General features: G+C 43.0%; 2 protein-coding genes and 1 pseudogene across 3 annotated transcripts; 2 read left to right on the top strand and 1 right to left on the bottom strand.

Annotated features, from left to right (window-relative positions):
• Positions 1 to 16,844: 16,844 nt before the first annotated feature.
• FBXO38 (F-box protein 38) lies at positions 16,845 to 119,656 on the top strand. The gene is made up of 22 exons (XM_040406601.1): positions 16,845 to 16,944; positions 18,063 to 18,220; positions 20,233 to 20,366; positions 28,967 to 29,130; positions 29,643 to 29,808; positions 30,261 to 30,398; positions 32,240 to 32,377; positions 33,136 to 33,229; positions 34,613 to 34,743; positions 35,390 to 35,560; positions 45,132 to 45,274; positions 47,443 to 47,686; positions 48,403 to 48,519; positions 59,122 to 59,304; positions 60,875 to 61,525; positions 61,622 to 61,719; positions 80,100 to 80,202; positions 81,235 to 81,401; positions 105,221 to 105,366; positions 111,260 to 111,363; positions 111,741 to 111,854; positions 117,326 to 119,656. The coding sequence occupies exons 2-22, from the start codon at positions 18,093 to 18,095 to the stop codon at positions 117,502 to 117,504; spliced, it is 3,513 nt and encodes a 1,170-aa protein (XP_040262535.1). The 5' UTR covers positions 16,845 to 16,944; positions 18,063 to 18,092; the 3' UTR covers positions 117,505 to 119,656.
• A 157,476-nt stretch (positions 119,657 to 277,132) lies between these two features.
• On the top strand, positions 277,133 to 277,230 carry LOC120987355 (annotated as a pseudogene).
• Positions 277,231 to 374,136: 96,906 nt separating this feature from the next.
• Positions 374,137 to 1,081,917, bottom strand: HTR4 (5-hydroxytryptamine receptor 4). 2 transcript variants are annotated; one of them, XM_040406590.1, is made up of 8 exons: positions 1,081,699 to 1,081,917; positions 797,477 to 797,558; positions 720,851 to 720,976; positions 712,578 to 712,778; positions 641,804 to 641,957; positions 634,664 to 635,232; positions 471,897 to 471,973; positions 374,208 to 374,293 (listed from the first exon to the last, which is right to left on the bottom strand). In XM_040406590.1, the coding sequence occupies exons 2-7, from the start codon at positions 797,500 to 797,502 to the stop codon at positions 471,913 to 471,915; spliced, it is 1,137 nt and encodes a 378-aa protein (XP_040262524.1). In that variant the 5' UTR covers positions 797,503 to 797,558; positions 1,081,699 to 1,081,917; the 3' UTR covers positions 374,208 to 374,293; positions 471,897 to 471,912. The 2 variants fall into 2 exon arrangements, with proteins under 2 accessions (XP_040262513.1, XP_040262524.1); XM_040406579.1 differs by lacking the exon at positions 471,897 to 471,973 and having other exon boundaries at positions 374,137 to 374,293.
• Between the last annotated feature and the right edge of the window lie 71,516 nt (positions 1,081,918 to 1,153,433).

The raw sequence follows: 1,153,433 nt of genomic DNA, 5'->3' as shown, positions 1-1,153,433 counted from the left end.
ATGACAGGGGGGTAATCAATGACAGGGGGGTGATCAGGGAGTCTATATGGGGTGATCACCACAGTCATTGATCATGCCCCTGTAAGGCTCCATTCAGACGTCCGTGTGCGTTTTGCGGATCCGATCCATCTATCAGTGGATCCGTAAAAATCATGCGGACGTCTGAATGGAGCTTTACAGGGGTGTGATCAATGACAGGGGGGTAATCAATGACAGGGGGGTGATCAGGGAGTCTATATGGGGTGATCACCACAGTCATTGATCATGCCCCTGTAAGGCTCCATTCAGACGTCCGTGTGCGTTTTGCGGATCCGATCCATCTATCAGTGGATCCGTAAAAATCATGCGGACGTCTGAATGGAGCTTTACAGGGGTGTGATCAATGACAGGGGGGTAATCAATGACAGGGGGGTGATCAGGGAGTCTATATGGGGTGATCACCACAGTCATTGATCATGCCCCTGTAAGGCTCCATTCAGACGTCCGTGTGCGTTTTGCGGATCCGATCCATCTATCAGTGGATCCGTAAAAATCATGCGGACGTCTGAATGGAGCTTTACAGGGGGTTGATCAATGACAGGGGGGTAATCAATGACAGGGGGGTGATCAGGGAGTCTATATGGGGTGATCACCACAGTCATTGATCATGCCCCTGTAAGGCTCCATTCAGACGTCCGTGTGCGTTTTGCGGATCCGATCCATCTATCAGTGGATCCGTAAAAATCATGCGGACGTCTGAATGGAGCTTTACAGGGGGTTGATCAATGACAGGGGGGTAATCAATGACAGGGGGGTAATCAGGGAGTCTATATGGGGTGATCAGGGGTGATCAAGGGTGAATAAGGGGTTAATAAGTGACGGGGGGGTGTAGTGTAGTGCTTGGTGCAACATATTACTGAGCTACCTGTGTCCTCTGGTGGTCGATCCAAACAAAGGGGACCACCAGAGGACCAGGTAGCAGGTATATTAGACGCTGTTATCAAAACAGCGTCTAATATACCTGTTAGGGGTTAAAAAAATCACATCTCCAGCCTGCCAGCGAACGATCGCCGCTGGCAGGCTGGAGATCCACTCTCTTACCTTCCGTTCCTGTGAGCGCGCGCGCCTGTGTGCGCGCGTTCACAGGAAATCTCACGTCTGGCGAGAGGACGCGCCGACGCGTCCACTCGGAATCAATCAACCACCTCCAGGACGCGTCTGTGCGTACAGCGGTCCGGAGGTGGTTAAGCAACCTTAATTAGTTTTTTCACTGGCATAGCTGTATAAGGCCTCATGCACACGACCGTTGTGTGTTTTGCGGTCCGCAAATCGCGGATCTGCAAAGCCGGAATTAGACTTATCGGTAATTCAGTTTCCACGAAATCACCACGACGGCCCACAAGGAGATTGACCCCTGACCTCTGTAGGGGCAGGAACAGAGAGAGGGTTTAAATCCCCCCCTCCCACCACCAACACCAGTGTGTCCAAAATTACAGAGACATAAAAAAGGTGGTGGATAGAAAAAGAACTCAAGAGGATATTTATTCATAACCTCAGAAATTGAATTACCGGTAAGTCTAATTCCGGCTTTCCACCTCATCACCACGACGGCCCACAAGGAGATATACAAAATATTAGAACTAGGGGGGGGCGACTGCCTGAAGGACTTTACGTCCAAAAGACAGGTCCGAGCTACTAGAGAGGTCGAGTATATAGTGTCTCATAAAGGTATGTATGCTGGACCACGTAACAGCTTTGCAAATGTCCCCCAAAGAAGCCCCGGCCCTCTCATCCTGAGAGGAAGACATGGCTCTAGTCGAGTGGGCTTTTAAATTGGAGGGACAGGGAAGGCCCTGGATCACGTAACAAAGGGAGATGGTGTCCCTAATCCATCGAGCTAGAGAGGACTTGGAGGATTTCAAACCTTTACTCTTACCTGAGAAAAGGACCAAAAGGTTATCTGATCTGTGGAAATATTTCGTAACCTCAAGATACCTTAAAACTGAACGCCTAACATCTAGGGAATGAAAGGTGGATACTCTACTCTTAGAGGGATTGTTACAGAAGAAAGGTAATATTATTTCCTGGTTACGATGGAAATCGGATACGATTTTAGGGAGAAACCCTGGATCTAATCTAAGTATGATTCTATCATCAGTGATACGGAGATATGGCTTTCGTATGGATAAGGCTTGTAACTCGCCCAGCCTCCTTGCGGACGTAATGGCTATAAGGAAAGTGGTCTTTAGAGACAGATGCTTAATAGAACAATCGAGTAAAGGTTCAAAGGGGGCGAGTGTCAGGCCTGTGAGTACAACGTTCAGGTCCCAAGTAGGGATACGAGATTTCAGAGGACGGAGTCGAGAGGCTGCTCGCATGAATCTTCTGATCCATCGGTGGTTAGCTAGGTCTTGGTCAAAGAAGCAAGCCAGGGCTGAGATTTGTACTTTAAGGGTGGAAGGTCTGAGGCCAAGTTCAAGGCCTTGCTGGAGAAACTCCAAGATTTTTTGGATGTTAGGAGGTTCAGAATTGGGGACTGGACTGCCTATCCAGGAACAAAACCTTTTCCAGATTTTCAAGTAGATAGAGTAGGTGACCTTCTTCCTACTCGCCTTCAGGGTGGATATTACTCGGTCGGAGAGACCCTGTGTCACGACTGTGACTGATCCAGACAGGTCTGGGAGGAGAAGGTCGCAGCGACTTGCTACTCGCGATAGCTTGTGACTTTGCTCCATGGTTCAGGGTATGTCATCCGGGTTTTGCCTTGTGAACCTTTTTGTCCTGACTGGGAGTTTGTAGGCATCCTTCTCAGGTGAGTCCTGTCTGCCACTCCCAGCTACTATATTAGTTTCAGTTTCACTTGCGGTCATTGCCAGATATAGTCCTTACTTCCAGTTCTGTTCTGACCTTTGAAGGAGATCGTTTGATGGTGTTGCTGTGGAGCTCTTGTCCGGCGTGGACTGTCGTGATTGGGATCTGGATAAGTCTATCTCTGCTATAGTTTGTTTGTTGCTGTCTTCCCCTGCTGTTCTCCTAGACATGAGTGATGGTGACTAGTGCTCCCATCGGCCTTTCCCCACTCTAGGCTTGTTAGGGTGACTGAGGGTTTAGGCATCCTGCTCGCCGCACAGGTTCACACCCCGTCTAGGGTATCAGGGCAGACAGGTGCCAGCTTAGGGTTAGTCAGGGGTGGCCATACTATTCCCATCCATAGATAAGGGTCCCCCTTCCCCTCCGTCTGGTGCGACACGACTGCTGCTGGGATAGCGGTCGTGACACCCTGAGATTTTAGCATCCGGACCTCAGGATCTATGCTGTCAACTTTAGGAAGTTCGGGTTGTGGTGTAAGATTGGTCCCTGATGAAGGAGATCCCTCCTGGGTGACAGAGGCCACAGGCTTTCTACCGAGAGGTTCTTCAGAGAAGGAAACCAACTTCTCTTCGGCCAGTAAGGAGCTATCAGTATCAGAGTTGTATGTTCCTGGCCGAGTTTCTGGATCTGGGAATCAGAGGCAACGGAGGAAATGCGTAGCAAAGGTTCTAGGTCCATTGTATGGTGAATGCATCCAGCGCCCAAGGTCTGTCCCGAAGAGCAGAATGTTGGTACCTTCGCATTTTCTCTTGAGGCGAACAGATCTATTTGAGGGACGCCCCATCTGTCTATCAGCATTTGAAAGACTGTCCGATTTAAAGACCATTCCGTGTGGTCTATTAGGTTTCGACTGAGGTAGTCTGCCTCTATGTTCAGAGCCCCCTTTAGGTGAATCGCAGATATGGATTTCACATGGAGCTCTGCCCAGTTGAAAATCTTCTCTGATATGTACATCAGTTTCCCTGATCTTGTCCCACCTTGACGAGAAAGGTACGCAACTGTAGTCGTGTTGTCAGATAGGGCTTTAATGTGAAGGCCTTGGAGGAGGTCTTCTGCCGCCCTCAATGACTCTCAAACCGCCTTCAGCTCTCTGAAGTTGGAGGATTGAGAACGAGTTCTTGGCGGCCAGGTACCCTGAAAGTAATGTTCCCCCACCTTCGCTCCCCATCCTTTTTCGCTTGCATCCGTTAGGATCTGAACGTAAAGAGCCTTCTCCCAGGCGACTCCCAAAGAGAGGTTGTTCGTGTTCGGCCACCAGTCTAGGGAAGTCTTCACTAGTAGAGGGATGGACACTCTGTAATTTAGGGAGTTCTGCTGCCTATTCCATGTTCTGAGAATCCAGGCTTGGAGGATCCGGAAGTGCGACTGACTCCAAGGTACCGAGGGTATGCAAGATAAAAGAAGACCTAAAAGGCTCATGGCTTCCCTTATGGTGCAGGACCTTCTGCTCTGAAAATGTTGAATCTTTAAACAAAGGTTCCTGATTTTGTCCAATGGTAGAAACGTGCGTTGAACCTGGGAATCTAGAATGACCCCCAGAAACTGAATCGTACGGGATGGTTGGAGATTCGATTTCTGCCGGTTTATTAACCAACCTAGATTCTGTATGAATGATAGGAAGGTGTCTAGATCCACTCTGAGCTGACTTTTGCTGTTCCCAATTATGAGAAAATCGTCCAGGTATGGTACGATCACCAAGCCTCTGTGCCTCAGGGAGGCCACCATCTCGACCACCAGCTTTGTGAAGTCTCTGGGAGCAGATGATATTCCAAAGGGGAGAGCCGTAAATTGGAAGTGGAGGATTTAGCCTTTGCGATCCCGAATTGCGAATCTCAGAAATTTTGGGGAATCTGGGTGTATCGGGTCGTGATAGTAGGCGTCCCTTAGGTCTACAGAGCACATCAGAGCGTTTCTTCCTATCAATGGTATCAGAAACTTTAGAGACTCCATCCAGAATCTTCGATAAACTATAAATTTGTTTAGGGTCTTTAAATTTATAATAGTGCGAAATGAGCCTCCCTTCTTTTGGACCAGGAAAAGGTTTGAATAGAACCCCTGCCCTACCTGTGAAAATGGGACCTGGGTTACTACGCCCATCTCTAGAAGGCTTTGGACTCCCTGACGGATTTTCTTGTTTACTGAGGATGAGGCTGGACTGGTGACAATGAAACGGTTTGGGCGAGATGAAGAAAACTCTATTTGGAGACCGGATCTTATGATCTCCCGGGCCCAAGGATTCTTGGTAATGGAAACCCAAGGGGCTAGAAAATTCTTCAATCTCCCCCCAACTCTGGCGTCATTGTCTGTCGCTAGATTTACTCTGAGAGGAGGGGAGGGGAGTGACTCTGCCCTTGCCACCCTTGGGGTAGCTCCAGCGACCCGACTTCCCTTTATCTCTGTAGGGCCTACCCTGACTAGCGGAGGCACGAAAAGGAAATTTCCTTTTATAGGGTCGATCCTCGGGGAAACCTTTCTTTTTGTCTGCCGCCTTTTCTAAAATACGGTCTAACACAGGGCCAAAGACGTACTCCCCCGAGAAGGGGATGGAGCACAACTTCATCTTTGAGGTTTTATCCCCGGACCAGCACTTCATCCACAAGGCCCGGCGGGCCGCATTGGATAGGCCGGCATCCTTGGCGGCGAATCTTACCGATTCCGCCGAGGTGTCCGCCATAAAAGCAGTGGCCGACTTCAGCAGGGGAAGGGAGTTCAAGATTTTCTCCCTAGGGGTCTTGTCGCGGATATAAGACTCTAGTTTATTTTAAGCACAACCCCATGGCCCTCGCCACCGAGGTAGCAGCAATATTAGACTTTAAGTTGTATATTGCGGCCTCCTAGATTGCGGATTTCTTCAATAAGCTGTCCGCCTTCCTGTCCATGTGGTCGCGTAACTGTGAGGCGTCCTCAAATGGTAGAGCTGTCTTCTTATTTACTTTTGCAACCAGAACATCAATTTTAGGTGTCTCATTAAATATTTTGCACTCATTAGGATCAAATAGAAGTAGATTCCGAAAAGACTTAGGTACCCCCAGACGTTTCTCAGGATTGGACCACTCGTCGAGAGCCATCTCACGAATATTTTTGTTTATGGGGAAAACACGTTTTTTTTTTAACACGAAGCCTCCCAAACATTTCGGCTTGTACTGAATGGGACTTCTGGGCTTCCTCCACCCCCATGGTGGCTCTGACAGCCTTTAATAAGTCTGGCATGCATTCGGAGGAAAAACAAAATCTTCTGTCGGATTCAGAGAATTCGATGTCAGAGGAGGCTTCCCCGTCATCCCAGGGTCTAGAGGACGAAGCGTCTTCGGCTATTCCGTCTGAGTCTGAGGAAGAGGGGGATGCTATTTTCTGTCTTTTAGCTGGGGGTGGATCCCTAGTTAAAGAGGTAAGCTGAGATAAGGAGGATCTGACTTCATCGTGAATCATGGACCTAAATTCCTCAATTAGGGAAGGTTGTTCTTCACGTATAACACTTGAAATACAATCCTTACATAGTCTTTTATGGTAATCATCAGGAAGCCGCCTAAAGCACGATATACACTTGGCGGGCTTTCTGACCTTCTTCTGCGCCTCCTTAGGGACCTAGGAGGGGAGAGCGACCTCAATCATGCTTGAATAACAAAAACAAATTTGAATGTTATATTTGCCCCTAAAGCCTGAGAAGAGGAGGAGGAGGAGAGAGGAACCCGAGTTCCCTGACCACAGGTGCAATCAAGCATTGGTGACATAGGCAATCCCTCCCCACAGGGGAACTTACGGGAGCCGGCGCAGAGGGGTCTCCTGGAGAGCGGGGTTCTGCAGATATGATGGCACAAGCAACGGCGGTTGCCTCGACACTTCCATGTGCTGTGCCGATGTTACCAGGAGACGCGCGCCTTATACGTCACTTCCTCCATCTCCCGGAAGTGACGTAGCTGTGAAGCGCAAAGCGCCCTACGCGCAACCCGGCTGTAACCATCGGAAGGCCCGGCGGGAGATCGCATCCAGGGAGCAGGCTCACGTATTAAACAGAGCGAGGCCTCCCAATTCTCCCCTGCCCAGCGTTAGTATTGGGACCACGGGAGGGTAGGGGGACACCCAAGGTAAATCAAAAGGTGCCAGGAAAACATCAGTCTTCATCTCCCTGGATAGGGAGACCTCTCTCTGCCCCTGTCCTCTGTAGGGACAGAAAACACTGGTGTTGGTGGTGGGAGGGGGGGGGGGGGGATTTAAACCCTCTCTCTGTTCCTGCCCCTACAGAGGTCAGGGGTCAATCTCCTTGTGGGCCGTCGTGGTGATGAGGTGGAAAACACAGGTAGTGTCCGCGTGCGTTCCGCAAATTGCCATTTATATAACTGCCTCTTCTTGTCTGCAAAACGGACAGGTTATATTTTTTTTGCGGAGTACGGAACGGAGCAACGGATTGCTTTTGCAGCCCTATTGAAGTAAATGGGTCCGCATCCAAGCCCGCTCGGATACGGACCAAAACAACGGCCGTGTGCATGAGGCCTAAGGCCTAGTTTTATGCAAGAGAAATTGCTTTTTTGGTGCTATTTGAGGGAACATGAAAATTACTTTACTACTTTACTTGTGTTTCAATTCATATAAAGCAAATTTTGACATTGCTTTACTTTATTGTTTACACCGTATATATTTCACACTGAATAACCTGTTAATTGGTTAGGGCAACACTAGTATGCCCTAACAGCAGGATTACTAACTATTACTTACTACTACCAGGTTTTCTGGGATTTTAATACCAATGACCTATCCTCACGATCCGTCCATCACTTCAATGAGAGCGTAATAACAGAGACTTTTCTTGAGCTGTACCTGCTCTCTACAATACACTTCCCTGGACAATCAGGTTAATTCCCAACTTCCTTAGCTTCAAACGTGCCATAGGCTACATGCACACGACCGTATGCGTTTTGCAGTCCGCAAATTGCAGATACGCAAAAAAAAACTGATGACAATCCGTATTTTTTTGCGGATCCATTGTAATAATGCCTATCCTTGTCCGCAAACTCGAAAAAAATAGGACATGCACTATTTTTTTTCGCGGGGCAACGGAACGGACATACTTTTTGCAGACCCATTGAAATTAATGGGTCCACATCCTATCTGCAAATCCTATCTGCAAAAAAACGGAATGGACATGGAAACAAACAACGTTCGTGTGCATGTAGCCTTAAAAACACATCTTTTCAGGCAGGCTTATCATGTTCGGTAAACTGACTTCCCCTAGTGACACCCCAAACCCCCAACCCTTATTCTGTACTGAGGTTAGGGTAGAAAATCGTGCAGCATTTTTTAGAATGATAGTCAATGGTGTCGCACTGCAACATGCGACAACTGCTACACGACAGCCACAAAAAATCAATCCAAGTTGGATTTTTGTGCATCTATCGCGTCGATTCGATTTCGATACCATAAAAAGTATTGCGATACTCGATACCACACGAAAAAAATAAAACACCAAAAAAGCCGCATGCATTCCGCATTTTATGGAACGTCTGGACCATAATAGAACAGTCCGATCCTAATTTTTGCCGGGACAAGGTGACTAAAAAATGGCAAATTGCGCGTTTTTTTTTTCTGTTACGGTGTTCACCGCATAGGAGATATTTTTAAATATTTTAATAGTTCGCACTTTTTTGGGTGTGGCGATAAGTAATATGTTTATTTTTTTATTGTTTATATATTTTATATGTAAAATTGGGAAAGGGGGCATTTAAACTTTTAGTATTTTGGTGTTTTTTTTTTTCTTTACTTTTTATTTAATAACTATTTCCCCCCTTAGGGGCTAGAACCTGGGATCTTTTCATCCCTTGTCCTATTCACCCTAATAGAGCTCTATTAAGGTGAATAGGAGTTTACACTTTACCTGCTGCCCTATGCATAGTACACACAGCAGCAGGGAGGTTACCATGGCAGCCAGGGCTTCAGTAGCGGCACCTGAGGGGTTAATTGCGGCGGATCGCAGCGCGCAGTCATAGAGGCCGGGTATGGGATATGGCCGGCACCAGCAGCCTGCGTTTGTATTCAGGCATAATTTATAGTCATTGGTGGTGCAGTGGCCACAGCCCTCCCCCTCCTCATCCCTGTTATCAGTCCATTGGTGGCAGCAGGGGCACAGGGGGGAGGGACTGCCTCCTTCTTCCTTGTGCTGTTGAGGAGAACATGGCACGCGCTGAGAGCAGCGTGTCCCATGTCAGTTCAACTCGTGTGTGAAAGTCTTGTCGCCATTTTGCAATTCTAAGTCGCGTTGGCGACCATTTTGGTCGCCATCTGGAGCCCTGTTACCCTATAATTTTGTTATGTGCTTTGATTTGTACATGCACCCTCTGAATTGTAAAGCGCTGTGGAATATGGTGGTGCTATATACTGTAAATATAGATTATTATTATGCTGTGATCACATACTGCAGTAACCAAAGGGTTAAGAGTTGGGATGCCTAAGGATTATGATTGTCCAGTAATGATGGAAACGCTACCAGCTATATTGTTTACCACTTTACAATTAGCAGGTTAACCCTTTCACTACCAGCGAAGTACATGCAGTTTCAAACAGCAGAGGCCCACGACTAATGTCAGCGAACAGCAATAATGCTAATCGCAGACATTACAACCTTTTAGATGCCGTGATTACGAGCTTCTGGGTTAAGACTTGCATCCCCATGTGGTGATCGGGGATGGCGGTCATTAATTCTAATAGGCTGGGTCTCTGTGAAGTAGGGTTTCGATGCCAAAATTTGGATTCAGTTTCGATACCATAAAAAAGTATTGCGATACTCGATTCCATGCGAAAAAAATAAAACGCCAAAAAAAGCTGCGTGCATTCTGCATTTTATGGAACATTCGGCCCATAATCGAACTGTCCTATCCTATTTTTTGGTGGAACAAGGTGACAAAAAAAAAAAAAAAGGGGAATCGCGCAGTTTTTCTTTTCTTTTTTTTCTTTTACGCGTTCACCCCATAGGAGATTTTTTAAAATATTTTAATAGTTTGGACTTTTCAGACGTGGCGATATGTAATATTTTATTTATTTATTGTTTATATATTTTATATGTAAAATTGGGAAAGGGGGTGATTTATACTTAATATTTTGGTGGGTTTTTTTAATTTTATTTTTACAGTTTATTTAACCTCCTCAGGACCGCCGTACGCAGGATTGCGTCTTTGCGGCGGTCCTGTTGTTCTGGGTGGACGCGCCGGTGCGTCCTCTCGCGAGACGCGAGATTTCCTGTGAACGCGCGCACACAGGCGCGCGCGTTCACAGGATCGGAAGGTAAGCGAGTGGATCTCCAGCCTGCCAGCGGCGATCGTTCGCTGGCAGGCTGGAGATGTGATTTTTTTAACCCCTAACAGGTATATTAGACGCTGTTTTGATAACAGCGTCTAATATACCTGCTACCTGGTCCTCTGGTGGTCCCCTTTGTTTGGATCGACCACCAGAGGACACAGGCAGCTCAGTAATATGTTGCACCAAGCACCACTACACTACACCCCCCCCCCCCCGTCACTTATTAACCCTTGATCACCCCATATAGACTCCCTGATCACCCCCCTGTCATTGATTACCCCCCTGTCATTGATCACCCCCCTGTAAAGCTCCATTCAGATGTCCGCATGATTTTTACGGATCCACTGATAGACTGATCGGATCCGTAAAAATCATACGGACGTCTGAATGCAGCCTTACAGGGGAGTGATCAATGACTGTGGTGATCACCCCATATAGACTCCCTGATCACCCCCCTGTCATTGATTACCCCTCTGTCATTGATCACCCCCCTGTAAAGCTCCATTCAGATGTCCGCATGATTTTTACGGATCCACTGATAGACTGATCGGATCCGTAAAAATCATACGGACGTCTGAATGGAGCCTTACAGGGGAGTGATCAATGACTGTGGTGATCACCCCATATAGACTCCCTGATCACCCCCCTGTCATTGATTACCCCCCTGTCATTGATCACCCCCCTGTAAAGCTCCATTCAGATGTCCGCATGATTTTTACGGATCCACTGATAGACTGATCGGATCCGTAAAAATCATACGGACGTCTGAATGCAGCCTTACAGGGGAGTGATCAATGACTGTGGTGATCACCCCATATAGACTCCCTGATCACCCCCCTGTCATTGATTACCCCTCTGTCATTGATCACCCCCCTGTAAAGCTCCATTCAGATGTCCGCATGATTTTTACGGATCCACTGATAGACTGATCGGATCCGTAAAAATCATACGGACGTCTGAATGCAGCCTTACAGGGGAGTGATCAATGACGGAGGTGATCACCCCATATAGACTCCCTGATCACCCCCCTGTCATTGATTACCCCTCTGTCATTGATCACCCCCCTGTAAAGCTCCATTCAGATGTCCGCATGATTTTTACGGATCCACTGATAGACTGATCGGATCCGTAAAAATCATACGGACGTCTGAATGCAGCCTTACAGGGGAGTGATCAATGACTGTGGTGATCACCCCATATAGACTCCCTGATCACCCCCCTGTCATTGATTACCCCTCTGTCATTGATCAACCCCCTGTAAAGCTCCATTCAGATGTCCGCATGATTTTTACGGATCCACTGATAGACTGATCGGATCCGTAAAAATCATACGGACGTCTGAATGGAGCCTTACAGGGGAGTGATCAATGACTGTGGTGATCACCCCATATAGACTCCCTGATCACCCCCCTGTCATTGATTACCCCCCTGTCATTGATCACCCCCCTGTAAAGCTCCATTCAGATGTCCGCATGATTTTTACGGATCCACTGATAGACTGATCGGATCCGTAAAAATCATACGGACGTCTGAATGCAGCCTTACAGGGGAGTGATCAATGACGGAGGTGATCACCCCATATAGACTCCCTGATCACCCCCCTGTCATTGATTACCCCTCTGTCATTGATCACCCCCCTGTAAAGCTCCATTCAGATGTCCGCATGATTTTTACGGATCCACTGATAGACTGATCGGATCCGTAAAAATCATACGGACGTCTGAATGCAGCCTTACAGGGGAGTGATCAATGACTGTGGTGATCACCCCATATAGACTCCCTGATCACCCCCCCTGTCATTGATTACCCCTCTGTCATTGATCACCCCCCTGTAAAGCTCCATTCAGATGTCCGCATGATTTTTACGGATCCACTGATAGACTGATCGGATCCGTAAAAATCATACGGACGTCTGAATGCAGCCTTACAGGGGGGTGATCAATGACAGTTGGGTGATCACCCCATATAGACTCCCTGATCACCCCCCTGTCATTGATCACCCCCCCTGTCATTGATCACCCCCCCTGTCATTGATCACCCTCTGTAAGGCTGCATTCAGTCTTTTTTTGGCCCAAGTTAGCGGAATTTTTTTTTTTTTCTTACAAAGTCACATATTCCACTAACTTGTGACAAAAAATTAAATCTCACATGAACTCACCATACCCCTCACGGAATCCAAATGCGTAAAATTTTTTAGACATTTATATTCCAGACTTCTTCTCACGCTTTAGGGCCCCTAGAATGCCAGGGCAGTATAAATACCCCACATGTGACCCCATTTCGGAAAGAAGACACCCCCAGGTATTCCGTGAGGGGCATATTGAGTCCATGAAAGATTGAAATTTTTGTCCCAAGTTAGCGGAACGGGAGACTTTGTGAGAAAAAAATAAAAAATATCAATTTCCGCTAACTTGTGCCAAAAAAAAAAAATTTCTATGAACTCGCCATGCCCCTCATTGAATACCTTGGGGTGTCTTCTTTCCAAAATGGGGTCACATGTGGGGTATTTATACTGCCCTGGCATTCTAGGGGCCCCAAAGCGTGAGAAGAAGTCTGGTATCCAAATGTCTAAAAATGCCCTCCTAAAAGGAATTTGGGCCCCTTTGCGCATCTAGGCTGCAAAAAAGTGTCACACATCTGGTATCGCCGTACTCAGGAGAAGTTGGGCAATGTGTTTTGGGGTGTCATTTTACATATACCCATGCTGGGTGAGATAAATATCTTGGTCAAATGCCAACTTTGTATAAAAAAATGGAAAAAGTTCTCTTTTGACAAGATATTTCTCTCACCCAGCATGGGTATATGTAAAAAGACACCCCAAAACACATTCCCCAACGTCTCCTGAATACGGCGATACCAGATGTGTGACACTTTTTTGCAGCCTAGGTGGGCAAAGGGGCCCACATTCCAAAGAGCACCTTTCGGATTTCACTGGTCATTTACCTACTTACCACACATTAGGGCCCCTGGAAAATGCCAGGGCAGTATAACTACCCCACAAGTGACCCCATTTTGGAAAGAAGACACCCCAAGGTATTCCGTGAGGGGCATGGCAAGTTCCTAGAATTTTTTATTTTTTGTCACAAGTTAGTGGAAAATGATGATTTTTTTTTTTTTTTTTTTTTTTTCATACAAAGTCTCATATTCCACTAACTTGTGACAAAAAATAAAAACTTCCATGAACTCACTATGCCCATCGGGAATACCCTGGGGTCTCTTCTTTCCAAAATGGGGTCACTTGTGGGGTAGTTATACTGCCCTGGCATTCTAGGGGCCCAAATGTGTGGTAAGGAGTTTGAAATCAAATTCTGTAAAAAATGACGAGTGAAATCCGAAAGGTGCTCTTTGGAATATGGGCCCCTTTGCCCACCTAGGCTGCAAAAAAGTGTCACACATCTGGTATCTCCGTACTCAGGAGAAGGTGGGGAATGTGTTTTGGGGTGTCATTTTACATATACCCATGCTGGGTGAGAGAAATATCTTGGCAAAAGACAACTTTTCCCATTTTTTTATACAAAGTTGGCATTTGACCAAGATATTTATCTCACCCAGCATGGGTATATGTAAAAAGACACCCCAAAACACATTCCCCAACTTCTACTGAATACGGAGATACCAGATGTGTGACACTTTTTTGCAGCCTAGGTGGGCAAAGGGGCCCACATTCCAAAGAGCACCTTTCGGATTTCACTCGTCTTTTTTTACAGAATTTGATTTCAAACTCCTTACCACACATTTGGGCCCCTAGAATGCCAGGGCAGTATAACTACCCCACAAGTGACCCCATTTTGGAAAGAAGAGACCCCAGGGTATTCGCTGATGGGCATAGTGAGTTCATGGAAGTTTTTATTTTTTGTCACAAGTTAGTGGAATATGAGACTTTGTAAGAAAAAAAAAAAAAAAGAAAAAAATCATCATTTTCCGCTAACTTGTGACAAAAAATAAAAAGTTCTATGAACTCACTATGCCCATCAGTGAATACCTTAGGGTGTGTACTTTCCGAAATGGGGTCATTTGTGGGGTGTTTGTACTGTCTGGGCATTGTAGGACCTCAGGAAACATGACAGGTGCTCAGAAAGTCAGAGCTGCTTCAAAAAGCGGAAATTCACATTTTTGTACCATAGTTTGTAAACGCTATAACTTTTACCCAAACCATTTTTTTTTTACCCAAACATTTTTTTTTAATCAAAGACATGTAGAACAATAAATTTAGAGCAAAATTTATATATGGATGTCGTTTTTTTTGCAAAATTTTACAACTGAAAGTGAAAAATGTCATTTTTTTGCAAAAAAATCGTTAAATTTCGATTAATAACAAAAAAAGTAAAAATGTCAGCAGCAATGAAATACCACCAAATGAAAGCTCTATTAGTGAGAAGAAAAGGAGGTAAAATTCATTTGGGTGGTAAGTTGCATGACCGAGCAATAAACGGTGAAAGTAGTGTAGGTCAGAAGTGTAAAAAGTGGCCTGGTCTTTCAGGGTGTTTAAGCACTGGGGGCTGAGGTGGTTAATAACTATTTTTTCCCTTAGGGGTAGAACCTTGGATCTTTTAATCCCTTGTCCTATTCACCCTGATAGAGCTCTATTAGGGTGAATAGGAACTCACACTGTTCCTGCTGCCCTGTGCTCAGATTACCATAGAGGGCTTCAGTAGTGTCCTGGCTGCCATGGATCGGAGCCCCAGGGTTACACTGCTGGGGCTCCGATCAGAAGCTGCCACTGTACCACCAATGAGAGGAGGTGAGGGGACTCTGTGGCCACTGCCACCAATGATTTAAATACTGGGGACGGGGGTAGGTAGGGCGCGCTGCGCCACCAATGTTTTTAATACTAGGGAGAGGGGGGGGGGGGGCAGGGCACACTGCGCCACCAATGATAACTAACGTTTAATACATTACAAATGTAAGCGGCAGCAGAAACACATTGCTGGCACCCTGCCTCTGACAGGGCACTGCGATCCGCGGCAGTTAACCCCTCAGGTGTGGCACCTGAGGAGTTAATTGACGCGGATCGCAGCACCCTGTCAGAGGCAGGGTGCCGGCAATGTGTTTCTGCTGCCGCTTGCATTTGTAATGTATTAAACGTTAGTAATCATTGGTGGCGCAGTGGCCCCGGCCCCCCCCCCCCCCTCTGCTCGCTCAGTGGAGGCAGCGGCAGCAGCACAGGGGGGAGGGAGAGACTGCTTCCTTCTTTCCTGTGCTGCTGAGGGAACATGGCGCACAGCCTAGTATCGATAAAAGACAAATCCCGGGCTAAAAGTATCGATTGGGTATTGAAAGTTCGATACCCGAAACAACCCTACTCTGAAGAGACCCAGAATATTAGAGCTGCAGTTCCTATGCTGGTCAGCAGGTGGCAGGCCAACATAGGAGATCAGCAATCCAGTCATAGTAATATTCTATAAAAAAAAACTAAGTAGTGGACACTGTAGCCTCCTAGGGGGCTACAAGAAAAAAAAAATAAAAGTAAAAAAAAAAAACATTAAAAAATTAAATATATAATACATAAATAATAAAAAAAATATATCAACATCATGGGCATCACTGCATCTGAAAACACCCATACTATTAAAATATCAAAATATTTTCCAATAGCATAAGAGAAAAAATTTGCCATTTTTTCATCACTTCTCTTACCCCAATTTTTTTTAATGAAATGTGATTAAAAAGTCACACACACTCCAAAATGGTATCAATAAAACCCACAGATCATCCAGCAAAAAATAATCCCCCATACAGCTCAGTAGACATAACTATAAAAAAAAGTTATGGGGGTCAGAGTATGGGATGTAAAAAAAAACACATTTCTTTAATGTTTTAATTTATTTTTTCAGTATGTAAAGATATGAAACCTATACAGTACATATCTGGTAGTGTTGTAATGGTACTGACCCAGAGAATGAAGGGCACAGGCAAATTTTGCCTAACGTCGTAGGGACAAAACCCGTAAAAGTGTGGAGGAATTGCGCTTTCTTCCAATTCCATCCCATTTGGAATTTTTTTGCCCGCTTCCCGTGACATTGTACAATTTGTCCCGCAAAAAACAAGCCCTCATATAGATACGTGAATGCAAAAATAAAAAAGTTATGGCTCCAGGAAGACAGGAAAGAAAGATGAAAACATAAAAATGAAAAAACAAAACTGTGGCATCCTAAGTGGATCTGCCTTCGAGGGAGAGTCCCATACACTTCCTTCCCAAGTCCTGCAAACACAAACTCGCATTTAATTCCTATTGGTCTATCTATTTACATAGCAGCTAAAACCTCTCCACAGTCCCACCACTGATAAGTCCATGAGCAGTAGGGACCTTGTGATTTCAGAGTCACGTGACATTGAAAGCCTCAATGCGACTCACATTTTATATTCTAGTAATAATCTTTACGAACACAGCACATGAGATGTAGACTTCGCCTTTCTGCTACACACCTGGGCGGCTGCTTCGAACCCACGTGACTTTAGCATCTCATGTGACTCTGTGACATCACAAGGACCCTGCGGCTCATGGAGTTTCGACCATACCCTATTTTTTTTTTATACTAGCAACGTGACGTAACGCGCTTTGCCGTCACACGTCTACAGTCTACCACTCCAAGCTCTCTTTGGTCTGCGTGCTGAGCCTGGGTACTGTAACGGCTTGTCTCTTATTGGCTATGCGGATGGCGGTCGCTGACTGGCTGGACAGGAAGCAAGAGGCGGGGTTTAGTCAGGAAGTGTTTGCCAGGGCTGCCTGCACTCTGTTTCCGGTAGCCAGAGAGGCTCAGCAGCTGGACGGCAGGGGCCGGCTCTTACCGTTTACCTGGCGGGGAGGTAATGCGAGCGGCTGTTTTCCTGTTACCCCACCCGTCCGTCCTCGCCCTGCTGCAGTTTCCATCACGTCTCCCCGCCTGTTTACACTGCCCTCCATGTATGCACATCCTACACACGGCTTGTTTGTGTCTCTCTAGCTAGGTGTGCCACCACAACTCCCAGCAGCATTGCCCTGCATGATAATTCACTATTGAAGCTGCAGTGTTCTAGAAGTATGCCATCCCCTGCCATTTATTTTATTACATTTATAGGTCCCTTAAAGGGCATCTGTCAGCAGTTCTGAACCTATGAAACTGGCCGACCTGTTACATGTGCACTTGGCAGCTGAAGGCATCTGTATTGGTCCCATGTTCATATGTGGCCGCATTGCTGAGCAAATGTATGCAAAAGAGCCTTTAGGAGCAACAGGGGCGTTGATATTACACCTAGCGACTCCCTGCACTTTGATAGGCAGTGAAAATGTCAGCTGTTCTTGTCCAGCTCAATCCTGGCATTTGTACCAGGGAGTGGCTGGATCCCATTATACTCAAAGGGGTCCGGTGGGCAGGGGGCACTGGAGAAGTCTGGCAGGCTGTGCCGCAGATGTGAAACTAGCCTTACTCTACTTTCACACTCGCGTTTGGTGCGGATCTGTCATGGATCTGTACAGAAGGATCCGTTCAGATACTACAACCGTCTGCATCCGTTCAGAACGGATCCGTTTGTATTATCTGTAACATAGCCAAGACGGATCTGTCTTGAACACCATTGAAAGTCAATGGAGGACGAATCCGTTTTCTATTGTGTCAGAGAAAACTGGTCCGTCCCCATTGACTTACATTGTGTGTCAGGACGGATCCATTTGGCTCAGTTTCGTTAGACGGACCCCAAAAAGCTGCAAGCAGTGTTTTGCTGTCCACCTCCAAAGCGGAATGGAGGCAAACTGATGCAAACTGAGCGGATCCTTTCCCATTCAGAATGCATTAGGGCAAAACTGTTCTGTTTTGGACCGCTTGTGAGAGCCCTGAACGGATCTCAGAAACGGAAAGCCAAAACGCGAGTGTGAAAGTAGCCTAAATATGTTCTACATCTTTGTACAAGGTTTTGACATTTAGTTTTTTTGGCTTTTTCTTTTCTAGGAAAGTTGCTTAGAGATTTAAGTTTTGAAGATGGGGCCCCGACGGAAATCGGTAAAACCATGTCGAATGAATGGCAGTAGTGTGGAAAACGGCAAATCCATTGATCCTAAGGATTACATGAATCAGCTGTCACATGAGGTGCTGTGTCATATATTTAAGTGAGTGCCTCTAAAGTCAACTCCTACTGGATTTCATGTTTTCTGTTCAATGTGATTAATTAGCTTGTTTTTGTGTGTGACCCAGTGTGTGTAAATGGGAACTGTTGGGATGTGTCCATCATACCTGTCGTGGCAGTTTTAAAAGGAATGTGTAATCAGAAAATGACCTATTTTTTTTAATCACGTTTTTATGTTTAACGTATTCTTAAATAATTTTTAGTGGTTATTTTTAATATTCCATGTAAATTTCTATATTTAAACAAAAAACATAATCCTGCAGTTTTTCGCACTGGCCACTAAGCCTGATAATAGGCGCTGATTCATGGTCTATACAGATCACGTTACTGCAGTTACCTGCTTATCTGTCATTCTAATCCTGCCTATAATGATATCACCTCTGTGTACAGTTAAGACAGGATCCACCATTCACAAAAGGTGATTGTCAGAGCTCATCTGTTCTTTCCTTGTACAAGAACCTCTGCACAAGTCACACGGCATGCCTAGAAAACTCTCCCATAGAAGTCAATGAGGTCCCCTTCTGACCATTGTGTCTGGTTACTTTCACACTCGCGTTTTGGGCGGATCCGTCATAGATCTGCAAAAACTGATCAGTTACAATAATACAACCGCATGCATCCGTTCAGAACAGATCCATTTGTATTATCTGTAACATAGCCAAGACGGATCCGTTCAGATAATACAACCGTCTGCATCCATTCAGAACGGATCAGTTTGTATTATCTGTAACATAGCCAAGACGGATCCGTCATGAACACCATCGAAAGTCAATGGAGGACGGATCCGTTTTCTATTGTGCCGGATTGTGTCAGAGAAAACGGATCCGTCCCCATTGACTTACATTCTGTGTCAGAGCGGATCAGTTTTGGCTCAGTTTCATCAGACGGAAAGAAAAACGCTGCAAGCAGCGTTTTGGTGTCCGTCTCCAGAGCGGAATGGTGACTGATCGGAGGCAAACTGATGCATTCTGAGCGGATCCTTTTCCATGCAGAATGCATTAGGGCAAAACTGATCCGTTTTGGACCGCTTGTGAGAGCCCTGAACGGATCTCACAAACGGAAACCAAAACGGCAGTGCGAAAGTAGCCTTAGGCCCATGGGGCTGCTGTAAAGCATTTTTTTTATGCTGTGGAAATGTTATAAACAAGTCAGGCAAGATCTAGCGCAGGGCAAGGGAGAGATGCTCCAAAGCTAACATCAGTTGGGCTGCCTGGGTGAAATTATAGTATGTCCGGGTTCAGCTCTGAACCTGGACAACCCCTTTAACTAAAGAACTGGCAAGATTTCTGACCATCATATGGTTGGTAAAGTTGGTATGACTTGGCTTTTTAAAAACATATATTTTTTTTTTTAGGTAAGAAAGAATCAATTTTCATCTTTCCCATTGGTTAAGATAGTCCTAGAACAAAACTGTTCTACTCTTTGGAATGGAGACTTCCTTGGGTCCGTGGCCCACGTTTTGGATGATCCGTTGTGCTTTTTGCACCCATTCACCAATCAGATTCCACCTTTCATTTTCCAAAGGAACAGTCAAAAATGAAAGGTGGAATCTGATTGGTTGCTATGGGCAACTAAGCCAGTTCTACTGTACACCTGTTTGATAAATGACCCCATGAGTCTTTAAAGGTCATACAGATGTGCTTTGTTTCTCTACACACATGCTTAGTCAGACTTGAAATCTTCCTATAGCCATGGTCCATGAGATTTCAATGACCTGTTCTGAAGAATATCTTTTTTTTTTTTTTTTACTTGGTGTTCTAGTGCTCTTAAATATCTCCAGCCATTTCCTAACCTCTTTAAAAATGTTGTTCCAAAAATATTTATACATGAAGATAGGGATTACGCCTTCAAATTGCCTTCAGCTTTGTGATTGATGGAAAGAGATAACATACTGAACTGGTGTTAAATGTGTTGCCCCAAAACTCTAAGCATGACATAATATATAATATACTGTTACGTAAAGTATTTAATGCAATTTCTGGGTTTTTGTGGTAGATATCTTCCACTGCAAGACATTATGTGCATGGAATGCTTGTCAAAGAAGCTGAAGGAAGCAGTGACTCTGTACCTGCGTGTTGTCAAAATGGTTGACCTCTGTGCTGGACGCTGGTGGGAGTATATGCCAACAGGTGAGCTGCAAATACATTCATATTTATTGTTCTTATGGCCAAAAACAATAATACATATAAAACAATCAGAAGCCATTAGGTAGTAAATTTATAGATCGTGTATAATAAAGTTTCAGGTCTCTTACGTTTTTTTAATTATTGCATTGTACTCATTTTGAGCTAAAAAACGTTTTTCAATTGGTCTTTATTAAAAATGTTTAACACATTTCTCTGTACAGCCTTGAGATTCTCTAGTAAGCTGCTGTCTGTTTCCATTCTCCTCGTCTCTGATCCCTGACCTTTATAAACACTCAATATAGCTCAATTCTTATTTTTCCTATAAGAATGTGGCTTAAATAAGTGACTTTTTAGTAAATTACTGATTAAGGGTTATTAGATGGCACAGCTAGACAAACTGTTAACCCTATTTGACAGAATGGCAAAATATTTTTAATGAAGACATATTGAAAAAATAATTTTTAACCCAAAATGTGTTAAATGCAATCAGAAAAAAAAATTCCCCCGAAGGTGCACATAGCCTTTAGCTAGGTGCTCTTGCTCAGTATTTTCAGAAGGTGATGTTAATAAAAAGTTTTTTAGGCAGGACATTGCCTCTAGTGATAAGGGTTTAACTCCTATGTTTGGGCAGGACATTGCCTCTGGTGGTAAGGGTTCAGCTTCAGTGTTTGGGCAGGACATTGCCTCTGGTGGTAAGGGTTCAGCTTCAGTGTTTGGGCAGGGCATTACCTCTGGTGGTAAGGGTTCAGCTCCTGTGTTTGGGCAGGACATTCTCTAGTAGTAAGGGTTCAGCTCCAGTGTTTGGGTAGATCATTACCTCTGGTGGTAAGGGATCAGCTTCAGTGTTTGGGCATGGCATTACCTCCAGTGGTAACGGTTCAGATTCAGTGTTTGGACAGGACATTGCCTCTAGTAGTAAGGTTTCAGCTCCAGTCTTTGGTTAGATCATTACCTCGGGTGGTAAGGGATCAGATTCTGTGTTTGGGCATGGCTTTACCTCTAGTTGTAAGGCTTAAAGTGACCTGTCACCAGGATTTTGTGCATAGAGCTGGGGACATGGGCTGCTAGATGGCCGCTAGCACATCTGCAATACCCAGTCCCCATAGCTCTCTGTGCTTTTATTGTGTTAAAAAACCGTTTTGATCCATATGCAAATGAACCTGATATGTGTCCTGTATCCGGAGATGGGTCCAATTTTCTGAGCGCAGCACCGCCCCGCTTCCTCCGAATCTCCTCCTTGCTAGCTGACGTCACAGAGCTGGAGCGCCGAAATCTCGCGATGCGCGAGCTAGCGCATGCGTAGTTCGTTCCCTGTGCTGATGCCAGCACAGGGAATGAACATGATGCCGACACTGCGCATGCGCTAGCTGCGCTCAGAAAATTGGACTCATCTCCGGACACAAGACTCATATTAAGTTCATTTGCATTTGGATCAAAACGGTTTTTTAACACAATAAAAGCACACAGAGCTATGGGGACTGGGTATTGCAGATGTGCTAGCGGCCATCTAGCAGCCCATGTCCCCAGCTCTATGCACAAAATCCTGGTGACAGGTTCCCTTTAAGCTCCTGTGTTTGGGCAGGACATTACCTCTAGTGGTAAGGGTTCAGCTTCAGTGTTTGGGCAGGGCATTACCTCTAGTGGTAAGGGTTCAGCTTCAGTGTTTGGGCAGGGCATTACCTCTAGTGGTAAGGATTCAGCTTCAGTGTTTGGGCAGGGCATTACCTCTAGTTGTAAGGGTTCAGCTTTAGTGTTTGGGTAGATCATTACCTCTGGTGGTAAGGGATCAGCTTCAGTGTTTGGGCATGGCATTACCTCTAGTCGTAACGGTTCAGCTTCAGTGTTTGGGCAGGGCATTACCTCTAGTATTAAGGGTTCCGCTCCAGTGTTTGGGTAGATCATTACCTCTGGTGGTAAGGGATCAGCTTCAGTGTTTGGGCAGGACATTACATCTAGTGGTAAGGGTCCAGCTCCAGTGTTTGGGCTGAACATTACCTCTAGTGGTAAGGGTTCAGCTCCAGTGTTTTGGGCAAGGCATTACCCCTAGTTGTGAGGATTCATCTAGCCAATGTACTACCGCTGCCGTTCCGACAGTGCATGGTTCATCACTATGCTCCTTTTCTCAAAAGGGCAGGAGAAGGCTGGGAATGATGCTCAGCCGGTCACTGGCTGCAGTGATGAACCACCTTTACCAGGGATTGATTCTCATGCCATGGGGAAGTGCTTTTAATATGCTGGAATAACTCTTTAAAAACAAAAATAACAGCTGTCAACATTCATTTTTCCAAATCCATCACACATCAGAGAATGGTCCATAGACTGTGTGCACAGTTATTAGGCAAGTTGTGTTTTTGAAGGTTAATTTTATTATTGAACAACCACAGTGCTGTCAGTGAATACAAAATGTAAATAAACCTCAAACCTGAATATAAAAGAAAGTAAAAATAAGGTTTTGGCTTATTTAGAAGAATATCTGTGTGCAGAATTTTTGGGCAACTATTAGTGTGCAGAATTATTTTATAACTAAATGAAAAAAGGAAATTTTCCATCCCATTTTAATAAGCCACTCAAAATGTACAAACAAACATTTGTGACATTTCCCCAAAAAATCAGTGACCATTATAGCCCCCTTCTTTTCAGTAACAGTGATAAGCCTTCCATCCATGGAGTCTGTCAGTTTCATACTGATCAACATTTTGTGCAGCCGCAACCACAGCCTCCCCACACACTGTTTAGTGTACTGTTTTCCTTCACAGTAAATCTCCCTCCCACAAGTTGTCAGTAGGGTTTAGATCAGGTAAGGGAGGGGGCCATGTCATTATTCTTTCATCTTTAGGGCCGTTACTGGCTAGTCATGCAGTGGAGTACGTTGATGCATGGGATGGAGCATTGTAAGGCCTCTTTCCCACGTACGATACGGATTGTGACAGGATGCGTTCAGCGAAACTCTGTTTACTTTGCAATTGCATTCAGCTTTATCTGCATGACTACAATCAGTTTTGATGTGTTTTTCACACACATAAAAAAAAACCTGAAGTTTTATAAACAAAATCTCCTAGCAACCTTCAGTGAAGAACTCATTGCATCCGGATGCAATGCGTTCTTCACTGAAGCCCAATTCACTTATATGGGGCCTGGGCTGTGTGAAAAATGCAACGCAGAAATCATGCGTGAAAAACGAAGGGGTCAGGATTCAGTGCGGGCACTATGCGTTTACTTCACGGAAGTTGATTTTGAGTCCATCTTGCACACAAAAAGGTCCAACTAGCTCATTTTTAATAATACCAAGCCATAGCAGTACCCCACCTCCACCTTGCTGGTGTCTGAGTCAAAGTGGAGCTCTGTGCCCGTTACTGATCCAGCCATGGGCCCATCCACCTGGTCCGTTAAGTCACTCTCATCTGATCAGTCTATAAAACCTTTGAATAATCTGTCTTCAGATATTTCTTGGCCCAGTCTTGACCTTTCAATTTATATGTCTTGTTCAGGGGTGGTTGAGTTTCAGCCTTCCTCACTTTGGCCATGTGTCTGACCACTGAACACCTTGTACTTCTGGGCCCGGCCCTCCAGGAGGTTGCAGTTCTGGAATATGACAGGACAGGAGGATAATGGGTTCCTAGTTGCTTCATGTTTGATTCTTCTCAAGTCTTTGGCAGTTAATTTGCATCTTTTTTTAATTTTTTTCCTCTCAACACGTTTCTTCCGACCCTGTTGACTATTTGCAACAAAACGTTTGATTCTGTGATCACACCTTAATATGTTATCAATTTCATGAGTGCTGCATCCCTCAAAAAGACTCAGTTAAATCTCTTTTTTGGCCCATTTTGCCAGAAGAAAACAAGCTGCCTAATAATTATGCTCCCCTTGATATAGAGTCTTGATCTCCTTCAGCTACACCCTCTCTCATTGCTTCAAACCAATAAACATTCAAGTTTATACAGATTGGAGTTGGCAAAGTTTATAATTTGTAAAGATTTTCTAGGTACTGGTACAGTGCCAAGTGATTGGCACAAGGCAAACATGGTGCCCAAAAAAGGATCTAGGTCTTTCACAGGTAATTATAGACCAGTTAGTTTAACTTCTGTTGTGGGAAAAATGTTTGAAGGACTCTTAAGGGACTATATACAGAAGTATGTGACTGTAAATAATATTATAAGTGATAACCAACATGGGTTTACCAAGGACAGAAGTTGTCAGACTAACCTGATTTGTTTTATGAGGCGGTGAGTAGTAGCCTGGACAGAGGTTCGGCTGTGAATTTAGTGTTTCTGGATTTTGCAAAGGCTTTTGATACTGTGCCTTATAGACGTTTAATAGGTAAAGTAAGGTCTATAGGCTTGGAAAGGATAGTTTGTAATTGGATTGAAAACTGGTTGAAGGACTGTGTCCAGAGAGTTGTGGTCACTGATTCCTATTCAGAATGGTCCTGGGTTATAAGTGGTGTACCCCCCCCCCCCCCTCTATTATTTAAAGGGGTTATCCGAGTTATGGGAAAAAAAATAAAACCTAACAAAATTAATCAGGATATACATTAGTCAAAAACCGATCTTTACACCTTTTCTAGGTTCTGTTATTGCTGTGTTTACATACAGCAGTAACAACAATGACTCATCTCTCCCTCATGAATATTTGTGGGAGGGGTTGATCATCATGATGGCACTGTTTAGGGGGGAGATCTGTGTGGATGGCACTGTTTAGGGGAGGGGGATCTGTGGTCTGTGGATGGCACTGTAGGGGGATCTGTGGATGGCACTGCCTGCCATCCACAGACCACAGATCCCCCTACAGTGCCATCCACAGATCCCCCTCCCCGACGCTCACAGCAGCAGTATATTAATAAACTAATCAGTCACTTCATTTCTCAATGCAGAGCTATTTTCTTATTATTTTGAAATCTCTGAGTCTCTGACTCTTACTTTGGCTTAGCTCCGGTAACAACAGCAGGCAGTGCAGGCGGCGTTCACTCACTGACGTCACGCGCCTGCTCCGCCTAGTGGGAGGAGCAGGCGCGTGACGTCAGTGACAGTGAGTGAGCGCCGCCCCCCGAACTACCTGCTCTGCTATTACCGGAGTACAGAGCTAAGACAAAGTAAGAGAGATCCTGTAATAATCCAAGTAAAGAGCTCACTACAGCGCCCTGTATATTCTAACCCCCAGGCAAGCGTCCCTGTCACCATGGGAACGCTTGGGGGTTAGAATATACCATCGGATTTGAGTTTTTTACGATCTCACTGAGCTCGAAAAACTCAGATCCGATGGTATATTCTAACCAGGCAAGCGTCCCCGTCACCATGGGAACGCCTGGGGGTTAGAATATTTTATACCATTGGATCAGCTATTAGCCGCAGGGAGGAACTTGGAGGTAGCCGCGGCACAAGTGAGGATCGCGCATGCGCGATCAACTCACAGCCGCACGGACTGTAATCCAGAGAGGTGGGGGCGTGGCCAAGGCTGATGACGTTCCGTTTACATGGCTTAGTCACTCCGACAAGCAGAGAGCTCCATGTAAACGGAACGTCACAGCTGATGACGTGGGCGGTCACATGACTGTTTAGTATAGCAGAGAAACGGCACAAGATAGGTACTGCAAGGGATTTAGGAAAACTAATGTATAGGAGAAATAAAGCCATAGAGAGAAATTAAGTTAACTCGGATAACCCCTTTAATGTATTTATTAATGATATCGCGGATGGGATTAATAGCACCATTTCTATTTTTGCAGATGATACTCAGCTATGTAGTACTATACAGTCTATGGAAGATGTCCGTAAACTACAAGCTGACTTTGAACACTCTGAGTGATTGGGCATCAACTTGGCAAATGAGGTTCAATGTGGATAAATGTAAAGTTATGCATCTTGGTAGTAATAATCTCCGTGCATCATATGTCCTAGGTGATGTAGCACTGGGAGAGTCACTTATAGAAAAGGATTTGGGTGTCCTTGTAAATGGTAGATTAAATAGCAGCATACAATGTCAATCAGCTGCTTCTAAGGCCACCAGGATATTGTCATGCATTAAACGAGGCATGGACTCGTGGGGCAGGGATGTAATATTACCACTTTACAAAGCGTTGGTGCGGCCTCATCTGGAATATGCCGTTCAGTTCTGGGCACCAGTCCATAGTCAGGACGCACTGCAGCTGGAAAAAGCACAGAGGGCATGGAGGGTCTTAGTTGTGAAGAAAGATTAAAAGAATTAAATTTATTTAGTCTTGAGCAGAGACATCTAAGGGGGACATGATTAATCTATGCAAATATATAAATAGACCATAGAAAAAATACTGTGAAAAACTACTCCATGTATGCAGTACGCCAGTCCTTCAGGGTGAGCGAATGTGAGGTCACGGGGGTCAGTTTACAGACCGAGGGTTGCTCTTTGTACTCACAGTTTGTAGTATACCCTGGGCAGGAGTACAGCAGTGATGAAGAGGCTGGCACGTAGATCCTCTGGTGCACTCTCTGGATATAGGGACCAGGACAGGTGAGGTGCCCTGGGTGTTGAAAGTTTAGTGTGCCTATGGCAAGATCCCTTACAGTTCGTGACGCCAGTGCCAGTAACGGTGGCACACCGATTTGTTAGGAAGAATAATGGAGGTACACATGATTGTAGTGAACTAGAATTTCTCTTTACTGAACAGTTCAACTATATACAAGCTTCAAACAGTTCCATAGGAAGTAGATTTGGTAACAGGCAGGCTTTACATAAATGGCAGGTAGAATCCTAGCAAGAATACTCAGAGGGAATAAACTCACAGATCAGGCTGTACTTTCTGCAGAATCCTGTCTGACTTTCTCCAAGGCCCGAATGCCTAATAGCTGGCTTTATCCCTAAGGTGCCGCAGATCGCAGCTGCCGCTCATAGAGGTCGGGAGCCGGCTATGTGATTCTGCAGTCAGCTCCCGCCTCCTGTATATGAATTAATGAAAGACTTATCTTCCTTGGTGGCGCAGTGCGCCCCCCAGTATTAATCATTGGTGGCGCAGTGCGCCCCCCCACCCAAGCACCCCCCCCCAGTATTAATCATTGGTGACAGTGGCCACAGGATCCCCTCTCCCCTGCTCCTCCGATCGGAGCCCCAGCTGTGTAATCTTGGGGCTCCGATCGGTTACCATGGCAGCCAGGACGCTATTGAAGCCCTGGCTGCCATGTTCAGCTCCCTGCTGCTGTGAGCTCCTATTCACCCTGATAGATCTCTATCAGGGTGAATAGGACAAGGGTTCTAGTCCCTAAGGGGGCTAAAAGTTAGTAAAAAAAATATATATATTAAAGTATAAATGAAAAAGAAAGATTTAGTAAAAAAATATATATACACGTTAACAATAAACATATTATTTTTCAGCAGATTTGTGTAGGAAATTTTTTTTTTTCCAAAAATGAAAATTCCCAGAATATCAGTATAAATTATCGGCTATCGGCCTGAAAGTTCACAAATTATCGATATCGGCCCTAAAAAATCTATATCGGTCGATCCCTAGTGGAGAACAACATGACCCAATTGACCCTTGAGTAGTGCCCACCTTTACGTAGTGGGACACTACATGTAAAATGCCCTCAAAAGATAAGGGGGCACTGCCTCCGACTGGAGAAGAAATAGTTCAGTCTCCAGAAGCGTCAAAGCTTCTTTACTGTAAGAACTGCGAATCTGTGGAATAGACTTCAGGAGGTGGTCACAGCAGGAACAGTGGACAGTTTTAAAAAGGGTTTAGATGATTTCTTAAAAGTAAATGACATTTATGTTTATGAAAACGTGTAGAAATCTGAGTCTCACTTCCTTCTGGGATTCGTGTCCCCACCTATCCCTTGGTTGAACTTGATGGACTTATGTCTTTTTTCAACCGTATTAAAGGGGTTCTGCAGTTTTTTTTTAACTGATGATCTATCCTCGGGATAGATCATCAGCATCTGATCGGTGGGGATCCGACACCAGGGACCCCCGCCGATCAGCTGTTTGAGAAGGCAGCGGCGCTCCAGCATCGCCACGGCCTTCTCACTGTTTACCGCTGGCCCAGTGACGTCACGACTAGTAGGGTCCCGGGTGTTGGGCCCCCGCCGATCAGATGCTGATGATCTATCCAGAGGATAGATCATCAATTAAAACAAACTGCAGAACCCCTTTAACTATGTAACTGTGAATATGCATAAAAATGATATGGTCAAAATACTACATGCCTAAAAATTATGCACAGAATGTAGAGTGCAGGTTATATATTGGGAGATGTTTCCTTTTCTGTTTTTACTTTCTTGGTATTGTAACCTCAGGCAAGGAGTAAATGGAGGGGAGGGTCAAGTATAAATCCTGATTTATTGCCTTTCAACTGTTGAATACCTAACAGGACATGTTACATAACATGTAAGGCATAAATGGGGTCATTTATCAAACTGGTGTAAAGTAGAACTGGCTTAGTTGCCCGTAGCAACTAAGCCAGTTCAACTTTACATCACTTGACCTACACCTATTAATTCCTGCAACCTAAATGGAATCAAATGTGGACCCTACACAGTTCTGCTGAATAGCTGATCTTTTCTTTTTAACATATTTAATTATGTTTTCCATACCAATAGTGTAACTGATATAATGTTTTTTACTTTCCATTTCTGAAGGCTTTACTGATTCTAGTTTTCTGAAACTGCTTAAGAAAATGCCAGATATTGAACAGCTTTATGGCCTTCACCCAAGATATTTGGAGAGACGCAGAGTTCGGGGCCATGAGGCCTTCAGCATCCCCGGCGTGCTAGAAGCTTTACAGTCGTGCCCAAATCTTCTGGTGAGCTCCTCTTAAGCATATCCAAAAACACAGTGACAGACTCTGTGTCACCTGTTCCTGCTGTGCTGTCATCTGTCATTCCTGTTTAGATGTCTATTTAATGGGTTTTGGAAGCTGCTAATATATAGACAACTTATCTTTAGGATAAGTTTTCAATATCTGATCATTAGTGGTCTGACACCGAGACCCCCATGATCAGTTGTTCCCTGCAGGTGCCAGAACTAGTACTTTGAAAGTGTGCTGGCTGTTAGAGATGAGCGAATTTCATATTTTGAAATCTGTTCACACTTCGTTTACTGGTAAAAGGTGAATTGCGTTATGGATTCCATTACCACGGACCATAACGCAATTCTATGACGGAATGCCTTTAGAGGATAATGGTTATGGTGTAGCAGCCTGTCTTTGTTGTGTGTGTTGATCACTGTAATTAGTCCTTGGATGGTACTTGTGTCGTTGTGTACTGTGACCTGACTTATTAATGCCACCAGTTTCTTTTTATTATGATACTCCAGGGTGTAGAGACATCACACCTTGAACTTGTAGAAGCTATATGGACGTATATGCCACAAGTTCACATTTTAGGCAAGTTTCGGAATCGCAATGGAGCTTTTCCTATACCCCCAGAAAATAAGCTCAAGATACCCATTGCTGCAAAAATCCAGACCTTACATTTAGTGGGTAAGTATCTCATGGTCACAAACATGCTTATTCATTGCTTTTTAAAGAGAACCTTACACCCCATTTGACATGTCTGTATTAGAAACTGCTTGCATTCTACATGCAATAATGATTCAGGATTGTCTTTTCATGTAACTCTCTCATTCCGTTCCTCTGTTATTGCTGCTGAAAAAGTTTATTTGCGAATCTGCAAATGGGTGTTACCACTTGGCGGGGGGTCGCTGCACAGTCTGACAATGACCAGTCAGTGCGGACTGTGCAGGGACACCCCCTCAACTGGTAATGAACTTCTAGCTGCAATAGCTGAGGTATGGAACAACATAGGGTTATATGAAACTTTACCCCAGAATCTTTTTTGCATGGGAAATAAAATAATTTGGTAAAACAAACATATCAGGAGTGGTGACTGGTTCCCTTTAATCATTTATCATCTTCTTTTAATCTATATACAGGAGTGAATGTTCCTGAAATTCCCTGCATTCCCATGCTGCGTCATCTTTATTTAAAGTGGGTGCGTCTAACCAAACCTCAGCCTTTTAAAGACTTCTTGTGCATTAGCCTACGGACCTTTGTGATGCGAAATTGTGCTGGTAAGAACACTGGAACAGGATGGAGTTCACTTTTCACTATATATATTATTTTAGCCATTTTATATTCGCTGTTAGTGACAAATTTGAGATTTTATGATAGGATTAGTTTATACCACACAAAAAGGAAGATAAAGGTCCCACCAGCACAATAAGGGAAGCTCAGATACATAATTACATAACCCACAGAGTTAATATCCCATAATAGGCTATACTTTGTTACTTATTGAAACAAAACATGTAACCAGTTTATATAAAACATAGATATCAATGTACAGCCATACTGTCAAAATTTAGACCCCAGTACTCTATCCCATGGTAGTATATTATTACAATTTGCCATTTTTATGGTCCTCTTGTCCCCCCCCCCCATAAAAAAGGAATACAAAGTGATCAAAAAATCGTATGTACCCCCAGATGGTACCAAAATAATCTACAGTTCATCCCTCAAAAGACAAGCCCTCATACAGCTCTGTAGATGGAAATATATAAAAGTTATGGACGTCAATAAATGGTGATGCAAAGAATTGTAATTATTTTCAAAGGTTTTTATTATATGTTTATAAGACAGACAATGATTTACCCATTTGACATGATGTAGTCCCATGCATTTATCTTCATTGAGATACTCAAGGATAGCATTTCTTAGAAAACCTTCCAACTATTTTCCGAAAGTGGGGGGTAAACTTACCGGCTTAGTTATTTTTGGGCTCATTGCCCCCTTTTATAATCTTATCAGCATATTTGTTATGCAGCAGTCATTTTGTTATGGAACAGACCTTGTCATTATAGCATTCTTAAATATGAACATCATCATTAATTAAGAGGTGGCGTGCTCTAACATGGAAATTCCTAACCAGCTTGTGGTGCTAGGGTTGATTGGGAAATTCTGACTGCCCTGAGCCGTATAAAGGACCCTGGGGATGTCAGGTATTGGTGACTTTTTGAGCATTCCTTTAGCCTGTGCATATTTCATGGAGAGGCAGTAATGTATTGTCCTGGAAATATTAAAAAGTTTAGCATGGTAATAAAATAGAGGGAATGATGGGTTTGCAAAAATAAGGGTCTATTCACACGTCCACAAGTGTTTTGTGGTCTGCAAATTGCGGATCCGCAAAACACGGACACCGACCATGTGCGGTCCACATTTTGCGGACCGCACATGGCCGGCGCTTTAAATAGAAATGCCTTTACTTGTCCGTGTCTGCAGACAAGAATAGGACATTTTTTTTCCGTAACGGAAGTGCGGCCCCATTGAAAATGAATGGGTCCGGATCCATTCCGCAACGTTGCAGAACGCATCCGGACCCATTTTGCGGACGTGTGAATGGACCCTAAAGTTGTATATTTTAAATATACACTCATCGTTGATCCATAGAAGGAAATGATGCTTCTCATTTTAATGCTAAATGCCTTCTTAAAAGAAAACTGCTTTATAGCCTTAAAAAAAAAAAAAAAATACAATGTTCTTGGCTCTTAAGAGGTTGAATCCCCAATGACCCAACATTGATGGTCTATCCATAGACCTTCAAGTCCTTGAGAGAAATCTTTTAACATTTAATGTTTCCCATGTAGTTTAAAAGGTAAAGCTAAACTTTAATACCAATGCTATGTCTTCATGAGAGGTCTAGGGCATATGAAATGGGTTGTCCCAGTGGTAACATTAACATTGAGTGGTAACAGGTGATCTTTTGGGCCAGCTTCAATTGACAAAGGGTTCTGTTTAGTTTTTTTGGATGCACAACAACATACATTTCCAGTCCCTTTTTATTTCATTTTTCTCTACATATAAACCTTTTGAAACCTTTTAAGCTTGATATTTTCATTTCACTTTATTGTTGAAGGGCCCACAAACTCCTTAAAGTATGTGCCACTGGTCACTGGTTTGGCATCTGCTCGCAACTTGGAACATTTAGAGCTGGTCAGAGTTCCTTTCCTAGGGGGCCTTATACAACATGTGGTGGAAGACAGCTGGAGATCTGGTAAGTGATAGCCAGTAAATTGCATGAATTATATATACCCAGAGTTTACACTGTGTACACTAGGCATTATGGCATTATTGTGACAGGTGTGTGTGTGTATATGAACAGAAAAATAAAAAAAGTTATGGCTCCAGGAAAAAACGAAAATGCACAAACGGGAAATCCCAGGGTATTGAAAGGTTTAGGCAGTTATTCCTATCTTAGGAAGTGCTGGCATATCAGCGGGGATCCAACTTCTAGCACCCCCACCAAGCCTGAGAATGAAGGGACTGCAGATTTTGTGGGTTTTCCCTGTACAGTGCTGCCCTGACAGATGGCCACGAGCAATGCATGGAAAACTTATAAGGGGATGCAGAGCTTCAACACAGCCTCTTCCTTCTCAGTATTAGTGGGGGTCCCACCAGTCTGGTGGCATGGCCTAGCTTTCATAGTTATTTCAATGTGTTGAAGGCATGATATCCTTCCTCAGATTACTGACCGCAAACAGATACGTTAGTCTTGTATGTCCGCACATCAAGAGAATTGAGTGCTACACTTTTTTAATGATTGTGAACATTCTTTCCAGACCCGATATTCAACATTGTGGACTAGATGATGATGTGCATCCTCCCACTTTTATAAAATCTCACTCATCCCATTTCATACCGCTCTTTAGTGATTCTTCCACCTAGAATTCATGAGTTGAAGAAAAAAATTATTTATTTTTTTCTTTTTATTTGAACATAAAGTAATTTTTACACGCTTGTATTTGTTTTCAGGAGGCTTCCGGAATTTGCACACAATCGTTTTAGGAGCATGTAAGAATGCTTTGGAAGTTGATCTTGGCTACCTCATAATTACAGCTGCTAGACGGTATGTTACTGGAGTTAAAGGGATTGACTAGGGTTTAAACATACAGGTGAATAGCAGTAAATTGGAATATGGACACCAGGAGTGGTGGGGACATATGACCAATGGTGCAGCACCAGAGTGGAATCGGTAAGGTAAATGTATTGCAGAGTTAGCTATTTTTTCGTTTTGAGCCCTAGGATATATGTTCTGTTTTTGTGTCCAATGCTCTCAAATAAAACGGGAAGAACTTTACTAATAATATTGATTTCAAAATATTCTGTTTCTGTTTAACAGCTATACAGATCTATGTGTCTCCATGGTTGCAGACTCAAAATTAACCCTGTGTAGTCTCATCTTTCAGTCACTTCCTTCACTGTCCCTGACTTTTTTCCAACCTTCTAAATTCATGTTTGCAAAAAAAGTAGAAGACTGATGAAAGCAAGTGACTGCATGATTGGCAGGAAATTTTGAATAAAGACTTAGGGCGTCATTTAAAAATTATACACCACTTTTTGGCGCTCATTTTGTCACAAAAGGGTTTTTTCAGGAATATCTGCGACTTGTCTCCATTTGCGCCACTTTTACAAGGTGGCGGGAAAAGGGGCATGGAGATGGTGGGGAAAGGGGTCGGCCCCTCTAATTTACTATTTTCTACGCCAATTTATGGTGTGTAAAATGGTCTTGAACTATACAAGCAAGGGAGCTGGCGTAGTTTAAACCATGTCGCAAGGCCAAATTCCACCGCCAGCGAATGGGGATTTATACGCCGGTCTTAATAAATGACCACCCCCTTGGTTGTTTAATTTTTTATTTTAAATGCATTCCAGCAATTTACAAAAAAGATGGTTGGCTCCTTACAAGCATACATGACTTTGTACTGTCCTCCAGCTGTCATAGAGAAGGCCCTCCGTTGCCCAGTTATTGGCTGAATAAGCATACTAACCGGGTATCCTCCACATGCATAGGCTCCAAGAGAGCTGCAGTAAAGTGACTTGTTCCCAATCCATAAAGATGTATTGTGATCTATCCACTGAATATTCTATAATTGATAGATAAGGTTCCCACTTGTGGGCTACAAATGAGTGGAACAGCGTTCTCGTGACCTCTGCGATACAAGTTGGAATAGGGGCTGGCCAGCCTTGCTTGGCTATTTCCGCAACGCCAATAGATTTTGATGGTGTAAGTCTGTTTTAAAGAAAAGCTAAAGCATTCAGTCTCCATGTGGTTTAAGAAGTGGAGCACTGAAATGTGCAGTCTACCTGGATTGTGTGTGCTGCTAGATTTTTATTTCTTGTAGCGGTACGCTTCGGTTGGCTTTTTGTAATGACAGGGTTTTTTTCCAGCTTTTTTTTTCTTTCTCTGAGCTAACAAGGATGTTGTTACCTTATCTGTTTTTCTATCAAGGTTACATGAAGTACGCATCCAACCTTCATTGACCAAAGATGGAGTTTTCTCTGCGCTGAAGATGGCTGTGCTCGAGTTTCCACAGTTTGAAACTTTACATTTGGGCTATGTAGATGAATTTTTGTTACAATGTAAGTGAAAACTTGACCAGACATCTGGTTTACATATTACTGTAGAAAAATATCCAAACTGTCCATGGTGTATGCAGTATGACCATGATTATGCCAAGTTGGGCTGTGGCAGTTCCACGGTCCTGGCTTAGATACCCTATTTTAAGTCTTTCACGACTAATGATGTAATAATATGGAGCTGACGGGGTCCTCAGATGTCTAGCTCCATACTATCAAGGCGCTATGATTGCATCAGCACAGGATCAGCAGGATCACAGCTGCAATTGTCAATAGTGACTGTGCCATCTTAATCGTAGTCCATATCCCCAAGTGGGACTTAAAAAGTTCAAAAATATGTAAAGGAAAACAATGCAAAACACATTTTCTTCCCATAAAACTCTCTACCATGTGAAAAATACCCATAAATGGTATGCATAACAACCCGAACTATAAAAGCATCAGGATATTCACAGTTACATTGATGGAAACATATAAAGTTCTGTCTGATACAGTAAAAAAAGTGAAACAAATAAATGTTTGGGCCTAAACAGGCTTGGTCTTTAAGGGATTAAACCGTGAATTTTTATTTTGCCATAGTTTTGTAACTTATTTTTTCTTTTTTTCTTTTTTCCTGTGTGCAACCTTTTATTATGTTGGGTTTGTATAGGTAAGATGACCAATGCAGATCTAATGAAGTACGGCTTGGCTGATGTGGCTGAGAATCCTGGTATTATCACTGATATTGGGATGAAAGCTGTAAATGAAGTCTTCTCCTGCATCAAATACTTAGTAATTTACAACTGTCCCCACCTTCATAATCCAAAAAATTGGATCACAGGTACAGAATAATAAAAGTGAACTTTACATGTTTTTAACATTTCCTATTTTAACCTATGATGGCATTGTACAGAGTTGAAATATCATACAGTTAATAGAAACATAATTCACAGGTACACTCACAAATCACAAAAAATGGATTATATTCCCAGAAAATTACCGTATAATTCCTAATGTCAGCTGTGTTTCAAACACACCGCTGAGCCTCTGTGGTCACGTGCCACTTGGTGACATGTCCCCACTAAGACTAAAACTAGTTTCACACTAGAGCTTGTCAGTTGCCGGCAACAGCCTGACGGATCTCGCTGTACCGGTCATTGCGGGAAGCTACAGTGATGCCGTCTGGCCCATTATTGCTGGATACAGAGAGATCCCGCAGCCTGCCAGATCTGACAAGCACTAGTGTGAAACTACCCTGAATGACCTATGTTTATTACCACAGACTAGACGCCATGCTTCCAGTCCACAGGCCATCGGAAGGAGTGGCAAAGAGAGCCTTGTGTTTTTTTTTGTTTAACACTTTCCCAACCATAAGTAAATTTGCTTTTGGGATCGGACAACCTTTTTAATAAGAGCATTCCTTAGAGCAATGTTAGGAAGAGTATCAGCCATCCAGCCAAGAGCAGTTGCCTTCCTGGCCAGGAACATTCTTTCTGAAGAAATATTATTTGATGATTAGACCTTCGAATTTCATCCACCACCTTACATAAGTAAATTAGCAGATCAAGTGGAAGTGTGGTTTCCATAATGGTATTGAGGCACTGGAGGACATCCTTCCAGAATTGGCATATTAAGGACATGAGTCCAAATCATATGCCAGAAATTTGCTTTCTCCTGGCAGCATCTGGCACAGTCTGCACTAGACCCTGAGTCCATCTTGTGCAGCCAGCTGGCATTAAGTATGCCTGATGGGTGATATACAGCTGACTGAGATGGTACTTGGCAGCAAATGAAACCACAGGATCAGACAACAGCATGTCTCCCAGTCACCCAATCATCATCATTAGTCATATGCTGTATCTGGACTTTCCACTTAGACTGGACCACCGAGGAATGGGCTATATATATACCTTGTTTATAAGCTCCGTGTAATTGTTAGGTGCTGAGGCTCCTGGGTAGGTGTGTAATTAATGACAGGACTTGTGGCAGTTGTAAGGGTTAGGGTAATCCTTGAAGGTGTGTTTGAGCTGCATAAAGTGTTAAGACACGGTAGGAAATTCCTTAGGTGTGCTGAATTTGTTCAAAGGTGAGCCACATGGTTTGCTCAGCTGAGCTTTGCCCACAAAGGGGTTTAGGGTTATTCTATATCAGCCACTGAGTTAGGACACCCTCAGCACAAGAGATTTTCTTGGCGTGCAACCAAACCTGTTTTGCCAATAAATGTAATGCCTGTATTAGACTGGCCAATTTTCGGCCAGTTCATTGTTAACGAGCGTTCTAATACTGCCGTGGATTTTCTTGTTGATTGGGCAATCCAGAGCTTTAAGCTTGTTTAAAATTGTTTGCCAGTAGCCGATTGTGCTGTGTAATCACGATCTGCTGCTAGCAAACAACTAGACAGCATGGGGACGAGTGATGGCATAATGATCCCTCCTCCCTATACTGAGGAGGAGATTGCTGCATATAATAGCAGCAGTCTCCTCCACTAGCGAGCAGGCGATTGCTGGGAAGGAATGCTTCCCTTCTGACAATTGCCTGCCTTATCTGGCTGTATAATACTGCCTTAAAGGTCTTGGTGCTCCTACCAGTTACTGCTGATGTCCTTCTGTGTTTATTAGCAGGCTTGGAGAGCCTTGTTCCCCCATAGAACAAGTCAAAGTAAAAACATAGGTCCCAGCACCGTAATAGTATGGCGCAGCGGGACGTGACTTGCCGCCCAGCGCCGTACTATTACTGCAAGGGACAGACTGTTCCCGTTAGCCGGACCCCTGCTGTATGCGCCGGCATCGGTGAAATTACAGATGCCGTCACATTAACCCCTTCTATGCTGCAGTCAGCACTGACCGCGACATAGAAGGGGTTTGCTGCGGGTGGGAGAGCCTATCGGGTCCCCGCGCTGCTGTGGCGGGGACCCAATGGGTGAGAAGGCAGCCCGATGCCGTGCAGAGGCTTCCCAATGCCGTGCATGGCATGTGGACCTGCCTTCTACTGGTGCCCAGGAGATCCAGCCTCAGACTGGGTCTCCTAGGCAACCTGTTAGTGTATTACTCAGTGTAATATGCTAACAGGCTATGCATTACAATACAGATGTATTGTAATCCATTGCTGGAGGGGATAAGACTCCCAGAGTGGGACAGAAATAAAGTTAAAAAAAAAAGTTAAAAAAGGTTTTCGATATAAAATAAAAGTTTCAAGGGAAAAAAAGCCCCTTTCCCTTGATTTTAAAATAAAAAATAGAAGAAAAAAAAAGAAAAAACACACATATTAGGTATCGCAGCGTCTGTAACAACTGGTTCTATAAAAATATCACATGACCTAACCCCTCAGGTGAACACCGTGAAAAATAAATCTGTATTAAAAAAAGCCATTTTTGTCACCTTACATCACAAAAATTGCAACACCAAGCGATCAAAAAGGCGTATGCCCCCCAAAATAGTACCAATCAAACTGTCACCTTATCCCGCAAAAAATGACAGCCTAACGAAGACAATGGGTCAAAAAATAAAAAAAAGCTGACTCTCAGACTATGGAGACACTAAAACGTAATTTTTTTTGTTTCAAAAATGCTTTTATTGTGTAAAACTTAAATAAATAAGAAAAAGTATACATATTAGGTATTGCCACATCTGTAACGATCTGCTCTATGAAAATGTCACATGACCTAACCCCCCAGATGAACGTTGTAAAAAGAAATAAATAAAATCTGTGCTAAAACAACTAATTTTTTGGTCACCTTGCCCCATAAAGTGAAATAATGAATGATCAAAAAAAATCATATGTTCCCAAAAATGGTACCAATAAAAACGTCAACTCTTCCTGCAAAAAACGAGCCCCTGCACCAGACTATCGGCATGAAAAATAAAAAAAGTAATTCAAAATGGAGACACAAAATATATATATATTTTTAAATGCTTTATTATGTAAAACTGAAACAAAGAAAGAAAGTAGACATATTTGATATCATTGATTCCGTAACTACTTGGTCTATAAAAATAGCACATGATCTACCCTGTCAGATGAATGTTGTAAAAAAAATAAAAACAGTGCCACTGCTGTGTGCCCTTACATCAGTTTACGACCACATGTGGGGTGTTTCTGTAAACCGCAGAATCTGGGTAGTAAATATTGAGTTTTGTTTGGCTGTTAACCCTCGATGTGTTAAAGAAAAATGGCTTAAAATGGAAAACCTGCCAAAAAAGTGAAATTTAGAAATGTAATCTCCATTTTCCTTTAATTCTTGTGGAACACAAACGGTTAACAAAGTTTGTAAAATCAGTTTTGAGTAACTTGAGGGGTGTAGTCTCTACAATGGGGTCATTTATGGGGGGTTTCCACTATGTAAGCCCCACAAAGTGACTTCAGACCTGAACTGGTCCTTAAAAAGTGGGCTTTGGAAGTTTTCTTAAAAAGTTTAAGAATTGCTTCTAAAATTCTAAGCCTTCTAACGTCTTAAAAAAATAAAATGACATTTACAAAATGATGCCAACATAAAGTAGACATGTGGGGAATGTTAAGTAATAAATCTTTTATGAAGTATCACTTTCTGTTTTGAAAAGCAGAGAAATCGAAATTTAGAAAATTTACAAATTTTTCTACATTTTTGGTAAATTTTGGATTATTTTATAAATAAAGATGAAATATATTGACTCAAATTTACCAGTGTCATGAAGTACAATGTGTCACGAGAAAGCAATCTCAGAATGGCTTGGATAAAATAAGATTAATTCACAGATAATGGGTCGCACTACTGTATGGAAAAACCCGGATGGGTGCTCACAGCCCGCAGATTCACCCAATCTAACAAGCAAAAAATTATACAAAAGAAAAGGGCTGGGCACTCACTATATCTAGTAGCCGTGGTGCTTTATTAATTAAAATCAATTATTATAATATAATTAAAAACACATATTCTCACACACATTCATACACATCAATAATAGTATCTAAAATATAAATATAATCACTGTAACACAATGGTAAAAGGACCTATTTGATATATATAAGAGTCAGATATGATCAGTAATTCGCATATGACCAATAGTCCGCATATATGGAGGACGAAAACAGTCCAAAACTATCCGAATGTTCAGTCCAATATCAGAAGTGTGCCATATACAAAAAGGACGGATGAAATAGTTGATCCGATATCCTGAGATCTTTTTCAGAGACGAATAGTCCTGAATTCAAATATTCGCACAGTTCAAAGTAACAGCGTTAATTTCCAAATGGATAATGTGTCAGTTGTATTATAGTCTACTAGGGGTGCACCGAAATTTCGGCAGCCGAAAATATCGGCCGAAAATGCACCTAATCCACTTCGGCCGATATTGTTACATATCGGCCGAAAATATGGGGTGTGGGATTTGTCACCCACCATCTGCGGGCGGGCGGTTTACTTTGTCACTGCATCTTTATTTTACCTTACAATCGTGAGGCTCCAGTAACTAACAACTCTGCAGGCAGAGCGGAGGCCGGCGTAACGTCACTTACTCACGTGACGCGCCTGCTCCGCCTCCTTCATTCATAAAGTGGGCGGAGCAGGTGCGTCACGTGAGTAAGTGACGTTACGCCGCCCTCCGCTCTGCCTGCAGAGTTGTTAGTTACTGGAGCCTCACGATTGTAAGGTAAAATAAAGATGCTGTGAGCAGCAGGGCCGGGGCTGTTATGGGTAGGGGGGATCGGTCTATGGAACTGCTATGGGGAGGGGGGATCTGTGCACTGCTATGGGGAGGGGGGGATCTGTGCACTGCTATGGGGAGGGGGGATCTGTGCACTGCTATGGGGAGGGGGGATCTGTGCACTGTTATGGGGAAAGGGATCTGTGCACTGTTATGGGGAAAGGGATCTGTGCACTGTTATGCCCATAACAGTGCACAGATCCCCCTCTCCATAACAGCGCCACCCACAGATCCCCCTCTCCATAACAGCGCCACCCACAGATCCCCCTCTCCATAACAGCGCCACCCACAGATCCCCCCTCCCCATAACAGCGCCACCCACAGATCCCCCTCTCCATAACAGCGCCACCCACAGATCCCCCTCTCCATAACAGAGCCACCCACAGATCCCCCTCTCCATAACAGCGCCACCCACAGATCCCCCTCTCCATAACAGCGCCACCCACAGATCCCCCTCTCCATAACAGCGCCACCCACAGATCCCCCTCTCCATAACAGCGCCACCCACAGATCCCCCTCTCCATAACGGCGCCACCCACAGATCCCCCTCTCCATAACGGCGCCACCCACAGATCCCCCTCTCCATAACGGCGCCACCCACAGATCCCCCTCTCCATAACGGCGCCACCCACAGATCCCCCTCTCCATAACGGCGCCACCCACAGATCCCCCTCTCCATAACGGCGCCACCCACAGATCCCCCTCTCCATAACAGCGCCACCCACAGATCCCCCTCTCCATAACAGAGCCACCCACAGATCCCCCTCTCCATAACAGCGCCACCCACAGATCCCCCTCTCCATAACAGCGCCACCCACAGATGAATTTCATTCATGAAAAAGAATTATTAATAAAATCATTAAAAAAAAAGTATTTTAAAAGTATTTGGGCAAAAAGGCAGTTTCGGTTTCGGTTTCGGTTTTCGGTCAAGGGCATCCTGAATTTTCGGTTTCGGTTTCGGACCAGAATTTTCATTTCGGTGCACCCCTATAGTCTACTCACATAATAAATGTACTTAGGCGGCTCAGATCAACAATCCGCGGCGTCCCGCGTAATAGTCAGGGTATGATCTCCGCTTGTACGTGTGAGCCACAACTTCACAATGGAATAGTCTTTGATAACTCCTAGTAGGTTTCACAGAGAGTTTTCAACAAGCTGTTTTTCAATTGAACAATCAAAGTTCCTCACTTACTGGCGCCAGTAGTATCTTTGTATTCCACAGCTCTGCAGATATGCGTTCCACCTTCAATTTATTTTCTCCAAGAAGGGGCGAAGCTGCAAAGGTTGGTGGTCCTTAGGTCCAGTCGGGGGGTCCAGTACCAGACGCGTTTCGGGGCTCTTAGTGGCCCCTTCCTCAGTGGTTGACCTCCCCTCCCTAATGTCTCTCCTTTTATAGAGGACTTCAGTAATTAATCCAACTGGGAAATGAGCCAAGTATTCCTCAAATTCTGAAATGGATCGGGTTCTCCTCAAAATCTGTGGTGGATCTCAATATTGGGATCTCTTCGAATGAATCAATATTAGATACACCAAAATATCCTCCATACTCCTTTCCATAATTTTCATTAGATATGTATAGATCTGGATTGTATATATCAAAGATACACCAAATATAAAGTAACCGCTTATGCGGTATTGATGCGTCTTTGTTGCAACACAGTTCTACACAGTTATGAAATCTGGATCGTTTTGAATATAAATGCAACAAAAAAATGCAACAAAGACGCATCAATACCGCATAAGCGGTTACTTTATATTTGGTGTATCTTTGATATATACAATCCAGATCTATACATATCTAATGAAAATTATGGAAAGGAGTATGGAGGATATTTTGGTGTATCTAATATTGATTCATTCGAAGAGATCCCAATATTGAGATCCACCACAGATTTTGAGGAGAACCCGATCCATTTCAGAATTTGAGGAATACTTGGCTCATTTCCCAGTTGGATTAATTACTGAAGTCCTCTATAAAAGGAGAGACATTAGGGAGGGGAGGTCAACCACTGAGGAAGGGGCCACTAAGAGCCCCGAAACGCGTCTGGTACTGGACCCCCCGACTGGACCTAAGGACCACCAACCTTTGCAGCTTCGCCCCTTCTTGGAGAAAATAAATTGAAGGTGGAACGCATATCTGCAGAGCTGTGGACTACAAAGATACTACTGGCGCCAGTAAGTGAGGAACTTTGATTGTTCAATTGAAAAACAGCTTGTTGAAAACTCTCTGTGAAACCTACTAGGAGTTATCAAAGACTATTCCATTGTGAAGTTGTGGCTCACACGTACAAGCGGAGATCATACCCTGACTATTACGCGGGACGCCGCGGATTGTTGATCTGAGCCGCCTAAGTACATTTATTATGTGAGTAGACTATAATACAACTGACACATTATCCATTTGGAAATTAACGCTGTTACTTTGAACTGTGCGAATATTTGAATTCAGGACTATTCGTCTCTGAAAAAGATCTCAGGATATCGGATCAACTATTTCATCCGTCCTTTTTGTATATGGCACACTTCTGATATTGGACTGAACATTCGGATAGTTTTGGACTGTTTTCGTCCTCCATATATGCGGACTATTGGTCATATGCGAATTACTGATCATATCTGACTCTTATATATATCAAATAGGTCCTTTTACCATTGTGTTACAGTGATTATATTTATATTTTAGATACTATTATTGATGTGTATGAATGTGTGTTAGAATATGTGTTTTTAATTATATTATAATAATTGATTTTAATTAATAAAGCACCACGGCTACTAGATATAGTGAGTGCCCAGCCCTTTTCTTTTGGATAAAATAAGAGTTCCAAAGTTATTACCACATAAAGTGACACATGTCTGATTTGCAAAAAATGACCTGGGCAGGAAGGTGAAAACTGGCCCGGGATTGAAAGGGTTAAACTGTGACATCTAGGTAGTAATTAGAGATGATCGAATTTAAAAAAAATTCGATTCGCGGGTTCATTGAATTTTTGGGAAAAAATTTGGTTTGATCCGAATTTATTAGTGCCGAATTTCGTGAAAAAAATGGCTATTTCCTGGCTGCAGAGAGCCTTTATAGTGGTGTAGAACATTATGCCTTGCAGTAACACGCATAGGGAGTCTGCTTTGGTAGTAAAATAATACTGTGAGTCTGTATGACATGTAGATGACAGGCGTCGCTCTTAGAATCACTGCACACTTCACTTATTTGGGCAGTTACAGGGCCAAAACTAACCAAATAACTCAAGTATGAACTCAGCCTTACAGGTCGATGTTAGCGTCAAGAAGAAGCGCACTCCTTTTACACCGTCGTCAGCTGATTCCATGTAGATGTCTACAGAACCTGTTACGCTTATACAAGTAGAGCCCCCCGACAGAGTTGAGAGGGTGTCAGCAGTAAGTTTGTGTTGACGTCACTGATTATTTTGCCCTTCCTCTGATCCGTCAGAACAATAACCCCCCCAAAAAAACTGCTGAAAGGCAAATATATTTAACTTTTGCCACTAATACACGGCACAAAAAAGGGCTTTAGAACAGATAATTGCACCGCTGAGCGGCAAATATATTTTACTTTAGCCTCTAATACACGACAAAAAGGGCTGTAATTTTAGGACTTCACCACACAACGGCTAATAAGCCCTTTCCCCCCCCACTAATACAAGCCAAAAAATGCTTTAGAATATATAACTGCACCGCTGAACGGCAAATAAGACGTAGAAATATTTCCTTGTAATAACCCCTGTTAAGGCCTGTATCAAACAGCACTTGCACCCCAATAACAAGAACGGTTTGCTGGAATTACAGAGCTGTATAATGGCAATTTGGATGCCCAGTCAGTGCAGCAAGGTGTAATAGGATTGTTCCTGTTACCCAGGCTGTAACCTCCCCTACTGAACCCTGTTCTACATGAATGCTGTGGAATGATTCCTCCTCCTCCTCCTTTCCCTACACCTTTAATAATCTTTCCCTGAACTTTTAAATCGTTTTTTTTTTAGCACTGTCCCTAGCGCTTGCTGACGTCTCTCCTTGCACTAAGCACACTGGTAAATATAGTGCTGTGACATCACAGGTCTAGCTGGCTGCTGATTGGCTGCATGCATGGCATTATGGGTGATCCCGCCTTCCCAGAGTTCCTTTCTCCATGTCCTCACACGTGCAGTAGCCATTTTAGAAAAAAAATGAGATTCGTTATCACGAATCACGAGGAAATTCGGCATCGGTGCAAATCAAATTTTTTCTGAAATTTGGATCTAATTCCACTTCATCAGCTTCGGTTCGTTCATCTCTAGTAGTAATAATAAAAGGTTGGGTAATAACTGACCACCCAAATATTTAAGGGGTCTCAATGTTTGCAGGCCAAGCTCGACCCTTTTGCCAACCACAGGAAGGATTTAACTACTTTTTCCACTTTATGATCTGATGCTTGATGGCTTATCCCAACAATTACAACTGAAAATCCCCCCCCAAAAAAACAACTCATGCCTTTATAATGCAATAAAAATATAAGCATTTAAATATTTGTTTTGTTGGGTGTTAGTTTACATTAAATCTTTGAAGGAGAGTTAGAGAAGCCTCACACATCCACGGAGTTAGTTCATTACAAACCGAATTTCAGCAGCTTACAGATGCTGCCTTCTATAATCTTATACAACACCACAACATAAAAGCTTTACTATAATCTTCTAGTTCCATTGTCTGCTAAGTATAAACAGTGCTTTCTTGATTCCCTTACAGATCATTCCCGGTGGAACCGCTTGGTTGATCTTAGCTTGGTGCGATGCCATGCCATTAAGCTGGAATCCTTCAGTCAGTTTGTTGAGCTACTCCCCAGTTTAGAATTTATCTCTCTGGACCAGATGTTTCGGGAACCCCCTAAGGTTAGTTCTTGGGAGGGATGAACTGCAGGTATTTTGTGTTACTATCCAAGTACAGCAAGTAAATTATGATAAAATCCCTGTGGCTTGTCTTTTACTTTAGTGGCTACTGTGTGAATGATCAACATATCTTAGTTGATTCAGGCTGGTATAAAGAGAAACTGCATCTGCTGCTGCAATTCTTTTAAATGGTCACTAACTTTTCACACAACTGTGCATAAGTTGTACAGGTGAATATAAGAAACCTTGTAATATATACTATCAGTGAAAAATTGCTTTTTTTCCACTTAGATACATACACACAAATATATATATATATATATATATATATATATATATATATATATATATACACATACAGTACAGACCAAAAGTTTGGACACACCTTCTCATTCAAAGAGTTTTCTTTATTTTCATGACTATGAAGGCATCAAAACTATGAATTAACACATGTGGAATTATATACATAACAAACAAGTGTGAAACAACTGAAAATATGTCATATTCTAGGTTCTTCAAAGTAGCCACCTTTTGCTTTGATTACTGCTTTGCACACTCTTGGCATTCTCTTGATGAGCTTCAAGAGGTAGTCCCCTGAAATGGTCTTCCAACAGTCTTGAAGGAGTTCCCAGAGATGCTTAGCACTTGTTGGCCCTTTTGCCTTCACTCTGCGGTCCAGCTCACCCCAAATCATCTCGATTGGGTTCAGGTCCGGTGACTGTGGAGGCCAGGTCATCTGGCGCAGCACCCCATCACTCTCCTTCATGGTCAAATAGCCCTTACTTTTCAAAGTTTTCCCAATTTTTCGGCTGACTGACTGACCTTCATTTCTTAAAGTAATGATGGCCACTCGTCTATTCAGTAGGACTATCAGCTGTGTATCCACCTGACTTCTCCTCAACGCAACTGATTGTCCTAACCCCATTTATAAGGCAAGAAATCCCACTTATTAAACCTGACAGGGTACACCTGTGAAGTGAAAACCATTTCAGGGGACTACCTCTTGAAGCTCATCAAGAGAATGCCAAGAGTGTGCAAAGCAGTAATCAAAGCATAAGGTGGCTACTTTGAAGAACCTAGAATATGACATATTTTTAGTTGTTTCACACTTGTTTGTTATGTATATAATTCCACATGTGTTAATTCATAGTTTTGATGCATTCAGTGTGAATCTACAATTTTCATAGTCATGAAAATAAAGAAAACTCTTTGAATGAGAAGGTGTGTCCAAACTTTTGGTCTGTACTATATGTATGTGTATATATATATATATATATGTGTGTGTGTGTTCCCAAATTGGAAATGACTTTATTTTATTTGCTTGCTAAAATTGGGGCCTCTACCCCTGATAAATAACTCAGGCTTATGAGGGAGATCAAAGTGAAATAGGGGGTTCTTTTTATAATATTATGTACCCCCTCTCTACTTAGTGATATATCACCCCCAAAAAGATTATATTTAATAACTAAAATTTTGTGAGATGGGCTGTCAACTCACTAAAGGATCAGATTACATGGGGGGCATAGAATTCCCAGCTTGGCTAGGCTAAAGCCTAGCACGGCAGATCCGTGCATGGTATCCTGCACCCATGTTCTGTGACTGAACCTTCATCGGAGGGCATAGGCTTGAGGAGAAATGGGAGCTCCAACCAGCACAGTACTCGCTGTAGAGCATATTGTAGAAATCAGGTCTTGTACACAGAAGAATCTGTATGTGCTGCAGGAAGGCCCCAACTTTGGGGGCCACCTCTGCCTTTAAAACAATAAAATCAGTAAGTAGTGTATATTGCAAAAATTATTAGTTTTTAAACTGTTAGATCTCCCCCATTGTGTATTTCTATCAAAACTGGTGTAAAGGAAAACTGGTTTAGTTGCCTAAGACAGGCAATCAGATTCCACCTTTGGAAAATGAAAGGTAAATTCTGATTGGTTGCGATGAACAACTAAGCCAGTTTTGATAAGTCTCCCCTATCTCTTGAAAGTTTAGGTACACAAATCAGCAAATTGCACTTACCATGTAGAGAAAATTAATACAAGTCGCTTACTAATGTATAGGGATTGTCCATATTGCCTTTTTTGCTGGCTTGATTCATTTCCCATTTCTAAATTTAAGATCTTTTGTGCTGTTATTGAAGAATACATATCCTGAGGCCTTTTTCTGTCCCCTTCCAGGGTTGTGCTCGTGTAGGCCTTAGCGCAGGAACAGGCATTGGAGTGTCCTCCGCCCTTGTGAGCAATCAGAACTCCAACAATGAAAATGAAAACAACAACAATCACCAGAACAACAACAACCTGCAACACAATAACAATAATCAACAGCCACAAAATATACCTCCACCTCAACATGAGGAGGGAAATGAGGATCCTGAAGTCAGAGCGGAGAACCATGTAGAGGAACCACATATAGCAGCTGAAGGTGCAACACTTTGTGCTAAAATACAAAACAATTTATCAATGATCGACTTAAAAGGGTTTTCCAAGACTTTAATACTGATGACCTATCCTCTGGATAGTTCATCAGTATCTGATTGTGGGGGTCTAACACCTGGGATCCCTACCAATCAACTGTTTGAGAAGGCACCTGTGCTCCTGTGAGTCCCGTGGGCTTCTCCGTGCTTACCATAGTGCCGTACATTGTATAGTGGCTGTGCTTGGTATCTGGATAAGCCCCTTTCACTTCAAAGGGGCTGAGCTGGGCCTAGACCATGTGACCGATGAACGCGTTGTCACTGGTCTAGGAAAAGCTGAAGAAGGCCGCTGTGCTACTGCAAGTACCGCTGCAGTCTCAAACAGCTCATTGGCGTGGGCCCCAGTTGTTGGACCCCCCCCAATCAGATACTGATGACTTATCCGAAGGATAGGTCATCAGTATTAAAATCTCGGAAAACCCCTTTAGTAGAATTGGAATGCCTCACTTACCATGTAGATGTTATCTCTCTACCTCATACGGTGGAAAGATGGCATGGACAGATTGTCCCTTTCTGCTTGAGCCCTACAATTTTAGTCTTGGGTTAGATATAATGATATATGAACAACAAGCTTGCTTTATCCTGCAATACATAAAATATTTTCATTTATATGTAGCAGTGATTGTCCCCATCTATTCACTTTGTGCTTGCTTCAAATGGGCAGCTCTAAATGACATGGAAGACGTTCCACAAGAGGATGTTAGACCATCTGCGCAAGACAATGAAGCTGCAGGTCCGAATTTGGCCATTATACCAATGGATGTGGATGAAGAACGAGCAGGTTGGGCTTATAAAGTATCCTGTATTTTCCATTTGGAGCTGCATTTGCCTACTGTCTACATACATTTTATGTTGCATACAAATGAAGTGGTTTCATCAAAACTTATCAAAGTATTGGAGCAGGGGTTTGCACGTGTGGGTAGTGAGTATACGAAGTCCATATATGTGCCTCATAATCTAGTTGTATTCTGTCACCAGCTTTTTGCTGTCACACCTAAAGCATAAACTAGTGACAGATCCCCTTTGTAAAACCCTGTGATGTCGTCTTTTAACTGCTAGAGCTGTTTTGCTAAAATCCTATATTGAACAGGTCCAGCGCTGGAGCTGTACAATACTCAGTGTGAGCCGATGAGTCCGGATATTCACAAGGACCCAGCTCTCCCTGCCATTGAACCCTATAGAAAAAAAAAAAAAAGACAATCGGTGACTAGGGGTTGGAAAGTGGAAGGTCCTCATAAATTAACAGGACTCATAGTCTCACGCTGTACGCTGGATCTGTTCAGTATACAAGAGTTTAGTAAAAAGTGACCCAGTGTTTTGCTAACTGGATCTGTCAGTAGTCTGCCCTTAGTTAGGGCAGCAAAAACGGACTCCCTTTACATCTTATATTAGAGAATTGTAAATTTAAAGAAAAAAAATCCTTTTCTAACACATTGGGGGAGATTTATCAAAACTGGTGTAAAGGAAAGCTGTCTTAGTTACCTCTAGTAGCCAATCAGATTCCACCTTTCATTTTCCAAAAGATCTCTGAAAAGTAAAATCGGTGGAATCTGTTTGGAGTCTGATGCTTCTTGCCAACAGACTACCACTTTAAGCATTCAGGCCACGGCGACACTGGTCGCGACCAGGATCGCTGGGTAGCCGTGACGCCATACAAATGCATGGGATCACTGTGACAGTTGCACGAAATCCAACAAGGCTATATTTCTTGCAACTGCCAAGGCGATCCCATTCATTTCTATGTACAGTTGCAGTCTTTTGGTATGTAGCATAGGGCAGAATTTTTGTTGGGTGTGGCAGATGTTAACCAAACAAACTTTATCCTTTAAATGGCAATGGCAATAAAATGTTACTACCGGAAATGTGGTCCAAAATAAATGCATGGAAGAACAGTGTCCTCTAGAGGGCAGGAGTGCTCTTCGTAGTACTGTAAGTCTACTTACAGAGTGATGGAGGCTCTGAGTGTAAACTCTCTTTCTATTAAAAAAAAGTTTATTTATATATATATATATATATATATATATATATATATAAAAAAAAAGTTATTTTTTTTCTATAGCAGACACACCCTTTAATAGTAAAGAACCTTAGAGAAAAATTTGGAATTGCCTACAGCCCTGCATGTGTATTTGACTGCTTTAGTTTTAATTTAATCACATTTAAATAGTGATAGTGAATTTATATTTTCCAATGGTTGAGTTCCACTTTACTAATATTAACCCTTTCGCTACAAAAATTTGTATTTTATTTTATTTTTTTCGTTTTTGCGTTTTCATTTTTCTTCCCTATCTTCCTTGAGCCATAACTTTTTTATATTTCCATTCACATATCCATATGAGGGCATATTTTTTGTGGGGCAAGTTGTACTTTCTAATGTCACCATTAATTATGGCATAAAATGTAGTGGGAAGCGGTAAAAAAAATTCCAAATGGGGTGGAATTGGGGGAAAAAACGCAATTCCTCGTTTTACGGGTTTTGTTCCCAAGGTGCTTTGTTTGCGGCAAAACTGACCCATGCCAGTACACCCAGTACGATTTCAACGATACCCCATATGCAGTGCTCCAGACTAAAAAAAATACCTAGTAGCCATTGGCTCCTGAATTGAAAAATTTAGGAGCCCAATGAAAAAAGTATTGCGATACTCAATACCACGCAAAAAAAGCTGCGTGCATATTGCATTTTATGAAACGTTCGGCCCATAATAGAACAGTCCTATCCTATTTTTTGGGGTGACAAGGTGACTAAAAAATGGCGAATCGCATGGTTTTTATTTATTTATTTATGTTACGGCGCTCACCGCATAAGAGATATTTTTAAATAATTTAATAGTTTGGACTTTTCGGATGCAGCGCTACGTAATATGTTTATTTATTTATTGTTTATATATTTTTTATGTAAAATTGGGAAAGGGGGGATTTAAACTTAATATTTTATTGTACTTTCACACTAGCATTTTTAATTTCCGGCATAGAGTTCCGTCATAGGGGCTCTATACCGGAAAATAACTGATCAGGCATATCCCTATGCATTCTGAATGGAGAGTAATCCGTTCAGGATGCATCAGGATGTCTTCAGTTCAGTCGTTTTGACTGATCAGGCAAAAGAGAAAACAGCAGCATGCTACGGTTTTATCTCCCCGAATAAAAACTAAAGACTTGCCGGAATGCTGGATCTGGCATTTTTCTCCATAGGAATGTATTAGTGCCAGATTAGTGCATTCAAAATACCGGAATGCCGGATCTGTCCTTTCGGTCTGCGCATGCGCAGACTGGTAAAAAGATACAAGACGGATCCGTCTGTCCGCATGACAAGCTGAGAGATGGATTCTTTCTTGCAATGCATTTGTGAGATGGATCCGCATCCGGATGCGTCTCACAAATGCTTTGTCACATCCAGATCGGTGGATCAGGCAGGCAGTTCCTACGACGGAACTGCCCGCCGGATCACACTGCCGCAAGTGTGAAAGTAGCCTTAGTGTTTGTGTTTTTTTGTTTTTTTTACTTACTATTAGCCCCCTTAGGGGCTGGAACCCTTGTCCTATTCACCCTTAGGCCCCTTTCACTTGGGCAAGATTTATGCGTGGGTGCAATGCGTGATGTGAACGCATTGCACCCGCACTGAATCCGGACCCATTCATTTCTATGGGGCTGTGCACATGAGCGGTGATTTTCATGCAACGCAGGCCCCATAGAAGTTAATGGGGCTGCGTGAAAATCGCAAGCATCCGCAAGCAAGTGTGGATGCGGTGCGATTTTCACACATTGTTGCTAGGATGAAAGTCTATTTACTGTATTATTTTGCCTTATAACATGGTTATAAGGGAAAATAATAGCATTCTTTAATACAGAATGCTTAGTAGAAGGTCAATTGAGGGTTAAAAATAATAATAATAATAATGAACTCTCCTCCTCCAATTGATCCCGTAGCTGCCGGTCTCCTGTTCTTTCTTCAGGACCTGTCAAAAGACCTGTGGTGACATCACTGTGCTCATCACATGATCCATCACCATGGTAATGGACCATGTGTTGAGCTCAGTGACGTCACCACAGGTCCTTTGACAGGTCCTGAAGAAAGAACAGTAGACCGGCAGCTACGGGATCAATTGGAGGAGGTGAGTTAATAAAATAAAAAAATTTCTCGTGCATGGCATTGGGGGACACAGCACCATGGGTATATGCCCAGCTGCCACTAGGAGGCTGACACTAGAAACACAAAAGTGTTGGCTCCGCCCAGGTGGGCTATACCCCTCTGCAAGAGCCGAGACACACCAGTCTAGTTCTAGTGTCCGTAGGAGGCAGACATGACCTGTTTTGCAGGTCATCCTGCTAATTTTATTTTTTATTTTGTTCTATTTTTTCTCTTTTTTTTCTACAGGTTCTTCCTGATGCAGGGGTGGCTCCATCGTGTTCCACTTTAGTTGCCCCCCTGCGGCAGCCACCTAGTCCCCACTTATCTGCTTCCGCAGAGGAATTCCGGCGGACCCACGGCTCCCGTGTTGAGTCCGCCGAGGGGGTGGTCATTGCTGCGCCTGAAAACGTCAGAAGGTGAGTATGGCAGTGTCTCCTTTTTAGTTTAGCACTTGGGTCTGGAGGTGTTCCTCCAACTTAGGGGGCACTGCACGCTTGCCTGGGGTTCTTTTCTGCGTGGGGCAAAACTTTTTGGGGCACCCTCGTTTCTAGGGTCTGGCCCTTTAAGACGGCCGGTTCTGCTCCTTCGGCTCCTTCCCGTACTAACGGGTTTCCCCCTGCTCCTACCTGGCCTTCCGGGCCCCCGCACCCCGCCGGGAAATCGGCGCTGCGTCTCCGCTTCTGCTGCTGCCTCCGGGCGTTACCGCGATCGCGGGCGTCCGTTTCCGGCAGCTTTTTTCTACTCTAGGCCCCGGCTTTTCTTCAGCCTAGGCCGCGGGTCACGTGGGGCGGAGCTCCGCCTCCTGCCTTCCCGGGCTTTTCGCCTCTCCCTCCCCTCTGTGGGTGGCGCCCTGGGAGGCGCGTTTTTTCTTACTAATCCAGCACCAGCGCGGGCTGCTGGGGGGGTGTGTCTTCCTCTACTACCGGCTCCTGTCCTGCCTGCAGCTGTCGCATCTTACAGCTTCTCCTGCGACTCGGCTCTCTGGACGTGCTTCTGTGGGACACAGCACCTTGGGTCTGGTAGGCAGCCTCTGGCTGACTCTTTTTTGCTTTGCATGCTCCTCCATACCGCCCTCATGTCTTCTTCTGGTCGGGCCCCCACTCCCCCTGCCGCCATTTCCACTCATTACGCCTGTTCCGTGTGTAATAGGAAGTTCCCATGTGGTCAGTCTTCCTCTCTCTGCGTGCAGTGCCTTCCCCCCGGGCCCACCCAGTCCGCCCCTGCGGCCTCCTCCTTGTCGGTCCTTCCGGAATGGGCTGCTACCCTATCCCAGGCTATAGGTAACCTTGCCAGCCTCTCCCAATCCCTAGCGCAGTCCTTGGACCGCTTGCCCGCTCAGATTGCGGCCGCCTCGGGCAGGGACCTCCCCGCCGGGGAAGTCCGTTCCCGCTCTGGTACGAGGTCCAGCAAGCGACCTCGCACAGCCTCGGCCGGGTCCCATTCTTCCTCAGCTACCCCGGATCACTCCCCGGTTAGGTCTGAGTCGGGCGAAATTTCTTCTTCAGCCGCTTCCGCCGTTCCTGGGGATTCCTCCGCTTCTGATTCTGAATCAGAGCGGTGCTCGGCGATGTCTGCGGCCATTCAGGACTTCATCAAAGCCGTCCGTGACGCGCTCCATGTGCAGGACGTTCCCTCCTCCTCCTCCCTGGAGTCGGTGTCCTTCCGCCGGGCTAGACGTTCCACTGTGGTCTTCCCGAATCACGAGGATCTGGACGCGCTTCTGGCTAAGGAGTGGCGTCATCCTGATCGGCGCCTTCATCTTACCAAGGCCTCTGACGTCCCCTATCCTTTTTCTGAGGAGGTTCCTCCTCAGGTGGACCCTCAGGTTGCTCGCCTGGCGAAGGCTACTGCTCTTCCCCTGGCTGACGCGGCTTCCTTGTCGGATCCCGCTGATAAACGGGTCGACTCTTTGGCCAAGTCTGTTTTCATCGCAGCGGGTGCCGCCATCCGCCCTGCGTTTGCCGCCTCCTGGGTGGCTAAGGCCTGCGCTATCTGGGCAAAACAGCTTGTTCGCGCCTTACCCCCAGACTCTGATCAAGGGGAACTGGCAGTGCTTGCCTCTCAAATTTACCAGGCGTCCAAATTTCTTTGCGATGCCTCTATGGAATCGGCCCGCCGATCCGGCCGTGCGGCCGCTAACTCTGTGGCCATTCGCCGCACCATCTGGCTTCGTTCTTGGGCGGCAGATTCCGCCTCCAAGAAGGCTCTGATTTCCCTTCCCTTTCTCGGTGGGAAGCTCTTTGGGAAGCATTTGGAGGAGCTCATTTCGGAGGCCACTGGCGGTAAGAGCTCTCTTCTTTCCCAGAATCAGCCTCGCCGCCGTCGCTTTCCTGGGTCGTCCTCTCGGGCGCAGTCCTTTTCGGGCCCCCCCTGCCCGATCTGACAAGAAGTCCTCCAGGCCTTCCTTTAAGGCCAAGCCCTCCTGGCATGCCAAGCCCAAACCTGCTCGCCCCCAGTCCACTAAACCTCCTTCCGCATGACTCTGTCAAGGTGGGAGGGCGTCTGCTCGCCTTTCAGGACGTCTGGCAAGCAAGCGTAGAAGACGCTTGGGTTCTGGAGGTAGTCTCCTCCGGATACAGGATCGAATTTTCCGATCTTCCGCCGGGACGGTTCTTCCTGACGTCGCCCCCCAGGTCCCCCTCCAGGGCAGAAGGTTTTTTTCAGGCCATTCGTTCCCTTCGCTCTCTAGGGGTCATCGTTCCGGTTCCAGAATCAGAACGTTTTCAGGGGTTCTATTCGAATCTGTTCACGGTTCCCAAAAAGGACGGTTCGCTCCGTCCTATCCTGGACCTGAAGGCGCTGAATCACTTTGTCCGGGTCCGTCACTTTCGTATGGAATCCCTCCAGTCGGTGATCGCCTCCTTGGAGTCGGACGAGTTCCTGTCGTCCATCGACATTCAGGACGCCTATCTCCACGTCCCCATTGCCCCCTCCCACCAAAGGTTCCTTCGCTTCGCGGTAGGTTCTCTTCATTTCCAATTCGTAGCCCTGCCCTTCGGCCTGGCCTCTGCTCCGAGGGTCTTCACCAAGGTGTTGGCGCCTCTCATGGCCCTTCTACGTGCCAGGGGGGTCGCTTTGGTACCTTACCTGGACGACCTTCTGATTCGGGCCCCGTCGTTGGAGGACAACCTGTCCAGCCTGCACATCACCCTCTCAGCTCTTGCTCAGTTCGGGTGGCTCGTCAACCACTCCAAGTCCTCCCTCGTCCCATGCCAGAGGATGCCCTTCCTGGGCATGATTTTCGACACTCGCCTCGGGCGGGTGTTTCTCCCCCCAGAGAAGATTGCCTCCCTTCAGGCGGGGGTGACGCTTCTCCGCGGCCCGTCCACCTTGACTATCAGGACGTGTATGCGCGTCCTGGGGAGGATGGTGGCTTCCTTCGAAGCCATTCCCTATTCCCAATTCCACTCCCGGGACCTTCAGTTGTTTCTCCTATCCAGGTGGGACAAGTCCCAGGCAGGTCTCGATCGCCTGGTTCGTCTCCCTCTCCAGCTTCGCCAGGACCTCTCCTGGTGGCTGCTTCCTCGGACGGTGTCCCTGGGCCGTTCCTTTCTTCCCCCCAGTTGGCGGGTGATCACGACGGACGCCAGCCTCTCGGGTTGGGGAGCGGTCCTCGACTCTCTCACAGTCCAGGGTCTTTGGTCTGCTCAGGAGTCCTCCCTGCAGATAAATGTGCTCGAGCTCAGGGCAATTTTCCTGGCACTGTCTCACTGGACCCCACGTCTCCGCAGTCTCCCGGTCCGGGTTCAAACAGACAATTCCACCGCCGTGGCTTATCTGAACCACCAAGGGGGCACCAGGAGCGTGATGGCCTTGCAGGAAGCCTCCCATATCCTGCGCTGGACCCACGTTCCCGTCCTCTCCGCGGTACACATTCCCGGGGTCGACAATTGGGCGGCAGACTTCCTCAGTCGTCAGCTAGTCGACCCGGGCGAATGGTCTCTACACCCAGAGGTGTTCCTCCAACTTTGTCACCGATGGGGAACTCCGGACGTGGATCTTTTCGCGTCACGTCTCAACCACAGGATCCCGCTCTATGTCGCGCGGTCCAGAGACCCTCAGGCTTTTGCGGTAGACGCCCTAGTTCTGCCTTGGCCTCAGTTCAACCTTCTGTACCTGTTCCCCCCCCCCCCATTCCCCTCCTGCCCCGAGTGCTCAAGCGTCTCAAGGCAGCCCGGGTTTCGGCAATCCTGGTGGCTCCGGATTGGCCCCGCTGGGCGTGGTACGCAGATCTAGTGTTTCTGCTCGCCGACGTCCCGTGGCGACTTCCTCTGCGCCACGATCTCCTTTCTCAGGGTCCTCTGTACCACCCGAATTTACCTCAGCTTCGTTTGACGGCGTGGCCGTTGAGACCGCGGTCTTGAAATCCCGTGGCCTCTCGGATTCTGTCATTCAGACGATGCTTCACGCTCGCAAACCCCAGTCAGCCCGTATTTACTACCGGACCTGGAGAGCGTATTTTGCCTGGTGCGAGTCTGGGCGTTTCCGCCCTCTCCATTTCTCCGTCCCTAACGTTCTGGCCTTCCTTCAGGCCGGTTTTGAGAAGGGTCTTCGCCTGGCTTCTCTCAGAGGACAGATTTCGGCCCTCTCAGTCCTTTTCCAACGTCCCGTGGCCTCGCGGCTCAGGTTAGGACTTTTCTACAGGGTGTCGCTCGCCGAGCCCCTCCCTTTCGTTTTCTAGTGGAGCCGTGGGACCTGAATCTCGTCCTTGACGCCCTTCAGTCTTCTCCCTTCGAGCCTTTGGCAGAGATATCTCTGTCGTTTGTCTCGTTCAAGGTGGCCTTCTTAGTGGCAGTCACCTCCATCCGCCGGGTTTCCGAACTAGCGGCGCTTTCTTGCCGTTCGCCTTTCCTGGTTTTCCATCAGGACAAGGTGGTGTTGCGTCCCGTTCCCTCTTTTCTTCCAAAGGTGGTTTCCTCGTTTCATATCAATGAAGAGATCGTCCTAATCATATCAACGTTCCCTCTTTTCTTCCAAAGGTGGTTTCCTCGTTTCATATCAATGAAAAGATCTTCCCTCTTTCTGCCCTAATCCTTCTCACCCTAGGGAGAAATCCCTCCATTGCCTTGATGTTGTTCGGGCCCTTCGCCTGTACCTTCGCCTCACGGAACCCTTCCGTCGTTCGGATTCCCTTTTCGTGGTCCCGGCGGGTCCTCGTAGGGGTTTGCCTGCCTCCAAGGCCACCATCTCTCGCTGGGTTCGGTCGGCTGTCAAGGAGGCCTATATCGCAAAGGGCCGTGCTCCCCCTTCCAGGTTGACCGCTCATTCGACTAGGGCAGTTGGGGCTTCCTGGGCAGTGCGTCATCAGGCATCTGCTTCCCAGGTTTGCCGGGCCGCCACCTGGGCGTCAGTTCACACTTTCTCTAAGTTTTACCACATTCATTCTCTGGCTTCCGCTGACGCTAGCCTGGGGCGCAAGGTTCTGCAAGCAGCTGTGCTTTAGATTGGCGACATGGCGTTCTTCTTCCCTCCCTCAGGGACTGCTTTGGGACGTCCCATGGTGCTGTGTCCCCCAATGCCATGCACGAGAAAAGTGGATTTTTTGTACTCACCGTAAAATCCTTTTCTCGTAGTAGGCATTGGGGGACACAGATCCCGCCCTTTTTTCTTATTGAGTTTCTTCTTGTTGTGGTCCCGGCGATTTGTGGTCGTTGGGTTCCCCAGTTGAAGACTTGTTGGCGTTCAGTTTCTGTTTGTTCAGGTGTGTGGCGTTCCTACTGCTTTTGTTCCGACTGGTGTGTCTCGGCTCTTGCAGAGGGGTATAGCCCACCTGGGCGGAGCCAACACTTTTGTGTTTCTAGTGTCAGCTGGGCATATACCCATGGTGCTGTGTCCCCCAATGCCTACTACAAGAAAAGGATTTTACGGTGAGTACAAAAAATCCACTTTTAACGCTCATTGGCACTGCGCCACCAATGTTTATTATACTGGGGTGTTGGGGGGGCGCACTGTGCCACCAATGAAGATAAACTGGCCTGTTAATACAAATACAGGAGGCGGGTGCCGGAATCAAATAGCCGGCACTTAACCTCTATGACAGGGAGTTGCGATCCGCTGCAGCTAACCCCTCAGGTACTGCACCCGAAGGGTTAACTGCCGCTGATCGCAGCTCCCTGTCAGAGGTCGGGTGCCGGCTATTTGATTACAGCACCCGCCTCCTGTATTTGTATTAACAGGTCCGTTATCTTCATTGGTGGCCCAGTGGCCACAGCCCCTCCCCTCCTCCTCCAGTCTCTCTTCTCAGTGGCGGCGGCAGCAAAGGGGAGAGGAAGAGACTCCTCCACTGCGCTGCTGAGAAGAACATCGGCGGCGAGGCAGAGAACTATCAGCTCCTGTGCCCCGTCGCTGTATTCAACTGCAGAGCTGCGGCGGCAGGTCTTGTCGCAAATGGCGACAAGACTAAATAGTCTTGTTGCCATTTGTAAATTCTAAGTCGCTTTGGCGACCATTTTGGTCGCCATCTGGAGCCCTGATATGAATAGGTTTTTTATGTCTAAATAGTGTAAAAATAAATGTAAACTATGATAAAAAATTTTTTTATTTTGCATCACCGTATTCTGACTCAAATAACTTTTTAAAAATTATGTCTACTGAGCTATAGAAGCAATAAAAAAAATGGCAAATCGGCCATTTTGACCCTTTTTTCCATTATGCTATTCGCCGTATTGAAATTTTTTTTTATGTTTTAATGGTACGGGCGTTTTTGGTCGCAGTGATACCCATGATGTTTATATTTATTTTTAATTAGGTATTTATTTTTATACCGGCATTTTTTGTGGTGATTTTGAAGCTCATATATGAGGCTAAAAATTCGGTTCTTTAATTTTTCATTTTGTGCTATCAGGGATTTTTAAAATGATTTTTAAACTGCAGATTGTTCATTTCTTATTCTGGCCTGCCATCTGGTGACCAAAATAAGAATTGCAGCATGAACACTATAAGCCTCGTCAGCGAGGCTTACAGTGTTCAGCGCAACTACCAATGCCCCCATTGGCCGCAGGGGGCATCGGTAAGAATCCCGGAAGCGCAAGCCTTTAATTACCGCGATCAGCATTATTGCTAGTCACGGTAATTAGCCACAGGTCTCTGCTGTATGAAACAGCAGAGACCCACCAGCCGTGGCGCACGCTGCACGTGCGAGCGGCCGCCATGATTACACATCGCTCCAGCGCCGTACATGTATGGAGCTGGTAGCAAAAGGGTTGAGGTATTAAAATGAATGGCTGTCCTGACACATCTGTACATGTACTGCAGGTCCCAGTGGTTTGCAGCCTGCTGTAAAAACTGCACCAATCACTGTCCATGATTCTGACAGTGAGGATGAAGATGACCTTGGCAGTGGCTCCAATGCTGGTAACGCATCTGTCAACAACTATCCTCAAGAGGAAGATAAAGGTTTTCAGTTGTCTGAACCTCAGGACACCACGAATGATTGTGGTGAGTATATTGTGTTCTAGTGCAGTCAACTGTTTCTGAATCCAGCCTTGTTCGGCCAGTAGTTGTGTGTCAGCAGGCAGCTCCTACAACATGCAGTTAATAATAATAATACTAATGTATTTTATTCTGTTTATGACCTAAAAACATTCCTAGAAACTCCATACTTAATATAGTCCATAAAGCTTAGATAACAGTGCTTTCCGGTGGGAGTCATAAGGTCTTTATATGTCTTTATACCTGCAGAATTGGATGTGAAGATCACGTTTTCCCTTGACTGGCTACAATTTTAACCCTTAGGATACCAGAGGTTTTTTCTTTTTTGCGGTTTCATTTTTCTTCCCTATCTTCCTTGAGGCATAACTTTATTTTCCCGTTCACATATCCATATGAGGGCTTATTTTTTCGGGACAAGTTGTACTTTCTAATGCCACCATTTAATATGGCATACAATGTAGTGGGAAGCTGAAAATTTTTTCCAAATTGGGTGGAATTGTAAAAAAAATGCAATTCCTTCACTATTTTACAGGTTTTGTTTCTGCAGCGTTCCCTTTGCAGTAAAACTGACCTGTGCCCTTCATTCTCTGGGTCAGTACAATTACAACGATACCACATATGTATATATTTTTTTTTATGTCTAAATAGTGTAAAAATAAATTAAAACTTTTTTTTTTTTTTTTTTACATTGCCATATTCTGACCCTCATAACTGAGCTGTGTGGGGGCTCAATTTTTGCTGTAGGATCTGTAGTTTTTATTGATTTTGGAGTGTGTGTGACTTTTTATTACATATTTTTGGGTAAGAGAAGCGATAAAAAATTTTTTTATTTTTTTCGTTACGCCATTCGCCATATTGAAAAAATATTTTTGTATTTTAATAGTACGAGCGTTTTCGGACGCGGTGATGCCCATGATGTTTAAGTTAATGTTTGAGGCTACAAAGCGCATTTTTTTTATTTATTTATTTATTTTTTATATTGTGAACCATCTTGGTTTTTATAGATCCATAATGAGAGGAGAATTGCTAATTTCTTATGTTGGCGCCTGCCACCTGCTGGCCAAAATAAGAATTGCAGCTTCAATACCCTGGGTCTTTTCAGAGAGACCAAGTGTATTGAATTCAATTACCGGCATCCTCATTGGCTGCAGAGGATGCCGGTAAGAAGGTTTTTGCGCTTTTGAATGCCGTTATCACACTTGATCACGGCATCTAAAGGCTTTAATGACCACGATCGGCATTATTGCCGGTCGCGATTATTAGCCGCGTGTCTCTGCTCTTTGAAACAACGGAGACCCGCTGGCCATATTTGCCCATCGCTTCAGCGCCGTATATATGTACGTCGCGGGAAGCGAATGGTTTAAGCAAAAGCTAATATTTCATTTTCCCCTATGTCTAATATATAATGAGTGGTTTTCTGATCTTGGCATTATAAGTTCCTGTATGATCACGAGTGTCTACTGTACTGTTCTAAGAGCCGTCTTCAAAAAGCCTGAGTTCCCCTGTTAACAGTTGCCACAAACCACATATTTGTCCATTTTTACCCTTTTTTTTTTTTTTTTTGCCTTCCTTCCAGCTGTAAGTGGTAAAGGTAAAACACCTTTGAGGAAAAAGTGCAATGTTGCCTTGAAGAGTCCAGCTCAGCAAACTGCACCAAGTGAAGAAAGTAGCTGTGAAAAGGGGTGCCAAGTGACAAGTGAACAGATAAAAGCTGATATGAAGGCAGCCAGTGACCCCTCTGACAGAAGCAAAGGAAAAGATTGTTCGAATGAAGTGAATGCAGCAGGTGACGTTATAGATGCAAATGACCAAAATATGGAGACAGATCAGTCTTTGAATGAGAGCTCTGATTCTGCCGTGGAAGTAGATTTATGTACTTGTAATAGATCAGAAGATTTGGAGCTGAATGCTGCTCAGGGACAAGAGACAGGTACATTATGTCCTCATTGCTCCAAAAATGTGAAGCAGGAACAAAATTCACAAAGGAGAAATAGCGGAAGTTGTGACCTACCACAGCCTTCAACCAGTCACCCCTCTCCAGGGGATGGCTCTGAATGCACTCTCAGGACTCCATGCAATGGAGCAAACAGGACTAATTCAGGTATAGGGGTGGATTCAAATGCATCTTCTACAAACAACAGGGTACAGCAAGGGGGTGCTAATCCAAACAGGCCTCTCACAAGAGCAAGAACAAGGCTGTCTCAGGTGTCTCTTATTTCTGATGGAGGTGAGTTCCATTTGTATTTTATTTTCTGCTTCTGTCAGTTTCCATCTTGTCATAAGTAGTCAGTTTCATCGTTCTAATGTAATATTTTGTTTTAAGAATCCACGCCAAAAAGCAGAAAAGCTGTAAAGAGGAAACGCACGGCTGATAAATCTACAAGCACCAGTGATCCAGTTATTGAAGATGACCATGTCCAGGTAGATTCACAATAAATAAATAAATAAAAAAATAAAATATATATATATATATATATATATATGTAGGTCAACATTTACACAGTGTATCACATATTGTATACCAATTGTCGGAGATCTCACAGTGCCATCAATATTATACACATTAGTCTACATTATATTTCACACATGGCCTTTTTCAATGAATTGTTTCATAGTTTCTTCAAGATAAAAAAAAAACAAAACTGTCTCATAAAACTTCCAATAGTCAGTGGTTGTCCGTCTCCTGTGTGTAGCAACACTTGAGCTACATAATAAGTAGCAGGGGTTACATACAACAGAAATGTATGTGGTGTATAGGAAGCCATTATTAAGGAATTCACAATTAAATGCACACTAATCCTAAATATTGATACAACCTAGGCACCATGGAAATGCAGTAATCTGCAGGCAGCATGTTATAGAGCAGAAGATGCTGAGCAAATTGATACATTTGTAGTCCTGTTCAATGTTTGGTAGCCGCCCCTGCATGACAACATACAGAGGCAGCTGTCACTGATAGTTTTCTGAGATTTTTATGCTGATGACCTATCCTCAGGATAGGTCATCATTATCTGATGGGTAGGGATCCGACTCCCAGGACCACCGACAATCAGCTGCTTGAGAAGGCAGCGGTGCTACTGTGAGCGCCACTGCCTTCTCTCTGCTTTTCTTAGGCTGAGTGACGAAACGTTCATATGTCACATGGCTTAGGCACAGCTCTGCCCCATTCAAGTGAATGGAACTGAGCGTAATACCAAGCAAAGCTGCTATACAATGTACGGCGCTGTGCTTGGTAAGCTCACAGGAGCACCACTGCCTTCTCAAACAGCTGATCAGCTGGGGTCCAGGGTGTTGGACCCCCAACAATTAGATACTAATAACTTATCCAGAATGGTTCCTTCTGATATCTACCATATTCATCTTGTACAGAGGCAGCACTCCTAGTAGCACTATTTAGAGGATCTGTTGGAAGGGTTGTTATTTTAAAAAGGACCTGTCACCACAAAATGCAGTGCAATCTGGAAGCAGCAAATTGTAGAGCAGGAGGAACTGATCACATTGATATATATTTTTATGGGGAAAGATTCTGTAAAATCTGTAATTTATACATTTATATCAGTTTTTTCAATTTCTTAAGAAAAGCTATCTGTACAGGGAGGAGGTGTTATCAGTGACTGACAGCTATCACCGTAGGCACACTTATACACACAGTGCTATCAGTCACTGATAACACATCCCTCCTGTACTGATAGTTCTTCACAGAAAGTGGAAAAATCAGAGATATAGATATATAAATTACAGGTTTTACTGAATATGTTCCCATAAATATATATATCGATCTGCTCTGCTCCTCCTGCTCTATAACATGGTGGAGTCCACCACATATTTCACTGCACTTCGCTCCCGCAATAGAAGGGGATCTTCAAGAACCAAATGGGTCTGGGTCAAAAAAAAAAGTAAAAATAAAAAAACACATTTATCACTGATTTAAAAATGAAAAAAAATAAAATTCCCTACACATGTTTGATATCACTGCGTCCGTAACGACCTGATCTATAAAATGGTCATGTTACTTTACCCGCACGGTGAACGCCATAAAAAAATTAAAATATGATGAAATTTAAATTTTGCCCACCTTACTTCCCAAAAAAGGTTATAAAAGTGGTCAAAAAAGTCATACGTACGCCAAAATAGTACCAATCAAACCTTCAACTCATCCCGCAAAAAATGAGCCCCTACCTAAGACAATCGCTTAGGCTACTTTCACACTAGCGTTCGGAGCGGGTCCGTCTGATGTTTCATCAGACGGATCCGCTCCTATAATGCAGACGTTTGCATCTGTTCAGAACGGATCCGTCTGCATTTTAACTTAGAAAAATTTCTAAGTGTGAAACTAGCCTGAGCGGATCCGTCCAGACTTTACATTGAAAGTCAATGGGGGACGGATCCGCTTGAAGATTGAGCCATATTGTGTCATCTTCAAACGGATCCGTCCCCATTGACTTACATTGTAAGTCTGGACGGATCCGCTTGCCTCCGCACGGCCAGGCGGACACCCGAACGCTGCAAGCAGCGTTCAGGTGTCCGCTCGCTGAGCGGAGGCTGAACGCTGGCAGACTGATGCATTATCACCGGATCCGCCTCCACTCAGAATGCATTAGGGCAGTACGGATGCGTTCGGGGCCGCTTGTGAGCCCCTTCAAACGGAGCTCACGAGCGGACACCCGAACGCTAGTGTGAAAGTAGCCTAACTAAACAAAACTATGACTCTCAGACTATGGAGACACTAAAACATGATTTATTTTTTTTGTTTCAAAAATGATATTATTGTGTAAAACTAAAAAAAATAAAAGAAAGTATACATATTAGGTATCGCCACATCCGTAACGACCGGCTCTATAAAAATATTATGACATAACCCCTCAGGTTAACACTGTGTCAAAAAAATAAAAATAAAAACTGTGCTTAAAAACCATTTGTTTTGTCACCTTACGTCACTAAAAGTGCAACACCAAGCGATCAAAAAGGCGTATGCCCCCCAAAATGGTGCCAATCTAACCGTCATCTCATCCCGCAAAAAATGATACCCTACGTAAGACAATCGCCCAAAAAATTAAAAAACTATGGCTCTCAGACTATGGAGACACTAAAACATGTTTTTTTTTTTTTTTTTAAATGGATTTTCTTGTGTAAAACCTAAATAAATAAATAAAAAGTTATACATATTAGGTATTGCCACATCCATAAGAACCTGCTCTATAAAAATACCACATGACCTAACCACTCAGGTGAACACTATAAAAACGGTGTCAAAAAAGCTATTTTTTTGTTACCTTACATCACAAAAAGTGTAATAGAAATGCCCCATATTATTGCCGGTTGCGGTAATTAGCCGCAGGTCTCTGCTGTTTGAAACAGCAGACACTTGCTGGCCATGACGCCTGCTGCACTCGCTGGTAGCGAAAGGGTCAAAAACTACTCAGTAAATTTACCTGCATTCATATAGAAAACTGGATAACAATTAGTCATTTAGCAGTTTTAACCGTTCTTTACACAAGAATGAAAAAGTAGCACATTAGTATCATCACCGGATCAGGCTAGCACCTTACAGAAAGTAATGGTGTTATTTACAGAACACACAAATTTGAGTCATTTAGACTTGAATTTGTCCCCAGTAGTCCTGCAGCGGGAGCTTCTCATTGCTATTTCTGCATGACGATAATTACTAAATTAAGTTTCTTTTGTCTATCTGTATTTGTGCCAGCAAATAAAGTCTTGTCTTCACCACATAATCACACAAGACAAGGCACGGCTATCCACACTGATAATTTCATTGACTATAGGTGGTTTTAAATTTGTTTTTAATTAACAGTTTAGCCTCCATTTAGACTGTAGAATCTATAACTGAGCATCATATATTTCGTTAATTCAGCAATATATATGGATCTTTTTATTTTATTCATACATATTGGTGAATGACAAATGAGCTTTACAACTTTAAGGGCCAGTTCACAGTTTTTTCCAGTGGAAATTACACCTGCGCTGAAGTTTGGGCGCATCGTTTCTGCATCCGTTTCTGTTTCAGTGGGAGGCAGCTCTGAAGATCACGCAGTTTCGCTATGTTCAGCGCTGCTTTCCTTTGAAAAGAATGGGAGGCAGAAATGATGCGGCTGCCGGTGCAATTTCAGGGTTGGTGTTGTCTTCCGAAATTCCACGGGGGAAAAATAAAACAATGTGAACAGGCCCTAAAGTGTAACTGTCATTTCATTTTCGAATATTGTGTAGGGACAGGGATACTAAATGGGTCGGCAATGATGTTGGATAGTTTAATATGAATAAATCATGTATACACACAGGAAAAACAGTTATGGTTTGTGATGGCTCACCTGGTAGTTGGATAGTTGTATATGGAGTTGTGTAGTTGTATATGGAGTCGGTGCCCCAACCAATATAGACTTACCCAGTCTATAAGACAGAAAATAGATATAAAATATATGATGGTTGTGTACACCTCATTTGGAAGAATTATATCCAACACTTACGAGCGTAGGTGCTGCACTCGGAAAGTGGCTGCTGATGGAGGGTTTCGTCAGTCAGCGGCCTCCATTCGAGTACACTGGAGACAGAATGCACATGCAGTAGTTTCCTTATCTGTGCCAAGTGTAAGTGAATGGAGGCTGCTGATGGACAGCATCATCCATCAGTGGCCATGTTCTGCCTATTGCTAGCTGCATGCATGAGCTGTTATCAGCACATGTACAAATAGTAATATAAACAGGCCAAACCCTTTAAACATTTTTATAAGGGAAATAAGTTTCTTTGTACTAGAAAACAGGGCTTAAAGAGTCTTAGCAAAGCTGTAAGTGAATGTTGCCAAGAAGAGTCTGTCTTCATTTCTTCTGGATGCTCAAGATGCATGTGTGTAACGTACAGAGACATGCAGCCTGCTAGTTGTAACTAACCAAGCCCCTTGGTATGTACGTGTGACCTAACTATCGCTATACATCACGCTGCCTATCTGACTTGTTACACCCAGGCGTCTTTAGCACGTAGTAGAATGCTGAAGACAGACTCTTCTTAGTAACACTAACTTAGAGCTGTGCTAAGAAGACTCTTTACTCCCTATTTTATGGTATAAAGAAACATCTTTCGCTAGTAAAGCATACTACAAAAATACATATGTTGGTTTGTGGTGGCTCACCCCACTATTGTATATGGAATGGGTGCCCCAACTGATATAGACACACCCCGTCTATACAAAATGATCAATGTATAGAGTAGTTGTGCACACCTCATCTGGAATAATGCAACTTACACATAGAGAAATATATTAATTAAAATTTAATCCAATAATTGTATGGCAGTATATACGGAGTCTTAGAGACACTCAGGGGCGAACCAGGATCAGGTAGGCCAATGGGTGTCTTAGATGGTCCCCATATGGTTATATACCTCTAACTGTTCAGAGAGCGTAATATAATGGATATTATTGTAGATATAAGGAGTCAAGGAGACACTCAAGGGCAGACCAAGATCAGGCGGGCCAATGGGTGCCTCAGATAGTCCCCATATGATTATAAACCTCTGATCATTCAGAGAAAGTAATATTGTATATATAAAAATTGATATGTAAAATATGACAATTCTCTTCAAGCAGGTAAGATCATTAATCAAAATTCATCAATATAGTGGTCGGAATTCATCCACAATTCAAACAAGTAAAAACACTATCCAAGATAGAACCACAATAAATATTAAATATGCAAATAAATGCAAACGTGAGAAATATATAATATTGTGATCAATTCATATAGTGAGTCCACTTTTAAAGAATTATAACGTGAGTCCACCTTTAAAAATTAACTAAAGTGAGTCCACCTGTAAAAAACCTATAACGATCATTTGAATATAGGATGTTTCCACCTATGTATGAGGAGTTCCACCTATAAGGTAAAAGGAAATGGAAATTCTTTTTGTCAACAAAACATTACATAATGATGTTAAAAAGACTGAAAACTGATAATAAAGAGTTATCTGATTTTAAGGAAAAAGGAGAGGGAGGGTTCCCACCTCTATATTATAGAAAATTGTGTTTACAGATCCTTTATCCACACCGGAGTTGCACTGGTAAAAATATATAATAAAAAGTTCATCCACTGTAAAAAGCAGCAATAGCTATTGCAATAAATGGCTTCAAATGGTTCCAATTGTATAACAAAGTGTCGCCACAGTATTGAAATAAGGTATCATAACCTGGGATATATTAGTAGTTATTGCGACTTTCAGCGGTTCCTGTAATTGTAAGTAATCGGGCTAGGAGGCAATGTCCTTACTTACAGTTTGGTGATTCGACTGGAACACAGCCTGGCAGTATCGTAGTGCAGCCGAGAGTCAGCCGCTATACTACGTATCTGCCGCGGGTGATATTTGTGATCCCGGTGTTTGGAGCAGTAGGTTAATGTTGCTTATGCCTGTGGCCGCGGCGTCCCACGTGCCTACAGCGCTGACGATGTCCTGAGTTTCCGGCGTCTCCTTCTGGTCAGGAATAATTACCAGAATTGCAGGGTCTTAATACTCATGGTATTAGATACCGCTTGGATAATAAAAGTTAGAGCGCTCTAACGAGAAACTTCAAAATGATGAATAGCGTCCAAGACACCCATTGGCCTACCTGATCCTGGTTCGCCCCTGAGTGTCTCTAAGACTCTGTATATACTGCCATACAATTATTGGATTCAATTTTAATTAATATATTTCTCTATGTGTAAGTTGCATTATTCCAGATGAGGTGTGCACAACTACTCTATACTTTACATACTACAAAAATGTTTAACATCACTGTCCCTACACTATATTAAAAATAATTTAAAACAACAGTTACACTTTAAAGGCTATGGGCATCTCTGCAGTGACTTTAATATTGTTTCCTAAATAAAAACGTGTCCAAAATAAAAAATTAAAGCAACTTTCTATGTAGTCTTATGTCTATATAGTCAGTATATGTAACTACATCACATACTGTAGGTGGATGTCCATTTGGAATAGTTTTGATAGTACACTGTTCCCGACTTTGTGGGCTCTTTCTGTTCTCCACTTCCCTACTTTCCAGATTAGAGTCTTATTACACTGCTCTATATCCAGACAGGACGTCTGTGGGTAGAAAGTAAACACGTTAAATAACGCTCGTTTGCATCAGCCTATTACACAGTCAAATGCAAAGTGAATTTTTAGTTCTATTCAATATCGGCAGCAATAGGTGGCAATAGTTTTGCATCTTTCATCCTGAGGGCTGGGTCTCCTAGGCAACTGTCAGCCTCTTACTGTGTAAGACGCTGACAGTTCAATTCAGTACAATACAGAATGTATGGTACTTAATTGAAACAGGGATCAAACCTTGAAAAGGTGAAGTCCCACAGTGGGACGAATATAAAAAGTGTTTTTTTATAATTAAAAAAAATTAAAGTTTCAAGTAAAAAAAAAAAAAAAAGCCCCCTCACCATAAAACAGACATATTGGGTATCGCCGCGTCCGTAACGACATGCTCTATAAAAATGTCACATATTCTACCACCTCAGGTGAACGCCCTAAATTTTTTTTTAAAACTGAGCAGAAAATGCCACAAAAAGTGTTATTTCAAGCGATCAAAAAGACCTATGTACCCCAAAAATGCGAAACGCACAATGCAGGTGTCCGTGTTTTGCGGATCCGCCAAACACATACAGACGTGTGAATGAACCCTTACAGGGAAAAAATAGATTAAAATGGAAGATCTGCAACAAAAAAAAGTGAAATTTAGAAATTTCACCTCTATATTCCTTTCATTCTTGTGGAACACCTAAAGGGTTAACAAAGTTTTTATATATCAGTTTTGAATCTCGCTCCTTCTCCCTGGCTGTGAGTGGTCCGCTCTGGTTGGATAGTGGTCACAGGCAGGGAGAAGGAGACGCCCACAGCAGAAGACTGCGTCTCCTCCCGTTGCGCGTTTACTGCTCATTGTAATACAGCGCGCCAAATCATCGGGGGGGCCACAGTGGACGAATGGGGGGGCTTTTTAAAAAAAAACAACACCCATGGCATCAGTGGGGGCCGCCCTACAAGGTAATACCATAATTAGCCTATGTCAAAACTGATGAAAGGTCCTCTTTAAAGTGTTTCTGTGATCAGAAATGATGTTATGTAGCGGACTGACATAAGCAATAGTCAGCTACATAACGTTATTTCTCATGACAGAAACCCTTTAACCACTTGCCTACAGCTGCACAACTTAATACATTGGGATGGTAGGCTGTCAACTGTAACCCACCGTGTATAGATGATGGGTTACATAACGATCTTCTGGCACTCTGTGGCGCTGCAGATCACTGCACTGTCATTAGACAGCTGCAGTCACAGTGAAGATCCCCAAGACCAGCCAAAGTGGTCTCCGGGCATGTGATCATTGTGACAAGTGTCACACTGGTCCTGTGTGAAGAAAAAGTATATAAAGCTGGCAAGGGCACTTTTAGTTATGTGAGCGTGAACCCTGCTGGCTGTAAAGTGAACTGTGAATTAACCCCTTCATGTCTTGACTGTGATAGGAAGGGGTTAATTCATTTTTTTTTTTTCCTCTTTTCTAAAAAAAAAAAAAATAATAGATAAAAAGTAAAAAGGCTAAAAATGATAGGTATTCGTTTTAGGAATAGTATAGCACACTTTGTAAACACAGAAATATAAGTTATTTTTTGTAATAGTAAAGCGGACTTTGTGTAAAATATACAAATGTATTCCCATTTTTTTCCCTTTTCTTTCATAAAAAATGGTCATGTTTAGCAATATACCGTATATATATTTTTTTACCACAAAACATTTAATTTTTATTGAAAATACTTTAAGAAGCAGTCATCAGAAAGCAATACACAAATAATCAACATACATAGATAGCATTACAATACAACAACATCAATTAGCTGTAACATTAAAGTGGTTTTCTGGGATTACTAGGAGCAGGAAAGGTAAAAGAATTACAGCTACCTTGATGATCTGCATTTGTAACACCCCAGAATGGCGTTACCACTTCTGCACCTTGCTACTGTCTTTATTGGTCTAACCTCATGTCATCTTATGCATTTATTCCAGGTCCTCTACGTTGTGCATTTCTTTATTTATTTTATTTTTTATTGAAAATCAAACAATTATTCTCCATACATCTTCAAGATCATTATTACTTTTCTTCCTTTTTACCCCTACCCATAATACCCTCCCAACCCACCATCCCCTTTGTGATGCGTATCTCTGAAGAGGAGTCAAAACCAGGAGGACTAACATTTCCAAACACCCCATATCCTAGTCCATTTATCCTCTATTTCTCTGTTTATAAAGAACCTTCTCATATCTCTTGATCTTATTCACCAAGTTTAACCATGTAGTCAGATTTGATATATTCCGTGAAAACCAGACCCATGTGATCAGAAGTCTTGCCAATGACATTACTTTTAACAAGTGAATCTTTTTAGGGATCACTACTTTAAGTTTTTCAGTAATAACCGTGTCAATTGCTTCCCAATACTCTTTTTTTTTTAATTCTATACAAAACCAAAACATGTGAAAAAATCAGCCCCAGGTGATTCACACCGTGGGCAATTAGATGTATTTCTCAAACTACAACTGTTAAGCTATAATGGCGTGACGTACATTCTATGTAGAATGTTAGATTGCACCAAGACGTGGTTAAAATTGTGAGACACTAATCTTAAATTAGACAATATACTTTCCGAGTCATCTACTTGTATCTTTGGACATTCAGTTCCCCAAGCTTTTTGACTGGAAGAAATTATATTGTAAAATCGTGCTTTAACTAATAATCTATAAAACTGAGCAATCCTTAGGCTCCTTTCACACGGGCGAGTTTTCCGCGCGGGTGCAATGCGTGATTTGAACGCATTGCACCCGCACTGAATCCGGACCCATTAATTTCTATGGGGCTGTGCACATGAGCGGTGATTTTCAAGCATCACTTGTGCGTTGCGTGAAAATCGCAGCAACCTCTATTTTGTGCGTTTTTCACGCAACGCAGGCCCCATAGAAGTGAATGGGGCTGCGTGAAAATCGCAAGCATCTGCAAGCAAGTGCGGATGCGGTGCGATTTTCACACACGGTTGCTAGGAGATGTTCGGGATAGGGACCCGATCATTATTATTTTCCCTTATAACATGGTTATAAGGGAAAATAATAGCATTCTGAATACAGAATGCATAGTACAATAGGGCTGGAGGGGTTAAAAAAAATAAAAAATAATTTAACTCTCCTTAATCCACTTGTTCGCGCAGCTGTCATCTCTTCTGTCTTGTTCTGTGAGGAATAGGACCTTTGATGACGTCACTACTGGCACGAGTTTGCCGCAACGCATCCGGACCTTATCCGGACACGCTCGTGTGAAAGAGGCCTAACCCTGTGACCTAGATACCCCATTAATTCATTTAAATGTGTAGAAGTGTCTATATCTAACAAAGATTTATCTTCAAGACTAGAAAGTGCCAAACGAAGCTGAAAATACCTAAACCATGATAAATTAGTTATATTCTCTCTTTGTGCTAACTCTGAGAGCAAAAGTATATCTCCTTTCTTCACCATCTGTGCAACATAGAAATTTTTTTTTTTTTTGCCAGTATTGATCTTCTACTAATTCATCTAAAACCTGTAAGTGATAATTGTGCTAAAGTGGTGTACAATATAGGGATTGCTTTATTCCCAGGAATTCCCCAATATGGATTGATCAAAAGGAAAACTGGTAAACGTATTTTGACCGCTTTTTCCGGAGCTTGCTTGGAAGGATTCAGACCCAAGTCATCGGACAGATAAGGGGTTAACTTTTATTTGCAGGGTCGTCAATGCGTTTCGAGGGCTGGATTGCCCTCTTCTTCCAGACTGTATACACTTATGATACCTTGATGTCTCCTGTCCTTTTTCACTGCTCCTTTACAGACGGTCTGTAAAGGAGCAGTGAAAAAGGACAGGAGACATCAAGGTATCATAAGTGTATACAGTCCTGAAGAAGAGGGCAATCCATCCCTCGAAACGCATTGACGACCCTGCAAATAAAAGTTAACCCCTTATCTGTCCGATGACTTGGGTCTGAATCCTTCCAAGCAAGCTCCGGAAAAAGCGGTCAAAATACACTCACCTAAAGAATTATTAGGAACACCTGTTCTATTTCTCATTAATGCAATTATCTAGTCAACCAATCACATGGCAGTTGCTTCAATGCATTTAGGGGGGTGGTCCTGGTCAAGACAATCTCCTGAACTCCAAACTGAATGTCATAATGGGAAAGAAAGGTGATTTAAGCAATTTTGAGCGTGGCATGGTTGTTGGTGCCAGACGGGCCGGTCTGAGTATTTCACAATCTGCTCAGTTACTGGGATTTTCACGCACAACCCATTTCTAGGGTTTACAAAGAATGGTGTGAAAAGGGAAAAACATCCAGTATGCGGCAGTCCTGTGGGCAAAAATGCCTTGTGGATGCTAGAGGTCAGAGGAGAATGGGCCGACTGATTCAAGCTGATAGAAGGGCAACATTGACTGAAATAATCACTCGTTACAACCGAGCTATGCAGCAAAGCATTTGTGAAGCCACAACACGCACAACCTTGAGGCGGATGGGCTACAACAGCAAAAGACCCCACCGGGTACCACCCATCTCCACTACAAATAGAAAAAAGAGGCTGCAATTTGCACGAGCTCACCAAAATTGGACTGTTGAAGACTGGAAAAATGTTGCCTGGTCTGATGAGTCTCGATTTCTGTTGAGACATTCAAATGGTAGAGTCCAAATTTGGCGTAAACAGAATGAGAACATGTATCCATCATGCCTTGTTACCACTGTGCAGGCTGGTGGTGGTGGTGTAATGGTGTGAGGGATGTTTTCTGGGCACACTTTAAGCCCCTTAGTGCCAATTGGGCATCGTTTAAATGCCACGGGCTACCTGAGCATTGTTTCTGACCATGTCCATCTCTTCATGACCACCATGTACCCATCCTCTGATGGCTACTTCCAGCAGGATAATACACCATGTCACAAAGCTCAAATCATTTCAAATTGGTTTCTTGAACATGACAATGAGTTTACTGTACTAAAATGGCCCCCACAGTCACCAGATCTCAACCCAATAGAGCATCTTTGGGATGTGGTGGAACGGGAGCTTCGTGCCCTGGATGTGCATCCCTCAAATCTCCATCAACTGCAAGATGCTATCCTATTAATATGGGCCAACATTTCTAAAGAATGCTATTAGCACCTTGTGGAATCAATGCCACGTAGAATTAAGGCAGTTCTGAAGGCAAAAGGGGGTCCAACACCGTATTAGTATGGTGTTCCTAATAATTTTTTAGGTGAGTGTACGTTTACCAGTTTTCCTTTTGATCAATCCATATTGGGGAATTCCTGGGAATATAAAGGAATTGGGGTAGAATCACCATTTTAACTAGGGATATTCTATCGGCTCTAGATAGAGGAAGTCTAAGCCATATTGTAAATTCAGACCTCAGTTTGCTTATCAAAAGGTTCAAATTAAGGTGTAGAAAGTCTTCAATCTTGGGGGAAATCATCATACCCAACTAGTCGAAGGAGTCAGATCTTCAGCATACTCAAGGGCCCTTTACTGGGGAATTCAAAACTATCTACAGGCATAAGAGTAGTTTTTGACCAGTTAATGTGAAGACCTGAAACTTCACTAAAGGTCCTCTATTCCTAATGTCCCAAATCCTTCATTCCCAGAATCTTGCCTCACCTTAGCTGCGAGAGGCTCAATGTAAAAATCAAACAATAATTGGGAGAGAGTGCACACTTGATGGGTACCTCTACTCAATGGAAAACTATTTGTCAAACTCCCATTGATGTTCAGAATGGCCTTTGGGGAATTATACAAAAGCTTAATTATATTTATAAACCTGGCACCTAATCCCATTTTTTCTAAAACCCCCCAGGGGAATCTCCACTCCACCCTGTCAAAGGCCTTAGAGGCATCAAGAGACAGGATGGAACGAGATACCCACCGAAAGATTGCAGATTGGCAAACAGGCGATAAAGATTATAGTGTGTGCCCGTATCGGAAATAAAGCCATTCTGATCAGCATGTATAATTGATGTGATAACCTTAGCAAGCCTCGTAGCCAGGACCCTGGCAAAAAGCTTCACATCCGTATTTAATAATGAGATCAGCCTATATGACTCCATATCCAAAGGGTCCTTACCTTTTTTTAGTATTAATATTATCACAGCTTCTAACATTGATTCTGGAAGAATATCATCCTCAAGTGATTCAGTAAGCACCCTCAATAAACAAGGGAGACTAACCTCCCTATATTTACGATACAATTCATATGGGAATCCATCTGAACAAGGGGAGGAATTTCCCGAACAGGCTTTTAATGCTGCCTCTAACTAACACAGGGAAAAATCTGAATCGAGAGATTCTCTTTGGATGTCCGTAAGGACCGGCAAGGAGATGGAGTCCAAATAGACATCGATCATTTCATCTGGAACAATCTTATCTGATTTATATATCTCTGCAAAATGCCTAACAAATGTTCCTTTTATATACTCTTGATCTTCAATTATACCTTCCGATGAACGAATACTTAGTATTTTTTTTTTTTTTTTTTTTTTTTTTACTGGTTCGAGATCACCCTAGCCAGTATTTTCCAAGGGTGGCCTGATTCAACAAAATACCCTTGTCCCTTAAAAAATAGTCTCTGCTGGGCCCTATCCAGAAGAAAGTTGGAATATTCCTGACTGGCATTCTCCATAATTTCCCGATTTTTCTTCTGTTTTATTTTTGGAGAATTACATCATGGCGCCTGCCGCTGCATCTTTTGAAATCCTTTCTTTTATACCATACTCTTTTTCTTAAATTAGAGATCTTACTAACAAATACCATGCATCCCATACCAATTGAGTTTTTGCTGATTTATAATTAATATCCCAGAATCTGACAAATTCCTGTTCCATCCTTTTATGATTGTCTATTAAAGAAATCCAGTAGGGGTTTAGTCTAAAGGGGGATCTTACCCTATATTTATTATCCGCCATTAATACCTCAAGAGAAAATAGTACATGGTCGGATAGAGCCCTGGCCTCATATTTCATCTGCTTTATACATCTACAGTAGTTTTTATTTATCAGAGCCAGATCTATCCTAGACATAGAATTTCCCAATTTACTTACACAAGAGTACACTCTTTTCCCCCTCCCTACAAGACCCCATACATCAAGAAAGTCAGATTCCTGACAGAATCTAGCCAAGGGGGGCCCTTGTACAGGAGTCTCAATGTCAATCCCCATTGAAATCCTATCAGTCCCTGGGTTTATAACACAATTAAAATCTCCATTGACTAGTGAGGGACACTCAGGCCAACGATCTATAAAGGCTAACAAAGAATTTAGTATTTCAAGAGAGAAGAGTGGGGGAATATAAATAAATTGCCCTGCTGATCAATAGAGGATGCCCGGCAGACAAAATCAATCCGATTGTGAACTAAAACTGACACTCCTCTAGAGTAACTAGATGCACGGCCCATCCTCTATCGAGTCGAGCAATTCTCTCCCCAGTGAGATGGGTCTCCAATAGGCACACAATCGCTGATAGAGGTCTCTGAACTAGATCAAGAACCACTTGTCTTTTAAGCCTATCCCCCAGTCCCCGAACATTCCAGGTTAGTATTTTAATCGACATCCACTAAGCCAAAAAGCTCCCCTCCTCCTAAGAGACGCATCGCAAACCCTCCCAATCCTCTTGATCCCCCACATTACTGCACCAGATCTCAACTATGACCACTCCTCCAACCCCTCCAATATCAAAGAAGAAAAATACAAATATAGAACGCCAATGCTTAAATATTAATTCCGATCCAACCAGTCCAACACAAGATCAGGGGTGTTAAAAAAGTTCCCCCCTTGAAGATTATCCGGAATTTAGCTGGATAAACAAATGAGTATTTAATGTCCCTTTCTTGCAAGCATTTTTTGGCCGCAGTAAAACTGCGTCTCTTTTCTTGAATCTCCTTAGAAAAAATCAGGAAAAAAGGACACTTTACTCCCATTGTATACGATGGGGGGGCATTCCCGGGCCCTTCTCAAAATCATATCCCTGTTGCGTGAAACAAGTATCTTCGCCATTATTATCCGTGGAGGCCTTCCAGGAATTGGTTTACCTCCTTGGACCCGTTGTGCTCTTTCTACCAAAAATAATGGTGAAAAATGTAACTTTCCAAGTTTCTCAAAAATTAAGGACTGTATCATTTCAATCATATTCTGTCCTTCTGTGCCCTCTGGTATACCCAGGATTCTTACATTACATCGCCTTGCTTGATCTATCCTTCAATTCCACCGCCTTTTTTTTAAAGATGTTAACATCTATCCTTAGGGAGGAAATTTGGGTTTTAAATATTTTTGCTTCACTCTCCAATTTCCCCACAGATTTTTCTATAATTGTGACTCTGTCCCGGATGTTGGAGACATTGTTCTTTATCAGGGTCACATCAGACAGGATTGCACCTAGCTGCGTTGAAATGTCTTGTATTGGATTTCTTTCAGTGGGGAAAATTCAGCAATAGACAAATCAGTAATGTCCTCCCTCCCTCTTTCCCCCCCTCGTCCGCATGGGTACAATCTTTCACCTGCTCTTGTAATTACATTAGATTTCCAAAGCTGCTCTATTTTTGCAGTTTCAGTAGGCTTCTGCCCTGTTTTAGAATGATCCAATGATCGCCTATTTTGCTTTGGACCTATTTTTTTTTCTCTGTTTTTTTTTTTCCTTCCTCCTCTCTTTTTCTTCCCCCTTTCCTTCTTTCACTATTCTTTTACAACAAAAAATGAAAAAACAAAACCTAACAGAAAATATATCCAGTATGAGCTGATCTACCGTTCTTCATATGATACAGTCCTGATCAAAAGTTTACGACCACTTGAAAAATGCCAAAAAATCATATTTAGCATGGCTGGATCTTAACAAGGTTCCAAGTAGAGCTTCAACATGCAACAAGTAGAAATGGGAGTGAGACAAAACATTTTTTGAGCATTCAATTTAATGAAAACAACAAATAAACTGAAACAGGCTGTTTTTCATCTGATCAAAAGTTTAGGACCACACCTCCAACAAACCCCTAAACCCCCCCAAAACAGAAATCCAACTTCTAAACATGAACTCAGTAATGAGTAGCTCCGCCGTTATTGTTTATCACTTCAAAAATTTGTTTCGGCATGCTTGATGCAAGCGTTTCCATGAGGTGAGTGGGAACATTTCTCCAAGTGGTGAAGACGGCCGCACGAAGGCCATCTACTGTCTGGAACTGTTGTCCATTTTTGTAAACTTCCCTTGCCATCTTTCCCCAAAGGTTCTCAATTGGATTTAGATCAGGGGAGCACGCAGGATGGGCCAAAAGAGTGATGTTATTCTCCTGGAAGAAGTCCCTTGTCCTGCGGGCATTGTGTATTGTAGCGTTGTCCTGTTGAAAAACCCAGTCGTTACCACACAGACGAGGGCCCTCAGTCATGAGGAATGCTCTCTGCAACATCTGGACATAGCCAGCGGCCGTTTGACGCCTGTGCACTTCCTGAAGCTCCATTGTTCCACCGAAGGAAAAAGCACCCCAGACCATTATGGCTCCCCTCCACTGTGGCGCGTAGAAAACATCTCAGGTGGTATCTGCTTGTCATGCCAGTAACGTTGAAAACCATCAGGACCATCAAGGTAAAAAAAAAATCTCATCAGAGAATAAAACTTTCTTCCACCTTTGAATGTCCCATGTTTGGTGCTCTCTTGCAAAGTCCAAACGAGCAGTTCTGGGGCGTTCAAGGAGACGAGGTCTTTGAAGACGTTTTTTTGTTTTTGAAGCCCTTCAGTCTCAGATGCCGTCTGATGGTTATGGGGCTGCAGTCAGCACCGGTAAGGGCCTTAATTTGTGTCGAGGATCGTTCAGTGTTTTGACGGACAGCCAATTGGATCCTCCGGCTCAGTGCTGATGAAATTTTTTTGGGTCTTCCACTTGACTTTTTTGTTCCATAACCCTCAGGATCATTTAAGAAATTCCAAATGACTGTCTCACTGCGTCCCACCTCAGCAGCGATGGCGCGCTGTGAGAGACCCTGCTTATGCCGTTCAACAACCCGACCACGTTCAAAAAGGGAGAGTTTTTCTGCCTTTGCCATCACAACGTGTGACTACCTGACAGAAAATGACAATGAATCCACATCTTTGCACAGATTTGGCCTTTTAAAGGCATGTGGTCCTAAAGTTTGGATCAGCTGAAAAACAGCCTGTTTCAGTTTAATCGTTATTTTCAATTAATTGAATGCTTGTTGTTGCATGTTGAATCTCTACTTGGAACCTTCTTAAGATCCAACAATGTAAAATATGTTTTTTTGCCATTTTTCAAGTGGTCTTAAACTTTTGATCAGGACTGTAGCAGGATTGGAGCCACAGTTCATTCAGCCAGCACTGCCATGACGAGGAGGATGTATAAGGAACCAGGAGCCACCAGTAGCTTGATGTCCACGCAGTGCTTGAAAAGGCAAATGCCAAACACAGAGGAGGAAAGAGGCATGAGTAGGGCAGCAGATCATCCGAGGCAGAACAACAGAACAAGAAGCCCACGACAAAGCAGGCTGCAGCATCAGATGAACAACCAGAAAATAAACTATCAGCAAGCAAACGGAGGGGGAGGCAGACACAGGACGCAGAGGAGGATCAGACAAAACCTGAAGACAGAGAAAGCCCAAGTTCGGGTTACTTCAAAACTCCTTCCTCAGAAGCCAGCACAAACATAAGGTGGAGAGAGACAGGGAAAACCAGAGGGCATCGGGCACACCAGCATCCTGAAACACCAAAGAAATATCTGTGTCTGTAATACAGGGCCCTTCACCCCCGCAAACTTCCTTTAGATCAGGCCGGCGTACAGCACCTCCGGCGCATAGAAGCCACTCCGGCCGGTTAGATCGATCGAGCACAGCATGGCGAGGTGGAGGGGAGGGAGAGCGCCACTCAGCACGCACCTACATCATCACGTCACACCACGAAGTTTAGCAATATTTAGTATAGCTTTTTATGCTTAAAATATACAAGCACATGCATGTTTTTGTTCATTTCTAAGGAAAAAAAAAAGTTTAAAATGTCCAATTTTCATTCAGATGAATACCTTTTTTTTTTTGTCACTTTGAAGGCGTTTCTAATGTTTTGGCACTGTATAACATCTGTACTGGCAGTACGGTGCCATAAAACCAGAAATAGAATAGAAAAATAGGCTTCCAAAATGCGCTCCAGTCCTTTGAGGTCTTGTGGTGGGCCCAGCCAGTAGATAAATTAAAGTAGATCCATTTTCAGAGTACAAACAGACAGTAATTGTTTTGCTTTAAAATCTTTTGTAACAGTTAAAAAAATAAAAAATAAGAAAGGAAACATTTTCCATAATTTTTTTTTCTTTTTTTTAAAAATATTGTATCTGCCCTCTAATTGAAAAAAGAAAGGTCTAATGTGTCATATGGAAAATTTCAAATACATGTAGGTTGGCTCAGAATTTAGTTATTTGCAGTTAGATATAGGCACATTGCTAAAACTGAAAACTTGGCCTGGTAAAGAAAGGGGGTAAAAGTGAAGCGGTTAAGATTGTATTACTGAGAGGCACATGACAATAGTCTGAAGCTAGGAGCAGGATGTAATATGCATATCAGAGGTTCTAAAAAATAAATGAATGAAGATTGCAGTCTGAAACTTAGTTTGTATAACACTAACATGTAAGAAGCATGTCCGTAGATAAGAACGTGATGTTACTGGAAATAGACTGCGTAGTGTGTATTACATTCTATACATGGAGTAAATATGTTTTTCTAGGTTTTGAATCTTAAATCGAAGAACCTTGTGGGTATTACCTTAACTAACTGTGGCATCACAGATTTGGTCCTAAAGGATTGCCCCAAAATGATGTTCATCCATGGTAAGTTTGCTGGTCGGTATGAAAAAAAAAAAAAAAAACTTGCTCTGCAAATACTTTGATAATCAAAGTATTAATGTAAATGTGCATAATGCTTGGTCATTTTAAATCTACCTAATTCTCTCCACTTTTGCAAGGTTCGTATTTTGCTTTTGTGTTACTTCCTGGGATATGTCCATATGAATTAAAGGGTTTGCCATAGGGCCTGGCTATGCCATCAGTGTCCTGACTGCAGAGTCAAGTGGCAGCTGCGCTAGGAGAACATTGTAAACTTAGAGGTTATCCCATGATTAATGTAAAAACTGAAAATCAGACCTCATATAATACATGACAAAGCTGGAACCAGCCCGGTACCTCACATGGATCCAGAGATTTCCCCATTCATTTCTTCAATTGCTCTGCTAGCTTTATATCAAGCTGGCAGCTCATGGGGCATGTCCTTTGTGCTGCAGCTCATGGGGCATGTCCTTTGTGCTGCAGTTCATGGGGCATGTCCTTTCTGCTGCAGCTCTCTCCCTGTCACCGCTCAGGAGGTAGTTGAAGGATAGAACTAAGCATGTGCATCCATGTCTGCAAGGATAAGTAAAAGAAGAAACAGCAGGTGGTGCTTTACAGATGCATTTTATTGAATAACTCAGTGGCTATGCTAAATTTATAATGCAATTACAAAAGTATTCAGATCAAAGCGCTGATTTGAAAATTGCTGAATATTTTAAGTTGGACAAACCCTTTAAATTGCAGTCTCTACAACTTTGTCCTATCAAGGGAGGTCATATCAGTCCCCCCCCCCTTCATCAGACACGGGTGACATGTTCTAGTGATATGCCACCAATATCTTTAGTAAGACAAGCCCAATTAAAGAGAAACATGCAGCTATTAGTTTTGGTCTTTTATTGAATGTACTAATGTGTAGATAGAATCATAATGGGAATCGGTTTCAGACATACAAGTTGCTTATTGACTTGGTCTATGGCTTTTAGTTTGTGTATAATTTAACGTTTTAACGATTGATCTGTATTATTTTTCATTTTCCAGCAACACGATGCCGTGTACTGAAGCACTTAAAGGTGGAAAATGCTCCAATAGTCAATCGCTTTGATTATGCTCAATGTAAGAAGCTTAACATGGAACAAGTTCTTGACCAGATCCTTAGAATGCCCCCTGAACGAAATCGAATCATCTACCTACGTCCCATGCAGCAAGTAAGCTTTTATTATCGAAACACTTTTTAAAAACTAGGATTTCTTATTAAATATCTATGATTAGCGAACAGGTTTGATACTAGAATTCTTGGAAAATGTTCAGTTTTAACTTCCATTCCTGGAATAGTCTGTTAAGCGTGTCATGCAATTGGATGTCTAATATATATATTTTTTTAATCTTCTCTAGCGTATTTATTTATAACTGAGCTTTATTTTCAGTCCATTAAATAAAACTGAAAAAATAACACTTAGCTTTAGTTTAATGGTACGGCAGACAGATGCACAAAGAAAATGCTGTTGTTTGATCTTGAGACTTTGGAGATGCTTCAATGACACTAAGGAAATTTCCATCCCTGACATGGGATGTTAGGGCAGCCTTGCAACAGCTTTGGGGTCAGGCTGCCTATCTTGCATAATAAAGTTAACATTTAAATGGATGGTTGGGTGGTTAATTAGATTGCTTTCAATTCCTTATATTAATAAAAAAAATATATATAATTTTCTTCCCACTTAGCATTTGCTTTAGATATTTACATGGTGCTGACCAGGTACGCCAAACAATGCACATATTGTATTGTATGGCAGTTGTTTGCAGCTGTCATGAAACTACAACTCTCATCATGTCCAAAGAGCTTGTCTCGCAACATCTGGAGAGCCACATCGTGAAGAACATGGTTGTATAGCATAGACTTGTTTCAGTTTCAACCTTGGCTCAAAATTATTACAGTTTGTCTTAATTTTAATGAGAGAGATAGGAGATGGAGTTTAAACCAGAAGTTTACATACACTATATAAAAAGACACATATGCATTTTTTTCTCAATATCTGACATGAAATTAGAATAAGCCTTTCCTGTTTTTGGTCAATTAGAATTACCATAATTATTTTTATTTGCCAAATGCCAGAATAATGAGAGAGAGAATGTTTTAAGACATTTTTATTACTTTCTGCAATGTCATAAGTTTACATACACTAAGATTACTATGCCTTCAAACAATTCTGGACTGCCCATATGATGACGTCATGTGTTTGGAAGCTTCTGTTAGGTTTGTTGGCAACATCTGAGTTAAAGAGGACCTTTCACTAGAATAAAAAAAATGTAAACTAAGCATACAGACATGGAGAGCGGCGCCCAGGGATCTCCCTGCACTTACTATTATCCCTGGGCGCCTCTCCGTTCTCCCGGTATAGGCTCCGGTAGCTTCATATGTTCAGTTCAACTGGGTGGAGCCTGCCGGCGTCTCCTTCTCCCAGGCTGTAGCGCTGGCCAATCAAAGCGCTCAGCTCATAGCCTGAGAGGTTTTTTTTTTTCTCTCAGGCTATGAGCTGAGCGCTGCGTTTGGCCAGCGCTACAGCCTGGGAGAAGGAGACGCCGGCAGGCTCCACCCAGTTGAACTGAACATATGAAGCTACCGGAGCCTATACCGGGAGAACGGAGCGGCGCCCAGGGATTATAGTAAGTGCAGGGAGATCCCTGGGCGCCGGTCTCTCCATGTCTGTATGCTTAGTTTACATTTTTTATTCTAGTGAAAGGTCCTCTTTAATTAGAGACAGACCTGTGGATGTATTTAAATGCACACCTGAAACACTGCTTCTTTGTAGCATCATGGGAAAGTCTAAAGAAATCAGCCAAGATATCAGGAAGAGAATTGTGGACTTGCACAAGTTTGGCTCAACCTTGGGTGCAATTTCAAGATACCTGAAGGCGACTCGTTCATCTGTACAAACAATTATACGCAAGTACAAACAAGATGGGAATGTTCAGCCATCATACTGCTGAGGAAGGAGACTGGTTCTGTGTCCCAGAGATGAACGTGCTTTGGTCTGACATGTACATATCAACCGAAGAACAAAAGCAAAAGACCTTGTGAAGATGATGGCGGAAGCTGGTAAGATAGTGTCAATATCCACAGTGAAACGAGTACTGTATCAACATGGGCTAAAAGGCCACTCTGCCAGGAAGAAGCCATTACTCCAAAAGAAACATAAAAAAGCCAGATTAATGTTTGCAAATGCACACAGGAGACCTACATTTTTGGAGACATGTCATGTGGTCTGATGAAACTAAAATTGAACTTTTTGGCCATAATGACCATCATTACGTTTGGAGGAAAAAGGGAGAAGCTTGGAAGCCTAAGAACACCATCCCAACTGTGAAACACGGGGATGGCAGCATCAAGTTGTGGGGTTGTTTTGCTGCAGGAGGGACTGGAGCACTTCACAAAATAGATGACATTATGTGGAAATAATGAAGTAACATCTCAAGACATCAGCCAGGAAGTTAAAGCTTGGGCGGAAATGGGTCTTCCAAATGGACAATGACCCGAACCATATGCCAAACTGGTTACAAAGTGGCTTAAGGATAACAAAGTCAATGTTTTGGAGTGGCCATCACAAAGCCCTGATCTCAATCCTATTGAAAATTTATGGGCAAAGCTGAAAAGGCAGGTGCGAGCAAGGTGGTTACAAACATGGCTCAGTTACACCAGTTTTGTCAGGAGGAATAGGCCCAAATTCCGACCAACTATTGTGAGAAGCTTGTGGGAGGATATCCAAAACGTTTGACCCAAGTCATACAGTTTAAGGGCAATGGTACCAAATATTAATGAAATGTATGTAAAATTTAAATTTGTAGAAAGTAAAAAAAAATGCCTTAAAACATTCTCTCTCATTATTTTGGCGTTTAGCAAATAATAATTATGGTAATCCTAATTGACCAAAAACAGAAAAGGTTTATTCTGATTTCATGTATATATTCTCTATGTATACAGTGACTATAAAAAGTCTAGACACCCCTGTTAAAATGTCAGGTTTCTGTGATGTAAAAAAAATGTGACAAAGATAAATCATTTCAGAACTTTTTCCACCTTTAGTGTGACCTATAAATTATACCACTCAATTGAAAAACAAACTGAAATCTTTTAGGTAGAGGGAAGAAAAAATATAAAAATTAAATAATATGGTTGCATAAGTGTGCACACCCTTAAACTAATACTTTGTTGAAGCACCTTTTGATTTTATTACAGCACTCAGTCTTTTTGGGTAGGAGTCTGTCAGCATGGCACATTTGACTTGGCAAGATTTGCCCACTCTTCTTTTCAAAAACACTCCAAATCTGTCAGATTGCTAGGGCATGTCCTGTGCACAGCCCTCTTCAGATCACCCCACAGATTTTTAATCTGAATCAGGTCTGGGTTCTGGCTGGGCCATTCCTAAACTTGAATCTTCTTCTTGTGAAGCCATTCCTTTGTTGATTTGGATGTATGCTTTGGGTTGTTGTCATGCTGAAAGATGAAGTTCCTCTTTATGTTCAGCTTTCTAGCAGAAGCCTGAAGGTTTTGTGCCAATATTGACTGGTATTTGGAACAGTTCATAATTCCCTCTAGCTTAACAAAAGCCCCAGTTCCAGCTGAAGAAAAACAGCCCCAAAGCATGATGCTGCCACCACCATGCTTCACTGTGGGTATGGTGTTCTTTTGGTGATGTACAGTATTGTTTTTGGGCCAAACATATCTTTTGGAATTATGGCCAAAAAGTTCAACCTTGGTTTCATCAGACCAGAACACCTTTTCCCACATGCTTTTGGGAGACTTCAGATGTGTTTTTGCAAAATGTAGCCTGGCTTGGATGTTTTTCTTCGTAAGAAAAGGCTTTTGTCTTACCACTCTACCCCATAGCCCAGACATATGAAGAATACGGGAGATTGTTGTCACATGTACCACACAGCCAGTACTTGCCAGATATTCCTGCAGCTCCTTTAATGTAGCTGTAGGCCTCTTGGTAGCCTCCCAGACTTGTTTTCTTCTCGTCTTTTCATCAATTTTGGAGGGACGCCCAGTTCTTGGTAATGTCACTGTTGTGCCATACTTTCTCCACTTGATGATGACTGTCTTCACTGTGTTCCATGGTATATCTAATGCCTTGGAAATCCTTTTGTACCCTTCTCCTGACTGATACCTTTTAACAATGAGATCCCTCTGATGCTTTGGAAGCTCTCTGTGGACCATGGCTTTTGCTGTGGGATGTGACTAAGAACATTTCAGGAAACACCAACTAGAGCAGCGGAACTTTATTTGGGGTTAATCAGAGGCACTTTAAATGATGGCAGGTGTATGCTGACTCCTATTTAACATGATTTTGAATGTGATTGCTTAATTCTGAACACAGCTACATCCCCAGTTATAAGAGGGTGTGCACACTTATGCAACCACATTATTTTAGTTTAATTTGTTTTCTTCCCTCCACCTAAAAGATTTCAGTTTGTTTTTCAATTGAGTTGAACAGTTTATAGGTCACATTAAAGGTGGAAAAAGTTCTGAAATGATTCATCTTTGTCTCATTTTTTTACATCACAGAAACTTGACATTTTAACAGGGGTGTGTAGACTTTTTATAGGCACTGTGTGTGTATATATATGTGTGTGTATATATATGTATGTGTGTATATATATATATATATATATATATATATATATATATATATATATATATATATACATATACACACACACACACACACACACACACACACACATTTACATACACAGTGTATCTCTCACAGTGAGGGGTTGTGTCTGGCAAGGCAGGTATTTGATTTGGTGAGGTCAAATACCGGACAGGATTTTAAGTGCCGGTCCGGGTTTAAGTGCCGGTCCACCTGGCTGTTCTTAACTAGGCAGCTGTGCTCAGAAGCGTGGTCTCTGTTTTTGGGATCTGAGGCTTTGTTCCGTGCTGGAGGGCTGAGAGCCGCATGCTAGGGGAACAGGCCCCCTAAAGCCTGCTGTGGACTACTGGAGGCAGAACTGCCAGCAAGGTGACTTGTGTTATATGAACTTTCCAGTGTGTGTGAATTAACACCAATACTGCAAAGTTACGTGCTGTTTTGTGCAATTGCCTCGTGTGATTAAACACTGACGTTTTAAATTAAGAACTTGTATTTTGCCTCTAATATGTACAGCTGAGTATATGTGTGTTTATGTATGTCCGCTAAAGGAATCCGTCTCATTTACAATCACAAAATTTGGCACACAGGTACATCAGGTGTTCGGCAAGGTTTTGGACCGGGTCTCAGCTCTCTAACATATACAGTTTCTGAGATATTCCCAAAAAATGCATTAGCCAATAGAAGCCTGGTCACATGACCCTTATCAGCCAATAGAAGCTCACAGGCCCTTAGTCTCCACATACACAGTTTTACACTAGGTTTCCATAACAACCCAGCCATTTTACTTCAATGCTGTAAGTCAACTTTAAAGGAAATCTGTCACCAGGTTAATCACTATTGCAGTAAAGCCATGGCCTAATTGCACTTAGTACCTTTTTTCCAGATGTGCTTTTGTTCCAGCAATAGATGTTTTTATCCTCTAAAAATCCAGTTTATTTGGTATGCAGTAAGGTGGCCAGAGTGGCTTCATTAAGAGGACGGTCGGCTATGGAGGTCAGTGTTAAGGAGCGGGTGCTGTAGAGGTCTCTGTTAAGGGGGCGGGGTGTTGAGGTCACATTTTAAGGTAACAGAGAACAGAGCTCTGTGGAGGTCCCTGTTAAGCGGACGGTTTATTGTGTAAATAACTGTTAAGGAGACTGGGTACTGTGGATATTACTGTTAAAGGGGCGGGCACTGTGGAGGTCAATGTTAAGGGAGGAGGGGACTGTGGAGACCAATAATAAAGCGAGCAAGGCGAGGTACTGTGAGGTCACTCTTAAGGCACCGGGGTACTGTAAAGTGACTTAAGGGAGCGCAGTACTGTGGCAGTAACTGTTAAAGGGGCAGTCGCTGTGGAGGTCTCTGTTAAGGGGGCCGGGAATGGTGGAGGTCACAGTCAAGGGGACTGTAACCTATAGTCAGTGTTAAGGGTTTTTTATTTATATATATATATATAATTAGCAGAAGGACCCGGCTTCGCACTAGTATTTTTAATCTATTTCATTTAATGTTTGTGTGTGTCGTTAAGATATCAACAGTATCCACTATAACAGTGACCCCCCCCCCCCACAGCAGCCGCCCCTTTATTAGTGACCTCCACAGTACCCCGTCTCGTTAACAATGATTTCCACAATAACTTGCCCCCTTAACAGTGACCTCTACAGAGCTCTGTTCCCTTAAAATTTGACCTCCACAACACCCCGCCCCCTTAATAGTGAACTCTACAGCACCCTTCCCCTTAACACTGACCTCCATAGCGGACCGTCCCCTTAACTGTGACCTCCACAGTTCCCTTAAAAGAAATCTCCACTACGCCCGCCCCTTTAACAGTGATCTTCACAACATCCCGCCCCCTTATCAGTGACCTCCACAGCAGCCCGCCCCTTTATTAGTGACCTCCACAGTACCCCATCTCCTTAACAGTGATTTCCACAACACCCTCTCCCCTTAACAGTGGCCTCTACAGCAATCTGCCCCTTAACACTGACCTCCATAGCGGATCGTCCCCTTAACTGTGACCTCCAGAGCAGCCTGCCCCTAGGGTGGCCAGAGGTCCGGTTTTAGACAGGACAGTCCGGCTTTTAGACTCCCTGTCTGGCGCAGGGCCTGGACGGACACAGGAATGTTATTTTAAACAGCTCACTCTCAGACAGCAGCACTGTCCGTCTTTTGAGGGTGGCCTGAATGGCCACCCTACCTGCCCCCTAAACTGTGACCTCCACAGCACTCTGCTTCCTTAACAGTGTCATCCACAGCGCCCTGCCCCTTTAAAGCTGACCTACAGCAATGAAGAAAAATGGCTGGGTTGTTATGGAAACCTGGTGTAAAACTGTGTGTATGTGGAGATAAGGGACATGTGACCGTGTGTATGGCAGTTGGGATATGAAGAGAAAGACTTGCAGGCTTCTATTGGCTAATGTAGGTCATGTGATGTGCCATATTTGCATTTTTGGGGAATATCTCAGGAACGGTACGTGCTAGAGAGTGGAGACCCGGTCTAAAACCTTCCCGGACACCTGATGTACAGTCGTGGCCAAAAGTTTTGAGAATTACATAAATATTGGAAATTGGAAAAATTGCTGCTTAAGTTTTTATAATAGAAATTTGCATATACTCCAGAATGTTATGAAGAGTGATCAGATGAATTGCATAGTCCTTCTTTGCCATGAAAATGTACTTAATCCCCAAAAAAAAACTTTCCACTGCATTTCATTGCTGTCATTAAAGGACCTGCTGAGATCATTTCAGTAATCGTCTTGTTAACTCAGGTGAGAATGTTGACGAGCACAAGGCTGGAGATCATTGTGTCAGGCTGATTGGGTTAAAATGGCAGACTTGACATGTTAAAAGGAGGGTGATGCTTGAAATCATTGTTCTTCCATTGTTAACCATGATGACCTGCAAAGAAACGCGTGCAGCCATCATTGCGTTGCATAAAAATTAGGGATCGACCGATTATCGGTTTTACCGATATTATCGGCCGATATTGAGGATTTTGACCGTTATCGGCATCTATTTTGCCGATATACCGATAACGTATTGGGAACACAGAACGCGCTGCTCTCAGCGCTCTCTGTGTTCCCTCCGCAGCACAGGGGAGAAGGAAGCAGTGTCTCCCTCCCCCTCTGCTGCTGCTGCCGCTGCCGCCAATGGGAGGAGAGAAGATAAGAGGAGGGGAGGGGCTGTGGCCACCGCTCCACCAATGAAGATGAGCCTTTCATTAATTCATTTACAGGAGGCGGGAGCTGGCTGCAGAATCACATAGCCGGCTCCCGACCTCTATGACAAGTAGCTGTGATCTGCGGTAGTTAACCCCTTAGGTGCCGCGGATCGCAGCTACCGCTCAGAGGTCGGGAGTCGGCTATGTGATTCTGCAGCCAGCTCTCGCCTCCTGTATATGAATTAATGAAAGACTTATCTTCATTGGTGGCGCAGTGCGCCAGCCCCCCAGTATTAATCATTGGTGGCGCAGTGCGCCCCCCACCCCCATTCCAATAGTAAAAACATTGGTGGCGCAGTGTGCCCCCCCCCAGTATTAATCATTGGTGGCAGTAGCCACAGGATCCCCTCTCCCCTGCTCCTCCGATCGGAGCCCCAGCTGTGTAATCCTGGGGCTCCGATCGGTTACCATGGCAGCCAGGACGCTACTGAAGCCCTGGCTGCCATGTTCAGCTCCATGCTGCTGTGTGCACAAAGCACCGAGCAGCAGGGACAGTGTGAGCTCCTATTCACCCTGATAGAGATCTATCAGGGTGAATAGGACAAGGGGGCTAAAAGTTAGTAAAAAAAAAACAAAAAACAAAAAAACCACAAAAATATTAAGTATAAATGAAAAAGATTTACAAAAAAAATAAAAAATACACGTTAACAATAAACATATTCATTTTCAGCAGATTTGTGTAGGAAATTATTTTTTTTTTCTCAAAAATAAAAATACCCAGAATATCGGTATAAATTATCGGCTATCGGCCTGAAAGTTCATAAATTATCGGTATCGGCCCTAAAAAATCAATATCGGTCGATCCCTAATAAAAATGGCTTCACAGGCAAGGATATTGTCGCTACTAAGATTGCACCTCAATCAACAATTTATAGGATCATCAAGAACTTCAAGGAAAGAGGTTCAATTCTTGTTAAGAAGGCTTCAGGGCGTCCAAGAAAGTCCAACAAGCGCCAGGATCATCTCCTAAAGAGGATTCAGCTGCAGGATCGGAGTGCCACCAGGGAAGAGATTGCTCAGGAAAGGCAGCAGGCAGGTGTGAGCGCATCTGCACGCACAGTGAGGCGAAGACTTTTGGAAGATGGCCTGGTGTCAAGAAGGGCAGCAAAGAAGCCACTTCTCTCCAAAAAAAACATCAGGGACAGATTGATCTGCTGCAGAAAGTATGGTGAATGGACTGCTGAGGACTGGGGCAAAGTCATATTCTCCGATGAAGCCTCTTTCCGATTGTTTGGGGCATCTGGAAAAAGGCTTGTCCAGAGAAGAAAAGGTGAGCGCTACCATCAGTCCTGTGTCATGCCAACAGTAAAGCATCCTGAGACCATTCATGTGTGGGGTTGCTTCTCATCCAAGGGAGTGGGCTCACTCACAATTTTGCCCAAAAACACAGCCATGAATAAAGAATGGTACCAAAACACCCTCCAACAGCAACTTCTTCCAACAATCCAACAACAGTTTGGTGAAGAACAATGCATTTTTTAGCACGATGGAGCACCGTGCCATAAGGCAAAAGTGATAACTAAGTGGCTCGGGGACCAAAACATTGACATTTTGGGTCCATGGCCTGGAAACTCCCCAGATCTTAATCCCATTGAGAACTTGTGGTCAATCCTCAAGAGGCGGGTGGACAAACAAAAACCCACTAATTCTGACAAACTCCAAGAAGTGATTATGAAAGAATGGGTTGCTATCAGTCAGGAATTGGCCCAGAAGTTGATTGAGAGCATGCCCAGTCGAATTGCAGAGGTCCTGAAAAAGAAGGGCCAACACTGCAAATACTGGCTCTTTGCATAAATGTCATGTAATTGTCGATAAAAGCCTTTGAAACGTATGAAAAGCGTGTAATTATATTTCACTACATCACAGAAACAACTGAAACAAAGATCTAAAAGCAGTTTAGCTGCAAACTTTGTGAAAACTAATATCTGTGTCATTCTCAAAACTTTTGGCCACGACTGTACATGTGTGCTAAATTTCGTGATTGTAAAAGCGACAGTGTGGATTCCTTTAGCGGACATGCATACACTCGGCTTTATATATTTGCTATCTCTCTCTCTCTCTATAAATATAAATATATATATAAAATCTGTGAAATGAGGGCAGCACTCCGGTCTTGTGGTGAAAAAGATGGATTTTATTACACCCAACAGCAATGCAGCATTTCAGCTCTCTCAATGGAGCCTTTGTCAAGCTTGACAAAGGCTCCATTGAGAGAGTTGAAACGCTGCATTGCTGTTGGGTGTAATAAAATCCACCTTTTTCACCACAAGACCGGAGTGCTGCCCTCATTTCACAGATTTTGTTCTACTGTTCCTGGTCCAGGACTTAAAGTGGGATTTGCACCTGGCAACCTAAAGAATGCTGCTGCTTGACTTTTGTTTATATATACAGTACAGACCAAAAGTTTGGACACACCTTCTCATTCAAAGAGTTTTCTTTATTTTCATGACTATGAAGGCATTGAAACTATGAATTAACACATGTGGAATTATATACATAACAAACAAGTGTGAAACAACTGAAAATATGTCATATTCTAGGTTCTTCAAAGTAGCCACCTTTTGCTTTAATTACTGCTTTGCACACTCTTGGCATTCTCTTGATGAGCTTCAAGAGGTAGTCCCCTGAAATGGTCTTCCAACAGTCTCGAAGGAGTTCCCAGAGATGCTTAGCACTTGTTGGCCCTTTTGCCTTCACTCTGCGGTCCAGCTCACCCCAAACCATCTCGATTGGGTTCAGGTTCGGTGACTGTGGAGGCCAGGTCAGCGCAGCACCCCATCACTCTCTTTCATGGTCAAATAGCCCTTACTTTCAAAGTTTGCCCAATTTTTCGGCTGACTGACTGAACTTAATTTCTTAAAGTAATGATGGCCACTCGTTTTTCTTTACTTAGCTGCTTTTTTGTTGCCATAATACAAATTCTAACAGTTTATTCAGTAGGACTATCAGCTGTGTATCCACCTGACTTCTCCTCAACGCAACTGATGGTCCCAACCCCATTTATAAGGCAAGAAATCCCACTTATTAAACCTGACAGGGCACACCTGTAAAGTGAAAACCATTTCAGGGGACTACCTCTTGAAGCTCATCAAGAGAATGCCAAGAGTGTGCAAAGCAGTAATCAAAGCAAAAGGTGGCTACTTTGAAGAACCTAGAATATGACATACTTTCAGTTGTTTCACACTTGTTTGTTATGTATATAATTCCACATGTGTTAATTCATAGTTTTGATGCCTTCAGTGTGAATCTATAATTTTCATAGTCATGAAAATAAAGAAAACTCTTTGAATGAGAAGGTGTGTCCAAACTTTTGGTCTGTACTGTATATATATATATATATATATATATATATATATATATATACATTCAGTGCCTTGCAAAGGTATTCACCCCCCTTGACTTTTTTTGTATGTTGGTGCCTCACAACCTGGAATTAACATAGATTGTTTGAGGATTTGCATCATTTAATTTACAGAACATGCCCACAACTTTAAAGATGTTTGTTTTTAATGTTTGTTTGTTAGATGTTTGTTTGTTAGTGATGCCTCTTGCTTAGGTGTTGCAGCCTCTGTGGCCTTTAAAAAAAGATGTGTATACAGTACAGACCAAAAGTTTGGACACACCTTCTCATTCAAAGAGTTTTCTTTATTTTCATGACTATGAAAATTGTAGATTCACTCTGAAGGCATCAAAACTATGAATTAACATATGTGGAATTATATACATAACAAACAAGTGTGAAACAACTGAAAATATGTCATATTCTAGGTTCTTCAAAGCAGCCACCTTTTGCTTTGATTACTGCTTTGCACACTCTTGGCATTCTCTTCATGAGTTTAAAGAGGTAGTCCCTTGAAATGGTTTTCACTTCACAGGTGTGCCCTGTCAGGTTTAATAAGTGGGATTTCTTGCCTTATAAATGGGGTTGGGACCATCAGTTGCGTTGAGGAGAAGTCAGGTGGATACACAGCTGATAGTCCTACTGAATAGACTGTTAGAATTTGTATTATGGCAAGAAAAAAGCAGCTAAGTAAAGAAAAACGAGTGGCCATCATTACTTTAAGAAATGAAGGTCAGTCAGCCGAAAAATTGGGAAAACTTTGAAAGTAAGGGCTATTTGACCGTGAAGGAGAGTGATGGGGTGCTGCGCCAGATGACCTGGCCTCCACAGTCACCGGACCTGAACCCAATCGAGATGGTTTGGTCACCCCAAACCATCTCGATTGGGTTCAGGTCCGGTGACTGTGGAGGCCAGGTCATCTGGCGCAGCACCCCATCACTCTCCTTCACGGTCAAATAGCCCTTACTTTCAAAGTTTTCCCAATTTTTCAGCTGACTGACCTTCATTTCTTAAAGTAATGATGGCCACTCGTTTTTCTTTACTTAGCTGCTTTTTTCTTGCCACTCTGCTGGACTGCAGAGTGAAGGCAAAAGGGCCAACAAGTGCTAAGCATCTCTGGGAACTCCTTCAAGACTGTTGGAAGACCATTTCAGGGGACTACCTCTTGAAGCTCATCAAGAGAATGCCAAGAGTGTGCAAAGCAGTAATCAAAGCAAAAGGTGGCTACTTTGAAGAACCTAGAATATGACATATTTTCAGTTGTTTCACACTTGTTTGTTATGTATATAATTCCACATGTGTTAATTCATAGTTTTGATGCCTTCATAGTCATGAAAATAAAGAAAACTCTTTGAATGAGAAGGTGTCCAAACTTTTGGTCTGTACTGTATGTAATGACAGATCATGTGACACTTAGATTGCACACAGGTGGACATCATTTCACTAATTATGGGACTTCTGAAGGTAATTGGTTGCACCAGAGCTTTTTATAGGCTTCCTGACAAAGGGGGTGAATACATACGCACATACCAATTTTCTGTTTTCCATTTCTAAACAATAGTTTTATTTATATATTTTTCTCAAGGCTACTTTTACACTGGCGTTTCTGGGTCCGCTTGTGAGAGCCGTTTCAGGGATCTCACAAGTGGCCCAAAATGGATCAGTTAAGCCCCAATGCAGTCTGAGTGGATAAGGATGCGTTCAGAATGCATCAATTTGGCTGCGTTTGGTCTCCGTTGTGGTTTATAGACGGTCACTAAATCGCAGCTTGCAGCGTTTTGGTGACCGTTTGACTATGCGGAGCCAAACTGATCCGTCCTGACTTACAATGTAAGTCAATGGGGACGGATCAGTTCACTGACACAATATGGTGCAATTGAAAACGGATCCATCCCCCATTGACTTTCAATGTAAGTCAAGACGGATCTGTTTTGACTTAGACTTTTTTTTTTTATGAATAATGCAAACCGTTCCGTTATGAACGAATAAAAACTTTTGCGTTATTGGTGCGGATCCGTCTGTGCAGATACAATAAGGATCCGCACCAAACGAGAGTGTGATAGTAGCCTTAGACTATTGTGTTCTGATCCATCACATAAAATTCAGATTAACAAAACATTGAACTTAAGGCTGTAATGTAACAAAACACGCAAAAGTAATCACCCCTCTTGACCTTTTTCAAGGCACTGTATATATTTATCTATATATATATATATATATATATATATATATATATATAAAAACGAGGCAGCACTCCAAAATGTGGATATCTATAAGCTCACTCTCCTACGAAATTGCACCCACCTGAACTTTCTGACTAGTGTTGCTGTATTTTAAACAATAAAGGAATCTATTTAACAAATACACGTCTACAGTCTATAAATTCTACTATATATATATTTATATCAATGGTTATAAATATACATATAGACATACACTGCTATACAGTAACAACACTACAATACACCTAAACTACGCTAACACAACACACTCCCAACTACAATCCCACCCAATAAACAATCTAGATAGCACACTTAAATACACACACGTAAATAGCAGCAGCTCCCACCCACCTGGCTATACGTTGTCCCTATGTGGAAAACAAGGGGTTAAACACAATCAGGGGTAATGGTGGCACTGCAAAGGGTTAATGCAGGCCAGGAATCTGGGTAAATTGGTGGCAGTGGGAATGGCACTGCAGGGGAGCAGTGAAGGGCTTAATACAATAGGCAGGGTAGATTGCAGGGGTTACAGGGGTATAATGATATTATGGCAAGGGTTAATGATATATTGGTGGTGCAGGGGTTAATATTGTGTGGCAGGGTATAAGGGGTTAATAGGGTTTTTGGGGATAATGCAGGGCAGGGTATGTGAAGTGGTTAATGCAGGGAATAAAGGTTGTTGGTGGTATAGGGTTCTATGATATGAAATGATTAATAAACAAAGGGTTCATTGTCCTGTTGTAGATTCTCGCTGATGCTGTTCTTGCAGGGGATGATTCTCTCTTGGGGGGCTGCTTGGCTCAACTGCAGAGTCGCTGGACTATTCAAATCCGGCGGCGCTTTCTCCTGAATGGCCTGCAGGCAAGTCCACGTGGGCAGGCGCGGTGATATGACGTCACCGCAACAGCCCGCTCGTCCTGGCGCGCGCTTCCAGGCGGGGGAATGCTTTGATCCTCCCGCCTGTGAAGTGATTGCGACTCTCCGGAGCTGTAATTACAGCGCCAGAGGTCCGTGGCATACAAAGGCAGGGTAGCCCTTTGTTCCCCTATCTTTGTAATGCTAAACATTTCCGGACCTGCCTGAGATGTTTTCAAGAGGCAGAGGATCTCGTGCTTGGGGGACATAGTTTTGGCTATATACAGGGTGGGCCATTTATATGGATACACCTTAATAAAATGGTAATGGTTGGTGATATTAACTTCCTGTTTGTGGCACATTAGTATATGTGAGGGGGGAAACTTTTCAAGATGGGTGGTGACCATTGCGGCCATTTTGAATCCAACTTTTGTTTTTTCAATAGGAAGAGGGTCATGTGACACATCAAACTTATTGGGAATTTCACAAGAAAAACAATGGTGTGCTTGGTTTTAACGTAACTTTATTCTTCCATGAGTTATTTACAAGTTTCTGACCACTTATAAAATGTGTTCAATGTGCTGCCCATTGTGTTGGATTGTCAATGCAACCCTCTTCTCCCACTCTTCACACACTGATAGCAACACCGCAGGAGAAATGATAGCACAGGCTTCCAGTAGCCGTAGTTTCAGGTGCTGCACATCTCGTATCTTCACAGCATAGACAATTGCCTTCAGATGACCCCAAAGATAAGTCTAAGGGGGTCAGATCGGGAGACCTTGGGGGCCATTCAACTGGCCCACGACGACCAATCCACTTTCCAGGAAACTGTTCATCTAGGAATGCTCGGAACTTGACACCCATAATGTGGTGGTGCACCATCTTGCTGGAAAAACTCAGGGAACGTGCCAGCTTCAGTGCATAAAGAGGGAAACACATCATCATGTAGCAATTTCGCATATCCAGTGGCCTTGAGGTTTCCATTGATGAAGAATGGCCCCACTATCTTTGTACCCCATATACCACACCATACCATCAATTTTTTTTGTTCCAACAGTCTTGGAGGGATCTATCCAATGTGGGTTAGTGTCAGACCAATAGCGGTGGTTTTGTTTGTTAACTTCACCATTCACATAAAAGTTTGCCTCATCACTGAACAAAATCTTCTGCGTAAACTGAGGGTCCTGTTCCAATTTTTGTTTTGCCCATTCTGCAAATTCAGTGCGCCGATCTGGGTCATCCTCGTTGAGATGCTGCAGTAGCTGGAGTTTGTAAGGGTGCCATTTGTGAGTAGCTAATATCCGCCAAAGGGATGTTCGACTAATGCCATTCTCCAGTGACATGCGGCGAGTGCTACGCTGTGGGCTCTTGCTGAATGAAGCTAGGACAGCCACTGATGTTTCTTCATTAGAGACAGATTTCATGCGTCCACATTTTGGCGAATCCAACACTGAACCAGTTTCACGAAACTTAGCAAGCAGTATGCTAACTGTAGCATGGGAGATGGGTGGTCTCGTAGGGTGTCTTGCATTGAAATCTGCTGCAATGACCCGGTTACTGCATTCACCAGACATCAACACAATTTCTATCCGCTCCTCACATGTTAATCTCGGCGACATGTCAATGGCTGTAAACAAAGAGAAACTTGTAAATAACTCATGAAAGAATAAAGTTACGTTAAAACCAAGCACACCATTGTTTTTCGTGTGAAATTCCCAATAAGTTTGATGTGTCACATGACCCTCTTCCTATTGAAAAAACAAAAGTTGGATTCAAAATGGCCGACTTCAAAATGGCCGCCATGGTCACCACCCATTCTGAAAAGTTTCCCCCCTCACATATACTAATGTGCCACAAACAGGAAGTTAATATCACCAACCATTCCCATTTTATTAAGGTGTATCCATATAAATGGCCCACCCTGTGTGTGTGTGTGTGTGTGTGTGTGTGTGTGTGTGTGTATATATACAGTACAGACCAAAAGTTTGGACACACCTTCTCATTCAAAGAGTTTTCTGTATTTTCATGACTATGAAGGCATCAAAACTATGAATTAACACGTGGAATTATATACATAACAAACAAGTGTGAAACAACTGAAAATATGTCATATTCTAGGTTCTTCAAAGTAGCCACCTTTTGCTTTGATTACTGCTTTGCACGCTCTTGGCATTCTCTTGATGAGCTTCAAGAGGTAGTCCCCTGAAATGGTCTTCCAACAGTCTTGAAGGAGTTCCCAGAGATGCTTAGCACTTGTTGGCCCTTTTGCCTTCACTCTGCGGTCCAGCTCACCCCAAACCATCTCGATTGGGTTCAGGTCCGGTGACTGTGGAGGCCAGGTCATCTGGCGCAGCACCCCATCACTCTCCTTCATGGTCAAATAGCCCTTACTTTCAAAGTTTTCCCAATTTTTCGGCTGACTGACCTTCATTTCTTAAAGTAATGATGGCCACTCGTTTTTCTTTACTTAGCTGCTTTTTTCTTGCCATAATACAAATTCAGTAGGACTATCAGCTGTGTAGCCACCTGACTTCTCCTCAACGCCACTGATGGTCCCAACCCCATTTATAAGGCAAGAAATCCCGCTTATTAAACCTAACAGGGCACACCTGTGAAGTGAAAACCATTTCAGGGGACTACCTCTTTAAACTCATGAAGAGAATGCCAAGAGTGTGCAAAGCAGTAATCAAAGCAAAAGGTGGCTACTTTGAAGAACCTAGAATATGACATATTTTCAGTTGTTTCACACTTGTTTGTTATGTATATAATTCCACATGTGTTAATTCATAGTTTTGATGCATTCATAGTCATGAAAATAAAGAAAACTCTTTGAATGAGAAGGTGTGTCCAAACTTTTGGTCTGTACTGTGTATATATGTGTGTGTGTATATATATATATATATATATATATATATATATATATATATATAAATATATATAATCATTTATATATTTATATTTCTAAATTGACTATGAAATGCATCAGAAGTCTGCTTTTTCCTGTTCTTTGGAGTACATGTTGGCTGCTTTTAAATCTAATATATAAAGCTGTGTGTGTATGTCCGCTAAAGGAATCCGCACCGTCGCATTTACAATCGCGAAATTTGGCACACAGGTACATCAGGTGTCCGGGAAGGTTTTAGAGTAGGTCTCAGCACTCTAGCACGTACAGTTCCTGAGATATTTCCAACAAATGCATTAGCCAATAGAAGCTCGGTCACATGACCCTTATCAGCCAATAGAAGCTCACAGGTCCTCAAGCCTCCACATACAGTTTTACTCCAGGTTTCCATAACAACCCAGCCATTTATTTTCACTGCTGTAGATGAGTTTTAACCCCTTAAGGACCGGGCTCATTTTCACCTTAAGGACCAGGCTCATTTTCACCTTAAGGACCAGGCCATTTTTTGCAAATCTGACCAGTGTCACTTTAAGTGCTCATAACTTTAAAACGCTTTGACTTACCCAGGCCGTTCTGAGATTGTTTTTTCGTCACATATTGTACTTCATGACACTGCTAAAATTGGGTCAAAAAAGTTAATTTGTTTGCATAAAAAAATACAATTTTTACCGTAAATTTTGAAAAATTAGCAAATTTCAAATTTTCAGTTTCTCTACCTCTGTAATACATAGTAATACCCCCAAAAATTGTGATGACTTTACATTCCCCATATGTCTACTTCATGCTTGAATTGTTTTGGGAATGATATTTTATTTTTTGGGGATGTTATAAGGCTTAGAAGTTTAGAAGCAAATCTTGAAATTTTTCAGAAATTTACAAAAACTCAATTTTTAGCGACCAGTTCAGGTCTGAAGTCACTTTGCGAGGCTTACATAATAGAAACCACCCAAAAATGACCCCATCTAAGAAACTACACCCCTCAAGGTATTCAAAACTGATTTTGCATACATTGTTAACCCTTTAGGTGTTGCACAAGAGTTATTGGCAAATGGGGAGGAAATTTGAGAATTTCATATTTTTGTCAAATTTTTCATTTTAACCCATTTTTTCCACTAACAAACCAAGGGTTAACAGCCAAACAAGACTGTATCTTTATTGCCCTGACTCTGCCGTTTACAGAAACACCCAATATGTGGCCGTAAACTACTGTACGGCCACACAGCGGGGCGTAGAGTGAAAGGTGCACCATATGGTTTTTGGAAGGCTGATTTTTATGGACTGGTTTTTTGACACCATGTCCCATTTGAAGCCCCCTGAGGCACCCCAAGAGGAGAAACTCCCTAAAAGTGACCCCATCTAAGAAACTACACCCCTCAAGGTATTCAAAACTGATTTTACATACGTCGTTAACCCTTTAGGTGTTGCACAAGAGTTATTGGCAAATGGGGATGAAATTTGAGAATTTCATTTTTTTGCCTAATTTTCAATTTTAACCCATTTTTTCCACTAACAAAGCAAGGGTTAACAGCCAAACAAGATTGTATCTTTATTGCCCTGACTCTGCCGTTTACAGAAACACCCCATATGGGGCCCGTAAACTACTGTACGGCCACACAGCGGGGCGTAGAGTGAAAGGTGCACCATATGGTTTTTGGAAGGCTGATTTTTATGGACTGGTTTTTTGACACCATGTCCCATTTGAAGCCCCCTGATGCACCCCAAGAGGAGAAACTCTCTAAAAGTGACCCCATCTAAGAAACTACACCCCTCAAGGTATTCAAAACTGATTTTACATACGTCGTTAACCCTTTAGGTGTTGCACAAGAGTTATTGGCAAATGGGGATGAAATTTGAGAATTTCATTTTTTTGCCTAATTTTCAATTTTAACCCATTTTTTCCACTAACAAAGCAAGGGTTAACAGCCAAACAAGATTGTATCTTTATTGCCCTGACTCTGCCGTTTACAGAAACACCCCATATGTGGCCGTAAACTACTGTACGGGCACACAGTAGGGCGTAGAGTGAAAGGTGCGCGGTTTGGTTTTTGGAAGCCAGATTTTGCTGGACTGGTTTTTTGACACCATGTCCCATTTGAAGCCCCCCTGATGCACCCCTAGAGTAGAAACTCCATAAAAGTGACCCCATCTAAGAAACTACACCCCTCAAGCTATTCAAAACTGATTTTACAAACTTTGTTAACCCTTTAGGTGTTGCACAAGATTTAATGGAAAATAGAGACACAATTTCAAAATTTCACATTTTTGGCAGATTTTCCATTTTAATATTTTTTTTCCAGTTACAAAGCAAGGGTTAACAGCCAAACAAAACTCAATATTTATGGCCCTAATTCTGTAGTTTACAGAAACACCCCATATGTGGTCGTAAACCGCTGTATGGGCACACGGCAGGGCGCAGAAGGAAAGGAATTCCATACGGTTTTTGGAAGGCAGGTTTTGCTGGACTGTTTTTTTTGACACCATGTCCCATTTGAAGCCCCCCTGATGCACCCCTAGAGTAGAAACTCCAAAAAAGTGACCCCATTTTAGAAACTACGGGATAGGGTGGCAGTTTTGTTGGTACTAGTTTAGGGTACATATGATTTTTGGTTGCTCTATATTACACTTTTTGTGCAGCAAGGTAACAAGAAATAGCTTTTTTGGCACGTTTTTTTTTTTTGTTATTTACAACATTCATCTGACAGGTTAGATTATGTGGTATTTTTATAGAGCAGGTTGTCGCGGACGCGGCGATACCTAATATGTATACATTTTTTTTTATTTATGTAAGTTTTATACAATAACTTCATTTTTAAAACCAAAAAAATGTTTTAGTGTCTCCATATTCTAAGAGCCATAGTTTTTTCAGTTTTTGGGCGATTATCTTGAGTAGGGTCTCATTTTTTGCGGGATGAGATGACGGTTTGATTGGCACTATTTTGGGGTGCATATGATTTTTTGATCGCTTGCTATTACACTTTTTGTGACGTAAGATGGCAAAAAATGGCTTTTTTTACACTGTTTTTATTTTTATTTTTTTACGGTGGTCATCTGAGGGGTTAGGTCATGTGATATTTTTATAGAGCCGGTCGATACGGACGCGGCGATACCTAATATGTATACTTTTTTTTTATTTATGTAAGTTTTACAGAATGAGTTCATTTTTGAAAAAAAAAAAATCATGTTTTAGTGTCTCCATAGTCTAAGAGCCATAGTTTTTTCAGCTTTTGGGCGATTATCTTGAGTAGGGTCTCATTTTTTGCGGGATGAGATGACGGTTTGATTGGTACTATTTTGGCGTACATGCGACTTTTTTGATCACTTTTATTACTTTTTTTGGGAAGTAAGGTGGGCAAAATTTCAATTTTCTCATAGTTTTTATTTTTTTATTTTTATGGCGTTCACCGTGCGGGGAAAGTAACATGACCATTTTATAGATCAGGTCGTTACGGACGCGGCGATACCTAATATGTGTAGTTTATTTTATTTTTTTAATTTTTATTCAGTGATAAATGTTTTTTTTTTTATCTTAACTTTTTTCACTTTTTTTTACATTTTTGTGACCCAGACCCACTTGGTTCTTGAAGATCCAGTGGGTCTGGTGTCTGTATAATACAGTACAGAACAATATATATTGTTCTGTACTGTATTTTACTTACACTGAACAGATCTGTGCTTTTAGCACAGATCTGTTCAGCACCATGGACAGCAGGACGCCTGAGCAGGCGTCCTGTTGCCATGGGAACCCTCCCCGTCTGCTCAGAACTTCGCAGACGGGGAAGGGTAAGCACGGGGCTGAGGGGGGCTCTCTGGGGGCTCTCTCCCTCTCCATCGGGGGGCTGCAAAACCACAGCAGCCCCCCGATGGAGAGGGAGGGAGCTCCCTGACCGATGACAGTTAACTTTTTCCATACAGCGGTCCGTACGGACTGCGGTATGGAAAGGGTTAAACGGCTGACATCTGCACAGATGTCAGCCGTTTATACCAGGGTGCCAGCAATGTGCTGGCACCCTGGTATACCCACTAGAAGCCAACGATCGTTCATGGGGAGGCGGGCGGGGGATCGCGATCCCGCCTGCCGCACCGCCCGCCTCCCGCAACGCCCCCACCGCCTGCGACACCCCCCCCGCACCACCCTCCGGCATAAAATCGTGCAGGGGTGCAGGGGGGGGTGAAAAATAATGATTTTAGCCACTCTAAAGTTTCTGATCCCCGCGGTCAGGGACCGCGGCGATCAGAAACTGCAAAAAGCGCAGCAAACCGCAGGTCTGAATTGACCTGCGGTTTGCTGCGATCGCCGATACGGGGGGGTCAAATGACCCCCCCCTGCATTGTTACGGGATGCCGGCTGAATGATTTCAGCCGAAATCCCGTTCCAATTAACCCCTGGGGCGCCGGAATACAGATTTTAAGTCAGGACGTACCGGTACGTCCTCGGTCCTTAAGGACTCGGGAAATAGGGCGTACCGGTACGTCCTAGGTCCTTAAGGACTCGGGAAATAGGGCGTACCGGTACGTCCTAGGTCCTTAAGGGGTTAAAGGAAATCTGTCACCAGGTTAATCACTATTGCAGTAAAGCCATGGCCTAATAGCACTTAGTACCTTATTTCCAGATGTGCCTTTGTTCCAACAATAGATGTTTTTATCCACTGAAAATCCAGTTTATTTGGTATGCAAATGAGTCAGTACGGAGGCCAGAAGGGCGTCACTCTTGCAGGAAGGAGCCCAAGCACACCCCCTGCCACAATGTGTCCACCTAAACCCCGCCCCCATGTCCAATTAAGCCACACCCTTAATCTGGTTAGGCCATCCCCCTCCCACTCCTGAGCTAGCGGGGATTGAAAAAATGAAGGTAAAAATCAACTTCTATCAGCTGCAGGGGTGGGAAGGAGGGTGACTTTATCCCTGCAGCTCACACTCACTTAGGATCCACTACACTTAGGCTCCATTCAGACGTCCGTAGTGCATTGCGGATCCGCAATACACCCTGCCGACACCCCCATAGAAATGCCTATTTTTTTCCGGAGCTGCAGACCGGAAGATCGGGGCCACGCTCCGGAAATGCGGATGCGGACAGCACACGGTGTGCTGTCCGCATCTCTTCCGGCCCCATAGAGAATGAATAGGTCCGCACCTGTTCCGCATAATTGCAGAATGGATGCGCACCCATTCTACGGACGTTTGAATGGACCCTTACAGTGAGATGTTCAAAAGGACATGCCCCCGATCTGATTAGGCCACGCCCACTCCTCAACCGACTTAGATTTTTTTTAAAAGAAGTTAAAAATCTTCTTCTAGGTCTTTCTAAACCACGCCCATATTTGGTTAGGCCACGCCCCCACTCCTTAGCCGACAGGGGTTTAAAAAATGAAGGTAAAAATCAACTTCTGTCAGCTGCAGGGGTGGGAGGGGCAGTGACTTTATCCCTGCACATCACACTCAGACAGTACTGTGCTACTGTCTTTGGCCTCTTTCACACGGGCGTCATGTTTTTTGCCCGGATAAGATGCCGATGCGTTGCGGGAAAATGCGCGATTTTTCCGTGCGAGTGCAAAACATTGTAATGTGTTTTGCACGCGCGTGAGAAAAATCGGCATGTTTGGTACCCAAACCCGAACTTCTTCGCAGAAGTTCGGGTTTGGGTTAGGTGTTCTGTAGATTGTATTATTTTCCCTTATAACATGGTTATAAGGGAAAATAATATCATTCTTAATACAGAATGCATAGTACAATAAGGCTGGAGGGGTTAAAAAAATAAATAAATTTAACTCTCCTAATCCACTTGATCGCGTAGCCCGGCTTCTCTTCTGTCTTCTTCTTTGCTGTGCACAGCAAAGAAGACCTTTGATCACGTCGCTGTGCTCATCACATGGTCCAATCACATGGTTCATCACCATGGTGAGGGACCATGTGATTGGATCATGTGATGTGACGTCACCACAGGTCCTTAGCCGGCAGCTCAACATTACAGAAGAAGACAGAGATCCGCAACTACGCGATCAAGTGGACTCTGTGAGTTAATTTTTTTATTTTTTTTTAACCCCTCCATCACTATTTTACTTTGCATTCTGTATTATAATAACATATAATAACCATGTTATAAGGGAAAATAATACAGATCGGGTCCCCAGCCCGATCGTCACCTAGCAACCATGCGTGAAAATCGCACCGCATCCGCACTTGCTTGCGGATGCTTGCAATTTTCACGTGGCCCCATTCACTTCTATGAGGCCTGCGTTGCGTGAAAAACGCAGAATATAGAGCATGCTGCGATTTTCACGCAACGCACAGGTGATGCGTGAAAATCAAAGCTCGTGTGCACAGCCCCATAGAAATGAATGTGTCAGGATTCAGTGCGGGTGCAATGCGTTCACCTCACGCATCGCATCCGTGCGGAATACTCGCCCGTGTGAAAGGGGCCTAAGAGTGAGCTGTTCAAAAGGACACTCCCAGATCCAGTAAAGGCCACTGTTAAGGGGGTGGGCCCCTGTGGAGGTCACTGTCAAGGGAGTGGTATGCTGTGAAAGTCACTGTTAAAGGGGAAGGCTGCTGTAAAGGTCAAAGTTAAGGGGGTGGGCTGCTGTGGAGGTCCAATTTTAAGGGACGGGGCACTGTGGGGGGGTCAGTGTTAAGGGTGTGGAGGTCTCTGTTATAGTGGATAGTGTTGATATCTTTTAACAACACACACAGATATTAAATGAAATAGATTAAATATACCCGAGCGAAGCCGGGTCCTTCGGCTACTGGAATAATAAAAGCCAAGTTTTAGATATTTTACTACTGTGCTGGATCAATCTCTTGTTTGTTCTTTAAATGATTGTATTTCTTTGTTTTCATTTTCTTCATTTTCTGTCTATACAGGTAGACACATTGACATTAGAAAGAAAAATATTCAGTGGTCCATACCCTTATCACATCTGTATGATACATGAATTTAGCAATCCTCCTAATGTTAGAAATAAAGTGCGCGTCCGCAGCTGGATGGACACTATAGCAAACGTCAATCAGTGAGTATACGTTGTGTTTGACCTCCTAGTGTTCTGGGGTATCATTTATTTTGCTATGTTTTAAACTTACAAGAGCCCCCTAACTAATTAAGCCCACAGGCTTTTGGAAATGCTGTTTGCTACTTATACTCGCGATTCAGTAATTTGTGCTGGTTCTATTGTAAAAATGATAAAAGGAGCACTAAATCGAAACTATATAAACTGTATCATTCATACACATGTAAATATTTCTGGACCATCTCAGAGCTATAGATATGCAGGCCAAAGAAGTGATCATGGTGACAGATTTAGGAATTAGGTTTGTTGGTTGTGTGAACGATCGTTTTGTAGACTAAACCATACACATTTTAAACCAAATTGACCAATACAGTGTTTCAGGCTGGACATACAATGAAAAATGAAAAACAGCTGTTGGGCAAAAAAAAAAATTCAAACATGGATGACTTTTTTTTAAACAAAGAGGAACAATAATTTAAAGGGGTTGTGCAGTGTCCTGATATTGATGACCTATCCTCTTGATAGGCACCCCCAGCAGTCAGCTGTTCAAAGGGGTCACGGCACTCAGGCGAGGGTTGCGCCCTCTTGAGCGTTTACCTGCATGCCTGTGGCAGTGCCATGTAATTACAACTGCTCGTCACATTCGCTGCATAAACCCTTCAAAAACGAAGCAGAACAATGCTAGTACACATTCACCCGGTGTATGTAGGGTACCCAGGCGACCCTGGGCATCAACGACTACACCTAGAAGCCAGAAGAGCTTGAATCCCGATTCGTCAGAACTTACTGCTGGGGAAGGTGCTTGGACGCTTCCTGAATCTTTATTTTATTTTTATTTATTTAGTCAACACAAATTGCATGCATTACCCCAGACTTCTAGAGCAATCTTTCCTTTTCTTGTGTATCTGTCTTTTTACTAGACAATGACTGTTTTGTTATTGTTGGCCAAAAGAGTCATTTTATATAAAATTTCACCTACAAATGATTGTTTTGGCTGAATTTGTCTGTTTTGATCAACTTTTAGTATTTATCAACTTTTAATGTGTATGGCAGTATATGGCGACCTTTTAAAGGGGACATGTCTCCATGAAATGCAAAACGGTCTGCAGGCAGTTTCTTATAGAGCAGGAGGAGTTTGATATATAGTTTTACGGGAAAATATTCGGTAATACCTGTAATTATTCATTTATATCTCTGCTTTCCCCAAGTTCAGTTGCCAAGTGGGGCGTCTTATCAATGACTGGCAGCTATCTGTGTATATATAGTTATGCCAGGATGCTGTCAGTCACTGATAAGATGGCCCACTGGACTCCTAAGCTCAAAAAGAGATTTTAATGTATAAATTACATGTTTTAGCCTTTCATTGTGGGTCATGATGGATCCGTTTTGCTCCGCATCCCAGGACGGAAAGCAAACCGCAGCATGCTAGTGGTATGAGAACGGAATGCACTTTGGAGCACTCCGTTCTGTTCAGTTACGTTTTGTCCCCATTGACAATGAATGGTCTTGAGACCCTATGTCTGATCTCAATACCGGAAAATATTAATGCTAGTGTGAAAGTAGCCTAACTGAATCTTTTCTCATAAATCTATATATCAGTCTGCTCAGCTCCTCCTGCTCTATAACATGCCTGCAGATCGTACTGCATTTCATGGTGACAGGTTCCCTTTAAGTCTGAAATGCTGTTAGCAAGGAACAGCAGAATTGTAAAGTACTCTGAACTCCCTGCGGTGTAAATTTAGGCATCCCTAAATAAACAAGGAATTTGGACGTTAAACAACAGCTCCCGCCTGTTAATGGCAATCTCGCCAGTCGTATGGTGTCCTAACTTAGGGCAGCATAAACTACTGAGAGATCCCTTTATCAATATGGTGGATCACTTTTAGGCTACATTCACACGACCGTATTTTTGACTCCGCATCCATTCCGCATTTTTGCGGAACGGTTGCGGACCCATTCATTTCAATGGGGCCGCAAAAGATGCGGACAGCACACAATGTGCTGTCCGCATCTGTAGATCCATTCCGCAGCCCCGCAAAAAAGATAGAAAAGCCTATTCTTGTCCGCTCTATCATAGGGCCGGCTACATTCACACGACCGGTATCCGTGTTTTGCGGCTCCGCAATTTTTTTGCGGACCGCAAAACACATACGGTCGTGTGAATGTAGCCTTATTAATTGACCTAGCTGTTTTGCTAAAACCCTGTATTGAACAGCCCCAGCCCATGACTATGAATCCTGATATTCATGAGCTCCTGCTCTCCCCAGCCACCTATGGCTGATTTCAGTAGAGAAAGAAATATTAGTCAGGGGTATGGGGAGAGCCAGGAGCTCATGAATAGCTGGATTCGTCAGCATGCCCTGGGGCTTTTAGGATGGCAAAATAAAACTGGTAACAGATTCCCTTTTAAATGACAGTTTGCCAGGCACCACTATCAGCCATCAAGTGCCAAACTGGACTGAAGAAACAAGGCTGAATCTAGGTATACCCAACTGTTACATATATTGTTCAACTATCTAACCCACAAACTTTGGCATTTGTCTATAAAAGGGTCACTGAGTTTTCAGAAAACATTTGCTATGTTATAGAGGCCTATCAATAGTTTTGATTGGTGGAGGTCTAAGTGCTGAGACCCCCACCGATTACTGTAATGGGGAGAGAGAAAAGCTCACATTTCGTGCTCGCTCTCTCTTTGCTGCAGGAGAGGAAGCGAGACAGACTCCATATAAAGTCCATCTCGTTTCCATCTTCTGCAGTGGGGTGAGAGCGCGATATGCGGGCACTCCCCCCCCCGTTCTCGCAATCTGTGAGGGTCTCAGCACTCAAACTCCACCAATCAAAACTTTTGATATGTTTCTATGATTCTGAAAACTCAGCGACCTTTTAAATTACTGGATTCAGCCTCTATATAAGAAGAAATATCCACTACCAGTTTTAAAGAAAACGTGAGTCACAATTACCAAAAATAAATATTCATTAGACGTTATAATGCCCATTTTATTGCAAATACAATTATTTGGAGTATCCATGGGAAGCTTGGTAATTATTTTCACTGAAAGTAATAATTATTCTTCCAGACATTCAGGTACCATCGAGTGTTTCTGTGCGACTGCTGTGTTTTCCATACTGAACACTGCTCTTCTGATGTGAACTCACAGCATCATAATGATTTTATGATGCTGTGTGTTCCTGCCTTAGGCTACTTTCACATCTGCGCTTTGTATTCCGGTTTTGAGATCCTGCAGAGGATCTCAAAACCGGAGCAAAACACTTCCATTCAATTTAATACATCAGAATGCATCCGTTCCGTTTGGATGCGGTTGTATTAAATTGAAACTGAACAAACTGGATCAGTCACTAAAAACGATGTAAGTCCATGGGTGCCGGGTCTTGCTTTTTTAGGATCCCAAAAAAACTGATCCAACACCATTGACTTACATTGTTTTTAGTGCCGGATACGGTTTGCTTCGTTTCGCAGACCGGACACAAAACTGCAGATTTTTGGATAATTTAAGAAGATCTGGAATCGATAAGAACAAATACATATGTGAATGTACTATATCAATGATGCTTAGATGAGATGGGGGGGCCCTTTTTTCTCTTTTTTAACTCTCTTTGGGGGATTGTAGCTTTACCTATGGATATAGAATCATATAGGGGAAGATCTATTGGTATAGGTCACTGTCATATAGATGCAATAAATGGTGGTTTTTGGGTCAACTATGACCTCTATATGGGATGGGTCATGAGTGCCACAGTTGTCTGCATTGGTTGGGTTTTGTCCTAGCCCCTTCTTGGGACCGGCCATCACCTCAACTGTTATGCAGTATCACCTCTGGCACTCGTGTTCCTCCCTTGTCACTAATGCACCTTATATTACTATGTACTGAGCCTAATTTTGGCACTGATATTCTATTATGGACACTATATGCACTTTATACCATTATGCACTGCAATTACTTGTTAGGGCTTGTGAGACCCAACATATTATGAATTATATTATGAAATGTGTGATGCCCTTTAATAGGGATTACGCTATTAATGTATAATTATCCCAATTTTTTTATTATTGAAATAAAATAAAAAAATTATATTTATTTTTATTTAATGTTATAATTCTTTTTCTTTTCACTCATAGGGTGTGTATGTGACACCAATATTTTATGTATATCATAATCATGTAATATAAATGTATAATCCCAATCATGTGTAGTATTTGAATTGTTAATTAATTGATTTTTGAAATATCAATGATGCCGTGATTGGATATAGCAATTATATTGATATATGTACTGTTATTTTTAGATAGTGTTTTTATGGACAGACTATACAATATATGTGGTCACTGTTCATTTTCTTACATATCGACAAACCTGATGATTCTGATATGTTCTGGCGAGTTGGCTATTAATAATGTAAAATATGGGCCTAATATGGATTACTGTTATGGAGTGGAATTTACAGCATTATCTATTATTGAGATCCAGCCACAGCCGTTACATGAATAGGAGCCGATCGTCCAATGGCCAAGTGCTTGCGGGTCAGCATGCGCTGTCCGGCTCCATCTCGACGTGCTCCGTTACGTCATTACGCGCTGCGCATGCGGAGTGAGTTGGCGTGGACGCCCTGAGAGATGGCGCCGTACATCATGGTGCTGTCGCGCCCGATTGGTTGGAGCACAGGTGTCCGCAATCCAGGTACCTTACTCACTTATGTTACTAGTATTTATACCCTGCTCTTTCATTTCTTTATACCTCCTGGCGAAGCCGCTGAGGTGAAACGCGCGTCAAGGTTTTGCGCTTAGGGCTATTGCATCCATCTGGGCTTGGTCATGTCTTCAGGTACGTCCCAGGACTCAAGTGTCTATTGAGACACCATTATAGACACTGTCATATACAGCATCCATATTAGGCCTATGTTATTGATCAGGTCATAATATATATATATATATATATATATATATATATATATATTGTGTGCTGTGTTTAGATTAGGCTGATATTTTGGTACCAGGCACCATATATATATGTTGCTTGTGGTTGCCATGGACGTAGGCTGTGGATCGCACTAACATCGATGAATTTTTCTTGAGATAATTGTATTATATTATGCAATTCTCCATTGGGGTGTGTATATTCTATACTATCCACCTCTTTGGCGCACATTGGATGTTTATGAGTCACAGCACGGACCTGGTACCCGATAAGTGCTTATTAGCCTTGTGGGGATACATGACAGTCTAGTGGAATATATGCCCTTTGCTTTTCTGTATACTTTTTCCATCTTGCCCTTTCTCTCTATATTTTATACATGATAAAGTGATATGAATTTGGATATATTATCTCCACTGGCTTTTTTTTTTTGCAGCGGTTTTGTGTCAGATCACAAACCGGAATGGAATGCATCCTGATGGATCCTGATCTGTTTTGTCTCTATTGCCAATGCATAGGGAAAGAATTGAAGCGTTTTGCTCCGCGTAGGTGTACAAAGCGTAGGTGTGAAAGTAACCTTAACGTGGGTCTACTGAGCTGTGAGTGCAGTTCAGCAGACCCGTTGTCTGTCAGGAACACACAGCATCATAAATCATTATCAGAGGGGCAGTGTTCAGTCCGGGAAATAGTCATCACACAAAGCGTGTTTCTCATGTGAAATTGCTCTTGGGGCAATGCTTCCTAGGAACAGATATGCAAAGTAGTACTTTTAAAGAAGGACAAAAACTGACTGCCTCTCTGTCTCTCGCCCCCCCCTTCTCTAGGTAGCACTAGACAGGTTATTTTCTGGTTAAGATTTATTCCTAGAATAATCATCTCTCTATTTTCCCTTTTCTTTTACCCTTGAAACTATTAAGCTACAAAGCTTTGAATTGACTTATCTCTTTTTGATATTTTCTCTTTAGAGAGCTCATTAAATACGAATTCTTTCCCGAGGCCACTCGCACGGAGGAAGATGTAAAAAAATATACAAAATATCCCTGGGGTCGAGACATTTACACCCTGGAAGGTAATTAACATTTTTTCCTTTTTAAAGATTTAGAAAGATGTTATTACCCGATGAAACTAGCTAATAACTGATTTGTGGTCAGGACTATTTTTTAACTTTACTTTGGTCAAAAGGGATGTTTATTGGTGAAAAGTGGACACCCATTATGTGAGAAACAGATATGTCCTTGACCGGTAAGGGTCTTTCCACATTGCAATTGTAGTGTATTTTGTAGGTATGTATTGTTTTTATGCAGTGGCAAAAGTCGATCATAAGCCCCATGTTTAAAAAAATAAAAAATAAAAAAAGGGGGTCAGAAGCCCTCTATATGATTTCTATATGTCCCTTGTGGCATACTGAGTTTTGATTTGAACTGTTTCTATCAATTTATTATCCAGGTGTTGTGGATGGTGCTCCGTACTCAATGATCACAGACTTTCCTTGGTTACGCTCACTGAGAACTGCTGAACCAAACAGCTATGCAAGATATGACTTTGAGGATGATGAAAAAAGTGAGTTGAAGTAAAAAGGTCCTCTTTCGAACAACATACCATTTACATATGATATTTTTCTACTTAATGTCCCAATGTAGAGATTGCTTGTAAATGTACAGATCCCAAGTTACACCCTGTTTTATAATCCAGAGTTGCATCACACTTCAAATCTCTCCGCATTCCTTGTTCAGTGTCTGTCCAAACCTTGCTCAGGTGATTTGTCTTCTGAGTAGTGCAGCATTTACACTAGGGACAGTACAGCAATCCGGTGTACAAAAGAAATGAAGCTCTGCGGCGTCCAAGGGACCTGTCTGTTTCCAGTGATAAACAGCAGACCTGTGAATATAACACTGGGCTATATTACAGGCTGTCTCTGTGGACCAGTGAAAGATGCAGTATGTAATAAAATGTATTTTCAAAGATACACAGCCTTTTATGTTGATATATGTGAAGTGTACAATAGTGTTCAAAAGTGCTACCCAAATAGGATAATGATAGACTCACTGGGAATTGTGTATCCCCTCAAATGCATCATATTTGAATAGTATACAAAAATGACATAGGGGGCGGCACAGTCACACAAGCAATGAGTAGCGTAAAGCAGTCAGTGTGGATCACAAGGCTGGCGAGGATTCATACACTCGGCGGTGCGCAGCTGAGAACAGTAAGTAGAGTGTAACTAATACTGATAAGAAGCAAATGAACAGCGGCACTCACCCATATGCAATCAAAAGCGGCAGCTTGATTCAAAGTGAAGTAAGGCAGGGGGCGGACAATTCAAGAGAACGCATCAAACAGCGACGGCCGTTTCGCGCTACATGCGCTTGATCAGGCTGTGCGTCAATGCGTGCTTGCACCAGCACTCCTTTTAACCTCTGGTGCGGGCTGTCGTCATGGAAATAGACAAATCAGACCGCACCCGTGCCAAAGGAGGCGTGTTCAACATATAAAAACAATGAACAAGCAACCCATTAGGGACAAGTACAGATACAAAACACACATAAATAAACATGATTCTAGAAATCTATCACAGAAACGGGCTGAGGTCATTTCTGTCGTTTAATCCCAGCTCTCCCAGGGCTTGTGTACGTGCAATCCACCTGGCTATCCTCTGCAGGAGGAGGCGATGTCTATCCCCCCTGCAGAGGAGCAGGCACGATTTCTAAACCGGAGAATGAAACACATTTGATGTCGCCACCGTGAACCTCTCTGACATGCTGAATAAATCTCGGACATCCCTTCCCTGTTCTGACCGAGTTCAAGTGTTCCCTAAATCTTTCAAAAAGACACCTTATGGTCTTACCGATATAGAATCGTCCGCAGGGGCACAGTAGTAAATATACCACACATGTGCTCCTGCAGTTGATAAAGGTGTTGACCCTATGCTGGATCCCTGCAAATTCAATGCATTTTTTAAGGGAGTTATGATGGCAAAATGAGCAACTACCACATCTAAAATTTCCTTTGGGTAAATTACTGTTGAGCCAGTTTTTACTCTTGCTGGGCTGAAACCTACTTCTGACAAGTCTGTCTTTTACGGTGTGGGCCCTCCTAAAGGAAATCAGTGGTTTCTGCTCAGTAAGCTCATTTAGGGTCGCATCTCTCCTCAACACGTCCCAATTCTTGAAAATAACGGAGCGAATGCGCTCTGCCATGGGACTGTATTTGAATGAGAATGCAAACCTGGTGGGTTTAACATCTACGTGACCCTGTTTATTCCTGCCGCTGCCACTCCTAAGTAAATTCTCCTGGGAGAAATCCTCTTCTACTCTCCTCATGTCTTCATTCAATGGTCCCTCAGGGTAACCCCTCTCCATTAGGCGTTTTTTTTAGATCTTGGGCCTGGCTCCGATAGCTGCTATTTTTACTATTAATACGCCTCAATCTGATGAATTGTCCGAGGGGTACGGCTCTTTTGACGCTATGTGGGTGGAAGCTGTCGTGGTGGAGCAAGGAGTTGGTCGCCGTGGGCTTACGGAAGCCCTCCGTGACCAACCCGTCGCCTTCCACCACGACAGCCACATCCAGAAACTCCAATCTAGAGCCTCCAAAATTGAGGGTGAACGTCATACCCATGTCATTTTTATTGAGGAATTTCACAAACTCGCTACATTCACTCTCAGTACCCTCCCAGACTATGAACACATCGTCCACAAAACGTAGATATGTTTTCAACTTGGACACATAAGGGTTCATAGTGGAATAAATATATTTATCCTCAAATCTGGCGAGGTACATATTGGCGAATGTACAGGAGACGGGGGTCCCCATGGCCGTACCCAGCCTTTGCTTGTACCAAACATCCCCAAACTGAAACACATTGTTGGTTAAGATGAACTCCAGTGCTTCACCAATGAAGTTGCAAAACATCTGACTTTTTCCCATATTGGCCACGATGTCAAGGACCGCCTCCACACCCGCATCGTGTGGGATGCGGGTGTAGAGGCTTTCCACATCGAGGGATACCAATTGGTAGCCATCCTGCCAATGTAACTCTTTAAGGGCTAACAGAAAATCATTGGTGTCCTTAAGATAGGCTGGAGCACTGGTAAGGGTAGGTATTTACTAGGGTTGTCCCGATACCGATACTAGTATCGGTATCGGGACCGATTCCGAGTTTTCTCGGCGGTACTCAGCCGCCGATACCCTGCCCCGATACATAAATAGAATACTATGGGCGTAACTATGGGCGGGGCCCGGTGCAGTCACTGTACTCTTACACCGGGCCCCGCCGCTCACCGAAGTATTTATAAACGTGAATCCTTATCCTGTTAAGTTGAACTAACGCTGCCCTCTCCCATGTTCCCCTGTATCCCCACAGCACTTATTTAAGCTTCCATAGCAGGCAGAGCAGACGGCAGCAGTAACGTCACTCACTGACGTAGAGCGCCTGCTCCGCCCCCTTTATGAGTGAAGCAGGCGGAGCAGGCGCGCGACGTCAGTGAGTGACGTTACTGGTGCCGTCCGCTCTGCCTGCTATGGAAGCTTAAGTAAGTGCTGTGGGGATACAGGGGAACATGGGAGAGGGCAGCGTTAGTTCAACTTAACAACAGGATAAGGATTCACGTTTATAAATACTTCGGTGAGCGGCGGGGCCCGGTGTATTGGGGGACACTGTTATGAGGGGGATCTGTGGATGACATATAGCAGTGTCATCCACAGATCCTCCCCATAACAGTTCCATCCACAGATCCCCCACCAAATAACAATGCCATCCTCAGATCCCCCCACCCCATAACAATGCCATCCACAGATATCCCACCCCATAGCAGTACCATCCACAGATCCCCATAACAGTGCCATCCACAGATCCCCCATAACAGTGCCATCCACAGATCCCCCATAACAGTGCCATCCACAGATCCCCATAACAGTGCCATCCACAGATCCCCCATAACAGCACCATCCACAGATCCCCATAACAGTGCCATCCACAGATCCCCCATAACAGTGCCATCCACAGATCCCCCATAACAGTGCCATCCACAGATCCCCATAACAGTGCCATCCACAGATCCCCATAACAGTGCCATCCACAGATCCCCATAACAGTGCCATCCACAGATCCCCCATAACAGCACCATCCACAGATCCCCATAACAGCGCCATCCACAGATCCCCCATAACAGTGCCATCCACAGATCCCCCATAACAGTGCCATCCACAGATCCCCCATAACAGTGCCATCCACAGATCCCCCATAACAGTGCCATCCACAGATCCCCCATAACAGTGCCATCCACAGATCCCCCATAACAGTGCCATCCACAGATCCCCATAACAGTGCCATCCACAGATCCCCCATAACAGTGCCATCCACAGGTCCCCCATAACAGTGCCATCCACAGATCCCCCACATGACAGTGCGTCATCCACAGATCCCCCAAAACGGTCACATGACATTTAAAAAAAGTATCGGTATTCGGTATCGGTGACTACTTGAAAAAAAGTATCGGTACTTGTACTCGGTCCTAAAAAAGTGGTATCGGGACAACCCTAGTATTTACTACTGTGCCCCTGCGGACGATTCTATATCGGTAAGACCATAAGGTGTCTTTTTGAAAGATTTAGGGAACACTTGAACTCGGTCAGAACAGGGAAGGGATGTTTTTATTCAGCATGTCAGAGAGGTTCACGGTGGCGACATCAAATGTGTTTCATTCTCCGGTTTAGAAATCGTGCCTGCTCCTCTGCAGGGGGGATAGACATCGCCTCCTCCTGCAGAGGGAAGCCAGGTGGATTGCACGTACACAAGCCCTGGGAGAGCTGGGATTAAACGACAGAAATGACCTCAGCCCGTTCCTGTGATAGATTTCTAGAATCATGTTTATTTATGTGTGTTTTGTATCTGTACTTGTCCCTAATGGGTTGCTTGTTCATTGTTTTTATATGTTGAACACGCCTCCTTTGGCACGGGTGCGGTCTGATTTGTCTATTTCCATGACGACAGCCCGCACCAGAGGTTAAAAGGATTGCTGGTGCAAGCACGCATTGACGCACAGCCTGATGAAGCGCATGTAGCGCGAAACGTCCGCCGCTGTTTGATGCGTGCTCTTGAATTGTCCGCCCCCTGCCTTACTTCACTTTGAATCAAGCTGCCGCTTTTGATTGCATATGGGTGAGTGCCGCTGTTCATTTGCTTCTTATCAGTATATATTTGAATAGTATGTTGCATATGTTTCTTAAAGCAAACTTGTCACCATTAAATGCAATGCAATCTCCAGGCAGCATGTTCTAGAGCAGGAGGAGATGAGCAGATTGATATAGTTTTCTGGAAAAAGATTTAGTAAAACTTTTTTGGCTAAAAATCTTTTTTTCAATTGGCCTTTATTTCAAATATTGAGCCATACTGTCACAAAAAGTTTACTGGTTTTCTAACTGTGTGACTGGTATTTTCACTTTCACTTTGTGCCGGTCATCTAATAAACCTTCTCTCTAAACTACTAAAAAGTCATAAACACTTATTTAAGCCACATTCTTATCAGTAAAATAAGAGCTGAGCTATAATGAGTGTTTATAATGTCAGAGATAAGGAGCCTGCCTGCTCCTGGTCTGACGGAAAAGACAGAAAATCCAAAGGGTGTTACTAGAGCATGTCAGCTCTGCACAGAAAAAGGACGCCATATTTTAATAAAGACCAATTAAAAAATAATAATTTGAACTCAAAATGAGTAAAATGCAATATTAAAAAAATTGCCCCCAAAGGTGTACATAGCCTTTAAGTATGCATTGTCATACAGTTAGCTGTGAGTAGGATGCCCACATGACTGCATTTAGCATTAAAAAAAAGTATATATTTAAATTAACAAATTACCAGTTTTATGTAATCTTTTCACGTAAAACTATATATCAGCTCAGCTCCTCCTGCTCTGTAATAATATGGTGCCTGCAGACTAAACTGTGTTTTCATGGTGACAGGTTCCCGTTAACATGTGGCCTTGACTTTAATTTACACATTGTTTATTTTGTTGGTTCTTTTGTATTGCCAGCTACAATATATGCACCAAGGAGGAAAGGGCAGCTTTCTGCAGACATTTGTATGGAAACCATCGGTGAAGAGATTTCAGAGCTGCGGCAGATGAAGAAAGGGGTTTTCCAACGAGTTGTTGCCATATTTATCCATTATTGTGATGTTAATGGAGAACCTGTAGAAGATGACTATATTTAGACAGAACCTATTGCCATCATTGCATCAGTTTTATTTTATCTAGCTGCATAGGCTAGAGATGTGGCAAGTAAAAGGTTGATCTAATGGCAATTGTCAACATTTCCCATTGGATCCTTTTGCAGCAAGCTACAGTGTGGGGCAAGTACTTTCTCTGAAGACCAGCAAAGAAAACCGTACAGCAGCTCGGCATTATTAATCCCCAACTTTCTCCATTGGCATTAAGTCTTCCTAAGAGCTTGGATTCAAAGGTAGTGCTTTTGCATAGGACTGTAGTGTACTTATCTCAAAGTTTGATTATGAAAGATAGCTTCCATTAAGTTCATCTATTCAGTGTCATAGGTCCACTTAAGAATCTGGCTTCTTCATTTTCCTAATTCTGCAAAATTTAAATTATATTGTATGATGTCTTTATGGTGGTAGCCCTCCACCCTCAACTAAGACGGCTAAACGTTTAGTAAAACTGTTTAGTGCTAGTTAGAATACTAGATATTCCCAGGGGATGGATACCCTTCTTCAGGTATTGACACACTTTCAAGCCTACAGGTTAGCGTTCGAGCCAGCTTTGGAGACGTATGTATGTGATGGTGGCCTAGCTGAATGGGGAGAGCTTTATTTGATGCATAAAGGCCTTAAGTTATTGTCCAATATGGAAACAGTCTGAAGAAAGATATATATACAAATGAACAGGTCATTTCCCAGTATCTTGCTGTGATCTTAACAGAAAAGGATGCTACTAGTCTGTATGTTATCCTTACCAGACCGATATGCAGCACTGACAGTCCTGTGAGCTGCGAAGGGTTAATTGCAAAGTACTTAGAGCTTGTGCTAAGTCTTTAGATAGGATAGGAGATAATTAGCTGATCGCTGGGGGTCCGACCGCTGGGACCTTCACATATGATAACGGGGGTCCTGTTCCCCCATTCTGATGGACCTGCAGATCTTGCACGAGCCCCACCGCTCCATTAATTCTCTAAGGGAGTTTCTGACATAGCTGAGCACTGTACTCTGCTATATACAGCACTCCCATAGAGATTGAACGGAAGGTTAGTGCGCATGCCCAACCTGCGGAAATGGGGAACAGGACCCCTCTTCTCATGATCGGTGCAGGTCAGCTTAGTTATCCCTTATCCTGTGGACTTAGAAACCTAGCACAACCTCCTTAAGCAGTTTTTTTTTTTTTTTTTTTTTTTTTATGATTCTAATTTGTTCTGATTAGTTGCACTGAGTTGAAGCTGCCATATTCTAGAAGGTAAATCACGTTTCAAATGAGCAGTTTCTAGTTAATGTACAAATTTGTATTTTTTGTATTATTTTTTTTTCTAATTGCACAGAGCAGATTGTAAAATGTATGACAATGGTTTGTCTGGATTTTTAAATCTATCTTCACCCTTCCAGATATGGTAAAACAGTGTCAAGTAAAAAGTAAATGAACTGTCACACGTTTCATTGCACGTTCTGATCTGTGAATTCTGCAGCAAAATAGAGTAGATTATTTGATGGCTCGCTAAAAGTGTTGTGCACGTCAGTCCCGCTCATTTGGCAGAATGATGGGTGTACAAACGCAAGCCATGTGTTTACTGTGTCAGGCTGCTTTTGCTCTAGACCAAATTGTTAAAAGTAAATTGGTTTCCACAGCATGTAATGGACACAAATAACAGGGGTGGACATGGACAACTGATGGTCCCTGTACAATAACAGTATGTGGGCTCTCTATGACCTGCATGTCTGCAACTAACTTCCCGCATTTAAATGAATAGTGGCTGTAAAAACAAACTATTGCTATTATCTCAAACAGTTGGATAATTGTAATTTTCCCTGAAGTGTTGCGGCCCATTCAAGGTAGGTAAATCCCTCTGTAGGTTCTCTCCACTCTGGCTGATGGGTGTTGGGTTAAAGGGAGTATTTCTGGTGATTTGGGTCAATGCTGGGTTAACGATAGCCCCTGCTCTACCCTAGCCCACCAGGGATGTTAACACCCCCAATATCTTTACTGCAGTAGGTCAATTCACAGTCGAAGAAGCAGAGAAGCAGGATATCTGTTTTAAAACTTATGTCAGTCAGTAGTTTATGTCCCTCAGAAACTGGAGCGGTGAGCTGACTGAATTTGTTAGATTCATCAGCACCAACAGCTGGTTGAAGAACTTGCACAAACTCTACGAAAGGAAAATGGTATGATTTTTTATATTTTTTACTGAATTTAGAAACTTTGCATTGTCGAATCAAATAATAACTCAATTTCAGCGCAAATGGATTAAAATAAATGAACAGATCTATCTGTTTAACGTAAAAAGACCCAGGAGCATTGTTTTGCTGTTGGATATGAGAATCTATATCTTTTCTGTGATACCACCACTACTTTGGACAGCGGACATAACCGTGGATCTTGTTGGATTCCCATCTTCAGAATTTCAGTGTGGACAACTGTGTTTGATGTCCAGAACAGATTACATCAATATGTACTACATAATCTAAACCCTATGTGGTGCCATCATTAGGCATCGCTTTGTGTCCAAAACATTTACTAAATCCTAAATCATTTTGGAATCCAAAAACAGAACACAATCCTACAGATACTCATACGATGATGATCGGGGGGGGAAGAGTTAATGTTCACTTGGCCTCCAGTAGAACATTCTGTGCAAAGCAATCTTTCGATATACTGACATCAGATCACTAGGAAGCATAAAAAGGTGAACATGAAGACGTTATGGGTTAACATGACCTCACAAGCTGTAGCATTAAATTATGGGTTAAAGGGAACCTGTCACCAGGATTTTGTGTATAGAGCTGAGGACATGGGTTGCTAGATGGCTGGTAGTACATCCGCAATACCCAGTCCCCATAGCTCTGTGTGCTTTTATTGTTTAAAAAAACCGATTTGATACATATGCAAATTAACCTGAGATGAGTCAGAGCTTTTTTTTTATGAATGTTTGATATTTAGTATTTTGTTTTCCATGTCCATAAGTATATAAAAAAAGAAACTCCGAAATCTTGCAGTTGTCACTGTGACCACTGTTCTGTAGAGATCAATTTTCAGTTGTCATCACATTATCATCACAGACAGGATTACAATGGTATAAATATAGATCATGCAGGGTCCTCCATTAACAATAGGTGATGGTCACAGCTTGTCTCCTCCACCTCTGCATAGGTTACAGAGCATGCTTTGAACACTCTCTTGTAGAAGTCAATGAGCCTCTCTTGTTAACAGGTTCCTACGGTTGATGTAGCTGCTGTAAAACATATTCCTCTCTGGATATTGTTTTAACATGGCTGCCTCATAATCTTGCACAGAAGATAAAATAAAGTTATCTACAATTTAAAAAAACAGACTAAATGGGGTCATTTATCAAACTGGTGTAAAGTAGCACTGGCTTAGTTGCCCATAGCAACCAACCAGAATACACCTTTCATTTTCCAAAGGAGCTGTCAAAAATGAAAGGTGGAATCTGGTTGGTTGCTATGGGCAACTAAGCCAGTTCAACTTTACACCAAAATTTGTTGGCCCCTTTTAGACTTTGGCATATTGCTAGGCCATGAGGGTGGTGCCCTTAACTATTTGACAGCCCCCATAATGCAATGAGGGACTCAATAAAGTGCATGGGCCGCTAAGGCAATGCTCACATCTGTTCAGAGCCTCCATGGATGATTGTCATTTTTGAAGGAAAAAATATTGCTGCATGCAGAGCTGCTTTTACTGTCAAAATTATTGACACCTTAGTAGAACCTGACAGACTCCATTATATTAGTCAGTGGAGCCCATTATCTGGAGATGACTCTGGCGTAACATTATGGCTTCCATTATAAACATCAATGCAGATGTGAACAATTGATTTATGATTAAACAAAAAAAAAATATATTAACCCTCCCATATCCTGAATAGCAGCAAAAATATACAATAAATATATAAAGGGGCTCACACCCGGACGTAATGGATATTGAGGATTCTCCACCTTACTGGTTCACCCAGTCCCAGCAAAGAATAATAGATGAAGCTGAAAAATAAGGTGTGCGCACCTTCTTCTAGTTTTGCATATAGGATTAAGTATTTGTTAATAGAAAACTAAAAAACATGTATATACACTCCCAAAATAAAAGAATTAAAGATAAATAAAAAATTATATATATATCTATATATATATATATATATATATATATATATATACACACACACACACACACACACAGCCCATTCCCAATTGCAGTGCATGATTCTGATCTTAATACATGATTGTATGAATAGACCAATCATAGAAAAAAGTGAAAAAAATATAGATGCCTATATTGATAAGTAATTCATAGAAAGATGTGGATCATCATATGCATACATAATTCACTCAATAGCAATACACGATCAAATGAACAAGATGGTAAATAAGTGCCAATTTCAGTACATGATTGTACGGATGAATTGATTGTAAAGAGAAATATCTATATAGATATATAAATGAGTACCTATGTGGTAAGCACTCAAAATCACACAAGGATATAGAGCATTAGCATAGAATTTACTTGGTAGTTCACAATATAGCATATATCCACAACAATGGTTATATATAATATAAATGACCAGGATGATTATGGTGAGTCTTTATACAAAAAAATGCCCCAAAAAAAGACTGTGTCTGATGCCTAATGCATATATTCAAAATAAGTCACTCCACATTTATTCAACTGAAGCGCTGATCAATTGATGTGAGCAAGCCAGGTACACGTGTTTTGTCTGGCTTACAGAGCTCCGCAACACTCAATAGGAGGCAGGAAGCAAGTTCAGCAATATTGACATGCCCGATATCAATGTCCTGCTTCAGTCATTCAACATCAAAGGTTCATATCGCCAGCACTATGCATAGTGTCATTTTCTCACCTGGAGCGCTGACCGTCAATCTCGCTGAATATGTGGGCTTTGGGCACTTACCCCTCCTTTTGTGTTTCTCTATGGCTGTAGGTTTGTGTAATGGATTGTAGCGCGTTACCTCTTTCAACCACAGCCAGTTCGCTCCACAGTGAGCAATACCGTATATATCTTAGGTCTGGACCGTATAAAAAAATATATATTGGTATATTCTAAGTAATTGCCAGTTGGTAAATGGCAACTAGAACAGTTATATCCTCTAGAACAGTTATATCCTCTATTCTAGTTGTCATTTACCGAGATGGTTAATGAACATTCATATAAGCCAATTTCGTTGGTTAAAACGGAACTGCACTATAGAAATGCATTTTGAAAAGGAGGCTGAACAAATGTTGAAAGAATTCACTATTAAGAAATACCCGCAGAATTTATTAACAATCCTTTTTAGATAGAGTTAGAATAATGGATAAAGGAGAGTTTTTTTTAACAGAAAGGATAGATGGATAAACAAACAGAAGAGACGGTAAGGATGAGTCTTCCTTTTAATTCACAATATAAAAAGATGGATAGAATAATAAAAACACATTGGCATCACCTACTTGAGGATAAAATTGTAAGTCCTCTCCTACCCAGGTATCCTAAAATTACATATACTAGAGCAGTGTTTCCCAACTAGTGTGCCTCCAGCTGTTGCAAAACTACAACTCCCAGCATGCCCGCACAGCCCAAAAAAATACCGGAATGCCGGATCCGTCCTTCCGGTCTGCGCATGCGCAGACTGAAAAAAAGGTGAAAAAAATAAATGCCGGATCCGTTTTGCCGGATGACACCGTAAAGACGGATCCGGCATTTCAATGCATTTTTTCGACTGATCAGGCATTTTTAAGACTGATAAGGATCCTGATCAGTCTTACTAATGCCATCAGTTGGCATACGTTTTACCTGATCCGGCAGGCAGTTCCGGCGACGGAACTGCTTGCCGGATCTCTCTGCCGCAAGTGTGAAAGTACCCTAAGATAATTCAAGCAATTCAAACCATCTGCCATAGAAATACAGCCCTCATTTAGATCTGTTATAGACTTATCGATATTTATTTTTCATATATACTTTTTCTTTACAGTATTGATCCTTGGCTATAGACTATGTTATATATTTCCTCCTTGGATTGAAAAGAGATTAAGTCCCCCTAGGGAGAATATATATATATATATATATATATATTTGTGTTAGGCGCTTACGGTAGTACAGTGAAGAGCCCTGGGAAGCAGGGAAAGAAATGCAGTCGGTTGTGGTGTGCCGAAACCGAGGATGAGGTAGGCCTGCGAAAGAAGAGGGCCTACCCAAGGAAAAGACATAGAAGAAATGAGTTGTAAATGAGTGGAGTGGTGGGAGGGACAAAGCTCAGACCTCAGACGGTGCAGGAGCCAGGTAAGGGGGGTGCCCTAAATAGGCTGGAGGCGGACCTCAGCCCCTCCCACAAATCCAGGCAAATGCCTTAATACTTGTGTTAGGCGCTTACGGTAGTACAGTGAAGAGCCCTGGAAAGCAGGGAAAGAAATGCAGTCGGTTGTGGTGTGCCGATACCGAGGATGAGGTAGGCCTGCGAAAGAAGAGGGCAAAAATGGAAATAAACCAGTTTATTGTAGCCAATTAATACATGAATAGCTCAACCCGACATGTTTTGGAAAGCCACTCTCAACTCTTGTGCTGGATTGGGAATGTATTGTGCGTAAGCGGATGACTTCCAGTGCCCCAATTTCTTGATGATATGAGTAGGGATGTTGGCACTGGAGGCCGTGGATGCGGCTCCGATGCGAAAGGAGTGCCCTGAGTAGTTGGCTGCGTTGAGGCCCAGTTGTGTGAGGAATGACCTGACATGGGTCATGAAGGTGGTGGTGGTGAGTACCGACCCATGAAGTTGAAGTAGCGGTTGAGAGGGTAGAAACTTGTGATGCTGACTGTAGGTGTCCAGAACCCTTACTGGACACCATTTGTTGTGCGTGGGGTAATATGAAATGTTGACGGGTGAATGCTGACTATTCTTGGAGTGAGGTATGGTCAGGATGTAATGATCCAGGTGTTCCGTCAAGTGGGAGACAAGAAGACAAGGTGAGGTTTGGGTCGTGGAGGTTGTAGTGAATTCCCCGGGTCCCAGGAACCCGTAGAAGGCTAAGTAAATTGCTGTTTTGATGACGGAGTTGGTATCTGTTTCAAAAGGCGTGGCGTCCAGCAAGTCGGATAATGCTTTGAAGATATGACTGTTTATGGGTAGCCTCTGAGCTGGACGTGCGGGTTCCGTCTTCTGAATGCCTCTGAGTATGGTTTTGATCTGGTGCGAGGCCATGAAGCTGATGTTGTTGGGATGCATGATTAGCATATGATGTTGAATGCCAGTGAGATATAGTTTGATGGTGTTGTATGGCATTTTGAGTTTGAGGTGGCAGAAAGAAGCAAACCCCAAAAGAGACGTCATGACGAAAGGGTGCATGATGTTGTGTTCCATCAGGAACCTGTTGAATAGTGTGAATGCTCTGTTGTAGGTTCTATGTGTATTGTCTGACAGTGCTAAGCGGGACAAAGTCTGGCTATGCCGCATGATGACCTCTAATCCAGAATGAGCTGTTGAAATGATGGAGTGCTGGAGGCCGTGGGTGATGCTGATGGGAGAGCCTGATGAAATGCCTGAAATTTGAAGCGAGACAGATTGTCAGCTGCCGAATTGCACACCCCCGGGACATGGAAACAATGCAAGAAGAAATTATTGCAAGCGGCCAGCAAAGTAAGCCTTCGCAGAAACCTCATGATTGTGAGGGATTTAGAACGACCTTTGTTGATGATCTGGCAGGTTGCTTGGTTGTCTGAGTAGCACCGGACCGACATGTTCGCCCATAAATGACCCCCCACCACGGCAGCCGCTACGATGGGATAGATCTCAAAAAGCGCTGAGGTAGTGGAGAATCCTTCCAGACCCCGGACCGCAGGAGGCCAGCTGCCCCACAGCCAATCGTTCCCAAATATGGCCGCAAAGCCTGTGATAGATGCCGCATCTGACCAGATAGAGGGGGAAGAGTCCGACAGCTGAGGGAGAAACAAGCTCCTGCCATTCCAGGTGGACAGAAATCTCCTCCACATGCCCAGATCTGCCGCAGTGTGGGCATCCAGGGACAACCTGTGCGAGTCGTGTAGGAACAAGGGGAAGAGGTGCAGAAGCCGTGATATGAATGAGCGACCCTGGGGTATGATGCGCATGGCAAAGTTCAGGGAGCCCAGCAGGGACTGTAGTTCTTTGCGGTTGCAGGTGCCGAGTTGAAGGTAGTCGTCTATGTGGGTGAGAATATCCTGGATCTTCCCGGATGGCAAACTGGCTTGCATTGAGGCTGAATCCAACTGGATACCCAGGAAGGTGATGATCGTGTCTGCCCCCTCTGTCTTCTTGGCGGAGAGGGGTACCCCAAGTTCCTTGAACAGCCTGATGGTGGCTTTGAGGCTGGAGGGGGGGGGGGGAGTGTTTTCCTCCACCAGTAGAAAATCATCATGGTAATGTAATACCATCGGGCACCTTGCTACATTCAAAAGCAACCAGCATAATGCTTCTGCAAATATGTCGAAGATGGCCGGGCTACTCTTGGAACCGAAAGTCAACCGGGAGAAAAAATAATAGTCTCCGGACCACTTGATGCCGTGAAGGTGCCACAGTGTAGGGTGAATCGGTAGCAATTTGAAGGCGTTGGCGATGTCTGTTTTGCTGAGCCATGCCCCCACCCCTGCTTGTATGATGGCGTGATCTATGGTGGTGTATTGCAGAGAGAATTCCTCCGAGGGAATGAGGGAGTTGAGACTGGGGTTGGCTGAACCGTGTGGCGCCGATAGGTCGATGATGAGCCTCTGTTTCTGGGAAGATTTTCCAGTGACGATGCCAATGGGGTTGGTGCGCCATGTGGCGAATGGGGTTTTGAAAGGTCCTAACACAAAGCCCTCCTGGGCTATGAGGGCGTCAATGGCGGTGGGGTTGTGTAGAGCGGATAGAAGATTGGGACATTCCAGGGTGCCAGTTGGCATGTACAGGATGCCCGTGTGGAAGCCTTCTGTCAACCCTGAAACGAGGAAATCTGAGAGATGCCTGGATGGGTGTTGTGACATGAACACGGTAAAAACTGGCATGTTGATGGTTGTTAGATACGGTTTTGCAAACATTTTATTTGGGCACATGGACTTGGCATGTGCCCGGAAACATTTGGTACATATATGCAACAACTTACACCCGCTGTAATTGCAGGACCCCTCATTGAAATTATTGCAAATCTGGGACTTGCCCAGAAACTTGATCGGCCGACCCAGCTTGTCCCGGGCTGACCTTTCCGGGACCCCGGAGGGACCGGCTGCTTGTGAGAGGGCCTGTCTGTCCGACGTGTTCGGGCAGAAATTGGTGGTGTGGGCCGTGGAGGAGCAGTATGCACAGGCTGGGGTCCTTAGGCCTGCGAAGTGGCGACAGAATATGACCGTGTCGATCCTTGCCCAGTTGGAGCAGACTCCGTACTGGGAGAAAGCCCCCGCCACTTTCGCCGAAAAAGACCTGTGATAGTCATAGAAAGCTGACCCTCCGTATTTGTTGCCTAGGTCCACCAGTTTGTGCATGTAGAGGTCGAATTCCTCCCTTCTGTTGGGGTAGACCGCACAGATGACCTCTCTATAGATTCCAAAAGCCAAAACAAATTCGGGAATAGTCAACTTCCTATTGAGACGGGCATCCCTGGACTTGACCACAACTGAAACCTCGTCATAGGCATAGGTTGTGTTCTCGACCACATCCTGGGAGGCAATCAGAAGGGAGGCCAGGTTTACATCCTTACCTTCCAGGATATCCCTTTTCAAGTGCTCCGGTATCATGTGCGCCGGGCTGACTTCCTGGTCCTCCAGGCTAACGGACGGCGTGACCACCGGTGGCGGACCTGCCAAGGAAAGGGTCGTGGTGACCGATTCTAGCCTCTCCAACCTGGCGTTGACTGTAGACATGGATGTCATCAGAGAGGCCAGCATGGCATGGATGTCCCCGGTGCCGGACTGGCTAGGTCCTTCCCCTGCCTCCCTATTATCGGTTGACGCGCGCAGCAGCCGGAACAGCTCCGCTTTCCTTGCCGTGGCGGGGAAGGGAACATGCCGTTTCCTCAACTCCGCCGTAATGCGCGGAATTGTCCAGGATCTGATGGATGCTGGACTGGCTAGATCGTCTCCCAGGGTAGCAGTGACGGATCTAGCAGGGGTGCCAGGCAGGGAGAAATTATACTTGCATGGTGACAGATGAGGCCCTGCTAATTGCCAAGCGGCTTGAGAGGCTCTACCTATGAGTTGGCGCGAGGGGTTAATGAGGCCACTTATTGCAGTGGCAGGAGCGTTGGCCTCTCGGTGACTGTAAGACAGGACTAGGGGAAGGGAGTGACAGGTGAGGCCCTCTCTATGCAACACGCGAGGCGGCTTACAACGCGATGGGCGGCTGCCTCTGAACGTTTGAGGCGGGGTGTTGGCCTCGCGGGACCACTAACTGATGGCGAAGCCAAGGGGGGGTAACCTAGTGGGATGATAGTGCCCCTAAAGCCAGCACGCTGACCCTAACGGGACCATCCGAAAGGGACGGAGAACCATTGTTTATGAGCAGGTGAACGTACCTGGTAGCAAGAAACAATTCTCCGGATACACGTGCAGTGCAAAATATATTATAGCTTGACCGCCTAAAAGAGGGGGGGAGACAGAAAATAGTATGATGAATGTGAACTGTATTTTGCACATATAGCATGACCCAGGAGGATCATAACGGTTGCCTGCGAAATGCCAGCTTGCGCATGGTGTGAGAAAAGAGGCCTGCGTCGTGCCCGTATGCCGATGCTGAACGTGTGAACGTGTGAACGTGTGGCTTGAAGTTAAAGTTTTTTTTTTTTTTTTTTTTTTTTAATACATGCGGCGAATACCAATTAACCTCTTTTTTATATATTTTTTTTTTATTTGTGGGTTCCAGTTTATGTAGGGGGGCTGCTGGGGTGATTTTAATATGGAGGGTTAATTGTCTGGGGCGTGCTGGATGCCCCCCTGACTGCGCAGGAGGGGGCATGCTGTGGAAACCGCCCGACCCGGAGTTCCGCCGGCCAGGCTGAACCGGACCACCTGACAGCGGCTCCCCGCATCAGACGCACTGTGGACGGCCGCCGGGACACCGCGCATGCGCCGACGTATCGCCGCGCATGCGCCGTACCCCGGCCGCGCGGCAGGAGGAGCAGCGGAACAGACCGGAGGCGGTGGGGAGGGGATGCCTGGAGCAGCGGTGTGCCCAGCGAAGTCGGTCATGGAGGGAGGGTGTGTGCCGTGCGCACCGCTACTGTGCTACTGGCAGCCGTGCAACATGAAGCAAAAGAGGAGGGGGGGGGCATGAATGTGAATGATTGTGCGGTGACATGAAATGAACAGAAATGGGGGATGAGCCCAGAAAACCGCTGCCTGCATGCCGCAGGGGTGTTGACCGGAGTGGTGGTACGGTGTAGGTAAATTTATGCATGAACAAGACATGACAGAAATGAAATGCTGGTGACTTATGCGAGAAAGCCGTGACATTAGTGCAGCGTTTGGTAAAATGAAATGAACAGAAATGGGGGATTAGCCCAGGAAACGACTGCATGCTTGCCGCAGGGGTGTTGACCGGAATAGTGGTACGGTGTAGACAAATTTGTGCATGAACAAGGCGTGACAGAAATGAAATACTGGTGACTTGCACGAGAAAACCGTGACATTGGTGCAGCGTTTGGTGAAATTAAATGAACCGGTACAGGGGGCAACCGTGAGGCCCCGGCTGTACCGTATGGATGACTCACAGTTTAACGGGCAAACGCGACCCACAGTGAACCGAGTAAAGCCGGAAAAATAGAACAGAAATGCTCCAAATCCAGAAACTGATGGCAACGAAAAACTCTCAGAAATTCAGCGGCTCACAGGTAACTCTCCAGAAACTCCACAAGCGACTTCCTCTCACAAAGCTCAGACCTCAGACGGTGCAGGAGCCAGGTAAGGGGGGTGCCCTAAATAGGCTGGAGGCGGAACTCAGCCCCTCCCACAAATCCAGGCAAATGCCTTAATACATATATATTATATATATATTTTTTTTTTTTTGTATTATTATTTTTTTTTATTCTTGTTTTTTGAGTTTTTGTTTTTTAATTGACAGGATGTGGATTAATATTTCAAGTAATAAAGCAAGGTTTTTCATAGAAAACACATTTAATTGCAAATAAACACAGAAACCGCATTGGCTTAGAATAATTGTTATATGAAGCTTTATGTATAATAATTTGCTGATATTAACATAAATGGTGAAGCTATGTCTACAATAGGAATATATGGAAATATTGCAACAATAACAACTGCAGTGATAATTAAGTAGAAAACTATTCCATTTACGGGTTTTACTAATAACCTGAATTGTGAACTAATCCAGTTCAGCTTTGCAATTACTCCAGATCACTATAAAAAAAGATGGTATCGCCACACTTAAAAATGCAAGCTACTGAAGGAGCTAGTGCCCCGAAATGCATCTGGAATTACTTGGAATATACCTATATATATTTTTTTTTTATACGGTCCAGACCTAAGATATATACGGTATTGCTCACTGTCGAGCGAACTGGCTGTGGTTGAAAGAGGTAACGCGCTACAATCCATTACACAAACCTACAGCCATAGAGAATCTCTATAATGATTAACCAGCGCTGACATAAAAGAAGGAGGGGTAAGTGCACAAAGAGATTGACGGTCAGCGCTCCAGGTGAGAAAATGACACTATGCATAGTGCTGGCGATATGAACCTTTGATGTTGAATGACTGAAGCAGGACATTGATATCGGGCATGTCAATATTGCTGAACTTGCTTCCTGCCTCCTATTGAGTGTTGCGGAGCTCTGTAAGCCAGACAAAACACGTGTACCTGGCTTGCTCACATCAATTGATCAGCGCTTCAACTGGCGCTTCTGTTGAATAAATATGGAGTGACTAGTATAAAGACTCACCATAATCATCCTGGTCATTTATATTATATATAACCATTGTTGTGGATATATGCTATATTGTGAACTACCAAGTAAATTCTATGCCAATGCTCTATATCCTTGTGTGATTTTGAGTGCTTACCACATAGGTACTCATTTATATATCTATATAGATATTTCTCTTTACAATCAATTCATCCGTACAATCATGTACTGAAATTGGCACTTATTTACCATCTTGTTCATTTGATCGTGTATTGCTATTGAGTGAATTATGTATGCATAATTGCATATGATGATCCACATCTTTGTATGAATTAAGTACTTATCAATATACAGTTGCAAGAAAAAGTATGTGAACCCTTTGGAATGATATGGATTTCTGCACAAATTGGTCATAAAATGTGATCTGATCTTCATCTAAGTGGCAACAATAGACAATCACAGTCTGCTTAAACTAATAACATACAAAGAATTAAATGTTACCATGTTTTTATTGAACACACCATGTAAACATTCACAGTGCAGGTGGAAAAAGTATGTGAACCCCTAGACTAATGACATCTCCAAGAGCTAATTGGAGTGAGGTGTCAGCCAATTGGAGTCTAACCAATGAGATGAGATTGGAGGTGTTGGTTACAGCTGCCATGCCCTATATAAAACACACACCAGTTCTGGGTTTGCATTTCACAAGAAGCATTGCCTGATTCTTCACCATTCCTCTTTACAAAACTGTTTCAGTTCAGCAATATTCTTGGGATGTCTGGTGTGAATTGCCTTCTTGAGGTCATGCCACAGCATCTCAATCGGGTTGAGGTCAGGACTCTGACTGGGCCACTCCAGAAGTTGTATTTTCTTCTGTTTTAAGACATTCTGTTGTTGATTTACTTCTATGCTTTGGGTCGTTGTCCTGTTGCCACACCCATCTTCTGTGGAGCTTTAGCTGATGGACAGATGGCCTTAAGTTCTCCTGCAAAATGTCTTGATAAATTTTTCCTTCGATGATAGCAATCCGTCCAGGCCCTGACGCAGCAAAGCAGCCCCAAACCATGATGCCCCCACCACCATACTTCACAGTTAGGATGAGGTTTTGATGTTTGTGTGCTGTGCCTCTCTTTCTCCACTTATAGTGTTGTGTGTCTCTTCCAAACAACTCAACTTTGGTTTCATCTGTCCACAGAATATTTTGCCAGTACTGCTGTGGAACATCCAGGTGCTCTTGTGCAAACTGTAAACATGCAGCAATGTATTTTTTGGACAGCAGTGGCTTCCTCTGTGGTATCCTCCCATGAAATCCATTCTTGTTTAGTGTTTTACGTATCGTAGATTCGCTAACAGGGATGTTAGCATATGCCAGAGACTTTTGTAAGTCTTTAGCTGACACTCTAGGATTCTTCTTCACCTCATTGAGCAGTCTGCACTGTGCTCTTGCATTCATCTTTACCGGATGGCCACTCCTAGGGAGAGTAGCAGCAGTGCTGAACTTTCTCCATTTATAGACAATTTGTCTTACCGTGGACTGATGAACAGCAAGGCTTTTGGAGATACTTTTATAACCCATTCCAGCTTTATGCAAGTCAACAATTCTTAATTGTTCGTCTTCTGAGAGCTCCTTTGTGCGAGGCATCATTCACATCAGGCAATGCTTCTTGTGAAAAGCAAACCCAGAACTGGTGTATGTTTTTTATAGGGCAGGGCAGCTGTAACCAACACCTCCAATCTCATCTCATTGATTGGACTCCAGTTGGCTGACACCTCACTCCAATTAGCTCTTGGAGATGTCATTAGTCTAGGGGTTCACATACTTTTTTCACCTGCACTGTGAATGTTTACATGGTGTGTTCAATAAAAACATGGTAACATTTAATTCTTTGTGTGTTATTAGTTTAAGCAGACTGTGATTGTCTATTGTTGTGACTTAGATGAAGATCAGATCACATTTTATGACCAATTTGTGCAGAAATCCATATCATTCCAAAGGGGTCACATACTTTTTCTTGCAACTCTAGGCATCTATATATTTTTTCTATGATTTGTCTATTCATACAATCATGTATTAAGTTTTTTGTTAATAAATACTTAATCCTATATGCAAAACTAGAAGGTGTGCACGCCTTATTTTTTCAGCTTTAAAAAATATACAATAACTGTTGCATGAAACCATCTTAACACTAGATGGAGCTGCTGTCCAGTACACTATTTGCTTAGTTTCAATTTATATTTTCCTGACATGAAGTCATGACCTTTTATAATACAGTGTAAAATAATTTAGGTAATTGCAATTGATGTATCCCCTCAACATTAAAAAACACAGATGTAGCCAAGTTTTTTTTAGAAAAGCACACGATTGGATAGAATGTTCTACTATCTGGTTTAGTTAAGTAGCTAAGACGGGCTTGTTAGGAGGTATATCTAAATTAAAATTCACAATAGTGGGTTGCTAAATTAATACTTAACATTTATTAGTATCAAAAATTAAAATGATGGGCCCTTAGTATATAGAAAAAATCTAGACTGAGTGCATAAGATACTACATACAACTCTCCGCTGGCAGATGCCAATCCAGAGAGAGGGGTATGGACCAAAAAATGAGAAGGGATAGATATAAAGATAGTTTGAGAAGAAAGGATGCGTAGTAAGAGGGACACACTGCTGGGTCAATAACCCTAGAGGTCCCTTACCCTGACTCCTCAATACTCTATATAATCTACCACAGACCCTAGATGGCCCTACCTAAACATGGACTGCCCAGCTTTGTCCGAAAGATAGAGTGTGGTCCCTATAACTAGGGGAAAACAGTCAAAATGAGAGAAAGGAGGGCAGTGTAGACTGACAAACAAAACATATAGCGACCTATAATTGAACAATTTTACTGTAACTATAGGTATGATGCTCAGGAATAGATGATAAGTCCCAAGTCAATTAGAAAAAATGTCCCGACGCGTTTCCTTGAAGGTTAGCAAATCTTCAGGGGACTGAAACCTTTAATTGTATCTGTCACTGAGTTGGCTGAAATATAGATGTCACATTCAGTCAACTATATCAAGTTCTGCAAAAAGGTAGCTCTCAAGTATCAAAGATATAGCCACACAGGTAGTATACAGAAATCTTGTCTTTTTACCAAAGAAGACTCAAGAGACCCCCTGTGTATCCACCTATTGCAGGGTCACAGACTCAAAAAACATTCAAGTGAAGGGGTCTCGAGTCACTCCGGTTCAAATGACTAAAGCATGCCAGTGACCACCTGTTCCAGGGTCACTAGTTCAGTTCATCAATCATAAACAATATATCAAGTGACTAACTGTTCAAAAGTCACTTGAAATGTACAGTGTATCAATTAGACCACCAATAAAACTAAAGTCCAAATGTAGGACAATATATGTAGCCTGGTTTACACTCAAAAAGATGCTAAAACTAGCTGGCTCTCCAGTGTTGAAACGGCTTTACTGGTGTAGTATAATACCCCAGCAGATAATCATAGGCCGTTCAACACAGTGTGCCAAGAAGCGCTGTGCAGCAAATGATATTCAATCGCACAATCAGCAAAGTACTTTGCCTAAAGGCACTGTGCAACATTGATGTTTAATCACACAGTCAGCAGAGTACTTATCTGTACAGTCATAATGCTCCGACTGTCCACAGAGAGGTGCGGGTGTCACTCCTTGGCATTCCGCGTATGGCAGCTGCACCGAGGGTGAGTTCGCGGCTCATTTAAAAAGGCCGCCTTGTACCGCCCATTCTCCGCCCAGTGACGTCATCACGTCAGCTGATCGGGTCACGTGACGACAGCACGTGAATGTTTACCGATCAGATGACCCGGCCGTGGTGAGAGGCGCTATGCAAAACATGCTGTCATGGCAACCGCAAACGCGACAACTACCTCCACACACTGGAGGCCTCGATCGCTCAGCTGTCAATCCAGCGGTCGCCATGGCCATAGCGCCGCCCCACTCACGCAGGGTTATTGGCGTCACAAAGGGCGGATTTGTTTCAATGTGTCAGTGAAGCAAGCAGGCTAAGCAGCTCCACCTGGCACTTTAAACAGTAGAAACTTATCTAAGGGATCAATGATGTCATTGATCACCAGATAGTAACATAGAGCTTATATGGCTGGATGTTGATAATAATAACTGCGTCAATATTAACTATGGAATGCTTCCACAAATCAAAACAGCAATGACAACAAGCCAAAGGCGAGAGGGAGAGATGACACAGGTAGGCGTTGTTTAAAATACAGATGAGTAGTACATGGTGGTATCTATAAGACTGAGGCCTAGGGATCAATGTAGCTATTGAATGACAATTGTTCATTCAATCCCAAAGGAGCCACAGTCTGCAATTGGAAGATCCACCAAGTCTCCCTCTGTAGAATCCTCCTGTCCCAGTCTCCCCCTCGTCTTGGCCTCTGAACCATCTCTATTCCCATAAACTTGAGGCCAGATGTGTCGCCCCCATGTATAGTATTAATATGTGTGGCTATGGGTGTATCCCTGTCATTCCTGACGTCACCCAGATGTTCCCCAACCCGTCGACTGAGTTCACGGGTGGTTTTGCCCACATATTCAAGGCCACAAATACAATTGGCTTTATATACCACGCCCCTTGTGCGGCAGTTCACAAAGTGTCTAACCTGGTACTCCGTACCGGTGACATTACTACAAAAAGAGCGTCCCTGTATAATATGAGGGCATGCCACGCAGCCACTGCAGCGGAAACTACCAATGGGAGGCCGAAGCCAAGTTTCTCTCACCTCCTGGTTCTCGCTGAAGTGGCTGCGGACCAGCCGGTCCTTTAGGCTCAATCCCCTGCTAATATGTGACCTGTGCTGTCTCGGAGACCGCATGTTTTATATCAGGGTCAAGTAGGAGGACCTCCCAGTGGTTCCTAAGAATCTGTTTCACTTCATTTGAAGCGCCATCAAACGTGCCTATCAGGCGTATCAGACCACTGGTTGTTGTTTTCGGTTTAGGGTATAATAATTCATCCCTATTACTATTACAGGCCCTCCTATAGGCTGATCTCAGGACAACATCAGGATACCCCCTCTCACGAAACCTGCACCGCAAATCCCCGGCCTGTTTTTTGAAGTCATGCCAGGTGGAGCAGTTCCTCCTAATGCGTAGGTACTGTCCCACCGGTATCCCTCTCTTTAGGGGTTGTGGATGATGACTTGTCCAATGTAGCAGTGCATTCGTGGAGGTGGGTTTCCTGAATGTTTTAGTTTGTAACATGTTGTCCTTATCCCTTGATATCTCTATATCAAGAAAGGGCAAGGTGTTACTTTTATATTCAAAGGTGAATTTCATATTGATGGAGTTAACATTAAGTTCTTTAATAAACGCAATGAATTCACTCTCCTTGCCCTTCCAGACAATATATCTAAATTACACACACAAAGCAGTTAGAGTGGTAGGGATTCACACTCACTGTTACAAATAGGGAATTAGCACGGCAAAGGATTCTGGGACTTATACTGATTTAGAGGTGTCAGGAAGCCACTTCTAAATAGGAAATGCTACATCTGTGCCGATGATTATGGCGGCCTCAGATTACATATAAAACACAGAAAATAGAAAACAGCAGGAACATAAAAAAAATGCAGATTTTTATTTACCTTTTTTTATTTATTATTCAGTGGATAAGCCCTTTGAAGTAGCTCCTAATTCAGATCATTAGTACAAGTAAATATAATAAACTTTGTTATATATCTTATTACAGAAAAATAATTCCTTTTGCACTTATCACGCTCCTCTCCTGCTCACCCTCCTCCTGCACTTGTCACTCATTTTCAGTTTCAGCTCACTGACAGATCAGTTCACATGCTGCCCATAGGAGGATGGACAGAAGCATATCATGTTCTAGCAACATCTCTCCCCAGTGCTGGATTCATAGCTACACTACTCAGAACTTCTGTACTATTCTGTATTATGTTCTTCATGTTGCATCTGCGCTAAAGAGAGATAGGGTAGCAGGATCTCCTCTGTTTGTGCTATATATGGGTGATGTCATAGCAACTTATCAACAGCCACTACTCAGGGAAAACTGAGTGATGGAGCCTGTAGAGGGGAATAATAGTGATAAATACAGAGTGCAAGTCATATAATGGGCACATATGCTCCTCTTGTACACCCAAGGTACCCTTTATCCCCTTCCTAACTACCTCACGTAAATTTACGTCTATGTTCGATTATTTAAAAATAATGCCTTTTGCGGACGCCATAGCTGCCAGGTGCCTGCCGTTTTAAACAGCAGGCACCTGGGATTAATGTATAAAATTCCAAATCACCCCCCCCCCCTTCCTTTCCCCAAAATTAAAATAAAAAAATGTAAATTTAAAAAAATAAATAAACATCAAGGGCACCACTGCATGCAAAAACACCTGTATTATAAAAATATTCCATACGGCCTATTTGCCCATTTTTTGTTGCTTTACCTCCTGCAATTTTTTTTAATAAAAGGTGATCAAAAAGTCATACACATGTAAAATATAAGCGTGAAACTGGATCGCACATCCTCAATACTATGCTTTTATCTAATAACTGCTTCTCAGAATAATTAACATCACTTCTCAGCGTGGTGAGTGGGCCTATGCTTTTTGATCAAATTGTATACTGATGCCTCATGTACAGCATGCAACATAGGGGTAGGTATACAATAAATTGCGCTGAGAAGCGATGTTGGTTGTGCTGAGAAGCAGTTATTAGCTAAAAGCATACCGGTAGTATTGAAGATGTGCAATCCAGTTTCACTCTTATATTTTACACGTTTTGTAGAATCTATGCTTTTTCCCCCTTTTGTATCAGCACTCCTCCCCATTCGGCCCAGGTGCTTTTAATTAGTCTGCATAAGGTCTCATGCACACGACAGTGAAAAAAAAACGTCCGTTAAAAACGGACACACTGTCAGTTTTTCATGGCCATTTTGCATCAGTGTGTGCATCCATTTTCCATTACGCCCCATGACAGCACCTGTGAGAGATCCTCCCCCTTCCGTACAGGAAACAGGCACTTCCCAGATCTTTAAATTGGTCCCTTGCTTTCCACCGCTCAGTTCTTTCCTGTTTCCTGTCCAGGGACAGGAGGATTTCTTTCCAGGTCTATTTTTCGGCTGCAGGACCTCTAGGGTTAAAGGGAAACCTAGTGGAGGTACCTGTCGGCGTAAGTCTCCACTAGGAGCCGCTGAGAAGCCCGGCATCTGCTGTTTTTCCCTTCTTCAGTGCCATGGGGGGGATCCTGTAGCTGCCTTGTGACCCTGCCTGCCGGCAAAGTTGCGGCGTGAGGGGGGAGGTACGTCTTCTCCTCTCATTGAGGCTGGCTGAGATGGGCGTGCGCGTCGCACCGGAAGTGACGCATGCGTTCCACCGGCCGGAAGGGGAGGAGCTTAAACATGGCGGGCGCTGCGCGGCCCATTTGAAAAAAGGGAACGCCGGCCAGCCAGCGTGGAGGGATCAGCAGCAGGAAGATACTGACCGGACGCCAGGCGGCACCTACAGCCCTCCATTGGCCCCCTTGAAGCAGCATTATCATGCAAGAAGAAGGGGAAGTACAACAGCGCACCGACAGACAGGAGCAGCTTTCGGAATCAAGCATGGTACTCCTGGGGGTAAGAGGGGTTAACCCCCACCATCTCCCTTTGGGGAGTTATTATTATGGTCAGGTTAAACTGATTGGGCTGTTTTATTAAATGCAGGCTAAAGAAGCCCCAAGGAAAGCTTCCCACAAAAGAGCTAAAGAGTGTGGAATTTGCAAGCGGAAGTTGGATCCGTCTTACCCCAAAACATGTTGTCAACCATGCTTGGATAAGTTAGTGGCAGAGGAGTCGCCATCTTTATTGCAAAGTATCCAAGATTTAGTTAAAAATGAAGTACGTTCTTCTGTGGAAGAGCTTAAAAAATCCCTGCCTAGCTCATCCAGGCATAAGAGGGCCCAGGCGATAGTGGAGGATTCTATGGACTCTGGGTCTGAGGAGGGCGCTATTGCAGACTCAGATTCCTCCTCTGAGGATTTGACAGGGAAGCCGTTATTTAGAGCGGAAAATACGGATCTACTATTGAAGGCAGTTAGATCCACGATGGAGCTTGAGGAAGAAAATGAGTCCAGGTCTAGACCAGAGCTACTGTTTGAGAGCCTAAAGCCTAAAAAGTCTAGGGTGTTCCCCATTCAGGACTGTATCAAGGACCTGATTAAACGTGAATGGGAGAAGCCCGATAAAAAATTCTTTATCCCTAGAGCGGTCAGGAGAAAGTACCCCTTTGACGATCAAGAAGTATAAGCTTGGCAGGAGGTACCGAAGGTAGACGCTCCCGTAGCTAAGATAAATAAGAAGTCAGCTCTCCCGTTTGAGGATTTAGGGTCCCTTAAAGATCTCATGGACAAAAGGGCTGATGCATACTTAAGGAAGAATTGGGAAGCTTCCACTTCTGCCTTTAAACCAAATATAGCGACTACCTCGGTGGCAAGGTCATTAAAGCTCTGGTTGGAGGAGTTAGAGTCTCATATAGAGAACAAGACTCCTAGGGATCAGCTGCTGGAGGCTATACCAACTATGTCCAGTGCAGTGGACTTCATCTCTGATGCCTCTGCTGATGCATTGAGGCTTTCCGCTAGGGCGGCTGCATTGTCCAATTCAGCCAGAAGGTCGTTATGGTTGAAGGGGTGGAAGGGCGATGTAGCTTCAAAATCTAAGCTTTGTGCCCTCCCTTGCCAAGGAGATTTTTTGTTTGTGTTAGCCTTAGATGATATTTTAGATAAGGCATCTGATAAGAAAAAAGCATTTCCAGCACCGTCCTTTCCTAAACAGGGGAAGCCATTTCGGATCAATGAAGGAAGGAAAGGTTTTGGGGATCAAAAGATAAGGAGGGAGTGGAGTTCTGATAAATCAAAAAGTGTGCTGTTTAAATCCAGACCTCAAACATCAAGTTCCACTCAACAATGACGCCAGAACCCAAGTAGGCGGTCGTCTTTCCTTATTTTTTCCGGCCTGGCGAAATATTACCGCAAGCGCCTGGGTAAAGGATGTTATAAGGGAAGGCTATCGCCTAGACTTCAAGAGACTACCACCCAGGACATTCAAAATTACTTCATTAAACCAAAATTCTCCAAAACAGGTGGCACCTTTGGAGGAAATAAACAACCTCCTGGAAAAGGCAGTCCTTGTTCCAGTCCCAAAGGACGAACAAGGAGAGGGTTTTTATTCAACCCTATTTCTGGTATCCAAGCCCAACAGGCTGATGCTTTCCGTCCCATCACCTTATTGCCCAGAGTGATCCAGAAGATCAGGAGGGAACAGGCTACAGTGATACTAATAGCACCATTCTGGCCAAAAAGAGTCTGGTTTGCTTGGTTGAGGAGACTATCAATAGCCGATCCCTGGGTGCTTCCAGAAAGACAGGACCTATTATATCAGGGCCCTCTACATCATCCGGAAGTCAAGAACCTCCACCTGACAGCTTGGATTTTGAGAGGACATTCTTCAGATCTAGAGCCCTATCAGAACAAGTCATTGGGACTCTCCTAGCTAGTAGGAAAAAAGTCACCTCCGAAATCTATCTGAGAGTATGGAAAACCTTCCTTCAGTTTGCAGGTCCAGGCTTAGACTTGAGCTCACCCAACATCCCGTTAATTTTAAACTTTTTACAGGAAGGCCTTAACAAAAAGCTTAAACCCAGCACTCTCAGGGTACAGGTCTCGGCACTGAATGTCCTGTTTGATTTTCGATTGGCTACTCATCCTTGGGTCAAAAGGTTCATTAAGGGATCCTCTAGACTATGTCCTATAGTTAAATCTAAGTCAGCCCCATGGGACCTTAACCTGGTTCTTTCTGCTCTAACCAAGGCTCCGTTTGAACCTCTGGGGGACATCCCCTTAAAGATGCTGTCCTATAAGACCGTATTTTTAGTGGCCATTACATCTGCCAGACGAGTAGGAGAACTATCCGCTTTGTCCTCTTCCCCACCATATACTCAGATTCTGGAGGATAGAATTGTTTTCAAACCGGATCCTGCATTCCTGCCCAAAGTAGTGTCGGTATTCCATAAGTCTCAGGAAATAGTTCTCCCTTCCTTTTGTCAGGACCCAAAGAATGAAGGAGAAAGATCCTTTCATACTTTAGATGTTAGAAGGTGTGTCTGTGCATATTTAGAGTCTACGAAGGGCTTTAGAAAAACCCCGCAACTCTTTGTTCAGTTTCAGGGTCAGAACAGGGGCTCGAAAGTTACAAGCCGTACCTTAGCCAGATGGATCAAGAGAGCGATAGATCTGGCATATTCACTATCAGATTGTCAGATTCCTTCAGATTTTTCAGCCCATTCCACCAGGGCAGTAGCCTCTTCCTGGGCAGAAAAAGTGTGCGCTACCATCGAACAAATCTGTAGGGCTGCAACGTGGAGTTCCCCCTCTACGTTTTACAAGCACTATAGGTTGGACCTTTTATCTGTGCAGGATATGTCTTTTGGGAGAAAGGTGCTGCAGGCTGTAGTCCCTCCCTAATAGTTATCTAGTCTAGTCTCTCACAGGTGCTGTCATGGGGCGTAATGGAAATACTTCAATTACTCTTACCGGTAATTTGTTTTCCATGAGCCCATGACAGCACCTACATAATTCCCTCCCTAAAATAATAATTATATATATATAAAATTATGAAAAGAAAGAGATCTATTCTTTAGTATTGTGCCAAAGAGGAGGTATGCCTGGCATACATTTGGCGCAGAGTTTTTTTCTGGTATGCTTTCTCGCTTGTGTTTTTAGTTTTCACTATATATAGGTGCATTGCTGGTCCCAGGAATCTTGTCAAATACTGAGCGGTGGAAGGCAAGGGGCCAATTTAAAGATCTGGGAAGTTCCTGTTTCCTGTCCGGAAGGGGGGAGGATCTCTCACAGGTGCTGTCATGGGCTCATGGAAAACAAATTACCGGTAAGAGTAATTGAAGTATTTCTGGCCATGTGTCCGTTTTTCATGTCCGTTAAAAACTGACATGAAAAATTGATTAATTTGACCCACCCTTCTGAGAACACCCACAGGACGGTAGGCCCCCAGCTAAAATAATGTCCCCCATACTGTCCCCCACAGTGTATATAATTATTTTTATAATGTCCCCAGCTTTTATAATGCACCCAGCTAAATAAATGTCCCCCACAGTGTATATAACTTTTTTAACCGCCCCTAGCTTTAATAATGCCCCCAATGTAGTGCCCCATATTAAAGTCCCCCATAGTGTGCTTTTTTTTTTAACGGCCCCCAGCTTTATAATGTCCCCCATGGTTTATATAATGCCCTCATAGTGTCCCGCAGCCCCCAAAGAAAAAACAACAAACCCTCACCTTATTACTTTTTCGCACTGCAGCAGTCTCTTCTCTTTTCACAGAACGGGACCTGCCGAAGGTGCGCGATGACGTCACTGCGCGCTCCCACGTGGTTACGTCACCACGCAGATCGCAGGTCCTGCTCAATGAAGAGAGAAGAGACTGCCGCACCATGAGCAAGTGGATGAGGTGGGTTTTTTTTAACCCCTAAATGGCCTGTGTACCTGTTTTTAACGGCTGTTAGACGGGTGCACTCCTGTCAATCGGCCGTTAAAAATGGTCTCATTGATTTCAATGGGGTCCGTCCGGCCATGAAAACAGCCAAAAATAGGACACGGTCATGTGAATAGCCCCATAGACTTTCACTGGTGCTAAAGATTGCCGTGTGACGGCCATTACTTAGACGGCCGTCACGGCCATTTTTCACTGTCGTGTGCATGCAGCCTAAGGGTGTATAAATTCCTACCTCCTCTCAGTTGGAGTTCCTGAGAGTATGTGATAAGGTGAGTTTCACACCTGTTCACATGATGCAGTGCTACGTGGCGGCCCTTGTTGCTTTGGTGCTGTGTTGGTGGGGCCTAGTGCCAGGGGTGCTTTGCCAGACAGCGGGGGTGCTGTTTGACTGCTGGGTCATGCTGCTTGTTGGTGAGGCGCTGCGGCGCCGGTGGTCGCTGCGCCAAATTTAGAGTGGGGTCCCATTCAGGGAGGCAGCCTTGTCGTGGTGAGTGGGCCTATGCTTTTTGATCAAATTGTATACTGATGCCTCATGTACAGCATGCAACATATTTTACACAAAAAGTCTTACACACCTAAAAATGAAAAGTACAGATCGCCCCGCCAAAAAATTAGCCCTCACATACCTCCATACACATAAAAATGAAAAATTTATGGGGAGGCAGAATGCAGATTCATTTCCAGAGTTTTAATATTTTTTCAGTATTAAAATGCAAGAAAAACTATACATATGTGGTATCATTGGAATGGTACTGACCCGGAGAATGAAAGTAACAGGTAAATTTTACAGCATAGGAAACGCTGTAAAAACTAAACTGCATCCGTAAATGGTGCTATTAGAAAGTACAACTTGGCCCGCAAAAAATAAGCCCTTGTATGGCTGTTAGCGGAAAAATAAAAAAGTTATGACTTTAGGAAGGCTGAGAGTAAAAAAACGGAAAAACACCTGGTCTTGAAGGGGTTAAAAGTAAATTAACAGGTAGCTATACAAACACTGTAAATACATACATGTTTTTAATGACCTTGTAGGGGGATTACACAACAGAATATATATTTTTGCTGATGATACTAAACTGTGTAAAGTACTTAAAGATCCTCTGTCAGCATAATCAAAGCTATTAAACCAAGTATACTGCCTGGTAGGGTTGATAATGCTAATTAAAACGATGCCTTTCTTTTGTTAAACAGCAGCAGAAATATCTGCATTTTATTAATATGCAAATGAGCATGTTGGAGCACCAGGGTGCAGAACTGAATCCTTGGAGCACTGCTTTTGTAATGCCCCTGTGCTCTGCACACTACCCCCTCCCCTTGATTGACAGGTCTGGACATCAGCATGCTGAGGGCAGAGCGGTGTCCTGGCATGTGCATAACATATACACTACTTATTATAGCCTTATCATGTTGAGAATAAAGGTTTTCTGTTCTTAGAAAGCTAATGCATATTATTGATTTATTCACAGGTACAATATATGATTATAAAGAAACCAGTAATATGTATTAGCTTTCTAAGTATAGAAAAAACACAATTTTCAATATGGTAAGGGTAACCTGGTGGTCAGTTGTCAGCCATGCATGTAGAGACCCTAGGTTCAAGTCCCAGGAGAGATTTCTATTTTTTTATTCCCCCCCCCCCCTCTCTCTTTTAACCTATAATAAAAGGACATAGTCATATATTGAGGATAGTGTATTTTATGCTTAGAAAGCTAAAATATATTACTGGTTTATTCACAGGCACAATATATGATAATGAAGAAACCAGTAATATCGATGAGCTTTCTAAGCATAAAAAGCCACTAGTCTCAATCTGATAAGGTTATGGCCTTTTATTATGGGTTACCATATTTTTCGCCCTATAAGATGCACTTTTTTCCCCCCAAAAGTGGGGGGGAAATAGCAGTGCGTCTTATGGGGCGAATGCTGCATTTTGCCGAATTTTCAATGATACGCCAGGCTGCGATGCCGCGCGGCGGGTGTATCAGCTGAGAGGGAGGAGGGGCTGGGGGCCGGCATCTGCTTTTATAATGACAGCGGTGCCCGTGCAGTGACTGTATTCTACTACACTGGCCCCGCTCACTGTATATAATCGTATCTGTAATTGTTATGTACGGTATATAATTGGGTAATCAGCGCCTGTATACTTACAAGCGCTCGGTAGCAGAGAGGAGGGAGGAGGCAGGCCGAGAGGACGGGCGCTGGCAGCGTGAGTCACAACGTCACGCGCCTGCGCCGCCCATTTTATGAATGAAGCGTGGGCGCATGACGCAGTGACTCACGCTGCCAGTGCCTGTCCTCCCGGCCTGCCTCCTCCCTGCTACCGAGCGCTTGTAAGTATACAAGCGCTGATTACCCGATTATATACCGTACATAACAATTAACAATTACAGATACCATTATATACAGTGAGCGGGGCCCGTGTAGTAGAATACAGTCACTGCACGGCCTCTGCTGTCATTATAAAAGCAGATTCGACCCCCACCCCCTGTATTGGGGGTCATTCACACTACAGGGACACTGTTATGGAGGGGATCTGTGGATGACACATAGCATAAGATGCTATATATGTGTCATCCACAGATCCCCATAACAGTGCCATCCAGAGACCCCAATAAGAGCCATCCAGAGATCCCCCATAACAGTGTCACCCACAGATCCCCCATAACAGTGTCACCCACAGATCCCCCATAACAGTGTCACCCACAGATCCCCCATAACAGTGTCACCCACAGATCCCCCATAACAGTGTCACCCACAGATCCCCCATAACAGTGTCACCCACAGATCCCCCATAACAGTGCGCCATCCACAGACCCCCATAACAGTGCGTCATCCACAGATCCCCCATAATATTGTCATCCACAGACCACCATTAGTTCAAAAGCACACCTTTTGGTTCAAATTTTAATTTTATTTTTTTCCTCAAAAACCTAGGTGCGTCTTATGGGCCGGTGCGTCTTATAGGGCGAAAAATACGGTAAGTGATGGAGAGAAAAAAAATATCTCTCCCTAGATTAAGTAAATGTCGCTGTTAAAAAATACTTGTCCCGCAAACATAGCAGCTTGTAATGATGATCCTTCTGGGTTTTATAGTATAGCATAGTATAATTATTGCATTATCCAATTAGTGCTACCAGGGTCAGACTATGCAGGGACACACCCCCAACTGGTGAGACCTGTCTAGACCTTCATTGCAAACTGGTAGTATTGCATTAACTTCCAGCAGGAATAATTAAGGAATGGCACAACATAGTCATAAGAATAGATGTTCCAGAATTGCTGTTACCTTGGTAATGGAAGCAGTTAGTTATTAAAACAGACATGTCAGGAGAGGCAACAAGTCCTCTTTAAAGTAAATCCATGTGCAATGTGGCAGGAACATCTATTAGTATGTTTGCACATTGGGTATTTGTTGCAGACCTTTCTAAAACTAAAAAAATAAAGTGGGATTATTTCTGCAGTAATTTTATGGATTTTTAAGAACTCTGTTCAGCTGAGTGGAATAGTCACAGATCTGTGTAACAAATATTCCATGTGTGACCATATCCAAGTTGTATATATGAGCGAGATCGCAGCGCAATGAAAGTGTGCTCTAACCAGCTTTGGTTTGGGGTGGGGTTCCTTGATCTCCTTGAAGCGCTACACCAGCTTTTTAATACTTTATTACTGGGAATGCTGAATATTCATATTCATCTACTGTCTTGTTGATTGTAAGCCCTCACAGGCAGGGTCCTCCCCCCCCCCCCCCCCCCTCTGTCCTGGTCTGTCACGCATTTAGTTGATGTTTATTGTACTTGTATTTTACCTTATGTTATGTATTGAAGCCCTTTTCATATGTATCGCGCCCTGGGATTAATGCCACTTTACTAATACTAATAACACATTTATCTGATATTAGATCATCTTTAGGGATCCTCTTCCAAAGCCTAAAGAAAACTGTGTTGTGTGAACCTGGCCTACGAGACGTATGTCTGCAGGTGATTCTATCCCTTCTTTTTACATATGTGTTTTTATCTATGTGAAAAGTGGACTAATGAAACATCTACAGAGGACAGTCATGACGTTTAGAAGGCAATTTTTGTCACTTGTCTTCTTTAGCTATTAACAGGAAAAAAAATTATTGGTTATGTGTTGGACCACTTCTTTGCACCACTGTCTTTTTCTAGAGGTCTTCAGCCTACTTTTAAAGTACAGCAAGACTCATTAGTGGAAGTTTTTTAAAAGTGAATAAATCCATTGCCTTATATTGTGCTCAGTTTTCTACTTAAAAAAATAAATAAAATTAAAGCCTTGTATTACTTTATTTTCTGATCATATAGATAGAGTTTCTAATCCAAAACACATTCTAAACCTGCATCTCAGGAACGGTCACTTGGATCTTGTAATCTCAATTTCTATTAATTGTGTAGAAAATAGAGAAAATTTCTTAGTCTACTTTCACACTCTCGTTTTGGCATTTCGTTTGTGAGATCTGTTCAGGGCTCTCACAAGCGGTCCAAAACAGATCAGTTTGCATTCTAATGAATTCGGAATGGAAAAGGATCCGCTCAGAATGCATCAGTTTGCATCAGTTCAGTCTCTATTTCGCTTTGGAGACAGACACCAAAACACTCCTTGATGAAACTGAGCCAAACGGATCCGCCGTGGCACATAATGTAAGTCAGTGGGAACACAATCTGGCAAAATAGAAAACGGATCCGTCCTCCATTGACCTTCAATGGGGTTCAAGGCTATGTTAAAGATAATACAAACGGATCCGTTCAGAACAGATAATACAACCGCATGCATCCGAACGCACAAAACGCAAGTGTGAAAGTAGCCTTAGGCTACTTTCACACTAGCGTCAAGCGGATCCGCTTTAAACGAATCCGTCAGAAGGATTTGACAGACGGTTACAAACGTTGATCTTTTGTGCGGATCCGATTGAACGGATCCGCTTGTAAAATGGCTCCGTCTATTGCGTCTGCATCCGTTTAGGCATGCGCTCAGCGGATCCGTTTTTCTAGTAAAGGTGTTAAGGTGTGCCTCCTAAAGGCCTCCCACTTAAAAAAAAAAAAAAAGCAGGTACACCTCTATTCATGGTCATTGTAGGTGTGGCTCAGTACTCCCACTGTATTAGAACCAGGTATACCTCTATTCAGACTCATTGTGTATTGGGAGCATGTTGCCTGCACACTTGCGTCTCCGACTGCGGTTTCAAATTCTGAAAGCTAGATGGATGAGACGAGACCAGGAAAGAAGAAGACGTCGGTATTGGATACACCCGATAAGTTCCAGAAGGATGACCAGAGGTGTTTTTTCTGTTCTTTATTTGGAGTTGCGGTCAAATCCTGAAAAATTTTACAATTATATGCGCATGACGGTTGAGAGTTTTGACCAGCTTCTGCTGCGCATTTCTTCAACCATTGAAAGGCAGGATACCCAAATGAGTAGGCCCATTTCACCATCAGAGAGGCTAATGGTGACAATAAGGTAAAAAAAAAAAAAAATCATTTTATGTATTGTTGTTTATTTTTATATATATATTTTTTAATATATGATTTTTTTTGTTGGGTTTAGGTTTCTTGCTACTGGAGAAACCCTTACGTCATTACATTACCAATATCGTATTGGAATATCCACACTCTGTGGAATAGTAAAGGATACTTGCTGTGCATTGTGGGCGATATTGCATGAAGACTATATCCCGCATCCAACAACTGAACGATGGCTTCAAATAGCGGACAAGTTTATGCAAACCTGCCAATTCCCAAATTGTGTAGGAGCCGTGGATGGAAAACATATACGTATTGTTAAGCCATCAAAAAGTGGATCAGAATATTTTAATTATAAAAAAAAATTCCATTATTTTAATGGCAATTGCAGATGCAGAATATCGATTTGTTGCTGTGGATATTGGAGCATACGGACGGACCAATGACTCCATGGCTTTCAAAACCTCCTCTATGGGGCGCCTCCTGTATTCCAAACCATTTGGATTACCGCCTGCAAGTCCGTTGCCAGGGACAGATGGACCTCCCATGCCATTTGTTGTAGTAGGGGACGAAGCCTTCCAAATGTGTGAAAACCTCATAAAGCCATACTCCAGCCGTGATTTAAATTCCACCAAACTGATTTTTAATTATAGACTCAAAAGAGCTAGACGACTGGTGGAGTGCGCCTTTGGGATACTTGTTGCAAAATGGCGTATTCTAAACAAGGCCATTAACCTAAAAGTAGAAACTATTGATGATGTTGTTAAGGCTTGTGTGGTGTTACATAATTATCTATTATCGGAGGAACCACTGCGTCTGGACCCGCAAGATGTAGATTGTACACTGACTAGGATGCAAAATGTGTCATATTGATCTACTGTCGCCATTGCTAGAATGAGGGACGGTTTTGCCAATTACTTTGTCTCAGAAGCAGGTAGAGTGCCCTGGCAAAATAATGTATTGTAAATGTTTTTACTTTTTAATTTTTCAAAAAAATAAATAAAAATTAATCACAACTGTTGTAATGTATTTTTTTCTTTACCGAAAGAGGTCTAGTCATTATGGATAAAGACATATTGTGTTTATCCAAACGTCCATTTATTTTTTTGTGGTGCCATTTCATCTCTATTGTGCCTGCTATCGCACGGCTATAGCATTTCAAATAGCTATGGCATGGCTACAGCTAGGCCTCCACATTGTAGGTGGGGACTACATTTGTTGCGTGACATATAGTTACAGGAATTTGAATAAAAATTTTTTTATGATAGTCTGTTGTTGCACTGCTACATGCTTCAAAAGGGAACACAACATTGTTTAAAAAAATCCATTTGTGATGGATTTTTAAACAACTGTTTTGCATGTCGCATTGGGACATCATAGACCATCAGTATAGTAATTATAGTGGAAGAAGAAAATCCAATAATCAAATAATACTCTTATTTTTTTCTATATACCTTGTCCTTTAATGATGGAATATATAAATATTTAAAAACACACAGTTTCTCAGAATTTTCAGCCATGCAGTGTGTTTTGTTCATCCCTTTCTATGTATGAACAATTACATGTCAAGGTGAGAGCATTCCAAAGTGTTAATGTCTTCGACTGGGCGCAGTTCACTAATTGGCTCTGAACCCAGGTCAAAGACTACAACATTATGTTAATTTCCTGTCCCCTGTGGTAATGACGATAATACCGCATCATCTTTGCTAAATATAAAAATGAAATAATTTTGGCTCTCTAGTAAATTCTACAGTTGGTGATGATCCAATAGTATCGTTAGTTCCACAAGGGCTCATGTGGATTAGAACAAGATTGGCTCATGAAAAAACTATGTTCATTTGCCAATCAGCTATAACAGTATTTCACAACCAGCGTGCCTACAGCTGTTGCTAAACTACCACTCCCAGCATGACCGCACAGCCAAAGGTTGTGCAGGCATGCTGGGATTTGCAGTTTTGCAATACCTGGAGGCACACTGTTAGGCAAACAATGAACTAGAATATATTAAATTATCAGCTTTTTGAAAGCCAGTTATTTATTATACTCTAGCAATCATCAGTACTACAGGTGTAGGCAAAATAATTTTTCTAATACCCAAAATATAATTATATAGATTTTTTTAATTTTAAGAATTTTACTTTACCCACAGCTGTAGTGAACATTGTGTATGAGATACAATAACAACAGACAAAGTTTCTTCAGAAAAAGCTTGATTTTATTTAATTTAATTTTTTAAATAATAAATAAATTTAGCCCCCCTGTCTTCAGTTGTGGACTAAAAATGACGGGCCGTGGGAAAGGATGCAGGATTTCTTGGGGTGTGGAGAGTGGAAGGGTCGGGAGTTGATTGTTCCCGAGCATGGGACGAAGAATGAGTGGGGAAAGAAGTAGGAGCGTGATAGTGAGGAGGAGAGGGAGTTGAAGAAAAAGATGGTAGATTGTACCCATGCTCGGGGGGTTGGGAAAGGGAAGGATGATGAAAATGGGAAGGTTGAGTTGGACCATGTTGATACACATGGGTTGGGGGGTAGGTAGTGGGCGGGGGGCGGTGCAGGATTTCCCACGACCCATTCTCCATCATAATTCTAAACTCATGCACCTGCTCAGGATTCATTTGGTCCATTCGGGAGACCAAGGTTTGCAGGAAATGCTCGTGTTCGGAGAGTTGACGTGCCGACTCCGCCCCCTCCACTCGGCGTGCCAAGTCTTCCAAAACTCGACGCATGTCTTCTGCAAAACCTTCCAGAGCATCGGAAACGATCTCTACAAGGTCCCCATAGTCTTCCCGTCGGCTCCTACCTGATCTCCTGCGATTCAGCGTAGCTCTCACATTTTCACGCCATGTGGAGAGCGTACGTTGAAAAGAGGGACCAGGTAGGGGACCAGGATTGACCTGAACAGGTGAATGAGTCACAGGAGGGCTGGTGGTGGCGGCCGATCCGGGGTCCGCTTCAAGAGAGGGTTCAGGCTCCCGAGTGCTGCTGGCAGTTCTGAAGAGATAAAAAAAAAAAGGCCTTTTAGTCAAAAATACAGTATCTAATAACATTTTCTACTTCATAATGTAGATGGCTGCATGAGAGAAACATACATATACTTAGGAGATAGTTACAAGAAGAGCTACTAAAAACTAGTGCATTAAATTACAAAAAAAATCATAAAACAATTCAACACGAATAGTTTGGAAGTTTGGAAGTGAAGACAAGACAGAGGGGGTATGATGGAAGTTATGGAATAATGAATGAAAAATTGAGAATTTTTTTAATAAAAACTGCTATAAGAGGACATAGTTTAAAATGAGCAACAAATATTTAAATTAAATATCTAGAATTTTAGAGAGTAGTGGATGCATGGAATAGCCTTCCTGCAGAAGTGGTAGCTGCAAATACAGTGGAGGAGTTTAAGCATGCATGGGATAGGCAGAAGGCCATCCTTCATATTGTAGCAAGGTGATATTCATAGTATACTGAATATTGGGCAGACTAGATGGGTCCAAAAAATTGTATGGGGCAAATACATTCTATGCTACTATAGGTCAGAATCGTTTTATGAAGAAGGATTTTTTGGAATGGCAAACATGTCTCTTCCTTAATGCAAAACTCTATTTCAAGCCATGCCCATACATTCCTTGAAACTACAATATTACAGCAGCACAATGTGGAAATTTTTCAATTTTTCACCAGCTTGAGATCCATTTGCCAGACCTGATCTATTGTCCCTTGTGACCTTTGCTTGACAAATTTTAGATAACTGAATCAGAGAATGATTTGTCTCACACAACCTTCAAAAGTTGATTCTGGATCTATTGTAACTGTTGACCATAATAGGACAAGTGAGATAAAAGTTGTCATAGAATCCTTTGTCTCACAAATCCTATTACAGACAGAAGTCAAGGTCTAATGATCCTTTATGACCTTTTGTTGAATGAGATAAAGAAATAAGAATTTCCTTTGTCTCGCACAACGTTCAAGACAGAAGTCTTGATTTCTTGAAACTTTTGACCATAATAGGACAAGTGAGATACAGTTGTCATAGAATCCTTTGTATCACAAATCCTATTACAGACAGAAGTCAAGGTCTATTGTCCCTTTAGACTGAACGATGTTGAATGCAAAGGTAGGAGAATCCTTTGTCTCTATTGTCCTTGTTTCCTGAAAGGTTTGTTAAAGACAAATCATTAAAAAAAAAATTGAAATAATAAAAATTTACCTTCGAAGGCCCAGCGTCGGACGCAGAAACCCCAACGCTGCATTATGAGCGTAGGGCTTCTGTCGCCTGGCTCCAGAGGCACTCGGGGCGTGAACCTCCCTATTATACTCTCTCTTGAAGCGGTCCCGGATTGACCCCCACCGAGTGATAATCTTGTCCACTGTTGAAAAAAAAAAAAAACTTAGCGTAATGTATTTTATTGTTGAGTAGGTTTTACCTTATACATGACTTAAAGTTGTACTTACCACATTCTTTTTGGTCCGCCGCAGAGAGATCCTCCCAGCCAGAGATGAATTCTTGAGCAATATCCCTCCAGAGCTGCTGGGTGAGATGATGGTCTGCATGTTGGCGGTCGGAGGGGTCCCATAGTGAGGGACGCGCCTCCACCAGTTGTATAAGGAGTTCGTTCTCACTGCTGGGAATGACAAACTCCCTATCTTCCCTGGTGGAGACTGCGGAAACCTTGAAAAAAAAAAAAAAAAAATTAAATAATCTCCCAAAGGAATTGAAATTTTAAATACCCAAGTATATGATACTTACACATCCCCGACCGCCACGGCCTCTGGAGGGGACTGGGGGGGATCCTGTCTGGCGGATCGTGTAGAAGTTTCCTTTAACAAAAAAATCTAGAAAATAATAAAAATATATTGAAATTTTCTTACTTCAGTCCGGTCCAGGTCCATATCACCTACACCTCCCCGTGGTGAACGCTGGCTTTCAGCAGATGAATTGGTCCTGGCTGGTGAGGGCCTAGGACTTCAGAATTCATATAAAGAATGACTGTTTTATGAAAATACAAGTTGATGAGTATACTGTGGAGGTTGTCCAATATCGATGATAACCATATTGTAAATTTTATCACGATAGGAATATATATTGTTAAAAAAAAAAATTTGGAAGTTATAAAATAATAGGGTCAAAAAGATTATACTATTGTATGGTCATTGCCTACAAGGTGACATTAAACGGTATTGGGCCCACATGGTGACATTATACGGTATGGGGCCCACATGGTGACATTGTACGGTATGGGGCCCACATGGTGACATTGTACTGTATCGGGGGCACCCAGTATACAGTGAGACAGTGGAGGATGATGCAAAGTTGACATTAGACTATAACATTCAAAAGAAAAATACTGCACGATGTCGCACTAGCATGTACTTACAACTTCTTCGATACGACGACGCCTTGTTGGAGGACGAGGGCGAGGTCTTGCCCCTTTTTGATATATTCAGACATCTGTTGAGAAATATTTCAAATATTTGTATTAATGTGAAATAACATAATTGACCTATATAATCCCAATTTTTTAACTTACTTTTTGGCCAAAATTTTTAATTTCCAAATCCTTTTAAATTTTCAATATTGGAGTTGCTAATAAAAAAAAAATAAAAAAAATTTAAATTATATACATACTAAACTTTCGATAGTTAAAATCAGTGATGTCTGTCCAACGCCATTGCCTGCATTTCCATCTACATCCACCTATTCAATCTGAAACCATTCTGTGCGAGATTTGACACACCACACACGTGCAATAATCTGCAACCTATGCCCTCGGCCAGTGATAGACAAACTGCGGCTCTACAGCTGTTGCAGATCTACAACTCCCAGCATGCAAAGACTGCCTACATCTTTCAGCCTACAGCAGAGCATGATGGGAGTTGTAGTTTTGCAACAGCTGGAGAGCCGCAGTTTGCCTATCAGTGCCCTAGGCAAAGTACTTTGGTCACACACACATTTTCCATCAAACATAAATCCCAGATATCTCTAGCCGACCCCACACTCCATAAACTTGCAGTAATCATAAACCATTACAATATTGAAAATCAATCACACTCATGCACTCGTCTACAGCTGTAGTTTGTAGGCCCACTATCACTGCTATATATGCTCCACAAGACACGTTCATTTATAGTGCCCCTATAGAATGACCAAACAAATGTGCGTCAACTTTTCTCACACAACTTGCCTATTCAATGCCTCAAAACAGCATCCACCTCGCCATGTGACATTCTGACACCTATACTGACATCTTTCAGACCCATGCTCAATGAACAAAACCATCCGACATGCCATTGCAGCCACAAAACTTCGCTGACATCTGCTAAAAAATGCCCATGAAAGTGCCTTTATATGCCCCCATGATAGAGAAAAAGATTATAAGAAAATTGAAAGGAAAAAAAGAAAGAAAAATAGGGAAACAGAGAGACAGAAGTTTCATGTACATACCTGCTCCTAAACTTGGGGGTCCAAAATGGCCGCTGGGTGTGCAGGGGGAGGAGAAAGGCAGAAGGAGAAGAAATGCAGGGGGAGGTTAAAAATCATTCTGAGCATGCTCAACTAGTAAAATTTAAAGTGAACGGATCCGCTTCAGACGGAGCCATGACAGACCATCACAGACGGATCCGTCTCTATTGACTTCTATTGTTGTTCAGACGGATCCGTTTGCCTCCGCACGACCAGGCAGACATCCGAACGCTGCAAGCTGCGTTCAGGTGTCCGCCTGCTGAGCGGAGCAGAGGCTGAACGCTGCCAGACTGATGCATTCTGAGCGGATCCGCATCCATTCAGAATGCATTAGGGATGAACGGATCCGTTCGGGGCCGCTTGTAAGAGCCTTCAAACAGATCTTTCAAGCGGAGCCCCGAACGCTAGTGTGAAAGTAGCAAGTTTTTCCTTCAAGTCAGAAGGCAGCGCTGAGTGGGATATTTTATCCCCTAGACTCCACTTTATGACAAGCTCACTAGAATGATAAATTAAGAATTAGCATAATTAATTGCTGGTGCTTAATGAACCCTCTCTAATAGCTCACACGTGTAATACAGACAAAAAGCTGCAAAAATTATTGGGAGGGTATATATGTGCTGCCTTCGGACTCCAGAAAAGCAAAATTACAGCTAAGACAAATTTTCTTTTCTCTTCATCATCAAGCTGTCCAGAGCCAGATGTAAATAGCAAAAAAAAAAAAAAAGGAAAGGTTGATGTTGCAGAACAGCACTAAGAACATCTGAGCCAAAGACTGAACACATGAGTAGACTGTATGGACCAGGCAGCTGTACTGTAGATACTTAAACATAGACTTGGGCCTTTTCTGCTCAAGAGGTTAAAGCTGAATTGGCAAATTAGGCTCTTGCTGGCAAAAGAGGATAAGTCCCCTCCTTTCTGATAATAGAACCCTGTCGGCCTCCTGTCATCTCAAGAAAGATTATTTCATGTTTCCTGTTAATGTCTTCTATAGAAGAGAGACCTTTGGTACTACCAAGAAGAACCCAAGAAGAAAGAGAAGGTCAAACGTCTTGCCTAAAGTTTCTGAACATAAAAAATAAATAAAAAATCTTGAGATGATGGGCTGATTTTTTTTAACATCCAGTAACATTATTGAAGACCTGAGGTTTAAGGTGATGAATTTTAATTCCCTTATGGAAGCTTACTTATGAGAATAGAAGAATCACCTGATTATTAACAGCAGGGTGAGCAGATTCTTCAAGACGAGAAGAATATGGTCTCATGGTTTGAATACATCTGTAATGGGCAGTGAAGGTGGATGCACTGTTCCAAATAAGCGGTTTGACTTTGGGTTAGTCCTAAGGGTGTTATCCTGGCAAGCCCCTGGTTTTCATCCTTTAAACGTTATAGGACCCACCATGCCGATACCTCTTGGAATAGTCCCAGTGTAGTTATCAGCTGGTGACCCATGGTGGGCAAAGACACCAGTTCAAAGCACAAAGGAGTCAGGCAATACTTGTAGTCCATGCAAATATGTAAAACTAATCCAAGGGTATGAAAGGCAGCAAAGGGTCAATATAGTAGACAGGCTAAGGTCAGGACAAGTAGTGGAGAATCAGAGTTGCTAAACAGGCAGTGGTATGGTACACGGGCAGACAGGCTAAATCAGAATTGCACAGCTATCCAGTCATTGGCTGACAGAGATTGGAATAACTGTGTATTGCTCCTTTAAGAGCTGAGAAGCGCCCTACGGGAGAAAGGAAGAGGCCTGTGCCAGGGGCTGGGATTTCTAATCCAAAGCACATTCTAAACCTGCGTCTCAGGAACTTTCACTTGGATCTTGTAATCTCAATTTCTATAAATTGTGTAAATAGAGAAAATGTCTTACTTGTAATTTTGCTTTCCTTGAGTCCGAAGGCAGCACAGCGTGGGATATTTTGTCCTCTAGACTTCACCCTTTAAAGTAGAACTGTCATTATTATTATTTTTTGGAGTATTGGATTGTGGTTATTAATATCACCTTGGTGGCCCTATTTCAACTTTTCACTGTGTATTCAATTACCCCTTAATTCCACATTTTTTGTTCCCTGTACTGCCTACTTTTACCTGTGCTTCAAATAGGGTAAGTCAGTCTAATAGTAACTGATTCTGGAATATCATGTTATTAGTAACTACATATATGAAAATTGAAATTAGGGTCTAAATGTGACAGTTATCCTTTAAGAGCTGAGAAGCATGCATGTGCGCCCTATAGGAGATGGGAAGAGTCCTGCGGCCTGTGCCAGTTGTATTAGGCCCCTTTCAGATGAGCCATTTTTGCACGAGGGTGCAATGTGTGATGCACTGAATTCATTTCAATGGGTCTGTGTACATGAGCGTTGTTTTTCACGCATCACTTGTGCGTTGCTGAAAATCGCAGCATCTTCTATATTCTGCATGTTTCATGCAATGCTGGCCCCATAGAAGTGAATGGGGCTACGTGAAAAACGCATTGCATCCGCAAGTAAGTGCGGATGCGATGCGTTTTTCACTGATGGTTGCTAAGAGATGTTGTTTATAAACATTCCGTTTTCTATCATGCGTGTGAAAAACGCATCAAGGAGCATTTCACCCGTGCCATAAAAACTGAACAACTAACTGAACTTGCTTGCGAAATGGTGTTTTCCTGAACGCATCCGGACCTAATCCGTATCGTTCGTGTGCAAAAGGCCTTACTTTATTTTCTGTTCATATTGGAAGGGGTTTCTAATCTGCGGTGGGCACAGAGCCACTACAAGTTGCTATTCATAGCAGTTTTCTTATGCAAAGTGTGAACTACAGACTCCAAGGGACTTTATTCGTCAGCACTTATCAACTGGGTCCTGTTTAGATGAGGATGACCTTTCTGTAGAAGTAGGTCTTGGTGTGGAGGACAAATCCTAAATTCTCCCTTAAAAGGAACAAATCAGCAGTGGAAACCAGGCCCTGCTAAGAATGAAAAATGAATGTTTGCTTCTCCTCTGAGAGGCTAAGAAAGTATGTACAGGAAATAGTTCAGCTGAAAAAAAGTGCATGACCACCACCAGTAGGTCTTGCAGAGACACATCTCCAATTTACTTCTGAGCCTAGTGGCCATACAAGTCCATTACTGGAGCTCCCTATTTTACTTATTGGGGCTTGAATATGCTATGCCAAGGTCCGTGGACACAACCACCCTCAACCTTGACAGCCAACATCTGTAGTAATAACTACAACTTCCATTTGAAAAGTTCTTCTCCTTCCTCCACCAAAAGGGCCTGCTGAGGCATCATCACTCAGTGTTGCTGAACCTGATGATAGAAGTGATTCTGATACCAGGATCTGAGGATATGTTGTTGGAGATCTCTGAAGTGGCTTTTTTTTTTTTTGCCAGGACCAGGCATCCATGGCTGAAGCAAAGTGGCCAAAGCTCATTCATGGCAGAAGGAATATATACCCTATTTGTTGGTATATCGTAGCAATATTTACTTGGAGGTAGTGATAGTGTTATAGTTTAATAATTAACCTGAGAAAAAAATTCCAGTAGGAGGAGAGTCTCTGCTGATGGGGCAGTCCACAGTCAATCGTCTAATGAATCCACTGGAGACAGACAATCAGCATTTCCTTAAAGGAGCCAAGCCAAACAAAGTTCTGCACTGTAGATCTACGCTGTTCTAAGAGATATGACTCTAAAGTACTCTCTGAAGAACTGATGCAGGGAATAAGCAGGTCTGTTTTGATAAGACAGGAATCATAAGTCCTCATTTGAATAATGCAGGTAACATTATATCACCACTGGCATTCCTCTACAGGGTGGGCCATTTATATGGATACACCTTAATAAAATGGGAATGGTTGGTGATATTAACTTCCTGTTTGTGGCACATTAGTATATGTGAGGGGGGAAACTTTTCAAGATGGGTGGTGACCATGGCGGCCATTTTGAAGTTGGCCATTTTGAATCGAACTTTTGTTTTTTCAATAGGAAGAGGGTCATGTGACACATAAAACTTATTGGGAATTTCACAAGAAAAGCAATGGTGTGCTTGGTTTTAACGTAACTTTATTCTTTCATGAGTTATTTACAAGTTTCTGACCACTTATAAAATGTGTTCAATGTGCTGCCCATTGTGTTGGATTGTCAATGCAACCCTCTTCTCCCACTCTTCACACACTGATAGCAACACCGCAGGAGAAATGCTAGCACAGGCTTCCAGTATCCGTAGTTTCAGGTGCTGCACATCTCGTATCTTCACAGCATAGACGATTGCCTTCAGATGATACGAGATGTGCAGCACCTGAAACTACGGATACTGGAAGCCTGTGCTAGCATTTCTCCTGTGGTGTTGCTATCAGTGTGTGAAGAGTGGGAGAAAAGGGTTGCATTGACAATCCAACACAATGGGCAGCACATTGAACACATTTTATAAGTGGTCAGAAACTTGTAAATAACTCATGAAAGAATAAAGTTACGTTAAAACCAAGCACACCATTGTTTTTCTTGTGAAATTCCCAATAAGTTTGATGTGTCACATGACCCTCTTCCTATTGAAAAAACAAAAGTTGGATTCAAAATGGCTGACTTCAAAAAGGCCGCCATGGTCACCACCCATCTTGAAAAGTTTCCCCCCTCACATATACTAATGTGCAACAAACAGGAAGTTAATATCACCAACCATTCCCATTTTATTAAGGTGTATCCATATAAATGGCCCACCCTGTAGAATTGCTCTTCTGCAAACACATGTTCACTTAATGCTTGTTAATACACAGTGCACATCCCCTCAGTAATCAGTAAAATAAAGGAGCAATTCCTTTCTTTCAGATTCTGTGGAAATTGATCCAATGCATCCTTATAAGGAATTCCTCTCGTATGATGCAAACATTTTATTTGTGGTTTAACATAAACTGTCCAGTAAAATGTGAAAAAACCTGGAGGTTGTTGCCTTCCGTGAGGACTTGCAAGACCCATCTACCTTACATAACTTTTATCTAGTGTTGAGCAAATCGAGCTTCGGATCATAAATCCTAAGTCAATTTGTTCTAACACTGCATTTTAATGCTGTACGGAGACCTGTCTCCGTACAGCATTAAAATGTATTGCCAACATGGAGGCAAAATTCATTTCACCAAAATGAATTTGGTATTCAGTCCTACATTTTTAAAAACATTTCAATTTCAGAATCCAAAGTCGGGTTTGGTACTGGCTGGTACCCCGATAGCAAACCTGATTGGATTGCTAATTTGAAATGCTTTTAACAGTTTTTTAACAATCTTATGCTTGTCCCTAATATGGAGACTAATAGGACATGTTCTGTTTTTTTGCGAAAGCCATGTGGACATACAAACACGGAATGCACACAGAGTCATTTCTGTTTTTTGCGACCCCATTAAAGTGAGTGTTTTCGCATACAGGCAAAAAGAAAACACTGAACAAAATATGTTTGTGTGCATGGGCTCTTAGAGAGATCTTCTGTCTCTCAGAAGTACTGGAATCAGAACGTGAGGACTTTTTGCTCTCCTTATTGCATTTTGAGAAATACTTTTTCTGTTGACAAATCAGCCATCTGTAACTTATGCCTCATTCACATGTCAGTGATTTCCATCAGGGATTTTGAGCCAAAACCAGGTGCAGCTCTAAACACAGAACAGGTGCAGATCTTTCCCTTATACCTTATGTCTGTGGAGGCTCCACTCCTGGTTTTGGCTCACAATCACTGATGGAAATCACTGACTTGTGAATAAGGTTTAGGCCTCTTGCACACGACCGTATGTATTTTGTGGTCCGCAAAAAACGGATCCACAAAAAATACAGATGACATCCGTGTGCATTCCGTATTTTGCGGAATGGAACAGCTGTCTCCTAATAGAACAGTACTATCCTTGTCCGTTTTGCGGACAAGTTCTATTTTTTTTGTGGAACGGAAATGGAATGCACATGGAGTACCTTCAGGTTTTTTTTGCGGACCCATTGAAATGAATAGTTCTGTATACGGTCCACACAAAAAAACGGAATGAAAATACGTTTGTGTGCAAGAGGCCTTAGGCTGTGAAAAGAATTCACTGCACGCTGCCTCCTGGGTGGAATTCCACAGAAGCCCTGCTGGCAAGTCTCACCATGTACTAAAAAATCTATGAAATATTAGCACAAAAACTGAATCTGCAGGCCACAGAATGCACAAGAGCAGACACTGGCACAAATAGATGGATGGGCTGCATTATACGTATATGCAATGCACTGAATTTATGGTTAAGTGATCCTGAGTCAGGACTCTATATTATGAAAAAAAACTAACTTCCACATACACAGTAGAGGCTGCAGTCATAGTATACATTACTAAAACTAACCCCCACATGCATAGCAGAGGCCACAACTATGTTATAGGAGAACATTAGCTCTTGCTCATACACAGTAGACGCTACAGCAGTGCAACAGGAGAACATCAAATGGAAATAAAGCACATGTTTTAGGGTATGTACACATGTGGAAAACTAAATGAGGTTCTTTCCGAAGCATGTACATACTTTTCTTCAGGACTCATTCAGATTATTGGGATGGTCAGAGATATTTCATGTGAGTGAACCCTGAGGCTAGAATCATGAATGGAGTTTTTGTAGCAGTATTTTATTTTAGCTATTGCCATAAATGGATTCAAAAGGAATGGGAAATATAATGAAAACTCATATACTAATCCTTCCAGGGGCGTAACTACCACAATAGTAGTCATAGCGGCTGCTAAGGGGCTCACACCAGCAAAGGACTAGGCCTCCAGGTCTGCTTATGGCTGATAACAGAGAGAACAAGAGAGCTCCACACACACATAACAGTAACTACCAACCAGGAGCTGCTCTGTACCTGCTACACTGCAAAAGTTGAAAGACCTGTGATGATGTCATATGATAAGCACAGAAGGGGGCGGAGATCAGCATTGAAGAGGAGAAGTGGTGGTGAATGACCTGTGATGATGTCTCCACCGTGTGACCTTGCAGGAGGGAGCCGAGCTCAGAAGTGTGGAGAAGTGGTGGCTTGTGTGATCTGTGATGATGTCATATGATGTGAGGGGAGCTTTATGTGGAGAAGCAATGGATTCAATGTGAGCCAGTGAAATACTGAGAGTTGTAGTTCTCCCCTCTTACACCTTCTCCCTGTAATGTCCTCTGATATCATATAACGGCCTAGACATGCTGGGAGCTATAGTCCTCTCCTCTTATACCTCATTCCTGTAATGTCTTCTGATATCACAACATAATGGCCTGGACATGCTGGGAGTTGTATTTCTCTCATCTTACACCTTCTCCCTGTAATGTCCTCTGATATCACATAATAACAGCCTAAACATACTGGAAGTTTTAGCTCTCTCCTGTTTTACCTCCTGCCTCTAATGTCTTCTGATATTACATGATAATGACCTGGACATGCTGAGAGCTATAGTTCTCTCCTCCTATACCTCCACTGTAATGTCTAATGGCAAACTCTTGGAGGCAGTGAGGAGTTAAATATTGCAAGTATGTGCCATGTGTGGTAAGAAAAATAATTTATGTAGTAGATTTCTAGTTTAATTTGGCTGCTTCTGTTATATAGATTATGATTTCTGTTCTGTCTGTTATAGTATCATGCTGCACAGTCCTGTTTTTTTTGGGGGTTATGAAAGTGGTCACCCTAGGACTAAATTCTAGGACCACTTTGAGGTCCCGCCATATGCGACAGCAGGGGGTCTGTGCCGGAACATATACCCTACACTGGCACTGGAGTGTATGGGCTCATGAATAGTGTCTACTGGCCTGAAAGTGCTGCTGACAACACCCTAAAACTCAGTCAGTACTGCTGACAACGTTTGGGGGTATTTACATTGCTGTGTGGGACCTATTAAGGGATTCTATTAATAAAGGGGTTGTCCACCATTTTTTCAGACGCCCTCTATCGCGCACAAACCTGTGGTAGTGATCATACTTACCTGATCTCCACTGCTGGCTCTCTTGTTCCCTGGCCTCCCACATCAACATCCTTTTTAAGGAAGGGCATGTGACCACTGCAGCCAATGACTGGTCACAGCGGTGATGGGTCACGTGCTATACGGGAAGAGGGGGTTACTAGGGTGGGGTTTTGGCCTGTTCAAAACTTTGCTATGGGGTCCAGTCATTTCTGTTGAACGAACTTCTAAATTTGGCAAAAAAAAACTGCCTTTGTGTTTTCAGACTTAGGCTGGTGTCACACATTGGTTTCTTGCAGTTTGTGGTGCATTTTTGCAGTTTTTTTTTTTAGACAAAAATGTTGCTTGTAAGTCTACAGGAAATACGTGTATCACATGCAGGACAAACAAGTATTTTTGTAGTGGAGTTTTTCAACCTTGAGGTGAGTTTCTTGAGTCAATGGCATTTTCTGAAATGACAGCATGCTCTGGATCTGGTGTTTTTCTCCTATAGACCTCCATTGTTTCTTTTGCAACTCTAAAAAAACACACAAGCAATGTGTGTTGACATTTTTTTTTTTACCAATTCCTTTTATCCCCATACAGCTACAACTACAGAGGAAGCAAGTCTCCCTAAGATCAGCTATTGTTTTGTTTGAGTAGTCTCCAAGGCATTGCTCCCGATTAGCCAGAATCCTACTCCACACTGATGAGAGGCAACACCCTTTAACAGCTGTCTGTGGATGGATAACTGGCTTAGGTCTCCCCTGTCACATCCTTAAGGCCTCTTTCACGAGTATTCCGTGCGGGTGTAATGCGTGCAATGGGCTGTGTACATGAGCGTTGTTTTTCACACAGCACTTGTGCGTTGCGTGAAAATTGCAGCAGTTTCTATATTCTGCGTTTTTCACGCAACGCAGGCCCCATAGAAATGAATGGGGCTGTGTGAAAATTGCATAGCATCCGCTAGCAAGTGTGGATGCGGTGCGATTTTCACACATGGTTGCTAGGAGATGATGTCAGTAAATATGGATGAGCACCCCCGAACCCAATTGAAGTCAATTCAATGTATTATTTTCCCTCCTCACATGGTTATAAGGGAAAATAATAGCATTCTTAATACATAATGCTAACTAAAATGTCCATTGAGGGGTTAAAAAAAATAAACTCACCTCCTCCACTTGACAGTGCAGCCGATATCGTCTTCTTTCTTCTTCTTGCAAAAGGACCTGCGCTGACGTCATTGCGCTCACCGCGTGGTGACGTCAGCGCAGGTCCTGCTTAATGAAGATAGAAGGTCTTCAAATGTGACATGGCAACTTAAAGTTATCCCAGTGAAATCTGCCTTCCGAAAACCATATGGCGTTCCTTTCCTTCTGCGCCCTGCCTTGTACCCATACAGCAGTTTACAACCACATATGGGGTGTTTCTGTAAACGACAGAATCAGGGTAATAAATATTGCATTTTGTTTGGCTGTTAAACCTTGCTTTGTTAGTGTAAAAAAATGGATTAAAATGGAAAATCTGCCCAAAAAGTGAAATTCTGAAATTTCATCTACATTTTCCTTTAATTCTTGAGGAATACACCTAAGGCTACTTTCACACCTGCGTTCGGGGCTCCGCTTGTGAGCTCCGTTTGAAGGGTCTCACAAGCGGCCCCGAACGCATCCGTACTGCCCTAATGCATTCTGAGTGGATGCGGATCCGCTCAGAGTGCATCAGTCTGGCAGCGTTCAGCCTCCGCTCCGCTCTGAACGGATCCAAACGTCTGCATTATAGGAGCAGATCCGTCTGTGCAGACATCAGACGGACCCGCTCTGAACGCAAGTGTGAAAGTAGCCTAAAGGGTTAAAAAAAAGTTTGTAAAATCAGTTTTGAATACCTTGAGGGGTGTAGTTTCTAAAATGGAGCAATATATGGGTGGTTTCTATTATGTAAGCCCCACAAAGTGACATAAGACCTAAACTGGTCCTTATAAATTGGGTTTTGGAAATTTTCTTAAAAATTTTAAGATTTGCTTCTAAACTTCTAAGCCTTCTAACGTCCCAAAAAAAGAAAATGTCATTTACAAAATGATCCAAACATGAAATAGACATATGGGAAATGTAAAGTAATAACTATTTTAGGAGGTATCATTTATCTGTTTTAAAAGCAGAGAAATTGAAATTTAGGAGAATTGTGAATTTTTCCAAATGTTTTGTAAATTTTTTTAAAAATAAAAATGAAATATTTTGACTCAAATTTGCCACTGTCGTGAAGTACAATATGTGAAGAAAACAATCTCAGAATGGCTTGGATAAGTAAAAGCATTTTTAAGTTATCACCACTGTAAGAAGGTACAAGGAATCATCGTGGCCTCGGTGGAGTAAGAGCCGGTTTTTATGTGCCAGCAGCAGTTGCTGTTTGACACCTTAATTCTTAGTATGGCTGTATAGCTGATCCGGGACGGCTCTTACTGGGAGTAGTCAAAGTGCTAGGTGGGTGACTACTCCCCATGTTCCAGGCCGGTTTTTGCCAGGCCTAAAAACCAGCCAGCACTGCCAGGTGAGGAAGATTACCTCAGTCTGACAGTGGAGCTCAGGAGGTGTGTGTGCTGGGATCTGAGGCTTGTGCCATGCTGGAGGGCTGAGACCTGTCTGTAAAGGAAACGTGCCCCCTAAAAGCATGCTATCGACTGCTGGAGGCAGAACTGCCAACAAGGTGATTTTTGCTATGTGGACTTTCCATTGTGTGTGAACTAACACCAAGACTGCAAAGTGACGTTTTGTTTTTGCTTTATGTGTGAATAAACACGTAAGTTTGATTTAAAAACTGGTAATTTGCCTCTGTACTGCATACGCACACCCTGTCTACCAGAGCGAATCCCCACACCACATAAAGTGACACATGTCAGATTAGCAAAAAATAGCCTGGTCCTTAAGGTGAAAAATGTCAGGGTCCTTAAGGAGTTAATAAGTATATCCTTTGTACACGCTCATGTTAATTTTGTGTAGGATCTTGCAGTTTGTTATAAACCACCTAATAAAATCTGCGTGAGGAGGACATGCTGCAACAAATAGGAAAAGCAGCAAGCAATAATGGAGTCCTTTTTTATGGGGGAATTGTAAGTATCCTTACATTAATGCCTTTAGGCATGTGGCCGCACCATTCTCTGTGGTCCGCAAATCGCAGATCCACAAAACACAGATACCAACCATGTGCGTTCCGCATGTTGCAGAACGGAAATTCCAGCCCTTAATAGACCAGTCCTATCCTTGTCCGTGATACGCATCTTTTGCAGCCCCATTCTAGTGAATAGGTCCTCATTCGAGCCGCAAAAAACGTGGCTCGGATGCGGACCCAAACAACGTTCGTGTGCATGAGGCCTAATTGGGACATTTAGTCTGTTGGTTGTGCTGAAAGCTGTAAGTTTTAATCCACAGTTCAAGACAATTACTTGAACTACTTGAATTACTTGATTGATGAACTGACTAGAGGATATAATTTGCTGGATCTGGTCTTGTCAAACAGACCAGATGCCGTATCTGATGTGCAGGCCTAGGAGCACCTGGGCAACAGAGACTGTAATATGGTGAGTTTCAATATAAAAGTCAATAAAGTTCTACAAAAGGGAGCTACAAAAATCTGGAACTTTAGAAAAGCTAAAATTAATCAACTAAGGGAAGAGCTCAGTCTTATAGACTGGGATCAGGTTCTGGAAAATAGTGACACTGAAAATTCCAGGGGGCGCTAGCAGGGCCGCACCGCCAATTAGGCAAAGTGAGGCGATGGCCCCAGGCAACGCAACCCTGGTGACAAGTGGGGGGCACAGGGAGATTAGTGCTTCCATTGTGGAAGCGCTCATCTCCACAGTCATCTGTATCGCCGTCCTCAGGACAGCGATACAGATAGATGTGCTGCGGCAGGGGAGGGAGAGGAGTCTACCCTCCGCGTTCCTCTGATAGGCTGCAGGCACTAGGCCTGCAGCCTATCAGAGGCCGCTGCAGGCGGCGCGATGACGTCATCGCACCGCCTGAGCCGTACAGCGTGGGACACAGGCCAGAAGAGGCCTACATCGCAGGGGGCACCTGTTACTGGCACATGACTGGGGGCATCTATGGGGGAACTTGTTATTGGCACATGATTGGGGGGCATCTATGGGGGCACTTGTTATTGGCACATGATTGGGGGGCATCTATAGGGGCACATCTTACTGGCACATTATTGGGGGGGCACTTATTACCGGCACATTATTTGGGGCACTTCTTTCTGGCACATTATTGGGGGCACTATAGGGGCATCTACTGAGGCCAAAAAGAAGGGGTATTTTGCATGGGGGAAGGGGGGAGAGGAACACTATGGGGGCTTCTACTGAGGCCTCAAAGAAGGGGTATTTTTTATAGGGGGCTCTGTAAAGGGGCATTTTATACTGGGGCACATTATGGTGGGTACTATGGGGAAGGGGAGAGAGGAGTACTATGGGCTCATTTATGGTGGACACTAAGAAGGGGTATTTTATATTTGCAAATTATGGGGGACACTGAGGGCATCTACTTGGGCAATATATATGGGGCATTTTATACTGGTACATTATGAGGGGCACTATATAAGGGTATTTTATACTGGCACATTATGGGGGCACTATGGGGACATTAGCTCAACTGGGGGCATAATTTTTTTTTGCACTGGCACATTATAAGGAGAATTATTACTACTGGCGGGCATTATGATGGGCTTTATTACTACTGGGGGTCTATGGGGAACATGATTACTAGTATGGGCACTATGGGAGCATAATTACTTCTGGGGCACAGTGGGGACATGTTGGGGGCACTGTAGGAGCACTATTACTAACATGTGTGTTCTAGCAGAAAATTATTCCTAGAAGCAAAGGGCCATGCGACATCAAAACATCCACCTGTCTACCTATGCATAAATGAAACACAGGGTGGTATAGCCAGTAAAGGGGGGGGGGGGGGGGGGAAGCGGGGCACTAGCTCCAGGACAGCCGGCACTGCATAACACAAAATAATCACCACAATAGGGCTATATGCAGTTAGTGCAGAAAATCATACCTGGTTGTCCATGAGCTATCCCACACATCCCAAAATACATAGGCAACAAAACTGACCAGTATAAGCAATAAATCCTCAAATAAAGTCAGTATCTAGATCTCATAAAGTGGCAAGAATGAACCTGGAATGTCAGGAACCCACTATGGATGTATGTAGAAGTGCCATATAGGGATGCCAGGCTATACTAAACACAGGACGTACCTGAAGACATGGTGGATATGATGGATGCCAGACCCTAAGCGCGAGGTGAAGCCGCTGAGGTGAAACGCGCGTCGAGGTCTCGCGCTTAGGGTCTGGCATCCATCATATCCACCATGTCTTCAGGTACGTCCTGTGTTTAGTATAGCCTGGCATCCCTATATGGCACTTCTACATACATCCATAGTGGGTTCCTGACATTCCAGGTTCATTCTTGCCACTTTATGAGATCTAGATACTGACTTTATTTGAGGATTTATTGTTTATACTGGTCAGTTTTGTTGCCTATGTATTTTGGGATGTGTGGGATAGCTCATGGACAACCAGGTATGATTTTCTGCACTAACTGCATATAGCCCCATTGTGGAGATTATTTTGTGTTATGCAGTGCCGGATGTCCTGGAGCTAGTGCCCCGCTTCCTCCCCCCCCCCCCCCCCCCCCCCCCCCCCCCTTTACTGGCTATACCACCCTGTGTTTCATTTATGCATAGGTAGACAGGTGGATGTTTTGATGTCGCATGGCCCTTTGCTTCTCTGTACACTGTACAGGGAGTGCAGAATTATTAGGCAAGTTGTATTTTTGAGGATTAATTTTATTATTGAACAACAACCATGTTCTCAATGAACCCAAAAAAACTCATTAATATCAAAGCTGAATATTTTTGGAAGTAGTTTTTAGTTTGTTTTTAGTTTTAGCTATTTTAGGGGGATATCTGTGTGTGCAGGTGACTATTACTGTACATAATTATTAGGCAACTTAACAAAAAACAAATATATACCCATTTCAATTATTTATTTTTACCAGTGAAACCAATATAACATCTCAACATTCACAAATATACATTTCTGACATTCAAAAACAAAACAAAAACAAATCAGTGACCAATATAGCCACCTTTCTTTGCAAGGACACTCAAAAGCCTGCCATCCATGGATTCTGTCAGTGTTTTGATCTGTTCACCATCAACATTGCGTGCAGCAGCAACCACAGCCTCCCAGACACTGTTCAGAGAGGTGTACTGTTTTCCCTCCTTGTAAATCTCACATTTGATGATGGACCACAGGTTCTCAATGGGGTTCAGATCAGGTGAACAAGGAGGCCATGTCATTAGATTTTCTTCTTTTATACCCTTTCTTGCCAGCCATGCTGTGGAGTACTTGGACGCGTGTGATGGAGCATTGTCCTGCATGAAAATCATGTTTTTCTTGAAGGATGCAGACTTCTTCCTGTACCACTGCTTGAAGAATGTGTCTTCCAGAAACTGGCAGTAGGACTGGGAGTTGAGCTTGACTCCATCCTCAACCCGAAAAGGCCCCACAAGCTCATCTTTGATGATACCAGCCCAAACCAGTACTCCACCTCCACCTTGCTGGCGTCTGAGTCGGACTGGAGCTCTCTGCCCTTTACCAATCCAGCCACGGGCCCATCCATCTGGCCCATCAAGACTCACTCTCATTTCATCAGTCCATAAAACCTTAGAAAAATCAGTCTTGAGATATTTCTTGGCCCAGTCTTGACGTTTCAGCTTGTGTGTCTTGTTCAGTGGTGGTCGTCTTTCAGCCTTTCTTACCTTGGCCATGTCTCTGAGTATTGCACACCTTGTGCTTTTGGGCACTCCAGTGATGTTGCAGCTCTGAAATATGGCCAAACTGGTGGCAAGTGGCATCTTGGCAGCTGCACGCTTGACTTTTCTCAGTTCATGGGCAGTTATTTTGCGCCTTGGTTTTTCCACACGCTTCTTGCGACCCTGTTGACTATTTTGAATGAAACGCTTGATTGTTCGATGATCACGCTTCAGAAGCTTTGCAATTTTAAGAGTGCTGCATCCCTCTGCAAGATATCTCACTATTTTTGACTTTTCTGAGCCTGTCAAGTCCTTCTTTTGACCCATTTTGCCAAAGGAAAGGAAGTTGCCTAATAATTATGCACCCCTGATATAGGGTGTTGATGTCATTAGACCACACCCCTTCTCATTACAGAGATGCACATCACCTAATATGCTTAATTGGTAGTAGGCTTTCGAGCCTATACAGCTTGGAGTAAGACAACATGCATAAAGAGGATGATGTGGTCAAAATACTCATTTGCCTAATAATTCTGCACGCAGTGTATACCATCCTGTCTTTTCTCCATACTTTATATTTTATAATAAATTGATATTTTGATACATCCTTCCATTATTCCTATTGGTGGGACTTTTGGGAACACTATTACTGTTGGGGCACCTTGGCACAGTATCAGCTTACCACAATTATTTTTGGGGGATGTTATGTTTACACTATTAATGTCAGGGGCACTATTTGCTGGGTGCAGGTATTTTAGGGCACTATCTGCATGGTACTACTATTATCAGGGGGTTTATCTGTTTCTGCAGTATAGTATTGGTGAGCACAGTGGCACAGTATTGGGGGTGGTAGGATGATTTGTCCAGAAGATGGGAGGATGATGGAAAAGTAGTAAACTAAGATTTTATTTGTCAAACTGCAGAGACGAGAAATGGCTGAAAAATGGTGGTCTGGTCTGAAGGTCTGAAAGGAGAAGATGAGGAAAGAGAACATCTACATCAAAGAGACGTCACTGGATGTAAGAGGTATGTGGCGCTGTATTACCCTGTATGTAGGGGTGTATGGAGGGGTTAGTAGTACAGTACTATCTGCACATTGTAAAAAAAAAAAAAAAGTAATCTGCAAAATACTATTTATTTGTCAGAAGTTGTGCTTTTTTTAATTTTTAGAATAATGATACCGCCATTTTATTTGATACTTTTGTGCTGATTCTTTTTTTTGTCTCTATATTAAGGGACACTATAGTCACCAGAACCACAACAGCTAAACGCAGTAGTTCTGGTGTCTATAGCAGTCTCTGCAAGCTTTTTAATGTAAACACTGCCTTTTCAGAAAAAAGGCAGTATTTACATTACTGCCAAGGAACACCTCTAGTGGCCACTCATCATTATTAAAGTTTACTACTCTACGAGGTGTGTGGATTTTTTTCTATTTGTGTGTGTGTGTTGTGGTTGAGGGCGTGATTGCATGCTAGGGTGTGGGAAGGCGGGATCCATGGGACCCAAGTAAATTCTTGCCCAGGGTCCAATCAATATTAAAGACGGCCCTGTCTACATGTAACAAAATGTCCAAGCATAAAAGGAAATCAATGTAGATAAAAAGGGTATTGTATTCTATTGAGCATAATAGCACAAAAAGAAAAGACATTTAAAACATTGGAGGCCAAGGATTCAGAAAAAACATTCCAGGCTGACAAAAAGCTCAGCAGGAAATGTGAAAAACAAATAAAGTTGGCTAAATTAGGCACAGAAAAACAAATTAAAATAATCCCAAAAACATTTATAAATATAGAAAGAAAAAAACATAATAATATTGGTGCTCTAATTGATAACTATGGGAATATAATTGTACAGGACAAAGGGAAGGCAGATATATTAATACTAGTAATATTTGGTGGACACACTTACATCCAGTGTTTGCACAAAAAATATCTTGATTTAATAATTAATCTATTAAAAATCATAAATTCAAATGTACATCAATTCATACACTTTCTAATCACCTCTAATTCTCTATCAACAACTCATTTGATAACTTCCCGCTAAAGTATGTTCTTTGGATCTGTCAGTGATCTATGGGAACTAACCATATGTGTGTTCCCCTAGATCAGCGACGAATCTCAAACAGACACTCTTCAATCGGGTAATAAAATATTCAAATATACATGATTAAATAAAATACCATAATAAATAAACCCCCCCAAAAAAAAAATATATAAAAAGGTTAAAAAAAATCCAAATTTCCTTGAAATGTAAAAATCGCAAGAACATGATCCAGATTATTTGTCCGTAATATTAATTCTTATTATTAGGATTAGTAAAGTGAGTTTAAGATTCATTGTATTCTGAATATATATATATATATATATATATATATATATATATATATATATATATAAGGACGTGTATATATATATATATATATGTGTGTGTGTATGTATGTTCCGCGATCACTCAAAAACGCTACCATCGATTTCCACTAAACTTGGTATACACATCCCTTGCTACCTGGAAAGAAATCTTGTGGGGGTCACAGCTCTCTAGGACGTACCATTCCTGAGATATTCCCAAAAAATTACCTGCATTAGCCAATACAAGCCTGCAAGTCTTTCTCTTCATTTCCCAACTGCCATACACATGGTCACATGTCCCTTATCATACACACAGTTTTACTCCAGGTATTCATAACAACCCAGCCATTTTTCTTCACTGCTGTAGGTCAGCTTTAGGCTAGGGCTACACGACGACGACATGTGTCGCGCGACAATAAGTCGCACGACACATAGGGCACAACTACACTGCTACATGTGTTGCACAACATTGATGTCGCACCACTGACGCTCGACAATTTTTATTATGATAGTCTATGGTGTTGCACTGCGACATGTGACATTCTGTGACTGCGATGCGACAGTCGCAGAAAAATCCATCTTGGATGGATTTTTTGCAACTGTCGTGTCGCAGTCGCAGCATGTCACATGTCGCAGTGCAACACCATAGACTATCATTATAAAAAATTTTGGGACAAAATGTCGCGCGACACATGTCGTCGTGTAGCCCTAGCATTAAAGGGGCAGGGCACTGTGAAAGGGGCGGACACTGAAGGTCACTGTTAAAGAGGCATTCACTGTGGATGTTACTGTTAAGGGGGCAGACACTGTGGAGGTCACTGTTAAGGGGCAGGGGCCACTATTGAAGGGGCAAGGAGGTCACTGTTAGGGCAGCGGGGTACTATGGAGGTCACTGTTAAGGGGGCGGGCACCTGAGGAGGTCACTGTCAAGGTAATGGGGTGCTGTGAAACTCACTGTTAAATGGGTGGGCTGCTGTGAAGGTCAAAGTTAAGGGAATGGGCTGCTCTGGAGGTCCCATTTTAAAGTGGCAGGGCACTATGGGGGGGGGGGGTCAGTGTTAAGGGGTGGGGGACTATGGAGTTCACTGTTAAAGGGGTGCAGTGCTGTAGAGGTCACTATTATGGGGGATACTGTCGATATATTTAATGACACACACAAACATTAAATGAAATATACTCGTGTCAAGCCGGGTCCTTCTGCTATTGGTATATAAAATTTTGTTGTTCATATATGATATTAGTAGTCAAAAGCCATAATGTTCTTAATTTATATATATATATATATATATATATATATATATGCAGTATATTACTGTCAATACTTTAGACATTCAGGATATTGACATAATTGTACTTATCTGCCCTCCTTGCAGGTCATTCAGGGGCGTATCACTGTGATTTGTGGGCCTAGTATTGCAGGCAGGTATTTTTTCATTAACATCCAACAAGCAAATTTAGCAAATCGATCGCTTTCAAAAGACAAAACAATAATCTTTTTTTTTGTCCACTGTTACCTGTTTATTGCAATCATTGCTTGTTCATCCCAACAACATTTATTCTGCTAATGACTGGCAGATTTATGATAGGATGAGAGAATGTGGCGGCGACTGACAATAACCTTTTAGTCAGGCAGACTTGTCTGATCCACAGAAAACAAATTATGGCTTGTCATTCTATTGCTACACACTATTACATGTGACAATGAGAACTTAAAGGGCTTCTGTCACCCCACTAAACCGTTTTTTTTTTTTTTTTTTGTTTAATAATCCCTACACTGCGATCTCTGCATACATAAGTAAAATAATAATTTTCGTTCAGTAGAATTTGATAAAACGCTATTTTTATAATATGTAAATTACCTTGCTACCAGCAAGTAGGGCGGCTACTTGCTGGTAGCAGCCACATCCTCCGATCCTAATGACGCCCCCTCCGCATTGTGATTGACAGGGCCAGGGAACGGAATCGTTCTCTGCTGGCCCTGCCTGTTTTCATTCAATATCTGGCGCCTGCACCGCGGCCGTACCTATCTTCAATCTGCGCAGGCGCACTGAGAGGCGGCCACTCACTCGGCCGCTCCATCCTCAATGCGCCTGCGCCGATGACGTCACATCTACACCCGGCGCAGGCGCATTGAGGATGAAGCGGCCGAGTGAGTAGCCGCCTCTCAGTGCGCCTGCGCCGATTGAAGATAGGTTCAGCCGCGGCGCAGGCGCCAGATATTGAATGAAAACAGGCAGGGCCAGCAGAGAACGATTCCGTTCCCTGGCCCTGTCAATCACAATGCGGAGGGGGCGTCATTAGGATCGGAGGATGCGGCTGCTACCAGCAAGTAGCCGCCCTACTTGCTGGTAGCAAGGTAATTTACATATTATAAAAATAGCGTTTTATCAAATTCTACTGAACGAAAATTATTATTTTACTTATGTATGCAGAGATCGCAGTGTAGGGATTATTATTAAACAAAAAAAAAAAAACGGTTTAGTGGGGTGACAGAAGCCCTTTAAAATCTAGTGATTACTAGTGTTGAGCGAGCATGCTCGGCAGCACAGCAGTTCGGCTCGAGCATCGCTATGCTCGGCACATCACAGTGTTCGGCCAAATACTGTGTATGCTCGAGCACAAACGCAATGAAAATCAATGGGAGACCCGAGCATTAAACCAGGCACCCCCTGCTCTGAAGAAGAGAGGATGTCTGGTTCATAAAAAAAAGGTTAGAAATTGATGGAAACACCACCAAAATGGTTTGGAAACAGCATGGGAAGGATGTCTAGATGCATTTTGGACTCCCATTACCTATGACTAACAATAGACAACCACACAAAGGCTATATGCCAAAAGCTGGGTACGTGCAAGCCAACAATCTATCCATGAGACAGATACAGTCAGCATACCTTACAATGGCAGCCTTGTGCACTATGAGACATTCAAAGCCAGTTTTTTTTTCCCAGATAGGAATATTTGCGATCTATCATTCATAAACGTTCCATCCCATCATCATCATCATCATCAGACTTTATTGCATATTTTCTTATCAAGTTCTATCACTCCTAAACGTTCCATCCCGTCTGAGGCATTCCAAACCAGCTTTTTTTTTTTCTCAGATAGGGATATATACGTTCCATCCCATCATTGGACTTTATTGCATACTTTCTTATCAAATTCTATAACTCCTACACGTTCCATCCCATCTGAGACATTCCAAACCAGCTCTCATTTTTCTGAGAGCCAGTAAGCCTCAAAGTTGCTTCATCACTGTTGGATGGCTTGGGTGGACCTGCGCACCTAGATCATTATCATTAGGGTGACAAATAGTTTTCTGATTGTCCTAACATAATATTCAATAACCTTTCTATACAGTTTTCTCATGTAAACTCATTTGCATAATCGTGGTCCTATGCAAATGAGCTAAATCTGTTTGTTTTTTAGCTGAAACACCATTTGCATGGAAAATTTGCAGTAAAAATTCACGATTAGAATATTCGCGATCAACACTACTCATGAACAGCGCCATTTATTGGATTCATAGTCTTCTGAAAAGGCTATGAATCCAATAGATGGCGCTGTTCATGACTCATGAACAGCGTCAACTATTGTTGTCATAGTCATTTTTTTTTTTTTAATACATTTTATTAGGTTTTGATATAATTTGCACATTTACATTCAAAGGTACATATTGGATCAAATTACAGGTCATATTCCTTTTTTACAGATATGTGTAGTGAAAACAAAGATAAAACACATATAAAGGGTGCAATAATCCTTTCCCTAAACATTTCCCTTCCCCTCTACTATATAGGTGATGTGGTTTAAAGTTTTATTCTTATTATAGGTATCTTGGAGGTGTACAGTGTCTCATTTCGGAGTTCATGTGGATTTATTGTCGTGTAGTCTCATGGTAATGCGTCTTTATGTAAGGATTTATGCTTTATATGTTATTGGTTTCATTGTCTTATGACAAGACTATGAATCCAATAGATGACACTGTTAATAAGTAGTGTAGATTGCGAATATCGTAATCACAATTTTTTTTTGCAAATTTTCCATGCAAATGGTTTTTCAGCTGAAAAACAAGGCAGATTCTGCTTATTTGCATGTCTTTCCCATATGCCCATGTTTATGCAAATTAGTTTACATGACAAAACTGTATAGAAAGGTTATTGAATATTATGTTAGGACAGTCAGAAAACTTGTTGTCACCCTAATAATAATGATCTAGGTGCGCAGGTCCACCCAAGCCATCCAACAGATATGAAGAAACTTTGAGGCTTACTGGCTCTCAGTCAGATGAGAGCTGGTTTTGAATGCCTCAGACGGGATGGAACATTTAGGAGTTATAGAACTTGATAAGAAAGTATGCAATAAAGTCCGATGATGATGGGATGGAACGTTTACGAGTGATAGATCGTAATATTCCTAGTTGAGAAAAAAATAAAGCTGGTTTTGAATGTCTCATAGTGCACAAGGCTGCCATTGTAAGGTGTGCTGACTGTATCTGTCTCATGGATAGATTGTTGGCTTGCACATACCCAGCTTTTGGCATATAGCCTTTGTGTGGTTGTCTAATGTATGTCATAGGTAATAGGAGTCCAAGATGCATCCAGATGTCCTCCACATGCGGTTTCCAAACCATTTTGGTGGTGTTTCCATCAATTTCTAACCTTTTTATGTAAACTAGACACCATCTCCTCTTCAGAGCAGGGGGTGCCTGGTTTAATGCTCGGGTTCTCCCATTGACTTCGATTATACTCGGGTGCTCGGTAGAGCAGCCGAGCATTTTGGTGCTCGATCAACACTAGTGATTACATAAAAATGTAATCAATAATCGCTCCATCTAAGGAGGCCTCTTACATTTCATCTGTGTTCATCAGTGAGCTGCCATTGCCAATTATCATTCAGGAGGCAGCAATCCTAGTTCTGTGTTAAATATCACTTTCTTAACTCAAAAAGAAATACAGCTGCATCTGAGCAATTAAAATATTCATAAAGCCCTTGGCCCAGATGGCATTCACCCATGGGTCCTGAGGGAATTGGGCTCAGTAATTGATAGACCCTGTCACCCTTGTATCTCAACTTCTTGGACTCTGTTGTAACAGGGTCAGTGCCACAGGACTGGAGGACAGCAGATGTTTGTTGTACCAATATTTAAGAAAGGTGAACAGGTGGAACCCTGTAATTACCGACTGATAAGCTTGTGGTATACAAAAAATATTTGAAGGTATTATAATAGATAAGCTGCAAAAGTTTATAGCAGTGAAGAAATTAATGACTAGCAGCCAGCATGGAAAACAGGTCTTGCCTTACCAACATGCTATGTTTCTATGTAAGTGCAAATGTGTATGTTCATGTTGCAGATGTGAGATCTGGATTTTGCAAAAACATTTGATACAATACCACACAATTTTCCATAGACTTCTATGCAGCATCTAGAGTTGTTGTTTTTTTCACTAAAAACAATGCAAAAAATACAACCCAAAAAGATGCAAAACCCCTGAAAAATGTTATGGTATATATAGTTTTTTTTGTTGGCAGAGGAAAAAAATACTTAAAAAAGCTTAAGCCAAGGACCTAAGAATGCACAGTGCTTCAAATCATGTTACTATTATAAAGACAAAACCGACAAGTATAAAACATTCTTCGTGGTCTGTAATGCCAAGATACAGGTATGGTATCACTTTGTATGCACTACGGGAGTCATTTATTATCCAGAAATACACCTATATTAGGCATATTTCTGTTGCAGATTGCTATGCAAAGTTTATTCACATTGCAATCTGCAACTTTTCCCCGCTAATGCCAGGTCTAAAAAGTGAGCGTGGGAAGGGCTGGCAGGCCTGTCTCATTCATCATTTTCTATGTCTGTTTTAGGCGTAGAGAATGGTCTACATGTAAGTCAGCAAGGAAGCTGGCTTACATTTAGAATCGGCACCTCTTCATAACTTCTGCAGATCTACCGCCAGATACTGTATAGGGGTTATTAAGACCGGAGTCTAAAATGCCTCTATGTGGACAGCACAAAAGACTTTGTAAACAAGGGATCATAGTATATCTTATGAAATATAGAACTTGGTGTGGATTTTCAACAAAGACTGTATTATATATTATAAACATCTCACAAATGCATTGGTCAACAATAACCAGAAAGTGGGCAACCCCTTTAAGTCTCTCTTTAAGGAGATTCAGCACCTATGCCTAAGCTGCATTCAAGGCATCACAACCGGCAAGCCAGAATTCTACTCCATACAGATGAGGGGCAAGCACTCCCAAACTGCTGTCTACGGATGGATATGTGGCTTGGCTATATTGACCTTATCAAATCACAAAGCTTGTTGCAAAGTCAGATTTTGACTCCTAGGGAGCCAGCGAGGTGGCACTAGCGAGATGCTTCTGTTCTTTGGGAGATACCTCTTAAATAGTGGTAGTGTCAGCTACTGTTTCCACTGGAGTCTTATCTAAATGTTTAAAATAATGCAGATTAGCGACAGTTTAAATGCATTGGTTTTTAGATGTCTGGATAATAGGGCTGTGAGATTGTTGTACCTTAACTGATATATTGCTTAAATGGTAACCTGAGCTCATAGGTATAGCTATAGAAGTAGAATATGTTGTCTGTAATCGCTATTCCTTGTGGGCGGCAGATTCTGAATACTAAGTTTCTGTATTTTCACTATGAAAAATATTGCTTTGCTTTAGCTACTCTATTAGATTGCTGTAAAGTACTGTACCATATTTGAATATGTAACATAGTACATACATAAGGCCGAAAAAAGACATTTGTCCATCCAGTTCGGCCTGTCATCCTACAAGTTGATCCAGAGGAAGGCAAAAAAACCCTGTGAGGTAGAAGCCAATTTTCCTCACTTTAGGGGAATAAAAAATTCCTTCCCGACTCCAATCAGGCAATCAGAATAACTCCCTGGATCAACGACCCCTCTCTAGTAGCTATAGCCTGTAATATTATTACACTCCAGAAATACATCCAGGCCCCTCTTGAATTCCTTTATTGTACTCACCATCACCACCTCCTCAGGCAGAGAGTTCCATAGTCTCACTGCTCTTACCGTAAAGAACCCTTTTCTATGTTTGTGTACAAACCTTCTTTCCTCCAAACGCAGAGGATGTCCCCTCGTCACAGTCACAGTCCTGGGGATAAATAGATGATGGGATAGATCTCTGTACTGCCCCCTGATATATTTATACATAGTAATTAGATCTCCCCTCAGTCGTCTTTTTTCTAACGTGAATAACCCTAATTTTGATAATCTTTCAGGATACTGTAGTTGCCCCATTCCAGTTATTACTTTAGTTGCCCTCCTCTGGACCCTCTCCAGCTCTGCTATGTCTGCCTTGTTTACAGGAGCCCAGAACTGTACACAGTACTCCATGTGTGGTCTGACCAGTGATTTGTAAAGTAGTAGGAATATGTTCTCATCACGGGCATCTATGCCCCTTTTGATGCAACCCATTATCTTATTGGCCTTGGCAGCCGCTGCCTGACACTGTTTTTTGCAGCTTAGTTTGCTGTTTATTAAAATTCCTAGATCCTTTTCCATGTCAGTGTTACCGAGTGTTTTACCATTTAGTATGTACGGGTGACTTGCATTATTCCTTCCCATGTGCATAACTTTACATTTCTCAGTGTTAAACCTCATCTGCCACTTATCTGCCCAAGCATGTACTTTATTAAACTTTTTTATTTGTTCTTATGAGTTGCTTGGAACTTATCACAAAAATGCATTTTTCTCGGTTAAAGAATCATATCCTTACAGTAGAATAATAAGCATCTATTTATACACAAATGCATGGCTGTCCTCAAAATTACTGCATAAATCAAGTTCATGACATCACATTTTAGTAGATACATTTTAATTTCCTTCACTACCTCTACACAGTCTAGAGCAGTAATCAGTTTGTGTCTACGGGTTCTGAAGATACAGAGGCACATTTATCAATAATGCTGCAGGAACCAGTTTTGGCTCTATGCTAAACTCATTCATTTGAGGGATATCTTTTTGCAGGGCTCATGATCTGTGAGACTAAGAAAAGAAAAGCTCAGAGATTTTTTTTTTATAAGAGAAAGTTCTATATTTGGACAAATGTTGCATAACTGTGACAATGTCTTCAGTGGCTACAGAGAATATTAATGACAGATCCAATCATTTTAATAGCAGGTTTTACTAAATAGGCAGAATCTGCCAATACGTGTCTAATCACACCTAATGCCTCACTTGCCTTATAAATACTCAGAAAATGACCTGTTGACTTCTATGGCAGAGTGTTGTGAGCATACTGTGAAGTTTGCAGAGAGTACTGTGCAGGGAGGGGAAGGAGGTGAGCTGGGACCTATTGTGAGTGGTTGAGCCTGTGTTATCTGCCTCCAGCTTTATAATAAACCTCCAATATTTAGGAGCTAAAGAGCACTGAAGAGACTTGATGTCTAATGTAAGAAGGTTGAAAAAACATCTAAAGTCCACCCAGGTAAACCTATTTTCCTGCAATGTAGATCCAGAGGAAGAAGCTAACTTTCCTAAAAGGAAAAATCCCTTCCTGACTCCAAATATGTATTATATTAAAATTATATTAGAACAATTTACTAGGTCAATAAACTATTCCTTACATTTAACTTTTAATATTATTACTGTCACAAGGCATTTTTTTAACTCAATCCACAAATCAACCAGCTAGAGATGAGCGACTGTCTTCAAATTCATTTTGTATCCGATTTGTTGAATTTTTCAATTTTTCTTTTATTTGTGTGCGAATCGATTCTATAAGAATGAAATATTCTCCTAGGCAACTGTCAGTTTGGAAACTGAAAGGTTCAGTTCAGTACAATATAGCATGTGGCAGTTCAGTACAATACAGCATGTATTGTACTGCAATAAACCAGCAATCAGACCTAAAGTGGAAGTCCCCTATTGAGACAAAAAAGTATTCAAGTTTCAAGTAAAAAAGTGCCCTTTTCCCCTCATGAAGTCATTTGCTATTGAAAAAAATATATGCATACTATATTAAGTATTGCCACACCCATAATGGCTGGCTTTATAAAAATAACACATTATCTAGTCCGTCAGGTGAACGATGTAAAAACATTAATAAAAATGGTGCCAGAACCGCCATTTTCTGGTCACTTTGCTTCCAGAAAGCATAATATCGAGAGATCAAAAAGTCGAATTTACCCCAAAATGGTACCAATGAAAACATCAGCTCAATCCCACAAAAACAAGCCCTCAAACAAAACCATTGCCAGAAAAATAAAAAACATGGCTTTTGAAAATGGTGATACAAAAACATGATTATTTTTTTTAATGATTTTATTGACTAAAACTGAAAAAAAGAAACACAACATAGAAACATAGTTTGTAGTGCTAAAAATGCTATAATGCAAGCAAAATCTTCTCGACTCGAATCAGACAATCATAATAACTCTGGATCAGCGACCCTTCCTGAAATCTAATAACTATAACCTGTAATATTACACTCCAGAAATACATCCTGGATTAACAATCACCACCTCCTCAGGCAGAGAGTTCCATAGTCTCACAGCTCTTACCGTAAAGAATCCTCTTCTATGTTTGTGTACAAACCTTCTTTCCTCCAGACGCAGAGGATGTCCCCTCATCACAGTCACAGTCCTGGGGATAAATAGATGATGGGATAGATCTCTGTACTGACCCCTGATATATTTATACATAGTTATTAGATTTCACCTCAGTAGTCTTTTTTCTAAAGTGAATAACCCTAATTTTGATAATCTTTCTGGATACTGTAGTCCACCCATAACAGTTACTTTGGTTACCCTCCTCTGAAACCTCTCTAGCTCTGCTATGTCTTCCTTGTGCACAGGAGTCCAAAATTGTACAAAATACAAAAAGCATTGGAGGAATTCTTGCCTTTTCTTCATCCTGCTTCCCAAAAAGGGAAATAAAATGCAATCAAAAACGTGTATGTACCGCAAAATAGTGCCAATGATAATGGCAGCACTTCCCACAAAAAACGAATTCACACAGCTCCATTGAAAGAAAAATAAAAAAAAAGTATGGTTCTCAAAAATTGGCTCTACTGGTACTCCAGTGGCTATCCAAAAGCAACATGGAACCTGTAAACCTATCCATTAAAATCTGGTGATATGTCTTAGATGGCACAAGTTGGGCACAGCATATTGGGGACTGAAATGCCATATCTGTGGAAAACTTGCAATTGTTATTTAGCACCGTCCCCTGCTCTTTCATTTCTTCTATGATATTTTGCATTGCTCCAGCTATACTTAGCTGAGTTTCTTCTCCCTGCTCATTAGACGTCTGCTGGCATGGTGCGATGCAACATATCATGGCCCACTGACCTGAGAGGTAACAACTGTAGCAGAAACCGCATGTATTTGTGGGTTCTGCTTTCCTTGAATTTAGTTGCCCATGAACGGCACAATGATACGTATTAAATAGTTAGGCTCCCATCCAAACTGAGGTCACCTTGTCATGGTGGAAGGGCACAAATATTTTTGATCAAAATATATTGCTAAGCACCTCAGTTTTATATGTATTCTAAATGTGGTATTAGTTTATATGTAGATCATATATTTTACATGTATGGATTGCAGGTATATGCCATGTTCTCCCACATGTAGGGTGTTTCTAAAACCAGGAATCAAAACATAATCAAAAGAGGGCTTCCTTTTCACACTGGCACTTGAAAAGCAGAAGATATTGGGCCCTTAAATGACATATCTGTGTAACAATTGCAGTTTTCACTTTGCACCTTCTGCTGTGAGTTAATTTTTTTCAAAACACCTGTGGGGTCAAACAGTTCACTACATCCTTTGGTAGGGGTGTGGTTTCTAAGACGGGGCCACTTCTATAGGATTTTTTTTTATTTAACCCATCCTCTGGGGCCCTGTTTTTGTCAGCCAGTGCTGTATAAATCGCTAAACTAAACCTCAAATGCATTTGCTGTGTGTTCTCTTCTGAACCCTGAAGTTTAATACCACATAGGGATATTGTCACGCTCAGGAAAAATTATGCTTTAACAAGGGCAGATCCCTTGTTATGGCATAATTTATTTATAAATAGTGATGGACGAACATCGGCCGGGACGGTTGGCGAACGCGATTGCAATCAAATGTTCGCGAACCGAAAGTTCGTGGTGGGCTCCATTCACTTTAATGGCAGGCGAACCTGAAAAATCTTCAGCTCATATTTGCAGCCACCAAATACTTAGTAGACGTGCACAAATAGTCCCACAACATGGACAGTGACATACCAGAGGGGGATCAATGACAAAAATTCCAACAAAAAATATGTTTTTTTAATCAGGAGACATTTTTATGCATCTTAAAGGGAAATTCGTTTAACCCCTTATGGACCGGGCTAATTTTTACCTTAAGGACCAGGCCATTTTTTGCAAATCTGAGCAGTGTCACTTTATGTGTGAATAACTTTAAAACGCTTTCACTTATCCAGGCCATTCTGAGTTTGTTTTTTCGTCACATACTGTACTTCATGACACTGGTAAAATGGAGTCCAAAAAATTCATTTTTATTTATAAAAAAATACCAAATTTACCAAAAATTTGGAAACATTTGCAAATTTCCAAGTTTCAATTTCTCTACTTCTATAATACATAGTTATACCTCCAAAAATAGTTATTACTTTACATTCCCCATATGTCTACTTCATGTTTGAATCATTTTGGGAATGCAATTTTATTTTTTGGAGATGTTACAAGGCTTAGAAGTTTAGAAGCAAATCTTGAAATTTTTCTGAAATTTTCAAAAACCCACTTTTTAAGGACCAGTTCAGGTCTGAAGTCACGTTGTGAGGCTTACATAATAGAAACCACCCAAAAATGACCCCATTTTAGAAACTACACCCCTCAAGGTATTCAAAACTGATTTTTACAAACGTCATTAACACTTTAGGTATTCCACAAGAGTTAATGGCAAATAGAGATAAAATTTCAGAATTTCTATTTTTTGGCAAATTTTCCATTTTTTCCAGTAACAAAGCAAGGGTCAACAGCCAAACAAAGCTCAATATTTATTACACTGATTCTGTCGTTTATAAAAACACCCCATATGTGGTCGTAAACTACTGTATGGGCACACGGCAGGGCGCAGAAGGAAAGGAACACCATATGGTTTCTGGAAGGCAGATTTTGCTGGATGGGTTTTTAGACACCATGTCCCATTTGAAGCCCCCTGATGCACCACTAGAGTAGAAACTCCAAAAAAGTTACACCATTTTGGAAACTACGGGATAAGGTGGCAGTTTTGTTGGTACTATTTTAGGGTACATATGATTTTTGGTTGCTCTATATTACACTTTTTGTGAGGCAAAGTAACAAAAAATATAAATTCTGAAATTTCATCTCCATTTGCCATTACCGTATTTTTCGCCCCATAAAGACGCACTTTTTCTCCCCCCAAAATGGGGGGAAAATGACCCTGCGTCTTATGGGGCGAATGCTGGCAGTTTTACATTGCAAGCTGCGATGTACGAGCGAGCGGGGGAGGGACTGGGAGGAGGAGCTGGGGGCCGGCAATAGCGGCGGGGCGGTGAAGTGAGTGTACTATAGCCCCGCCGCTCCGGTATACCAATATAAAATGTTTTATTCAATTAATAGTTATTAAACATGCCCCCCCACTCCTAATAGTACCGTACATCCTAACTGCTTCAGTAGAATGCAGACAGGCCGGGTGGGCGGCAGCGTAACTCCCTGATGTCACGTGCCTGCGCCGCCTACTTTATGAATGAAGCAGGCGGCGCAGGCAAGTGACGTCAGTGAGTGACGCGCCGGCCACCCGGCCTGCCTGCCTGCGTTGTACTGAAGCGGTTATGATTTACGGTACTATTAGGAGTTGGGGGGCATGTTTAATAACTATTAATTGAATAAGACATTTTATATTAGTATACTGGAGCGGCGGGGAATCTGTGGATGACATTTTTATGGGGGACATCTGTGGATGGCACAGTTATGGGCAGGGGGGGTCTGTGGATGGCACTGTTATGGGCAGGGGGGTCTGTGGATGGCACTGTTATGGGCTGGGGGGGTCTGTGGATGCCACTATTATGGGGTGGGGGGTCTGTGGATGGCACATATATAACAGTGCCACCCACAGATCCCCCCTCTAACAGTGCCATCCACAGATCCCCCCTCTAACAGTGCCAGTCACAGATCCCCCCCTGTAACAGTGCAAGGCACAGATCCCCCCCATAACAGTGTCCATCACAGATCCCCCCATAACAGTGTCCGTCATCCACAGATCCCCCCCATAACAGTGTCCGTCATCCACAGATCCCCCCCATAACAGTGTCCGTCATCCACAGATCCCCCCCATAACAGTGTCCGTCATCCACAGATCCCCCCATAACAGTGTCCGTCATCCACAGATCCCCCCATAACAGTGTCCGTCATCCACAGATCCCCCATAACAGTGTCCGTCATCCACAGATCCCCCATAACAGTGTCCGTCATCCACAGATCCCCCCATAACAGTGTCCGTCATCCACAGATCCCCCCATAACAGTGTCCGTCATCCACAGATCCCCCCATAACAGTGTCCGTCATCCACAGATCCCCAGTAATAGTGCTATCCACAGACCACCATTAGTTCCAAACCCACCAAAAGCACACCTTTTGGTTAAAAAAATTTTTTTTCTTATTTTCCTACCCAAAAACCTAGGTGCGTCTTATGGGCCGGTGCGTCTTATAGGGCGAAAAATGCGGTAACTCTTGTGGAACACTTAAAGGGCTAACAAAGTTTGTAAAATCAGTTTCAAATACCTTGAGGGGTGTAGTTTCTTAAATGGGGTCACTTTTTGGAGTTTCTACTCTAGAGGGGTGCATCGGGGGGGGGGGGGCTTCAAATGGGACATGGTGTCAAAAAAACAGTCCAGCAAAAACTGCCTTCCAAAAACCATATGGCGTTCCTTTCCTTCTGCGCCCTGCCGTGTGGCCATACAGCAGTTTACAACCACAAATGGGGCATTTCTGTAAACTACAGAATCAGGGCAATAAATATTGAGTTTTGTTTGGCTGTTAACCCTTGCTTTGTAACTGGAAAAAATGAATTAAAATGGAAAATTTGCCCAAAAATTGCTGTTTTGGCACCATTTTTATTTTTTATTATTTACAACGTTCATCTGACAGGTTAGATCATGTGCTATTTTTATAGAGCAGGTTCTTACGGATGCGGCGATACTTAAAGGATAACTGTCACATTTAGACCCTAATTTCAATTTTCATATATGTAGTTACTGACTTACCCCATATTTAATAAGATTCAGCCCTTAGCAACCAGTCTGCATAAAACTGCAATCTCACTATTCAGTTAAGATGGCTGCCACTGCCCTCACCCTGAGGCTAATCCCGCCTGCCCTCACTAGCCAGTAACAATAGCCCCCAAAAGTGTCAGTAACCAGAGCCCTCCCCCTAAAGGGTTAATCTCCTGCAGCACAAAGGGGTCCTCTTACCACATGTTGCTTTCATTTATACACTGAGCAGATGGCAGATCTCCCTTCCCTGTTGTGCGCTGGTTCAACCCTGCATTGTCCAAGTCTGCTGAGTGAGGGAGCGTCTGCCAAGCGCAGGGACAGGGAGAAGTGCACACAGCCCAGGCACTGTTATCAGCTGCTGGGGAGGACCTGGCTTTAATCATTTACACACAGTCCCTGGCTGTCAGTAATGTGACCTTGCACGCAGCCTGCTTCTGCGTCCTCCGTCCTTCAACAGATAGACTGAACATGCCTAGCAACCCTATTTTAAGGACAGGTAAAAGTAGGAAGTACAGGGAACAAAAATGTGGAATTAAGGGGTAATTGAATACACAGTGAAAAGTTGAAATAGGGCCACCAAGGAGATATTAATCACCATAATCCAATACTCCAAAAAAATAAAAATACAACAGTTATACTTTAATATGTATACTTCTTTAATTTATTTAGGTTTTACACAATAATATCATTTTTGAAACAAAAAAAATCATGTTTTAGTGTCTCCATAGTCTGAGAGCCATAGTTTTTTCAGTTTTTAGGCGATTGTCTCAGGTTGGGTATTATTTTTACGGCATGAGATGACGGTTAGAGTGGCACTATTTTGGGGTGCATATGACTTTTTGATCGCTTGCTATTACACTTTTTGTGATTAAGTTAACAAAAAAATAGCTTTTTTGACACTGTTTATTTTTTTTTTTTTTTTACAGTGTTCACCTGAGGGGTTAGGTCATGTGGTATTTTTATAGAGCAGTTTCTTATGGACGTGGCAATACCTAATATATATACCTTTTTTTTTTATTTATTTAGGTTTTACACAATAATATCATTTTTTAAACAAAAAATAAATAAACGGATCCGCATTTTTGCGGACAGCATACGGCCGTCTGCATGAAGCCTAAAAGATATCCCTCAAAATGAAAATAAATTAAATTATTACAGTTAAGCAAAAAGCATAGATGTGGTAGTCAATAACAAGTGCTCGGCGGCACCAAATCAGAAACCATATGTCCTACATCAATCCGGGGGGTTCCAGTGCACATCGATGAATCCCAGAGGGAAAGCAAAAAACATCTATCCCTGGGCTTGATGATCATGTGGTATTGAAGGACAGGGTGGGCAAAGAACTGTCCCTGATATTGCCCTACAGGAGGGTGCTATTCTGGCCCTGATAGCCTAACCACACAGCACCCGCCCTGATAAGAGCGACCCCGTCCAGAACCTTACCCTATATAAAATGGCCCTAGTAAGCCCCTAGCCCCTAAGCCCCTGACTTACAGGGGATCACTATATAGATCTATCTATGTGTTTTTGACTCATTATAAAAGTATATTATTAGTATATCGCACCCCTCTGTGCTCCACACAGCAACTTCTCCCTACACTGGCAAAAGACTGAATGCAAAATGGCAGCCAGATCAGGTCTATTTATAAGGTAGGGGTTCCATGTACTGAAATTGGCTGTCCTGTACCATCTGATGGATGTGTCATGGGTCAAAGTTCTTCACAATGTAAAAGTATCTGGCGAGCCTGAATATCGCCATATGTTTGCATGTTCTGCGAATCGCGAACACGCAAAGTTTGCTGCGAAACGACCGCCGGGCGAACCGCAAGGCCATCTCTAATGATAAACTCTTTTCCAACAGTGAGATGTCCGTATCAGAGAATACATTATCTGATAAATGAATTACCTTAGGCTCTTTATCCAGATGTTTCATGTTTGTGACTCAATCTTGTTGTCGTTTTTTCCCCGGTCCCTGTCCATGGTCCATCTTCCTCTTATAAGGGTAAACCGGGTGTGATAGGCCGCATGTGACTGGGGATCCCCCAAAGATGACAGAGAGGACACTGAAGAGGATCTACTGAGAGATCTATTCCAATTAACTTCTTTACTTCTCCATCTATAAACCCGCTTTTGTTGGGCATCATTGCTGTCTCTAGTGAATTTCTTGGTCTTTACTTCCTGAATTTCCTTTTCCCATATTGGATACTTTGTGTCCAGTTGTTCCTGAAAGCTTTTCAGCGACTCTGCACTACAGTCATTAGATAGACGTGCCTGTAATTGTTCAATTTCTACGTCCATCTGTTCTAGACTCTTTTTATTTCAACCAATCAGTAGATCCATAAATTTAAAGGAGCTTTTATTACATATATCCTCCCATTTGGATATGAAATTCTCATCATCAATAGGAAAAGAGGGAAAATCTTGTATCCTGAGGCCATGGGGAATAAGACCTCTCTGGAGGTATTTTTTCCGGAAAGCCTTGTTCCACCACACTCTGGGTCCAACTCTGGGTCTCTCTAATCACTCCACAACCACCAAGACCACCCACTGCCCCCTTCTCCCTCAAGACGGCATCAAGCTGAGAGAGCCAAAAATATATACATTTTTATTATGACATGATTAAAAAAAATATATGCCATTAAAAAGGGGAAGGAAAGTGACAGAACGCCATCCTGGCGCTGCAGCATACCAAAAAGAGTAATAGATGTATCTCGATAAAGTATAATTACAGCATGTATAAACTGTAATAAATATGTTATTCATATGAGGAATGAGCCTCTGCGATAACCACAATGCCTCAATGTTGAGAATGCCGGCAGATGAATATACAAATGCTGGGGTAAGTATTAAATAAATAAGAACCAGGGAAAAAAGTGACCCGGAACCAGCAAAGCCAGAAGAGAGACTCACCTAAGGCAGGTAGTGTGCAAAGACAACCAGAATGGCGCTACCTCGATGCGCATTTTAGCATGCCTTCGTCCGGGGATAATGCCATCACTGTGAACCAAATATTTAAATACTGATACCACCAATCAGATGCAAATTTACACATGATAATAATTTTCATCACCTTCGTGTATATGGTGGCGCAGAGTTCCGGTCAAACCGCGTCCCGCTCTCCTCCTGGCCAGCGTCCCGCCGCCATGCTCACAGACACATGACAAAGTCATGTGATGTGGCGGTCTCGGCGTGTGGACGCGCAGGCAAGAGGTGCCACTGGCGATCCGCATCGCGTGATGTGCGGCGCCGCGCCCGGCACCTCTTGCCTGCTCGTTCACACACCGACACCTCCACATCACATGACTTTGTCATGTGTCTGTGGGCGTGGCGGCGGGACGCCGGCCAGGAGGAGAGCTGGGCGCGGTTTAGCCGGAACGCTGCGCGGCCATATACATGCAGGTGATGAAAATTATTATCATGTGTAAACTTGCATCTGATTGGTGGTATCAGTATTTAAATATTTGGTTCACAGTAATGGCATTACCCCCGGACGAAGGCACGCCGAAATGCGCGTCGGGGTAGCGCCATCCTGGTTGCCTTTGCACACTACGTGCCTTAGGTGAGTCTCTCTTCTGGCTTTGCTGGTTCCGGGTCACTTTTTTTTTTTACCCGGTTCTTATTTATTTAATATATACCCCAGCATTTGTATATACTTTGAGATACGTCTATTACGCTTTTTGGTATGTGTGCAGCGCCAGGATGGCGTTCTGTCACTTTCCTTCCCCTTTTTAATGGCATATATATATTTTTAATCATGTTATAATAAAAATGTATATATTTTTATAATGGTACTGTGTGAGCTCCATTTTTCTTTAGTTGCTACTTCGGTCATCGGAAGCTTACACCATGCATTTCTTTTTTCAGACATAGTATTTAAGAACGGGTCTACACTATTTTTCACATAGTGGTTGATATCCAATGAAACCATGATACACAGGTATTTAAAACAGTGAGCAACTTGCAGCTGGGTGGACAGCAGGGAGAGACAAGAGGGAATCGGATGCAGCAGAAACAGAATAGATTTATCCCAGTTTATACGAAGGTCAGACCGGTCTCCAAAATCCTGTATAAGGTACATTATGATACCCAATGATCCCTCCACATCTCCTAGGTACACTGGATATAAAAAAATCTACACACCCCTGTTAAAATGTCAGGTTTCTGTGATGTAAAAAAAAATGAGACAAAGATAAATCATTTCAGAACTTTTTCCACCTTTAATGTGACCTATAAACTGTACCACTCAATTGAAAAACAAACTGAAATCTTTTAGGTGGAGGGAAGAAAACATAAAAACTAAAATAATGTGGTTGCATAAGTGTGCACACCCTCTTATAACTGGGGATGTAGCTGTGTTCAGAATTAAGCAATCACATTCACAATCATGTTAAATAGGAGTCTGCATACACCTGCCATCATTTAAAGTGCCTCTGATTAACCCTAAATAAAGTTCAGCTGCTCTAGTTGGTCTTTCCTGAAATTTTCTTAGTCGCATCCCACAGCAAAAGCCATGGGCCACAGAGAGCTTCCAAAGCATCAGAGGGATCTCATTGTTAAAAGGTATCAGTCAGGAGAAGGGTACGAAAGAATTTCCAAGGCATTAGATATACCATGGAACACCGTGAAGACAGTCATCATCAAGTGGAGAAAATATGGCACAACAGTGACATTACCAAGTACTGGACGTCCCTCCAAAATTAATGAAAAGACGAGAAGAAAACTGTTCTGGGAGGCTACCAAGAGGCCTACATCAACATTAAAGGAGCTGCAGGAATATCTGGCAAGTACTGGCTGTGTGGTACATGTGACAACAATCTCCCGTATTCTTCATATGTCTGGGCTATGGGGTAGAGTGGCAAGACAAAAGCCTTTTCTTACGAAGAAAAACAACCAAGCCAGGCTACATTTTGCAAAAACACATCTGAAGTCTCCCAAAAGCATGTTGGAAAAGGTGTTCTGGTCTGATGAAACCAAGGTTGAACTTTTTGGCCATAATTCCAAAAGATATAAATATAACAAGTGAGAGTGAATCTGGACTGCACATCCTCACTGCGCCAGCAGGCGATGGGACCCAGTAGCCACACAGCACCCTCACTGTGCGGCAAAGCCACCTTGGCCCTGGGTCCCATCACTCCACCAGCACAAGAGAAGCAATGGCCACCGCTCAGCACCGCATAATGTGAACAGGTGCATAAGGCTGACCTGTTCACAGACTCTCAGGAACTCCAACTAAGAGATGGTAGGAATTTATAGACCCTTAGCGGACTCCTGCCGATTAAAAACACCTGGGCCGAATGGGGAGGAGTGCTGATCCAGAATTGGGGAAACAGAAAATAAGACAATAAATATAACAAGTGAGAGTGAATCTGGACCGCACATATGTTATACTATGCTTTTGATATAACAACAGTTTTTCACCATAATAAAACATAGCTTCTCAGCACAATATTAATAAATATAACATTATGCTATGCACTAAAAGGAGGCATTAGTATACAGTTTTATCAAAGAGCATAGGCCCACTTACCGCGACAAGGTTGCCTCTTCAAGTGGGGACCTACTCTAACTTTAGCGCGGCACTGCGCAGCAACCACCAGCACCTCCGCACTGCGCCAGCAGGCGATGGGACCCAGTAGCCACACAGCACCCTCACTGTGCGGCAAAGCCACCTTGGCCCTGGGTCCCATCGCTCCACCAGCACAGCACAAGAGAAGCAATAGCCACCGCTCAGCACCTGTAAACAGGTGCAAAGGGCTGACCTGTTCACAGACTCTCAGGAACTCCAACTGAGAGATGGTGGCCATTGCTGCTTTTGTGCTGTGCTGGTGGAGCGATGGGACCCAGGGCCAATGTGGCTTTGCCGCACAGTGAGGGTGCTGTGTGGCTACTAGGTCCCGTCGCCTACTGGCGCAGTGCGGAGGTGCTGGTGGTTGCTGAGCAGTGCCGCGCTAAAGTTAGAGTAGGTCCCCACTTGAAGAGGCAACCTTGTCGCGGTAAGTGGGCCTATGCTCTTTGATCAAACTGTATACCAATGCCTCCTTTTAGTGCATAGCATAAGGTTATATTTATTAATATTGTGCTGAAAAGCCATTTTTTATTATGCTGAAAAACAGTTGTTATATCAAAAGCATAGTATTTAGGATGTGCGGTCCAGATTCACTCTCACTTGTTATATTCCAAAAGATATGTTTGGCGCAAAAACAACACTGCACATCACCAAAAGAACACCATATCCACAGTGAAGCATGGTGGTGGCAGCATCATGCTTTGGGGCTGTTTTTCTTCAGCTAGAACTGGGGCCTTAGTTAAGCTAAAGGGAATTATGAACAGTTCCAAATACCAGTCAATATTGGCACAAAGCCTTCAGGCTTCTGCTAGAAAGCTGAACATGAAGAGGAACTTCATCTTTCAGCATGACAACAACCCAAAGCATACATCCCAATCAACAAAGGAATGGCTTCACCAGAAGAAGATTAAAGTTTTGGAATGGCCCAGCCAGAGCCCAGACCTGAATCCGATTGAAAATCTGTGGGGTGATCTGAAGATGGCTGTGCACAGGAGATGCCCTCGCAATCCGACAAATTTGGAGTGTTTTTGCAAAGAAGAGTGGGCAAATCTTGCCAAGTCAAAATGTGCCATGCTGATAGACTCATACCCAAAAAGACTGAGTGCTGTAATAAAATCAAAAGGTGCTTCAACAAAGTATTAGTTTAAGGGTGTGCACACTTATGTAACCATATTATTTTATTTTTATATTTTTTCTTCCCTCCACCTAAAAGATTTCAGTTTGTTTTTCAATTGAGTTGTGCAGTTTATAGGTCACATTAAAGGTGGAAAAAGTTCTGAAATGATTTATCTTTGTCTCATTTTTTTACATCACAGAAACCTGACATTTTAACAGGGGTGTGTAGACTTTTTATATCCACTGTATATGAACATGTCATCCACGTAAAGAGAGACATGTTCCTCCCAAACTCCTGCCGGGAACCCCATAATTTGTCTGGATGATCTAAGCAAGCACGCTAGTGGTTCAATCGCTATGGCAAAAAGGAGAGGGGAAAGTGGGCAGCCCTGTCGGGTACCTTTTTTCAGTTCGAAAGCTTCTGAGGTGCCACCATTAGCTCTAATCCTAGCCATAGGACAGTAATACTGCAGTTGAACACAGGAGATAAAGATATCCCCAAATACCATAGCTCTCAACACCTCCCACAAATACTGCCATTCAACACTATCAAAGGCTTTATCCGCATCAAGGGATAGTATAGCTCGACTTTCGACCACCTCTGACTGCCTCTGAATATTAAGAAATAGCCGTCTAAGGTTAACAGAGCTAGACTTATCAGGCATAAAACCTGCTTGGTCACTATGAATAATATTCGTGATTACTTTTTGCAGCCTATTTGCCAGGACCTTAGCTAGGATCTTTACATCAAAGGTCAGTAGGGAGATAGGTCTGTATGAGTCTGGAAGAGAAGGGTCCTTCCCGGGCTTCGGTAGGACGACAAATATTGCCTCCCTCATTGAAGCAGGCAGTATTCCCTTCTGAAAAGCATCATTGAACACCGACAACAGCTGTGGTAGTAGCAGGGTACTATACTTTTTAAAGAGCTCTGCTGGTAGACCATCTATTCCAGGGGCTTTGTCATTTGGAATTGACTGAAGCGCCATTTCTAGTTCAGCCAGCTGTAGAGGATGGTCAAGATAGGCCGAATGCTCTATCGAGAGCTTGGGGGTGGATATCCTCGCAAGTTAGTCTGCAATATTACTTGGGCCCACTGATAACTCAGACTTATATAAGCTTTTGTAATTTGTGTGAAATGCCGCCAAAATTGCAGCGTCCTCAGTAACCACTGAGCCTGCATCATTCTGAATGGACAATATTCTAGACAGGCCACCTTGTGCCCTAATTATTCTAGCCAACAGCTTGCCTGAGCTCTCCCCAGCCTCAAAATATTTCTGCCTAAGGAAGAATCATTTGTAGTGTTGATCGAGCACTATAGTGCTCGGGTGCTCGGGCCAAACACCTCAGGATGCTCGGGTGCTCTACCGAGCACCCAAGCACAATGGAAGTCAATGGGAGAACCCGAGCATTAAACCAGGCACCCCCTGCTCTGAAGAGGGGAAGGTGTCTGGTTCATATGAAAAGTTTCTAAATTGATGGAAACACCACTGAAATGATTCGGGAACAGCATGGGGTGGATGTCTGGATGCATCTTGGACTCCCAGGTCGCTGCTGGGAACGATGTTGTCCGAGTAGTACGCCACTTTTACAGACTGACAATAATACACACCAAACCGAAGATAAAATCGATTTTAGACGGAGTAAAAATTGTTAGGAAACATTCTTTCCTGTATATTCTTTCCTGTATATAAAGTGCAAGTGCTGCCAAAAATTACAAGGAAGAGTCACTCCGATAAAACCTGTATATCACATAAAAGAGGGCCTCATTCAACTTGTGGTACAATTGTTCAGGTAGTGGGACTCTTACACTCATAAAGCCTATGCACTAAGTGAAACGGATGCCAAAAAGTACAAGGAATCGGCGCTCCAATACACCCTTTATTACACATAAAGGAGGACATCATGCACCCTTGAAAGATTATGATTGATGGCCTGCTGGTGAGCTGACCCTCTAAAAAATTATATGTGAGGGCCTGTAGATGAGCTGACCCTGTAAAAGATTTTAGGTGCAAGCCTACAGGTGAGCTGACCCTCTAAAAAATTATATGCGAGGGCCTGCAGGTGAGCTGACCCTGTAAAAGATTTTAGGTGCGGGCCTGCTAGTGAGCTGACCCTGTAAAACATTATATGCGAGGGCCTGTAGGTGAGCTGACCCTGTAAAACATATGCGAGGACCTGCTGGTGAGCTCACCCTGTAAAAGATTTTAGGTGCGGGCCTGCTAGTGAGCTGACCCTGTAAAAGATTGTAGGTGAGGGCCTGCTGGTGAGCTGACCCTCTAAAAAAATGATAAGCGAGGGCCTGCAGCTGAGCTGACCCTGTAAAAGATTGTAGGTGAAGGCCTTCTGGTGAGCTGACCCTCTAAAAAATTATATGCGAGGGCCTGCAGATGAGCTGACCCTGTAAAAGATTTTAGGTGCGAGCCTGCTGGTGAGCTGACCCTGTAAAACATTATATGCGAGGGCCTGCAGGTGAGCTGACCCTGTAAAAGATTTTAGGTGCGGGTCTGCTGGTGAGCTGACCCTGTAAAAGATTTTAGGTGCGGGCCTGCTGGTGAGCTGACCCTGTAAAACATTATATGCGAGGGCCTGCAGTTGAGCTGACCCTGTAAAAGATTGTAGGTGAGGGCCTGCTGGTGTGCTGACTTTCTAAAAAATTATATGCAAGGGCCTGCAGGTGAGCTGACCCTCTAAAAAATTATATGCGAGGGCATATATGCGACGAATAAGCATGTTGATATGATGGAAGAGGAGGAGGAGGATGAAAAAAAGAAAGATTCAACCATATACCCTTGTTTGTGGTGGAAGGGGTGCATGGGAATACAGTGTATTCAGTACATTATTAACAACACATTTAAAGTGCCTTTATGTTCAGGTGCTTTCCTTTGGTGGAGTCGAGAAGTTATGGTCAATCCAGGCCTTGTTCATTTTTATAAGAGTGAACCTGTCAGCATTTTCAGTTGACAGGCGGATACGCTTGTCTGTTATAATGCCACCAGCAGCACTAAATACCCGCTCAGACAAAACAGCAGGGCAGGCCAGCACCTCCAAGGCGTAGCGCGCCAGTTCGTGCCACATGTCCAGCTTACACCCAGTAGTTGTAAGGCACTGAGGGATCAATGAGGACGCTGACACGGTCTGCTATGTACTCCTTCACCATCTTCCAAAAAGGACCTTCTGGCATTGCACTGTTTTGCTCGTCCTCTCCACTGGAGGAATGAGAGATGAGAAGTTCTCTTTGTAGCGGGGGTCGAGAAGGGTGAACAACCACTAATCCGTGTTGTCTAAAATGCGTATAACGCGCGGGTCGCTGGAAAGGCAGCCTAACATGAAGTCAGCCATGTGTGCCAGAGTACCAACAGGCAAGACTTCTCTGTCGTCATCAGGAGGATGACTCTCAATCTCCTTATCCTCTTCCTCCTCTTCTGTCCACCCATGCAGAACAGATGGAATTAAACTTCCATGGGTACTACCCTCTGTAGCGGAGGCAACCGTCTCCTGCTCCTCCTTCTCCTCCTCTTCATCATCCAATTCGCGCTAAGAAGATGAACTGAGGGTGGTCTGGCCATCACCCTGTATAATGTCTTCCCCCATTTCCACCTCTTCCACATGCAAAGTGTCGTCCTTAATTGTGAGCAGCGAGCGTTTGAGTAGACACAGAAGTGGGATGGTTACGCTGAGAATAGCGTTATCGCCGCTCACCTGTGTTGATTCCTCAAAGTTTCTTAATAACTCACAGAGGTCAGACATCTATGCCCACTCCTCGCTTGTGAATAGCAGAAGCTGACTGGAAAGGCGACGACCATGTTGCAGCTGGTATTCCACTACTGCCCTCTGCTGCTTACAAAGCCTGGCCAGCATGTGGAATGTGGAGTTCCAGCGCGTGCTCACGTCGCACAACAGCCGGTGAGCTAGCAATTTCCAGCGCAGCTGCAGCATAGGACAGACCCGCTGAAGCTTTCGATGACTTGCGGAAATGTGCACACACGCGGCGCACCTTCACCAGTAGCTCAGGCAAATTGGGGTAGGTTTTAAGAAACCACTGAACCACTAAGCTTGCTGAGCTCCAAAGCCACCACCAAGTTGCGGCCATTATAAGACACAACCATGCCTGGTTTTAGGTTGAGTGGTGAGAGCCACAGCTCAGTCTGGTCTCTAATCCCCTGCCACAGCTCTGAGGCGGTGTGCTGTTTGTCACCTAAGCAGATCAGCTTCAGCACGGCCTATTTACGCTTCCCCCACTGCAGTGGTACACTGCTTTCAGCTACCGACTGATGGCTGACTGGTGCTGCAAGAGGATAATTCTGAGGTGGAAGTGGAGGAGGATGCTGAGGAGGAGAAGTGGGGGTTGGAGCCACTAACGTAGGTGGTGGCGGAAACCTTGAGGGAATTAGGGCCCGCAATCCTTGGCGTCGGTAGCACTTGTGCAATCCCAGGGTATGACTCGCTCCCGGCCTCCACAATGTTCACCCAGTGTGCGGTCAGGGAAATGTAGCGCTCCTAGCCGAATGCACTTGTCCATGTGTTTGTGGTTAAGTGGACCTTCCCAGTAACTGCATTGGTCAGGGCACGTGGGATGTTACAGGACACATGTTGGTGTAAGGCGGCACGGCACACCTTGAAAAATAGTGGCGGCTGGGGATTGCGTAACGCAGTACAACAGCCGACATCAGGCTGCGGAAGGCCTCAGTGTCCACAAGCCTAAATGGCAACATTTTCAAGTCCAGTAATTTGGAAAGTTGCGCATTTAGTGCTATGGCCTGTGGGTGGGTGGCTGGGTATTTGCGCTTGCGTTCAAATGCCTGGGGTAAGGACATTTGTACGCTGCGCTGGGACACGGAAGTGATCGCTGATGGTGCTTGCGAAGGTCCAGGTGAAGGGCGGGAGGCATCCGGGCCTGCACCTTCGACAGGGATTGGCCAGCACGTAACATAGGGGACGAGAAGGCAGTGAGTGACCCGCAGACACAGACTGTGAACCCAGGCATTCGGCCCCACTTATTACGGTGCTTGGATGCCATGTGGCGGATCATGCTGGTGGTGGTGAGGTTGCTAGTGTTCACGCCCCGGCTCATTTTGGTACGGCACAGGTTGCAAACTACAATTCTTTTGTCGTCCGCACTTTCCTAAAAAAAAGCGCCAGACTGCGAAACACCTACCCCTTGGCAAGGGAGATTTCCGCAAGGGGGTGCTCCATGGAACAGTTGCGGGCCTGTTTGGTGTGGGACACCTTCTCCCTTTTGCCACCCCACTGCCTCTTCTAGCCTGTTGCGGTGCAGCAGATCCCCCCTCTGTACTGCTGTCCTCGCTCGGCTTTCAACCTTCCCAGCTTGGGTCAGTGACCTCATCGTCCACCATCTCCTCTTCCACTTCCTCACTCTGCTCATCCTCCTGACTTGTTGACCTAACCACAACCTCAGTGATTGACAACTGTGTCTCATGCTCTTCATCAACCTCTTGAGACAGTAATTGCCGTCGACTTATTGGCAACTGTGTCTCATCATCATCCACCTCATTAAACAGAAATTGCCATTCCCCACCGTCATCTTCTTGTGACTGGGGATGCTCAAGAGTTTGGGAATCAAGGCACAAGATCTGTCCCTCTTCAAGCGTGCTTGGCGAGAGGGCCAAATCAATGAATGGTGCAGAAAAAAGCTCCTCGGAATATCCAAGTGTGGGATCACTTGTTTGCCCAGACTCTCCATGGTGGGAGGAGGGAGGATCAGGGTGAGGATTGTGTTGATCAGACTCTTGCTACCGAGACTGACTTGGTGGAAGACAGGGCGGTGCTTAAGCGACTGGAAGCATTATCTGCTGCAATCCAACTGACCACCTGGTTGCACTGGTCTGACTTCAAGAGTGGTGTCCTGTGCCACCCTGCAAACTGGGACATGAAGCTAGGTATTATGGATGATTGTTTTTTTTGTGCTCTGGAAGCAGGCACAGTTTCAACACGCCCAGGGCCTCAGCCTCTGCGTGCACCATCAGTATCACGGCCACTTCCCTGTCCCTTACTGCTCGCCTTCTTCATATTAAATGTTATATATGCTTGAAAGTATGTCACACGTACAGTAGCGTAGGATTTGGAAGTGTATGCGCAAACAAATTTAAAAAGGTGTTTGGTATGTGGAAACGTCACACAGGAGATATCCCGCAGATAATGTCAATGCTGTCACCAGCGGCTAATAAAAAATTACAGGGAATGTCACAGGTATGTGGGATGAGGAAACGTTATACTGGAGAGGTACCACTGGTAATGTCACTGTCCAAAGCGTCTACGTAAAAAATACACTGTATGTTACAGATAAATTTTTGAAGCGCACACGTTACACTGGAGATGTGGCACTGGCAATGTCACTGTCAGATGCAGACACCGTCTATTGAAAAAGTACACTGGATGTCACAGATAAATTTTTGGATGATCACACTTTACACTGGAGATCTGGCGCAGCTAATTTCACTGTCCGCAGCAGACACCGTCTACGGAAAAAGTACACTGGATGTCACAGATTTTTTTTGGGATGCGCACACTTTACACTGGAGATGTGGCGCAGCTAATGTCGCTGTCTGCAGCGGCCTAACTATTGTACGCTATTTAGCGCAGGATGCTGGCACACACAATAGTCCTTAGAAGGACTTTTGGGTCTCTGAAAACTTTTGGTGGTAAAAATATTCTTCAATCACTCCCTTCACTGTCTGTCCCATCCTCAGCAGAGCTCTCCCTGACTAAGAATGAGCCGAACATGGGTCATCGGGTTCCGTCCAGCCAATCACTGTAATGCCAGCAGCCAACATGGCTACATCATTGCAGTGAGGGCAGCACTTACCTGCACGTTTATTGGCTGCGTAGCAGCCAAAAAACGTGCAGGGCGGAGACTCGAGCATTTCGCTCAAGCACATGTAGTATTCGGCCATGTGCCGAGCATCGAGATGCTTGAGCCGAACTGGTGTTCAGCCAAGCATGCTCAATCATCACTAATCGTTTGTCATCTGCGGTACAGAGTAAATGTTCTTTTAAAGCTGCCTGCGCTGCTATCCATGAGACCTCATTCTCATTTCCGGCTCTGTAACTGAGTTTTGGAAGATTTTCAGAGTGTCCCTGGACTTTGTTTTATGTCGGCTTATCCGCTGGATGTATAAGCCCTGTATAAATGCCTTGCAAGCATCCCACACTACTCCTATAGGTGTCGAGCCCTCATTATTAGCAAAGAACTCCTGCAACTCTCCCGCGAAACCCCCCCCCCCCACTGTCCACCAGCTGCAACCAGAAATGGTTAAGCTTCCATGCACCAATTCCAAAGGGGTTTCTGCCACCCGTTTAAGAACTACTTGAATAGGGGAGTGATCTGTCAGACCCCTAGGCAAATACGCAGCGTGCTCTACCAACAAGAGTATGTCTGGGGATTCTATTGCCAAGTCAATCCTGGAGAGAGAGTGGTGAAAGCTAGAGAAACAAGAGAATTGACGTACGTCTGGATTTCTCACCCTCCATACATTGTGTAGATCTAGTTCCCTTAGCACTTTCGCAAACATAGCATCCCCATCTGCTCTGGCAGCTTCCGTCGCTCCCAGCTGTCCAACCGTAATGAGGGGCAAGTATTGAAATCTCGAATTAGTAAGATTGGGCATGCGGGGAGTTCCCCCATAAAAGCCATTGCCTCCTTTAAGACTTCACCACTATACGAGGGGGGGGGATATAGACTGCGACAAGGATGAATGAGAAGTGGTAACATGAGCATTGTAAGCATACATATCTACCCATTGGGTCTAATCGGGAGGAGTGACAGACAATTGGAAAAATTATTTGTGTGTTAGAACGCTCACCCCTCGAGAGTGTGTGGATAATGTACAGTCGTGGCCAAAAGTTTTGAGAATGACACAAATCTTAGTTTTCACAAAGTTTGCTGCTAAACTGCTTTTAGATCTTTGTTTCAGTTGTTTCTGTGATGTAGTGAAATATAATTACACGCACTTCATACGTTTCAAAGGCTTTTATCGACAATTACATGACATTTATGCAAAGAGTCAGTATTTGCAGTGTTGGCCCTTATTTTTCAGGACCTCTGCAATTCGACTGGGCAAGCTCTCAATCAACTTCTGGGCCAATTCCTGACTGATAGCAACCCATTCTTTCATAATCACTTCTTGGAGTTTGTCAGAATTAGTGGGTTTTTGTTTGTCCACCCGCCTCTTGAGGATTGACCACAAGTTCTCAATGGGATTAAGATCTGGGGAGTTTCCAGGCCATGGACCCAAAATGTCAACGTTTTGGTCCCCGAGCCACTTAGTTATCACTTTTGCCTTATGGCACGGTGCTCCATCGTGCTGGAAAATGCATTGTTCTTCACCAAACTGTTGTTGGATTGTTGGAAGAAGTTGCTGTTGGAGGGAGTTTTGGTACCATTCTTTATTCATGGTTGTGTTTTTGGGCAAAATTGTGAGTGAGCCCACTCCCTTGGATGAGAAGCAACCCCACACATGATTGTCTCAGGATGCTTTACTGTTGGCATGACACAGGACTGATGGTAGCGCTCACCTTTTCTTCTCCGGACAAGCCTTTTTCCAGATGCCCCAAACAATCGGAAAGAGGCTTCATCGGAGAATATGACTTTGCCCAGTCCTCAGCAGTCCATTCACCATATTTTCTGCAGAAGATCAATCTGTCCCTGATGTTTTTTTTGGAGAGAAGTGGCTTCTTTGCTGCCCTTCTTGACACCAGGCCATCTTCCAAAAGTCTTCGCCTCACTGTGCGTGCAGATGCGCTCACACCTGCCTGCTGCCATTCCTGAGCAAGCTCTGCACTGGTGGCACTCCGATCCCGCAGCTGAATCCTCTTTAGGAGACGATCCTGGCGCTTGCTGGACTTTCTTGGACGCCCTGAAGCCTTCTTAACAAGAATTGAACCTCTTTCCTTGAAGTTCTTGATGATCCTATAAATTGTTGATTGAGGTGCAATCTTAGTAGCCACAATATCCTTGCCTGTGAAGCCATTTTATGCAACGCAATGATGGCTGCACGCGTTTCTTTGCAGGTCACCATGGTTAACAATGGAAGAACAATGATTTCAAGCATCACCCTCCTTTTAACAGGTCAAGTCTGCCATTTTAACCCAATCAGCCTGACATAATGATCTCCAGCCTTGTACTCGTCAACATTCTCCCCTGAGTTAACAAGACGATTACTGAAATGATCTCAGCAGGTCCTTTAACCACTTCAGCCCCCAGTGCTTAAACACCCTGAAAGACCAGGCCACTTTTTACACTTCTGACCTACACTACTTTCACCGTTTATTGCTCGGTCATGCAACTTACCACCCAAATGAATTTTACCTCCTTTTCTTCTCACTAATAGAGCTTTCATTTGGTGGTATTTCATTGCTGCTGACATTTTTACTTTTTTTGTTATTAATCGAAATTTAACGATTTTTTTTTGCAAAAAAATGACATTTTTCACTTTCAGTTGTAAAATTTTGCAAAAAAAACGAGGATCCATATAGAAATTTTGCTCTAAATTTATAGTTCTACATGTCTTTGATAAAAAAAAATGTTTGGGTAAAAAAAAAATGGTTTGGGTAAAAGTTATAGCGTTTACAAACTATGGTACAAAAATGTGAATTTCCGCTTTTTGAAGCAGCTCTGACTTTCTGAGCACCTGTCATGTTTCCTGAGGTTCTACAATGGCCAGACAGTACAAACACCCCACAAATGACCCCATTTCGGAAAGTACACACCCTAAGGTATTCGCTGATGGGCATAGTGAGTTCATAGAACTTTTTATTTTTGTCACAAGTTAGCGGAAAATGACGATTTTCTTTTTTTTTTTTTTTTTCTTACAAAGTCTCATATTCCACTAACTTGTGACAAAAAATAAAAACTTCTATGAACTCACTATGCCCATCACGAAATACCTTGGGGTCTCTTCTTCCAAAATGGGGTCACTTGTGGGGTAGTTATACTGCCCTGGCATTCTAGGGCCCAAATGTGTGGTAAGGAGTTTGAAATCAAATTCTGAAAAAAATGACCTGTCAAATCCGAAAGGTGCTCTTTGGAATATGGGCCCTTTTGCCCCACCTAGGCTGCAAAAAAGTGTCACACATCTGGTATCTCCGTACTCAGGAGAAGGTGGGGAATGTGTTTTTGGGGTGTAATTTTATATACAGTGGGGGAAATAATTATTTGACCCCTCACTGATTTTGTAAGTTTGTCCAATGACAAAGAAATGAAAAGTCTCAGAACAGTATCATTTCAATGGTAGGTTTATTGTAACAGTGGCAGATAGCACATCAAAAGGAAAATCGAAAAAATAACTTTAAATAAAAGATAGCAACTGATTTGCATTTCATTGAGTGAAATAAGTATTTGAACCCTCTAACAAAAAAAGACTTAATACTTGGTGGAAAAACCCTTGTATGCAAGCACAGAGGTCAAACGTTTCTTGTAATTGATGACCAGTTTGCGTACATTTAGGAGGAATGTTGGTCCACTCCTCTTTGCAGATCATCTCTAAATCCCTAAGGTTTCGAGGCTGTCTCTGTGCAACTCTGAGCTTGAGCTCCCTCCATAGGTTTTCGATTGGATTAAGGTCCGGAGACTGACTAGGCCACTCCATGACCTTAATGTGCTTCTTCTTGAGCCACTCCTTTGTTGCCTTTGCTGTATGTTTTGGGTCATTGTCGTGCTGGAACACCCATCCACGACCCATTTTCAGTTTCCTGGCAGAGGGAAGGAGGTTGTCGCTCAGGATTTCACGATACATGGCTCCGTCCATTTTCCCGTTTATGCGAATAAGTTGTCCTGTGCCCTTAGCAGAAAAACACCCCCAAAGCAAAAATGTTTTCCACCCCCATGCTTGACGGTGGGGACGGTGTTTTGGGGGTCATAGGCAGCAGTTTTCTTCCTCCAAACACAGCGAGTTGAGTTAATGCCAAAGAGCTCTATTTTGGTCTCATCAGACCACAGCACCTTCTCCCTGTCACTCTCTGATCATTCAGGTGTTCATTGCCAACTTCAGACGGGCCTGCACATGTGCCTTCCTGAGCAGGGGGACCTTGCGAGCCCTGCAGGATTTTAATCCATTGCGGTGTAATGTTGTTTCCAATGGTTTTCTTGGTGACTGTGGTCCCTGCTAATTTGAGGTCATTAACTAACTCCTCCCGTGTAGTTCTAGGATGCTATTTCACCTTTCTCAGAACCATTGACACCCCACGAGGTGAGATCTTGCGTGGAGCCCCAGAGCGAGGTCGATTGATGGTCATTTTGTGCTCCTTCCATTTTCGAACAATCGCACCAACAGTTGTCACCTTCTCTCCCAGCTTCTTGCTAATGGTTTTGTAGCCCATTCCAGCCTTGTGCAGGTCTACAATTTTGTCTCTGACATCCTTGGACGCTCTTTGGTCTTTCCCCATGTTGGAGAGTTTGGAGTCTGCTTGATTGATTGATTCTGTGGACAGGTGTCTTTTATACAGGTGACTAGTTAAGACAGGTGTCCTTATGAGGGTGACTAATTGAGTAAGAAGTGTCTAACCACTCTGTGGGAGCCAGAACTCTTAATGGTTGGTAGGGGTTCAAATACTTATTTCACTCAATGAAATGCAAATCAGTTGCTATCTTTTATTTAAAGTTATTTTTTCGATTTTCCTTTTGATGTGCTATCTGCCACTGTTACAATAAACTACCATTGAAATGATACTGTTCTGAGACTTTTCATTTCTTTGTCATTGGACAAACTTACAAAATCAGTGAGGGGTCAAATAATTATTTCCCCCACTGTATACCCATGCTGGTGAGAGAAATATCTTGGCAAAAGACAACTGTTCCCATTTTTTTTATACAAAGTTTGGCATTTTGACCAAGATATTTATCTCACCCAGCATGGGTATAAATAAAATGACACCCCAAAACACATTCCCCACCTTCTCCTGAGTACTGAGATACCAGATGTGTGACACTTTTTTTGCAGCCTAGGTGGGCAAAGGGGCCCATATCCAAAGAGCACCTTTCGGATTTGACAGTCATTTTTTTCAGAATTTGATTTTCAAACTCCTTACCACACATTTGGGCCCCTAGAATGCCAGGGCAGTATAACTACCCCACAAGTGACCCCATTTTGGAAAGAAGACACCGAAGGTATTCCGTGAGGGCATGGCGAGTTCCTAGAATTTTTTATTTTTTGTCACAAGTTAGTGGAAAAATGATGTTTTTTTTTTTTTTTTTTTTTTTTTTTATCATACAAAGTCTCATATTCCACTAACTTGTGACAAAAAATAAAAACTTCCATGAACTCACTATGCCCATCAGGCGAATACCTTGGGGTCTCTTCTTTCCAAAAATGGGGTCACTTGTGGGGTAGTTATACTGCCCTGGCATTCTAGGGGCCCAAATGTGTGGTAAGGAGTTTGAAATCAAATTCAGTAAAAAATGACCTTTCAAATCCAAAAGGTGCTCTTTGGAATGTGGGCCCCTTTGCCCACCTAGGCTGCAAAAAAGTGTCACACATCTGGTATCCCCGTACTCAGGAGAAGTTGAGGAATGTGTTTTGGGGTGTCATTTTACATATACCCATGCTGGGTGAGATAATATCTTGGTCAAATGACAACTTTCGTAATAAAAAATGGGAAAAGTTGTCTTTTGCCAAGATATTTCTCTCACCCAGCATGGGTATATATAAAACGACACCCCAAAACACATTCCCCACCTTCTCCTGAGTACGGAGATACCAGATGTGTGACACTTTTTTGCAGCCTAAGTGGGCAAAGGGGCCCATATTCCAAAGAGCACCTTTCGGATTTTGACAGGTCATTTTTTTCAGAATTTGATTTCAAACTCCTTACCACACATTTGGGCCCCTAGAATGCCAGGGCAGTATAACTACCCCACAAGTGACCCCATTTTGGAAAGAAGAGACCCCAAGGTATTCGCTGATGGGCATAGTGAGTTCATGGAAATTTTTATTTTTTGTCACAAGTTAGTGGAATATGAGACTTTGTATGAAAAAAAAAAAAAAAAAATCATCATTTTCCACTAACTTGTGACAAAAAAATAAAAAATTCTAGGGAACTTGCCATGCCCCTCACGAATACCTTGGGGTGTCTTCTTTCCAAAATGGGGTCACTTGTGGGGTAGTTATACTGCCCTGGCATTTTCCAGGGGCCCTAATGTCTGGTAAGTAGGTAAATGACCTGTGAAATCCGAAAGGTGCTCTTTGGAATGTGGGCCCCTTTGCCCACCTAGGCTGCAAAAAAGTGTCACACATCTGGTATCTCCGTACTCAGGAGAAGGTGGGGAATGTGTTTTGGGGTGTCGTTTTACATATACCCATGCTGGGTGAGAGAAATATCTTGGCAAAAGACAACTTTTCCCATTTTTTTTATACAAAGTTGGCATTTGACCAAGATATTTATCTCACCCAGCATGGGTATATGTAAAATGACACCCCAAAACATATCCCCAACTTCTGCTGAATACGGAGATACCACATGTGTGACACTTTTTTGCAGCCTAGGTGGGCAAAGGTGCCCAAATTCCTTTTAGGAGGGCATTTTTAGACATTTGGATACCAGACTTCTTCTCACGCTTTGGGGCCCCTAAAATGCCAGGGCAGTAAAAATACCCCACATGTGACCCCATTTTGGAAAGAAGACACCCCAAGGTATTCAATGAGGGGCATGGCGAGTTCATTGAAAAAAAAATTTTGGCACAAGTTAGCGGAAATAGATTTTTTTTAATTTTGTTCTCACAAAGTCTCCCTTTCCGCTAACTTGGGACAAAAATTTCAATCTTTCATGGACTCAATATGCCCCTCAGCGAATACCTTGGGGTGTCTTCTTTCCAAAATGGTGTTATTTGTGGGGTGTTTTGTACTGCCCTGGCATTTGAGGGTCTCCGCAATCATTACATGTATGCCCAGCATTAGGAGTTTCTGCTATTCTCCTTATATTGAGCATACGGGGTAATGAGATTTTTTTTTTCCGTTCAGCCTCTGGGCTGAAAGAAAAAAATGAACGGCACAGATTTCTTCATTCGCATCGATCAATGTGGATGAAAAAATCTCTGCCAAAAAAAGAAAAAGGAGGGGAAAGGCGTCTGCCAGGACATAGGAGCTCCGCCCAACATCCATACCCACTTCAGCTCGTATGCCCTGGCAAACCAGATTTCTCCATTCACATCAATCGATGTGGATGAATAAATCATTGCCGGGATTTTTTTTTTTATATATACAAAGTGTTTGCCAAAGTATATGAACACCGCCACCTCCTCAGCTCATATGCCTCGGCAAACGTATCTTTTACTGCAGAGGAGAAATCTCGTCTTGCAGCGCCGCATACACCGACTTGCGTGTAATCTGACAGCAGCGCAATGCTTCTGTCCGAATGCACATCAGTGCTGCAGCTAGTCGATCGGTTGGTCCACCTGAAAGGTAAAAAAAACAAAACAAAAAAGAAAAAACCAGGCCGCAAAGCAATAACTTTATTAACTGTTGAACAGAACATAGAAACTTTTTTTAAACTTTTTTAACTGAACATTTAACTTTTTTACTTACCGGTATTTTTTTTTTTGTTTAGTTTTTTTTACCTTTTATAGAACAAACCTCTCCTTCCCCATGGGACAATGTGCAAAGCGCAAATCGCCCAAAGATGTGGCGAAGTACGTTATGCACTTTATCCCAGGTGAAAGGAGAGGTTTGCAGCAGCTGTGAGTGAATGGGCCCTAATAGCCCTGTGTGCCTGTCCTGGTGAGATGTGATCCCTATGCTAGGTGTACCTGTGTGTGGTACTTCCGGAAACACTCTCCATAGCATAGGGCAGGGTGGTCAGCACAGTCAGGACAGAAATAGCAGGGTGTCACGCCTTATTCCACTCCTGCTACAGACACGACATCTTTTTCGGGGTGACGGTTGGGTTGAGGTACCAGGAACGACACTGGGGGAAATGTCGCTCGTGTAGACGGCTAACTACACGGGTGGATGGGGCCACGGAACCTCCTGGGTAAAGGAGGTTCTCGATGATCTCTTCCTGGAATTTGAGGAAGGATCCTGTTCTCCAGCCTTACTGTAGAGAACAAAACTATTGTAGAGCGCCAATTGAATTAAATATACAGACACCTTCTTATACCAGCGTCTGGTTCTGCGGGAAACTAAATACGGAGACAACATCTGGTCATTGAAGTCCACCCCTCCCATGAGCGCATTATAGTCGTGGACACAGAGGGGCTTTTCAATGACACGGGTTGCTCGCTCAATTTGGATTGTCGTGTCTGCGTGAATGGAGGAGAGCATGTAAACGTCACGCTTGTCTCTCCATTTCACCGCGAGCAGTTTCTTCGTTACACAAGGCAGCCCTCTGCCCCCTTGCAAGACGGGTGGTTACAAGCCGTTGGGGGAAGCCCACGCGACTAGTTCGCGCGGTGCCACAGGCGCAAATCCGTTCTAGAAACAAATGCCTAAAGTGGGCCACACTTGTGTAGAAATTGTCCACATAAAGATGGTACCCCTTTGCCGAATAAGGGTGACACCAAGTCCCAGACTGTCTTCCCACTGCTCCCCAGGTAGTCAGGGCAACCGACCGGCTCCAGGGTCTGATCTTTTCCCTCATAGATCCGAAATTTGTGGGTATAGCCTGTGGCCCTTTCACAGAGCTTATACAATTTGACCCCATACCGGGCACGCTTGCTTGGGATGTATTGTTTGAAGCCAAGGCGCCCGGTAAAATGTATTAGGGACTCGTCTACGCAGATGTTTTGCTCAGGGGTATACAAATCTGCAAATTTCAGGTTGAAATGGTCTATGAGGGGCCGAATTTTGTGGAGCCGGTCAAAAGCAGGGTGGCCTCTGGGACGGGAGGTGGTATTGTCGCTAAAATGCAGAAAACGTAGGATGGTCTCAAATCGTGTCCTGGACATAGCAGCAGAGAACATGGGCATGTGATGAATTGGGTGCGTTGACCAATATGACCGCAATTCATGCTTTTTGTCAGGCCCATGTTGAGGAGAAGGCCCAAAAAAATTTTAAGTTCGGAAACTTGGACTGGTTTCCACCGGAAAGGCTGGGCATAATAGCTTCCCGGGTTAGCGGTTATAAATTGTGTGGCATACTGGTTGGTCTCTGCCACGACTAAGTCCAAGAGCTCCGCAGTCAAGAACAGCTCAAAAAATCCCAGGGCCGAACCGATTTGAGCCGTCTCAACCCGAACTCCAGACTGGGCGGTTGAAAGGGGGAACTACTGGTGCAGCTGAAGTTGGTGACTGCCAATCAGGATTTGCCAGCACCTCAGGGACTCTAGGGGCTCTACGGGCCCGTCTTTGCGGTGGCTGCGACGGGGTAACTATTGCACGTGCCACCGTACCAGCTTCAACTGCCCTTCTGGTGCTCGCTACTTCACCATGTTGTACGGCAGTGCTGGTACTAGGTCCAGGAAGGGCTGCGCTGCTGGTGTATGCCTCACCACGTGATCCGGCAGCGACAGCCCCACTCTGCTGCTCTTGAAGCGGATCCTGCGTAACCTGTGGTCTAGCGACATGGGGCCGGGTACGCCTGGTGCTGCCAGGGACCTCCACCTCCTCGTCCGAACTTTGGGTCAGAGAGCCACTGCTTTCCACAGGTTCATATTCTGACCCGCTAGATTCGTCAGATGAGGGTTCCCACTCCTCATCCGACTGGGTCAGAATCCTGTAGGCCTCTTCAGAAGAATACCCCCTGTTTGACATTTGGACTACCTAAATTTAGGGGTATTCCCTGAGACTACCCAAGAAAAAAAGCAAACCTGTCTTACAAAGGGGAGGCTAGCGAAGTACCGGAGGCCGCTGCGGTTGATAAAAAATATCAAAACTGATTTTTTTATCGCCGCAGTGCGTGTAAAATGAATGTGCAGTGATCAAAAAATATATATTTTTTGTCACTGCGGTGGGTGCGGGCGTGGGTGAACGCACGTGTGGGCGACCGATCAGGCCTGATCGGCAAACACTGCGTTTTGGGTGGAGGGCGAGCTAAGGTGACACTAATACTATTATAGATCTGACCGTGATCAGTTTTGATCACTTACAGATACTATAAAAGTACAAATGCTGATTAGCGATACGCTAAACAGCGAATAAAAGTGACTGCGGTGCGGTGGGGTGGGCGCTAACTGACGCTAACTACCTAACCAAGGGGCCTAAACTATCCCTAAAACCTAACAGCCCAATACCAGTGAAAAAAAAAAAGTGACAGTTTACACTGATCACTTTTTTTCCTTTCACTAGTGATTGACAGGGGCGATCAAAGGGGTGATCAAAGGGTTAATTGGGGTGCAGGTGGGTGATCTGGGGCTAAGGTGTAGTGTTGGTGTACTCACAGTTCAGTCTGCTCCTGTGCTGGATCCAACCGACGAAAAGGACCAGCACAGGAGCAGACAAGCCATATAACAGATCATATTTACTAATATGATCTGTTATATGACTTTGGATTGGATTTTTTGAAAATCGCCAGCCTGCCAGCCAATGATCGTTGCTGGCAGGCTGGTGACGAAATACTTCTTTTAATTTTGCCGGCCCGCGATGCGCATGCGCGGGCCGGCTTTGAGCGAAATCTCGCGTCTCGCGAGATGACGCGTATATGCGTGACTCTGCGCAGCGCTGCCACCTCCGGAACGCAATCCTGCGTTAGGCGGTCCGGAGGTGGTTAATGACAGCAATGAAATGCAGTAGAAAGGTTTTTTTGGGATTAAGTTAATTTTCATGGCAAACAAGGACTATGCAATCATCTGATCACTCTTCATAACATTCTGGAGTATATGCAAATTGCTATTATAAAAACTTAAGCAGCAACTTTTCCAATTTCCAATATTTATGTAATTCTCAAAACTTTTGGCCACAACTGTAGAGTGGTACGAGTGTCCCACCCATGATTTGTGCAGCCAGTGTGTATTGTTGGGTACCAAATGCGTCTTGGACAAACATACTATCGCAGGTTTGACAGTGCTGAAGTGCTAAAAATACTGCAGCCCGCTTGTAGCCTCTCCCAGCCCTCTGACGTTCCAGCCCACATTTCTAGTTTGTCAGCTTTGATCCACATATATGAAGAATGCAACAGGATTAAGCAGACCGTGAAATATAGTACAGCAGCCTTATTAACCCTCACTACTGGACCTTCAGTGCAAACCGTCTCTTCGCCAGACCCTCCCACCCCCATAACCAAAAAAATAATAATACAAATGTGAAAACATTATTCCAATAAATGATCCACAGGAAAAGTAAAAAGGACACATTTGGGGCAAATACCTTTCCTGAAGCGAACAGTGGCTAATTAAAAAAACAATCAATAACAAATTTGTGATTAAGCATACTACAAAGTGACTCTGCTACCTCACCTCCTATAGATTGCAGTCTGCAGTGGATAGCATTTTTAATAGAAATTATACTAAACTTAGGGCGCCTCCCCTTCTGGATATTCTAAGGTACAGTGGATATAAAAAGTCTAAGGTACAAAAGATATAAAAGGTGCTTCAACAAAGTATTAGTTTAAGGGTGTGCACACTTATGCAACCATATTATTTTATTTTTATATTTTTTCTTCCCTCTACCTAAAAGATTTCAGTTTGTTTTTCAATTGAGTTGTACAGTTTATAGGTCAAATTAAAGGTTAAAAAAAATAATCTGAAATTATTTATCTTAGTCTCATTTTTTTTACATCACAGAAACCTGACATTTTAACAGGAGTGTGTAGACTTTTTATATCCACTGTATATCTATTCCATCTAGCAAATGTATTGTACCTCACAAAAGTACCTCCAACATTAAACAAATTGCAGCCAATAATGTGTGATAATGCAACAACAAACACCAATTTGAAAGCACACATTTAAAATATCATATTTTATTATATACCATAATTACATTATAAAAACAATAAAACCCATAAGGGACAGATTATGCAGGAGAGAATATGGAAACAATGTGTGTCCCCTGATTACACTGAACTGGTAAGGACACAAAGGCAAAAACATCAAATTATAACCATCATGGTTAAGGGCTCTTTCACACTTGCGTTATTGTCTTCCGGCATAGAGTTCCGTCGTCGGGACTCTATGCCGGAAGAATACTGATCAGGATTATCCTAATGCATTCTGAATGGAGAGTAATCCGTTCAGGATGCATCAGGATGTCTTCAGTTCCGGAACGGAACGTTTTTTGGCCGGAGAAAATACCGCAGCATGCTGCGCTTTTTGCTCCGGCCAAAAATCCTGAAGACTTGCCGCAAGGCCGGATCCGGGATCAATGCCCATTGGAAGGCATTGATCCGGATCCGGCCTTAAGCTAAACGTCGTTTCGGCGCATTGCCGGACCCGACGTTTAGCTTTTTCTGAATAGTTACCATGGCTGCCGGGACGCTAAAGTCCTGACAGCCATGGTAAGTGTAGGGGGGAGCGGGGGAGCAGCATACTTACCGTCCGTGCGGCTCCCCGGGCGCTCCAGAGTGACGTCAGGGCGCCCCAAGCGCATGGATCACGTGATCACATGGATCACGTCATCCATGCGCATGGGGCGCTCTGACGTCATTCTGGAGCGCCCCGGGAGCCGCACGGACTGTAAGTATACCGCTCCCCCGCTCCCCGCTCCTACTATGGCAACCAGGACTTTAATAGCGTCCTGGGTGCCATAGTAACACTGAAAGCATTTGGAAGACGGTTCCGTCTTCAAATGCTTTCAGTACACTTGCGTTGTTGGGATCCGGCATGCACTTCCGTTGCCGGAGGTGCCTGCCGGATCCGTAACAACGCAAGTGTGAAAGAGGCCTAAGTAACAAACACTGCCTGAATCCTACACCCACCCAGCATCCATAAATAACACTCGAACTCAGAGGGCACAATGCCTAGCTGTGTAATAGAGACAAGTGCCTGCACCCCCAGCCGGGCATTCTAACAACAAGTCCCCAACACACTATTACTCTTAAGCAGCCTAATAGATACACAACATGGACATAACTGTGGGGATACCAACCAGCAATCAGGAGACACACCACCCCGACGTACGTTTTGCCATCGCTTCCTCTTGGGGGCGTGTCTCAAGATCTACCACCTCCTATAGTACCCATGATAGGTCATAAACCATGATTGACAATTCGAACTGCCTATCAGCCTCACTTGCTGTTGTAGTCCCCTCCTACTCATAATTTGGCAACACACCCATGATGCCTCCTGTTCCCTGTATTACCTGAGATATTCTGATGTGAAAGCAGTGCCTCTGAGCACTCCCTCCCCTAATGTGACATGTGATGCGATCATATGATCGCCTATCACATGACCGCAGGTCCTGCATCCACCACACTGTATACAACAGAGATGATAAATAGATATATCTATATATGGTTATATCGTATATAAATTTATGAATAAAAAGATAGACGTGGACACAACAACACCATGATTACACTGAAAGGATCGATACATTAAACTGTGTCAATACTAAAATCTGCATACAGCCAGGAATCCTATCCAAATAAACATCAGTGAAAATACATGAAATACACAAAGTACCCAATAAATATACAGTACATAGATATATAATAAATATTCATAAAAAACAATAAAATACCAATTCATGTACATTCATGTCAGAGTTTGCTGATCTAAAGTGCTGAGTGTGTGTGCAAAAGTGATGAGTGCCAAACCTAATGTGCAAAAAAGTGAGGAATAAGTGACATAAATGGTGAAGAAAAAGAAAGTGAGAAAAAAAGTGAAAAAACATTGTTTCCATATTCTCTCCTGCATAATCTGTCCCTTATGGGTTTTATTGTTTTTATAATGTAATTATGGTGTATAATAAAATATGATATTTTGAATATGTGTTCTCTCGAATTGGTGTTTCCCAAGTACATAGAAAATATTATGACAGCCCCACCAAAAATATACTTAAAGTGAAGAGACTGCTAAAGTGAAATATAACACATTATTAGGTAGAAAAATTATATAGCACTTATCAGACACAGCTTTTGAGTAGAACAGCAGTCGCAAGAGTCCCATGGCAATTCAGGGAGGCGTTGTCTTCATCCTGCGCCTGACGATGGATTGAGAGAACGTTCGTTGGTCTCCAACCATTGTGCAGCATCCAGCGGTGTTTCAAAGAAGCATACTTCACCATGGGCAACCACTCTTAATTTGGCAGGGTAAAGCATAGAGTAAGGCAGCTGTAGGTCCCGCAGGCATCTTTCCACATCCTGGAACATCGCTCTTCAGCGTTGGACATCGGCGGAAAAATCAGGGACGATAGATATTTTATTCCAATTAATGAGTAGATCAGGGTGATCCCTGGCTTAAGGATAGTATCTATGTCCCTAAAGTGTTGAAACCTCATCAGGATTGGGCGAGGAGGAACTCCAGGTTGTGGAGCTCGGAACGGCACCCTGTGTGCCCTTTCAATGACAAATACACAAGATAGAGAGCCTGTACCGAATTTATGGTTCAGCCAATCTTCAAAAAACACAACCGGGTCAGACCCTTCTGCCTTTTCAGGAACCCCAACCATTCTGAGATTATTTCTGCGTCCCCTGTTTTCCAGGTCCTCTGTTTTAGACATCAGTAAAGACACGTTATGTATAATTCTGCCGAGATCCATTTTTACAAGGGATAGTTGATCCTCCACATTACTCAATCTATCCTCCACCTCCTTAACCCCTTCCCGACACATGACGTACTACTACATCATGGAAGCCACTGCGTTCCCGCAAATTGACATAATAGTACGTCATGGTGATCGGGCGGGCACCGGAGCGGTGTGCGCGCGATTACTGCAGGGGCCCGGCATCCCAGACCGCGACATAGAAGGGGTTTGTGTCTGGTGAGGGAGCGCATCGAGTCCCCGCGCTACTGTGATGGGGACTCGATGTGTCAGAAGGCTGCCCAATGCCTTGCACGGCATCGGGACCTGCCTTCTATGGATGCCGAGGATACTCACTGTAGTACACGAACAGGCAATGCATTACAATACAGATGTATTTTTAATGCATCGCAGAGAGGATCAGCCCCCAAAAGTGAACATCAGAAATAAAGTTAAAAAAAACTGTTAAAAAAGTGTTTTTAATAAAATTAATAAAGTAATAAAATTAATAAAGTAAAAAAAAGAAAAAGAACGCCCCTTTCCCCTAATTTTATAATAAAAAACTGAAAAAACCCCCACACATATTAGGTATCGCCGCGTCCGTAATGAACGGCTCTATAAATATATCACATAATGCGCCCTGTCTGATAAACACCATAAAAAAAAATATAAAAACTGTGTAAAAAAAAGCCATTTTTGTCACCTTACATCACAAAAAGTGCAACACCAAGCGATCAAAAAGGCGTATGTCCCACAAAATGGTATCAATAAAAAAGTCACCTCATCCTGCAAAAAATAAGCCCCTACCTAAGATAATCGCCCAAAAAATTAAAAAAACTATAGCTCTCAGAACATGAAGACACTAAAACATCATTTTTTTTGTTTCAAAACTGCTATTATTGTGCTAAAGTGAAATACATAAAAAATAAATATACATATTAGATCTCGCCAGATTTGTAACAACCAGCTCTATAAAAATATCATATGACCTAACCTCTCAGATGAACACCCTAAAAAAAGGAATTTTTGTCACATTACATCACAAAAATTGCAACAGCGAGTGATCAAAAAGGCGTATGCCCCCCAAAATAGTATCAATCAAACCGTCACCTGATCCCGCAAAAAATTAGACCCTACCTAAGAGAATCGGTCAAAAAAATAAAAAAGCTATCACTGTCAGACAATGGAGACACTAAATTATGATTATTTTTTGCTTCAAAACTGCTATTATTGTGCTAAAGTGAAATAAAAAAATGTATACATATTAGGTATTGCCACGTCCATAACAACCAGCTCTATAAAAATATCACATGACCTAACAAATCACTGACAAGCTGCTATTGGTATACGTTCCACCATCAAAAATATAAATCACTGTAGTACGGAACGCTATAGGGATTAGATAAAACTAATACTTTATTAAATTTGCAAAAAATATGTGAGGAAAGGAAACCTACTAACTATATAAAATTCTAAGTGACCAGATCTATCCACGGATCCTGAGGCGGAGCGAGGTAACACATGGAAAACCACGATCAGCGGTACCGCTCAGGTGTGGATAAGGTCACTAAGAAATCCACTTCTGGTGCACTACTAATGGTTGCAACACCACGCCTGCCGGCCGTAGTGATCTAACACAACCAAAAGTGTGTACCGTGGCACGGACGAGGTGCTCTGCTCAATCACCCAGTTAAGGTGGCCCTGGACTAAATTAACAAACTAATCCATTGATAAACATCTACTCATTGGATCCGACCTGATCAAAAACCACCTGTTCAGGGATATGAACCAGATGTCTGAATGTCGGCCCTATGAGCACGAATACAGGGACACTAACTACAGTACCTGGGTGTGAGCAAAAAAGCTTGAGTGCACCTGTTCACATACTACAGAGGGCTGGATTGACGCAGACCACTTCTGTTATGTGAACGCAAATCAAGCGTAGTTCAAAAATCATGGGTTTGCCCCACTAATCGCTCGACGCGTTTCGCCATGTTTGGCTCGTCAGGAGCATAAAATGTGGGTAGAAGGACAAACAAACAAGTGAGCTGCTGACCTCCGTTACAGAGGCTGCAGCTGTCAGCACTGAATGGCCGTACGTGGCCGCAAGGACACGCGCTATATAAGGAGAGAACTCCTCCCCTCTTCTGGATCAAGCCCCTGGGGCGGCCAATAAGGAAGCAGGAGGCGCGGCAACGCCGCAACAACCAACCCGCCCCACTTACCCGCCCCCTCTATGAGACGATCACAGGCAAATGTCAAAACATTTGCATACTAAATGTTAGAGTGACCAAACGGCGGCTTCAAATCAATAAGGCAGCATGGCAATGCAGGAACAGGGATCATTGTCTTATTATGGTAGGTGGTCAAGTGTAGTAATTATGATAATTAACTACTATAGTTGTTGTTACTGAGTCAAGATAAACCCAAGACCTGAAAAGTCCTGGATTATCGTGAAAATGTAGAGGTGATGCATCCTGCGACTTGCCATAATGTTGCAAAGTGACGCACAGCGTATCCAATTCTCAGATGAAAATATAGGATTGGGCAGGATATATCGTATCCTCATTTAAATACTACCCAAAAGCACTCCCCATAGTCATGTGGAACAAACTATATGCATCGGGACTCAAAGAAAGCAAACAAAAGAGTTATACTCATTGAGTCCCTGCGGTTGGAGTGTGTGCAAGCGGTAAATCCACTGTGTCTCTTTTTGCAGCAAACGCTTGTCAAAGTCGCCTCCTCTTGGAGATCTTCTCACCACCTCTATGGCCTGAAATTTAATCACATCCGCATTGCCACCATGTAAGGTGGATGTATGTCTCGCAATTGGGGTGTCATCACCCTTGCGAATGTCATTAAGATGTTCTGCGATTCTTCTGCGGAATTCCCTAAAGGTTTTCCCCACATACTGTTTTCCACAAGTACAAGTGGCCAAATATACCAACCCTCTAGTCCTACAATTGACAAAGGATCTAATGGTGAACGTTTGCTCTGTTACGCTGCAGGTGAATGTAGCACTTAACTGGACAGCAGAGCACGCCACACATCCTCCACAACGGAAGGTCCCCTTGAGGTTGGTACTCAGCCAAGTGGTTGTAGTGGGGGCCTGAAAGAAACTGTGGACCAGACGATCTCTTAGATTGCGTCCATGTCGGTACGTTATAAGAGGTGTATCTCCTACCAGATGCCCAATATCGGGGTCAGATTTTAAAATCCCCCAGTAACTGGTGAGTAACTCTCTTACCGTATCGTGTGCCTCATCATAAGTGGCCACAATGCGCAATTGTTCTGGCCCAGATGGTCTTGATTTGGGTGTCAGCAAGGTATCCCGATTCAAGGCCAAGGAGTGTTGGTAGGCCTTGGCTAACACATGTTGTGGGTACCCCCTGCTTCTGAATCTTGACTGCAGATCATTAGAAGCAGCCCTGAAATCAGACATCCTAGAACAATTGCGCCTCACCCTAAGGTATTGTCCTTTGGGAATTCCTTTCTTCAGGGGTAAGGGGTGGCAACTGTCCCACCTAAGGAGACTATTCGTGGCGGTGTTCTTCTGAAATAGACGTGTGCCAACGTTGTCATCACAGTCCCTGAAGATGGTGAGATCAAGAAACGTGATTTGGGATTCCTGAATCTCAGACGTGAAAAACAGTCCCATTGTGTTGTTATTCAGGTCTGTAACAAAGCTGTTAAACTCAACTACACTTCCTGACCACAAAATCAGCATATCGTCGATGTAACATAGCCATAAATTAATATGGTCAGCCCATTTCTGGTTATTCTCAGCAAACACAACTTCCCGTTCCCACCAGCCCAGGTAGAGGTTGGCGAAAGTGGGCGCACATGGGCTCCCCATCGCCACCCCCCTGAGCTGGTGGTACATGCGGTGGTCGAAAATAAATACATTGTGTTCAAGAACAAATTTGTTATGCTGCCAAAGATGGATGCCACGTTAGTTTAAAAATGAGGCTACAACTCCACACCCCTTGTCATGAGGTAAGGAGCTGTAGAGTGCCTCCACATCCAGACTGGCCAGCATAACGTTTTCGCCAATATGGATCACATGACCTAACCCCTCAGGTGAAAACTCTAAAAAAATAAAAATAAAAACTGTGTAAAAGAAACAGCCATTTTTGTCCCCCTACATCACAAAAATTGCAACACCAAGCGATCAAAAAGGCAGATACCCCCCAAAATAGTACCAATCAAACCGTCACCTCATCTCACAAAAAATGAGTCCTTACCTAAGACAATTGGTCAAAAAATAAAAAAGCTATGGCTCTCAGACTATGGATACACTAAAATATCATTATTTCGGTTTCAAAAATGCTATTATTGTGTAAAACTTTAATAAATAAGAAAAAGTAGACATAATAGGTATTTCCACATCCGTAACGATCTGCTCTATAAAAAAAGTCACATGACCTAATGCCTCAGGTAAACGCTATAAAAATAAATAAATAAAAACGGCGCCAAACCAACACATTGCCGCATAAAGTGTAATAATGAATGATCAAAAAATCATATGTACCCAAAAATGGTGAACCAATAAAAATGTCAACTCTTTCTGCAAAAAACAAGCCCCTGCACAAGACGATCGGCATAAAAATATAAAAATAGGGTGTTCAGAAAATGGAGATACAAAAACCAAATTTTTGTTTTAAAAAATGCTTTATTATGTAAGACTGAAACAAACATCATAGACATATTTGATATCATTGTGTCCGTAACAACCTGCTCTATAAAAATAGTGCATGATCTAACCTGTCAGACGAATGTTGTTAAAAATAAAAAATAAAAACGGTGCCAAAACATCAATTTTTTGGTTACCTTGCCAAAAAATGTAATATAGAGCATCTAAAAATCATATCTAACCCAAAATAGTACCAATAAAACTGGCACCTTATCGCGTAGTTTCCAAAATGTGGTAATTTTTTGGAGTTTGTACTGTAAGGGTGCATCACAGGGGCTTCAAATGGGACATAGCATCTAAAAACCAGTTCAGCTAAATCTGCCTTCCAAAAACCATATGGCGTTTCTTTCCTACTGCGCCCTGCCGTGTTCCCGTACAGCAGTTTACGATCACATGTGGGGTGTTTCTGTAAACCGCAGAATCAGGGTAATAAATATTGAGTTTTGTTGGCTGTTAACTCTTGCTTTGCTACTGGAAAAAATGGATTAAAATCTAAAATCTGCCAAATAAGTACAATTCTGAAATGTCATCTCCATTTTCCATTAATTCTTGTGGAACACCTAAAGGGTTAATCATTTTTAGGTGGTTTCTATTATGTAAGTCTCACAAAGTGACTTCAGACCTGAACTGGTCCTTAAAAAGTGGGTTTTGGAAATTTTCCAAAAAATTTCAAGATTTGCTTCCAAACTTCTAAGCCTTCTTACGTCCCCAAAAAATAAAATGTCATTTTCAAAATGATCCAAACATGAAGTAGACATATGGGAAATGTAAAGTAATGACTATTATATGAGGTATCACTATCTATTATAAAAGTAGAGAAATTTGGAATTTTTTCACTAATAAAGGTGAAATATATTGACTCAAATTTATGACTAACATGAAGTCCAATGTTTTATAATGGCTTGGATAAGTAAAAGTGTTCCAAAGCTATTACCAAATAAAGTGACATATGTCAGATTTGCAAAAAATGGCCTGGGCAGGAAGGTGAAAACTGGCCCGGGGCAGAAGGGGTTAATTATTTCATTAACTTGTCTAAGGTCTTGTCTGATGACGGAGACATTCTCTTGTAAGATGCCCATATGGGTATTAAGAGTGATCAATGCACAAATAGCAAAAATATATTTAATAGTAGGTTCAGTCCCAGCAATAGAGGGGTGCCCAGGCCTCAGGGAGATATCCTTTGTTGCATTGGAAAAGGCTGGCTCATCTGAGGTCTTCTCTTTCTCAGCCTGGAAGGACGCCATTTTAGATCCCTCACGTTGATATTCTGGGCCTTCAGAGGAGCTCATGGGTGTTTCCCCTGTGGTCTGGGAGGGGCAGCTATCGCCATAATATATGCAGATAAGATCCCTCATCTCTTGTGCTTCTTACAGGCAGGATATGATAAGGAAAGAAGACCCTAGTTTAGACTTAATCATTAAAAAAAAAAAGGACATTGCACTGCATGTGGATGCTGCCTGGCCGCCGCAAAGGAGACCAGGATGGAGGATAGTCTTGTTCCACTAGCTGCCAGACAATTTTATTTTCCCACTGAATTTTGTGATGCCGCTTCATGGGCTATGCTTGTGCTAACCCCTTCAGGACCCTGCCATTTTTCACCTGAAGGACAAGGCCATTTTTAGCAAATCTGACATGTGTCACTTTATGTGGGGATAACTTTAAAACGCATTTACTTATCCAGGCCATTCTGAGATTATTTTCTCGTCACATATTGTACTTCATGACAGTGGTAAATTCGAGTCAAAATATTTAATTTTATGTAGAAAAAAATACCAAATCTACAAAAAATTTGGAAAAATTTGCAAATTTCAATTTCTCTACTTTTAGATAAGATTGTAAAACCTCCAAAAATAGTCATTACTTTACATTCCCCATATGTCTACTTCATGTTTGGATCATTTTGAAAATTACATTTTATTTTTTTGGGACGTTAGAAGGCTTAGAAGTTTAGAAGCAAATTTTAAAATGTTTAAGAAAATTTCCAAAAGCCAATTTGTTAAGGACCAGTTCAGTTAGGAAGTCACTTTGTGGGGCTTACATATTAGAAACCACCCATAAATCACCCCATTTTAGAAACTACAGCCCTCAAGCTATTTAAAACTGATTTTACAAACTTTTTTAACCCTTTAGGTGTCCCACGAGAATTAAAGAAAAATGGGAATGAATTTTCAAAATTTCACTTTTTTTTTGCAGATTTAAAATTTTTATCAAATTTTTCTGAAACACATCAAGGGTTAACAGCCAAACAAAACTCAAAATCTATTACCTTGAATCTGGAGTTTACAGAAACACCCCATATGTGCTCAAAAACTGATGTATGGGCGCACAGCAGGCTTCAGAATGCAAGAAGCACCATATGGCTTTTGGAGAGCGGATTTAGCTGGAATGGTAATTGTGAGCTATGTCGCATATGAAGACACCCTGAGGTGGCCCTACAGTGGAAACCCCCAACAAGTGACCCTATTTTGGAAACTACACCCCTCAAGGAATCTTTCAATGTATGTAGTGAGCACTTTGACCTTAAAGGTGTTTCCTAGAATTAGGAAACACTTGGCAATGAAAATGGAAAATTGCTTTTTTTTCCACAAAAGAATTGCTTAACACCCACATTTTTCACTTTCCCAAAGGGTAACAGGACAAAATGCACCCCACATTTTGTTCACCATTTCCCCCTGAATACGGCAACACCCCATATGTGCTCAAAAATGATGTATGGGCGCACAGCAGGGCTCTAGAATCAAACAGCAAAATATGGATTTTGCTGCCCTGAATTGGCAGACGTTGATTTTAGGTGCCTTGTCGCACTTAAAAAATTCCTGAGGTCCTCAGAAATTAAAAACCCAAAGAAGTGACCCTATTTTGGAAAGAGCACCCCCGTACGAACATTTGAAGTGGTGGAAATGTACTTTTCAGCAAACAGGTGTCTCACAGAAGGCAGAAACACTTGTTAAAGGATTTCAAAGCACACATTTGTGAAAATGAAAAATTACTAGCAGACCCCAAATTTTTCACTTTCACAAGGGGTTAAAAAAAAAAAAATGCACCCCAGTATTTGTTTCCCATTTTCTCCCCATTCAGGAAACACCCCATATGTGCTTGTAGCCTGCTGTATGGGCGCACTGCAGGCCTCTATAGGCAAAGTGCAAAATATGTTTTTTGCAGGCTTAAATAAACAGACATGGATTTTAGGTGCCATGTCGCAGGTTAAAAATTCCTGAGTTCCCCAGAAATTAAAAAAAACAAGAAATGACCCTATTTTGGAAAGAGCACCCCCATACGAACATTTTAAGGGGTGGAAAGGGCACTTTTGACCTAACAGGTGTTTCACAGAAATGAATATGTAGTGGTTGGTGAAAAGTGGATCTGTAAGCTATGCGGACTAAATCAGAGATATAAGGTGGTAAAACTACAGAGTAGATCATGGATGAAATTTAATTAATACTCCAAGGATTAGTGGTAGATTTTAAAACACTCCTGCAAGCACAGGCCAGGTTTTTTGGGGCAGGTTTTGCAGTGGTAAATGGTGTCTTTCCTTATCCCCCCTTTTTTGGGTCCTTCCCTTCCTTGCTGTCTGGGGGACTTGACCTGGAAAATGTTGCCCTGGTACAACACTGGCACCATGACTTCCTGAAGTACTGGGACCCTCCCTAGCCTGGCTTTGAAAAATTACGGCCTTGATAACCGCCTCTTGGGAACTGAAGTAAAGTTCCCTTGTGGCCTGCAAATTGAAATAGCACGTATGCATTGCACATAGCCATCTGTACAGCCATGTGTACGTCCAGCTTTTTGTACCACACTTTAATTTTTTGTGTGGCACTGTAGGGCCTGTTGTAGTCCAGGATACAAACTGGTTTGGGGGTAGTGGTTGTGGTACCTCGTAAAAGAACAGGGGATCTGGTGTTAGTGTGAAAGGTGGTTAGTACAAGGACGTCCCTATTGTCCTTGTACTTAACCACCAGCATGTTCTCATGGAGGAGAGCCCTACTTTCACCAATTCTCAGTGGTTGCCCTACCAGGGATCTAGGGAAGCCTCTCTGATTTTTGCACACTGTGCCGCAAGCCATAGTACCTCTGGCAGTTAGGGACATGAATAGGGGTATGCTGGTATAATAGTTATCCACATAGAGGTGGTAACCCTTATCCAGTAGAGATGGCCTTGCGGTTCACCCGGCGGTCGATTAGCCGCAACTTTGCACGTTCACGATTCGCCGAACATGCGAACATATGGCGATGTCCGCTGGTGCCATATTCTTTTGCATTGCACTGAACTTTGAATCCATCAGGTGGGACAGCAGGACGAGTGCTAGAGGATGAGCATTCTCGTCCTGTGATCCTTCTCTTCCCCCACGTGCGGTCCCGCGATCAGCGGCAGAGATCCGGCTGTTACTGACAGCCGGATCCCTGCTGCATCCACCAGCATCAGTGATGATGCTGATGTTAATGGATTAACCCCTCATATGCCGCGGTCAGCGCTGACCGCGGGATATGGGAGGTTTGCGCTCCCTCACCTCATCCATCGGTCCCCACGCTGCTGTGGCGGGGACTCGATGGTTGCCATGGCAGCCCCAAGCCATTCCAAGGCTTGGGACCTGGCATGTACGGAGGCCTAAGAGGCCCAGCCCCCTAACAGTTCAATACAGCACAATACAGATGTATCGTGCTGCATTGAAACAGGGATCAGACCCTGTAATGTTGAAGTCCCAGAGTGGGACAAATAATAAAGTGGAAAAAAAAAGTTTATAAAATGTAAGTTTTACAAAAAAATTAGAAAGTAAAAAAAAAAAAAAGCGCCCTTTACGAAAAATAAAGTAAAAAAAACAGTAAAAAATAGGGAAAAGACATATAGACATATTAGGCATCGTCGCTTCTGTATCGACCAGATCTATAAACATATCACATGACCTAACCCCTCAGATGAACACCGTAAAAAAATCAAAAATAAAAACTGCTAAATAAAATAAAAATTGTCACCTTACATCACAAAAAGTAATACAGCAAGTGCTCAAAAAGGCATACGCCCACCAAAATAGTATCAATCTAACCGTCACCTCATCCTGCAAAAAATGAGCCCGTACCTGAGACAATCGCCCAAACAATTAAAAAACTATGGCTCAGAATATGGAGACACTAAAACATCAAAGCTGTTATTGTGTAAAACTTACATAAATAAAAAAAAAAGTATACATATTAGGTATCGCCGCGTCCGTATCGACCGGTTAAAATATCACATGACCTAACCCCTTAGGTGAACACCGTAAAAAATAAAAAATAAAAACTGTGCTAAATAAACCATTTTTTGTCACCTTACACCACAAAAAGTGTAATAGCAAGCGATTAAAAAGTCATATGCACCCAAAAATAGTGCCAATAAAACCGTCATCTCATCCCGCAAAAAATTAGACCATATCTAAGATAATCGCCCAAAAGTTTTAAAAACTATGGCTCTCAGACTATGGAGACACTAAAACATGATATATTTTTTTTTTTATGAAATCATTGTGTAAAACTTACATAAATAAAAAAATTGTATACATATTAGGTATCGCCGCGTCCGTCACAACCTGCTCTATAAAAATAGCACATGATCTAACCTGTCAGATGAATGTTGTAAATAACAAAAAAAAAACTGTGCCAAAACAGCTATTTCTTGTTACCTTGCCTCACAAAAAGTGTAATATAGAGCAACCAAAAATCATATGTACCCTAAACTAGTACCAACACAACTTCGACCCTATCCCGTAGTTTCTAAAATGGGGTCACTAGTTTCTACTCTAGGGGTGCATCAGGGGGGTTTCAAATGGGACATGGTGTCAAAAAACCAGTCCAGCAAAATCCCTTTTGGCATTTGGCCCATTTGGCATTCCTTTCCTTCTGCGCCGTGTGCCCGTACAGCAGTTTACGACCACATATGGGGTGTTTCTGTAAACTACAGAATCAGGGCCATAAATATTGAGTTTTGTTTGGCTGTTAACCCTTGCTTTGTAACTGGAAAAAAAATATTAAAATGGAAAATCTGCCAAAAAAGTGAAATTTTGAAATTGTATCTCTATTTTCCATTAATTCTTGTGGAACACCTAAAGGGTTAACGACGGTTGTAAAATCAGTTTTGAATACCTTGAGGGGTGTAGTTTCTAGAATGGGGTCATTTTTGGGTGGTTTCTACCATGTAAGCTTCACAAAGTGACTTCAGACCTGAACTGGTCCTTAAAAAGTTGGTTTTTGAAACTTCTAAGCCTTGTAACGTTCCCCAAAAATAAAATGTCATTTCCAAAATGATCCTAACATGAAGTAGACATATGGGAAATGTAAAGTAATAACTATTTTTGTAGGTATTAATATGTATTAAAGAAGTAGAGAAATTGAAACTTGGAAATTTGCTAATTTTTCAAAAATTTTGGCAAATTTGGTATTTTTTTTATAAATAAAAAAGATTTTTTTTTTTACTCCATTTTACCAGTGTCATGAAGTACAATATGTGACGAAAAAACAATCTCAGAATGGCCTGGATAAGTCAAAGCGTTTTGAAGTTATCACCACATAAAGTGACACTGGTCAGATTTGCAAAAAATGGCCTGGTCCTGAAGGTGAAAATAAGCCCGGTCCTTAAGGGGTTAAAATAACATGAAATACATAAAAATAAAAAATAATAATCTTGATCTAGGAGGTGGAGGTCCATATGGAGTAGGAGGTTGAGGAGGCGGTGGATTTGACAGTGTAGGTGGAAGCGGCAGTGGAGGAGGAGGAGGTAGCCAACACTGGTTTTTTATTTTTATTTATTTTTATTTTTTTAAAATTTGGGTAGACCCCAAAACATTGGGAAATATAACCTGTGATAACCCCCTCCAGCCGTGCTCATCCTGAAACATAAGTGGTTGGGCATCAGTGCTCAATCTCTTCCACTTCCGGTGCAGGGCTATGTGGATGCCCCACGGAAACCTGCCAGCAAAGTCATCAAAAAGCATATCAGACTGCTGCATGACTTGGGGCTCAGACTGCTTGCCTGATTTGCAAGGGGGTGAATTGAAAGACAGATGGCCATGGGCTGTAGGTGCCAACTCTGATCTTTCCGCAGGGGACTGGGTGGGAGACAATGCAAAGGAACTGTAGGCACTGTCAGCCCCCAAATCTACTGTAGTCTGTACTTGTTCTGGTCTCTCCATTCGTACTATCCTAAATGCAGTGTGTGCCGCAAATGTACTTTCTAGCGCAAAAGATGAGCATTTGTTACCCAACAATGTAACAGTGTGGGAATTTCACACGACAATGTAACAGACAAATTAGTGAAATGTATTTCACTGTCCACTAGGTAGAGCAGGGGTATATCACAGCCAAAAATTGGTGAATTTTACCCGACAATGTAACAGACAAATTAGTGAAATATATTTCCCTGTCTACTAGGTAGAGCAGGGGTATATCACAGCCAAACATTGGTGAATTTCACCCGACAATGTTACAGACAAATTAGTGAAATGTATTTTCCTATCTACTAGGTAGAGCAGGGGTATATCACAGCCAAAAATTTGGTAATTTCACCCGACAAAGTAACAGGCAAATTAGTGAAATTTATTTCCCTGTCTACTAGGTAGAGCAGGGGTAAATCACAGCCAAAAATTTGTGAATTTCACCCGACAATGTAACAGACAAATTAGTGAAATATATTTCCCTGTCTACTAGGTAGAGCAGGGGTATATCACAGCCAAACATTGGTGAATTTCACCCGACAATGTAACAGACAAATTAGTGAAATTCATTTCGCTGTCTATTATGTAGAGCAGGGGTATATCATAGCCAAAAATTGGGGTTATGTAACCAAACAATGTATCAGACAAATTAGTGAAATGACTTAAAATAAAATACGTAAAAATAAAAAATAATAATCTTGATCTATGAGTTGGAGGTCCATATGGAGTAGGAGGTTGAGGAGGCGGTGGACGTAGCAGTGTAGGTGGAAGCGGCGGTGGAGGAGGAGGAGGTAGCCAACACTGTTTTTTGGTTTTAATTTTTTAAATTTTAAAATTTGGGTACATATGAGTGGGAAATATCAAAAATACAACAATGAGCAATTACGCTGGAGTATAAAAATGGCTGGGTAAGGCCGATATACATGTCTATTCTGCACAAGGTACGGACAAGTCCTGAGGGATCCATGCCTGGTTAATTTTAATGAACGTGAGCTTGTCCACATTGGCTGTGGACAGGCGGCTGTGCTTGTCTGTGATGACGCCCCCTGCCGTGCTAAACACACGTTCAGATAATACACTAGCTGCAGGGCAGGCCAGAACCTCCAAGGCGTAAAGGGCAAGCTCAGGCCATGTGCCCAATTTGGAGACCCAGAAGTTGAAGGGGGCAGACCCGTCATTCAGTACGTGTAGGCGTGTGCACACATACTGCTCCACCAGTTCCAAGATCTGGAACTCCCTCCCAGAACATATCAGAACAACATCAGATTACCTGGAATTTAGGAAGCTGGTTAAGACCTGGCTATTTGTGTAGGATGACGTAGGGGCTCACAAATATAGCCGTCCATAAGCGCTTCGATCGGATTGAGTTCCTCTAGAGCGCTATACAAGGACTTAGTAACATAACATAACATAACCATGTTGGTAAAATGCTGCCTCCTGCTAAGACGGAACTGGTGGTGGTGCTGGTTGTTGTGGCGTGCTGACAAAGCTTTTCCACATTTCGTCCATGCTAACCCTGCCTTCTGAGGTGCTGGCGATGCCCCATCTGCATTGGCGACCTCTTCCTCCTCCTCTGTCTTCGCCTTGTGCTTCCACAAAAAGGAAAGCCACCAGCAACGCCTCTACCAGCATGTGCTTGTACTCGCGCATCTTACGATTACGCTCCACTGACAGAATTAAGGACGGTACGTTGTCCTTGTAACGGGGATCCACAGCAGCGTGGCCACCCGGTAATCAGCACATGTTAGAATGTGGCCAACTCGGCGGTCATTGCGGAGACACTGCATCATGTAATCGCTCATGTGTGCCAGGCTGCCCAGATGCAACGACAAGCTGTCCTCTGTGGGAGGTGTATCGTCTGTGTCCTCTGTACCCCCCCCCAGCCACGCACCAGTGATGGCCAGGAGCTGGTTTGGGTGCCACCCTGCTGTGAACACGGTTCCTCCTCCTCCATCTTCTCCTCCTCATCCTCCACCTCCTCATCCTCCAGAACTGTGCCCTTGCTGGACAATTGTGTACCTGCCGTTTGTGGGTGCAGGAACCCACCCTCGGAGCCACTTGTGAATGACTGGCCTGAAACCCTTGGAAATGATTCCTCCTCCTCCGCCTCCTGTGCCACATCCTCTTCCATCATCGCCCGAAGCGTTTTTTCAAGGAGGCATAGAAGTGGTATAGTAACGCTGAGAACGGCGTCATCGGCACTGGCCATGTTGGTGGAGTACTCGAAACAGCGCAACAAGGAACACAGGTCTCGCATGGAGGCTCACTCATTGGAGGTTAAGTGGTGCTGTTCCGCAGAGCGACTCACCCGTGCGTGCTGCAGCTGAAACTCCACTATCAATATCTGCTGCTGCTCGCACAGTCTGGCCAGCATGTGCAAGGTGGAGTTCTACCTTGTGGGCACGTCGCATATAAGGGAAGGCCAAAGTTACGCTGCAGCGCTGACAGGCGAGCAGCAGCAGGGTGAGAATGCTGAAAGCACACACAGACGGCCCACACTTTCTGCAGCAGCTCTGACATATCGGGGTAATGTTTAAGGAACCTCTGCACCACCAAATTCAGCACATGCGCCAGGCAAGGGATGTGCGTCAAACCGGCTAGGCCCAGAGCTGCTACGAGATTTTGCCCATTATCGCATACCACCAGGCCGGGCTTGAGGCTCACTGGCACCAACCACTCATCGGTCTGTTGTTCCATGCCCGTCCACAGCTCCTGCGCGGTGTGGGATCTGTCCCCCAAACAGATAAGTTTTAAAACTGCCTGCTGTCGTTTACCCCTGGCTGTGCTGAAGTTGGTGGTGAAGGTGTTACGCTGACTAGATGAAGAGGCGGTAGAGGATAAGGAAGCGGAGTAGGAGGAGACAGCAACAGAAGGTAAAGAGAAGCGCCCTGCAATCCTCGATGGTGGAAGGACATGCGCCAAACTGCTATCCGCCTCAGGCCCAGCCGCCACTGCATTTACCCAGTGTGCTGTTACGGAGATATGACGTCCCTGACCGTGTTTACTGGTCCACGTATCCGTTGTTAGGTGGACCTTGCCACAGATGGCATTGCGCAGTGCACACCTGATTTTGTCCCCCACTTGGTTGTGCAGGGAAGGGATGGCTTGCCTGGAAAAGTAGTGGCGGCTTGGCACGACATACTGTGGGACAGCCACCGCCATAAGGCTTTTAAAACTCTCAGTCTCCACCAGACGGAATGACAGCATTTCAAAGGCCAGTCATTTTGAAATGCTGTCATTCAGGGCCAGGGATAGCAGGTGGGTAGAGGGCTACTTACTCTTTCGCTCCAGTGTTTGGGAGATAGACAGCTGAACGCTTCTGTGGGACATTGTAGAAATGCTTGGTGACCCAGGTGGTGGCGTTGCTGGCAGATCCTCTGTTTGCGGGGTGGCAGGTGCCACTGTCACTCCAGAGGTGGATTAAGAGGCCGAGACTTCAGCAGAAGAGGAAGCAGGAGGAGCCAGAGACCTTTCTTGGTTTTTGAGGTGTCTACTCCACTGCAGCTCGTGCTTTGCACTTAGATGCCTGGTCATGCAGGTTATGCTCAGGTTGAGAACGTTTATGCCTTGCTTCAGGCTCTGATTGCACAGCGTGCAAACCACTCATGTCTTGTCGTCAGCACATTGTCTGAAGAACTGCCATCCCAGGGAACTTCTCGGAGCTGGCTTTGGTGTGCTCGGTCCCTTGTTGCAATGGGCAGTAGCAGGCGTACTGTCTAGGGGAATGCCGCTCCGCTTTTGCACCCTGCTCCCTCTTCTGCTGTGCTGGTGGCTCTGTGTGACCACCGCCTCTTCCTCCGACTTACACAGGTCACTCACATGCCCTTGATTCCATGTCGGGTCGAGGACCCCATCGTCCTCCACATCATCTTCCACCCAGTCTTCACCACTGCCCTCCTTGTCGGTCTGCACACTGCAGAAAGCCACAGCAGTTGGCACCTGAGCTTCGTCATCATCCGAGACGTGCTGCGGTGGTCCTCCCATGTACTCATCCTGAAACATAAGTGTTTGGGCATCGGTGCACTCAATCTCTTCCACTTCTGGGGCAGGGCTATGTGGATGGACCTGGGAAACCCTGCTAGCAGATTCATCAAAAAGCAGAAGAGACTGCTCCATGACTTGGGGCTCAGACTGCTTGACTGATTTGCAAGGGGGTGAGGTGAAAGACTGATGGCCATGGGCTGCAGATGCCAATTCTGATCTTTCAGCAGGAGACTGGGTGGGAGACAATGTGAAGGAACTGGAGGCACTGTCAGCCACCCAATCTGCTATCGCCTATACTTGTTCTGGCCTCACCATTTGTAGAGCCGCATTCGGCCCTACCAAATAACGCTGAAGGTTTTGTCGCCTACTCGCACCTGAGGAAGATATTTCACTTGTGCGTGTAGCTGGCACAGATCGACCACGTCCTCTCCCTGCAACCGAAGCTCCACCAGCAGCACCACGACCGGTGCCACGTCCCTTATTTGACGCTCTCCTCATTCTTTGCGTTCATTCACCAAACTAACAGATGGTTTATGTCAGGCAACAATGTAACCGCCAATAGTCAACAATTAAGTTCACTGAGAGTAAGGCAGTGCTGGTGTCATAAAGAGGAAAAATTTCTTAAGGTCACACTACAGTGTGACAGGTGAATTTTATACAATTACTTCACAATCACAAAAATTTTTAATTTGTCAACCAACAATGTAACTGCAGTATTAACTGGTTGTATTTGACTGTGACAAATGCAGCAAAGGCCCCAAATGTAGTGTCTTGCACAAAATGGGTGTTTTTTTAAAACCAGAATATAACAACGGTATCTAACGTTTGTATTTGACTGTGACAAATGCAGCAAAGGCCCCAGATGTAGGGTCTTGCAAAAAATGGGTGTTTTTTTAAACCCAGAATATAACTGCAGTATTTAAAGTTCGTATTTGACTGTCACAAATGCAACAAAGGCAACAAATGTATTATCTTGCCCAAAATGGGTGTTTTTTTAATACCATAATATAACAGCAGTATCTAACGCTTGTATTTGACTGTCACAAATGCAACAAAGGCTGCAAATGTATTATCTTGCCCAAAATGGGTGTATTTTTTAATACCAGAATATAGCAGCAGTATCTAACGCTTGTATTGGACTGTCAGAAATGCAACAAAGGCCGCAAATGTATTATCTTGCCCAAAATGAGTGTTTTTTTAATTCCAGAATATAACAGCAGTATCTAACGCTTGTTTTGGACTGTCAAAAATGCAGCAAAGTTCGCAAATGTATTATCTTGCCCAAAATGGGTGTTTTTTTTTAATACCAGAATATAACAGCAGTATCTAACGCTTGTATTTGACTGTGACAAATGCAGAAAAGGCCCCAGATGTAGGGTCTTGCACAAAATGGGCGTTTTTTAAAACCCAGAATATAACTGCAGTATTTAAAGTTTGTATTTGACTGTCACAAATGCAACAAAGCCCGCAAATGTATTATCTTGCCCTAAATGGGTGTTTTTTTAAACCCAGAATATAATTGTAGTATTTAACGCTTGTATTTCACTGTGAAAAAATGCAGCAAAGGCCCCAGATTTAGGGTCTTGCAAAAAATGGGTGTTTTTTTAAATACAGAATATAATTGCAGTATTTAAAGCTTGTATTTCACTGTGACAAATGTATCAAAGGCCCCAGTTGTAGGGTCTTGCAAAAAATGGATGTTTTTTTAAACCCAGAATATAACTGCAGTTTTTAAAGTTTGTATTTGACTGTCACAAATGCAACAAAGGCTGCAAATGGATTATCTTGCCCAAACTGGGTGTTTTTTTAATACCAGAATATAACAGCAGTATCTAACGCTTGTATTGGACTGTCAGAAATGCAACAAAGGACCCAAAATGTATTATCTTGCCCAAAATGGGTGTTTTTTTAATACCAGAATATAACAGCAGTATCTAACGCTTGTATTGGACTGTCAGAAATGCAACAAAGGCCTCAAATGTATTACCTTGCCCAAAATGGGTGTTTTTTTTAATACCAGAATATAACAGCAGTATCTAACGCTTGTCTTGGACTGTCAAAAATGCAGCAAAGGCCGCAAATGTATTATCTTGCCCAAAATGGGTGTTTTTTTAATACCAGAATATAACAGCAGTATCTAACGCTTGTATTTGACTGTGACAAATGCAGAAAAGGCCCCAGATGTAGGGTCTTGCACAAAATGGGTGTTTTTTAAAACCCAGAATATAACTGCTGTATTTAAAGTTTGCATTTGACTGTCAGAAATGCAACAAAGGCCGCAAATGTATTATCTTGCCCTAAATTGGTGTTTTTTTAAACCCAGAATATAATTGCAGTATTTAAAGCTTGTATTTCACTGTGACAAATGAGGCAAAGGCCCCAGATGTAGGGTCTTGCAAAAATGGGGGGGTTTTTAAACACAGAATATAATTGCAGTATTTAAAGCTTGTATTTCACTGTGACAAATGCAGCAAAGGCCCAGATGTAGGGTCTTGCAAAAAATGGGTGTTTTTTTAAACCCACAATATAATTGCAGTATTTAAAGCTTGTATGTCACTGACAAATGCAGCAAATGCCCCAGATGTAGGGTCTTCCCAAAAAAATTGTGTTTTTTTGTAATACCAGAATATAACAGCAGTATCTAACTCTTGTATTTTAATGTGAGAAATGCAGCAAAGGCCCCAGAAGTAGTGTCTTGCAAAAAATGGGTGTTTTTTAAACCCGGAATATAATTGCAGTATTTAAAGATTGTATTTCAGTGTGACAAATGCAGCAAAGGCCCCAGATGTAGGGTCTTGCAAAAAATAGGTTTTTTTTAAACCCAGAATATAATTGCAGTATTTAAAGCTTGTATTTCACTGTGACAAATGCAGCAAAGGCCCCAGATGTAGGGTCTTGCTAAAAATGGGTGTTTTTTTAAACCCTGAATATAATTGCAGTATTTAAACCTTGTATTTGACTGTCACAAATGCACATATGCTGTGCTAGTGCACTGACCTTGCGCAAAATGGCCGCCGACGCCCACCTAACTAACAGACGGATAAAAGTTCTTTTTCTGTGTCACTGGGCTCAGGGAAGGGTAAAAAAATGGTGCAGTGCACCCACAAAACTAAATTGCTGTAGATCGCAGAGTTAGCAAGCACTTCTGATAACAGATTCTTTCCTATTCTCTCCATCACAGCAGCAGCATCCTATCCCTACACTAGTAAGAGCAGAGTGACGTGCAGCGCTACGTGACTCCAGCTTATATAGAGGCTGGGTCACATGCTGCACTGGCCAATCACAGCCATGCCATTAGTAGGCATGGCTATGATGGCTTTTAAGGGCACACAAGTTAAACGCTTGTTGATTGGCTGCTCTGCAGCCTTTCAAAAAGCGCCATTAACTTACCGAACACCGAACTCGAACTTTACAGTTCGGGTTTGCTCAACCCTAATCACAAGTTCTTTTCTGTCAGGAGAATGCCAAATTTTTGGGGCCTGTACTGGCCTACAGTAAAAATTTTCTCCAGTGACCGCCTAATGTACCTCCAGCCACATAATGACAAGTTCTTTTCTGTCAGGTTAATGCCTCATTTTTGGGGTCTATACTGGCCTACAGTAAAAATTTTATCCAGTGACCGCCTAATGTACCTCAAGCCACATAATCACAATAAATAAATTTTTTCTAGGCTCCAGCAGTGCACATTTATGAGAGTTTCCCTTTAAGACGCATAAAAATGGCCCCTGATTAAAATACATATTGTTTATGGGAAATTTTGCCAATGATGCCCCTCTGGTATGTCACTGTCCATGTTATGGGACTATTTGTGCACTTCTAGTAAGTATTTGGTGGCTGCAAATATGACCTGAAGGTTTTTCAGGTTCGCCTGCCATTAAAGTCAATAGGGCCCACCGCAAACGTGCGGTTCGCGAACATTTGATCACGAACCGCGCATTTGCGAGTCGTCCCGGCCAATTTTCGTCCATCACTATTATCCAGCAGTGGGTGCACTAAGTCCCACACGATCTTCCCACTAACTCCTAGATGGGGGGGCATTCTGGGGGTTCTTTCTGGGAATCTTTCCCTTCGTAAATGTGAAACTTGTGGGTGTACCCGGAGCTACTCTCATAAAGTTTGTATATCTTTATGCCATACCTTGCCAGTTTTCTAGGCAGGTACTGGCGGAATCTAATCCTCCCTTTAAAAAGTAATAGGGACTCATATACACAGACATTTTTATCTGGTTTGTACACCTCAGCAAACCTGGTGTTAAAGTGGTCAATGACAGGCCTAACCTTGAACCGACTGTCAAATGTCGGGTCGTTTTGGGGTGGGCACTGTACATTGTCATTGTAGTGTAGGAATTTCCGAATTGACTCAAATCATTTCTGGGTCATGGCCTTACTATAAATTGGAGTCTGGTAGAGGATGTCCGAACTCCAATATTGTCTAACGTTTGGCTTCTTTCCAACGTCCATATGCAGCACGTGTCCCCAAAACGTCATCATCTCTGCTGCACTTACTGGGTCCAACCTAGGGGTCTAGCATATGCCGATGTTGGGTTCTGATCAATGAATTGTTGGGAGTATAAATTGGTTTGGGCCACCATTAAATTTACAAAATCTTCAGAGAAGAAGATTCTGAAAAAATCTAGTTCAGTGAGGCCTGCACAGTCTATCTTTATTCTGGAGCTGCCCTCAAAATCCAGAATTTAGGGCTGATAATCGTCAGGGGGTGGGGTCCATATGGGCTCACTCGGAGGACTGCCTCAGCTGTTATTCTGGGGCGCCTTCTAGAGGGTCCCTCATCCGCGGGTGATGATGATGATGATTAGGGGGTAGAGGAGTAGAAGAAAGTGCCATCCTCTTATTCCTCACTGGCAGACTCAGTATCGTAGGCAGGCATGGCGTATGCTTCTTCAACTGAGTATAGTCGTTGTGAAGGACAGGCCATATTTATTTTATTGGGGTGTGACGTGGGAAATGTGTAAACCTTTAGGCCTCTTTCACACGGGCGTCCCGGATTTGCTCCGGATGCGTCCTGTGTGCATTGCGGGAAACGCACGCGAGTGCGCACGCAATTTCAGACAGTTTTGACTGCGATTGCGTTGTTGTTCAGTTTTTATCACGCAGGTGCAATGCGTTTTGCACGCGTGTGATAAAAAATTGAATGTGGTACCCAGACCCGAATCCGGACTTCTTCACTGAAGTTCCGGTTTGGGTTAGGAGTTCTGTAGATTTTATTATTTTCCCTTATAACATGGTTATAAGGGAAAATAATAGCATTCTTAATACAGAATGCTTACTAAAATGTAGCTTGAGGGGTTAAAAAAAATAAATAAAATTAACTCACCCCATCCTCTTGTTCGCGCAGCCGGCATCGTCTTCTTTCTTTTTTCAGGACCTGCAAAACGACCTTTGATGACGTAATCGCGCTCGCCAAGTGACGTCAGCGCAGGTCCTGCTGATTGAAGATAGAAGATCGCGTAATATAGAACATGCTGCGATTTTCACGCAAAGCACAAATGATGCCTGAAAATCACCGCTCATCTGCACAGCCCCATTGAAGTGAATCTCGCACCATTTTGCAAGCAAGTTCAGTCAGTTTTGTCTGCGATTGCGTTCAGTTGTTCAGTTTTTTCAGCGTGGGTGCAATGCGTTTTGATGCGTTTTTCACGTGCGTGATAAAAAACTGAAGGTTTACAAACAATATCTCTAAGGCTGGGTTCACACTTGAGCGTTTTACAGCGCGTTCAAACGCGCTGTAAAACGCTCAACACATGAAAACCAATGCTTCCCTATGGCCCTGGTTCTCACTTGAGCGTTTTACAGCGCGTTTGAACGCGCTGAAAAACGCCCTACGCTCAAACAAGTTCTTGAGCTTCTTTGGGGCGTTTTGACGCGCGTTTGTGGCCATAGGACACTGCAGTCAATCGCGTTTACTATTGCAAAAAACGCGCATTCACCATGGTGAATTACCATGGTAAAAGATCATGTGACGTACCATGTGATGACCGGAGTGACGTCATCACAGGTCCTTGAACTATAATTAATGCTCACCACAGGTCCTTCAACAAAGGAGACACAAGGAGATGCCGGGCTACGCGAGCAAGTGGATTAAGGTGAGTTAAATTATTATTATTTTTTTTTTAACCCCTCCAGTGCTATTTTACTTTGCATTCTGTATTCAGAATGCTATTATTTTCCCTTATAACCATGTTATAAGGGAAAATAATAATGATCGGGTCTCCATCCCGATCGTCTCCTAGCAACCGTGCGTGAAAATCGCACCGCATCCGCACTTGCTTGCGGATGCTTGCGATTTTCACGCAACCCCATTCACTTCTATGGGGCCTGCGTTGCAACGTGAAAAACGCAGAATATAGAACATGCTGCGATTTTCACGCAATGCATAAGTGATGCGTGAAAATCACCGCTCATGTGAACAGCCCCATAGAAATGAATGGGTCGGTATTCAGTGCGGGTGCAATGCGTTCACCTCCCGCATCGCATCCGCACGGAATACTCGCTCGTGTGAAAGGGGCCTTGTTCACGCAACACAGGCCCCATAGAAGTGAATGGGGTTGCGTGAAAATCGCAAGCATCCGCAAGCAAGTGCGGATGCGGTGCGATTTTCACGCACGGTTGCTAGGAGACCTTAATTTAACTCACCTTAGTCCACTTGATCGCGATGCCTGGCATCTCCTTCTGTCTCCTTTACTGAACAGGACCTGTGGTGAGCATTCATTACAGGTCAAGGACCTGTGGTGACGTCACTCCGGTCATCACATGATCCATCACATGATCTTTTACCATGGTGATGGATCATGTGATGACCGGAGTGACGTCACCACAGGTCCTTGACCTGTAATGAATGCTCACCACAGGTCCTGTTCAGTAAAGGAGACAGAAGGAGATGCCGGGCATCGCGATCAAGTGGACTAAGGTGAGTTCAATTATTTTTTTGTTTTTTTAACCCCTCCAGCGCTATTTTACTATGCACTCTGTATTCAGAATGCTATTATTTTCCCTTATAACTATGTTATAAGGGGAAATAATACAATCTACAGAACACCTAACCCAAACCCGAACTTCTGTGAAGAAGTTCGGGTTTGGGTACCAAACATGCGCGATTTTTCTCACGCGAGTGCAAAACGCATTACAATGTTTTGCACTCGCGCGGAAAAATCGCGGGTGTTCCCGTAAGGCCTCTTTCACACGGTCGTTGCGGGAAAATGTGCGGGTGCGTTGCATTGTAATGCGTTTTGCACTCGCGTGAGAAGAATCGCGCATGTTTGGTACCCAAACCCGAACTTCTTCCCAGAAGTTCGGGCTTGGGATCGGGGTTCTGTAGATTGTATTATTTTCCCTTATAACATGGTTATAAGGGAAAATAATAGCATTCTGAATACAGAATGCATAGTAAAACAGCGCTGGAGGGGTTAAAAAAAATAAATATATATTTAACTCACCTTCGTCCACTTGATCGCGGCCCGGCATCTCCTTCTGTCTCCTTTGTTGAATAGGACCTGTGGTGAGCATTAATTATAGGAACAGAACCTTTGATGACGTCACTCTGGTCATCACATGGTACGTCACATGATCTTTTACCATTGTGATTCATCATGGTAAAAGATCATGTGACGTACCATGTGATGACCGGAGTGACGTCATCAAAGGTCCTGTTGCTGGAATTAATGCTCATCACAGGTCCTATTCAACAAAGGAGACAGAAGGAGATGCCGGGCTACGCGATCAAGTGGACTAAGGCGAGTTAAATTATTATTATTTTTTTAACCCCTCCAGCGCTAGTTTACTATGCATTCTGTATTCAGAATGCTATTATTTTCCCTTATAACCATGTTATAAGGGAAAATAATAATGATCGGGTCTCCATCCCGATCATCTCCTAGCAAATGTGCGTGAAAATCGCACCGCATCCGCACTTGCTTGCGGATGCTTGCGATTTTCACGCAACCCCATTCACTTCTATGGGGCCTGCGTTGCGTGAAAAACGCAGAATATAGAGCATGCTGCGATTTTCACGCAACGCACAAGTGATGCGTGAAAATCACCGCTCATGTGAACAGCCCCATAGAAATGAATGGGTCGGTATTCAGTGCGGGTGCAATGCGTTCACCTCACGCATCGCATCCGCGCGGAATACTCGCCTATGTGAAAGGGGCCTAACGCACCCGCACATTTTCCCGCAACGCCCGTGTGAAAGATGCCTTAGGCCCCTTTCACACGAGCGAGTTTTCCGCGCGGGTGCAATGCATGACGTGAACGCATAGCATCCGCACTGAATCCTGACCCATTCATTTCAATGGGTCTGTGTCCATGAGCGTTGTTTTTCACGCATCAGTTCTGCGTTGCGTGAAAATCGCAGTATGTTCTATATTCTGTGTTTTTCACGCAGCCCTGGCCCCATAGAAGTGAATGGGGCTGCGTGAAAAACGCATTGCATCCGCAAGCAAGTGTGGGTGCGATGCGTTTTTCACTGATGGTTGCTAAGAGATGTTGTTTGTAAACCTTCAGTTTTTTATCACGCGCGTGAAAAACGCATCAAAATGCATTTGAACCCGCGCAGAAAAAACTGAACTACTGAACGCAATCGCAGACAAAACTGACTGAACTTGCTTGCAAAATAGTGCGAGTTTCACTGAACGCACCCTGAACGTATCTGGACCTAATCCGTCACGCTCGTGTGAAAGGGGCCTTAGCAACCATAAGTAAAAAACGCATTGCATCCGCACTTGTTTGCGGATGCAATGCGTTTTTCACTGAAGCCCCATTCACTTCTATGGGGCCAGGGCTGCAGAATATAGAACATGCTGCGTTTTTCAAGCAATGCAGAACTGATGTGTCAAAAAAAATGCTCATGTACACAGACCCATTGAAATGAATGGGTCAGGATTCAGTGCGGGTGCTATGCGTTCACGTCATGCATTGCACCCGCGTGGAAAACTCGCTCGTGTGAAAGGGGCCTATGGGGCCAGGGCTGCGTGAAAAACGCAGAATATAGAACATGCTGCATTTTTCACGCAACACAGATCTGATGCGTGAAAAAAAAAACGCTCATGTACACAGACCCATTGAAATGAATGGGTCAGGATTCAGTGTGGGTGCTATGCGTTCACGTCACGCATTGCACCCGCGTGGAAAACTCGCTCGTGTGAAAGAGGCCTAACGGATTGGCTCCAGCTGTGTTCAGGTGCGTTCAGTGAAACTCGCACCATTTTGTAAGCAAGGTCAGACAGTTTTGTCTGCGATTGCGTTCAGTTGTTCCATTTTTTCCGCGCGGGAGCAATGCATTTTGATGCGTTTTTCACGCGTATGATATAAAACTGAAGGTTTACAAATAACATTTCTTAGCAACCATCAGTGAAAAACGCATTCCATCCGCACTTGCTTGTGGATGCAATGTGTTTTTCACTGAAGCCCATTCACTTCTATGGGGCCGGGGCCAGGGCTGCGTGAAATACGCAGAATATAGAACATACATACGTTTTTCACGCAACGCAGAACTGATGCGTGAAAAAAACCGCTCATGTAACAGACCCATTGAAATGAATGGGTCAGGATTCAGTGCGGGTGCTATGCGTTCACGTCACGCATTGTACCCGTGCGGAAAACTCACTCGTGTGAAAGGGGCCCTATTTTGTGTAAGGGGTGTGTATGTTGTGTTCTCACACTGGCTTGTAATAAAGATAGATATAACTAACTACACGAAAAAAGAAAAAAGAATCTGCACAGTAAACTGAGCAGACTGATCAGAAAAATGGAAGTTTCTGGTCAGCGCTCAGCAGGTGTACCTAAAATTGATTTCTATTTAACACTAAATGTATTTTTTACACCAAAAAAAAATAAAAAATTTAAAAAAATGGTACTTATTGGTGCTCAGGACTGCAGAACGCACGCAAGCTGACGTTGGTGTGTCCGTGCAGACACTGCAGTATACAAATTTACTGCAGATACAAAAAAAAGAACACTATCTAAAAATCAGCATATACTGTATATATATATATATATATATGAGATTCTAACTATTACTTCAAAATAAAAAAGCACAGATGAAAAAAATATATATCTGCACCAAAAAAATGAGCCCAGGTGCTGAACAAAAAAGACCAAAAAAAGCGCACGGACCAAATGGCTTCCAAGAAAAAAGGAGGGGGGTTGATAAGGGACAGGGATGGAGGGTGGTTAAGGGATCTGGAACAGTTGCAAATGAAAAAAAAAAATCAGTGCAGCAATTCCAGATGTTCTTCTTTTATTCTTTCAGCAGGAAAAGCTCAAATCGCAGTGGTGGTGCACCACAAGTCCCAGCAAGCCAATAAGCAGCACAAAGAAGCACAGAACCTCTCTGCATGCAATCACCAGCTAGAATGGCTGCCTGAAGAGAGGTTCAGCCCTTTCCTGTGCTGCTATAGTGCTGCCATTGGCTGGAGCGTTGTTCCAGCCAATCGCAGCGCTGGCAGGGGAGGCCAAACACTGGAGTCCCTTGTTTGACCTTGGAGGAGACCGGTCACCTCCCCATGACCCCCTTCTCGCTCCGCCCCACACCTTCCTTCTGACCCGAACATACCTCCCTCCTGACTTGAGCATCGGAGCAGTTCATGCTCCGATGCTCTCCTTTGCCCTGCGCTAAATCGCGCAGGGCAAAAGCATTTTCAAAAGTTCCGGTGACGTATCGGGCTCTCCATGGGGCTGCCAGGAAGCCCAGTGACGTCACCGGCACTGATGGGTGGGCTTTAGCACTGCTCTATCCAGTAAAACGGCTAGGGCAGAGCTAAAGCACGACCATCTGAGCCGGTGACGTCACCGAACACACTGTAAACAAAAGAGCCCGTGCCCTGCGCGATCTAGCGCAGGGCAAGGGAGCGCTTCGAAGCATGAGATGCTCCAATTCCAACATCAGTGGTGCTGCCTGGGTGAAAATAAGGGTATGTCTAGGTTCAGCTCTGAACCCGGACAACCCCTTTAAGTCCCATCCAGCTGCACCGTACATGTACGGCGCGGGTCCTTAATGGTTTTAACACTGAATATCTACACACGGCAATGCTTTTTTCTTCTGTCCCTGTGGAGAAAAACTGCAAGATGGAGATACTCAAATAGTCAGCCACTGAGGCAATCAGGTCAAGTCCCATTTTCTCCGAGTGTCATGTGATCCTTCATCTTCTTCCTCCCTCCTGTTTTCCCCGTCAATTCTGAAACTAAAATGGCACTGGGCGGGGCTATCAAATTGGCGCATATTATGCCTATTTATTATACTCTTATCAACACAAATGGCTGAAATTGTTGCGGACAATTAAGCCAGCCTACTTCGTGGTATTTTGTGTCAGAAGTCGTATTTATGGCATAAAGATGTGACTTTTTGTCAAAAAGTCACATTTATGAACAGAAAAACCAACTTGTCGTAGGAACAAGTGATAGGTAAGTATTAAAACATGACACATTTATTTATCTAATATAAATGAGCTAAACATGGCATTCAACAAAACAATAACAAAAACGTCCCTAGTCTGATACAAAAGTTGCAATTTATCAGTGGAAATGTCGCAAATATGCTTCAAAAGTCTCAAATATATTTCAAAAGTTGCAAGTGTGGTCTGGCAGGGTTGTCTGAAATGGCACATTTCGGTTTAAAAAAGTCGCATTTTAGTGCTATTGCAGTTAAAATGTCGCAAATCGAGAGAAATAGGCAGATAATCAAGTGGCATGCACCTTTTGATATATGAGGTAAAACAAACCACCAATTTTGATTTGTAATGTAGGTATTTTTTTGGCGCAAATTACACCATTATTAATAAATAACCCCCATTGTCTAAATGTAGTGGATACCCCCTTGTTTTTACAGAGCTAGGTATGATCAGATCATTGCACAGTGCTATTTATTCTTAATTATTGATATTTTTATACACAGGTGGTCATGTAATATGTAATAAGCTGTCCTAAACTAATTTACCATACAATAATCAATTTACACTCATAGAACAGAAATGGTTAGAATGATTTTATACAGCAATCTAATTAGGTCATTCTGTGCACAATCTGAGCCAAGACTTGTTCCGCTTTGAAGAATTATTCTGTCCTGCAGTATGTTAATATTTATATTGAACAGGAACAGATTATACTATGAAGCCAGTTCTCCTTCAATACTTATTGGATCTTTTATAAACGCATTACAAGCTTTCCGAATACACATATATCAAGCTAGTCAATAAACACCTACATTGGCTTACTTTAGAGCCTAGTAAGATTAGGGTTGACATCATTCATGTCTACAAAAAAAGGATAATATTATGTACAGACAAATAAAATAAATGGAATCTGTTTATGACCAGTATCTTGGCAGAGGACTTTCAGGCCTACACAGATGGATTTGAATTGTACCTTCAGTGATCCAAATAGAAACCCCTTCAGAACTCAGAACTCTACTGTAAATTCTCATTATCAAAAGACGGGTTGTTCTAAATGACGAGGACAAAAAAAAACTTGATGTTGTAGACATTACCAGGTGAATATAAGGGGTATTTATTTATTTATTTATTTATTTAAGGGTGTATGTATTAAGGATTGTGAGGGAAGAAGGAATATGGCTCCTCTTCAGTGGCAAAGGGTAAGGAACGCTCTGGCACTTGCATATACTTTATAAAGGTGAGTTTTCCTGTCAGGCTCCTCAGACATGATGGCATATTGTAGGCAGGATCACATCATTACTTAAATCAAAGAAGGGCAGTAGTGTTAATGTTAATAAAACTTAACTTTTACTATAAATCCATTAAAGGTGGGAGAACCCATAATACATTCCCCTCTTGATACAGGCCCCAAAAATAAGTAGACGCCTATGATTCTCAAACCCTGCAACAAACACGTGTAGTACTAAATGAAAATAGCGTGGCACTAGCAAATACACATAATCCTTACCAGAAGGGGTATACGTGACGCCTAGTATAATGAAGCAGTCAAGCAGGGCCTTACTACGATCCTGCTCCCGGTAGGTTTTCTCCCATCCCCCGGTATGAAGAGATAGGGTTCTGGAGTAGCTCACTGGTCGCAATGATGTAGGTTGCCGATATCTTGGAGTCAGCGTGTATTATGTTGCAGAGGTACAGAACAAGAAAACCAAGGTGTCACGGTAGGTAAGATAAGGGAAGGAAATAGAACACGGCAAAGTAAACAAAACAACTGGGCCTTACTACGATCTCACCCCCCCCCCCCCCCCGGTATGAAGAGTGATGCAGGTTGCCGATATTTTGGAGTCAGTGTGTGTTATGTTGCAGAGGTACAAAACAAGAAAACCAAGGTCACAAAAGCCCAACCACTAAATATAGTAAAGGGTGCTTAGAAACCTATAAAGATGTGCTCAAATGAACAGATATATGTGTCTCAACTCGTTTCATCTATTTATATTTAGCCCCAGATTCATCAGGAGACACGGGGCTAGTGGTTCCTAGAATACAAAATGAAAAAAATATGAAAAAAAAACCACACTAAAAAATTTTTTTTTTTTAGTTACTTGGAATATCCCTTATCACCATTTCGGGCAACCAGTACCTCACTTACTATTTATCAGGGAAATGGTTAATCTTGAATACACTGAGGTGGAGGGTATGATCACACCATCAAGTAGGTTGGCACCCTAAGATGAGGGTATTCATCTACAGGTAGGAACACCTGTAAACATGCCGGAGGGGAGGATTGTTTCGATGCGCTCAAAAAGGACGTGCGTTGCGGCCGCTAATAGACGCCATATGGAGGAACACCGGATATTTACAGGTGTTCCTACCTGTAGATGAATACCCTAATCTTAGGGTGCCATTCTACTTGGAGGTGCGACCATACACTCCACCTCAGTGTATTCGGGATTAATCATTTACCTGATAAAAGTAAGTGAGGTACTGGTTGCCCGAAATAGTGTTAAGGGATATTCCAAGTACCTCAAATTTTTTCATTTTTTTGTGTGTTTTTTTTCATTTTGTATTCTAGGAAACACTAGCTCCGTGTCCCCTGATGAATCTGGGGCTAAATATAAATAGTTGAAACGCATTGGGACACATATATCTGTTCATTTGAGCACATCTTTATAGGTTTCTAAGCACCCTTTACTATATTTAGTGGTTGGGCTTTTGTGCCCTTGGTTTTCTTGTTCTGTACCTCTGCAACATAACACACACCGACTCCAAGATATCAGCAACCTGCATCACTGCGACCGGTGAGCTACTCCAGAACCCTATCTCTTCATACCGGGGGGTGAGAGAAAACCTACCGGGAGCAAGATCGGAGTAAGGCTCGATTGACTGCTTCATTATACTAGGAGTCACATATACCCCTTCTGGTAAGGATTATGTGTATTTGCTGGTGCCACGCTATTTTCATTGAGCACTACACCTGTTTGTTTCAGGGTTTGAGAATCATAGGCGTCTATTTACTCTGGGGCCTGTATCAAGAGGGGAATGTATTATGGGTTCTCCCACTTTTAATGGATTTATATTAAAAGTTACGTTTTATTAACACTACTGCCCTTCTTTGATTTAGGTTATAGACATAGCGGTAGTTTGTGTAGACCACACCTGGTCTCACAGATGAGACAATTTTTTTTTAACTTTAAGTGAGTTGTGGACATGGCTGGTTTACTCTCTACTGATATAAACAAGAGCACATGGTTATGGGAGGCGAAGGCTGTGTTTTCAGAGGTTGACCTTTTTTCAGAAAAAATATACTCCAACATTGAATGGTGCTTTCTCTGAATTAACCAGATTATATAAAGAGCATACTGTTTCCTGGCGGGAGGTGCAAGGATTGGAGAATTATATCAAGCACTTGTCACAATCAATGTGGGGGGGAAACTCTACACTGAACACAAGAGGGAAGGGGAACAGTAACTGGGCCTGGAAACTAGGGAAGAAACAGGTCACCTCCTAGACAACTCTAATCCGGGCCCTAACTATCTATCAATATGAATAGACCTTGAAGGTAGGAATATTCATATGCAGGATACCTAGGCCTTTATATCCCTATAAGGCCCTGGAAAAGGTTAGGACCAGAGACAACCCATTCCTCCCTAGATGGACGAATGAAAGTCTCTGTCTCAGGCCCAGATACAAACAACAGGGTATATAACAAATACAAACAAACGTGACACTTAACTTCTGTAGAGACAGACGAGCAGGAACGCCAGAATCAAACTCACACCAGCTCAGTCAAACCCAAATAAAGCTATCTACCGCATAGTCAGAAGGGTGGGGTCAGACTATAAAGGGTAGAAGTGATGACCACTGAGCAACAGCTGAGAAAAGGGAAGTGGTCATTAACCCTATCAACACTGAATCAAGAGAAATCAAGGAGGCTGTTAGATTCCTCCACACTTAGCCAATCTCCTTGATTTCCTGACCTCAGTCACCTGAGGGACCGTGACAGTACCCCCTTTCTACGGGTGACCTCCGGGCACCCAGGACCGACCTTATCAGGATGGGCTCTGTGAAAGGCCTTCACCAGACGATTCGTATTAACATCGGCCGCTGGAACCCACATACTCCCCTCTGGTCCGTAACCCTTCCAGTGGACGAGATACTGGAGGGATCTACGGAGAACTCAGGAGTCCACAATCCTGCTGATTTGAAATTCTAAATTACTGTCCACCATGACAGGAGCGGGAGGCAAGGAGGACAGCTCAACAGGTTCAACACATTTCTTCAACAACGACTTATGAAATACGTTATGAATTTTCAAAGCCTGAGGAAGTTCAAGACGGAAGACTACAGGGTTAACAATGGCAGTGATCTTATATGGACCAATAAATCTTGGGCCCAACTTCAAAGAAGGTACCTTAAGCTTAATGTTTCTTGTGGACAGCCCATAGAATCACCCACTCTCAGGTCCGGACTATTCATACGTCTCCTGTCAGCCTCATGCTTATATCTGTTGCCTCATGAATACCAGAAGTTTGAGTACCAGAAAATGTGCCAAACTGCGGATGGAATCCATAAGCCCCCAAAAACAGCGACTTATCAGTGGACTCCTGTCTATGGTTATTAATGGCAAACTCAGCTAACGACAAGAATGAAGACCACTCCTCCTGGTTCTCCGAAACAAAACATCTCAAGTAAGTCTCTAGATTCTGATTAGTGCGCTCCGTCTGTCCGTTCGACTGAGGATAAAAAGCCGAAGAAAAGGACAATTGTACCCCCAGTCGAGTACAGAATGCTTTCCAGAATCTGGAAACAAACTGAGTCCCCCGATCAGACACCACATCAGAGGGAATGCCATGTAGTTTCACGATAATATCAACAAACACCTGTGCAAGAGTCTTGGCATTAGGTATAGCCGTAAATGCTATAAAATGCACCATTTTTCTAAACCGATGCCACCAGGATCACGTTTTTTTCCGAAGAATTCGGTAAATCCGTGATAAAGTCCATGGACAAATGCGTCCAAGGTCTGGACGAGATGGGTAATGGAAGAAGAGATCCAGAAGGCCGAGTATGTGTCATCTTAGCACGAGCACAGGTACAACAGGCTGATACATAGTCCTCAACACACTTACGCAGCCCCGGCCACCAAAATCTGCACGATATGAGATCGACAGTGGATCTACTCCTAGGGTGTCCAGCCAAGACAGTACAGTGATGTTCCTCAAATACCTTATGATGTATGTCTGAAGGAACAAACAATTTCCCTGGAGGACAAGAGTCTGGTGCATCCTCTTGGGCCTCCAACACCTTAGCCTCAAGATCAGGATATAGGGCAGATATGACTACCCCTTCAGACAAAATAGGACTAGGATCTTTAGAATCACCACCCCAGGAAAGCTGCGCGACAAAGTATCAGTCTTTATGTTCCTCAACTCCAGGGCAGTAGGTGACAATGAAGTTAAATCTGGTCAAAAACAGTGACCATCTGGCCTTCCTTGGATTCAGTCATTTAGCCGACTCAAGGTAAGCCAGATTTTTGTGATCAGCAATTACCGTAATAGGATGAATTGCTCCTTCCAACCAATGGGTTTTACTAGGTAAAGGACCTTGCAACAAAACTGCTCCCACCCCTACCTCCAATGCGTCAACCTCTACAATGAATGGCTGAGACACTTCCGGTTGCACCAGAATAGGGGCTGAAGCAAAACATTCCTTCACAGCAGAAAAGGCTTGTAATGCCGCCTCCGACCAAACTGAGAAATCGACCCCCTTCCTAGTCATGTCTGTTAAAGGTTTAACCACAGTTGAATAGTTCAAAATGAATTTACAGTAGTAGTTGGTGAATCCCCAAAACCTCATAAGTAGGGTTGAGTGAAATGGGTTTGTACCCCGGACCCGAACCCGAACTTTTTAGTAAAAGTTCGAGTTCAGTGTTTGGCGTTTTACTCTTGTGCCCTTAGAAGCCATCACAGCCATGCCTACTAATGGCATGGCTGTGATTGGCCAGTGCAGCATGTGACCCAGCCTCTATATAAGCTGGAGTCATGTAGCGCTGCACGTCACTCTGCTCTGATTAGTGTAGGGATAGGATGCTGCTGCTGTGAGGGAGAGAATAGGAAAGAATCTTTAATCTGAAGTGCTTGTTAACTCAGCGATCTACATAGATTTAGTTTTGTGGATGCAGTGCACAATCTTTTTACCCTGCCCTGAGCCCAGTGACACAGAAAAATAACTTGTATCCGTCTGTTAATTAGGTGGGTGGCAGCTGCCATTTTATGCAAGCTCAGTGCACCAGCACAGCATATGTGCATTTGTGACATTCAAATCCAAGCTTGAAATACTGCAATAATAATCTGGGTTTAAAAAAACTAAATTTTTTGGCAATATCCTACATCTGGTGCCTTTGCAGCATTTGTCAGTGTGAAATACAAGCTTGCAATACTTCAATAATTTTCTGGGTTTAAAAAAAAACACACATTTTTGGCAATACCCTATATCTGGGGCCTATGCTGCATTTGTTAGTGTGACATACAAGCTAGAAATACTACAATAATATTCTGGGTTTAAAAAAACACCTATTTTGGGCATAAAACTAAATTTGCAGCCTTTGCTGCATCTGTCAGTGTGAGATACACGCATTAGGTACTGCTGGTCTATTCTGTTATTAAAAAAAACACCCATTTTGGGCCAAATACTAAATTTGCGGCCTTGGTTGCATCTGTCAGTGTGAGATACACGCGTTAGATACTGCTGTTCTATTCTGTTATTAAAAAAACACCCATTTTGGGCAAGATCCTAAATTTGGGAAATATGAGGAGAGCGTCAAATAAGGGACGTGGCCCCAGTCGTGGTGCTGCTGGTGGAGCTTCTGTTGCAGGGAGAGGACGTGGTCGATCTGTGCCAGCTACACGCACAAGCGAGTAGGCGACAGAACCTTCAGCGTTATTTGGTAGGGACGAATGGTCAGGCCAAAACAAGTACAGGCGATAGCAGATTGGGTGGCTGACAGTGCCTCCAGTTCCTTCACATTGTCTCCCACCCAGTCTCCTGCTGAAAGATCAGAATTGGCACCTGCAGCCCATGGCCATCAGTCTTTCACCTCACCCCCTTGAAAATCAGCCAAGCAGTCTGAGCCCCAAGTCTTGCAGCAGGCTCTAATGCTTTTTGATGACATCCACATAGCCCTGCCTCAGATGTGGAAGAGATTGAGTGCACCGATGCCCAACCACTTATGTTTCAAGATGAGTACATGGGAGGACCACCGCAGCACGTCTCAGCACGTCTCAGATGATGACGAAGCTCAGGTGCCAACTGCTGTGGCTTTCTGCAGTGTGCAGACTGACAAGGAGGGCAGAGGTGAAGACTGGGTGGAAGATGATGTGGAGGACGATGAGGTCCTCGACCCCACATGGAATCAAGGTCATGCGAGTGACCTGTGTAGTTCAGAGGAAGAGGTGATGGTCGTACAGAGCCACCAGCACAGCAGAAGAGGGAGCAGGGTGCAAAAGCGGAGCTGCCGTCCCCTAGACAGTACGCCTGCTACTGCCCAACGCAGCAAGGGACCGAGCACACCAAAGCCAGCTCCAAGGAGTTCCCTGGCGTGGCAGTTCTTCAGACAATGTGATGATGAGAAGACACGGGTGGTTTTCACGCTGTGCAATCAGAGCCTGAAGTGAGGCATAAACGTTCTCAACCTGAGCACAACCTGCATGACCAGGCATCTAAGTGTAAAGCACGAGCTGCAGTGGAGTAGACACCTCAAAAACCAAGAAAGGTCTCTGGCTTCTCCTGCTTCCTCTTCTGCTGCAGTCTCGGCCTTTTCATCCACCTCTGGAGTGACAGGGGCACCTGCCACCCCGAAAACCGAGGATCTGCCAGCAACACCACCACCTGTGTCACCAAGCATCTTCACAATGTCCCACGGAAGCGTTCAGCTCTCCATCTCCCAAACACTGGAGCGGAAGAGGAAGTACCCCCCTACCCACCCGCGATCCCTGGCCCTGAATGCCAGCATTTCAAAATTACTGGCCTTTGAAATGCTGTCATTCCGTCTGGTGGAGACGGAGAATTTTAAAAGCCTTATGGCAGTGGCTGTCCCTCAGTACGTCGTGCCCAGCCGCCACTACTTTTCCAGGCGAGCCATCCCCTCCCTGCACAACCAAATGGGGGACAAAATCAGGTGTGCACTACGCAACGCCATCTGTGGCAAGGTCCACCTAACTACGGATACGTGTACAAGTAAGCACGGTCAGGGACGTTATATCTCCCTAACAGCACACTGGGTAAATGCATTGGCAGCTGGGCCTGAGTCAGATAGCAGTTTGGCGCATGTCCTTCCACCACCAAGGATTGCAGGGTGCTTCTCTTTGCCTCCTGTTGCTTCCTCCTCCTACTCCGCTTCAGCACAGCCAGGGGTAAACGACAGCAGGCAGTTTTAAAACGTATCTGTTTGGGGGACAAACCCCACACCGCGCAGGAGCTGTGGACAGGCATGGAACAACAGACCGATGAGTGGTTGGTGCCAGTGAGCCTCAAGCCCGGCCTGGTGGTGTGCGATAATGTCACTACCAGAGCTTTGGGACGTTCTCACAGCTCTGTTTCTCCACCCCTGTGATGATGTCACTACTAGAGCTGGTAAGGAGTTCTCACTACTCTGTTTACTTTTGGTTTCCTTCCTCCCAGCTGTTCCTCATGCGTTTGATTTCCCTCTCTTTATATCACCCCTCCTCCTATTGTAGGGCGTGGATTATAGTTCTCATTTCAGTTATAGCTCTTGCTTTAGTATCTTCACTTGTAGCTATCAGTTCACTGGACCTGTGTTCTGCTGCAGCAAGCACTCCGGATATTGCCAGCTGTCCTTGGATCCGTCTTCTCTGCGGCTGCAACACCTTCAGATAAGTGTACAGGCATTGTTGTGTACCTGATTATTTTCTGACTGGATCTGAGGTGGCCACAGTTCCCTCCATATACTGAGTAGGGCACCGGTGGCCGCGCCCCTTCCACTATTGTAGGGGTAACAGTGGTCATCAGTCTTAGGCACGTGGGCATGCCTCGTTCCGCCATTTGGATCCGGGCATGTGCTTTAGCAGAATAGGGAAAGCTTTGAGGGTCTGACAGGGGTCACCCTTTATCCTCCCTAGTTTGGGTCCGGTCAGTAGCTCTTTTACTGTGTATACTATTGTTGCTCACATACAGCCGTGACATTATAATCCACCAAAACCGTCCTTTTTTGACATGGATCCGCTTTCTGGCCTGGTTGACCGCATGCAGGGTCTTTCTTTGGAAGTAGCGGATCTCCGTCAATCTATGACTCAGCTTCAAGCATTGGGCTCTGCTCCGGCTCATGGAGTCTGTTGCGAGCCAAAGGTCTCACTTCCGGAAACGTTCTCCGGGGGCAGTGAGAATTTTGTTCGCTTCAGAGAGGCATGCAAACTCCATTTTTGCTTGTGTCCCCACTCCTCTGGTAAGGAAGAGCAGAGGGTGAGGATTGTCATCTCCCTGCTCAGGGGTAATGCTCAGACTTGGGCTTTTTCGCTGCCATCAGGGGATCCCTCCCTTCGATCCGTGGAAAGATTTTTTGTGGCCCTGGGGCAGATTTATGATGACCCGGATCGTGTTGCTCTGGCCGAATCTAACTTACGTGTTTTATGCCAGAACAAACTGTCTGCGGAGCTTTATTGTTCTGAATTTCGGAGATGGGCAGCTGATTCGGGTTGGAATGATGCTGCACTCCGGAGTCAGTTCTGTCATGGTCTCTCAGAGAGATTGAAAGATGCGTTTGCTTTCCATGAGAGACCAACGTCCTTAGAGTCTGCCATGTCATTGGCGGTATGCCTTGACAGGCGTCTAAGAGAAAGAAACGAGACCTCTCTGTCCAGCCATTGTCAGTCTAGGGGCAGTGGTGCGGACTCATTCAGTGTGCAGGGGCCTCATCCTGTCTCGCTCCCCTCTGAGGAGGAGCCCATGCAGCTAGGTCGACTTGCCCCTGATAAAAGAGGATTTAGTCCTCAGAGTATGGTGTGTTTTTGTTGTGGGGGCATAGGTCATTTGGAAAATGTTTGTCCCTCTAGGAGATTCTTGAACTGTACTAAGAGCGATAATAAGAGAAAAACCTCAAAAGGTAAATCGTCAAATTCTGCTTCATCTGCTACTTTGGGCAAAGTTGATGTAGGAATTGATGCTTTTCCTCTGACCTGCAGTTCCCGTTTTCTCCTGTCTGCCAGGGTGGCGCTAGAGAGCAAAGTCATTTCTTGTGAGATTTTTGTCGATAGTGGAGTGGCCGTCAATCTTATTGACACTCAATTTGTAGCCATGCATGGTTTTCAGGTTTGCACATTAGAAAAGGATATACCTGTTTTTGCTATTGACTCTGCTCCACTCTCACAGGGATCTCTGAAGGGCATTGTTCACAATATCCGGCTAGCTGTAGGTGACACTCATGTGGAGGATATATCTTGTTTTGTCCTTAACGGATTGCCTTCTCCTCTTGTTTTGGGTTTACCCTGGTTCACTAGACATAACCCCACTATTGATTGGCAAGGAAGGCAAATAAATGAGTGGAGTGACTTTTGTAGAGAGAATTGTCTCACAGCGACTTTTGCAGAGGTGTCTACTAAAACTGTGCCATCATTTCTCTCTGATTTCTCGGAGGTGTTTTCCGAGAGCGGTGTTCAGGAGCTACCTCCTCACCGGGAGTTTGACTGTCCCATTAACCTCATTCCCGGCGCCAAGCTGCCAAAAGCACGCCTCTACAATCTCTCACAACCTGAAAGAATCGCAATGCAAACTTATATCTCCGAGAGTCTCGAGAAGGGGCATATTCGTCCCTCAAAGTCACCTGTGGCTGCAGGTTTTTTTTTTGTTAAAAAAAAAGATGGCTCTCTGAGACCTTGCCTAGATTTTAGGGAGCTGAACCGTATCACGATTCACGATCCCTATCCCCTTCCTCTGATCCCGGACCTCTTCAACCAAATTGTTGGGGCCAAGGTGTTTTCCAAATTGGATTTGAGAGGCGCGTACAACCTGGTCAGGGTCAGAGAGGGGGATGAATGGAAAACGGCCTTTAATACCCCTAACGGGCATTTCGAGAATCTCGTTATGCCTTTCGGCCTGATGAATGCTCCGGCCGTCTTTCAGCATTTTGTTAATAGTATTTTCTACCATTTAATGGGGAAATTTGTATTGGTGTATCTTGATGATATTTTGATTTTTTCCCCTGATGTTCAGACCCATCAGGATCATCTTTTTCAGGTTCTGCAGATTCTGCGGGAAAATAAATTGTACGCCAAGCTGGAGAAATGTCTTTTTATGGTATTGGAGATTCAATTTCTGGGTTTTCTCCTCTCTGCTTCTGGTTTTCGCATGGATCCGGAGAAGGTCCGTGCTGTACTTGAGTGGGAGCTTCCTGAGAATCAGAAGACATTGATGCGCTTTCTGGGTTTTGCGAACTATTACAGAAAGTTCATTTTGAATTATTCCTCTGTTGTCAAACCCCTTACTGACATGACAAAAAAGGGGGCGGATTTTTCCTCTTGGTCGGAGGAGGCGCTTGCAGCCTTTTCTAAGATTAAAGAGAGTTTTGCGTCTGCTCCCGTCTTGGTGCATCCCGATGTTTCCTTACCTTTTATTGTTGAGGTGGATGCTTCCGAGGTGGGTGTGGGTGCGGTTTTGTCCCAGGGCCCTTCTCCTGCCAAATGGCGACCCTGTGCCTTTTTCTCTAAAAAACTCTCCCCGGCAGAGAGAAACTATGATGTGGGAGATAGGGAGTTGTTGGCCATCAAGTTGGCTTTCGAGGAATGGCGCCATTGGTTGGAGGGGGCCAGGCACCCTATCACCATTTTTACCGACCATAAGAATCTGGCATACTTGGAGTCGGCCAGGCGTATGAATCCGAGACAGGCCAGATGGTCTCTGTTCTTCTCCAGATTCAATTTTGTTGTTACATTCCGACCTGGGATAAAAAATGTGAAGGCTGATGCTCTCTCTCGCTGTTTTCCGGGAGGAGGAAACTCCGAGGACCCGGGTCCCATTTTGGCGGAGGGGGTAGTTGTTTCTGCTCTATATTCCGATTTGGAGGCCGAGGTCCAGGCTGCCCAGACTGAGGCACCTGCCCGTTGTCCTTCTGGGAAGTTATTCGTGCCTCCTGAGCTACGTCACAAACTCTTTAAGGAGCATCATGATTCGGTTCTTGCTGGTCACCCCGGGAGTAGAGCCACGGTAGATCTCATTGCTCGGAGATTTTGGTGGCCTGCTCTTCGTAAGTCGGTGGAGGGTTTTGTGGCTGCTTGTGAGACGTGCGCTCGCGCTAAGGTCCCTCGTTCACGGCCTTCAGGTTCCCTTCTCCCGTTACCCATACCTTCCCGTCCTTGGACACACCTGTCCATGGACTTTATCACGGATCTTCCTCGTTCCTCGGGGAAGTCGGTGATCCTGGTGGTGGTGGACCGTTTTAGCAAGATGGCTCATTTCGTACCTTTCCCTGGTTTACCCAATGCTAAAACGTTGGCGCAAGCTTTTGTCGACCATATTGTTAAATTGCACGGCATTCCCTCTGATATTGTTTCCGATAGAGGCACGCAGTTTGTGTCCAGGTTCTGGAAGGCTTTCTGTTCTCGCCTGGGGGTTCGGCTGTCCTTCTCTTCTGCTTTTCACCCGCAGTCGAATGGTCAGACTGAGCGCCTCAATCAGAATCTGGAGACATATTTGCGCTGTTTTGTGGCAGAGAACCAGGAGGATTGGTGTTCATTTCTCCCTCTTGCTGAGTTTGCTCTGAACAACCGTTGTCAGGAATCTTCTGATAAGTCACCATTCTTTGGTGCATATGGGTTCCATCCGCAGTTTGGGACATTCTCGGGAGGGGCTCTTTCTGGTTTACCTGAGGAGGAGAGATTTTCCTCGTCTTTGTCTACCATTTGGCAAAAGATTCAGAGTAATCTTAAAAAGATGAGTGAGAGGTATAGGCGTGTGGCTGATAAGAGACGTGTGCCTGGTCCGGACCTGAATGTGGGTGATCTGGTGTGGTTGTCTACAAGAAATATTAAACTGAAGGTTCCCTCCTGGAAATTGGGTCCCAAGTTTATTGGGCCTTATAAAATCTTGTCAGTCATCAATCCTGTTGCCTTCCGTCTTGATCTTCCACGGGTTTGGAAGATACATAATGTATTTCACAGATCTCTCTTAAAACCATATGTCCAGCCCACGGTACCCTCCTCTTTGCCTCCTCCTCCGATTTTGGTTGATGGCAATCTGGAGTTTGAGGTTTCCAGAATTGTGGACTCTCGCATTGTCCGCGGTTCTCTTCAGTACCTCGTTCATTGGAAGGGTTATGGTCCTGAGGAGAGGATGTGGGTTCCGGTGTCGGACATTAAAGCCACTCGCCTCATCAGGGCATTTCATAGGGCTCATCCTGAGAAGGTGGGTCCTGGGTGTCCGGAGTCCACCCGTAGAGGGGGGGGTACTGTCACTACCAGAGCTTTGGGACGTTCTCACAGCTCTGTTTCTCCACCCCTGTGATGATGTCACTACTAGAGCTGGTAAGGAGTTCTCACTGCTCTGTTTAATTTTGGTTTCCTTCCTCCCAGCTGTTCCTCATGCGTTTGATTTCCCTCTCTTTATATCACCCCTCCTCCTATTGTAGGGCGTGGATTATAGTTCTCATTTCAGTTGTAGCTCTTGCTTTAGTATCTTCACTTGTAGCTATCAGTTCACTGGACCTGTGTTCTGCTGCAGCAACCACTCCGGATATTGCCAGCTGTCCTTGGATCCGTCTTCTCTGCGGCTGCAACACCTTCAGCTAAGTGTACAGACATTGTTGTGTACCTGATTATTTTCTGACTGGATCTGAGGTGGCCACGGTTCCCTCCATATACTGAGTAGGGCACCGGTGGCCGTGCCCCTTCCACTATTGTAGGGGTTACAGTGGTCATCAGTCTTAGGCACGTGGGCATGCCTCGTTCCGCCATTTGGATCCGGGCATGTGCTTTAGCAGAATAGGGAGAGCTTTGAGGGTCTGACAGGGGTCAGCCTTTATCCTCCCTAGTTTGGGTCCGGTCAGTAGCTCTTTTACTGTGTATACTATTGTTGCTCACATACAGCCGTGACAGATAATGGGCGAAATCTCGTAGCAGCTCTGGGACTAGCCGGTTTGACGTACAACCCTTGCCTGGCACATGTGCTGAATTGTCACGCCCATGTGCATGGTTGTGACTCCTTGGGAGCCGCATGCAGTTGCCCGCGGTCTCAGTGTTTTGTAAAACGCAGCTGGGGGCTGTTAGTAGTTTGCCTCAAGTGCGGTTGCCGCGGACAACAGGTGTTTGTTGGCAGTGTAGCAGCCTGAGCTGGTTGCTAGGCGTCTCACTGTTTATGCGTACGGTTGCCTCTGGCTATGTGTGTGTGTATCTATGCACTTTCTCTGTGTGGTGTGCACAAGGTTTATGTATGTGTGCACTTTGACACTTCCCTCCACTTGTGGCTGCTCGTGGCAACGTGTGGTGTTGTGTACATGTGGTGGCAGTGTCTTGGCCTTCTGGCTATATCCCAGGACATGGTTGCCACGCATGTCGTTGCCTGCGGTAACAGCTGCAGTGTGATAGTTGATTGTACACTTCCCCTTTAAGTGGCTTTCTTCCCTTGCCTGGTGTAGGAAGGGTTAACTCCCTTCTTAGTGTGTGAACACTGGGTGTGTCGGTGTGTGGGTGTGGCTACTTGGGCTATTTAGCTTCCGCTGGATGCCTGTATCTGAGGGGTACTTCAGCCTTGGTTAGCTGGAGTCATCCTCCTGGTTATATACCATCTGCCAGTGAGGGCCACCCTTGTGGTCATAAGTTATGTTAGACATTATTGTTCTTGTATTGTTTTATGTCTAGTGGTGTCTTTATCTTTATTGCAGCTTATGGTCCTGGCTTCCTGTGTGATGTGTGGTGTGGGCTGTGTCCGTTTGTGTTCTTGTGGACAGCAGCTCTCGTGCATGGGTTCCAGGCTGTGTGTCTGTGGCAGGTACGTGTAATACTAGTTTACTTACCTGCCATTGCCATATGCTGTACATGTGCCCCTTTCCTTGCAGCCTGGCCACTGAGACTCCTGTTCGTCCGTGATGTGGAGGAACAGGTTGTCTTACTCTGCTCCTAGTCCAGGGCCATCCTGAGGGCTAGTAGGGATCTTAGGTTCCTGAGTATGAGTCCTCCTACCATCAGCGTCGGCTCATACGGCTAGGAGACAGAGTCAGAATTAGGGATGTGATAGGAGGTGACCTGCTCCCTGATTCCTGTCCTGGCCTAGCAGCTATCTTTCATATTGACATCCCACGGATTAGAGTTACAACCACTCTGATCCGTGACATGAATTTGGTAGTGCAGAGGTTCCTTAAAAATTACCCCGATATGCCAGAGCTGCTGCAGAAAGTGCGGGCCATCTGTGCGCGCTTTCGGCGTTCTCACCCTGCTGTTGCTCGTCTGTCAGCGCTGCAGCGTAACTTCGGCCTTCCCGCTCATATGCGACATGCCCACAAGGTGGAACTCCACCTTGCACATGCTGGCCAGACTGTGCGAGCAGCAGCAGGCAATAGTGGAGTTTCAGCTGCAGCACACACGGGTGAGTCGCTCTGCGGAACAGCACCACTTCACCACCAATGACTGGGCTTCCATGCGAAACCTGTGTTCCTTGTTGCGCTGTTTCGAGTACTCCACCAACATGGCCAATGCCGATAACGCCGTTCTCAGCGTTACTATCCCACTTCTAAGCCTCCTTGAAAAAACACTTCGGGCGATAATGGAAGAAGATGTGGCACAGAAGGAGGAAGAGGGATCATTTCATATGGTTTCCGGCCATTCACAAGTGGCTCCGAGGGTGGGTTCCTGCGCCCACAAACGCCAGGTACACAATTGTCCAGCCACGGCACAGTTCTGGAGGATGATGAGGTGGTGGATGAGGAGGAGATGGAGGATGAGGAACCATGTTCACAGCAGGGTGGCATCCAAACCAGCTCATGGCCATCACTGGTGCATGGCTGGGGGGATACAGACGATACACCTCCCACAGAGGACAGCTTTTCGTTGTCTCTGTGCAGCTTGGCACACATGAGCGATTACATTCTGCAGTGTCTCCGCAACGACCGCCGAGTTGGCCACATTCTAACTTGTGCTGATTACCGGGTGGCCACGCTGCTGGATCCCCGTTACAAGGACAACGTACCGTCCTTAGTTCCGTCACTGGAGCGTGATCGTAAAATGCGCGAGTACAAGCGAACGCTGGTAGATGCTCTGCTGGTGGCATTCCCACCTGACAGCGGGGGCACAGTGGAAGCACAAGGCGAAGGCCGAGGAGGAGGAAGAGGTCGCCAACGCAGCTGGGGCACCACCAGCACCTCAGAAGGCAGGGTTAGCATGGCCAAAATCTGGAAAAGCTTTGCCAGCACGCCACAACATCCAGCACCACCAGCTGATATGGAACGTCTTAACAGGAGGCAGCATTTCACTAACATGGTGGAGCAGTATGTGTGCACACGCCTACACATACTGAATGACGGGTCTGCCCTCTTCAACTTCTGGGTCTCCAAATTGGGCACATGGAGTGAGCTCTCCCTTTGCGCCTTGGAAGTGCTGGCCTGCCCTGCAGCCAGTGTATTATCTGAACAAGCTCACATTATCTGGACAAGCTCACGTTCATTAAAATGAACCAGGCATGGATCCCACAGGACTTGTCCATACCTTGTGCAGAATAGACATGTATACCGGCCTTACCCAGCCATTGTTTTACTACAGCGCAATTGCTCATTGTTGTATTTTTGATATTTCCCACTCTTTTGGGGTGTACCCTAATTTAAAAATTTTTTAAATAAATTAAAACCAAAAACCAGTGTTGGCTACCTCGTCCTCCTCCACCGCCGCTTCCACCTACACCGCTACGTCCACTGCCTCCTCAACCTCCTACTCCATATGGACCTCCACCTCATACATCAAGATTATTTTTTTTCATTTGTACGTATTTTATTTAATTTTATTTTATGTCATTTCACTAATTTGTCTGTTACATTTTCGGGTGAAATTCACAGATTTTTGGCTGTAATATACCCCTGCTCTACCTAGTAGACAGGTAAAAAAATTTCACTAATTTGTCTGTTACATTTTCGGGTGAAATTCACAAATTTTTGGCTGTAATATACCCCTGCTCTACCTAGTTGACAGGTAAACAAATTTCACTAATTTGTCTGTTACATTTTTGGGTGACATTCTCCAATTTTTGGCTGTGATATACCCCTGCTCTACCTAGTAGACAGGTAAACAAATTTCACTAATTTGTCTGTTACATTTTCGGGTGACATTCACCAATTTTTGGCTGTGATATACCCCTGCTCTACCTGGTAGACAGGTAAACAAATTTCACTAATTTGTCTGTTACATTTTCGGGTGACATTCACCAATTATTGGCTGTGATATACCCCTGCTCTACCTAGTTGACAGGTTACTAAATTTCAATAATTTTTCTGTTACATTGTCGGGTGAAATTCACAAATTTTTGGCTGTGATATACCCCTGCTCTACCTAGTAAACAGGTTAATAAATTTCACTTATTTTTCTGTTACATTCTTGGATGACATTTAAAATTTTTTGCCGTGAATAAACCCCTGTTCTGCATAGGTGACAGGGACCGAAATTTTTAAAAATCATCTGTTCCATTGGTTGGTGACATTAACCCATTTGTGGCAATGAAAAACCCCTGCTCTGCATAGGTGACAGGTACTTAAATTTCTAAAATTCGTCTTTAATTGGCCCTTTTATTCAATCCTTCTGCTTTAATAATTTTTCCCACATTTCAGCTTGATCACATTGCAGCCATTGACCTCCCTTGGATGTAGTCTCCCTTTCTCATGCTCCCTCTCCGGCATGGAACCCTGATTCGCCGGTAACCGTGATCAACATGGTGGGCGCAGAAAAGAACATCGAATAGGCAAGTAAGGTGTTACTTTGCTGTTGGGGGAGGAGCCTTTGTGGGAGGGTGTGTATATATACCCACACAGTATTAGCTTGCTAATTATAGCTTGCTGCTTTTCCAAGACTGCTTACCAAGAGCTGATTTACAAGAGCATTGAGATACTCAGGAGGTAATCTGGAGGTGGATACAATCTAAACAAGTAAGATTTGTTTGTTTAAAATCTTCCCCCTCTTTACAATGGCAGACCTGGTTCTGTGCAGGAATTGTTGTGCTTTTATTTCAGGTTCCACTCTTCAGAGGTTTGGATACTGTCTGATCTGTAGACAGCTCTCCATAATGCAGCAGGAAATTAACTTTTTGAAATATGAGATTTTTAAATTAACCACTAAACAAACTCAGGCTGAGAACATTGCAATGCCACTGCCACAGAGGCCCCCTAGAATTGGAAGATGGGTTACTGTAGGTTCTGGTAGACTGAGAGTTGTGGATAGAAGGCATGTCCCACAGTCTGTGGCTCTCCATAATTCATTTGCAGCACTTTCAGAGTGCAAGAGCAACATGGAGGATGGCTCAAGCACAGTGGGTGAGAAACAATCATCTCCCATGCCTAAAGTATGTAAGACTGCAGCCAAAGACAAAAAGGAGAAGGTGAGGATTGATAGTAAGCAGCTGTTGGTGGGCGATTCCATCATAAGAGGTGTGAAGTTTGAGGAGAATGGTGTTGTGAGATGTCTCCCTGGTGCTACCGCTAGCAGGGATAGACGACGGATCCTTAATATTGTTAGGCAAGCAAAGCAGGAAAGGGAAGTGGATGTTATTCTCCATCTTGGGACAAACGATCTGGCTTGCAATGAGGTTTCAAAGGTGAAAGAAGCTTTTCACATACTTGGAAAGGATATACGGGAGGTTGCATCAACTGTTTCATTCTCTGCAGTTTTGCCTGTGCATAACCTTCAGCATGACAGGAAGATGCGCATTAAGGAATTCAATGTATGGCTTGGTGAATGGTGTCTGAACCAAGGGTTTGGCTTTGTGTCTCATGTTAGCTCTTGTTGGAATGGAAAAGAACTGTACAAGAAAGATGGTTTGCATCTTTCTCTCAAAGGAACGAATGTCCTCGGTGAACAGTTCCAGGTATTTGCTAAGAAGCATTTAAACTAGGAAAGGGGGGCAAAAGAGTGATAATCCAGCAGTCCAACAGCCCCCCGGAACAATGCCAGAAGAGGCCAGTAGCACAAAGGTTAAGGAATGACAAGCTCAGAGTCTTGTCTACAAATGCTCGCAGTCTAGGGAATAAGATCAATGAACTTGAGGCTATAATGGCATCTGAGAATATAGATGTAGTGGCTGTTACTGAGACGTGGTTCAAGGGGAGTAATGACTGGGATATATCAATACCACGGTTCTCTCTATACAGGAAAGACAGAGAAGGCAAGAGGAGGGGAGGGGTGGCCCTGTATGTGAAAGATAACATCAAATCTAATTTGATACAAGTTAGCGAGAACAATTTAGAGTCAGTTTGGGTTACCGTGCAGCTTGATAATCATAAGGTAACTCGTGTAGGTGTGATATATAGACCACCTAGCCAAGTGAAAGAATTAGATGATCTACTAGTTGAGGAAATAGCTAAAATGACATTGAAGGGGGAAGTTATCATTATGGGAGACTTCAATCTTCCAGATGTAAACTGGAAAACCAAAATACCTAGTTCTGCCAGGAGTACAGATATTCTAAATTCCCTACTGGGATTATCTCTACAGCAAGTAGTGGAGGAGCCAACCCGGAAGGAGGCCATTTTAGATTTAGTATTCACAAATGGGAATTTGGTATCTGATATTACTGTAGGGGAAAGCTTGGGATCTAGTGATCACCAGTCAGTGTGGTTTACTATAAGTACAGTGACTGAGTCACACCACACAAAAACAAAAGTTTTAGATTTTAGAAAAACAGATTAGTGGTATACAAGTCCCTATCAGACTGGAACAGTTTCATTGGAGTCCAGGAGAAATGGGACTACTTAAAAGTGGCACTATTGAAGGCAACAGAAAATTGCATTAGGCTTGTCAGTAAAAGCAAAAAAAGGAAGAGACCACTGTGGTACTCAGCAGAAGTGGTCAAAATCATTAAAAACAAAAAGATAGCATTTAGGAATTATAAAAAAAAACAAAATGAGGATGACAGACAAATTTATAAGATTAGGCAGAGAGAGGCCAAACAAGTTATAAGAGCTTCCAAAGCACAGGCAGAAGAGAAATTAGCTCAGTCAGGGAAAAAAGGCGAGAAGGCATTCTTCAGATACATAAATGAAAAAAGGAAACTAAAACAAGGAATTACCAAATTAAAAACAAAAGAAGGAAGGTATATAGGAGAAGATAAAGAACTAGCTGACTGCCTCAATGAATATTTCTGTTCAGTTTTTACAAAGGAAAATGAAGGAGAAGGACCTCAGTTAGGAAAGAAGACTAATGAATCTTTTGATGCATGTGTCTTTACAGAGGAAGAGGTTCTAAGTCAGCTGTCTAAAATTAATACAAATAAGTCACAGGGGCCTGATGGGATACACCCAAAGCTATTAAAAGAGCTCAGCGTTGAACTAGCAAAACCATTAACAGATTTATTTAACCAATCGCTGGCAACCGGAGTCGTCCCAGAAGATTGGAAATTAGCGAATGTTGTGCCCATTCACAAGAAAGGTAGTAGGGAGGAATCGGGCAACTATAGGCCAGTAAGCCTGACATCAATAGTGGGGAAATTAATGGAAACCATACTTAAGGAGAGGATTGTGGAACATCTAAAATCCCATGCATTGAAAGATGAAAAACAGCATGGGTTTACTTCAGGGAGATCATGTCAAACTAATCTTATTGATTTTTTCGATTGGGTGACTAAAATAATAGATGGAGGAGGTGCAGTAGACATCGCTTATCTAGACTTTAGTAAGGCTTTTGATACTGTCCCACATAGAAAGCTTATCAATAAAGTGCAGTCTTTGGGCTTGGACTCCCATATTGTTGAATGGATTAGGCAGTGGCTGAGGGACAGGCAACAGAGGGTTGTAGTCAATGGAGTATATTCAGACCAAGGTCTTGTTACCAGTGGGGTACCTCAGGGATCTGTTCTGGGACCCATATTGTTTAATATCTTTATCAGCGAAATTGCAGAAGGCCTCGATGGTAAGATGTGTCTTTTTGCTGATGACACAAAGATTTGTAACAGGGTTGATGTTCCTGGAGGGATACACCAAATGGAAAAGGACTTAGGAAAACTAGAGAAATGGTCAAAAATATGGCAACTAAAATTTAATGTTGATAAGTGCAAGATAATGCACCTGGGACGTAAAAACCAAAGAGCAGAATATAAAATCAATGATACAGTCCTAACCTCAGTATCTGAGGAAAGGGATTTAGGGGTCATTATTTCAGAAGACTTAAAGGTAGGCAGACAATGTCATAGAGCAGCAGGAAATGCTAGCAGAATGCTTGGGTGTATAGGGAGAGGAATTACCAGTAGAAAGAGGGAGGTGCTCATGCCGCTCTACAGAGCACTAGTGAGACCTCATTTGGAGTATTGTGCTCAGTACTGGAGACCATATCTCCAGAAGGATATTGATACTTTGGAGAGAGTTCAGAGAAGAGCTACTAAACTGGTACATGGATTGCAGGATAAAACTTACCAGGAAAGATTAAAGGACCTTAACATGTATAGCTTGGAAGAAAGACGAGACAGAGGGGATATGATAGACACTTTTAAATACATAAAGGGAATCAACAAGGTAAAAGAGGAGAGAATATTTAAAAGAAGAAAAACTGCTACAAGAGGACATAGTTTTAAATTAGAGGGGCAAAGGTTTAAAAGTAATATCAGGAAGTATTACTTTACTGAGAGAGTAGTGGATGCATGGAATAGCCTTCCTGCAGAAGTGGTAGCTGCAAATACAGTGGAGGAGTTTAAGCATGCATGGGATAGGCATAAGGCCATCCTTCATATAAGATAGGGCCAAGGGCTATCCATAGTATTTAGTATATTGGGCAGACTGGATGGGCCAAATGGTTCTTATCTGCCGACACATTCTATGTTTCTATGTTTCTATGAATGTTGATAGAGAAGATATCCAATTGGATCGTGGACATCACGGGGAAATGCGACATGGTAAAGCAGTATGTGTGCACACGCCTACACGTACTGACTGATGGGTCTGCCCCCTTCAACTTCTGGGTCTACAATTTGGGTCATATGGCCTGAGCTTGCCCTTAAGCCTTGGAGGTGCTGGCCTGCCCTGCAGGGGGGGTTATAACAGGTTATATTTCCTAATGTTTTGGGGTGTACCCTAACTTAAACAAAAAAATAATACATTTAAACCAAAAACCAGTGTTGGCTACCTCCTCTTCCTCCACCGCTACTTCCACCTACGCCAACACATCCATTGCCTCCTCAACCTCCTACTCCATATGGACCTCGTCCTCCAAGATCAAGATTATTATCTTTAATTTTTACGTATTTTATGTTATTTGAAGTCATTTCCCTATCCACATTTGTTTGTTAACTACATTTTGCTGCCACTTGCAGCCCTCTAGCCCTTTCCATTACTTTTTTACAGCCATTTTAGTGCTCAAAAGTTCAGGTCCCCATTGACTTCAATGGGGTTCGGGTTCGGGTTCGGGGTCAAGTTCGGGTCCCGAACTCGAACTTTTTTGTGAAGTTAGGCCGAACCCGTCGAACCCGAACATCCAGGTGTCCGCTCAACTCTACTCATAAGCGCTTTCAGATTCTGGGTCGATCCCTGTCCAACACCACACAGACTTTTTCAGGATCCATACAAAAACCTAAGGCTGAGAGCAGGTAACCCAGGAATTGCTCTTCCTGAACAGCAAAAACACATTGTTCCATCTGCGCATACAATTTATTCTCTCTTAGGATCTGTAACACCTATCTCACATGATCCTTATGAGTCTCCATGTCTGGAGAATAAATTTGTATATCATCCAGATATACAACAACAAATCTCCCTACCAGATGATGAAAGATATCGTTGGTAAAGTGTTGAAAAACCGCTGGAGCATTGTTTAACCCAAAGGGCATGACCAGGTTTTCAAAATGACCCTCATGGGTATTATATGCAGTCTTCCACTCATGCGGTCTTCCACTGGATGCTCTGATATGACCCTTCGCCAAACTCTCAGTGATATACGGGCGCCAAAAGATTATACAACCGAGATTTGGGCAGTTTCACTCCAGGAATAAAATTGACGGGACAATCATACGTAACTCCTGGTTACCACTCTCAGAAAACCCATCAGAAAATTCGGAAATGAACGAGGGTACAGTTTTAGTGGTGACCACAGAGAAAGACGCATTAAGACAGTTGTCCATGCAAAAATCACTCCAATCGAGAATCTGTCTCCCTTGCCAGTTGATGGTAGGGTTATGTTTGCTTAACCATGGTAAGCCCAAAACCATTGGATCAGGCAGACCCTCCAACACATAACACGAGACAAATTCCTGATGGAAATCATCCACTCTTAAATAGATGTCATTTACCACCTGCGACAGGCATTTTTGGGTAAGAGGTGCAGAATCAATTGCAAAGATAGAAATGCTTTTCTCTAGTGCACTAGTAGTCAACCCATGAATACGAACAAACTGTCCATCAATCCCTGTCGATAAATACCTCGATTTCCACAGTTTTGGACTCTAGCGCCACCTCGGCAGACAGGAGAAATGTGTACTACCAGTAAATGACAAAAGTTTTCTTGCTCCCCACCTACACCACCAATAGTAATTTGGGGATTAAGCGTTTTTTTTGTTTACACCTTGATGCTGAATGTACGGACAAATATTCACAAAATGTCCCTTCTTTCCACAACAAAAACAGACTCCCTTCATATGACCAGAGCTCTTACCACCAATCCCAAGAGTAGCTCCCCCAACTGCATAGGTTCCTCACATGGCGTAACCACAGGTGTTTCTTTAGCATAAGTGTCAAAGGAAGACGCCACCTAATTTGACAGTACGTCCTGAGGGTGAGGACCCTTAGATCTCCCCCTCAAGCGTCTATCCAGATGTACAGCAAGGGACATAGCTGCTTCCAATGACTCAGGTTTTTCATGAAAGGCCAAGGCGTCCTGCAGCCTCTCAGATAGACCCTGACAGAACTGGCTACGGAGAGCAGGATCATTCCACTCTTTATCCGTAGCCCATTTCCTAAATTCAGAGCAATAGATTTCCACGGAATGTTCTCCCTGCCGAAAACCACGTAACTTGGTCTCAGCCTGTGAGATCCGATCCGGGTCATCATAAATAAAACCCAAGGCTCTAAAACATTCATCTAGGGACTGGAGGGACGGTGATTCGGTCGGCAGATAAAAATCCTAAGACTGTTCATCATCCTTAAGCAAAGAAATTATCATACCCACATGTTGACACTCATCCCCAGATGAGTATGGACGCAGCTTAAAGTACAACTTACACGATTCCCTGAACCGAATGAAATTGTCACTACCCCCATAAAATCTGTCCGGGAGGGGAACCTTAGGTTCAGGGCAGTCCTGGTACCCACCATTGGAACCAGCCGCCTGTGGTCTCTGAATCCATAAGACTGTCGCGCGGAGGTCAGCTATCTCCAAAGACAGTCCCTGCAGCTGTTCGACCAGTACATACATAGGATCCATAGCTGCACTGACCTGAACTAAATGGCAGTTTATAGCGATCCAGGGTTGCAAACACACTACTAGATAGTAAGGCTTAGAAAAACAATCACAGGCACCTGTGGCTAGCTGTCACGATCAGTGTGGGGGGAAACTCCACACTGAACACAGGAAGAAAGGGGAACAGTAACTGGGCCTGGAAACTAGGGAAGAAACAGATCACCTCCTAGACAACCCTAATCCGGGCCCTAACTATCTATCAATATGAATAGACCTTGAAGGTAGGAATATTCATATGCAGGATACCTAGGCCTTTATATCCATATAAGGCCCTGGAAAAGGTTAGGACCAGAGACAACCCATTCCTCCCCAGATGGACGAATGGAAGTCTCTGTCTCAGGCCCAGATACAAACAACAGGGTATATAACAAACACAAAAAAACAAGACACTTAACTTCTGTAGAGGAACACCAGAGACAATCTCACACCAGCTCAGCCAAACCCAAATGAAGCCATCTACCGCATAGTCAGAAGGGTGGGGTGAGACTATAAAGGGTAGAAGTGATGACCACTGAGCAACCGCTGAGAAAAGGGAAGTGGTCATTAACCCTATCAACACTGAATCAAGAGAAATCAAGGAGGCTGTTAGATTCCTCCACACGCCATTTTCCTTGATTTCCTGACATCAGTCACCTGAGGAACTGTGACAGCACTGTATCGTCCCCCGGGGTTTACGCATAACTCTAACCCCAGCGAATCGTTGCAGAAATCCTGATCTTATGAAGAAGTGGGAAAAGGAGGCAACGAGTAGCTTGCTTCAATTTATGCAACTCCTATTGCAGGAGGAGAGGGTGACACTTGAACAAGTAGAGAAACGGTTATTAGGTCACAAAGAATTTTATTCAGGAACCAGAGTTTAGTAGTAAAAGAAAAGCACTTGGAGAATACCATTGAACGGTTCCAATATCACTTAAAAGAACGGAAACATAGATTATTTGCGAAAGACCTCCAGGACTTTAAGGAAAATAGAGCTTACTTATTCATCAGTAATCCCGACCAAATACAAGATAAAAAATCGGACCCTTCCTGAACTGAAACAGAAGTCTCAGATTGCTATAGGGATAAACAATCCAATTCAAGGGGGAGGGGAAGAGGTTCTTCTAGACCTAGAAGAAGGGGTGGTCGTTATACACAGAACCAGCCTACCCTTCCCCATTTTTTGGATCAAGGGATAAATTATCCTTTACACAATCAGAACTCACAGCCACCACCGACATAATAGCTACTACTGAAGAAAAATTGGTGATTCATTTATCTACATGCAATTTGACAGCAATAGAGGACAAGGTACTGAGACAGGGTTTATTATTTGTCCTGACGTGTAGTTTTGATATTTTTGAGTGGACCAAGGATCTCCACCTGTTTGCCCGTAAATTACGCTGGCATAAGTATTTCAAAGCTACTTAAAAGAAAGAGAGCCGCGAATTGGGGATACGGGTGGAGATCCTAAAGAACGTAAAACTACTATATAGTTTAGACAAAACATCTACCAACATTGAGGGAGACGGACCATTTACGGACCTAAAGAACAAAAATCAAAAAATGCCAAGCCAAGGTTGTTTTTTAATGTGTGGTTGTTTTTGTTAAACAGGTGACATCAGATTTGGCATAATTGAATCGCACCCCTAGGAGGTTTAATTACAGCATAGAAGAACGCAGAGCAATGAAAACAATCGAGACAGACAAATCCATCACAATTAAGCCCTCCGATAAGGGGGGCAACATTGTTGTGATGGATTCGTCTAAGTATAAAGAGATGTGTCTGGATATATAACAAGACAAAGGGGGGTATGAGATACTGCCTACTGATCCCACTCGACAATATCAGAAGGAACTCAAATATATATTTTTTTAAAGCGAAAAAGAACCTCTTAATCAGTGAGGACGAGTTTGACTTTTTGTATCCTTTCTGCCTGGTTACTACAACGTTTTACTGCCTCCCCATGGTCCACACTTCACTGAGGGGTCGCCCGATTGTATCGGGGTAGGCAGTTTGTCGCAGAACTGCGGTATCTGCGTCAATAAAATCCTCAGTTCGTTTGTGCAAAGCCTTCCTTCTTATATCAGGGATACGGGGGATTTCCTCACAAAACTTGAAGGCATCTTCATTTTTGTGCCCCATAATGCTTTTGTATTTGAACTTTTAAGATTTATCCTCACCAGAAACTTCTTTCTCTTTGATCGTAAATACTTCCACCAGCTCAGGGGTACTGCGATGGGCAGCTCATGTGCACCGTCGTATGCAAATTTACTCCTGGGCTGGTGGGAGTAGACTGTTGTTTTTGGTGAGGTCCCCCTTGAAGGACTTAATAATGTGATCCTTTGGTCCCGCTTCATAGATTACATTTTTGTCATCTGGAGCGGGACAGAGAGGGAGTTTGAGGACTTTGTGATGGAACTTAATGTGAACAGGATTAAATTACGATTCACCTCTGTGATTATGAGGGATAACTTACCTTTTCTTGATATCCTTATCTCGAAAAAGGATCTGGGGGGACTGGATACCACCATTTACCATAAACCGACTGCGACAAATTCATTATTAAGGTGGGAAAGTAGCCATCCAACACCCTTGAAACGCGGTATACCCACTGGACAATATCTGAGATTGAGATGTTATTGGATCAGGGAGTATCTGACACGATTAGAATAATAGGGACCTTTGATGCAGTAGCCACTGATGTTAGGAGGATTATCAGTCATCATTGGGATACCCTATTAATGGATCCCGATCTAAAAGAGGTACTAGGCCCCCAACCTGGCATTACATATAGGAGGGGAAAAAATTTGAGGGATCATATTGTACTCAGCCACTTTGTTTCACCTGAGAAACCATGCACCTGGCTTGAAAACCCTATAAAAGGTTGTTTCAGGTGTGGTGCCTGTAGCTTCTGTGATTCCCTACAACCTGGAAAAACCTTTACCAGCACCAACACCCTAGATTCTTATTATATACGAGACTTCATTAACTGCCGGACTATTGGGGTCGTGTATCTCATTACCTGCGAATGTGACTTACAATATGTGGGCAAGACCCGCAGGAAATTACGTCGTCGGATTGGGAAACATCTCAGCGATATCCGTGATAACAGAGAGACCCCAGACATGTGAATACCATCCACAAGGGACATGCGACTGTACTTAAATTTAAGGGGATCGAACGGGTTCAGAAACCATTACGTGGAGGGATAGACTCATCTTGCAAAGGGAATGCTGGTGGATTTTTAAATTAGATACATTTAATCCCCGAGGCAACTAAATTTTGGCTGTTTTATTTAAGTCCCCCCAATGCAGATATATACCTTGTTACCTAGGATTGGTGTTTATCTATTGTGACCACTGTGAGTTTAACCAGTCTTTAATGTTCACGTTTCGTCCAAAATAGTACTAGTCAATTTATTTCGACATTTTAAGTCCCCCAAGTGTAGTCATTTACCTGGTCATCTAGGGGTTGTGGCTACTTGTTGCAACTGTTGTGAGTTTAACCATCCTTTAATGTTCACCTTGTGTCCAAAAATAGCACCGGTGGGGGGCGTGGCTTGGCGCACACCGGAGCAGACGTATGTCCCTGTAGCTCCGTCTAAAGAGGTCTCTCAAGCGGCTCACAGGACCTGAAAAAGCTGCCCTGAAACTCCCAAACCACTCTACGCAACAGCGAGAGAAGAGGGGACATGAATAAAATGCCTAGGGGCAAGAAAAGAGCCAACACGCCGGCAAAACTTACTAATTTCTTTAACGCTGCACAAACCCAAGATGGCGCCGGCTCACAGTCAGGCAGGCATGGCTGCAGCGTTCTCCCATCATCTGCCACCCTGGATCTTCACACTAGGATGTCTCCTGCCAGCGCCTCGGACAACTCACCAGGCAAGTCTCCTAACCTCCCTAAGGGTCACTCTCCCTCATCCTCTCCCTCATAAGAGAGCCCTATAGGAGTAGAAATAGGCCCACAAGACACCCCCATAACTATGGAGACCATGAAAGAACTCCTATCTGACCTCAAGAAGTCCTTTAATAATGACTTCAAATCTGCCCTCTCTTCACTGAGGTCTGATATAGTTGCCATAGGCGACCGCACAGAACATTTAGAGGAAAAAATTGAGGAATTTACCTCAGCACACAGCAGCTTGGTTGACGCCCATAACTCTTCTGAAGATGACTTTATTGCCATCAAGCTGAAGCTAGCAGACCTGGAAGACAGGTCAAGGAGAAACAATATTTGTTTCAGAAATATCCCAGAATCAGTGCAAGACTCCCAACTTCAGGAGTTTTTGGTGGACCTGTTTTCCACACTTCTACCTCAGGCCACAGATGCTGATTTTCTGATTGACAGAGTCCACAGGATTCCAAAACCCAAAAACATCTCTGCGTCCTTTCCCAGGGACACTATAGCGAGACTCCATTATTACCATATTAAAGACTCCCCCCTTAAAGCTGCAGCAAAAACATCTGATATATCAGATAGATTCAAGCAAATATCTTTATTCACAGATCTCTCCCCCGCTACTTTAGCGAGAAGAAGAGAATTTACCAAAACAACACAAATCTTAAGAGAGCAAAAATTTCCATCCGGTTTTCCAGTTAAACTCATCGTTTATCGTAATGGTACAACTTATGTTTTGCTGACCCCCAAAGAAGCAACCAACTTCCTCTCCAAGCATTCCCTGATTCACCCAGCAGAAACACTGGACTGCCCTCCTAAGAAGAAATCGCCTACTTTGTCCCCTGAGTGGACAGTAGTGGGATCTCCTAAATCCCCCACCTCACCTAAATGACTCTCTCATTTTGCGGCTTAAGCAGGCCTAGATATATTTTTCCTCTACCTTTCCTCTCTTTTCCTCTCTTCTAAGCTTAAGTTTTAGGTCACTCCAAACAACATGCAGCTGGCAGGAGGAAACCATGACAGAGACCGGACCCACCAGCTCCTCCTTCAATCAACATATGACCAACTCGTTTGCCAGCCCCCTCTGGAAAGCGACCTGGGGCCGCATTGGTTCACATAGAACCGGACTTTGCAAGTTAATTTTCTCTTCTTTTTTTTTGGTTCAACTAATTTTGTATTACCCTATGGTGTATTCTTCTAAAATGTATAAGTGGTACAGTTCTCCTTGGTTACATGTCACTAACATGCCATTGTCTGCTGACTTCAGAGGCACTTCCATTTATGGTTATATATTAGGTGACTCACAACCTCTACTATGTACTCTTTATCTTACGTCACCCTACAGTCAACCTTTGATGATACGTACCCATTATGTACCAATGTGCCTTTGTAACACTGCACTGTTCCACTGTATTACTGTGTTATTGTACTACTCTTGTATCTTACTTATAGATGCTTTATTGCTCTACTACCATTACTTTTATTTAATCTGCGTTTTTACGCAAAATCACCTCCACCCTCCCATATTTACTCTATCTTTTCTCCCCCCTCCTCCGATGTACATTGTATATTGTATACTTTATTACATATTGTATATTTTAATGATTAATGTAATTGTTACTACTACCTTATTTTGAAATACCAAATAAAATTCATGTTTTAAAAAATAGCACCGGTCAAGTCATTTTGACAGTATGCTGCTGAAACAGTATCTAGTCCCTTTGAATAGGGCGAGTATTAACTGAGCAGTATGGACCTTCCAGGACCTGCTAGCTGTCTCTCCGCCCGTTTTCATTTGCTCCCGTGATGTTCCCAGCATAAGCGCTGACGTCACGACACCACGTTGGTGCGCGATGATGTCAGTAAATGCCGGGGGGAGGAGGATTGTTTTGATGCGTTCAAAAAGCACACGCGTTGCGGTGCACAGCCGCTAATAGACGCCATATGAAGGAACACCGGATATTTACAGGTGTTCCTACCTGTAGATGAATACCCTCATCTTAGGGTGCCATTCTACTTGGAGGTGCGACCATATACTTCACCTCAGTGTATTCGGGGTTAACTATATCCCTGATAAAAGTAAGTGAGGTACTGGTTGCCCGAAATGGTGATAAGGGATATTCCAAGTACATAAATTTTTTTACTTTTTTTGTGTGTTTTTTTAATTCATTTTGTATTCTAGGAAACACTAGCCCCGTGTCCCCTGATGACTCTGGGGCTAAATATAAATAAATGAAACGCGTTGGCACACATATATCTGTTCATTTGAGCACATCTTTATAGGTTTCTAAGCACCCTTTACTATATTTAGTGGTTGGGCTTTTGTGCCCTTCTGTCACGCCCTGCCCTGTGGGTGTTCTGAGCAGATCTGTCAAAGTTGCTGCACATGACTCGATCTGACAGTTTGTTTTGTTGTGGGTTTGTGCAGAATCCCACCTCCTCCCAGGTGTTGCTCTTTAGGTAATTGGTGAGACTATTTATTCCTCCCTCTCCCTATAGCCTTTGCGGGTTAGAGTTCTGCCTTGTGTGAGCTCTGGAAGTTTGGTGGATCGTCTGCTCCAACACATCTCTAGATAAGTCCTTTTCCCTTGTTACTTCTGTGTCTGTTTTGACTAGGCCTCTAGGGTGACGCTAGCTCCTTCGGTTGTTAAAGGAGCTGGGTGCCTCTTTTCCTCTTCCCTACAGCTGAGGGTTTGGTTCAGTGTGTTTCAGTCTTAGGTATGTGGGCATGTGCATATCTACCATCGAGATATGCACATGCGCATAGCAGCTTAGGGAAAGTGTTTTAGGGATTGCCAGGAGGTGACCCCTTTGTTCCCTAGCATTTGGGGCCTAGTCAGTTTTTTTTTTTACTTTGCCGTGTTCTGTTTCCTTCCCTTATCTTACCTACCGTAACATTATAACCCGCCATACCGTAATTTTTTTTTCCCTTGCTGTTCACAAAATGGAAACTATTGATGCTTTGGTTGATCGCATGCAGGGATTGTCTTTGGAGGTAGCACGGTGTCAGAGTACTTTTGCGTCTGGCGCCGCCGGGGAAAACCAGGTCTGCCTGGAACCTAAGGTCGCTCTCCCTGATAGGTTTTCTGGGGGAAGTGATAACTTTGTTCGGTTCAGGGAGTCCTGTAAATTGTATTTTCGTCTGCGTCCGATTTTATCTGGAGACGAAAACCAAAGAGTAGGGATTATTATTTCTCTGCTAAAAGGTGATGCTCAGTCTTGGGCTTTTTCTCTGCCGACCGGTTCACAGTCCCTCTGGTCGGTGGATGAATTTTTCAGAGCTCTGGGCCTGATTTATGATGACCCAGACTGTTTCTCTATGGCTGAATCTAAGTTGCGCAGCTTGTGCCAGGGAGAACGTACTGCTGAGTCGTATTGTGCTGGATTTAGAAGATTGGCGACTGACTCGGAGTGGAATGATCCTGCACTCCGTAGTCAGTTCTGTCAGGGCCTATCTGAGAGATTAAAAGATGCCCTTGCCCCGGTCAATTTTATCCCTGGAGCAAAATTGCTAAAATCTTGGTTATATAATCTTTCTCAACCCGAAAGAGTAGCTATGCGGGAGTATCATGCCGAGAGTTTGGCAAAGGGACATATTAGACCATCTAAGTCTCCTATGGCCGCTGGCTTCTTTTTCGTAAAGAAGAAGGATGGATCCCTTAGACCATGCCTAGATTTCCGGGAACTGAATCTCATTACTGTCCGTGATCCTTATCCCTTTTCCTTGATTCCGGATCTATTTGATCAGATTGTTGGTGCCAAGGTGTTTTCTAAGTTGAATTTAAGAGGAGCTTATAATCTTATCAGCATAAGGGTAGGAGATGAATGGAAAACGGCCTTCAATACCCCCGAGGGTCACTTCGAGAACCTAGTCATGCCCTTTGGTTTAACTAATGCTCCAGCAGTCTTTCAGCGCTTTATCAATGACATTTTTCATCATTTGGTGGGGAGGTTCGTTGTTATTTACCTCGATGACATACTAATTTACTCACCCGATATGAAGACTCATCAGGATCATTTGAGACAAGTGTCATTGATCCTTCGGGAGAATAAATTGTATGCTAAGTTGGAAAAATGTGTGTTTGCTGTTCAGGAGCTGCAGTTTTTGGGGTACTTGCTTTCTGCCTCCGGTTTTTGTATGGATCCCGAAAAAGTCAGCGCGGTACTGGAATGGGACCGGCTGGAGAATCAGAAAGCCCTGATGCGGTTTTTAGGATTTACTAATTACTACAGAAAATTCATCCTGAATTATTCTACCATTGTCAAACCTTTGACAGATATGACTAGGAAGGGCGCTGTCTTCTCTGCCTGGTCTGATGAGGCATTACAGGCTTTTTCTGCTATTAAGAAATGTTTTGCTTCTGCTCCCATTCTGATGCAACCTGATGTGTCTCAACCATTCATTGTGGAGGTTGATGCGTCAGAAGTGGGAGTCGGAGCAGTCTTGTCGCAGGGTTCCTCTACTATAAAATGGCGCCCATGTGCTTTTTTCTCCAAGAAACTCTCGGCCGCCGAAAGAAATTATGATGTTGGGAATAGAGAGTTGTTGGCCATCAAATTGGCCTTTTGAAGAGTGGCGTCATTGGCTAGAAGGGGCTACCCATCCGATTACGGTATTTACTGACCATAAGAATCTGGCTCACCTGCTATCTGTAAAGCGTTTAAATCCTAGGCAGGCTAGATGGTCATGGTCATCTATCGCCCTGGGATTAAAAACATCAAAGCGGATGCGTTGTCGCGTAGCTTTCCTGGGGGGGGGGGTAGATTCGGAGGATCCCGCTCCGATTTTGGCTAATGGGGTGGTGGTTTCCACTCTTTACCCCGAGCTGGAGACGGAAGTGTTGGGGGCTCAAGAGGAGGCACCTGATTTTTGTCCTCCAGGCAAGTTGTTTGTTCCTTCTGAACTGCGATACAAGGTGTTCAAGGAACATCATGATACTGTCCTTGCGGGACATCCTGGAAGTGGATCCATGGTAGATCTTATTTCACGGAGATTCTGGTGGCCAGGGTTGCGTAAAGGTGTTGAGGGTTATGTAGCAGCTTGTGAGACCTGTGCACGCGCGAAGGTGGCTCACACTCGGCCATCAGGATCTCTTCTTCCTTTGTCCATCCTATCTCGTCCTTGGACGCATTTGTCCATGGACTTCATTACTGATTTGCCGAGTTCCTCTGGGAAAACTGTGATTTTGGTGGTAGTGGACCACTTCAGCTAGATGGCTCACTTTGTACCATTATCAGGTTTGCCCAATGCGAAAACTCTCGCTCCGGTTTTTATTGATAACATTGTGAAATGACATGGCATTCCCTCTGATGTGGTGTCTGATAGGGGGAAGCAATTTGTTTCCAGGTTTTGGGGGGCGTTTTGTTCTCGTCTGGGTATTCAGTTGCCTTTCTCTTCGGCTTTTCATCCTCAGTCGAATGGTCAAACTGAGCGCATTAACCAAAACCTGGAGACCTATTTGAGGTGTTTTGTCGCTGAGAATCAGAATGAGTGGTCCTCGATCTTGTCTTTAGCTGAGTTTGCCTTGAATAACTGTAGGCAGGTGTCAACTGATAAGTCACCATTTTTTGGCGTATATGGTTTTCACCCTCAATTTGGTACTTTTTCTGGGACCGAATCTTTTGGGATACCGGAAGAGGAGAGATTCTCTTCCTCTTTGTCATCTATCTGGTGGAAGATTTAAGTTAATTTGAAAAAAATGGGTGAAAGATATAAACGGATGGCTGACAAGAGACGTATGACTGGTCCGGACCTGTGTGTGGTTGATTTGGTGTGGTTGTCCACTAAAAACATTAAGCTGAAGGTACCCTCTTGGAAATTTGGTCCAGAATTTATTGGCCCTTACAAAATCTCGGCCATTGTCAATCCGGTGGTGTTTCGTTTGGAACTTCCGCAGTCCTGGAAGGGTGTTTCACAGGTCCTTGTTGAAGAAATATGTGGAACCTGCGGAACCATCTCCTTTGCCTCCTCCTCCTATTTTGGTTGATGGTAATCTGGAGTTTCAGATCTCTAGAATTCTCAACTCACGTGTTCTTCGGGGTTCCCTTCAGTACCTGGTGCATTGGAGGGGATGTGGTCCCGAGGAAAGAATGTGGGTTCCGGCTACCGATGTTAATGCTAGCCGCCTTGTGAATGCCTTTCACAGGGCACACCCGGATAAAGTTGGGCCTGTGTGTCCGGAGGTCACCCGTAGAGGGGGGAGTACTGTCACGCCCTGCCCTGTGGGTGTTCTGAGGAGATCTGTCATCGTTGCTGCACATGACTCGATCTGACAGTTTGTTTTGTTGTGGATTTGTGCAGAATCCCACCTCCTCCCAGGTGTTGCTCTTTTGGTAATTGGTGAGACTATTTATTCCTCCCTCTCCCTATAGCCTTTGCGGGTTATAGTTCTGCCTTATGTGAGCTCTGGAAGTTGGTGGATCGTCTGCTCCAACACATCTCTAGATAAGTCCTTTTCCCTTGTTCCTTTTGTCTGTTTTGACAAGGCCTCTAGGGTGATGCTAGCTCCTTCGGTTGTTGAAGGAGCTGGGTGCCTCTTTCCCTCTTCCCTACAGCTGAGGGTTTGGTTCAGTGTGTTTCAGTCTTAGGTACGTGGGCATGTGCATACCATCGAGATATGCACATGGGCATAGCAGCTTAGGGAAAGTGTTTTAGGGATTGCTAGGAGGTGACCCCTTTGTTCCCTAGCATTTGGGGCCTAGTCAGATGTTTTGTTTACTTTGCCGTGTTCTGTTTCCTTCCCTTATCTTACCTACCGTGACACCTTGGTTTTCTTGTTCTGTACCTCTGCAACATAATATAAACTGACTCCAATATATCGGCAACCTACATCACTGTGACCAGTGAGCTACTCCAGAACCCTATCTCTTCATACCGAGGGATGAGAGAAAACCTACCGGGAGCAGGATCGTAGTAAGGCCCTGCTTGACTGCTTCATTATACTAGGAGTCACTTATACCCCTTCTGGTAAGGATTATGTGTATTTTCTGATGCCACGCTATTTTGATTTAGCACTACACGTGTTTGTTGCAGGGTTTGAGAATCATAGGCGTCTATTTACTCTGGGGCCTGTATCAAGAGGGGAATGTATTATGGGTTCTCCCACTTTTAATGGATTTATAGTAAAAGTTACGTTTTATTAACACTACTGCCCTTCTTTGATTTAAGTTATAGACATAGCGGTAGCTTGTGTAGACCACACCTGGTCTCACAGATGAGACAAATTTTTTTTTAGGATCACATCATTAACATCTACTGTAGAGCAGTGTAGTAAGGCCATGTCCCCTCACCGCTCTAGGCAGCTCTGCAAGTGGTGGCAACCATTCTGCCTCACATTCTAGGACAGGTTGCTGCTGGCCATTTTAAATCAGAGAACCCCTTTGAATCGGCGGTTTGTAGGGTGACAAAACAAAAGATCCCCTTGGATGTAGGTTTATTTCTTCTCCATCACTGAGTGATCTCTCCAGAGGTTTATAGAATTTTGAGGTTTATGAGATTTGAGCTCTTTATTTAAAGGTACTGTGATGGTGGGATATGGTGTGTTGTTTATCATTTTGTCACTGTTCATTTTAGGAGTGTTGTCTTGTTGCTCTACAATTCTGTGTATTCCCAAAATTGTCCAGTCTTAATTACATTACAGGAAGGTCTGATAAATGAATGAGCTCAGTGACCATCGGCAGCCTGGCTGTCCTCATGCCTCTTGATGAACCCCTGCTGACATTTCCTGACTGTCCATTCATGACCCTCTGCTCTCCAAATGCTGGAGATCACCCCCTGTGGTTCCTTGATCACTAAGGCACCATTTCCAGGTCTGGGGGGCCTGAAAACCATCCACCCTGTCTGCCTACCCTGGGGATATAAGGACAGCACCTGAGGAGGACAAGAGGCTAGCAAGATAAATCCTTTGTGGGACTCTGATGCTAAGGACAGCACCCCCAAGAGACTTGGATCACTTCTCAGCCTGTTGGCTAAGATCAAGTGTAGTATCTGTTCCTATCAGTCTGCCTTGACTTGCAGGCCAAGGTCCCCATGCACTTCGACCTCCTCTTGGCCTGTGGCTTAATAGTCTTGGTGTACGACGTTAGACAATGCTTACTTGGATCTCGACAGCCGAAGACTACTATTGGAAGATTTTCTCTGACTGTGATCAAGGAGAAGACGTTGCGAAGACTTGGCGAGGAACCCCGATGACGAGGACTGAAGACTTCGGCCTCAGGGGACCCCGATGAAGAAAAGAAGCTCGGCGAAGACCTTCCCCGGAAGAAGCTACGCCCAGCAAGAAGGAATCTGCATAGCCCCGCCCCCTGTGGCAAAGGGATGCTTTGTGAAGCACCTTCAGGGAGGTGAAGACGAGAAGGAAAAAGCCATGGCCTCGACCTCCAAGCCTACCAAGACCAAGAAGAATGCTTCAGAACAGAAGAAGGCCACAGAAGAGACCCACCAGGATGCTTCAGCCTCCACGTCGCAGGCTTCTGACCCGGTGGCAAACACCCCTCCGAAGCAACAGAGCGTCAGGAACAACAGCCCCGGCTCCCCACTCCTGGAGCCGTGGATGAGGTAGACAGTCGTGCTGAAGCTAAAACAGGTGGACGGGAAAGTGCCGTACATGAGCCATGACATGTTTGGCAAGAAGATGGTCCTGGAACACAGGTTCTCCAAGCCCAAGGTGGTGAGCATCCATTCATTCATCACCGGGATGTTCTACATCACCTTTGCCTCTGTGGCCATATGTAAACAGTATTGGGAGATGGTCAAAGCGGTGAGCCCAGACTCACCTTTCAAGCGCTTCGTGGGCAGCTGCCCAGTCCAAAAGGAAGAGAGGAAAGTGACTGTATCAATGCGGAACCCACACATCCCAGGCAAGGATATTGTCACCTTCCTAAAGCGATTCTGCACCATGGTGAGGGACCCCACCCACATCTTGGACGGAAACGGCTTCTGGACAGGCAAGTGGTCAGTCATCGTCCGCCTGAACAGGGACGCAACAGACCCGGATGGCGTGCAACACCTGCCCCCGACTTTTTCTCTGGGCAACTCAAGCGCTCATCTACTACTCCGACATGCCACAGACCTGCAGGAAATGTGGCAAGAAGGGTCACAGGCTGAGCGACTGCAAGGAGGTTGCCTGCTGTAACTGTTGTGTGGCAGGGCACGAAACCCGGGACTGCCCTAAGAAGACGGCATGCAACCTGTGTGGACTGGCTTCACATATCTACAAGGACTGCCCAAATAGAGAACGCACCTGGGCAGCAGTCACAGCCAGAGCGCCGGCCAAAGGGAACCCCACCCCAGCCGCAACTCAGGCAGCAACAAGACCTAAAGTTAAGCAGTCCAAGAAGAAAGAGGGTAAAGCAGACACCTGCCCCAGGCCAAGCTCCCGTGCCATCCCCTCCCCACCCATCCTCCTCCCACCCCATCATCACCACCACTGAGGATATCTATATCCATCTGCCCATTACCTCAGTGGCACCTTCCACCACCCCCAGCCCAACCCACCCCATTGCCACCACTGCAGCAGCATTAACTCCTCCTCTAGCTGCTGCAGCCCTATTTATGGAGGAATTTCCCCCTCTTGCATCCCCAGGTGTCAGCCAAAGAAAAGGAAGAGAAAGGAGAGGGACAGCCGCGTCACTGACCACTCCAAAAAGAAGATGGTAGAGGTAGCGGTACAGTCACTACCCAACAAAGAAGAAGAAATGGAGCAGCAGGTGGAAGAACCAGTGACCGCCAACGAGGCACCCGGCCAGCAAAACCTCCAGACTACTGAAAGCTTCAACGAGATCGACGTGGAGGAAATAGTGGCCAGCGGGGCAACCACTGATACACAAAAACTCCAGATGACCATAGCAGAGATCAAAGCCCAGTTCCAGCTGTTGTAGAGGCCACCCACAGACAGCGGGCAAGAAGAAGAGAAGCCACCGGACGACCAGAGTGGTAACTAAGTTGTATCGTTTCCGCTAACCTATTTCTCTCTCTTACATGATGGCAAATTTTAACCTTTTTTCCATTAATGTTAGGAGCATTAGGGATGGGACCAGGTGTCAGACGATACTAACCTTTCTTGCTTCTCAGGTTGCCGACATGTACATGTTGCAGGAGTGTGCCTTGCCCCCCTCTAGGTCCTACAACCATCTGGCCAGGCGGTGGTCCCATGGCCCCTCCTACTGGTCCGGTGGTGGCGACTTTAAGTCAGCTGGGGTTGCCATCCTCCTCAGGGGAAGCGCTTTTACACTTGACGCCGTCCAGGAGCTCGACTGTGGCAGGCTACTTGTTGTAGACGGTTCCTGAGCAGGAGAGCTGTTAGGCTTCCCCTGACAAGGGTGATTGACTGTAGCTTTTCCAGGCCCTATGACTGCAGCTCGCTACCACTAGGGCCGTAGTGATGGCCGGGGACTTCAACTGCCCGATCGAGGAGGACGGACGCAGCTCCGGCACTTCGAGCAAGTTAGATGTCACTTCAAACCTGCTTATTGAGATGGTGACTGAAGCATCCTTGCAGGACGTTGTGGGATCCATAAGGAAAGGCTCCATTAATTATACGTGGAGCCGACCCGATGGATCACTCCATTCTCGGATAGACTTTGTGTTTACATCTCGGGCAGTCAGGCGGTGTAGGCACTCTATGATCCCTTGCTTCTTCTCCAATCACAGAGCCATTCAGGTCCAGTGCATTGATCCAACGGGCACTGGATCCTGGAAACTGAACTGTGCTCTGTTGAATCGGGAGGACGTGCTTGCGGAGCTTAGAGAGGTTTACATAGCCTGGCGGAATGACAAATGCCTGTTTGAACGGACTAGTGACTGGTGGAAGTATGTTAAATTCCAGTTTCCAATTCTTTCAGGCCAAACAACAACAGCAGGCATGTGAGAAGAAGAGGGCCTTCAGAGAGCTGCAGCATGAGCTGCGGTCCCTGCAAGACCTTCACCGGTGCGGCTGGAGCGTTAAAGAGTTGCTGGAGGAGACCAAAAGGAGCCTGAAAAGTCACTTTGAAGAGGAATCCAAGCAAATCATCTTTTGCTCCAAAGTGGAGAACCTGGAGAAGGGTAACAAGTGTAACTCGTTCTTTTTCAAGTAACTCCACGCCGGCTACATGCCCCTGAACGAACTTCGAGACAAGGATGGCAACACACGATCAAAGAAAGAGGAAGTGATGGGAGTCGTCACAGACTACTACAGCGACCTCTACTCCCTGAAGAACACCGACCCGAATGCCGCCGATAAATTCCTGTCAGGTATCACTAACCATCTTGACCCTGCAGGTGCGGAGGCCATGGATGACCCTCTGACAGTGGGGGAGGTGCTCTCTGCCGCTAGATCCTTTAGGTCCGGCAGGACCCCGGGCAGTGACGGCCTCCCAGCGGAGCTCTATGTAGCTCTGGGGGATCTGATCTGTCCGGACCTGCTGGAACTCTATGAGGAGATGGTGGTGGAGGGTAGAATGCCCCCATCGTTGAGGGAAGGAATGATCACGATCTTGTATAAGTGGAAGGGGGAGAGATGTGACTTGAAAAACAGGCGTCCCATCTCTCTCCTGAACGTGGACTATAAGATCCTCGCCAAGGTGCTAGCCAACCGGCTGAAGGTTGTCATCGGCAGAATCGTCCACCCGGATCAGACCTGCGTAGTTCCTGGCCTCAGGATCGCAGACAGCCTCGCTCTCATGAGAGACACTGTACAATACATCAAAGACCGCCGTGTACACGCAGCGCTGGTCAGCCTTGATCAGGAGAAGGCCTTTAACCGAGTGTCTCATGAATTAATGGGCAAGGCTTTTCACAAGCTGGGTCTAGGCAGGAGGTTCTGTTCGTTTGTTAACCTGATGTACCTTGACATTTGCAGCATGGTGCTGGTGAACGGCTGGAAGACTGACCCCTTTCCTGTCCTCTGTGGGGCCAGACAAGGCTGCCCTCTTTCACCTCTCCTTTTTGTTTGTGTAATAGAACTCTTTGCAGAGTCTATCCGGCAGAATGGAGAGATCAGAGGGATCACCGCAACAGGACCAGGACACTACAAGGTCAAGTGCTCGCTGCACATGGACAACGTGACCGTCTTCTGCGCTGACGGGCGTTCGGTGACTGCACTCGTCCAGACCTGCGAGGAGTTCGGACAAGCTTCAGGGGCCAAAGTCAACTGCGGGAATTCGGAAGCCATGCTCTTCGGGGACTGGCAACTGGCTTCTTCTGCCCCCTTACCATTTACCATCAAATTGGACTTCATCAAGGTTCTGGGAGTCTGGTTCTGAAAGGAAAGCGCAGCACTCAAGTCTTGGGATAAACGCTTGGCCAAAGTCAACCAAAAATTGGACTGTGAAGCCTCCGACAACTCACGATTGAGGGCAAACCACTCGTACTGTGTAACGAAGTTCTGCCTGTGCTACAGTACACCGCACAGGCATGGCCCCCTCTTGCCACCGCTTCCAGGGCCATCACCAGGTCAGTGTTTCGCTTTGTTTGGGGATCCAAGATAGACAGAGTGAAATGAGCCATCGTTTACAAAGAGCCCCGCAAGGGCAGAAAGGGCATTCCGGACCTGGCCACTTTACTGCGGATCCTCATTGTTTTTGACAGCGTTCGTCGGACTCTGAGAACAGCTAGCGGTTCTGCGGGCAAAGATATGTCTCACTTCTTCCTCCTGCCCCTCTGGAGGGGTTAAGGCTGGGACAAGTGGGATAGCTCCATCCCTTACAACTGGCACGCTCCCTGTTATTACAGAGATGTGATCAAGTTTGTAAGAGAACATCAGCTGGAGGGCCTCTAGCCCGACTTGTGGAAACCAAAGACTATCCACAAGCTCATCAGGGCAAAGGATGCGGTGGAGTCAATTCCAGGGATCCATGACGACACCGCAGAGGCAGTCTGGACTAATGCGTCGTCAGACAGGTTAACCAACGGGCACAAAGACTTGTCATGGATGGCCATTCAGGGTGGCTTGCCCATCCGGTCATTCATGCACGCCCGCAACCTGAGCAAAACCCGGTACTGCCCCAGGTGCCCATTCAAGGAAGAAACATCGTATCACCTGTTTTAAGACTCTGTGCCTAGAAACAAACTGCAATACACTTCAGTGATGTACGGACTATTTCCTGGGATTCATACTGTTGGAGCCATCCAGGAGGCCTGGCACGTTATGAACTGTTTTAAGGATGCTATATGGTTTGCCAGGAACTGGCTCGTACTCAGGAGGGAGAACAAGTCCGTCCTGGACTGCCGCAGACTTATCCACAGTCTGCTGCGGGATTACAACATATTGGACTTCGACGACAATAAAGAGGACTAAACCCCTCTCCTTCCCACTCTTCCCCTGCTTCTCAATAAAGCTGAGGGCATGTGATTTCCCCTCCCTACCCCTTCCTTCCTCCCCCCTTCCCCTTATCACGATCTAAATGCTTTGATGGAAGATTTTGTGATTGAATAGGTATGCTAGTGTAGCAGGCATTGTGATGAATAGTGTAGGTTGGCCTGTGCGTTACATAACAATGCCATGCTCGCAAAGATGACTGTAAGTAATTTATTAAGTGGCCTGTGCTGCTTCACAGTACTAAAGTATGTATGTATAACGATTGATTGTAATAAAGGTGTTTTCAATAAAATAAAATAAAAAGGAGAGACTTGGAGGACCCTTGATTCCCCTGTAATATACTGCCTCTACAGAGAGAAAGCATCTGGAGCCACACTGCCATTTCGATCTCCAACCTGGAGGAGTTTGACCCTCATCTCCTGGGGTATTTATCCTGCTATTGGACTGTAGCCATGTTCCTGGACTATTTTACCCTTTGTGTGGTAGAGTGTTTTTATGGACTTTTCAGTTTGCATATAGTAAAGATCCTTGGGCTGTTCACTCATTCCTCGCTCTGTTGATTTTAGGATACCAGAATAGGACCCCATAACAGGTACCTATACAAATTTTAATGATACATGGTTTTATTGGAGGGGATTTAAAAAACCTACAGCTTATCCGTATAATGTGTGCTCAGGTGGATCTGCCCTTCAGGTGGACAAATCTTTTTGTTCTGTTTTTCTTTCTTTTCTTTTTTTTTTTCCTATGGAAATTTAAAAGATTTAAGGAGTTGATGGTGGCTGTACTACTGAGTGGTGTGAGTAATGTGATATGGCGGTTACAGCATGCATTTTTTTTCTGTGATCGTTTACGGACTGTTGTTTTAACATGTTTTACCACTTGTGTCAGAATGCTAAAGAACCATGAACATTAACAAAAGTTCAAACAACTGCTCTCACCGTAAAGAATCTTCTTCTATGTTTGTGTACAAACCCTCTTTCCTCCAGACTAGAGATGGCCTTGCGGTTCGGCCGGCGGTCGTTTCGCAGCGAACTTTGCTAGTTCACCGAACAGGCGTACATATGGCGATGTCTGCCGGCACCATATTCTTTGCATTGTGCACAACTTTGACCCATGACACCTCTATCAGGTGGGACAGGACAACCAATTGAGTCGTTTCAGCACATGGGCATACCCCCTACCCTATAAATAAACCCGATCTGGCTGCCATTTTACATTAAGTCTTTTGCCAGTGTAGGGAGAGGTGGCTATGTGGAGAAGGGACAGACTACTAGAGACACCAAACACTAGCTAATAGAGTGACAAAAGTCTTTTTAAGGACTGGTATACGTGTGCTATCGATAGGTGTGACATACTGAGGGGTGTAATATACTTATAATATACTTTCTAACATAGAAAGTATATTATAGTGCATTTGTATTGTGCAGCAATTGTGTGCGGTTCTGCTGCGATACTGCAGCTATACAGAGGAACAAAAGCTATTGGAACAACTTATTGCAACGGGTGTGCTATACCAGTTGCCCACAAAAAAATCAGATTGAGGAAGGGGTGTGATATACCTATAATACAATTTCTATATAGTGCATTTGTATTGTGCAGCATTTGTGTGCGGTTCTGCTGAGATACCGTAGCTATACCGAGGGACAAACGACATTGGAACAACTAATTGCAACTGGTGTGATATACCAGTTGCCCCCAAAAAAATCTGAATGAGGCAGGGGTGCGATATACCTATAATATAATTTCTATATAGTGCATTTGTATAGTGCAGCATTTGTGTGTGGTTCTGCTGAGATACCGTAGCTATACAGAGGGTAAACGGTCAAAGGACGCACCAGAGTTTATTGAGTGGCTCACTCAGCCTTCCACTTCTCCACCCTCTTCATCCTCTGTATCTGCACCCTCCTCACTCTCTGCTGTGTGCACCCCAAAAGACACCACCACAACCACCATAGCCCCTCCACTCGAGTCAGAGGAATTATTTTGCCACCCATTCCCAGACCTTACCGATGCGCAGCCATTCTTAGCATCAGATGAGGAAGAGGAGGTAGCAACGGCCGCCACCCAGTGGTCTGACAACAGTACCCAGATCAGCCCAAGGAGGGTGGTCCCCACTGTGCTTGCCTACTCCGAGATCTCTAATGTGAGTGTTGGTGAAGGTGACGATGATGACGTGTCGATGGACGTCACATTGGTGCCCACAAGAGAGGAAGAGGAGGGGAGTTCAGAGGGAGAGACAGAGCAGCAGATAGGGAGGAGAATTAGGAGAAGCAGGCAGAACTCGCAGTGCACAGGAGGCAAAAAGCAGACTGCAAACTTATCTGAAGCGAGCCATCCACCATGCACGGCCACATCTTGCGCTCCCAGGATGCCGGCACATGGCTCCGCAGTGTGGGCTTTTTTTGACTTGTCAGCTGCTGATAATAGTGTTGCCATCTGCAGCCTGTGCTGTCAATGCATAAGTCGTGGTATGCCCAACACTCACCTAGGGACGACCGCCTTAAGAAGGCACCTGGCCTCCCATCACCGAGCCCAGTGGGAGCAACGCCATCAGAACCCACCAAGCCACACTCCCGGTGCTCCACATCCTGCCTCTTCTCCTTTTCCTTCTCCTCTCTCCTCCCATTGTCCTCCTCTCCACCTTCCACCATGCCATCGTCGCGTTCATCTGGCACAAGGCAGGCTTCCGTGGCCCAAATGTTTGAGCGTAAAAAAATGTTGACGCCAGATAATCCTTTTGCCCAATGGCTAACCACTGGCCTGCCAACTACTGCCATAAAAAATTGGTGGCATTTAGAAAATTTGTGGCCATTGGCAAACCGCAATGGAAGGTCCCCGGAAGGAAATATTTCTCCCAGAAGGGCATCCCACAGCTATATGGCCACATTCAGCGGCAAGTGAATGTTTCTCTAGCACACAGTGTCAGTTCCAAAATACATCTGACCACAAACACGTGGTCTAGCAAACACAGGCAGGGAAGATACATAACTTTTACTGCCCACTGGGTGAACCTTCTGACGGCATGTAACCCGTGGCACCCGTGTGGATTTGGTTTTACCGCCATGGATTGCATGCAGGCCTGCCTCTTCTTCTTCTCCTCCTACTCCATCCTCCGTCTCCTCCTCGGCTGACTCCTCCTTTTCCACTGCCACCGCCTCTTCCGCTGCACCCCCCCCCCCCACCTCCCCAGAACCTATTTGACGTACCAGGTGAGACATTGCCATGCTGTGCTGCAGCTGTTGTGCCTGGAAGCCAAGAGCCACTCCGGTCCTGCACTGCTTTTGGCTCTGCGGTCACAGGCCGATCAGTGGCTAACCCCGCTCAATTTGACAGTTGGTAAAGTGGTGTGCGACAACGGTGCCATTCTGCTGAGCGTGCTTAAACAGGGCAAAATGACACACGTGCCGTGCATGGCACATGTCCTGAACTTAGTCGTGCAGCGATTCGTTGCCAAATACCCCGGGGTCCAGGACGTCTTGCGGCAGGAAAATCTCTGGCCATTTTAGAAGATCTTACACGGCCATGGCTCGCCTTGCTGACATTCAGCGCCACACCACCTGCCCGTCAGACGTCTGATTTGTGACTGCCCGGCGCGCTGGAACTCCACCTTGTATATGCTTGATAGACTTTTCCAGCAGAAACGTGTCGTTAACGACTACCTGTACGAACTCTGCGGCAGGACAGGTTCTGGGGAGCTTGGTTTTTTTTCACCGCGCCAGTGGCTGCTTATGCGCAACGCATGCAGACTTCTGCAGCCATTTTTTGAGATCACCAAACTGCTCAGTCGCAGACAGGGCTCCATCAGTGACATCGTACCTTACACCTTCTTTCTGGAGCGTGCATTGCGTCGTGTCATTGATCAAGCCGTCGAGGAGCAGGAAGATGGGGAAATCGCAATGCTGGATGAATTCCCAGGGGGGCTACTCCATCTGAGACAAGTCAGCAGGAGTCTGAAGAGGAGTCAGAGGAAGATGGTGCCTGGGGGGGAAAGGAGGAGGAGGGGCAAGAAGAGCAGTCTTTAAACTTTTCTGGGATCCCTGGTGTTATCCGTGGATGGGGGTAGGAGGAGGAGCCAGGCCACTCCATCACTTCAAATTTAGTGCAAATGGGGGCATTCATGCTCCAGTGTTTGAAGAGGGACCCCCGTATAAAAAGCATAAAGGGAAAGGACCACAACTGGGTGGCAACGTACCTAAACCCCCGGTACAAACACAAAATGGACATGTTACCAGCATCACAGAGGGCTGTCAGAATGCAGCATTTCCAGGCCTTGCTGCGAGAGATGCTGCATTCTGCTGTTGCGGGCGCTGGCAGAGGAATTTCCACCCACAGCAAAACAGTTGCGGGTACCAATCCTACCGCACCTGCAAGAAGAGGGCGGTTTGAAGATGTGTTGGTCACTCATTCTTGCAACCAACCCATCGACAGCCGCCCTCCGGATCCAGCCTCAGGGAACGCCTAGACCGACAGGTGTCCGACTACATTGGGTTAACGGCCGATGTGGACGCTCTGAGAAGTGAGGAACCCCTGGAATACTGGGTGTGCAGGCTTGACCTGTGGCCAGAGCTGGCTCAATTTGCCATGGAACTCTTGGCTTGCCCCTCGTCGAGTGCCCTGTCCGAAAGGACATTCAGCGCAGCAGGGGGGATCACCTAGCTTACAACAGTGTGGACTACTTCACATTTCAAAAAATTAATGAGGCATGGATCTCGGAGGAATTCAACACCTGTGACGACCACGTTTAATTGAATTTCCTCATGACAGCCCACAAATATCCGCCACCACCCAGAACAAATAATGGTCCCTGTCTTAGGTAAATACAGCGGCATAAAAGCCCTTTTCTGTTTGGTGAATGCCTAATGTTTGGTGCTATTTTAACCAAAGCTTTTAAACCTAAGATTTTAAAAACACCTATTTTTAACCATTCGCCACAAACCATAGATAGCACAGACCCAAAATACCCAGAACAAAATAAACGGCCCGCGAAAAGAAAATCCCTCCACACTGACCTAAGATGTGCCTTAATAAACGCCAGATCGGCAGTTAAGAATAAATATGAAATTCGCGACCTATGCATAGATAGAAACTATGAATGTCTGTTCATTACGGAATCATGGTTTACAGAAAAGTCCAGGGTAGACATCGGGGAAATTCTCCCCCCAGACTACAACTTCATCATAAAGAATAGGCCGAACAAACAGGGGGGAGGGATAGCGATTGTACATAAAAACACAAAATAACAGAAATTAACCTTCCTACGGAAAACCCATCTTGGGAAACACTCATAGCACGTCTGACGTTAGAAAATAAATGTACAATAATAACAGCGTTATGTTACAGACCCCCAGGACCCCGCACTCATTTCACAGACAACTTCATAGAATGGGCCACGGATCTCACAATAAAACACCATAGATTTCTCATTCTAGGGGACCTTAACCTTTGGTTCAACGATAATCAAGATACTTCAGCCCAAAAAGTCACCACACAGCTCGACTTAGCCCAACTCACCTTGAGGGTTGACAAACCCACACATAAAGCGGGTCACCTGCTCGATCCGATTTTAAAAAAAAATCTAAACTTAACGGTAGAAGATCCAGAAGAATTGCCCTGGACTGACCATAGACTCATAGCCTTCGAACTCCACATCCCAATTAACACGAAGCAGCTAACCACAGGAGAAAAAAAAAATTGGCGAAGAAATAACAACAACCTGACATTTGACAAAATTCTACCTACCTTAGAAGAATACATCAGAAAAATCGATCTCAATCTGCCCTGTGAGAAACTGACATTACAATTTGACGACATCGTCAAAAAAACGGCGGACCAACATGCCCCCTTGAGACTGGTAAAGAAATCAGGGAAAAAAGCACCGTGGTATACGAGAGAACTAAAAATAGTGAAAATAGAATGCAACAGACTAGAGAGGGCATGGAGGAAAAACCCGATAGAAGAATCACAGCTAAAATATAAGACCCAACTGACGATTTACCACAAAGCAATCTTTAAGGCCAAACAAGACCATTTTGCTAGCGAGATCGAAAACGCTGCTCAAAAGCCTAAAAAGATCTTTCAGATCATTTTCGATCTAGCTAACCCTGATGGCCTCAAAACCACCATCCCCGAATCCCAAGACCTCTGCAACGACATCTCTAAATTTTTTAAACAAAAAGTTGATGACATCCAAAACGACATCGTGCTAGCTCAACAGGCAACTGTTCCCCCGTAGAGAACAACGTGATAAACCCCACCCACACCTTTACTTTATGCCCATTAAAACTTGAAGACCTAACTAAAAGCATGAAAAATATGTCCAAAGCAACTTATCCCCTCTCCAATATCCAAACTAAATCTCTTATTGAATGCACGACCACCATTGCCCCGTTAATTCTAACAATTATAAATGACTCCTTTCTCAGTGGTAATGTCCCTGAGACTCTCAAGTTAGGAATCATAACTCCCCTCCTCATGAAACCAGGAGCAGACATAAATATGATGGCCAACTTCAGACCGATTACCAACATCCACCTAATAGCTAAAATCATGGAGATAGCAGTGGCAAGCCAACTCCAGCTGCACGTAGAAAAGCATTGACTTCTAGATGAACATCAGTCGGGCTTCAGGCCAACACACAGCACGGAATCAGCCCTGGTCAGCCTTTGGGATGAAGCCCTAGGGGTCGCTGACGAGGGAGGGGGGACTTGGCTGGTTCTCCTAGACATGTCGGCAGCTTTCGACACTATCAGCCATTCCATCCTCCTAAATAGATTAAAAGCTGACATTGGAGTAGATAACCACGGACTTGCCTGGTTTGACTCTTTCCTGAAAAACAGAGCTCAGAGAGTCAAACTGGGCTCATTCTTTTCCCCAGTCGAGAAGGTGGAGTGGGGAGTCCCTCAGGGATCTCCCCTCTCGCCATTACTCTTCAACATTTATGTCCGACCTCTGCTCGCCATTCTGAAGGAGTATAACATCAGCTATGAGTCTTATGCAGACGATACACAGATCCTTTTGAGAGCATCGAAATCCGCCGATGACTATAAACTCACGCAAGAAGGACTAAATAAGGCCAGGAACTGGCTAGCACATAACCACCTCAAACTCAACCCGACTAAGACTGAGCTTATTGCACTACATAAAACACCTGAGGCTGCCGCCCCGTCTATCTTTGGGGATAATGTTGCCATCGCCACACAAGGAAAGAGTCTGGGGATAATTTTGGATCAAGAAATGAGCCTCCGTCCCCAGATTAAAGAAGTAATACGGAAAGCAAACTTCGCCCTATTCCTTCTAAAAAAAGCTCTACCGTTTCTCCCCAACACATGCAGACAGGTCGTGGTGGGAGCGCTAGTCAACTCCCACCTGGACTACGGCAATGCAATGTATGCGGGGCTACCAGAGAAAGATCTGAGAGCTCTGCAACTTTGTCAAAAAAGAGCCATCCGGCTCATCAAGAAACTAGACTGGACAGACTCTGTTACAAAAGCACGCAGGGAACTCCACTGGCTCCCAGTGAAAGAGAGAGTGCAGTTTATGCTGTGTTGCTTAACACACAAAGCTCTCCACAAAACAGGCCCCATCTATCTGCAAAAAAAGATAACACGCTACCATCCTCCTAGAGAACTGAGATCCACCTCAGCCTCCCTTTTGTCGGTGCCAAGAACCCGCCTCAAGACAAGGTGGGACAGACATTTCTCAGTATTAGCCCCCAAGATCTGGAACTCCCTTCCAGAACATATCAGAACAACATCAGATTACCTGGAATTTAGGAAGCTGGTTAAGACCTGGCTATTTGTGTAGGATGACGTAGGGGCTCACAAATATAGCTGTCCATAAGCGCTTCGATTGGATTGAGTTCCTCTAGAGCGCTATACAAGGACTTAGTAACATAACATAACATAACATAACAACACCTGTGACGACCACGTGTTATAGAATTTCAACTATTATCATTTGTTTTTTTTTCAAGAGGGGAGATTTCGTTAGCCATGCTTTTAATCTAGTTTTAGATTTTTTGTTCTTTTAAACATACAGTAAGGTCCATAAATATTGGGACATTGACACAATTCTAACATTTTTGGCTCTATACACCACCACAATGGATTTGAAATGAAACGAACAAGATGAGCTTTAACCGCAGACTGTCAGCTTTAATTTGAGGGTATTTACATCCAAATGTAAAGGAATTACAATAGTTTGGATATGTGCCTCCCACTTGTTAAGGAACCAAAAGTAATGGGACATAATAATCATAAATCAAACTTTCACTTTTTAATACTTGACTGCAAATCCTTTGCAGTCAATTACAGCCTGAAGTCTGGAACGCATAGACATCACCAGAAGCTGGGTTTCATCCCTGGTGATGCTCTGCCAGGCCTCTACTGCAACTGTCTTCAGGTCCTGCTTGTTCTTGGGGCATTTTCCCTTCAGTTTTGTCTTCAGCAAGTGAAATGCATGCTCAATCGGATTCAGCTCAGGTGATTGACTTGGCCATTGTATAATATTCCACTTCTTTCCCTTAAAAAACTCTTTGGTTGCTTTTGCAGTATGCTTTGGGTCATTGTCCATCTGCACTGTGAAGCGCCGTCCAATGAGTTATGAAGCATTTGGCTGAATATGAGCAGATAATATTGCCCAAAACACTTCAGAATTCATCCTGCTGCTTTTGTCAGCAGGATGACAAGAGAACCAGTTCCATTGGCAGCCATACATGCCCACGCCATGACACTACCACCACCATGCTTCACTGATGACGTGGTATGCTTAGGATCATGAGCAGTTCCTTTCATTCTCCATACACTTCTCTTCCCATCACTCTGGTACAAGTTGATCTTGGTCTCATCTGTCCATAGGATGTTGTTCCAGAACTGTGAAGGCTTTTTTAGTTGTCATTTGGCAAACTCTAATCTGGCCTTCCTGTTTTTGAGGCTCAGCAATGGTTTACATCTTGTGGTGAACCCTCTGTATTCACTCTGGTGAAGTCTTCTCTTGATCGTTGACTTTGACACACATACACCTACCTCCTGGAGAGTGTTCTTGATCTGGCCAACTGTTGTGAAGGGTGTTTTCTTCACCAGGGAAAGAATTCTTCGGTCATCCACCACAGTTGTTTTCCGTGGTCTTTCGGGTCTTTTGGTGTTGCTGAGCTCATTGGTGCGTTCTTTCATTTTAAGAATGTTCCAAAAAGTTGTTTTGGCCACGCCTAATGTTTATTCTATCTCTCTAATGGGTTTGTTTATTTTTTTCAGCCTAATGATGGCTTGCTTCACTGATAGTGACAGCTCTTTGGATCTCATCTTGAGAGTTGACAGCAACAGATTCCAAATGCAAATAGCACATTTAAAATGAACTCTGGACCTTTTATCCGCTCATTGTAATTGGGACAATACCAATAACACACACCTGGCCATGGAACAGCTGAGAAGCTAATTGTCCCATTACTTTTGGTCCCTTAACAAGTGGGAGGCACATATGCAAACTGTTGTAATTCCTACACCGTTCACCTGATTTGGATGTAAATACCCTCAAATTAAAGCTGACAGTCTGCAGTTAAAGCACATCTTGTTCATTTTATTTCAAATCCATTGTGGTGGTGTATAGAGCCAAAAATGTTAGAATTGTGTCGATGTCCCAATATTTATGGACCTGACTGTATGTATTTGACATCTCCTTGTACTGGTATGCAGTAAAATTGATATCTAATGACCGTCTAATATACCTCCAGCCACAAATTTACTTGTTCTTTTCTGTCCGGTGAATGCCTAATGTTTTGGGCCTGTACTACACTTGCCTGCAGTAAAATTGATATTGAATGGCCATCTAATATACCTCCAGCCACAAAATCACTTGATCATTTATGTACGTTGAATGCATAATTTTTGGGGCCTGTAATCTAACTGGCCAACAGTAAAATTGTTATACGGTGACCGCCTAATGTACCTCCAGCCACATTATCAATTGTTCTTTTCTGTATGGTCTTTTCTGTATGGTGAATGAATAATTTTGGGGGCATGTAGTCCACTGGCCTGCTGTAAAATTTATATCCATTGACCGTCGAATATACCTCTGGCCACATAATCACTTGATCTTTTGTGTACGGTGAATGCATAATTTTTGGGGCCTGTAATTTAACTGGCCAACAGTAAAATTGTTATACGGTGACCGCCTAATGTGCCTCCAGCCACATTATCAATTGTTCTTTTCTGTCCGGTGAATGCCTAATGTTTGGGGCCTGTACTACACTGGCCTGCAGTAAAATTGATATTGAATGACCTTCTAATATACCTCCAGCTACATAATTACTTGTTATTTTCTGTCTGGTGAATGCCTAATGTTTGGGACCTCGGAGGAATTCAATACCTGTTGACGATGACAACGGGTTATTGAATTTCAACTATTATCATTTGGGGTTTTTTCAAGAGGGGGGATTTCGTTAGCCATGTTTTTAATCCAATTTAATCCCTTTTAGACGCATAAAAACGGCCCTGGTTAAAATGCATATTTTTTGTGGGAATTTTTGCCATTGATCCGCCTCTGATATGTCACTGTCCATGTTGTGGGATGATTTGTGCACTTCTTGTACGTATTTCGTGGCTGCAATAATGACCTGAAGGTTTTTCAGGTTCGCCTGCCATTAAAGTGAATGGGGCCCGCCGCGAATTTGCGGTTCGCGAACATTTCATCGCGTTCACGCAATCGCGTTTGCAAATTGTCCCAGCCGATGTTCGTCCATCACTACTCCAGATGCAGAGGATGTCCCCTTGTCACAGTCCTGGGGATATAGTTATTAGATCTCCCCTCAGTTGTCTTTTATCTAAAGTGAATAACCCTAATTTTGATAATCTTTCAGGGTACTGCAGTCCCCCCCATTCCAGTTATTACTTTAGTTGCCCTCCTCTGAACCCTTTCCAGCTCTGCTATGTCTGCCTTGTTCACAGGAGCCCAGAACTGTACACAGTACTCCATGTGTGGTCTGACTAGTGAATTGTAAAGTGGCAGGACTATGTTCTCATCACGGGCATCTATGCCCCTTTTGATGCAATCCATTATATTATTGAAATAGGCTTGGGCGTCACTCAATATCAGGCAATCAAATAGACAGAATAGGATAAAATGATGTCTGAAAATTATTTATATCACACTATAAAATATTACAACATGTTGCATAAAACAATACAGTAAAAGTGAAAACAATACATACTAAAATATCATGTTACTAAAACTACTTGAATGGCACTGAGTCTCTGAGGCCCTGGTGAGCCTAACTATTATTAATTGTCCTCAGCAATTTGAGTTCAGAGGCATATGTAGTGATCATCAGAAATGTGCATAGTGACACATACATCACACAAGGGTAAAGAGTCGATATTAATTATAATGTTCGCAAGGTACTTTACCGCTCCTTTGGACCGCTTGTACTCCGAAGAATTTGCAGTGTAGCGCTCTATTGTGAGCTGCAAGGACCTGTGAATCAGGTCTATCTGTAGAGATCCCCCGTGTTCCTGGATATTCGTTTGTAGCAAACTTGCCGCGTTGGCCTTCCAGCACCTACTTGTGGCGTCCCACGTGGTTTGCTGGATGGTCAGGTGATCTACCAATTCCAGGCGAGGTTTTCAAATTTGTTTTGCGTCCAGTTGTAGATATTAGTCTCTTCCTTTTGCCGTCCCTCACTGTCTGTTTACCATACACGTTTCGGGTATAAGCGCCCCTTCCTCAGTGGTAGACCTTGACGTGGTGAGTGGCTTATTACGCTTTGGCCAAAATGTACACCAATGCCTCATTCAACATCCAGCATAGAGGCAGGGCAGAGTGCTGGTTGCAGAGTGCTATTGCATTTGTGTTTTTGCATTTGTATATGTATTTCGCCATAGCGATGTGCACCTGCATACAGGGTTGTGCTGACTGAACCCCGCACATTTTTTCTTTGTAGTATATATTGGAGGCGTGGCGATCTCCATGCAGTCATGCACACCTGACCAGTTAGTCTGCCCTGGAGGCTGGTTTCAAAGTCAGTATAAAACTGAGTCTGCTTTTACAGCGCCTACCAGTAGCCATTTGGCTCCAGGAGAAGTATATAGTGGGCTCAGCCTGCATGTTGGTACTTGCATCCCTGGATCCGATGAAAGCTGTCACGGCACTGGACGAGGTTAAAAGCAGAGTGTGCCTGGCGTGCATGCTGTACCTGCGCCAGGGGCGTAGCTAAAGGCTCATGGGTCCTGGTGCAAGAGTTCAGCTTGGGCCCCCCTTCCCTCAGTGCTTCATGGCAAGGGGTAGGGGAGCACATATCCTTCCTGCTGCCTGAGGCAAACATTGAAAGGGCACCCCCTCATGCTAAATTCTTGACCTAACCCCTTCCCTCCAGCCAGAGGTGTAAATTGACCAGCATGCACTTTCTATAATGCCAGTGTCTTATGTGGCACAAGGGTCTTTGGGCCCCCTCAGGCTCCTGGGCGCGCTAGCAACTGCTACCTCTGCACCCCCTATAGCTACGCCCCTGACCTGCACTCCCTGGACTTTGTGTGGCTATCATGTCCCATAACAGGTAGGTACTAGTGTTAGGGACCACTCATAGAGGCGACCTTGACGTGGTGAGTGGCTTATTACGCTTTGGCCAAAATGTACACCAATGCCTCATTCAACATCCAGCATAGAGGCAGGGTAGAGTGCTGGTTGCAGAGTGCTATTGCATTTGTGTTTTTGCGTTTGTATATGTATTTCACTATAGCGATGTGCACCTGCATACAGGGTTGTGCTGACTGAACCCCCACATTTTTTCTTTGTAGTATATATTGGAGGCATGGCGATCTCCATGCAGTCATGCACACCTGACCAGTTAGTCTGCCCTGGAGGCTGGTTTTAAAGTCAGTATAAAACTGAGTCTGCTTTTACAGCGCCTACCAGTAGCCATTTGGCTCCAGGAGAAGTATATAGTGGGCTCAGCATGCATGTTGGTACTTGCATCCCTGGATCCGATGAAAGCTGTCACGGCACCGAACGGGGTTAAAAGCAGAGTGTGCCTGGCGCGCATGCTGTACCTGCACTCCCTGGACTTTGTGTGGCTATCATGGCCCATAACAGGTAGGTACTAGTGTTAGGGACCACTCATAGAGGCGACCTTGACGTGGTGAGTGGCTTATTACGCTTTGGCCAAAATGTACACCAATGCCTCATTCAACATCCAGCATAGAGGCAGGGCAGAGTGCTGGTTGCAGAGTGCTATTGCATTTGTGTTTTTGCGTTTGTATATGTATTTCGCCATAGCGATGTACACCTGCATACAGGGTTGTGCTGACTGAACCCCGCACATTTTTTCTTTGTATTATATATTGGAGGCGTGGCGATCTCTATGCAGTCATGCACACCTGACCAGTTAGTCTGCCCTGGAGGCTGGTTTTAAAGTCAGTATAAAACTGAGTCTGCTTTTACAGCGCCTACCAGTAGCCATTTGGCTCCAGGAGAAGTATATAGTGGGCTCAGCATGCATGTTGGTACTTGCATCCCTGGATCCGATGAAAGCTGTCACGGCACTGGACGGGGTTAAAAGCAGAGTGTGCCTGGCGTGCATGCTGTACCTGCGCTCCCTGGACTTTGTGTGGATATCATGGCCCATAACAGGTAGGTACTAGTGTTAGGGATCACTCATAGAGGCGACCTTGACGTGGTGAGTGGCTTATTACGCTTTGGCCAAAATGTACACCAATGCCTCATTCAACATCCAGCATAGAGGCAGGGCAGAGTGCTGGTTGCAGAGTGCTATTGCATTTGTGCGTTTGTATATGTATTTCGCCATAGCGATGTGCACCTGCATACAGGGTTGTGCTGACTGAACCCCCCACATGGTTTTTGCAGCTTAGTTTGCTGTTTATTAAATTTCCTAGATCCCTTTCCATGTCAGTGTTACCGATTGTTTTACCATTTAGTATGAACTGGTGACTTTCATTATTCCTTCCAATGTGCATAACTTTACATTTGTCAGTGTTAAACCTCATCTGCCACTTATCTGCCCAAGCCTCCAATCTATCCAGATCCCTCTGTAGTAGTATACTGTCCTCTTCAGTGTTAATCACTTTACACAGTTTAGTGTCATATGCGAAAATTGATACGGTACTTTACTATGCAAGCCTTCTACAAGATTATTAATAAATATATTGAAGAGAATAGGGCTCATTACTGACCCCTGAGGTACCCCACTAGTGACAGTGACCAAATCTGAGTGTGTACCGTTAATAACCACCCTCTGTTTTCTATCATTGAGCCAGTTACTTACCCACATACAGACATTTTCTCCCAGTCCGAGCATTCTCATTTTATATACTAACCTTTTATGTGGTACAGTGTCAAATGCTTTGGAGAAGTCCAGATATACGACATCCATATGGATGGTATAAATCATTTTAGTAACCAAATGTCACCATTAAAACCTTAACTACCCTATGTTGGCATTGTGACTGTCACTGTCATGGTGACATGACCCCCTTCACTACTATAGATGACCAGGGTTGTGAACATTAACTCCTTAACTACCCAAGACCACCAGGGATAGTATATCATACAGTCATCCTCCCAAGCTACCATATTTTTGCAGTGCCAGGGGCTCTAGAAGACTTAGATCAGTAATTCTGCACTGCAACATCACTATATGTCTACTTTTCACAATCCACATTTTTTCTCTACTTTCTTGAGTTACATTGGAGCACTGGGATTTTTAAGCCTACTACAGGATACCTAATCAAGGTCTGTGCCAAGGCAATATATTTTTTTAGGACAACTTTCGGAGCTTCACATGGAACTGACAACAATCCCAAAAGACATTCCATTCATTGATCCTAAGACCTCTTTCACACAGTCAGTGTTTAATCAGTAATTTCCATCAGTGATTGTAAGCCAAAACCAGGTGTGGGTCAAAATCACAGAACAGGTGCAAATCTTTCCATTATACCATATCTCTATGTAGGATTCTCTCTTGGTTTTGGCTCAGAATCACTGGTGGAAATAACTGATCAAACACTGACTGTGTGAAAGCAGCGCAAGAGTTCTTATCTGCAATTAATCAAAATATATTCATATTGTATAAAATTGTACAAGAGCAAGAAGAAAGCAGTCTCCTCAACTGTTACTTACGTTGAAGAGGAATGAAAGATCTGGTTCCAATATGGACCATGATTGCTGGATCTTCTCCATCCCCTCCCAGTAATCTGTCAACCCGATCAGTGATGTGTCGAACTCGAGCGTTCGACACACCGTTCGACACTCCCGCTCTTTGTGACAGATTGCCCTATCTGTACCCCTAATAATTGAGTCTCCCACTACCAGCACCTGTCTGGCCTGCCCTGCTCTCCTGGTCCACTGCTTACTGGAGCTGACATTCCCCAGAGGAAGGGTCCGACTGCAGCAGTGCACTCCCTGAACTGACATCCCCCTCATCTGCCAACCTTGCAAACTTGTTGGGGTGTGTCATATCAGGGCTAGCCTCCCTGGCACTCTTCCCTCTACCCCTCTTTCTAACTGTTATTCAGACAGCTACCTCCCTTTCCTGAGCCTCCTCACTACCACTCTCTGCCATATCTACCCCATAGAGTTCTTGCTCAGTGAGCAGCAAACTCTTTTCCAAATTGTCAGTGTTGAAATTCGCCCAGTTAGATACACGATGTGCGATTCCAAATGGGCAATTTGCTCACATTTTGAACAAAGATATGCACCGTCAATCAGCTGTTCCAGGACTGCATACATTAGACAAGATGTGCACTTGACTGCGCTGTCAATAATGGAACACATACTGAATGGGGATTACACAAGAAAAGAGAAAATATACAATATGGTGCAGTGATAAGAATCTAATTTACTGTAGTCCCCTCCTAAAGTCCCTGAATCTCAAGTCACGTAATCTAAAGTCACACACTTAATACAAACACACACTTGAACTCAAACACGCGAACCCTTACAACTTCACCTTGTTTGTCTGCTTGTATAAGTGCAGCTCTCAAACCAGACTGCTTTTTTTCCTCTGGATTCAAAAGACTGAGCTGCCCTCAAGACTGGCTATTTAACTTCTCCTAATTAGATAGCCACACTCTAATTACTCACCTGTGAAACACCATGGAGAAGGAAGAGAAAAAATAAATAAATAAATAAAAGAATTTAACCACCTCAGCTCCCCTAGATTAAACACCCTTAATGACCAGGCCACTTTTTACACTTCTGCACTACATTCACTGTTTATTGCTCAGTCATGCAACTTACCTCCCAAATGAATTTTACCTCCTTTTCTTCTCACTAATAGAGATTTCATTTGGTGGTATTTCATTGCTGCTGACATTTTTACTTTTTTTAGGGCAATGTGTTTTGGGGTCTCTTTTTATATATACCCATGCTGGGTGAGATAAATATCTCGGCAAAAGACAACTTTTCCCATTTTTTTATACAAAGTTGGCATTTGACCAAGATATTTATCTCACCCAGCATGGGTATATGTAAAATGACACGCCAAAACACATTCCCCAACTTCTCCTGAGTACGGCGATACCACATGTGTGGCACTTTTTTGCAGCCTAGGTGGGCAAAGGGGCCCACATTCCAAAGAGCACCTTTAGGATTTCACAGGGCATTTTTTACACATTTTGATTTCAAACTGCTTCTCACGCATTAGGGCCCCTAAAATGCCAGGGCAGTATAACTACCCCACATGTGACCTCATTTTGGAAAGAAGACACCCCAAGGTATTTCGTGATGGGCATAGTGAGTTCATGGAAGTTTTTATTTTTTGTCACAAGTTAGTGGAATATGAGACTTTGTAAGAAAAAAAAAAAAAATCATCATTTTCCGCTAACTTGTGACAAAAAATAAAAAATTCTAGGAACTCGCCATGCCCCTCATGGAATACCTTGGGGTGTCTTCTTTCCAAAATGGGGTCACTTGTGGGGTAGTTATACTGCCCTGGCATTTTAGGGGCCCTAATGCGTGAGAAGTAGTTTGAAATCCAAATGTGTAAAAAATGCCCTGTGAAATCCGAAAGGTGCTCTTTGGAATGTGGGCCCATTTGCCCACCTAGGCTGCAAAAAAGTGTCACATATCTGGTATCGCCGTACTCAGAAGAAGTAGGGCAATGTGTTTTGGGGTGTCCTTTTACATATACCCATGCTGGGTGAGAGAAATATCTCGGCAAAAGACAACTTTTCCTATTTTTTTATACAAAGTTGGCATTTGACCAAGATATTTATCTCACCCAGCATGGGTATATGTAAAATGACAACCCAAAACACATTCCTCAACTTATCCTGAGAACGGCGATACCACATGTGTGACACTTTTTTGCAGCCTAGATGTGCAAAGGGGCCCAAATTCCTTTTAGGAGGGCATTTTTAGACATTTGGATCCCAGACTTCTTCTCACACTTTAGGGCCCCTAAAATGCCAGGGCAGTATAAATACCCCACATTTGACCCCATTTTGGAAAGAAGACACCCCAAGGTATTCAATGAGGGGCATGGCGAGTTCATAGAAATTATTATTTTTTGTCACAAGTTAGCAGACATTTTTTTGTTTTGTCTCCCTTTCCGCTAACTTGGGACAAAAAGTTCAATCTTTCATGGACTCAATATGCCCCTCAGCAAATACCTTGGGGTGTCTTCTTTCCGAAATGGGGTCACATGTGGGGTATTTATACTGCCCTGACATTTTAGGGGCCCTAAAGCGTGAGAAGAAGTCTGGAATATAAATGTCTAAAAAAAATTACGCATTTGGATTCCGTGAGGGGTATGGTGAGTTCATGTGAGATTTTATTTTTTGTCACAAGTTAGTGGAATATGAGACTTTGTAAGAAAAAACAAAAAAACAAAAAAATCTATTTCCGCTAACTTGTGCCAAAAAAATATCTGAATGGAGCCTTACAGGGGGGTGATAAATGACAGGGGGGTGATCAGAGAGTCTATAAGGGGTGATCACCCCCCTGTCATTGATCACCCCCCTGTAAGGATCCATTCAGACGTCCGTATGTGTTTTGTGGATCCGCGGTGTCCGTGTTTTGCGGGTCCACGGATCCGCTGATCCGCAAAACACATACGGACGTCTGAATGGAGCCTTACAGGGGGGGTGATCAATGACGGGGGGGTGATCACCCCATATAGACTCTCTGATCACCCCCCTGTCATTGATCACCCCCCTGTCATTGATCACCCCCCTGTAAGGCTCCATTCAGAAGTCTGTATGTGTTTTGCGGATCCGATCCGTGGATCCGGAAAACACATACGGACGTCTGAATGGAGCCTTACAGGGGGGTGATCAATGACAGGGGGGTGATCAGGGAGTCTATATGGGGTGATAACCCCCCTGTCATTGATCACCCCCCTGTAAGGCTCCATTCAGACGTCCGTATGTGTTTTGCGGATCCGATCCGTGGATCCGTAAAACACATACGGACGTCTGAATGGAGCCTTACAGGGGGGTGATCAATGACAGGGGGGTGATCAATGACAGGGGGGTGATCAGGGAGTCTATATGGGGTGATCACCCCCCTGTCATTGATCACCCCCCTGTAAGGCTCTATTCAGACGTCCGTATGTGTTTTGCGGATCCATGGATCCATGAATCGGATCCGCAAAACACATACGGACGTCTGAATGGAGCCTTACAGGGGGGTGATCAATCACAGGGGGCTGATCAGGGAGTCTATATGGGGTGATCACCCCCCCTGTAAGGCTCCATTCAGACGTCCGTATGTTTTGCGGATCCGATCCATGGATCCGTGGATCCGTAAAACACATACGGACGTCTGAATGGAGCCTTACAGGGGGGTGATCAATGACAGGGGGGTGATCAGGGAGTCTATATGGGGTGATCACCCCCCTGTCATTGATCACCCCCCTGTAAGGCTCCATTCAGACATCCGTATGTGTTTTACGGATCCACGGATCCATGGATCGGATCCGCAAAACACATACGGACGTCTGAATGGAGGCTTACAGGGGGGTGATCAATGACAAGGGGTGATCAATGACAGGGGGATGATCAGGGAGTCTATATGTGGTGATCAGGGGTTAATTAGAGGTTAATAAGTGACAGGGGGGGTGTAGGGTAGTGTGGTGCTTGGTGCTACTTATTACAGAGCTGCCTGTGTCCTCTGGTGGTCGATCCAAGCAAAAGGGACCACCAGAGGACCAGGTAGCAGGTATATTAGACGCAGTTATCAAAACAGCGTCTAATATACCTGTTAGGGGTTAAAAAAATCTTCTACAGCCTGCCAGCGAACGATCGCCGCTGACAGGCTGGAGATCCACTCGCTTACCTGCAGTTCCTGTGAACGCGCGCGCCTGTGTTCACAGGAAATCTCGCGTCTCGCGAGATGACGCATATATGCTTGACTCTGCCTGGGTGAGCCGCCTCCGGAACGCGATCCTGCGTTAGGCAGTCCGGAGGCGGTTAATCACAGTATACTCTCAACTGCTATGAAATAAACCTGGCAACAAAAGCAAGTCACAGTGTATAAACTAGACTACACTGCTCTGACTTGGTATAGAGTACAATAAAGTCAGGCACAGCCACTCAGCAATGCACACAAATAATTTAGCTTTCACAGATACTCCATCACATAATCTAAAGTCACATACTTAATACAAACACACACTTGAAATCAAACACGCGAACGCTCACAAAGCGTTGTTTGTCTGCTTGTATAAGTGCAGCTCTCAAACCAGACTGCTTTTTTTTCCTCTGGATTCAAAGGGTTTATATAGGGCAATCAAAAATCATATGTACTCCAAAATGGTGCCAACAGAAATGTCACCATATCCCATAGTTTCCAAAATGGGGTAACTTTTTAGGAGATTCTACTCTAGGAGTGCTTCAAATGTGACATGGCAACTTAAAAGTATCCAGTAAATTCTGAGCTCCAAAAACCATATGCGTTCCTCTCCTTCTAAGCCCTGCCGTGTGCCTATATAGCAGTTTACGATCACAAATGGGGTGTTTATGAAAACTGCAGAATCAGGGTAATAAATATTGAGTTTTATTTGGCTGTTAACCCTTGCTTTGTTTCAGGAAAAAATTTATTAAAATGGAAAATCTGCACAAAAAGTGAAATTCAGAAATTTCATCTACATTTTCCTTTAATTCTTGTGGAACACCTAAAGGGTTAACAAAGTTTGTAAATTCAGTTTTGAATAACTTGAGGGGTGTAGTTTCTAAAATGGGGTCATTTATGGGTGGTTTCTATTATGTAAGCCCAACAGTGACTTCTTAACTGAACTGGTCCTTAAAAAACTGGGTTTTAAAAATTTTCTTAAAAATTTTAAGATTTGCTTCTAAATTTCTAAGCCTTCTAACGTCCCAAAAAATAAAATGGCATTTACAAATGATCCAAACATAAAGTAGACATATGGAAAATATTAAGTAATAACTATTTTATGAGGTATCACTATCTGTTTTAAAAGTAGAGAAATTGAAAACTTGAAAAGTTGCAAATTTTTTTATATATTTTTTTATTTGGTATTTTTTTAATAAATAAAAATGTAATATTTTGAGTGAAAATTTCCACTATCATGAAGTACAACTTGTTATGAGAAAACAATCTCAGAATGGTTTGGATAAGTAAAAGCGTTCCACAGATATTACCACATAAAGTGACACATTTCAAATAAAAAAAAAAAATGGCCTGGTCCTTAAGGTAAAATATGGTAGGATCCTGAAAGGGTTAAATGCATAATTTGCATATTTCTTTAATAGGAACCTAGGAAAGCCTATAACTGTTACTTAGATAAATACAGTACACACTATGTTCTATCAGGTCCCCTTTTTTAGCAAAAAGCACACTACTAAACACTCTATGGAAATTTTATGTTACAAATTATTTCTGATGTAGAAAGCATGACTTAACCACTAAAGAATGCTGTATAATTTGCTGATGCATTAAAGTGGTTGCCCCATCTGAATGTTTAAGGCCTATTATTGGATATGCCATAAATGTCCTATAGATGTGGATCCCAACTCTGAGACTCACTCCAGTATCAAGAACGGGGCAATGCCATGAATGCAGAGGATGCCATGTATGTAGAGCTTTCTCCATTCACTGAAATGGGACTTAAGAAAATAACCAAGCGCTGTCTATATTGCCAAAATCATGATGCCTCTCCTTATCAGGTGTTTCAGCCTCACCCATTGCAGACAGGTATGTAAAATCAAGCACACAGTCCCACAATCTCTAAAGAAAAACACTGAAAAAGTATGGATTGTACTGCAGAACTCAATGACTAAACTTGACACTGCTATAGGATGTCACTTTTGAAGGCAATTTATGACATTTCTAGTGTGCTAGATCTACTCTGCTATCATTGTGAAATGGAGCATCTAAGAGTAACAACAGCTCAGTCATGAAGCGGTAGACAGAATCAAAGAATGGAACTACAGAGTGTTAAAGTGCATGGTTCATAAAAATCACCAATCCTTTGTTACATTACTCACTGCTGCTGCAAACTGCCCCTGGAATTGACATTATCAGTCACTTCAATGTGTTTATAAAGGCATGTTGTGATCAATTTGGATGTGGAGCAACTAAAGTGACCTACACAAAGCTATTACCTCCACCCCATCTAACCCTTCATGTGTATTGTAGGGATTTGCTCTGGTAGGCAGGGTAAGCGGACGCAATACAGAGGCAAGACCACGGTTGAAAAACAAAAGTCCAGTGTTTATTCGCACAAAAAGGCAGAAAAGAAAAACAAATGCATCACAGAGTCCTGGTGTTAATTTCACACAGCAAGAGTCCCCAGAATCACACAAATCACCTGGCAGTCCACATGGCTTTAGGGTGCCTGACTCCCAGTAGGCGGCTCTCATGCGGCCCTCAAACACAGAGTTTCCACAGGTCCACTTTCAAATGCAGGGTAATCCACACCCAGCTAAACTGCTGGATGGGTTTTTAAACGCCAGCCCAAAACCTGGCATCGACGTGGGGAACAGCCACCCACCCTGCTCTTTGGCTGCTCCCAATAAGAACCGGCCCGGATTGGCTTTACAGCCACACTAAGTAGAACAGTGTCAGCGAGCACTAGAAAATTACCGGTTCTTATCTCACCAAGGCCAGGAACCTCGGTGACACGTACCTTCCGTCAATGACGGACCCTTGCGCCTTCCTACATACCTCCTTCCTTTGTTCAACTCTGAGGGGGTGAACACACGCCAGACAGTGTACTCTGGAGAAAGCCTCTTCCGCCTGGTCATTCCAGCGGACTATCACGGACATCCGTCCATTTAAGAGCCCCGTCAATGGAGCCGCTAAAGTGGCAAAATGGGGGGACAAACCTCATATAATACCCCACCATTCCCAGGAACGACTTTACTTGTCTACACTGCTTGCAGAATTATTAGGCAAATGAGTATTTTGACCACATCATCCTCTTTATGCATATTGTCTTACTCCAAGCTGTATAGGCTCGAAAGCCTACTACCAATTAAGCATATTAGGTGATGTGCATCTCTGTAATGAGAAGGGGTGTGGTCTAATGACATCAACACCCTATATTAGGTGTGCATAATTATTAGGCAACTTCCTTTCCTTTGGCAAAATGGGTCAAAAGAAGGACTTGACAGGCTCAGAAAAGTCAAAAATAGTGAGATATCTTGCAGAGGGATGCAGCACTCTTAAAATTGCAAAGCTTCTGAAGCGTGATCATCGAACAATCAAGCGTTTCATTCAAAATAGTCAACAGGGTCGCAAGAAGCGTGTGGAAAAACCAAGGCGCAAAATGACTGCCCATGAACTGAGAAAAGTCAAGCGTGCAGCTGCCAAGATGCCACTTGCCACCAGTTTGGCCATATTTCAGAGCTGCAACATCACTGGAGTGCCCAAAAGCACAAGGTGTGCAATACTCAGAGACATGGCCAAGGTAAGAAAGGCTGAAAGACGACCACCACTGAACAAGACACACAAGCTGAAACGTCAAGACTGGGCCAAGAAATATCTCAAGACTGATTTTTCTAAGGTTTCATGGACTGATGAAATGAGAGTGAGTCTTGATGGGCCAGATGGATGGGCCCGTGGCTGGATTGGCAGAGAGCTCCAGTCCGACTCAGACGCCAGCAAGGTGGAGGTGGAGTACTGGTTTGGGCTGGTATCATCAAAGATGAGCTTGTGGGGCCTTTTTGGGTTGAGGATGGAGTCAAGCTCAACTCCCAGTCCTACTGCCAGTTTCTGGAAGACACCTTCTTTAAGCAGTGGTACAGGAAGAAGTCTGCATCCTTCAAGAAAAACATGATTTTCATGCAGGACAATGCTCCATCACATGCGTCCAAGTACTCCACAGCGTGGCTGGCAAGAAAGGGTATAAAAGAAGAAAATCTAATGACATAGCCTCCTTGTTCACCTGATCTGAACCCCATTGAGAACCTGTGGTCCATCATCAAATGTGAGATTTACAAGGAGGGAAAACAGTACACCTCTCTGAACAGTGTCTGGGAGGCTGTGGTTGCTGCTGCACGCAATGTTGATGGTGAACAGATCAAAACACTGACAGAATCCATGGATGGCAGGCTTTTGAGTGTCCTTGCAAAGAAAGGTGGCTATATTGGTCACTGATTTGTTTTTGTTTTGTTTTTGAATGTCAGAAATGTATATTTGTGAATGTTGAGATGTTATATTGGTTTCACTGGTAAAAATAAATAATTGAAATGGGTATATATTTGTTTTTTGTTAAGTTGCCTAATAATTATGCACAGTAATAGTCACCTGCAGACACAGATATCCCCCTAAAATAGCTAAAACTAAAAACAAACTAAAAACTACTTCCAAAAATATTCAGCTTTGATATTTATGAGTTTTTTGGGTTCATTGAGAACATGGTTGTTGTTCAATAATAAAATTAATCCTCAAAAATACAACTTGCCTAATAATTCTGCACTCCCTGTAGAGGTGGCAGGTCGGGGCCAATTCCGTATCTCCTCTATTTTGTTTACTTGGAGTTTGATGACTCCGCGCCCAATGACATACCCAAGGTATTTAGTCTCCTCTAACCCTATCGCACATTTCTTTGGGTTAGCTGTTAGTCCCGCCTTTCGAAAGGGGGTCTACTACTGCCTGTACTTTGGGCAGGTGACTTTCCCAGTTGGTACTGTGAATGATAATATCGTCCAGGTAAGCCGAGGCGTACCGCCAATGTGGACAAAGTACAATATCCATTAGCCGCTGAAAAGTGGCGGGGCCACCATGCAGGCCAAAGGGTAATACCTTATATTGGTACAGCCCCTCTGGTGTGATGAAGGCAGTTTTCTCTTTGGCAGCCTCCGTCAAGGATACCTGCCAGTACCCTTTGATGAGGTCCAAAACAGAAAAATACTTGGCTTGGCCTAACTTCTCAATTAGTTAATCTACCCAAGGCATGGGATATGCATCGAATTTAGATATTTCATTCAACTTTCTAAAATCGTTACAAAATCGTAACGTCCCATCTGGCTTAGGAATTAAGACTATAGGACTGGCCCACTCACTTTTAGATTCCTCAATGACGTCTAGCTGCAGCATGAGCTGCACTTCCTCCGAGATGGCTTTTCGCCAAGCCTCGGGCACCCGGTATGGCTTTAACCGGACTTTGGCCTGAGGCGCAGTGACAATGTCATGTTGGATAACGGAAGTGTGCATCAAGGGAGGTCCAAGAACACATCCGTGTTCCGACTAACGAACTCCCTGGTCTCCTGAGCCTGTTTAGAGGAGAGGCTGTCAGCAATTTTTATTGTGGCAACCGCTGCCCTCGCATCAGACAGAGGAGCTGGAACCTCTTCCCCTAGAAAACCCGGTCCCGAGCTGTCTTCCGTACAGGTTTCCCTATCCTTCCAAGGTTTTAGTAAATTAACATGGTAAACCTGCTCTGGCTTTCGCCTCCTCGGCTGGTGTGCCTTATAATTTACGTCTCCAATTTTTTCACGTACCTCGTAGGGCCCCTGCCACCTGGCTAGGAACTTACTGTCCACGGTCAGGACCAGAACCAAAACCCCATCACCCGGGTTAAAGATCCGGACCCGGGCCTGCCGATTATAGATCCGACTCTGGGCTCCCTGAGCAGCCTCCATATGCTCCCTGACAAGAGGCAAAACGGTCTCTATCCTCTGTTGCATCTTGGTAACATATTCAAGGACGCTTTTATGCGGAGTGGGTTGTTGTTCTCATGCCTCTTTGGCTACGTCCAACAAACCACGAGGATGCCTGCCATATAGCAATTCAAAGGGCGAGAACCCAGTAGAGGCCTGGGGCACCTCTCACACTGCGAACATGAGATAGGGCAGAAGAAGGTCCCAATCCTTCTTCATCTTTGGACACCACCCCTTTTAACATGGTTTTTAGTGTTTTGTTAAACCTTTCAACCAGTCCGTCCGTTTGTGGATGGTACATGGACGGCTGTAACTGTTTAATACACAGTAACTTACAGAGTTCCCTCATGACCTTGGACATAAAAGGGGTCCCCTGGTCAGTCAGGACCTCTTTAGGTAACCCCACTCGGGAGAACATTTCCATTAGCTCTTTAGCTATAAGTCTCGCCGATGTATGTCGCAGTGGCACTGCCTCTGGGTACCGAGTGGCATAATCAAGGACAACCAAGATGTGTAGAGGTCCCATAGCGGACTTCGGTACTGGGCCTACTAGGTCCATAGCGATTCACTCAAACGGTACCTCGATGATCGGGAGAGGTTGGTGGCGACAGCCACCTCGTTGGGCCACCTGCCGGAAACCGTGGACAGAGACACCATAGCAGTAGGGTAGTCTTTTAAGTCCCCATGTATACACATGACCCCTACTTTACGGCCAGTATATTCAGCGGAGCGTACCAGGGAAGGCCTTACCAGGGTTGAAGAGAAATGTGACTCCATCTTGTCTTCTCTAAATATGTAAAGAATTGTTATAACATCTCACCCACGCACTGTTTCACCTTCCCCTGCTGTGAGTTAGGTTTTCTTATCTGTCCCAGGACAGATTCTGAGAATACCCCCGGAACTAGAACAAATGTTCTTGTCTTATTCAGGGTCATTCGGCACAACTGCGTACATTCTTATATGTGACTGATTAAAACCTATTATTTTTACTTACTGCACGTCCACATACCATAAAAGGATGTTCCGGTAGTATCTGTATGAGCACCAATGTTTATCTTTTATGATTGGTTTAACGCTGTTGTTATGCAAACTTTTCTACTGCCTATATAAGGCCAAGCGATATCATAATAAAGTTAGAGTGTTTCTCAGTGATACCTGTGTGTGTCTGTTATTGCCAACTGAGAAACATCTCTCCTGACGTCAGTGTCTCAAACCAAGGTTGTCGTAGAGGTCCAGAAAGGTCCAAATCCTTTCAGTTTGGGGCTCCGTCCGGGATAGAGAAGGCCATCCTCGTGTCCAGTAAGAGAGACATCCCTTTTGTCCACTGCCCGGTCCGAGGGCACTGGCCACATCTCTACCCGTGAGTTTTCTTTATGTATCCGGGATACATTGTTAAGCCTTAAAAATAGACTCAGGGAGTTTATAATAAGTACTTGGAGTATTTTCATGAATAAGGCCGGCACTTGGAGTGCCACGCACGGCATAGAATCTCAGGGAGATCTATCTGTAAGTTGTTTTGTGTCAGGGACACACCATAGGATCTCAGAGAGATCTATTTACTTTATCTAACTGTCGACAGAATTTTTTTTAGTACCAGGGGTATATGTAAAAGAGACCTGACTTGCCTTGGTTTGACGCATACCTATATTTAGAGTATAAGATACATAGAGTGTTAAGATTCATCTGTTTGTGTGAGAGCTATTGTTCTGGTGGTAAGTGTAAGAACATATCTCACTGTAATATTATCACTCTGTCATTTGGTGAATTTTCTTACTGTGGGTGGAGGAAAATCTAAGTGTGAGTTCCCCCCCCCCCAACCATGGACTGCAGACTGCAAATAGTGACAGCCTAGTTCTCCTTCCCAATCTCATGCTGACTGTAAAACATAGTGTTTTCTCATGGACCTCAGACAAAATACAAGACTTTGAGAAACATTTATATGAGAAGGAGGCAGCGGGATGTTTTGAGATCAGGAAGATACAGACCCCCACACATAGTTACAAACGTTCAGGAGCCACCACCGTGAGTAAACAGAGACAGCCGAGATATTTCTCAATTGCTTTCATCCATCCCTGCAGATGCTGTCTGTTTCAGCGTGATAGACCTGAAGAATGCTTTCTTCTCTATCCCGGTTGACAAGTAGACCAGACTCTATTTGCTTTTTCCTTTGAGGGTCGTAAACTCACCTGGTGCTGGATGCCCCAGGGATATGCTGATTCACCTGTAGTGTACAGCATTGTCCTCCAAGCCAGTTTAAAACCATGGCACCCCCCCACCCCCAGGGTTCTGTACTCTTGCAATACATGCATGATTTGTTATTGTGCAGTGTGTCAGAGGAGACCAATGCAACAGATGGTTTATCTTTGTTGAAATGGTTGTCTGAATGTGGACACAAGGTGTCACACAAGAAAATGCAATGATGTAAAAAGCAAGTTGAATACTTGGGCTTTGTTGTCACAAAGGGAGAAAGGAGAATCAACATAGAAAGAGTCCAGTCTGTTGCAGGCCTGGTCACCCCGCACACCAAGAAAGAAATGTTATCTTTCCTTGGTATAATAAACTACTGCAGACAATGGATTCCTGATTGCTCCTACTATGACAATGTAATGAGACAAGCCACTCTGGCAGACATGCCAGAACTCATCAGGTGGTCTGAGGAAATGTTTAATGCATTTGATTATTTGAAATGTTCTTTAATGACAAGTCCAAGTTTGGGCCTCCCTGACTACAAACACATTCCACGTACAATACAGACCAAAAGTTTGGACACACCTTCTCATTCAAAGAGTTTTCTTTATTTTCATGACTATGAAGGCATCAAAACTATGAATTAACACATGTGGAATTATATACATAACAAACAAGTGTGAAACAACTGAAAATATGTCATATTCTAGGTTCTTCAAAGTAGCCACCTTTTGCTTTGATTACTGCTTTGCACACTCTTGGCATTCTCTTGATGAGCTTGAAGAGGTAGTCCCCTGAAATGATCTTCCAACAGTCTTGAAGGAGTTCCCAGAGATGCTTAGCACTTGTTGGCCCTTTTGCCTTCACTCTGCGGTCCAGCTCACCCCAAACCATCTCGATTGGGTTCAGGTCCGGTGACTGTAGAGGCCAGGTTATCTGGCGCAGCACCCCATCACTCTCCTTCATGGTCAAATAGCCCTTACTTTCAAAGTTTTCCCAATTTTTCGGCTGACTGACTGACCTTTTACTTAGCTGCTTTTTTCTTGCCATAATACAAATTCTAACAGTCTATTCAGTAGGACTATCAGCTGTGTATCCACCTGACTTCTCAACGCAACTGATGGTCCCAACCCCATTTATAAGGCAAGAAATCCCACTTATTAAACCTGACAGGGCACACCTGTGAAGTGAAAACCATTTCAGGGGACTACCTCTTGAAGCTTTGAAGCTCATCAAGAGAATGCCAAGAGTGTGCAATGCAGTAATCAAAGCAAAAGGTTGCTACTTTGAAGAACCTAGAATATGACATATTTTCAGTTGTTTCACACTTGTTTGTTATGTATATAATTCCACATGTGTTAATTCATAGTTTTGATGCCTTCATAGTCATGAAAATAAAGAAAACTCTTTGAATGAGAAGGTGTGTCAAAACTTTTGGTCTGTACTGTATTTGCTCGACAAAATTGTAAAACCATGGTGGGTGTGCTGACACAATATCACGGAGGCAAGTTACGTCCTTGTGCCTTTTTCTCAAAGGTGGTTCCGGCATCCGTCCAAGGAATGCCGGCCTGTCTGAGATCTCTTGCAGCCTATGCAATGATGGTTGAACTCGCAACCCCACTGATAATGGGACATGCTACAATCCTGTACACCACACATGATGTAGTAGGCCTTCTCGAAGGCATACACACACAGCACAGGTCCGCACAAAGACTGTCTGGATGTGAGATTCTACTCCTCAGCAATCCCTCCCTCCAAATCAAATACGCAACACACACCTCAGGTCCAGCACCTATCTTGAATGCCCTATTAGGACTTAAAGGACCTGAGGATCACTTGACAGAGGCACATGATTGTATACACGCCATACAACATGATACATCACCCCGCTCTGATTTACAATCTGTACCAGTAGAAGGGTCTCCTGATGTTTTTGTTGATGGATCCTGCAGCAGACCAAATGACAACACTTATCATGCAAGATATGCTATTGGTATGCTACCCGATGTTGTCCTGGAAGCCAGATCCATCACATACCAATCTGCATAAGCAGCAGAATTAATTGCACTCACGATAGCATGCATACTACATGAAGGCAAGCCAGTCACCATTTACACTGACAGCAGGTACGCACATGAAGTGGTCTGGGACCACAGGGTCATTTGGCAAAGGTGAGGATTCATTGCAGCTGATGGTAAGCACATCTCACATTCACAACTTGTCATACAACTTTTAGAAGCCATAATATTGCCCTCACAGATTGCAATTGTCCACTGTAGGGCGCATACTGGTGGTAAAGATCATGTGTCCCAAGGCAATACCCTGGCAGACACGGAGGGCAAGAAGGCTGCACTGATGGCCCCGGCCACATTGCAAATGGTGAATTTAGTACCTCCTTCACTTGAGTTAACTCAGATGCTTGTGGATCTCCAGTCCTCAGATACTGACGATGAAATGGCCGATTGGTGTTATCTAATCTTGCAGAAGAATCCTAGGACAGGATTAATCTGCAAAGAGGGGAAAACATGCATACCACAGCACAGCTCCCCTCTGTTCATTGCACATTTTCATGGAGTAGGACACAACAGCATTCAAACAACACACATGCTGCTAGCACAGAATTTCTATATTACAGGCATTAAACATTTAGTGTCAGATTATGTGGGAAGGTGTATCACATGTTTGAGGAACAACCCAAACACCAATGTCAAAGTCTCACATCAACACCTTGATTACCCCACCACTCCTTTTACACATCTGCAGGTAGACTTCACACACATACCTAGACAGAAAGGTAAACGAGAATATGCCTTGGTCATAGTTGACATATTCTCAAGATGGCCAGAGGTCTACCCTACAAGATCAGAAGATGCCAAAACAGTAGCAAGGATACTGACACATGACATCATTCCAAGGTGTGGCTGTCCATTGGTAATTAAATCTGTCCAAGGGCCAGCTTTCACCTCAAAGGTAAACAAGGAGCTGACAAGACTCCTTAAGGTTGAATGGAAATTTCATATCCCATACCACCCACAAAGCTCCGGCATTGTGGAACGCATGAACACAACCATAAAAGATAAATTGAGAAAGGCAACAGGGGGCACATTTGAGAAATGGAAAGATATACTGCCAATAGTCTTAGCTGAGATCAGGATGACCCCTAATAAAAAGCTAGGGATATCACCATTTGAGATACTTATGGGGAGACCTTTTCCCACACCATGGGCAAAGAACCCTCTGGTAGTACAGGAAGGGGACCTCGACTTCATTAGAGAAGAATATGTAACAAGATTTATTAAAGCCCTAAGTGAAATTGAGGAAAAAGTTGCTTTTAAGTCTCCTTGTCTTCCGCAGGAACCAACTCACCCATTCCAAGTGGGAGATATCGTGCTGATAAAGAAATTAAAGAAAGGAAAATTCGCAGGAGACTTCACCTACGGACCACCGACTACAGTGGTAGCAGCGACCCGCACAGCGGTACTCACGGAAGACAGACAGTCCTGACCTCGAAAAAGGACAAAGTGAGGTACTAACGGGAGCAGACAGCTCTGACCTCCACCAGGATGCACTCCCTCAATTCTGGAAGATGGCACAGACGGTCCACTTGGACTGTGGGATTACTGACGATCCTAATGACTCTGCCGGAGGATAACAAAGCTGAAGTTGCTATAACTCAGAAAGGTGGAATCACTACCTTCTGGTACAATTCCTCCAGTACTCACGTTGCAACTTACTCCTTCTGTTTATGCAGCATAATGAAGTGCAGTCCTTCCACGAGATGCAGCAACCACTATAAGAATAGACATACCCTAAGAAACAAACATACCCTCTAAAAACCCATATACAGTCCCTAGGAAACATACTGGCTATTTCTGACCCTACCTATGAGGATACCCTGGCAGCAGAAACTGGGTTCTCTGATGCCAACCTATGGTTAGAATGGATGAAGTATAGCGCTGCTTCAGTAAATAAAAGTAATTGTTATATATGTGGGACCGCTAAGCCTCACCTAGGTACTGTGCCCTTAATATTGCCCTCTAGTGTTGAGGAATGTTTTTTGCAATTATTCTCAAATTCATCTAGTAACCAGTCTGCATGTGAAGAATAGAAGCAAAAATACCCACTCCTCATAAAAACTCCCCACCCTGGTGCATGTATACATATCTATTCTGGTAACTATACCTGCCACAAAGGGGGAGATCAAGGAAGATCCCTGGGTAATTTCACTGAAGGATACTGTGCAACTTACAGTGAAACAGATACCTCCCTCACACAGAATCAAGTATACTCGATTGGAGATGTATATTGGATCTGTGGGGATGGAAAGATAAGATCTAGACTAGAGGGTTCCTGGAAAGGAGAATGCGCCCTTGCTAAAGCCATCATGAACATACACATCTTCACTGAAAATGAAAAAGACACCAACACACATATCCGCAACCGTCGTGCCCTCCCAAAAGGTAGCTTCGACCCACACTTGTATATTGATGCAATCGGGGTCCCAACAAGGGTCCCTGATAAATTCAAGGCCAGAGGTCCATAATTCCCCATAATTTCCCACATAACAATCAACAAAAATGTAGACTGGATCAACTATATTTACTATAATCAACAAAGGTTTGTAAACTACACCAGGGATGCGTTACAGGGTGTAGCAGAACAGTTACAGGCAGATTCCATTATGACATTTCAAAACCGCATGGTACTCGATATGATACTTGTAGAAAGAGGTGGTGTCTGTAAGGTATTGACAGACCCCTCATCATGCTGCACGTTCATACCCAACAACAATGGTAAGGTCACACTGGCAATAAAGAAACTCGAGGATTTATCAATCGAGCTCAAAAGAAACTTAGGTATCGATAACCCTTGGGATCAGTATTTTGGCTGGTTCACTAACTGGAAACAGGCACTTGTACAGTTGGGAATCATTATCCTGATAATTATTATAGTAATAGCAATAGTTGCAACATGTATCATACCATGTGTACGGAAACTGATAATGAAAGGAGTATCAAATATGTCATTTTATGAGACTCTGCTGCCTAATCCTGAAGACAACTCACATGAAGAATATAGAAAATATCTGGTGATATACAGGGAAAAGGGCAAGGGTAAGAACCATATTATCTAAGAAATTTGGTTCTAAGAGGGGATTGAAGAGAAATGTGACTCCATCTTGTCTTCTCTAAATATGTAAAGAATTGTTATAACATCTCACCCACGCACTGTTTCACCTTCCCCCGCTGTGAGTTAGGTTTGCTTATCTGTCCCAGGACAGATTCTGAGAATTCCCCCAGAACTAGAACACACGTTCTTGTCTTATTCAGGGTCATTCGGCACAACTGCGTACATTCTTATATGTGACTGATTAAAGCCTATTATTTTTACTTACTGCAAGTCCACATACCATAAAAGGATGTTCCGGAGTGTTTCTCAGTGATACCTGTGTGTGTCTGTTATTGCCAACGGAGAAACATCTCTCCTGACGTCAGTGTCTCAAACCGAGGTTGTCGTAGAGGTCCAGAAAGGTCCAAATCCTTTCAAGGGTCACCAGACTCAATGAGTCCAACAGAGCCTCCACTGGAGTGTCTCCTACCTCCACCTGGCACAGGTGGTTCAGAGATTCCGGAGCACCCATGGCACACAGTTTCCTGGCATACAATGATTGACGGAAGCCATAGCTCGTGTCCATGGGTTCCCCTTGATGTGGACAGTGTGCTCGAACATGGCCAGGCTCCCGACACTGCCAGCAGACCATTGGAGCGGGGTCCACAGGGGCCTCATCCCAGGCAGGTTTGGTGGGCACTAGTCGCCGGGTCCGGGGCAGAGGGACATGGGATTTGAGTGCCCCCCTCCCAAAATAACCTCCCTGTAAGTACCGGGTAGCTCCACCAGGTCGACCATCTCCAGCGCATTACCTGGAGAGACCTGACCAATCCATTGCTGGAGAGGTGGTGGCAGAGCCCTCCAGAACCTGTCTGCTAGCAACCGGTCCAGCATAGTAGTGGGGCTCAGCACGTCAGGTTGTAGCCACTTTTGCAACAGGTTGAGCAGGTTATAATACTGGGGTTCCTTGGGCTCAGCCGGGTTGAACTCCCACTGATGCACCCGCTGGGACCGGACCAGCACATTCACCCCCAGTCTTGCCAAAATCTCCCCCTTTACCTTTGGGTAGTCGGCCACTTGATCGTCCGGCAAATCAAAGTACACGCGCTGAGACTCTAATGCCAGAAAAGGAGCAACAACCTCAGCCCACTGGTCCGGGGGCAGCCTTTCCCTGGTGGCCATTTTCTCATACATCGCCAGGTATGTTTCGATGTCATCTGTGGGTATCATCTTAGGGATCGCTGCACGAACTGCTTTCCGGGCATCGTGGATGCTTGGGGTTGCTCCTGCTGTTTGCAAAGCAATGACATGTTGTAGCAGCACCTGGTTGGTCTCTTGCTGCTGCTTATTAGCCTCGCGTTGCTGCAGATTAGCCTCCATGAGGGCCTTCAAAACAGCCTCCATTTTGTCACGTGACACAGGTTTAAATCTAGCAGGTTTGATAAACGACATACACCCGTGTGCAAACCAAAAAATTTTCGGCGATCACGCCAGCCTCACTGCGCTTGCCCGCTCCAAGCCACCAATTGTAGGGATTTGCTCTGGTAGGTAGGGTAGGCGGACCCAATACAGAGGCAAGACCACGGTTGAAAAACAAAAGTCCAGTGTTTATTCACACAAAAAGGCAGAAAAGAAAAACAAATGCATCACAGGGTCCTGGAGTTAATTTCACACAGCAAGAGTCCCCAGAATCACACAAATCCCCTGGCAGTCCACAGGGCTTTAGGGCACCTGACTCCCAGCAGGGGGCTCTCATGTGGCTCTCAAACACAGATATTCCACAGCTCCACTTTCAAATGCAGGGTAATCCACACCCAGCTGAGCTGCTGGCTGGGTTACAGCCACACTAAGTAGAACAGTGTCAGCGAGCACTAGTTGCCGCTGACACAGAAAATTACTGGTTCTTATCTCACCGAGGCCAGGAACCTCGGTGACACGTACCTTCCGTCAATGACGGACCCTTGTGCCTTTCTACAGTATATATATATATATATACTCACCTAAAGAATTATTAGGAACACCATACTAATACGGTGTTGGACCCCCTTTTGCCTTCAGAACTGCCTTAATTCTACGTGGCATTGATTCAACAAGGTGCTGATAGCATTCTTTAGAAATGTTGGCCCATATTGATAGGATAGCATCTTGCAGTTGATGGAGATATGAGGGATGCACATCCAGGGCATGAAGCTCCCGTTCCACCACATCCCAAAGATGTTCTATTGGTGACTGTGGGGGCCATTTTAGTACAGTGAACTCATTGTCATGTTCAAGAAACCAATTTGAAATGATTCGAGCTTTGTGACATGATGCATTATCCTGCTGGAAGTAGCCATCAGAGGATGGATACATGTTCTCATTCTGTTTACACCAAATTCGAACTCTACCATTTGAATGTCTCAACAGAAATCGAGACTCATCAGACCAGGCAACATTTTTCCAGTCTTCAACAGTCCAATTTTGCAAATTGTAGCCTCTTTTTCCTATTTGTAGTGGAGATGAGTGGTACCCGGTGGGGTCTTCTGCTGTTGTAGCCCATCCGCCTCAATGTTGTGCATGTTGTGGCTTCACAAATGCTTTGCTGCATACCTCGGTTGTAACGAGTGGTTACTTCAGTCAACGTTGCTCTTCTATCAGCTTGAATCAGTCGGCCCATTCTCCTCTGACCTCTAGCATTCACAAGGCATTTTTGCCCACAGGACTGCCGCATACTGGACGTTTTTCCCTTTTCACACCATTCTTTGTAAACCCTAGAAATGGTTTTGCGTGAAAATCCCAGTAACTGAGCAGATTGTGAAATACTCAGACCGGCCCGTCTGGCACCAACAACCATGCCACGCTCAAAATTGCTTAAATCACCTTTCTTTCCCATTCTGACATTCAGTTTGGAGTTCAGGAGATTGTCTTGACCAGGACCACACCCCTAAATGCATTGAAGCAACTGCCATGTGATTGGTTGACTAGATAATTGCATTAATGAGAAATAGAACAGGTTTTCCTAATAATTCTTTAGGTGAGTGTATATATATATATATATATATATATATATATATATATATATATATATATACACAGTTTTTCCCCCCCAGGGAAACCCATATTAAAAGTTATGTGGTTATGTGCATATGGGGTTTACAGTTCCTATGCAGACCTGTGTGGACCAGGTTGATGCAAGAACCAGATCATGCTTCAAATAAAAAATTTACTGAGCTTTGAACCTGCATGTGCACAACCAGGAATACAAGATATATTCTGAAAAGGGGATACTGTAGTGTGTATGAAAGGTAAATGCGGCCAAAATTAAATCACTTAATTTTCAATATAATTTTTCATTCAAGCATGGGTAATATGTGACAAAATAAAATTAAAGTGTTTTGTAATTTAATTTTCATTTTTGTCATTTAATTTACATTACCCACACTGGCATTTTATTGTCAAATTAAATAAAAAAGCTGAAATGCAAAATGAATAAATGAAAAGCAGAGTGATAATTTAGTCGTCATCCCTGAAGACAATTTCAGTGCCAAAATTAAAATGAACAGTGCCACCTACTGCTGATTTACTTCAAATTTCTCATTTTCATTTTACACTTTTCATTTTGAACTATATGGAGGAGAGGGGCACACCTCATATGATGATCAAATGGAACTGCAGCCAATGCGTTTAAACTATTTATTTGTTACAATAAAATAATATACGGTACCTAAATAGCATAAAATACGTTCACTAAAATACAATTAATACATAAATAACTAGCTGTGTAAATTGAGAAAGCCAGTATAAATGTCACTGATATCCAATAAGATTGGTATATTTGATGGTGTTCAAGTTCAATTGCGCAATGGAAAATGCGCTATATCTCTCCTATTGTCGGGAAATAACTAGCAGCTATGGCTAGTATATTGCAATGTGATACAAAGTCTCGTATGTTACTTGCTGTTTGTTACAGCATATCAATTGATGCGATATAATGGCTTGGTGTGTATGAACACACTACTCACTGTTTGAAGCGGTATAATGTCCGGTCACTCGTGCTTGGCGTGGCGTCCCACGTGTTGCAGCACAAGAAGCCTCAGTTCCGGTCCGCTCTCAATATATGTGAGTAAGGTACTGTAGCAGGCAAAGAAACTGTCCGTTTTAGACGCCGGGGTATAAATGTTTTAACCCACTTGATTATCGGCGTTACTTTGGTGTCTGTTGGTTTAGACACAGATGGACTTGCATTTCTTCCTGATTGATATGTAGAAAGCGCTCCAGAAAAAACTTCAAATGTTGCGCAGATAATACGCTGCGGTTTCTTACTTGCTTTAGTTGAGACTTGTGCACCAAGTCTCAACTAAAGCAAGTAAGAAACCGCAGCGTATTATCTGCGCAACATTTGAAGTTTTTTCTGGAGCGCTTTCTACATATCAATCAGGAAGAAATGCAAGTCCATCTGTGTCTAAACCAACAGACACCAAAGTAACGCCGATAATCAAGTGGGTTAAAACATTTATACCCCGGCGTCTAAAACGGACAGTTTCTTTGCCTGCTACAGTACCTTACTCACATATATTGAGAGCGGACCGGAACTGAGGCTTCTTGTGCTGCAACACGTGGGACGCCACGCCAAGCACGAGTGACCGGACATTATACCGCTTCAAACAGTGAGTAGTGTGTTCATACACACCAAGCCATTATATCGCATCAATTGATATGCTGTAACAAACAGCAAGTAACATACGAGACTTTGTATCACATTGCAATATACTAGCCATAGCTGCTAGTTATTTCCCGACAATAGGAGAGATATAGCGCATTTTCCATTGCGCAATTGAACTTGAACACCATCAAATATACCAATCTTATTGGATATCAGTGACATTTATACTGGCTTTCTCAATTTACACAGCTAGTTATTTATGTATTAATTGTATTTTAGTGAACGTATTTTATGCTATTTAGGTACCGTATATTATTTTATTGTAACAAATAAATAGTTTAAACGCATTGGCTGCAGTTCCATTTGATCATCATATGAGGTGTGCCCCTCTCCTCCATATAGTTCATCTACCTACCTAGAAGATTGGGGATATCTTTCTTTTAGGGGGAGCACCCATTCCGTATAAATTGGAGGGTGAGCCAATCCAATCCTATTTCTATTGATCTACTTTTCATTTTCAAACTGTCCAATAGTCAAATAAATGTTAATTAGTACCGGTGGGCATGACTCAACATGTAAATTGATGTTAATCACCCCCCAGACTCAACATCTGCATTACCCCAGAATAGGGTACTTGCAAAGTTGTTTCATTATGTAATGTTATTTCATGGTATTTGATGTATTGCATACCCAGTATAACATTGTATGGATCAGTCTAGGTTAACAATCATGACTCTGCCCCTGTAAGAAGCTAGATGATGGACTTAAGTCCACCCCTTGTGCTGTTTAAACATGAACCAAACTCCTGCTCCATATACCTCTCTACGAGGCATTGAGGATTGTGAAGAAAGGCTCAAAAAAATGGACTTTATTTTTAATGATGATGATATAGATTCACAACATACGTTGGATCTGAAAATCCAAATGAGCTCTCTTGAATTGCTGCTGGTTCGCGAAATGCGCACATGGTGGGACTCGACCTCTTTGAAAAAATATGTGGATAAAAAAATGATTCCACGCGGCTTGAGGTTGAAAAAATATCCAACAACTATTTATTCAGATGATTTTCTTTCTGAGTGGCAATCAATTCTATCAGAATGTTCTTTCAAACTTATGCAACTAATCATCACTCAGGAAGAATGTTTACTCTCCAATTTACGGGAAGAAATAAAAGCTACACAGGAGCTTATAACACCGATGGTCGACAATGACCTGTTCCAGGATCTGGACAATAAGTTACAAAAAAACCTGTTCAAATTGGAAGAGACTTTGATTTCAGTAAAACAGGAGAAGTTCAACCGCGACCTGCAGGATTACAAAACCAATGTGGTGTATAAAACAGAAAATAAATCAAACACACCGCGTTCAATCATGAGGAAATCACAGCGCAATAGAAAATTCAAAGCGCCGAAAGTGGGCTTCAGTTCAACGGAACCAGATTCGTCTGATTCCGCACCTGAGGGTGCCACAAGTGATAATTCAGCCACAGCTCGGTTCACATCGATCGCCCAGAATGATTCGACAGCAAGACCTACAAAAAACGGCGAGCTGGCCACAAACACCCGAAAAAGTATGCGGTATCCGTCGCGACACAAAAAGATGTAGAAACTTTGCAAGTTGTGAATATCTCTGCTAAAATTTTGTCTCAGCAGCAACTGGATTTACTTTCCAGGGGTCTGTCATTTTCTCCCACAGTTCATTTTGACATTTATAAAACCATTCTTGACGTAAATAAATTTGCCAGAGATTTGACAGTCAAAAAACATTTTTTGAATTTGGAATGTGATGACACTGTAACTGTGAATAATCAGCTCTCATCCAGGGGGGGTTTATTACCCGAAGGTCCCTCACGGGGAAACAATAGTTTACTCCACACCATGTTCAGTTTTCAGGAACTCAGTGTCACATCCCAACTTCAAGAGTGTCGCTCAAGGTGCAATGATACTGATACTCTTGTTAATTGTTCTGATGATTTTTTGACACATAATCCTGACTTTTATCCGATTCAGTCGCGCTCACCTGCATTGGATCATTTCCAAGAGTTGGTGGAGCGCGATTTGTTCCGGTTAAAGGATAATGTCAGCAACAATACAGGCAGGCACAGAAATAATTTAACTGTTGAGGAAAGACTAGCTCTATCTAAATTGGAGTCTATGCCAGATATTTCTATTAGATAGGCAGATAAAGGGGGTGCGGTGGTGGTCTTGGATCGCTCCGTGTATAGGTCCCAGAATCTCCTTATGTTGGGGGTTCCGGACACATACACGGAGCTATCCAGTGACCCCACCCCCCGCTTTCAGGAGGAACTTCTGGAGTTGTTAAGTGTTGGAGTGAGTGGAGGGTTCATTAATCAGAGACAAGCAGACTATATTTATGTTCCCTTTCCTATCACTCCGATATTTCACTCACTCCCGAAAATACATAAGCCAGTGTTTCCTCCTTCGATGCGACCAATTGTTGCAGGCATAGGCTCATACTCTGAAAAAATGTCAGAATGGGTAGATAGTCTGTTACAACCATTAGTGCAAACCTTGCCTGGTTTCTTGCTGGACACTAGGTCAGTGTTACAATCCTTTTATGACTTCAAATGGAACCCGGATTTTGTTTGGGTAACAGCCGATGTCACATCACTTTATACAGTCATCCCGCATGATCAGGCTATTGCTGCAACCAAATGGTTTTTAAATGCATACTCAGATTATAGCCTGGATTTCATTGCTTATATTTGTGATGTGATTCGGTTCTTGCTCAAACACAATGTGTTTATGTTCGACCAGAAGCTATACTTACAATGTACTGGAGTTTCGATGGGCGCAAAATTTTCGCCCTCACTGGCGAACATATACATGTCTTGGTGGGAGTCTCGTTTTTTGTTTTCCTGTGATAACCCGTGGTTTTCCTCCCTGCAGTGGTATGGCCGTTACATAGATGACCTGTTGTTCATCTGGTCGTCGGATGTGACGGCCATACCACTGTTTGAGAGATATCTCAATGATAATCAAATGAATCTGAGCTTTACGGTTGATTTTCATGTGCACACTATTTCATTTTTGGATCTTACTCTCCATGGTGATGTGGAAAAATCTGAGATAACCACTTGTACTTATAGAAAAGAGACAGCTGGCAATACCACTTTATTAGCCCTGTCCTGTCATCCGAAACACGTGGTTAAAAACATCCCTAGGGGTGAATTTATCAGATTAAGGAGGAACTGCTCAGATGATTCCACCTTCCTCAGAGAGGCAGAAAAGTTGACTGCTCGACTGCAAATCAGAGGTTACGGCCAGTCTTTAATAGACACAGCTAAAAAAACAGCTCTTGCATTACCCAGGCGAGACCTGGTTTTTCCTAAATATAAAAAAAAACAAAGGTTTAAAACAAGGAGGCCAGACTGCAATGCCATTCTTTATAACTAACTATAGTCTTGAATATCTGGATGTCTGCAAGATTGTCAGAAAGAATCTGACAGTTTTGCGCACAGATGCCGCCTGGAAACCGATTGTGGACAAGGGAATAAAATGTGTTGCCCGCAAGGCGCCAACACTTTCTCAAAAACTCAGTCCGAGTCGGTTTTCAGATGGTACGGTACCACAACAATGTTGGCTTAGGTCTAAAGGGATGTTCAAATGCGGGCACCGCATTTGTACGTGTTGCAGTGTCGTACAAACAGGACGGAATGTGGCCTCTGTTGCAGCCCAGCAGTCATTTGAGATACAACAATACATTAACTGCAATACCACACATGTGGTGTATTGTGTGTCTTGTTCTACATGTCAATTGCAATATGTGGGATGCACGTCCAATGCCCTCAAAGTTCGGATATGCAGACATATCTCAGATATATCTCATGCTTTTGTAAAAAATGTGTCAGCAGTCAGCCAGCATTTTGCCTCCTGCCACCAGGGCAATATTGCTGGCATGAAAGTTCAGGGCATTGAACGAGTTAATTTTCCTAAACGGGGCGGAGACCATAGGAAAGCTCTTCTCAATAGAGAAGCCTATTGGATTTTTAGATTTCAGTCCTGTATGCCTTTGGGCCTCAATCAAAGACAAGATTTAATATTGCATTATTAGATGTATCTTCTTCTCTTGTCCTTTAGGGGCGGTTCTTGCGTGGGAGGAAGAGAGGGGTGAAAATAATTTTTTTTTTTTTTTTTTTTTCCCTCTCTTCTTCTCATGCAGTTCTGTTCCTGTGTCTCAGTGGTATATGCTGTGGGTGGGGTGAAAGCAGTCCAATTGCCAATCAATAATCCACAGCTGAATCACTGCTTTTACTCTGTATATAAGATTTGTCAGTCTTATTCTCTGTATCATGAGGAAGGATCTGTAATATATGTTGATCCGAAACATGTTGATGATATGAGCCTGATGTTTGGTTTTTAAGCACGTTTCCTAATAAAACACGCACTGCGAGGTGAAGCTGGACAATATTTTTTTGCTACTTCTCATCCTTGGTTCCGGTTCTGTGTCCGTGCTCCTCGGTGGTGTATGGTGAGGTGAGCTCCAACTTGGTGTTTTTACGTTTAAGTCCACCCCTAGTTCAGACAGTGTGAGTTAGCAAAGAATGTGTAAAGAGCTACATATGCTCACTCTTTGGAGCTTTGCATCAACATAGCAATCTCTACTTCACAGTACTCCAGAGAGAGATGGAAAGAACTAGAAAGTCCAGAATCTGCATGGCCAAGCACCTAGAGTCAGTCAGAGGGAGAAACTGAGGGAAAGAGTGCTACAGTCCCTACCCTTGCTTATATCCAGACATCGCTATCTGGGAAAATTTGCACTGTGAATTGTTTGGAGCTGTGTTTTGATACCGTTGGATGTACTACTATTCCCATTCTGCACTTCAGTGAAGAGAGACTTTTTCGTTTATTTTCTACAGCTGGCCTGGTTACTGATTCCAGCACCATTCGTCAGCCACAACACCTGTACAACTTTCAAACCACCAAGGGCACCCCAATTACCATCAGGCAGGAGCCCCAAACTCAGGGTGTGCCCCAAGAGAAGAAAAGTGTACCCTCCTTGTCACTACCCAGCCCTAGGGAGTATTGGTATGAGTATCACCATAGTGAATAACTCTTGCAGAGTCAATACCACTGCCATTTTCTCCTCTTCTCCGCTCTGTACCGCTCCTCTGGGGCTGGTGGCACATCTGCCGTACAATACTTGTTGGGCCGTGCTTACTCATGCTTACATGATATGTTGTGCTTCAATCGATTTGATTGGATAATTATTTTTAATTTTGGCAAGAAGTTTTCACACGAGTGGCAATTTTTTTTTTAAATGTAATTGTATTTTCATTTTATTTTTTCCATTTTCATTTTATTCATGACCTGATTTGCCTCACATAGTGTGGTGTTTGGCTATGCTGTTATAAAGAAGGTGGATTCTTCAATACGATGGATCTCTTTATTTCTTTTATTGAGAACCCATATGATGTTTCAGGACCGCACTTGTCCCTTCTTCAGATAAGGTTTATGTGCATACATATGTAAAATAGTTATGTTTCAGTTAAATGTTCATTCTTTAGGGCTATAGAAATATCCAAGAACTCCTGTGTTGCTAGCATGAAGATGGTGTCTTCTAAAGCAAGTCATTAGGAGATTATGCACAAACTACTAGTTTTATTTGTATGACCTTTTATAAATCCCTCAATATATGAAAAGCTTTTGAAAATAGCAGGTAATAGAGTGAGAAATTCTGAGAAGGTAGAAATGGAAGCATTAGCAAATTAGCTCCAAATAGCTTCATGGTTGAAGGTGGACAAATGACTTGGAGTGAAGCTATTAATGTGTATATTCACTATCTCTATATTATCATCTAAATGCCAGAGCTTAAAGCATACCAACTTTGAACCGACTAGGAACGAGATGAAAAGAAAACTTGGAGAAGAAGTATCACTGTAATTTATATGTCACTCTGTAGTCCTATTACAATCGTACATTGGAAATGTTATTACAATATAACTCTGATGTCCCATAAACACTTAACCCCTCAGATGTTCCCTCTGACTCATGGTTGCCCCTCCCCCTGCAGCAAACTCAAGGGTGTAGATCAGTGGCCTTGGGAAGGCTCCCACATCTGCCATTATAATCTTCCTATTAAGCACTGCCCAATTTATTACATTTACCTATAAAAATAAACGTATTTGTTATTGCTTTGTCCAAAAATGATTGAACTATTAAAATATATAATTTATGGGTTTTTTTTCTTCTTGTTTTAAAGTAACCATAACTCATATCTAATTTATGTTACAATGCATTAACTATGGTAACAAATTCTCAGGATAAATACTTGGGATAAATTAGTTGCAAGTAGGAAACAGAATGTTCATCAAAAGGTCACGTATATGAAGAATAAACAGAGATGAATTTGTCACCACAGATACAAGCCTTGTGATGGACAGCAAAACACAACCATTGTCTCTATGGGGCACATTTATTAAGACTGGCATTTTTGGTGCCGGTCTTAATAAAGCCTTATACGGGCGGTGGATACACTGCAGTTATGAAGAGGCGCCGGCCTCTTCTATACCCTAAAACAAGCATAGAAAACTGTAAAATGGTACATTTTTTGTATACGTTATACTGATAGGAAAGACGTGATGTGAACCCAGCCTAATGATTTCTCATCCAATCGTACTGCAACTCCAAAGCATAATTTCTGACAAAGACATCAACTACCCAGCCTAAAATAATGTATACTGAACTGTATATACTCCACAAATCTATATTTACCTGACTATAGACTTGTGAATGAGGATAGTAACCATGCATAATGCTTGTGATGCGGTGACAGTGGTGACATCTAGTAAAGGTAGTGTTCATGGGGGGTTGGTGAAGGGCTTGGAGGGGTAAGAACAGAGCTAGAATATGTGTGTAACCACTGAAACTCCTACTAAACTCTAGTTACCTTACTCGATTTGTCCGGTCAGAAGGTTCTGTCTTGTAATTTCCAAAGGTAAAATAATATGTAACCAAAAATAAGCATATTCTACATTTAATGTTGATGATACAATGAAATTAGAACCAACCATACATCTTGCTGTCAATTATATTTTCTTCCCATGAAACGTTCTTTCTCTTAGCACATTTCATTTTCTGATAAATGAACCAGCACTTCTCAAATATACTCAGAATAGACAATTTTTCTGACAGTGTGTTATGCTGAAGGAAGAATGTGCTATATCAGTGTTTAGAAGTACAAGTACAATATTGTAACATTTTTTTTCTGGCTAAACTTGCTGTCATTTAGCACTGACTCATGTCTTGGTTCATATTTTACACCAGTTAGTTTCCACCGGCTAAATTCATCTCATAGCTTAAAGGGGACTGTCACATTGAACATAGTTACTGATCTCCAAGCAGCATATTATAGAGCAGGAGGAGCTGAACAGATTGATACATCGTTTTTTTGGGTAAAGATTTAGAAAAACGTGTAATTTATTCATTTAAACCTGTCCAGGAGTCCGGTCCTACTCAGTGATTGATAGCCTCGTCTATGTGCAAACTAATACACGAAAGACCATTGATTAATGAACCACCAACTGGACTCCTAAGAATAGAAAGAAGAGACATTTCAAGGAATGAAATACAAGTTTCATTGAATCTTTTCCAACAAAACTATATGTCAATCTGCTCAGCTCGTCCTGATCTATACCTTGCAGAGTACATTTAGTACAGCATGTACAACATCACAGGTTCGCTTCAGGTTCTACTCGTGTCAAGGATCTGACATACTTTAAGTAGCTTTAGAGCACAAATGAAATTGCTGAAAATGCAGTAGGAAAGGGAAACTTGCCTTTTCTATGATCATGTACTGTCACCACACAACCTTCAAAGCAAACTGGTGATGACATTCTGCCTGGAAGGGCTCATCATGCTGATTAAAACTATACCTTTCTTTTGTTTGTATGCTAAACAGCTGCAGAGAAATCAGTGTATTATTCATATGCAAATTAGATATTTGAGCACCATGAGGCGGGGAATCATTTGAGCACTGCTTTGTAAAACCTAATATACATACTACTGATTTATTCACAAGCACAATATATGATTAGAAAAACACCAGTAATATGTGTTAGCTAATAAGCATAGAAAAAAAAACATGCATCTATATGTGGTCATGCTATTTCTTGGTGCTAAGTGCATGGTTTTGCATGTAGAGATCCCAGGTTTGAAATATGGAAAAGACTTACATAAACTTTTTTCTTAATTTTTTTTTCCTCTCTCACTTAACCCCTTAAGGACCTGCGCCGTATATGTACGGCGCTGGTGGACGTGACTTAAGGACCAGCACCGTACATGTACGGCGGGCTGATCGGGCGGGTGCAGGAGCTGCGCCAGTCCGATCAGCGGCACGGACCCCACAGTCACTGACAGCTGGGCCCCTGCTGCATACGCCGGAATCCATGAAAACACTGATACAGGCATATTAACCCCTGTATGCCGCGGTCAAAGCGGACCGCATCATTAAGAGGCTTTGCGAAGGGTACGGTTGCCCTCAACATCTCCCTTAGGTTCCCGCGCTGTAGTGATGGGGACCCGATGGCAGAGAAGGCAGCCCGATGCCTTTCATAGGCATCGAGGCTTGCCTTCTATGGAAGCCTGTGACATCCAGCCCCTTAGGCTGGGTCTCACATGCAGGCTGTCAGTGTAAAGGCTGACACTCAATACATTACAATACAGGATGTATTGTAATGCATTGCAGAGGAGATCAGACACCAGAAGTTGAAGTCCCAGAGTGGGAAAAAAAAAAAAAGTTTTAAAAAAAAATTTAAAAAAGTTTTTCATAATAAAAAAAAAAAGTTTTAAGTAAAAAAAAGCTCCTTTCCCAAAATAAAACGAATAAAATTGTACAGAAAGAAAACCAGACATATTGGGTAATGCCGCATCTGTAACGACCAACTCTATAAAAATATCAAAATATCTACCCCCTCACCTGAACGCCGTAGAAAAAATAAAATAAAAACTGTGCTAAAACAATAATTTTTTGGTCACTTTACATCACAAAAAGTGCAACACCAAGCGATCAAAAAGACGTATGCACCCCAAAATAGTATCAATCAAACCGTCACCTCATCCCGCAAAAAATGAGCCCCTACATAAATAATCGGGAAAAAAATAAATAAAACTATGGCTCTCAGAATATGGAGACACTAAAACATGATTCTTTTTGTTTCAAAAATGCTTTTATTGTGTTGAAAGTGAAAAAAACAACCAGGTCTATTAAAATATCACATGACCTAACCCCTCAGATGAACACCGTCAAAAAAAGTAAAAAAAATAATCTTTGTCAAAAAAGCCATGTTTTGTCACCTTACATCACAAGAAGTGTAATACCAAGCGATGAAAAAGTTATACGCACCTCAAAATAGTAACAATCAAACTGTCATCTCATCCCGCAAAAATTAGATCCTACCTAAGACAATCGCCAAAAAAACAAAAACTATGTCTCTCAGGATATGGAGACACTAAAACATGATTTTTTTTGTTTCAAAAATGCTGTTATTGTGTAAAACTTAAATAAATTTTAAAAAGTTGACATATTAGGTATCGCCATGTCCTTAACGACCTGCTGTATAACAATATCACATGATTTAACCTCTCAGGTGAACACCATAAAAAAAAAAAAAAGGTGTCAAAAAAGCCATTTCATGTCACCTTACATCACAAAAACTGTAATACCAAGCGATCAAAAAGTCATACGCACCCGAAAATAGTACCAATCAAACTGTGATCTCATCTAGCAAAAAATGAGATCCTACCTAAGACAATTGCCCCTAAAATAAAAAAAATATGGCTCTCAGAATATGGAGAAACTAAAACATTATTTTTTTTATTTCAAAAATGCTTTTATTGTATAAAACTTAAATAAATAAAAAAGTATACATATTAGGTATTGCTGCATCCGTAAAAACCTCCTGTACAAAAAAATTACATGAACTAACCCCTCAGATGGACACTATAAAAAATGTAATAAAAAATGTGTCACAAAAGCCATTTTTCGTCACCTTACATCACAAAAAGTGTAATACCAAGCTATCAAAAAGTCATATGCACCTAAAAATAGTACCAATCAAACCGTCATCTCATCCCACAAAAAATGAGCCCCTACATAAGACAGTCGCCCAAAAAAATAAAAACTATGGCTTTCAGAATATTTCTAAAATGCTTTATTATGTAAAACTGAAACAAACAACCAAAAGTCATAATTTGTATTGTTGCGTCTGTAACAAACTGCTCTATGAAAATAGCACATGATCTAACCTGTCAGATGAACATTGTAAATAAAACCATGCCAAAACAACTATTTTTTGTTACCTTGCCTCTTAAAAAGTGTAATCTAGAGCAGCCAAAAATCATATGTACCCTAAAATAGTACCAACAAAACTGCCATCTTATCTCATAGTTTCCAAAATGGGGTCACTTTTATGGAGTTTCTACTCTATGGGTGCATCAGGGGTCTTCAAATGTGATATTAAAATTATCCCAGTGAAATCTGCCCTCCAAAAACCACATGGCTCTCCTTTCCTTCTGCGCCTTGCCGTGTGCCGGTACAGCAGTTTACGATCAGAATCAGGGTAATAAATATTAAGTTTTGTTTGGCTGTTAATCCTTGCTTTGTTAACAGAAAAAAATGGATTAAGATGGAAAATCTGCCAAAAAAAGTGAAATTCTAAAATTTCCTCTACATTTTCCTTTAATTCTTGTGAAACACCTAAAGGGTTAAAAAAAAGTTTGTAAAAATCAGTTTTGAATACCTTGAGGGGCGTAGTTTCTAAAATAGGGCCATTTATGGGTGGTTTCTATTATGTAAGCCCCACAAAGTGACTTCAGGCCTGCACTGGTCCTTAAAAAGTGGGTTTTGGAAATTTCTGAAAAATTTCAAGATTTACTTCTAAGCCTTCTAACGTCCCCCAAAAAATAAAATGGCATTCACAAAATGATCCAAACATAAAGTAGACATATGGGAAATGTAAAGTAATAACTATTATATGAGGTATCACTATCTGTTTTAAAAACGGAGAAATAAAAATTTAGAAAGTTGCAAATTTTTCAATGTTTTTTTGTAGATTTTGTATTTTTTTTAAAATAAAAATGAAAAATATTGACTGCAATTTACCACTATCATGAAGTACAATGTGTCATGAGAAAACATTCTCAAAATAGCTTGGATAAGTAAAAGTGTTCCAAAGTTATTACCACATAAAGTGACAAATGTCAAATTTCCAAAACACGGCCTGGTCCTTAAGGTGAAAAAGGCAGGGTCCTGAAGGGGTTAACCCATAATAAAGGGCTATACTGCAATAAACTGCAATATACTACAATAAATAATATATAATCATATAATAACAATAAAAGGTCTTATTATATTGAGAATAGTGGTTATTTTTTTTGTTTTGTTTTGTTTGGAAACCTGAAAACTTATAGAAGAATAATAGTGGCTCTCCCGGATCTCACCCTGGGGTGGTGCTCTGTCTGAAGTGGTTCACCCAACCACTAGTAGGTAAAGGAATAGTGAAAGTAAGAAATAGGCAGGCACTCTATATCTGTTTTTTTGCTTGGAAACCTGAAAACTATTACTGGTTTATTCACAGGCACAACATATGATTACAAAGAAGCCAGCAATATTTATTAGCTTTTTAAGTCTAAAAGCATATGGGTTATTTATAAGGACCAGTGTTTTAGATGTCTTAATAAGCGCCTGCGCTGGATCTGCAGAACTTACGTAGAGATGACAGCCTCTACATAACTTACGCCTAAAACAGGCGTAGAAAATGATTGAGACGGACCTGCAGTCCCATCCCCTTTCCATGCTACATCATGCCTGCTTTTTTAGACCTAGTGTGAGAGGGGAAAAGTCTCAGATAGCCTTTGCGCAGCCACAAATACACCTCATAGACATTAGGGATGAACTAATCAACTTTGGATGCTTCATCCAAAGTCGATTTGCATAAAACTTTGTTGTAATACTGTATGGAGCGGGTGCTCCGTACAGTATTAGAATGCATTGGCTCCGATTAGAATGTATTGGCTCCGATGAGCCGAAGTTATTACTTTGCGAAGTCTCATGAGACTTCGTGTAATAACTTTGTGAATTAATTATTACTGTAAAAAATCTGTATACTGGACTCGGGTACGGTTCCAAGGTACCACTCTGTACAGTATTACAACGAAGTTTTATGCGAATCGACTTTGGATGAAGCATCCGAAGTCGATTTGCTCATCCTTAATAGACATATTTCTGTTGGTAAATAACCCCCATAATTCTCAATATGATAAGGATATAATTTGGAAAACAAGGATTTGGCGTCACTCAATATCTGGCACAAATATAGGCAAGCAAAGGGCAATATTCAGGAATAATTTATTAGGTTACTCACAACATGTTGTATAAAATAGCGGATAAAATGTCAGTAAAACTTTAAAAATTATAGAAAATCACACATATAGCTTATTAGGACTCCTCTATTACTTCCTATATTCAGTCTCTTTGTATTATTGCATAGTTCAAAGTTCCTACAGTATATGGTGAATTACCAAGTGAGGTCAGTGGCAGTTCAATTGATTAAAACACTTTGGTAATATAAATGTACTTTACCACTCCTGTTTGGCCGTGTAGATGCCTGGCTATGGGCTGCAAGAATCACTCTTATTGAACGTGCGGCCGCTTGACTGTAGGCTGCTCGGTTTGTAAGTTGCAGGAAACACTCCTGTTGGCCGTGCGTTCACTTGGCTGTGAGCTGCAAAAGACCTTTGGAGGCGGATTCGCCTGTCGACACTTCCCCGTATTGCTGAATGTTACAACTAGCTCTGACCTTCCAGGACCTGATCGTGGCGTCCCACGTGGTTCGGCCGGATAGGTCAGGTGACTTCCTCTTTCAGGCGGGGTTTTCAAATGAGTACAGCTTTCGCTTGTAATAATCGGTGTCTTCCTTATATCGTCCCACACTGTCTGCCGACCATACGCGTTTCGGGATGAAATCCCTTCCTCAGTGGTACAGACAGTGGGATTAAGATGTCCTTTTTATATCATCTTTAATTGATGAAATGCATGCTGGGACAGTGGGGGACTTGGAAGACCAGGATGTGGATTTCTGATAATAGTTCATTCATGATCACTCGGATACATATATTCCATACCAACGACTACAATGTTGTGTGAATATATATATATATAAAATCTTAATACATCCCTTCAAAGAGTATTGCTATATGGGTGATGTTGTGATTGCACGGTACATCTAAAATGCATAAATTTATTAAGTATAACACACATCAAAAATATAACATATATCAACAACATATGCGCACTTGCGATTTCGGTGCGTTTTTAATATATTTCAATAAAAACCTATATTTGAAAAATGGTAAATAAATATTATCCCTGGAAAAGATTTCATATATTTGTTGGTTTTCATAAACAAAGGGGATTCAATACCTGCACACAGTGTTTATATAAAGAGAAATTCAACACTGGTATATTCATCCAGTTAAAACAATAAATATGATAAATATAAAAAGTTCAAAAACATGACTGTTTAGGGTAAAAACTCCCGATATTCAAAAAATTTCAAAAAACGCACCTGCGGTTCCGGTGCGTTTTTAGTGCGTTTTTGCTGAAAAAGGTAAATATGAGCCGAGGATGATACTGAGGATATAGGGAGGCATCTCCTATATTGCACAACATATATCTAATAATATTCATATTTAAAATTGACTTTGATGTGCTGTATGTTGTTTAGGGGTACGCGGACCTGCCCAGAAGGAGAGATCTGGATGTCCCATTCAAGGCAGACCAGCGACCCATTATAGGAATGCGAAGAGTTCTAGTTCTGCGTTCAGACCCCTTGGGATAAGGGAGTCGAACTCAAAGATCCTCTTCGATTCATTTCTAGACATACGGAGGATATGGTTCCCACCTCTCCATGGTTGTTCAACTTTCTCTATAGCCATATATGTCAAACTGGATGGGTCGCTTCTATGATAATCCTTATAGCGACCCATCCAGTTTGACATGCGGCGTTTTTTGAAATTTTTTGAATATCGGGAGTTTTTACCCTAAACAGTCATGTTTTTGAACTTTTTATATTTATCATATTTATTGTTTTAACTGGATGAATATACCAGTGTTGAATTTCTCTTTATATAAACACTGTGTGCAGGTATTGAATCCCCTTTGTTTATGAAAACCAACAAATATATGAAATCTTTTCCAGGGATAATATTTATTTACCATTTTTCAAATATAGGTTTTTATTGAAATATATTAAAAACGCACCGAAATCGCAAGTGCGCATATGTTGTTGATATATGTTATATTTTTGATGTGTGTTATACTTAATAAATTTATGCATTTTAGATGTACCGTGCAATCACAACATCACCCATATAGCAATACTCTTTGAAGGGATGTATTAAGATTTTATATATATATATATTCACACAACATTGTAGTCGTTGGTATGGAATATATGTATCCGAGTGATCATGAATGAACTATTATCAGAAATCCACATCCTGGTCTTCCAAGTCCCCCACTGTCCCAGCATGCATTTCATCAATTAAAGATGATATAAAAAGGACATCTTAATCCCACTGTCTGTACCACTGAGGAAGGGATTTCATCCCGAAACGCTTATGGTCGGCAGACAGTGTGGGACGATATAAGGAAGACACCGATTATTACAAGCGAAAGCTGTACTCATTTGAAAACCCCGCCTGAAAGAGGAAGTCACCTGACCTATCCGGCCGAACCACGTGGGACGCCACGATCAGGTCCTGGAAGGTCAGAGCTAGTTGTAACATTCAGCAATACGGGGAAGTGTCGACAGGCGAATCCGCCTCCAAAGGTCTTTTGCAGCTCACAGCCAAGTGAACGCACGGCCAACAGGAGTGTTTCCTGCAACTTACAAACCGAGCAGCCTACAGTCAAGCGGCCGCACGTTCAATAAGAGTGATTCTTGCAGCCCATAGCCAGGCATCTACACGGCCAAACAGGAGTGGTAAAGTACATTTATATTACCAAAGTGTTTTAATCAATTGAACTGCCACTGACCTCACTTGGTAATTCACCATATACTGTAGGAACTTTGAACTATGCAATAATACAAAGAGACTGAATATAGGAAGTAATAGAGGAGTCCTAATAAGCTATATGTGTGATTTTCTATAATTTTTAAAGTTTTACTGCCATTTTATCCGCTATTTTATACAACATGTTGTGAGTAACCTAATAAATTATTCCTGAATATTGCCCTTTGCTTGCCTATATTTGTGCCAGATATTGAGTGACGCCAAATCCTTGTTTTCCAAATTGTACTTTCAAACAGCAACAGGGAGTGCTGTGTGGCAGTGCACCCATTCCATTGTGCATCAGTGAGTGAGCCACCTAACCTTGAATCATGATAAGGATATAGACTTTTTTATGGGTTGAATGTGGAAGAAAAAAATATTTGAAGAAAAAAGTCTGGAAGTCTCTCCCAGGATTCAAACCTAGGATCTCTACATGCAAAACCATACACTTAGCACCAAGCTATAGCATTACCACATAGACAAGTATGTTTTTTTTCTATGCTTAGAAGTTAACACATATTACTGGTGTCTTTCTAATCATATATTATGCCTGTGAATAAGCCAGTAATATGTTTTCTAGCTTTATGAGCAGATCTCAGTGTGGTGAAGCTATAATACATAGAGTATATGATAGGTAGATGCTAGCATGTCTAGCTCTGTCAATCAAGGGGAGGGGGAGTGTGCAGAGCACAAGAGGGTGTTACAAAGCAGTGCTCAAAGCATTCAGCCCCGCCTCCTGGTGCTTGAACTTTCTTTTTGCATATGAATAAAGCACATATTTCTCAGAAGCTATTTAGCATAAAGACAAAAGAAAGGTATTGTTTTAATCACCATGATGTATTGTATAGCCAGTATGACTGGTTTAATAGGGTTGAGCCGCTTTAATAGTTGCCTTTGTTATCTATGAAGGTAGCATTAAGAAATAATCAGCGTGAGCCAGACTATTAATATAGGGAAGTGGAATTTACAGTGCTTTTCCTCTTCTCATAATTTTCAACAGTAAATAAATCAATGTGCTACTAATTACAATCAAGTTCTATCACATCTACAAATCAAAACTCCCACACTTGCAAAAGCGCCAAGCCCTACATTGAAAACAAGATTAGATCACATCAGGATAGTGCAGGAAAATGGTCCTGTTTTCCCATGCTGGGATCTGATTCTTTTATGGCACTAAATATATACCTATGTTAATAAATCCCAAGCAGGGTCAAATTGACCAAAGCAGCCTCCAGTGGATATAGGATCTGAAACATTAGTGGGTTAATTAAAGGGTTGGGTTAATTAACCCTTTCGATACCAGCGCTGGATCGATGTGTAAACATGGCACCTGCTCGCACTTGCAGCGTGCGTCATGGCCAGCAGATCTCTGTTGTTTCAAACAGCAGAGATCTGCGGCTAATTACCATGACCTGCAATAATGCCGATTGCGGTAATTAAATGCTTGAGATGCTGTGACCAAGTGAGATCACGGCATCTAATTGCGCAAAAATCCGGAAGCTCGCGCTTCGGGGCTTCCTACCCATGCCCCGTGTGGCTAATTGGGGAATCGGTACTTGTGTTGAACACTTTCAGATGAGGCTGAAAGTGTTCATGCTGCAATTCTTATTTTGGCGACAAGATGGCAGGCCAGGATAAGAAATGATACCCAAATCAAAGAGCGGAACCCGCCCGATATGGTGCTGTCCGTTAAAGTATCAAATTTATACCCAAAAACAACTGAACATCAGGACAGCAATAGTATAGCACAAAGTAATACATTTTATTAAACATATAGTTTTTAAAACATTTGTTGAAATCGCATATATATTAGCAGCATTAAATCACACAGGAATAATATCCACAGATCTGCCACTAGTAATACATATGAATTGCAATAACTCCCCCAAGCTGTGGGTGTCAATAAGCCCTAGCCCTAGATAAATGAATAAAGTGCATAGTGCCTCAGGATAAAGAAGTACATATGAGAATGCAGAAAAGTATACAGACCAAGACAGTCATGGATCCCGACACGTGTTTCGCGGTCGCTTTCTCAAGGGATAAGAGTGGTGTGTATTCACTAGCCATATATAGTCTGTCGATTAGGTCAATTAGCAACACATGGAATCATACAGCCACCCACATTGGAGATAGGAGGAGGAAGAGGAAGTATGGTGCGTTCCAGCGTGGACCGCACAGCATCACTTCCGGTTTCTGCTGTGTCCGGACACCACACGGGGAAATCAATCGCATCAACCATGCATCCAATCAAAATAATATCAGATAGACACAGCGGGAAAATAACAGTCAAAAAGAAACATACTGAGGGGGAGCGGATCAGAGGCACTCCACGGAGATCGCACTGACCGGACCGGATATCCGGTATGCGGTCCACCGTGGAGCGCATCGCATCCGGTCCACTCCCCACATCCTCCGCATCTCAGATAAATATGCCGGCAATCCCGCGAGACTGTCAGCACATGATCCCCTCATGCGTTCCACTGTGGAGCGCAAAGACTCAGCAATCGCCTGCATCGGTTCATTACTATTCACATCCATCCACAGTTGGCACAGGAGGACAAATTATTGAAGTATCGCAGAGGTACTGTACACCATCTATGAGGCATACATAGATGTCAATAAGAATCAATAAATATATATATATAGCAGCCTGTTCTTAAATGGATTATATTAAATGAGTTATTATTCCATAAATAAAATATGTTAAAAACACAATACATAAAATGCCATTATCCATAGTGACCAATAAAGAACACGATCCAGTAGGGATGCATCCTTGAGCACATCTCATTAGTATTGAAGAAGTGATAAAGTGGAAAAAATAGGGTGAGAAAAAGTGAAAAAAGTGAAAAAAGGGGGGGAGTGAAAAGGAAAAAAAAATAAAATAAAAAAAATAAGGAAAGTGAAAAAAATCATAACGTGAAAAATACATGAATCAGTGACAGTGATAAGTGCAGATAAAAAAGTGTACTTCTATGAATATAATTAGGGTTGAGCGAACCCGAACTGTAAAGTTCGGGTTCGTACCGAACTTTAGGTTTTTTAGACCCCGGACCCGAACCCGAACATTTCCGTAAAAGTTCGGGTTCGGTGTTCGGCGCTTTCTTGCCGCTTTTTGAAAGGCTGCACAGCAGCCAATCAACAAGCGTCATACTACTTGCCCCAAGAGGCCATCACAGCCATGCCTGCTAATGGCATGGCTGTGATTGGCCAGAGCAGCATGTGACCCAGGCCCTATATAAGCTTGAGTCACGTAGCGCTGCACGTCACTCTGCTTTTACAAGTGTAGGGAGAGGATGCTGCTGTCCTTGTGATTTCAGGGAGAGAATAGGAGAGAATCTAACTCAGCGATCTACCTAGAAACAGTTGTGGGGGTGCAGGGCACAATCGTTTTACCCTGCCCTGAGGCCATTGACCAAAAAAATAATAACTGGTTCAGAACGTGTGAGATACCCTCTCTACATACAGGGGTTTGAATCAGGCATTTGAAATACAGCCATTTGAAATACAGCCATTTTGTGCAAAGATATATTTACTTCAGGCCTACACTGGTTCAGGCCCTGTGAGATACCCCCTCTACATACAGGGGTTTGATTCAGGGATTTGAAATATAGCCATTTGAAATACAGCCATTTTGTGCAAAGATATATTTACTTCAGGCCTACACTGGTTCAGGCCCTGTGAGATACACCCTCTACAAACAGGGGTTTAAATCAGGGATTTGAAATATAGCCATTTGAAATACAGCCATTTTGTGCAAAGATATATTTACTTCAGGCCTACACTGGTTCAGGCCCTGTGAGATACACCCTCTACAAACAGGGGTTTAAATCAGGGATTTGAAATACAGCCATTTGAAATACAGCCATTTAGTGCAAAGAAATATTTACTTCAGGCCTACACTGGTTCAGACCGTATGAGATACCCCCTCTACATACAGTGGTTTGAATCAGGGATTTGAAATACAGCCGTTTGAAATACAGCCATTTTGTGCAAAGATATATTTACTTCAGGCCTACACTGGTTCATGCCGTGTGAGATACCCCCTCTACATACAGGGGTTTGAATCTGGGATTTGGAATACAGCCATTTGAAATACAGCCATTTTGTGCAAAGAAATATTTAATTTAGGCCTACACTGGTTCAGACCGTGGGAGGTACACCCTTTACATAATGTCATTCAATTCTACTATTAATTAAACACCCATTTAGGGCAAGATCCTAATTTCGAAAAATATGAGGAGAGCGTCAAATATGGGACGTGGCCCAGGTCGTGGTGCTGCTGGTGGAGCTCCTGTTGCAGGGAGAGGACGTGGTCGATCTGTGCCAGCTACACGCACAAGTGAAACCCCTTCCTCAGGTGCGAGTAGGCGACAAAACCTGCAGCGGTATTTGGTCAGGCCTAATGCTGCTCTACGAATGGTGAGGCCTGAACAAGTACAGGCGATAGTAGATTGGGTTGCTGACAGTGGATCCAGTTCCTTTACATTGTTTCCCACCCAGTCTCCTGCTGAAAGACCACAGTTGGCACCTGCAGCCGATGTCCATCAGTCTTTCACCTCACCCCCTTGCAAATCAGCCAAGCAGTCTGAGCCCCAAGTCATGCAGCAGTCTCTTCTGCTTTTTGATGACTCTGTTAGCAGGGGTTCCCAGGGCCATCCACCTAGCCCTGCCCCAGAAGTGGAAGAGATTGAGTGCACCGATGCCCAACCACTTATCTTTCAAGATGAGTACATGGGAGAACTATCGCAGCACGTCTCGGATGATGACGAAACACAGGTGCCAACTGCTGGGGCTTTGAAAGTGTGCAGACCGACAAGGAAGTCAGGGGTGAAGACTGGGTGGAAGATGATGTGGAGGACGATGAGGTCCTCGACCCCACATGGAATCAAGGTCATGCGAGTGACCGATGTAGTTCAGAGGTAGAGGCGGTGGTCGGACAAAGCCACCAGCACAGCAGAAGAGGGAGCAGGGTGCAAAAGCGGAGCGGCCGTCGTCTAGACAGTACGCCTCCTACTGCCCACCAGAGCAAGGGACCGAGCACACCAAAGGCAGCTCCAAGGAGTTCCCTGGCGTGGCAGCTCTTCAGACAATGTGCTGACGACAAGACACGAGTGGTTTGCACGCTGTGCAATCAGAGCCTGAAGCGAGGCATAAATGTTCTCAACCTGAGCACAACCTGCATGACCAGGCATTTAAGTGCAAAGCACGAGCTGCAGTGGAGTAGACACCTAAAAAATCGAGCAAGGTCTCTGGCTCCTCCTGCTTCCTCTTCTGCTGCAGTCTCGGCCTCTTCATCCACCTCTGGAGTGACAGTGCCACCTGCCACCCCGCAAACAGAGGATCTGCCAGCAACACCAACACCTGGGTCACCAAGAATCTCCACAATGTCCCACGGAAGCGTTCAGCTCTCCATATCCCAAACGCTGGAGAGGAAGAAGAAGTACCCCCCTACCCACCCGCGATCCCTAGCCCTGAATGCCAGCATTTCTAAATTACAGGCCTTTGAAATGCTGTCATTCCGTCTGGTGGAGACGGATAGTTATAAAGGCCTTATGGCGGTGGCTGTCCCACAGTACGTCGTGCCCAACCGCCACTACTTTTCAAGGCGAGCCATCCCTTCCCTGCACAACCAAGTAGAGGACAAAATCAGGTGTGCACTGCGCAACGCCATCTGTGGCAAGGTGCACCTGGCTACGGATACGTGGACCAGTAAGCACGGTCAGGGGCGTTATATCTCCATAACAGCACACTGGGTAAATACAGTGGCGGCTGGGCCTGAGGCGGATAGCAGTTTGGCGCATGTCCTTCCACCACCAAGGATTGCAGGGCGCTTCAGTTTGCCTCCTGTTGCTTCCTCCTCCTACTCTGCTTCCTCATCCTCTACCAGCTCCTCATCCGGTCAGCGTAACACCTTCACCACCAACTTCAGCACAGCCAGGGGTAAACGACAGCAGGCAGTTTTAAAACTTATCTGTTTGGGGGACAAACCCCACACCGCGCAGGAGCTGTGGACGGGCCTTGAACAACAGACCGATGAGTGGTTTGTGCCAGTCAGCCTCAAGCCCGGCCTGGTGGTGTGCGATAATGGGCAAAATCTCGTAGAAGCTCTGGGACTAGCCGGTTTGACGCACATCTCTTGCCTGGCGCATGTGCTGAATTTGGTGGTGCAGAGATTCCTTAAAACTTACCCCGATATGTCAGAGCTGCTGCATAAAGTGCGGGTCGTCTGTGTGCGCTTTCGGCGTTCTCACCCTGCTGCTGCTCGCCTGCCAGCGCTGCAGCGTAACTTCGGCCTTCCTGCTCACCGCCTCATATGCGACCACCTTGCACACGCTGGCCAGACTATGCAAGCAGCAGCAGGCGATAGTGGAGTTTCAGCTGCAGCACGCACGAGTGAGTCTCTTGGCGGAACAGCACCACTTCACCACCAATGACTGGGCCTCCATGCGAGACCTGTGTTCCTTGTTGCTCTGTTTCGAGTACTCCACCAACATGGCCAGTGCCGATAACGCCGTTCTCAGCATTACTATCCCACTTCTATGCCTGCTTGAAAAAACTCTCCTTGCGATGATGGAAGAGGATGTGGCACAGGAGGAGGAAGAGGGATCATTTCGTAAGGTTTCTGGCCAGTCATTCCCAAGTGGCTCCGAGGGTGAGTTCCTGCACCCACAAACCCAAGGTACACAATTGTCCAGCCAGGGCACAGTTCAGGAGGATGAGGAGGTAGGAAATGAGGAGGAGTAGGAACCATGTTCACAGCAGGGTGGCACCCAGACCAGGTCATGGCCATCACTGGTGCGTGGATGGGGGGATACAGAGGACACAGACGTTACACCTCCCACAGAGGACAGCTTTTCATTGCCTCTGAGCAGCCTGGCACACATGAGCGATTTCATGCTGCAGTGTCTCCGCAACGACCGCCGAGTTGCCCACATTCTAACTTGTGCTGATTACTGGCTGGCCACGCTGCTGGATCCCCGTTACAAGGACAACGTACCGTCCTTAATTCCGTCACTGCAGCGTGATCGTAAGATACGCGAGAACAAGCGCACGATGGTAAACGCGCTGCTGGTGGCATTCCCACCTGACAGCGGGGGCACAGTGGAAGCACAAGGCGAAGGTAGAGGACGAGGAAGAGGTCACCAACGCAGCTGGGGCACCGCCAGCACCTCAGAAGGCAGGGTTAGCATGGCCGAAATGTGGAAAAGCTTTGTCAGCATGCCACAGCAACCAGCACCACCAGCTGATATGGAACGTCTTAGCAGGAGGCAGAATTTCACCAACATGGTGGAGCAGTATGTGTGCACACGCCTACACGTACTGAATGACGGGTCTGCCCCTTCAACTTCTGGGTCTCCAAATTGGGCACATGGCCTGAGCTTGTCCTTTACGCCTTGGAGGTGCTGGCCTGCCTTGCAGCTAGTGTATTATCTGAACGTGTGCTTAGCACGGCAGGGGGCGTCCTCACAGACAAGCGCAGCCGCCTGTCCACAACCAATGTGGACAAGCTCACATTCATTAACTGCTTCCCGACCGCCTAACGCAGGGATGCGTCCTGGCGGCGGTTCATTCATTCCTCCTAGACGCATATACGCGTCATCTCGCGAGACGCGAGATTTCCTGTGAACGCCCGCACACAGGCGCGCGCGTTCACAGGAACTGCAGGTAAGCGAGTGGATCTACAGCCTGCCAGCGGCGATCGTTCGCTGGCAGACTGTAGATGCGATTTTTTTAACCCCTAACAGGTATATTAGACGCTGTATTGATAACAGCGTCTAATATACCTGCTACCTGGTCCTATGGTGGTCCCTTTTGCTTGGATCGACCACCAGAGGACACAGGCAGCTCTGTAATAAGTAGCACCAAGCACCACACTACACTACACCCGCCCCTGTCACTTATTAACCCCTGATCACCCCATATAGACTCCCTGATCACCCCCCTGTCATTGATCACCCCCCTGTCATTGATCACACCCCTGTAAGGCTCCATTCAGACATACGTATGTGTTTTACGGATCCACGGATCCATGGATCGGATCCGCAAAACACATACGGACGTCTGAATGGAGCCTTACAGGGGGGTGATCAATGACAGGGGGGCGATCACCCCATATAGACTCCCTGATCACCCCCCTGTCATTGATCACCTTCCTGTAAGGCTCCATTCAGACTTCCGTATGTGTTTTACGGATCCACGGATCCATGGATCGGATCGGCAAAACACTTACGGACGTCTGAATGGAGCTTTACATGGGGGTGATCAATGACAGGGGGGTGATCACCCCATATATACTCCCTGATCACCCCCCTGTGATTGATCACCCCCCTGTCATTGATCGCCCCCCTGTAAGGCTCCATTCAGACGTCCGTATGTGTTTTACAGATCCACAGATCCATGGATCGGATCCGCAAAAAACATACGGACGTCTGAATGGAGCCTTACAGGGGGGTGATCAATGACAGGGGGTGATCACCCCATATAGACTCTCTAATCACCCCCCTGTCATTGATCACCCCCCTGTCATTGATCACCCCCCTGTAAGGCTCCATTCAGACGTCCGTATGTGTTTTACGGATCCACAGATCCATGGATCGGATCCGCAAAACACATATGGACGTCTGAATGGAGCCTTACAGGGGGGTGATCAATGACAGGGGGGTGATCACCCCACATAGACTCCCTTATCACCCCCCTGTAAGGCTCCATTCAGACGTCCGTATGTGTTTTGCGGATCCGATCCATGGATCCGTGGATCCGCAAAACACATACAGACCTCTGAATGGAGCCTTACAGGGGGGTGATCAATGACAGGGGGGTCATCAGGGAGTCTATATGGGGTGATCACCCCCCCGTCATTGATCACCCCCCTGTAAGGCTCCATTCAGACGTCCATATGTGTTTTGAGGATCCGCGGATCCGTAGATCCGCAAAACACGGACACCGCGGATCCGCAAAACACATACGGACGTCTGAATGGAGCCTTACAGGGGGGTGATCAATGACGGGGGGGTGATCACCCCATATAGATTTCCTGATCACCCCCCTGTCATTGATCACCCTCCTTTAAGGCTCCATTCAGACATTTTTTTGGCACAAGTTAGCGGAAATAGATTTTTAATTTTTTTTTGTTTTTTCTTACAAAGTCTCATATTCCACTAACTTGTGACAAAAAATAAAATCTCACATGAACTCACCATACCACTCACGGAATCCAAATGCGTAAAATTTTTAAGACATTTATATTCCAGACTTCTTCTCACGCTTTAGGGCCCCTAAAATGCCAGGGCAGTATAAAAATCCCACATGTGACCCCATTTCGGAAAGAAGACACCCCAAGGTATTCGCTGAGGGGCATATTGAGTCCATGAAAGATTGAACTTTTTGTCCCAAATTAGCGGAAAGGGAGACTTTGTGAAAAAAAAATTATATCAATTTCCGCTAACTTGTGCCAAAAATAAAAAATCTTTTATGACCTCACCATGCCCCTCATTGAATACCTTGGGGTGTCTTCATTCCAAAATGGGGTCACATGTGGGGTATTTATACTGCCCTGGCAATTTAGGGGCCCTAAAGCGTGAGAAGAAGTCTGGGATCCAAATGTCTAAAAATGCCCTCCTAAAAGGAATTTGGGCCCCTTTGCGCATCTAGGCTGCAAAAAAGTGTCACACATGTGGTATCGCCGTACTCAGGAGAAGTTGGGCAATGTTTTTTGGGGTGTCATTTTACATATACCCATGCTGGGTGAGATAAATATCTTGGTCAAATGCCAACTTTGTATAAAAAAATGGCAAAAGTTGTCTTTTAGAGAGATATTTCTCTCACCCAGCATGAGTATATGTAAAAAGACCCCCCAAAACACATTGCCCAACTTCTCCTGAGTACGGCGATACCACATGTGTGACACTTTTTTGCAGTCTAGGTGGGCAAAGGGGCCCACATTCCAAAGAGCACCTTTAGGATTTCACAGGGCATTTTTTTTACACATTTTGATTTCAAACTACTTCTCACGCATTAGTTCCCCTAAAATTCCAGGGCAGTATAAATACCCCACAAGTGACCCCATTTTGGAAAGAAGACACCCCAAGGTATTCCGTGAGGGGCATGGCGAGTTACTAGAATTTTTTATTTTTTGTCACAAGTTAGCGGAAAATGCTGTTTTTTTTTTTCCTTACAAAGTGGAATATGAGACTTTGTAAGGAAAAACAATATATAAAAATCATCATTTTCCGCTAACTTGTGACAAAAAATAAAAAGTTCTATGAACTCACTATGCCCATCAACAAATACCTTAGGGTGTCTACTTTCCGAAATGGGTTCATTTGTGGGTTTTTTCTACTGTCTGGGCATTGTAGAACCTCAGGAAACATGACAGGTGCTCAAAAAGTCAGAGCTGCTTCAAAAAGCGGAAATTCACATTTTTGTACCATAGTTTGTAAACGCTATAACTTTTACCCAAACCATTTTTTTTTTTTACCCAAACATTTTTTTTTAATCAAAGACATGTAGAACAATAAATTTAGAGAAAAATTTAAATAGAAATGTCGTTTTATTTGAAAAATGTTACAACTGAAAGTGAAAAATTTCATTTTTTTGCAAAAAAATCAGTAAATTTCGATTAATAACAAAAAAGTAAAAATGTCAGCAGCAATGAAATACCACCAAATGAAAGCTCTATTAGTGAGAAGAAAATGAGGTAAAATTCATTTGGGTGGCAAGTTGCATGACCGAGCAATAAACCGTGAAAGTAGTGTAGTGCAGAATTGTAAAAAGTGGTCTGGTCATTAAGGGTGTTTAAGCTAGGGGAGCTGAGGTGGTTAAAATGAACCAGGCATGGATCCCTCAGGACTTGTCCGTACCTTGTGCAGAATAGATATGTATACCGGCACTGAGCAGCCATTGTTATACTGCAGCGCAATTGCTCATGTTTGTATTTTGGATATTTCACTCTCTTTTGGAGTGTACCTTAATTTTACAAAATTAAATTAAAACCAAAAACCTGTTTTGGCTATCTTGTCCTCCTCCACCGCCGCTTCCACCTACTCCGCTACGTCCACCGCCTCCTCAAACTCCTACTCCATATGGAACTCCACCTCATAAATCCATTTTTTTTTGTGCGTGTTTTATTTTATATCATTTCACTACTTTGTCATTTATATTTTCGAGTGAAATTCACCAATTTTTGGGTGTATAGTACCACTGCTATTCCTAGTAGACAGGTTAAAAAAAAAAATTGTCATTTACTTTTTCGGGTGAAATTTACCAATTTTGGTGTGTATAGTACCACTGCTATACCTAGTAGACCGGTAAAAAAAAATAAAAAAATTCATTTACTTTTTCGGGTAAAAATTACCAATTTTTGGGTGTATAGTACCACTGCTATACCTAGTAGGCAGGTTAAAAAATAAGTAAATTGTCATTTACATTTTAGGGTGAAATTCACCAATTTTGGTGTGTATAGTACCACTGCAATACCTAGTGGACCGGTAATAGAAAATAAAAAAATTGTCAGTTACATTTTATGGTGAAATTCACTAATTTTGGTGTGTATAGTACCACTGCTATACCTAGTGGACTGGTAAAAAAAAAAAAAAAAATAATTGTCATTTACATTTTAGGGGGAAATTCACCAATTTTGGTGTGTATAGTACCACTGCTATACCTAGTAGACAGGTTAAATTAAAAAAATTGTAATTTACTTTTTCGGGTTAAAATAACCAATTTTTGGGTGTATAGTACCACTGCTATACCTAGTAGGCCGGTTAAAAAATAAATAAATTGTCATTTACATTTTAGGGTGAAATTCACTAATTTTGGTGTGTATAGTACCACTGCTATACCTAGTGGACTGGTAAAAAAAATAAAAAAATTGTCATTTACATTTTAGGGTGAAATTCACCAATTTTGGTGTGTATAGTACCACTGCTATACCTAGTAGACCGGTAAAAATAAAAATTGTCAGTTACATTTTATGGTGAAATTAACACATTTTTGGGTGTAATATACCCCTCCTCTACCTAGTTGACAGCTTAAAGGATAACGTATATTTATTTTTTTGAGTAATGGATTGTGGTGATTAATATCACCTTGGTGGCTCTATTTCAACTTTTCACTGCGTATTCAATTACCCTTTAATTACACATTTTTGTTCCCTGTACTGCCTACTTTTACCTGTGCTTAAAATAGGGTTGCTAGGCATGTTCCGTCTATCTGTTGAAGGACGGAGGACGCAGAAGCAGGCTGCGTGCAAGGTCAGATTACTGACAGCCAGGGACTGTAAGTAAATGATTAAAGCCAGGTCCTCCCCAGCAGCTGATAACAGTGCCTGGGCTGTGTGCACTTCTCCCTGTCCCTGCGCTTGGCACACGCTCCCTCACTCAGCAGACTTGGAGAATGCAGAGTTGAAGCAGCGCACAACAGGGAAGGGAGATCTGCCATCTGCTCAGTGTATAAATGAAAGCAACATGTGGTAAGAGGACCCCTTTGTGCTGCAGGAGATTAACCCTTTAGGGGGAGGGCTCTGGTTACTGACACTTTTGGGGGGCTATTTTTACTGGCTAGTGAGGGCAGGCGGGATTAGCCTCAGGGTGAGGGCAGTGGTGGCCATCTTAACTGAATAGTGAAATTGCAGTTTTATGCAGACTGGTTGCTAAGGGCTGAATCTTATTAAATAGGGGATAAGTCAGTCTAATGGTAACTGATTCTGGAATATCATGTTATTAGTAACTACATATTGAAAATTTAAATTAGGTTATAAATGTGACAGTTATCCTTTAAGAAATTTCAATAATTTTTCTGTTACATTCTTGGGTTGACATTATACAATTTTAGACGTGAATAAACACCTGCTATGCATAGGTGACAGGGAATAAAATTTAATAAATTCTTCAGTAATTAATGTGCACCACATCCTTTCATTTAATGCTTAAACTTTGAAAAGTTTTCACACTTTTACGCTTTAATAATTTCTCCCATATTTCAACTCTAATTTTAAATTTGAAAAAATTAATCCTCCCTTGGATGTCGTCTCTCTTTCTCACTCTCCCTCTCTGGCCTTGGAACCCTGATTCCCCGCCACCGGTGATCACCATGGTAGGCGCATAAAAGAACATCGAAAGTTGATAGAGCAGATATCAAATTGGATCGTGAGCATCACGGGGACGTGCGACATGGTGGGGCAGTAAGTGCCAACACAAACTGACAGACAGGGATCAGCCCCTGCAACTTCTAGGTCTCCAAATTGGGCACATGGCCTGAGCTTGCCCTTTACCCCTTGGAGGTGCTGGATTGCCCTGCAGTCAGTGTATTGTCTGAACGTGTGTTTAGCATGACTGTAGGGGGTTATCACAGGTTATATTTCCCAAAGTTTTGGGATGTACCCTAATTTTACAAATAAAATTTAAAACCAAAAACCAGTGTAGGCTACCTCCTCCTCCACCGCCGCTTCCACCTACACCGCCACATCCATCGCTTCCTCAACCTCCTACTCCATATGGACCTGGTCCTCCTAGATCAAGATTATTATTTTTTATTTTTACCTATTTTATGTTATTTAAAGTCATTTTCCTATCCACATTTGTTTGCAGAGCACTTGCCATGCTCTTAACCACATTTTGACGCCATTTGCAGCCCTCTAGCCCTTTCCATTACATTTTTACAGCCATTTTAGTGCTCAAAAGTTCGGGTCCCCATTGACTTCAATGGGGTTCGGGTTCGGGGCCAAGTTCGGGTCCCGAACGCGAACTTTTTTCCGAAGTTCGGCCGAACCCGTCGAACCCAAACATCCAGGTGTCCGCTCAACTCTAAATATAATATCATAATTAATAGCATATATTTAATATTTACAGTACAGACAGGTGCAATAACACCTCCATATTAATATCCCTAGGGATGATACAATGTGTATCTCTGCTGGATCTTCTCACAACCCGGGGGGCTTCTTTTTATATATGTTCACCATTTAACTCCATCCTTGCTTCTATTCTCTTTCTCTTTTTAACTTCCTCTCTCTGTTTTTTTGTTTTTGTTATCCTCTTTCATCGGCCCAAATTTTTGGACGGTAATATGAATGGATGTTCATGTGATTTGGAAACAATAACCTAACGAGACAGAAAATAATATTAAAATTAATAAACAATAAAAACACATATAAAAAGGTCAAAAAAGGTAACCACCACTTAGACCTACAGAGGAAATTACCTACACGAGAAATGGAAAAAGGCTATCCCAGGTATGGCAAAAAATTCAGGGCCTCATTCAGACCGGATGGCATAACAGTATTCAATTCAAAAATCCACTTTACTTCTTTCTGTGCTAAAACCTTCTTCCAATCAAGCCCCCCTACCACCTATCAGGACTCTGTCTATCCACCTTACCTTGAGGAATGAGGCATTACAATTATGATGCATCTTAAAGTGACGGGGGATGGTTTTAATGGTTGAGAGATCTTCTTCATCATTAGCCCCAGTGATTCCAAGTACATGTTCCTTTGTACGTTGTCTCAGCTGTCTTGAGGTCATACCTACATAGGAAAGATTACAGGGACAGCTTGCTACATATATCACCCCCATCGTTGTGCAGGATATTGTATGTGTGATCTCATACGTTTTCTGCCCGGTACAATCTGTGAAGGTATTCGTTCGCAAGATATTGGGACATGCCACGCATTTGCCACAGGGGCAATAACCCCATTTCGGGCCTTTGAAACCAAATTGTCCGGAGTCTTGCCTTCATAGTGGCTGTGAACCAGCATGTCCTTCAAATTTCTTTCCCGTCTAAAAGTCAAGGAAGGATGTTCAGGTAGGTAACTCTGTAGAGTATGGTCCATCCGTAGTATATTCCAATGTTTCTCAAGTATTGAAACAACCTCCTCATGACCAGAATTGTATGATATGATATATCTCACTATTTTTCCCCCATCCATATATCTGATCCGATCTTCCAGCAATTTTTCTCTCTTAGATTATTTAGCACGTAAATATGCTTTCCTTACTGAGCGATCACTGTAGCCGCGATCCTTAAATCTCCTAGTCAGATCGTCGGCCCGCCTTTCAAAGTCATCATCTCTGGAGCATATTCTTCTCAATCTCAGATATTGTCCAATGGGGATTCCATCTAGCAGTTTTTTGGGGTGATAAGAGTCAGCACGGAGGAGACTGTTCATGGCGGTGGGTTTTCGAAAAAGGTCTGTGTGCACAAAACCATCATTATCCACATGTAGGGACACGTCCAAGAAATCCATCTTAGCCCTCCCTGTCTTATATGTAAGATGGATGTTCATATTATTACTCATTGAGGGATGACATAAACACATTCAGGTCTTCTACACTAGCCTGCCATATCATGAGGACGTCATCAATGTAATGACACCAAAGAGGAACTTTCTCTATCTGATTGATTGGGTCAGTCAAAAAGATACTCCTTTCCCACAGCCCTAGGAAAATATTAGCATATGAGGGCGCACAAGACGCCCCCATCGCAGTTCCCTGGAGCTGTAGGTAATACGACCCTTTGAAAATGAAAAAAATTATGCCGTAATGTAAATTTGAGCAGTTCAAGAATAAACAGGCCATACTCACTTTGTATGTTGGAAGTCATCAGAAAGTGTGTTGCGGCCAGGATACCATCCTCATGACAGATAGATGTGTAGAGTGCTTCTACGTCATACGTGACTAAGAGCATATTCTCATCCAGTTTAAGTCCTTCTAATTTCCGTAAGAGGTCGCCTGTATCTTTAAGATATGAGGGGAGGCTTTCAACCAGTGGTCTCAGAACATGATCGATCAGCTTGCTGATAGGTTCACACATCTTGTTGTTACCTGAGACTATCGGACAACCTTGTGGGATTTTTGCATTTTCATGTATCTTAGGCAACATGTAAAATGTAGCTATGGTTGGATTAGTAATAGATAGACATTTCTGTTCCTTTGTATTGATTATTCCTGTGTCCGCAGCTTTTTGTAAAACCAGTCCCAAGGCATTCTGAAAAGTAATCAATGGGTTAAAGGTCAATTTCTGATAGCAGTTTGATTCCCTCAACTATCTGAAAGCCTCCCGCTCATACATATGGGTAGGCCAGAGGACAACATTGCCCCCTTTGTCCGAAGGTTTAATCACTATGTTATCCATTTTGTTGAGTTGTTTCAGTGCCAGTCGTCTATTGAGGTTGTCCCCTGGTGTAAATTTCCGGACTGACCTCAGTTCATCTGTTACAACCTTAACAAAAATGTCAATGTTCGAGAACAATGACGTCGGGGGGAATTTCTTAGATTTCGTTACCAATGCTTCTGATATTCTACTCACCGGTATAGCATCTACTTGTTCATCCCTGAGTTCATTCAGAGAACGTATTGATTGGAAGAAGGTTTTAGCACAGAAAGAAGTAAAGTGGATTTTTGAATTGAATACTGTTATGCCATCCGGTCTGAATGAGGCCCTGAGTTTTTCGCCATACCTGGGATAGCCTTTTCCCATTTCTCGTGTAGATAATTTCCTCTGTAGGTCTAAGTGGTGGTTACCTTTTTTGACCTTTTTATATGTGTTTTTATTGTTTATTAATTTTAATATTATTTTCTGTCTCGTTAGGTTATTGTTTCCAAATCACATGAACATCCATTCATATTACCGTCCAAAAATTTGGGCCGATGAAAGAGGATAACAAAAACAAAAAGCAGAGAGAGGAAGTTAAAAAGAGAAAGAGAATAGAAACAAGGATGGAGTTAAATGGTGAACATATATAAAAAGAAGCCCCCCGGATTGTGAGAAGATCCGGCAGAAATACACATTGTATCATCCCTAGGGATATTGATATGGAGGTGTTATTGCACCAGTTTGTACTGTAAATATTAAATACATGCTATTAATTATATTATATTCATAGAAGTACACTTTTTTATCTGCACTTACCACTGTCACTGATTCACGTATTTTTCACGTTATGATTTTTCACTTTCCTTTTTTTTTTCCACTCCCCCCCCCTTTTTTTTCCACTTTTTCTCACCCTATTTTTTCCACTTTATCACTTCTCCATTTAAGAACAGGCTGCTATATATATATATTTATTGATTCTTATTGACATCTATGTATGCCTCATAGATGGTGTACAGTACCTCTGGGATACTTCAATAATTTATCCTCCTGTGCCAACTGTGGATGGATGTGAATAGTAATGAACCAATGCAGGCGATTGCTGAGTCTTTGCGCTCCACAGTGGAACGCATGAGCGGATCACATGCTGACAGTCTCGCGGGATTGCCGGCATATGTATCTGAGATGCGGAGGATGTGGGGGTGGACCGGATGTGATGCGCTCCAAGGTGGACCGCATACTGGATATCCGATCCTGTCAGTGCGGTCTCCTGTGGAGTGCCTCTGATACGCTCCCCCTCAGTATGTTTCTTTTTGACTGTTATTTTACCTCTGTGTCTATCTGATATTGTTTTGATTGGATACATGGTTGATGCGATTTATTTCCCCGTGTGGTGTCCGGACACAGCAGAAACCGGAAGTGATGCTGTGCGGTCCACGCTGGAACGCACCATACTTACTCCTCCTCCTCCTATCTCTAATGTGGGTGGCTGTATGATTCCATGTGTTGCTAATTGACCTAATCGACAGACTATATATGGCTAGTGAATACACACCACTCATCCCTTGAGAAAGCGACCGCGAAACACATGTCGGGATCCAGGACTGTCTTGGTCTGTATACTTTACTGCATTCTCTCCTATATGTACTTCTTTATCCTGAGGCACTATGCACTTTATTCATTTATCTAGGGCTGAAGCTTATTGACACCCACAGCTTGGGGGAGTTATTGCAATTCATATGTATTACTAGTGGCAGATCTGTGGATATTATTTCTGTGTGATTTAATGCTGCTAATATATATGCGATTTCAACAAATGTGTTATTACTTTGTGCTATACTATTGCTGTCCTGATGTTTAGTTGTTTTTGGGTATAAACAGGATAAGAAATTAGCAAAATCCAGTATAAATTGAATTTTAAAAATCCCTTATAGACCAAAATTAAAAAACATAATTTATAGGCTCACATATGATCCGCAAAATCATCACAAAAAAATGTTAAAAAATATATAAAAAAATATAAAAGTTTAAATCGCCCCCCCTTTCTGTATAATTAAAAAATAAATACCTAAATAACAATAAATATAAACATCATGGGTATCACCGCGACCGAAAACGCCCATACTATTAAATTGAAAAAAAAATTCCAATACGGCGAATGGTGTAATGGAAAGAAGGATCAAAATTGCCGATTTGCCATTTTTTCATTGCTTCTCTTACCCAAAAAAAAGTTATAAAATATGATCGAAAATTCATGCACACTCCAAAATGGTATCAATAAAAACAACAGATTGTTCTGCAAAAAATATATATATATCAAAGTTAAGATTAATTTTTACACTATTTAGACATAAAGAACCTACACATATGAGGTATCTTTGTAATCGTACTGACCCAGAGAATGAAGGGTATAGGTCAGTTTTTCCGTACACCATGGGAACAAAATCCATAAAACGGTGGAGGAATTGTGTTATTTTTTCCAATTCCACCCCATTTGGAATTTTTTTACCGCTTCCCACTACATTTTATGCCATAATTAATGATGGCATCAGAAAATACAACCTGTACCGCAAAAAATAAGCCCTCATACAGCTATGTGACCAAAAATTTAAAAAAGTTATGGCTCAAGGAAAATAGGGAAGAAAAATGAAAACGCAAAAATGAAAAAACCTCCGGTATCCAATGGGGTTAATTAATTAATCAATTAATTAATTAATGGGTTGATTAATGTGAAAGGTCCGTCAGAAGACAAGCCTTATTGATGTCCTGAGGTGTCTGGTTGTGCAATCATAACATCAAAGTTTATGGTAAAATTTATAGTGGACATGCATATATTCTATATGGATGAAGGATGGGTCTTCAAAATAATTTCCATTGGTGATCCTAAGGTCTCATACACAACATCATATTACATGTCCTTACAATCTAATCTTAAAATGGTTATCCCAAGAATGATGTAAACAATGAAATTCAGGTATCATATAGTACATGACTGTCTCTTTCTAAGAAAGCTAGAACCAGCCTTGTACCTCAAATGTATCCAAAGCTTCCCCATTCATTACTCCAATTAAGCTTGTTAATTTAGAAATATGAGTCACACACATTGAATGATATGAACAAATGTTCTCAACAAAATATGCAACACTTTATTTATATACATATAGAGAGATATCTCAATGTAGAAGATATGGACAAAATTGCACAAATTGAAATTGAGCCATTTTATAGTTTTATCATATACTATACATTTGTGTCTACAGACACGAGCAAACATTAATCAGACTGATCACTTTATGAAAAGATCACAAACAATAGATCCCTTCATTTGCAGAGTCCATTATAAAACTAATCATGATGTTTTATAATGAGGAAACAAACGCTCAAAATAATAAATAATTCATATTCATTTTCCATTTTGTTCCTTTAGGTAACAGCCCAATAAAAAATAAAAAAACTTTCGAATGTACTTGCTGCCTTCTTTTGTTGTCACTTGCATTGTTGTTACAATTTATCTTCAAGCTTGTAACTTGCTTTGATAAATACAAAACAATAAAAATTGTCAATTTAAAAAAAATAAAAAAATAAAAAAAATAAAACAACGAGATCTGCAAAAGTGGAATAACAACAAGAAAGGCACAGGTGGAATTTATATACGAAATACCTAGGAATGTTATGGCAGCACATGTACAGTGACTACAGAAATAAGTACATTGTAGCTCTGTGGGTCTAATTGAAGTACAGATTCCAGCTTACTATACCATATTCTTACTATAGGTTTCAGTACACATTCCATTGAAGCTGGAAAGTTTCAGTTCCTCGGATTAGCTTTTTAATATCATGTTACCATAATAGCAGCAATTTACATGCTGTTTAGCATATACATGTACACATGTACGATTGCAAGAAAAGTATGTGAAACCTTTGGAATTATCTGGATTTCTGCATTGGTTACTAATAAAAGCTGGTGTGATTGTTATCCAAGGGACACTTATAGTAATATACAATCCAACTAAACTAATAGTACACAAGCAGTTGTATTATCCATATCTATTATTCAGTGTAAGGGAAAAAAATATGTGAACCCTTTATATTAATAAGCTGTATATCCTGCTTTAGGAGCAGTCATCCCCATCAAACATTGCCTTTAGCTGCAAATAAGGAACTTTTTTTGTTTCATATACTCTATTAATTTACAACACCGAGGAGAAATTTTGGACCATTCCTCCTTGGAATTGTATTTAAATTTATAAATATTTCGTGATGCCTTATGTGCCCACAGCATCGCGATAGGTTTAAGGTCATGGTTCTGACTTGCTTATTCTCCTTTTTAACCATTCTTTAGTTGTTTTACTTGTGGGCCTCAGGTCAATGTCTCATTGCATCAACTAGTGTCTCCTCAGCCTGTGGTCATGTCCTGAGGTTGTTACATTCTCCTGTAAAATTTTCATACACCTTAAATTTATTGGTGTATCAATAATCACAAGTAGATCTGGAGGCAGCAAAACTGCCCTAAACCATGGTGCCCCCTCCACCATGCTTCATAGTTAGAGTTTTAACCTTTTGTGTGCAATGTCCACATATTTTTCTCTCTGTGCTCTGTGAATGTTTACTCAATGTTCTCAATAAAAGAACTGAATGGTACAACTATTTGTATGTGTTAGTTTAGTTGCATTATGATTGTCTATAATTGTAACTTACATAATAATCAAAACACATATTATTAGTTACAAATACAGAAGTCCAGTTAATTTGAAGTGGTTTGCTATCTTTTTCTTGCAACTTTACATATATAGTGAGATGAAGTGTCACCTGCTATTTATCAGCTGCATTTTATCAAAGAGAAGCTGTCACAATGAAAGTGCAGTATAACCTTCCAGCAGGAGGAGCTGAGCAGATTGATATATACTGTAGTTTTATGGGAAAAGATTTTTTATACATTGTATTTCATTCATTTGAATTCCTGCTCATTCTGAGCTTTGAAGTCCAGGAGACGGTCCTAACCTGCCCTCTATGACTGTGTATACAGAGATAGCTGTCAATCACTGAATACTGAATAACCTTTTTTTTTTACTTCAAAGCACAGAATAACAGGAATTTAAATGAATGAAACAGATTATGCTGAATCTTTTCCCACAAAACTATATATCATTCTGCTCATCTTCTGCTGACTGCAGCCAAGACGCCATGTTTAACTTGACAGGTTTCCTTTAATGTCATGAGGTGGACCACAATGTGGTGGGCAGTAGACAATATACCAGTAAAGGTCACTGTCACAGCTACTTCCAGAAAGCATGCATGTTTCTGCTTTTATTGCTTTTAATAAACATTAGAAAGATGAAAGTTGTAATCTGAATGGTAGTTTTTAAATGGAAGCTTCAATGAGAACATCGCCAATCCAGCTTTGAGCTGCACAAATGGGTTACGTGAGACAGACTGGTAACTGCACTTTTAAAAAAAAAAAAAATCAAATCTTGTTAGTGAATCTGTCAGACTTAGGCCTCATGCACACGACCGTTGTGTGCATCCGCGGCCGTTGTTCCGTTTTTTTTCGCTGACCCATTGACTTTCAATGGGTCCGTGGAAAAAAACGGAAAATGCACCGTTTGGCTTCCGCGTCCGTGATCCGTTTTTCCAGTCCGTGAAAAAAATATGACCTGTCCTATTTTTTTCACGGACCCATTCAAGTCAATGGGTCCGTGAAAAATCACGGATGCACACAAGGTAGTCATCCGCGTCCGTGATCCGTGTCCGTTTTTCCTATCATTTTCAATGCAAACTTGACTTAGTTTTTTTTTTCACTTTTCATGTCCATGGATCCTCCAAAAATCAAGGAAGACCCACGGAAGAAAAAACGGTCACGGATCACGGAACAACGGAAATCAGTTTTGCGGACCGCAAAAAAAACCGGTCGTGTGCATGTGGCCTTAAGGTGGGAAATCCACAGCTAAATCCTGACACAGTTCTCAGTGTGTAAATATGGCCTTAGAAATTAGTATACATAGAGCCTGGTTCAGTAACGCAAAATGGCCAATAGGTCAAATACAATGGACTTTCTACACTTTAATTTACAAGTAGTACTTTTAATTATGCTACAAAAATTGAAGAATAGAGATTGCAAGATAAATCCTGTTACACATGATAATAAAGAGTTGAATTAGATTAGAAATCAAGTCATTTTCTTTCTCCACTGCTACCTTTGTCCATTATCTGTGTCTGGTATTGAATAGAACTAAGCTGCAATACTAAACTCAGCCTGGGTAATAAAGGTGCTATTTCTGAAGGAGAAAACAAGCATATACCATATAACTCCAACCCCTTAGGAAAAAAAAATAAAAAATTATATATATATATATATATATATATACTTTAAAATAAAAAAAAAATAAAAAATTTGAGTGGCATCACTGATATACTTTATTGCTAAAAGGTGCCCAATTTCCCACTGTCAGCTCCGGTTCCAGGTCCTGACAGTTCCATTTGCCGATTGTGCTCAACTATCTCATTTCAATAGCTAAGCCAGCCCCTCTTGTCATCATGTCCAATATAGAGACCAAGACGGCAACTGGCTTAGCTATTGAAACAAGCCTTATAGCAATAAACAATATTGGTAAGCCAACTCATTTTACAGATGACACACAATGGAAATATTTTTTTCTTGCTGAGAATTCTTTAGAAATTTCCTTTGAAATCACAGCTGGCTAACAGTTAGTAAATCCACCTGCTGGTGCCTTGTGAATGTAATAGATAAAGCTGATCTGAATGGGAATTTATGCGGCACGATATACAAACCGGATTCCAAAAAAGTTGGGACACTATACAAATCGTGAATAAAAACTGAATGCAATGATGTGGAGGTGCCAACTTCTAATATTTTATTCAGAATAGAACATAAATCACAGAACAAAAGTTTAAACTGAGAAAATGTACCATTTTAAGGGAAAAATATGTTGAGTCAGAATTTCATGGTGTCAACAAATCCCCAAAAAGTTGGGACAAGGCCATTTTCACCACTGTGTGGCATCTCCCCTTCTTCTTACAACACTCAACAGACGTCTGGGGACTGAGGAGACCAGTTTCTCAAGTTTAGAAATAGGAATGCCCTCCCATTCTTGTCTAATACAGGCCTCTAACTGTTCAATCGTCTTGGGCCTTCTTTGTTGCACCTTCCTCTTTATGATGCGCCAAATGTTCTCTATAGGTGAAAGATCTGGACTGCAGACTGGCCATTTCAGTACCCGGATCCTTCTCCTATGCAGCCATGATGTTGTGATTGATGCAGAATGTGGTCTGGCATTATCTTGTTGAAAAATGCAGGGTCTTCCCTGAAAGAGATGACGTCTGGATGGGAGCATATGTTGTTCTAGAACTTGAATATATTTTTCTGCATTGATGGTGCCTTTCCAGACATGCAAGCTGCCCATGCCACACGCACTCATGCAACCCCATACCATTAGAGATGCAGGCTTCTGAACTGAGCGTTGATAACAACTTGGGATGTCCTTGTCCTCTTTGGTCCGGATGACATGGCGTCCCAGATTTCCAAAAAGAACTTTGAATCGTGACTCGTCTGACCACAGAACAGTCTTCCATTTTGCCACACTCCATTTTAAATGATCCCTGGACCAGTGAAAACGCCTGAGCTTGTGGATCTTGCTTAGAAATGGCTTCTTCTTTGCACTGTAGAGTTTCAGCTGGCAACGGCGGATGGCACGGTGGATTGTGTTCACTGACAATGGTTTCTGGAAGTATTCCTGAGCCCATTCTGTGATTTCCTTTACAGTAGCATTCCTGTTTGTGGTGCAGTGTCGTTTAAGGCCCCGGAGATCACGGGCATCCAGTATGGTTTTACGGCCTTGACCCTTACGCACAGAGATTGTTCCAGATTCTCTGAATCTTCGGATGATGTTATGCACAGTTGATGAGGATAGATGCAAAGTCTTTGCAATTTTTCGCTGGGTAACACCTTTCTGATATTGCTCCACTATCTTTCTGCGCAACATTGTGGGAATTGGTGATCGTCTTCCCATCTTGGCTTCTGAGAGACACTGCCACTCTGAGAAGCTCTTTTTATACCTAATCATGTTGCCAATTGACCTAATTAGTGTTAATTGGTCTTCCAGCTCTTCGTTATGCTCAAATTTACTTTTTACAGCCTCTTATTGCTACTTGTCCCAACTTTTTGGGGATTTTTTGACACCGTGAAATCTTGAATCAACGTATTTTTCCTTTAAAATGATACATTTACTCGGATTAAACGTTTGATCTGTCATCTACGTTCTATTACAAATAAAATATTGACATTTGCCATCTCCACATCATTGCATTCAGTTTTTATTCACAATTTGTTTAGTGTCCCAACTTTTTTGGAATCCGGTTTGTACAGTAATTCTGTAAAAAGAATACTTAATATTCAGGAAAAACAAATGTGTCTGCCTGGGTAAGTAATAAGTCATTTTACACAGGGGGTGAGGCATCCTAAAAAGCCACTGTGACATGGTCAGGTTATTTAGATACAGGGATAAAGACAGTAAACTGAATTTCTGCCCAAAGTGAAGGAAAGCCTAGCTATACTTCTTGCAAATTATTAAGATAAACCATAAACGTCTTCTGTCTGTTATCAATGGTGGTAACTGCAGTATTTTGCACTGTAGTGTGATTTATGTCACTCTAAGGCTACTTTCACACTCGCGTTTTTGCTTTCCGTTTGTGAGATCCAACATGGGCTCTCACAAGCGGTCCAAAATGGATCAGTTTTGCCCTAATGCATTCTGAATGGAAAAGGATCCACTCAGAATGCATCAGTTTACCTCCGATCAGTCTCCATTCCGCTCTGGAGGCGGACACGAAAACGCTGCCTGCAGCGTTTTGGTGTGCGCTTGACGAAACTGAGCCAAATGGAGCCGTCCTGGCACACAATGTAAGTTAATGCGGACAGATCCTTTTTCTCTGACACTATCTGACACAATAGAAAACGGATCCGTCTCCCATTGACTTTCAATGAAGCTCATGACGGATCCGTCTTGGCTGTTACAGATAATACAAACGGATCCGTTCATGATGGATGAATGTGGTTGTATTATTGTAACGGATTAGTTTCTGCGAGTGTGAAAGTAGCCTAATTAAAATCTAAGAAAATAAGTATATTAATGATTTGATCGGCAGTCTGCTTTATTTTCATTTTTAAAATTCCTCACAATGATAAACATCCCTGTTTAATAGTTATCTTTAGTCATTCATATTCACAAAACTGAATTAATTATGTGGTGTTATGACATACAAAATGATAATGATTTGTACAAATCATAACATTTCATGTTTGTATTTTGTTTTGTGTAGCTATAAATAATGATTAGAAAGAATACAGAACTTACATTTATAAATAGATATATCCATAGGAAACAAAAAAAGATGGGAATTAAATGTCTCCCTTCAGCAAATGTAATTTATCATGTAGAGAAAGTTACTACAAGACACTTTCTAATGTATTGTGACTATCCATATTGCCTCCTTTGCTGGCTTCATTAATTTTTCCATCGCATTATACACTGCTCTTTTTCATGGTTATGACCATTGTGCAATCCAGCAGTGGTGGAAGTGCCTGCATACTATAGGAAAAAGTGCCGCCTCTCTGGTGGCCGGGTCCTTGGGAGCCCTCACAGGCATGAATGCATAGCAGATCTGTCACGGTCCCTCCTGTGACAGAGGTTAGAAGATCTGAGAGACTGGCTGCACGTTAGGTCATCTGACAGCCTATCTGTTTTCACTTGTTGCAGTGTTGTTGGTAATGACCACACCTCTTGTCTCAGGTGTAGCTTGTGGTCATTACTGCTCCTCTATTTAGTCTGGGCTCACACTTCATACCATGCGGTTGATATTCTCTGCCTGGAGTTGGAAGAGCTGGTGTGTGGTCATCATCTGAGTTCCTGCTCTTCCATTTACTATTGAAGATAAGTGTACTTCTCTTGGTATTTTTCTGCTCCCATTTGCTTGTTGTTTACTAGGCTTCAGGGAGACGCTGGTTTGTACATCTGGGAAGGAACCTGTAGTCTCAGACCCTGTCACTAATCCTAGGGCTTTTCAGAGTTACTAGGGCCTAGGTTTCTGGTGTATGAATATTCCCACCTTCAGGGTCTATTCATACTAAAAGGAGTCAGGGCTACGTTTACGGTTTCCTTAGGTGATCACCATTTCCCTCTCCCTAGCCTTGAGGCCTAGTTCCTGGTCATTTTCTGACCTCCGCATGACCGTCTCACAGATGCAGAGACCACAGGCAGCTGGTTCCAGCAGCGGGAACCAGGCCTGCCTTGAACCTAAGGTCACTCTCCCGGACAGATTTTCCGGGAGTAGTAACAACTTTATTTGGTTCAGGGAGTTGTGCAAATTATATTTTACACTACGTCCTAAATATTCTAGGGACGAGAGTCAAAGAGTGGGTATAATCATTTCGTTATTTAAAGGTGACACTCAATCTTGGGCTTTTTCGTTGCCGACCGGATCACAGTCCCTCCGGTCGGTAGATACATTTTTCAGAGTTCTAGGTCTTATCTACAATGACCCAGATTGGATCTCCCTGGCCAAGACAAAGTTGTGTGGCTTACGGCAGGGAGAGCATTCTGCAGAGACCTATTACTCTGAATTTAGGAGATGGGCTACGGATATGGAGTGGAATGATCCAGCTCTCTGTAGTCAATTCTGTCAAGGGCTCTCCGAGAGCCTGGAGGACGTGCTGGCGTTTCACAAATATCCTGAGTCATTGGGAATTGAAGTGTTTATTGACAGTGGGGCAGGACTTAACCTAGTTGATGGTCAGTTTTTCCGTATGCATGAGTTGACAACAAATGCATTAGACAAAAACATTTCGGTGTTTGCAATTGATTCTGCTCCACTCACACAGAAATGTTTGTCACAAATAGTGCAGGACATCCGTTTAAAAGTGGGTGATTTTCATCAAGAATCCATTTCGTGTTTTGTTCTGGAGGGTCTGCCTGCTCCCTTGGTGCTAGGGTTACCATGGTTAAGCAAACATAATCCTACCATTGATTGGAGTGATTATTGCATAGACAACTGTCTTAGCACATCGCTTTCTGTTGTAACCACTAAAGGTGTACCTTCGTTTATTTCAGATTTTTCTGATGTATTCTCTGAAAGTGGAAACCAGGAGTTACCTCCACATCGGGAGTATGATTGCCCCGTCAACCTTGTTCCCAGAGCTAGGTTGCCCAAGTCTCGGTTGTATAATCTTTCTGAACCTGAAAGAGCAGCCAGGCAAGAATATATCACCAAGAGCTTGGCTAAAGGTCATATTAGACCATCCAGTGGACACAGGGTTCTTCTTTGTTACGAAAAAGGACGGAACTCTTAGGCCATGTTTGGACTTCCGTGAGCTTAATCGCATTACTGTCCGTGATCCTTATCCCCTTCTTTTCATCCCGGATTTGTTGAATCAGATTGTCAGTGCCAAGGTGATCTCTAAGTTGAATTTGGGGGGGGGGGGGGGGGGGCATATAATCTGCTAAGGATCAAGGAGGGGGGCGAATGGAAGAAGGCCTTTAATACCCCTGAAGGTCATTTTGAGAATATGGTCATGCCTTTTGAGTTAACCAATGCCCCTGCGGTTTTTCAACATTTCATCAATGACATCTTTCATCATCTGGAGGGCAGGTTTGTGGTGGTGTATCTGGATGATATTCGAATTTATTCTCCTGACATGGAGACGCAACAGGATCATGTGAGACAAGTGTTACAGATCCTAAGAGAGAATAAATTGTATGCTACGTTGGAAAAGTGTGTATTAGCAGTTTAGGAAGTGCAATTCCTGGGTTACTTTCTCTCATCTACAGGTTTTTGTATGGATCCAGAGAAGGTCCATGCTGTGTTGGACTGGGATCGACCCATAAATCTGAAAGTGCTTATGCGGTTTTTGGGGTTCACCAACTCCTACCATAAAATAATTTTTAACTACTCGACTGTGGTTAAACCTTTAACGGACATGACTAGGAAAGGTACGGATGTCTCAGTCTGGTCTAATGAGGCATTATAAGCCTTTTCAGCGGTGAAGGAATGTTTTGCTTCTGCTCCTATTCTGGTGTAACCGGTTGTGTCACAGCTATTCATTTTGGAATTTGACGCATCCAAGCTAGGGGTAGGAGAAGTCTTGTCGCAGGGCCCCTCACCTAGTAAATGGCGCCCATGTACTTTCTTCTCTAAGAAGCTCTCAACTGCTGAAAAAAAAAGAGTTGCTGGCCATTAAGTTGGCTTTTGAGGAATGACATCATTGATTGGTTGGAAGGGGTGATTCATCCTATTACGGTAATTATCGATCACAAAAATCTGGCTTACCTGGAGTCGTCTAAACGTCTGGACCCAAGGCAGGCCAGATGGTCATTGTTTTTTAACAGATTTAATTTTGTTGTCACCTATCACACTTGGGTTAAGAATGTCAAGACAGAAGCTTTGTCGCATAGCTTTCCTGGGGGGTAGTGATTCGGAAGATCATGGTCCGATATTGGCTAAAAGAGTGGTAATATCCGCCCTTTATCCTGACCTTGAGGCAGAGGTGTGGGAGGCCAAGGAAGATGCACCGGTGTCCTGTCCTCCGGGGAAGTTGTTTGTTCCTTCCGAATTATGACACAAGGTGTTCGAGGAACATCACTGTACAGTTCTTACAGGACACCCTGGGAGCAGATCCATGGTCGATCTCATTTTTCTCATAGATTCTGGTGGCCAAGGTTGCGTAAATGTGTTGAGGGCTATGTGTCAGCTTGTGGTACTTGTGCACGTGCTAAGGTGACACATACTCGGTCTTCAGGATCTCTACTTCCGTTGTCCATCCCGTCCCGACCTTGGACTCATTTGTCCATGGACTTTATCACAGATTTGCCGAATTCCTCAGGACAAACTGTGATTCTGGGGGTTCTTGATCGCTTTAGCAAGATGTCACACTTTATAGCATTTTTAGGTCTACCTAATGCTAAAACTCTTGCACAAGTGTTTGTCGATAATATCGTGAAGCTACATGGTATTTCCTCTGATGTGGCGTTCTGTACTCGCCTGGGGGTACAATTGTCCTTCTCTTCAGCCTTTCATCCTCAGTCGAATGGACAGACTGAACGCATTAACCAGAATCTGGAGACTTATTTGAGATGTTTTGCCTCAGAGAATATGGAGGAGTGGTCTTCATTTTTGTCTTTGGCCGAGTTTGCCATAAATAACCGTAGGCAGGAGTCCACTGATAAGTCGCCATTTTTTGGGGCATATGGGTTCCATCCACAGTTTGGCACATTTTCTGGTACTGAGACTTCTGGTATACGTGAAGAGGAAAGATTTTCCGCTGTAATCTACTTGGCGGAAAATTCAAAATAATTGAAAAAAAGTGGGGGAACAAGAATAAACGGATGGCTGACAAGAGACGTATGAGTGTTTCGGACCTGAGAGTGGGTGATTCTGTGTGGCTGTACACAAGAAACATTAAGTTGAAGGTACCTTCTTGGAAGTTGGGTCCTAGGTTTATTGGTCCATATAAGATCTCTGCCATTATTAACCTGGTAGCCTTTCGTCTTGAACTTCCGCAGGCTTTAAAAATTCATAATGTTTTCCACAAATCATTGCTGAAGAGATATGTCGAACCTGCTGAACCGTCCTCCTTGCCTCCCGCTCCTGTCATGGTGGACAGTAATCTTGAATTTCAAATCGCCAGGATAGTAGACTCACGAATTCTCCGTAGATCCCTTCAGTACCTCGATCACTGGAAGGGTTACGGTCCAGAGGAGAGAATGTGGGTTCCAGCGGCCGACATTAATGCTAGTCGCCTTGTGAAAGGCTTTCACAGGGCTCATCCGTATAAGGTCGGTCCTGGGTGTCCGGAGGTCACCCGTAGAAGGGGGGTACTGTCACGGTCCCTCCTGTGACAGAGGTTAGAAGATCTGAGAGACTGGCTGCACGTTAGGTCATCTGACAGCCTATCTGTTTTCACTTGTTGCAGTGTTGTTGTTGGTAATGACCACACCTCTTGTCTCAGGTGTAGCTTGTGGTCATTACTGCTCCTCTATTTAGTCTCACACTTCATACCATGCGGTTGATATTCTCTGCTTGGTATTTTGTTGCTCCCATTTGCTTGTTGTTTACTAGGCTTCAGAGAGATGCTGGTTTGTTTATCTGGGAAGGAACCAGTAGTCTCAGACCCTGTCACTAATCCTAGATCTTTTCAGGGTTACTAGGGCCTAGGTTTCCGGTGAATGAATATTCCCATCTTCAGGGTCTATTCATACTGACAGGACTCAGGGCTAGGTTTAGGGTTTGCTTAGTTGGTCACCATTTCCCTTTCCCTAGCATTGAGGCCTAGTTCCTGGTCATTTTCCTTCTGTTGTCATTCTGATGTTCCTCCCCTCCCCCTACACTGTGACAAGATCCTGTTCACCTCGTATCTGTGCTGCTGCGGTGGATGTAACCTCTGGACACAAGCAGTGTATTCTGCGATGGAAAAATGAATCCAGCCAGTAAAGGAAGCAATATGGACAATCACAATACATTGCTGAGTGCCTTGTATTAACTTTGTCTACATGATAAATGCTATTTGCTGAACTGAGACAACCCCTTTAAGGATCCACATTCTAATGTTCATTCATAAGGCTATGCCATATCAATGGATAATCTGCCAGATGCATTTCCTGTAGGTATTAAATGGGAACATCTGTATCCTAGCTTCAGCTCATGCAAAACACTCCCAGAAGTGCATAGAGAGAAATATATCCATGATATACACAAAGCTAACTTACAATATTGACCTGTGAGTAAAGTAAAATTGATAGGATTTGTACTAAAACTTTCTGTATAGCAAATCTTACTCAAGTATCCATTCTGAATTCCATTAACGATGAAAATGAGGGCCTACTGGCATTGCTGTTATCTATTTTAGACTTTACATTATTATGAAACTAAAGGTCCCTTTACAAAGGCCAACACAGCAATCAATGATCGGGAATGAACCGTTTAGTCCAAGATAATTACTCATCTCCACGCAGAACCATTGCTTCTGGGCAGCAACTCGTTGTTCAGTTGTACACAGGACTGTCTTATCAGTGATTGATAGTATTCCCTGTGCAAATGTTTATACAGAAATACACTATATGTATAAAAGTATTGGGAGGCACCTCTTAATCATTGAACTCAGGTGTCTCACTCAGTCCCATTGCCATAGGTGAATATAATCCAGCACCTAGCCATGCAGTCTGCCTTTACAAACATTTGTGGAAAAAATGGCTAATTCTAAATAGTCCAGCGAGATACTGTAATAGGTTGTAACAGTGTTGTTAGTCAATTTGTGAAATTTCTTCTCTCCTTGATATTCCACAATCATATGTGTTATTATTGCAAAGTGGAAGCATTTAGGAACCACAGCCACTCAACCTCAAAGTGACAGAACATGTAAAATTACTAAGCGGGTTCCCCCGAGTGCTGAGGTGCATAGTGCATAAAAGTCCCCAATGCTCTGCTGACTCAATAACTGCAAAGCTTCAAACCTCCTCTGGTATTAATATCAGTACAAAACTGTGCACCAGAAGCTTCATGGCATGGGTTTCCATGTCAAAGCAAGTACATGCAAGCCTTACATCACCAAGCAAAATGCCAGGTGTCTGATGGAGTGGTGTGCAGCATGCCATCACTGAACTCTAGGGCAGCGGAAATATGTTCTGTAGAGTTACAAATCATGCTTCTCTATCTGTCAGTCTTATGGACCAGTCTGGGTTTGGAAAATTTCCAGGAGAACATTACCTGCCGGACTGCATTGTACCAACTGTAAAGTTGGTGGAGGATGAATAATGCTATGTATGTGGATGTTTTTCAGGAGTTGGCCTAGGCCCCTAGGCCCCAGTGAAGGGAAACCTTAATGCATTTTGATCAACTGTATGCTTCCAAATTTGTTGGAAAAGTTTGTGGAAGGCCCTTTTCTGTTCCAGCATGACTGTGCCCCAGTGCACAAAGCAAGGTCCATAGAGACATGGTTGGGTGAGTTTGGAGTGGTAGAACTTGACTGGACCACACAGAGCCCTAACCTCAATCCCATCAGAGTCCTTTGGGATGAACTAGAATGGAGAATGTGAAGCAGGCATCTTCATCCAACATCAGTGTCTGATCTCACAAACACTCTTTTGGATGAATGAGCAAAGTTCACACAGACACCCTCCAAAATATCTCCCAGAAGAGAGGAAGATATTTTTAGCTGCGAACGGAAGGGGGTGGGGGTAGGGCATTCCAAATTAATGGCAATGGACTTAGAATGTAGGGATGACATGTAGGTGTCCCAATACATTTGTCCATATAGTGTAGCTATATGTCACTGATAAGATGGCCCTGTGTACAACTGAACTCAAAAGCATAGATTTAAATGTATACATTACAATTGAATCTTTTTGCTGTGCATTGAAAGCTAAGATAATGTTGCACTTTTATCCATGTACAATTAAAGGGAATGTGTCATCAGAAAATTACCTATTGTTTAAATCCCATTTTTATGATAAACATATTTTTTAGAATTTTTGATTTTTGTTTCTTGTCACTATCTATATATAAAAATATGTACAAATACAATGACAAGTAACACCTATATATAGATAGGACAGGATCCACCATTCACAATAGGAGATATCACAGCTTTTTAGCTCTTTCCTGACCTCTATACAGGTCACAGAGCATGCCTAGAAAATTCTCCCACAGAAGTCAATGGGGTCAACTCCTGTCCTTTTTGTCTATGACCCATGTCGCTGATCTAAAAAAACAGGAAGTCTTAAAATATTTTAGGCCTAGTGGCTGGTGTGAAAATTGCAGGATGATACAATTTGTAATATACAGGTGAAACTTGAAAAATTAGAATATCATGCAAAAGTTCATTTATTTCAGTAATGCAACTTAAAAAGTGAAACTAATATATGAGTTAGACTCATTACTTGCAAAGTGAGATATTTCAAGCCTTCATTTGTTATAATTTGGATGATTATGGATTACAGCCTATGAAAACCCCAAATTCACAATCTCAGAAAATTAGAACATTACATGAAATCAATTAAAAAAAAGGATTTTAAATAGAAAAATGTAGGTCCTCTGAAAAGTATAATCATGCATATGTACTCAGTACTTGGTTTGGGCCCCTTTTGCATCAATTACTGCCTCAATGCAGCATGGCATGGATGCTATCAGCCTATGGCACTGCTGAGGTGTTATGAAAGACCAGGATGCTTCAATAGCAGCCTTCAGCTCTTCGTTCAGTCTCATGTCTCTCATCTTTCTCTTGGCAATGCCCCATAGATTCTATATGGGGTTCCGGTCAGGCAAGTTTGCTGGCTAATCAAGCACAGTAATCCCATGGTCATTGAAACAGATTTTGGTACTTTTGGCAGTGTGGGCAGGTGCCAAGTCCTGCTGGAAAATGAAGTCATCATCTCCATAAAGCTCGGATTCGTTGACTCTGGACTCAATGAAGCACAGTGGATCAACACCAGCAGATGACATGGCTCCCCAAATCAACACAGACTGTGGAAACTTCACACTGGACTTCAAGCATCTTGCATTGTGTGCCTCTCCATTTTTCCTCCAGACTCTGGGTCCTTGGTTTCCAAATGAGATGCAAAAGTTGCTCTCATTAGAAAAGAGGACTTTGGACCACTGAGCAACAGACCAGTTCTTTTTTTCTTTAACCCAGGTAAGACGCTGCTGACGTTGTTTGTTGTTCAGGAGAGGCTTGACAAGAGGAATACGACATTTGAAGCCCATGTCCAGGATCCGTCTGTGTGTGGTGGCTCTTGATGCACTAACTCCAGCCTCAGTCAACTCCTTGTGAAAGTCCCCAACACTTTTGAATGGCCTTTTCCTGACAATCCTCTCCAGGCTGCAGTCATCCCTGCTGCTTGTGCACCTTTTTCTTCCACACTTGTCCCTTCCACATAACTTTCTATTAATGTTCTTTGATACAGCACTTTGGGAACATCCAACTTCTTTTGCAATTACCTTTTGAGGCTTTCCCTCCTTATGGAGGGTGTCAATGATGGTTTTCGCACAACTGTCAGGTCAGCATTCTTTCCAATGATTGTGATTCCTACTGAACCAGACTGAGAGACAATTTAAAGGCTTAGGAACCCTTTGCAGGTGTTATGGATTAATTAACTGACTAGAGTGTGACACTTTGAGCCTAGAATATTGAACCTTTTCACAATATTCTAATTTTCTGAGATTGTTCCTTTGGGGTTTTCATAGGCTGTAAGCCATAATCATCCAAATTATAACAAATAAAGGCTTGAAATATCTTGCTTTGAATGTAATGAGTCTATCTCATGTATTAGTTTCAACTTTTAAGCATTACTGAAATAAATGACCTTTTGCACGATATTTTATTTTTCGAGTTTCACCTGTAGATAGTGACATTGAAATACTAAAAGAACTCACCAAATATTCTAAACAATGTGGGTCATTTATCATTCCAAAATACACCTAAATTAGGCATATTTCAAGCGCAGATTGCGGAGCAACAGCTAGTTGCGCTGCAATCTGCGGCTTTGCCCTAACCAGGTCTAAATAAGTGGGGGTGGCATGGGTGGGGAAGGGGACGGGCCAGCAGTTTTCTAGGCCTGTTTCAGGCATCGAAAAAGGTCTTAATGTAAGACAGCAAGGAAGCTCTCTTACATTTAGAACTGGTGTTGGATGCGACAAAGTTATGGAGAGGCCTGCGCCTCTTCATAAGTTCGGCGGGACCACCACCAGCTTAGGGCTTTGTTAAGACGGTCTCAATAATTGTGCCCCAATGTGTTTATATAAGATATGTTTTTAAAAATATGATTTAAACAATAGGTAATTTTCCTTTAACACATTCCCTTTAATATGCCATTAATTGTGTTAGTGAAATCTACTCAAGCTCATAGCTGGCATGGATTTCAGTCATCATTTACACCAATTTCTGGTGGTTGTCTGAGAAATGTTCTGCCACTTGGGCATGAAAATCATCATGATCTGCTGCTAGTTGGTCCCTTTGCAATTGCCAACCAATGAAGGCCCAGATCCAGGGACGCTGCAGGCAATGGTAGCACATTTAGCCCATGCAGGCTGCTCACATAAGTATGAGCAACAGGCAGCCAGGCCTTTTTCTGTTGAAAAACGGCTCCACAATAAAATCAATGTAATGCCGAGCTGTTAGTGTACCTGAAGACTAGAGGGGTCTGGCTGCTATTCATTTTGCCACCCCACAGCATAATCCTGGAAGTAGGACCGATGTGACGTTCCTATCTCTGCTGATCATTGCATCTTTGACAAAAGAGTGACTGAAGAGGATAGATCCCCATTCCAGCGACTGCTGCCTTGCTGTGCACCGTGATAGCCTTTGAGAGCGGTGATGTGAGGTCAATGGAACACCTGTAGCCGAATGGCTGGGTTGTAGCCCAATATCGTGCAAACACATTCTGATGGTTTGTGTACACACAGTTTGCTGCCCTAGGCTTGAGATGTGATGTCCAATTTCACTTGCAGTACAAAATTTATTACTATGCGCCATTCTGCTTTATCAAATGATCTATTTATGCAAAGGTTTGCCTCTGTGCACCTCTTGCTGTTATTCCAGTTCATCATTGTTCTCCCAACGACCGGGACACACAATATTGAACAGTGCTGACATCTTGTCCTAGGCGCATGTAATGATCTGAGGAAGTGATGAACTAAGGTCCCTCAGTTCAAGCATTCTGTCCCTCTCAGATTGTGACAAGTGGCAAAATATGGCACATTGATGAACTGGAGGCAGAACACAATCAGCCTATGACTTATTGTGATGATTTGATGATTTCTGAGGTTTCATGTAGCTAAAAAAATGTCGCATTCATTGTAAATTTTATGCTCCTCCTACATGCCACAGATTGGAGCTAGGTGCTTGAAAATGTGATCATCTGATCATTCCTAGATTTTCATAACCTTACGGCTTATCCTTCTTGCTTTCACAATTTCAATGTTGAGGACTTAAGTGTATAATGATGAAACATACTATTTTGTTTTATTATTTTATTCATTCTTGAGTTTTTTAGCCAGTGACCCTACGGTTAAAGTCAAATTAGGAAGTGTTCAGCCTCCATTTTATCTGGTGAAGGTTGTAATGACATAGTATGGTGATACGTTATTATCTACTGCAGGTGTGGGGAACCTTTTTGCTGCCGAGGGCCATTTGGATATTTGTAACATCGTTCGGGGCCATACAAAATTCTCAACTTAAAAATGCTATATATGGTCAAAAATATAAGTGACTTAGGGGTAAGTTACAGAAATTACGCTTCAATAAAAAAAATCTAGAGCGCTGAATTTTTGCAGCACAAAATGGCGCCTGCACTATACAAATAGTACAGGCACCATTTTGACCACATATAGCAGTCTAATTTTTAAGTTGAGAATGTTATATATTTAGTTATTTATTTGGCATTATTGGCAGCCAAGCGAAAACCGGGGGGGTCCAGAGAGGGGTTCACCCAGCTTTCACTCTCCTTGCCCTGCCTTTGTCCCTTTCTCAGCCTCAGATCTGCCCCCCCACCTCCATCAGCATCAAATCAGCCTCCTATCAGACCCCCCAGCCTACATCAGCTTTAGATCAGACCCTCATCAGACCCTCCCCAGCCTTAGATCAGACCCCCATCAGACTCCCAGCCTCAGATCACACCCCCATCAGACCCCCCAGCCTTAGATCAGACCCCCCAGCCTCAGATCAGATCCCCAATAAGCCACCCAGCCTCAGATCAGACCCCTATCAGACCTCCAGTCTCAGATCAGATCCCCCCAGCCTCAGATCAGCCTCCATCAGACCCCCCAGCCTCAGATCAACCCCCATCAGACCCCTCAGCCTCAGATCGGACCCCCATCAGACCCTCCTCACTCTCAGATCAGCCCCAATCAGACCTCAGATCAGACATTTAATATAAATAAAAAAATAAACGTACCTCTCCAGCTTCTTCCTGACGCGCTGTAGTGTGACCTGACAGAGCACAGCGTCGTGTCATAGTGCACGTCTACGTGCACTATGTCCTGTTACTGTACATGTCAGGACACAGCGTAGGGCCGGAAGAACAACAGGGAAGGTGAGTACAGCTAGCAATGTGCTGTTCTCACCTTCCTGTGCCTCCCACATGCTAATAACAGCTTCCATAATGGAAGTGGTCATTAGCATTTTTTACAATATGTTCGGGCAGGGGCTCAGGGGCCACCTGAAATGGTCCCGCTGGCCGCATATGGCCCGCAGGCCGGAGGTTCCCCATCCCTGATCTACTGGAACCATTGTCTTAAAAAAATCTTATGGCTGATTGCATTTCTGTCTGTCCAGGAATCCCCTGGAAGTAGAAAAAACGGAATGTTTTCATTTAAATGCAGCACAGCTTTCTTATAGCATTCTGTAACTTTAGCAACATGACAATTAAAAGGATTGTACTGATGTGTCAAAGACTGAGATTCACTAGCTCATTCATAGCTGCAGTGCTTGGATAAACAGTAAGAAAATGCATCAGCCTTGGCCCTGATAGCTTCTCACTTTAGGTGCACATCACAATGCCCATGTCTGCATTACTTCCATATTGTCAAATGGTGAATTATCCTTCTATCTGACAGAGATTAATGCATCACTGAGCACATAAAGCTTCCTTTCTGATTAGGAAGGAAAAGCGAATAGGGAGAAAAGTATTCAGTACACCAGGCCATGACCATAAGATGTACAACAACTGCTGGACATTAGGGCCTATCCGAAGCATTGAAGCATAGACAGTAAGGAGTAGGATTCTAAATCACAATCTAGAGACTAGAGTCAACAAACCACTATACAGCAGGGATTATCTGGGATGCTAAACCAGAGGACATTTACCAAAGATGGGGAAAAAACAGACAAGAAACCTCCAGACAACATAGAAATGGTGAGGATAGGGGGGTGGGTTATGCTCAAACCTTTCTCACCTTTGTTTTTTTAATGAAAAATATATTAACAGAAACACACACGGTAATATTTGTGGAAAACTGCCTTTGTGTTACTTCAAATGAAGGTTGTATGCATGGCTTTACGTGGCTGACTCCTAATAATTTCAGCACCAGATTATGAATGCAGTAATTCAGGAACTAGCTAGATCTTTTATCACTTTTATTTCCAAAAGTTTAAAAAGGAATGTTAAAATGTTTTTTCAACCTGTTCAAACCCCATAGTATAAGCTGCATATCAGTAATAATAATAAAGTGTCATGTATCTACACGCCAAAGGTATCATGGTCCTCCACTGGACTTGGTTTATCTGCCCGCAGCAATGAGTTTTTGTACTCAACACGTGATTATACTGAGGCAGCCAATTACTGGCTAGGTTTGATGTCACTATGGATGGCACATTACTGTTTTGGCCAAAGTTTGCTGATGCAATCATATCAGGTATGACAATGTGCTCCAATCAACACAGATTGGCGTGGACAATGGAACTGTCTGATGGAGGATTTGAAAGATAAGTAAGGTTAAACTTTGTTTTACCAGTATGCAGCTTTTTAAAGTAAGTAGAACTACTGTAAGTATGATACAAAGCAAATGGAAATGGTCACAGAAGATACTATGCTGAAATAAGCAAGAGAAGTTGATCTGCATTGTCTGTTGCTTCATAAATACAATATTAGCTTCGTTTTTCATTGGGTTTTCTTAAAAAAGGTGTTGACTCCATATTGATTATGTTATATAATTTAATGATAAGGCTAAAATAGTGCTGAAAATGTTTTAACATTGACCACACAGGTACTCTTTTTTTGTCATGTCCCTGTATTGGACAGAATTACTATAACATGGGCAAAACATTTATACCTGACCAGATACCGGTACAGAGTCCAAGTCTCCCACACATTTTACAATTAGCAGCAACATTATATTGTGCATGTTAAGCTGACCTTCATAAGACATCTATTAGTTGATGGCAAAACAACAACAAAACACCAAAGCTCCTGGAAGATCCTTTGGTTTTTACAAGGCTGCTGGGCAGCGAAGCAATACAAGATTACATGAGAGGGATGTGCCTCAACTACATGAACATAGATCATGTTCCTTTGAACATAACCATACATGCAGATACGTCATATGATGTACTGTTACCAATGTTCTTAGTCTAGTTTCATCAATGATCTCTACGCAAATACTGCATGTTCAAATCATCAGTTAGGCACAGGGGGCAGTATATATGTATGCATGTGTACTAGGACATGTTTACATACACTCATACTGTATACACACAAAGCTTGCCATGCTAATCCAGTCTTTGGTTGCTTTTTCTTTAGGATTTCAGGTACACCTGATTTGCAATGCTTTAGGGTCATTAAAGTCTAAACTTATGAACTGGTGACCACTGAAATAGAAATCCATATAGTGACTATGTGAATGGTCTCCTTCCAATGTACCAGAAGGTCTCCGTCCAATGTGCCAGGAGGACTCCAGTAGTGTGCAGTGATTTCTCTGCTGCCTATTGCAAGCAGCTCTTTTGTGCCATGTGTGGCTTTTGATTTTGTATCCACGCATTGGATCTTAGGAGTTGGCTATAAACAGGATTCTTGTGACTCTGGGTCATTGTGGATTGGAAGTTGCTCATTCTCCTGATGATGTCCATTATATAAAACTGTATACCTGAAAATAAAAGAAAACAATTAATATCGGAGTAACATCCATTTATAAAAGTGGTGCAAGTAACATGCTAAACTGTTCTGTCATGCACACATTCTATTGCTCCAACATCCTACCGTAGTTGTACAGAGTGACAACATGGGGCCATCTTGTACCTCAATGTGCCTCTAATGTGTCTTTATCTGCCATATTACAGAGCTATTCACCCCATATAATGGCATACAAGTGTGCCAGGACTTTATGTGCCTCAGTATAAGCTCTAAGCACACAGCGTTTATCAAATGTACGATACCACAAACACTTTTAGAGAAACACTTTTAGAGAAGAAAGTTATGGTTAACATGGTGCAAATGATGCACTAAATGTACTAACAGCTGTGGATTTGGTGTGCCATATTGGTATAATTGAAAATCACCTAGAAGCTGTCGTTCATTAGCAAAATCCCAGTTAGGGTGCCTGTACGCATTAGGGATTTGTTCAGGCTTTTTTTATGCAGTGTTAAGGGTGTAAAGGACAGATACTCCTTTTTTTTTTTTTTATCTGTTTGGTTGTAGCTTCAAAAACAGCTTTGTAAACATTTTAAAATAGAAATCCAAAGTCAGTTTTGGTACCGAGGTACCTCAGTACCAGAGCTGAGTTCGGATTCCTATTTTAAAATGTTTTAAAATAAGCAGATAAGAATACTGAAGTCATTTACCGAAGTCCAGGGGCGGACTGAGAACCCTCAGGGCCCCCGGGCAAAATAAATCAAGGGCCCCCTTACAGGCCCCACCCATGTTCTGCTGCAAGCCCCACCCTTGTCCCGCCTTCATGTCCCGCCTCCAGCCACACCCTACACAATCTTTAATAAGATTTCAAAGTTAAAGCGACACAAAAGGCACCCAGACCACTTCAGCTCATTGATGTGGTCTGTGTACAGTGTCCCTTTTGCAAATCGAGCTGCAATGTTCTAGAGAAACTGCATTGTTTACGTTCCAGCAATAAGTCGGCCTCTAGTGGCTGGCAGCCACCTGAGGGCTTCCTGGAGTAAAACAGACCGAAGGTCTGGTATCTGACGTTGGACGTCCTCACACTCTGCATGATGACCTCCAGGGTCAGATTTTTCCCCATAGGAAAGCATTGATTCAATGCTCTCATATGGGGTGATCTAATCTCAGCGTCCATTAGTGAGCCTCTGTTAGAAGCAGTGTGGGCATAACTACTGTGAAGGGGGCACATATCTGGGCATAACTACTGTGAAAGGGGGGGAGGCCCTTTACAGTAGTTATTAACCCCTTTCAGCAGTCCCTCCTTCAGTGAATGGGGGACTGCTGAAAGGGGTTAATAACTACTGTGAAGGGCCTAGCCGTCTGAGCAACCCCACAGATCATCCCTCCACCCACCTTGTACTTGTTCCACTGATCCGCTACTTGCGGGCTACATGGGCATGAGTTTAGTCACTTCGGTGCGCAATCCCATCCTGCGGCGCGTGATCCCACGAGACCCGTGACCTACAGCGGCGGGTCTTGAGGGATCATGCGCTGCAGGACGGGATTGCGCACCAAAGTGACTGAACTCATTCCCGCACAGCCCACAAGTAGCGGAACAATTACAAGAGGGGTGGGGAATAGCCAAATTAAAAAATATTTTGAACCAAAAGGTGTTATGGGGGCTCTGTGGATGGCACTGTTATGGGGGCTCTGTGGATGGCACTGTTATGGGGGCTCTGTGGATGGCACTGTTGTGGGGGCTCTGTGGATGGCACTGTTGTGGGGGCTCTGCGGATGGCACTGTTGTGGGGGCTCTGCGGATGGCACTGTTGTGGGGGCGCTGTGGATGGCACTGTTGTGGGGGGGGATCTGTGGGTGACACATACAGTCAGGTCCATAAATATTGGGACATCAACACAATTCTAAAATTTTTGATTACAATGAGCAGATAAAAGGTCCAGAGTTCATTTCAAGTGTGCTATTTGCATTTGGAATCTGTTGCTGTCAACTCTCAAGCTGAAATCCAAAGAGCTGTCACTATCAGTGAAGCAAGCCATCATTAGGCTGAAAAAAAAAAAAAAACATAAGAGAGATAGGAAAAAACATTAGGCAAGGCCAACAAAACTGTTGGGAACATTCTTAAAATGAAGGAACGCACCGGTGAGCTCAGCAACACCAAAAGACCCGGAAGACCACAGAAAACAACTGTGGTGGATGACCGAAGAATTCTTTCCCTGGTGAAGAAAACACCCTTCACAACAGTTGGCCAGATCAAGAACACTCTCCAGGAGGTAGGTGTATGTGTTTCAAAGTCAACAATCAAGAGAAGACTTCACCAGAGTGAATACAGAGGGTTCACCACAATATGTAAACCATTGGTGAGCCTCAAAAACAGGAAGGCCAGATTAGAGTTTGCCAAACGACATCTAAAAAAGCCTTCACAGTTCTGGAACAACATCCTATGGACAGATGAGACCAAGATCAACTTGTACCAGAGTGATGGGAAGAGAAGAGTATGGAGAAGAAAAGGAACTGCTCATGATCCTAAGCATACCACCTCATGAGTGAAGCATGGTGGTGGTAGTGTCATGGCGTGGGCATGTTTGGCTGCCGATGGAACTGGTTCTCTTGTATTTATTGATGATGTGACTGCTGACAAAAGCAGCAGCATGAATTCTGAAGTGTTTCGGGCAATATTATCTGCTCATATTCAGCCAAATGCTTCAGAACTCATTGGACGGCGCTTCATAGTGCAGATGGACAATGACCCAAAGCATACTGCAAAAGCAACCAAAGAGTTTTTTAAGGGAAAGAAGTGGAATGTTATGCAATGGCCAAGTTAATGACCTGACCTGAATCCGATTGAGCATGCATTTCACTTGCTGAAGACAAAACTGAAGGAAAATGCCCCAAGAACAAGCAGGAACTGAAGACAGTTACAGTAGAGGCCTGGCAGAGCATCACCAGGGATGAAACCCAGCGTCTGGTGATGTCTATGCGTTCCAGACTTTAGGCTGTAATTGACTGCAAAGGATTTGCAACCAAGTATTAAAAAGTGAAAGTTTGATTTATGATTATTATTCTGTCCCATTACTTTTGGTTCCTTAACAAGTGGAAGGCACATATGCAAACTGTTGTAATTCCTACACCGTTCACCTGATTTGGATGTAAATACCCTCAAATTAAAGCTGACAGCCTGCAGTTAAAGCACATCTTGTTCGTTTCATTTCAAATCCATTGTGGTGGTGTATAGAGCCAAAAATGTTAGAATTGTGTCGATGTCCCAATATTTATGGACCTGACTGTATATAGCACCTTATGCTATATATGTGTCATCCACAGATCCCCCCATAACAGTGTCGCTGTGAGTGAATGACCCCCAATACAGGGTCTGGGGGCCGGCATCTGGTGTTGTAATGGCAGCAGGGCCCGGTGCAGTCACTGTATTCTATTACACCGGGCCCCGCTCACTGTAATACTAATATTCATATGTGAACAACTTGAAATCCTCTGCGATCCTCGTGACGTCAGTGAGTTGCGCTGCCGCCCGGCCTGCTACTGAGTTTGTGAGTACAGAGAGCTCAGAGGGAGAGGATCGCAGAGGATTTCAAGTTGTTCACATATGAATATTAGTATTACAGTGAGCGGGGCCCGGTGTAATAGAATACAGTGACTGCACCGGGCCCCGCTGCCATTACCAGGCCAGCATAACATTCGGAATCGGGGTGCTGGGCACAGTGCTCCAGACTAAAAAAAATACCTAGTAGCCATTGGCTCCTGAACTGAAAAATTTAGGAGCCAAATTAAATTTTTAGTCGCCAAATCAAAACTGAATCAAAATTTGGTATCGTGACAACGCTACGCCGATCAGATTGGCGTAGGGTTGTTTTGATACCAAAGTTTTGATTCGCTTTCGTCACCATAAAAAAGTATTGCGATACTCAATACCGTGCAAAAAAACACCAAAAAAAGCTGCGTGCATTTTATGAAACATTCGGCCCATAATAGAACAGTCCTATCCTATTTTTTGGGGTGACAAGGTGACTAAAAATGGCGAATGCTCACCGCATAGGAGATATTTTTTAATAATTTAATAGTTTGGACTTTTCGGACACAGCGCTATGTAATATGTTTATTTATTGTTTATATATTTTATATGTAAAATTGGGAAAGGGGGGATTTAAACTTAAAGATGACCTTTCACCTGTATAAACTATGTGAACTGAGTATGCTGCCATATAGAGCGGCGCCCGGGGATCTCACTGCACCTACTATTATCCCCGGGCGCCGCTCCGTTCTCCCGTTATAGGCTCCGGTACCTTTGCTTTTTAAGTTATAGTAGGCGGGTCTTCCCTTGTCCTGTGGGCGTCTCCTTCTCCTAGGCTGCAGCGCTGGCCAATCGCAGCGCACAGCTCACAGCCTGGGAGAAAAAAACCTCTCAGGCTGTGAGCTGTGCGCTGCGATTGGCCAGCGCTGCAGCCTAAGAGAAGGAGACGCCCACAGGACAAGGGAAGACCCGCCTACTATAACTTAAAAAGCAAAGGTACCGGAGCCTATAACGGGAGAACGGAGCGGCGCCCCGGGGATAATAGTAGGTGCAGTGAGATCCCCGGGCGCCGCTCTATATGGCAGCATACTCAGTTCACATAGTTTATACAGGTGAAAGGTCCTCTTTAATATTTTATTGTACTTTCACACTAGCGTTTTTCATTTCCGGCATAGAGTTCCGTCACAGGGGCTCTATACCGGAAAAGATGTCTTCAGGTCAGTCTTTTTGACTGATCAGGCAAAAGATAAAACCGCAGCATTCTACGGTTTTATCTCTGGCGAAAAAAACTAAAGATTTGCCTGAATGCCGGATTCAGCATTTTTCCCCATAGGAATGTATTAGTGCTGTATCCGGCATTCAAAATACCGGAATGCCGGATCCATCCTTCCGGTTGAACCGTGCGATTTTCACACATGGTTGCTAGGATGAAAGTCTATTCACTGTATTACTTTCCCTTATAACAACATGGTTATAAGGGAAAATAATAGCATTCTTTAATGCAGAATGCGTAGTAGAAGGTCAATATAATAAACATTGGTGGCGCAGTGCGCCCCCCCAACACCCCAGTATAGTAAACATTGGTGGCGCAGTGCGCCCCCCCAACACCCCAGTATAGTAAATATTGGTGGCGCAGTGCGTCCCCCCCCAACATAATAAACATTGGTGGCGCAGTGCACCCCCCCCTAGTATAATAAACATATAAACATTGGTGGCGCAGTGCGCCCCCCCCCCAGCACCCCAGTATAATAAACATTGGTGGCACAGTGCGCCCCCCCCAACGTAATAAACATTGGTGGCGCAGTGCGCCCCCCCTCCCTAGTATAATAAACATATAAACATTGGTGGCGCAGTGCGCCCCCCCAACACCCCAGTATAATAAGCATTGGTGGCGCAGTGTGTCCCCCCCAACATAATAAACATTGGTGGCGCAGTGCGCCCCCCCTCCCTAGTATAATAAACATATAAACATTAGTGGCGCAGTGCGTCCCCCCCCAACATAATAAACATTGGTGGCGCAGTGCGCCCCCCCTCCCTAGTATAATAAACATATAAACATTGGTGGCACAGTGCGTCCCCCCCAACATAATAAACATTGGTGGCGCAGTGCGCCCCCCCTCCCTAGCATAATAAACATATAAACATTGGTGGCGCAGTGCGCCCCCCCTCCCTAGTATAATAAACATATAAACGTTGGTGGCGCAGTGCGCCCCCCTCCCTAGTATAATAAACATATAAACATTGGTGGCACAGTGCGCCCCCCTCCCTAGTATAATAAATATATAAACATTGGTGGGCAGTGCCAATGAGGGTTAAAAAAATAAATAAAAATATTGAGTGCGCGCCCCCCCCCCAGTATAATAAACATTGAGTGCGGCGCCCCCCCCAGTATAATAAACATTGAGTGCGCCCCCCCCTATAATAAACATTGGTGGCGCAGTGGGCAGTGCCAATGAGGGTTAAAATAAATAAATAAAAATTAACTCACCTCCTCCAATTGATCGCGTAGCAGCCTGTCAAAGGACCTGCGGTGACATCACTGTGCTCATCACATGATACATCACATGATCCATCACCATGGTAATGGACCATGTGATGGAGCTCAGTGACGTCACCACAGGTCCTGAAGAAAGAACAGGAGACCGGCAGCTGCGCGATCAATTGGAGGAGGTGAGTTAATTTTTATTTATTTATTTTAACCCTCATTGGCACTGCCCACTGCGCCACCAATGTTTATTATACGGGGGGGGGGGCGCACTCAATGTTTATTATACTGGGGGGGGGCGCCGCACTCAATGTTTATTATACTGGGGTGGGGGGCGCCGCACTCAATGTTTATTATACTGGGGGGGGGGGGGCGCACTGCGCCACCAATGAAGATAACTGAGCTGTTAATACAAATACAGGAGGCGGGTGCCGGAATAAAATAGCCAGCACCCGACTTCTATGACAGGGAGGTGCGATCAGCGGCAGTTAACCCCTCAGGTGCCGCTCCCTGTCATAGAGGTCGGGTGCCGCTTTTTGATTCCGGCACCCGCCTCCTGTATTTGTACGGTATTAACAGCTCAGTTATCTTCATTGGTGGCGCAGTGGCCACAGCCCCTCCCCCTGTCCCTCTTCTTATTGGCCGCGGCAGCAGCACAGGGGGAGGGAGAGACTCTTCCACTGCGCTGCTGATAAGAAGTGATAGTTCAGCTTCTGTCTGTGCCCGCCGCTGTATTCAGAGCTGCGGCGCGGCTCTAGTCGCAAATGGAGCCCTGGGGGATAACATTAACACATAATGTTATTCTGCGGCGGGCCCCCATCCCGCCCGGGCCCTCGGACCATGCGCGAAGTGCCCGACCGGTCAGTCCGCCCCTGCCGAAGTCTGTATGGAGCACATATATTTTAATGCTGTAACAGAAACAGCATTATAAACAAAGTTTTTTTTTTACAAATTGACTTCAGATCTATGATTTGAAGCTTAATTTCCTCAACTCTATATGTGATATATTACAATATGCCATAAAGTCCTTCATACACCAGATATGACTTTAGGAACTTTTACTAACAAGAGTAGTGCTCCAAAAATCTTGGACTATGAATTTTGCCCTTTAGTAAAAGCTATTCCTAAATCGAAAGATCATTCATAAAATGTGCACATGTTACAACCCGTCTATGGAATATAAACTATAACTATAAAAATAAAATAAAATTATATATATATATTGTAACGGACCGTTTCAGCAGACAAGGGGTTAAAATCCGTTTAGGCGATAAGCCCCTTTCTGAGAGACAGGCACAGCTACTGCAGGATACACCAAACTCCCGAACTGGATACAAAGTAGCACTCCAAACTGGAACCTCACGAATAGCTGCTAGCAGACGAACAGGAAAAGCATACAATCCTGGCAATCGGTCTTCTAACAGCATACAGTGAATCCCCCCAATAACGAGACAAGGCTCCGTTTTGAGGGTCAAGCAGTGGTCTGACTGTACTTGAAGTACAGCCTCTTTTATTCACAAAAAACAAACATAGTACTGCCCACAGGGGTTTGAAATACAACCAATCAGTATATTACAAGACATACAATGTAACTACAGCAACCAATCGTTCACGCCCCCAGAGGACCAGAATGAAGACTGTAACATAGGACAACATATCCCCACAATGCATCATGGTTTCCTCCTCTCTGTCCAGACAACCTGAAGAGCAATCCAATTATCTCTGAGGACAAAAGGAGATCGCCAATACACATGTGAGGACAACAGAACAGACATCACCATTTTAAACACACAATGGGACAATAGAAACACACCCAGCATATTCCCTCCCCTTATCCTGAGAGGAGACTCAATTATACATACAGTTAAACATACTTTCTACCCAACTTTCATAACTCTAAAACCATACATCGCATTCACATAAAAATTACATATTCGCAATCAATCCATTCAGGGGAACAACATATTAAAAAATGGCATGAATCAGACCAGGGGTTCAAAAGTTAGTAAAATATCTTTTGGGCCCTGGCTGGCACATGGCTATCTGGCTCAAACCAGTTTTACAGAGCCCTCTTTCCTGGAGACAATGGGAAATAATCAAATTATATCCAGGGATAGAGGCAGACTCCATTGAGCACATGGTTGCAAAAAGACATAAAATACAATAAAATACACAAGGTTACATTTACTACATAAAATAAAGACATGCAACATATCCCCAGATAGCTTAGGTCTGAGCGCATATTATTGAATGGCGCTCAGACCACACACATACAGTTCAATTGCCATGGAGCTTAAGTTTTGCATGGGCTGATGATAGGGCCCATAATCCTGGGGCAAGAGGCCAGCAGCCAGTCCTCTCCAAAGCCCAGTGGCGAGGTTGGTTTCGCCACATATATATATATAAAAATACAAATAGTGCAGCAGCACAGTCAGATGAGATGTACCGGGTGCAAACTCCCCACAGAGGTCGGCTCTTCCTCCACGAAATATATAAAAAACGAATGATGAGGCAGCACTTCCAGTATGAGGTGAACGGGTGAGGAACCCCAACTTTATTCAAGCGACGTTTCGGCCTACTCAATGAGGCCTTTCTCAAGCTTTTTAACAGAAACAGCATTATAAACAAAGTTTTTTTTTTACAAATTGACTTCAGATCTATGATCTGAAGCTTAATTTCCTCGACTCTATATGTGATATATTACAATATGCCATAAAGTCCTTCATACACCAGATATGACTTTATGAACTTTTACTAACAAGAGTAGTGCTCCAAAAATCTTGGACTATGAATTTTGCCCTTTAGATAAAGCTATTCCTAAATCGAAAGATCATTCATAAAATGTGCACATGTTACAACCCGTCTATGGAATATAAACTATAACTATAAAAATAAAATAAAATTATATATATATATATATATATATATATATATATAGTGACACAGTGAGAGGTTTGGTCTGGGAAAACAGGTATTTTCCTCCCATGTGCTGCTGGGCTGATTTACAGCCAGGTGAGGTCAAATATCGGACTGGATTTTAAGTGCCGATCTGGGTTTTGGCAGCACCTGGCTGTCCTTAAATAGGCAGCTGGGCTCAGAAGCGAGGTCTCTGTTTTGGGATCTGGGAGCCTTGTGTCTGGATGAAGGCTTGCTACCTGTTTGGTGTGAAAACAGGTTGGTGCTGCTATGCTCGAAGACTCTGAGGCAGAATTGCTGCATGGTGTGAATTACCACCAACACCGCAAGGTGACTTTTTGTTTGAATATGACTGCTTGTTTTGTCACTTGCCTAAAGTGTGAATAAAACACTGAACTGTTTGATCCAAAGAACTGCATCCGCTAATCCTGTCTACCAGAGCGAAACCCCACTATATATATATATATATATATATATATACATATATATATATAATGCTCTATTGTTTCAATTTTACATTCATTTGTATACTCTGAAATGGTAAATCACTATGGGTCACTATCATTATCACATCTATTCAATTCACAGATAATGCAGCATGAGAATGATCCCCATGTCATGTCCATGATTTAGCCAGTTCCCAGAAAGGTGTGTGAAGAAACAATGGAATGCCCCAAGAGTTTTGCAGTTGATGTTTCTGATCATCTGCAAATTAAACTACATTTTTAGTATTTCACATCAAAGTTTAACATCTATCACTTTGAATCTTGAACTGTGACCAATTCAGTGTACAAAATGCATAATGTACTATAATTCATACGAATATTAGCAATATTTTATATAAAGATCATTAAGCTCGATATCATAATTCCAGTTCACCTAAGTTACGCATGCTTCTCCTACCTGCAGACAATGTTCTGGGTAATTGTACAATGTGATTTTGTGGGAAGATGTGTAATCTTTGAAAGAACATTGTGAAACAGGATACAGTGTGTGAGTGCAGAATGCACCAAGTACTGCTGAAAGCAGTTAATTGGCTCTCCGGATGATTAGCTTTTCGTAATAATTACATTATTTGGCTGTGTTCACTGATTGAACTCCCTGCACATAACTTCAGAATTCTCTAAACGTCTGGGAATTAGAGAAGTTGAACATATTGCAAACCTTTCAGTAAAAAAGAGCAAGAGGCAACTTATTTCAAAAGACAGCAGATGAGACTGGAAGCATTAAAACTTGTAAGAGAAAACACAAAGTGAAAACACTTGAAGATTACTAGCCTTCAATATTGTCCCTGAATTGAGCATTTATGAGCACAGATGACAAGTATTTAATCTTGGCAATGTACACCTATAACCACAGTACCAGTATAACCAAAATATTGTGGACACCTACTTAATTATTGAGTTTAGATGTTTCAGCCACACCTATTGCAAACAAGTACATAAATCATCATTATCCGAATTTAGATTGCTTACTTTGATGTCTAGCCGTACTGGAATAATGAGGGGAAGGGGAATTACAACTGGACAATCTTCTCTATGTAGACACAATAAGTTTCCTCACATCTTTTTTGCAAATGCCACTCAAAAAAAGAAGGGGGTATTGATTGTGGTATGCGATTTGGTGTCTTTTCAGCTGCACTCAATGGTATCCGACCCAGAGGGGAGATATTTGCTGGTGAGATGTATGATAGGAGATATAGCTTATTCCCTCCTTAATGTATATTTTCCTCAAGAAACAACTTGCACTTTTAAAAAAGGTGTTGAGAATCTACTAAGCTGATAAATACGGAAATTTTATATTAGGACGAGATTTTAACACTATTATGGATAATGGACTGGATACCACCAGCACAGCTGAGAGACCGACACCCTTGACAGATTATTTACATCGACAGGGTTTGTTTGATACATGGAGATGTAGCCATGGTATGGAACGAGATTGGACAATCTTCTCTCATTCTTGTCTTTCATATTCAAGGATTTATATGTTTTTGTTGATAAGAGACTCCTGCCGACTGTGGTAGGTGCCCAGATCTGTTCGATCCAATCTCTCTTGTCATAAAAAATAAAAATATATTGCCAAAAGGTTACCAGTGGTGTTTGAATGAGGACCTATTACATCATCCTAAATATAGTGAGTACCTGAAAAAAGAACTGCAAGATTTTTTTTCTGCTGAATGTTTCATCAGTTAGTGACTTTGGCATTATATGGAATGCACAAAAGGCGTGTATGAGGGGAATGTTTTTGAAATATGGGGCAATAGAACAAAGACGTAGGAAGACTAAAATAGATGAATTATTAAAGCAGATTAGGACATTGGAAATTCAAAATAAAATATATCCGTCAATATTAATTACACAACAGATTAGGGGAATTAGAGAGGTTACAAAATATATTAACTTATAAACATGACCTTACACTACGGAGAGCAAATCTTAACTATTACTTGAATGATAATAAGGTAGGAGCAACCGTAGCACGTAAGTTAAAAGGATATTGAAGTAAATCACAAATTAAATTTCTCAGAGACGAGAATAATAAAAGAATTGTAAACCAACAATATATTGCGGAAAAATTCTGCAATTATTATGCCAGCTTATATAACTTAGATAAATCATCAGACATACAACAAACAAATGCAGAAGTAATAGCACTTTTTTTTAGATACAATTTAATTACCGAAAATGTCCTCGAAGGAATTAGCTAATTTATCAGTATCCTTTACAAATGCTGAGATAATACAAGCAGTTAAGACCTTAAATCGTCAAAAACCGCCAGGCACAGACGGGTTCTCTAGTGCCTATTATAAAACGTATGTACAAATATTAGCCCCGTATATGGCAAATGTATTTCGTTTAGCTGCAATAAAGGGCAGCTTTCCAGAAGCAATGCTACAAGCAACAATAAATACACTGCCCAAGGAAGGGAAAGATCTAACAATGCCAGAAAGTTATCGTCCTATTTCTTTATTAAATAACGATATTAAAATATATGCTAAAATGTTGGTATCCCGTTATATAAAAATATTGCCATCAATTATTAATTCAGATCAGGTGGGGCTTGTTCCTGGCCGGCAGACATCAGATGGCACACGTAGGTTTTTGGATCTAATACAACTAGTGGACGACACTCGAATGCCTTCTCTGCTTCTCACTTTGGATGCAGAGAAGGCGTTCAACAGGATCTACTGGAAGTATTTGGAGAAAGTACTGGAGAAATTTTGAATATATGGGTTATTAAAAACAGCTATTTTTGCTTTATACTCATTCCCCTCGGCTGCAGTGTTGATATTAGGTTATCTGTCCACTCATTTTTATATTAAAAATGGAACAAGCCAGGGATGCCCATTGACCCCTATCATTTTTGCTTTAGCAATGGAGCAATTGGCAGAGAGGATCAGGCAGGAGAGATCGGTTCATGGTATCCAGGTTGGAAGGCAGGACCCAGGGGCGGCATCCGCAAATGGCAAACCCAGGGCCCACTGCTCCTAGGTGGGCCACTCAGGTCTATGCTGAAGATCACTGTATGGGGAATCCCCCAGTGTTACTGAACAGTCAGGACTCTAGTTCCCGGCTTAGGGGTCCCTGCTCTGATTCTATACATGGCTATGTCCATATATGGAGTCAGTGCTATGAACATGAAGAGGGTATCCCCAAGCATTATCATAGTAGTTTCTCATGTATTAGGTATTCCTATAGAGCAGAAGTATAATTTTATATATTTTTTTTGCAATTGTAAAAAAATGTATGGCACAAAATAAATGTATATATATAATCATACTTCTGATATGCATGGTGGGCCATTTATATGGATACACCTTAATAAAATGGGAATGGTTGGTGATATTAACTTCCTGTTTGTGGCACATTAGTAAATGTGAGGGGGGAAACTTTTCAAGATGGGTGCTGAACATGGCGGCCATTTTGAAGTCGGCCATTTTGTATCCAACTTTTGTTTTTTCAATATGAAGAGGGTCATGTGACACATCAAACTTATTGGGAATTTCACAAGAAAAACAATGGTGTGCTTGGTTTTAAGGTAACTTTATTCTTTCATGAGTTATTTACAAGTTTCTGACCACTTATAAAATGTGTTCAATGTGCTGCCCATTGGGTTGGATTGTCAATGCAACCCTCTTCTCCCACTCTTCACACACTGATAGCAACACCGCAGGAGAAATGCTAGCACAGGCTTCCAGTATCCGTAGTTTCAGGTGCTGCACTTGTCGTATCTTCACAGCATAGACGATTGCCTTCAGATGATACGAGATGTGCAGCACCTGAAACTACGGATACTGGAAGCCTATGCTAGCATTTCTCCTGCGGTGTTGCTATCAGTGTGTGAAGAGTGGGAGAAAAGGGTTGCATTGACAATCCAACACAATGGGCAGCACATTGAACACATTTTATAAGTGGTCAGAAACTTGTAAATAACTCATGAAAGAATAAAGTTACCTTAAAACCAAGCACACCATTGTTTTTCTTGTGAAATTCCCAATAAGTTTGATGTGTCACATGACCCTCTTCCTATGAAAAAACAAAAGTTGGATTCAAAATGGCCGACTTCAAAATGGCCACCATGGTCACCACCCATCTTGAAAAGTTTCCCCCCTCACATATACTAATGTGCCACAAACAGGAAGTTAATATCACCAACCATTCCCATTTTATTAAGGTGTATCCATATAAATGGCCCACCCTGTATATGAATGCATAATATGTGGGAAACTACTACTGAGGTTTTCAGCCATAATATACACTCACCTAAAGAATTATTAGGAACACCTGTTCTATTTCTCATTAATGCAATTATCTAGTCAACCAATCACATGGCAGTTGCTTCAATGCATTTAGGGGTGTGGTCCTGGTCAAAACAATCTCCTGAACTCCAAACTGAATGTCAGAAAGGGAAAGAAAGGTGATTTAAGCAATTTTGAGCGTGGCATGGTTGTTGGTGCCAGACGGGCCGGTCTGAGTATTTCACAATCTGCTCAGTTACTGGGATTTTCACGCACAACCATTTCTAGGGTTTACAAAGAATGGTGTGAAAAGGGAAAAACACCCAGTATGCGGCAGTCCTGTGGGCAAAAATGCCTTGTGGATGCTAGAGGTCAGAGGAGAATGGGCCGACTGATTCAAGCTGATAGAAGAGCAACGTTGACTGAAATAACCACTCGTTACAACCGAGGTATGCAGCAAAGCATTTGTGAAGCCACAACACGCACAACCTTGAGGCGGATGGGCTACAACAGCAGAAGACCCCACCAGGTACCACTCATCTCCACTACAAATAGGAAAAAGAGGCTACAATTTGCACGAGCTCACCAAAATTGGACTGTTGAAGACTAGAAAAATGTTGCCTGGTCTGATGAGTCTCGATTTCTGTTGAGACATTCAAATGATAGAGCCCGAATTTGGCGTAAACAGAATGAGAACATGTATCCATCCTCTGATGGCTACTTCCAGCAGGATAATGCACCATGTCACAAAGCTCGAATCATTTCAAATTGGTTTCTTGAACATGACAATGAGTTCACTGTACTAAAATGGCCCCCACAGTCACCAGATCTCAACCCAATAGAGCATCTTTGGGATGTGGTGGAACGGGAGCTTCGTGCCCTGGATGTGCATCCCTCAAATCTCCATCAACTGCAAGATGCTATCCTATCAATATGGGCCAACATTTCTAAAGAATGCTATCAGCACCTTGTTGAATCAATGCCACGTAGAATTAAGGCAGTTCTGAAGGCAAAAGGGGGTCCAACACCGTATTAGTATGGTGTTCCTAATAATTCTTTAGGTGAGTGTATGTACAACAGGTAAACATGAAGCTCTATAGCCTAGTGGTTAAGATTCTTGACTTTAATATAGATGGCTGTGATTTTGAATCCCAGCATAATCATTTCAAAAATAGAGGCTAAATAGACACACCAACCTTTTTAATTTGTGTAACATTTTTGTTGGGAAAGGTGGCAATCCTAACAGACCCCTGCTCCCCGGTGACACCCATAACTTTTTTTATAGTTATGTCTACAGAGATGTGTGGGGACTCATTTGAGGGAAATCTGTCTTTTTTGACAATACCCATTTGGGGTGTGTATGACTTGATCACTTTTATTAAATTTTCTTGGGAGATAAAGTGATGAAAAAATGGCAAATCAGCCTTTTTTTTCTGTTACATGATTCACCATAATCTCTAACTTAAAAAATATATTTTAATAGTATGGGTGCTTTCGCATGCGATGATGCCCATAATGTTATTCTTTTTTTGTTCATTTTGGGGGAAAGTGGGCTGATTTCACGTTTAAAGTTTTTTAAATATTTTAAAAACTTTTTTTTACTTTTTTTTATTACTTTTCATCAGATTGCAACTTATACAGAATAATGGAAATTGCTCCATTATTCTCTATAGAAATCATCATATCACAGTTTAGTGCTGCCACCTAGTGGCCTGAACTGGGATATACTAACAATGAGCCTGGAACCCTAGTACAGGCTGAGGCTTATTTTTCGAACAGGGTGCTTTCCCTGATCTCCGCTGGGGGAAGGCACGTCTGAGCAGGAAGCCCGCGCTTCAGTTTTTTAACACTCTTAGATGCCGTGGTGACATTTGACAAATGCCACAAGGGGGCCCACTGAGATTTATCGCCCAAGGGCTCACATGAACCTGGAGCCGGCCCTGGTAGGACCATAAGATTGGATTGTATGCAGATGATACTATATTAGCAATAACACAGCCGGAGGTATCTCTTTTCGAGGTTCAGGATATACTCGAGGAGTTTTCAGAGGTCTCCTATTACAAGGTTAATATTAGTAAATCACAAGTGTTGAATTTAAGTGTACCATCAAATACACACATATATTTACAACATCTCCCATATCAATGGGTGAAAAGCAATGTGAAATATTTTGACATAGTGTGGAGGTGGAAGCAGCATCAGGAGGCCACAGAGTGGCAAGGTGACATAGTGTGGAGGTGGGTGGCAATACCAGTACCTGCTGAAGATGGTGGGTGAAGAAAGCTACTCATCAGCGACTGTAGACTCAGGCTGCTGCTGATGGAGCTGGTACTGCTCCTGCCACCCCAATCCTCCCCAGCAGCCATGGCAGTGGAACGTGAGTGCAGAGGGCCCCCCAGTCAGACCTGCGAGAGGATGGACGATGGCACAGATAGCCAGCAGCCAACTGACTACATAGGATGTCTCTATAGCAGTTCAGTTTGTCCTCCCTCTCAGAGGGTGTAAAAAAGGCCCCTATTTTGGACCGGTAGCGAGGGTCCAACAAGGTGGAGAGCCAGAAGTCATCCCTCTGCCAAATGGTGACAATTCGGCTGTCAATACGCAAGCAAGTGAGCATACATCGGGCCATTTGCCCAGTGACTCGGAGGGACTCCCTGAAACCATCGCTCATCCCGTAGTCCTGGCAACTGACAAATAACATGGCCTCCTCAAAGGGCCTGAGCAAATGGCAGTTGTCAAGCATGAGCTGCCACTGACTGAAATAGAAGTTACACAGGGGAGTACTCCTGTCTGCTTGGATCATCAGGAAATCATTTATGGCTTTTTTCTGTTCTTAGAGTCGGTCCAACATATGGAGGGTGGAATTTCAACGGGTCATGGGAAACGTCACATATCAGCCTATGTTGGGGGATGCCGTTCTGCCGCTGCAGGTCAAGGAGTGTGTGCTTTGTGGTGTACAAGTGGCTTAAGTGCATGCAAAGTTTCCTGGCCATTTTTAGGATGTCTTGAAGATGGGTGGACTTCAGGAACCACTTAACAACCAGATTGAACATGTGTGCCATGCAGGGCGTATGGTTCAGCCCTCCTTGATGCAGCGCCGACACAATGTTCTTCCCGTTGTTGGTCACCATGGTTCCGATTTTCAGTTGCCACGAAGAAAGCCAGGATTAAATTTCTTGCTGAAGGACATGGAGCAGTTCCTCCCCTGTTTGACTCCGTTCGCCCAGGCAAATGAGGTGCAGAACAGCGTCATACTGCTGTGCCCTGCACATGTGGTATCCTGGAGGGGCACTGTGAATTGTCCCTGCAGTGGAGGCTGAGGACACGATGTAGGATGAGGAGGCAGAGGCGGACATTGTCGCAGGACCAATGGTGTGAGAATGTGGAGGCGAAAGCAGCGTCACCTGGCCAAGTTGCTGGTTTGGCTGTGCAGGAACCACATTTACCTAGTTGGCCGTAAAGAACATGTATTGTCCCTGACCGTAGTTACAGCTCCACATGTCAGACACCGACAAGGACTGGCCCACCTTCTGTTCTACATGTGTGTGCAGTGCTGATACAGGGTTTGGGACTCTCCACCTCGGCTCGGCACAAGCCATCAGTTCTCTGAAAGGTGCAGAGTCCACCACTTGGAAAGGGAGGAACTGCAGCACTAGCAACTTGGAAAGGAGCACATTCAGCTTCTGCGACATTGGATGAGTGCACGCATACTGTTGTCTCTTGGCAATCGCTTTGGTGATCAACTGCTGATGAAATGAGTGACGAGGAGGAGGAGGAGCATGAGCATCAAGACCAGCAGATGATGGGAAGGACAGACAGCTCCCATCAGCTGAGGTGGTGGAGCCTTGACTGCCTGAAACCAGGTGCGTGCCACTGGGTGAAGCAGCGGTTGCTGCGGCAGGCTGGACCACCACACTGGAGCCACGGTTCTCCCAGGCCACTTTATGGTGACGCTGCATATGTTTTAGCAGGGCCGTAGTGCCAACATTGGCACCCTGGCCATGCTTCACCTTCTGCCCACAGATTCTACATATGGCCACATTCACCTTCTCCGACGGCTTAACCAAAAACTGCCACACCGCTGAGTAGGTGATTTTACTCTCAAGACTACACACTGACTGACTGCTACCGCCGCTGCCTCCGTGAATCCCTGCACCGCTACTTCCCGGGCAGGTAGGCTCCCGTGAAGTGGGTGGTCTACACCGGCCATGTTTGGCTACCGACCTCCCACTGCTGCCATCCTGCTGACTCCCGGCCACACTTACAACTTGCTGGCTCCACTGCTGCCTCACGGGCAAGCTGCCACCCTCTTCTCCCGATGATGATGAAGCCCCTTTGTCATCCAGCTCCCAAGTGCTATCAGCTAGATCATCATCATCGAGTACTGTACATATGGCCACATTCACCTTCTCCGACGGCTTAACAAAAAACTGCCACACCGCTGAGTAGGTGATTTTACTCTCAAGACTACACACTGACTGACTGCTACCACCGCTGCCTCCGTGAATCCCTGCACCGCTACTTCTTAGGCAGGTAGGCTCCTGTGAAGTGGGTGGTCTACACCGGCCATGTTTGGCTACCGACCTCCCACTGCTGCCATCCTGCTGACTCCCGGCCACACTAACAACTTGCTGGCTCCACTGCTGCCTCACGGGCAAGCTGCCATCCTCTTCTCCCGATGATGATGAAGCCCCTTTGTCATCCAGCTCCCAAGTGCTATCAGCTAGATCATCATCATCGAGTACTGTCTGCACGTCACTGATGTCCTCCTCAACTGTCTCTGGGTCAGGAGCCCGACCGCTCGCAACACCACGCCACTCCCACGCCACTCTCCTCATCACTACTTGCCGGCCTAGTGGAGGAAGCGGCGGATGTCTCCTCCACATTTTGGCTTGCCAGCAGCTGATGACTGTCTTCTGGTAGCTTGTCCTCACAGTATAATGGAGCTAAGCCCACACATACCATACTTCTCTGGCTTAGGTAACAGAAAAGGACAGAGGAAGGTTCAGGAAAGGTGGGGGCACAGGGCTTGCTCCCGGGCCATGCCAACTAAGCGTTGTGTCAGAGGAACCTACCGATTCTTGGATGGGGGTGTCTGATGTCACTTGGGATGAAGTGGATGACCGAGTCAACCATTCAACAACCGCTGGGTTGCTGGTCAAGACACAACCGCTAGATGACACTGGGAGCTTAGGCCTCTCGCTGCGACCCCTGCTGCCACGCCCCCTTACTCTGCTGCGACCTCTGCCTGCGCCAGAAACATTTAGGCCTCTACCACTCCCCTGTGCAAGGCCTGGCACTTCTATGTCTGACATACTGTTAGATCCAATAAATAAAAAGGAAATGAAACACCCCAAAAAAACTCTGTAATTTTCTCACTTCAGCACACAACGGGGAATAAGCCTCATTTTTACCACTAATAGACTCCAAAAAGGGCTGTAATTTTCTCACTTCACCACACAACGGAAAATACCGTTTTGTGCTAGTATTACACGCCAAAAAGGGCTTTAGAACATATAACTGCACCATTGAACGGCAAATAGACCCTTATTTTTTTCCACACTCTACAGAAGGCTTTACAACAGATAACTGCACCACTGAGCGGCAAATATATTTTTTCTTTTTCCGCTAATACAAGTCACAAAATGCTGTAGAACAGATAACTGCACCGCTGAGCGGCAAATATATTTTTTCTTTTTCTACTAATACATGCCACAAAAGGCTTTACAACAGATAACTGCCCTGCTGAGCAGCAAATATATTTTAGATTTTTTTACTAATACATGACACAAAAGGCCTTAGAACAGATAACTGCACCGCTGAGCGGCAAATATAATTTTTTTTCCCCGCTAACACACACCACAAAAGGCTTTACAACAGATAACTGCACCGCTGAGCGCAAATATATTTTTTATTTTTCCGCTAATACACATCACAAAAGGCTTTAGGACAGATAACTGCACCGCTGAGCGGCAAATATATTTTTCCTTTTTCCGCTAATACACGTCACTAAAGGCTTTAGAACAGATAACTGCACCGCTGAACGGCAAATATATTTTACTTTAGCCACTAATACACGACAAAAAGGGCTGTTATTTTAGGACTTCACCACACAACGGCTAATAAGCCCTTTTTTCCCACTAATACAAGCCAAAAAATTCTTTAGAACATATAAGTGCACCGCACAAGGGCAAATAAGATGTAGAAATATTGCCTTGTAATAAACCCTGTTAATGCCTACATTAATCAGCACTTGCACCCTAATAAAAACGGTTTTCTGGAATTACAGAGCTGTATAATGGCAATTTGGATCCCCAGTCAGTGCTGCAAGGTGTAATAAGATTGTTCCTATTACCCACGCTGTCATCTCCCCTACTGAACCCTTTTCAACATAAAAGCTGTGCAATGATTCCTCCCCACCCTTTCTCTATACCTTGAAGAAATCTTTCCCTGCACTTGTAAATCGTTTGTTTAGCACAAAGAAGTTTTTTCTAACACTGTGCCTAGTGCCTGCAGACATCTCTCCCTTACACTGGTAAATGGCAGAATCTAGCCGCTATTTATAGGGCTGTGACATCAGAGGGGCTGACTGGCTGCTTATTTGATGCATGCATGGCATTATGGGTGACCCCGCCTTCCCAGAGTTCCTTTTTTCATGTCCTCACACGTGCAGCAGCCAATTTAGGAAAAAATGTGATTCGTTACCAAGAAGCATGAGGATACTCGGCTTCGGTGCAAATCAAATTTTTCCTGAAATTCGGATCGAATTCCACTTCATCAGCTTTAATTCGCTCATCTCTACTTGCATCCCTGACCAGCTTGTTTGCCCCATAGGCATATTTTCATTAGTGTAAGTATAAAGCTGCAGCCTGCTCTCCCTGCACTCACTGAAAGCCTTTTGGCACCAGGAGAGGTATAGAGTGGACTTTCACTGCATTCATTGGAAGCTGTCTGGCACCAAGAAAGGTATATAGTGGGCTCAGCATGCATCTTGGTACCTGCATTCCCTGAATTTAATGGAGGCCATTTTGGCACCAAAAATGATAAAAAGCATAGTGGACCCAGCATGCATGTGGAACCTGCACTCCCTGAATTTTATGGTGGCCGTTATGGCACATAACAGGTAGCATTTAGTGTTAGGTTCCCGTCTTACAGAGATCGCCTTGACGTGTGACAGATGGGCCCAATAATTTTGTGCAAAATGTATTTGCCAAGAATCTCAAATTTACTAAATAAGCGTAGCATTAGCACCAGAATATTTTCTATTACTATGGCATTATTGTACTTTATTTGGTATGCAGAGTGCTGTTGCATTGGGTTTTTACCTTTTGTAAGTCAGTTTGTGAAATAAGCCAGTCAACTGTAAATGTTTTAATTGTGTAGTAGAAGCAGTTAGGGGTTATAACAACTCAAGTGGTAGATGATACAAACTCAGGGGGCAGAGCCACCAACTGCTGACGTTAACAGCATGTAAAAATCAACTATTCAATGTTGCATTACTCATTACAGTAGAGGTAACGGTACCTCTAACTATAACATCAGAGCAGGTTTTGGGAGCTTCATGAAGTGGATGTCCATGGTTGAATAACTGTAGACAAGCCTAAGATCAAGTACACAGTGCCACGCATTAGCTTGGGCGGTGTAAGGCACGCTAATACTAGACTCTAATAGATCAATATGGGTTTAAAGGATGCCCAGAGAATTCTGTGTACTTGCCGTGAGGGCAGTTTTCAGGTTCATAGCTAGGTATCATATTGTGAAGCATACCATTAATGCAGGGCTTGACAAATTTCCTTGGAATCTAGGAGCCAGCTAAAAAAGTTAGGAGCCAGGCGGAGCCGCGTCATAAAGCCCCTAGTAGGTGCCCCCATAGTGCTCCCCCCCCCACTTCTCCATAGAGCCCCCCCAATAATGCTGTATACCATGTTACATATACCGCCGCTCCGTCCCCGGACCCTATTGACTATAATGGGGACTGGGGTGGAGCTCCGGCGCAGCATGGCAGTTCGCGGTGAGAGGCCGCCGGACTAAAAAGTTGGACATGCAGGACTTTTACCATGCACTGCCGTGCTGCGCCAGAGCTCTGCCCCCATTATAGTCAATGGGGACGGAGCGGTGGTCCGGCGAAACAGCGGAAGGACGGATCCGACAGGGTGAACAGCCTGCCAGATCCATCCTGCCGCAAGTGTGAAAGTACCCTTAGTTCTATAGCTACTGAATGAGACAGAAGAAGGGATGCCTTTAACATATAGATCTCCTTGAGAAGCCAATTTGATCCTAAAGGGTTAATTCAAACTGTAATCTAAACTGTGTCCTGTCACTTCTCTTATCTCTGCTCCGGTCCCTTAACCTTATCACTGCTGCAAAGCATCAGCCGACAGCCTCAGTGTAACCTGTTCTAGAGTCTGACTGACTGTTCTTTTTTTTTTAAAACTTTCAATTTTTATTGATTTTTCAACATAGGAAAATCAAACAGTAAATATGTCATTTGCATAAGCCAGAACAATGTTAAGATTTGCAAGTACAACTTTGACATTTATATTGTGATGTTACATATTTAAGCCAACAAAAGAATACCAGCTAATAAATGTCACTTGTATAATCCAGCAACTATCACTTAATATATGTTAAGCATATTGATGACATATACAACAAATTGTAACATAGTCAATTCAAGAACAAGACTAATAGATTGAATCCAGAACTTGTGATCCATTTCTAAGATATATTTTATTCTATACTTTAGTGTACCGCTATATATGCTTACCCTATACCGTAATCCATCCACCGTCCTCCATCCACCGCTCTCTCCCGCTATGTATGTATACCACAGTATCAGTCCCTACAGAGCTACAGAGTGAATCTTAACTGCAAACGGGCATGAGCTCCACAATTCCCATCTTTTGTGAGCCCTTAAGCGTTCAGAGTAAGAATCTGCATATATATATTCATGTTGCATATACTGGTTAACTAGTGAGATCACATCAGGCACCTGAGGAGTAATGGGCAGCTTCCATGAGGTTGCAATAAGCTTCCTTGCAGCTGAGAGAATGCCCATCATAACCGGTCTATGGGAGTGAGGTAAATCTCCTATTCCGATGGATAACACAGCTAATGGAGGGTCGAGGGGGATCTGGAAGCCCGCCACTGTCGAGATAAGGTCAAAAATCTTCCTCCAAAAAGGGAGAATAATAGGGCATGACCACCACATATGTGATAAGCTTCCCTTTTCCCCACAATTCCTCCAGCAGTTTGAACTATATTCAGGATCCATGTGTGCTATGCGGGCCGGCGTCAAGTACCATCTAAGTTGTATTTTCCTATTTTGTTCAATGTGATTAATACATTTGGCAGTAGCTATCGTCCAGTGGAAAGCATCCCTCCACTCCCCGACCGACCAAGAGCTTTCAAATTCTTCTTCCCATTTCACCATAAAGTTAAGCTTTGTTTCTAAAGTAGGGTCAAGTGCATGATATGCAGTAGCAAGGCCTTTCCCCTGACCTGTCGTACCAGTAAAGTATTTACCAAAAGGGGTCGTTTCATTCATTGAAATAGTGGGAAGTCTCGTTCTGTGCAGCATATGCCTAACTTGTAGGTACTGATAAAAACAAGTGTTAGGTATACCATAATTCTGATGTAAGGTCTCAAATGTTTTCATAGTATCACCTTCATACAACTGATCCAGACGTGTGATACCTGCCTTCTCCCATTTATCTAAGGAGAGATCAGGGACCCCATATGTAAGCGCAACCAGTGGGATCTCAGATCTCTTAGGTGTGAAAAGCAACCCTTTCTCTATATAATTGGACCAGGTCCAAACTGCCGCTTGCATAGTCAAGAGAGGGGGTGTAGATTTAGGCGCTTCTAGGGAAAGGGCGGCAAGAAAGCCTGGGAGAGAACCCAGTTTTGTGTAGGTGGATTCTAATTCATGCCATCTCTGTAGCGAGGAAGGCGCCCACCACTCTTTAGTCTGCTCAATGAGGTTCGCCTTATAATAACGAATGAGGTCTGGGACTCCAAGGCCCCCTTCTCTCAGTTTTGGGTATAGGGCTCGACGGTCCACCCTAGGTGCTTTGTTACCCCATATAAATTTTATAAGGTCCGACTGCAATATTTTTAATATTTTTTGTGGAATGATAAGAGGAATACATCTAAGTTTATAGAGGATCTTAGGAAGAATCATCATTTTGACCGCATTAATTCTGGCCAGCCATGACATAAACAGTTTAGAATACTCGGCATAGTCTGTTAGTAATTCTTTTCTCAGGGAGTCGAGATTGCTTCTCACCAAATTTTGTATACGAGGTGTTAATAGTATGCCCAGGTAAACTATGCCATCCTCTGCCCACTGAAATGGAGCCCTCGCCAGAATTTCCCTTTTGAGAGGTTCTTGGATCGCAAATGGGAGAATATGCGATTTTGTAACATTAAGTTTATAGAAGGAAGCTTGAGCATATTCATTTAAGACTTCCATAACGTTTGGGAGAGATATCTCTGGGTTCATAAGTGATAACAGGACATCATCTGCGTATAATCCTATTTTGTGTGATATATTACCCACATGTATACCTAAAATACCTGGGTCCAAGCGGATTCTTTCTGCCAGGGGCTCCATCACTAGCGCAAAAACCAACGGTGACAACGGGCAGCCTTGTCTGGTACCGTTCGTTATATCAAAGCTTTTGGAATAAAAGCCAGATGCTAAAACTCGAGCTGATGGCAGAGAATATAGATTCAAGATAGCCGATAGAATAGGTCCCCGGAACCCAAAATGATTTAACACCTCCGTCAGAAACCCCCAGTGCACCCTATCGAAAGCTTTTTCAGCGTCAAGCGATATAAATATTGTGGGTGCACTGGAGGAATCCGCTATTTGGAGCAGATCAATTACTCTACGAGTTCCATCCCTACATTGGCGGCCAGGGATGAAACCAACTTGGTCAGTGGACACTAATTTAGGAAGAAGGGGCTGTAACCTTAGGGCCAGTAGTTTAGAGAATAATTTTAAGTCATTATTTAATAAAGATATGGGTCGGAAATTTGCTGGAGTATCATGAGGTTTCCCTGGTTTAGGGATTGTTGTGATAATAGCACACAACATCTCTTTGGGTATAGCACCCGGAAGCAGAAATGTATTAAAAAGCCGCGTAATGTATGGTAACAGGTTTACTTTAAAGGATTTATAATAGTCCCCCGAAAAGCCATCTGGGCCTGGAGCTTTGTGCAGTTTTAATGATTTAATAGCTATATCTACTTCTCGTTCTGAAAAGGGGGCATTGAGTAATTCCAAATCTTGGGAGGCAATACTTGGGAGAGATACTGATTTTAAGAAATTCTGTATGGTATGTGAGGTAGGTTGTGGGGTGCCATCGTCATTTTTCAAATTATAAAGGGAACTATAGTAATCCGCAAACGCATCCGCAATATCAATCGGGTGTGTAGTCATCTTTCCATTATTTTGCTTCATTGAGTCTATACGGGAGGCTACTTCCCTTTTTTTCAGCCTGCGGGCTAGCATAGCTCCGGCTCTATCTCCTAAGTGATACCATTTTGCCTTTGACCTGGTTAGGGCCTTTTCAAATTTGCAAAGCAAGAGAGAGCGTAATTGAAAGCGCAAGTCTGTGATTTGGGCTGATAGTGTATCTGTAGGTGTCTCCTTAAATCGCATTTCTGCCTCCACTATTTGAGCTAAAATATCTTGCATCCGTTTATCTCTTTGCTTTTTAAGTTTGGACGCAGTCTGAATGAAAAGGCCTCTCATGTAACTTTTATGGGCGCACCATAATGTGGAGACACTAATATCTGGCGTGTCATTAAGAACAAAATATTCGTCCAAAGCTTTAGAGAATATTTGGTGCCGATTCTCATCCCTCAGCAAAAATGAGTTAAGGCGCCAAAGCGGTGGGTTAGGATTAGGATAATTATCTGAGATGTGTAGGTGGATTGGAGCGTGATCAGACCATGTGATATTACCTATTGCTGTGTGAGTGGTTTTATGAAGAAGGTCTTTGGAAATAAGGAAATAGTCGATTCTAGATTGGGAGATATGAACCTGGGACATAAAGGTATAATCCCTTTCTGTCGCATGTTGGTACCTCCATATATCATGTAGGGGAGTAGTTTTGAGAAGCTTACCCAACGCAGGCCGATGACCCCCCGTTTTCTTGGAACAATCCATCAAAGGATCAATGGGCAGGTTAAAATCCCCTCCTAGAATGATGGAACCCCTGGCAAAATTCAGCAACTTCTTAAAGAACCTCGTAAGGAAAGAAATTTGGTGAGAATTAGGTACATAGACATTAGCTATGGTGTATTCAGCATGATTGATAGAGCAAAGGAGAATAATATATCGTCCCGCCTGATCAATAATAGTTTGATGTGCTTTAAATTGGACCGAACGCCTAACTCCTATAAGAACCCCAGCTTTTTTAGCTTCTGCTGATGCAAAATAAAGATGCGGGTAGTGCCTATTTGAACACTTACCAACATCTTTGGTCAGCAAATGAGTTTCTTGAGCTAGCACTATATCACACTTAGTCTTATTCGCATCATTCCACAGTGCAGAGCGCTTGTAGGGGGAATTTAGCCCCTTTACATTTATAGACATTAGGTGTAGTACCATTGTGGGTTTGTGGGGACAAGTGAGTACTTAGCGTTAAACTGGAGAGAACGGCGGATTTCAGACGGCGAGACGGACACAGCAGATTCGGGATCACATTGATTCTGGAAGAAACAACAGAAGTTAACGAGATCACAAAGTGAAACTAGGCAAACATGCCTATATTGGTACAAAAACCAAAGGAAAGCGCCCATGAGTTTTCAGGAGCGCAAAGGTTTTCAAATTAAACAGAAAGATCCTGACAGGATCACCTTAGTTTATAAGAACCATGAGTGATTTTGAGGTTAGAGTATTCAGAAAAGATAATAGATTTGGCATAGCAACTACAACAGTAGAAGTGTTATCCATTCCAGCTCACTTTATAGACAGAAAAGAAGGAATATTAGGCAGTTTATGTAAGGGTTAATGAAAGATCGAATATAGAATAGAAGGACGTAGATGTCCCAGTTTAGGATACATGAGAGTTCCCACATCATAAGAAAATTTTTATATTAGAAAATATTCATGTTATCTCCTCATCGGGTTGTTTAGGGGACAACCGATCATTCTTTCTTTTATTACTTTTCCCATGCCTGCCAGCTTGTGCAGTGGACCACGGGATCGGGGCTGGTATTACTGGAAAAGCCTGTAGATTTTGGACACTGCACCAATCTTCAATGGAGATCATGGGGTCTCCCAGTGCTGATAAAAGTTCCGTAAGGTCCTCATATCGACGGATAGAGAATCTTTTCCCCGCCACCGTGGTAGAGAGTCCAAACGGGAACATCCAGCGGTATAATATTTTCCTATTTCGCAGCAAATCTGTGAGAGGTTTCAGTTGTTTCCTTTTGTGCAGAGTTATAGGGGCAAGGTCTTGGAATAGCACAAGTTGGTGATCTTCAAAAGACCAAGAGGGGGATACCCTAGCCTTCCCCAGCATATCTTCCTTGACTCTGAAGTCCAGAAATCTACAAATAATGTCCCTGGGGGGATCATTAGGGTTAGGTCTTGGTCTTAGTGCTCTGTGTGCTCTCTCAATTTCAATGGAGAGGGGGTAGTGGTCTCCTAATAAAGATATGGCAATCTGTTTCACCGTTGAAAGTAGAGATTCTGCAGTATACGTTTCAGGAAGGCCACGGATTCTTAAATTATTGCGCCTATTACGATTATCTTGGTCCTCCATTTGGATGTATATCTGGTTCAGATGATCTTGACATGTTTGAAAATGAGTGGCAACTTCTCTGGAATGATTGCAGAGTTCTGCTGTGGTGTCCTCTAAACTATCCACCCGGTGACCAATATGGCGTAGGTCTTGTTTAATTTCTTGTAAATTCTGTGCTAGAGGCGACAGAGCATTGGTAAGGGTTTGCTGAAAAAAGTCCCTTGATAAAGGGAGATCCGTCTGTGCTGCAGCTTGTGGTTCATCCTGCATTGTGTCACTTAAGGATAAAGGTTGATTCACATGAGCAAATGTTTCAGCATTTGCAGACGCTTTTGTAATAAATTTCTCTATATTGCCTTTGCCATGCGGAGTTTTCTGAGGCATGTTAGCATCCCTAGAAACAGGTTGGCCGTATTTAACCATTGCAAGATAGGTGGTTTAAGTCCTTTAGAAGCTGGAGAAATCACTTAAAGATGCTATGCCTTTGCGTGCAGCATTTCCTCACATATGCTATAAAGGTGTCCAGACAGGATAGATCATAATTAATGATCTGAAAACATTGAGCCTATGGCTCTAATACGTAGGATAGATAGACCCCCTCTCAACAGGTAAAAGGAGGGACATTTGAAAACATTAGGACTCAGTCCTCACAGTAAATCGATCCAGAGATAACTGGGGAGACCAGATGCTTTATGTGCTAGTGGCACTTCACCTTTAATGGCGCTGGGTCCTCTAGTATGAATTGAAAAGACACAGTACCTTCAATATGCAAAGCCTGAGGGGCAATGAACAGCAGGCTTCCTTTCACCTCAGAGGGCCTCAGCTCCGATCAATGCAGAGTAGGTCTCTAATCCTCCACCGGAGATGCTCCCTGTTAAGATGGCGCCGTACTTCAGACGGCTCTGCCACGCGCTGCTAACGTTCGGCACAACGGGACTCTCACTCCACACTGCGCAGGCTTCTTATTTGCAGCGGGATCCCATCCAGGGAAGCTCCGGTCTTTACCTCTCCCTGTAGTTATTCGCTGGGAGGTATGTAAAATCTATGTCCCGGCCTGTGTGTTAGATCCGGGCGCCGCCTGTTAACTAGGCCCCGATCACATCTCTGGTTCACCGGCACCTAGAGAGCTCCAGGTAGGGTCAAATCGCAGCTGGCAGGTTAAAGCCTTCCAAAATGAGGGATTTGTGGCAGTATAGGGCAGTTTCCTGACAGGATGGTGGTGGATGCAGGGTCAAGTGGACAGAGCTCCCTCACCACACGTCTCTTCCTGTCCGCGGCAAGCCACCTTCCGACTGACTGTTCTTTTAACTCAAAGAATCGAATGAGTCACTAACTAATCGGATCTTCAGATACTTTTAACCTTTGAACTCATTCGATTCTTTCTTACTTAGACTCCCTGTACTTGTGTCAGTGACTCAGACCCAGAGCTGCTAGTGCTTGCCTTGCCTCAGCTCTGATTGGTTGGTGGGCGGGGAGGGGAGGGGCTGGCAGAAGCAGCTTCCACTCTAGGATCAGATTACACTCCTCCCGAGCCCCTCCCCTCCCTGCTGCCAGCGTCTCTGCTATTGTGTGCAGTGACGGAGCTGTTTCAAACTGTGCTGCCTCCGGACAGAACGGCAGCTCCGCACCCATCGCCCGGGCACCTTTGAAAACGGGCTGACAAATACCCAAGCGCCAGGACTAAATTCCTGGTCGCCATGGCGACCTGGCGCCTGGGATTTGTCGAGCCCTGCATTAATGCACCATCAAACAAAGACATCTTTATTGCAAGTTTGGAGAAGGCCCTTTCCTGCTGCATTATGACTGTGTTTTGGTATGGTATTGTGAGGAATTACCTGTTTAGCACTTTCACCTCCTCAGTCAGGCTTTGCACGTGCCTCTGGCTTAGCAGAATCCTTAAAACTCCTAGGTCTTCTCTTTAACCTATAATTCTTATACAGGGATCTGGTCTTAGCTGGTTGTAATTGCAGAGTAACTAGTGACTGGTGAAGCAGACAGGTTAAAGAGGAATCTGAAATGCCAAGGTATGATGCCGAATAATCAGAAGAAGAGACGAACATCAGAAAAAGAGACAGTCCAAAGACAGAGTAAGAGACACTACAAGAGTCAGAATTGCAGGTAAATTCAGAAAGTACAAGTAAAATCCAGGTTTGAACAGCAGGGGTTAATCCAGAAGTGAGACAATGTCATACCCTGCTCAGGCTATGTGCAGAGGTCTGCCAGATTATCAGCACGTGTGTAGCCTTTTGCTTTTGTTTTGGAGTTGAGCTATATCCACCTCCCTTCAGGTGCACTGGGTGGGGTCGTTGGTTTGAGTTTAAATTACACCCACTCCCAGTGTCCTGTGCGGGTTATAGCTTCTGTCTGGCTCAGAGGAAGGAAGGATTTGCTGTTCCTGCTCAGTAAAAGATAAGTTGGTTTTGCTATCTTGTGGTTGTCTGTCTTGGCTGTTAGAGAGACGCCTGCCCCCTCCAGGTTCTGAGGGAGCAGGCTGCCGCTTTCCCCCTTTCACCATCTCAGGGATTTTAGGGTATCTTCAACCTAGGCACGGGGACACATTTATTCCCACCTTCAGGGTCTGAACGTGGGCATAGAAGTCTAGGGAGAGCTGGTAGGGATTTGTCAGGAGGTGACCTTCATCCCCAGCTTCTTGCCTAGACACTTGTTTGTTTATATTCTGTATAACTTGTATCTTGTCCGCCGTGACAGACAAGCTAGGTCAGATTATCAGAAGTCAAATCAAAAACAGAATGAAGAGTCAAAACATGGCACTAAATAACAGAAATCAAATAGAGAGCCAAGCTCTCAGATTGACTGTGGTAACCTTTCCCATGATGTGTCTCCTGACTGATTAACCAGACCTGTGGACCAGATGGAAGGCAATGTACTGTGACTGACTTCTGAGGAACCCCTGAACAGTCATTACCCAGCCATACTGCAAGTGTTACCACAACATCCAAAGAGGTGAAGGTGGGCAGATACAGACATCACGGGAGAGTGGACAGGTTGAAATGGCCATAAATTAGGAATAACCATTGCAATTAATGATTGTAACAAATTTTTAACAATATTTTGGTAAATGGTATGAGGCAGCTCAATTGTTAACACTTGCCTTACAACACTGGGATCCTGGGCAGAATATGCAATGAGTATGTATGTTCTGTCTGTGTTTGAGTGGGTTGCCTTCGAGTACTTTTTACTCTCACATTCCAAAACCACACTGACATGTTAATATTGGAATTTAGATTGTGAGCCCCAATGGGACAGGAACCAATATGAGTGAGGACAATCTCTCTACAGAGCAGTGGTGTCGCGGCGGATAGGCTATAAGATACACAGATAACCAAAGAAACAAGTTTCTAGGCGAGAAGCTGGGGATATGGTCACCTCCTAGCCAATCCCTAACAGCTCTCCCTATTCTGCTAAGCCCACATTCAGACCCTGAAGGTGGGAATAATGTGTCCTCGTGCCTGGGCTGAAAATACCCTAGAATCCCTGAGATGGTGAAAGGGGAAAAGGGGCAGCCTGCTCCCTCAGAACCAGGAGGGGACAGACATCACTCAAACAGCCTAGACAGCAAACCAAAGAAATAAGAAACCAACTTATCTTATCTGAGCAGGAACAGACACCTTCCTTCCTTGCTTCCACAGCCTGACAGAATCTATAACCCACACTGCACACTGGGAGAGAGAGTAATTTAAACCAACGACCCCACCCAGTGCACCTGAAGGGAGGCGGATCTAGCACGACTCCAAAACAAAACAAATGACTAAACAAGTGCTGCCAATCTGGCAGACCTCCGCACAGAGTCTGAGCAGGGCAATACAGTACCCCCTCTTCTACGGGTGACCTCCGGACACCACGGACCAACCTTATCCGGGTGGGATCTGTGAAAAGCCCTAACCAGTCAGCTGGCACTGACATCCAGCGCCGGAACACACATCCTTTCCTCAGGGCCGTATCCCCTCCAGTGTACCAGGTACTGAAGGGAACCCCGAAGAACTCTAGAGTCAAGAACCCTGGAGATCTCGAACTCTAAATTTCCATCGACCAGAACAGGAGGAGGGGGCAATGGCGATGGTTCCACCGGTCTCACATATTTTTTCAATAAAGACCTGTGGAACACATCATGGATCCTCCAAGTCTGCGGAAGATCCAGCCGAAACGCTACTGGATTGATCACCACAGATATTTTGTATGGACCAATAAATCTTGGACCCAGTTTCCAAGAGGGCACTCTCAGTTTAATATTTTTAGTAGATAACCACACCAGATCACCCACACACAGGTCCGGACCAGTCACACGTCTCTTGTCAGCCATTCGCTTATACCTCTCACCCATCTTCTCCAAATTCACTTGGATCCTCCGACAGATAGAAGACAAGGCATAAGAAAATCTCTCCTCCTCTAGCATCCCAGAGGAACTAGTCCCAGAAAAGGTACCAAAAAATGGCGACTTACCCGTGGACTCCTGCCTACGGTTATTCAAAGAAAACTCTGCTAGGGACAAGAATGAGGACCAGTCCTCCTGATTCTCAGCCACAAAGCACCTCAAGTAGGTCTCCAGGTTTTGATTAGTACGCTCTGTCTGTCCATTCGACTGCGGATGAAAAGCCGAAGAGAATGAAAGTTGAATGTCAAGCCAAAAGCAGAACGCCCTCCAAAACCTGGAGACAAACTGCGTGCCCCTATCAGAAACCACATCTGAAGGAATACCATGCTATTTCACGATATTATCAACAAAAATCTGTGCAAGAGTCTTGGCATTAGGCAGACTAGTTAACGATATAAAGTGAGCCATTTTACTAAAATGGTCAACTACCACCAAAATTACTGTTTTCCCGGAGGAACTCGGCAGATCCGTAATAAAGTCCATAGACAAGTGCGTCCAAGGACGAGACGGAATAGACAAAGGAAGAAGTGAACCAGCCGGTCGAGTATGAGCAACCTTTGACCGTGCACAGGTTTCACAAGCTGCCACGTAATCCTCAATGCTCTTACGTAACCCGGGCCACCAGAACCTCCGGGACACAAGGTCACAGGTGGACTTACCACCAGGATGTCCAGCAAGGACAGTATCGTGATGCTCCTTGAACACCTTGTATCGCAGTTCTTCAGTAACAAACAACCTCCCAGGGGGCAAGAATTAGGAGCCCCCTCCTGGGCTCCCAACACCTCTATCTCCAATTCGGGGTACAGAGCGGAGACCACCACCCCATCAGCCAAAATCGGAACAGGATCCTCTGAATCACATCCCCCAGGAAAACTGCGAGACAATGCATCTGCCTTGACGTTTTTAACCCCTGGGCGAAAAGTAACCACAAAATTGAACCTGGTAAAAAACAATGACCATCTGGCCTGTCTAGGGTTCAGACGCTTGGCAGATTGCAGGTAAGCCAAGTTCTTATGATCCGTAGATACAGTAATGGGGTGAGACGCCCCCTCCAACCAGTGACGCCATTCCTCAAAGGCCAACTTGATGGCCAGCAACTCTCTATCTCCCACATCATAATTCTTCTCGGCGACCGAGAGCTTCTTGGGAAAAAAAAGCACATGGGACCCACTCTCCAGGAGATGAACCCTGCGACAGCACCGCTCCAACCCCCACTTCTGATGCATCAACCTCCACCACGAATGGCTGAAACACATCGGGCTGCACCAGAATGGGAGCAGACGCAAAACACTCCTTAATAGTCGAAAAGGCCTGTAATGCCTCATCCTACCAGACAGAGACGTCGGCGCCCTTCTTAGTCATATCAGTCAGAGGTCTTACAATGGTAGAATAGTTCAAAATAAATTTTCTATAATAATTAGTAAACCCCAAAAACCGCATCAAAGCTTTCTGATTCTCTGGTCGGTCCCATTCCAGAACCGCCCGGACCTTTTCGGGGTCCATACGAAAACCAGAGTCAGAAAGCAGATATCCCAAAAACGGAAGCTCCTGCACAGAAAACACACATTTCTCCAATTTGGCATATAATTTATTCTCCCGAAGGATCGTCAAAACATGTCTCACATGATCCCGATGGGTCTTCAGATCAGGAGACTAAATTAAAATGTCATCCAAGTAAACTACCACGAATCTCCCCACCAAATGATGGAAAATGTCATTGACAAATCGCTGAAATACCGCTGGCGCATTCTTCAAACCAAAAGGCATAACCAGATTCTCAAAATGACCCTCGTGCGTATTGAATGCCGTTTTCCACTCATCCCCTTCCTTGATTCTGATCAGATTGTAGGCCCCTCTCAAATCCAACTTGGAGAACACCTTGGCTGCAAACAATCTGATCAAAAAGGTCGGAGATCAAAGGAAGGGGATACGGATCCCGGACCATAATACGGTTCAATTCCTGGAAATCCAAACACGGTCTCAGCGAACCATCCTTTTTCTTTACAAAGAATAAACCTACTGCCACCGGAGACTTAGATGGCCTGATATGACCTTTTGCCAAACTCTTGGCGATATACTTCCGCATGACCTCTCTTTCGGGTTGAGAAAGATTGTAAAGCCGAGACTTTGGCAACTTAGCCCCTGGGATGAGATTAACTGGACAATCATAGTGTCACGACTGAGGATGGGGGAAACCCTCAGCCGTGCGATGCCAGAAAATGTTTGGTCGCTACTCGGCCAGGACCACAGGATCAGGTAGCAGGTCACCTCCTATCGCGTCCCTAATACTGACCCTGACTCCTAGCCGTATGAGCCAACCCTGATGGTGGGAGGGCTCATACACCGGAAACCTTGGGGTCCCTACTAGCCCTCATGGTGGCCCTGAACTAGGAGCAGGGTAAGACGACCTGTTCCTCCTAGGTGCGGATGAACAGGAGTCTCACAGGCCAAGCTACAATGAAAGGGGAACATAAACAGCTTATGGCAATGGCAGGTAAATGAAACAAGAACAACAACACCTACCTGCCACAGACACAAAGCCTGGAATCCATGTACAAGTGCTGCTGTCCACAACAACACAAACGGACACAGCACACACCACACATCACACAGGAAACCAGGACCATAAGCTGCAATAAACAGATAGACCATAAAGACATCATCTAACATCAGACATAAAGTTTTATGGTCCTGGTTTCCTGTGTGATGTGTGGTGTGGCTGTGTCCGTTTGTGTTGTTGTGGACAGCAGCACTTGTACATGGGTTCCAGGCTTTGTGTCTGTGGCAGGTAGGTGTTGTTCTTATTTCATTTACCTGCCATTGCCATAAGCTGTTTATGTTCCCCTTTCATTGCAGCCTGGCCTGTGAGACTCCTGTTCATCCGCACCTAGGAGGAACAGGTCGTCTTACCCTGCTCCTAGTTCAGGGCCACCCTGAGGGCTAGTAGGGACCCCAAGGTTTCCGGTGTATGAGCCCTCCCACCATCAGGGTTGGCTCATACGGCTAGGAGTCAGGGTCAGTATTAGGGACGCGATAGGAGGTGACCTGCTACCTGATCCTGTGGTCCTGGCCGAGTAGCGACCAAACATCTTCTGGCATCGCACGGCTGAGGGTTTCCCCCATCCTCAGCCGTGACACATAGTCACGATGAGGGGGCAATTCCTGAGCCCCACCCTCTGAAAAGACATCCGCAAAATCTGAGAGATACTGAGGTAGAGCCGTAGCGGACACACCAGAGATAGATATGCCAAGACAATTATCCGAACAAAATTCACTCCAACCAATTATTTGTCTTGCTTGCCAATCTATAATTGGGTTATGTTTTGTCAACCGCGGTAACCCTAAAACTATTGGAGCGGGCAAATCCTTCATGACAAAACAAGACATAATCTCCACATGTGAATCACCCACCCTTAACTGAATATCATGAGCAATATGAGTGAGACTCCTTTGGGAAAAAGGGGAAGAATCAATTGCAAAAATCGGAATCTCTCTTTCTAAAGTGCAAGTACTTAGGCCCAGATTTTGAAGAAAAAGCAAGTCAATAAGGTTTACCCCAGCACCACAGTCAATGAATACTTCAACAAATAATTTTCTTGAGTCTAGCGCCACCATAGCTGGAAGGAGAAAACCTTGCATACCTGCTTGCTCCACCACTTTATTCACGCTACCAAGAATCAGGACGGTTTTTATTTTCTCTTTCTTATCAACATGCGGTTTAACAAAAGGACAAGTAAAAATAAAATGACCACTTTTCCCACAGTAGTAACATAGTTTATGCAATTTCCTAAAGTCTCTACAACCAGAACGGAAAGATACCTGACCCAGCTGCATGGGTTCCTCCCCTACCCCAGAGTTACCTGTCACATCACCCTGGGAAGCAGTAGAGACGAAACCACTCACAGAAGGGATCCCTTGCACGGAGGGAGCCTTACACCTCTCCCTAATACGTCTATCTAACCATACTGCCAAAGACATAGCATTCTCCAAAGAATCTGGGTACTCATGAAAAGCAAGGGCATCTTTCAATCTCTCAGATAACCCCTGACAAAACTGACTACGTAACGCGGGGTCATTCCACTCTGACTTGGTGGCCCATCTCCTAAACTCAATGCAGTAAACCTCTGCAGTGTGTTCACCCTGTAAGAAATTACACAATTTAGATTCCGCCATCGAGACCCGATCTGGGTCATCGTAAATTAATCCCAGGACTTTGAAAAATTCTTCCACCGACCGGAGAGCCAGAGAACCCGGCGGCAGAGAAAAGGCCCAGGATTTTGCGTCCCCTTTAAGCAGAGAAATGATTATACCAACCCTCTGACTTTCATCACCTGACGAAGATGGACGCAGCCGAAAATACAACTTGCATGACTCTTTAAAGCGGATAAAGTCATCCGCACCCCCTGCAAATCTCTCAGGAAGAGCGACTTTAGGCTCCCCACAAATTTGACCTGCACCTGATGCCAGAGCATTCTGACACTGTGTGACCGAACTACGCAGATCTGCAACCTCTAGAGATAATCCCTGCATGCGGTCAACTAGTGCATCAATTGACGCCATTACAAAACCGCTGAGCAATGGCAGTCACAGTCTTGGCGGGTTATAATGTTGCGGCGGACAGGATATACAGGGAGTGCAGAATTATTAGGCAAGTTGTATTTTTGAGGATTAATTTTATTATTGAACAACAACCATGTTCTCAATGAACCCAAAAAACTCATTAATATCAAAGCTGAATATTTTTGGAAGTAGTTTTTAGTTTGTTTTTAGTTTTAGCTATTTTAGGGGGATATCTGTGTGTGCAGGTGACTATTACTGTGCATAATTATTAGGCAACTTAACAAAAAACAAATATATACCCATTTCAATTATTTATTTTTACCAGTGAAACCAATATAACATCTCAACATTCACAAATATACATTTCTGACATTCAAAAACAAAAACAAATCAATCAGTGACCAATATAGCCACCTTTCTTTGCAAGGACACTCAAAAGCCTGCCATCCATGGATTCTGTCAGTGTTTTGATCTGTTCACCATCAACATTGCGTGCAGCAGCAACCACAGCCTCCCAGACACTGTTCAGAGAGGTGTACTGTTTTCCCTCCTTGTAAATCTCACATTTGATGATGGACCACAGGTTCTCAATGGGGTTCAGATCAGGTGAACAAGGAGGCCGTGTCATTAGATTTTCTTCTTTTATACCCTTTCTTGCCAGCCACGCTGTGGAGTACTTGGACGCGTGTGATGGAGCATTGTCCTGCATGAAAATCATGTTTTTCTTGAAGGATGCAGACTTCTTCCTGTACCACTGCTTGAAGAAGGTGTCTTCCAGAAACTGGCAGTAGGACTGGGAGTTGAGCTTGACTCCATCCTCAACCCGAAAAGGCCCCGCAAGCTCATCTTTGATGATACCAGCCCAAACCAGTACTCCACCTCCACCTTGCTGGCGTCTGAGTCGGACTGGAGCTCTCTGCCCTTTACCAATCCAGCCACGGGCCCATCCATCTGGCCCATCAAGACTCACTCTCATTTCATCAGTCCATAAAACCTTAGAAAAATCAGTCTTGAGATATTTCTTGGCCCAGTCTTGACGTTTCAGCTTGTGGTTCTTGTTCAGTGGTGGTCGTCTTTCAGCCTTTCTTACCTTGGCCATGTCTCTGAGTATTGCACACCTTGTGCTTTTGGGCACTCCAGTGATGTTGCAGCTCTGAAATATGGCCAAACTGGTGGCAAGTGGCATCTTGGCAGCTGCACGCTTGACTTTTCTCAGTTCATGGGCAGTTATTTTGCGCCTTGGTTTTTCCACACGCTTCTTGCGACCCTGTTGACTATTTTGAATGAAACGCTTGATTGTTCGATGATCACGCTTCAGAAGCTTTGCAATTTTAAGAGTGCTGCATCCCTCTGCAAGATATCTCACTATTTTTGACTTTTCTGAGCCTGTCAAGTCCTTCTTTTGACCCATTTTGCCAAAGGAAAGGAAGTTGCCTAATAATTATGCACACCTAATATAGAGTGTTGATGTCATTAGACCACACCCCTTCTCATTACAGAGATGCACATCACCTAATATGCTTAATTGGTAGTAGGCTTTCGAGCCTATACAGCTTGGAGTAAGACAACATGCATAAAGAGGATGATGTGGTCAAAATACTCATTTGCCTAATAATTCTGCACTCCCTGTAAGATACACAGATAACCAAAGAAACAAGTTTCTAGGCGAGAAGCTGGGGATATGGTAACCTCCTAGCCAATCCCTAACAGCTCTCCCTATTCTGCTAAGCCCACATTCAGACCCTGAAGGTGGGAATAATGTGTCCTCGTGCCTGGGCTGAAAATACCCTAGAATCCCTGAGATGGTGAATCCCTGGTTCTGAGGGAGCAGGCACTGTGTCTGTGTGCCTGCTCCCTCAGAACCAGGAGGGGACAGACGTCACTCAAACAGCCTAGACAGCAAACCAAAGAAATAAGAAACCAACTTATCTTATCTGAGCAGGAACAGACACCTTCCTTCCTTGCTTCCACAGCCTGACAAAATCTATAACCCGCACTGCACACTGGGAGTGAGAGTAATTTAAACCAACGACCCCACCCAGTGCACCTGAAGGGAGGCGGATCTAGCACGACTCCAAAACAAAACAAATGACTAAACACGTGCTGCCAATCTGGCAGACCTCCGCACAGAGTCTGAGCAGGGCATGACAAGTGGAATATGTTAGTGCTAAATAAATGAATACAAAGTAATATCCACTTGAATCTAGGAAATGGAAGCCAAGGTTTCCCATCAGAACATTGCCCAATGCATTTTTCTGCCTCCGTCGGCTTGGCTTCTTTCCTTAGGGCATGCTTGTGCCATTTCTTCTCCAGGTAGGCAACATACATGAAACAGTGTTCACAAGATGTAAAAGAAAATGTGACTGATTTATCAGATCAGGTCACCTTTTTCTATTGCTCCATGGTCTACTTCTGGCAATCGTAAGTGCTTTTGACATTTTACAGGGGTCAGCATGGGCACTCTGACTGGTCTACAGCTACGCAGCCTTATATACAGCAAACTACAATGTGCTGTGTGTTCTTTCTTAGCTAGAATTCACTTTTTCAGCAATTTATGCTACACTGCTCAAAAAAATAAAGGGAACACAAAAATAACACATCCTAGATCTGAATTAATTAAATATTCTTCTGAAATACTTTGTTCTTTACATAGTTGAATGTGCTGACAACAAAATCACACAAAAAAAAAAAAAATGGAAATCAAATTTTTCAACCCATGGAGGTCTGGATGTGGAAAAACACACTACAGGCTGATACAACTTTGATGTAATGTCCTTAAAACAAGTCAAAATGAGGCTCAGTAGTGTGTGTGGCCTCCACGTGCCTGTATGACCTCCCTACAACGCCTGTGCGGCCCTCCAAAGAAATGCCACCCCACACCATTACCGACCCAATGTCAAACTGGTCATGCTGGAGGATGTTGCAGGCAGCAGAACGTTCTCCACGCCGTCTCAAGACTCTGTCACGTCTGTCACATGTGCTCAGTGTGAACCTGCTTTCATCTGTGAAGAGCACAGGGCACCAGTGGCGAATTTGCCAATCTTGGTGTTCTCTGGCAAATGCCAAACGTCCTGCACGGTGTCGAGCTGTAAGCACAACCCCCATCTGTGGACGTCGGGCCCTCATATCACCCTCATGGAGTCTGTTTCTGACCGTTTGAGAAGACACATGCACATTTGTGGCCTGCTGGAGGTCATTTTGCAGGGCTCTGGCAGTGCTCCTCCTGTTCCTCCTTGCACAAAGGCGGAGGTAGCGGTCCTGCTGCTGGGTTGTTGCCCTCCTACGGCCTCCTCCACGTCTCCTGATGTACTGGCCTGTCTCCTGGTAGCGCCTCCATGCTCTGTACACTACGCTGACAGACACAGCAAACCTTCTTGCCACAGCTCGCATTGATGTGCCATCCTGGATAAGCTGCACTACCTGAGCCACTTGTGTGGGTTGTAGACTCCGTCTCATGCTACCACTAGAGTGAAAGCACCGCCAGCATTCAAAAGTGACCAAAACATCAGCCAGGAAGCATAGGAACTGAGAAGTGGTCTGTGGTCACAACCTGCAGAACCACTCCTTTATTGGGGGTGTCTTTCTAGTTGCCTATAATTTCCACCTGTTGTCTATCCCATTTGCACAACAGCATGTGAAATTGATTGTCACTCAGTGATTGTCAGAAGTGTGATTGACTTGGAGTTACATTGTGTTGTTTAAGTGTTCCCTTTATTTTTTTGAGCAGTGTATAATAGCTCTTCTTTTTGATCAGACCAAAAAGGTAGTCTTTGATCCCTATGCATGTCAACAAGCCTTGGGCGACTATGACCCAATCATGGGTTCACCAGTTGTGCTTTCAGTGAACCCGTTTGTAGGAACACCCGATAAGACCTGTCATTTTGTTAGAATTGCTTAGAACCCTACACTTGCCTATTTTCCCTGCTTACGACATTCACTTGCTGCCCAATCTAATCAACTCTTCATTGTAATGAGAAAATCAATGTTATTAACTTCAGAAGTCAGTATGTTTTATGCTATGGCTGATAAGTGTAAGTTTATGTTCTCACTGGTGTCATGGATTGTTTTATTACAGGCTCTATGATGGATTCATTGTCACCTGTCATGATCTATCTGACAAATCTGACATTATCAGTTATCCATTGTTTTTCTTTTTTAACTAGAGCTATATTGTAACCTAGAAATGTTGGAAACTTATGACGATATATCACAATATTGTGGTGCTCTTTATCCACAGTAATGTTCACTAATTGATTGTTCGGTAGAATCCTCACAGCCAGCATTATTGCACAGGAATACAGCGGTATTTAGTAAAGAGTCAGGTTCTAGACAATTTCTTATGTCAAATAGATTAAATATCCTGGGAAATAAACACTTAACATTTTAGTGAGATTCTTTAGCAGTAGTAAGAGGGTATATGTTTCGTCAAAGTGACAGGTACCACGCCCCTTTTACACGCCCCCTTTTTATATTGCTTGATATTAAGTTTATATTGCATGATATAAAGTTTATATCGCAGGCTATTAGGATTTATATCGCTTGATATTAGGTTTATATTGTTTGCTATTAAAATTTATAGTGTTTGATATTAAAATGTATAGTGCCTGATATTAATTTAATATAATAGTATTAAAATAAAAACGATGACAAATATAATTCGGTTAAAAATCTTTATTCACTTCGTTATTTGCAACATTCCCGTAGGGACAGACACGTTTGCTTGTAATTACAGCTTCGTATACACAAGCGTTTCATGCGTTTTGTTACAAATGATCGCACAATACGGTCATTTTTTCTAAAATCGTTAGTGAACATTTTTAAAACATTTTCAAAAGATATTCCTTTAGCGAGACATTGTAAGATATAGATACAGTAATGGCCGCAGACGGAACTAACGGCGTCTTGTATTTGTCTGTTTTGATATCTTATAGTCTTAGAATTTTTATATAAAAACTGCATAAAGTCGCCAGGAAATATTTCATTTGCGGGGGATAAACCATAACTATCAAAAAAAATAGATATATCATTCGGGTATAATATAATTAAAATCCAATGCTTCCCCCGCTGATGCGAATTATCCGTATTTACAATGTATGCCGCCGGCCTGTCGATGATTTTACCCCCCGGTAATAAATCACACGGGAATACACCTTTAAATATGTGCCTGGCGTTAATATCAGCTTTAATAACACAGGCAATTTCATAATTATTCATGTCTATTGAAAATCATATAATACCTCCCTACGATTATTTATTTCAATAATATTTTCATGAACTGAATATACAATCATATTAATTGTGTTCGCAATCGGTTCGGCAAATCTAATTTCAGCTCGCAGATTGCCAGTTTTTACTAGAGAGAAATGACCGCCGGGCTCTTGATCCGGCGATAAATCAAAAGCGAACAAAGTGTAACCGTTCAAAAACTCGTGTCGATCGACGGATAAAGCGTTGTCGGCCTTGTGTTTCCCCGAAATATGTACTAGGGACATATATTCACGAACAGCTGATTCGTCTTGGAAGTTAGGTTGAAAAGGTTTTGCCGGTATCTGTTGACCATCCAAATATAAGGCTGCATAATTCACATTATAGTGGTTGAAGCACAAAGGATTTCTTTGGTAACTCCCGGAAAATGATTCGTTATCCACAAACGCTAGTATTACTGTTTTTGGTAGGTTTCCGAGGAAAAGATTCTCGTGGTTACATATGCGGGTACCGGCGGGCACGCTATACACTTTAAGTGACGCCCGATCGATCGAGTACTTTGCGTTAGCTGTTAACAGAGCGCGACTGTGACCGATTCTTACAGCGGGCGATACTTGTACTCTTTTGACAAACAGGGAAGCGTGCTGTATTTGTACTTTAAAATGGGCCGCCTCGGCCGACATAAGGCAGAAACTGTCTTTGTTTCTTGTCAATTTTATCTTTAGATCTAAACCGTTCAGTATTAACTTCGGTTGATTAAATATATCGGCGTAAATGGGGCCCATTAATTCAACACTCCTAGATCGGGCTGAATACTTTGCTCTCTTGCTGAAGCCTTCATTACGCCCGTCGAGAACCCGGTCATCATGATGTCCCGCTGTGTCTTTATAGAATAAACCGGCTGTAAATTGGGACGCTAAAGTTTGTGAATTATAATTTATTAGGGATTCTATATACGCTCTATACGTATAAAGGTTGTCGCTTCTTGAAATCAGCGTGTCGCCGAGCGTTATATCCAGTTGATTAAAAAGACTCGCTATAGGGTAGTTAATAAGTGCAACGCGGGATCCTTCTGGTATGGGTGTGTTATCAGGACTAACGATTTTGCAAACGACGTGTAACAATGTGTTATTAAGGTCGTAATAATATTCACCGCTGCCCGTGATGTAGAATTCCAAAGGGGCATTGTCAGTGATTGCTGCGATTGGCTGCACCTCTACATAAAGCGATTTTTCAATGCTTGTTTGGGTAGGCGGTATTTGAAAGATATCCAACTCTGATTTGGCATACTCGGCGGATGCGTCATGCACGAAAGCCATAGCGTCTGTCTAGAAGATGTCACTCGGTGAGCGACTTCTTGTTTTCTGGCGGCGACGTCTCTTAGGTTGTGATACTTTATTCATAAAAGTTGGTAAGACAACGGCAGCGCGTTCACGTTTCCTTTTACGCATTTTTTTACGTATTTGTACGACACCGGAGCCAGCCTGGCTCTGCGACGACCTATTTATACGATCCATAAAGGCGGTCGAAGCCGTAGTGACAACGTCTTTAGCGATGTTACGGGCGGCTGTTTTCACGTGCGGTTTTGCAAGCTCCACACCTTTCTTAAATAGGGGAACTACACGGCGGAACAGCCCCCGAAATAACCCGGCGAGTCCAGAACCATGCATGAATTCAGTACCGTGAAAGCCGTCCAAGCCATGACCGGCTTGCGTTATGTAATAATGCGTATATGCGTCAGGGTCACCGTACACTCTCTGGGACAACATTTTAGTGCGTCGTCACCGCGCGCGGTCTAAAGTGTAATCGCACAATAGTCTTACCGTATTTGAATTTAACAGGTTTAGCCTGATCCGTCAGTATCGATATTGTAACCGTGTCAAAATGATGCTTACAAACAGGTATATAGTCCGGACGGTGATACTTTTGCGTGACTATATCACCATTTTTACCGCCTAGCTCGACAGTTCTTAAAAGTTGTACGTAACTATCGCCAACAAGTTGATGTTGGACGATATCGGTACATACAAACAATGTATAAAAACCGGCTTTAATATCGGCATTAATTTTTTTCTCTTTTGATGAAACTAGAGCAAGCCCCTTTATACCGCCAACATGATGTTCTAAAACAGGTAAGCCGGGTCCTTTGTAGCGGATAGTGATGTGCTCGGTGTCGACATTCTTGAGCGACGGAGCTTTCGAATACCCCGTCAGCCCCAAAATATTCCCCAACTTCACACAAGGCATGAACTTGTATGTTGGTGAATTCAGTACATAAACGGTTCTGTCAATATCGTCGTATCTTAGACGCAATTGATCGGGAGGTATTTTTATAGATTCAAGTTTGCTATTAATGGCTTTGATGAGATCTTGCATATTGGAGTAATAACCCGATTTAACAAAAAGCTCGCTGAACGGTTCGTCGCGCTGTGCTACGTAGAATACACCATCTCCGGGGCCAAAGGTTTCCCACGTATGTGGATACTGAATCTCCACTAAAGCCACTTCGTAAGGGCCGCGAAGATGCACCGCTTTTGCTAACTTAGTGGTGTAATCAGCGATGCTGTTTTCGGGATAAAGTTTGGCGGAGGCGTTGCAGGGTAACGTGATAAAAAACGATCCGTCCTCCATAGTTTACAGACGCATCAACTGCTTTTCAGGCACCCAAGAGTTAAACTTGTCAGGGTAACCTATCCACTTTACAAAACACAACGTTTTACCCCGAACTTTCTTCTTTTTCAGTATTTTTTCTATCCTGTAAACTCGTAGCTTGTCGAGAGTTACTTTTTGGACTTCTTCCGGGTAGAACGAGCCTTCAATGAACTCATCGGACAGGTCTTTCAGCTTATAAAGGGGTCTGAGGCCCCTAGTGCTTACAGAGTGAATTTTAAATATCTCGTCCGTATAGGTTTGTTCATAACCCTTTGTAAAAACACCCTTATAACGAACAATTCTGACGTGATCACCTATTTTTAATAACCGTTTAACTTTTTTAATAGTCTCGTAACACCCGTAGATATTTTTCCAAACGGTTAAAGAGTTCTCTTTTGTCACATCGACGGGGCGCCGCCTTATAGTTCTGTGGTATGTGTGGTTATAACTATACACCAAGTCTTGTAACTTGTCGATGTACCTGTACGTGTTTTGTTCTCTAAGATAGCGCCACATCTTAGTTTTTAGCGTTCTATTAAAACGCTCGACCAACGCTGCCTTAACAGCGTTTGTAGTTAAAAAATGATGTATTTTATAGGTTTCACAAAGACGCCTCATAGGTTTGTTTATAAACTCACGGCCCCGATCAGTCTGGAGCTTTCGGGGGGTTCGGCCGCTTAACTTAAATATCTGCTCAAAAGCGGTAGCCACGGTAGCGCCGGACTTATTTGAAAGGCACGACACCCAGGCATATTTAGATAGAATATCAACGACCGTCAGCAGGTATTTTACACCATTATTTTCTTTAGAAAAATCCATCATCGACACAAGATCTGCCTGCCATTGAGCATCGATATCAGACACCATAACCTTGTTTCTTGTAAAGGATTTTTTAACAGGTTTGTACAATGTGTAAGTATCCTCGTTGCTCAACCAGTTTTTTACAGAGTCTTTTCTTATTCCAAATTTACGTACTTCTCTGAATAAGGATTCAATGCCCCCGTAAGAGCCGACGGCTTTTGGCGTGTAGTACTGTTTTCGCAATATTTTGCTTTTTGCAGTCATTTTAGCAGTGTTTTAAACAGTGTCTATTCAACAACACGTCCTAACTGTTTATACATTTTAAATAATCAAGCTATTATATTTATTGTAAAAAGAAAAAACAGAATACATTTTTATTTAAAACTGTTTATGTATAGTAAATAAAACATTATAAGACATTATACACAAAGCAATTTATATACATGCAAAGTAAAAATGTATGTAAAACAAATAAAAACAAAGTTTATATACAATCGCCAAAGTAAGAAAATTTACAACGTTAACCAAGCAGCTTGCAACAAGGGCGGGAGCCTCTTTTTAGGTAATAATGAGCCACGCGGCGACACAGTAGGCGATCTTAATAACACCGGGGGTGTAAAAGGGCTTCGAGCCTCGTCATAGGGCTCACTCAGCGACCGCTTTTTCAAATTATCGAAAAGTTCTCTTGTTCTTGTATTACCGATAACCGTTGACGGGGCGTTCAGCTGTGCGATAGTCTCCATAAAATAGTCCCAACCGCGAGGTTTAATATTAGGCAAGCCGTGACTCTGGGTAGCTGTTCGAATCAGGTCAATAATGTTGGATCCGGGTACAGTTTGTTCTTTGTAAATGAACTCACCCATAGCGTTCCAGGACGGCTTATTACCAGCGCGGTACAGTTTACTTAACAATAGTTCGGCATTTTTTCTATAACGTGTATTAATTCTGTCAAGTATCTCGTTAGTAGCTGGGCTGATTGTGGTTGCATTTGACAATTGTTGTTGATCGGTTTGTGGCTGTGTAATCAGGGTTATACCATGCATTTCTTTACCGGTGTGTTTGTTGAGCATTAAGTACCTCTGTAACACGACTGTGTAGCTCTTAATTTTTTCATCATCTGAAAGGTCATTTCTGTGTAGTATTTCGCTAATCTCATCATCTAAGCGCCGTAGGGCTGTTTGGCGTATATCTGTTGCATCTACGGAGGTAGTTTTAAGCCTATCCATTTCATTTTTGGAAACCAGAAACATTTTCTCGGCATACTGCATTATGAACCACCGGCTGTATTAGCTATCAGGCTAGTGATTAAAGGTATAGCAAAACCGAGCAAAGCTCCTATAAAACCGCCGCTCTGGTTCACAATGCGCTTCTTGCCTTTAATGGAGTACTTTTTATCACTTAATTTCTTTATAGCCCTACGCCATTTTTTCAATATATTTTTTTGGCGCTCTTTAAGAGGGATCTTTCCTTTAATGATATTGAGCGCTATCTCGCCAATAGCCGATATCAAATCATTACTGGCGTTACGTAATATTGATTTTCGGGCCTTCAGATTTGTTTTGACTAATGCTTTTAAAAGATCCCAATTACGCCGGATCCTGTTCGACATCCTTACAGCACCAGCGCCGCTATCAAAAATAACCATAAAGATGTGAGATACCTCATTTTAGAGCTTCTTTTTGCACACATAAGCAACCGGCAGATCTGGCGGGAACAGACCGGTTCTTAGTCGTAGGTCCTCAGGCGTGTCAGATCTTAAATCTACAAGTAAATAGCCGTAAGGCTTGTGTGTAGCATCTTCAAAAGCTTCTAAAAAGAAACGTGTTTTACCGGGGTACATCTGCCGAGCCAACGTAATAACCTGTAATTTATCACGAGGGTTCTTAAAAAAGACCATGTATTTAGTGTTTAAATTTATGGTTCGGCTTTTCTTACCCTGACAAAAAACGTTTTGAACGAGATACATAATGCTCAAATTTCTGTGGTGTACGTATTTGGTGAATGCGTTTTGTATTTCAAGATTTTCACAAGCCGCCTCCATAAGATCATCAACAACCGCCAAATTTACCTTATCCGTTGGAAATAGATCAGCGTCTGTAAAATTTTGCGGGACCCCCTCGATAAACCTGATATTTGTAAACAAACGGGTTAGTTCATCATACAATTTCTGCCAACATGCGTAAAACCAAATGACATTATCAGGTTTGTGCGACATTAAAGCATCCTTGTGCATTAATACATTTTTAACAAAAAAACTCTTTCCAGAATTTGAGGGCCCTGCTAGGATACACGAAAAAGGGTGTTGAAAATGCGCAGTCATGTTTAATAGCCAAAAGGCACCGTTGTAAAGTCAGCCGTCAGCTGTCTCTTTGTATAGACGCACTTTTGCGTTTTACGTAATGGTCTTGTCTCTATGGTCAGGCGCTTCCTATTTCTGTAAATGCCGTCTTGCTCGATACCTATTGTTTTCTGCGTCTCGGGGTCGTTGTTGTGGGAGTAGTCCAGCACAAGGTCTTTTAAACTGTCAAAATTAACAAGTCGTGTGTTAGCGACATTGAGTGTTATGCCCTTAACCTTCAATACGGTTTTCCCGTTGTTAAGTTTGTAGCCGTAAGTCTTTGGACCAGCGGATACAAACTCGGTAATGTGGGCGTCGTCGGGTATTTCACTAGTTAGTTCACCGAGAAAATCACCCAAGGGTGGCGTCCATTCAGACCCCTTACTCACGAATATGACGGAGTCTGTGTCGTGATAAAGGCAACGTTCCTGTAGCCTGTCTAGGAGCTTGTATAATTCGAGTCTGGCATAGGCGGTTGTAAAACAGGCTATAAAAATGTTTGTGTTTTTGTTGTGGGTGTAGCGCTCTTTTACATAGCGCCAATTGACTATTGCCGTATCGTCATCGATGAAATTAACCTCGGAGAGGTCGTAATACGGCACAAAAGCTAATTTGAAAAGCTCGTCAGGGTCCGTGACTATGCTGGTACGTGACAAGTTAGAACGCTGGCCAAACTTACCCCACAGAGAGTTTAGGAACAGTTTTGAAATTTGTCTTTTTGCTGGGTTTACAGATATCTTATCAGATCGCAAGCAGACATCTTCTTTTTTTAAAAATGCCGCTATGTAAGCCGTTTTTTCAGCATCCGTTTTACACCAATTGGGATAACCGGAAGCCTCCTGTTTATCTCTGAGGTGTAATTTGATGTACGGGGCGAACAAATCGTCTGTTGTATTCGGAAAATGCCAGATCTCGTAGATCTCGGCAATCCTGTAACCTTTTTCAACAGCTAAAACTATCTCTATGGTGCACCATGTACCGGTTAGGGACCGCTCGTCGTCTGTGTGGCTGCAAATGTCTTTATGACAGCTCAAGGCGCATGTGTAACATAGCGGAAACATTAGTTTTTTATTTAGCTTTACAGGCAGGACCGGAAAAAATAAATCTCTGGGCGGGTACACTTTAACTCGGGCAATGCCAAAGTATTTTTTGATGTAGCCAAAATGATCATAAATGATTTTTGGGTGTCCTACAGGGTAAGTCTTAGTTTTATTAACAAAAGGGTACAGACTGGTGAAATCGTAATAATGCACTGTTTCATCGGCCTGCACCTTGTGATAAAGTTTAATGGCGTTAGTGCGCCCACCGTAAAGCGCGTCACGAGGATCCAAAGGAGTCGGGAATTTCATTTTAATCAGAAAGTCTTTGACCCCCGAATCGTTTGCAATCATTTCCCGCCACTCGTGTTCCCACAGGACGCGGACCGTAAAGCCTTGTCTCTGTAGTCGGCTTTTCCTGACTAGGAAAGATTGGTATAGCTGACCGTAGGACGATTTAGTAAGCTCGTTGCTGTCCTGCTCGTTATAGCACACAGGACACCCGTGATAAAAACAGCCCTGAAATTCAAAAGCGACGTGTTTACCGTTAACAAAAGAATACCCGTCCAAAAAATATTTACCGATCTTTTTTTCACCGCCCTTTAACGCATGTTGTATAGAAATGCCTTCAGCATGTTCAAGGTACATGAGCCACTGTATAGCGGGTGTTGAAAAGCGTTTCTGGGTCTTGTGGTAATTATCTGCAGGGATAATAGCTATGGTATTTTTGGGTAGAAATTTAAACCGATACATGGCCATGCACACGGACGCCAATGTGATAAGTTGGAGTGGATCAATACATTTAGTGACCGTTCTGTATTTCTTTTCACGTTTAATGTATTGCAGCACTTTTTGTTCCGTCATGGCCATAATCGTGTCCCTGTAACATTCACAAGCCCTTCTCAAAACTTCAACATCCTGCTTACAGTAAGCTTTTAACTCTTTCTGAAAATTAAAGGTGTCATTTTTATGTTTCTCGTACCAATCTGTGAATTCTTTTTTCTCACCGGGCATCATGTAATCGACTCCGTAATACCTAGCGGCCGGTAGGGCGCCTATGTAGTTTTGATTTTCTGCCTTGTTGAAAAAATGCGGGAAGTGACCCTTGGCGCCTAAAAAACCCATAGCCTCTGGTAAGTTAGCAAAAGCGGTGCATCTTCGCGGCCCTTACGAAGTGGCTTTAGTGGAGATTCAGTATCCACATACGTGGGAAACCTTTGGCCCCGGAGATGGTGTATTCTACGTAGCACAGCGCGACGAACCGTTCAGCGAGCTTTTTGTTAAATCGGGTTATTACTCCAATATGCAAGATCTCATCAAAGCCATTAATAGCAAACTTGAATCTATAAAAATACCTCCCGATCAATTGCGTCTAAGATACGACGATATTGACAGAACCGTTTATGTACTGAATTCACCAACATACAAGTTCATGCCTTGTGTGAAGTTGGGGAATATTTTGGGGCTGACGGGGTATTCGAAAGCTCCGTCGCTCAAGAATGTCGACACCGAGCACATCACTATCCGCTACAAAGGACCCGGCTTACCTGTTTTAGAACATCATGTTGGCGGTATAAAGGGGCTTGCTCTAGTTTCATCAAAAGAGAAAAAAATTAATGCCGATATTAAAGCCGGTTTTTATACATTGTTTGTATGTACCGATATCGTCCAACATCAACTTGTTGGCGATAGTTACGTACAACTTTTAAGAACTGTCGAGCTAGGCGGTAAAAATGGTGATATAGTCACGCAAAAGTATCACCGTCCGGACTATATACCTGTTTGTAAGCATCATTTTGACACGGTTACAATATCGATACTGACGGATCAGGCTAAACCTGTTAAATTCAAATACGGTAAGACTATTGTGCGATTACACTTTAGACCGCGCGCGGTGACGACGCACTAAAATGTTGTCCCAGAGAGTGTACGGTGACCCTGACGCATATACGCATTATTACATAACGCAAGCCGGTCATGGCTTGGACGGCTTTCACGGTACTGAATTCATGCATGGTTCTGGACTCGCCGGGTTATTTCGGGGGCTGTTCCGCCGTGTAGTTCCCCTATTTAAGAAAGGTGTGGAGCTTGCAAAACCGCACGTGAAAACAGCCGCCCGTAACATCGCTAAAGACGTTGTCACTACGGCTTCGACCGCCTTTATGGATCGTATAAATAGGTCGTCGCAGAGCCAGGCTGGCTCCGGTGTCGTACAAATACGTAAAAAAATGCGTAAAAGGAAACGTGAACGCGCTGCCGTTGTCTTACCAACTTTTATGAATAAAGTATCACAACCTAAGAGACGTCGCCGCCAGAAAACAAGAAGTCGCTCACCGAGTGACATCTTCTAGACAGACGCTATGACTTTCGTGCATGACGCATCCGCCGAGTATGCCAAATCAGAGTTGGATATCTTTCAAATACCGCCTACCCAAACAAGCATTGAAAAATCGCTTTATGTAGAGGTGCAGCCAATCGCAGCAATCACTGACAATGCCCCTTTGGAATTCTACATCACGGGCAGCGGTGAATATTATTACGACCTTAATAACACATTGTTACACGTCGTTTGCAAAATCGTTAGTCCTGATAACACACCCATACCAGAAGGATCCCGCGTTGCACTTATTAACTACCCTATAGCGAGTCTTTTTAATCAACTGGATATAACGCTCGGCGACACGCTGATTTCAAGAAGCGACAACCTTTATACGTATAGAGCGTATATAGAATCCCTAATAAATTATAATTCACAAACTTTAGCGTCCCAATTTACAGCCGGTTTATTCTATAAAGACACAGCGGGACATCATGATGACCGGGTTCTCGACGGGCGTAATGAAGGCTTCAGCAAGAGAGCAAAGTATTCAGCCCAATCTAGGAGTGTTGAATTAATGGGCCCCATTTACGCCGATATATTTAATCAACCGAAGTTAATACTGAACGGTTTAGATCTAAAGATAAAATTGACAAGAAACAAAGACAGTTTCTGCCTTATGTCGGCCGAGGCGGCCCATTTTAAAGTACAAATACAGCACGCTTCCCTGTTTGTCAAAAGAGTACAAGTATCGCCCGCTGTAAGAATCGGTCACAGTCGCGCTCTGTTAACAGCTAACGCAAAGTACTCGATCGATCGGGCGTCACTTAAAGTGTATAGCGTGCCCGCCGGTACCCGCATATGTAACCACGAGAATCTTTTCCTCGGAAACCTACCAAAAACAGTAATACTAGCGTTTGTGGATAACGAATCATTTTCCGGGAGTTACCAAAGAAATCCTTTGTGCTTCAACCACTATAATGTGAATTATGCAGCCTTATATTTGGATGGTCAACAGATACCGGCAAAACCTTTTCAACCTAACTTCCAAGACGAATCAGCTGTTCGTGAATATATGTCCCTAGTACATATTTCGGGGAAACACAAGGCCGACAACGCTTTATCCGTCGATCGACACGAGTTTTTGAACGGTTACACTTTGTTCGCTTTTGATTTATCGCCGGATCAAGAGCCCGGCGGTCATTTCTCTCTAGTAAAAACTGGCAATCTGCGAGCTGAAATTAGATTTGCCGAACCGATTGCGAACACAATTAATATGATTGTATATTCAGTTCATGAAAATATTATTGAAATAAATAATCGTAGGGAGGTATTATATGATTTTCAATAGACATGAATAATTATGAAATTGCCTGTGTTATTAAAGCTGATATTAACGCCAGGCACATATTTAAAGGTGTATTCCCGTGTGATTTATTACCGGGGGGTAAAATCATCGACAGGCCGGCGGCATACATTGTAAATACGGATAATTCGCATCAGCGGGGGAAGCATTGGATTTTAATTATATTATACCCGAATGATATATCTATTTTTTTTGATAGTTATGGTTTATCCCCCGCAAATGAAATATTTCCTGGCGACTTTATGCAGTTTTTATATAAAAATTCTAAGACTATAAGATATCAAAACAGACAAATACAAGACGCCGTTAGTTCCGTCTGCGGCCATTACTGTATCTATATCTTACAATGTCTCGCTAAAGGAATATCTTTTGAAAATGTTTTAAAAATGTTCACTAACGATTTTAGAAAAAATGACCGTATTGTGCGATCATTTGTAACAAAACGCATGAAATGCTTGTGTATACGAAGCTGTAATTACAAGCAAACGTGTCTGTCCCTACGGGAATGTTGCAAATAACGAAGTGAATAAAGATTTTTAACCGAATTATATTTGTCATCGTTTTTATTTTAATACTATTATATTAAATTAATATCAGGCACTATACATTTTAATATCAAACACTATAAATTTTAATAGCAAACAATATAAACCTAATATCAAGCGATATAAATCCTAATAGCCTGCGATATAAACTTTATATCATGCGATATAAACTTAATATCAAGCAATATAAAAAGGGGGCGTGTAAAAGGGGCGTGGTACCTGTCACTTTGACGAAACATATACCCTCTTACTACTTTTAGCGTATGTTTCACAAAGGTTTACACTAAGTAAGAACACGCTAAAATACAGTTTGTATACAAAGCTGGAGGCAATTGCTCCCACTTCTCTTCCTGTAAACATCATTTCATTGTCTCTTCCCAAAGAAGGTTCTGGATTATAGTGAATCCTTCAATTAAAACCATATTTCTACTGCTAAATACATTTCTTTATGAAGAAACCATAAAGAGAATATCAAGAAATGGCCAAACCTCTAGTTAAATACAATGGCAACCAACCTACAATCAACATATGACCTATATAGCAATTCTACACTCTAGAGCTGCAAGTTTGCAAAACTTATTTGTTACAATTTTAGTCTGAAAAGATAAATCAATGCATCATTTTTCTTGTCAGTTTTTTGCTGACAGGAAACAATGCCTTGCTATACTGAGCATACCAAAGCATTAGGGTATGTTCATACATAGCAGATACATTCGTGGATTAGCCGCCGCAGATTTGTTTGCACCAGATCCACAGCATTTTACAGTACCAGCACAGTGGATGAGCTTTTATGAAATCTCATCTACAGACTTTAAAAAAAAACTGCAGTGTAAATTGAGCTGTAGTGTGGATTTTAAATCCACAGTTTGTCAATTTATGTTGTGGGTTTCCACTGCAGATATTACCTTTCACTATTCACCCATTAATTTCCTCTAGTTTTATGTCAGATACCTCTTTTGCGTTTTAGCGCATTAAAAAAACAGAAATTTCAGATTAAACTAATTCAAAACCGGATTTTTCAACTATTTTCTAATATGTATGCAACACCTGGTAATATCTGAAAAAAAAGAGTTATTTTTCAACCAAAACTTCTCTCGCAAAACATGAAAGGGAATGTGTTAACTATAATTTTTCTGCCAGTTAAAACCTGATAGTGACACATATCCATTTTTCTAATCTGTTTGTACTTTCTCATTGCAGAAAAAATTTATGATTATGAACACTAAAGATGGAAATCTATGGCTAGTCTGAAGGAGTTTCCATGTCTTCTGAGTTTTTCATGTTTTTTTAAGTTCCATTAATCATCAGTTTCCTTGCTTGATTTGAATGACACACATAAATACATATTTTTGTGAGTAGGGGAGCTGGCAGTTTTCCCAGAGTTAAAAGGTAACTGATGAATTGCGATCAAGTCCACTTTGGTGAATATAATGAAATTGGTCTCACTTTATCTTTAGTGAATAGAAAGAAAAAGAGCAAAATGCGGATTATGAAACCAAGTTTTTATGTTAATATGTACACTACTGTGTTATTCTCCAATTAATTATTACAAAATGTTGCCATTTAAAATACTCTTACAAGAATGTCTGATTCCAGACATATATCAAAAGGGGTAATGTTAACTTGAAAAATAAGAAATTTAGAACTGTACAATCACTGCAAGTAGAATGTCACATGTCAATATTTATTTATTTATTTATTTTATGCACTTATATAGCCCTACTATATTCTGCAGTGCTTTACAGACATTATCATCCAACTGTCCCCAGTGGGGCTCACAATCTAAGGTCCCTATCAGTATGTCTTTGGAGTGTGGGAGGAAACCAGAGTATCCGGATAGAACCACATATGCTTCTACATATTAGAAAAGACCAGTGATTGATTTATTGTTCTTAAAGGGCTTATCATCATAGAATAAGTAAGAAGAATGGCAGTGTAAAGAGCACCTAAGCTTCTCTAAATCCCCTTCCAGTATGACTCACTGCTGTTCACTCATGAATTTATCTAAACATACTAGTTGTAATTAAAGTTAGAATGGACTGCTAAAAATACACAGCAATTGTAAGGCAATGACATCATTTGGTATGCTGCCATGTGTAATAAAAAAAAAGCAAACAAACAGATCCCTAAAGCTTTTGACTGAAGCTTAAACAATTTAATATTACTGCATTAATTGAAAATAAAACAAAATGCCACCTGAATCTTTAATAAAAGGTAAAAGAAGTATATATACAAAAAAATCTTAGCTTTATGGGGTTTTACAGGGACAAAAATTAAATAGCACAAGATGCTTAAATACTAAAATTCTTAAAATACTTAAAGAGGTTGTCTCACTCTAGCAAGTGGCATTTATCATGTAGAGAAAGTTAATACAAGGCACTTACTAATGTACTGTGATTGTCCATAATGCTTCCTTTGCTGGCTGGATTAATTTTTCTATCCATGGACAATCACAATACATTAGTAAGTGCCGTGTATAAACTTTCTCTACATGATAAATGCCGCTTGCTGAAGTGACACAACCCCTTTAATGGTGAATTCCGGTTGCTACAAGATATTCCCTATCCACATAATAGGGGATAACTATTAGATTTGTCGGGGGTCCTACTAAAAGGTCCCCACCAACCACGAGAAAGGAGACCCCATACCTCTCAGTTTTTTTTGGTATGCTGAGAAATGATTTATTATATTATTGCACTGAGAGAACCTTTTTAGTATCCACTAACAATATTTGTTGTGTTTGATATTTATCTATCATAGAATTTGCATTCCTAAAAGCTCTGCATTGGGAAAGTGCAACTGGCAACTGTAGGAAATGAATAAAGACACAGATCATCAAAACCTGACTTCATATGCAGAATCTGATTGCTGTGTAAGGTATTTCTTGGCAGCAAACAACTAAAAAGGATCCAGGATTTCATGCTGCAATTACCTATATAGAGTAATTAGCTGTCTTTCCACCAGGCTACGAACAATAATCACAAAACACACCATTAACAAACTACAGTAGCAACACGTTACTGCTGCCCACACATTCTGTATTGCTGGCAGATGTATTCCAGAGAAAAGGCATTAATTACAAAAATATAAGGTGATTCAATTAAGAAAATGAATGGGAAGGGTAGAAAAGCACTGTGGCAGGTTGGATTTTGGATCTTGGAGTTCTATATAATTATGAAAAACATAAACTTACACCTACATAACATTGTTACTGTGAAAATAGCCGTACTGCAGTCAAGGTATTACGTTAGGTTGTAATAATTGCTTACTGATTTGTACTTATTAGTAAAGAATTTGCTTATTTATTCTTGACCTAATGTTATATATTGCAGTGTGTCAGTATTTCATTGGCCACTGGAGATATCATCAGTAATTGCATATAGTGGGTGTCAATTTTAGTTTCTTCAAGCCTAAAGTACTATAGTTGCCCCTTCTTTTTTTTTATATGAGCATAAAAACAACCATCTATGTTTAGGATACAAAATGAGCGAACTTTTAGATTTTTTTTTTTAGGTCCGATTCACACAAATTGGTCATCAGATTCAATTTGGGTCCAAACAAAAGTGCCCGATATTATGGATCAGTGAGTGTGGATCCACTGTGCCAATTAACAGGTTTGGCTTTGGGTTAAACTCTAGTGGCATTATTCCAGCACTCTCCTGGTATTCACCCTTTAACCTCTTTTACAGGGATCTGGACTTTACTACAGAGGAGCAACCAGACCTCTACCTCTTGGAATAGTCCCAGTATAGTTGGCAGCTAACCCACTAGGGCACCGGGAGCTCAAGGCACAGATAAGTACATATATGGCTATGGGTAAATAGTAATGGTAGATGGTGGTATGTCTGTTATCATAGACACACCATAGAAATGTTAAAATCTTAAAAACCGCTTATGTGTTTCAAGAACACGCAAGTGGTTTAGTGTATTTTAGCTAGTCTATGCTGTGTCCACGATAATAATAAAGTATTACATTTTATCTTAGTGCTAGATGCAACTTCATTTTCTCGATATTTGCCTGATGGCCAACCCATATGATCCATGCACAATGAGAAAGTAGATTACAAGGTTGGGTGAGCTTATTCATAGATTGTAAGTTCTTGCAAGCCTGGCTCTCACTCCTCTTGTTTTAATTGTTGATTAGTTTGTTACAGTTAACGTATGATTTTGTACACGTACCGTATGATTCTAAAGTGCTGTGAAAAATGTTGCTACTATATAAATGCAAATTATTATCCTCCTATTGTTATTTAAACCTCATTTTCTTTGGTTAGCTCTTTTTGGTTCTAATTAGAGATTAGCGAAGTTTTGAAAAATTTGATTCAGCAGATTTGCAGAAGTTCACCAAGAAATTCGACTTGCTCCAAATTTCTCACAAATCGCTATAAATTAGGTATACCCAGGCCACTCTGCCTAATTATATTCTTCCCACTTGGTGGCCCATTCACAGTGTGAATGTTTGGAAGTTTACCCTTTCCCAATCACTGACAGTAAATTTATGTCGGCGGTCAGGCACTTGAAAAGGGCACCTGTTAGTGGGTGCAGCAGCACTAGTGTCCACCAGATGCAGGCTTTTAACCCTTCAGAAGCCGTGGTCATGCGAGTGTGTTCTGGCTCCCCCGGGGGGGGGGGGGAATCAGGGGAGCCAGAGTGTGTATGCAGCAGCACCTGTCCTCCTGTGTGATGGTACCAGAGATGATACACAGAATAGAGGCGGGAATACCATCCTCAAAGCAATAAAATTTAGGGATTCACAACAGGGATGACCATAATCCCATTTGGATCTCTTGATAAGGCCTGGGATCCCTCCCTACTATGAACCTAATGGTATTTTGTGTTTAAAATGATTAGGGTTAAAACCAGATGCCGAACATGGTGGATGGATCATGCATGGCCGCTGGATTATTGCAGCAATGCTGTCCCTAGTGCATGTGCACTTGCCAGGTCTCTCTCTATGCTTAGCTTACAGGACAATGGTGGAGACGGGCTGAGGCTTTTATAGGGCTGTGACATCACAGGGGATGGCTATCTGCGGATTGGCTGTCCATATGGGATTATGGGCGATCTTGCATTCCCGAGCTTCTTAGGGTTACTTTCTAAAATGTGCAGCCGCCATTTTAGGAAAACCTGATTTGGTACCACAAAGCACGAGGAAATTCAGCTTCATTGCAAATCGAAGATTTTCCTAAACTTCGGACCGAATTCCGCTTGGAATGCTTCGCTTTGCTCAACAAAATTTGTGATGTGTGCTGTCAACATGACAGATCTCTAAGGCTTTGAGAAAGCAGGTCATTAATGACTACGGGTCTGAAGGGAGATCAAGAAGAACTAGACACCAATTATTCCACTGCCTAAATCAACTTCTATAAGTGGGGGTGATTTTACGTACTAGACAGACCATCTCAGAAAATTTACCCCCAAAGTACAAAAATCATAACAGATGTCTCCAAAAACCCTAGAATTCCATCACAGGACAGACAAGTAGCTGACACCACTACTGAATTGCATTCAGTCTACCATTAGGAAAAGGCTGTACAAATTAGAACTACTGAATATGGAGGTTCTGTCAGGAAGAAACATTTGCTGCATAGAAAGAACTGAACATCAGGGCAAGACTAAAGTTTGACCATGAACACCTAGGCAGCTCTGTGCCATAGAATACAGTTCTATGTTGTCCTTTAGGCTTAGCACAGCTTTTCCATGGGCTAGTAGGAATAATTTCTCCCAGTCACTGTCCTGACTGGTACAAAGTTATAAGAAACAGTTACTGGAGGGAATTTTTCTTCCTCCAAAGGGAAATACTTTGTAATATAAATGGCAAGTGGAAGGCGGGCCCTGTTACTAATTTTGCACTGGGGCCTTTCAGCTATACCCTGAATGGCATAACTGTAAATCAGTTAATGTCTTTCCTATTATATCACTGTTTATGGTGGAAAATATACGTTGAGTATAACAAGAGAAAGGCTCTATGGATGAGCCGAAATGTCACTGCTGCTATTTTGTCCTACATGGGTGAATACATTTTTGATTATTTTATAGCTTTGGAGTGCTGTCCAATTTCCTATTTATATAATATATATATATATATATATATATATATATATATATATATATATATATATATTTATCCTATATAGTCCTTAAAAAAATCAAGAGGTTTCAAAGCCAAGTTGTATGATGTTAAATTGTTATACTCAAGGTCATGCAAATGTATTCTGAACCAAGGAAACTGAATGCTGCTGCTCTCTTACAGACAAATCTATCAGTGATGTTAGTGAAATGTGCTTTGTAGAGTTCACAGCTTTTCCGTGAGCCAGGATATATCATTTTTCTTTCAAATAAAGCTTTAAGAGCTTTAAGATTCTTCAGTTCAGTTGGAATCTGATCAAGAAATCCAGAGCTTCAAAAGCTTTCTCACCAGAGAGCAGGGTCTCCTAAGCCTCTTCTTTTATTGTCACATTTAGCTAACCTACCTGGTGAATGTTGATAGGCCATGTACAACAATAAAAAAGGAAAATATGATCTGAATAAAAGATGAAAAATGTGATTTCAACATGATGCAGTAAGTGGCAATATGTAGTGAAAGCAGTCATTATCATTACCAGTCTCCGATGAAGGCGACATCTCCTGGAGTGAAAGACGCTACTATACACCACACGCTGATTTGTCAGCACATATGGTAGTACCATTCAAAGAGCTATGACATTGATAGTGTTATAGCTCAGAAAATGGCGCTGCCATCTGCACCACTTTGAGAGGAGGCAAGATACCCTAGATGATGGTTACAAGTGAATGTAATTAATTATTGCACAACTCTTTACCATGCATACAGAAAAATCACAATAAGTGCACCAATGGAAAATTATTACAAGAGCAATAAAAGTGAATACATAGATTTCAGCATATCTCATATGTCACATTTAATATTTGGCATACCCTGAGCTTGCGATAAAATAAACAGAAAAAGTTGGTCACAAAAATGCTTATTAACTACAACTTTATTAATTATCTAAAATACTGAATGGTCCTACAATAACAGATATTTTTAAATATTCTAATAAGGGGGAAGGGGGAACATTATATATACTACCAGTACAGAGAGGGAATTATATATGCTATTAATACAGTTGGGCATTATACATATAGGCACTACAGGGGGTATTATAATACAGGGGGTCATTATAACTACAGGGGACACTGCAGGGGGGCTTTATAAATACTATGGCTACTACAGGGACTTCATAGCTACTGGAGACACTATAGGGAGCTTTATTAATACTGTGGGCTCTATAGGGGGGCCTTACAGAGTAGCATTGTTACTGCTAGGGGTACTACCTGTGGGGGCATTATAAATATTAGGGGTGCTGTAGGTGCATTGTTATTGAGCACAATATGGAGGGCATTACTAATGGGGTTTGCTAATAGGGATACTGTAGAGGCACTATTACTATTGAGGACAGTCTGGGAGTATTTGCGGCATTGGGGAGCACAGCAGGCATAGTATTGGAGGGTGGGGTGGCAGCAGGATGACAGTGTTGGGGCACCAGGATGGGAAGGGTGATAGAAAAGTGAGGAATCTAAGATGTTTGTGTTGTAAACTCTGCAGAAACAAGACGCGGCTGAGAGAGTATATGAAGGCAGTATGATCTCGGAATGGAGAAACTGAGGGACAAGAACATCTAAATCAGAGGAGACGTCACTGGATGTAAGAGGAATGTGCACTGTATTACCCTGTATGTTTCGTAGCAATGTATGTAATGTCCACCCAAATATCTCTAACATTAGGGCTGGGGGGAGGTGTTGGATTGAGAATTTGGCAGGGGGTAAGGATTTTTAATTTCTTGCCTTTTCTCTGCTCACCAAGCATAGCGCAGTCCATTTGGTAGTGGCTGTGTTTGCTATCGAAGCTGAGCCCCATTCACTTCATTGGGGAGGGGGGGGCAGAGAAAGTACCCACCCTGGGAGCCAAATACCACGATTGTCAACAACACAATTTCAAATGCGGTCTTACTTATAAAAACAGGACAGTAGTAGTCCAACAAGACCTTGCTGTCTGAGATGATGTCCATTTGAATCTAAGCAACCCACTGAAAGAGATTTATCATAATGTATCAGTTTTGCTGCTTTGTCATAATTTGTGCTAAATGTATCCAAACTTGTACATGATTTGATCATTTTTGCACACCTTTAAATATTTCTAGAGATATTACACTAGTTTTTACTCCTTAAAAATATGAAATTTTTGTGACTTATTGAAACAGTGGCATGAATCCAGGAATGCACTGCCTAATAGGCGAGGTGAAGTGATTGTCTCAGGTGGTGACACCTAGGGACAAGTGCTCATCTCTCCATATTCAACTGCATTGCTGTCCTCAGGACGGTGATACAGTTAAATGCTGTGGTGGTGTCACAGTGTGGTTCACTGTGACACGTGTTGCCTTCTTGCTCATGTTTGTGCTCTGGCATATTGGCTATGGTGTATTCTGTGTAGTCTGGTTGCCAGGGACGATGTGTAGTAATGGCTACCTGTGTGTTTTCTGTCTCTTCCATTCTTTCCCCTCCCTGTCTCCTGGTTCTTGTGGGGTTAATGGTCTGGGTGTGGTCACTAAGTGCTTTATATTCCTGTTTGCTGTGGGCCTGGGGGACAGTCTGTCTCCAGCCTTGCTGGGTGCAGGAGCTATGCACCTTACCTGGGTTATTCCATCTGCCATGTCTGTGTGGCCACCTAATTAGACATCAAGGTTACGTTGTCTGTTCTGTGTCTTGCCTGTGACCACCATGTGTCAACCCACATGGGGTCCAGACTTCTTCCTGTCAGTGCCTTGTGAGCAGCTCTGTCTGTTCGCCCATGGACTAACTCCGCATGAGGAACAGGCATCTGCTCGTCCTGTCTATGCCTTTGGTGAGAGGGTTCCTGGGTTCTCCAGAGGAAGGACATCTAGTCTGTGTGCAGCTCTGCCTGTGAGTGTTGTTCTGCATGGGGTCCAGGCATCTGCTTGTCTGCCTGTTTAGGCAGTTCTGTATGAGACTTCCATGTGTTGTTCTGCATGGGGTCCAGGCATCTGCTTGTCTCTTTGGGCACCTCTGCCGGAGACTGTTATGCATCTGTTCTGCATGGGGTCCAGGAAACTGCTTGTGTGCTGGTTCCCATTTGTCTTGTCTGTACTGTGTCCTGTGCGGTTTGTTCAGATTCCAGTATGTGTGCCTGAGTTCCAGTCCTTGTTTGTGTGGACTGCAGGTAAGTGGCCAAGTGCACGGGGACCATCCTGGAGATGCGACCAGTGTGCCTCGGCTAAGTTCATCCCCACCATATGGGCCCCACCATACTTAGTCTCTGCCCTCTGGGTTTGGCCCCAAGTAAACCGGTGCACTTGATACAGTGGTATTTCCTTACCAGCTGATCCAGTTTTCTGCCATGTCTGTATCTTGTTATTAATGTATTTGGTCCTTGCCTTGTCTGTCTGATTGCTTGCCTCATGTTTGTTTGCTTGAGATGTTCTAGTGGTTGGTAGGACCTAGTGGTCGGTTAGAACATGACAGGTGGGGAACAGGAGCAATGTCTCCCTCCCCAGCAGTTCCCTCTGCTAGGCTTTAGGCCTAGTGAAGTCCTCTACATCTACATCAGAGAAGGCATCACTGGATGTAAGAGATATGTGGTGCTGTACTACCCTGTATATTTTGTAGTGCCGTATGTAAAGTTTTCCCTGTATGTCTTTAATAATAGGGCTGGAGGGAAGGGGTCAGGTTGAGAATTTGGCATGGGGGCTGGAGGGAAGGGGTTAGGTTGAGAATTTGGCATTTTCAATGTTCACCTCAAACAGCAGAAAAGGCTAGATGCACCCCTGCATAAACCTAAAAATGGCCAGAATTTTCAACTTTAAATGATAAATGCCCCCATTTAGTAAAGGTAAAGCAGCAGTCCACAGCAAATACATGAGTTCCTGTCCACAATCAAATGTGGGCGTAGTAGAGGATGTCACCATTTCGCTTTTATTCAATTGATAGATTCGATGGCACTCCAATTCAGGGGTATGGATAAAAGAAGATGGTTCCTGTATTCCATTGGATTGCTTAAAGGGTTTCTGTCACTAGAATTTTCAGTATTAAACTGGCTGACATTAGCGATGTGCTAATGTCAGCTGCACCTAACTCTGCTATTCTAATGATTATCCGTGCCCCCGTTACTGTAGAATTCTTACTTTTATATGTAAATGAGCCTCTAGGAGCAGGGGGAGGCGTTGCTCCTGCACCTAGAGGCTCCCGTCTCCCACCTCAAGTCACGCCTTCCAAGTGTTGATTGACAGGGCCAGGCATCGTTCGCATCCTTCTGCCTGCCCTGTGTCCTGGGGAAATCTCGCGCTGTTTGGTATTCTGCGCAGGCGCGGTTAGGGAAGGACGCTTGCAGGCTGCCAGCTTTCTCACCGTGCCTGCGCAGAATACTGAACTGAACAAGATTTCCCCAGGGCACAGGGCAGGCAGAAGGTTGCGAACGATGCCTGGCCCTGTCAATCAACACTTGGAAGGCGTGACTTGAGCTGGGAGACGGGAGCCTCTAGGTGCAGGAGCAATGCCCCCCTGCTCCTAGAGGCTCATTTACATATAAAAGTAAGAATTCTACAGTAACGGGGGCACGGATAATCAGAATAGCAGAGTTAGGTGCAGCTGACATTAGCACATCGCAAATGTCAGCCAGTTTAATACTGAAAATTCGAGTGATGGAAACCCTTTAAGTGTTGTATTCATTTATTAGGTGGGTATCCAGTCAATAACTGAAACATTTTCAGCCATAGGCCTTCATCAGAGTACTGGATAAGCCGCACCAGAGGCGATGGAGACAGAAAGTAAAAGGGGGGCAAAGTTGCCCTGGATGTTTAGCGCTGGAGGGTCCTGTAAGCATAGCGCCATCTGTGTATTCCCTTAAGGCCATTACACTGGTTACCTGTTTCTTTAACAACAGAATTAAACTCTGCTACTAGTCTACAAAGCTCTCCATGGTGCTGTACCATAAAATATATTAGCTCTCACTATCACTGTCCAACACGGACCAAAGAACTGCATGCTTCCATTGTTTTTCCACTGATCCATGGTTAATGGAAAAACAAGGGTGTGTGAATGAACACATTAAAATCAATGGATCCCTGTACTGTCCACGGAGAAAACAGAGCACAAAGACATGAATAACTGATGCCTTTATCTATCCTTAGCTTAAAATGATTTGACTTTAGAGAACACATTTGCACTGCTCCAGTTGTCCAGTTGTGTTTTACGCCACTCCAAGCAACACTTGGGATTCTGTACAGTGATCTTAGGCTCGTGTGCAGCTACTCGAACATGGAAACCCATTTCATGATGTTCACCAACACACAGTTGTGTGATGATGTTTCTTCCAGAGGCAGTATGGAACTCTGTTGTGAGTTATATAACAAATAATAGGGAATTTGTACGTGCCAGTACTCAGTGGTCCTGTTCAGGATATTTGTGTGGTCTACTGCATCATGGTTGAGCGATAGTAAATCCTAGATGCTTCCACACCACAATATTGTTCTTACATTTGACTGGGGGAAGGGGGTTAGAAGATCAAACATTTAATGAACTGGCAAAACTGGCATAATTTGACAGTGCCACGGATAAAGTCACTACAACCATGTTACTCTATGGACATTGCATGTTCGTGTGCTTGATTTTATGCTCATCTTTGCAATGGGTATGGCTCAATATTATATCATATTGTATAGAAAACTAGATTGGAAATGTCTGACCTGATTCATGCCATGATCTGAGGAGAACACAGTAATGTAGAGAAGCATTTTATATATGTATGTGATTGTATGTGATTGCAGGTGAGCGTATGCTGTAGATGGGAGTTTGATAATTTTATACAGTGACAGTTTTATTTAATTATGTCAACTCTAGCATAGTCTGGTCTAAGGCATCACTGATAGCTTCAAAACTGTCAGTTTGAATATCGAGAAAGAAATGTGAAAACTGCATAAACCACTCCAAACACTGAAAGTGGTACAGACTGTCAATCTTACCACATTATCTGAAATATAAAGACTCTCCAGGGATAATCTTTCGTACATTACACCTGCTGATGGCCTACATTTTTTTGCCATCTTTTTGAAGTGATCAACACAAGGAAAATGAAGAAAGCAGGATGTTAGAAACGCAAGAAATAATGCCACAAAAATACAAGAAATAATGCCACTAGAAACTTTGATGTATTTTATGAATTAAAAAACTGCCATGAACATTTCAACAATCTCGTTGGGGAGGCTGCGACATTATGTATACATTTATGAGTTGGTAAATATGATGCATGCCACATGATAAATTAGGCACAACTCTATTCTTAAAGAGGTTGTACAGGATTGGAAAAATATGGCTGCTTTCTTCCAAAAACTGCACCACACTTGTCCATGGACTGTGTCTGGAAGCTCAGCTTCATTGGAGTCAATGGGGCAGAACTGTAATACCGCACACAACCTGTTTTTTGAAGAAAGCAGACACGTTTTCTAATCTTGGACAACCTCTCCTGCTTATTTTATTTATAAAGGAGTTAGAGTTTCTGGAAGAACACAACATTTTCCCATAGGATAAGACTAGGGCTACAGAGTGACTATGCCACAACACAAAAAAGATCACAGTGTAGCCCTGCCTGCAACTAATAAACGTGAAAGGGGTTGTGTTGTGATCTGCCGGTTGTGGCACCTGCAGCATTATATTCGAAAAAAATGCAAAGCCCTGGCCCCATTTACTTTCATTAGTTGTGGTACAGGCAGCATTACACTGCTTGTGGCAGCCAAAGTTACTGTGTAGCCCTAGCCAAAATGTTTATTCTCGTCTTCATAATGGACTGTGTGTCCATCTCATGACCAGGGCAGATTTTTATCCATAGGAAAGAGAGCAAGCAGAGATCTTGAAAACTATGAGGAATTGATACAGAAAGAATTTTAGAAATTGTATACATTTTCATTACACAGATAATAACATTTATTAGCTGAAACCAGAATACACATTAAAGGGGATGGCCACATTCTGGTTACTGTTAATCAATGTACAGATGAAACTCGAAAGATTAGAATATCATGCAAAGTTCATTTATTTCAGTAATGCAACTTAAAAGGTGAAACTAAAGTATGAGATACTCATTACATGCAAAGCGAGATATTTCAAGCCTTTATTTGTTATAAATTTGGATGATTATGGCTTATAGCTTATGAAACCCTAAAGTCACAATTTAGAGGTACCCTTTGCTGAGGGGGTATGGACTAATTAGCTGACTAGAGTGTACACACTTTGAGCCTAGAATATTGAACCTTTTCACAATATTCTAATTTTAAGGTGCATTAATGCAATTCCTTTTAAGTTGCATTACTAAAATAAATGGACTTTTGCACAATATTTTAATTGTTCGAGTTTCACCTGTATTTATGACATGACTATATGGCACTTACTAATATAGTCTTGTTAAAATTCTGCACTATTTTATATGGTATGCCCAGGGCCGGATTAAGAGCATCATGGGCCTGGTGCTGAGGATTTTGCTGGGCCTTTTTATGGAACTGCACTCAGTGTCTTAATCATTTGGCGTCTATCTTGGCAACATGGAGGGGGACCACGGGAGGGGGACCCTGAGGGTGGGGGCACCCTCAGGGCACTATAGTGTCAGGAAAACCGCTTTGTTTTCCTGACACTATAGTGATCATTTAACATGACTATGAAGATTACTGTTTTCTAGCTGCTGTGGACTGTGGACAACAGCAGCTAGAAACAGTAATTTTCATAGAGCTGTGTTATGATTTATGGACACAGCTCTCAGCATGCTTAGCCAGTCAGATAGAAGGCTGGCTAAGCATGCTGAGAGCTGTGTCTAAATAACATAACACATTAAAGGCATTCTGTCACCAGGTTTCACCCCTGTCAGCTAATGTTCAAGGCGTCTTCACGATTCCTAATGTGGGCTTATAAATGTCATCTGTGGGCTTATTTAGCTAAAAAACAGCTTTTACTAACCTGTCAGTCAAACAAATAAGGTGCCCAAGGGGATGTTAATGAATGCAAGGTGTCGGCCGCACCCGCCGCCGTTCGTGCCCAGCGCCGCCTTTCCGGACTTCTGCGCCGCCTCCTAATCCTCTGTGCCGCCTCTCGCTCTCCCTCCCTCCCCCTGCTGTAAGATCTCGCGCATACAGGGGTTGAGCGAAGTGCCGGCGTATGCGCACTTCGCTGTAAGAAGCCAAATGGAGAAGTCTGCACGGGTGCATCAGGCAGAGCCCTGTGCGCAAGCGCGAGATCTTACAGCAGAAGGAGGGGGGAGGGAGGGAGAGCGAGAGGCGGCACAGGGGATTAGGAGGCGGTGCAGAAGTCCGGAAAGGCGGCGCTGGGCACGAACGGCGGTGGGCATCTTGCACCCATTAACATCCCCTTAGGCACCTTATTTGTTTGACTGACAGGTTAGTAATAGCTGTTTTTTAGCTAAATAAGCCCACAGATGACATTTATAAGCCCACATTAGGAATCGTGAAGACGCCCTGAACATCAGCATATTTTTAGCTGACAGGGGTGAAACCTGGTGACAGAATCCCTTTAAAGAAATTACTGTTTCTAGCTGCTGTGGACTAGCAGCTAGAAACAGTAATTTCTTTAATGTGTTATGTTATAGAGACTGAGCTCTCAGCATGCTTAGCCAGTCAGTAATTTTCATAGTGCTGTTATGATTTATGGACACAGCTCTCAGCATGCTTAGCCAGCCTTCTATCTGGCTGTTTCTGAGCCTGTGGACTGTGACTCTCAAGAAGCACAGCCAGATAGAAGGCTGGCTAAGCATGCTGAGAGCTGTGTCCATAAATCATAACAGCACTATGATTGCCCTCCCTTCCAACTGGATGAGTTTATCTGATACCTGCCCTGCTCCAGAAGCTCCTGCTATCTCACGGGCTGGTGTGGCTGAGCGCTGTGGGCCGTGTGCTGGTCGAAACTGCTGAGTAGGTTGTACACAGCGCAGCGTGCAGGAGGGATAACCGCGGGCGCACTGAGGTCATATCCGGCGGGCCGGCATTACAGGAACCGCACCAGCTGCTCTGACGTCCTGCCGCCGGATATCCTGTGACGTATATCCGGCGACAGGACGTCAGAGCAGCTGGTGCTGTTCCTGTAATGCCGCGGCCCGCCGGATATGACCTCAGTGCGCCCGCGGTTATCCCTCCTGCACGCTGCGCTGTGTACAATAGTGATGGGAAGTTCGGATCTTTCAGATTAATCGGTTCATGAATCGGATCTTCGGTTCACTTGCTGAGTCACTGACTGCTGAGCTGACTCGCAAGTGAACCGAAAACTCTAGGTGCCGGTGCGCATGCGCAGATGCTATCCATTCGATTCACTTGCTGCTGCTGACTCAGTCGGCTCTTCAGCTCTCTATGAGTGAGTCAGGATCAGGAAGAGTGATTGATTATAGTGATAGTGAAGGGAAGCTGAGGCTGACGCCGGACAGGAGGACTCAGGAGCTGTCACTGTGGTGTGCATTGTTGTCTGTTGTGCATTGTTACCCACAGTGACAACAGTCTGACACTGACAGTAGTACAACCAACCAAGTGAAGTGAAATGTGAATGCACGCACAGGGAAAACTATGTGCTGAATTGATAACAGTATTACAGTAACACAGTCACTGGCTGATAATAAAATAGTCCCCACAGTCCCCACTTAACGAAATGCATAAAGGAGATGTGAACCCACCCTTAGTTATATAGCTACTGAATGAGATGCCTTTAACATATATATCTCCTGAGAAGCCAATTTGATCCTAAAGGGTTAATTCAACCTGTAATCTAAACTCTGTGTCATCTGTCACTTCTCTTTATCTCTCTGCTCCTGTCAAAGGCGTACATAGAAATCACTGGGCCCCATAGCAAGAATCTAAATTGGGCCCCCATTCCCCTTTTATAGCCCCTCCCACTACCCATTCCAGGCCTCTCTCTTTGTTGCATGAACTATGTTCGCTGCTGTTTTATAATTTATGCCATCAGGGCCGGATTGGCACACAAAAGAGGTATAATAGATACAGTGTGTACAGATGTATAGTGTATACAGCAGTGTACTGATATGTGAGGAATGTGGTATAATATATGCAGTGTGTTCAGGTATATAGTATATACAGCAGTGTACTGATATATGAGGTATAAATTACAGCTCGTACCTCACATATCAATCCAATACTGTATATACAATATACCTGTACACACCATCTATTATACCTCGTACCTCACATATCAGTACACTGCTGTATATACTATATATCTGTACACAGTGCATCTATTATACCTCGTACCTCACATATCAGTACACTGCTGTATATACAATATATCTATACACACTGCATATATTATACCTTGTACCTCACATATCAGTACACTGCAATATATATTATATATCTGTACATATTGCATCTATAATACTGTTTAATATATGCAGTGTGTGTGTGTGTGTGTATATATATATATATATATATATATATATAGATGTGAGGCATACAAGGTATAATACTGTAGATGCAGTGTTTATAGAAATATGTGGTCAGTTATACATTATAGTCACTGTGTGTGTGAAGTACATGAGGTAGTGGTCACTGTACCTGTCTGAAGTATTATACATGAGTGAGCAATGAGTAAAAACAGGGCATGGAGGGGGGGGGGTAAATGATGAAAAGTGGAGGACCTCCTCTTACCACTCCATTCCAGTCTGTATGGATCAATGCAGAGCTGCTTGTGAACTTCTAATACTTGCTGTTAGGGGTTGAAGGACCTGTGATGATGTCATCACAGGTCCTGGCAGATGTACCTTTCAAACCTAGGAACTACACCATTTTTGGTGCAGTTCCTTTGCTAGATTCTGAAGGACCTGTGATGCTGAAGATGATGTCATCACAGGTCCTGGCAGATGCATTGTTCTAACCTGGGAACTACACTTTACACTGTGCAGTTCCCTTACAGGACCTGTGAAGACTCCCTGTACTACTCAGACGACTCAGAGCTGCTAGTGCTTGCCTTGCCTCAGCTCTGATTGGTTGGTGGGCGGGGAGGGGAGGGGCTGGCAGAAGCATCTTCCACTCTAGGATCATATTACGCTCCTCCCGAGTCCCTCCCTCAAGCTCCTGCTGCCAGCGTGAGGTGAGCGTCTCTGCATTGTCTGTGTGCTGTGTGACGCTGTGTACAACAGAGGACTTTTAACCCTCCCGACGGCCTTTTGGCTGGCGGATGGGCCTATTTTATGGTAGGGGCCTGGAGCTGCAGCTCCATCAGCCCCTACGTTAATCCGGCCCTGGGTATGCCTCCTTGTACACAAAATCTTTTGTGCTATCCACATAGAGGTCCTGTCCATAAGATGGTCACTGATGGAGGGTCATGTGACCAGGCAAATCACCTCCATGTAATTCCTCCTCCATTTAAACACACTGCACCTACACTAAACGCCCAACAGAACAAGTGCAGATGGCAAGTATATCTTATAAAATATAGAAAATGGTTCAGAGTTTCAACAAAGACTATATTAGTAAGTGCCATATAATCATCTCACAAACACATTGGTCAACAATAACCAGAAAGTGGCCAACCCCCAGTAAATGCAGTTTATGGATGCTTACGGTACTATATTGTCACTGCTATCCTTGTAAAGCTCTGTTGATTGTTGTAAAAAGACTCAGGGCGCCATCAGTTTCATGTCAAGAATAGTGCAGCATGCATTGCTATTCTTGCCATTAAAATGGCAGAAACTTTGACAGAGCCCTGACGGACCCCATTATAACCCAGCTTCATGGATCCATCATAAGGCAAACTCAACATCGTGTTATGGCTTCCATTCTAAACAGAAGCTATAACACTAGTGTGGACAGAGCCTAATATGTGAAAGTTTTATACGAGTACCGTATCATGGATTTCTGTGCAGCTGTGCTGTTATAGACTGTAGAACGGTATTCTTGAGCAGCATTAGTCTTAATTATCAAGGTTTTACTCACACTGTTATATTGCACAACATTCATCTTTTAACATAACAATTACATTGCACTATATGATGAACAAAAATAATAGTGCAGTGTGTGCCTCTCAGGAAGCATGAAAGGTTACAGTCTAGAAAAGTGGGGTATTGTCAATGCTGCAACCTAATCAATGTAACAAATGAGATTCTATAGAGGATTTTTGGTTACAATGCCGGATTAATTGTAAGACACACTGAAATCCACACAGTGTGGATATCAGCTGCACAGAAATCCACACTGACTCAATCAATTTTCTTGCTGTACGACACCATACATACAAAAATCTGATCACCTGGGTATTATTTCTATTTAGTACCATACTGCTGTATACAATGGTAGTCACACTAGGCACAGCTTGGGCTCCTCCTCGAATAATGCTTATGATAGGGATTCAGTGAAAGGCCACAGAGGTAAATTATTTTTATGAACGGTGGTCCCACCGAGACTAGAAAGAGGAAAGAAGAATGTTTGACAGGGAAATCTGCCATAATGAGATATGATCCCACGCAGTGAGTGGGAGTTTAGAAAAGCAGCTACAGCGTTAACATTGTTTATGCAGAGAAAAGCTCAGTAATTATGTATTAAGTCCACCTTATAGCGCTACATTAAACCACAATAATTACTGTATGTTGCGCTATTAGAATGCATGGACAGTTACACACATGAGATTATATTACCTGTTTTTTATTTATTTTTTGTAGATGTAGCTATAGGCATGGGCATATTTCTAGAGTTACAAATCATACATTAATGATATTTAGATCTGAAAATGCTCCAGGCATCCGTACATATTAAAAAATTTACAATATTGGGGGGCCGAGCCTGCACCGGAGCTAGATGGCAGCTTGAAGTGCAGCTCTGCTGTGTAAAAAGCCCTTACAGCCTTATTTAATCAGCGTATTGGACCCAGAATGGTCAAGATAGGTGGCCCCAGATCTGTGGACTCGCAGGGAAACAACAAAGAAGCAATCCCTAACGAATCTATGGATAAATTTATAAGGAAAGCCGCTCAAGCTCATGTGGCTAAAGATGGCGCCCGGCACGCCGAGAGCGGCGGGGAACAGTGTGAAGTCTGCAGCTGCCTCTGAAAAGGTAAGGGAGGTCTCCCCTGGGACTGACACCCTGCCAATCTCCAGATCGTTCCTAAAAGTCGCTCTGAATGAAGCGCTGGAACCCCTGAGATCCGACCTTGCTTCTATTAAAGAGAACATGCGCCACATAGGAAGGAGTGTGGAAGTGTTAGAGGACACACAATCGGCGATTATATCGCATCAGAATAATACCTCCTCCACTCTGTCCCAGCACCAGAAGCACCTGAACTCCCTGTATACACTCCTGGAGGATCAGGAGAACAGGGGAAGACGCAATAACCTGCGATTTAGGGGCATACCCGAAACAGTGGGCATAGATGATATACATGAAGCTGTAACAAACATATGCATGCAGCTACTAGGCCCAGATTCATCCCATGAAATAATCATTGAGGGGGCACACAGAGCACTGCGCCCCAAGCCCCAACCTACAGAACCACCAAGAGATGTGATCTGCAAATTTCTACATTATCCTGTTAAGGACGCTATGCTGAATAAAGCAAGGAATGCTCCATAAATAAGCGTGGATGATTGTCCTATTTCAATATTTCAGGACTTGGCACAAACCACCTTAAAGAAAAGGAGAGCTCTGAAACCACTAACTGAATGGCTACGTAATAATAAAGTGATATATAAGTGGCTATTTCCCTTTGGTTTGTCCTTTCTCTTCAACGGTCAGAGATTCTCCATCTCATCTTTTCAGGATCTGACCAAAACATTTGATATCCTGCAAATTAACCATTTCCACATTGAAAACTGGGCTTTACATATGTGTCGCATATTCAAGATGTAGAGGGTAGATACATCCTATTGAAAGGAACTATTGCCAATCAATTGTACACCTTTGCTAATGTATATGCCACTAATGTTAATCAGGTATCGTGGTTAGTAGAGATGCTCTCCCTTTTAGAGACATACAAGGAAGGTGTAGTACTGCTGGGAGGGGACCTAAATACAACGTTGGATCCCTTATTAGATTCAACTTCCAAGAAGTCTGCAATTTCTTTTAGGGCCCTAAAACATCTTAAGAAGAAATTTCAACATAGCGCAATGATTGACGCTTGGCGTCTTTTCAATCCATCCAGACGGGACTACACCTTCTTTTCATCACCCCATCATTCCTACCACAGACTGGATTATATATTAGTGTCTAAAGAACATCTTGGCCTATGTACCCAGACTTACATTGGTAACATGATTCTTTCAGATCATGCGCTGGTATTTTTGACCATACTTGCTCCCTCAATGGAACCCCGGGCATTTAGATGGAGATTAAACGAACAGCTTATATCCACTGAGGAAAATATAAAGATTACAAAGTCCTCTTTAGAAGAATTTTTTTCCCTTAATGCCCTCCCTGATACTTCCCCACATATTTTGTGGGATGCCCATAAGGCTTATATGAGGGGCCAGTTCATTTGCAGAGGTGCTAAAGTTAAAAAAGAGAGGAAAAAACTGGTAGAAGAACTCCTGACCCATATTCAGCGACTAGAATCCTTGCATAAAAAATCCCTACTGCAGTCACACCTTGATGAACTTTCTGAGGTGAGAGCAAAGCTGAAAAACATGCTTAACACGACTTCAGCAAAGTTTTACCTCCATACACAGTACAAATACTATGCGCATGGGGATAAAGCATCTAACTTTATGATGCAACGCATAAAACAAAAGGAGATCCCACAATTATATTCATAAGATTAAAACCCCAGATAAAAGGAGACGTTTTTACAACCCCGGAAATAGCCAAACAGTTCCAAAAATTTTACTACTCCCTATATAACATAAAGGAAGCTGAGGAAAACACTAATAATCCCCCTCTACCTCCCCCAGAAAAATCGGTTGAGGCCTACCTCGCTTCATTATCCTTACCGACATTATCTGACAATCAATCCCAGACTCTCCAAGCACCATTTACACTAGATGAGATCATGACAGCTATTAAACAGCTACCAAAAGGGAAAAGTCCAGGCCCAGATGGTTACCCCGCTTTATACTATCGGACATTTAGAAACATACTAGGCCCGTACTTACTATCTGTTTATAATAGCTCCCTGTCTGGTGTCCCCCTATCTTCGGACATGACGAGGGCAAATATCACGATTATTCCAAAGGAAGGGAAAGATGGTTCTCTATGTGCTAATTATCGCCCTATATCCTTATTAAATTTAGACTTAAAAGTACTAGCAAAAATTTTGGCGACACGCCTTTCCAGATTTCTCCCATCCTTAATTAAGAGTGACCAAGTTGGCTTCGTCCATGGTAGGGAGGGCAGAGATAACACTGCCAAGGTCCTGAATGCAATATACTATGCTAAAAAAATGGGCCGTCCTCTGGTTCTCCTTAGCACGGACGCAGAAAAAGCCTTCGATAGGGTTAGTTGGGACTACATGATTGAAGTCCTTCGGGCCTTTAGTATTCCTGAACCATATATTAAAGCCATCTTATCATTATATGCCAATGCATCAGCTTCTATTATCATAAATGATACTTTGTCCCCTCCCTTCATTATCCGCAATGGCACCAGACAGGGATGCCACCTCTAACCATAAATTTTTGTGTTGGTCATGGAAACACTACTACAGTCGCTCAGGAAAGAGGAAGGGATTGAAGGCATCAAAATGGACCAACAGGAACATAAAGTAGCTGCGTTTGCAGATGACCTCCTCATATTGAATACCAACCTATCCAAAGCCCTACCCTTTAATATATAATATCCTAGAACAGTTTAGTCTTCACTCTAACTTTAAAATCAATATGAGTAAGTCTCATATCCTAGGTATAGATCTCCCCCCTCTACTTAAGAAAGTACTGAAAGATAGTTCCCCTTTTAACTGGGAAACCCCCTACATTACCTATCTGGGAATTAAGATTGGTCCAGACCCCACTTCATTATTCCATTTGAACTATTCCTTCCTCATGAAATCGATAATCGACAAACTGTTGGTATTAAAGAACCCCCCGCTTTCATGTTTTGGAAGAAAAAACATAGTCACTTCCCTAGTCTTACCTAGACTGACCTACCTACAACAGGTCTTGCCTATTCCAGTTCCCAAGACATACTATGTTAGACTTAAAAGTGAAATTAGCAAATTTGTTTGGGATGGGAAGAGGGCTCGACTGGCTCGCTCTGTTCTCTGTAGACCTAAGGCTAAAGGAGGGATTGGACTTCCGGACCCCGAGCTTTATGGGAAAGCTGTCTTACTATCGAGGGTAGTGGACTGGCTAACAGGCCCTATAGAAAAACCTTGGGTCTTCATGGAGCAGTGTGACTTTAGCTCGAGCCTCTCTGGTCTCTTGGTGGGATTAGGACAATTCCCGGCCCAAAATAAATATCTCAATCTAATTGTAAAGTCGACATTGTCGACATGGAAATGGCTTCAAAACTCACAGTATGCGATACCCCTTCCGTCACCTCTACTCCAGATAAGGGACGTCATGGCACATGGTTCCTCTGATTTAAAAGACTGTCTACCACTCTCAGTTAGGAACTCCACTATCAAAGTTATTTCCTTATATGGGGAAGAGGGCAAAGTATTAAGCAACAAAGAAATTTTACATATCTTTCCAGATTGCAAACCTTTCCCACACCTGCTCTCCTTTCTTTGTTCCTTCATTACTAAAAATGTACCTATGGAATCTCTTCTACGACCTCTAATGTGGTTTTAAAGCTTACTTGTAGACCATTCTAGACATATCAAACTGATATCCCAATTATATAAAAAGCTTAACACACCTACAAATATAGCTAAACCGGCTTTTATAGGGCTATTGGAGAAAGATTTAGGTGTTGTCTTTTCTCAGCATGAGATCTCTCAACTGTTATTACTACCACACAGGTCATCCAGATGTGTCCGTACCCAGGAAAACAGCTATAAAGTCTTAACTCGCTGGTATAGGACTCCCGATATCACTTGTAGATATAGTTTGACTGGGTCGGACGCATGTTGGAGATGTAAAGAACATAGAGGTTCATTCTACCATATCTGGTGGTCTTGCCCACTTATACAGAAGTGGTGGACCGAAATCTTTAGCTTGGCCGACAAAATTAGCAATCTAGCAATTCCAATATCTCCCCAATAGGCGCTTTTGGGATCCAGTCCTTCTTCCCATAGAGGGAATCCCACTAGACTCTTTTATTGTTTGCTAAGTGCAGCGCGTATCCTTATTCCGAAATTCTGGTTGGCATCTGAGGTCCCTTCCATATCTCAATGGAAAGAGAAAGTGGATCAGATATACAGATGTGAGGAGATCTCAGCCTGGGAAGATCGAAGGTTTACCTCCTTTAAATTTAGCTGGAGTGCGTGGACCAAATTTAGGAACTTTGCCTAGAAACCCTTTAATGATAACCTTACCCATGACAATCTTTATGTACAAAGATGTAGAGCAATACCATTTCCTCGCTGGGATGTCTGTTTTTTAGGTTTGCAAATAATTGACTTAAAAAGGAAGTAATTAACGCAGGGTTTATTGTCTCTCAATGACCATCCACTACAATACAATATTATTGTCTATAACCTGTCACTCAACTTGTTATCATTATAACATTTACTTCATATGTATGTACTATATTTCTCAATAAATATATTTTTTTTTTTTACAATATTACTTACTTGTTTGACTAAATCTAATAGTGCAATTCGTTTAGCATATCTGTGGTGTTTATTCTACAATTTTAATTGAATAAACTAAATAGCATTCAAGACATGAAGGCTGCAGTTGAGGTATGATATAGAGAAAATGATGTCATCACGTCTTACCAGCTGTACCATGGGTTTGCGCAACAGATCAATGTTTAATCAATGTATCTCCGCAGTAGACTAATGTACAACTAAGGGCTCATGCCCACGAACGTAAGGGCTCCGTGCCCGTGCTGCGGACCGCATACGGCGGTTCCGCAATACACGGGTCACCAGCCGTGTGCATTCCGCATCACGGATGCGGACCCATTCACTTAAATGGGTCCGCAAATCCGGAGATGCGGTGCGGAAGCACGGATCGGAACCCCACGGAAGCACTATGGAGTGCTTCCGTGGTGTTTCTGGCCGTGCCTCTGCACAGCAAAAAAAATAGAGGATGCACTACTTTTTTGCGGTGCAGACCATCGGATGCGGATCGCGGACCCCATTCATGTAAATGGGTCCGCAATCCGCATGCGGCTGCCCCACGGTTGGTGCAATTTGCAGTCCGCAGCACGGGCACGGAGCCCTTATGTTCGTGGGCATGAGCCCTAAGAATGAGTGGCATAATGAAAAACTCACATATAAGATACGGTTTTATATTTACATATTTAGGATGGAAACATATTTCCTTGAAATGTTATTTTTGCACTTTACAATACAAAATTTCACATGGTGTCTAACCAATAAACCATATTTTATTTTAAAAACTGTGGAGCACATTTATCATATGGGATGGTTTTCATGTTACTTTTTAAATCTACTTTTGCAATTTATTAAATGGGACACAGTTTTCATGTATTTGGTGATTGCAACTGCATTGTGTTGTATAAATTAGTCTTAAAAAATACACCAAAGGGCTGTCTGGCGTAGGGTGCAACTTTTCTGCGACATTTCAAGTATCGCAGGTAGTAAATATGTTATAATCCAGGTCTAATCTAGTCTCAGTTTTCTGCCTTAAATACAGACCCCTTTGAAAAGTGGCGTGTCCCCTAAATTTTGCATAAATGTTGCACAAAAAATTGCATTTTTACACATATCTGGTTTGCTAAATCTTCCCCTGTGTGTTTTGCTTGCGCATAAAAATATACAGACACCAGTCAACCCCTTCTACCCCAGGCCAGTTTTCATCCTCCTGCCTAGGACATGTTTTGCAAATCTGCCGTGTTACTTTATGTGATAATAACTTTGGAACACTTTTACTTATCCAAGCCATTCTGAGACTGTTTTCTTGTGACACATTGTACTTCATGACAGTCATGAATTTGAGTCAATATACACTGCTCAAAAAAAAATAAAGGGAACACTTAAACAACACAATGTAACGCCAAGTCAATCACACTTCTGTGAAATCAAACTGTCCACTTAGGAAGCAACACTGAGTGACAATCAATTTCACATGCTGTTGTGCAAATGGGATAGACAACAGGTGGAAATTATAGGCAATTAGCAAGACCCCCCCCCAATAAAGTAGTGGTTCTGCAGGTGGTGACCTGACCACTTCTCAGTTCCTATGCTTCCTGGCTGATGTTTTGGTCACTTTTGAATGCTGGCGGTGCTTTCACTCTAGTGGTAGCATGAGATGGAGTCTACAACCCACACAAGTGGCTCACATAGTGCAGCTTATCCAGGATGGCACATCAATGCGAGCTATGGCAAGAAGGTTTGCTGTGTCTGTCAGCGTAGTGTCCAGAGCATGGAGGCGCTACCAGGAGACAGGCCAGTACATCAGGAGACGTGGAGGAGGCCGTAGGAGGGCAACAACCCAGCAGCAGGACCGCTACCTCCGCCTTTGTGCAAGGAGGAACAGGAGGAGCACTGCCAGAGCCCTGCAAAATGACCTCCAGCAGGCCACAAATGTGCATGTGTCTGCTCAAACGGTCAGAAACAGACTCCATGAGGGTGATATGAGGGCCCGACGTCCACAGGTGGGGGTTGTGCTTACAGCCCAACACTGTGCAGAACGTTTGGCATTTGCCAGAAAACACCAAGATTGGCAAATTCGCCACTGGCGCCCTGTGCTCTTCACAGATGATGCAGGTTCACACTGAGCACATGTTACAGACGTGACAGAGTCTGGAGACGCCGTGGAGAACGTTCTGCTGCCTGCAACAACCTCCTGCATGACCGGTTTGGCATTGGGTCAGTAATGGTGTGGGGTGGCATTTATTTGGAGGGCCGCACAGCCCTCTATGTGCTCGCCAGAGGTAGCCTGACTGCCATTAGGTACCGAGATGAAATCCTCAGACCCTTGTGAGACCATATGCTGGTGCGGATGGCCCTGGGTTCCTCCTAATGCAAGACAATGCTAGACCTCATGTGGCTGGAGTGTGTCAGCAGTTCCTGCAAGACGAAGGCATTGATGCTATGGACTGGCCCGCCCGTTCCCCAGACCTGAATCCAATTGAGCACATCTGGGACATCACGTCTCGCTCTATCCACCAACGTCACGTTGCACCACAGACTGTCCAGGAGTTGGAAGATGTTTTAGTCCAGGTCTGGGAGGAGATCCCTCAGGAGACCATCCGCCACCTCATCAGGAGCATGCACAGGCGTTGTAGGGAGGTCATACAGGCACGTGGAGGCCACACACACTACTGAGCCTCATTTTGACTTGTTTTAAGGACATTACATCAAAGTTGGATCAGCCTGTAGTGTGTTTTTCCACTTTAATTTTGAGGGTGACTTCAAATCCAGACCTCCATGGGTTAAAAAATTTGATTTCCATTTTTTTTTTTTGTGTGAATTTGTTGTCAGCACATTCAACTATGTAAAGAACAAAGTATTTCAGAAGAATATTTAATTAATTCAGATCTAGGATGTGTTATTTTTGTGTTCCCTTTATTTTTTTGAGCAGTGTATTTCACCTTTATTTATGAGAAATCCCAAATTTACCAAAAATTTTGAAAAATTCACAATTTCAATGACTTTTAAATCAGAAAGTGATACCTCATAAAATATTTATTACTTAAAATTCCCCATATGTCTACTTTATGTTGGTATCATTTAGTAAATGTCATTTTATTTTTTAGGACATTAGAAGGCTTAGAGTTTTAGAAGCAATTCTTAAAAAGTGGATTTTGGAAATTTTCTTAAAAATGTTAAGGAACAGTTCAGTTCTGAAGTCACTTTGTGGGACTTACATAGTAGGAACCCCCCATAAATGACCCCATTGTAGAAACTACACCCCTCAAGTTACTCAAAACTGATTGTACAAATTTTGTTAACCCTTTAGGTATTCCACAAGAATTAAAGGAAAATGGAGATTACATTTTTAAATTTAACTTTTTTGGCAGATTTTCCAAATAAAACTCTATATTTATTACCATGATTCTGCGGTTTACAGAAACACCCCATATGTGGTCGTAAAACTTATATAAGGGCATATGGAAGGGTGCAGAAGAAAAGGAGTGCCGTATGGTTTTTGGAAGGCAGATTTTGCTGGACTGGTTTTTAGACACCATGTCCCATTTGAAGACCCCCTGATGCACCCTACAGTACAAACTCTCAAAAAGTGACCCATTTTGGAAACTACAGGATGAGGTGACAGTTCTATTGGTACTATTTTGGGGTACATATGATTTTTAATCACTCCATATCATGTTTTTTGTGAGGCAATGTAACCAAAAAAATTGCTTTTATTTGGCACAGTTTTTTTTTTTGTTTTTTTTTACAATGTTCATCTGATAGGCAGATGTCTATGTGCTATTTTTATAGAGCAGGTTGTTACAGACGCGATGATATCAAATATGTCTACTTTCTTTGTTTCAGTTTTACATAATAAAGCTTTTTTTAAAAATTATATATTTTTGTGTCTCCATTTACTAAATGCCATATTTTTTTTTATATTTCTGCCAATCGTCCTGTGCAAGGGCTCGTTTTTTGCAGGAAGAGTTGAAGTTTCTATTGGTACCATTTTTGGGTACATATGATTTTTTGATCATTCATTATTACACTTTGGGCTGTTTTACACGAGCGAGTCCATTGCGGGAATCACGCTCCGTGTGTGAGTATGATCCTCCGCTCTGGACTTGCAGGAGTGCACGGCATTATCATGATTTATAATGCTATGTGTCTCTGCATGGCCTTTTTTCCACAGAATCATAGTGACATAAAGCTGTCAGTATCATTCTGTATAAATAAGGCTCCCCGTCCAACAATGGGTGATGTTCAAGATTGGATGCTTCATGCAGAGGGTATTCCATGGTGTGGGGACCTTGTACCTGCGGCATAAATTCACCAGGTACGCCCCGTTGAGGACATTGAGGTCTAGCAACTCTGCAAATTTTAACATCCCGCAAGTCAATAAGATCAGACGTGGAGGTAGATCCTTTTCGGCTCAAGGGGCCAGATTTTGGAACCACCTACCTCTGGCCCTGAAAATGATTCCCAGTCTTCTCTCATTGAGACGTTCACTGAAAACCTTACTTTTCCAACAGGCGTTTGATCTTCCTATATAACACTTATTTTTGGTTCATATAATTTATTTATTTTTTCTAAATCTTAGTCTATAAATTCACAGTTGGTAATGTCTATCCTTTTTTTAAAGATACTTTTCCTCACGTTTATTAATTTTGCTCTCTTCACATTCTCTATATCTCGCCCGAACCCTCTGAACCTTGAGATCCCTCTACCCTCCCTCCCTTTTTCTTGATTTTCTATTTTGTTAAGTGCTAGGAAATTGGTCTCTGGAATAGGTGCCTTATCCTCTAGGCCTTTGCGGCCCATGGTAAAGTGTCATGCCTTCTTCTTTTTCCTCCCTTGTTGAATCAGCCAGCTAAGCGCATCGAGGTCCTAAGGGTAAGACTGCGTGTACACAAGACTATACATCATCATCATCAGCAGCAGCAGAGGCACATAGCATTATAAATCATGATAATGCCGTGCGCTTCTGCAAGTCCAGAGCAGAGGATCACACTCACACACGGAGCGTGATTCCCACAATGGACTCGCTCGTGTGAAACAGCCCTTTATGGGGCAAGGTGACCAAAAATTTGGTTGTTTTGGCACAGTTTTTATTTATTTATTTTTACAGCGTTCACCTGAGTGGTTAGGTCATGTGATATTTTTATAGAGATGGTTGTTATGGAAGTGTTGATACCTAATATGTCAACTCTTTTATTTATTTCACTTTAACACAATAATAGCATTTTCGAAACAAAAAATATGGTGTTTTAGTGTCTCCATATTCTGAGAGCTATAGTTTTTATTTTTTGGGCGATTGTCTTATGTAGGGTATAATTTTTTGCGGGATGAGGTGACAGTTTTATACCATTGGGGGGCATTTTGGTACCATTTTGGGGGGCATACGCCTTTTTGATTTTTTACACAGTTTTTTTTTACGGTGTTTCTCACAAGGGGTGGATCATGTGATATATTTATAGAGCCGGTCATTACAGATGCAGCGATACCTAATATGTGTGTTTTTTCTTTTTTTTTTAAACTTTATTTCTGTCCCACTCTGGGACTTCAAATTTTAGGGGTCTGATCCCCTCTGCAATGCATTACAATACGTATTGCAATGCATTCCCTGTTAGTGTATTACACTGAGTAATACACTAACAAGTTGCCTGGGAGACACAGCCTAGGGATGGATCTCCTTGACTTCGGTAGAAGGCAGGTCCCGATGCCTTGCAAGGCATTGGGAAGCCTCTGTAAGGCATTGGGCTGCCTTCTCACCCATGGGGTCCCTGCCCTAGCAGCGCAGGGACCTGATGGGCTCCCTCACCCATCGCAAATACTTTCTATGCCATGGTCAGCGCTGACCACGGCATAGAAGGGGTTAATCCATCGGAAACGGCTTTTACAGCGATGCTGGCAGATACAGCAGGGGCCCGGCTATCAAGGACTGCTGGGCCCCTACAGTGATCGGGCAGGCACCACTCCTGTGCCCGCCCGATCACCATGATGTAATAGTACATCAAAATTAGGCAAGTCACCTGCTGCTATGATGTGTCGGAAAGGGGTTAAAGATGCACTCAAACAAAATCTTTTATTCTCTGGCCCATAATGTAAATTGTATTTCTTATTCCTTGATATCAGTCTCTTAGGAATGAATAGATAAACTGACTTCCTGTCCACACATAAGATGCAGTGTCTGTTGAAGAGTCAGAATGTTGGTCACATAACACAATGGATCAGAATTAGGTGGATAACGCCCAAATACAGCTACAGGTATGAGCTAGAGGCCAGTAAAGTTAACCTCTTTTTTGGGCAAAATAATTAAATTAAGTAACACAGCATCAGCAAGGGTTTATGAGGGATCGGCTCTGACAAACTATTCTGATCAGCTTCTATGAGGAGTTTCATTCCTGACTGGATGATGGTAATGTCTGTGGATACAATTTTGGGACGTGTACGACTTTTTGATCTCTTTTTATTTAATTTTTTGTGGGGAGAGAAGCGACCAAAAATTATGAATTGGCCTTTTTGACCTTTTATGTTTTGCCATTTTCCGTACGGGATAAAAATTTTAATATTTTAATAGTGCTGGCATTTTTGCATGCCAGGATATCTATGATGTGTACTTTTTAATGGGAGAGTGATTTGAATTTTTACCTTTTTTTATAATTTTTTATTTATTTATAAAATACTTTTTTTTTTTACACTTCTTTTTATAGTTCTATAACAAGCAATCATTGGGTTGCTTTTCTCATAGACTCCAATGAATTAGCATTGGAGTCTATGAGGATTTTACTATATTTCTGTGGAGCCCTGTCACAGACAGGAGCTCTATAGAAATTACTAAGCAGCAGCCTCCTGTCACACAGGAGGACAGGGGCTGCTGCCAACTCACCCAGAAGCCCGCTCTTCCAGGTTTTTAGCATACAGATGCTGTGGTCAGGATTGACCACGGCATCTGAGGAGTTAAATGTCCGCAATCCGCATCACCACCGGTCACAGACATTAGCTGCAGGTGCCTGCTATATGGAATAGCAGACACCCCGTGGCTATGGTGCTCACTTTGCCCAGGAGCGGGAGCCATCATTAAAGTCCTGACTGCCATAAGGCTATATACGTCGGCGGTTGGGACTTTAAAGATGGCGACTGCTCCTGAGGGGTTAACTTTAGACTGCTGCGTGAATGTCCCTTAACTGTATTTTTATACCTGGGCCTGTAACCATAACAACAGGGAATCTTCAATGTCTACAGAAAATACGATTAGAAGGTTTCATAGTCAACACAGACAAGGATTCATTTCTATATGAGCAATGAGATTATGGAACTGTCTGCTATGGGAGGTTGTGAAGGACGATTCTCTGGGTTCCAGAGAAGGGACGTTGGTCCAAGGCTTTGCCATATTTGGGGTTGGGAAATAATTTTTCTACCTTAATATGGAGCAATTGGTATCTGTCTCATAGGGGTTTTACCTTTCGATGGATCAACACTGTAGGATTACAGGTTGTATCTGATAGATGTGTGTCTCTTTCCAACCTTACCTTACCATACTGCCGGTAAATTTATCCATGCATTCATGTGGATTTATTTCTGCATTTGTGTGGATGAGATTTTTCCCACCCAAATTTTTTTCCTCCTAGAAAATCCAGGCAGAACATTTGTAGAATATCCACTGTGTGTTGAATCACTTTAATAGCTTAGGGGGCTTGGCCTGTATTTGTTGAGGGGAAATCTGTATTTATTCTTGGGTCTCAATTTATATTGAGGTCTGGTCTGAGTGTATCTTTGCTGCTATACAGGATGGAAAGTATTGCAGTAGTGTGAGGCCAAATATGCCTTGCCAAAACTTTGTAGTGATTAGGGCATACTGTGCTAGATGGAGAAGAACTAGAAGGACAAAATGTCTCCTATGAGTCGCTGGGTTTTTAGAGATGCTGTCACCTCTCATGGCCTTATTAAAGGGGTTTTCCAGGATTTACATATTGATGACCTATTCTTAGTGTATGTCATCAATATCTGATCAGTGGGGCCCTAAATTCTGGCACCCCAGCTAACAGGCTGTTTGAAGGGGCTACTTCTCAATATACCAAACACAGCACTGTACTTTGTGTAGTGACTGTGCTTGGTATTACAGCCTTGTTAAATGGATTAAGCTGCACAAAGGACAAGTGATCGATGAACAGTGCTGGGAGTCGGACCCCCGCTGATTAGATATTGATGACTAGAGATGAGCAAATCAAATCAGACAAAGTGGAATTTGATCCGAATTTCAGGAAAAATTCGATTCGCAATGAACGTGGTAACGAATCGCAATTTTTCCTAAATTTGCGGCTACATGTGTGAGTACTGAGGACATGAGGCAATGAATCCTGGGAAGGCAGCCAATCAGCAGTTAGCCAGCCCTGTGATGTCACAGCCCTATAAATACGGCAGCCATTTTAGATTCTGCCATTTTCCAGCGTTCTGAGTGCAGGGACAGACGTGAGAAGACGCTAGGGACACCTCACTGTGAACAAAGAAACTGAAAAAAATTATTTATAAGTGCAGGGAAAGGATAGGGAGGAATAATTTCACGGCATCTTAGTGCAGGGAGAGATGTCAAAAGTGCTAGGGACAGTGCTAGAAAAGCGATTTACAAATGCAGGGAAAGATTATTTGGAGATACAAATAGCCATTATACAGCTCTGTGATTCTAGCAATTTGTTCTTGGGGTGCAAGTGCTACATTGAAAAAACTTTTGTGGCGTATTTCAGTACAAAAATTAAAATATATACGCAATTCACTGTTGCAGTTATTTGCAGTGAAAGAGTTTACTGACGTACTTCAGTACTAAAAGAAAAATATATAACCAGTTCACTGTTGAAGTTATTTGCGCTGAAAGCGTTTAGTGATGTATTTCAGTACTAAAAAAAATATATATACACACTTCACCAGTGCAGTTATTAGCAGTGAAAGTGTTTACTAAAGTATTTCAGTGCAAAAAGAAAAATATATACGCAGATCACTGGTGCAGTTATTTTGGGTAAAAGCGTTTAGTGGCCTATTTCAGTACAAAAAGAAAAATATATTCTCAGTTCACTTCTGCAGTTATATGTGTTAAAAGCGTTTAGTGGCCTATTTCAGTACAGAAAGAAAAATATATACGCACTTCACTGGTGTAGTTATTTGTGGTAAAAGCGTTTATTGGGCTATTTCAGTACAGAAAGAAAAAAATATACGCACTTCAATGGTGCATTTATTTGTGGTAAAAGCGTTTAGCGGCCTATTTCAGTATAGAAATAAAAATATATACGCAATTCACTGGTGCAGTTATTTGTGGTAAAAGCATTTAGTGGCTTATTTCAGTACAAAAATAAAAATATATTCTCAGTTCACTTCTGCAGTTATATGTGTTGAAGGTGTTTAGTGGCCTTTTTCAGTACAGAAAGAAAAATATATACGCACTTCACTGGTGCAGTTATTGTGGTAAAAGCATTTAGTAACACTGCTATATGGGCCCTAGTAGAGACCCTCGGGAGGTAAAACCTCACTGTACAACCAGTCAAAAGACCGAAAATCCCTGTAGGGGCACTACTTATTGCAACTTAAAAAGCATAAACTTTATTGGATCAATGTTAAAATGATGGTCTCTAATAAACCATAACCCCACAATGCTAAAACTCTCAGGTACTGCGCTAGTTTCTAAATTGCCTATTCTTCTGATCCCCTCAACAATGTTGCGACAGAAGCGTGAGTGGCTACTCCTTATATGTGCAGTTTGCAATGCCCTGAGTAAGGTATGTCACTACGGGAGAGTATGAGTTGGTATACAAAAATAAGTCATCTTGGGATTGTATATTTCTGTCTCCAGGGTATTGCATTCATGCATGCATTGCTTATCACTGCATATTTATTGCCCGCTGGGCTATAACGTTAACACACTTCCTCACACAACCACATTCATTGTGAGTTGGGTAATGAATACGTTTCTATATGCTCAGAAACCAAAGTGCCAGCAACCTGCCTAAAATAGATGCGCCTAACACTACTTCCCACCCGACATGTTTCGTGGCTTCGTCAGTGGTTCGGGGTATTAGCATTTAGTGCCCTATTTCAGTACAGAAAGAAAAATATATACGCACTTCACTGGTGCAGTTATTTGTGGTAAAAGCGTTTATTGGCCTATTTCAGTACAAAAAATATACTGTATATATTCTCAGTTCACTTCTGCAGTTATATGTGTTGAAAACGTTTAGTGGTCTATTTCAGTACAGAAACAAAAATATATACGCACTTCACTGGTGCAGTTATTTGTGGTAAAAGTGTTTAGTGGCCTATTTCAGTACAAAAAGAAAAAGATATTCTCAGTTCACTTCTGCAATTATATGTGTTGAAAGCGTTTAGTGGCCTTTTTCAGCACAAGAAGAAAAATATATACGCACTTCACTGGTGCAGTTTTTTCTGGTAAAAGCATTTAGTGGCCTATTTCAGTACAAAAAGCAAAATGTATTCTAAGTTCACTTCTGCATTTATATGTGTTGAAAGAGTTTAGTGGCCTTTTTCAGTACAGAAAGAAAAATATATACGCACTTCACTGGTGCAGTTATTTGTGGTAAAAGCATTTAGTGGCCTTTTTCAGTACAGAAAGAAAAATATATATGCACTTCACTGGTGCAGTTATTTGTGGCAAAAACGTTTAGTGGCCTAAATCAGTACAAAAAGAAAAATATATTCTCAGTTCACTTCTGCAGTTATATGTGTTAAAAGCATTTAGTGGCCTATTTAAGTACAAAGAAAAAGATTTTCGTCGCTTTTAGGGGTGTTTTAATTTGCTTTTAATTTATTTAGTTCAGCTAAAACTATGTCAGACAGAGAAGTGCCAGGCCATGCTCAGAGGAGTGGCAGGGGCATACAGTGAGGAACAGAAGTATTTGAACACCCTGGAGGGGTGTTCAAATACTTAGAAATCATGGAGGGGTCTGAAATTCATACTGTAGGTGCATTCCCACTCTGAGAGACCGAATAAAAAAATAATAATTAGGAAATCACATTGTATGATTTTTAAAGAATTTATTTGTCTTGCACTGCTGAACATAAGTATTTGAACACCCGAGAAACAGCAAGAATTCTGTCTCTCAAAGACCTGTTACTGTTCCTCTAAAAAGTCCACCTCTACTCCACTCATTAATCTAACTTACTAGCACCTGTCTGAGCTCTTTAAAGACCGCTGTCCACCCCACAGTCAGTCAGACGCCAACAACTACCATGGGCAAAACCAAACAGCTGTCAAAAGACACCACAAGGCTGGAAAGGGCTACGGGGCAATTGCCAAGCAGCTTGGTGAAAATAGATCAACTGTTGGAGCAATTGTTAGAAAATGGAAGAGGCTAAAGACGACTGTCAGTCTACCTCGGACTGGGGCTCCATGCAAGATCTCACCTCGTGGGGTATCACTGATGATAAAAATGGTGAGGAATCAGCCCAGAAGTACAAGGGAGGAGCTGGTCAATGACATGGAGAGCTGGGACCACAGTTTCAAAGGTCATTGTCGGTAGAACACTACGCCGTCATGGTTTCAAATCATGCATTGCACGGAAGGTTCCCCTGCTCAAGTCATCACATGTCCAGGCCCATCTGAAGTTTGCCAATGACCATTTGGATGATCCAGAGGAGGCATGGGAGAAAGTCATGTGGTCAGATGAGACCAAATTAGAACTTTTTGGTCTAAACTTCATTCGTTGTGTTTGGAGGAAAAAGAAGGATGAGTTGCATCCCAAGAACACCATTCCTACTGTGAAGCATTAGGGTGGTAACATCATGCTTTGGGGGTGCTTTTCTGCAAAGGGGACAGGGCGACTGCACTGTATTAAAGAGAGGATGAATGGGGCCACTTATTGTGAGATTTTGAGCAACAACCTCCTTCCCTCAATCAGAGCATTGAAGATGGGTCGTGGCTGGGTCTTCCAACATAACAATGACCTGAAGCACACAGCCAGAATAACCAAGGAGTGGCTCCGTAGGATGCATATCAAGGTTCTGGAGTGGCCTAGCCAGTCTCCAGACCTAAATCCAATAGAACATCTTTGGAGGGAGATGAAACTCTGTGTTGCTCAGTGACAGCCCCGAAACCTGACAGATCTAGAGGAGATCTGTGTGGAGGAGTGGGCCAAAATCCCTGTTGCAGTGTGTGCAAACCTGTTCAAGAACTACAGGAAACGTTTAACCTCTGTAATTGCAAACAAAGGCTTCTGTACCAAATATTAACACAGATTTTTCTGAGGTGTTCAAATACTTATATTCAGCAGTGAAAGACAAATAAATTCTTTAAAAATCATACAATGTGATTTCCAGATTTTTTTATTTTTATTCTGTCTCTCAGACTGGGAATGCATCTACAATGTGAATTTCAGACCCCTCCATGATTTCTAAGTGGAGGAACTTGCAAAATCGCAGGGTGTTCAATTACTTCTGTTCCTCACTGTAAATGTTTCTGGTGCAGGCAGAGGTCGTAGCAGAGTAAGGGTAAGAGTAAGGAATCGCAGCGAGAGGCCTGAGCTCCCATTGTCATCTAGCGGTCGTGTCTTGACCAGCAACCCAGCGGTTCTTGATTGGAACTCAATTCATCCATTGCTTTATCCACTTCATCCCAAGTGACATCAGACACCTCCAGCCAACAATCAGTGGGTTCGTCAGATGCAACCCTTAGTTGGCATGGCCCGGGAGCAGGCCCTGTGCGCTCACCTGTCCTCAACCTGCCTCTGTCCTTTTCTGTTCCCTCAGCCAGAGAAGTATTATATGTTGTGGGCTCAGCTCCACTTTTCAGTGAGGACGAGCTACTAGAGGAGAGTAAACAGCTACTGCCCAGCCAAGATCTGGAGGAGACATCTGCCGCTTCCTCCGCTAGGCAGGCAAGTAGTTATGAGGAGAGTGGTGTGGGAGCTGGTGTTGTGAGCGGTCAGGCTCCTGACCCAGAGACCGTTTAGGAGGACATCAGTGACGTGCAGACACTACTCGATAATGATGAAGCCGATTGCACTTGGGAGCCTGGTGCAGAAGGGGCTTCATCACTATCAGGAGAAGAGGGTGGCAGCTTGTCCGTGAGCCAGCAAGTCGATACGATGGCCGGGAGTCAGCAGGGTGGCAGCAGCGGGAGTTCGGGAGCCAAATGTGCCCGGGTTAGACCACCTGCTTCGCAGCAGCTTACCTGCCCAGGGAGTATTAGTGAAGGGGTTCACGGAGGCAGCGGCGGTAGCAGTCAGTCAGTGCAGACTGTTAGGGGGAAAATCACCTACTCGGCGGTGTGGCAGTTTTTTGTTAAGCCGCCAGAGGAGGTGAATGTGGCCATATGCAGAATCTGTCCGCAGAAGGTGAAGTGTGGCTAGGGTGCCAATATTGGCACTATGGTCCTGCATCAACATATGCAGCATCGCCATACAGTGGCCTGGGAGAACCGTGGCTCCAATGTGGTGGTCCAGCCTGCCACAGCAACCACTGCATCACCAAGTGGCAAGCACCCGGTTTCAGCCAGTCAAGGCTCCACCACCTCAGCCGAAGGGAGCTGTCTGTCATTCCCATCTTCTGCTGGTCTAGATGCTCCTGCTCCTCCTCCTCCTCGTCACTCATTTCATCAGCAATCGATCACCGAAGCGATTGCCAAGAGACAGCAGTATGCGTGCATGCATATAACGGTGCAGAGGCTGAACATGCTCCTGTCCAAGTTGCTGGTGCTGCAGTTCCTCCCTTTCCAAGTGGTGGACTCTCCACCTTTCAGAGAACTGATGGCTTGTGCAGAGCCGAGGTGAAGAGTCCCAAGCCGTCATTTCTTTGCCAAAAGGGCAGTACCAGCCCTGCACAAATATGTAGAACAGAAGGTGGGCCAGTCCTTGAGCCTGTCGGTGTCTGCCAAAATGCACGGCAGAGCCGACGTGTGGAGCTGTAACGACAGTCAGGGACAGTACATGTCCTTTACGGCCCACTGGGTGAATGTGGTTCCTGCACAGCTACACCAGCAACTTGGCCAGGTGACGCCGCTTCCGCCTCCACGTTCTCACGCCATTGGTCCTGTGACAATGTCCGCCTCTGCCTCCTCATCCTCCACCGTGTCCTCAGCCTCCACTGCATGGACAATTCACAGTGCCCCTCCACCATACCAAATGTGCAGGGAACGGCGGTGTCACACTGTTCTGCACCTCGCTTCCCTGGGCGAACAGAGTCACACAGGGGAGGAACTGCTCCATGTCCTTTGACAAGAAATCGAATCCTGGCTTTCTCCTGGACAATTCAAAATCGAACTGGAGACATGGTGCCTAGATCTCACGGCCACATGAGCCCTGTGGGGGATGAACTGGAAGAGGAGGGGGGGAACATTGGAGCACAGGCAATGTGTAGCAAAATGGGTGGTTTTTCTACTCAGGTGACAGGAGAGGAGGAACAGGAGCAGCCAGAGGAGCAACAGGTCGATGAGGAAGACGAGACAGAGGAACCAGACACACCGAGGCAGTATGCAGTGGAGATGGAGGCAGGGAGTCCCTCCGAGTCACTTGCACAAATGGCCTGATGCATGCTCACTTGCTTGCGTAGTGAAAGCCAAATTGTCACCATTCGGCAGAGGGCTTGTTGGACCCTCACTACCGGTCCAGAATGGGGACCTTTTTTACACCCACTGAGAGGGAGGACAAACTGAACTACTACAGAGACACCCTATGTAGTCAGTTGGCCGCTGCCTATCTGCACCATCATCCATCCTCTCGCAGATCTGACCAGGGGTGCCCTCTGCGCTCACGTTCCACTGCCATGGCTGCTTGGGAGGAGTGGGGTGGCAGGAGCAGTACCAGCTCCATTAGCAGCAGCCTGACTCTACAGTCGCTGATGAGTAGCTTTCTTCACCAGCATAGTGAAGAAACTACTCACCAGCAGCAGCAGGTAGACCTGGAGCAGGACCTGAACCAGCAGGTGGTGGCATACTTGGACAGCATCCTGCCAACTCACATTGAAGATCCGCTGGACTACTGGGCAGTCAAACTGGATTTGTGGCTGCAACTAGCAGAGTTTGCCCTGGAAAAGCTGTCCTGCCCGGCCAGTAGTGTGGCATCAGAGCGGGTGTTAAATGTGGCGGGGGCCATAGTTGCCCCAAGGAGAACTTGCCTTTCCACCCAAAATGTGGAGAGACTGACCTTTGTCAAGATGAATCAGGCGTGGATTAACCAGGATTTCCACCCACCAATGCCTGATGCATCAGACTAGATCATCCATGGTGCCACACTAACACTTTGACAAAAGAGACCTGTTTCTTCTGGCTACCTGCCTCAGCTACTACTCTGATGCTGCCACCTGGCTGATGCCACACATCTGATGTCAAGTGCTCCTTCTTTCACCCACCTTCCTCAGCGGGTACTGGTATTTCCAACCACCGCCCCACTCTGTTTCTGGGTCACTTTGTGGTCTCCTAATGCAGCTGCTGCTGCCATCTCCACACTATGTCACCTTCCTACTCTGTGGTATCCTGATGCTGCTGCCTTATTCACACTATGTCACTGTCACGGATGAGAGTGGGGGATACCCTCAACCGTGCGATGTTAAAGGAAAATGGAAGCTGCTAGGCCAGGACCACAGGATCAGGGAGCAGGTCACCTCCTATTGCGTTCCTAATGCTGACCCTAACTGTATGAGCCAACCCAGATGGTAAGAGGGCTCATACTCTGGAACCTAAGGTCCCTACTATCCCTCAGAAAAACCCTGTGCTAGGAGCAGGGTAAGATAACCTGTTCCTCCAAGACACGGACGAACAGGTGTCTCACTGGCCAAGCTGCAAGGAAGGGGAAACATATACAGACATATGAATATGGCAGGTGAACTACACCAGTTCCAACCTACCTGCCACAGCCTCGCTGACTGGAACCCATGCACCAGTACTGCTGTCCACACAAACACTAAGGACACAGCACACCACAAAACACACAGGTAACCAGGACATCCATAGCTGTAATAAACATAGAAAGGATAACAACATCAACTTAACATTGTGCATAACTTTTATGACCACAAGTGTGGCCCTCACTGGACAGATGGTAAATGAACCAGGAGGATGACTCCAGCATAACGCATGGCAGGAGTACCCCTCAGACTTCTGGCTTTCAGCAGGAGCTAAATAGCCCAAGCAGCCACACCCACACACCAGGAAATGAGTTAACCCTTTCATCACCAGACAAGGTAAGTGTCACTTAAAGGAGAAGTGTACACAGAACAAACTCCCTAACACCAAACATAGAAAGTGAACACTTAAAATCACACGTTGCCAACTCCAGACTCGGTCATTGTGCCACTCGGTGGCCTCCTCATACTTCTGCCAACTCCAGACTCTGTTGTTTTGCCACTCGGTGGCCTCCTTATACTGCTGCAACCTCCAGACTCTGTTAGTGGAAAGGAAACAGATAGGTTGGGTACAGCAGGCTCGTGGTGACAACCTACTGAATACAATCTGCTCCAAACAACCAAGTACAGCGCCAATTCACTATTTTAAGTTGGTTCAGATCATAGGACCAATAATTTAGAACCCGAATTATGGGATCACCTCATGAGTAGGGTGGAGACATTGACGTGCCCAAAGAATCCGTAGAGAAAGATCAAGAAGTAATAAATAACATGTAGGGATTGTGGATTAAACAGATAAAATATCATGGAATAAAATAAATATATAAAATATATATATATAAAATAAATATATATTGTCAGCTTTAACACTTCATGGGGGCGGGAGAGGGTGTTATCTGGATAAACTCAAGACACCAGTAAACCTTGAACCCCCCAGCCTAGATCGCCTGTAGGATGTTTAAGAAGATGAAGTCAGCCAACACCATTAGGGGCTTCTGTTCAAAATTCTTCAATTTGGAGTTAAAATCCGACTCAACACATTTCGGGACTAGGAGGTCCCTTCCTCAGGAGCAGCTTACATGGTTAACCCATAAGCAGCCTCTTCACTAGATCTAATACATTCTACCTGCCTTTTACTTCCCTCCAAATATGTTCTTCTAATCCACTGGTGCCTCTAATTTTTTCTGGTCTTCTGGATCACCTTTCCACAAGATCTGATTAACCCACCACTCTCTTTTCATTACATATACCTCCAGACTCTGTCATTGTGCCACTCTGTGCCCTCCTCCTGATGCTGCTGCCGCCACTTCCACACTCTGTCATTGGGTCACTCTGTGGTCTCCTCATGCTGCCGCCACCTCCAGACTCGGTCATTGTGCCACTCGTTGGCCTCTTCATACTGCTGCCAACTCCAGGCTTGGTCATTGTGCACTCGGTGGCCTCCTCATACTGCTGCCAACTACAGCCTATGTCATTGTGCCACTCAGTGGCCTCCTCATACTGCTGCCAACTTCAGACTCTGTCATTGTGCCACTCGGTGGCCTTCTCCTGATGCTGCTGCTGCCGCCACCTCCAGACTCCGTCATTGTGCCACTCAGTGGCCTTCTCCTGATGCTGCTTCTGCTGCTGCCGCCACCTTCAGATTCTGTCACTGTGCCACTCGGTGACATCCTATTACTGCTGACACCTCCAGACCCTGTAATTGGGCCACTCTGTGGTCTCCTCATGCTGCTTCCACCTCACCACTATGTCATAGGTCCACTCTGTGGACTTCTCATGCTGTTCCCACCCTCCCCATTTCATGACTCGGCCACTATTTTGCCTTTCCGCCTGGGTGACATCATGAATTATTTGACCTTTCTTCTGATCTGTCAGAAGGAAGGAAAAATGAGACTCACAACGGATCCTGTCTGTGTAGCAGCTGTAAAGCCTGTATGGTCCCATCAGAATTGGCTTATGATTTGGTAGCCAAAAGCAGGAGTGGGTACAAAACACAGAAGATATGCAAATATTCCATTCACGTTCACTTCTTATCTCTGTTTTAGATCCACTACAGTTTTTTTGGGCATTAGCAATACTGATGGATTATTGAGCAAATGCTGACCGAGTGAAGGTGTATGCTCCACAGACAGGATCCATTTTTTGTGGGTTATTGTTCTGATGGATCAGAGGAAGGGCAAAATAATTAGTGATGTCAACACAAACTTACTGCTGACATCCTCTTCACTCTGTCCAGGGGGCTCTACTTGTACACATGTTTAATAGAACAGATTCTGTAGACATCTATGTGGAATCAACTGGCGACGGTGTAAATAGACTGCGCTTCTTCTTAGCACTAACTTCGACTTGTAAGGCTGAGTTCATACTTGAGTTATTTGGTCAGTTTTGGCCCCGTGACTGCCCAAATAAGTGAAGTGTGCAGTGATTCTAAGAGCGACGCCTGTCATCTGCATGTCATACGGACTCAGTATTATTTCACTACCAAAGCAGACTCCCTATGAGTGTTACTGCAAGGCACAGTGTTCTACACCACTATAAAGGCTCTCAGCAGCCAGGAAATTCTCGAACATATTCGGATCGAACCGAATTTTTCCCAAAAATTCGGAGAACCGGCGATCTGAATTTTTGAAAAATTAGCTCATCTCTATTGATGACATATGATGGAAATAAAAGGTCATATATGCCATCTTGTGATGCACTGCTTGAGAAAGGTTCCAGTGTGTGGACTGAAACGTTGCAACTGGTGAATAAATTACACTTCTTTACCTAAGCAAGTGCCGTGGACATTTTGGTATTTATATTTTTGGAGAAAGGATCGCTCCATTAGCCGCTGGCACCCGATTTCAGCATTTTCTGCTGGGCTGTTCACACATTTTGGACTTTGTTATTTCTATAAACAGGTATTCAAACAGCCTTTTGTCACAAAAAACCTGTGCAAATATTATTTTCATAACCCAACAAATGAAAAGGTTTGTGCTGTAAAACCACCACATGCTCAAAATTGCTAACAAGCAACTGGTCATGATCCCACATGTGGCCACTTTACTTGGCAATGCCTAGCACAGTGGTCTCAAATGAATTAATTAGGACCACATTGTTTATTTGGCATTCATTGCTAATGTCTGTGTGGTACTGTACCTGCAAAAATATGCAACAATTAACAATAAAGACTGAATAAACAATGCAGTCCTAATGCACCCACTGCGGCTCACATGGAAGCACAGTATTTAACCGGAAGTCAGCTGCTCCATATGGCCTTTAGATCAAAACACTCTGTTCATTAAGAAGTGAATCAATCAAATCTCAGCATTGAAAATATTAAAACACACTTTCATAGCTTATATTTTTAACATGTTTTAATTGTTATTTAATCATGTTAATTAACAAAGCCAGTCCCATTCTCTGTCTATGCATCAGCCATGGCACAGAAGGGTGGTGGCTTAGCTAATAAACTGAGCTAGACAGCCATCTCTTTCACTCATTTTGCCTACAGAGAGGAGGGTGAAGCTCTCTGCCTGTGTCAGAACATCACAGGTCAGCAGCAGCACAGAATCTCTGGGGAGGGAGGCAGGCGATAAAATAGGATTTGTGCAGTTGGAATATAAAGTACTGTATGTTAATAGGTTCAATTATTCTACAATTGAAATTGCAACTGCAGCGCAACTAGCACAGCTCTGCCACGTGGCCATCTTAAGATCCACAAAGTAGCTGCAGTTTTACCCTCCTCCCCCCCCCCCCCCAAAAAACACAGCCCTTTCTGCCACAGAACAACTCCTTAAATCAATGAAAAGTGCTGATACCCCATATATACACTACTCACAAAAAGTTTGGGATATTTGGCTTTCGTGTGAAAATTATGGAAAAAGTATAAAGTTCATGCTTCAGTGATAAATAAGCATGCAATGCTGATTTCTACTTCTCAAACAATTTATTTAAACAAAAGCCAACAACGGTGGTGAGTATACCCCCACAAAAATGTCAATGTCTTAATAACTTGTCAGCTTGACAACGACATCTCATTATGTTCACAAGTCGAGTTATTGTCTGACAGAGGCATGACATCCCACTCTTCTTGAACGGTGGCTATTGAGGTTCTGGGGTACTGAGTTACAAGCCTATACATGGTGACTCAGCTGATCACATAGATTTTCAATGGGATTCAGGTCTGGAGAATGTGTAGGTCACTCCATTTGAGGTACCCCAGTCTCTAGCAGCCATTCCCTAATGATGCGACCTCGATGAGCTGGCGCATTGTCGTCCATGAAGATAAAATTAGGCCTGTGTTGTTCCCGCAGAGATACAATGACTGGATTAATGATATTATTTAAGTAGTATGGGCTTGTCACTGTACCATTCACAAAGTGAAGGGCAGTTCTGTATTGACTAGACACACCTGCCCACACAATAACACCACCACCATCAAAGGCTTGTCTCGTGTCAACAGTGGCTCATGAATAGCTCTCTCCTTGATGTCTCCGTCGTTCGCGAACATCATTTCTGCTCAGCGTGAATTGACTTTCATCAGTGAACAGCACTGAGGTCCATTGGTCCTCGTCCAGAATAGATGCTCCCTGGCCCATGCAAGACGATGGCACCTGTGGTCAGGTCCCCTTGCAGGTCGTCTAGCACACAGACAATGCTGATGTAAATGGTTTAGAATGGTTTGACGTGACACTTAGGTGCCTCTCATCTCCCTTAAATTTGCCTGGAGTTGTGTAGCATTCATCATCCGGTTCCACGAGGCATTATTCACAATGAAGCAGTTATCAGTGTGGCATATGGCAAAGAACTCCACTTCTATGCTTTTCTGTGACTTTTCCAGTCTCTCTCTATCTTTGTTGCAACCTGCTGATGAAATTCTGTGACACTCTAAGCTCAGTGGTCACTTCCGTCTGAGAACATCCTGCATGAAGCCTTGCAATGGTGAGGTACTGTTGATCAATTGATCGTCTTGTTCTCATGATGTCAAAATGTGAACAGCATAATGAGGAGGGCTATTTAAATACCAATTCTAATTGAACCAGGAAATTTATTGGGCGATTTGTGAATTTTGATGTTAAGCTCCTTGTTAGAGAATAGCAAGTTGTACAAAAAGTACCGAAACACTGAACAGTTGGACATGTGCATTAAAAAGTTTAGAGAAGATCACTTTAAGTTCACCTTAAGGGAGTGCATTTTAGGTTCATCCTGAAATTTCACCCACAAGCCAAATATCCCTAACTTTTGCCTTCAGATATCATGAGCTTGTGTGCAATTGTTTTGGCTTAATTTTGTTTGCAAGAAATGTTGCTACAAAAATCAAACCACAAGCTAAGGGAAGTAACTTTGACACACGAATGGCCATAGTAAAGGGGTAAAAAAAGACAACACATACATTAACAGCCAAAAATAAAGGACATAAGTACAAAAGCAGGGTGCAAAAGAGACTTACAGCGCATGTTTAGAACTCACACAGGAACTGGTCTATTGCAGAAGAGCAGGAGAAACTTGGAGACAGAGGAACAGCCACTTTATATGTAGAGGGGAAGAGAGAAGGGCGAAGAGGAGAGTAGACAGGTAAAAACAAAAGGGTTGGGAAGAAAAAGAAAGACAGACATTAATATAAAAGGAACCAATAAAGGGGATATTAATAACACAATTCTACTTTTACAAGATGATGTGTAGATGTGTGTTATAGCTATATCTATGCATTACACCAGTTGAGCCCGATCTCCACACATACTAATCGATGCCCTAGCAACAACACAGGGATGGCAGATTTTTTTTTTTTAAATAGTATCAAATAGCAACCATAATTATTAACAAAATCTTATTAGTATGTGAGTAAAGGTACTCTTTACTCAGCACATTCATTGCACAAATTTCTGGAACTGAAAAACATTGCAGCCAATGGTTGGAAAACATGGGGTACTTAAGGCAACTTCTTCTATGGGAGACTGCCTGAGCAACAGTTTGTCTAGCTTTCTAGTTCCTGTGAAGGTGCGCTATATATATTTGTTTGCCTGTGTACTGACTTCTGCCTGATTCCCAGATTCTGATCCTCTGCCGTCTGATCTGACCCATGCCTGATCACTGTACTGAACTTCTGTTGCCTGCCCTGACCTCTGGACTGTTTCCTGGATTGCCATAAACTTTGCGTGTCTTGAACTAAACCTGTTACTGACTACAAGTTTGTAGCTATCAACCACACTGGGACTTTTCCAGGAGGTAGCAGTCTGGTAGTTCCCGTGCAGTAAAGTCCATATCCCTGTATAGGGGCTAAACGGTGAATACCAGTGGACTGCCAGGATAACACCCTTAGGATTAGCCCAAAGTCAAACTCGTTGGTTGACACTGTGGTTTCATATACATTGATTATTACACACACAGACCAATGATTAGTAAGATTCATTCTTTTTGGGGTGTAAATGGCCTGTGTAGCCTTAAGTGGGTAACAAAGTCTCTGAATATACTTGCATTAAGTTTAAATACATGGTCTAGAGGCCCAGCATATTATATGTTTCATACTTTGTTTTAAAAAAAAAAAAAGGATGCCTTTTAACATACATTTGGTCAATAGGAACCCAAAGCAAATGTACCCTGCACATTCGTGACATCTGTCCAACCATAAGAGCTTAGTGTGATGTGTTAGTCTGATTAATATTATACTATTAATTGACACATTTGTTGACCAGATGCCCTTTTCTGCATGGCATACATATTGTATGCCTGCAATTGCATACTGTATGAATTTCAAGACACCAAACAGGAAACAGTCACTGGTATAGCAGTTGTTAAAAGATCCATATTTTGTATTTCTAGAAGTAAAAACCAGTAACGGTGATAATAACTGACGCTGCTAAGAGGAAAGGTTAATTACTAAAAAGTGTTAATAAGTTGTTCTACTTATCCTTTAAAAAGAGTGATTTTCCACAATACAACTCACTTAATATTCACAATAGGTGTAATAAAAAAAGTACAATAAATTGAGACTATGAAGCGCTTCAAGGCTGCTAACTTAAAATGGAGCAGCTGTGTCAAAATAATTACAAGCAATTGTATCACAATTTGAACATTTCCTCCAGGCAACAATACAAAGTGCCTTTTTTCAGACATTCTAATGAAAAGAAACTTTCAGGTTGTAATCAATATTTACCATTGTGCAGAAACAAGTTGGCTACACGGTTTATTCTGATACAGCCAATGGCTAAATGGACCATTGAGCGGGTACAGGTTATTGTCATCTAGGAAAGGGTTTTTGCGATTGTTTAAAGACGGTATGATACATATATGGGGGCAGGAGACAAGAATAGATTTTTATGAACAATGGACTCGATACAACAGATAAACGGAAAGGTTTAGGTGACGTACATGAAATCCATGAGAACAAAAAAATGAAATCTCTGCTATCAGCAGTTCCCAGTTGATAATCTATTTGTATCCTTCCTGCAAACTTGTTTCAGTGACACAAAAAAAGAGAGATACAATTAACCTCTTCGCGTCTAAATAAAAGCAAGGCAAATTCATTCTTCGTTTGCCTCACTGTAAGAGCTTTTGCTGCTTCAGTTCCAATTGAACCTGCCAGCTCTGGCATGAAATGTGGGATATTTCACTGCCCAAATCCTGTTGCTCAAACAGAAAACAAACAGTAGAGAAATCTGCTGAGAAGAAAAGATTAGTCAGAGATCCAAATGCAAAGCACCCTCCTCCCTTGTGTTTTATGGACTTTATAAGCAAACATTTCATGTGAGCCAAGCCATTACATGGCTCTATCCCATACACAGGACTCATTTGTTATTGTTTTAACTTGGACTCTGCTTCATGCAATTACCACTGCCTCGCATATCAAACAATATCACCCCGAATCAAAGTAATAACCTCTCATTGTGAGCGGTACATACCGTATGGGAATAAAAGGTTAAGGAACAAAAAGAAACCAATGTGGATAAATAGAACTGTAAAGAAAGCAATAAATGACAAAAAGAAAGCATATAAATCACTAAAACAGGAGGGTAGCACGGAAGCACTGAAAAACTATAAGGAAAAAAATAGAACATGTAAAAAACAAATAAAAGCGGCCAAACTAGAGACCGAAAGATTAAAGCGGCCCTTTAAAGAGTAATGAGGGGGGAGTCGCAGAGAGCGACGAGGAGAAAGCAAAGCTGTTAAATATTTTTTTCTCCAATGTAGCAACAAAAGAAGCCGCGGCACTCAGAAGGATAAATTCCAATTTCTTTAATTCACCTCTTGTGGCAACGTTTCGACCAAAAAAGGTCTTTATCAAGCACAAATCTTATCTTTTGTGCTTGATAAAGACCTTTTTTGGTCGAAACGTTGCCACAAGAGGTGAATTAAAGAAATTGGAATTTATCCTTCTGAGTGCCGCGGCTTCTTTTGTTGCAATTTATCACGGGAACCCACAGACCGGGATCCAACGCTGCAGGCACCACCACGAATTGGAAGACTGGGACTCCAGTGAGTAGTGCTGACCTAACAATAATTTTTGGTGCTTTTTCTCCAATGTATTCACTGAGGAAAATAAACTGTCAGATGACATGCAGAATGTAAAAATAAATTCCCCATTAACAGTGTCCTGTCTGACCCAGGAAGAAGTACATCAGCGACTTAAAAAGAATAAAATAGACAAATAGACAGCGACTTAAAAAGATTAAAATAGACAAATCGCCAGGACCGGATGGCATACACCCCCGTATCCTAAGGGAATTAAGTAATGTCATAGCCAGACCCTTATTTATGATATTTGCGGACTCTATACTGACAGGAAAAGTCCCACAGGATTGTCGCATGGCAAATGTGATGCCAATATTCAAAAAGGGTCCAAAAACAGAGCCTGGAAACTATAGGCCGGTAAGTTTAACATCTGTTGTGGGTAAACGGTTTGAAGGTTTTCTGAGAGATGCTATCTTAGAGCATCTCAACGGAAATAAGCAAATAACGCCATATCAGCATGGCTTCGTGAGGGATCGGTCATGCCAAACTAATTAAATCCGTTTCTATGAGGAGGTAAGTTCTAGACTTGACAGCGGCGAATCAATGGATGTCGTATATCTGGACTTCTCCAAAGCATTTGACACTGTACCACATAAAAGGTTAGTATATAAAATGAGAATGCTTGGACTGGGAGAAAACGTCTGTATGTGTGTAAGTAACTGGTTCAATGATAGAAAACAGAGGGTGGTTATTAACGGTACATACTCAGATTGGGTCACTGTCACTAGTGGATTACCTCAGGGGTCAGTATTGGGCCCTATTCTCTTCAATATATTTATTAATGATCTTGTAGAAGGCTTGCATAGAAAAAGTATCAATTTTCGCAGATGACACTAAACTGTGTAAAGTAATTTACACTGAAGAGGACAGTATACTACTACAGAGGGATCTGGATAGATTTGAGGCTTGGGCAGATAAGGTTTAACACTGACAAATGTAAAGTTATGCACATGGGAAGGAATAATGCAAGTCACCCGTACATACTAAATGATAAAACACTCGGTAACACTGACATGGAAAAGGATCTAGGAATTTTAATAAACAGCAAACTAAGCTGCAAAAACCAGCATCAGGCAGCTGCTGCCAAGGCCAATAAGATAATGGGTTGCATCAGAAGGGGCATAGATGACCATAATAAGAACATAGTCCTACCACTTTACAAATCACTAGTCAGACCACACATGGAGTACTGTGTACAGTTCTGGGCTCCTGTAAACGAGGCAGACATAGCAGAGCTGGAGAATGTCCAGAGGAGGGCAACTAAAGTAATAACTGGAATGGGGCAATTACAGTACCCTGAAAGATTATCCAAATTAGGGTTATTCACTTTAGAAAAAAGACGACTGAGGGGAGATCTAATTAATATGTATAAATATATCAGGGGTCAGTTCAGAGATCTATCCCATCATCTATTTATCCCCAGGACTGTGACTGTGACGAGGGGACATCCTCTGCGTCTGGAGGAAAGAAGGTTTGTACACAAACATAGAAAAGGATTCTTTACGGTAAGAGCAGTGAGACTATGGAACTCTCTGCCTGAGGAGGTGGTGATGGTGAGTACAATAAAGGAATTCAAGAGGGGCCTGGATGTATTTCTGGAGCGTAATAATATTACAGGCTATAGCTACTAGAGAGGGGTCGTTGATCCAGGGAGTTATTCTGATTGCTTGATTGGAGTCGGGAAGGAATTTTTTATTCCCCTAAAGTGGGGAAAATTAGCATCTACCTCTCAGGTTTTTTTTTTTGCCTTCCTCTGGATCAACTTGTAGGATAACAGGCCGAACTGGATGGACAAATGTCTTTTTTCGGCCTTATGTACTATGTTACTATGATATGGGAAACAAGTATAAACGTGTGGCTGACAGGAAACGTATGAATGGTCTGGACCTAAGTGTGGGTGATTTTGTGTGGCTGTCCATAACAAAGATTAAGTTGGGTCTAAGGTTTATTGGTCCATATTAGATCACTGCCATTATTAATCCTGTAGCTTTTTGTCTTAAACTTCCTCAGGCTCTGAAAATTCATAATGTGTTTCACATGTGTTTCTTTGTTGAAGAGATATGTTGAACCTTTGGAGTCATGTCCCTTGCCACCCACTCCTGTCATGGCGGACAGCATTCTGAAATTCCAGATCGCCAAGATTATTGACTCTCGAGTTCTCTGTAGACATCTTCAGTATCTTGTTCACTGGGTTATGGACCAGAGGAGAGGATGTGGGTACCAGCATCTGACGTGAATGCCAGTCGTTTGGTGAAAGCCTTTCACAGGTCTCATCTGGATAAGGTTGGTCCTGGGTGCCCAGAGGTCACCCGTAGAAGGGGGGGTACCAAACTTGAAAAAATATTCACACTAAGGCATCTTTCACACAGTCAAGTTTTCCGCGCCGTTGCATATAATATGGTTATAAGGGAAAATAATAGCATTCTTAATACAGAATGCTTAGTAAAATAGGGATGGAGGGATTAAATAATAAAAAAAAATTTTAACTCACCTCATCCACTTGTTCGCGCAGCCCGGCTTCTCTTCTGTCTTCTTCTTTGATGACCTGGCAGGAAATGGACCTTTGGTGATGTCACTGCGCTCATCACATGGTCCATCACACAAGTGGATGAGGTGAGTTAAATTTTTTTATTATTTTTTTAACCCCTCCATCCCTATTTTACTAAGCATTCTGTATTAAGAATGCTATTATTTTCCCTTATAACTATGTTATAAGGGAAAATAATAAAATCTACCCAACACCAAACCCGAACTTCTGTGAAAAAATCCAGGTACAGGTCTGGGTACCAAACATGTTGATTTTACTCACGCGGATATAAAACGCATTAAAACACTTTGCACTCGCATGGAAAAATCACGCATTTTCCCGCGACGCACCCGCATCCGTCCCCGGCCCTTACACGTGATGCCCGTGTGAAAGAGGCCTAAGGATATAAGAAAAAAAAAGCTACAGGTAAAAATATGTGGGCAAAGGCCTTCTAGCCAACAGCAAACAGAATGTAATTAATTCAATACTCATATCATATCTCTCTTTTTTTAGATGTTAAATGCAGCATAATATAGTCCAACATGAATGGGTCTTACCAATCAGTGGTAACGGTGTTTCTCATACTCAGTAAGATGTGGGTGCCAATAGCTGGTTGGATTCTTCACACTAGGTCCTGGACGAGGATAGAATTCTGGTGATGCTGTAAAGCGAATGACAAGTGGTATTACTCACCATATTATACCCTATAATGCAATGGAAGGGGCCCTATACCACCCTGCCTATCAAATATGGAGCACCCACCCTAATAGGGGAAACCCTGTCAGGAACCTGACCCTCAAACAACCATATCCCTATATCCCATATCCCAACTTGGCATGCTTCAACCCGCTGGTTGGGAATCTTCAGGGGATAAGTCTATAGAGCATAGGGTAGGCAGTTACACTGAAAGTGCTCTATGGCCAAAAAACAAACCACAGCCCCTCACTGGGTAAAAAGGGGTGCCTGTGTGATGCCAGTGGGCCAAAGCTAAGTGGTATACAGATGGTGTACAGCATACCTCACCTCACCATGTTTGGAAAGGTATAAGGCCAGTTTTAGGGATATGGATATTTGAGGGTCACGTTCCTGATGAGGTCACCCCTATCGGAGCAGGTGCTCTGTATTTGATAGGCAGGGTGGTATAGGGCCCCTTCCCTTGCATTGTGGGGTATAATACATAGTAACATAGTATATAATAGGGTGAGTAATACCACTTGCCATTCGCCTTACAGTATCAGCCGAAATTCTATCCTTGTCAAGGACCTACTGTGAAGACTCAAACTAGATATTGGCATGCACATGTTACTAAGTATGAGAAACACCATTATGACTGGATTGGTGTGACCCATTCATGTTGGACTATTTTATTTTGTATTTAGCATCCAAAAATCTTTTTACCTGTACTAATAAAAGTTTAGTTTTAGGCATTTTTTTCCACGCCTTGGTGTATGTATAAGCAGAATTTATATTATTTGCATAAGGACGCAGCTAAAGCGTGCATTTTAGTTGCAATTTTGAATTCATGTGTGATTTAGGTGCAGATATTTGTTTTGGTCCATTTTTTTTTTAAATAAGTTTGTCAAAAAGTTATAGACATGGTTGCCAACAGTCCACCAAGGCAACTGCAATAATCAGGTTGCCTGTTTTCAGGATATATATAGGTTTTGGGGGGGCATCTATTTTTCAAATGGTGTAGACCCTTTATTTCATAGGTTGTTAAAAACAGATTTTTTGTCTTTCCAAATTCTGGTGATTTTATGAGGATAAGTGCATGTAAATTTAGCGGTATGAATTAATTCTGCACGTTGAACAATTTTGAAGGGAAGTAAACATGATGTCTTCCTCTGCTGCACTAGGTTTCCTTGGCAGACCATTGGGTCTATGGTCCTCAACACTTCCAATTTCTTTGTGCTGTTCAAAAAAACTTTAACAGCCCTATCATGCAATACCATTCAGGGTGGCATCTGATCTGCAGCAGGACAACCACCCCAAACATAATGCCAATGTTATTAAGAACTATCTTCAGTGTAAAGAAGAACAAGGAGTCCTGGAAGTGATGATATGTCCCCCCTCGCAAGCGCACTGATCTCAACGTCATCAAGTCTGTCTGGGATTACATGAACAGACAGAAGAATTTAAACAAGCTTACATCCAGAGAAGATATGTGGTTATTTCTCCAAGATGTTTGGAATAACCTCCCTGACGAGTTCCTTTACAAATTGTTTTCAAGTGTGCCAAGAAGAACTGACGCTCTTTTGAAGGCAAAAGCTAGTCACACCAAAATTGATTTTATTTTGTTCATAGAAAATAATTGTGTGCCTTTGTGCGTGTGTGTGTATATATATATATATATATATATATATATATATATATATAGCTATATACTGTATATACAGTACAGACCAAAAGTTTGGACACACCTTCTCATTCAAAGAGTTTTCTTTATTTTCATGACTATGAAGGCATCAAAACTATGAATTAACACATGTGGAATTATATACATAACAAACAAGTGTGAAACAACTGAAAATATGTCATATTCTAGGTTCTTCAAAGTAGCCACCTTTTGCTTTGATTACTGCTTTGCACACTCTTGGCATTCTCTTGATGAGCTTCAAGAGGTAGTCCCCTGAAATGGTTTTCCAACAGTTTTGAAGGAGTTTCCAGAGATGCTTAGCACTTGTTGGCCCTTTTGCCTTCACTCTGCGGTCCAGCTCACCCCAAACCATCTCGATTGGGTTCAGGTCTGGTGACTGTGGAGGCCAGGTCATCTGGCGCAGCACCCAATCTTCTCCTTCATGGTCAAATAGCCCTTACTTTCAAAGTTTTCCCAATTTTTCGGCTGACTGACTGACCTTCATTTCTTAAAGTAATGATGGCCACTCGTTTTTCTTTACTTAGCTGCTTTTTTCTTGCCATAATACAAATTCTAACAGTCTATTCAGTAGGACTATCAGCTGTGTATCCACCTGTCATGGTCTTACCTTCTTGCTGTTCTCCTTCGTTTGACATGTGCTGGCGGCCATCTTGGTTTCTGGGTTTCTTGTAGCCTTCCACCCTGCGGCTCCTCCTTCCCACTGGGAGGAGCTGGATGCCTAGCTCATATTATAGGAGGTCTGTGGCTTCAGTTCCTTGCTTGGTCCTCCTGTGTTCACATGCTTCTAAGACTGCTGCTGCTTCTGGTTCCTGATCCTGGCTTCGTCTGACTACCCTGCTGGTTCCTGATCCTGGCTTCGTCTGACTAGCCTGCTGGTTCCTGATCCTGGCTTCGTCTGACTACCCTTCTGGTTCCTGATCTCTGGCCTCTCAAAGACTCTGCTTCGGTTTCACCATTCGTTTGGACTTTTGCTTTACAGCTTTATTTTCAATAAAGCCTTCTTATTTTCACTTATCTCTTGTTGTACGTCTGGTTCATGGTTCCGTGACATTAGGACCAAGCCATGAGTTCTGACGGTACAGGGCCATCCTCGCTACCCATGCTGGTTGCCAGACTTGATCAGCAGGATCACCTGTTGGGTCGGTTCGCTGTGGCGTTGCAAACCCTGCTTGAACGCACGGCTCATTTCGCTCCCGTTGCCGATGGGTCGGTTGTCGCTCCTACTGCCGCTCCGGTTGTTGCGCCAGAGTCTACCCCGACACCTGTTGTTGCGCCTGCGGTGTTTCGGGGTATGACCGGTTGTGCCCCTCTTCCACAGCGCTTTGGGGGAGAGCCAACTCAGTGCCGAGGTTTCCTTAACCAGGTGGGCATTTATTTCGAGTTGCTGCCACATGCCTTTCCTACTGAGAGATCAAAGGTGGGCTTCTTGATCTCGCTGCTCTCGGACAAGGCCTTGGCCTGGGCCAGCCCTTTATGGGAGAACAACAATCCGGTGGTTGCCGAGTTTTCCGGTTTTGTTGCTTCTCTTCGGAAGGTATTCGATGTGCCGGCTCGTGCTGCCTCTGCCGCGAAGCTCCTTATGTCCATCAGACAGGGTTCACGATCCGTAGCTGAATACGCCATTGAGTTTCATACCCTGGCAGCAGAGGTGGGCTGGAATAATGAGGCTCTGGTCGCTGCTTTCTCTCATGGTCTCTCGGATGCCTTGAAGGATGAGGTTGCAGCTAAGGACCTACCAGTGGAGCTCGAGTCTCTTATTTCTTTCCTGATTTTGATTGACACCAGACTCAGGGAGAGACCTTCCTTTAAGGAGAGCCTGCGGAGGTCTTCTAACAGATTGGCGCCTACGTTTGCTGTCCCACCCGTGCCTCCCTCTCCTCCCACGCCTCCTGGGGATGACTTGTCTGGGGGTGAACCCATGCAGCTGGGGTTTGCTCGCCTGTCCGAGGGGGAGAGGGTACTCCGGAGACGCGAGGGTCGATGCATGTACTGTGGTCTCGGTGGGCATTTTCGGTTGGCATGTCCGAACCGTCCGGGAAACGCTCGTACCTGAGATCCTGTCGGGGGCAGATCTTGGGTGGAGTCTCCTCGTCCCCGGTTTCCCGTGTTGACAAACCACTGATCACTGTTGTCCTCTCCTGGGTCGGGGGCTCGGTGACGACCCAGGCGTTGGTGGACTCTGGTGCTGGTGGTTTGTTCATTGATAGTGTGTTCGCTGCCGCCAATTCCATTCCTCTGCAGGCTCGAGGTTCCCCACTGGCTCTTGAGGCGATAGACGGCAGACCCCTTCTGTCGTCACACGTGACTCATGAGACCCTTCCAGTGGGGATAGCCATTGGTGCCGTTCACAGAGAGTCGGTCTGCCTCCAGGTTATTTCGTCTCCACACTACTCGGTGGTCTTGGGCTACCCCTGGCTCCAGAAGCATAATCCGACTTTCGATTGGAGATCGGCCGAGATCCTCTCGTGGTCACCGCAGTGTGGGGCTAGTTGCATCCATGGGTCTGTCAAGTTGCTGTGTACTTCCTCGGACTCTCTGTTGCCTCCTGAATACGAGGAGTACCGGGATGTATTCGATAAGGTGCGCGCGGTTGCCCTACCTCCGCACCGCCCATACGATTGTGCCATAGAGTTACAACCTGGTGCCGTTCCTCCTCGTGGCAAAGTCTATCCACTGTCGGTAGCGGAGAATGAGGCCATGGAGGAGTACGTGAGGGAGGCGCTTTCACGCGGACACATTCGCAAATCCTCGTCCCCGGCAGGGGCTGGATTTTTCTTTGTGAAAAAGAAGGGCGGTGAGTTGAGGCCTTGCATCGATTACAGGGGTCTCAATCGCATCACGATCAAGAACGCTTACCCGATACCCTTGATTTCCGAGCTGTTCGATCGCCTTAAAGGGGCCACGGTCTTTACCAAACTCGACCTGAGGGCGGCATATAACCTGGTAAGGATCAAGGCGGGCGATGAGTGGAAGACCGCGTTTAACACCAGGACCGGTCATTATGAATCCTTGGTTATGCCCTTTGGGTTGTGCAGTCTTTCAGGAATTCATCAACGATGTTTTCCGTGACCTGTTGCAGCAGTGTGTGGTGGTCTATTTGGATGACATCTTGGTATATTCTGAATCCATGGAGGCCCACATTCTGGATGTCAGACGAGTGTTGCAACGGTTACGAGAGAACAAGCTGTTCGGTAAGCTTGAGAAATGCGAATTTCACCGATCCCAGGTAACCTTCTTAGGTTACATCATTTCCGCTGAGGGGTTCTCCATGGATCTGAGAAGGTTTCGGCTGTCTTACAGTGGCCCCAGCCCAGTGGTCTTCGTTCCCTGCAGCGCTTTTTGGGCTTCGCCAATTATTATCGGAAGTTCATCAGGGACTTTTCCATGCTGGCCAAGCCTCTCACGGATCTGACCAGGAAGGGCAGTAATTCCCAGGTCTGGCCGCTCGAGGCCATCCGAGCTTTTGAGGCCCTAAAGTCCGCTTTTGTGTCGGCTCCGATTCTGTCGCATCCCAACCCTGGGTTGCCCTTTGTCCTCGAGGTGGACGCGTCTGAGACGGGAGTAGGCGCCCTTCTGTCTCAGCGTAGAACACCAGAGGGTCCTCTGCTTCCTTGTGGGTTTTACTCCCGGAAACTGTCTTCCGCGGAGTGCAACTATCAGATTGGTGACAGGGAGTTATTGGCCATCGTGCAGGCCCTTAAAGAATGGAGGCACTTGCTCGAGGGTTCGGTGGTTCCGGTTCTCATCCTGACGGACCATAAGAATCTGACCTACCTTTCTGAGGCCAAGAGATTGACACCACGTCAGGCCAGATGGGCTCTGTTCTTGTCACGTTTTAATTACGTGGTCTCCTACCTACCCGGTTCCAAGAACATCAGGCCGGATGCCCTATCACGGCAGTACTCCGAACTGTCCAGGGAGGAGTCGATTCCGACTTCGGTCATACCTCCGAATCAGATCCTGGCCGCCATTCGCACCAGCCTGACCTCTCCCCTGGGTGAGCAGATTTTGGCAGCTCAATCTGGTGCTCCCTCTGGGAGACCCAACGGCAGATGTTTTGTGCCTGAGGAGTTGCGCACTCGGTTGTTGCGAACCTACCATAACTCCAAGACCGCGGGGCATCCTGGAAAGAATCAGCTGTCCTGGGCTGTTTCACGTCTGTTCTGGTGGCCTTCCCTACGTTCCGACATCGCCGCATATGTAGCGGCATGCTCCGTTTGTGCCCAGAGTAAGTCCCCTCGGCACCTTCCGTTGGGCCTTCTGCAACCCATAGCCACCGGGGAGCGCCCATGGTCACACCTGGGGATGGATTTCATTGTGGACCTCCCTGCATCCCGAGGCCATACGGTCATTCTCATGATTGTGGATCGGTTTTCCAAAATGTGCCACTGTGTTCCTCTCAAGAAGTTACCCTCTGCACAAGAGTTGGCCACGATTTTTGCCAGGGAGGTCTTCCGGTTGCACGGTTTGCCCAAGGAGATTGTGTCGGATCGGGGGAGTCAGTTTGTGTCCAGGTTCTGGCGCGCCTTTTGCTCCCAGTTGGGGATTCATCTCTCCTTTTCCTCGGCCTACCACCCTCAGTCCAATGGGGCCGCAGAACGATCCAATCAGGCCTTGGAGCAATTCCTTCGTTGCTATGTCTCCGATCACCAAGACAATTGGGTTGACCTCCTGCCTTGGGCTGAGTTTGCCAGGAACACGGCGGTGAACTCTTCCTCTGGGACGTCTCCCTTCATGGCCAATTATGGGTTCCAACCTGCCGTGTTACCGGAGGTATTCTCTCCCCAGGATATTCCGGCTGTGGAGGATCACCTTTCCGTCCTACGTGCTTCTTGGGTACAGATCCAGAAGTCCCTTGAGGCCTCTGCGCAGCGCCAGAGACTCCAGGCTGATCGCAGACGAGCGCCTGCTCCTTCCTACCAGGTCGGAGACCGTGTATGGTTGTCCACCCGCAACCTCAACCTTCGAGTGCCCACTCCCAAGCTGGCGCCTCGCTTTGTTGGTACCTTCCGAGTGCTTCGCAGGGTAAACCCGGTAGCCTATGCCCTTGCGCTTCCTCCTGGCATGCGGATCTCTAACGTGTTTCATGTCTCCCTGTTGAAACCACTGGTGTGTAATCGTTTCACTTCCTCGGTTCCTCGGCCTCGTCCGGTCCGAGTGGGCAATCATGAGGAGTATGAGGTGAGCAATATCCTGGACTCACGCCTGGTCCGCGGTCGGGTGCAGTTTTTGGTCCATTGGCGTGGTTATGGTCCAGAGGAGCGTTCCTGGGTTTCCTCCGCAGATGTCCATGCTCATGCCTTGCTCCGAGCCTTCCACGCACGCTTCCCTCAGAAACCGTTTTTTGCTCCGCGGAGGAGGGGCCTTTGAGGGGGAGGTACTGTCATGGTCTTACCTTCTTGCTGTTCTTCTTTTGACATGTGCTGGCGGCCATCTTGGTTTCTGGGTTTCTTGTAGCCTTCCACCCTGCGGCTCCTCCTTCCCACTGGGAGGAGCTGGATGCCTAGCTCATATTATAGGAGGTCTGTGGCTTCAGTTCCTTGCTTGGTCCTCCTGTGTTCACATGCTTCTAAGACTGCTGCTGCTTCTGGTTCCTGATCCTGGCTTCGTCTGACTACCCTGCTGGTTCCTGATCCTGGCTTCGTCTGACTACCCTGCTGGTTCCTGATCCTGGCTTCGTCTGACTACCCTTCTGGTTCCTGATCTCTGGCCTCTCAAAGACTCTGCTTCGGTTTCACCATTCGTTTGGACTTTTGCTTTACAGCTTTATTTTCAATAAAGCCTTCTTATTTTCACTTATCTCTTGTTGTACGTCTGGTTCATGGTTCCGTGACACCACCTGACTTCTCCTCAACGCCACTGATGGTCCCAACCCCATTTATAAGGCAAGAAATCCCACTTATTAAACCTGACAGGGCACACCTGTGAAGTGAAAACCATTTCAGGGGACTACCTCTTGAAGCTCATCAAGAGAATGCCAAGAGTGTGCAAAGCAGTAATCAAAGCAAAAGGTGGCTACTTTGAAGAACCTAGAATATTACATATTTTCAGTTGTTTCACACTTGTTTGTTATGTATATAATTCCACATGTGTTAATTCATAGTTTTGATGCCTTCAGTGTGAATCTACAATTTTCATAGTCATGAAAATAAAGAAAACTCTTTGAATGAGAAGGTGTGTCCAAACTTTTGGTCTGTACTGTATATATATATATATATATATACATATATATATATATATATATATATATATATATATATATATATATATATAAAAACAGTATATATACAGTGTGTGTATATATATATATATATATATATATATATATATATATAGTAGGAATGAACAATCATTGATGGTCGGTACGTGTCACCGAGGTTCCTGGCCTCGGTGAGGTAAGAGCCGTTTTTTTTCCCTGAAGTGTCATTATTGCTTTGCAGTCTGACACTTCAGCTGTTTAGTATGGCTGTAAAGCCCATCCGGGACGGTTCTAAGTGGGAGTAGCCAAAGTGCTGGGTGGGTGGCTACTCCCCACGTTCCAGGCCGGATCTTGGGAGGCTTATAAAAAGCAGTCACCATTAATCAGGTGGGATGGATTATCCTCCATCTCACAGTGAAGCTGTAGAGTCTCTGTGGTTTGGGATCTGAAGATGTGTGCCGTGCAAAAGGGCTGAGAGCCGCTGATGAAAAACTGCTAACAAGGTGAATGTTTGTGTTCTATGGACTTTCCATGGTGTGAACAAACACCAAGACTGCGAACTGTTATTTTGTTTTGACTTCTGTGTGAATAAACACTGAACTATTTAAGTTAAAGACTTTGTGATTGCCTCTATACTGCGTCTGCTAACCTGCCTACCAGAGTAAATCCCCATAATATACAGTGGATATAAAAAGTCTACACACCCCTGTTAAAATGTCAGGTTTCTGTGCTGTAAAAAAATGAGACAAAGATAAATCATTTCAGAACTTTTGCCACCTTTAATGTGACCTATAAACTGTACCACTCAATTGAAAAACAAACTGAAATCTTTTAGGTGGAGGGAAGAAAACAAAAAAATATGGCACAACAGTGACATTACCAAGAACTGGACGTCCCTCCAAAATTGATGAAAAGACGAGAAGAAAACTAGTCTGGGAGGCTACCAAGAGGCCTACAGCAACATTAAAGGAGCTGCAGGAATATCTGGCAAGTACTGGCTGTGTGGTACATGTGACAACAATCTCCCGTATTCTTCATATGTCTGGGCTATGGGGTAGAGTGGCAAGACAAAAGCCTTTTCTTACGAAGAAAAACATCCAAGCCAGGCTACATTTTGCAAAAACACATCTGAAGTCTCCCAACAGCATGTGGGAAAAGGTGTTATGGTCTGATGAAACCAAGGTTGAACTTTTAGGCCATAATTCCAAAAGATATGTTTGGCGCAAAAACAACACTGCACATCACCAAAAGAACACCATACCCACAGTGAAGCATGGTGGTGGCAACATCATGCTTTGGGGCTGTTTTTCTTCAGCTGGAACTAGGGCTTTTGTTAAGCTAGATGGAATTATGAACAGTTCCAAATATCAGTCAATATTGGCACAAAACCTTCAGGCTTCTGCTAGAAAGCTGAACATGAAGAGGAACTTCATCTTTCAGAATGACAACGACCCAAAGCATACATCCAAATCAACAAAGGAATGGCTTCACCAGAAGAAGATTCAAGTTTTGGAATGCCCAGCCAGAGCCCAGACCTGAATCCTATTGAAAATATGTGGGGTGATCTGAAGAGGGCTGTGCACAGAAGATGCCCTCGCAATCTGACAGATTTGGAGTGTTTTTGCAAAGAAGAGTGGGCAAATCTTGCCAAGTCAAAATGTGCCATGATGATAGACTCATACCCAAAAAGACTGAGTGCTGTAATACAATCAAAAGGTGCTTCAACAAAGTATTAGTTTAAGGGTGTGCACACTTATGCAACCATAATATTTTATTTTTATATTTTTTCTTCCCTCTACCTAAAAGATTTCAGTTTGTTTTTTAATTGAGTTGTACAGTTTATGGGTCACATTAAGGACTCTTTTACACGGGCGTCGCGTGTGAGGGCCGGATAAAATGCGGGTGCATCGCGGGAAAATGCACGATTTTCCCGCGCGAGTGCAAAGCGTTTTAATGCGTTTTGCACGCGACGTGAGAAAAATCGGCATGTTTGGTACCCAAACCCGAACCCGGACTTCCTCACAGAAGTTCGGGTTTGGGTTAGGTGTTGTGTAGATTTTATTATTTTCCCTTATAACATGGTTATAAGGGAAAATAATAGCATTCTTAGTAATAGGGATGGAGGGGTTAAAAAAATAAAAAATATTTAACTCACCTCCTTCACTTGTTCGCGCAGCCTGGCTTTGATGGATCATGTGATGGACCATATGTTGAGTGCAGTGACATCACCACAGGTCCTTTTCCTCCTGGGCAACAAAGAAGAAGACAGAAGAGAAGCCGGGCTGCCCAAACAAGTGGATGAGGTGAGTTCAATTATATATTTTTTTTTTAACCCCTCCATCCCTATTTTACTAAGCATTCTGTATTAAGAATGCTATTATTTTCCCTTATAACCATGTTATAAAGGGAAAATAATAATGATCGGGTCCCCATCCCGATCGTCTCCTAGCAACCATGCGTGAAAATTGCACCGCATCCGCACTTGTTTGCGGATGCTTGCGATTTTCACGCAGCCCCATTCACTTCTATGGGGCCTGCGTTGTGTGAAAAACAATATAGAGCATGATGCGATTTTTACGCAACGCACAAGTGATGCGTGAAAATCACCGCTCATTTGCACAGCCCCATAGAAATGAATGGGTCCGAATTCATTGCGGGTGCAATGCGTTCACCTCACGCATTGCACCCGCGCGGAAATCTCGCCCGTGTGAAAGAGGCCTAAAGGTGGCAAAAGTTCTGAAATGATTTATCTTTGTCTAATTTTTTTACAGCACAGAAACCTGAAATTTTAGGCTACTTTTACACTTGCGGCAGAGTGATCCGGCAAGCAGTTCCATCGCCGGAAAAATGTATGTCAACTGATGGCATTAGTAAGACTGATCAGGATCCTGATCAGTCTTAAAAATGCCTGATCAGTAAAAAAAATGCATTGAAATGCCGGATCCGTCTTTCCGGTGTCATCCGGCAAAATGGATCCGGCATTTATTTTTTTCATCTTTTTTTTCAGTCTGCACATTCTGGATCCAGCATTCAGACAAGTCTTCAGTTTTTTTCCGCTGGAGATAAAACTGTAGCATGCTAGGGTTTTCTCTTTTGCCTGATCAGTCAAAATGAACGGAAGACATCCTTATGCATCCTGAACAGATTACTCTCCATTCAGAATGCATGGGGATATACCTGATCAGTTCTTTTCGGTTATAGAACCCCTGTGACGGAACTCTATGCCGAAAAAGAAAAACGCTAGTGTGAAAGTACCCTTAACAGGGGTGTGTAGATTTTTTATATCCACTGTATACACACACTACTCACAAAAAGTTAGGGATATTTGGCTTTTGGGTGAAAGTTTGGAAAACAAAAAAAGTTCACGCTACAGTGATATTATATCATAAAAGTATGGCATTTAAGTAGAAGCATACAATGTTGATTTTCTCATGGCCTTGAGCATCAATTACAGCTTGAGGATGTACCTCAGGTCATAGAGGTTCTGGGGTACATAGTTACGAGCCTCTAGTTGGCAACTCAGCTGATCCCATAGGTTTTCAATAGGATTTAGGTCTGGAGAAAGCACAGGCCACTCTATTTGAGGTACCCCAGTCTCCAGCAGCCGTTACCTAATGATGCTCCCTGGTCCATGCAATACGATGACGTCTGTGGTCAGGTACCCTTAAAGGTCGCTAGCAATCAGACTATACTGATGTAAATGGTTTTGAATGGTCTGGCATGACACTTGGGTGCCTCTCAACTTCCTTTAATTTGCCTTGAGTTGTGAGGCATTCATCATCCCGTTCCACATTGTTCACAATGAAGTGGTCATTAGTGTGAGATGTGGCGAAAGGACTCCACTTCTATGCCTTTCTGTGACTCTTCCAGTCTCTCTGTATCTCTGTTGCAACCTGCTGATGACACTCTGAGCTCAGTGGCCACTTCAGTCTGAGAAAATCCTGCTTGAAGCCTCGCAATGGTGCGTTACTGTTGATCAATTGTTAGGCGTCATCTTGGTCTCATGATGTGAAAATGTAAACAGCATGATGAGGAAGACTGTTTAAATACCAATTCTAATTGAAACAGGAAATTTATTGGGCAATTCATAGATCAAACACCTGTTGTGAAACACTGAACAGTTGGACATTTGCATTCAAAAGTTTAGAAAAGGTCACATTAAGTTCACCTGTAAAGGTTACAGTGCATTTTAGGTTCATCCTGAAATTTCACCCATTATCCCTAACTTTTTGTGAGTAGTATATATTGTAAGGGATGGCTGTATTTGGGGGGGTCATTCTCACAAGAATTGTCATCCACCGCAGCTTTCGGGGCCAAACATTCCATTTATTGGGACATTTTTCATACGGAACAGTCCAGTTAATAATCACTGGGTGTGGTGAGGTTCCCACATACATCAAAAACAAAACAAATACCTGCCCGGCTGGGCTCTCACTACACCTTTTAACGTGGCCCTGACTCAGCTACAGAACCCTGTTCATACACGGAACCCATATGTGGCTTTTCCTCAGCCCGTAGTTCCCCAGCCTCTCCGTCTGTAATCACTCCCGTACCTGTATGGGGAAGTGTGGACCAACAGTGCTCCCGACTCCGGCTTTGTGACCCTTGAATTCCGGCATCACTGCGTTCCCCAAACTTCGGGCTGTCACAATGCCCCGGGTCTCTCAGCCTGGCGAGCTGAGACCACGCACAGAGCCTCTGCTCTGGGTCTCTGTATCTCACAGCATATCTCTCTCCCGACTGACCTACTCTGAGGCGCTTTATGCCAGCCTGATTACAGCAGGCCTCACCTGCGATCACCTCAGGTAGAAAGGAAAACCCGTACTGGAAGGGTGTGGACTGGCAACTCCCTCTACCAAGCCTAGCCACCAGTCCAAGTAAAATCCAGGCCAGAAAATGTATATAAAGCAAACTATGCTTTTCTGAGACTACTGCCACTCTCTGGATTTCATCTGTCTCACCCATCTGAGGTACCTGAAGTGGGACAACACACCTTCCAGCACTGTTCACATTACCACTAATTATATATATATATATATATATATATATATATATATATATGTGTGTGTATATATATAACAAAGATGAGTTGAGCGTAGATGATTTGAGTGGCAAAAATGAGTTGAGTGGCGGATGATTTTTGAAATTGCTTTCTTGTCCAATTCTTCTAATTTTTCTAAAAATTCGATTAGTGTCCAAATTGATTCTCCACAAATCAAATATGCTCCAATTGGCCTGAATACTGGTAAATGACACTCTGAAGGCTCCCAGGACTGAGATATTTAAAAAAAAAAATTGAATGCAAATTTTTGCTCTCTTTCCCATCCCCCTCCCCTCCCATTTTTAAGCTCCTGAATGCATTGACAGCAATAGCAAATAATGTCAGAATGACACTGACATACACTCACCTAAAGAATTATTAGGAACACCATACTAATACGGTGTTGGACCCCCTTTTGCCTTCAGAACTGCCTTAATTCTACGTGGCATTGAATCAACAAGGTGCTGATAGCATTCTTTAGAAATGTTGGCCCATATTGATAGGATAGCATCTTGCAGTTGATGGAGATTTGAGGGATGCACATCCAGGGCACGAAGGTCCCGTTCCACCACATCCCAAAGATGCTCTATTGGGTTGAGATCTGGTGACTGTGGGGGCCATTTTAGTACAGTGAACTCATTGTCATGTTCAAGAAACCAATTTGAAATGATTCGAGCTTTGTGACATGGTGCATTATCCTGCTGGAAGTAGCCATCAGAGGATGGATACATGTTCTCATTCTGTTTACGCCAAATTCGGACTCTACCATTTGAATGCCTCAACAGAAATCGAGACTAATCAGACTAGGCAACATTTTTCCAGTCTTCAACAGTCCAATTTTGGTGAGCTCGTGCAAATTGTAGCCTCTTTTTCCTATTTGTAGTGGAGATGAGTGGTACCCGGTGGGGTCTTCTGCTGTTGTAGCCCATCCGCCTCAAGGTTGTGCGTGTTGTGGCTTCACAAATGCTTTCTGCATACCTTGGTTGTAACGAGTGGTTATTTCAGTCAACGTTGCTCTTCTATCAGCTTGAATCAGTCGGCCCATTCTCCTCTGACCTCTAGCATTCACAAGGCATTTTTGCCCACAGGACTGCCGCATACTGGATGTTTTTCCCTTTTCACACCATTCTTTGTAAACCCTAGAAATGGTTGTGCGTGAAAATCCCAGTAACTGAGCAGATTGTGAAATACTCAGACCGGCCCGTCTGGCACCAACAACCATGCCACGCTCAAAATTGCTTAAATCACCTTTCTTTCCCATTCTGACATTCAGTTTGGAGTTCAGGAGAATGTCTTGACCAGGACCACCCTCCCTAAATGCATTGAAGCAACTGCCATGTGATTGATTGACTAGACAATTGCATTAATGAGAAATAGAACAGGTGTTCCTAATAATTCTTTAGGTGAGTGTATATATATCGGTAAACGGATGAGGTATGCTTTTTCACATCAGAAAGCTTCCAAAAATTGTTTCTTATTGGGGGCAAATGGTGTTTAAACACACAGTGTTATGGGGAAAAAAATGGTTTGTTGTGATCAAGCAGCAAAAAATTATGCTTCACTGGGGACAGATCCCTGTCCCTTTTTATATACACGCACATGTTAATATACTGAGAAATAGTGGCTTGTTCGGTACAAGTGGGCAAAAATTATACATTAATGGGGGCAGAATGTCTACCATATTTATATGCCCACAATTGTTAATTGTCAGAAAAAAAAAGACTGAAAACATTCTCCCATTTAATTAGGAGCAGCAAAAGTACAGTGTGGATGTGAAAAAGGTAGAGTAATAAAAGCATGTGGCCTCAATAGTACCAGCAGCAGTAGCAGCACAACATGGAACAGACAAAACAAGATGTGCATGCGGCTGTTTAGGAGTAGTAGTAGTGATGGATGTGTGTCGGTAATGGTAGTGGCAGTAGGGGTAATGAAAGTAGCAGTAGGGGGATTAGCAGCAAGGAGTACCATTTGCAGTGGTGGCGGAAGCAGTCATACAGTATGGAACATGATGGTAGGCAGGCAGATAGCGGCAGTGCCATGATGGTAGCACATAGAAACATTTCTCCATCATGTTGATGATATCGAACTGATTGCTGCAAATTCTGTTGCTTGTGATAGAGGAGATGGCAGGTGGTGGGCGACTCTGCACAGGAGAAGAGAGTAGCCTCTCGGTTAAACACACTGGCAGCAGGCACCTGCTCATAGAAAGCTGCAGCAGGCTGCATCCACAGTATATTCTGATAAACTAATTTGGCCTTCTTTTTCAGCAACAGGAAAACATTCACAGATTCTGCTTTCATAGAAAGGGTCTAAAACCATGGCAATCCAGTAACCACCAGATTTCTTGATGGTAAGGATACACCTGTCATTACGTAAGCAAGCAAAAATACAGCTTGACATTCTTGCCAGCATGCCCATGGACTGAGTTCTTTCCGACTTGGCCACCCACCCACTGAGATGAATGGTCATCATGGCCAATGTTGTTGTCATCATCATCATCAGCCTCGTCCTCCTGCACAAATGACTCCTCCTCCTCCTGGTTGTCCTACAGTGGTAGGTCCTCATCCTGCATGTGCTACTCAAAGGCACTTTCTCCATGTGGGTCCCGAACAGGCCAGCAAGATGCGTCAGCTGTTCTTCTTCCACTGTCCCTTGTTGCATTCATGTGAGTGCTTGCCGTTAGATAAATATCAGGGGGGTGAAATCATTGATGCCGCAGTTGTCCCTACAGACAAATCTGTTGGTCTCTCCAAAGGGCCTGAGTAGGTGACAGGTGTCTCTTATGAGCTGCCACTGCCTGACTGTGAAACAACACATTCTCCTTGCTGAGGTGGTCTGGTGCATGAAGAAATCATTCATCGCTTTACGCTGCTCATATAGATGCTCTAGCATATGCAAGGTTGAATTCCAGAGAGTTGGAACGTCACGGATCGAGAGGTACAATGGCAGACCATTCTGTCTCTGCAAGTTCAGGAGGGTGTTCCTTACCACATAATAAGGGCTAGACAGTCTTCTAGACATGGTCAGCACCATCTGCAAGCCACTGTACTTTTTCAAAAAGCATTGACATGACTAAATTCATCACGTGCGCCAAGGGAACATGTGTTACTTTCCCCAAATGCAGTGTGGCCACAATGTTCCTGCCATTGTTGCTGACCACCTTGCCTAATTGGAGCTGGCGTGGAGACAGTCAGCAGAATGTTTGCTGCTTGATGCACTTTAGCAAGATATCTATGTACGTACAGTCCTGATCAAAAGTTTAAGACCACTTGAAAAACGGCAAAAAATAATATTCAGCATGGCTGGATCTTAACAAGGTTCCAAGTAGAGCTTCAACATGCAACAAGAAGAAATGGGAGTGAGACAAAACATTTTTTGAGCATTCAATTTAATGAAAACAACGAATAAACTGAAACAGGCTGTTTTTCAGCTGATAAACATTTTAGGACCACATGCCTTTAAAAGGCCAAATCTGTGCAAAGATGTGGATTCATTGTCATTTTCTGTCAGGTAGTCACACGTTGTGATGGCAAAGGCAAAAAAACTCTCCCTTTTTTAATGTGGTTGGGTTGTTGAACTGCATAAGCAGCGTCTCTCACAGCGCGCCATCGCTGCTGAGGAGGGACGCAGGGTTATGGAACAAAAAAGTCAAGTGGAAGACCCAAAAAAATGTCCTCAGCACTGAACCGGAGGATCCAATTGGCTGTCCGTCAAGACACTGGACGATCCTCGACCCAAATTATGGCCCTTACTGGTGCTGACTGCAGCCCCATAACCATTAGATGGCATCTGAGACTGAAGGGCTCGTTTGGACTTTGCAAGAGAGCACCAAACATGGGACATTCAAAGGTGGAAGAAAGTTTTAATCTCTGATGAGAAAAAATTTAACCTTGATGGTCCTGATGGTTTCCAACGTTACTGGCATGACAAGCAGATCCCACCTGAGATATTTTCTACGCGCCACAGTGGAGGGGGCGCCATAATGGTCTGGCGTGCTTTTTCCCTCAGTGGAACAATGGAGCTTCAGGAAGTGCAGGGGCGTCAAATGGCCTCTGGCTTTGTCCAGATGTTGCAGAGAGCATTCCTCATGACTGAGGGCCCTCGTCTATGTGGTAACAACTGTGTTTTTCAACAGGACAACGCTACAGTACACAATGCCCGCAGGACAAGGGACTTCTTCGAGGAGAATAACATCACTCTTTTGGCCCATCCTGCGTGAACGTTCCCCTGATCTAAATCCAATTGAGAACCTTTGGGGATGGATGGCAAGGGAAGTTTACAAAAATGGACAACAGTTCCAGACAGTAGATGGCCTTCATGCGGCCGTCTTCACCACTTGGAGAAATGTTCCCACTCACCTCATGGAAACGCTTGCATCAAGCATGCCGAAACGAATTTTTGAAGTGATAAACAATAACGGCAGATCTACTCATTACTGAGTTCATGTTTCGAAGTTGGATTTCTGTTTTGTTTTGTTTTTTTGGAGGTGTGGTCCTAAACTTTTGATCAGCTGAAAAACAGCCTGTTTCAGTTTATTCGTTGTTTTCATTAAATTGAATGCTCAAAAAATGTTTTGTCTCACTCCCATTTCTTCTTGTTGCATGTTTAAGCTCTACTTGGAACCTTGTTAAGATCCAGCCATGCTAAATATGATTTTTTTGCCATTTTTCAAGTGGTCGTAAACTTTTGAACAGGACTGTACCAGCAAAGCTGAGCACATGCCATCAGCTCCCTAAAGGCAGCAAAATCCACTGCGTGGTAGGGCAGCCACAGAAATGCCAGGTGGGCCAGGTGGGAGTTAAGTTTGCTCACCAACAGATTGCTAGGCATGTAGAGTTGTTTCCTAACCAATCATTCTGATATTGAAGACTGATGACGCAGCAGAGTAGGAAGAGGAGGAAGGGTCTGAGCAGGAGAAGCAATAACTGATAACGATAAAAAGTACACTGACTGGGAGAAGGTGGACACTATTGTTGTGGAGGTCATTTCTGTTTTCCAACTGGATCACGTGATGCCACTTTATGTGCTACAATAGAACCATGATGCCCATGTTTGTGTTTGAATGCCCAAAACTTGTCTTCTGGCATTTGTGGAGAAAAATTGCCAGACAGAAGATATTTACACACTCCACACAGAGGTAGTGGCAGCCAAGCTTGGCCTAGGTCTGGCACATTTTGAGCCTGGACCCACAGTATCAGCAGCATGACCAGTTCTCGAGCTTACCATAATCAAAGCAGATCTCGCCCTGACAGTTTTTTGGGAGGTTATGGCCGTACAATATCTCTGCTCTTTATTGCTGCTGCTACTGCACCCCAATCCAGATTCTAGGTCCTGTCCAACACATAAACATTGTCATCCTCACCCTCCAAGCCACTTTGATCAAACTGTGATATGTCATAGTGGGCTCCTTTGCCCTCCTCCTAATTTTCTGCTCTGTATTTGCCCCTGGTGCCACTGTTGCTAATACTGCCTTTACAGCCACCACCATGGCTACAAGTGCCACCACTATCACCAACACAGATATTCAGACTCAGAAGTGACATCCACATCACCCTTCTCTGACTGAAACCATGGATAACTGTGGCCTACTACTACTTGCCAGATGGCTGGTGGTGCTACGGCTGCTACTACCAACATTCTGATTCTCGGATAATAAGGCCTAAATCTTTCATTTTACATGCTTCCATTTTCTAAACATTTTATTATAAGGCCTATAAATGAAACATCACGGGTTTCCTATAACTGAAACATCACAGATTTGGTACATAGATAATTAAACAGTACTAGTTGGTTTTCTGTAATTTAAAGACACAGACAACATTAAATGTCCCTCCCTTTCTAAAAACACACTGCACACTGGTATTGACAGTTTACTTTGGTAATAATGCAATTTTTGTATTATAATGTCTTTGAACTACATGGTCTGAAGAAGTAGTATGTTCACTAACACGGATCTAACAATGCAGAGTTTGAGGTAAAATGTATTTGAACTATGTATTCAATAACACGGGTATAAAAACACAAACTTTGGAGTAAAATGTCTTTGAATTACACGGTCAGAAAAATATAAAATGAGTTTCTTTTTCTTGCAGGACGGTTTGTAATGCAGAAGTAGCTGCCAACAACAGCTGTATTAAATACAGTTTAACCAGCCCTTCACTCTCTCAAAGCTTTCCCTGATCAAATGCCCTAAAATCTACCAAATTATATCTTCTTTTTCTCTCCTTATACTCTGCTTATAGTGTCCCTATCACACTAAATTAGTGGCTTGAATCTGTAATAGCTTTTTGTGTCAGACACTGCCACATAACACCCTTCCAGGTCACAAACTGAAGACAGAATGGTGATTCTTCTGTCTCAGAATAAGGAACTAACTGCCCACCACCCCCTGATTGGCTGCCTGTCAGCCTCTAAACACTAACAATCCAAACATTGGCACACTGCTTCCAAAATTCATTAAAAAGATACATCATTATTATTTACCATATAATAGAAAAAACTGATATATGGTATTGACCATAAAAACACATGAAAATGCAAAGCCCTGAAGAAGCCAACACGAAACAGGTGTTGGGGTGTCCTGTGGAGGTGCTGTTTGTCTGGGCCTGTACATTGTTATTAGAGATGAGCGAATTTCATATTTTAAAAATTCGTTCACGCTTTTTTTACTGGTAAAAGGTGAATTACGTTATGGATTCTGTTACCGCGGACCATAACGCAATTCTATGACGGGATGTATAACCGAATGCCTTTAGAGGCATTCCGTTATAATAGAAGTCTATGGGCTGCAAAACAAATCCGTCCAGTTTCCGTTATGCAGGATAGGACTCCCCTCTAAAATGGAAACAGGACGGATCTGTTTTGCAGCCCATAGACTTCTATAATGACGGAATGAATAACGGAATGCTTCTAAAGGAATTCCGTTATGCATTCTGTCATAGAATTGTGTTATGGTCCGTGGAAACGGAATCCATAATGCAATTCACCTTTTACCAGTAAACGAAGCGTGAACAAATTTCATAACCTGAAATTCGTTAATCTCTAATTTTTATATATCTTTGATTAACGTTGGTGTACCACATTGTGGCTTTTTTTTTATTTGCACTTTTTACATCCTGCTTTATTTATTATTTATTTATTGTTACATGACCATGGCTTTGCATTTCCATAATTTTGGTTGTCAATACCTTGTATCTATTGTTTTTATTATATGATAAATAATAAAGATGTTTCTTTTCAATGAATTTTGGAAGCAGTGTGCCAATTGTTGGATTGTCAGTGTTTGCTGGCTTTGGATTGCACCTATTGTATTATGTGTTTAGATATTAGGCTATATTTAGGCTATATTTTGATAGGTGTTTCTTGTCAGCCTCTAAGCCAATCAAGGCAAGCCCCCCCCCCCCCCACTTCCTCTCAGTGTCATGTGATCCTTCATCTTCTTTCTCCCTTGTTTTCCTCACCAATATTTACAGTAAAATGTCCTTGGAAGCCGTTTTTATGCGATTCATCTGAAATCAATATATAATGATATAATGATATAAAAATTATATATATATATATATATATATATATATATATATATATATAATTTTTATATCATTATTAAGCAGGCTGTTTCCACAGAAAAAAAAGATTGTTCTGATGCTAAATAATTATGACAGGCTCCATACTATTACATCTTGATAGAAATGTAATGCCACAGTGGTATCTAATATCCAGTACTTCCAGACTCCAGTTGCTATTTTCGTCCACTTTTATCAGTTTCTAATGTAAGATCAAAAGTGTTTTAAATGAGACCTTTGCAATATTATATTGGAGCTGTAAAAAAAATTGATGTACTTATGATGAATATGTGATGTGCTGCGTTATCATGAAGACTTGTTATAATTATTTTGTCCAAAACATATTAAATGACATTATATTACTAAATACTTTATGAGAAAATCATACACAAATACCACCACACTGTGGATTGCAAGCTCTATGCAAATGACACATCTACACAAAGCAAAAAGGTTCAATTAAGGTCACAACTAGCTTTATTAAAACAATATAAAAGCATAAAACATGCTTTCTTCTGTATAAAATACAGACACTAAATAAGACACTAAACTTAGGTTCTGTTCATGTCTTCATATTTTGCATTATTTTTATTGTAAGAATAGCATAGTCTGCAACTTTATCTTGCCATCAAAAATATTGGAATCCAATAGAAAACCTGACTAAACCCAATATGAATCAATCAGATCCTACAGGATTTGTTGTGATTAGAGATGAGCGTATTGAAGTTGACGAAGTGGAATTCAATTCGAATTTCAGGAAAAATTTGACTTGAACTGAAGTTGAATTTCCTCACGCTTCGTGGTAACGAATCACATTTTTTCCTAAAATGGCTGCTGCATATGTTAGGACATGGAGCAAAGAACTCTGGGAATGAGGGATCAACCACAATGCCACGCATGCAACCAAACAGCAGCCAGCCAGCCCTCTGATGTCACAGCCCTATAAATAGCCTCAGTCATCTTGGATTCAGCCATTTGTAGAGATGGCCTTGCGATTCGCTGAACATGCAAACCTATGGCGATGTTCGCATGCGCCATATTCTTTTGCATTGCGCCAAACTTTGACCCATGACACATCTATCAGGTGGGACAGGACAGCCAATTAAGACGTTTCAGCACATGGACACACCCCCACCTTATAACAGAACTCAATCTGGCAGCCATTTTACATTCTGTGTTTTGCCAGTGTAGGGAGAGGTTGCTTTGTGGAGCAGGGACAGACTGTTAGGGACACCAAATGCTAGCTAATAGGGCCACAAAAGTCCTTTTAAGGACTGGTATAGGTGTGCTATCAAAAGGTGTGATATACTGAGTGGTGTGATATACTTATAATATACTTTCTAACATAGAAAGTATATTATAGTGCATTTGTATTGTGCAGCACTTGTGCGCGGTTCTGCCTCGATACCACAGCTATAAACAGGGACAAAGGCTATTGGAATAACTAATTGCAACTGGTGTAATATACCTGTTGTCCCAAAAAATACTGATGGAGGGGTGTGATATACCTATAATATACTTTCTAACATAGACAGTATATAGTGCATTTGTATTGTGCACTGCAGCAGTGGTGTGCGGTTCTGCTGCGATACCACAGGTATATAGAGGGACAAGCGCTATTGGAACAACTATTTGCAACCGGTGTGATATACCCGTTTAGCCCAAAAAAACGGAGAGATTGCAATATACCTGCTTCCACAAAATACTGATTAAGGGGTTTGATATACATGCTTCCACAAAATATGAATTGGGGGGTGCAATATACCTGCTTCCACCAAATACTGATTAAGGGGTTCTATATACCTGCTTCCACAAAATACAGATCGAGGCATGTAATATACCTGCTTCCACAAAATACTAATTAGGGGTTTTTATATACCTGCTTCCACAAAATACTGATTGAGGGGTGCGATATACCTGCTTCCACTAAATATTTATTAAGGGGTTCTATATACCTGCTTCCACAAAATACTGATTGAGGGGTTTGATATACCTGCTTCCACAAAATACTGATCGATGAGTGCGATATACCTGCTTCCACCAAATATTGATTAAGGGATTCTATATACCTGCTTCCACAAAATACTGATTATGGGGTGCGATATACCTGCTTCCACCAAATACTGATTAAGGGGATTGATATACCTGTTTCCACCAAATATTGATTGAGGCCTGCGATATACCTGCTTCCGTAAAATACTGATTAAGGGATTTGATATGCCTGCTTCCACAAAATACAGATTGAGGGGTGAAATATACCTGTTTCCACCAAATATTGATTAAGGGATTCTATATACCTGCTTCCACAAAATACTGATTGAAGGGTGAAATATACCTGCTTCCACAAAATAATGATTAGGGGATTTGATATACCTGCTTAAAAAAAATACTGATTGAGGGGTGCGATATACCTGCTTCCACCAAATATTGATTGAAAGGTTCTATATACCTGCTTCCACAAAATACTGATTAAGGGGTTTGATTTACCTGCTTCCACCAAATACTGATTAAGGCCTGCGATACTCCTGCTTCCACAAAATACTGATTAAAGGGATTGATATAACTGCTTCCACACACTTAGTCAACTCTATAGTAATGGCTCTTTAAAATCCTTTAGCGAGCTACAGGAGGAATTTAACCACCTCCGGACCGCCTAACGCAGGATCGCGTTCCGGAGGTGGCAGCGCTGCGCACAGTCACGCATATACGCGTCATCTCGCGAGACGCGAGACTTCCTGTGAACGCGCGCACACAGGCGCGCGCGCTCACAGGAACGGAAGGTAAGAGAGTTGATCTCCAGCCTGCCAGCGGCGATCGTTCGCTGGCAGGCTGGAGATGTGTTTTTTTTAACCCCTAACAGGTATATTAGACGCTGTTTTGATAACAGCGTCTAATATACCTGCTACCTGGTCCTCTGGTGGTCCCCTTTGTTTGGATCGACCACCAGAGGACACAGGTAGCTCAGTAAAGTAGCACCAAGCACCACTACACTACACTACACCCCCCCCCCCCCGTCACTTATTAACCCCTTATTAGCCCCTGATCACCCCTAATCACCCCTGATCACCCCTGATCACCCCATATAGACTCCCTGATCACCCCCCTGTCATTGATTACCCCCCTGTCATTGATCAACCCCCTGTAAAGCTCCATTCAGACGTCCGCATGATTTTTACGGATCCACTGATGGATGGATCGGATCCGCAAAACGCATCCGGACGTCTGAATGAAGCCTTACAGGGGCGTGATCAATGACTGTGGTGATCACCCCATATAGACTCCCTGATCACCCCCCTGTCATTGATTACCCCCCTGTCATTGATTACCCCCCTGTAAAGCTCCATTCAGACGTCCGCATGATTTTTACGGATCCACTGATAGATGGATCGGATCCGCAAAACGCATCCGGACGTCTGAATGAAGCCTTACAGGGGCATGATCAATGACTGTGGTGATCACCCCATATAGACTCCCTGATCACCCCCCTGTAAAGCTCCATTCAGATGTCCGCATGATTTTTACGGATGCACTGATACATGGATCGGATCCGCAAAACGCATCCGGTCGTCTGAATGAAGCCTTACAGGGGCATGATCAATGACTGTGGTGATCACCCCCCTGTCATTGATTACCCCCCTGTAAAGCTCCATTCAGATGTCCGCATGATTTTCACGGATGCACTGATAGATGGATCGGATCCGCAAAACGCATCCGGACGTCTGAATGAAGCCTTACAGGGGCATGATCAATGACTGTGGTGATCACCCCATATAGACTCCCTGATCACCCCCCTGTCATTGATTACCCCCCTGTCATTGATTACCCCCCTGTAAAGCTCCATTCAGATGTCCGCATGATTTTTACGGATGCACTGATAGATGGATCGGATCCGCAAAACGCATCCGGACGTCTGAATGAAGCCTTACAGGGGCATGATCAATGACTGTGGTGATCACCCCATATAGACTCCCTGATTACCCCCCTGTCATTGATTACCCCCCTGTAAAGCTCCATTCAGATGTCCGCATGATTTTTACGGATGCACTGATAGATGGATCGGATCCGCAAAACGCATCCGGACGTCTGAATGAAGCCTTACAGGGGCATGATCAATGACTGTGGTGATCACCCCATATAGACTCCCTGATCACCCCCCTGTCATTGATTACCCCCCTGTCATTGATTACCCCCCTGTAAAGCTCCATTCAGATGTCCGCATGATTTTTACGGATGCACTGATAGATGGATCGGATCCGCAAAACGCATCCGGACGTCTGAATGAAGCCTTACAGGGGCATGATCAATGACTGTGGTGATCACCCCATATAGACTCCCTGATTACCCCCCTGTCATTGATTACCCCCCTGTAAAGCTCCATTCAGATGTCCGCATGATTTTTACGGATGCACTGATAGATGGATCGGATCCGCAAAACGCATCCGGACGTCTGAATGAAGCCTTACACGGGCGTGATCAATGACTGTGGTTATCACCCCATATAGACTCCCTGATCACCCCCCTGTCATTGATCACCCCCCTGTCATTGATCACCCCCCCTGTCATTGATCACCCCTCTGTAAGGCTCCATTCAGACATTTTTTTGGCCCAAGTTAGCGGAATTTTTTTTTTTTTTCTTACAAAGTCTCATATTCCACTAACTTGTGTCAAAAAATAAAATCTCACATGAACTCACCATACCCCTCACGGAATCCAAATGCGTAAAATTTTTTAGACATTTATATTCCAGACTTCTTCTCACGCTTTAGGGCCCCTAGAATGCCAGGGCAGTATAAATACCCCACATGTGACCCCATTTCGGAAAGAAGACACCCCCAGGTATTCCGTGAGGGGCATATTGAGTCCATGAAAGATTGAAATTTTTGTCCCAAGTTAGCGGAACGGGAGACTTTGTGAGAAAAAAATTAAAAATATCAATTTCCGCTAACTTGTGCCAAAAAAAAAAAATTTCTATGAACTCGCCATGCCCCTCATTGAATACCTTGGGGTGTCTTCTTTCCAAAATGGGGTCACATTTGGGGTATTTATACTGCCCTGGCATTCTAGGGGCCCCAAAGCGTGAGAAGAAGTCTGGTATCCAAATGTCTAAAAATGCCCTCCTAAAAGGAATTTGGGCACCTTTGCGCATCTAGGCTGCAAAAAAGTATCACACATGTGGTATCGCCGTACTCAGGAGAAGTTGGGGAATGTGTTTTGGGGTGTCATTTTACATATACCCATGCTGGGTGAGAGAAATATCTTGGTCAAATGCCAACTTTGTATAAAAAAATGGGAAAAGTTGTCTTTTGCCAAGATATTTCTCTCACCCAGCATGGGTATATGTAAAATGACACCCCAAAACACATTCCCCAACTTCTCCTGAATACGGCGATACCACATGTGTGACACTTTTTTGCAGCCTAGGTGGGCAAAGGGGCCCATATTCCAAAGAGCACCTTTAGGATTTCACAGGTCATTTACCTACTTACCACAAATTAGGGCCCCTGGAAAATGCCAGGGCAGTATAACTACCCCACAAGTGACCCCATTTTGGAAAGAAGACACCCCAAGGTATTCCGTGAGGGGCATGGCGAGTTCCTAGAATTTTTTATTTTTTGTCACAAGTTAGTGGAAAATGCTTATTTTATTTTTTTTTTTTTTTTCATACAAAGTCTCATATTCCACTAACTTGTGACAAAAAATAAAAACTTCCATGAACTCACTATGCCCATCAGCGAATACCTTGGGGTCTCTTCTTTCCAAAATGGGGTCACTTGTGGGGTAGTTATACTGCCCTGGCATTCTAGGGGCCCAAATGTGTGGTAAGGAGTTTGAAATCAAATTCTGTAAAAAATGACCTGTGAAATCCGAAAGGTGCTCTTTTGAATATGGGCCCCTTTGCCCACCTCGGCTGCAAAAAAGTGTCACACATCTGGTATCTCCATAATCGGGAGAAGTTGGGGAATGTGTTTTGGGGTGTCATTTTACATATACCCATGCTGGGTGAGAGAAATATCTTGGCAAAAGACAACTTTTCCCATTTTTTTATACAAAGTTGGCATTTGACCAAGATATTTATCTCACCCAGCATGGGTATATGTAAAAAGACACCCCAAAACACATTCCTCAACTTCTCCTGAATACAGAGATACCAGATGTGTGACACTTTTTTGCAGCCTAGGTGGGCAAAGGGGCCCACATTCCAAAGAGCACCTTTCGGATTTCACAGGTCATTTACCTACTTACCACACATTTGGGCCCCTAGAATGCCAGGGCAGTATAACTACCCCACAAGTGACCCCATTTTGGAAAGAAGAGACCCCAAGGTATTCGCTGATGGGCATAGTGAGTTCATGGAAGTTTTTATTTTTTGTCACAAGTTTGTGGAATATGAGACTTTGTATGAAAAAAAAAAAAAAAAATCATCATTTTCCACTAACTTGTGACAAAAAATAAAAAATTCTAGGAACTCGCCATGCCCCTCACGGAATACCTTGGGGTGTCTTCTTTCAAAAATGGGGTCACTTGTGGGGTAGTTATACTGCCCTGGTATTCTAGGGGCCCAAATGTGTGGTAAGGAGTTTGAAATCAAATTCAGTAAAAAATGACCTGTGAAATCCGAAAGGTGCTCTTTGGAATATGGGCCCCTTTGCCCACCTAGGCTGCAAAAAAGTGTCACACATCTGGTATCCCCGTACTCAGGAGAAGTTGAGGAATGTGTTTTGGGGTGTCTTTTTACATATACCCATGCTGGGTGAGATAAATATCTTGGTCAAATGACAACTTTGTATAAAAAAATGGGAAAAGTTGTCTTTTGCCAAGATATTTCTCTCACCCAGCATGGGTATATATAAAATGACACCCCAAAACACATTCCCCACCTTCTCCTGAGTACGGAGATACCAGATGTGTGACACTTTTTTGCAGCCTAGGTGGGCAAAGGGGCCCATATTCCAAAGAGCACCTTTCGGATTTCACAGGTCATTTTTTACAGAATTTGATTTCAAACTCCTTACCACACATTTGGGCCCCTAGAATGCCAGGGCAGTATAACTACCCCACAAGTGACCCCATTTTGGAAAGAAGAGACCCCAAGGTATTCGCTGATGGGCATAGTGAGTTCATAGAACTTTTTATTTTTTGTCACAAGTTAGTGGAATATGAGACTTTGTAAGAAAAAAAAAAAAAAATCATCATTTTCCGCTAACTTGTGACAAAAAATAAAAAGTTCTATGAACTCACTATGCCCATCAGCGAATATCTTAGGGTGTCTACTTTCAGAAATAGGGTCATTTGTGGGGTGTTTGTACTGTCTGGGCATTGTAGAACCTCAGGAAACATGACAGGTGCTCAGAAAGTCAGAGCTGCTTCAAAAAGCGGAAATTCACATTTTTGTACCATAGTTTGTAAACGCTATAGCTTTTACCCAAACCATTTTTTTTTTACCCAAACATTTTTTTTTATCAAAGACATGTAGAACTATAAATTTAGAGCAAAATTTCTATATGGATGTCGTTTTTTTTGCAAAATTTTACAACTGAAAGTGAAAAATGTCATTTTTTTGCAAAAAAATCGTTAAATTTCGATTAATAACAAAAAAAGTAAAAATGTCAGCAGCAATGAAATACCACCAAATGAAAGCTCTATTAGTGAGAAGAAAAGGAGGTAAAATTCATTTGGGTGGTAAGTTGCATGACCGAGCAATAAACGGTGAAAGTAGTGTAGGTCAGAAGTGTAAAAAGTGGCCTGGTCTTTCAGGGTGTTTAAGCACTGGGGGCTGAGGTGGTTAAGATACCCAGGGGAGACTTCTTTAAATTTTTGCAGGTTAGGCACCTCCTACAATCGAAACCACCTTACCAAGTGATTGCACATAAGGGGATTTTTGAGATATGGGCCCGGCCAACTAGTACTGACCGCAAAGAGGGGATTGAAATCCACCTTTTCCAAATCTGTGCCACTTCAAGCATGGGATAGGGAACTAAAAGTAACTATACCTGAGTTAGATTGGATAGAAACATTCAAATTCATCTCCAAGACATTTCGTAGCACATCCTTGTATGAAGCGGCCGTTAAGTCATGTTTGAGATGGTACTATACCCCTGACAGACTGAGCAAAATGTACCCTGGCACGTCTCATCTCTGTTGGCGTGGTTGTGGTTACTCTGGTACATTGCTGCACATCCTTTGGGAGTGCCCTTTGATATTAAAAATCTGGACAGACATATTCGGGATAGCTTCTAAGTTCTGTGGTATCACGGTCAATAAAAGCGTGTTCACGGCTTTGTTTTTCAGGGGTATACGAGAAGTCCCATCTAAGTGCAGAATCCCAGTAGCGCATTTATTGCTGGTCACTAAATTAGCGCTAACTAAATATTGGAAATCAGCATCTATCCCGTCTGAGGCTGAAATCTTAGCTAGAGTCCATAACAATTGTGCATATGAAAAAGCTATGGCTTATAAGGAACATAGAGTGGATAGGTTCTTGTACCAATGGGGGTCGTGGATGCGGTTCCTACCCGGGGCCCTAGGCCAACCCTATGACATATCGCTATGATGTTGTCTGAACTCTGTATGACTATAATGTTATTTCGTATAAAGGCAATGATTATTTTCTGTTGTTTTCTGTTATTTTCTGCTATTCTTTAATACTTAATACTTGTTTACTTGTATTAAATTACCTATTGCTGAATGTAATGCATCGCCATCTATGTATACTTGTATGTATGACCAACTACCTTCTGTGTATCTGATGGTGTTTAATCATCGCTTTTGTTGAAAATATTCAATAAAAACGATTGAAAGATATAACTGCTTCCACAAAATACTGATTAAAGGAATTGATATATCTGCTTCCACCAAATATTGATTGAGGCCTGCGATACACCTGCTTCCACAAAATACTGATTAAGGGGTTTGATATACCTGCTTCCACAAAATATTGATTGAGGCCTGCGAGATACCTGCTTCCACCAAATATTGATTAAGGGATTCTATATACCTGCTTCCACAAAATACTGATTATGTGTTGCGATATACCTGCTTCCACCAAATACTTATTAAGGGGATTCATACACCCGCTTCCACAAAATACTGATTAAGGGCTCTTTCACACCTGCGTTATTGTCTTCCGGCATAGAGTTCCGTCGTCGGGACTCTATGCCGGAAGAATACTGATCAGGATTATCCTAATGCATTCTGAATGGAGTGAAATCCGTTCAGGATGCATCAGGATGTCTTCAGTTCCGGTACGGAACGTTTTTTGGCCGGAGAAAATACCGCAGCATGCTGCGCTTTTTGCTCCGGCCAAAAATCCTGAAGACTTGCCGCAAGGCCGGATCCGGGATCAATGCCTATTGAAAGGCATTGATCCGGATCCGGCTTTAAGCTAAACGTCGTTTCGGCGCATTGCCGGAGCCGACATTTAGCTTTTTCAGAGTGGTTACCATGGCTGCCGGGACGCTAAAGTCCTGACAGCCATGGTAAGTGTAGCGGGGAGCAGGGGAGCAGCATACTTACCGTCCGTGCGGCTCCCGGGGCGCTCCAGAGTGACGTCAGGGCGCCCCAAGCGCATGGATCACGTGATCACATGGATCACGTCATCCATGCGCATGGGGCGCTCTGACGTCACTCTGGAGCGCCCCGGGAGCCGCACGGACGGTAAGTATACCGCTCCCCCGCTCCCCAATCCTACTATGGCAACCAGGACTTTAATAGCGTCCTGGGTGCCATAGTAACACTGAACGCATTTGGAAGACGGTTCCGTCTTCAAATGCTTTCAGTACACTTGCGTTGTTACGGATCCGGCAGGCACCTCCGGCAACGGAAGTGCATGCCGGATCCCAACAACGCAAGTGTGAAAGAGGCCTAAGGGGTTTGATATACCTGCTTCCACAAAATATTGATTGAGGCTGGCGATACACTTGCTTCCACAAAATACAAATTAAGGGGTTTGATATACCTGCTTCCACAACATACTGATTGAGGGGTGTGATATACCGGCTTCCACAAAATACTGAATACCGGGTTTGATATACCTACTTCCACAAAACACAGATTGAGGGTTGCGATATACCTGCTTCCACCAAATATTGATTAAGGGTTCTATATACCTGCTTCCACAAAATACTGATTAAGAGGATTGATATATCTGCTTCCACCAAATATTGATTGAGTCATGTGATACACCTGCTTCCACAAAATACTGAATAAGGGGATTGATATACCTGCTTCTGCCAAATATTGATTGAGGCCTGCTATGCACCTGCTTCCACAAAATATTGATTAAGGCCTCTTGCACACAAACATTTTTTTTTTGTTTACGTTCCGCTTTTTGCCTTACGTATACAGACCATATACGGAACCATTTCATTTAAAAAAAAACCAGAAGGTACTCTGTATGCCTTCCGTTTCCGTATTTCCGTTCCATTCACAGATAGAACATGTCCTATTATTGTCCGCATAACGGGCAAGGATAGTACTGTTCAATCAGGGGCCAGCTGTTCCATTCCGAAAAGAACAGAATGCACCCGGATGTCATCTGTATTTTTTGAGGATCCGTTTTTACAGATTGACATACAGATTGAGGCCTGCGATACACCTGCTTCCACAAAATACTGATTGAGGGATGCGATACACCTGCTTCCACAAAATACAGATTAAGGAGATTAATTAAGGGGACTGATATACCTGCTTCCACCAAATATTGATTGAGGCCCGCGATACACCTGCTTCCAAAAAATACTGATTAAGGGGATTGATATGCCTGCTTCCACCAAATATTGATTGAGGCCTGCGATATACCTGCTTCCACAAAATACTGATTAAGGGGTTTGATATAACAGCTTCCACCAAATACTGATTGAGGCCTGTGATACACCTGCTTTCACAAAATACTGATTAAGCGGTGCAATATACCTGCTTCCACCAAATATTGATTGAGTCCTGCGATACACCTTTTTCCACAAAATACTGATTAAGGGGATTGATATACCAGCTGTGGCGAAACCGACCTCGCCACTGGGTTTTGGAGAGGACTGGCTGCTGGCCTCTTGCCCCAGGATTATGGTCCATATACTAACTTTTAAACCCCTGAACCGATTCAAGTGAATTTTGGATAGGTTTGTCCCCACGTTATACTGTTTGAATTAATGTAAGTTATATGTATGGCCAATGTAAACTCACAAAGTTGTAACAATCTATAATAATTGTAACTTGTCAGCTTGGGAGGAAAATGCTGGGTGTGTTTCTATTGTGCCATTGTCCCATTGTGTGTTTAAATGGTGATGTCTGTCCTGTTGAATCTACATGTGTATTGGCGATCTCCCTTTGTTCTGAGAGATAATTGGATTGCTCCTCAGGTTGTCTCCAGACAGAGGGGAGGAGACCATGATGCATTGTGGGGATATGTTGTCCTATGTCCCAGTCTTCATTCTGGTCCTCTGGGGGCGTGAACGATTGGTTGCTGTAGTTACATTGTATGTGTTGTTAATTACTGATTGGTTGTATTTCAAACCCCTGTGGGCAGTACTATGTTTGTGGTTTATGAATAAAAGAGGCTGTACGTGAAGTACAGGCAGACCACTGCTTGACCCTCAACACGGAGCCTTGTCTCGTTATTGGGGGGATTCACTGTATGCTGTTAGAAGACCGATTGCCAGGATTGTATGCTTTTCCTGTTCGTCTGCTAGCAGCTATTCGTGAGGTTCCAGTTTGGAGTGCTACTTTGTATCCAGTTCGGGAATTTGGTGTTCTGCAGTAGCTGTGCCTGTCTCTCGGAGAGGGGCTTATCGCCTAAACGGATTTTAACCCCTTGTCTGCGGAAACGTGCCGTTACATTGGTGGCAGCAGCGGGATCGTTCCTACAGCCAGAAGGACAGCTACAGGAGACACCATTTCTGTGGATTCTACAATTTAAGGACAACGCATGTCCCAGTACAGCGACCCTGACAGCAGCAGGATGGAACCAGCAGTGTTATACGATGAGGAAGACCTGGATGGCCGGGATGCATTAAGGAAAGGCATCTGGTACCAGGCCCTGGATAATCTACAATACCAGCGGGGTGAGAGTCTCCCCAGTGAAGAGCAGCGGTTGCAGAAGCAAGTGGCCCTGCGGATGCCCTTCCTGGGAGAGCAGCCCCTGGAGGAATGGGTGAAGGAACTAGAGCACCGGGTATGGCAGGAGCTATGGCTGGAGGATGCCTACCAGGCGCTTTGGTGGTATATGGCACAGTATATACCCTGGACAGCCGAACATGACAAGCCAGAGGGAGAGGAGTTTTATGGTCCTGGCTTGTTATGGGAGTCCTTTGCAGAGCCTGACTTCGGGAGCCCTGCACAGTCCAGACTTCAGGACATTTTCTATGAGAGGGAGGCTAGGCATGAGTGGGATGACCCCCATGAGGTAAAGCAAGACCTGGCTCACCTAGCAACCCTGGAGTGGGAACTGGAGCAGGACTACCGAGATCTCTTCCACTCCATTGAGAAGGCTCAGCAGGACGGTAAGGTGACAGACCCAGATCCAGACCCATTCAGCTGGGCAGATATTGTAGAATGTTACTGGGAAGGACCCCAGGTGGCCGGTAGAGATGGGACCGAGGTCTCTCCGCCGGTCCTGCAGGGAATTGGGAGCCCAGTCTCCATTCCCCAGCGGCAGTGTGAAGTGCAGGGAGAGGAGAGCAGCGTCCTCCCTCCCCAGCGGCAGGCGGAGTTACAGGGGGCAGAGGTAGTTGTTCCTGCCCCCCAGCAGCAGCATGATTTTTTGGGAATTGGGAGCCCAGTCTCCTTTCCCCAGCAGCAGGCAGAGTTACAGGGGGCAGAGACAGTCGGTCCTGTCCCCCAGCGGCAGAGTGTCCAGCAGGGAATAGAGAGCCCAGTCTCCTTTCCCCAGCAACAGGACACTGTATTGGGAGCGGAGACGGTCGGTCGCCCTCCCCAGCGGCCAGAAGTATGTATGGGAGAGGAGCTTGTTACCCCCTCTCCCCAGCGGCAGCTTAACGCACCAGGGGGAGACAGTAAGCCCCACAACAGTGCAGATGGGACCGTGGTCTCTGCCCTTACAGCACAGGGGGTAGAGACAGTCGGTCTCCCCCTCCAACAACCAGGCTCCAACCAGGCTTCTTCCGTGGTAGCGCTGGCACCAGGGCAGAGTACCGCTGATACCTGCCCACAAAGCAACCTCCACTCCAAGCCAGGGAGCAACACAGAGACCGAGAGTACCAGCTTCCAACACAACCTTGGTGGACTCACTGGACAGAGACAGGCTACTAAAGTCAACAGGTCCAGTATTTGGTTGTGGGTGGGCTGCCAGACTAACTCAGGTACCGACCGGCGTGAGGTCAGGTATCTGGTTAGTCTTCCCTGGGGGGGGGAGATGTGTGGCGAAACCGACCTCGCCACTGGGTTTTGGAGAGGACTGGCTGCTGGCCTCTTGCCCCAGGATTATGGGCCATATACTAACTTTTAAACCCCTGAACCGATTCAAGTGAATTTTGGATAGGTTTGTCCCCACGTTATACTGTTTGAATTAATGTAAGTTATATGTATGGCCAATGTAAACTCACAAAGTTGTAACAATCTATAATAATTGTAACTTGTCAGCTTGGGAGGAAAATGCTGGGTGTGTTTCTATTGTGCCATTGTCCCATTGTGTGTTTAAATGGTGATGTCTGTCCTGTTGAATCTACATGTGTATTGGCGATCTCCCTTTGTTCTGAGAGATAATTGGATTGCTCCTCAGGTTGTCTCCAGACAGAGGGGAGGAGACCATGATGCATTGTGGGGATATGTTGTCCTATGTCCCAGTCTTCATTCTGGTCCTCTGGGGGCGTGAACGATTGGTTGCTGTAGTTACATTGTATGTGTTGTTAATTACTGATTGGTTGTATTTCAAACCCCTGTGGGCAGTACTATGTTTGTGGTTTATGAATAAAAGAGGCTGTACGTGAAGTACAGGCAGACCACTGCTTGACCCTCAACACGGAGCCTTGTCTCGTTATTGGGGGGATTCACTGTATGCTGTTAGAAGACCGATTGCCAGGATTGTATGCTTTTCCTGTTCGTCTGCTAGCAGCTATTCGTGAGGTTCCAGTTTGGAGTGCTACTTTGTATCCAGTTCGGGAGTTGGTGTTCTGCAGTAGCTGTGCCTGTCTCTCAGAAAGGGGCTTATCGCCTGAACGGATTTTAACCCCTTGTCTGCTGAAACGGTCCGTTACACCAGCTTCCACCAAATACTGATTGAGGCCTGCGAGATAACTGCTTCCACAAATACTGCTCTTCTCTAGGGACTTTGGCACAGGGCCATTTTGAATATGACAGGAAGATGAGGAGGCAGGCTGTTCTGCAGGGGTCGTAGGGGTCGGGCAGATGCACCAGGCCGGAGCCTAAGTGGGAAGTTGGAGAAGGTGCGTGCGATTACGTCAAAGGACACACCAGAGTTGGTTAAGTGGCTCACTCAGCATTCCGCTTCTGCACCCTCCTCATCCTCTGTATCTGCACCCTCCTCACTCTGGCTGTGTGCACCCCCAAAGACACCACCACAGCCCCTCCACTCGAGTCAGAGGAATTATTTTCCCATCCATTCCCAGACATTTCCGATGTGCAGCCATTCTTGGCATCGGTTGAGGAAGAGGAGGTAGCAATGGCCGCCACGCAGCGGTCTGATGACAGTACCCAGATCAGCCCAAGGAGGGTGGTCTCCGCTGTTGCTGCTTACTCCGAGTTCTCTAATGTCAGTGGCAGTGAAGGTGACGATGATGACGTGTCGATGGACGTCACGTGGGTGCCCACAAGGAGAAGCAGGCAGAACTCGCAGTGCACAGGAGGCAAAAAGCAGACTGCAAATGTATCTGGAGCGAGCCATTCACCATGTGCGGTCACATCTTGCGCTCCCTGGACACCATCACATGGCTCCGCAGTGTGGGCTTTTTTTAACGTGTCAGCTGCTGACAATAGTGTTGCCATGTGCAGCCTGTGCGGTCAATGCATAAGTCGTGGTAAGCCCAACACTCACCTACTGACGACCGCCTTAAGAAGGCACCTGGCCTCCCATCACCGAGCCCAGTGGGAGCAATGCCATCAGAACCTACAAAGCCACACTCCCGGCGCTCCACGTCCTTCCTCTTCTCATCTCTTATCCCATTTGTTCTCCACTCCACCTTCCACTGTGCCATTGTCGCGTCCATCTGGCAGAAGGCAGGCTTCTGTGGCCCAAATGTTCGAGCGTAAAAAGATGATAACGCCGGATAACCATCTTGCCCAACGGCTGACCGCTGGCTTGTTGGAACTGCTAGCCTGCCAACTACTGCCATATAAACTGGTTGACTCAAAGGCCTTTAGAAAATTTGTGGCCATTGGCACATCGCAATGGAAAGTCCCCGGAAGGAAATATTTCTCCCAGAAGGGCATCCCAGAGCTATATGGCCACGTTCAGCGGCAAGTGAATATATCTCTGGCACACAGTGTTGGTGCAGCGATACATCTGACCACAGACACGTGGTCTAGCAAACACGGGCAGGGAAGGTACATAACTTTTACTGCCTGATGGGTGAACCTTCTGACGGCTGTCAAGCATGTAACCCGGGGCACCCGTGTGGATTTGGTGTTACAGCCACGGATAGCATGCAGGCCTGCCTCTTCTTCTCTTTCTCCTACTACATCCTCCGTTTCCTCCTCAGCTGACTCCTTTTCCACTGCTAACGCCTCTTTCGCTGCACCCCTCAAGCTCCCCAGAACCTATTCGACGTCCCAGGTGAGACATTGCCATGCTGTGCTGTGGCTGTTGTGCCTGGAAGCCAAGAGCCACACTGGTCCTGCACTGCTTTCAGCTCTGCGGTCACAGGCCGATCAGTGGTTAACCCTGCTCAATTTGACAGTTAGTAAAGTGGTGTGCGACAATGGTGCCAATCTGCTAAGCAAGCTGAAACAGGGCAAAATGACACAAGTGCTGCGCATGGCACACGTCCTGAACTTAGTCATGCAGCGATTCGCTACCAAATACCCCTGGGTCCAGGACGTCTTGCGGACGGCCAGGAAAATCTCTGGCCATTTTAAAAGATCTTACACGGCCATGGCTCGCCTTGCTGACGTTCAGCGGTGACACCACCTGCACGTCTGGCATCTGATTTGTGACAGCCCGATGCGCTGGAACTCCACCTTGCATATGCTTGATAGGCTGCTCCAGCAGCAACGTGCCGTTAACGACTACCTGTACGAACTCTGCAGCAGGACAGGTTCTGGAGCTTGGTTTCTTTTCACCGCGCCAGTGGCTGCTCATGCTCGACGCATGCAGACTACTGCGGCCATTTGATGAGATCACCAAATCGGTCAGTCACAGCCAGTGCACCATCAGTGACATCGTACCTTACACCTTCTTTCTGGAGCGTGCAATGCGTTGGGTCATTGATCAAGCTGTCGAGGAGCAGGAGCTGGAAGATGAGGAAGTCGCAATGCTGAACGAATTCCCAGGAGGGCTACTCCATCTGTGACAAGTCAGCAGGAGTTTGAAGAGGAGTCAGAGGAGGATGGTGGCTGGAGGGAGGAGGAGGATGAGGAGCATGAAGAGCAGGCTTTTAGAGGGACTTTAAACTTTTCGGGGATCCCTGGTGTTGTCCGTGGATGGAGGGAGGAGACCGAGGATGACATTCTCCTAGGAGATGAGCAGGAGCAAGGGCACTCCACTGCTTCCAATTTAGTGCAAATGAGGGCCTTCATGCTCCAGTGTTTGAAGTGGGACCCCCTATAAAAAGCAAGGACCAATACTGGGTGGCAAAGTACTTAGACCCCCGGTACAAACACAAAATGGCGGACATGTTACCAGCATCACAGAGGGCTGTCAGAATGCAGCATTTGCCATGGAACTCTTGGCTTGCCCCTTATCGAGTATCCTGTCCGAAAGGACGTTCAGCGCAGCAGGGGGGATCGTGACCGACAAGCGCACTCGCCTAGCTCACGACAGTGTGGGCTACCTCACATTTCTAAAAGTAAATGAGGCATGGATCTCGGAGGAATTCAGCACCTGTGACAACCATGTGTAATTGAATTTCCTCATGCCAGCCCACACATATCCGCCATCACCCAGAACAAAGAATGGTCCTTGTCTTATGTATATACAGCGGCAAAAAATGCCTTTTCTGTCAGGTGAATGCCTAATTTTTGGGGCCTCTACTCCAGTGGCCAACAGTAAAATTGTTATCCAGTGACCGCCTAATGTACCTCCAGCCAAATTATCACTTGTTCTTTTTTGTCAGGTAAATGCCTAATTTCTGGGGCCTGGACTGGCCTACAGTAAAATAGTTATCCAGTGACCGTCTAATATACCTCTAGCCACATAATCACTTGTTCTTTTCTGTCAGGTGAATGCTTAATTTTTGGGGCCTGTACTGGACTACAGTAAAATTGTTATCCAGTGACCGCCTAATGTACCTCCAGCCACATAATCACTTTTTCTGTCAGGTGAATGCCAAATTTGTGGGGCCTGTACTCCACTGGCCTACAGTTAAATTGTTTTCCAGTGACTGTCTAATAAAGAAAATAGATATTCAAGTTCTATTAGACAAACGATCCTTTATTTCTTGCGGTCTAAAAACCCCAACATACACATAGTAACAATCTACGCGTTTCGGACCATCACATATCGGTCCTTACTCATGATACATGTCCTATAAGCCACTGTTAAACCAATCCCGAAGGATTCAGGTATCACATGACACACAGGACATGGAGGGTTAAAAGGCTGAACATAGCATTCTCTTTCTAATTAAAAAACACAAATTACTAAGAATAATGTCAAAACAGATTATGGCAGGAGGTTTGTCAAACAGTTAATTAATGGTATTGCAAAATCAAATCATGCTTTCTATTCAAACCAGCGGGGCTGCAAGTTTCCAATTGAAACATCCAGTAAGCCTCCCAATTCAGTAGCTTTCTTTTGTGATCACCACCCCTCGTTGATGGTGTAACTCTTTCAATTCCCTGCACCGCTAGCGCTGTTGTGTCTCCTCCATGCACAACAGCGAAATGGAAGCTGACTGCAGAAACATTACGAGACTTATAATGTGGGATGTCTGAAATATGCTTGCGCACTCGTGTTTTATTTGATTCGTCGTACATCCCACATATTGAAGGGAACAACTCCTGCATGTAATGAGATAAATAGCAAATTTGGTATCACAATTTAAATTGCCTTTAATGGCTCTTACTAATAGCTCTTACTATTGGACATAGATTTGAAGGTCTTACCTAGGCTACAACTTAGGCTACATGCACACGACCATATGTGTTTTGCGGTCCGCAAATTGCATCCGTATGCCATGAATTTTTTTTTTGCGGAACCATTTAAACAATGCATAAAACGGACAAGAATAGGACATGTTTAGGGTTGAGCGAACCTGAACTGTAAAGTTCGGGTTCGTACCGAACTTTGGCATTTTTGGACCCCGGACCCGAACATTTCAGTAAGGGCTGTTTCACAAGAGCGGATGCCGTGCGTGACATCAGCTCCGTGAATGACAGCCAAGACCCGATGCAGACAGCAGAAGCAATGGAGCATTAACATGACTGATCTCTTTACTACGAAATCACAGTGACAACTTTATCTCACTGTGATTTCGTAGTAAAGAGATCACAGAGAGGCACGGAGCATTATCAGTCATGTTAATGCTCCGTGCTTCTGCAGTCTGCATCGGGTCTTGGCTGTCATTCACGGAGCGGATGTCACGCATGGCATCCGCTCGTGTGAAACAGCCCTAAAAGTTCGGGTTCGGTGTTCGTCGCTTTCTTGGTGCTTTTTGAAAGGCTGCAGAGCAGCCAATCAACAAGCGGTTAACTGTCTGACCTTAGAAGCCATCACAGCCATGCCTACTAATGGCATGGCTGTGATTGGCCAGAGCAGCATGTGACCCAGGCTCTATATAAGCTTGAGTCACGTAGCGCTGCACGTCACTCTGCTGTTACAAGTGTAGGGAGAGGATGCTGCAGGACTTGTGATTTCAGGGAGAGAATAGGAGAGAATCTAACTCAGCAATCTACAGAGAAATAGTTGTGTGGGTGCAGGGCACATTCGTTTTACCCTGCCCTGAGCCCATTGACAAAAAATAAATAAAACTTTTATCATTCTGTTAGTTAGGTGGGTGGTGGTGGCGGCCATTTTATGCAAGCTCAGTGCACCAATACTGCATCTGAGCTTTTGGGACATTGCAAATCAGCATTTTTTGGGCAAACTACAACATCTGGATTAGTCAGTGTGCAATTTAAGCTAGAAATACAACCATCATTTTCTGGGGTTTTAAAAACACCTTTTTTTTGTCAAAAAAACGGTATTTTCCTGATCTGCAAGTGTTAAATTCAAGTTTAATATATACAGCTTTCATATTCTGTTACCAAAAAAACACTTTTTTTGGCAATCTACAACATCTGGATTAGTCAGTGTGCAATTTAAGCTAGAAATACACCCATCATTTTCTGGGGTTTTAAAAACACACTTTTTTGACAAAACCACTATTTTCAGGCCTTGCAGCATCAGCACGTGTGAAATTACAGGCTTATATACTGCTGTCAAATTCAGTTGTTAAACAAACACTCGTTTGGGCCAAAAAAATTTAGTTGGCAACCTTTGATGCAGATGTCATTGTGAAATACACCCTTAATACATTTGGGTTAGATTCAGAGATTTGAAATACTGCCATTTGGTGCACCAATATTGAATTCAGGCCTACACTGGTTCAGACCGTGTGAGATACACCCTCTACATACAGGGGTTTGATTCAGGCATTTGAAATACAGTCATTTGGAATACAGCCATTTTGGGCAAAGAAATATTTAATTCAGGCCTACACTGGTTCAGGCCGTGTGAGACGCACCCTCTACATACAGGGGTTTGATTCAGGCATTTGAAATACAGCCATTTGAAATACTGCAATTTTGGGCAAAGAAATATTTAATTCAGACCTACACTGGTTCAGACCGTGTGAGATACACCCTCTACATACATACAGGGGTTTGATTCAGGCATTTGAAATACAGCCATTTGAAATACAGCCTTGTTGGGCAAAGAAATATTTAATTCAGGCGTACACTGGTTCAGACCGTGTGAGATACACCCTTTGAATGCAGGCCTACACTGGTTCAGGCCGTGTGAGATTCACCCTCTACATACAGGGGTTTGATTCAGGCATTTGAAATACAGCCTTTTGAAATACTGCAATTTTGAACAAAGAAATATTTAATTCAGGCCTACACTGGTTCAGACCGTGAGAGATACACCCTCTACATACAGGGGTTTGATTCAGGCATTTGAAATACTGCCATTTTGGGCAAAGAAATATTTAATTCAGGCCTACACTGGTTCAGACCGTGTGAGATACACCCTCTACATACTCAGGTTTGATTCAGGCATTTGAAATACAGCTATTTTGGGCAAAAAAATCTTCAATTGAGGCCTAGTTTGGTTCAGGCTGTGTGAGATACACCCTTTACATACTGTCGTTCTATTCTACTATTAATTAAACACCCATTTAGGGCAAGATCCTAAATTTGAAAAATATGAGGAGAGCGTCAAATAAGGGATGTGGCCCAGGTCGTGATGCTGCTGGTGGAGCTCCTGTTGCAGGGAGAGGACGTGGTCGATCTGTGCCAGCTACACGCACAAGTGAAACCCCTTCCTCACGTGCGAGTAGGCGACAAAACCTGCAGCAGTATTTGGTCGGGCCTAATGCTGCTCTACGAATGGTGAGGCCTGAAAAAGTACAGGCGATAGTAGATTGGGTTGCTCACAGTGGATCCAGTTCCTTCACATTGTCTCCCACTCAGTCTCCTGCTGAAAGACCACAGTTGGCACCTGCAGCCGATGTCCATCAGTCTTTCACCTCACCCCCTTGCAAATCAGCCAAGCAGTCTGAGCCCCAAGTCATGCAGCAGTCTCTTCTGCTTTTTGATGACTCTGTTAGCAGGGTTTCCCAGGGCCATTCACCTAGCCCTGCCCCAGAAGTGGAAGAGATTGAGTGCACCGATGCCTAACCACTTATCTTTCAAGATGAATACATGGGAGGACCATCGCAGCACATCTCGGATGATGACAAAACACAGGTGCCAACTGCTGGGGCTTTCGAAAGTGTGTAGACCGACAAGGAAGGCAGCCGTGAAAACTGGGTGGAAGATGATGTGGAGGATGATGAGGTCCTCGACCCCACATGGAATCAAGGTCATGCGAGTGACCTATGTAGTTTGGAGGAAGAGACGGTGGTCGCACAAAGCCACCAGCACAGCAGAAGAGGGAGCAGGGTGCAAAAGCGGAGCGGCCGTCCTTTAGACAGTACGCCTACTACTACCCACCGCAGAAAGGGACCGAGCACACCAAAGCTAGCTCGAAGGAGTTCCCTGGCATGGCAGTTCTTCAGACAATATGCTGACGACAAGACATGAGTGGTTTGCACGCTGTGCAATCAGAGCCTGAAGCGAGGCATAAACGTTCTCAACCTGAGCACAACCTGCATGACCAGGCATTTAAGTGCAAAGCACCAGCTGTAGTGGACTAGACATCTCAAAAACCAAGAAAGATCTCTGGCTCCTCCTGCTTCCTTTTCTGCTGCAGTCTCGGCCTCTTCATCCACCTCTGGAGTGACAGTGCCACCTGCCACCCCGCAAACAGAGGATCTGCCAGCAACACCAACACCTGGGTCACCAAGCATCTCCACAATGTCCCACGGAAGCGTTCAGCTCTCCATCTGCCAAACGCTGGAGAGGAAGAGGAAGTACCCCCCTACTCACCCGCGATCCCTAGCCCTAAATGCCAGCATTTCTAAATTACTGGCCTTTGAAATGCTATCATTCCGTCTGGTGGAGAAGGATAGTTTTAAAGGTCTTATGGTGGTGGCTGTCATACAGTACGTCGTGCCCAGCCGCCACTACTTTTCAAGGCAAGCCACCCCTTCCCTGCACAACCAAGTAGGGGACAAAATCAGGTGTGCACTGCACAATGACATCTGTGGCAAGGTGCACCTGAATACGGATACGTGGACCAGTAAGCACGGTCAGGGCCGTTATATCTCCATAACAACACACTGGGTAAATGCAGTGGCGGCTGGGCCTGAGGCGGATAGCAGTTTGGCGCATGTCCTTCCACCACCGAGGATTGCAGGGCACTTCAGTTTGCCTCCTGTTGCTTCCTCCTCCTACTCTGCTTCCTCATCCTCTACCAGCTCCTCATCCGGTCAGCGTAACACCTTCACCACCAACTTCAGCACAGCCAGGGGTAAACGACAGCAGGCAGTTTTAAAACTTATCTGTTTGGGGGACAAACCCCACACCGCGCAGGAGCTGTGGACGGGCCTTGAACAACAGACCGATGAGTGGTTTGTGCCAGTCAGCCTCAAGCCCGGCCTGGTTGTGTGCGATAATGGGAAAAATCTTGTAGCAGCTCTGGGACTAGCCGGTTTGACGCAAATCCCTTGCCTGGCGCATGTGCTAAATTTGGTGGTGCAGAGATTCCTTAAAAATTACCCCGATATGTCAGAGCTGCTGCATATAGTGCGCCTGTCAGCGCTGCAGCGTAACTTCGGCCTTCCCGCTCACCGCCTCATATGCGACGTGCCCACAAGGTCGAACTCTACCTTGCACATGCTCGGCAGACTGTGCGAGCAGCAGCAGGCGATAGTGGAGTTTCAGCTGCAGCATGCACAGGTGAGTCGCTCGGCGGAACAGCACCACTTCACCACCAATGACTGGGCCTCCATGCGAGACCTGTGTTCCTTGTTGCGCTGTTTCGAGTACTCCACCAACATAGCCAGTGCCGATAACGCCGTTCTCAGCTTTACTATCCCACTTCTATGCCTCCTTGAAAAAACTCTCCTGGCGATGATGGAAGAGGATGTGGCACAGGAGGAGGAGGAGGAAGAGGGATCATTTCATAGGGTTTCCGGCCAGTCATTCCCAAGTGGCTCCGATGGTGGGTTCCTGCACCCACAAACCCAAGGTACACAATTGTCCAGCCAGGGCACAGTTCTGGAGGATGAGGAGGTGGAGGATGAGGAGATGGAGGAGGAGGAACCATGATCACAGCAGGGTGGCACGACCGCCGAGTTGCCCACATTCTAACTTGTTATGATTACTGGGTGGCCACGCTGCTGGATCTCCGTTACAAGGGCAACGTACCGTCCTTAATTCCGTCACTGGAGCTTGATCGTAAGATGCGCGAGTACAAGCACCTGACAGCGGGGGCACAGTGGAAGCACAAGGCGAAGGCAGAGGACGAAGAAGAGGTCGCCAATGCAGCTGGGTCACCGCCAGCACCTCAGAAGACAGGGTTAGCATGGCCGAAATGTGGAAAAGCTTTGTCAGCACGCCACAACAACCAGCACCACCAGTTGATATGGAACCTCTTAGCAGGAGGCAGCATTTCACCAACATGATGGAGCAGTATGTGTGCACACGCCTACACGTACTGAATGACGGGTATGCCCCCTTCAACTTCTGGGTCTCCAAATTGGGCACATGGCCTGAGCTTGCCCTTTATGCCTTGGAGGTGCTGGCCTGCCCTGCAGCCAGTGTATTATCTGAACGTGTGTTTAGCACGGCAGGGGGCGTCATCACAGACAATCGCAGCCGCCTGTCCACAGCCAATGTGGACAATCTCACGTTCATTAAAATTAACCAGGCATGGATCCCTCAGGACTTGTCTGTACCTTGTCCAGAATAGACATGTATACCGGCACTAACCAGCCATTGTTATACTGCAGTGCAATTGCTCATGTTTGTATTTTGGATATTTCACACTCTTTTGGAGTGTACCTTAATTTAAAAAAATTAAATTAAAACCAAAAACCTGTGTTGGCTATCTCGTCCTCCACCACCGCCGCTTCCACCTACTCCGCTACGTCCACCGCCTCCTCAAACTCCTACTCCATATGGAACTTCACCTCATAGATCAATTTTTTTTTTTTTTTATCCGTGTTTTATTTTATACAATTTCACTACTTTGTCATTTACATTTTCGGGTGAAATTCACAATTTTTTGGGTGTATAGTACCACTGCTATACCTAGTAGGATGGTAAAATAAATTAAAAAAATTATCTGTTACATTTTCTGGTGAAATTCACCAATTTCTGGGTGTATAGTACCACTGCTTTACCTAGTAGGCCGGTTAAAAAAATAAAATAAATTGTCATTAACATTTTCGGGTGAAATTCACCAATTTTTGGGTGTATAGTACCACTGCTATATGTAGTAGGCCAGTTAAAAAAAAAAAATAATTGTCATTAACATTTTTGGGTGAAATTGACCAATATTTGGGTGTATAGTACCACTGCTGTACCTAGTAGACCGGTAAAATAAATTAACAAAACTATCTGTTACATTTTCTGGTGAAATTAACCAATTTTTGGGTGCATAGTACAACTGCTATACCTAGTAGGCCGGTTAAAAAAAAAAAAAAAATTGTCATTAGCATTTTTCGGGTGAAATTCACCAATTTTTGGGTGTATAATACCACTGCTATACCTAGTATGCAGGTTAAAAAATAAAAAAAATTGTCATTAACATTTTCGGGTGAAATTCACCAATTTTTGGGTGTATAGTAAAACTGCTATACCTAGTAGGCCGGGTAAAAAAAAATAATTGTCATTTACATTTTCGGGTGAAAGTAACCAATTTTTGGGTGTATAGTAACACTGCTATACCTGGTAGGCTGGTTAAAATAAATAAATAAAATTGTCATTTACATTTTCGGGTAAAATTTACCAATTTCTGGGTGTATTGAACCACTGCTATACCTAGTAGGCCGGTTAACAAAGAAAAAAAAAATTTCATTTACATTTTCGGGTGAAATTAACCAAATTTTGGGTGTATAGTACCACTGCTATACCTAGTAGACCGGTAAAATAAATAAAAAAAATTGTCATTTACATTTTTGGGAAAAATTAACCAATTTTTGGGTGTATAGTAACACTGCTATATCTAGTTAAAAAAAAAATTGTCATTTACATTTTCAGGAAAAATTAACCAATTTTTGGGTGTATAGTAATAGGCCGGTTAAAAAAAAAAAATTATTTATATTTTCGGGTGAAATTAACCAATTTTTGGGTGTAGAGTACCACTGCTATACCTAGTAGACCGGTGAAATAAATTTTAAAAATTATGTTACAATTTCTGGTGAAATTAACCAATTTTTAAGTGTATAGTACCACTGCTATACTTAGTAGACCGGTAAAATAAAAAAATAAAAATTTCTGGTGAAATTCACCAATTTTTGGGTGTATAGTAACACTGCTATACCTAGTAGACCAGTTAAAATAAAAAAATTATTGGAATTAACATTTTCGGGTGAAATTCACCAATATTTGGGTGTATAGTACCACTGCTATACCTAGTAGACCGGTAAAATTAATTTAAAAAATTATCTGTTACATTTTCTGGTGAAATTAACCAATTTTTGGGTGTATAGAACCACTGCTATACCTAGTAGACCGGTAAAAAAAAATTAACAAAACTATCTGTTACATTTTCTGGTGAAATTAACCAATTTTTGGGTGTATAATACCACTGCTATACCTAGTATGCCGGTTAAAAAATAAAAAAAATTGTCATTAACATTTTCGGGTGAAATTCACCAATTTTTGGGTGTATAGTACCACTGCTATACTTAGTAGGCCGGTTAAAAAAAAATTAAAAATTGTCATTTACATTTTCTGATGAAATTAACCAATTTTTGGGTGTATAGTACTACTGCTATACCTAGTAGGCCGGTTAAAAAATAAATAAATTGTCATTAACATTTTCAGGTGAAATTCACCAATTTTTGGGTGTATAGTACCACTGATATACCTAGTAGGCCGGTTAAAAAATAAATAAATTGTCAGTTACATTTTCGGGTGAAATTCACCAATTTTTGGGTGTGAAGTACCACTGCTATACCTAGTAGACAAGTTAAACAATAAAAAAAAATTGTCTGTTACATTTTATGGTGAAATTCACCAATTTTTGGGTGTATAGTACCACTGCTATACCTAGTAGGCCGGTTAACAAAAATAAATAAATTGTCAGTTACATTTTAGGGTCAAATTCACCAATTTTTGGGTGTAATATACCCCTCCTCTACCTAGTTGACAGCTTAATAAATATCAATAATTTTTATTTTACATTTCCGGGTGACAATAAACAATTGTTTTTGGCCATAGACCCCTGCTCTACCAAGTAGACAGGTTAATTAATTTCTGTAATTTTTCTGTTATATTCTTGTGTTTACATTATACAATTTTAGATGTGAATAAACCCCTGCTCTGCATAGGTGACAGGGAATAAAATTTTTAAAATGCTTCTTTAATTGATGCGCGCCACCTCCTTTGATTCAATGCTTAAACTTAAACAAGTTGTACCACATTTGCACTTTAATAATTTGTCCCATATTTCCGCTATACTCTTTTGACCAACATTTGCGCCTCAATAGCTTTTCCCACAATTCCGCTTGAGTCTTTTGGCCCACATTTGGGCTTCTGTAATTTGTCCCACATTTGCGCCTTAATAGCTTTTCCCACATTTCTGCTCGATCCCAATTTTTTAAAATAAATTTATCTCCCTAAAATCTGGTCTCTTTTTCTCACGCTCCCTCTCCAGCCTGGAACCCTGATTCCCCGCCACCCGTGATCACCATGGTAGGCGCATAAAAGAACATCGAAAGTTGATAGAGCAGATATCAAATTGGTTCATGAACATCACGGGGACGTGCGACATGGTGGGGCAGTAAGTATGCACACGCCTACACGAACTAACTGACAGGGGTCAGCCCCTGCAACTTCTGGGTCTCCAAATTGGGCACATGGCCTGAGCTTGCCCTTTACGCCTTGGAGGTTCTGGCCTGCCCTGCAGCCAGTGTATTGTCTGAACGTGTGTTTAGCATGACATATTCCCAATGTTTTGGGGTGTACCCTAAGTCTGTCGGCCGGCGCATGCGCATTAATTACCGTGATGCCGTACAAGGAATGAGCATCGCAGTGCGCATGCGCCGGCCGACGGACTGAGTGCGCAGGCGCGGGATCTCGGCGAAACAACAAGTTAGTAGATAGGCGGTCAGAGGGAAAGGATGGGCGGGCGGAGGGAAGGAAGGGGCGGGGGGAAGCGAAGAAAAGGCTGAGCTAGCAGGGCACCTACGAGGGTAACGCCGCCCCTGGGCATTTGCAAGCCCTCATTTGCATATGCTACAAAGATGTTTTTTGCCGGTTTTATACGTCGAGGATTGATGCTAAAGGTAAAGTTTTTATTAACTGTAAGGATGCTAGAAAACTATGGGAAGGGTTACAAAGGTGAAATGTTGATGACAGATTCCCTTTAATTGTCTTGCTGCGGTGAAATTACATTGTACTACAGCCATTTAGAGGGTGTATTAATAGGAAATATATGTATGTCCTATTAGCCGTTCTGTGGTGAATTTACATTGTTAAACTTTTTTTAGGGGTTGTATTGATAGGAAAAAAAATACGTCTTATTTGCCGTTCTTCGGTAAAGTTACATTGTACTACAGCCATTTTTACGGGGTATAGTAATAGGAAATATACGTACGTCCTATTAGCTGTTCTGCAGTGGATTTTCATTGTTAGACTTTTTTTTGGGGGTGGATTAATAGGAAAAAGAAAACGTCTTATTTGCCGTTCTGCAATGAAGTTACATTGTACTACAGCCATTTACGGAGTGTATTAATAGGAAATATACGTACATTGTATTAGCCATTCTGCGGTGAATTTACATTGTTATACATTTTTTTTGGGGGGTGTATTAATAGGAAAAAAATACGTCTTATTTGCCATTCTGCGGTGAAGTTACAGTACATTGTACTACAGCTATTTACGGGGTGCATTAATAGGAAATATACGTAGTCCTATTAGCCGTTCTGCGGTGAATTTACATTGTTAGACTTTTTTTAGGGGATAAATTAATAGGAAAAAGAATTCGTCTTAATTGCCGTTCTGCGGTGAAGTTCCATTGTACTACAGCCATTTAGGGGGTGTATTAATTAATAGGAAATATACACTGCTCAAAAAAATAAAGGGAACACTTAAACAACACAATGTAACTCCAAGTCAATCACACTTCTGTGAAATCAAACTGTCCACTTAGGAAGCAACACTGAGTGACAATCAATTTGACATGCTGTTGTGCAAATGGGATAGACAACAGGTTGAAATTATAGGCAATTAGCAAGACACCCCCAATAAAGAAGTGGTTCTGCAGGTGGTGATCACAGACCACTTCTCAGTTCCTATGCTTCCTGGCTGATGTTTTGGTCACTTTTGAATGCTGGCGGTGCTTTCACTCTAGTGGTAGCATGAGACGGAGTCTACAACCCACACAAGTGGCCCAGGTAGTGCAGCTTATCCAGGATGGCACATCAATGCGAGCTGTGGCAAGAAGGTTTGCTGTGTCTGTCAGCGTAGTGTCCAGAGCATGGAGGCGCTACCAGGAGACAGGCCAGTACATCAGGAGACATGGAGGAGGCCGTAGGAGGGCAACAACCCAGCAGCAGGACCGCTACCTCCGGCTTTGTGCAAAGAGGAACAGGAGGAGCACTGCCAGAGCCCTGCAAAATGACCTCCAGCAGGCCACAATTGTGCATGTGTCTGCTCAAACGGTCAGAAACAGACTCCATGAGGGTGATATGAGGGCCCGACGTCCACAGGTGGGGGTTGTGCTTACAGCCCAACACCGTGCAGGACGTTTGGCATTTGCCAGAGAACACCAAGATTGGCAAATTCGCCACTGGCGCCCTGTGCTCTTCACAGATGAAAGCAGGTTCACACTGAGCACATGTGGCAGACGTGACAGAGTCTGGAGACGCCGTGGAGAACGTTATGCTGCCTGCAACATCCTCCAGCATGACCGGTTTGGCATTGGGTCAGTAATGGTGTGGGGTGGCATTTCTTTGGAGGGCCGCACAGCCCTCCATGTGCTCGCCAGAGGTAGCCTGACTGCCATTAGGTACCGAGATGAGATCCTCAGACCCCTTGTGAGACCATATGCTGGTGCGGTTGGCCCTGGGTTCCTCCTAATGCAAGACAATGCTAGACCTCATGTGGCTGCAGTGTGTCAGCAGTTCCTGCAAGACGAAGGCATTGATGCTATGGACTGGCCCACCCGTTCCCCAGACCTGAATCCAATTGAGCACATCTGGGACATCATGTCTCGCTCTATCCACCAACGTCACGTTGCACCACAGACTGTCCAGGAGTTGGCAGATGCTTTAGTCCAGGTCTGGGAGGAGATCCCTCAGGAGACCATCCGCCACCTCATCAGGAGCATGCACAGGCATTGTACGGAGGTCATACAGGCACGTGAAGGCCACACACACTACTGAGCCTCATTTTGACTTGTTTTAAGGACATTACATCAAAGTTGGATCAGCCTGTAGTGTGTTTTTCCACTTTAATTTTGAGTGTGACTCCAAATCCAGACCTCCATGGGTTGAAAAATTTGATTTCCATTTTTTATTTTTGTGTGATTTTGTTGAAGTATTTCAGAAGAATATTTAATTAATTCAGATCTAGGATGTGTTATTTTTGTGTTCCCTTTATTTTTTTGAGCAGTGTATGTATGTCCTATTAGCCGTTCTGCGGTGAATTTACTTTGTTATCCATTTTTTTTGGGGGTGCATTAATAGGAAAAAAAACTTCTTATTTGCCGTTCTGCGGTGAAGTTACATTGTACTACAGCCATTTATGGAGTGCATTAATAGGAAATATACGTACATCCTATTAGCCGTTCTGCAGTGAATTTACATTGTTAGACTTTTTTTTGGGGGGTGTATTAATAGAAAAAAAAAATGTTTTAATTGTCTTTCTGCGGTGAAATTACATTGTACTACATCGATTTATGGAGTGCATTAATAGGAAATATACGTACATTCTATTAGCCGTTCTGAGGTGAAATTACATTGTTAGACTTTTTTTGGGGGGTGGTATATAATAGGAAAAAAAAAACGTCTTATTTGCCGTTCTGCAGTGAAGTTACATTGTACTACAGCCATTTAGGGGGTGTATTAATACGAAATATATGTATGTCCTATTAGCCGTTCTGCGGTGAATTTACATTGTTACACTTTTTTTGGGGGGTGTATTAATAGGAAAAAAACTTTTTATTTGCCGTTCTGCGGTGAAGTTACATTGTACTACAGCCATTTACTGAGTGCATTAATAGGAAATATACGTACATCCTATTAGCCGTTCTGAGGTGAATTTACATTATTTGACTTATTTTTGGGGGGTGTATTGATAGGAAAAAAAATACGTTTTAATTGCCGTACTGCGGTGAATTTACATTTGACTTTTTTTGGGGGGGTGGATTAATAGGAAAAAAAAAAACGTCTTATTTGCCGTTCTGCAGTGAAGTTACATTGTACTACAGCCATTTACGGAGTGTATTAATAGGAAATATACGTACATCCTATTAGCCATTCTGCAGTGAATTTACATTGTTATACATTTTCTTTGGGGGGTGTATTAACAGGAAAAAAAATACGTCTTATTTGCATTCTGCGGTGAAGTTACATTGTACTACAGCCATTTACTGGGTGCATAAATAGGAAATATACGTAGTCCTATTAGTCGTTCTGCAGTGAATTTACATTGTTAGACTTTTTTGGGGGATAAATTAATAGGAAAAAAATACGTCTTAATTGCCATTCTGTGGCAAAGTTACATTGTACTATAGCCATTTAGGGGGTTTATTAATAGGAAATATACGTACATCCTATTAGCCGTTCTACGGTGAATTTACATTGTTATACATTTTTTGGGGGTGTATTAATAGGAAAAAAAATACGTATTAATTGCCATTCTGCGGTGAAGTTACATTGTACTACAGCCATTTAGGGGGTGTATTAATAGGAAATATACGTACGTCCTATTAGCTGTTCTGCGGTGAATTTACATTGTTATAAAAAAAAAATTGGGGTGTAATAATAGGAAAAAAATACGTCTTAATTGCTGTTCTGCGGTGAGGTTACATTGTATTACAGCCATTTACGGATGTATTAATAGGAAATATACGTACATCCTATTAGGCGTTCTGCCATGAATTTACATTGTTATACATTTATTTTGGGGGGGTGTATTAATAGGAAAAAAAATATGTTTTTTTTGACGTTCTGCTGCAAAGTTACATTGTACTACAGCCATTTATGGGGTGTATTGATAGAAAATATACGTACGTCCTATTAGCTGTTCTGCTGAAAATTAACATTGCTATACTTTTTTTGGAGGGGTATATTAATAGGAAAAAAAATACGTCTTAATTGCCGTTCTGTGGTGAAGTTACATTGTACTACAGCCATTTAGGGGGTGTATTAATAGGAAATATACGTACGTCCTATTAGCTGTTCTGCGGTGAATTTACATTGTTATACATTTTTTTGGGCGTGTAATAGGAAAAAAATACATCTTAATTGCCGTTCTGCGGTGAGGTTACATTGTATTACAGCCATTTACGGATGTATTAATCTGAAATATACATACGTCCTATTAGGCGTTCTGCCGTGAATTTACATTGTTATACATTTTTTGGGGGGGGTGTATTAATAGGAAAAAAAAATACGTCTTTTCTGCCATTCTGCTGCAAAGTTACATTGTACTACAGTCATTTAGGGGGTGTATTAATAGGAAATATGTTTCTGTAGCAGCAGAAGAAGGGGGGTGGCAGCAGGAGTCGCAGCGAGAGGCTTGAGCTCCTAGTGTCTTGACCAGCAACCCAGCGATGCTTGAATGGTTGACTCGGTCTTTGACTTTGTGGCAAATTGCATCAGAAACCCCCAGCCTAGAGTCGATGGGTTCCTCTGACATGACGCTTAGTTGCCATGGCCCGGTAGCAGGCCCTGTGCCCCCAACTGTCCTCAACCTGCCTCTGTCATTTTCTGTTCCCTCAGCGCGAGGAGTATTATATGCCGTAGGCTCGGCTCCACTTTTTAGCGATGACGAGCTACTAGAGGTCAGTAAGCAGCTAATGCCCAGCCAAGGTCTGGAGTAGACATCCGCCGCTTCCTCCGGTAGACGGGAAAGTAGTGATGAAGAGAGTTGCATGGGAGCTGGTGTTGAGAGCAGTCAGGCTCCTGGCCCTGAGACTGTTGAGGGGAACATCAGTGACGTGCAGACAGTAGCGGATGATGATGATGTAGCGGATTGTACTTGGCAGCCGGGTGAAGAAGGTGCTTAATTATTATCAGGAGAAAGAGAGTGACAGCTTGCGTGTGATGCAGTTGCTGAGCCAGCAAGGTGGTAGAGTGGCTTTGAGTCAGCAGGGTGGCAGCAGTGGGAGGTCGGGAGCCAAACTTGCCCAGGGTAGACCACCCACTTTGCAGGAGCCTACCTGCCCAGGGGTTCACAGGAGCCTACCTGTGCAGGGGTTCACGGAGGCAGCGGTTGCAGGCAGTCAGTGTGGAGTATTTGGAGGGAAAATGGCAAACTCGGCGGTGTGGCAGTTTTTTTGTTAAGCCACCGGAGGAGGTGAACATGGCAATTTGCCAAATTTGTGGGCAGAAGGCGAAGCGTGGCCAGGGTGCCAATGTTGGCACCACAGCCCTGCGTCAACACATGCAGCGTCACCATAAAGTGGCCTGGGAGAACCATGGCTCCGATGTGGTGGTCCAGTATGCGACAGCAAACGCTGCGTCACCCAGTGGCACGCACCTGATTTCATGTAGTCAAGCACCTCAGCCGAAGGGAGCTGTCTGTCCTTCCCATCATCTACTGGTACTGATGCTCCTGCTCCTCATCCTCCTACTTGTCAGTTATTTCATTAGCAATCGATCACCGAAGTGATTGCCAAGAGACAACAGTATGTGTGCACTCATCCAACTGTGCAGAAGCTAAACATGCTCCTGTCCAAGTTGATGGTGCTGCAGTCCCTCCCTTTCCAAGTGGTGGACTCTGCACCTTTCAGAGAACTAATGGTGGAGAGTCCCAAGCTGTCATTTTTTTGCCAAAAAGGCAGTACCAGCCCTTCACACAAGTGAAGAACAGAAAATGGGCCAGTCCTTGAGTCTGTCAGTGTCTGCCAAAGTGCACAGCAGCACTGACGTGTAAAGCTGTAACTACGATCAAGGACAATATATTTCCTTTACGGCCAACTGGGTAAATGTGGTTCCTGCCCAGCCACACCAGCAACTTGGCCAGGTGACGCCGCCTCCACGTTCTCACGCTGTTGGTCCTGCAACAATGTCCGCCTCTGCCTCCTCATCCTCCATCGTGTCCTCAGCCTCCACTGCAGGGACAATTTACAGTGCTCCTCCAGCATACCACATGTGCAGGGCACGGCGGTGTCACGCTGCTCTGCACCTAGTTTGCCTGGGCGAACGGAGTTACAAACGGCAGGAACTTCTCTGCCTCATTTATCAAGAAATCGAATCTTGGCTTTCTCTTTTACAACTTAAAATTGGAACCATAGTGCGGGCAACGTGAAGAACATGGTGCTGGGTCAAGGAGGGCTGAGCTATGCGCCTTGCACAGTACACGTGTTCAATCTGGTTGTAAAGGGGTTTCTGAAGTCTTTACCCCATTTGCAAGACATCCTGAAAATGGCCAGGAAGCTTTGCATGCACTTCAGCCACTCGTACACCGCAAAGCACACTCTTCTTGAGCTGCAAAGGCAGAACGGCATATCCCAACATAGGCTGATACGCGACGATTCCACCGGTTGGAATTCCACCCTCCATATGTTGGACCGATTATATAAACAGAAAAAGGACATAAATGTTAGCAGCTTATGCGTGACAACTGCTGTTTGCTCGGGCCCTTTGAGGAGGCCACTTTATTTGTCAGTCGCCAGGACTAGAGGATGAACAACGTCATTCCATTGATTTATGTCCTGGAACAGATGCTGCTAAATCTGTCTGGCCAGGGGACAAGAGACGTGGCAATTAAATCTTACGGCCACATGAGCCCTGTGGGGGCTGAACTGCATAGAGAAATGCGTAGAGAAATGTGTGTTTTTTTTCTAAACAGGTGACAGGAGAGCAGGAGCAGCTGGAGGAGCTACAGGGCCATGAGGAAGATGAGGCAGATGACCCAGACACACAGTGGCAGTATGCAGTGGAGATAGAGTCAGGGACTCCCTCCGAGTCACTTGCGCAAATGGCCAGATGCATGCTCAGTTGCTTTCGTAGTGACAGCCGAATTATCATCATTTGGCAGAGGGATGACTACTGGCTCTCCACCATGTTAGACCCTCACTACCGGTCCAAAATGGGGGCCTTTTTAACACCCACTGAGAGGGAGGACAAACTGAACTACTAAGGAGACATCTTATGTAGTCAGTTGGCCGCTGCCTATGTGCACCATCGCCTATCCACACGCAGGACTGAACGGGGCTGCCCTCTGCACTCACGTTCCACTAGCATGGCTGCTGGGTGGCAGGAGCAGTACCAGCTCCTCAGCAGCAACTTAAGTCTAGAGTCGCTGATGAGCAGCATTCTTCACCCGCCTACTGAAGAAACTACTCACCAGCAGCAGCAGGTAGACATAGAACAGAAACTGAACGAGCAGGTTGTGGCATACTTGGACTGCAACCTGCCACCCCACATGGAAGATTCCCTGGACTACTGGGCAGCCAAACTTGATTTGTAGCCGCAACTGGCCGAATTTGCCTTGGACAAGTTTTCCTGCCTGGCCAGCAGTGTGGAATTAGAGCAGGTGTTTAGTGCGGCGGATGTCATAGTTAACAGTACAAATCCAACCCAGAAGGTAACCACTAAACAAAATGCATGTGAGAAATAGCTAACATTGTCATACAGACCGCCTCCAGGAAGAATCTCAGGCGAAATGTGCGTTGGGGTTGGTGTGCCCTGTGACTCTCCAGGTCTGTATGACAATGTTAGCTATTTCTCACATGCATTTTGTTTAGTGGTTACCTTGTTGGTTGGATTTGTACTGTTGATTGCATATTGAGGACGCTTGTTCCCTACTTGTATGCTTGCAGCAGTGCAGCCAACCTGCTGGGCATTATATATATTATATGGTATGGTGTATTAGCTATCTATTATATATATATTATGTGGTATGGTGTATTAGCTATCTATGGGACAGTTCGGCTTGGATTACAATGTGTAATATGTAAATTGATATAAAGATTTACCATTGCCTATTGTCTCTTATGTCATTTTTTGGACTGGGAGTGTTTTGGAGACACACCTTTGTGGAACAGTATCTCTAACATTGCTGCTTATATATATTATATATTTTAATGAATGGATTTGTAATAATAAAGATATATTAATTTATCATTCATGTGTGTTTTGTTTTTTGGTGACTGTTAGCTCACCACTATGTCACTGGGCCACTCTGGGATCTCCTCACCTTTCTGCCACCTCACCACTCTATGGTTTCCTCATGCTGTTGCCACCTCACCACTCTGTGGTCTCCTCATGCTGCTGCCACCTCACCACTCTGTGGTCTCCTCATGCTGCTACCACCTCAACACTCTGTGATCTCCTCATGCTCCTGCTACCTCACCACTCTGTCACTGGGAGACTCTGTGGACTTCTCATGATGTTCCCACCCTCCCCACTCCATGACTGGGCCACTATTTTGCCTTTTTGGCCTGGTTGACATCATCATTTATTTGACCCTTCTTTTGATCTGTCAAAAGGAAGGAAAAATGAGACACACAACTGATCCTGTATATGTAGCAGCTGTAAGGCCTGTATGACATGGTCCCTATTTTGCATCAGAATTGGGCTTATGATTTGGTAGCCAAAAGCAGGAGTGGGTACAAAACACAGAAGACACTGCTGTTTTTTTTTTTTTTATTATTATTTTTGGCTTTAGCTTTACTGATGGATTACTGACCAAACGTTGACCGAGTGAAGGCAGATGTACAACAGACAGGATCAATTTTTGGGGGTTTATTGTTCTGACGGATTAGAGGAAGGGCAAAATAATCAGTGACGTCAACACAAACTTACTGCAGACACCTTCTCCACTGGGCTCTACTTGTATCAGCGTTTAATAGAACAGGTTCTGTAAAAATCTATGTGGAACCAGCTGACGACGGTGTGCACTCTTTCACGCTATAGTAGGATCCTGGGCCTCTGCATGGTTTTTTATACTTGGCGCTAACATTGAGTTGTAAGGCTGAGTTCACACTTGAGGTACTTGCTCAGTTTTGGCCCCATAACTGACCAAATAAGTAAAGTGTGCAGTGATTCTAAGAGTGATTCCTGTCATCTGCATGTCATTGTCATACTGACTCACAGTATTGTTTGACTACCACAGCAGACTCCCTATGCGTGTTTCTGGTGTTTCAAGTCACAGTGTTCTACACCACTATACAGGCTCTCTGCAGCCAGTAAATAGCTGTTTTTTAACGAGATTCGCCACAAATAAATTCAGATCGCATCAAATATTTTTGTAAAATTCGTCCAACCGACCGAAACAAATTTTTTAGAAACTCGCTCATCTCTAGTTGTGATGTGTTTAATAACTGATTTGCCTTACCTGCTATGGCTCCATTATGAATCAAAGCCATTACACTAAAGCCTAAAACAAAAGCTTTCAAATGCACATTAAAACCAAACTATCAGGCACTAGTAACTTTGCAGGACTTAACACTTTATGGTATTGGTGACCAACTTGAGGCACAATTGCTGTATATGGTACTCCTGAATGGTTAATTTATATGGTGCGGCTGCCTTCCCCAGGATAATGTCCAGACATGAGTGCTCTTTTACACCGCTACGTAAGAGCTATTCTTTTTACTTCTCTTCTGGACTTTTCCTTATATATGTGTGTTGGTGATGGGTTTTCCCTACATTTGTGATTTACAAAAAAAAAAAAAAAAGAAAGATCTAAAAAAATTATATATACGATCTATTCTATAAACCTGTTTTTACTAAAATAAACTATATGGAGAAAATGCAGACTATACAGTAGTCATATGCGTGTGTCTTCCACATGACTCACTTCTGGCTGAATGCAAAGTACAGCCCATTGATGGAGACACAGATTGCATTTGAAGCCACTGTACACAACATGTAGTGTAGACCAAACATTGATTTACAGTTACAAAAAGAGCCCTAGTCACAATGTTTAAAAAGCAGAATGGAAATCTAAAAGTAAAACAGTAATAACATCAGGACGTATGCAATGTGTCAAAACTCATAGGCTATTGAGTAGGCTCAACACAATTGCAGGAATATAATGTAGATCAGAAGGTGCAGCCAGTGTCAATATTCATTACTAGGGATGAGCGAACCCAAACTTTGCAAGTTCGGGTACCTGGATCAGGACTTTTTCACTGAAGTACGGGTTCGGGTTTGGTGTTCGGGTGTTTTTTGAATTACTGTATTATTTTCCGTTATAACCTGGTTACATCGGAAAATAATGGCATTCTTTTTTCTTTTTTTTTTTAACTTTCTTTATTGTATTTCAAATCTTAACAACAATAAAATAAAAATATATAAATCTTAACATTTTTTCCAAACAAAAGTAACCTCCCAGTCCCTCCCAATCCACTCCCATGGTGCGTCTTTCCTCACCGCCTCCGCCCCGTAACAAGACGGGGGAGAGATGAAGAGGACTAGAGAGCTAAAGAGAGAGGAGGAAGCTCTAAGGGCTCCAATTTCCCCAAATTCTAAGCCATGTTGTCTCGCTATTTCTTTGCTTATATAAATATATATCTCTTATTAGTGTTTATCATGTTTAACCATATATTCATACTAAAAGCATCTCGGGCAAACCAAGATCGCGCTATTAACAATCTGGCCAAAAACATTATCTTATAGAGAAGTTTTTTTTTATCGCGCTGGCATCACACCTTGGCAAGATTACCCAATACCCAACATTCGGCAGTAAAGGGTATCCGGACATTCAGCTTTCCCTCTATGTATTCATGAATAGTCCCCCAATATTGTTTTAACTCTGAACAGAACCAGAAAATATGCAAATAATCCGCATCAGGAGTATCACACCTCGGGCAGTTGGAATCACTCCTAATACCACATCTTCTAAGCCAAAGAGGTGTAACAGAGTCTATGCAAAATATTAAACTGCACCACAACGTGATTGAAATTATGTGAAACCACTTTTAAATCCTGAAATACCTCTTCCCTGTCATCCAGAGAAGTCATTGCACATTCATTTTGCCAAGCCCTCTGTCCTGGAGAAAGGGTATCTACAAATCGTGCTCTAATTATATTTCTGTAAAGTTGGGAAATCTTCATCCTATACTGTGTGAACTAAAAATGAAGTTTAATGATGTGTATTCTAATCGCTATCAGGAAAAATGGTTCTTCATTGTAAATCATATTTGTGGGCAAAGAACACAAACAGATGATGTCTGTACTTCAACCAGAAGTGAGATTGTACTGAACACATGAATTTGATTGACACATACTCTATAACAGAAATAAAATAAGACAGTTGTGAAGAATAGAGAGCAGATCTCATACTTTTAGATGAAAGAACACTGTAACCAAATGCCACATTCAGAAGGAATATTTTTTTTTTTTGAGAGGCGATATTTTATATTGTTTGTCAGTCCTGATAGCATTACTGTGGTGTTCACTAGCAGTAAGCAATGTATTTTTCAGCTTAGTATAACACTGATTCATGTCGGTTATGAGCATTTTTACAGCATATTAGCAATGGATTGGCGAGTTGCCATGGCAACAATAAGACTAGTCCTCCTTATCTATTGATTTAGGATCCTCCAGACAGCAAACAATTTTCTAAAGAATAGCAGCAGCTAATAAAAAGGCAAAAAAAAGTGTGAGGTGTGAATAAAACATTTTTTAATCTATGTCCATGTGTTTTTTGCCAGAAATGAGAACTTATAAATAAACTTTTGGCTGGAAGACAAAAAAGAAAAAAAAAAGAAAAAGAAAAGCAATATACATTAAACCAGTAAGACCTTCTTAAAATAGAAGGTACAGCTCACAAATCAAGGAAACACAAAGGGACTAATTATTATGTGTAGTGGTTAGTCATATGATCTGAGTCAAGATAGTCTCCATTACACCCTGTACAGAATTATTAGGCAAATGAGTATTTTGACCACATCATCCTCTTTATGCATGTTGTCTTACTCCAAGCTGTATAGGCTCGAAAGCCTACTACCAATTAAGCATATTAGGTGATGTGCATCTCTGTAATGAGAAGGGGTGTGGTCTAATGACATCAACACCCTATATCAGGTGTGCATAATTATTACGCAACTTCCTTTCCTTTGGCAAAATGGGTCAAAAGAAGGACTTGACAGGCTCAGAAAAGTCAAAAATAGTGAGATATCTTGCAGAGGGATGCAGCACTCTTAAAATTGCAAAGCTTCTGAAGCGTGATCATCGAACAATCAAGCGTTTCATTCAAAATAGTCAACAGGGTCGCAAGAAGCGTGTGGAAAAACCAAGGTGCAAAATAACTGCCCATGAACTGAGAAAAGTCAAGCGTGCAGCTGCCAAGATGCCACTTGCCACCAGTTTGGCCATATTTCAGAGCTGCAACATAGCTGGAGGGCCAAAAAGCACAAGGTGTGCAATACTCAGAGACATGGCCAAGGTAAGAAAGGCTGAAAGACGACCACCACTGAACAAGACACACAAGCTGAAACGTCAAGACTGGGCCAAGAAATATCTCAAGACTGATTTTTCTAAGGTTTTATGGACTGATGAAATGAGAGTGAGTCTTGATGGGCCAGATGGATGGGCCCGTGGCTGGATTGGTAAAGGGCAGAGAGCTCCAGTCCGACTCAGACGCCAGTTTCTGGAAGACACCTTCTTCAAGCAGTGGTACAGGAAGAAGTCTGCATCCTTCAAGAAAAACATGATTTTCATGCAGGACAATGCTCCATCACACGCGTCCAAGTACTCCACAGCGTAGCTGGCAAGAAAGAGTATAAAAGAAGAAAATCTAATGACATGGCCTCCTTGTTCACCTGATCTGAACCCCATTGAGAACCTGTGGTCCATCATCAAATGTGAGATTTACAAGGAGGGAAAACAGTACACCTCTCTGAACAGTGTCTGTGAGGCTGTGGTTGCTGCTGCACGCAATGTTGATGGTGAACAGATCAAAACACTGACAGAATCCATGGATGGCAGGCTTTTGAGTGTCCTTGCAAAGAAAGGTGGCTATATTGGTCACTGATTTGTTTTTGTTTTGTTTTTGAATGTCAGAAATGTATATTTGTGAATGTTGAGATGTTATATTGGTTTCACTGGTAAAAATAAATAATTGAAATGGGTATATATATTTTTTTTTTTTAGTTGCCTAATAATTATGCACAGTAATAGTCACCTGCACACACAGATATCCCCCTAAAATAGCTAAAACTAAAAACAAACTAAAAACTACTTCCAAAAATATTCAGCTTTGATATTAATGAGTTTTTTGGGTTCATTGAGAACATGGTTGTTGTTCAATAATAAAATTAATCCTCAAAAATACAACTTGCCTAATAATTCTGCACTCCCTGTAATAGTGACCGACCACACAATATTTGTTTTGCAACTTACATTATTTAAAAGGAATCTGTCGCAAGCAAACTCCCTATCCAACTGTTTACAGAGACACATACAGTAGCTGTAGTTCACCTCATTAACCCCTTAAGGACACAGCCTTTTTTCACCTTAAGGACCAGGCCATTTTTTGCAAATCTGACCAGTGTCACTTTAAGTGGTGATAACTTTAACCACCTCCCGTCACACTAACGCCGATAGGCGTCAGGACGGTGGTGCTCTCAGGTCTCGATGACGCCAATAGGCGTCATCTTGTGAGACCCGAGATTTCCTGTGAATGCGCACTCACAGGAGCGCGCGTTCACAGGATCGCGAGGTAAACAAGTTGATCTACAGCCTGCCAGCGCTGATCATTCGCTGGAAGGCTGTAGATGCGATTTTTTTAACATCAGAAAGGTATATTAGACGCTGTTTTGTTAACAGCGTCTGATATACCTGCTACCTGGTCCTCTGGTGGTCCCTTTTGCTTGGATCGACCACCAGAGGACACAGGCAGCTCTGTAAGTAGCACCAAGCACCACACTACACCCCCCTGTCACTTATTAACCCCTTATTAACCCCTGATCACCCCCCTGTAAGGCTCCATTCAGACGTCCGTATGTGTTTTGCGGATCCGCGGATCCGCAAAACACGGACACCGGCAATGTGCTTTCCGCATTTTGCGGATCCGCACATTGCCAGAACTATATAGAAAATGCCTTTTCTTGTCCACAATTGCGGACAAGAATAGGACATGTTCTATATTTTTGCGGAACGGAAGTGCAGACCCGGAAGTGCAGATCCGCAATTCCAGATCCGAGCGGGACAAAGTCTGTCCCCATAGAAATGAATGGGTCCGCAATTCCGTTCCGCAAAATGCGGAACAGAATTGTGGACGTGTGAATGGGGCCTAAGGGTCCCTTATCACCGCCAGTTAGTTAGCTACTTGTTAGGTAGTTAGCGCCCAGCCCACCGCACCGCAGTCACTGATTAGTCGCTGATTAGCATCATCGCTGTCGCTAATCAGCACTAGTACTATATAGTATCTGTAAGTGATCAAGACTGATCGCAATCAGATCTATATCAGTACATTAGGGTCACCTTAGGCTCTACAAAAAACACAGTGTTCGCCCGATCAGGCCTGATCTTGTGTGCACACTTGCGTTCAGTCCGCCCCACCGCAGTGACAGAATATTTTTTTTTATGATCACTGCAAAAACACCGTAAAATTGCTGCAGCGTTATAAAGACTTTTGAGCTTTTTGGATCTTTAGCGATCGCAGCTTTTTTTTTTTTGCCACATTTTTGGGCAGAGATTTTTTCATCCACATTGATCGATGCGAATGAAGAAATCTGTGCCGTTCATTTTTTCTTTCAGCCCAGAGGCTGAACGAAAAAAAAATATCTCATTACCCGTATGCTCAATATAAGGCCTCGTGCACACGACCGTGGCGTTTTTTGCGGTCCGCAAACCGCGGATCAGCAAAAAACTGAAGGTGCCAGTGTTGACTTCCGCAATTTGCGGAACGGAACGGGCGCCGGTAATATAAATGCCTATTCTTGTCCGCAAAGCGCGGACAAGAATAGGACATGTTATATTTTTTTAACGGGGCCGCGGAACGGAGCCACGGATGCGGACAGCACACGGAGTGCTGTCCGCATCTTTTGCGGCCCCATTGAAATGAATGGGTCCGCGGCTCGGATGCGGAACCAAACAACGGTCGTGTGCATGAGGCCTAAGGAGAATAGCAGAAACTCATAATGCTGGCCATACATGTAATGATTGTGGAGACCCTCAAATAAAGGGCAGTACAAACACCCCACAAATGACCCCATTTTGGAAAGAAGACACCCCAAGGTATTCGCTGAGGGGCATATTGAGTCCATGAAAGATTGAACTTTTTGTCACAAGTTAGCGGAAAGGGAGACTTTGTGAGAAAAAAAAAAATTTCCGCTAACTTGTGCCAAAAAAAGAAATCTTCTATGAACTCGCCATGCCCCTCACGGAATACCTTGGGGTGTCTTCTTTACAAAATGGGGTCACATGTGGGGTATTTATACTGCCCTGGCATTTTAGGGGCCCTAAAGTGTGAGAAGAAGTCTGGAATCCAAATGCCTAAAAATGCCCTCCTAAAAGGTACTCATTGGACTTTCGGCCCCTTTGCGCATCTTGGCTGCAAAAAAGTGTCACACATGTGGTATCGCCGTACTCAGGAGAAGTAGGGCAATGTGTTTTGGAGTGTATTTTTACATATACCCATGCTGGGTGAGAGAAATATCTCTGTAAATTGACAACTTTGTATAAAAAAAAATGGAAAAAGTTGTCATTTACAGAGATATTTCTCTCACCCAGCATGGGTATATGTAAAAATACACCGCAAAACACATTGCCCTACTTCTTCTGTGTACAGCGATACCACATGTGTGACACTTTTTTGCAGCCTAGGTGCGTAAAGGGGCCGAAAGTCCAACGAGTACCTTTAGGCTTTACAGGGTTGCTCACAATTTAGCCCCACCCAAAATACCAGAACAGTAAACACACCCCACAAATGACCCCATTTCAGAAAGTAGACACCCCAAGGTATTCACTGAGGGGCATAGTGAGTCCGTGGGAGATTTTTATTTTTTGCCAGAAGTTAGCAGAAATTTTCTCCGAAAGTGTCATTTTCCGCTAACTTGTGAAAAAAAATTAAATTATACATGAACTCACCATGCCCCTCCGCGAATACTTTGGGGTGTCTTCTTTCTAAAATGGGGTCATTTGGGGGGTATTTATACTATCCTGGCATTCTAGCACCTCAAGAAACATGACAGGTGCTCAGAAAGTCAGAGCTGCTTCAAAATGCGGAAATTCACATTTTTGTACCATAGTTTGTAAACGCTATAACTTTTGCGCAAACCAATAAATATACACTTATTGGATTTTTTTTTTATCAAAGACATGTAGCACAATAAATTCTTACACAAACTTGTATAGAAATATAATTATATTTGTACAATTTTACCAGAAAAAGTTAAAAATACACTTTTTTTGAGAAAACTGCGGTCTATTTTGATTAATATCAGAAAAACGAAAAATGTCAGCAGCAATCAAATACCACCAAAAGAAAGCTGTATTTGTGAGAAGAAAAGGAGGTAAAATTCATTTGGGTGCCAAGTTGCATGACCGAGCAATAAACCGTTAAAGTTGTGAAGTGCCGATTTGTAAAAAAGGGCCTGGTCACTAGGGGGGTATAAACCTGTGGTCCATAAGTGGTTAAAACGCTTTTACTTAGCCAGGCCATTCTGAGATTGTTTTTTCATCACATATTGTACTTCATGACACTGGTAAAATGGAGTCAAAAAAATTATTTTTTCTTTATAAAAAAAATACCAAATTTGCCAAAAATTAGCAAATTTCCAAGTTTCAATTTTTCTACTTCTATAATATATAGTAATGCCTTCAAAAATAGTTATTACTTTACATTGCCCATATGTCTACTTCATGTTTGGATCATTTTGGGAATGATAATTTATTTTTGGGGGACAATACAAGGCTAAGAAGTTTAGAAGCAAATCTTGACATTTTTTAGAAAATTTAAAAAACCAACTTTTTAAGGACCAGTTCAGGTCTGAAGTCAGTTTAATAAGCTTACATAATAGAAACCACCCAAAAATGACCCCATTCTAGAAACTACACCCCTCAAGGTATTCAAAACTGATTTTACAAACTATGTTAACCCTTTAGGTGTTCCACAAGAATTAATGGATATAGAGATACAATTTCAAAATATCACTTTTTTGGCAGATTTTCCGTTTTAATAAATTTTTCCAGTTACAAAGCAAGGGTTAACAGCCAAACAAAACTCAATATTTATGGCTCTGATTCTGTAGTTTACAGAAACACCCCATATGTGGTCATAAACCGCTGTACGGGCACACGGCAGGGAGCAGAAGGAAATGAATGCCATACGGTTTTTAGAAGGCAGATTTGGCTGGACACCATGTCCCATTTGAAGCCCCCCTGATGCACCCCTAGAGTAGAAACTCCAAAAAAGTGACCCTATTTTAGAAACTACGGGATAGGTTGGCAGGTTTGTTGGTACTAGTTTAGGGCACATATGATTTTTGTTTGCTCTATATTACACTTTTTGTGAGACAAGGTAACAAGAAATAGCTGTTTTGGCACCGTTTTTTGTTGTTGTTATTTACAACATTAATCTGACAGGTTAGATCATGTGGTATTTTTATAGAGCAGGTTGCCACAGACGCGGCGATACCTAATATGTATACAATTTTTTTATTTATGTAAGTTTTACACAATGATTTCATTTTTGAAACAAAAAAAATTGTGTTTTAGTGTCTCCATAGTCTGAGAGCCATATTTTTTTCAGTTTTTGGGCGATTATCTTAGTTAGGGTCTAATTTTTTGCGGGATGAGTTGACGGTTTGATTGGAAGTATTTTGGGGTGCATATGACTTTTTGATCGCTTGCTATTACACTTTTTGTGATGTAAAGTGACAAAAAATTGCATTTTTACCCCTTTTATTTTATTTTATTTTTTTTGTGTTCATCTGAGGGGTTAGGTCATGTGATATTTTTATAGAACATGTTATTCCAGACACAAAGATACCTAATATGTATACTTTTTTTATTGATGTAAGTTTTACACAATGATTTCATTTTTGAAACAAAAAAAAATCATGTTTTAGTGTTTCCATAGTCTGACAGCCATAGTTTTTTCAGTTTTTGGGCGATTATTTTGGGTAGGGTATGATTTTTGCGGGATGAGATGACGGTTTGATTGGCACTATTTTGGGCTGCGTGTGACTTTTTGATCGCTCGCTATTACACTTTTTGTGATGTAAGGTGACTAAAAATGGCTTTTTTTACACCGTTTTTTTTACGGTATTCACCTGAGGGGTTAGGTCATCTGATATTTTTATATAGCAAGTTATTACGGATGCGGCGATATTTAATATGTATACTTTTTTTTATTTATGTAAGTTTTACACAATAATATCATTTTTGAAACAAAAAAAAATCATGTTTTAGTGTCTCCATAGTCTGAGAGCCATAGTTTTTTCAGTTTTTGGACGATTGTCTTAGGTAGGGTATCATTTTTGTGGAATGAGATGACGGTTAGATTGGGGGGCATACGACTTTTTGATCCCTTGCTATTACACTTTTAGTGATGTAAGGTGACAATAAATGGCTTTTTTGACACCGTTTTTTTTTTTTTTAATGGTGTTCACCTCAGGGTTTAGGTCATGTGGTATTTTTATAGAGCAGGTTCTTACGGAAGCGGCGATACCTAATATGTCAACTTTTTATTTTTTTTTACGTTTAACATAAAAAAGCATTTTTGAAACAAAAACAATCATGTTTTAGTCTGAGAGCCATAGTTTTTTTTATTTTTTGGGCCATTGTCTCATGTAGGGGCTTTCTTTTTGCGGGATGAGGAGACGGTTTGATTGGTACTATTTTGGCGTACATATGACTTTTTTGATTTCTTTTATTACCTTTTTTGGGAAGTAAGGTGGGCAACATTTCAATTTCATCATAGTTTTTTTTTTTTTTATGGCGTTCACCGTACGGGGAAAGTAACATGACCGTTTTATAGATCAGGTCGATACGGACGCGGTGATATCAAACATGTGTAGGGAATTTTTTTTTTTTTTTTTTTAATCAGTGATAAATGTGTTTTTTTATTTTTACTTTTTTTTCACTTTTTTTTGACCCAGACCCACTTGGCTCTTGAAGATCCAGTGGGTCTGATGTCTGTATAATACAGTACAGTACACTATATAGGGTACTGTACTGTATTTTCACTTTACAAAGTCTGATTAGACTTCTGCTTATAGCAGAAGTCTGATCAGCACCATGGACAGCCGGACGCCTGTGAAAGTGTTCGGTTGCCATGGTAACCATCACTCACTGCCACAGCAGAGCAGTGGGTGATGGGGAGGGAGGGGTGCCCCGTCCCTCTCCCATCGGGGGCTGAAAAGGCACAGCAGCCCCCGATTGGAGAGGGAGGGAGTTCCCTCCCTGTTAACCTCTTCCATACAGCGGTCCCTACGGACAGTGGCATGGAAGGGGTTAAACGCCTGACATCTGTGCCAGCACGGATATCAGGCGTTTCAAGCAGAGTGTCAGCAATATGCTGACACTCTGCAAACCGCTCGGCCATCCTCAGAGAGGCGGCGGTCAGATGATTGCACACCTGCCCGCCCCCCCAGCACCGCCATGATGATCGCGCGGCCCTCTAGCCCGCACTGCCGCACCGCCCGCACACCCCCCCCCACCTGCTGCGCCCGCCGGCACATAACACAGAGGGCTGCAGGGGGGGGGTTAAATATAAAATAAAGGAATTTTGAAGTTTCTGATCCCCGCGGTCACAGACCGCGGGGATCAGAAGCCTCCCGAAAGCGCTGCAAACCGCATGTCTGAATTGACCCTGGGTGCCTGCCGATTGATTTTAGCAGGCACTGGGTTCCGATCAACGCCCGCCGCGCGGCGGTGATCTGAAATACATAGGACATACAGGTACGCCCCGTGTCCTTGTACGCCCTATGTCCGGAACAGGTTAAGATGCTGTTTTTTATTTTATTTTATTGCTTATTTATTTCTATGTTTTTTTATTTTAGCTGAGGCTCCATTTTAAAGTTATCATACATTTTATTAGTATGCAAATTAGGCTTTAGTGCAATGAGGGTGTCACCATTGTTCTTGTCCCACCCAAGCGCCACTCATTTCTGTGGTCAGCCCCTTCCTGGCTGCTTTGATTGACAGTGTCAGGCAGTGGTAAAAGATCAAGAGAGGCCTGGCCACAGAAATGAGTGGAGCTTGGATGTAACAAGAGCAATGGTGATGTTCTCATTGCACCAAAGCCCTAATTTTGATATTATGAAGAAGTATCATAACTCAGGAATGGAGCTTCGGATTAATAAAAGAAAAACAGCATTTTAATTCGGTGAACCACAGCTATGTGTCTATGCAAACAGTTGAATAGGGATGTTGCTGGTGACATTACTTTTAACAACTGTTCACTGCTGAAGAGATATTATGATCCCATGTCCACAGCTTGGCTGGGCATGCACAGTAGGTACTCACTGATTTACAGTGTCTGTACAGTTGAATCTTTGCTAACATGCATGCTTTCTACGTGTGCATTGAGGAAGAAAAGAGATTTGCACATGTCAGAGTCTGTTTAGGACACCTTACTGAGGTCAGCAATATCTATCATTGCAGGTACTGGTGTACAGATTCAGAAATCAAAATAGAAATCCTCAGTTAAAACGTTCTCTACCTGATCATCATCTATTTACTCAGTGCTATTACTGTCTGATCAGAAGCACAAGTTATTGGCAGGGTCCAAAAAATATATACTTTTTTTTGCATTTTTTAAGCCCTTGAGGACCTCCGCTGTACATGTACGTTGGAAGTCCGGTCTCTAAACATGGCGCCCGCTCGCACGTGCAGCGGGCACTATAGCTACTGAGTTTCTGCAATTTCAAATAGCAAAGACATGTATGCGATCAGCCATAAAGCATCTGATCTGATCAGTCCGTAAACAGAAGCCGCACGATTCCGCTCCGGTAACAGTGTTCCCTGGCTGAGATCGGGGAACCTGTTACATAGATCTAATAGACAGAAGCCTCAAGCAGGCTTCAGTCTATTAGATGAAAATACAAATACAGGCCACTAGGTGGCAGCACTGTATTGTTATATTGAAAATTAAGTGTTCAATGATGGCTATCTAGCTATCAATGAACATAATGGGCAATCTAATGATTGCCTGTTATAGTCACCCATAGTTTAAAAAAAAGTTTATTAAAAAATTATATATATATATATTGTGGCAATGTGAACATTGAGGTGTTTTTTTCCCAGGTTCCAGTCCGGGACTTGCTCACATCCAGGGATCCTATTTAATCCGGCTACTGGATCTTGGGTGTGTCTCACTCTGGAGTGTCTGTGTGCAGCAGAGGCCTGGGAAGGCTCTGTACAAGTGGGCTCAGCCGAGCTGGCTGAGGGGCCACAGGGCTAGGTGTTAGCCTGAACTTTGGGGGACTCCGCGAGGTCTTGAAATTGACAGTCGCTAGGCCAGAGTCAGGAGGACTGGGCCACAATCCCCCAAAAGGTACTGGACTTTGTTACAGCCTGGAAGTGCTGGATTGTTAGGCTGGGAAAAGCCGCATGTTTTCTTCCTGTGTGTGAACGGGGCTTTCAGTGAGGTAGGGAGTTCTCATGTTTAGTTACAGCCCAGCCGGGCAGGTTTTTTATTTGTATTGTTTGTTTTGGTTTTGCTGAGGTGCCAAATAAAAGCAATGTTTGGCCCCTAACCCTGTGGTCGATGAAGATCATTGTGAGAATGACCCCTGAATAAGAGTCGATCCCTTACAATTTATATACACTGAACAAAAATATAAACGCAACACTTTCGGTTTTGCTCCCATTTTGCATGAGCTGAACTCAAAGATCTGAAACATTTTCTACATACACAAAAGACCCATTACTCTCAAATATTGTTCACAAATCTGTCTAAATCTGTGTTAGGCCTCATGCACACGACCGTTGTGTGCATCCGCGGCCGTTGTTCCGTTTTCTGTTTTTTTTCGCGGACCCATTGACTTTCAATGGGTGCGTGGAAAAATCAGAAAATGCACCGTTTGGCTTCCGCATCCGTGATTCGTTTTTACAGTCCGTGAAAAAAATATGACCTGTTCTATTTTTTTTCACGGACCCATTCAAGTCAATGGGTCCGTGAAAAATCACACAAGATAGTTGTCCGTGATCCGTGTCCGTTTTTCCTATCATTTTCAATGCAAACTTGACTTAGTTTTTTTTTTTCACTTTTCATGTCAGTGGATCCTCCAAAAATCAAGGAAGACCCACAGAAGAAAAAACAGTCACGGAACAATGGAAATCCTTTTTGCGGACCGCAAAAAAAAACGGTCGTGTGCATGAGGCCTTAGTAAGCACTTCTCCTTTGCCGAGATAATCCATCCCACCTCACAGGTGTGGCATATCAGGGGGCTGATTAGACACCCCCCTTTCCTTAAAATAAAAATACTTAAAGGGAACCTGTCACTGGGATTTTGTGTATAGAGCTGAGGACATGGGTTGCTAGATGGCCGCTAGCACATCCACAATATCCAGTCCCCATAGCTCTGTGTGCTTTTATTGTGTAAAAATAACGATTTGATACGTATGCAAATTACCCTGAGATGAGTCCTGTATGTGAGATGAGTCAGGGACAGGACTCATCTCAGGTTAATTTGCATATGTATCAAATTGGTTTTTTTTACACAATAAAAGCACACAGAGCTATGGGGACTGGGTATTGCAGATGTGCTAGCGGCCATCTATCAGCCCATGTCCTCAGCTCTATACACAGAATCCCGGTGACAGGTTCCCTTTAACCAATAAAAAAATAAACATCATGGTCATTGCCACGTGCGAAAATGCCGATACAATTAAAATATAATAATATTAATAGAAACTGAAAAAATATATAAAAACAGCCAATTTGCCATTTTGTCACTTCAACTATAATTTTTTTTATAAAAAGTGATCAAAAATTTGTACACACTTCAAACTGGAATCACGAAAAAGTACAGAACACCCGCAAAAATGAGCCCTCACACAGTCTCGTACACATAACTACAAAAAGGTTATAGGGGTTAGAATATGGTAATGAAATATATATTTTTTTTTTCTCAAAGGTTCTAATTTTTCTTTTCAGTATTAAAACGCAAGAAATATTATACAAGTGTGGTATCGTTGAAACTGTACTGACCTAAAAACCTTTGTCAGAATTGCGTTTCTTTCCAATTGTACCCCATTTGGATTTTTTTTGCCTTTTCCCACTACATGGTATGCAACCGTAAATGACGCCATTAGAAAGTACAACTTGTCCCGCAAAAAATAAGCTCTCATAAGGCTATGTGAAAATAAAATAAAAAAGTTAGGACTATGGGAAGCGAGGAGTGAAAAATTAAATGCAAAAATTTAAAATCTCAGGGTCCTCTAAGGGTTAGTTTAATTCCATGCTTCCTCATGATTTCCTTTTAAGGCTAGATTATAGGGACAGCATCCAAGCAACAGGCCTGGGGCCTCCACCAAAATGTTATCCTTAATGAACACTATCTATGGACCTTTAAATAAAGGAGCGAGATGCAGTAGCATTCTGCAGGGGAGTTGGAGAACATCTCTCACTTTCTACAAGTGTCAGTGATGTGGCTGTAGAATCACATTCATATCTGCACAGATTGCAGAGTCAGAAGCTCTGTGTTGCTGCACTGGGATAATTTAATAACATCACATTACATGAGTTCCAGCGAATCATCTGCTACATACAGTTTATCCTCAGCTACATAAAACAGAAATCCTCAAAGGCTTGGGCCCCCGTCCCTCAGTGCTTGTTGGCAAGGGGCAGGGGAGCACATAGCCTTCCTGCTGCCTGTGGAAAACATTGAAAGGGCACCCCCTCATGCCAAATTCTTAACCTAACCCCTTCCCTCCAGCCAGAGGTGTAAATTGACCAGTATGCACTTTATATAATGCCAGTGTCTTATATGGCACAAGGGTCTTTGGGCCCCCTCAGGCTCCTGGGCCCGGTAGCGACTGCTACCTCTGCACCCCCTATAGCTATGCCCCTGCTCAAAGGGGTAAAATATGCAAGCCTCAAATAAGGTTGGACTCCAAATAGTGATGAGCAAATTGATTCATACAAATCAAAATCAGCCTCCTCAAGAGGCGAGGGGCTGGTCCCTCTGCTTAAGAGGCTCCACTCTCCCCCTTGATTGACAAGGCCAGAAATCTCACCTGGCCCTGCCAATCTTGCACCACCATTGCTCCGAGTGGTACCCAGATAAGACCGGCGCATGTACAGTCAGCATCTGCACTTGCATCAGAGCCTCTGCATTTGCATCTCTACTTGGAGTAAAGGCACAAGCATGAGATGTCTTGCCCTGTCAATCAAAGGAGAGAGGGGATTCTCTTGAACAGCGAGGCCAACCCCTCACTTCTCAAGGAGGCTGATTTTTATTTTTTTAAAGATTCAGTGCGTACAAATCGATTCACACACCACTAACTGCAAACAGGGCCGGTTTTAGACAAAATGTGTCCTATGGCGAAATTAAAAGTGGGGCCCCAAATTCTGAAGTACCGTATCAACAGTCACATTTATTGACTTGACGCAAGGGGAGAAGTCATTGCTGTGGACCATGAATGGTTGCAAGCAGCGTCAAAATGGATGATGACATCCAGGGACCTGAGCAGAGGTCGGAGAGAACTGGAGCCGAGAACCAGTGTCAGGAAGCAGGTAAGGCCCAGTTCACACGTCAGTTATTTCTATCAGTTATTGTGAGCCCAAACCTGTCAGGGCGGACGTGCACTCAGACTAACAGTTAAACCAGCAACCAGGCTCTAGGCGAGAGGCAGGGGAAGGGTCACCTCCTAACTTATCCCTGACCTCTCTCCCTGCACTGCTCAGCCCACATGCATACCTTTGTGGTAGGTATGAAGTGTCCCCGTGCCTGGACTGAAACACCCTAAATTCCCTGAGATGGTGAAGAGGGGAAATAGGAGCAGCCTGCTCGCACAGAACCTGGATGGGGAAGATGACACCAAACAATCAAACAAGAAACCACACTTATCTCTCTGCTGGAACAGACAACCTTTGTTTCCTGAGGCGATCTGAGGTAATTCAACAAACTTTATTCAGAAACAAACAATATAACAAAGGTTATAAACTGTCATATCTATATAGCCTACAGGTGGCAGTAAACATGTTAACATGTATAACTCCTAACATCCTCCCTTTCTTGTGAAATCAAGTAATATATAACATAAGATGATTGGATACCACAATACATTCCAAAGGTGACAATGTTTTTTATAATGTATCTAGCATACCAAATCCTTATATCTTGTTGGTGTTCTACAGGGAGTGCAGAATTATTATGCAAGTTGTATTTTTGAGGATTAATTTTATTATTGAACAACAACCATGTTCTCAATGAACCCAAAAAACTCATTAATATCAAAGCTGAATATTTTTGGAAGTAGTTTTTAGTTTGTTTTTAGTTTTAGCTATTTTAGGGGGATATCTGTGTGTGCAGGTGACTATTACTGTGCATAATTATTAGGTAACTTAACAAAAAACAAATATATACCCATTTCAATTATTTATTTTTACCAGTGAAACCAATATAACATCTCAACATTCACAAATATACATTTCTGACATTCAAAAACAAAACAAAAACAAATCAGTGACAAATATAGCCACCTTTCTTTGCAAGGACACTCAAAAGCCTGCCATCCATGGATTCTGTCAGTGTTTTGATCTGTTCACCATCAACATTGCGTGCAGCAGCAACCACAGCCTCCCAGACACTGTTCAGAGAGGTGTACTGTTTTCCCTCCTTGTAAATCTCACATTTGATGATGGACCACAGGTTTTCAATGGGGTTCAGATCAGGTGAACAAGGAGGCCATGTCATTAGATTTTCTTCTTTTATACCCTTTCTTGCCAGCCACGCTGTGGAGTACTTGGACGCGTGTGATGGAGCATTGTCCTGCATGAAAATCATGTTTTTCTTGAAGGATGCAGACTTCTTCCTGTACCACTGCTTGAAGAAGGTGTCTTCCAGAAACTGGCAGTAGGACTGGGAGTTGAGCTTGACTCCATCCTCAACCCGAAAAGGCCCCACAAGCTCATCTTTGATGATACCAGCCCAAACCAGTACTCCACCTCCACCTTGCTGGCGTCTGAGTCGGACTGGAGCTCTCTGCCCTTTACCAATCCAGCCACGGCCCATCCATCTGGCCCATCAAGACTCACTCTCATTTCATCAGTCCATAAAACCTTAGAAAAATCAGTCTTGAGATATTTCTTGGCCCAGTCTTGACGTTTCAGCTTGTGTGTCTTGTTCAGTGGTGGTCGTCTTTCAGCCTTTCTTACCTTGGCCATGTCTCTGAGTATTGCACACCTTGTGCTTTTGGGCACTCCAGTGATGTTGCAGCTCTGAAATATGGCCAAACTGGTGGCAAGTAGCATCTTGGCAGCTGCACGCTTGACTTTTCTCAGTTCATGGGCAGTTATTTTGCGCCTTGGTTTTTCCACACGCTTCTTGCGACCCTGTTGACTATTTTGAATGAAACGCTTGATTGTTCGATGATCACGCTTCAGAAGCTTTGCAATTTTAAGAGTGCTGCATCCCTCTGCAAGATATCTCACTATTTTTGACTTTTCTGAGCCTCTCAAGTCCTTCTTTTGACCCATTTTGCCAAAGGAAAGGAAGTTGCCTAATAATTATACACACCTGATATAGGGTGTTGATGTCATTAGACCACACCCCTTCTCATTACAGAGATGCACATCACCTAATATGCTTAATTGGTAGTAGGCTTTCGAGCCTATACAGCTTGGAGTAAGACAACATGCATAAAGAGGATGATGTGGTCAAAATACTCATTTGCCTAATAATTCTGCACGTAGTGTAATAACCCTAGTTCTAGTACGTCTTGGTGTGGCAGGAGCTTCACATTGTTGCATATGATCATCCATCCCTGTTTCTTTGGGAGTTGTCTCATCTGGAGATGTACCTGGTGTAATCACTTCACTTATTTCAATGTCAGATTTGTCATCTGCAGTCCTCAGAAACTTCCTATTCCTTCTGTATAACTGTCCATTTGCTTCCACTTTATAAGATCGTGGAGCAACTTTCTCCAAACAAATACCTTGTCGCCAAATTTCATCTGACGACGGCGATGGTTGTATTCGCACTGGCTGACCAATGCTTAGTTCGGGAAGTTCCTTGGCTCCTTTATCATAATATGCCTTTGCTTTTTTGCGTCTTTCAGTTAGGTTCTCGACCACTCCTTTTATAACCTTTGGAAACAGCAGTTTCTGAGCAGTCGGAAGTAAAGTCCTGGTCCTTCGTGACATTAGCCGTTGTACAGGACTACTGCTGGTGCCTTCTGATGGGGTATTTCTCCAGTCAAGAACTGCTTTCCAGATATCCTTGTCATCTCGTTTAGCTTTCTTTATGAGTGTTTTTGCTATTTTTACAGTAGCTTCAGCTTTACCGTTGGACTGACTGTGATATGGGGATGTTCAAATTCCCACTCTCTACAAAATCGTGCAAACTCTGAGCTGACGAACTGTGGTCCGTTATCTGTAATTACAGAATCAGGGATTCCATGTCTGCTAAAATGTGCTTTGCAACAATCTATAATTGTTTTAGAGGTGGTATCAGAAACTAAATCAATTTCCCAGAAATCTGAATAATAATCAACAATTATTAAGTAATCTTGTCCTGTTAAGGAAAATAAGTCCATGCCTAGTTTGCTCCAGGGTAGGGTGGGCAATTTGGGAGTTATCAGAGGTTCTTTTGTTTGTTTACGCATATACTCATTGCAAGTATTACAGTTCTTTATTGCCTCTATAATCTCTGGGCCCATGTGTGGCCAAAAGATGACATCCTTGGCCTTGCGAAGGCATGCTTCTATTCCTAAGTGGCTAGAATGAGTCCTCGCTATCATTTCTGGGAGCATGTTTTTTGGTATGATGACTCTGTGTCCTTTATACAGAATTTCATTTTGTATGCTTATCTCATCTCTAAAGCCCCAGTAGTCCCTAATACAAATCGGTATTTTTTCTTTCTGGTCTGGCCATCCTGTAAGAACAGTAGTTTTTAATGCTTGCAAAACTTCATCTTGTTCTGTGAACTTCTGAATTTGTTGTAGGCGCAAATCAGACACTCTTAGATATTCTGCAAAGTTTATCTCTTCCAGTTCCTTAGAAAAGGCATCCTCTGATTGCATCAAGAAAATCTCATAATCTGGGGTGTCCTTGTCCATTGTTTTGTGAGGTAATGCTGCTCTTGATAAGAAGTCTGCAATATACATTTCTGATCCTTTTTTATAAACCACATTAAGGTTGTATTTTTGCAACTGTAGCATCATGCGCTGTAGACGTTTTGGTGCTACTAGGAGAGGTTTTTTAAAAATGCTCTCTATATTCAGTTGTGATCATTTCATAAGGAAAGGGTGAAGTTGTAGTTGTTTGCTGGTCATCATGTAATAATACATTATGTTCTACATTCAGTGTAAGGAGGCCCATTTTCTGACATGTTTCTGCTGAGAGAAGTGGTTTGTGTTTACCTTGGACAACTTGGAATTGCAGTGTATATGTTTTATCTTTATATGTACAATTTAGATTACATTGGCCCATAGGTATCATATAGGTATCATTGTACCATTTTAATTTGACATTACTCTTCTGTAATGTTGGCTTTCTTTCTTTAACAATTTTGCAATAGTCTTTGTATGTCATAAGGTTGCAGGTGGCCCCACAGTCTAACTAACAGTGTAACCTTTCCCCTGCTTCTCTGTCAGTGCTGAGTTCTAGTGGTACAAACCACTGTGATCCCGGACTGCTTACTGCTCCTATCTGATGAATAATAGTGAATACTGATTCTTCTGAGCTGCTGCTCTTGATCTGTGCAGCCATATGTATTCTGGCATTTGCTTTCTGCCTGCATACTCTAGAAAAATGGTTTTGCTTTTTGCATTTACTACAGGTTTCTCCATATGCAGGACAGTGGTCTCTCCCCCAGGGGTGGTTGTTTCCACAGTATCTACATCTGATTGTTTTTACTTTGCTTTCTTTCATGGGCTTTTTATATGTTTTAGCAGTATAATGTACGGCTTCAGTTTCACTTTTGCTTTCTTGCATTGCTTGTATTTGCATTTCTGTAAGTTCATGGCTTCTACACATATCAATGGCTCTCTGTAGGTTTAGGTCTGGTACTCCTGAGCATTCGCTTTCTAGCATTAATGTCTTTTGATCCCAGAACTATTCTGTCTCTGATAAGTGCATCATGTAATACTCCAAACTCACATGTAGCGGCTAGCTGCCTCAGTCTAGTCACATACTGATCTATAGTTTCCAATGGGCCTTGGTTTGTGGTATTGAATATGTACCTCTCATAAATGATGTGACGTGAAGGCATAAAATGGCTCTGTAATGCATCCAGAGTTTTCTCTATGTCCTGCTTGTCGGCATCAGAGAGTGAGAGGTGCTGATAAATCCGCAGACCGTCTCTCCCCATCACTGAGCGCAATGTCGCTATCCTTACCTTGGAGTCTTTCTTATCAAGTTCAATTGCCACCTCATAATCTTCCCACTGGGATTTGAAATATGTCCAGTTAACTGCCAGGTCCCCTTTACAGTCCATGGGAGACGGCACAGGGAAGTTGTTTGCAGCCATTTTCTGTAACACTGTGTGTATCTTATTAATAAATTACCAGAGAAACAATTCTTGTTGATCTTTTGTTCTGATATTAGGACTTTAGTGGTTTCTAAAACACCAAAGCCGTCTCCACTTCTGACACCATGTTTCCTGAGGCGATCTGAGGTAATTCAACAAACTTTATTCAGACACAAACAATATAACAAAGGTTATAAACTGTCATATCTATATAGCCTACAGGTGGCAGTAAACATCTTAACATGTATAACTCCTAACAACCTTCCTCTCCAGCTTCCAAAACCAAAGTGAATAATATAATCCGCTCAGAGCACCGGGGTGGAGTGCTATTTAAACTCATAACCCCACCCAGTGCACCTGATGGGAGGTGGATCCAGCACGGCTCCAAAACAAAACCCTAAACTTGTGCTGCTATCCTGGCCGACCTCCGCACACCGTCAGGACGAGGCATAACAAAACCAGTAGTGAAGGCTACTCAGAGATAAGGTATAATGAAACAATGTCCTCCTGTTCTGTGTTTTTGACCTGCATCTGGTTTTGGCTCACAATAACTGATGGAAATAACTGAAGTGTGAACTCAGCCTAAGGCCCCTTTCACACGGGCGAGTATTCCGCGCGGATGCGATGCGTGAGTTGAACGCATTGCACCCGCACTGAATACCGACCCATTCATTTCTATGGGGCTGTTCACATGAGCAGTGATTTTCACGCATCACTTGAAAATCGCAGCATGCTCTATATTCTGCGTTTTTCACGCAACGCAGGCCCCATACAAGTGAATGGGGTTGCGTGAAAATCGCAAGCATCCGCAAGCAAGTGCGGATGTGGTGCGATTTTCACGCACGGTTTCTAGGAGACGATCGGGATGGAGACCCGATCATTATTATTTTCCCTTATAACATGGTTATAAGGGAAAATAATAGCATTCTGAATACCGAATGCATAGCAAAATAGTGCTGGAGGGGTTAAAAAATAAATAAATAATAATTTAACTCGCCTTAGTCCACTTGCTCGCGGCAGCCCGGCATCTCCTTCTGTCTCCTTTGCTGAACAGGACCTGTGGTGACGTCACTCCGGTCATCACATGATCCATCACATGATCTTTTACCATGGTGATGGATCATGTGATGACCGGAGTGACGTCACCACAGGTCCTGTTCAGCAAAGAAGACAGAAGGAGATGCCGAGCTGCGCGAGCAAGTGGACTAAGGTGAGTTACATTTTAATTTTTATTTTTTAACCCCTCCAGCGCTAATTTACTATGCATTCTGTATTCAGAATGCTATTATTTTCCCTTATAACCATGTTATAAGGGAAAATAATACAATCTACAGAACACCAATCCCAAGCCCGAACTTCTGTGAAGAAGATCGGGTTTGGGTACCAAACATGCGTGATTTTTCTCACGCGAGTGCAAAATGCATTACAATGTTTTGCACTTGCGCTGAAAAATCGTGGGTGTTCCAGTAACGCACCCGCACATTTTCCCGCAACGCCCGTCTGAAAGAGGCCTAAGGGATCATGCAGATGGCCGTTGCTCGTCCTCAATATACAGGCACAGGCCGTGTGCTCACCATATCACAAATGTGGACCCATTCACTTGAATGGGTCTGCAATCCAGAAGGAGCAGTGCGGAACGGAGCCATGGAAGCACTATGGAGTACTTCCGTGGTGTTTCTGTCCGTGTCTCCGCACCGCAAAAAAATAAAACATGTCCGGTGCGGACAGATCACAGACCCATTCAAGTGGAATGGGTCTGAATCTGTCTGCGGCAACTGCATGGATGGTGCCCGTGCATTGGGGACTGCAAATTGAGGCCCCTAACGCACGGAACGACTGGCACATGTTTGTGTGCATGAGGCATAAGTGGGCTTCCCTTAGCAAGTTTGCCCAGGAGACCTGCTTAACTCTCTTAAATAATCAGAACAAATGAAAATAGTCACTGTTACCAGTGCTCTGTATATAGAGGCAGGAAATAGTATAAACAAGGGGGGTCAGAGGGTCCTGTATATTCTCTGCAGCCGATCTTCCCTCCTGTTAGTCCAGAGAATGTCCAGCTGTACCTATCAGGTTATGCCTGCCAACAAGCAGCCCTTGTCATTTATTGCAGCACAGAGAGGAGACGCAGCACATATGTCAGGTCATTAGAGGGTGACATTCTGAACTCACCAGTTATCCACAGGAGCAGGCTAGAGGAGGCCATCACATTCACAGTGCAGGGCCTTGGAGAGAGAGAAAGAAAGAGGGCGGGGCCAAGATCTGCCTGACTGCTGTGGAGCCCGTGCTATGGATGCAGCACCCAGCTCCTCACTACAGCATAAGGACCCCTCGGGCTACAGTGGGCGGGAGACCAGGGACCAGGGCTCCTTGCTGTGCTGTCTATGCTCTTCTCAGGGGCGGCCACCAGCTCTTTTCCACATGTGTCTGGGCAGCTCAGCAGAGGGCCCTATTTAGGGATGGGGGCCCTGGGCAATTGCCCTGTTTGCCCCCCCTAACGCCGGCCCTGACTGCAAACCTTGTCACTATAATAAAAACTCAAATGGAAGAAGCAGCATTTCCAGAAATGTAAAACAAAGAGTGAATTCACTCACCCTGTGCACAGGCATTTCAGTTTCTCTATGGAACCATTTTCAAAGCTTGGACATAGTTGGAAGGGCTTAAATGTGCTTAGAATAAATCTTATATCCAACCATAAAGATAGTATTCAACAGATTCAATGCTAACAGACTGCTATAAATACACCCTTGTTTACAATTTAGATGTTTTTTTTTTGTCTGGCATTTTTGCATTAAAGAGTACTTGTCATTCTAAATGACTTTTCACAATAAGCTGCTCTGCCTGTATACATGAGTGATAACACTATATCTGACCATTATATGACTTCTATCTTGCATTTCAGCATCTTTCTCCTAGCAGCTTTATATATATAATTCTCAGTTATCCCTGAGCTGGTGGGTGGAGAGTAGCTGCAAAGATGCCCATAGACTACACATAGAGACAGCAGATTATGTTTCTCTCATAGAGTAAGTGAGAATAACTCAGAAGCACAGTATAGGACATTTGAATAAATTACTGACCAGTATAGATGTGCATAAATCACTCGGGTTGAGATACAACACTTAGGATAGGTTCATATCTGCGGGATTGTTCTGCTTTCCTGCGGCCACTGACTATAATGGGATCCAATAGGTTTCCATTATGTATTTTGGCATTTTTCAGGATAAATTTCCACTGAATGTAGTGGTTTTCTGTCCAGTATTTCTCTATAGTCTGTGACGGAGCCTCCAGCCGGAACCTTACTTTACTATTAGCTGCTAAATCATGCCTGCATCTCTCTGTTCACTGTACTGCTCATTGCCCCATCCCCCATCACTCACCACAGACTTCTATGGGATGTTGTATTCGTCCTTCAGTGAGCAGATAGCCTGTCTTCGTTTTACAAGACAGAATTATCACATAATTCAGAGAGAGTTTTAGGTTAGTAAAAGGGTGGGAGGAAGAAACAAATGACAACTGGAGAACAAGGCATTTTCTCCTATAAGATATATTACAAAGAGTCTTATATTCACCTATGTTATATTGATGTATACAAAAAATACCAGGTATCCTGTCAGCCTAAATCACCAGCATTAAGAATGGCTTTTCCAAATGTAAAATAACTAACTGTTAAATAATTGTTAAAATAACATTGGTTACTTGTCACAACTATTTGTTATTTCTGTATTTGGAGTGTGCTGCCACATAGTTGATGGGGTGGTATAAAAGTAAGGTGCTCTGGAATAATACATGCTGTGAAATCAATTAGATATAAATGAGCAAATGATGTCTTGATGGTGAAAAACTGGATATTGTTGGGCCAAAATAAAGCTTCAAAGTTTAAAAATAAATACTCTATAGAGTAATTGTGTAGAGTAAGTATTTTTTCCATCCATGTAAATTGGGCCCTCTGCTGTGCACCAACTGGAACTACATTTTCGGGTTTCGTGAGCTGACTTCATGAACACACACACTGCATGCTTGGCTTGGCTTAGCTTCAGCTCAGATATTATAGCTCTGTATGGTGCTTTAGGCATTTGGGTTACTGCTTGGTGATGGACCAGTAAGGCCTCTTTCACACGGGCGTTGCAGGAAAAGGTGCGTTGCGGGAACATGCGGGATTTTTTCGCGCGAGTGCAAAACATTGTAATGCGTTTAGCACGCACATGAGAAAAATCGGCATGTTTGGTACCCAAACCCGAACTTCTTCACAGAAGTTCGGGCTTGGGATCGGTGTTCTGTAGATTGTATTATTTTCCCTTATAACATGGCTATAAGGGAAAATAATAGCATTCTGAATACAGAATGCATAGTACAATAGTGCTGGAGGGGTTAAAAATAAAAAATAAAAAATTTAACTCCCCTTAATCCACTTGATCGCGCAGCCCGGCTTCTCTTCTGTCTTCTTCTTTGCTGTGTGCAGGAAAAGGACCTGTGGTGACGTCACTCCGGTCATCACATGGTCCGTCACATGATCTTTTATCATGGTGATGGATCATGTGATGACCGGAGTGACGTCACCACAGGTCCTTTTTCTGCACACAGCAAAGAAGAAGACAGAAGAGAAGCTGGGCTGCGCGATCAAGTGGATTAAGGTGAGTTAAATTATTATTATTATTTTTTAACCCCTCCAGCGCTATTGTACTATGCATTCTGTATTCAGAATGCTATTATTTTCCCTTTATAAACATGTTATAAGGGAAAATAATAATGATCGGGTCTCCATCCCGATCGTCTCCTAGCAACCATATGTGAAAATCGCACCGCATCCGCACTTGCTTGCGGATGCTTGCGATTTTCACACAGCCCCATTCACTTCTATGGGGCCTGCGTTTCGTGGAAAATGCACAATATAGAGCATGCTTCGATTTTCACGCAACGCACAAGTGATGCGTGAAAATCACTGCTCGTGTGCACAGCCCCATAGAAATGAATGGGTCAGGATTCAGTGCGGGTGCAATGCGTTCACCTCACGCATCGCATCCGCGCGGAATACTCGCCCGTGTGAAAGGGGCCTAAAAGCACAGGCTCACAGCTTTCGTGAATCCTTAAAATATTGACAATGATTCCAAAAATAAAAAGTACAAATATATTTTTTTTGCCTTCACGTAATTCATATAAGAATCACAACTATAGTGCTTAAATGCAAATATTTTATATTTATATCTAAAAGATTTTTTCCAGAAAATGCCTATGATTAGATATTGATTTGGGTTTCAATTATTGGTTAAGCCAATAATGATTTCATGTTTCATGGACATCTGTTGATGTTCATTGATGTTCAATATTTATTCCTCTACAAATGATGATAAGCTGCCTGCTGCAGAACTGATCATACACATTTTATCTTGACTAGTAAATGAACAAATTGTGCATTGATTTTCTCAACAACCACGGTTGCTGTTAACACCAGATTTTACAGAATAACATCACAACTTTCACTGCAGCGCTACCTGATCAGCATTACAAGGCTATGCTGCTTATATACAGTTTAGGGGATGCACACCTTGCGGAACATAATTCATTCATACACCTATAATGTAGTGGCTTAAAGAGATTCTGTCACCAGGTTTCACCCCTGTCAGCTAAACATATGCTGATGTTCAGGGCCTCATCAGGATTCCTAATGTGGGCTTCTAAATGTGATCCGTAGCCTTATTTTGCTAAAAAAAAAAACAGGTTTTACTAACCTGTCACTCAAAGAAATAAGGTGCCCAAGGGGATGTCAAGGGATGCAAGGTGCCGGCTGTTCGTGCCCAGCGCCGCCTTTCCAGACTTCTGCACCGCCTTCTAATCCTCTGTGCCACCTCTCGCTCTCCCTCCCCCTCCTCCTGCTGTAAGATATCGCACGTGCGCACAGGGCTCTGAGAGGCTGGAGCCAGAGTGCAGGTCATACCTGGGTTGAGCGAAGTGCCGGCGCATGCGCACTTCGCTTTAAGAAGCCAAATAGAGAAGTCTGCACGGGCGCATCAGGCAGAGCCCTGTGCGCACGCGCGAGATCTTACAGCAGCAGTAGGAGGGAGGAGGGGGGATGGAGGGAGAGCGAGAGGCGGCACAGAGGATTAGGAGGCGGTGCAGAAGTCTGGAAAGGTGGCGCTGGGCACGAACGGCGGTGGGTGCGGCCGGCACCTTGCATCCCTTGACATCCCCTTGGGCACGTTATTTCTTTGAGTGACAGGTTAGTAAAACCAGTTTTTTAGCAAAATAAGGCTACGGATCACATTTAGAAGCCCACATTAGGAATCCTGATGAGGCCCTGAACATCAGCATATGTTTAGCTGACAGGGGTGAAACCTGGTGACAGAATCCCTTTAAACTGTCACTAGTGATCAACAGTGTCTAGATTACTTGCACCACCTTCAAAGAGCGTCTGTCAGCAGATTTGTACCTATGAAACTGGCTGACCTTGTACAGTCGTGGCCAAAAGTTTTGAGAATTAGATAAATATTGGAAATTGGAAAAGTTGCTGCTTAAGTTTTTATAATAGCAATTTGCATATACTCCAGAATGTTATGAAGAGTGATCAGATGAATTGCATAGTCCTTCTTTGCCATGAAAATTAACTAAATCCCCAAAAAACCTTTCCACTGCATTTCATTGCTGTCATTAAAGGACCTGCTGAAATCATTTCAGTAATCGTCTTGTTAACTCAGGTGAGAATGTTGACGAACACAAGGCTGCAGATCATTATGTCAGGCTGATTGGTTTAAAATGGCAGACTTGACAAAAGGAGGGTGATGCTTGAAATCATTGTTCTTCCATTGTTAACCATGGTGACCTGCAAAGAAACGCATGCACGCATTGCGTTGCATAAAAATGGCTTCACAGGCAAGGATATTGTGGCTACTAAGATTGCACCTCAATCAACAATTTATAGGATCATCAAGAACTTCAAGGAGAGGTTCAAGAAGGCTTCAGGGCGTCCAAGAAAGTCCAGCAAGCGCCAGGATCGTCTCCTAAAGAGGATTCAGCTGCGGGATCGGAGTGCCACCAGTGCAGAGCTTGCTCAGGAATGGCAGCAGGCAGGTGTAAGCGCAACTGCACAGTGAGGCGAAGACTTTTGGAAGATGGCCTGATGTCAAGAAGGCCAGCAAAGAAGCCACTTCTCTCCAAAAAAAACATCAGGGACAGATTGATCTTCTGCAGAAAGTATGGTGAATGGACTGCTGAGGACTGGGGCAAAGTCATATTCTCCAATGAAGCCTGTTTCCGATTGTTTGGGGCATCTGCAAAAAGGCTTGTCCGGAGAAGAAAAGGTAAGCGCTACCATCAGTCCTGTGTCATGCCAACAGTCAAGCATCCTGAGACCATTCATGTGTGGGGTTGCTTCTCATCCAAGGGAGTGGGCTCACTCACAATTTTGCCCAAAAACACAGCCATGAATAAAGAATGGTACCAAAACACCCTCCAACAGCAACTTCTTCCAACAATCCAACAACAGTTTGGTGAAGATCAATGCATTTTCCAGCACGATGGAGCACCGTGCCATAAGGCAAAAGTGATAACTAAGTGGCTCGGGGACCAAAACATTGACATTTTGGGTCCATGGCCTGGAAACTCCCTAGATCTTAATCCCATTGAGAACTTGTGGTCAATCCTCAAGAGGCGGGTGGACAAACAAAAACCCACTAATTCTGCCAAACTCCAAGAAGTGATTATGAAAGAATGGGTTGCTATCAGTCAGGAATTGGCCCAGAAGTTGATTGAGAGCATGCCCAGTCGAATTGCAGAGGTCCTAAAAAAGAAGGGCCAACACTGCAAATACTGACTCTTTGCATAAATGTCATGTAATTGTCGATAAAAGCCTTTGAAACGTATGAAGTGTGTGTAATTATATTTCACTACATCACAAAAACAACTGAAACAAAGATCTAAAAGCAGTTTAGCAGCAAACTTTGTGAAAACTAATATTTGTGTCATTCTCAAAACTTTTGGCCACGACTGTACATGTGCACTTGGCAGCTGAAGGCATCTGTGTTGGTCCCATGTTTTTTATGTGCCCACATTGAAGAAAAAAATTTAGTTTTAATATATGCAAATGAGCCTCTAGGCGCAACGGGGTGTTGCCATTACACTCAGAGGCTCTGCTCTCTCTGCAACTGCCATGCCCTTTGCATCTTGTTTGACAGGGCCAGGTGTGATTACATTTTCACTGCCTGGCCCTGTAACACCCAGTTCACACCTGAGCGTTTTACAGCGCGTTCCTACGCGCTGTAAAATGCTCAACAAGGAGAAACCAATGCCTCCCTATGGGAATGGTTCTCACCTGGGCGTTTTTACAGCGCGTACGATCGCGCTGTAAAACGCCCGACGCTCAAACAAGTACTTGAGCGTTTTTTTGGGAGTTTGTCGCGCGTTCCCATACATAGACTTTCGTGAACGCGTGACAATGGGCGTTCGCTTGTCTCTGTATGCGCGCTTGTAAACGCCCCTACAATCGCGCATACAGAGCGCTCCTTTCAGAACACTCAGGTGTGAACCCGGGGTAAATGAAAGTGCAGAGGGTGCAACAGTTGGAGAGAGCAGAGCCTCTAGCTTTTAATGGCAATCCTCCCATTGCTCCCAGAGGCTCATTTACATATATTAAAACATCACTTTCCTCAGCAATGTGGGCACATATGAACATGGGACCAACACAGATGCCTTCAGCTGCCAAGTGCACATGTAACAGGTCAGCCAGTTCACAGTGAACTATGCTGAAAGCAGAAAGATCTATCTACTATGTCATGGCTGTGCTGACGTACTGCACCTCAGTTCCCATTTATTAAATGGGACACATTCAGGAACATATTCTAAAATATTAGAACTGATCATTTATTTGATGAGGAAAATAATCTAAAAGTGAATGTCTTTGAGTGGCAAAAGTATGCGAAGCTTTAGGATTACCAGACAACTTGAAGGTGAAATTAGAGTCAGGTGTAAGTGGATGACCTGATGCATTTAACCCCTTATGGACCGGGCTCATTTTCACCTTAAGGATCAGGCCATTTTTTGCAAATCTGACCAGTGTCACTTTAAGTGGTGATAACTTTAAAACGCTTTGACTTATCCAGGCCATTCTAGAATAGTTTTTTCGTCACATATTGTACTTCATGACACTGGTAAAATGAAGTAAAAAATAAAAATGTATTTATAAAAAAATACAAAATTTTCAAAATATTTGTAAAAAATTGCAATTTTCCAAGTTTCAATTTCTCTACCTCTATAATATATAGTAATACCTACAAAAATAGTTATTACTTTACATTCCCCATTGTCTATTTCATGTTTGGATCATTTTGGGAATAATATTTTATTTTTTTGGGGATGTTACAAGGCTTAGAAGTTTAAAAGCAAATCTTGAAATGTTTCTGAAATTTTCAAAAACCCAATTTTTAGGGACCAGTTCAGGTCTGAAGTCACTTTGCGAGGCTTATATAATAGAAACCACCCAAAAATGACCCCATTCTATAAACTAAATCCCTCAAGGTATTCAAAACTGATTTTACTAACTTTATTAACCCTTTAGGTGTTCCACAAGAATTAATGGAAAATAGAGATACAATTTCAAAATTTCACTTTTTTGGCAGATTTTCCATTTTAATAATTTTTTTCCAGTTACAAAGCAAGGGTTAACAGCCAAACCAAACTCAATATTTATGGCCCTGATTCTGTAGTTTACAGAAACACCCCATATGTGGTCGTAAACCGCTGTAAGGGCACACGGCAGGGCGCAGAAGGAAAGGAATGCCATACGGTTTTGGGAAGGCAGTGTCACGAACCGGCAGGACAGGTAGTGAATCCTCTGCACCAGAGAGGCGATGGCGCGGGTTGTACTAGAGGACCGGTTCTAAGCAGTTACTGGTCTTCACTAGAGCCCGCCGCAAAGCAGGATGGATTTGCCGCGGCGGTAACTACCAGGTCGTGTCCCCTAGTAACAACTCTACCTCTCTGGCAACTGATAAGGCGTGGTACACAGGGAGAAGGCAAGAGCGTAGTCGGACGAAGCAGCGGTCACGGCAGGCGGCAAAGGTTCAAAGGCGAGTGGACGGTAGCAACGGGTACGGCAACAGGTAAGGCAAACTAACATCATAGGGAACGCTATCTCTGAGGCACAAGGCACAAAGATCCGGCAGAAAGCTGTGGGAGGAGAAGGTATAAATGGGCAGTGCACAGGTGCAGCCTAATTAAGTCAGCACTGCCTCTCACAACCTTAACCCTTAATAACCCCTTTGGACCAGGCACCAATCACTGGTGCACTGGTCCTTTGAATCTAAGAGTCCCGGCGGCGCGCGCGCCCTAGAGAGCGAGGACGCACACGCCGAGACGCTGGAGTGCTGCCTGGGGACATACGCTGTGAGCGCTCCGAGACCAGCAGGGGACCCGGAGTGCTTAGCGTAACAGTACCCCCCATCCTTTGGTCTCCCTCCCTTTTTGGTACCGAAGAACTTGCGGATGAGACTGCGGTCCAGGATGTTCTCCTCCGGCTCCCATGACCTCTCCTCAGCCCTCCCAGTCGACCAAAAAAAATCTTTTCCCCCGGGAGATCTTGGTCGCCAAGATCTCCTTGACAGAGAATATATCGGAGGTACCGGCGACAGGGGTGGGAGAAACAAGCTTGGGAGAAAAACGGTTAAAGATAGCAGGTTTAACCACCTCAGCCCCCAGTGCTTAAACACCCTGAAAGACCAGGCCACTTTTTACACTTCTGACCTACACTACTTTCACCATTTATTGCTCGGTCATGCAACTTACCACCCAAATGAATTTTACCTCCTTTTCTTCTCACTAATAGAGCTTTCATTTGGTGGTATTTTATTGCTGCTGACATTTTTACTTTTTTTGTTATTAATCGAAATTTAACGATTTTTTTGCAAAAAAATGACATTTTTCACTTTCAGTTGTAAAATTTTGCAAAAAAAAACGACATCCATATATAAATTTTGCTCTAAATTTATTGTTCTACATGTCTTTGATAAAAAAAAATGTTTGGGTAAAAAAAAAATGGTTTGGGTAAAAGTTATAGCGTTTACAAACTATGGTACAAAAATGTGAATTTCCGCTTTTTGAAGCAGCTCTGACTTTCTGAGCACCTGTCATGTTTCCTGAGGTTCTACAATGCCCAGAAAGTACAAACACCCCACAAATGACCCCATTTCGGAAAGTACACACCCTAAGGTATTCGCTGATGGGCATAGTGAGTTCATAGAACTTTTTATTTTTTGTCACAAGTTAGCGGAAAATGATGATTTTTTTTTTTTTTTTTTCTTACAAAGTCTCATATTCCACTAACTTGTGACAAAAAATAAAAACTTCTATGAACTCACTATGCCCATCATGAAATACCTTGGGGTCTCTTCTTTCCAAAATGGGGTCACTTGTGGGGTGGTTATACTGCCCTGGCATTCTAGGGGCCCAAATGTGTGGTAAGGAGTTTGAAATCAAATTCTGTAAAAAATGATCTGTGAAATCCGAAAGGTGCTCTTTGGAATATGGGCCCCTTTGCCCACCTAGGCTGCAAAAAAGTGTCACACATCTGGTATCTCCGTACTCAGAAGAAGGTGGGGAATGTGTTTTGGGGTGTCATTTTATATATACCCATGCTGGGTGAGAGAAATATCTTGGTCAAATGCCAACTTTGTATAAAAAAATGGGAAAAGTTGTCTTTTGCCAAGATATTTCTCTCACCCAGCATGGGTATATGTAAAATGACACCCCAAAACACATTCCCCACCTTCTCCTGAGTACGGAGATACCAGATGTGTGACACTTTTTTGCAGCCTAGGTGGGCAAAGGGGCCCATATTCCAAAGAGCACCTTTTGGATTTCACAGGTCATTTTTTACAGAATTTGATTTCAAACTCCTTACCACACATTTGGGCCCCTAGAATGCCAGGGCAGTATAACTACCCCACAAGTGACCCCATTTTGGAAAGAAGAGACCCCAAGGTATTCGCTGATGGGCATAGTGAGTTCATGGAAGTTTTTATTTTTTGTCACAAGTTAGTGGAATATGAGACTTTGTATGAAAAAAAAAAAAAAAATCAGCATTTTCCACTAACTTGTGACAAAAAATAAAAAATTCTAGGAACTCGCCATGCCCCTCACGGAATACCTTGGGGTGTCTTCTTTCCAAAATGGGGTCACTTGTGGGGTAGTTATACTGCCCTGGCATTTTCCAGGGGCCCTAATGTGTGGTAAGTAGGTAAATGACCTGTGAAATCCTAAAGGTGCTCTTTGGAATATGGGCCCCTTTGCCCACCTAGGCTGCAAAAAAGTGTCACACATGTGGTATCGCCGTATTCAGGAGAAGTTGGGGAATGTGTTTTGGGGTGTCATTTTACATATACCCTTGCTGGGTGAGAGAAATATCTTGACAAAAGACAACTTTTCCCATTTTTTTTATACAAAGTTGGCATTTGACCAAGATATTTCTCTCACCCAGCATGGGTATATGTAAAATGACACCCCAAAACACATTCCCCAACTTCTCCTGAGTACGGCGATACCAGATGTGTGACACTTTTTTGCAGCCTAGATGCGCAAAGGTGCCCAAATTCCTTTTAGGAGGGCATTTTTAGACATTTGGATACTAGACTTCTTCTCACGCTTTGGGGCCCCTAGAATGCCAGGGCAGTATAAATACCCCACATGTGACCCCATTTTGGAAAGAAGACACCCCAAGGTATTCAATGAGGGGCATGGCGAGTTCATAGAAATTTTTTTTTTTTGGCACAAGTTAGCGGAAATTGATATCTTAAATTTTTTTCTCACAAAGTCTCCCGTTCCGCTAACTTGGGACAAAAATTTCAATCTTTCATGGACTCAATATGCCCCTCACGGAATACCTGGGGGTGTCTTCTTTCCGAAATGGGGTCACATGTGGGGTATTTATACTGCCCTGGCATTCTAGGGGCCCTAAAGCGTGAGAAGTCGTCTGGAATATAAATGTCTAAAAAATTTTACGCATTTGGATTCCGTGAGGGGTATGGTGAGTTCATGTGAGATTTTATTTTTTGACACAAGTTAGTGGAATATGAGACTTTGTAAGAAAAAAAAAATATAATTCCGCTAACTTGGGCCAAAAAAATTTCTGGAGCCTTACAGAGGGGTGATCAATGACAGGGGGGGTGATCAATGACAGGGGGGGTGATCAATGACAGGGGGGTGATCAGAGAGTCTATATGGGGTGATCACCACAGTCATTGATCATGCCCCTGTAAGGCTTCATTCAGACGTCCGGATGCAGTTTGCGGATCCGATCCATCTATCAGTGCATCCGTAAAAATCATGCGGACATCTGAATGGAGCTTTACAGGGGGGTGATCAGGGAGTCTATATGGGGTGATCACCACAGTCATTGATCACGCCCCTGTAAGGCTTCATTCAGACGTCCGGATGCGTTTTGCGGATCCGATCCATCTATCAGTGGATCCGTAAAAATCATGCGGACGTCTGAATGGAGCTTTACAGGGGGGTGATCAATGACAGGGGGGTGATCAATGACAGGGGGGAAATCAATGACAGGGGGGTGATCAGGGAGTCTATATGGGGTGATCAGGGGCTAATAAGGGGTTAATAAGTGACGGGGGGGGGGGGGTGTAGTGTAGTGTAGTGGTGCTTGGTGCTACTTTACTGAGCTGCCTGTGTCCTCTGGTGGTCGATCCAAACAAAGGGGACCACCAGAGGACCAGGTAGCAGGTATATTAGACGCTGTTATCAAAACAGCGTCTAATATACCTGTTAGGGGTTAAAAAAAACACATCTCCAGCCTGCCAGCGAACGATCGCCGCTGGCAGGCTGGAGATCAACTCTCTTACCTTCCGTTCCTGTGAGCGCGCGCGCCTGTGTGCGCGCGTTCACAGGAAATCTCGCGTCTCGCGAGATGACGCGTATATGCGTCCAGGCGGAATGAATCAACCACCTCCAGGACGCGTCTGTGCGTACAGCGGTCCGGAGGTGGTTAAGAAGGGAGACATGGAAGGAGTTATGGATTCGGAGGGAGGGAGGAAGATGGAGCTGATAAGAAACTTGATTGATACGAGTCTTGATTTTATAGGGTCCCAAGAAACGAGGGCCCAACTTGTAACTTGGGACCCTAAATCGGATGTACCTAGAGGAGAGCCACACCTTGTCACCCGGGCGAAATTCCGGTGGAGATCTGCGTCTCTTGTCAGCTTGGACCTTCATACGGGCGGAAGCCCTGAGGAGAGCAGCGTGGGTTTCTCGCCAGATGGAGGAAAAATCCTGTACAAGACTGTCAACGGCAGGTACAGAAGAAGGAGTGGGAGACTGCGGCAGCGGTGGAAGAGGATGACGGCCAAAAACTACAAAGAAAGGAGACTTGTTAGAGGCAGAGGATTGTTTGTAGTTGTAGGAGAACTCCGCCCAGGGAAGTAGATCAGCCCAGTCGTCATGGCGAGAGGATACAAAGTGACGCAGATAGTCACCCAAAATCTGGTTCACCCGTTCTACTTGGCCATTAGATTGAGGGTGGTACGAAGAAGAAAAGTCCAATTTGATCCCGAGCTGGGCACATAGAGCCCTCCAGAATTTGGAGACGAATTGTACCCCACGATCCGAGACAATATGTTTGGGAAGGCCATGGAGACGGAAGATGTGTTGGAAAAATTGTTTGGCCAACATGGGTGCAGAGGGTAGACTGGGCAGGGGTACAAAGTGAGCCATCTTGGAGAAGCGATCCACCACGACCCAAATAACGGAGTTGCCATGGGAGGAGGGAAGATCAGTAATAAAGTCCATGGCGATGTGAGACCAGGGAACTTCAGGAACAGGTAGAGGCAAGAGGAGACCCGCTGGTCTCTGGCGAGGCGATTTATCCCGGGCGCAAATCATACAGGCCTGGACGAAGTCCAGGCCTCTTTCTCCAGAGAAGGCCACCAGTACCTTTGGGAGATTAGTTGGAGAGACTTTAGCACCCCTGGATGACCGGCAAAAGGGGAGGCGTGGCCCCACTTGAGAATTCGCAGCCGCTGACGTGGAGGTACGTAGGATTTGCCAGGAGGAAGAAGGCGCAGGTCCACGGGAGCGACTGTAATAAGGCATTCTGGAGGGATAATATATCGAGGTGTTAACTCGTCGCCCACCACATCAGAGGAGCGAGACAGAGCATCTGCCCTAATGTTCTTACAAGCCGGACGGAAATGGATCTCAAAGTTAAAGCAGGCGAAGAACAGAGACCAACGAGCCTGCCGGGGATTTAATCTCTGAGCAGACTGGAGATAAGCCAGGTTCTTGTGGTCCGTGAAGATGTACACAGGATGTGTGGCGCCCTCGAGTAAATGTCTCCATTCCTCCAGTGCCAATTTAATAGCCAGCAGTTCCCTGTCCCCAATGGAGTAATTTCTCTCTGCGGAAGAGAGTGTTTTTGAAAAGAAGCCACAAGTTGAAGTCTTGCCCCGGGAAGACTTCTGGGTGAGGACGGCTCCGGCTCCCACCGAGGAGGCATCCACTTCAAGAGAGAAGAGCTTGGTGGAATCTGGTCTAGAGAGAACGGGTGCAGAGGCAAAGGTGGATTTCAGGGACTGGAAGGCTTCCTCGGCTTGGGAAGGCCAGGATTTGGGGTTAGCTCCTTTTCTAGTGAGGGCCACGATAGGAGCTACCAGAGTGGAATAGTGAGGGATGAATTGCCTGTAGTAATTCGCAAAGCCCAGAAATCTTTGTATGGCTCGGAGACCAGAGGGACGTGGCCAATCCAGAACCGCTGAGAGTTTGGCTGGGTCCATTTGAAGTCCTTGGGCTGAGATAATGTATCCCAGGAAAGGCAGGGAGGTCTGTTCAAATAGACATTTTTCAAGCTTAGCGTATAGGCGATTTCTCCTGAGACTAGTAAGAACTTGTTGCACATGGACCCGGTGTTGGAGGAAAATATGAGGATATAATCCAGGTATACGACCACGCAGGTGTAAATAAGTCCCTGAAAATATCATTGACGAATTCCTGGAAGACAGCAGGTGCGTTGCAGAGGCCGAAGGGCATCACCAAATACTCAAAATGGCCGTCCCTTGTGTTAAAGGCGGTCTTCCATTCGTCTCCCTCACGGATACGGATCAGATTATAGGCCCCTCGGAGGTCCAATTTTGTGAAGATCTTAGCCCCTCGGAGACGATCAAATAGCTCAGAGATTAGAGGCAGAGGGTAACGGTTCTTGATGGTAATTTTATTAAGACCTCTGTAGTCAATGCAGGGGCGGAGGGAGCCGTCTTTTTTTGTCACGAAGAAAAAACCGGCCCCAGCAGGAGAAGAAGATTTTCTTATGAATCCTCTCTGTAGGTTCTCACGTATATAGTCGGACATGGCAAGAGTCTCAGGAGGTGAGAGAGGATAAATTCTGCCCCGAGGTGGAGTAGAACCGAGTATCAGGTCGATCGGGCAATCATAGGATCGGTGAGGAGGAAGAACCTCAGCTTGTTTCTTGCAGAAGACATCCGTGAAGGAATGGTATGGCTTGGGCACCCCAGAAGGCGGAGAAACTTGCGGGTTCTGTTTGACCAGAGCAGGCTTGAGACAGCGGTCCGAACAGGAGGAGCCCCAACGCAGGATCTCACCAGTGGACCAATTCAGGACAGGACTATGACGTTGAAGCCACGGCAGACCCAGGAGGAGTTCGGAGGAACAGAAGGGAAGGACAAAAAACTCTAAAGTCTCGGTATGAAATATTCCGATGTCCATCTGTAGAGGCTGGGTACGGAACTGCACGGTGGCTGAGAGTCTCTCACCGTTAACAGTAGAGATGAAAAACGGCTTGGGTAGACGGATTACTGGAATACGGTACTTGTCAACCAAGGAGGAGTGAATGAAGTTGCCAGCTGAACCGGAATCCAAGAAGGCGGCTGCGGAGAAAGAGGACTTGGAAGAGATGATCAACTCTACGGGTATGATGAGATGTGGAGAGGAAGAATCCACACCTAGCAACGCCTCTCCCACGCTTACTAGGTGCGAGCATTTCCCGAACGCGGTGGACGGAGAGGACAATCTCTAAGGAAGTGCTCGGTACTGGCACGGTACAGACACAGGTTCTCGTTTCTGCGGCGGCTTCGTTCTTGCGGAGTCAAGCGTGACCGATCCACCTGCATGGCTTCCACGGCGGAAAACCCAGTAGCGGGTTGAGGTGGATGAGTAAAAACGGGAGCCAGACGAGGAAAGCGTCTAGGACGAGCTTTTCCCTTTTCAAGGAGGAGTTCCTCCTGTCTTTCAGCGAAACGTTTGTCTATCCTAGTGGCCAGCAAGATGAGGTCACAAAGAGTGGAAGGAAGCTCACGTGCAGCCAGAACGTCCTTTACTTCACTGTTAAGTCCTTTCTTGAAGGTGGCACAAAGGGCTTCATTGTTCCAGTTCAGCTCAGAGGCCAGAGTGCGGAACTGAATGGCATAGTCACCCACGGAAGAACCTCCTTGGGTCAAATTTAGTAAGGCAGTCTCTGCGGAGGTAACCCGGGCAGGCTCCTCAAAAACATTCCGGAACTCTAGGCAGAAGCTCTGGACGGATGCGGTGGCAGGATCTGCACGGTCCCATAGTGGTGTAGCCCAGGCCAGGGCCTTCCCGGACAGTAAACTGAGAATAAAGGCTACCTTGGCTCGCTCAGAAGGAAACTAGTCGGACAGAAGCTCGAGGTGGAGAGAGCACTGCGACAAGAACCCACGGCACTGCTTAGGATCTCCGTCATATTTGTCTGGTAGGGACAAACGGATTCTGGAACCGGTGGTAACTGCAGGCGGAGGTGATGCAGCAGGAGCAGACGGAGGAGCTGGCTGTTGCAGAGAAGGCAGGAGCTGCTGCAACATAGCGGTCAACTGGGCCAGCTGTTGACCCTGCTGGGCCACAATGGTGGTGAGGTCCTCCAGGCTTGGCAGGGGAACATCAGTGGGATTCATGGCCGGATCTTACTGTCACGAACGGACAGGTAGTGAATCCTCTGCACCAGAGAGGCGATGGCGCGGGTTGTACTAGAGGACCGTTTCTAAGCAGTTACTGGTCTTCACCAGAGCCCGCCGCAAAGCGGGATGGATTTGCCGCGGCGGTAACTACCAGGTTGTGTCCCCTAGTAACAACTCGACCTCTCTGGCAACTGATAAGGCGTGGTACACAGGGAGAAGGCAAGAGCGTAGTCGGACGAAGCAGCGGTCACGGCAGGCGGCAAAGGTTCAAAAGCGAGTGGACGGTAGCAACGGGTACGGCAACAGGTAAGGCAAACTAACATCATAGGGAACGCTTTCTCTGAGGCACAAGGCACAAAGATCCGGCAGAAAGCTGTGGGAGGAGAAGGTCTAAATGGGCAGTGCACAGGTGCAGCCTAATTAAGTCAGCACTGCCTCTCACAACCTTAACCCTTAATAACCCCTTTGGACCAGGCACCAATCACTGGTGCACTGGTCCTTTGAATCTAAGAGTCCCGGCGCGCGCGCGCCCTAGAGAGCGAGGACGCACACGCCGAGACGCTGGAGTGCTGCCTGGGGACATACGCTGAGCGCTCCGGGTCCCCTGCTGGCCTCGGAGCGCTCACAGCGTAACAGGCAGGTTTTGCTGAACAGTTTTTTTTTACACCATGTCCCATTTGAAGCCCCCCTGATGCAACCCTAGAGTAGAAACTACATAAAAGTGACCCCATCTAAGAAACTATACCCCTCAAGGTATTCAAAACTGATTTTACAAACGTTGTTAACCCTTTAGGTGTGCCAAAAGAATTAATGGAAAATATAGATACAATTTCAAAATTGCACTTTTTTGGCAGATTTTCCATTTTAATCAATTTTTTTCCAGTAACAAAGCAAGGGTAACAGCGAAACAAAACTCAATATTGATGGCCCTTATTCTGTAGTTTACAGAAACACCCCATATGTGGTCAGAAACTGCTGTACGGGCACATGGCAGGGCGCAGAAGGAAAGGAATGCCATATGGTTTTTGGAAGGCAGATTTTGCTGGACTGTTTTTTTTTGACACCATGTCCCATTTGAAACCCCCCTGATGCACCCCTAGAGTAGAAACTCCAAAAAAGTGACCCCATTTTAGAAAATACGGGATAGGGTGGAAGTTTTGTTGGTACTAGTTTAGGGTACATATGATTTTTGGTTGCTCTATATTTCACTTTTTGTGAGACAAGGTAACAAGAAATAGCTGTTTTGGCACCGTTTTTTTTATTTTTTTGTTATTTACAACATTCATCTGACAGGTTAGATCATGTGGTATTTTTATAGACCAGGTTGTCACGGACGCGGCGATACCTAATATGTATACTTTTTTATTATTTATGTAAGTTTTACACAATGATTTCATTTTTGAAGCAAAAAAATATCATGTTTTAGTGTTTCCATAGTCTGAGAGACATAATTTTTTCAGTTTTTGGGGGATTACCTTGGGTAGGGTATGATTTTTGTGGGATGAGATGATGGTTTTATTGACACTATTTTGGGGTGCGTGTGACTTTTTGATCGCTTGCTATTACACTTTTTGTGATGTAAGGTGACAAAAAATTGTATATTTAGCACAGTTTTTAGTTAAAATTTTTTTTACGGTGTTCATCTGTGTTTTTTTTTTTTTATAGAAGTTTTACACAATAATAGCATTTTAAAATTAAAAAAAAAAATGTTTTAGTGTCTCCATATTCTGAGAGCCATAGTTTTTTCAGTTTTTGGGCGATTATTTTAGTTAGGGTCTCATTTTTTGCGGGATGAGGTGACGGTTTGATTGGTACTATTTTGGGGTGCTTATGACTTTTTGATCGCTTGCTATTACACTTTTTATGATATAAGGTGACAAAAAATGGTTTATTTAGCACAGTTTTTATTTTTTACGGTGTTCATCTGAGGGGTTAGGTCATGTGATATGTTTATAGAGCCGGTCGATACGGATGCGGCGATACCTAATATGTATACTTTTTTTTATTTATGTAAGTTTTACACAATAACAGCTTTTTTAAAACAAAAAAAATGATGTTTTAGTGTCTCGATATTCTGAGCAATAGTTTTTTTATTTTTTGGGCGATTGTCTCAGGTAGAGGCTCATTTTTTGCGGGATGAGGTGACGGTTAGATTGGTACTATTTTGGTGGGCAAACACCTTTTTGATCGCTTGCTGTTGTATTTTTTGTGATGTAAGGTGACAAAAAAATTGTTTATTTAGCACAGTTTTTATTTTTTACGGTGTTCATCTGAGGGGTTAGGTCATGTGATATGTTTATAGAGCCAGTCGATACAGCTTTTTTTTTTACCTTATTTTTTTAACTTTATTTGGGGAAAATGAAGTTTTTGTTTATTTTTACTTGAAACTTTGAACTTTTTTTGGGGAAAACTTTATTTTTCAACTTTTTTTTCACTTTATTTTTTGTCCCACTTTGGGACTTGAACTTTTGGAGGTCTAATCCTTTACAATGCATTCCAATACTTCTGTATTGGAATGCATTGGCTGTATGAGTAATACAGTGTGTATTACTCATACAGCTTCCGGCCTGTGAGATCCAGGGGGCTGGATCTCACAGGCTCATCACCGGAAGGCATCGCGCTGCCTTCCATGCCATCGGGTCCCCCCTACAGCAGCATGGGGACCCGATGGCACCGCCACACGCCGCCACCGCAATAGGTAAATGCCACAAACAGCAGGTCTGAATTGACCCCCTTCCTGCGCATTTAGCCGAGGGGCCTGCTCAATGATTTAAGCAGGCACCGGCTTCCGATCACCGCCCGCCGCGCGTACAGGTACGCCCTGTGTCCTTAAGTACCAGGACATAAGGGCGTACCTGTACGCTCTGTGTCCTGAAGAGGTTAAAGAACAGGTATCTATCAAAGTTTGATCTTCACAACACATGTTTGTAGAAGAATATCATGGCATGATCAAAGGACGTCAGAAAAAAAGTTGTTAATGCTCAACAGGTTGGAAAAGGTTACAATACCATCTCTAAACAGTTTGGACTCCACCAATCCACAGTCGGATTGTGTCAAAATGGTGGAAATTCAAGACCATTATTACCCTCCCAGGAGTGGTTAATCAACAAAGATCATGCCATGTTCATATGTGCCCCCATTGCTGAGAAAAATGATGATGATAATATATGCAAATTAGCCACTAGGAGCATAGAGGAGTCCTCTCCACTTTGATTGCCAGGGCCAGCAGTGAACACATTATCATGCCTGGCCATGTCAATCAAAGTGGAGAGGGTGCAGCTGTTGCAGAGAGAGCAGAGCCTCTAGATATGACAGCAATTTTCCTCTTACTCCCAGAAGCTCATTTACATATATTAAACCATCATTTTTCCCAGCAATACATGACATATATGAACATAGGACCAACACTGATGCCTTCAGCTGCCAAACACACATGCAACAGATCAGCCAGTTTCACAGGTACAAATCTCATGGGAAGAAACCTCAACAACAGAACAGAGGTGAAGCTGTTTTGTATGGACAAATGGTATTAAATTCCTCTGAGCCGATGTGCAGGACTAATCAATAATTACCAGAAATGTTTAGCTGCAGTTATTGCTGCACAAGGGGGTCACACCAAATACTGAAAGTAAAGGTTCACATACATTTGCCATTGTATTATTTTCCTCGATAAGTAAATGACAAAGTCTAATATTTTTGATGCATTTGTTTGATTTGGCTATCTTTATCTAGTCTAGGACTTGTGTGAACATCTGATATAGTTTTAGGTCAAATTTATGCAGAAATTTAGAAAATTCTAAAAGGTTCACAAACTTTCAAGCACCATTGTAGAATGTAAAAAACATCTGTACCAGTTGCACAACTACACTTAACCAGGAGGGAACTGTCCATAAACCCCACAGGGAAATTTCCAAGTGGGCCGATGCCCAGACAACTGCCAGAGCCGTCCTCACGACCACTGGTTGGGTACATAATGTTCTGATGCTCTCAAGATCAACTAAAGCTAGCTAGCTACTTATGTACCTGGCCAGTGGCTGCAGGTGCCCCCCTGAATTCAACTGTATCGCCATCCACAAGGGGGTTGCAGTATTTTGTGCTGTGGCATTTGGTTCTGCTGAAGCTGTATTTTGTGCTGCACTGTAATTTTGTTTCTGCTGGAGTGGTATTTTGTGTTGCACTATGATGTTTGGTTCTGCTGGGGTGGTATTTTGGTTACACTGTGATATTTTGTTCTGTGGGGTGTTATTTTAAGCTGCACTAAGGTATTGCTGGCCCTCATGTACTTCTGTTCCTGTCTACTTCAGTTGTCCTGCCTTCTGTCAATTTGGATTTATCTACAACAGGGGTGGCCAACCCGCGGCTCTCGAGCCGCATGCGGCTCTTTGCCTCTTCAAGTGCGGCTCTAGCACTGGAGCTGGGAAGCACTTGGACCAGTGCACCCCACGCTCAGATCTCCTTTACTTATCGGGCATCGTTGCTACTCTGCAGCTCCAGCTCGCTCGCCACTACGTCCTGAGGCGAACACTTTCAGAACGTAGTAGGTGGAGACGCGCACTATGACCTGATGCTGTGCGCATCAGGTCACAGTGGACACCATGTCAGACCTGCAGAGTAGCAGGTGCCTGATCAGGAGCCCAGTGCCCGATCAGGAGAGGTAGGCGATTTCTTTAAATTAAAGTACTGAGTATGGGAATCTGATATAAGCATTGGAGGTTCTGGTGTGTGCATGGGGGATCTGAGCATGGGGGGGGGGGTCCTGATCTTAGCATGGAGGGTCTGATCTGAGCATGGAGGGGTCTTATCTGAGCAAAAGGGGGATCTTATCTGAGCATTGGGGGTCTGATCTGAGCATTGGGGGTCTGATCTTAGCATGGGGGGTCTGATCTTAGCATGGGGGGGTCTGATCTGAGCAAGGGGGGTCTGATTTGTGGTGTACGAACATCGGCTGGGACAATTCGCAAACGCGCGTTTGAGATCAAATATTCGCGAACTGCGCATTCGCGGCAGACCCCATTGAGTTTAAGTGCAGGAGAACCTGGAAAACCTTTAGTTCATTTTTGCAGCCACCAAATACTTACTAGAAGAGCACAAATAGTCCCACAACATGGACAGTGACATACCAGAGGGGGATCAATGGCAAAAATTCCCACAAAAAATATGTATTTTAATCAGGGGCCATTTTTATGCGTCCTAAAGGGAAACTCTCAAAAATGTGCACTGCTGGAGCCTAGAGGAATTTTATTTTAGGTCACAGGAGTACAGGCCCAAAAAATTAGGCATTTACTGCAAGAATGATCTCATATCCGAAGTGACCAACACATCTTCAAACCGCCCTCTTCTTGCAGGCGCGGTAGGATTGGAACCCGCACCTGTTTCGATGTGGGTGGAAATTCCTCGGTCAGCGCCCGCAACAGCAGAATGCAGCATCTCTCGCAGCAAAGCCTGGAAATGCTGCATTCTGACAGCCCTCTGTGATGCTGGCAACATGTCCGCCATTTTGTGTTTGTACCGGGGGTCTAAGTACGTTGCACCCAGTACTGGTCCTTGCCCTTTATGCTTTTTATACGGGGGTCACTCTTCAAACACTGGAGCATGAAGGCCCCCATTTGCACTAAATTGGAAGCGGTGGAGCGCCCTGGCTCCTGCTCATCGCCCAGGAGAATGTCGTCCTCAGTCTCTTCCCCCCAGCCACGGACAACACCAGGGATCCCCGAAAAGTTTAAAGTCCCCCTCAAAGCCTGGTCTTCTTGCTCCTCCTCCTCCTCCCCCCACCCACCATCCTCCTCTGACTACTCTTCAGACTCCTGCTGACTTATCTCAGATGGAGTAGCCCCCCTGGTTATTCATTCAGCATTGCGACTTCCTCATCTTCCAGCTCCTGCTCCTCAATGGCTTGATCAATGACGCGACGCAATGCACGCTCCAGAAAAAAGGCGTAAGGTTAGATGTCACTGATGGTGCCCTGGCTGCGACTGACCAGTTTGGTGATCTCATCAAATGGCCGCTGAAGTCTGCATGCGTCGTGCATGAGCAGCCACTGGCATGGTGAAAAAAAACCCACCGTTGTCGCACACCACTTTACAAACTGTCAAATTGAGTGGGGTTAGCCACTGATCAGCCTGCAACCGCAGAGCTGAAAGCAGTGCAGGACCGATGTGGCTCTTGGCTTCCAGGCACAACAGCCGCAGCACAGCATGGCAACGTCTCACCTGGCATGTCGAATAGGTTCTGGGGAGCTTGGGGGCGCAGCGGAAGAGGCGGTAGCAGTGGAAAAGGAGGAGTCAGCCAAGGAAGAGACAAAGGATGGAGTAAGAGGAGAAGAAGAAGAGGCAGGCCTGCATGCAATCTGTGGCGGTAACACCAAATCTGCACGGGTGCCACGGGTTACATGCTTGATGGCCGTCAGAAGGTTCACGCAGTGGGCAGTAAAAGTAATGTACCTTCCCTGCCCATGTTTGCTAGACCACGTGTCTGTGGTCAGATGTATATTCACTTGCCGCTGAACGTGGCCATATAGCTCTGGGATGCCCTTCTGGGAGAAATATTTCCTTCCGTGGACTTTTTATTGCAGTGTGTCAATGGCCACGAATTTTCTAAAGGCTTCCGAGTCCACCAGTTTATATGGCAGTAGTTGTCGGGCTAGCAGTTCCGACAAGCCAGCGGTCAGCCGTTGGGCAAGAGGGTTATCGGGCGTCATCAACTTTTTAACCTTGAACATTTGGGCCACGGAAGCCTGCCTTCCGCCAGATGAACGCGACGACGGAATGGTGGAAGGTGGAGTGAAGGAAAAATGGGAGGAGGGAGGAGAAGGCTAAGAGGCAGGGCATGGAGCGCTGGGAGTGTGGCTTTGTGGGTTCTGACGGTGTTGCTCCCACTGGGTTCGGTGATGGGAGGCCAGGTGCCTTCTTAAGGCGGTCGTACCTAGGTGAGTGTTGGGTTTACTGCGACTTATGCGTTGACGGCACAGGCTGCAGATGACAACACTATTGTCTGACACGTTAAAAAAAGCTCACACTGCGAAGCCATGTGATGGCGTACTGGAAGGGCAAAATGTGACATTGCATGTTGGATGGCTCGCTCCAGATACATTTGCAGTCTGCTCTTTGCCTCCTGTGCACTGCGAGTTCTGCCTGCTTCTCCGTCTTCTCCTCCCTATCTGCTGCTCCGTCTCTCCCTCTGAACTCCCCTCCTCTTCCTCTCTTGTGGGCACCCATGTGTCATCCATCGACACATCATCATCGTCACCTTCACCACTACTGACATTAGAGATCTCGGAGTAGGCAGCAACAGCGGGGACCACCCTCTTTGGGCTGATCTGGGTACTGTCATCAGACTGCTGCGTGGCGGACGTTGCTACCTCCTCTTCCTCATCCAATGCCAAGAATGGCTGTGCATCGGTAAGGTCTGGGAATGGTTGGGAAAATAATTCCTCTGACTCGAGTGGAGGGGCTATGGTGGTGGTGGTGGTGTCTTTGGGGTGCACACAGCAGAGAGTGAACAGGGTGCAGATACAGAGGATGAGGAGGGTTCAGAAGTAGAAGGATGAGTTAGCCGCTCAACAAACTCTGGTGCGTCCTTTTACGTTATCGCACGCACCTTCTCCAACTTCCCACTTAGGCTCCGGCCTGGTGCACCTGCCCGACCCCTACACCCTGTGCCAAAGTCCCTAGAGAAGAGCAGTAATTGTGGAAGCAGGTATATCGCAGGACTCAATCAGTATTTGGTGAAAGCTTGTATATCAAACCCCTTAAGCCTTATGCACACGACCGGTTTTTTTTGCGGTCCGCAAAACAGATTTCCGTTGTTCCGTGATCCGTGACAGTTTTTTCTTCCATGGGTCTTCCTTGATTTTTGGAGGATCCACGGACATGAAAAAAAAGTCGTTTTGGTGTCCGCCTGGCCGTGCGGAGCCAAACGAATCCGTCCTGACTTACAATGCAAGTCAATGGGGACGGATCCGTTTGATGTTGACACAATATGGTGCAATTGCAAACGGATCCGTCCCCCATTGACTTTCAATGTAAAGTCAGGAGTCCCTATTATACCATCAGATCGGAGTTTTCTCCAATTTGATGGTATATTTTAACTTGAAGCGTCCCCATCACCATGGGAACGCCTCTATGTTAGAATATACCATCGGATTTGAGTTAGATCGTGAAACTCAGATCCGACAGTATATTCTAGCACAGAGGCGTTCCCATGGTGATGGGGACGCTTCAGGTTAGAATATACTAAAAGAACTGTGTACAGGCCCCCCCTCCCCCCCCCCCCTGTATTTAACTCATTGGTGGCCAGTGCGGCCCCCCCTCCCTCCCCTGTATTTAACTCATTGGTGGCCAGTGCGGCCGGCCCCCCTCCCTCCCTTGTATTTAACACATTGGTGGCCAGTGCGGCCGGCCCCCCTTCCCTTGTATTTAACACATTGGTGGCCAGTGCGGCCGGCCCCCCCTCCCTTGTATTTAACACATTGGTGGCCAGTGCGGCCGGCCCCCCTCCCTTGTATTTAACACATTGGTGGCCAGTGTGGCCGGCCCCCCCTCCCTCCCTTGTATTTAACGCATTGGTGGCCAGTGCGGCCCCCCCTCCCTCCCTCCCCTGTATTTAACTCATTGGTGGCCAGTGCGGCCGGCCCCCCTCCCTCCCTTGTATTTAACACATTGGTGGCCAGTGCGGCCGGCCCCCCTTCCCTTGTATTTAACACATTGGTGGCCAGTGCGGCCGGCCCCCCCTCCCTTGTATTTAACACATTGGTGGCCAGTGCGGCCGGCCCCCCTCCCTTGTATTTAACACATTGGTGGCCAGTGCGGCCGGCCCTCCCCTCCCTTGTATTTAACACATTGGTGGCCAGTGTGGCCGGCCCCCCCTCCCTCCCTTGTATTTAACGCATTGGTGGCCAGTGCGACCGGCCCCCCCCTAATTAAAATGACCGACCCCCCCCATCATTGGTGGCAGCGGAGAGTTCCGATCGGAGTCCCAGTTTAATCGCTGGGACTCCGATCGGTAACCATGGCAACCAGGATGCTACTGCAGTCCTGGCTGCCATGGTTACTTAGCAATTTTAGAAGCATTATACTTACCTGCGATGTCTGTGACCGGCCGGGCGCTCCTCCTACTGGTAAGTGAAAGGTCTGTGCTATAAGCAATGCGCCGCATTTTGACGGATCACGGATGCGGCTACAAAACGGTGCATTTTCCGAATTTTCCACGGACACATTGAAAGTCAATGGATCCGCGAAGAAAAACGGAACAACGGCCGCGGATGCACACAACGGTCGTGTGCATGAGGCCTTAATCAGTATTTTGTGGAAGCTGGTGTATCGCAGGCCTCAATCAATATTTGGTGGAAGCAGGTATATCAAACCCCTTAATCAGTATTTTGTGGAAGCAGGTATATAGAACCCCTTAATCAATATTTGGTGGAAGCAGGTATATCGCACCCTTCAATCTGTATTTTGTGGAAGCAGGTATATCAAACCACTTAATCAGTATTTTGCGGAAGCATGTATATCGCAGGCCTCAATCAATATTTGGTGGAAACAGGTATATCAATCCCCTTAATCAGTATTTTGTGGAAGCAGGTATATAGAACCCCTTAATTAATATTTTGTGGAAGCAGGTATATCAAACCGCTTAATCAGTATTTTGTGGAAGCAGGTGTATCAGAGGCCTCAATCAATACTTGGTGGAAGCAGGCATATCAATCCCCTTAAACAATATTTGGTGGAAGCAAGTATATCGCACCCCTCAATTTGTATTTTGTGGAAGCAGGTATATCAAATAGTGATGGATGAACATCTGCCAGGACGGTTCGCGAATGTGATTGCGTGAAAACGATTGCGTGAACGCGATCAAATGTTTGCGAACTGCAAGTTCGCGGCAGGTCCCATTTATTTTAATGGCAGGCGAACCTGAAAAACCTTCAGCTCATATTTGCAGCCAAGAAATAATTACTAGAAGTGCACAAATATTCCCGCAACATGGACAGTGACATACCAGATGTATTATTCAAATTTGCGATCTCCATTTATTATTTTTTTCGCGTACGCGCATGCGCAAATGCACTATTCAGTACCTAAATGCACTATAAAGAAAGTATATTGGTATATAACACCCCGCTTCAATCAGTTTTTTTGGGGGGGCGACTGGTATATCACACCAGTAGAAATTGTTTGTTCCAATAACGCTCGTCCTTCTATATACCTGCAGTATCGCAGCAGAACCGCACACAACTGCCGCACAATACAAATGCACTATAATATACTAACATAGAAAGTATATTATAACATTGTACAAGGAAGGCAATCCATTAGAATATACATAAAGATAAAACATAACCTTTAATAATTTTACTATGAGGGTCCATTCACACGTCCGTAAGTGTTTTGCGGATCCGCAAAACACGGACACCGGCAATGTGCATTTCGCAATTTGTGGATATCGCCGGCACTATAATAGAAAATGCAATTGCGGACAAGAATAGCACATGTTCTATTTTTTTTTTTTTTTTCGGAAACGGAAGCACAGATGCAGAAGTGCGGATCCGCAAATGCGGATGCGGACCTCAAATGCGGATGCGGACAGCATATTCCGGCCCCATTGAACATGAATGGGTCTGCACCCGTTCCACAAAATTGTGGAACGGATGCGGACCCATTTTGCGGATGAGTGAATGGAAGATATCCCTCAAAATAAAAATAAATGAAATTATTAAAGTTAAAGGGGTTCTGCAATTTGTTTTAACTGATGATCTATCCTCTGGATAGATCATCAGCATCTGATCGGCGGGGGTCCGACACCCAGGACCCCCGCCGATCAGCTGTTTGAGAAGGCCAGCAGCGGCGCGGCCTTCTCACTGTTTACTGCTGGCCCAGTGACGTCACGACTAGTATCAACTAGTGTGGGCGGGGCTGAGCTCCATTCAAGTAAACAGAGCTTAGCCCCGCCCACGCTAGTTGATACTAGTCGTGACGCCACTGGGCCAGCGGTAAACAGCGGTAAACAGCGAGAAGGCCGCGGTGCTGCTGAAGCGCCGCTGCCTTCTTAAACAGCTGATCAGCGGGGGTCCTGGGTGTCGGACCCCCGCCGATCAGATGCTGGTGATCTATCCAGAGGAGTGCAGAACCCCTTTAAGCAAAAAGCATAGATGTGGTAGGCAATAACAAGTGCTCGGCGGCACTAAATCAGGTGCTCGGCGGCACCAAATCAGAAACCATATGTCCTACCACAATCCGGGGGGTTCCAGTGCACATCCATGAATCCCGGAGGGAAAGCAAAAACCATCTATCCCTGGGCTAGATGATGATGTGGTATTGAAGGACAGGGTGGACCAAGAACTGTCCATGATATTGCCCTACAGGGGGTTGCTATTCTGGCCCTGATAGCCTAACCACAGACCACCCGCCCTGATAAGAGCGACCCCGTCCAGAACCTTACCCTATATAAAAATGGCCCTAGTAAGCCCCTAGCCCCCTTGACTTCCAGGTGATCACTATATAGATCTATGTGTTTTTGACTCATTATAAAAGTATAAGTATATCGCAGTGTTTCACACATATAGATAGCACACCTGTACTAGTCCTTAAAATGACTTTTGTGGCCCTATTAGCTAGCGTTTGGTGTCCCTAACAGCCTGTCCCTGCTCCACACAGCAAACTCTCCCTACACTGGCAAAACACTGAATGTAAAATAGCGGCCAGATCAGGTTTATTTATAAGGTAGGGGGTATGTCCATGTGCTGAAATGTCTCAATTGGCTGTCCTGTACCACCTTATGGATGTGTCTTGGGTCAAAGTTCTTCATAATGTAAAAGAATATGGCGGGCGCGAATTTCTCCATATGTTCGGCGAATCGCGAACACGCAAAGTTTGCCGCAAAACAACCGCCGGTCGAACCGCAAGGCCATCTCTAATATCAAACCCCTTAATCAGTATTTTGTGGAAGCAGGTATATCGCACCCATCAATCAGTATTTTGTGGAAGCAGGTATATCGCAGGCCTTAATCAATATTTGGTGGAAGCAGGTATATCGCACCCCTCAATCAGTATTTTGTGGAAGCAGGTATATCAAACCCCTTAATCAGTATTTTGTGGAAGCAGGTATATCAAACCCCTTAATCAGTATTTTGTGGAAGCAGGTATATTGCACCCCTCAATCACACCCATTGCAAATAGTTGTTCCAATGGCGCTTGTCCCTCTATAGACCTGCGGTATCGCAGCAGAACCGCACAAAACTGCTGCACACTATAAATGCACTATATACTTTCTATGTTAGAAAGTATATTATAGGTATATCACACCCCTCAATCAGTTTTTTTGGGGGCAACAGGTATATCACACCCGTTGCAAATAGTTGTTCCAATAGCGTTTGTCCCTCTATCTACAGGGAGTGCAGAATTATTAGGCAAGTTGTATTTTTGAGGATTAATTTTATTATTGAACAACAACCATGTTCTCAATGAACCCAAAAAACTCATTAATATCAAAGCTGAATATTTTTGGAAGTAGTTTTTAGTTTGTTTTTAGTTTTAGCTATTTTAGGGGGATATCTGTGTGTGCAGGTGACTATTACTGTGCATAATTATTAGGCAACTTAACAAAAAACTAATATATACCCATTTCAATTATTTATTTTTACCAGTGAAACCAATATAACATCTCAACATTCACAAATATACATTTCTGACATTCAAAAACAAAACAAAAACAAACCAGTGACCAATATAGCCACCTTTCTTTGCAAGGACACTCAAAAGCCTGCCATCCATGGATTCTGTCAGTGTTTTGATCTGTTCAGCATCAACATTGCGTGCAGCAGCAACCCCAGCCTCCCAGACACTGTTCAGAGAGGTGTACTGTTTTCCCTCCTTGTAAATCTCACATTTGATGATGGACCACAGGTTCTCAATGGGGTTCAGATCAGGTGAACAAGGAGGCCATGTCATTAGATTTTCTTCTTTTATACCCTTTCTTGCCAGCCACGCTGTGGAGTACTTGGACGCGTGTGATGGAGCATTGTCCTGCATGAAAATCATGTTTTTCTTGAAGGATGCAGACTTCTTCCTGTACCACTGCTTGAAGAAGGAGTCTTCCAGAAACTGGCAGTAGGACTGGGAGTTGAGCTTGACTCCATCCTCAACCCGAAAAGGCCCCACAAGCTCATCTTTGATGATACCAGCCCAAACCAGTACTCCACCTCCACCTTGCTGGCGTCTGAGTCGGACTGGAGCTCTCTGCCCTTTACCAATCCAGCCACGGGCCCATCCATCTGGCCTATCAAGACTCACTCTCATTTCATCAGTCCATAAAACCTTAGAAAAATCAGTCTTGAGATATTTCTTGGCCCAGTCTTGACGTTTCAGCTTGTGTGTCTTGTTCAGTGGTGGTCGTCTTTCAGCCTTTCTTACCTTGGCCATGTCTCTGAGTATTGCACACCTTGTGCTTTTGGGCACTCCAGTGATGTTGCAGCTCTGAAATATGGCCAAACTGGTGGCAAGTGGCATCTTGGCAGCTGCATGCTTGACTTTTCTCAGTTCATAGGCAGTTATTTTGCGCCTTGGTTTTTCCACACGCTTCTTGCGACCCTGTTGACTATTTTGAATGAAACGCTTGATTGTTCGATGATCACGCTTCAGAAGCTTTGCAATTTTAAGAGTGCTGCATCCCTCTGCAAGATATCTCACTATTTTTGACTTTTCTGAGCCTGTCAAGTCCTTCTTTTGACCCATTTTGCCAAAGGAAAGGGGGTTGCCTAATAATTATGCACACCTGATATAGGGTGTTGATGTCATTAGACCACACCCCTTCTCATTACAGAGATGCACATCACCTAATATGCTTAATTGGTAGTAGGCTTTCGAGCCTATACAGCTTGGAGTAAGACAACATGCATAAAGAGGATGATGTGGTCAAAATACTCATTTGCCTAATAATTCTGCACTCCCTGTAGCTGCGGTATCACAGCAGAGCCGCACACAACTGCTGCACAATACAAATGCACTATAATAAACTTTCTATGTTAGAAAGTATATTATAAGTATATCACACCCCTCAGTATATCACACCTATCGATAGCACACCAATACCAGTCCTTAAAAGGACCTTTGTGGCCCTATTAGCTAGCGTTTGGTGTCCCTAACAGTCTGTCCCTGCTCCACAAAGCAACCTTTCCCTACACTGGTAAAACACAGAAAGTAAAATGGCTGCCAGATCGGGTTCTGTTATAGTGTGGGGGTGTGTCCATGTGCTGAAACGTCTCAATTGGCTGTCCTGTCCCACCTGATGGATGTGTCATGGGTCAAAGTTAGGCGCAATGCAAAAGAATATGGCGCCAGCGGATATCGCCATATGTTCGCATGTTCAGCGAACCGCGGACGCCCAAAGTTTGCCGTGAACCACAAGGCCATCTCTACCTACAAAACCCCATCCAATGATTGTTCTATGCTTTCTATGAGGAGAGGACACTGTGGGTAGGTGCTTCCCAGAGAAAAATAGTCAAACTTGAATGGATCGTATTAGAGTGTTTTGTAGATTCGTCCATGAACTTTTGGCTTATGAGTCTGAAGCCTGTCAGCCAGATAAAATACAGGTAAAACTCTGACGTTCTACCTTGGAGCCAGTTGCATGACTGTCCTATCTCTCAGTGAGAAAAGTATGTCTCCAGACCATCAAGCTCTTTTTAAAGCATAATTAAATTTAGTGCATGCTTCCTCTATTTCTAAAATCTTTTGTAGGATAGGTTTTATGTTTGCAAATTAAGGAAATCTAGTCACATTCCTTCTGAAGGAGAGTTTTTCTATATGTTTGAATGTGTTTTCCCCTAACAGCTGCCGTATGGGCTGTCTATACAACTGAATGAGTCTAATTTACATTTTTAATGAAATTAAAAATTTGGATGCCTTTCATGGTGGATTAATCACTTTTGGTAATATCATTGCATTTAACAAATCTGTTGCAGACAGGTTTTCTCTATTTGCACCATATTTTATAAATTCTGAGCAACACTGCCATTTCAGAACTGCCGTTTTCTACAGATAGAAACAGTTGAACTGTGTAAGATGCTGTGGCATCTGGGCATCCTGCTGTGAAAACCAAGATGAGAGAAAGTCAGCAAAAAGCTTCTGATTATGGAACAGCAAAGGCAGCCCTTCACTCCCACACAGGTTACAGCTTTCATACCGGGTGCACAGAGACATGAGGTATGGATACAACGTTCCAAAAAGACATCGCCGTCAGTGTGATCCTCTTTTAAATGTAATGGCAAAATCTCCCCCCCGAAGATAACTAAAAATCTCATTATCTACAGACCTTTAAACAGAAATGATTCTGCAAATAGATATCATTAAATGACTTGGGAAAATATGCAAGTCAAAGATTTAAGAAAGACAAAATATATTTTTTCCTACAAGAGCTAAATAAAAATCTGAATAATGAGACAATTTATAAATATGAGATGGTAATTAGAAACTAAGTGTGAATATCATTTCCATGCAGTTAGAAACGCATTCAGTAATAGAGATGAAAATCATTAAAAAAATATAAAACCTACATAATAGAAGAAATTTTTTTTTTTTAAATGTCAACAAAAAACTTCCACTATTTTAGAAAGCTAGAAGTTTTAAAATTGCAGTCTTGCTTGAGGATCCACCTAATTAGATGATCTGGAAGCAGATGTTAAAAGGGAAAATGTCAGTAGATTTTCAGAGAAAATATTTTTTTTTAAAGAGCTGGGCAAGGTGAAAAGTATCTCACCTTCCTGTCATCTCTCCTGACATGCCTTTTTTAGGAACTACAGTAGTTACATTCTGCATAAAATAACACCTCTATTATTCCTACTATACATTTATGAATAAATTGACAGCCGGGTGTTGCTGTTCCTCTTGTCAATGGGGTGTGTTGCTGCACAGTCTCCTGCTGCCAGCACTACTTAGATGCTGTGCTGGGTGTGTGGTTGGTAACACCCAGTTGTCTAATAGGAATAACCAGAATTATTCCACGTGGAAAACAATTACCGTACTTACAAAAACAGACATGTCAGGAGCGGCAACAGGTCCACTTTTGGCCTGAAGTGGTGAATTCACAAAAAACTGCTGTTGCCTTGTCAAAATATGCAAGCTGCACCCCATGCATATATATGCTTTTTAACCCTTTCATGACTGGGCCTAAAAAAAGGCCTGAATGTCCAGGCAATTTTTTGTGATTTTGTGCACGTGGTGGTTTAGTGACCCTAACTTTTATTTTTACCAAAATAATTTTTGTGATGTTTTTACTTGACACTTAGGACATTTTATTAGCCTGTTTAATTAAAGAGATTTCCCTCCCTTTTATAGGTTTAATTTGGGGGAAAACTGCTTACTCTTATTAAAAAGTATTTTCTTAATTATAGCTTTTTATTTCTTAAATATTAAAACTGACACAAAAATTAATTATTGCAATGGGTTCTCTATTTTGTGATGATCATTTCTGTTAACGACAGCATTTTTATTTATTTTTTTAATTGGTATTTTTACTTTTTTTTTTTACTTATATTTAAATTTATTTTTGGCACACGTCCCCCAGGAGGTCATTAAAAGACCTGTGGAGGTCACAGAATTTTTTTTAAACTTTTTTTTTTTCACTGTTTCCACTAACTGGGGCATCCACAGGAGCCCCAGTTATAGGGGAAAACAGCCCCCTGTGGGAGCATGACACACAGACAGAGCTGATCAGGGTCTCCTTAGAACCTGCAGCTCTGCTCCTGTCCCGAGACACCCAGAGGTCACGTTACCTATCGGAACTAACGGAGAAAGCGGCTCGGCCGAATTCTGCTCTTCCGCTGTGCTCTGATGTCGACACAGGTAATAAACCGCTCCTGTCTTCTCCTCAAGGTCCCCACTGTGTTTGTCAGCATTATGATCGCAGGGATTAAAGCGCTGCCTGACCATTTATATGCGTGCTATCTGCATGGGGTATGTGCAGATAGTACGTATATATCCAGTGGGCAATCGGGAAGGAGTCAAAAATAAAGGATGAATTTTAGCGACTGGTGAGTGCTGCTCTCTATAATTTGTCTTCACTAGATATTTGCTGGTTCTATTAGCTGACCACCACCACATCTGCATAAATACTGCAGTCTCAGGAGTCCTCCCATGCATGCTGGAATTGACTATTAAGGTAGTGTCAACGTTTTGCTTTTTATAGTATATGAACCATTTTAATATTCTACATGAAAAATTTATCAAACCCCATATACCAGAATTCTGGTTTTTAAAAAGTTGCAATTAGGGGCTATGTGACTTTTTTGGGTCACTTGCACAAAAATATTTCAACTTTTTGAGCACTATACTTTTTAGCACCACCTACAGATTTGGGGTGAAAATTTGGTTCGAATTTCAATAGATCACTTTTTTTGACAGATTTATGAAGTGTGATATTCTAAAAAGTCACAAAAAAATTGAAACTCCACGTCAGGCATCCCCCACACAGACTTTTACTGGAATAGGCACAATCATATTCCATTTGCGCCAAATTTATTATTAAAATGCATAATTTTCATAAATTTGGTACATTTGAGCACAGCAACTCCAATCTAAAGACTAACCTCAAATAAACCTACAATGATAAATCCCCCCTATGTCCTTAACCCTTTAGTGACCACCAATACACCTTTTTACTACGGTCACTAAGAGGCCTTAGGCTGGGCCGCCACCTTTTCATGGCGACCCAATCTAAGCGCAGCGCAGAGAATGGGCTTGGCTCTCAGATGAGAGCCGTGTCCCTACTCTGAGGCTGGGTTCAGACCTGAGGCTGGGTTCACACTTGAGCGTTTTACAGCGCGTTCAAACACGCTGTAAAACGCTCAACACATGAAAACCAATGCTTCCCTATGTCCCTGGTTCTCACTTGAGCGTTTTACAGCGCGTACGATCGCGCTGTAAAACGCCCGACGCATAAACAAGTTCTTGAGCTTCTTTGGGGCGTTTTGACGCGCGTTTGTGGCCATAGGACACTGCAGTCAATCACACAAACGCGCGTCAAACGCGCGTTTACTATTGCAAAAAACGTGCATAAAAACGCGCGACAAAAATGCGCATATCAAGTACGCTCAGGTCTGAACCCAGCCTGAGCGTATTTGATATGCGCGTTTAACGCGCGTTTTTATGCGCGTTTTTTGCAATAGTAAACGCGCGTTTGTGTGATTGACTGCAATGTCCTATGGCCACAAACGCGCGTCAAAACGCCCCAAAGAAGCTCAAGAACTTGTTTGAGCGTAGGGCGTTTTTCAGCGCGTTCAAACGCGCTGTAAAACGCTCAAGTGGGAACCAGGGCCATAGGGAAGCATTGGTTTTCATGTGTCACCGCACTTAAGCGGTGAGAGACTAAGCAGACTCCCTTTGTCTCCCTTCAGCCCTCCGCAAATGCAATCTCGGGGGGCCTACACCAGGCCCCAAGCTTGCCTTGACATTTCTCCAGCAGGCTGTGCCTCTCTGGTGCAGCCTACTGGTCAATGTCAGTATAGAAATGACATTAAATGCAATGCATTATAGAGATACTGCATTTTATTTTAGATGCAATCGAATGATTGCCTGTTATAGTCCCCTTGTGGGACTATTAAGTAGTTAAAAAAAAGTTTAAAAAAAACAACATTTATTAAATAAAAAAATTCCAATTAAAAATATGCTTTCTTTCCATTGAAAATACGCCTTTCAATGAAAAAAAATTGCAAAAATAAAATCTCCCCCACATGTTTGGTATCACCGCATCCAGAACAACGAACTCCACTATACAAATATCATGTAAATTATCCCCTACAGTGAACCCCATAAAAAAAATCAACAAACAACCAGATTACTCATTTATTCTTAGTCAAAACCGAAAAAACGTAATAACAAGCGATCAAAAACTGTTGTTTATGCCAAAATGATACCAATGAAAACTACAAGTCGTCCTGAAAAGAATTAAGCCCTCACACAACTCCATAAAAATAAAAATATAAAAATATGGGCCTTGGAATGTATAGATGCAAAAAGATTATCCTTTTTTTTTTTTTTTATGGGGTTTTATTGCACAAAAGTAGTAAAACCTAAAAAAAAAAAAAATAATAATTTCCAATCTCCCAGAAAGAGTTTATAAAAGTTAATCAGAAATTTAAGTTTACCCCAAAATGGCACTATTAAAAACTACAACTTGTCCCACAAAAAAACAAGTCCTCATACAGTCCTGATCAAAAGTTTAAGACCACTTGAAAAATGGCAAAAAATATTATTTTACATTGTTGGATCTTAACAAGGTTCCAAGTAGAGCTTCAACATGCAACAAGAAGAAATGAGAGTGAGACAAAACATTTTTTGAGCATTCAATTAATTGAAAATAATGATTAAACTGAAACAGGCTGTTTTTCAGCTGATCAAAATTTTAGGACCACATGCCTTTAAAAGGCCAAATCTGTGCAAAGATGTGGATTCATTGTCATTTTCTGTCAGGTAACACGTTGTGATGGCAAAGGCAAAAAAACCATACCCCTCACGGGCAAAGGCAAAAAAAACATACCCCTCACGGAATACCTTGGGGGGTCTACTTTCCGAAATGGGGTCATTTGTGGGGTGTGTTTACTGTTCTGGCATTTTGGGGGGGCTAAATTGTGAGCAACCCTGTAAAGCCTAAAGGTACTCGTTGGACTTTTGGCCCCTTTACGCACCTAGGCTGCAAAAAAGTGTCACACATGTGGTATCGCCATACTCAGGAGAAGTAGGGCAATGTGTTTTGCGGTGTATTTTTACATATACCCATGCTGGGTGAGAGAAATATCTCTGTAAATTGACAACTTTGTATTAAAAAATTTAAAAAGTTGTCATTTACAGAGATATTTCTCAAACACAGTATGGGTATATGTAAAAATACACCCCAAAACACATTGCCCTACTTCTCCTGAGTATGGCAATACCACATGTGTGACACTTTTTTGCAGCCTAGGTGCGCAAAGGGGCCCAAATTCCAATGAGAATCTTTACGATTTCACAGGGCATTTTTTACGCATTTGGATTTCAAACTACTTCTCACGCTTTAGGTCCCCTAAAATGCCAGGGCAGTATAAATACTCCACAAGTGACCTCATTTTGGAAAGAAGACACCCCAAGGTATTCCGTGAGGGGCATGGCGAGTTCCTAGAATATATTTTTTTTTTTGGCACAAGTTAGCGGAAAATGTTTTTTTTTTTTTTTTTTTTTTCTCTTACAAAGTCTCATATTCCACTAACTTGTGACAAAAATTTAATTTTACATGAACTCGCCATGCCCCTCACGAAATACCTTGGGGTGTCTTCTTTAAAAAATGGGGTCACATGTGGGGTATTTATACTGCCCTGGCATTTTAAGGGCCCTAAAGCGTGAGAAGAAGTCTGGAATATAAATGTCTAAAAATTTTTACGCATTTGGATTCCGTGAGGGGTATGGGGAATTCATGTGAGATTTTATTTTTTGTCACGTTAGTGGAATATGAGACTTTGTAAGAAAAAAAATAAAAATACAATTTCCGCTAACTTGTGACAAAAAAAAATAATCTTCTATGAACTCGCCATGCCCCTCAAAATGGATCTTTTTAAAGCGCCGCAGCGATTTTACAGTGTTTTTGCAGTGATCAGAAAAAAAATTATTTCTGGCACTGTGGTGGGGCGGACAGAACGCAAGTGTGCGCACAAGATCAGGCCTGATCGGGCGAACACTGCGTTTTTTGTAGAGCCTGTAGAACATGTCCTATTCTTGTCCGCAATTGCGGACAAGAAAAGGCATTTTCTATATAGTTCTGGCAATGTGCGGATCCGCAAAATGCGGAAAGCACATTGCCGGTGTCCGTATTTTGCGGATCCGCGGTGTCTGTGTTTTGCGGATCCGCAAAACACATACGGATGTCTAAATGGAGCCTTACAGGGGGGTGATCAATGACAGGGGGGTGATCAGGGAGTCTATATGGGGTGATCACCCCCCTGTCATTGATCACCCCCTTGTAAGGCTCCATTCAGACGTCCGTATGTGTTTTGCGGATCCGCAAAACACATATGGACGTCTGAATGGAGCCTTACAGGGGGGTGATCAATGACAGGGGGGTGATCAGGGAGTCTATATGGGGTGATCAGGGGTTAATAAGGGGTTAATAAGTGACGGGGGGGGGTGTAGTGGTGTTTGGTGCTACTTTACAGAGCTGCCTGTGTCCTCTGGTGGTCAATCCAAGCAAAAGAGACCATCAGAGGACCAGGTAGCGGGTATATTAGACGCTGTTAACAAAACAGCGTCTAATATACCTTTTTGGGGTTCAAAAAAATCGCATCTACAGCCTGCCAGCGAATGATCGCCGCTGGCAGGCTGTAGATGTACTCGTTTACCTCCGGTTCCTGTGAACGCGCGCTCCTGTGTGCGCGTGTTCACAGGAAATCTCGCCTCTCGCGAGAGGACGCGCCGGCGCGTCCAGGAGGAATAACAGGGCCGCCGCCAGGACGCAATCCTGCGTACGGCTGTCCTGAGGTGGTTAAACTTTTGATCAGGACTGTACAGCTACATAGACAGAAAAATTGCTCTTGGAAGGCGCCGATGAAAAAAGGAATAAAAACGCTTGGTGAGTAAGACTCAAAACAGGCTGGTCACTAAGAGGTTTAAACAATTTCAACATGTTACTAAAACCTTAACCTTTACATGCACCACAATGTAGCTGTATATCATATTTTATTTTTTTATGATATTTAGGAGTAAATTGTATAAGAAATGTAAAAAATCCTATTTTCAAATTATAGGACTGTATTCTTCAAATTTGCTAATTAACACAAGCACTAATATACAGTAAATTCATTTTGATTTCTAATTTGGATGAATGTAGTGAATGTGGTGTTTGGGCTGGCATGGGAAGTTTATGTATTTTTTTTTTTGTTTGTTTTCATTATTTCTGTCACGGTCTCTCCTGTGACAGGGGTCAGAAGATCTAAGAGACTGGCTGCACGTGATGTGATCTGACAGCCTCTCTGGTTTCACTTTTCTGTGTTGTTGCTGGATATGACCATACTTCTGATCTCAGGTGTAGCTTAAGTGGTCATTCTAACTCCTCTATTTAGTCTGGTCTCACCTATCATGCTATGTGGTTAATAGCTCCTTTCTGGTTATGAAGAGCTGGCGTCTGGTTCTCCTCTGAGTTCCTGCTCGTGTGCATACTTTGGAGTTTAGTGTCTTTTTCCTTATTTCTTGTTTGTGGTTTTCCCCTACCTATTGGTATTAGGCCTGAGGGAGTCTCCTGTTCCTTCAGCTAGGAAGGAACAGGTCATATCTTGTCCTGACACTATTTCTAGGGCTCTTTAGGGTCAGATAGGGCCCTAGGTTCCAGCGTATGAACATTCCTACCATCAAGGTCTGTTCATACTTATAGTAGTCAGGGCTCGGTTTAGGGATTCACTAGGTGGTGACCTATTTCCCTTTCCCTTGTTTCCAGGCCTAGTACCTTTTCCCTTACCTCTTTTGGACGGTGTGGAGTTATTCACCCACACCGTGCTGTGACAATTTCCTTTCTTTGTATTAAATTTTAAAAAATGTTTCACTTGTCTACAAATATATTAATAATAAAAAATATATACAGGGATCTGTTCTTTACTGCAGGTGAACTACCAGGCCACTATCTCTTGGGATAGTCCTGGTGTAGGTGACACCTGACCGAAGAGTCAAGCAATATACGTAGTCAGGTAACAGGCCGAGGTCAGGGCAGATGGAGTTCGAGCATAACCAAGAGACAAGTCCGAGGTCAGAGCAGTCAGTCAGAATAGCACACCTTCTCCAGTAACTAGCAAACTAAGAAACCTAAAGCTCAGGCAACCACCCTTAGGGGAAGGTGCATTAAATACCCAGGGAAAGCCAGCCATATGCAGAGGAAATGTTTGGACATGCATAGGCTGGCCCTTTAAGGCAGCATGGAGGGCTTGTCCCTGACCTGCTGAGATGCACTGGATGCTGGTAGCCAGGACTGCTGCACCTGGAGCCGGACTGCTGCAGACTAGTGAGCTGTCCTGCCTGCAGTCAAAAGTTGTTGGTCATTAAGAGGTTAAGGGTTTTTCAAAAGTTTTCTCTTAATATTAGCAAAGACAAAGAACAGACAAGACAACTCTATATTAGAAAAATTACAGTACTGTACCAATATACAGGTGAAACTTGAAAAATTTGAATATTGTGCAAAAGTTCATTTATTTCAGTAATGCAACTTAAAAGGTAAAACTAATATTTGAGATAGACTCATTACATGCAAAGAGAGATATCCCAAGCCTTTATTTGTTATAATTTAGATGATTATGTCTTACAGCTTATGAGAACCCCAAATTCACAATCTCAGAAAATTAGAATATTACATGAAATCAATAAAATAAAGGATGTTAAATAGAAAAATGTAGGTCCTCTGAAAAGTATAATCATGCATATGTACTCAGTACTTGGTTTGGGCCCCTTTTGCATCAATTATTGCCTCAATGCGGCATGGCATGGATGCTATCAGCCTATGGCACTGCTGAGGTGTTATGGAAGACCAGGATGCTTCAATAGCAGCCTTCAGCTCTTCTGCATTGTTCGGTCTCATGTCTCTCATCTTTCTCTTGGCAATGCCCCATAGATTCTTTATGGGTTCAGGTCAGTCGGGTTTGCTGGCTTATCAAGCATAGTAATCCCATGGTCATTGAACCAGGTTTTGGTACTTTTGGCAGTGTGGGCAGTTGCCAAGTCCTGCTGGAAAATGAAATCACCATCTCCATAAAGCTCGTCTGCGGAAGGAAGCATGAAGTGCTCCAAAATCTCCTGGTAGACGGTTTTGTTGACTCTAGACTTAATGAAGCACAGTGGACCAACATCAGCAGATGACATGGCTTCCCAAATCAACACAGACTGTGAAAACTTCACACTGGACTTCAAGCATCTTGCATTGTGTGCCTCTTCATTCTTCCTCCAGATTCTGGGTCCTTGGTTTCCAAATAAGATGCAAAAGTTGCTCTCATCAAAAAAAGAGGACTTTGGACCACTGAGCAACAGACCATTTTTTATTTTTATTTAACCCAGGTAAGAAGCTTCTGACGTTGTTTGTTGTTCAGGAGAGGCTTGAAAAGAGGAATACGACATTTGAAGCCCATGTCAAGGATCTGTCTGTGTGTGATGGCTCTTGATGCACTAACTCCAGCCTCAGTCCACTCCTTGTGAAAGTCCCCAACACTTTTCAATGGCCTTTTCCTGACAATCCTCTCAAGGCTTCGGTCATCCCTTCTGCTTGTGCACCTTTTTCTTCCACACTTGTCCCTTTCACATAACTTTCTATTAATGTGCTTTGATACAGCACTTTGGGAACATCCAACTTCTTTTGCAGTTACCTTTTGAGGCTTTCCCTCCTTATGGAGGGTGTCAGTGATGGTTTTCTGCACAACTGTCAGGTCAGCAGTCTTTTCTATGATTGTGATTCCTACTGAACCAGACAGACAATTTAAAGGCTCAGGAACCCTTTGCAGGTGTTATGGATTAATTAACTGACTAGAGTGTGACACTTTGAGCCTAGAATATTGAACCTTTTCACTATATTCTAATTTTCTGAGATTGTGAATTTGGGTTCATAAGCTGTAGGCCATAATCATCCAAATTATAGCAAATAAAGTCTTGAAATATCTTGAATTGCATGTAAGGAGTTTATCCCATATATTAGTTTCACCTTTTAAGTTGCATTACTGAAATAAATCAACTTTTGCACAATATTCAAATTTTTCGAGTTTCATCTGTACATTTTGGGCCTTAGTAACTGAGCAATTTTTTTTAAAATTTTACTCTCCGGGTCAGTATAATTACAGTGATATCAAATGCATAATAAAAACCCTTTTCTAAAACAGAAAATGTTTAGCATCACCATCTTCCAAGACCCATAACCTTTTTATTTTTCTTTCTACAGAGCTGTGTGTGGTCTTGATATTTTCAGGATGACTTGTACTTTTCACTGGTGTCACTGGCGTACAAACACTTTTTGATTGATTTTTAGTTCATTTTATTGGTGGCAAACATGGCAAAAATGCAATTCTGACAGTTTTTTTTAACGGTGTTTACTGTATGGGTTAAATTACATAATAATTGTGGGGTGAGGGTTGTTACAGGTAAAGCAATACCAAATATGTGGAAGGGATTTTATTTTTGCAATTTTTTTCCATTGAAAAAAAGTGTTTTAATACTTCAATGTTTTTATTTAATAAAGCTTTTTACCTTAAAGGGATTCTGTCACCAGGTTTTGGGCTTTTAATTTCTTTAAAAAAGGATATTTATAGATATGTAAATTAGTCTTGAATGTGTCCAAGGGGCTGTACGAACCTTCCTCGAGCCCAGCCACGCCCGCCTGTGAAGGAGCCCAGCACCGCCTATGTCCTCCGAATCTCCTCCTTTCATCAACTATAGATTGCCGTAATCTCGCGATGCGCGAGCTCGCGCATGCGCAGTGCCGGTATAGTGTTCTTTCCCTGTGCACAGGGCGTGGCTGGGATCGGCTGGGATCCAGGAGCCCCTTGGACACATTCAAGACTAATTTACATATCTATAAAATCCTTTTTTAAAGAAATTAAAAGCACACAGCCCTATAGGACAGGTATATTGCGGACATGCTAGCGGCGATCTAGCCGTGCATGTCTGCAGCTCTATAGCCCAAAACCTGGTGACAGAATCCCTTTAACTAGTCTCACAAGGGGACTTTAATAGCCAATCTTTTGATCACTTCTATAGTACAATTGTATTGGTAATGCAGTACAAATGTATTTGACTTTAAAGTGTGTGGCAATGTGAATAGTGATGGGTGCAGTAAAGTCCCGGGGAAGCATGAAAAAGGGGTGCTTGCACCAGGAGTGTGTCACTAAGGGGCCCGGCCTTGGTGGAGTAAAGGCCTTAGATGTAGGTAGCCACTAAGCTAGTTGGTGGACTCCAAGCTACTTAGCTTAGCTGGCTCCAGCTAGTCCGGGGCGGGCTTTTACTGGGAACAGGCAATGTGTTAGGTGGGTACCTGTTCCCCATGCTCCAGTCCGGGATTTTGGAATATGCCCATGTTCAGGGATGGTATTTAATCCTGTTGCTGGACTTGGATGTGGCTCCCAGTCTGGGGAAGGAGAGTGTGTTTTCCCAGAAACAGAGGCTCTGTGTGTGTGGTCTTAGCCGGGCTAGGCTGAGGGACCACGAGGCTAAGTGACAGCCTGGAATTTGGGGGACGCAGTGACTCCTGCGGCACAAGGGCCACAAGGTCAGAGTCGGGAGGACTGCTGGACCACAATCCCCCAAAGGGACTTGCGTTTGCTACAGACTGGAGGCTGCTGGACTAGCTGAGAAAGCCGCATGTTATGACCGTGTGTGAATGGTCCTTTAGTTGAGTCAGGTTATCATATGTTTAGTTAGAGCCCAGCCGGGCAGGTGTTTATTTTGTATTATTTATGTTTGGTTTGCTGAGGCACAATAAATGCACTGTTTGGACCTGAAACCTGGTGTCCTGAAGACGGATCTGTGAGAATGACCCCCGGAGAAGAGCTAACTCCCCACAAGTGATATACTGACAGTCACTAGCAGACAGAACCACAGAGGCGCAGCCTGCTAGAAATATACTGCTGGCAGTCTTGGACCTTCATTAGCTCCAGGCCTGCCATGCAAAGACATCGGCACCCCATGATTTACTTTGTGGGGGCTGATGGGAGACAGAGGGAGCTTCCTCCCTCTAAACCACTTTAAGCTGCTGTCACTATTGGCTATGTCCTCTAAGAGGTTAAACGGTCTGGATTGGCACTCCTGCTTGTCCGGGCCATTAGAGAAGAGGCTCAGCTCTCATGTGACACCCGAACTCCCTGCTCTCTGCTGCACAGGAGACCCAGGCAGTGCCTATTCTAGGCAGCTTGTAAAAAGGTGGCAGACTACAATAAAGACCATTAATAACCACCCTAAAATGGCGTTTTGGGGATCATTAAGGGGTCAGTTAGTCTCCTATTTTAAAACTATATATGGGCCTATAGTCTATTTTGTATGTATCCATAAATCATAATTGTATTCTAGTTTGGAAATTATAGCGTTATTTAAAAGGCTTATATTACATTATACCTTGTTTTTCTCAGATATGTTAATTTAATTTCATCATCTCATTGCTGGAGAAGCTCTTTGCCACTTCTTCAAGATATGATGCATTCATTCAATAATTAAGTGATTTCCAGAGTAAATTTGTTTGCTACTTTGCTCACCCAAATCTGCATTGGAAATACTGCACTAGTAAAATGTTTTCAATGAACAGCTAAAAGAAAGCATGGGGAGAAAACAACAGATTTTTATACAAATGCTATTGCTTTGTATATGCATTAAATAGCCTATAACCATACATTAAGATTACTTTTTTAAAGAGAATGTGTCATGTACTTAATTTTTAGTTAATTTATTACATTTAAAGGGGTTTTCTCACCTCAGACATTGAGGGCATATCGCTGATCTTTAGAACGGAGCCTGCAAAGTGAAGGATGACACACCATGCATGTGTAGCTGCCCTCCATTCATTACTTTGGGAGTGCCAAAAATAGCAGAGTGGCATGCTCTGCTATTTTCGCCAGTCCCACTGAAATGAATGGGAAGCGCACGGCGCAAGTGCCACCACCGCTCCATTCACTTCTATGGGGCTGACAAGCTCTGGCTCAGCAATTTTCGGTGCTCCAATAGGAATGAATGAAGGGCGGCCACGCATGTTTCGGCGGCCTTCTTCATTTTGCAGGCTCTGTTCTAAAGATGGCCCACCTCTGGAACCCGCACCTATCAGACATTGGGGGCATATCCTAGTGATATGCTCCCAATGTCTGAGGTGATACAACCCTTTAATTATAGACAATAAATAATGTACTTTGTGTTTTTAAATTTTTTTTTGCTATTTATTTTTTATTTACTTATAAAACCTTCATGGAAGGGGGGGGAGAAATCATTTAGCCTCTAATAGACAGAAGACAAGCATTGTCTTATGGCTTCAACACTGATCTCTCCATAACTCTGCCATAACTATGGTCAATCTTAAAGGGACACATCCATATTAAATGATTGGTGTCCAGTTTAATAATTTTAACCTGCTCAAAGCCTGAGCAACAATGTTTTTCATCCTATTTATTTTGCCATTATAGATTTGACAAGGACTGTTTCCTGAATGTGACTTTGCATTGCTGCCCGTACCTGTCTTAGGCCGCATGCACACGGCCATCGTGCGGCTGTTCCGTGCATTGGGGACCGCAATTGCGATCCCCAATGCACGGGCAACATCCGTGTAGCGGGCCTGACCCATTCAACTTGAATGGGTCTGTGGTCTGTCCGCACCGCAAAAAAAATGACATGTCATATTTATTTGCGGTGCGGAACAACGGAAAGAAACACTACAGAAGCACTCCGTAGTGCTTCCGGTGTTCCGTGACTCCGTTCCGCATCTCCGGAATTGCGGACCCATTCAAGTGAATGGGTCGACATCCGTGATGCGGGGTGCACACGGCCAGCGGCCGTGGATTCTCGACCCGCCGTTTGTGTGCCGCAATACGGCCACGGCCGCCCAACGGCCATGTGCATGAGGCCTTATAGGTATATTTCTGCATGAACCAGTTGTATTACCAGCTCTGAACTAATTTGACCAAGAAACTGTTTATCGACTGCTTTGGAAAGTGCAAGCTTTCTGCAGCTGGAGAGAAAAGGGGCACACAATCCATACACCCTGGAGGACAGTTTTAAGGTGAAGACTGAAAATCTAGTGACGTACAGTAGTGGGTCCAAGATCCTGGAATGAGATCGGCAGTGACAAGAATGTCTTTAAAGCTCCTAAAGGAGGCTGTGGTTTTATTACACTATTACACTAAATATAACAATCCTTACAGTCCTTCTAAACTAAGACATCACACAATGTCAACATAAATTAAAAATAGAACTGATCCAGAGCTAAATTGTGGACGTGACTATGAATTAAATGTAATTTGGAAATTCACATAATAATATTGCTAGGTGTCCAAAACCAGCAAGCTTTTCAAACTACATCGTTTTTCTATTTCAACTTATTTTCTTAAACTGACCACCATATTCAATGTCTTAATAAGACAAATGTGCTTGCCAGCAGCAAAATGTTGAGCCTTTGTTAGTAAACCATCTATGTATTGAGGTACATGTTAAGTTATATCAGAAGTGCTGAAAACTTAACATTTTGAATGATGCCAACCTCTACCTATTTTACCCATTTCACCTCTGCTCTGCTGATAAGACGTAATATGACCACTTAGTATTTAGGCACACAGCCATAAGCTACTAAATTCCCTGCTAACATGCACATTTCCCTTGGTTAGATATGCTTTTTTTTTTTTTAAAGATAAAAGGACATGAATGGCTGCCAGATGAATCAGACATTATTTCTGATCCAAGTTTCCCTCAACTGCATTAGTTTGGGGACAGTCTGGCGGCCTTCTCAGTCAGTAGACTTTTGGCAGAACCTACACAAACTGGAGTTAAAATGTAATATCTATGGTTAGTTTTAGACGACAATTTATGTACTTCAAAGGGTTTTCCAGGGATATAAGACTGATGACTTATCCTTTGATTGATCTTTGGGGGGTCTGATCTGACAATTAGTAGAATGAAAGAGCTTTGCTTGTTGCTGGAGTGGCACAGCAAACTTTACAGCAGTACTTGACACACTGTTGCCCATGTGCCAGTGTCTGGTACTGCAGCTTATTCCCAACCAAGTGAAGGATGCCAAACAAAGTCGAATACCAGATACTGCTATATAGACAAAAATGGCATTGTGTTGCATAACTTGTGTTTACATGCTGGGGACTTTCAGAACTTTCAGTGAGCTTAGACAAATCTGCTAAGAGGTATCTCCCAGGCAAGAGAACCATCTCACCATCGCCACCTATTTGGAAGTAGCTCCCTAAGAGTCAAAATGTGACTTTTCAACAAGCCTTGGGATTTGAAATAGGAATATAGCCGAGCCAGATATTCATCCATAAACAGCTGTTTCAGGGTGCTTGCCCCTCATTAGCACGGTGTAGGATTCTGACTGTCTGAGTGCGATGCCCTGGAAGCGGCTTAGGCAGGGTGCTGAATCTCCATAAAGAGACCAGTCCTGTATGGAAACTTACTGGAAGTACTCCATGGTATGGAGACTTATTGGCAATGACTCATAGGGAGTCACTTCCAATAGGGGACGTTGACGAGATGGTTCTCTTTCTTGAAAGATAATTCTTTGCATATTCGTTTCCCATAGAGCATTGCCAATAAGTCTCCTAACCTTGGAGTACTTCCAGTAGGTCTTCATAAAAGACTGGTCTTTTTAAGTAGATTCAGCACCCTGCCTAAGTGAGCTTAGACAAAATTAAAACATGGAGCATGTTATGGCTATAAAATCTAAACCTCAAAGAAAGTTTACTAGTGTCATAGAAATGAGCCGCCATGTGGAAACAGATAATTTGTTCAGAAATGCAATAATCACTACAATTTTTCACAGATTTATCGGTTGTGATGAATATTTAGCTATTTTAAAATAGCCATGTGAAAGTATCTCCCTGGGTGGATTTATTATTTAGTTTTTTTTGGGGGGGGGGGGGTGACTACTTGATTTACACAATATGCTTATTGATTTGAAGGTGCAACATTTTTGTTTACTGTGAAACAAACAATAAATAAGCCAAAAACAGAGACCAATTTAATGTTCATAATATTCACCATGTGAAAATAAATAAATTATTTGACAATAATTTGTGGAGCCACCTTTTGCTGCAATTACAGATACAAGTCTCTTGGAGTATGTCTCTATTAGCTTAACACCTCAAAATACTGGGAGTTTTGTCAATTTCTCCAGGTAAAACTGCCCCAACTCCTTCAGGTTAGATAGACTGCTTTGGTGTCCAACAGTTTTCAAGTCATGCCACAGATTCTGAATTGGATTGAAGTATGGGCCACTCCAGCGCAGTTTAGCAGTAGGGTCATTGTTCTACTAGAAGGTGAACCTCCATCCCAGTCTGAAATCTCTGTCAAACTGACATGGGTTTTCCTCAAGAAGTGCCCTGTATTTACTGCCATCAATCTTTTCTGCAATCCAAACCAATTTTGCAGTCCGTAACAATGAAAAGCCTCAACACAGCATGAGGCTGCTGCCACCCCAATCATTTACAGTGAGAATGGTGCTCTTAGGTTAATAGGAAGTGTTCAGTTAGTACCACATATGTCATTTCCCATGATGGCCAGAAGTTAAGTTTTAGTCTCATCTGCCCATAGACTCTTCCATATGTGGGGGGAATCTACCATATGCTGTTTAGTGAACTCCAAATGTGTTTTCTTATGTTTTTCTTTAAGCAATGGATTTTTGGCCACTCTGTGGAGTCTATGACTTATAGTGGTCCTATAGACAGATCTTTCATCTCTGCTGTAGATCTCTAGAGCTCCTTCAGTGTTATTGCTAGTGTCTTTGTTCAATCTCTGATTATTATGCTCCTTGCCCACTCAATTAGTTTTGGTGGTTAGTCTTCTCTTGTCAGGTTTGTAGTTGTGCCATACTTTTTCCATTTTGCTATAATGGATTGTTGAAACCCAATCTACAACTTTGTCTTTGACATGTTTAGAGAGCAATTTGGTCTTCATGTTGCTTGCTTAGTAGTGTTGCACATTCAGGGGCCTTTCAGAAAAGGTGTATTTATACTCACATTATGTGACAGACCATGTGACAAATTGTTTGCACACAGGGGGACCTTATTCAATTAATGTGGAAGTTAATTGTTGGACCAGACCTTGTTTTGGAATTTCATAGCAAATAAGGTGATATATGCAGTTACAAATTTGCATTAGCCATCGCTTGTCCCCATACAGTGGAGGAGATCGCTGCATATAATAGCAACAGTGTCCTCCGCTAGTGAGCAGGCGATTGCCAGGAAGGAATGCTTCCCTCCCAACAATTGCCTGCAGGATCGTTTAATCTAATACATGAAGGCTCTCCAAATCTGCTCCACTTTAACACATCAGCATGTCTGTCCAGGGGCATACATAGAAATCATGGGGCCCCATAGCAAAACTCAGTATTGGCCCCCACCCGCCCCCCCACAAATATAAAATACAAATGTCCCCCGTGTCAAATTCTCAATCCCACCCCCCAGCCCTATTGTTAAAGACATAAGCAGATGGACATTACATACAGCGCTGTAATACATACAGGAGAATACAGCACCACATACCTATTACATCCTGTGATGTCTCCTCTGATGTAGATGTCATCTTTCCTCAGGTTCTCCATTCGGACCAGTCCGCCATGACAAATTATTTCAGCTGTGTCTTGTCTCTGTAGAGTTTGACACACCAACATCTTAAATTCCTCGGTTTTCTATCATCCACCCCTCCTGGTGCCCAAACATTGCAATCCTGCTGTTACCCCCAATATTGTGCTCCCCAATGCCCCCTAATACTATACTGTATTACAGTACCATACAGATAGTCCCAGATAGTAATTAGTGATGAGCGGCAGGGCCAATATTCGAATTCGCAATATTTTGCGAATATTTTGTAGAATATTCGGCATATATTCGCGAATTCGAGATTATATTCTTGATTGCAAAAATCGGCAATGAAATATTTGCGTAATGCGCATGAAATATAGGCATGGGTCACTTATGCTACATTTGTCAAGCTGGTATAAGTTTCCAGAGACTGGAGAAAATAGTTGGCACGGCAGAACATTAGAATAGCTTTATATGCAGATAGAGTGCTCCAATATATTCGCGCTTGCGAATTTTGGGCAATTAATGATGCGCATATTTTTTTGTAATACGTGCAACTTGTGACATCACAGCACTATGTCTGTAGCATGTATGTATGGACAGCAGAACCTAACACCCTGCACTGGAACCTATAAGCTACACTATAGATCAATCTCACCTACACTTACTATCTTCCCCTAACTATCTGAATTATATATATATATATGTATGTATATGTTACCTGTAATGGAATAACACAAAGCACAGAGCACAGCAATGACACTGCTGTCTCTTCCATAACTGCAATAGACTTTAGAAAATAGCTGCTGGGGAGGTTCTTATATAGTAAGGGGTAGGCAACTTTCCTATTGGTTGCTTAGGATGTTGCTAAGCTATGACAGAGATATTGCATACTTCTCATTGGCCCTCAAGCTAGAAGCCGGTAGGGATCAAAAAAAAAAATCTAGAATATTGGAAATTACGAATATATATCACTATATTCTAAATATTCGCAAATTCTCGAAGTGGCGATATTCGCGATTAATATTCGCAATTCTAATATTTGCACCCAACACTAATAGTGTTCCTAATAGTGCCCCCTATAGTACACTCAATAGCAACCCCATTAGTAGTAATGCTGTCCATATTATGCCAAATAATAAAGCCCCCAATAATAATAATGCCACCATAGGGCCCCTAGTAGAAACAAAGGCACCACTGTAGTGTCCCCAGTAGTTATAATGCCCCCTGTAGTAGCCCCAGTATAAATAAAGCCCTGCTGCAGTGCCTCTTGTATTATTAATGACCCCCGTAGTGCCACTACATATAATGCACTCCCTGTACTGCCCATATGTATAAGGCCCCCTGTAGTGCCAGGATGTATAATGCCCTCCCTCGCCCCCAAAATATAATGCCCCTTCTGTATTGATGGTAAATATAATGGTCCTCTCTGTAGTATATATAATGTTCCCCTATAGTATATGCAATGGCCCTTCTGTATTATATATAATGGTCTCCTCAGTGGTACAGTTGTGTTCAAAATAATAGCAGTGTGTTTAAAAAAGTGAATAAAGCTCAAAATCCTTCTAATAGCTTTTATTTCCATACACACAAACGCATTGAGAACACTACACATTCTATTCCAAATCAAAACATGAATAAAAATATATCACATTTGTGTTGTTCCTCTAAAAAAAAATTGAAGAAAAGTGAATATTATCAAAAAAATAGCAGTGTTTGTATTCTTCCTTACAAACTCAAACATTCACTATATAAACTGAAATATTTTTGAAGATTTTGCTTTCCTTTGAATCACTTAACTAATATTTAGTTGCATAACCACTGTTTCTGAGAACTGCTGTACATCTGTGTTGCATGGAGTCAACCAACTTGTGACAGGTATTCCAGCCCAGGATGATTGGGTTACATTCTACAGTTCTTCTCTATTTCTTGGTTTTGCCTCAGAAACTGCATTTTTGATGTCACCCCACAAGTTTTCTATCTGATTAAGATCCAGGGATTGGGCTGGCGACTCCATACCGTCAATCTTGTTGGTCTGGAACCAAGATGTTGCACATTTACTGGTGTGTTTGGGGTCGTTGTCTTGTTGGAACACTTATTTCAAGGGCATTTCCTCTTCAGCATAACCTCTTCAAGTATTCGGATGTATTCAAACTGATCCATGATCCCTGGTATGCCATAAATAGGCCCAACACCGTAGTATGAGAAACATCCCCATATCATGATGCTTGCACCACCATGCTTCATTGTCTTCACAGTGTACTGTGGCTTGAATTCAGTGTTTGGGGTCATCTGACAAGCTGTCTCCGGCCACTAGACCCCAAAAGAACAATTTTACTTTCATCAGTCTACAAAATGTCTCTTTAGGCCAGTCAATGTGCTCTTTGGCAAATTGTAACCTCTTCAGCACATGTCTTTTTTCCACAGTGGGACTTTGCGGAGGCTTCTTGCAGATAGATTGGCTTCACATAGGCGTCTTCTAATTGTAACAGTACTCACACGTAACTTTAGACCTTCTTTGATCTGCCTGGAGCTTATTGTTGGCTGAGTCCTTGCCATTTTTGCTATTCTTCTATCCGTTTGAATGGTAGTTTTTCGCTTTCCTCCACGTCTTCCAGGTTTTGGTTGCCATTTTAAAGCATTTGCGATAATTTTAGCTGAGCAGCCTATCATTTTCTGCTCTTCTTTATATGTTTTCCCCTCTCCAATCAACTTTTTAATCAAGGTATGCTGTTCTTCTGAACAATGTCTGGAATGCCCCATTTTCCTCAGAATTTCAGAGAGAAATACACTGTAACCAGCATGTACAACATTTGCTGCCTTCCTTCCTTAAATTAGGGCAATAATTGCCACCTGTTTTTTAAAGAAAGAATGACCTCACTCATTGAACTCCACACTGCTATTATTTTGAACATGCCCCTTTCAATAAGTGATTGAATTACAGAGAATCAGCAGCATGCATGTCATGACTGTTGGGTCTGTTGGGTTTATATTACTCTACTACACCTGCTAGTAAATTATTTGCCATGTAGAAATATCATTTCTACCAAAAACAGTGATTGATCAGGTTAGTTATGTCTGACTGCTCGCTGTAGAACGCCCCCTCCATAGTATGTAGAATGGTCCGCTCTGTAGAATGTCTCCCTCAGCAGAATGGTACTCCTCTGTATAATGTTCAAATACAGTCAGTATACATACATTTAAAAAAAAAATATTCACCTGTGTTCTGCTCTCCGCCACCAGCTCTCCCATGTCTCAATGCAGGTGGTCGCGAAGATATCACCATGACCTCCTGTGCTGGGTCTCATGCGATGACATGATGATGTCACAAACATTGTGACATCATACCATGAGGTCCAAAGTAGGAGGTCGCAGTGATGGCGGGGATGGGAAACACAGGCTCCCATGCCCGCCTTAAACTGCTGCCCCCCTCAGGGGCAGCCAGGCAGGTTGCCTGGGCTCCCCAAACTCACAGGCCCCATAGCAACTGCCTGGCCTGCCTTTTTTCATAGTACACCACTATGTCGAACATTACCTTATGCTGCCCTTGTTGAGGGGTTACTTTGAGGCGCCATACTGGGTCTGTATTACTTGTGTGTGCAGTTTTGTATATCAGTTTAGATGTATGTCCTGCTTTAATTAATTATATCTAGCTGCCATTATTGTGTCATTTATGACCACATATTTGGTGCCTCATCTGTGGTGTGTGTCAATTAGGGTGGCTACTGGCTTCACCCCAGAAAGCCGAACCTCACCGGTCAAGCCCCAAAGCTATGCCTCCATTGCCGACCAGAAAAAATGGGGGGAGGAGAGGGAATAACTTTCTGATGGGAAGGCGAGCTGGGGGCAGCCCGGGGTGCTTCTCTCCCCCTCAGTCAGCCACATGGAGGCATGTCTGCAGGCTCTACTGCCTGACTGGGGGTTAGAGAAGCCTCAGTCAGTTGCTGCAGCTCACACTCAGACAGCGCAGTGCTGCTGTTTGAGTGTGAGCTACTGAAAAGGTGGACATCCTTGCTTCTGTCCAGGCCCTGCACCGGATGGAGGACAGGGAGCCAGAAAACCGGACTGTCCGGTCTAAAACTGGACGTCTGGCCACGTTAGTGTCAATACCTTATATTCGTGTTTTAATTGTGCATCATAATAAAGTATCTTAATTTTGTATCAGTGTCCTTATTGAGGACAACCTAATGGAAAAGAACTAAAATGTCTCCTTCAAATATGACAGATCAGGAATTGATGGGACAGTTAGTGATTTTGTATCTATGAAATACCAGCATTTTCCAGACAGCATCTGACAAAGAACTGCAGGAAAGGAATAAAAGGGGTAGAAAGCATGTAATGCTTTATTATAACAGCAGCTGGAGCAAGAAAATGTCACTTTTTACATACAGCGTGGGAGGCATCACAAAAAAGGAATTTTAAATGAATTCACGAAAAATGATATTCTAACTCATTTGCCATGGTTTTCCTTTCTTTGTAGCAACAGTGCAACATAAATATCTTTCATATTGATGACATACTAAGATCCTGAAATAGAGAACTGATAATTATACAAATGCTTCATAGACAGATATATAATAATGACAGCTCCGGATTTCTCTCCCTGTAAGCTGTCGATTGTAAACAACTAGAATGTAACAGTAACACAAATGTATACCATAAGCACACTGAATGCCCTCTTTAATCAGGGATGTGCTGCTGAGAAACATTTAATCTGTATGAGGATGAATGGTCTGAGCAGAGATCATTCATCCCCATACAGATGGGAAGATTGCTGCATGGAAAGTGGCTCAGGTGCCTTACAGCTCTAGGGTCCTAGGTTTAAATCTGACCAAGGACAACATCTGCATGGAGCTTGTATGTTCTCCCCGTGTTTGTGTGGGTTTCCTCCGGGCACTCCGGTTTCCTCCCACACTCCAAAGACATACGGATAGGGAACTTAGATTGTGAGCCCCATTGGGGACAGCAAGCAATGATAATGTCTGTAAAGCGCTGTGGAATATGTCAGCGCTATATAAGTAAATAAATGGCATAGGCTCAGCTCCTGTAAGCAGATTGCAACAGAAAGGTATATAGATGGCAAATGTTGGGAAGACGTTAAAAGGAGAATTTGAATGATGCCCCTGTAGGGTTATTCTACTATAGTAAGTCTAAGGTTTATTTCATGACAGCACATTTTAAATATAAATGTCTTTAATGTGTAAGGTGAATGCCCAAATATTAGTTATTTTAATTGTATCCACTAAACACCCACTAAATGTCGATCACATGATGAAAAGGCATGTGATATGTCCTCCACAATACAGGAGTCATCTAAAGGCTTATGGACCCTGATGCAAGAGTTCAGCTTGGGCCCCCCTTCCCCCAGTGGTTTGTGGCAAGAGGCAGGGGTGCACCTAGCATTTCTGCTGCCTGAGGCAAAATTTGACCTAACCCCTTCCCTTAAGCCAGAAATGTAACTTGAAAATTCTGGGCCCCAGTGCAAAATCTATGACAGAATCCTCCCAGCATGCACTTTCTATAATACTGGTTTCTTCTTATTTGGCACAAGGGTCTTCGGGCCCCCTCAGGCTCCTGGGATCGGTAGCAACTGCTACCTCTGCAACCCCTACAGATCTTTTTTAGGGCTGCTGACAATCGGGGCAGTATAATATGACTACACAGAATCAGAAAATGTTGGCACCTTAGGGTTGGGGGATGTATAGTGGTTATATAGACTTACTATAGTAGAATAACCCTACAGGGGCATCATTCAAATTCTCCTTTTAACGTCTTCCCAACATTTGCCATCTATATACCTTTCTGTTGCAATCTGCTTACAGGAGCTGAGCCTATGCCATTTATTTACTTATATAGCGCTGACATATTCCACAGCGCTTTACAGACATTATTATTGCTTGCTGTCCCCAATGGGGCTCACAATCTAAGGTCCCTATCAGTATGTCTATTGACTGTGGGAGGAAACCGAAGTACCCGAAGAAACCCACTCAAACACAGGGAGAACATACACACTCCATGCAGATGTTGTCCTTGGTTGGATTCTAGCCTAGGACCCTAGAGCTGTAAGGCACCAGTGCTAACCACTGAGCCACTTTCCATGCAGCAATCTTCCCATCTGTATGTGGATGAATGATCTCTGCTCAGACCATTCATCCTCATACAGATTAAATGTTTCTCAGCAGCACATCCCTGATTAAAGAGGGCATTGTGCTGCCAACAAATATAATTATATATGCTGCATACAGAACGCATCACTTGTGTAAGCATTTTGCTCCTTTTAAGGGCTCATTCAAACGGCCGTTGCCCCTCCGTTGCCGTATTGCGGCCCGCATACGGCGGGTCCGCAATACACGGGGCACAGGCTGTGTGCATTTCACATCACAGATGTGGACCCATTCACTTGAATGGATCCGCAAATCCGGAGATGCGGTGCAGAACAGAACTTGCTCTATCTTTTTGCAGAACGAACAGATCGCGGACCCCATTCGAGTGAATGGGGTCGCGATCCGCATGCGGCAGCCCCACGGCCGGTGCCCGTGCATTGCGCACACGCAGCACGGGCACAGAGGGGCAACAGTCATGTGAACAAGCCCTAAGGGTGATCAGTGGCCCATTTACATGGGGCAATCATTCGGAGTGAGTGTCTGTGCGAATGTCTTTCCTGTATATAAAGGTATATAAAAAATCTTTTTACACCACAACTACCAAGAGGTTTACATTAACCAACAGGAAGTCTTTTTCTGAATTAAAAGGGCAACATTTGAAAACCCATTGTCAAATGTTATATCAGAGCATTTTGAGTTAGAGTGGATTTTCTCATTCCAGATATCCATCACTATCCAGAGTAGGGAGAGGTTATGAAGCGTCTCTCTTCAGAACCAAGAATGTCTATACATTACACAGAATGGCCATTGCAATGCATTAGTTTTTCTGCGGTGGAACTGCAGATGAATACAACACTTGCTGACAAATTCCCTTACAGACAACAGCGATGGTAGGAGCGTAACTATAGGGGGTACAGAGGTAGCAGTCGCCACCGGGCCCAGGAGCCTGAGGGGGCCCAAAGACCCTTGTGCTGCATAAGAAGACACTGGTATTATGGAAAGTGCATGCTGGTCAAGTTACACCTCTGGCTGGAGGGAAGGGGTTAAGTCAAGAATCTTGCGGTGCCATTTCAATGTTTGCCTCAGGCAGCATGAAGGCTTCGCTGCCCCTGTCCACAAAGCACTGAGGGAAGAGGACCAATCTGAACTGTTGCACCAGGGACCATGAGCCTTTAGCTACGGGAGTGATGGCTGTCAGTTGCGGCAGTGACAGAAGTTGTTAGGTTTCTTAAGATCCCTTTAACAAAAAATGCATTGTAAAAAGCATATAACCAAAGATGAAGCAACATTTCGCCTTGTTATAATATTTCACTTTAAATGTAAAAAAAGGTTTAATAATGCCTTCTTCATATCTGCGTCACTGGCTCCATCAGATGCCGCTGCTTTCCATCATATGACGGATCTAGAGTTGGCGTTTTTCCCCGATCTTTTTCAAATAGATATGAACATAGCCTAACTTTACTTTACTGTTACTTTCATTTATTTATAACCATTGGTTTTCTATGAATTTGGCCCTATATGTGTGTCTGTCAGAGATAGGAAAAATAGATTGTGAGCCCCATGAGGCACAGGAACTGGTGCATGTGGTGACACTCTATGTACAGCTTTGTGGCAGATGTTGGCACTAAATAAACAACATGAATTGCGTGTACACAAGACTACACAAATACCTAACTGATAAGTACTTCATGTTTTCCTTTGGAGATATTTGAATTAGATGAAGTGTCTCTAACGCCTCATGCACACGACCGTAGTTCTGGTCCGCATCCGAGCAGTTTTTGCGGCTCAGGTGCGGACCCATTCACGCGTGCTGTCCGCATCCGTTGCTCCGTTCCGTGGCCCTGCAAAACAAATATAACATGTCCTATTCTTGTCCGTTTTGCGGACAAGAATAGGCATGTCTACAATGGGCCGCCCGTTCCATTCCGCAAATTGCGGAAGGCACACGGGCGACTTCCGTTTTTTTCGGATCTGTGGTTTGCGGACCGCAAAAAGCGGAACGGTCGTGTTCATGAGGCCTAAGCCATAAGTAATACATACTACATTGGATCCAAGGTTGTATTCCCTGTATTAGACATATTTGGATCTGTAAATATTTATGAAGTCAGCGCAACAGAGGATCATCTGAAAAAACCCCAACAAAGCCAATCTGTCGACATCCACGTAAATTAGATTACTGAAAAATCCTGTCAAACATTATAGAATATTTTGATCAAAACCTATTCTCTATTGCCAGCTTTATTCTATGCTCACTTTAATTGACTAGTTTTGTGCCCTTTGTGTCTGCAACATAAAGATAAAACATGGAATACTGGCACTCGTCTCACTATAAATTCTGCTGTGCTGACCTGCCACTTCCACAAGAGATGGACTTTCAGCAGAAAAAATCCTCTACTGATTTTGCAATGAATCCATGGCAAGATCTGCATGCAGATTTGTGACTATTTTTTATGCAAATTCTGCTGTGGAATTCACTGTACACAATGCAAAGGTTGAAATCTGCAACATAAATTGACATGCTGTGGATTTAAAATACGCACCTCAAGTCAGTCTAATAACTTAAGCAGGGAGGAATCATGATTTCAGATGGGAAAAAAGACGAATATTCTAAAAACAAATATATTCAATATAGTGCCATATATTTGTTTTTTAGAATATTCGTAATATTCTAAAACAAGAATATATAGCAATATAGCGAATATCCGAGATTTTTTTTTAATCGGTACACATAATCCCTCCCTGCTTCTAGTCTCTTCAATAAAAAAACAAAACAAATAACACAACAGAAAAATTAAATAAAAAAGATAGAGTTCACCACTGTGTTTTCTTCTTTTTTGGCGTCGCAGACTACCGTGTGAAGTGGGCTTATTCACATTCAACAAACAGTTCAAAGAAGATATCGCGCTGCCTCACTTGGCTGTGATTCAAAGGACCACTCAGTGTTATAATCACTGAGATTTTATTCTGTTTTATGCCTATTGATCTTATACCTTTGTGAGTACAGGGTGGGCCATTTATATGGATACACCTTAATAAAATGGGAATGGTTGGTGATATTAACTTCCTGTTTGTGGCACATTAGTATATGTGAGGGGGGAAACTTTTCAAGATGGGTGGTGACCATGGCGGCCATTTTGAATCAGCCATTTTGAATCCAACTTTTGTTTTTTCAATAGGAAGAGGGTCATGTGACACATCAAACTTATTGGGAATTTCACAAGAAAAACAATGGTGTGCTTGGTTTTAACGTAACTTTATTCTTTCATGAGTTATTTACAAGTTTCTGACCACTTACAAAATGTGTTAAATGTGCTGCCCATTGTGTTGGATTGTCAATGCAACCCTTTTCTCCCACTCTTCACACACTGATAGCAACACCGCAGGAGAAATGCTAGCACAGGCTTCCAGTATCCGTAGTTTCAGGTGCTGCACATCTCGTATCATCTGAAGGCAATCGTCTATGCTGTGAAGATACAAGATGTGCAGCACCTGAAACTACGGATACTGGAAGCCTGTGCTAGCATTTCTCCTGCGGTGTTGCTATCAGTGTGTGAAGAGTGGGAGAAGAGGGTTGTATTGACAATCCAACACAATGGGCAGCACATTGAACACATTTTATAAGTGGTCAGAAACTTGTAAATAACTCATGAAAGAATAAAGTTACGTTAAAACCAAGCACACCATTGTTTTTCTTGTGAAATTCCCAATAAGTTTGATGTGTCAAATGACCCTCTTCCTACTGAAAAAACAAAAGTTGGATTCAAAATGGCTGACTTCAAAATGGCCGCCATGGTCACCACCCATCTTGAAAAGTTTCCCCCCTCACATATTAACTTCCTGTTTGTGGCACATTAGTATATCACCAAACATTCCCATTTTATTAAGGTGTATCCATATAAATGGCCTACCCTGTATAATAAAAGCTATTACCATTGGAAACATTGGTGGACCTTCACTATGTGCCTGCACCTTTATATCTACAGAGGGGTGGTTTTGTGACCGAGATTATCCTCCTGTGGAACCTCGTTGTTTAGCTTCACCTAAAAGCTGTCGTATCGTATCCTGATCAAGTCCTTTGAATCACAGCCAAGTGAGGCAGCGTGACACCTCCCTGCTTCTAGCTTGTGGGCCTATGAAAGGCTTCAATATCTTTGACTTTAGGAGTAGTGTTGATTGCGAATTTTCGTAATGAGAATTTTCGTAATGAGAATTTTCGTAATATAATAATTCGCTATATTGCTATTTGTGTTCGGATAGGCTATCAGAAGTAAGTACCCTACCGGAACCCCTATATAATAAGCAGTAGAATTATGCCATAACTGCTGTCGTAAAGGTAGCCTAAAGTGGGCCACCTTAAGTAGTCTGAGAATTAAAAAAGGGGGAAATGGGTGGGTGGGTGAAATGCGCTGAGCCGTGCGTCCTTGGCTACAGAGGGTGAGGTTAAATACTGTGTGAGGGAGCCTCCCCTCACACAAATATGGCAATCTATTTGCCTTACACTTGTGTTCGGATAGGCTATAAGAAGTAAGTACCCTACCGGTACCCCTATATAATAAGCAGTAGAATTATGCCATAACTGCTGTCGTAAAGGTAGCCTAAAGTGGCCAAAAAGCTCAGACGTTTAGAGTAATTACCCTTTATTATACCAATGCATCATAACAGTTTGTGAAAGGCAACAGACATTTCTTGGCATGGGTTCAGAATGTACGTGACATAACACGAGGACTTCCATCTTCCTAGCCTTTTGATGACATGAACCGGGACATTGTTTTTAGAGGCGGCTGAAGCGGCACCAATGCGGAATGAGTGACCCGTAATGCTGGCTGGGTTAACACCGATAGTGACTAAGAGTGTTCTAATGTATTTGAGAAATACCTGAATGCTGAGAGGTGCATTGTTGTAAGGCAGCAACGGCGAGTCCGGTGGTAACATACGTATATGAAGCACCCATTCGCTCAGGACTTCAACTGGACACTATTCGTTACTAGTGGGAAAATACCTGATATGTACCACTTCCCCTGGTCGCGCGGCTTTTGATTGTTCCAAGTTCAGCAAGTACCCTGATCTGTCGTGAATTAAATCTCTCTTACGAAGAAACTTCGTGGAAGTGGCGGCACATGTAAATTCCCCGGGCCTTAAGAACCCGTAGAAACACAAATATAATGCTGTTTTAACTAACCTACTAACCTCAAGGCCAAAAGGGCAACCCTGTAGCATGTCGGCCACTGACCTAAACATTGATCCTGTGAAAGGCTGACGGGCTGTAGTTTTCTGAAACGTGGTTTTCTGTATACCACGTAACATTGCTTTGATAGGATGGGCAGTAAATAAAGAAGGCTGATCTGGGTGAGCGAGATACCAGAAGTGCTGGATCCCTGCTAAATATAATTTGATCGTATTGTGAGCTAACTTCAGGTTTGAGTGGCAAAACCCGATAAAGGCCATTAGGTAAGTTATGTGCCCCATTCCTAGCGGTGGATGCGAATCTCTAAATTTGTTAAAGAACCAAGCTGTTTTGTACACTCTCATGGTATTCTTAGAGAGGGATTGCTGCACCAAGGATCTGGCTGTGAGTAGCAGTGATGCTAATGCATGACTAGTAGGTTGTGATGCGGGATCGTAGCTGGTAACGGATGTGCCCCTGGAGAAACCTGAAAAAAGAATTGAAAGTTAAGTCTGGATAGTGCGTCTGCAGCAACATTCCTCTGTCCCTGAATATGTGCGCAAACAAAATTGAACCGATGCTGTAAAGATAACCACACAAATCTCCTAAGGAATGCCATGACTTCTCTAGACCCAGACCTGCCCTTCATGAGGATGTCCACCAGTGCTGCATTATCTGTTAAAAACAATACCGTCTGATTACCCCATAGACTTCCCCATACCTGAGCTGCTGCCACTAAAGGATATATTTCAAAAAGGGGGGATGACTGCAGAAAACCTGGAATAGCCAGTACCTCAGGTGGCCAAGGACTGGCCATCCACCGATTCCCGTAAATGGCTGCGAAACCTGTGGATGAGGCAGCATCCGTGTGGATGACTGGGGATTGACTCGAAACGGAGGGAACAAAAAAGGACACGCCATTCCATAGTGCCAGAAATTTATCCCACATCATGAGATCTGCTAAGGTATCCTGATCTAACTTGACCACACTATCTTGATCTGGGGCTATAGGCAGAAGTTTCAGCAACCTAGAGATAAATGACCTGTCTTGTGGGATTATTCTCATTGCAAAGTTTAACATACCAAGAAGACTCTGGAGATCTGCCTTTGTGGTGACTCTAACGCGTGCCAACTTGTGCACTACCTCTCTGATCCTGGTTAATTTGTCCTGAGGTAGACTCGCTTTCATACTACCTGTATCTAAGCAAATGGCTAAAAAGGTAATGATATTGCCTGGACCCTCTACTTTATTAGACGCTACCGGGACTTTTAGATTGTCAAAAACTTCTCTCAAAACCGCGAGGTCTCGTGGTACCTGTGTGGGTGGCTCGATTAACAGGAAATCGTCTAGGTAGTGGATTACATGATGAACCTGAAATACATTTGACAGTACCCAATGCAAACTTTGAGCGAACTGATCAAACAACCAGGGACTCTATTTAGCACCAAAGGTCAACTTGTTCGCAAAATAATACAGCCCTTGCCACTTAATGCCATGCCACTGCCATAACTGAGGTTTTAAGGGCAGCAACTTAAATGCGTCCGTGATATCGGCTTTAGATAGCCAAGTACCCTTCCCTAATGAGAGGATGACCTGTATTGCTTCATCAATAGACGAGTATTTCATGGAAATTTCTTCAGAAGGTACCAGTGAATTAAGACTTGGAATGGAGAGTGAATGAGGAGCTGACAAATCGTAGATTACCCTCTTTTTATTAGAAAATTTCCCTGTGACAACACCTATGGGGTTAACCCTCCAACAATCATAGGGGGACTGCGCCATTGGACCTATCAAGTAGCCCTTCTCTAATTCCACCGCTAACAGATGTGAAATTGAGTCAGGGTCTCTGTTGGCTGACAAAAGGTTCTTGCACTCGTATGTAGCTTGTGGTAGTGCTACCAAACCTGTATGGAACCCATTCCGAAGACCATCAACTAAAATTGTACCCAACTCTGATCTGGATGACCTAGTAAATATGTAGACAGTAAATCCGCATCTACCACGCTTAGTCATGCTGAATGCTGCCCCTTCTGTGTGCACACGGTGTTAGAATGAGCCCTAAAGCAAAGGGTACACAGGTGCAGCAGCCTACATTGGTTATAATAACAACCTGTAGTGTTGAAGTTATCACATATCTGTGATTTGCCTAGGTATTTTATTGGGCTCCCTAACTTGTCTACGCCTGTGGAAAGCCTGGCAAGCGGAGGTTGTGGGGTATAACTAATTTGAGACCGCTCTGCCTTAACACTAGCGCACCAATCAGTTGCATGCGAATAAGACCCGCAATTATTACATGCCGTGGCCTTGAGACCTGCAAAATGCCGGCAAAACAACTCGGTATCTACAACCGACCAGTCCACAGTATGCTGAAACTTAACGCGGCTGCTGCTTTGGCTGAAAACGATCTATGATATTCATAGAATGCTGTGCCGCCATACTTGTTAGCTAAATCTACGACTTTGAACAAATAAAGATCCAGCTCTTCTCTCCTATTAGGACTCACTGAGCACACCACATCTCTAAACAAGCTGAATACTAGGACAAATTCTGCTACGGTGAGTTTCCTATTAAGCCTGACATCTCTGGATTTCAAGATCCCTGATACCTCCCCACACTCTGTGGTTTTATTATCCGGTATTTCGTGAGTGGCTATCAGCAATGAAGCTAAGTTGATGTCCTTACCATCTAATATGTCCCGACGCACATTGGCAGGTATAAAATGAGATGGTGCTATGTTAGGGGAGTTAATTTGAGACCCAGCGATGGAGGACTGAGTGAGCGACTGCACCGCAGCACTGAGACTGACAGTATTCGAAGTAGAGGCCGTATTCTCTATTGCCTCTAATCTGGTCTGAAACTGCGACAAAGAGGATGCCATCGTATTCACTACTGCGTGAAGTTGTGTCAGCGAAGTTTGGATCGTATTCATCGATACCGAGTCTACCCCAGAAGCAGGGGGTTCTGAAAACAATAATCTATATAGTTCCGCTTTCCTGGCAGATGCTGAAAAAGGAATCCCTCTCCTTGACAGCTCTGCTGTGAGCCTTGGCACAGTCCAGGACCTGATAGCTTGAACCACATCTCTCTCGGGTTGGGAGTCTTCAGTACTGTAAGATGCCAAACTTCTTTCAATATTGGATTGCTGAGACATCCTGACCGAAAGAAATCTGTGGTTAACTATGAGTGCTAGACTTTTGTGCTCCCAACACCAAGCGTCACCGGATCAGTGATAAACGACCCTGATACTAGGATAACCGTCCTGCCCAGTGAAGCGGGAATTGTACTCCTGAACTGTTAATACCAAGGCTACCGAATGGGATTCCCCTTTTCCCTCATGACCTGTAGTCGTGACAGGACTTATAGCGAGTCTGTAGTCGTGACAGACTTCGAGCGTCTGTAGTCGTGACAGACTTCGAGCGTCTGTAGTCGTGACAGACTTCGAGCGTCTGTAGTCGTGACAGACTTCGAGCGTCTGTAGTCGTGACAGACTTCGAGCGTCTGTAGTCGTGACAGACTTCGAGCGTCTGTAGTCGTGACAGACTTCGAGCGTCTGTAGTCGTGACAGACTTCGAGCGTCTGTAGTCGTGACAGACTTCGAGCGTCTGTAGTCGTGACAGACTTCGAGCGTCTGTAGTCGTGACAGACTTCGAGCGTCTGTAGTCGTGACAGACTTCGAGCGTCTGTAGTCGTGACAGACTTCGAGCGTCTGTAGTCGTGACAGACTTCGAGCGTCTGTAGTCGTGACAGACTTCGAGCGTCTGTAGTCGTGACAGACTTCGAGCGTCTGTAGTCGTGACAGACTTCGAGCGTCTGTAGTCGTGACAGACTTCGAGCGTCTGTAGTCGTGACAGACTTCGAGCGTCTGTAGTCGTGACAGACTTCGAGCGTCTGTAGTCGTGACAGACTTCGAGCGTCTGTAGTCGTGACAGACTTTACAAGACACCTGCAGTTGTGCAAGGGCTTAAGTAACGTATCCATACACGTGGCGGATGCCTGTAGTCGTGACAGGACTTAACGGTCTGTGGTCGTGACAGACATACCAAAGGAACCTACGGCTACCATTAACGTGGGCAGCATCATAATAAATTGTGAGAATGTACCTGTAGACATGGTAGGTTTTGCGGGCATGTAAATGAGTAAAAGAAATAATATTCTAATTTTTTTTTTTTTGTGGAGGGATTTTTTTTTTTTTTTGGGGATTATTCTTTTTTTTTCATATTTTTTTTTCAGGAGTAGAATACCCTGTACCGATATGTGCCTCACCCTTGTGCTTGAATGGCCGTGACCCAACAGCTGCACCATGAAGACCAATTGTCACCTACCTGTAAAAATTACGAATATGCCCTACCCCTCTGAGTGAACGAAGGGGAAACAAAAAATAAATAAAAAATTGGCAAAATAAGTGACCGGAGACCCAATGTGGCAATTGGACGCCCTGGGATGATGTTCTTATATGACCTGCAACAAATACCGTGGTTACCACCTGTAACCAAGCAACCTTAATGTGAAGATGTATACGTAGCCCTCAAGATCTATTTGCAGCACTTCTTGTACTGGGTGTACACTTATATATATATTTTTTTCTTTTTTTTTTTTCTTTTACCTATCCTAAATGATAGAGTATAATACTATTAAGCGGGGTGAAGAGAAAAATCAATAAGAAGCAGCTTTGTGTTGTGTGAACAGATGCCTGAGTGATCGGCACGTGCTTCTCCCCTGCTCTTATGACTCAGCAGCCGCAGATTAAGACACATTGTGGTTGATCACTCTGCATTAGGAGCCCTTAGACTGGATGCACTCGGAGGTTTTATAGACCCAGCCCTGCCAGGCACCCCGTGACTGTTGCCCCAGCACAAGGGTCCCCAGTCTCCAAGTACACCTATACAGTCAGCCACATGCTGACCAGGGAGGGCGCCTGCAGCAGCAGGTGCCTTCACATGGCTGCACCCACAGGTGACGGAGCAGGACAGACCTCGCGACCTGACATGCGCACTGAGGAGAAGCAGAGGCGCGGCTGTGATGAATCAGCTGTTAGTTCGCAAGATCCTGATGGTAAGTACGTGACCGCAGCGCTCGTGTTTGAAGCGTAACAAAGACTCCACATGCCATGTATCGCCCCCCCCCCACCTAATACCCTATCACCTTAGTCCTTAGTCGGACGTTTGAGGCAGGAGGAAGTCGGAGCTGGAGCCGAAGCTGGAGCTTGAAGTCTGAAACGTGAAGCCTGAATGGTGCTGCCGCTGCGCTTTCCAGCTGCCGAAGATGAACTGATCCGGAAGTGAACCTGGCCAGAAATGCGCTGAGCCGTGCGTCCTTGGCTACGGAGGGTGAGGTTAAATACTGTGTGAGGGAGCCTCCCCTCACACAAATACGGCAATCTATTTGCCTTACACATATTCTTGTTTTGGAATATTACAAATATTCTAAAAAACGAATATATAGCAATATAGCGAATATTCGAGAAAAAAAACTAATATAGAGCAATTTAGATAATATAGTGCTATAATCTTCTTTGTCTAATAGTTGTAATTTTTTTCTCATCTGAAGTTCAGATTGGAAAAAAATGACAACTATTAAAAAAAAAGATTATAGCACTATATTAGCTAAATTGTTCTACATTTGTTTTTTTTCGAATATTCGCTATATTGCTATATATTCTTGTTTTAGAGGGGCGGGTACTGTGGAGGTCATTGTTAAAGGGACGGGCAGTGTGGAGGTCAATGTTAAACGGGTGGCCACTATGGAGGTCACTGTTAAAGGGGCGGGCATTGTGGAGATCACTGTTAAAGGGGCGAGCACTGTGGAGGTTATTGTTAAAGGGGCGGATACTGTAGAGGTCACTGTTATGGGGGAAACTGTTTATCTTTTTACGACACACGGAAACATTAAATGAAATAGATGAAATATACCCGTGCAAAGCCGGGTCCTGCTGCTAGTCTCTTATATATATATAAAAATGAGTCTGTCTGTTCTTTATGCGCGACCAAATGATTCGACCGATCTTCACCAAATTTGGCACACAGGTACATCAGGTGTCCGGGAAGGTTTTAGACTGGGTCTCATCTCTCTAAGAGAGAGATATTCCCAAAAAATTACCCACATTAGCCAATACAAGCCTGCAAGTCTTTCTCTTCAAATCCCAACTGCCATAAACACAGTTTTACTCCAGGTTTCCATAACAACCCAGTCATTTTTCTTTACTGATTAAAGGGGCGGGCACTAAGGAGGTCACTGTTATTAAATGGGCAGGCACTGTGGAGGTCACTGTTAAAGGGGCGGTCACTGTGAAAGTCAGTGTTAAAGGGGCGGTTACTGTGAAAGTCACTGTTAAAGGGGCGGTCACTGTGAAAGTCACTGTTAAAGGGGGTGTTACTGTTAAAGGGGCGGACACTGTGAAAGTCACTGTTAAAGAGGCGGTCACTGTGAAAGTCACTGTTAAAGGGGCGGTCACTGTGAGTCACTGTTAAATGGGCAGTCACTATAAAAGTCACTGTTAAAGGGGCGGTCACTGTTAAAGGTCACTGTGAAAGTCACTTTTAAAGAGGCGGGCACTGTGGAGGTCTCTGTTAAAGGGGCGGCCACTGTGGAGGTCAATGTTAAAGGAGCGGGCACTGTGGAGGTCATTGCTAAAGGGGCTGGTACTGTAGAGGTCACTGTTATTGGGGAAACTGTCGATATCTTTTTAGAACACACGGAAACATAAAATGAAATAGATGAAATATACCCGTGCGAAGCTGGGTCCTTCTGCTAGTATCTTATATAAACCAATGGAGCATTCTTGTTTAAAATGTAGAAAAAGGCACTACAAAATGAGCCACATTAATCACAGTAGTGCACCATGGATGGTGCATGGCTAGATACTTTTGTCTAACTTTACACCACATATTTGTTGGCTTACTTTGCATGACCCCTCTTCAAGATTGAAAACCAAAACAGGCAAGTTAGGCACAATGGATTACTCTTTTTGCCACAATTGCTTCATAAAACAGATCTAAAACTTGATCTAACCTTATGTACCATGGTTAGCACTTTTACCTTGCAGCGCTAGGGTCCTTGATTCAAATGTGACCAAGGACAATATCTGCATGGAGTTTGTATGTTCTATCCATGTTTGCGTAGGTTTCCTCCCACACTCCAAAGACATACTGATAGGGAATTGTGAGCCCCATTGGGGACAGTTAAATGCTAATGTCTGTAAAGCACTGCAGAATATAGTAGCACTATATACCGTATTTTTTGCCCCATAAGATGAATTTTCCCCCCCCAAAAGTGGGGGAAAAATGCCCCTGCATCTCATGGGGCGAATACTAAAGAGCGCTTTGCACGCTGGTTCACAGCACAGCCGACAGCAGGAGGAAGAAGAGTGTGGGCGGTGAGGAGCGGCGGCGTCCGGGAGCAGGAGAGGTAAGTGGTTTATTTATTTTATTAAACATGAGGCAGTAGGGGCTGATCTGAGACAATGTGGGGTGCTGGGGGCTAACGTGACATGCAATGGGGGCTGCCGGGGGCCAATATGAGAGGCAATGGGGGCTACTAAGGACTGATATGAGGCAATAGGGGCTGCTGGGGGTTAATATAAGAGTCAATGGGGTCTACTGAGGGATGATATAAGGCAATGGGGTCTGCTGGGGGCCAATATGAGAGGCAATGGGGACAACTGAGGGCTGATATGAGGCAATGGGGGCTTCTGGGGGTCAATATGAGAGGCAATGGGGGCTACTGAAGACTGATATGAGGCAATGAGGGCTACTGAGTGCTGATATGAGGAAATGGGGGCTGCTAGGGGTTAACATGAGAGTCAATGGGGTCTACTAGAGCTGATATGAGGCAGCGGGGGCTGCCGGGGGTCCATATGAGAGGCAATGTGGGATACTGAGGGCTGATATGAGGCAATGGGGGCTGCTGGGGGATAATATAAGAAGCAGTGGGGGCTGTTGGGGGCTGATATGAGGTCTGATTGGGGGTCATTCACATTGGGGTCTGAGCTGACGTCTGATTGTGGGTCTGATCTGAGGTCTTATTTCCATTGGGGGTCTGATTGGGGCTGTTAGCTGAGGTCTGATCTCAGTTCTAATGAAAAATATTTTTTTCTCATTGTCCTCCTCTAAAACCTATGTGCGTCTTATGGGCCGCGAAAAATACGGCAAGTGCATAAAATAAATAAATAAAATGTACAAAAATGCTCCAAATGTTGGCACACTTTATAATATGCAATCAATGTGTCCATTGTGTGATAATGCTACTAGCTCTGACTACACATGCTTCTACAGTGCTCAGGAGTAGGTGCTGAGGGAGGGGAATAAGAAATGACCATTCAGACTATGCACAATATATTACCTATGCACAACTTATTCCAACTCTAGTCTTAATCAGAAGTGCGTTGGAGTAAGATGTGCCAAATCTATTAAGAGGGGCTAGTATACTAATAAGGCCTGAGCTATACTGCGACTTTCTGTAGCGCGACTGCTTGATTTCATCTATTGTAATGACAGCTGCAGTGCAGGAGATTGTAGTCAACTGAGTGCATTTATTTGGACTGCAGTTGAAGTTCAATAGTTAAAATCAATCAGTCGTGTTACAAACAGTTGCAGTGTAGCTCTAGCCTTGATTTGGCGCATCTTTGGGCTGTCCTTGCACCAGAAACTGAAATCTACACCAGCTATGACAAATCTGTTGGGCTAAGGTAATCCACCTCCACTTTTTCTTAAGTGGCATGAGTGGGAAAAATTGCTAAAACAGTACTATTTCCACACAAAAATTTAAGAGCAAGAGAATATATGCAAAGTACAAAAATAAAAACTAAGGCCTCTTGCACACGACCGTATGTATTTTGCTGTCCGCAAAAAACGGATCCGCAAAAAATATGGATGACATTCGTGTGCATTCTGTATTTTGTGGAACAGAACAGCTGGCCCCTAATAGAACAGTCATATCCTTGTCCGTAATGCGGACAATAATAGAACATGTTCAAATTTTTTGCGGAACGGAAATACGGAGTATGCACACGGAGTACGTTCAGGTTTTTTTTGCGGACCCATTGAAATGAATGGTTTCATAAATGGTCCACAAAAAAAACTGAACGGACACAGAATGAAAATACGTTTGTGTGCAAGAGGCCTAACTGGGAACACATTAGGCCTCTTTCACACGGGCGTGTCCGGATGCGTCCCGGTGCATTGCGGCAAACCCGCGCGAGAAGGAACGCAATTGCAGTCAGTTTTGACTGCGATTGCGTTCCGATGTTCAGTTTTTATCGCGCGGGTGCAATGTGTTTTGCACGGGCGTGATAAAAAGCCGACTGTGGTACCCAGACCCGAACTTCTTTACAGAAGTTCAGGTTTGGGTTAGTTGTAGTGTAGATTGTATTATTTCCCCTTATAACATGGTTATAAGGGAAAATAATAGCATTCTGAATACAGAATGCATAGTAAAATAGCGCTGGAGGGGTTAAAAAAATATATTAAAAAATCGAACTCCCCTTAATCCACTTGTTCGCGCAGCCGGCATCTCTTCTGTCTTTAACTGTGAGCAATAGGACCTTTTGATGACGTCACTGCGTTCATCACATGGTCCATCACATGATCCATCACCATGGTGATGGATCATGTGATGAGCATAGTGACGTCATCAAAGGTCCTATTGCTCACAGTTAAAGACAGAAGAGATGCCGGCTGCGCGAACAAGTGGATTAAGGTGAGTTAAATTTTTTTTTTCTTTTTTTTTTTAACCCTATCCCAATCGTCTCCTAGCAACCGTGCGTGAAAATCGCACCGCATCCGCACTTGCTTGCGGATGCTTGCGATTTTCACGCAGCCCCATTCACTTCTATAGGGCCTGCGTTGCGTGAAAAACACAGAATATAGAACATGCTGCGATTTTCACGCAACGCACAAGTGATGCGTGAAAATCACCGCTCATGTGCACAGCCCCATAGAAATGAATGTGTCAGGATTCAGTGCGGGTGCAATGCGTTCAAATCACACATCGCATCCGCGCGGAATACTCGCCCGTGTGAAAGGGGCCTTAAAGCAGATCTCTGCAGTTGACCATCGTAATTAGATTTTTGCTGGCAAACTCCACAGAGTTTTCAAAAATCTGTAAAAAATCTGATACCTATAGTAGCAACCATAGACTTCTTACAAATAAATAATTTCCTTCTAAAAGAAGTGTAAGAGGTTCTTGCAGACAATGCCACTTCCTGCTCCAGTATGATCATGAGATCCCTGGGGGCCGGGTATATGCATAAGTAGTTGAGTTTAGCAGACACATATTAGCTCTGCAGTGCAATGCTTCTGGAGGTTGTAGTACCCCTATTACTGGGACTAATGTCAACCCCAGTTAAAGGAAAAACCGGCAATAAGAAAAAAAAACTCAGCTTATAGCCCCCAGTGATTGTAAAGTATACTGTATATCCCCTATATCAAAATAAATGTTGTGAGAAGGGAATATAAATTTTAAAAAGTATTTTAGTTGCCCTTGTGCTATTAAAAAGCAGGAATGTGAAAAACATATAATGTGTCTTTATTTTAAATTTCCCATGTGCAAAATAACAATAAAACTGCTAAAATAAAGGTTATATAAAGATAAAGCCCGATGTATCAGCGAAAAATTATTTAGCTATCCGAATGGTCCGGTTTTTTTTTTCACCTTAAGGACCAGGCCGTTTTTGAGAAACTTGACATGTGTCACTTTATGTGGTGATAACTTCGGAATGCTTTTACTTATCCAAGCCATCCTGAGACTGTTTTCTCGCGACACATTGTACTTCATGATTTTAGTCGATATATATTTCACCTTTATTTATAAAAAAATCCAAAATATACCGAAAATTTTGAAAAATTAGCAATTTTCAAAATTAAAATTTCTCTGCTTTTAAGGCAGATAGTGAAACATCATAAGAGAGTTATTACCTTACATTCCCCATATGTCCACTTTCATGTTTGCATTATTTTGTGAATGTAATTTTATTTTTTAGGATCTTATGAGACTTAGAATTTTAAAGGCAAGTTTTTAAATTTTTAAGAAAATTTCCAAAACCCACTTTTTTAAGGACCTCTTCAGTTCGAAAGTCACTTTGTGGGGCTTACATAGTGGAAAATACTTATAAATGACCCCATTGTAGAACCTACACCCTTCAAGTTATTCAAAACTGATTTTACAAACTTTTTTAACCCTTTAGGTGTTCTACAAGAATTAAAGGAAAAGCAGATGACATTTTTAAATTTCACTTTTTTGGCAGATTCTCCATTTTAATTATTTTTTTCCCTCAAGGGTTAACAGCCAAATAAAACAATATTTAATACCCTGATTCTGCAGTTTACAGAAATACCCCATATGTGGTCGTAAACAGCTGTACAGGAACACAGCAGAGCGCACAATTTTTGAAAGAAAAACAATCATGTTTTTATGTTTCCATTTTCAGAAAGCCAAATCTTTTTTATTTTTTTGGCGATTGTCTAATTTAGGATCTCATTTTTCGTGGGTACATACTACTTTTTGATCGTTTGGTATTACACTTTTTGTCATGTATGGTAACAAAATAATTAATTTTTTGGCACTGTTTTTATTTTTATTTTTTAACGGTGTTCACCAGACGGGTTCACCAGGTTTTTACGGATGCAGCGATACCTAATAAGTTTGTTTTATTAAATATATTTTGGTTTTAAGAAACAAAAGCATTTTTTAAACAAAAAAAATGATGTCTTTATGTCTCCATTTTCAGAAAGCCATATCTTTTTTTTTTTTGGGCTGATTGTCTTATGTAGGGACTCATTTTTTGATCGCTTGGTATTACACTTTTTGTGATAAAAGGTGACAAAAAATAGCATTTTTTTTAGCAGTTTTTATTGTAAATTTTTTTACAGAGCTGACCGGACAGGGTGGATCATGGGATATTTTTATAGAGCAGGTTGTTATGGATGCAGCGATACCTAACGTGTGTTTTTTTAAATCTATTTTTTACAATTTTATATGTCTCTTTTTATGGGGAAGTGGATTTTTTTTTTTTTATTGAAACTGAAATTTTTTTTATTTCACTTTTTTTTTTTTTTTTTTTCCCACTATGGGACTTCAACATTTCAGGGTCTGATCCCTGTTTCAATACAGCACAATACATGTGTATTGTGCTATATTAAACTGCCAGTGCCTTACACTGTAAGACGCTGACAGTTGCCGGGGAGACCCAGCCTGCTGATCGAGGCAGCGCGCGTGGGGCAGCCGGTTAACCCTAGGACGAGAATGCACGCGCATTCTCGTCCTAGGTCGGCAACCTGTTAATGTGTAGCAAGAATTGCGTAGTACCGTTTCAGCCAGAAAAAAACAATGTGAATACTTTTGTGTTAATAAATACAAAGGTATCATGGGAAAAAAATAATATTGCAAATATTCAGAGCACAAAGGCTCCTTCCTCAGGCAAAATTACAAATGGAAGACTGAGAAACAGGCTTAACATTTAGAGGATGTTACAAAACAAGGGGATTTTAAGAATGGCAGAGATAGGAAAACTTGAGAATTTATGATGATGACATTGACTACATTCCAGTCATTAACCCAAGGATTGAATGTAAAGCCTGTATTAGACAGGCCGATTTTTCAGCAGATGATTGTTAGCGATCATTTTGCAGTGTAGAAATGCGGCTGATCGCCTAATGAGTGAGCAAATGCTCGTTCATCAGGCAATATAAATCTTTTGACATGTTAAAAAAATATTGTTTGCAGGCGGCAAATCGTGGTGTCTAATCACAATCTGCCGTCTGCAAATCACTATACTACATGGAGATGAGCGATGGCATAGCGATCTCTCCTCCCCATGTTGAGGAGGAGATCTCTGCATGTAATAGCAGCAGTCTCCTCCACCAGGGAGCAGGCAGTTGCCGGGAGGGAACACTCCCCTCCTGACAACAGTCTGCCACATCGCCTGTCTGAGGCAAGGGCTACACAGTGACACTGGTCGTGTGACACCTGTCGCGGCCAGGATCGCTCGGTAGTGGGGATCCAATATAAATAAATGAGCAAGATTGAGTAAATTTTGTGTTGCGAGTGATGTAAAAATATCACATTAACCAGTGAAGACAAGCAGACAGATACCCAGAGAATAGAACCATTGCAGGATATGAGGCTATTCACATGGCCATTTTTTTAATGGGCAGTAAATAAAGGATGTCCCAAAATACGATAAGCCCTATTTTTGTCTGTTTTGACGGCCAGATGGACCCCTTTGAAATGAATGGGTCCCTTTATAATGGCTGTTTAGCCAGAAATACACCTGTCTAATGGCAGTTAAAAACAGGTACTATAAAAAAAAAAGAATACATTATTACAAAAAAAAGGCACGCTCGGGAACACTTGCTCTTGCTCTGCACTGGAGGCAGCAGGACTTGATGATACCAGTGTCATGATGTCAGATGATCACGTTGGGAGCATCCGATCCTGCTGTCTCCATTGTGAAGTAAGTGTTCCAGTTTGTGCCTTTGAAGCGGTATTTATAAAAAAAAAATTGTCGGCACTACCTGGGGTGGGGGGCACTGGGGAGGAATTATATCTACGGATAGATATATATATATATATATATATATATATATATGTAGAAGGACATATGTATGTATGAATGTATGTATGTTCCGCGATCACTCTAAAACGCAACCATCGATTTCAACGAAACTTGGTATACACATCCCTTGCTACCTGGAAAGAAATCTTGTGGGAAGGGGGGGGGGGGGGGGGCACAGCTCTCTAGCATGTACCGTTCCTGAGATATTCCCAAAATATGCAAATATAGCACATCACATGACCTACATTAGCCAATAGAAGCCTGCAGGTCTTTCTCTTCATATCCCAACTGCCATACACACGGTCGCATGTCCCTTATCAGCCAATAGAAGCTCGCAGGTCCTTAGTCTCCACATACACACAGTTTTACACCAGGTTTCCATAACAACCCAGCCATTTTTCTTCACTGCTGCAGGTAAGCTTTAAAGGGGCAGGGAGCTGTGGATGACACTGTTAAGAGAGCGGAGTGCTGTGGAGGTGACAGTTCAGGGGGCAGGTACGGTGGCCATTTAGGCTACCCTCAAAAAAAGGACTTAAAAACCCTGCTCCCAGGACCCACTAAGTCACGCCCCAATACGGTTAGACCACGCCCCGTTCCACTCCGCAGCAGACAGGGATTGAAAAAATGAAGGTAAAAATTAACTTCTGTCAGCTGCAGGGGTGGGAGGGAGGGTGACTTTCTCCCTGCAGCTCACGCTCAGACAGTACAGTACTGCTGTCTGAGAATGAGCTGTTCAAAAAGACATCCCTGCGTGAGATATTCCCAAAAATGCATTAGCCAATAGAAGCCTGGTCACATGACCCTTATCAGCCAATATCAGGCCCTTAGTCTCCACATACACACAGATTTACACTAGGTTTCCATAACAACCCAGCCATTTTTCTTCACTGCTGTAGGTCAGTTTTAAAGGGGCAGGGTACTGTGGATGTCACTGTTATAGTTGATACTGTCGATATCTTTTAATGACATAAACAAACATTAAATGAACTATACCCGTGCGAATCTGGGTCATTCTGCTAGTGTATGATACAGTTAGTTCATATCTGATTGAGGGTCTATTCACATCATTGTGTGAGTACACTGCAATAGCACCTGATCATATATGAACTCACTGTATCATAAATTAATATGATATAGTCAGTTTGGGTCAGGGGAGCCATGGTCGGCCCGGGAGATACGAGCAACTTACTGTTAGAAAAATCGCTGAAACACTTGAAATAAATGTTGGAAGTATAGAAACAATAGTTAAAGATCATCTTAATTTTAAGAAATTTCTAGGAGATAAGAAATTCAATGTGAATGAGTAAGTTATTGACGCTGTGCAGGAATGGGTCAACATACGGTCAAAAGACTTCTACTCTTCTGGGATAACTTCCGGGATAAAAAATAAAAGCTTCCTGGGCTCTGGAACAAGTGTACTGCAGTGGCAGAAGACTACATAGAAAAATAACCTTGCAACATTGCATTCAATAAAGTTGTCTCATTGTAATAAGTGTAGCTCATAAATTCCTAATTGAACGCCCTTCATACATGGTATACCAGCTGAGTAGAAATATATAGCAAACTGCAAAAACCTTAAAACATTTTTTTTTTTATACCCATTCTAGAAATACAAACATTGCAGGCAATTAGATAACTACCAAACGTAATGGGGTATTCTAGTTTTGGCAACTTATCCCCTATTCACAGGATAGAGGATAACTATTAGATCACTCGGGGTCCTACTGCTGCTCATCACAAGAACATTGTACCCCAGGGGTTCTCTGAATGTAGCAACAGGTCAGGCTTGCACACTGCTGCTCCATTCCTCTAGGGAAGTTGCAGAAATGGCTGTACTCAGCTAACTCTGGAATTTCCATATTGATAAACAGAGTGGCAGGTACATGCCTCTCCAGGGCCGGCCTTAGGTGTTCAGGCGCCCTGTGCGAGCTAACCTTGTGGCGCCCCCCCCCCAACACCCCAGTATGATAAACATTGGTGGCGCAGTGCGCCCGCCCCAACACCCCAGTATAATAAACATTGGTGGCGCAGTGCACCCCCCCAATATAATAAACATTGGTGGCGCAGTACGCCCCCCCCAACACCCCAGTATGATAAACATTGGTGGCGCAGTGCGCCCCCCCCAACACCCCAGTATGATAAACATTGGTGGCGCAGTGCGCCCCCCCCCCAACACCCCAGTATAATAAACATTGGTGGCGCAGTGCGCCCCCCCCCCCAACACCCCAGTATGATAAACATTGGTGGCGCAGTGCGCCCCCCCCCCAACACCCCAGTATAATAAACATTGGTGGCGCAGTGGGCCCCCCCCAATATAATGAACATTGGTGGCGCAGTGCGCCCCCCCAATATAATAAACATTGGCACAGTGCGCCCCCCCAATATAATAAACATTGGCACAGTGCGCCCCCCCAATATAATAAACATTGGCACAGTGCGCCCCCCACATATAATAAACATTGGTGGTGCAGTGCGCCCCCCCAACACCCCAGTATAATAAATATTGGTGGCGCAGTGCGCCCCCCCCAATATAATAAACATTGGTGGCGCAATATAATAAACATTGGTGGTGCAGTGCGCCCCCCCTCAATATAATAAACATTGGTGGCGCAGTGGGCAGTGCCAATGAGGGTTAAAAAAAATAATAATAATTAACTCACCTCCTCCAATTGATCGTCTCCTGTTCTTTCTTCAGGACCTGTGGTGACATCACTGTGCTCATCACATGATCACATGGACCATGTGATTAGCTCAGTGACGTCACCACAGGTCCTGAAGCAAGAACAGGAGACCGGCAGCTACGCGATCAACTGGAGGAGGTGAGTTATTTTTTTTAATTATTTTTTTAACCCTCATTGGCACTTCCCACTGAGCCACCAATGTTTCTTATACTGGGGTGTTGGTGTGGGGGGGGGGGGGGGGGGGGCGGCGCACTGTGCCACCAATGTTTCTTATACAAATACAGGAGGCGGGTGCCGGAATCAAATAGCCGACACCCGACCTTGTGACAGTTAACCCCTCAGGTACCGCACCTGAAGGGTTAACTCAACTGCTGCAGCTGATCGCAGCTCCCTGTCACAGAGGTCGGGTGTCGGCTATTTGATTCCGGCACCCGCCTCCTGTATTTGTATTACAGGTCAGTTATCTTCATTGGTGGCGCAGTGGCCACAGCCCCTCCCCTCCTCCTCCCGTCTCTCTTCTTATTGGCAGCGGCGGGGGCAGCAGGCAGGTCAGACACAGGGGAGGAGGAATCAGGTCAGACAGGGGAGGGGGAGATGGAGGGGGCGCCCCGAGGGAGAACACAAGTGCAGCCTCGCCTGCCGCATATTACATTGCGAGCTGTCGGCCGCCCAGCGCCCCTGTTGCTATGGCGCCCTGTGCGGCCGCACAGCCCGCACACCCCAAAGGCCGGCCCTGTGCCTCTCTATTCATTTAGAGGGCCCTGAGGGTTACGGGTCCCTGTTCTCGAGATCAGTAGGACCACACAGATCTAATAGTTATACCCTAACCTGTTCATAGGGGATAACTTGCCCCACATGAACAACCCTTTAAAAGTAGTTACCCAGGATGCCTTTGTTCCTATTGATTAGTGGGGGTCCTGGGGATTGTTAAATCCTGGCTTGTTCTCTAAGCTATCAAGCACTCATTTAAGAGACTTTGTGAGCCCATTTATTATCAATACCTCAAGTTTAAAGGGGTTCTGCAGTTTGTTTAAACTAATGATCTATCCTCTAGATAGATCATCAGCATCTGATCGGCGGGGATCCGACACCCGGGACCCCCGCCGATCAGCTGTTTGAGAAGGCAGCGGCGCTCCAGGAGCGCTGTGGCCTTCTTACTGTTTACCGCAGGCCCAGTGACGCCACAACTAGTATCAACTGGCCTGGGCGAGGCTAAGCTCCATTCAAGTGAACAGAGTTTAGCCCCGCCCACGCCAGTTGATACTAGTCGTGACGTCACTGGGCCTGCGGTAAACAGTGAGAAGGCCGCGACGCTCCTGGAGCGCCGCTGCCTTCTCAAAGAGCTGATCGTCGGGGGTCCCGGGTGTCGGACCCCCGACGATCAGACACAAATTTCAAGGTGAGGAAGAAGTGAAGACAGACAATTGTGTGAAATACATTACAAAGCTTGTGGGTGATTTCACATTCTTATTATAATACTGTATGCATATCTGAGCTAATGCAATCTGTTCATGTATAAGCAGAACACAAGGGTTGCAGTTCCTAATAATGACTCACTACACATCAGACTAGAACTAAACAAGAAGGTACTAAGCATGATTCTCCAAACTGCATAAACTGTATACGCACTTACCTAAGTACATGTGTAGATCCGTTTATAGTTGTGGTAGAACATGGGACAGTTTGCCCCAAAATGGAAGGTCTTCGATACTTCTCATCCCCGCAGCACAAAATGATAAGGAAGGCACGCCTGAAAGACTTGTTCAAAAAGGCATACAAGAAAGGGTTCAACCCTGAATTTATGTAGCCTAACCAGAGAAAAGCGGTCCACAGTTGCCCTGGTACTGTGTAGTTTATGAAAGGGTCAACCACATTGGTGATAAAAAATGGGGCCCAACAAAGGCAGAAACAACCCATGATAATGCACAGTGTCTTAGCAGCTTTGGTTTCTGTCTTCATCCTGTGAGTAGTATGTTGATCAGGATGCTGATGTCGATGATCTGCTGGGGCACCAGCCCTCTGTAAAACTCCAATTTGTCTGGCATGTTCTCGGGCTGTGACGTAAATACGATAGTAAGCAAGCACCATCAAGAAAAACGGAATGTAGAAAGCTACCACTGAACATGTTATAGCGTACGGCTTGTTGACCATAAAGATGCAGTATGTAGAATTGGAGTCGTTGCTGAATTTTCTCTTTTCTATCTGAAAAAAAGGAAAAACAATGTTTAGCATTCATGTTTAGCAGTTCTGTACCTATGAAACTGTCCGACCTGTTACATGTGCGCTTGGCAGCTGAAGGCATCTGTGTTGGTCCCATGTTCATATGTGCCCGCATTGCTGAGGAAAGTGATGTTTTTTTTAAAATCCAAATGAGCCTCTAGGAGCAACAGGGGTGTTGGCTTTACACAAAGAATCTCTGCTCTCTCTGCAACTGCCGCATACTCTCCACTTTGATTGTCAGGGCTAGGCAGGGTAAACGCCTGGCCCGGTCAATCAAAGTGCAGAGGACGTGTTGGTAAAGTCACCCCTAAACAGGGTAATTAGGGTTTGCTCTGTTCCAAATTAGAATGGTATTTCCGGTATATGTGCATGCACAGAAGAAGTCACACTGACTCAAGTAGGGTCAAAGTAACTTCTCTACTTTATTGCGGAACAGCTGACATTATATAGAGCAGCAAATATAGAAGAGGAAGAAGCGGGGGATGTAGGGTGGCGTATATCTTCGCTATTGGCCAAAAACTCTGCCTAGATACATGTATCTATTTTCTGCCACATCTGTATGCAAGAGGAAGTCCCCCCCCTTCCAGATGGGTGAAGCCGTTAGTCTTTGTTTCCTTGTTTTCTTGAAGCTGCTTGCTTGAGATGAACAGAAGCTGTAGCTGGATATGGGAGCCATTTGTCTGTGGAAGCCATCTTGTTCTGTTCTTTGTAAGCAGAAGCTGAGTAAGGGAAACTGAATGATATTCATTTCTCTATCAGTGTCAGTTGAAGAGAGAACAGAGCCTCTAGGTGTAATGGTAACACTCCCATTGCTCCTAGAGGCTCATTTGCATATATTAAAACATAATTTTTCTCAGCAATGCAGGCACATATGAACATGGGACCAACACAGATGCCTTCAGCTGCCAAGCGCACATGTAACAGGTCAGCCAGCTTTATAGGTACAATCTGCTGACAGATGCCCTTTAAAAGGCATACTGATTTATCATAGCACCTCACTGATATCTGCTATGAAGTATATCTGATTTTAATTCCCCTTCATTATCGGGTACACTGTCATAGGTACCCCTAATATTTGCACATTTCAGAACTCACCTCTGCTCATTTTATTATAGAGTTTTTCAAGCCAAAATCAGGAGTGGATCATAAAAGGAGAGAAAGTTCTAGGACAGATATTATTATTATTTTTTTTTTTTTTTTATTCACTCCTGGTTTCGGCTTTAACCACTTAAGGACCACAGGTTTATACCCCCCTAGTGACCAGGCCCTTTTTTACAAATCGGCACTTCACAACTTTAACGGTTTATTGCTCGGTCAAGCAACTTGGCACCCCAATGAATTTTACCTCCTTTTCTTCTCACAAATACAGCTTTCTTTTGGTGGTATTTGATTGCTGCTGAGATTTTTCGTTTTTCTGATATTAATCAAAATAGACCACAATTTTCTCAAAAAAAGTGTATTTTAAAATTTCCCTGGTTAAATTCTTCAAATATAATTACATTTCTATAGAAGTTTGTGTCCGAATTTATTGTTCTACATGTCTTTGATAAAAAAATCCAATAAGTGTATATTTATTGGTTTGCGCAAAGGTTATAGCGTTTACAAACTATGGTACAAAAATGTGAATTTCCGCATTTTGAAGCAGCTCTGACTTTCTGAGCACCTGTCATGTTTCTTGAGGTGCTAGAATGCCAGGATAGTATAAATACCCCCCAAATGACCCCATTTTAGAAAGAAGACACCCCAAAGTATTCGCGGAGGGGCATGGGGAGTTTATGTATGATTTTTTTTTTTTCACAAGTTAGCGGAAAATGACACTTTCTGAGAAAAAAATAAAATAAATAAAGTTTCCATTTCTGCTAACTTCTGGCAAAAAAATATAAAATCTCCCACGGACTCACTATGCCCCTCAGTGAATACCTTGGGGTGTCTACTTTCCGAAATGGGGTCATTTGTGGGGTGTGTTTACTGTTCTGGCATTTTGGGGGGGGCTAAATTGTGAGAAACCCTGTAAAGCCTAAAGGTACTCGTTGGACTTTTGGCCCCTTTACACACCTAGGCTGCAAAGAAGTGTCACACATGTGGTATCGCCGTACTCAGAAGAAGTAGGGCAATGTGTTTTGGGGTGTATTTTTACATATGCCCATGCTGGGTGAGAGAAATATCTCTGTAAATTGACAACTTTGTATAAAAAAAATTTAAAAGTTGTAATTTACAGAGATATTTCTTACACACAGTATGGGTATATGTAAAAATACACCCCAAAACACATTGCCCTACTTCTGAGTATGGTGATACCACATGTGTGACACTTTTTTGCAGCCTAAGTGCACAAAGGGGCCCAAATTCCAATGAGTACCTTTAGGATTTCACAGGGCATTTTTACGCATTTGGATTCCAAACTACTTCTCATGCTTTAGGGCCCCTAGAATGCCAGGGCAGTATAAATACCCCATTTTGGAAAGAAGACAATAAGTGACCCCATTTTGGAAAGAAGATACCCCAAGGTATTCCGTGAGGGGCATGGCGAGTTCATAGAAGATTTTTATTTTTTGGCACAAGTTAGCGGAAATTGATTTATTTTTATTTTTTTTCTTACAAAGTCTCATATTCCACTAACTTGTGCCAAAAAATAAAATTTTACATGAACTCACCATACCCCTCACGGAATACCTTGGGGTGTCTTCTTTCTAAAATGGGGTCACTTGTGGGGTATTTATACTGCCCTGGCATTTTAGGGGCCCTAAAGCGTGAGAAGTTTGGAATCCAAATGAGTAAAAATGCCCTGTGAAATCCTAAAAGTACTCATTGGAATTTGGGCCCCTTTGCGTACCTAGGCTGCAAAAAAGTGTCACACATGTGGTATCGCCGTGCTCAGAAGAAGTAGGGCAATGTGTTTTGGGGTGTATTTTTACATATACCCATACTGTGTGTGAGAAATATCTCTGTAAATGACAACTTTTAAAATTTCTTTATACAAAGTTGTCAATTTACAGAGATATTTCTCTCACCCAGCATGGGTATATGTAAAAATACACCCCAAAACACATTGCCCTACTTCTTCTGAGTACGGCGATACCACATGTGTGACACTTTTTTGCAGGCAAGGTGCGCAAAGGGGCCGAAAGTCCAACGAGTACCTTTTAGGAGGGCATTTTTAGGCATTTGGATTCCAGACTTCTTCTCACGCTTTAGGGCCCCTAAAATGCCAGGGCATTATAAATATACCACATGTGACCCTATTTTGTATGCGATGACGTCATCGACGCAGGCGCATTGAGGATGGAGCGGTCGAGCAGAGCGGCCGCCTCTCAGTGCGCCTCCGCCGATTGAAGCCAGGTACGGCGCAGGCGCGAGATTTCAAATTCTAACAGCGCCAGCAGAGAAGGATTACCTTCCCTGGCCCTGTCAATCAGCATGCCGAGGGGGCGTCATTACCATCGGAGGATGCGGCTGCTACCAGCAAGTAGCCGCCCTACTTGCTGGTAGCAAGGTAATTAGCATATTTTAAAAATCGTTTTTTAGCAAAATCTACTGAACCAAAATTATTAATTTGATTATGTATCATGAGATCGCACTATAGGGATTATTATTAAAGAAAAAAAAAAAAAAACGGTTTAATGGGGTGACAGAAACCCTTTAAATCTGTACACCAATAGATTCGTTAAACCATCACACTGAAATAAGCCGGTAATATATGCCATTTAATTTTTCCATCTATTTCTTTTTGCAGGGATTAAGGCTGCGTTCACACGGGCGAGTATTCCGCACGGGTGCAATGCGGTAGGTGAACGTATTGCACCCGTACTGAATCCTGACCCATTCATTTCTATGGGGCTGTTCAGATGAGCAGTGATTTTCACGCATCACTTGTGCGTTGCGGGAAAATCGCAGCATGCTCTATATTCTGCAAGCAAGTGCGGTTGCGGTGCGATTTTCACGCATGGTTGCTAGGTGACAGTCAATTCACTATATTATTTTCCCTTATAACATGGTTATAAGGGAAAATAATAGCATTCTGAAAACAGAATGCTTAGTAGGTGATCAACCGCGGTGATGGACCATGTGATTGGAGCATGTGATCTGACGTCACCAAAGGTCCTTTAGCCCATAGTTCATCTTTTAAAGAACTAAAGACCGGGAGAACTACGCGAACAAGAGGAGAAGGTGAGTTATTTTTTATTTATTTTTTTAACCCTCAATTGATCACCTACTAAGCATTCTGATTTCAGAATGCTATTATTTTCCCTTATAACCATGTTATAAGGGAAAATAATAACATCTACACAACACCGAACCCAAACCTGAACTTCTGTGAAGAAGTTCGGGTCTGGGTACCACAGTCGGTTTTTTATCACGCGCGTGCAAAACACATTGCACCCGCGCGATAAAAACTGAACATCGGAACGCAATCGCAGTCAAAACTGACTGCAATTGCATTCCTACTCGCGCGGGTTTGCCGCAACACACCGGGACGCATCCGGAACTAATGTGTGTGAACCCAGCCTAAGAGTAAAAGGGAAACAGACTATTACAGATAGTGTTCTGGTAGGATTGCAGCACTTGTTAATAATAATCTGTCAGATTCTCTGCCTTTGTTTCCATCGTCATTCAAATAGAGCTTCATATTGCAGGGGCTATGATAATATTAGGAGGCTTTCATTTTGCCTTTAACATTCTGATTCTGGGTAATTTCTATGACTCATTCTTACAAATTTCGGCATCTCACTGTATTGCTAGAATTAATTGAATGCTTATCTGAGAGTATAAATGTGAAGCATTTATAGACGAGGTAAGGAACATTGTTCAATATTGCTACTAAAGTGCTTGTGGTGGAATGACTTCTCAGGGTGGATTTTTAACTTCCAATATTCTACATGTTACTAAATAAATAAAAAAAAGGACTTTCTTTAAGATGTCCATGGAAATAACTGGAAGTAGTTTAAAACATAAATTGAAGAACGCCAATAGCACTGAAAAGTTAGAATTTACTATTCTACAAAGGGGAATCCAATAGGAGATTAGAGAAAAAACTGATACATCTACATGTAATATTATTATACTTTTCTAGCCTTATTTTGGACCAATAAAACAGTCTGCAAATATACCCAGACAGAACCTCAAATGACCCCATTAAAGTCAGTAGGGTTGGATAGTGTATGTCGGTCCCTTTCAAAATTGGATCCAAAACAATATAGCAACAGAAGCCATGTGGTTAGTGTGAACAGAGAATGTCATAGGAAAGCAACAAATTTAGCAAATTTTCCAAAATGTTAAATCTGACTGTACACCCAATGAACACAAAACATAATGGGGGAAGTAACTAAGACTGGCGCTTCATCATAATGTGAAGCACTCTGGATCAAATTCCAACTAATGTTTTAATAATTTGGTGCATCTTATGATTGTCCTTGAGCAGAAAAGCAAATCCAGTTTTTGATGTAGATTATGGCAAATCTGTCAATCCATGGAAGATTACATCCTCTCCCACAAACCCTGTCCACTGATCCTTTACCACTTTTCCCCAAAAAACTGGTGTAAATTCCCCCCAATGGATGCTAGCCACATGGTGTCGCCATTAGAAAGAACATGTGTAGAAGACTACTGAATTAGTGGCGCATACTGTTGAATAATTCCACATTTAGGTTTTCCTAGTTTTTTTTATTTATTATAATAATACGCGATCAGTTGTCAGCATCAACTTGAAAAGGGAACGATTATACATACATATTGGGCCTGGTACTGAAACTGGGAATGGGATTGAACTGCAATACCAGACACAGTCCATGGATAAGAGCAGTGCTGTATTTAGAAAAAAAATAACTGACTTTGTTTCTCTCAGACAACCCCTTTAAGTATTATAAAGGGGTTATACCACAAATTTAAACTCTTTTGTACTTACATATTTGGAGGACTTTCTTCCCTTTTGATGGGTCGGCTCATCAAGCACTGACATCTGCCATGATGTACTACACTTAACTCTTGTTAACCCCTTTCTCCCCTATGTAGAAAATACTCCCTAACATATAGCTTCAGAGATACATATGATAAGTCATGCCCCCACAATTTCTTTCTTCACTGTCTAGAGAGAGATAGAGCTTTATATTTCTATATATTTAGAAGTGAATGAAAGATGTTTGGGCTGCTTCACTATGAGAACACTATGAGAGGGGGGAGCAGGGAAGTCACTGAACATGTGAGTCCACTACTTAATGCAGGAGAAGGTAGACCAGAAGGATGAACAGCCGGGGGCGCTAACAGAGAGGAAAATGTAATGTGTATACTTATGTAACAATATTTTTATTGCATGTCTATTACAATAATGCTTTAAAAAGATTTAAAAAGTAGCTTTCATCATATTCATATAATATTGACAAATGCCGAGTGCACTGTTGGGAGTGCTTCTAGCTGTCCTAAGACTGTAAGCTAACGCATTTGAGCTATAGTTACACAAAAAGGTCAGCTGCATGTCAATAACCCCATTTGATATATAAAATTATCATGCTTTTACAAGTTACCATTTACAGCCTCTGATCGTTTTTTTTCAACTCACCAAGTCTAGGATGCCAATGCTGTTCCATCCTTGCATAATTGGCAGGAATGATATAAAAGTTGGGATAATCCAACATCCCCCAAGCATCAGCGCTATCCTCAGTGGTGTCATTTTGTTCCTGTAAACCAAAGGCTGGCAGCAGATAGCGTAGTATCTTAGAAAGAAAAAACAAAACGGAGGAATAGATAAATGTACGGTCTGAACATGGTACACACAGGATTATCTATAGGCTTGGTCTGACTATCACAATATATACTAGTAATATAAATTAAGAAATCCTATGTCACTTGCTTTCAACAAAAAGGAACAGGATTGTGTTTACTGTCGACCAGGGGCGGACACTGCCAGTAAAGAACTTCTTGTGCTCCTAGGGCCCTATGTGTTTGACGGCAACAGAGCTAGACAAAAAGTGCATACACACACACACACAGCCTAAACATAACTCATCCACAACATCCTCTACAAAAGCCTCTAACACACGTTACGTACATGACACATACATCGGAGACATTGGCCATGCCAGTTTCACATAGGACACATAGGACTGGTGCCACACACGTACAGCATTCACATACAGAACATGTGCTACACACAAACCATTAACATATAAGACATATGCTGCAAATGCTGCACACACACCACTGATACCACATGCCACTCACATATATACATGCGCACACAATATATTTATTTACATGACCTCAGCAATCAAATGAAAACCACGTGACCACTGCAGCCAATCTCTGACAGCAGTAAACATGCTCCATAGAGCAACTGGCTGCAGTGGTCACATGAAGCTACAGCTTGCCATCACTGCTGCCATATATATATAAACACCAGCTGGAGACCAAAGGAGTATTGGCTGTGGTGCAGTGTTGGATCAATCAGTTAATCTGCAGCCATTTTTTTTTTTTTTATATATATATATCAGATGGAAAATCTCTTTACTTGGCACAAGCTAATGTCCACAGCCCCTGGATGTCTATCATCACTTTGGATCCCTAGACATGTCCTCTATTTCTCTTTTGCATACCTTGGAAGTCTGCTGAGGATCACAGAGGAGTCCCTCTTTCTAACAGCAGCTTGTCCTGGTTGTGAAGAGAGATGGAAAACCAGCATCCACTTCCCCTCCTCCTCATATTATGAGGCCCAAGCTCCTTTGGTGTTTTAAACCTGCAAGAGGCAGCATCATGGCATGATGCTGCAACCTGCTAGACACAATAATTTAGTCTACTCTAAAACAAGACGACGAGACAAAATTATTACAGATGTCAGACTGCTGGCACTGTGGGCCACCCTTCCCCAGGGGATGGACTGTGAATGCGCCAGTTTCCCTGTCCATCCCCATTGTAAATTAATGGAGGCCGCTGATGGACGGGATCCTCCAACAGTCGCCATTTTCAAAGCGCAACCTTTTAAAGGGGTTATCCAATCCTAAAAAAAGCCCCCCCCCCCCATATGCTGTGCCCCCCACGCTGAATATACTTACCCCGCTCCCGGAGTAAAATGTGTTCAATGTGCTGCCCATTGTGTTGGATTGTCAATGCAACCCTCTTCTCTCACTCTTCACACACTGATAGCAACACCGCAGGAGAAATGCTAGCACAGGCTTCCAGTATCCGTAGTTTCAGGTGCTGCACATCTCGTATCTTCACAGCATAGACAATTGCCTTCAGATGACCCCAAAGATAAAAGTCTAAGGGGGTCAGATCGGGAGACCTTGGGGGCCATTCAACTGGCCCACGACGACCAATCCACTTTCCAGGAAACTGTTCATCTAGGAATGCTCGTACCTGACACCCATAATGTGATGGTTCTTGGAGGCTGCTACAGGGACTAACTATACCCAGCACAGCCCTGTACTGGGCAGAAGTACCCTGTTCTGACCTTTGAGCAGCAGACTATAAAAAAAAAATTAAATAAGAAAATATTGCAAAAAAAAAACCAATCCTCAAAAAAAGTTTCCTGTACAAATATCTGTCACATTACTGGCCAAGACCTGATTATCCAATATAATCATATATTGTATATTATACAAGAATTACAGTAGGCAATGATGGACGAAATAAAAAGTGTAAAATGTAACAAAGCATTTTTTTACTTTTTATTTTAGATTTATGTGCATCAAAAGTCTACTTCCTAAAAAAAATAAAAGTATGTGTGTGGGAAAATAAACCAGAATTATTCTGGACAAAAAAAAAACCACAGAAATAAATCACATTGCAAGCCCAAAAAATAAAAAAGTTATAGCTGCTCAACTAATGCCTGTGGAAAATGGCTGAACTGATTAAAATCAAAATCAGAAAGAGTTACAGTTTAGCGCAATATCCATGGAATGGCCATCACCTCTACGAATAAACCACTTCTTTGTCTCTTGAAGGTTATAGCTGCACTATACACAGTATTTTCTTAGAAAAATCATACCTAAAGGATGAATGTAACAAGTCTTGAAGCCTGGATGATTATGAACACTAGTTAGCCAATAAGAACATTAACATTTCTGAAACCACCTATTCTGACCTTGACAAACATTTTTTTCTTCCAAATGTTAGAAAAACAGGTCCACATTCTTGACATAACAAGCCATCTCCTGTCTGTCAGTCAGGTTCCCATATCTCCAATTCCATCTTGTCACCATCTATCTAATGTATCTCAGATTAATTTCCTTCAACTTGAAGCTCCCTCTCCAGTCTATAATATATGTCTTGGGATCATTTGCACTTGAGCTTTCTCAAACTACTAAAAAAAAACTCCAATATTCCAAATTTCTGTTTCCAGTTTAATGTAAATAACATATTTTTATGTTGAATTATCACCTGTCCTAACACATAGAATAATGCCAGTCACTTCATACAGAAGAAATCACTGTCAGATTGTTCAGTCTGGGCTGTAATTGCTACTATTATGCTGGAATATGAGGCAGACTAAACCTCAATATTATAACTGACAGCTCTAATGTAAAATGGTCCTGATCATCATGGCACTTCCATAAACCTAGGTCTGTGAACACATAACTGCCATACGGGAATCCATGATTAGACTATAACTCAATTCAGTATATTGACACTTTGTGATGGGTGACGGCACTTACATATGCCGCACGTGTGTAATACCGCTTCCATTAAAGATCTGCAATGTATGATGTTATTTCCTTCATTATCATATGTCAGAATGTAATCATTCTCTAATATGTTACATATGGAGCAGGCGTGCCATTAAAGATAAATTATATATTTTAGAGACTTTTGCACAGGAAAATCATTTACGCCTTGAACCAAAACTGCAAAATGTATGTGATCGCTGCTTAAACAACATCTCCTAATTAGAATTGCTCCAATGAGCTACTGGTCGGATCTAAAACTTTGGTACCTTGAAAATCCATCAGCAGTCTATACAATGACATTTTCGCCAGTTTTTTTTACTGCAGGCTACAAGCTATCACAAAAATATTCAGACGGCAAAACGAAAGCATTACCATCAGGTTACGACATTCATTTTCAACCTTTTATGGTAAAATGGGAGCTGCTATAGAAAACACAGCTGTTTGACTTGCAGTACCCAAGAACTACATGGGAATGTATTTAGTAATACCCTGCAATTAACCACTGCAGTATCAGGATATTTTTCATTTCCAAGACTAGAAATGGCCAACCAATTTCTTCTAGTACATGTGGTTTTAAAGGGGTTTTCTTTTATATTGATTGGCCAACACCTGGGACCCCTGCTGATCAGCTGTCTGAGAAGGCACTAACACTTGCAGTGGAGCGTGGCCTTCTCTCAGCTCACCAAACACATCACCATACATTGCATAACAACTGTGCTTGATACCACAGCTCAGCCCCATTCAATTCAATGGGGCTGAGTTGTGCTTAGGCCTTGTGACGAATGAACATGATGTCAAATAACCTAGGCTAAGCTGCAAGAAGGCCGCGGCGCTACTGTAAGCATCGGTGCCTTCTCAAACAGCTGATCGTCAGATGTCCCGGATGTCTGACCCCCACTGATCAGATACTGATAAGCTATCCGGATAGGTCATCAGTAGTGTTGAGCGAACTTGCGAGTCTATGCTGGCCTGGCCATATACTTCTATTATGACGTAATGCAATACGGAATGCCTCTTATAGGCTTCTGTGGTGCATGCCGTCATAGAATTACGTTATGGTCTGTGGTTACGGGATCCATTATGGAATTCTTAGATGACCCAAACGCCGAACTTGGAAATTGCTAATTCGCTCAACACTAGTCATCAGTAGAAAAGTCTTTGAACCCTTTAACTTCTATAACTATATTTTCTGGTTATTGGACCTGGGCTGGCATTATAGTTCGGGCTGGCAGTGGCATTTTTTGCTGCTAGTTTCTTACTTCATTTGTGAACGGAATAATTGGTTCTGTGGATGCTCCATTTTTGGTGTTGAAATTCAATGATGCTTTGTTAGAGATTTCTATGTAAAACTTCTAAAATGTTTCATGTAAATTACAATTAAAAAACAAAGTGTAACTACTGTGTGGTCATAAATGAGCCCGTGTTTATAGTTCAAATTTCCAGGAGGGGGAAGCTGAGCTCTGTTATACTGCTGTAAGCAAACATGCAAAGGGAGAACTGACTGGCACTCGTTCCCATGTTCTAGAAAGTAAAACAAACAGGTTTCAGGAATTCTGCCAACTGCCCTTCAATCCAGGGCACATGCATGAAAGAGGCAGATGATATGGCTGTTATAGAGCCCCTGGAAACCCAGACCAGTTTGACTGCATGGCCTATTTAAATAAGTTGTGAGAACCAGTCCTGAGATTCCCTCTTTACAGCTCTAGAAAGATATGTTGGGAAATTACAGAGAGGATATGGCACTAAGACTGCCTATGACATAGTTAGGGGTGTAGTAGTGTTTAAAGATCATGTAGAGCCGGGGTTCCATTAAAATTTTTGGTCTTGGGCCCCCAGATCTCTAAGTACATCCATGCCTTTGATTTAAGTATCCCCTGAGGTGACTGCTTGCAAAAATGTGAAGTTCTCAGCTCTCATTCCCAACCAGCGTGATTTGTCCTGTCATGATATTGCCTTAAGCCAGGCCATGGGACGCTGTACCTTTTTAAAACATCAGTTACAGTCGGTTGGTGTGTTACTACTCACATTCCCCATGCAATAACAATTCTGGGGCATATTTTTATTTAATGTTGTGTTTTGCCATTCCTCTATTATTCCTACATGCCAGTGCAGGGACAAGCCCGAACTGCTAACATCAAAATGTACCGCTGGCAATTCCTTCATAAACTTCTAGCAGTAATAACAAATAACAGAGGAATAGTACAACAGAGTTATCGGGGAATGCAAGTAGTTACTAAAACACACAAGTCAGAAGAAGGGTCAGGTGCTCTTTAAGAAAATTTCAGCCTCCCAGTTTTACCTGGTTATCTACTACAGGTAAGTAATCTTCCTTGATAAATATTAGAAATGAAATATATTTTATAGCTGAAATCTCCTACACATAACCATATGTAAATCAGGTTTGGCACGCAATTCTATAAATCAACATCAGCCATACCATATGAATATGAATAATAACAGGAACTGTGGGCAAGGCTTAACAGGCTCAGCCATACCAACTTTACAATATGGAGCCTAGCTCCTTTACGTCAGGAAAGTAACATTGTAGTAAATTGTTATAACCCAAGCAGATTCAATTTGTACGCCTTTGCTGAAAAGTACACGGAAATAAGGTGAAACCTCAGCACAAGATACAATTTCCATAATTAACAGAAGATTTGCTGCGGTTGATGGAGGAGTCAGATGGCTGGTAATTCAATAATGAGTCATGATGCAAAGCTGGAGAAGTGACTTTCAGATCTCTACTAGAGTCCAGAATGGCTGGAATTATCATTTTTTCATGCACAGCCTGCGTATTATGCATTGCTGTGCGGAAAACCGGTTCATGAACATTCTCTGTAGCCTGGAGAAGCTGCAAACTAGTTTTTATTCCACGTTAATGCAAACCACCCAAAAAAGTTTACAGAAGTAGCAGAAGCCAAGTAAAAGGAACCTGTCATCAGTGATGGCCAGTTCGCATTGTTCGCCTGCGAACACATGCAAGCTGTCATCTTTTTTGACAAGTCCGGTGAGGCACAGGTAAGCCCTTACCTGTGCCTGTGCCGCGAGCCGGTCTGAAAACAAGTGCGATCACTGGGAGCAGGCAGTTCCGAGAACAGCCCGATGAAGGCCCCCGGTGGCTGTTCTCGGAACTGCCTGCTCCCGCTGACCGCACTTGTTTTCGCGCACAGGCAGAGGTAAGGGTTTGTAAACCTACAAAACCTCTCTGTCTATGATTGACAGCACAACATTCCAGACGAAGCCGCTGAGGTGAAACGCGCGTCGAGGTCCTGCGCTTAGGGTCACTATATCTCCTTGGGTTTTTGTCATGTCTTCACCTGTGTTAGGTGTAGTTAGACACCACTATACACTCTGCTATATATCACATCCATATTAGGCCTATGTTATCCTTCAGGCTGTATATATGTTATCATTGTGCTGTGCTATAGACTAGGCTGTGGATAGACTTTATTAAGCCTGTCATATACATGTTGTCTATGGCCACCTAGGACGCAGACTGTGGATCTCACTGACATCCGGGGAATTCCCATATATTGTTGTATCACGTTGTATAGTCTCCCATTATGGTGTTTGTTATTTTCCATCAGTGGTACACACATTGGGTGTCTGTGAGTCACAGTGTCTAACCTGGTACCCAGTAAGTGCTTATCAGCCTTGTGGGGATACATGACAGTCCAGTAGTATATTTTGCCTTTCGCTTCTCTGTATACTTTTTCTATCTTGCCTTTTTCTACATATTTTAATATACAATAAAATTTATACTATTTTGGATATATCATCTCCACTGGCTTTTTTTGCCAGAGGTAAGGGCTTACCAATGCCTCGCCGGACTTGTCAAAAAAGATGGCAGCTCGCATATGTTCACGGGCGAACAATGCGAACTGGCCATCACTGCCTGTCATGTTGAACATGGTGTCTGAGCTGCAGGCAGCATGTTATAGAGCAGGAGGAGCTGAGCAGATTGATGTATAGTTTTATGGGAAAAGATTCAGTAAAACTTGCATTTTATACATTTATATCTCTGCTCTTTCTGGACTTTGTCAATGAGTCAGTTCTATCAGTGACTAACAGCTCTCTACAGTACGTATGTGCAATCATAGAGGGAAGGATAGAAAACAAAAAGTGGAGGCAGCACTCCACTTTGATCCAAAAAAACTATAGTCTTTAATCCAGATACAACATTTCGGCTGACATAGCCTTTTTAAGACGTTGTATCTGAATTAAAGGGTATTGTTGACTTCTATCAAGTTGCGGTGCTGCTTCCTCTTGTTCTGGGCTACCTGTTTGGGGGTGAGTTGGACCAAAACCCTGTGAGGCGAGCACCTGTTTACTATAATCACTGGGAGTGGTGTCCACAGTATATTCTTATCCTATTTAGGGAAGACTATTGTCAATCACTGATAGGACCCCCTTCTTAACCTCCAAACCCAGAATGAGCAGGAATTTAAATGAATGAAATACAAGTTATACTGAATAATTTTCCATAAACCATATATAATTCTGCTCAGCTCCTTCTGCTCTATAACATGCTGCCTGCAGCTCAGACACCATGTTCAACGTGATAGGTTCCTTTTAACTTTAGGCAGCAACTTGAGGTAACCCACTATACGGAGCTGGAAGTGGACAGTTTCATACACTGTGTATTGGCCAAGCTGGGTTACTGCCGCTCCTGCAAAACAAAACAAAACTGTGCAAATTGGCACATTTTTATTACAATTTTGCAGATCTAGTTTTATAAAAATCCACTGCATCTAACATACCAAGGAGGTGTGCCTAGTGAGAAAGAGATGTGGTCTAAAATGCAATATTTTGCACCAAAATTGTGCCACAATTCTGCTGTAAAATTCTGATGCAAAGTAGACAACCAATTGTTGGTATAAGGTTAGACAAAGATGTCTATCCCTGCACCGGATTCATCATCCAGCCTGAGCCACTGTGATAAATCTGGTGCAGGTCTAGACAGCCTACTTTTCTACCATCTATAGGATTAGTAATCTGCCTCAGGGAAGCAGGTGAGTATAAATACAAATATAAATTTGCATATTTTAATGTATTTGTTATATTACAGGCTTTTTCCCACCAATATACCAATATACAATTAATCAGGTCTTGATACACGACTCTAATTTAATTCTATTAGGATGTGCTTCTATCGAAATGTATTATTTTAGCAGTGACTCATTTAACACATTTGTTAAGAATTCTATTTCTAAGGGTAACATCAACCACATCCATTGCAGTCAGTAGTCACATCTATGGAGATCTAGAAGATACTATAAACAAGTTTTTAGATGCTACTTAACCCCTTAGTGACCAAGCCTGTTTGGGCCTTTATGACCAAGCGCTTTTCTTCCTTTTTTCATGGTCTCGTTCCAAGAGCTATAACTTTTGTATTTTTTCATCTACATAGCTTTATGAGGGCTTGTTTTTTACGGGATAAGTTGTAGTTTTTAATGGCGCCATTTTGGGGTACACATAACTTTCTGATTAACTTTTATTAACTCTTTCTGGGAGGGAGATGGGGAAAAATAGCAATACTGCCACTGAGTTTTTACATTATAAATTTTATGGCGTTCATTTTTCGGTACAAATAACATAATATCTTTATTCTCTGGGTCAGTATGATTACAGTGATACTAAATACTTATAATTTTGTTTACGTTTTACTACTTTTTTTGCAATAAAACCACTTTTATTACCAAAAAAATGATTTTGCATTGCCACTTCACAAGACCCATAACTTTTTTTTATTTTTTTATATGGAATTGTGTAAGGGCTTGATTTTTGAAAGACGACTTGTATTTTTCATTGGTATGATTTTGGAGTAAATGCCGCTTTTTGATCGCTTGTTATTACGTTTTTTTCGGTGGAAACTAAGAATAAATTCGAAATTCTGTCTTTTTTTTTACGGCGTTCACCATAGGGGATAATTTATGTAATATTTATGTAGTCGGTACGGACGCGGCAATACCAAACATATGGGGTATATTTTCTTTTTGCAATTTTTTTCATTGAAAAGCGTATTTTCAATGGAAAAAAAAAGCATATTTTTTTATTTTATGGAATTTTTTTTATTTAATAAATGTGTATTTTTTTCTATTTTTTTTACTACTTAATAGTCCCACAAGGGGACTATAATATACAGTATTTTGATTGCTTTTAAAATGTAATGCATTATCTCTATAATGCATTGCATTTCAATAGCAATGCTATTCAAACATTGACCAGCAGGCTGCGCCAGAGAGGCACAGCCTGCTGGAGGTAACGGAAGACAGGCTCGGGGCCCTGATCGGAAGCAAGGTAAGCTTCCCAACACATCAGCACCCCGCGATCGCATTTTTGGGGTGCTGATGGGAGACAGAGGGAGAGCGCTCCCTCTGTCACCACTTTACATGAAGCGGGCGCCATTGCGCCCGGCATGTAAAGGGTTAAACAGTACGGATCGGCACTCCTGCCGGTCAGGGATGTTAGAGCAGGGACCTTGCTCTCATGTGAGAGCCAGGTCCGCGCTCCCCGCTGCACGGGGGAGCCGTGCAGCGCTTAGACTGGGCCCAGCCTAAGGCCCCTTAGTGACCGCCGTAAAAACACGTATCGGTGGTCACTAAGGGGTTAATTGTTACTAGATGTAACTAGTCGATACATACAGAACAGTCTTTATATAGTTCACAGCAGAACTCAGGATAATAAAATGCTTGAACAGTATCCGCAACTCAACAATCATTCTAGATCAGTGATGGTGAACCTTTTACAGACCGAGTAACCAAATTAGAACCCAAAACCCACTTATTTATCACAAAGTGCCAACAGGGGAATTTATCCTGAATACTACAGTCCACTATAGTATATCTTCTATGTACTTTATCATTCAGCTATAACAGCCTGCCTGTATTCAAAGCGCTGCCTGTGCCATACATAGTGCACCCTGCACTGATGAATGGCAGGAAAAGTGTAAGGCAAATTGGTACACCATAGACTTTTTTGCGGGTGCCCACAGAGAGGGCTCTGAGTGCCGCCTCTGGCATCCGTGCCATAGGTTCTCCAACACTGCTCTAGATTAATCTGAGGACAAGTTATGAACAATATAGTGCTTAGCCTCTGTACACAACAGTTGCCCTTTTCTGGGAATGTCTGTCCTGATGACTGGTGATGGACGAACATCTGCCGGGCCGGTTCGCGAATGTGATCAAATGTTCACAAACCGCAAGTTCGCAGCGGGTCCCATTAATTTTAATAGCAGGAGAACCTGAAAAACCTTCAGCTCATATTTGCAGCCAAAAAATAATTACTAGAAGTGCACAAATAGTCCCACAACATGGACAGTGACATACCAGATGTATTATTCGAATTTGCGATCTCCATTCATTATTTTTTTCAATGCAAAATATCGGCAATATAATTTTCGCGTACGCGCATGCGCAAATCCATTATACAGTACCCAAATGCACTATAAAGAAAGTATATTGGTATATAACACCCCGCTTCAATCAGTTTTTTGGGGGGGCGACTGGTATATCACACCAGTAAAAATTATTTGTTCCAATAACGCTTGTCCCTCTATATACCTGCAGTATCGCAGCAGAACCGCACACAACTGCCGCACAATACAAATGCACTATAATATACTTTCTAACATAGAAAGTATATTATAACATTGTACAAGGAAGGCAATCCATTAGAATATACATAAAGATAAAACTTAAAGGGGTTCTGCACTTTCATTTAACTGATGATCTATCCTCTGGATAGATCACCAGCTTCTGATCGGCAGGGGTCCGACACCCGGGACCCCCGCCGATCAGCTGTTTGAGAAGGCAGCGGCGCTCCAGCAGTGCCGCGGCCTTCTCACTGTTTACTGCCGGCCCACTGACGTCACGACTAGTATCAACTAGCGTGGGTGGGGCTAAGCTCCATTCAAGTGAACAGAGCTTAGCCCCGCCCACGCTAGTTGATACTAGTCGTGACGTCAGTGGGCCGGCGGTAAACAGTGAGAAGGCCGCAGCGCTGCTGGAGCGCCGCTGCCTTCTAAAACAGTTGATCGGCGGGGGTCCCGGGTGTCGGACCCCCATCAATCAGAAGCTGATGATCTATCCAGTGGATAGATCATCAGTTAAATGAAAGTGCAGAACCCCTTTAACCTTTAATAATGTTACTATGAGGGTCCATTCACACGTCCGTAAGTGTTTTGCGGATCCGCAAAACACAGACACCGGCAATGTGCATTCCGCAATTTGCGGACTGCACATCGCCGGTACTATAATAGAAAATGCCTAATCTTGTCTGCAATTGCAGACAAGAATAGGACATGTTCTATTTTTTTGCGGAAACGTAAGCACAGATGCGGAAGTGCGGATCCGCAAATGTGGATGCGGATCCATAAATGCGGATGCAGACAGCACATTCCGGCCCGATTGAAAATGAATGGGTCTGCACCCGTTCCGAAAAATTGCAGAACGGATGCGGACCCATTTTGCGGATTTGTGAATGGAAAAGATATCATAGCATAGATGTGGTAGGCAATAACAAGTGCTCGGCGGCACTAAATCAGGTGCTCGGCGCCACCAAATCAGAAACCATATGTCCTACCAGATTCCGGAGGGTTCCAGTGCACATCCATGAATCCCGGAGGGAAAGCAAAAAACATCTATCCCTGGGCTAGATGATGATGTGGTATTGAAGGACAGGGTGGGCAAAGAACTGTCCCTGATATTGCTCTACAGGGAGGTGCTATTCTGGCCCTGATAGCCTAACCACAGACCACCCGCCCTGATAAGAGCGACCCCGACCGGAACCTTACCCTATATAAAAATGGCCCTAGTAAGCCCCTAGCCCCCTGACTTCCAGGTGATCACTATATAGATCTAATTATGTGCTTTTGACTCATTATAAAAGTGTATTCTAAGTATATCGCACCCCTCTGTGTATCACACCTATCGATAGCACACCTATACCAGTCCTTAAAAGGACTTTTGTGGTCCTATTAGCTAGCGTTTGGTGTCCCTAACAGCCTGTCCCTGCTCCACACAGCAACCTATCCCTACACTGGCAAGACACTGAATGTAAAATGGCGGCCAGATCAGGTCTATTTATAAAGGTAGGGGGTATGTCCATGTGCTTAAACGTCTCAATTGGCTTTCCTGTACCACCTGATGGATGTGTCATGGGTCAAAGTTCTTCACAAGGTAAAAGAATATGGCAGGCGCAAATATCTCCATATGTTCGCATGTTTGGCGAATCGTGAACACCCAAAGTTCGCCGCGAAACGACTGCCAGGCGAACCACAAGGCCATCTTTACTGATGACACAACTTGCCTGTGTTGTCCAACAATGTTGTGGCTTGTACGCTCCTGTGCTCCTTTAGGCTATACTTGCCTCCAGCTTCTCCTGTTTCTGGGTGGTTCTGACACTCAGCAGCTGATACTGTGCATTAGCACCACAAGACTGAAACTTCTCCTCTTGTTTGTCCAGTTCTCTGTTATCCAGGCTGTGGCTCTGGCTTAGCTGCACACCCAGTCTGTGCACACACATGCACACACTATAGCAGTATTTCTGTCTGCGTTGAATTTCCTTCTCTGGCTATCATAATAAAAGATATATGTGAATGCTGCTGGAATATGATGTATTACATGTGGACAGATACTTTCTGGTTTTGGCAGTATAATTTGTTTGCGCTATAGCAGTCATATCACTGCCTGAACAGTGTGGTCCTTCCTTCACGAAGCTGATGAAGGTGTTCACTGCACCCTGCCTCAGGCTGCTTTGGGAAATTATAGGCAATGTCAGTCTGGGGTTTCTTGGGCCTACCAGAGGAAATGTTTTTTTGGACCCAACCTTCATATCATCAATAAAGTCTAATAGATTTTGATTCAAAGAAAAAGACCCTAGTAGCAAGTGAATGGCTCCAAAGGCAGCTCCAAATGTTTTTTTTTTCTCCTGGCCTTTTCGGACCCACTATAGTATCAGAGCCTGGGCACACTGTAAGATCATCTGCCATTCTGGTGGTCCAGATCAACGCTAATTATAGGAGACTGGCATCATTCTACCTCATTAAAGGGAACCTGTCATCAACTTTATACTGACCTCACTTAGGGCATCATAAATTAGTGACAGAAATGCTGATTTCAGCAGCGTGTCACTCATGAGCTAAAAGTAAGTGGTTGCCGAGACCCAGTATCATAATCAATGCAGCCCAGGCCTTGAAAAGAGTCAGATCTACCTGAGAAGAGTCATGGTTATTCATAATCTCCTGCTCTCCCTGCCCTTCTGCTGATGATTGGCAGTTCTCTCCTAGATAGAAAGGATGAAAACTAGGTAGAAGACTGTCAATCATCAGCAGGTGGGCAGGGAGAGCAGGAATTCATGAATAACCATGACTCTTCTCAGGTGGACTCTTTTCCAGGCCAAGTCTGCAATGATTGTGATGTTGGTTCTCGGCAACCATTTACTTTTAACTTATAAATGACAGACCACTGAAATCAACTCACCTGTCTATACTTTATACTGTTGTTAGTATGGGCAGCATAAAGTTGATGACAGGTTCCCTTTAAGTGATGTCATATTGCTAGGATACTATCACACTTTACCTAGGTATCCATCTGCCAGGATTTCCATGAAGGGGTCATGGTGCTAGTTAAGTATTGCAGATCTTTTGCTGATTTTTCTAGGACAAGGATGCTTCGACCCATCTGCTGTCATTTGAATGAAACTAAATTGCATGCACAATTAACAGGAGTCTCCCTTAGGCCTAAACACAGATGTCAGGGAAAAGAGCAACACAAGAGAACCCCAACAGTAAACAACAGGGGAACCCCAACAGTAAACTTCAAAAGGCTATGGAAGCACCAGGAACTCTGCCAAGATCCAAACACCAGCAATCCACAACAAGACTGAAGCTGAAGCTATAAACTGGCAGCTTGGTGGGAGCAGCCACACAAAATAGGGAAGGTTAAATGACCACATAAGCAACACCTGAGGTAAAGGTTGTGGCCATTAAAAGAAACAACACAGACACAAATTGATCCACAAGGGACCAGTCAGATCAAACCACGTGTTGCCAGTCTCACTGATCTCGTGGTACCTGTCACGGGAACGTCAGTACCCCCCCTTTTACGGGTGACCTCCGGGCACTCAGGACCGACCTTATCAGGGTGAGACTTGTGAAAAGCTTTCACCAAACAACTGGCATTGCACATACTCTCCTCTGGTCCATAACCCTTCCAGTGAACAAGATACTGAAGGGATCTACAGAGAACTCGAGAGTCAATTATCTTGGCGATCTGAAATTTCAAACTACCGTCCACCATGGCAGGAGCGGGAGGCAAGGAAGACGGCTCCAAAGGTTTAACATATCTTTTCAACAACGATTTATGAAACACATTATGAATTTTAAGAGCCTCAGGGAGTTCAAGACGAAAGGCTACCAGATTAATAATGGCAGTGATCTTATATGGACCAATAAACCTTGGAACCAACTTCCAAGAAGGTACCTTCAACTTAATGTTTCTTGTGGACAGTCACACAGAATCACCCACTCTTAGGTCCGGACCATTCATAAGTTTCCTATAAGCCATATGTTTATATTTATTGCCCATATTACTCAAGTTATTTTGAATTTTCCACCATATAGATGACAATGATGACGAAAAACGCTCTTCCTCAGGAATACCAGAAGTATAATGTAAAATGTGCCAAACTGCGGGTGAAACCCATATGCCCCAAAAAACTGCGACTTATCAGTGGACTCCTGTCTACTATTGTTTATGGCAAACTCTGCTAAAGACAAAAATGAAGACCACTCCTCCTGGTTCTCAGAGACAAAACATCTCAAGTAAGTCACCAGACTCTGATTAGTGCGTTCCCACTAATCAGAGTCTGTCCGTTCGACGGAGGATGAAAAGCCGAAGAAAAGGACAGTTGTACTCCCAGTCTAGTACAGAACGCCCTCCAGAATTTGGAAACAAACTGAGTCCCACGATCCGAGATCACATCAGATGGAATGCCATGTATTTTCACAATGTTACCAACAAACACTTGTGCAAGAGTTTTAGCATTGGGTAGGCCCGGCAATTCTATAAAGTGCACCATTTTACTAAAGTGATCAACTACCACCAGAAGCACTGTGTTTCCTGAAGAATTAGGTAGATCAGTGATAAAACCCATGAATAAATGACTCCATGGTCTGGACGGGATGGGCAACGGAAGTAGAGATCCGGAAGGCAGAGTATGTGTTACATTAGCTCATGTACAAGTGCTACAGGCTGATACATAGTCCTCAACACACTTACGCAACCCGAGCCACCAAAATCTGTGAGAAATGAGGTCAGCAGTGGATCTGCTCCCAGGGTGTCCTGTAAGAACCGTACAGTGATGTTCCTCAAACATCTTGTGATGCAATTCAGATGGAACAAACAATTTCCCAGAGGAACAAGAATCCCTGAGCTTCTAACACCTTCACCTCTAGGTCAGAGTATAGAGCAGATATCTTGCATTTTCAAAATCACCACCTCCAGGAAAAATACGTGACAAGGCATCTGCCTTGACGTTCTTAACCTCAGGATGATAAGTCACAATTAAATTGAATCTGGTGAAAAACAAAGACCATCTGGCCTGCCTCGGGTTCAGTTGTTTAGCTGATTCCAAGTAGGCCAGATTTTTGTGATCTGTGAACACCATGATCGGATGAATCGCCCCTTCCAACGAATGACGCCACTCCTCAAAAGCCAACTTAATGGCCAGCAACTCTCTGTTACCCACATCATAATTTCTCTCAGCGGCAGAGAGTTTTTTAGAAAAAAATACACATGGGCGCCATTTACCAGGTGACGGGCCCAGCGATAAGACTGCTCCGACCCCCACCTGGGACGCGTCAACCTCCACAATAAAAGGCTTTGACACATCCGGCTGCACCAATATAGGGGCAGAAGAGAAACACTCCTTAACCGCAGAAAAGGCTCGCAATGCCGAATCTGACCACACTGAGACACTCTTTCTTAGTCATATCAGTTAAGGGTCTCACCACTGTCGAATAGTTCTTAATACATTTTCGGTAATAGTTGGTGTACCCTAAAAACCGCATAAGAGCCTTCAGATTTTCTGGTCGATCCCAGTCCAATACAGCATGGAATTTCTCTGGAGCCATACGAAAACCCGAAGATGACAACAGGTAGCCCAAGAACTGCACCTCCTGTACAGCAAAAACACACTTCTCAAAACTTTGCATACCATTTTTTATCTCTTAGGATCTGTAACACCTGTCTAACGTGATCCTGATGAGTCTCCACATCTGGAGAATAAATTAGTATGTCATCCAAATACATGACAACAAACCTCCCCACCAGATAATGGAAAACGTCATTCACAAAATGCTGGAAAACCGTGGGAGCATTGGTCAACCCAAAAGGCATGACCAGGTTCTGAAAGTGACCCTCTGGAGTATTAAAAGCCGTCTTCCATTCATCCTTCTCCTTGATCCTGACCAGATTATATGCCCCCCTTAAGTCTAATTTGGCACCAACAATTTGGTTAAACAAATCAGGAATCAAAGGAAGGGGGTAAGGATCAAGGACAGTAATACGATTGAGCTCACGGAAATTCAGACATGGCCTAAGGGTTCCATCTTTTTTTTTAACAAAGAAAAACCCTGCTGCCACAAGAGGAAAAAAAGAGACAATGCAGCAGCACCCTGCAAATCAGATAAAGTACAATAATGCCAAAAATTATAGTGCTAATGCTTGGCCAATGCATTTTGTACAAAACCATCTGAGCCCGTCTGCCGTACGTCAAGGCGATCTCTGTTAGACGGGTCCTAACACTAAATACTACCTGTTATGCGCCATAATGGCCGCTATAAAGTTCAGGGAGTGTTGGATCCACATGCATGCTGGATCCACTCTGCTTTTTACCATTTTTGGTGCCATAATGGCCTCCATTACAAGGGATGCAGATACCAACATGCATGCCGAGCCCACTCTATACCTTTCCTTGTGCCAGACAGCTTCCAATGAATGTAGTGAGAGCAGGCTACAGCTTTATACTGAAACTAATTAAAATCAACCTATGGGGCAGACAGGCTAATCAGGAGTGCACAACTCGCTGGAGTGCCACATCTCCAACATTGTAAATCTGCAAAAAAAGGGGGTTAGTCAGCACCTCCCAGTGCGCAGGTGCACGCCGCCATGGCAAAGACCTAGAGGAAAAAAAGAGTAATGGAGGCAATTCTGGCACAAAAAATGGTTTTGTACAAGCGTAGCATTAGCACTATAATTTTTGGCATGCATGGTGGATCCACCAATGCATTTTGTACAAAACCATCTGAGCCCGTCTGCCGTACATCAAGGCGATCTCTGTTAGACGGGTCCTAACACTAAATACTACCTGTTATGAGCCATAATGGCCGCCATAAAGTTCAGGGAGTGTTGGATCCACATGCATGCTGGATCCACTCTGCTTTTTACCATTTTTGGTGCCATAATGGCCTCTGTAACGGAACGCCTAGCACCCCGACCGGGTACCTCCGTCGATAGATGCTCCTAGTGCTTCCAGAGGACTCCAAGCACTCCACTTGACACCATCAGCACTGCAGACCCCACGAACCGCCGAAGCTTGGTGGAGGTCTCGCCGTCTCCTACCCACCTTCGACCTACGACAAGGCTCCAGGCTCCAGTGGGTGAACCTCTCCTAAATCCAGAGACAGGAACCAGGAGCAATTCAATTATCTCTCAGGACAAAGGGAAATCGCCAATACACATGTGGAGACAGGACAGAAATCACCACCCAAACACACAATGTCACACCCCCACAGCAAACACAGACATTTAACATAGCCCCAGATAGCTCAAGTCTGAGTGCATATCATTAGGTGAATGACACTCAGAATACACAAATACACTAAAATTAGCTATCTGGGTACCCTCACATAACATAATACAATTCCAAAGACAGATTTAAGCTGTGCGGCCGGTCTGTCTTCTCCTTTAAAGTTAGTATGGGCCATAATCCTGAGGCAAGAGGCTGGTAAACAGGCCTCTCCAAAACCCAGTGGCGAGGTTGGTTTCGCCACACATCTCCCCCTCCCAGGGAAGACTAACCAGATACCTGACCTCATGCCGGTCGGTATCTGAGTCTGGCAGTCCATCCACAACCCAACTCTGGACCTGTTGAATTTTGGGGCCTGGCTCTGTTCTGTATGTCCCCAGCTGTTGAGGGGCATCTGCTACTCCTTGCTTCCTTGTTGCTCTCTAGCTTGGAGCTGTAGATAGTTGCGCTCTGCAAGGATGCCAGCTCTTCCGCTGGGGTAGCCTGTGGGAAGTCCGGCTCTGGAGAAGAGGATAGGGGAGGGAAGAGGCCGACTGCACTCTGCCAAGATGCCAGCTCTTCCGCTGGGGTAGCCTGTGGGAAGTCCGGCTCTGGAGAAGAGGATAGGGGAGGGCAGAGGCCGACTGCTCTCTGCCCAGATGCCAGTGCTTCCGCTGGGGTAGCCTGTAGAAAGTCAGCCTCTGGAGAAGAGGATAGAGGATGGCAGAGGCCAACTGCGCTCTGCCCAGATGCCAGCTCTTCCGCTGGGGTAGCCTGTGGGAAGTCCGGCTCTGGAAAAGAGGATGGGGGAGGGCAGAGGCCGACTGCGCTCTGCCCAGATGCCAGCGCTTCCACTGAGGTAGCCTGTGGAAAGTCAGCCTCTGGAGAAGTGGATAGAGGAGGGCAGAGGCCGACTGCATTCTGCCCAGATGCCAGCTCTTCCGCTGGGATGTGGTCAGAGAATCCTATCCCCAGGACCTTGTTGCAGATCGGCTGTGGAGAAGAGGATAGGGGAGGGCAGAGGCTGACTGCGCTCTGCCCAGATGCCAGCTCTTCTGCTGGGGTAGCCTGTGGGGAGTCAGGCTCTGGAGAAGAGGATAGGGGAGGCCAGAGGCCGACTGCGCTTTGCCCAGATGCCAGCTCCTCCGCTGGGATGTGGTCAGGGAATCCTATCCCCAGGACCTTGTTGCAGATCGGCTGTGGAGAGGAGGAATTGCTTACCTCCTCCTCCTGGCATTCCTGCAGGGTTGGTGGGGGATCTAAACCGGCCGTCCAGCATCCCGGTAGGCCTGGTGCAGAGACCGCGGTCCCATCTGCACCATCGGAGTTAGGGGTGCTGTCCCCCTGTGGTTGGGGAGAGAGATCAGTGGGTATCGCAGGCTCATCCCCTGCCCCCAGAACTCGGTTGGGAAGTAGCTGGGAAGGGGAGGGCTCGCTTACCTCCTCCTCCTGGTTTCCCTGCGGAGATGGCTGGGGATCTGGACCGACCGTCCAGCATCCCTGTAGGACTGGTAGAGAGACCTCGGTCCCATCTCCACCTGCCATCTGTGGGTCCTCCCAGGACCAGTCTGTGAGGTCCCTCAACATTTGCGAGTAAGGACCACCTGCGTACACACCTGGCAACTCCGGCTGCTGTTGAGGGTCTGGGCCAGCTGCCCAGCATCCCGGTGGAGAGAACTCGGTCCCGTCTCCACCTGCCTGTTGTGGTTCCTCACAGGACCAGTCTATGAGGACCCCTACTTCGGGTTCCTCTGGCCGCCTCAGGGGGGGACTGCTAACCTCCTCGGATGCAGCCTCTGCTCGGCTGCTGTAACACTCCTTCCGCTGGGCAATTTCTCTCTCTTTCGCCAGTCGGAATTCTCGTTCCATCCTTGCGTGTCGCTTGGCTGTGACCTGGTTCCAGATGGCCTGGTATATATCCATGGACACATTATCTCCATACTGGGCCACTCGCTGCCTCACCTCGGCCAGCCAGTCATCTTCAGAGCCTTCCATACTTGTCTGCTCCAAGTCGCTGGATACCTCTGCTCCCAGGGGCGCTGCATGAGTGCTAGTGTCGCCCTCAATTTGTAACTCCACACGTTACCAGTGTCTCTGAGCTGCTTCTCCTCGCACTAGGACGCCATCCCACTGCTTGCCACCAATGTAACGGAACGCCTAGCACCCCGACAGGGTACCTCCGTCGATAGATGCTCCTAGTGCTTCCAGAGGACTCCAAGCACTCCACTTGACACCGTCAGCACTGCAGACCCCACGAACCGCCGAAGCTTGGTGTAGGTCTCGCCGTCTCCTACCCACCCTGGACCTACGACAAGGCTCCAGTGGGTGAACCTCTCCTAAATCCAGAGACAGGAACCAGGAGCAATTCAATTATCTCTCAGGACAAAGGGAAATCGCCAATACACATGTGGAGAAAGGACAGAAATCACCACCCAAACACACAATGTCACACCCCCACAGCAAACACAGACTTTTAACATAGCCCCAGATAGCTCAAGTCTGAGTGCATATCATTAGGTGAATGGCACTCAGAATACACAAATACACTAAAATTAGCTATCTGGGTACCCTCACATAACATAATACAATTCCAAAGACAGATTTAAGCTGTGCGGCCGGTCTGTCTTCTCCTTTAAAGTTAGTATGGGCCATAATCCTGAGGCAAGAGGCTGGTAAACAGGCTTCTCCAAAACCCAGTGGCGAGGTTGGTTTCGCCACAGCCTCCATTACTCTTTTTTTCCTCTAGGTCTTTGCCATGGCGGTGTGCACCTGCACACTGGGAGGTGCTGACTAACTGCCTTTTTTTGCAGATTTACAATGCTGGAGATGTGGCACTCCAGCAAGTCGTGCACTCCTGATTAGCCTGTCTGCCCCATAGGTTGATTTTAATTAGTTTTAGTATAAAGCTGTAGCCTGTTCTCACTACATTCATTGGAAGCTGTCTGGCACAAGGAAAGGTATAGAGTGGGCTCGGCATGCATGTTGGTATCTGCATCCCTTGTAATGGAGGCCATTATGGCACCAAAAATGGTAAAAAGCAGAGTGGATCCAGCATGCATGTAGATCCAACACTCCCTGAACTTTATGGTGGCCATTATGGCGCATAACAGGTAGTATTTAATGTTAGGACCCGTCTAACGGAGATCGCCTTGACGTACGGCAGACGGGCTCAGATGGTTTTGTACAAAATGCATTGGCCAAGCATCTCACTTTATAAATAAGCGTAGCATTAGCACTATAATTTTTGGCATTATTGTACTTTATCTGATTTGCAGGGTGCTGCTGCATTGTCTCTTTTTTTCCTCTAGGTCTTTGCCATGGCGGCGTGCACCTGCGCACTGGGAGGTGCTGACTAACCCCCTTATTTTGCTGCTGCCACAAGAGATTTGGAAGATCTTACTCTCGGTAATATACTCTCTCATGGCCATTCTTTCGGGTCCAGAAATGTTATACAACCTAGATTGGGCAATTTAGCCTCGGGAATAAGGTTGATAGGACAATCTTATTCTCGATGCGGAGGTAAATCCTGGCATTCACTTTCAGAAAATACATCGGTAAAATCTGATATAAAAGAGGGTAATGTTTTAGTGGTTAAAGCGGAAAAAGACGTATTCAGAGAATTATCAACGCAATAATCACCCCAATCCAGAATCTGTCTAGCTTGCCAATCGATGGTTAGATTATGCTTGCTTAACCACGGTAAACCCAGAATCAATGGAGCAGGGAGACCTTACATCACAAAACACGAGATGAACTCCTGATGAAAGTCACCCACTCTTAATCGGATGCCATGCACCATCTGAGACAAACACTTTTGAGTTAGAGGGCAAAAACAAAAATGTTTTTCTCTAATGTACTCGGTGACAACCCGTGCATACGGACGAACTGATCATCAATCAGATTCACCCCAGCCCCACTGTCGATAAACACCTCAATCCCCACAGTCTTGGACTACTACTCAAAGACATGCACGATCTCTGACTCCCCTCTTGCCCCTCCAAGAGTCAGATGGGAATTATACGTCCCCTTTTCTTTTTGACGCTGAATGCAAGGACATACATTGATAAAATGTCCCTTTTGTCCGCAGAAAAAACACACACCCTTCCTATGACTAATACTCTTGAAAGCAGATCCAGGAGTAGCTCCCCCTAATTGCATGGGTTTGTCCCCAGACCTAAACTCAGGAGTATCTTCACCCAAATTGCAGGAAGACGGTACGTTATATGATAGTACGTCCTGAGAGTGGGGGCCCCTACATCTCTCTCTCAGGCGTCTATCAATGCGTACAGCAAGAGACATAGCAGCTTCCAAAGACTCAGGATTCTCATGAAAGGCCAAAGCGTCCTTCAGCCTATCTGATAATCTCTGACAGAACTGACTATGGAGAGATGGATTGTTCCACTCAGTATCCATAGCCTAAACTCAGTGCAATAGATCTCAGAAAAACGCTCTCCCTGACGAAGGTCACGTAACTTGGTCTTGGCCAAGGAGGTCCGAGTCATCATAAATGAGACCCAGAGCTCTGAAAAATTCATCCACCGACAGGAGGGGCTGTGATCCGGTCAGCAGAGAAAAAGCGAAAGACTGAACGTCCCCTTTAAGCAACGAAATAACCACACCAACTCTCTGACTCTCATCCCCAGATGAGTGTGCACATAGCTCAAAATACAATTTGAAACAAGAAAGAGAGTGAGCACTCACAACATCTGAGTCATATGGTAATAGAATATTTTACGTATAGGATAGGACCTGTACGGTCAGAAGGGTAAAACAATTACACATAATTCACAATATAAAATACATTAAACATAAAATAAAGTAAAATGTTTGCAAATTGGTACCAATATCTAACAACTGATATCGGGGTAAAATCCTGCTGCCACAACCTGTGTGGGTGTTAGTATTCAAGGAGAGCTCTATTCATGGAGTGAACTCTCTATGACAGTTTAAATGTAGCAGTGTCCAATCACTACCACTGCCTCCTATATCACACACCGCACATCAGAATACGGAAGTCAAAATACAATTTGCACGCCTCTCTGAACAAAATTTAATTTTCACGTCCCCCAGAGAATCTGTCTGGGAGGGCAACTTTAGGTTCAAGACAGGCCTGGTAACCACCACCAACACTTGGACCAGCCGCCTGTGTTCTCTGCATCTGCAAGACGGTCGTGCGGAGGTCAGCTACCTCCAAAGATGGCCATTGCAGCTGACCTGCCAGTGCAGCAATAGTCTCCATGGCTGCACACAAACAAAAAACGGTTATGGTGGTTTATAATGTCACGCTTTGGCGTGGGAGGAAAACCCACACCGAGCGTAGGAGGGGAAAAAGGGGAGGGAAAAAGGCCTGGAAACTAGGCAAAGGAGCAGGTCACCTCCTAGAGAAACCCTAATCAAAGTCCTGACTGACTGCAAGTATGAACTGACCCTAGAGGTAGGAGAGTACATACACAGGAACCTAAAGTCCTAACTCACCCTGTAGGACCCAGGTACAAATGTCAGGACAATAGAAAACCTGTTCCTCCAAACGGTAGTTCTCCCTCAGGCCTAAACACAGATGTCAGGGAAAAGAGCAACGCAAGAGAACCCCAACAATAAACAACAGGGGAAGGAGACACTTAACTTCAAAAGGCTATGGAAGCACCAGGAACTCCACCAGGATCCAAACACCAGCAATCCACAACAAGACTGAAGCCAAATTAAAAAAATGAGTCAAAATAGACTTGGTCATTTATTTATTAAGGAAAATGATCCAATATCACATGTCTATGAGTGGCAAAAGTATTTGCTTTTAGTGTCTGTTGTGACCTAGAGATGAGCGAACCACTCCAAATTCCGTTCAGATCAGGTTCGCCGAATTAAAAAAAAAAGTACAATTAGGACCCAAATGGAAATGCTATATCTGTGAAATGCTTGCAATCTTATTTTTGCACAGTCCCCTGGCTCCTTAATTTCTGCAAAACACCTTTAGGATCAAAATGCTCACTTCACCCCTTAAAAATACCTTGAGGGGTGTAGTTTATAATATGGGGTCACTTGTTGTGGGTTTCATTTATTATATCACCCCAGAGCCTCTACAGTTGTCAGCACAAGCTGCGTAAATCACCACGTGTTTCAAATTTGCATGGTGCTCTTTTACTCCTGAGCCCTATGGAACGTCCAGGCAAAAGAGTAGGGTGTTTCTAAAGCCAGGTAGCACAGCATAATAATAATGAGGGCTGACTTTTCACACTGGCACATGGTGGGCACAACATATTGGCCACTGAATTTGCATATCTGTGTCAAAATTCCAATTTTCACTTTGCACCACTGTGAATTGTTTTTTTTGTAAAACATCTGTTGGGTCAAAAGGCTCAGTACACCAAAAGGTAAATACTGTGAGGGGTGTAGTTTCTAAAATGGGGTCACTTCTTGGGGATTTTTTTTTAATTAACCTCAGAGCCTCAGCAGTTTTCGGCCAGTGCTGTATAAATCACCAAGATAGGCCTCAAATGCACATGGTGCTACTTCCCTTCTGAGCCCTGCTGTGCTCCCATACAACATTTTACAACCATATATGTGGTGCTGCTCTATTCAAGAGAAAATGTGTAACAAATTAAATGGTGATTTTCTCCTATTACTCTTCCAAAAGTAAAAATTGTGGGCCTAAAACTTTTTCTTGTTAAAAAATTTTTTTTCGTTTTTATTTTCACAGCCAAGTGTTTATAAATTCTATGAAATGCCTGTTGGGCCAAGGTGTTCACAGCACCTCCTTAAAATTCCTTGGGGGGGGAGTGTAGTTTCTGAAATTGAGTATTTTTGGGGGTTTCCACTGTAGGGGTATCTCAGTCACTACAAATGTGGCATGGCACCTGAAAACTATCCATCTTAAATGCAGATAAATTCAAATATTGAAAATTTGACATTTTTTTAAATGTTCAGTACATTTTTGATTTTTTTTATAAATAAAGATAAAAAAAAAATTCCCACTGTCATCAAGTACAATGTGTCATGAAAAAACAATTTCAGAATTGCTTGGATAGGTAAAAGCATTCCAGAGTTATTACTGCACAAATTGACATGTCAGATTTGCAAAAAATAGCTAAGGTCAGGAAAATGGCAGTTTCTTGAAGGAAATACGGTAATTATAGTTCTTGCGCCATTCCATTAGCAGAGAAATAAATGTGTATCAATTTTAAAAAGGCCATGCTATTTTGTCAACCATTATTATGCTTTATGATAAATAAGAAGAACCGCTGCACTCCTTTATCTGATGGAAGTAGTTACAGAAATTTATTGTTGCCAATAACAGTCATCCAATTCGTATATAATAAGCAAATATATCAAGAATATATGTATATAATAAACAGATGACGTTTCAGTCCCAATCAAGTCATATCTGGGAAAGATGGACATTAGTAAACTTCAGAGAGATAATTTCCAAATACTGTACATAAGCACAGACAGATCAAAAAAGTGCTTAAAGGGAACCTGTCACATTAAACATGATGTCTGAGCTGAAGGTACCATGCTATAGAGCAGGAGGAGCTGAGCAGATAGATATATAGATTCACGGGTAAAGATTCAGTATAACTTGTGTTTCATTCATTTAAATTCCTGCTCATTCTGAGCTTCAAAGTCCTGGAGGCGGTCCTATCAGTGATTGACAGCCTTCCCTCTATGACTGTGCATAGAGGTAACTATCAATCATTGATTTATACTGAGTATTTTCCCATAAAACTATATGACTCTGCTCAACTCCTGCTGCCCTATAACTTGTTGCCTGCAAATTATTTAGCATATTCATGGTTTAACTCCCTTTAATATAGTATATTGTTTGTTCTGCCCAGCAGGGTTAGAGAAAATCATTACAGATCACATCTGCTTTAGTTTTAGTATTTCTGTAGTGATTAATATGGTTACAGCACCATCTAGCAGTGTTAAATTGTATTGGACTTTGCTTTTCTTGTTACAAAGACTGCTGCATTGTGGATGGTGCAAAGCATTGTGGGAGTGCAAAGCATCCTGGGAAAAAGAAGTCTCCAGGACACAGTACAAAGCTGTCCTCCTGCATATCTCCTTCTTAGACTCCACCATCCTGGTAAAAGCATATCTGGTGAGAGATCTGTCTTTGTTTCAGGGACATTATGTTATGCAGAGCTGTTCAGCTAGTTATCATTGTTACTCAGGGAAGTTGTTATAGCTGTTATCTGGATATGTAGTCCTATGTTAGGAAGCCATTTTACGATGTGCTTTAGTGTTATGCAAATGTTACAGTACATGCTATGCTATATACTGTATTCTTATAGTTTTACCAATCGATCAAATACTCCTGTTTTGCCAATAAACAAGTTAGACTACAAAGAACAGTCCTCTTATTTGGAAGACAGGAATGGTTTATGCTGAATGTCAGAGTGCACACTGTGTGAATGTGTATGAAGACAGAACAGTAAAATAGATGCTAGTCATCAGCGATAGTGTATCTGACTATACGGAGCCGCCATCACACACGCGGTCCTGCGAACAAGATAGCAGTGGTTGCCATACAGTCACAAGAAGTGAGAGTGAATCCTCCAGCAAGTGCAGCACGATGCAGACAACGCTGAAGTCTGTTCCTACCTAGACTGAGTCCTCGCTGAGACATTAAGCAGCCAGCAAAAGGTACACAATGTTCTCTAGCCAGGCATCATCATACAGGACTAGCTTCTCTAGAAAGTCCTCAATAAAAGAAATGGCTGCCCGTGCAGAAGCTGAGGCTGCAAAAGTAAGGTCTTCCTTTGCTGCACAAGAGATGCAACTAAAGAAAGAGACAGCATGCCTGCAAGCGTCACTAGAAAAACCCACAGCAGAGAAAGAAGCGGCAGCTGCAATAGCCAAAGCAGAGTTCCTAGAAGCCATGAAGTTCCACAGATCCGAGAAACATAGCAAAGTACTTGGGCCAGACCTAGATCAACAAGATCTAGCACAGCGCCTCTCAGAATATGTCCATCAGCATCCCAAGACAGATGACAACTGTGATCCAGTATATCAGCCAGTTTATACAGAGTGTCAAAGATCCTACTTTGAACCACAGTACTTCCAGCAGGACGGTATGCGACAACACGATGCTGACCATAACTACCGCCCTACAGAAGGAAAGCTACAACCTTCGCTTCGACTTAAAGGGACACCCTTCACATCAGAACGGTATTATACAGACTGCCCTAAGCCAGAAAGCCCTAAAAGGTATGGTGATACACCGCACATGCAGCATAACAACAATACACTGTGTAGTATTGGCGCCAACCAGGTCGCTATGGACTTCGCTAAGTTCTTTGCTAAATGGGAGCTGGTTACCAAAGGACTTATAAAGTTCACCGAACTACAGGGCATGGCGAGCCTCCTTCCAGAACGTGTTAAGGGACTTAGATATTTCCTGTAGTGAGGAGTTAGATCTCTTGGTGAAGTGGTTTGGAGGCGAGTCTGCTGAACACGCCAAAAGAATCAGAGACATTAACATAAACTATCCGGGCAAATACCTAAAGATGGTGTGGGAAATACTTGAAGAGTGTTATGGGTCAACAGAAGCTATAGAAAATGCTTTATATACAGTAAGAGATTTGATAATGTTCCCAGAAAAGTGGGTAGGGGTTCCCAGAAGCTCAGGGAACTCAGTGACTTGTTGATAGAGGTACAGGTTGCTCAGGCAGAAAGAGATCTGCTGGGGCTAGCATTCCTGGACACTGCCAGAGGTGTCAATCCGATTGTCCAAAAACTCCCTTATAACCTACAGGAGAAGTGGATCACGCATGGTTCCCATTATAAACAGTTTCATAATGTACCATTCCCCCCCTTCGTGGTGTTTGTAGACTTTTTTGCTTAACAGGCAAGGATCAGAAACGATCCCAGTTTTACATTGTCATGTTCCAGTACCCATGGTGTCAAACCTCATAAAACACCAGTGGCAGTCAACAAAACTAATGTTGCCTCCACAGGTTCTCCTTACAGGCCATTTAAGTCTTCTCAAGAAGAAAACAAACTCAAAGATCTTACCAAAGAATAGCCCTTGCACAAGAAACCACATCCTCTACTAAAATGCAGAGCCTTGAGGGAGAAGTCTTTAGAGGACCGCAAAGAATTGCTCAAAGAAAACAATATCTGCTTCTGGTGAGGCGCTACAACATCGCACTTCGCCAGGAACTGTAAGGTCAGTGTGACATGCACAGAATGCGGTAGCACAGAACACAACATGGCTTTACATCCTGGACTACCCTCTCAGGTATCACGCCAAGCAGAGGAGCATGACAGAAAGCAGATAGACACCGACATAGATACCCAAGTAGGCAATTCTCACTGTACAGATATCTGTAAAGGACTCGCAGGAGGGAAGTCCTGCTCAAAAATCTGCCTTGTCAGAGTTTATCGGCCACCGAGATAAGGCAATCAAGGTACACTGAGCAAAAATATAAACACAACACTTTTGATTTTGCTCCCATTTTGCATGAGCTGAACTCAAAGATCTGAAACATTTTCTACATACACAAAAGACCCATTACTCTCAAATATTGTTCACAAATCTGTCTAAATCTGTATTAGTGAGCACTTCTCCTTTGCCGAGATAATCCATCCCACCTCACAGGTGTGGCATATCAAGGGGCTGATTATACAGCATGAATATTGCACAGGTGTGCCTTAGACTGCCCTCAATAAAAGGCCAATGGGTCTTTTGAGTATGTAGAAAATGTTTCAGATCATGCAAAATGGGAGCAAAACCAAAAGTGTTGCGTTTATATTTTTGCTCAGTGTATATGCAATCTTGGATGATCAAAGCAACAGGTCTTGAGCCAAATCGACCTTCCTCAACACCTTCAACATCGTAGGGCCCGATTCTCCCTACTCCTTAAGGATATGTGCAGATACTGTTGAGACGGCGGGGAGGAAAGCAACTGGGTACAAGTTTGAGTCCGTGGATGGTCAGACCTGCTTGTCCCTGCCAACCATACTGGAGTGCAACCCCATTCCTGACAACCGGTCTGAGATACCTACACCAGATGTAGCAGCATACCACCCCACCTGAGGCATATAGTTCACCTGATACCGGAACTGGACCCAAAGGCCCCGATAGTCTTATTCCTTGGAAGAGACATCCTACGAGTTCATAAGGCTAGAGAACAGATTAACGGTCCAAAAAATGCTCCATACGACCAGAGACTTGACTTAGGATTGGTCATAGTAGAAGACAGGCTGTTCAATCGAAGACAGGCTGTTCTTGGCTATCATGGATCAAGGAATAGTAAAAGACAAGTCAAAAATCTGGGTCGCACCTTTACCGTTTAAGAGACAACGCTTACCGAACAACAAAGAACTTGTCTACAGTCGATTCATCTCCCTCAAGCACAAACCCCAGAGGACACCAGAGATGAGAGAACATTTCTTTACCTTCATGGAAAGAATATTCCAGAACAACCATGCAGAAATGGCACCCGCACTCGAAGACTCAGAGGAGTGCTGGTACTTACCCATATTCGGCGTGTATCATCCTTAAAAAACAGGGCAGATACAAGTAGTATTCAACTCAAGCAAAAGGTGCGAAGGCGTCTTGCTAAATGATGTCTTACTGTCTGGTCCAGACCTCAATAACAGATTTCTAGAGGTACTATTCCACTTCCGCAGAGATTCCGTAGCATTTATGGCTGACATACAACAGATGTTCCACTGCTTCCTCATCAAGGAAGAACACAGAAAATACTTGAGGTTCTTCTGGTACCGCAACAACGACCCCTATGAAGACATTGTAGAGTGCCGTATAAGAGTGCACATCTTCGGAAACAGTCCTTTCACTGCAGTCGCTATCTACAGTCTCAGACATTCAGCCCGAGAGGGTGAAGCAAAGTATGGGTCAGATGTCAGATCCTTTGTGGAAAAAGATTTCTACGTGAACGACTGCTTGAAATCCACCCCCACGAACGAGACCGCAATCAGTCTCCTGAAAAGGAAATGCTTGCTCTATCTAATTTGAGGTTGCACAAACTCGCCTCCAACAGCCGTGAGTTAATTGAGGCCTTTTCACCCCAAGACCATTCAAGTGATCTAAAGGACTTGGATCTTAGCACTGACTCCCTTTCGATGCAGTGGAGCCTCGGTTTGCTCTGGGATTTAAAGGCAGACACATTCACCTTCCAAATCAGCAAGCAGAGGAGTTCTGTTCACCATAAGTTGGTAAGGCTGATTAGTCAGCCTGCATTTGTGGGAGGGGCGGAGGCTCTTCATATACGAGCCACACCCTCACTTCCAGGCGTGTGTTTTCAGGTGCACAGCTGCTGCTGGGTGTCATTAGCAAACTAGCTTCTCTGGTGGTAGGATTCTTTCTTTGCAGCATGGAGCTTCTTATTTTGCTCTTTGCTACCGTGGTATGCACGCGCCATACTATGTAAGTAGGTTGGGCCGGGGCCATCTCTCCTGGCCGGTCGGAACCGATTTTGCTAGTGAACGGGAGGCTTTGCCTCAGAATCTGCTACCTCCGGTTTGTTCGTTGGGCCTAAATACTTTTATTTTCTTTTCAACTTTGTTTGTTGGTAATAGGAGTTAGTTCCTATAAATCTTACAAGTTTCACTTTGCTTCGTTCGTCTCGTATGAAAAGTTACTTCAGCCGGTTTGCTGTAAAGAAATAGTTACTCGGGCTGCACGTGACGTCATGTTTGGAGATCGGACGCAGCGTTTAATGTTTAGGCCTCTTGCTGTAGCTGTACCTGTTCCTTGCCATGTGTCTCCCCCGCTACCACCATCTTTAGACTTCATGTATTTCACTGCTCCATGTACTTAAAACCCTGCCGCACTTTCATGCTCTGCTGTTATCCTGAGCGGCATTTACACTTTCGGCTTTTATTTCATGTCTTATGCTGCATCCGCACGTCCTTACTGTCCTGCACTTTTCTACTCTTGGTTCGTATTCACTCAGATTGGTCTTACATTCAAGCTGCATTCACCTGTTGGCTGTTACATCTCATTCCGTCCCCAGCCGACAGCCGGATCCGTATTACACGCCTGTTATCACATGTTGTATACTCGGCTTACAGCCATAGCTGCTACTGTTACTCCGTTTTCATGCTCTGGATGCACCACCCTGGATTTCCCACCTTGCTCCACTCACAACCAGAGCTGCGTTTATACCAAATTTCATGCTCTGCTTATACCCAAAGTTGTGTTCACACTTCTACTGCTACACCAAGTCGTATACCCCACTCGCCAAAGCCGCTTTCCATGTCTGCTGTCACATTAAGTTAATATTCTGTTCACATCCAAAGCTGTGTCCGCATGTCTGCTTTAACATCTTGTCCTATACTCCTTTCACTACTAGAGCTGCGTCCACATGTCTAGTTTCGCATCACGTCAATACTCTGCTCACTTTCAGGTTGTATTTATACGTCTGCTTTATACCATGCTTTTCATGCACTACCCATACTCAGAGCTGCGCCCATACCATGTTTTTTAGGTACCACTCACATCCAAAGCTGCATTCACCCATTTATTGTTACATCATTTGTTGTACTCTGCTCCCACTCAAAGCTACATTCTCCTGTTCATTGCTACGTCATGGTTTTGCTCAATCTCACCGGGGCAGTCTGCACCCACCGCTCTGGTACCTCTCTCCCGACAAACATAACTGCGTTCTTTTCAGGCTTACGTTCCCTTCCTCGGTGGTCTGTTACATTCCATAGGCCTACTTTCTGTTTTAATCCTGGTTCATATTCACTCAGACTGGTCTCCTTTTACTTCTGGTTCGTATTCACTCAGATTGGTCTCCTGCCCCAGTTCACCAAACAGCTCCTCAGCAGAGGTCAGTGGGCCAGTAAGTTTCCTGCTATGTTTTCACAGCTGTTTATTTGTTTGTCACGATAAGAGACTTCTCTTAGCGAACTTGCAATGCCTCAGGCTCTTGTTTTTTCTCCCATCTCTGTTTCAATTTCATGTTTACGTTTATGGTTCGCGGTGGTTAGTGTTTTATGTATGCACGTGATTACTAATGTCTATATTTTTAACGCCTGTTGGCAGTCATCTTCCTTAGGCCACCTTCTAGCCAATCCAATCATTCAAGTCGCTTCATATGCCATCAGGTCCACCTTACGTTTTAATTACTTATCGTCACCGCAACGTCATCCCTCTGTCTTCGGGGGCCCTATGACTGATCCGGCCTCATGGCTCTGGGGGCCCCATGACCGTTTTTTCATGTTTTGTTTGTTAGGGGTACGACATGGTTGTAGGCTGGTTAGTGTTCCAGGTTTGCTGTTGGAGGGGGTCATGGTTATGCGAGTCCCCAAGGCATTCTGGTGCTGCATAAGTGGTTTATTAAAAAAATATATAAAAAAATCATAAGAGGCTCGCACGAGTGGCTCTTTGCTTATAGGACCTCACGACTGGCATCGTCATTTGTAGTTTGCACGGTCATCTGATACTTGTTCCACCATAAGAGGCTCTCACGCATGGCTCCCGCCATAAGGGTCTCTCACGCATGGCTCCCGCCATAAGGGTCTCTCACGCATGGCTCCCGCCATAAGGGTCTCTCACGCATGGCTCCCGCCATAAGGGTCTCTCACGCATGGCTCCCGCCATAAGGGTCTCTCACGCATGGCTCCCGCCATAAGGGTCTCTCACGCATGGCTCTCGCCATAAGGGTCTCTCACGCATGGCTCCCGCCATAAGGGTCTCTCACGCATGGCTCCCGCCATAAGGGTCTCTCACGCATGGCTCCCGCCATAAGGGTCTCTCACGCATGGCTCCCGCCATAAGGGTCTCTCACGCATGGCTCCCGCCATAAGGGTCTCTCACGCATGGCTCCCGCCATAAGGGTCTCTCACGCATGGCTCCCGCCATAAGGGACTCTCACGCATGGCTCCCGCCATAAGGGACTCTCACGCATGGCTCCCGCCATAAGGGACTCTCACGCATGGCTCCCGCCATAAGGGACTCTCACGCATGGCTCCCGCCATAAGGGACTCTCACGCATGGCTCCCGCCATAAGGGACTCTCACGCATGGCTCTTGGCTTAGAGGATTTCACAATTGTCATCGACATTGGTAGGTCATACGGCCATCTGATACTATTTTCCATGGCACACCTTTCAGAAGTTTTCTTTTGTTCATTTATATTTTACAGATTAGTACTTGCGGTTCATTTCAGCCTCATTTCATTAAGAAGCTTTACCCCATGTCTTTGTCTTTCTAGGTTATCGAGTCCCGGTTGATTACTAAACCGTTGGGTTAAGCCCCAATATTTTCCCCAGTCGTCTTTAATTCTAAGGTTCACATCCCGGCGGTGGCCCGGCCCCATGGGCCCCTGGTGGTTGCTTCGGCCCCATGGCTTCAGGGGTCCGACCAATGGTTGTCTGTCCACCTGTGCAGCTATGCTTTTGAATGACTCATATCTTTACCTGCTTGCCAGCTTATGTTATTCAGGTTTAATTTTAGTTTATGCCCGTTATTATCTCCATTTTCTGTCACGTTTCCCTTCGTCTTTTCAGGTCATACAGTTGAACTCATATTGGGGTCACCTTCCACGTCGGTCAGGTCTCGTTCCTAACGATATTTCACCTTGCATGTTATTCAGGCCACGTAGTTTATCTTGGGTATCGCCTGCCACATCGGTCAGGCTCATGGTTTAATTTCACCTGCACCTTATTCAGGTCACTTTTTATAGTCATAATTATAAAAAAAAAATAATAATAACTCGGCCCCATGGCTTCGGGGGCCCGATGACCGCTTTGGCCCCATGGCTTCGGGGGCCCGATGACCGCTTTGGCCCCATGGCTTCGGGGGCCCGATGACCGCTTTGGCCCCATGGCTTCGGGGGCCCGATGACCGCTTTGGCCCCATGGCTTCGGGGGCCCGATGACCGCTTTGGCCCCATGGCTTCGGGGGCCCGATGACCGCTTTGGCCCCATGGCTTCGGGGGCCCGATGACAGCTTTGGCCACATGGCTTCGGGGGCCCGATGACTGTTTTCAGTCCTGCTGGGCTGATTGCCTGGTTGGTTGTCCATCTGTGCATCTGGGCTGATTTGGCCCCTATGTATCGCATACATACCTGCTTCCCTAATTTCCTAATAATCCATCCTAATAATCCATGTTGATTTCTCACTTTATGTTTTGACTGCAAACTGGTCCGGTTCGCCCTACAGAATCATTGTCATGTCTTGCGCAGATATTTCGTCTTTCTTTAATTGTTCATGCTTTCGTTCAGGTCCTGCCAGAGGAAGAACAAGTAGGGCAATTCCCTCTAACATTTCAGTCTCTGATCGTAGTCGATCATATCTTGTCAACCAGGTCCCTGCGCAAAGTCTTTGCCTTTTTACCACGACCAGGAATTCATTTTCGCCGGCATTGCATTCCCTCACTCATGGGAGGGCATAGACAGAATCTTGTATATTATGGCTTCGTAGCTTCTTGCCGCACTAACCTCAGACTCCCTACAACCACGTTGAATCGGATTTTGGACAAAGTCCAGCATTTCCTCACGGTAGAAGATTCAGATACTAGGTTGGTCTTCACGTCTCAAGCGTAAAAACAATTCTCAGGGCCTCACAGTAGAACAACGCGCGGACCACGACTAGCAGATAGCTGTTGTCTGGGGAACTATTCAAGGACTCTCTTCCTATCTACTTGGTTCTTTTTGGCCCTCATTCCTGCATAGTCTAGGCAGTTAGGTTGCGGTCCCACGATCTCCTGAGGCTAGGCACTGCCAGTACTCTCACTAGAACCAAACTTTACTAGTTTCAGTTGGTTTTTATGATCCATTTCACAACGTATTCCCGGTCCTCCATTCCGCTTTGGAGCAGTATCCGCAATATTGAGCATCATGTCTCTGGCCTTGTCATCCACAAGATGGGTTGTAGGTCTCCTACTGGTCTTGCCTCATATACCCCGAATTTTCACTCGAGATCCCTGACGCCTTGCAGTTAGCTTGGGGATTAGTTTGCACATGCCATTTGAATTCCTTTTCTACCCTACTTGGCTTGGTTTTTGCCCACTTATAGGCCTACCCACGATCATGGCTTAGGGCACACCACAAGCCATTTAGTCAGGTCAGCTAAGACACGCCTAGCTGGGTCAGGTTGTTCCCGTTGTTTCTCTCCCTAGGGTTCTTCGGATACCTCTTGGCCATAGCCATGACCACAAGTTGGTAAGGCTGATTAGTCAGCCTGCATTTGTGGGAGGGGCGGAGGCTCTTCATATACGAGCCACACCCTCACTTCCAGGTGTGTGTTTTCAGGTGCCCCACCCTCCCTCCCTTATCTTCTCATTTCCACAGGGTATGCCCACTTATAGGCCTACCCACGATCATGGCTTAGGGCACACCACAAGCCATTTAGTCAGGTCAGCTAAGACACGCCTAGCTGGGTCAGGTTGTTCCCGTTGTTTCTCTCCCTAGGGTTCTTCGGATACCTCTTGGCCGTAGCCATGACCACAAACAGCTTATATGATCCTCTGGCATTCGTAGCAACTGTTACTATCCAAGGAAAATTTATGTTAAAAGACTTCACCACAGAGACGTCTGATTGGAATGACCCGCTTCCCGTGGAGCAAAAGGACCTGTGGACAGGTTGGAAGAAGTCTCTCGAAGCTTTGACCAGCCTTCACGTGGCACGACCCTATGCTCCCGTGCCATCAACTGAAGTCAAGATGCAAAGACTGTATATCTTCTGTGATGCTTCAGTCAAGGTAATTGCAGCCGTAGCATACCAAAAGACCATTGACGTCAAAGAACAATGCCATATAGAATTTGTCATGAGCCAGACCAAACTGACACCGCTCCGCTAACACACGATTCCCAGACTGGAGCTCTGCGCTGCTGTGCTCGCAGTGGAGTTAGCTGAACTTATAATAACAGGAATGAACCTATAAATCGAGGAAATCGACTTTTACACGGACAGCAAGGTAGTCCTAGGATATATTTGCAACGAAACCAGCTTCTTTTATGTCTATGTCAGCAATCGGGTGCTAAGGATCAGGAGATCCAGATGTCCTAAATAGTGGCACTATGTGCCTACACAGCATAATCCTGTGGACCATGTGAATAGATCTGCCGCAGCGAGCCACCTTAAGGACACACATGGTTTATGGGTCCTGCATTCTTGTATCTTTCAACGTCTTGCAGTACCAGAGCCGAACATTTGAATTGGTAGACTCAGATGCTGATGAAGAGATCCGACCTGAAGTATCTGTTCTACGTACAGTGACTTCGGACCACCAACTCAAATACCATAGTTTAAACAGGTTCTCCACCTGGATGTTCCTCGTTTGTTCTATAGCCTGTGTAGTTCATATAGCTTAGTTTTACAAATCGACATTACCTGTGAGCCAGAAGCCCTGCAAAGGTTGGCATCACTGCAAACACACCTTCACTGCTTCTAATTTAGAAAGGTCCAAGAGCATAACTATTCGCACTATGCAACGTGAATGTTATGCTAAAGAAATAGACTACCTCAGCAAAGGCCAAACAGTCTCTAAGGACAGCGCTTTGAGAAAGCTTGATCACATCATTGACCAAAAAGAGTTGCTGAGAATGAAAAACCTAGTGGTGGCGTCTGTTGACACCAGACGGGGAGTGTTCTCCAGCAGGGTAAGAGAAAATCATTACAGATCACGTCTGCCTTAGTTTTAGTATTTCTGTAGTGATTAATGTGGTTATAGCACTATTTAGCAGTGTTAAATTGTATTGCACTTTGTTTTTCTTGTTACAAAGACTGCTGCATTGTGGGTGGTGCAAAGCATTGTGGAAGTGCAACGCATCCTGGGAAAAAGAAGTATCCAGGACACAGTACAAAGCTGTCCTCCTGCATATCTCTTTCTTAAACTCCACCATCCTGGTAAAAACATATCTGTTGAGAGATATATTTTTGTTTCAGGGACATTATGTTATTCAGAGCTGTTCAGTTAGTTATCATTGTTACTCAGGGAAGTTGTATTGCTGTAAGGGTAATTTCACACTAGTGTTTTACTTTTCCGTTATTGAGTTCCGTCACGGGGGCTCAATATCGGAAAAAAACTGAGTTTTATCCTAATACATTCTGAATGGAGAGCATTCCGTTCAGTATGCATCAGTTCAGTCCCTCTTCCGTTTTTTGGCAATGGAATTATTCATTCTGTGGTAAGTTTGACACAGGTTCCACGGTGAAGTAGTGGTCATACTGTACATTTTTCCTGTCACTCCATTCATTTTTAATGGGGCCAATAGAAACAACTGAGAGCAGAATGGAGCAAGCGTTTACTGTTAAATTCAAATGTAAAGAAAAATTTACACTTCATTTGCTTGATATTTTATTTTATAGCAAAATTGCTATAAAAAATAACTCGTGAGAAATTGACGTGTGCCACATTTTATATACATATGAGAAGGGATTAGGAAGATCCTAATTGAGCACAGAATTACTGTGCCTCAGTATTAAGGGGCGGCCTAATACAGTTGCAAGAAAAAGTATGTGAAACCTTTGGAATGATATGGATTTCTGCACAAATTGGTCATAAAATGTGATCTGATCTTCGTCTAAGTCACAATAGACAATCACAGTCTGCTTAAACTAATAACACACAAAGAATTAAATGTTACCATGTTTTTATTGAACACACCATGTAAACATTCACAGTGCAGATGGAAAAAGTATGTGAACCCTTGGATTTAATAACTGGTTGAACCTACTTTGGCAGCAATAACTTCAACTAAACGTTTCCTGTAGTTGCAGATCAGACGTGCACAACGGTCAGGAGTAATTCTTGACCATTCCTCTTTACTGAACTGTTTCAGTTCAGCAATATTCTTGGGATGTCTGGTGTGAATCGCTTTCTTGAGGTCATGCCACAGCATCTCAATCGGGTTAAGGTCAGGACTCTGACTGGGCCAATCCAGAAGGCGTATTTTCTTCTATTTAAGCCATTCTGTTGTTTATTTACTTCTATGCTTTGGGTTGTTGTCCTGTTGCAATACCCATCTTCTGTTGAGCTTCAGCTGGTGGACAGATGGCCTTAAGTTCTCCTGCAAAATGTCTTGATAAACTTGGGAATGCATTTTTCCTTCGATGATAGCAATCCGTCCAGGCCCTGACGCAGCAAAGCAGCCTCAAACCATGATGCCCCCAGCACCATACTTCACAGTTGGGATGAGGTTTTGATGTTGGTGTGCTGTGCCTCTTTTTCTAGACACATAGTGTTGTGTGTTTCTGCCAAACAACTCAACTTTGGTTTCATCTATCCACAGAATATTTTGCTAGTACTGCTGTGGAACATCCAGGTGCTCTTGTGCAAACTGTAAACGTGCAGCAATGGTTTTTTTGGACAGCTGTGGCTTCCTCTGTGGTATCCTCCCATGGAATCCATTCTTGTTTAGTGTTTTACGTATCGTAGGGGGATGTTAGCATATGCAAGAAGCTTTTGTAAGTCTTTAGCTGTCACTCTAGGATTCTTCTTCACCTCATTGAGCAGTCTACGCTGTGCTCTTGCAGTCATCTTTACAGGACGGCCACTCCTAGGGAGAGTAGCAGCAGTGCTGAACTTTCTCCATTTATAGACAATTTGTCTTACCGTGGACTGATGAACAGCAAGGCTTTTGGAGATACTTTTATAACCCTTTCCAGCTTTATGCAAGTCAACAATTCTTAATCGTAGGTCTTCTGAGAGCTCTTTTGTGCGAGGCATCATTCACATCAGGCAATGCTTCTTGTGAAAAACAAACCCAGAACTTGTGTGTGTTTTTTATAGGGCAGGGCAGCTGTAACCAACACCTCCAATCTCATCTCATTGATTGGACTCCAGTTGGATGACACCTCACTCCAATTAGCTCTTGGAGATGTCATTAGTCTAGGGGTTCACATACTTTTTCCACCTGCACGGTGAATGTTTACATGGTGTGTTCAATAAAAACATGGTAACATTTAATTCTTTGTGTGTTATTAGTTTAAGCAGACTGTGGTTGTCTATCGTTGTGACTTAGATGAAGATCAGATCACATTTTATGACCAATTTGTGCAGAAATCCATATCATTCCAAAGGGTTCACATACTTTTTCTTGCAACTGAATATTGCCGTCTGCATCCTGTTGAACTGCTGACACAGAATTACTGTGCCTTAGTATTAAAAGGTAGTCTGATATATCGCTATCTGCATGTTGTTGAACTGCTGACACATTCACAGTTAATCTCTTGTGTTATATATAGAATTAGCGTGCCTCAGAATTTAAATGCGGTCTAAAATATCGCCGTCTGCACTTGTTGAACTACTGGCACTCCTAGAATGCCCAATGACCGTTTGTCTCTCCTCTTTAATCAGTTTGATGCGGGGTGCACACGGCCAGTGCACTCATATTGCAGACCCACTGTTTGCAGGCCGCAATACAGGCACGGTCGAACAATTGCCTTATGCATGAGCCCTAAAGGTAAGTATAACTTTAATTATTAGGTTACCATGTATATAATGGTCAACCATTGGCCCCATTTGGCCCCTTTTTGTAATTCTCATACAAAAGAGACATTTTCAGGAGATAGCCGGCCACATCAGCAATAATTTGCATTTTGTGCCACGCACCTAACCAACTAAACCCCATACCAGCAACAGCCCCTGTTTGGCTAACATATATGGCAACTACTAGTTTTCAGACTCCTATCCCTTATGGCAATAATCTTGCAGCCATATTTGATCCAGCCACCATGTTCGGCCCATCTGGTTTATACCCTAATAAATTTTTAAAGCGAAACACCATCTGGTTCATAGTATATATTTGTATAGTTTTCAATTTAATCAATCATTCGTTTTTTTAAGGCCTTATGCACACGACCGTTTTTCGGGTCCGCATCCGAGCTGCCGTTTTTGCGGCTTGGATGCGGACCCATTCACTTCAATGGGGCCGCAAAAGATGCGGACAGCACTCCGTGTGCTGTCCGCATCCGTTGCTCCGTTCTGTGGACCCGCAAAAAAAAATAGAACATGTCCTATTCTTGTCCGTTTTGCGGACAAGAAAAGGCATTTCTACAATGGGCCGCCCGTTCCGTTCCGCAAATTGCGGAAGGCACACGGGCGGCTTTAGTTTTTTGCGGATCCGCGGTTTGCGGACCGCAAAAAACGGAACGGTCGTGTGCATGAGGCCTAAAGGGATTAATGTAAGTGTTAAAAAATAATTTCTGTACTTTCAGTAGTTTTCCATTTGACAGAACAGAGCCATTCACAATTTTAATGTGTACAGTTTATTTATTCTCAGTCCATTTTTGAAAGTCCTTCATTTTTTGTATTGTTTTCATAGCATATAGTACGGGGCCCATTTTTGTTTTTGCATTTTCGTTTTTTTCCTCCCAACATTCCAATAGCCATAACTTTTTTACTTTTCCAGTCATATAGCCATAGGAGGGCTTATTTTTGGGGGATAAGTTGTACTGCTTAAGGGTACCATTCAATTTACCATGTGCGGCACCTGAGAGGTTAATTGTGCGGATCACAGCCCCCTGTAAGAGATCAGGTGCTGCCAGGCAGCAGGGGGCAGTTATGTACACAGTTCTTAGTATATTCTAAGTTGAAGCGTCCCCATCACCATGGGAACGCCTCTGTGTTAGAATATACTGTCGGATCTGAGTTTTCACGATCGTGAAAACTCAGATCTGAAAAAGCTTATACTATTATTTTCCGTTATAACCATGTTATAACGGAAAATAATAAAGTGAAGTTCAGGTCCCCATTGACTTCAATGGGATTCGGGTTTGGGTCCAAGTTCGGATCAAGTTCGGGTCCCGAACCCGAACTTTTTTTTAAAGTTCGGCCGAACTCCCCGAACATCTAGGTGTTCACTCAACTCTACTCCTGATGCACCTCTAGAGTAGAAACTCCAAAAAAGTGACCCCATTTTGGAAACTACGGGATAGGGTGGCAGTTTTGTTGGTACTATTTTAGGGTACATATGATTTTTGGTTGCTCTATATTACATTTTTTGTGAGACAAGGTAACAAGAAATAGCTGTTTTGGCACCGTTTTTATTTTTTGTTATTTACAACATTCATCTGACAGGTTAGATCATATGGTAATTTTATAGAGCAGGTTGTCACGGATGCGACAATACCAAATATGTAAACTGTTTTTTATATACTTAAAGAGGACCTTTCACTTGTATAAACTATGTGAAGTGAGTATGCTGCCATATAGAGCGGCACCTGGGGATCTCACTGCACTTACTATTATCCCCAGGCGCCGCTCCGTTCTCCCGTTATGCCCTCCGGTACCTTTGCTCCTTAAGTTATAGTAGGCGGGTCTTCCCTTGTCCTGTGGGCGTCTCCTTCTCCTAGGCTGCAGCGCTGGCCAATCGCAGCGCACAGCTCACAGCCTGGGAGAAAAAAAACTCCCAGGCTGTGAGCTGTGCGCTGCGATTGGCCAGCGCTACAGCCTATGAGAAGGAGACGCCCACAGGACAAGGGAAGACACCGCCTACTATAACTTAAGGAGCAAAGGTACCGGAGGGCATAACGGGAGAACGGAGCGGCGCCCGGGGATAATAGTAAGTGCAGTGAGATCCCCGGGCGCCGCTCCATATGGCAGCATACTCACTTCACATAGTTTATACAAGTGAAAGGTCCTCTTTAAGTTTTACACAATACCAGCATTTTTGAAACAAAAAAAATGATGTTTTAGTGTCTCCATATTCTGAGCCATAGTTTTTTTTTTTTTTTTTGGGCGATTATCTTAGGTAGGGGCTCATTTTTTGCGGGATGAGGTGACGGTTAGATTGGTACTATTTTGGGGGGCATACGCCTTTTTGATCACTTGGTGTTTTTGTGATGTAAGGTGACAAAAATTGATATTGACGATACCCAATATGTGTGGTTTGTATTTTTTTTCAGTTTTTTATTATAAAATAAGGGGAAAGGGCGTTTTTCTTTTACTTTATTAATTTTATTACTTTATAAATTTTATTAAATTTTTTTTTTCTTTATTTCTGATGTTCACTTTTGGGGGTCTGATCCCCTCTGCAATGCATTACAATACTTTGGAATTGTAATGCATTGCCTGTTCGTGTACTACAGTGAGTAGTACACAAACAGGTTGCCTAGGAGACCCAGCCTGAGGCTGGATCTCCTCCGCTCCCGTAGTAGGCAGTTCCCGATGCCGTGCAAGGCCTCTGCATGGCATCAGGTTGCCTTCTGAGACATTGAGTCCCCGCCACAGCAGCTCGCGAACTCGATGGGCTCCCTCAAACACAAACCCCTTCTATGCCGCGGTAGCGGCATAGAAGAGGTTAATCCGCAGTGATCGCCGATACGGGGGGGTCACAGGACCCCCCTCGGCATTGACCCAGGGTGCCTGCTGATTGATCTCAGCAGGCACCCAGTTCCAACCACTGCCCGGCGGTGATTGGAAATACACAGAGCGTACAGGTACGGCCTGTGTCCTTAAGTAACAGGACATCAGGGCGCGCCCTGTGTCCGAAAGAGGTTAAGGGAGCAGTGGAAAGGGACAGGAGACATTAATGAAAGCTGTTATTATAAGGTAATTACAGATCTTTTGGCAATCATTGACAGACTAACTCAGGTATACACTCACCTAAAGAATTATTAGGAACACCATACTAATACGGTGTTGGACCCCCTTTTGCATTCAGAACAGCCTTAATTCTACGTGGCATTGATTCAACAAGGTGCTGATAGCATTCTTTAGAAATGTTGGCCCATATTGATAGGATAGCATCTTGCAGTTGATGGAGATTTGAGGGATGCACATCCAGGGCACGAAGCTACCGTTCCACCACATCCCAAAGATGCTCTATTGGATTGAGATCTGGTGACTGTGGGGGCCATTTTAGTACAGTGAACTCATTGTCATGTTCAAGAAACCATTTTTCCAGTCTTCAACAGTCCAATTTTGGTGAGCTCGTGCAAATTGTAGCCTCTTTTTCCTATTTGTAGTGGAGATGAGTGGTACCCGGTGGGGTCTTCTGCTGATGTAGCCCATCCGCCTCAAGGTTGTGCATGTTGTGGCTTCACAAATGCTTTGCTGCATACCTCGGTTGTAATGAGTGGTTATTTCAGTCAACGTTGCTCTTCTATTAGCTTGAATCAGTCGGCCCATTCTCCTCTGACCTCTAGCATCAACAAGGCATTTTTGCCCACAGGACTGCCGCATACTGGATGTTTTTCCCTTTTCACACCTTTTTTTGTAAACCCTAGAAATGGTTGTGCGTGAAAATCCCAGTAACTGAGCAGATTGTGAAATACTCAGACCGGCCCGTCTGGCACCAACAACCATGCCAAGCTCAAAATTGCTTAAATCACCTTTCTTTCCCATTCTGACATTTAGTTTGGAGTTCAGGAGATTGTCTTGACCAGGACCACAACCCTAAATGCATTGAAGCAACTGCCATGTATGTGATTGGTTGACTAGATAATCGCATTAATGAGAAATAGAAGAGGTGTTCCTAATAATTCTTTAGGTGAGTGTACATGCCTAGCTGTAATAAACTAGCAAATTAAAAAAAATATGACAGTTATCCTTTAAGTCTACAGAGTTGTATGAGGGCTTTTTTTTGCGGGAAGAAATTTCGAAATAATTTTTGCAGTACGTACAACTTTTTTTATCACTGTTATTCTATTGTTTTCTATTACGGCTATTAGTGTACATGAAATTTTTAATAATATTTTAATAGTTCTGATATTTTCGAATGAGGGGTACCTAATATGCTTTTTTTGTACGGGTATACCTAATTTAGTCTACTTTCACACTCGGGTTTTGGCTTTCTGTTTGTGAGATCCGTTCAGTGCTCTCACAAGCGGACCAAAACGGATCAGTTTTGCCCTAATGCATTCTGAATGGAAAAGGATCCGCTCAGAATGCATCAGTTTGCATCAGTTCAGTCTCCATTCCGCTTTGGAGACGGACACCAAAACGCTGCTTGCAGCGTTTTGGTGTCCGTGTGATGAAACTGAGCCAAACAGATCCGTCCTGGTACACAATGTAAGTCAATGGGGATGGATCAGTTTTCACAGACACAATCTGGCACATTATAAAACGGATCCGTCCTCCATTGACTTTAAATTGTGTTCGAGACAGATCCGTCTTGGCTATGTTAAAGATAATTCAAACAGATCCGTTCTGAACGGATGCAGACGGTTGTATTATCTGAATGAATCCGTCCATGACGGTTCCGCACAAAACGCGAATGAAAGTAGCCTTATAGTGATTTGTCACAAATTAATTCGTAACTAATCAAATTTCTTGTCGAAGTTTGGTGAATCGACCAAATTACATTTTTAAAAACTTTGCTCATCACTAGTGATAAATGGTGTTTGTTAAGCAAACCATTACAATATCCCTCTTTTTGACCTGATAAACAGATTTGCAGTAATAAAATTACTATGTTGATTCAGGAACATACAGGTGAATCTCGAAAAATTCGAATATCGTGCAAAAAGTCCATTTATTTCAGTAAAGCAAATTAAAAGGAATTGCATTAATGCAACTTAAAATTTTAATTTTGTGAAAAGGTTCAATATTCTAGGCTCAAAGTGTCACACTCTAGTCAGCTAATTAATCCATACCCCCTGAGCAAAGGGTACCTCAAAATTGTGACTTTGGGGTTTTATAAGCTGTAAGCCATAATCATCCAAAATAAACACTAATTGACCCGAAAATCAGCTCTTGGTTAAAGATCTGATCTTTTTCCCTTTTCCCCCTGTTCTTACTTTCCCCTTCCCAGTTCATGGTAATTAGATATGTTATACATAAAACACTGTGATAATATTATTCCTCTACACTTGGTCGAGGTTAACCATACAATGTTACCCACACTACATAAGTGGAATACACATAGCTAGTATCAGCTAGCGGTCAAGTTATAAAGAATTTTACTGTTAGATTTATGACATACCCCTTTTTATTTCTCAAATTGTTCATTAAACTGTTAATAAAGACTTCAGTCCTATATCATTGAACAACTTAGATAGACTACGCTCACTTATTATGTTGATAACACTATGTTCAACCATTTAGGTTATACAATGTACTGAACTTGAATTGTAATACTTAGCATGAAAATGAATTCTCTGTATACTATCCTTACTCTTGTTTTATTGTTATGACATTTTGCATTGTAATAAGTATTCATACTTTTATGAATTTAAGAAATGTACCTTGCAAAAACCTTTAATAAACAAATAATTTACTCAAATTATAACAAATAAAGGCTTGAAATATCTCGCTTTGCCTTTCACCTTTTAAGTTGCATTACTGAAATAAATGAACTTTGCATGATATTCTAATTTTTCAAGTTTCACCTGTATGTATGGTCGCAACATTTATAATTTTTTATATGATTTAAGGCAATGTGGACTGTGAAAATGTCTGTATTAAAATAATTTTGTGCTAGCATGTAAACGAAAAACTAGTCAAGCCTGTATGTAAAATTCATCTTTCATTGAACTACAAGGCCTCATTCAGGTGACTGTAATGCAGCCACATATTAGCATTCATATTATGGCTGTAAACCCTGGCCCAAGTACACACTTATTTTTGCCCCAAAAGGATTCTGTCAGCTCCAAACACCCCCCAAACTAGAGTATATGGTGTATAGTGTACGTGATGCAGATTCTGATAATGTAATATTTATATTCATACTCATTTGCATTCCGATGCTGTGCTCTGCCAAACCAGCAGTAAAATGCATTGAGAGTAGAGTTGTCACAATACCAAATTTATGATTCGGTTTCGATACCAAGAAAAAGTATTGTGATACTCGTTACCACGTAAAAATACCCACACATTAACCTCATGTTCCCGGCCCAATAAGATTATGGCAATACCAAACTTGTATAGTTTTTATTTTGTTTTAATAACAACCTTTGATAAAAAACAACATTTTCTAACACCATTACAGGACGAACTGTATTATTTTTTTTGTACCATTCTAGAGTACATACAATTTGTGATCAGCAACTTTTTGGGGGGGACAAGGTGGTTAAAAAAATTGTGAATTGCATGTTTTTACAGTTTTTTCCATTACGGAGTTCACTGCGCAGGAACATTTTTTAAAATAATTTAATTGTTCAGAAATTTTAGATGCAGCAATACCTGATATGCTTATTTTTTATTGTTTATATCTTTTATATGTAAAATTCAGAAAGGGGGGATGACTTAAACAATACAATTCCCTGTGCATAATGCCAAATGTGTATGGCATTGTGCATTAAAGGGTTAATGTGAGGCACATAGTGTTATTAATTTTAAACCTCCTTGTGCCTCATATTAATAGTAAGTGACACCATCATTAACCCCATGTTGCCCATTATATATAGAAACATAGAATGTGTCGGCAGATAAGAACCATTTGGCCCATCTAGTCTGCCCAATATACTGAGTACTATGAATAGCCCCTGGCCCTATCTTATATGAAGGATGGCCTTATGCCTATCCCATGCATGCTTAAACTCCTTCACTGTATTTGCAGCTACCACTTCTGCAGGAAGGCTATTCCATGCATCCACTACTCTCTCAGTAAAGTGATACTTCCTGATATTACTTTTAAACCTTTGCCCCTCTAATTTAAAACTATGTCCTCTTGTAGCAGTTTTTCTTCTTTTAAATATTCTCTCCTCTTTTACCTTGTTGATTCCCTTTATGTATTTAAAAGTTTCTATCATATCCCCTCTGTCTCGTCTTTCTTCTAAGCTATACATGTTAAGAGGCACAAGATGGGGTCACTGTTACTATTAATATGAGGCACATGGAAGTAGTAATGTAATAAGACTATGGGGGTCATTTACCTAAATTAGGCATATTTCAGGCGCAGATGGCGGCGCAACAATTAGTTGCACTTTTATCTGAGACTTCTCCCCACTCACGCTAGGTCTAAAATTGTGGGCGTGGTGTGGGCGGGGAAGGGAACAGGCCTGGAGGCCCGTCTCATTCATCATTCTTTGTGCCTGTTTTAGGAGTAGAAAATAGTCTAAATGTAAGACAGCTCGGAAGCTGTCTTACATTAAAAACTGGTGCTATATGTGCCAAAGTTATGGAGAGGCCAGCGCCTTAATAAATGTGCCCCTATGTGCCTCACATTAATACAGGCACACAGCATAAAGTGCATACCTATAAAACTGTATGAAACCACCTACAGATCTTTCTGTATGCTGATAAGTTAAAGGACCTTTGATGATGTCACCACCATGTGATCAGTAACAAGTGGATGTTACTGGTCACATGGCGACCAGTGAGTTTCTCTGTCCTCCTATTCTCCCCCCTCCTTCCCTCCCTGACACTTCCCCATCAGGCCATTCAATGTTTTCATTGGTGGCAGTGTCTGGCCACGTAAGGAAGGAGCGACGATCTCCCTCCTTCTCCACTGTGCGGTCGCTGATGAGCACGCAGCATGCTCTGCGCTTTGCACACACCATGTTCTCTGATAGTGACTGATACTAAGCTGCGCTATTGTGAAATGCCAAACCTGGTATCATATTAAGGTGGGAATCAAAGTATTGAAAAAGTATCAAGACTTCGATAGCCTGTGCAAACCCTAATTGAGAGGACTCCTGTGCTCAAGGGCGGATTGGCCATAGACCTTACAGGGAAATTTCAGGGTGGGCCGATGCCCAGTGTGCCGCCTGGGCACTCCTCACGGCCGGTCAGCGTAAGTTTTGGGGATATATTTTGTGCTGCTGGCAGTATTTTGTGATGGACTTTGGTATTTGGCTCTGTTGGGGTGGTATAATGTGCCACAATATGGTATTGTTGGTCCTGCCTTCCATCAATTTGGACCAAACTACAAAACGGGGCCAATTTTATTATTTTTTCCAAGGCCACTTTAAGTTCCCAGTACGCCCCTGCCTGTGCTCACACACATAACGGAGAGGACTCAGAGGAGTTCTCTCAATGCATTTTACTGCTTAGTCGGAGCACAGTGTTGGAATGAAAGTGAGCATGAAGATAAAAATTACATAACTGGACTGTTGGTTGCTGGTGTTATGCGTTCTGGATGTGCTCTTCAGTGGCTGTGAGTGAACTGCCTTCTGTGACTGTTGCTCCCTGTGTACTGTGTTTGTCACTGTTCTACGTGTCCCTTGCATGCCTTGTGGGGTAGTCATTTGAATGTGCATCTAGGGCCATCTGTGGCAGTGTACATTTTCCTCTGTTGTATGTACTTGCCACGGATACTTGGGGGCGTCATTGCTACCGTGTTGGCTGGTTGTCGGAGTCATATGAATGTGTGTTTAAGGCTGTGTGTCAGTGCGGCAGTGCATATTCTCTGTGGTCCATGCCCTCTGGCAGTGGTGGCTTGGGTTGTGAACAGAAATTTAAAACAGTTGTTATATCAAAAGCATAGTAATGAGGATGTGCGATTTAGATTCTCTCTCACATATTGAATATATTTGCATAGACTTTCCTTCCCCCCCCCCCCCCCCCTCTGGATCAGCACTCCCCCCCATTCGGCTTAGGTGCTTTTAATTAGCAGAAGTCTGCAAAGGGTTTATAAATTCCTACCACCTCTCAGTTGGTGTTCCTGAGAGGCTGTGAACAGGTGAGCTCTTTGCATCTGTTCACATTATGCGGTGCTGGACGGTGGCCGTCGCTGCTTTTGTGCTGTGCTGGTGGAGTGATGGGGCCCAGGGCCTGCTGGAGCGGTGTGGGGGCACGATAGTCGCCGCACAGTGCCGCGCCAAAGTTAGAGTAGGTCCCCACTTAAAGAGGCAACCTTGTCGTGGTAAGTGGGCCTATGCTCTTTGATCAAACTGTATACTAATGCCTCCTAATAGTGCATAGCAATAGATTGATAATAGTGCTGTATAGCCATGTTTTATCATGCTGAAATTTAAAACAGTTGTTATATCAAAAGCATAGTAATGAGGATGTGCGATTTAGATTCTCTCTCACATATTGAATGGGGTTGTGAACAGTGTCTGTTGCTAGACTTGTCTGGTCCCAGTGGGGTTAAGTTCCCAAGTCTGCATTCTAGTATGTGTCTGTACCTGCCTGAGTCTGAGGGGTTTACTCCCCAATTTGAATCTGTGTCTGTCTTGGACCTGTTGCCTCATCTCTTCTGTTTCCTATTTAGTTCCTGTGTTTTCTCAGTCTGGGTTTTTTAAAATCCTGTATTTAGTTTGTATCCAGATCCTTGCTGTGCAATATTGAATAACATTGCTTTGCATTTCTGTCTCTGTTTTCTTGCAGGTCAGTTGCCAAGTGTAGCGGGACCATCCCAGGAGGTAGCAGTCCGGTTGCCCCCCTGCAGCAAAGACCAGATCCCTGTATAGGGGTTAAGGCATGAAGACCAGGTGAGGGTGAACACAAGAATAATGCCCTTAGGGTTTAACCGAAAGTGAAACCAGTCACTTGGCACAGGGGACCCACATCTGCCACTGATCTGCCTGTTACAATCCTACAGGCTCACCTGAGTCAGAGGATAGCTGGCTGGAGGTGGAGCCCAGTGGCAAGGACCGCAGGCAGGTTGTAGTTGCAGGAAGTCAGACAGAGGCGTAATCGGTTAGCAGGCGGTGGGTCAGGGCAGGCGGCAGTGAGCGTGGTCAGACAATCCGGATCGGGAACGGTGGAAGCAGTTCAGTTGGTAGGGACAAGCAGAAGAGTAGTCGGGGACAATTCCAAGGTCGGCAGCAGTCAAGTTGGTAGCAGTAGCAGCAGAGGAACAGCAGTAGATGCAGCAGGATCAAGTCCAGAAGAACAATAACCAGCAGGGATCTGGTGCAAGAGGCTGGGCTTATAAAGAGGAAGTAGCAGGTGCAAGGAATCACAGAGATTAACAAGGCAAGGCTGGAACAAGGTAGATCAAAGAGTTCAGTAGAAGGAAATGTCCAGAAGGGTTGGTAGTCTAGTGGCTAGAGCTACTGCCTGGGACATGGCTGGTCACTGGTTCGAATCCCGACAGTACTCCCCCCCTTCCAAGGTGACCTCCGGGCACCGCAGATGATGGTTTATCGGGGTGTCTTTGGTGGAAAGATTTTACCAGTCTGGGGGCATGGACATTTTCCTCCGGCTCCCAGGAGTTATCCTCGGGGGAATAGCCCTTCCACCCAACTAGATACTGCAGCCTTCCACGGTGGAGTCTGGAGTCAAGGATCTTGGCCACAGTGTATTCCTCCTGGTCTTGTACTCTTACCGGAGGAGGAGGAGGGGGGTGTTCTCAACATGTGGTTTCAGGAGAGAGCAGTGGAAAACCGGGTGCACTCGGATGGAGTCGGGAAGGTCGAGTCGGAAGGTGACTTCGTTGATTCGAGCCGTGATCCGGAAAGGACCCATGTATTTTTGGCCCAACTTCCGGGAGGGAACCTTTGGGCTTAGGTTTCTGGTGGAGAGCCACACCTTGTCCCCTACCTGGAATTCCGGAGCGGGTTTGCGGTGTTTATCCGCTGCCTGCTTGAAGCGGCTCTGGGCTCGATGTAGATTGTCCCCAATATTTTCCTGTGCCTGTTGTAGACTTGCAAGACGTTCGGCCACAGCTGGGACTGTGGTGGAAATGGGCAAGTGAGGGATGAAGGTTGGGTGTAGGCCGGTGTTAGCGTAGAACGGGCTGTATTGGGTAGAACTGTGCTCCGCATTGTTATAGGCGAACTCGGCCATAGAGAGGTGGTCCAGCCAGTCGTCCTGCAGATGGGTGACGAAACAGCGCAAATACTGCTCGAGGGTTTGATTCGTTCTCTCGGTCTGCCCATTGGATTGGGGGTGGAACGCAGAAGACAGGTTCACCTTGATCCCAAGGGCTTGACAGAAGTTTCTCCAGAACCTGGAAGTGAACTGTACTCCCCGATCCGAAACAACATCGTCCGGGGCCCCATGTAGCCTAAAAACCTCTCGGAGTACGAGATCGGCCGTCTGTTTGGCGGTAGGTAGGCCCTTGCAGGGGATGAAGTGGGCCATTTTGGTGAGACGGTCGACGACGACCAGAACGGTGTTCATGCCTTTGGAGGGAGGAAGTTCCACAATAAAGTCCATGGAGATTGAACCCCAGGGGCGGGAGGGAACCGGGAGTGGACATAGCAAGCCCACGGGGGAGGAGCGGGGGGTCTTGTTGCGGGCGCACGTCGTGCATGAGGAGACAAACCTCTCGGTATCTTTTCTGTAAGTTGGCCACCAGAAGAAACGGGAGAGGAGCTCCTGGGTCCTTCTGATACGAGATAGCAAAATTGAATCTGGAGAAAAACAGACTCCACCTGGCCTGTCTGGCGGTGAGTCTCTTGGCGCTGCGGATAAACTCTAGGTTCCGGTGGTCAGTGTATACAGAGATGGGATTATGGGCCCCCTCCAGCAAGTGTCTCCACTCGGTGAAAGCGTCCTTGATTGCCAGCAGTTCCTTATTCCCGATGTCGTAATTCCGTTCAGCGGGGGACATCTGGCGGGAGAAGAAAGCGCAAGGGTGTAGGAGCATCTTTTCCCCTGAACGTTGAGACAGAATTGCGCCCACCGCAGCGTCGGAGGCGTCCACCTCGACCGTAAATGGTAATTCAGGGTTTGGGTGGGCCAGGATCGGGGCAGAGGTGAAGAGGGACTTCAGTTTAGCAAAGGCCTCCTGTGCCTCCGGAGTCCACCCGAAGGGGACAGTCTTTTTTGTTAGCTGAGTGATTGGGGCGATGATTTTTGAAAAGTTCCTGATGAACTTCCGATAAAAGTTTGCAAAACCTACAAACCTCTGGACCTCCTTTTCGTTCTTCGGGGCGGGCCACTCAGTCACGGCCTGGATCTTCCGGGGATCCATACTTAAGCCCTCCGGTGAAATAATATAGCCGAGAAATTGGGTGGAAGTCTGTTCAAATTCGCACTTCTCCAGCTTAATATAGAGAGACTGTTCACTGAGTTTCTGTAGCAGCCTGCGGACATGCCCACGATGTTGTTCAGGGTCTTCTGAGAAAATCAAAATATCGTCCAGATATGCTACCACAAATTGGTCAAGCATGTCCCTGAGGACGTCGTTGATAAAATGTTGAAAGGTAGCAGGGGCATTGCAGAGGCCGAAAGGCATGACCAGATACTCAAAGTGACCATAGCGGGTTCGGAAGGCGGTTTTCCACTCGTCCCCCGGGCGAATTCGGACCAGGTTGTAGGCTCCTCGGAGATCGAGCTTAGTGAAGACTTTTGCCGCCCGAAGTCTCTCAAGGAGTTCAGAAATCAGGGGGAGAGGGTACCGGTTCTTCACAGTAACGTTGTTGAGCTTTCGATAATCTATGCAAGGGCGTAGAGAAGAGTCTTTTTTCTCCACGAAGAAGAAAGGGGCCCCTGCAGGGGATGTGGAAGGTCGGATAAAACCTTTTTTTAGATTTTCGTCTAAGTACTCCTTCAGGGCCTTTAGTTCCGGCTCGGAGAGGGAGTATATACTGCCGAAGGGTATTTCGGCTCCAGGTAGCAGCTCAATTGGGCAGTCATAAGGCCGATGCGGGGGCAGTTTGTCTGCATTTCTTTTGTCACAGACATCCTGGAACTCCAGATATTGAGGGGGTAAAAGCTCCTTGGTGGATAGTCCGAATATGGTAGGTTCTTCGGGCGGAGAAGGGACGGATTTACGTAAACAGTTCTGAGAACAAAAGTCCGAGCGGAACCGTATGCAGCGGGCATCCCAGTCCACCGAGGGGTTGTGAGTTTCCAACCAAGGGATGCCTAGGATCACCGGAAACTTAGGGGAGGTGATCAGGGAGAAGTGAATGGTTTCCTGATGATCGGGTTCGACGAGAAGTTGAAGATCAACGGTCTGGTGCGTAACCGGCCCAGAAGAGAGCGGGGTCCCATCCAGTGTTCCCTCTAAGCTGCGCGGGTGGGCGGCCGCGCAGCAATTATTGTGGCCCCACTCACAATTTTATAATGCCCGCTCACTCAGCTGTGCCGGCCCCCAGCTGATTCCCCTGTCTGTTTTGCAGGCGGACGCCGCCCGCCGCACGGTCAGTTCATTTACAATACCTGACTGTGGGCTGCCGGTGGGCGGTGGCTAGTATTCAAATAGGGGGGCGGAGTCCCGGACCCGGTGGAGGCAGAGAGGGAGTGCGTGCTGTGCGGCGCAGGCTATGTTGACGTCACGTCACGCTGCATCTGATCTGAGTACCCTGCGCGCCTGGCCGTCTGCTAGCTGGTGAGGTGAGGGCATATAAAAAAAGAAGTATGTACCCCCCCTGTCCCACAGTGCTACGAATCCTCTGTTGTCCCCTGTATTACCCTGATACCCCTCAGTTATATAATATATCTGAGGGGTATCAGGGTAAATTATACAGGGGGTAATATAACTAGGGGTATCAGGGTACATGAGGGGTAATATAACTGAGGAGGGCTAGACTACTATCAGACATTATACAGGGGTAATATAACTTATCTTACCCCTCACCCCTGTATTATGTCCCTGATAGCCCTCCTCACTTATATTACCCCTGTATAATGTACCCTGATAGATACCCCTTAGTTATATTACCCCTGTATAATGTACCCTGATAGATACCCCTTAGTTATATTACCCCTGTATAATGTACCCTGATAGATACCCCTTAGTTATATTACCCCTGTATAATGTACCCTGATACCCCTCAGTTATATAATCTAACTGAGGGGTATCAGGTTAAATTATACAGGGCGGGGTAATATAACTAAGGGGTATCAGTGTACATTATTATACAGGGGTAATATAACTTAGGAGGGCTATCAGGGGACATTATACAGAGGTAATATAACTTATATTACCCCTGTATAATGTACCCTGATACCCCTTAGTTATATTACCCCCTGTATAATTTACCTGATACCCCTCAGTTATATTACCCCTGTATAATGTCCCCCATAACAGTGTGTCCTCCACAGGTCCCCCATAACAGTGTGTCCTCCACAGGTCCCCCATAACAGTGTGTCCTCCACAGGTCCCCCATAACAGTGTGTCCTCCACAGGTCCCCCATAACAGTGTGTCCTCCACAGGTCCCCCATAACAGTGTGTCCTCCACAGGTCCCCCATAACAGTGTGTCCTCCACAGGTCCCCCATAACAGTGTGTCCTCCACAGGTCCCCCATAACAGTGTGTCCTCCACAGGTCCCCCATAACAGTGTGTCCTCCACAGGTCCCCTATAACAGTGTGTCCTCCACAGATCCCCATAACAATACCCAAAGGAAAAAAACTATTTTAAAAACCTGCTGTTTCTCTAGATGGCCTTATGTTTATGGTAGTGGTAATAGAGTCTCAAGGGTCTATAAAAACAGCTACACTATTTTTACAGACCTTTGAGACTCTATTAACACTACTATTAACATAAGGTCATCTAGAGGAAAAGCAGGTTTTTAAAATGCTTTTTTTTTCCCCCTTTAGGTGTTAGAGCAATCTAATGAAAGTTATGTTTTAACACCTAAAGAGATGAAAAAATAAATAAAAACCTACGGTTTCTCTAGATGACCTTATGTTGATAGTAGTGTTAATAGAGTTTCAATGGTTTGTAAAAATAGTTGCTTTTATAGACCCTTGAGACTATTACCACTACTATCAACATAATGTCATCTAGAGAAACAGCAGCTTTTTTAAATTATTTTTTTCCTTATTAAAGCAATCAAATGAAAGTTATGTTTTAACATAAGGGTCAGAAACTGGGTTTTGTTTAGCCTCTTGGTTATTAGTTTTTCTATGTAAGTTCTCTGGATCAAAGATTTTTTTTCCCTGTATGGTTTATATATGGAGAGCAATGTCCAGTGATAACAGAGAGGACTATACTGTATATTGTACGGGATGGTGCAGGGGTTTGTATGCTCTTTGAAGTGACAATTATCCTAAGTTTTCCTATCGCCCACCTTTGATGGCGCTGTGCCCAGCTCTGAGCCGATCCCGCTCAGCAGCTGCGAAGGCTTAGAGGGAACACTGGTCCCATCGACGGTTTCCAGATCGATGGGGGCTGCCCTGGTTACCAGTGGTATGTTGTTCTCATGGGCGAAGGTCAAGTCCATGAAATTTCCGCCGGCCCCCGAGTCAAGCATTGCGGAGCAGGGAAGCTGTCGTTCCCCAATGGTGATAAGGATGGGAACAATGAAGTGGGACCCGGTACCTGTAGTGTCCATGGTTTCAGAGGCCAAGGGTGAAATTGTAGCTTGTTGTAATTCCCGTAATTCAGTGACAGCAATGGTTCGGCAAGTCTTATTGGGGCACCTAATAGCGAAGTGCCCTGGCTCGCCACAGTAAAGGCAGAGGCCCGCGGCCAGTTGTCTCTCCTTTACAGCAGCCGATAGAGTCTTGCGCAGTGTGTCGACCTGCATCGGTTCAGTGGAGGGTTGGTGAGCCGGCTGAGTCATTGGAGTGAAAGGGTACGCGGGCCTGTTATCTAAGGACCAGAGTCTTTCTCTCCTTCTTTCCGCGAGTCTCCGGTCAATTCGGATGCACAGTTGGACGAAGTCATCCAGATCGTCTGGGGCATCTACCCTGGCGAGCTCATCCTTTATAAGTTCGGAGAGTCCGCGGCGAAATTGACTTTTCTGAGCAGCGGGGTTCCAGGTGGTGTCCGTGACCCAGCGGCGGAACTCGGAGGAATACTCGGCTACAGAGCGTCTTCCCTGCCGTAGACTGTGCAGCCTAGCCTCGGCAGTCGCGCAGCGGTTAGGGTCGTCGAAGACTTGGCTCATGGCTGCGGTGAAGTTGTCTAGATTATTTAATAAGAGACTGTGGGACTCCACATATGGGGATGCCCATGCCAGGGCCTCATCAGTTAGAAGGTTAATGATGAACAGGATCTTCTTTCTGTCCGAGGAAAAGGAGCCCGGCTGCATCTGAAAGTAGATACGGCACTGGTTGAGAAACCCCCGAAACTGGCTCCGATCGCCGTTAAACTTTGATGGGAGAGGCATGCGGGAGTCTGTGACCTCGCTGCGTACGTCCAGTAGTTGACGCTGTAAGTCGATAATTTCTCTCTGTTGGCTCTGGATTGCGCCTTGAAGTTGAGTCATTTCCTTTTGGGCAGAGGTGCCAAACTCCTGAATTTCGGAGACTTGTTTGCGCAGGGTGGCCATTGCGGACTCCATTTTTGGGCTGGTTATTCTGAGTCAGAGGATAGCTGGCTGGAGGTGGAGCCCAGTGGCAAGGACCGCAGGCAGGTTGTAGTTGCAGGAAGTCAGACAGAGGCGTAATCGGTTAGCAGGCGGTGGGTCAGGGCAGGCGGCAGTGAGCGTGGTCAGACAATCCGGATCGGGAACGGTGGAAGCAGTTCAGTTGGTAGGGACAAGCAGAAGAGTAGTCGGGGACAATTCCAAGGTCGGCAGCAGTCAAGTTGGTAGCAGTAGCAGCAGAGGAACAGCAGTAGATGCAGCAGGATCAAGTCCAGAAGAACAATAACCAGCAGGGATCTGGTGCAAGAGGCTGGGCTTATAAAGAGGAAGTAGCAGGTGCAAGGAATCACAGAGATTAACAAGGCAAGGCTGGAACAAGGTAGATCAAAGAGTTCAGTAGAAGGAAATGTCCAGAAGGGTTGGTAGTCTAGTGGCTAGAGCTACTGCCTGGGACATGGCTGGTCACTGGTTCGAATCCCGACACTGCCTGATCCGTAGCAGGGGTATTTTGGAGCTGATAGATTCCGTTTAATATGTAAGCTAAAACGCATATTCCAAGAGTCTGAATGAGGCCTCAGTGTCCCTCAATCAGATGGACAAGTTATCATGGGAACCTAGTAAGACTGCATGTGCAGGAACAGTTTATTTTAGCAAGATCTAGTACTTACTCTGATCAAAGTTGAACCACAAAATAAGACAGATTACATGCTCCATGGTACATTTTGTCAAATGGAATTCTATTTTACATCTACTTACACTGATTATAATTTGAAAGGTAACTTAATAATATAATTTACAATGAACACATTGTCCATAATGCCTGTAATCCAAAAACAGCAGCATAATACAATTTGAGATAATATTATTTAATGTAACTTAATTCCAGAGCAAAATTATTGCTATTAACAGATATGATTTAGTAGGCACACAGAGATGAGGAACGTCCCTCAGAACGTGAGAATCACTGACATTCAGATAATACTGTGCTAGTTGTATGAGGTTTCAAATGTAGATGAGCGTAAGATACTTTAACATTCATGACAGGAATTAACCCTTTCAGCTTCAGGACCTTGTGAAGGAACTCTGTGCCTTACCGGAGCAATAACTTTTTATTTTTTTTCGTTCCAATAGGCATATGAAGGCTAATTTTTGCAGGGCAATTTGTACTTTCTAAAATTCCGAATTAGTTGAAATGGAAAAAAATGCAATTCTACCACAGTCTTATGGGTTTTGTATCTACGGCGTTCCCTATGCGGTAAAACCGACCTGTTACCTTCAATCTACAGGTCAGTATAATTACAGGGATACCACATTTATATATTTTCCTTGGTGTATTCAAATTGAGAGATGCAGGTATTTACTTGTCCATCATGCAATACCATCACTGAAGCAGATGATTGGCTCCAAATTTATTCTACAACAGGACAACTAGCCCCAATATACAGCCAATGTCATTAAGAACTATCATCAGTGTAAAGAAGAACAAGGAGTCCTGGAAGTGATGATCTGGCCCCCACAGAGCCCTGATCTCAACATCATGGAGTCTGGTATTTCATGAAGGAACAGAAGAATTTGAGCACGCCAACATCTACAGAAGATCCGTGATTAGTGCTGGTAATTCTTGAAATTTAATTGTTAGAAGCAGACAAAACAGGCAAGAGTAAGGATACAAACAATTTTGACAGGGCTTTCAATTGTGATGGCTAGATGAATTGGTAAGAGCAGTTCAAAGATGTGATTAGTACCTACCAAAAGTGGCCCAAGGAGGAAAACAGTTAAGCCAGCAGCAGGATCATGAGCGCCCAAGGCTGACTGATGTATTTGGGGAGTGAAGACTAAGCCCTCTTTTACACATCAGTGAATCACATACATGAGCTGTCCATGTTTTAAAATTGTGTCTGAGCTTAAAGAGGATCTTTCACTACTCCTGACCTGCCTATTTTAATAGCTTCATGTCTTCCCCACGTACTAACAATTCGGGAGCATCTATTCTTATGGCTCTATGTTGTACCATTCCTTTCTTATTTCTACTAGAAGTTATGAATGAATTGCTATTAGCTTTGAGTAAGGGTACAGAGGGGAGGTAACCAGTTGGGGGGGGGGGGTACCTGCACAGTCTGAAAATGGCAGCACTGATTGGATAGAGTCAGACTGTGCAGGTACACACACCCAACTGGTTACCTCCCCTCTGTACCCTTACTCAAAGCTAATAGCAATTCATTCATAACTTCTAGTAGAAATAAGAAAGGAATGGCACAACAGAGCAGGGGGAGCTGAGTTATGATACTTTTTCTTAATATGCAAATTATGCCTTTAGTGCAATGAGGGAGTCACCAAGAGTTATAGGGATGAACATGGTGATGAGAAGAAAAAACACATTTTTTGCAAGTTATTTTTTTTTTCAGTATTAAAAACAGAAGAAAAACTATATAAATGTGGTATTGTTGTAATTGTAGTGACCCAGAGAATAAAGAGCACAGGTCAGTTTAACCCTCTAAGGACCCTGCCATTTTTCACCTTAAGGATCAGGCCATTTTTTGCAAATCTGACATGTGTCACTTTATGTGGTGATAACTTTAAAATGCTTTTACTTATCCAAGCTATTCTGAGACTGTTTTCTCATCACATATTGTACTTCATGACAGTGGTAAATTTGAGTCAAAATATTTCATTTTTATTTATAAAAAAATTCCAGATTTACCAAAAATTTGGAAAAATTCTCAATTTTCTAAATTTCAATTTCTCTGCTTTTAAAACAAATAGTGATATCTCCTAAAATAGTTATTACTTTACATTTCCCATATGTCTACTTCATGGTTGGATCATTTTGTAAATTACATTTTCTTTTTTTGGGAGGTTAGAAGGCTTAGAAGTTTAGAAGCAAATCTTGAAATGTTTCAGAAAATTTCCATAACCCACTTTTTAAGGACCAGTTCAGGTCTGAAGTCACTTTGTGAGGCTTACATAATAGAAACCACCCATAAATCGCCCCATTTTAGAAACTACATCCCTCAAGGTATTCAAAACTGATTTTACAAACTTTCTTAACTCTTTAAGTGTTCCACAAGAATTAAAGGAAAATGTAGATGAAATTTCAGAATTTCACTTTTTTGGCAGATTTTCCATTTTAATCTATTATTCCCAGTAACAAAGCAAGGGTTAACAGCCAAACAAAACGTAATATTTATTACCCTGATTCTGTAGTTTACAGAAACACCCCATATGTGGTCGTACACTGCTGTACGGGCACACGGCAGGGCGCGGAAGGAAAGGATCGCCATATGGTTTTTGGAGGGCAGATTTCATTGGCATAATTTTAAGTTGCCATGTCATATTTGAAGACTCCCTGATGCACCCCTAGAGTAGAAACTCCAAAGAAGTTACCCCATTTTGGAAACTACACCCCTCAAGGTATTCAAAACAGATTTTACAAACTTAATTAACCCTTTAGGTGTACCACAAGAATTAAAGGAAAATGTAGATGAAATTTCAGAATTTAACTTTTTTGGCAGATTTTCCATTTTAATCTATATTTATTGCCCTGATTCTGTAGTTTACAGAAACACCCCATATGTGGTTGTAAACTGTTGTACGGACACACGGCAGGGCACAGAAGGAAAGGAATGCCATATGGTTTTTGGAGGGCTGATTTCACTGGCATAATTTTAAGTTGCCATGTCACATTTGAAGACCCCCTAGAGAAGAAACTCAAAAAAAAAGGACCCTATTTTGGAAACTATGGGATAAGGTGGCAGTTTTGTTGGTTCTATTTTAGGGTACATATGATTTTTGTTTTTTCTAAATTACACTTTTTGTGAGGCAAGGTAACAAAAAATAGCAGTTTTGGCACTGTTTTTATTTTTTGTTATTTACAATGTTCATCTGACAGGTTAGATCATGTGGTATTTTTACAGAGCAGGTTGTTACTGACACGACAATACCAAATATGACTTTTTTTGGTTGTTTGTTTCAGTTTTACATAATAAAGCATTTTTGAAAAAAAGAATTTGTGTCTCAATATTCTGAAAGCCATAGTTTTTTTTAATTTTTTGTGTGACTGTCTTATGTAGGGGCTAATTTTTTCAGTATGAGATGACGGTTTGATTGAAACTATTTTAGGATGCAAATGACTTTTTGATCGCTTGGTATTACACTTTTTGTGATGTAAGCTGACAAAAAATGGCTTTTTTTACACCATTTTTATTTATTTTTTTGACGGTGTTCACCTGAGGGGTTAGTTCATGTGATATTTTTATACATCAGGTTCTTACGGACGTGTCGATACCTAATATGTATACTTTTTTTTTATTTCACTCAATAATATCATTTTTGAAACAAAGAAAAATCATGTTTTAGTGTCTCCATATTCTGAGAGCCATAGTTTTCTTATTTTTTGGGCGATTGTCTTAGGTAGGGTATCATGTTTGCGGGATGAGATGACGATTTGATTGGCACTATTTTAGGGTGCATATGAATTTTTAATCGCTTGCTATTACACTTTTTGTGATCTAAGGTGACAAAATTTAATTTTATTTTTTACATTGTTCACCTGAGGGGTTAGGTCATGTGATATTTTTATAGAGAAGGTTGTTATGGACGCAGCGATACCTAATATGTCTACTTTAAAAAATTTTTTTTTACATTTAACACAATAAAAGCATGTTTTAGTGTCTCCATAGTATGAGAGCCATAGTTTTTTAATTTTTTGGGTGATTGTCTTAGGTAGGGGCTAATTTTTTGCGGGATGAGGTGACAGTTAGATTGGTACTATTTTGGGGGGCATACACCTTTTTGATCGCTTGGTGTTGCACTTTTAGTAATGTAAGGTGACCAAAAAACAAATTTTAGCACAGTTTTTATAAAAAATTTTCGACGGTGTTCACCTGAGGGGTTGGTTCATGTGATATCGGACGCAGAGATACCTAATATGTCTACCTTTCTTTTTTTCCCTATTCTTTACAATTTTTTTTACTTTATTTTGGGAAAAGGATGCTTTTTTATTTTTACTTGAAACTTTAAAAAAAATTGTAAAACTTTATTTTTTCAACTTTTTTTTCAACTTTATTTTTTGTCCCACTCTGGGACTTCAACTTTTGGGGGTCTGATCCCCTTTACAATGGATTACAATACTTATGTATTGTAATGCACTGGCTGTAAGTGTATTACACTGTGTAATACACTCACAGCTTCCTGCCTGTGAGATCCAGGGGGCTGTATCTCACAGGCTGTCATGGATGACAGCCACGATGCATAAGGAAGGCTGTCTTTCCTGCCATCGGGTCCCAGTCATAGCAGCATGGGGACCCGATGGCCGAACCTGGCAGGATCCCGCACGTGCCGCGGTCAGCGCTGCCCGCGGCAGTGCGAGGCTTAATGCGCCGGCATCAGTGTTTTCACTGATGTCGTCGCATACAGCAAGGGTCCGGCTATCAGCTCCTGCACCCGCCCGATCAGTCCTTAAGGGGTTAATAACACATAGCGAACAACGTAGAGACAAAACTAGTAAAAATGTTGCGGAATACCCTTTTTTTTGCTAATTCCACCCCATTCAGAATTTGTTCCCACTTCCCACTACATTGTATGCCATATTAAATGGTTGTGTCACTGTGGGGAAGAGGTGCTAAAATAATAACTTTATTGATACACAAGATTAAAAACCAAACAGGGGTGAGCAACTTGCACTCATATTTTGTCTACATATATTAGATCCCCGGAAGAAGCCAGATCTACTGGCGAAACGGCGCTGGGTCAGGAGTTGGCCGAGAGATCTTTGCACCATTCAGGGTATGTTTAATTGTGTTCCTTTGTGTTCCTTCCATCTTAAACCTCAGTCTCCACAATCGCCTCTGTTGCATTGTGTTTGGGGCATTGCTGCTATGAGACTCTGAGGTATGCTCTTTCAGCTAGTATTTTTTTTCCCTGTATTTTTTTGCACTGATCTCCCGACCTCTCCTTGGGTCCTGCTCCTCATCTGTATGTCCCGCCTTGTGCTGCCTGTTTTATAATACATGTATGTACTGTTTATGCTTATATATATTTACAATAAAGCTTTTTGGATTTTCATACATACGAAAGTTAGTTTCATTTTTTTTTTGTGATTATTATGACTTCTTGGGGGTCCGATGTTTTGATATCATTCTGTCCGGTTAATATTGGTTGGTTGACCATATATTAGATGGAGGGGTCAGTTGTGCCTGAACACAAAGAGGACTATCAGCATATGGGTCGTATGTGTCCAGTGACCGTGAGGTTTACGGTAAATTGGTGAGGGTCCACTTGGGACCTATCATTAGATTGACCTCCTCAACAAAAAATAAGAAAAAGAAAGAAAAATGTCACCAAGCACATATTCTTCTAGACATATCCCAACAGCTGGTATGTATGGTATGTATGTATGACCAAGAGGAGGCTAAGGGTACAGTAGGATAGTGATAATCTACTCAGAGCTGGGAAATATTCTGTTGTCGCTCTTCCTAAAGAGTAGCCTCCATGATCAACACACACTAGGGAGGCCTGGGACCTTTGTTGCAGCACCCAGTGCCCTAATTTTTGTTATAAAGGCCCTATGTTGCCTCCTAATTGAAAAGAAGATACCCTCAGCTAACTAAAAGACGGGTGACACATCGCATGCAGCCGGCCGGCTTAAGGGAGGTAACCAGCGGGGTTAGTCCCGCTTTCCCCTTAGGGGTGGTCCTCCCTCCATAAAAAAGTATGGCACATCAGAGAATATAATGAGAATATAATGAGGGAGATTTATTAAACTGGTGTAAAGTAGAACTGGCTTAGTTGCCCACAGCAACCACAGATTCCGCCTTTCACTTTTCACAGCTCCTTTGGAAAATGAAAGGTCAAATCTGATAGGTTGCTATGGGCAACTAAGCTAGTTCTACTTTACACCAGTTCGATAAATCTCCCCCAAATGTGTCTTCATGCTAGCAATATGCCTTTTACACTAGTCATACAAAAATGATTCACATGCTGTATACTGTTTTCCTCAGGATTTTCCATCACCAGCTGGTATTTTATGCCAATTTAGCACTTTATTCAAATACTAGATTATTTATCAGACTTTGCTAAACACATTTTCGGAAGTACAACGTTCTGTGAACTACTAAATATCTAAAAACAAAGAACTGCAATCATCCACACTAATTAAGTAACCACATATCAATCTCAACTAATGCCTTATGTCATATATTTTTTTTTAAATGATGTCTCACAGCAATGCTTCAATATAATTTGACCTTTTAGTAGGGAAAACTGTGCCGTTTTGTTATTGAAAAACAGAGAAGAATTCTTTATTGAGATGTTTTTTTCTGTGAACCCTGATAACTTACTTAGTTAAAAGGGCTTTCCAGCCCCTGTATATAATCTGTTGGAGTACCAGGCACAGCCACACTTATTTGCAGATGTCCATTGAGTGCCCTGCCACTTCATTCTGCTAATCATGGGGGCTTAGAATGTGATCTCTACTCAACATACATTGATGACCTATGCTCAGGAATGGCAATCATTGTTATATCCTGGAAAACCCCTTTGAGATATTTCTGTAAGTTCACCTACTCTATGGCAAACCAAACATACTACATTATGATATCAGAGCTGACTGGAACATATTGACTACCACCGGTGTTTGGGGAGAATTATAAAGTAGTGTGCACCATAAATGATACTACTACTGAGGTATGTACGGCTGCACCCAGTATAATTCACTGTCAATTTTCAATAAGGAGAATTGTTGAAAAGTTTTGTAAGTAAGAAGCACAATATGTAACTTGTTGGCCATGTCCTTTCTCCAGAAAAATATTGTTACTGTAATTATAAAATGCACTGATAGCAGAAACTGTGCTATAGTTGGAGTTCAGTCGTGCTATAGTTGTAGTTTTAGGGCTATGCAAAAGTATTCACACTAAGGTCCTTTGTCTAAAGTGTAAAAATGGTGAATGTACATTATTCATGTGTTTTGGTCATGCCATTCTTTTTGTTTACTTTTTCTCATTCTAAACATTTTAATAGGGAGCCAAAACTCACTAAACAAAACACTGGTAAACGTTTCCTCCAAGGCCTAAGTTACACTGGCAATTTTAGAACCATATAATTAGTATTATTCTTAGTACCATTATTAGTACTTATATTAAAGCACCATTAATTCCAGGGCGCTAAAAGTTCAGAGAATGAGAGGATGCAGCCCACAAGATAAGGAGATAATAGAGCAGAGTAGAAGCTTCTCATGTGGTAGCAAGAAGGCAGCACGGTTATTGTAGGTTATTCTGAAAAGGTGGGTTTTTAGATTGTTTTTAAAGTTTCTGAAGGCAGGGGAGAGTTTGATGTGCTTTGGTAACAGGTTCTAGAGTATGGGGGTGCACAAGCGAAATCTTGGAGATGATTGAGTGAGGAGCATATAATAGAACAGCAAAGAGGGAAGTCTTGTAGGACTGGATTAAGTGTGGAGAGGTATCAGAACAGTTAGGTCAGTGATGTGTGGAGTGAACAGCTTGTGGATGGCCACTGGATTCTATGAAGTGTCAGAGGTTGAAGGTACAGATGGAGAAGAGAGGAACACCAACAGAAATAGTGCATAATTCGAGGTGGTGTAGGAATGGGAGATACTAAGGGGAAGATTTATAAGCATTGGTGAAAAGGAAAACTGGCTTAGTTGCCCATAGAAGCCAATCAGATTTGATTCCACCTTTAACTTTTTAGAGCTCCTTTTAAAAATGAAAGCATCAATCTGATTGGTTGCTAGGGTTGTTGCGGGTATCGAAATTTCGATACCCAATCGATACTTTTGTCCCGGTATCGATACGATACCGGGATTTCCGTTTTTTCGATACTGGGCTGCGCTTCTGCGCAGTCTAGTATCTCTGAACATGAGCGCGCTGCTATCGGCGCGCTCATGTTCTCTCTCAGCAGCACGGGGAGAAGGAAGCTGTCCTCCCTCCCCCTGTGCTGCTGCCGCTGCCACCAATGAGAAGAGAGGGGCGGAGGAGGGGCGGCAATGAGAAGAGAGGGGCGGAGGAGGGGCGGCAATGAGAAGAGAGGGGCGGCAATGAGAAGAGAGGGGGTGGAGGAGGGGCGGCAATGAGAAGAGAGGGGCGGAGGAGGGGCGGGCGCACTGCGCCACCAATGATAGGATTACTATCGGAGCGATGGGAGGAGACATCAGCTTCACTAGTGGGCGTTCCTTTTCCCTGCGCTGCGATTGGACAGCGCTACAGCCAGGGAGAAGGAACGCCCACTAGTGAAGCTGATGTCTCCTCCCATCGCTCCGATAGTAATCAGCAGCATGTGGAGCAGGAGAGGAGACAGTAATGGGGCACTGCGGGCGAACGGAGCGGCGCCCAGGACTAAATGGTGAGTGCTGAGACATCGCTGGGCGCCGCTCTGTGTGGCCTAATAGTGAAAGTCTGGACTCATATACAGTAGTCAGTCTTTAACACATACAGGAGGCGGGTGCCGGCAGCAGAATCGCATTGCCGGCACCCTGCCCCTGACAGGGAGCTGCGATCAGCGGCAGTTAACTGCCGCTGATCTGCTAGTACCCGCCTCCTGTATAAAGGGGTAAAATCATTGGTGGTGCAGTGTGCCCCCCCCTCAATCCCCCCATCCCATTAAAATCATTGGTGGCACAGTGCGCCGGCCCCTCTCAACCCTCCAGTATTAAAATCATTGGTGGCAGTGGCCACAGGGACCTCTCCACTCCCCCTCATTGGTGGTGCAGTGGCAGCTTCTGATCGGAGCCCCAGCTGTGTAAGCCTGGGGCTCCGATCGGTTACCATGGCAGCCAGGACGCTACAGAAGCCCTGGTTGCCATGGTAACATCCCTGATGCTGTGTGCACAAAGCACAGAGCAGCAGGGACAGTGTGGAGTCCTATTCACCCTGATAGAGATCTATCAGGGTGAATAGGAAAAGGGATGAAAGATCCCAGGTTCTAGCCCCTAAGGGGGGAAATAGTTATTAAATAAAAAGTGAAAAAAAAAAAAAACACTAAAATATGAAGTATAAATCACCCCCCTTTTTCCAATTTCACATATAAAATATATAAATAAACATATTACATCGCCACGTCAGAAAAGTCCAAACTATTAAAATATAAAAAAAAAATCTAGGTGGTGAATGCCGGAACAGAAAAAATAAAATAAAAACTGCGCGATTCGCCATTTTTAAAAATGAGGAATGCACGTGGCTTTTTTTGTTTATTTTTTTCGCGTGGTATCGAATGGTATCGAGTATCGCAATACTTTTTCATGGTATCGAAACCGAATCAAAAATTTGGTATCGCAACAACTCTATTGGTTGCTATAGGCAACTATGCCAGTTTTACTTTCCACCAGTGTCAATAAGTATCCCAGCTTATGTTCCATTAGTGAGATATGACGAGATCCAAGAGAGAGACAATACGTGATGCCAAGACATGAGAGAGTTTGTAACAGGAGGGGATGGAGGATTGTATTGAATCATATGGTGTACTTTTACAATTTTTGGACATCTATATAATCCCCAGTTATTAATGGACTGTCTTAATCTTAGTGTTGGGTCCATACGACTTTACTACAACTGACACTAGGTTACTACATACATTTCTAAGAATTTAACCTTACCAAATACACCTCCTCTTTTTTGCTGCTACTAAAATCTCAGTTCGACCACCAACATTATGACATGGCAAAGAGTAGATTCACAGCAGCTCCTTTAAGGACTACTATTTTCTTGTTTTATCATGGTTTGACAGTGATTTATTTTCATGAATATGTGTGTGGTTGACACCACAATAAACAGAAGGGATGAGAGTGGTTGCACAGATAAACCAAGGATGAGCTACCAAGGTAATATGTCTTCCAGTGCAGAAACAGAAATATGCACTTGATCTTGTTCCTTGAATTTGAAAATCTACAAAATGTATCTTAAGACTTGCAGTTGTTAGATCTTGTTCTTACACACTGCTGTTTGTCTGTACTCTATGTTACATAGTAGGAATATATTTTACTCTCTCATACTGTACGACTAGAGAACAGAACGGGGCATATCACAGGGAAAAAATAGAGTGGTCCGTATTACAGGGGCTTTCTAGGCTGACAGCTGTGTCTAAAGGGCTAATGCATTGTGCAAGATAACTACAATCTGTGCCATACCCTGCACAATAGAGCAGATTTAAATGATAACAATTCATAAGTCATTGTTACAAAGCTGGGCTCAGCCATTCTCGGCACAAGAGCTGTAACAGCATTCATTGGTGGTTATTTTGTGGTAATTCCATCATGTTCTCCATCAGTATACCATTTGTACCTCTAGGTGCAGTAGTATAAAGAAAAGTAATTAATGGTTTGATCAAAACATTTCTCGCCCCAGGGAGGAAAATAAATATCTGCCTTTACCGGCATGCTGTGCAGTTAACAAGCCCCTTTCTTCTATTTTTAGTTTCCTGGGAAACCAAAAAAAATGTATCTCTCCGCAGTCAGTATATTGGAAATAATAGAGATAAAAAAAAAATTGGGAGGTTTAGGATATATTTATTACTAAAAGTACTTTGCATTCGGTTGGCAAGGTGCCAGAAAAATTATTTTCCTACTAAGTGCCATGTCACATTTTTACTGTAACATCATCAAATATGCATATATTCAAATTGAATCTGTCTGCTTAGTAGGCCAAGCTGTCCTGAAGCTCTAATGCAGAGCAGGTGGCCTTACAACACAGCAAAATAATGAATGTCACTTTAAGCTCTAAGTAATTAAAGTTCCTTAAGCACTGTAAATAGTGAACATAAGCACTCCTCATCTCCACAAAGAGCCACCACTTCTCTGCAGGTATACCTCTTCCTTCAAATCCAAATAGTCTCTATTAAAGAAGCTCTGTATTAAAGTAGTAAATGTATTATGAGATGTGATTCATCTGACAATTATGTTCTACTGATATTCTGGTGTACAGGCAATCAGTCAACTATGCCCTTCTTTGAGGTGGGCTGAAGTTTGTAAACTATAGGTGCCCATACACCTTAGACAGATATTAATCCAAAGTAAACCATAAACATACATGATAGAGCATGTATGCTTTTTCAATAGAGAGAGAGGAGAACGGTCACTATCTGATACCTCTAGCAATGGCTTGGTTCCCACAGGAGCAAGGGTTTGCCAATTCTTAATAATTTTTGCTCTAAGCTCTGCCATTCTGGTAGAGTAAGGACAATCCTACACCCATTAGTTGGCTCATTCACCCATTAGTTTTTCACGCAACGCAGGCCCCATAGAAGTGAATGGGGTTGCGTGAAAATCGCAAGCATCCGCAAGCAAGTGCGGATGCGGAGCGATTTTCACGCATGGTTGCTAGGAGACGATCGGGATGGAGACCCGATCATTATTATTTTCCCTTATAACATGGTTATATAAATAAAATAACGCTGGAGGGGTTAAAAAAATAATAATAATAATTTATTACCTTAGTCCACTTGCTCGCGCAGTCCGGCATCTCCTTTTGTCTCCTTTGCTGAACAGGACCTGTGGTGACGTCACTCCGGTCATCACATGATCCATCACATGATCTTTTACCATGGTGATGGATCATGTGATGGATCATGTGATGACCGGAGTGACATCACCACAGGTCCTGTTCAGCAAAGGAGACAAAAGGATATGCCGGGCTGCGCGATCAAGTGGACTAAGGTGAGTTAAATTATTATTTTATTTTTTTTAACCCCTCCAGCCCTATTTTACTATGCATTCTGTATTCAGAATGCTATTATTTTCCCTTATAACCATGTTATAAGGGAAAATAATACAATCTACAGAACACCGATCCCAAGCCCGAACTTCTGTGAAGAAGTTCAGGTTTGGGTACCAAACATGCGTGATTTTTCTCACGCGAGTGTAAAACGCATTACAATGTTTTGCACTTGCGCGGAAAAATCACGGGTGTTCCCGTAACGCACCCGCACATTTTCCCACAACGCCCGTCTAAAAGGCCTTACTGTTGATTCTTTCCTATACCTTTTCTTGAGTGATCTAGCTTCTGACAGATGTGATCTAGCAGCACCCTTGGAAGTTCAATGGACAAGGACGTGTAGGTCAAACATGAGTCATGGAACAGATTGAATGTCATAAAATAAAATAGTGCAGCATGGAATTAGAAGAACAAGGCAATCAGAATAAAATTAACAGATAGAAGCAATGACACGAAGAACCATTGGGCTTGAGGTGACAAAATATGTATGATTTCTATGTGACTCAAGCACCAAGCTAATAATTCCAAGAACTATTGTAATCCAAAATTTTATTGTAATCCCATACATTTGATACAAATGAATGGTCAGCATGATCTTTTGCCAACCTTTACATCGATTTGCAGTTTTTTTTTGTTTTTATACAAATATTACTAAACCAGAGCTAGTCAAAATACAGTCGTGGCCAAAAGTTTTGAGAATTAGATAAATATTGGAAATTGGAAAAGTTGCTGCTTAAGTTTTTATAATAGCAATTTGCATATACTCCAGAATGTTATGAAGAATGATCAGATGAATTGCATAGTCCTTCTTTGCCATGAAAATTAACTTAATCCCCAAAAAACCTTTCCACTGCATTTCATTGCTGTCATTAAAGGATCACTTCAGTAATCGTCTTGTTAACTCAGGTGATAATGTTGACGAGCACAAGGCTGGAGATCATTATGTCAGGCTGATTGGATTAAAATGGCAGACTTGACATGTTAAAAGGAGGGTGATGCTTGAAATCATTGTTCTTCCATTGTTAACCATGGTGATCTGCAAAGAAACGCGTGCAGCCATCATTGCGTTGCATAAAAATGGCTTCACAGGCAAGGATATTGTGGCTACTAAGATTGCACCTCAATCAACAATTTATAGGATCATCAAGAACTTCAAGGAAAGAGGTTCAATTCTTGTTAAGAAGGCTTCAGGGCGTCCAAGAAAGTCCAGCAAATGCCAGGATCGTCTCCTAAAGAGGATTCAGCTGCGGGATCGGAGTGCCACCAGTGCAGAGCTTGCTCAGGAATGGCAGCAGGCAGGTGTGAGCACATCTGCACGCACAGTGAGGCAAAGACTTTTGGAAGATGGCCTGGTGTCAAGAACACCCTCCAACAGCAACTTCTTCCAAAAATCCAACAACAGTTTGGTGAAGAACAATGCATTTTCCAGCACGATGGAGCACCGTGCCATAAGGTAAAAGTGATAACTAAGTGGCTCGGGGACCAAAACGTTGACATTTTGGGTCCATGGCCTGGAAACTCCCCAGATCTTAATCCCATTGAGAACTTGTGGTCAATCCTCAAGAGGCAGGTGGACAAACAAAAACCCACTAATTCTGACAAACTCCAAGAAGTGATTATGAAAGAATGGGCTGCTATCAGTCAGGAATTGGCTCAGAAGTTGATAGAGAGCATGCCCAGTCGAATTGCAGAGGTCCTGAAAAAGAAGGGCCAACACTGCAAATATTGACTCTTTGCATAAATGTAATGTAATTGTCGATAAAAGCCTTTGAAACGTATGAAGTGCGTGTAATTATATTTCACTACATCACAGAAACAACTGAAACAAAGATCTAAAAGCAGTTTAGCAGCAAACTTTGTGAAAACTAATATTTGTGTCATTCTCAAAACTTTTGGCCACGACTGTACAGTATTATATTCAATGAGATCCAAAAATGTATCACACTTTTTCTCTACAGATAAGCACATATAGGGAAGAGACCAACGTTACCATAGTAACGGAACAGATTTTTAAAATTAGCATCTTAAAGAATTTCATGGAGCTTGAAGGTTAACTTTTTCTGCTACAGATATGAAGAACAAACTTCTGGGACATAAAAACACACAATTCAATTGTACAGCATAGCACACACTTGGAATCATTAAACGTTTGCATATGTTTTTGTTAAGGTTACAGGTTAATTATGGACATTTTGAACCCAGCACATACCTGTCCAGTGAAATACAGCAGAGATGAAGGATGGACGCTGTTGTCAGAAGAACATCAAGTGATGTACGTACCAGACAAAACATTTCCCCATAAATCCATTTGTCTTGTACTAACTCTATGGCTCCAAATGGCATCACTAGTACTGATACCAGCAAATCAGCAAATGCAAGTGACACAATGAAGTAATTGGTCTTGATTTTTCTGTAAAAAAAAAATATAAGAACCATCACCATAATCCAGTAGCATTGCTATAGTGCATAATTAAGTAAAATAAATTTTTAAAGTTACCACTAAGGGTCAATACATTAGGAATTAAAATTAATGGGGTTTTCCCATAAGCAACATTTACACCTATCCACAGTGCTCAGCTTTCTGCATCAGTCCTGTAGAAACAGTGAACAGAGCTGTAGTCATGTGCATATACACCAATGCTTCTTTCACACAAGGAGCTCGTGGACCCCCCCTGTACTCATGATCTGTGTGGGACCCAGTGGTCAGACCCCCGCAATCATACATTTGTGGGAAACCCCATTAAAGGAAATTTGTCATTAAAAAATGACCTATTGTTTAAATCATGTTTTTGCGATTAACATATTTTTTTATAATTTTTGGTGATGCTATTTTTAATTTTCCATGTTAATAGCTATATTTAAATAAAAACTATAAGCTACTGCATTTTTTGCATTGACCACTAAGCCAAATAATAGGAGCCACTTCTTGGTCTGTACAGTCCCTTTACTGTAGTTATTTCCTTATCTATAGACAGCAGTAATATCAGTATAGATAACACAGGATCCACCATTCACAATAGGTGATTCTCAAAGCTTATCTATTCTTTCCTTGTACAATGACATCAGCAGAGGTCTCTCCCATAGAAATCAGTGAGGGCCCCTTCAGTCCATTATGTCTATGGCTCATGGGGCTGATGTAAAGCAATTTATGTAATGCTGTATAAATGTTGTTAAGAACAGCGCAGGTAAGATGGCAGCCCCCACAAGCATGTTCAGTAAAGTTAGTTTTGGAGGAAAAATTATTCATTATGACATTGGTAATTAGGTAGGAGACAGAATTCTGTTCGCACAATTCATTAACAAATAATTAACAAATAATGAGCAATTACATAAAACAATTTACTTTGGAATTACATTTTAATTGTTGCACGTTCAAAGAACATCATTGGAATAGTTAAACAGCAAAATGTTTAAAAAAATAAAGCACTTAGGGTGCTGCCACAAGTTCAGGTTTTTTATGTCGTTTTTGAAGCCAAAATCAGCAGTAGATAAAAAAAAAAGGAGAGAAAGTATTAAGAACAAATACTGCTTTTAATTTTTTTTTAATCCACTCCATCTGGATACAGTGTTATTCTGGGAAATATAAATTCCCTATCAGTGCGTCTTTTTGGAGTGTGGGAGGAACAGGAGTCCTCTAAAACCTAAAGGTAAAGAAAATGCAGAAGGGAGCCAGCATTCAAATTTCCGAGACTTTATTAGCAAATCACTTAAAGTCCATAACAGTTGTTATAACTAAGGCTACCTGTGTTTGCCAAAACAAGTCAACTGTACATGTTTCCTGAACTGGATTTTAAGTGATTTGCTAGTAAAGACTTGGAAATTTGGATGCTGGAGCCCTTCTGCATTTTCTTTGCCTACACTGTTTCCTGTCTGTGCATCTTCCAGTAACTGGTGGGCTGGCTTTTACTATTTTTTCTCCTCTAAAACTAGGTACGACTTAGGGGTGAGGGGTGCGTCTTATAGGTAAATAATATGGTACTTTAAAAAGTTAATCTTATTCTCTAGTTGTTTTGCTGGAGAAGAAAGGTACTGAAAATGTATCTTTCTCCCTGACTGACATACCACTTTTCACAGAAAATGACACTGATTACCCTTTGTGGGTTTCAGGTACCATATATCCTGCATAAGGCTACCTTCACACTAGCGTTAATATTTTCCGGTATTGAGATCCGTCATAGGGTCTCAATACCGGAAAAAAACGCTTCCATTTTCTCCCCATTTATTGTCAATGGGGACAAAACGTAACTGAACAGAACGGAGTGCACCAAAATGCATTCCGTTCTGTTTGGTTGCATGCTGCAGTTTGCTTTCCGTCAAGGGATGAGGAGCAAGACGGATCAGTCATGACCCACAATGCAAGTCAATGGGAACGGATCAGTTTTCTCTGACACAATCTGTTACAATAGAAAACGGATCCGTCCCCCATTGACTTTCAATGGAATTCATGACAGATCCATCTTGGCTATGTTAAAGATAATACAATCCGATCCGTTTATAATGGATGCAGATGGTTGTATTATTAGTAACGGAAGCGTTTTTGCTGAACCCTGCTGGATCCAGCAAAAACGCTTGTGTGAAAGTACCCTTAGCATCACACACTTTACTCTGTGACACCCATGAAAAATAAATTTGTGCTGTATATGGTTCTTGGGAGAAATGTAGAAGGGCAGTGATTTGTGCAAATTAGATTTTTGTAGCAGTTTTATTTTTGGGGAGGGAAGTGAGTACATTATTTGATAAATATATTTCTGTTTCCCCTCGTCACAGGGTAGCAGGGAAGACATAATCCATGTCTCTGCTGTATCTCAAGCTGTGAAGATTAGAAATTACACTGACTTAATAGCAGCAGGTAATTATTTCCGAACTTGTTCCTAAAACGGCTAACTTTGGTAGGACAAGCTGACAATCCATGTGTCCACACTTTCCCTAATGGCAGTTTTTTGTGGGAAAGAAGGATCAGCTGTTGGATTTCAACATGGCCAATATTTTTATCAAATTTGGCAACAGAACCACCCCAAAACCTAAGAAAGTCGAACAAACCACACCCTCTGGGGAAAATTTCAACACCCCCCTCCCCCCCATTCATCCACCAAGATGAGCATGCTTGAATACTGGATGTTTGGAGTGATAGCTGTCAGTTATCTAAAGTGTATAGGCTCTCATCGGACATACAGTACAGACAGAAACACATTTGCAGGATTAGTATACAATTGTTACAGCCTGACCAGGGTGCTGATAAGTATCTTCCTGACACAGGTTCTAAGCTTTTAGAACTTGCAACTTCTCCTAACATTATACAAGACCACACCTAATGGTCTCAGTTAAGAAGAAGAAACCCAAGACAGTAATGGGTTTAAATTGTACATTATTCTTAGGTCATTGGTGTAACTACCACCATAGCAGCTGCTATGGGACCCGCTGTATCAGGGGGACCTGGTGATCATCACTGTCAACTCCATCTTCACTATTACTGTGTGGGGGGGCACACTTCCAGAGGGGGGCGAAAGAGGGGCACTATTACAAGGATATCTAGTTATCAAGAATAAAAGACTGCTATTAAATTAGAATTATAGCTAAATAATTCAAATGTAATACCAGTCATTTAATCATAGGTGGGAGATCTCATAATACCTAGCCAATTCTGTCAGGTTTCAATCTTTGGGGGATTGTGCATGTTTGAAATAAGCAGCACTGGGCAAGATGGAAGCTGCTAGAGGAGAATGGATGTGCCTGCTTTTAAATATATATTTTTTGCATTTTTATTAAATATATATAGAAAAGTATGTTCAATCGATTAGATTCCACAGTCAATACTGCCTGTGGCATCCACGTTGTAACACAGCAGGGAGGGGGGCGGGGGCAGTGTCGGACTGGGGTGCCTAGGGCCCACCAGTAGAATTTATTTGGGGGGCCAACCGTATGGATACATTCAAATATTACCTGCTCATACAGCAGCAAGATTCTCCCAGATGATTGAATATGGGGGTTCCTGCAGCAACTTTGAGAAGGTAGGTCCTGAGGAGAAGAGGATACTGGCCAGCATTCCTCTACACCTAGAAGTCATCTCAGCTACATGGTCGTGTCTATAATAAGCTGGGGAGTTTCTTTTATAATCTATCAAGTTTTTTATATGAACATAGGCTGGTGGAGGTGCTGTACACTGAATATATGTATGTAGTGCAGTAAATCTACTGTGTTATGTGCCACTTGTACAGGGGGCGGGAGACTAGGGGCCCACCAGGAGATTCACCTGTCCGAGCCTGGGTGGAGGGAATTCAAAAGTTTGCTACAGAGCGCAGCCACGTCTAGTTACGGCCTTGTCTCAGAGTGTTAGTATACTAATCTGCATTAAACTATGAGAGCTTCTCTTTTAAGGATTTCTGTTTTTGTTCATCTCACTAACTGTATAGAGAATACAATTTAATAATGCTGCATCCAATAACCCTGACAGGTGTCAAACTGAGAAGTCAGCAGAGGAAAAAAAGCAGCCAAAAGCTTATATCTATGACATATTTAGCTAAAAATTTAAGACAGGGTCGAGTCTTTATATAATAAGCCTCCAAGAATATGACAGAGAATTTCTTAGCTCTAATTAGTGGTTGAATTCCTCTAGAGGAGAAGGGGCTTTGTGGTTCAGGAAATATAGGCTATCAGTTTTGCAAATTGCATGCTGTGAGAATGATCTGAAGCAAGCAGGCTCAGACTTGCCCACCGGGGAGCCGGGGAAATCCTCAGTGGGCCCCTGCCTAGTTGAAGCTCTGCCCCTCTCCTGAGAAGCCCCACCCCTCATAGAAATATCTCTCACCAGGAGCAGCTCCAGAGACTGGACTAGACACTACTTTGTGGTTACAGGACCTGTGGTGATGTCACAGTCATGTGATCAGCCATGTGTGTGGAAGGAGTTAGGGGAACACAGGCTAGGACTGTGCTGGTGGAGAATGCACAGGTACCTTATGTATGGAAGGTGTGTATAAAGCAGGGCTGTGTCAGTGTAACCAGTCTATTCTACAGTTTTCTGTGTGTAATGTGCACAAAGTAGTTCTATCTGTGTAATGTACATGTAGCAGAGCTATGTATGTAATATGTATATAGTAGTGTCAGGGGGGCACTGTGTATGGCAGCATCAGGCGAGCTCTGTGTATGGCAGCTTCAGGCAGGCGCTGTGTATGGCAGCGTCAGGTGGGCGCTGTGTATGTCAGCGTCAGGGGGGCACTGTCTATGGCAGCGTTAGGCGGGCCCTGTGTATGGCAGCATCAGGCGGGCACTGTGTATGGCAGCATCAGGTGGGCGCTGTGTATGGCAGCATCAGGTGGGCGCTGTGTATGGCAGCTTCAGGTGGGCCCTGTGTATGGCAGCGTCAGGTGGGCGCTGTGTATGGCAGCGTCAGGTGGGCGCAGTGTATGGCAGCGTCAGGTGGGCGCAGTGTATGGCAGCGTCAGGTGGGCGCAGTGTATGGCAGCGTCAGGTGGGCGCAGTGTATGGCAGAGTCAGGTGGGCGCTGTGTATGGCAGCGTCAGGTGGGAGCAGTGTATGGCAGTGTCAGGTGGGCGCAGTGTATGGCAGCGTCAGGTGGGCGCAGTGTATGGCAGCAGTGGTCTTATGTTTAGTTTATGATGTTGGATAAATGTAAAATTGTCTACATTTATTTCTGCATGGGATACTAGCAATGGTTTCCCTGCAGAAATATCAGCCTCATAACGTTATGTGGGCCTATGCATTATATATGTGAATTACAGCAAAATGTGTACTCCTCGGCTAAAAATACTCCTCAAAATTGTTAAGAGGAGTATTTTTAATCTTCTGGAAAAAATGTAGTGCGACCTCTGGTCTACATGTTAATCAGCAGTGGCAGGCAGCCCCAGCTTTCTTCTGGCAAGCGCCGCTGCCTGCCGCTTTAATAGGAGAAGCCGAGCTACACTGACATACAGAAGGTGGCAAGATGATCTTGATCATCTCGCCACTTAAATTGCCCTGCAGTGATGCTGGCGTCTGGCGCTGCCATCTTTCAGTGGGTGGCAGGATCCGCCTCTTGATACATGTGGTACAGTGTCTGTGCTTCCTTCTCACTCCCTGTGATGCACGCACGCTGCGTCCTCACAAAGCCCATATTCTAGAGTCTGCAGAGCGCAGTAGCGGTCTTTTACTGTGCTCCTGAGTGTGCAGATGTGCTGGTGGTGCTGCTGTGTCCCCTATAAAACAGAAGCTGCCTGTGACTCAGTGGTAGACATCACAGGCGGCCGCTAGTCCCCCAAGACAGTAGGAAATATAAGTAAATATATAGTTTAATAAATATATAGTATAATTTCACATTTTACTGCATTCCCCTCTGGAAATTACAACTCCTAGCATGCCCTGTGAGATGCAAACCTTCAGGACCTGCTGGGAGTTGTAGTTTTCCTGCAACATGCTGTAGTTTTATATTACAATTATGATTGCATACTACAAAAATTTTAATAAACATTGCTAAAAAAGTCATACACACTCCAACATACGGTATCAATATAGTACAGATCGGACCCTCAAAAAAAGAGTCCTCACACAGCTCCGTAGACGTCATTAATAAAATAATACTGTATTTATTGTTTAATTTTGTGCTGTAGTTGTTGTTTTTTTTTTTTGTAATTACCTGTAGGATACCTAGGTTTCAAGTAAAAAAAAAAACAAAAAAAAAACGCAGCTTTCCCATAATAAAGTCATATAAAATTATAAATAACAGAAAAAAAAGAAAAACAGCCATATATTAGGTATCGCCGCGTCTGTAACGACCTGCTCTATAAAAATATCACACGCTCTATCCCCTCAGGTGAATGCCATAAAAAAACTAAATAAAAACAGTGCCAAAACAAAGTCTAATGCCAAGCAATCTAAAAACCGTATGCACTCCGAAATGGTACCTATCAAACTGTCACCTCATCCTGCAAAAAACAAGCTCCTATATAAGACAATCACCCCAAAAATAAAAATAAATATGGATTTCAGAAAATGGTACCACAAAAATATATTTTTCACTGTGCAAAACTTAAAGGGATTGTCTTATCTCAGACAATGGGGGCATATAGCTTGTCTTATAGATGTGGGTCCCATCTATATCAGTACAGGAGCCCCACAAGGTGGTGGCTGGAGGACTCCGGTCTGGCCACCACCAAGCAGTCTCCCCATAGAAGTAAATGGGAGTGCACTGCTCATGACCGGCCACCACTCCCATTCACTTCTATAGGCCCGACGGAAATAGCCGAGCCAGCGCTATTTGTGGCGGCCCCAAAGAAAATTAATTGAGGGTGGCTGTGTATGGGCAGTGTGCCCTCTACCACTTTCAGGGCTCCGTTCTCAATATAGGTGTGGGTCCCAGCATAGGTGTGACCCGCACCTGTAAGACAATGGGGCATATCCTAGCAATATGCCCCCATTGTCTGAGATGAGAAAATCCATTTAGTAGAAATAAAAAAAATAGACATATTAGGTATTGTCGCGTCTGTAACGACCTGCTCTATAAAAATGACATGACCTATCCCCTCAGGTTAATGCCATAAAAAACTGCCTTTTTTTGGTCCCCTTCCCCCAAAAAAGTGTAAAATTGAACGATCAAAAAATCATACACACCCAAAAAATGCAACAATTAATATGTCAACTCTTCCTGCAAAAAAGGGGCCCCCACACAAGATCATTGGCAGAAAAATAAAAAAAATATATGGCTTTTAGAAATGGAAACATGATTAAAAAAAAAATGCTTTAATATATAAAAAAAATATAAAAATAGACATATTGTCACAGTGTAGTTCACTGTAACACAGGTTACCATGTTGCTTGCTTTAGTAGCTCTTGGAAGTACTGGCTGCGATAGATTGCCTGATGAACGAACAAAACGCTCATTCATCGAGTACCGTAATTCGATCGTTTGGGCGCACATAAAAATGATCATTTACTGGAAGTAGATTGTGCTGTGTAATCACCATCTGCTACCGGCAAACAACTAGTCAGTATGGGGAAGAACATTGACAGTAGTGTTCACTGCTTCCCATACAATGGAGATCACTGCATGTAAATTCAGCATTTTCCTCTGTTAAAAAGCAGGCAATTGTCGGGAAGGAACGCTCCCTTCCCAACAATCTCCTGCTCTGTCGCCCTGTGTAAAGGGACCATAACAGATTAGGTTATCAACTACAATGAGCTGCTTAATGAGAAACAATCTGATATAGAGCAGTGCACAATACTGTTCTGTTTTACACACTCTATTGTGTGCTAAACTGCAAATATTCAGGTGCATGGGCCCTAAAAATGAACGAGTAATATTTCTTTTTGGTAGCTGTAGGGTGGGCCCCTAGAATAATTTCCACTGGTGGGCCCTAGGCACCCCAGTCCGACACTGGAAGCAAGGCCTGCTGAAATGCAATCCTATTACACATATCTGGTGCTTTCTGTGCTGTGGTATTAAGAACTGCAATGCCATCCAAACGTAATACCTATATATAAGTTGTGACTCACCTTAGCTGTCTATCTCTGCATACTGCAACCATCACTAGAAGGTTACCCAGAATGGTCATCAGGATGACTGCTGTGATGAAGGTGATGAGAACTATCTTCTCCCCAACACTGAATCCCTCTTGTGCTCTATTAAGGAACAAAAAAAAAAAACAATGTGGCAAGATTAACTGCAGCACAGGTTGTTGAAAAGGTTTATTAAACATTGTATCATAAACAGTATGTATATTTAGTCAAATAACACCTTTAAATATATTCAAAGTGCTTAATATTAATATGATTATCATGGAGAAATCCTTCATTTCCAATACCTTAACAACCAATATTGCTGCCAAACAGGTTGCACAGGGTTGTTTCATTGCTTTCCCAGACTTCTGAAAGGGAAATCTGCCTTGTTATATAGTGATACTGTAAATTCTCAGTAAGAGTACCCTGCATATCTACACAAACTTGTCATTCATAGCTTTAAGAAACTAAGATTGAGCTCAATTACATTTTTAGCTTAAAGGGTTATTCCCATTTCTGCCTTTCATGGAAGAAGAAGAATTAAACCTGAGTACAAGCTGGCAGGGGGTGCTCGGATACTATATAAATGGGAGCTACACAAACAAAGTAGCACAGCAAGTTATGCTGTATCAGGTAACTCAAGAATTACAGAATAAAATGTAGCTCGTTGTGATATGCTGTTTGCTAGACACCCATTCACGGTTATGGGAGTTACAGAAACATCAGAATGCAGCTGGCTTCGCCATTTCTGTAACTCCACTTACCTCACTGGCCGGAACGTACTCAGGTTATTCCTATTTCGACCATGAAGTTAACTTGAAGGATTAACAGTATTCTTTAGTTGGTCATAATGTCTTTTATTACCTTAAATTAGGTATGCACCGCCAATGAGGCGAGGTGAGGCACCAGAACAGCCATGAGCGCACTGCCTAGACAGGTTGCATCAGCTCAGGGCACGGACTGGAAAAGGTAAGTATTTGAGTTTAATAAAGGAGGTAAGTATTTGTGTTTAATATTTGTAATTGGCAGCATGCTGTTGGGCCACAATGGGGATAACACTGTGGGGACAGTGGGTGCTCTAAAAAGGAGAATTTTTGTACTGGCTCACACACTATAAGTGGGCCACTATGGGGACATTCATTCTACTGGGGGCACTAAAAGGGGGTAATTTTTGTACTGACACACATTATAAAGGAGCATTTTTATACTGGCACAGATTATAAGGTTGTATTTTTTGTACTAGCACACATTCTAAGGGGGCCACTATGGGGGCATTCGCTCTACTGGGGGCACTAAAAGGGGGTATTTTTGTACTCGCAGGTTATAAGGGAGCATTTTTTGTATTGGCACACATAAAGGGGCATTTTTGTACTGGCACACATTATAAGGGAGCATTTTTGTACTAGCACACAATGTAAGGGGGAATTATTTTACTGGCAAACATTATACTGACATATATGTGTGTTTTTTTTTTTTTTTTTTACAGGCACACATTATAGGAGGAATTATTACTACTGAGGGCCTTATGGTGGCGTTTATTACTGCTGAGGGAATACGGGGAACATGATTACTAGTATGAGCACTATGGGTGCATTATGACATCTGGCGGTAAAACGAGGGACATGATTACTATTGGGGGCACTGTTACCATATAATGCACTCTGGCAGAGAATTATTACTACTGGTGGGACTTTTGGGAGGACTGTTATAGTGGGGTACCCTGGCACAGTTTTAGCTTGGCACAATTATTTTTGGAGAACACTATATTTACGGCAATAAGTGTCAGGGACACTATTTGCTGCGCACAGTTATTTTTTAGGGCACTGTGTGCCAATAATTATTGAAAGGCGCACTATCTATAGGGTACTAGTATTTTCAAGTGGACTCCTGCTTTTCTGTAGTATAGTATTGGGGAGCACAGTGGGCATGGTATTAGAGGAGGCAGGAAGGGGTGTTCAGAAGGTGGGAGGAAGAAGGAAAAGTAGGAAACTAAGATGTCTGTCAAACTCTGCAGAGACAAGAGATGGCTGAAAGAAATCATCATGGCGGTCTGGTCTGAGTGGAGAAGATAAAGAAAGAGTATCTATATCAGAGGAGACATCACTGGATGTAAGAGGTATGTGGCACCGTATTACTCTGTATGCTTTGTAGCACTGTATGCAATGTTTTTCAAGTATGCCTTTAACAATTCGGCTGAAAGGAAGGTGTTAGGTAGAGAATTTGGCATTGGGAAGGGGAGGGGGGTGCCGTTTTAGTGTTTGCCTCAGGCAGCAAAAAGGCTAGGTGCACCTCTGCCTCAAATTTATATCTGCAAAAAAAGGGCAGAGATGGAAATATGACTGCAAAATCATACTACCAAGAGTTTGTTTGTAATCTGCTACCATGGTGACACACAGGTCTGCATATAAACTGTAGACACAACACAATGGGAAATTTCTAATACTGAATCAATACATTTTTGTAACATATGCATTTGCAATCATATTTTTTGTAACATTTGTGTTAATTGTGCTTCAGAGAGAGTCTACAGAATGTTAGCAGTACAGTTTAAGGGACAAGTAATGCAGGAAGCAGACTTCACTGTTAAAGTGACTGTAAGGATGACTCTATGGCTCTGTGGAAGTAAATTTGTGTTGAACACCATGGCAGGAGATTCATTAAGCCCGCCGTTGCATCCCTTTTAATAAAATTGTCACATCTTCAGCTGTCTGTGGGCTAGAAATGAATTCTGCTCCAGTTTGGGTAGATTTCTATGGTAATGTTCACCAGTTTTCTGTCTTTGCCATAGACAGCAGCGTTAAACAGGAAGAGAGAAGGCAGACAGCAAGTGCGCACTGCACATACAGTCTCCTCATACAGCTGATTGGCGGGGGTGCTAGGTGTCGGACCCCACCGATCTGATATTGATGACCTAACCTGAGGATAGGTCATCAATAGTAAAAGCCCGGACAAGCCCTTTAAAGAAGTCTGGCCTACTTCTTGTTAGAAAAGTGGCCAGGTCATCAGAAATGGCTACAAAGTTGCAATTTTGGCACACAATTGCAACTAAATTTGTAAAGTTTCTACAGAAAACTGGTCCCCCTCGTTTGTCTGTAATCCATTTAAAATGTAACTTTCCCACAATCTGCTTTAACAAATTAAAATGTAAAATGCAAATTTCTATGTAGCTGAATATATAGAAAAACAGAATTTTATATAAACCGGGTAGAGATTAGTTCAGTTAATTTGTTTCTAAAATTCAAGAGTTTATCTGAAATATCAATGAATCTATTATTATTATTTTTTTTTTGTTTGTTTTTGCCCCAGCAGACTAGGATCTAGATAGTCAGGGCTAAATCTGTATGTATGTAAGAACTTGATATCTATGTGATACCTTTCAATAAAGTCAAATTTTTGTGGTGCATGTGTTTCTTGAATATACTTTAAATATTAGTGATTTCAAAAAAACAATACCTTTTTCTGAAGTATTTCCATGAGTATACACTCAGGCTGGGTTCACACTTGAGCGTTTTACAGCGCGTTCAAACGCGCTGTAAAACGCTCAACACATGAAAACCAATGCTTCCCTATGGCCCTGGTTCTCACTTAAGCGTTTTACAGCGCTGAAAAACGCGCTGTAAAACGCCCTACGCTCAAACAAGTACTTGAGCTTCTTTGGGGCGTTTTGACGCGCGTTTGTGGCCATAGGACATTGCAGTCAATCACACAAACGCGCGTCAAACGCGCGTTTACTATTGCAAAAAACGCTCGTCAAAAACGCGCGTCAAAAACGCGCGTTAAACGCGCATATCAAAGACGCTCAGGTCTGAACCCAGCCTAAGGCTGGGTTCACACTTGAGCGTTTTACAGCGCGTTCAAACGCGCTGTAAAACGCTCAACACATGAAAACCAATGCTTCCCTATGGCCCTGGTTCTCACTTGAGCGTTTTACAGCGCTGAAAAACGCGCTGTAAAACGCCCTACGCTCAAACAAGTACTTGAGCTTCTTTGGGGCGTTTTACAGCACGTTTGTGGCCATAGGACATTGCAGTCAATCACACAAACGCGCGTCAAACGCGCATTTACTATTGCAAAAAACGCGCGTCAAAAACGCGCGTTAAACGCGCATATCAAAGACGCTCAGGTCTGAACCCGGCCTTAAAGAATAACAGTCTACCATACTAAGGCTGGGTTCAGACCTGAGCGTCTTTAATATGCGCGTTTAACGCGCGTTTTTGATGCGCGTTTTTGACGAGCGTTTTTTGCAATAGTAAACGCGCGTTTGACGCGCGTTTGTGTGATTGACTGCAATGTCCTATGGCCACAAACGCGCGTCAAAACGCCCCAAAGAAGCTCAAGTACTTGTTTGAGCGTAGGGCGTTTTACAGCGCGTTTTTCAGCACTGTAAAACGCTCAAGTGAGAACCAGGGCCATAGGGAAGCATTGGTTTTCATGTGTTGAGCGTTTTACAGCGCGTTTGAACGCGCTGTAAAACGCTCAAGTGTGAACCCAGCCTAAAACTGATCAGTCCTACAATTGATAATGTATGATTGTCACAATATAAAAAGCCACGACTAATAATTATTGTAATATGATACTACTACTAATAAATACTATCATTGAGCTAGTGTCAAATGTAACCTTTAATTTTGAAGTTACAATAAAAGATATATTTAGTAAAAAAAAAATATTACTTAATATCAAATTTTATTAAATTGTGTGCATAATTAATTATATATTGCTCTACACCGTGCTATAGATAATCTGCAAGTATATTAGCATGAGGCATTAACAGAATTTACTGAAAAAAGCTGCTGCCACCTCTGTAGTAAGAAATAAATCCTATAGCCCCAAAATCCCATTAGACATGCTTTTGCTCTGGTATCTATGTTCACAGTATATAAATTATGGAATTTAGAAAAATCCCTTCTCCGGTACATGAGGTCACATGTGTGTCTAGGGAATACTGGAATACCTAAAATACTGTACAATTTATCTTATTTTCTTTCCAGGTGGCTGCCTTTTATCTAGAACATCAGATCTCAGCTGTGGTCTTTGCCGAATGCAACAGTTGAGAGATTTAGTCTTTCTGTTGTAGACACAGGGCAAAGAGGTTAATAGTATTTAAACAGCAGGCTATAGCGCACTTAATTTTGTCAATGAAAAAGGATTATAAAAATCACACAGTACAAAAATCATTTAAATATGGTTTCCTAGCAGTCAGCCTTTTGAACGACTATAAATTGCTATTTGTTTTATTACCAATGATATCTACTAGGGGCAATTTAAACATTATTTTCCATTACAAATGTATTACACTCTGCAGCAAACAGTATACCACACTACTGTGATGTTTAATGTTCATTTAGCTGACTGAATAGGGGCCAGACATGAGATTTGGCTCCTCTACTGCACGCCATGTATTCTGATGCTTATATAGCACTATGTTCACTAAATATTCTGTGCACTATTTCTGTACTGTATGACCTCTGTGAGGATTGTCTCAATCATGTATCTAGATTACCTTGAAAACAAATAGTTAAGTGCAGTTGCTTTATTTGGGCAACATGTTTCTGGAGTGTACTACTCCCTTCATCTGGACTAGGTCCTGAAATGCGTTGTCTGAATAAAGCACATGCACTTGTATCTACTGGCTTTGAAGCTTGTACCACAAATACCAGGATCTATCCTCAGTGTTTCTGCTCCTTTTGGCGTATTTCTAGAAATGGACTCTTTAACACAATAGCTATAAAGGCTGAGCACTCACCACTCGGACCACACAGAGAGACGTACAAATGTGGGCAATGGTATCTATTAAATAATTTATTATTACACAGATGCAGATATGACAACTAAGGCTACTTTCACACTTGCGTTGTTCTTTTCCGGCATAGAGTTCCGTCACAGGGGCTCTATACCGGAAAAGAACTGATCAGGTATGTCCCCATGCATTCTGAATGGAGAGTAATCCGTTCAGTTTGCATCAGTATGTCTTCAGTTCAGTCGTTTTGACTGATCAGGCAAAAGATAAAACCGTAGCATGCTACGGTTTTATCTCCGGCTAAAAAAACTGAAGACTTGCCTGAACGCCGGATCAGGCATTTTTTCCCATAGGAATGTATTAGTGCCGGATCCGGCATTCAGAATACCGGAATGCCGGATCCGTCGTTCCGGTATGCGCATGCGCAGACTGAAAAAAAGGTGAAAAAATAAATGCCGGATCCGTTTTTGCCGGATGACACCGGAAAGACGGATCCGGCATTTCAATGCATTTTTTCGACTGATCAGGCATTTTTAAGACTGATCAGGATCCTGATCAGTCTTACTAATGCCATCAGTTAGCATACATTTTGCCTGATCCGGCAGGCAGTTCCGGCGACGGAACTGCCTGCCGGATCTCTCTGCCGCAAGTGTGAAAGTAGCCTTAAACATATAATAATTTAAAAAAACAATAATCGTTAAAATATACCTAATTTGTAACAACTACTAAAATATATAATAATAAAAATTATGGCTGAGGTTGTAAAATCACCATTCAAATATATGACAATAAAATCTACTTGATAGAATGCACCATCAGTGGTGAATAAGAATGGTGATTTTGTCTTTTATGGCATGAATTATTACCCATTTGATTATATAGTATCGATATCTGGATAGTGAGTAATTCTATGAAACTTTCGCCGATTGGAATAGACAATGAATGTTTGAAAATAGCCAATGAATATTCGAAAATAACAATCTGAATTCAAGACACATATAATGTTCTCAGTTCGATTGTATGTATATTATCAACATTTCGGCATACATTCACTAACTGGGGTGCTGTGATTAAACCTCCTAATGTGGAATAGTTTGATTGCCGTATCACTTGCGCACACAGTGGCGTCCCACGTGGCTAGTAATATCGAATGTGGCAGTACCTAGTAACAGATTGTCAGCTGGAACGGCTTAGATGATTTTACGGTCACTTGTGTTCACGATCTCCAGTTATCTTACGAACTGTCTCCAACTGTGGGAAGTATTCAAATAGAATCTCACGATTACAGGACCGAATGAATGAATTGAGGCGTTGCTTCTATACCAGGTAAAAATCGAACTTCTATAATCGAGAGTTCCACATAAATGAGGGTCCAATTAAGTATAGAATTTTTTTTATTCTAGAAGAAAGTGACTTAAAAAATTCCATCATGATACACTCCTCCGAGTCCTTTAACTATGCTTAAATTCAGGAGATACTGCTCACAGTTCCGGCCAATTTTAGCTTGGAAATTTAATGTCAAACAATGCAAGTCATTATAAATCATCTCCTTATGTCAATACTTGTATAATTTGATATAATATATTTTCTCAATAGCCACATCTTGCAATAACTGAATTCTGCATGACAGACTGCAGAACATTTTATTTGAGGAAACCCAATAGAGTACTGGTTGCAAACTAATTAATAGTTATTTTTTTTGTAAGAAACAGAGAGCCAATTGGCAAAGTTATAACTAGGACAGAGCTCTGCCTGAACATAGACCTCAGGAGCAAAAAGGCCAGGACAGGCAAAGGGTTTCCTCACATCATATGAGGTCAATCGATCAATCTGAACCTTGAAGGAGCAAAAACAGATGATTCTTTTGAATTGTTTATGACATGTGACCAATATACTTGAAAATGTTTGTGTTCCATGAGTTAAGAAAAGGTAAAATCATGTAGCATTATGTGTAAAAAGAAACATGCATACAATAAGCTCAATCCTTTTGCAAACTGATAAACTTGAGAAAGAACAGCAAGGTTTTCTAAGCATAGCCTGCCTAGACACAACAAGCAAATGCTGGGCTATCACATGAGTTTGTTACACAGGCTGTGTTTCAGAAATGAAGGCTAAAAAATCAGGTTTCTAAGTATAACATAAATGTGTGACATTCTTCTACATAACTTAAAGTCATGAATAAGAAACTGTTTATGAGCTCATTCCATCAGAATTTAAAGGCCATTACTATTTCTGTACTATACGACTTCTGTTAGGGTTGTCTCAACCATGTATCTAGATTCGCCTTAAAAATAATAGATAACCGAAACCAACTGAAGGAACGCAGCAAGGGTTCTTTCCCCTAATATTGGGGTGAAGTGGATACTTACACCATTACACACCATTTTCCTCTCCGCATGTAGGGCTTTTTAATTGGTATTTTCGATTTACAAAAATGCACTAAGTATAGATTTTTTTTTAGTCCATAACAATATCACATTTATTTTATGACTACTGAGTAGTAAGAATAAGTACATTTGGCCTTATATAGATGGCATCAGCATACCCAACTTTTTGTACAAGTTTGATCTAATAACGAAATAAAGAAGAAGAAATTATTTTCCAGATGTTTGGCATAGCTAGAGGCATCTAGCAGAATACTTTCTCATGCCCGTTACCAACTGTCTCTGCTCACAGACAACCTGATGATTGCAATTGCCTTGACGGACTGTTGACAAACATGTCCACTTTTATCTAACTTGTCACAAACAGGAATTGTTTAAAAAATGAATCGAAACAAAAATTTGGACCTAAAACCCACATCCAAGTTTAAAAATAGAATCAACATAAATGTAATACGTTGAGATGTACAAATCTCCAATGTCCTCAGGATAGGTCATTAAAGGGGTTCTACGGGAATTAAGAAAATAAAAATACTTAATTACTTCATTATCAAAATATTACCAAATACCTTTCATTAGTTACAATGGCTCGTTTTGTCCGGGGAGCAATCATTAGGAAAAATAAAATGGCCGCCATCCTACTAGTCCAAACAAAACCTGTTACACAGGAAGACAAGTTAAAGAGCTGCGCCATCTTCCTCTTTTACTTGTCAGGGATTATGATCCTGATTACAGTTTAATATGATCTTCAGATTAATCTCTCTAAGAATGGCGTTCATTAGGAGACATAAAGTACAGAGAGGATAGTGGGGGTGTAGATAATGAGCAGCAGCGCTTGTATGCAGTCTCCATTACCACAGTCTGTCCTCTCTGTACTGTACTTCATTTCTCCTCATGAACTCCTTTCCTACAGAGATTCAGCTGAAGATCTTATCATCTGTATTCAGCATCATAATTCTTGACAAATAGAGCAGAGAGGAGGATGAAGCAGCTCTTTACCTCAGTGTTGTAAAGTAACAACACTGCTGTGTAATTAGGACAGGTTTTGTGTGTACTGATAGGACGTGTGTGTACTGATAGGACTGATGGCCATTTTATTTCTCCTAATGATTGCTCCCTAGACAAAATGAACCATTATAGCTAATGAAATGTATTTGGGAATATATTTATACTAAAGTAATATTTAAGTATTTTCATTTTCTTAATTTCCAGACAACCCCTTTAAAATCTTATCCATGAAAGTCTGACACCCCTATCAATCAGCTGCTCCCTACAGTCTCTTGCAACAGAACTAGCTCTTGAATGGAGCATGTATCATAACTCCGTTCCAAGTGTAGTGGCTGTGCTGGTTTGCTGCAGCTCATCTCCCACTGAAGTGAATAGGAGCTGAGCTGCAGTAACACAAAACACCATATAAACCTTTAATGGTGTTGAGTTTCCCGAAGGCTACAGGGAACAACTGATCAGCAGGGGTTCAAGTTGTCAGATCATAATAAAAACACTTGAACAGAGGCAATGTATTATGCAGTATATATGGCCATCATCTACTTATGTGTTATAAATGTATACTGTACACAACAAACCACTTCTAGGTTACCAAAATCTACATTTTCTGAGAGTACAAAACCTCTGTGTAGAAAAATAGAACCTAATAATTAATACACACAACTATCTTCATGCAACTTAGCAAACAGTAGTTATTGGACTAAATTGGGAAAAAAATCAAATTTGTTACTACAATGTGTATTCTAGCAGAGAACTTGTGTAAATATAATTTGCAAAAAAATGTAGGATGTGAGAAGTTCATACATGCCACACATGTCTATAGTCAATGCTGCATGTGAAAAAGAAATGCAAAAACTGCAGGAATGTACCAGCTTTTGAATGCAAATATTGGGAATTATATAGGTATATATTTTTTTATCCCCCGATACAAACATTCTATTTAACAATGATAAATCCCTGAACCTCTTTTAATGCTTTTAGATGGGTATAATTTGGGTGCTTTATTACTCCTGTATGATAGAACCAATACCTGAACCTCATGTGGTTCATGAAAAAATGAGTCCCATACCACTGGTTCTGATGAACCGTTGGAAGTCTGGGTGTTGCATACATAATATGGGCACAAACAAAGCCCTTGTATTAAACCTGTCTGAAAGTGGCTGAATATTGTTGTTTAAAAAAAAACTGCAGTAATTGAAAACAACAGTCAATAAGCGAAAATGTATTTTATGACCGATGACTATTCTTTCCATCTGTCAGAAAAATATCTATAGTGATAATAGTTATAGCCATTACTGCAAAGTGTAGTGGGTATCGATAGAGAAGCGGCCTTTATATTTTACTCTATAGATCGAGTATGGACAGTATAGGGACAGTGTAAAATGGAAACTTTACCGATGTTTGTGTTATATTTGGTGCAGCCTAATTTGGTGCCAAGATCCAGACGCTGGTAAAATTCTGGCTTAGGTCATTAACAGATGGCCTAATCAGGTGCAAAGACGAGCAAACAATCTGTAACGGGGTGCCGAAGGCACACTTGGTCTCCCATCAGCCGCAGACCTGCTGCTTAGCTTTGGGAGCGAGGATCTGTGTTTGACCTCGTTCCCAGGGCGGCTTTGCTAGCTGGGAGGCTCCCTGCTTCTAGGTCTGCCTTGAGCGCCGAGCTGATCACTCGGTGCTCGACTGGTTGGTCTGTCGGTCATGTGACGCTGGCCACGTCACATGACCCTCACTCCCCACTATAAATACAGGCAGCCTGCTGGCCACAGGTTGCCTGTTAATTTAGGTTCCTGGCAGTTGTTGGATACCTGTGTACTTACCTGATCCTGTTCCCTGATGATCCTTTGCCTGCTCCTCCTGTACTGCGCATCCTTCCTGGTATATTGACCTCGGCTTCCACCTGACTATTCTTTGCGGACTCCTTTGGTACTTCTCGACTCTCCTGGTATTTATGACCCCGGCTTCTCCTGACCTTTCTTTGCTTATCCCTCTGTACTGCGTTGTCCTCTTGGTTTTGACCCGGTCTGTTCACTATCCGTTATTTGTCTTGTCTGTCCTTCCCGCACGTATACTAAGTTAGGGACTGCCATCCAGTTATCCCCTGTCATCAGGACTCGTGAGGCAAGTAGGCAGGGCCAGGGGTGAGGGTGGAGCGCAGTGGTTACTATCCTCCCCCATGTGTGTGTGTGTACATGACCGTTACACAATCATTTTCTCAATCCATTTCTCCAAAAAAAAAAACTCTCATATGTGACAATCAGAGAGCATGTGGAAAGGGGGTTGATAAAATACATGTTGTGCTCTCCCTGGGACCATGTACAATGACACAGGGAAAGAGAAGGCTTTGTGTGTGTGTGTGTCTCTCTCTCTCTCTCTCTCTCTCTCCCTGTGTAGCTTGTCAGCACTCCCCCACTGGCCTGCCCTCTTCTTCTCCATACTGGCTGAAATCTTATCCAGCTTAAGGATGGAGGGCTGCTTCCTGTTGTCATATCTCGGGCTGTGTAACAGCTATAGGTCTTCTTTTAAAGCTGACAACCTCAGCTTTAAAACAAGACCAAGATCTAAAACAAGACCATTATACATCACAAATAAGAGCACTCAGAAATGGGGTTGGCAATTAAAGCTGCAGGTATATACAGATTTCACTGAAATCCATTTCTGACTCACACAATAACGCACTTGTCAGCTTTAAAAAAAAGACATGGTTTGAATTTCTGACTGTTACACAGTAGGAAGAACATACAAAGTACATCCTTGGGTACTGAATTACCACCGTACCAGGACTAGCTTTGGCTCAAAATGCATCAAAAAATGCCACAAACACTGTGTGTGACTTTACCCTTGCAACTTTTTCCTATAAATGTAAATGAGTAAAAGCTGAAGCGTAAATAATAAAGAGGTTGCAGCCCTCCCCTGAGCACAGTGACTCCTTTAACCCTTTAAGGACCGGGCCATTTTTCACCTTAAAGGGACACTGACAGGCCCGATAAACATATTTAGATATTCCTATGAAATCATAGGTCTATTAAAGTGTATTCCAATGATATAAGAGTACCCCCTGTCCGCATTTTAAACCATGTAAAAACCACTTCATATTCATCTGTCAATCACCTTCCTTTATGCCCAAGGGGCGGTTTTTCTCCTACCTTTGTGCCCAGCAGCGCCCCAACTGTCGTTTCCTAGTGCCGCCCAGCTCATTATTATTCACTGCGCTGGGCAGCTTTTACAGTCCCCGATCCTGCCGAGCTGGCGCAGGCGCAGCAGGAGACGCCGATGCTGCCGCATTGAATAAGGGACGCAGGCGCACTGCGATTCCGGCGAGTGAGGGTGCCGGGTAAGTTATCCAGCGCACGCGCAGAAGGTACAAGTGAGGCCGATGCCCATACGTTTCTATTGGGCATGCGCCGGCTCGGCAGGATCGGGGACTGTAAAAGCCGCCCAGCGCAGTGAATAATAATGATCTGGGCGGCACTAGGAAACGACAGTTGGGGCATGGCTGGGCACAAAGGTAGGAGAAAAACCGCCCCTTGGGCATAAAGGAAGGTGATTGACAGATGAATATAAAGTTGTTTTCCAAATTTCAATTTCTCTGCTTTTAAAACAGATAGTGATACCTCATATAATAGTTATTACTTTACATTTCCCATATGTCTACTTCATGTTTGGATCATTTTGTGAATGCCATTTCATTTTTTGGGGACGTTAGAAGGACCTAGAATTTTAGAAGCAAAACCCACTTTTTAAGGACCAGTTCAAGTCTGAAGTCACTTTTTGAGGCTTGCATAATAGAAACCACACAAAAATGACCCCATTTTATAAACTACACCCCTCAAGGTATTAAAAACTGATTTTAACTCTTTAGGTGTTCCACAAGAATTAATGGAAAGGATTAACAGCCAAACTAAACTCAATATTTATTGCCCTGATTCTGTAGTTTACAGAAACACCCCATATGTGGTCGTAAACTGCTGTATGGGCACACGGCAGGGCGCAGAAGGAAAGGAACGCCATACGGTTTTTAGAAGGCAGATTTTGATGGACTGGTTTTTTGACACCATGTCCCATTTGAAGCCCCCCGATGCACCCCTAGAGTAGAAACTCCAAAAAAGTGACCCCATTTTAGAAACTACACCCCTCAAGGTATTAAAAAATGGTTTTACAAACGTTGTTAACCCTTTAGGTGTTCCACAAGAATTAATGGAAATTGAAGATTACATTTTAGAATTTCACTTTTTTGGCAGATTTTCCATTTTATTTAATTTTTTTCTGCTAACAAAGCAAGGGTTAACAGCCAAACAAAACTCAATATTTATTGCCCTGATTCTGTAGTTTACAGAAACACCCCATAAGTGGTCATAAACTGCTGTATGGCCACACGGCAGGGCGCAGAAGGAAAGGAACACCATGTCCCATTTGAAGCCCCCTGATAAACCCCTATAGTAAAAACTCCAAAAAAGTGACCCCATTTTAGAAACTACACCCCTCAAGGTATGCAAAACTGATTTTCCAAACTTTGTTAACCCTTTAGGTGTTCCACAAGAATTAATAAAAAAATGGATATGAAATTTCAGAATTTCAAATTTCTTGGCAGATTTCCCATTTTAGTATTTTTTTCCGCTAACAAAGCAAGGATTAACAATCAAACTAAACTCAATATTTATTGCCCTGATTCTGTAGTTTACAGAAACACCCCATTTGTGGTTGTAAACTGCTGAACGGGCACACGGCAGGCCGCAGAAGGAAAGGAATGCCATATGGAATTTGGAGGGCAGATTTCACTGGGATAATTTTACTGTAACTTGTTATGTCACATTTGAAGACCCCCTGATGCACCCCTAGAGTAAAAAATCCCAAAAAGGTACCCTATTTTGGAAACTACGGGATAAAGTGGCAGTTTTGTTGGTACTATTTTAGGGTACTGATGATTTTTGGTTGCTCTATATTACACTTTTTGTGAAGCAAGGTGACAAAAAATAGCTGTTTTGTACCGTTTTTATACTTTGTTATTTACGACATTCATCTGACAGGTTAGATCATGAGCTATTTTTATAGAGCAGGTTGTTACGGATGTGACAATACCAAATAAAAATATATTTTTGTGTCTCCAAATTCTGAAAGCCATAGCTTTTAAATCTTTTGGGCTACTGTCTTACAGTATGTAGGGGCTCTTTTTTTTTCTGTATGAGATGACTGTTTGATTGGTATTATTTTAGGGTGCATATGACTTTTTGATCGCTTGCTATTACACTTTTTGTGATGTAAGGTGACAAAAAAAAGGCTTTTTTGACACCGTTTTATTAATTTTTTTTTTGGTGTTCACCTGAGGGGTTAGGTCATGTAATGTTTTTATAGGGCAGGTTGTTACAGACGTGGCAATACCTTATATGTATACTTTTTTAAATTTCTTTAAGTTTTACACAATATCAGCATTTCTTAAACCAAAAAAATCATGTTTTAGTGTCTCCATATTCTGAGAGCCAGGGTTTTTTATTTTTTGGGCAATTGTCTTAGATAGAGGCTAATTTCTTGCGGGATGAGGTGACGGGTTGATTAGTATGATTTTGGGGGTGCTTATGACTTTTTGATCGCTTGGTATTACACTTTTTGTGATGTAAGGTGACAAAAAATTACTTTTTGACACCGTTTTTTTTTTTTTTTACGGTGTTCACCTGAGGGGTTAGGTAATGTGATATTTTTATAGAGCAGGTCGTTACGGACGTGGCAATACCTAATATGCATACTTTTTTTATTTATCTAAGTTTTACACAATAATATCTTTTTTGAAACAAAGAAAAAAAAATCATGTTTTAGTGTCTCCGTATTCTGAGAGCCATAGTTTTTTTTATTTTTTGGGAAATTGTCTTAGATAGAGGCTAATTTTTTGTGGGATGAGGTGACAGTTTAATTGGTATGATTTTGGGGTGCTTATGACTTTTTGATCGCTTGGAATTACACTTTTTGTGATGTAAGGTGACAAAAAAATAGCTTTTTGAATAGCGGTTTTTTTTTTTTACGGTGTTCATCTGAGGGTTAGGCAATGTGATATTTTTATAGAGCAGGTCATTACGGTGGTGGAAATACCTAATATGTATACTTTTATTTATTTATTTAAGTTTTACACAATAATATCTTTTTTGAAACAAAGAAAAAAAATCATGTTTTAGTGTCTCAATAGTCTGAGAGACAGTTTTTTATTTTTTGGGTGATTGTCTTAGGTAGGGTATCATTTTTGCGGGATGAGATGACGGTTTGATTGGTACAATTTTGGGGTGCGTATGACTTTGCTTGCTATTACACTTTTGTGGCGATACCTAATATGTGTACTTTTTTTTATTTATTTTTTACATTTAAAGGGAACCGGTCACCAGGATTTTGTGTATAGAGCTGAGGACATGGGTTGCTAGATGGCCGCTAGCACATCCGCAATACCCATTCCCCATAGCTGTGTGTGCTTTTATTGTGTAAAAAAAACTATTTGATACATATGCAAATTATTTTTGCGGGATGAGGTGACAGTTTAATTGGTATGATTTTGGGGTGCTTATGACTTTTTGATCACTTAGTATTACACTTTTTGTGATGTAAGGTGACAAAAAAATGGCTTTTTGACACTATTTTTACGGTGTTCACCTGAGGGGCTAGGTCATGGGATATTTTTCATAGAGCAGGTCGTTACGGACGAGGTAATACCTAATATGTATACTTTTTATTATTTCTTAAAGTTTTACACAATTTTCTTTTCTGTCCCACTCTGGGACTTTAACTTTTGGGGGTCTGTTCTCCTCTGCAATGCATTACAATACATCTGTATTGTAATGCATTGCCTGTTAGTGGATTACACTGAGTACCTGAGGCTGGATCTCCTGGGCACCCAAAGAAGCAGGTCTCCATGCCGTGCAAGGCATTGGGCAGCCTCTGCACGGCTTCGGACTGCCATGTCACACATCAGGTCCCTGCCACAGCAGCGCGGGAACCCGATGCGCTCCTTCACCTGCCGCAAACCACTTCAATGTCACGGTCAGCGCTGACTGCGGCATAAAAGGGGTTAATCCGCCAGCATCGCTGTAAACAGTGATGTCGGCGGATACAGCAGGGGCCCTCTACCAGGGACTGCTTGACCCCTGCAGTGATCGGGCGGGTGCAGCTCCTGCACCAACTCGATCAGCCCGCCGTGCATGTATGGCGAAATGCGTTCTGGCACAGCATCCCCCGCCGTACATGCACGGTGTTTTGCGTTAAGGGGTTAAACAGCTGATTTGCAGAGGTATCAGTAGTCTGAGCCCCACTGACCTGATAACGATGGTCTATCCTAAGGATAAGCCATCAATTTTGGCACGAGCTCTACAGAGATATACCACAATTATTAAGAGGTGTGCGCCTCTTAATAATTGTCACACTTCTGTCCCTAATGGGGAATAGATTAACAATGACATCTAATAATGTCCCCAAATATATTTTGATTTGCATACAATTTGATAGTGCTAGGCATTCAAGATTGTATAGCACTGCTGGTGGCAGAATAAGAGAACCGGACATGTATACCAAATCCAATCATACGCTATCACAGAACTGAATTGGGAATTTCCAATTACATATTATTCTTGTAACTCCAGATGCTCTATGCATTTAGTTTTTTTCTAGACTACAAACTTGTCATTATGCCCCATACATGACGCTCTGAATGTCTGTAGATTGCACAGAAATTGATTCTAAGATAAACTAAGGAAACAAAGCTCTACATTTTTCTTAATAATACTGCACTCTCCAGTGGAAACACAATGCAAACAAGAAACCAAAAATTATGATTTTTCATGTAATTTATATAGTCTGAAAAAAAAAACTTTCATGATCTCACAGCAGTTAAATAGTGTGATAGGCTGTCTGCACACATGTCCCTCATTGCTGTCATGGGTAAAAAGGGTGATTTATTAGAGTTGCAAAAAGGGATAATTATTGGCTTTCAGGCTAAATGTAGCAGTATTTCTGAAATGGCAAAGTTTGTGAATTGTTTGCATGCTGCTGTGGTGAAAGTGTATCGTGAGTGGAAAAATGGCACCATTGCGAATAAGAGACGTGAGAACTGCGGAGCACCATGAGCCACTAATGTGAGAGGTGAACGCTGGCAATGAAAGTATGTGAGGGCACACCGACACACTACATTAGAATGGCTTACTGTCAAAATTAACCAGGGTGCTACCAGATGTGAATTGAAAACAACAGTTCAGTGAACTCTACTGTGTATGGGGCTCAGGAAGCAGATTGATGGTCACTGCACCTTTTGTAACGGGGTTCCGAAGGTGCACTCGGTCCCCCATTGCCCGCAGAACTGTTGCTTAGCTTTGGGAATGAGGATCTGTGTTTGACCTCATTCCCAGGGCGGCTTTACTGCTGGGTGGCTCCCTGCTCCTAAGTCTGCCTTGAGCGCCGAGCTGATAACTCGGTGCTCAACTGGTTGGTCTGTCGGCCTGTTAATTTCTAGGTTCCTGGCTATTTGTTGGACTACTGAATACTCACCTGATTCCGTTCCCTGACGATCCTTTTCCTGCTCCTCCTGTACTGCGCATCCGTCCTGGTATTGTGACCTCGGCTCCCACCTGACTACTCTCTTAGGACTCCTCTTGTACTTCTCTACTCTCCTGGTATTTGACCCCGGCTTCTCCTGACCATTCTTTGCTTAACCCTTTGTACTGCATAGCTCTCTTGGTTCTGACCCGGTCCGTTCATGTTCCGTATTTTGTCTTGTCTGTCTTCCCTGCACGTATCCTAAGTTAGGGAATTTCATCCATGTGAAAGGCACCATTAACCAATTTGGGTATGAATTCATTCTTGCAGATCATGTATATCCCTACATGCTGATTGTCTTCCTTAGGGCGGGTGGGATCTTCCAGCAAGAAAATGTGGCATGTCACACAGCTAGAAATGTCTGATATTGGTTGGAAGAGCATGACCAAGACTTCCAAGTACTAGCCTTGCCCCCAAATTCCCCAGACTTGAACCCAATTGAGCGTCTATGGGACCACCTAGATTGTCATGTTTGCTCTATTTGCTCTATGGATCACCCAACACACACCCTCTAGCAGCTGTGGGATGCACTGCTGTCTGTGCTGCACACTGTGGTTACTCTGGAAATTAGCTGGTGGTTATGATAATGTAACTCGACTGTGTATAAGGTAAATGTTCTATGGTAATGTTATTTAGGAGGAAGAATCTAGCAGGGCTGGAATTAGACCATTCCTTTTACAAGGTCTTGAGAGCAGCAGAGTTCACAGACTCAAACAAAGTCAAGACAGAGACAGAGGGGATATGATAGAAACTTTTAAATACGTAAAGGGAATCAACAAGGTAAAAGAGGAGAGAATATTTAAAAGAAGAAAAACTGCTACAAGAGGACATAGTTTTAAATTAGAGGGGCAGAGGTTTAAAAGTAATATCAGGAAGTATTACTTTACTGAGAGAGTAGTGGATGCATGGAATAGCCTTCCTGCAGAAGTGGTAGTTGCAAATACAGTGAAGGGGTTTAAGCATGCATGGGATAGGCATAAGGCCATCCTTCATATAAGATAGGGTCTGGGGCTATCCATAGTATTCAGTATATTGGGCAGACTAGATGGGCCAAATGGTTCTTATCTGCCGACACATTCTGTGTTTCTATGTCATATCAGATATGCCTAATAATACTAGGATACAAAAATGTAGATACTCCCAGTACATCTCTTGTTAAATTTTTCTGCAAAGAGATATACTGGCATGGTAAGCGAATGGTCATGTTTCAAAATGACAGTAATAAATAGTACTTATCAAATTGACATCTGTTCAGAATAAATGAGACTACAAGTACAACTACACTATATCAACATTGCTGCCATCATCATAAAAGTACATTATTGGGAAAGAGGAACAGAACTACAGTGGTTTTGGTACAGAGCATTATTATAACTTTTTGGCAGTCAATCAAGAGAAAAGATTATAAAAAAGTCACTCTTTTATGGTAGTGTGCTCAAATTGTTGCCTTGCACCTGTACTTCTAAAGAACTGTAGAAGTAACAGTGTCCTGCAATAGCAAGGTCAAAGTTGTAAAATGAAGCCATAAAATGAGCCTCTAGATTGGCTTATTGCTAATCCTTTTATTGACTGGAAAGCCCAAATAATACTATGTGTGTATATCATACATTTTATATAGAAAAGACACACAGACAGACACACATAGAAATCTATAACTTGATATTGAGAATCATCTAAATATGATTTTAAAACTAAAGTGTGAAATATGAAGAGGTAGAGATTCTTGGTGTAGTTTTATGGTACATTAAAAAGTATAAACACCATATATATCCTATACCCAGAATGTTCTAAGAACATTGAGATATTCTAACTGAACAGCTTAAAAGGGTTGTCTGGTTTCCTGTGCCAGCCACTCCGGTTCTCCGCAGGGATCTATTAATCCGGCTGCAGCAGTGGCACCATGTCGACGAACACGTGACTGCTACAGTTGATCACTGGCCTCTTCCGTGGATTGCTGAGTGGTAGTAAACCGCTTTGTATGGGCAAAAATGGCTAAAAATACCACTAAATTGCGCCTTAAGGGCTCCTGCACACAAATTTGTTTGAAAAAAATACTATAAAGTCTGCTTGATTTTTTTTCATACCATATGTGTTTTTATAGCATTTATTTTGACAGCCTTTCCCCCTAAACAACTGTGTTAACCACATTTTTTTCTGGCGTTTGCTTTCCTATAAAGAAGGAAATGTCACATAATATTTACTCTGTATTGATTCCCTAATATAAATGTCATGCCCAGTAATGTTATTACACTTCACCACTCCGTTTTTCAGGTGTGCATGGGTTTTATGTGTGTATGGTTGTAAATGTTTTATATGGGTTAATTCTGGTATCCTTAAGGGCATGTTCAAACATGATGTAATTTGAGGCATACATCAACAGCATGTCATTTTATACTGTTGATTTTCACAGCAGATTTCCGATTTTTTGTGTATTTTGAAATCTGCAGTGAAAATCCACAGTAGGTCAATTTACACTGTGCTGGTGCTGTAATAACCTTCTAATAACACCATTAATAAGCTAAGCATTACCTGCCAAACCCCTGTCACACACAGAGCAGCCTCTTCCAACCTACAGCAGTTGCACAGAAGATGTTGCAGATGAGTTCCTTGGAAAGAGAATGCCGAATGAGCTGCTCTATGTGTGCCAATCACAGACAGCACATAGGGTCCTGCATCTGAGCATGGAAAATACTGCATACATGAGAGTATTGGGTGGCATGGGTTATAGTCAGACAGTACAAAGACCACTGTGTTGGCAGGCTCTACATAATGACAAAGCAGGATTTTTAAAGTGAATAAAGCTCCTGTGATACACATCACAGCTAGTATGTAATTTAAAATAGATTTTATATTTTGACAGATTTTATATATTTTCTACAGATTTTCTCTTTAGACATTCTTCACGTTCATAGAGTAAATAGGTATATAAAGGTGTGCAATAAATGTACTCATTAAGAAATTTTATGGAAGAGAGTCAACAAACAGGAGTAGGATTTGCTGAGAAAAAATGAAAACATTTCTTATGAGAAAAAAGGGTTTGCAGGACACAAATGATTGTCAGATGCTTTGGATGTCAAGTATGCACTTTTGGAAAAGCTTTGAATGAGTGACATCCTGCATAATCTTACATAATTTGCATACATTCGGGACCTTTTATGCAAATGGAAAGTACAGACATATACTTGAGTGAACATGAGAAGTGTCCCCAAATGAATAGACTTGCTTTGATACCAATGCATTAGCGATTGTTCAGCTCTCCATATCAATCTCTAGGGTGTTCAAAATGTTGTTCCACTGAAAACCAAATTATTCCTAATAACATCACTTTGATGCCAAAGGGATGGTGTCCTCTTTAGGAATCATAAAACCTGTTCTAGAGATAACTCCTCTTCGTTAAGATGAACTCTATTAATTTTTCAAGTGCTCTATAGGGAAAAAAACATGGAACAAATGGGCATCAGATAAGCACAGACGATGCTACACATGTCACATGAAAGGTGCTATGTGACATTTATGTATGGCTAGTATACTCTGTGTTAACATTAACTAATGCTTTAGACTCACTAGCTATAAACAATTGTGTGCTCCTGGTTTACCACACCCACCAGGGTCTTAGCCTCCTTGTAAGCACTGGTACTCTCTACCCCCAGACCAAAACTATCACTAACTATATGAGGGAACCAGAACCTGATTGGTTTGTTCCCCAACCTACAGCATCATTGTTTCTAGCCTAACATCTGGGATCCCCACTGCCACTCAACTGCCATTAACCATTCCTAACCATTCCTTGCCATATTAACCACCTCCTGCTGATCATACCTCATCTCAATCTTGACACCTAAATTTAGGTAGAAGATTGCTCCTTATGGTCTATCACCAGAAAATAACTTCAAATTCCACTATTGATCTTACTTTTATATTCTGTATGATAGCTTTCATCCCCATAGGCTAACATAGGGAATATCTTTATGTTACGGATTTTCACATCATCTAATCCTTACTTATGCCACTGTTGCTGACCTATCCATTTTCACTCACTTCAAACCCTGTCCTCAGGGTTTCTCCTAGTCAGGCTTAACTTGATAAATAATTCCCAGTATAAATGAAGAAAATAATCAGCATTTATAAAGAAATATTATTTGGCATTGGTGCTCTGCTCCAGCCAATAACTGGCCTCAGCGGTGATGTGTCCCTAGGTAGTTTGTCTCTTATGTCTCTGCTGGGTCACAAGCCATTGGGGACATGTCACTGCTGAGGCCAGTCATTGGCTACAGCAGCACACATGACCCTGTCCAGGCGGTTGTTTACAGACAGGCACCAGAGGACCAGGGAAGAAAGCCAGGGAGCGGGAACAAATCAGCAGGGAGCAGCGGAGTATGTTTTTTTCCACAGATACTGGGCTTGTAATACCGTGTTTCCCCGAAAATAAGGCATCCCCCGAAAATAAGACCTACTTCCATTTTTGCCTCTCGCCGTAATATAAGGCATCCCCCCGAAAATAGGACCTCCCCGATAATAAGGCCTTCCTGATAATAAGGCCCCCCCCCCGGAATATAAGGCCCCCGAAGCTACTGTAAGGCGTCTGACTCCTCTGGACCGTAGCGGCGGGCGCCGCCGCGCAGCTCACTGATTGGCCGCAGCGCAGCCAGAGCTGTTCAGGCAGTGCGAGGTCTCTTTAAATCAGAGAGCCCACGCCGCTGCCAGGACAAGCTGCCGCCTGCTGCTCACTCTGCCCTGACGAAATCTGGCTGACTCACAATTAGACAGTGAGTGAGTCGCGCAGGGCAGGAGTCGGGCACATTGTGTGGAATCTGGCCAGAACGGACACACAGGGGTGACTGAAGTAGGGGGGAAATATCTGATAAAGTGGTGGGGGATGTCTGGTGAAGTTGGGAGGGGGGAGAGACTAAATAATCCACTGTCCGCTGGCACAGAGGAGGGGGATCACTTAAAATGACACAGGGGAATCAGAGGGGGGAATCAAAATGACACAGGAGGATCAGAAGGAGGTACTAAAATGGTAATCTCCCCTCTGATTTTCCTGTGCCATTTTGATTCCCCCTTCTGATCCCCCTGTGTCATTTTGATTACCCCCTCTGATCCCCCTGTGTCATGGAAAAATAAGACATCCCTGAAAATAAGAACTAGCGCATCTTTGGGAGCAAAAATTAATATAAGACACTGTCTTATTTTCGGGGAAACAGGGTATGGAAAAAGTTGCATTCCAGGTTGACTCTCACTAATTTCTTACATTAAATAATCCTCTTTAGGCATTGCTGTTTTGTAAGTCAGCGTTTCGGAGCTGCACAAGTTTCTTACTAGGATACAATATTATTGAGAAATGTAGATTTTTTTTAAAAATATGAAAGCCATGAAGAAATGGCTGTGAGGATCATGTAAGATTTGTTAAAGTTTTTTTTGAGATATAACAAAATAAGCAGATCATACAAACTGTTTCCATGATATAACAGCAATATAATGAAATATACATTCAATGTAGTCTTATAGTACTGAGGGATGTTTGTCTTCGCTCTCACCTGCAGGTTCAAACAATGTAATTAGCCTATTTCTATCTGTACGGCTTACGGTATTCACTAAGTAATTATATCTCTGTGTTTGGTAACCAACCGCTGTCCATATATAGTTCCAAATGAAAGGTGGTTAATATAGAGGACAGCTAGCGGCATATAATTCTTGAGCTGCAGGTAGACCCAGGGTTATCAAGGATGTACGTTTTATGGGTTTTAAATAAAAGGGTCAGATGCAGACCATTCAATGCAAAGATAAGCATTTTGAAGAGATACGGTACAGAACATCCCCCAGGGTTGCATTTCCATTGCTTTCTAGCTTCTGAAAAAAAAGTCAGATACCCAAGAAATCTGTTGCTTTGCTGCCCACTGAACAGCAGGTGTGTAAGGCTTGAAAAGTTTCCGTGCAGTAGTGATTTTGTTTCTTCTTCACATAACTAACAGCTCATAGTTAACGCCACGCTAATCTTATAGAACGTGCCAAGCATTAAGGCCTCTTTCACACTTGCGTTGTCCGGATCCGGCGTGTACTCCACTTGCCGGAATTACACTCCGGATCCGGAAAAACGCAAGTGTACTGAAAGCATTTGAAGACGGAACCGTCTTCCAAATGCTTTCAGTGTTACTATGGCACCCAGGACGCTATTAAAGTCCTGGTTGCCATAGTAGGAGCGGGGAGCGGGGGAGCGGTATACTTACAGTCCGTGCGGCTCCCGGGGCGCTCCAGAATGACGTCAGAGCGACCCATGCGCATGGATGACGTGATCCATGCGATCACGTGATCCATGCGCTTGGGGCGCCCTGACGTCACTCTGGAGCGCCCGGGGAGCCGCACGGACGGTAAGTACACTGCTCCCCCGCTCCCCGCTACACTTACCATGGCTGTCAGGACTTTAGCGTCCCGGCAGCCATGGTAACCATTCAGAAAAAGCTAAATGTCGGCTCCGGCAATGCGCCGAAACGACGTTTAGCTTAAGGCCGGATCCGGATCAATGCCTTCCAATGGGCATTAATTCCGGATCCGGCCTTGCGGCAAGTGTTCCGGATTTTTGGCCGGAGCAAAAAGCGCAGCATGCTGCGGTATTTTCTCCGGCCAACAAACGTTCCGTACCGGAACTGAAGACATCCTGATGCATCCTGAACGGATTACTCTCCATTCAGAATGCATTAGGATAATCCTGATCAGGATTCTTCCGGCATAGAGCCCCGACGACGGAACTCTATGCCGGAAGACAATAACGCAGGTGTGAAAGAGCCCTAACACAACTTGAGTGTCCTTGTCCCTGCAGGGGAGCTTTTAAGCAAAAAAACTAATTTAACTTGCAGCTTCACTTTGCACTTTCGGCACTGTTAAAATCTATCTGTCATGCAGTTTGATATGACATTAATAGCGCAGCTTGAGTTAATGCCTAATTACCAGGTACAGTTGTTAACATCCGCACCATTCATTTACTGTATAATTATCCAGCTATAGGAGAAAGATCCTGTATATGTGATCTTATATCATGCCTCCAACACAAATCTGTATGGTTTAATAATTTCCTTTTAGTGACATGACATCAACTTATCAGTTTTATGTCTTTTATTCGTTACGTGTAATTTATCAAATGTATGACCTTCAAACAGAATTCTAGAATATATGCACTTTTGCAGATGTTCAAATTGTGCAAATGGACCTAAATAAAATCTGATGAAATTTTGAAAATAGTCTTGATTAAGAACACGAGGGGTGTTCAATACCCCACCATGTTCTGTCAGCATTAGAGAGCTGAGCTTGTCTGTGCAGGTTGAGACATGTCTGCACATGCAACAAACAGTACCAGTTTAGTCTGATGAAAGCACTGAAAATGACAGAATGGCAATTCCAGTACAGTGCGGGTCTACAAAGAAAGTGAGGGATTTGTAGCTTTGTTCCATTATTAAATTCCATACAAAGGAAGAAATGAAAGCTAAAGAAATCCATGAAAGGATGGTATATGGTGATGATATACCTTCCTGCTACCAAGTAAAGTTTTGGGCCAAGCAGGTTAAATGGAGTATGGAATCAATCGAAGATGATCCCTATCTAGGGTGACCTGTTAAAGCATATTCAGAGGAAATGTGCTATAAAGTGGAGGCCATGATTTTGGAAGATCATCAGACCAAAGTCAGTGTTATAGCCTACGAATTAGGCACTTCAGTTGGCACAGTTTCTGGTATCATTCATGTTTTGATAATGTCAAAAGGTCAGCTCCTGGTGGGTGCCACGAATGTTGATGCCTGAAAAATCCAGAAGATTTCTATTCTCGACCTATAATGGGTGATTAAACATGGGTCCACCATCATGATCCTGAGACCAAACAATAGAAGCAAATGGTATAACCAACTCCAAAGATATTTCAGGAGCAGCAGTCAGCAGGAAAGATCATGGTATACAGAAGGCATTTTATTACTAGAATTAATTCCACACAAGACAACAATTACTGGAGACACCTATGCTTCAACAATGAAGTCACTATGTGAGGCAATCAAAGAGAAACTCTGTTGGAAGTTGTCAGAAGATGTGATGCTGCTTCACGACAATGCACCAGCTCAGTCTGACACATCACAAGCTGCTATCAGGGAATGCGGCTTCATGGAGCTTAACCATCCACCCTACAGTCCAGACCCAAAATGGTGCCATTAAGTAATATATCTCATCCCGAAAAAAAATGAGCCACCATGTGGAAAAATAAAAAGCTATGGCTTTCAACATGCACAAGTAAAAAACAATTACCACGCTACCTGTCAAAGTAGGCCATGTATTAAAAGGGTTAACACCCATTAAATACATTCAAGCATCCATTTAATGTTACATATAAAAAGATTTTCAATGTGCACTATTGGGTTTAGGGTGAATTCACATGTCACAGATTTTTGTGGCAGAAATTTCTATGACCGTCCAATGTATCTGAATTGGGCTTGTAGAAATCCAAGTGCATGTTGTCAGAATAAATTTTCTAAGCATGCATTCACTGTTATTGTAATGTTTTATGAACCTTTATGGTAAGGTTAGATTAGTACTTAAAGGGCATCTGTCAGCAGATTTGTACCTATGAAACTGGCTGACCTGTTATACGTGCACTTGGCAGCTGAAGGCATCAGTGTTGGTCCGATGTTCATATGTGCTCGCATTGCTGAGGAAAGTGATTTTATAATATATGCAAATGAGCCTCTCGGAGCAACGAGGGTGTTTCCTTTACTCCTAGAGGCTCTGATTTCTCTGCAACTGGCAACCCCCCCTGTACTTTGATTGACAGGGCTAGGTGTGATCATATTTATACTGCCTAGCTGTGTCAAAGTGCAGAGGACTTGACAGTTGCAGAGAGAGCTGAGCCTGTAGAAGCAACAGCAACACCTCTATTGCTCCTAGCGGCTCATTTGCATATATGAAAACATCATTTTACTCAGCACCGCGGGGAAATATGAACATGGGACCAACACAGATGTCTACAGCTGCCAAGCGCACATGCAACAGGTCAGACAGTTTCAGAGGCCCTTTAACCCCTTCACGACTTGTGGCGTACATTTTCTTCATTCGATTTCAGGTTCTATTAAATTTATAATGTTCCACTGTTTTAATTTGGTTGTTTTAATGAAATTGATATTTTGGTGATTTCTGTGTTTATCCTAATACCTCCCTTATATTAAGTAGATTATATTGAACAGTAGGAAGGTCCCGAAAACTGCTTTTATACCCTAAATGATAAAGTGTGAAACATGCACTAGAAATATTATTTATTCCCCCACAGTAACTGGGCTGCAGGCCAACTCTATAAGTGCAAGTATCCAAACTTTTTCTTCCTGTGGCAAGTATTAATGGAATACTTGGCTCCATGGTGAGATATGATGATGTTCAAAAGAAGCCCCTTTTCTGACATGACGCAGTAAGCAAGTATGTTAATGGCAAGAAGCTCTCTGCTCCCCTAAGATAGTAAAATGGAAAATGTGGAGGTCTATTTTCTCCTAGTGAAACAAAACAAAGCTGAATTACCGTACGATAATGAAACGTAAACATAGTTTGTAAGACTGTATCTTTGGAGTGTATTATGAAATCAAAAGCTCAAGGAAAAAAGAATCATCTACATCCAACTATTAAAATCCATGGATTACATTTATAACAATTTACAGATTAAAACATTTTGTGTTGTACGAAGGGACAAGTTTTTGTTTTGTTTTTTAAATAAGACTGGAGCTACACAATGATCTTGGCCGCGACACTCATCACTTGACTAATACAGTCATAATGGGACTGACGACTTGCTGTGACCGAGACACCAGAACTACAGAAAATTCAGCAGTATTGGAATTTTTGATTCTGAGGTCACAAATAGTGGTGAGCGAATCGTGCATTGGATCCAAGATTCGAAATCGATTAGCTCCCCAACTTCATTTTAATGCTGTATGGAGACCTGTCTCAGTGCAGCATTAAAATGTGTGGGCTTCGCGGAGGCAAAATTCGCTAAGTCTGAAGTCGTACGAGACTTCAGTGAAGAACATCGGCCTTTGATTCTATAACTTTTAAATCATTTTAAAACAGGAATACAAAATCAGCTTTGCTACCAAGGTTTTTAAAATTATAGACTTGTAGGTCAAAGTTATTTACCTAAGTCTCTTATGACTTAGCGAATTTTGCCTCCATGGAGCCCATACATTTAATGTTGTACGTAGGCAGGTCTCCGTACAAGCATGACCACTACACTTTGGAGCTGTGCTTTGTGTTCCATTTAAGAGCTAGTTTCCAACGCTGGAGGCTGGAGGGCACAGATTATAAAGAGGATGTGGGGTGTCGGACATTGTTCAAAACCAGATTTTTTTTTTTCTTCTGGACAACTTATCCCAAAATCGTGGACAGCCACATTTTTTACAGAACTGGAAAGCCATAATAAATGTAGATGTAATACATGTCTAACTCAATATACTGGTAAGAACTCATTACCTGTATTTACTATGAGCTGTAAAACGATGATAATAACCACCAAAATAATCTAGTCAAAGATCACCAGCTTCCAAAAAATCACGGACACTTCTATTTTTTTTTTTCATGGATGCAGGAAAAAAGCCACCTACGTTTACAGACTGTCCAGAAATTTCTGGACAATTGGCAACCTAGGCGTCGGACCCTCACCAATCAGATATTAACGATCTATCCTAAGAATAGGTCATCAATATCAAGAGCATGGAAAACCTTTTAACCAGAGAATCCGGGTAAAAAAAATAAGAATGTTTAGTTAAGTAGTGTCTGCATAGGTGAAATGACTTTGCAATATGACTAGATAGACTGGCACACAGAATAGTATTGTCAATGGTGCAACAAGCGTAGTCAATTTGTCACTTGGAATGTCAGACTGTAAAACAAGATAGGGTACAGGCACAAGTTCAGACAATATTTTTCTCACAGGGCAGAGGTTTAGCTGTAGTAAATATAGTTCACCACACTTGCTTTGCCCAGAAGGCTCTCCCAGTCTAGGAAATTGAGTAGGACAGTTTAGGTGTAGATGACTACTTTGAATGCAGTAAAAGCATAGACCATGGGACAGTCTCCCAGATCTGTACAGAGGACAGAAATAAATGACCAAATTGCATATGCTCTTCAAGAAGATTAGGCTCATCAATAATTCTGGAATATCTTGGCCTGGAGTTTGATGAGAAAAAACATGGAAAATGTCCCTTGACCCTTTGGACTTTCCCGGAAACAAAGGTCCACCTAAGTGGCAAAATAAATTATGTCATCCATGAAGAAGGAATCTCCTGCCTGGCAAGCTCGCCTTTGAAGTGGGCTGCCAGTCCTGCCCAGAAAGTAGCCTGCAAAGGTGTCACTGTTCTAAGAAAGTCTGAAGCCAAAGTGCAACATTTAATAATATTACCTGACAGTGGAGTCTCTCTGTCTCAGGCACTGTATGGCATCTGCAGTGGAGGCTGTGCGATCTGGCAAATCAAAGATCATCCACTTTTCAAAGATGAGATTGCAGGATCCCAATGTTCCCAGAGAGGTGATATTAATGCTAGGGCCCTCACCAGAGAGCATAAAAAATTTAAGAGGCAATCCTAGTCAGTAACTGTGAGGATAATGTTCAAAGGGAACAAAACATAGGTTCAAGAATCCATGGCAGGAATTAGAATTTCCATTATATGGCCGACGAGTAGGAGGGAGCAGCTTGAATCCAATATCAATACTACTGTAGGAGACAGAACAGGTGAACTCTGTTGTATGTCCAAACTAGAGGAATGATGCTGTAAGGACTGGAAATGTTCATGCTGACATCTGTGGTTAGACACGTTCAAAAAGATCTTGAAAATTCAGAGGCAGAGTTGCTTGCATTGCATCATGGATCCATGGCCTGTTACAGTTTAATATTACTTTTTAAAATCTTTGCAAACAGGTGGTATGGATGATAAGCAATAGTTCATATTCAGCAGACAGTAAGGGTATGTTCACAGATATGCTGCAGATTATCTGTTGTTGAAATTTGTGGCATTTCAATCAAGTGTGAACATACCCTAATGGTCAAACAAAAATGTGGATCAGTAAGTTAACCACAGAGTCCAGGGAAAGCAATAATGCTCAAATGAGTAGTGTCTGTATAGTTGAGATGACACTGCAGTAAGACTAGCACAAGGAATAGTAGAGTTAATCTGGCAATAGTTAGCCAACTTGGCACATGGAATGGCAGCAACATACAGTAGGAATACCAAGTGGGCACATGGAACAGCATAATACAGGATATAAATAACCAAGTCAAACTTGCAACACAGGATAGGCTACTTTCACACTGGCGTTTTGGCTTTCTGTTTCTGAGATCCGTTCAGGGCTCTCACAAGCGGTCCAAAACGGCTCAGAATGCATCAGTTTGCCTCCGTTCCGTTTCCATTCCGCTTTCGAGGTGGACACCAAAACACTGCTTGCAGTGTTTTGGTGTCTGTCTGACGAAACTGAGCCAAACTGAGCCAATCCGTTCTGACACACAATGTAAGTCAATGGTTACGGACCCGTTTTCTATGACACAATAGAAAACGGATTCGTCCTCCATTGACTTTCAATGGTGTTCAAGACGGATCCGTCTTGGCTATGTTAAAGATAATACAAACGGATCAGTTCTGAACGGATTCAGACGGTTGTAGTATCTGAACGGATCCGTCTGTGCAGATCCATGACGGAACTGCACCAAACGCGAGTGTGAAAGTAGCCATAGCTAAACTTAACAAATGAAGTAGCTGTTGTGCTGTCAACTTGCTGAGAACGGTAGTGGTGGTAACTTGCTGGGAGCAATAGTGCTGCAATAGCAAATCCATGGCTATATCGGTCATGTGTGAACCCAACCTAAGGCTGGTGTCAGACGACTATGTGCAATCCAGGAGACATGTACTTGTGTGACATGCTGTAATATGCGGAATGGAAAAACGGATCCGTAAAAAATACTTATGTGTGCATAGCCCCATAAAAATTAATGGGTCACTGTTCTATCCAGACTCCCACATGATGATACTTCGCTGTTTCATAAATCACTATAATGCTGTTAGTTTGTGTCGGATGGTCGATGTAGGAGATGGAGCCGTCATATGGAGCAATTTTTCCAGCTCGCATACGGCCAACTGACACTGACTGTAAAAGGGTTCTAACACTTATTGTTCACCTATCCTCAGATAGGTCATCAGTATCAGATTAGCGAGGCCCCCGGACTGCCAGCACCTCCGCTGATCACTTGTATTAGAGAATGCAGCGCTCGTGCGAGCACATTTTTCTTTCACTATTTACCTGCTTGTTGTCGATATTGCAGCAGTGAGCAGGGTTTAAATGCAGCTTCCCCTTCCTATTGACCTCAATGGTGACGGCTCCTTCCTATTCAAGTGAATAGCCATCCCCATTGAAGTGAATGGGATGGGGAACTGCAATTACTGTACACCTGTGAGTGGCTAAATATTGAAGAGAACACTGTTCTCGTATGAGCACGGCGTTCTCCTCATACAGCTTATCAGTGGTCGTGGCCGGACACTCACCAGTCTGATATTGATAAACTATGCTGAGGAATGGTCCATCAATATACCAAAAGCAGAGAAACCCCATAAGCTTTATACTTACAACCGTATTTTTCATCCGTGTTCTATCCGCCTTTTTTTCAGATACCCACATGACCCAACATTTCTATGGGGCCATACACATTAAATTTTTTTTTGCAGATACAGATTGCACTAAATATTGTCACACGGCCAGTTTATAAAAAGTGGACTTGTGTCTATTTTTACATCTTAAATATAGTCACAATGTGCCCCAAAATGAGGAGAGGTTCAGTAGGAAAGTCAGAATACATTCACCAATGGACATGTGCAAATCTCACAGGAATGGAAAGGACAAAGCAGTGTGGAATAACAGTGTAATCAGTATGGATTGTGACAGTGAGGGAGATTTATCAAAAAGGTGCAAAGTAGAAACTGCCTTAGTTGCCCAGTAGCAACCAATCAGATTCCACCTTTCATTTTTTCAGAGCTCCTTTGGAAAATGAAAGGTGGAATTTGATTGGTTGCTATAGGCAACTAATCCAGTTTTCCTTTACACCAGTTTTGTTAATCTCCCCCAGTGTCTCTTGCTCTCATGTTCCCACCCCTGCATTACATCCCACTGATTTGAATATGCACTGTGTATGCTTCACTTTCAAGTGTTCAGTGCGACAGGGAAACTTGAACAGTAGCTGCCAGGTTTTCCTACTAACAGCTGAATGTTAGGGATCCAAGCAGATAGACACTATGGGGAGAATTAATTCAAGCTCTGCACTCCAGATTTCTGGCTTCAAAAAGCTGCAAATAGGGCTTTGCAACTTTTTGGGGTCACCTGCACATCAAATTGCCACTTTTTGCGCACTGAACCTATACATGTGGAGTGAAGATTTGGTTAGGATTTCAGAGTAGACCAGGCTTCTCCCAGTTGCAACTCCACAGCAGGCATCCCCAGAAATGTGACCCACAATTAATATATTAGTGAAAGATAGTTTTTAGGGGTGGACTGGGAATTTAAAGTGGAAACAAAAAGTAAAACTGGTCCCATGTTCTAGGTGGGACTCTGCGGTGGAAAGCATGAATTCTGCAGTAGAAATAAGTTGACATACTGCAAATTTAAAAACATCATCCAATTCACTGGTACCTTTTGGCAGCATTTAGGCAACATGTGTGTGGCTGGACCTTATTGAAAATTTGTACACTTTTCTTCAGTATACAAAAGTACATATACTGGTGGGAACAGAGTCTTCATACCTGGCTGTAGACAGCAGGCAACAGGATCTTAAGGAGATGCAATCTCTGAAACTTGTACTTTTACAGCAGAGGAGCCAAGGCTTTAGTGTCAACAGGCTCGGACTGGCCCACAGGGGTACAGGTAAATCCCCCGGTGGGGCCCTGAGCAAGGTGCGCCCCTAGTCTCCCACCCCCTGTACAAGTGGCACATAACACAGTAGACTTACTGCACTACATACATATATTCAGTGTACAGCACCTCCACCAGCCTATGTCCATATAAAAACGTGATAGATTATTAAAGGAACTCCCCAGTTTATTATTATAGACATGATCAGAGCTGAGATGAGTTCTAGGTATAGAGGAAAGATGGCCAGTATCCTCTCTCCCCTGGACCTACCTTCTCAAAGCTGCTGCAGGGACGCCCTTATTCATTCATCTCGTAGCATCTTACTGCTGTGTGAGCAGGTAATATTTGAAGGTAGAATGTATCTGTATGGTGGGCCCCAAAAATAAAGTTTACTGCTGGGCCCTAGGCACCCCAGTCTGACACTGAGTGTCAATGCATATTCCTTACTCATTAATAGGGTAAAATAGAAACCAAACCTCACTGAAAGAATAGTAAGTGCATCATTACCACCCACTTAATTCAGCACAAGGTACTGTACCTTTGAGAAGCTTCTTCCATTGTTCCTGGAGGTCAGGGCTGGAAGTTAGACACTCAGGTGACAGTGCAGACAATAAGTACAGGTAGTCAGACCCTGGCCTGCATGATTCCTCCTTCACAGTTCTCCTCTGCCACACAACCAACACTGAGTGGTGAAGGCCAGGGTTTACATGACACTAACCTGCAATCTGAGGCTCAGGGTACAGTTCAAGCATCAAATCCTGCCGGAACAGACAAAATCCAGCAAGAGAGCAGGGAAACCTGAGACATGCAGCCTAGCAGGAGATCACACACTGGGCGCCCACCCAGCTCAGCATGATGCAGAGGTCCAGGCCACTTGATATGACTTTACTCATTTTCTGGACTTATCTCAAGGTGCCTCACCACATTAGTCAACTGCACCAACGTCCTGATGACGGTGATACAGTTCAATATAGGGGGGCATCTGTGGCTACCTGGTATATAAGTGTTAATTAGCCCTGGCAGATCCAGATCATTATGCATTGGCAGTGAGGAGGGCTTGGGTGGCCCTCCGGCCATTGGCCCAACAGGAATCTTCCCAATAGAGTCTATAGCCATTCTACTCCTGCTGATTTTATAGACAACAAATTTCACTACTATCCAAATATATGGTATGTGTAAATAAGAAAATGAAAGCCACTGAACCTCAGATTATCTGATCTGCTTAAATAAAACATATTTATTAGTATTTTTGCTACAATATTTAGGTTTAGAGTGTAAAGGGTGACTGGATAAGAAAACCTCATTATCATGAACAGTAGGGTTTTTGGGCAAGAGAGGTATGATTTCTCCTGTGAAATTGGTTCTATCGTAGCAGATAATCTAATGGAAACATTGGTCTGATTGAAGCAAAATTGAAAAACACAGCATTTACAGGAATATTATTATAAACTACACAAAATATTAGAAAAAAGTCTTTCACATTACACAGCCACAAAAGCATGCAGTTTCAGAAAATGCAGCATTTTTCCCCGCTTTAATTGCAATGCTGGTTTCCCATAGAGGCCATAGAACAATTTCCTAGAACAGTTTGTGAAAAAAAAAAAAAGCTATTAATGCAGCAAAAAAGCCAATGTATTATTTTTTCCATGTGGTAGTGGTGCAGCTCTGTGCTACGTCACTATGCGCACGTGAATAAATACCCGAACATACTCAAATGTATGACTTTATTAATTATAATTCCTGATAGTTTTGATGTAATCTCTCCTTGGCAATAATGGCCTATTATTTCCTATGATTGCACTAACGTCAAGAATGCCTGTTCCCAGCAGTAGTTTTTTTATGCATTAGTCACTTTATTTAATTAGTTTTTGAGAGTACACTTCTTTCAAGTTATACCAACAAATCTAAAAAGGTCAAAAAACCAGTTAAACATTGAGAAACAAATCTTAAAGGTACCCTGTCGCCACAAAATGCAGTGTAAGCTGCAGGCATCATGTTAGAGAGAAGGAGCTGAGCAGATTGATATATAGTTTTATGGGAAAAGGTTTAGTATAACTTGTCATTTATACATTTATATCTCTACTTTTTCTAACAACTATCGGTACAGGGAGGAGGACTTATCAGTGACTGACAGCTATCTCTCTATGTACACTTATGTACACAATGCCCTCAATCACTGATAACTCCTCCTCCCTGTACCAATAGTTGTTCACAGGAAGTGAAAAAAGCAAAAGATAGAAATGTATAAATTACACGTTTTACTCAATCTTTTTCCATAAGACTATATATCAATCTAATGAGCTTCTCCATCTCTATAACATATTGCTTTTAGATTGCATTGTATTATGTGGGGACAGGGCCTCTTTAAATATTTAGAAAGAGATGCTAAAACCACTTTTATCTGCAAATCATTTAAACCTTTGTGGCTTCACCACATATCCATGCACTAATCAGGCTGGACAGGGGAATATGCGAGTATAAGGGATCACACAGTACCAAATAAGTGGTCTCGATACTCTGCCAGCACAAATTAGTCTCCCTATTGGAATTGCTTCTAATAGAGAGGAGTTTGCAAGTGTGCCTTGCCAGCATTAGACACTGGGGGAGATATATCAAACTGGTGTAAAGTAGAACTGGCTTAGTTGCCCACAGCAACCAATCATATTCCACCTTTCATTTTTCACAGCTCCTTTGGAAAATGAAAGGTGAAATCTGATTGGTTGCTGTAGATGAAAGTGGTATAATCGTGCATATATGTGTGTATATATATATATATGTCTAATATATACATACTGTACATATATATATATATATATATATATATATATATATATGCGCTGAATGGCCAAGTGGGATATGTATATATATGTAGAGGGAAGTGTATTAACTATTCCCTACATTCAATTCCCTATCAACTCTTATCAACAGTTCATCCCCCATGTTTAGAGAAAAACATGTGTTGATAGCCTGTAGCATAACAGCTGATCAGTATCTAGTCCTCTTTTGTTCAGGCCCCAAACAGTAGGATGGACCCGTTTGCTGGTCACCTCAGGAAAAAGAGATTGCAGACTCTCTGGCATCGTTTGTCAGGAGGCTTTCTAACCAGAGACATCATAAACCTGTTTCCACACCTCTGCCCCATGGCCAAATTCCATCCCCCCTGCTTATGATATAGTCCAGCATTTGGGACTAGGGGGGAGGGCTCTTGGGATTTGAGCACAAAGAGAGGCAAACATGGTAGAGTGGACTTCAGTGGAGTGCCTGCAGCCCCATGGATGAGGGAGAACCATTCCCGGGAAAATTAGCAAGCGAGGATCTCTCCTGGGACGGGCAGTAACTCCCTAGAGATGAGAACTGGCTGAGTATCCCCTAAACCCCTGCATTACCCCATACCCCTGAATATACCTGCATTAACCCCTTCACTGCTGCCCTGCCTCCCTGTACCGCTGCAGTAGTCCGTTTACCCTTGCAGTGCCACCATCCGTAGGGACAGTGTAGAGCCAGGTGGGTGGGCGCTGCTAAGTAACGTGTGTGTGTGTAATTGTGTTATTTCCAGTAGGATGCGAAAGTTTGGGCAACCTTGTTAATCGTCATGATTTTCCTGTATAAATCGTTAATTGTTACGATAAAAAATGTCAGTTAAATATATCATATAGGAGACACACACAGTGATATTTGAGAAGTGAAATGAAGTTTATTGGATTTACAGAAAGTGTGCTATAATTGTTTAACCCCTTAAGGACACAGCCTTTTTACACCTTAGGACCAGGCCATTTTTTGAAAATCTGACCAGAGTCCCTTTAAGTGCTGATAACTTTAAAACGCTTTGACTTATCCAGGCCGTTCTGAGATTGTTTTTTCGTCACATATTGTACTTCATGACACTGGTAAAATGAAGTCAAAAAAATTATTTTTTTTGCACCAAAAAATACCTAATTTAACAAAAAATTTGGAAAAATTAGCAAATTTCAAAGTTTCAGTTTCTCTACTTCTGTAATACATAGTAATACCCCAAAAAATTGTGATGACTTTACATTCCCCATATGTCTACTTCTTGTTAGAATTGATTTGGGAATGATATTTTATTTTTTGGGGATGTTATAAGGCTTAGAAGTTTAGAAGCAAATCTTGAAATTTTTCAGAAATTTACAAAAACTCAATTTTTAGGGACCAGTTCAGGTCTCAAGTCACTTTGCGAGGCTTACATTATAGAAACCACCCAAAAATGACCCCATCTAAGAAACTACACCCCTCAAGGTATTCAAAACTGATTTTGCATATGTTGTTAACCCTTTAGGTGTTGCACAAGAGTTATTGGCAAATGGGGAGGAAATTTGAGAATTTCATTTTTTTGTCTAATTTTTCATTTTAACCCATTTTTTCCACTAACAAATCAGGGTTAACAGCCAAACAAGACTGTACTTTATTGCCTGACTCTGCGTTTACAGAAACACCCAATATGTGGCCGAAAACTACTGTACGGCACAACAACGGGGCGTAGAGTGAAAGGTGCGCCGTATGGTTTTTGGAGGGCTGATTTTTATGGACTGGTTTATTTACACCATGTCCCATTTGAAGCCCCCTGATGCACCCCTAGAGGAGAAACTCCCTAAAAGTGACCCCATCTAAGAAACTACACCCCTCAAGCTATTCAAAACTGATTTTACATACATCGTTAACCCTTTAGGTGTTGCACAGGAGTTATTGGCAAATGGCGATGAAATTTGAGAATTTCATTTTTTTGCCTAATTTTCCATTTTAACCCATTTTTTCCACTAACAAAGCAAGGGTTAACAGCCAAACAAGACTGTATCTTTATTGCCCTGACTCTGCTGTTTACAGAAACACCCCATATGTGGCCGTAAACTACTGTACGGGCACACAGCAGGGCGTAGAGTGAAAGGTGCGCCGTTTGGTTTTTGGAGGGCTGATTTTGCTGGACTGTTTTTTTGGCACCATGTCCCATTTGAAGCCCCCCTGATGCACCCCTGGAGTAGAAACTCCATAAAAGTGACCCCATCTAAGAAACTACACCCCTCAAGGTATTCAAAACTGATTTTACAAACTTTGTTAACCCTTTAGGTGTTGCACAAGATTTAATGGAAAATAGAGATACAATTTCAAAATTTCACTTTTTTGGCAGATTTTCCATTTTAATATTTTTTTTCCAGTTACAAAGCAAGGGTTAACAGCCAAACAAAACTCATTATTTATGGCCCTGATTCTGTAGTTTACAGAAACACCCCATATGTGGTCGTAAACTGCTGTACGGGCACACGGCAGGGCTCAGAAGGAAAGGAACGCCATACGGTTTTTGGAAGGCAGATTTTGCTGGACAGTTTTTTTTTACACCATGTCCCATTTGAAGCCCCCCTGATGCACCCCTAGAGTAGAAACTCCAAAAAAGTGACCCCATTTTAGAAACTACGGGATAGGGTGGCAGTTTTGTTGGTACTAGTTTAGGGTACATGATTTTTGGTTGCTCTATATTACACTTTTTGTGCGGCAAGGTAACAAGAAATAGATTTTTTGGCACGTTTTTATTTTTTGTTATTGACAACATTCATCTGACAGGTTAGATCATGTGGTAATTTTATAGAGCAGGTTGTCACGGACGCGGCGATACCTAATATGTATACTATTTTTTTTATTTATGTAAGTTTTACACAATGATTTCATTTTTAAAACAAAAAAAATGTTTTAGTGTCTCCATAGTCTAAGAGCCATAGTTTTTTCAGTTTTTGGGCGATTATCTTAAGTAGGGTCTCATTTTTTGCGGGATGAAATGACGGTTTGATTGGCATCTATTTTGGGGTGCATATGACTTTTTGATTGCTTGCTATTACACTTTTTGTGACGTAAGATGACAAAAAATGGCTTTTTTTACACCGTTTTTATTTTAATTTTTTTACGGTGGTCATCTGAGGGGTTAGATCATGTGATATTTTTATAGAGCCGGTCGATACGGATGCGGCGATACCTAATATGTATACTTTTTTTTTTATTTATGTAAGTTTTACACAATGATTTCATTTTTGAAACAAAAAAAATCATGTTTTAGTGTTTCCATAGTCTAAGAGCCATAGTTTTTTCAGTTTTTGGGCGATTATCTTGGGTAGGGTATGATTTTTGCGGGATGAGATGACGGTTTGATTGGTACTATTTTGGCGTACATGCGACTTTTTTGATCACTTTTATTACCTTTTTTGGGAAGTAAGGTGGGCAAAATTTCAATTTCATCCTAGTTTTTTATTTTTTATTTTTATGGCGTTCACCGTTCGGGTAAAGTAACATAACCGTTTTATAGATCAGGTCGTTACGGACTTTTATTTTTTTCATTTTTAATCAGTGATAAATGTGTTTTTTGATTTTTACTTTTTTTTCACTTTTTTAAACTTTTTTTTTGACCCAGACCCACTTGGTTCTTGAAGATCCAGTGGGTCTGATGTCTGTATAATACAGTACAGTACAATATATATTGTTCTGTACTGTATTTTACTTACACTGAACAGATCTATGCTTTTAGCACAGATCTGTTCAGCACCATGGACAGCAGGACGCCTGAGAGGCGTCCTGTTGCCATGGGAACCTTCCCCGTCTGCTCAGAACTGCGCAGACGGGGAAGGGTAAGCACAGGGCTGAGGGGGGCTCTCTGGGGGCTCTCTCCCTCTCCCATCGGGGGGCTGCAAAGGCACAGCAGCCCCCCGATGGGAGAGGGAGGGAGCTCCCTGCGCTGTTAACCTTTTCCATACAGCGGTCCGTACGGACCGCTGTATGGAAAGGGTTAACGGCTGACATCGCATCGCAGATGTCAGCCGTTTATACCAGGGTGCCAGCAATGTGCTGGCACCCTGGTATCCCCACTAGAAACCAACGATTATACAAGGGGAGGGGGGCGGGGGATCGCGATCCCGCCTGCCGCACCGCCCGCCTCCCGCAACCCTCCCCCTGCACCTCCCACCGGGCTAAAATCACTCGGGGGGTGCAGGGGGAGGGATACAGATCTATTTTAGGAATACTAAAGTTTCTGATCCCCGCGGTCAGGGACCGCAGGGATCAGAAACTGCAGAAATCGCAGCAAACCGCAGGTCTGAATTGACCTGCGGTTTGCCGCGATCGCCGACATGAGGGGGCCGCGCATTTAGCCTAGGTGCCTGCTCGATGATTTGAGCAGGCACCGGGTTCCGATCACTGCCGGCCGGGCGGCAGTGATCAGAACAACACATGACGTACCGGTACGTCATGTGTCCTTAAGTACCAGGACATCATGACGTACCGGTACGTCATGTGTCCTTAAGAGGTTAAACAGAATTAGGCAGGTGCATAAATTTGGGCACTGTTGTCATTTTATTGATTCCAAAACATTTAGAACTAATTATTGGAACTCAAATTGGCTTGGTAAGCTCAGTGACCCCTGACCTACATACACAGGTGAATCCAATTATGAGAAAGAGTATTTAAGGGGGTCAATTGTAAGTTTCCCTCCTCTTTTAATTTTCTCTGAAGAGTAGCAACATGGGGGTCTCAAAACAACTCTCAAATGACCTGAAGACAAAGATTGTTCATCATCATGGTTTAGGGGAAGGATACAGAAAGCTGTCTCAGAGATTTCAGCTGTCTGTTTCCACAGTTAGGAACATATTGAGGAAATGGAAGACCACAGGCTCAGTTCAAGTTAAGGCTCGAAGTGGCAGACCAAGAAAAATCTCGGATAGACAGAAGCGACGAATGGTGAGAACAGTCAGAGTCAACCCACAGACCAGCACCAAAGACCTACAACATCATCTTGCTGCAGATGGAGTCACTGTGCATCGTTCAACAATTCGGCGCACTTTACACAAGGAGATGCTGTATGCAAGAGTGATGCAGATGAAGCCTTTTCTCCACCCACAGCACAAAAAGTGCCGCTTGAGGTGGGCTAAAGCACATTTGGACAAGCCAGCTTCATTTTGGAATAAGGTGCTGTGGACTGATGAAACTAAAATGGAGTTATTTGGCCATAACAAGGGGCGTTATGCATGGAGGAAAAAGAACACAGCATTCCAAGAAAAACACCTGCTACCTACAGTAAAATATGGTGGTGGTTTCATCATGCTGTGGGGCTGTGTGGCCAGTGCAGGGACTGTGAATCTTGTCAAAGTTGAGGGACGCATGGATTCCACTCAGTATCAGCAGATTCTGGAGACCAATGTCCAGGAATCAGTGACAAAGCTGAAGCTGTGCCGGGGCTGGATCTTTCAACAAGACAACGACCCTAAACACTGCTCAAAATCCACTAAGGCATTTATGCAGAGGAATAAGTACAGCGTTCTGGAATGGCCATCTCAGTCCCCAGACCTGAATATAATTGAAAATCTGTGGTGTGACTTAAAGAGAGCTGTCCAACTTTTGCATCCCACTGTAGGTAGATTTGTGGGATAGAATTGTATTGTGTGTAGTGTAGTTAGGACTGTGTTTATTATAGTGTTATTATAATACTGTGTTGTAGTGTTGTTGATATATTACTGTGTGCGACTATAAGTATATATATTTATATGTCCTTTGATATAACTATATATAGTTATAGCAATAATTAGACTTGTATATTTGTATTGTGTAATAAATATTTATTATTCATAATACACAGTGTATAGTCTTTTGTGGTGACCCCAATAGCAATAGTAACAGTTAGTTCAGTGTAGAGTAAGGCAACAAAGTTAGTTCCTTTTAAGGTATAAATAGGCGGAGTCATCAATAGACGACTCACGCCTATTTATGAATATTAATTATTGAGATTACCCAAAATATCAATAATTTATATTTCCCAACATACATTATATAGTCTTTTATAGTTGCCGCCGTAGTAGCAGTAGTAATTCGCACTTAGTTCAGTGTAGAGTGAGGTAATAGAGGTTATTATTATTTATAGCATAAATAGGCGGAGTAATGAATAGACGACTCACGCCTATTTATGATTAATTATTGAGATTAACACAAAATATCAATAATTAATATTTCCTTTAACATTGGCGATCCAGAAAGGAGACAAAATAGATAGTCGGGGTCACAGTAGATGATTGTACTCCTATATATGAATATTAATTATTGACATTAACCAAAATATTCATAATTAATATTCCCTTTAACACTGGCGAGCCAGGCCCACTGCTAAGAATTTGTTTACTGTGTTTGGTGTTGGTGAGGAAAATTGCTTACGCTGTGAACTAGTCAGGCGGGAGGGACGCGTTCAGTGGATTCTGAGCGTCCAGTGCCTGATAGTTCGGACAGGCAAAGCGTTTTTTTTTTTTTCAAATCAGAACCAAACACAAGGCAATATCTACAGATAGATTTTTGGATTTTAATGATTTTCTGATTGCCTTACACAAAACTCGAACACGTGCAAGCGTCTGCGGGAGAAGTCGTTGCATACTGTCAGTGTGAGAGAACCATCGCCGTTGGAGCTGAACAGAAAAAGTCCAGCTGGACGGGAGAAGGCGTTTCTGGTACTAAAGGACCTCCTCCACGCAGCAACAAGGACAGGAAAAGTCAGCTCTAGAGCAGATAGACTCTCAGCAAAACTTAAGTATGGACTTCTCAACACTGCAACACCTAGCAAAATTGTCACGAGGGTATCGAGAACCACGCCTGACTCCGTTATACCCGGGGTCAGGAAGTCGCAGCGGTTGGCTGCACGCTCTATTTAAGATAGGGCTGTTTTCCTTATGGTAGCTTTCTGGGTTTGCTTTGCAAACCCTTTTGGCTCACTCAGGGATCCGTAGCTCCTTCTCCTCAGCTGTTCCTTGTCCAGCACTCCCAAACCTCCTTATATTCCTCTCTCACACTTCTCTGGTTGCCAGAGATAGAACTTCCTGCCTGGACATCTATTCTGACCTTCTGGAGCTGTGTTGCTGCGTTTTCTGGTAGTTGGTCCAGAACGCTACCCTCCGGATCCCTGTTGGACCTTTGTGGTCTATTGTGATCGCCCACCTGGGTGTATGTGTTTGTCTGTTTTGTCTGTCCTCTCCCTGGTGTTTCCCTCTTAGTGATAGTGGTGCGGACTAGCGATCCCACCGGCCCGTTCACTATCTAGGGCTCATTTTAGGGAAAGCCAGGGTTTAGGCACGTGATCGCAGCACGGGTGAGGAACCCGTCTAGGGACGTCAGGGCAGTCAGGTGCCAGCCGCAAGGTGAGTTAGGGGTCACCACCTTTCCCTCTCCTTTGGGCAGGGCTTTCCCTTTTATCCTCCCTGTGCGTGACGTCGGTCATTACATTATCTCTGGCCCTTATTTTGTGTAGGTAAAAAAAAAAAATATATATATTTTTTACCTACTTAGAATCCAGTATGGATCAAATTGCTGCTCTGTCCAAACAATTTCATGGCCTGTCTTTTGAGGTGGCAGGATTGAAGGCGTCGGTCCTCCAGCAACAGCAGCGATTACAACTGACCGCAAGCCCAGTGGTTGCTACTGGTAACCAGGTTGTTGCGGAACCCAAGGTCCCTCTCCCTGACAGATTTTCTGGGGGAAGGGACAAGTTTTTGACATTCCGTGAGGCCTGTAAGTTATATTTTAAACTGCGCCCTTACTCCTCTGGTAATGAAGATCAGCGGGTGGGGGTTGTTATTTCCCTGCTGCAGGGGGACCCGCAGTCCTGGGCGTTCTCTTTACCTACTGATTCCCAGTCTCTCCGGTCAGTGGATGAGTTTTACGGGGCTTTGGGTCTCATATATGACGACCCTGACCGAGTCGCACTGGCTGAATCAAGATTACGGAGACTCTTACAAGGAGAGCGGCCGGTAGAGGAGTATTGCTCTGAATTCCGTAGGTGGGCTACGGATACCCAATGGAATGACCCGGCTCTCAGGAGTCAGTTCTGCTCTGGGTTATCCGAAAGGGTTAAGGATGTGCTCGCATTATATGAGACCCCCTTTTCCCTTGATGCGATTAGAGAGACGCCTTAGGGACAGGTTGAAAAAACCGGAGCAATTGGTAACCCCTCCCAAGCAGCAGTTAGTCTGTACGGACTTAGACGAGCCTATGCAGCTAGGAGGAACTACTCGTCAGATCCGTCCTCCTGAGGCTCGCCGTAGGCGTGGGGTTTGTTTTTTTTGTGGGGAGAGGGGTCATTTCATTAATGTCTGTCCTTCCTTCCTCAGAAACAAAAAAACATCGGAAAAACTACTAACCCCAGGCTGTGTGGAGGATGTCAGCCGGGGGGTATACGTTTCCTCCATACGTACATCGCAATTTGTGTTGCCAGCGGTTATTATTTTTGGTGATAAGACGGAGACTATTTCTTTCTTTCTAGACAGTGGAGCAGGGGTAAATTTGAGAGATGCCCATTTTGCTCGCACTATGGGTTTGTCTCTCTGTACGTTACAGAGACCCATTCCCATATTCGCTATTGATTCTGCTCTCCTGTCTCAGAGAAACCTCACCCACATTGTTCATAATTTACACCTTCGGGTAGGGGACCACCATAACGAGATGCTTTCAGGTTATGTTCTGGAGGGGCTTCCCACTCCGGTAGTGCTGGGTCTTCCCTGGTTGGTAGCGCACAATCCAGTAGTGGATTGGCAGGCCAGGGAGATATTGGAGGGGAGTGACCAGTGCAGAGAAAATTGCTTAAATAGCAATTGCTTAGTCGCCTCCATAACTACCCTACCTACATTTATTTCGGATTTTGAAGATGTTTTTTCTGAAAAGGGTTGTCAGAAGTTACCACCTCATCGTCCTTATGATTGCCCGGTTAACCTTATTCCCGGTGCAAAATTACCAAAGACCAGGTTATATAATCTTTCGGGTCCAGAGAGACAAGCCATGAAAGATTATATCTCCGAGAGCTTGGCTAAGGGACACATCAGACCCTCTTCTTCACCCGTGGCTGCAGGGTTTTTCTTCGTTAAAAAGAAAGATGGGGGCCTGCGTCCTTGCCTAGATTTTCGCGAATTAAATCGGATAACCATCCGAGACCCATACCCTCTTCCTCTCATTCCTGACCTGTTTAACCAGATTGCGGGTGCTAGGTGGTTCTCCAAACTTGATCTTAGGGGGGCCTACAATCTGATTCGTATTAAGGAGGGGGATGAGTGGAAGACAGCGTTTAACACCCCTGAGGGGCATTATGAAAATCTAGTTATGCCTTTCGGTCTGACCAATGCTCCTGCCGTCTTTCAACATTTCGTTAATGACATTTTTAGTCATCTAATTGGCAGGTTTGTGGTAATATACCTAGATGATATTTTAATTTATTCGTCTGATCTGAAAACACATGAGGTGCATGTCAGACAAGTACTGCAGGTCCTACGGACGAATGAATTATATGCTAAAATTGAAAAATGTGTCTTCGCCGTTCAGGAGATACAATTCCTGGGTTATTTTTTATCTGCTTCAGGTTTCCGTATGGATCCTAGGAAGGTCCAGGCAATTTTAGATTGGGATCTTCCTGAGAACCTCAAAGCACTACAACGGTTCTTGGGCTTCGCGAATTTCTATAGGAAATTCATTAAAAATTATTCACTTATTGTAAAACCGCTTACTGACATGACTAGGAAGGGGACTGATTTTTCTAAATGGTCTGACGCCGCTAAAGTTGCTTTTTCCTCTCTAAAAGAGAGGTTTACCTCAACACCTGTACTAGACCAACCTGATGTCTCTCAGCCTTTTATTGTTGAAGTTGATGCGTCAGAGGTGGGAGTGGGGGCGGTGCTGTCTCAGGGTCCGTCTCCTGGCAAATGGCGTCCTTGTGCTTTCTTTTCTAAAAAACTATCTGCAGCAGAAAAGAACTACGATATTGGCAATAGGGAACTATTAGCTATTAAACTTGCGTTTGAGGAGTGGCGTCACTTCTTAGAGGGGGCAGTCCACCCCGTCACTGTGATTACGGACCACAAAAATATTCTGTACCTCGAATCAGCTCTCACCCCTAGACAGGCTAGGTGGTCGCTATTTTTTACCAGGTTTAACTTTGTGATTACTTATCGTCCTGGGGCAAAGAACACCAAGGCTGATGCACTATCTCGTTGTTTCCCTGGAGGGGGTAATGTGAGTGATCCAGTGCCCATTCTTCAAAGAGAAGTGGTTGTTTCTGCGGTACACTCATTTTTGGAGGGGAAGGTGTTAGAGGCCCAGGGGGACGCCCCGGTCTCTTGCCCCTCAGAGAAATTGTTTGTACCGTTAAACTTACGTTTCAAATTATTAAAGGAACATCATAATTCGGCACTTGCTGGGCACCCGGGTAGTAAAGCAACCTTGGAGCTATTGTCTCATCGTTTTTGGTGGCCAAGGTTGCGTCAGGATGTATTGGATTTTGTGTCTTCTTGTTCTACCTGTGCGCGCGCAAAAGTTTCACATACACGTCCTGCAGGGTCTCTATTACCACTCGTCATTCCCAATAGACCGTGGACACATCTGTCAATGGATTTTATCGCTGACTTACCTTTGTCTGCGGGTAAAACAGTTATTTTAATAGTAGTGGACAGGTTTAGCAAAATGGTACACTTCATTGCGTTACCCGCACTACCTAATGCTAAGACTCTTGCTCAGGTATTCGTCAGTGAAATCGTGAAGCTTCACGGGGTCCCCTCTGATGTTGTTTCAGATCGGGGTACCCAGTTTATTTCTAAATTTTGGAAAGCTTTTTGTTCCCGTTTGGGGGTACACTTGTCCTTTTCCTCAGCTTTCCATCCTCAGTCGAATGGACAGACTGAGCGTACCAACCAAAACCTTGAGATATATCTAAGATGTTTTGTGTCTGAAAACCAAGAGTTGTGGTCATCATATTTACCGTTAGCTGAGTTTGCCATAAATAATCGTCGTCAGGAATCCACTGGCAAGTCACCATTTCTTGGTGCATATGGTTTTCATCCCCAATTCTGTACTTTCAAAGAGGGGGGTCTTCTGGGGTTCCCGAAGAGGAACGGTTTTCTTCATCTCTTTCATCGGTATGGCAGAAGGTGCAAGCTAACTTGAAAAATATGGGAGGTAAATACAAATGCATGGCTGATAAGAGACGGTCGCCAGGTCCGGACCTAGGAGTGAATGACTATGTGTGGTTGTCTACTAGGAATATTAAATTGAAGGTTCCCTCTTGGAAACTGGGTCCTAGGTTTATTGGCCCTTACAAAATTGTAGCCATCATCAACCCCGTGGCTTTTCGCCTGGAGTTACCTCAGACTTTTAAAATTCATAATGTTTTTCATAAGTCGTTACTCAAAAAATATGTTCCACCTCTAGAACCGTCACCGCTGCCACCCCCTCCTGTTGTCGTGGATGGTAATCTAGAATTTCAGATATCCAAAATTGTTAATTCTCGTCGGGTCCACCGCTCTCTTCAATATCTGGTGCATTGGAGAGGTTACGGTCCCGAGAAAAGAATGTGGGTTCCTGCGTCTGAGGTAAACGCCGACAGGCTAGTTCGGGTTTTTCATGCCTCTGATCCTGAGAGACCTGGTCCTGAGTGTCCGGAGGCCCCTCGTAGAGAGGGGGGTACTGTCACGAGGGTATCGAGAACCACGCCTGACTCCGTTATACCCGGGGTCAGGAAGTCGCAGCGGTGGGCTGCACGCTCTATTTAAGATAGGGCTGTTTTCCTTATGGTAGCTTTCTGGGTTTGCTTTGCAAACCCTTTTAGCTTACTCAGGGATCCGTAGCTCCTTCTCCTCAGCTGTTCCTTGTCCAGCACTCCCAAACCTCCTTATATTCCTCTCTCACACTTCTCTGGTTGCCAGAGATAGAACTTCCTGCCTGGACATCTATTCTGACCTTCTGGAGCTGTGTTGCTGCGTTCTCTGGTAGTTGGTCCAGAACGCTACCCTCCGGATCCCTGTTGGACCTTTGTGGTCTATTGTGATCGCCCACCTGGGTATGTGTTTGATAGTGGTGCGGACTAGCGATCCCACCCGTTCACTATCTAGGGCTCATTTTAGGGAAAGCCAGGGTTTAGGCACGTGATCGCCGCACGGGTGAGGAACCCGTCTAGGGACGTCAGGGCAATCAGGAGCCAGCCGCAAGGTGAGTTAGGGGTCACCACTAGAGTTGAGCGAACACCTGGATGTTCGGGTTCGAGAAGTTCGGCCGAACTTCCCGGAAATGTTCGGGTTCGGGATCCGAACCCGACCCGAACTTCGTCTCGAACCCGAACCCCATTGAAGTCAATGGGGACCCGAACTTTTGGGCACTAAAAAGGCTGTAAAACAGCCCAGGAAAGAGCTAGAGGGCTGCAAAAGGCAGCAACATGTAGGTAAATCCCCTGCAAACAAATGTGGATAGGGAAATGAATTAAAATAAAAATTAAAAAAATAAAAATGAACCAATATCAATTGGACAGAGGTCCCATAGCAGAGAATCTGGCTTCACGTCAGCAGAGAATCAGTCTCTTCATGCCATAGCAAAGAATCTGGCTTCATGTCAGCACAGAATCAGTCTCTTCATGCCATAGCAGAGAATCTGGCTTCATGTCAGCACAGAATCAGTCTTCATGTCATAGCAGAGAATCAGGCTTCACGTCACCCACCACTGGAACAGGCCACTGTCACACATTCAGGCCCCGGCACCCAGACAGAGGAGAGAGGTCCTGTAACAGAGAATCTGGCCTTATGTCAGCACAGAATCTGTCTTCATGTCATAGCAGAGAATCAGGCATCACGTCACCCACCACTGGAACAGGCCACTGTCACACATTTAGGCCCATGCACCCAGGCAGAGGAGAGAGGTCCCGTAACAGAGAATCTGGCCTTATGTCAGCACAGAATCTGTCTTCATGTCATAGCAGAGAATCAGGCTTCACGTCACCCACCACTGGAACAGGCCACTGTCACACATTTAGGCCCCGGCACCCAGACAGAGGAGAGAGGTCCTGTAACAGAGAATCTGGCCTTATGTCAGCACAGAATCTGTCTTCATGTCATAGCAGAGAATCAGGCATCACGTCACCCACCACTGGAACAGGCCACTGTCACACATTTAAGCCCAGGCAGAGGAGAGAGGTCCCATAACAGAGAATCTGGCCTTATGTCAGCACAGAATCTGTCTTCATGTCATAGCAGAGAATCAGGCATCACGTCACCCACCACTGGAACAGGCCACTGTCACATATTTAGGCCCAGGCACCAAGTCAGTGGTGTAGTACAGTCGATATGAACCACATGAAGTTTCACCAAATATCCAGTCTGCAGGTTTGCAATAGGGTCATACCAATATACAGGAGCTGCAGCAATGATCACTTGTTAAATATAGTTCCATATATTCATAAGCTGTTAGCAGAGAGTCAGGACATGCTAAATAAACCTCTTCAAATGTGCTATTAGATAACTGAGGAAAGTTTTAACAGACAGAGTCTTTACAGTGGACTCTTCCAGAAAGCCCCCTGTGTATTCTGCTACTTGGTTTGGTCTCCTCAGTGCAGACATTTACTGTGAAGGAGGTAGGATCTCTGTCTAAGTTCTCTAAAGCTAAAGTTCATTTATCTATTGTAAAAAGTTATAATATATACCCATAATAGTTCTGTAGAATGTAAAGAGGTGACTGTATGTTTTTTAGCAGCCTTTAAACCCTGCAGCACATGCTAGGCTGAGTAGATGATGTACAGTTAAAGAGACATGTGTTCTTCCTAAAATGGCTGCAAGACATGCTGTATTCCAGGTCACCCTGCTGCAATATCTTTGTAAATGATTTTCTCTTGTTCATTTTTCTGTATGCTTTGTTATATCCTGTAACATGTATGTGGGAATGTAATATAATGACTGCTTGTTATGATATAGGTGGGCTGGTGACCTGGCTGTATACCACATAGTGGCAGTGTTTCCCTGTTGTATTACAGGCTCCAGCCAAGTGCACTCCACCTCAATAAAGCTTTAAACCACAGAAGACCTGAGTGTCGTCCCTCAGAGTCCACTTAGAGTTTATGCCTGGAGGAGCTGGTGACCGAGTGAGTGTGAAAGCTGGAGGTGTCGCAGATGGTGCAAGGAAAAGAGGGTTACATTTGGTGCCGTGACTCGGATGTCATCATTCTGCTCAAAGTGACCAGTGAAGATACCTAAAGTCACCAGTGTGCGAGATCTGAGGTGATTGTGCCACGGCGGAGCTGCTAGGCGGCAGATTGACCTTATTAGCGGTTTATATCATCTCAGGAATAGAAGATGAGTGGACGAGCCAGAGCCCGCGGAAGAGCACGTGCCAGGGGGCAGCCCAGCCAAGGACAGCCTGGACAGGAGCAAGAGGCTCAAGAACCTAGACGCATTGAAAGACCCCAGCAGCCACCAGCCGAGCCTTTGCTTGTGGGAAGAGGGCGCCAGAGAGGCCCGCCAGTAGTGGAGAGACCTCCGACTGATGTTCTGCAGCTTTCAGCTGGATTTCAGGACATATCCCTCGGAGAACGGGGTGGCCGCAGGCGTGACTTCCATGACCTTGGAGTGAACACCCGGCAGACCATTGAATAGAAATGTGAGACCTGTTTTTTTTTTGCACTGTGTGACAGGTTAAGGTTTAATCACAGAATCAGACTTCTATCTGCACGGTAGCGTGTGTCTTAGGTTTTTCTGAATGACACTATCAGTACCTTCAATGTAAGATATCCTTTTTGGGATAGATTTTTAAGTAGGCCTCAAATACCAGAAACTAGTTATTTTGAGAATGGCAAATTTGGGAATAGTTTTTCAACCCAGAAAAAAAATAGGGCTTTTACGGTCGCTACAAATAACTTGACCAGATAAAACAGTACAGATTTGCTTGAATAGAAATGTGAGACCTGTTTTTTTTTTGCACTGTGTGACAGGTTAAGGTTTAATCTCAGAATCAGACTTCTATCTGCACGCTAGCGTGTGTCTTAGGTTTTTCTGAATGACACTATCAGTACCTTCAATGTAAGATATCCTTTTTGGGATAGATTTCAAGTAGGCCTCAAATACCAGAAACTAGTTATTTTGAGAATGGCACATTTGGGAATAGTTTTTCAACCCAGAAAAAAAATAGGGCTTTTACGGTCGCTACAAATAACTTGACCAGATAAAACAGTACAGATTTGGTTGAATAGAAATGTCAGGTCTATTTTTTAGGCGCTGGGTGACAGGCTCAACTTGCCCCTGATGTAATATATGGCCAAAAATAATCAGACTGTTGATGGTTAAATGCACTTGGGTGACACAGGCTCAGCCTGCACCAGATGTAGTATATGGCCAAAAAATAATCAGACTGTTGATGGTTAAATGCACTTGGGTGACACAGGCTCAGCCTGCAGCTGATGTAGTATATGGCCAAAAAATAACCAGACTGTTGATGGTTAAATGCACTTCGGTGACACAGGCTCAGCCTGCAGCTGATGTAGGATATAGCACAAAATAACCACACTATCGATGGTTAAATACAATTGGTGATAGCTTGTGCTGGCGCACCACAAGTCACAAAATGGCCGCCGATCACCCCAGAAAAAAAGTGATCTAAAAACGCTCTGGGCAGCCTCAAAAAAGTGAGCAAGTCAATAATAGCACTTCAATGATCCACAGCTGCAGATCGATCACAGAATGAAGTCTTTTGGAGGAGTTAATCTGCCTAATCTCGCCCTAACGTCGCAGCTGCAACCTCTCCCTACACTGATCATAGCAGAGTGACGTGCGGCGCTACGTGACTCCAGCTTAAATAGAGGCTGGGTCACATGCTGCACTGGCCAATCACAGCCATGCCAATAGTAGGCATGGCTGTGATGGCCTCTTGGGCCAAGTAGTATGACGCTTGTTGATTGGATGCTTTGCAGCCTTTCAAAAAGCACCAAGGAAGCGCCGAATACCGAACCCGAACACGGACTTTTACGAAAATGTTCGGGTTCGGGTCCGTGTCACGCACACCCCAAAATTCGGTGCGAACCCGAACTATACAGTTCGGGTTCGCTCATCCCTAGTCACCACCTTTCCCTCTCCCTTGGGCAGGGCTTTCCATTTTATCCTCCCTGTGATTGACGTCAGTCATTACAAAAATATAGTACATTAAACCCCTTCCTACCCACCACTTACAAGTCAGCAGAAATGCTGTGGTCCAATTTGTTCGCACAGGCTTGTAGTTATGACAAGCTTTGTGTTAACAAACGGACGGTATTGAATAAGGCAACCAAATGGCTTCAGATGCTAGCCAAACTTGTGCATACATTTGAGGTTAGCATCTGCAAGCCAAAGCAAGTTGCGCTGGTGTCTCGGTCAACTGGGAAAATTCCTCCAACCATTCATTGCCAGTGCTGTGCCAGTAATTCGGACCAGGTTTCGGCATTGCGGGCACAGCTGGCAGAGAATGTACAGTCTACCATTGACCGAGACACACAGGTGGCTAAAATAGAGTCACAGTTAGTAGAACTGCAGAGGCAGAAGGAGGAGATTGAGGCTCAGTTGTCTCAGTCCTATGCTAAGATCAAGGCCTTCAAGTAACGGGCAGCCTCTACCGATGTGGCGGGAGAAAAATTGAATGACGAGATTGTTGTAAGGTTCAAATTAATGACTGGCATGCAACATGTCATCACCAAAATGGTGCCGGCCCTTTCTTTTTCCTTAAAGTCAGGGCCAGAATCTCCCAAAATTTTGCCTGTGCAGGGCAAAAAGGGGGGAGATTAGTCTGTGACAGGCCAAATCTCCCAAAATCCGAATCTGTCCAGACTAATAGAGATTTTTCCCTGACTTTGGGAAAAAGAAATAGCATGAAGAGTGCATCCCTGAGGTTGAAACAGTTCAGGAGAAGGGAGCACGACTGCAGTGTAGACGGACCTAAGCCATGCAGGGCAAACATGTGGTGGCTTAAGTCATATAGCGAAACACTGCGAATCAGGAAGAAACAAAACACACAGGACAGGAAGCCAAGTCAGGTGCTTCAGGTGTGGGAACAAAGGACACATTGCAAGGAATTGCCCTTGTGCAAGTAATTGCAATGTGTCCAGTAATGGGATCCAAGTAACAAATCGTGCAGTGGGGTCTAGTCAGATTGGCCATAAATGGGTTACCTCTCAGCGGCATACGCCTCACCAGGTGCTGAGGGGTCAGGATGGCCAAGCTAGGCTAGGAAATATTTGACACCCCTTTACAATTTGTTACACCATTTGTCCCCTGTGTATGTCAATGTTATGTGTTATTATGAGATCTGTTTGTATGTTTTTCTTGATGTTGATGGCGGTAGTCCTTGTGTACGAATGTGTTTCACCCTGCTGATTTTTGTAGTTTACATTCCCTGCTGTGAATTCAGTCGCTGCCTTTTTTTATTCATTCTTGTGTCCCCTTTGAGTAAAATGGTGTTATACTGTGGATTGAAAAAGTTGTTGGATTGCGGAACGGGTGACATTGAAACATGGTTAAGTGGGATGTCACGATGAGCAACCAAGGTCTCTGATCGTTACAGGTAGCACTGTTTGGCTCAAGGTTTTCGGTAGGGCTGTGTTATACTGGGGACCGGGGCGGACAGACAACATTGGTGTAATGTTGCACTGTGCACTTACTATCTAGTCCGATCAGGTAACCCAGCTCTGAGGGGGATTGGACACAAAATTATTGGCAGGAGAGTGTGGCCTGTGTTTGTGTGTTGTGGAATCCTAAAGAGTCTAGGCAGGACTTATGCCATGGATTCTGCTGGCCTCCACAAGACAGGATGACAGGGGGAAATCAGCCTGAGTACACATGCATAAGCCAGGGACACAGTACCATCAAGAAAAAAATGGTGCTTCGTCCACAGCTCCCCTCGGATATCATAACCTATTAGAGTGGCCATCCTTATCTGTTGATGCAGAGGGATGTGAAGCAGAGGACGCGATCCTCTGAAGGTACAGATGTAGTAGAGTTCACACATGCTTTATGAGACGGGTTATCTAAACTAAATGCGTTAAGCAAACACCTTCAATTGCTTTTCAATGGCTTTTGTTTCAAGATAACACGATGAGTTAGGAAATTTGAGTTAAGAATTTGTGTGTTAACACTGCTACATCTGTAGGGTGTTCATACACCAGTGTTAGGATAATGAGGGGTCCTGTGAGATGAAGGCCAGGCCAATACCTTTCTTTTCATTAGGGTCAAAGGTATTGGTGCTGGGAATCAGCAACTAATTTCACCGTGAGGGGAGAATTCCCCCAGGAGCGCCTGGTATTTTCTTCTGTCATAGGTATGTTTACTTTGAAGCAGAGGGAAAAACCCAGATGACGCTACAGAAGAGACTTGCTATCTGCCCTAACACTCTTGTGAGGCTCCAAAGGATTCTACTGGGTTTTAGCAGTCAGCTAAGGCGACCCTTGTTAGAGTTCCGCTCAGAGGTCTTCAAGAGATGGAGAACTGAGCCACAATCCAGCAGGAGCATTACTGTATCTCATGCTCTGGAGAAAGACTGGGAGATGTTCGGGTGGAAGAACTTATTCAGCTACAATCTCTTGATACACCCAGTGAAAGTTTTTCTAGTTCTGGTCATCATAATCATCTACATGGGACTGTGATATTAATTATTGATATTAACACAAAATATTAATAATTAATATTTCCTTTACCAGTTGCTATGGGCAACTAGGCCAGTTCTATTTTACACCAGTTTGATACATCTCCCCCACTGTGTATTGTTATGAAATCAGCTAGAACTAGATCGCTACCCTATTACATTTTTTATAGCCAAGAGAGAAGATCGCAGTTTAAGCGTGTATTTTTCCAGCCTCCAATACTATGTGATAGAGGCTTGATGAATCACTGCTCCTACCCTCATCCCAATGCTGGCTCTACACTGCTCCGTACAGACCCTATGTGAGGTAAGTGTATGGCTTATTAGACCTGCAGCTCCACTATCTGTCCCCCCTCACTGTGAGTTATCGTTATTACCGCTCATAGTGCTCCATACAGACTTTGGGTGAGGTAGGTGGGTGGAGTCTCAAATCAGCTACTCCAGTACCTGTCTATCATTACTGCTACAAAATAAGTGCTAGCATCAGCATGTGTATTGTACACAATGGGAGACGTTTACTAAGCACGTTGCGCCAGAATTATGGTGTAAAATGCACCAAAAAGAATGGTGTTTTGATTTCTGCCAAATATATCAACTTTTTTCTCCAGAATCTTCACCATAAAGAATGCATCACGGCAGAAATTAGTTATAAATGTCAAAGTGAGCAGGGCTATCGAATTGGCGCATATTACGCCTCATTTATCATCCTCATTGGCAGAAATGGCTCAAATTGTTGCAGGCAATTAAGCCATCTTATGTGGTGGTATTTTGTGTAAAAAGTCGCATTTATGGCAGAAACATGCAACTTTTTGTCAAAAAGTTGCATTTATGAAAAGAAAAAACAACTCATCGTGGGAACAAGTGATAGGTATTTTTATCTAATATAAATGAGCTAGACAACAGGGATTTGTCAGTAAATTGACATTTAGTGCAGTCTCTTTCCAAAAGCTTGCAGCAACAATGATGATGACATGAGTAGTAGTGCCTGAGTTCCTTCTAAACACTTTGAAACCTTTACAAGATGATTACAAGCTCTCAAAAATGTGGTATGTGTCCCAGACTACAAACCACGCACCCACAAGAAAGCAATAAATTGTGGTAGGCACCAGGGCTACAAATCATCAACAGGCAAAGAGTCTCACAATCAGCGCTGCAATTCTTGAACTGTTAATCTTTTCACAAGTAGCAAAGTCTCTATATCAGCCATAAACAGCGAATACCTTCCTAGCACGCAAAACTGATCCTAGACAGTCTATGAATGTCTCCTCCAGGTTTCCCTCAGGGATTATTCTCTCTACAGGAGTGATATTTCTCCTGGAGCTGAACTGGTATCTACTCTTAACAATAGATAGCTTCTGGGAACACATACAAAGCATGAACAGATTAAATAACATAAGGTCAAGAACAATTTGCAAGTACTCTGTTTTGGGGTACTGCACATGTAATAAAAAAAAAAACTTTTGTTATATCATAGCAGCATATTAAAGGATTTGATCAGTGGGGATTGATTGCCAGAATGAGGAGAAATAACCTCTGACACAGAGCACTGTCCTTCTTCACTGCAGACAGATTTGAGATGGGGGTCATAGATTTTCTTTCTAATGAGTCTGTCTTTAGCAGAGAAGAAAGTGCTCTTTGTGAGCGCTTCTTTCTCCTTGTTTTAGTGATCAGTGGGGGTCTCAGCACTTGGACCCCCACTGATAAAACGCTTGATTTGTCACTATCACATATATCAAAAGTATATACAGGGACACTTTATTATTCAGTCCTTGTGTAGCTTTTCAAAGAGTGATGCCTGAAAGCAGTGCGTGTCTAGGTGTAATTATGTGTTAACAGATCGGCATCTCAACAGCCATAACAACTAGTGAGGGCATTGTGTATTTGGGGTGCGTGGACTGTGTTGGGGTGTGATTTATACTATGAAGGCATGCCATTTGAGACATTTTTCTACATAGTCTTTTGTTACAACTTCAAAAATGACAAAATAGTGGGAAGCTCACCAGAATAGAGCACAACCGACTACCATCCAATAGCTGTTACAACCTAATAAATACACTAATGGTCGGCTCACAAGAAGTCAAAATACTTATTTATTTTTACCTCTAAATAAAACACAACTATGATGAAATAGTCAGTACAATTGTCCTGAAAAATACACTTAGAATAAAAAATATCTATGAACATCAATATACATACACTTAGAATAAAAATATCTATGAACATCAATATACAAAGAGTTAAAATTGGTCACGGTCCCTCCTATGCAGTAAGTTGCGGAGATCACGCAACCCACAGTTTTATGGTACAGCTGTAATATTTTGTAAACTGAAGAAATATCAAATATTTCATTCAGATTTATTTGTAATAGAAAACATTCAAAAAAGAATATATCCTGCGTTTTTTATACTGGATTTAAGTGCACCTATGCAGTGTATGGTGCACTTACTAACCTGTGGGTGAATTTTGTTGCAGTGTCTTGCGTTCTTATTCTATATAGTGTAAGGGATCGCCTCTTATTCGGGGGTCATTCTCACAATGATCTTCATAACCACTGGGTTTCAGGTCCAAACAGTGCAATTTATTTTACACTCTTCATACACAACATGGCATAAAACAAAAGCCTGCCCGTCTGGGCTCTACCTAAATATAATAAACATCGTATCCCTAACTCGGCTATACGATAGCGTTCCCACATGGAACCAGGTGCGGCTTACCCCAGACATAGAGTCCATCAGCCCTCAGGCTGTAACAAATGCATTACCTTTGGAGGGGGTTGTGGTCTAGCAGTCCTCCTGACTCTGACTTTTCAATGCTTGTTCCTGGGTGTCGCTGAGTCCCCCAAAGTCCAGGCTATTGCATAGCCTCGTGGCCCCTCAGCCTTGCATAGCTGAGACCACACTGACAGAGCCTCACCAGGCCTCTGTCTGCACACTCTCCAGAGTGAGACACACCCAGGATCCAGTAGCAGGATTAAATAGGATCCTGGACTGGAACCCTGGACTGGAACCTGGGGAAAACAACACCTCAATGTTCACATTGCCAAAATAGCTAAACTGTGGCACTCTTGTTGACAGATGGAGAAAGAATACAAGGAATGTCCTGCACACCTTTCACTTTGAAGTAATATCCAGTATTGCTGTGTATAAAAAATGGCTGAATGAGGCAAGATATATACAACTCTGCGGAGAGTAAGTTAGCTATAATGGTTTCTATGTTGATTATAATAGACTAGTATACACGCAGTGCCTGCATATGAGTTCACTCACATGCAGTATTGAGCACAACTGCGCTTCTTATCGGTTTCCTGTGGCTCCGTCTGTGGAGTGGTACTTGCTGGAATCTGCGTTGTGTGTGGCTCGTACGCTGGCAGTCTCACAAGTCGTTTATCTTTGGGGCCGTCACATCACACATGCGTGGTGCAGATTTCCGGACGCCAAGGTGTAACTTTTTGTTTACTTTTGTATCAATCTGTAATGTAGCAAGATATCTTCAAAAGAATGCAGCTGTTGTTCAAATAATATCGCCAGACGCGTTTCAAAACCGCAAGGGTTTCTTCCTCAGTGACAGAAAAATATGTGTTGAAAAAAGAGGGCTATACCGCTCCTTATATAGATCCAGTGACTAAATTAAAACCTGGATCGGACCGTGACTTATAGTATCATATCTTATATAATTCGAAATTTTATTCACATTATGCGTCTTTATATTTGCGGTTGCTGTAATAGCTTTTGCTATAGCTTATATACATTCTAATAGTGGCAAATGTCATATGAATCGTGAAGCTGATTAATAAATATAGATATAAAGGCTAGCAATGGCCTGAGAAATAAATATAAAAATAAAATGCTAATAAAAATGGAAAAATAAAAATGGTAAAAATAAAAATAGAAATGAGTGGGGGTTTGCTCTTTTAATTGATAGAGAAGATGGTACCAGTGGGAGGATGCAGGTCATGTCGATGCGCTGGTAATACATCCTGGCATCAACATGTTGTGTAAACCTGCCACTGGACCATCTACAAAAATCTGAAAATCTTCAGTTCTGAATTGAGTCCCTTGGGTACCATAGTTCCAAATTTATAAATCATTTTTGACTTGTATCTTGACATCTAAAATCACCTCCCCTCCAATCCTTCTTAAAGAGGACCTTTCATTACAATAAAAAAATCTAAAATAAGCATACAGACATGGAGAGCGGCGCCCAGGGTTCTCCCTGCACTTACTATTATCCCTGGGCGCCGCTCCGTTCTCTCGGTATAGGCTCCGGTATCTTCAGATTTTTGGCTCAACTGGGAGGAGCCTGCCGGCGTCTCCTTCTCCCAGGCTGTAGTGCTGGCCATACGCAGTGCTCAGCTCATAGCCTGGGAGAAGGAGACGCCGGCAGTCTCCTCCCAGTTGAGCCGAAAATCTGAAGATACCGGAGCCTATACCGGGAGAACAGAGCGGCGCCCAGGGATAATAGTAAATGCAGGGAGATCCCTGGGCGCCGATCTCCATGTCTGTATGCTTAGTTTAGATTTTTTATTGTAATGAAAGGTCCTCTTTAACAGACTGGAGAGCTGCAAATTTTAAGCCTGTTGGATCACTAGCATGATGTAATTTAAAATGATGGGACAACATGTGTTTCCCTTTCTAATATTGTTTATGTGTTCAGAAATCCTAACTTTGAGGGTCCTACCAGTGCGGCCCACATACTGTTTTGCACATGGGCATTCCAACATGTATATTACCGCCTCGCTATTACATGATAATATCTCATTTATCTCTTATTCATATGAGTTGATTTGAGAGATTATTTTTGTAGTTTTTTTGGGGGAAACTTTGTTATTCTACAGTTACTACATGCGCCGCACCTGTAGAACCCTTTCAAAGCTGTCCATGGTGTAGTTATGAATATTGTTTTCTGTTTTATGATAGTGGGGGCTATCTGTAACCCTAAATTTTAAGCTCTTGCATAAATAATAGGTGGTTTGTTTGGCAAAATACTGGCCAATACAGGGAGTGCAGAATTATTAGGCAAGTTGTATTTTTGAGGATTAATTTTATTATTGAACAACAACCATGTTCTCAATGAACCCAAAAAACTCATTAATATCAAAGCTGAATATTTTTGGAAGTAGTTTTTAGTTTGTTTTTAGTTTTAGCTATTTTAGGGGGATATCTGTGTATTCAGGGGACTATTACTGTGCATAATTATTAGGCAACTTAACAAAAAACTAATATATACCCATTTCAATTATTTATTTTTACCAGTGAAACCAATATAACATCTCAACATTCACAAATATACATTTCTGACATTCAAAAACAAAACAAAAACAAATCAGTGACCAATATGCCACCTTTCTTTGCAAGGACACTCAAAAGCCTGCCATCCATGGATTCTGTCAGTGTTTTGATCTGTTCACCATCAACATTGCGTGCAGCAGCAACCACAGCCTCCCAGACACTGTTCAGAGAGGTGTACTGTTTTCCCTCCTTGTAAATCTCACATTTGATGATGGACCACAGGTTCTCAATGGGGTTCAGATCAGGTGAACAAGGAGGCCATGTCATTAGATTCTCTTCTTTTATACCCTTTCTTGCCAGCCACGCTGTGGAGTACTTGGACTCGTGTGATGGAGCATTGTCCTGCATGAAAATCATGTTTTTCTTGAAGGATGCAGACTTCTTCCTGTACCACTGCTTGAAGAAGGTGTCTTCCAGAAACTGGCAGTAGGACTGGGAGTTGAGCTTGACTCCATCCTCAACCCGAAAAGGCCCCACAAGCTCATCTTTGATGATACCAGCCCAAACCAGTACTCCACCTCCACCTTGCTGGCGTCTGAGTCGGACTGGAGCTCTCTGCCCTTTACCAATCCAGCCACGGGCCCATCCATCTGTCCCATCAAGACTCACTCTCATTTCATCAGTCCATAAAACCTTAGAAAAATCAGTCTTGAGATATTTCTTGGCCCAGTCTTGACGTTTCAGCTTGTGTGTCTTGTTCAGTGGTGGTCGTCTTTCAGCCTTTCTTACCTTGGCCATGTCTCTGAGTATTGCACACCTTGTGCTTTTCGGCACTCCAGTGATGTTGCAGCTCTGAAATATGGCCAAACTGGTGGCAAGTGGCATCTTGGCAGCTGCATGCTTGACTTTTCTCAGTTCATGGGCAGTTATTTTGCGCCTTGGTTTTTCCACATGCTTCTTGCGACCCTGTTGACTATTTTGAATGAAACGCTTGATTGTTCGATGATCACGCTTCAGAAGCTTTGCAATTTTAAGAGTGCTGCATCCCTCTGCAAGATATCTCACTATTTTTGACTTTTCTGAGCCTGTCAAGTCCTTCTTTTGACCCATTTTGCCAAAGGAAAGGAAGTTGCCTAATAATTATGCACACCTAATATAGGGTGTTGATGTCATTAGACCACACCCCTTCTCATTACAGAGATGCACATCACCAAATATGCTTAATTGGTAGTAGGCTTTCGAGCCTATACAGCTTGGAGTAAGACAATATGCATAAAGAGGATGATGTGGTCAAAATACTCATTTGCCTAATAATTCTGCACGCAGTGTATTTTGTCTTCTTGTAGCATATGCCTGTTTTTTTTAACAACTGTTGAAATTCTCCTGTATTCTGTGTTAAAAGGCAATATTAAATTAGATGTTTCCTCTCTTTCATTATCTCTTTCTTTTTCTTTAAAGAAAGTATATCTATCTAGACTCCTTACTCTGTTTAATGAATCATCCAACAGTGTAAGTGGATACTGTTTTTCTATGAATTGATTTTTCATAGATTCTGCTTCATCTCTTGTAAAGTTACGCTTTAATCGGTGAAACTGGCTGAATGGTACATTTAACAGCCATCGGGGCAAATGACAGCTAGTATTCAAAATAAAGCTGTTTTTTGCCACAGATTTCTGATATGTACTGCATAAGAATTTTGAATCTTGTATTTCTATATTTAGGTTCAAAAATTGTACCAGTTGGGTACTGATGTTGGGTGTGAATTTTAGGTTGAGTTCGTTATTATTTAACTCATCCAAAAATCGCAATAGATCGTCATGTGACTTATCTCATATCAAAATAATATCATCAATGTAGCGCCGCCAGAGCACCAGACCCGACCCCAATACAGGTGATATTGTGTCCTGTTCCATGCCGCCATAAAAAGATTTGCATAGCTGGGGGCGAATTTGGTGCCCATGGCGGTGCCCATCAACTGTAAATAATATCCTTAGTCGAAATAAAAATAATTGTGTGTCAGAACGTATCTAATGCTATCTAAAATGAATTGGAGCTGCTCTAATTTCAGATCTTTTATTTTTAGATAACATTCTCTCTATTGCTTGTATACCTTGTTTGTGATTAATGCAGGTATAAAGTGAGCTCACATCTAATGTTGCCATGATCCATCCAGGTTTATATGTCAGATTTTCAAATAGATTTACAACCGTTGTAGTATCTTTTAGATATGATGGAGTATCTTTTACATACGGTTGTAACATATAGTCAAGATACTGTGATAGATTCGATGTCAGCGAGCCTATTCCGGAGACTATAAGTCTCCCTGGTGGATTGATAGGATCCTTGAGTATCTTCGGGATACAGTAAAAAACTGAGGAAGAAATCAGATAATTCACAAGACTTCGAAACGCGTCTGGGAGGAACTTTGGCTTCAGGATATCTACACTTAGAATGCGCTGGAGAAAAAAGATCCGAAAACAACATTTAATCATACGAAAACAACATTTAATCAGCTGATTCAACATCTATAATTTGAAATCCCCGCTTAGCTGGCAAGCAGGGGAAAAAAAGGACTCTCAGTTGGTCGACTCTCACCACGTGATTAATCGAAGGAGCCAACAACACGAGGGACGCCGAATGTGGATCGAAAAATTGTTCACACGGAACTAGAGGTGATACTCAATAAGAAAAGCTGGAAACGGGGACAAGCGAAAAGATCCACACTGATGTTTAGTGTGGTCACGCTTTATACATAAATACCTCACAGAGAACCAACTGAACAGTGAGTACCTCTGAAATTAAATTGTGTGATAACGAATATACACAAATCGAATATACGCATACACTGAATCGATTATCTAAAGTCTGCATATTGGAAATTCGAGAAAGAAAGCTAGTGTTTTATCGATTTGGGAAAAAAACACAATAAGGAGAATTGTTCATATGAATTATCAAACCCGATAGTTTATGGAGTACTTAGTGGACTAAAATGCTATATGAACTGTTTACTTTACTCCATTATATTGAACAATCATTGGATCAAAGTGCAATGATGGAGTAAGATACCTTCAATCAGAGTTTAACTATTGTATGGACTACCTGCACAATTGTATTGAATTCCATCTCAATATATACCATTGAGTGTAATTATTGCAATATTTATCTATTTTTATATTTTTTTTATATCTTTTGTATTTTAATTGTTTTTATTGCTGTGATTTATTTTAATTATTCTTGTGAATAAAACCCTATCATTTGCTGCATCACTCCAGATGTCCGAGTGCCTATCCAATCATAACTTTTCTGCTATTAAATTTTTTGGGAGTGCCTAATATAAAATAACATTCGGATTTGTTCAGAATACATTTATCTTTCACTGCCTCACATATATTTCTTAATTCCTCCTCATATGTTTTTACTGGATCTTTCTCTAGCATTTGATATGTTTTTGAATCAGAGAGTCCTCATATTTTACTGTGTCCAGAATCACTATTGCTCCTCCGCCTTTGTCGGCGGGGCAAATTGTGATCTGATGATTCTGTTGTAGATCCCTCACTGCTTGAACCTTATCTTTAGTTAGGTTACATTCTGCATACTTTTTTACTCTCATTTTTCTAATGTCCATTTCTACCGCCCCATTTCTTTCCCCATTTCCTGTCTTGGGTATATCCGGGATTTTAATTTCAAATGACATGTTTATAAGTGCATGTTTGAGGATTTTGCTGGATCATAAAATATTTCTTGCAGCATATTTTCATATATTTTTCTATACTCCCGTATACGTCAAAGTTCCTCAAAGGTGCACATGATGCAAATTTCAATCCTTTATTCAAAAGTTTTAGTTCACTCTGATTTAAATTAGTGGAGCTTAGGTTTATGATGTTGTCTCTCCTACTTTCCATATTTTTGTTTTTGTACCTTCGTTTATGTCCGCCCCTTCGTGTCCTCTGTTTTTGCTCGGTGTTTGTTCTCTTTGTATGTGAATTTGTGCTGTAGTTACTACATTGTTCTTTACTATTTGTTGTGCCGATGGTGCCATGAATGTTGTAGGGATCTGTTTTGAAAAAGTGAATGTGCTGGGTATCTTGAAAAGTGATTGTTGTGCCTGTGAGTTACTTTGTTTTTTGTTTGTTGTCCATGTGAGTGCGAGTGTTTTTTCAAATATTTGTTGTTTGTTTTTGCTGTGTTTTGTTGATTGCTCTGTTGGTGCTTGCCTAAAAAAGGATTAGCTAGGGCTTGAAATCTATTTTGGGTTGGTGTATTGATTTGTTGAATCTCATTACTTAGAATTTTCGATACTTTGATGTGTGTTGTTTATTTGATGTAATAATAAACTTTTTTGTCTTTTTTTGTATGATCTCCTGTTCTACATTCTCTAATTTCTTGATTGCTAGCCTTCATATCTATATTTGTAGACATGATTCATATGACATTTGCCACTATTAGAATTTATATAAGCTATAGCGAAAGATATTACAGCAACCGCAAATGTAAAGACGCATAATGTGAATAAAATACCGAATTATGTAAGATATGATACTATAAGTCACGGTCCGGTCAAGGTTTTAATTTAGTCACTGGCTCTAAATAAGGAGCGGTATGTTCCTCTTTTTTCAACACATATTTTTCTGCCACTGAGGAAGAAACCCTTGTTGTTTTGAAACGCGTCTATTATTTGAACAACAGCTGTATTCTTTTGAAGATATCCTGCTACATTACAGATTGATACAAAAGTAAATGAAAAGTTACACCCTGGTGTCCGGAAAACTGAATCATGCATGCGTGAAGTGACGGCACTAACGAGAAACGACTTATGAGACTGCCAGCGTACGAGCCACACGCAACACAGATTCCAGCAAGTACCACTCCACAGACGGAGCCACAGGCATCCTGTAAGAATCTCAGTTGCGCTCAATACTGTGTGAGAACGACACAAAAGGGATCAAGCACACGGCAGCATATGCAAGGCGAGTGAACTGGCACACATGTGAGTGAACTCATATGCAGGCACTGTGTGTATACCAGTCTATTATAATCAACATAGAAACCATTATAGCTAACTTACTCTCCGCAGAGTTGTATATATCTTGCCTCATTCAGCCATTTTTTATACACAGCTATACTAGACATTACTTCAAAGTGAAAGGTGTGCAGGACATTCCTTGTATTCTTTATCTGTCAACAAGAGTGCCACAGTTTGGCTATATAGAATAAGAACGCAGGACACTGCAACAAAATTCACCCACAGGGTAGTAAGTGCACCATATGCTGCATAGGTGCACTTAAATCCAGTATAAAAAACGCAGGATATATTCTTTTTTGAATGTTTTCTATTACAAATAAATTGACCAATTTTAACTCATTGTATATTGATGTTAATAGATATTTGTATTGATAGTGTATTTTTCATCACAATTGTACTGACTATTTCATCATAGTTGTGTTTTATTTAGAGGTAACAATAAAAAAGTATTTTGACTTCTTGTGAGCCGACCATTAGTGTATTTATTAGGTTGTAACAACTTCAAAAATGCCTGTAAAAAAGCACTGGGGTCCATGTGGTTCACAAGCCAGGCTTAGTGAAAGGAAAAAGCGGCGATGGAGTAAGATGCAACTAATTAAGAAGTCCCTTAATAAATTTGTTGCATTTGTGTTTCTGTGCATCAGACACTGAAATCTATGCTAGCTAAGAGCTAGCAACTTGTGAGGATGCTTCTCCTTATAGAATATCTGCTGTGAGGATGCATCACCTTATAGAATATCTGCTGTGAGGATGCATCTCCTTATAGAATATCTGCTGTGAGGATGCTTCTCCTCATAGAATATCTGCTGTGAGGATGCATCTCCTTATAGAACAGCTAGCAGAGGTAATTCAGACAAAAAGTATACTGCAATCTTGGCCGCAAGGATCACAGGATCAAAGATAGCTGTGAAGCAGTGCAGCCATTGAACTGACAGGCATTGCAGCATGACTCACAAGTTACTGCAACCCCAGGATCACAAAAAAATTCAACATCTTATTAGTCATTTTAACCCTTTTCTAGCATTTCCTTTTTGTGGCTCCCTTTTCTTATTTCAACACTTTCTTCTTTTTCTTTTCTTTTTCCTTACGGAGTATTTGCTTTACTTCTACATCCATAGAGTTCTAGCCTCTCTCCTTTCCCTTTGTAAAAAATTCTGATATGTCAGTGACTTGTCAAAGGTTTTGATCAGTGGGGCCCTGAGCACTGAGACCCCAAACGATCTCTAAAACAAGGATTTGTAAGAGTTCAGCTGAGCATTGCCTCTCCTCACTGCTCAAGATGGCCTAAAGATGGTCTCAATGGAAAGTCTGGGTGGCCGCCTTCAGTTCTGTCTTCAGCAGCTAAGGCTACTTTCACACTCGCGTACGGATCCGTCTTGAACACCATTGAAAGTTAATGGAGGACGGATCCATTTTCTATTGTGCCAGACTGTGTCAGTGAAAACATATCCGACTTACATTGTGTGCCAGGATGGATCCGTTTGGCTCAGTTTCATCTGTCCGCCTCCAAAGCGGAATGGAGACTGAACGGAGGCAAACTGATGCATTCTGAGCGGATCCTTTTCCATGCAGAATGCATTAGGGCGAAACTGATCCACTTTGGACCACTTGTGAGAGCCCTGAACGGATCTCACAAATGGAAAGCCAAAACGCCAGTGTGAAAGTAGCCTAAGAGAGTGCCCAGCCTAACGTTTCTAGCTCTAATAAATCATACCATGACTGTGAGAAACATATGCATAGTCTGGTATCGATCAGCTCATTGTGTCTAAACATATGGGAAAGTACAACAAAAAGATTATCAGCTGGAGTGTCAATATTCATCATGGAAATGTAATATAGATGTAGCTTAACCTTTCTCTGTATAAGCAGGATGCATTTCCTGACAGGGTGCAGAGCTAAAATGCCAAAGTACAATTCGCTGCCACGGGATCATCTTTGAATTAAATTCCATTGGTTAGCTTGAGTGCTATATTAAGTGACATTTGCTGGAACCAGATTTAAAACGTTCCATTAGTTAAGTGTTGGCTGAGCTGTTAGGAAGACCGCATTGACAAATAGTGCTATAAATTGTCTCCCTGGAAACTGAGGGACTGTCTTGCAAAACTCAGCAGCAACACTAATTGTACTCAAAAAGAAAATAGGAGAAAAAACCCAAGATTAAGAGTAGGATCATGAAAATATTTCACCTTCTCTGAGGCATCCCATACTGCCATAGTACAGCATCCTTACAGCATTTTATGTAGATATTTCTGGGTTTAGATACATTGTGGCAATTCTTTTATATTAGCTCTCTTAGAATAAGTCATAGTCTTACATCATTCCAATCCTGGCATGAATTGTCTCTCATGTATATATATGGCTTAACCCTTTCTACCACAGATTTTTTTTTTTTTCATTTTGGGGCTTTCGTTTTGTGCTCCCTGCCTTTCCAGAGCCATAACTTTTTTTTTTTTCGTTCACATAGCCGTATGAGGGCTTGTGACAAGTTGTAATTTCCAACGCCACCATTTAATAATGCATATGATGTAGTGGGAATTGGAAAAAACTAACTATTTTCCAGTTACTGTCATTCTACTGGTCAGTATGAATCTGGCGATACCTGATATGTATAGTCTTTTTTGTGTTTTGATATTGATAAAATAATAAAAACCTGCGACCCGGAAGTGCGCGCTTCCGGGTCTGCACGCGATCAGATGCTGTGGTCAAGATTGACCACGGCATCTTGAGTGTTAAATGTCCTCGACCAACATTATTACCAGTTGCGAACATGAGCCGCCAGTGTCTGCTGAAACAGCAGGCACCCCGTTGCTATGGCCCCACTCCGCTCAGGAGGCACCATCTTTAAAGATCTGGCCAGTGTCATACTAGTAAGGCACTGGTCGGGAAGGGGTTAAAAGGGTATTCCAGTAGTAAAAAGTAGGCTGGCAACTGGTTTCACCCCAGAAAGCTGTATCTCCCCGGCCACGCCCGACTCCGTGAATCCACGCCCGGCCTCAGTGAAGCCACACCCTCCGTCACCGGCTTGGAGAGGGGGGGAGTGGGAAGAACTTTCTAAATGGAAGGTGAGCTGGGGGCAGCCGGGGTGCTTCTCTCCCCCTCAGTCAGCCACAGGGAGCCATGCTTGCGGCTCTAGTGACTGACTGGGAGTTTGAGAAGCCTCAGTCAGTTGCTGCAGCTCACGATTAGACAGCGCAGTGCTGCTGTCTGAGCGTGAGCTTCTGAAAGGGTGGACATCTCTGCGCCGGATGGAGGACAGAGAGACAGAAAACTGGAATGTCCGGCCTAAAACCGGACATCTGGCCACCCTAAGTAAAGGCTATCCCCCATCCACAGGATAGGGAATAACTATCAGACCAGTGGGGGACCTCCAGCTGGGACCCCCACTGATCATGAAAACGGGGGCCCGTAACCCCAGCAGGCCCCCTGCTGCTCCTCTGAAATGACCAGAACGTCCAGTCGCACATGTGAGCGGCTGCTCCATTAATTTCTATGGGAGTTCCGGAGACCGCCAAGTAGAACGCTCGGCTATGTCCGGAACTACCATAGAAATTAATGGAGTGGCTGCGCACATGCGTGATTTGGGAGCAGCAGGGGACACATGGCCCGCGTTCTCGTGATCTGTGTGGGTAGCAATGGTAGGACCCCCACCAATCTGATAGTTATCCCCTATTCTGTGGATAGGGGATAACTTTTACCTACCGGAATACCCCTTTAATTGATGCATATAATGGTAAGATTTGTGGAGGGATGCCTACTGCACCTACATTTTATGGATTATTATAGAGAAAATATTTTGCCAGCTGTATAACATGTATAGTGTACCTTCTACTAGCTAAACAATGTAGCAATATATCATACAAGTGCTACAATAAATTCATGTAGCATAATGGATGCATGTAAACATGAGTTATGTTCTCCAAGATGCCGAATTTTATAGGGAACCTATAAGCTTGATTTTGCCCTCTGCACCCAGCAGATGACCTTTATAGTAAGTTCATGTGGTGCACAATGGTGTTCTTTTATGCTTTCTTACTATTCAATTACAATGCAATATAAAGTTGTTTATTCTGCGCTCCTGTTATATGTTAATGAGCTGTCTCAATTAAAGGAGGCCAACAGCTTGGAAGTCAAGCTAACTCTGCCTACATCCTGCCCCTTCTTCTGTGACTTACATTTCCATCACTAGACCTAAGGAGCCCAGTGGATAACATTTCCAATTCTGGCAATGTCAATCACAGAACAAGGGGCAGGGTAAACTTGATTTCCAGAGAGAAGTTGTTAGACTCTTGAATTAAAACATCTCATTAGCACACGCATAGTCGCCAACAGTCCCTAATTTTCAGAAACAGTCCCTGTAAGTTAAGGTTGTCCTGAGCCAAAAATGGGCAGGGCCTATGTAACCCGCACCCATAAATGGACCTTCTAACATGATGTAGGCGCATTCCTGGGAGCAGGGGTCTATTTGTACCGAATTCACCAACTGCAATGTTGCTAAGTATGCATATGATGGAAGCAAAGAATGAACACTTTTTTTTACTGCATTCTGCTAAAAAGACATATAAAACACTACCAGGGACCACATGAACCTTCTATAAAGTTTATTGGCCAAAATTAAGATTATAGGTTTCCTTTAGGAAAACCATTGATGGCCTATTCTTAAAGAGGACCTGTTACCACTCCTGACGCGCTTGTTTTAATAGTTTCATGCATTCCCCATGTAATAACATTTCTGGAACATCTATTCTTATGACTCTATGTTGTGCCATTCCTTTATTATTTCTACTAGCAGTTATGAATGAATTGCTAGCAGTCTGCAGTAAGGGTACAGAGGGGTGGTAACAAGTTGGGTGTGTGTGTAACTGCACAGACTCACTCTATCAGTGCTGCCATTTTTAGACTGTGCAGGTACCACCCCCTCTGTAACCTTACTGCAAACTTCTAGCAATCCATTCATAACTTCTAGTAGGAATAATACAGGAATGGCACAACATAGAGCCATAAGAACAGATGCTACAGAATTGTTATTACACAGGGAATGCATGTTCGGAGTGGTGAAAGGTCCTCTTTAAAATGGGCAATCAATGTATTATTTTTGATTGTCTCACCCCAAGTACCCCCTCCACACACACAAACAAAATGGCTGTATGCCTGGTACTGCATTTCAGATTTTTTCAAGCCTTTTCATTCTCATTCAATTCCACTTATCACATATTGGTGGCCTATACTATTGAGAGGCTTTTAATATATATATTTTTCCAGAAAAGCACTTTAAAATACTGTATTAAAGGGCAATGTAATTATTTTAAAAGTGAAGGATACCAAAGCAGTCATTTTAGCATTAATGTAAACCTGGCCTTTTACATTATGTTACAATACTTTCACATAGGTTTATATTTTTTTTTCAAAACCTTGTATTATTATCCTCTTGCAAACTGTCCCCTAATATCATTTCTCTATTCTGTTGAGCACATAAGCATATAACTTCCTATAAAAGTCATTTTCCTACCTTCCTTGTGCTGAGTTTGCAATTTAGAAATGCAGGATGAAGATATATCTGGTACGCAAGAATGTTTTTACTTCCTTTAATGAAATCTGACAAACACCCATCTGTCAGTCACTTTCCTCTTTTTCATCAAACTTTGTCAAAGGAATTACTGTTTGTTATTCAGGCATACCAACTTCAGTCTCACAGAATGGAAATGCTCATTTGTGATTACCTACAATGTATTTCTCATCCGTGTAATCAGTCTGTAGTTTTATTTCCCTTTCCTATATACATAATTCCACTTTTTATATTTATTCTTACACATAAAACCCCAGACCATATTTTACTTAGTTGTTGACTGAATCCATAAAATAACAGAATTTCCATTTATCACATTAGATACAGGGTTCCTTGCTTATGCTATGATGAAACATGTTGTACTGCTGTTTTCCTCTTTTAATTCTCCGGTACCATGGTTTAGTTCATCAGACAAAAATAAATAAAAAATCATTGTAAATACTAATTCTTACGTTTAGTTTTATCAGTGCTTTGAAGAATGTACTACAGCACAAAAAATCTAGGCACAAAAATATATGAAAAGATTCACTTTTATGAATATGTTTAATTGTGGAATACAATGCATTTGGAAAGTCTTCAGACCAATTCACTTTTTTCACATTTTGTTATGTTGCCACCTTATGCTGAAATAATAAAAAAAAATATATAATTTGTTTTTCCCATTAATCTGAACTCAATAAGGCTACTTTCACACCTGCGTTTAGGTCGGATCCGTCTGGTATGTGCCCAGACGGATCCGCACCTATAATGCAAACGCTTAGATCCGTTCAGAACGGATCCGTTTGCATTACCATGAACAAAAAAAAAAAAAAAAATTTGATAATGCAAACGGATCCGTTTTGACTTTACATTGAAAGTCAATGGGAGACGGATCCGTTTGAAAATTGAGCCATACTGTGTCAACTTCAAACGGATCCGTCCCCATTGACTTACATTGTAAGTCTGGACGGATCCGTTTGCCTCCGCACGGCCAGGCGGACACCTGAACGCTGCAAGCTGCGTTCAGGTGTCCGCCTGCTGAGCGGAGCGGAGGACAAACGGAGCCAGACTGATGCATTCTGAGCGGATCCGCATCCATTCGGAATGCATCAGGGCTGGACGGATCCGTTCGGGGCCGCTTGTGAGACCCTTCAAACGGAACTCACAAGCGGAGCCCCGAACGCTAGTGTGAAAGTAGCCTAAATGAGAAAGTGAAAACAGAATTTTAGAAATTGTTGCAAATTTATTTTATAACGAAAGACTACAATTTCACATGGACATAACTATTCAGACAATCAAATCCTTTTGTGTGACACTTAAAAATTTAGCTCTGGGGGACTCCCATTTCTCTTGATCATCTTTGAGATGTTTCTATACCTTCATTGGAGTCCATCTGTATTACATTCAGTTGATTAGACATGATTTGGAAAGGCACACCCATATCTACTTAAGGTCTCACAGCTGACAATGCATATCAGAGCAAAAACCAAGCCATGAGGAGGAAAGAACTGCCTGTAGAGCTCAGAGAAAGAATTGTGTAAAGGCATAGATCTGGAGAAGGGTACAAAAATGTTTGCTAAACAGAAAATTACCAAGAGGACAGTGGCCTCCATAATTCTTAAATGGAAGAAGCTTGAAACAACCAGGACTCTTCCTAGAGCTGGTCACCCCATCAAACTATGTAATTGGGGAAGAGATGGTAAGAGAGGTGATCAAGAACCTAATGGTCACTCTGGCTGATCTCCAAAGATTGTGTGTGCAGACAGGAGAAACTTCCAGAAGGTCAACCATCACTGCAACACTCAACCAATCTAGGCTTTATGACAATTTGGACAGAAATAAACCTCTCCTAATTAAAAGACACATGGAAGTCTACCTGAAGTTTGCAAAAAAAAACACCTAAATTTCATCTCAGACTGTGAGAAACATGATTTTCAGGTCTGATAAAACCAAGATTTAACTTTTTGACCTCAATTCTAAGTATCATGTGAGAAAACTAGGCACTGCTCATCGACAGCTCAATGCTATCCCTCCAGTGAAGCATGGTAGAGGCAGAATCATGCTGTGGCAGTGTTTTTCAGAGGCTGGGAAAGGAAGACTGTTTATGGTTGAGGGAAAGCTGAATGGAGCAAAGTACAAAGGAATTCTTAATGAAGACCGGATGTAGAGTGCTCTGGACCACATACTGGGCCAATGTCCCTAAGCACACAGCCAAGACATCACAGGAGTGGCTTAAAGGCGTTCTGAGCAATCATTAGGAGAAATAAAATGGCCGCCCTTGCACTTGTATACAGTCTCCATTACCACAGCCCCACATTACCACAGTCTGTCCTGCCTGTTCTCTACTTCATGTCTCCTCATGAACTTCATTCCTACAGAGATTCAGCTGAAGTTCTTATCAGTGGTATTCAGGATCATAATCTCTGACAAGTAGGAGAGGAGGATGAGGCAGCGCTTTAGCTCAGTGTTGTGAAGTAGCTTTTCCTGTTGTGTGATTAGGACAGGTTTTGTGTGTACTGATAGGATGGCGGCCATTTCATTCCTCCCAATGATTGCTCCCTAGACAAAACGAGTCAATATAACTGATGAAAGGTATTTATGAATATATTTATAATAAAGTAATATTTACGTATTTTCATTTTCTTAATTCATGGAGAACCCCTTTAAAGACAACTCTTTGAATGTCCTTGAGTGGCCAAGCCACAGCAATAACTTAAACCTAATTGAACATCTCTTAAGAGACCTGAAAATGGTTTTCCACTGACAGTTGCCATCCAACCTAACAGAGCTTAAGAGGATCTGCAGAGAAGAATGTCAGAAAATCCTCAAATCCACAGGTGGAAACCTTGTGGCATCATACCAAAGAAGACTGAAGACTGTAATCACTGCCATAGGTGCTTCAATTAAATCTGAGTAAGGCCCCATGACCACGATGTATCCATTTTTTGATCTGCAATCAAAGATCTGTAAAATACCAATTTAGTGTGTATGCAGTCTTCATTTTATTTGTGTACCCATTGCTTTCGATCCATAATCACCAAGTAAATATGCAATGAGAAATCAGAAAAATGTCGAATTGAATGTTGAAGAAAAAAGAATTAAAATTTAAAATCTCTTTTACAAATAAAAAGCTAAGCTTTCTCTTACGTTTCTATATTCTACATGTATTTAAAGGGGTTGAGCAGTGCTTAGATATTGATGGCCTATCATGAGTGCACCAATATCTAAGCACTGCAAAAACCCTTTAACCCCTTAGTGACCACCAATAGGCCTTTTTTACGACAGTCACTGAGGGATTGTAAGCTGGGCCCCCACCTTTTTACATCAGCTCAGTGTAAGCACAGCACGGGTCTCACACGGAGAGGAGAGAGGGCTCGGCTGTAACATTACAGCCGCGTTCCTGCTTTAACAGTCCTGACAGAAGCGCCAATCCAGGATGTTTACCTCTTTAGATGCCGTGGCCAATACCGACTGTAGCATCTAAATGATATACAGAGGGAGCGGACTTCATCTCCCATCGTCACCCAAAAAATGACATTACAGGGTTCCAATGTCTTGACATGGCAGTCTAGGGCGTAATCAAGGCCCAGGCCCACCTGACGTGTATCCTAAAAAGGTTATAGCTCTTTGAATACGACGAAGTTTAACCAAGGGGTTAACCTCTGTGAAAATAATAATATTTCTTAAGCAAACAACGATAGGTGACAAAAACTCCTGGGCTGGATGCTAAATGTATAAAAAAAAAACTCTCATCTACCATGTACCAATGCTTATGTGGCAGAAGAGCCACCCTCAGGTACCAGGGCTCGTGGCAACTGTGAGGTGGTTAATATAAGCATGGAAAATCATCTGGTATGATACCGTACAACTTTGGGCACCACCACTTTCAGAGTAAGTAGGGGGCCAGCAGTCTTTTCAACCGCCAGATGCTTGGTTACTGTCCAATTTATCAACCCAACCCTGATCAAAACACTATTGTAAAAAAAATTTGCCATTATTATGTTGTGTTATATACTGAATATATTCTCTAGCAGAATAAGGCTACATTCACACTAGCGTTTTTACCTTATCTGGCAGGGTTCAGCAAAAATGCTTCCGTTCCTGATAATACAATCGTCTGCATCCGTTATGAACGGATCCGGTTGTATTATCTTTAACATTGCCAAAACGGATCTGTCATGAACTCCATTGAAAGTCAATGGAGGACGAATCCGTTTTCTATTGTGGCAGATAAAACTGATCCGTTCCCATTGACTTACATTGGGGGTCATGCTAGATCTGTCTTGCTCCGCATCCCAGGACAGATAGCAAACATGTTGCGGTTTGCTCTCCAGTAAGGAAACGCAATTAAATGGAACGCAGTTTGGAGTTCTGTTCAGTTCTGTTTTGTCCCTATTGACAATAAATGGTTGCAATAAATATTTCAATAGCTTTCATTTTCTATAAAAGAAACCCATTTGTTTTTCCATAAATGGTCCACAATATAAAATCATGACATGGTCCACTCTATATACAGTATTATGCACACTTTATATAATAAGAGCCTAGACTCATTCTCCCTGAGACTTGCGTATCATTTCAAGTTCTGCCAGTTTCTCCTAACATGGTCCTTGGTAACAGATCAAAAACAACTTTGACAACATTGACTTTTATACAAAAAAGTGACAGTTTGTAGATGCTGAGGAGTAAGGCCTGTTTCACACTGCCGGCACAGCCTTCCGGATGGCTATTACGGCATTGAATGCCGGGAATCAGCTGGACAAAAAAGGCTGCGCACAGTGGTATTTGTCTGGCTGATTCTTGGCTTATTTGCCGAGTTGCGGCTGGATCCCTGCCAGGCCTCATTAAAGTTCTATAAACGCTAGTTTGAAATTTAGCTAAGTAAGAAGCAAATTACAGAATTCTGCAAGTTATGCATAATTATTATTAATAGCATTTACCTCATAACGCAAAGAAAGAAGAATACTTATAATTACTGGAGTTTACGACTTGTGCAATATCTTTCAATATTCTATTTAGCTATTTCTCAGTTATCTTAAAGGAGTTGTGCCACAAAAAAATATTCTACAGTTTTCAAACCAGCAACCTGGATCTAAATACTTTTGTAATTGCATGTAATTAAAAATGTTGTATAGCCACTGAGTTATTCAATAAAAGTATCTGTATAGTGCCACCTAATTTCTTATTTCTTTGTCCGGTTCATTAAGAAGGCCGCACATGCTCAGTTTCATCCTTCAGCTGCCTCCTGAGTTATGATAGGGAGAACATGGACACACCTCCTGAGCTCTAGCAGAAAAGACACACCCCCTGAGCTGTTGCTTGATATAAATCTAGCGGAGCAATGAATATGGAGATCTCTGGATCCATGTGAGGTACAGGGCTGGTTCTAGCTTTGTTAGACATGTATTGTCATGTACTATATGATGTCAGATTTTCATTTTCAAAATTAATTATGGGATAACCCATTTGACATAGGCAGTGGTGCATTTCCTCTGTCTTCTCCTTCCCAGTATTCCAACAACAAGTTTCTACAATGTATGAACTTGGAGGACATAGAAAATTTGATGATTACCAGTAAACCATGGTACATCTGTAGATTCACTCTGTAAGGTTTCAGGAATAGCTCATGGGAATTAAGGCATGTCTACACGGGCATGAAACCATCTGTTGTGAAAGTCCACAGAAACAGCTCACATGCTTCAGATTAAAGTCCTATACCAGAAAACTGACTTTTTAAACAGCACATATTTTTGGTCATATGGTGCTTTTAAGCCACCTCTCCACTTTCCAGAACTGGGTTGCGATATCGAGATTTACCATCATTTACGCCAGTTTTCTGGTATAAATGATGATTGCATTCTAGGTGTACAGACTGCCAAAATATGCGCTTGCTTGTGCTGAATCATAAATTAAGTGCATTCTCCTGCAGTGCAGGGAGATATCAAGTCTGGCATAGAAAATGTCTGACTTGATATGTTACCCCCTGGAAGTCAATTTATGCACCGATATTTTCCAGTGCTGTGTGGACAAATTTATTCAAATTTCATAGCCTTTGCTGCTAAGGTAATACACTACTGATTTTCCATTCGCAAGTCTAGATGGAAAACCTGCAGCATTACAGCCAGGCAATGCTATAGCTCACTAGTCCTTCAGATATTATAGCTAGTGATGAGCGAAGTTCTGAAAAATGTGATTCGTCTGCTTTGACGAATATCACAAAAAATTTGATTTGTGACAAATTACTTAGTCATGAATCGCATTACTTTGTATGTAGTGGGCGCAATGATGGGGAATGTTGATTGCGCTGCCCCCTGTCATTGAACCCCTCAGATGCCATGTTCATGGCTGATCGAAGGCAACAGAGATTGAAATTAAGGCATTTCAGGGGTTAATCTGGTAAAAAAAAAAAGAGAAAAACATACTCACCTTATCCATTTGCTCAAGAAGAGGCCGTCGTCGTCATCTTTATTGAAGACACCACGCAAAATCCCTGATGTCACCACACCTGGCCGACATCACAGGTAACCCTGCCCGAGATTTTGTGTGGTATCTTCAATCAAGATGACCACAACGGCCTCTCTCTGAGAAAATAGGGGTGAGTATTTTAGGTGACTGGTTTTTGTTTTTTGCTGGCATTTCAGGAAAAATGTATTTGTTACCATGAAGCACACGGAAATTCGACTTCATAGCAAATAAAAATTTTCCTGAAATTCGGATCGAAGTCTATTCATTTGGCTTTGATTGTCTCAACACTAATTATAGCACCACTTAATACTTAAATTGTGGTATAAGATGAACTGATAATATTTCTACATGTTTACCTCACATTACTATCAAGTTCTTCCATCACAGTCAGTAGGCATGGAGGGCTGGGAGGTTAGCGCCCTTTTGATGAAGCTGGCCCTGTGAAGACACATGTAAAGTAATAAGATTTAGTTGACTGTTACAGGAATATAATGCTGCAATAAATTCTAAAAACTAGCAAGTATAAAAGATGAGGGCTACAGACTACATGAGTAACAGGGTCCGTACTGTACTGAACACCCATAAATGCTTTATAATGCAATGTTTGTGCTTATAAAGGCATCCCCACAAAATGTTGTTCTGTATTGGACAGGTACATAATGTATATTGTAGTTGCGAACTCTGCATATCATTAAAGGCATTGTCCTATGAAACATATTCTACAGTTTTCAAACCAGCACCTGCATCTGAACACTTTTGCAATTGCATGTAATTAAAAATTTTGCATAGCCACTGAGTTATTCAATAAAATGTATCTGTACCGCGCCATCTGCAGTATTTTTTTCTTATTTCTTTGACCTGCTCACTTAGATGGCCGCACATGCTCAGTTTCATCCTTCAACTGCCTCCTGAGCTGTGATAGGGAGAGCATGGACACGCCCCCTTAGCTGCAGCATAAAAGACACTCCCCCTGAGCTGCCAGCTAGATATAAATCTAGCAGAGCAAAGAATGTGAAGATCTCTGGATCCATGTGAGGTACAGGGCTGGTTTTAGCTTTGTTAGAAAGAGGTTGCCATGCACTGTATGATGTTTGATTTTAATATTTTACATTAGTCATGGGATAACACCTTTAAAGGGATTCTGTCATAAAATTTTACCCCTATAACCTAAACATATGCCCATGTCCGTACTAATAACATGAATCCTAAGCTGGCCTTACTAAACCTGCTTGTGGCTCTATTAGCCCAAAAAACTGGTTTTTATAACCTGTAAATCACCTAACTAAGGTGCCCAAGGTGACGTCCGTTAATACAAGGTGTCCGGCCGCACCCATCACCGTCTGGTGCCCATCGCCGCCTTCCCTGTCTTAATCGCCGCCCTCCCTGTCTACAGTGCCGCCTTCCTCACCTCAGCTCCGCCTCCGCAATCCTCCCGTCCCTCTGCCAAAACCCGTGCGTGCGCACTAGGCTCAGCCTGATGCGCCCGTGCGGACTCCTGGCAGCGGCTTCGTTGAGCGGAGTGCGCATGCGCATCAGGCCGACGCATGCGCACTTCGCTCAACAAAGCCGCTGCCAGGAGTTCGCACGGGCGCATCAGGCTGAGTCTAGTGTGCATGCGCGGGATCTGGCAGAGGGACGGGAGGATTGCGGAGGCGGCGTTGAGGTGAGGAAGGCGGGACTGTAGATAGGGAGGGCGGCGATTAAGACAGGGAAGGCGGCGCTGGGCACCAAACAGCGATGGGTGCGGCCGGGCACCCTGTGTTAACGGACGTCCCCTTGGGCACCTTAGTTAGGTGATTGACAGGTTATAAAAAACAGTTTTTTTGGGCTAATAGAGCCACAAGCAGGTTTAATAAGGCCAGCTTAGGATTCATGTTATTAGTACGGACATGGGCATATGTTTAGGTTATAGGGGTAAAATCTCATGACAGAATCCCTTTAAGTGTAGTGGATCTTTTTACTGGTCCTCAGCTGTGTTGTATGACTGGCACTCAGACTCTCCAACTGACATAGTGTCATATAGGTGGACAGGAAGTCAGTTCCTCTAATCATTTCTATGACAACTTCAATGTCAGGCTCATAGGGATGAATAGAGAAACTGACTTCCTGTCCACACACAATACACTGAGTCAGTTGAAGAGTCAGGGTGTTGGTCACAAGACACAGCTAAGGATCAGAAGAAAGCAGATAACTTCCAAATACAGTCACCGTATAAAGATTACTTTCGCTACAGTTTACATCCTGTAACTTTCTAACGAGCTAGAGAAAAATTATTTTTATGGGAGTGCTTCTTTAAGCAAAAACTAGGTATCTGTCTTCAAAAATTCCCTAGACATTAATATGTGAATTCTGCAAGGGTTGATACTAAGAGGAATATGTTCTGGAAGGATCATCCTTTTTCCCATCTCATGTCTATGGTCAGCATATACAACAACTTAGGCATGCAAAACTCACCCTTCTAAATTTACATGGAAATCTGTTACACAGCCCAAATATTAGACAATCTCACACTACAGGCCTGGAGGTCTTGCTCGTGATCATTTTATTTCAGTCAGTTAACTAATTATTTCAATAGAAAGGTGGTAAATACACATGGGGCTACTAGAATCCCTACTACCAAACCTCCACCTCTGTGACTCTTATAACATTTCAGGTTGACATGTTTTATAAACTGATTGTGGGAAAGCCTTTTTAAAAAAGTATACTGGTTGTAAGAAGTTATCCCCTATCCACAGGATAGGAGATAACTATTCAATCGGTGGGGGTCCTAGCACTGGAACTCCAACTGATCAATGGGGACTGCATAATCCTTAAGGCCCCCCCCACAAAAAAAAATGAATGGAGTTACAGCCTTCAGCTGCTTCCATACCTCCCATGCCTGACCTGCTGCTCCATTAATTTTGGGGGGGGGGGGGGGTCTGAGGGGTACAGTTTCTCATGATCGATTAGATCAGTTGGGGTCCAGTGGTAGGATCCCAACTGATCTAATAGTTATCCCCTTTTCTGTGAACAGTGGATAACTTCTCACAACCATAAAAATAGGAAAAAATTATATATATATTTACACATATTTATACACATATGTATGTATGTATGTATATATACACTGCGTGCAGAATTATTAGGCAAATGAGTATTTTGACCACATCATCCTCTTTATGCATGTTGTCTTACTCCAAGCTGTATAGGCTCGAAAGCCTACTACCAATTAAGCATATTAGGTGATGTGCATCTCTGTAATGAGAAGGGGTGTGGTCTAATGACATCAACACCCTATATTAGGTGTGCATAATTATTAGGCAACTTCCTTTCCTTTGGCAAAATGGGTCAAAAGAAGGACTTGACAGGCTCAGAAAAGTCAAAAATAGTGAGATATCTTGCAGAGGGATGCAGCACTCTTAAAATTGCAAAGCTTCTGAAGCGTGATCATCGAACAATCAAGCGTTTCATTCAAAATAGTCAACAGGGTCGCAAGAAGCGTGTGGAAAAACCAAGGCGCAAAATAACTGCCCATGAACTGAGAAAAGTCAAGCGTGCAGCTGCCAAGATGCCACTTGCCACCAGTTTGGCCATATTTCAGAGCTGCAACATCACTGGAGTGCCCAAAAGCACAAGGTGTGCAATACTCAGAGACATGGCCAAGGTAAGAAAGGCTGAAAGACGACCACCACCGAACAAGACACACAAGCTGAAACGTCAAGACTGGGCCAAGAAATATCTCAAGACTGATTTTTCTAAGGTTTTATGGACTGATGAAATGAGAGTGAGTCTTGATGGGCCAGATGGATGGGCCCGTGGCTGGATTGGTAAAGGGCAGAGAGCTCCAGTCCGACTCAGACGCCAGCAAGGTGGAGGTGGAGTACTGGTTTGGGCTGGTATCATCAAAGATGAGCTTGGGGGGCCTTTTCGGGTTGAGGATGGAGTCAAGCTCAACTCCCAGTCCTACTGCCAGTTTCTGGAAGACACCTTCTTCAAGCAGTGGTACAGGAAGAAGTCTGCATCCTTCAAGAAAAACATGATTTTCATGCAGGACAATGCTCCATCACACGCGTCCAAGTACTCCACAGCGTGGCTGGCAAGAAAGGGTATAAAAGAAGAAAATCTAATGACATGGCCTCCTTGTTCACCTGATCTGAACCCCATTGAGAACCTGTGGTCCATCATCAAATGTGAGATTTACAAGGAGGGAAAACAGTACACCTCTCTGAACAGTGTCTGGCAGGCTGTGGTTGCTGCTGCACGCAATGTTGATGGTGAACAGATCAAAACACTGACAGAATCCATGGATGGCAGGCTTTTGAGTGTCCTTGCAAAGAAAGGTGGCTATATTGGTCACTGATTTGTTTTTGTTTTGTTTTTGAATGTCAGAAATGTATATTTGTGAATGTTGAGATGTTATATTGGTTTCACTGGTAAAAATAAATAATTGAAATGGGTATATATTTGTTTTTTGTTAAGTTGCCTAATAATTATGCACAGTAATAGTCACCTGCACACACAGATATCCCCCTATAATAGCTAAAACTAAAAACAAACTAAAAACTACTTCCAAAAATATTCAGCTTTGATATTAATGAGTTTTTTGGGTTCATTGAGAACATGGTTGTTGTTCAATAATAAAATTAATCCTCAAAAATACAACTTGCCTAATAATTCTGCACTCCCTGTATATATATTTATACATATGTGTGTGTATATATATATATTTATATATAATAAAAAGTGGAATCGTGTAGTTAATTATGCTTTTTCATAAAATGGAATTTGGCATCCCTAAGTAAATATAAATTCAAACCAGGCCTCAAATTATTACAAGATTAAAACAAACTTTCCCATTTATCATATACAAATTTGTTTTTGGTCATCTCAAAACCCCCCAAAATTGAATAAATGTGATAAAAAACGACACCTCCACCACCCAACCTGTGCAAAGCAAAAACAAGACAAGTCCCAGCACAATAACATCGATAAAACAATAAAAAAACATGAGTCTATGAGTCTTATGAGTCAGAATATGGGGACACATTTTGGTGTTGCCATAATGAATCACCACAACGTTTCCCATTTATCACATTGCTGATTTTGGTCATCTCACTCCCCAAAAAATTTAATAAATGTGATAAAAACGACAGTACAACCCCCACACAGGCAAAAAATATAACAAGTCCTGATACAGTAACATGGATTTAAAAAAATTCGGGGTCTCAGAATATGGTGACACATTTTGGTGTTTCCATAATTGTACTGGCCCACTGAAAATATCACCATGTTATTTTTACCTCACAAAAAATGAAACCTAAAAACAATGTTGGAATTAAAGAATTGCATACTAGACCCTTAAAAACAGACCCTTAAATAAATGCAGACCCCAGATCAGCCCCTCTAAAGAAATATAGAACAAGACCACCTAAATATAAACCCAGACCCTGTAAATAAATACACACCTATATATATATATATATATCTCCAGACCAAACTCCCTAAATAGAGACCCTATCAAAAACAAATACAGACCCAAGGTCAGACCTCAGCCACTCACACAGTGGCTCTCTCGCCATTTCTGTGGAGTTTTGCAGTGCCATTCACTGGCTTAAGGACTTGAACTGAAGGCTTTTGCCTTTCTTCTGCCATGCTGACCTTTTGTTTTACTAGTAAGTCCAATGGGAGGCAGGGGAGGGGTTGCTGGGTGAGTCCAGAGGATGCAAACACAGGTGTGCAATGTTGCTTTTGTTGTATGGCCCATGAGGGTTCATCATTTACCCTATGGTTTACCCTCAGTTTGGCCAAGTTATGCATTCATATACTGCTAGTACTTTAATAACAATTTGCAGTATTTCTTGTGTAGACTTTGAAGCAGTTCTTTCTTTTCTGTTTCACCTATAGTTTGCCATTATTGATGGGTATGTTGTGTTTCAACATCAATAACTTGAAAGGCTGCAGGCCTCTAAATGGTTTAAACAAAAAGAACAGTCTTATTGAAAATGAACTTTCCATACATTTGGAGTTGATTCATAATCTCTCTCTGCTGCTAAAGCTACCATTACTTTCTCGCAGGCAGATACAAAGTGAGCTGGTGTAGATTTAGAAGGTAGCAGTTTGGTTTCTTTCATCATGTTAACTTTGTAGCAGTCAGAAACTGCTCTGGATTTCGAATTGAGACTCTTTCTCCCAATGACAGATTAATTTAGATGTGAAGATAGGATAACTGTGTAATCTTAGTGATCCCAGGAGCGAAGGTATAAATTGACGTATATCGATTACAGAGGAGTCACATTAAAGGTTTCCCATCACATCCCCACTTATCTGTGATGCATTCTCCCAAAGCATTGAAATGATGCCTGTCAAAAGATTGAGGTTTATTACATATAAATAATAAAAGTGTCTAATTAAGTGCTGTAGGAATATTCAAAGCTTAAAATGAAAATTACTTGTAATACAGTCAGCATTCTATTTCTTATTTAAGGCACAATTATTGGTTTTTCACAATGACTTTCAATTCCATAATTAACTGTAATTGCATCTTTCTGAAGTGGACCATAGGTTCTAAATCTTTTGCACAAATACATATAATTATACATTTAAACACATCTTTCCTGTCACTAATATCCAATGCCTACAATATTTTGGTAGTACAGATGCTCAAGAGAATGAATCTTTAACAAGAAGAAAAAATGTCCCTCTCAGTTAAAAAAAATGTATATGTAGGGAAGATGAGGCTGGGTACAATTTGTGAATATGCAATATTTCACTGTTGGGATATACAACATTCATAAGTACAATTTTAAATGATTCAGCTCTAAAGCATCTGCTTGAACTTCTAAGTTAAGCATAAAAAAATTGTACATTAAAGGGGTTACCTGGCCTTGGAGCCGACAATACCTGGGGTCTTGTGGTCCATAACATAAAAACGCCACTGATCTGCCGATGGTCCTGCCGCTGTGCCATTCTCTGCCCCTTCCGATCACCACAAGACCAGGAAATGGTTTGGTCCTCTGGATCCTGAGGCCACCACCGGCATTATCGGTCACATTGGGTTAAAAGATTTAAGACAGCTGTGGTGTCTCGTTTAAGCCAATTTGACCACTGTGGCCTGTGTTTGACCTCAGCAGTCACTGGATCAAACTGCTTCCTGGTTTAGAAGGGATAGGAGGTATCCAGGAATAGAAGAGTGGCGGGAGCACGGACAGGTGAGTGGGGTTTTTATCTTAAGGGGCACAAGTTAGAACTCTATGGGTTGTTGGCTCTAAGGCTGGAAAACCCCTTTAAGGGTCGTTTTACATGGTCAGATCTACTGCCGATAATGGGCACCAATCAACCGTATATCCTTTGCTTACTGGATTCATTTTTCCATCACATTATACACTGTTTGCATCCGGAGGTTACGACCACTCTTGCAATCCAGCAGCGGTGGCCGTGCTTATACACTATACAAAAAGGCGTCAGCACCTCTTTTTCCTATAGTAAGCAAGCTTGGCCACCTGTGCTGGATTGGAGGGTGGTTGTAACTCCTGGGTACGAGCAATGTATAATGTGAAGGAAAAATTAATAAAGCTAGCAAAGGAGGTAATATGGACAATCATTAGTAAGTGCCTTGTAATAACTTTTTCTACAAGATAAATGCCATTTGCTGAAGTGAGACAACCCCTTTTAAGTGACTTGCAATAATATATAGTGTCCCTACAGAGACAAAAATACTGCAAAATATCACTTAGAAAAAGTCTTCTACTATGGCACAATAACAAAGGTGACTCCTGTCACCACTTGAGTGCTCTTATATGTTTTAATCTTCTGAAGAAGATTATGATGATCTAATTTAGTTCTCTTCAATCAAGGTCTGATGTTGTGGTCGCAACATAGATGTTAAAATGGTGGGCTACTATAGGCATCTAACTGGTTTAAAGCAAAGGATTGAAAATATCCAAGTAAAGATATTGTGTGTGACTATTCTTTGTATTATTATAAAAAATGGGTGGATGGTTATCTTGATATAATTTTTAGAAGTTACTCCATGTGTTCTACATTTAGGTCCAGAAATATTTGGACAGTGATACCATTTTCATGATTTCAGCTATACATGCCACCACACTGGATTTGAAATTAAACAACTGAGGTGCAATTGAAGTGTAGACTTTCAGGTTAAATTCAAGGAGTTGAACAAAAATATCCTGTGAAATGTTTAGGAATTGCAGCCATTTTGCTAAAAAAGCTTCCTCATTTCAGGGGCTTAAAAGTAATTGGACAAATTAACATTACCATAAGGGCTCATTTAGACGACCGTATGTGTTTTGCGGTCCGCAAATTGTGGATCCGCAAAATACGGATACCGGCCCGTGTGCGTTCCGCAATTTGCGGACTGCACATGGCCGTCCTCTCATAGAAAATGCCTATTCTAGTCCGCAATTGCGGACAACAATAGGACATGCTCTATATTTTTTGCGAGGACGCGGAACGGAATAACAGATGCGGACAGTATACGGCATCTTTTACGGCTCCATTGAAATAAATTGTTTGTTCCGCACCCGTTCCGAAAAAATGCGGAACGGGTGCGGAACAAAACATACGGCCGTCTGTATAAGCCCTAAATAAAATGTTAATTTTTAATACTTTGTAGAGAATTCTTTGCAGGCATTGACTGCCTATAATCTGAAACTCATGGACATTACCAAACACTGGGTTTCCTCCTTTGTGATACTTTGCTGGACCTTTACTGCAGCTTTCTTCAGTTTGTGCTTTTTTGTGGGTCTTTCTGCCTTAAGTTTTGTCAATCAGGTTGAGATCTAGTGACTGACCCTACCATTGCCGAATAATCAACTTCTTTGCCTTAAAAAACTCACAGTACGTTTTGCGTCATTGTCCATCTGTACTGTAAAGCGCCACCCAATCAACCTTGCTGCATATGGTTGAATCTGAACAGAAAGTATTTCGGTGAACACCTCAGAATTCATCTGCTGCTTCTGTCTTCAGTCATATTATCAATAAACACTAGTGACCCAGTGCCGTTGGAAGCCCTGCATGCCGAAGCCATCACACTGCCTCCGCTATGTTTTACAGATGATGTGGTATGCTTTGAATCATGAGCCGTTCCAAGCCTTCTCCATACTTTCTTCTTCCCATCATTCTGGTACAGGTTGATCTTAGTTTCATCCATCCAAATAATGCTGTTCCAGAACTGGGCTGGTTTCTTTAGATGTTTTTGGCTAATCTGGGCTTTCCATTTTTGAGGGTGATTAATGGTTTGTACCTTGTGGTGAACCCTCTGTATTTAGGTCTTCTCTTTATGATAGACTAGATACTAATACACCCACTTCCTGGAAAGTGTTCTTCACTTGGGTTGATGCTGTGAAGGGGGTTTTCTTCACCATGGAAATTAATCTGCAATCCTCCACCAGTGTTGTCTTCTGTGTACATGCCTTTTTGAGTTACCGAGCTCACCAATGCACTATTTTTTTTTACCGCACTATTTTTTTTTTTTTATACTAGAATGTACCAAACTGTTGATTTGGCCACTCCTAACATTTCCCCTATCTGTCTAATGGATTTCTTCTTTATTTCAGCCTAATGATGGTCTGTTTCCATTGAGAACTCCTTTGACCACATGTTGGAGGGTTCACAACTCAAAGCTTCCAAATCCAAATGCCAGACCTGCAATCAAGATGTTTTACCTACTTAATTCCTGATTGATTAATGAGGAAATATCCCTTGCATCCCATTAAATAGCTTTTGAGATAATTGTTCAAAAGAGGCAGCTACATAATAAAGAGCTGTAATTCCTAAAGCCTTCCTCAAAATTAAGATGTGAATACCCTTAAAATTAAGCTGAGAGTCTGCACTTTTATTTTTATTTTTATTTTTTTATTTTTTTTTATTAATAATTTTTATTTTCATAAAAAAACATACAATGTAGAAAGAACATATAACATGTAACAATACAGGTACACATATCTCATGCACAAAATGGTTTTAAGAGAATTCAGTGAAGTAGAGATGTTATCATCTGTTATACTACTACAGTAGTACTGGTGGTCAGATATTGAAGAAACAGCACAATACGTATAAGTCGGTCGACATAGTGATCAAGAGGGAGGGGGGGTGAAAGGTGAGGTATGAAGAATAGACAGGGGGACGGGGGGAGGTAGGGGAGGCAATTCTATGTAAGAGATATCACACACTCATTTGAAGAACATTACAGGGAGTGCAGAATTATTAGGCAAGTTGTATTTTTGAGGATTAATTTATTATTGAACAACAACCATGTTCTCAATGAACCCAAAAAACTCATTAATATCAAAGCTGAATATTTTTGGAAGTAGTTTTTAGTTTGTTTTTAGTTTTAGCTATTTTAGGGGGATATCTGTGTGTGCAGGTGACTATTACTGTGCATAATTATTAGGCAACTTAACAAAAAACAAATATATACCCATTTCAATTATTTATTTTTACCAGTGAAACCAATATAACATCTCAACATTCACAAATATACATTTCTGACATTCAAAAACAAAACAAAAACAAATCAGTGACCAATATAGCCACCTTTCTTTGCAAGGACACTCAAAAGCCTGCCATCCAATGGATTCTGTCAGTGTTTTGATCTGTTCACCATCAACATTGCGTGCAGCAGCAACCACAGCCTCCCAGACACTGTTCAAGAGGTGTACTGTTTTCCCTTCTTGTAAATCTCACCTTTGATGATGGACCACAGGTTCTCAATGGGGTTCAGATCAGGTGAACAAGGAGGCCATGTCATTAGATGTTCTTCTTTTATACCCTTTCTTGCCAGCCACGCTGTGGAGTACTTGGACGCGTGTGATAGAGCATTGTCCTGCATGAAAATCATGTTTTTCTTGAAGGATGCAGACTTCTTCCTGTACCACTGCTTAAAGAAGGGGTCTTCCAGAAACTGGCAGTAGAACTGGGAGTTGAGCTTGACTCCATCCTCAACCCGAAAAGGCCCCACAAGCTCATCTTTCATGATACCAGCCCAAACCAGTACTCCTCCTCCACCTTGCTGGCATCTGAGTCGGACTGGAGCTCTCTGCCCTTACCAATCCAGCCACGGGCCCATCCATCTGGCCCATCAAGACTCACTCTCATTTCATCAGTCCATAAAACCTTAGAAAAATCAGTCTTGAGATATTTCTTGGCCCAGTCTTGACGTTTCAGCTTGTGTGTCTTGTTCAGTGGTGGTCGTCTTTCAGCCTTTCTTACCTTGGCCATGTCTCTGAGTATTGCACACCTTGTGCTTTTGGGCACTCCAGTGAGGTTGCAGCTCTGAAATATGGCCAAACTGGTGGCAAGTGGCATCTTGGCAGCTGCAACGCTTGACTTTTCTCAGTTCATGGGCAGTTATTTTGCGCCTTGGTTTTTCCACACGCTTCTTGCGACCCTGTTGACTATTTTGAATGAAACGCTTGATTGTTCGATGATCACGCTTCAGAAGCTTTACAATTTTAAGAGTGCTGCATCCCTCTGCAAGATATCTCACTATTTTTGACTTTTCTGAGCCTGTCAAGTCCTTCTTTTGACCCATTTTGCCAAAGGAAAGGAAGTTGCCTAATAATTATGCACACCTAATATAGGGTGTTGATGTCATTAGACCACACCCCTTCTCATTACAGAGATGCACATCACCTAATATGCTTAATTGGTAGTAGGCTTTCGAGCCTATACAGCTTGGAGTAAGACAACATGGATAAAGAGGATGATGTGGTCAAAATACTCATTTGCCTAATAATTCTGCACGCAGTGTATGAGAAATGTCTGAACTCCTTCCAAGGGTTCCAGATTTTTAGAAAAACAGATCTTGTTCTCAGTTCCCAATGGGAGATTTCCTCCATTCTATATATTTGGTCTATCTTAGCAAACCAACTCTCGTGGCTGGGAGTATCTTGTGTAAGCCATAGTTTTGGGAGAAGTAGTCTAGCTGCGCTTAACATAAGTAAGAAGAGAGAGGCTTTATATTTAGGGATTTTCTGGACTCCCAGAGAGAGAAGGGTTATTTCCGGGGTACAGGAAATATTTGTCTGGCATATTTTGTTGATGGTCCTCAGAATCTCTTCCCACCATCCCTTGACTACACCACAAGACCACCACATGTGGAAATAAGAACCCTTCTCTGATTGACATCTCCAACAGAGATCTGAAGAGTCCTTGCTGTATAGGCAGGTTTTGTCTGGGGTTTTATACCAGCGTGATAAAATCTTATAGCTATTTTCTTGGGCTCGGGTACATCTAGAGATTTTATGTGGGGAGATCCGCATGGAGGAAATTTCAGCTTCTGATAGGGAGCGTTGTAGATCTCTCTCCCATAGGCCTACTATAGCTGGTTTGGGATCAGAAACTGGGCTTTTTAGATTCCTATATATTGTGGAGATAGTCTTGGGAGGGTATAGCTTAGTATTTAAAAGTATTTCTCCGGTTATAGGCTCCGGTAAAGTCACAGTTAGGCTCCACCCATTTGAGCCTGCCGGAGTCTCTTTCTCCTATGTTGTAGCGCTGGCCAATCGCAGCGCTCAGCTCATAGCATGGCTAAGAGCTGAGCGCTGCGATTGGCCAGCGCTACAGCATAGGAGAAGGAGACCGCGGCAGGCTCAAATGGGTGGAGCCTAACTGTGACTTTACCGGAGCCTATAACCGGAGAACGGAGCGGCGCCCGGGGATAATAGTAAGTGCAGGGGGATCCCTGGGCGCCGCTCTCCATGTATGTATATTCAGTTTACATACTTGATTCTGATGAAAGGTCCTCTTTAACTTTTAGGAGGTCACATAACTTTTGGTCAGGTAGCAAGGTCCCCTCTGTGTCCACCAGTGTCTCTATAGGGGAATCAGAGGCGCGCAGGGAGGGGGGAAAGCTATCTCTAAGTTCTTTCGGAGCAAGGGAGATTATGTCTTTAATAAGTAGCAAGGGGGAGGGGAGGGACATGGAACTTTTATTAGTTATAAACCAGTTCCAGGTTTTCACAGTATTCCTAATCACAGTATTAGGAATAGAGCGCAGGCCAGGGAGAGGGAGAGTCTGCACTTTAAGCTCATGTTGATTATATAACTGTATCTGGAATATGTTTTGGTAAACAGCCGAAATGCCACAACTAGTGTCACTGGCCAACAATTTCTATACCTAACTGTACACCCTGTCCTGGTTATTTAATTTCCTGTTTGTTTGTACTTCTAGCATGGCAAACAGTCTCACTTTACATTTTCAGTCAGACCATCACTGCGACCAGAGAAAGCACCCTGTAGTGACTCAATTAGAGCATCACACATTATACTAATAAATCCAATGCTCTTCTGTGAACATCTTTATCCCGGCCTATTGAGAGAATAATAGATCTGTCATACTGTTATCCCAATTCTATGCCTACAATTATATTGATCATGACCTTCCACCCACAGCAGCAGTATATTGAAAGTTGGATAACTATCTATATAGCAGTTTTATCTCTCTGTGCTGTCTGTAAAAGAAGACATTTTGTATTTAATTTTCATTGTCATAATCCTGCTGAAATAAAAAAAAAATAATAATCTAAGAATACTGCATTTTAAAAATACTCCTTTATATATCTCCCTGTTAAGATATCCTCATGAATAAGGCAGTTGTATATATTGGCACTTACATTAGAGGAGTTGTGCAGCCTATTTGTATTGATGACCTATCTTCAGGATAGGTGATCAATATCTGGTCAGCGGGGGTCCGACACCCAGCACCCCTGCTGATCAGCTGCTTGAAGAGGAGGCGGCGCTCCATGCAAGTGCTGCTTCCTTTTCATTACACTACATATCGTCTCCCCTGTAGCGGTGGTGTAGTGTAAATTTAAGTACTCTCTCTATTTAAGTGAATGAAGTGAGTACTTGTAATTATTCTGCACTTCCGAGAAGATGCAGTATAATGAAGAAGAAGTAGAGATTGCATGGAGCACTGCCCCCTCTTCAAACAGCTGATTGGTGAGGGTCCTGGGTGTCGGACCCCCGCCAATCAGAAATCAATATAAGTAGGCTGCACAACCTGTGATAGGATACAGAAACATGCACAAACAATTCTAGTTGCCAATCAGAATGAAATTGTTGTGGGTCTACAAAACCAAGCTGTAAAACGCTGATATAATAAGGTTATGAATGTGAAACCACACTCGTTTCTTTATTGTGCTGCCCCAACAAGCTTACTGTGGGGTGTCACAAACTTTTTGTTAGACCTCGTGTGTGCAACAATTAACTGAAAATCATAGCTAACCAGTGGTTTTGCGCCCTTGCTGTATTAGAAATCACATCTCTATCCACTGACTTCCTATTGAGCATGTGACAGCCTTGGATTATACACAGCATCCAATATCATTGAGGAGCGGCAGGGGCAAATATTCATCATATATTTGCAAATTCGTGATCTCCAGTCATTATTTTCTTGATTGTGAAAATCAGAAAATTTGCGATAAAAATTCGCTATACGAAAATTTGCGATCAACACTACTCCTAAAGTCAAAGATATTGCAGCCTTCTCATTGGCCCACAAGCAAGAAGCAGTGAGGGATCATGGGTACTGATGAAATAAAAAAATCGAGAATATTCACGATTACAAATATATAGCACTATATTCTAGATATTCATGAATTCTCGAAGTGCCAATATTCGTGATAAAAATTCACGATTAGAATATTCGCGATCAACACTATCCAATATGAGAGGCCTCGGGAGGTTGAGAGCATAACCGATGATGAGACCGGTGGTCTGTTCAGACTATTCCATTTCTAAATGCCATGAAATACATTTTTGTAATATTTTTTTCATGTTATACTTACAAAATAGGCACCTGAAGCTCCGGTGTTTATATCGCTTTGGAATCTGTCCACTCATACACAGGTGTAGAAATTCCACTGTGGGGCCACAGTAAGTGATGTACAACAATGCGTGCTCCTGCCTGTAAATTCTGGCATCACAAATCTGATGTGCTATGCCAGGATTTAGGGTTTTGTGGAGCGCAGCAGGCGCCGGCAGTGTCAATGGTGTTCGAGTGTACTATAAACACCTGAACCTCAGGTGCCTATTTTGTAAGTAAATTGTGAAAAAATAAAGTATATAACAAAAATGTTATGCCATTTAGAATAGTTTTTAATAAGGGTCTTGAAAACGTTATGTACACTTTAAATAAACCATACCCAGAAATTTTGTTTCAGCCAACTATACTCCTAATAATAAGAAAAAAATATAACATTGATGAACTAACCAGCGGAAGACACAGTAATTACTATTGACATTTGCAATATTAATGAACTAACCAGCTTAGAAATGCTAATTAATATAGACATTATAAATGCTGGCAAAAAAGACATGTTACATAACAACTCATAGCTATCCCTTCCAACTGATTTCATTTTTTCCAGCTCTTTTAAAGGGGCTATCCCATGAACAATGTTCTACGTTTTTCAAAACAGTGCCTGGATCTTGTAATTACATGCAATTAAAAAATTATTATAGCTACTGAGTTTTTCAAAGACATTTATCTTTATAGCGCCACCTGCGGTTCGTTATTATTATTATTTCTCTGTCCACTGCAGTGAGGTAGACGCACATGCTCAGTTTAATCTTTCAACTGCCACCAGCTGCAGCAAAAGAACACACCCCTGAGAAAGGACACGCCCCCTGAGCTGTCAGCTTGAAATAAATCTAGGAGAGCAACTGGAGCAATGAATGGGGAGAGCTCAGGATTCCCATGAGGTACTATATGATGTCTGATTTTCATGTTTTACATTAATCATATGATAAACCCCTTTAAATCAATGGGGAATCATTATATATTGCACACAGTGATGCTGACAGCCGGAAATAGGCAAGATTTAATTACTGTGAGCAATTCCACTTAAGAAAACAATGATCAGTTTAGTAGACTACAGAAATCTATTCATTTCTAACCATGGCTTGGTAAATGGAAAGAGTCATGTCCATTTAATACCTACACTGTAGTTTTGTTTCAACCATAAACCTGGCCATACACGAGAAGGATGGTGGCCAGACGTTCTCTTGGCCAACAGCTATCTCTCCCAATCTCCCCATACATATGCATGCTTGATTGGCTGAGCATGCATATGTAGTGAATGGGAGAGGGGAGACATCTCTGGCCATGGCTCATCCACTGAGGACAAAAGGGTCAGACAGTTGAAATCCCAAGTCACCGATATTTGGCTGCATGGCTTTTTGCAAGTTACATGAAGCCGGATTCACATTTTGAAGCGTTTTTTTTTTTTTTTTGCTCTGCTGCAGATGTAAACGAATAAAAAAATTGGTGACAAACTGAAACTGAGAGTGCATCAGTTTTCTAATTTCTTACCCATTTACCAAAATGATTTAAAAAAAAAATGCCAAAAACAAGTCTGATGTAACATTTCATGTTTTTTAATAAAAATGCTTTTATCCAGCACTCGTCAAGTTAAAAACATCATTTTATTCCCTCTTATTAAGAAACAGTCATTGTATAGTAATCCGGAGGCGTTCGGTTTTTGACCATAACACCATAGCATAGTCTGGTGATCTAAACTCTCTGTTAGGGTGCAATCACATGTCTGTATGTATGTATGTTGTGGTCCGCAAAACATGGATCCCCAAAAAAAAATGGCGTCTTCCAAGTTACATCTTTTTTTTTTGTGGCTCCATTGTAACAATGCCTATCCTTGTCTGCAAAACGGACAAGAATAGGACATGTTCTAGGTTTTGTGCGGAACTGTGGAACGAACATAAGGATGTGCTGTCCACATTTTTTCGGCACCATTGAAATGAATGGGTCCACATCCGATCTGCATTTTATATAGACATGGTAGTTATGTGAATGAGGCCTTAATAGCATACCTCACAGGCTGCTACTCAGATGCTGCTTGGGCTAGCTGCACATTTAACTAAGTACATCAACAAATTTTGGAACACATACAGTGCTCCATACAGGGCCGGGCTTTTCAAAGGGGTTGTCTCATCTCTCCGTTACTAACGAGCTCTCTGATGTTCCCCGGACGGGAGGTAGTCGGGGCTGTGTCTCATCTCGCCTCATCTCGCCATGAGACAATCGATTTAAGCAGAGCCAGTACCCTACCTAGGCCGGAATACATACAGCATATGGTAATAGCTTAACTATATATCATTTTAGTGATAAGTAATAAGAATTCATTTCTCCAGACACCTCTTCTTTGTTGTTTACCATGGGGTTTATCACTTTAGGAACCTACAGATTTGACTGTGCCCCTATACCAAGGGGGGACACGTAAACTGAAGAGACAGTTCCATAGTTTATTTTCTGTAAATTACTATCACAAATATTCTCTTTGTCATTATGGAGAAATGATATTTTAAGAACCAACTGGTATGGAGAAATTACTAAGTGTATAGCTGTGTGACTAATAGATGCAAGAGAAGAGAGCTATGCTTTACATCCTATAGTTTTAAACTAAAAATATCTCAGAATGAATTGAGATAGGTAGTTTTACAGAAATAACAAATTGCTACAAACCCTATCTAGTTAAGCAGCCATTAAATTAAATAGTCACTCATTGCTATTTCAATTTCCCTTTGTATATGCCAACTCAGTCCTCCCATAATAGTACAGAAGGTACAGCAACCAAAAAAGACAGAGTACTTTTCAAACACTGAAAAATCAAATAATGACATCAAAAGCAAAAAAAAAAGGTATAATGGTTCATGTAATGTACATTACTATGTTTGTAACTATGTTTTTTTTTTTTTACTTCAGTATGGGCGTACTATAAATATGTTTAACCCCTAAACGATCCTATTTTAGACCTTAAAATGGTTGTCCAGGATTTTGATACTGATGGCCTATGCTCAGGATAGTCCATCTATTTCAGATCAGCAGGGGTCTGACACACTGTCCCTTGCCAATCAGCTTTTTCCTTGTTGCTCTGGCATTAGAAGTAGAGCCTGGAACTATACAGCTCTGGCCATTGTGTAGTGGACATAGCTTGGAACTACAGAGCTGCTGCCATCCACTTCAATGGGAACAGCGTTGCAGTTACCAGCTCTATTCACTATTCAGCTCCACCACTACTACTACTACTACTACCCATAAACAGCTGATCTACTGCTGTCATGATCAGTGTGGGGGGGCACTCCACACTGAACACAGGAGGGAAGGGGAACAGTAACTGGGCCTGGAAACTAGGGAAGAAACAGGTCACCTCCGAAACAACCCTAATCCGGGCCCTGACTACCTAACAATATGAATAGACCTTGAAGGTAGGAATATTCATATGCAGGATACCTAGGCCCTGATTTCCCTATAAGGCCCTGGAATAAGTTTAGGACCAAGGACAAGCCATTCCTCCCCAGATGGACGAATGGAAGTCTCTGGCTCAGGCCCAGATACAAACAACAGGGAATATAACAAATACAAACAAACAAACATGACACTTAACTTCTGTAAAGATGGAAGAACAGGAAAACCAAAGACGATCTCACACCAGCTCAGCCAAACCAAAATTAAGCTATCTACCACATAGTCAGAAGGGTGGGGTCAGACTATAAAGATAGAAGTGATGACCACTGAGCAACAGCTGAGAAAAGGGAAGTGTTTATTAACCCTATCAACACTGAATAAAGAGAAATCAAGGAGGCAGTTAGATTTCTCCACGCTCAGCCAATCTCTCTGATCTCCTGACACCAGTCACCTGAGGGACCGTGACAACTGCCTTGTATGTTCCATGCTATGCTGCTACTGCTGCCACTACTGTTGTGGGCCCATGCTGCTATTACATTACCCTTTCCACGCTGTAATGGAGGGAATTATATAGTACAGACACCTGTGTCTGACACAGAGTCTACTCTTGAACAGATGAATGGGGGAAGGATTATAGGTTGTTGAACCACCACCAATGTGATACTGATCAGCTTCTTGATCAGGGAGTCACTGGCCCAATGCTAAAGAAATTCCCCGCCTAAGTGAAAAGGCCCAACATCTCGCCTGGTCCTGTCAACCTCTCTGTGCAGTTGCTTCGAGTGGTGGTATAAGTGCAGAGGCTCTGCTGCTGCTACCTAAGCAGCACAGATGCCAAATGTGCATGCTCTGCTCACCCCTGGTTACATCTAAAAGTGTAGCGGCAAATGCACAGTCAACATCTGCACTGCTAAGGCAGTAACAGCAGGGTCTATGCACTTGTGCTGCTACTAGATTTACTAGGCGAAGTGGGATGTCTGGGTCAGTCAATCAAGGGCAAGTCCGTTAAGCAGTGGGGCCAGCCCCTCGCTGCTCAAGAAGGCAGAATTTTGATCAAATTTGATTCATACAAATCAATTCACTCATTTTCCTGTCAATATAGCTGTATGAAGGCTTTTTTTTATGGGACAAGTTGTATTTTTTCAAAGGCACCATTTTGGGGTACATGTAATTTCTTGTTTCATTTTTTTAAATTATAATTCTATTATCAATTCAGCAATTTTTTTTAGCTTAGTTTATTGGGTTTCATTTTACAGTGTTCGCCATGTGGTATAAACTTTATTCTATGGATCCGTACAATTAAGGCAATACCAAATTTATATTGCTTTATGTTTTACTACATCTATGCAATATACATACTGACAGGCAGCCTATTATATCCTTCCTATGGCAGGGTCTAATCGGCATATTTATATTTATTTATATTTCAGACATATGAACATTGTCATAGGGGGCCAATGGCATAGGGGGCCAATGGCATGATAGTGTTATCCCCTTCCCAATTAGATGCTGTGGTCAATATATTTAATTAGTGGGCTTGGCATCTAAGGCGTTGAAATGCTGAGATAGGTGCAGTAGCAGCAGGAACAGAGTACTACAGTCATGACCCTGTTGTTGATCTCGCAGTTGTGCTCGTAGCAACAGCATCTTCAAAAGTGGACATCATAGTGAGGGAACAAGTCAAATTTGTATAAATAAATGTGTATGAGTATTTTGAAATGTCCACAAATTAATTACTGGATTAAGGAACTGAGATAAATAAGATACAGAAAAGTTACTATTTTAGTGTAGGATGCATACCTACCAGTGGTTTTTGATGGCTTATACAAACCTATGTGTGCCTCACTAAACTAGATTTCAAATGAAAGCATTGACATTTTAAAAGTGACAGCTTTTTATTGGAAAGTGCTCACTGGTTGACTGAAACATTCCCTTCCAGCTCATAAGACGCATCTAGATGATGATCCAAAAAAAGCCCTCACAGAAACCCCTCAATTCTTCTTGCTTTTACTTGTGACTGCTGCTTGGCAGAAAGGGAAATACTTAAGAAATTCAGTAAGAACTGAAAAGACACTTCGTTAGAATACAATCTTACAAACAATTATGTTATTTTTATCCTTTCAGTGATTTCTGATATGAAATTGACAATGAATAATAATGTAGCACTATAAGCAGGTAGCAGCCTTTTGTTCTCTTTTTTTGCTCACAGTTAGTGTTTGGCATTAGTTATGTCTTTTTAGCTGTAATCATCAAACAGGCAACAAAGATGCCATATATTTTGTACAGATAATATCTACGGTTTGCATTTCATTTACTAAAGAACATGTCAGCACATAATCATATCAGCTATGTATGTTTACTAACTATGCAGCAGCACAAAACTGTCAACTAAAGAAATACTAAAATGATAGACTTGGTAAGCTTTTAATACCCTCACCCAATAGGGAATGTGTCTACAAGATCCAGATCTTTTACTGTAAATATGTACTTTGCTTTACAGCCCCATATGTATTGTTTCCAGATCATATTAGTATGTTTGCTATTAGAGGCTTCCAATTACAAATACAACATACTAGCTATGAATCTCTCTTAAACAGTATTACTAAATACCTATGATACACATGAATGGTTCATAGGGTTCACATCTGCAGCCAGACTCCAGTATTCTGTTCTGGCATAGGTACAGAATACCGGAATCGCCAAATTCGGCATAGGCTGGACAACGCCAGCGACCAACAGATTCCCTTCAATATAATGAGAACCGTCAGGTATGAATTAAGACATTTTGCCAGACAAAATACCACTGCATTGAAGGCACAATCTGTGATGAAGGCTCCAGCTGAAACCTCCACCGCAGATGTAAACCTAGCAGGTTGCCTGTCTCATCACCATATATTCGACAGACCAGGTGATGTTTCAAACATTCCAGTGTCTAATTTTGATCAACCTAAGCCACTGTTGAACCAGTTTTTTTAGCTGAAATGAGTGGCATTCTTCTAACAACTGTATAACATCTATTTGAGAGCTTGTATTCCTAGAAATGTCATTTTTCTAAATAGAAAGTTACAAAAATGTAACAGAATTTAAATGATCCCAAAATTGAATTAGAATTTTGTGTGAGGATTTGTACAGCAAAAAACACAGGTTCTGCATCTATAAAAATGTATGTTAAAGGGGCTGTCTTACGTCAGCAAATGGCATTTATCATGTAGAGAAAGTTAATAAAAGCCACTTACTAATGTATTGTGATTGTCCATATTGCCTCCTTTGTTGGCTTCATTCATTTTTCCATCACATTATACACTGCTCGTTTCCATGGTTATGACCCTGTAATCCAGCAGCGGTGGTCGTGCTTGCACACTATAGGAAAAAGCATCAGCATCTGTTGTGCTGGGACCATAGGAGCTCACATAGGCCATCGCTTTTTCCTATGGTGTGCAAGCATGACCACTGGTGCTGGATTGCAGGGTAATCGTAACCATGGAAACGAGCAGTGTATAATGTGATGGAAAAATTAATCCAGCCAGCAAAGGAGGCAATATGGACAATCATAGTACATTACAGTGCCTTGTAGTAACTTTCTCCACATGATAAATGCCATTTGCTGAAGTGAGACAACCCCTTTAAACTCTTGGTTCTTTGTACAGTGGCTATAAACTTGGACATGGGGTAGGTTTATCAAACTGGTATAAAGGAAAACTGGAATCAGATTCCACCTTTCATTTTACAAAGGAGTTCTGAAAAATGAAAAGTGGAATCTGATTGGTTGCTATGGCCAACAAGGCCAGTTTTCCTTTATACAAGTTTAACCCCTTAAGGACTCAGCCCTATTACACCTTAAGGAATTGGCAACTTTTTGCAAGTCTGACCAGTGTCACTTTAAGTGCTGATAACTTTAAGGCCTCTTTCACGCGGGCGTTGCGGGAAAAGGTGCGGGTGCGTTGCGGGAACATGCGCAATTTTTCTGCGCGAGTGCAAAACATTGTAATGCGTTTTGCACTCGCGAGAGAAAAATCGTGCATGTTTGGTACCCAAAACCGAACTTCTTCACAGAAGTTCGGGCTTGGGATCGGTGTTCTGTAGATTGTATTATTTTCCCTTATAACATGGTTATAAGGGAAAATAATAGCATTCTGAATACAGAATGCATAGTAAAATAGCGCTGGAGGGGTTAAAAAAAAAAAAAATAATTTAACTCACCTTAGTCCACTTGATCGCGCTGCCGGCATCTCCTTCTGTCTCCCTCTTTGCTGATTGCAGGAAAAGGACCTGTGGTGACGTCACTCCGGTCATCACATGGTCCATCACATGATCCATCAGCATGGTAAAAGATCATGTGATGACCGGAGTGACGTCACCACAGATCCTTTTCCTGCAATCAGCAAAGAAGGAGACAGAAGAGATGCCGGCTGCGCGATCAAGTGGATTAAGGTGAGTTTAATTATTATTATTATTTTTTAACCCCTTCAGCGCTATTTTTCTATGCATTCTGTATTAAGAATGCTATTATTTTCCTTTATAACCATGTTATAAGGGAAAATAATAATGATCGGGTCTCCATCCCGATCGTCTCCTAGCAACCGTGCGTGAAAATCGCACCGCATCCGCACTTGCTTGCGGATGCTTGCGATTTTCACGCAACCCTATTCCTTTCTATGGGGCCTGCGTTACGTGAAAAACGCACAAAGAGGAGCATGCTGTGATTTTCACGCAACGCACAAGAGATGCGTGAAAATCACAGCTCGAGTGCACAGCCCCATAGAAATGAATGGCTCATGATTCAGTGCGGGTGCAATGCGTTCAACTCACGCATCGCATCCGCGCGGAATACTCGCCCGTGTGAAAGGGGCCTTAAACGCTTTGCCTTATCCAGGCCATTCTGAGATTGATTTTTCATCACATATTGTACTTCATGACACTGGTAAAATGAAGTAAAAAAAAATCTTTTTTATTTATAAAAAAATACCAAATTTACAAAAAAATTGTAAAATAATTGCAAATTTCCAAGTTTCAATTTCTCTATTTCTATAATACATACTAATACCTCCAAAAATAGTAATTACTTTACATTTCCCATATGTCTACTTCATGTTTGGATCATTTTGGGAATGATATTTTATTTTTTGGGGATGTTACAAGGCTTAGAAGTTTAGAAATTTTCAAAAACCCAATTCTTAGGGACCATTTCAGGTCTGAAGTCACTTTGCGAGCCTTACATAATAGAAACCACCCAAAAATTACCCCATTCTATAAACTATACCCCTCAAGGTATTCAAAACTGATTTTACAAACTTTGTTAACCCTTTAGGTGTTCCACAAGAATTAATGGAAAATAGAGATACAATTTCAAAATTTCACATTTTTGGCAAATTTTCCATTTTAATAATTTTTTCCAGTTACAAAGCAAGGGTTAACAGCCAAACCAAACTCAATATTTATGGCCCTGATTCTGTAGTTTACTGAAACACCCCATATGTGGTCGTAAACCGCTGTACGGGCACACGGCAGGGCGCAGAAGGAAAGGAATGCGATACGGTTTTTGGAAGGCAGGTTTTGCTGGACTGTTTGTTTTTACACCATGTCCCATTTGAAGCCCCCCTGATGCACCCCTAGAGTAGAAACTCCATAAAAGTGACCCCATCTAAGAAACTACACCCCTCAAGGTATTCAAAACAGATTTTACAAACATCGTTAACCCTTTAGGTGTTCCACAAGAATTAATGGAAAATAGAGATACAATTTCAAAATTTCACTTTTTTGGAAGATTTTCCATTTTAATAATTTTTTTCCAGTTACAAAGCAAGGGTTAACAGCCAAACCAAACTCAATATTTATGGCCCTGATTCTGTAGTTTACATAAACACCCCATATATGGTCCTAAATCGCTGTACGGGCACACGGCAGGGCGCAGAAGGAAAGGAATGCCATACGGTTTTTGGAAGGCAGATTTTGCTGGACTGGTTTTTTTGACACCATGTCCCATTTGAAGCCCCCTGATGCACCCCTAGAGTAGAAACTCCAAAAAAGTGACCCCATTTTAGAAACTACGGAATAGGGTGGCAGTATTGTTGGTACTAGTTTAGGGTACATATGATTTTTGGTTGCTCTATATTACACTTTTTGTGAGGCAATGTAACAAGAAATAGCTGTTTTGGCACCGTTTTTATTTTTTTTATTTACAACATTCATCTGACAGGTTAGATCATGTGATATTTTTATAGACCAGGTTGTCATGGATGCGGCGATACCTAATATGTCTACTTTTTTTTATTTATGTAAGTTTTACACAATGATTTCTTTTTTTAAACAAAAAAAAAATCATGTTTTAGTGTTTCCATAGTCTGAGAGCCATAACTTTTTCAGTTTTTGGGCGATTACCTTGGGTAGGGTATGATTTTTGCGGGATGAGATGAAGGTTTTATTGGCACTTTTTTGGGGTGCGTGTGACTTTTTGATCGCTTGCTATTACACTTTTTGTGATGTAAGGTGACATAAAATGGCTTTTTTTACACCGTTTTTATTTTTTTACGGTATTCACCTGAGGGGTTAGGTCATGTGATATTTTTATAGAGCAAGTTATTATGGACGCTGCGATACCTAATATGTATACTTTTTTTTTATTTATGTAAGTTTTACACAATGATTTCATTTTTGAAGCAAAAAAAATCATGTTTTAGTGTTTCCATAGTCTGAGAGCCATAATTTTTTCAGTTTTTGGGCGATTACCTTGGGTAGGGTATGATTTTTGCGGCATGAGATGAAGGTTTTATTGGCACTATTTTGGGGTGCATATGACTTTTTGATCGCTTGCTATTACACTTTTTGTGATGTAAGGTGACAAAAAATTGTTTATTTAGCACAGTTTTTTTTTTTAAGGTGTTTATCTGAGGGGTTAGGTCATGTTATATTTTTATAGAGCCGGTCGATACGGACGTGACGATACCCAATATGTATACTTTTTTTTATTCATGTAAGTTTTACACAATAATATCATTTTTGAAAGAAAAAAAATTATGTTTTAGTGTCTCCATATTCTGAGCTATAGTTTTTTATTTTTTGGGCGATTGTCTCAGGTAGGGGCTCATTTTTTGCGGGATGAGGTGACGGTTAGATTGGTACTATTTTGGTGGGCAAATGCCTTTTTGATCACTTGCTGTTGTACTTTTTGTGATGTAAGGTGACAAAAAAAATTTTATTTAGCAGTTTTTTTTTTGTTTTTTTTACGGTGTTCATCTGAAGGGTTAGGTCATGTGTTATACTTAGAGAGCCGGTCGATACGGATGTGGCGATACCTAATATGTATACTTTTTTCTTTTTCCCTATTTTTTCTCTATTTTTTTTTTTACTTTATTTGGGGAAAATGACGTTTTTGTTTATTTTTACTTGAAACTTTAAATTTTTTCGGAGGAAAACTTTTTTTTTACTTAATTTTTTGTCCCACTTTGGGACTTCAACTTTTGGGGGTCTAATCCTTTACAATGCATTCCAATACTTCTGTATTGGAATGCATTGGCTGTATGAGTTATACTTTGAGTATTAATCATACAGCTTCCAGCCTGTGAGATCCAGGGGGCTGGATCTCACAGGCTCGTCACCGGAAGGCAGCGCAGATGCCTAAGGAAGGCATCGCGCTGCCTTCCATGCCACCGCGTCCTCTCTACAGCCGCATGGGGACCCGATAGCACCTCCGATCACCGCCGCCGCATAAGGTAAAAGCCGCAAACCGCAGGACCCCCCCTGGATTTGTGACAGGATGCCCGCTGAATGATTTCAGCGGACATCCTGTTCCGATCACCGCCCGCAGCGCCGCAATCTAGTTTTAAACTTAGGACGTACCGGTAAGCCCTGAGTCCTTAAGGGGTTAATAAATCTCCCTCATTAATTTTCTATTGGTTAATGGCTGCTGATACAAAAAAAATTGGCAGAGAAATAAAACCTTTACAGCATCAAAAATAAATAACTTGTCTTTATTATGATTTGTTAGTACTCATATAAGCATGAAAAAGCTGATGGTTTTAGAATGATAAATATACAGTCTTCCATTTTATCAAGCTAATCCAGGTATTTGTTATACCATAATGGTGAAATGGCAACAAGCGCTGCTCAACAATATAGCAAGTCAAATGGTGCTCGTTTAAAGAGGACTGGTAGCTACAAAATGCAATACAATCTGCAGGCATCATGTTATAGAGCAGGAGCAACCAAGCAGATTGATATATAGTTTTATAAGAAAATATTTTTTAAAACTTTAAATTTATACAACTGACAGCTATCTATGTATACACACTGTAAGAAGGTAAAAGGAATCATCATGGATGATAGGTATGTGTCACTGAGGTTCCTGACCTCGGTGGAGTAAGAGCCAGTTTTCATGTGTCAGCAGCAGTTGCTGTTTAACACTTTGCTATTTAGTATGGCTGTAAATAGCTGATCCGGGACGGCTCTTACTGGGAGTAGTCAAAATGCTGGGTGGGTGACTACTCCCCACGTTCCAGGCCGGGTTTTGTCAGGCCTATAAAAAACAGCCAGCAGTGTCAGGTGTTGGGAATGATCTCTCTCTGACATTGGAGCTCTGGCAATCTCTGTACAGGGATCTGAGCCTTGTGCCAGGCTGGAGGCCTGAATCCGGGAGGACTGCTCTGTTCTGAGCTATGCCAGTCGGGTGTGGATTAACACCCAGGACAAAAGGTGACTGTTTAGCTTTTTGAGTTATCTGGGTGTAAACTAACACCATTACTGCAAATGAACTGTCATACTGTGTACTTGCAACAAGTGTGAATAAACACTGAAGTTTTTGAGTTATAAACTGGTCTTTGCCTCTATAATGCGTCCGCTTGTCCTGACTACCAGAGCGAGTCCCCACAACACATACAGAGAAAATTATATCAATCACTGATAACACCTCCCCCGTGTACAGCTATCAGTGACTGACAGCTACCTATATATACACACTTACAAAGAGAATGCTATCAATCACTGATAACACCATCCCCCATGTACAACCAGAGTTGTTGCGATACCAAATTTTTGATTCGGTTTTGATACCATGAAAAAGTATTGCGATACTCGATACCATTGGATACCACGCGAAAAAAATAAACCAAAAAAGCCACGTGAATTCAGCATTTTAAAAAATAGCAAATCAAGCAGTTTTTATTTATTTTTTCTGTTCCGGCGTTCACTGCATACATTTTTTTAAATATTTTAATAGTTTGGACTTTTCTGACGTGGCAATATCTAATATGTTTATTATTTATACATTTTATATGTGAAATTGGGAAAAGGGGGTGATTGATACTTAATATTTTGGTGGATTTTTTTTTTACTTTTTATTTAATAACTATTTCTCCCCTTAGGGGCTAGAACCTGGGATTTTTTTCATCCCTTGTCCTATTCACCCTGATAGAGCTCTATCAGGGTGAATAGGACTTCACACTGTCCCTGCTGCTCTGTGCACACAGCATCAGGGATGTTACCATGGCAGCCTGGGCTTCAGTAGCGTCCTGGCTGCCATGGTAACCGATCGGAGCCCCAGGATTACACTGCTGGGGCTCCGATCAGAATCTGCCACTGCACCACCAATGAGGGGGAGGGGACCCTGTGGCCACTGCCACCAATGATTTTAATACTGGGGGGGGTTGAGAGGGGCCGGCACACTGTGCCACCAATGATTTTAATGGGGTGGGGGGTTGAGGGGGGGGTGGGGCGCACTGCGCCACCAATGATAATTACCCCTTAATACAGGAGGCGGGTACTGGCAGATCAGCGGCAGTTAACCCCTCAGGTGCAGCACCTGAGGTGTTAACTGCCGCTCATCGCAGCTCCCTGTCAGGGGCAGGGTGCCGGCAATGCAATTCTGCTGCTGGCACCCGCCTCCTGTATTATGTGTTAAAGTCTACTTTTCCTGGGTCCAGACATTAAGTATTAGGCTACACAGAGCGGCGTCCAGCGATGTCCTAGCACATACTAATAGTCCTGGGCGCCGCTCCATTCGCCCGCTGTGCCCCATTACTGTCTCCTCTCCTGCTCCATATGCTAATTACTATCGGAGCAATGGAGAGGAGACATCAGCTTCTCTAGTGGGCGTTCCTTCTCCCTGGCTGTAGCGCTGTCCAATAGCAGTGCAGCGCAGGGAGAAGGAACGCTCACTAGGGAAGCTGATGTCTCCTCCCCATCGCTCTGATAGTAATTAGCATGTGGAGCAGGAAAGGAGACAGTAATGGGGCACAGCTCGTGAACGGAGCGGCGCCCAGGAATAATGGTGAGTGCTGGGACATCGCTGGGCGCCGCTCTGTGTAGGAAAAGTCATATCATTGGTGGCGCAGTGCGCCCGCCCCTCCTCCGCCCCTCTCTTCTCATTGGTGGCAGCAGCAGCACAGGGGGAGGGAGGACAGCTTCCTTCTCCCCTGTGCTGCTGAGAGAACATGAGCGCGCCGACAGCAGCGCGCTCATGTTCAGAGATACTAGACTGCGCAGAAGCGCAGCCCAGTATCGAAAAAATGGAAATCCCAGTATCGTATTGATACCGGGACAAAAGTATCGATTGGGTATCGAAATTCGATACCCGCAACAACCCTATGTACAACCATCAGTGACTGACAGTTATATATGTATACCCACTTACACAAGGAATGCTATCAATCTCTGATAACACCTCCTCCATGTACAACTAACAGTGACTGACAGCTATCTCTGTATACACACTTACAAAGAGAATGCTATCAATTTCTGATAACACCTCCTCCATATACACACTTAGGCCTCTTGCACACGACCATATGTATTTTGCGGTACGCAAAAAACGGATCCGCAAAAAATACGGATGACATCCATGTGCATTCCGTATTTTGCGGAACGGAACAGCTGGCCCCTAATAAATCAGTACTATCCTTGTCCGTAATGCAGACAGGAATAGGACATGTTCTATTTTTTTGCGGAATGGAAATACGGATCGGAATGCACACAGAGTACCTTTAGTTTTTTTCGCGGACCCATTGATATGAATAGTTCCATATACGGTCCACAAAAAAAAACGGAAGGGACACGGAAAGAAAATACGTTCGTGTGCAAGAGGCCTTACACAGAGAATGCTATAAGTCACTGATAACACCTCCTCTGTGTACAACTATCAATGACTGACAACTATATATGTATACACACTTACACAGAGAATGCTACCAATCACTGATAACACCTCCCCTATGTACACCTATCAGTGACTGACAGCAATCTATGTATACACACTTACACAGAGAATGCTATCAATTTCTGATAACACCTCCTCCATATACACACTTAGGCCTCTTGCACACGACCATATGTATTTTGCGGTACGCAAAAAACGGATCCGCTAAAAATACGGATGACATCCATGTGCATTCCGTATTTTGCGGAACGGAACAGCTGGCCCCTAATAAATCAGTACTATCCTTGTCCGTAATGCAGACAGGATTAGGACATGTTCTATTTTTTTGCAGAATGGAAATACAGATCGGAATGCACACAGAGTACCTTTATTTTTTTTTGCGGACCCATTGATATGAATAGTTCCATATACGGTCCACAAAAAAAAACAGAAGGGACACGGAAAGAAAATACATTCATGTGCAAGAGGCCTTACACAGAGAATGCTATAAGTCACTGATAACACCTCCTCTGTGTACAACTATCAGTGACTGACAACTATATATGTATACACACTTACACAGAGAATGCTATCAATCACTGATAACACCTCCCCTATGTACACCTATCAGTGACTGACAGCTATCTATGTATACACACTTACACAGAGAATAGAGAATCCTTTCAATTACTGATAACAGCTCCCCTGTATACAGCTATCAATGACTGACAGCTATCTATGTATATACACTTACACAAAGAATGCTATCAATCACTCATAACACCTCCTCCGTGTACAACTATAAGTGACTGACAGCTATCTATATATGCACACATACACAGAGAATCCTATCAATTACTGATAATACCTCCCTGTGTACAACTGAAGTCAGAAACAGCGGATATTTAAATGTATAAATTACAAGTTTTAATGATTCTTTTCCAACAAAACTATATATCAATCTGCACAGGTGTTTTGACTCTATAACATGCTGCCTGCAGATTGCACTGCATTATGTGGTGACAAGTCCACTTTAAGGACCTTCGCACAGGCAGATAATTGCCCAAATGAATGGACTGGATCGTTCATGCAGCTGTTCATTTACATTACTGTTGGCAGCACATCCTCTGTTTACATTTGAAGATGTGCTCAAAACCAAAGACAATTTTTATGCCGAGATAAAAGATCCAAGCAGCCGCCAAATGAGCAGCTGATCAGCGGGCCTTTTACACAGGCCAATGATCAGGTGCAAACATTCCCTTTGGCTGACAATCTGCCTTTAAATCATTGCTTTTATTTAGTGGAGATATGCAGAAAACAGTACCCTTTTTGGAAAAATTTTAAATTAGGAAAATGCTCTCTTTGGATTTAATAATTATCTGTTTAGTAAAAGTTTCTCTAATTATTATATATATTTTTTTTTTGTTGGACTGCCACCTTTAGGCCTACTTCACACACGCTTCTGTAAATTTTGCCATAGATTTTTATGTAACATCTGACATCGAAATAACCGATGTGTGTGAAACCACCCTTGTGTTATTGTGTTGTAGAAACCCCACTTCTAGACACACTTGTTTGGCTGATACCTATTTCTACCATCTCAATATACACTTGAACACTTGTTGATCCCTAGAAAAAGAATAACCCACTGTTGGACACTGCTGGAGCTTGTTTACTGTACCTCCCTTGGAAACTAAGGATCGGGAATGTTGAAATCCACCATACCCAAAGGACTTCCTTCCCGACAGCTGCTGTTAGGAGACAACCAGCATGCATAAACTTGAGATGGTTGGTCGGCTCCACCGAAATTGGCTGGTTCAGCCAACATTCATCCAGTGTGTATGGCCCCCATCTTTATATGTGCTTTTATGAGTATCTTAGTTTATGAATTAATTTCCATAATTGTGAATCAATTTATAGCATTTGATAAATACTTGAAAAGCACATAGCTTTTAGCATTCTTAACATACATTGTAGTCTTTACTTTGATATCAGCCATTATATTTAGCTTCCTTCATTCTAGGCCATATACAAATATGTTACTGAAATCATTTCTGTTGAATGGCCCAATTCCAAAGCAAAGAGTAATACCAGGCTAGAAAATGCCATAGTTTAAATATCCTGAAAAACATCTATTGGCTGAGCATGAACCGTACAACAGCCCTAGTGCTAATTACGGCATCTGGTTTTCATGCATATATTAATTACGGGGAAATAAGTATTTAGCTTTTTGAATATTGAGCGAGAGCTGAATTTTCTCTGACTTGCTCAATTTATGGCAATTTTCATCTCTTCTGTAAATTTAGTTCAGAGAGCTGGATTACATCAGCACCAGCAAAGAAGCTTTTAGACATAACTGACAAATTAATTATGAAACAGAAAAAATCCTGCACACACCTGTTATAAAGTTGTCAGAAGTAAAGCGGCAGAATAGTCAATGCACATAAATATGAACCAAGGGAATACCGTAGTCTTTTGCAAGCCTTTTAAACCCTGTGGTATGTCGGTATTATATTTAAAGAATTAAAACAGCATTTGTATGGCTCAGTATAGAGTTGAGCACCTGTTGGGTCTAACTCTACATGCCAAGTGATGCTTCCTCAGAGCAACCAATTGACAGAAGGGCATAGAACAAGGCCCAGATTGGCAATTTGACAGACTGAACAGATTCCGGGCGTGGTGGTTTAGTAGGTTACAAAATGGGCCACTGGCTCCACCCTTCTTTAGTCCTGCTCCCTGCTGTTATATTGTATAATTAATGCACTCTGGCAGATCCGCAGCAGCCTGTCCAGCCTGTACAAGCCACTGAAGTATAGTGCAGAGCTCACTGATGGCGCTGAGTCCCTCTTCCTCTTTTTCAGAAGAGAATTCACTGGGCCCTCCTTCCAAATGAAACACAGCTTCCCTGCCTGCTCTAGCAGAGCAGAAGCTGGGTCAGAGGTCCCTCCCACCAACCATGGCCATTCTACCTTCCCCTCACCTTTCTGCAGAAGCTTCTTGCAGACTGTAACATACTTAGTGTCGGGACAGAAAGGAGGGGCTGTTCTGTGAGGGCTACCTTCCTCACAGACGTCATCTGCCAGCAGAAAAGGTAAGAGGAAATATTGGTGTAAGTGTGTGTATGTGTATATATACATATATATGTATGTTTGCGCGTCACAGTGCGGTTCACTGTGACACTTGTTGCCATCCGGGCTGGCTGCATGCGATCTTGCGCACTGGCTGCGGGCTGTTACCTGTGTATGCTGGTTGCTTGAGTGCTGCGTGCTGGCTGTGACCTTCTAGTGTGTGAACTGTGTCCTGTGAATTTGTGTACTCCCTGTGTCTTATTTGTATTACAGTGCACTTTTTTGTGACACTGTTTTGCCATGTAGGCTGGCTGCCTTTGCACTTGCGTACTGGCTGAGGTTTACCTTCCCGTGGTTGCTTGTGTGTTGTGTGCTGGCTGTGGTCTTCTATAGTGTGAACTGTACCCTTTATATTGAGTGCTCCCTGTTTCTGAGTAGGGTTAATGTTTCCCTGTGTTTGTGTCTGATTATCAGGTGGTCAGGTGCTTTATTTGACCAGGCTATTTAGACCTGTGTGGCTGCGTGCCTGGAGTTCAGTCTTTCTCCAGGAATCCTGTGTGCAGGGTACATTCTATTGACCAGTGTGTTCATGACTAGTGCTGAACGAAGTTATGAAAACTTTGATTCGGCTGCTTCACCGTATTTGCAGGAACTACTTAATCACAAAGCGCATTTCTTTGTAAGTAGCAGGCGCTATGACGAGGAACAGCGATTGCGCCACCCCATCATTGAACGCTTCAGATGCCGCGTCCATCGCTGATCACGGCATCTGAAGTAAAAATAGAGTTCTTAAAAAAAAAAAAAAATAATACTCACCTTATCCATTTGAGTGCGAAGAGGCCACCATGGCCATCTTGATACATCACCGCACACAAGATTTCGAGCGGGATCTTCAATCAAGATGGCTACGGCAGACTCTTCGAGCTCAAATGGATGAGGTGAGTTTTGTTTTTATGCCATTTCAGAAACTGATTCACTACCACGAAGCACAAGAATATTTGGCTCCACTGTGAATAGAATTTTCCCTGAAATTCAGATGAAAGTCCACTTCAGATACTTCAATTTGCTCAACCCTATTCATGACATCTACCCTAACTTGTGTGGTCAGCCTGATATTTCATCAGTGTCACCAGGTCCTAGTCTGTCTGGTATGTCCATCTGTAATCGCCATGCACCCACTTCGGCATGGGGTCCAAGCATGTTACTATGTCTTCATGTTTTGTATGTTTGTCTGTGACCGCCATGCACCTAGTTTTTGCTTGTGGTTCCAGGCATATTTCTATGTTGTCTGCACATGCTAGTCTGCCTGTGTACGCCATGCTCCCTTTATCCATGCTCACATGGGTCCTGGCTATGTCTGCATGTCTCTGAGTTTGTCCTGTCTCTCAGTGAGCAAAATGCACCCTGTATCCAGTTCTGCATAGGTTCCTGATGATGTGGCTCATCTGTGTTCCTGTTACTTGGTCTGTGTCTGAACATTGTCCTAAGTTGCATGTTTGTTTGGGTTCCTGTTCTGCTTGTTTGCCTGTATTCCTGATTTCATGTCTTGCCTGGACTGCTAGGGTTATCCAACAGCGTTTGCAGGTTTCTGACAAGTGTGCCAGGATCATCCCAGTAGGTAGCGCTCCGGTCACTCCCCAGCGGCAAAGACCATATCTCTGTATAGGGGTTAAAGGGTGAAAACCAGGGGAAGGGGGGGCACCAGAATAACACCCTTAGGGTTTGGCCCTAAGTCAAACCAGTCACTTGGCCCAGTGGTCACTTCTAGCACTGATCCACCTGATCCGTAACAGCTTGCTCAGCTATGTAACCCACTATCCGTCTTAGCTGCGCTTCCTTCCTGGAATGTTTGTCTGATTATGTTTGTGTCTGGTCATTTGTTTAATAAAGCATTCCTTTTGGCCTACTCTGGATCTGTTTGTCTGTTTTCTGTACACTTGTTATATGTTCAGGGGTTCTACTGATCTTCTTAGGATTCAAAATCACTCCTATAGAGCAAATACCAGTATACCAAAGTAAGAATTTACAATGTATTAGACGTCGTGAGATGTACTGGATCAATAAACTAAAATACTTCAAACCATATGGTCTAAATTAGGCTTTTGAGATCAACCTCTAAACCCATCCTAGCACCTAACAGATCATTCTGAGATAGTTTTTATGCAAATTACCCCCCTTCTATATCCTACTATATCATGTTTTATACCCATTATATTATACTATTGTCATCATATATATTTATTCCGTATTAATCAAATAAATTATTCTAAGGATCACCTATTGCCGTTTTTTTCTGTAATATTTACCTATAATCCCTTCTAACCACGACCGCGTTACAAACTGCTCCATGAACTGTATCTATATATTTATATTTATGTTTTTATATATATGTATTTATATATTTTTATATTTATATTTAGGGATGAGCGAACCAGTGGAAGTTCGGGTTCGCCGGGTTCGGCCGAACTTCAGGTCAAAGTTCAGGTTCGGGACCCGAACTTGACCCCGAACCCGGACCCCATTAAAGTCAATAAGGACCCGAACTTCACTTTATTATTTTCCGTTATAACATGTTCATCATAATATTAGTTTTTCACAGTGGCCCAGGTACAGTTTTACTAATTACATTTAACCCCCACAGCCACTGACGTCTTTCTCTTTGATAACCTGCTAGGCCAATACGTCCTGCAGGTCACGTGGTCGCGACAGTAGCGATCACGAAATCCATTTCGGCACTGTGTTTAGTCATCACCATGACAATTTGTCATATGACCATCTTCTCCGGTCACATGATCGCGATGCTAGCGATCACGTGACAAAGCCTTTACTGAGTGTACCCAGGTCCGGAAGACAGAGCATCCGCTGCCCAGCAACAAGGAATAAGCAATGAGGTCACGTGACCGCCAGACCTTAGATCACGTGACCTGATGACTGAAGCAGGGGTGTGATATACCAATAATATACTTTCTATATAGTGCATTTGTGTAGTGCAGCATATGTTTGCGGTTTAGCTGCGTTACCTCAGCTACACAGAGTGACAAATGCCATTGGAACAAATAATTTCTCCTGGTGTGATATACCAGTTGCCCCCCCAATTTTTTTTTATTTAAGCAGGGGTGTTATATACCAATTATATACTTTCTATATAGTGCATTTGGGTAGTGCAGCATTTGTTTGCGGTTTTACTGCGTTACGTCAGCTACAGATAGTGACAAACACCATTGGAACAAATCATTTCTACTGGTGTGATATACCAGTTACCCCCCAAAAAAACTGATTGAAGCAGGGGTGTTATATACCAATAATATACTTTCTATATAGTGCATCTGGGTAGTGCAGCATTGGTTTGCGGTTTTTCTGCGTTACCTCAGCTACAGATAGTGACAAACGACATTGGAACAAATAATTTCTACTGGTGTGATATACCAGTTGCCCCCCAAAAAAACTGATTGAAGCAGGAGTGTTATATACCAATTACAAACTTTTTATACAGTCCATTTGGGTAGTGCAGCATTTGTTTGCGGTTTAGCTGCGGTCGCTCAGTTACAGATAGTGACAAACGCCATTGGAACAAATAATTTCTACTGGTGTAATATACCAGTTGCCCTCCCAAAAAACTGATTGAATCAGGGGTGTTATATACCAATAATATACTTTCTATATAGTGCATTTAGGTAGTGCAGTATTTGTTTGCTGTTTTTTTGCGTTACCTCAGCTCGCAGAGTGACAAACGCCATTGGAACAAATAATTTCTACTGGTGTGATATACCAGTTGCCCCCCAGAAAAACTGATTGAAGCAGGGGTGTTATATACCAATTATATACTTTCTATATAGTGCAGTTGGGTAGTGCAGCATTTGTTTGCGGTTTAGCTGCGTTAGCTCAGCTGCAGATAGTAACAAACGACATTGGAACCAATAATTTCTACTGGTGTGATATACCAGTTGCCCCCCCAAAAAAACTGATTGAATCAGGGGTGTTATATACTAATTATATACTTTCTATATAGTGCATTTGGGTAGTGCAGCATTTGTTTGAGGTTTAGCTGCGTTAAATCCGCAACAAATAGTGACAAACGCCATTGGAACAAATAATTTCTACTGGTGTGATATACCAGTTGCCCCCCAAAAAAAGTGATTGATGCAGGGGTGTTATATACCAATAATATACTTTCCATATAGTGCATTTAGGTAGTGCAGTATTTGTTTGCGGTTTTTCTGCGTTTTTCAACTCACAGAGTGAGAAATGCCATTGGAACTAATAATTTCTACTAGTGTGATATACCAGTTGCCCCCCCCAAAAAAAAAATTATTGAAGCAGGGGTGTTATATACCAATTATATACTTTCTTTATAGTGCAGCATTGGAACTGTCACGGGGCGCCAAAGGCGCATTCAGTCTCCCATCAGCCGCAGACCTGCTGCTTAGCTTCGGGAGCGAGGATCTGTGTTTGGCCTCGTTCCCAGGGCGGCTTTGCTAGCTGGGAGGCTCCTTGCTCCTAGGTCTGCCTTGAGCGCCGAGCTGATCACTCGGTGCTCGACTTGTCTGTCTGTCGGTCATGTGACGCTGGCCACGTCACATGACCCTCAGACCCCACTATAAATACAGGCAGCCTGCTGGCTACAGATTGCCTGTTAATTCTAGGTTACTGGCTATTTGTTGGACTACTGATTACTCACCTGATCCTGTTCACTGACGATCCTTTGCCTGCTGCTCCTGTACTGCGCATCCCTCCTGGTATTGTGACCTCGGCTCCCACCTGACTACTCTTTGCGGACTCCTCTGGTACTTTTCTACTCTCCTGGTATTTGACCCCGGCTTCATCTGACCATTCTTTGCTTAACCCTTTGTACTGCGTAGCTCTCTTGGTTCTGACCCGGTCCGATCACATTCTGTTATTTGTCTTGTCTGTCTTCCCAGCACGTATCCTAAGTTATGGACTGCCATCTAGTTGTCCCGTCATTAGGACTTGCGAGGCAAGTAGGCAGGGCCAGTGGTGAGGGTGGAGCGTAGTGGTCACTATCCTCCCCCCTGTGTGTAGTGTACGTGACCCTCACAGGAACCAATAATTTCTACTGGTGTGATATACCAGTTGCCTCCCCCAAAAAATTATTGAGGCAGGGGTGTTAAATACCAATTATATACTTTCTATAAAGTGCATTTGGGTAGTGCAGCATTTGTTTGCGGTTTAGCTGTGTTAAATCCGCAACAGATAGTGACAAACGCCATTGGAACAAATAATTTCTACTGGTGTAATATACCAGTTGCCCCCCAAAAAAACTGATTGAGGCAGAGGTGTGATAAACTTAGAATATCATTTCTATACAGTGCATTCGTATTGTGCAGCATTTGTGTGCGGTTCTGCTGAGATACCGCAGGTATACAGAGGGAAAAACGCAATTGGAACAACTAATTGCAACTGGTGAGATACCAGTTGCCCCCCAAAAAAGCCGATTGAGGCAGGGGTGTGATATACCTATAATATAATTTATATATAGTGCATGTGCAGCATTTGTGTGCGGTTCTGCTGAGATACCACAGCTATACAGAGGGACAAACGCTATTGGAACAACTAATTGCAACTGGTGTGATATACCTGTTGCCCCAAAATAAACTGATTAAGGGGTTTGATATACCTGCTTCCAGCAAATACTCATCAAGGGGTTGCCATCTGTAGCCTGTGCTGTCAACAAATAAGTTGCGGTAAGGCCAACACTCACCTAGGAATGACCGCCTTAAGAAGGCACCTGGCCTCCCATCACCGAGACCAGTGGGAGCAACGCCGTCAGAACCCACAAAGCCACACTCCTGGTGCTCCACGTCCTGCTTCTTCTCCTTCTCTCTCCTCCCATTTGTCTTCCACTCCACCTTCCACCACAACGTTCATCTGGCACAAGGCAGGCTTCTGTGGCCCAAATGTTCGAGCATAATTGATATCTAATGACCGTCTAATATATCTCCAGCCACATAATCACTTGATCTTTTCTGTACGGTGAATGTCTAATAATTGGGGCCTGTACTCGTGGCCTAAAATAAAAATTTTCGAGGCTCCAGCAGGGCACATTTTTGAGAGTTTCCCTTTAAGACACATAAAAATGGCCCCTGATTAAAATACATATTTTTTGTGGGAATTTTTGCCATTGATCCCACTCTGGTATGTCACTGTCCATGTTGTGGAACTATTTGTGCACTTTTTGTAAGTATTTGGTGGCTGCAAATATGAGCTGAAGGTTTTTCAGGTTCGCCTGCCATTAAAGTGAATCGCGTTTGCGCTATCGTGTTCACGAACCGTCCCGGCCGATGTTCGTCCATCACTATTTGCCACAAGTCATGTAGGGGACACAGCAACCATGTGGAAGAAGGTGCTCTGGTCAGATGAGACCATGGGTGAACTTTTCGGCCCAAAAGCAAAGCGTCGGAAAACAAACACTGCACATCACCCTGAACATACCATCCCCACTGTAAAACATGGTGGTGGAAGCATCATGCTGTGGGAATGCATTTCTTCAACAGGGACAGGGAAGCTGGTCAGAATTGATGGGAAGATGAATGGATCTAAATACAGGGAAATCCTGGAAGTAAACCTGGCAGAGGCTGCAAAAGACTTGAGAATGGGGTGGAGGTTCACCTTCAAGCAGGACAAGACCCTAAACATACAGTCAGAGCTACAATGTAATGAGTTAGATCAAATCATGTGTTAAGATGGTCCAGGCAAAGTCCAGACCTAAATCCCATTAAGAATCTGTGGCAAGACTTGAAAATTGCTTTTCACAGATGCTCTCCATCCAAACTGACTGAGCATGAGCTATTTTGCAAAGAAAAATGTGCAAAAATTTCAGTCTCTAGATGTCCAAAGCTGGTAGAGACATACCCCAAAAGACTTGCAGTTGTAATTGCAGTGAAAGGTGGTCCTACAAAGTATTGACCCAGGGGCTGAATACAAATGCACACCACACTCCAGATTTTTATTTATGAAAAATTGTGAAAACCATGTATCATTTTCTTTTCACTTCGCACATACTTGCTACTTTTTGTTGGTCTATCACATAAAATCCCTATAAAATACATTTAAGTTTGTGGGTATAACGTGAAAAAATTTGGAAAAGTTCATGCGGTATAAATACTTTTTCATGGTACTGTACCATCTGCTAATCTGTTGTATCTAATAATATCATGAGTTATACTGTATGTTGTCTCATATATCTAATCCTATCATGTGTGATACTGTCTGCTGAGTTGTGTATCTAATCCTATCACATGTGCATACTGTGTGATATGTTGTATATCTAATCCCATTAAGTGTGGTACTGTCTGCTGTACCATCTATCTAATGTTGTAATGTATGAAGCAGTCTACTGAGCTGTGTAGCTAATCCTACCACGTAACACTAATTTAATCCTATCATCTGATACCGTTTGCTGTTTCATGTATCTAATCCTATCATGTGTGATACTATCATGTGCCATTCTGCTTGCTGTCTCATGTATCTAATCCTATCATGTGTGATACTGTCTGCTGAGTGTTGCACCTAATTCTGCCAAGTGTAATACTCTCTGCTGAACCATCTACCAATACTATCATGCATGATGCAGTCTTCTGAGCTGTGTATCTACTCCTATTATATGTGATACTCTCTGCTAAGATGCTGTATCTAACCCTATCATGTCTGATACTGACTACTAAGCTGCTGTATCTAATACAATCATGTGTGATACTGTCTACCATGTCATGTATCTAATCCTATTACATGATACTGTCTGCTAATATACTGTATCTAACTCTAACCTGTGGCATATTGTCAGCTATGTATCTAATCCTGTCATGTGTGATAATGTCTGCTGAGGGTGTATCTAATAGCATGTGTGATACTGTGTGCTGTAGCACATATTAATCCTATAATGTGTTGAACTATCTGCTGTTCGATATATCTAATCCTATAATGTCTGATACTGTCTGCTGAGCTGCTTATCTAAATTTATCATGTGGAATCCTGGCTGCTTAGTGGGCATTTAAAAAGACCTTAAACACATAGCAGCACATTTACTAATCCTGTCTAAAATTTTGACAATGTAAACTTAGACTAGACAGTCTAACGATGTGCCAGATTTATCTCAGGGACTGGATGATAAATGCAGTGCATCTGTACACTGTCTAGTCTAACTTTATACCATCTATTAGTTGGCTTACTTGGCACTAAAATTCCATTGCCTCTTTCCCATTAAGCCCCACCCCCTTGTCATACATGCCAGAAAAAGTGTCTAAATCCCTTGATAAATGTGCTCTAAGGTGCCAGAATCCTGGCTTCTTCCGAGACAGAATTCTGGCCCCCTTGCAATAGTAAATCTTCCTCACTATTTTTCTGTTACAGACTTGCAATTTTAATTAAACTAAAATTAAATACATTACACATTCCCTTTAACTGCTTCAATACCTTGCGATTTTCCATTGTGTTTTCAATGTTCACTCCCTGCCCACCCAGAGCCATAACTTTTTTATTTGTTTGTTTTTTGTACTTTATAATTGCACCATTTAATATTGCATGTGATGTAATAGGAACCAGGAAAAAAAACAAATGGGTTGGAAATGGAAATTCTGCCATTGTTTTAAGAATTTCATTTTCTATCCGGTAAAACTGACCTGTTCCCTTCATTCTCTGGAAGTACGATTACTAAAATACCACATTTATATAGATTTACTTGAGTTTTAATACTTAAAAATAAGGAACTTGACATCGTTATATTCTGACCCCCATAGCTTTTTTATATTTACATCTATGGAGTTCTGTGAAGGCTCATAGTGGGGTGATCTGTACTTTTCATTGATAACATTATGGGGTGTGAAGATTTTTTTTATCACTTTTTGTTAAATTTTTTGGGACGTGAAGGAAGGAAAAAATTGCGAATCAGCCATTTTTATTTTTTTTCCCCATTACAGAGTTCACCATATGGGATTAATACATTTATATGGGCATTTTGGGATGGAAGTGATCTATATTTTTATTTTGTTTATTTGTATCATGGGGAAAGGAAGATTTTTTTTCTATTTTTTTAAACTTTTTTTTTTACTATTTTTTTCTCACTTTTTAAGACCCCTGAGACTTGAATTAGCAACTGTTAGATTGTATCTCCCATAGACTGCAATGCATTCCCATTGTAGTCTATGAGATTAGCTGAATGAGACATCCCCGATCACAGAAATTAGCTCCAGCACTCAGCTTACTTTCCATGAAGAAATAAAAAAATAAAAAAATTCACCCCATAGAAATAATGCTACAGCTGACATAGTAAATTATAAAGTTACTAGTTTATGACCATCCCGGTAGTCGGTTATCTTTGCCCTGTTGGAGCTGAGTCATGGCCAGACAAGCTTCAGAGTCCCATAATTGTAAATCTAGAAATAAATCTAGACTTTTTATCTCTTAACTGCAAAAAAAAAAATCACTAGCCATTTATCTTCTAGTTAATCACTATATACTAGGACTTCTAGGATACTTTAAAAAGCAGTAACTATTTTGTCTACAAACGTAATATTAAAGGGGTTGTCCGAGTTATGAAAAAAAAAATATATAGCACTGAAAATCTGATGGGCAGCAATATATAACTAAGCTAAGCAAAATGCAATGCTATGCAAAAAAATATATATATATTTCCTAATTTCCCTGGTTCTTTTCTGGCCCTTTGTTTACATGCAATAAAAACAATCTCTGCCCCTCCCCCTGCTCTGCTAAGGGAGTGGCTACAAGAGCTGCCCTGAGTGACATGTCTGCCTGCTGGGAGACTCTGCAGCATGTTGTATGTGTAAGACTACAAGTCCCAGCTGTATAATGACACTGCTAAGGGAGTGGATACAAGTGCTGCCCTGAGTGACATGTCTGCCTGCTGGGAGAATCAGCAGCATGTTGTATGTGTAGGACTACAAGTCCCAGCTGTATAATGACACTGCTAAGGGAGTGGATACAAGAGCTGCCCTGAGTGACATGTCTGCCTGCTGGGAGAATCAGCAGCATGCTGTATGTGTAGGACTACAGGTCCCAGCTGTACAATGACACTGCTAAGGGAGTGAATACAAGTGCTGCCCTGAGTGACATGTCTGCCTGCTGGGAGACTCAGCAGCATGTTGTATGTGTAGGACTACAAGTCCCAGCTGTATAATGACACTGCTAAGGGAGTGGATACAAGAGCTGCCCTGAGTGCTGGGACAATCAACAGCAACTTGTAAGTGTAGAACTACAAGTCCTATCTGTATAATGACACTGCTAATACACACAGGATCTTCCCCCTACCTTCTTGTGCAATGCTCTCTCTAGTCTGTCAGATCCTGTGCCCAGAATTGTCACTGCTGCAGCTACCCAGTCTGTGCAGCCGAAGGGGTTAAGAATCCTAGGAGAGAGCAGACAGCCCGGCAGTGAAGGGGGGCGTGGCCAGCACAGTGACGTCTCGTTTACAGGCTTGTAAACAAACTTTATCAGTGCAGGGAGAGAAGCTGACATCACAGGTCATGTGACCCTCAATGAAATCTGATAAACCAGGCACTGGAGATAAAGTGAGTTAATTGGAAAGCTGTTACATTTGCCTAATTAGGAACATAGAAAGAACAAAAAAATAACTCGGACAACTCTCGGACAACCCCTTTAATGAAAATCTTTTGAAACCTGATTAAGATTTTGATTAGGTAAAAAAGGTCTTACAAAGCATCTAGGTGCAGCCCCAGCCTAAAGGTTCATGCACACAAACGTATTTTTTTCTGCATCCGAATGCAGACCCATTCACTTCATTGGGGCTGAAAAACATGTGGACAGCAGACCGTGTGCTGTCCGCATCTGTCTCTCCATTCTGTTGCACCTGCCAAAAAATTTAACATGTCCTATTCTTCCCTGTTTTATGGACAAGGCTAGGACTGTTCTAAAAAGGGCAGGAAGTTCTGTTCCACAAAAGGAGGAACACACGTGGCCAGTATCTATGTTTTGTTGAGTTATTCAATGAAATATATCTGTATAGCACCACCTACTGTTTGGTCTTTTTCTAATTTCTCTGTCCTGCTCACTGAAATGAAAGCACATGCTCAGTTCCATCTTTCAACTGCAAATAGCAGCAGCAGACAGGACATGCCCTCTGAGTAAAGACACACCCCCTAATCTGCTTGAATGAATGAATGGGGAGATCTCTGGATCCATAGAATATATATGATTTTTAATGATGAGAGAAGCGAGCTTCGGATCCTAGATCCGAAGTCGCTTTGCTCAAAACATACGTACAGCATTAAAATGTACGGCCTCCGACGAGGCAAAGTCAGTTATTCCCGAAGTCTCGCGAGATTTCGGTGAATAACTTCGGTATTTGATTTTTAAACTGAAAAACCATTTTTAAACTTGGATCCGCACTTGGCTTCAGTTCCGGGGTACCAGTCAGAACCGAAGCCCAGTTCGGATACAAGAGCAATTTTTCTTAGATATCTGGTATTCCTCTTGGCAATATAAAAATGTATTGATCACTAGATGTTACCACTCCATTTGTTGCTGACTATGTCACACTGTTTAGAAACACACTTTATGATAAGTTGAATTGTAAAACCCAATTGTCAACTTATTCATACATTTCCAGAAAAGTAAAGGAGGAATTGGACACTACAGAGCTTTAAAGGGAACCTGTCACCGGGATTGTGTGTATAGAGCTAAGGCCATGGGTTGCTAGATGGCCGCTAGCACATCCGCAATACCCAGTCCACATAGCTCTGTGTACTTTTAGTGTGTAAAAAAAACGATTTGATACATATGAAAATTAACCTGAGATGAGTCCTGTATGTGAGATGAGTAAGGGACAGGACTCATCTCAGGCAAATTTGCATATGTATCAAATCGTTGTTTTTTTACACAATAAAAGCACACAGAGCTATGGGGACTGGGTATTGCGGATGTGCTCGCGGCCATCTAACAACCCATGTCCTCTATACACAAAATCCCGGTGACAGGTTCCCTTTAAGAAAGATGATCCAGCTTTATTTGTTTTTGGGAAATACAGGTAAATTCCCTGTATTTAATGGAGGCCGGTATGGCACCAGTGAATGTGGTATTTAGTGTTAGGTTCCCATCTTAGGCTACTTTCACACTCGCGTTTTGGCTTTCCGTTTCTGAGATTCATCATGAGCTCTCGCAAGCGGTCCAAAACGGATCAGTTTTGCCCTAATGCATTCTGAATGGAAAAGGATCTACTCAGAATGCATCAGTTTGCCTCCGTTCAGCCTCCATTCTGCTCTGGAGGCGGACACCAAAACGCTGCCAGCAGCGTTTTTCTGTCCTCTTGACGAAACTGAGCCAAACAGATCCGTCCTGGCACACAATGTAAGTCAATGGGGTCAGATCCGTTTTCTCTGACACAATCTGGCACAATAGAAAACTGATCCGTCTCCCATTGACTTTCAATGGAGTTCATGACAGATCCGTCTTGACTATGTTACAGATAATACAAACGGATCCGTTCATGACAGATGCATGCGGTTGTATTATTGTAACGGATCTGTTTTTGCAGATCCATGACGGATCCGCCCAAAACGCGAGTGTGAAAGTAGCCTTAGACAACATTCACACAAACGTATTTTGTTTCCGTGTCTGTTCCGTTTTTTATTTACAGATTGGATGAGGACCCATTCATTTCAATGGGTCCGCAAAAAATGCGGACAGCGTATGTCCGTTCCGTAGCCCTGCAAAAATATAGAGCATGTCCTATTCTTGTCCGTTTTGCGGACAAGTATAGGCATTGTTACAATGGATCCGCAAAAAAAAACGGATGCAACACGGATGTAACACGGACATCATCCGTATTTTTTGCGGACCGCAAAATGCAAACGGTCGTGTGAATGTAGCCTTAAAGAGATCGCCTTGATGCTGGCTGACAGGCACAAATAGTTTTGAACAAAATGAATTTGCCAAGAATCTCACATTTATAACGCAGCATTCACACTTTACATTTTCTATAGTGAGTATGGCAGTGTTGTAGTTACTTTATTATTTGTGTTTATAGAGTGCTGTTGCATTGCTTGTTTTTGCTTTTCTGCTTCTAGCCATGGCGATATGCACCTTCGCACTGGGATGTGCTGACTAAACCCCCAATTTTATTTTATTAGCAATTTACTAAAATATACATGATAAGGGCTCATGCATGACAGTATGCGGAACCATTCATTTAAAAAAAACGGAAGTTACTCCGTGTGCATTCCGTTTCCACATGTCCGTATTTCCATTCCGCCCAAAAAATTGAACATGTCCTATTATTGTCCGCATCACGGACAAGTATAGTACTGTTCTATTAGGGTCCAGCTGTTCCGTTCCGCAAAACACGGAATGCACACGGATGTCATCTGTATTTTTTGCGGATCAGTTTTTTTGCGGACCGCAAAATACATACGGTCGTGTGCATGAGCCCTAAGAAAGCTGACAGATCTATGTTGCTATTTGTATTTTGTCTAAGTATTACAACATTCTCCAAAAAGACTCAAAGATTTGTTCTTTTCAATACTGTTTTGGTTGATATTACAAAGGTAAAACTTATTTTTGTTGAAGTTACTTGGAAATTTTATCTTTGGGTTTAAGTAGCCCTAAGGTAACTAATATGCAATAAATGAATGGCAACATAAGCATAAATTTGTATTAGAGATACATTTGAGAATATATTTCAAAGGAATTTTTTGTTAAAACTAACATTGCCCATTTATTCTGAATGATGAGGATTGTTATAGAAAATACTTGTAGCAAAACTATAGGGATTGTAAATCACCAAGCATAGCCTATGATAAATAATTCTGCACAGGCACAATGTCATCTGAGGAGAACAGGAGCCCCGCAGCTCTATCATTCCTGCTAATCTAGGCTGAAGTAGTACAGTAAGTAAATAAATATATATTCTACACTGTCCTTTTGGAATAAGCTTTTAAAGCGTTCAGGGGATTTTCCTGGTAGTCAAAAGATAACACAATTCATTGAGGTTACAAAGTATATTTGCTTCTCTGGTCTGAACAATGAGCTGTCATTTTATGAACAACAAAGGCATTCTAAGTGTTTCAGAATTATATGCAGTTTTTGAATTCATTGTTGTTATTAATTTCCATTGCTAAGCAAAATGAAGTGGAACATTAACATTTTTAGCAGAGAAATTTCTGAACTCCAGGGGTTGTCTGTGCGCCGCTAAAATTGGATAGGTACTGTGTTATCAAGCTGCCTTACGGTCTTTTCAGACATGTGCAGATAATGTATGTCGTATTTAAGTCAAGAAGCAGGTCTACATAAAGATTTTTAAAAAAAATCTAGCACAGGATTATTTTTACTTACGTTCATAAAAAATGAAGAAAACAAAAAGAGCACAACTGCGAAAAGCTTAGCTTTAGAGTGTAAAGATCTCATGAAGATGCCATGCTGACAACCCGGCAATCCTGTTATAAATAGGGTCCAAATGATAAAGTGCCACTACCCCTGACTGTTGAAAGCAAGCAAGTGGAACTACCATCCATTTGGCATGATTCTAACAACAATAAGTAGAATCACAGGTTTACGTAAAACTGTAAATCTCCTGGGTTGTTGGTGACACTGGCACACTTAACACCTGCAGTTTTGGAAGCCAGAACCAGGAGTAAATAAAAAAAAGAGAGGTCGTATCTGTACTTTTTTTCCTTTTATGATCCACTCCTGATATTGGCTTCTAAAACTGCATGAAGAAACCTAACCGCATGACCGTACCCTAACAAGAACATGGCTGGACTGACCATCTGACATTTCTGGAAAATGTCCTCAGTGGGCCCCTCTAATCTTCTTCTCCAAAGCATTACAGTACACAAAGCATTCCCTGCACTCAGTGGTGGTCTTTCCCCCTGATAGGCGGATCAGACAGTGCCACAACTTTCAACTGTATCTGCGTCCTCAGGACACATATATGGTTGTGGACATACAGCCATTAATTGCTAGTCCTGACGGCTGTCTAACTGTCTGCTGCCAGCCAATGCTCCGACAGAGCACATGACGTTACTCCATCACCGACAACGAGACGTTATGTGAGGGTGGTCAGACAGTTCTGGTTTCCTAGTTCCCAGTCTTCCCATCGGCACAAGTCTGTGAATACATCTATTTAAGGCCTCATGCACACGACCGTTTATTTTTGCGGTCCGCAAAACAGATTTCCGTTGTTCCGTGACCGTTTTTTCTTCCGTGGGTCTTCCTTGATTTTTGGAGGATCCATGAACATGAAAAGTGAAAAAAAAAATAAGTCAAGTTTGCATTGAAAATGATAGGAAAAACGGACACGGATCACGGACGCGGATGACTATCTTGTGTGCATCCGTGATTTTTCACGGACCCATTGACTTGAATAGGTCCGTGAACCGTTGTCCGTGAAAAAAATAGGACAGGTCATATTTTTTTCACGGACTGGAAAAACGGATCACGGACGCGGAAGCCAAACGGTGCATTTTCCGATTTTTCCATGGACCCATTGAAAGTCAATGGGTCCGCGAAAAAAACAGAAAACGGAATAACGGCCGCGGATGCACACAACGGTTGTGTGCATGAGGCCTAACAGGAATAAACATATATGTAGAGCCATATGCAATCACACAGTTGCACATTTCATTTGTTGCATTCACTTTTCAAGTATTGTAGGACTGCAAAGCAAGAGACAAAATGAATGGATTCAGGCAAATACAACCAAGCTTATTTTTCCCCTCTGGATTGTGATTTGAGATTTATTTTATGTAATTTTTAACATACCTAAAACTAAAAAAGAAAACAAATTGTCATAAACTTTTATTAGCTATTCTGTCCTGTTTTGGGGCAACTGATCCTGGAGTATTCAATTGTTCTTGCTTACCAGCTATATACAATGAGATAATGTTCAAGTAATAATACGTGATCACAGGAGTCAATTAATGCATATATGCAATTCCAACTATACTGACGACATATCATTGTGTGCAAGTGACATAGTGTGAAAACTGCACAGGATCATTAAGTTATATTACAATTTGCTTTCCTTTCAAATTTTTGACAGACCTATTAATCTTAATCATAAATCCATGAAGATGCCATCTATAGTCAAATGTCTTTGGAAATGATTTTAACATGTAGTCATCTATGACACTGTTTTGTCTATTTGGGTTTAGGCTGACTGTTTTTTGCAGGACATGTAATACTTTCCATTCCAATGGAACTATTTAATATTCCATATGATGTACTGGAAAGATAGAAAAAGTTATGGGGTGCAATGTAAAAAAATTAAATTGTAAAAACTAAACCTGCAAAAGAATTGCACAGCTTTTTTTAACACCTTCTCGACATCCGCCATATATGTATGGCGGATGTCGGGTCTTTAAAGATGGAGCGTGCTCTGGAGTGGAGCGAGCATCATAGCCACCAGGTGCCTACTGTTTCTTACAGCAGACACCCATGGCTAATGTCCACAATCAGCAGTAATGCCAGCCGTGGACATTTAACCCCTTAGAAGCCATAGTCAAATTCGACTACAGTGTCTGAAACGGTTAAAACCCTGAAGCGTAATGACTGCCTCCCTCGGGCATAGATCTGGGAAGGCGTTCATACACAGTAATGAGCAAGAGCCTGTACTAGGCTTCCAGGCTCATTACTTGTATATTACAGTTCAGACCAGCAGTGAACTGTAATATAGTGATTTCTGTATAGAATAATGGAACAAATTCCATTATTTGACACAAATTGCAAACTGATGATTGCAACTTGGAGTCCAATGGGGGACCTAACAAATTCAAATCACCCCCCCTTTCCCCTAAATAAAAAAAAAAACCATTTTATAAAAATAACATCATGGGCATTGCATTGTGTGAAAAAGCCCATACTATTATAATCTTTAAAAATGTATCCCATATCGTGAATGGTGTAACGGAAAAAAGAAATAAAAATGGCTGATTGGCCATTTTTTCATCACTTTATTTCTCAAAAAAATGGAATTATCAAAAACTACAGATTGTCCCGCAAAAAATTATCTCTGTAGACATAACTATAAAAAAAGTTATGAGGGTCAGAATACAGCGATGACAAGAATTTTTATTTATTTCGATAGATTTTTATTTTTTTCAGTATTAAAAAACAAGAAAAACTATACATATATGGTATCTCCATAATCCTTCTGACCTGGAGAATGAGGAGCACAAGTCAGTTTTACGGCGTAGTAAACACTGTAAAAACAAAACCTGTAAAAATGTGGCAGAATTGCGTTTTTTTTCAAATTCCACCCCATTTGGAATTTTTTTTCTTGCTTCCCACTACATTGTATGTAATATTAAATGGTGCCATTAGAAAGTACAACTCGCAAAAAACAAGGTCTTATACAGCTAGGCGAACAGAAAAATAAAAAAGTTATGAAAAACAAAACTGCAAAAACAGAAAATGTTATTTCTGTAAATATAAATCAAGGCAACTGTACGTACTGTAGATTTCTTGAAAACGTTTCACTCGTTCTTCCAACGAGCTTTCTCAATTCTGAGTGACTGTACAAGAATTCTCTGGGAATAAATATGTAACTGAATCAACATCTGGTAATTATACCCAGCATGTGGTCAGAGGTCATTATACCCAGCATGGGGTCAAAGGTATTGATTCCATTATCCTAATTGGAGTCAGTAGGTGATAAAGACTTCCCAGAAAAAGGTGTCAAGACAGCATTGTATGTGGCAGACAATAGATGTCTAACCCCCCCGCCTTTATTCAAGCGAAATGTTATTGTAATTCTGCCTGTGCTGATAATGAGATGGCTGCTGAAAAGTAATTTCTAAAGAACAGGAATTCCCAGCCTATTATGTGGCTTAGTGGTCAGTGTGAAAATTGTTTATATACAGTGACACAGAAAATGTAAAATAGCCAAAAATGTATAGGTTTAACATAAAAACGTAAAAAAAAGTTAAAAGATTACATACTAGCCGCTGCATATCTTAGTGATACATCAGTTTAATTACACAATGGCATCAATATAAATATATTGGGGCTGTGTCAGCCTCTCTAAATAGTCCTATTGTCTGGCAGACACAAGAACAACAGATACACATTACTGCCAGTGTTGTACAAAGGGTTCTCCCCAGGGTGCATTTTAACTTATCTTTGTATTCTTATGTAACAGAGATCTGGCGTAATGAAAAATAATACACTCTGATGAACCAATATAACATTGAGTGGTTTAATGCTGTCATCTTGTATCTAAGGCTTTTCCTTTATATCATTTTATTAAAAGCTGAAGTCCCTTGGAGCAACTCAGGTTACATTCATGAACAAACAGCTACAACCATCACGGCAGATTCTACTTGCATGCGCCAAAGTTCACACAAAGACGTCTTATTCAGTGACTACGGAAATGTGTACTTATTCCCAATGCTTGGTAAGTATCCACAAGAAAGGTTCATATTTGCTTCTTCTATACCAGCTACTGATATTTACACACTTAAATCTTGAAATGAACATTACAGAGGTCCTTCTAAAGTGCACAGTGCTTCATGATGTAGCTGTAAAGCACACATCACTAGATTCTACATGTCTCGCACCCTGCCAGTTGTGTTCAGGGAAGACACATTTGTTAACAATGGAGTGAATACAATTTGAGGAGGTTTTACCTGTCTTAAGTTGCATTACAATACTCTGTAGAGGTGAAAGTCCATTATATGGCGAAAGATTGTTTTAAAATGATCACTTATGAGATATCCAAGTCTCTGCATAAGACATTGTGGAAGTAGTCATTATTTGACCTTAGAAAGGTTATCGTTATGGTTATGATCTTTAACAGTTTTTTAACAAGAGGGATTATGCAGTGTGGCAGCCTTTGCAAATCATTATGGTTTTCAAGTGTGTTTCTCTTTATTTGAGACTTTTGCTCAGACCTGCAAGTTCCAAATTAAGTCAACATAATGTTTAAGACCAAAGTCTTTTAACAACTCCTTTAAAGTTTAACTTTATTGTTTCTTATTTTGAAATTGATGTTTCATCCATCTTCACTTTAATCAGTAACAAAATATGCCACACAATGCATCAAACAATATTGATCTTTCAGATTTTAAATGCTTACAGTTCTTAACACCTTAGCGACCGGGCTCATTTTCACCTTAAGGACCAGGCCATTTTTTGCAAATCTGACTAGTGTCACTTTATGTGGTGATAACTTTAAAACGCTTTGACTTATCCAGGCCGTTCTGAGATTGTTTTTTCGTCACATATTGTACTTCATGACACTGGTAAAATGGAATAAAAAAATAATCATTTTTATTTATGTAAAAAAAAAAAATTTACCAAAAATTGGGAGAAATTAGCAAATTTACAAGTTTCAATTTTTCTACTTCTATAATACATAGTAATACCTACAAAAATAGTTATTACTTATTACTTTACATTCCCCATATGTCTACTTCATGTTTGGATCATTTTGGGAATGACATTAAATTTTTTTTGGGATGCTACAAGGCTTAGAAGTTTAGAAGCAAATGTTGAAATTTTTAACAAATGTTCGAAAACCCACTTTTTAAGAACCAGTTCAGGTCTGAAGTCACTTTGTGAGGCTTACATAATAGAAACCACCCCATTCTAGAAACTACACCCTCAAGGTATTCAAAACTGATTTTACAAACTTTGTTAACCCTTTAGGTATTCCACAAGAATTAATGGAAAATAGAGATAGCATTTAAAAATTTAACTTTTTTGGCAGATTTTCTATTTTAATAATTTTTTTCGAGTTACAAAGCGAGGGTTAACAGCCAAACAAAACTCAATATTTATGGCCCTGATTCTGTAAAATACAGAAACGCCCCATATATGGTGTAAAGGAGCGCCTAGCACCCCGACCGGGTACCTCCGTTGATAGATGCTCTTAGTGCTTCCAGAGGACTCCAAGCACTCCACTTGCCACCGTCAGCACTGAAGACCCCACGAACCGCCGAAGCTTGGTGGATGTCTCGCCGTCTCCTACCCACCCTGGACCTACAACAAGGCTCCAGTGGGTGAACCTCTCCTAAATGCAGAGAGCAGGAACCATGAACAAGCTCTTACAAGAACTTATACTCAGGGGAGTATTGTGATATAGCAATCCCCGAGAGTGTAGTTATCCCATTCCCCAAACATGAGCCAAAACTTCATGAAGGTATAAAAACAGGAACTCTCTTTATTTTAACACACAAGCATTTTATACACATCTTCCAACAAGGTTACCACCCACAGGGTTTTGTAAAAACAGCCAATAACCACGTACAATACACTCAGACACTCCCACCCAAAATCCTCCCCTATGCCCGTGATAGAATTATCTCGCACTGGGTTGATGCAATCATCACAGGCAGGCGAATACACAATATCCTCTGTCCTGGAGACAACCGAGAAGTAGTTCAATTATCTCTCAGGACAAAGGACATCGCCAATACACACAGAGAGACAATGGAACAGACCTCCCTACTCAACGTATACAATGTCCCACCCTTTTCAATACACATAGACATTTAACATCCCAAAATGGCACGAATTAGACCAGGGTTCAAGTTAGTCCAAGTCCTTTGTAAACAAATGAGGCCTGGCTGATGAGAGGGCCCATAATCCTGGGGAAAGAGGCTAGTAGCCAGGCCCCTCCAAAACCCAGTGGCGAGGTTGGTTTCGCCACATATGGTCGTACACTGCTGTACGGGCACACGGCAGGGTGCAGAAGGAAAGGAATGCCATACGTTTTTTGGAAGGCAGATTTTGCTGGACTGTTTTTTTGGCTCCATGTCCCATTTGAAGCCCCCTTGATGCACCCCTAGAGTAGAAACTCCAAAAAAGTGACCCCATTTTAAAAACTATGGGATAGGGCGACAGTTTTGTTGGTACTATTTTAGGGTACATATGATTTTTGGTTGCTCTATATTACACTTTTTGTGAGGCAAGGTAACAAGAAATAGCTGTTTTGGCACCATTTTTATTTTTTGTTATTTACAACATTCATCTGACAGGTTAGATCATGTGGTATTTTTATAGAGCAGGTTGTCACGGACGCAACAATACCAAATACATTTAATAAATAGACATTCAAGGTTTTGATTGGTGGGGGTCTGAATACTAAGACCCCCACTGATACTTAGAATTAGGAGAGAGAATCGCTTGCATAGTCTGCTCTCCCTCCTCACTGCAGATGGAATCGAGACAGGCCCATGGACTTTCTATTGAGTATGCCTTGCTTGCTATGCTTTAGCGAGAAAAAAGTGTGTGATATGTGTTTCTCTCTCCTCATTCTAGTGATTGGTGGGGATGTAATCACTCAGACCTCCATAAATGAAACTGATATGCACACGTGGACAAAATTGTTGATACCCTTCTGTTAAAGAAAGAAAAACCCAGAATGGTCAGTGAAATAACTTGAACCTAACATTGCCCTGGACAAAAATTATGGTACCCTTAACTAAATATTTTGTTGCACAACCTTTTGAGGCAATCACGTCATTTCTGCAACTCTCAATGAAACGTATGCACTTGTCCACAGGTATTTTGGCCCACTCCTCGTGTGCAAATTGCTCAAGCTGTCTTAGGTTTAAATTGTGCCTTCTCCAGACTGCATGTTTCAACTCCTTACACAGATGTTCAATAGGATTTAAATCATGGCTCATAGAAGGTCCCTTCAGAATAGTCCAATGCTTTGCTCTTAGCTAGAAATGAGCGAAGTTTTGAAAAAAAAAATTCAGGCCCTTTGCTGAAGTTCCACAAGAAATGTGATTTGTTCCGAATTAACTTGTCACAAATTAATATACATCAGGTATACCCAGGCCACTCTGCCTTAAGGTACGGCCACACCGATTGGCCGTGCTGCGGGCAGGTTGCGGCCATGGTGCAGTGAAGAACTGCGCGACCAATTTAATTTAATAGTGAAGATCGCACTGTATAGTTGGTCTTTATTGCTAATGGCCGCGTGGCACCTTTAATGCACCTTTAAAAATGGACTGTACCCACTTCTCCAAACCCAGCGCTCTCCTGCCCTACAAGTGAGATTCCTTCTTCTGCCATCTGCTTTTCCTCCTTTTCCACATCATCTAATATCGATGAGAATATGTCATCAGGAACATCCAGCTTCTCCTCTCTCTGCATCTGAAGTAAAGCCAGCAAAATATGAGGTTGGTCATCATTAGGACCATCCTCAGACTTGATGGTGTTGGTTGGCACACTGGAACTGGAATAATAAAGGCTTTCATCTTATTGGTATTGAATTGCATATCTTAGCCTACGGCTGATGTAGGAATAAGTAAATCTCGGAATAAATAAATAAAACTGATGCAGCAAAAGTCTCCCTTCAATCTCCCTGCAGTCTCTCTCTCCAATATTCTTCTATTAATTGTTTCCAGCAACACTGTTCCTATTGCACGAGTGCTTGCCACATCTCTCCCTATGCTCAGCTCACAGGAATATGGTGGGATGTGGGTTTTATAGGGCTGTGACATCACAGGGGATACCCTGTGCCATATGCAGCAAAGCAGACCCAAAACATAACCAAGCCTCCTCCATGTTTCACAGTAAGTACAGTGTTCTTTTCTTTGTATGAATCATTTTTGTGTCTGACAACATAGAACTGATGTGACTTGCCAAAAAGCTCCCGCTTTGCCTTATCTGCAAATGACATGCATTCTGGCAAATTCCAGTCTCACTTTTTTATGGTTTGCTTTCAACAGTGGTTTCCTCCTTAGTCATCGTCCATTAAAGGCTATGTACACCATTGGGGGCTATTTTTTATTTTTGTATTGCACTCATTTTGAACTAAAAATATATATTTTTAAATTGGTCTTTATTACAAATATGGAACCCTTTTTCCGTACAGGGCTGAGATGCTCTAATAGAGTGATCTGAATTTTCTCTCTGCTCTATAAGCCAGCTAAACTGATGGACTAGTTATTGCTGCTCTCTGACATTATAAACACTCATTATAGCTCAAATTTTACTGATAAGAATGTGGCTTAAATAAGTGTTTATGACCTCTTAGTAAATTAGAGATAAGGTTTATTAGATGACCGACACAAAGTTAAAGTAAAAATGACAATTCACTTAGCTAGACAAACGGTTAAGACACAAACACAGAAATATAGTGGCAATTCTGGGGGAGCTGCTCAACCCCTAACACTGTAGCGTGTTTTTCATTGGGGGAGCAGCCCCACCGCATGTGGACCGCAGCAAACGACTATCCCCAGCAAAAAAAATGCATACAATGGAGGATGTCGGCGCGGTCCACATGCACCACAAAGGCATCCTACACAAAACGGAGCATTGTGCGGATGAAAATATAATCATATAAATCACAGAAAAAATGCACCAAACGGATATGCTACTGACTATACTGGCTAGTCATAAATGCAGATATTAAAAGCTGAGACTTTTGCCAATATATTCCTGTCAGGAAAATATCGGAGCCCATCATGCACCACGTCACGGTCACTCAGCATGGCAAGGGGTCCTACCACTACGCTACTATGGTGTGAACAAGGTCTGAAGGTGATGAAATCCAGCTCACAGCCAAGCTTCCACACAACCGCCTAGCAGAACAACTAGTGCAATGTGAACAAAGCAAGACTGTAAGCCACACCCATATCAGACCATTTTCTTTCTAATCTCTCCTTAGCTTTCTTTGGCCATGTTTAGTGTGGTTCACACCATGTTACCAAACAGCACAGTGACTACTTTTCACCCTCTAAATAGACAGACTCATTGATTACGAGTTTAAAGACACATGTGATGCTTATTACAGGACATACATTGGTTTAACATATCCCTATGGTAAAATTATTTTTCAATCTTTTCTAGGGGTACCATCATTTTTGCCCAGGCTAGTTTGATTAGTTTGTTTTATAAAATTATTCTGTTGAAAGTCACCGTTGCAGCCAGTGATTGACTGCAGTATCAAAAGGTTTCAGCCAGGCCTAACCACTACTTATAATCCACTAGCGATCCGCAGGATTGTAAAAAAAAATATCATATTGGTCTCTGCCCCAAGCAAGTCTAAAAATAAAACTTTTTTTTATCATATATGCATGTATAGCAAATCGAAAAGTCACATGACCTAGATCTATGCTTAGCATGCTGTCACCACCATGCTCCACTGTAGGTATAATACTTGGCAGTCCCTAGTTTCCTTCAAGCATGATGCATAGAACAGAGGCCAGAAAGTACAATCTTGGTTTGATCAGACCAGAGAATCGTCTTTCTCACTGTCTAAGAATCCTTTAGGTGTTTTTTGCAAACTTGTCACATGGAACATGGTAGTGTATTTGAGCTACAGGCAGCATGTTATAGAGCAGGAGGAGCTGGGCAGATTGACATATAGTTTTGTGGGAATATATTCAGTAAATTTTTCTTCGTAATTTTTAATATTGTAATTTAATCATTTAAATTCCTGCTTATTCTGGATTTTGACATGAACCCCTTAGGGACCCATGATGTACCGGTACGGCATCGTTCCCGAGTCCTTAAGGACCCATGACGTACCGGTACGTCATGTATAGTTCCGATCACCGCCGCCCGGAGGGCGGTGATCGGAACCGGGTACATGCTCAAATCATTGAGCAGGCACCTCGGCTAAATGCGCGGGTGGCTTTTACCTGGTGCGACGGCGGCGGCGGTGGTGCCTTCAGGTCCCCATGGGGCTGTAGGGGAGACTCGATGGCATGGAAGGCCCCCTTGATCTCACAGGCCGGAAGCTGTATGAGTAATACACACAGTATTACTCATACAGCCAATGCGTTCCAATACAGAAGTATTGGAATGCATTGTAAAGGATTAGACCCCCAAAAGTTCAAGTCCCAAAGTGGGACAAAAAATAAAGTGAAAAAAAGTTGAAAAAATAAAGTTTTCCCCCCAAAAAATTCAAAGTTTCAAGTAAAAATAAACAAAAACGTCATTTTCCCCAAATAAAGTTAAAAAAAATTGGTGAAAAATAGGGGGAAAAAATATATACATATTAGGTATCGCCGCGTCCGTATTAACCGGCTCTATAAACATATCACATGACCTAACCCCTCAGATGAACACTGTAAAAAATAAATAAAAACTGTGCTAAATCATTTTTTTGTCACCTTACATCAAAAAAAGTACAACAGCAAAAGATCAAAAAGGCGTTTGCCCACTAAAATAGTACCAATCTAACCGTCACCTCATCCCGCAAAAAATGAGACCCTACCTGAGACAATCGCCGAAAAAATAAAAAAACTATGGCTCAGAATATGGAGACACTAAAACATGATTTTTTTTTTGTTTCAAAAATGATATTATTGTGTAAAACTTACATAAATAAAATAAATGTATACATATTAGGTATCGTCGCGTCCGTATCGACCGGCTCTATAAAAATATCACATGACCTAACCCCTCAGATGAACACCGTAAAAAATTTAAAATAAAAACTGTGCTAAATAAACCATTTTTTGTCACCTTACATCACAAAAAGTGTATTAGCAAGCGATCAAAAAGTCACACGCACCCCAAAATAGTGCTAATAAAACAGTCATCTCATCCCGCAAAAATCATACCCTACCCAAGGTAATCGCCCAAAAACTGAAAAAATTATGGCTCTCAGACTATGGAAACACTAAAACATGATTTTTTTTGCTTCAAAAAAGAAATTATTGTGTAAAACTTACATAAATAAAACAAAAGTATACATATTAGGTATCGCCGCATCCGTGACAACCTGGTCTATAAAAATACCACATGATCTAACCTGTCAGATGAATGTTGTAAATAAATTTCTTGTTATCTTGCCTCACAAAAAGTTTAATATAGAGCAACCAAAAATCATGTACCCTAAACTAGTACCAACAATACTGCCACCCTATCCCGGAGTTTCTAAAATGGGGCCACTTTTTTGGAGTTTCTACTCTAGGGGTGCATCAGGGGGGCTTCAAATGGCACATGGTGTCAAAAAAACCAGTCCAGCAAAATCTGCCTTCCAAAAACCGTATAGCATTCCTTTCCTTCTGCGCCCAGCCGTGTGCCCGTACAGTAGTTTACGACCACATATGGGGTGTTTCTGTAAACGACAGAATCAGGGCCATAAATATTGAGTTTGGTTTGGCTGTTAACCCTTGCTTTGTTACTGGGAAAAATTGATTAAAATGGAAAATTTGCCCAAAAATTTAAATTCTGAAATTTCATCTCCATTTGCCAATAACTCTTGTGGAACACCTAAAGGGTTCACGACGTTTGTAAAATCTGTTTTGAATACCTTGAGGGGTGTAGTTTCTTAGATGGGGTCACTTTTATGGAGTTTCTACTCTAGGGTTGCATCAGGGGGGCTTCAAATGGGACATGGTGTCAAAAAAAACAGTCCAGCAAAATCTGCCTTCCAAAAACCGTATGGTATTCCTTTCCTTCTGCGCCCTGCCGTGTGCCCGTAAAGCTGTTTACGACCACATATGGGGTGTTTCTGTAAACTACAGAATCAGGGCCATAAATAATGAGTTTTGCTTGGCTGTTAACCCTTGCTTTGTTACTGGGAAAAATGGATTAAAATGGAAAATTTGCCAAAAAATTGAAATTCTGAAATTTCATCTCCATTTTCCAATAACTCTTGTGTAACACCTAAAGATTTAATGACGTTTGTAAAATCTGTTTTGAATACCGTTGAGGGGTTTAGTTTCTTAGATGGGGTCACTTTTATGGAGTTTCTACTCTAGGGTTGCATCAGGGGGGCTTCAAATGGGACATGGTGTAAAAACAAAACAGTCCAGCAAACTCTGCCTTCCAAAAACCGTATGGCATTCCTTTCCTTCTGCGCCCTGCCGTGTGCCCGTACTGTAGTTTACGACCACATATGGGGTGTTTCTGTAAACTACAGAATCAGGGCCATAAATATTGAGTTTTGTTTGGCTGTTAACCCTTGCTTTGTAAAGGGTTAAGGACGTTTGTAAAATCAGTTTTGAATACCTTGCGGGGTGTAGTTTCTAGAATGGGGTCATTTTTGGGTGGCTTCTATTATGTAAGCCTCACAAAGTGACTTCAGACCTGAACTGGTCCTTAAAAAGTTGGTTTTTGAAAATTTCTGTGAGATTTCAAGATTTACTTCTAAACTTCTAAGCCTTGTAACGTCCCCCAAAAATAAAATGTCATTCCCAAAATGATCCTAATATGAAGTAGACATATGTGGAATGTAAAGTAATAACTATTTTTGTAGGTATTACTATGTATTATAGAAGTAGAGAAATTTAAACTTGGAAATTTGCAAATTTTTCAAAATTTTTGGCAAATTTGGTATTTTTTTATAAATAAAAATTATTATTTTTTTACTCCATTTTACCAGTGTCATGAAGTACAATATGTGATGAAAAAACTATCTCAGATTGACCTGGATAAGTCAAAGCATTTTAAAGTTATCACCACTTAAAGTGACACTGGTCAGATTTGCAAAAAATGGCCTGGTCCTTAAGGTGAAATAAGACTGTGTCCTTAAGGAGTTAAAGGGAGTCTGTCATCAGCTACATAGATATGCAACAAAGCCTAGTGCTAGATAGGCTTAGCTTACCTGATTCCAAGTGTGCTATTCTTATACTGATCCATAGCTTGCATGCAGATTATTTTTAAAAAAAATATGCAAATTATGCCTTTAGTGAGATGAGGGCGGCACTCTTGCTCTCATTGCCCAGACCCTCAACTTTATTTACTGTCCAGCCCCTCCCTCAGACCATTGATTGACAATGCCAGGGAGCAGTTATGTAATCTTGCTGTTTCTTCTCAATCAATGGTCCAAAGGAGGAGTTGTGAAGTGAATGGAGCAGGGCTTCTGTGCAAACGGTGTTGTCTTAATTGCACTGAAGGAATCATTTGTATATGTCAAAAAAGCTTGCCCCTATAGTACTTATATAAATGTTTACCAAATAGTTGTATACCAATATTAATTTCTGAAAAATATACTACTACCGAATAAGACAAATATAGATCAATAAACAATTTATTAGGGACAAGTACATGATGAAAGAAATACATATATAAATTATATAATGTGATGCCATTAGTACTCAACTACTGATCTATGAATTTATAATAAAATATCAATGCAATATATAACTAATATTAACCAACTATATATTATATTAAAAGTACATGATTGGTGCATAATATGATAAATATAAAATTGAGTATGTGAATAAAAAGTGACCACAAAAAACACTGAAAAAGTGAAAAATTAAAAAATGAGAAAAGATATAGTGTAAAAAAGTGTCAAATGAAAATAAAAATAAATAAAAAATTTGAAATGTGAAGTAACAAAATTATGTATATGAAAAATATATTAATATTAAATAACAATAAAATGTATTTCATATAGATCAATGAATCAATATTATCTAACTGGAAAAAAAATATTAAAATGGAAAATCTGCCAAAAAAGTGAATAAAAAAAAAAATATACAGATCTTCCAAATTATGTACGATCCAAATTATGTAAACCAAACTGCAATGTATTCCAATGGGCCTAAACAATGAAATTTATTTTTGCAAAATTCAAAGATGGTTTATTTAAAAAATGGAGACTTGAGAATTGACCAATAAATATAAAAAATATTTCTAAAATTTCATTTTCACTTTCTCATTAGGGGGTATTAAAGGCTATGTATACCTTCTGAGGCAATTTTTTTATGATTGCATTTTAATCATTTGGGTCAAAAAGAATGTTTTAATTGGTCTTTATTATGGAATATTAAGCCATTCTGTTACAAAAAGTTAACAGTTTTTCTAGCTGTGTGAATCCTACTTTCACTTTGTGCCTTTAATACACTTTATCTCTAAATTACTAAGAAATCATAAACACTTTTTTATGAGAGCAAAGATAAGATGCCCATAAGCTCCCTGCCTTATGGAAGAGAGAGAAAATTCAGATCCTGCTAATAGAGCATCTCAGCTCTGTACAGGGAAAAGGGCTCCATATTTTTTAATAAAGTCCAATAGAAAACATGATTTTTATCTCATAATGAGTACAAGCAATAATAAAAAAAAAATGGCCCCAAAGGTGCACATAGCCTTTAAAGGCATTGATAGGGGAAAACTTGGTATTTTTTTTTAAATGTTAGCCACAACATAACACAATGTGAAAAAAGGTAAAGAGTCTAAAGACTTTCCGAATGCACTGTATGCCATATTAACCCCTTCACCCGCCTAGACCAAAAGGAATACATATGTTAACCAAGTCACTACCCAAGATAACCACGACTGCAAACCACAATAAGTCCATCTACTACACTAACTAACTAGGCATTATACAGCAATATTTATTCACCCAATTTAGAAGAACAGTGTCCAGTACCCTATCTTTCAGTAGCTAGAGATACTTAGAGGGATCAGTGCTTGTCAGGACAGGGTAAACAAAAGGAGACATAATCTTGATCTTAATCTTCCACTTGTTTTCTAAATTACTAAAAATAACAATGACCGAAGGGTTTGTTTGGGCATAATGAAATTATTACAAAACAGACATTACATTTCTGATGGTCTTTTGTCTAGAATAAATATTATGTCCTTGACTTGTGTTTATTTTGTTCATTTACTCAACATTCAAAGTTATAATCCTGTAGCACAAGTGTTTAAAGGGAACCTGACATGGTAGTGTATTTGAGCTACAGGCAGCATATTATAGAACAGGAGGAGCTGGGAAGATTCATACATAGTTTTGTGGGACAATATTCACTAAATTATTCTTGGTAATCTTTATTATTGTAATTTATTCATTTAAATTCCTGGATTTTGAAGTCAACAGTCGGTCCAATCAGTGATTGACAGCCTTCTCTCTATGACTGTGTATACAGACATAGCTGTCAATCACTGATAGGACCGCCTCCTAGACTTCAAAGCCCAGAATAAGCAGGAATTTAAATTACTGAAATACAAGTTATACAGAATCATTTTCCATATAACTATATATCAATCTGCTCAGCTCCTTCTAATCTATAATATGTTGCTGGCAGGTTACACTGCATTTTTGTGGTGACTGTTGTCACGGATGTACTGAAACATACAGACGTTCCCGCGACAGGTGGTAGGAGATCTGTGAGACTGGCAACACGTGGTTTGATCTGACATGTTTTACTTTTGGATCAAATGACATCTGTGTTGTTTTTGGTGCTTGCCACACCTTCTTTCCCCAGGTGTGGCTATTGTGATCAATTAACCTTCTCTATTTATTGTTGTTTCTCCCACTATGCTATGCGGTTTATAGATTCTGTTGGACTTGTGGTTAGTTTGTGTTTGGTTCTCGGCTGAGTTCCTGGTGCTACCAAAGCTTCATTGAAGATAAGTGTTTCCTTTCCCTTTTGTATTTTGTTTATGTATTTGTGTGTGTTGCCTTTCACTGTTGTTTGTCATTAGGCCCGAGGGAGACTCCTGTTCGTCCTTCCCTTTAAAGGAACAGGTAGACTCAGTCCTGACATTAGTTCCAGGGTCCTATAGGGTGAGATAGGATTCTAGGTATCGGTGTATGAACTTGCCTACCTTTGGGGCCTGTTCATACTGGTAGTCTGTCAGGAGTGGAGTTAAGGTTTTCTCTAGGAGGTGTCCATCTTCCTTCCCTAGTTTCCAGGCCTTATTCCGGTAACCCCTTTCCCTCCTATTTTGCAAGCAAGTTCAGTCAGTTTTGTCTGCAATTGCGTACCGTTGTTTATTTTTTTCCGCGCGAGTGCAATGCTTTTTGATAAGTTTTTCACGCACGTGATAAAAAACTGAAGGCTTACAAACAACATCTCTTAGCAACCATGAGTGAAAAATGCATTGCATACGCACCTGCTTGTGGATGCAATGCGTTTTTCACTGAAGACCCATTCACTTCTATGGGGCCAGGGCTGCGTGAAAAAAACACCGAATATAGAACATGCTACGACTTTCACGCAACGCAGAACTGATGCATGAAAAAAAAAAAACTCGCTCATGTGAAAGGGGCCTAATACTGATGTCCTATCCTCTGGATAGGTTATCAGTATCTGATCAATGGGGGTCCCACACCCGGGACCTCTGCCATTTAGCTGTTTGAGAAGGCACCAGCACTTCTGTGAGTGCCACAGTCTTCTCGCAGCTTACCAAGTACAGTGCTGTACATTGTATAGTGGCTGTGCTTGGTATCGCACTCAGTCTAATTCACTTCTATGGGGCTGAGCCGTGCCTAGGCCACATGACCGATGAAGGTGTCCTCACTGGTCTAGGAAAGCTGAGAGAAGGCTGCAGCGCTACTGTGATCATTGCTGCCTTCTCAAACAGCTGAACAGTGGGGGTCCGACCTCCACTGATCAAAGTATGATGACCTATTCTGAGGATACGTCATCAGTAATAAAGTCTCGGAAAACCCTTTTAAGCATTACCAGAACCTGGCAATAGGATCAAAACCATATCAATAAGCCATATACTTAGAAGTATCCTTCCTTTTCACTTTTCAATGTCGCTCCAAACCACCTGTCATATAAGAATGACTTGCTAACTGTGAAAGGTCACCTCTTAGAAAACCTCTATATCTGGCCCTAACTCCTGTCAGTATGTATAAAACCCTGAAGGTGGGAAAATACATACGTCGTAACCTAAACCCTAGGAGCCCTGAGAGGCCCTGAAAGTAGTGAAAGGGAATGAGACTACTGGTTCCTTCCCGGGTGAATGAACCAGCGTCTCACTGAGGCCTAGTAACAACAAGCACAATAGAACAACCAAATACAAAACCATTACAACTTATCTTATAGAAAATGGATGAGCAGAAACACAAGCACGGTCCACACACCAACTCCTCCAAATCCAAGCAGAGAATATCAACCGCATGGTATGAAGTATGAAACCAAACTATATAGGGAAGCAGTAATGACCTCCAGCTGCACCTGACAAGAGGTGTGGTCATTACCAAACAACAACACTGGGAATCAAGAGACTGTCAGTTAACCTCACGTGTAGTCAGTCTCTCTGATCTTCTAACCTCTGTCACAGAAGGTACCATGATAATATCATCACAGATTAAATAGGCCATTTTCCTCAATTTATGATTCGTGGCTTCGAAAGCAATACCTTTTTTGGTTTGGTTATTTAATGTATTAGTGACCAGCCTGTTTTTGGCCTTACTGACAAAGCAGTTTTTTCATTTTTTCTTTATCGCATTCCAAGACCTATAACTTTTTTATTTTTCCATTAATATAGCCAAATAGGGCTTTTTTGCAGGACAAGTTGTAGATTTTAATGGTACCTTCTTGGGGTATATATAACTTATTGATTAACTTTTGTTAACTCTTTTTGTTGGGGATGGGAAAAAACAGCAATGCCAAGTATATACAGTACAGACCAAAAGTTTGGACACACCTTCTCATTCAAAGAGTTTTCTTTATTTTCATGACTATGAAGGCATCAAAACTATGAATTAACACATGTGGAATTATATTCATAACAAACAAGTGTGAAACAACAGAAAATATGTCATATTCTAGGTTCTTCTAAGTAGCCACCTTTTGCTTTGATTACTGCTTTGCACACTTTTGGCATTCTCTTGATGAACTTCAAGAGGTAGTCCCCTGAAATGGTTTTCACTTCAAAGGTGTGCCCTGTCGGGTTTAATAAGTGGGATTTCTTGCCTTATAAATGGGGTTGGGACCATCAGTTGCGTTGAGGAGAAGTCAGGTGGATACACAGCTGATAGTCCTACTGAATAGACTGTTAGAATTTGTATTATGGCAAGAAAAAAGCAGCTAAGTAAAGAAAAACGAGTGGCCATCATTACTTTAAGAAATGAAGGTCAGTCAGTCAGCCGAAAAATTGGGAAAACTTTGAAAGTAAGGGCTATTTGACCATGAAGGAGAGTGATGGGGTGCTCCGCCAGATGACCTGGCCTCCACAGTCACCGGACCTGAACCCAATCGAGATGGTTTGGGGTGAGCTGGACCGCAGAGTGAAGGCAAAAGGGCCAATAAGTGCTAAGCATCTCTGGGAACTCCTTCAAAACTGTTGGAAGACCATTTCAGGGGACTACCTCTTGAAGCTCATCAAGAGAATGCCAAGAGTGTGCAAAGCAGTAATCAAAGCAAAAGGTGGCTACTTTGAAGAACCTAGAATATGACATATTTTCAGTTGTTTCTGTCAGGGCGGACGTGCACAGTATAAAAGATAACACACCAACCAGACTCTGGACGAGAGACAGGGGAAGGGTCACCTCCTAGTTTATCCCTGACCTCTTTCCCTGCATTGCTCAGCCCACAGGCAGACCTTGAAGGTAGGTGTGCTGTGTCCTCCAGCCTGAACTGACAAAACCCTGAACTCCCTGAGATGGTGAAGTGGGGAGATAGGAGCAGCCTATTCGCACAGAACCTGGATGGGATAGATGACAACAACAACCAAACAAGAAATGACACTTATCTTCTGAGAGCAGGAACTGACAGCCAACCTTCCCTCCAAACTTCCCAGACCAAAATGATCAGTATAATTCGCTCAGAGCACTTAGCTGGAGACCATTTAAATTAATGACTCCACCCAGTGCACCTGATGAGAGGCGGATCCAGCACGGCACCAAAACAAATAATAAACTTGTGCTGCTATCCTGGCCGACCTCCGCACATTGTCAGAGTGGGGCATGACAGTACCCCCCCTTCTATGGGTGACCTCCGGACACCCTGGACCAACCTTATCCGGATGGGACCTATGAAAGGCCCTCACCAGTCGGCTGGCGTTGACATCTGACGCCGGAACCCACATCCTCTCCTCAGGACCGTATCCCCTCCAGTGCACCAGGTACTGGAGGGAACCCTGCAGAACTCTCGAGTCGAGAATCCTGGAGATCTCGAACTCCAAGTTTCCCTCGACTAGAACAGGAGGAGGAGGCGATGGTACCACCGGTTTAACATATTTTTTTAGTAAAGACTTGTGGAAGACATCATGGATCCTCCAAGTCTGCGGCAGATCCAGTCGAAACGCCACCGGATTGATCACCGCAGAAATTTTATACGGACCAACAAATCTTGGACCCAGTTTCCAAGATGGCACTCTCAACTTGATATTCTTAGTGGACAACCACACCAGATCACCCACACACAGGTCCGGACCAGTCACACGTCTCCTGTCAGCCATTCGTTTATACCTCTCACCCATGCTCTCCAGATTCCCTTGAATCCTCCGCCAGATAGAGGACAAGGCAGAAGAGAATCTCTCCTCCTCTGGCATCCCAGAGGAACCAGACCCAGAAAATGTACCAAACTGAGGATGGAAACCGTATGCGCCAAAAAATGGCGACTTACCCGTGGACTCCTGCCTACGGTTATTCAATGCAAATTCTGCTAAGGACAAGAATGAGGACCAGTCCTCCTGATTCTCAGCCACAAAGCACCTCAAGTAGGTCTCCAGGTTTTGATTGGAACGCTCCGTCTGACCATTCGACTGTGGATGAAAAGCCGACGAGAAAGAAAGTTGAATGCCGAGTCGAGAGCAGAACGCCCTCCAAAACCTGGAGACAAACTGCGTGCCCCTATCAGAGACCACATCCAAAGGAATACTGTGCAATTTCACAATATTATCCACAAAAATCTGCGCAAGGGTCTTAGCGTTAGGTAGACTTGTTAGTGGTATAAAGTGAGCCATTTTACTGAAACGGTCGACTACCACCAAAATCAATGTTCTCCCGGAGGAACTCGGCAGGTCCGTAATAAAGTCCATGGACAAATGCGTCCAAGGACGAGATGGAATAGACAATGGAAGAAGTGAACCAGGCGGTCGAGTATGAGCAACCTTTGACCGAGCGCAGGTTTCACAAGCTGTCACGTAATTCTCAATACTCTTACGCAACCCTGGCCACCAGAACCTCCGGGACACCAGATCACAGGTGGACTTACCACCAGGATGTCCAGCGAGAACAGTATCGTGATGTTCCTTGAACACCTTGTATCGTAGGCCCTCAGGAACAAACAACCTCCCTGGGGGACACGAACCAGGAGCCCTCTCCTGAGCTCCCAATACCTCCATCTCTAATTCAGGGTAAAGAGCGGAGACCACCACTCCATCCGCCAAAATCGGCACTGGATCTTCTGAATCACCTCCCCCAGGGAAGCTGCGAGACAAGGCATCTGCCTTGACGTTCTTGACCCCTGGGCGAAAGGTAACCACGAAATTGAACCTGGTAAAAAACAATGACCATCTGGCCTGTCTAGGGTTCAGACGCTTGGCAGATTGCAGGTAAGCCAAATTCTTATGGTCTGTATACACAGTAACGGGGTGAGAAGCCCCCTCTAACCAGTGACGCCATTCTTCAAAGGCCAACTTAATAGCCAACAACTCCCTATCTCCAACATCATAATTCCTCTCGGCGACCGAGAGCTTCCTGGAGAAGAAGGCACACGGGACCCACTTGCCAGGAGAAGGACCTTGCAAAAGCACCGCCCCAACCCCCACCTCTGATGCATCAACCTCGACCACGAATGGCTGAGATACATCCGGCTGCACCAGAATGGGAGCAGACGCAAAACGCTCCTTAATAGCCGAAAAGGCCTGCAATGCCTCATCCGACCAGGCAGAGACATCAGCGCCCTTCTTGGTCATATCAGTAAGAGGTTTGACTAGCGTGGAATAATTAAAAATACATTTTCTATAATAATTCGTAAACCCCAAAAACCGCATCAAAGCTTTCTGATTCTCCGGTCGGTCCCACTCCAGAACCGCCCGGACCTTTTCGGGGTCCATACGAAAACTGGAATCAGAAAGCATGTATCCCAAGAATGGAAGCTCTTGCACCGCAAACAAACATTTCTCCAATTTGGCGTATAACTTATTCTCCCGAAGGATCGTCAAAACCTGTCTCACATGATCCTGATGGGTCTTCAGATCAGGAGCATAAATTAAAAAATGTCATCTAGGTAGACTACTACGAACCTCCCCACCAAGTGATGAAAAATATCATTGACGAATCGCTGAAATACCGCTGGCGCATTCGTCAACCCAAAAGGCATTACCAGGTTCTCAAAATGACCCTCGTGCGTATTGAAGGCCGTTTTCCACTCATCCCCCTCCTTGATCCTGATCAGATTGTATGCTCCTCTCAAATCCAACTTGGAGAACACCTTGGCTCCAACAATCTGATCAAAAAGATCAGAGATCAAAGGAAGGGGATATGGATCCTGGACTGTAATACGGTTCAGCTCCCGGAAATCCAAACACGGTCTCAGTGATCCATCTTTCTTCTTCACGAAGAACAAACCTACAGCCACTGGAGACTAAGATGGTCTAATATAACCCTTTGCCAAACTCTCGGCGACATACTTTCGCATGACCTCTCTCTCGGGTTGAGAGAGGTTGTAGAGCCAAAACTTTGGCAATTTAGCCCCCGGAATGAGATTCACTGGACAATTATAGTCACGATGAGTGGCAATTCCTGAGCTCCACCCTCCGAAAAGACGTCCGAAAAATCAGAGAGATATTGAGGCAAGGCTGTAACGGACACTTCAGAAATAGATGTGACAAGACAATTATCCGAACAAAACTTGCTCCAACCAATGATTTGTCTCGCTTGCCAGTCTATAATTGGGTTATGTCTAGACAACCATGGCAATCCCAAAACTATTGGAGCTGGCAAATCCTTCATGACGAAACAGGAAATAATCTCAGCATGTGAATCACCCACCCTTAAATGAATACCATGAACAACGTGAGTAAGGCTTCCTTGAGAAAGAGGGGAAGAATCAATAGCAAAAACACGAATCTCGTTCTCTAACGTGCAAGTACTTAGTCCCAAACCCTCAAGAAACAGAAAGTCAATTAAATTCATCCCAGCACCACAATCAAGAAAAACATCAACAAACACATTTCTAGACTCTAGCGCCACCATAGCTGAAAGGAGAAAACGGGAACTGCAGGGAACTTGCATATCAGTCTGCTCCACCACACCATTCATACTACCAAGTGTGAGGGGATTTTTCTTTTTTTTTTTTTTCTTTATCTCTTCCCCCTGTGGTTCAATTTACGGACAAGAAAAAACAAAATGACCCCTCTTCCCACAATAGAATCATAGATTGTGCACTTTTCGAAAGTTTCTACTATCCGAATGGCAAGATATCTGACCTAACTGCATGGGTTCCTCCCCTACCCCAGAGTAACAAGCAACATCACCCTGGGCAGCTGGTGAAACAAAACCACACGCGGGAGGAATCCCCTGCACGGAGGGACCTTTACACCTCTCTCTGATACGTCTATCCAAACGTATAGCCAAAGACATTGCGTTCTCCAAAGTATCTGGGTATTCAGGAAAAGCCAGAGCATCTTTCAACCTTTCAGATAACCCCTGACAAAACTGGCTACGTAACGCGGGGTCATTCCACCCCGACTCAGTAGCCCACCTCCTAAACTCTGTGCAGTAAACCTCAGCAGTATGTTTACCCTGTAGTAAGTTACGTAATTTTGATTCTGCCATCGAAACTCGATCTGGGTCATCGTAAATCAATCCCAGGGCTTTAAAAAATTCCTCCAACGACCGGAGAAAAGGCCCAGGATTGCGCGTCCCCTTTAAGCAAAGACATGATGATACCCACCCTCTGATCCTCATTACCTGATGAAAATGGGCACAATCGAAAGTACAAATTACATGACTCTTTGAAAAGGAAAAAATCATCAGTACCCCCTGCAAATTTCTCAGGAAGAGCGACTTTAGGCTCCCCAACAATTTGACCTGTACCTGAAGCCAACACCCTCTGACACTGTGTGACCATACTACGCAGATCCGCAACCTCCAGGGACAAACCCTGCATGCGGTCAACCAGTGAATCAATTGACGCCATCACATAAACGCTGAGCAATGGCAGTCACAGTTTGGCGGATTATAATGTCACGGCGGACGTGCACAGTATAAAAGATAACACACCAACCAGGCTCTGGACGAGAGACAGGGGAAGGGTCACCTCCTAGTTTATCCCTGACCTCTTTCCCTGCACTGCTCAGCCCACAGGCAGACCTTGAAGGTAGGTGTGCTGTGTCCTCCAGCCTGAACTGACAAAACCCTGAACTCCCTGAGATGTTGAAGTGGAGAGATAGGAGCAGCCTATTCGCACAGAACCTGAATGGGATAGATGACAACAACAACCAAACAAGAAATGACACTTATCTTCTGAGAGCAGGAACTGACAGCCAACCTTCCCTCCAAACTTCCCAGACCAAAATGATCAGTATAATCCGCTCAGAGCACTTAGCTGAGACCATTTAAACTAATGACTCCACCCAGTGCACCTGATGAGAGGCGGATCCAGCAATGCACCAAAACAAATACTAAACTCGTGCTGCTATCCTGGCCGACCTCCACACATCGTCAGAGTGGGGCATGACAGTTTCACACTTGTTTGTTATGAATATAATTCCACGTGTTAATTCATAGTTTTGATGCCTTCATAGTCATGAAAATAAAGAAAACTCTTTGAATGAGAAGGTGTGTCCAAACTTTTGGTCTGTACTGTATATATATATATATATATATATATATAGTATTTTTGTATATTCTACTACTTTGCATAATAAAACTTAAAATAAACTGGCGAATAATCAAAAGACAGCAAATCTGGATTTTTTTTACAGTGTTTACCATACAGCTTAACTTACATAATTGTACAGCGTGGGTTGTTACGAACACCGTGATACTATAAATGCAAAGTGAATTTTTTTTTATTTTATTTTTTTTCATTGAAAAGTTGTTTTTCAACATTTTTTTTATTTATTTTAACCATTTACCTGTCCCACAAGGAGATTTTGACAGGCGTCAGTCAAAGAAATGCAGCCTGATGGGGATACACTACAGAGAGGCCTTGGACCTTGGCCCAGGCCTTCATTACATTGGCATCCTACAATCTCATTAAATGACCCTGATAGGCACTTCTGAGCCCAGCTCTCTGCTGCATGGGAGGCAACGTAAAAGGCGGTAGGTGGTCACTAATGGGTTAATTTTTATTTTTTTTATCTTTGTGATACATGGGGTTTTATTTTTATGTTATTTTAATATTTTTAAAAAATTATACCTGGAAAACACTAATAAAAATCAAATTTTGCCTCCTTTATGCTATAGTTGTTTTTATAGAATGATGGGGCTAGAATCTGCAGTGTGGGGTAATGGTGGTGTTTCTTTTCTGTGTTTATTAGCTTTTTTTCACTACAGATTGTGCTCTCTATAAAGTTAGACCTTTTAGGTGCTTTTTAACATATTCTATTATTATTATTATTTTTTTGTCAATTGCTCTTGTAACTGAGGCTGACATATTAGCCCCAGTTACAAGGGAAATATAGGGGAATCTTTAGAATCACTGAAAAGCTGATATGGGTCAGCTAAGCCCCACCAACTCCTGGAGTTACCAAGCACTCAGCAATCAAGGGCCAGGAGCAGGAAGTGGCCATGAGGCTTGTTAAGTGCCATTCATTCAGTGATCAGGAAAGCAGGGATGGTAATTATTGTGAAGCTGCATATTTCTGTACATGTATATGTTCTTTCACTGTTCTCTAGGTCAGTTTTAGATAATTTTCTGAGCAGACTTGCCTGCTTTACTATTCTCCCTTCTATTATTTATAGTTGCTCTCTAAATTTTTTGGTGGGGCAATTATGGCAAAGGGTACCAGGAAGGGGATGATTCATACTTTTTAAGCTGATTTGAAAATATTTAGATGCCTAAGCTCTAGTTGTATAGTACTAATCATGTGAACAGTCAAGTATGCTGTTTGTCATGTAGTTTGCTTATTTTATTTTTTTCAGTTCCGTAAAAGATATGGCTATCAAATATAAACATGTAAAAGGAAGCTTTTGTATGCACCTGTCATAATTTAAATAAATCCACATTTTAATGACCAGGAAAGAACAGCTGGCATTTGTTATTAGGCATACAATGGATGTTTACTGAAGTGCAAAACATTCCCGACAAGATTTTTATGGTGAAAACCAACAAGTCACTGATAGATTTGCTTCAACTGGATAAACATAAGTTCAAGGAAAAGCACACCGAAAAATAATTAGGGTCCTTGTAGACCAACCATCTAAAAAAATATGACATAATGTAAGGGACAGATATTCTGAAGGGCAATGCTGACCGATTTTGGTCAGGTGTTGCCTTTTAAATTAAAGGGGTTGTCTGGGATTTTGATATTGATAACTTATCCTCCTAGAACCCTCACTGATCAGCTGTTTAAAGAGCCTTCTCACAGGTGAACAAGCACAGTACATTGTATAGTGGCCATGCTTGGTATTGCAGCTCAGGCCAATTCACTTGAATGGGACTGAGCTATGCCTAGGTCATGTGCCTGATCAATGTGATAGCACTGGCCTAGGAAGAGGCTTCAAACTGCTGATCAGCAGGGGTGCTGGGAGTCAGACCGATCTGATATTGATGACCTATCCTCAGTATAGGCCATCAATATAAAAATTCTGGACAAACCCCTTTAAAGTATATTATATCAATGTAAAGATGAAAGTGTCTAATAGCATTTATTAAATTCAGTGTTTCTAAAAAAGATGCAAAGCTGCTTTTTGAGGAAAGCAGCCAAAAAACATTTCTGTAATGCCTCAATCACACGTCAGTGTTTGGTCAGTGATTTCTATCAGTGATTTTCAGCCAAAACCTGATGCAGCTATAAACACGGAACAGGTGCAGATCTTTCCCTTATACCGTACCTTATGTCTGTGGAGGCTCCAGTCCTGGTTTTGGCTCACAATCACTGATGGAAATCACTGATCAAAACACTGATGTGGGAATGAGGCTTTAAAGCTATTTTTTTTTACATTTTGTTACACAAATCAAAGCAAATCTATGTGTTAAATGCACCAAATATACCACATGACCTAAAATACATTTGAACTTTTTCTGCATGTAACTTGTATTGAACAGCATGTGAACTTAGCATTAGTGAAGCAAAAATATACAAACATATTTAAGTTTATGTAGTTGTCCACAGAAAGCAAAATTTATTACAGCCCACAGAGCTCTGATAAATAAATCCTCATGTGTCCTTACTGGAGTATAGTAACTATTAATGAGCATCTCGAAGATTGCTGTAGAGCATGCATCACCTAAGTTTCTTTGGTGGTGACAATAAATCAACTAGCACAAATATGTGAGTGATTCAGAGTCTTAGAAGAGGATGATAAGTAAGAAATGAATATCATTGTCCCAGAACACAGTACTGTGTGAGTTATCAGGAGTAAACTTACGTAAACCTATATAGGAGATGTCAGAAGAGCCTCTTATGAGTTGCTGCAAGGCATTGGATTTGCTATCTGGCCACCTTACCCTTAGGGGGTACAGTTACAGAATAATAGGTGCATGAGGATGTGCAAAGCATGAAGTATATCAGCATGAAGTAAGAAGGAGATGGATATAAATTCATAAACACTCAAAACGCTACTAAAACCATAGTAAATACATAATGTACCAAATGAAAAACAGCAATAAAACTGACACTGCATGTCCTACAGAAAGTGGGATATTTATATTAAAGGTCTAGCCAAATACGCTGATATTTCCAGTGTCTCAAGCAGGTAGTCAGTGTAACATGGTTTGTCTATGCAACCTCAATGATGAAACATTGAGGACATTTATCCCTTATCCTAATTATTCACAGCTCTACTGGCAATTAAAAAATGTATTCACATGGACTGTGGTTTACAGAGGAGACTGGAGTGGTTCTGAAGCCCCTGTGTTGCAACCAACCACTACCTTGACTGATGGATACTGGAAAATCCATAACATCTGGTCCCTGGTAAGACAAATTAGTGGTTCTCATATACCTGCATAGAAATAGCTGCAGAGTTGTGTCATTTTGATAAACTTGAAAGTCAGAGTCAAATACCCAGCAAAGATTTCTTACAACATGAGGCAACTGGATTACTCACAGTAATACTTAGGCTACATTCACACGGCCGTATTTTTGGCTCCGCATCCGTTCCGCAATTTTGCGGAACGGGTGCGGACCCATTCATTTCAATGGGGCCGCAAAAGATGCGGACAGCACACAATGTGCTGTCCGCATCTGTAGATCCGTTCCAAGGCCCCGCAAAAAAGATAGAGCATGTCCTATCCTTGTCTGCAATCGCACACAAGAATAGGCATTTCTATCATAGGGCCGGCTACATTCAGACGGACCGCAAAACACATACAGTCATGTGAATGTAGCCTCAGGGAGTTCCTTCTCACTCTCCGCTATATGGACCTATCCCTTGGTGACCTACAAAGACCATTCTATTACATTAAGCAGAACTCTCACCAGACCTGACACAGTCTTAGTGTATTGTTCATATGAAGCTACTGTAACTGACAATGCCATAATCTTGCACATCAATGTACTAAACGGTTGCCACTTTTTTACCTTTCATTCTTATTTATTATTTGCTATACTATGTTATCAAAAGCAACATGTAGTGTATGATATGTGTGTGGTATCTACTGGTCCTAGTTAACATCACAGCCATGCCTTTGCTATATATTTTTGTTATTTCTTTTATACTGGAAACTAATTAAAAGGAATGTGTCATTAGAAATTGACCTATTGTTTATGTCAAATAAATCCTTTTTTCAAGATTTTCTTTTTAAATTTTCCATGGCACTATCTACATTTAAAAAAATTTCCTACACTTTTCACTCTAGCCAATAAGTGTAATAATAGGCTGACAATTTCTGTTATGCATAAATCACATATTTTTTTTAAAATAGATCATCAACAATATTAATAATTTTTACATTATAAAACAGTATAAATACAGTTTAGAAGTTACCCACCCAATTACCCCAATGCCTGTTGCTCCCCCAGAAAAAAAAAAAAAAAAGAAAGTCGTCCTCCTTAACCCACCGCCTCTCCCCCTACCCCACCAATCCCCCCCCCCAGGCTTTTCACAGTACCTAATCATTTCTGCCACAATCTAAAAAATCCAAAAATTTTCTTTATCAATACCAAATGGAATTCTTCTCTGATTATCGAGATTCTAGCAAGTTCTCCCATTCCTTGGCCGTAGGTGACACACTACTACCCAATGTACAATGATGCATTTCCTGGCCTGAAACAAGAGTTTAGCTGCTATTTCTTGATGATTTAAATTATCTATCCCATCCATCACTCCAAAAATGCATGTTATAAACTCTACCGGGACTCTGAACCCATGATATGTCTCTATTCTTTCATTTACCTTCCACCAAAAGTCTTGAATCTCTCTACAAATCCAAAGTATATGGACATCGTCCACACCTATCTGTCCAGAATATTTACAGCTAGAGTTGAGCAAACCCGAACTGTAAAGTTCGGGTTCGTACCGAACTTTAGGGTTTTCGGCACCCGGACCCGAACATTTACGTAAAAATGTTCGGGTTCGGTGATTTTTATGGCGCTTTTTGAAAGGCTGCAAAGCAGCCAATCAATAAGCGTCATACTACTTGCCCCAAAAGGCCATCACAGCCATGCCTACTATTGGCATGGCTGTGATTGGCCAACTGCAGCATGTGATCCAGCCTCTATTTAAGCTGGAGTCACGTAGCGCCGCCCGTCACTCTGCTCGGATTAGTGTAGGGAGAGGCTGCAGCTGCTGTGAGGGAGAGATCAGGGAGAAATCTTATGAAGATTCAGAACTGCTTCTTTACTCAACGATCTACAGCAAATGTGTTTTGTGGGTGCAGTGCACAATTTTTTTTAAGCCTGCCCTGAGCCAACTAATACTGAAAACAAACTTTTTTTTCTTCAGTTAGTCAATATCAATACATCATCGGCAGCCATTTTATGCAACGATAGCCTGTGCTGGTGCACTATCTGCATGTCTGCAAGTCCAGAAATACAGCTTTTTGTTTTGTATAGTGCACATCTGGGATTAGACGTGCATAAGTGAGTGTCAAATTTAGGCCAGAAATACGGCTTTGGAATACTGGGGTGAAAAAACCCTCTGATATACTGCACATCTGGGATTACACGTGCATAAGTGATTGTCACATTTAGGCCAGAAATACAGCTTTGGCATACTGGGCTGAAAAAACCCTCTAATATACTGCACATCTGGGATTAGACGTGCATAAGTGACTGTCACATTTAGACCAGAAATTCAGCTTTTTGGTTACTGGGGTGAAAAACCCTCTGATATACTGCACATCTGGGATTAGACGTGCATAAGTTACTGTTAAATTTAGGCCACAAATACCGCTGTCATATAAAGTTAAAAAAAAATTTTTTGTGCAATACCCTACATCAGGGTTTTTATTGGCGGTTAATTATTTTTAATAGACTTTACCACTTTTTACTTTGCTTTGTAAACGCTAACTATGAGGCAAACATCTAATAAGGGACGCGGTCATGTTGGTGGTGTTGGTGGAGCCTCAGGTGCAGGGAGAGGACGTGGCCGTTCTGCCACAGCTACACGTCCTACTGAAACTACTACCTCAGGTCCCAGTAGCCGCCAGAATCTACAGCGATATTTGGTCGGGCCTAATGCCGTTCTAAGGATGGTAAGGCCTGAGCAAGTACAGGCGCTAGTCAATTGGGTGGCCGACAGTGGATCCAGCACGTTCACATTATCTCCCACCCAGTCTTCTCTTCTGCAGAAAGCGCACAGGTGGCGCCTGAAACCCATGCCCATCAGTCTGTCACATCACCCCCGTGCATATCGGGGAACCTGTCTGAGCCTCAAGTCCTGCAGCAGTCTCTTATGCTGTTTGAAGACTCTGCTAGCAGGGTTTCCCAAGGGCATCAACCTAGCCCTTCCCCAGGGGTGGAACGCACAACCACTTATGTTTCCTGATGAGGACATGGGAATACAACCTCAACACGTCTCTGATGATGACGAAACACAGGTGCCAACGGCTGCGTCTTTCTGCAGTGTGCAGACCGAAAAAGAGGTCAGGGAGGAAGACTGGGTGGAAGACGATGCAGGGGACGATAAGGTCCTAGACCCCACATGGAATGAAAGTCGTGCCACTGACAGCCAACAGCGTAGCAAAAGCGGGAGCAGAGTGCAAAAGCAGAGCAGCCGTCGCCAAAACAGTTCGCCTGCTACTGGCCACCGTCACCAGGGACCGAGCACACCAAAGGCAGCTTCAAGAAGTTCCCTGGCATGGCACTTCTTCACACAATGTGCTGACGACAAGACCCGAGTGGTTTGCACGCTGTGCCATCAGAGCCTGAAGCGAGGCATTAACGTTCTGAACCTTAGAACAACCTGCATGACCAGGCATCTACATGCGGGACACAGGCTGCAGTGGAGTAAGCACCTTCAAGACCAGGAAAGGGCTCCTGCTCACTCTTCTGCTGCTGCCTCGGCCTCTTCCTCCACCTCTGGAGGAACGTTGGCACCTGCCGCCCAGCAAACAGAGGATGTGCCACCAACAACACCACCTCCGTCACCAAGCATCTCCACCATGTCACACGGAAGCGTTCAGCTCTCCATCTCACAAACCTTTGAGAGAAAGTGTAAATTCCCACCTAGCCACCCTCGATCCCTGGCCCAGAATGCCAGCATTTCTAAACTACTGGCCTTTGAAATGCTGTCATTCAGGCTGGTGGAGATGGACAGCTTCAACCAGCTGATGTCGCTTGCTGTCCCACAGTACGTCGTTCCCAGCCGCCACTACTTCTCCAGGAGAGCCGTGCCCTCCCTGTACAACCAAGTATCGGATAAAATCCAGTGTGCACTGCGCAACGCCATCTGTGGCAAGGTCCACCTAACCACAGATATGTGGACCAGTAAGCACGGCCAGGGACGCTATATCTCCCTAACTGCACACTGGGTAAATGTAGTGGCGGCTGGGCCCCAGGCGGAGAGCTGTTTGGCCGACGTCCTTCCACCGCCAAGGATCGCAGGGCATCATTCTTTGCCTCCTGTTGCATCCTCTTCCTACTCGGCTTCCTCCTCCTCTTCTACCACCTCCTCATCCGGTCAGCGACAGACCTTCACCACCAACTTCAGCACAGCCAGGGGTAAACGTCAGCAGGCCGTTCTGAAAACTGATGTGTTTGGGGGACAGGCCCCACACCGCGCAGGAGTTGTGGCGGGGTAAAGAATAACAGACCGACGAGTGGTTGCTGCCAGTGAGCCTCAAGCCCGGCCTAGTGGTGTGCGATAATGGGCGAAATCTCGTTGCAGCTCTGGGACTAGCCGGTTTGACGCACATACCTTGCCTGGCGCATGTGCTGAATTTGGTGGTGCAGAAATTCATTCACAACTACCCCGACATGTCAGAGCTGCTGCGTAAAGTGCGGGCTGCCAGTGCGCGCTTCCGGCGTTCTCATCCTGCCGCCGCTCGGCTGTCTGCTCTAAAGCGTAACTTCGGCCTTCCCGCTCACCTCATATGCGACGTGCCCACTAGGTGGAACTCCACCTTGCACATGCTGGAGAGACTGTGCGAGCAACAGCAGGCCATAGTGGAGTTTCAGCTGCAGCACGCACGGGTGAGTCGCACTGCAGAACAGCACCACTTCACCACCAATGACTGGGTCTCCATGCGAGACCTGTGTGCCCTGTTGCACTGTTTCGAGTACTCCACCAACATGGCCAGTGGCGATGACGCCGTTATCAGTGTTACAATACCACTTCTATGTCTCCTTGAGAAAACACTTAGGGCGATGATGGAAGAGGATGTGGCCCAGGACGAGGAGGAGGAAGAGGGGTCATCTCTAACACTTTCAGGCCAGTCTTTTAGAAGTGGCTCAGAAAGAGGATTTTTGCAACAGCAGAGGCCAGGTACAAATTTGGCCAGCCAGGGCCCACTACTGGAGGATGAGAAGGATGAGGAGGAGGATGGGGATGAAGCATGTTCACAGCGGGGTGGCATCAAACGCAGCTCGGACCCATGACTGGTGCGTGGCTGGGGGGGATACTGAGGACGCAGACGATACACCTCCCACAGAGGACAGCTTGTCCTTACCTCTGGGCAGCCTGGCACACATGAGCGACTACATGCTGCAGAGTTGCCCACATTTTAACATGTGCTGACTCCTGGGTGGCCACCCTGTTGGATCCCCGTTACAAAGACAATGTGCGGTCCTTAATTCCCTCACTGGAGCGTGATCGGAAGATGCGCGACTACAGGCGCACGCTGGTAGACGCGCTCCTGAGAGCATTTCCGACTGACGCCGGGGGACAAGTGGAAGCACAAGGCTAAGGCAGGGGAGGAGGAAGAGGTCGCCAACGCAGCTGTGTCAGCGACAGCACCTTAGAAGGCAGGGTTAGCATGGCCGACATGTGGAAAAGCTTTGTCACCTGGCCCCAACTGCTGATATGGAGCGTGTTAGCAGGAGGCAGCATTTGAACAACATGGTGGAACAGTACCTTTGCACACGCCTACACGTACTGACTGATGGTTCTGCCCCATTCAACTTCTGGGTCTCCAAATTGTCCACATGGCCAGAGCTTGCCCTGTATGCCTTGGAGGTGCTGGCCTGCCCTGAAGCCAGTGTACTCTCTGAACGTGTATTTAGCACGGCAGGAGGCGTCATTACAGACAGACGCAGCCGCCTGTCCACAGCCAACGCGGACAAGCTCACATTCATTAAAATGAACCAGGCTTGAATCCCACAAGACTTGTGTGTACCTTGTGCAGAATAGACATACCACTCAAGTGCAATGATTCTTTGTTTTCTTTTTTTTTATTTGTCCCAATATTTTGGGGGCTACCTACCACAATAAAAAAATAAAAAAAAACATTGTTGGCTACCTCCTCCTCCTTTATTGCTGCCTCCACCTACAACACCACATTCACCGCCTCCTCAACCTCCGACTCCATATCCACCTCCTTCTCTGAGTTGCAGGTTAATAATTTGTAATTTTTAGTTATTTTATTTCATTTTAAGTTATTTCCCTATCCACATTTGTTTGCAGAGCAGTTGCCATGCTCTTAAGCACATTTTACTGCCTTTTACATCCCTCTAGTCTTTTCAAGGACTAATTTAGAGCCATTTTAATGCTTTTATTGCTGGGTGACATGAACCCCCTTTTGCCGTGAATGAACCCCTGCTGTCCCTGGGTGACAGGGGCCTAAATCTCTCAAAATCCTCTGTTCTATTGCTGGGTGACAAGAACCCCGTTTTGCCGTGAATGAACCCCTGCTGTGCCTGGGTGACAGGGGCCTAAATCTCTCAAAATCCTCTGTTCTATTGCTGGGTGACATGAACCCCCTTTTGCCGTGAATGAACCCCTGCTGTGCCTGGGTGACAGGGGCCTAAATCTCTCAAAATCCTCTGTTCTATTGCTGGGTGACATGAACCCCGTTTTGCCATGAATGAACCCCTGCTGTGCCTGGGTCACAGGGGCCTAAATCTCTCAAAATCCTCTGTTCTATTGCTGGGTGACAAGAACCTCCTTTTGCCGTGAATGAACCCCTGCTGTGTCTGGGTGACAGGGGCCTAAATCTCTCAAAATCCTCTGTTCTATTGCTGGGTGACATGAACCCCCTTTTGCCGTGAATGAACCCCTGCTGTGCCTGGGTGACAGGGGCCTAAATCTCTCAAAATCCTCTGTTCTATTGCTGGGTGACATGAACCCCCTTTTGCCGTGAATGAACCCCTGCTGTGCATTGCTGACAGGGAACTAAATTTTGTGAAAACATCTGTTACTGATCGGAAGATGCGCGACTACAAGCGCACGCTGCTGATGGCATTCCAACCTGACAGCGGGGGCACAGTGGAAGCACAAGGCGAAGGCAGAGGAGGAGGAAGAGGTCGCCAACGCAGCTGGGGCACTGCCAGCATCTGAGAAGGCAGGGTTAGCATGGCCCAAATGTGGAAAAGCTTTGTCAGCCTTGGAGGTGCTGACCTGCCCTGCAGCCAGTGTATAGTGTGAACGTGTGTTTAGCACGGCAGAGAGCATTATCACAGGCCACAGCCAATGTGGACAAGCTTACGTTTATTAAAATGAACCAGGCATGGACCCCACAGGACTTGTCCGTACCTTGTGCAGAATAGACATTTATACCAGCCTCAACCATCCATTCTTGTACTCAAGTGCACTTATTCTTTGTTTTATTTTGTTATATGTCCCAATATTTTGGGGGATACCCCAATTTAAAAATAAAAAATAACACAAATCAGTGTTGGCTACCTATTCCTCCTTCACCGCCGCTTCCACCTACACCACCACGTCAACCTACACCGCCACATCCACCCATCCACCGCCTCCTCAAACTCCTACTCCTAGATCTAAATTGTTATTTTTAATTTTTCTGTATTTTATGTTATTTTAAGTCATTTCCCTATCCACATTTGTTTGCAGAACAGTTGCCATGCTCTTAAGCACATTTTGATGCCTTTTGCAGCCCTCTAGCCCTTTCCAGGACTATTTTAGAGCCATTTTAGTGCCCAAAAGTTTGGGTCCCCATTGACTTCAATGGGGTTCGGGTTTTCAGGTTCGGCCGAACTCGTCGAATCCGAACATCCAGGTGTCCGCTCAACTCTATTTACAGCTAAATTCATTAGGTTTATAGAACTTCATCAAAATCTTTAGGGGAGTAATATAAACAATATAGTATGTTGAATTGTGTAACCCTGTGGGAGAAGTTATGTGAAACCCCGTTTTTTTTTGCGTGTATCACCTTCTCCCAAAACTCTATCTGTTGGGGGAAAAACTTCTTCCATTTGTACAATAGACAGTTAGCTGCTCTTTTTTTTGTCTTCTGATATAATAAATCTTGATATATCCTTGATATCAGCTTCTTACCCACTGTTAGCTTAGATATATTTTCTATAGGTTGTGGGAGGGTAGATATGTATGTTCCCTTTCCTAGCGAAGCCTGCAAGGCTTGTTTCAGTTGTAGATAATAGAAGGTCAACTCTCTATTTCCAATACCACAGGTGTTTATAAGGTCTGAATATGCAATTATATCTCACTCCTTCCATACCTGTCCCAATCTGTAAATACCATTTTTCCACCACACTTCTTGTTCAATTAATTTTAGTTCTCTAAGATAAGTGTTATCCCACAGTAGAGTGTCCACATGCACTCCAGTGTGGGGCCACATATCCCTTACCTCCTTCCAAATTTTAGTCCATAATACGAAGAGTGGTATTTTATTGGTTTGCTGTTGTGACAGAGTGTTAGCTTCCACCAATTGGAAAATACTGCATTTATTTAAGTTTTTATTAATCCCTTCTAACATAGCTTTATACCTTTGTGAATTGCTCCAGTTTATCATGTTTCTAATATGGCCAGAAAAAAAATTGAGTTCCAAATCTGGAGCCGATAGTCCGCCTTCTTTCTCTCGGATATACAGTATTTGCCCTCTAATTCTAGGTTTTTTACCGCGCCATATCAAGTCCGTCAATAGGGAAACTATCCTTTTAATAATTCTCTTGGGGATTATTACCGGCGCGTTCCACATAATATAGTTCAAGGAAGGTAAGATAGACATTTTCACCAATGAAATGCGGCCTGCCATTGATACATGTAATTTTTTCCATACTTCTACATTTTTCTCTATTTTGTGTATTTTAGGAAGCACATTTAGGTGTAAGTAATCCTTGGGGTTAGGGGTAATTTGAATGCCTAGATATTTTACAGGTTCATCTATTTTCTTAATTTCCAGTTGGCCCGGTATTACATTATTTAGAGGATCAATTGGGATACAGGCTGATTTAGCCCAATTTATTTTAAGTTCAGCATATTTGCTATAATCGTCAAATATCTGGAAAATCCTAGGAAGGATGTGAACCCACAAACAGCATAATGTCATCAGCGTATAGGGCAATTTTTTCTTCGTGGGATCCATACCTGAAACCCACAATCTCCCTATCTTGCCTGATCATATCTGCTAAGGGTTCCATAGCTATGGCAAATAATAAAGGGGAAAGGGGGCAACCCTGCCTGACACCTCTGTCAATGGGTATGTTATCAGAATGTTCTCCATTAAGTATCACTCTTGCAGATATTTCAGTATATAGTAGTTTAACCCAGTAAACAAATATATCACCGACTCCCATTTTTTTAAATGTTGCCATTAAGAAGGGCCATTCTATGGTATCAAAAGCTTTTGAGGCATCTAAGGTTAGAATCGTCCTCTCACCACTGTTTGTGGGTTCAACTTGGGTATTTACAAAATATCTAATAAAACTGCAGAATCAGAGTGATGCACTGTATATTGAGGTTTATTTTGCTGTTAAAATTGATTAACAAAAAGTCTACAAAAAAAAAATTGTGAAATTTCACCTCCATTTTCCTTTAATTCTTGTGGAACACCCTTCAGTTTGGAATAACTAGAGGGGTGTAGTTTCTAAAATTGGGTCATTTATGGGTGGTTTCCATTACATAAACCCCTCAAAATCACCTTATAACTGAAGTGGTGCTTAAAAAAAATGGTTTGGGAAATCTTGTTGAAAATGTGAAAAATTGCTTCTAAAATTCTAAGCCTTCTAACTTCCTAAGAAAAGAAAATGACATTTTCTAAATTATGCCAACATAAAGCAGACATATGGTGAATGTTGATTGATAACTATTGTGGTAAAGTGCATGATAGATGTGTGCTGAGGGTATGTATCTCATCTGGGTTTTCAGTTTAGCTGGGTGAGATAACTGGAATCCAGAAATGGTGCTGCTTCATCAAGGCATAGTTGCTAGAGATCATTTTGTTTAAAGTTGTATGGGCTGGATTTCCTTAAACTAGGAGACAGGTTGGTAGTGGGAGTCTCTCAGTCCACACTCCTAGTCCACTACAGTTATTTCCCTTAACCTGAGGTGATCGCAGGTGAGGCTTGTGGTGTAATCAATGGAGAATAAACCGACCCTCTGTGGATGACTGAGAGAGAGGACATGGAAAAAGAAGCCTGCAGAGGCTCTGTGTGGTCCCAGTGAGGAGGGCTGGAGAGCCATGAGGCTGTGTGAAAGCCTGAGTTTTGGGGGGCCCAGTGACGCCTGAGGAAACAGGTGTTGAACGGGCAGAGTCGAGAGGACTCTTGGACCATATTCACCCAAGGTACTGGTGTGGTCACAGCCAGGAGGCTGCTGGACCGTAAAGCCGGATCTCACCCCTTGTGTGAACTGCGTCTTAGAGGTGAGTTAGGGAGACCTATGTATTAGGTAGAGCCTAGATGGGCAGGTGTTTATTTTGCTATGTTTATGTTTGTGTTAGTGCTGAACTGCTAAAATAAAGCACCATTTGGACTTTAACACCCGCTGTCTGAGGAGGAATCTGTCATTGTCGACCCCCTGTGAGAGAGTGATCCCTTACACTATTTTATGAGTTACTACTATCTAGAGTAGAGAAATTCTAATTTAGAAAATTTTGAATTTTTCCATTTTTTTTGTGAATTTTGGATTATTTTATAAATAAAGGTGAAATATACAATGTGCCACGAGAAAATATTCTCAGAATGACTTGGATAAGTAAAAGTGTTCCAAAGCTATTAGCAGATAAAGTGACACATGTAAGATTTTCAAAAATCGCCCTTGGATTTAAGGTGAAAAGTGGCTCGGTACTGAAGGGGTTGTAATAAAAGCAGTAAACAAGAATTTTCAATAGCCTACACATCATGCAGATAAATGATAACAACAGCTAGTAATCTGGGAACCTCTAAGGAAAGAAAATCTGTCTAATGTGTTAGCCAGTAGATATAGAAGATAAAAAATGAAATTCTCAGTAGTTGATACCTTTTGCTGGATACCTGAAAAGATAACAAATAACAACTTTTCTAGACTACTTAGGACTGTACACCTGATGAACAGACCTAAGTAGTCTTGAAAGCTTGTTATTTCCTGTGAAATTGGGATACATCTTTTAATTACATCTTGTAATAGGGTCTTTTCAAGGACAGTTCAGTCCTAGGTACGCGGGCAGAGTACACCTACCATTAAGGAGTATCTCTGGGCTGAGCAGTTGTCGAGGAAAAGTTTAGGGATAGTTATTCCCTGTATCCCAGTTTCTCAGCCTTTTACCACCCTCTGTTTACCGTTGATAGCTTTCTACTCACCAATTAGGATGCCTTATCCAAGTTGTAATTTTATTTTATTGTGATTATAAATAAAAGTTTAAGTTTTAGGTCCTTGCCCTCAGTGATACATTATATACATTAGCAAGGATCATTTGCCAATATACCTTCAGTGATTACCTTGTTATTTCCTATCATCTTTTCAGATAGCCATTAAAAGGTATCAATTACTCTCAACTTCGGCAAGAAAGTGGAAGTGTTGCATGTGTTACAGTGGTGGTATTCTGGAGAATTCCAAAAAAATCATGTTGCAATAATGGGGAAATTTACTAAACCTCGACGCCAAACTGGAGAAGAAGAGTCGTAAATAGTGTTGAGCCGACTTGCAAGGTTCGGGTTATCTAAGGATTCCGTTACTATGGAACATAACAGAATTCTATGACGGCAAGCACCACAGAAGCTGATAAGAGGCATTCCATATTCCATTCCGTCATAATAGAAGTATATGGCCAGAATAGACTTCTATTATGACGGAATGCAATACGAATGCTTTTTATAGGTTTCCATGGTGCATGCCGTCATAGATTTATGTTATGGTCCATGGTAACTGAATTATAGTAACATAGTAACATGGTTTATAAGGCTGAAAAAAGACATCCGTTCATCCAGTACAGCCTGTTATCCTGCAAGTTGATCCAGAGGAAGGCAAAAAAAAAACTGAGGTAGAAGCCAATTTTCCTCACTTTAGGGTAAAAAATTCCTTCCCAACTCCAATCAGAATAACTCCCTGGATCAACGACCCATCTCTAGTAGCTATAACCTGTAATATTATTACACTCCAAAAATACATTCAGGCCCCTCTTGAACTCTCTTAGTGAACTCACCATCACCTCCTCCTCGGCAGAGAGTTCCATAGTCTCACTGCTCTTACCATAAAGAATCCTCTTCTATGTTTGTGTACAAACTTTCTTTCCTAGACGCAGAGGATGTCCCCTTGTCACAGTCACAATCCTGGGGATAAATAGATGATGGGAGAGATCTCTGTACTGACCCTTGATATATTTATGCATAGTTATTAGATCTCCCCTGAGTTGTCTTTGTTCTAAAGTGAATAACCCTAATTTCGATAATCTTTCAGAGTACTGTAGTCCACCCATTCCAGTTATTACTTTAGTTGCCCTCCTCTGAACCCTCTCCAGCTCTGCTATGTCTGCCTTGTTCACAGGAGCCCAGAACTGTACACAGTACCCCATGTGTGGTCTGACTAGTGATTTGTAAAGTGGCAGGACTATGTTCTCATGACGGGCATTTATGCCCCTTTTAATGCAACCCATTTTCTTATTGGCCTTGCCAGCATCTGCCTGACACTGGACAGCTTAGTTTGCGGTTCACCAAAATTCCTAGGTCCTTTTCCATGTCAGTGTTACCCAGTGTTGTACCATTTAGTATGTATTGGAGACTTGCATTATTCCTTCCCATGTGCATAACCTTTGTAATGCAAGCGGGTGTGGACCCACTGTGCCAACTGACTGGCTGTACTCTGGAGGGGCATGACTAAGCAACTACCTGGTCTTCATGAGAGCCTCTGATGGTGAGGATAGGCTTGAGCCGTTTGGGCAGTTGCCAGGTGCCACTCCAGAGCAGTCCCGAGTCAGTGGCAGCTGACCAGGGGGTCAGAGTACTCAGTGCAAGCACCGAGAGGATGTGCCTGGCCAGGAGGATCCTGGTCTAGACAGGCAGCGATCAAGAAAGGTCAGTAAGCGAAGTCCGAGGTCAGAGGCAGGTGGCAAATAAAGTCCATAAACAAGATGCGAGGTCAGAGGCAGGCGGCAAACAGGCAAAATCCAGGAGTTCAATAAGCAAGATTCAGTACACAGCAAAACAGACAAGAGAGACACCTTAGCACTTGAAGATAGACAAGCTAAAACCATGAGGTTGCCCAGGCCTCTTCCTGTAGTAGGAAGCGCTTTTAAATACCTGCTGCAATCCAGCCATAGGCTGGTGAGACAGAGGGCGTGTATGTGTTTCCTCATAGGTGAAGAGAGACACACCCATGCAAGCTCAAACACCCGTGCAAGTCTCCAGCAGAAAGGAAACTCTGGCATGGAACACAGATAGCATAGTTAAGCCACCTGCTGCCCACGTTTGTCAGCATGGCGGCAGGAGGAAAAAGAGGGAGCCCGGCGCCTGTGCCCATGGATAGGGGCAGTGGTGCCGGCACGGACTGCTGGACAAACAGTACTCCCTCCTTACACCCCCTCTCCTCAGGCCTGGTCCTGGACAATAATTTTTTCAGAAGAGGGGCACTGATGTTCTCTCTGGGTTCCCAAGATCTCTCCTCAGGGCCAAACCCCTTCCAATCCACCAGAAACAGGGTTTCCCTCTACTCTTCTTCATCCCCAGAATGCCATTTACTTCATAGACGTTTTCATCACTGACCGCAACAGGAGCTGAGATAGGTTTCTTGAAAAAACAATTCAGGATGACGGGCTTCAGCAGGGAGACATGGAAGGAATTCGGTACCTGGGAGGCCGGCAGCTAAAGTTTGTAGGAAACATCATTGATTTGTTCAAGAATTTCAAATGGACCGATGAAGCGTGGAACCAATTTGTAGGAGGGTATTTTGAACCGGATGTATTGAGAAGCGAGCCAGATCAACAGGATGGAATTTAGGAGAATCTCTAAGTTTTTTTATCCGCGGACTCCTTCATGTGCACAGAAGCCTCTTTCACAGCTCCCCTAGTCTCCTCCCAGATTTTAGAGAACTCTCTTGAGGTGGCATCTGCAGCAGGGATACCGGACGAAGGAGACACCGGGAGTAGAATATTTGGTTGTTGGCCATAAACAACAAAAAATGGTAATTTCTTGGAAGGTTCGCTGACATGATTGTTGTATGAGAACTCAGCCTAAGGCAATAGTTCGTCCCAGTTGTCGTGATGACTGTTAGTGAAGTGGCGCAAAAAGTTAGTCAGAATTTGGTTAACACACTCCACCTGACTGTTGGACTGAGGATGATATGCTGACGAGAAGTCCAGAGATACATTTAATAGCTTGCAGAGAGCTCTCCAGAATTTTGACGTGAACTGTACGCCTCTATCGGACACAATACGGAGTGGAAAGCCATGGAGACGAAAAATGTGCCCGATAAATTTCTTTGCCAGTTGGGGAGCAGAAGGAAGTCCAGGCAGAGGAACGAAATGTGCCATTTTAGAGAAGCGGTCACCACTACCCAAATTACAGAACAACCGGAGGAAATGGGTAGATCCGTGATAAAGTCCATGGGTATTTGTTGCCAGGGAACCTCAGGAACAGGAAGAGTTTGGGAGTCTTATTTTTCGCACAGGATGGACAAGCAGCTGCCAGCTACAAATTCTTGAATGTTTTGTAGCATGGATGGCCACCTATACCGTTGCACAATGAATTTGAAAGTCTTTCATTGTCCGGCATGACCTGCAATTTTTGAGGAATGACCCCAGACTAGAACTTGCTTCCTGAGGTTCTGCGCAACAAAGGTCTTTCCGGGCGGAATCTCAAACAACTTGACAGGACAAACAGCAATTTTTGCGGGATCAATGATGTGTTGAGGCTCCTCCTCTCGATCAGTAGCATCAAAGGACCTCAAGAGAGCATCTGCTTTAATATTCTTCTCTGCGGCACGGAAGTTAAGAACGAAATCAAAACGGGCAAAGATTAAGGACCATCTGGCTTGACGGGGATTCAGTCTTTGTGCAGACTGCAAATAGGTTAGATTTTTGTGGTCGGTGTAGATCACCACAGGATGAGATGCTCCCTCTTAAAGGTAACGCCATTCCTCCAGTGCCATCTTGATGGCCAATAATTCCCTGTCCCCAATCGAATAGTTGCTCTCAAGAGCACAGAAGGCACTGGAGAAGAAACCACAGGTTACCATCTTACCGGAGGAAGCTTTTTGTGAAAGCACCGCCCCAGCTCCAAGAGACAATGCACCCACCTCCAAGTAGAATTGCTTGTTAGCATCAAGGAGATGGAGAACCGAAGCCGCAGAAAAGGTCTGCTCCAAGGCCTGGAAGGCCGATTCAGCCTCAGCTGTCCAATTCTTAGGATTTGCTCCCTTACAGGTCAAGGCGGACATGGAAGTAGTCAAGGATGAGAAATGTGGCACGAACAGGCGATAGTAGTTGGCGAATCCCAGGAACCGCTGGATTGCTTTTAAACCTGAAGGACGAGGCTACTTTAAAATTGCTGACAGCTTCTCAGGATCCATCTGCAGGCCAGTATTGGAAATTATGTATCCTAGGAATAGCAGAGAGGACTGCTCAAAGGAACATTTCTCGAACTTGGCGTACAGACAATTTTCTCTTAGCCTTTGAAGGACCAGACAAACTTGCTTCCGGTGCATAGCCAAATCTGGAGAAAAAACAAGGATATCATCTAGGTACACCACAACTCAGGAATATAGAAACTCTCTGAAGATATCGTTAATGAATTCTTGGAACATTGTAGGAGCATTGCTTAGTCCAAAGGGCATCACCAGGTGTTCATAGTGACCATCGCAGGTGTTGAAGGCGGTCTTCCACTCATCCCCCTGGCGAATCCTTATCAGGTTGTAGGCCCCACGTAGGTCTAATTTGGAGAAAACTTTAGCTCCCCTGAGGTGATCAAACAATTCAGGAATTAGGGGAAGAGGGTACTTATTTTTTACGGTTATTTTGTAAGACCCCTGTAGTCGATGCATGGACGCAGTGAGCCATCTTTCTACTTCACAAAGAAGAAACCTGCACCAGCCTGAGAGGAAGATTTGCGGATAAATCCTCTGTCGAGATTTTCCTTGATATACTCAGATATGCATTGAGTCTCTGCTGGTGACAGGGGATAGATGCGTCCACAAGGAGGCGAGGAGCCCGGAACCAAGTCAATAGGGCAGTCATACAGCCTATGAGGAGGTAGCGTCTTAGCCTCCTTCTTGTCAAAGACATCTGCATAAGCATGATAGGCTGCTGGCAGACCCTGGAGATTGGGTGGTACCCGAGGCAACTGAGCTGGATGAACAGAAGAAAAACAACTCCCAAGACAGGACTGTCTCCAACGAAGCACCTCTCCGGGCCTCCAGTGAAGGACAGGTTCATGAACACGAAGCAACGGAAGTCCCAGGAGGAGAGGATGAGACAGACTCTCTTCAGAAAATCTCTTCAGAATGAAGCGCTCCCACCTGTAATTTTACAGGTTCCGTGATGAACTGTATGGACTCAGATAGAGCCTTTCTATCAACGGACGATACAGTCAGAGGACTCTGCAGGCGTCAAGCAGGTATCTGATGACGATCCACTAGGAATTGTTGCAGGAAGTTCCCTGCTGCTCCGGAATCCAAAAGCGGCATTTCCATAAATCAAACATCACCTAATGACAAGGCTACTGGCATTGTCAGAGGAGGATTGGAATTGTCTTCACCTAGGGTCGCCTCCCCAACAGACCCTAGTCTCAGGAGTTTTCCCAGCTTCAAAGGACCGGAACAGAGAAGATTACCAGTACCACCACAATAGAAGGAAAATCCCCTTGTACGACGGCAATGACGTTCTTGCTCAGTCAGACTGACTTGGTCACCCTGCAAGGGTTGTGGCGCATCCGCAGACGTAGAAGGCTGAGGGACTGAAGACAGCTGGAAAGAAGACGCTGGATGATATGGTCTACTCTCTCGTGCTACCTTCTTAGCACGCTCATGGAAGCGCAAATCAATCCGGGTGGCCAGGGAAATAAGGTCATCCAGGGTAGAGGGAACATCCCGATCGGCAGGTTCATCTTTAATTTTCCCAGAGAGACCCTCCCAAAAGGTGGCCACTAAAGACTCATTATTCCAGCTCAATTCAGAGGCAAGGGTCTGGAAATGGACTGCATACTGGCCCACGGACTGACTTCCTTGGCGCAACCGCAATATAGAAGACGCAGCTGGGGTGGTGCGTCCTAGCTCATCAAACACCCTGCGGAAAGCCTCAAGGAAGGCCTGTAGATTCATAACAACTGGGTCACTCCTCTCACAGAGTGGGTTGATCCAGGCCAGGGCTTCTCCTGTAAGGTGCGACATTAAAAAGGCAACCTTGGCTCGGTCAGAAATAAACTGATGCAGCATCAGCTCAAAGTGCACTGATTAATGAATCCCCTGCACTGTTTTAGGGTCTCCATCAAAACGTGGCGGAGCTGACAGACGAGGACTAGAACATGGTACATAGGGTGTCGACGGAGCTGGTGCCAGGTTAGCCGCTGCAGCGGGAGCTGGAGGTGCAGGGTTGGTGGGTGGCAGGTCATTAAGGTACATGTTCACATTGCGCAGATAGGACAGAAGCTGAACCTGACATTCTCTCTTCTGAGCCAAATCCTGGCACAGTTCGGTGAGGCTTGGTGGGTTCTGATCAGCGGGATCCATGGCCTAAGTAAACTGTAATGCAAGCAGGTGTGGACCCACTGCGCCACTGACTGGCTGTACTCTGGAGGGGCGTAACTAAGCAACTACCTGGTCTTCATGAGAGCCTCTGATGGTGAGGATAGGCTTGAGCCATTTGGGCAGTTGCCAGGTGCCACTCCAGAGCAGTCCTGAGTCAGTGGCAGCTGACTAGGGGGTCAGAGTACCCAGTGCAAGCACCGAGGGGACATGCGTGGCCAGGAGGATCTGGTCTGGACAGGCAGTAATCAAGATAGGTCAGTAAGCAAAGTCTGAGGTCAGAGGCAGGCGGCAAACAAACAAAGTCCATAAACAAGATCTGAGGTCAGAGGCAGGCGGCAAACAGGCAAAGTCAAGGAGCAAGATCCGGTACACAGACAAGAGAGACACCTAAGCATTTGGAGATAGAAAAGCTAAAACCATGAGGTTGCTCAGGCATCTTCCTGTAGTAGGAAGAGCCTTTAAATACGTGCTGCAATCCAGCCATAGGCTGGTGAGACAGAGGGCATGTATGTGTTGCCTCATAGGTGAAGAGAGACACACCCACGCAAGCTCAAACACCAGTGCAAGTCTCCAGCAGGAAGGAACCTCTTGCATGGCGGCAGGAAGAAAAAGAGGGAGCCCGACGCCCATGCCCACGGTTAGGGGCAGTGGCGCTGGCATGGACCGCTGGGCTAACAACCTTGCATTTGTCAGTGTTAAATCTTATCTGCCACTTCTCTGCCCAAGCCTCCAATCTATCCAGATCCATCTGCAGCCATATACTGTCCTCTTCCATGTTAATTACTTTACACAGTTTAGTGTCATCTGCAAAAATTGATATTTTACTGTGTAAACGTTCTACAAGATCATTAATAAATATATTGAAGATAATAGGGCCCAATACTGACCCCTGTGGTACTCCACTAGTGACAGTGACCCAATCTGAGTGTGTACTGTTAATAACCACCCTCTGTTTTCAATCACTAAGCCAGTTACCTATCCACATACAGACATTTTCCCCCAGTCCAACCATTCTCATTTTATATACTAACCTTTTCTGTGGTACAGTGTCAAATGCTTTGGAGAAGTCTAGATAAACGACATACATTGTTTCGCTGCGGTCAAGTTTAGAACTTAGGTTACTTTCACACTAGATTTTTTGGCGGATCCATCATGGATCTGCAAAAACGCTTCCGTTACAATAATACAACCGCATGCATCCGTCATGAACGGATCCGGTTGTATTATGTCTTCTATAGCCATGACGGATCCGTCTTGAACACCATTGAAAGTCAATGGGGGAAGGATCCATTTTCTATTGTGCCAGATTGTGTGAGAGAGCACCCCCTGCTCTGAAGAGGGGAGGGTGTCTAGTTCATGGAAAAAGGTCAGAAATTGATGGAAACACCATTGAAATGGTTCAGAAACAGCATGGGAAGGATGTCTGGATGCATCTTGGACTCCAAGGTCGCTGCTGGGAACGATGCTGTCCGAGTAGTATGCCACTTTTACAGACTGACAATAATACGCACCAAACCGAAGATAAAATCGATTTTAGAGGAAAAGTTGTTAGGAAACATTCCTTCCTGTATATTTACTTGTATATAAAGTGCAAGTGCTGCCAAAAATTACAAGGAAGAAGCACTCCGATACAACCTGTATATATCACATAAAGGAGGGCATGATTCACATTGTGGTACAATTGTTCAGGTAGTCGTACTCCTACACTCAAAAAGCCTATGCACTAAGTGAAAGGGCTACCAAAAATTACAAGGAACCGGCACTCCAATACACCCTTTATTAATCATAAAGGAGGGCATCATACACACCCTTGAAAAATTATGATTGATGGCCTACTGGTGACCCTCAAAAACATTAGTAGCAAGGGCCTGCTGGTGACCCTCTAAAACATTAGGGGCGAGGGTCTGCTGCTCAGCTGACCATCTAAAAAATTAGGGGTGAGGGTCTGCTGCTGATCTGACCTTCTAAAACATTAGGGGTGAGGTTCTGCTGCTGATCTGACCTTCTAAAACATTAGGGATGAGGTTCTGCTGCTGATCTGACCTTCTAAAACATTAGGGGCGAGGGCCTGCTGCTGATCTGACTATCTAAAAAATTAGGGGTGAGGGTCTGCTGCTGAGATAACCATCTAAAAAATTATGAGTGAGGGTCTGCTGCTGATCTGACCTTCTAAAACATCAGGGGTGAGGGTCTGCTGCTGATCTGACCTTCTAAAACATTATGGGTGAAGGTCTGCTGCTGAGCTGGCCATTTAAAACATTAGGAGTGAGGGCCTGCTGCTGAGCTGACCAACTGAAACATTATGAGCGAGGGCCTGCTGGTGACCCTCTAAAACATTAGGGGTGAGGGTCTGCTGCTGAGCTGACCCTCATAAACATTAGGAGCGAAGGCAGCCTAATAAGCATGTTGATATGATGGAGGAGGACGAGAAAAGGAGATTGAACCATATACCCTTTTTTGTGGTGGAAGGGGTGCATGGGAATACAGTGTCTTCAATACAACATAAAAGCCACATTTAAAGTGCCTTTATGTTCAGTCGTTTTCTTCTGGTTTAGTAGAGAAGTCAGGGGCAATCCAGGACTTTTGATAAGAGTCAAAATGTCAGCATTTTCAGTTGACAGTTGGATGCGCTTATAATTTATTATGCCCCCAGCAGCACTAAATATCCGCTCTGACAAACCGCTGGCGGCAGGGCAGGCCAGCACCTCCAAGGCATAGAGCGCCAGTTCGTGCCATGTGTCCATCTTGGACACCCAATAATTCTAAGGCACAGAAGGATCATTGAGTATGTTGACACGGTCTGCTACGTACTGCTTCACCATCTTCCAAAACTCTTCTCTCCTTGTGACATTAAGCCGCACATCAGGGTGAGGGAGTCCCAGGCCTTGGGGAGTGTTGACTTGCCTCTGTTGGAACTGCTGTGTGTTCTCCTCATCTCCCCTACTCGGTTGCCCAAGGAACTACGTACTCTGCTGCCAGCGTTGTCAGCTGGAAATTTTAAGAGAAATTTTTCCCCAAGGACCTTCTGGAATTGCACCATTTTGCTAGTCCTCTCCACCACAGGAATGAGAGATTAGAAGTTCTCTTTGTAGCGGGGGTCGAGAAGGGTGAACAACCAGTAATCGTTGTTGGCCAAAATGCGTATAACGCGAGGGTCACGGGAAAGGCAGCATAACATAAAGTCAGCCATGTGTGCCAGAGTCCCAACAGACAAGACTTTACTGTCCTCAACAGGAGGATGACTCTCGATCTCCTCATCCTCTTCCTCCTCTTCGGCCCATCCACGCTGAACAGATGGAATAAACCTGCTATGGGTACTACCCTCCTCCTCACCATCATCCAATTCGCACTGAGAAGCATCCGCCTTCATTGTGAGCAGCGAGCGTTTCTGTAGACACAGAAGTGGGACGGTTACGCTGATAATAGCGGCATTGCCGCTCACCATCTGTGTTGTTTCCTAAAAGTTGCGTAAAACCTCACAGAGGTCAGACATCCATGCCCACTCTTTGCTTGTGAAGAGCGGAAGCCGTCTGGAAAGACGAAGCCAATGTTGCAGCTGGTATTCCACTACTGCTCTCTGCTGCTCACAAACCCTGGCCAACATGTGGAACGTGGAGTTCCAGCGCGTGCTCACATCACACAACAGCCAATGAGCTGGAAATTGCAAGCGCTGCTGCAGCGTTGCCAGACCGCGGCAGCTATAGATGACTTTTAGGAATGGGCACACATGCGGTGCACCTTCACCAGTAGCTCAGGCGAATTGGGGTAGGTTTTGAGAAACCGCTGAACCACTAAGTTGAACACGTGGGCTAGGCATGGTATGTGTGTGAGCTTGCCGAGCTCCAAAGCCACCACCAAGTTATGGCCATTATCAGACACAACCATGCCTGGTTCTAGGTTGAGTGGCGAGAGCCACAGCTCAGTCTGGTCTCTTATACCCTGACACAGCTCTGCGGCAGTGTGCTGTTTGTCACCTAAGCAAATAAGTTTCAGTACGGCCTGTTGCCGCTTCCCCCCTGCAGTGTTACACTGCTTTCAGCTACTGACTAATGGCTGACTGGTGCTGCAAGATGAGAATTCAGAGGTGGAAGTGGAGGAGGAGGTGGAGGAGAAGGGGGGGTTGCAGCCACTAATGTATGTGGTGACGGAAATCCGGATGGAAGTAGGGCCCGCAATCCTTGGCGTCGGTAGCACCTGTGCCATCCCAGGGTACGACTCGCTCCTGGCCTCCACAACGTTTACCCAGTGTGCCATCAGGGAAATGAAGCGTCCCTGGCCACAAGCACTTGTCCATGTGTCAGTCGTTAAGTGGACCTTCCCAATAACTGCGTTGGTCAGGGCACGGGTGATGTTACGGACACATGCTGGTGTAAGGCGGGGACGGCACACCAGGAAAATAGTGGCGGCTGGGGACGGCACACCAGAAAAATAGTGGCGGCTGGGGACTGAGTAACGAGGGACACCGCCATCAGGCTGCGGAAAGCCTCGGTGTCCACAAGCCTAAATGGCAACATTTACAGGGCTAGCAATTTGAAAAGGTGCGCATTTAGTGCTATGGCCTGTGGGTGGGTGGCTGAGTATTTGCGCTTTCGTTCAAATGCCTGGGGTATGGACATCTGTACGCTGCGCTTGGACACAGAAGTGGATGTGGTAGAAGATGGTGCTTGCAAAGGTCCAGGTGCAGGGCGGGAGGCATCCGGGCCTGTATCTTGGACAGGGGATTGGCCAGCACGTAAAACAGGGGAAGAGGAGGCAGTGGTGTAACCCGCAGACACTGATTGTGGACCCAGGTGTTCGGTCCACCCTTTAGGGTGCTTTGATGCCATGTGGCGGATCATGCTGGTGGTGGTGAGGTTGCTAGTGTTCACTCCCCTGCTCATTTTGGTACAGCACAGGTTGCAAATGACAATTCTTTTATCGTCTGCACTTTCCTCAAAAAGAGCCAGACTGCGGAATACCTACCCCTTGGCAAGGGAGATTGCCGCAAGGGCTGCTCCGGGGAACAGTTGAGGGCCTGTTTGGTGTGGCCCACCTTCTCCATTTTGCCACCCCTCTGCCTCTGCGGATCCCTCCCCCTCTATACTGCTGTCCTTGCTCGACTTGCCACCTTCCCAGGTTGGGTTAGTGATTTCATCGTCCACCACCTCCTCTTCCACTTCCTCACTCGGGTCATCCTCCTGACTTGTTGAACTAACAAGAACCTCACTTATTGACAACTGTGTCTCATCCTCATCATCGACCTCTTGAGACACTAATTGCGGTTGACTTATTGGCAACTGTGTCTCATCATCATCATCCACCTCGTGAAATACTAATTGCCGTTCTCCACCGTCATCTTTTTCTGACTGTGGATGCTCAAGAGTTTGGGAATCAGTGCACAAGATCTCCTCATGTCCCTCTCCAAGCGGGCTTGGCAAGATGGCCAAATCAAGGAATGGCGATGAAAAGAGCTCCTCTGAATATCCGAGTGTGGAATCACTTGTTTGCCAAGACTCTCCATGGTGGAAGAAAGGAGGATAAGGGTGAGGATTCTGTTGACCAGACTCTTGGTTACTGAGACTGGACTTTGTGGAAGACAGGGTGGTGCTTAACCGACTAGAAGCATTATCTGCTGCAATCCAACTGACCACCTGGTCGCACTGGTGTGACGTTGAGAGTGGTGTCCTGCGCCGTCCTTCAAACTGGGACATGAAGCTAGGTATCGTGGATGAGTGTGTTTCTTGTGCTTTGGCAGCAGGCACAGTTTCACCGCGCACAGGGCCACGGCCACTTACCCATCCCTTACTACTCGCCTTCAGCATATTAAATGGTATATATGCCTGCAAGTAGGTCACAAGTACAGTAGCGCAGGTTTTGTAAGTGTATGCGCAATTTTTTTTTACTGAATGCCACTGATATTTAGGATTGGCAAACGTTATACAGGAGATGTAGCACAGGTAATGTTGCTGCCCCCAGCAGCGAAAAAATTACACTGAATGTCACTGATATTTCGGTTGTGCTAACGTTATACTGGAGATGTAGCGCAGGTATTGCCGCTGTTACCAGCGGCCAAACAATTGCACTGAATTTCACAGTGCAAATGTAACACAACACATGTAGCAGAGATTGTGTCACTGTCAGCAGCGGACAAACAATTGCACGCAATTTAGCGCAGGTTGCGCTAATCATATGGATGGCAGCCAGATAAAACAATAGTCCTTAAAATGACTTTTGGGTCTAAAACACCTTTCACCAGAAAAACCTGCCTAACAAACAAACCATTTCCTGTCCCTACACTATCTGTCCCTTCTGCTGCAGCTCTCCCTAAGACTGAGCCTAACCACGTGTCATCGGGTGCTATATAGCACCCGATGATGCGTTTCGGCCAGCCAATCACTGTAATGCAAGTAGCTAACATGGCTACAGCACTACAGTGAGTGCCAGTACCTCCGCGCATGTGTATTTGCTGCGTAGCAGCCAACAAACGTGCAGGGAGGAGACTCGAGCATTGCGCTCGAGCAGAGCATAGCGATGCTCGAGTAAAAAAGTCTTCGGCCGAGCATGCTCGCCCAACACTAAACACAACTGGTATTATGAAAAAAGATACTGGGCACTCTCTAGAATACAAGGAACCTCACAATTTATTATCAATAAGACATATAAACATATAGACAGTTCATTTAATACCATTAAAACACCATAACATAAAATCCGGATAAATATACTAAAATATAGATATAAAACTAGATTCCTAATAGTCTAAAAATATATATAGGAATAAGATCGCCTCTGATTGTTCGGGGATAAAAAGTCTTTGTAAATAAATATTCCTCCAACTTTGAGTTTGGGTATACTGTAGAAATATTCTTTAGGGTATTGATAGCCCAAATATAACTTCTCCTCCACAAATGAAATTAAATCTCAGTTTTTCAATACAGTGATTTAGTTGTGCAGGCTCCTTTTTCTGCGCTGGATTTGATTTGTGGATGAGGGTATGATACTCCTCAGAAAAGTCCTTTTGGAGTGCGCATAAGGTGGACCACTGAGGAAGGGGTGATAACAGACCCCGAAACGCGTTTGGTGCTAGGATCCCCCCTGATGGACATTGATTTTCCGTGCTAAAGTATCACAGATACCCGGATTAACTGTGTCTCACTGCAGACCTTATGCGCACTCCAAAAGGACTTTTCTGAGGAGTATCATACCCTCATCCACAAATCAAATCCAGCGCAGAAAAAGGAGCCTGCAATATCCATCGAGCGCCGGCTCTTCTACTGATAGAGCGGCGCCTACGAGACAGAGAGGGGAACGAAACTCATATGTGATATCCCTGAACTCAAAGTACCGGCATAGCAGCGGAATAAAGCATTTCAACTGAACAGTGAGTAATAGCGGGACGCCGCACAACTAAATCACTGTATTGAAAAACTGAGATTTCATTTCATTTGTGGAGGAGAAGTTATATTTGGGCTATCAATACCCATTCAGGTGACGTGATGACGTAGACACGTACGTCGCGCTCTCCACCGCTCCCCAGGGCTCGGCTGCTTCGCTATCCTGATCCTCCTGGCGTCTCTGCGGTGGTTCCTGCCCCTATGCTCCTTATGGTCGCGGGGAATGTGCTCCTGTTCTGACCGCTGACTCCTAACCTCCTGCCTTCTCCTGGTCCTCCTGCTCTCCTCCCCTGTGTTGCCGGGACTGGCTCCAGTTCTCCTGTGCTCGCTCGGGCTGACGGGCGGCTGGACGGGCTGTCGGATTGTATTGGCGAGCTTATGCTTGCGAGCCCTGCCTGACCTGATTCGTCTGCTCACCTGATTCGCCTGCTCACCGCTCTTATCTGCCGCGTGGGTGGCGAGCGCCTGATTCTCAGCTCACCTGGGAGCCTGGTCCTACCTCTTCCACATACATCACCCCCTCCCCATGTTTTCAGTTCTTGTCGTTCTTCCTTCCCTCTCTCTGTGTGCTGAAGTGACTAACCTTGCTGTGATTGTGAGTGCTGCCTGACCCCCCTCCGCATGTGCGACCTCCTCCTCGTGTCTCCAGCCTTTCCGGACCTCCTCCTCTCCTCCCCTGTGCCGCGGTGGCCAACTGTGCTGTGACCGCTTCGACTGACAGCTGCTGGACGGGCTGTTGGATTCCAGCGGGGGACTCTGCTTCCCTTCTGCTTTGTGGATCGGCGGCTTCGCTGTCGTCCTGGTCGGCGACACTGCTCTTCAGGTGTACGGACGTATACTAAAGCTGGTGAGATTGTTCCTTTTTTTTTCCCCTCTGGCTTATTATGTCTCCATATGCCCTCTACCTTCAATACTAACTACTGATTAAAACTGGTTCAGCATTTTACGATATTTTCAATCTATATGCTGTAAAGCATACTGTTAGTACCCTCACTGCTGAAAGAGAAAAGTGAGGTGGCCAAAGAGCAAAAGAGGGGGAGGGGGGAAGAGAAAAAAAAAAAAAAGAAAAAGTGAATTATAAATACAAATATAAAAGGAATAAGCTATAAAAGCTATAAAAGCACAAAGCGAAAGAAAGGAAGGAAGAGGAAAAACAAAGGAAAAGAGGAGGGAGGGGGAAGAAAGGAAGAAAGGAAAGAGAGGGAGGAATATAAAGTGAATATAAAGTGAGGGGAGAAAAAAAAAAGAGAAGGAAAATAAAAAAAAAGGGGGGAGAGAGGAGAAAGAGAAGAAAAAAGAGAGAGAAAGAAAAAAAAAGGGAAGGAAAGAAGAAGGGAAAAAAAAAAAAAAAAGGGGGAAAGGAGAAAAGATAAAGAAGAAAAAAAAATAAAAATAAAAAATAAAACAGGCATGGCTCCAAAAGCCAATAGGTGCTCGGTCGACCTCTCTAGTCAGAAACAGGGCACCAAAACCTTTGAAACAACAAAAATAGATCAGTTCCTGAGGTCTCCAAGGGTTAACACGAGGGGCGGACAAAAGGACCTTGCCTCTAGAAAAAATGGTGACCCGGAGGTGACCGAGATAGAATTACAAAAAGCCTCTAGACAACCTGAAGAAGAAGAGGGTATAATGGGAGAAGTTATGCCCAATGACAATTCCTCCCCGCTAGAAGAAATACTCCTAGCAGTTAAACAAAACGGGGACTTAATACAGGCTGTTACAACCCAACATGGATTTATCCAGGTTGATGTGGGTCTGATAAGAGATGATTTGTCGAAAATCCGAGACAGAGTTAATAATCTTGAGAGCTCCACGGCCTTGATACAGAATGAATCCCAAAAAACAAACTCTGAAGTCTCCACATTGAAACTAGAGTGTAATCTTCTCAAGAAAAAGGTGGCGGACCTTGAGGATAGGTCGCGAAGATACAACGTGAGAATAATAGGGATCCCAGAGGGTGCTGAAGAGAAGAATCCTATTCAATTTATACAGAAGTTAATTTTTGAGAATTTCGGAAAAGACTCCTTCTCCCCACTGTTTATGATAGAAAGAGCCCATCGGGTCCCAGGGGGTAAACCGATCCCAGGGAGACAACCTCGGACATTTCTTGTTAAGTTATTGGCTACAGGGGATAAAGATATGCTATTGAGAAGGGCGAGGGAATGCTCACCGGTTATATATAATGACAATAGACTGGCTTTTTTTCCGGATTTTTCAAAAGTCATACAAGAAAGGAGACGCACATTTATGACGCTAAAAAAGAAGCTAAGAGAAAGGGACATTAAATATTCTCTCATGTTCCCAGCAAAATTGCGGATTATTTTTAAAGATAAAATCCTGTTTTTTGATGCTCCAGATGAAGCCGCGGACTGGCTCGAACGAAATGATCTGTGACTTAATAGTTTCAGGATTTGGTGGGGACAATGACTGTTGTGGGGGGTTTATATCCCCAATTGTCCCTTTCTCTCCTTCTCTGTTTCTTAATAGGGAGGGCTGAGTGTGGGGAGTGTCGGAGGGATGGTCACAGGAGAGAAATCTACTACAATACGTGGTGGATTACCTATACGGGGGGGTGGGGCTGGGGTGGGAGATGGGCTGTGGTGCGTCAAAAATTTTTGCTTTTTTTTTTTCTCTATCTAACCGCTTTTGATAATGACGACTAGAATCCTTGCCTGGAATATACGCGGATTGGGGGATAGAGGAAAAAGACAAGCAATCTTTGATTTGACACAAGTCCACCTACCAGCAATAATATGTTTGTTAGAAACTCATCTTACTGAAGAGACCTCTAGGGTGGTCGGCAGGGGATGGGCCGCGCACACGTATCATTCTACCTTCTCCAGCCACTCTAGAGGTGTTACTGTCCTGATACATAGACAGATTGACTTCATCTGTGAGGCATTCTCTGTCGACCAACAGGGGAGATTTATTTTTTTATATTGTAGATTAAGGGGGAAGACATGTATTTTGGCTTTTGTCTATATTCCACCGCCATTTTCCTTTTTGGTTCTAAATTCTTTGTTATTATTTATGGATAAATGGCCAGAGTGTCCAACAATGATTATTGGCGATTTCAATTGCGTCATTGATCCTCTGCGTGATAGGGTCTCTACGAGTGTCAGGAGAGATAGCCCGATTCAGGGGTCTCCCCTGGCACGGTTTTGTTCTGAGGCGGGTTTTGAAGATGTGTGGGGACATCTAGGACAGGGGAAAAGGGCCTTTTCATGCTTTAGTAAAGCAGGTAAATCTATGTCTAGAATAGATCTTGCATTGATTAGTAGTAAATACGTGAAACTCGTAAAACGAATGAAATATGAAACAAGGTCAATTTCGGACCATTCACCGTTAGTCCTCGAACTCTGTTTAAGCCAGAAAAGACACATACAAAAACCCCCTTTTAGATTAAACCCTTACTGGTTAACAGTAATAAAGACACATGAAACAATTCAGAATGAAATTGGTCGATTTTGGGATAACAACTATGGCTCAGCAAAAATCCAAGTGGTATGGGATACCTTTAAGGCATATATGAGGGGAATGTTGGTCAGTAATATTGCGAACCTTAGAAAGGAGTACGGGAAAAAACAGAAAAATCTGGAAGAACTTGCATCAATGGCGACACAATCCTTTTATATGAATAAGACAGAGGAGAATAGAGAAAGTATGCAAATGGCCACACAAGTATACTCTAACTTTTTATTGGATAAGGCCCAACAGGGCCTCTTCTTCAAAGGGCAACAATATTTTACGGAGTCAGGGCGACCTGGTAAACTTTTGGCCAGAGTAATCTCAAGTCAACAATCCAAAAAATATATAGATAATGTTAGACTGATTAATGGTAAGATGGTTAGTGGGCAGGGTCCTGTAGAGAAGGCCTTTGTGGACTATTTTTTGGATTTGTATAAAGCTGATTTGAAGATCACAGATGATAAGATGGATGCTTATCTCGATGACATTTCTTTTCCAACTATTACTGAGGCGCAAAAGAAAGTAACTGGAATTGGATGTCTCAATACAGGAACTTGAGGGAGCGATTAAATTATGTTCGGCCAATTCCACCCCTGGCTCAGATGGACTCCCATATGAATTCTACAGTAAATATGGGGACTTTATTTTCCCCAGACTGCTGGAGGTCCTTTCTGAATCAGTGGAGGACGGGAAGTTACCAGATTCAATGTTGGAAGCCGTAATAACATTAATTCCAAAAAAAGGCAAAGATCCCGTAGATCTAGAATCATATAGACCAATCTCACTGCTCAATGCAGATGTAAAGCTCTTCGTGAGGATTTTTGCCACAAAGCTTTCTGGGGTTATCTCCGCCATTGTCCATCCGGATCAGAATGGCTTTATTCAAAACAAGGGCACACACCACAATCTTCATCGGCTCTTTGCTAATATTCAGGCCCCTGGGGGGACCGCTCGCTCCATCCTGTCACTAGATGCCTCTAAGGCCTTTGACAGGGTGGAGTGGTCCTTCCTCTGGAAGGTTCTGGCAAGGATGGGCTTTGGGGAAAGATTCATAGGCATTCTTAAGTTACTGTACAGATTCCCCAAGGCAAAATTGAGTCTCAATGGGATCCTGACAACTAGCTTTGATTTAAATAGAGGGACCCGTCAGGGCTGCCCATTATCCCCATTGTTATTTGACATTTATATTGAACCTCTTGCGCTGGCCATTAGGCAGGATGATCAAGTTAAGGGATTTGGTACGCTAGGGGTGCAGGACCGTATTTCCTTATACGCGGATGATGTTCTTTTTTTTATAGACCATACGGAAACAACTCTCCCCAGAATTATTCAAATGGTTAAGTCATTTGGTGAGGTGTCCAGTTTTCTTATAAACTGGTCTAAGACCAGTTTGATGCCAATAGACCCCCTACCACAGAAAGAGGTTCTTGTGACGCAGTTGGATATCGTTGATTCTTTTCAGTATTTGGGTTTGATTATTTCACCCAGGGTTCAAAATTTTTTACAAATTAATCTGATCCCCATGGTGACAAGGATTAGAGCCAAAATAGGGATCTGGTTGAGACTTCCCCTGTCTAGAGCTGACCGAGTTTCATTGGTCAAAATGGTGATTCTACCACAACTTCTTTATGTGCTTAGGAATACACCTATTTGGATACAAGACAAATACTTTAAACTTATGGAAAGAATAATCAATGATTTAATATGGGGAAGAAAACGAGTGCGAATAAAGTTAGAACATTTGTATAAATCACTGGAGTGCGGGGGTTTAAATCTCCCTTACTTCAAAGGTTATTTTATTGCTACTCAGTTATTGATGTGCTATGAATCAGAAAATAGTGCACTTCTAGGGAAAATAGTGGGTAGCCACGCTCATAGTAATATATTCACTCTTCTGGAATCTGGGCTATTGAGGAGCTATGAGCAGGGCTATAGAGAGACTATAAAATTACTCCTGAAAGTGTGGGCTACTACTAGGACATGGTTGAAGGTAAAGGGCTCACTTACATTCACGCCTCTTTGGCATAATCTGCACTTACAAAGGTTAGATGATATTGCAGCTGACACATTCTGGCAAAAAAATAAAATCTTGTATATTTCACAGGTAGTAAAGGATAGAGAGATTAAGTCATTTATAGAGATATCACATAATATAGAAAATGTTTCATGGTTTAGATATTTTCAACTGCGTTCAGCATTATCCAGTTTGGACGATAAATCGGTGTTGGATATAGATAGTTCATCTTTTTTGAACGATTGGGTAGGGGGGACACTGCCTAGATTGAAGATTTCAAATATATATAAGTTATTACTTAAGGCACGATTTAGTGATACACAATCACCAGGACAAAGAGCGTGGGAGATGGATTGTCCGAATATACAAGTAGAAGGGTGGGAGAATATTTTTGGGAATTTAGGGTCACTATCCCAGAACTTTAACCATGTTCTAGTACATTTTAATATTTGTCATAGATTATATGTTACCCCTTTATGGATGAATAAATGTGGGCTAAGAGACACCTCTAATTGCCCTAAATGTGATACCTCAGGTGCGGATTATCTTCATATGATCTGGACCTGCCCAGAACTTATAAAATACTGGAATAGTATTAACAATTTTATCCGCTATAAATTAAAAATATGAATTCCCCTCGAACCACAAGTTTTGTGCTTAATGATTTCTCCAAAATAAATAACCATAAGTATCAAAAGATTTTCCTAGGTAGAATACTGATGTTGGCCAGAGTTTTGGTCAGTCGGACTTGGTTTGCTCGATGTATTCCAGAGATGAATACACGGATAAACCTAATTAACAAGGTAAAAAATTATGAGAAAATTATGTACAAACAGAGGGAAGCTGAGGAGAAGTGGACTAAGATATGGGGCGGTTGGAGGATTTGACTAGTTTGTATAATTGTTTCCCTTTTTTTTTTTTTTTTTTTTTTTTTTTTTTTGTTTCGACGCACCACAGGTATGGGGAGGGGGGTGGGGGGATAAGGGGAAAGGAAAATGAAAAAAAAACTCTTTTTTGTACTGTAATTTGTTTTTATATCTCAAGTAATAAAGATAATTAAAAAAAAATAAAAAATACCCTAAAGAATATTTCTACAGTATACCCAAACTCAAAGTTGGAGGAACATTTATTTACAAAGACTTTTTATCCCCGAACAATCAGAGGCGATCTTATTCCTATATATATTTTTAGACTATTAGGAATCTAGTTTTATATCTATATTTTAGTATATTTATCCGGATTTTATGTTATGGTGTTTTAATGGTATTAAATGAACTGTCTATATGTTTATATGTCTTATTGATAATAAATTGTGAGGTTCCTTGTATTCTAGAGAGTGCCCAGTATCTTTTTTCATTTGCACATTTTATCAAAGGAAGGGTGATTCCTTTTTACTGAGAGCACCTCTACCATAATCTGCTCCAGATCCAGTGCGTCACCTCTCTTTATCTGTACAACTGGTATTATACCAGAAATCTATGTCAGCTTTATGTTCTGGTGCACAGACCTCCCAAAATGCACCAAATTTATTAAGAGGCCTGTTCAATGCAACCTAAAGCATGTTCAGACTCTTCAGTACTTCCAAGGGAATACTGGTCCGTCCAACCAAGCATGAACATAATACAAGCAGAAATGTGATATATTCTTTACATTTTGACTAGTGATTTTTGGGTACTTACAGAATTAAGAAATAAAACTCACAGAATAAGATAAAAAAAAACATCCTGCACGATGTAATATGTACCACCTAATCAAGGTCACCTGTGGGATAGGCGGGGCAAAAGTGCACAAAAGTGCTACTCCCAAAATAAAACAGAAGTGCATTAACACTTGAAGGTGTTACTCCTTTAAGGCCTCTTTCACACGGGCGTTGCGGAAAAATGTGCGGGTGCGTTGCAGGAACACCCGCGATTTTTCCGCGCGAGTGCAAAACATTGTAATGCGTTTTGCACTCGCGTGAGAAAAATCGCGCGTGTTTGGTACCCAAACCCGAACTTCTTCACAGAAGTTCGGGCTTGGGATCAGTGTTCTGTAAATAGTATTATTTTCCCTTATAACATGGTTATAAGGGAAAATAATAGCATTCTGAATACAGAAAGCTAAGTAAAACAGGGCTGGAGGGGTTAAAAAAAATAAAAAATCATTTAACTCACCTTAATCCACTTGCTCGCGATGCCCGGCATCTCTGTCTGACTCTTTTACTGTATAGGACCTGTGAAGAGCATTAACTATAGTTTAAGGACCTGGGATGACGTCACTCTGGTCATCACATGGTACGTCACATGATCTTTTACCATGGTGAATCACCATGGTAAAAGATCATGTGACGTACCATGTGATGACCGGAGTGACGTCATCCCAGGTCCTTAAACTATAGTTAATGCTCTCCACAGGTCCTATACAGTAAAAGAGTCAGACAGAGATGCCGGGCATCGCGAGCAAGTGGATTAAGGTGAGTTAAATGATTTTTTATTTTTTTTAACCCCTCCAGCTCTGTTTTACTTAGCCTTCTGTATTCAGAATGCTATTATTTTCCCTTATAACCATGTTATAAGGGAAAATAATAAGGTTCGGGTCTCCATCCCGATCGTCTCCTAGCAACCGTGCGTGAAAATCGCACCGCATCCGCACTTGCTTGCAGATGCTTGCGATTTTCACGCAACCCCATTAATTTCTATGGGGCCTGCGTTACGTAAAAAACGCACAAAGAGGAGCATGCTGCGATTTTCACGCAACGCAAAATTGATGCGTGAAAATCACCGCTCGTGTGCACAGCCCCATAGAAATGAATGGGTCAGTATTCAGTGCGGGTGCAATGCGTTCACCTCCCGCATCGCATCCGCGCGGAATACTCGCTCGTGTGAAAGGGGCCTAAGTGTATACTACAAGAGGCATGTTGTACCAATAAATTAGGTGCATCTCACTCCAGCACACAAGATTAGCATAGGAAACAACAGTCTTGATAAATCTCATATAATCTACATACAGTATATCATACTGTATGCTGTGTGCTGCTTGAGAATGGATCTCATTCTCATTGTAATATAATGTATTTCATTCAGTGTATAGCTGCTTGCCCTTCTAATCGTAATTCACCACTAACTTGCTGGGACACCTTCCAAAAGAAAGCATTAATATAACTCATTTAGTTATTAAAGACAACAAGGAAAAGAATACTCTACAGAGCAATTATGCTAAAAATACCATAATGGCTGTAATGATTTATGAGTGCGCAGCAAGCAAATAAGATGGATCTATGTATTAAATGGATTTACAATTACGTTGTAGTAGTGTTTGCCTTCTATATTTGGATTGCTTAGTGCCAGATGACTAGCAACACTAGTTAAAAGGGCTATAAGCTTAGAAACCACTGTGAAGCCTGTTATACAGCAAAGATGTTGCAATCTACATGGATATACACTTGACACAAAAGAAGTTCTTACACACCCTAAAATGTCTACTAGATTTCAGTTACAGAAGATTATCTTCAAAAGTATTCTTTGATGGGTCAATAAAACTCAAGTGTGTAAGAGCAGCTGAAGAACATTAAGAAGACCTCACAGAAAAATGTAAATGACCAAAACGGGATTACGAAGCCATTCAAAGCTACAAGTCTACTATTGGTAAAATATGATATACAGTACATTTCTTCTGCATTCCTCAACAGATTTTCATTTTGTATTAACAACTTCAACAGATATGATTTAGGCCCTGATTTATCATACCTTTACGCCAGAATGCTGGTGTTAAAAAGTCGCATGAATAGAGCTTTTGCGACTTTTTGCACTTGCTTGTGCAAAATTTTGGGACTTTTTGCATTTTTTACAGCACTCACTCCAGTTTTGTAACATGAGTGGAAAAGTGATGGTTGTTAGCTATGTTAATGAGTTTAAATCCAGATTTATCATTGAGACTAGTGATGAGCGGCAGGGGCGATTATTTTCTTGATTGCGAAAATCGGCAATGTAATATGCACATATTGCGCACTCAATACAGACGAGGGTCACTGTTGCTACATTTTTCAAGCTGCTAGAAGTTTCCTGAGACTGGAGAAAATGGTTGGCACGGCAGAACATTACAATAGCTTTATAAGCAGATAGAGTGCTCCAATATATTTGCAATTGCGCAAATCGGCAATTAATGATGCGCATATTTTTGTACAATATGTGCAACTGCACATTTTAGCAGGTCTGACTACATATTACTGATTGGTGTACTAAGTATTGTTGTGAACTTGTGACATCACAGCGCTATGTCTGTAGCATGTATGTATGGACAGCAGAACCTATCAGCTACACTCTATCAGGATATAATCTACACTGACTATCTCCCACTAACTATCTGTATTATGTATAAGCTAACTATTTAACTAACTATCTAATGTAATGAGTGGAAAGCACAGAGCATAGTAATGACACTGCTGTCTCTCTCAGAACTCCATAAAACTACAGAAAATGGCTGCTGGGGAGGTTCTTATATAGTAATTATTCCGATTGGTTGCTACGGATGTTGCTAAGCTCAGACAAAGACATTGCAGCCTTCTCATTGGCCCACAAGCAAGAAGGGAGGTTACTGATGGAAAAAAAAATCGAGAATATTCGAGAATACGAATATATAGCACTATATTCTAAATCTTCGCAAATTCTCGAAGTGACGATATTCGCAATTAAAGTTCACGATTTGAATATTAGCACCCAACACTAATTGTGACAATTGGAAAAAAGTCACAATCTCACTCCAGGAGGAGGATTGAGTAGGAAAACTGGAGCAGGAGAAAACTATGAGGGGCAGTATACTCAATATTCAATACTTAATTATTGAGTATACTGCCCCTCATAGTTTTCTCTTGTTGTTATTGTGAGCAGTATTCAGGGAGACACTACTGCCTATCCTGACTGACCATCTTTAACCTGAAAACTGGAGCAGCTTTTCTAGACAAAAGTGTTAGGTCAAAGGATAAGACAAATGTATCAAGTAACATGAGATATTTGATAAATGTGGCATAAAGTACTCCAACGCAGACTCATGCAAAACTGACGTAAGCAAAACTCAAACAAATTTTCCCCGCATGATAAATTCCCCCCATAGTCTTTAAAACCAATAGCAGAATCCTCATAAAGACAACCTCTGTCCATATGCCCTAAAAGGGGACTTTCATCTTTGAGACAGAACACAGAAACTCTCTATGAGATTAGATCCATTCTGAGGGACTCTGGTTGTCCATGTAAGTCATGAATTCCATGGCAGCCGCTGAAGGGAGAATGCCTGATTGGTTATTCCTTCCCCCAGTAAATTCAAACAGGACAACACTTTTAAAGTGCACCTACACATTCATACTAACTTTATTTAAACCTGCTCTAAATATGCTGAAAAGATTTTTCTAATATGCTTTAATTATTATTAAGCAGGTTCCTATTGCACTTTAGAGTCTATTCCCATACATCGCTGTGTACTGTAGTGCAGATTACTCTGCGAACACACTGAGTGCTGTATAGGCAGGAGCTCCATAGCACATCACTCTGCTGCTTTTGTTATAGCACCACTCCGTTCAAGCCTGGCATAGATTTGCTATGTCAGGCTTTAGCAGAGCAGGCACAAGCAGCAGAGTGATGACTATGTGAGCTGCAAACCTGCCAAGAAAAGATATGTCCATTCTTGGGGCAGTGTCCACTCATGGTTTAGCTCAATTCAATGGGGCTAAAATATTAGCAGTTCCGCAGCATTCAAAATGACCTGGAGTTATGGAAGCAGTGTAACTTTCTATGTTACGCTATTTTCATAGCTCACATTCACTGCAAGGAGCTAGCCAACTCGGTTGTTTCTGTACGCCCATCTTGCCATTGAAATAGTGAGACAGGACAAACGCTTTAACATCAACCCCAATGCAATGGGCAGGCACACATATTGTTTACTATTATTATTAAACCCTTAATGACCACTAATACACCTTTTTACAGTGGTCACTAAGGAGCCTTAGGCAGGGCTGCCGCCTTTTCACAGTGGCCCGGTCTATGCACTGCAGGGGTCTCCCGTGCAGCAGAGTGGGGGCTCAGCTCTTACATGAGAGCCATGCTGCTAGTCTAATGGCTTGGACCAACAGGAGTGACGATTTGTGCTGTTTAACCCCTTTGCATACCGCAGGCAATGGTGCCTGCTGCATTTAAATGGTGACAGAGGGAGCGGACTCCCTCTGTCTCTCATCGACAAATGCGATTGCAGGGTGACAATGTGTGCATAGGCAGGCTGGGATCTGGTTAGGACCCAAGCCTGCGTTGAGTGTTCTTCAGCAGGCTGTGCCTCTCTGGTGCAGCCTGCTGGTCAATGTCAGTATAGCACTGAAATTAAGATGAAATGCACTGCAGGGATAGTGCATTTTACTTTAGAAGCAATCAAGATTGCCTGTTATAGTCCCACTATTAAGTGGTTAAAAAAGTTTTTTTTTAAATTACTAAATTAAAAATTAGCTTTTTTTTCCATTGAAAATACGCTTTTCAATGAATTGCAAAAATAAAATGTCCCCCACATGTCTGGTTTTGACGCAGCCATAACAACCCTCACAACACAAATATGTAAATTATCCCCTACGGTCAACGCTGTAAAAAAAAAAAAAAGGCAAAATTGCTCATTTATTCTTAGTCACCACCAAAAAAACCTTAATAACAAGCAATCAAAAAGTGTTATTTACCCCAAAATGATACCAATGAAAACTACAAGTTGTCCCACAAAAATTATGCCTCCACACAACTTCATAGAGAGAAAAATAAAAGTTATGAGTCTTGGAATGCTGTGATGCAAAAAGATTTCCTTTTTTTTTTTTAAAAAAGGGGATTTATTGTACAAAAGTAGCAAAACATAAAAAAAATGTTTTATTTGTTATCTCAGCCCTGACAAGTAGACCATCAGATGGTCTGGTGAATAAAGCAGTGGAAAATTATATTTAGAAGTGTCAAAGACTGCCACCATTAAGGCTACTTTCACACAAGCGTTTTTTGCGGATCCCTTCTGGATCTGCAAAAACGCTTCCGTTACAATAATACAACCGCATGCATCCGTCATGAACGGATCCGGTTGTATTATGTCTAGTGATGAGCGAGCACCAAAGTATTCGGGTGTTCAGCCCGAACACATTGCTATATTCGTGTGCTCGGCCGAGCACCCGAGTATAATGGAAGTCAAAGGGAGACAACCAGGCGCCCCCTGCTCGGAAGAGAGGAGGGTGTCTGGTTCATAAAAAAAGGTTAGAAATTGATGAAAACCCCATCAAATGGTTTTAAAACAGCATTAAGAGGATAGCTGGATGCGTCTTAGACTCCTATTATGTACGACACACAATAGACAACCACACAAAGGCTGTATGCCAAAAGCCAGGTATGTGCAAGCCATCAATCTATCCATGAGACAGATGACAGGCAGAGTCAGCATACCTTACAATGGCAGCCTTGTGCACTATGAGATATTCCAAACCAGCTCTCATCTGACTGAGAACCAGTAAACCTCAAAGTTATTTGCATCTGTTGGATGGCTTGGTTGGACCTGCACACCTAGATCAATATCATTATGGCGACAAAAAGTTTTCCGATTGTCCAAACATAATATTCAATAAAGACAAAAGTAATAGTGTCTCGCTGTACCTTTAACAAAGGAATGGTGCCACTGAGGAAGGGGTATAGTGGAAACCCCGAAACGCGTTTGGTCAGGGCCTGCTGTATTTACGGATGAGCAACTGTATATTTGCCTTTATCCACCCTCTTCTTTGAAGAATTGCAGATTGAAAGATATCTCTCTGGAATCCCACCGACTTCCTGGTGTTGCCGGACACTGACTGTACTATACACCTTGAGATTCCTGCGAACATCTGAACGTACTACTTACCATAAACTTGGTCAATCGAGGACCATATGAACGGGCCCATTCACAAAGGATACTTACAGCAATAGAAGCCGTCCGGAAAGGTAAAAGGCGTTTTAGGCGGCGCGGTACAGTGGGACGCCACGAATACAACGCAAATTCTTCTGCCATACCGCCTTACTTTATAAATGCTTTACAGTTTATTTTATATCCGCTTCACAGTTTATTAATCTGTCCTGGAACAGTGTGGGTATTTTCCTGCAGGTGGATTAACACCCCTGTTAATTAATCAATCAATGACACTGGCTAACTGAACTTGAGGTGTATACACACACTCACCATTTATACCTGAGGTGGAAACATACCAAACTTTGCTGATTCTACTATTTCGTGTATTTTAACTCCTTCGTGTGGGAGTACTAACTGATACAATATTGCAACATATCATCATATTTATTTGGATCCATTTAATGCAGAGTTTATTATAGGTCTTTTATGTTCGTGTTTGTTATTAATCTGTCAGTTTAAAGTCGTTTTTATTGTGTGTGCCTTGCATAGAATAAATATTTTTAACTTATCACCTTAAACATGCAGTATTTCAGTTTTTGAGTGCTCAGCCCAATTTTTACCTTTTTCTTATAATATTTAATAACCTTTCAGTTTTGTCATGTAAAAACTCATTTGCACAAACAAGTGCATATTGGAAAGACATGCAAATGAGCAGAATCTGCCTTGTTTTTCAGCTGTGATAACACTATGAAAACCAATAGATGGTGCTAGGTTTCACAGTCTTATGACAAGACAAATATTCTTGTCAGAAGACTATGAAACCAATAGAGGGCGCTATTGAGTTATGAACAGCGCCCTCTTATATTCTAAAAAACGAATATATAGCAATATAGCGATCATTATGTAATAATTATGTAGTAAGTCAGTGATAATATCTGACACTAGAAAAGCTGGGTAATAATTCAGTGTAGATCGTGAGTTATTACCCAGTTTTCCCAGTGTCAGATTTTATCACTGAGTTATTACCCAGCTTTCCCAGTGTCAGATATCATCCTAGTGTAGATCGCAAATATTCTAATCGCTAATTTTTATCGCAAATTTTCTATGCAAAAAGCTACACTAAGAAACTTGTCATAAGACTCAGTCTAATATTCTTGTCAGAAGACTATGAAACCAATAGAGGGCTCTGTTCATAACTCAATAGCGCCATCTATTGGTTTTCATAGTCTTATGACAGCTGAAAAACAATTGATTCTGAGATTCTGCTCATTTGCAAGTCTTTCCCATATGCCCATGTTTATGCAAATGAGTTTTTACATGACAAAACTGAAAGGTACGTTCAGATGTTCGCAGGAATCTCAAGGTGTATAGTACAGCCAGTGTCCGGCAACACCAGAAAGTCGGTGGCATTCCAGAGAGATATCTTTCAATCTGCAATTCTTCAAAGAAGACGGTGGATAAAGGCAAATATACAGTTGCTCATCCATAAATACAGCAGGCCCTGACCAAACGCGTTTCGGGGTTTCCACTATACCCCTTCCTCAATGGAACCATTCCTTTGTTAAAGGTACAGCGAGCCACTATTACTTTTGTCTTTATTGAATATTATGTTTGGACAATCGGAAAACTTTTTGTCGCCCTAATGATATTGATCTAGGTGTGCAGGTCCACCCAAACCATCCAACAGATGCAAAATAACTTTGAGGTTTACTGGTTCTCAGTCAGATTAGAGCTGGTTTGAAATATCTCCATTGTAAGGTATGCTGGCTGTTATCTGTCTCATGGATAGATAGATGGCTTGTACACACCTGGCTTTTGGCATATAGCCTTTGTGTGGTTGTCTATTGTATGTCATACATAATAGGAGTCTAAGACGCATCCACCTAGCATCAATGCTGTTTCCAAACCATTTTGATGGGGTTTCAATCAATTTCTAACCTTTTTTTTGAACCAGACACCCTCTTCTCTTCTGAGCAGGGGTGCCTGGGGTTCTCCCATTGACTTCCATTGTATTAAATTGAATTTGAGCACCGAATTATTCAGTCGAACAGCAGTTCAGCCGAGCATGCTCGCTCATCACTAATTATGTCTTAGTCTACTTTTAGTCTTGGTAACCACGGGCGAATCTAGAGTTCCCCTCGGTCAGGAGGGGAACGTAGAGACAAAAGAAAAGGTGTGGGGGGCGCACAATATGGTAGTATGTTCAGTACAAACTTAATTGTTTAGCAAGAAAAGGTGCTCACCTTTTTAGGTTGTGCAATAATAGACACAACTCTATTGTAGGTATGTAGGTATGTAGGTATATAAAAGACCTTTTGGATCCGTGAATGCAGCCGCAGAAGAGGTATCTTTGGGATTGGAGGCCCAATCCCCCAAAGGATGCTTGTAGAAAGAGGTTTCTGATCAGGCGCAAAATCACAGGCTCCAATACGTCTCTTTTAGGTGAATCTTCTGAGGTGTGAACCCTGCCCACAGAGTGCTTACAGGCTGCGGTTCTGGACGGGCAGATAACCGTGCGTTAGGGAATTGTCTCTTATATCATGTCAGCTCGGGGTGCATGGCACATAACCAGCCCGCCACTCGCTCGGTCTACTTTTACACTCGCGTTTTGTGCAGATCCGTCATGGACGGATCCGTTCAGATAATACAACCGTCTGCGTCCGTTCAGAACGGATCCATTTGTATTATCTTTAACATAGCCAAGATGGATCCATCTTGAACACCATTGAAAGTCAATGGAGGACGGATCCGTTTTCTATTGTGCCAGGTTGTGTCAGTGAAAACGGATCCGTTCCCATTGAGACGGACAACAAAACGATGTAAGCAGCGTTTTGGTGTCCATCTCCAAAGCGGAATGGAGACTGAACTGATACAAACTGATGCATTCTGAGAGGATCCTTTTCCATTCAGAATGCATTAGAGCAAAAACTGATCCGTTTTGGACCGCTTGTGAGAGCCCTGAACGGATCTCACAAACGGAAAGCCAAAACGCGAGTGTGAAAGTAGACTTAAACATAACCTTTAAGGTTATTAAGGTTTAGTTAAAAATACCACTAAGTGCCTTAAAATTAGGATTTATGGGCGCTGGTATATAGAAAGATATTATCCCTATTCTGTAGGCCCTGTTTAAAATGGAATGGCTGCCCCAATAGGGGAGATCCCGTGTCAGAAACCTCCTAGTGACCCTGGAATGTCCCTGATACATAGATAGAAAGTCACCACCGCACACTGAGTGAGTCAGTCATGATACATCAGTAACTAAGCAAAGAAGGACCATATGGGCCCATTTATACAAATATTCAATATATTCCCTCATATTCAATAGAGAAGATTGGTTAAATAGGCAATATATTTCATGATATAAGTAAAATAGTCCCAGTAGATTATACATCTCAAAGTTGGTAAAATAAGCAATATAATATTGGATCTGAGTACGCATTTCGCTCTACAGCAAGTATTAGCTTGTCAGGGGACAATATAGTAGGAGAAGAGTCCTCTCTTTAAGGTGTAGTAACTCAGACATGCAATGCGCTATTATATAGAATAAACAGAAAAAAAGGGTCACAAATAATAGATATATATTGCCATCATAGCTAATTCAACTAAAGATACTCCAGATATCCAGGGGTGGCACAGGGTCTTATGACAGCAAGACCCGTGTGTTAATGGGTCTTGCTGTCCATTAACACACGGGTCTTGCTGTCATAAGACCCTGTGCCACCCCTGGATATCTGGAGTATCTTTCGTTGAATTAGTTATGATGGCAATATTTATCTATTATTTGTGACCCTTTGTTTCTGTTTATTCTATATAATAGCGCATTGCATGTCTGAGTAATGCTACCCTGGGTAATGCTACCCTGGCCACTCAAAATATATGTTCCAAAATTGGAAAGCCCCTCTTATGATGCTGCCAAATGATAAAGTACAAATTCTGCTCACTAAAAATTGCTGGTAGTGCAAGATGCATTGATAATGATAAGATGATAACTGATCTGCAGGATAAGTATAGTGGCCCTAAAGTCCATTAAGGCTGGAACTGTAAAGTGCTAATGCTGCACAGTATATCCATGGACAGTGATACAATTAAAGTCTGGTGTGCAGAAGAAATGTACATTAGCACTGGGGTCCAATAGGACCGGATACTTGTGTGTCCCAAGGAACCCAGGTTTGCAGGTGGCAGGTTTGTAGTGCCCGGAAGGCTGGCGTCCACTGAGGATCTGTGTGAGGTCACGCGCTGATCACCATGAGCTCTTGTTGGTGAGATGCCCACAATACATCACGATGTGCTTCATGACGCGGTCGCAGCATGATGACGTCGCTTGACGCATCCTGTGTCAAGAAGCTGATGACGCGTCACTATCAGCACATGGGTAGGGCACAATAATGTGCCTAAGTGGGAGGAGGTGGGTTTACATTGGCGCCTGCGCCACCGAGCTGCCCAAAGTATCACCATTGTAATAGCTGTAAACAGTTGGTGGCATGCATGTCGCTTGGCAAGGGAAGAGGGAGGGGGCAGGGCCCTATCAAACTAATAGTCATATATGAGCACAAGAAATCATATCTTGTAAGGTAGATGACCCATTGTATCATCTATGGCGATCTCTATAAGACGGGAACCTAACACTAAATTCTAACTGTTATGTGCCATGACGGCTACCATAAAATTCAGGGAAAGTAGGCTCCACATGCATGCTGGGCTCACCTTAATTTTTGTCATTTTTGGTGCAAAAATGGCCTCCATTAAATCCAGGGAATGCAGGTACCAACATGCATGCCGAGCCTTGACGTGTGGCAGAAGGGCCCAAATAATTTTGCACAAAATGTATTGACCAAGAACCTCAAATTTACTTAATAAGCATAGCATTACCAATTAGAATACTTTTTTGTACTTTATTTGGTTTGCAGAGTTCTGTTGCATTGTATTTTTTTCTTTATGTTTCTTTTTCTTTATATAAGTACAATAAATAAAGAGGGAAATAAAAGAGAATCAAGAGGGTATAGGTATAAATATACCAACTGTGAAGGGGCTACGTTGGCCGAGAGAACTCAGTGAGGGAGTAGCAATCCCTTGGACAAAAAAACAAACATAAAGACACCGTAAGCACAGGGGTTATAAGGGTAAACAGAGAAAAAAAGAATAAATAATTACTAATAGCCCGGAGATGCAGGGCTAAAAATAGGCACTAACTACCCCTAGAGTCCCTAGAGGTCTGCTGTGCCCAGGGCGACCCCCTAAGGGTGGAGGTTCCCTGTCCCCGTACCTAGTGCTAACAGGTCCCTGGAATTCCCTAGTTACAAAAGGTTCCAGGAAGGACTTTAAATACAAAGACGAATAAATGGTGCTCTATATAGATGAATGTCACCATTATTCTCAGGTGAGCAAAATCCGCTGGTCACTATATTGTTCCCAACAGGAAGTTGGTCACCAATAAACCCCGACGCGTTTCGCCCAATGCTAATTAGGCTCATCAGGGGGTACGATGAAGTGTGGTACTTAGCTTTTGCAACCAGATGTTAAAGACCATGATACTTTATTCCGCTGCCGGTCCCCAAGAGGAGGAAAGTGACCCTCCTTCCGCTCAAAGGTGCCTACAAACAAGTAAATAAATAGAAGTGTAACTAAAAAGATAGCCTCGCAAAGGTACGTCACTACGGCAGATCACACGGTTATGCACGTGATGCCCACACAGAACTCACAGCTGGCCACCAACCAAAAGGAGGCCACATAGTTACATGTATTATAGAGTTACAGAGGTAGACAAAGCAGGGAAAAGACTACATAAAATTCCCAATATTCCTGATCTAAGCCCATAGGAAAGAGGGATAAGGCCCAGTAGAACTTACAGGCGGTAGAGATGGAGATTCATCCAGGCAGAGGTCAGGCTATAAGGGTCCAAAGCTGACCTCTGCTACAATGAAGTCAGTTATTTAAAGACTGGCGCCGGTACAGCAGCGCTTCCGGACGCTCAGACACGATTTCCGGTCTTTGGAGCGCATATTGGAACGCAGGTGATTGCTCGTCACTTCCGGGATCGCGAAACGCAAGGTGGAACGCATGACGAAACCGGAAGTGACATCGCATCGGCTGCCAAGACCCGGTGGAACGCATCAGTGGAGCGCAAATGCTCCACCTAGGTCCACAAGCGCTGCTGGAGCCCTATTAGGAGATCCCTGAGATCGAAACCACTCAGGAAACAGCAGCTATTAGGGGGGAACAGAATAAAGTCTCCCTAACCCTAGGCAAAGGTCCAAAAAAGGGGGGCTAAGGGACCTAATGGAAGTTTTTTAATATACCAAAAGATACAAAAAATGATAGGTCTAAATTATAGTAATACTCCGTGTGGTCTCTTAATCATTGGAACGGAGACCGCACAGGGTTTCATAAGGATAAGGAGATCTGATAATAAGATCACCTATATAGTAAGATGCTTTACGCATCGATTTGGACAGTTTAGAGGGCAACATACCTAAATAATAAAAACTAGACACCGACTGAAGAAACATATTAAAGACAGGGAATAACTAGATGAAACATGTAAAATTTAATCTTTCATTAAGGCCCCGAGGGGATTGGGACTGGAACCGATAGATCCATGAAGCCTCTTTCTTCAGAATCTTTTTGTCCCAGTCCCCTTTTCTTTCCGGTAGTGGGATTACCTCTAGTACGGAAAAGCGAGCACAGGTCACATCACCCCTGTGGATGTTGTTAAAATGATGGGCCACTGGGGTATCTTTTAGCTTCCTAATATCGTTTAGGTGCTCACAGACCCTTCTCCTGAACTCTCTTTTGGTTTTACCAATGTAGTCAAGAGGACAACTACACTGACAGATGTACACGACTCCTTTGGTTCTGCAGTTAGCAAAGTCCCGGATGGTAAAGGGACGTTGTGTCGCGGAACAGATAATAGTTTTTGAGGTATTGATGGAGCTACAGGCTTTACACGATCCACACCTGAAGACACCCAAGGGCTTTCGGTCCAGCCAGGTGCCTTCTTTCTTGGGGCTCTCGTAATGACTCTGCACCAGGCGGTCCCGCAGGCTTCTCCCTTTGCGGTAAGTTACCTGGGGATATGTCCTGATTACCTGCGTTAAGTCTGGGTCCATTGCGAGTACTGGCCAGTGTTTTTTTAAAATGGATATTATTTCTTTATTGCTGGAATCAAAAGTGGAAATCAGACGAATCTGACCCTCACCCAGGGTATCTTTTTGTCTAGGTAATAGTAGATCATCTCTTTTTATTGATTCCGCATGATGGAAGGATTCTTTAAGGAGTGGCAAGGGGTAGCCTCTCTGCAATAATCTGTTCTTCAGCTTATTTGATTCAAAGTAAAAGTTACTTCCTGAAGAGCAGTTTCTGCGAACCCGCAAATATTGGCCCCTGGGAATACCCCTCTTAACAGCCAAGGGGTGATGACTCTCCCAGTGCAGTATGCTGTTGGTTGCCGTTGGTTTACGGAATACTGAGGTGATCAAAGTCCCCTCAGACTTCGTCACTGCTACATCGAGGAAAGTAATCTGTTCCATCTGCGTCTCAAAAGTAAAGCTCAAACCGATATCATTTTGGTTAAGAGTATTTAAAAACTTATGAAACGCAGGTATACTGCCCTCCCAGATCAGAAATACATCGTCGATGAAGCGAGTCCAAAATGTGATGTTCTCGCTCCACCAACGATGCTGATCCGGGAAGACATAATGGTCCTCCCACCAACCCAGGAGGAGGTTGGCATAGGTAGGGGCACATGAGTTCCCCATTGCCGTCCCCCTGAGTTGGTGGTAAAAGGAGCCATTGAACAGAAAAAAATTATGTGTCAAAGTGTAATCAAGGAGCCTCAGAATAAAGTCATTATGATGATTAAACTGAGTGCCCCTGGTGGACAGAAACGAAGAAACAGCCTCCAACCCTCGATCATGTGGAATGGATGTATAGAGAGACTCTACGTCTATGCTTGCCAAGATACTGTTAGGGTTGATAGATAAAGTCTCGATTTTACGAAGAAAATCCATCGAATCCCTGGTATAGGACGGTAAAGTTGTTACAAAATCGCGGAGTACTTTATCAAGGTAGATACCAGTATGATGTGTTAAGGAATCGATACCTGAGACGATGGGTCGCCCCCTCAGGGGCTGTAACCCCTTATGTATCTTTGGCAAGCAATAGAACGTAGCAGTCTGGGGAGCCTTGGGGAGCAGAAAGTCAAATTCAGTTTTATCTACAAGGCCTTGTTGAAGACCCTGGGCCAGGATCCTGGTAAGATCAGCCAGAAAGACTTCTGTCGGGTCAGATGACATTTTTTTATAACTTTTTTTGTCATTCAACAGTGTAAGACACATTTTTTGATACTTTATCAAAAAATGTGTCTTACACTGTTGAATGACAAAAAAAGTTATAAAAAAATGTCATCTGACCCGACAGAAGTCTTTCTGGCTGATCTTACCAGGATCCTGGCCCAGGGTCTTCAACAAGGCCTTGTAGATAAAACTGAATTTGACTTTCTGCTCCCCAAGGCTCCCCAGACTGCTACGTTCTATTGCTTGCCAAAGATACATAAGGGGTTACAGCCCCTGAGGGGGCGACCCATCGTCTCAGGTATCGATTCCTTAACACATCATACTGGTATCTACCTTGATAAAGTACTCCGCGATTTTGTAACAACTTTACCGTCCTATACCAGGGATTCGATGGATTTTCTTCGTAAAATCGAGACTTTATCTATCAACCCTAACAGTATCTTGGCAAGCATAGACGTAGAGTCTCTCTATACATCCATTCCACATGATCGAGGGTTGGAGGCTGTTTCTTCGTTTCTGTCCACCAGGGGCACTCAGTTTAATCATCATAATGACTTTATTCTGAGGCTCCTTGATTACACTTTGACACATAATTTTTTTCTGTTCAATGGCTCCTTTTACCACCAACTCAGGGGGACGGCAATGGGGAACTCATGTGCCCCTACCTATGCCAACCTCCTCCTGGGTTGGTGGGAGGACCATTATGTCTTCCCGGATCAGCATCGTTGGTGGAGCGAGAACATCACATTTTGGACTCGCTTCATCGACGATGTATTTCTGATCTGGGAGGGCAGTATACCTGCGTTTCATAAGTTTTTAAATACTCTTAACCAAAATGATATCGGTTTGAGCTTTACTTTTGAGACGCAGATGGAACAGATTACTTTCCTCGATGTAGCAGTGACGAAGTCTGAGGGGACTTTGATCACCTCAGTATTCCGTAAACCAACGGCAACCAACAGCATACTGCACTGGGAGAGTCATCACCCCTTGGCTGTTAAGAGGGGTATTCCCAGGGGCCAATATTTGCGGGTTCGCAGAAACTGCTCTTCAGGAAGTAACTTTTACTTTGAATCAAATAAGCTGAAGAACAGATTATTGCAGAGAGGCTACCCCTTGCCACTCCTTAAAGAATCCTTCCATCATGCGGAATCAATAAAAAGAGATGATCTACTATTACCTAGACAAAAAGATACCCTGGGTGAGGGTCAGATTCGTCTGATTTCCACTTTTGATTCCAGCAATAAAGAAATAATATCCATTTTAAAAAAACACTGGCCAGTACTCGCAATGGACCCAGACTTAACGCAGGTAATCAGGACATATCCCCAGGTAACTTACCGCAAAGGGAGAAGCCTGCGGGACCGCCTGGTGCAGAGTCATTACGAGAGCCCCAAGAAAGAAGGCACCTGGCTGGACCGAAAGCCCTTGGGTGTCTTCAGGTGTGGATCGTGTAAAGCCTGTAGCTCCATCAATACCTCAAAAACTATTATCTGTTCCGCGACACAACGTCCCTTTACCATCCGGGACTTTGCTAACTGCAGAACCAAAGGAGTCGTGTACATCTGTCAGTGTAGTTGTCCTCTTGACTACATTGGTAAAACCAAAAGAGAGTTCAGGAGAAGGGTCTGTGAGCACCTAAACGATATTAGGAAGCTAAAAGATACCCCAGTGGCCCATCATTTTAACAACATCCACAGGGGTGATGTGACCTGTGCTCGCTTTTCCGTACTAGAGGTAATCCCACTACCGGAAAGAAAAGGGGACTGGGACAAAAAGATTCTGAAGAAAGAGGCTTCATGGATCTATCGGTTCCAGTCCCAATCCCCTCGGGGCCTTAATGAAAGATTAAATTTTACATGTTTCATCTAGTTATTCCCTGTCTTTAATATGTTTCTTCAGTCGGTGTCTAGTTTTTATTATTTAGGTATGTTGCCCTCTAAACTGTCCAAATCGATGCGTAAAGCATCTTACTATATAGGTGATCTTATTATCAGATCTCCTTATCCTTATGAAACCCTGTGCGGTCTCCGTTCCAATGATTAAGAGACCACACGGAGTATTACTATAATTTAGACCTATCATTTTTTGTATCTTTTGGTATATTAAAAAACTTCCATTAGGTCCCTTAGCCCCCCTTTTTTGGACCTTTGCCTAGGGTTAGGGAGACTTTATTCTGTTCCCCCCTAATAGCTGCTGTTTCCTGAGTGGTTTCGATCTCAGGGATCTCCTAATAGGGCTCCAGCAGCGCTTGTGGACCTAGGTGGAGCATTTGCGCTCCACTGATGCGTTCCACCGGGTCTTGGCAGCCGATGCGATGTCACTTCCGGTTTCGTCATGCGTTCCACCTTGCGTTTCGCGATCCCGGAAGTGACGAGCAATCACCTGCGTTCCAATATGCGCTCCAAAGACCGGAAATCGTGTCTGAGCGTCCGGAAGCGCTGCTGTACCGGCGCCAGTCTTTAAATAACTGACTTCATTGTAGCAGAGGTCAGCTTTGGACCCTTATAGCCTGACCTCTGCCTGGATGAATCTCCATCTCTACCGCCTGTAAGTTCTACTGGGCCTTATCCCTCTTTCCTATGGGCTTAGATCAGGAATATTGGGAATTTTATGTAGTCTTTTCCCTGCTTTGTCTACCTCTGTAACTCTATAATACATGTAACTATGTGGCCTCCTTTTGGTTGGTGGCCAGCTGTGAGTTCTGTGTGGGCATCACGTGCATAACCGTGTGATCTGCCGTAGTGACGTACCTTTGCGAGGCTATCTTTTTAGTTACACTTCTATTTATTTACTTGTTTGTAGGCACCTTTGAGCGGAAGGAGGGTCACTTTCCTCCTCTTGGGGACCGGCAGCGGAATAAAGTATCATGGTCTTTAACATCTGGTTGCAAAAGCTAAGTACCACACTTCATCGTACCCCCTGATGAGCCTAATTAGCATTGGGCGAAACGCGTCGGGGTTTATTGGTGACCAACTTCCTGTTGGGAACAATATAGTGACCAGCGGATTTTGCTCACCTGAGAATAATGGTGACATTCATCTATATAGAGCACCATTTATTCGTCTTTGTATTTAAAGTCCTTCCTGGAACCTTTTGTAACTAGGGAATTCCAGGGACCTGTTAGCACTAGGTACGGGGACAGGGAACCTCCACCCTTAGGGGGTCGCCCTGGGCACAGCAGACCTCTAGGGACTCTAGGGGTAGTTAGTGCCTATTTTTAGCCCTGCATCTCCGGGCTATTAGTAATTATTTATTCTTTTTTTCTCTGTTTACCCTTATAACCCCTGTGCTTACGGTGTCTTTATGTTTGTTTTTTTGTCCAAGGGATTGCTACTCCCTCACTGAGTTCTCTCGGCCAACGTAGCCCCTTCACAGTTGGTATATTTATACCTATACCCTCTTGATTATTTATTAAAGGTATTTTTAACAAGTCACCCTTTTTTTCACTTATGCCTCTTTCTACAAAAACTTTGGTGACAATTTATCTCATTACAAAATCTCTAATACTGTAAAATTTGTGGAAATAAAAGAGAATGGATAATATCAAATTGTTTAGATGAAGCAGGCAAATTCAATACACTCATTGAAACCAGAAAGAGTCAGTGTTTTACCGGTAAATCCACTGCGACTCCTTCTGTTTAAGTATTTTGTCAATACCCCCCTTCTCATAGAGGTCTTGATGACCTCAATCATCGAAAAGGTTAGAACCACAGGATCTCCTGCGTGGTGAAATTTTACATGTCTGGCTAACAGCTTGTCTAGCTTATTCTTGTTCTCCCCAATATTTTCCAGAATGCGTTTCTTAAACTTTCTACATGTTATCCCAACATACAGGGACCTACATATGTGTTGGTGGTCTACTGTATATGTATTTGGTATCGCTGTAATCGAACTGACCCAGAGAATACAGATATTATGTTATTTATGGCAAAAAAAGAACTACGCAAAATTTATAACATAAAAACTCAGTGGCCTTATTGCTGTTTTTTCCCCATCTCCCTCCCAGAAAGAGTTAATAAAAGTTAATCAGAAAGTTATGTGTACTCCAAAATGGCACTATTAAAAACTACAACTTGTCCTGCAAATAAAAAGCCCTCATACAGCTACATAGACGGAAAAATGTAAAATTTATAGCTTTTGCAAGGCGCCGATGAAAAAAGGAAGAAAAACACTTGGTCAGTAAGGCCCAAAACAGGCTGGTCACTAAGGGGTTAATCAAACTAAAATAATACAATAAAAACAACAAAAACTTGACTGTTACATGCGGTACAAATACATATGAAACAACAATATTCACTAGAATGTATTTACTTATTTATTTTACTCACTTATATTGTTAATATGTTCAAGAAAGGACAGCAAAGCACAATTTTATTAGCAACTGGCAGATTATCAAATGATCTTTGCCCCTATTGAATATTTGATATTTTATTCTATCTGTAGCCAATATTGTAGTATCAAAGTTAAATTCTAGAGGGCTTTAAATCTTTCTGAATAAGGGCTCGTTCACAAGACCGTTGCCCCTCCGTTGCCGTATTGCGGCCTGCATATCGCGGGTCCGCAATACACAGGGCACCGACTGTGTGCATTCCGCATCATAGATGCGGACCCATTCACTTGAATGGGTCCACAAGTCCGGAGATGCACTGCAGTGCTTCCGTGGGTTCCGTTCCATGTCTCCGCACCGCAAAAAGATAGAACTTGCTCTATCTTTTTGCAGAACGGACGGATCAAGTGAATGGGGTCGAGATCCGCATGCGGCAGCCCCACGGCAGGTACCAGTGCATTGCGGACTGCAATTTGCGGTCCACAGCAGGGGCACGGAGGGGCAACGGTCGTGTGAATGAGCCCTAAGGTCATACTTGGATAAGTACTTTCAAACAATTTTTGTATTACAAAACAAATCTGAAGCTATAATTTTTGGAACTGTCTTAAGTTGTAGGAGAAAAAGTCTAAGTATTTTACTATAGAAGGACAATTATTCAATTACAGAAAAACAAAAACAAAAAATACTACAGCCCTCACTGCACAGCCCTCCTCTCGCTGCACATTGCTTTAATTCAGTTATAGCTGTTTTAAAGAGGTTATCCAGCAAGAAAAACTGTTTTGCAAATGTCAATTTATTTTTAAAGTACCCCGATTAAACATGTCAAAGTTTTACATGACTTGTCGGCCACTTCTGTCGGCACATGAAGTTGTGTAGTTTTTCTTGACAAAAGGGAAGCTGCTTCCCCTCCCTTCTGTGTCAAGAAGTCAGCACAACTGAGGCCATGGGGGTCTGGGGGTCTTTTGGACAATGTTCCAAGATGCAACCCCTTGGGCCAGCCACTTCTGAATACTTGTACAACCCGTCCCTGAGCTAATGTTTTTCCATATACTAAGACAAATGAAATGTCTGTTCGGGGACCATAGTTCAGTGTAATAACTGACAGCAGGACAAACAAAGCAACAAATTGCTTCCTTTCCTCTCTACTTCTTTGTTTCCAAGTCCTCACTGCATGATGTTACATGTCTCACATTTCTTTGCATTGACCAAAGGTGTGAGACCTCATGCACAGCACTTGAAGGTCTCCCGAATAGACAAAACTACAGAAAGAAGGTGTCTAGAAGTAATAAAAACAATTAAAACATTTTTGTAAATGTACTTTAGAAAAATGTGCAGCTGCCCGCAAACTTATATTTTCCTCGCTGAATAACCCCTTTAATACTAGGAATTTTATCATGTAACTATGGCTGTATAAAGGGAAAATCTGAAGCTCTGTAACAGTATAATGGGACCTATATAAACGATCATAGTCCCACTTTTGCCCCACTACCCTAGACCCCAATAGTGCCTTGAGGCCTCATGCACACGACCGTTGTGTGTTTTGCGGTCTGGAAATCTCGGATCCGCAAAACACGGAGGGCGTCCATGTGCGTTTTGCAATTTGCGGAACGGCACGGACAGCCTTTAATATAACTGCCTATTCTCATCCGCAAAGCGTGGACAAAAATAGGACAGGTTATATTTTTTTGCGGAGCACGGAGGGGAGCAACGGATGCGGACAGAACACGGAGTGCTGTCTGCATCTTTTGCAGCCCCATTGAAGTGAATGGGTCCGCATCCGAGACGCCAAAACTGCGGCTCGGATGCGGTCCAAAACAACGGCCGTGTGCAAGAGGCCTAAATACTACCCAAAATTCCTCTAAAACATGACAGCACAAAATTTAGGGGGTACTCTGCTTACTAGGGTGGTTCTATTTATCCTTTCCCAACCAGCGGCATACTAGTATGGCGCTGGTCGGGTCTTTAAAGATGGTGCCCGCTCCTGAGCAGAGCGGGCGCCATTGCGCGGGATTCCTGCTGTTTCATACAGCCACAGCTCATGTTCACAACCGGCATAATTTAACACTTTAGATGCCGTGGTAGAGAATGTAAATCTGGAAGCGCATGCTTCCGAGTATGCTCCGGGTCTCTCTGGTGGCAATCGGACGAGCCAGAGCTTGTATGCAGCAGTTTTTAAAAATAAAAATATATAAAAATTCAAGCAATCCCCCCTTTCCCTCCAAAAACAAACAAACATGGGAATCATGCCCATACTATAAAAATATTTCCCCCATACAACAAACAAAAAAAATATATCAAAATGGCCAATTCGCTGTTTTTGGTTGCTTCATTTCCCACAAAAAATGAAATAAAAAGTGATCAAAAATTTTTACACGTGCCAGAATGGTATCAATGAAAAGTACAGATCGTCCTGGAAAAAATAAGCCCTCATACAGCTCCACACTCATAACTATAAAAAAGTTATAGGGGTCAGAATATGGCGATGAAAAAATAAAACTGATTCATTTATTTTATCAGTATCAAAATGCAAGAAAAACTATACATATAAAGTATCGCAAGATGTTTACTAACCTGTAGAATGAAAGCAACTGGTTAGCTTTATCGCACATCGAAAAAAAAACGTAAAACTGTGGCTGAATTGCTTTTTCTTTCCAATTCCACCCCTTTTGGAATTTTTTTTCTTGCTTCCTACTACATCATATGAAATATTAAATGGTGGGGTTGGAAAGTACACATTGTCCTGCAAAAAACAAGCCCTCATATGGCTATGTGAACAGAAAAATAAAAAAGTCATGGCTCTGGGAAGGCAGGGAGCGAAAAACAAAAATAAAAGACCTCAGGGTAGAAATGGTTAATGATGGTACTCTGATGTGCTATTAATGGAGTAATTATGGCATAGATCAGGGCTGGCCAACCTGCGGCTCTCCAGCTGTTGTGAAACTACATTTCCCACCATGCCCTGCTGTAGGCTGATAGCTGTAAGCAGTCTAGGCATGCTGGGAGTTGAAGTTTTGCAACAGCTGGAGAGCCTCAGGTTGGCCAGCCCTGGCATAGATGCATGCTATTAGTCCACTATCTATCTGTGCAATATGGCATTGTAATTTTTATACACATTATCGTTATGATATTTTTCAGGTTATTATCAGGTCACATGCACTGGGTCAATCAGGTGCATGTGTACCTTTTAGTATGTATAATAAATGTATAGCCATAGACGTAAAACCCCAGCTATGACAAATACCTGTACTTGTGTACATGCATGAATTAACATGTAGATGAATAATATGAAAAGGCTTACAGTAGGATTACAATCGTTGTATAATTATGGAAATTCTAGAACAATGGGGGAGATTTATCAAACTGGTGTAAAGTAGAACTGGCTTAGTTGCCCTTAGCAACCAAACAGATGCCACCTTTCATTTTTCAGCGCTCCTTTGGAAAATGTGAGGTAGGAGCTGATTGGTTGCTATGGGCAACTAAGCCAATTTTGCTTTACACCACTTTTGATAAATCTCCCCCAATGTCTATTGTCATATACCGTATATACTCGAGTATAAGACGAGTTTTTTGGCACATATTTGTGTGCTCAAAAAGCCTCCTCGTCTTATACTCGAGTCTAGTCTAGCTCCGGTAATACAGGCAGTGCGGGGGGCGGCGCTCAATCACTGACGTCACGCGCCTGCGCCGCCTAGTGGGAGAAGGCGCGTGACGTCAGTGAGTGAGCGCCGCTCCCCGCACTGCCTGTATTACCGGAGCAAAGACAAAGTAAGAATACTGCTGTGAGCGTCGGGGAGGGGGATCTGTGGATGGCACTGTAGGGAGATCTGTGCATGGCACTGTAGGGGGATCTGTGGATGGCACTGTAGGGAGATCTGTGCATGGCACTGTAGGGGGATCTGTGGATGGCACTGTAGGGGGATCTGTGGATGGCACTGTAGGGGGATCTGTGGATGGCACTGTAGGGAGATCTGTGGATGGCACTGTAGGGGGATCTGTGGATGGCACTGTAGGGGGATCTGTGGATGGCACTGTAGGGGGATCTGTGGATGGCACTGTAGGGGGATCTGTGGATGGCAGTGCCATCCACAGATCCCCCTACAGTGCCATCCACAGATACCCCCTCCCCTAAACAGTGCCATCATGGCACTGTTTAGGGGAGGGGGGATCTGTGGATGGCACTGTTTAGGGGGGATCTGTGGATGGCACTGTTTAGGGGGGAGATCTGTGGATGGCTCCCTGGATTTAATGCAGAGTGTGTGTGCATATAATGCACACACTCTGCATTAAATACAGGGAGTCACCCTCTTGCAGATGTGTGTATATAATGTAGAGTGTGTGCATTATATACACATACACTCTGCATTATAGCTGCATTTCCCACCCTAGTCTTATACTCGAGTCAATAATTTTTCCCATTTTTTGGGGGTAAAATTAGGGGCTCGGCTTATACTTGGGTCGGCTTATACTCGAGTATATACGGTAGTCTTAAAAATTACAAAGTCCTGCTTGTACTAAAAACGCCAGCCAGAGGTGAATTGTGAAAAAAGGAGCTGTTGTAAATTACATTACATACAGTATATTTGAACATGCTATACATTATACGTGGGTGAGAGAATGAATCAAACAAAAGATTGTTGTGTTTTCTTTTACATCTCCATGTGTATTGCATTTCTGGTCTTTATTAATATATACAGCTTGAAAATATTCCTCTGGGATTATTGGATTGCATCACATTCCTGTCTGGTCATCTCAACTCTCAAAAGGTCAGTAAAAAAAACTAAAAAAGCTGCCAATTCCCCCCATTAAAATCTAGTTTTTGTGGATACCAGCAGCAGGATAGTAAAGGTCACTACATTCTGAATGAGATATGCAATAATTTGCATAGTGCTAATTTGCATATTGTTTACACATGAACATTAATCCAGTTTTTGCTTAAATTTTGTGTATTCGCCACTTCTGAATTAGATTTTGAATATAGGGAATTACATGCAGTACCCTAGAGCAAGGAGGTATCTGCAAATTTATTTTTGTTACATAATGTAATATTATGTCATGCTATGCACAGCACCCAGTATAACCATGTTTGGTACAAGAAGGGTTAACAATCATGAGAAATGTAAAATATCATCAGTATTATTTATAAGGTGAGTAAAGGCCGTTTGGCTAAGATCAAGTGTAGTATCTGTTCTTAGATTCCTGGTAGCCAGAGCCCTGCCAGGATGTAGAGCAGAGAACCACACAGCATACCTAGGGTGTACGGCTTGGGCCGTTAGTGCCCTATGCTAGGTGACCAAGGGATTGCCGGATCAAAGCCAGGGGCTGAGATGTTTGAAAGCCCGAGGTGCAGAAGTGCCCCAGGAGTGGGAGCCCACTGAGTGAAGGCACATTTGCACGCACTTCACTTTCTCACATTTTGAGTGCACACACCTCTAATCTTTGCCCGGCCATCGGGCCTGGCGTAAGGAAGAGGAATTTTTATAATTCTGGCCAGATGTCTGGGCTGAGCTTCAGCACTCATTCAGTATTTATTTAACTTTTTTTGTTCACTGTGTGTTCACTTTTCCACATTTGTCACAAGGATTTCTTGGGTTGCGGCGCCCTTACGGGTACCCCCAGAGGTCTAGGGGGGGGAGTGTCTGTGGCCATCCCGGTTCCACACTCCCCTGAAAAACCCTTTGGGCTCTCCCTCTGGTAAAAGACCAAACCTAGTAGTTGAAGCTCCATGCCGACACCTTGGGTGGCAGCCTAGGTGAAAGCCGGAGCACATATTTCTGGGCTGCGGCTGAGGATTGCCTATTTTTTTTCGGTCCCTTACAGGAGCCTTCTGGCCCAGAGGGACTGGGGAAAGTTTATGGGGTGCCCTTTTCTTATGGAGAGGGCCTGCGATGGACCATAACCGTGTGCACATTTTTTGTGTGGAACGGGTGTAGAAAACACGCTCCTCAGGCTTAAAAAAAATAAAAATGACTACTACACGGGTCGGAATTGACTCGGTTGCGATGTGGCTGAAGACTGCAGCAGTTTTTAAACTGATCTTTAAGGGGCCACATCATTTTGCAAGTGAAACAGGTGCAATCCCTGCAATAATGACCAGAAAGTCACTTAATAGCGCTGTCCTAGTGGCTGCCGCACGGTCAAAGTGTTACCGCAATGTGGCCAGAAGGACACATGTCCATGTGGCTTGCTGATAAAATAAGTGTTTACTACTTGTTATTTTATAATGGTCTCTCAGTCTTTAGGCAAGAAAAGGAGTAATCACATTCTCCCATTAGCAATCCTCTTTGCTGCACCGCGCCACTGCTAGATTGGGCAAGGGCGGCTATGTCTGACAACACCATCAGTGATGAGGAAATATAGTACAAATTGTATATGAGTCATTAATATAACAAAATATATTAGTTACAAATTTAATAGCCACAAAATAACTACAACATTTTTGCGTCTGTGAACAGGTCTTAAGACATAAATTAGCTGTCAGAAAACAGGGATTCCTGGAAGTAGACTGAGCTATTAATCCTCAAGCAACAGACAGTACATATTAGGTTACTTGTTTTTGTACTGGGGTGGTTATGGGAAATGCCATATTTAGAAAACTGGAATGTAAAAATATTATATAGAGAGTTCATTGTGGAATTTTAAAAACATAAAACATATAGGTATAAAATGGCATAAAAAAAATCACAGTTAAAGCTATATTTGAAACAATATTCACAAAGATATATTGATATATTGGGTTGTCAAGCGACTAGAAACCAACTTGATGAAATTTACAATGACATTCCAACATTAAGCTTGTAAAGCTAGAATCCTTGTATGTCAGTGATCTAAATTCATTCAGACACTAGCAGGTATTCGATTTCTTTAATTTTACAGTACTGTGAAAACGTTTAAGGCAGGTATAGAAAAAAATGCCGCAAATTAAAAATGCTTTTAAAAATAGAAGTGCTAATAATTTATTTTTATCAATTAACAAAATGCTTTGAAATACAGGAAAATACTTATCTATCATGCAATACCACCAGGGAGGTGTCTGACTGGCTCCAAGTCTATTTTGCAGTCAGACAGTGAAACCAAACAAACAGCCAATGTCATTAAGAACTACCTTCCATGTAAAGAAGAACAAGGAGTCCTGGAAGTGAAGATGTGCCCCCCACAGAGCCCAGATCTCCGCATCAAGTCTGTCTGGGATTACATGAAGAGGCAGAAGAATTTGAGCAAGCCTTCATCCAGAGATCTGTGGTTAGTTCTCCAAGATCTTTCAAACAACCTCACTGATGAGTTTTGTCAAAAACTGTGTGTAAGTGTTCCCAGAAGAACTGACTGGTTTTGAGGAAAAAGGATGGTCACACCAAATATTGACTTCGATTTCTCTCTTGTTCGTTCACTTTGCATTTTAATTGATGAAAATAAACAATTAACACTTCTATTTTTGAAAGCATTCTTTCTTTGCAGCATTTTTCAAAACCTGCCTAAAACATTTGCATGGCACTGTATATACATCCATATACATACCAGCCACTGTTCACCATACTTCTGAAAAATACAAGTCTGAACTGTAAAACACCTGGAAATAATCATGCCTGAGTTATCCCTGTTCACATACGTCTAACCTATCAGTTGTGATTGCATCCAGCATAGTATAAAAATGCAGGTAAACTGATAACAAAATTGATCCCATAGTTTCCGATGTGAACAGTTTTGTGCCCAGTGCATCAGCTGTGAGGCTGGATGTCTTCCTAAGCCACCCAGTAAGGAAGCCATTTGCATGACTTTGTCATCTATTGCGTTCAGCTCAGAAACAGCTATCTAGACACAATCACTATATTTAAACCCAGAATTATATATCCTATACAATGATTTTACTTTAACAGTTTACATTTAGCTTTGTCTTGGCATTTGAACATGTTATCATTTTTGGTTTTTCAACAAGTTCCCCAATATTGGCCCCTTCAAGGATAATAGGCAATGAGAAAACAGAGCTTCTCTCTCCCATTGGGCCCATTCACATGACCATATGGCCGTCGTGCCTGTGCTGCGGAGCGTAAAAAGCGGTCCACAAAACACAGGCACTTACCGTATGAATGCCGTACTGCGGTGCAGACCCACTGAGTTGAATGGGTCCGCGATCCACAAGATATGGCAAAAGATAGGGCATGTACTACCTTTTGTGGTGCAGAAGCACGGACCTGTAAGCCCAAGGAAGGGCTTCCAAGTGTTTCCTTGGTCTTCCGATCTGTGCCTCCACTCTGCAAAAGATAGGACATGTCGCAGATCGTGGACACATTCAAGTCAGCTATTAGCGGTCTGCAACACGGGCATAGCGGCCATACGGTCTTGTGAATGGGCCCTTTTTGTATAGAGAGACAGGGTCATAACTAGAAATGACTGTCGCATAGCAAATTTTTGAACAGCTCCCCCTCCGCCGGCTACTTCTAGTCAAGATCACTTATGCTTAACACACAACCACTACCCACTTGGGCACGTAACAAATATTAAAAAAGGAAATAACCAGCAGGTTTGGACTTTTGGAAATTCTGGGGTCGCACTGTGAACCCATTCATTTCTAAGGCTGCCCTGCTACACTTCAATATTTGGTTGCATGACAGCTGTTGCGCCCAGGATGGCTGTGCAGCCCCAGCCTAACACACCTGAACATTGTACTGCCATATATCAATATTGCAGGGCTAGGGATCGGCATCCTTCAGCACTCCAGTGGCTGTGTAACTTAACTCCTAGTATGCCCCCCTACTTGGCTGATCGTATAACTCCCATGGAAGTGAAAGGAGGATTCTGGGCATTGTAGTTTCGGAACAGCTGGAGTGCTGGAGGTTGCTGATCCCTCTTGTAGGCCATCAATGCTGATCATAGGGGTCTAAACTCCAGGCCCCCCATAAATTATCACAGTGAAAGGAGCTCCATGTCCCTGCAGTCATGCACCCTTTTTTTTTTGTTTAGGGTGGGTTTACATCACGTTTTATGCCTCTGTTTAACGTATATGTTACAAAAAAAAAGGATACAAAAATGCAGCACATCACGTTCTTGTATCCTACACAGTATGGTAAAAAAAATATATATGCTTTTTTTTTACAATGGTAAAAAAAAGGTATATACATATATATTTTTTACAATGGAACTCTATGGTGAACGGATGCCACAGTATGGCAGCAGTCTGAGGCATCCATTTAACATATACTTTTTTGAATACGTTAAACGGACGGTAAAAACATGATGTGAACCCTGCCTTATACAAACACAATGGGTCATCCATATGATGGCTGTGCCAAACGCATTCTGTCCTGTTTAGGTGAAAAGGCACAGATATAGCCATATATGCAGATCTCACAGGGGCGCCATGGTCCCTTCAGTGTAATTATCGGCAGGAGCTCTGGACCTCACCTGCAGTCCTAAGTAACACTACAAACAATACAGTGATAAGTTTCAGAGTACAGATAGTAGATGTCACCTGCAGTCCTTTGTAACAACAAATATAACACAGTGATAACTCTCTGAGTACAGATATAGTAGTGGTACTTGCAGTCCTATGTAGCAGCACAGATAAAACTGTGCAACCAGCCAAAATGTACACCAATGCCTCATTCAACATCCAGCATGGAGGCAGGGCGGAGTGCTGGTTGCAGAGTGCTATTGCATTTGTGTTTTTTTTCTTTTTATATGTATTTCGCCATAGCGATGTGCACCTGCATACAGGGTTGTGCTGACTGAACCCCCCACATTTTTTCTTTGTAGTATATATTGGAGGCGAGGCGATCTCCATGCAGTCATGCCCACCTGACCAGTTAGTCTGCCCTGGAGGCTGGTTTTAAAGTCAGTATAAAACTGAGTCTACTTCTACAGGGCCTACCAGTAGCCATTTGGCTCCAGGAGAAGTATATAGTGGGCTCAGCATGCATGTTGGTACTTGCATCCCTGGATCCGATGAAAGCTGTAACGGCACCGGACGGGGTTAAAAGCAGAGCGTGCCTGGCGTTCATGCTGTACCTGTGCTCCCTGGACTTTGTGTGGCTGTCATGGCCCATAACAGGTAGGTACTAGTGTTAGGGACCACTCATAGAGGCGACCTTGACGTGGTGAGTGACTTATTACGCTTTGGCCAAAATGCACACTAATGCCTCATTTAACATCCAGCATGGAGGCAGGGCAGAGTGCTGGTTGCAGAGTGCTATTGCATTTGTGTGTTTTTTTTTTTTTTGTATATGTATTTTGCCATAGCGATGTGCACCTGCATATAGGGTTGTGCTGACTGAATCCCCCAGATAAAACTGTGATAACTGAGTACAGATAATATATGTAGTAGATGCCACCTGCAGTCACATGTAAGATCACAGAAAAGACAGTGATAACTCTCTGAGTACAGATAGTAGATGTAACTTGTCAGGCTGAAGACTCCTCACTGTGGGGATGGGGCAACCTTATAGAAAATGAGGGCCTCAGTGAAGGAGGGAGGGGGCCAGCGGGGCCTGACCTGACCGCTGCCTGGCTCCTATAATTATCAAGCTTCTAGACTCCTCAGTCTAGTGCAGTCAGACTGCAGTATTCTGGACCTGGGCCCCCTGCTGCCGCATGTGGCGGGCCATGTATGTAAATAATGAATAGCCAGCTCTGCTGTGCTGCCTGGCTGCTGTCCTGGCCTCCTAGCAGCCACTACAGTGGTAGTTATGCTCATGTAGAGAGACAACACTAACAGATATTTTGACAATCTGTAAGAAGACTGAAATAAAGTGTACCAGGGGTATCACAAGGGAAGGTATTGTATAAGGAGGGTAAAACACCTTGGGTGCACAGATTATAGATACCCAGATTAAGAATGGTGGGAAATGCTGTATGTAATGTGAGGGAGTCATATAACATGAATAGGATAGTATGACGGTTTGTTTTTTGAGGGACAAGCTGTAATTTTGATCACTTTTTATTCCTGTTTTTTTTTTTTCGGAAGCAAGGTGGCTTAACAATAACAAGTCTGTCAGTATTTTTCATTTTTTATGGGGTTCACCATGCAGGGTAGATAACAATAACTATAGTCTGTTGGTTGATGTAATTACCACTATACCAAGTTTTATATATATATTGTTTTAAGTTGCACTGCTTTACATCATAAAATCACCTTTGTATTAAAGGATAACAAATTTTAGCATATGTTACTGCTGCAGCAGCATTATGCATAAAGCAATCTTTAGTTTCTTGACTTACCACTGTTTTCCTTGATTTTTCCCCTTAGTTACGGCTGTTTTGAATCCTACATTATGAGGATCTACTCATAATGTAGGATTCAAAACAGCCTCCTCTGCCAGTTCTTTGAGACCAAAACTACATTCCCTCAGGTCACATACAAACTTGCTGTAGCCAGCAGCTCCCTGCCAGCCTATCAGATTGGATTACTGAGAGACACGCCTCCTCACTCTGAAGCCTAATGCAAGCATGCAGTGTGAAGGACCGCCCCTCTGTCATAGCAACGGTCTTTTAAGGGAGCAGTGGAAAGGGACAGGGGACATTAATGAAAGCTGTTATTATAAGGTAATTACAGATCTTTTGACAATCATTGACAGACTAAGGCCGCATGCATACGACCGTGGTGTGTTTTGCGGTCTGCAAATCGCGGATCCACAAAACACGGATTGTGTCCGTGCGCGTTCCGCAATTTGCGGAATGGCATGGACAGCCTTTACATATAACTGCCTATTCTTGTCCGCAAAGAGCGGACAAGAATAGGACATGTTATATTTTTTTTGCGGGGCCACGGAATGGAGCAACGGATGCGGACAGCACGCGGAGTGCTATCAGCATCTTTTGAGGCCCCATTGAAGTGAATCGGTCCGCATCCGAGCCGCCAAAACGGCGGCTTGGATGCGGACCAAAACAACGGTCGTGTGCATGTGGCCTAACTCAGGTATACATGCCTAGCTCTAATAAATTAGCAAATAATAGAAAATATGACAGTTATCCTTTAAAGGGAGTCTGTCACCTCCATATGGCCATATACAGTACTTACATGGCTCTGTAGCACACCTATACAGGATTGTAATGGTACCTTTGTTCTTTTCTTTAGACTTGCACAAGCTGGAAAAACAAAGTTTAATTCATATGCAAATGAGCACTCACAAGTGTCCAGGGGCAGCATTCAGTGTGTAGGAGCCCAGGCGGCCCTGCCTTCTTTTCACTTTACTCCTCCTCAGTCTCTGCCTTTGCCCGCCCTCCAAGTCCGGACCTATCGATGAGGCAAGAGACTTGGAGGAGTAAAGTGAAAAGAAGGCAGAGCAGCCTGGGCTCCTACACACTGAACGCCGCCCCTGGGCACTTGCGAGTGCTCATTTGCATATGAATTAAACTTCATTTTTTTTGCTGGTGCACGTCTAAAGAAAAGAACAAAGGTACCATTACATTCATAGGTGTGCTACAGAGCCATGTAAGCGCTGTATATGGCCATATGGAGGTGACAGACTCCCTTTAAATATCATTTGTTTTTTGGATCACCAAATTCTAAGACCCATAACATTTTCATTTTTCCATTGAGGCAGATGTGTAAAGTCTTGTTTTTTGTGGTGCGAGTTTTTGCTGGAAGCTTTTTGATTATATTTTATACAATTTTATTGGAAGTGAGGTGACTAAAAACAGCAAATCTGATACAGTTTTTAATTTACCTTTGTTGCAATGTTCACTGTGCAAGATAAGTAATGTGATCATTTTATAGAACAGGTAGTTGCCCACATGATGATACCAATTATAATTAGTACATTTTCTTTTTATCCTAATGATAAAGGTCTGGAAAAGGAGAAATGGTATGATTTTGATGTGAAATTACTATTCTTTTCTTTAAAAAAAATAAATAAATATTTTTTCACTTTTTAAAGTCCCACCAGGGGATTTGAACTTACAGTCTTCCAACTGCTGGCGAAAAAAAATTACATTGCTTCTGTACGGTAATGCATTATCTGTAAATTTTACACTGACAGTTCACCTATTTGCCCCTGCCTCTGACAGGATCTAACTGGCCACCATCGGGTCCCTGCAATCTATGTGGTATAAAGGGAGTCCCCTCCATCTATAAGGCACTTAGATGTGGCAGTCACTACTGCCTGTGGCAACTTAGGGGTTAAACACCACCATTGGGAGTTATCTCTAATCAAGACTGTTGTAGAAGGGTGTCAACTGTATGTTACTGTTGACTCCTACAGCTGAGGGCATCGACTCAACTTCTGACTGTCTGTACATGTTGCCAGCCATTCAGTATATTTATGGAAAAATACAGGAAGGGGTTAAAGTGTATGTGCTATAAAATCTATGATGGGTGCAGGAGACTGCAACCTTGATCAAGCAGACTTTTTTCAGGAATTGCATTAAAGGGGTTGTCCAATGAAAAATATTCGTTACTTTTCAAACCAGCATCTGGATCAGAATTTATTTGTAATTGCATGTAATTAAATATTTTGTATAGCTACTGAGTTATTCAGTAAAATGTATCTGCATAGCGCCACCTTTGTTTTTTTCTTATTTCTTTGGCCTGCTCACTGAGATGGCTGCACATGCTCAGTTTCATTCCTCATCTTCCTCCTGAGCTGTGATAGGGAGAGCATGGACACACCCCCATGAGCTGCAACAGAAAAGACACTCCCCTGAGCTGTCAGCTTGATATAAATCTAGCAGAGCAATGAATGAGGGCAGCTATGGATCCAGGTGAGGTACAGGGCTGGTTGTCGCTCTGTTAGAAAGAGGTTGTTATGTATTATATGATGAATAATTTTCTTTTTTTACATTAATCATGGGATAACCCCTTTAAAATTGCCAATATTCTTCAATTAATTTTGACTACAAAACCTTCATCTGCAAATTTTAAGCAGGACTGGTTTTGAGCAGGACTGGGAAAAAAGGGGATGACGGGGCAGGGCCTCATTCTACATACTACTAGGAACTCTTCTCTACAGTAGATGGTAATGATAAAATCCTGTCTATGATGCCATTATGGCTCAGCAGACTGATGGTAACACTCACCAATGTGTGGTATCTGCAAGTGCCGAATTATAGTGTGTAGTGAGGCCCCATCCCTTCGTTCCCCTAGGCAATTCTGCAAGTGGGAGCAACCAGTTATTACATACCAGAATAGGTTATTTGGGGCCATTGAAATAGGTTATCTCATGATTAATGTAAAAAATGAAAATCAGACAGCATTTGGTACATGACAATCTCTTTCTAACAATTTGTTGCAGGTCAGAGGAGGCCCTCTTTTACTGACTAATCTCAATTTCTGGTCAATGCAGTTGGGTGTCAGCAGAGTGATCCCACTCCATAATGTCCTTGCGCACCTCGGACATACAGTTACATCCAGGTGTGTGAAAAAACGTAATTTTCCATATACCACCTACCAACACCAAGCATCATATACAAAAAGGATGTTTGCATTAATTATGAAAATGTAATTTCTAGCTGTAAATTAGCGCCAGGAAAAACATATGTAAATATCAAAAGGTTTTCAGTCTTGGTATTTATTATATGCCTAAACAATATTTTACTGCTCCAGGCTTATTGATTTTTCTATTAGGGTCAATTCACACGTCCGTAAGTGTTTCGCGGATCTGCAAAACACAGACACCGGCAATGTGCATTCCGCAATTTTCGGACCGCACATCGCCGGCACTATAATAGAAAATGCCTAATCTTGTCCGCAATTGCGGACAAGAATAGGACATGTTCTATTTTTTTGCGGAAACGGAAGCACGGATGCGGAAGTGCAGGCCCCATTTGAAAATGGATGGGTCTGCACCCGTTCCGCAAAATTGCGGAACGGATGCGGACCCATTTTGCGGACGTGTGAATGGACCCTTAGATTGCCTCATTATTAACAGAAATTAATTAAAGGAGTTATCCCATGACTAATGTAAAAATGATAATGAGAATTGAGACACCATATAGTACATGACAATCTCTTTAACAAAGCTAGAACCAGCCCTGTACCTCACATGGATTCAGAGATCTCCCCATTCATTGCTCTGCTAGATTTATATCAAGCTGACAGCTCAGGGGGTGTTTCCTTTCTGCTGCAGCTGTCTCTGTATCACAGCTCAAAAAGCAGTTGAAGGATGAAACTGCGCATGTGCGGCCATCTCAGTGAGCCGGACAAAGAAATAAAACAAAAAAAAACAGCAGGGGGCGCTATACAGATACACTTTATTGAATAACTCAGTGGCTATGGTAAATATTTGACTACATGCATTTACATAAGTATTCAGATCCAGCTGCCGGTTTCAAAAGTGTCAAAAAATTGTTGCAGCGGGCGTGATGACATATTGCAGCTCAGCGAACGGGAGCTGAGCTGCAATATGCTGATGCCGGAAACTACAGTCGTGGCCAAAAGTTTTGAGAATTACATAAATATTGGAAATTGGAAAAGTTGCTGCTTAAGTTTTTATAATAGCAATTTGCATATACTCCAGAATGTTATGAAGAGTGATCAGATGAATTGCATAGTCCTTCTTTGCCATGAAAATTAACTTAATCCCAAAAAAACCTTTCCACTGCATTTCATTGCTGTCATTAAAGGACCTGCTGAGATCATTTCAGTAATCGTCTTGTTAACTCAGGTGAGAATGTTGACGAGCACAAGGCTGGAGATCATTATGTCAGGCTGATTGGGTTAAAATGGCAGACTTGACATGTTAAAAGGAGGGTGATGCTTGAAATCATTGTTCTTCCATTGTTAACCATGGTGACCTGCAAAGAAACGCGTGCAGCCATCATTGCGATGCATAAAAATGGCTTCACAGGCAAGGATATTGTGGCTACTAAGATTGCACCTCAATCAACAATTTATAGGATCATCAAGAACTTCAAGGAAAGAGGTTCAATTCTTGCTAAGAAGGCTTCAGGGTGTCCAAGAAAGTCCAGCAAGCGCCAGGATCGTCTCCTAAAGAGGATTCAGCTGCGGGATGGGAGTGACACCAGTGCAGAGCTTGCTCAGGAATGGTAGCAGGCAGGTGTGAGCGCATCTGCACGCACAGTGAGGCGAAGACTTTTGGAAGACGGCCTGGTGTCAAGAAGGGCAGCAAAGAAGCCACTTCTCTCCAAAAAAAACATAAGGGACAGATTGATCTTCTGCAGAAAGTATGGTGAATGGACTGCTGAGGACTGGGGCAAAGTCATATTCTCCGATGAAGCCTCTTTCCGATTGTTTGGGGCATCTGTAAAAAGGCTTGTCTGGAGAAGAAAAGGTGAGCCTACCATCAGTCCTGTGTCATGGCAACAGTAAAGCATCCTGATACCATTCATGTGTGGGGTTGCTTCTCATCCAAGGGAGTGGGCTCACTCACAATTTTGCCCAAAAACACAGCCATGAATAAAGAATGGTACCAAAAAACCCTCCAACAGCAACTTCTTCCAACAATCCAACAACAGTTTGGTGAAGAACAATGCATTTTCCAGCACGATGGAGCACCGTGCCATAAGGCAAAAGTGATAACTAAGTGGCTCAGGGACCAAAACATTGACATTTTGGGTCCATGGCCTGGAAACTCCCCAGATCTTAATCCCATTGAGAACTTGTGATCAATCCTCAAGAGGCAGGTGGACAAACAAAAACCCACTAATTCTGACAAACTCCAAGAAGTGATTATGAAAGAATGGGTTGCTATCAGTCAGGAATTGGCCCAGAAGTTGATTGAGAGCATGCCCAGTCGAATTGCAGAGGTCCTGAAAAAGAAGGGCCAACACTGCAAATACTGACTCTTTGCATAAATGTCATGTAATTGTCGATAAAAGCCTTTGAAACGTATGAAGTGCGTGTAATTATATTTCACTACATCACAGAAACAACTGAAACAAAGATCTAAAAGCAGTTTAGCAGCAAACTTTGTGAAAACTAATATTTGTGTCATTCTCAAAACTTTTGGCCACGACTGTACACCGTGGATGCATCTACTCACTGTACAAGCTGAAACTGTATTACATTGTACTCATTAAAGTGAATAGGTGCTCTGCTCCGGAACAGAGACCAGTCCTGAGTCGAGACCTCCTCGGACATTTATACTCTAATATGGCATATAGGCAGTGGACAATCTTTTTCAAGCCTAGGTATATGAATTACACATGTGAACATTTGTATTCTTACTGAAAATCTTATGTTGTAGAAGTCTAATTATGGAATCTAATTAGCGATTCATAAATTGTTCATTTGATTTACTTGCACATTATTTGTAGGACAAATTATATTACAGTAATTATGAGTAATGCTAACAACATCCATCCATATTCAGTTATTAATTACACTCAATAAGATTTGCCTACTCCCTACCCTTTTGCATAGTTCAGTTTTTCCACTAATACAGTTTTCAACCCTTTCTACCCCGGGCCAGTTTTCACCTTCCTGCCGAGGCCATTTTTTGCAAATTCGACATGTGTCACTTTACGTGGTAATAACTTTGGAACGCTTTTATTTATCCAAGCCATTCTGAGATTGCTTTCCCGTGACACATTGTACTTCATGATAGTCATAAATTAGAGTCAATATATTTCACCTTTATTTAGGAAAAAAATCCCAAATTCACCAATAATCTTGAAATTTGCTATTTTTAAAATTTCTATTTCTCTGCTTTTAAAACAGAAAGTGATACCTCATAAAATATTTATTATTTAACATTCCCCATATGTCTACTTTATGTTGGCATCATTTTGTAAATGTTATTTTATTTTTTTAGGACGTTAGAAGGCTTAGAATTTTAGAAGCAATTCTTAAATATTTTTAGAAAATTTCAAAACCCACTTTTTAAGGACCAGTTCAGATCTGAAGTCACTTTGTGGGGCCCACATAGTAGAAACCCACATAAATGACCCTATTGTAGAAATTAAACCCCTCAAGCTACTCAAAACTGATTTTACAAACTTTGTTAACCCTTTAAGTGTTCCACAAGAATTAAAGGAAAATGGAGCTGAAATTTAAAAATTTCACTTTTTTGGCAGATTTTCCATTTTAATCCAATTTTTTCTTTAACACATTGAGTGTTAACAGCCAAACAAAACTCAATATTTATTACCCTGATTCGGCGGTTTACAGAAACACCCCACATGTGGTTGTAAACTGATGTAAGGGCACTCAGCAGTGCGCAGAACGAAAGGAGCGCCATATGGTTTTTGGAAGGCAGATTTTGCTGGACTGGTTTTGAGATGCCATGTCCCAATTGAAGCCCCCCTAATGCACCTTTAAAGTAGAAACTCCCAAAAAGTGACCCCATTTTGCAAACTAGGGGATAAGGTGCCAGTTCTATTGGTACTATTTTGGGGTACATATGATTTTTGGTTGCTCTATATTACTTTTTTGTGAGGCTGGGTAACCAAAAAATGGCTGTTTTGGCACTGTTTTTATTTTTTACAACATTCATCTGACAGGGTAGATCATGTGCTATTTTTATAGAGCAGGTTGTTACAGACGCAATGATATTTAATATGTCTACTTTCTTTGTTTGTTTCAGTTTTACATAATAAAGCATTTTTAAAAAAAATATGTTTTTGTGTCTCCATTTTCTGAACGCCTTATTTTTATTAATTTTTTCTGCCGATCGTCTTGTGCAGGGGCTAGTTTTTTGCAGGAAGAGTTGATGTTTTTATTGGAACCATTTTTGAGTACATATGATTTTTTGATAATTCATTATTACACTTTATGGGGCAAGGTGACAAAAAAATTGGTAATTTTAGCACAGTTTTCATTTATTTCTTTTTACAGCGTTCATCTGAGTGGTAAGTAAGGTCATGTGATATTTTTATAGAGCAGATCATTACGGACGTGGGAATACCTAATATGTATACTTTTTCTTATTTATTTAAGTTTTACACAGTAATAGCATTTTAAAAAAATATATTTTTTGTGTCTCCATAGTCTGAGAGCCATAGCTTTTTTATTTTTTGACCGATTGTCTTTTTTGAAGGATGAGGTGATGATTGGTTTGATTATTTTGGGGGGGCATACCACTTTTTGATCGCTTGGTGTTGCAATTTTTGTGATTTTTTTTGGCACTGTTTTTATTTTTTTTACGGTGTTCATCTAAGGGGTTAGTTCATGTGGTATTTTTATAGAGCAGATTGTTACAGACGCACCAAAATCTAATATGTCTACTTTTTATTATTTATTTCACTTTAGCTCAATAATAGCAGTTTTGAAGCAAAAAAAATCATATTTTAGTGTCTGCATTGTCTGAGAGTGATAGCTTTTTTATTTTTTGAGCAATTTTCTTATGTAGAGTCTCATTTTTTGCGGGATGAGGTGATGGTTTGATTAGTACTTTTTTGAGGGGCATAAGCCTTTTTGATCGCTTGGTGTTGCAATTTTTGTGATGTAAGGTGACAAAAATGGCTTTTTTTATACAGTTTTTATTCTTTATTTTTTACGGTGTTCACCTGAGGGGTTAGGTCATGTGATATTTTTATAGAGCTGGTTGTTACGGATGCGGCGATACCTAATATGTATACTTTTTTTATTTATTTCACTTTAACACAATAATAGCATATTTGAAACCAAAAAAATTATGTTTTAGTGTTTAATGTTCTGAGAGCTATATATTTTTTATTTTTTGAGCAATTTTCTTATGTAGGGGGTCATTTTTTGTGGGATGAGGTGATGGTTTTATTGGTATAATTTTGTGGAACATACAGCTTTTTGATTGCTTGGTGTTGCACCTTTTGTGATGTAAGGTGACAAAAATGGCTTTTTTTGACACAGTTTTTATTTTTATTTTCTTATGGTGTTTATCAGACGGGGTGGATCATGTAATATATTTATAGAGCCGGTAGTTACGGACGCGGCAATACCTAATATGTGTGTTTTTTCTTTTTTTTTTCAATACACTAACAGGTTGCCTAAGGCATCTCCTGAGCACCCGTAGAAGGCAGGTCCCGATTCCGTGCAAGGCATTGGGCATCCTCTGCATGGCATTGGGATGCCTTCTCACCCATCGGGTCCCCGCCACAGCAGCGCGGGGACCCGATGGGCTCCCTCACCCGCTGCAGACCACTTCTATGTCGCGGTCAGCATACAGCAGGAATCCGGCTAATGGGAACAGCTGGTTACCTGCAGCTGATTGGGTGGGTGCAGCTCCAGCACCCGCCTGATCAGCGGGCTGTAATAGTACGGCACTGGGCAGCAAGTCACGTCCCGCTGTGCCATACTATTACGGCGCTGGTCGGGAAGGGGTTAATTATACAATTTTTATATTTTAGGATAGGATAGGATTTTAAAAGTAGTAGCTCACAATAAATGTTTCTATTTTAGCACAGTTTTTCTAACATAGTGGGAAAGTTTGTCCAGGATTTGATGAAAAGTTTTTGTTATTTTTTTTTCGGGGAAGCATACAGTACCATCCTTTTCAAATCCTCTAAGACATCCTAGTAGATATCCTTGTGTATGTCTCAAGTGACATGGAATATACCATATTTTTTACTTCATAAGGCCTCATGCACACAACCATATGTATTTTGCAGTCCACAAAAAGGATCCGTAAACAATACGGATGACATCCGTGTGCATTCTGTACTTTGCGGAACGGAACAGCTGGCCCCTAATAGAACAGTCCTATCCTTGTGCGTAAAGCGTACAATAATAGGACATGTCCTATTCTTCTGCGGAGCGGAAATACGTTTCGTTTTTTTGCGGACCCATTGAAATGAATGGTTCTGTATACAGTCCGCAAAAAAAACTGAACGGACATGGAATGAAAATACGTTCGTGTGCATGAGGCCTAACGTGCACTTTTTGGGGGGAAATGTCAGTGCATATTATAAAGCGAATACTAGTGAGTGTTGATCGAGAATATTCTAATCGCAAATTTTTATCGCGAATATCGGCACTTTGAGAATTTGCGAACATGTAGAATATAGTGCTATATATTCGTAATCGCAAATATTCTAGATTTTTTTCATCAGTAACCTCCCTTCTTGCTTGTGGGCCAATAAAAAAGGCTGCAATATCTTTGTCAGAGCTTAGCAACATCCCTAGCAACTAATAGGAAAGTTCCCCACCCCTTTACTATATAGGAAACTCTCCAGCAGCCATTTTCTGCTGTTTTTTTTGCTGTTCTGAGAGAGAGAGCAGTGACATTGCTGTGATCTGTGCTTTCATCTTGATCCCATTGCTTATCCAATAACATTAGATAATTAGTGGGGAATAGTCAGTGTAGGTTAGATAGTGATATAGTCTAGTAGGTTCCAGTGCAGGGTGTTAGGTAGTGTGATAGGAATTACTGTACTGTACAATTTCTCCAGTCTCAGGAAACTTCTAGCAGCTTGAAAAATTTAGCACAAGTGAGCCACTCCTGTATTGTGCGCGCAATACGCGTATATTACATTGCCGATTTTTGCAATCAAGAAAATAATGACTGGAGATCACGAATTCTAGAATTTGGCAAATTTATCGTGAATATTAGGCCAACAATTCGAATACGAATATTGCCCATGCTGCTTATCACTACAGTATTGATGTGAAGAATATGGTAAGTAAATATAACATATTGTATGCATGTATATATTGTATATGAAATAATATGTGAGTTCTATAATTTTAGCATATTGTATGATTTTGAACAATTAATATAATAAAAAGACTATGACAAATTCAAGCACTTTACTATTAAATCCTTTAGGTGCAATGTACTGTACTGTATTATACTATATGCAAACAACACAATGTCATCATCAAATCCACTGCCAATTAAAAAAAAATATATATATTCGTGATTGGTGCAGTTATTCCTCCTTCAAGAGCTGGTAGGAGCTAGAACAATGTGTCTAAGGCCCCTTTCACACGGGCGAGTATTCCGCGCGGATGCGATGCGCGAGTTGAACGCATTGCACCCGCACTGAATCATGACCCATTCATTTCTATGGGGCTGTGCACACGAGCGGTGATTTTCACGCATCACTTGTGCGTTGCGTGAAAATCGCAGCATGTTCTATATTCTGCGTTTTTCACGCAACGCAGGCCCCATAGAAGTGAATGGGGTTGCGTGAAAATCGCAAGCATCCGCAAGCAAGTGCAGATGCGGTGCGATTTTCACGCACGGTTGCTAGGTGACGATCGGGATGGGGACCCGATCATTATTATTTCCCCTTATAACATGGTTATAAGGGAAAATAATAGCATTCTGAATACCGAATGCTAAGTAAAATAGGGCTGGAGGGGTTAAAAAATTAAATAATTTAACTCACCTTAATCCACTTGTTCGCGCAGCCGGCATCTCTTCTGCCTTTAACTGTGACCAATAGGACCTTTGATGACGTCACTACGCTCATCACATGATCCATCACCATGTTATAAGGGGAAATAATACAATCTACACTACAACTAACCCAAACCTGAACTTCTGTAAAGAAGTTCGGGTCTGGGTACCACAGTCGGTTTTTTATCACGCGCGTGCAAAACACATCGCAACCGCGTGATAAAAACTGAACAACGGAACGCAATCGCAGTCAAAACTGACTGCAATTGCGTACCTACTCGTGCAGGTTTGCCGCAATGCACCGGGACGCATCCGGACCTAATCCGGACATGCCGTGTGAAAGAGGCCTAAGGAGTACCTTTATTTAAAGAGGTTCCATCCCTCTTCTCCCTTTTCTTACCTATCTGTTCCCTTCATTTATATGTCTTAATTGTTTAGTAAAGGTATACACATAGAAACATAGAATGTGTCGGCAGATAAGAACCATTTGGCCCATCTAGTCTGCCCAATATACTGAGTACTATGGATAGCCCCTGGCCCTATCTTATATGAAGGATGGCCTTATGCCTATCCCATGCATGCTTAAACTCCTTCACTGTATTTGCAGCTACCACTTCTGCAGGAAGGCTATTCCATGCATCCACTACTCTCTCAGTAAAGTAATACTTCCTGATATTACTTTTAAACCTTTGCCCCTCTAATTTAAAACTATGTCCTCTTGTAGCAGTTTTTCTTCTTTTAAATATGCTCTCCTCCTTTACCTTGTTGATTCCCTTTATGTATTTAAAAGTTTCTATCATATCCCCTCTGTCTCGTCTTTCTTCCAAGCTATACATGTTAAGGTCCTTTATTCTTTCCTGGTAACTTTTATCCTGCAATCCATGTACCAGTTTAGTAGCTCTTCTCTGAACTCTCTCCAAAGTATCAATATCCTTCTGGAGATATGGTCTCCAGTACTGAGCACAATACTCCAAATGAGGTCTCACTAGTGCTCTGTAGAGCGGCATGAGCACCTCCCTCTTTCTACTGGTAATGCCTCTCCCTATACACCCAAGCATTCTGCTAGCATTTCCTGCTGCTCTATGACATTCTCTGCCTACCTTTAAGTCTTCTGAAATAATGACCCCTAAATCCCTTTCCTCAGATACTGAGGTTAGGACTGTATCACTGATTTTATATTCTGCTCTTGGGTTTTTATGCCCCAGGTGCATTATTTTGCACTTATCCACATAAAATTTTAGTTGCCAGATTTTTGACCATTCCTCTAGTTTTCCCAAATCCTTTTCCATTTGGTGTATCCCTCCAGGAACATCAACCCTGTTACAAATCTTTGTGTCATCAGCAAAAAGACACACCTTACCATCGAGGCCTTCTACAATTTCGCTGATAAAGATATTAAACAATATGGGTCCCAGAACAGATCCCTGAGGTACCCCACTGGTAACAAGACCTTGGTCTTGTTCTTTGCACTACAGATTTAGATGCTCTGTTTTGCTTTCTATTTTATTCAATGTTGCTATGTGACTACTAAATTGGAAGTTGCCTGTGTGACTGTTTCTCAGTCATGATATACTGTATTTTATTTGCTTCATATATTTTGATGCCACCTTTTTTGGGTGGAATGTTATTCACTTAAATTTTTTAAAACCTTTACACCATACATTTATACTTTATACATTAAATGGGTATTCAAGTAACACCCGTCTATCCCCTATCCATTGGATCATCGGCAGGTCCTGTATCCCTCCATATGAATGGAGCAGCAGTCAAGTATGTGTACTAATGATCAGCTCATCTCTATGGGACTATAGGAGATAGCAGCATACAACACTTAGCTCTCTTTGGCAGTCTTATACAACCTGAATGCAGCAGTAGTGCACATGCTCAGCCTTTGCTCCATTTATAGGGGGACACTGTTCTATTAGTTATCATCTATTCAAAAAAAGGAGATAACTTGTTGTAACCTCTTTAACTATCAACAATATTAATTAAACATACGTTATAAACCAAGCTGATTCCTGGTTAAAATAAGTGAAAGGTAGTAGTAACCTAGCTGTAGATAGCATACATCTTACATTCCTACAGGATATAATGATATTCTTTTGTCCTTCTATTATAGGAGTCATATTTTTCTCTACTTATATTTATTTACTTTGGCAAAATATTGGTAGCACAAGTGGCGTTATGACAAAAAAAAAAATGCATATTTTTCATGAACATGAAACGCAGCCGGAGGGACTCTCATCTAACAGGTCACTCTCAGCACTGCTGTGACTGCCAGTATCCAAATACTGGGATTTGTTTTTCTCAAACTCCAGTCGTGTCAGGATTAGTCAATGACACTGCAGATCCTGCCATGCTCATGCCAACAGACAATATTAAGAGACAGCTTCTGAAGTATCTTTACCTGAAGCAGGTTTCAAACTCTCACATAATGTAAGAAAGTTCTCATGCCAAGAATGCTTTTATTATCTTTTGGTTTAAGGTCATTTTTTTTTAACATAGATTCTCCTATTACCAAGATGTAATAAGGAGAAAATCAATGAATTTGTTTAGACAAAACCCTTTTTCCTTACATACTGAGGACCTAATATGAGATCGGCGGAGGTCCTGGGAGTCAGCTGTATGAAGAGGCCATGGGGCTCCATGAGCACTTAGGCCTCATCCTAGGTCATATGACGTCTCAATCACTGGTCACATTGCCTAGGCACAGCTCAGCCGTATTCAAGTGAAAGGAACTGGGTTGCTGTACCAAGCATAGCCGCTATAGTGTACGGAGCTGCGTTTGGTAAGCTGTGAGGAGGCCGCAGCACTTCCTGAAATGTTGCAGCCTTCTCAAATAGCTGAATGGATGGGGGTGCCATGAGTTGGACCCCACCAATCTCATATTGATAACCTATCCTGAGGATAGGTCATCAATATGTAAATCCCAGATAACCTCTTTAATTCATAGGACTAAAGATCACATGACTTCATGACTGGAATCAAACATGAAGATTTTGTGCCAGTTTTGTAGCAGTTTCTTGTGCTAAAGCCAGGAGTGGATCCAAAAAATAGGTAAAACATGAAGGAAGGAGTTATACTTATCCTCCATTTTATATACATGTCTGTGTTTGGCATGTAAGGTGACTCTGGTCGTACAACAATTCAAATGTGCTCCAGACTAATTTGCACGTTTAGCTCCTTCTACTTTGGATGATTTTTTTTTAAAAGTCAGGGTGATGACTACCTAACTGTCAAAGCGCAGAATAGACTGTTTTTCAGGGGATAAAGGTTTTTTTCTGAGGGGGGGGGGGGGGGTCCCAAATAAACTGTTATCAGAATTAGTGAAGAATCAAAACCTCAGAGTAGAAATGAATAAAATCCATACCTAGGAGGCTGGTTTGGTAGAAGGTAGAGGCTGAAATAATTAAATTCTTCACAAAGTTATATAAGTCAGAAGTTGGCAAAAGTAACCACCCAACAGGCAATGGTCCTGAATAGACCAATTACTGTGCTAGAGTTGGAAAACGCCTTAAAAATAATCCCAAAAAATACATCTCCAGGCTTAGATGGACTTCCATTTGCAGTCTATCGCAGATACGGTAAACTCTTACGTCCAAGGATGCTGGAGGTTTTTAATAGGAGATTGCAGGAGGTTTTTGGGGGAGATTACTGACCCTATGTTAGTGGTGAATATTTGTTTAATTCTAAAGTAGGATAAGGACCCATTGAATAGAGTTATACTGTCCGATCTTGGCTGTTAATAGGGATATTAAACTGGTAGCCAAGGTATTAGCCTTCAGAGTAAAAACTTGCATAACAGCTATTATTGGCAGAGATAGCTGGCTTGATAATAGCAATAGGGTCTTTATGAATATGCAGTTAGAAGGGGGGTCTCTTCTCCATCTTGTAATTGGACACTGCCAATGCCTTTGACAGGGTGAGTGGAGTTTAATATGGAAATGTCTGGAGTCTTTTGGTCTGGGGCAAATGTTTATCAATTGAGTCAGACTTCTTTATAAAAATCCAAGAGCAAGAATAATATTAAATGGGAATCTAACAGGCATGTTTGATTTAAGTTGGTGTACATGCCAGGGTTTCCCCCTCTCCCCACTTCTCTTTGACATATATAGAACCTTTAGCTGTGTTTTTGAAAGGTCTGTGCCCCTTTGAGGGTTTTGGAATTGCAGGTAATCGCGAGAAGCATATATTATATGCCGATGACATTGTTTTGTTTGTAAAGGACTCTCAGAGGAATTTTGGCCATATTGTAGATGCATTATCTTATTATGGTGATGTATCTGGCTTGGAGATAAATTGGTCAAAATAATCCCTATTGCCTTTGGATAAAAACATTCTCAGGGAGACCTACATATTAGAATATCTCAAGATTAAGATTACATCCAAACTGGATGACTATGTCAGGAATAATATAACAGACTTGCTTATGAGGATTAAAAAAAAGGTCAATGTTTGGCTGAACCTACCTCTATCAATGGTGGATCGGATCTCAATGGCAAAAAAGATTATTCTGCCACAGATCCTTTTCTATTTAAATGCTTATCCTGTCTGGATTAATGACATTATATTTAAGAGGATAGAACAAATTGTGAACAATTTGTTCTGGGGAAGAAAAAGAGCCAGAATCCAGTATGAAAAGCTGTGCCTTTTAGAGGCTAAAGGAGGTTTTTTTGCTTCCCAATTTTATATACTACAACATTGCTAGGCATTTTTGTCTTCTAAAAAGGGGTTTGGAGACTTTATGAGGATTAGGGACTTTAAAATTTGGTCAGAGAAAGGTCTAAGTAATATTTATCACTTCTTTGAGGATGGTGTGTTACAGAGTTTTAGTGAATTACAGAACAAATATGATTGGCATGAGAAATATAGGTGGTTTTATGGCGAAATTAAACACGCTTTTCTAAAAACATATAAGGAGTATTTTAAAATTTCCATGCATAAGTTGATAGAATACATTGGGAAATAGGTGGTAGATAGAAAGGGACTCTCACTTATGTATAAGTCTATAATGAATGAGGTGTCTGGGAGTGGTTTGAGGATTGGGGATACACTTCCTATTAAATATGCAATATTTTGTTTCTTGCTGAAGTAATCATGTCATTTTAATGAATTTATGGAATTTTATTGACATAATAAAGATAAAAAATAGGCAGGGTGTGTCATATATCCTAGTCCCAAAGTCTTATATTACAGGGTACTATCTTACCACAAAATGCATGTACTTCCATAATGAAACATGTATAGGTGATGGTTAAGGACTAATCAATTTCCATTATTTATATGAGTCTGGGTTTTTGCAAGACATGCAATACTGAAGGTGAAGAAACCATTCCGGAAGCATCAGTATAGCCTCTTGGTTCCTTTTATTCAACTGCATTTCAAACCTACTTTTCACATGTAAATAAAAGCGTACCTAAACAAAACTCTGACATGTGAAGCTGTCTTTAGGTAGTGGCAGCGTCTGTGAACCCCATCGATCTGTAGAACAAAGGGGCACAAGTCCTTTACTGAGGCTCTTTTTGTTTTTTATAGTTTGTGGAGATCTGAAGATGCATAAATAGTCCACAACAGGAGTCAGAACTCTCATATCTCCACTCCACCCCACTTTCCCTCTCTCTCTTTCTTTTTCTAATTATTACAGGTAAGAACTAACTATTAAGTATTAAGCAATGTATTGGACAGGTTGATTTCTCCAGCATACTTTCAGACTGAGCTGTAATGCATTGCCATTTTCTCTGTTATGTTAACATTCTGTTTGGAATTGTTAGTTTACACCATAAATACCAGGTTTGGGTGAATTTTGTTCTTTAAAGAGAACCTGTCACCTCTACTATGCTATCCTCACTGAGCATTTCTAAATGTTCATTGTGTTACTCTAAACATATAAATTACACTTTTAATTTAATTTGCAGACAAATTCAATAAGTATGCATTTATTTTTATACTTCCCGCCTTTTATGCAAATTAACATAAAAGCCTCCTATCTTACTTGTGTGACCAGAGAAGAGTCATATTTTCAAGCTCGGACTCATCTCAGGTTAATTTGCATATGTATCAAATCATTTTTTATACACCATAAAAGCACACAGAGCTATGGGGACTGGGTATTGCGGATGTGCTAGCGGCCATCTAGCAACCTATGTCCTCAGCTCTATCCCCAAAATCCCGGTGACAGGTTCCCTTTAAGTTCATTGATTCATATTTTATCATCTTTAAAGATATGTTTTACTTAAAAATGATTTCTACGAAAAAAAAGAATTAACCGTCATAAAGTGCTCTTCTCCTTTTGTCTGTTGCACAAAATTTCCCCCATCCAGTGATTTTGAATATGGTAAGGGATTAAATTAAGATTGTCACGATACCAAAATTTAGATTCGATTTTGATACCATAAAAAGTATTGCAATACTCAATACCATTCGATACCACGCGAAATAAAAATAAAACGTCAAATGCTGTGCAATCCCGGTATTGTATCGATCCGGGTGAAAAAGTATTGATTTGGAATTCAAAGTTCGATACCCGGTGCAACCCTAGATTGAACACATATATTAACCCTTTCAAGGAGTTTTTTTATTTTCTACTCCCAGCCCTCCCAAAGCCATAACTTTTTTTCATTTGTTAATTTATATCCGTATGAAGCATTTGTTGTTTGCGGGCCAAGATGCACTTTCTAATGGCACCATTTACTGTTGCATAAAATGTGGCGGGAAGCAGCAAAAAAATTCCAATTCTAATTTTATTCTCCAGGTCAGTGCAATTACGATACTACATACGTATAGTTTTTATTGTGTTTTAAAACTAAAAAAATTGAAAACTTTGGAAAAAACTTTTTTCGTTACATTTCCATATAACCCATAACTTTTTATGTGTACGGAGCTATGCAGGTCCATACTTTTCATTGATACCATTCTAGGATGTTTATGACTTTTTAATCACTTTTTATTACATTTTTTGTGGGAGATGAAGCGACTAAGGCTACTTTCAGACTAGCGTTCAGACAGGATCCGTCTGGTGTCTGCACAGACGGATCCTCTCCTATAATGCAGACGTTTGGATCCGTTCAGAACGGATCCGTCTGCATTATAGTTTAGAAAAAATTCTAAGTCTGAAAGTTGTTCAGACGGATCCGTCCAGACTTTACATTGAAAGTCAATGGGGGGCGGATCCGTTTGAAAATTGAGCCATATGGTGTCAACTTCAAACGGATCCGTCCACATTGACTTACATTGTAAGTCTGGACGGATCCGTTTGCCTCCGCACGGCCAGGCGGACACCCGAACGCTGCAAGCAGCGTTCGAGTGTCCGCCTGCTGAGCGGAGCGGAGGCTGAACGCTGGCAGACTGATGCATTCTGAGCGGATCCGCGTCCACTCAGAATGCATTGGTAGCTGGACGGATGCGTTCGGGGCCGCTTGTGAGACCCTTTAAACGGAGCTCACAAGCGGAGCCCCGAAGCTAGTGTGAAAGTAGCCTAAAAACAAACTGGCCATCTTAACTTTTTTTACGTTTTGTCGTTTGACATATGAGATAAATATTTTTATATTTTCATAGTACGGGGCATTTTTGCACACATCGATACCAATGATGTTCCTTTTTTCTCAATTATTCATGTATTTTTATTTTTATTTGTATTTTTATATATTATTTATTTATTTTAATTTTGGGGAAGGGGTGATTGTAGTTTTATATATTTATATATACTGTATATATTTTTTTAATATTTTTACTTTTATATTAACTTTTTTCTTTGTTTTACACTTTTTAATAGTTTCCCTAGGGAACTATAACAAGCAATCATTAAATGTATTTTATCATAGTCTCCAATGCATTAGCATTGGAGTTTATGAGAATTATACTACGTTCCTATGGAGCCCTGCCATAGGCAGGGTCTCTATAGGAACTAATGTGCGGCAACCCTGTGGCACTCCTGAGTACAGAGGCTCCTGCACACTACATCTGACTTCTAGAGAAAGTAACTTCCGATCCACACTGTAAGGGTCCATTCACACGTCCGTGTGTGTTTTGCGGATCCACGGATCTGCAAAACACGGACATCGGCGATGTGCGTTCCGCATTTTGCGGACCGCACATCGCTGGCATTCTCATAGAAAATCCATTTTCTTGTCCGCAATTGCAGACAAGAATAGGACATGTTCTATTTTTTTCGGGATCGGAATTGCGGACCCGGAAGTGCGGATCCGCAATTCCGGGTCCGGACAGCACATCGTGCTGCCACATAGAAATGAATGGGTCCACAATTTCACAAAAATGCGGAACGATATTGCGGACGTGTGAATGGACCCTAAGACTTTTATCATAGGAATGAATAGAGAAAGTGACTTCCGATACACACTGTAAGACTTTTATCATAGGAATGAATAGAGAAAGTGACTTGCGGTGCACACTGTAAGACTTTTATCATAGGAATGAATAGAGAAAGTGACTTGCGGTACACACTGTAAAGACTTTTATCATAGGAATGAATAGAGAAAGTGACTTCCGGTCCACACTGTAAGACTTTTATCACAGGAATGAATAGAGAAAGTGATTTCCGGTACACACTGTAAGACTTTTATCATAGGAATAAATAGAGAAAGTGACTTGCGGTACACACTGTAAGACTTTTATCATAGGAATGAATAGAGAAAGTGACTTCCGGTCCACACTGTAAGACTTTTATCACAGGAATGAATAGAGAAAGTGATTTCCGGTACACACTGTAAGACTTTTATCATAGGAATGAATAGAGAAAGTGACTTCCGGTCCACACTGTAAGACTTTTATCATAGGAATGGATAGGGAACGTGACTTCCGGTACACACTGTAAGACTTTTATCAAAGGAATGAATGGAGAAAGTGACTTCCGGTCCACACTGTAAGACTTTTATCATAGGAATGAATAGAGAACATGACTTCCGGTACACACTGTAAGACTTTTATCATAGGAATGAATAGAGAACATGACTTCCGGTACACACTGTAAGACTTTTATCATAGGAATGAATAGAGAAAGTGACTTCCGGTCCACACTGTAAGACTTTTATCAAAGGAATGAATGGAGAAAGTGACTTCCGGTACACACTGTAAGACTTTTATCATAGGAATGAATAGAGAAAGTGACTTCCGGTACACACTGTAAGACTTTTATCATAGGAATGAATAGATAAAGTGACTTCCGGTCCACACTGTAAGACTTTTATCAAAGGAATGAATGGAGAAAGTGACTTCCGGAACACACTGTAAGACTTTTATCATAGGAATGAATAGAGAAAGTGACTTGCGGTACACACTGTAAGACTTTTATCATAGGAATGAATAGAGAAAGTGACTTGCGGTACACACTGTAAGACTTTTATCATAGGAATGAATAGAGAAAGTGACTTCCGGTACACACTGTAAGACTTTTATCATAGGAATGAATAGAGAAAGTGACTTCCGGTCCACACTGTAAGACTTTTATCATAGGAATGGATAGAGAACGTGACTTCCGGTACACACTGTAAGACTTTTATTAAAGGAATGAATGGAGAAAGTGACTTCCGGTACACACTGTAAGACTTTTATCATAGGAATGAATGGAGAAAGTGACTTCCGGTACACACTGTAAGACTTTTATCATAGGAATGAATGGAGAAAGTGACTTCCGGTACACACTGTAAGACTTTTATCATAGGAATGAATAGAGAATGTGACTTCCAGTCCACACTGTAAGACTTTTATCATAGGAATGAATAGAGAATGTGACTTCCAGTCCACACTGTAAGACTTTTATCATAGGATGAATAGAGAAAGTGACTTCCTGTCCACTTGAGAGTTTTGTGATTTTGGCATATTTTTATCAATGTCTGCAGCTGTGACCCAGCAGAGAACAGTAGATTTGACCCCTAAAACAAATGCTTTACTGTCTGTGACTGGACATGTTACCTCCACATCTGGTATTGTTTCTTTTTACTGAAGACCTTTCCAAAATGGTTAAATCTAAATGGGAGCTGGATTTGGGACCCATTGCCGATAGGAAGAAATTCTAAGCTATATACCACTGCTGTCTCTGAGCTCTGCACAAAGATTTTCTTATATATATATCTTATACACAGAATGTACAAGACTCCTCCGTTTTTTTTTAAATATTGGCCTTATGGGCGGTTCAAAATGTGAGTGAGTAAATCGCCCCAGGAAGATATGATTTCATATGTTATGAAACTGACCCCGGTCAAGACATTACTGGCAGGAGGTTCTTGATTTGATAAACTAAGTGTATCAGTTGTCTTTGCCATCTGAGCCGTTATGTGTCTTGGGATCTGCTAATAAACTGTTCATTTATGGCTATGTTAAAACGTATCGTCAGGAAAATTATAGCTCAAAGTGGACTGATGAGTATCCATCTGCATGTCAACAATTTGTGAACAAAGTCAAATGGAAAACACTGTGTATGTTTAAAGGGGTCAGATGTTTGAGTCTCTTTGAGCTCTTGGGCTAGAAAGGCCTGGGCTAGCCTCTGTACAATTAATTAGGAATCATATCGCTACAAATGTGTCTTGTGGACTACAAATGGCTTTTAATGAGAATACCTTTATTGCAATAGAGTACATTTATTATTCTCATGAATATTATTATAATTACCTATTAGAGGATCAGCAGTGAAGTTGATTGCTTTGGACTGCTGAAGGCTCCTTTACATGGCTGGCGGTGGGAATTTGTGGGCTTGGTGAGGGTTTGTATTTTTGTTGTTATGTACATAAAACTGAACAAAACCGAGACTGTATTTTATTGAGGGAGTGCTCTTTAAGCTGGATAGCTTTATCATTATTTAATGGTTGACAAGGTATTCCAGCCATACTAAAGTATCATATATGAAGAACAAAGGTGATAAATGATAAATCAGTGGAGGGCGAACCATGGCAGTAACACAGTAACATAGTTTATAAGACTGAAAAAAGACATCCATCCAGTTCAGCCTGTTATCCTGCAAGTTGATCCACAGGAAGGCAAAAAACACTGAGTCAGAAGCCAAATTTCCTCATTTTAGGGGAAAAAATTCCTTCTCGACGCCAATCAGTAATCAGAATAACTCCCTGGATCAACAACCCTTCTACAGAAATCTAACAACTCTAACCTGTATGATTATTACATTCAAACTTCTTCTTGCTATGGTTTGGCGACTGGCAAGACCTTACAGAGGGGTTCACCAATCTAGTGTTGTAAGGATCTTCACAGTTATCTTACACTGATCACCTTTCTAGTAGATAGGAAATACATTTTTTGTGGCTAGAGTACAAATTTACACTTCATGTACATTAAATTGTAAATTCCGCTTCAGAAACTACAGATGTCCGAATATATATACAAGAAGCCAGAAAAACTGGTTATTTTTTCCATTTCTCCTTAGTCCAGAAATTAGGGAATGTACATTATACAATCATCTCATACATAATTTTCATGTAAAAATTTATTTGTAGAATTGTTAAGCCACAATTGCATGCAAACACCATCAGCTCACATTTCATGTACTACATAGATTACTAATAGGAATAAGGGATGCAAATGAGCTCTCAGCAAGCTCTGCCTCTGATGCTACCATTTTTAAGGCAGTTATCCTATAAGTTGGACACAGCTCCCCCCCTCCAAATCCTGACCTAGGCCTCTCATCCAGTTAAGTCATCTGCTCTGCACTGATGAGGGGCAATCACCCTGAAACAGCTATCTGCAGATGAGTTGCTTGCTTATTTATTATCTACGTCATGTCTCAAGGCCTATTTAACCCATCCGCCATACATGTAGATCGGGAAAGGCATATCTTGTAAGTAATGAGCCAGAGCCTGTATTAGGCTTCTAGGTTAATTACTTGTATGTTACAATTCAGGCCAGCAGGTGGCTGCACTGAATTGTAATATAGTGATCTATGCATAGTGTAATGGAGAAAATGTAATTATTTAAATTGCAGTCTAATCATTGGATGCTGGGGTTCACTTAGACTTAATCAAAAAGTCATACACACCCTAAAATGGTATTAACAAAAACTACAGATCATCTCACAAAAAATTAGCCCTAACACATCTCCCTAGACATAACTATAACAAAGTTATGGGGGTCAGAATATGGCGATGAAAAGAAAAAACATGGTGGTATCGCCGTAATCATACTGACCCGGAGAATGAAGAGCACAAGAACAATACACAGTGAACGCCGTGAAAACAAAACCCATAAAACTGTGGTAGAATTGCATTTTTTTACAATTCCACCCCATTTGGAATTTTTTTCCAGATTCTCACTACATTCTATACAATATTAAATGGTGCCATTAGAAGGTACAATCTCTTCTGCAAAAAAGTCCTCATATCGCTATGTGAACGGAAAAATAAAATAGTTATGGCTCCAGGAAGGCATAGAGGGAAAAACGAAAATGGAAAAATTGAAAATCTCTGTGTTAGGAAAGGGTTAAAGGGTCGAACATTGACTTATAAGATAATTGATTTACATCTGGTAGCATCAGAGGCAGAGCTTGCTAGGAACTCATGTGCATACCATCTTCCAAGAATTCCAGAGGATCTGTGTATTGCTTATAAGCCTGCTCACGCCTATTAGGGGCGCTCTCCATAAAGGGAGATGGTATCTCTCCCCCCCCCCCCCCGCCCCCAAATACATTACTATTGTGTTATTCATTACTGCAGTTCAAGTACAATTATATGATGTATTGGACAGTGTAAAAAAAAAAAAGAAAAATCTAATGTTACTAGACGTCAGAACTGAAGATATATCCATGATTAGCAGATTATAGTTACATAACCACACAAGAGAATGTGTTTATATTTAACGATGTTCGTGCACCTCGGGATTCCTAAAATTATTTAAACCTGACACTTATTATTTTATAGTAAATAATTAGATTTGACATTATAACATAGCAGGAAGACCACCAAAGTAGTATTTAGGGTATCTATAAATCAAAATGATTCAAGTGCAGGTTAAATTCTCTGTACGTTTTTCTTAACTCATTGAATAAATTGTTAGGCCTGCAGAGAGCTAACCAATTGGTCATAGATTTATAACACAACAGAACAGCAAAGTGCCTCTAATATCCACAAAGCTTGACAGTAAATGTTAATAGCCTTACTTGTTGACTGGAAGTTAAACAACCAGAAAGCAAAAAGATGGAGATGATTTAATAATGTTTCCATTTCTGTGGTTGGTCCAACTCTCAAATTCCACTTTTGTGATCCTTGTAATGTACAAAAAGCACCTTTGATGCTTTCACTCAGTGTTTGGAATCAGTTGACTTTCTAATAAGAATTCTAGTATGGATATTATAATTCATAAACTTACTAAAGAAAAATCTTCCTCTGTCTTTTTACAAAATAAGGGGCTGAAGGGGAGTGCAGAGGGGACTGTACACAGTGCGGCCCAGCCACAGGATCCCCTTACAGATTACCGCTAAATGTTAGGCTACATCTGCACTTGCCATGTACACAATGTAGCCTGGCAGCAGGATCCAAATTAATTTTTGCCAAGAGTGTACTACTAAAGTGAATAATTTGTCTTTTAACCCTTTGGGGTTTTATGATTCTAAAGTGTCTATGTTGACTCTACTAATAAAGATAATGCAATAGAATTGCCTACAGTCTTAAGTAAAAAATTAAGGTCTGTTTACACAGGCTGATAATTGGGAATGAACTTTCATAGGAACATTTGTATGGCCGATGACTGGACTGTCTAAACATGAACCAGCCAACAAACAAGCAAACACAGGAAAGCACAATCAAGCAAAGGAGGGCAGGACATCTCCCTCTGTAAACTGGGAATGTACTGCTGACAATAATAATCAATGTGAAAAGGCCCTTTAAAAAAATCCCAGATTGACTTAAATAGTTACATAGTTAATACGGTTCAAAAAAAATATAACAACCAAGGGATGGGAGGGGACACAAATTAATATACCGACTACCATCTTTTTATATCATGGATCAGCTCTTATTATGTCCCCACATTGGACTATGTAAAAGGATCCTTAGGCTACGTTCTTGTGCTTTGGCTGAGAGCACACTACGAGAGTTTGTAAACCGATATGGGAACGTAGCCTTAGCTAGCACTTTCTCAAAATAAACGGGTAGGTGCAAATCTCCTAAGTGCATGCGCGATCCACCCTCCTTCACTTTTCGGGCTTTGTTTTACAGATAGGTGCAGGTCCCAGAGGTGGGACTTACACCTATCAGACATTGGGGGCATATCCTAGCAATATGCCCCCAATGTCTTAGGTAAGACAACCCCTTTAACATAAATACATAGCAGCCATCTGTGGGCACTAAGATATGTACACATAAAGTCTAATGCACACAACCGTGTGCAGCCTGGGAAGCACAGCCCATGTGTCAGCTGCATCTCCTGGGTTGACACCAGGTAATCTGACCCAAACTCACTGCATCATAGTGTTCTATGATGCAGTGAGTTACTATCTGACAGTGGGTCTATTGTACTTTACTTACCTCATCATGTGAGTACAGTACAAAAGACCGGCAATCAAATAGAAAGTTACTGCATCATAAAACACTATGATGGAGTGAGTTTAGGTCAGATGTGCCGCAGTTGGTTCAGGAAATGTGGCTGATGAGGTATAATGCAGAATGCCATATGTCAAATTAATATGTTCTTAATGTGTAGATATCAAGGCATGTGGATCAAGGTAATAAAGCAATATAGTAATGTGAAAGGGGATTTGTACTATTTTAGATTAGCCATTAATCCAGTAATAGACTATATTGTACTGTATTAGACATTTATAAATTTCATTCGGGGTAGTGCTTCAAAGTCAATGCATTAGCTATAATTTCCTACTTAACCCCTTAAGGAAGGACTCAGCCCTATTTCACCTTAAGGACATTTTTTGCAAATCTGACCAGTGTCACTTTAAGTGGTGATAACTTTAAAACGCTTTGACTTATCCAGGCCATTCTGAGATTGTTTCGTCACATATTGTACTTCATGACACTGGTAAAATGAAGTCAAAAAAATTCATTTTTATTTATAAAACAATACCAAACTTACCAAAAATTTGAAAAAAATTGCAAATTTCCAAGTTTCAATTTCTCTACTTTTATAATACATAGTAATACCTCCAAAAATAGTTATTACTTTACATTCCCCATATGTCTACTTCATGTTTGGATCATTTTGGGAATGATATTTTATTTTTTGGGGATGTTACAAGGCTTAGAAATTTAGAAGCAAATCTTGAAATATTTCAGAAATTTTCAAAAACCCAATTTTTAGGTACCAGTTCATGTCTGAAGTCACTTTGCGAGGCTTACATAATAGAAACCACCCAAAAATGACCCCATTCTAGAAACTACACCCCTCAAGGTATTCAAAACTGATTTTTTTTCCCCCCATTTTTTTCCCAATTTTTTATAACTTTATTTGGGGAAGAAGAAGTTTTTGTTTATTTTTTCTTGAAACTTTTAATTTTTTAGGGGGGAAACTTTATTTTTTCAACTTTTTTTTACTTTATTTTTTGTCCCACTTTGGGACTTCAACATTTGGGGGTCTAATCCCTTTTACAATGCATTCCAATACTTCTGTATTGGAATGCATTGGCTGCATGAGTAATACTGTGTGTATTACTCATACAGCTTCCGGCCTGTGAGATAAAGGGGGCTGGATCTCACAGGCTCGTCACTGGAAGGCAGCGCGATGCCTTCCTTAGGCATCGCGCTGCCTTCCATGCCATCAGGTCCCCCCTACAGCCGCATGGGGACCCGATGGCACCGCCGCCCACCGGATAAGGTAAAAGCCGCAAACCGCAGGTCTGAATTGACCTGCGGCAAACGGCGATCGCCGACACGGGGGGTCATGGGTCCCCCCCCCAGCTTTGTGACAGGATGCCCGCTGAATGATTTCAGCGGACATCCTGTTGCGATTAACCCCCGCGCCGCAATCGCGATTTAAAGTTAGGACGTACCGGTACGTCCTGAGTCCTTAAGGACTTGGGAAATAGGGCATACCGGTACGTCCTAAGTCCTTAAGGGGTTAAAGGGCTTGTCCGAGCTATTTTTTTGTTCTTTGTATGTTTCTAACTAGGCAAATGTAAGGACTTTACAATTCACTTACTTAATCTCCAGTTGCTGCTTTCTGAGATTTCACTGAGGGTCACATGACCTGTGATGTCAGCTTCTCTCCCTGCTCTGATGATGTTTCGTGCACAAGCCTGAGAGATCAGATATGAGTCTGTACACGAGATGTCACTGTGCCTGCCACACACTCCTGCACTGCTGGCTGCTGCTTATTGCTCTCTCTCTGGATTCTTGAGGAAAAACGTCAACCCCTTCAGCTGCACAGACTCAGGGATGAAGGCTTTACTGAAAAGCTGCAGGCAGTGAGGAGACAAATGCTGGACACAGGAGCTGACAGAGGAGTTCTGCAGAGCATTGTACAAGAACAGGTAGGGGGAAGATCCTGTGTCTATCGCAGTGTCATTGTGCAGCTGGGACTTGTAGTCCCAAAAATACAACGTGCTGCTGAGTATCCAAGCAGGCAGACATTGTCACTCAGAACAGCACTTGTATTCACTCCCTTTGCAGAGCAGGGGGAGGGGCATATATTGTTGTTATTGCAGGTAAACAAAGGGCCAGAAGAGAACCAGGGAAATGAGGAAATATATTTTTTTTGCTTAAAACTCGCTTAGCTCAGTTATATATTGCTGCCCATCAGATTTACAGTGCTATATTATTATTTTTTTTTCATAACTCGGACAACCCCTTTAATGAGTATCTATTTACTGCATGTGTCAATTGTTTTTTTTCTTCTTCAGAGAGAGGAAGTCTACATTATATTCACTAGCTGAATCTATTCACTTTTATCTGAGTTTTAATAAAAGACCCATTATTTCAAATGGTAACTGTTGTAATTGAAGCCTGAGGAAAAGGTAAATCACTATCTTTCAGTTCAATTTAGTAGACAAACTTCATGCTTTATTCTTACCTAGCCGAATTCAATTTGCACTACTGTGGAAATAAGATTTTTGGACATACAAACACTCAATTTAATGAGGTAGCAGGACAAAAATAAAATAGATCAGTCACTGAGAATCCATCTCAAGGGGTTCTCTTACTACAACTTACTACCTATCCACAGTGTAAGTGCAGTGAAGAGGCGGCATTGGCGGCCTGAAAGAAGTGTAAGTAGTAACTAAACTATTTCTCTTCTACAAAAAAAAAAGTCCAGAGAACCCCTATAAAACTTCTGCTCCTACAATCTAGCAGGAAGAGGGTTTATTACCACTTCTGCCTTCTCCTTTCTTCAGTACATAACATTCAGTGAGAGCTATGCAATAAACAAAGGAAGCAGCTATGCCGTGTCTTGTACTGCAGTCATGGTGTCTCAGGCAAAGCAGAGCTGCCATGTCTTAGCAGACTCTGATCAGCATTACCTGTATACAATACCCCCACAGGAGGCTGTTTTCACCTGTAAATGTGACTGCTTTGGAAATCTCAATTACAGTGAAAGTGCAAAATACAAAAAAAGAGGTCTTTTAATAAACTCTTGGGGGACATATTATGTGCCAAAAATATATTTAAAAAAATAAGTAGAAAAAAAAGAAAATAGAAAGAAAATACATATAGGAAAAAATCTAAAAACAAAAATGCCTATGTCAAGCCCCCTTCATGTAAAACTATACATATTATATATCAAAACAACTGACACAATATAGCGAACCCATTTAATAATGTATGTTGGTATCAGTTTGCATAAAGAATAGGGAGTCATAGTTTATAAAAATTGTTTGCACTAAAGAAAAAAAATAAAAATAAAAATTGGGTAAAAACATTAATAAAAGCACTAGATGTCACGTAAAAAATGTTGCAAAAATTATTTTGATAGTCCAGCAAAGTTAAAACCATTAAACCACCATGTGTCCTTAATCACAAAAAAAAAGTCTTTGGGTTTCCGGTCATTTAGTTTTTTTTAAGCCTGATCATTAAAGGGTTAAGAAACAAACGTCATACTTACCTGGCTGCTTACAGTATATGTGGTCCCCTCTCTTTGTCTAGTAGTCATTAGAGAGTGAACAAACATGTGTAACTTGCTTTCTATTAAAATATACATCACAATGACACTGGAAAATTGCTCACTAATCTCTTAAACTGTCCAGGTACTTGTTTAAAACAATGCAATTTAAATGTCTGTTAGCTAGAAGCTTGTTGAAAGAAAATTCATTCTGGGGTCAAAATAAAGAGGCAAGGCTTCAAACTACATTTTCCAAATTACCATCAAAACAACGGCAAGACAAGACAACCAGTAACAGTGTCTAACATCTCTTAGATTTTTGCAAGTGTATTACATTTTTAGGCTACAAAAGTTGGCATCTTATAAGAGTATAGTAGCATTTTCTGCCCTTTATCTTAAAAGTATTTTGCTTGACACTGTAAAGACATAAAACAGACCAATGACAAGACAGTACCACAGCTCTGTCGAAAGAAAAAAGTTATAGATCGTAGGATGCAGAAATGCAAAAACATTTTCATTTTTCTTTTATTGTTTTTAATATGCAAAAGCAGTAAAACGTCCGTCTGAGAATATCCTGCTTAAAAGCTCATAATGGCGAGGTACTGTTGATCTATTGTTAGGTGTCATCTTGGTCTCATGATGCGAACAGCATGATGAGGAGGACTGTTTAAATACCAATTCTAACTTATTGGGCGATTCATGGATCAAACACCTGTTGTGAATTTTGCCATTAAGCTCCTTGTTAGAGAACAGCAAGTTGTGCAAAAAGTACTAAAAACATTGAACAGTTGGACGTGTGCATTCAAAAGTTTAGAGAAGGTCACATTAAGTTCACCTGTAAAGGTTAGAGTGCATTTTAGGTTTATCATTAAATTTCACCCACAAGCCAAATATCCCTAACTTTTTGTGACTAGTGTATGTATTTGGTATCGCTGTACAGTAATTGTATAAACCCAGGGAATAAAGTTATCAAGTTATACAGTACAGACCAAAAGTTTGGACACACCTTCTCATTCAAAGAGTTTTCTTTATTTTCATGACTATGAAAATTGTAGATTCACACTGAAGGCATCAAAACTATGAATTAACACATGTGGAATTCTATACATAACAAACAAGTGTGAAACAACTGAAAATATGTCATATTCTAGGTTCTTCAAAGTAGCCATCTTTTGCTTTGATTACTGCTTTGCACACTCTTGGCATTCTCTTGATGAGCTTCAAGAGGTAGTCCCCTGAAATGGTTTTCACTTCACAGGTGTGCCCTGTCAGGTTTAATAAGTGGGATTTCTTGCCTTATAAATGGGGTTGGGACCATCAGTTGCGTTGAGAAGTCAGGTGGATACACAGCTGATAGTCCTACTTAGTAGACTGTTAGAATTTGTATTATGGCAAGAAAAAAGCAGCTAAGTAAAGAAAAACGAGTGGCCAGCATTACTTTGAGAAATTAAGGTCAGTCAGTCAGCCGAAAAATTGGGAAAACTTTGAAAGTAAGGGCTATTTGACCATGAAGGAGAGTGATGGGGTGCTGCGCCAGATGACCTGGCCTCCACAGTCACCGGACCTGAACCCAATCGAGATGGTTTGGGGTGAGCTGGACTGCAGAGTGAAGGCAAAAGGGCCAACAAGTGCTAAGCATCTCTGGGAACTCCTTCAAGACTGTTGGAAGACCATTTCAAGGGACTACCTCTTGAAGCTCATCAAGAGAATGCCAAGAGTGTGCAAAGCAGTAATCAAAGCAAAAGGTGGCTACTTTGAAGAACCTAGAATATGACATATTTTCAGTTGTTTCACACTTGTTTGTTTTTGATATAATTCATTGTGTTAATTTCATAGTTTTTGATGCCTTCATAGTAATGAAAATAAAGAAAACTCTTTGAATGAGAAGGTGTGTCCAAACTTTTGGTCTGTACTGTATATGTCACAAAGTGAAGGTTGCAAAATATAAAAACCCAATATCAGAAGTGTTTTTTTTCTTTTCATTCCCCTGCAGGAAGCATTAATAAAAGTTAATCAATGAGTTATATGTACTCCAAAATGGTGCTATTAAAAACCTGTCCCGCAAACTACAAGCCCTTATATGGCTACATGGGCGGAAAAGTATTGTGAGGATGACCAAATATGAAAATAATTGCTTGGTCACTAAGGTGCAAAACAATCAATAGGTAGATAATGGCTCTGTTAATTTCAGTAGTAATTTTCTATTGGCATCAGTCCGTTTTATGGGGAGCCGGGGCAGAATAGCGTTTTACATCCCTTGCATGTTCCCACACTGAAAAGCCCCGATCTACCTGAGCTAAGAAACATTATTTTAGATTAGAAAAAAGTACTTTGTGGATGACTTTTTTTCATCTAAAATAACAGATCTCAGATGGAAATAGCTAAAACAAATGCAAAATGAGAATAACTGAGCACAACAGATGCTCATAATAAAGGATCAGGTTTTTTTTTGTTGTTTTCTGTTCTTCTAATGGATCAGAAGAACGGAAAACGACATGTTGATGTGAACCCTGTCTGAGATTCACTCTCAGCCTGCTCAGAAGGAAACTCATTGATACAAGCAGCTAGTATGAAGAACTGAGAAGAAAACAAAAATTTTATTGTTATAGCGATAAAGTGCATATATAGTATATAACATATTTCATTTATTTTAATACCTTATATAGTGCTGATATATTCCGCTACGCTTTACAGATATTATCGTTGCTTGATGCCCCAAATGGAGCTTAAAATCTAAGTTCCCAATCAGTATGTCAGTATGTGCATTATTCCCTACTCTTATATCCTTCCCCTCTACATTCCATGTTAGTTATCTAGGTCTAGAAACAGTTAGTGTATTTTTTTTACTATAAGCTGCACTTTTCCCCATAAAATGGGTGAAAAGTAGCTGTGCGTCCTATAGTATGAATGCTAATGACCTCTGATGAAGAATGGAGGCCTAATTTGGGGTTCTGCTCTGAGGTTTGATGGAAAATATTTTTTTTCTTATTTTCCTCCTCCAAATTTTAGGTGTGTCGTATAGTGCGGTGTGTCATATAGTATGAAAAATATGGTATGTTATATTAGCTTAACTCCTTCTCGCTGTAAACTTTTGTTTTTTTCTACTCACATTTCAAGAGCCATAACTGTAACTATTCTGTTCACACAGCCATATGAGGGCTTGTCTTAAGCCCTGCATGGCTTAAAAGAATGTTTACAATGACAAGGACAGTTGGGTGTCAGCAGAGTGATCCCACTCCATAATGTCCTTGCGCACCTCGGACATACAGTTACGTACAGGACAGTGAAAAAACTTAATTGTTCATATACCAACTACCAACACCAAGCATCATTAACAAAAAGGATGTTTGCATTATTTATGAAAATGTAATTTCTAGCTGTAAATTAGCGCCAGGAAAAACATATGTAAATATCAAAAGATTTTCATTCTTGGTAATTATTATATGCCTATACAATATTTTACTGCTCCAGGCTTATTGATTTTTCTATATCTCACCATCCATTACAACTTCGAACTACCATCATTTTATAGAAAATCATCTTGGCTATCTCATACATACATTAAACTTGCAACTACTTAGCATATGATTAGTTATATATTGTAACATTGTTACCCTTTTGCTCCTCAGTGTACATGCAATTACAAAAGAATTCAAATCTAGGTTCTGGATATATTTTTCGTGGGACAACCCCTTTAAGCACACTAATAGTAAGGATAGAACCATCATTATACTTAACTATAACAACAGGACATGTTACTGTACAGACTCCATGACTCTATACCTGCCACACTTACCATGACAAATCTGGTCACATCTTTAGGATACCACCATTTTACTAATTTAATAGTGTGTGATAGCATTTCCTCAAGATCAATCACTGTTTCAATTAGAGGCCTTAATTCTGCATTAAATATCAGGATTGGAAAAACCAACCTCATGGATATCACGCTACTCACTTCATCTTTGCCATAATAAAATTAACTGCTGCTTGAACTACATTCAATCTACATTTGTTCTGAAGTCAGTCGTTGTATTAGTATCATTGTAAATTATAACATGCTACAATGTACAGTACACTCATGGCTCCCAGAACATTTCACTTCAAAAGCCACATCCAAATATAGATGGAGGTGACAAGCAATACTAAGTAGTATAAGAAAAAAATGGAGTTAAACTCTTCACTGAAATCATTTGTTTTATTGTTACTTTTATTGATTATTTACTACTGATAACAGAGGAGCCAAGGAAAAAGTAAGCAGTGATAATGTGATTATAAAGAACTACACTACTGATCTTAGCAGCAAGCATATGGTAGATGTCACGGTCGTATTGTTTGACTATGACGCGGTTGCCGTGCAGACTGGTTGCCGGGGGCAACGAGTAGTTTTCGGGTTTGCACGTGCACTTCCCCTTAGGTGATTCTTCCTGCTGTTTGGTGAGTGTGGGGTTAATTTCCTGACTAGGTGTGGATCAGGGTGTGGTCTCTTGGAGCTATTTAGCCTAAGCTTGTTGCATGGAGGTTAGTGGTGCTCTAGCCTTGCTTTGGGCTGGAAGCCATGCTTCTTTCTGTGGCTATTCCATCTGCCCAGTCATTGAGGGCCACCTTGTTGGACATCAAGGTCTTTTAGCAATGTCACCCCCTTGTTTCTATGTTCTATCCCCTCCCCTTACCTGTTGTGTTGGGTGTGGGTTTATGTTATGGGTGTGTGGTGATGTCTTGTTTGGGGTTATGCCTGGCATGGTTGCTAGACATCCCCTTCTCTGCCTATGCCTTAGGAAGAGGACCCAGCATGTATCGCCTGCCGTTTTTCTGGCGCACATGCTTATCCTCCGGAGGGAGGGTGAAAGGTGAGACGCTGTTAACAGTGCGGTTCCCTGTGACTGTTGGTTGCAGTAGGTGTGAACCGTCACTTGTGTTTGTGTCTCCCCTCGTCCTTTTCTCAGTGGTTCAGTCGCTTGTTCTGTGGTGGCTGGCAGCATTCCTGTAGTACTGGCTGTGGTGTATGCTGGTTCAGGGATGTTTGCTGGCTACTACCTGGTGTCTTAACTGTGTCTGAGTGCGGACGCAGTGGTCAGTGCGGTCACTCCTGGCTGTTCGTTGGCTGGTTTCCTGGTTCCTAGTTGGTGGTTCCAGGGTGCTGGCAGCAGTCTGGGGGAGACTTGCTTGTACTGACACTAATTCTGCAACTTTTTTTTCTTTTCCCCTCCCCCGTTGTTTGTGGGTTCCCCACTAGCTTCCCCTTTTCTTTTGGGGGGGCTTTGAGGGGTGGGAGTGTCACGGTTGTATTGTTTGACCATGATGCGGTTTGCCGTGCAGACTGGTTGCCGGGGGCAACGAGTAGTTTTCGGTTTGCACGTGCACTTCCCCTTAGGTGATTCTTCCTGCTGTTTGGTGAGTGTGGGGTTAATTTCCTGACTAGGTGTGGATCAGGGTGTGGTCTCTTGGAGCTATTTAGCCTAGGCTTGTTGCATGGAGGTTAGTGGTGCTCTAGCCTTGCTTTGGGCTGGAAGCTATGCTCCTTTCTGTGGCTATTCCATCTGCCCAGTCATTGAGGGCCACCTTGTTGGACATCCACACCTAGTCAGGAAATTAACCCCACACTCACAAAACAACAGGAAGAATCACCTAAGGGGAAGTGCACGTGCAAACTGAAAACTACTCATTGCCCCCGGCAACCAGTCTGCACGGCAACCGCGTCATGGTCAAACAATACGACCGTGACAGTAGACATGTGCCAGCTATATGCCTTTAAGGTGGTCTGACCCATAAATGACTCTATGACATTCCTAATTCCAATGATATTATATTGACATCTGGTGCCTTTTGACATTAATGCAGTGCAGTTCCTGTAACCACTCTTTTGCTGTGCCTTGCGTAACAATGTGTGGTACCTGGGGGGGGGGGAATTGTGAGTGGAGCAAAAACATAATTGATTTGTTTTTTTGACAGTTTTTCACGTTGTATCTTTGTGCTATGCTACTCTGGATAAAAAAGCAGGGTAGAGGGAAAAGTGCCCCGGAGGCTAGCCCTGATCTGACACACCCCAACAAGTTTGCAAGGTTGTCAGATGAGGGGGGTGTCAGTTCAGGGATAGCACTGCTGCAGCAAGACACTTCCTCTGCCAGTCAGGGGAAAGTCGACTCCAGTAAGCAGGGGACCAGAATAGCAGGGCAGGGCAGACAGGTGCTGGTAGTGGGAAACTCAATTATTAGGGGTACAGATAGGGCGATCAGTGAAAAAGACCTGGTGCTCGAGTTCGACATATCGCAGATTGGGTTGACAAATTACTGGGAGGGGCTGGTGAAGATCCAGCAGTCATGGTACATATTGTAACCAATGACAAAGTTAGAGGTAGGTGGCGCATCCTTAAAAATTATTTTAGGGATTTAGGTAACAAGCTTAGGGAAAGGACCTCAAAGGTAGTGTTTTCCTAAATACTACCTTTACTACAAGCCACACAAGAAAGGCAGTGGGAGATTAGGGAGGTTAATAAGTGGCTTAAGAACTCGTGTAGGAAGGAGGGATTTGGGTTCCTGGAGAACTGGGCCGAATTCTCTATCGGCTACAGGCTCTATTGCAGAAAGGTGCTGCACCTCAATGGGATAGGTGCAGATGTTTTGAGGGAGAAGATGGCTAGAAGGTTCAAGGAGTGACCTTTCCCAACTGGTTCAGGACCCAACTAGAAAGACGGCCATACTGGACTTAGTGCTAACCAATAGACGTGACAGAACAACAGATGTGCAGGTTAGGGGACACCTGGGAAATAGTGACCATAAAATAATAACCTTCCCACTGTCATTCAATTGGCCTAACTAACTGGGACAAAATCCTCAAAAATAAAAATACAGCCACACAACTGGATATTTATAAAGGCATCCTAAACTCTAATTGCGAGAGGTACATACCAAGCAATAAATGACGAAAAGAAAGCATTTAAATCACTCAATTTAAAAACAGGAGGGTAGCGAGGAAGCATTAAAAACTATATGGAAAAAATTAATTGCCAAAAAGTGTAAGACTAACCCTTAAATGTTCTATAATTATATAAATGGTAAAAAGTATAAATCTGAAGGTGTAGGCTCTTTACAGAATGATGAGCGGGGAGTTGCAGATAGCGATGAGGAGAAAGCAAAGCTATTAAATATTTTTTTCTTCACTGTATTCACTGAAAAAAATTAATTGTCAGATGAAATGCAGAATGTAAAAGTAAATTCCCCATTAAAAGTGCCCTATCTGACCCAGAAAGAAGTGGAGCTGCATCTTAAAAAGATGAAAATAGACAAATGGCCGTGACCAGATGGCATACACCCCTGTATCAAAAGATAATTAAGTAATGTCATAGCCAGACCCTTATTTCTGATATTTAGCTCTGAACCCAGACAACCCCTTTAACATCCTTTACACTGCTCAGCCGAGCAGATAATTGTCAGAAAGGAAGCGTTCCTTCCTGACAATCGCCTGCTAGTCAGTGTAGGAGAGCGCTGCTATCACATGCTGCGATCGCCTGCACAGTATGGGGAGAAATGATCGCTAATGCCATTGCTCATCTCTATACAGAATTATTGTTTGCAACATAGTACGATATGCTGCCGGCAAATGTAGGTGATGTAAATGAATGAATGATCCTATTATCCGATGAACGAGAGTTTCGTTCTTCATAGAGTAATCTGTGGCACCTTTAAACAAACAGATTATTGCTAATTAGTGTCTGTACGAACATTTGATAGCGATAATCTGCCCAATGTTCGGGCAGCGTAATGGGGCCTTAACACAGAGAATGTGATCAATCACTGATAAAACCTCCCACGTGTATGCAAAAATTAGGAAGAGGAGATTTCAATTCATTAATTACAAGTTTTACTGAATCTTTTCGTACAAAAATATGCATCAATCTGCCCAGTTTCCCCTGATCCATAACACGCTGTCTGCAGATTGCATTACAGGTCCTCTTTAAAGAAAGCAGTTTTTTTAATTTTCATTTTCATTTGTCTGAGCATCAGGTAGTTGGTATAGGGAAAATAATTCTCCTTTCTTAGGCTACTTTCACACTAGCGTTGTTTTAATCCGGCGTTCAATTCCGACACCGGAACTGCCCGCCGGATCCGGAAAAACGTGTGAAAACGGATTACATTTGAATCCTGATCAGGATTTTGATCACAATGAAAAAATGCATTGGAAAAAACGGATCCGCCATTTATGGACTTTAACTTTTTTTTCACATTTTTCGGGTTTAACATGCAAAAGCCGGATCCGTTTTGACTGAACACACAGTGCCAGATCCGGCGTTAATGCAAGTCAATGGGAAAAAGGCCTGATCCGGCGTTCAGTCAAAGTGTTCAGGCTTTTTGGCCGGAGGTAAAAATACTGCATGCTACGTTTTTCTGAAAAGCCTGATCAGTCTTAAAGACTGAACTGAAGACATCCTGATGCATCCTGAAGGACTGACTCTCCATTCAGAATGCATGGGGATAAAACTGATCAGTTCTTTTCCGGATTTGAGCCCCTAGGACGGAACTCAGCGCCGGAAAAGAAAAACGCTAGTGTGAAAGTACCCTTACTACTAATCACAGAAATCTATTAAAGAACTGTTCCTGTACAACACACAACATCAAGGTTTACTGAGACTTTTTCACTCTTGTAACATTGTGTATCCTTTTATTGTAAAGATATCTGAAATTGTAGCTGAAGAGTAATAAAATTTTACCATCTCAGTCCCTCACACACACACACATAGCCCTATCCCTAAAACCATAACCCTGACACCCCTTACACAGATGGCTTTGCCAAGAAAGGCCCCGTTCTTCACTGTTAAATCATTCATGAGGGAATCAAAAGGACAAATAATAGCAGTCGACTCAGTGATAAAAATTACCCAGGTGTTCATAAAAGAAAGCGGCAGCTATTCACTTGAAATGTCAGAATATAACTAGCTGGGGGAGATGGTGCAAAGAAAAACTGGCTCAGTTCCCCACAGCAACCAATCAGATTCCACCTTTCATTTTTCAGATGAAATGAAAGGCTTAATATGATTGGTTTCTAAGCCAACTAAGCCAGTTTTCCTCTGCACCACTTTTGACAAATTTCCCAGATGTTCTCATTACAAACTAAGGTGATACACCAGCTGGTCAAAATGTGCAATCATATTGTGAAACTATCTGACTCAATATTTAATCGTACCTCCTGTTCTAAAACAACTTTCCATAAATAAATAGTGCAGGTGAATATAAGAAACTTTGTAATACATCTTATTAAATAAAAAGGCTTCTATCTACTTATATCAGGATGCTTTTCCCTTTCCTGCTTTTAACAATGAAGTCTATGGAGAGTTGAGAAGGGCGGAGAAGGCTGCTGGATGAGAGACAAACAAACTGCAGCTTCTTAGCTCTGTTACATTTAGCACTTTTGAATCTACTATATCTAGTATCACTATACCACTGTTAAAAGTGAGGTAATAAACCACTAACTAGCTGGCAGCGGCATCCTCATCCCTCTTCCTTTTTAGAGTGTGAGGCTGGAGGGTGCTAATAACAATAAGAGGCCAAGTGAGGGGGAAAGAGGAGGAAAGCAGCATGAAAAGCCCATAAGAAAGCATAATTCTTTAGTAAGATATATTACAAAGGTTCTTATTTTCCCCGGTATTTAAGAAAACTTGTCAAAACTGGAGGTACACTGTAATTTTTGTTTTCAAGAAGAACTGGTTATACTTTTTGTCTGATTCTTTAAAAAATTAATTTAATTCCACATTTCTTGGACTTCTGAACAATGAATATTGTTTGAAAAGGATGACCTTCCTCACCTCCTGTCACCATGCCCATTTTCTTCAGTATCTGGCAGGCATTTTTATGATCTTAAGATTTGTATTACATTTACATTACAATACTATTTACAATAACAATATGTTATTGTAAAACGATATTATATAACATTTACAATCCTTTCTCTTGGCAGCAATTTAGAAGATTCCTGACAGAATGATCTAAATTTTTACACAGGGTTTTACATGGACAGTCCTTATTACTTACCTCACAAGTATTCACTTCAGACTTCCCTACCATATTCCCAGGTGTTCAGTCAAAGTAATGTCTTTCTACACAACAGAAAGGCTAATTATGTCTGTATTCCCACAGTATTACTTCCTCTTTCCGATGCTGTTGTTATAGCACAAGGCTAAACCTGCAGTGGTCAAATTGAGTGACTCCTCAAATGGTTATGTACATTTTACATTTGAATTCTCTTAGTGTGATTCAGTCCTATTCAGGTGAATGGAACTGAGATGCAGTACCAGGCACAACTACCCTTAAGGCAAGTTGCTGTGCCTTGGTAAACAATGAAGGCGTGGCAGTGGTGCTTGGTGGAGCATTACGGGTTCTTCATTCTGCTGATCTGTGGGAATCTGGTAAGGGCAAACATCCATTCAGATTCTTAAAGGGGATGCCTCAGTTCAGCAAATATAATTTAGACAAAGTTAAAGGGGTTGTCCCAAGAAAAATAGTATACCGTTTACCAACCAGCACTTTTCAGGATCTGAATACTTTTGCAATTGCATGCAATTAAAAATTTTGCATAACCACTGAGTTATTGAAAAAAAATTATCTGTATAGCGCCACCTGCTGTTTGCTATTTTTCTTATTTCTTTGCCTGGCTCACTGAGAAAGCCACACAGGCTCAGTTTCAGCCTTCAACTGCCTACTGAGATGTAATAGGGAGAGAAAGGGGAGATCTCTGGATCCATCTCAGGTACAACATTGTTTTTAGTTTTTTTATAGAGAGACTGTCATATATTACATGATGTCTGATTTTAGTTTTTTACATTAATCGTAGGATAGCCCCTTTAATACAAGCACTTACTAATGTATTGTGATCGTCCATTTTGCCTCCTTTGCTGGCTGGATTCATTTTTCTATCACATTATAAACTGCTCATTTCCAGTGGTTATGACCACTCTACAATCAAGCAGCAGCCGTACTTCGCATTATAGGAAAAAGCGTCGGCCTATGCGCACTCCCACGGTCCCAGCCACCAGGTTTTATAATTTTTTTAATGAATTTTTTATTTATTTATTTCAACTTTAATGTCAGGAAGAGGTCAATTCAAAGACTGCAGGCTCACAATTAACTTTAAATCCCACAGGGGAGCTTTCACATTAAGAAGAGCACACTCCTGCTGGCTTCATGACTTTACAGTGCAACGGATCGCTGTAATACCTTGTTACGGTGATGCCATGCAGGGAGACAACTTTGCCATGTCTTCAGGATCCTTACTGTGACCTCAGTTGTGTAATGACAGCAAGGTCACAAAGATCTGCCAGCTTTTCCTCTTCCCATAGTGCATCCTGGTGCCATATCTTCCCCAGGTAAGTGATGCACATGCACCAAGCATCCACATGATGTAAAATAAAACCAGATGGGGTGGCCTTTGCTCTCCATTTTCATAAATGAGCCCATGACCCTGTTATTCATTTGTTGTTTCTTTATTCGTTTCACTGTTTGTCTTAACTTGGTAACTTGGAGCAATTATCAAGTATTAACCAATGGATACTTGGAACAACCCCAAGCCCTGCTGTTTTGAAGATACTATTACCCAGATACCTAGCCATAAGAATTTAGCCCTTGTGAAAGTCACTCAGATCTTTACTCTTTTAGATCTTTACTCTTGTCCTTTATTCCTGTTTCCAACATATCAATTTCAAGAACTGACTGTTCACTTGCTGCCTGGTATATTCCACCCAAAAGTCAAAGTTTAAATGTCATGATTATAGTACTATTGTATAACTCTCTCTCTATCTCTCTCTATCTATCTATTTATCTATCTATCTCTACTTCATTCTGGTCCCCCAAAGACAAAATTTCCACGTAACAAAATGGCTGCATGTTCCTACACTGTTCAGGAGAAGATGCCCCCTTCCCTAATAATGTCCAGTGTTCTTCTGCACCACACAGACATGAAGTCAGTGTCCAGCTGTCTGTCTAGTCACCAAATGATGTCGGAGAAGTGAACACAGTTTGGAAACTGATCATCCCAGAAACAGGCAATGACAATGACAAAAACAGACATTTGTAATGCAATTTTCACAGGGGACTCATAGCGAAGGGATAGTTGCGTGGCTGAAGTGACTCCCTACCTAGGAAGTCAGCGGCTGTAATTGCTTGCGGGTCACTAATACACAGCACCTACAACCTAGAAAACTTGCTTTGGGGGAGGGAGGCAGAATAAAAGAAATGCCTCCTCTACTATGAACATTCACCTGAAGCTTCACTTTTAACAATTTTTTAATTGTCATTGCCTATAAAAAAAAATATTCAACACCATTGTCACATGTTAGTTTAAACCCCCTTAATAATTTTCTCTACCTTTAGCAAAAAATAGCTGGAAGAAAACATTATCTTTTTTTTTAATCAGATTTGATATCCTTGCCTAAACCATAATAATGCAATGTTGAAAATGTGTAAACTCTTCAGAATTTTCTATATTTCTGCATAAATATGACCTAACACGACATCAGATTTTCACATAAGTCCTAAAAGTAGATAAAGATACCCAAATCAAAAATAAATATTATACAAATATTGTACTTGGTTATTTATTTGAGGTAAGTGATCCAATATCATGCCTGTGAGTGGCCAAAATATGTGAACCATTAGGATTAGCAGATAATTTGAAGGTGAAATTAAAGTCAGGTGCTTTAAATCCACCGGATGACAATCAGGTGTGAGTGGGCAGGGAACTATCAAAGTCTGATCTGCACAACACGTATTTCTGGAAGTGTATCATGGCACAAAAAAGGAGAGGACCTCAGCAGATTTGTTGAGGCTTAGCAGGCTAGAAAAGGTTACAAAACCATCTCTAAAGCGTTTAGACTCCACTAATCTACTTTCACAATCCACAGGTTTCATACAAGTGGAAGAAATTCAAGACCATTATTACACTCCCCAGGAGTAATCGACCAACAAAAGATCATATCAAGGGTGAAGTGTGTAATAGTCCACAAGGTCACAAAAGAACCCAAAAAACATCTTAAGCAACTAAAGGCCTTTCTCACACTAGCTAATATTCATTTTCACCACTTAACAACAATAGTGTATGACGTCGTAGGATTGCAAGTAGAAAGCCACTGCTCTCCAAAAAGAACACCTTTGCTCATTTGCAGTTTTCTATAGATCACCTGGACAAGCCAGAAGGTTATTGGAACAATGCTTTAGGCATGGATGAAACCAAATTAGAATTTTTTCTGTTTACATGAGAAGCATTCTGTTTGAAGAAAGGAAAACACTGCATTCCAGCATAAAAACCTCATACTATCTGTGAAACATGGTGGGGGTTAGAGATGGCCTTGCGGTTCACCCGGCGGTCGTTTCGCAGTGAACTTTTCTTGCTCGCGATTCGCCGAACATGAGAACATATGGCGATGTTCGCTTGCGCCATATTCCTTTGCATTGCGCCAAACTTTGACCCATGACACATCCATCAGGTGGGACAGGACAGCCAATTGAGTTGTTTCCGCATATGGACACCACCATCCTATAACAAAATCTGGCAGCCATTTTACATTCTGTGTTTTGCCAGTGTAGGGAGAGGTTGCTTTGTGGAGCAGGGACAGACTGTTAGGGACACCAAACGCTAGCTAATAGAATCATATAGCCAAACCCGAACTCTATGACAAGTAGTTGCCATCCACGGCAGTTAACGCCTGCCGCACCTGAGGGGTTAACTGCCGCGGATCATGGCTACCACTCATAGAGGTCGGGTGCGGCTATATGATACTGCAGCCAGCATCCGCCTCCTGTATTTGAATAAATGGGTGAGTTATCTTCATTGGTGGTGCAGTGCGTCCCCCCCAACCCCAGTTTTAAAAACATAAATGGCGCATTGTGCCCCCCCACCCAACCTCAGTATTAAAAACTGGTGGCGCAGTGCGCCCCCCCCCACCCAAGCAGTGGCCATAGGGTCCCCTCCTCCTCATTGGTGACAGTGGAAGCTTCTGATCGGAGCCCCAGCAGTGTAAGCATGGGGCTCCGATCTGTTATCATGGCAGCCAGGACGCTACTGAAGCCCTGGCAGCCATAGTCAGCTCCATGCTGCTGTGTCCACAAAGCACAGAGCAGCAGGGAGAGTATGAAGTCCTATTCCCCCTAATAGAGATCTATCAGGGTGAATAGGACAAGGGTTCTAGCCCCTAAGGAGGCTAAAAGTTAGTAATAAAAAATAAAAAGTAAAAAAAATAAAAATATTAAGTATAAATGAAAAAGAAAGATTTACAAAAAAATCTAAACGTTAACAATAAACATGTTCATTTTCAGCAGATTTATGTAGGATTTTTATTTTTTTTTGGAAATGAAAATGCACAGAATATTGGTATAAATTATCGGTTATTGGCCTGAAAGTTCACAGATTATCGGTATTGGCACAAAAAAAAATCTATATCGGTCGATCCCTACTATATACCTGTCTCCATAAAATACTGATTGATGGGTGCGATATACCTGTTTCTACAAAATACTGATTAAGGGGTTCTATATACCTGCTTTCACAAAATACTGATTGAGGGATGCGATATACCTGCTTCCACAAAATACTGATTAAGGGATTTGATATACCTGCTTCCACAAAATGCAGATTGAGGGGTGCAATATAACTGCTTCCACCAAATATTGATTCAGGTGTTTTATATATCTTTTTCCACAAAATATTGATTGAGGAGTGCGATATACCTGCTTCTACAAAATACTGATTAAGGGGTTCTATATATCTGCTTCCACAAAATACTGATTGAGGGATGCGATATACCTGCTTCCACAAAATACTGATTGAGGGGTGCGATATACCTGCTTCCACAAAATACTGATTGAGGGGTTTGCTATACCTGCTTCTAGGGTTGTTTCGGGTATTAAACTTTCGAGACGCAATTAATACTTTTAGCCCGATATCGATACGATACCAGGATTTGTCTTTTATCGATACTAGGCTGTGCTACTGCACAGCCCAGTATAAGAGAATATGGATCTCACTGCTCTCAGCGTGCGCCATGTTCTCTCAGCAGCACAGGGAAGAAGGAAGCAGTCTCTCCCTCCCCCCTGTGCAGCTGCTGCCGCTGCCTCCAGTGAGAGCACAGAGGGGCGGAGGAGGGGAGGGGTTGTAGCCACTGTGCCACCAATGATAACTAACTTTAATACATTACAAATGCAGGAAGCGGCAGAAACACATTGACGGCACCCTGACTCTGACAGGGGGCGCTGCAATCCGCACCTGATAGGTTAACTGCTGCTGATCGCAGCGCCCATTTGGAGGTCGGGTGCCGGCAATGTGTTTCTGCCGCCGTCTATATTTGTATATTAAATGTTAATTATCATTGGTGGCGCAGTGTGCCCATCCCCAGTATTAAAAACATTGGTGGCGCAGTGCGCCTTCCCACCCCCTCCACAGTATTATAAACAATGGTGGCGCAGTGCGCCCCCTCCCCCCTACTATTAAAAACATTGGTGGTGCAGTGCTCCCTCCACAGTACTAAAATCATTGGTGGCAGTGGCCACAGAGTCCCCTCACCTCCTTTCATTGGTGGCAGTGGCTGATCGGAGCCCCAGCAGTGTAATTGTGGGTCTCCGATCGGTTACCATGGCAGCAAGGGCGCTACTGAAGCCCTGGCTGCCATGGTAATCTCCCTGCTGCTGTGTGTATTATTCAATGGGCAGCAGGGAGAGTGTAAGATCCTATTCACCCTAATAGAGCTCTATTAGGGTGAATAGACAAGGGATTAAAAGAGACCAGGTTCTAACCCCTAAGGGGGGAAATAGTTATTAAATAAACTTAAAAAAAAAAGTTAAAAAACACACCAAAATATTAAGTATAAATCACCCCTTTCCCAATTTTACATATAAAATATATAAACAATAAATAATTAAAATATTACATATCGCCACGTCCGAAAAGTCCAAACTATTAAAATATAAAAAAATCTCTCCTATGCCGTGAACGCCGTAAAATAAATAAAATTTCATAAAAATTTTGTGGTTCCCCATTTTTTTTTAATCACCTTGTCCCCCCAAAAAATAGGATAGGACTGCTCAATTATTCGGAATGCACATGGCTTTTTTTGGGCGTTTTATTTTATTTTTTGCGTGGTATCGAATGGTATCGAGTATTGCAAGTTAAAATTTGGGTATTGAAACAACCCAACCTGCTTCCACAAAATACTGATTAAGGGGTGCGATATACCTGCTTCCGCAAAGTATTGATTCAGGTGTTCTATATACCTGTTTCCACAAAATACTGATTGAGGGGAGGGATATACCTGCTTCAACAAAATACTGATTAAGAGGTTCTATATACCTGCTTCCACAAAATTCAGATTGAAAGGTGCGATAATCATGCTTCCACCAAATATTGATTGAGGCCTGTGATACACGAACTTCCACAAAATATTGATTATGGGGTGCAATATACCTGCTTCTACAAAATACTGATTAAGGGGTTCTATATACCTGCTTCCACAAAATACTGATTGAGGGGTGCGATATACCTGCTTCGATTAAATATTGATTAAGAGGTTTGATATACCTGCTTCCACAAAATACAGATTAAGGGGTGCGATATACCTGCTTCCACCAAATATTGATTCAGGTGTTCTATATACCTGTTTCCACAAAATACTGATTGAGGGGTGCGATATACCTGCTTTCACAAAATACTGATTGAGGGGTTTGATATACCTGCTTCTAAAAAATACTGATTGAGGGGTGCGATATACCTGCTTCCACAAAATAATCATTGATGGGTGCCTTTCGCTTCTGCACCCTTCTCATCCTCTGTATCTGCACCCTCCTCACTCTCTGCTGAGTGCACCCTCAAAGAGACCACCACAATAGCCGCTCCACTTGAGTGAGAGGAATTATCTTCCCATCCATTCCCAGACCTTACCGATGCACAGCCATTCTTGGCATCGGACGACGAAGAGGAGGTAGAAACGTCCGCCACCCAGCGGTCTTATGACAGTACCTATAAGCAGAAATGGAGAAACGGTGTGCTCAACCCCGCCACACCAAGCACGGACCACGCCGAGAACCACAGCGTTGCTTGAAAATAGGAAGAAAAAGGTTCAGCTTGGTTTAAAATATTACCTTTATTTTTCAATGCGGTTAAGAGCCAGTTACAGTCCAGTCTACGCGTTTCGGATCAGAGACAATAGCGATCCTTGTCATGAGTAAGGATCGCTATTGTCTCTGATCCGAAACGCGTAGATTGGACTGTAACTGTCTCTTAACCGCACTGAAAAATAAAGGTAATATTTTAAACCAAGCTGGACCTTTTTCTTCCTATTTATGACAGTACCTAGATCAGCTGAAGGAGGGTGGTCCTCGCTGTTGCTGCCTACTCCGAGATCTCTAATGTCAGTGGTGGTGTAGGTGGCGATGATGACGTGTCGATGGACATCACATGATTGCAAACAAGAGAGGAAAAGGAGGGGAGTTTAGAGGGAGAGACGGAGCAGCAGATAGGGAGGAGAAGCAGGCAGAACTCGCAGTGCACAGGAGGCAAAAAGCAGACTGCAAATGTATTTAGAGCGAGCCATCCACCATGCACGGTCATATCTTGCGCTCCCAGTATGCCGGCACATGGCTTCGCAGTGTGGGCTTTTTTTTTAACGTGTCAGCTGCTGACAATAGTGTTGCCATCTGCAGCCTGTGCTGTCAACGCATAAGTCGCGGCAAGCCCAACAATCACCTAGGGACGACCGCATTAAGAAGGCATCTGGCCGCCCATTACCGAGCCCAGTGGGAGCAATGCCATCAGAACCCACAAATCCACACTACCAGCGCTCTACGTCCTGCCTCCTTCTCTCTCCTCCCATTTGTCCTCCACTCCACCTTCCACCGTGCCGTTGTCACATTCATCTGGCAGAAGGCAGGCTTCCGTGGCCCAAATGTTTGAGCGTAAAAAGTTGATGACGCTGGATAATCCTCTTGCCCAACGGCTGACCGCTGGCTTGTCAGAACTGCTAGCCCGCCAACTACTGCCATATACATTGGTGGACTCGGAGGCCTTTAGAAAATTTGTGGCCATTGGCACACCGCAATGGAAGGTCCCGGAAGGAAATATTTCTCCCAGAAGGGCATCCGAGAGCTATATGGCCACGTTCAGCAGCAATTGAATATATCTCTGGCACACAGTGTCGTGCCAAGATACATCAGACCACAGAAACGTGGTCTAGCAAACATGGGCAGGGAAGGTACATAACTTTTATTGCCCACTGGGTGAACCTTTTGACGGCCGTCAAGCATGCAACCCGCGGCACCCGTGTACACGCACTGGAACTCAACCTTGTATATGCTTTATAGGCTCGTCCAGCAGCAACGTGCCATAAATGACTACCTGTAAGAAATCTGCAGGACAGGTTCTGGGAGCTTGGTTTCTTTTCACCACACTAGTGGCTGCTCGTGCGCGACACATGCAGCCTTTTGCGGCCATTTGATGAGATCACCAAACTGGTCAGTCGCAGCCAGGGCACCATCAGTGACATCGTACCTTACGCCTTCTTTCTGGAAAGTGCATTGCGTCGTGTCATTGATCAAACCGTCGAGTAGCAGGAGCTGTAAGATGAGAAAGTCGCAATGCTGACTGAATTCCCAGGGGGGCTACTCCATCTGAGACACATTAGCATGAGTTTGAAGATGAGTCAGAGGAGGAAGGTGGGTGGGGGAAGAAGGAGGAGCAAGAAGAGCAGGCTTTGAGGGGGATTTGAAACTTTTCGGGGATCCCTGGTGTTGTCCGTGGCTGGGGGGAGGAGACCGAGGACGACATTCTCCTGGGCGATGAGCAGGAGCCAGGGCGCTTCACTGCTTCCAATTTAGTGCACATGGGGGCCTTTATGCTCCGATGTTTGAAGAGGGACCCCTGTATAAAAAGCATAAAGGGCAAGGACCAGTACTGGGTGGCAACGTACAGTACAGACCAAAAGTTTGGACACACCTTCTCATTCAAAGAGTTTTCTTTATTTTCATGACTATGAAAATTGTAGATTCACACTGAAGGCATCAAAACTATGAATTAACACATGTGGAATTATATACATAACAAACAAGTGTGAAACAACTGAAAATATGTCATATTCTAGGTTCTTCAAAGTAGCCCTCTTTTACTTTGATTACTGCTTTGCACACTCTTGGCATTCTCTTGATGAGCTTCAAGAGGTAGTCCCCTGAAATGTTTTTCACTTCACAGGTGTGCCCTATCAGGTTTAATAAGTGGGATTTCTTGACTTATAAATGGGGTTGGGACCATCAGTGGCGTTGAGGAGAAGTCAGGTGGATACACAGCTGATAGACCTACTGAATATACTGTTAGAATTTGTATTGTGGCAAGAAAAAAGCAGCTAAGTAAAGAAAAACGAGTGGCCATCATTATTTTAAGAAATGAAGGTCAGTCAGTCAGCCGAAAAATTGGGAAAACTTTGAAAGTAAGGGCTATTTGACCATGAAGGAGAGTGATGGGGTGCTGCGCCAGATGACCTGGCCTCCACAGTCACCGGACCTGAACCCAATCGAGATGGTTTGGGGTGAGCTGGACCGCAGAGTGAAGGCAAAAGGGCCAACAAGTGCTAAGCATCTCTGGGAACTCCTTCAAGAATGTTGGAAGACCATTTCAGGGGACTACCTCTTGAAGCTCATCAAGAGAATGCCAAGAGTGTGCAAAGCAGTAATCAAAGCAAAAGGTGGCTACTTTGAAGAACCTAGAATATGACATATTTTCAGTTGTTTCACACTTGTTTGTTATGTATATAATTCCACATGTGTTAATTCATAGTTTTGATGCCTTCATAGTCATGAAAATAAAGAAAACTCTTTGAATGAGAAGGTGTGTCCAAACTTTTGGTCTGTACTGTACTTAGACCCCCCGATACAAACACAAAATGGCAGACATGTTACCAGCATCACAGAAGGCTGTCAGAATGCAGCATTTCAAGGCCTTGCTGCGAGAGATGCTGCATTCTGCTGTTGCGGGCGCTGGCAGAGGAATTTCCATCCACAGAGAAACAGTTGCGAGTACCAATACTATAGCGCATGCAAGAAGAGGGCGGTTTAAAGATATGTTGACCACTTCGGATATCAGATCATTCTTGCAGCCAGCCCATCAAGAGCCGCCCTCCGGATCCAGCCTCAGGGAACGCCTAGACCGACAGGTGTCCGACTACATCGGGTTAAAGGTCCGAGGTGGACGCTCTGAGTAGCGAGGAACCCCTAGACTACTGGGTGTGCAGTCTTGACCTGTGGCCAGAAATGGCACAATTTTCCAAGGTACTCTTGGCTTGCCCCTCGTCGAGTGTCCTGTCCGAAAGGACGTTCAGAGCAGCAGGGGGGATGGTGACCGATTAGCGCACTCGCCTAGCTGATGACAGTGTGGACTACCTTACATTTCTAAAAATGAATGAATGAGACATGGATCTCGGAGGCATTCAACCCCTGTGATGACCACGTGTAATTGAATTTCCTCATGCCAGTCCACACATATCCGCCACCACCCAGAACAAAGAATGGTCCTTGTCTTATGTATATACAGCGGCATAAAAGGCCTTTTCAATCAGGTGAATGCCTCATTTTTGGGGCCTCCACTCCAGTGGCCTACAGTAACATTTTTATCCAGTGACCGCCTAATGTACCTCCAGACACATAATCACTAGTTCTTTTCTGTCAGGTGAATGCCTAATATTTGGGGCCTGTACTGGCCTACAATAAAATTTTTAGCCGGTTGACTGCCAATTGTACCTTAAGCCATATCATCACAAGTTCTTTTCTGTCAGGTGAATGCGTAATTCTTGGAGCCTGTACTGGCCTACAGTAAAATTTTTAGCCAGTGACCGCCTAATGTACCTCCAACCACATAATCACTTGATCTTTTCTGCCAGGTGAATGCCTAATTTTTGGGGCCTGTACTCGACTGGCCTACAGTAAAAATTTAATTCAGTGACCGCCTAATGTACCTCCAGCCACATGATCACTTGTTCTTTTCTGTTGGGTGAATGCCTAATTTTTGGGGCCTGTACTCCACTGGCCTGCAGTAAAATTGTTATCCACTGACTGCCTAATATACCTCCAGCCACATAATCACTTGTTCTTTTCTGTCCGGTGAATGCCTAATGTTTGGGGCCTGTACTCCCATTGTCCTACAGTAAAATTGTTATGAACGGTCCATCTAATATACCTCCAGCCACATAATCACTTGTTCTTTTCTGTCAGGTGAATGCCTAATTTTTGGGGCCCGTACTTCCGTGGCCTAAAATAAAAAATTTCAAGGCTCTAGCAGGGCACATTTTTGAGAGTTTCCCTTTTAGACGCATAAAAATGGCCCCTAATTAAAATACATATTTTTTGTGGGAATTTTTGCTATTGATCCCCCTCTGGTATGTCACTGTCAATGTGGTGGGACTATTTGTGCACTTCTAGTTAGTATTTGGTGACTGCAATTAAACGTTCGCGAAACGTCCTGGACGATGTTCGTCCGTCACTAGCGGTGGTGGTATCATTGTTTGGACCTGACTTGTATGTGGGCCAGGATAGCTTGCCATAATTGATGAAACTGTACATTCTGAATCCACAAGAGTAGTTGGGTCATATAGCAAGATAACAACCCAAAGCACACAAGTGGTTCTACTAAAAAAGAACAAGAAAATAGGCAAAGTTTAGGAAGGGCCAAATCAACGTCCTGACTCCTTACCTTAAAGGGACACTGACAGGCCGTTAGAGCATATAAAGTGACATATATTCTTCTATTGGTCTTAATATGCTTAATTAAACTATACCATTATCACCCCTCGCTGCCTTTCCGTTACTTATAAAAAGTGTTATTATCAATATGCAAATTACCTTACTTTGTGCCCAAGGGGCTGTCCCTCATTCAGTTCTGTGCCCAGCCGCGCCCCAACTGCCGTTTCCTAGTGCCGCCCAGCTCATTAGTATTCACTGCACTGGGCGGCTTTTTTTTCTCCCGATGCGGCGAAATCCCACGCATGCCCAGTACTATCTTACTGGCATTAGCTTCATCTTGTCTCTCTGTGCCTGCGCCGGATAAGGTCCCTGGCACTCTCCAGCTCCAGTAGAAGATAGTACTGGGCATGCGCGGGATTTCGCCGCGTCGGGAGAAAAAAAAGCCGCCCAGTGCAGTGAATACTAATGAGCTGGGCGGCACTAGGAGATGGCAGTTAGGGTGTGGCTGGGCACAGAACTGAATGAGGGACAGCCCCTTGGGCAGAAAGTAAGGTAATTTGCATATTGAGAAAAACACTTTTTATAAGTAACGGAAAGGCAGCGAGGGGTGATAATGGTATAGTTTAATTGAGCATATTAAGACCAATAGAAGAATATATGTCACTTTATATGCTCTAAAGGCCTGTCAGTGTCCCTTTAATCCAATTGAAATGTTGCGGAGGGACTTGAAGCAAGCAGTTAACTCCTTAAGGACACAGCCTTATTTCACCTTAAGGACCAGGCCATTTTTTGCAAATCTGACCAGTGTCACTTTAAGTGCTGATAACTTTAAAACGCTTTGACTTATCCAGGCCATTCTGAGATTGTTTTTTCGTCACATTTTTTACTTCATGACACTGGTAAAATGAAGTAAAAAAAAATTTTTTTTATTTATAAAAAAAATACTAAATTTACCCAATTTTTTTTTAAAAATTGCTAATTTTGGGAATGATATTTTATATTTTGGGGATGTTACAAGGCTTAGAAGTTTGGAAGCAAATCTTGAAATTTTTCAGAATTTTTCAAAAACCCAATTTTTAGGGACCAGTTCAGGTCTGAAGTCACTTTGTGAGGCTTATATAATAGAAACCACCCAAAAATGACCCCATTCTATAAACTACACCCCTCAAGGTATTCAAAACTGATTTTTACAAACTTTGTTAACCCTTTAGGTGTTCCACAAGAATTAATGGAAAATAGAGATACAATTTCAAAATTTAACTTTTTTGGCAGATTTTCCATTTTAATATTTTTTTTTCAGTTACAAAGCAAGGGTTAACAGCCAAACCAAACTCAATATTTATAGTTCTGATTCTGTAGTTTATAGAAACACCCCATATGTGGTCGTAAACAGCTGTACGGGCACACGGCAGGGCGCAGAAGGAAAGGAATGCCATATGGTTTTTGGAAGGCAGATTTTGTTGGACTGTTTTTTTTGACACCATGTCCCATTTGAAGCCCCCCTGATGCACCCCTAGAGTAGAAACTCCATAAAAGTGACCCCATCTAAGAAACTACACTCCTCAAGGTATTCAAAACTGATTTTACAAATGTTGTTAACCCTTTAGGTGTTCCACAAGAGTTATTGGCAAATGGAGAAAAGTAAGGAAGTATTACTTTACTGAGAGAGTAGTGGATGCATGGAATAGCCTTCCTGCAGAAGTGGTAGCTGCAAATACAGTGAAGGGGTTTAAGCATGCATGGGATAGGCATAAGGCCATCCTTCATATAAGATAGGGCCGGGGGCTATCCATAGTATTCAGTATATTGGGCAGACTAGATGGGCCAAATGGTTCTTATCTGCCGACACATTCTATGTTTCTATGTTTCTATGAGATGAAATTTCAGAATTTCAATTTTTTGGCAGATTTTCCATTTTAATCCATTTTTTCCAGTAACAAAGCAAGCATTAACAGCCAAACAAAACCCAATATTTATGGCCCTGATTCTGTAGTTTACAGAAACACCCCATATGTGGTCGTAAACTGCTGTACGGGCACATGGCAGGGCGCAGAAGGAAAGGAATGCCATACAGTTTTTGGAAGGCAGATTTTGCTGGACTGTTTTTTTTTTTACACCATGTCCCATTTGAAGCCCCCCTGATGCACCCCTAGAGTAGAAATTCCAAATTCTATATTACACTTTTTGTGAGACAAGATAACAAGAAATAGCTGTTTTGGCACCATTTTTATTTTTTGTTATTTACAACATTCATCTGACAGATTAGATCATGTGGTATTTTTATAGACCAGGTTTTCAAGGACGTGGCGATACCTAATATGTATACTTTTTTTATTTATGTAAGTTTTTCACAATGATTTCATTTTTGAAGCAAAAAAAAAAACATGTTTTAGTGTTTCCATAGTCTGAGAGCCATAATTTTTTCAGTTTTTGGGCGATTACCTTGGGTAGGGTATGATTTTTGCGGGATGAGATGACGGTTTTATTGGCACTATTTTGGGGTGCGTGTGACTTTTTGATCGCTTGCTATTACACTTTTTGTGATGTAAGGTGACAAAAAATTGTTTATTTAGCACAGTTTTTATTTTTTATTTTTTACGGTGTTCATCTGAGGGGTTAGGTCATGTGACATTTTTATAGAGACGGTCAATACGGATGCGGCGATACCTAATATGTATACTTTTTTTTTCCCCTCCTATTTTTTACCATTTTTTTTAACTTTATTTGGGGAAAATGAAGTTTTTGTTTATTTTTACTTGAAACTTTTGCTGCACTAGGGAGTCACACCAGATACTAAAAGCAAAGGTTCACTTAACATGTGATATTGGATAATTTTCCTCAATAAAGTCTAATCTTTTTGACACATTGGTTTGATTTGATTATCTTTACTTTTAAAATAAGTGTGGCAATCTGATGTTTTAGGTCAAATTTATGCAGATATAATATAAGTTCTGAAGGGTTCTCAAACTTCCAAACACCACTGTACATACATTATATACAGTTGTGTTCAAAGTTATTCAACCCCCACTGAAATTGAGTGTTTTGGACAGTTTGACATTGATTTTGATCATTTCAGTCATCTTGTTTACAATTAAATCAAAGAGGCACTTGTAAGTCAGACAAATATAACATAACATTTATAATGAAATAAGCACAAATGTATTTTCTGTGCTCACATCATTATCAGTTTTATTCAACCCCCAAGTGACATTCAATCTTAGTACTTAGTACAACATCCTTTTCCAGTTATAACAGCTTTTAAACGTGAAGCATAGCTTGACACAAGTGTCTTGCAGCGATCTACGGGTATCTTCGCCCATTCTTCATGGGCAAAAGCCTCCAGTTCAGTCACATTCTTAGGCTTGCGCGCTGCAACTGCTTTCTTTAAGTCCCACCAGAGGTTCTCAATCGGATTTAAGTCTGGTGACTGCGATGGCCACTTCAAAATGTTCCAGCCTTTAATCTGCAACCATGCTCTAGTGGACTTGGAGGTATGCTTGGGATCATTGTCCTGTTGAAAAGTCCAACGTCTCCCAAGCCTCAGGTTTGTGACGGACTGCATCACATTTTCATCCAATATCTCCTGGTACTGAAGAGAATTCATGGTACCTTGCACACGCTGAAGCTTCCCTGTACCTGTAGAAGCAAAACAGCCCCAAAGCATGATTGACCCCCTGCCATGCTTCACAGTAGGCAAGGTGTTCTTTTCTTCATAGGCCTTGTTCTTCCTCCTCCAAACATAGCGTTGATCCATGGGCCCAAACTGTTCTAATTTTGTTTCATCAGTCCACAGAACACTATCCCAAAACTTTTGTGGTTTGTCCACATGACTTTTGGCATACTGCATTCGACTCTTCTTATTCTTTGGAGACAGCAAGAGGGTGCGCCTGGGAGTTCTGGCATGGAGGCCTTCATTACGCAGTGTGCGCCTTATTGTCTGAGCTGAAACTTCAGTACCCACATCTGACAAATCTTTTTTCAGTTCCTCAGCAGTCACACGGGGACTTTTCTCCACTTTGCGCTTCAGGTAGCGCACAGCAGTCGAAGTCAGCATCTTCTTTCTGCCACGACCAGGTAGCGTTTCAACAGTGCCCTTTGCCTTGAATTTGCGAATGATGCTTCCTATGGTGTCTCTTGGTATGTTTAACATCTTTGCAATCTTCTTATAGCCATTGCCCTTCCTGTGAAGAGAAATCACCTCTTCTCTTGTCTTCCTGGACCATTCTCTTGACTTCACCATGTTTGTAAACACACCAGTAAATGTCTAGAAGGAGCTGAGTATCACAGTCCTTTTAAATCTGCCTAATTGGTGCTTATTATGCTTGATTGCTGCTCCTTGACATCCACAGGTGTTTTCAATACCTGATCGAAAACACTTGAATGAACCTCTGTTCTTAAGAGTGGTAGTCTTTAAGGGGTTGAATAATTGTGTCAATGAAGAAATCACAGAAAAAACATTTAATACTGTATTACAAAAACAATTGATGTCATTTTAGTTGCATTTGGTTCTTTAAAAAGTCCTTGTATGATTTCATTATGAACACAATTACAAATGTACACTAAATTCCCTAAAACCCTTTACAACATTGGGGGTTGAATAATTTTGAACACAACTGTACATAATTACATAATGGTTAAACCACCAGAACATTGCTGCAAGAAACTTATGTCACAATTAGTGATGAGCGAGCACCAAAATATTCGGGTGTTCGGCCCGAACACATTGCTATATTCGTGTGCTCGGCTGAGCACCCGAGTATAATGGAAGTCAATGGGAGACAACCAGGCACCCACTGCTCGGAAGAGAGGAGGGTGCCTGGTCCATAAAAAAAAGGTTAGAAATTAATGGAAACCCCATCAAAATGGTTTGAAACAGCATTAAGAGCATAGCTGGATGCATATTAGACTCCTGTTATGTACGACATACAATAAACAACCACACAAAATCTGTATGCCAAGAGCCAGGTATGTGCAAGCCATCAATCTATCCATGAGTCAGATGACAGGCTTAGTCAGCATACCTTACAAAGCCTTGTGCACTATGAGATATTCCAAACCAGTTCTCATCTGACTGAGAACCAGTAAACCTCAAAGTTGTTTTGTATCTGTTGGATAGCTTGGGTGGATCTGCACACCTAGATCAATATCATTAGGGCGACAAAAAGTTTTCCGATTGTCCTAACATAATTTTCAATAACCTTTCTATACAGTTTTGTCATGTAGAAACTCATTTGCATAAACATGGGCATATGGGAAAGTCATGCAAATAAACAGAATCTGCCTTGTTTTTCAGCTGACATAAGACTATGAAAACCAATAGATGGCGCTATTGAGTTATGAACAGTGCCCTCTATTGGTTTCACAAGACAAATATTCTTGTCAGAAGACTATGAAACCAATAGAGGGCACTGTTCATAACTCAAAAGCGCCATCTATTGGTTTCATAGTCTTCTGACAAGAATATTAGACTGAGTCTTATGACAAGCTTATTAGTGTAGCCTTTTGCATGGAAAATTCGCGATTATAACGAATATTCTAAAAAACTAATATATAGCAATATAGCGAATATTATGTAATAATTATGTAGTAAGTCAGTGATAATATCTGACACTGGAAAACCTTGGTAATAATTCAGTGTAGATCGCGAGTTATTACCCAGCTTTCCCAGTGTCAGATTTTATCACTGAGTTATTACACAGCTTTTCCAGTGTCAGATATCATCGTAGTGTAGATCATGAATATTCTAATCGTGAATTTTCCATGCAAAAAGCTACACTAATAAGCTTGTCAGAAGACTATGAAACCAATAGAGGGTGCTATTGAGTTATGAACAGCGCCCTCTATTGGTTTCATAGTCTACTGACAAGAATATTTGTCTTGTCAGAAGACTATGAAACCAATAGAGGGCGCTATTGAGTTATGAACAGCACCCTCTATTGGTTTCATAGTCTACTGAAAAGAATATTTGTCTTGTCATAAGACTGTGAAACCAAGAGGGTGCTGTTTATAACTCAATAGCGCCTTCCATTGGTTTCAAAGTCTTCTGACAAGAATATTTGTCTTGTCATAAGACTGCGAAACCAATAGAGGGCCCTGTTCATAATCATAACTCAATAGCGCCCTCTATTGGTTTCACAGTCTTCACAGTCACTGTTCATAACTCAATAGCGCCATCTATTAATTTTCATAGTCTTATGACAGCTAAAAAACAAGGCAGATTCTGCTTATTTGCATGTCTTTCCCATATGCCCATGTTTATGCAAATTAGTTTTTACATGACAAAACTGTATAGAAAGGTTATTGAATATTATAAAGTAATAGGAAAACGAGCGAGCACTCATACACTTGGCAACCAAATTGACATGTGCAGAAAGTATTTATTAAATCCCCATAAAATACAAGTAATAAAATTTATAAGAACAATGTAGCAATAATATACAACATTACAGTCACATATATTGTGGTAGATATGATCGATACTATATTCGATAAAAATATATTCGATAGAAATATTCGATAAATTGAATGGTAGAAAATTCAATGTTGAAATATTCGATAGAATATTCGATACCACTCAATAGTGTCGATAAATTCAATAATATATATCACACCAAAAAACTTCAAGTATATGCTGTTATTTGGGAAAGAGGGGGTATTATCTTCTAGCGCTCTATCCCAATTTGGGAAACTGAATGTCACTGAAAATGTTGTAGGTGTATTCACTGGGAGCGCAATATGTTCATAAAGTGTCCACAGGAATCCTGATAATGTGAAAAGTCGCTTATAGCATATCCTTTCAAGGTCGATATGAGCTTTAAATCGAAGAAAACTTTAAATCGATATTTGGCTTACCGTCTAGCGACTGTTGTCTCCCTATTGCTTCAATGGAGCTTTAAATATTTACCGGCTTATTCAGTCGCTCCATACAGCAAGCTGGTTTAAATTTCGCGGGAGTTCCAAAGATCGCGGGAGTTGCCACTCTGTTCCGCAATTTCCTTTGGTGCAGCTTTCGACGATAAGAATAGTTAATCCTTTACTGTAGAAATTTTCTTCTGTATGGCCATACAGTATTATCGGAGGCTTTTCAATGCAGGTACATCACTTGTTTCACCATACGCGTTACGGGTAGATTCACTTTCCTTTCCTCAGTGGTCAAGTGTCTGCCTGCTCTGCCTCCATTTTTATCCATTCCTTTAATTGCTTCCCAAATCTCGGACACCTGTTGTTCATACTACTCCCAGTTGGCCAGGGAATCCTCCCACATAATCAGGGGATAATTCTATACAGCCTTGATTTTATTTTATTTTTTTCTTCTTGCAGTTTCCATGCGTTTTTCCATGCGGTTTTTTGGGGACACATGCGTTTTTTGGCCCAGATGTCCCAATTGGTGTGATATATCATTGTGTGAAATATAAACTTGATATCTGATTGCTAACACTTATAAAATGACTTTTTATAATAAAATATTATTAAACAAATGTTCAAGATTAAAATATCAATATAAGAATGTAAAACAATAAATAATAAATGTGAGGAATCTTGAAAGTTTCATAGGAATCCTAGAGTTTGATACAATTATTCGGATTTGATAGAGAAAGAAGGGTGGGTATCTCGGAGCCAAGGACACGTTGCAGCGCCGATAAACGGCCTAGCATGCGAAGTGCCGTCGGCCACGAGACACCCAACCTACATAAATCCAAAAATTTCCAACTCCGAATTAAGGCCTTTCGGTTGTAGAGATCCAAATTCATAAATGCGTCTGGATTCTATCCTAGACATTTGTCTGATAAAATCACCGCCTCTCCAGTGTTTCTCCACCTTCTCCAGTGCCGTAAACACCAGACTTGCCTTTTAAGAGAGGGTGGGGTGATTCCCTCTATATGAGCTTGCAGCACCATACCTTAACTACTTGCTAGTGAGCCACCACAACCTACCGCTATTTATTGAATATTATGTTAGGACAATCGGAAAACTTTTTGTCGCCCTAATGATATTGATCTAGGTGTGCAGGTCCACCCAAGCCATCCAACAGATGCAAAATAACTTTGGAATATCTCATAGTGCACAAGGCTGTTATCTGTCTCATGGATAGATGGATGACTTGTACATACCTGGCTTTTGGCACATAGCTTTTGTGTGGTTGTCTATTGTATGTCGTACATAATAGGAATCTAAGACGCATCCAGCTATCCTCTTAATGCTGTTTCCAAACCTTTTTTATGGGGTTTCCATCAATTTCTAACCTTTTTTATTGAACCAGACACCCTCTTCTCTTTCAAGCAGGGGGTGCCTGGTTGTCTCCCATTGACTTCCATTGTATTAAATTAAATTCGAGCACCCGAATTATTCGGCCGAGCATGCTCGCTCATCACTAGTCACAATCAAAAGAAATTCCAGGGAGAAAACTTAAAATATAGCAGTCAGATCTTGGATAGTAAGATAGTTTAAGTAGAAACGGGTTAGCAGTATTTTTATGGATAAGATTTCTAATGCTGTATGACCATAAAAAAGCGAATAGGTTTTATCTTGTTTGTGTTTGATATTCTGCCACTAATGTTAGTCCCCAAGCAACATCAGTTACAAGTAAAATTGCATTGAGGGAGATGCAATGGATATTTAGGTTATTTATTGAGTGTTCCTTGAAAAATGAGGATAGCAGTCAAAGGGAAATCCTCTCTCCAGCTCTCTGATGCATGTCTCACAAACAGGAAAATACTGCATAACATAGGATAGGAGTTCACTGAAGAGGAGGATTTACAAGATGAATGACATAATGAATTAAAACATAGATAACTTCATAAACCCAGATATAACAATGTCCACAAGATGGCAGAAAGTACACTATGTATAGTGGATAACAAATATAAAACAAAATACAATTAAGTGAGTTAGAAGCGATATTTTGCACAGCACATTTGGAGAGCTGGCAATTTCTTTACATGGATGAATAGTAGCATTCTTGGGCTGCTGTGCAACCATCAGGGGAGAAACTGCAGATGTGGTGGGATGACAGTTACTGTATAGCAATCAACAACTTAAATGTGAATATTCTATGCAATGTTATTTTGGGTGTTTTTTTACATATATTTTTTGAAGTATGCTAGTGCCTGTCCATAGTTCCAGTAGTATGGCTGGCCAGCGCTTCTCACATCATAATAACCAATGCAATGGTTCCCTGTGAACATGTTTATTCTAGACCTATCAAGAGAACAATAGAGCTGTCATATTGGCAGTCATTACAGTGCAACAGAATTATAAACTGAGATTACTTTGCTTTACCATTGTACCATTGAGAACTTTTCTCTTACTCGATCTTTCTCTCTCTCTCTCTCTCTCTCTCTCTCTCTCTCTACCGAATGACAATATTATGTATTTGATTAATGCTTATGAAAATGTGTAGAAGTCTGGTTCTCACTCCCCTTCCCTCAATTCCTATCTCTACCCATCTGTTGGTTGAACTTGATGGACTTAAAGGGGTTGTCTCACTTCAGCAAATAGCATTTATTATGTAGAGAAAGTTAATACAAAACACTTACTAATGTATTGTGATTGTCCATAATGCTTCCTTTGCTGGCTTCATTCATTTTTCCATCACATTATACACTGCTTGCTTCCATGGTTATGACCACCCTGCAATTCATCAGTAGTGGTCGTGCTTGCACACTATAGGAAAAAGCATTAGCTCATGTGTGCTCCCATGGTCCCGGCCATCACAGAGGCCAGTGCTTTTTCCTATGGTGTGCAAACATGACCACCACGACTGGATTACAGTAGGGTGGTTGTAACCATGGAAACAAACTGTTTATTATGTGATATTAAAATGAATCCAGCCAGCAAAAGAAGCAATACATTAGTGTCTTGTATTAACTTTCTCTACAAGATAAATTTGCTGAAGAGAGACAACTCCTTTTAAGTCTTTTTTTAAACATATTATGATTTCCAATGTCATAGTACTGCCAATATTTAAAAATATATATACATTTTTTTTATTTGTAAATACTTTAAAAAAATACCCTTTTATGACAATGTTCCTTTAAAATGAACCATAGTGAAAGTCCTCCTAAACAGTTTGAATAGCATGGGATGTTGGCAAAAGTAGATATGCAAAAAATGAGCTTAGCTACAGCACAAATAGGAAGTGGTAAAACATCCCAGAACATCTAAAGAATCCTCCCTAGTCTCAGCTCATGAGCTTATAGTCAATGTTCTTGACTTCCCTAATAAGTAAAAGATTTGGCAAAAACAGGGTTCATTTGAGAGTATTAAAACACATTTGTAAAGTAGTAAAGGAACCTCTCTCAAAGCAACTTAAAAGCGAAAATAAATAAAATAATAAAGAAGATCCTTTAGTAGAGATGAGCGAACCTTTTGAGATTTGGTTTGTTTCAGGTTTGCCAAATTTTTCAAAATGTTCGATCCGACCTTAATCAATTCTGTACCCGAACCAACGTTGCTCCAATTGCCCAATTGGTACATAAAACCCTCTAGTCTCCTAGGATTCAGATTTTTTGGGAAAAGATGATTTCTCTTTTCATTATTTTTTATGAACTTTTGCTTTTTCCCTCCCCCTCTCTAAGATTTTTAATGCAATGACAGCAAAAGCAAATAATGTTAGAGTGATACAAAGCTATGGGCAAACGTTTAAAAACACACTGCGCCATCACATGTTATGCTCTTTTGGTTTAAACCCAAATCGATTCTACTCGATTCTACTCAAACCAAATTGCCCTGAAAATGGGTATACAACATCCTTTAATTTTCTAGGATGTTTTTTTTAACACATTTTATCTCTTTTTGTAAATAAAATGTAACACATTTTTTCTTTTTCTCTCCCACCTATCACAGCTCTTGAACGCAATGACAGCAAAATGACACTGACCTACATGGCTATGGGTAAATACATGGTTGATGTAATAAAAGAAGTGACCTCCTCATTGTCCTGCTGTGGATGAGTGAACCACCCAATTCCCATCTCATCCTCTTTCTCCTCAATGATAATGTTGTGCCTTTCCAATGCCAGGAGAACTGTGACTTTTTACTACTACTATTACTTCTGGCTGGATAGCTGGTCTAGCTACTACCCACATTCTAGATCTGGAAGGACAAAGCCTGGGTCTTTGAGCTCTTCTTTATTCCACAAAGTTTTTTTAGGCCTAGAGTAAATTTTTCTAAATGAGTAGTCATGGATTTGCTGGAACAGCCTGCTGGACCCTGCTGCCGCCACTGTGAAAGTAGCCTTGTATACTATGTTTATTATTTATGTGTCATAACTCTAAGTCAAAACTGAAATTTTCTATACTATAAAACATGTTGCAAACTTGTAACATGATTATTCTCATGCCCACAACACCAATGTATAACTATTTCTGTCTACTGTGTAATTTGTGTCTAACTTCACTGGTATAACAATGGCATTATTGCTATAAAATGTTTTGTGCTATAATGCAATGTGTTTAATAACACTGGACAGATATAATGCACTGAAAAATAAATCTGGAATTTTTTTTTCTTGCAGGTATCTGGTTTTGTAACACAACACTGCTATGAGGTTCTGCAGCAGCTGAAAACCTATAATGCGATAAATCTCCTGCCCAAAACACTAATGTATAACAATGCAGGACAGGCTGTAAAATTTCTATGTATGGTGTAATTTGTGTCAAAGTTCACTTGTGTAACAAATGCGTTATTGACGTAAAATGCTTTTGCTATAATGCAATGCGTTTAATAAAACAGGACAGATATAATGCACTAAAATATAAACATGCAATTACTCAGCAGCAGAATACTAGTGGGGCGATGTGCTGTCTATAATAATATGTAGAAACTTGAGGTTTTGGAAAAAAAACTGTTGTCTCTAGTTAAACGAGAAAAACATTTTTTTTGTAGGTGGCTGGTTTTGTGGCGCAGAACTGCAAGAGTGAGTTTCTGCAGCAGCTGTATTATTAAGCACTGACTGTGCCCTACCGAGCCCCTCACTTCCTGAAATGGCTTTCCCAAAACAGCCCTTATTATTCTACACACATTTATTTATTTCTATTCTGTCCCTATAACACTAGAATAGATGATTGCCTGTGACTCTGTATACTGTCTAAGATCATTTTATGTCAGACACTGGATACACCCATATACCCATTAAAGGGGTTGTCCGGGTTCAGAGCTGAAACCGAACAAACCTCTATTTTCACTCAGGAAGCCCCCCTGACTTGAGCATCGGAGCAGTTCATGCTCCGATGCGCTCCTTTGCGCTGCGCTAAATCGCCCAGGGCAAAGGCTCTTTTGTTTACAATAACACACTGCTGTCGGAGGCTTCCGCCCGGCAGTGTGTTCAGTGACATCACCGGCTCTGATGGGAGGGCTTTAGCGCTGCCCTAGCCGTTTATGGAAAGTGTGTATAATAGGTATACTGCACTGCTGTAAGTGTATAAAGTGCAGAGCTGTGTAAGTGGGAGCCCAGAAGCGTGGTCAGTGCGAAACGGATGTTGCCTGAAGCTGAGTGAGTGCCCACACCAGTGACCATGTTTTAATATTGAATAAATGAACTGCAAAGGAATCTGGTGAGTGCCGCAAGATTGTTTTTCTACATTTTATAGAGCTGTGTAAGTGTATAATGTTTGTACGGCACAGCTGTGTGTGTATTATGTAAAAAAAAAATTGCGGTACCAGCGCTGGAGAGAAAGGGTGTTCAGCAAAAGCTTTTAGGAAGTACCTGTTTCGGTGAGATAGTATCTCGATGCTGCTATATTGTATAAGGAATGCTCAGTCCATTCGGTGTTGCAGGATGGATTGCAGTGCTTCTTGCTCAACTTCAAAACGCGCGCGCCTCCCCGGCCGGTAGCTGGCGTGCGCGCGAAGGAGCCTGTTGGTGTGGGATTCCGGAGCATGGAGTGTGACGTCACAACGGTCCTACGCTAAGTTCCAGGGACCAAAAAACCAATCCTATGCGTTTCGAAGCCTATGGGCTTCTTCGTCAGGGATGGCTGCCGTACTTTGTCACCTGGAATAAATAGGTATCCGGTTCCCATGGCTACTGCTGTAACCTTCATTGTCAGTATCTCCACATACATTCCTAAATGGATTAGTGGTAAAGTGCGATAGTCTGCAGGTTAAACAAAAGGGTTAGCCTTCAGATGCTTGATATTAAAATGCAAACAGTTCCATTTCTTGATTTAAGACTTTCGGTGCTAGGCCATTCAGTCTAAAGATCCATTTGCTTTCACACCGTGACATCTGTTGGATGAAATCTCCACCTCTTGCATTTAGTTTAACTTTTTCGATACCCCCAAATGCGGAACCAAAGAAAGTGCCTCCATGGTATTGGGCATGGTGACGGGGCAGAGGATGGCCGTCATATTTTTTCTTTATGTTATTTAAGTGTCCCCCCATTCTGATCTTCAATTCACCGTGAGACAGATTAGAGAAGTAGACCGCAACACACTACTGCAAGACAAACCACAGAACGTGCAAAGAACTAATGAGAATAATTCAATCAGTGCCCCCATTAAAATTCCGATAATCACTACATACAGTGAAGGGGTATCCACCTTCAAAAGAATTGTTAGAAGACATTGGGAAATGCTATGACAAGACAAAATGATAGGAGATATTTAGGAAGGCATCCAATATGGCCACTATGGTAGCACCCACCTTGAAACCAGTCCAAAGTAATACGTGGACCCATATAGGACAGAAAGGTTTCTTTCCATGCAAACTATGCAGGAATTGCAAAAAAAATCAAGCACGGCATAATAAAATACCCTATTATAGAAATAGGAGATAGTCACCATATGTATAAAATCAATCATTATATCTCTTGTAATACTCGTGGAGTAATATATTTCATCAGATGCCCCTGCCTTAAAGGGGTTCTGCACTTTCATTTAACTGATGATCTATCCTCTGGATAGATCATCAGCTTCTAATCGGCGGGAGTCCGACACCCGGGACCCCCGCCGATCAGCTGTTTGAGAGAAGGCAGCAGAGCTTAGCCGCGCCCATGCTAGTTGATACTAGTCGTGACGTCAGTGGGCCGGCGGTAAACAGTGAGAAGGCCGCGGGGGTGTCGGGTGATCGGCGGGGGTCCCGGGTGTCGGACCCCCTCCGATCAGAAGCTGATGATCTATCCAGAGGATAGATCATCAGTTAAATGAAAGTGCAGAACACCTTTAAAATATATGTGGGTAGAACAAAACGGGAATTGAAGATCAGAATGGGGGAACACTTAAATAACAGAGAAAAAATATGACGGCCATCCTCTGTCCCATCACTATGCCCAATACCATGGAGGCACTTTCTTTGGTTCCGCATTTGGGGGTATCGAAAAAGTTAAACTAAATGCAAGAGGTGGAGATTTCATCCAACAGATGTCACGGTGCGAAAGCAAATGGATCTTTAGACTGAATGGCCTAGCACCGAAAGTCTTAAATCAAGAAATGGAACTGTTTGCATTTTAATATCAAGCATCTGAAGGCTAACCCTGTTGTTTAACCTGCAGACTATCGCACTTTACCACTAATCCATTTAGGAATGTATGCGGAGATACTGACAATGAAGGTTACAGAAGTAGCCATGGGAACCAGATACCTATTTATTCCAGGGGACAAAGTACGGCAGCCATCCCTGACGAAGAAGCCCGTAGGCTTCGAAATGCGTAGGATTGTTTTTTGGTCCCTGGAACTTACCGTAGGACCATTGTGACGTCACACTCCACGCTCCGGAATCCCACACCAACAGGCTCCTTCGCGCGCACGCCAGCTACTGGCCGGTGCGGCGCGCGCATTTTGAAGTTGAGCAAGAAGCACTGCAATCCATCCTGCAACACCAATGGACTGAACATTCCTTATACAATATATCAGCATCGAGCTACCATCTCACCGAAACAGGTACTTCCTAAAAGCTTTTGCTGAACACCCTTTCTCTCCAGCGTTGGTACCGCAATTTATTTTATACATTTTGCATGTTTAATTGGATCGGGGCAGCCGATATCCTTTTAGGTACTCAGCAGCGGCTCTGTATATTATTGGCATATAGAGTTAATCACCCACTGACAGCGCAGGTACAACCATACTATACTTGTGTGTGTATTATGCCTAAAATACCTAAAAAAATATAATAATCTAGCAAGGCAAGCATGATGACACACTACAGAGCAATGACAGGAGGCATATTTATTGGAAGGTACATTTAATAAGGTGACCACACGTGCCATTACTGTTTATTTCAACAGTCAGCACATGATACACTAAGGTTAATAGGGACTGACCAAATCTTTCATCCTCCTCTATGCTAGACCCCAAAGTTAGTGACCCTGACCCCTCTACTTCATAAAACCACCAGGGAAGGTTAAAGGGGTTGACCACTTTCTGGCTACTGTTGATCAATGTGTCTGTGAGATGATTACATGGCACTTACTAATATAGCCTTTGTTTAAATTCTGCACCATTTTCGATATATTATACGTTATGACCCCTTGTTTACAAAGTGGACAACACAAAAGACACTGTAAACGAGGGGGCATACCTTATGAAATATAGAAATTGGTGCAGAATTTTAACAAAGGCTATATTAGTAAATGTTATATAATCATATCACAAACACACTTGTCAACCTTAATCAGAAAGTTGCCAATCCCTTTAAATAAATAGATATTTTTTTCTGTGCTTCTTATAATCTTAAAAATATGGTACATCTGATTGGCTCACAAAAAAAAAAAAAAATAATTAGATTTTCGATTATTTTGAGAAAAATCTAATACATTAGTAAAGAATAACCTAATATAAGCAGCATGTTGTTTCTCAGATGAATGACAATGTTTTGGTCATGGTGACTGTAACGGATCACCGGGCACCCCTAGACTGAGTACCTCCGTTTACGGATGCGCCTAGCGTTTTCCTGAGATTTCCAAGCACTCTGGCAGACACCACAATCACCGAACCGAAGAAGCCTATAAATCCTCTTCAAGCATATGAATGCTGTAGGCAGTTGAATAGGAACCATACGAATAGGTTTTCACTCCTAGCAGTCAAACTGGGACAGCATGCAATAAATCCTCCCCCAAGAATGAGACGACACTTCACCTTGAGGGTTAAAACAGGAACTCGCTTTATTTAGACACAGCACACTACTTTAAACCCCCCAACAGCCTCATTTACATACAATAGGGCACCTAGAGGACTCTGGTACAAGGAAGGGTGGGGCCAGACAATAGCAAGGGCTGATGGGAGATGGAGGAGGGACAGAACAGCTGGTTTAAACTGGTGTCCCTGCGACAACACATTGCTGGAGAAACAATGGGACAAGAAAAAGGGGGAGGAGAAGAGGCACAGAACATCAATGCCTGTAACATAGCAACCATTACAGTAACGCCTCATTCACACAGTCAGTGTTTGGTCAGTGATTTCCATCAGAGATTTTGAGCCAAAACCAGGTGCGGCTCTAACCAGAGAACAGGTGCAGATCTTTCCCGTATACCTTTTCTCGTGGAGGCTCCAATCCTGGTTTTGGCTCACAATCACTGATGGAAATCACTGACCAAAACACTGACGTGTGAATGAGACTTAAGAGCAAGATATATACAGTCCACAACACACAGCAATACAATCCAACCAAACCCACAATAACATACATAATATCCAAGACAGCCCGAATGCAATCCGCCACACAGTCTTAAAGGGCATTGTTCCCAAAAGTCATAACATGTCCACGGATGGCCATTAAAGGGCCAGTAGCAACAATATAAAAGACCACATGCCCAAATATTGCATTCAAACGTACCAATTTACCAGGGGCCATAGTCAGCAGGTAGGAGGTGGGCAGCCAGGCCTCTCCAATGCCCAATGGCGAGGCGGGTTCCGCCACATTTCTCCCCTTTCCCATTGCGACTATCCAGACTCCAGACCTCCAGGCGGTCTGGGGCTCTGATAGTCAGCCGGCCTTTCTCCAAGGGTGTAGTTGTCCCTATGGCCCCCTGCCACTTGTGCCCAGTTGTAGATCCATGGCTTGGAGGGAAGGTAACCAGGGTGCCCTCTCCCCTGGTGGAACAAAGCTGTTGCTGGGGGGAAGGGGTAACAGGCTCCTCTCTCTGCGACACCCTTCCTTGTTGTAGGGGAAAACAGACTGCCTCTCCTTCCAATACATTGTCCTGTTGTTGTGGACCAGGACAGACTGTCCATATCTCCAGTGGTGCAGGTACAGAGACTACGGTCCCATCTGCACTGTTGTGGGGCTTACTGTCTCCCCTTGGTGTGCTAGGCAAACTGCTGGGGCTACTTGGGGAACAGCGGCCAGCGGCGTTCTGCACTGGGGCGAGGGGGGTACAAGCCAGTACTGTAACCAGGGGGTTGGTGGAGCAGAGGCTAGCGGCGCTCTGCCCGGATGCCAGCTCTTCTGCTGGGAGGGGGCCAGAGGGGGCTAACGACTCCTCTACTGACCCCAGTACCTGGTTTGGAGTTGGCTGTGGAGGGGAGGGGTTGCTTACCTCCTCCTCCTGGTACTGCTGCTGTTGGGGAGAGAGACCGACTGTCTCCCCTCCCTGTAAAGCACACTGCCACTGTGGAGTGAGACCGGCTGTCTCCACTCCCTGTAGTTCACACTGCTGCTGGGGAGTGAGACCGGCTGTCTCCCCTCCCTGTAAAGCACTCTGCCGCTGGGAAGGGAGGACGACACACTTCTCTCCCTGTATTACCCCCACCTGGAGTTGGAGATCTGGGCCGGCTGCCCCGTATCCCTGTAGGGCCGGTAGAGAGATCTCGGTCCCATCTCCACCTGCCATCTGTGGGTCTTCCCAGGACCAGTCTGTGAGGTCCCTCAACATTTGCGAGTAAGGACCACCTGCGTCCACACCTGGCAACTCCGACTGCTGCTGAGGGTCTGGGCCAGCTGCCCAGCATCCCGGGTGAGAGCCCTCGGTTCCGTCTCCACCTGCCTGTTGTGGTTCCTCACAGGACCAGTCTATGAGGACCCCTACTTCGGGTTCCTCTGGCCGCCTCAGGGGGAGACTGCTTACCTCCTCGGATGCAGCCTCTGCTCGGCTGCTGTAACACTCCTTCCGCTGGGCAATTTCTCTCTCTTTCGCCAGTCGGAATTCTCGTTCCATCCTTGCGTGTCGCTTGGCTGTGACCTGGTTCCAGATGGCCTGGCATATATCTATGGACACATTATCTCCATACTGGGCCACTCTCTGCCTCACCTCGGCCAGCCAGTCATCTTCAGAGCCTTCCATACTTGTCTGCTCCAAGTCGCTGGATACTTCTGCTCCCAGGGGCGCTGCACGAGTACTAGCGTTTGCCCTCAATTTGTAACTCCACACGTTACCGGTGTCTCTGAGCTGCTTCTCCTCGCACTAGGACGCCATCCCACTGCTTGCCACCAATGTAACGGATCACCGGGCACCCCTAGACTGCGTACCTCCGTTTACGGATGCGCATAGCGTTTTCCTGAGATTTCCAAGCACTCTGGCAGACACCACAATCACCGAACCGAAGAAGCCTATAAATCCTCTTCAAGCATATGAATGCTGTAGGCAGTTTGAATAGGAACATACGAATAGGTTTTCACTCCTAGCAGTCAAACTGGGACAGCATGCAATAAATCCTCCCCCAAGAATGAGACGACACTTCACCTTGAGGGTTAAAACAGGAACTCGCTTTATTTAGACACAGCACACTACTTTAAACCCCCCAACAGCCTCATTTACATACAATAGGGCACCTAGAGGACTCTGGTACAAGGAAGGGTGGGGCCAGACAATAGCAAGGGCTGATGGGAGATGGAGGAGGGACAGAACAGCTGGTTTAAACTGGTGTCCCTGCGACAACACATTGCTGGAGAAACAATGGGACAGGAAAAAGGGGGAGGAGAAGAGGCACAGAACATCAATGCCTGTAACATAGCAACCATTACAGTAAGAGCAAGATATATACAGTCCACAACACACAGCAATACAATCCAACCAAACCCACAATAACATACATAATATCCAAGACAGCCCGAATGCAATCCGCCACACAGTCTTAAAGGGCATTGTTCCCAAAAGTCATAACATGTCCACGGATGGCCATTAAAGGGCCAGTAGCAACAATATAAAAGACCACATGCCCAAATATTGCATTCAAACGTACCAATTTACCAGGGGCCATAGTCAGCAGGTAGGAGGCGGGCAGCCAGGCCTCTCCAATGCCCAGTGGCGAGGCGGGTTCCGCCACAGTGACCTTTCTTTGTCCAGTTATATACATGCCATTAATGTTTTTGTCTCTATATGCCCTCTCATACATACTTAGGGCCCATTCAGACGGCCATAGTGCTTTGCGGATCTGCAAATTGCAGATCCGCAAAACACGGATACCGGCCGTGTGCGTGGTTTGCAGACCACACATGAATAATAAAAAAAATGCCTATTCCTGTTCGCGGAAATATTACAGAATAGAGTGGCCTAACTGGGAGGAAATGCTGAAACCCCAAATACTGTAGCGTATTTATAACCGGGGGAGCAGATCCTCCACATTTCATCCGTTGCTAACGGCAATCCCCAGCAAAAATGCATACAATGGAGGATGCTGGCAGTGGACCACATGTACTACAAAAATATCCTACGCAAGATGAAATAATGTGTGGATGAAAATATAAGAGTACATGGATCACTGCAAATGGTGCACTGTGTAGTATGCATACTATTGTGGTGCACCATTTGCAGTGGTCTATTGGCCACGGAAATGCCTAGTCTTGAAATAAATGGGTCCGCACCTGTTTCGCAAAAAATTGCGGAACGTATGCGAACTCATTCATATGACCTCTGAATGAGCCCTTACCATGTTTCATCATTTCCCTCAGCATTGGTTGTTTTTGCTCTAGTGGTCATGTTCTTTTTTTCAATTTTCTTTTTTTATATAACATACTATGCAATATTCCATAACATATTCATATTACTATATATTTGATACACATTCCCCTGTATTTCATTATTTCTGAACATATTCTTATATATCACACATACATACTACCACCCATTACCCATACACATACATACATCACATACAGACCTACATAATACCTCACACTACCTACACCTTCCTTTCCCTCTTTTCCCTATACTCTATTATTCTTGTACATATACCATACATGCATACTACTACCTATTAGGGCGGGTTCACATCACCGTTAAGGAAATAACGGAAACCATATGATGGAAGTCAAAACGAAAGCCTTTAAGAGGCATTCCGTTTTGATCCGTCATAATAGAAGTCTATGGGAATCAAAATGGATCCGTCTGGGTCCCATTATGCAAGACAGAAAACAAAGTCTTGTCGACAGGACTTTTTTCTCCGTTCTGCATAACGGAAACCAGACGGATACGTTATGATTGCCTATAGACTTGTATTATGATGGAAAGCAAAACAGAATGCCTTTTAAAGGCTTCCATTTTGATGCGTCATAATACAAGTCTATGGGCAGCAAAACGGATCCATCCAGGTTTCTGCTATGTAAGACTAGACTCCATAATGGAAACCAGGACAGATCCGTTATGTTGCCCATAGACTTCTATTATGAAGAAGCAAAATGGAATGCCTATTAAAGGCTTCCGTTTTGACTTCAGTCTTATGGTTTCCGTTATTTTCCGTTATAACGGAAAACAAGAATGGAATCCATAACGATGATGTGAACCCACCATTATCCATATGTTCATATACATACATACATTATATTTATACGGTTATCTCTCTCTACCTTTCCCTGCATACACCTGTTAGGCCTCATGCACACGACCGTTGTGTGCATCCGCGTCCGTTCCGTCATTTTTTCACAGTTTGGCGGAGGTCCCATTCATTTCTATGGAGCTGTGAAAAAAAACTGATAGTCCTCCGTTTTTTCTCCGCGTCTGTGATCCGTGATTCCAGTCCGTCAAAAAAATATAACCTGTCCTATTCTTGTCAGTGGAAAACGGAGGACGGACCCATTCAAGTCAATGGGTCCATCCAAAAAAACGGATGCACAACTGGTATGTCATCCGTGTCCGCGTCCGTTTTTTTTCTACAAGACCTTGGTGGAATAAAATTATACTTTTCATTAACCCTTCTTTTTTTTCCCCGTCAGACAAAAAAAAAGGATGACACAAGGAAACACAACTGAAGCAAAATCGGACACGGACCACTGAAGCCAAATCACTGACAGTGAAAAAACTCTGTCGTGTGCATGAGGCCTTATTGTTGATATTTTTTCTTCAGGTATACTCTTTTTCTTCTACCTACACATGTCTTTCTGATTTTTTGTTGTTCCTTGTTTTTCTTCTTTCCCCTTTATTTCATTGTATTCCGTTTTCCTTACCCTCTCTTCAACTTTTTATACAGCTGAGACTTGAAAAAAAGTCACTATGACTGAAACGTTGTCATTCATCTGAGAAACAACATTCGAAATTATGATTTATTCCTTTTTTTACATAATGGAAAACTATGTATAAACATTATTTGAAGAAATAAATATAGGAAAATTAATTTTGCGTGTGCACCAAATTTATCTAGAATACTGACAGGGTTGAAGAATCTTTTTGGCCTCATGCACACGACCGTTGAGTGCATCCGTGACAGTTGTTCCGTTTTCCGTGATTTTCTGCGGACCCATTGACTTTCAATGGGTCCGTTGAAAACTCGGAAAATGCACCGTTGTTCATCCGCGGCCGTGAACCGTGTTTCCTGTCCGTCAAAAAAATAAGACCTGTCTAATGTTTTAGACGGACAACGGTTCACGGACCCATTTAAGTCAATGGGTCCGTGAAAAAACACGGATGCACACAAGATTGGCATCCGCGTCCGTGATCCGTGGCCGTTGGCAATTTTCACACAGACGGATCACAGATCCGTCTGCATAAAAGCTTTTTAAGATATGAGTTTTCACTTATATCCGACAGTATATTCTAACACAGAGGCGTTCCCATAGTGATGGGGATGCTTCAAGTTAGAATATACTGAGAACTGTGTACATGACTGCCCCCTGCTGCCTGGCAAGCACCGATCTTTTACAGGGGGCTGTGATCCGCACAATTAACCCCTCAGGTGCCGCACCTAAGGGTTAATTGTGCGGTATCATAGCCCCCTGTAAGAGATCAGGTGCTGCCAGGCAGGGGGGGGCAGACCTCTGTCCCTCCCCAATATATATTCATTGATGGCCAGTGCGGCCTCCCCTCTCCCCCCCCCCGCAGTAAAAAATCACGTTCCGAATCCCCCATCATTGGTGGCCAGTGCGGCCTCACCTCTCCCCCCCCCAGTTAAAATCACGTTCCGAATCCCCCTTCATTGGTGGCCAGTGCGGCCTCACATCCCCCCCCCCCCAGTTAAAATCACGTTCCCCCATCATTGGTGGCAGTGGAGAGTTACGATCGGAGTCCCAGTTTAATCGCTGGGGCTCCGATCGGTAACCATGGCAACCAGGACGCTACTGCAGTCCTGGTTGCCATGGTTACTTAGCAATTTTAGAAGCATCTTACTTACCTGCGAGCTGCGATGTCTGTGGACCGGCCGGGCGCTCCTCCTACTGGTAAGTGACAGGTCTGTGCTATAAGCAATGCGCCGCACAGACCTGTCACTTACCAGTAGGAGGAGCGCCCGGCCGGTCACAGACATCGCAGCTCGCAGGTAAGTATAATGCTTCTAAAAATTGCTAAGTAACCATGGCAACCAGGACTGCAGTAGCGTTCTGGTTGCCATGGTTACCGATCGGAGCCCCATCGAATAAACTGGGACTCCGATTGGAACTCTCCACTGCCACCAATGATGGGTGAACGTGATTTTAACTAGGGGGGGGGGGGGAGATGTGAGGCCGCACTGGCCACCAATGATGGGGGATTCGAAAAGTGATTTTAACTAGGGGGAGGGGGAGAGGTGTGAGGCCGCACTGGCCACCACTGATGGGGGATTCGGAACGTGATTTTAACTGAGGGGGGAGGGGAGAGGGGAGGCCGCACTGGCCACAAATGAATATAATATTGGGGAGGGAGGGGGTCTTCCCCCTCCTGCCTGGCAGCACCTGATCTCTTACAGGTGGCTATGATACGCACAATTAACCCTTTAGGTGCGGCACCTGAGGGGTTAATTGTGCAGATCACAGCCCCTGTAAAAGAACGGGTGCTGCCAGGCAGCAGGGGGCAGTCATGTACACAGTTTTGTAGGATATTCTAACTTGAAGCGTCCCCATCACCATGGAACGCCTCTGTGTTAGAATATACTGTCGGATATGAGTTTTCACGATCTAACTCAAATCCGATGGTATATTCTAACATAGAGGCGTTCCCATGGTGATGGGGACGCTTCAAGTTAAAATATACCATCGGATTGGAGAAAACTCCGATCCTATGGTATATTAACTCCTGACTTTACATTGAAAGTCAATGGGGGACGGATCCGTTTGCAATTGCCCATATTGTGTCAACGTCAAACGGATCCTTCCACATTGACTTGCATTGTAAGTCAGGACGGATCCGTTGGCTCCGCACGGCCAGGCGGACACCAAAACAACTTTTTTTTCATGTCCCATGGATCCTCCAAAATCAAGGAAGACCCACAGACGAAAAAACCGGTCACGGATCACGGACCAACAGAAACCCATTTTGCGGACCGTGAAAAAATACTGTCGTGTGCATGAGGCCTTTGGTTGTGCCACAGCAATATATGGTGTGCTATTCCAATACACATTCACTAAGTTCAGAAACTATACAGTGTGACAAATACAGAATAATAGGACACAACTAAGGCTACTTTGACACTAGTGTTTAAGTTTTCCAGTATTGAATTCCGTCATAGGGGCTCAATACTGGAAAAAAAAGCTTCATTTTTGTCCCCTATTCATTGTCAATGAGGACAAAATTGAACTGAACAGAACGGAGTGCTCCCAAAATGCATTCAGTTCTGTTTAGTTGCGTTCCCAGACCGGAGAGCGAAACCGCAACATTTTGTATTTTAGATTCCATCCTGGGATGCGGAGCAAGATGTATCCGGCATGACCCCCAATGAAAGTCAATGGGACGGATCTGTTTTCTCTGCCACAATAGAAAACAGATCCGTCCCCCTTGACTTTCAATGGAGTTAATGACAGATCCGTCTTGGCAATGTTAACGATATGTTGTTTTGCAAGCAGGTCTGCATCCACTGCACCACTGACTGGCTGTACTCTGGAGGGTGTAACTAAGCAACTAATTGGTCTACACTAAAGCCTCTGATGGTGAGAATAGGTTTGAGCCGCTAGGGTAGTTGCCAGGTGCCACTCCAGAGCTGTCCCCGAGTCAGTGGCAGCTGACCAGGCGGTCAGAGTACCCGGTGCAAGTACCAAGGGGATGTGTGTGGCCAGGAGGTTCCGGGTCAGGACAGGCAGCAATCAAGCAAGGTCAGTAAGCAAAATCCAAGGTCAGAAGTAGGCGGCAAACAAACAAAGTTCATAAACTAAATCCGAGGTCAGAGGCAGGCGGCAAACAGGCATAGTCCATAAAAGTGATCCAAGGTCAGAGGCAGGCAGCAAACAGGCAAAGTCCAGGAGTTCAATAAGCAAGATCCGGTACACAGCGAAACAGACAAGAGAGATACCTTAGCACTTTGCGATAGACAAGCTAAAACCATGAGGTTGCTCATGCATCTTCCTGTAGAAGAAAGCGCCTTTAAATACCTGCTGCAATCCAGCCATAGGCTGGTGAGACAGAGGGCGTGTATGTGTTGCCTCATAGGTGAAGAGAGACACACCCACATAAGCTCAAAGACCAGTGCAAGTCTCCAGCAGGAAGGAAACTCTGGCATGGAACACAGATAGTTTAACTATGCTATCTGCTGCCCATGCTTGTCAGCGCATGGCGACAGGGAAAGAGGGAGCCCGACGCCCTTGCCCACGGTTAGGGGCAGCAGCGCCAGTACGGACAGCTGGGTTAACATATGTAAAGATAATACAACCGGATCCGTCAATAATGGATGCAGATGGGTTGTATTATCAGTAACCGGAAGCGTTTTTGCTGAACCCTGCAGGATCAGCAAAAACGCTAGTGTGATAGTAGCCTAAGGTGAACAAATACCTTATCAGTGCAGTATTTTCTTTACAGTTGTGTTTTTTTTTTTTACATATTTAAATGCAGCACATATGTTTATAGTTATGCACATGGGAAGGAATAATGCAAGTCACCCGTACATACTAAATGGTAAAACACTCAGTAACACTGACATGGAAAAGGATCTAGGAATTTTAATAAACAGCAAACTAAGCTGGAAAAACCAGTGTCAGGCAGCTGCTGCCAAGGCCAATAAGATAATGGGTTGCATCAAAAGGGGCATAGATGCCCGTGATAAGAACATAGTCCTACCACTTTACAAATCGCTAGTCAGACCACACATGGAGTACTGGGTTACAGTTCTGGGCTCCTGTAAACAAGGCAGACATAGCAGAGCTGGAGAGGGCCAGAGGAGGGCAACTAAAGTAATAACTGGAATGGGGCAACTACAGTACCCTGAAAGATTATCAAAATTATGTTTATTCACTTTAGAAAAAAGACGACTGAGGGGAGATCTAATTAATATGTATAAAATATATCAGGAGTCAGTACAGAGATCTATCCCATCATCTATTTATCCCCAGGACTGTGACTGTGACGAGGGGACATCCTCTGCGTCTGGAGGAAAGAAGGTTTGTACACAAACATAGAAGAGGATTCTTTACGGTAAGAGCAGTGAGTCTATGGAACGCTCTGCCTGAGGAGGTGGTGATGGTGAGTACAATAAAGGAATTCAAGAGGGCCCTGGATGTATTTCTGGAGCGTAATATATTACAGGCTATAGCTACTGGAGAGGGTTGTTGGTAAAGGGAATTATTCTGATTGTCTGATTGGAGTCGGGAAGGAATTTATTATTCCTAAAGTGGGGAAAATTGGCTTCTACCTCACAGTTGTTGTTTTTTTTGCCTTCCTCTGGATCAACTTGCAGGATGACAGGCCGAACTGGATGGACAAATGTCTTTTTTTGTACTATGTTACTATGTTACATATGATTTTACTAAAAATATAACACCACATTCCAGACCACTGGGTAGCATTTTCACACCCTGTGTTTTTTTACATGGGAGGAAATCAACTGGAAGGCTGTCAAGACTGCTGCTGCATAGCCAGTGTGTGATATTTGATGACTGCTCATAATGTAAGAATAAAAACAGTACACTACAAGTGTGCAGTCAGTAAATTCCACGTAACCCGGGTAATGTTAATGTTGAAATGGGCATTTTATAATGTTGGAACAGATTGTACATACAGTAATTGGGATGCTTTATCAATGCAATATGCGTTAGCTTTTCATATGAAGGCAGGAACTTGCATACTACATTAATGTATTTTCAGAAACGGGAAAGGCCATGTTTATTCCCATGCTTAAATATTAAAATGACATAATCTTGGTAAAAAGTGCCTGCGTCTTTTAGTCTGCAGTCAGGTTGTCCAGCAGTGCCAGACCTCTCTGACTGCTACCTTAGCGATCAGGCAGAGCATTTATACAGTAACAGACCTGTGCTCCTGCACACTTCCCTTTCTCACTGCCGATCTGTGTGATCAGTGCAGCCAGAGGAGAAGGTGAGAGACCAATGGAGAGGACTGTGAGCAACACAGCCCTCTCCATCCTAAAGGTCTCCAAACAGCAAGGAAGATGAAGAAAGCTCTGACTAACTGCAGCTTAAGGACCTTTATTGATGTCACCAGAGGGGGAGCCAGACATGAAGAGCAGAAATTAGAGTTTTATTAAAGAAGCATGTGTGTGAATATGCATATGCAGCAGAACTGTGTGTGCGTGCATATGTAGCTGTTTTGATGCAGTATGCTGTGGATGCAGCAAAGTTGTGTATGTATGCTGCAAGAGGTTGTGCGCAGCAGAGCTGTGTGCAGAACTGCTGTGGTGTGTGTGTAGTAAAGCTGTGTGTGTGCAGCAGAGCTGTGTGTGTATGCAGCAGAAGTATGTGTGTGTCAGGTATGCATGCAGCAGTGCTGTGTGTGTGTGTATATGTTTTTGTATGTATGTGTACTGCACAGTTATGTATGTGAGTATAATATGCGCATTGCACTGCTGTGTGTGTATAATTTGCGTGCTGTAGAGCTGTGTGTGTCTATTTGCATCATGCCATGATCACGTAGAGAAAAAAAAAATAAAAATAAATAATCTAGCAGAAGAAGCATGGCAGGATATTACAGAGCAACGACAGGAGACACATTTAGGGTCCATTCACACGTCCGCAATTTGTTCCGCAAAATAATTGCGGACCCCATTCATTTCTATGGAGCAGCACGATGTGCTGCCCAGAATCCGGAATTGCGGATCCGCACTTCCGGGTCCGCAATTCCGATCCCAAAAAAATAGAACATGTCCTATTCTTGTCCGCAATAGGCATCTTCTATTAAGTGCCGGCGATGTGCGGTCCGCAAAATGCGGAACGTACATTGTCGATGTCCGTGTTTTGCAAAACACACACGACATGTGAATGGACCTTACTTCGATATATTTAATGTGGTGACTACATGCGCCATTGCTGTTTGTTACAATGGTAAACAAATGTGTCAGCACATGACACACTAAGGTTAACAGATGACAAACTATTAACCCCCTCTATATTCAGTTAGTGACACTGACCTTCCACATTAAGCCATCAAGGAATGTTTAATAAGTAGAATTTTTTTTTTCTATTTTCTGTTATCTAATCCTGGGGTGCGTCCTATAGTCTGAAAAATGTGGTAATTACTAGCAGTTTGCAATAAAGCTCCAAATGGGTGTTACCAGTTGCAAGTGTGTCCCTGACACTATCCAATCCACGCTGCTAGTGTCAAACTGTGCAGGGGCACACCCCAACTGGTACCTTCATTTCAAACTACTGGCAATTAAAGGTATTATTTCACGTCAGCAAATGGCATTTATCATGTAGACAAAGTTAATACAAGGAACTTACTTATATTTTGTGATTGTCCATATTGCCTCTGGCTTTATTCTTTCAGTGTGGCAATATAGGGTTTGGTAGGAAAAGAAAAGGGTAGGTTCTGGTGCAGGGTTCACCTACCATCAAGGTGATTCCCTGTAGTTAGGGAAGATCAGGGTCTATTAGGGAAAGGATTTGCCCAACCCTGATTATAGCCTTACTTACCACCCTGTTTATGTTACCTGACAGGATATTTTATTTCTAATTTTCCTTCTTTAATGTTGTGGGCCCATATTGTATGATTTATCAGATTATGTTTTTTTTTTATTGGTATCAGATTAAAAGTTACGTTGTAATTACCATGTTTTCAGTGATGACTTGATTCATTTTTTTCATCCAATTATACACTGCTCGTTTCTAGGGGTTACAACACTGCTCCAGCATAGATACGAGGTGGCCGGAACAGGAGCTGCTGCGCATGCGTGCCTAGGCAAGCTCCCATGGTCCTGACAACCAGAGGCAGCACTTTTTCCTATAGCGTGCAAGCACAGCCACTACTGATTGATTGCAGGGTAGTCCAAACTCTGGAAACGAGCCGTGTATGTGATCGAAAAATGAATCCAGCCAGCAAAGGCGATATGGAAAATAACAATACATTAGTAAGTGCCTTGTATTAACTTTATCTACATGATAAATACCATTTGCTGAAGCGACACAACCCTTTTAATACATAACTTTTAAGCAGGAATAATAAAGGAATGGTGGAACGATATACAGTAATAAGTAAAGGTGCTACATAGGGAATGCAAGCAGTTGCTAAAACAGGCATGTTTCAGGTCCAAAGCTTAACTCAGTAAACTGTAAAAGTGTCCTCCACCTCCCTGTGTGATATAGGAAGGGGGGGGGGGGGTCTCTCAGAATTAGCACAGTTGTTATCTCATCCTCAGAATCATGTGCTGACACACAAGGGGAGAGGAACTTCACTGCTAGATGTAGCTGTGATGGAACATCATAGCGTTGATGAGGACTACAAAACTTCTGGTCCCACGTGATCGCTACAGAAATCAGGCTTTTCGTGACCTTAGTAAGTGTCCTAATTTTGCATTTTCAGACCAATAAAAACTAATTTTTGTGACTGGATAATTCCTTTTCTGTTAGTAACATATTTTTTTGCATTGTGCTCATCTCTGTTATAGCACCCACCAGACACTCTTATACATGGGTGATTGCCAGTCATAAAGAATCACCAGACTAGAGGTGGATTCTAATCAGTACTGGACACCATAGATAGTTATTCGTTCTCCTATCAGAATGCCTATCAGGGGCACCATAACAAGTTTGTAAAAGCAATATCTACACGTAGGAGTGTTTGTTTTAAATTATTAAATTTAAAAAATTGTCAAGACTTGCATAATCTTACAGACAAACGTCACATTTTATTATGACACATCCCCTTTCATTTTATGGTATCCACTATCAACAATAAGCAAGGTTTTTTTTAGAATAAAAACATATCCAATGTTTGAGGACCATAAATAGAAGAAAACTATTCTGAAAATGATGGCAGAATAATTTCACCTAGCTCCGATAGTATGAAACAGACAATCTCCACTTGCTGTGACACAAAGAATTGCTTGTACTTAAAGGGTTGTTCCAAGATATTTTAATTGATGACCTACCCTCAGGATAAGTCATCAATATTAGATTGGCAGGGGTCAGACACCCTGCACCCCTGCTGATCAGCTGGTTGAAGAGAAGGCTGCGCGCCGTGCAAGCGCTGCCTTCCCTTCATTTTTTACCTGTTCACCGTTAACATTGCAGCGATGAGCGGGAGTAATTACAAGCATCCAATTCACTTCTATGGGACGGCTCGTTCCATAGAATATCTTGGGAAAAAAACTTTAATCTTGTGCAGCAATTTTATTTTTTTCAAAACAGATGACCTCAGAATAACAACATGAATACAAATAAAATAAAAGATAAAAAAATAATGTAGTTTCAAAAATGGACAAAATGTTCCTGGTAACAGGAACATAATGACAATTATGGGAGAGGCTTAACTGTGATGAAGTGGGTGAAGCGCTTCCCCTGACCTAGCTGGCTGTGTTGTGCCGGAAGCCAGGAGCGAGGGTAAGCCTAGTTGTGGGCGTACCCTAAAGGGAGTGTTTGAGAACAGGGGGGGTGGATGGGTGTGAACAGAAGCGCCTGAGAGCTGGGGGCTGGAGCTTAAAAAGGTAAGATGCCCCTCCCACAAATTCAGGCTGACTTTTCAGCCTTCCCACTTATGGGAGAGGCTTAACTGTGATGAGTGGGTGAAGCGCTTCCCCTGACCTAGCAGGCTGTGTTTGTGCCGGAAGCCAGGAGCGAGGGTAAGCCTAGTAGTGGGCAAAAATAAACGAGGAGAGCAGAGTAGTGACCAAAAGCCTTTAATACCACCCAGAGAGCGAAGATTACAAAATGCCTGGGAAATTCAACATGCGGTGTTCGCGATGTATCTCGTGAAGCAAGAAGTGCGCCACCTACTCTTGCATTTAATCACGTGCGCCGGGACCCCCGTTTTGATGCTGAGGACGCGGCTCCGGTTCGGAGCGAGTGTCCTGTGATGGCCAGCGGGTTATAACCGAGACCTGAGGCCAGCGTTCTGATGTGGGACCAAACTGGATTGACGACAGGGGCCCCCCCCACGCCAAGGAAGCCGCGGGGGCCTCTGTGGAGGCATCTGCAACAGGGCCAGCAATTGACGGGGGACCATGACTGGCCACCAATCGTTGGAGGTTTTAAAACCTGGCCTCCGAGGGTGGTCCATGCTGATTGGCCTTCGTGGAAGGGAGCCAGAGGACGAAATGGACATGGGCCTAGGACAACTGTCGCACCTGCGACCCCTGACGTTTAGGGGAGGTGCTGGTGAACTCACCTGGCCTGAGGAACCCGTAAAACCGAGATACATGGCTGCCTTAATAATCAAACTAGGAGAGTGGCCAAAAAGGAAATCCATCCAGCGCGGACGAGAGTCGCCTAAACATCTCGCCGGAGACAGGCTGCCTACGGGCGGGAGGGACGTCCCCGCACTTCTGGATCCCTAAGGGCAGCTTTTACCGCCTGCACTGAAAAAATGGAACCTCCATTCGGGTTATGAAGCATTGCGCAGTGCTGTCTCCCCCGCTAGGTACAGCTGATGGTGTTGAATGACAGCCTGAGATTGCGGTGACAGTGGGCTATAACCGCCAGGGTGTAGGAGACATCGTCCAAGCACCTGCGGGTGGGACCTGGCGAAACCTTCGTAAACCCTGACACCGGCTTGGTAGTTCCTGATGGTATTGGGGGGAGAGGAGTGCTGAACCAGGTTCCTGGCGTGAGCAAGGAGGGATATGAGATCGGAACGTAGTACGACGGTGCCTACGAGAAGGCTTGAGTCGGTCTGGGCAATGTACCTGGCTTAGGGGTTACTACCTGTACTCGATGTGTTGGGTCACCTGACCTTGATCCAAATGTTGCATAAGTGAACGATCAGGACACGTTCCTGAGAGGGCAAATCATAAGGTTCGGAAGGAAAAAGAGAACATAACTGAGGAGGGTGACGGGACTGGGTGATCCAGGAGACAGAAGCAGGCGTGAGCCTGGGCGATCCAGGAGACGGGGCCAGGCATGAGCCTGGGCGATCCAGGAGACGGGGCCAGGCATGAGCCTGGGCGATCCAGGAGACGGGGCAGGCATGAGCCTGGGCGATCCAGGAGACGGGGGCCAGGCATGAGCCTGGGCGATCCAGGAGACGGGGCCAGGCATGAGCCTGGGCGATCCAGGAGACGGGGCCAGGCATGAGCCCTGGGCGATCCAGGAGCGGGGCCAGGCATGAGCCTGGGCGATCCAGGAGACGGGGCCAGGCATGAGCCTGGGCGATCCAGGAGACGGGGCCAGGCATGAGCCTGGGCGATCCAGGAGACGGGGCCAGGCATGAGCCTGGGCGATCCAGGAGACGGGGCCAGGCATGAGCCTGGGCGATCCAGGAGACGGGGCCAGGCATGAGCCTGGGCGATCCAGGAGACGGGGCCAGGCATGAGCCTGGGCGATCCAGCGGAAGACAGCGGCACATGAATAAAAGCACATACACATACCGCACGATCCTGCCGCCCCTACAAATCGGTACAGGTAACGGCAGGCAAATGATCAGTGAGCAGTGACCGCGTATGGAGTTTGGTCCAAAGCTGCGAGTTTCCAACCCGGTGGGTCGAGCTCATGGCAATTGGACTTTCTAACAATCTGCTGCGTCAGTGTATGCAAGCTAAACAGAGTAAACCTGTGCTGAGAAGCTATATCTAAGCCCTGAGTGGTATTGTCTGCGTCAACCAAACCTAACGAATTTGGTACCATCGGCTAATCTGTAGTATCTAACCTACCATGTGAGACAATTTCCCTGAGCAGTGTGACTAACCATATAACGTTAATGAGGTTAAGCCCTAATCTACATCTGGTGAGACCCCCAGATCTCCCCTTGTTGCATTACGAAGACTCCCTGTTATAAATGCATCTGCATGTGACCCCCAGACCTAAAATGTGGTATTGCGTGTGCCGCCCGGACTAGATCTACCCATTTGTCCTATGAACCAGGCATGCGTCCCACCGAGCGCATGACAGGATTGCTTGGACTCCCCAACCTATGCTATCCATAGCAGCGTGTTATCGACATGCGTTTCATGCTGGAACGCACGCCGCCCCACAACCAGGAGAGTGAGTGGCAGGAGCGCAGCATGATCCATTATCCTTTCAGCATCAGGGTTCCTGACGCCCCAAATAATGCTGAATCTACAGGGCAACCAGATCAAGATGCCCCAGGAGGAGATAACTGTATTACAGATGTAGCAGAGCTCATGTTTCCTTTTAGCAGAGAAACATCAGATGATGGATCGGTGGGGGCCCTTGTGGAGGGGGTGAACTGAGGGACGGAGCTTACCCGTCCTGAGCCGCATGTGAGCGGTGGAAGATACGAAACCGGGAGAGGATATCCACGTGCGTTCCACGCTGGAACGCACGCCGACTCCGCGGCCGGAAGCCCGGAGACATCAGGGAATGGATCGGTGGGACCCTTGTGTAGGGGATGACCTGCTAGACAGAGCTTACCGGTCCTGAAGCCGCCTGAGAGTGGTGGGATAGCCGGATCCGGGAACGCATCTCGACGTGCGCTCCACGCTGGAACGCAGCAGTGGTTCTCAACATGCGCTGATCGGAGGAGCCCCTGGAGACGCGTACAGGCGGCGGACGACTCGGACTGCAGTAGTGAAAGCGAGTTTTTTTTGTTTGTTTTTTTCTTTTAAAAGGAGACCAGTCTGAGTGAATATGAACCAGGATTAAAGAAGAAGAAGGAGTACGGCACATGATGTAACAACAAATGGGGCTTTGGATGTGAGTGGTACTAAAAAAAAAAATGGTATGGGCGCAGCTCTGAGTATGGGAATGGAGTATAGGACAAGATGTAAAATGCAGACATGCAGATGCCGCTTTGGATGTGAACGGAATATTAACTTGATGTGACAGCAGACATGGAAAGAACCTGTAGTAGCATAGGATGTGTGAACGCAGCTCTGGGTGTGAGTAGAGTAAACCTGATATATCGATAGACGGATGAATGCAACTCTGGTCGAGGGTGGAGTGAAAAAATGATTTGACAGCGTAGTGTGAATGCACCTCTGGGTGTGGCCAAGAATGAAATTGGTAGAACAGAAGCTCTAAATGTGAGTGGAGCATAAACATGATGTAACAGTGAAAGTGAATGCAGCTCTGAAACAAGCCTAGTATGAACATGTTGTGACAGCGGACGTGTAAACACAGCTCTCACAGTGAGCAGAGAAAACATGGTATATCAGTCGATGCATGAACGCAGCTCTGGTTGTGAGTGGAGCAAGGTGTGAACACCAGGGTGGTGCGTCCAGAGAATAAAAATGGAGTAACAGTAGCAGCTGTAAGCCGAGTATACAACATGTAATAACAGGCGTGTAATACGGATCCGGCTGTCGGCTGGGTACGGAATGAGATGTAACAGCCAACAGGTGACCGCAGCTCTGAATGTGAGACCAATCTGAGTGAATACAAACCAGAGTAGGAAAGTACTGACAGTAAGGACGTGCGGATGCAGCATAAGACATAAAATAAAAGCCGAAAGTGTAAATGCCGCTCAGGATAACAGCAGAGCATGAAAGTGCGGCAGGGTTTTTAAGTACATGGAGCAGTGAAATACATGAAGTCTAAGGATGGTGTAGCGGGGGAGGGGGAGACACGAAACCAAGTTGAAAAGAAATAGAAGTATTTAGCCCAAAGAGCAAACCTGAGGTAGCAGATTCTGAGGCAAAGCCTCCCGTTTGCTAGCAAAGTCGGTTTCCGACGCCGCCAGGAGAGACGGCCCCGGCCCAACCTACTTACGTAGTATGGCGCGTGCATGCTACGGTAGCAGAGAGCAAAATAACAAGCTCTATTCTGGCTCCATGCTGCAAAGAAAGACTCCTACCACCAGAGAAGCTAGTTTGCTAATGACACCCAGCAGCAGCTGCTGTGCACCTGTGAACAGAAGCGCCCTGAGGAGCTGGGGGCTGGAGCTTAAAAAGGTAAGATGCCCCTCCCACAAATTCAGGCTGACTTTTCAGCCCTCCACGTGTTGTGGGTATTTTCTCCTCTATAAGGGCTCATGCACAGGCTTTTGCCGTCCGTGACAGTATTGCGTCACTTGAATGGAACGGAAGCACGGATCGGAAAGCCCATGGAAGCACTTCCGTGGTGTTCTATTCATGCTCCGCTAATGCATTTGGGGTCATAAGAGAAGCAATCTGATGACTGCTTATTTAAATTCCCTATGGGAACTATTATAAAGTGTAAAATAAATAAATAGATAAACAATAAAAAAGAAACATCATAGGTCTCGCCACATGCAAAAATGCCTGTACTATTAAGAGATATTTAAATATTCTTCTCATTTGGCAAACGAAAAAAAAACTCAAAATGGCCCCTGTTTCTCCCACAAAAAAATGTAATAAAAAGTGATCAAAAAGTCATACACACCCCAAAATGGTATCACTCAAAAGTACAAATCGCCCCACAAAAAAAGAGGCCTTCACACAACTCTGTACACATAACTACAAAGAAGTTATAGGGGTCAGAATATGTTGATAATAAGAAGAAACAGTTTTTTTAAAGATTTTTTTGGTAGTATTAAAAAATTTATACAAATGTGGTATCACCCTAATCATACTGATCCCGAGAATGAAGAGCATAAGTCAGTTTTACCACACAGTGAATGTCGTAACAAAACCCATAAAACTGTTGCTGAATTGCATTTTTTTCCAATTCCATCACATTTGGGAATTTTTCCAGCTTTCCACTACATCCTATGCAATATTAAATAGTGATATTAGAAAGTACAACTTGTACCACTAAAACAGGTCCTCACATGGCTATGTGAATGGAAAAATAAAAAGGCTATGGCTCCAAGAAGGCAGGGAGTGAAAAATGAAAACAGAAAATCTGTAAGTAAGGGGTTAAACGTTCACTATTCCTTTGTTAAAGGGCTTCTACCACCAGATTTGGTCCTATTTAGCTGACTGACACTAGCGATGTGCTAGTGTCAGCAGTCCATAACAGTGTTCTTACTTATCATCTGTCTGCTGCTGTTCACCTTAAAAACGTACTTTTATAGATATGCTAATGAGCCTCTAGGTGCTATGTGGGCGTCATTAGCACCTAGAGAGCTCCGTCCACTAACCATTTCAGCCGCCCATCACGTCCCTCCAGCCCGCCCCGCTCCTGTTGATTGTCGTGAAACTTCTCAGTATCTCGTACCAATTCCCGCACCTGCGCTTCTGTATTCTCCCGGCGCCGGCTTCCTCACTGCGCCTGCGCCGAATACAGAAGCGCAGGTGCGGGAATTGGTACGAGATACTGAGAAGTTTCACGACAATCAACAGGAGCGGGGCGGGCTGGAGGGACGTGATGGGCGGCTGAAATGGTTAGTGGACGGAGCTCTCTAGGTGCTAATGACGCCCACATAGCACCTAGAGGCTCATTAGCATATCTATAAAAGTACGTTTTTAAGGTGAACAGCAGCAGACAGATGATAAGTAAGAACACTGTTATGGACTGCTGACACTAGCACATCGCTAGTGTCAGTCAGCTAAATAGGACCAAATCTGGTGGTAGAAGCCCTTTAAACTAAAAAAATATTTGAATGGTAAACAGTGTTTGGCTTGATTCCCTGAGCACTAAATAGGCTTTATTATTCATCTGCACACATAAGGAGGCCCTAACATACTCATGCTGTTTATGTCTTTCACATGCCAATTACCCTGTGACATAATCTTCATTCAGCTGTACCTGTATGACATGCACTTCAGTGAATTATTTATCCTCTATATTGTAGTGACAAGTGATGAATGCAGCATTTTCTTGAGGCTAATGTGGAAAAATTATAATATTAAAAGAAAACACAAATAAAATAGGACTTAGGCCTAGTTCACATGATCGTTTTTTTTTTGCGAGTGTATGGGCCGTTTTTTTGTGGTCTGTATACGGAACCATTCATTTCAATGGTTCCGCATTAAAAACGGAATGTGTTCTGTAAGCATTCCGTTTACGTTCCGTTGAAAGATATAACATGTCCTATTATTGCCCGCAAATCACGTTCCGTGGCTCCATTCAAGTCAAAGGGTCCGCAAAAAAAACCAGAACACATACAGAAATGCATCCGTATGTCTTCCGTATCCGTTCCGTTTTTGCGGAACCATCTATTGAAAATGTTATGCCCAGCCCAATTTTTTCTATGTAATTACTGTATAATGTATATGCCATACGGAAAAACAGAACGGAAAAACGGAACGGAAACGGAAACAAAAAACGGAACAACGGATCCGTGAAAAACGGACCGCAAAAAACTATAAGGCCTCATGCACACGACCGTATGGCTTTTTCAGTGTTTTGCGGTCCGTTTTTAACGGATCCGTTGTTCCGTTTTTTGTTTCCGTTTCCGTTCCGTTTTTCCGTATGGCATATACAGTATACAGTAATTACATAGATGAAATTGGGCTGGGCATAACATTTTCAATAGATGGTTCAGCAAAAAACGGAACGGAAACGGAAGACATACGGATGCATTTCCGTATGTGTTCCGTTTTTTTTGCGGACCCATTGACTTGAATGGAGCCAAGCACCGTGATTTGCGGACAAGAATAGGACATGTTCTATCTTTTCACGGTACGGAAATACTGAAATACTGAAACGGAATGCACACGGAGACACTTCAGTATATTTTGCTGAACCATTGAAATGAATGGTTCAGTATATGTTCCGCATACTGAACTACAAAAACGGCCAGTATACTGAACGCAAAATACTGTCGTGTGCATGAGCCCTAAAAGCCATACGTTCGTGTGAACTAGGCCTTAGAAGGGCTCTTCCCACAAGAAACGTACATTTTTGGTTAAGTGGTAGGCAATTAAGAGTGCCGTATTTGTGTGAGGGGAGGCGGGGCGTTCACTATTTAAACCTGGCCCTCCTCCCCCCACTTGTCGGTTCGAACGATTTCGAATCGGCTTGTGGGTTGGTGCCAGAGAAGGGCATGCGTCACTGGAGGATCGGGGGATCGGCTGCGTCGAGCTCGTCGCTACGGTGATTAGGTAGGCAGGGTGGCTTGCACACCCGTCTCGCTATGTATAACATGTGGGGCTGCCGAGCGTGCCGCCGGTCCCCAGCTGCGCTGGAGACTGCCCGCACTCCCGATCGCTTCCGGCACCCCGAGACAGGCACCCCGATCCGCTCCAGGCCCTGCGCTAAGCACCCCCGCTCCCACATGCAGTGTCCCCCAGGCAGGCACCTCTCACCTGTGGCTCAGCAGCGACGGGTCACGACGTCCGCTCGCATACCCTGAGCATCGGTCACGCCGGCCGTCGGCTCCACGACGCAGCGTTATATATCACTCACTCCCGTATCAGAACGTTCCGCCGTAGAGGAAAACGCCGTCCGCTCACACAGGGATCTATTCATTAGCTGCAATCAGTAAGCGGAGGTTCAGCTGCAGGATCAGGGGACGGAAGCCGAAACCTATAGGCGATTAATACGCCGCGGCTTTCCCTGTACAAATAGTCGATAGCGGTGGGCACGGGATGCAATGTTCCACATGGCGGAGCGCAAATCCCTCGCAGCCGATCCTGATGCACGTTCTCCTGGTAATTACAATTAGCGAGGCTGTGAAGGTGGACATGCTTATTCATGTATAACAAGTTATGATTTCAATGGTTAATTCTAACCTAGAAGGGAATCACTGGCTTGCTGCGCTCCAGCAGGTCCTGGCTTGAGAGAGGGCGGGGGATGGTCGACACCTACAGGCCCATACTGGTACTGCAGTCTTGGTGCAGGGCTCCTCTGCTCAGGCACAGTGGCTAGGTACTAAGGCAGGAGTAAAAAAAAAAAAAAAATATTTAAAAAAATTTGGAATATGTTCAAGGATCAAATATAAAGAGGGCTTCAAGGAGGGGGGCTGGCCACGTCACTTTGCGCACGCAGCCGGGCCGCCCATAAGCCCATACGGTCAGTCAGGGGGTTGGTTCGGGCGCAGTCACAATAATCCGGTGGTTAGCTAGGGAGCGGTGGCATGAGTGAAGTGTCGCCCAGCTGGCGTGCGCTCACTCACACGTCTGTCCTTGGTTATTCAGGTCCACAGGTGGTGGGCTAACTTACGATACTGTGGGGTTCGTGGCTGTCATGGCCACCAGGTGAGTCAGGGGTGGTGCATGCGGGGGCCAACCCCCTCTTTTCTCCTGCATAGGCTTTGGGGACAGGGGATGGTGGTCTATTATGTCCAGGCCTCTGGCGCATCTCTTACAGGATGGCGCCTACAGTCGTGGCCTTTGGTGGGGGGGAAAAGAAAAAAAAAAAAAAAAAAAGGAAAAAATTATAATAATGGTATAGATAGGAATGTTGCTTTGCCAGGTCTGTCACGACTACAGACTCCTTATAAAGCCCTGCCACGACTGCAGGCATCAGTCTGTCACGACTACAGACCCGCTCTAAAGCCCTGCCACGACTGCAGGCAACAGTCTGTCACGACTACAGACCCGTTATAAAGCCCTGCCACGACTGCAGGCATCAGTCTGTCACGACTACAGACTCGTTATAAAGTCCTGCCACGACTGCAGGCATCAGTCTGTCACGACTACAGACCCGTTATAAAGCCCTGCCACGACTGCAGGCATCAGTCTGTCACGACTACAGACTCGTTATAAAGTCCTGCCACGACTGCAGGCATCAGTCTGTCACGACTACAGACCCGCTCTAAAGCCCTGCCACGACTGCAGGCACAAATCCGTTACGACTGCAGACTCATTATTAAGACCGGCCACGACTGCAGGCATTAGTCTCATGTCAACAGACTCATGAGGTAATACTACCACGTCTACAGGCGATGGTCCGTTACCGCTACTCTCGATGTAGGGTCCCCTCACGACTATAGGGGCTAGTCGGTCACATCCACAGACTCGGACGCACTCCCGTTAACTACAGGCACTGGGTGGGCATCTACGGGTAGTTGCGTCACGACTACGCACGTGGGTCAGCCACGGCCTGGGAGGTCAGCCTTCACAGTCACAGGTAGGTCCAGTTAGGCTTCAGTCTCCCAGCGGGTTCCAGTCACAATAACCAGCCCCTAGGTGAGGGGGGGCACTCCCGCACCGGCGCACAATGCCAGGGAGCTGTGCGGCTCCTCACGCGGCACACGGTTCAAACCAGCGGGGGCCGGGGCCCACGGTAAAGGAAGGGCTCCCTCTGATCCGGTGCACATTGCCAGGGAGTGGCGCTGCTCCCCACGCGGTACGAGTGTCCAGCCGGCGGTGGGTCGGCCCTCCCGCACTGGTGCATTCTGCCAGGGAGCAGCGTGAGCTCCCCACGCGGCTGGGGGGTAAGGCTCCTCATCTTCAATAAAGTCTGGCACGGGCCGCCGTGCCGTTAGGTAGGCAGGGATCAGGGGAAGGAGTACTAGGCTCGGTCAGGGGGAGCAGATCATAGGCAGTGGCTGGCTTCCTGCTGCCGGCCGTACATTAGGTTCCAAGGGGGTTATTTAGGCACAAGATGTTAGTTAGTCCGTGCAGGTGATCTGCGTTATACCATGCTCTTCATGCTCGTACTCAGAGCTGTGCCCATACGGGAGCTGCTTAAGTGGTTGATAGTGAAAAAAAAAAAAAAAAAAAAGTATGTGTATATATATATATATATATATATATATATAAAAAAAAAAAATAAAAAAAAAATTATATATACATTTTTGAGTCTCTCACGCATGGCTTCTCCGTGTTAGTTTTACACATACAGATCTGCCATTAGAGTCTCTCATGCATGGCTTCTCCGTGTGAGTTTTACACATATGACTCCGCCATTAGTCTCTCACGCATGGCTTCTCCGTTTTAGGTTTACACATATGACTCCACCATTAGTCTCTCACGCATGGCTGCTCCGTTTTAGGTTTACACGTATGACTCCGCCATTAGTCTCTCACGCATGGCTGCTCCGTTTTAGGTTTACACATATGACTCCGCCATTAGAGTCTCTCACGCATGGCTTCCCCGTTTTAGGTTACACATTTGACTCCGCCATCTGAGTCTCTCATGCATGACTTCTCCGTTTAGGTTCACACATATGTCTCCGCCATTAGAGTCTCACGCATGGCTGCTCCGTTTTAGGTTACACATATGACTCCGCCATTAGAGTCTCTCACGCATGGCTTCTCCGTTTAGGTTCACACATATGTCTCCGCCATTAGAGTCTCTCACACATGGCTTCCCCGTTTTAGGTTACACATATGACTCCGCCATTAGAGTCTCTCACGCATGGCTTCTCCGTTTTAGGTTTACACATAAGACTCCGCCATTAGAGTCTCTCACGCATGGCTTCTCCGTTTTAGGTTACACATATGACTCCGCCATCTGAGTCTCTCACGCATGGCTTCTCCGTTTTAGTTTTACACATATGACTCCGCCATTAGAGTCCCTCACGCAGAGCTTCTCCGTTTTAGTTTTACACATAGGACTCCGCCATTAGAGTCTCTCACGCATGGCTTCTCCGTTTTAGGTTACACATATGACTCCGCCATTAGAGTCTCTCACGCATGGTTTCTCCGTTTTAGGTTACACATATGACTCCGCCATCTGAGTCTCTCACGCATGGCTTCTCCGTTTTAGTTTTACACATATGACTCCGCCATTAGAGTCCCTCACGCAGAGCTTCTCCATTTTAGTTTTACACATATGACTCCGCCATTAGAGTCTCTCACGCATGGAGATTAAAAAAAAAAAAAAAAAAATTTCCTCACCAGGCCCAGCTGCGCTGGGGCTAGTCTCCCATCTCACCATAGCTAAGAGACTGATGGCCAATTCCTTGGCCAGTAATACTCTGAGGGCTTACAAGACAGCTTGGCACCTGTTTCAGAGATATGAGAACACCTACCCGGCCGCTGGCCGGGGACCTATCACTCACCTATTGGGCTTTGTCAGGGTTTTTGCCACTCTCAATTAAACCTGTCCTATAGCATTGTTAACTATACATGGCAGGTATTCAGCACCATTGGTGCAGGCTACATCCGGACCTACCGTCACTCTTCTCCGCCCACCCGATCAAAGCGGCGTTGAAGGGTTTGCGCAAGATGTCTGTTGTGAAACGACATGGGCGTCAGCCATTTACCGGTAGCTTGTTCAGGCCGTGACAGGCAAACTGCAGGGGCAAACCGTTCGGGCCGCAGGTTAGCGCTCTGGTAGAAACAGCCTTGTACCTGGCTTTCCATGGATTCCTCAGGTCAGGCGAGCTCATGGGCACCAATACGCTGGCTGGGTGCCTGCGGAAAGGTCAGCTCATCCGCGCGGGTCCATCTATGTCCTCACCTTGGCCTCGTCCAAGACGTCACGGCCGGGGCAACCAGTGGCGGTCAGATACTTTCCCACGGACAGCAGATGGTGTCCGGTGCAGGCCTTGGAGGCTTGGCTGCGTAGTATTTAGTCCAAGCGGCATGTTCTCCCGTACTCGAACTAGTCAATGCCCGGCTAACCACCGCGGCCTTTCTTACGTACTTTCAGGTTAGTTGACAGGTCCAGGGGTCGGTCCTCGCTGGATCACAGGACATTCCTGCCGCATGGGCGCGGCAGCGGCGGCGTCCATGCATAAGGTGCCAGTACATGTCATCAAACGGTTGGGTCGTCGCAGTTCCGTGTGTTCCATACGTAATATCCCGGATCCTTATACAAAATATCATTGGCTTTCGAGTTTTGGTCTGTAGTTTCTGTTATCAAGTTTTCTAACTCCTATGCATGGTTCTTTTGGCCCCTTTAGGCTACCCTTCGATAAGCAGTTCCGGCCTAACTCTGCTGCTTCTAGGTTGGGGGGGTGGAGTATAGGCGTAGGTAGGGGACCCTCTCAGCATGAGCCGATCCGAGCACAAGTGGTAGGCAATTAAGAGTGCCGTATTTGTGTGAGGGGAGGCGGGGCGTTCACTATTTAAACCTGGCCCTCCTCCCCCCACTTGTCGGTTCGAACGATTTCAACCCACCCAGGAGCCCTCCCTTCTTTCAGGTCTCATTATTGGGGTAGCCCCCTTTAGGCTACCCTTCGATAAGCAGTTCCGGCATAACTCTGCTGCTTCTAGGTTGGGGGGGTGGAGTATAGGCGTAGGTAGGGGACCCTCTCAGCATGAGCCGATCCGAGCACAAATCATATTATATTAAAACTTTATGACATCAACAAAAGGTTCAATCTCAATACTAGAAACATGTGTCTGGAGCTACAATCTCATATTAGCTTGATCAAGCAATTACTCCATATAATCAGTAATAATCGGTAACAGTAAAATTAGGAATCAAAAAGACAAGACAACACACATTACTGAGGGGTCCTCTATCAGATGTAGCAACTAATGAAAAAGAGTATGAAATATTAATGGGCTATGGTTACAATTAGGGGTGGGCGATATAGGCGATATGCGATATAAATTTGTGCCACGATATGGATTTTGTGCATATCGCCTATATTGCCGGACCGCGATATGATCGCGCTCTCAGCGCACACCATGTTCTCCTGAGCCGGCACAGTGGAGAAGGAGGGAGTCCCTCCCTCCCCACTGTGCGCGGCTGCCGCTGACCACCAATGAGAACAGAGTAGGAGGAGGAGGGGAGGGACTGTGGCCACTGCGCCACCAATGAATGTGCCGGCCATATCCCGGCCCCTATGACTGCACGCTGCGATCCGCCGCAATTAACCCCTCAGTTGAGGGGTTAATCGCGCGGATCACAGCGTCCTGTCAGAGGTCGGGTGCCGGGAATGTTCTTCAGTCTCTGCATTGGTGGCAGTGGGCAGTTCCGATCGGAGTCCCAGCAGTGTAATGCTGGGGCTCCGATCGGTTACCATGGCAGCCAGGAGTAACGCTACTGAAGTCCTGGCTGCTATGGTATGTTAGTGAGCAGCATTATACTCACGTGCGCCGTGGCCGGCGGTCGCTCCTTCTTCTGTCTGTGCGGCGCATTGCTAATGCTTATAGCATTAGCAATGCACCGCACAGACCTATGAGAAGAAGGAGCACCCGGCGGCCACGGAGCACGTGAGTATAATGATGCTCACTAACATACCATGGCAGCCAGGACTTCAGTAGCGTGACTCCTGGCTGCCATGGTAACCGATCGGAGCCCCAGCATCACACTGCTGGGACTCCGATCGGAACTGCCCCCTGCCACCAATGATGGGGGGGAGGGGGACCCTGTGGCCACTGCCACCAATGATTAATACTGGGGAGGGAAGGGGGGTGGGTTTGAGTTACCAGAGGGGGCTGATAAGAGGGAGAGGCTGGGGGGCACATGAGAGGATGGGGGGCTGATCAGAGGCTGGGGGGTACATGAGAGGCTGGGGGGTACATGAGAGGCTGGGGGGCACATGAGAGGCTGGGGGGCGGATCAGGGGTTGGGGGGCACATGAGAGTCTGGGGGGTGGATCAGGGGCTGCAGGGAGAGTGTAAAGTCCTATTCACCCTAATAGAGCTCTATTAGGGTGAATATGACCAGGGTTCTAGCCCTTAAGGAGACTAACAGTTATTAAATAAAAAGTAAAAAAAATAAAGTTTAAACACCTCCCCCAAATATAGAAAAATATATATTGTGATATATATCGCATATCGCACATGCTTAAAATTATATCGCAATATAGATTTTAGGCCATATCGCCCACCCCTAGTGGATTTCCAAAATCTAGGGATAACCAGTATCATAGCTACAACAAAACAGCAAAAAGTTCCCTTCCTAGTATGATGCACAGGACCAGGGAACATGGACAGCAAGGCCACCTCCAAAGAAATAGAGGTAGAGACATGAAATAAAACACTATACAGATCAGTAAAATCAACCCATAATTGATGAATCTCAAGACAGTGCCACCATGCATGCTCCATGGTCCCTACTGCACTCTGGCACCTCCAACAAATATCAGAACAGTTAGAATACATCTGATGAAATGGAGTCAAAAACCACCTACTCAGAATGTTATAGCTGTTTTGTTGAATACTGCAGGACACAGACACTTTGCGGGTTAAGTAAAGGTATTTGTCCCAGTTTGTATTAGAATAAGGAGTCTTCTTCAGAAGGTTCTTCAGAAGCCGTCTCGTTCAGGAACAACCTATACACTGCTGAGATCAAATGTGAGGACGTAGACCTAGATATACATAGCTGTTCAAACAGCTGTAGAGGGCGAGACAACCCTTCTCATGAAAAAGAAGATCCAACCCAGCTACGCAACTGACAATGAACAAACCAAGCACCCCTGGGTGGTGGAACATCAGGATATATATACAAGCGAGGCAGAACACGGCCATCTTTCCATATTTGTATCAGTTAAAGACCATGCTCTCTATCAAATCCCAATAACTCCTTAGCCTAAAAACGTGGTCAAAAGTTCATATTCCCAAAGACTGATGTTAAAGGCCCATTGGGTCCAGAGAGCTTATAAAGTGAATTATTCTTGTGCAACAAAAAAAAAAACTGAAGAAAAAGACTAAAGGGTGAAAATAAAGACCAATCTCCTCTGTCTAGGGAGTCTAGCCAACAAATCAATTTAAGCGGCAAGGGGTAAGTTTACATTCCATCTGAATCCACAGTTTTGTATCGGAATGATTGTTAAGTATGATTGTCAATACTATGACTTTATAATACAGGGAAAAATTGTGTTGACTACATCCCCCTCTTTCCTTCTTCCTGCATAATATATTATATCCCATCTGGGGAACCTAGGGAGAATATCCATCTTCAAAGCATTCTGCCAAACCACGACAATGGGAGAACAGACCATTTTTTCAGGTTCATATCTATATTTCTCAAGATTGCCTGGAAATTCAGTCTCTAAGCATCCTTAGGGTTGGATAGGAGCTTAACCTGCAAATGTAATTTGGTCTGATTGCCATTTAAATGGGAAGATAGCTCGAAAATGCGACACCTCCACTACAGGCATTGTAATATTCAGGATATCAGATTTTTGAATATTAATCTTAAAAGCGCTAAGAGCTCCATACCTATGAAACTCATATTTGGTAAACTGATCTGTGGGTTAGTGACATACAGTCAGGTCCATAAATATTGGGACAGCGACACAATTCTAACATTTTTGGCTCTATACACCACCACAATGGATTTGAAATTAAACGAAGAAGATGTGCTTTAACTGCAGACTGTCAGCTTTAATTTGAGGGTATTTACATCCAAATCAGGTGAACGGTGTAGGAATAACAACAGTTTTCATATGTGCCTCCTACTTGTTAAGGGACCAAAAGTAATGGGACATAATAATAATAATCATAAATCAAACTTTCACTTTTTAATACTTGGTTGCAAATCCTTTGCAGTCAGTTACAGCCTGAAGTCTGGAATGCATAGACATCACCAGACGCTGGGTTTCATCCCTGGTGATGCTCTGCCAGGCCTCTACTGCAACTGTCTTCAGTTCCTGCTTGTTCTTGGGGCATTTTCCCTTCAGTTTTGTCTTCAGCAAGTGAAATGCATGCTCAATCGGATTCAGGTCCCGTGATTGACTTGGCCATTGCATAGCAATCCACTACTTTCCCTTAAAAAACACTTTGGTTGCTTTTGCAGTATGCTTTGGGTCATTGTCCATCTGCACTGTGAAGCGCCGTCCAATGAGTTCTAAAGCATTTGGCTGAATATGAGCAGATATTGCCCGAAACACTTCAGAATTGATCCTGCTGCTTTTGTCATCAGTCACATCATCAATAAATACAAGAGAACCAGTTCCACTGGCAGCCATACATGCCCACGCCATGACACTACCACCACCATGCTTCACTGATGAGGTGGTATGCTTAGGATCATAAGCAGTTCTTTTCCTTCTCCATACTCTTCTCTTCCCATCACTCTGGTACAAGTTGATCTTGGTCTCATCTGTCCATAGGATGTTGTTCCAGAACTGTGAAGGCTTTTTTTAGATGTCGTTTGGCAAACTCTAATCTGGCCTTCCTGTTTTTAATGCTCACCAATGGTTTACATCTTGTGGTGAACCCTCTGTATTCACTCTGGTGAAGTCTTCTCTTGATTGTTGACTTTGACACACATACACCTACCTCCTGGAGAGTGTTCTTGATCTGGCCAACTGTTGTGAAGGGTGTTTTCTTCACCAGAGAAAGAATTCTTCGGTCATCCACCACAGTTGTTTTCCATGGTCTTCCGGGTCTTTTGGTGTTGCTGAGCTCACTGGTGCGTTCCTTCTTTTTAAGAATGTTCCAAACAGTTGTTTTGGCCACGCCTAATGTTGTTGCCATCTCTCTGATGGGTTTGTTGTGTTTTTTTCAGCCTAATGATGGCTTGCTTCACTGATAGTGACAGATCTTTGTAACTCATCTTGAGAGTTGACAGCAACAGATTCCAAATGGAAATAGCACACTTGAAATGAACTCTGGACCTTTTATCTGCTCATTGTAATTGGGATAATGAGGGAATAACACACACCTGGCCATGGAACAGCTGAGAAGCCAATTGTCCCATTACATTTGGTCCCTTAACAAGTGAGGCACATATGCAAACTGTTGTAATTCCTACACCGTTCACCTGATTTGGATGTAAATACCTCAAATTAAAGCTGACAGTCTGCAGTTAAAGCACACCTTGTTTGTTTCATTTCAAATCCATTGTGGTGGTGTATAGAGCCAAAAATGTTACAAATGTGTCGATGTCCCAATATTTATGGACCTGACTGTATATCAACAAGTCATCAGAGAAGAAAGCCAATTTGTGTCTTGAGCTACCCATTAACATACACGGGATATAAGCATTTGTCCATAATGCTGTCGCAAGCACCTCCATGACCAGGATATATAGCACAGGGCGGACAATAGGCATCCTTTGGGGTCCCATTGTTGATAGAGAAAGGGTGCGATAATTTCCCATTAACCCTTACTTGTGCCGCCGGGCCTTTGTATAACGTCAGAATCCACCGTAACATAACTGGGCCAAAGTGATCTTCTCAAGTGTCATCTCCAGGAAATCCCACCCAACCTTATCAGAGGCCTTTTTTAGCATCTATTAGCATTCCTGGAGGTGAGCCCAAGAAATCACAGACATTGTTCTAATATTGTTATCCTTCGCATCACTAACAAATGTTGTTAGGGAACAAAGAATTTGGAGGCCAAAATCCACTTGGCCCTGGTTACGGAAGTACAGATGACAGACTTAAATCTATGCCAGCCCCTTTTCAAAAAGACAACGTGGAAAATAATAAAAGAGTCTGGCCTACCAGCCCTTCCGCTTTCCCGCCCCGTCCCCTTTTCTAAGCACTTACAAAAAGTGAAGTGAGCAGGGAAAAATTGCAGATTCTGCTGTACAAATTACGTGCAAAATCTCTGACTTTAATATGTTACTGGTGTGGCATATATACTGTATGTCAATAGGGAGCACATTTACCATATATTTACCAAAGACATTTGGCCTCTCTGTAACACCCCCAAAATAACCTATACCACACTGTGTAGATATTTTTAATGACATTTAAAAGCAAAAATATGCAACTCTATATTCATACATTTATATGTTCTGTGGACCATTTAAAATAGTCGTTTGAATGTAAACAGCGTTTGACATCTATGTAAAAAATACTGTATGCTGTCTGCTTCCCTTCAGCATGTTTTATACCTTATCATCAATAACAGTTATGTTTTCCGCTAGTTTTAAGTTGCAGCGATTTATTAATAATGCATCAGTTTGGAGTAGTAAAAATTGTACCTCTTAGCAACTCAACTTTGCCAGTGGCAGGTTCGTTGTTAGTAGCTCCATAGCCCCTGAAGACGCCACATCAGTGGTGAAACATGTTGGGGGAGCTGCAATCTTAGGTTTTAGATCAGTGCGGTGTGCTTGTTTGTCCGGCCCCGGTGAGCTGCAGACACTGGGTTAGCCGTGACAATTAGTTACATTCTATCCTTAAGAGGAACAAGGGACAGAGTTACATATACCCTATCCATAATGATGCGGGACTGACAGTGATTTATCTCGCCACACTCCTGCTAAACTGAAGCAGGGAAATTCAGTTAGATCTATTCCTCAGGATAGATTGTAGATATATCAAAGATAGAGACTGCAAATACAAGCAGTGGATATAACAAAACAGAGCAATTATTGTTATCAAGCACCAGAGCATTTGAACTTTTTAACATTTTTCTTTATTTATTCCCGTTAATTTTTAAAGAATACCAAATAAATGTTATATTTTAAAATAGACCTTAAACGGGAACCTACTAGCCGTAAGGCTATATGAACCTTAATAGGTTTGCACAGAATAACATTTTTAATTATTCCATAGTAATAGTAATAGTAGTAATAGTAGTATATATCCACTGATTGCAAATGAGCATAGGCAAGTAAGGTGTTAATTTGCTGTTGGGGGAGGAGCCTTTGTGGGAGGGTGTGTATATAAACCCACACAGTATTAGCTTGCTAATTATAGCTTGCTGCTTCTCCAAGACTGCTTACCAAGAGCTGATTTACAAGAGCATTGAGATACTCAGGAGGTAATCTGGAGGTGGATACAATCTAAACAAGTAAGAGTTGTTTGTTTAAAATCTTTCCCCTCTTTACAATGGCAGACCTGGTTCTGTGCAGGAATTGTTGTGCTTTTATTTCAGGTTCCACTCTTCAGAGGTTTGGATACTGTCTGATCTGTAGACAGCTCTCCATAATGCAGCAGGAAATTACCTTTTTGAAATATGAGGTTTTTAAATTAACCACTAAACAAACTCAGGCTGAGAACATTGCAATGCCACTGCCACAGAGGCCCCCTAGAATAGGGAGATGGGTTACTGTAGGTTCTGGTAGACTGAGAGTTGTGGATAGAAGGCATGTCCCACAGTCTGTGGCTCTCCATAATTCATTTGCAGCACTTTCAGAGTGCAAGAGCAACATGGAGGATGGCTCAAGCACAGTGGGTGAGAAACAATCATCTCCCATGCCTAAAGTATGCAAGACTGCAGCCAAAGACAAAAAGGAGAAGGTGAGGATTGATAGTAAGCAGCTGTTGGTGGGCGATTCCATCATAAGAGGTGTGAAGTTTGAGGAGAATGGTGTTGTGAGATGTCTCCCTGGTGCTACCGCTAGCAGGGATAGACGACGGATCGTTAATATTGTTAGGCAAGCAAAGCAGGAAAGGGAAGTGGATGTTATTCTCCATCTTGGGACAAACGATCTGGCTTGCAATGAGGTTTCAAAGGTGAAAGAAGCTTTTCACACACTTGGAAAGGATATACAGGAGGTTGCATCAACTGTTTCATTCTCTGCAGTTTTGCCTGTGCATAACCTTCAGCATGACAGGAAGATGCGCATTAAGGAATTCAATGTATGGCTTGGTGAATGGTGTCTGAACCAAGGGTTTGGCTTTGTGTCTCATGTTAGCTCTTGTTGGAATGGAAAAGAACTGTACAAGAAAGATGGTTTGCACCTTTCTCTCAAAGGAACGAATGTCCTCGGTGAACAGTTCCAGGTATTTGCTAAGAAGCATTTAAACTAGGAAAGGGGGGCAAAAGAGTGATAATCCAGCAGTCCAACTGCCCCCCGAAACAATGCCAGAAAAGGGCAGTAGCACAAAGGTTAAGAAATGACAAGCTCAGAGTCTTGTCTACAAATGCTCGCAGTCTAGGAAATAAGATCAATGAACTTGAGGCTATAATGGCATCTGAGAATATAGATGTAGTGGCTGTTACTGAGACGTGGTTCAAGGGGAGTAATGACTGGGATATATCAATACCAGGGTTCTCTCTATACAGGAAAGACAGAGAAGGCAAGAAGGGGGGAGGGGTGGCCCTGTATGTGAAAGATAACCTAAAATCTAATTTGATACAAGTTAGTGAGAACAATTTAGAGTCAGTTTGGGTTACCGTGCAGCTTGATAATCATAAGGCAACTCGTGTAGGTGTGATATATAGACCACCTAGCCAAGTCAAAGAATTAGATGATCTACTAGTTGAGGAAATAGCTAAAATGACATTGAAGGGGGAAGTTATCATTATGGGAGACTTCAATCTTCCAGATGTAAACTGGAAAACCAAAATAGCTAGTTCTGCCAGGAGTACAGATATTCTAAATTCCCTACTGGGATTATCTCTACAGCAAGTAGTGGAGGAGCCAACCCGGAAGGAGGCCATTTTAGATTTAGTATTCACAAATGGGAATTTGGTATCTGATATTACTGTAGGGGAAAGCTTGGGATCTAGTGATCACCAGTCAGTGTGGTTTACTATAAGTACAGTGACTGAGTCACACCACACAAAAACAAAAGTTTTAGATTTTAGAAAAACAGACTTTTCTAAAATTAGATTAGTGGTATACGAGTCCCTATCAGATTGGAACAGTTTCATTGGAGTCCAGGAGAAATGGGACTACTTAAAAGTGGCACTATTGAAGGCAACAGAAAATTGCATTAGGCTTGTCAGTAAAAGCAAAAAAAGGAAGAGACCACTGTGGTACTCAGCAGAAGTGGCCAAAATCATTAAAAACAAAAAGATAGCATTTAGGAATTATAAAAAAAAACAAAACGAGGATGACAGACAAATTTATAAGATTAGGCAGAGAGAGGCCAAACAAGTTATAAGAGCTTCCAAAGCACAGGCAGAAGAGAAATTAGCTCAGTCAGGAAAAAAAGGCCAGAAGGCATTCTTCAGATACATAAATGAAAAAAGGAAACTAAAACAAGGAATTACCAAATTAAAAACAAAAGAAGGAATGTATATAGAAGAAGATAAAGAACTAGCTGACTGCCTCAATGAATATTTCTGTTCAGTTTTTACAAAGGAAAATGAAGGAGAAGGACCTCAGTTAGGAAAGAAGACTAATGAATCTTTTGATGCATGTGTCTTTACAGAGGAAGAGGTTCTAAGTCAGCTGTCTAAAATTAATACAAATAAGTCACAGGGGCCTGATGGGATACACCCAAAGCTATTAAAAGAGCTCAGCGTTGAACTAGCAAAACCATTAACAGATTTATTTAACCAATCGCTGGCAACAGGAGTCGTCCCAGAAGATTGGAAATTAGCAAATGTTGTGCCCATTCATAAGAAAGGTAGTAGGGAGGAATCGGGCAACTATAGGCCAGTAAGCCTGACATCAATAGTGGGGAAATTAATGGAAACCATACTTAAGGAGAGGATTGTGGAACATCTAAAATCCCATGGATTGAAAGATGAAAAACAGCATGGGTTTACTTCAGGGAGATCATGTCAAACTAATCTTATTGATTTTTTCGATTGGGTGACTAAAATAATAGATGGAGGAGGTGCAGTAGACATCGCTTATCTAGACTTTAGTAAGGCTTTTGATACTGTCCCACATAGAAAGCTTATCAATAAAGTGCAGTCTTTGGGCTTGGACTCCCATATTGTTGAATGGATTAGGCAGTGGCTGAGGGACAGGCAACAGAGGGTTGTAGTCAATGGAGTATATTCAGACCAAGGTCTTGTTACCAGTGGGGTACCTAAGGGATCTGTTCTGGGACCCATATTGTTTAATATCTTTATCAGCGAAATTGCAGAAGGCCTCGATGGTAAGGTGTGTCTTTTTGCTGATGACACAAAGATTTGTAACAGGGTTGATGTTCCTGGAGGGATACACCAAATGGAAAAGGACTTAGGAAAACTAGAGGAATGGTCAAAAATATGGCAACTAAAATTTAATGTTGATAAGTGCAAGATAATGCACCTGGGCCGTAAAAACCCAAGAGCAGAATATAAAATCAGTGATACAGTCCTAACCTCAGTATCTGAGGAAAGGGATTTAGGGGTCATTATTTCAGAAGACTTAAAGGCAGGCAGACAATGTCATAGAGCAGCAGGAAATGCTAGCAGAATGCTTGGGTGTATAGGGAGAGGCATTACTAGTAGAAAGAGGGAGGTGCTCATGCCGCTCTACAGAGCACTAGTGAGACCTCATTTGGAGTATTGTGCTCAGTACTGGAGACCATATCTCCAGAAGGATATTGATACTTTGGAGAGAGTTCAGAGAAGAGCTACTAAACTGGTACATGGATTGCAGGATAAAACTTACCAGGAAAGATTAAAGGACCTTAACATGTATAGCTTGGAAGAAAGACGAGACAGAGGGGATATGATAGAAACTTTTAAATACATAAAGGGAATCAACAAAGTAAAAGAGGAGAGAATATTTAAAAGAAGAAAAACTGCTACAAGAGGACATAGTTTTAAATTAGAGGGGCAAAGGTTTAAAAGTAATATCAGGAAGTATTACTTTACTGAGAGAGTAGTGGATGCATGGAATAGCCTTCCTGCAGAAGTGGTAGCTGCAAATACAGTGGAGGAGTTTAAGCATGCATGGGATAGGCATAAGGCCATCCTTCATATAAGATAGGGCCAGGGGCTATCCATAGTATTTAGTATATTGGGCAGACTGGATGGGCCAAATGGTTCTTATCTGCCGACACATTCTATGTTTCTATGTTTCTATGTAATGGGAAACTAAAAGCAACTACACGGTTTATTTAAAATACATTTACCAGTTCACCTAATGCACTGTATATATAAATGTGGCTTCTACAGGGGACTAGGCAGTTGAGATGTAAATAACATTGGGGCAGATTTACTAATTCTATGAGAAATGTAGGGACTGTAAACTAGGGATGCAGTAAACGATTATTTTAGTAATCGAGTATTCTACCGATAATTTTTATGATTAATCGAGTACTCTAATAAGAAAAAATGAATTAATAGACCGTTTTCCTTTACAAAAACTCAGACTGCCATCAGTCCCCAACACCCTTTGTTCCCTTCAGTGCCATCAGCTCCACTCCCCTAGTGCCTTAAGCTCTCCCCACCCAGTGCCATCAGCTCTCCCCGACCCCAATGCCATCAGCTCTCCCCCACCCCAGTTCCCTAAGCTCTCCCCACCCAGTGCCGTCAGCTCCACTCCCCCAGTGCGATCAGATGCCATGTCCCCCACTCCTACAGTGCCATCTGCCCCTCTAAGCAATCCATTGCATGTCCCCCCCTGTAGTTACCGCGCAGGGGTCACTACCCAACCGCTCCCCAGTAGTCACTGCACAGGAGTCACCCCACTGCTCCCAAATAGTCACTGCACAGGGGTCACCCCACTGCTCCCCTGTAGTCACAGCAGTAATATCATTCAGGAGCCTTGGAGAGCGTAGTGCTGCTGCCACCCAGCTTTGCCATGCACAAATCTCTATGGGCAGCAGGCTTCCTACCTGTGTCAACGGCGGAGCGGATCCTGGCCAATGCCTCCTGGTGCTCCCTGGGAACCAGCAGCTCGGCGATATCCCGGTGCTGCCAGCTCTTCCCAGGCACACACTGCCAGCTACCTGAGCTGCACACAGGTCCGGCGGGGCGGGTGCCCCATGTCCCCTTGGCACAGCCGGAAGCTCTTCCTGGACTCTCCCCGCAGACAGGGCCAGCAGTACATGTGCCCGCACAGCACAGTTACCAGGTCCAGCAGGAAGCTACCACAGCCCGGGCACCACAGCACACACTGCGCTTCCTCCTGCACCACGACCGAGCCCCGGTACAGCTGCAACAGACACTCCAGCAGAGGTTCAAGGGAGGCCACGGAGTGGTGAGTGAGAGGCTTTACTTCACTCAAGCTCCGTGGTCACGTGATTTAAACGAATCCTCGATGCAGTGAAATTGCATCGAGAATTTTCTTGACTCTATTACATCGAGTAATTGTTGCAGCCCTACTGTAAACGTAGGCACATTTATCACAGTGGCTCATGCCAGACGCACATTGCCATATCTTAAAGGGGTTATCTCACTTCAGCAAGTGGCATTTATCATATAGAGAAAGTTAATATAAGGCACTTACTAATGTATTGTTATTATCCATATTGTCTCCTTTGCTGGCTTGATTCATTTTTCCATCACATTATACACTGCTTGTTTTCAGGGTTACGAACACCCTGCACTTCATCAGTGGTGGTCGTGCTTGCACACTATAGGAAAAAGCTCCGGCTGGTCTGGCGGCTGGGAAAATGAGAGTGCACATGGGCTAGTGGTTTTTCCTATAGTATGCAAGCATGACCACCACTGATGAATAAATGTAACTGAAACAAACGTAACTGAACAGAATGCTCCAAAATGCATTTCGTTCCGTTCTGATACCTGCTTCTGTTTGCTTTCCATCCTGGAATGCGGAGCAAGACGGATCCATCATGACCCACAATGCAAGTCAATAGGGACAGATCCGTTTTCTCTGACACAATCTGACACAACAGCAAACGGATACGTCCCTCATTGACTTTCAATGGAGTTCATGACAGATCCGTCTTGGGTATGTTAAAGATAATACAACCGGATCCGTTCATAACGGATGCAGATGGTTGTATTATCAGTAATGGAAGCGTTTTTGCTGAACTCTGCCAAATCCAGCAAAAACGCTAGTGCGAAAGTAGCCTTAAACACAAAGTGGTTTTGTATAGTCACATTTAGTAAATAAAAAAAGTGCTTGTAACGTATTAAAACATCCACGACATGTTGAGAGCAGCTGGTTTCAGTTTAAATACCTTTTTTCCAGGTACTGGACAGAACAGCAGAAGTGCAGCCAATGGGCTCTTCCACATGTTTCCTCAGGGTAAGTTGTCACTAGATTATTATCAAACTGTGTTGGCATGTCAGAGCGCACAGACATTCTATAAAAATGTTTCCATATACAGATGAAACTCGAAAAATGAGAATATTGTGCAAAGTTCATTTATTTCAGTAATGCAACTAAAAAGGTGAAACTAACATAGGAGACTCATTACATGCAAAGCGAGATATTTCAAGCCTTTATTTGGTATAATTTGGATGATTATGGCTTACAGCTTATGAAACCCCAAAGTCACAATTTTGAGGTACCCTTTGCTCAGGGGATATGGATTAATTAGTTGACTAGAGTGTGACACTTTGAGCCTAGAATATTGAACCTTTCACAAAATTCCAATTTTAAGCTGCAATACTCCAATTCCTTTTAAGTTGGATTACTGAAATAAAAACTTTTGCACGATATTCTAATTTTTCGAGTTTCACCTGTATTGCAAACAGACAATAAAATGTTATTGGATATTCATAAAATACAGTTCTATTCATTTTCTTATCCAAAATAAATATTGATTTGTTGACCATTCATAGTACTAGCATACTGTTCCTATGGAGTCAACGCAATGTCATGGTAGCTCCAGTAACACACGTACTTTAAAGACTGAGAGTGTTAGGAAATACAATACTTGACAGGTTTTTTTTTGTTTGTTTTTTATTATTTATTTATTCCAATATTAACAAACAATTTCATAAACGCATATCAATAGTAACATCATTTTCCAAACCCAAGACCCTCCCCCCGATTCCCTCCCCCTCCCATCCCATCATGTGTCCTACTTCTCTGTAACATGACCGAGGAATGATGGAGAAGGATAGAGAGTAGAGAGAGCTCTATAGATTCCATTCTCCCCAAATTCTACTCCATTTTATCTCGGTATCTCTTTGCTTATACAGAATATGTTCATATCTCTTGTTGGTATTTACCAAATTTAACCATGTATTGATACTGGGAACCTCTCGCGCAAACCAAGAGCGTGCTATTAGGAGTCTTGCCAGAAACATTACTTTAAACAGAAGATTTTTTTTATATTGGTGACAGCCCACCTTGGCAAGATACCCCAATACCCAGCATTCAGCAATAAAAGGAATCCGCACATTCAGTTTTCTCTCTATATAGTTGTGAATAGTCTCCTAATATTGTTTCAACTCTGGACAAAACCAGAACATGTGCAGATAGTCCGCCTCAGGAACATCACACCTAGGACAATTAGAATGATTCCTAATACCACATTTATTAAGCCAGAGAGGGGTAACATAAAGTCTGTGTAGAATATTAAGCTGCACCAAAGGGTGATTAAAATTATGTGATACCAGTTTTAGTTCCGGATATAACTTCTCCTGATCCTTCAAGTGTGTCATTGAACATTAATTTTGCCAAGCCCTCTGTCCCGGGGACCAAATATCACCAAATCGTGCCGTAATTAAAGGATAACTGTCACATTTAGACCCTAATTTTAATTTTCATATATGTAGTTAGTAATAACATGATATTCCAGAATCAGTTACTATTAGACTGACTTACCCCATATTTAATAAGATTCAGCCCTTAGCAACCAGTCTGCATAAAACTGCAATCTCACTATTCAGTTAAGATGGCCGCCACTGCCCTCACCCTGAGGCTAATCCCGCCTGCCCTTACTAGCCAGTAACAATAGCCCCCCAAAAGTGTCAGTAACCTCCCCCTAAAGGGTTAATCTCCTGCAGCACAAAGGGGTCCTCTTACCACATGTTGCTTTCATTTATACACTGAGCAGATGGCAGATCTCCCTTCCCTGTTGTGCGCTGGTTCAACTCTGCCTTCTCCAGCTCTGCTGAGTGAGGGAGCGTCTGCCAAGCGCAGGGACAGGGAGAAGTGCACACAGCCCAGGCACTGTTATCAGCTGCTAGGGAGGACCTGGCTTTAATCATTTACTTACAGTCCCTGGCTGTCAGTAATGTGACCTTGCACGCAGCCTGCTTCTGCGTCCTCCGTCCTTCAACAGATAGACGGAACATGCCTAGCAACCCTATTTTAAGCACAGGTAAAAGTAGGCAGTATAGGGAACAAAAATGTGGAATTAAGGGGTAATTGAATACACAGTGAAAAGTTGAAATAGGGCCACCAAGGAGATATTAATCACCACAATCCAATACTCCAAAAAAAATATATATGACAGTTATACTTTAAACTTTTATAAAGTTAAGAAATACTTAAAAGTGCCGATCTTAGCTGTAGATACCGAAACCATGATAATTTCTGTGATTTTTGTCTTTGTGATAATACCGTGAACGAAACAATATCCCCACTTCCTACTACCTGTGTCAAATATAAAATATTACCTTTTTGCCAATATAAATCTCTACTTAATTCAACTAAAGTTTGCAAGTGCTTGTTATACCACAACGGAGTACACCCAATTGAACCTTTCACTCCATACCAAAGTCTAATCGAATACCATGACTTCATAATCAAATTCCTGGCGAATTTAAATTCTCTATCGGAGTAGGTCAAATGATCCGACTCCAATAGGATAAAAAAATTGTCATAAGGGGATCTATTCACTAAATACTTGCAGAGTGGGCTATCAATCCACTCACGGAGAAAACAGAACTGCGTGGCCAAGAAATAACCCCTGAAGGAGGGGAGATTAACTCCTCCTCTCTCCAAAGGCTTATACCAATAGTCTAATTTAAGTCTTACGCGTTTCCGCCCCCACAGTAAGTCCCTAATAATTCTTTCTATTAATTTAAAAAATCTATCCTCAATCCAAACTGGAGAATTCTTAAAGACATACAGTAACTGGGGAAGAATCACCATCTTAATTAGAGATACTTTATCTGCTTTTGATAGAGATAACCGGAGCCATGTTGTTATTTTCAACCTTAGCTTATTTATCAATGGAATCAAGTTAAGCGAGATGAAATCTTCCACCCTAGGAGAGATTATGATGCCTAAATACTCAAGAGAGTCAGAAATTTTCAGAGTATTCATAGGGGCCTCGTTGGGGAATAAAAGGTTATCTAAGGACATAATCCTATTATCCAATGGCATGAGGGTAGTTTTTTCCCAATTTACATCCAGACCTGAGACCTCTCCAAATTGATGTATCGTTTGAATGATGTTCAACAAAGTAGATGGAGTCTGTTGAACATAAAATAGAATATCGTCTGCATAAAGAGAGATTCGGTCTTCGACTCCTAGTACCACAAACCCCAGAATCCTAGGGTCCTGTCTAACTCTAGCAGCCAAGGGCTCAATATAGATATCAAATAAAAGCGGAGAGAGTGGACATCCCTGGCGAGTGCCTCTAGTCATAGGAAATCTTCTTGTAAGATACCCAATTATATTCAACCTTGCGGTATGAGATCTATACAGAAGTTTTATCATACCAATAAACCTAGGGCCGAAGCCCATCTTATGAAGCACTCTCCACAGGAACCTCCACTCAACTCTATCAAAAGCCTTAGAGGCATCTATAGACAAAATAGATCGTGAATCCCCTCCGGACGTCTGTAAATTAGTAAAGAGACTATGTCAATTATAATGGGTCCCTTTATTAGGGATAAAACCAGTTTGGTCTGGATGTATAATTGATTTCATAACACTAGTTAACCTCATCGCCAGTATCTTCGAGAAAACATCTGTATTAAGAAGAGAGATAGGTCTATATGACCCCAAATCGTTAGGGTCTTTACCCTTCTTCGGTATCAATATAATCACGGCCTCTGTCATGGTTTCTGGAAGGGATCCCTCCTTTATTGAGCCTAGAATATTGAACCTTTTCACATTATTCTAATTTTAAGCTGCATTACTGCAATTCCTTTTAAGTTGGATTACTGAAATAAATGAACTTTTGGACGATATTCAAATTTTTCGAGTTTCACCTGTATTGCAAACAGACAATAAAATGTTATTGGATATTCATAAAATACAATTCTATTCATTTTCTCATCCAAAATAAATATTGATTTGTTGACCATTCATAGTACTAGCATACTGTTCCTATGGAGTCAACGCAATGTCATGGTAGCTCCAGTAACACACGTACTTTAAAGACTGAGAGTGTTAGGAAATACAATACTTGACAGGCAATAGAAGAGACTGTTGCATAGTATCAAAACCATAAGGAGGACAACTGATGCTGTAAACCTTTGCACAGCTATTTGTGAAAATACACATACTTAAAAAGCAAGCACCAGGAAGCAAGAGTTTTACTGCACATCCACCTGGACAATATCACACCATACATAGTACTACTATGTATGAGCAAGGTCTCTTTGACACATCTCTGATGACATTCATGACAGGATGGTTAGTGGTTCATCTGTGAAGATGTCCGTGAAGAATCTGTTCTTTGCCATGGACACTGCTAGGCTGAAAACTGGTTTCCAAAGCATATCCTAGCAATAATTGTAAAAACCTTGAACCAAACATGTATGGCATCCATGTTGATTTGAGTCTGTGGTTTTCATGGACCCATAGACTTTAACACTATATGCATTGTAGAACATTATGACCAAGTGCCTCCTTGTGATATTGCTATGGCCCAATAGATTTCTAGGGTCAATGATTTGGTACCAATGTGACAGAAGTTTTGCCATATTCTTTGTTTCCATAGATAGTAATAAAACTGCAAAAATCACTACAAAAACGGATCAGGCTGTATCTCAGGAGCTTTTCATTTTTTTTGCCACAATCCCAGAATCATAGCTATTTATTATTGCTACATTTACTTTTTTTATGTTTACACAGTAAAAGCACTTTCATGAAAAAATATATTTTCTTTTATTCCACTTTAGTTTAAATGTTTTATTATTTCCACTTGAAACTTTACAATTTATAAAGCTTTGGAATACTTAGTATACTCATCAATGATATTATGACAGGCAACTTATAAGGCTCTGCCCTTGTCACGTGGAGTAAAAGATGGAACCTCCTAGCCTTAGATGACATGACAGCCACTGTCACTGTGGCATATAGAAGGCTATAAAGCAAGGAATTAGTGTTATTGCTTATATTGACAGTTGGTGCACTCTCTTCTCAATCGTGCACAGTGGGCAATACAAAGAAGATCACAACGACAGATATATAGTAATCACTATGCAGGATTAAAGGACTGATTGTTTGCAACAAGCTGGACAACACTGGGGATTGGATCAGGCACCGCTACTCAGGTTCTCCCAGCCGGGCTCTGTTTACCCAGGTTTACAGCAGTGATGTCACATCGACAACAAATGACCACTGCAGCCTATGACTGGCCTATTCTGTATATCGCTGAGAACAGTGAGTGGCTGCAGCGGTCACGTGTTGTCACCATGATATCACCACCAGGAGAACCGGAGCAGCTGCGCTCTATCTGCTAGGTAAGTAGTGCTCAATTCTTTATATCATGCTAATATGCACTAGAAACCATCTTTAATGTTAAATTATGTGATAACAGAAGTGTTCATGCTTTATATGTACAACTGAAGTGTAACACATGACAGCAGAGTTGACTACAGACCGTGTTTGTAGACTGTAACCATGGAGACATAGGTTTGACCCCTTCCTAACCTGTTGGGTCTTTAAAGATGGCACCCACTCTAGAGCGGAGCGAGAGCCATAGCTACCAGGTGAATGCTGTTTCACAAAGCAGAAACCCAAGGCTAATGTGCGCTATAGATGGTTATGCCGATCATGGACATTTAACCCCTCAGATGCCATGATCAAATGTGATCACACCATCTGAGAGGCCAAAAACCCTGAAGCATGCACTTGCTGGGCAGGAACGCCGCCCCAGGCTAAGGTCGAAGAAGGCGTTCCATGAAAGTAATAAGCCAGAGCTTGTACTAGGTTTCTAGGCTTATTACTTGTATATTACAATTCAGGCCCGCAGGCGGCATATCATGTACTGATGACCTATCCTGAGGATGGGTGCACTGCTGGATGATTTATGGAGGGTTCTATTTTACAGACCCCTCAAAGTCACATGAGAACTGAATTGGTCCCTGAAAAATGGGTTTTAGAAATTATCTTGAAAACTTGATAAATCGCTGCAAGAATTGTAACCAAAAGTACATTTGAAAAATTATGCCAACATAAAGTTGACATATGCTAAGTGCTAATTATTAACTTTTTGTGAGGTATGAGTCTTAAAAACAGACATTTTAAAAACTTAATTGTTTCAAATTTTTATTCATATATCAACCAAAACCACTAAAATAAAGTATGTGTCACAAAAAAAAACATTCAGAATTGCTTGTATAAATACAAGCTTTTCAAAGTTAGTACCACTTAAAGCAACACATGTCAGATTTGAAAAACGGGCCTTTGGTCCAAAATGGTTTCTGCTAGAAGGGATTAAAGGCGATGACAAAGTTATATATAATTATTATCAAGTTTGTCAGAACAAAGCTGTCTAAAAGTAGTCTGAAAGCAATTCTACATAACCATCTCTTTATGTTTTACTACAGCCAACAGTGCTATGTATATATTCAACAAATGTTTTTCATATGGTTTTTCCAAGAGCCATGAAATCATTATGTTTTTCTGTTATCATTGTATTAGTTTAGTGAGAAAGACCTACGGGATTGAAATAACAGACCCAAGCTATACTGACTTTTATTACCATAGCTTAGTAGATAATGCCTTTTTACATTAAATTTGCATTTTACAATTCAAATTTTACTAAAGGAATCTCGGTTTATTTAGGTGACAGCAGAATCAGCAGGGTTTACTAAAGATCCTACCTTTCCCATTTGAGTAGTGAAAACTGAGCAAGTGCATCTCATTATCCTGGTCCCCGCTGTTCCATCCCCTATGAGGTCTGCCTCATTAAGGAATAATATCATATGGCACATAGGCAGGTGAAGGTCTTTGAACTCTCAATTCCATCTCTCTGGTGCTCTGAAAACATTGCATGATCTACTTCTGGGGATGTCAATCTGCAAGAAATCCTAGTACTGTACACAAAAAGAGAAAGCTCTTATAATCTTCATATGCTAGCACTATGTAATCAGCACAATATGCTCAAATTACAGCTTTAATAAGCTTCTGATTCTACAATAGTACATTTGCATAATACAACAATATTATAAAAGTAAGTCCACTGGTCAGAGCAAGTGCAGAAAGCCCTACATTGTTTTATTGGATTAACAAATTAGTATAAAATACATGAAAGTCCTTGGGGGAGTCCGTCTGTCATAGCAATAGCTTCACTATTTGGGCAGAAGAGTAAAGGAACACTAAGCACAGAAAATGCACAAAAATATATTATAGCACCTCCTTTCTTCATGTCTTCTCCTTTACCTTGGTTTTATTTTGTCTCATATTACAGTAAAAACAGATATATATGAAGAAATTTCTGTGTATCAGGCAGCCACACGTCCCCCACCTACTCCTCACTGTATTATGACAAGCCAGGTGGCTGAAGCAGGAGCATCCCTGCTCTGTTCTGTCTACAGAATGACAAATAGATTATTAAGCTCCACCACTAGGCTAAGCCCCATTCATCAGTCGATCTCCAGCAGGAGATTCACCCCTTTGATTTCTACAGGATTTCCATAAGACTGTTTATGTCAGAATCATGAAGAAAGTGATTCAAACAGATTAACAGTGAGGACTACTGCATTTCCTGTCTAATTTTAGCATTCACTTCTACATTTAGTGTTCCTTAACCCCTTAAGGACTTGGCCCTATTTCACCTTCTGGACTTTGCAAATCTGACCAGTGTCACTTTAAGTGCTGATAACTTTAAAACGCTTTGACTTATCCAGGCCATTCTGAGATAGTTTTTTCGTCACATATTGTACTTCATGACACTGGTAAAATGAAGTAAAAAAAAATCCATTTTTATTTATAAAAAGAAAATACCAAATTTACCAAAAATTTGTAAAAAAAAATTGCAAATGTCCAAGTTTAAATTTCCCTACTTCTATAATACATAGTAATACCTCCAAAAATAGTTATTACTTTACATTCCCCATATGTCTATTTCATGTTTGGATCATTTTGGGAAGGATATTTTATTTTTTGGAGATGTTACAAGGCTTAGAAGTTTAGGGACCAGTTCAGGTCTGAAGTCACTTTGCGAGGCTTACATAATAGAAAACACCCAAAAATGACCCCATTCTATAAACTACACTCCTCAAGGTATTCAAAACTGATTTTACAAACTTTGTTAACCCTTTAGGTGTTCCACAAGAATTAATGGAAAATAGAGATACAATTTCACATTTTTGGCAGATTTTCCATTTTAATAATTTTTTTTCAGTTACAAAGCAAGGGTTAACAGCCAAACCAAACACAATATTTATGGCCCTGATTCTGTAGTTTTCAGAAACACCCCATATGTGGTCGTAAACCACTGTACGGGCACATGGCAGGGCGCAGAAGGAAAGGAATGCCATATGGTTTTTGGAAGGCAGGTTTTGCTGGACTGTTTTTTTTGACACCATGTCCCATTTGAAGCCCCCCTGATGCACCCCTAGAGTAGAAACTCCATAAAAGTGACCCCATCTAAGAAACTACACCCCTCAAGGTATTCAAAACTGATTTTACAAACATCGTTAACCCTTTAGGTGTTCCACAAGAATTAATGGAAAATAGAGATACAATTTAAAAATTTCACTTTTTTGTCAGATTTTCCATTTTAATAATTTTTTTCCAGTTACAAAGCAAGGGTTAAACCAAACTCAATATTTATGGCCCTGATTCTGTAGTTTACAGAAACACACCATATGTGGTCGTAAACCGCTGTACGGGCACACGACACGGCAGGGCGCAGAAGGAAAGGAATGCCATACAGTTTTTGGAAGGCAGATTTTGCTGGACTGTTTTTTTTGATACCATGTCCCATTTGAAGCCCCCCTGGTGCACCCCTAGAGTAGAAACTCCAAAAAAGTGACCCCCATTTTAGAAACTACGGGATAGGGTGGCAGTATTGTTGGTACTAGTTTAGGGTACATTTGATTTTTGGTTGCTCTATATTACACTTTTTGTGAGGCAAGATAACAGGTAATAGCTGTTTTGGCACCGTTTTTATTTTTTATTTACAACATTCATCTGACAGGTTAGATCATGTGATATTTTTATAGACCAGGTTGTCACGGATACGGCGATACCTAATATGTATACTTTTTTTTTGTGTTTTAGTGTTTCCAAAGTCTGAGAGCCATAATTTTTTCAGTTTTTGGCCGATTACCTTGGGTAGGGTATGGTTTTTGCGGGATGAGATGACGGTTTTATTGGCACTAGTTTGGGGTGCGTGTGACTTTTTGATTGCTTGCTATTACACTTTTTGTGATGTAAGGTGACAAAAAATGGCTTTTTTTACGGTATTCACCTGAGGGGTTAGGTCATGTGATATTTTTATAGAGCAAGTTATTATGGACGCTGCGATACCTAATATGTATACTTAAAACGTAAGTTTTACAGAATAACAGCTTTTTTAAAACAAAAAAATTATGTTTTAGTGTCTCCATATTATGAGCCATAGTTTTTTTATTTTTTTGGCGATTGTCTCAGGTAGGGGCTCATTTTTTGCGGGATGAGGTGACTGTTATATTGGTACTATTTTGGTGGGCAAACGCCTTTTTGATCGCTTGCTATTACACTTTTTGTGATGTAAGGTGACAAAAAATGGTTTATTTAGCACAGTTTTTTTTTTTTTACGGTGTTCATCTGAGGGGTTAGGTCATGTGATATGTTTATAGAGCCGGTCGATACGGACACGGCGATACCTAATATGTATACTTATTTTTCCCCCATATTTTTTACCAATTTTTTTTTACTTTATTTGGGGAAAATGACGTTTTTGTTTATTTTTACTTGAAACTTTTAATTTTTAGGGGGGAAAACTGAATTTTTTCAACTTTTTTTTCACTTAATTTTTTTGTCCCACTTTGGGACTTGAACTTTTGGGGGTCTAATCCCCTTTACAGTGCATTCCAATACTTCTGTACTGGAATGCATTGGCTGTATGCGTAATACTGTGTGTATTACTCATACAGCTTCCGGCCTGTGAGATCCAGGGGGCTGGATCTCACAGGCTCGTCACCGGAAGGCAGCGCGATGCCTTCCTTAGACATCGCGCTGCCTTCCATGCCATCGGGTCCCCCCTACAGCCGCATGGGGACCCGATGGCACCGCCGCCCGCCGCTGCCGCACCAGGTAAAAGCCGCAAACCGCAGGTCTGAATTGACTTGCGGTTTGCGGCGATCGCCGACAAGGGGGGGGGTCACGGACATGGACATGCCTCCTTGGTTTTGGAGAAAAGACACTCCCCTTGAGCTTTCAGCTTGATATACAGTTGAAACCAGAAGTTTACATACACTATATAAAAAGACACATATGCATTTTTTTCTCAATATCTGACATGAAATCAGAATAAACATTTCCTGTTTTTGGTCAATTAGGATTACCACAATTATTATTATTTGCCAAATGCCAGAATAACGAGAGAGAGAATGTTTTAAGGAATTTCTATTACTTTCTGCAATGTCATAAGTTTACATACACTAAGATTACTATGCCTGTAAAGAATTCTGGACTGCACATATGATGACTTCATGTGTTTGAAAGCTTCTGTTAGGTTTGTTGGTAACATCTAAGTTAATTAGAGACACACCTGTGGATGTACAGTACAGACCAAAAGTTTGGACACACCTTCTCATTCTAAGAGTTTTCTTTATTTTCATGACTATGAAGGCATCAAAACTATGAATTAACACATGTGGAATTATATACATAACAAACAAGTGTGAAACAACTGAAAATATGTCATATTCTAGGTTCTTAAATGCACACTTGAAACACACTGCTTCTTTGTAGCATCATGGGAAAGTCTAAAGAAACCAGCCAAGATATCAGGAAGAGAATTGTGGACTTGCACAAGTTTGACTCAACCTTGGGTGCAATTTCAAGATACCTGAAGGCGCCTCGTTCATCTGTACAAACAAGATGGGAATGTTCAGCCATCATACTGCTCAGGAAGGAGACTGGTTCTGTGTCCCAGAGATGAACGTGCTTTGGTCTGACATGTACATATCAACCCAAGAACAAAAGCAAAAGACCTTGTGAAGATGATGGCGGAAGCTGGTAAGATAGTGTCAATATCCACAGTGAAACGAGTACTGTATCAACATGGGCTAAAAGGCCACTCTGCCAGGAAGAAGCCATTACTCCAAAAGAAACATAAAAAAGCCAGATTAATGTTTGCAAATGCACACATCAGACCTATATTTTTGGAGACATGTCATGTGGTCTGACGAAACTAAAATTGAACTTTTTGGCCATAGTGACCATCATTACGTTTGGAGGAAAAAGGGAGAAGTTTTGAAGCCTAAGAACACCATCCCAACTGTGAAACACGGGGATGGCAGCATCAAGTTGTGGGGTTGTTTTGCTCCAGGAGGGACTGGTGCACTTCACAAAACAGATGACATCATGAGGAAAGAAGATTATGTGGAAATACTGAAGCAATATATCAAGACATCAGCCAGGAAGTTAAAGCTTGGGCGGAAATGGGTCTTCCAAATGGACAATGACTCGAAGCATACTGCCAAACTGGTTACAAAGTGGCTTAAGGATAAAAAAAGTTTTGGAATGGCCATCACAAAGCCCTGATCTCAATCCTATTGAAAATTTATGGGCAAAGCTGAAAAGGCAGGTGCGAGCAAGGCGGCCAAAAAACATGGCTCAGTTACACCAGTTTTGTCAGGAGGAATGGGCCAAATTCTGACAAACTATTGTAAGAAGCTTGTGGAAGGATATTCAAAACGTTTGTTCCAAGTCATACAGTTTAAGGGCTATGGTACCAAATATTAATGAAATGTATGTAAACTTTTGACTTTGCAGAAAGTAATAAAAATGCCTTAAAACATTCTCTCTCTCATTATTCTGGCATTTGGCAAATAATAATAATTATGGTAATCATAACTGACCAAAAAAAGAAAAGGTTTATTCTGATTTCATGTCAGATATTGAGAAAAACATGCATATGTGTCTTTTTATATGGTGTATGTAAACTTCTGGTTTCAACTGTAAATCTACAGTAGGAGAGCAATGAATAGGGACATCTCTGGATCCATGTGAGATGCAGGGCTGGTGCTAGCTTTGTTAGAAGGAGATTGACATACTATATAACGTACTACTGTATATGATGTCTGACTTAAATTTTTAACATTAATAATGGGATAACCCCTTTAAGGGAGATGTTCAGTGAACAATTTATACAAGGATTTCGCTTTTGCAACATCTTTAGTTTAAACTTTGATTAACAACCTAACTGTTCTGCCCGAGCTCAGCTCAGGCTGTGGGAAAAGTATTTAACTGTTCTGCTTTAGCTGCTGATATCTCCTGATTGGTAGCAGCTAAAAGCATGGAACTGTTTAAAAGCTGGCATTCCATACTTCATACAAGACCAAAATGGCAGCTAAAGTCCAAGCTAAACAGAAGTTATCACTGTTAGAAATCGAGTAGGGAATAATCGCGGGTAAAACCTACTTTTACTTTCAGCTACATTCACTGCATCCCAATTTCTAACAGTGATATCTTCCCATGTACTGAAGATAATGCTGTCTATATCTGTCAGCCCATATCTCTAGCTAGTACCAAAGCAGAGATATGAGCAACTAAAGGAGCCGCGCCCCCCCTCCCCCTCTCTGTCAGTCTGGAGGAAGAAGGGGAGCATTTGCAGAGCAAGAGAAAAGAAAAAATAGTAAAAAAGATATATAGAAAGATGGCACTATCATTATACTGTATACTGACCCATATTTTCACTACCAAGTGAACACCGTAAATAAATTCAACAAATTTTCCACTAAAAATAAAATAATAAAAGTTTATTTAATACACTATTACCCCAAAATGGTTCCTAAAAAAACAACAAACTAATCCGCAAAATGACAAAAAAAAAATAGAAGAAATTTTCTTAAAGCTATTACTGCTGGAACACAAAGGGGGGAAAATTTTAATGGTTCTTAAGGCTAATATTAATGATGTCACTAAGGGTTAAAAATGCAATAGTATCCCCTGAGTTGTGTGTCAACAAGATTTACTTCAGACACGTTAAAAATATGCAATAAAAAGGTGAAATTTTTGGGAGGGTTTTTCCAATTTTAATGTGACTGTTAGGAGGTTAAGAGAAACTTTTCAGTAGTCTTACCATTTCTTTGAAACTTCTTTGTCATTCTATAGAGGGTTCATGTGACGCTCACCAATAACCCTTTTCCTATTGGCCTCCTGGCTGAAACTCTGGGGGCCACTAAGCAACCTCAGCTGTATATTAGCATTCAGAGTGCTAGTGTCTATATCTTTAAATAGATGAATTCATGATGGCTTTGCATCAATCAGAACTCCATTTCTCTACAGGCACGAATCTACCATTTTTTGCAAGTTATAAATTTGCCTGTTCACATTGCAACAGATGGAATAAACATGAACCCAGCTATGATTAACTCTTAAAGAGGCCAACACCCCCTCTAAACTCTAGGATATAAAGTAACATAGTTTACTATATATGTCTAGAACAAATCCTTTTAAAGCTATCACCAAAATGAATTGGTAACTAACAAGTGAAACTTGATTTACTTAATGGGGCTTCTATACAAAGACAAGAAACATTTTGGTTCCGGGTATCTGCTGAGTCCCTGGTTCTACATATCAATCATTCCAGCACCAAAGGGCAATGTGACATGATTCATTTTGCTTCCAATATTTATTGGCACTGAAACAATATCATAAACTGTTACTGAGCCAGGCCTCACTGTCATTTGTTATTCTTAGAGAATTGTTTTCCACAGCAGATAACATACAGGTGAAACTCGAAAAAAAATTATATCGTGCAAAACTCCATTTATTTCAGTAATGCAAATTAAAAGGAATTGCATTAATGCAGCTTAAAATTAGAATTTTGTGAAAAGGTTCAATATTCTAGGCTGTGTCACACTCTAGTCAGCTAATTAGTCCATACCCCCTGAGCAAAGGGTACCTCTAAATTGTGACTTTGGGGTTTCATAAGCTGTAAGCCATAATCATCCAAATTATAACAAATAAAGGCTTGAAATATCTTGATTTGCATGTAATGAGTCTCATATATTAGTTTCACCTTTTAAGTTGGATTACTGAAATTAATGAACTTTGCACAATATTCTAATTTTTCGAGTTTCACCTGTACACCTTACATTAGTCTTTTTGCATCAAATTTATTGCACAATGCATGATTTTTAGAAGAAACCTACCCATAATCTACATCTCACCTCCATGCACATAATGTCCAATGTATGGTATGCTAGGATCTCCAATGCCAAAGTCCCGGTATTACTCCTCTACTGTAATGCAAAGTCAAACTAACCTTGTAGAAGACTTGCATTTCACTGGGCACACACAGCTGATACATGTAGAGTCTAATCCACCACACTAGAGATCAGCAATGGGCGAATAAACTGACCAGAAGAAAATCTCAAACACATTAATGAATTCACACCAAAACGACCGAACAGCTGGTGAATCAGATCAAAAAATCTACACATGCCTACTAATAATCAAAATGCTTATAAATTATTTGCAGTATAACCTTCTGAGACTTTGTACAAAAAGAAGATCCCCTTGTTGTGAAGAATCCTGTAGCATCACTGAAACCTCAGGTTGGTTTTTGCCTTCAACACAAACCTTTTACTTTCACAACTTTTAGTAGGGACAGTAGAGTGGGTCACCAAAAACTCCTGGGGCCAATTCCTGAGAGCCCTTCTTTAACTGAACCTCCTACCAGGTCCTATTTATGCCACTACACACCACAGGATGAAACAAACTAGGCCTCGGGGCAGCCAACCTCCCATTACATGCTGATCACCAGTCTCTTCCTGGTTGTCTTCCCACACAGCCCCTCCCAGACTCATCTGTACCTTTCCCAGTTTTGGATCTAGCACCATTCAACGAATCTCGGCTCTTGGCTTCCATCTGTGTTGGTCTCTCATAACTCGTGAAGACTACCCAGAACTGGCCCCTCCTGATCTTTCTAAACTGTTCCTTCCTGAGGCTAGACTATCCTAGCCCACTACTCCCAAGCAGCAATAAATCCCTAGGTCAACTCAATGGCACTTCCCAGGCAATATCTTGTCACTTCTTGTTTTATGGGTATCCCAAACACAAGTTAGGCAACCCACTATGCCCTGCACTCACTCTGACCTCCAGGTGATAAGCAGTTTACTCCAGACATGACGCTAAAAAGTAAAGCCAATAAGTTCAATCTTGGTTTCATCAAACCAGAGAATCTTGTTTCTCACAGTCTGAGACTCATTTTGGTGCTTTTTGCCAATCTCCAGATGGTCTTCACATGCGTATTTTACTGAGGAAGGCTTCTTTCTGACCACTCTGCCATTAAAGACCAGATTGGTTTAAAGAGCTGCTGTGATGCTTGACCTTCTCCCATCAGCACACAATCTTTGAAGCTCAGCGAGAGTGACTATTGGATTCTTGGTCTCCCTCTTTTGCCAAGGCCCTTCTCCCCCAACGGGGGGGGAAGGGGGGGGCAGGCCTAGGAAGAGTCCTGGTCGTTCCCAATTCTTCCATTTAAGAATTATGGTGGCCACTTCACCCCTGGAACTTTCAGAGCAGCAAAAATTGTTGTATCCTTCTCCAGATCTGTGCCTCAACACAATACTGTTTCTGAGTTGTGCAGCAGTCCTTTTCTTTCTCATGGCTTGGTTTTGCTCTGATATGCATTGTCAGCTGTGAGACCTTATATAGACCGATGTGTCTCTCCAAATCATGTCAATCAACTGAATCTACAAATGGACTCCCGACCAAGGTACTGAAACATCTCAAAGATTATCAAGAGAAATGTGAGACCCCCAGAGCTAAATTTTAAGTGTCATAGCAAAGGATCTGAATACTTACTCTATGTCCATGCAAAATTTTTATTTATTTTTTATTTTTAATACATTTGCAGAAATGTCTAAAATTTTGTTTTCACTTTCGCTTACTGAGTGCAGATTGAGGGGGGAAAACTTGAATTTTGATTTTAGCACAAGGCTGAAACATGACAAAATGTGAAACGGTCTGAGGACTTTCTGAATGCATTGTAAATGTCTATGTTTTATAGAGTGCATGAAACATGTTTTAAAAGGAGAGAACATGTTTTATCAAATGTATTGCGGCTGAGCCTTTATTCTTATAATTAACAAAGCATTAATCAAGCTGTAAATGCATTTATGATATAATAAAGGCTATAAAACAGCAAGAATCTATGACGAATAAGCTGAAGTTACCCATGACCCACGACTTCCAGGCATGCATATATATATATACCCCAATCTACACACACTCTGTGATCCAGGTAATGATACATAATAATAGTATATGTATATGTGCACAGAAATAGATTCTGTGTCACACTGCATCCTACGCTAACATTCCTACAGCCATTACCACAAGTAACTTGCTGGTCTGTTCCAAATCTTTGTTTCATTATACATAGGTGCAAAATCCTGTCTGTGCTATACAAAAAAAGAACATGAAAAGACTTCTGACGGTTATGTTGGTGAGAAATAACCGTGTCACTGCCAGCTACATAAAGAGAAAGTGACCAATTAGCCTTTTTACTCCCATCCTCCAGTGTTTAAATTATCCATGTCACCATGACAACTAACATAAATATAAGGACAGAAGTCTTACAGCTCCACACTCCTCTGCAAAATACCAGGATCCGTGTGTACGTTCTATCCCTCTGAACCCTATCTCTATGTGTGTGTATATATATATATATATATATATATATACATACCGTATATATAGTATGTTGCAGCACTCCAAAAAGATCCACTTACATGGGCTCATTTGCACATAATGAAACATATGAACATGGGGCCAAAACAGATATCTACAGCTGTCAAGTGCACATGTAACAGGGCAGCCGGTTTTATAGGCAGGGGTGCACCACCACAGAGGCCAGTTGAGGCCTCAGGTTGCACCAGGTAGAGGCAAGAGAGGGGGCAGCAGAAGGACCATGGGCTGAATGGAATGGGTTAGGTTACGAAATTGGCATTGGGAGGGAGGGGCGCCATTTCAGTTTTCGCCTCAGGCAGCAGAATGGCTAGGTGCACCCCTGTTCATAGGTACAAATCTGCTGACAGATGTCCTTTAAGGCTCAAGTTGCTGGCACCCTGTTTAGTACCTGCTCTGCTTTACTTTGGTGGGGTTTTCTGCCAAGTGTCCGCTGTGCTGTGTCCTGATTGCATACAGCATCAGCATGTAGTGTGCACTATGACCTAATGCTGTGCGATGTTAGGTCACAGTACAGCGTGGCACCAGAAGAAGACCAGGGAGTGGTGAGTGGTGGCGCCATCCGGAGCAAGAGAAGTAAGTCCTTTTTTTTTAATTTTATGTCTGATCTGAGGTCTGATGTGGAATGGGAGTCTGATCTGAGGCCTGATGAGGAATGCGGGTCTAATCTGAGCTCTTATAAATAGTTGAGTTCTGATTTGATGGTCTGACCTGAGGTCTGATGATGACTGGGGGGAGTCCTGTTCTGACATCTGATCAGGATTGGGGTCTGACTTGAGGTCTGATGAAGATTGGAGGTCTTATCTGAGATCTGATGAAAAAATTTTTTTTTTTCATATTTTCTTCCTCTAAATCCTAGGTGTATCTTGCAAAGTGAAAAATACAGTACATACAATGCCCCTTCAGTGTTTCTATCGTAGATATAAATTTGCAAACATTTTTTTTTTATAAAGTAGAACAGGATACCACATTGCTACAGGCAAAACCTTTCTTTGCAGATTTTCACACTTATTGTATATAAACGTTTTTAGCAATTGCTACATTTTTCTAAAGTTTTAATTTTTTTTTACTGCTAACCAGCTAACCATGCAGTGCCTGACATTAATCCCATAAAATTAGTAAAACGTTGGGTACTTGATCAATCACAGTAGGATGACAATTGTGATCCATAAACTGCACTGCACACTCTGGGTAAACTGTGTTAGGCTCTGCGATGTAGAGCCCGTTAATGAATGTACCTAAGGATTCACCCCACAATACAGGTTCTTGTATAAATAGGCTATAGTAGTAAATGGTTTGTACACAGAACTGAAGATTGAACAGCAAATTAGTTAAACTTATATTATAGCTTCTTGCCTAACAAATGTGTTGTCTGTCTGCATCGATGCGCACTTTGCAACCATTGGCTACCCTTATATTATATGAGACGAACCAACTACATCAAACTGGTGTGCATAAGAAGGCTTCATTCACCTTAGCATCCTACTGAGATGTTTAATTGGCTGGAGGTCCCTTAGAGGACTCCCATGTTCAGTTCTTACAGTGATTACAGATGGATGTTATCCTATTAGTGAGTTTCCTCCCTACTAGGAATTAATTTCAATGAGCTTATTAAAATGGTTTTAGAGTTTTTACATATTTATTATATTTCACAAACAGGATACTTGGCTATAATCTTAAAGGGATTATCCAACCCCTATAATGACCCCCCCCCCATGCCCGGACCTTCGTAGACCTTATACTCACCTGCTCCCTGGCATCCGCGTCGCTCTGGATTCCTGCACGGCCGCTGCTAAATCTCCACGTTACGTTGATCAAAACAGCCAATAGCAGGTCGCAACAGGGACGAGCCTCCCTAGCATCACGGGTGAAACGGCGGCTGCCATGCAGGGATCCGGAATGACACGGGTGTCGGGGAGCAGGGAAGTATAATGTATACGAAAGGCCCAGGCATTAGGGGTGTTGTTACAGGGGTTGAATAAACCTTTAAACCCGTTTAAATTGTGTCTTGTGGCCTGTAGAAAAGATCTAACACTGATTTAGACTTGCACTGCCTGAGGCTGTCCTTGAGTGCTGCCAGAGGCTGTTTTGGAGGCGGGAACTATGCTACCCCCACTGATCCTGAGAAATGGGGTCCCATTTCCCCATTCTGATGGAGTGGCTAGCCGTGCTGCTCTGTTCGACAGAAATAGCAGAGTGTTGTAAACGCCTATCTCTGGTAGTCCCATAGAGAATTAATAGAGGCAGGAAGCATGCTAGACCTGTCACTCCATCAGACTGGGGGAACATAACTGTGTTCTTGGGATTGTGGGGGTCCCAGGGATCAGTTAGTTATCCCCTATTCTTGCATAGGAAATATCTTTGGCAAAACCCCATTAAGGCCTCATGCACACCATAGCATTTGGGACCTGCATTTTTTGCTGGTGCTCTTGCCATTTAAGGGTATGTCCACTTTTTTGCATATTGAAGACCTATACTCAGGATACAGTTGCAAGAAAAAGTATGTGAACCCTTTGGAATGATATGGATTTCTGCACAAATTGGTCATAAAATGTGATCTGATCTTCATCTAAGTCACAACAATAGACAATCACAGTCTGCTTAAACTAATAACCCACAAAGAAGTAAATGTTACTATGTTTTTATTGAACACACCATGTAAACATTCACAGTGCAGGTGGAAAAAGTATGTGAACCCTTGGATTTAATAACTGGTTGAACCTTCTTTGGCAGCAATAACTTCAACCAAACGTTTCCTGTAGTTGCAGATCAGACGTGCACAATGGTCAGGAGTAATTCTTGACCATTCCTCTTCACAGAACGGTTTCAGTTCAACAATATTCTTGGGATGTCTGGTGTGAATCGCTTTCTTGAGGTCATGCCACAGCATCTCAATCGGGTTGAGGTCAGGACTCTGACTGGGCCACTCCAGAAGGCATATTTTCTTCTCTTTAAAGGGAACCTGTCACCAGGATTTTGGGTATAGAGCTGAGGACATGGGTTGCTAGATGGCCGCTAGCACATCCGCAATACCCAGTCCCCATAGCTCTGTGTGCTTTTATTGTGTAAAAAAAAACGATTTGATACATATGCAAATTAACCTGAGATGAGTCCTGTACGTGAGATGAGTCAGGGACAGGACTCATCTCAGGTTAATTTGCATATGTATTAAATCGTTTTTTTTACACAATAAAAGCACACAGAGCTATGGGGACTGGGTATTGCAGATGTGCTAGCGGCCATCTAGCAACCCATGTCCTCAGCTCTATACCGAAAATCCAGGTGACAGGTTCCCTTTAAGCCATTCTGTTGTTGATTTACTTTTATGCTTTGGGTCTTTGTCTTGTTGCAACACCTATCTTCTGTTGAGCTTCAGCTGGTGGACAGATGGCCTTAAGTTCTCCTGCAAAATGTCTTGATAAACTTGGGAATAAATTTTTCCTTCGATGATAGCAATCCGTCCAGGCCCTGACGCAGCAAAGCAGCCCCAAACCATGATGCCCCCACCATCATACTTCACAGTTGGGATGAGGTTTTGATATTGGTGTGCTGTGCCTCTTTTTCTCCACACATAGTGTTGTGTGTTTCTTCCAAACAGCTCAACTTTGGTTTCATCTGTCCACAGAATATTTTGCCAGTACTGCTGTGGAACATCCAGGTGCTCTTGTGCAAACTGTAAACGTGCAGCAATCTTATTTTTGGACAGCAGTGGCTTCCTCTGTGGTATCCTCCCATGAAATCCATTCTTGTTTAGTGTTTTACGTATCTTAGATTCACTAACAGGGATGTTAGCATATGCCAGAGACTTTTGTAAGTCTTTAGCTGACACTCTAGGATTCTTCTTCACCTTATTGAGCAGTCTGCGCTGTGCTCTTGCATTCATCTTTACAGGACGGCCACTCCTAGGGAGAGTAGCAGCAGTGCTGAACTTTCTCCATTTATAGACAATTTGTCTTACCGTGGACTGATGAACAGCAAGGCTTTTGGAGATACTTTTATAACCCTTTCCAGCTTTATGCAAGTCAACAATTCTTAATCGTAGGTCTTCTGAGAGCTCTTTTGTGCGAGGCATCATTCACATCAGGCAATGCTTCTTGTGAAATGCAAACCCAGAACTGGTGTGTGTTTTTTATAGGGCAGGGCAGCTGTAACCAACACCTCCAATCTCATCTCATTGGTTAGACTCCAATTGGCTGACACCTCACTCCAATTAGCTCTTGGAGATGTCATTAGTCTAGGGGTTCACATACTTTTTCCACCTGCACTTTGAATGTTTACATGGTGTGTTCAATAAAAACATGGTAACATTTAATTCTTTGTGTGTTATTAGTTTAAGCAGACTGTGATTGTCTATTGTTGTGACTTAGATCAAGATCAGATCACATTTTATGACCAATTTGTGCAGAAATCTATATCATTCCAAAGGGTTCACATACTTTTTCTTGCAACTGTAGGTCATCAATTTCAGGTTGGCGGTGGGCCGACTCCCGGCATCCCCACCAAACAGTTTGAAAAGACCACAGCGCTCGTATCAGTGCTGCCTTTTCTTCAATGTTTAACTGCCCGCAATTACAGCAGTGAGCAGGTCTAACTACAGCTACACTATCCCCATTCACTTCTATGGGACGGCTCCTTTCTGTTCAAGTGAATGTATTGTAGTTACACTGGACAGCCGCTGCAAAGGAGATGAGACACAGGGAATTTTGAAGAGAAAGGAGCACTCGCACAGGCGCCGCTTCCCCTTAATATAGCTGATCGGCGAGGGTGCAGGGAGATGGACCCTGGCTGATCTGATATTGATGATCTATCCTGAGGATAGGCCATCAATATTAAACTACTGCTTAACCCCTTAAAAGGGAATCTGTCACTCCGAATTTGGATCACCATCTACAGAAATACAGCACGAGTTGTCCTGCAGATATGGAGTCCAGATCACAATTTTTTATGCTCCCCATTCTCCTGCTGTCAGCTCTCAGAGCTGTAGTAAACACACAAGTCCTCGCCATTATGTTAAACAGCACAGCAGTCCTGACAATGTATTTCAGTGCAGCTTTGAGAGCTGACTGCGGGGGAACCGGCGGCAGTACGGAAATAAAAACGAGTGATCTGGACTCCTTAACTGCAGTACCACTCGTGTATTACTTTAGATAATAGTCGGGGTGACAGATTACCTTTAAAAACAGGAGAAAAATTAGTTTTATTTTCAAAAAAGTTTGTCAAAACTCAATATGATCGAACCAATGGTGTCAAATAACACCCTGTGTTAAGCTACGCCCCCACAACCACACCCCATAGAGGCATATCAAAGGTTTTGATTGGTGGGGGTCTGAGTGCTGAGGGCAAGACCCCTGGCCCCCAACCCTTTCCCCACTTCCAACACACAAACACCCCGATTGCTAGACCGAAGAGAAAAAAATCGTGTGCATATTACACTTTCTCTCCAAACTGCAGAGGATGGAATGAAAACAGGCCCATAGATTTCCTGCAGTGAGGAGAAGGCATGATACAGCATCAATTCTTTCTCCTTTCTAGTGATCGGTGGGGGTCTCAGCCCTCAAACACCTACCATTCAAAATCTCTATGATGTATCAAAAGTTTTATGAAAACTCAGTGACCCTTTAAGCACTATAAACAACTGGAAGTGCTACAAGTGTTTGGAATATTGTGCTGCTTTCTTTTCTGGACTGTCTAATTTTTTTTATTCACTTTGCATTCTGTTACTTGATAAAAATTATGTGGACACACGTATTGGGACACACCTCTTAATCATTAAATTCAGGTGTTTCTTTCAGTCCAATTGCCACAGGTGTATAAAATCCAGCATCTAGCCATGCAGTCTGCCTTTGTAAAAGAATGGCTCATCCTAAAGAGTTCACGGAATTTGAGTATGGTACTGTAATAGGATGCCACTATTAGAACAAGTCAGTTCATGAAACGTCTTTCCTCCTTGACATTCCACAATCAACTGTGATTGTTATTACTGCAAAGTAGAAGCAAAGTAGAAGCATTTAGGAACCACAGCCAAGAAGTGGCAGACCACGTAATATTACAGAATGGTCTGCATAAAAGTCACCAATGATCTGCTGAGTTCCAAACCATATCTTAACATCAGCTTCATGGCCGAGCACAGGGGTCGAGTCGAGGGGGAACGCGTGGGAACGGCGTTCCTGCACTTTTTTCATGGCAGGAACGCCGTTCCCTTTCAGGGCAAAAGGACCAGGAGGAAGCGGTGAAGGCTTTGTACTCACCGCCGCCTTCCTGGTCCTCGGCTGTCGGCTGTGAGGGCTGCGCACAGGAGCCGAGTGAGTCGCTCTGTGACGTCACTCCGTGCGCAGCCTACAGCAGTAGAAGAGGAGCGTCTGCGTCCAGGAGCAGGAGAGGTAAGTGTAAGAGTTTTTTTTTTTCCATATTTTATTTATACTATAGGCGCTGATGAGAGGCACTGACGGGGGGGGGGGGGCTGATCTGATGAGAGGCACTGACGGGGGGGCTGATCTGATGAGAGGCACTGACGGGGGGGGGACTGATCTGATGAAAGGGAATGACGGGGGGGGGGACTGATCTGATGAGAGGCACTGACGGGGGGGGGACTGATCTGATGAGAGGCACTGACGGGGGGGGGCTGATCTGATGAGAGGCACTGACGGGGGGCTGATCTGATGAGAGGCACTGACGGGGGGGGGCTGATGAGAGGCACTGACGTGGGGGGGCTGATGAGAGGCACTGACGTGGGGGGGGCTGATGGAGAGGCACTGAAGGGGGGGGGGGCTGATGTAGAGGCACTGAAGGGGGGGCTGATGAAGAGGCACTGACGGGGGGCCTGATGAGAGGCGCTGATGAGAGGCACTGACGGGGGGGGCTGATAAGAGGTACTGACGAAATATATTTTTCAGCAAAATATTTTTTTTTTTTTCGAGGGGGGGGGGGGGTTTGCAGTGGATCTTGGGTGAGTTCCCACACTTTTTTTCCCAGGACTTGACCCCTGGCCGAGCAGCTGCATGCAAGCTGTACATTACAAGGCACCATAGCAGAAATCAGATGGAGAGGTGGAAAGCCCACAGCAGTAGAAGAGGAGCGTCTGCGTCCAGGAGCAGGAGAGGTAAGTGTAAGAGTTTTTTTTTTTTCCTTTCCATATTTTATTTATACTATAGGCGCTGATGAGAGGCACTGAGGGGGGGGGGGGGGGGGGGCTGATCTGATGAGAGGCACTGACGGGGGGGCTGATCTGATGAGAGGCACTGACGGGGGGGGACTGATCTGATGAAAGGGAATGACGGGGGTGGGGACTGATCTGATGAGAGGCACTGACGGGGGGGGGGACTGATCTGATGAGAGGCACTGACGGGGGGGGCTGATCTGATGAGAGGCACTGACGGGGGGGGGGCTGATGAGAGGTACTGACGAAATATATTTTTCAGCAAAATATATTTTTTTTTTTTCGAGGGGGGGGGGGGGGGTTTGCAGTGGATCTTGGGTGAGTTCCCACACTTTTTTTCCCAGGACTTGACCCCTGGCCGAGCAGCTGCATGCAAGCTGTACATTACAAGGCACCATAGCAAAAATCAGATGGAGAGGTGGAAAGCCCACCACCACTGAACCCTGGAGAAGTGGAAACTTCTTCTGTGAAGTGATGAATCACACTTCTCTGTCTGGTAATCTGATGGATGTGTGTGGGTTATACAAACGTCAGGTGAATGTTACCTGCCTGACTGCATTCTGCCAACTGTAAAGTTTGGTGAAGAAGGATACGGAACGGATCCGGTTGTATTATCTGTAAAATAGCCATGATGGATCCGGCACGAAAACCATTGTCAGTCAATAGGCGCCGGACCCGTTTTCTTTTGTATCCGAGAAAACGGATCCGGCATGAAACACAATGTAAGTCAATGGTGCCAAATCCATTTTCTCTGCATCCCTTGACGCACTGAAAAACGCTGCTTGCAGCGTTTTTCTGTCCGGCATGGGAATGCAACCAAATAGAATGGAATGCATTCTGGTGGACTCTGTTCCATTCAGTTTTGTCCCAATTGACAATGAATGGGGACAAAACGGAAGCGTTTTTCTCTGCTACTGAGATCCCATGATGGATCTCAATACCGGAATGGAAAAATGCAGATGTGAAAGTAGCCTTACACGACGGACAGCAATGGATCCCGATGAACTCCACTGAGTTCTAATGGTTCCATCGGGAGCCACCATGATGACAGAGCTGTATTCTGTGCTGTTAACAGATGCTTAGGAAGCTTCATTTACACAGTCTTCAACGAAGATGTGACCAGAGACTAACAAAAGGTTGTTTACTGGTTTAACAAAAAAAACTGTCCAAGATGATAAAGGGCATCTGTCAACTCTGAAACTGGCTGACCTGTTACATGTGCACTTGGCAGCTGAAGGCATCTGTGTTTGTCCATGTTCATATGTGCTCGCATTGCTGAGGAAAGTGATTTTATAATATATGCAAATGAGCCTCTAGGAGCAATGGGGGTGTTGTTGTTACACCTAGAGGCTGGGCTTTATCTGCAACTGCAAACCCTCTGCACTTTGATTGACCAGATGGGGCAGTGTAAATGTGATCATGCCTAGCCCTGACTTCTCCTAAAGTCTAGCGCTGTGCCATGTGCTTCAGTATCCGGCACAGGCCCAGTACAGGAAAGATGACTGCCAATAGTTCTCCTCTGTACTTCGAGCCTCTTTCCTGTATTGCGCCTGGGTCGGAGACTGTAGGGGAAAGTCAGGGTCAGGTGTGATGAAGTTTACACTGCCTGGTCCTGTCAAAGTGCACAGGGCACAGCAGTTGCAGAGAGAACAGAGCCTCTAGGTGTAACAGTAACGCCCCCTTTGCTCCTAGAGGCTCATTTGAATATAATAAAACATCACTTTCCTCAGCAATGCGGCCACATATGAACATGGGACCAACATTGATGCCTTCGGCTGCCAAACGCACATGTAACAGGTCGGCCAGTTTCATAGCTCTCCAGGAGCTATAACAGAAGTACAGCACCACATGCACTTCTAAGAAATGATGACTTGTCAGGGGGGTGGACAGGTCCTCTTTAAAATTATGTCTTAAAAGACTTATCCATTGAATTACTCAGTTCCTCTGCTGTCACAGTTTGAACCCCTGCCACATCTCTGCTTACTTCCCTGTTTGCCTGTCATTTATAAGGATAACAGGTCATGGGAACATGCCAGCCAATGCCAGCTGCAGTGACATGTCAACCATAGGCACAGGGACTCTGTGTGTATCCATGAACATGCCTATGCCATGTGAATGAGGCCTTACAATAAGGCAAATGAGGTCCAAACAAGAAAGGTCCAAGTGTTGTTTCTGCCAATAACTGTGGTAAGGGTTTGAGGAGGGGGTTCCAACAATTTAAAAAGATTCTAAGTTTTCAAATTTGTTTTAAAGGAGTCATTTTGTCAAGACAAGTCCTGTCTATAGGACATCCTGGGGAATATGGACATCATGCAGGGGGTGTACCCTTGGCCCCTTTCTCCGAGCCAGAGCCTACAGTCACAAACAAGCATGTGCTCTTTTGCTGGAGGATTCTTCTGGCCGCCCATGTTTGGGGTCTCTGCTGAAAATCTGTCTGACTTGGGCATCCCCTGGCAAAATCAGCTGTGGAAGCTCACATTTTAACTGTCTGTGACGTCCTTTCATAGTTGTACCTTATATCTGCTTAAAGGGGTTATCCAATCCTATAAAATGTCCCCTCATATGCTGGGACCCTCACACACAATATACTTACTTGGCTCATCCCCGCCTGCCATTTGCTGCAACCCCCCTCCCCCGACACCGGATGTTTTCATCAGCGCACAGAGAGAAGCAGCAGTGGCAGTGCAGGGACCAGGAGAGGCGCAGGGAGCGGGGACCCAGGTAAGTATATTCAGTGTGGGGGGGCCTGGCATATTGGGGGGCTTTTTATAGGATTGGATAACCACTTTAAAGGGGTTGCCTCACTTCAGCAAATAGCATTTATTATGTACAGAAATGTAATACAAGACACTTACTAATGTATTGTGATTGTCCATATTACTTCCTTTGCTGGTTTGATTCATTTTTCCATCACATTATACACTGCTCGTTTCCATGGTTACAGACCACCCTACAATCCATCAGTGGTGGTCGTGCTTGCACACTATAGGAAAAAACACCAGCCTATGTGAGCTCCCACGGTCCTGGCCACCAGAGACGCTGACGCTTTTTCCTATAGTGTGTAAGCACGACCACTGCTGATGGATTGCAGGGTGGTCATAACCATGGAAATGAGCAGTGTATAATGTGATGGAAAAATGAATCCAGCCAGCAAAGGAGGCAATATGGACAATCACAATACATTAGTAAGTGCCTTATATTAACTTTCTCTACATGATAAATGCCATTTGCTGAAGTCACACAACCCCTTTAAGCTCTCCAAAGATATATTATAAAATGGCGTTACTAGAAATCGCTAATAAACCATTCTGTCTTCAGCAGCAGGTGGGCAGTGACATTGCTGAAGGGATGAAATCCCCATTGGTTTTCCTGTCGGCAGCCTTGGTTCACATCTGCACCAGACGCCTCCATTGCAGGATTTGTAAAATTGAAAAAAAATAAAATGCTGTGCTATGTTTTTCCACTACAATGATGGACAACATGACGGATACCCAATGGACCCCATTATAGTCCAGTGGACGCCACTAGTAGGAGCCATGTGACGGATCAGGCATTGCTGCTGTGTTCGTTTTCTTGTTCCAATAAATACTAGTTCACATGTGAACCTCACCTAAAGGCCTTTTTATTCCAGCCTATTGTCTGGGTCTAACTCAGAAAGTATAGCCTGCCATAAATGTCAACACGCTGACAGATTTGCAGGGAAACTTCAGGGAAATGAATTGTCACCATACATATGCAGTGACTACAAAATGTTATTCCAATAATAGTAAATCTGCATGGTCTTGTGTGAACTGCTGCTATAATGCTAGTAATGAAACAGAGTGCCATATAGCATGTGGTTTGTATAAGGGCTCATGCACACGACCGTATGTATTTTGCGGTCTGCAAAAAACGGATCCGCAAAAAATACGGATGACGTCCGTGTGCATTTCATATTTTGATGAACGGAACAGCTGGCCCCTTATAGAACAGTACTATCCTTGTCCGTCATACGGACAATAATAGGACATTTTCAATTTTTTTGCGGAACAGAAATATGGACATATGGAAACGGGATGCACACAGAGTAACTTCCGTTTTTTTTTGCGGACCCGTTGAAATGAATGGTTCTGTATACTCTCCGCAAAAAAAACGGTATGGACATGGAAAGAAAATACGTTTGTGTGTATGAGCCCTAAAGCTGAGCTCATCTCCCAGCTGAAGTGTGGAACTTACACCGGGGAGCAGTACTTATACTGGCGAGATAGTGTTTGTACTTGTTGCAGAGACAGCATCTGGACACCGCCATATGCCGGAACTTTTCAAATCAAATACTTGGATATGTACAAAGATCAGGGGTTAGTTGGGGATGAGCAGGAAAGTCAATAGGCAAACATTACCCAGCCTCTGCATGTCCTTTATTACCTACAGCCAGGTGTAACCCTGCTCCTCTGCTCTGCACAGGACATGTACTGTAACACAAGCTAAATACTGATACTGGACATACTGGAGAGAGCTTCCCACGGGAAATGATGCTGACATCATTTATGCTACAGCATAGCCACATATCAGAGACTGCGTGAGAGACTCGCTATGAAAAGAGGGGGGATGCATGGGGATTCTTTAAATATAAGCAAAGAGAACGGCATACATCACAAATGCACACTCGTCATTTCTCTCTGTTGCCGGACACCATAACTTCTAGAATTAGAAAGCTAGGAACTTACAGACTGGTGTGTGTTTACTTCACATACATACATACATACATACAGAAAAAGATTGATTCGTGACTAGGAAGAGGTTAATGAAAATCCTCCGTTTTTGCAAGATGCCAGGAAGTCAAGTGATGCCACCTTATTTAATGGTGGTGCCAGGCAGCCAGAGAGGGGAGGTGCTGACTGTCACAGCGCTCCCTCAACCAGCAATAAAATCAAATAGAAAGTGCAGATTAAAGGAGCCGCTCACAAGAGCCTTCCTATCGTTATGCTGTATATAGGGGAACCCCAACCCTACATGTGCTCCTGCAAAGAACTAAAGGTGACATCTCAATATCTCCTAGGAATCAGATTTCTTATCAGATATAGTAATATATAATATGTCATCAATATTTCAAGTGGATTTAAATAAAATGTAATAAAACTTATTACGCTTCATACTTCTGTTCCACACAGTGCTCAAGATCTCTACTTGCTGTAAGTGAACAGAAATATTATCCTTTCCACTTTGCCAGTGACTGTGGTTTTGTTAGTGAGTTCTCTTAAATGCTCCTAGAAGATTTCTATCTGTTCTACTACACTCATGAATTTTAGATGTGTTTTTCTCCATTCATTGTCTGGACGGCACTGTATAAACAGGATTGTAAGTAAACCATTCAATGACATGTAACATCTGACATCTGAACTTGGGCTTCGGAGAGTTTCAGATCCATCATCAGCTGGGTTTCTATGCCATAGAAACTGCTTGTGTTTTTTCCATATCACATGCCTTTTTTACGGCGTTTTTTCATCAGTGGCGTTTTTTGCAAAAAAACAATCTTTGAATGGTGATTTTCTTATGGCTTTTTTACCCTATAGAGAAGATGGAAAACACAAAAAAGCTTCAACATAACACCACCAATTAGAAAAACGTCCCTAAAAACACTTTTATGTGTCCTGCAATTCTTATTTCCCTTTCGTCCTAACCAGCAGCACAAGTGGGGTATTCGCCCCTGTGAAGCTGGTCAGGACAGGCGGAATTTTTGCTGAATAAAATTCTGCATCATTAGTAATTAATTAGTTAATTAATTCCCCCCTCCTTATATAGGCTGCCCTCCATAGGGCTAGTTGCTTTTTTTCTGTCCTGTGGGTTTGGTCAGACAGGCATGACTCTACCCAGAGTCTCTCCCCCTGTACTTTTGGGGAGAAATTGCAAATTTCTGCATTTATTCTTATATTTATTCTTATATTTATAAATCTTCTCTTATAGGTCCAGGCAGAGGACGGCTGTCTGCTGCCTGTCAGCCGGGCGTAAGTATGAGAACATCCTGGCTATATGTAGCCGGTAAGTTAGACAGGGGCGCGCACGTGTCCAAGATACGTGCGGAGCTCCCTTCCCCCTGTCCTCTCTCCGCTTCTGTCCGTCCCCACCGCTCCCCTCCCTTCCCTCTGTACCTTCGGTCTGGCCTGTGTGATCGCGTGTCAGCTCCGGTGAGTCGGACGTGAAACCGGAAGTGCGTCACTAGGGCACTTCCGGTCCGCAAACTCATTTCAGTGCCGCGGCAAATTACAGCCGATATCAGTATTATTCTTGCAGGGAAGGGGGAAGGAGGGTAATACCTAGGTTTGAGGTGGGAACTTACTATATTCCTTAAGTTTGTTCCACAGTGGGGAGCCTGGGGATTGTTGGGGGAGGAGCTGTTGCTCCCTCCTCCCCCCTCCCTCCCCTTCCTGCTATATAAGGCCAGGCTGCTTGCTAGGTCAGTGTTGCACTCAGTTTCTGTGTGCAGCTGACCTTGACTGTTGGCTGATCCGGTGTTCTTCTTTACTCTGATCAGAGGGCTCAAGATTGTGCTCAAATTCTTAAGGTCATGACGTCCCCTTCTCACGGTAAGATTGACGTCTGGGTTAGACCCTTTTTTTTGGGTTGGAACTATTTAATAGTGCTTATTTCTTTTCTTAGGAAAACCTGCCCACAAGCAAAAACACCTGACTTGTTCCGGTTGTGGCACCCCGTTACCTGATGCCTACGAGTTCCATCGGTGTCCAGGCTGTCGCCCTAGGCCGGCCAATCCTGAGCCTACGGTCTTAGAAATGTTCTCGTGGATGAAGGAGTTCATGGACACGTCCATCGCAGAGATCAAGGGAGCGGTTTACAATAAGAGACCTAGGCAGGCCTCTCCTGGGCCTGTTCCAATGTCCGAAGACGTGATCTCGCTTGGCGAGAATTCCGCCTCTGAGGAAGAGGAGTCGGTCTTTTCTTTTCCAGCCGAAAAGACACAGAGATTACTGCGCTCCATCAGGTCAAGGGACCAGGATGTTGAGCATGGGGAAGCTCCACACTCCACCGCTAGGGGGCCAAGGGCCTTCAAAGTGGACGAGTCGCTTAAAAAATCCAGAGAAAGGCGCAGTCTTAACCAAAAGGTTCAAACTTATGTTTCCCCTACAGGACGGGGACTCCCTGGATTGGGTCCCACCACCTAAGGTGGATATGGCAATAGCCAAGCTTTCCAGGAGAACCTTGGTGCCTTCCGATGACGGGAGTAATCTGAAGGATCCCCTGGACAGACACGCAGAATGTTCGCTTAGGCGTAATTATGCTGCGGCGTCCGCCTCTGCCTCTGTGGCCATAGCCTGTACCGAAGTGTCTGACTTCATTCGTGCCCGCACGCTTAAAGGGTTTCTACCACTTCGTTTTTACATAATTAGCTTTCAGACACTAGCGATCCGCTAGTGTCTGCTCTAACAAACAATCCTAATATAATAGCTTTTGGGGCAGCCGTTTCGCTTAAAAAAGAACTTATATTGATATGCTAATGAGCCTCTAGGTCAGGGAAGCGGTCAGACATTCACTGCGCATGCGCCGAATACATACGCTCACAGGGAGGATCGCATTCCAGAGGAGATGGGCGGGCTGGAGGGACGCGCTGGGCGGTGGCATTTTGTGAAGGTAGACTGAGCCTCTAGGTGCTAATGACGCCCCCATAGCACCTAGAGGCTCATTAGCATATCAATATAAGTTCTTTTTTAAGCGAAACGGCTGCCCCAAAAGCTATTATATTAGGATTGTTTGTTAGAGCAGACACTAGCGGATCGCTAGTGTCTGAAAGTTAATTATGTGAAAACGAAGTGGTAGAAACCCTTTAAGATCCAATCAGACATAGATTCGGGAGTCGCCAGAGATGACATCCTGGACCAATTTAAGACTCTATTATTGGGCATAGATTTTATGGCGGATGTGTCTCAGCAGCAACTAAGGCTAGCTGCTAAGTCAATGGCTTTGTCTGCTGCCAGCAGACGGCCTTTATGGCTGAAGCCCTGGGTAGCGGACAATATATCCAAATTTAATCTATGCACTCTCCCTTACGAGCCTGGCAGGTTGTTCGGTTCCGAACTAGACCACCTCATGGAAAATCTAGCAGACAATAAGGGAAAATCACTCCCTCAGCAATCCTTTCGAGGACGTGGAAGAGGCAGAGGTGGAAGATTCCAGGGAAGAGAGAGGAACCAGAGACGTTCCGAAGGTAACAGGAGAGGTAGAGGTCGCGGGAACCGCAGGGCTGATCAATGACTCTCGAATCTCCCTGCCGGAATCCTCCAGTAGGAGGTCGTTTATTTTTGTTCAAAGATTTTTGGAAGCAAATAATTCCAGATCCTTGGGTGCTGCAGGTCATCATGACCGGTTACAGGATCGATTTCATTTCCCAACCTCAAGAGAGGTTCGTCCTTACAGGACGTCTAACACCCAGCAGACAGCTGGTCCTGGAGGACTCTGTACTCCAGTACATTGTCAAGGGGGCCTTAGAGGAGGTTCCTCCTCGCGAGCTCGGTCAGGGAGTGTATTCTCCCATTTTTCTTGTTCCAAAGCAGTCAGGAGACTGGCGCATGATTATCGATCTGCGTTACCTAAATCGGTTCATCAGAAAGAAGCGTTTCCGGATGGAAACTATTCGCTCAGACCTAAACATCCTGAACCCGGCAGACGTGATGGTAACGATAGATCTGAAGGATGCTTACCTTCATGTTCCTATCTGTCCGGCCCACAGGAAATATCTCAGAGTTGCTGTCTTCATAAAAGAGGTAGTGAAGCATTACCAGTTTGCTGTGCTGCCCTTCGGCATCTCCTCTGCGCCACACACCTTCACAAAGGTTGTGGCTCCTGTGGTCGCCCACTTAAGGCTTCTCGGCTTAGAAGTCGTCCCTTATTTAGACGACTGGCTTTTAAAAGCCGCGTCCGCAGACATCTTACAAGTCCAGCTTCAACAAGCTCTCCACACTCTGCAGACCCTGGGATGGCTCGTAAATTGGGACAAATCAGAATTGGTCCCCTCTACCACAAGGCGGTTTCTGGGGTTTGTTTTACCATGGTAAAAGATCATGTGACGTACCATGTGATGACCGGAGTGACGTCATCAAAGGTCCTGTAACTGTATTTAATGCTCACCATAGGTCCTTCAACAAAGGAGACACAAGGAGATGCCGGGCTACGCGAGCAAGTGGATTAAGGTGAGTTCAATTTTTTTTTTTTTTTTTTTAACCCCTCCAGTGCTATTTTACTTTGCATTCTGTATTCAGAATGCTATTATCTTCCCTTATAACCATGTTATAAGGGAAAATAATAATGATCGGGTCTCCATCCCGATCGTCTCCTAGCAACCGTGCGTGAAAATCGCACCGCATCCGCACTTGCTTGCGGATGCTTGCGATTTTCACGCAACCCCATTCACTTCTATGGGGCCTGCGTTGCGTGAAAAATGCAGAATATAGAGCATGCTGCGATTTTCATAAGTGATGCGTGAAAATCACCGCTCATCTGAACAGCCCCATAGAAATGAATGGGTCGGTATTCAGTGCGGGTGCAATGCGTTCACCTCACGCATCGCATCCGCGCGGAAAGGGGCCTAAAGAGGACCTTTCACTAGATTAAAAAATCTAAACTAAGCATACAGACATGGAGAGCGGCGCCCAGGGATCCCCCTGCACTTACTATTATCCCTGGGCGCCGCTCAGTTCTCCCGGTATAGGCTCCGGTAGCTTCATATGTGCAGTTCAACTGGGTGGAGCCTGCCGGCGTCTCCTTCTCCCAGGCTGTAGCGCTGGCCAATCGCAGTGCTCAGCTCATAGCCTGAGAGAGAAAAAAAACTCTCAGGCTATGAGCTGAGCGCTGAGATTGGCCAGCGCTACAGCATGGGAGAAAGACGCCGGCAGGAACCCCTGGGTGGAGCCTAACATATGAAGATACCGGAGGCTATACCGGGCGAACGGAGCGGCGCCCAGGGATAATAGTAAGTGCAGGGAGATCCCTGGGCGCCGCTCTACATGTCTGTATAGTTAGTTTAGATTTTTTAATCTAGTGAAAGGTCCTCTTTAAGGTGCCTTCACACGGGTGCAGGGTAACATGCAGAAAATCTGTAGGAATTTCCATGCATTTCTGCACCAAAAGCCGCAATTTTGTGGATGCAGATTTTCATTAGATCTCACTCTTCCATTGAAAAGGGTGAAATCCACAGCTAAGAAAAAAGAAAGCTTACAAGAGATTTGTCTACTCTCATACACTTTTGTAGCACTATATTATGCTGAGGTTTTTCTGCACAAAAATGCGCTAAAAAAAACGCACATAATCTACATTGTGTGCAGGCAACCTTAGTCCTGTTTCAGACGTGTGATGTGGAGCTCATCTGTGTAGTGAATGGACACCTCACGGATGCCTTACATGTTGTGTCCATTTTTCTCACGTTCCAATTCACATGAATGGGAGATTCTTGGGGGAAATTCTCTGCCCAAACGAATGGTCCAGGTGAAAAATCACACACGTGAATGGGCGCTTGACTAGTTTCGAAAAATTCGATTTGGCTGCTTTGCCGAATTTTACAAAGCAATTCGCTTCATGACGAATTACTTGGTAATTATAAAAAGGCTACATGCACATTACCGTATGCATTTTGCGGTCCGCAAATTGCAGATCCGGAAAAAAAAAACGGATGCCATCCGTTTTTTTTTTTTTGCGGATCCATTGCAACAATGCCTAAAACGGACAAGAATAGGACATGTTCTATTTTTTTGCAGGGGCTACAGAACGGACATACTGATGCGGACGGCAGACGTGTGCTGTCCGCATTTTTTGCGGATCCATTGAAATGAATGGGTCCACATCCTATCCGCAAAAAAAAAACGGAACGGACATGGAAACAAACAACGTTCGTGTGCATGAAGCCTAAAAGTGAGGGCTTTCAGGGGTTAATCCGGTAAAAATAAATAAATAATACAGTAATACTCACCTTAGGCTACTTTCACACTTGCGGCAGGACGGATCCGACATGTTGTTCACCATGTCGGATCCGTCCTTCCGCTATTTCGGCGGGGGCGGAGCTCCGGCGCAGCACGGCGAAAGCCGCCGGACTAAAAAGTACTGCATGTCCGACTTTTTAGTCCGGCGGCTTTTGCCGTGCACCGCCGCGCTGCGCTGGAGCTCCGCCCCGTCCCCATTATAGTCAATGGGGACGGAGCGGCGGTCTGGCCGCACGGCGAAATAGCGGAAGGACGGATCCGACATGGTGAACAGCATGTCGGATCCGTCCTGCCACAAGTGTGAAAGTACCCTTATCCAGTTGAGTGCAAAGAGGCTGCCACGGCCATCTTGATTAAACACACCGCGCAAAATATTGCGTAGTGCATGATTTCACACTGGCCGACTGACATCATACTTCACTGCGCACAAGATTTTGTGCAGGATCTTCGAAGAAAATGGCTGCAGTGGCCTCTTCGTGCTCAAATGGTCGAGGTGAGTATGCTTTTTTTTTAACGCCATTTCAGGGAAAAGTCTTTTGTTACCACAAAGCACAAGGAAATTCAGCTTCACGGCGAATCTAATTTTTCCTCAAATCCGGTTCAAAGTCTACTTTATATATTTCAATTCGCTCAACCCTAACCTTTACTATAAAGGGGGAATGTTCATGCTGGGTGCTGTCTGTTCTACACTTGGACAGCATTCAGACATGCCATTACTCATCTGAAGAAGCCCTTGTTAGGATTTTTAGAGCTACCAGTTGGTAGTAGTTATATCTGTGCACGTCCATCAATATTCGGTTACCCTGTGGTACACTAGAGGTGGACTGTAATGTTGAATTTCATATTTATCCTCACTGGTTTCATATAGAAGACAATAAAATCATTTCGCAATACAAACTGCACAGCATAATGAGACAGGGAGTATGGGCAATGTAATAACGAGCAGGAAAACTGATCACCTCTCCAGTGATGACACAATATGGCTGGACATCATTACAGAAGTACCAACCCACTAAACAGGAAGCGCCATTTAGACTCTATAGATAGGAAATAGAGCTGTGAATCTGGTTTGCTTCATGCAGTTTAAAGGACTTTGAAGGAAAATCGATGTAGTATACATTATCAGAGGCCAAACGGCATTCCGCATCTAGAGAAGATCTGGCTTTCTACTTCACTCTGGATATAAGATATGTTTTTTATATTTTACCTTTAGTTTCCATTCTGAACAGTAAAGCAGCTAAACATAAAATGATGGTGACTGAACATGTCTATTGGAAACTGTGGTTGCGGCAGAGCATGTGTCCATAGATTTACTCTGCATAGTGTATACACAGTAGTATACCATCCAGCACTTAACTATATGACAAAACCTGTCATGGTTCACAGGATATTATGTACGTGGTTCATCCATGCTATGCGTTTCAAAAACAACCTTGACAGGTCGTAACGAGTCGACCACATACATAATATCCTGTAATATGATTTTACCTGAAATTTTGGAATAAAAGTTTGACATTTCTTTGAAGGAGCACTGTAACGTTTTCTTCTATGTATATACATGTGAGCCAAGAGGGAACTGTGCACACGGGTAATATGGACTGAGATACCACTTGACTTATGGGGAACTCGGCAGACATATCTTTCCTTGCAATACTACCTAGTAGCCTCTATTACCAAGTTACTAACAATGATCTCTATGTATGTATCTTTTTTTTTTTTTAAAGCCCAAGGTACGTGCTTTCTACACCCTTGCAACAAAACGTGTACTAGATCGCAGTCTATCTTAGGCCCTCTCCATAAGAGAAGGGCCCCCATAAACCAATCCCAGGCCCTCCTGGCCAGAAGACACCTGCAAGGTTCTGGGAGTAGTGGTCATCCCTCAGCAGAAGCTGAGGAAGCGCCAACCAATGCTCTGGCTTCCACCTGGTTGGCCAAGAGCCAAAGTCGAGGTCTGACCTCTCCCCAAAGTGAGAGGCCAAGGGGTTTGCAGGGTGGGTGAGGAACCAGATGGCCACACACACACCTAGACCTAGGGACAAACAAAACATAGAAAGTGAACACATAGTGAACATAAAAAATAAATAAGTGAATGTGTGCCAGTTATGGCCCAGACATTCCACCAGAATTATAAAAATTCCTCTTCTTCCGCCAGACCGTAAAGGCGGCAAAGATAGAGTTGAGTGCGCTCAAATGTGTGAAAGTAAAGTGCGAGCAAATGTGCCACCACTCATCACCCCCAGAGAGTTCAGGAACCCCAGGGTCATCACTCCTGGGCCACTTCTGCAGCTCAGGTGTCCAAACATCCTGGCTCATGACTCCGACCCAGAGGTCATCTACGGGTGGCAATCTTTCAGCTACCGGTGTACTACTCCGTGTTAACCTTTGTGTGTTACTCTGCTCCATCTCAGTGGCCCATTCCTACCACTGATAAGAACAGATACTCCACATGATCTAAGCCACATGAAGAGGAAGCTACCTTAGCACCATAGCCACCTCAGTGAGAACCATCTTAGTGATCATGGAATCTCCCTTGCCAGGTAAGTGACATAGACATAGATGAATAGAGGCACTGAATCTACTGGGTAATTACTGCAGGATTTTTTATTTGAGGTAATCTGTCAGCATTGTCCAGAAACACTTCACCACCATGTCTCGATCACATGGGCTCAGGACATGAAGATATGGGCAGTACTGCATAGCTGGTGTTCACTGGTGACTTACTTTCAATGGATCAAAAAACAGATGCTCTGAATGCGGTCCGCATATTACGGATCCTCAAAACACGGACAAAGGCCGTGTGCGTACAGCATTTTTCATTTTCCAAAGGAACTCTGAAAAATGAAACGTGGAATCTGATTCATTGCTATGGACAACTGTGCCAGTTTTCCTTTGCACCAGTTTTGATAAATCTGCCCCAGTCTGTAGCTCCAGCATTTAAAGTGAACGGAGCTGAGCTACAATACTAGATACAACCTGTGGTCAAGTAGGGCTCTGTTTGTGGAAAAAAGAAGCCATATTTTTCTAATCATCCACAGCTATTTAACCCCTTCAGCACCCTGCGATTTCTGTTTTCATTTTTTTACTCCCTGACTTCCCAGAGCCATAACTTTTTTACTTTTCCATTCACATAGCTGTATAAGGGTTTGTGTCTGGCAGGTCAAGTTGTACTAATGGTACCATTTACTATTGCATACAATATAGTGGAAAGCAGGAAAAAGTTTCAAATAGGGTTGAATTGGAAAAAAACACAATTCCGCCACAGTTTTGTGGGTTTTCTCTTTACGGCATTCCCTATACGGCAAAAATAACCTGTTACCTTCATTCTCCAGGTGAGTGCGATTACAAAGAAAATTTGTACCCCCCCATAACTTTTTATAGTTATGTTTACGGAGCAGTGAGAACTCATTATTTGTGGGATGACCTGTAGTTTTTATTAATACAATTTTGTAGCGTGTACAACTTTTTTATCACTTTTTATTCAATTTGTTTGGGAGGTGAAGTGACAAAAAATGGTGAATTGGTCATTACATTTTTTTTCCATTACGCCGTTCACCATATGGCATAAATATTTTTATATTTTAATAGTACAGGCATTTTGGAATGCAGTGATGCCCATGATGTTTCGTTTTATTATTGGTTATGTATTTATTTTCTTTATTTAAAACTTTTTCATTTTTTTTACTTTTTTTAAGTCACCCGATGTGACACCCGATGTGTCAGCACGATCCATGATCCCTCAGCAGCACAGCGGAGAAGGAAGCAGTCTCTCCCTCCCCCCTATGTCGCTGCTGCCGCTGCCACCAATGAGAGGAGAAGAGGAGGGGAGGGGCTGTGACCACTGCGCCACCAATGAAGTTAACTCAGTTATTAATTCAAATACAGGAGACAGGTGAATCATACAGCCGCACCCGACCTCTATGAGAGGTAGCTGCGATCCGCGGCAGTTAACCCCTGCTCTACCTGAGGGGTTAACTGTCGCAGATTGCAGCTGCCTCTAATAGAGGTCAGATGCGGCTGTATTTGAATTAATGGGCGAATTATCTTCATTGGTGGTGCAGTGCTCCCTTCCCCCCAACTAACCCCAGTATTAAAAACATTGGTGGCGCAGTGCGCCCTCCCCCAACCCCCTAGTATTAAAAACATTGGAGGCGCAGTGCGCCACCCAACCCCCCCACCCGCCCAGTATTAAAATCATTGGTGGCAGTGGCCACAGGGTCCCCTCCCCTCCATTGGTAGAATGAGCAGTGTAAGCCTGGGGCTGCAATCGGTTACCATGGCAGCCAGGACGCTACTGAAGCCCTCCATGGTAAGCTCTATTAGGGTGAATAGGACAAGGGATCAAAAGATCCCCGGTTCTTCCCCTAAGGGGGAAATAGTTATAAATAAAATAAATAAATAAAAAAAAAGTAAAAAGAACACCAAAATATTAAGTATAAATATTTAATCCAATATATATATATATATATATATATATATAATGGCATCTCTTCATTTAACAGCAGATTTGTGTAGGATTTTTTTTTTCTAAAATGAAAATGCACAGAGTATCGGTATAAATTAATGGCTATCAGGCTGAAAGTTCACAGGTTATCAGTATCGGTATCAGCTCTAAAAAAAATCTATATCGGTCAATCCCTAGTAACAGGTCCTCTTAACGGCAGAACTCTCAGTCAGCGGCATATTTGATCATACAATATAATATCATACTGAGTGCCAAATAAAAATCAGTGATAAAAAAAAAGCAGAACTTTCTTTTATGTTTAGAATCTCTAAGATGACTCACTTCTAACAAATGTAACCATTTCTGAAATCCGGAATTGAAAATACGTCTAGTTATATTATCTTTACACAGGAATCATTATATGCTACTTAAATCGGAATATAACAGGCGAATATACAAAGAAGGTGCGTTTTACAATTATGACGCACCTCCATAAAACAGCTATCCCACTGAGTAATTATCTAAATGATGAGCTTCAGGTTCGGTTCCTAAGTAATAAATTAAACCTGACATAAAATGAAACACTAGCATGTGAGATAAAGGGTACCTCAGACGTGGTGCTCCTGGGGCTCAGAGACGGAGGAAGTATTAGAAATGCCATAAGACAGTACTCATGTAATGATATATGGGCTTGATGTAAAGTACACTGGGAACGAGCAGGCGACTAGCGTGGCACTTACGGAATCAGCACTGTGAGCGTTCGCTGCTGTCATACTACTCCTCAAACAGTCATCACGTTAGGGGTCATGCACACAAACGTATTTTCTTTCCGTGTCTGTTCCATTTTTTTGCGGCCGTCATCCGAATTTTTAGCGGATCCCTTTTTTGAGAACCGCAAAACACATATGGTCGTGTGCATGGGCCCTAAGGGCGCTTTCACACATAGATTTTTAGCTGTGGTTTTCTGCATTATAAAGGGGTATTCCCATCTGGTCATTGATGGCACATTGCTAGGACATACCATCATTGTCAGAGGTGGGACCGGCACCAATCTAAAGAACAAGACCCCCGAAGTGAAGGAGAGTGCACCAAGCATTCACGTCATGCTCTGCATTTATTGCTACATGATATCTGAAATTAGCCTCCAGAGGTCCCATGGTGGTAAACGGAGAGTGCACCAGGCAAGCGAGGCCACCTCTCCATTCGCCGCTATAGGAAATAGCCGAGCCAGCGCTCGCTCTGTTATTACTGGATCTACCATAGTTGTGAACGGAGGGGGGCTGCGCAGGTGTAGCTGCTCTCTGTTCTTTTCGTGGGTCCAATTCTGCAGACAGGAGCGAGTCCCAGACATAGGACCTGCACCAATCTGTCACTGATGGCATACCCTAGCAATACACCATCAATGTACCATCTGGGAATACGCCTCCAGATGTGAGCTGAGGTCTATGGGAAATAGAAAATGCAGGGCGCACAGGAATGGGGGTTGTTTATTAGGCGACATGGTTTGGCTTTTTTGCTTCTTTTAAAAAAACGCAGTACCCTGTACTTCTAGGCGTTACGACATCTTCTCTATAGGGAAGAACACGCTAGTGGTAAGACACACTGCCACTAAACTGCTGAGAAAACATCAACGTGCCCTAAGGCTACTTTCACACTAGCGTTAATATTTTCCGGTATTGAGATCCGTCATAGGGGCTCAATATCGGAAAAAAAATGCTTCCGTTTTGTCCCCATTCATTGTCAATGGGGACAAAACGTAACTGAACAGAACGGAGTGCTCCAAAGTGCATTCCGTTCTCATACCACTAGCATGCTGCGGTTTGCTTTCCGTCCTGGGATGCGGCGTCAACGGGGACGGATCCGTTTTCTCTGACACAATTTGAGACAATAGAAGACGGATCCGTCCCGATTGACTTTCAGTGGAGTTCATGATGGATCCGTCTCGGCTATGTTAAAGATAATACAACTGGATCCGTTCATAACGGATGCAGACGGTTGTATTATCAGTAACGGAAGTGTTTTGCAGAACCCTGCCGGATCCAGCAAAAACGCTAGTGTGAAAGTAGTCACAAAACACATGCAGTTATTACAGCACCAAAACAAAATCAAAAATATAAAATACCAGTAAAAAGTTATGTGTGGGGAGCTTTATAAATATATTACATGTGGTCTAATGATGCACCTCTCTGCTAGCAACAAGTAGTGCTGGAGATAGAGATAGATAGATAGATAGATAGATAGATAGATAGATAGATAGATAGATAGATAGATAGATAGATATTAGATAGATAGATAGATAGATAGATAGATAGGAGATAATAGATATAAGATAGATAGATAGATAATAGATATAAGATAGATAGATAGATAGATAATAGATATAAGATAGATAGATGATAGATAGATAGATAGATAGATGATAGAGAGATAGATAGATAGATAGATAGATAGATAGATAGATAGATAGATAGACGATAGATAGATAGATAGATAGATAGATAGATAGATAATAGATAGATAGATAATAGATATAAGAGAGATGGATAATAGATAGATAGATAGATAGATAGATAGATAGATAGATAGATAGATAGATAGATAGATAGATATAAGATAGATAATAGATATAAGATAGATAGATAGATAGATAATAGATATAAGATAGATAGATAGATAGATAGATAGATAATAGATATAAGATAGATAGATAGATAGATAGATAGATAGATAGATATGAGAGAGATAGATAATAGATAGATAGATAGATAGATAGATAGATAGATAGATAGATAGATAGATAGATAGATGATAGATAGATATAAGATAGATAATAGATATAAGATAGATAGATAGATAGATAGATATAAGATAGATAGATAGATAGATAGATAGATAGATAATAGATAGATAGATAGATAGATAGATAGATAGATAGATAGATAGATAATAGATAGATAAATAATAGATAGATACTGTAGATAGAGCACACTACAAACACCAGTGCACTTCCAGACTGGGTGACACGTGCGGTTCTATACCAGGCGCTACAACCCTTAGGAATGCCTTCACACCTTGCAGATTTTGTTGCAGAAATTTCTGCGACAGAAAATCGGTTCCCTTCACCTGAATGGGGCTGTTTGGGCAGCAAGCACATGGATTGCTGCATACCTAATTCAGACGAATGGAAGGGATTTTCAGTGTGTGAAGACCCCCTTAGCACAGGAGTTTACACAGCTTCCTTATCCCATGACACCGTCCACCGCCCTAGACAGGTGGCCATTCTTCCCTGTCATGTCTCGGCGTGCTGAAGTGCACTTCCAGAAGAGTGCCTGGCCCCCGGTGCCCAGCCCTGAACCCCGCATCAGCAGTGACCAGCACAGGACATGGACGCAGCAGGTCTTACCATTGCAGTGCGGGTGCAGAGAAGAGTCCCAAATGCATGTTACCACTGGCTCACAGCAGTCCTCATCCTTCCGTGGACCCAGGAGAAGACACCAGTGTGACTGTACATAATGTCCGCTCACTTTCCTCCCTGGTCCTCCCTCATTCCATGAGCTCTCCGTCCACATTAACCCCCTCAGGAAGTTTCCAGCGCACAGTACCTGGAGCTGTGCAGACTGGCGCGCCGCAGCTGACTGCCTCCCCTGCCGCCTTGTATACACATTCAGTCAGAGCGTCAGCCAATCAGAGCGCGGGAATGCAGGAGCGGCTGCTGAGCCCCGGTCAGGAGCATCGCTCTCCTCAGCGCCCTCCGCCTGACTGGACGCTATTACTAACCTCACTGCGCTCTGCTGTCATGAATGAGGGCTTACACACGGTAGTAACACCTCAGTGGCCCCTAGGAACCACTAGTCATATGCGGTATTCACAGTACCTGTCATAGCTGTAAGCCTTTCTTAGGGTAAGGTCACTCGGTCAGGTTTCCTGATGCAGTTTTAATAGCGCCTCATAAAAGGAGAGAAAGTAAAAAATACTTTTCACTTCTGATTTTGCCTTCCAAAACTGCATCAGAAACCTGACTGTGTGGCTGTGCCCTTACCGAAAACAGACAGAGCTTTTATTTCATTTTTTTTTTTTATAATAATAATAATAAAAAAATTCTCATTTTTTACTTTTATTTCTTCATGTCAGTGAATAGAAACATTGCTTCCTTACATTCAGAGACTGGAAAACCTATCCTGACCAAGGCTTTGTCAGGGGGCAGAAAGAAACGCTCTGCATGCGCTGCAGAACCCGCTGGACCTCACCACAGGACGGGAGCAGCGCTGCAGTAACCAGCCCTGGCCTGTACACTAGGGCCGTAACTGCCATGGCGGCAGACCAGGCGACTGCTATGGGGCCCAGGGCAAGAGGGGGCCCAGTCTTAGGGTACTTTCACACTTGCGGCAGGACGGATCCGACAGGCTGTTCACCATGTCGGATCCGTCCTTCCGCTATTTCGCCGTGCCGCCGGACTGCCCCTCCATCCCCATTGACTATAAAGGGCGGGGGCGGAGCTCCGGCAGTGCACGGTGAAAGGCCGCCGGACTAAAAGTCCTGCATGTCCGACTTTTAAGTCTGGCGGCCTCTCACCTCGAACTGCTGCACTGCGCCGGAGCTCTGCCCTGTCCCCATTATAGTTAATGGGGACGGAGCGGCAGCACTGCGAAATAGCGAAAGGACGGATCCGACAGGGTGAACAGCCTGTCGGATCCGTCCTGCCGCAAGTGTGAAAGTACCCTAAGTTGGGATCATCCCATCTTCTACTGGAGGTGAAAACTTGGTCAGGACTCTACCCTCTAAAGCAGGCATGCTCAACCTGTGGCCCTCCAGCTGTTGCAAAACTACAACTCCCATCATTCCCTGACAGCCTACAGCTATCATCCTACAGAAGGGCATTGTGGGAGTTGTAGTTTTACAACAGCTGGAGGGCCGCAGGTTGAGCATCCCTGCTCTAAAGGAACAACTTTTAGCAAATGAGGCTGTGGAAAAAATGGCCCAAGGGTCATTGCAAGGGGTTTAGGCAGAAACCCTTCTCTCCTGTGTGGGGGCCTGGTGTGATCCTTGCTGTGGGGCGCTTACTTCTCTATGTACGCCACTGCTGTACACAGGGGATGGGGTGACAGGTGGCTGTGCCAGGAGTCGGACCCCACCGATCTTATATTGATGACCTGGTTAAGCTTCCAGCAGAGGCGACAGCACACAGACTTCAGTTAGGAAATAATCAGCTTACCGCGTAGCTGCCTTCTACTATGTGCTGGTGAATAAGACGATTTATCACAACTGAAGTCTGTGTGCTGTTGCCCCTGCTGGAAATGTGGATTGGTTTGCTAAGTAATGATCCACCCCTATCCGTAAGGGCTCATGGACACGAGCGTATTTTTTGTCCACATCCGATCTGCAAAAAACAGTGGTCCGCAGCACGGGCACTGAGCCATTCTGCTCGTGTGCATGAGCCCTTATACCTTAGGTCTGTGGAGGCTCCAATCCTGGTTTTGGCTCACAATCACTGATGGAAATCACTGACTGGGAATAAGGCTTTATTCTGAATATTCGCACACTATACCTAAGGTATGATGGGACAGCAGTAACATGACAAACCAGAAAGTAGGATTCAAGCATGGGGGGGATAAGAGAAAACTGAAAGTGAGGTAACTTTGAGCAAAAATTGGAAAAATAGACAATCCAAGGAGAAATGGTAGCTATAGTACTTGATAAAAATAAAATTTACAGTGAAAAGCAGTTTATGGCACAACTAATTCCTTAATTCCTTGAGTCCCAGAGCCGTAGATATACCGCAAAAGGAGGGGATTTAAATTTGGCACCTGCTCGCGAGCACAGTGGGTGCCATAGCCACCTGGTCTTTGCTGTTTCAAACATCAGAGGCCCGGGGCTAATGTCTATGATTGGCAATAACGCAGAACGCAGACGTTTAACCTTTTAGATGTTGTGGTCAAATGTGACCATGGCATCTAAATGCTGAAAACCTGGTAGTGCGCGCTTCCTCGCCAGAAATGGCTCCCCCATGCAGTGATCATGGAAGCTATTCCTTTATTTTAATTTGCTGTGTCTCTATCACAGCTGTAGTTCCTATGGAGGGCTGCAGGTGGCAAGGCTCCATAGGATAACAGCAAACCAAGCTTTCAATGTAATGCTATTGAACTACAATGTAAGCCAAAAGCAATATGAAGATTGCATACTTGCATACGTCTGATGCAGTGCATCTTATAAAGAGACTACTAGTGAGCGCTACCATAATGAAAGCACTCACTAGTATGCAGTAGGGGGGAAAAGAAGCGCTGTGAGCCCTGTACAGTACTTACCTCTTCCTCCTCCTCGATCTTCTCAGGTCTGGCGCTGCTGTGTAATGGCTGCCTGCTGCGTCAGGATGTACAAAGTGCACTCTGACCTGACGCTGCAGGAAGTCAGGTGAGTGCAGCGTCAGGTCAGAGTGCAGCGCGGGCACTAAGAAGAGAAGAGAGCCAGGTCCGGGAGAGTGGCGGCAGGAGAGGTAAGTAAATTTATTTATTTTACAGTCTGATCTGAGGTCTGATATAGAGGATTGAGAGGTCTAATGGGCCTGGGGGTCTGGAGAGGTCTAATGTGGGTCTGATTGCAGGTCTAGAGGTCTAATGGGGGGGTCTGATTGGGGGTCTGGAGGTCTAATGGGGATCTGATTGGGGTCTGGAGGTCTAATGGGGCCTAAAGGTCTGACTGGGAGTCTGGAAGTCTGACTGGGGGTCTGGAGAGGTCTAATGTGGGTCTGATTGGGGGTCTGGAGGTCTAATAGGGGTCTAATGGGGATCTGATTGGGGTCTGGAGGTCTAATGGGGATCTAATTGGGAGTCTGGAGGTCTAATAGGGATCTGATTGGGGGTTTGAAGGTCTAATGGGGGTCTGATTTGGGATCTGGAGGTCTGATTGGGGGTCTGATTGGGGGTCTGGAGGTCTAATGGGGTCTGATTGGGGGTCTGGAAGTCTAGGGGGTCTGATTGGGGGTCTGGAGGTCTAATGGGGATCTGGAGGTCTAATGGGGGTCTGATTAGGGGTTTGGATGTCTAATGGGGGTCTGGAGGTTTAATGCGGGTATGATTGGGGTCTAAAAGTCTAATGCTGGTCTGATTGGGGGTCTGGAGGTCTAATGGGGGTCTGATTGGGAGTCTGGAAGCCTAATTGGGGTCAGATATGGGGGTTTGAACGTCTAGTGGGGGTCTGGAGGTTTGATGGGGGCTCTGGTCTGAGGTCTAATGGGGGTCTGGAGGTCTGGTCTGAGGCCTGATATGGGGGTATGGAGGTCTGAACTCTTGTACCAGGGCCCATGAGCCTTTAGCTATGCCCCTGATTAGTGATGTCATTAAAGTAGCAGTTCTGTATTGACTAGACACACCTGCACATTTTGTAACACCACCACCACCAAAGGCAAACAGTGGCTGATGCACAGAGCTCTCCTTGACGTCTCCAACATTGTTGGCGGCCATCATTTCTGCTCAGCGTGAATCGACTTCCATCAGTGAACAGCACTGCGGCCCACTGGTCCCCCATCCAGCATAGATGCTCCCTGGCCCATGCAAGATTATGCCTGCTACCCTTGCAGGTCATCTAGCACGCATAGATGATATAAACGGTTTTGAATGGTCTGACGTGACACTTGGGTGCCTCTCACCTCCCTTAAATGTGCCTGGATTTGTATGGCATTCATCATCCGGTTCCACAGGGCATTGTTCACAATGAAGCGGTCATCAGTGTGGGATGTGGCCAAAGGATGGCCACTTCTATGCCTTTCTGTGACTCTTCCAGTCTCTCTGTATCTTTGTTGCAACCTGCTGATGACACTCTGTGACACTTTAAGCTCAATGGCCACTTCCGTCTGAGAACATCCTGCTTGAAGCCTCGCAATGGCGAGGAACTGTTGATCAATTGTTAGGTGTCATCTTGGTCTCATGATGTCAAAATGTGAACAGCATGATGAGGAGGACTGTTTAAATACTAATTCTAATTGAACCAGGAAATGTATTGGGCGATTAATGGATCGAACACCTGTTGTGAATTTTGCAGTTAAGCTGCTTGTTAGAGAACAGCAAGTTGTGCAAAAAGTACTGAAACATTGAAAAGTTGGACATGTGTACTCAAATGTTTAGAGGTCACATCAAGTTCACCTGTAAAGGTTAGTGTGCACTTTAGGTTCATCCTGAAATGTAACCCACAAGCCAAATATCCCTAACTTTTTGTGAGTAGTGTATTTATAATTAGGTAGATAGAAATGCAGTGTTAGAGTACATTCAGACGACCTTATGAATGGGTCCACATCCGTTCTGCAATGCATGCAGACAGCATCCATAGTTCCGTTCCTGCCGTTCCACAAGTAATGTAGAGCATGTCCTATTCTTGAACAAGGATATGCATTTTCTATATAGTGCCGGGTCTGTGTGTTCCGCAAAATGTGCACATGGCCAGTATCCGTGTTTTGCGCAAAACACGGCACAGTCATGTGAATGTACCCTTAATATCATTGTACAGGGTGGCCCATGAAAAAGTAGCCCACCTCTAATATCTCCAAATCAAACTGACTTACAATAAATTTTACTGTAAGTCTTAGTTGTCCATAGCAACAAATCAGAAGTCAGCTTTCATTTTTTCAGTTTGATAAAAGTGCCCTATCGTGTCCGAAAAATGTTGTTCTCCCTGTGAACAAAAGCCAATAGCGAATAGTGATTGTGGAAGGTTATGTGCTAAGCAGATCGATTAAGAAGCCGCAAAGAGACCATTGGCGACAAGTACCCAGGAACAAAACCACCAACTAAATATTGTATTCAGAGTCTGGATAGTATTATAATAATCTATTTAATTGCTTTTTCATCTTGTCATACTATCACTGGAGGGGGGCTACTTTTTCATGGGCCACCCTGTATTTTAGGCACTCTGTCATAGACTGTATATGGAGAGAGCAGTGGGGCCCCTAGCGACTGTTACTAGGTGTGACTGGCACCACCCCTTCCTCTGCAGGAAATAAGGTCTGTCTGATGTAGTCAGTGTATGGTTGAGACTAGAATGGAGTGGGTAAAAGGGGGTCATCCCCATGGAGTCAGTAAATGGAGCAGGTGAAAGAAGGTCCTTCCCTTTTCTCTCCTTGTGCCCTAAGCCTCATACTAAACCCTACCCTAATACTTCTACAGTCAGTATACTATGAGCTGCGGATGTGTAAACAACTAAGGAGCATTGCTGGGCTAAGGGACAACATAAGTGCCAACCCTCCAGGGAAAGTTACTGTATTCTATAGAGAGTGTAACAGTTCTACATGTGGGAATGCGAAGCATTCTGTCAGATAAGGTGAATGTCTACACTTTGGCTACAGACTTCCCTGCATGTGGTGGGATGTAACAAGCTCCCCACCATACTAAAAGGACACCCTGAGCACCTGTTTAGAGACTGTGCTATAAGGAGGAGATACCAATTAAAGGCTCATGCACTACGGAGTGCTTCCGTGGCATTTCGGTCCATGCCCCTGCACCGCAAAAAAATAGAACATGATATATATTTTTGCATTGCAGACAGATTGCGGACCCATTCAAGTTGTATGGGTCTGCATCCGTACCTAAAATATTATTTTTCGCAGCGATGTGCGATGAGGGCACATATGAACATTGGACCAAGACAGATGGCTTCAGCTGCCAAGTGCACATGTAACAGGTCAGCAGTTGCATAGGTACAAAACTGCTGATATGCTTTTTAACACACTACCTCCTATACATAGTCTTAAGAAACTGCACATGGTAACTGTAAAGACCATGCTTGACATATTCACTGCCTGTGGGAACCACCTGCAAAACTGCCTCATTAAAGTACAGTGCACTTGTTGCGCTAAAAGCCTGCCTTCTTATTGTACCACTACTATGCATGCATCTGTAACACCCCAGAGTTGTGTTACTACACGTCCCTACCCCGCTACTATCTTCTAAGAGCCTTCATATTGTCATCTGATGTAATTTATATTATGTCTTCAGAAATGTGCATATAAAATCATGTTAAATTCCATTGTTCTGTAATTTTCCAGGTTCACCAGCAGGGGGCAGCAACTCCATTGGCAAGGTACTAGTTCCAGTTTAGTGTATCTAGGCTGGAATGGATTATTCCAGCTTAGCTCCCCCTCTGTGAGCGAAGTGGGCTGTTCCCACATCCTGCAGCATGGGTGGAAAGGAAGTTAGAAGTAGGGTGTAGGGTGTGTGTAAGGAGTTTCCCTGCATAGGGAAGACAGCAAAGATCTTGTCTCGGCTTAGACTTGATCATATACCCAGTCTGAGCACCTTCAGCCTCAGCTGGATGAAGAAAACTGCAGACAACCTCCAGAGTTCCAGGAAGAAAGCATCCCCTGAGAATCTATCTGTGAGTTAAGTCCAGAGACCTAGGAGAAGCCATTCCACCTCAGCTACTCTGTCCCCATAAAGCAGAAGTTATAGAAAAGTGCAGAAGATTAATTCCTGTCACAATTACAGAGCTACCAAACAGACGATCCTGCAAGCTCCCCACATTTAAAGCAGAAGTATTTATTCCTGCCTATTATTGCCAAAACCTGCTGGGACCAGAGACCAAAGCTGTATACTGCTTGGATACAAGTTATCTTCAGTAAAGAAACGTTTGAACTTCATCTAAAGGTCTGGACATCAATTATTCTGCTGCAAAATTCCTCTATTACTCCTACTAGTACTACATTCAAATTTATTGCAAGTAAGCCAGGAGTCCAGCCGTACCCAGGTAGGATACACCGTTGACATATTTATCATTATCCTACAGAGACATTATAGGCCATTACACCACTCTGGCATTCCTAGTCTGTGATGTGCGTTATAACATCTTGGAAGGGCCTTGGCAGGGGCGGACATACCGCATGTGCAGCCGGTTTGGTTGCACAGGGGCCCAGAGCAGGAGGGGGCCCCTTCTTACCGGGGGAGATAAGCAACTCCCAGGGCCGTCTTTAAAGCGGGGCAAAGGCAGTTGCTCCTGGGGGGCCAAAGCAGGGGCATACAGGCCTGGCGGGGGAGGGGGCCCGCTGAACTCCCATGTAATGGGAGCGATCTGACCGGGCCCAGCATGAAGTACAGTGAGAATGCCTGGCCCAGTCAGAGTGCTCTTCAAACAGGTGGCGCAGAGGCAAGGGGGAGGGGGGGGCGCACTCACCCGGCCTGGCAGTTCTCGTCACTGTCGGGCTGTTAGTTTCTATAGTGAAGCAGGGAGACCTCTCTGCTCCCTGCTTCACTGATATTCAGAGTTCAGGCGCTCCCCCTGCTGGCCGCACATTGCGCTGCTGGCTATGGGAGGAGCGCTGAATGCCCGGGAATCTGCCTCCAGCACAGCCAGCAGCACGATGTGAGTGTGGGAGCCTGTCATCAGTGAAGAAGGTAAGTATTAAGTTTGTTTGTTTTTTCCCATAAAGCTTCAAAAAGGGGCAATCACTAAAGTGAGAGGGCACAAAAGAGCCACTGTGAGGGGCACATATCTGGGTAAAACAACTACTGTGAGGGGCACAGATATATAGGCATAACTACTATGAGGGGCACATATCTGGCATAACTGTTATAAGGCAGCTCATATCTGGTATAACTATGGGTACATATCTGGCATAACCACTGTGAGGGGCACATATTTGGCATAACTGTTATAAGGCAGCTCATATCTGGCATAACTAGGGGCACATATCTGGCATAACTGCTGTGAGGGAGGCACATATCTGGCCATAACGACTGAGGGGGCACATATCTGGGCATAACGACTGAGGAGGCACATATCTGGGCATAACGAGTAAGGAGGCACACATCTGGCTATAACCACTGTGAGGGAGGCACATATCTGGGCATAACGACTGTGAGAGGGGCACATATCTGGGCATAATGACCGTGAGAGGGGCACATATCTGGGCATAATGACTGTGAGAGGGGCACATATCTGGGCATAATGACTGTGAGGGAGGCACATATCTGGGCATAACGACTGTGAGGGAGGCACATATCTGGGCATAACTACTGTGAGGGGGCACATATCTGGCATAATGACTGTGAGGGGCACATATCTGGGCATAACTCCTGTGAGGGGGCACATATCTGGGTATAACTGCTGTGACGGCTTAATTACTGTGAGGGGCCACAATGTGGGCATTAGTACTGTATGGTAGCACTAGATTACCCTGCTATACATTGGCATGGCTCAGTCTTACAGGACCAGCACAGCGCCCTCTGCTGGTGATTTCACAGGGGCAGTCACCATCCCTTCCTTATGTGATTATTCTTTTTCTCCATCACCACAGGGACCTTGTTCTGGATCCAGCAGACATCACGCTGACGCCAGTGACACCCTGGATGAGGCAGGACCAGATTTTATTAGGACTGGGTGAGTGTAGCCATGCATTGGGCTTAGGGCTCTTTCACACGAGCGGATCATGTGCGGGTAATCCGCTGCGTGAAAGAGAGCCAAGCCCCACTCCGGACAGCAGAGACACGGAGCATTAACATGATTGATAATGCTCTTTGCCTCTCTGTGACCTTTTTACTTCAAAATCACGGTGACACTGTATGTTTTGTATTGCTATAAGTAATGTTAGGACGGAATTGGTTATGTTGAGAACTTGGCTTGGAGGGGAGGGGGCCCAGGCACATTCTTTGCACAGGGGCCCTCTGCTGTCTGTGTCCGCCCCTGGGCCTTGGGATACTACCCTGCGCATGCTGCAATTGGCACCACAAACAAATCCAGAACTTTAACCACCCGTATCCTGGCCATTGCACCTCACTAGTACAATGCATTACCAGCCCATCTGTGAGACCCATACCTTGCACCCACAAAACCACTTTCACCTAGGACACCTCCACTACTACCAGACAGAGAGCCCCAAAGCCTGAGTGTGCCCTGTGGGAAGAACGGGTTTATCCTCTATTACTGCACAGCCCAGGCAGCACCAGAGTGAAAGCTGGCACCATGAGTACGACTACCATTCTCTTGACGTTTGTAATTAAGAGTTGAATAAAGGCTCAGGTAGCAGCAGTAAACGGTCTAAAATAACAAAAGAAGTTATACTCACCCTCACCACTTTCTTCCTGCTCCCCCCCCCCACCCCCCAGATTCTATTTGTTTTCTTGGCTGCTTCAGTCATTTTTTTGTGCATACAGGTCACCGCTGCAGCCAGTCACTGGCCTCAGCAGTGATGTCCTCTACACTGGAGAGCCTAGTGATTGGCAGCAGATTAATCTGTGTCCAGAGAATGTCACTGCTGCAGCCGGGAAGCAACATAAGAGATATGTGATAACTATCGTTTCTATTGCTATTTTAGACTATTTACAGCTGTTGCCTAAGATTTAACTCGGACAAGCCCTTTAACCAGTTTAAGATAAGGAAATATATTACTAGGCCAGGAACATTTTTTATTTTTTGTTTAGTACATGCATCTTTTAAAGCCACAACTTTTTTTTCCATTTGTTTATGCAAATAATTGTTTCAGCTTTTTTCAGTGATAAATGGGGCTTTGCTTTTATGTAATTTTTATTTTAACTTTTCATACCTAGGAAAATTTGAAGAAAGGGAAGAAATACTCTGCATGGGATGTATGGGTTATGGGAATTTTTCTTGTCTTTTTTTATTTTACACTCTGTGCCCACCATAATTTCATGGAATAACTTTGGGAACATTTAACTTTTTTTTTTCTTTAATGCTGATTTCTCCTCTAATTGGGACTGGCATATTAGCCTCAGTTACAGGGGGAATACATCCGCCAGAGAGGTTGTACAGGCATGTACAGCTACAATGCAGAGCTGGTATGTGTCCGCTAAGACACAGCAGCTCACGCAGGCACCCAGCCCCTAGTGATCACATGACTGCTGGGACCAGAGCAGGAAGGAAAATTTTCTCTTCTTGATTTGTTCACGCAGCACTCATTGAGCACTTTGTATGCAGCGATAGGGAAGGCAGGGATGGTAAGAAACCATCCCTGCCATGATTAACATGCAGCTGTGATCTCTACAAGGAGGTTTATTTTCAATGATGGTGTCCGCCCAGGTTTGCATCTGCCATGAGGTGAGATGAGCATCTTACCTCAGGCAGCGGCCGACTTGCTCTAGGGGAAGAGTGCAGCAGTTTACAGCAGTGTACAGAGCTTATGCAGTAACATCGGTCGCACGGCAAGGGGTCCCTTAACCCCTTAAGGACCGGGCTCATTTTCACCTTAAGGACCAGGCCATTTTTTACAAATCTGACCAGTGTCACTTTATGTGTGAATAACGTTAAAACGCTTTTACTTATCCAGGCCATTCTGAGATAGTTTATTCGTCACATATTGTACTTCATGACACTGGTAAAATGGAGTAAAAAAAAAAAAATCCTTTTTATTTATAAAAAAATACCAAATTTACCAAAAATTTTGAAAAATTAGCAAATTTACAAGTTTCAATTTCTCTACTTATACACTGCTCAAAAAAATAAAGGGAACACAAAAATAACACATCCTAGATCTGAGTTAATTAAATATTCTTCTGAAATACTTTGTTCTTTACACAGTTGAATGTGCTGGCAACAAAATCACACAAAAATAAAAAAATGGAAATCTAATTTTTCAACCCATGGAGGTCTGGATTTGGAGTCACACTCAAAATTAAAGTGGAAAAACACACTACAGGCTGATCCAACTTTGATGTAATGTCCTTAAAACAAGTCAAAATGAGGCTCAGTAGTGTGTGTGGTCTCCACGTGCCTGTATGACCTCCCTACAACGCCTGTGCATGCTCCTGATGAGGTGGCGAACGGTCTCCTGAGGGATCTGCTCCCAGACCTGGACTAACGCATCTGCCAATTCCTGGACAGTCTGTGGTGCAACGTGACGTTAGTGGATAGAGCGAGACATGATGTCCCAGATGTGCTCAATTGGATTCAGGTCTGGGGAACGGGCAGGCCAGTCCATAGCATCAATGCCTTCGTCTTGCAGGAACTGCTGACACAATCCAGCCTCATGAGGTCTAGCATTGTCTTGCATTAGGAGGAACCCAGGGCCAACCACACCAGCATATGGTCTCACAAGGGGTCTGAGGATCTCATCTCGGTACCTAATGGCAGTCAGGCTACCTCTGGCGAGCACATGGAGGGCTGTGCGGCCCTCCAAAGAAATGCCACTGTTAAAGATGTGTGAATTTTATTCTATATTTTGTATCTCTAGGACTGTAATGCGTTAACTTTTTCTTCTCCAAGTGCCCACCCACCCCCTCTTTGTTTCAAGACTGGAGAAGAGGGGGGGGGGGGCAAAGAGCTGTGCTGTGAGAAGTGTCTGATTTCTCATCCTTGTACAGGCGTCCCAACAAGGGAGCTATATAGAGAGTGAAGGAGTGCATAAGCCAATCATATGGCTTGATGATATGTATATATTATCCACTGCCTATAGAGAAGTACCTCTTTGAAGTGTCACATATGACGTATGCAGTATTATTGTTAGAATAGAAGCCATTACAAAATGGTGATGGTAACCAGATGTTTACATTAGCTCACATTCCAAAGTAGGGCCCAGTGCGCAGATGCTGGTGTATTATCTTCTCTCTCTTATCTCTTCTTCCTTTTTGACCAATGAAACAATGTTTTATGCTTCAGTGAGGACTGCCCTCTTCTGAAGATGTATATACGCTTCCCCCATGTAATAAAAGTTAGAGATTGCATTGACCATCTATGTGTCAGCGTCTAGTCTCTCAGCCACGCTTGGATATTAACCCCTGGAGGGGTACATTGATTTGGAACACCAGAGTGTATCTTAAATGCCCTAATTTAGGGCGTCTTTATCAAAATGGCGACCACGAAGGGACTCTGAGCGAATGTAGCATCAAACAGCTGACAAGACGGGCCCCTGAGCTTGATGAACGGCAGAGGGGAGAGGATTGCAACCTCAAAGAAAGGTGAGAAAACTTTTTATCTCATCTGCCTTTCTAATATTTACTTTGTCATGCTCAGATAGCTCAGTCTGCTGTGGGGTGGTACTGATGTAAGTATAGTAGTCGGCTGTAATGCTGAAAGCTTAGAGTCTATTGAACCAATAGTCTGAAATTATAAATCACTCTGGTGTGTATATGTTTTGTGTGTGTCTGTGATTTAAGTGAGGAGTGAGTTGAGCACAGACGGTAAAACCACAGACAAAGGGAGGGGACAGTAACCTCCTGGTTTGGAAGGGGGGGCTGTAGCGCCGAGGTGTGGGACAAAGTAAACTCCGGCTGACCTGGCAGGGAGACGCGTGGACCCGTATGACCTTTAGATCCCTGAGATAAGGGAAGACTGGGGAAAAAATAAACGAACCAGCACCTCCACAATAAGTGAATATGAGAACGCAGGTGCACGCTACCTTGGCTAAAACACACTTGGATTAGTAGAACTACAGGTAACAGCACTCCGCTAGTCAATTGCACAAAGATATAAGCAAACACTGAAAAAATAACTGCTTGGTGGCCATACTTACTGCAAATGCAGCTAGAAGCTCTTTGCGAATATAATTGATCAAAAATATTTCGGGCTTATCTACCGGTCGTCAAGGTCGCTTCTAATCAGATGGGTCCTACTCTAACATGCCTCTCCTGGGCTTACAGCCTACAATCTGGGCAAAGTAGTACCAAGCTGCATCCTACGCATGCCTCTCCCAGGCTGTGAGCCTGCAGTATGGGCTGGGTAGAATGCAGCTGTACAAGCTATCTGATTTAAAAGCACATGGTAAATGGGCTGGTGGTGCACGGTTCAATCTCACCACCAGGGGGAGCCACTCCCCTAGTGGCAGTGACAATGGGGAAAAAATAAACGAACCAGCACCTCCACAATAAGTGAATATGAGAACGCAGGTGCACGCTACCTTGGCTAAAACACACTTGGATTAGTAGAACTACAGGTAACAGCACTCCGCTAGTCAATTGCACAAAGATATAAGCAAACACTGAAAAAATAACTGCTTGGTGGCCATACTTACTGCAAATGCAGCTAGAAGCTCTTTGCGAATATAATTGATCAAAAATATTTCGGGCCCATCTACCGGTCGTCAAGGTCGCTTCTAATCAGAGAGATTGAACCGTGCACCACCAGCCCATTTACCATGTGCTTTTAAATCAGATAGCTTGTACAGCTGCATTCTACACAGCCCATACTGCAGGCTCACAGCCTGGGAGAGGCATGCGTAGGATGCAGCTTGGTACTACTTTGCCCAGATTGTAGGCTGTAAGCCCAGGAGAGGCATGTTAGAGTAGGACCCATCTGATTAGAAGCGACCTTGACGACCGGTAGATGGGCCCGAAATATTTTTGATCAATTATATTCGCAAAGAGCTTCTAGCTGCATTTGCAGTAAGTATGGCCACCAAGCAGTTATTTTTTCAGTGTTTGCTTATATCTTTGTGCAATTGACTAGCGGAGTGCTGTTACCTGTAGTTCTACTAATCCAAGTGTGTTTTAGCCAAGGTAGCGTTCACATATTCACTTATTGTGGAGGTGCTGGTTCGTTTATTTTTTCCCCATTGTCACTGCCACTAGGGGAGTGGCTCCCCCTGGTGGTGAGATTGAACCGTGCACCACCAGCCCATTTACCATGTGCTTTTAAATCAGATAGCTTGTACAGCTGCATTCTACCCAGCCCATACTGCAGGCTCACAGCCTGGAAGAGGCATGCGTAGGATGCAGCTTGGTACTACTTTGCCCAGATTGTAGGCTGTAAGCCCAGGAGAGGCATGTTAGAGTAGGACCCATCTGATTAGAAGCGACCTTGACGACCGGTAGATGGGCCCGAAATATTTTTGATCAATTATATTCGCAAAGAGCTTCTAGCTGCATTTGCAGTAAGTATGGCCACCAAGCAGTTATTTTTTCAGTGTTTGCTTATATCTTTGTGCATAAGGGAAGACTGCGGAGATATTCTCCACCTGACCGGACCTCAGGAAGACGCGTGGAGCCGTATGACCTTTAGATCCTTGAGATAAGGGAAGACTGCGGTGATGTTCTCCACCTGACCTGACCCCAGGAAGATGCGGCGGAGCCCGCCTGACCCCTGGAGCAGGGGAAGATGTGCGGGGAGTCCCAGCTGACTAGTCAGACGTGATAGTCAGATTTGAGCCAACCAGAGGGGAGTGTGAATCCTTTGTCTGCGGAGGAAAGGGTTAAAGGTGCTGATCACTCCTCTGTTTTGTGTGTGTGTCAGTCTGAAATACTGTTGTTTTGAGATGGGTCAGTCCCAGTATTATGAAGAAGGAGAAAATACAGCCCCTAGCTAGTAGCGAGGGAAGAGGGAGATTATAGGATGTGATATGGAGAATTGAAAGTTAAAATGTGACAAAGAATGTTAGAGAAAGTGTGGCCCCGGACAGCAGGTCGCCCGGCTGGCAACAGGGATGAAAATCTGTAAGAAACTGTGAAGTTAGAGCTTACAGACTGAGGGCATCAGAACTCCGGTGATGTTGAAGGGGGAGTTTTAACGAATGAGAAAACAGAGCAGTGTCAGGATGATAATTGATGGCATTAGCAAGAAAGAAAGTGCCCCAGTGTCTGCAATCAGAAAGGCGCTTGTGTTAAATGTTCAGAAATGAACTGGTTAAATAGGGAAGATCCAAAAAGATGGTCAGGAACTGTAAAATAGAGAAATTCATTTCCCCCCCCACCTTCACACAGAAACATTCCTGAGATAAGAGGAGCAGGGAAAGGGAGGAGGGAATCGTGGGGGCAGGGAATCATGCAGAGTTAGGCCTCTTTCACACTTGCGTTGTCCGGATCCGGCGTGCACTCCACTTGCCGGAATTACACTCCGGATCCGGAAAAACGCAAGTGTACTGAAAGCATTTGAAGACGGAACCGTCTTCAAAATGCGTTCAGTGTTACTATGGCACCCAGGACGCTATTAAAGTCCTGGTTGCCATAGTAGGAGCGGGGAGCGGGGGAGCGGTATACTTACAGTCCGTGCGGCTCCTGGGGCGCTCCAGAGTGACGTCAGAGCGCCCCATGCGCATGGATGATGTGTCCAATGCGATCACATGATCCATGCGCTTGGGGCGCCCTGACGTCACTCTGGAGCGCCCGGGGAGCCGCGCGGACGGTAAGTACACTGCTCCCCCGCTCCCCGCTACACTTTACCATGGCTGCCAGGACTTTAGCGTCCCGGCAGCCATGGTAACCATTCAGAAAAAGCTAAATGTTTGCTCCGGCAATGCGCCGAAACGACGTTTAGCTTAAGGCCGGATCCGGATCAATGCCTTTCAATGGGCATTAATTCCGGATCCGGCCTTGCGGCAAGTGTTCCGGATTTTTGGCCGGAGCAAAAAGCGCAGCATGCTGCGGTATTTTCTCCGGCCAAAAAACGTTCCGTTCCGGAACTGAAGACATCCTGATGCATCCTGAACGGATTTCATTCCATTCAGAATGCATTGGGATAATCCTGATCAGGATTCTTCCGGCATAGAGCCCCGACGACGGAACTCTATGCCGGAAGACAAGAACTCAGGTGTGAAAGAGCCCTAAGTGATGTTATATGTGTAATATTATTATAGAAGACAAAGAATTGTTCAATAATCTTCTTTCTTCTTTCCCAAGCAGTGTACTGTGGGCATCCAGCTTTTAACAAAATGACTGTATGATTATAACATGTATATTGTCTTACAGCGACAGACCATCAGCAATTCTGGGTGTGGTGTGGCTATCTGTTTCCAGGAAAGCTGTGTTTGTCTGTGCTACACGTTTTTGGGATGAAAACAGTGTGGCTAGGTTGGAAGACATAAATGATTCAGTGGAATGTGAATGGGTGTGGCTTTGTGACTGATGGATGTTTTTAGCAGAGCTTTATGTGTAAGGGTGTGGTTATGAGCTGTTAATGAAAATGGGTACATAAAAATGTATATGAATGCGTATGGAGTACGGTATTTGTTTTTTAAATAATATGCGCATTGAGGATTTTATTTTATTTTTCTTGGAAGTTTTTGGTTTTTATTGGTGCCAACAGCATTGATCAAGCTGTACATTTTTTTTTTTTTTTATCGAAGTCAATGAAAAGTTTTTATGGGCCCTTTGTGTGTTCATGTCTGTATTGTCAGATCTGTTTGTTTCAGTGTTTGAAGTTACGTGTTACATGTTAAGTGTTGTGCTTAACATCAGAGCTCTGTTCTAATGGACAGCTGGCAGATTACTGACGGACAAAAGGAGGACCACAGCGTCCGACTGAAGGGGGTGGACTTAGATGACTCAGAGCGGAGGGAGGAGGATAGGGGTGGATGTTACAGACAACGACAGCCCTTGTGCCCATCCCCTAGTTATAAGAGACTCCCATGGAAGATGAGAAGTCCTGTTTTGCTTTCCAGTCTACTAATTCCGCAATAGGAAAAGTTGGATACTTCTGTAAGCCAAAATGCAGAGTAACATCAAGCGGCATTGGGTGGTTCAGTGGTGCCAACCATAGGTAGTGTTCCTTTGGCATTGCTACAGCCCTGATGTCAAACGCCTCATTGAAGTGAGGAAAAAGTAAGTCTGCCACCCTATGATGGGCCTGCAGAGTCTGTGGGACCCAGATCCCAGAAGAGAGAGTGTTGTGCTGTGTGTGGTATTCCTCGTCCACACCACACGAGAGGATTGTATTCTATGTTGACCATGCCCGGATCACTGTCCGTCCCCACAGACACCCATGTTTTTTGTTATAAGGAGAACACAAAGAAAGGGAGGGGGGGAGTTAGATCAAGATTAGGAAACAGGGAATCCAGTATCGCCTCTACTTTTAAACATTTTTAGCAGATTCATTCTGGCCCAATGATATCCCTCACTCTGGGTGATAAAGAAGTAGTCCCGTTTTTGATTGATACTGGAGCAGCCAAGACAGTTGTGCACAGCAAACATGGCCTCCCCTGATTTACTCCCCAAGGACACCAGTCTTTGGGTAGAAGTGGATGGGAAAGTAGTACGCTCCCTTCTCAACAGAAACCATCCATATTAGATTTGCCCCTAACCAAGATGTGCTTGCCCATTTGCTGGTCAGTGGTAACGCCCCTTGTTGCCTCCTAGGTGCAGATTTGCTTGCAAAAGTACATGCTGGTATCTCATATCAGGAGGACGGCACTGTGAAGCTTACAGGTGCCCTCAACGACCAGGAACTTTGCTTGTTGGCCATTAGTGACAAAATTCCCTGGTCCATGTTTGTATCAGTACTCCCAGAAGCTGAAAAAAGCGAAACCACTCACCATTGGATGGTACATGACCTACATGCCGTTAATGAGGCCACAGTTTCTAACACCCACAGCGTGCCCAATACACACACCTTGTTGGCTCAGGTTCCCATTACCCCTACTCACTCCACTGTGATTGATTTGTCCTTTAGTCCCTACCGCCTCACAGATGAGGTGGTAGATGCTTTTTATGCCTAGAACTGGCAATTTTGTGTTCCCCCACAATGTACTATCAGATTATTACATTAGATTGTATTGTTATGAAGTGAGTGGCCATGACTCAGCTGTCCTCACCCAACTGCATGGCCAGCAATAACGCCCCGTAGCATATGATTCAGTCAGACTTGATCCCGTGGCCAGAGGTGCCCCTTTCTGCATCAGAGCTGTAGTAGTTGTACTAGCTATGCTTGATGAAAGCTCTGAGATAGTTCTGAACCACAAAGTGATGGTGATATTACATCTATCCTCATGAACGTACAATCCAAATGATTGTTTTGTTGCCCGTTATTTGAGAATGCAGTGTTCCATTTTGTTGCCTGACAATGTTGCTCTCCAAAGGTGTAATACTTTGGACCCAGCCACCCTGTTGCCTCTGGACCAAGGGGGGAGGGAAGAGTTAGGGCACCGCACTTTAAACTTTTCTTCCAGATTCAAAGGAAGAGGCTCCTGACTGTTTGCAGATGATGTCACAAGAGGTAGTGGGATTTGGTAAATCAGCCATTAGGTAATCTAGATCATGTGCTCTTTGTGGATGGATCGAGGTATGGCCAGGATGGCAGGTACTACACAGGTTGGGCAGTGGTGATTAACCGTGAACTACCACACATGTCTGCTCAAGAAGTGGAGCTAAAAGACTCTGAAGATGGCTTGCAGATATGCAGATGGAAAAACAGCCAACATTTACACTGATTCCAGGTGTGCTTTTGGGATAGCCCATGACTATGGGCCCATATGGACAGCCAGAGACTCCTTGATTGCTTCAGGTAAACCCATTGAAAATGGGGAAGCAGTGAGGTCTCTGATGGAAGCACTCTTGTCACTAACATGAGAGGTGATGATAGCAACGAAAGGCCACTGTAAACAGATGCAGAGGAGGCAAAGGGGAAAGCCACGGCAGATCAGGTGGCAAAAATGGCTGCCAAATTACCTAAGCAGACCCCTGTCTTAAGTGGCCACAGTTCAGGTCCCTGAAATAACTCTTCCTGTCTCCCGAAAGTTCTTAAGACCTTACAGAACCAGATGGGGAAGTAGGAAAGGGACTGGTGGATGGAAAAGGGGGGACTACAAATAAGAAGGGAAAAATTTACCTTCCCAGGTCCCTCTACTCCACGATGGCACAGGCAACCCATGGAGTGATGCACCAGACAAAAACTGCTATGTGTGATTTAGTACGTAGCATATGGTACGCCCCAGGGTTCAGCAAGGTGGTTAAGGTACCCAAGAAACACGTCTTGCTTTTTGTATCTGTTTCAACGTTTACAGACTACCTTCAACAACACAAGGTGGGCATGTATGAGTATGTATTGATATGTGATGACTTGTTTTCAGGATGGCCAAAACCGTACCCAAAGAAGAAAAGAAGATTATGGCCGAAGTTCTGTGCAGGTATGGGGTACCTTAGATCATTGAAAGTGACACAGGTGTTCACTTCACAGGTGAAGTGATGCAGGAGATGATGAAGGTTTTGGGTGTAGGACAGGCCTTACATGCTTCATACCATCCACAAAGCAGCAGTAGAGTAGGGAAAAGGAACTGAACGGGACACTAAGTTAAAGATTCAAAAGCCTTAGAGTGCCTGCTGGTAGCCCTCTTTTAGTAAGGTATATGCTTAACCGTGAGACAGGCCTTTGTCCCTATAAGGTCCTTTTTGGGTCAGCCCCTAGGATAGGATTTTATTTCCCACAGCAGCTTCAGATGCAACATGGTTGTCTGGCAGATTATGTGATCAGTTTGTACAAGCATTTGACTAAAGTACATTTTCGAGTTTTTGCTTCACTTTCAGGCTTTGATAAAGTACCAGGAACCCACCCACTTGTGTCTGGAGATTGGGTGGTAGAAAAAGACACGTTAGAAAAGTCCTAAAACCCTGGTTTGATGGTCCATTCCGAGTGTTGTTGACCACAAGCACAGTGAAGCTCAAAGGAAAGCATAATTGATTTGATTTCAAGGAAGTGTTGAGACAATTGTATGAAAACATCGATCCAGAAAATCAGAAGCATTGATGACCCCCAGTCCCCCCATATAATGTCAACGCCAGTTAGGGAAAGATCATCTGACTTCCCCGTGCTCAAATCCAGTGTCACGGGAGGCTGTTCGCTAGGTATGGCTTGTCGTGGAAGCTGGTGAAGAGGATGTCGGAGCATTGGGACAGATGTTTAGGTTTAGGGAGAGAATGAAATTAAAAGGGGGACTGTTAAAGATGTGTGAATTTTATTCTATATTTTGTATCTCTAGGACTGTAATGAGTTAACTTTTTCTTCTCCAAGTGCCCACCCACCCCCTCTTTGTTTCAAGACTGGAGAAGAGGGGGGGGGGGCAAAGAGCTGTGCTGTGAGAAGTGTCTGATTTCTCATCCTTGTACAGGCGTCCCAACAAGGGAGCTATATAGAGAGTGAAGGAGTGCATAAGCCAATCAAATGGCTTGATGATATGTATATAATATCCACTGCCTATAGAGAAGCACCTCTTTGAAGTGTCACATATGACGTATGCAGTATTATTGTTAGAATAGAAGCCATTACAAAATGGCGATGGTAACCAGATGTTTACATTAGTTCACATTCCAAAGTAGGGCCCAGTGCGCAGATGCTGGTGTATTATCTTCTCTCTCTTATCTCTTCTTCCTTTTTGACCAATGAAACAATGTTTTATGCTTCAGTGAGTACTGCCCTCTTCTGAAGATGTATATACGCTTCCCCCATGTAATAAAAGTTAGAGATTGCATTGACCATCTATGTGTCAGCGTCTAGTCTCTCAGCCACGCGTGGATATTAACCCCTGGGGGAGTACATTGATTTGGAACACCAGAGTGTATCTTAAATGCCCTAATTTAGGGCGTCTTTATCACCACCCCACACCATTACTGACCCAATGCCAAACCGGTCATGCTGGAGGATGTTGCAGGCAGCAGAACGTTCTCCACGGCGTCTCAAGACTCTGTAACGTCTGTCACATGTGCTCAGTGTGAACCTGCTTTCATCTGTGAAGAGCACAGGGCGCCAGTGGCGAATTTGCCAATCTTGGTGTTCTCTGGCAAATGCAAAACGTCCTGCACGGTGTTGGGCTGTAAGCACAACCCCCACCTGTGGACGTCGGGCCCTCATATCACCCTCATGGAGTCTGTTTCTGACCGTTTGAGCAGACACATGCACATTTGTGGCCTGCTGGAGGTCATATTGCAGGGCTCTGGCAGTGCTCCTCCTGTTCCTTCTTGCACAAAGGCGGAGGTAGCAGTCCTGCTGCTGGTTTGTTGCCCTCCTACGGCCTCCTCCACGTCTCCTGATGTACTGGCCTGTCTCCTGGTAGCGCCTCCATGCTCTGGACACTACGCTGACAGACACAGCAAACCTTCTTGCCACAGCTCGCATTGATGTGCCATCCTGGATAAGCTGCACTACCTGAGCCACTTGTGTGGGTTGTAGACTCCATCTCATGCTACCACTAGAGTGAAAGCACCGCCAGCATTCAAAAGTGACCAAAACATCAGCCAGGAAGCATAGGAACTGAGAAGTGGTCTGTGGTCTCCACCTGCAGAACCAATCCTTTATTGGGGGTGTCTTGCTAATTGCCTATAATTTACACCTGTTGTCTATCCCATTTGCACAACAGAATGTGAAATTGATTGTCACTCAGTGTTGCTTCCTAAGTGGACAGTTTGATTTCACAGAAGTGTGATTGACTTGGAGTTACATTGTGTTGTTTAAGTGTTCCCTTTATTTTTTTGAGCAGTGTATAATACATAGTAATACCGCCAAAAATAATTATTACTTTACATTCCCCATATGTCTACTTTATGTTTGGATAATTTTGGGAATGATATTTTATTTTTTGGGGAGGTTACAAGGCTTAGAAGTTTAGAAGCAAATCTTGAAATTTTTCAGAAACTTTTAAAAACCCACTTTTTAAGGACCAGTTCAGGTCTGAAGTCACTTTGTGAGGCTTACATAATAGAAACCAGCCAAAAATGACCCCATTCTAGAAACTACACCCCTCAAGGTATTTAAAACTGGTTTTACAAACTTTGTTTACCCTTTAGGTGTTCCACAAGAGTTATTGGCGAATGGAGATGAAATTTGAGAATTTCAATATTTTCTGGCAAATTTTCAATTTTAATCCATTTTTTCAAGTAACAAAGCAAGGGTTAACAGCCAAACAAAACTCTATATTTATTGCCCTGATTCTGTAGTTTGCAGAAACACCCCATATGTGGCCGTAAACCTCTGTACGGGCTCACGGTAGGGCATAGAGGGAAAGGTGCGCCGTGTGGTTTTTGGAAAGCAGGTTTTGCTGGACTGGTTTATTTACACCATGTCCCATTTGAAGCCCCCCTGATGCACCCCTAGAGTAGAAACTCCATAAAAGTGACCCCATCTAAGAAACTAAACCCCTCAAGGTATTCAAAACTGGTTTTACAAACTTTGTTAACCCTTTAGGTGTTCCACAAGAATTAATGGAAAATAGAGAAAAAATTTCAAAATTTCACTTTTTTGGCAGATTTTCCATTTGAATAATTTTTTTCCAGTAACAAAGCAAGGGTTAACAGCCAAACAAAACTCAATATTTATGGCTCTGATTCTGTAGTTTACAGAAACACCCCATATGTGGTTGTAAACTGCTTTACGGGCACACGGCAGGGCGCAGAAGGAAAGGAATGCCGTACGGTTTTTTGGAAGGCAGATTTTGCTGGACTGGTTTTTTTTACACCATGTCCCATTTGAAGCCCCCCTGATGCACCCCTAGAGTAGAAACTCCAAAAAAGTGACCCCATTTTAGAAACTACGGGATAGGGTGGCAGTTTTGTTGGTACTATTTTAGGGTACATATGATTATTGGTTGCTCTATATTACACTTTTTGTGAGGCAAGGTAACAAGAAATAGCTGTTTTGGCACCGTTTTTATTTTTTGTTATTTAGAACATTCATCTGACAGGTTAGATCATGTGGTATTTTTTTATAGAGCAGGTTGTCACGGATGCGACATTACCAAATATGACTACTTTTTTTGTTGTTTGTTTCAGTTTTACACTGAAAAATAAAAAAAAGATTCTTTAGTGTCTCCACATTCTGAAAGCCATAGTTTTATTTATTTTTTGGGTGGCTGTCTTGTGTAGGGGCTAATTTATTTCGGGATGAGATGACGGTTTGATTGGCACTATTTTGGGGGGCGTATGACTTTTTGATCGCTTGCTATAACACTTTTTGTGATCTAAGGTGACAAAAAAATGGCTTTTTTTACACCGTTTTTCATTTTTTTACGGTATTAACCTGAGGGGTTAGGTCATGTGATATTTTTATAGAGCAGGGTAATATGGACGCGGCGATACCCAATATATTCTTATTTATGTAAGTTTTACACAGTGATTTCATTTTTGAAACAAAAAAAAAACAAATCATGTTTTAGTGTCTCCATAGTCTGAGAGCCATAGTTTTTTCAGTTTTTGGGCGATTATTTTGGGTTGGGTTACGATTTTTGCGGGATGAGATGACGTTTTAATTGGCACTATTTTGGGGTGCGTATGACTTTTTGATAGCTTGCTATTACACTTTTTGTGATGTAAGGTGACAAAAAATTGCTTTTTTTACACCGTTTTTTTTTACAGTATTTACCTGAGGGGTTAGGTCATGTGATATCTTTATAGAGCAGGTTAATACGGATGCGGCGATACCTAATATATATACTTTTTTTTATTTATGTAAGTTTTACACAATAATATCATAAAAAAAAAAAAAAATCATGTTTTAGTGTCTCCATATTCTGAGAGCGATCGTTTTTACAGTTTTTGGGCGATTGTCCTATGTAGGGGCAAATTTTTTGCGGGATGAGGTGACGGTTAGATTGCTACTATTTTTGGGGGCATATGCCTTTTTGATCGCTTGGTGTTGCACTTTTAGTGATGTAAGTTGACAAAAATGGCATTTTTTTACACAGTTTTAATTTTTTAGTTTTTATGGTGTCTATCGGATGGGGTGGATCATGTGATATATTTATAGAGCCGTTTGTTACGGACGCGGCGATACCTAATATGTGCGTTTTAAATTTTTATTTTTATTTTTTTATTAGAAAATCAGGGGAATGGGGCGTGTTTTTTTACTTGAAACTTTATTTTTTTATTCAAAACACTTTTTTTTTAACTTTTTTTTTTAAAACTTTATTTCTGTCCCCCTCTTTCGGGGGTCTGATCCCCTCTGCAATGCATTACAATCCATCTGTATTGTAATGCATTGCCTGTTAGTGTATGACACTGAGTCATACACTAACAGGTTGCCTAGGAGACCCAGCCTGAGGCTGGATCTCCTCGGCTCCCGTAGAAGGCAGTTTCCGATGCCGTGCAGGGCATTAGGCAACCTCTTCACGGCATCGGGCTGCCTTGTCACTCATCGGGTCCCCGCCACAGCAGCGCGGGGACTCTATGCGATTACTCACCTGCCACAAATCAATTCTATGTCGCGGTCAGCGTGGACCGCGGCATAGAAGGGGTTAATCCGCCGGCATCGCTGTAAACAGCGATTCCGGCGGATACAGCAGGGGCCCGGCTTCCACGGACTGCCGAACCCCTGCAGTGATCGGGCGCGCACCGCTCCGGAGCCCGCCCGATCATCCCGCCGTGCATGTGCGGCGGAATGCATTCTGGCAATGCATCCCCCACCGTTCATGTACTGCGTTCTGCGCTAAGGGGTTAAAGTACATGTTTGTCGTGACGCCAGTTGCAGTGAAGCAACAAGGGCACAGGGCCCCTTTTAGTGGTATAGTAGATAGTACCCAGGTGTAGGAATGCCAGAGTGATGTAGGGTAGCCTATAATGTCCCTTAAGGTGTTGTGCACATGTCATGGTGATGCTACCTGGATACGCTAGACCCCATGCGTTGCCCTCCGAAAGAAGAAAAAGGGGTAGTAGTAGTAGGGGATGAAGAATAAATTAAATCCAGACCTTGTGATGAAGTTAAAAACAGCTTTACTTTCAAAAAACATTTTTCCAAACAATTTCAGGCTTTGTCTTGGCTTTTAGCAGGCTTTGGCATTAACTGTGGCAGGCAAACTCCTCTCTGCTACATATGTTGCTCTGTGGCTCTGCTGTGCTAACAGGCTGGCTATGGAACTCAGCTTCCTCTTTAGGCTGTACTTTACTTTGTAATCTGGTCTGTCTAGCTTTGTCCAGGTAACACTATACTCCTGGTTTCTGAGTCTTCAGGCTTCTGCCTTCATGTCCAGCTGAGCTGAAGGTGCTCTAGCTAGTCTAGACAGGGCTCGCCCAACAGGGACGGGCTCCTGCTTCCTTCCCCTAGCAGTGGGTAAGCTGAACTAACTCTAAACTGAACCCCACCCTTCCTGCTGGAAGTGGGACATGCCCACCACACCACAGAGGGGGGTTAGAATGGAAAGGAAAGCTCAATTCTATATACCTGTAGCTCTGCCATTTATGTTGCCACCTGCTGGTGAACCAGGCATATTACAATTAAACAGGACAGTTACATGGAACAAGATATGCACATTATACAGAACCCGGAAATAAATACATAGGATGACACGTGGTTAACCATAGGAGATAGTAGAGGGGTGCAAAAGTGGTAATGCCACTCTGGGGCATTACACTTACAAGGGCACACAACACAGAAGCAGATCGGAGTCCCGCGATTTCACTACAGGGGCTCCGATCGGAAGGCAGAGGAAGCTGCATCCTTCTGCCTTGGCTCACAGGTGCCGCATTCAGTGTTGATCGCTAATGGGGTTCGGCGGGATTGCTATTCCCCATCATTGCAGTATGATACAGCTGGCGCCAGATGCATATGGAGCGGCTCACTGCAGCAGCCGGCTCCATACATTACCTCGAACACTGTGATATACGGGTTCGTCCAGGTGGTTGAAGGGGGTTAACTATAATGAAGGATCATGTTATGTTTTTTTCATTTCGGCAGCACTCTGCCACTGAATATTAAATAAAAAATATTGTCCTTGTGTAGCAGTCAACATAAATTATAAAAAATAAATAGATAGGTAATCAATTGTCAATTTATTGCTGCTGTGGCGGGAGGGTGTGATCTGAAAGGTAATTCTCATGATAATTGTAGCTGTAGGATAACAGTATGACAGCTCTATTGTTCGCTTGATAGGCATACATAAAGTGTAATGTGTGATGTTTTTATTGAGTTACTAAAGAGGGGCACTCTCTGTTTGCAGTGATGGTCTGACTGAAAGTATACAACTTAATCACCCATGAGGACTATATCCATCTTGGATGGGCAGGGCATGTATGGAGTGGACTCATGGGGTGATCCAGCTCCATATACAGCGGCTGCCTGCTGTATAATACAGCTATCATTCAGGCCCAATAACCAGGATAAGAGAAACCTCTCACATGCCAGAGTAAATAGTGACTGCAGCATCTGTGGGGTTAGACAGAGGGAAGGGGCTCCCTCTCTCCGTCGATCTGAACCCCCACGAAATGGTGATGCTCTGATTGGTTGCTATGACACAATGGGGCCTTGTGGGCTCCCAGGCTTGCCATAGCAAGCTGCCTAAAAAACAGTGCCTGGCTTTGTGAATGACTATGTGAATGAAACATTTTAAAAGTTCCAGCTCTTGAAAGATGAGGGGGGGAAAAAAAAGTCCAACATTTTCTGGCTTTTTAAGGGTTAAGCGAAGTTGATTTCCATGCCAAAAGTCCATTCAAACAGAAATTAAACAGCCAGGGCAGGAAGTAGAATACATGTAGTGACTTTAGCTTTACAAGATGCACCTGATGATAAGATGCACCTCAGGTTTTAGAGGAGGAAAATAAGACAACAAATATTTTTCATCAGACCTTATATCAGAGACCCATATCAGAACTCAAATCAGACCCCCATATCGGATCATCATATCAGACGCCTATATCAGATCTTCACATCAGACCCCCATCAGATGCTCACATCAGACCCCCATATCAGATCCTTATATCAGATCCTCAGATCAGACCCCCATATCACATCCTCAAATCAGACCCCCATATCACATCCTCGGATCACACCTCCATATCACATCCTCAGATCAGACCCCATATCACATCCTTAGATCAAACCCCCATATCAGATCCTCACATTAGACCCCCCTATCAGACACTCGCATCAGTCCCCCAAATCAGACACTCACATCAGACCATCAGATTTCACTGGGATAATTTTAAGTTGTCATGTGAAATTTCAAGACCCCCTAATGCACCCCTAGCGCAGAAACTCCAAAAAAGTGATCCCGTTTTGGGAAACCCTTTTATTGGTACTATTTTGAAGTACATATGATTTTTGATGATTTTTTTCTCTATATTACACTTTTTGTGAGGCAAGGTAACCAAGAAAATTTTATTTTTATTTTTATGGTTGACAGGTTAGATCATGTGCTATTTTTAAAGAGCAAGTTGTTACGGACGCGGTGATATCAAATATGTTTACTTTTATTTTATTTCAGTTTTACATAATAAAGCCTTTTTTTTTAAAAATCATGTTTTTGTGTCTCCATTTTCTAAAAGCATTTTTTTATTTATTTTTCTGCAGAAAGAGATGACATTTTAAGGCTACTTTCCCACTTGCGTTCGGGGTTCCGCTTGTGAGCTCCGTTTGAAGGCTCTCACAAGCGGCCCCGAACGGATCCGTAGAGCCCCAATGCATTCTGAGTGGATGCGGATCCTCTCAGAATGCATCAGTTTGGCACCGTTTGGCCTCCGTTCCGCTCAGCAGACGGACACCCGAACGCAGCTTGCAGCGTTTTTGTGTCCGCCTGGCCGTGCGGAGCCAAACGGATCTTTCCAGACTTACAATGCAAGTCAATGGGGACGGATCCGTTTGACGTTGACACAATATGGTGCAATTTCAAAAGGATCCGTCCCCCATTGACTTTCAATGTAAAGTCAGGAGTCCACTATTAATATACCATCAGATCGGAGTTTTCTCCAATCCGATGGTATATTTTAACTTGAAGCGTCCCCATCACCATGGGAACGCCTCTATGTTAGAATATACCATCGGATTTGAGTTAGATCGTGAAACTCAGATCCGAAAGTATATTCTAACACAGAGGCGTTCCCATGGTGATGGGGATACTTCAAGTTAGAATATACTCAGAACTGTGTACATGACTGCCCCCTGCTGCCTGGCAGGTGCTGCCAGGCAGCAGGGGGCAGACCCCCCCTGTATTTAACTCATTGGTGGCCAGTGCAGCCCCCCTCCCTCCCTCCCCAGTATTAAATGTGACCAGTGCAGCCCCCCTCCCTCTATATTCATTGGTGGCCAGTGCGGCCCCCCTCCCTCCCTCCCCAGTATTAAATGTGACCAGTGCGGCCCCCCTCCCTCTATATTCATTGGTGGCCAGTGCGGCCCCCCCTCCCTCCCTCCCCAGTATTAAATGTGACCAGTGCAGCCCCCCCTCCTCTATATTCATTGGTGGCCAGTGCGGATTCCCAGTATTAAATGTGACCAGTGCGGCCTCCCCTCCCCCCCTAATTAAAATCACCCCCCCATCATTGGTGGCAGCGGAGAGTACCGATCGGAGTCCCAGTTTAATCGCTGGGGCTCCGATCGGTAACCATGGCAACCAGGACGCTACTGCAGTCCTGGTTGCCATGGTTACTTAGCAATGTTTAGAAGCATTATACTTACCTGCGAGCTGCGATGTCTGTGACCGGCCGGGCGCTCCTCCTACTGGTAAGTGACAGGTCTGTGCTATAAGCAATGCGCCGCACAGACCTTTCACTTACCAGTAGGAGGAGCTCCCGGCCGGTCACAGACATCGCAGGTAAGTATAATGCTTCTATTTATTGCTAAGTAACCATGGCAGCCAAGACTGCAATAGCGTTTTGGCTGCCATGGTAACTGATCGGAGCCCCAGCGATTAAACTGGGACTCCGATCTGAACTCTCCGCTCCCACCAATGATGGGGGGGGGGGGTGATTTTAATTAGGGGGGGGGAAGAGGGGAGGCCGCACTGGTCACATTTAATACTGGGAATCCGCACTGGCCACCAATGAATATAGAGGGAGGGGGGCCGCACTGGTCACATTTAATACTGGGGAGGGAGGGGGGGCCGCACTGGCCACCAATGAATATAGAGGGAGGGGGGCCGCACTGGTCACATTTAATACTGGGAAGGGAGGGAGGGGGGGCGCACTGGCCACCAATGAATATAGAGGGAGGGGGGCCGCACTGGTCACATTTAATACAGGGGAGGGGGTCTGCCCCCTCCTGCCTGGCAGCACCTGATCTCTTACAGGGGGCTATGATTCGCACAATAATTGTGCGGATCACAGCCCCCTGTAAGAGATCGGGTGCTGCCAGGCAGCAGGGGGCAGTCATGTACACAGTTCTTTTAGTATATTCTAATTTGAAGCGTCCCCATCACCATGGGAACGCCTCTGTGTTAGAATATACTGTCGGATCTGAGTTTTCACGAAGTGAAAAATCAGATCTGTAAAAACCAGTTATGCACGGATGCAATCACGGATGCATCTGTAAAAACCGTTCTGAACGGATGCAAGCGTTTGCATTATAGGAGCGGATCCGTCTGTGCAGACACCAGACGGATCCGCTCCAATAGCAAGTGTAAAAGTAGCCTTATTGGTACAATTTTTGGGTACATATGATTTTTTGATCAGTCATCAAAATTATATATTTTCCCGCAAGTGACCAAAATATGGTTGTTTTGGCAGAGTTTTTATTCATTTATTTTTTTACAGCATTCACCTTAGGGCTTATTTAGATTACCGTTTGTGTAGGTGCCATTTTTTTTTTCAGCTTGCTGCAGCATTGAGAGCTCAGTGAGAATCCTGTGCTTGGCTGGCATTGGTTTCTAGCTACTTCTATCTGTTGTATCATGGTGCTGGGTGGTTTCTCGGCAAAATGGACAGCAGTCAACTATGCTGAACGTTGAACCGAGGAGGAGGCGACATTGGGTTCACCCAATTGTTTCTTAGCGGTGCAGTAAGGGTCATTTCCACACACTGTACATAGATCTGCGACAGCATCCTGAGAAATTTCATTGGCATTGTCGTACGTCCGTGGCCAGTTTTGACCTTTTGTTAGCGTCTCTGCGTCCTGCCCTCACATACCAGAATACCAATATGAGGTGTTGCATTTCTCCAGAGGAACAGCTCATGGTGACGTTGAGGTAATAACGGCTTCTAGCCAACCAACTTGCCCTCCTAGTGCCCAGAAGGCTGCCAGGATCTGTTAATTTGTAATTACGGCTGATGAAGGGTTTGCTTTTTGCGCCATATGTCATGCGCGCCTTTCCCAGACGCTACCTGGATGACAGCATATGTATATTCAAATATCGGCTGTCACGAGCCCGTCGGTATGTTGAGTGTGCGTTTGGAATACTTACCAACAAGTGGAGACTCGAGTATTCCTGTCATCCTTACAGATGGCACCCGACAAAGCCACCCTGGTTATTCAAGCATGTGTAGTCCTGCATAACTTTGTCAGGATTCATGATGCTTCCACAGGTGCTGGTCTTGAGCAAACTGAAACATCTTCTTCATCAGGAGGATTGGACCAGTCCAGTAATGGACGACCTGGAACTGCAGGACTTGCTGTTTGGGAGATCTTTACGGAGTATTTTACCAGCCCTGAGGAAGCATTTCCATGGCAGATGGACGCAGTTCGTGGCAGACATTAATGTATTCTGGACTCTGGGTTGATTAGTTGTTTCATTTTCAAGGTAGATTACCTGTATTTAATTTTCATGTAGATAGTGTAGGGACTCGCAAGCAGATGAGGACCCTTGACGTGGGCTTGCGGGCTGGGATATAATGTAGGCAAAAATCAAAGTTATGTTTATCTATTTTAGCTTATGTGCATGTCAAATGTACGTGACTTTTTGACGCTAATCCATTTTTTGATATTTGAATACAAATACCTTCTAATTAGAGTTGAGCGGACACCTGGATGTTCGGGTTCGACGGGTTCGGCCGAACTTCGGAAAAAAGTTCGAGTTCGGGACCCAAACTTGACCCGAACTTGACCCCGAACCCCATTGAAGTTAATGGAGACCCGAACTTTTGAGCACTAAAATGGCTGTAAAAATGTCATGGAAAGGGCTAGAGGGCTGCAAATGTCGTCAAAATGTGGTTAAGAGCATGGCAAGTGCTCTGCAAACAAATGTGGATAGGGAAATTACTTTAAATAACATAAAATACGTAAAAATAAAAAATAATAATCTTGATCTAGGAAGACCGGGTCCATATGGAGTAGGAGGTTGAGGAGGCGGTGGATGTGGCGGTGTAGGTAGAAGTGGCGGTGGAGGAGGTAGCCTACACTGCATTTTGGTTTAAAATTTATTTTTATTTTTTTAAATTAGGGTACACCCCAGAACATTGGGAAATATAACCCTCCAGTCGTGCTAAACACACGTTCAGACAATACACCGGCTGCAGGGCAGGCCAGCACCTCCAATGCGTAAAGGGCAAGCTCAGGCCATGTGCCCAATTTGGAGACCCAGAAGTTGCAGGGACTGACCCCTGTCAGTTAGTTTGTGTAGGCGTGTGCACACTTACTGCCCCACCATGTTGCACGTCCCCGTGATGTTCACGATCCAATTTGATATCTGCTCTATCAACTTTCGATGTTCTTTTATGCGCCTACCATGGTAATTACGGGTGGCGGGGAATCAGGGTTCCAGGCTGGAGAGGGAGCGTGAGAGAAAGAGACCAAATTTAAGGGAGATAAAAGGTGAACTTAATTTGGATGCTGTCATTACCGCTGAGGAAGGGGTTTGATCCCTGAAACATGTCCGGTTTAAGACAGCAAAGTTTTCCGTCCAAGTCCTTGAGGTGCCGACACTCTAAGGCAGCCCCCTGGACCTTCGCTGACTGGATTTGTGTGTTATTGATACTGCACGGTCTGGACATTAGGACCCAACACACCACCAGTTAATCTGTTCTCCAACGAGCTGCGTGGATCACGTGGTGTGCTTCCGGGTCACGTGGGACGCCGCGTACCAGACCTTTTTGTGGGAGTTCTCTGCCCCACGGGGCTGTACTCACTTACACATTATTATAACATTATGCACGGCAACTGAGTGCGGTCTAATTCACGGACCAACATTACTCTATACCCCTTCTGGGGAGTGCAGTTGGACTCTGATTGCCCACCTGGGATTAAGTCCTCATTGTGTACACGAGACAGTGTTTGTACCATCACTTGCGGTCATTTGATTGTTTGTTTTGCGCCGTCAGGCTTTTATGCCCGGGTGTATATGCATAATTTTATGTATGTATTGAGTTTTTATATCAGTTATATATTAAATGTGGTCATTGATACCTTATATTGGTGTTCCCAGATAATTGAGTGCCCTCCAATTGTTTACATATTTTGCACTTTCCTTTCTGGATTTGGGTGGATCCGTGGAGTGAGCACCTTGTCCTTTGCGAGTGCCTGGGGTGAGCCGCTGTTACTTTGTATATCTGAAGTAAATATTTCTTTGCCCAAAATGGCTGTATTTCAAATGGCTGTATTTAAAATTCCTGAACCAAACGTCTGTATGTAGAGGGAGTATCTCACAGGGCCTGAACTAGTGTAGGCCTAAATTAAATATTTCTTTGCCCAAAATCGGTGTATTTCAAATCCCTGAATCAAACCCCTGTATGTAGAGGGGGTATCTCACACGGTCTGAACCAGTGTAAGCCTGAAGTAAATATTTCTTTGCCCAAAATGGCTGTACTTCAAATGGCTGTATTTCAAATCCCTGAATCAAACCCCTGTGTGTAGAGGGGGTATCTCACATGGTCTGAACCAGTGTAGGCCTGATGTAAATATTTATTTGCCCAAAATGGGTGTATTTCAAATCCCTGAATCAAACCCCTGTATGTAGAGGGAGTATCTCACAGGGCCTGAACCAGTGTAGGCCTAAATTCAATATTTCTTTGCCCAAAATGGCTGTATTTCAAATGGCTGTATTTCAAATCTCTGAATCAAGCCCCTGTATGTAGAGGGAGTATCTCACAGGGCCTGAACCAGTGTAGGCCTGAAGTAAATATTTCTTTGCCCAAAATGGCTGTATTTCAAATGGCAGTATTTCAAATCCCTGAATCAAACCCCTGTATGTAGAGGGAGTATCTCCCAGGGCCTGAACCAGTGTAGGCCTAAATTAAATATTTCTTTGCACAAAACGGCTGTATTTCAAATGGCTGTATTTCAAATCCCTGAATCAAACCCCTGTATGTAGAGGGAGTATCTCACAGGGCCTGAACCAGTGTAGGCCTAAATTAAATATTTCTTTGCACAAAATGGCTGTATTTCAAATGGCTGTATTTCAAATCCCTGAATCAAACCCCTGTATGTAGAGAGAGTATCTCACAGGGCCTGAGCCAGTGTAGGCCTAAATTAAGTATTTCTTTGCACAAAATGGCTGTATTTCAAATGGCTGTATTTCAAATCCCTGAATCAAACCCCTGTATGTAGAGGGAGTATCTCACAGGGCCTTAACCAGTGTAGGCCTAAATTAAATATTTTTTTGCCCAAAATGGCTGTATTTCAAATGGCTGTATTTCAAATCCCTGAATCAAACCCCTGTATGTAGAGGGTGTATCTCATACGGCCTGAACCAGTGTAGGCCTGAATTCAATATGTATTTGTCACAGCCAGACAGCTGAGAAGCGCTCACTAATTCAATATTAGTGCACCAAATGGCGGTATTTAAAATCTCTGAATGTAACCCAAATGTATTAAAGTGTTTTTTTGGTAACATAATATGAAAGCTGTATATATTAAACTTGAATTTAACACTTGCAGATCTGGAAAATACTGTTTTTTGAAAAAATTATGGGTGTATTTCTACCTTAAAGGGGTATTCTCATCACGCAGTTTCATACTTACCTGCTCCCCGCTGTCCACTTCCTGGTTTCGGCAGGGGGCGGGCTCCATCTTGATTGAAGTCTTCTCCCGGCACCTTGTCCTTTGGGAGTGCCTGGGGTGAGCCGCTGTTACTTTGTATATCTGAAGTAAATATTTCTTTGCCCAAAATGGCTGTATTTCAAATGGCTGTATTTCAAATCCCTGAACCAAACGTCTGTATGTAGAGGGAGTATCTCACAGGGCCTGAACTAGTGTAGGCCTAAATTAAATATTTCTTTGCCCAAAATGGGTGTATTTCAAATCCCTGAATCAAACCCCTGTATGTAGAGGGGGTATCTCACACGATCTGAACCAGTGTAGGCCTGAAGTAAATATTTCTTTGCCCAAAATGGCTGTATTTCGAATGGCTGTATTTCAAATCCCTGAATCAAACCACTGTGTGTAGAGGGGGTATCTCACATGGTCTGAACCAGTGTAGGCCTGAAGTAAATATTTCTTTGCCTAAAATGGCTGCATTTTAAATCCCTGAATCAAACCCCTGTATGTAGAGGGGGTATCTCCCTGTATGTAGAGGGAGTATCTCCCAGGGCCTGAATCAAACCCCTGTGTGTAGAGGGGGTATCTCCCTGTATGTAGAGGGAGTATCTCCCAGGGCCTGAACCAGTGTAGGCCTAAATTTAATATTTCTTTGCACAAAACGGCTGTATTTCAAATGGCTGTATTTCAAATATCTGAATCAAACCCCTGTATGTAGAGGGAGTATCTCACAGGGCCTGAACCAGTGTAGGCCTAAATTAAATATTTTTTTGCCCAAAATGGCTGTATTTCAAATGGCTGTATTTCAAATCCCTGAATCAAACCCCTGTATGTAGAGGGAGTATCTCACAGGGCCTGAACCAGTGTAGGCCTAAATTAAATATGTATTTGTCACAGCCAGACAGCTGAGAAGCGCTCACAGGAGCTTCTCAGATCCTCCTCCTTGAATTTCTTTGTTTTGGTTTAGTTTCTCATCTCGTTAGTCTATCTCAGCTGTCATGCAGTTGGACTAATTGCTACCCTTTAAGTTCCTCCCCATAATGCAGTAGTGTGCGGCTGATACAACTTCCTGGAGTGTGTGTGCGCATGCTGTTCCCAGTTCCCAGTCCCCAGTCGTCAGTCGTCTGCAAGATAAGTGCTGTTTATGTATTTATGATTTTGTCTTTTCTGGATCCAGGTGACCCTGACTCCCTCCGTGTCAGTGTAGGGAGCCGGTGGTCGTGTCCCTTCACTATTGTAGGGTCTTCAGGTAATAGATAGCCGAGGAACGTGGATATGCGGCCATCCACCTTTGGGGTGTTCGCATAGGCTGAGCAGTGAGGGAGAGCGGCAGGTCTATTGCAGGGGTCTCCCTTTGTTCCTTAGTTGTGGATCCAGAGAGACATTGTTTATATGGTATTGTCTTGTTTCCTGTACACCATCCGTGACATTATCAGCCGCCAAAACCGTCTCAAGCATGGATCCGGTTTCACTTTTGGCTGAACGCTTTCAGGGTCTTTCTTTGGAGGTAGCTGATCTCCGTAAGACTTTTTCTCAGTTTCAAGTGACCGGTTCAGCTTGCGTTCATGGAGTTTGTGCTGAGACTAAGATCTCGCTCCCGGATACGTTCTCCGGGGGTAGTGAGAATTTTGTGCGTTTTAGAGAGGCTTGCAAACTCCATTTTCGCCTTCTTCCCCATTCTTCTGGTGATGAAGAATGGAGGGTGGGGATCATTATATCGCTGCTCAGGGGTAACGCTCAGTCCTGGGCCTTTTCGCTGCCGGAGGGGGCATGGCCCCTTCGTTCAGTGGATGAATTCTTTTTAGCCCTGGGTCAGATATATGATGATCCGGATCGTATTGCTCTGGCTGAGTCTAGACTACGTCTGTTATGCCAGGGTAAACAATCCGCAGAGATATACTGTTCAGAATTTCGGAGATGGGCAGCAGATACGGGTTGGAATGATGCTGCACTCCGAAGTCAATTTTGCTATGGTCTTTCAGAGGGATTGAAAGATGCATTTGCCTTTCATGAAAGACCTACCTCCTTGGATTCTGCTATGTCTCAGGCTGTTCGTATTGACAGGCGTCTTAGAGAGAGAGGAGAGATCTCTCCTTCCTGTCATACTCAGTCCCGGGACAGTGCAGCGGTCTCATTCTGTGCACAGGGGTCTCAGTCGCTGTCAGCCCCTTCTGAGCAGGAGTCCATGCAGCTGGGGTTGATTGCCTCTGACAATAGAAGATTCAGCCCGCAGGGGAGGGTTTGTTTTTGTTGTGGAGGTATAAATCATCTGGCAAATGTTTGTCCCTCTAGGAGATTCAGGCAGTTTTCTGGGAGTAATAAAGAGACAAAAAGGAAAAAATCTTTTAAAAATGTTCCGTCTGTTACTATTGGCAGGGTTGAGGCGGAAATTGAAGGTTTTCCGTTTGCTTGTAGTTCCCGTTTTGTCCTGCCTGCTAGGGTGGCGCTAGAGAGCAAGAGCATTTTTTGTGAGATTTTTGTGGATAGTGGAGCAGCTGTCAACCTCATTGATAATCAATTTGCAATAACTCATGGTTTCCAGGTATGCACTTTGGGAAAGGATATTCCTGTTTTTGATATTGATTCAGCTCCACTTTCTCAGAAATCATTAAAGGGCATAGTTCACAATATCCGTTTAATTGTGAGTGATGCTCATGTTGAGGATGTGTCATGTTTCGTCCTTAGCGGTTTGCCTACTCTTCTAGTGTTGGGGCTACCCTGGCTCACTAAACATAACCCCACCATTGATTGGCAAGCAAGGCAAATAAATGGTTGGAGTAACTTTTGCAGAGAGAATTGCCTCATAACATCTGTTTCTGAGGTTTCTACTAAGACTGTACCACCTTTCCTCTCTGAATTTTTGGATGTCTTCTCTGAGAGTGGAGTTCAGGGTTTACCTCCGCACAGGGAGTATGATTGCCCTATTAATCTCATCCCAGGCGCCAAGCTGCCTAAATCTCGTTTATACAATCTCTCCCAACCTGAGAGGGTCGCTATGCGGGCTTATATCTCTGAGAGTCTGAGAAAAGGACACATACGACCCTCGAAGTCACCTGTTGCCGCTGGTTTTTTCTTTGTTAAGTATTCAGTATATTGGGCAGACTAGATGAGCCAAATGGTTCTTATCTGCCGACACATTCTATGTTTCTATGTTTCTATGTTTAAGACCTTGTCTGGATTTCAGGGAGCTGAACAGTATCACTATTCGTGATCCTTATCCGCTTCCTCTGATCCCGGACCTGTTTAACCAGGTTGTTGGGGCTAAAGTCTTTTCCAAATTAGACCTAAGAGGGGCATACAACCTGGTTAGGGTCAGAGAAGGAGACGAATGGAAGACAGCTTTCAATACCCCTGAGGGCCATTTTGAGAATTTGGTTATGCCTTTTGGTTTGATGAATGCCCCAGCCGTTTTTCAGCATTTCGTCAACAGCATTTTTTATCATTTAATGGGAAAATTTGTATTAGTGTATTTGGATGACATTTTGATTTTTTCTCCTGATTTCAAGACTCATAAGGAACACTTACGTCAGGTCTTGCTCATCCTGCGGGAGAATAAATTATACGCGAAACTGGAAAAATGTGTGTTTGCGGTTCCAGAAATCCAATTTCTGGGGTTTCTTGTCTCCGCTTCTGGTTTTTGCATGGACCCCGAGAAGGGCCGCGCTGTGCTTGAGTGGGAGCTTCCTGAGAATCAGAAGGCGCTGCTGCGTTTTTTGGGCTTTGCCAATTATTACAGGAAATTTATTTTGAATTATTCCTCTGTTGTTAAACCACTCACTGATATGACCAGAAAGGGGGTAGATTTTTCTTCCTGGTCGGTAGAGGCGCGTAAGGCCTTTTCTAATATCAAGGAGAGTTTTGCTTCCGCTCCCATCCTAGTACAACCTGATATTTCGTTACCCTTCATAGTTGAGGTTGATGCTTCTGAGGTAGGGGTGGGTGCGGTCTTGTCTCAGGGTTCCTCTCCTGCCAAATGGCAACCGTGTGCCTTTTTCTCAAAGAAACTCTCCTCCGCAGAGAGAAATTATAATGTGGGAGATAGGGAATTGTTGGCCATCAAGTTGGCTTTTGAGGAATGGCGCCATTGGCTAGAGGTAGCCAGACACCCTATTACCGTGTTTACTGACCATAAAAATCTGGCCTACTTGGAGTCAGCCAAGCGTCTGAACCCGAGACAGGCCAGATGGTCTTTGTTCTTTTCAAGGTTTAATTTTGTTGTTACGTTCCGCCCTGGGGTTAAGAATGTGAAGGCAGATGCCCTGTCACGTTGTTTTCCGGGAGGTGGGAATTTTGAAGACCCGGGTCCCATTTTGGCTGAAGGTGTGGTGGTCTCTGCTCTTTTTCCTGAATTGGAGGCAGAGGTGCAGGCAGCCCAGTCAGAAGCTCCTGATCTTTGTCCTCCTGGGAGGTTGTTTGTGCCTCTCGCTTTGAGACACAAGATTTTTAAAGAACACCACGACACGGTCCTTGCTGGGCACCCGGGGGCAAGAGCCACACTGGATCTCATCGCTCGGAGATTCTGGTGGCCTGCGCTTCGTAAGTCGGTTGAGGGTTTTGTGGCAGCTTGCGAGACTTGCGCTCGTGCCAAGGTCCCTCATTCACGGCCATCTGGTCCTCTCCTTCCTTTGCCCATTCCTTCCCGTCCTTGGACACATCTGTCCATGGACTTCATAACGGACTTGCCTCGTTCCTCGGGGAAGTCTGTGATTCTGGTGGTGGTGGACCGTTTTAGCAAAATGGTGCATTTTATCCCTTTTCCTGGTTTGCCCAATGCTAAGACGCTGGCGCAGGCATTTATTGACCACATTGTCAAATTGCATGGGATTCCTTCAGACATAGTCTCTGATAGGGGCACGCAGTTTGTTTCCAGATTCTGGAAGGCTTTCTGTTCTCGCTTGGGGGTTCGGTTGTCATTCTCTTCTGCTTTCCATCCGCAGTCGAATGGCCAGACAGAGCGCGTCAATCAGAATCTGGAGACATATCTGCGCTGTTTTGTGGCGGAGAATCAGGAGGATTGGTGTTCTTTTTTGTCCCTTGCTGAGTTTGCTTTAAATAACCGTCGTCAGGAGTCCTCTGATAAGTCACCATTTTTTGGTGCATATGGGTTCCATCCGCAGTTTGGGACTTTCTCGGGAGAGGGCTCTTCTGCTTTGCCTGATGAGGACAGATTCTCCTCGTCTTTGTCATCTATTTGGCAAAAGATTCAGGATAATCTAAAGAGCATGAGTGAGAGATATGAGCGTGTGGCGGATAAGAGACGTGTGCCTGGTCCGGACCTGAATGTTGGTGATCTGGTGTGGTTGTCTACCAAGAATATCAAATTGAAGGTTCCCTCCTGGAAGTTGGGTCCTAGGTTTATTGGGCCTTACAAGATCCTGTCTGTCATCAATCCTGTTGCCTACCGTCTTGATCTTCCTCAGACTTGGAAGATCCATAATGTTTTTCATAAGTCCTTATTGAAACCTTATGTTCAACCTATTGTACCCTCGCCTTTGCCTCCTCCTCCGATTATGGTTGATGGAAATCTTGAATTTCAGGTCTCTAGGATTGTGGATTCTCGTCTTGTCCGCGGTTCCCTCCAGTACCTCGTTCATTGGGAGGGTTATGGTCCTGAGGAGAGGATGTGGGTCCCAGTGACGGACATTAAGGCCTCTCGTCTCATCAGGGCTTTCCATAGGTCCCATCCTGAGAAGGTGGGCTCTGAGTGTCCGGAGTCCACTCCTAGAGGGAGGGGTACTGTCACAGCCAGACAGCTGAGAAGCGCTCACAGGAGCTTCTCAGATCCTCCTACTTGAATTTCTTTGTTTTGGTTTAGTTTCTCATCTCGTTAGTCTATCTCAGCTGTCATGCAGTTGGACTAATTGCTACCCTTTAAGTTCCTCCCCATAATGCAGTAGTGTGTGGCTGATACAACTTCCTGGAGTGTGTGTGCGCATGCTGTTCCCTGTTCCCAGTTCCCAGTTCCCAGTCGTCAGTCGTCTGCAAGATAAGTGCTGTTTATGTATTTATGATTTTGTCTTTTCTGGATCCAGGTGACCCTGACTCCCTCCGTGTCAGTGTAGGGAGCCGGTGGTCGTGTCCCTTCACTATTGTAGGGTCTTCAGGTAATAGATAGCCGAGGAACGTGGATATGCGGCCATCCACCTTTGGGGTGTTCGCATAGGCTGAGCAGTGAGGGAGAGCGGCAGGTCTAGTGCAGGGGTCTCCCTTTGTTCCTTAGTTGTGGATCCAGAGAGACATTGTTTATATGGTATTGTCTTGTTTCCTGTACACCATCCGTGACAGTATTGCCCAAAATGGCTGTATTTCAAATGGCTGTATTTCAAATCCCTAAATCAAACCCCTGTATATAGAGGGAGTATCTCCCAGGGCCTGAACCAGTGAAGGCCTAAATTAAATATTTCTTTGCACAAAACGGCTGTATTTCAAATGGCTGTATTTCAAATCCCTGAATCAAACCCCTGTATGTAGAGGGAGTATCTCACAGGGCCTGAACCAGTGTAGGCCTAAATTAAATATTTCTTTGCACAAAATGGCTGTATTTCAAATGGCTGTATTTCAAATCCCTGAATCAAACCCCTGTATGTAGAGAGAGTATCTCACAGGGCCTGAGCCAGTGTAGGCCTAAATTAAGTATTTCTTTGCACAAAATGGCTGTATTTCAAATAGCTGTATTTCAAATGCTTGCATCAAACCCCTGTATGTAGAGGGGTATCTCACACGGACTGAACCAGTGTAGGCCTGAAGTAAATACATTTTTTCCCAAAATGGCTGTATTTCAAATGACTGTATTTCAAATCCCTGAATCAAACCCCTGTATGTACAGGGGGTATCTCACACGGTCTGAACCAGTGTAGGCCTGAAGTAAATATTTCTTTGCCCAAAATGGCTGTATTTCAAATGGCTGTATTTCAAATCCCTGAATTAAACCCCTGTATGTAGAGGGTGTATCTCATACGGCCTGAACCAGTGTAGGCCTGAATTCAATATTGGTGCACCAAATGGCGGTATTTAAAATCTCTGAATGTAACCCAAATGTATTAACCCCTTAAGGACCGGGCTCATTTTCACCTTAAGGACCAGGCCATTTTTTGGAAATCTGACCAGTGTCACTTTAAGTGCTAATAACTTTAAAACGCTTTGACTTATCCAGGCCATTCTGAGATTGTTTTTTCGTCACATATTGTACTTCATGACACTGGTAAAATGAAGTCAAAAAAAATTTTTTTTTTTGCACAAAAAAATACATAATTTACCAAAAATTTGGAAAAATTTGCAAATTTCAAAGTTTCAGTTTCTCTACTTCTGTAATACATAGTAATACCCCAAAAAATTGTGATGACTTTACATTCCCCATATGTCTACTTCATGTGTGAATTGTTTTGGGAATGATATTTTATTTTTTGGGGATGTTATAAGGCTTAGAAGTTTAGAAGCAAATCTTGAAATTTTTCAGAAATTTACAAAAACTAAATTTTTAGGGACCAGTTCAGGTCTGAAGTCGATTTGCGAGGCTTACATAATAGAAACCACCCAAAAATGACCCCATCTAAGAAACTACACCCCTCAAGGTATTCAAAACTGATTTTGCATACATTATTAACCCTTTAGGTGTTGCACAAGAGTTATTGGCAAATGGGGAGGAAATTTGAGAATTTAATTTTTTTGTCTAATTTTTCATTTTAACACATTTTTTCCACTAACAAAGCAAGGGTTAACAGCCAAACAAGATGGTATCTTTATTGCCCTGACTCTGCCGTTTACAGAAACACCCAATATGTGGCCGTAAACTACTGTACGGCCACACAGCGGGGCGTAGAGGGAAAGGTGCGCCGTATGGTTTTTGGAAGGCTGATTTTTATGGACTGGTTTTTTGACACCATGTCCCATTTGAAGCCCCCTGATGCACCCCTAGAGGAGAAACTCCCTAAAAGTGACCCCATCTAAGAAACTACACCCCTCAAGGTATTCAAAACTGATTTTACATACGTCGTTAACCCTTTAGGTGTTGCACAAGAGTTATGGGCAAATGGGGATGAAATTTGAGAATTTCATTTTTTGGCCTAATTTTCAATTTTAACCCATTTTTTCCAATAACAAAGCAAGGGTTAACAGCCAAACAAGACTGTATCTTTATTGCCCTGACTCTGCTGTTTACAGAAACACCCCATATGTGGCCCTAAACGACTGTACGGGCACACAGTAGGGCGTAGAGTGAAAGGTGCGCAGTTTGGTTTTTGGAAGGCTGATTTTGCTGGACTGTTTTTTTGACACCATGTCCCATTTGAAGCCCCCCTGATGCACCCCTAGAGTAGAAACTCCATAAAAGTGACCCCATCTAAGAAACTACACCCCTCAAGGTATTCAAAACTGATTTTACAAACGTTGTTAACCCTTTAGGTGTTGCACAAGATTTCATGGAAAATAGAGACACAATTTCAAAATTTCAAATTTTTGGCAGATTTTCCATTTTAATATTTTTTTTCCAGTTACAAAGCAAGGGTTAACAGCCAAACAAAACTCATTATTTATGGCCCTGATTCTGTAGTTTACAGAAACACCCCATATGTGGTCGTAAACAGCTGTACAGGCACACGGCAGGGCGCAGAAGGAAAGGAATGCCATAAGGTTTTTGGAAGGCAGATTTTGCTGGACTGGTTTTTTTGACACCATGTCCCATTTGAAGCCCCCCTGATGCACCCCTAGAGTGGAAACTCCAAAAAAGTGACTACATTTTAGAAACTACGGGATAGGGTGGCAGTTTTGTTGGTACTAGTTTAGGGTACATATGATTTTTGGTTGCTCTATATTACACTTTTTGTGCAGCAAGGTAACAAGAAATAGCTTTTTTGGCACGTTTTTTTTTTTTGTTATTTACAACATTCATCTGACAGGTTAGATCATGGGGTAATTTTATAGAGCAGGTTGTCACGGACGCGGCGATACCTAATATGTATACATTTTTTTTTATTTATGTAAGTTTTATACAATAACTTCATTTTTAAAACCAAAAAAATGTTTTAGTGTCTCCATAGTCTAAGAGCCATAGTTTTTTCAGTTTTTGGGCGATTATCTTGAGTAGGGTCTCATTTTTTGCGGGATGAGATGACGGTTTGATTGGCACTATTTTGGGGTGATTATGACTTTTTGATCGCTTGCTATTACACTTTTTGTGACGTAAGATGGCAAAAAATGGCTTTTTTTACACTGTTTTTATTTTTATTTTTTTACGGTGGTCATCTGAGGGGTTAGGTCATGTGATATTTTTATAGAGCCGGTCGATACGGACGCGGCGATACCTAATATGTATACTTTTTTTTTATTTATGTAAGTTTTACACAATGATTTCATTTTTGAAACAAAAAAAAATCATGTTTTAGTGTTTCCATAGTCTAAGAGCCATAGTTTTTTCAGCTTTTGGGCGATTATCTTGAGTAGGGTCTCATTTTTTGCGGGATGAGATGACGGTTTGATTGGTATTATTTTGGCGTACATGCAACTTTTTTGATCACTTTTATTACCTTTTTTGGGAAGTAAGGTGGGCAAAATTTCAATTTTCTCATAGTTTTTATTTTTTTATTTTTATGGCGTTCACCGTGCGGGGAAAGTAACATGACCATTTTATAGATCAGGTCGTTACGGACGCGGCGATACCTAATATGTGTAGTTTATTTTATTTTTTTAATTTTTATTCAGTGATAAATGTTTTTTTTTATCTTAACTTTTTTCACTTTTTTAAAAAAAAAATTTGACCCAGACCCACTTGGTTCTTGAAGATCCAGTGGGTCTGATGTCTGTATAATACAGTACAGTACAATATATATTGTTCTGTACTGTATTTTACTTACACTGAACAGATCTATGCTTTCAGCATAGATCTGTTCAGCACCATGGACAGCAGGACGCCTGAGCAGGCGTCCTGTTGCCATGGGAACCCTCCCCGTCTGCTCAGAACTTCGCAGACGGGGAAGGGTAAGCACGGGGCTAAGGGGGGCTCTCTGGGGGCTCTCTCCCTCTCCATCGGGGGGCTGCAAAGGCACAGCAGCCCCCCGATGGAGAGGGAGGGAGCTCCCTGAGCGATGACAGATAACTTTTTCCATACAGCGGTCCGTACGGACCGCGGTATGGAAAGGGTTAAACGGCTGACATCTGCACAGATGTCAGCCGTTTATACCAGGGTGCCAGCAATGTGCTGGCACCCTGGTATAACCACTAGAAGCCAACGATCATTCATGGGGAGGCGGGCGGGGGATCACGATCCCGCCTGCCGCACCGCCCGCCTCCCGCAACGCCCCCACCGCATGCGACACCCCCCCCGCACCACCCGCCGGCATCAAATCATGCAGGGGTGCAGGGGGGGGGGTGAAAAATATAGATTATAGGCACTCAAAAGTTTCTGATCCCCGCGGTCAGGGACCGCGGGCATCAGAAACTGCAAAAAGCGCAGCAAACCGCAGGTCTGAATTGACCTGCGGTTTGCTGCGATCGCCGACACGGGGGGGTCACATCACCCCCCCTGGCGTTGTCACAGGATGCCGGCTGAAGGATTTCAGCCGAAATCCCGTTCCGTTTAACCCCTCGGGCGCCGGAATCCCGATTTAAAAGTTAGGACGTACCGGTACGTCCTTGGTCCTTAAGGACTCGGGAAATAGGGCGTACCGGTACGTCCTATGTCCTTAAGGGGTTAAAGTATTTTTTGGGTAACAGAATATGAAAGCTGTATATATTAAACTTGAATTTAACACTTGCAGATCAGGAAAATACAGTTTTTTGGCAAAAAAAAGTGTGTTTTTAAAACCCCAGAAAATTATGGGTGTATTTCTACCTTAAAGGGGTATTCTCATCACGCAGTTTCATACTTACCTGCTCCCGGCGCGCTGTCCACTTCCTGGTTTCGGCAGGGGGCGGGCTCCATCTTGATTGAAGTCTTCTCCCGGCCGGGCCGCGCGCTGGTGACTTCTTTCTGGCAAGTATACTATATTGGCCAGGAAGAAATCACCATAGCGCATGCGCGGCCTCGGCGTGCTCTTTCGGGACTGCGTGCGGCTGGCCGGGAGAAGAGAAGAAGTCGTCTGCGCAAGCGCGGCCACTGCGATTCCTGAGAAGAGCGGTGGCCGTAACCAGGGGAGACGGAAGACAACAGTCAGGTAAGTATATGTTTATTTTCTTCTAAGGGGTGGGAATTAGTTAATTAAATATATTTAGAAAAATGATCACTGTTAAATCATTAACAGATTTATCAGTGATCATTAAGATGGGAATACCCCTTTAAATTGCACACTGACTAATCCAGATGTTGTAGTTTGCCAAAAAAATTGTCATTTGCAATGTCCCAAAAGTTCAGATGCAGTACTGGTGCACTGAGCTTGCATAAAATGGCCGCCGCCGCCACCCACCTAACTAACAGAATTATAAAAGTTTTTTTTTTTTTGGTCAATGGCCTCAGGGCAGGGTAAAACGATTATGCCCTGCACCCACACAACTATTTCTATGTAGATCGCTGAGTTAGATTCTCTCCTATGCTCTCCCTGAAATCACAAGTCCAGCAGCATCCTCTCCCTACACTTGTAACAGCAGAGTGGCGTGCAGCGCTATGGGACTCGAGCTTATATAGAGCCTGGGTCACATGCTTCTCTGGCCAATCATAGCCATGCCATTAGTAGGCATGGCTGTGATGGCTTCTAAGGTCAGACAGTTAACCGCTTGTTGATTGGCTGCTCTGCAGCCTTTCAAAAAGCGCCAAGAAAGCGCCGAAACCCAAACCCGAACTTTTACGGAAATGTTCGGGTTTGGGTCCGGGGTCCAAAAATCCTAAAATTCGGTATGAACCCGAACTTTACAGTTCGGTTTCGCTCAACCCTACTTCTAATATCTCATTATGTTTTTTCAAAAAATGTTTTTAAGTTAAGTTACAAATGCCATGAGTGTGATGTTTGGCATTTTTCCATTATTACAGGAAAATATCCATCTTGTGGAATGGCGTTTGCAACCAAAACTCTAAATGGCGCTCTCCATGGTACCTGGAAAGGAACTTCTGACACTGCAAATACCAACAGGAACTTTCTTGCAGCAAATAATGAGCTGGCGAAGTATCAACAGTTTCAGTCGATTGACAGCAGAATCTCCAGGTCCTATTACTCCTGGTGATTCTGCTGTCAAATGTCAGGAATGAAGTGATATTTCCTGCCAATCCCCTGCTCTCAAACATAGGAGAACACTCCTTATATAGGCAGTCACAATTACCTTCTCATTTCATATACCAGCTTGGTATTTAATGCTGAAATAATACACTGGAATACCTGCTTTTCCTAATAAAACATATTTCAAATATATAAAATAACATCAAATAAAGACCAATTGTACTGTTTGTGTTTTTTTTTATAAAACAATAAATAATGTTAACTGGCTTAAACGTCAGTCATGAAATATAAATTAACATAAAAATACATAAAATTACATGTCAATGAGTTCTCTACTGAAAGGACCAGCTAGGGTTTTTTGTAGGCCTCCCATATCCCCATGTTGGGGATAATTCCTGGGGTGAGCTGGGTATCCCTGCCTACTATAGAATTGCTGGTCCTGTGAGAACATAGGCTGAGACGAAGAACTCTGCCTTGGAGCCTGTGTTGGCATGCTTGGACCAGGCTGATCAACATTTTGCTGACCTAATGCCCGATATTTCATTTAGTCCACTGTGCGCAGTAACTTCAGTGGATCCATTAGGCTCTGTAAATACTAATGACTGAACTCAGCACATTAGTGAATATAGTTTCCTTCTCGGTAGAGAAGCAGCGGATGAGAGGAGCAAAGCCTTTAAGCAAGCGCTCCTCGCTCTCCTGTCCTTTCTTTCCTGTTCCTGTTCAAATACTGGAGCACCTGAGCATCAATCAGGGCTCTAGTATCTGAAACACGAATATTGGATGCCCTAGCCCCTCTTCTTTTTTGGCGGAAGGCGTGGCCTAACATCAGGGTTTGATTGTAGAACAACGGGTACCTCACACACCGAAGATTCTTCCTGCCCTTCCTCGGGAGCAAGATTGTCTTCTTGGCTGAGTGGTGGTTCAGCCAAGCCATGTGTCGGCTATATGGGGTTAGCCGATGTTGCCTCATCCTCACTGGGGCTGCTATCTTTGCCACCGTCATCTTCTAGGTTGTCCACTGTACTGTAATTAAAAAAGGCATTACAAACTTAGTTTTCAAAAAGGTGTATCACCACATACTCATATTGTGTTGTGTAAGCTCTCTTTCATAGGAAAACAATTAAAAAAATGTGTGAGATTGTAAATAACTGGTGTAAAATAAAATTTGCTTAGTTGCGCATAGCAACAAAAGTAATTGCAGAATTATTTTTTTTACAGTAACAGTTGTCAGAAACAAAAAAGGATGATTTGGATTTGTTGCTATGGCCAAGGGGGCCAGCTTTTATATACAACATTGCCTAAATCTCTCCTACGTAGTCTATCAATAATAAAATATTTATAGACCTTGTATGCAGAAACATACAGTCGGTGGAGAATGTCAACAATTGTGCTTTCCATATTGTAAGATATTGTTAATGCTGACCAGGCCCTAGCTTTATGGGAAGCAGGTGAAGCGGCTGCTTTGGGGCCCCAACTAAAAAAAATAAACTCCCAGGAGGAAGACTAGAAGAACTTATTGTCAGTGCCTCCTCCACAGTATTATGACATAACACTATATACAGTGACACTGTAGGAAATGGACCGAGTGGCTGCCTGGCCTCGTGTGAGAGTGTAATCTTCACTAGCCACAGGAGTGGTGGTTGCTTGGGAGGAGGGGGTTCAAGTTGCAGGGGTGCGGTGGGGGGCCTTTGCAAAAAAATTTGCTGTAGGACCCAGTCATTACTAGTAACACCACTGATGATGACTTATCCATGGTATAAATCATCAACATCTGATAGGTGGATGGTCTGAAACGCAATACACCCAATGAACAGCTGTTTAACAAGGCAACATTTCTGACATTAGTGGGACTGCCTGCTCGCTGTTTCCAGAAGCCCAGTGAATAGGGCTGAGCTGTGTCCTGGGCCTGGCCACTGATAATAGTTGTTATATTACTGTCCTGTTGGAAACAGAAAGAATGCCGCAACAGTAATGCCAGCACCGCTGCCTTCCCAAACCACTGTTATAGGGTGTTGTCCTGTGTCGGACAACTGCCTATCAAACGCTGTTGATCTATACAAAGGCTAGGTCAACACTACTAAAAATATACCAAACCACTTTAAATAATGTTTTTCGCCCTCCTGCCCAGGCCATTTTTTGCAAATATGACATGTGTCACTTTATGTGGTAATAACTTTGGAACACTTTTATTTATCCAAGCCATTCTGAGATTGCTTTCTCGTGACACATTGTACTTTATGATAGTCATAAATTTGAGTCAATATATTTCACCTTTATTTATGAAAAAATCCCAAATTCACTAATAATTTAAAAAAATTGCAATTTTCAAAATTTCAATTTCTCTGCTTTGAAAACAGAAAGTGATACCTCATAAAATATTTATTATTTAACATTCCCCACATGTCTACTTTATGTTGGTATCATTTTGTAAATGTCATTTTATTTTTTTAGGATGTTAGAAGGCTTAGAATTTTAGAAGCAATTCTTAACATTTGTAAAAAAAATTACAAAACCCACTGTAGTCACTTTGTGGGGCTTACGTAGTGGAAACCCCCCATAAATGACCCCATTGTAGAAACTACACCCCTCAAGTTACTCAAAACTGATTTTACAAACTTTGTTAACCCTTTAGGTGTTCCAAAAAAATTCAAGGAAAATGGAGATTAAATTTCAAAATTTCACTTTTTGGGCAGATTTTCCATTTTAATCCATTTTTTCTTTAACACATCAAAGGTTTACAGCCAAACAAAACTCAATATTTATTACCCTGATTCTGCGGTTTACAAAAACACTCCACATGTGGTCGTAAACTGATGTAAGGGCACACAGCAGGGCGCAGAAGAAAAGGAGCGCCAGGAAAAGGACTTCTAGGCCCCTTTCAGACAAGCGAGTTTTCCGCACGGGCGCAATGCGTGATGGGAACGCATTGCGCCAGCACTGAATCTGGACCCATTCATTTCAATGGGTCTGTGTACATGAGCGTTGTTTTTCACACATCACTTGTGCATTGATGATGTCAGTGTAGCTTCCATCGTTCGTGACTTCGCTGTATCCTGGGAAGCCCACCCCGATACAGGGCTTACACCTGCGTCACTTCCTACCATCCCTTAATACACAAAATTCACCAGGCTTTAAGGAAACATTGGCCACTACTTGGGAAAGCCTACCGAAACATAGAGGAATTCCATCCCATTAACATGCTACAAGAGACCGCACAATATTAGAGATAAACTGGTCAAAGCTGATATAGGAAGCTTCCCTAAATTACCTAGACAATTATTCCTACAAAGTCAACAACAGGGAACTTTTCCTTGTTTGAGCTGCGCACAATGCTCAAGCGTCATAAAAGGTGAATACGTCACTCATCCACGAACAAGACAATCGATCCTAATCAAAGGCTTTTTCACGTGTGATTCAAGCTTTGTGGTCTATTTATTGAAGTCCCCATGCGGCCTCACATATGTTGGAGAGACCACACAGCATACTCGAGGCCGCGTAAGTAAACACAAATCTACCATCAGACTGGGACATATCATGCTACCAATCAAACATCACTTTGCGGAGAAAAAGCACCAGGTGTCGCAGTTGTGTTTTCAAATATTAGAACAAACAAACCTTCCTCGACGAGGCGCAAATTGGACACTACTTTTAAAGCAAAGAGAGGCCTATTGGATTCATAAACTGGAAACATTGTAACAGAATGGACTAAACCGTGAATGTGATTTCTTTATAAATATATGATTGATTATCGTTTTCAATATCTAATGTAATTTTCCTTTTCTTTCACAGACCTGCTGAATCTCTAGTAACATCTCTTTTTTTTCCGTCCCTTTCTCTCTCTCTCTAAGGGGTGGCGGGTGGGTAAAGAAGGGAAAAAAAAAAGGAAAGAAAGTTATTATAATATTTATTAAGTAGTAACATGGACTTTTATAATGTAGTATTGTTGTGATTTGTGTACATGTTTTCACAAAATTGAAATAAAAAAATATAAAAAAATAAAAAAATAAAAATAAATCTAGTGAGGGTGAGAAAATTTCCCGTCCCCCCTTCCCCTCTTTTCCCTCCCTCCCCCCATACCTATAATTACCTCTTCCCGTTCCCTCTCTACATCTAGGTGTCAATTTGTATTCAATTTTGGCTTATTATCATTTTTGTGTTAAAATAATCACCTGTTTATATATCTTTATTATTATCATGATTTTTTCATTTAGAAAAATTCATTCTCAATAATTCTATATGATATTAGATTTTGATTTACTGCTGTAGTAATTTACATTGATATATCAGGTGCACATCCTACTACCACGTGATCAGCTTCATACAATTACAAATTTTTTCCCATCATCCATACCTAACATTTTCATACACTATCATCACCCATCCACAGTTTATTCACCTAACAACACATCTTACATCCAGTTTTAACAATTTTCTTTTACTATTATTTAGTCTCTTAGTACATTTGCCATCTCAATTTGTGGAATACATAACGCTACCTCCCATGTCACGTGATGCCGCTGTGGAACGCACACTTGCGTCACCGACGTCATGTGACGTCCCGATCACGTGATCAGCGCCCGGCACCGCCAATACTCGGTATAAATGGCTGCGATCACGGGCTAAGCGTCCTGTGATCCAGCCCATCGTCTCCCCAACACACAAACAAGGTAAAGATGCTTTATAACAATGACCACCATATCATTCAAGGATTACTTTAGCATGATCTTCTTTTATTTAGGTAAAGATGATTTAGGCAAAGATGCTTTATAACAAAGATGCTTTATAATAACGACCACCATATCATTTAAGGATTACTTAATCATTTTCTTCTTTTATTTTAACATTCTCTCTTTTCAGCCCTCTCATTTACTGAACGGATACCATTGTTTGCATTTATACGTGCGGATCCGTCTGTGCAGATACCAGACGGATCCGCACCTAACACAAGTGTTAAAGTAGCCTTAACCAGGTAATCTATCATGCCCTGTAAATATCACAGTGGCCATCCCCTTTTGCATTCCTCTTACATTACACAGTTCCCTTATTACCTATGGATTACACACTCACCTCCTATCTTCATGTTTTGCATATCCTCATCAATATCCGTTTCACTTACATGCTGTATTTCTGCAATTTTTCCACAATTTTCTAGAATATTCTTTTGAGATTCTTAATCATGTCCGTCTGGTTACATCATTAATGGGATTTATGTTATTATATCACAGATAATAAGACCACTGAAGAAGGTCAGTTTGGGCCGAAACGTCCGGTCATCATCATTATTGAGAGTGGTTATCCAACTGAACCTATAATGTAACTGGATCATGAATTTTGTATAATGTCGTATGAATAAAATCACACAAAATCGCAAGCAAATATCCTGTGTGCCGCAATTTACATATTATTATTTATTTATATTGATGACCTATCCTCAGTATAGGTCACCAATATCAGATTGGCAGTGGTCTGACTCCTGGCACCCCCGCTAATCAGCTGTAGAGATGGCCGTGCTTGTACGATCGCAGCCCTACCTTCATTGTTTACCTACTCGCCATTTCAAATGCAGTGGTGAGCAGGTGTAATTACACCTAAGCTGTCCTATTTACTTTAATATTAAGGTCTTGTGGCGAAACTAACCTCGCCACTGGGTTTTGGAGGGGCCTGGTTGCCAGCCTCTTGCCCCAGGATTATGGGCCCTCTCATCAGCCATGCTTCCTTTCTTCACAAAGGACTTTTACTAACTTTTGAACCCCTGGTCTAATTCGTGCCATTTTGGGATATGTTAAATGTCTATGTTACTGTAATGAGTGGGACATTGTATATTTGAGTGGTGATGTCTGTCCTATTGTCTCCACATGTGTATTGGCGATTTCCCTTTGTCCTGAGAGATAATTGAATTACTCCTCGGTTGTCTTCAGGAGTGGAAGGCTTTTTACTTGTAATACAGGACAATGGCGTGTTACTTAGTGCAGGGCTGTTGTGCAATGGATGGCATATACAGTATACAGAAACACGAGTGTGATTCCGCGTGCATATATATGTGTTGTGTCTTGTACAGCATTATGGCTTTTTCAGTGTTTTGCGGTCCGTTTTAAACGGATCCGTTGTTCCGTTTTTTGTTTCCGTTGTGTTTCCGTTTCCGTTCCGTTTTTCCGTTTCGCATATACAGTATGCAGTAATTTCATAGAAAAAATTGGGCTGGGCATAACATTTTCAATAGATGGTTCCGCAAAAAAACGGAACGGATACGGAAGACATACGGATGCATTTCCGTATGCATTCCGTTTTTTTTTGCGGACCCATTGACTTTAATGGAGCCACAGAACGTGATTTGCGGCCAAATATAGGACATGTTCTATCTTTCAACGGAACGGAAAAACGGAAATACGGAAACGGAATGCATACGGTCGTGTGAAAGAGGCCTTATGTCATGAGTAAGGCCTCTTTCACACGGACGTCATGTTTTTGGCCCGGATAAGATGCGGGTGCGTCGCGGGAAAATGCACGATTGTTCCGCACGAGGGCAAAACATTGTAATGCGTTTTGCACGCGCGTGAGAAAAAACAGCATGTTTGGTACCCAAACCCGAACTTCTTCACAGAAGTTCAGGTTTGGGTTAGGTGTTGTGTAGACTGTATTATTTTCCCTTATAACATAGTTATAAGGGAAAATAATAGCATTCTTAATACAGAATGCATAGTACAATAGGCCTAAAGGGGTTAAAAAAAATAAAAAATAATTTAACTCACCTTAATCCACTTGTTCGCGCAGCCCGGCTTCTCTTCTGTCTTCTTCTTTGAGGAATAGGACCTTTGATGACGTCACTGCGCTCATCACATGGTCCATCACATGATCTTTTACCATGGTGATGGATCATGTGACGGACCATGTAATGAGCGTAGTGACATCACCACAGGTCCTTTTTCTGTGCACAGCAAAGAAGAAGAAAGAAGAGAAGCCGGGCTGCGCGAACAAGTGGATTAAGGTGAGTTAAAAAATATATATATTTTTTTTTAACCCCTCCAGCCCTATTTTACTATGCATTCTGTATTAAGCATGCTATTATTTTCCATTATAACCATGTTATAAAGGGAAATAATAATGATCGGGTCTCCATCCCGATCGTTTCCTAGCAACCGTGCGTGAAAATTACACCGCATCCACACTTGCTTGCGGATGCTTGCGATTTTCATGCAGCCTCATTCACTTCTATGGGGCCTGCGTTGCATAGAAAACGCAGAATATAGACCCTGCTGCGATTTTCACAAGTGATGCGTGAAAATCACCGCTCATCTGCACAGCCCCATAGAAATGAATGGGTCTGGATTCAGTACAGGTGCAATGCGTTCACCTCACGCATTGCACCCACACGGAAATCTCGCCCGTGTGAAAGGGGCCTAAAGCCTCTTTCACACGAGCGTGACGGATTACAGTAGGTCCGGATGCATTCAAGGTGCTGTGGCGAAAATAACCTCGCCACTGGGTTTTGGAGGGGCCTGGTTGCCAGCCTCTTGCCCCAGGATTATGGGCCCTCTCATCAGCCCATGCAAAACTTAAACCCCATGGCGATTTGACTGTGTTTGTGGCATCTGAGCGCTCAGATCCAAGCCATATGGGGACATGTGGGGTTTTGAGGTGTGTGACAGAACCATCTGTCTGTGTAATTGTATTGTATGTTATGTGATGGTACCCAGATAGCTAATTTTATTGTATTTGTGTATTCTGAGTGCTATTCACCTAATGATATGCACTCAGACTTGAGCTATCTGGGAATATGTTAAATGTCTGTGTTTGCTGTGAGGGTGTGACATTGTGTGTTTGGGTGGTGATTCCTGTCTTGTTGTTCTCACGTGTGTATTGGTGATTTCCCTTTGTCCTGAGAGATAATTGAATTGCTCCTCGGGTGTCTCCAGGGCAGAGAGGAGGAAACCATGATGCATTGTGGGGATGTGTTGTGTCTGTGTATCCTGAGTGCTACGTATCTGTCCTGTGTCACAGTCTTCCTTCTGGTCCCCTAGGGGCATGTACACCAGATGGGGACCTGCATAAATACGGGCGGGTAGCCCTCAATAAAGAGTTGCTGTTTTACACTCAACATAGAGCCTCGTCTCATGTGTGTGGGGATTGCTATACGTGTATACTCCCCTGGCTATTACTCCTAGCTCTTGTAAGAGCTGTTCCTGTTCCTGGTTCCTGTGGTGGTATAGGTGTCGAGCGGAGTGCTTGGAGTCCTCGGGAGGCACTGGAGGTACCCGGTCGGGGTGCCAGGAGAGCCGTTACATTGGTGGCAAGCGGCGGGATCGTTCCCACAGCCAGAACGACAGCTACAGGAGACACCATTCCATGGATTTTACAATTTGAGGGCAACGCATGTCCTAGTACAGCGACCCTGACAGAACCAGAATGGAAACAGCAGTGGAGTACGATGAGGGTGTCATGGATGACCGAGATGCAGTCCGCAAAGGCATCTAGTACCAGGTACTGGGTATTGTGGAGTATATGCGGGACGAGAAACTCCCCACGGAAGACCAGCGGTTGCAGAAGCGAGTAGCCCTGCGGATGCCCTTCCTGTGAGAGCAGCCCCGGGAGGAATGGGTAAAGGAATTGGAACTCCTAGCATGGCAGGAGCTGTGGCTGGAAGATGCCTACCAGGCGCTCTGGTGGTATGGGGCACAGTACCTACCCAGGACAGCTGAGCATGACAAGCCGGAGGGAGAGGAGTTTCATGGTCCTGGCTTGTTATGGGAGACTTTTTCAGAGCTGGAGTTTGGGAGCCCTACACAAGCCCGGTTCAGGGACCTCTTTGAGTGGCGGGAGAGCAGGTATGACTGGGACGACACTCATGAGATTGAGCAGGACCTGGTCCACCTGGTGACCTGGGAGATGGAGCTGGAACAGGGCTACCAGCAGCTGTTCCACTCCAGTGAGAAGGCTCAGCAGGAGAGCAGAGTGTCAGACCCAGGTCCAGAGCCCTTCAGCTGGGAGGATATTGTGTATGTTTACTGGGAAGAACCCCAGGTGGCCGATGGAGATGGGACCGAGGTCTCTCCACTGCTCCTGCAGGGAATTGGGAGCCCAGTCTCCATTCCCCAGCGGCAGGCTGAGTTACAGGGGGCAGAGACAGTCAGTCCTGTCCCCCAGCGGCAGAGTGTCCTACAGGGAACAGAGAGCCCAGTCTCCTTTCCCCAGCAACAGGACACTGTATTGGGAGCGGAAACAGTCGGTCTCCCTCCCCAGAGGCTGGAAGTATGTATGGGAGAGGAGCTTGTTCCCCCCTCTCCCTATCGGCAGTGTGAATTGCAGGGAATTGGGAGCCCAGTTTCCATTCCCCAGCTCCCGTGTGATTTATTAGGAATTGGGAGCCCAGTCTCCATTCCCCAGCGGCAGGCGGAGTTACAGGGGGCAGAGACAGTCGGTCCTGTCCCCCAGCGGCAGAGTGTCCAGCAGGGAATAGGGAGCCCAGTCTCCTTTCCCCAGCAGCAGGACACTGTATTGGGAGCGGAGACGGTCGCCCTCCCCAGCGGCTGGAAGTATGTATGGGAGAGGAGCTTGTTACCCCCTCTCCCCAGCGACAGCTTAACGCACCAGGGGGAGACAGTAAGCCCCACAACAGTGCAGATGGGACCGTGGTCTCTGCACTTACAGCACAGGGGGTAGGGATAGTCGGTCTCCCCCTCCAGCAGCAGAGCTGGGTATCCAAAGGGGAGACAGTCGGTCTCCCCCTCCAACAACCAGGCTCCAACCAGGCTTCTTCCATGGTAACGCTGGCACCAGGGCAGAGTACCGCTGATCCCTGCCCACAAAGCAACCTCCACTCCAAGCCAGGGAGCAACACAGAGACCGGGAGTACCAGCTACCAACATAACCTTGGTGGACTCACTGGACAGAGACAGGCTACCAAATTCAACAGGTCCAGTATTTGGTTGTAGGTGGGCTGCCAGACTAACTCAGGTACCGACCGGCGTAAGGTCAGGTATCTGGTTAGTCTTCCCTGGTAGGGGGAGCTGTGTGGCGAAAATAACCTCGCCACTGGGTTTTTGAGGGGCCTGGTTGCCAGCCTCTTGCCCCAGGATTATGGGCCCTCTCATCAGCCCATGCAAAACTTAAACCCCATGGCGATTTGACTGTGTTTGTGGCATCTGAGCGCTCAGATCCAAGCCATATGGGGACATGTGGGGTTTTGAGGTGTGTGACAGAACCATCTGTCTGTGTAATTGTATTGTATGTTATGTGATGGTACCCAGATAGCTAATTTTATTGTATTTGTGTATTCTGAGTGCTATTCACCTAATGATATGCACTCAGACTTGAGCTATCTGGGAATATGTTAAATGTCTGTGTTTGCTGTGAGGGTGTGACATTGTGTGCTTGGGTGGTGATTCCTGTCCTGTTGTTCCCACATGTGTATTGGTGATTTCCCTTTGTCCTGAGAGATAATTGAATTGCTCCTCGGGTGTCTCCAGGGCAGAGAGGAGGAAACCATGATGCATTGTGGGGATGTGTTATGTCTGTGTATCCTGAGTGCTACGTATCTGTCCTGTGTCACAGTCTTCCTTCTGGTCCCCTAGGGGCGTGTACACCAGATGGGGACCTGCATAAATACGGACGGGTAGCCTCTCAATAAAGAGTTGCTGTTTTACACTCAACATAGAGCCTCGTCTCATGTGTGTGGGGATTGATATATGTGTATACTCCCCTGGCTATTACTCCTAGCTCTTGTAAGAGCTGTTCCTGTTCCTGGTTCCTGTGGTGGTATCGGTGTCGAGTGGAGTGCTTGGAGTCCTCAGGAGGCACTGGGAGCATTTATCAACGAAGGTACCCGGTCGGGGTGCCAGGAGATCAGTTACAGGTGCGTTCAGTGAAACTGGCGCCATTTTCCAAGCAAGTTCAGTCAGTTTTGTCTGCAATTGCATTCAGTTGTTCAGTTTTTGATGCGTTTTTCACGCGCATGATAAAAAACTGAAGGTTTACAAACATCTCCAAGCAACCATCAGTGAAAGACACATTGCATTTGCACTTGCTTCTGGATGCAATGCATTTTTCACTTAAGCCCCATTCACTTCTATGGGGCCAGGACTGCGTGAAAAACGCTAAATATAGAACATGCTGCGTTTTTCACGCAACGCAGAACTGATGTTCGCTCGTGTGAAAGGGGCCTAAAGGTCTGTATGCAATGACCCAAAATTTATAGATGCTGTTGTCTGTGTGGCTTTTTATCTTTTTGCATAAATAAACTATGGATTTTTATGGAAGCTGGATTTCTCCATATTTTTGTGTTTAGATTGGTACACCCGATCAGGGTGGCCAACCAGAGTTTTTCTTTTTTTCTGGACAACTTGTTCAAAAATCACGGACAGTCGTTTTTTACGGATGAATTAGAAAGCCATAATAAATACTAAAAATTATAAGTAATACACGTCTATAGCTCAATATACTGATCAGAACTCTTAACAGCATTAACTGTGAGCTGTAAAATGATGATAAATTGCCACCAACATAACCTAGTCAAGAACCACCAGCCTCCAAAAAAATCACAGCCATATCAATTTTTTTTCATGAACACAGGAAAAAGGCCACCTATTTTTACAGACTGTCCAGAAATATTTGGACAGTTGGCAACCCTGCACCCAATCCAGGTGTTATCCGTGCTTCCAGGAATTATTCACAGGTAAGCTGGACTTGTGATTTATAAAAGTATTGTAGTGTATTACATCAGCAATACAGAGATTGGATGTTCAGGTCCCCTAGTGGGACTAAAATTAAAAGTAAAAAAAAGTGTAAAGAAATGTTTTGGAAAGCTAAAAAAAAACCCAAAAAAAACAAATTGTCTTATAAAAAGCTATCTTTATTTTTTTTTTTATTAAACCTACCTGTATATGTAATTAGTACAGTATGTTGCAGTTAGGGTATGTATACAAGTGACTGAAATGCTGCAGATTTTCTGAAGCAGAAAATCTGTAGCACTACTGCTGAAAATCTGCCGCAGAAAAAAATTCACCAAATGTTGCAGTTCTTGTTGCAGATTTCATAGCAGAAATACTGCTTATTTGATGTAGATTTCACTCTTTTCATTGGAAAGGGTGAAATCCACAATGAAACTACGAAGAATAATTTGACATGTTGTTGATTTCAAATTCACACCGCAAGTTAATTTCTGCTGCAGGACAAACTTGTGTACAGTCCTGTAAGGTTTTGAAGGCCATTCCCCTTCCTCAAGCATCATGCACTTTTCTAGCAAATCAGTAGCAAAGGGCTATGGTGAATATGGCACTATATGTTTGTCTTTTTCATTGGAAGATATAACATTTTTGTATAAAGAATCTTGTGTGCCATGCCTTATTATGCATTGTGTTGAGAAAGTTGACATTGTGAGACTGTCATGTGTCTGACTCATGTGGCCATTTATCAGCTGTGTGAGAATGCTGCACTGAGTTCTTGATTGCACTACAATGTTAAAAAAAAATACAAGGCCAGATTTAGGATAATGCGTATGGGACAGAGTGATCCCTTAGGCAGCACTGTTTGGATAGAGTCAATAGATTGAAAATACGAGAGGTCGATATCACCAAAGAAATATTGCGCTTCCCCTTTAGCAATAAGAAACCACAGCAGCACAGTGGTGAAAAAAAATCAACTTTTTATTATGTAATAAAGGATTGAAGTTTGTTTTCTCTACTGGTTTCTACTGTTAAAGAAAGTAACAAGTCCAGTTTTTCACAAAACCACAGAACTTGTCACATTTTCCCAAGTTCTAACAGTATCTCTTGATACTAAAATGCTGCCAGGATTTAAAATAGGGCTGAAATGCATAACAGGATGATTGCAGGAAACATATGAAGCACGTTTCAACACTAGCAAACAAAAAGATACTAAAATAAACCCCACCGGTAGATAACAGGAACAGAATGATGATAGCCACAGATGGAAAAGATGGGAGTATGGCAATGGAGTAAATAGCAGATGTAATGGCATACAGGTTGGCAGTGGATGAATGCTGCAGTGACCCTGCTCTGTAATGGATCCCAGCAAGATGGCCAATCTAGAACAGAAATCAGCTCAGCAAAAAGACAAAATTCAATGCTGACAACTATGAAAGTCAGAGGACCACAAATCCCAGGATACACTTATAAAACACAATTGTAACTCCTGTAGGTAGCGACAGACATGGACAGTGAGCCCTAACCTAGAATCTAGCCCGCTTTCTCTACCTACTTGCAGTGCAAGCCCTTGGTAGCAAGACCACAACTGTTCGACAGTCCCTATGCCACTTACGTGCAGAGACAGACAAACACCAAGAGACAAAACAACAGAAGAAGAGGATCCTACGTAAATGGGTAAGAACCAGACAAGCCATGCAGTACCAAACAAGAGAAAGACGAGCTGGGTCAGAGGAACAAGCAATCTAATATGCACAGGAACCAGGAACATAGCTGTATGGCCAGGATTGGTTTTAAATAAAGCACTGTCTCAGGATCACAACCTGATAGGTCATGACTCGGCGTGCCATTAGTCAGAACACTAGCACACAGTAATGTAGCAACTGAGCAATCAGCCCACTGCTAGTCTCCTCCAGCACATGCCTGTTGTGGGAAGAAAGAGTATCGCATCCTGTTGCTAATGATGCTGTCGCATCACAAGGGAGGCGTAATTTAGCAGCACATCTCTCCCGGCTCAGTCTCGTTGAAGCTGGAGATCTCGCCACTGGAGCCCGGACAGGTAAGGTAATAGAACTACTGTACATACTAAATATAGAAGAAAATGCACAAAGCACACGTTATCTCTAGAACCAGAGAGGTAAAAAGCCTGAACATATAAAGGCTAAGCAATCAACAACTCCTGCCAAGATTAACCAGGCCAAGCTATTTGATAACCTAACCTAGATTCAGATGCAATGTGGTTGCATAGCAGTGGGCCCAACAAAACTAATAAACAAGTTAGCATAAGATAACACGGAAATGCCTGTTGTTCCTAACAAGGGGGAAGTGCAATATTTTGGATTTCTTTGGTGATATCCACCTCTGGAGTGGACGACAAGGAGTAGCTAGTTAGGGAAAATATGGAATAAGAGGAGTTAAAAGGTGTTAGGGGAGGGTCCAAGGCCATTTTGTGGAGAGAAGAGTAGAGTGCACAACATCTCACCCACCATCAATAATATTTGTGCTTTGTGTTTATTTGGGTTCATTGTTAAATATTGTTGGTTGATTGGGCAGGTACAACGGGTCAGCTTCACTTGCAGGGGCCCTTGAAGTTGGTTTTGGAGGTTCAGAGGAGTCAACAAGGTCGTGAAATCCCCAAACAGGTGTTTAGTGGCGCTTGTATGGCTAGGTACCATGGATTGAGTGGACTTCAGTACAGGTCGTTAATGCCTTCAAGTCAGCAGTAATCATCTGATAAGCATGAAAATTGTCATGTGGGCAGACTGAAGCCAGATTTTGGTTCAAGATCCTCCTTAGGTTGTAATAATCTCAGGAAGGAGTGCTATTTATTTGTTCTTCTTACATCCTAGGCAATATATATGGAATGTTATACATTTGTTTATGGAATGGGCTTTAGGGGTGTTTTATGTAAAATGTGTGTTATCTGCGTGTAATAAAATAACTACCATGGCCAATTAATCCCTTCAAGTCTCCTGGGTTGAGAATTATAATGAATTGACTCCCCATCATGACCCTCTGCAATGATGATGTCGTCATTCACAGTTGTATACAGGCAGCAGCAGGGATTCAAGCAGACCAGCTCTCTGCAAAGGGTAAAATTGTTATAGAAATTTTTTTGTCGTACCAGTTTAGGCCATACAGAGGTCATTGTACTGCCTGAAAAATTCCTTAACGGTTTAGCCAAACATGGTGTAATTTCTGTGGATTCTCTTTACATCAATTACAATAGCAGTGAAATGGATGAGATTTCAGAAATCTATAAGAAAAAACCTGCAGGGCTCTCAATCTGCAGCATATCAATTTATGCTGTGGGCTTTACCTGCTGCTTTCAACCTATACAATAAAAAGGCTAAAAGCAGCGGAACACTGTCATTTCTCCAGCAACGCTGCCGCAAAAACCAGCCCACTTGAGGTGGTTTCTGAAATGGCAGATTTTGGGTAGATCTGCTGCAGATATTCCGCAGCGTGTGGCCATGAGGCGTGTGGTGTGAGAAATAAGAATTATATGCTGATTTACTTAACGTCCATTTTCAAATTACCCACAGAATCCTCTAAATATGAAGCACATTTAACATTGCTGCTGCAGGCTCCAAATGATTTTCTATTAATTGAACATTCATATTACGCCATTTCACTGTGTTCAGCAGCATGTTTCATTTTTATCTCTCTCATTGTGCTCAAGTGATCTATAGATGCTTTGTGATATGGTTTAAAGATGCTGAAGAAGTCATTTCATTCTCTTGTTGAATAGTATCTGATATTGCAGAAGTATTCATGGCCAGCTTACAAATATCTACATACAATTTTCCAGTGAATGCCAAGCCGTTAATGGCAGTGCTTTTACACTCTGATTATCTGAGCCCTAATAAAGAACATGCTGTAATATATAATTATACTAAGAATTTATACTTTAAAATGAGCATGCTGCCCTCTATAGCTATAAACCTGTACATCTGTTCAGTTATTTTTAATGCTGCTGCTGTTTCTATGTAGATCAGGATGGCTGTGCACAAAACAAGTGGGGTACTGAAGCAATTGAATGTACTCTGTAGTATATTTCAGCAAGCAGACCTGAAAAGTAATGGCAAATAACTGCAGTTCCAGAAATGTACTGTTTTTACTCTTTATTCTATTAGTGAAAAATGGGGAGAAAAAAAGATCTGGAAAACTTAATGGTGTCTGACACCCGGGACCCCAGCTAATCAGTTGTTTGAGAAGGCAACGGTGCTCGCATTAGTGCTGTGGCCTTCTCCAGCTTTTCCTAGAGCAAGTCATGAACACGGTCATCGGTCACATGGTCTAGGAACAGCTCAACCTCATTCAAGTGATTGGGGCTGAGCTGCAATACCAAGCACAGCCGCTGTACTGTGTATGGCGCTGTGCTTGGTGAGCAGGGAGAAGGCTGCAGATCTCAAAAGAAGCGCTGGTGCCTTCTCAAACGGCTGATTGTAGGGGTTCCGGGTGTCGATCCCCCCCACCGATCAGATACTGATGACCTAACCAGAGTATAGGTCATCTGTAATGTTGAGCGAATCCAGCTTCAGATCATAGATCTGAAGTTGATTCGTTCAAACACTTTGTTTTAATGCTGTACGTAGACCTGTCTCTGTACAGCATTAAAATGTATTGCCTCTGTAGAGGCGAAATTCGTTTCACCGGAAGTCACATGAGACTTAGGTGAATAAATTCGGTAATCATTTCTACATCTTCAAAAACTAGCAATCCGAAATCAAGTTTGTTACCAAGGTACCAGCCAGTATCAAACCTGACTTCGGATTCTGAATTTTAAATGATTACTGAATGAATTCATTCACCAAAGTTTCTTGCTACTTGTGAATTGAATTTTGCCTACACGGAGGCAATACATTTTAATTCTGTACGGATACAAGTCTCCGTACAGCATTAAAACAAGTGGTTTGAACGAATCGACTTTGGATCTATGGTCTGAAGCTTGATTCGCTCAAGCCTAGTCATCAGTATTAAAGTCTCGACTGAATGCGATTGAACTGAGATTGACAAAGTATAAACTGCTAGTGTTGATTGGTCAATGGTGGTGCGCATTTTATTTTGGGTTCTGCCTCAGGGTATATTTGAGGCAGAGTCACATTAATACTGCATGCCATCTCTCCTTGCTGCGATACAGGCTGCCATTCTGGAAATGTAATGGTCATACAGATGCTGGATATCCTCCTGTGGTATGTCATTCCAAGCTCTTAACTTGGACTTGTAGTTCTGCCTAGTGGTTGTTGGCCGCTGTGCATGGGAGATTCTTTGCCTGATCCAGTCCCTAACATTCTTGATGAGCATGTTGTATAGCATGGGTAAAGTGTAGGAGGGTATTATCTTGTTGGAACACTATACATCTAGCTGAATAAAAAAAAATTGTAGGACTGGTTCCATGATGTCTTGGAGATACATAAGACTGGTTAATGTTCCTCTATATGAATATCAGATCAAAAGGGCATGGCAACTAATTGTGCCCCACACCATCATACATGGTGTTGGCCCTGTGTGTCTCCTCACTATGCATGATGTGACCCTCTGACGAGGCCATAATGAGTACCGAACCTGCTTTCATCACCCAACAATATTGTTTGCCATTCATGCCTCCAATGGGCTCTCTCATGGAACCAGTGCAAGTGATCTTGGCGATATTGAGAGGTCAGTGTAAAACGTGCATGAATGCAGTTCTGCTTTAAGTATATGGTTTCCTATGGTACGGGTGGTCACTGCAGTCCTGTAATAGAGAAGACGAAAAACAGTGATGCCAGACAAAAAAAAATTGTGGAACAATTGTATGTAAAGTACAGCTCTTGGAACTCTGATCACCATATGTAACACCCTCCAGCATTGCCATGTTGTAAGATAGGCTTTTTACCTTAAAGGGGTTCTCCGATAATTAAGAAAATGAAAATACTTCAATATTACTTTAGTATAAATATATTCCCAAATATATTTCATTAGCTATAATGGTTCATTTTGTCTAGGGAGCAAACACTAGGAGAAATAAAATGTCCGCCATCCTATTAGTACACACAAAACCTGTCCTAATCACACAGCAGGACAAGTTACAAGAGGCAAAGATCTGCCTCAGTTGTATGATCCTGAATGCAACTGATAAGATCTGCAGTGGAATCTCTGTAGGAATGGCGTTCATGAGGAGACACGAAGTACAGAGAGGACGGACAGGACAGGTAATGTGGAGCTGTGGTAATGAAGACTGCTGCTCATTATCTAAACCCAAACCTCCTCTCTGTACTTTATGTCTCCTAATGAACTCCATTCCTACAGAGATTCAAGATTATAGTGAACTGTATTCAGGATCATACTCCCTGACAAGTAAGAGAGGAAGATGGTGCAGCTCTTTAACTTGTCTCCCTGTGTAATTAGGACAGGTTTTGTGTGGGTGGACTAGTAGGATGGCAGCCATTTTATTTTTCCTAATGATTGCTCCCCGGACAAAACAAGCTATTATAACTAATGAAAGGTATTTGGTAATATATTTATCATGAAATAATAAATATATTTTCATTTTCTTTAAAGGGGTTTTGTCAATTCAGCAAATAGCATTTATCATGTAGAGAAAGTTAATACAAGCCACTTACTAATGTATTGTGATTGTCTACATTGCCTACTTTGCTGGCTGGATTCATTTTTCTATCACATTATACACTGCTCATTTCCATGTTTATGACCAACCTGCAATCCAACAACGGTGGTCATTCTTGCATACTATAAAAAAAGCACCAGCCTATGTGAGCTCCCATGGTCCCAGTCATAGGCAGACGCTATTTCCTATAATATGCAAACACGGCCACCACAGATAGATTGCAAGGTGGTCGTAACCATGGAAACGAGCAGTGTATAATGTGATGGAAAAATGAATCCAGCCAGCAAAGGAAGCAATATGGACAATCTCAATACATTGGTAAGTGTTATGCAGGGCATATCTAGGAGTCATGTTGCCTCAATTTAGAACTTAGTCTGGACACTGCTGATCTCCAAGGTCTTTAAGTGAATGTCCAACTTTCTGTTTTAAGGTCCACAATTCTATGATGAAAAAAATCATAACTTATCCTTAAAGCGGTCATCCAATCCCTAAAATGACCCCCAGAATGCTCAGGCCCCTTCTCTAGAGCATACTTACCCCGTTCCCCAACAACCGCGTCTCTCCGTATTCCTGCACGACCGCAACTGCATCTCCCCATTGCGTGGATCAAAACATCCACAGACGGGGGAGCAGTCAATAGTAGACCACGACGGTGACCAGCCTCCCTAGCATCACGGACTGTTTTGATCTGCACGACGGGGAGATACATCGGTGGCCGTGCAGGTATCCGTAGTGACGCAGGTGTCGGGGAGCAAAGTAAGTATGCTCTAGAGGAGGGACCCGGGCATTCTGGGGGTCATAGTGATTGGATAAGCCCTTTAATGGGAGCTCAGTTTTTGTTTTTTTTTAACTCATTTTTGTATTTATGATTGCATGCAGCAACCACAAGTGAGACCTAAGGGGCACATTTATTTTAGACACCGGTCTTAATAAACCCCTAAGCTGGTGGTGGATCCGCTTGGAGGCACAGGCCTCTTCATAACTTCGTCAGATCCTCCACCAGTTTCTAAATGTAAGACAGCTTCCTAGCCGTCTTACATTTAGACCTGCCGGCCAGCCCCCTTCTCTGCCCATGCCATGCCCACAATTTTAGACCTGGCGTGAGCGGGGAAAAGTCGCAGATGGCGATGAAACTATCCATTATGCCGCCATCTGCACCTGAAATACACCTAATATAGGCATATTTCATTATAATAAACGACCCCCATGGATTCATGATGCTAATCATGAACATATTGGATCAATTCCACTTCCTATATGGATTTGGACCATGGTCTGCTTTGTTTCTGTGAGAATTAGGTCTGCTGCATCAGCTTCACTAGTTCAACTCTGCTTCATCAGCTCCTCAGCATCAACTCTACTGCATCAAATCTATTGCATCAAATCTGCTGAATCACCCCTATAGCATTAAATCTGCTGTATCGGCTCCACTGTTTCAATGCTGCTGCATCACCTCTTTTGCATCTGCACTGCTGCATCAGCTTTGTTGCATAAGCTCTACTGTTTTAACTCTGCTGTATCAGCTCCTCTGCATCAACTGTGCTACATCAGCTCTGCTGCATAAACTCTGCATTTGAACCCAGCTACAATATCTCACAAAAGTCAGTGCACCCCTTACATGTTTGTAAATATTTTACTATACCTTTTCATGGGACAAAACTTTCATAAAATGTAAAGTAGTCAGTGTACAGCTTGTATAACAGTGTAAATTTGGTGTGCCCTCAAAATAACTCAAAACATAGCTATTATCTAAATGTCTTAACTGCTGGCAGTGAGTACACCCCTAAGTCAAAATGGCCAAATTGTGCCCAATTAGCCATTTTCCCTCCCCTGTGTCATGGGACTCGTTAGTGTTAACCGCCTCCCGACCGCCTAACGCAGGGATGCGTCCTGCGGGTGGTCGGTTTGTTCCTTGTAGACGCATCGGCGCGTCATCTCGCGAGACGCGAGATTACGCGCATAGCCGGCCCGCACATGCTCAGTGCGGGCCGGGAAAAGTCGCAGGAGAAGTTCGTCACCAGCCTGCCAGCCAATGATCACCGCTGGCAGTTTGGTGACTTTTAAAAAATCAAATCACAAGCCATTTAACACATTATATTTATACTGTAAATATAATGTGTTAAATGGCTTCTGTGCTCTCTGCTGGTTCCTTTTCGTCGGTTTGTCCCAGCAGAGAGCACACATCACTGTGAGTACACCAAACACTACACATTAAGCCCCAGATCATCCCCCCATCACCCCAATTAACCCCTTGATCACCCCTGTCAATCACTAGTGAAAGGGAAAAAAGTGATCAGTGTAAACTGTCACTTTTTTTTCCCCACCAGTATTGACTGTTAGGTTTAGATTAGTTTAGGCCCCTTTGGTAGGTAGCTTCAGTTAGCGCCCAGCCCACCGCAGTCACTGATTCGCTGATTAGCATATCGCTAATCAGCATTGGTACTTTTTAGTATCTCTAAGTGATCAGAACTGATCACAGTCAGATCTATAATAGTATTAGTGTCACCTTAGCTCTCCCTCCACCCAAAACGCAGTGTTTGCCCGATCAGGCCTGATCGGTCGCCCACACGTGCGTTCACCCACGCCCGCCCCGCAGCAGTGACAAATTATTATTATTATTTTTTATCACTGCACAATCACTACACAAGCGCTGCGGCGATAAAAAAAAATCAGTTTTGATATTTTTTATCAATCGCAGCGGCTTCCTGTACTTTGCTAGCCTCCCATTTGTATGACAGGCTTGCTTTTTTTCTTGGGTAGTCTCAGGGAATACTCCCTAAATTTAGTTGACCAAATGGCAAGTAAGGGGTATTCTTCTGAAGAGGCCTACAGGCTTCTGACCCAGTCGGATGAGGAATGGAAACCCTCATCTGACGAATCCAGCAGTGGCAGTCTGACCCAAAGTTTGGACGATGAGGTTGAGGTCCCTGATACCACCAGGCGTACCCGTCCCCGTGTTGCTAGACCACAGGTTGCGCAGGATCCGCTTCAAGGGCAGCAGAGTGGGGCTGGCGCTGTCGGATTACGTGGTGAGGCATACACCAGCATCGCAGCCCATCCTGGACCTAGTACCAGCACTGTCGTAGAACATGGTGAAGTGGCGAGCACCAGAAGGGCAGTTGAAGCTGGTACGGTGGCACGTGCAGTAGTTCCCCCGTCGCAGTCACCGCACAGACAGGCCCGTAGAGCCCCTAGAGTCCCTGAGGTGCGGGCAAACCCTGATTGGCAGCCCCCATCTTCAGCCGCACCAGTAGTTCCCCCTTTCACCGCCCAGTCTGGAGTTCGGGTTGAGACAGCTCAGATCGGATCGGCACTGGGGTTTTTTGAGCTGTTCTTCACTGCGGAGCTCTTTGACTTAGTCGTGGCAGAAACAAACCGGTATGCCACTTAATTTATAGCCGCCAACCCGGGAAGCTTTTATACCCAGTCTTTCCGGTGGAAACCCGTCCAAGTTTCCGAATTTAAAACTTTTCTGGGCCTTCTCCTCAACATGGGCCTGACAAAAAAGCATGAATTGCGGTCATATTGGTCCACGAACCCAATTCATCACATGCCCATGTTCTCTGCTGCCATGTCCAGGACACGATTTGAGACCATCCTGCGTTTCCTGCACTTTAGTGATAATAGCACCTCTCGTCCTAGAGGCCACCCAGCTTTTGACCGGCTCCACAAAATTCGGCTCCTCATAGACCACTTTAACACCAAATTTGTATACCCCTGAGCAAAACATCTGCATAGACGAGTCCCTGATACATTTTACCGGGCGCCTTGGCTTCAAACAGTACATCCCAAGCAAGCGTGCCCAGTATGGGGTCAAATTGTATAAGCACTGTGAAAGGGCCACAGGCTATACGCACAAATTTTGTGTCTATGAGGGTAAAGATCAGACCCTGGAGCCGGTCAGTTGCCCTGACTACCTGGGGAGCAGTGGGAAGACAGTCTGGGACTTGGTGTCACCCTTATTTGGCAAGGGGTACCACCTTTATGTGGACAATTTCTACACAAGTGTGCCCCTCTTCAGGCATTTGTTTCTAGAACAGATTGGCTGTTGTGGCACCGTGCGACCTAGTCGCCGGGGCTTCCCCCAACGGCTCGTTACCACCTGTCTTGCAAGGGGGGAGAGGGCTGCCTTGTGTAACGAAGAACTGCTCGTGGTGAAATGGAGAGACAAGCGTGAAGTTTACATGCTCTCCTCCATTCACGCAGACACGACAATCCAAATTGAATGGGCAACCAGTGTCATTGAAAAGCCCCTCTCGGTCCACGACTATAATTTGCTCATGGGAGGGGTGAACTTCAATGACCAGATGTTGGCTCCCTATTTAGTGTCCTGCAGGACCCGACGCTGGTATAAGAAGGTGTCTGTATACCTAATTCAATTGGCTATGTACAATAGTTTTGTTCTCTACAGTAAGGCTGGGAGAACAAGATCCTTCCTCAAATTTCAGGATGAGATCATCGAGAACCTCCTGTATCCAGGAGGTTCCGTGGCCCCAACCACCAGTGTAGTAAGCTGTCTACACAAGCGACATTTCCCCAATGTCGTTGCTGGTACCTCAAACCAAGCGCCACCCCGAAAAAGATGTCGTGTCTGTAGCAGGAGTGGAATAAGGCTTGACACCCGCTATTTCTGTCCTGACTGCCCTGACCACCCTGCCCTATGCTTAGGGGAGTGTTTCCAGAAGTACCACACACAGGTACACTTAGTATAGGGACTGCGTGACACAGGACAGGCACACAGGGGTCTTAGGGCCCTTTCACAAAGAGCTGCTGCAAACCTCTCCTTTCACTTGGGACAAAGTGCATAATGTACTTTGCCGCATCTCTGGGCGATTTGCGCTTTGCACATTGTCCCATGGGGAAGGAGAGGTTTGTCCTATAAAGGTAAAAAAATAAAAATAAATCACAGGTAAGCAAAAAAGTTAATGTTCCAAAAGTTCAATAAAGTTTATAAAAGTTAATGTTCTGTTTCAAATGTTATATAAAGTTAATGTTAATAAATTTATTGCGTTGCGGCCTGTTTTTTTATTTTATTTTACCTTCTAGGTGGACCAACCGATCAACCAGCTGCAGCACTGATGTGCATTTTGACAGAAGCATTGCGCTGCTGTCAGATTACATAAAAGTCAGTGTATGCGGCGCTGCAAGACGAGATTTCTCCTCTGCAGTAAAAAAGATACGTTTGCCGAGGCTTATGAGCTGAGGGGCGGTGTTCATATGCTTTGGCAAACACTTTGTATATAAAAAAATATATAATAAAATTCCGGCAATGATTTATTCATCCACATCGATTGATGTGAATGGAGAAATCGGGTTTGCCAGGGCATACGGGCTGAGTGGGTTTGGATGTTGGGGGGAGCTCCTATGTCCTGGCAGACGCCTTTCCCCTCCTTTTTTTTTTTGCATATTTTTTGGCAGAGATTTTCTCATCCACATTGATCGATGCGAATGAAGAAATCTGTGCCGTTCATTTTTTCTTTCAGCCCAGAGGCTGAACGGAAAAAAAAAAAAATCATTACCCGTATGCTCAATATAAGGAGAATAGCAGAAACTCCTAATGCTGGCCATATATGTAATGATTGTGGAGACCCTCAAATGCCAGGGCAGTACAAACACCCCACACATGACCCCATTTTGGAAAGAAGACACCCCAAGGTATTCGCTGAGGGGCATATTGAGTCCATGAAAGATTGAACTTTTTGTCCCAAGTTAGCGGAAAGGGAGACTTTGTGAGAAAAAAAATATAAAAATCAATTTCCGCTAACTTGTGCCAAAAAAGAAAATCTTCTATGAACTCGCCATGCCCCTCACGGAATACCTTGGGGTGTCTTCTTTCCAAAATGGGGTCACATGTGGGGTTTTTATACTGCCCTGGCATTTTAGGGGCCCTAAAAGCGTGAGAAGAAGTCTGGAATCCAAATGTCTAAAAATGCCCTCCTAAAAGGTACTCATTGGAATTTGGGCCCCTTTGCGCACCTAGGCTGCAAAAAAGTGTCACACATGTGGTATCGCCGTTCTCAGGAGAAGTAGGGCAATGTGTTTTGGGGTGTCTTTTTACATATACCCATGCTGGGTGAGAGAAATATCTCTGTAAATTGACAACTTTGTATAAAAAAATTGGAAAAGTTGTCTTTTACAGAGATATTTCTCTCACCCAGCATGGGTATATGTAAAAAGACACCCCAAAACACATTGCCCTATTTCTCCTGAGTACGGCGATACCACATGTGTGACACTTTTTTGCAGCCTAGGTACACAAAGGGGCCCAAATTCCAATGAGTATCTTTAGGATTTCACAGGGCATTTTTTACGCATTTGGATTCCAAACTACTTCTCACTCTTTAGGTCCCCTAAAATGCCAGGGCAGTATAAATACCCCACAAGTGACCCCATTTTGGAAAGAAGACACCCCAAGGTATTTCGTGAGGGGCATGGCGAGTTCATGTAAAATTTTATTTTTTGTCACAAGTTAGTGGAATATGAGACTTTGTAAGGAAAAAAAATATATAAAAAAAAAGAAAATCATTTTCCGCTAACTTGTGCCAAAAAAAAATAAAAATATTCTAGGAACTCGCCATGCCCCTCACGGAATACCTTAGGGTGTCTTCTTTTCAAAATGGGGTCACTTGTGGGGTATTTATACTGCCCTGGCATTTTAGGGGCCCTAAAGCGTGAGAAGTAGTTTGGAATCCAAATGCGTAAAAAATGCCCTGTGAAATCCTAAAGATACTCATTGGAATTTGGGCCCCTTTGTGCACCTAGGCTGCAAAAAAGTGTCACACATGTGGTATCGCCGTACTCAGGAGAAGTAGGGCAATGTGTTTTGGGGTGTCCTTTTACATATACCCATGCTGGGTGAGAGAAATATCTCTGTAAAATGACAACTTTGTATAAATAAAAAAAATTGGAAAAGTTGTCTTTTACAGAGATATTTCTCTCACCCAGCATGGGTATATGTAAAAATACACTCCAAAACGCATTGCCCTACTTCTTCTGAGTACGGCGATACCACATGTGTGACACTTTTTTGCAGCCTAGGTGCGCAAAGGGGCCCAAATTCCAATGAGTACTTTTAGGATTTCACAGGGCATTTTTACGCATTTGGATTCCAAACTACTTCTCACGCTTTAGGGCCCCTAAAATGCAAGGGCAGTATAAATAGGAGTTGGGGGGCATGTTTAATAACTTTTAATTGAATAAGACATTTTATATTTGTGCAGCACTGGAGGGGCTATAGTACAGTGACTGCACCGCCCCGCTGCAATTGCCGGCCCCCAGCTCCTCCTCCCAGTCCCTCCCCGGCTTGCTTGTACATAGCAAACTGCGATGTTGAACTGTCAGCATTCGCCCCATAAGACGCAGGGGCATTTTCCCCCAATTTTTGGGGGGGGGAAAAGTGCGTCTTGTGGGGTGAAAAATACGGTAAATTAATTTTTTTGCACCATAGTTTGTACATAGTTTGTAAACGCTATAACTTTTACCCAAACCAATAAATATACTAATCTCT

Source organism: Bufo bufo, chromosome 1 (assembly GCF_905171765.1).
Source record: "Bufo bufo chromosome 1, aBufBuf1.1, whole genome shotgun sequence".
Taxonomy (NCBI): domain Eukaryota; kingdom Metazoa; phylum Chordata; class Amphibia; order Anura; family Bufonidae; genus Bufo; species Bufo bufo.
This window is presented reverse-complemented; position numbering and strand designations above follow the sequence as displayed.

What these genes read in the sequence shown, in the direction of transcription:
- HTR4 (XM_040406579.1), bottom strand. Translation starts at nt 797,502, where the DNA reads ATGGAAGAACTTGATAGTAATGTGAG. An exon ending in GAACTTGATAGTAATGTGAG is followed by an intron (nt 720,977 to 797,476) that starts GTAAACATGTAG and finishes GTTCCTTAATAG; the next exon opens with AGCACAAGAGGGATTCAGTG. An exon ending in GCATTGGCATCCTAGACTTG is followed by an intron (nt 635,233 to 641,803) that starts GTGAGTTGAAAA and finishes CCTTTTTTTCAG; the next exon opens with ATAGAAAAGAGAAAATTCAG.
- FBXO38 (XM_040406601.1), top strand. Translation starts at nt 18,093, where the DNA reads ATGGGGCCCCGACGGAAATCGGTAAAACCATGTCGAATGAATGGCAGT. An exon ending in TGTGATGCGAAATTGTGCTG is followed by an intron (nt 30,399 to 32,239) that starts GTAAGAACACTG and finishes TTATTGTTGAAG; the next exon opens with GGCCCACAAACTCCTTAAAG. An exon ending in TGTGGATGAAGAACGAGCAG is followed by an intron (nt 48,520 to 59,121) that starts GTTGGGCTTATA and finishes CATGTACTGCAG; the next exon opens with GTCCCAGTGGTTTGCAGCCT.